This window comes from Cervus elaphus, chromosome 7, assembly GCF_910594005.1.
Source record: "Cervus elaphus chromosome 7, mCerEla1.1, whole genome shotgun sequence".
Lineage (NCBI taxonomy): Eukaryota > Metazoa > Chordata > Mammalia > Artiodactyla > Cervidae > Cervus > Cervus elaphus.
In genome coordinates, this window is record NC_057821.1 from 1,838,991 (window position 1) to 2,992,423 (window position 1,153,433).

At 38.8% G+C, this 1,153,433-nt stretch overlaps 1 protein-coding gene, 3 long non-coding RNA genes and 1 pseudogene across 25 annotated transcripts; 1 reads left to right on the forward strand and 4 right to left on the reverse strand.

The window, feature by feature from the left end:
* Positions 1–24,170: 24,170 nt before the first annotated feature.
* LOC122696867 lies at positions 24,171–38,329 on the reverse strand. 7 transcript variants are annotated; one of them, XR_006341927.1, is made up of 7 exons: positions 36,776–38,329; positions 34,512–34,677; positions 31,770–31,852; positions 27,512–27,560; positions 26,463–26,642; positions 25,713–25,859; positions 24,171–24,801 (listed from the first exon to the last, which is right to left on the reverse strand). It is a non-coding gene; the product is annotated as an uncharacterized LOC122696867 (long non-coding RNA). The 7 variants fall into 7 exon arrangements; XR_006341925.1 differs by having other exon boundaries at positions 31,770–31,874; XR_006341928.1 differs by lacking the exon at positions 34,512–34,677.
* Positions 38,330–53,164: 14,835 nt separating this feature from the next.
* LOC122696856 lies at positions 53,165–54,124 on the reverse strand (annotated as a pseudogene). Its single transcript, XR_006341865.1, has one exon. The product of XR_006341865.1 is annotated as a peptidyl-prolyl cis-trans isomerase FKBP3-like (transcript).
* Positions 54,125–69,343: 15,219 nt separating this feature from the next.
* On the forward strand, positions 69,344–79,928 carry LOC122696874. The gene is made up of 3 exons (XR_006341937.1): positions 69,344–69,842; positions 76,989–77,162; positions 79,510–79,928. It is a non-coding gene; the product is annotated as an uncharacterized LOC122696874 (long non-coding RNA).
* Positions 79,929–136,929: 57,001 nt separating this feature from the next.
* KHDRBS2 (KH RNA binding domain containing, signal transduction associated 2) lies at positions 136,930–858,978 on the reverse strand. 15 transcript variants are annotated; one of them, XR_006341940.1, is made up of 11 exons: positions 858,681–858,978; positions 694,532–694,659; positions 565,885–566,001; positions 515,327–515,473; positions 439,603–439,730; positions 429,798–429,996; positions 269,212–269,294; positions 222,508–222,566; positions 194,002–194,053; positions 191,881–191,941; positions 136,930–137,142 (listed from the first exon to the last, which is right to left on the reverse strand). XR_006341940.1 is itself a non-coding variant. In XM_043906994.1 (10 exons), the coding sequence occupies exons 1-9, from the start codon at positions 858,769–858,771 to the stop codon at positions 191,909–191,911; spliced, it is 978 nt and encodes a 325-aa protein (XP_043762929.1). In that variant the 5' UTR covers positions 858,772–858,978; the 3' UTR covers positions 136,930–137,142; positions 191,881–191,908. The 15 variants fall into 15 exon arrangements, 9 of the variants coding, with proteins under 9 accessions (XP_043762929.1, XP_043762924.1, XP_043762930.1 ...); XR_006341944.1 differs by lacking the exons at positions 136,930–137,142; positions 194,002–194,053 and adding exons at positions 185,833–186,741; positions 191,470–191,563 and having other exon boundaries at positions 429,811–429,996; XR_006341942.1 differs by lacking the exons at positions 136,930–137,142; positions 194,002–194,053 and adding exons at positions 185,833–186,741; positions 191,470–191,563.
* LOC122696877 lies at positions 350,791–358,982 on the reverse strand. The gene is made up of 3 exons (XR_006341945.1): positions 358,971–358,982; positions 351,400–351,403; positions 350,791–350,999 (listed from the first exon to the last, which is right to left on the reverse strand). It is a non-coding gene; the product is annotated as an uncharacterized LOC122696877 (long non-coding RNA).
* Positions 858,979–1,153,433: the final 294,455 nt, after the last annotated feature.

Genomic DNA, 1,153,433 nt, shown 5'->3' on the forward strand with positions numbered 1-1,153,433 from the left:
TTCTGCCAACCACTTCATAGACCTTCCTGGACAGTCAAATGCTCCTATGGGAACAGAAAATGCAGGTTGTTCTCAGGATTGGGAAGCTTCCATGTAGACTTCCTATGAGTCTCTTGTCCTCAGTCCTCATATTGAACAGGAGCTGGAAGCTCATATAATAAAGTTTCAGGTGAGGCACAGATGGGTCCTTCTCCTAGGTTCATATATAGCTTGAAGTTGAAAACTTCTCATCACATACGACTTCCAAGATCCACCTTGAAGATTACCAGTGACTCTGGGGACCACCCAAAAACCCAAGTTAACAGAGGGCTCAGGAAAACTTTCTCATCCCCATCCAGGAGAGAAAGTGATAACAATCCAGGCAGTGCCCACCCTGGAGAGTACCTGCCCTGACCCCTACCAGGCAACTGAGAAAACCTGGGGGGCTCTGGGAGGAACCTCAACTGGAAACATCCAGAAGCCCTCAGAGGCCCCTGTGGCTGGACAGGAAGACAAGCCACCTTCTCAGGCCCCCACATACACATTTGGGGGCAGAATTTGGCACACTGAGTCTATTGTGGGGGCTGACAAAGGCAGCTTGGAGCCCAGTCCACATCCAGCAATGGCCAGGAATGAGCCACAGGAGGAATCTGGGGATTGGGCCACCCCAGAAACTTGCTCTAGTGTGACTGTCATGGACCCTGATGAATGTTCCCAATCTTCCAGAAAACAAGAGGCTGTGGAGGGAGACCCTGCTTAGAAAGGTTCTTTTGAATCTAGTCTACTAATCAAATCCTAAATAATTAATATTGATATAAGATCATGGTCTCCAAGGTCCCATAAATATCGCTCCTCAAACACAAAGACTGTTGCCACAAATCCAGAAGATGTATACTTTGATGAACAGTTTCATAAGCTTAAGTTCCAAGGGTTCATAGACTGGCAGAAACTGGCTCAAGGCCAGGCCACTTGCCTGCTCTTTCAAGACTGTGCCGCTGGGAGGCTTCTCAAAACCTGTCACTCAGATATATTCATTGCCACAAACACCTTGGCTTCCCAGGAAACTCTGTGCTATTCTGAAACCCTGTCCAATTCCCACACATGTGATGTTATGTCCAGTGGAGGGAGCAGCCAGGGACAGCAGAAAGCCCTGAGAAGGCAGCCCCAACATAAGAGTCAGCAAAGGAAGTTCATCTCCACTGATGCCAGAGAGACTAATAGGAGGCCCAAACTACAATAGCATAAAAAGGGGTTGGAGGTACAGAGGTTGTACCAGGCCCGCAGGATGAGCCACCCTGGCCAGAAAAAGGAATCAGCAGAGTCCCTACAAAACAGTTAATCCTGAAGAAGGGACAGGTTTCTTCAGAAAACCACTTGAAAGAAAGGATTAAGCACTTTCTCCAGTGGATTTGGCCCTGAAGGCAAAAGACTGGAACAAGCCCTGCAAAAAGCAAGCCTGCAGCAGACACTGCCCAGAGGCAGGGGACTGTCAAAAGAAGTCTGATTGCGGACAGCAAGGCTGTTGAGGCTCAGGTTCTCATGACTGACATCTGTTGGACAGATCTTATAGGAGAAGATGGAGCTTCACCATGGACCACATCTTCGGAGCTTCACTGGTACAAAGCAGAACTTCAGGCCCCATTAAGTCCAGCTTACTGCTACCACGGCTTTCTCTGAAATCAAGAGCAAAGGAGAGTGATGAAACAAACAGCCCACCACTAGCGAGCTACCCCCATAGGCCATATGTATCCTACAAAGAGGAAGTGGACCAGTCCCAGGAACAGCACGTGGACCTTCCCACCCAGGGAGCCAGGTCCCCGGCAGGGCAGAGCCTGCCAGCACGGATCAAGAGTGACAAGTGTCCCAGGCCATCCCCTCCGCAGCCCAAGGCACTGTCTTCTTCAGAAATACACCTCTGCTGGTCAATCAGAACATCCCTGTCACAGCATTCCTGGTAGGAAAATTCTTCTCCAAGAAAAAATGCATACTGTGCATATGAACAATTTTTCTCTCATGTTAGGACATCCTCTGTGTGTTAAAAGCTTCTTCCTACCAAAAAATTCTTTTCTGAAATAAATGTCTTTTCTCCTGAGAAATGGTGCTCTGTCTGTGCCCTGCTTGGAGAAAGGAAATGGGTCAGGGTCCACTCTTCCCAGGCGCCTGCTTTGACTTCCATATGGGATGGGGTCATGGAAGGAAAGTGAACCCCAGCATGGATACTCATCCACACCCTAATTCCCTCCCTGCACCTCAGTGTCCATAAAACCAGCACAGCATTACAGAAACAAGCAACAGCATTCAGGACATGTCACGGTGAACTAGACCTGAAGACCTCCCTCTTCTCAGCATGCAGCTCAGTCCTGCCCACCTCTCTCTCTGCCTTGAACTTGTGAGTCTGTAGGGGAAGAGTTTGCCCAAGCTGAAATTTCCCCCAGGCTCACAAAGTGTCAGAAGCAAGTTCACCCGTCAGAATAAGGAGGGGAGTTTGGGGCAGTGCTGGCCCCGAGTCCAGGGTGGGAGAAACCTCATCCACGTGTCATGGTGGGATTAGATGGCGCTGTACTGGAAGCTCCTCCTCTTCCAGATGGAGCTGTAATGAGACATGCCAGGCCTGTCACCCTTCCCCTGTTTTTCTCATGCTCTGGAGCAGGGGTAAGAATGAGGATCGCACACTCTCAGCTCTAAGGGTTGCAGTGTGGAGCATGAAGGCCCCTGAGGGCTGGTCCACCCCTGCCCTGGAGAAGAGGACAGCTCATAGTACTCACCTCTGCCAGGGAATGGGCAGGGGGCATGTCTGTGTGCAGTCACCTAACTGTATGAGGGTGGGACACAGTACCCCTAGTGTCGCATGCAGGGAAAGGAGGCAGGTGTCAGAGCTGCGCATAGATGGTGCAGTGACCAAGGAGCCCCTGGTGTCCAGCAGCATCTACACGCCCAGAGGAAAGAAGTTACGGGGCTGTTGGCTCTGGGCGGGCCCACCCCAGAGCCTCCCCTCTACTCCAGTTCCCAGAGCCCAGACAGAGGGAGGTCACCTGGAGTCCCTGACAGAGGGCCAGGCCCTCAGGAGCAGCAGAGCCTCCAAGCAGGCAATCTCCACCTCTCCAGAGTGTAGTTAATCGGCTTTCTCAGGACTGGGAGCTCAGCACAGACTCACGGTCCGGGACCTCTACGTATGCATGTGGCCCAAGGAGGCTCCCAGAGGACAGGTGGCACTCAACAGGCCCAGGGGCTCTGCTGTGTCATAGCAAGTCTCAGCTATCATCAGCTTCGCTCAGCCCTGAGCCTGGACAGGGAGTCAGCCAGCAGACAGGATGTGTCCCCTGGTGTGTGGGAAGTGACCTGTAGAGAAGGGTGCAGTCAGCTGTCTCCCCAGGACCCATCTACACAAGAAACTGTGAGTCACTCAGGCATGTCCAACTCTTTGAGCCCTGCAGGCTCCTCTGTCCATGTAATTTTCCAGACAAGAATACTGGAGTGGGTAGCCATTCCCTTCTCCAGGGCATCTTCCTGACCCGGGTATCGCAGCCAGAACTCCTGAATTGCAGGCAGATTCTTTACCATCTGAGTCACCAGGGAAGCCCTGGAAGGCAAGGAGACAAGAGCAATTCTCTGGAGCAATTCGGGGCTCTGTGTCAGAGTCACTAATGGGGTAGAGAGACTGGCTCCAGGAGGGGGCACTGATCCAGGTGACAGCTGGAATGGGCCTGCCCCCACGCCTGTTAGGACCCCCACACACGGGACCAGGTCCAGGTCTGCATGGCGGCGTGCACAGGCCTGCTTGTGCTGAGGTCTCTGCCTGGAGCCAGGTCTTGCCTCTGGGCCCCATCCCTCAGGGTGGGCACAGCAGTGGGGCCTCAGACAGGGTCTAAGGGAGCGGCTGGGACTCAGGGCACAGAGTGGCCTCCAGAGCTCAGGAGACAGGGAGGCACACGCAGAGACTCTGAACCTGGGGGTTGCCTGGTCCTCAGAGGCATCAAAAGGTCAGTGCTGAGGGTGGGGGGAGCTGACCCCGAAGACACCTGTGCGGAGAAGTGACACAGAGGGACAGCGAAAGAACAGCAAGAAACCAGAAGGGGAAAATCCCTGTGCCCTTCTCTTGTAAGGGGCAGAACAGTCAGCAACCGAGGTGCCCTCACTAGGAGTCTCCACACAGAGACCCACACTGTTTCCATAGGGGGACCTCCCACACATCCACTCTGAGAAATCTCACCCTGAGACCACTCAGGGCATCCCACAGAGACCTCTCTCTGAGACCTCCCATGCACACACCTCCCAGTTGTTCTTTAGGATCTGAGGACCCACCCACTGACACGACACGTCCTTCATGGGGGGTCTGATGTCAGGCAGCACAGGAGAAGGACCAGTGATGGTGCCCACTCCCAGAGCTCCAGGCATCCAGACATTGTCAGCATTGCCCTAAACGGGGTTCTCTGCTTGGGGACATGCTCATGCCTTCTGTCTTTTGCAACCATTGCCTCTGAACAGAAGAGTCATGGTGCTCCACGTGCAGACCTGCAAAAGTCTTTTCTCCACAGATATTCATCAGCTTGAGCTCTGCCCCATGGCTTAGAGCATCACAGATTTTAGACATGAGTTAAATGCTGCCAACCTCCAATGCAAGCATCTTATTTGTCCCATTTATTCATCTTCCTGTCAGATGGTGGCAAGATCACATTGTTTTCTTTTCTGGAGGATAAGATCTGAACTTGTGATGCAGGTTTCTTTACTTAATGCAGCAAGTGGGCTCTAGGAATAAAATTAACCAGCAACAAGGTGTGTGGAGTTTCACTCACCTCCCAGGCGGCTGTGCAACTAATGCAGCATTTTGTACATAACAGCTTGTGTCAGGCTTGGGTTTTATGTTCAAATGCAACAGCCTAAAATTATGTGTAAGTTTTTCAAATGAATCATATATCTGGAAATATTCCTTTTTGGTCCCCTGCAAAAAAAATACTTATTTTTTTCTCAAAATGTGGTAATGCTCTCAAATGATATTTGCATATTTCCAACATATGATATCTAATCTTAATGTCCAAGTAACATAGCTTAAACTATTTAAGAAGATTCAGTATTTAAATAATTCTTTTAAAATGTACAATTTCCAAGACTCAAATGGGCTCCATTTTATGTTCATTATACGGTTACAAAAAGGATACATTTCCTCAAATAGTGTGGAATTTACAAAAGATACCATCTAATCTTGCTTGATATATACACACGGCCTAATAAAATGACCAGAAGGGACTCCATATCTGAATCAAAGAAAGTTTACATAAATAATCAAAGTGTGCATTACCATACCCCAAGTGTACAGCAATCATCAAAATCCTCACATTGTATATCCAGCCCTTTCCAAAGGGGGACTTCAGTGATATCACACACATACTTCTCGTTACTCATAAACGACTAGTTTCCCTGCTTTGGTAACATTGACTTAATGATAGCCATCATGCATTTATCACTGTTAAGTCAGATTATCTGCATGATGACAATCTTTCCTCTAAGAGAGGCAGGGTTGATATGAGGGCTCTTTTGGCCTATTTATGTCAATCAGGTGGCACTAGTGGTAAAGAACCCGCCTGCCAATGCAGGGGGCATAAGAGACATGGGTTCCATGCCTGGGTTGGGAAGATCCCGTGGAGGAAGGTATGGCAACCCTCTCCAGTATTCTTGCCTGAAGAATCTCCATTAACAGAGGAGAAGGGTACAAAAAAGCTCTTAGTGACCCAGATAACCACGATGGTGTGGTCACTCACCTAGAGTCAGACATCATGGAGTGTGAAGTCAGTTGGGCCTTAGGAAGCATTACTCTGAACAAAGTAAGGGGAGGTGATGGATTTTCAGCTGAGTGATTTAAAATCCTAAAAGATGATGCTGTTAAAGTGCTGCACTCAGCATGCCAGCAAATTTGGAAAACGCAACAGTGGCCACAGGATTGGAAAAGGTCACTTTTCCTTCCAATACCAAAGAAAGGCAATGCCAAAGAATGTTCAAATTACTGTACAATTGCTGTGAAATGAGACCCTGACTCATTTCATATGCCAGAGAAACATGCCCAATATCCTTCAAGCTAGGCCTCAGCAGTACATGAACTGATAACTTCCAGATGTACAAGCTGGATTTAGAAAAAGCAGAGGAAGCAGAGATCAAATTGCCAACATCCGTTGGATCATGGGAAAAGCAAGAGAATTCCAGAAAACATCTACTTTTGCTTCATGGACTGCACTAAAGCCTTAGACTGTGTAGATCACAGCAAACTGAGGAAAATGTGTAAAGAGATGGGAATATGAGATCACCTTACTTGCCTCCTGAGAAACCTGTATGCAGGACAAGAAGCAACAGTTAGAACTGGACATGGAACAACAGACTGGTTCCAAACTGGGAAAGGTGTACGTCAAGGCTGTATATTGTCACCTTGCTTATATAACGTATATGCAGAGTACATCATAGGAAATGTTGGACTGGATGACTCAAAGCTGGAATCAAGATTGCTCAGAAAGTATCAATAACCTCAGATAGGCAGATGACACCACTCTAATGGCAGAAAGTGAAGAGGAACTAAAGAGCCTCTTGATGAAAGTGAAAGAGGAGAGAGAAAAAGCTGGCTTAAAACTCAACATTCATAAAACTAAGATCATGGCATCTGGTCCCATCACTTCATGGCAAATAGACAGGGAAGCAATGGAAACAGTGACGGTGATTTTCTGGGCTCCAAAATCACTGCAGATGTTGACTGAAGCCATGAAATTAAAAGATGCTTGCTCCTTGGAAGAAAAGTTATGACAAATCTAGTGAGTGTATTACAAAGCAGAGATATCATTTTGCTGACAACGATCCTTATAGACAAAGCTATAATTCTTGCAGTAGTCATGAACAGATTTGAGAGTTGGACCATAAAGAAGGTTGAATGCCGAAGAATTAATGCTTTGAACTGTGGTGCTGGAGAAGACTCTTGAGAGTCCCTTGGACTGCAGGAAGATCAAACCAGTCAGTCTTAAAAGAACTCAACCCTGAATATTCATTGGAAGGATTGGTGCTGAATCTCCAATACTTTTGCCACCTAATTTGAAGAGCCAACTCATTGGGAAAGACCTTGATCCTAGGAAATATTGAGGGAAAGAGGAGAAAGGGGTGACAGAGGATAAGATGGTTGGATGGCATCACTGACTCACTGGACATGAGTTTGAGTAAACTTACAGAGACAGTGAAGGACAGGGAGGCCTGGCATGCTGCAGTCCATTAAGTCACAAAGAATTAGACAGGATTTAGGGGCTGAAATCAACAATCTCAGGAGATAATATGTTTACAAGAGGGCAGCTAAAGTTGGCTGAGTGTCCTTTTTATTACATGGAACCCCAAATGCTGTAAAAAGAGAGCTTCCAAACTAGCTGTCAAATGGCCGCAGATTCTTCCCTTTTGTTTGTATGATCGAATAACAGATCAATCAGTGTGAGCAGGGATGATTTTAGAAATGGCTTGTAAAAGTCAGTTGTTATTCTGGAAGACTTTTAAAGGCTGTGTTGTGCTTAGTCGCTCAGTCGTGTCCAACTCTTTGAGACCCCGTAGACTGTAGCCCTGCCAGGCTCCTCTGTCCACGGGGATTCTCCAGGCGAGAATACTGGAGTAGGTTGTCATGCCCTCCCCCAGGGGATTCTGCCCAACCCTTGAATATCATCCTAGGAGTTTTCTGTTTTGCTTCCTCCATCCATTGGGAGGCCTCCCCTGGTCCTGCCAACATGTGTACAAGCTGAGAAAGATCTAGCAGTTTGGGGTTACAGGCCCTGACAATGACTCTTAGCTCTTCAAAAAATTTTGGGGGCTCCTCCTTAAGTTTAAAGAATTCTTTGACTACAGCTCTCAGTTCAGTTTTGACCAACGAGTAAAGAGCAATTGAGGAGGATCGCCTGAAACCTCAGGTAGAGTTATCTTAAATGAGAATTGTTAAATATCTCTTTAGATTAGGAAAGTAGTTCAGACAATTAGTAAAACATGAAAAAAGACATGGTAGGTGGGTAGGAGGATTTAAGTCTTTAGCTACATCTGTCTATACTATTTTGCTTTAGGTACATTTTGTCTCTTTAGCTTTTTATAAACATTTTTATTTGGAGGACAAATGGTTTACAATCTTGTGTTGGTTTCTGCAGTTTAAGAATATGAATCAGCCATACGTATATTCGTATATATACTGCCTTCTGAACCTCCCTCCCACCCCAACTCATCCCACTTGTCTAGGTTGTCAAAGAGCAGGAGGTTGAACTCCTTGTGTTATATAGCAACTTCTCACTAGCTGACTATTTTACATACGGTGAAGCACACACTTCAATGCATTCATTAGCTTTTTGTACTGAATCCTTAAAAAGAGCAGGCCTTTATTTTGGAATCTTGAAACCTTCTGTAAGTTTTTTCATATCAATTAAAGTAGGCATCTCATGCCCCTTGTCTAATTTGGGATCTGATGCTCTCTAGGGTTTTCCTTAAATGAACAATCTTGTCTAACTGGAACACTCTGCACAATGACTATGATAATCCTAGATCAGTATTAATAAAATTTTGCCATCTTTCTAATATCTACAGCCTTAAGGTCCATAGCTCTTACATATAAAATATAAAATAAGCTGGAGTGCCAGAAGGTGGCATGCTCATGCTCAACAGGGGTGAAGGCTCCCATTTCCTTAGCTGGCCTTTGTCATCCCCAAACAAGACAGACACACCTGTGCCATAATATACCAGCACTACCCGAGAGATGCTACCACCACCTGGCCAGATGAGGCCTGGCATGCACAACCACCAACTCTCAGGGAGCCTTGTATGAAGAAAAGCATAGAAGCAGGAAATCCCAAGAAATGGGCACTACAAACTGATTCCATGCAAAATGGAGAGCTATAGCTGCTCACCACCAGTTCTGAGCGCTGAATCTAGGAGCTGATACTGATTCCGAACACATAGGGAAGTAAAGACTACACTGTAAGCAGTTCCCAATGTGGAATCTAGCAAACAAAATTAGGGGCTAGGGTTTACCACTGGAAAATAGACTGGCAACAACCAAGAAATGTTACTGTGCACTGGAAATTTGATCTAAAAGGCTATGGGTTTGGCCTCAGGCAAAATGATCTGCCAGCCAACCCAACCTGCCCTGAAAGGAAAGCCAATTAGTTTAGGGGCACAATTGCAAAGAGAATGAAGCTCAAACCAAAAGGAGTTTACTAACAACCTCCACAGATGGCAAGAAAGACAATGAACTCAGAGGATATGTGGGCACCACAGTTGTTTCTCCTTGTCTCCAAATGTCATCAGAAATTCCCTTGAGATCCCATTGCTGCCACCAGTACATTAAAAAAACAAAAATTAACTGAGCAAATTTGAAGATTTACTTTGAATTTGTAATAAACTGCCTCTAGTAAATGATTCATGAATCAGGCATCATTTCATTTGGAAGATAGGGAGATACTCCAAGGGGTTAAACATCATGGATGGCTTTTAAGCTAAGTAGAGCAGGACAAGGAAATAAGTCACCAGCAAGAGAACAAGTGTAACTTCAGTGGAGGAAAATAAACATTCAAGTGAAAATGGCTTCTTATTAGCTAAACTGCAAAATTGTCTATTAGCTGGGTTTGTTGCTGGCCAAAAGGGAAGTCTTCTCTCCTCCAGCTGCGGAGGTAATGTGGCTGCCCTTCTTGTTTGAGAATGCAAGGTATATTTCTTCCTGTTGGGATCTGTAAATGCCCTCTTCCTGTTAAGGTAATTGAGGATGAATGACATGGCATGAGAGCTCCCTGTAGAGACTTTCCAGACTCCAACTATAGTTAAGGTTTGCTTTTCTTGATTTCACAGCATGTTTTGTTAGCAGGAGGATTCACATTGAGGGAGAAAAGGCCAGAAGACTCACCGATAAGATGGCTCAGAAATTCTTGGGTGAATCCATGGGAGGCAGAGGGAGCTGTGGGGTCAGCTGTGGTGTCCACACTGATTGCATGGCTCCATCTGATGGCGTTGCAGCTTCCCGTTGAAACAGGTCAGTTCAGTTCACTTGCTGATGTCCTTTAGGATGGACTGGTTGGATCTCCTTGCAGTCCAAGGCACTCTCAAGAGTCTTCTCCAACACCACAATTCAATAGTATCACTTCTTCAGCACTCAGCTTTCTTTATAGTCCAACACTCACATCCATACGTGACCACTGGAAAAACCATAGCCTTGACCAGATGGACCTTTATGACCAAGGGAATGTCTCTGCTTTTTAATATGCTGTGTACTTTGGTCATAACTTTCCTTCAAAGGAGTAAGGGTCTTTTGATTTCATGGCTGCAATCACCATCTGCAGTGATTCTGGAGCCCCAAAAAACAAAGTCTGACACTGTTTCCACTGTTTCCCCATCTATTTGTCATGAAGTGATGGGACCAGATGCCATGATCTTAGTTTTCTGAATGTTGGGCTTTAACCCAACTTTTTCACTCTCCTCTTTCACTTTCATCAAGAGACTTTTCAATTCCTCTTCACTCTCTGCCATAAGGGTGGTGTCATCTGCATATCTGAGGTTATTGATATTTCTCCCGGCAATCTTGATTCCAGCTTCTGCTTCTTCCAGCCCAGCGCTTCTCATGATGTACTCTGCATAGAAGTTAAATAAGCAGGGTGACAATATACAGCCTTGACATACTCCTTTCCCAATTTGGATCCAGCCTGTTGTTCCGTTTCCAGTTCTAACTGTTGCTTCCTGACCTGCATACAGGTTTCTTAAGAAGCAGGTCAGGTGTTCTGGTATTCCCATCTCTTTCAGAATTTTTCACAGTTTATTGTGAGCCACACAGTCAAAGGTTTAGCATAGTCAATAAAAGAGAAATAGATGTTTTTCTGGAACTCTCTTGCTCTTTTGATGATCCAGCGGATGTTGGCAACTTGATCTCTGGTCCCTCTGCCTTTTCTAAAACCAGCTTGAACAACTGGAATTTCATAGTTCACATACTGTTGATGCCTGGCTTGGTTAATTTTGAGCATTACTTTACTAGCATGTGAGATGAGTGCAATTGTGTGGTAGTTTGAGCATTCTTTGGCATTGCCTTTCTTTGGGACTGGAATGAAAACTGATCTTTTCCAGTCCTGTGGCCACTGCTGAGTTTTCCAAATTTGCTGGCATATTGAGTGCAGCAGTTTCACAGCATCATCTTTTAGGACTTGAAATAGCTCAACTGGAATTCCATCAACTCCACTAGCTTTGTTCGTAGTGATGCTTCCTAAAGCCCACTTGTCTTCAAATTCTAGGATGTCTGTCTCTAGGTGAGTGATCACACCATCGTGATTATATGGGTCGTGAAGATCTTTTTGGTATAGTTCTTCTGTGTATTCTTGCCACCTCTTCTTAATATCTTCTGCTTCTGTTAGGTCCATACCATTTCTGTCCTTTATTGAGCCCATCTTTGCATGAAATATTCCTTGGTATCTCTAATTTTCTTGAAGAGATCTCTAGTCTTTCCCATTCTATTGTTTTCCTCTATTTCCTTGCTATGACCTCTGGGGAAGGCTTTCTACCTCTTTGTTATTCTTTGGAACTGTGCATTCAAATGGGTATATCTTTCTTTTTCTCCTTTTCCTTTTTCTCCTCTTCTTTTCTCAGCTGTTTGTAAGGCCTCCTCAGATAGCCATTTCGCTTTTTTGCATTTCTTTTTCTTGGGGATGGTCTTGATCCCTGTCTCCTGTACAATGTCATGAACCTCTGTCCATAGTTCATCAGACACTCTATCAGATCTAGTCCCTTGAATCTATTTCTCACTTCCGCTGTATAATCATAAAGGGTTTGATTTAGGTCATACCTGAGTGATTGAGTGGTTTTCCCTACTTTCTTCAATTTAAGTCTGAATTTAAGATGCTACACATGGACATCACCAGATTGCCAATACCGAAATTAGATTGATTATATTCTTCTAGCCAAAGATGGGGAAGCTCCATACAGTCTCCACTTTACATGTGGAGAAACTGGGCACTGGAGAATGAATAGGAGCGAGGGCAAGGTTGTAGGCCACTGGGCTGTGAGGCCTGGCTCATCTCAGGCCACCGTAGCAAACGCCCTCCCCCAAGGTCACCAACTCCAGACATGAGTATTGTGCTGAACTGAAGTCAGTTGATAATGTTATCTCCAAATGTGGGAAGGCTGTTTATTTATGGAATTAAGTCAGCCATGCAACCTAGGGACCTAAGAGCAAGCACATGGTGGTTTTCTTCTTATTCTAAAATTAGTTCCGAGCTTTTCTCTTTTAGGGATTCCTACTGTGTTCACAAGTTATTGAGCCTTATGGTTTCCTAGGCCAGTAATAAATGGAACAAGAGGGAACAATAGAGATTAGAAATGTGTTGGGGGGATCAGGTCTGATAAATAGATAGCTTTTAATGAAGATGGCATGACTGGAAATCCTATTTATAGTTATCTAGTTTTCCTATTTTTTAAATGGATAAAATAATAATATAGGGCTTATTTCCAAAACCACTTGGAGAAATAATATGCAATTTTAAGAAATATTATAGTTATTATAAATTGTTTGGTTGCAAAACAAAAATAAAATGTCACCTCAAAAATCAAGATTTTTACCCAGTTGATGCAAAAAAAAAAAAAAAAAATCCTAATACATTTCTCTGATGTTCCTAGTTGAAAACAAAATCATTTTTTAAAGGACTGCCAATTCATTCAGAACTAAAACTTGATTCATCTTACCACATGATTTGGTTTCTCCCAGTCCACTTTTGAGAAGGATTAGATGACAGGTGTTCAGCCAGGACTTTCTGTACTACTTGTTTGATGATTAATGGGGTCTTGGCACAAGAGTGGAGTTTTAGAAAAGAAATAGGAGATGCTTTCTTGAATAGACATGGAGCTTCATTGTCCCAGAATGTAGGTATCATTTCAGAAAGGGATCTCTCCCTGAGAAAACACATTCATGAAAAGTAAAACTGTTCAAGGAAACAAAATCTAAAAGCAGGAATAGAAAGGGAAGCTGGGATGCCTACTCCTGAAATCCTAGTTACTACAGTGCCAGCTGGCAAGCCAGGGTGAAGTGGGATGTCTGGAGAAACAAAACAAAACAAAAGTATCAACTGGAAAAGACTAATCGTTTTAAGCATCAGTTAACCATTACTGGATGTGGAAGTTGTGCATATGTGTGTATATGGGGGGTTCCTCTCTGGGGTGAGTGTGGGTCTGTCGAGGTCTCTGTGGGGTTATTGGGGGCCCTGTGCAGCAGCAGTGCTGGGTCACTGTGGGTATATGGGGGGTCTCTCTCTGGGGTGAGTGTGGGTCTGACCCACTCTTCATGGGGGCCCTGTGCTGGATCAGTGAGGGTTATGGGGGGTCCCTCTGTGGGGTGAGTGTGGGTCTGTCGAGGTCTCAGTGAGGTTATTGGGGGCCCTGTGGTGGGTCACTGTGTGTATATACTGTGTATATACACTGTGTATATACAGATATATACATATACATATATATATATGTATACATATATATATACATATATATACTGTGTATATACACTGTGTGTGTATACTGTGCGTATACACTGTGTGTATATGGCAGCAGCCAGGCTGAGAATCCAAGCTCTGTGCTCCCCTCTCCTGAACTCTCGAGGTCACTCGATGACCTAGGACCCAATGCCTCCCCTCAGACCCTGGCTGAGCACCCACCGCTGTGCCCACCGTGGGGGATGCGGTGCAGAGTCAGGACTAGTCTCCAGGGAGGAACCACAGCACAAGTAGGCCTGTGCCCACTGCCCCCACAGCCCTGGGCCTGGTCCCACATGTGGGGGCCCTGACAGGCATGGAGGCAGGCCCGTTCCTGCCAGCTCCTGGATCAGAGGCCCCCTTCTGGAGGGGGACTGTGCACCAGGGCAGTGTCTGTGACATAGAGCCCAGAATCTCTCTGGAGAAATGCTCATTTCCCCGCTTTCCAGCTTGGATGAGCCCAAGGAGGAAAGCTGATGACGTGTTCATTTTCTGCAGGTCCCTTCCATGCATGCTGGGTGACACATCCTGGCTGCTGGTGTCTTCCACCCCGGCCTCTGGAGTGAGTAAGACTGAGTGCAGGCGAGACCTGCTGTGACTCCTGAACAGTCCCTGGGCCTGTTGAGTCCTACCTGTACCCTGGGAGCCTCCTTGGACCACACATGTAGGTAGAGGTCATGGGCTGTGAGTCTGTCCTGAGTACCCAGTCCTGTAAAAGCTGATTGCTACAGTGGGGAAAAGTGAAGCTTCTCTGCTTGAGCTTCTGTTGCCTCTGGGAGCTTGGCCCTCTGTTGAGGGCCTCCAGGTGTCCTCCCTCAGATAGGTCCAGGGAACTAGAGTAGAGGGGAGACTCTGGAGCAATGCCAGCATGAGCCACCAGGCCCCTCACTTCTTTCCTCTGGCCCTGTGGACGGTGGTGGGACACCAATGTTCCTTGGTAAATGCACCATCTATGGGCTCCCCTGCCACTAACATCCTTCCTCTGCATCCCATCCCAGCCACATCTGGGAGAGAAAGGGGCTTTCAGGGCAGCAGCATCTACCCTGCTGTGACTCGGGGGTGAGGCTTGTCTCACCTCTGGACTCCCTTCCTTATTCTGACATGGGAGTTTGTCCCTGACACTTCTTGCGCCTGAGGGGAATTTCAGCTTCTGAACACACCTCCCTACCAGCTGTACAACGTCCAGGTGGAGAGAGAGTAGGATAGAACTGAGCAAGATCCTGAGAAGGGGGAGGTCTTTAGGTTTAGTTCACTGTGACATGTCCTAAACGCTGTTGCTTGTTTCTCTAATGCTGGTATTATGGAAACTGAAGGCGCAGTTATGGAACTGGGGTGAGGATGAGTATCCATGCTGGGGTCACCCTCCCTCCACGGGCCCATCCTGTCTGGAAGTCAAAGCAGGCACCTGGGAAGCATGGACCCCGATGCCTTCCATCTCCGTCAGTGAGGCACCGACAGGCCACTACCCCTGCTCATGAGAAAAAAAAACATTTATTTCATGAAACAAAATTTCTGGTAGGAAGAAGCCTTTAGCACACAGACGATGTGCTAACATTGGAGAAAAATGTATTTATCTGCATGGCATGCATTTTTTTCTTGGAGGAGAGTTTTCCTACCCGGAATGCTGTGAAAAGCATGTTCGGATTCACCAGTAGAGGTATATTTCTGACAAAGACCATGCCTTGGACAGTGGAGGGAATGGCCTGGGACCCGTGTCACTCGTGAGCCATGCTGGCAGGCTCTGCCTGGAGGGGGACCTGGCTCCCTGGGTGAGAAGGCCCACTTGCTGTCCCTGGGACTGGTCCACTTACTCTTTTTGGAAAAGCTACGGCCCATCGCGTGGCTTGGTGATAACGGGGTGTATCTCTCCTCATTCTCCTTTCCTCTTGGTAAGACAGGATCCTGTGGTGGCAGCAATTTCTGAGCCTTGAAAACACATTCCTAGGTCACACTGGCACAGCCTATAATGAAGCATGCAGTGGGATTGTGTCTGAGAGTGCTGGGTGCCATACTGTGGTCACCTCATTGAGGTTACATTCCATAGCAAATGGGCCTGACGTGAGGAGTTGCGAGCCACTCGCTTGCTTCAAAAATCCAAAAGGGTGGATCAAATCTTGCTCCATCAGAAGAAAGAAAACAGCAATTGGATGGATTTTAAAACAGTCGTTAGGCTGTATCACGTTTGGGTCCCCAGAGAGAGAAAAATGTGAATTTTGCCCCCTAGGTTCGGTATCCAGGTTGACACACAGGCTGTGTACCCACAGGATCCAAGAATGCTCAGATATACCTAGGCTTACTAGACCTCTCTTACAGAGGAAACGTGATGGAACAGACCTTTGAACGTTGTTTTGCTTCTCCCTGAGACTGTGGGACACGTCCACATGATCACAGCCTCTGGGGATATTGCCACTGAAAACTGACCTCCAAGCAAGTGCTTCCAAGCAGTGTGTGACTCGCAGCACCCAGAATGCTGGGAAAGCTATCTTCCTTCGTGGAAGGAAAGGCATCCACAGAAAGTTTGTCTTCATGCCTCTCTCTTGCAGGAACTCTTTAGCTTCAAAGACATGAGACATCCAGGCCTGCTCTGAGGACCTAAATTGCAGTCAGGGCCATGTGTCTCCCTGCACTTAATGAGGCTTACAAACACATTCCTATGTCATAGTCATACTGCCCATGAGGAAGCAGGTTGCAGGAGTGTGTCTTAGAGTGATGGGTGCCATATTGGGGTCAACTCATTGAAGTGACATTACACAGCAAATAGACTTGAGGCAAGGAGTTCAGAGCTGCCTGCTCGCTACAGAAATCCCAAAAGGTAGAGCAAATGTAGCGCTTTCCGGAGTAAGAAAACAGCAGGTGGAAGTACATTCAAGAAATTGCCCAGCCACACATGTTTATGGCCCCCCGAGAGCATTCTGTGAATTTTGCCCCCAGGCCCGGTATCCAGGTTGACACACAGGTTGTGTCCCCGCAGGATCCAAGAATGTTCCAGACATACTTAGGTTTACTAGATCTCTCCTACAGAGAACACATGATGGAACAGACATATGCATGCTGCTTTGACTTTCCCTGTGTGTGTGGGATCCCTCGCAAAGGAGGATTTTGATTCTAAGACGTGAGACATCCAGGCCTCCTCCAAGGTCCTAAATCCCAGGTCAAGGCAGTGTGTCTCCCTGCACTTTCTGAGACTTGCAAACACATTCCTGGTTCATACCGGTACTGACAATGAGGATGCAGTCTGTGCGGCTGTGTCTGAGAGTGCGGGGTGCATACTGTGTTTACGCCATGGAGGTAACATGTCACTGCAAATTGGCCCAAGGCGAGGCGTTGTGAGCTGCCCACTTGTGTCATAAATCCCAAAGGGTGGGTGGAGCAAAGCTAGCTCTGTCAGAAGTAAGAAAACAGCAATTCCATGGATTTACAAGAAGTTGCTAGGCTGCACCTCTTTAGGGTCCCCCAAGAGAAAAATGTGAATTTTGGCTCCTAGGCTCTGTATCCAGTTTGAACGACAAGGTGTTTCCCTGCTGGATCCAAGAATGTTCCAGAAAGACCTACGCTCACTAGGTCTCTCCTACAGAAAAAAACGTGATGGAACAGACCTATGGATGTTGTTTTGATTTTTCCTGTGAATATGGGGACCCTCCCAACATTCATGGCATCAGGGGACTTGCCACTGAAAAATGACCTTCAAGCAGTGTGTGATTCTCAGCATGTAGGATCCTGGGACAGCTTTCTTCTTTCAAGGAAGGAAAGGCATTCACAGAGAGTGTGTTTCCAGGCCTCTATCTTGCATGAACCATTTTGCTTCTAAGATGTGAGTCCTCAGTTGCTGCTCTGAGTGCCTAGATTCCAGAGTCAAGGCCATGTGTCTCCCTGCACTTTTCTACCCTTGAAAACAAATTCCTAGTTCATTCCACTATGGTTCCTGAGGATATTGTTGCGGGAGTGTTTCTGAGAGTCTTGGGTGCCATGCTGTGGTCACCTCATCAAGGTGACATTCCACTGCTAATTGGCCAGTGGCAAGGAATTGTGAGCTACCTGCTTGCTTCAGAAATTCCAAGGGGTGGAGAAGAGTAAAGTTAGCTCTGTCACAAGTGTGAAAACAGCATTTGGATGGATTTTCATGCAGTTGCTAAGCCACACCAATTTAGAGGCCCCTGAGAGAAAGATGTAAATTTTGCCTCCTTGGCCTGTATCCAGGCTGACATACTTGCTGTGTCCCCACAGGATCCAAGAGCTTTGCAGACAGAACTGGGCTCACTAGATCTCTCCTACAGAGCAAACGTGGTGGAAGAGACTTTGATGTTGCTGGGACTTTCCCTGTGAGTGCGGGACACCTCTGAATGGGCAGGGCCTCAGGGGAACTTTCCACTAAAAAACGACCTCCAAGCAAGTGCCTTCAAGTAGTGTGTGGCTCTCAACACGCAGGAGGCTGGGAAAGCCATCTCCCTTGGAGGAAGGAAAGACATCCACAGTGAGTGTGTTTTCAGGCCTCTATCTTGCACCAACTGTATCGCTTCTCAGACAGCAGACCTCCAGGCCTGCTTCGAGGGCCTATATGACAGAGTCAGGCCCGTGTGTCACCCTGCACTTACCAAGCCTTGCAAACACATTCCTAGGTCATAGCGGTACAGGCCTTGAGGAAGCAGTGTGTGGGAGTGTGTTGAGAATGCTGGGTGCCATACTGTGGTCACCTCATCAAGGTCACCTTGCACCTCAAAAGGGCTCCAGGAGAGGAGTTGGGGGCCACCCCTTGCTTCAGAAATCCCCAAGGGGGAGCAAAGCTAGCTCTGTCATAAGGAAGAAAACAGCAATCGGATGGATTATCAAGAAGTTGCTAGGCCGCACCGTGTTAGGGCTCCCTGAGAGCAAAATATGAATTTTGTCCCCTAGGCCTGCAATACAGGTTGAAACAGGATGTGTCCACACAGGATCCAAGAATGGTCCAGACAAACCTAGGCTCACTAGATCTCTCTTGCAGAGGAAATGTGATGGAACAGACATTTGGATGTTGATTTGACTTTCCCTATGAGTGTGGGACCCCTCTCAAAGGGCAGGGCCTCAGGGCCCATTGCCACTGAGAAATGACCTCCAAGCAAGTGATTGCCAGCAGTGTTTGACTCCTAACACGCAGGAGGCTGGGAAAGCTATCTTCCTTTGAGGAAGGAAAGGCATCCACAGAGAGTGTGCTTTCAGGCCTCTGTCTTGCAGCAAGTGTTTCGCTTCTCAGATGTCAGACCTCTAGGCCCGCTCCAAGGGCCTAAATTATGGAGTCAGGGCTGTGTGTCTCCCTGCACTTTCTGAGCCTTGCAAACACATTCCTAGTTCAGAGTGGTCCTGCCCATCAAGAAGCAGGCTCCGGGTGTGTGTCTGAGAGGGTCAGGTCCCATACTGTGGTCACCTGGTCGAGGGCACCCTGCTCCTCAAATGGGCCCCCGGGAAGGAGTTGGGGGCCACCCCCTTGCCTCAGAAATCCCAAAGGGGGGAGCAAAGCTAGCTCTGTCAGAGGGAAGAAATAAGCAATTGGATGCATTTTCAAGCAGTTGCTAGGCCACACCATGTTAGGGCTCCCCGAGAGAAAAATGTGAATTTTGCCCTCTAGGGCCGGTATCCAGCTTGACACACAGGGTGTGTCCCTGTAGGATCCAAGAATGCTCCAGACAGTGTTTTATAGTTTTCTATGTATAGGTCTTTTGTTTCTTTAGGTAGATATACTCCTAAGTATTTTATTCTTTTTGTTTCAATGGTGAATGGTATTGTTTCCTTTATTTCTCTTTCTGTTTTTTCATTGTTAGTATATAGGAATGCAAGGGATTTCTGTGTGTTAATTTTATATCCTGCAACTTTACTATATTCATTGATTAGCTCTAGTAATTTTCTGGTAGAGTCGTTAGGGTTTTCTATGTAGAGGATCATGTCATCTGCAAACAGTGAGAGTTTCACTTCTTCTTTTCCTATCTGGATTCCTTTTACTTCTTTTTCTGCTCTGATTGCTGTGGCCAAAACTTCCAACACTATGTTGAATAGTAGTGGTGAGAGTGGGCACCCTTGTCTTGTTCCTGATTTCAGGGGAAATGCTTTCAATTTTTCACCATTGAGGGTGATGCTTGCTGTGGGTTTGTCATATATAGCTTTTATTATGTTGAGGTATGTTCCTTCTATTCCTGCTTTCTGGAGAGTTTTAATCATAAATGAGTGTTGAATTTTGTCAAAGGCTTTCTCTGCATCTATTGAGATAATCATATGGTTTTTATCTTTCAATTTGTTAATGTCGTGTATTACATTGATTGATTTGTGGATATTAAAGAATCCTTGCATTCCTGGGATAAAGCCCACTTGGTCGTGGTGTATGATTTTTTTAATATGTTGTTGGATTCTGTTTGCTAGAATTTTGTTAAGGATTTTTGCATCTATGTTCATCAGTGATATTGGTCTGTAGTTTTCTTTTTTTGTGGCATCTTTGTCTGGTTTTGGAATAAGGGTGATGGTGGCCTCATAGAACGAGTTTGGAAGCTTACCTTCATCTGCAATTTTCTGGAAGAGTTTGAGTAAGATAGGTGTTAGCTCTTCTCTAAATTTTTGGTAGAATTCAGCTGTGAAGCCATCTGGTCCTGGGCTTTTGTTTGCTGGAAGATTTTTGATTACAGTTTCGATTTCCTTGCTTGTGATGGGTCTGTTAAGATCTTCTATTTCTTCCTGGTTCAGTTTTGGAAGGTTATACTTTTCTAAGAATTTGTCCATTTCATCCAAGTTGTCCATTTTATTGGCATAGAGCTGCTGGTAGTAGTCTCTTATGATCCTTTGTATTTCAGTGTTGTCTGTTGTGATCTCTCCATTTTCATTTCTAATTTTGTTAATTTGGTTCTTCTCTCTTTGCTTCTTAATGAGTCTTGCTAATGGTTTGTCAATTTTGTTTATTTTTTCAAAAAACCAGCTTTTAGCTTTGTTGATTTTTGCTATGGTCTCTTTAGTTTCTTTTGCATTTATTTCTGCCCTGATTTTTAAGATTTCTTTCCTTCTGCTAACCCTGGGGTTCTTCATTTCTTCCTTCTCTAATTGCTTTAGGTGTAGAGTTAGGTTATACATAGAAAACTATAAAACACTGATGAAAGAAATCAAAGAGGACACAAACAGATGGAGAAACATACCGTGTTCATGGATTGGAAGAATCAATATTGTCAAAATGGCTATTCTACCCAAAGCAATCTATAGATTCAATGCAATCCCTATCAAGCTACCAACGGTATTTTTCACAGAACTAGAACAAATAATTTCACAATTTGTATGGAAATACAAAAAACCTCGAATAGCCAAAGTAATCCTGAGAAAGAAGAATGGAACTGGAGGAATCAACCTGCCTGACTTCAGACTCTACTACAAAGCCACAGTCATCAAGACAGTATGGTACTGGCACAAAGACAGAAATATAGATCAATGGAACAGAATAGAAAGCCCAGAGATAAATCTACGAACCTATGGACACCTTATCTTTGACGAAGGAGGCAAGGATATACAATGGAAAAAAGACAACCTCTTTAACAAGTGGTGCTGGGAAAACTGGTCAACCACTTGGAAAAGAATGAAACTAGAACACTTTCTAACACCATACACAAAAATAAACTCAAAATGGATTAAAGATCTAAATGTAAGACCAGAAACTATAAAACTCCTAGAGGAGAACATAGGCAAAACACTCTCCGACATAAATCACAGCAAGATCCTTTATGACCCACCTCCCAGAATAGTGGAAATAAAAGCATAACTAAACAATTGGGACCTAATGAAACTTAAAAGCTTTTGCACTACAAAGGAAACTATAAGTAAGGTGAAAAGACAGCCCTCAGATTGGGAGAAAATAATAGCAAATGAAGCAACAGACAAAGGATTAATCTCAAAAATATACAAGCAACTCCTGAAGCTCAATTCCAGAAAAATAAATGACCCAATTTAAAAATGGGCCAAAGAACTAAACAGACATTTCTCCAAAGAAGACCTACAGATGGATAACAAACACATGAAAAGATGCTCAACATCACTCATTATTAGAGAAATGCAAATGAAAACCACAATGAGGTACCATTATACGCCAGTCAGGATGGCTGCTATCCAAAAGTCTACAAGCAATAAATGCTGGAGAGGGTGTGGAGAAAAGGGAACCCTCTTACGCTGTTGGTGGGAATGCAAACTAGTACAGCCGCTATGGAAAACAGTGTGGAGATTTCTTAAAAAACTGGAAGTAGAACTGCCATATGACCCAGCAATCCCACTTCTGGGCATACACACTGAGGAAACCAGATCTGAAAGTGACACGTGCACCCCAATGTTCATTGCAGCACTGTTTATAATAGCCAGGACGTGGAAGCCACCTAGATGCCCATCAGCAGATGAATGGATAAGGAAGCTGTGGTACATATACACCATGGAATATTACTCAGCCGTTAAAAAGAATTCATTTGAACCAGTCCTAATGAGATGGATGAAACTGGAGCCCCTTATACAGAGTGAAGGAAGCCAGAAAGATAAAGAACATTACAGCATACTAACGCATATATATGGAATTTAGAAAGATGGTAACGATAACCCTATATGCAAAACAGAAAAAGAGACACAGAAATACAGAACAGACTATTGAACTCTGTGGGAGAATGTGAGGGTGGGATATTTCAAAAGAACAGCATGTATACTATCTATGGTGAAACAGATCACCAGCCCAGGTGGGATGCATGAGACAAGTGCTCGGGCCTGGTGCACTGGGAAGACCCAGAGGAATCGGGTGGAGAGGGAGGTGGGAGGGGGAATCGGGATGGGAGATACGTGTAAATCTATGGCTGATTCATATCAATGTATGACAAAACCCACTGAAATGTTGTGAAGTAATTAGCCTCCAACTAATAAAAAATTTAAAAAAAAAAAAAAGAATGCTCCAGACAATCCTAGACTCAATAAATCCCTCCTGCAGAGGAAACATGATGGAAGAGACCTTTGGATGTTGCTTTGACTTTCCCTGTGAGTGTGGGTCCCCTCCCTAGGTGTAGGGCCTCAGGGGTCATTGTCACTCAGAAATGACCTCCAAGCAATGCTTACAAGCAGCGTGTCTGTCAGCACGCAGGAGGCTGGGAAAGCTATCTTCTTTTGAGGAAGAAAAGGCATCCAGAGAGAGTGTGTTTTCAGGCCTCTATCTTACAGCAACTGTTTCATGTCTCAGACATCAGACCTCTAGGCCTGCTCCAAGGCCCTAAATTCCAGGGTCAGGGCCATGTGTCCCCCTGAATTTTCCGAACCTTGTAAACACATTCCTAGGTCATAGCAGTACTGCCCATGAAGATGCAGGCTGCAGGAGTGAGTCTGAGAGGGCTGGGTTCCATACTGTGGCCACCTCCTCAAGGTTACCTTGCTCCTCAGATTGGCCCCAGGCGAGGAGTTACAAGCCACCCCCTTGCTTCAGAAATCCAAAAGGGGAGAGCAAAGCTAGCTCTGTCAGAAGGAAGAAAAGAGCAATTGAATGGATTTTCAAGCATTTACTAGGCCGCACTTCATTAGGGCTCCCCAAGAGAAAAATGTGAATTTTGCCCCCTAGGACCAGTATCCAGCTTGACACACAGTGTGTGTCCCCATAGGATCCAAGAATGTTCCAGACAGACCTAGGCTCACGAGATCTCTCCTGCAGAGGAAACGTGATGGAACAGACGTTTGGACGTCGCTTTGACTTTCCCTTTGAGTGTGGGACCCCTCCCTAGGCACCGGGGCTCAGGGGCCACTGCCACTGACAAATGACCTCCAAGCAAGCGCTTTCCAGCCATGTGTGACTCTCAGCCCACAGGCGGCTGGGGAAGCTATCTTCCTTGGAGCCAGGAAAGGCAGCCCCAGAGAGCGTTTCCAGGCCTCGATCTTGCAGCAAGTGTTTCACTTCTCAGACGTCAGACCTCCAGGCCTGATCCAAGGGCCTAAATTGCAAAGTCAGGGCTGCGTGTCTCCCTGCACTTTTCGAGCCTTGCAAACACATTCCTAGGTCATAGCAGTACTACCCACGAGGAAGCAGGCTGTGGGAGCATGTCTGAGAGGGCCAGGTTCCATACTGTGGTCACCTGGTCGAGGTCACCTTGCACCTCAAATGGACCACAGGCGAGGTGTCTCGTGCTGCCCCCTTGCTTCAGAAATCCCAAAGAGGGGAGCAAAGCTAGCTCTGTCAGAAGGAAGGAAACAGCAATTTGATGGATTTTCAAGCAGTTGCTAGGCCACACCACGTTAGGGCTCCCTGAGAGAAAAACGCAAATTTTGCCCCCTAGGTCTGGTATTCAGCCTGACACACAGAGTGTATCCCCGAAGGATTCAGGAATGTTCCAGACAGACCTAGGCTCACTAGCTCTCCCCTGCAGAGGAAACTAACACAAAATTGGAAATCAAGTACATTTCAATATAAAAGAAACATCAAATTTAAAAAATGAGGTTGCTCCCATGCCTTCAAGGAGCCTCGAAAACCTGGCCTACAGCTGCCTTCGGAATGCAGCTGTTACAACCCTGTCCCTGACTTCCTCCATTCCTGCTGCTCATGAATCCTGCCATCCTTCAGTTTTAGTGGACAAGCGTGTACCTAAATGATAGTAACTGACCCTTAAAATGAGAATTATCAACAAATCGTTTGCAAAAACCTTCTATGTAAATCATAAATAGCAGATGGAAGATTAAATCAAGAAGAGTTTGGGTAAAGCTCACCACTTGAGTTCCAAATTATGATTGTATTAGAAGTAGATGCCTTGAAACAGTTGAGAGGCTATAAAAATAAATGATTCAATGCTGAAATGTTTCCCAAATTAATTCAAATTGACATGAATAGAAATAAAACTATCCCAACAAATATGACAAATACCTCCAGTACACACCACCACTTGCTAGCTTTAAAAACTATACAGCTGATCCCTAACCTGTACAGCTGCCCTACAATAAGAGCCTTAGCTCTGTACAAATTTAAAGAGATTACATTTTGTAAAAAGTTTTTTTCTTGAGAATATGTTACTGTTCTAACATCTTAATAGTCAATTACAAGAATTAAACCTATTGACAGCTGCACTAAGCACTTCTACAAAAACATCAGTTAGCTCATCAGCTATAACGACTCTGGGAAGGAAGAAGCTAGAAATATAATAAGCAGCAGGTCTTCCAACTCCACCTGTCCTCGTACATCAGACCACGGCCACTTCTCTGGTGCAAACACATCAACACAGAATAAGCCTCTTACTTCACTCACGGTGCATACACGAATGGTGATAGATAAAACTTGGAGAGCTCTTCTTAGACAACCATGAGATTATTTGCTGCTTCCATAACTTTCAATACCTTTTTGTAATGTCTCAAATAGTAAGATAGGGTGAAAGACAATGAAAAACACTTATTAATTATCACTAAATACATATGATGTCATATCTATCACTGTTTTTAAAAGTTCCTTGTACTAAAATAGCAGCCTACATAGAGCAAAGCATTAATTTCCTCACAAGAATGACATCCAAAATATGGTCTCTGAACTGCCTGTACTTTTCCTCCTTACCAACAGTGGAAGTGATAAACGACCCTAATGATTTATCAAGGAAGTGAAATCATTACCAAAAATTAAGAGTATCTATTGTTAGTAGCAAGAGGTATGGTTTTTTTGGGGGGATGGGGTAGGCAGAACTTTTATAAGTTTATTTTGAAGAAGTTACTTTTTAAAGTGTTCAAAAATGTTTTTGCAACTGATCTTGCAGTTTTCACAAACTGGAAAACTGTAAATGACATTCAAGGGCCGTTGACAGGGCGCTGGTTACAGAAATGAGAGTGGAGCCAGGAGAGGACTCTGACTGAGACACGGAAGGTGAGGACGGGCATGGAGCGGCGCACACGCTCCCCCCAGAGCAGAGGGACTCTGGTGTGAAGCGCAGGCGATGGCGGAGCACACGCCGTCCTCTTGGCCTAAAGCGCAATCAGAGAAGGGTGCCGGCTCCTCTGATACAGTTGCAATAATTTTGAGATCAATTCCTATAGAAAATATTAAAGGCCTCTCCTTGGAAGAGGTCAACGTATGTCCCTACCTGACTGCTGTAGACAAATGGATCTGAATTACAAATATTACTTTATCCAACACATGAAAAATGTCATCCCTCCTCAAAATATAGATGTATAGGCTTTCACAAGCCTCTACATTTTCTATGGTACATACTCCACATTTATAAAATACATACATACACAGATACATACACACACATAAATGAATACAGAAAATACCTAAGAGTTCATTTCTTTATCAGCCACTTCTTTCTGCTTTTCTTTGCCAAGGTGATTGGCCAGGATTCCCTCCTGTAAGATTCTGGCATTCCGTTCTCCAGAAAGCTGCTCCTGAGTCATGTCACTCTTCTATAACCTGGAGAGACACTATATGAAGTTTTTGGGCCCATATCATGAGAAGGAAAAAAAAAAAAACAGTTAAAAGCTTAGAAGCAGAATATAAAATATATAAAACTGTTTAGAGGAAGTAGCCTTTTCAAGCACAAGAATCTTTATCTCACGTGATTAACTTGGATCTTAATTTAAATGTCTGCTAAATTTATCACAGAGCAAAAGCATGCAGATATATTATTGTGAAAGGAAATTTCTTTACAAAGCATTTAACTATTTCCTTCACAGTCTCAAGCCAAGTTAGACTGTATTTTAACATTTAAAAACCCCAAATTAATACATGGATTGGAATTAAGAAGATTATTTTGTCTAATGTATCAAAAGTGCCAATCATTATGTTAATAATTAACCTCAAGTTATATCCAGTCCTCCACTCAGAAAACACATACAGAGCATCTATTAGAAGCCAAGAATAGTAAGAAACTAATCACTTAAACTACGAATGTCACAGTTCATACCTAGGTTGGGATAACACCTTGTTTGAAATCTAAATAATACATATTAAATAAATGGGATATTATAAATAATATTGATGAAATGGTGTTAGAAATTTGAAATTTTCAGCAACGATTACTCTACCTGATTCAGATCCTTTCTCAGTCTTCAGTTCCATCTAGTGCTCTGAGAGTGAGTTCAAGTTGCTGTTTCATTTCAGCTTCTTTACTATATTGGTCTTCCTTTCTTCTTAACTGCTCCCTAATTTTTTCATATAACATGTCAGCATTTCTTCTATTCTCTTCTTCTTGCTTTAAGGTCAATCTGCAAAATTTATAGAGCTCTTCTTAAAAAAAACATGAGACTATTCACTGCTGCAGTAACTTTCATTCCCTCTTCATAATGTTTAAAATAGTAAAATGATGGGAAATACAGTGAAGAACACTTAATAATGATCACTGTTTTCATGCAGAGGGTTAAGAATAAAACAGCATAAATATTTTTTTCTGTCTTGAGAAAAATGGCTACTTCATACTTCTGTGGGTGGAAATGAAAAGTAATCTAAACTTTCTAAAGAATAGTTTAGAAATATGGATCGAAGACCGTTTCTAAACGTTCTCATACTTTAACCAAATAATACACTATTATTAAAGAAAATGAATTCAAAATAATTAGAAATGTAGAAATGAATCTGTAGAAAAGATGTTCCTTGTAAGATTAAACATAATACAGAAAAGTGAAAAACAATCGAAAGTCAATCTGTTGAATCGTGAATGAGGTTTCCGTTATGGTGGACTCCTGTATGATCATGAAAATGATGATTTGGAAAAATATACATTAAGTCATTAGAAGCATTCACTGTTAAGAACTTATATTACTTCCATGAATTTCACACTCCAGAATACTAACGACGTATTCTCTGCTGTAAAATCCCAGAGGGTAAGTTAAAAATTATAACACAGCTACGTCTCTGCAGTATTGAAGTAAATAACAGTTCATATATTGCTTTAAAACTAGGATGTGCAGTATCTCAAGCTGCCAAGCTCTCGTTGCCACTCCACTTTCTGATGCCCTAACTGTGATTCACTTCTTTTCTCTCCGACAGTTCTTTCTGTAGCTCATGGACCTTATTTTCCAGTTTTTAAATTTCTCCTCTAAGTAGTTCACAGTGGCTTTTTTAAAGTTCTATTTACCTTTCACATGAAAGAATTGCATCCCGAATTTTCAACAAGCTAACACAATCTGCAACAAGAAGAAAACACATAGAAACAAGAAACACACTGATGTGAGTAATTTTTGAGTATAAAGGACTGTGTCTTTCATGTCCACTCCTCCATACACTGAACAAATATTGAGTGTCTATCAAGTGGAAGACATTATTCTAAGCTCTCCAGATAAAACACATGACCCTGGCTCTTGTTTAGCTTGCAGTCTAGTAGAAGAGAAAGAGAAATGAAATAATGACATATATATGTATATATATAAAATTATAAATTCAGGTACAGTAAGAATGATCATAGGCTCAGCGTATACACTCACTTTCACTGTCTTTTAATACAAAACATATCTATAAGATGCACAGCACTGTAATATCCATAGCTCTAGAGCAGTCCTAGACAAGGTGAGCATGTATTACTACACTATACACAAACAGGCTTTTTGTTGATATTTACACCATGGTCCTACCTTTATACCTCAAGCCAAGTGGTTCTACTTGCAATGTGGAAATCTTAGAGTGAAGACATCACCATCCAGGGAAGCACTTTCAGATGACTGAGTTCAGTCATTCAGGTAGCTCACGTCATTAATCCGTGCTTTGACCTCCATATAAACAATACTGTTTCACAATGTCCTTAAAATATTTATAAAATATACTAACTGTGCAAAGGTGATAAATACCTCGTCATTAAATGAAAAACAGACACTTCTTAAAAGGACAGATTTTTATCAAAATGATACTTTGATCAATAGTGTTTCTAAATTAAGTTCTCAAAGTGTATGTCTCTACAACATATGAAGATTTTCTGTTTTGACACTATTCCTTTTACAAAATATATTTTACTAGGATGATATTTTTTATAATTAACTTTTTTATTATACCTTATTCTTTTCATTAGATGTTTTCTTTGCAGCCCTAAAATAACAAATGATTCTTTTCAGGCTAATATTAAATATTTAAAAATACAAACAATATCTAAACTTTGGCTTTTTACATAAAACCTTTGCACTGGCAAGTAATTTTTTACTAAAAGATTAAACAATGAATAAGAGTGGCATTAATGGACAAAGAAAATATATGAATAATACTAATAAAGCATTGAATTTAGATGAAAGGAAAAGGAAAAATATAACATTACTTGTGTTATTTGATAGGAAGCAGTATACCAGGGTTTGCGGCAGTTGTCATTTTCAATAAGAACTATCTTTTATGGCAGTGAAACCTATCTTGGAGTATTCCTTAATTCCTTATAAGAAAGAAACCCATTTTTAAGAAAACCACAATAACCATGATATTAGTCTTCTGAGGACTTCCTATGCAACCACTATGCATTATGATCAGCACTTGCCATATCTGAAGGCACTTTTGATCCTCACAGTGATTCTCGAAGACAGGTAATGCATGAGGTCCTCTACACGGGGAAAGATGGGGCACAGAGAGACTGAGGACCGTGTCCAAGCCCACAGCAGGTCACCAACAGACCCAGAGTTCAAACCCAGGAAGTCTGGCCTCAACACTGCGGCTCCAAAGCATGCTGAGAAAGGGAGATTTAAAGAAGTCTTTCTAAGTAATATCATAGCAAATGAATCTATATTATTATTCCATGCCTACCAATAGCTATAAATAATTAATGATTTCTGAATCTTAGCATATTTCTAAAAAAATCAAACATCTTTCCATGTAGGCAATATTGGAAATCTACTTGCAATAAAGACTTGCTTTTTGGAAAGAAATTCATCAATAGGCATTCATGTAACCATTCTGCTCTTTCTACATGCATCTGACATGCACTTATTGAGCACACAAGATGTGTTAACGACACTCTTAGTATGGGAAGCATGGTTTTAGAAATTTAGAACTTTTTTATCCAAAAATAATAATTAAGGAAAGATTGTCAATAGCTTTTTCTACTGAATATAAACAAAAATTCCCCTTTTCCCAGGAATCTATAAACAAAATGAAGTTAATATAATGTGATGTTTCAGAGTACCTTACAAAACCGTAGCTACTCATGATGATACGGTCATCCAGAATCACCAAAGAATAATTAAATCCTATTCAGTATAGCCTAAGGGTTTGTATATTCATGATTCTATAATTTTTAAAAATCTATGTATGATAGAATTAATTGAGGCAATCATCTGCATATTCAATTACATAAGAATATTACACTTCAGAACCAATGAACAAGCCCTTACCACAAAACTATATATGAACAGAAGTATTGTGTACAATTAGTTTACTGTAATAGTTGAAAGATAATGTCATACAATCAATAAGCTTTCTAAGATTGGAAATGGAAACAAGATTCAACTCAATAAACACGTCCTCTGCTGGCTCATTTCTAGCAGCATATATACACTAAAAGCTCCCCTCTGAATATAAAATAGGAAACTCCCGTGAACTCCCTATTCCTCTTCAGTTACCATCCAGTTCTCCACTGCCTGTCCCAGGAAATAGCGCCTGTGCAGCTGTTTACGTGTATTTGCTACAGTTCAGCTGCCAAGGGGACGAGGCCCTGAGACGACTTCTGGCCAAAGGCCCTCGTCCTCACCTTACCCTTTTGCGGTTAGGTGAAAAATAACTTGCCTTACCCGAAAACAGGAGAAACACCTGAACTCAAAACCCAATTTTGTCCCTGTTTGTTTGAATTAATTCATGTATATTAAATCTACCAAAAATGAATTAGGAGGTGATTTTTAATGTTATAAATGCTGGCTTCCCTTAAAAATATTTCCTCTCACTATATCTTAAACAGGGAGTCCCTACAGCACATTTGAAAGCTTTTTTTTTTTTTTTTTTAAGGACTAATATCTGGAGAACAGACAAACTTTATATTATGAGGAGCCAAAATCTATTAACACCAATCAGAAAGAGAAACCAATTCCTAAATTAATGCAAATTATATATAATGATAATGTTATACATCAATACATATTATCTGCTTAAATTCAGTTATGTGTGTACTCAGTCCTGTCTGACTCTTTGCATCCCCTAGGACTGTAGCCTGCCCGGATCCTCTGTCCATGGGGACTCTCCAGCCAAGAACATGGAGTGGGTTGCCACAACCTCCTCCAGGAGATCTTTCCAACCCAGGGATTGAACCCAGATCTCCCAACAATACTGGAGTGCGTATCCTAGCCTTTCCACCGGGGGAATTTCCTCACCCAGGAATTGAACTGGGGTCTCCTGCATTGCAGGTGGATTCTTTACCAGCTGATCTACCTGGGAAGCCCCTACATTCAGTTATATTAAATCCTAACAGCCACCGATGAAGTTGGATAAAGCATTTTTAATAATATTTACTGATTTCCCACCTGGAAATGAAATAAACTATAAAGTTATTATTTGTACCCTAACAACAAAGGTCCAATCTGGAAGGTTCAATACTTTTAATAGGCAGTTGGGCTGATTCTATGATCTACTCTGTTGCTGAATGCTCATCCCTAAGTCCATCCTAAAGGAGGTCAGTCCTGAGTGTTCATTGGAAGGACTGATGTTGAAGCAGAAACTAATACTTCGGCCACCTGATGGGAAGAGCTGACTCATTTGAAAAGACCCTGATGGTGGGAAAGACTGAAGGCAGGAGAAGAAGGGGATGACAGAGGATGAGATGGTTGGATGGCATCACTGACTCAATGAACCTGAGTTTAGGTAAACTCCGAGAACTGGTTATGGACGGGGAGGCCTGGCTTGCTGCAGTCCACAGGGTCACAAAGAGTTGGACATGACTGAGCAACTGAACTGAACTGAACTGAAGTCAACTATGCTGAGATATCAGACAGAATGAATCTTTAGTCTTGGCACCAGTGACTGGCAATTTCAACAGAAAACCTTGACCACTGGCAATGATTTCTCTTTACACATATCTAGGTCAGGGACCATCATTGTCCTATTGTTCATAAATTCAACTCTTTAATCCTATGATTCGGTATTTGATCTCACCTTCTTTACCATGTAAAGAAATCATAAAAATGGAAGAAGTAAACAGTAGTCAGGAGAGCTTTTTGCCTAAATTCCAAAGACAAGCTATAAATTACAGTAGACTCTAACAATATTTTATGTTTTCTGGTTGAAGTTCTATAAAAACTTAAGTGATCATCTGTTGATTCTAAAAGTCTACTTTTGAAAGGTAATTTTATTTGTTATGAACTTTGTTGCAAACTGTATTATGTTGTTAAAGACTAGAAAATAGTATTAAACCAGAAATTTAAATTTACACTTTCACATACCTGTGAATGGTTATTTTCATCTCCATCAGATGTTTCTTGTTCTTCCTCTCATGTCATTTCTAAGTCTAGTTCTGCTGACAAATCTGTACGTTTTGTTAAAATTACCTAGAATATTTAGATAAAAATAGAATATTTAAAACATAGATTTAAAACATTGCATCAAATGACAGCTTATATCAATCTTTTTTTTTCATTTATTTTTATTAGTTGGAGGCTAATTACTTTACAATATTGTAGTGGTTTTTCCCATACAGTGACATGAATCAGACATGGATTTACATGTGGTCCCCATCCCGATCCCTCCTCCCAGCTTATATCAATCTTAATCTTCAGCTGAATTTTTACTTCTTTAAGAAATACTTCCAATGATCTAAAACTTCAAGAAACCTTTTGGGAGATACCAGAATTCATCAGGTTACAGGCACAAAAACATCTCAAAGATTCATTCATAAATTCATCCAAACATCAGGGAACAAAACAATCAGAAACCAAACAAAATTTCGAAATACTGGACAGACACATAAAGCCACAATATCTTCTCTTCTCTACTTCATAACAACACACCAAGCTTCAGCTGCAACGTTATTCATTTACAAAATTCTGTTACTGTTTTTCCCCTTTTCTCAATTCCTTAAATTGAAATACTTCTTGCCCAAGAAATTATTTTTCACTTTTTAAGACTCAGCCTGCTTTGTAAAGTTCTCCTTGATTATAGCTGTTTTTTCCCCAGATAAACAGGTATCTCTTTCCTAAAGTTCCTTAGGACTTTATAGATTTTTCAAGTGTATCTTCATCACCTGAATGTAAGTTATTTCTTCACATGTCTACCCTCTTGGCTCTTAGATTGCAGAGGACAAGCTCTTAAGAATCACCCAGGTATACAGAAGTCTTTAGTTCTTTTATTCAATAATTATTTGGGGGGTTCCTGCTCAGTACTAGACACTGGACTTTAAAGACAAATGTAGACAAAGGGGGTCAGGGATGACTTTTCGAGAGAGACTGCCTGAACGCAGACTTTGGCAGTTCACGGGAACAGCGGGCAGGAGAGGGAGCGCACGGAAGGAAGGCTGCAGCAAGACGGCGAAAGAAGCGCACAGGAGAGGGTGAACATTTGTCCAGAGGGCAGGGACGGGTGAGGGGGCGCCAGCAGCGGCTCAGGATTCCAGAGCAAAGGACAGAAAATGAGAGAGATGGAGAGTCAGGCACAAGTCAGACTATGGAAGCATCACGCGTCGCTGTAAGATGTCTACATATTAATGCAATTTGACGAGTGGTTTATGGTCACATGTGCTTTTAAGACAGGTGACTCTAAACACTACAGGGGATGGAATCTCAAGGGCATACAAATAAATGGAGGGAGAAGAATCTGAAGGCATTAATAATGAAAAAAAAAAAAAAAAAAGGTGAGGCAGGCCTATACTGGGGAATGGTTCCAGAAATATTTAGGATATAAAATGTTCTAGGTCGAGTACAGAATAAATCTATATGAAATTAATACATGTACAAATCCTGGGACCCTAAAGGAGTAGACTCTGCCAGTTATTCTATAAAAGGTAGCGACTGAGAAGAGAGTGAGAATCTTCATGAACTGTCTGAAGTTGCTTCTATTTATTTGGTGGTTTTCCTATGTCACTTCTTCCAGTGTCGAAAGGATTCAGGTAGGTGATTTATTTGAATTTGTGCTTCTTGGACCTACTAAGCTCACTGAGAAACAAGAGCAAACAAGTCACTTGTAGAGATGTAAACACACACACACACACACACACACACACACAAACAGTTTGAGTTGATAGCTTGTGGTCACTATTCTAGGAGATAACTGAGAATCTTGTAAACGCAAAGGTAACTTCTACAGGTGAGGAAAGAAAAGGAAAAAACAATAGGACTGAAAAAAGAACAGTGTATGATTTCTTACTATAGCCCTGATTGTATGACCAATTGAAGGCACTAAATTAATTGCTATTCATGGACAACACGTACTAGATGTGGTTACTCAATAGACTGGGCATCCTAGTAGAATAAGAATTGCTTTTCTATATACTGCTTTTAAATGACACAGCACTCCTTAAAACCAACATTCCTTCTGAACTATTAATTCATTACAAATAATAAAACAAGTCGATATATTAGACAGGTACAACTGAGGAGGTACTATGTAGCAATTTCCCATGCCTCCCATTGTCACTGGGAAAGCCATTTCTAAAATATATAATGTCATAGAAAACACAAGAAATATTTTAGCATTTGGCTTCAGAGGTGCTCCTGCAGTCATACTTAATACAATTTATAACTAATACTTATGAATTCAGAGCTATGCAAAAATATGGCTGCGAAGCCACATTTTGAGAAGGCAATCTCTAGATGTCTACCTAGGTCTCACAAGTAGATGCAAAATCCTAAATATAATCCTGCTACACACTCTCAGGTATGCTACATGATAGACTAAATGAATTTACTTTCTCCTAACTCTCTTTGTCATGTATTGTCTTACTAGGGTCAGAGGAAGAATGCAAACACCTTTCTAAGAAATACTGTTTGGCTGCAGGTTGCATAAAAGGAGTCAGCACACAGTAGGTTTTGCCACAACATTTAATTTTGGAAATGTCAGTGCCCAGGTGGCCCAGGGCTGAGTGCTCTGGGCTTCTTCACTGCCTTGTTGCTTTCTCTGTGTTCTGGCAGCTGAGACTTGCACAGCTGATGGAGCATGTGATTCCCTACCAGAAACACCACTCCAATATTCACCTTTTCTTTATCTATTAAGGTTGTCAAGGGAGTGTGTAATTTCCTCGGTTCTGTCTTGTCACAGCAAAAATTTGAAGCACCAGACGTTAAACCTCTCGGCGCGTCACAGCTCTCTGAAATTGTTATAGCTCCATGTTACAGCTCAGTTTTATTTGGAAAATACATCCTGGAGGTGTGAGGGCATGCAGACCCAAAAGACGCAAAGAGAAGAGAGGGAGAGACAGAGAGAGAGAGAGAGTCAGAGCCCATACGCATGGGGGAGACACACCCGGCCCTTTGGTTCCTCCTTTTATATGTTTTTTTCCTCCCCATGGGCTTGCCCCATGTAAATTCGGCTAGCCAGGAGTGCTGTTTGTTCTACCTGAGGTCCTCACTCCGGTCCTCGGACCTTCCTTTGTTCTATCTTTGTGGGCTCTACCCTTCCTTGTCTTTCAGCCACCACCGTTCTGGACTCTTTTTTCCTATTCTAACTACCTAACAAGGTCATCTGTTCCAAGTTTGTGGATGCTGACTGATTTTTGGTCATTGGTTGTGAAATCAACAGACACTGATCATCAACTTGCAAATGCCTGGCTCTTTGACAAGTCTCATTACTGAGGCTCAAACTAGTAGAATCCCAATCTGAAAAATCTGAAAACAAAGTCTCCATTTATTAGAATGTGAGTAAGAATACAACTCTGACTACCTCCTACGAACTCTTATGTCAGAGAATCACTTCCACGTCCTCCTCTCCCCTCAAACTCACTACTCCTTCACAGCTTACTGTGTCTTACACGTCATTGCCATTTATGAAGAGATGCTAACTAGTGTGTCTCATTTTTTCTAATTTTTACTTTTCTAGTATGACTTACATTGATTCACTCAATCTGTTCCCTATTCTGTATTCCATAAGAACTTTATGAATAATTTAATTGCCACAAAATTATTAGATATTAAAAATCTTGCATGTTTCAAAATCAGTGTAGTGTTTATTGAAAATGACAACTCTAGCACTTAGGGAATGAACCCTTTTCATCTGTTTTGTTTGAAAACTTAGTTTGGTTTGCTACATCATGCTAATGCTTCAAAGGATTTCTGTGAAACAACTGCCAAAAAATCAGCTATCTTAAATAAAAGAAAAAGAAAATCAATGCCTTCCATATTCAAATTAATCTACTTCAAATAACAAATATCAATACAACATATACCTTTGATGCCTGAGAGTTACTTAGAGTGGCTGGGGTTTCCCCTACTTCTAGCACCACCACCCTTCTCCCCAACCCCCAGTCTTCTCTGGAGCAACAATGATTTTATCTCTTTTCAATGTAAATACACTGAAGCCATCTAGAAGGAATTCTCTCAAGTGTCCTCATCAACTCCAAACTCACCTCCCTAAGGACTTACTTTCTTCCTTTCCTCCTTTCACTAGAATCTCTCTTCTCCAAAGGGTAATCTCTGGATCTGTGGTCTTAATTCTTCCCCCTTTACAGTCTTTCTATGGATCATCTCCACCACTTCTTTTTCCCTTTGCTTAGCAATGGTATCTTACACCTGTAATTGCTACTTCAACTCCTTGCTTCCCTCTGGCTATAAACACGCTCGGAAAGAAAAAGAAAATAATGCTTTTTCTTGATCCTGTTATGTCCTGCACTATCCAATGCTCTTCTTCCAGATGTCTCTAAAGGCAAGGCTATACCCTTGCTACTCAGAGAGCTTGCGAGAAACACAGAATCTCAGACCTCCTGCTCAGCAAGTGCCCTTTCCACAAGGTCCCCAGGCAACTAATTCAAATGCGAGAAACTCTGTTCTATATATTTATACATAATTTAAATGCATTTAAATATACTTATAAATATATTTAAATAAATATAAATAATTAAAATAATTAAATAAATATAAAATTAAAAATATATTTAAAATATATATAATATATATTTTATTTATATATATATTTTGTTTTCCTTTTGGACATGGATCAGATGGAATCTTAGTTCCCTGACCACGGATCGTACCTGCATCCCCTGCATTGGAGAGTCTTAACCACACAGAGTCTTAACCATTGGACCAGACCACCAAGGAAGTCCAGGATCTCATGACTTAGCTCCTTAAATGGCAATCTCAATTTAATCTGTGGCTGACACCTGATAAGATACACTATTTCCCTCCTCGTCTTTTTCGTCACTAGACGTCCAACAGGTGATTTTCTCTGGCTATTAGAATATGTCAGCAGTCCCATTTTAATTCAACATTCTGTTAATGAGTTTTCTATCAAATCCAGTTCTTACCTTCTACTTGTCCATTTAATGTCTTTTTTCCTCTTTGGCCAGCAGCGCCAGATAAAGGATCCACATACTTCTGTGGAAGGCTCCCATAGATACTCTCTTAAAATTAATACTCAGTTGCCTGAAGATTTCCTAAACCCTTTCTAAGAAAATATCCTACTTTTAAAAACTGCCCACATTTAACCTGGTAAGACAGGTTTTGCCAAGATCCCACAGCTGGTAAGTGTCAGAACCAGGATGCTGACTTCAGACACAGTGCTGGATCACCAGGCAGCAGCCGCCTGCAACGAAGAGAGCAGGCCCTTCCTATCTCCTTCCATTGGTGCCACCTTCAAACAGGGCAGCCTTACTTTCTGTTTCTTCAAGTACGATTGCCATAAAGGTACTCTGCACATCCAAAATGCTTTGTATTATTAGCATAGAAGTGAAAGTCGCTCAGTTGAGTCCGAGTCTTTGCGGCCCCATGCACTATATAGTCCATGGAACTCTCCAGGCCAGAATACTGGAGTGGGTAGCCTTTCTTTCCCTTCTCCAGGGGATCTTTCCAACCCAGGAATCAAACCGGGGTCTCGTGCATTGCAGGCGGATTCTTTACCAACTGAGCCACCAGGGAAGTCCTTGTTAAAACATCACTAAAGCAAACTGCTGTTGTCATAAGCCCACATATTTATCACTACCCCCCCATGCTTTTGTGTCTCTTGAAATGTTCCTTGCAGATCAAGTATACAATCCAAACTCAGTAATACTTTCAAGTTTCAAGAACTATCTTTTCAAGGCCGAAGAGGTAAAAAAACAAACAAACAAAAAACCCCCACAATTCAGCCTGTTTCTGACCCTCTCTAGCAGTTTTACACACACACATGCAGCAAAGAAAAACACATGTGGCTGGCAGGCTGGGACTGACAAAGACCCTACACACTATTGTGAATGAAACATAACTAACGAGGGCCAACTGTACAGCACAGGGGACGCCACATTCTGTGACAGCCCGTATGGAAAAAAACGTTTCTAAAGAGAGCAGATACACATATAGACACATAACTGATTCACTTCACTGCACAGCCAACACTGAGACAATACTGTAAATCAACTCTACTCCAATAAACACCTAGGGGAGAACGGAAGGAAGAAACACAAACATGTGGCTACAGACTGACCTGGAACAATGCAGCAGTTTTTAGATAAATGTCACTTCAGAAGCCAAAGTGTTGGGTAGGAAAATCAAGATATTGTCATTATCCTCAAATTAAAAACAATTAGGAGCCCGGCGGCAGCAGGGCCCAGGCACTGGCCAAGCCCACCGCTGGCGTCTCGCACCTTTCTCCCGGCTCCCGCAGGGCCCTCGCAGAAGGGGCCGGGGTTCCACGGCCAGCTGCCCGCCCCTCAAGCGAGGACGACCGCCCGCCCTCCCGGCTCACAGGGCCCCGGGGTGCCGGCGCCCTTTTCCCAATGGCAGGACCCCGTTTCTGGCTCACATGCCCTCTGCGGTGCCGGCTCGGCTGGCAGCTCCCACGTTCCCAGCTCACGCTCCCGGCTCCCCGCCTCGCCAGGCTCGCCGCTCACCCGCCGCCCTCGCCCCAGCGCGCTTGCGGCGCTCCCGGCTCTCACTCCGACGCCGGCCCGCGCTCCCCGGCCGCCCGCCCCGCGCAGGCGCCCGCCCGGTTCGCCGCCCACACGACCCCCGACCCCCAGGCGCCGGCCGCTACTCGCCGCTCACACCCTCTGCGCACCGCCGACCCTCGCAGAGGCTCGGCTAAGCTCTCCGCCGGGCGCCTGCGCCGTGTTCTGCGAGAAGGCCGTGGAGCCGCCCGGGAAATGGCCCGCGTGGCCGAGGGAAGGCTGCCTGAAGTGAGGGCGGGGACAGGCGGGCGCCTCCCCGGGCCGCTACTCTGGGGCTGCACAACCGCGAGCGGGATGGCGGTTGTGCTTGTGGTTCCACTCCGTGGCTGTGGGCAGGTCGGTTTCGGTGGCTTCCCGCGCGCGGGGGTCGCCGCCATTTCCTCAGCGCCCCCCGCCGCCCCGCTTCCTCGAAGCCGCTGCGCGCCCGGGCTGCGCGGTGGGCGTCTCGCCCCGGTGAGGCGCGGAGAGACCGGGAGACGGGCGGTTGGAGCTCAGGTGCGAGTTACCCCGCAGAGGTGGGGGCGGGGTAGCCCGGGCGTTAGGGCCGCGCCCTGAGGGCTGCGGTGTGGGTAGCCCCCCGGGGCCGGCCAGGCAAACACCCTCCCCTCCCCGCCGCGGAAGGGCGGGCCGCAAGGGGGCTCTGGGGCGGGAGGTTCGCTCTTCACTCACAAGGCTTTTCAGAGGAGCGATGGGATTTCTCTGTGTTTAGATAGCTGTCGCAGTGCTTATGGCTCATCTGGTAAAGAATCTGCCTGCAATGTGGGACACCTGGATTCAATCCCTGGGTTGGGAAGATCCCCTAGAGAAGGGAAAGGCTACCCACTCCACTATTATGGCATGGACTGCCACAAAGAGTCAGACTGAGCGACTTTCACTTCACTAATTAAGGGGCTTCCCCGTATTTAAGGGGCTTCCCTCATAGCTCAGTCGGTAAAGGATCTGCCTGCAAATCAGGAGACCCAGGTTCGATTCTTGGGTTGGGAAGATCCTCTGGAGAAGGAAATGGCAACCCACTCCAGTATTCCTTCCTGGAGAAACCCGTGGACAGAGGAGCCTGGCAGTCTGCAGCCCATGGGATTGCAACAGTCGGACACGATTTAGGGACTAAACCACCACGCAGTCCTTAGGGGAATGGATCAGATAGAAAAAAGACTGGTTCTGAGTGGGTTATGATAGACAGCACGAGAGATGGATGTGGTCAACAGCCCGGTCGGGGGTCACTGAACACCTTGTCCTGAGACGACAGGTCTTGTAGGTACAGGACAGGCGTGGAGTTGAGAGAAACAGCGGGGGAGGGGAAACACCGCGTCTCTGGAGGCTTCTCTCAGGAAGCAGAGTAAACATCTGGCGGTCATCAGGGAGAGCCTTTGGGTAAGATGAGTTTTGTTTTGAACATTCAAGAGCACTTAATCTGACACTTGGGCCATTTAACAGATGGGGAAGCTGAACCACTGGAATTACGCATCAAGTTAATGGGCATGTCTGAACTTGCAGTTGTTGGAAGCTGAGCCCCAGCTTGAATTCTGTTCCAGTCTGTTATTCTTGCAACTTCAGGCAGTTACCTTATCTAAAAGGTTAGGAGACCACAGTGGGCGGTTCACTGGAGACGTAGATCGCAGAGGGGTTGTTGTTGTTCAGTCCCTAAGTCATGCCCCAGTCTTTATGACCACATGTACTGAGGCCTGCCACCAGGCTTCCCTGTCCTTCCCTGTCTCCCTGAGTTTACTCAAATTCATGTCCAGTGGGTCAGTGATGTCATTCAACCATCTCACCCTCTGTAGCCCCGTTCTCCTTCATCATATCCTCAATCTTTCCCAGCATCAGGGTCTTTTCCAATGAGTCAGGTCTTTACATCAGGTGGCCAAAGTATTGGATCTTCAGCATCAGCATCAGTCCTTCCAAGGAATATTCAGGGTTGATTTCCTTTAAGATTGAGTGGATTGATTTCCTTGCTGTCCAAGGGACTCTCAAGAGTCTTCTGTAACACTACAGTTCAAAAGCATCAATTCTTTGGTGCTCAGCCTTCTTTATGGTCTAACTCTCATATCCGTACATGCCTACTGGAAAAACCATAGCTTTGACTATAGGGAGGGACTTTGGTCTGCAAAGCTCTCTAGGCTTGTCATAGCTTTTCTTCCCAGGATCCAGGGTCTTTAAATGTCACGGCTGCAGTCACCATCCGCAATGATTTAGGAGCCCAAGAAAATAAATTCTGCCACTGTTTTCATTTTTGCCCTATCTATTTGCCATGAAGCGATAGGACCAGATACCATGATCTTAGTTTTTGAATGCTGAGTTTTAAGCCAGATATTTGAGAAGGGTGGAGGTTTCAAATATGTCCCCACTAGGGTGGGAAGACTAGGTCACACGGGAGGAAAGGAGCCCAAAGGTGCAGACAGTGCCCACAGGTGCTGGCTTTTCAGACTGTTAGTCCGGCTGTCTAGTTCGCTCAGACTTGGAAGTGTTGGTTTCCCACTTTGGGAATTGCAGGATGGAGGTGGGGGATTCAGGGATGAACTTAGAAGTGTAAAATCACTGGCTTTTCTGGGTCTTAGAGGGCGTCAGTGCACCTTTTCTTGCAGTTGTGGCTGCCTTTGGGGGCTGGCCACTGGGACAGCTGAGTTGGAATTAGACTAAGAATTGGTCTTGATCTGATTGAGCCCTCACACCCTGAACCCACACATGCTTTCAAGAATCATTCCTCCCTGGCAGATGGTAGCTGGTTTAGAGCAGGGACTCTGCCTTGTTCATTCCAGAATCCCTCATGGTTAGGTGCTGTGTTTGGCAAATTGGAATGATGCACTTTGTATCTGCAGAACTGATCATCGTTTGAGTCTTTAGGAAAATTATCTTGAGTTTCCAGGGGCTTACAGCTGGAGGTGGGAGCAGAAAATGATGCAATTCCCAGAGTAAATTTTAAAAATTTAAGTCTCAAAAAAAAAATAAAAATAAAAATTTAAATCTGAAAACTCGGTTGTATCTTTACAAGTTTATTTCATACTTATCTTTTGTATACCTGCTGATCTCCTAATTGTGCAAGAGTTTCAGCTGTCCTTTAAAATAATATTTGTGATAAAAGGATATTTGAGTGAATTCTAGTAAATCAGACTTTTCCATGATATCTTTTTAACCAGTTGATGAAAGAGTAGGTAAAAGTCATGTTTCCATTTTTCATTAGAAATCATTTCTTACATCCAAACAGCATTAAATAGTGTAATTTTATAGTTATACCCGTAGTGCTAAAGCAATTTTTCTTTTTTTTTTTTTTTTTTTGCTAATGCATTTATTTTGGCTCTAACAGTAGATGGTTGCTTATCATTGTTTTGTGTGGAGGTTTCTTTTGTTTTTCGTTTTTTTTTTTTTTTTTTTGGTTGTCATTGTTATAGCATTATTGGGTTTATATTGTAAAAATGTTAATTAAAATATAGTTTATTTACAGTGTTTCAGGCATAGGGGTTGCCTGTTGACAAACACTGTGTAGCATTTATGAATTTTTTAATTCTAATATTTTTAAACCTTCCAAGGGAAATTGTTTTAGAAATTTGTCAAAATAGAAAGCGGAAAAACTCCTTTTACCATTCTGTTTTCTATCCTAGCAGTGTGTAGGTTTTTTTTTTCCTTTTTTTTTCAGTAGTAACCTTTTAAGATCCTTTTCCAATAAATAATAAGTTATTTTCATGCTTTTGTCATGTGTTATTACTCCTGTAGACTATTTGTTTTTTGTCATTATTTTTATTGAGGTATAATTTATGTATAACACAATACACATTTTAATAGAGTTTTGAAAAATGTATACAATCCTTATAACCAGAAACCCAACCAAGATTTCTGCTATCCCAAGGATTCCCTTTTCTCTTTTGTGGCACTGGCTACTTCCCATCTGCAGCCTTAGGTAGCCAAGGATATTCTATCCCCTACAGATTATATTTGTCTTTTTTATTGTATTTCTGGAGTCCACATGCCAGCAATAGCAAACTCCTCTGTACAGGGCCAATTAGAAACATACAGTGTGTGTTCCTTTCTGTCTGACTTCTCAGTCTTTAAGATTATCCTTAATGACTATGTTGATTGTGTATTTTGTTGGTAATTCATTCCTTTTATTTTTTTAAATTGTGGTAAATGATACAAAACTAAATGTTGCCATTTCTAACCATTCTTCTGTGTCCACTTCAGTGGCATTAATTATATTTCCATTGTTGTGCAACCATCACCTCTATTTCCAAAGCTTTTTCATAACCCCAAATAAACTCTATAGCTTTTAAGCAGTGACTACCCACTCTCCTACCCCCCTCAGCCTGGTAGCCTCTAATCTACTTTGCTTCTATGAGTTTGCCTCTTCTAGACATTTCAGATGAGTTGCATCATACAATATTTGTCCTTTTGTGTCTGGCTTATTTCAGTAAGCAGTGTTTTCAAAGTTCATGTTGTTGTATCTATCAGCATCTTCCTTTTGACTGAGTAATTTTCCATTGAATAGACATACTTTGTATGAACATAGGTTTTCAGTTCTCTTGAGTGTATACCTAGAAGAGGAATTGCTGGATAAGATGGAAATTCGAAATTTGACTTTTTGTGGACTCACAAGGCTGTTTTCTATAGGGCTATACCATTTTACATTGCTACCTGCATTGGACAAGGGTTCCAGTTTCTCCCCATCCACTCCAACACTTGTTATTATAGCCATCTTAGTAAGTGTGGAAGGACTATTGGTTTTTCATAAGATACATAAGCAAAGACTGTTGTTACCAACTTGGTAGGGGAATTAATGAGTGTAATTGTATATGTTCCAGGAGGATGGACTGAGGCAAGTTCTGGAGGAGATGAAAGCCTTAGATGAGCAAAACCTACCTGATGGGTAAGTTGGTAAGTTGATATTTTAAAACAGTTTAAGAAATATGATATTGATGTCAGATCATAAGATTAGTTTTTAGATATGACTTTTTTTTTTTTTTAATTCTCTGTGAGCCTGGTCATACCCTAGCTATACAGAAGTAGAAGGATTTGTGTTAATGATTGTTATGTCTCTGGGGACGAAATAGTGCTTGGCACATGGTAGATGTTCAATTAATACTTCTTGTTTGACTGGTGTGACTTGAAAGGAATTAGGGTGGATCCAAAAGAGATGATCCAGGAGCAAGTAACAGAGCTGACGAGTAAAGTGCATTGTTTCCACTGCTTGTTTTCATCAGGTGAGGCCTTAGTGGGCTTAAAGGGAGAACAGGCAGCTTGCAAATTTAGCAGGAGTAGCAGAGACTTGTGAAAGCTTGACTGAAGTTGGCTGGGAACTCTTTCTGCAGAACACTACAGCTTGGTAGGCTAGAGGGTTCTGGAGTTGCAGACTGTCTAGAGCCAAGCATGGTAGTTGGCACAGGGGAGAATTTGAGCTGAATGACAAACTTCAGAGGACCTGTGAGTGGGTGAAGAATGAGACACAAGAGTACTGACTGCTGGAGGAAAAATGAGTTATTGAGGGCTCATCCTGGAGAGAAGTATGTCTGCAACTTGAGATTTCGTCCCTGGCCTTGTTCGGTAGTGTTTTCATCAGTTAGTTGGGCATAGAAATCGGTAGCATGTTGTTAGGGTGCGTGGAGTACACAGAAGAGTAGGAACACTTTGCAGTGACTGTGTTACTGATGATGAGGATCTGATGTGCAAGAGGTCTGCAGTAAATGTAAGGGAAATGGAAAGTCGTGCACTCAGGTTCCCAAGTCCTTCATTTGTTCCTGCAACTCAGCAGTTATGAGCTGATAAAGGGCTCTGGTGTTTCAATTGTAAACAGCAGAATCAAGAGGTTTGCCCCCATGGCCCTCAACAGTGTCATGCGGAAGACAGGTGTTAAAGGCAGGTAAAGCGGGTCAGAGTACCTGCTGTGAAGGAAAACACCATACTGGGAGGAGAGTCATGCACTGAAAATATTGGTAGATTGTGAAATCTGGGAAATTCTTTCCGAGGAATAGACTCTTCAGCTGGAGCCTGAAGAAGCAGGTTTTAGCGAGGAAGTAACTGTGGGCAGAGAGCATTCTAGTTAGAGGAAACAGCATGTGCAAAGGCCCTGAGTCTTGAAAGAGGGTGGGATGCCCAGGGACCTGGGCCTTCCCAAAGGCCAGTGTGGCTGGAACTTAGTGAGCAGGCCGAGAGCAACACCAGGGGAGATTTCTAAGCATGTGGGGCAGGTGGTGGCATGTTTGTGTTCTAAGGTCATCTAAGGACGACCCTGGCCCCATGTGGATAGGGGATGGTGGGATGGAGAGGGAGGATGGTGGTCATGCAGGTGACAGGAGAGGTGAGCCAGACCAGGGGAAAGGAGAAAAGTTTACACAGCTGTTTAGGAGGTGACTGAACAGGCCTCGGTCCAGTAAGGGAATGATTTTCCTCTGTTCGTACCATGGGGACAATCAGGATCCAAAATTCTGTGCCGTATCCTCCTAGTTTGGTTCTGGGCAGGACACCACTATTATCAGTTTCTGGTTAAAATTCTCTGTCAGAAGAAATATATTCCTATTTCATTGCTCACATGGAAATGTGAATATTTTAAGGAAGTTCTTATGTACTAAATCAAGTACTTTGATGTTAAGTTGGGTGTATTTTATTTGTGCTATTCATTATAATCAAGAGCATATTTTAAGCAGTGTGGAGAATAAATCTAACATTTCTAGAATGGCAGAAGTGTCTAGAACAGATTTAGAAGACATGGTACATCTATGTACATGGTACATATCTAGAAGACACAGGACATATATTTTGCCTCTATTTTCAGGGCCTAGAGCAGGCACATACATTTTGTATTTATCTGTTCCCTTTTAACACTCTAAAGTAGATATTTATTAATTCTGTACATCTGGTTTTGTTTTTTTTTTTTTTTTTTTCTTTTCAATTGTGGTTAAGATACACACCAGATAGTTCAGTGGTAAAGAATCTGACTGCCAGTGCAGGAGATGCATTCCCTGGGTCGGGAAGATCCCCTGGAGAAGGAACTGGTGACCTACTCCAGTCTCTTTCCTGGAAAATTCCAAGGACAGAGGAGTCTGGCAGGATACAGTCCATGGAGTCAAAAAGAGGCGGATGTGACTGAGTGACTGAGAACACATACCATTCAGTGTATTCTAAACATTCATAGTGTCATATAGCTATCACCACCACCACCTTCTTCAGAAGTCTTCGTTTTACAAAACTGAAACACCATACCCAGTAAACAATTGCACATCTGATTGGAAAGGGTGATGCTTGTCTGATATCTAAGGAGACACGTATTTTATAGGGTAAAGCCAAAATTTTCTCCCCCTCTGTGTACAGGACCGTAAAGTACAAACATGCACAGAGTTGAAGATAAAGAACTATTTCTTGGATGAGTGGAGGAGCATTTGACTTTAGAGTCTTTTGCTCACTTTATGGGAATGAGGATTTGACAGTATTGATATCATAGAAAGAAGACTCCATAGGATGAGAGCACGATGTGAGGCCATAGTCTTATGCACTGTGATATTTGATCTCTTATCCCATCATGAAAAAGGGATTCTAAAAAGTGAGGCAAAGATTGTCTTTTGGAGACAATGGAAATTCATCAGTGTACAAAACCCAATGTGCCACATGGCTAAACAAGAGAATGGGATTGTGATCCTAGGCAAATTAGTTAAGTATTTATTTATTTATTTAATTGTGCACACAGCTTGCAGGATCCTAGTTCCCTGACCAGGGATTGAACCTGTGCCCTGAGCAGTGAAAGTGCAGTGTCTTAAACATTGGACCGCCAGGGAATTCCCTGACTCTTTTCTATTTTATCCAATTAGCAAAAGCTCTGACGTGGAGGCAGGTAGGTTAACTCCTAACACAAATGGCTGACTACTAGTATGGCCTCAGTTGTTAGCTGGCTTTGAAAATGTGACTTGTTCTCAGTAGACATTCTTTTCCTTAAAATTTTTACCAGGAATAACGCAAAGTCAAGAGGACGAGGTGATTTGGTCCCAGCCATCAAGTTTCGACACTGTTCTTTGCTAAGAAGTCAGCGCTGCACCGAAGCCGGCCTGTGAGCTTCTGTGTTTGCGGGGGTGGCAGGGAGCAGGCGGGGTTCCCGTCCCAGGGGGTGTCAGAAATTCTTGGAGCTGTCTCTCTTCAGTGCACATTGTGAATTTTCTGTTTCCTTTTAAATGTTTTTTATCATGGAAAGTTGCAATATTCTTAAACTAGGGAATAGTATTACATACAGCCCCCCATGGAGCCATCATATATGTCAAACAGTTCCTAACATCTTGCCATAATTGCTTCGTCTTGTTTTATGAGTCTAGGCTAAACATTAGGCATTTTACCGCTGAATAGTTTTGTAGGCATCTTTAAGAAATAAGGACCTCTGAGGCCTTTTCTCACTGTATAATTGACCTGTGACCACTGTGTAACTCTCCTGTCTGGAGCAGTGACCGTCCCTTCACAGCATCCATCCAGTCTGCTCCTCTTTTCCCTGTTGTCCCGAAGGTGTCCCCTTGCAGTGGTTTGTCTGCCTCCGGAACCAAATCAAATCCACGTGTTACCTTCTGGTGGATCAGTCCTAAGCCTTTCCTGATCAAGACAACTTCTGATCCAATGCGGTATTAATGTTCCAGGCATGACCGGCTGCTTCGGATTAGAGCCCTCAGGTGGCGTTATGGCAGTGTCTTGCCAAGTCCTTTACGATTTCACATGTCTGCTGAAGAGATAAGTTAGCACTCTTGTTCAAATCTGTAAAGTCGGAAACTGGCTGAGCTTCTGGCTCAGCTTCTACAGTAGTATTTATAGTACTTGTCTTTTTGTTTGAACCTTTGATTTTCAGTAGTTTTTGGTCTGTTTGAGAATGGTAGTAGTAATTCTAAATGCTGTATGGAAAACTACTATTAACAAAATAAAGGGTCCGGTTATGTTAGTTGCTAGAGATCCATCAGTAGGGTGCAAAACAGGCATCATTATTTGGAAATTTTTCGTAAAATATGTGTGTGTACATACTTTGCTTGGGGCTTGCCAGGTGGCACTTGTGGTAAAGAACTTGCCTGGCAATGTAGGAGACGTAAGTGATGCGAGTTCAATCCCTGGGTTGGGAAGATCCCCTGGAGGAGGGCTTGGCAACCCACTCCAGTATTCTTGCCTGGAGAATCCCATGGACGAGGACCCTGGTAGGCTACAGTCCATACAGTCACAGAGAGTCGGACGCGACTAAAGAGACTCAGCAGGCACACACATACTTTGCTTATCTTTGTGAATATGTGTGATGAATTCTTGATTTCTTCAGTCACTGAGGCACACTATTTAAGGACACAGGATTGAAGGCAAGCAGACTTGTGTGGAAATATTGGCTCTGCTTCTGTGAGATCCTAGGCAGGAGGCTCCATCTCTCCCTGTGCCTAAATTCTCTCATTTGCAAAGTGAAAGTCATAGCATCTGCTGCAGTGACTTCAGACACTAACTCCCTAGTTAGACCAAACTTCATAGGTTAAGACTGCCCTCACTTCAGACACCAGCCATGGTTTGGGTGTTCCCAGGGTCACTCTCCCTTCTGACCACCTGGCTGCAAATTCAGAGGTTCCCACTCTCCCCTCAGGTTTGAGGCTTTTAGCCTCTTGACATCATTGCAGAGAGGAGAGGGGACCAGAAGTAGGGCTCCGTCACCTGTGATTCAGTCCGTCATAGTTTGATCCATCAATGCACCTGTGTCCTGACATCCAGACTTGTGCGAGCTTCCCTGGTTGACACCACATCATGTGCATTGTTCTACGGCAGTGTGCCGGGAGGGTGGTGTGTCCTGATTCCTCGGGGAGGGGAAATCAAAGCTTCACATCTGGGACCCTCCCAGACCTCACCCTGGGTGTCTCTTCCTTTGGCTGGTTCTCATTTGTATTCCTTTCACTACAGTACAACAGTGGACATCAGGGCAGTGGTTTCCTGGGTCCTGAGAGTCGTTCTAGCAAAGTATCAAACCTGAGGGAGGGGTGTATGTGTGTATGTATACATGTGCATGCTTTGCTAGTGAAGGTTATGAAGATGTTTTTCTGTACAGTCTTCTCGGAGTTATCTTGTTTTATTTTTCACAGAGATATCCATGATACTGGAATAGATTCTTGTGAATAATATGAGCCAAGTTGCATGTCTGTGGTTGGCGGGGAGGGTGGCGGCTTTCTTTTGTCTTTGTCTGTTTGTCCTTGTACCTTTTTCATACCGTTTAAATGATTATAATTTTGTAATACTTCTTAAGTAAGTTTTCCCATTTTGTTCTTCTTTCTCAAGTGTCTTGACTATTTTTGGCTTTTTGCATTTGCATGTAAATTTTAGCCTTATTTGTCAAGTTTGATATTTTTGAACAATTGGAGTTTTGATTGAGAATGACTTGGATCTATAAATCAGTTAACAGTATTGTAATACTGAATCATCCAGTCCTTGAAAGTGGTGTATCATTCTGCATTATTAGGTACCACTGTGCAGAATGAGCAATACCTACTGTTCCAGGTACCAGTGCTTGGTTCATAAGAGGCAATCGATAATATTTGTAGTTTGAATGAATGGTCATAGGGAGGATGCATGTGGGCATCTGTGCTGTTTTTGAAAGGCTTAGTGTACAGTTTCTGCAAGTTTATTTTCTTACTGCTTTGTCAAATGGCCATCTTTATGTTTCCAGGTGGACTGGTTCAATGGTTACAAAATGTCCCTTGCTACCATGAGGTCATTGGCAGGAGACCAAGGTTTGGACATCACACAGGATGTGAAACCTCCAAAAAGCCTATATATAGAAGTAAGTATACCTTTAAAAAAAATGGGTGTTTCTTTAATTCTTAGAGTGTGCTTACTTTTGTCCAAAGGAGGGGGTATATGAATATCTACTACTGTATATAGGCATATAACTTGGAGACACCATAGGTTTGGTTTCTGACTCACAATAAAGTGAATATTCACTAAAACATGTCACACAAATCTTTTGGTTTCCCTGCGCATGTGAAAAATGCTTACACTCATCTATTGAGTATGTCTTAACATTATATACATATTTTATTGCTAAAAAATCCTGCTCTCTGACAATGCAGGGTTGACACAAATCTTTAGTTTGTAAAAAAAAAAAAAAAAAAAAAAATCAGTATTGGAGAAGCACAATAACGCAAAGCACAAACGAGAGAGGAAACATAAACCCAAACCAAAACATTTGCCTGTAGTCGGAATGGGATTGAACAATTAAAAATTTCTGGCGGTGCCTGTTTTTAAAGTTTTAGCTTTAGAACCATGTAAATATTTTACACATTGTTAAAAGAAAATGAAATCAAAGTGAAAAACCAACCCAAAACTCTCCTTGGCATCTCCTTCAGTTTCCTTTCTGTCCATGCTAACCTATACATATATTCAGAGATTTGCCATTTTTCTTCCTCCCCATCAGAACTGGACAGTTTGAACTGCTAGAATGCCTCAGGAAAGAATGCTAAGCCTAACTACACAGAGAAGACGCAAACAGAGCCTAACGCTTACCTGTAGGTGCATGTGCAGTGCCCAGCTACTGGATGGTGACTCCATAATAAAAAATAATGTAGATATTGTAAAACATCAGTTTTTCTTTTCTGGTGCGGTGTCTAAAAGACTATGGAGAATTTGAAGTTGAAGATGGTACTTCAGTGCTATTAAAAAAAAAAACATAGCCAGGGATTTACTGTCTTAGGATACTTTAACTTTTTAAGGGTGTCAAATGATGGAAATGTTGGAATCAGTAGTAAACTAAATACCACCTTGCGATGATCATTTGTGTCATAGACATTAAGTTTACCATAAATATCTTTTTATCCTTTTTCTAAAACCTTGAATCAGAAAGGGACGATACAGTTGACCCTTGAACATCATGTAGGGATAATGGGTGTAGTCAAACTGCCCACTCCCCACAGGTTCTAGCACATGGGCTTCCATTGTGGCAGCACGCAGACTTGGTAGCTCTGGTGTGTGGGCTCTGTGGCATGTGTATTCTAGAGTTTGTGGGCAGAAGCCTTCCTCTTGATGAGATTTTGTCTCTCAGGATCAATCTGTAAAACTGGGGTAACTTAAAAGCATCAGCTACTCTAGTGGACATTAAGGGGCTTCTAACATATCTTAGCACATCTGAAATAAGTTTTCTATAAAATCTGTGTTATAGATCACCCACACAATGTGAAATATTAATAGGGAAACATTTTCCTACCATACAGTCCTTTATTCTTGACTCTATGGGGCATGCTTCTCATTGCCCAGAAATGAGAACAAATGTCTTTAGTAGACATTGGAATAACTGTTCAGTGAACAACTCCATCGTTTGTTTTTTTTTTTTTTTTTTTCTTTTTGGATTTCACAGTTGTAAGACTTAAACATTCAGTTAAGTTAGACATTAGCCCTTGGCCCATGGGTCTTCATGACTGGTTGGCAGGAGTTTCTTTGGCCGTGGGTCCCACGCGAGGCCTTTGAGCTTGTAGAGAACTGTCAGGCGCACGGTGCTGCTGAAACAGCATCCGCTTCCTTGAGCACTTGCTCTACTCGCTCCTTCAGTTCCTTTCTAGAGTTCTCTACGCTGCACTTTCTAATGCACTGTTTTCCATTTTCACTCAAGTATCTATGTCTGTCTAGTCTTTGAGTTTCCTTTGGTCACCTGTGAGCTTGAAAAGTCTTCCTGCCTCACTCCCTGCACCTCCCCGTACCAGAATTTAGTCAGTGTGCCCTTGTGTGTTAAGCCTTGCTGTTTGGGAGGGAATGAGACCAGGAGATGCCATTCCAGCTCAGAATGAGAGCAGTGTGCTCTCGGGAGATACGGAGGATAAGCTTTGCCGGGCACCACTTGCCTCACACACAGTGTGTGGCCAGCATTCTTGGGTTACAAAGACTTTTCATCCTTGAAGAATATGGGAGAAGCGTTGCACTGTTAGAAGAATGACTGTTCAGACATAGATCCTCGAAGAGGTTTAGTGGAGAATACACTCCTTCCGCTTGCCTTCTTAGTGAACTGTTGCCACAGCCCTTGTGGTCCGTGGCCCAGATCATGTACCTGGCTTTCCTGTGTTTAAATCTTAAAATCCGAACACTGAGGAGAATACCTACTAGAATTCATAAGTCTTTACTTTAAATTTAACTTAAGCAAGGAATGCATTTGTGTATAAAATTCAGATTTTAGTATAGCTCTAAGTAACATCAATTTCGGTTGATGAAAATAGCAAATATACTTAAGCTTACTTTAACTCCTTCACTGGTGCAGTTTGAAATATTCATTGTGTATTGCTGGTTTTTAATGACACGATATGTAATTTAAAACACTTTTCGTTCCTCTCTCTTCCTCCCCTCTCCCCTGAGCACTTTTTACCTCGGTGGAAGTTCGAGCAGCTGATTAGACAAGGCGTTCTGGAGCGTGTGCTGTCATGACCCCTGGCCAGATGGCTTCTAAGACTCCCTCCTGGTGTGAGACTGCACCAACCAAGGTCACTTCTCCACCTCCCTCTCTACCTCCCCAAGGCCCACTGCTTTTTGGTTCTAAAATGGAAATTTCATTATGTAGGAATGCTTTGCAGAAGAGTATGGTTAGTTTGTTTTCTTTTTTTTCTTTTCATTTGGATGTTAATTTCTCTTTTTTCCATTTCTGAATATAATCCCATTACCTTCCATGGTAAACATATTTGTGAATCTGTGTTGTATGTTTCTACTTTGAAGTATCAGTTGTCAAAAGAGAGTTTGCACTCTGGCCATGCAGAGAATCCACACACATCCACCCTGCTGTCCACAGCTCTAGCAGAGTCCAAGGTCAGGGTTTTAGCAGATGCTGTGCTTAAAGAGAATGCTTCCCGGCGGGTAAACTGCCATTTCTCATTCTGTCCTCACAGCGTGCAGGAGGTTTGAGTTTCTATCGTACAGGATTCTCTGCTTTGTGTAGTAAGCTGTCTCTGTAATCACAACGTCCTACAATTCCCCAAATGCTCCCCTGTGTTTCAGTTTCATGCCAGTAAACACATGTTAGATGTTCATCTCTTTTAAACACTGAGGGAGAGCTTCACCTGGTGTGAAGGGAGGCCTCGTGTCCCTCTGCCTCTTGGATTGTTGCTGGAAGTGTGCTGTGCAGGCCAGGGAGCTGCGTTTCCGAAGTTTGTTTCCAAATCCCATGGGCAGGTGGAGTTGGCGGTCTCTAAAGGACACAATGGATTTTGCCCATTTCCAGTGGTGGCTGGTCTGGCTCATGCCTGTGTGCAAGCTTGTGTTGCAGGATGTCCATTTTGGAAAAGGAAATTGAGATTGGGGCTAGGAAAGGAATTTTGTGCAATTTCACCCCAAGAGTCACATTGACCAAAAAGTCACAGGAAGAGCTGATCAGCTAAGTGGAGGGCAATTTCTACTGTCCATTGAAATGATAGGCATCAGAGAGGCACAAGGGGGTCCTACCTGCTGGTCAATACCCTTTCTCCACCAGTCCCCTCCATGACCAACCCAGTAATCTCAGAGACATTGAAGTTTAAAACCCAGATAAACCCAGTACCTGGCGCTCTCTGTACAATTTATTTCTTAGACGGGAATATTTCAGGCCAAAATTATACTCAAGTAGTCAAGCTACGGAGAGCCTCTACCTAGGGTGTGGATCTCCATATTTTCACAACACATGTATTAGAACTTAGGGCAGCAGGCAGCCCTTGGCAGATTCTTTTCCAAGCTGTGCGGCTCACAGGATCTGGTTCCCGACCGGGGATTGAACCTGCACCCTGGGCATTGAAAGCACAGAGCCCTAACCATGTACCTCTAGGGAATCCCCTCATTCTTTTTTTTTTTTTTTTTTTGACATTTGGATACATTTTTATTGAGCCTTTTAGTTTACAACATGAGGTAAAAGGCAAATCAGTTCTCTTTAAGTGATATTTTACACAACTGTAGTAAAATATTTTAAAGTTCAAGGGTTTATAATGGATTACATTTCTTAAAAGTTGAGGGATCAAGTAAACATGTTCTAACTTGAATTTTCCAGTTGACTCTTATCTTAACAATAGTAACCAGCTCTAATTTAGATAAGTTTCTTCACGGCCATGTTTTATTGTTGACGATTTCTTCACTATTTCAGTCAATATCCACTAATTCCACTTCAAAAATAAGTTTTGCGTTTGGTGGAATTTTGGCATCAGGCTGTCCTTTCTTTCCATAAGCCCATTCTGGTTCAATCTCCAGTCGAGCCTTTTCTCCTTTACTCATAGTCAAGAGTGCTTCATCCCACCCTCTGATAACTTTGCCTATCCCAACCTTAAAACTTAAAGGCTTGGCATTTTTCTTCTTCTTTGAACTCGTTTGAATATTAGTATCAAAAACAGTCCCATCTTGTAGTGTTCCTGTATACCATCAGTGAACAACATCTCCCTTTTTGGGAAAGTTGGTTTTATCTCCTTTTTTAAGAACAGATTTTGTATATTTTGGTGGACCCTCATCCAGAGTCTCTTCAGACTTGGTTTCTTTGGGTTTATCTTCATTAAGCTTCACATTTTTCACCTGCTCAGACACTTTACTTATACTTTCAGTACCCTTGAAACGCTTACTTTCGAAAAGATGGTTATAGGCTGTAACCAAATGGTCCTTGTTAGCGGTCTTGGCCACATTTTTAATGTTTCCTAGTAATTTATGTTCTGCAAGAAACGAATCTGAACCGTGATCCTGCAGAAACTTGATAATGTCCTTCTTGGGGAGCTGCTCGCTGCGCAGCTGCTCCACGGTCCAGGCCCGCTGCGGAACGGCCGCCGCCATCTTCCCCCGCTGCCTCCGCTTTACTGAGCCGCCCGCCTGGCTTCGGCATCGCCCCTCCCCTCATTCTTAAAACTACTTCTTTCCATAGATTCATAGCTAGATCAGATTTTCATCTGAATCTCTGCCAGGAAACAATAAGGAAGTTTCTCTAGTGAATGGGATGGGTGATGTTTTAACTGTAGGCCAGTGGTCACTTCCCTTGCATTATGCTCTTCCAAGCATGTGGAACCATGTGCAGGGGAGCCCAGAGTGCATGTGAGTCAGCTGTGAGGAGGAACCTGCGGTAAAGGCCAATGCCCTGTTGCCAGCCCAGCATCATTCCTGTATATAAACTGTATGATATACTTTCCTGATTCATTCCCAAAATAAAATAATAAGTATAGTTCTTATTTGAAGTAAATGTATACTGGTTGAAAAGTTAAAATTTTGTAGGTTTTATTGATTTATGTTGGTTGGTTCTATAGAGTTGTGTCTAGAATTTTAAAATATATAATTTTTTAAATTTAAAGGTAATGCACAATTAAAAAGATAAAAGAAAACATACAATGTAGAAAATCAAAGTAAGTTCCCATTTTACCTACTCAATGCCACCGTCCAATGTGCCCATTGTTAACTGATTACGGATATAAATGCAATCCCATTTCAGGTGTTTTTCCAATGAAATACTTTTCAGTTTTTGTTCCTGATGTGAATGGAATCTTCTTTTCTGTTACATTTTCTAACTGGTTTTGGCTGATAAATATTAAAAAGCAGTATATGATGATGATTTGGCCACTTTCCTATATAAAGTCATCTCTTCTTCACGTTGATTTTGTCATCTGGAACTTTCAGAAAAATGTTGACTACTGCTGGTAATAGCTGGCAGCTTATCCTTTTCCTCACTCAACCTGAATGACACTGTCTTCGTCTCTCTGCCCCATACTTCTCCAGGAAAACTGCCGAGACTTGTGGCCTCCCTCAGTGCAGCCTGACACTTCAAAATAAATTTAAAATTCTAGTAAAACAGTGATAATTAACATGTTTTCCAAGTGTACTTTTGGAACTTGAGTGATGATCATATATGGTTTCTCCCTTAACTCCCTAAAGTTATGGATTGCATATATATATATATGCATATATATATATATAACTGTTGCACTATCTTACAGTCCATTTGTAGCATTCTTTTGGCCATGGTGTGTTAAGCAGTCATTGAACTGCAAGATTTGATTTGCTGTTATTTTATTGTGGAATTTTGCAGCGTTGCGTGATTCTGTTTTATAGTGCTTAGCAAGAAGGGATGGATGTGTATGTATTTGCATACGTGTCTCTGTTTTGTGAGTGTTTTCAGTCATCTGTTCCTATGAAACAGCCATCCGAACACAATGGCTTTAAAGCACACCATTTGATTGACTTTCCCAGCTCTGCAGGTTGGCTGGGCTCTACTGGGAGGTTCTGCAGCTCTTGCTTAGGGTCCCTGTTGCAGGTGCATTCCTCTGGTGGCCTGACTGGGATGGCTTGGCCTCTGTTCTCCATGTGGGCCTCTTGCGAGGTTCTCTCCAGTGAGCTGGTTGGGCTTCTTACCTGGCAGCTTGGGACCCTGCAGGGATAAGAGGGTGGATGTGGGTGCTGCTAATTTTCTGAACGACTAGGCCTGGTAGTGGACTAACACCATTTTCTGCCAAATTCAGTCAACTAATACAGTCCTGGGTGCTCAGAGTCAGTGAAGAGGCCACGTGGACCACATAAAGGCAGAACAGCAAGAGGCCCCACAGTCAGATGGGGTGTCAGTGTTCTGATGTCAGTTTTTAGTGGTGCAAGTTCCTTCATCTATTTTTCATAGACATGTACCCTTGAAAATGGCATTGATAGCTATCTAACTATCTCAGTATAAATCTTCTTTGGAGAGAGATACTTGATGATTTTTTCTTTTCTTTAGTTTGTAGTCAAACTTTTCTACTTTTTCTTAAGTAAATTTCAGTTAGTCTTTTTTCCTAAGCTTTTTTAAATCTATAGTTTGAAATGTATTAAGGCCATTTTTTTTTTCATTTCACTACATATGATTATCCCTAATATGTGTCTGTCTTTCCTTTCTCGTATTAGCCCTATAACTGGAAGATGTATCTGTATTGATACTGTATTAATCCTCTAGGATGTAGAGGAGGGAGGTGCTAATTTCACGTGGTCTATTGCTTTTCACAATTGATGTTATTTTAGGATGAGTTGAATTTATTCTATTTGTGACATTACAAAAACAATGTTCTCATATAAAACAAAATGTAGTAACAAAGAAGGCAGCCATCTGCAAGTCAAAGACAGAGACCTCAGGAAAAACAAACCTGTTAATAAGTTTGATCTCCGATTTCTAGCCTCCAGAATTGTAAGAAAATACATTACTTTTGTTTCAGTCACCCAGTCTGTAATATTCTGTTTTGGCAACCCCTGCAAACTAATAGAGGACGTTTAGTATCTTTTTTTGTTTTTTTAATGTATTTACCTAATTGACAGACACTTGAAGAGATTCCATCCTTTTGCTGTTATAGACAAAGCTATATGTGTACCCTTGTAGATGCATCATTTTACACATGCACAGCTTTGTGTGTAGGATAATTGTACTTTTGATGGCTCTTGCTGAAATATATAGGAATTATATTTTATACTACACCAGGAGTTACGAGAGTCACTCTCCCTAACCTTCTTTGCCAACAGTATGTTATTTCCAGTTGGGGCTGTTACAGAAAAGATGCCAGGAATGTCGATGTACAAGTCTGTTCCGAGTGTGTATTTCCTTTTCTTTGGCCGAATAACTAGGAGTGAAATGGCTGGGTCTTAATGTAGGTGTGAGTTTAACTTTTGAAGAAACTTCCAAACTCCTCCAAGGTGGTTGCGCACTTTGCATTCACACCAGCATTGTATGAGTTCCAGTTTGCATCCACTCCAATACTTGGTATGGTTAGCCTTTTAAATGTCACCCGTTCTAATGGGTGTGTAGTGCCATCTCACTGAGATTTTAATTTCTATTTTCCTAATGACTTATAAGAGATGGGAATACCCGGCCACCTGATCTACCTCCTGAGAAATGTGTATGCAGGTCAAGAAGCAACACTTAGAAGTTGACATGGAACAACAGACTGGTTCCAAATTGGAAAAGGAGTATGTCAGCGCTGTATATTGCCATCCTGCTTTTTTAACCTATATGCAGAGTACATCATGAGAAATGCTGGGCTGGATGAAGCACAAGCTGGAATCAAGATTGCTGGGATGAAATACTGAAATATAGAAACATTGGTATTTCTATCAATAACCTCAGATATGCAGATGACACCAGCCTCAAGGCAGAAAGTGAAGAAGAACAAAAGAGCCTCTTGATGAAAGTGAAAGAGGAGAGTGAAAAAGTTGGCTTAAAACTCAACATTCATAAAACTAAGATCATGGCATCTGGTCCCATCACTTCATGGCAAATAGACAGGGAATCAATGGAAACAGTGACGGTGATTTTCTGGGCTCCAAAATCACTGCAGATGTTGACTGAAGCCATGAAATTAAAAGATACTTGTTCCTTGGAAGAAAAGTTATGACCAACCTAGACAGCATATTGAAAAGCAGAGACATTGCTTTGCCAACAAAGGTCCATCTAGTCAAAGCTATGGTTTGTCCAGTAGTCATGTATGGGTGTGAGAGTTGGGGAATAAAGGAGAGCTGAGGGCCGAAGAATTGATGCTTTTGAACTGTGATGTTGAAGAAGACTTGAGGGTCCCTTGGGCTGCAAGGAGATCCAACCAGCCCATCCTAAAGGAAATCAGCCCTGAATATTCATTGGAAGGACTGATGTTGACATTGAAACTCCAATACTTTAGCCACCTGATGCAAAGAACTGACTCATTTGAAAAGACCCTGATGCTGGGAAAGATTGAAGGCGTCAGGAGAAGGGGACGACAGAGGATGAGATGGTTGGATGGCATCACCGACTCAATAGACATGAGTTTGTAAAACCTCCAGGAGTTGGTGATGGACAGGGAAGCCTGGTGTGCTGCAGTCCATGGGAATGGAAAGAGTTGGACACAACTGAGCAACTGAACTGAACTGATGTTGATATTTTCATAAAATTTGAAGAACAGTGTAGATGCATAAAAATATATTAATAAAATTATGAAACAGAGACTTTGCTCATAGTGTAGAAAAACTTGATACAGTATTAATAGTTTGTCTTGGGGCTCTCCCTTAGCAGTGACTATCTAGTTAGCTTTCACTTTCTGCCAATCTCATGAACCACACTCTATAAAAATTAGGCTTTAGAGACAAATTAATGATGTAAATTTCTTTCCTGTGACACTGTGTTTTGACTTACTTGTGTAGTTTATCTTCCAATGACTTTCTAACATCTGGCTTTACTAAGTACAACTTCTTATATTTTTCCAACTCTGCTTTGTTAGAATCTTCATGCAAGGTTTTCATCTTGGAGAGTTCAGATTCCAAGACTTTACTTCTGAGTTCCATCTGTTGAGATCCTGCTTTTATCTAAAGCAAATTGAAAAAGGTAACATTTTTAAAGTAATTATAACCTGGAATATTATATTTGTTCCCTTTAGTGTTGAGTCAGTTTTTCAGAGAGAGATTTTAAAAGTGAAAAAAAAAAAAAAAAGAAACAGAACGGAAGTTTAAAATAATTATCGACAATTTCAAGTGAATTAAATCTGAATTATAAAATTAAAGTGAAATCATTTTTATAGTAGTACTTATATACTGACAATTCAAAGAAGAGGATCAACTTAAAATTTTAAAAATTGAACAAGACAACTTAAGAATAATTCAAGAGGATGGTACTAGCTCTAAACCACAATGTTTTCTTTTATTTCTCATAGTCTTGTTTTATACCAATTGATCTTATAAGTAAAAGGATTCTCTTGTGAGAATCATTCTGATAGGTCAATTTAGTGATAAGTGTGATGAAAACTGAAATATCTAAATGGAGAGCAAGTGTCCCCTTCTTTGAAATCTATAAAACAAACTGCTCTAAGGGAAATAGAGGAAACACATAAGCTGTTTACATCTGGAATGTAATCTGCAGTGAAAGTGAATTCAAGCACATGACAGATCAACGAATTAACCTGCAAAAATAGTTTGACTTTTTTTTTTCTCTGCTAGATCCTGTCTCCCTGTTTCCTCAGTCTCCTGTTTATACTGCTCAACTTGACTGTGTTCTATTATATTCTTTTTTCTGTATGACTTTTGAGATTCACTACTTCTTGCTCCAACTTCTTTTTCTTCTCTCTAGTTTTTCACATTTCTTTTGCATTCCTTTCATAGATAATAACTCCTATTGAACACTTGATTTTTGTGCATCCAGTGCAGACATTTTGAAAATGCAGTTTCCAGCTCTGCTGGAAGATCATCAGTCTTCAGGAATACAACAATACCAATTGGTAATGAAGAAAGTGAACTGAGCACAGCCTAACTCAAACCCAGGATCAAATAAATATCTATATTGTAGAATGTAGGACCAGGAATTACTCAAAGAATCAAGAAAGATTTTCACACCACCAAGAGTCACAAAACATATTCTTCACTGTCATCTTTCTCACACAAGGTTTGTACTTGATTTTACACTGTTTTATTTTTCTCCAATAATATTTTTCTATCTTTCCTCCATAAAATGACTACAAGTCACCTCTTCGTAGACCGTCTCTTACTACTTCCCCTCATCTTAATGTCCCAGGGTTTTAAAGAAGTTTGAGGGATGGATGCTGTATTCAGTTATCTAGGGCTAAGTTAATAAATGCCTACCACAAGGAGACTGTGAGAATAAGACTCTGATTCATAAATCTTATAAATATGGATTCTAACCCCTAAGCCTTTTTCTGAACTACAAAGACTTTTTGCTAATTTGAATGTCATTCCCAGGAGACATCCCATCTCCTAATAGATTACTGAGATGATGCATACATTTTTCTCAACAGCAGCAACAACAACAAAAAACGCCTCATTCTTGTCATCCTTTGTTACTGTCCATTTATGCAAGACAAGAGCTGTGCATGTCAATAAATATTCCCTGTCCAACCAATGTATACTTAGCTGAGATTCTCCCCCATGGGGGGTGGGGGGCGGACAGTTTAAAATTAGGGGCTAAACTGTTCCTCAGAGACTAGATAACAGGGGCTGAAGTGAAAAGGCTCAGTGAGAGCTGGACAGTCAAGAAATCACCATGAAGAAGGAGAGACTCGGTGCCACGTCTCAAATAATGGAGGACTACCCAAGAGGACTTGGATTACTGTGATCTGTGATATTGAATGGTTTCCCTTGGAAATGAACAGAGATCACTCTGTCGTTTTTGAGATTACATCCAAGTACTGCATTTCGGACTCTTTTGTTGACTATGATGGCTACTCCATTTCTTCTAAAGCATTCTTGCCCACAGTAGTAGATATAATAGTCATCTAAGTGAAATTCACCCATTCTGGTCCATTTTAGTTCACTGATTTTGTAAAATATCAATTACTTCCATCACCAGTCACATCCACAACTGGGTGTTGTTTGTGCTTTGGCTCTGTCTCTTCATTCATTATGGAGTTACTTCTCCACTCTTCTGCAGTAGCATATTGGGCACCTACCGACCCAGGGAGTTCATCTTTCAGTGTCCTATCTTTTTGCCTTTTCGTACTGTTCATGGGGTTCTCAAGGCAAGAATACTGAAATGGTTTGCCTTTCCCTTCTCCAGTGGACCACATTTTCTCCGAATGCTCCACCATGACCCGTCCATCTTAGGTGGCCCTACACGGAGTGACTCATAGTTTCATTGAGTTAGACAAGGCTATGGTCCATGTGATCAGATTGCTTAGTTTTCTGTGATTGTGGTTTTCAGTCTGTCTGCCCACTGATGGAGAAGGATAGGAGGCTTATGGAAGCCTCATGATGGGAGAGACTGACTGAGGGGGAAACTGGTTCTTGTTCTGATGGGGGGGCGGGGGAGGGCATGCTCAGTAAATCTTTAATCCAATTTTCTGTCAATGGGTGGGGCTGTGTTCCCTCCCTATTATTTGACCTGAGGCCAAATTATGGTAGAGGTAATGAAGATAATGGTGACCTCCTTCAGAAGGTCCCATGGACACCCTGCTACACTCAGCACCCCTACCGTGCAGGCCACCGCCGACCCATGCCTCCGCTGGAGACTCCTGGACACTCACGGGCCTGTCTGGGTCAGTGTCTTGTGGAGTCACTGCTCCTTTCTCCTTGGTCCTGGTGTGCACAAGGTTCTGTTTGTGCCCTCCAAGAGTCTGTTTCCCCAAGCCTATGTAAATTCTGGCAATTCTGTGGTGGGGTTAATGGCTACCTCCTCCAGGAGGGCTTATGCCATACCCCGGTCTGCTGCACCCAGAGCCCATGCTCCTGCAGCAGTCCACTGCTGACCCGTACCCCTACAGGAGACACTCAGACACAGTTCTGTCTCGGTCCATGTGGGTGTCTCTGTGTCCTGGTGCGTACAAGGTATGTGTGAGCCCACTGAGAGTGTCTGGCAGGCATGGGGTTTGATTCTAAAGGTGATTTTGCCCCTCCTGCCCTCTTGCTGGGGCTTCTCCTTTGCCCTTGGACGCGGGGTGTCTCCTCACAGACGCTCCCGTGCCACAGAGCCACGTAACGCAACCAGGAATGCTGAAGAGGCTGAAGCAGAACAGTTCTGTGAAGATCTACAAGACCTTCTAGAACTAACACCCAGAAAGATGTCCTTTTCATTATAGGGGACTGGAATGTGAAAGTAGGAAGTCAAGAGATACCTGGAGTAACAGGCCAATTTGACCATGGAGAACAAAATGAAGTGGGGGCAAAGTCTAACATTTTTACCAAGAGAATGTATTGGTCATAGTAGACACCCTCCTCCAACAACACAAGAGAAGACTCTACAAATGGACATCACCAGATGGTTTCAATACTGAAATCAGACTGATTATATTCTTTGCAGCCAAAGATGGAGACGCTCTATACAGTCAGCAAGAACAAGGCCAGGAACTGACTGTGGCTCAGATCATGAACTCCTTATTGCCAAATTCAGACTTAAATTGAAGAGTGTAAGGAAAACCACCAGACCATTTAGGTATGACCTAAATCAAATCTCTTATGATTATACAGTGAAAGTGACAAATAGAAGAAGAAGATCAAGGGATCAGATCTGATAGAGTGCCTGAAGAACAGTGGACAGAGATTTGTGACATTGTACAGGATGCAGTGATCAAGACCATCCACATGAAAAAGAAATGCAAAGAGGCAAAATGGTTGTCTGAGGAGGCCTTACAAAGAGCTGTGAAAAGAAGAGAAGCAAATGGCAAAGGAGAAAAGGAAAGATACACCCATCTGAATGCAGAGTTCTGAGGAATAGCAAGGAGACCTCAGTGACCAATGCAGAGAAATAGAGGAAAACAATAGAATGGGAAAGACTAGAGATCACTTCAGCAAAATTAGAGATAGCAAGGGAACATCAAAGATGGGCACAATAAAGGACAGAAATGGTATGGACCTAACAGAAGCAGAAGATATTAAGAAGAGGTGGCAAGAACACACAGAAGAACTATACAAAAAAGATCTTCACAACCCAGATAATCACGATGGCATGATCACTCATGGATTTGTTTTTAAAATCTTTTGTTGCTTTGGCAAAGTAAATAAGTATTATTTCATGATGATCCATGAAGATTATGGTACCTGTAGAGAAAGATTATCCTGCTTCTACAAAATTACCCCCTCACTGTCAAACTATCACTGTCCTGATGTCCTTGAAACGTGGCAATAGTCTACTTCTAAATTGGGAGATTTAAACTGGGTAAGCAGTAGCTGTAAACCAAACAGCCAGGGCTATGGGAAACCCAAGATGGCCACTTGGCTTTTCCCGGCTCCCTGATGAGCATCATTTTCATTTGATGGGATAAAGCCTTCCCTGGCTACAGGGTTAATGCCCTCACAATGAAAACTGTTCATGTTTCAGTGAACTTTGCATTCTGGTTTTGCTATTCACTTCTGAGATAGTTCCTTGTTGCTACATTGTATTGTTAAGATTTTCATCAAGTTGTTAAAAGGACACTCTAACTTTGTTTCTGAAGCTTTGTTTCAATAGTCAGTCTCTGAATAAAGATCAAATGCTCCATGATGTACAACCAGGAAATTCACAGCTGGCTATAATCATTTAACTAAGTCAGATGACCTGGGGTATATTGGGCTATACCTCCTGAAAGTTCTTGACTTAAATTCTTGCTTGTGACCTATTAATTTATATTTCTGTGTTTCCTGTTTCAGAAAATTCTTGTCTCTTACATTACCAAGTATGTGACTGAGCCACTGATGAACTAATGATAATGTATAGTGCCATATGAAATCAATGATTGAATAATGTAACTCTAGATATGGGAGGAAGCAACAAGAGGGAATATTTTCCTGGACCAAGAGGCTAGTAAGACAGGTATGGTTCAGAGACTTTTGCTATTCACAGGGCCTAGTCCAACAACAGCACACTGAGTGGCCTATCAATGAAATCTTCGCTAGACCTGGAAATGAGCCTTTCCAGCCCCATGGGACACAATGGCCATGAAATGCCCCCAAAGCATGGTCAAATCTGTGACTATGAAGGGACCCTGTCAACTGAAAACTGGCACTTGCAGACTGCCTCTGCAAAGATTAAGTCATGGCCACTATAGCTGTGAAAGGAATTCAGGGTGGCTATCAGAAATGAGGCACTCAATCTGTGCTCTGGGAAAAATGGACAAAACAGACCTCCAGATAGTCAGATGTCTTCAGGTAAAGATGTGGTCTTTTTTATGAGCCCCAATTCTTGCCTCTTCTCATACCTACAGAAACACTAACATCATGCACCAATGTCTGATCCCAATTCTTCTGTTTAACCTTTCTCCTAGGCACCCGGGCAGCTCTTCTCTACCTTTATGCATCATTAGCCCTCTTGTTAAATTTGTTTCTTTGAGAATGCAGCAAATGGATCTCCAAATGGTAGCACAAAAATATCACCTGGCCAACAGCCAAGTGTTCACCTGCCCTACTGTTAGCCAATAGAAGCATGAAATCACACAGTTTTGCAAAGGTGGTTAAATTACCTAGACTTTGATAACTGCACCTGTGTACTGACAGACTGTGGCAAGGCTACAGAAGGACTGCTGAATGGATCAACTTCTCAACTTTGAGAACTCTGTTTATTGGAACACTCCATCAAATACTGTGAATGGGCTGTTTTCACTAAATCCTACAATATGTTCTACATAGTTACTTACAGAGTTAATAAGACTGCTTGTGTTATTTTGCCTTGTTCCAATGTTCTTCAGCCTAACCAATCCTGGGGCAGACTATTAGTGAAATGTAAAAAAGTAGTCTTGTTTAGGCTTCAGAGACAAAGCAGAGCAGGCCTCTGACCTTGCTTCTGACCTGCCTGGACACTGCCCTGACTGGGAGTGACTGCCTGATGTGAGTGCAAGACTTGCAGAGCCACAGACAAGATGGGGGAGAAATCTTGAGATTGTTGAGCCTCTGGAGGGGGCCTGGCCAACCAAGCCCCAGGCTTCGTCACATTGCAAGTTTTACAAAACAAACAGCACTCACAGGAAGCCAGGCTGGCAGTTTGGTCACAGATTGATGATGATACCAGTTTGCCTCCATCCTGGGATTATAACTGGGAACCCTGGACTGAAGTCTTTGAAGTCTCACCCATGGAGTGGACCCGCTGCCTGGGACCCTTTCCGAATTGGGACTCCAGATGTGCTGTGACACAAATGGACTTCCCAGCGCTGATTAAGTCTGGATGTTTGTCAAAAACCCGATTTGGTGATGTATTATCTGCTTTTTCTATTTATCTTTTCTTTTAATGTTAGTTTGTTGAAAGTAAGCCAGACAATTCTCTAATAAATATCTATATGATTTGCTTGTATACAATGAGTGGCTTATTTTGTTAACAAATCCTTTGAACCTGAGATGAAGGTGAAAACTTTGAGCAAAAGGGCAAGTAACAGACCTAACGAGGGAAGTGTATTATTTCCACTGCTTTTTTTTCATCAGGTGGGCCCTTAGTGGGTTAAAGGGAGGACAGACAGTTTGCAAATTTAGTGGGAGCAGCAGTGACTTCCAAAAGGTTAAAGTTTGCTGAGAACACATGCTGCAGAAGGCTACAGCTTGGTAGGTTAGAGGGTTCTGGAGTTGCAGACTATTTAGAGCCAAGCATGGTAGTTGGCACTGCGGAGAATTTGGGCTGAACAACAAATTTCAGAGGATCCTGCAATTGGGTGAAGAATAAAACACAAGAGTACTGACTGCTGGAAGAAAGAGGAGGTATTCAGAGCTCAGCCTGGAGAGAAGTCTGTCTGCAACATGAGATTTCGTCCCTGGCCTTGTTCGGTAGTGTTTTCATCAGTTAGTTGGGCATAGAAATCAGTAACATGTTGTTAGGGTGTGTGGAGTACACAGAACAGTAGGAACACTTTGCAGTGACTGTGTTTAAGGATAGATACTGATGACGAGGAACTGATGTGCAAGAGGTCTGCAGTAAATGTAAGGGAAATGCACTCAGGTTCCCAAGTCCTTCATTTGTTCCTGCATCAGATATGCACTCAGCAGTTATGAGCTGATAAAAGGCTCTGGTGTTTCGACTGTAAACAGCAGAATCAAAACTTTGCCCCTGGGGCCCTGTCACGCAAAAGGCAGATGTTAAATGCAAGTAAACCAGGTCAGAGTACCTGCCATGAAGGAAAACACCACACTTGGAGAGATAATCATGTCCTGAAAATATTAGTAGATTGAGGAATGAGGGAAACTCTCTCTGAGGAACAGACACTTCAGGTGGAACCTGAAGAAGCAGGTTTTAGCGAGGAAATAACTGTGGGCAGAGAGCATTCTAGTTGGAGGAAACAGCATGTGCAAAGGCCCTGAGTCTTGAAAGAGGGTGGGATGCCCAGGGACCTGGGCCTTCCCAAAGGCCAGTGTGGCTGGAACTTAGTGAGCAGGCCGAGAGCAACACCAGGGGAGATTTCTAAGCATGTGGGGCAGGTGGTGGCATGTTTGTGTTCTAAGGTCATCTAAGGACGACCCTGGCCCCATGTGGATAGTGGATGGTGGGATCGAGAGGGAGGATGGTGGTCATGCAGGTGACAGGAGAGGTGAGCCAGACCAGGGGAAAGGAGAACAGTTTGCACACCTGTTTAGGAGGTGACTGAACAGGCCTCGGTCCAGTAAGGGAATGATTTTCCTCTGTTCGTACCATGGGGAAAATCAGGATCCAAAATTCTGTGCCCTATCCTCCTAGTTTGGTTCTGGGCGGGACACCACTATTACCAGTTTCTGGTTAAAATTCTTTGTCAGAAGAAATATCTTCCTATTTAATTGCTCACATGGAAATGTGAATTTTTTAAGGAAGTTCTTGTGTACTGAATCAAGTACTTTGATGTTAAGTTGGGTGTATTTTATTTGTGCAATTCATTATAATCAAGAGCACATTGTAAGCAGTGTGGAGAATAAATCTAACATTTCTAGAATGGCAGAAGTGTCTAGAACAGATCTAGAAGACACGGTGCATCTATGTACATGGTACAGATCTGGAAGACATGGGACATATATTTTGCCTCTATTTTCAGGGCCTAGAGCAGGCACATAAATTTTGTATTTATCTGTTCCTTTTAAACTCCACAGTAGATACTTAGTAATTCTGTACACCGGGTTTTGTTTTCCTTTTTTTTTTTTTCAGTTGTGGTTAATTTGGTTAATTGAGATGCAGGTTAAATTCCTGGGTCAGGAAGAGTCCCTGGAAAAGGAAATGGTAGCCCTCCCCAGTTTTCTTGCCTGGAAAATTCCATGGTCAGAGGAGCCTGGCAGGCTACAGTCCACGGGGTCAGAAAGATTCGGACATGACTGAGTGACTGAGCACACATATTGTCGAGTGTATCAGTGTATTCAAAACATTCATAATGTCATATAGTCATCACCATGACCACCTTCTCCAGAACTCTTCATCTTACAAAACTGAAACATGATACCCAGTAAACAATTGTAGATCTGATTGGAAAGGGTGATACTTATCTGATATCTAAAGAGACATATATTTTGTAGGGGAAAACCAAAATTTTTCCCCTTGAGTTTCTTTTGGACACTGGGGCAACTTTGTGCTCACTGAAGCCCCTGGTCCACTTTCTTCCTGATTCACTACTGTAATGGGACTGACAGGATGAGCCAAAAGCTGTTATTTCAGTCATCCTTTAAGCTGTAACTGGGGCTCCATGCTGTTTTTTCACGAGACTCTGATTGAGCTAGAGTCTCCCTCACCCCTTCTGCCATGTAGGGGTGTAAATATTGTAGATATTTTTTTCTTATACATAGCTAATGGGAAATGTGAATGCATGAGCGATCATAGTGAAAAATATTTTTCTTCCTCATTTATTCATCATGTTCCATAGCTTGAAAAATAATCTCTAAAGGTCTATGTATTTCTTTTTATGTCTGGCTATATCATTCTTCTACTGCCTCCATCCCTGTGGAACAATCTGCCTACACGTGACTCCATTCTCAGAAAACGTGGAGTTCATCTGCTTCTCAAGCGTTGGTAGTGGTTAAGGCTCAGAAACCCAGACTCACGCAGTCACGTTGGTGTAGCGGTCACTTGGTGGGTGACTAAAACTTCTGTCACTGACTTTGTCACCAGTTTATCTTTTACCCTCAGTAAAAGCTCCAAACACCCACATCAGTTTGGGTCCTGCCAAAGCAGTCGGCCTTATTTCCTTAGCACCCTCCTCTGCCCTCAGCTCTGCATCTAACCAGCCAGACTGTAGGATCCCACAGCTGTGCGTCCTCACCTCCGGTCTTTGTATGTGCTTCTCCCCTCCATCTCCTGTACTTTTTCCTGTCCTTCAGGTATCTGCTTCCATAGCACCGCCACCAGAAAGCTGGCCGTATTGTCACAATGCTGGCTGTCCCTTCTGAGTGTTTCATGTGCCATCTTTTATATCTGTTTTGTATTTAAGAGTCTGTACGGAAGTTGCCTGTTTGTCTGTTTTTCCAGTTGAGGGCATATCATTTTCCAGGATGGACCTGGGTCACCTTCATCTTATAATTGCAGTCCTTGTCCCAGCACCTTTGCACACAGTTACTGAGTAAATGGATGAAGAATGAGAAAACCAGAAACTCTGATACTCAGCCACACGTGCAACCATGAGCAGATTATAAAATTGTAATCTTGTATCTCATGTCATGCCATCTACAGATATATTTCATTTTTCGGAACAATAGGAAAGGCCTCAGGTTTTTTTGTTTTCTTGTTTGTTTGTTGTAAATAATACTTAGTTAACTCAGGTATTTTAGGTAAAGAATATAATCCTTTCCTTTTCTTTCCAGTTGATGCTGAATTAGCATCTGATACCTTTAGAGTGTCTCCTCGAGGATCTGCAGATGGGTCAAATGTGTATGATGACCGAATTTTGAAAACAAAAGCACAGTATAAACAGATTTTGAAGGAAAAATATATGATTTAGAAAGATAAGCAGTTGTCACCGAAACCACAGGAGAGCTTTTCAAGGCTTGAGGTGATGTCTGCTGAAAGGGTCACAGCTGAGGGGAAAAGATGTCCATCAGATTTGTCAACGTGAAGATCACTGGTGGCCTCAGCAGGAGCACTCGATGGTGTCCGAAGACACACAGGGTTGAAGAGCTAGAGGTGAGAAAGACAGAATTAACACCTTTAAAAGGTGAGGGTTCCTGGGACTTCCCTGTTGGTCCAGTGGTTAAGACTCTGAGCTTCCACTGCAAGGGGCAATCTGGGGGTCTGGAAAAAAGATGAGGGTTCCCATCCCTCCTATCTATATGCAACAGAAACTAACTTTTGATTTTCAAAATAAAGTAAAATTTGCATGTGTGATAAAATTCAAGCAAGCCTTTTCTAAATTACCTTAAGCACAACAACATTAATTTATTGCCACTTTTCATGGAAATGACCTTTCCTATTCCTATTCCTCTTGGCTGGCTCTTGAAGTGCATCCCTGGTTTGTCTGTTAGGTAACTTAGCGGGGTCTGGAGACACACAAGAGGGGAGAACCGGGGGCAGGATGCCTGAAGGAGGGAGATTTGGGCTTTTTTACTTATTTATTTATTTTTAATGAGGAAGGTTTTTGCAAGTTTATAGGCTACAGATAGAGACCCAAAGACTTGGAGGCTAAAAATGCAAGTGATAAGGACTAATCAACGAAACAACAGGGTGGAACATGGAGGTGTCCAGAGCACAGGGGGAACAGCTGAGGGTGTGGAGTGACCTCCCGTGTGCTACAGACAGAGGTGCCCCCTCTGAATGCAGTGGCTGCAGCAGTGTGGGACAGTGGAGCATGAGGTCTGAAGGAAGGGACAGGCATTGACTGTGGGCAGGGCAGGAGCGAAGGATGGACAGGAGGAGGGAAAAGAGAAAGGGGGAAGCTGGCGCCTTTGGGTTGGAACCTGCGGCCCCTGATTCAAGCAGCTGGGGGTGAAGTTGGATACAGCCTCTCCCTCAGCACTTTAACACAGGACTGAGTGGAGGAGGGACCGCCAACTTGGGGGGATCCTGCTGAGCCTCGTCTGGCCAAGGCCCCTTCCAGAAAGCTCCCACTCCCTGCTCAGGGCCCCCACCGCACGCTGCTAAGATGCCTCCATCCGCCAGCCACCCGGAAGGATGGGACAACTGGAATGTTGAAATGGCTCCTACCCAGGCCTGTCTCAGCCTCTGAACTTCCTGCACCAGCCTGTGGTGGCTCTGGCTTCTTGTGTGAGTATTTGGAAAGGCAGAAATCTCTGCTGAAGGTGGGGGCTGACCCCTGGTGGCAGGGGGATGTGTGCAGAAGGCGCAGGTGGCTCCAGGAAGTATAGACATAAGAGCAGAGGTGGCAATTGTGTTGAAAAGAGGGGCGGGCCAGGGGACACTCCTTTTATTCAGATTAAGTGTTTCCTGGATGGCCTGGGTGAGAATAAGGAAGTATATGGAGTGGCCAAAGCCCTCCACAAGGCTCCCTTTGCTGCCACCCTGGAGAGAACAGTTTCCAGAATCCTGGGTTCTGGCCCTAGAGAGACATGCTGGCAGAGCAGGGGTTAATGCCTCCTGGTCTGCCCTCCTATGAGGCCAGAATGTTCCACTCCAGGCTGAGGCAGGCGGCTTGGGGGAAAACTGCCTATCACCCAATGAATCAGCCATCACATTGAATTCAGCACCTTCAAAGCCTGAGATCAAGGCTAAGGCTGGGGCTGCAGAGAGCAGTGAGGAGGGAGGGGGAAGCAGGTTGCTAAGAGAGAAGCCTAGTTCTCTCTGCCTGAGTAACAGAAAGGGTGATACTGATGACTGGGGTGGGTTGATGATGTGCTTGGCACTCTCTGGAATGAGAAGCTAAGGGGACGGCTTGGTCTGTCCTTCTGTGTCCCCATGGGGATGAGAGATCATTGATCCGCAAGGCCAAGCCCCCAGGGTCTCAGGCTGCACTTCCAGGGTGCACAGACGGCCCCCTCTCCTGCTCTCCCCGCCTCGCTGCCCTCCTCCACCCCTGCCCTCGCCCCAGCTCTCCCCCACCCTCCCAGTGAGGTCACGTTGGTGCTGAGACACTTCCAGGGTGCACAGACAGCCCCCTCTTCTGCTTGCCCCACCTCGCTGCCCTCCTCCACCCCTGCCCTCGCCCCAGCTCTCCCCAACCCTCCCAGTGAGGTCACGTTGGTGCTGAGACACTTCCAGGGCTCAGCCCTACTCAGCGCACCCAGCTCCAATCAGCTCCAATCGCTGTCAGAGCTGGTGGCCCCTTCCCAGCCACATGGAAATCAGCTCCCCTGGAAGCTGGGCACCGTCTCTCAGGTACAAAGGGCTAGCCTATCCCACTTGCCTGAAACGGGAGCCAGTTCTGTGGTGCCATCATGCTCTGATGCTCGCCTGAGAACCAGGCTAAGGACAGTCTCCAGATGAGAACACTTCCAAATTCATGTTTAACTTTCTTCCTCTTGTCCTGTCTGGTTTCCCTCACTCATCTTCTCCCAAGAGCACTTCTTAAATAAATATAATAAATAAATAATCTCTTAATTAAGATTGATTCATTAATCTTAATTAATTTAATTAATTAATGTCTTGACTAATTTAAATTAATATTTAAAATAAATCTCTTAAATAAGAATCTTAAGTAAGAATCTCTAGAGCTTCCCTGGTGGTCCAGTGGTTAAAAATCCATCTTGCAAAACAAGGAACACCTCTTCAATCCCTGGTCCCGGAAGATTCCATATGCCTCGGGGCCGCAACTATTGAGCCTATTCCCTGCAAGCCGCACCAACTACTGAGCCCACGCGCAGCAACAACTGATGCCCACGCACCCTAGAGCCTGTTCTCCACAACACAAGGAGCCACCGCAATGATAAGCCTGCACACTGCAACTAGGGAGTAGCCCCCACTCTCTGCGACTACAGAAAGCCCACGCATAGCAACAAAGACCCAGCACAGCAAAAAATAGTATTAAAAATATTTTAAAAATCTCCACTGCAGACTCTGTTCCAGGGACCCCACCCTATGAAAGCCTCTTGTTATCCATAATCAGCATCAACCACGATTTATTGCCTCTAAAAATTCAGCTTTACCCAGTACCTGAGTGAGTGAGTGGAAATCACTCAGTTGGGTACGACTCTTTGTGACCCCATGGACTGTATAGTCCATGGAATTCTCTATGCCAGAATACTGGAGTGGGTAGCCTTTGCCTTCTCCAGGGACTCTTCCCAACCCAGGTTTCCCACATTGCAAGCGGATTCTTTAACAGCTGAGCCACAAGGGAAGCTCAAGAACACTGGAACGGGTAGTCTATTCCTTCTCCAGAGATCTTCCCCACCCAGGAATCAAACTGGGGTCTCCTGCATGGCAGGTGTATTCTTTACCAACAGAGCTATCAGGGAAGCCCACATAGTATCTAGCACCTTGTAATACATCCCTTTCTTTTCAAACTGAGTATTAGATTCTGTGGTTTGCACAAAGCACTTTCACTGATACAATGATTCACACCAAAAATAGTTGCAGCAATAAACACTCAAGGGAGTGAGAGTCTGGCATCCTTAGGGGTGAGATTGGTCATCCTCTCTGGTTGAGTTTGAAGGCAATGAAGATCCTATTAGTAGTAAAGGATGATATATGGGGAGGACTATTCATTTCTTGATTTTATTTTTTAAAATAATATAATGAGAACCCATGAGTTTGCTACTCATCCCAGGAGCTAAACTATTATCAGTAACTTAAGGTCCACCATGCACTCCTCTCCCATCCAATACTCGCCTCCCCCAAGAGGTCACAAATATCTGAGTGTTTTATCACATATGTTGATGCCTAAATAAGATACTGTTTTATTTGCTTTTGATCTTAGTGAAAAGAGTAGTCTTTTGACACTTGCTTTTCCACTCAAAATTATGATTATGAAGATTAGCCATGTTGTGGCACAAAAAGGAATATCATTTTCATTTTTACTGCTGTGTAGTATTCCATGTGCGAATACACCACAAACTCTCCATTCTGTGGTCAATGGGCGTATGAATTGTTCCTTTTTTCCTTCTCTCTTACAGACAGTGTTACTGGCAACTAGTTTGTTCTCTGTATTTGTGAATCTGTTTCTTTTCTGTTATATTCACTAGCTTGTTGTATTTTTTTAGATCCCAGCTATAAGTGGTGTCATACAATATTTGCCCTTCTCTGTCTGACTTATTTCACTTAACATAATGCCTTCCAAGTCCATTTATGTGGCTGCAAAAGGCAAATTTTCATTCTTTTTTATGGCTGAGATGTGGTATATATACCACATCTATAAAGTTCTATTTTCTTTACCCATTCATGTGTTAATATATATATATGAGTTTCTTCCACATCTTTGCAATTATAAATAATGCTGCTATGAACACTGGGATGTATGTATCTTTTTTAATTGGTGTTTTTTTTTGGGGGGGGGGGGGATATATATACCAAGGAGAGGAATTCCTGGTTCATGTGGTAGTTCTATTTTTAGTTTTTTGAGAAACCTTCATACTGTGTTCCACAGTGACTGTACCAATTTACATTCTCACCAACAGTGTACAAGGATTCTCTTTTCTCCACATCTTTGCCAACATTTTTTATTTATATTCTTTTTTGATGATAGACATTCTGACAGATTTGAGATGATATCTCATGGTGGTTTTGATTTGCATTTCCCTGATCGATTAGCAATATTGAGCATTTTTCATGTGCCTGTTGGCCCATCTGCATTTCCTCTTTGGAAAAATGTCTATTCAGGTCTTCTGCCCATTTTTTAATTGGGTTGTTTGATTTTTGTTTTTGATGTCAGATTGTATGAGCTGTTTACATATGTTGAATATTAATCCCTTGCCAATCAAATCATTTGCAAATATTTTCTCCTATTCAGTAAGTCATCTTCATTTTGTCAATGGTTTCTTTTGTTATGCAAAAGCTTTTATGTTTCATTAGGTCCCATTTGTTTAATTTTGCTTTTATTTCCTTTAAGAGGGGATAAAAAAATATTGCTGCAATTTATGTCAAAGAGTGCTCTGCCTATGTTTTCCTCTAGGAGTTTTATAGTATGCTGTCTTACAGTTAGATGTTTAATCCATTTTGAGGGTATTTTGGTCTATGGTGTTAGAGAATGTTCTGATTTCGTTGTTTTATATATGGCTGTCCAGTTTTCCCAGCTGCACTTATGGACAGACTGTCTCTCCCCATTGTATATTCCTGCCTCCTTTGTGGTGGATTAACGGACCACTCGTGTGTGGGGTTATTTCTGGGCTCTCTATCCTGTGCTGCTTATCTATTGTGTCTGTTTTTGTGCCAGCACCATTAACAGGTCTTGACTTTTAAGCATATAAAGTTCTTTCTAAAGATACCTAGCTAACATACTTTGTCTTAAAAACTGCATTAACTATCAACCTATTTTCATATTAAATTATTTGAAAGTTCTTTGTCAGTGTTTTGTACACAATCAACAGCTTTCAAATCATCACCGATTACTACAGCATTTTACTCATGAAAAATGACATATATATTTATACTTCAACTGACTGATAGAATTTCAACATATAAAGCAAAAGAAGTACATTTTCACTGAATTACATCTTAAATAACACTTACATTTGAAATTGAATATTCAGACATTAATAATCAATCCAAGTTATGTGGCTACTATTTTTATGTTGACAAGATGTGATAGAAATATACACAGTCAGTCACACAGAAGTTTAAGGATGTCAGAAATGATATTGAACTAGGTTGAAGATGATTGTTTTGGGGTAGTGGCATTTGGGGCAATTAAAAAAAAACTTTTTTTAGTGCTTTCTGCATTGATTTTTTAGGAACATATTTCTTTTAATGATCATTTATTTAAGACTATTTCCATAATCATGATATCAAGAATTATTCACACTTAACCACAAAGAGTATTTTCATGTTACACTGCAATGTCAATGAAATATAGCATAAGACTAAAGCTTCACTTGGCATAAAGATCTACTCAGTAACATCTCTCTTAATAGCAGGCAGTCACTTGACTGTTTTTATCTTATTGGCATATAATTTAGATACAATAATGAGTACAATATCAATTTTAAATACATATATCCCATAGAGTCTCCACCCAGATCAAGAATAGAATAAGTCCAGCCTTGCAGAACACTCTCTCGTGGCTCCTGAATGTTAATACCACTTCCATGGGTGACCTCTACCTGGCCTCTCCCACTGTATTGGTTAGTTGTGCCAGTTTTTAACTTCCTATAATTGGAATAACACAGTATAGCCTCTTGCATCTGATTTCTTTTGGTCAAAATTATGTGAGGCTCACCTCTGTGGCTATACTGCCCATACATTGTTCCCTTTTTATTGCCGTGTAATATTTTGTTGTATGGACACATCGCAATGTATTTCCTCCTTCTGCTGCTGCTGGACTTCTGAGTTGTTTCCAGAGTGGGTGATCATGAAGACAGCTGCTGTGGACACGTTCACCCACACCTTCTGGTGGACAGAGGCACTCATTTCCATTGGGCACATATTCAGGAGGAGAATTGCTGGTCAGGGGTATATGTATGTTTAGTTTTAGGAAATATTGTGGGAGATTTCCAAAGTCGTTGTACCAGTTAACACTTGCACCGACAGTGTAAGATTGTCCTGGCTTTTCCTCATCCTTGACTTTAAGATACATGGTTTTGGGACTTCCCTGGAAGTCCATTGGTTAAGACTCTGCATTCCCAATGCAGAGGGCGAGGGGTTCAACCCCTGGCTGGGCAGCAAAAATCCCGCATGCTGCAGAGCAAAAAAAAAAAAAGCCTAACTGGGTCAATAAAACTTAAATTTTTCATAAAATCTACATGATTTTGAAAAGACTGAAAAGTAAGTTTATCATTTTTAAATTTGAGGGGTATATGTGTATAGAAAGTAAAAGACATCTGCTTGTATATCTGATCTTTTAAAAAATTATTAGAGAATAGTTGATTTACAATGTTATATTAGTTTTGATCTTAGTAAAATAAAAATAATACCCCTAAATTCTGTCTTATAGTAGAGTTAAAATACATTCAATTAAAATTTTGAACTAAAATATTTTTTATTATTTCTTTTGAGGGTAGGAAAAGACTGATAATACCAAGAATTGAAAAACATACGAAGTCTTTGTGACAGTGGGTATTGGCAGTGGTGTACTGGTAACTAATTAACAACTGGCTCACTAGGAAAGAAAGTGTGATTTGTAGAAGTTGCCAACTTCTGTGGGATAAATACTTTTACCATGACTGACTCTCACACATTGTTGGTAAGGAGTGTAAATTGCTACAACCACTTTATAAAACCATTTGATGAAATCTGTTAAAGTTGAATGCACGCAAATGCTGGGACACAGCAATCCCAACCCTAAGTTTGTGTACCAAAATATTTATATTTTCAGGTCATCAAAAACTGAAAAACTAAAATGAATAAATAGTTGTGCATTCATGCAATGGAATACTATACAGCAATAGAAACATATAAGCTGCTATTACACATAACAACATGAATGAATCTCACACATACAAAAGCATACAGACTGTATAATTCTAACTATAAAAAGTTCAAAAACAAGCAAAACTACTGGGGTGGGGGAGTGGTCAGAAGTCAGGGTAGTGGTTGCTTTGAGAAGGACAGAGAAGGTAGTGATCAGGAACCTCTTTCCTGTATGTTTACTGTATGGACCGAATGTTTGTGTTCCCCCAAATTTATGTTCAGTTCAGTTTAGCGTTTATGTGTTAAAATTTATGTGTTGAAACCCTAACCCCTAATATGATGATATCGTTACTGAGTCCAAGCTCACACTGCTCACCACATGACAGGTGTCCCAAAGAACCATGTTACCCGGGTGAGAATTCAGGCTTCTTTCATACTGAAAGGGTAGGGGATGTGGCTGGTTGTTGCAAACTTCTTGGTGCTGACCAGACCCCAGAGGGAATGTGATATCCTTTGGTCTTGTCCACTCTAGGTCTCGTCACCATATTCCTATAAATCTCCAAAGGAGAAAAATTATCTCTATATGAAAGAAAATTGTTATATCTTTAATAGTCAAGCCTGGGAGTCAGAGCCCTGAAGAGGAGCTCTGATGTGTGTTTCAGGCTGTAGGCGGCTTTCCTTTCCAGGGTGCAGAGCCAGCAGGAGTAAGCACAGGAAGCAGAGCACAAAGTTTAGAGCTAAAGCAATAGCTCCGATACGGAGTCAGGTTTGTTCTCTGTTACATTATGAGGTGGGGCTTTGGGGAGGTATGTGCGTGGGTTTAGATGAGATCGTGATGTGAGGCCCCCATAAGGGGATTAGTGTTTTATGAGAAGAAACCAAAACCTTCTCTCTCCACCGTTCTCTCCCTCCCTCTCTCTCTCTCCCTTCATCCCTCCCCACCTTGTGTACACACAGCAAAAAGGTGACCTTCTGCAAGCTAGGAAGCCAGCAAGAAGGCCCTCACCAAGCACTGAATCTGCCAGCAGCTTGATCTTGGACGTCCCAGCCTCCAGAGATGCTAGAAATAAATGCCTGAAGTTTGAACCTCCCTGTGTATGGTATTTTCTACGACCTGAACAGTCTAAAACAGTTACGTTTGCACAGATGTGTTCAAGTTATAATGATGTATTAATGAGCAATTTCAATTAAATTGTATTAAACTAATGGATTGTTCAAACACACACAAAACCAAAAAAATCTTAACATCACTATCAGAATAAATCAGTTTTTTTCAATGTCTCTTAATTCATATATAAATCTTACTGTATTCATAAGTGAAACAAATTATACCTTGGCCAGTTAAACACATAAAGACAGTTTTGCCAAGAGCAATTTAGGCTCATAGTAGAGCAATTCATTTACATACTTAAGAGAAGCCATTCAAGCAAACAACCTATTTTCTAAATCCCCAGATACTAATTTTTAATTTTTAACCAACTAGCTCTAAATGCAGTTGGATCAGAGGCAGTTTCTAGCTGGAAACAAAGAGCGTGCTACCATCTCAGAAGGAGAAAAAGTTAAACACATATTTAAAGACAAATATATTCACCATTAAGATGAAATCTCTAACTCATCTCTTCTTACATGCCCTTTCTCCCAAACCCTTCTATTTTCTCATCCTGACAAAAATGTACTTTTATCTACTATGTGTATCCTCTCTCTTGGTCCTCCTCTTCTTTTACTTTGTGTTTTGTTTTTTTTTTTTAATAATGGCACAGCACTTTTTATTTCTTGTTCCCAGTGAATCCAGGGAATCAGTGGAATTGGAGCATTTCTCAGTTTAAGTGACATCTAGAATCACCCAGGCAGACATCCAGTTCTGCTTGGAAAGTTACTGGCTGTGCCTTTTTATTTAAATCACCTTAGTCCACGTCAAGTGAGGGGAAAGTTCCTATCTCCACAGCCTTAGATTTTCTCACATTTTAAATCAAATCCTTGGTTATTGCCATCAACTACTCCCACATCTTTCTTCTCTAACCATTCCTGATTTCTGCATGGTGAAGTTAGGCAAAGTTGCATAGCTCCCAACACACACACACACACACACACACACACACACACACAGTGTTGAGTTGCATAGCTCCCAACACACACACACACACACACACACACACACACAGTGTTTCTTATGGACCTGCTTCCCAAACACTCTGAAGACCAACCCCTTGGTTAAAAAAACAACAAAAACCAACTTGCCACATCCAGTCGGATATTGTGCAAATTCACAAAGTCCCCACTAGAGAGCACTATAACCCCACCTCTGACGCCAAATTCCCCAAGGGAAACTTCCTCTTCCTATTCAGCCCACTCACATGCTTTCATCTGGTTATTCCTTATACTAAGCACCTAAGAAGGATTAGGTGATATGAATAAGGATGTACGTAGCATACCTATCTATCTATGCCCCTTGTCTCACACCCTTGGCCCTAGGGCAAGATAATTCTCACAATGCAGGCATTCTTTCCCTCAAGATGTGTGCAACTGACAACAGATGTATTATTAGTGAATTATTGATTTGACTTTGCTATATCCCTATCAATACTTTAGGAAAAGTTGAAAGGTTGAGTCCCGTCTTGGGTCATCATCCAAACAAAGAATTTGTCAACCATGGCAGTCCTATCTCAGGACCAGGCCAGATTCTATCTAGACTTAGTTCTGCTCATCACCAAGGTCCTTTCCTCCCTCCTACCCCACCCTTCACCCCAGGACCAGTTCTTATTGTTTTCTCTCACCAAGAAAATCACAACCATTCTCTCATTAGCCCACTCAAAAAACCAGATGACTAATGACTAATGCAATTGCTTTATCTTAGAAAAAGAAAAATGAGCAACTCCTTGTAATGAAAACGCTTCTGTGATTGTATCTTATGAACAAATACAATGTTGTTTCTTATTGCACATTTTAAAATAAAACCTGATATATCTAAATATAAACATTCAAGATGGTGGCTTTGAAAGAAGGGTGCATCTTTTTAAACCAGACTGCCTTGATCCAATTTTGGGTTTGCAAGTTACTGAACCTCTGGGCATCAGTTTCCTTAACTGTTAAAAGAGGAAAGTAAGAGTTCTACTCCAGAGAGTTGTCATGAAAAATTTGTCATTGTTATTGTTTAGTTGCTAAGTTGTGTCTGACTATTTGCAACCCTGTGGACTATAGCCCTCCAGGCTCCTCTGTCCATGGGATTTCCCAGGCAAGAGTACTGGAGTGGGTTCCATTTCCTTCTCCAGGCAATTTTCCTAACCCAAGGATCGAACCTTGGTCTCCTGAATTGCAGGCAGACACTTTACTGCTGAGCCACCAAGGAAGTCCTCATGGAGAATAGAAGAGTTAATATATTTACGTGGTGTTCTGCAAAATGTGGATGGTCAGGTGACCCAGGTTTAGCCAGTCAGAGTCATTTCTTTGGGATTTATAGGTATTTGTCTCTTTTCCTCAGAAATGACTATACCTGCATGACATGAAGAGACCGGCTGAGACCTGGGACCTGGGACCCTTTGCTGCAATGCTTACATCTGGAGAAACGTTCCTGGAGCAACAAAAGTACGAAGAAACTATAAGGCATGAGAAATAACCATGCACAGGCAGTTTGGGCAAATTATGGACAAGACATAAAAAGGCCAGAAACCACTGCCACTTCGAAAAAGCTGGGAACAAAAGCAGGGTGTTCTACATGCCGCCTGCACTCAAGAGCACCCAGGGGTGGGCAAACCATCCAAGCCACCCCTCTGGCCCAACCCCTGGACACAGCCCTAACTTCACCCCAAGTACGGAACCACCTTGCCCTCCCTGCTCAGGGAGCCAGCAAGGGAAACTTATTTGTTTTTATTTCCCCTTGCTGCAGTAGAAGCCCCAATAAAGTCCTTGCCTGAATTTCTTGTCTGGTCTCTTATTTTTTATTGAGTAAGGGAGGCCGGTACTTTGGCCAACTGATGTGAAGGGCCGACTCATTGGATAAGACCCTGAGGAGGGCAGGAGATTGAGGGCAGGAGAAGGGACACCGGAGGATGAGATGGTTGGATGGTGTCACCAACTCAATGGATGTGAGTTTAAGCAAACTGCAGGAGATAGTGAAGGATACGGAAGCCTGACATGCTGCAATCCATGGGGTTGAAGAGTCGGACACAACTTAGCGACTGACCCGCAAGGAAGGCCAAGAACCCTGGTCAGTAACTATAAGACAGGAGCGCTTTTGGCCATGTTGTTTCCTGAGAGGGAAGAAGCCTGTCTGACGTAGAAACTGTAACAAGAAAGGGAGAGAACGTCTGAGTCACTGAATTTAAACCTGCCCTTGTTCTCTCCAGGACTGAGTCAAAAACCACACCTACTCTGTGCCAGGCCCAATTCCAAACACTTGACAAGAGTCAGCTCAGCAGTCCCAGCACCCCAGAAGGGTACCACCTGGGTACTCCACGTTAGACATAAGAAGACTCACCCAGAGTCACAGAGGGCAGGAGCTAGGATTTCAGCTTGGCAGTCAGGTGTCAGAGTAGGCCCCCACACTTAGGTCCTTGTAGACTGTGGAGGAACATCCTGGCTCTACATGTTACATGCTAATAGCACACCTTCCCCTCAGATGTGACGACCAAACGTGTCTCCACACACAGCCAAACATCCCTGGAGGGGCGGGACAAATTGCCCTAGTCAAGAACCACTGCTATTGCTCGGCTGGCCAAGAACTCATTTTGAATCGCTCTGAGTCACCAGATCCTGTGTTAGCCACACACTCAGAGTCACCCAATCCGTGTGTCAAGTACGAATAACCCAACGTTCCTCAAACCTGGGCCACTTGCAATGCGTTGCCACTGAGACCCTGTGCTGTCTGAGGCCTCACGTCACCAACCAGTCTGTGTCTCCAAAGACTTGCTGTCTCCCACGGCCCTGTCACTGAGGTCTGTGCAGCCCATTTCCTGGTGGTGTCCGTGCCCCTCTGTCAATCCCCGAGGGCTTCAGGGAGTCAGGGCCACAGAGCTCTTCACAAAGACAAGGCCTGAAATACACGTGGAGTCGGGGAGACCGAAACACAGAGGCACCACACAAGGCCAGGTGGGCAGAGTCGTCCCAGAAGCAGAGAGAGTCACAGAGACGGGTGGAGAGAGGCCTGACCCCCACGGGGCCTCAGCTGGTGACGCTGCATGGGTCCCTGGAGACCTGTCAAGGCCCTCCCCCGCTAACCTCTGCATTAGACTTAGGGGTGGGGAGGCTGGAGTTCCGAGGATAAGGAGCTTAGACCCACCGTGACAGCTAATCGCCTGCACAAGGCCTCTGTCTAGGTCACCGAGCCCTGAGCAGCCCCACCTCGCACAGTCACGCCTCTACTCCTCCCATCAGGTACTCAGATGACAAGGTCCTGTCCCTGATACGTCTCACCCAGAGGGGCAGAGGCAAGGGGTCAGCCCCACCCTGCCTCCCTTCCAGCTCTGCCACCAGAATGCCCGGAGGAGACGCTCACCAGCGTCCAGAGTGCTGGGCTGGGGCGGGCCCAGACAGAGAGCCTGAATTTCCTCTTGGACTGTGCTGGCAAGGACCTGGCTGAGACCACAGAAACTTCCTTCCCTGAGTTCAGAGACACAGTGGGGAGCAGATAGTCCCTGCTGATCTGGATCTCCCAGTCCTCAGGGCCCCTGAGCATGACCACGATGAGAGGAGCAGGCCTATGTTCTGAAGCAATAAAAGACTTTAAAGCAGCCCCACCCCACTCCCATCCTGTCTGGCCTGGTTCCTATGTTGATGCAGCAGTTGCTCCAGAGGCGGCTCCTAGTCCTTGAAGTGGCAGTGGTGGGCGGCTGTGGATCCTGAGCTGGAGTGGTCTGGGGTGAGAGGTCAGCACAGTCTGGGAGCATCCCTGGCTGTGGCCGGGGGCTGACAGCCCAAGATTCCTCTCGATGCCTGCTTCCCTCGGCTCACACTCCATCTCTACCCACTCCCCCACCCTCCAGCCCCAACTTCTGTTGCTGCTGCCTAAAAGGTGCCATTGGAGTCTGAACCCACTCAGATCTCAACTCCAGCAGTGAGGTTCTGGTGTGATGGTGGATCACAGGGCCCAGGCATACAGCATGCAGTGAGGAGCTCAAGCGTGCTGCCCCAGGTAAGGGCTCAGCGAGACCACCGGAGAGAGTGTGGGGGTGAGGTGGGGGTGAAGGCTTGGCTTAAAGTCCAGGCAAGACATCGTCAGCAGGGCTCAGACACGCTCTGAGCATGGGGGGTCTCAAGGGCCAGGACCCAAACATCCTCAGGGTTCAGGTGCGGATCTGTGCTCATGTGTCCCTTCAGTGGCAATTTATTACTAAGAACTATTGTTCCAGTATCAAAATTCAGCTGGGCAACTTTTTGAATGAGTGAATTAAAAGGGCTTTCAAGTCATTTCCATTCCTAGAGACTTCTCCTAACCTTTCTGAGGTTGAGTTTTCTTACCTATAAAATGAGAATCATAGTTTTTAGCCTGTAGAATCATTGTGAGGATTAAATGAGAAAATATATATAAAGTTAACACAGTCCTTAACAAATGATCACTTTTTTAAAAGAGTGTTTAGAAACAGGAGAGACGGGATGAGAAGGAGCACCAGTAGTTACAGACAGCCCAACCAGACAACTGGCCGACGTCACCGCTCCTGGAGGCAGGAGCTGAGGGATCAATTTTTCTTCTCGTGAAGGAAGACCAGGCTGTACAGGGCGAAGGTGACAAGGTGAACATTCCACAAGGGAGAGAAAATGCCACCAGGCTCCCTGTGAAAATGAGGAAAACCTGTGACTTCTTTGCATTGTGATGGAAGCAGTAAAAGAAGCTTATTATCTAATAGTACATTAATAATGACAAGAAAAAATGAAGTCTTCTTTAAAAAAAAAAGAGATGTAATTAACATATAACACTGTGTACATTTAAGTGGAGTACATATTACTTTGATACATCTATATATTGCAATGTGATAGCCATTGTAGCATTAACTAATGCCTCTATCGTTTTATGTAATCATTATTATTATAGGGACAAATAAGATCTTGTTTCTTAGCAAGTTTTTAAGCACAGTTTTGTCCTTTTTAAAATAAAACTCTAATTCAGTGGTTCTCAAGCTTTCTCATCTCAGGAGCCTTTAAGTAACTGAGGACCTTCCTGTATAGCTCCTTGAAGATGCGTGGCTCAGTTGGTAAAGAATCTGCCTGCAATGGGAGAAACCCAGGTTCAGTCCCTGGGTCTGGAAGATCCCCTGGAGGGGGATGGCAACCCACTTCAGTATCCTTGCCTAGAGAATCCCAGGGACAGAGAAGCCTGGAGGGCTACAGTCCACTGGGTCGCAGAGTTGGACATGACTAAGTGATGAACACATTCTCACTGTATAACACAGGGAAATCCGCTTAATGTTATGTGGCAGCCTGGATGGGAGGGGAGTTTGGGGGAGAATGGATACATGTACATCTATGGCTGAGTCCCTTTGCTGCCCACCTGAAACTATTGCAACATTGTTAATTGGTCATACTTAAATATAAAATAAAAAGTTTTTTTTTTAATTGAGGACACAAAAATTTTTGTTTGAGTTTTATCTGTTGATATTCATATTTATTCATACGGATTCTCATACCTTTTGTATTCAATCTGTTGCAGTAAATGGCTTTGGTGGCAAGATGTGAAGGAAACTCAGCCTCACAATATATGTAGTTGGAAAAGAGAGAAGTTAAGTCTTTTTGGGCCTCCCAGGTGGCTCAGCAGTAAAGAATCCACCAGCCAAAGCAGAAGATACTGGTTTAATCCCTGGGTTGGGAAGATCCCCTGGACAAGGAAATGGCAACCCACTTCAGTATTTTTGCCTGGAGAATCCCATGGACAGAGGAGCCTAGAGGGCTACAGTCTAAAAAAGTCCACAAAAGAGTCTCGGACACGACTGAGCCACTAAATAACTATAGTCTTTTAGTTTACTGTGGCTATTCCTCTTTAATACTACACCAAAACTCAACAGATGTCATTTCTTAAACATTAGTGACAGTGTGGAATCTGAAACTATATCAATGAACCAATTATACCCTATTAAAATCCATTGATCTGTCTTGCTTTTTAATGGTTCTTTTATCCATGCATGTTTCTCTAACTCGTACCCTGGCCATTCGGAAAATACTGGTTCACTGAGTTAGTTATCAGGTCTTCCAAATGTTGACACATCTCATTATACTCAATAACCAACAACCAACCAACCAACAAAACAAAAATCCAAACAAACAAAACAGTCTGTACATTCATTAATGTCATTACCAATCTCATCAAACTTGAGAAGCTTTCAAACTCACAGTAGCAGATGGAAGTTTTCCAAACTTTAATTTTCACTTGAAAGCTCTAATTGTATCATTGGCCACAAACACCAATAGTTTTTTTCCCTTGAAATGACAGGCTTACTTCATTCACTTGAGAAAATCATGCCAAAAACTCAAGTCTGAGTAACTATTTTTGTCATGTGCTCTTTTAAGGGAAAGCAGCCAGTCAGTGAGAAAAGTGACTTTTGGCTCACGGCTCAATCATTTTGAGTGTTTTTCCTGGAGATAACAATCATACCTCTATACGCACACTTCCCCTTTGTCACATGAAATGTTGAAAAGATGTACTTGAGAGTCGAGATTTAATAAAATGTATAATTTTGTGGCTTTATCAACAGCAAAATCAGCCTTTTCTTCTTTTTTTGTACTGAGCTCACACAGCGGCAGAAAAAAGAGAGAGACTGAGACTGCTGGTACAGTAGGGAGCCCCGCCTTGATACCTATTTGGATGCCAGCAGCTCTACCTGCTGCTGCTCTGTCATCAGTGCAAATATCAACCAAGTGAAAATGGCAAAGAACAATGCAGAAGTATTATGAACATCATTTTTGCCTTGTAGATCCCCTGGAAGGGTCTTGGAGACCCCCAGTGATCTGTGGACAAGACCTGGAGAACGAATAAGAACTGACACTTGAATTCAAATGAAAGAGTTAAAATAGCTCTATTTATTTTTTGTTTTAAATGATTTTTTAATGGAGTTATCACTCAAAGGTTTATAACGTGCTCACAAATAAAAGGTTCACAAATATCCTATGGAAAAACTGAAAGCCAATTCCGTTGGCAGCACTGTTTGCCTTACTTCCTCCAAAAAAAGTGGGGGAGAGGGGAGGATTAAGAACAGGGAGGCCCAAGGGAGTGTATCAGGCTTGTGGAGCCACCCATCAAGTGTCACGGTGAGCACAGACAGTCCTGGGGCCACAGAGGCCAGTGGTGCTGGGGACTCAGGGCCCTCGTCAGCTTCCCCCACACACCCCTCCACAACAGTCACACACACACACACACACACACAGCTGCACTTTGCCATGGCTAACTTCACACAACACAAACGACCAGCCTAACTATGGTTACACTCACACAATACAATCATACAGCCACGCAAAACGTCTCCATAGTCAAACACCCAACCTCACTGTGCTCAGCACCAAGTCACACGAGTTTGTATTCACAGTTGAAGAATTTCAATGCACACACACTCAAGATCACTGCACTCCAATTATCAGTACGGCACATACAACTTTGACTGGGTCACCACATGACCACCTGTGTACACTGTTCGCAGGGTGAGAGCATAGGCTTTGGAGACTGGCCAACCTGTGTTCAAGCTCAGGTTTTACCACTTATTAGTTCTTTCACTTTGGGCAAATTATTTAACCTGCTTGAGCCTCAGTTCTAGAAAATGGAGATAGCTCCTACCTTGGAAACATGATGTGAGGAAGGCATAAAGACAGCACTTTGTCTGGACAGATGTGCTGTAGCAGCCATGGATGGATTTTGTCACCAGAGGGCACCAGGACTCCAAGATCTCAGTGCAGGCTGCTTGAAGAAACCCTGCCAGGAAGCCCAGGATTCCTGGGGGGTGTGGAGTCAAGCGCAGACTGGGATGGGGTGGGGAAGGGGCTGCACAGATTCTGGAAACCCCAGCAAGGCTCGGGCCAGCCAGGAGCTGCTCCAGGGCCGGGTGGGCCCCTGACAGGATCCTGGCCTTCCCTAGGAAGGAGGATGAGCACTCACTATGATGTACCAGGCCCTCTTCCGTGCCTACTTCACCCTGTTTAATCCCCACAACAGTACTGAGTGTCAGCCAGTACCAATAGTCTTCTGTTGAGGGATATTGGGGAAAGTGAGGTTGTGGTTTACCTGGCTATCAAGTGGAAGTCCTGGGATAAGAATGCAGAATGGCTGTCTTGGGGACCCTTCCCACCCCCTTTTTGGGGCTCTGCCAGGGCTCCCTGACCCTGGCTGGCTGCCCTGGAGCTCAGCCAGCCCCAGCTGACCCTTTCCCTTCTTCCAGCCTGCTCCCAGCCTGCTCCCTGAGCTAGCCCAGGGGTAAGAGGCTATAAGGCATGTGAGGCAGACTAATAAGGCAGGGCCCCCCCAGTAAGCCTTATCCAGCCTTGCCATCCTCAGCTGCTGGGAGTTGTGGGGTGCTGCCAGCAGATGGAGACCCACCCACTCAGGCCACCAGATAGCTCCCACTTGGGGCCCGGTGTCACTCCCCATGATGTCAGAGCTCCCTGTGACATCATCGTTGGTAGGCACATCATGGCTTTGTCCTCCTCCCAGTCTGAAAGGGCTACTCAGAAAGGACCTGGGGAGGCGGAGTCAGACAGGAGCCTCACCCAGGCTCCAGGTCAGCCCACTGGGTGGGCTGGACTGGGAGGAGGGGGTGGTGTCTCAGGATTCTCCCCAGGGTGGATGGCCATTTTGGGTGTTGGCTGCTCCACTTAGAGCCTCTCCTCCCAATCCAAGGAGGCTCTGTGTTCAGCAGGGGCAGGGGCAGTGAGAGGAATCTCTCATTCCTCAACAGGACAGCTCTGGGTGTCAGCCTCTAGCCCAGGACTAGCCTCCTGCTCCTCTCAGGGAGGCCTGATCTGGCGGAATAGGGGCCTTACCTCCACCCCTTAAGAAGGCAGCAAGGAAGAGACAGCCTGATGGGGAGACATAGTCACACCTGCTCTGACCGTCACTCAGACACGTCAACTTGCTGATGGTCTGTGTTCACAGCCTGACAGACACACTCTCACAGGCCAGCAGCCCTTCCTTCTCATAGCTGAGCCCTTGACTACATGTGGACCTCAGAGATAGGCTGTCTCACCCCAGCACGGGACACAGGCACATGGTCGCGTCCCCGTATAGGGAACAGGAGTTCCTTTCCTCTCAGGGCTGAGTTCCTAGAAATCAGCACAGTCCCCAGTGCAGAGCAGATGTGCATTCACACATGGAGAGTTAGTGGACATTCACTCACACAGGTCATGTGACCTGGGATGGGGAGGGACTGGAAGAAAGGTCACCAGTCTCCATCCCACTTCAGGACAGGATGAGAGCATCAAGGAAGCATCGTTGTTGCTTCCAGCACCACCCCTGGCCCAGCTTTTATGATGGCCACTCCTCAGGCAATGCCAGTCACTGAAGGGACCTGGATCAACAGGGCCAGCACTCTCCCCACTCCAGATTCCTTTCCAGTAAATTGGCATTCTGAGGGCTGGATGTTAGGAAACCAAGAGATCTAGACATGAGGTGCTCTGGGCATTTAGGGCCTCTGGGTGCTGGGAACTCTAGGTTTCTGGTTCCCTGTGGTGTTCAGAGCTCTGGCACCCTTGGTATTGGGAATCCTGGATTTTGAGAGCTCTAAGGTATTTAGAAATCTGAACACTGAATGCTCTGGACATCAAGGCTGTGCCCCAGACAGGCCAAAGTCAATGTTTCCAATCTCTCTTTCTAGTTTTACCTTCAGCTGCTGAGATCCAGCCTGGGCCCCTGCTCTGATTCCTGTCATTGGCTCATGCTGACCCTTGGACCAGGGCCAGAGTAAGCACAGCAGGACGGCCTGAAGGGCACAAGGAGCCCCAGAAGCAGCTCTTGGATCTGGAACCACCCTAGATCTCTCCCTTGCATTGGGACAGGATAGGGAAGGTGCTAGGCGCTGACCACTAGGCATTCAAGGGAGGAAGAATCAGAGCAGAGCCCAGGGGGGTTTCTGCAGCTCCTGAGGCTGGGGCTTCAAGCCTGGTCAGGCCAGGCTGTAACTCAAAGCAATGTCCAGCCTCCCCCAACTTCTTCACAGGGTCCCCCAGCACCCCTCCACCAACTGCCCAGTGCTGCCAGCTCCTACAGTGCCTTCCAGAAGTAGCCCACCCTGACCTGATCCTGCATCCCACCAGACACACACCTAAGCACACTCTGTGCCACCGACAGAGGCCTTGCTTCTTCGGGCTGATGATGACAAGTGAGACCAGTCAGCACCAGTGGATCCGACGTGGACCCAGCCCTCCCAGGAAATAGCACGGCAATGGGAGGCTCCTGAGACACGCCTTAGACCACAGTGGGTGGGGCCTGGCCGCTGCCTGTCCTCTTGCTGCCCTGCCCAGGAAGAAGCCAGCCAGCGAGATGTCTGACCCCATCGGTCCTCCCCTCTGCCCTCTGGCCTGATCCCCCTCCTCTTCCCACAGTGGCTCAGGCTGGCCATGCCCTTCCCATCCTGTGGGCCAGCAGTCTAGGGTGGGGAGCTCACGGGGTGAAGCCATCTCAGCTCTGACCTGGGCTAGGCCCGAATCTGCCTCCCTTGGGGCCTTATTCTGGTTGGAAGGAAACAGCCACTTTAGTCTCTGACTCATGGAGACAGGTGATTTTTCAAACCAGAATCTTTCTCCTAAGCTTTTCCTCAGGACTCACCTCATTGTGCCTCTGCTTGCAGCCCACTCTAAATTAAAATGGGTAAGATGCACAGATCTATAAGTCTCTGTATGTATGCAAATGTACTTTGTGTGATGTTATCAGTCTAGCAAAACCCAGGTGGGCAACATCTCCAACTTTCCCAAATCCCCAGGAAAAATCTATTTTCCCCCACCCCATGGCCTAAAGTGTGAGACTGTCTCCCTGCCCTGGGATTCATCCCAAATGCACATTCTCCCTGACTCAGGACTGAGCCCTGAACACTCCTCCCCTTCACTTCTTCCAACCCCAGCCCACTCCCCACCCCCACTTCACGTGGAGTCCTTAGAGTGGGGTGGCCATGTTGGTCCCAGAAGCGTCACTGACACTCAGGGCTCTCTTCTCAGGGACCCCCAGCCCCAGTCTACTCCTTCAAGGGGAATGGAGGCCATTGTCCCACCCTCCTATTCCTCCTTGTCCCCATTCCACCCCATGGAGGACCTTCCAGCATCCTCCATCCTGTCTTCCCTGTGTGGTGGCCCTTTATGACAAGCCCCAGCTGCGGGGAGGGAGGGAGGGAGGGAGAGACCAGAAAGAGAATTTGTGTCCCAGCAGGAGAGGCAGAGGGAAGGAGGCTTGGATCACAGGGGCCCAGTCCCCAGAGTAGGGCACACACGCACACTGAGACCCAGAGCTGCTTCAGTGCACACAGTCACTCTCCCACAAACACAGATCCATCTAGACAAACCCACAAGGGCAGGGGGCATGGAAGCCACAGACTGCTCAGGAAGAGGACACACACACGTGAGACACCTGCAGTTCGTTCACAGAATACAAATCACAGACAAGCTGTAGAATACAAATCACAAACCTGCAAGGCTGGGGACAAAGTAAAAGCAAATTATGTTGAGGTATGTTCCTTCTATTCCTGCTTTCTGGAGAGTTTTAATCATAAAAGGATGTTGAATTTTGTCAAAGGCTTTTTCTGCATCTATTGAGATAATCATATGGTTTTTATCTTTCAATTTGTTAATGTGATGATACCTCAACATAATAAAAGCTATATATGACAAACCCACAGCAAGCATTACCCTCAATGGTGAAAAGTTGAAAGCATTTCCCCTGAAATCAGGAACAAGACAATGGTGCCCACTCTCACCACTACTATTCAACATAGTTTTGGAAGTTTTGGCCATAGCAATCAGAGCAGAAAAAGAAGTAAAAGGAATCCAGATAGGAAAAGAAGAAGTGAAACGCTCACTGTTTGCAGATGACATGATCCTCTACATAGAAAACCCTAAAGACTCTACCAGAAAATTACTAGAGCTAATCAACGAATATAGTGAGGTTGCAGGATATAAAATTAACACACAGAAATCCCTTGCATTCCTAAACAGTAACAATGAAGAAACAGAAAGAGAAATTAAGGAAACAATACCATTCACCATAGCAACAAAAAGAATAAAATACTTAGGAGTATATCTACCTAAAGAAACAAAAGACCTATACATAGAAAACTATAAAACACTGATGAAAGAAATCAAAGAGGACACAAACATGGAGATATACTGTGTTCATGGATTTGAAGAATCAATAATGTCAAGATGGCTATACTACCCAAAGCAATCTATAGATTCAATGCAATCCCTATCAAGCTACCAATGGTATTTTTCACAGATCTAGAACAAATAATTTCACAATTTGTATGGAAATACAAAAAACCTCGAATAGCCAAAGTAATCTTGAGAAAGAAAAATGGAACTGGAGGAATCAACTTGCCTGACTTCAGACTATACTACAAAGCCACATTCATCAAGACAGTATGGTACTGGCACAAAGACAGAAATATAGATCAATGGAACAGAATTGAAAGCCAAGAGATAAATCCACGAACCTATGGACACCTTATCTTTGACGAAGGAGGCAAGGATATACAATGGAAAAAAGACAACCTCTTCAAAAAGTGGTGCTGGGAAAACTGGTCAACCACTTGTAAAAGAGTGAAACTGGAACACTTTCTAACACCATACACAAAAATAAACTCAAAATGGGTTAAAGATCTAAATGTAAGACCAGAGATAATAAAACTCCTAGAGGAGAACACAGGCAAAACACTCTCCGACATAAATCATAGCAAGATCCTCTATGACCCACCTCCCAGAATATTGGAAATAAAAGCAAAAATAAACAAATTGGACCTAATTAAACTTAAAAGCTTTTGCACAACAAAGGAAACTATAAGCAAGGTGAAAGAACAACCCTCAGACTGGGAGAAAATAATAGCAAACGAAGCAACAGACAAAGGACTAATCTCAAAAATATACAAGCAACTCCTGCAGCTCAATTCCAGAAAAATAAATGACCCAATCAAAAAATGGGCCAAAGAACTAAACACATTTCTCCAAAGAAGATATACAGATGGCTAACAAACACATGAAAAGATGCTCAACATCACTCATTATCAGAGAAATGCAAATCAAAGCCACAATGAGGTATCATCTCACACTGGTCAGAATGGCTGCTATCCAAAAATCTACAAAAGATAAATGCTGGAGAGGGTGTGGATAAAAGGGAACCCTCTTACACTGTTGGTGGGGATGCAAACTAGTACAGCCACTATGGAGAACAGAATGGAGATTCCTTAAAAAACTGGAAATAGAACTGCCATATGACCCAGCAATCCCACCGCTGGGCATACTTACTGGGGAAACCAGAATTGAAAGAAACACACATACGCCAATGTTGATCACAGCACTGTTTATAATAGCCAGGACATGGAAGCAACCTAGATGTCCATCAGCAGATGAATGAGTAAGAAAGCTGTGGTACATATACACAATGAAATATTACTCAGCCATTAAAAAGAACACATTGGAATCAGTTCTAATGAGGTGAATGAAACTGGAGCCTATTATACAGAGTGAAGTAAGTCAGAAAGAAAACACCAATACAGTATATTAAAACATATATATGGAATTTAGAAAGATGGTAATGATTACCCTGTATGCAAGACAGCAAAGAGACACAGATGGATAGAACAGTCTTTTGGACTCTGTGGTAGAGGGTGAGGGTGGGATGGCTTGGAAGAATGGCACTGAAACATGTATATTATCATATGTGAAAAGAATCCCCAGTCCAGGTTCGATGCATGATACAGGGTGCTCAGGGTTGGTGCACTGGGATCACCCAGAGAGATGTGATGGGGAGGGAGATGGGAGGGGGGTTCAGGATGGGGAACTCATGTACACCTGTGGCAGATTCATGTCAATGTGTGGCAAAACCAATACAATATTGTTAAGTAATTGGCCTCCAAAATTAATTAATTAATTAATTTTAAAAAAGAAAAGAAATGTGTGAGGAACCCTGTGGTTCCTGCTGCAAGTTTAAAGAACGCTGATTTCCCACTCACCTCAAGACAATGCCTGATTCTGTTTCACTGACTCAAATGGAACCCTGAGTATCCTCTCACAACAGGATTGGAGGTCTGATTCCCCTGTTGCACCTCTAGAAAAAGCCCAAATTCCCTGCCTGAACTTGCCAGGAGGCCTGACATCCCTTTTACAACTTGAGAGGAAAGCGGAGCTCCATGCCTCAACGTGAGACGAGGCCTGACTCCCCTGTTGAAACTCCATAGGAACTCCGAGATCCCTGTTGCAACAAGAGGATCCGTTCCTTTTCTGCCTCAACTCGAGATGAGGCCCTATTCCCCTGTAGTGACTTGAGAGGAATCCCGAGAAGCCCTTCGCTACTTTAAAGGAGTCCTGATTTCCCTGAGACAACATGAAAGGTTCCCTGAGGTCCCCGTCACAACTTGAGAAACACCACGAAACTCCCCCCTCAAAGCAAAATGAGGCCCAATTCCCCTGCATTGACTTGAGAACCATCCCCCACTCCCCCTCGAATCTTGAAAAGAGACTTAACTTCCCTGAGGCAACATGAGAGGCTCCCTGAGTTCCCCGTCGGAAGTCGAGAAGAACACCAGGTTCCCCCCACCCCCCACCCCCCGCAACTTGAGAAAAACCATGAGATTCCCCCTTCAACGCGAGATGAGGCCCTTTTCCCACTAAGCGCCTTGAGAACAATCCTGAGTACCTTCTCGAGACTCGAAAGGAGGCTTGACTCCCATTATGCAACTGAAAAGGTTCCCCAAGATACCACTCGCTACTCGAAAGGAACCCCAAATTTCCCACCAAAACTCGAGAAGAGCTCAGTGTTCCCCACCTCATCTTGAGATGAGGGTCAATTCTACTTCTTCGACTTGAGAGGAATCCCGACTTTCCCCTCTCACCAAAAGAGGAGGCCGGTCTCACCTACTGAAACATGACAGGAACCCCGCAGTTCCTGCCACAAGTCGAAAGGACACCGAGTTCCCCTTCAACTGCAGATAAAGTCTCATTCCCCTGCCCTGACTCACATGGAATTCCGAGTATCCCCTCACAACACGGCAGGAGGTCTGACTCCCCAGTTGCACCTCTACAAAAAGCCCAAGTTCCCCGCCTGAAGTCGATAGGAAGCCTGAGACCCCTTTTACACTCGAGAGGAAAGCAGAGTCCCATGCTTCAAAACGAGACGAGGCCTGAATCCCTTGTTGAAACTCAATAGGAACCACGAAATCCCTGTTGCAATTGGAAAGGAACCCTGAGTTTCCAGCCTCAACTCGAGATGAGGCCCTATTCCCCTGCAATGACTCAAGAGCAATCCTGCGCTACCCTCGCAACTTGAAACGATACCCCCTCCCTGAGGCTACACGAGAGGTTCCCTTAGGTTCCCATCGCAAATCAAGAGGAACTGCAGTCTCCCCACCGCAATTCAAGAAAACCCACGACATCCCCCCCTTAACATGAGATCAGGCCCGTTTCCCCTGCAGTGCCTCGAGAGCAATGCCAAGCTCCCACTCGAACTTGAAAGGAGGCTTGACTCCCTTTATTCAACTCAAGAGGTTCCCCGAGATGCTCATCACCACTCAAGGGGAACCCCAAGTTTCCCACCACAACTCGAGAAGAACCCCTTGTTCCCCACCTCACCTCAAGACGAGGGCCAATTCCCCTGCTTCGACTCAAAAGGAAACCGGAATTTTCACTCGCACTTCAAGAGAAGTCCTGTCTCAACAATGGAAACTTGAGAGGATCCCCGCAGTTCCTGCTCCAAGTTGAAAGGAAACTGAGTTGCCCCACAGCTCGAGATAAGGCCTGATTCCCTTTCACTGACTCAAATTGAACACCTAGTATCTCCTCAAAACATGACGGGAGATCTGACTCCCCTGTTCCACCTCTAGAAAAAGCCCAAGTTCCCCATCTCAACTCGACAGGATATGTGACACCGCTTATACAACTTGAGAGAAAAGCAGAGTTCTAAGCATTAAAATGAGACGAGGCCTGACTCCCCTGTTGAAACTCGATAGGAACCCCGAGATCCCTGTCGCAACTGGAGAATAACCCTGGGTTTCAGCCTCAACTCGAGATGAGGCCCTATTCCGCTGCAGTGATGTGAAAGGAATACTGAGGTGCCCCTCGCAACTTGAAAGGAGGCCTGACTTACCTGAGGCAACATGAGAGGTTCCCTGAGATCCCTGTGGCAACTCAAGGAAAACGAGATTCCCCCCTCAATGTGAGATGAGGCCCTTTTCCTCTGCAGCGCCTAGAGAGCAATCCCAATTTCCCACTCAAAATTTGAACAGGGGGCTTGAATCCCTTTACACAACTCAAGAGTTTCCCCAAGATACCCTTCACAACTGGAGAGGAACCACGAGTATCTCACCACAACTCGAGAAGAGCCCCGTGTGCCCCAACTCATCTCGAAATGAGGGCCAATTCCCCTGCTTCAACTCAAGAGGGTTTCGCCTCTCACATCAAGAATAGGCCTGTCTCACCTATGAAACACGAAGGAACCCCGCAGTTCCTGCCGCAAGTCAAAAGGACACCACGTTCCCCCTCAACTGAAGATAGGTCTGATTCCCCTGCACTGACTCGAATGGAACCGCAAGTATCCCTTCACAACAAGAAGGGAGGTCTAACTCCCCTGTTGCACCTCTAGAAAAAGCCAAAGTTCCCTGCCTGAGCTCAACAGGAGGCCTGACACCCCTTTTATAAGTCGAGAGGAAAGCAGAGCTCCATGCCTCAAAACAAGATGAAGCCTGACTCTCCTGTTGAAACTCGATAGGAACTGCCAGATCCCTGTCACAACTGGAGAGGAAACCAGAGTTTCCCACCTCAACTTGAAATGAGGCCCTATTCCCCTGCAGCAACTCAAGAGGAACCCCAAGCTTCCCCCCGCAACTCGAGAAAAAGCACGAGATTCCCCTCTCAATGCAAGATGAGGCCCTTTTCCCCTGCAGTGCCTCCAGAGCAATTCCCAGATCCCTCTTGGAACTCGAAAGGACGCTTGACTCTCTTTATGCAGCTCAAGATGTTCCCCAAGATACCCATCTCCACTCGAGAGGAACCCCAAGTTTCCCACCACAAATCGAGAAGGGCCCTGTGTTCCCCACCTCATCTCAAGATGAGGGCCGATTTCCCTGCTTCAACTCAAGAGGAATCCTGACTTCCCCCTCGCCCCTCAAGGGGAGGCCTGTCTCACCTATTGAAACACGAGAGGACCAACACGGTCCCTTCCCACAAGTTGAAAGGACACCGAGCTTGCCCTCAACTCGAGATAAGGCCTGATTCCCCTGCACTGACTCAAATGGAACCCCTACCATCCTCTCATAACATGAAGGGAGCTCTGACTCCCCTGCTGCAAGTCTCGAAAAAGCCCATTTTCCCCGCCTCAACTCTACATGATGCCTGACACCCATTTTACAACTCGAGAGGAAAGTGAAGTTCTAGGGGCTTTCCTGGTGGTCCAGTGGTTAGGAATCCTGCCTTGCAATGCAAGGGACACAGGTTCAATCCCTGGTCCAGCAGGATCCCACATGCCGCGGGCAGCTAAGCTGCAACTACTGAGCCCACACTCCCTAGAGCCTGTGCTCTCAACAAGAGAAGCCACTGCAACAAGCAGCCGAGCACTGCAACTGGAGAGGAGCTCCCACTCTCCACAACTAGAGAAAAGCCTGCCCAGCAGCAAAGAACCAGCACAGCCGAAAATAAAAATAATAAATAAATAAAATTATCTTTAAAAAAAAAAAAAAAAAGAAAGAAAGTGAAGTTCTATGCCTTAAAGTGAGAAAAGGACTGACCCCCCTGTTGAAATCGATAGGAACCCCGAGATCCCTGTTGACAGGAAGCCTGACTTCCCTGAGGCAACATGAGAGCTTCACTGATGTCCCCATCGCAACTCAAGAGAAACCACAAGCTTCCCACAATAACTTGTGAAAAACCACCAGATTCCCCCCTTGTTGCAAGATGAGGCCCATTTCCCCTGCAATGCCTCGGGAGCAATTCAGAGTTCCATCTCACAACTCAAAAGGATGCTTGACTCCCTTTATGCAACTCCATAGGTTCCTGAGATAGCCATCACAACTCGAGGGGAACACCAAATTCCCCGCTGCACTCGAGATGAAACCTGTTTTCCCTGCCTCATCTCGAGATGAAGGGCGATCTCCCTGCTTTGATTCTTGAGGAATCCCGACTTTCCTTTTGCACATCAAGAGGAAGCCGGTCTACCAATTTAAATTCGAGAGGAAGCCCGAGGTTCCTGCTGCAATTCGAAAGGACACCAAATTCCCCCTCACCTCGAGATAAGGCCTGATGACCCTGTAGTGTCTCGAATGGTACCCTGAATTTCCCCTCCCAACATGAAGGGAGGTCTGACTTCCCATTGCACCTCTAGAAAAAGTCCAAGTTTCCCACCTCAACTCAACAAGAGTCATGACACCCCTTTTACAACTCAAGTGGAAAGTGGAGTTCCATGCCTCAACACAAGATGAGGACTGACTTCTCTGTTGAAACTTGATAGGATCCCAGAGATCCCTGTCCCATCTGGAGAGGAATCCTGAGTTTCCCGCCTCAATTCGAGATGAGGTCCTATTCCCCTGCAGCGACTCAAGAGGAATCCCAAGGTGCCCCCCGCAAAACAAAAGGAGGTCTGACTTCCCTGAGGCAACATGAGATGTTCCAGGAAGTCCTGGGCGCAACTCGAGAGGAACACCAAGCTTCCCGCTGCAACTCAAGAAAAACCACGAGATTCCCTCTTCATCCACTGGGCACTGTGGTCATGTGACCCCAGGTACAGGGTCTGGGAGGGGGGTCACCCTAGAGACTGTGGACATGTGTTCCAGGTACAGGGTCTGGGAGGTGTGGTCCCCCTGAGGATGGTGGATATGTAATTCAAAGTGCATGGTTTGGGGAGTGGGCTCTCCATGGACACTGTGGATGTGAGATTCAAATTGCATGCTATGCGAAGGGATCACCATAGGGGCTGTGGACGTGCGACTCCAGGTGTAGGGTCTAGGAAGTGGAGTTACACTGCCGACTGTGGACATGTGACCCCAGGTGCAGGGTCCGGGGCGGGGGGGCATTCACCCTGGAGACTGTGGACATGTGTTCCAATGTACATGGTCTGCAAGGGGCTTCACCAGGGAGATTCTGTCCATGTGACACCAGGTAAAGTGTCTGAAGAGCTGTGTCAGTGTGGACACTGTGGATGTGTAACCCCTGGGACAGGGTCTGGAAGGGACTCACCCTGGAGACAGTGGATTTGTGATTGCAGGCGCATGGTCTGGGTGCGGCTCACCATGGAGACTATGGATATGTGAATCCAGGTCCAGGGTCAGGAGGGGTTAACCTGGAGACTCTGGACGTGTGACTCCAGGTGCAGAGTCTGAGAGATGGGGTCAACTTGGGTAATGTGGACGTGTGACCACAGGTCCAAGGTCAGGGAAGGGGGTAACTTGGAGCTTGTAAACATGCCAACCCAGGTGCAGAGTCTGGGAAGTGGTGTCTGGATACTGTTGAAGTGTGTCCCATGTACAGGTTCTGGAGGTGTGGTCACCCTTGAGACTGTGGAGGTGTTACCCCAGGTACAGAGTCTGGGAGGGTGTCTCCTTGGAAAATGTGTACTGTGAACCCAGGTGCTGGGTCTGGTTGGGGTTCACATAGGAAACTGGAAATGTGAACCCAGGTACAAGTTCTGATGAGTTGGGTTCACCCTGGAGACTGTCAACGTCTGAACCCAGGTTCATGATCTAAGATGGTGTCACCAAGGAGAATCCTGACATGTGATTCCAGGTGCAGGTACTTCGAAAGGGTCACCCTGAAGCTTGTGCACGTGTGACCCCAGGTACAGGGTCTGGGAGGGGAGTACCCTGGAGACTGTAGACTTGTGACCCAAGGTACAGGGTCTAGGGATTGGGTGTCACCCTGGATACTTTGTATGTGTGACCTCAGATACAGTGACTGGGAGGGGTCACCCTGGGGACTCTAAACATGTGACTCCAGGTACAGGGTCTGGGAGCATGTTACCACGCAGACTGTGGACTTGTGACTCCAATTGCAGGATCTGATGTGTGGGGTCACTGTGAAGATTGTGGACATGTGACCCCATTTATAGGGTCTGGGTTGTGTCACCCTGGAAACTGTGGACCTGTGACCCCAGGTTCAGTGCTTAGAAGCGGTGGGCACCCTTGAGACTTTTGACTTTTGACCACAGTCAAAAGGTCTGGTGAAATGGGGTAACCTAGAGACTGTGGATATGTGACTCCAGGTACAGTTCTTGTGAGGTGGGGTCACCCTGGACACTGTGGACCTGAGAGACCAGGTGCAGTGTCTGGGAAGGTTGTCACCCTTGAGACTGTGGACATGTGATCCAAGGAGCAGGTGAGCAGGGCTCACCATGGATACTGTGGATGTGTGATGCCCATTTCAGTTTCTGGTGAGGGGGGAATCCCTGAAGACTTGGATGTGTGACCCCATTTACAGCGTCTGGGGGGTATCACCCTGTAGGTTTTGGACGTGTGGCCCCAGGTATGGGATCTGGGGAGAGGTGCCTCCCTGGAGACTGTGGACGTGTGAACCCAGGTGCAAGCTCTGGGAGGGGTTCATGCTGGAGCCTGTGGACCTGAGATGCCAGGTGTAGGGTCTGGGAGGCAGGATCACCCTGGAGACTGAACATGTGACCCCAGGTGCAGGTTCAGGAGGGCTTCACCACGGAGACTCTGGACATGTGACCACATGGGCAGTGACTGGGTAGGGGCACCCTGGAGACAGTGTATGTGTGTCCCTCGGTACATGTTCTAGGAGATGGTGTCACCCTGGAGACTGTGGATGTGTGACACCAAGTTCAGTGTCTGGGAGGAGGGGTCATCTTGGAGTCTGTGGACATTTGACCCCAGGTACAGGTTCTAGGAGGGTGTCACTCTGGAGAATGTAGATATTTGACCCCAAGAAGGGTCGGGAGATGGTCACCCTAGGGACTGTGGACATGTGATCCCAGGTGCAGGGTCTGGGAAGTGGGGTCACCCTGGAGACAGTGGACATGTGACCACAGGTGCAGAATTTGGGAAGGGGGTCACCCTAGAGACTGGACATGTGATGCCAGGAACAGTGCCTGGGAGGGGTCACCCTGGAGACTGCAGACTTTTTCCCCAGGAACAGGGTCTGGGAGGGGGGTCACTATGGAGATTGTGGACATGTGTTTTCAGGTGCTGCATAAGGGGAGGGTGTCACCATGGATATTGTGGATGTGTTACCACAGGGACAGGGCCTGACAGCTGTGATCACCCTGGAGACTGTGGATGTTTGACCACAAGTGAAAGATCTGGCAGATGGGGTTATGGGCTAGATACTGTGGACATGTGTGCCCAGGTACAAGTTCTAGTGAGATGGGGCCATACTGGAGACTGAACGTGTGATCCCATGACAGCCTCTGGGACGTTTGTCACCCTGGAGACTTGGAAGGTGAAACCTCAGGTGTAGGGTATGGGAAAGGGGTCACCCTAGAGATGGTGGACTTTGTGACAGCAGGTACAGCGCCTGGGAAACATGTGACCTCAGGTACATCTTGGGAGGGTGTCACCCTGGAGACAGTGGATGTGTGACCCCAGACACAGTCTTGGGTGGTGTCACCCTTGAGATTGTGGACGTGACCCCAGATTCAGTGTCTGGGAGGGTGTGTCACTGTGGAGCCTGCAGATATGTGACCCCAGGTGAAGGGTCTGGGACGTGGGATCACCCTGAAGACTGTGGATATGTGACCCTAGTTTCAGAGTCTGTGAGGTATGTCACCCTGGAGACTGTGTATGTGTGACCCAGGAACAGGGTCTTGGAGGTGGTCACCCTGGAAACTACAGATATTTGAACCCAGGAACAGGGTCTTTGAGAAGGTGATCACCATGAAAACTGTGGACACATGACACCAGGTACAGGGTCTGGGAAGTGGGGTCACCCAGGAGACTGTGAACATGAGACCCCAAGAACAGTGTCTGGGAGGGGTATACCCTAGAGAATGTGGACATGTGACCACAGGTACAGGGTTTGTGAGGTGGGGTCATGCTGACGACTGTGGAAATGTGACCCCAGGTGCAAGGTCTGGGAGTTGGGGTCACCCTGGAGACTGTGGACCTGTGACCCTGGGTACAGGTTCATAAAGGTGGCTTCACCCTGGAGATTGTGGATGTGTGGACCCAGGTACAGGGTCTGGGGAAGGGGGTCATCATGGAGTATGTGAACGTGTGACTCCAGGTATAGGGTCTGGAGGGTGGGGTCCCACTGGAGACTGTGGATGTGTGAGCCGAGTTACACAGTCTGGGGAGGGGGGATCACCCTGGAGACTCTGGATGTATGCTCCAAGGTACAGTGTCTGGTGTTGGGATCATCCTGGAGACTATGATTATGACCCCAGGTAATGGTTCTGGGGCAGGGCATCACTGTGTAGACTGTGGATGTGTGACCACAAGTACAGGGTCTAGAGGGTGGATTCACCCTGGAGACTGTGGACGTGTGACCCAGGTACAGGGTGTGGGAGGTGGTCATTCTGGGGACCAATGACATTTGACCACTGGTACATGATCTGGGACGGAGGCATCACCCTGGCAACTGGATATGTGACACCGGGTACATCGTTTGGGATATGGGGTGACTTCTTTGCCTCACTATGGCCTGCCTCTTTACCTGACTTGGGCTTGATTCTTGGCCCCACTGGAGCCTGACACTGTTACTGGGACATGAATCTGGTCCTCACTACGATCTGACTCTGGTCCTCCCTCCAGCCTCATTCTTTGACTTGTTGGGGCCTGACTCTGGTCCTCGAAAGGCCCTGACTGTGGTTCTCACTGTTCACTGACTCTGGTCTTCTCTATAGCCTAAATCTGGTCTTACTGGTCCCTGAATTTAGTCCTGAATGGGAACTGATACTGGACATTACTCTGGCCTGACTCTGGTCTTCACTAGGTCCTGACCCTCGTCCTCACTATAGCCTATTCTGGTCCTTTCTATGGCCTGAATTTTGCCTAAGAGCTTCCTGATTGTTTGCCTCACTATAGACTTACTCTTATCATCACTGGGGCCTGAATCTTTGCCTCACTGGGCCCTGACAACTGTCCTTACTACTGGTTGACCCTGGTCCTCACTGGACCCTGAATGTGGTTCTTTCTGTGGCTTGACTCTGGTCCTCTCCATGGCGTGCCTCTCTATGGCCTGAATCTCGCTCTCAGTATGGCCTGATTCTGCTCCTCTCTATAGCCTATTTCTTTCCCTCACTTGACCTGATGCTTTCCTCACTGGGCCCTGCTTTGGGTCCTCACTGGGCTGAGTCTCATCCTCTCGACAGTTTGACTCTGGTCTCACTATGGCCTGACCCTGTTCTTCACTACAGCCAGACTCTGGTCCTCCCCAACAGTTGACTCTTTGTCTCACTCTGTCTTGAAGATTTGATCACTGGCCATAACTTGGGTCCTGTCTGGTCCTCACTGGACACTGAATCTGGTCCTGTGTACATCCTGACTCAGGTCCTCACTACAGCCTGACTCTCATCCTCAATATGGCCTGACTTTTGTCCTCTCTACAGCCAGACTCTTTGCCTCACAACAGCCTCACTTTTTACTTCACTGTGACCTGACTCTATGACCTTACTTCCCTGGGCCCTGGATCTATTCCTCATTGGGCTCAGACATGAATCCACACTATGGACTGACTGGTTTTCACTTGTGCCTGACACTGGTCCTCACTAGGGCCTGATTCTTGTCCTCACTTGTGCCTGAATCTCACACTCTCTGTGTCCTGTCCTGACACTTGTCCTCATTAGATATTGACTCTTGTTTTCACTGCACCATAAGTCTGGTCTTCACTGGACTCTGAATTTGGTCCTCACTCTGGCTTGACTCTGGTTGTACTAGGGGCTGACTTTTCCACCTCACTTTGGCCCGACTCTCTTCCTCACCACAGCCTGACTCTTGTCCTCACTAGGGCCTGACTCTGTAGACTATGGCCTGACACTGCCTCGTTATGGCATGACTCTCGTTCTCAATAGGGCCTGAGTCTCGCCTCAGTTCCCCAGACTCTGACCCTCACTAGGCACTGATTCTATCCTCACTGGGCTCTGAACCTGGTCCTCTCTGTGCCATGGCTGGTCGTCTCTACAACCTGCTTCTTGCCTAACTCTGGCCTGATGCTTTGCCTCACTGACCCTGACTCTGGTCCTCACCACAGCCTGAATCTCATCATAACTATGGCGTGAGTCACATGCTCATGAGGGCCTTACTCTCGCCTCTGTATGGCCTCACTATGGTCCTCATTCTGGTCCTCACTATGAACTAACTTTGGTCCCTCTTCTTCCTCGCTCTTTCCTCTCTATTACCTGACCAGCTTCTCACTCTGCACTGACTCTTCTCCTCAAATGTACTGACCCTGGTTTCTCACTGTGCTCTCAGTGTGGTCCTCTCTATGGCTTGACTATGAACCTCTCTATGGACTGAATCTGGTCTTGCCTACAGTCTGAATCAGTCCTCACTATGGCCGAACTGTGGTCCTCAGTACAGCCTGACTCTTCCTGTCTATAGCCTGAATCTTTGACTCACTATGGTCTGATGCTTTGCCTCAGTGGGCCCTGACTTGGGTCCTCACTGGGCCCTTACTCTGGTCCTTTCTAGAGCCTGGCTCTGGTCCTCAATATGGCGTGACTCTGGTCTTCTCTACAACTTTACTCATTCCTCTAAGAGCAAGTTTTGCAGTATGGCATGAGCCTGGTCTTCACTACAGCATGTCTCTGGTCCTCATTCATCCTCATTCTTTTCCTCCCAAGTACCTCAATCTGATTCTCTCTATACCCTGACACTGTTTTTCACAATATCCTGACTCTTGTCCTCACTACGGGTTCACCTTGGTTCTCATTATAGCCTGACTCTGGTCCTCTCTACAGCCTGACTCTTAGCCTCACAACAGCTATTCTTTGCCTCACTGAGACCTGACTCTGGTCCTCTCTATGTCTTGACACTCATCCTCACTATACACTGTCTATGGTCCTCACTGTGCCCTGATTCTGGTCCTGACTACCACTTAACACTTTTCCTTACCAGGGTCTGACTATTGTCCTCTCTGGCCTAACTTATCCTCACCAGTCCCTGAAACTCTCCTCCTCTCTACATCCTGACACTCATTCTCACTATACACTGTCTATGGTCCCCACTGCACCCTGATTCTTGTCCTGACTACTGCTTGACTCTGTTCCTCACCTGGGCCTGACTATTGTCTTTCTTTGGCCTGGCTCTCATCCTCACTAGGGCTTGTCTCTCTTCCTGACTTTAGCCTGACTCTCATTCTCACCACTGCCAGACTCTCCTCCTCATAAAGGTCTTACTCTGTCCTCTATGGCCTCACATTTTGCCTCACTATGACCTCACTCTCTGCTCACTAGGACCTGACTCTTGTCATCACTGGAGACAGACAACGCTCCTCACTAGGACCTGACTCTTATCCTCACTATGCCCTGAACGGTTGTCGCTCGGCCCTGAATCAGTTCCTCCCTGGGCCCTGAAACTGGTCCTCTACACAGCTTAACTCTGGTTCTCGCTATGGACTGATTCCTTTCCTCTTTATGGACTTCTTCTTTGATTGACATGTCTCACACTTTGACTCACTGGGCCTGACTCTGGTCCTCACATAGCCCTGATTCTCATCCTCACTCTGTCCTGATTCTTGTTCTGGCTATGGCCTTAATCTTTGCCTCACTACAGCCTGACAGTTTTCCACATAGGGACCTGACTGTGGTGCTTACTAGGCCTTGATTCTGTTCCTCACTAGGCTCTGATCCTGGACCACTCTACAGCTTGACTTTGGTCCTTTCTACATCCTGAATCTGGTCCTCTCTACAGCCTGACTGTTTGCCTCACTACAGTCTACTACAGGACTCTTTTCCTCTATGGAGACTGAAACAGTTCCTCACTGGGCCCTATTTCTGGTCCTCACTGTGGCCTGACTCTGGTCCTAGTACAGCATGACTCTCATCTTCACTAGGGTCTTACTCTTGGGCTTACTAGAGCCTGACAATCATCCTTTGTATGTCCTGGATCTGGTCCTCACAAGGCCCAGAGTTTGTTCCTCACTGAGCCCTGACACTGGTACTCACTAGGCCCTATTTCTGGTCACTACAGACTGACTCTGTCCTCACTAAAGCAAGATTCTCATCATCACTAGGGCCTGAAATTACTGTGTACTAGGACCTGACTTTCTTCCTCATATGGCCTCGAACATGTCCTCACTATGTCTTCACTATGGCCTAACTCTGTTCTTTTCTATGTCCAGACTCTGTTCCTTACGATGGCCTGACTCAGGTTCTTTCTACCATCTGACTCTTTGCCTCACTCTGGCTTGACCATTTGCCTCACTAGGCCATAACTTGGGTCCTGTCTGGTCATCAGTGAGCCCTGACTCTCATCCTCTATACATCCTGACCCAGGTCCTCACTACAACCTGACTTTCTTACTCAATATGGCCTAACTCTGGTCCTCTCTACAAACTGACACTTTGCCTCACAACAGCCTCCTTTTTTTGCCTCAGTGTGACCTGACTCTATTCCTCAGTGGGTCCTGTGTCTATTCCTCACTGGACTCTGATATGAGTCCTCACTATGGCCTGACTCCAGTTCTTACAAGTGCTTGAATCTTGTCCTCACTAGTGCCTGACTCTTGTCCACACTAGCACCTGAATCTCATCTTCTCTATGTCCTCCAGTTGTCCTCACTAGATGCTGGCTCTGGGTCTAATTGCACCCTGAGCCTGGTCTTCACTGGACTCTCAATATTGTCCTCACTATGGCTTGACTCTTTTTCTCACTCGGACCTGAATTTCTACCTCACTTGGCCTGACTCTCATCCTCACCACAGCCTAACTCTTGTGCTCACCAAGGCCTGACTCTGTCCTCTGTGGACTGATACTTTGCCTCACTGTGGCCTGAGTCTTTGCTTCAGTGGGACATGAATCTTGTCCTCACTGGAGACTGACACTTCCTCACTGGCCCTGCTTTGGTCCTGACTTCAGCCTGACTCTCAGCCTCACTAGAGTCTGACTCTCATGCTCCCTATGATGACTCTCATTTTCTCCCCACCCTGACTCTGGTCCTCACTGGGCCCTGATACTGGTCCTCTCTATGTCCTGACTCTGGTCCTCTCTATGATTTTACTCTATCCTCTCTATGGCCTGACTCTGGCTCTTACTATGGCCTGACCATGTCCCTCACTTCAGCCAGACCCTGATCCTCACTATGGCCTCACTCTAGTCCTCACTACATTCTCACTCTTTTTCTGTCTATTATATGACCTTGAAACTTTCTGTCTATTATATGACCTTGAAACTCACTATGCTTTGACACTGTTTTTCATTATGACTCTGGTCCTCATTATGGACTGACACCTGTCCTCACTTGGCACTGAATCTGGTCTTCACTGAGCCCTCCTTTGATCATCTCTATGGCTTGACTCTTGTCCTCTTTACAGTCTGTCTCTGGTCCTCATTATGGCCTCACTCTGGTCCTTAGTATGGCTTGACCCTGATCATCTCTATGTCCTAACTAGTCCTATCTATGAACTAATGCTTTGCCTCACTGGGCTCTGACTTGGGTCCTCACTGGGTCCTTACTTGGGTCCTCACTGGGCCCTGAATCTGGTCCTCACTATGGCCCTACTCTGGTCCTCATGAAAACCAATATTCATCTCACTAGAGCCTGACTCTGGTCCTCTCTATGGCCTGTCTCTTTGCCTCCAAACTGACTGTTGCTTTGCTTACTATGACCTGAGTTTTTTCTTCACTGGGGCTTGGCACTTTATCTCAATGGGGCCTGACCCTTTCATCACAAAGTCTATAAAAATTCCTCCCTAAGCACTTATTCTGGACCTCTAGCAAGAGGCCAACTATGGTCCACACTGCCTGCTGAGTCTGGTTCTCACTGGGCTCTGAGTCTGCTACTCACAAGGGCTTAACTCTGGTGTTCACCAGGACCTGGTTCTCATCCTCTCTTTGGCCTGTTTCTCATCCTCACTTTGGTCTGACTCTTGTCCTCACTATAGCCTGACTATGTCTACTATGTCTTGACTCTTTGCCTCATGACTGCCTGACACTTTGCCTCACTGGGGCCTGACTCTTTTCCTCTTAGGAGACTGACACAGTTCCTCACTGGGCCCTGATTATGGTCTTAGTACAGCATGAATTTGGTCCTGACTAGGGTCTGACTCTTGTGATTGCTAGAGCCTGACCCTCATCCTTAGTATGCCCTGAATCTGGCCCGAACTTGGCCCAGAGTTTGTTCCTCACTGGACTCTGATACTGGTCCACTTTACAGCTTGCATCTGGTCCACTCTATGGCCTGACTCTTGGTCTGTCTACAACTGAATCTGGTCCTGTTTACAGCCTGAATCTTTGACACAGTACTTACTGATGCTTTCCTCAATGGGCTCTGACTTGGGTCCTCAGTGGGCCCTTAGACTTCTCCTTTGTAGAGCCTGCCTCTGGTCCTCAATATAGCCTGACTCTGGTCCTTCCCCTCTACAGCTTTACTCTTTCCTCTCTGTGGCCTAAATAAGTTCTTCACTATGGCATGACCAAGTTCTTCACTATGGCATGAACCTGTTCTTCATGACTGCATGATTCTGGTTCTCACTACATCCTCACTCTTTCCCTCAAAAGTACCTGAATCTGATTATCTCTATGGCCTGACGCTGTTTCTCATGCTACTCTGACTTTTGTCCTCACTAGGGACTGACCCTTGTTCTCCCTACACCATGAATCTGGTCCTCTTGACTGCTTGATTCTTTGCCTCACAATGACTTGATTCTTTGTTTCACTGGGACCCGACTCGCCAGGTCCTCACTGGGCCCTGAGCCAGGTCCTCACTGGGCACTTGCCCTGGTCCTCACAACAGCTTGACTCTGGTCCTCTCTAGGGCCTGACTCTGTTTCTCACTAGGGCTTGACTCTCATCCTCTCTATGTCCTGACACTCATCCTCACTATAGACCATCTATGATCCTCACGGCAACCTGATTTTTCTTCCTGGCAATGGCTTGACTCTGGTCCTCACTTGAGCCTGATTATCATCCTCACTTTGGCCTGACTCTCTTACTCATGAGGGCTTGTCTCTCTTCCTCACTCTAAGCCTAACTTTTGTCTACATGATGGCTAGATTCTTGTCCTCACCATAGCCAGACTGTTCACTATGGTGTGACACTTTGCCTCAGTATGGCCAACTCTTTGCCTCTCTAGGACCTGACTCTCGTCCTCACTGGAGACTTGTACTGTTCTTCACTGGTCCCTGATTCTGGTCTTAACTATGGTCTGATTCTTGTCCTCACTAGGGCCTGACACTCATCCTCATTTTGTCCTGAATCTGATTGTCACTTGGCCCTGATTCTGTTCCACACTGGACTCTGATGCTGGTCCTCTCTACAGCTTAACTCTGGTCTTTGCTGTGACCTAGTTCTGGTCTGCTGTATGGCCTGACCCTTTGCCTCACTGGCCTGACACTTTGTCTCACTGGTCCTGACTCTGGTCCTCACATAGCCCTGATTATCATCCTCAACACATCCTGATTTTTGTCCTGTCTAAGGCCTAAATCTTTCCCTCACTACTGACTGACTGTTTTCCACACAGGGACCTGATTCTGGCCCTCATTGGCCCAGATTCTGGTCCTAAACGGGCCCTGACTATGTTCCTCACTATGACCTGACTCTGGTCTTCATTAGACCTCACTCTCGTTCTCATTAGGGCCTTACTCTCCACCTCTTGATGGCCTGACTCTGGTTCTCACTAGGCCTGCCTCTGGCCCTTTTACGAAATGACTAGGTCCTCACTAAGGACTGAATATTGTCCTCACTAGGTCCTCACTCTTGTCCCCACTCCATTCTGACACTCGTCCTCATTAGACAGTGTCTCTGTCGTTACTGAGTCCTGACTCTGTTCCTAACTAATGCTTGACTATTGTACTCACTAGGGCTGACTCACATCCTCACAAGACCTGACATTTTCCTATATGGCTTTACTCTTTGCCTCACTATGGCTGATATTTTGCCTCACTACAGCCTGACTTGTCCTCACTGGGGCCTGACCCTGTTCCAACTTGGCCCTGAATCTGGTCCTCACTGTGACCTGTGTCTCATCCTGACTCTGGTAATACTCTCTTGTTCACTAGGTCCTGACTCTCGTGCTAACTAGTGCCTGATTCTCATATTCACTACACCCTAACTCTGGTCCTCACTGTGACCTCACTCTGGTCCTAACTGTGGCATGACTCTCATCATTAATGCAGCCTGCCTCTATTCTTCTCTATGGTCTGACTCTTATCCTCACTATGACCTGACACTTTGCCTCCCTGGGCCTAACTCTGGTCCTCACTGGGTCCTGAATCAGGTTCTCACTGGACCCTGAGTCTGGTCTTCATTGGGCCCTGATTATAGTCCTCTCTACAGCCTGTTGTGTCCTCACTATGGACTGACTCTGATGGCTTAACTCTGTCCCCTCTACTGCCTGACACTTTTCTTCACTACACTCTGATTCTTGTCTTAATGGTGCCTAACTCTGGTCATCAATAGGCCGTGAGTATGGTCCTTAGTGGCCTTGACTCAGGTCTTCATTTTGACCTAACTTTGATCCTCTCATCCTCTCCAGAACCTGACTACCATTTTCACTACATCCTGACTCTGGTCCTCAATGTGCCCTAGTCTATACTTCACTGGGCCAAGACTGTGGTCCTCACTACAGCTTGACTCTGCTCCTCACTTTGACCTGACTCTGGCCCTCTCTACAGCCTGACTCTGGTCCTTTAATGGCCTGATACATTGCCTCACAGGTCCTGACTTTAGTCTTCTCTAGGCCCTGATCTTGTCCTCACTACAGACTGACTCTGTCCTCACTAAAGTATGATCCTCATCATCACTAGGGCCTTAAATTCATGTCTACAAGGGCCTGACTTTGTCTTCACTATGGCCTCAGACATGTCCTCACTACATCCTCACTCTAGTCCTCACTCTGGCCTCACCCTGGTCCTCACTAAGTCATCTCTCTGATCTGTTCTATGGTCTCACTCTGGTCCTCACTAGGGCCTGACTCTCATCCTCACTTGAGCTTGACTCTCATCTTCAGTAGGGCCAAACTCTTGTCCTCACTGTGGCCTGACTCTTATCCTCACTATGGCCTGACTCTGTCCTCTATGACCTGACACTTTGCATCACTATGACCTGACTCTTTGACTCACTGGTTTCTGAATCTTGTCCTCACTGGAGATTGATACTGTTCTTCCCTGGGCCCTGACTATTGTCCTCACTATGGCCTGACTCTGGTCCTGATCACATCAAGATTCTTGTTTCAATAGGACCTGATTGTTATGCTCATAAGGACCTGATTTTCATCCTCTACACCCTAAGTCTCTTCTTCTCTAGGCACTGATTCTGTTCCTCACTGGGTCTGACCCTGGTCCACTTTATGGCTTGAATCTGGTCCTTTCTACATCCTGAATCTGGTCCTCTCTCCAGTCTGACTCTAGTTTGACAACTCAACTCTTTGCCTGACCATTGCCTGAAATTTTGTTTTAGTGGGTCTGACTTTGGTCCTCACAGCACCTTGACTCTGGCTTACTGGGAATTGACACTGGTCCTAATGGGCCCTAATGCTGGACATCACTACAGCCTTAATATGGCCCTCATTGTGTCCTGATTCAGGTCCTCATTACAGTCTGAGTCTCATCCTATTAGGGCCTAACTGTTGTCTTTACTATGTCTTGCCACTTGTCCTGACTACATCTGACCCTGGACCTCAATGTGCCCTGAGTCTCATCCTCACTTGGCCATGATTTTGATCCTCACTACCTCTTGACTCTGATCCTCACTAGGGCTTGACTCTTGTTATCCATTTGGCCTGACTCTCATTTTTACCATGGCCTGACTCTCATCCTCACCATGGCCTGACTCTGTCCTCTATGGCCTGAGACTTTGCACCACTATGACCTGACTGTTTGCCTCACTCTGTCATATATCTTGTCCTCACAGGACACTGACACTGCTGATCACTCAGCTCTGAATCTGATCCTTACTACGGACTGACCCTGGTACTAAGTGGCACCTCACTCTGGTCTTCTCTGTGGCCTGACTTGGTCATCTCTAAGGCCTGGCACACTGCCTCACTTTGACTCTGGTCCTCATTAGGCCCTGATTCTGGTCCTCACACTGACTGATTCTGTCCTCACTACAGCATGGTCCTCATCATCACTAGGGCTTGAACCTTGTGTCTAATAGGGCTTGACTCTCATCCTCACCTTGGCATGACTTTCATCCTCACTTTCACCTGACTCATCCTCACCATGGCTTGACTTTGTACTCTATGGCCTGATAGGTAGTTGCATCACTACCTCCTGACTCTTTGCCTCACTGGGTCATGAATCCTGTCCTCACTGGAGACTGACACTGCTCCTCATTGGGCTCTGATTTTGGTCCTCACTGCAGTCTGACTCTTGTCCTCACTATGGCATGACACTCGTTCTCGATAGGGCCTGACTCATGCTCACTAGGACATGAGTCTTACCTCAGCATGCCCTGAGTCTGGTTCTCACTAGGCGCTGATTCTCTTCTCACTGGGCTCTGCTCCTGGTCGGCTCTACGGCTTGACTCTGGTCCTTTCTACATCCTGAATCTGGTCCTCTGTAGGTCCTGACTCTGGTCCTCTCTATGGCCTGACACTTTGCCTCACCTCTGCGTGACATTTTGTTTCACTGGGCTTGATCCTTGCTTCACTGGGCTTGGTCCTCCCTGTGCCCTGACTCTTTGGCTCACTACAGTCTGACTCTTTGCCTCACTGGGATCTGACTCTGGTCCTCCATGGGTGCTGACGCTGGACATCACCTAGCCTGAATATGGTCCCCACTATGTCCTGATTCTGGTCCTCACTAGGGTCTGAGTCTCATCCTCACTATGGCCTAAGTGAGCAATTAGGTCAGGCCTTAGTGAGGATGAGAGTCATCCATATTGTGGACCAGAGTCAGATCATAGTTAAGACCATATCAGAGCTCAGTAATGAACAGTGTCAACATGCAGTAAGGACCAGAGTCAGGCCACATTGAGGATTGAAGAGAGGTATAGTGTGGACCAGACACAGGTCCCAGTGAGGAACCAACACAGGGTCCTGTGAGAAGCAGAGTCCTGTGCAGTGAGGCAAAATACCCTGCATCCTGACATTCATTCTCACTAGAGGCTGACTCTGGACCTCAAAGTGCCCCGAGCCTCATCCTCTCTGGGCACTGATTCTGGTACTCACTACATGTTGCCTGTGGTCCTCACTAGGGCTTGACTCTTGTCCTCACTTTGGCCTGACTCTCATCCTCACTTTGGATGACAATTTCCAAGTAATTGGTTACTCTCAGGAAAGAGAATGCTGGGAAACATATGTTCCTTCATTGAATGAACGGCGATAAATAGATAGATAAATAGGTTTTCAGGCATCTATCTTTCAGCAACTGTCTAGATTCTAAGATGTGAGAGCACCACATTTCCACAGAGGCCCTGATTTCCAGAGTCACAGCCAGGATGTTTCCCTTCACTTTCCAAGCCTTGGGAACACAGTACTACATCATAATGGGGCTACCCATGAGGAAACAGGCTGCAAGAGTGTGTCTGGCAGAGACGAGTGACATACTGTTTGTACCTAGTTTAGTTGGCATTCCAATGGAAATGAGCTTGCCACAAGGAGTTGCAAGCCACCTGCTTGCTTCAGAAATCCCAGTATTTTGATCAAAGCTACTGGGGTCATAAGTGGGAAAACAGCAATTGGACTGATTTTCAAGCAGGTGCTAAACTGGAGCCTACTATGGCTAACAGAGAGAAAATGCTAATTTTGCCAACAAGGTCTAGTATTCAGGTTCACATTCAGTATGTGTCCCTGAAGTATCCAAGAATTTTCCAGACAGACCTAGGATCACTGGATCCTTCCTACAGAGAAAAATTGATGAAACTCAGGTTTCTTTCTTTTTTTTTTTTTTTTTGGTGTTCATTTTTCCATGTAATTATCTGATCCTTCCCTTCTGTGACACCTGTGAGGGGAAATTGTTACTTAAAAATGATCTCCAAGCAATGATTTGCAAGTAGTGGGTTGCTCTCAGCAAACAGAAGGCTGGGAAATGTACATTCCTTTGATGAATGAAAGGCAAGAAAAGAGAGTGCTCTTCAGGCATCTATCTATCAGCAACTGTCTAGATTCTAAGATGTGAGAACTCCAGGTTCACACTCAGTATCCAGGTTCACACTTTCCAGTGCGTGTCCCTGCAGTATCCAAGAACTTTCCAGATAGAAATTGGATCTCTCCTACATAGAAAACTAGATGGAACAGATGTTTGGATGTTTGTTTGTTTTTCCTTGTGAGTGTGGGGGCGTTTCCTATGGCAACACAGTCAGGGGAAATTGTTACTGAAAAATGACCTCCAAGCAAACATTTTCAAACAGTGTGTTACTCTCAGGAAACAGTAGGCAGGGAAAGCTATGTTCCTTCAGTGAATGAAAGGCATAAAAAGAGTGATTTTCAGGCATCTGCAAGGATTTCAGGCATCTTCAAGTCTGCAAGGATTCTGGTTTCATTAGGCGAGAATGCTGCTTTCTCTTCAGGTCCCGAGTTCTGTGTTCAGAAAAACGTTTCCCCACAAGGTCAGGGTTGTGCCAAGACACTACTAGAACACACTATACCATTCCCTTAGAAAAGAGTTTAGGCAAGATTGTTCTGTGAGTGCTTCTGCCATATCAGTTGTTACCCTGAGTGGGTGAAATTACAGTTTCAGATGACTTTGTAGCGTTAGTAAGCAGGAGCCAGTGCTTTCAGAAAACACAGATACTTAAGCCAAGATGTGGTCAGAAAGAAGAGAAAAATGAGCCCGTGTGCACTTCTTTCAGGCGTATGACTGCAACCACCCTGCAGTCACACAAAGAAATGCTGCTTCTGTCATTAGGCTCCAAATCCCATGTTAAGAAAAACAAATGTCCCTGTAGTTGAAAAGCTGTATAAGGGAGCCCAAGGACAGATTGCACCATTCCAAGAGTAAAGAGTTCAGTAGGGAGTGTTCTGTGAGTACTGACTTCCACACATGTTCTCAGCCTAATTTGGTGAAACTGAACTGGGTGATGACTTCCAGGTAAGAAATTGCAAGGAGCACTGCAACAATCCAGCTTTCACAGGAAGAATACAGTGATTTTTGCCTTATTGCCTAGATTTCCAGCTTGAAGATAATACATTTCCCTCCACATTTAGAGCTCTGTAAAGACACTCATAGCATACAGACAGTGCGCCATTTCTGAACAAAGGTATCAGTGGAGAGTGCTCTGGGAACTTGGATGGCCAAGCCTGTTTTTACCCTGATTAGGTGAAATGTACTGTCAGATGACCTCCCAGCAAGAAGTGGCAAGCAGCCTGATTCATGAAAAGTGAAGTTACTTTGCCGTGTGCGACTCCTTCAGATCCCATGATTTATAGCCTACCAGGATGGTCTGTCCATGGAATTTTTCATACAAGAGTATTGGAATGGGTTGACATTTCTTTGTCCAGGGGATCTTCCAGACCCGGGGGTGAACCCAGGTCTCCCACATGACAAGCAGACACTTTACCCTCTGAGGCACCAGGGAAGCCCCCTGGATTCATTAAAAACTCAACTACTTAACCAAAGCTGTTCTAGGATTGAAGAGTAGAAGGAACCTGTGTCTTTTTCTGGCAGGTTGGATGATGCAAACGATACAGTTTTCACAAAGGAAATGACTGCTTTTTGACCTCATCCCCCTGTTTAATGTTCACAAAAGCATATCTTCCTGAACTCCCAAAGCTGTGTCAATTCATTCCTAGGACAAAATTTATAATCCCTGAATGTTAACTTCTATATCTGTTTTTACCATAATCAGCTAAAACTATACTGTCAGAGGACTTCCCAGCAAGAAATGGCAAGCAGTGTGTTTTTCTCAGAAATCAAACACAAATATGTGATGAAACTTGTTGTCATAAAAAAGAAAAAAATGCACCAATGTCTTTTTCCATCATATTTGAGACCACAAGGATTCGATTTTTTTAGGCAAAAATGCTGCTTTCTCTTCAGGCCCTGAGTTCCGGGTTCAGAAAAACCTTTCCCCACAGGGTCAGAGCTGTGCCAAGACACTACTAGAACACACTGTACCATCCCGTTAGACAAGGGTTTGGGAAAGAGTGTTCTGTAAGTGCTTCTGCCATATCAGTTTTTACCCCAAGTGGGCGAAATTACACTGTCAGATGACTTTGTAGCATTAACAAGCAGGCACCAGTGCTTCCAGAAAATGCAGATCCTTAAGCAAAACTGCAGTCATAAGAAAGAGAAAAATGAACCCAGGTGCATTTCTTTCAGGCTGAAGACTTCAAATAACCCTGCAGTCACAGGAAGAAATGCTGCCTCTGCCATGAGGCTCCAAATCCCATGTTAACAAGAACAAATGTCCCTGTAGTTAGAGAGCTGTGTAAGAGAGCCCAAGGACAGCTTGCACCATTCCAAGAATAAAGAGTTCAGTGGGGCGTGTTCTGAGACTTCAGTGGGAAGTGTTCAGTAAGTGTTGACTGCCATACCTGTTGTCATCCTAATTCGGTGAATGTGGATGGGCTGATGACTTCCCAGCAAAAATTGGCAAGCAGTATGTTCCTCTCAGTAAACTCAATTAACTGACCAAAGCTGTTGTCATCATGAATAGAGACACGCCCCAGTGTGTCTTCCTGGTTTGTTGGAGGCTGCAACTATCCTGCTTTCACAGGAGAAACATACTGACTTTGCATATGGCCTGGCTTTGCAGCTTCAGGCTAACCTGTTTACCTGCACATCCTGATCTGTATATAGACATTCCTGGTGTACAGACAATGCACTGTGTGCTTAGCAAAGACATTGGAGAATGCTCTGTGAATGTGGATGGCCAAACCTGTTTTACTCAGATTAGGTGAAATCGTGTGCAACACCTTGCCATCCCGTGGACTGTATCTTCCAGGAAAGAGTCCTGGAGTGGGTTACCATTTCCTTCTTTAGTGGATCTTTCTGACCCAGGGATTGAACCTGGGTGTCCCACATTGCAGGCAGACACTTTACCCTCTGAGTCAGTAGGGAAGTCCGCCTGATTCACTGAAAACTCAGCTACTTAATCCAAGCTGTTCTAGGATTGATGAGTAGAATGAGCGTGTGTATTTTTCTGGCATGTTGGATGCTGCAGCTATACTGGTTTCACAAGGGAAATGACTGCTATTTGATGCCATATGCCAATTCCAGGTCCCCAAACACATGTCTCTCTGCAGTTTCAAAACAGAGTAAGTTCATTCCTAGGACACAACGTAACAGTCTGTATAGGTGAACTTCTCTGGTTTTACCCTGATCAGCTAAAGCTGTACTGTCAGAGGACTTCCCTGGAAGAAACAGCAAGCACCATGATTCTCCCAGAAAATATAAATACTTGATGAAGCTTGCTGTCATAAAGAAGGGGAAAATGTCCCAGTGTGGTGTTCTGACAGGTTTGAGACTGAAAGTATTCAAGTTTCATTAGGCAAAAAGGTTTCCTTCTCTTCAGGCCCCGAGTTCTAGGTTCAGGTAAACATTTGCCCACAGGTTCAAAGCTGAGAAATGACACTCCTAGAACCACCTGTACCATTCCCTTGGAAAAGTTCAGGACAGAGTGTTCTGTGAGTGCTTTTGCCATATATTCGTTACCCTGAGTGGGCGAAATGTCATTGTCAGCATGAATAAGCAAGCGCCTGTGATTTCAGCAAATGCAGATACTTAAGCAGAGCTGCGGTTGTAAAGAAGAGAAAAATGAGCCCACATGCGTTTCTTTCAGGCTTAAGACTGCAACCATCCTGCAGTCACATGAAGAAATGCTGCTTCTGCCATGAGGCTCCAAATCCTATGTTAATAAGAATCAATGTCCTTGCAGTTAGAGAGTTTTGTAAGAGAGCTGAGGACAGATTGCACCATTCGAAGAGTAAACAGTTCAGTGAGGAGTGTTCTGGGAGTTCAGTGGGGAGGGTTCATTGAGTGTTAACTGCCATACCGGTTGTCAGCCTAATTCAGAGAAAGTGGTGTGGGTGATGTAAGAAGTGGCAAGCAGCATGTTCCTCTCAGCAAACTCAATTAACTGACCAAAGCTGTTGTCATAATGAACAGAGACATGCCCCAGTGTGATTTCCTGGCTTGTCGGAGGCTGCAATTATCCTTCTTTCACAGGAAGAATATACTGATTTTGCCTTATGGCCTGGATTTCCAGCTTCAATATAACACCTTTCCACGCACATTTAGAGCTGTGTAGAGACACTCCTAGCTTACAGACACTGTACCTGTGCTGAGCAAAGATAACATTGGATAGCACTCTGTGAATGTGGATGACCAAGCCTGTTTTACTCTGACTAGGTGAAACATGCTGTCAGATGAACATCACAGAAAGAAGTGGCAAGCAGCCTGTTTCATGAGATGTGGAGCTGCCCAGTAGTGTGCAACTCTTAGCCATCCCATGTAATGCAGCTTCCAGGCAAGAGTATGGTATGGGTTGCCATTTCCTTCTCCAGCTTACCTTCCTGACCCAGGAATTGAACCCCGGTCCCCCGCATTGCGGTCAGACACTTTACGCTCTGAGCCACCAGAGAAGCCCGCCTGATTCACTGAAAATTCAGCTATTTAACCAAACTGTTCTAGGATTGAAGGATAGAATGAGCCTGTGTTTTTCCAGCAGGTGGCGCTGCAGCTATACAGATTTCACAGTGGAAATGATTGCTTTTTGATGCCATACGCCAACTCCAGGTCCCCAAACACATGTCTCCCTCCAGTTTCACAGCTGAGGAAGCTCATTCCTGGGACACAATGTAGTATCCATATATGTGGACTTCTTTATCTGTTTTACCCTTATTTGCTAAAACTTTACTGTCAGAGGACGTCCCTGCAAGAAACGGCAAGCACCATGACTCTCCCAGAAAACACAAATTCTTGATGAAACTTGCTGTCATAAGGAATGAAAAAATGCCCCTGTGTGGTGTTTTGACTGGTTTGAGACCGCAAGTATTCAAGTTTTGTTAGGTGAAAAGGTTGCTTTCTCTTCAGGGCCCAATTTCTAGGTTCAGGAAAATGTTTGCCCACAGGTTCAGAGCTGAGGAAAGACACTCCTTGAACATACGGTACCATTCCCTTAGAGAAGAGTTCAGGAAAGAATCTTCTGTGAGAGCTTCTGCCATACCTCTTGTTACCCTGAGTAGACGAAATGACACTGTCAGATGATTTTATAGTATGAATAAGCAAGCACCTGTGCTTTCAGCAAATACAGATCCTTAAGGAGAGCTGTGGTCGTAAGGAAGAGAAAAATGAACACCTGTATGTTTCTTTCAGGCTGAAGACTGCAACCACCCTGCAACCACACAAAGAAATGCTGCTTCTGCCATAAGTCTCTAAATAAATCCCATGTTAACAAGAATAAATGTCCCTGTAGTTAGAGGGGTGTGTAAGGAGCCCAAGGACAGATTGCACCATTCCAAGAGTAAAGAGTTCAGTGGGGAGTGTTCTGAGACTTCAGTGGGGAGGATTTTCTGAATGTTGACTGCTATACCTGTTGTCAGCCTGATTTGGTGAAAGCAGACTGGGAGATGATTTCCCAGTAAGAAGTGGCAAGCAGCATGTTCCTCTCAGCAAACTCAAATAATTGACCAAAGCTGTTGTCGTAATGAACAGAGACATGCCCCCAGTGAGTTTTGAGTTTTCCTGGCTGGTTGGAGGCTGCAACTATCCTGCTTTCACAGGAGAAATATACTGATTTTGCCATATCGGCTGGATTTCCAACTTCAAGATAACATAATTTCCTGCACATTTAGAACTGTGTAGACACTTCTAGTGTAAAGATATTGTACCGTGTGCTGAGAAAAGATATCATTGAAGGGTGCTCTGTGAATGTGGATGGCCAAGCCTATTTTATTCTGATTAGGTGAAACTGAAATGTACTGTGAGATGACCTCCAGCAAGAAGTAGCAAGCAGCCCGATTCATGAGCTGTGAAGCTGCCCAGTCATGTGAGACTCTTTGCCATCCCATGGACTATAGCTTGCAGGCAAGAGTACTGGAGTGAGTTGCCATTTCCTTTTTCAGGGGATCTTCCTGACCCAGGGATTGAACCCGGTCTCCCACAGTGCAGTTGGATACTTTACCCTCTGAGCCACCAGGGAAGCCGGCCTGATTCACTGAAAACTCAACTACTTAAAGAAAGCTGTTCTAGGATTGAAGAGTTGAAAGAGCCTGCGTGTTTTTCCAGCAGGCTGTGTGCTGCAACTATATAGGTCTCACAGGGGAAATGACTGCTTTCTAGGCAAGGGTACTGGAGTGGGGTGTCGTTTCCTTCTTCAGGAGATCTTCCCAACCCGGGGATCAAACCCGTGTCTCCTGCTCACATTGCAGGCAGACACTTTACCAGGGAAGCCCGCCTGATTCCTTGAACCCTCAACTACTTCACCAAAGCTGTTCTAGGGTTGAAGAGTAGAATGTGTTTCTCTGGCAGGTCAAATGCTGAAGCTATCCAGGTTACGCGAGACAAATGACTGCTTTTTGACATCATACTCCATTTCCAGGTGCACAAAAACACGTCTCCCTCAGTTTCCAAGCTGAGCAAATTATTCCTAAGACACGATGTACTTATCCGTGAATGTTGACTTCTGTATCTCTTTTTACCCTGATGAGTGTAAAACTATACTGTCAGAGGACCTCCCAACAAGAAAGAGCAAGCTGGGTGTTTCCCTCAGAGGACAGAAATACTTGATGAAACTGGCTGTCATAAAGAAGGGAAAAATGTACCAATGTGTTTTTCCATCAGACTGGAGACTGCAAGTATTCCAGTTTCACTTGGCGAAAATGCTGCTTTCTCTTCAGGCACCGAGTTCTAGGTTCAGAAAAATGTTTCTGCAGAGTTGTGGAAATGTGCAAAGGCACTCCTAGATCAACCCAGACCTTTCATTCCCTTAGAAAAGTGTTCAGGGGAGAGTGTTCTGTGAGTGCTTCTACCCCACCTGTTGTTACCCTGAGTGGGTGAAATGACTTTGTAGCATTAGATGACTTTGTAGCATTAAGAAGTCAGTGCCTGGGCTTTGAGAAGAGGTAGATACTTCAGCAATGCTGAGGTCATAAGGAAGAGGAGAATGAACCCATGTGCATTTCTTTAAGGCTTAAGATGGCAACCATCCTTCAGTTACACAAAGACATACTGCCTCTGCCATTAGCCTCCAAATCACATGTGAACAAAAGCAAATGTCCCTGTAGTTAGAAACCTGTCTAAGAGAGCCCAAGGACAGATGACACCACCCCATGGAGTAAAGCGTTCAGAGGGGAGTGCTCTGAGAGCCCAGTGGACAGTGATCTGTGAGAGTTGACTCTCATACTTGTAAACCTGATCAGTGAAACTGGACTGGGTGATGATTTTCCAGTAAGAAGTGGCCAGCAGCATGTTTCTTTCAGAAAATTCAAATAATGGACCAAAGTTGTTGTCATAAATCACAGAAAACTGACCCAGTGTGTTTTCGTGGCTGGTTTGGGGCTGCAAATATCCCGCTTTCACAGGAATTCAATCCAGTTCAGTTCAGTCACTCAGTCGTGTCTGACTCTTTGCGACCCCCTGAATCGCAGCACGCCAGGCCTCCCTGTCCATCACCAACTCCCGGAGTCTACCCAAACTCATGTCTATCAAGTTGGTGATGCCATCCAGCCATCTCATCCTCTGTCGTCCCCTTCTCCTCCTGCCCTCAATCCCTCCCAGCATCACAGTCTTTTCCAATGAGTCAACTCTTTGCATGAGGTGGCCAAAGTATTGGAGTTTCATTTTCAGCATCAGTCCTTCCAATGAACACCCAGGACTGATCTCCTTGAGGATGGACAGGTTGGATGTCCTTGCAGTCCAAGGGACTCTCAAGAGTCTTCTCCAACACCACAGTTCAAAAGCATCAATTCTTTGGCACTCAGCTTTCTTCACAGTCCAACTCTCACATCCATACATGACTGCTGGAAAAACCATAGCCTAGACTAGATGGACCTTGTTGGCAAAGTAATGTCTCTGCTTTTTAATATGCTATCTAGGTGGGTCATAACTTTCCTTCCAAGGAGTAAGCGTCTTTTAATTTCATGGCTGCAATCATCATCTGCAGTGATTTTGGAGCCACCAAAAAATAAAGTCTGACACTGTTTCCACTGTTTCCCCATCTATTTCTCATGAAGTAATGGGACCAGATGCCATGATCTTAGTTTTCTGAATGTTAAGCTTTAAGCCAACTTTTTCTCTCTCCTCTTTCACTTTCATCAAGAGGCTCTTTAGTTCTTCTTCACTTTCTGCCATAAGGGTGGTGTCATCTGCATATCTGAGGTTATTGATATTTCTCCCGGCAATCGTGATTCCAGCTTGTGCTTCTTCCAGCCCAGCGTTTCTCATGATGTACTCTGCATATAAGTTAAATAAGCAGGTGACAATATACAGCCTGATGTACTCCTTTACCTATTTGGAACCAGTCTGTTGTTCCGTGTCCAGTTCTTAACTGTTGCTTCCTGACCTGCATATAGCTTTCTCAAGAGGCAGGTCAGGTGGTCTGGTATTCCCATCTCTTTCAGAATGTCCCACAGTTTATTGTGATCCACACAGTCAAAGGCTTTGGCATAATCAATAAAGCAGAAATAGATGTTTTTCTGGAACTCTCTTGCTTTTTCAATGATCCAGTAGATGTTGGCAATTTGCTCTCTGGTTCCTCTGCCTTTTCTAAAACCACCTTGGACATCTGGAAGTTCATGGTTCATGTATTGCTGAAGCCTGGCTTGGAGAATTTTGAGCATTACTTTACTAGCATGTGAGATGAGTGCAATTGTGCGGTAGTTTGAGCATTCTTTGGGATTGGAATGAAAACTGACCTTTTCCAGTCCTGTGGCCACTGCTGAGTTTTCCAAATTTGCTGGCATATTGAGTGCAGCATTTTCACAGCATCATTTTTCAGGATGTGAAATAGCTCAACTGGAATTCCATCACTTCCACTAGCTTTGTTCATAGTGATGCTTTCTAAGGCCCACTTGACTTCACATTCCAGGATGTCTGGCTCTAGGTGAGGGATCACATCATCATGATTATCTGGGTCCTGAAGACATTTTTTGTACAGTTCTTCTGTGTATTCTTGCCACCTCTTTTTAATATCTTCTGCTTCTGTTAGGTTCATGCCATTTCTGTCCTTGATCAAGGCCATCTTTCCATGAAATGTTCCCTTGGTATCTCTAAGTTTCTTGAAGAGATCTCTAGTCTTTCCCATTCTGTTTTTTCCCTCTATTTCTTTGCATTGATCACTAAGGAAGACTTTCTTATCTCTCCTTGTTATTCTTTGGAACACTGCCTTCAAATGGGAATATCTTTCCTTTTCTCCTTTGCTTTTGCTTCTCTTCTTTTCACAGCTATTTGTAAGGCCTCCCAAGACATCCATTTTGCTTTTTTGCATTCTTTTCCATGGGGATGGTCTTGATCCCTGTCTCCTGTACAATGTCATGAATCTCCGTCCATAGTTCACCAGACACTCTATCAGATCTAGCCCCTTAAATCTATTTCTCACTTCCACTGTATAGTCATAAGGGATTTGATTTAGGTCATACCTGAATGGTCTAATGGCTTTCCCCACTTTCTTCAATTTAAGTCTGAATTTGGCAATAAGCAGTTCATGATCTGAGCCACAGTCAGCTCCTGGTCTTGTTTTTGCTGATTGTATAGAGCTTCTCCATCTTTGGCTGCAAATAATAAAATCAATCTGATTTTGGTGTTGACCATCTGGTGATGTCCATGTGTAGAGTCTTCTCTTGTGTTGTTGGAAGAGGGTGTTTGCTATGACCAGTGCGTTCTCTTGGCAAAACTCTATTAACCCATGAGTAATATACTGATTTTGCCATATTACCTAGAATTCCGGCTTCAAGGTAACCCATTTCCCTGCACATTTAGAGCTGGGTAAAGGCTCTTATAGTGGACAGACACTGTACTGTTTGAGGAGCAAAGATTTCAGTGGAGAGTGCTCTGTGAATGTATTTTGCCAAGCCTGTTTTTACCCTGATTAGGTGAAACGTAGTCAGGTGACCTCTCAGCAAGAAACAGCAAGCAGACTGTTTCATGAGAAGTGAAGTTTCTCAGTTGTGTACAGCTCTCTGAGATCCCATTGACTATAGCCTGCCAGACTCCTCCATCCAAAAAATTTTGCAGGCAAGAGTACTGGATTGGGTTGCTATTTCCTTCTCCAGGGGATCTTCTCGAGCTGGGATCGAACTCAGGTCTCTCATCCACATTACAGACAGACGTTTTACCCTCTGAGCCACCAGGGAAGCCTGCCTGATTCCTTGAACCCTCAACTACTTCACCAAAGCTTTTCTAGGGTTGAAGAGTAGAATGAGCCTGTGTTTTGCTGGCAGGTCAGATGCTACAGCTATCCAAGTTTCACAGGGCAAATGACTGCTTTTTGACGTCTTACTCTAATTCCAGGTGCACAAAAACACGTCTCCCTTGGTTTCCAAGCAGTGTAAATTCATTATTTCTAGGACACAAAGTATTTATCTGTGAATGTTGACTCCTGTATTTGTTTTTACCCTGTTGAGGGTAAAACTATTGTCGGAGGACCTCCCAGCAAGAAAGGGCAAGCTGTGTGTTTCTCTCAGAAAACAGAAATACTTGATGAAACTGGCTGTCATAAAGAAGGGAAAAATGCACCAGTGTGTTTTTTTCTGTCAGGTTGGAGACTGCAAGTATTCCGGATTCTTCATTTGATGAAAATGCTGCTTTCTCTTCAGGCACCCAGTTCTAGGTTCAGAAAAACCTTCCCCACAGGTGTGGAAATGTGCAAAGACACTCCTAGATCATATTGGACCATTCATTCACTTAGAAAGCACTCAGGGAGGAGTGTTCTGTGAGTTCTTCTGCCCTACCTGTTTTACCCTGAGTGGGTGAAATTACTGTCAGATGACTTTGTAGCATTAATAAGTCAGTGCCTGGGCTTTGAGAAGACATATATGCTTCAGCAAAGCTGCGGTCGTAAGGAAGAAAAAAATGAACCCATGTGCATTTCTTTTAGACTGAAGATGGCAACCACCCTGCAGTCACACAAAGACATGCTGCCTCCGCCATTAGGCTGCAAATCCCATGCAAACAGAAACAAATGTCCCTGTAGTTAGAAAGCTGTCTAAGAGAGCCCAAGAACAGATGGCACCATTCCATGAGTAAAGCATTCAGTGGGGAGTGTTCTGAGAGTCCAGCAGGGAGTGTTCTGTGAGTGTTGACTCCCATACCTGTTGCTAGCCTAATTCAGTGAAACTGAACTGGGTGATGACTTCCCAGTAAGAAGTGGCCAGCAATATGTTCATTTCAGAAAACTCAAATAAGGGACAAAAGCTGTTGTCATAACAAACAGAAATATCCCCCAGTGTGTTTTTGTGGCTGGTTTGAAGCTGCAACTATCCAGCTTTCACAGGAGGAGTATACTGACTTTTCCATAATGCCTTTATTTCCACCCTCAAGATAACACATTCCCCTATACATTTACAGCTGTGTGAAGACATCCCTAGTGTACAACACTATACTGTTTGCTGATCAAAGATATCAGTGGAGAGTGCTGTGTGAATGTGGGTGACCAAGTCTATTTTTAACCCTGATTAGTTCAAGCATACTGTCAGATGACCTCACAGCAAGAAGTGACAAGCAGTCTGATTCATAAGAAGTGAAGTGCTCAATCATGTGTGACTCTTTGGGATCCGATGGACTGTAGCCTACCAGTCTCCATCTATGGAATTTTCCAGGCAAGAATACTAGAGTGGGTTGCCATCTCCTTCTTCAGGGGATCTTGCTGACCCAGGGATCGAACCCAGGTCTCCTACATTGCAGGCAGATGCCTTACCCTCTGAGCTATCAGGGAAGCCTGGCTGATTCATTGAAAACTCAACTACTTAACCATGACAAATATTTGGGGAAACTATGTAAACAGTGACAGACTTTATTTTCTTACACATGTCTTACAAGTAACTTACGGGTTAGACTAAGGTAGTTGCTGAGTTGAGTAAAGAAACAGAAAAGAAAAAGAAGCCAAAGTTCTTTCCATCTCACTTGCATCTCACTTGCTCACCCACCTAGCTTTCCATGGCAGAACGTATAGTTTTAGTGATGTGCTCAGATTCTGAGAGTCACACACAACATATTACTGAATGTTGTGGAGAGTTGAACAGGACACACTGGATCCTTCTTTGTGAACACTGGTTTGAGCAGACTTCTGTGACTACTTAGTAGTATACCTCTGCTACCCTGGATAGGTGGCAATGGAATCTGAGATGAACTCCTAACAAGGAGTTAAAAGGAGATTGTTTCTTAGAAAAAACTCAAGTGCCCGACTAAGGAAACCGTTGAACTGAATAAATCTAAAGAAATCAAAGTGGTTTTTGCCTGTCAGTCTGCAACTAACTAGCTTTCAGAGGTAGATGGTACAACTTTAGTGATGAGGCTCAGATTCCAAGATTCACTCACAGTATGACTCTGAACAGTGCAGAAACTTAAATAGCACATGATAGATCTTTCCTTGGGAACACTGGTTAGAGCAGAATTCTGGGACTAGTTCATACTATAAGTAATCTGGTTAGGTGAAAGTGTACTCTGAGATGTCCTCTTAACAAGGAGTTCCAAGTGGCGTGTTTCTTTCAGAAAACTCAAAGATTAGATGAAAGAATTTGTTGAATACAATAAAAGCAACCAATGAGTTTTACAACATTCACACGCAAAATGTTTCTTATGAGTGTAAAGACACAAATAGAGCACACTGGTTCCTTCATTGTGATTATAGGTTCGAGCACAAAGCTCTGTGAGTAGCTAGTGTTATATATAGTAAGAACTAACCTGGTTAGGGGAAATATGCAGTCAGAGATGACCTCCTAGTGATTATTTCCAAGCCAAGCAGCCCTTTCCTTTTGGAACACTCAAGGGTTAGCCTAAGGAAGTTGTGAAACTGAATAAAAGAAAAGCATTCAAAGTGGTTTTCAACAAACTTTCAGTCTATTACTAACAGGTTTTCTGAAGCAGAAAATACAGCTTTAGGCAAAGAGGAACATCATTCAAGGCTCACTCACAGAATGCTCCTAATGAATGAAAGATACAGACAAAGGACACTGCTTCCTTCAGGGAGAATACTGGTTTGACCAGAGAGTTCTGTGACTAGTGAGTAACCCAGGTAGGTGAAAGGTCATTCTAAAGGTAGGAAACCCAGGTAGGTGAAAGGTCACTCTAAAGTGACCTCCTAACAAGGAGTTCCAGGCAGGCTGATTCTGACCTACAACTCAAGTGTTAGACTGAGGAAGCTGTTGACCTAAGAAAACTAAAGAAACCAAAGTATCCATTGCCTGTCAGTCTGCACCTAACTAGCTTTCAGAGGTAGATGGTACTACTTTTTGATGAGGCTCTGATTCCAAGATTCACTCTGAACAGCATAGAAACTTAAACAGGTGTAAATCCATGGCTGATTCATGTCAATGTATGGCAAAAACCACTACAATATTGTAAAGTAATTAGCCTCCAACTAATAAAAATAAATGAAAAAAAAATAAAAAATTTTAAAAAAAGGAAAGAAAGAAACTTAAACAGGACACAATGGATCCTTCCTTGGGAACATTGGTTTGAGCAGAGTTTGGGACTGGTTCATGCTATAAGTAGCCTAGTTAGGCAAAATTACTCTGAGATGTCCTCCTAACAAAGAGTTCCAAGTGGTGTGTTTCCTACATAAAATTCAAGGGTTGGATGGAAGAATTTGCTAAATGAATACAATGAAAGCAACCAACGAATTTTACAACATTCACACAGAATGTTCCTGATGAATGCAAAGACACAAACACAGCATACTGGCTCCTTCATTGTCAATACCAGTTTGAGAACATAACTCTGTGAGTAGCTAGTATTATATCAAAACTAACCTGGTTAGGGGAAAAATGTAATTAGAGAGGACCTCCTAACAAATTATTCCAAGCAGCATGTTTCTTTAGGAAAACATAATGGTTAGTCTAAGAAAATTGTTGAACATAATACAACAGAAGCAACTAAAGTGTTTTCCAACTAACTTTCATTCTATGATTATCAAGCTTTCAGAGGCAAACAAACAAACAAACAACAACAACAACAAAACAGCTTTATCATAGAGCGTCTGATTTCATTGTTCACACACAGAATGTTCCTAATGAATGAATGTAAAGACAGAAATAAGACTTCTGGTTCTTTCAGTTAGAGTACTGATTTGACCAGAGAGTTGTGTGTCTAGTTAGTAGTATACTTATAACTAACCTGCGGTGAAAATATACTCTGAGAGGACCTCCTAACAATTATTTCCAAGCCCATTCCTTACATAATCCTCAAGGGTTAGACTAAGGAAGTGGTTGAACTGAATAGAACAAAAACAACCTGTATTCTTCAACTAACCGGTCTACAACTAACTAGCTTTCAGAAGCAGAGAATAGAGCTTTAACCAAGAGTTTCCAATTTCAAGATTCACACACAGCATGCTTCCGAACAGTGTAGAGACTTGAACAAGACACACTGGATCCTTCTTTACAAACGCTGTTTTGATCAGAGATTTGTGTGAATAGTTTGTACTCTAACTATAACTAACCTGGTTTGGTGAAAATGTACTTTGAGATGACCACCTAACAAGGTTTCAAGAAAACTGTTTCTTTCAAAAAACGCAAGAGTGAGACTAAGGAAGTTGTGGAACTGAATTAAACAACAACCAAAGCATTTTTCAAGGAACTTTCAGTCTACAACTAACTAGTTTTCAGAGGCACTAAATACAGCTTTGCCAAGAGTCTCAGATTTCAAGATTCTCACGCAGCATGTTTCTGAGCAGTGTAGAGACTCAAACAGGACACAATGAGTCCTTCTTTGTGAACAGTGCTTTGAACAGAGCTTCTGTGATTAGTTAATACTCTAGCTATAATTAACTTGGTTAGGTAAAATGGACTCTGAGTTGATCTCCTAACAAGGAGTTCCAGCAGCCTGATTCATTCAGAAAAATCACTTGTTAGGTTAAACAAAGTGTTGCACTGAATAATAGAAAGGCATCCAAAGAGTTTTCAAGTGTGAAACTAACTAGCTTTCAGAGACAGAAAATAAAGCTTTTACCAAGAGACTCTGATTTCCAGGTTCACGCACAGTTTGAGCAATGTAGAAACACATACAGATCACACTGAGCAGTGTGAGCAATAGCCATTGAGAACAAAAGCCCTAGCTTGCACCTTGCTCTGGTTCTAACCCTTCCATGTCCAGCCAAGCCTTCCACCAAGGCAGTGAGTGAGTGAGTGAAAGTCCCTCAGTTGTGCCCGACTCTTTGCAACCTCATGGACTATACAGTCCGTGGAATTCTCCAGACCAGAATACTGGAGTGGGTAGCCTTTCCCTTCTCCAGGGAATCAAACCCAGGCCTCCCGCATTACAGGTGGATTCTTTGCCGGCTGAGCCACAAGAGAAGCCCCCACCAAGGCAGTGGTTATCAGCATACCCAGGGAAAGATGTGCTCTGAATATACTTCAGACCCATATCTTAGCAAAGCTACAGAGACATAAAGAAGACATAAGGATGTTCCCACACAAGCACAGGGCTTCATGGCTGGGAGAGGTAATTTTTTCACCTAATTTCATAAAGTTAAGTAAAAAGACAGAAGAATTATCTTCAAACAAAAGAGCAAAAAAGAAGAAAATAGCAAACAAGCAAATAAAACCTTGAAAAACCAACAAATGAAGCAAAAAGTCCAAAACAGTATTAAGAATGCTAACTGAATTAGGGGAAACAGTAGATAAATACAGGGAGATTTTAATAAGAAATTAGAAAACAAAAAAAGAACCAGTAACAACTGAGAATATAGTATCTGAAATTGAAAATACAGTAGACGGGGACTTCCCAGACAGTCCAATATTTAAGACTCTGCCCCTCCACTGCAAGGGGTATGGGTTCAATCTTTGACCTGGGAACTAAGTTTCTGCATGTTGCACAGTGTGGCCAAGAAAAGGAGAAATGAAGAAAGAGATAATTTTCTTTTTAAATACAATAAGGAAAGTCAACAAGATGGCAGAGGAGTAGAAGAATGTGGAATGTATCTCTCTCCAAGGGTGCACCAAGAATACATCTTCAGAGGCAGAAGTTGTCACAGAGCACCAGCTGAGTACTGGCAAGTCTCCCTGACCACTGGAAAGAAATATATAGATCCATGCACAACTTGATAGGAAGAAGGGAGAAGGAAGAGAAGAGTGAGTGGGATCAGACCTGTATCTGGGGGTCGTGCAGGTACCACCTGGAAGCTGAAGCAGAGGAGAGATCCTCACATCTGGACCAATTGGATGGGAGAGAAGGGAAGCATTTGAGGCTGTCAGGGAGTGATGCAACTGGTTTGTGACAGTCTGAATGGTGTGAGAACACATAGATGATCCATGCTGTGGCCCTACTTATAACAGACAGGGACAGGAGTCAACTGGTGGGCATGGTGACCGGGAGCTGGAGCATGTGGATTGCAAAGAAATCTCAAGGCGAGGACTGCTGTTGATGTGGGCAGAGGGCATGAGGGGATGGTAGGGAGGAAATTTGCAGTGGGGATGAGGAAAACCAGGTAGCCACGGAGGCAGAGTGCTACTGCTGAGTCACAATGGGGAATGAAACCACCATCATAGCCTCTCCCTCCCCACATGCCAGTTATGGACAGCTGATCAGTGGAGGAAGACCCCCAGTGAGGGCAGACTTTTTAGTGCCTGATGTGTCAAGCAATAGAGAAAGACCAGCCATGGAGACCCTTGAGTTCCAGCTGCGGAGGCTAGAAAAGCCTCCTTATAGAGCCATGCTTCCTGCACCCATGGCCATTGACTTCCCCATGTACTTGGCACTGCTGAAGTCCCCATGATCCAAACAGCCACACCACTTCCATGAATGGACCTCACTGGGGTGGACCAAACCCTCCAGGGCAGCCCTGGGCGTGAATTCCTAGAGATGATCCACATGCAGAAGTGGGAATAAAACAACAATTGAGCTCCAGGGGTGGAACAACTAAGGAAGGGATCCACCATACAAGATGCAGATTAAATCCACATGATCAACTAGGTAGGCTCTGTGTCTATGGAATACATAAAAAGACAATGAGTGTTCCCACAAAAGATAACACTCTAGCTCTGGCAACTGTGGACGTCGGAAGCAAGTACACACAAAAGTAGGACAAGAGCAGAGTCTGAGCTGTCCTCACAGCAGGTTCACAGACCAGCATTCCTCAGTACCGGAAGGACTCCTAGGGAAGTGGAAGTAGGCTGTGGCTCACAGTGGGGGAAAGGAAACTGACTGCTGAGACCTGAGAAAACATTTATTATTTTTTATGTTTTGATTTGCTTTGCAGTTGGTTCTGTTTTTTTTTTTCCCTATTCTCTTTTTTTCTTTGTTGTTTTGGTTGCTGTTTACATTGTTATTATTATCTCTATTTAGGCTTTTGGGAATTATTTTTAATCACACATTTTATTTATTTTATATATTTCTACTTCTAGTTTGGCTTTCTGTGGTTTTCTGTTTTTGCTTTTTGTATTTCTTTTTTTTAGTTTTTGTTTCTTCTTGCAGTTTCCCCTTTTATTATGTATAAATCTTTTAATATATGTCTATTTATCTTTGTTTTTCTATTTTTTTCTTTTTTTAACCATGTTTATTTCTTTCCTTTTCTTTGCTTTATTCCTCAATTGACACTCTAGTCTCTTGTTTTGTGTTTTACTTAGCTTTGCTTTTAACTGATGAGAGCATTTTTGGTTTCATTTGCTAGCTGGGTCACTCTCTTGTACTTTACTTTCTTTGGATGCTTTTGGTTTCATGTGTATGTGTCTGCATTCCTCTATTTTTGTTTCTATCTTCTGGTTACACTTTTATCATTTGTGGCTTCGTTTTGTCTCCTGCTTTGCTTGTTTGTGCTAACCCCCTTTATCACCATAGCACACTGCTTGTGCGGCCTTGCTTCCCTAATCAGAAGTTGGGCCTGAGCCTCTAGGGCGGGGTTGTTGAGTCCAGGAATCTAGACCATCAGAGAATTCCTGACCCCAGGGAGTATTCATCACTGAGAACTCCCACAAAGGTCTCCACTCAAATCCAACATCCAGCACCGCTCAAGTGCCTGCAGCACCCAGGGCTGGATGCTTCACCCAAACAACAAACAAGACAGGAATATACACCAAATTATCACAGACAGGATGCAAGACACCCCAAAACACACCACATCACATGATCTTTCCCATCAGCGGGAAAAAGCTCACCTCCTCCCACCAGAATACAGGCACAGATCCCTTCCAACACAAAGTTAACAGTAGCCACTGGACCAGCATTACTCACTGGGGGCAGAGACCAAAAGCAAGAAGAACTGTGACCCTATAGCCTGAAACAAACACAGTAAGTTGAACAAAATGAACGGACTGAGAAATACTGTGCAGATGAAGGAACAAGGAAAAAACCCAGAAGACCAAATGAACAAAGAGGAAACAGGCAAACTACTCTGAAAAATAATTCAAAGTAATGATAGTAAAGATCATCCAAAGTCTCAAAAATAGAATGGAAAAAAATGCAAGAATCATTTAGCACATTTAACAAGGATCTAGAAGAAATAAAGAGCAAGCAATCAGTGATGAACAGCAAAATAACTGAAATTAAAGATTTTCTGTAAAAGATAAAAAGCAGAATAACTGAGGCAGAAGAATGGATAAGTGTGCTGGAAGACAGAATTGTGGAAATAACTGCTGAAGAGCAGAATATAGAATGAAGAATGTAAAGAATTAAAGATAGTCTCAGAGAGCTCTGGGACAATATTAAACACACCAACATTTAAATTACAGAGGTCCCAGAGAAAGAAAAGAAAAAGAAAGGAAAAAAACCTACAAGATTACTCTACTCAGCAAGGACCTCATTCAAAATAAATAGAGAAATCAAAAGCTTTACAGACAAGCAAAAATTAGAATTCAGTACCACCAACCTAGCTTTACAACAAATACTGAAGGGACTTCTCTCTGCAGGAAACACAAAGGAAGAAAAAAGCCTACAAAACAAAATAAAAGCAATTAAGAAAATGACAGTAAATACATTCGCTATGTGCTCAGTCCTGACTCTTTGTGACCCCATGGACTATAACCCTCCAGATTCATCTATTCATTAAATTTTCCAGGCAAGAATACTGGAGTGGGTTGCCATTTCCTTCTCCAGGGGGTCTTCCTGACCCAGGGATTGAACCCACATCTCTTGCATCTCCTGCATTGGCAAATCGATTCTTTACCACTAGTGACATCAGGGGAGCCCACTAATAGAGGCATATATATCAGTAATAGCTTCAAACATAAATGGATTAAACACCCCCCCCCCCCAAAAAAAAAGACACAGACAGAGTGAATGGATACAAAAATAAGGGTAATTGTGTTCTGGGGCATTAGGTCTACAATTGTTTTAAAGAGGCTTGTACATTCTGAGACTGACTGATAAATGACAATGCTGCAAAACTTTGTCACTATAAAGCTGAATTTTAAAGTACAGCACCAAAAAAAAAAAAAACTATGAATAAAGATATGTATAAAAAGCAAGATAAAAAGAATAGTGAAAATTAATTTCACTAAAAAGCATTACATAAGTTATTTAATAAATTACCAAATTTCATATAAAATCCCATATTAGTTTTTGCTATTGTTGTTCAGTCACTAAGTCATGTCTGACTCTGTGACCCAAGGACTGCAGCATACCAGTCTTCCCTGTCCTTCACTATCTCTCATAGTTTGCCCAAATTCGTGTCCATCGAGTTGATGATGCTTTCTAACAATCTCATCTCCTGCCACCCCTTCTCCTGTTACCTTCAATATTTCCCAACGTCAGAATCTTTTCCAGTGAGTCAACTATTTGTATCAGGTGGCCAAAGTATTGGAGCTTCAGTTTCAGCATCACTCCTTGTGGTACATATTCAAGGATGACTTCCTTTAGGATTGACTAGTTTGACCTCCTCACAGCCCAAAGGACCCTCAAGTCTTCTCCAGCACTACAATTGAGAAGCATCAATTGTTTGGTGCTCAGTTTTCTTTATGGTCTAACTCTCACATCCATACATGACTACTGGAAAAACCATAGCTTTGACTATATGGATATTTGTCAGTAAAGGGATATCTCTTCTTTTTAACACACTGTCTGGTATTGTCATAGCTTTCCTTCCAAAGGGCAAACGTCCTTTAATTTCATGGCTGCAGTCACCATCTGCAGTGATTTTGGAGTCCAAGAAAATAAAGTTTGTCACTGCTTCCACTTTTTCCCCACCTATTTGCCATGAAGTGATATTACTGTTTGCCGTGATCTTAGTTTTTTGAATGTTCATTTTTAAGCCAGTCTTTTCACTCTTATCTTTCAAACCTCATCAAGAATTCCTCTTCACTTTCTGAATTGGAGTGGTATCATCTGCTTATCTGGGTTGTTGATATTTCTTCCTGACAATTTTGATTCCAGCTTGTGATTCATCCAGCCTGGCATTTCACATGAAGTACTTAGCATAGAAACTAAATAAGTGTGGTGACAATATACAGCCTTGTCATACTCCATCCCCAATACTGAACCAGACTGTTGTTCCATGTTCCATTCTAACTGTTGCTTTCTGACCTGTAGACATGTTTCTTGGGAGACAGGTAAAGTGGTCTGGTTCTCCCATCTCTTCAAGAATTTTCCACAGTATGTTGTGATTGAAACAGTCAAACATTCTAGCATAGTCAATGAATCAGAAATAGATGTTTATCTGGAATTCCCTTGCATTCTCTATGATCCAACAAATGTTGGCAATTTGATCTCTGGTGCCTCTAGCTTTTCTAAATTCAGTTCTGTGCACCTGTTAGGTTTTGGTTCATGTACTGCCTAACTTGAAGGATTCTGAGCATTGCCTTGCTAGCACTGAAATGAGTGCAATTGTACAGTAGTTTGAACATTCTTTGGCATTGCACATCTTTGGGATTGGAATGAAAACTGATCTTTTCCAGTCCTGTGGCCACTGCTGAGTTTTCCAAACTTGTTGACGGTAGTGAGTGCAGCACTTTAACAGTGTCATCTTTTAGGATTTAAAATATCTCAGCTGGAATTCCATCATCTCCACAAGCTTTGTTCACAGTAATTCTTCTTGAGGTCCACACTTCAGGATGTCTGACTCCAGGTGAACGACCACATCATCATGGTTACCCAGGTCATTAAGACCTTTTTGGTATAGTTCTTCTGTGTATTCTTACACCTCTATTTAATGCCTTATGCTTCTGTGAGAATCATACTATTTCTGTCCTTTATTGTGCCCATTTTCCATGTTATGTCCCCTTGGTATCTTCAATTCCTTGAAGAGATCTCCAGTCTTTCCCATTGTATTGTTTTCCTCTATTTCTTTGCATTGTTCACTTAAGAAGGCCTTCTCATCTCTTTTTGCTATTCTCTGGAACTCCTTTCTTCTTCAATCAGCTATTTGTAAAGCCTCCTTGTGGAAGTGGAAGTCACTCAGTCATGTCCGACTCTTTGCGACCCCATGGACTATACAGTCCATGGAATTCTCTAGGCCAGAATACTGGAGTGGGTAGCCTTTCCCTTCTCCATGGGATCTTCCCAACCCAGGGATCAAACCTAGGACTCCCATATTGCAGGCAGATTCTTTACCAGCTGAGCCACAATAGAAGCCTCCTTAGACAATCTTTTTGCCTTTGCAAGAAGCATTTCTTTTTCTTGGCGGCAGCTTTGGTCACCACTTCCTGTTGTGTTTCCAACAATGTTACAAACCTCTGTCCACAGTTCTTCATGAACACTGTTTACCAGATCTAATCCCTTGAATCTATTGGTCACCTCCACTGCATAATCCTAAGGGATTTGATTTAGGTCATACCTGAGTGGACTACTGGCTTTCCCTACTTTCCTCAATTTATGCCTGAATTTTGCAATAAGGAGCTCATGATCTGAGCCACAGTCAGCTCCCAGTCTTGTTTTTGCTGACTATATAGAGCTTCTCCATCTTTGGCTGCAAAGAATACAATCATTCTGACTTCAGTATTATCCATCTGGTGATGTCCATGTATGGAGTTTTCTCTTGTGTTGTTGGAAGAGAGTGTTTGTTATGACCAGCATGTTTCTTGATGAAACTCTGTTAGCCTTTGCCCTGTTTTATTTTGTACTACAAGGACAAACTTACCTGTTACTCTAGGTATCTCTTGACTTCCCACTTTTGCTTTCCAACCCCTATGATCTTTTTTTGGTGTTAGTCCAAGAAGGTATTGTAGATCTTCTTAGAATCATTCAACTTCAACTTCTTCAACATTGGTAGTTGGGGCATAGATTTACTGAGATGTTGAATGGCTTATCTTGTATATGAACTGAGATCATTCTGTCATTTTTGAGACCACACACAAATGCTGCATTTCAGACTCGTTTGTTGACTATGAAGGCTATTCCACTTCTAAAGGATTCTTGCCCACAGTAGTAGATATAATGGTCATCTGAATTAAATTCACCCATTTCTATCCATTTTAGTTCACTGATTCCTAAGATGTAGATGTTCACTCTTGTCATGTCCTACTTGACCATGTCCAGTATACCTTGATTCATGGACTTAACTTTTCAGGTTCCTAGGCAAAGATGTTATTTATAGCATTAGACTTTTACCACCAGATATATCCACAACAGAGTATTGTTTCCATTTTGGCCAAGTCTCTTAATTCTTTATGGAGCTATTAGTAATTGCTCTCTGCTCTTCCCCAGTAACATTTATAGGACTCCTTTTGGCCCCCCGGGGTGGGGGTGAGTTTCATTTTCTGGTGTAATGTCTTTTGCCTTTTATACTGTTCATGGGGGTTTCGTGGAAAGAATACTGGAGTGGATTGCCATCCCTTCCTCTAGTGAACCAGGTTTCCCAGGTGGCGCTAGTGGTAAAAATTCGCCTGCCAATGTAGGAAATGTAAGACATGCAAATTTGATTCCTGATTTGGGAAGATACCTCTGGAGGAGGACACAGCAACCCCTTTAGCTCTTTCCTGGAGAAACCCTTGGACAGAGGAGCCTGGTGGGCAACAGTCCTTAGGGTCACAAAGAGTTAGACATGACTGAAGTGGCTTAGCACAGCATTTCTAGTGGGCCATATTTGGTCAGAACTCTCCATTATGACAAACCAGTCTTGGGTGCTCCTGCATTGCCTGTCTCATAACTTCATTGAGTTACGCAAATCCATTTGCCCTGACAAGGCTGTGATCCATGAAGGCGATATTTTTAATCACAGTCAATAGAAATATATTTTTACAGATCTTGCTTTGTCAAATACTGTCTTGTAGTGGTTCCATATCACTAAAACTTATGATTTTTCTCAAGTAGTATTTTCATCTACAGCTTTGTGGCTCAATACTCATTTAAAAACATTCAGCAGGATTTTAAAAAATAACTTACATCAACTCAGAGGGATAGCACAACTTTTTAGTGATATCAGTTCAGTTCAGTTCAGTCTTTCAGCCATGTCCGATTCTTTGCTGAATCACAGCGTGCCAGGCCTCCCTGTCCATCACCAACTCTCGGAGTTTACTCAAACTGATGTCCATTGAGTCAGTGATGCCATCCAGCCCTCTCATCCTCTGTCGTCCCCTTCTCCTCCAGCCCCCAATCCCTCCCAGCATCAGGGTCTTTTTCCAATGAGTCAACTCTTCACATGAGGTGGCCAAAGTATTGGAGTTTCAGCTTCAGCATTTGTCCTTCCAATGAATACCCAGGACTGATCTCCTTTAGGATGGACGGGTTGGATCTCCTTGTAGTCCAAGGGACTCTCAATAGTATTCTCCAACACCACAGTTCAAATGCATCAAATCTTCGGCACTCAGCTTTCCTCACAGTCCAACTCTCACATCCATACATGACCACTGGAAAAACCATAGCCTTGACTAGACGGACCTTTGTTGACAAAGTAATGTCTCTGCTTTTTAATATGCTATCTAGGTTGGTCATAACTTTCCTTCCAAGGAGTAAGCATCTTTTAATTTCATGGCTGCAATCACCATCTGCAGTGATTTTGGAGCCCAATAAAATAAAGTCTGACACTGTTTCCACTGTCTCCCCATCTATTTCCCATCAAGTGATGGGACCAGATGCTATGATCTTAGTTTTCTAAATGTTGAGGTTTAAGCCAACTTTTTCACTCTCCTCTTTCACTTTCATCAAGAGGCTTTTTAGTTCCTCTTCACTTTTTGCCATAAGGGTTGTGTTATCTGCATATCTGAGGTTATTGATATTTCTCCTGTGATATAATGGTCTATAAGATGAGATGGCAACTGAAAAATTCAGCTATTTCTACTTTCTTAATCTTGCTTCTTAAATTAGTTGTTAACCATTCTATTGAGCTGGCAAGAAATCTGATTAGTAGAAAGAAATGTACACTTGTGCATATTTTAAACACATTTATTTTCAAATTCTACAGTATATACTGTATGGTAAATATAGATCATCCTTAAACCAAAGTTAATTTAAGCAGTAAAGTTTAGTTCAGTCATCAGTCACTCATTCATGTCTGACTCTTTGTGACCCCATGGACTGCAGCACGCCAGACTTCCCTGTCCATCACCATCTCCTGGAGCTTACTCAAACTCATGTCCATCAAGTCGGTGATGCCATCCAACCACCTCATCCTCTGTCACCCCTTCTCCTCCTGCCTTCAATTTTCCCAGCATCAGGGTCTTTTCCAATGAGTCAGTTCTTTACATCAGGTGGCCAAAGTATTGGAGTTTCAGCTTCAGCATCAGTCCTTTCAATGAATGTTCAGGGCTGATTTCCTTTAGGATTGACTGGTTGGATCTCCTTGCAATCCAAGAGACTCTCAAGAGTCTTCTCCAACAACACAGTTCAAAAACAGTAAAAGGAAGAACCAAAATACGTGAATGACTGCTTTCTGGTGAAGGTCCCCAAGTCCAACTAATGGAGGGTCCAATCTTTTCCATGGTGAAAATGATTGCCTTTTGAGGAAATTACCTGGAACCAAACAAGGTATGTGTTTCAGAAAGGCTTTTGGGGAAATTTGTCACATGAAACAATGTGTTGAATTATGGTAAGTGCTGCATATGCCTGTGGGTCACAGTAAATTCTAAAATGAGGAAATGTAGAATAGATTCTAATTGAGTGCATTTTCTATTTTAGGATGTCCTCAGGCATTGGTTTTGAGAACAAATTGGCCAGGAGACAGTGGTAAGTGTGGGGAGCAGGAAAAGAAATTTTATTATATCACCAAGAGGAAATAGCTGAAGCTCTATACACAGAGAGTAAAACTGTCCCAAAGAATGACATCTTGGGGTTTGGTGCATGTTTCTAGGGTTGAACTAAGTGATAAAATCTTACATCAGGATTCTGCATATACTGCCTGTTTGTCTCATTTGATCCATTGGCCTTTGAGACTCTTTAAGGAGAAACAGTATTGCTTTAGAAACAAATCATTTTGGTTCATGTTGAGAGCTCCAAGTCACATCTCTTCCTTTTTCTGATGAGCACGTGAAGTTACACTAGAAGTGGGAAGAAATATAAAGAGAAGGAGAGAAAGGCAGCATTTTACCTAGAAGAGAGACATCAGTACATTTTTGGCACCAGAAACACAATATCTGATACTGTAAATGTCATTTATTCAACAGTCATTTTTCATCATTTCTGACATGGCAACACTTTAGTAGACATTTGAGCTATAAAGATGAATTGAAGATGTTTCTGCCCAAACGAGACATATTCTAAGGGGGGATATGAACTGATAAGGAAATTGGGACAACAAAGTATCCTTTCTCTGATGAATTTGCTGGAGACGTCTGGAAGGGGAGGTGTACCTAACCCACATCAGGGACAAAGGGGAAGGATCAAAAATATTTTTTAAAAGGGGGAGGGTGAGCCAAGTTTAATTATCAGATAAATGCACTTGGAATTTCTTCCACTGAGTTGTAACAAGTAGTTATATCAATGCTATTTAAAGATGAGCTAGTATTAAGCCTTGAAAGTCAAACTGGAGGGTTTAATTTAATAGAAATGAGAGATCATTTAAATTTTTAAGCTGGGAGTGAAAATATGATCAGTTCAGTCAGGTCAGTTACTCAGTCATGTCTAACTCTGTGACCCTGTGGACTGCAGCATGCCAGGCTGCCCTGTCAATCACCAACTCCCAGAGTTTACTCAAACTCATGCCCATCAAGTTGGTGATGCCATCCAACGATCTCATCCTCTCTCATCCCCTTCTCCCCCTGCCTTCAATATTTCCAAGCATCAGAGTCTTTTCCAATGAGTCAGTTCTTCGCATCAGGTGGTCAAAGTATTAGAGTTTCAGCTTGAGTATCAGTCCTTCCAATGAATATTCAGGGTTGATTTCCTTTAGGATTGACTGGTTTGATCTCCTTGCAGTCCGAAGGACTCTCAAGTGACCTCTCCAACAACACAGTTCAAAAGCATCAGTTCCTTGGCGCTCAGATTTCTTTATAGTCCAACTCTCACATCCACAAATGACTACTGGAAAACAATAGCTTTGACTAGATGGACCTTTTTCAGCAAAGTAATGTCCCTGCTTTATAATATGCTGTCTAAATTGGTCATATATTTCTTCCAAGGAGCAAGCTTCTTTTAATTTCATGGCTGCAGCCATCATCTGCAGTGATTTTGGTGCCCCAAGATATAAAGTCTGCCACTGTTTCCATTGTGTCTCCATCTATTTGCCATGAAGTGATGGGACCTGATCATGATCTCAGTTTCTTGAATGTTGAGTTTTAAGTCAACATTTTCATTCTCCTCTTTCATCAAGAGGCTCTTTCATCAAGAGGCTCTTTAGCTTTCCTTTGCTTTCTGCCATAAGGGTAGTGACAACTGTGTATCTGAGGTTATTGATGTTTCTCCCAGCAATCTTGATTCTAGCTTGTGCTTCATCCAGCCTGGCACTTCATATGATATACTCTGTATATAAGTTAAATAAGCAGGGTGACAATATACAGCCTTGACGTACTCCTTTCCCAATTTGGAAGCAGTCTGTTGTTCCATGTCCAGTTCTAACTGTTTCTTTTTGACCTGCATACAGATTTCTCAGGAGGCAGGTCAGGTGGTCTGGTATTCAACTTCTCTTTAAGTATTTTCCTCAGTTTGCTGTGATCCACACGGTCAAACACTTTGCTTTGGAGTAGTCAATAAAGCAGACATAGGTGTTTTTCTTGAACTCTGCTGCTTTTTCCATGACCCAACCGATGCTGGAAATTTGATCTCTGGTTCCTCTGCCTTTTCTAAATCCAGCTTGAACATCTGGAAGTTCATGGTTCATGTACTGTTGATCTTGGATTGGAGAATTTTGAGCATTACTTTACTAGCGTGTGAGATGAGTGCAATTGTGAGTAGTTTGAGCATACTGTGGAATTCTCTTCCTTTGGGATTGGAATGAAAACTGACCTTTTTCCAGTCCTTTGGACACTGTCGAGTTTTCCAAATTTGCTGGCATATTGTGTTCAGCAGTTTCACAGCATCATCTTTTAGGATTTGAAATAATTCAACTGGAATTCCGTCACTTCCACTAGCTTTGTTCTTAGTGATGCTTCCTAAGGCTCACTTGACTTCACATTCCAGGATATCTGGCTCTAAGTGAGTGATCATACCATCGTGGTTATCTGGGTCATTAAGACCTTTTTTGTATAGTTCTTCTGTGTATTCTTGCCACCTTTTCTTAATATATTCTGCTTCTGTTAGGTCCATGTCCTTTATTGTGCCCATCTTTGCATGAAATATTCCCTTGGTATCTCTAATTTTCTTGAAGAGAACTCTAGTCTTTCCTATTCTTTTGTTTTCCTCTATTTCTTTGCATTGATCACTGAGGAAAATATGATAGAAATTATTTTTAAGCGCTTCTGTCAGTAGGGTAATTAAGCAATGGGGATTGGAGGTAGGAAGGTAAGCTGTTAACTTGTTTTGTCAGCAACTTAAGTGTGAGGACATGGTCTAAATTTAGGATGGTGGTAATGTCAGAATGTAAATCTGGATTCTGAAATTGTCTAAAATGCTTTTTCCTCATGAACGGGCATATGATTAAAACTAGAGGAGAGAAGAAAGCTATGAAGTCATCAACAAGAATGACCAACTGCTAACTGGTTCAAAGTCTATGAAACTCTCTTGAGATGAAAGTACAGAATTTGAAAGAAACATGGAAATAGATGTAAACAGAAAAGAAGACAAAAGATGTTTTCCCAGTGAAGATAACTAGTGTTAACTTACATGTCCATTTATTCCTTTAATAGTGCTGTGGCTGTGTTTATTTGTTTTAGTGCTATGAAAGGATTCCAAAAGAAAATAAGAATGATTATATTTCTTAAAACCTGGCACTGAATAATGTGAATATGTCCAATAGAAATTTGTCAGTTAAAATAAATCTTAATATACCTCATAATTGACAGATATTTTTTAAAAAAATATTTACTTGGCTGCACCAGGTCTTAGTTGTGGCATATGGGATCTTCAGTCTTTGCTGTACCACACAGGATCTTTAGTTGCAGAATGAAAAGTCTTAGTTGTAACAGGTGGGATATAGCTCCTCAACTAGGTATCAAACTCAGACCTCCGGAATTGGGATTTCAGCATCTTAGCCACTGGGTCACCAGGAAAGTCCTCAGTTCAGTTCAGTTGCTCAGTCATATCCGACTCTTTGCGACCCCACGGCCTGCAGCATGCCAGGCTTCCCTGTCCATCATCAACTCCTGGAGCTTGCTCAAACTTATGTCCATCAAGTCAGTAATGCCATCCAACCATCTCATCCTGAGAGAAATATGATGTAAATTATTTTAAGTGTCTCTGTCAGTAGGCTAATTAAGCAAAGGGGATTGGAGGTAGGGAGGTAAGCTGGTAACTTACCTTGTCATCCCCTTCTCCTCCCGCTTTCAATCTTTCCCAGCATCAGGGTCTTTTCCAATGAGTTAGTTTTTCCCATCAGGTGAACTAGGTATTGGAGCTTCAGCTTCAGCATCAGTCTTAGTAGATGTTATTTTAATACCAAATGATCTTTAGAAGAAAAATGTGTTATGTGGCACTAAGTATAGTCCTAGTGTGAGAATTAAGCCGACTAAATTTTTTCTGTCATGATTAATATAAATAAACGGAAGAAGAAATTACTTATTGAGTAATTGAGTACTTCAGATATTCCAGACTTTGTACTAGGGCTCTACTGCAACAAACTTTTTCTTGAATTAGAGTGTACATATATCATATTTTATCTTTTTAGTTAGAAAAGTTAATGGAATGATGTTAGTTTATCTAGCAAATAAGACTGTTACATGAGCAATTTTGAAAAATTGTTTAAAGTCTAAAAGTAAGTGTTCAGATCAATATGAAAAATTTTAGGCAAGTGATTTGTAATGGCATACTCTTGGTTATATGAATTTTTACCTTAATTTATATGTAGACTACCTTGGAAATGATTGAGGGCAGGGGGAGAGGATGAGATGGTTGTATGGCATCACCAACTCAATGGACATGAGTTTTAGCAAACTCCAGGAGATAGTTAAGGACAGAAAAGACTGGTGTGCTGTAGATCATGGAGTCTTCGCAAAGAGTTGGACATGACTTGGTAACTGAACAACAACAAAATATGTAGATATACGTAACCATAATATTCTTAGCTGGGGAAGGAAATGACAACCCACTCTGGTATTCTTGCCTGGAGAATTCCATGAACAGAGGAGCCTGGTGGGCTACAGTCCATGGAGTCACAAAGAGTAAGACACAACTGAGTGACTAAGATATATTCTTAGCATTCTCTTCTTGCAAAATTTGAACTTTATTCCCGCATTTATCAAAGCTGTTCCATGAAAATATAAGTATTGGTTTGACCAAAGAGTTCATTTGGAGTTTTCCACAAGATGTTACAGAAAAAACCCAAACAAATTTTTTTAGCCAGCCCAATATTTCAAAATGTGGGGCACAAACACTATGCATTTTGTGAAATAATCCTGTTTGATACACATTTTCTAAAAATATATTTCCAATATAAAAAAACAAAACAAACCTTTCACTTCAAGATCCAAATATTTATTCTTTGTTCAGCAAGAGAAGCCTTGGAACCTCTGAGGGTGTTTCTCAGAAAGAGTCAAAAATATTTTTAATAAATCCTAAGTACCAAGAACTGATAGACAGAGTGCCTGATGAACTATGGGCAGAGGCTCATGACATTGTACAGGAGACAGGGATCAAGACCATCCCCAAGAAAGAGAAATGCAAAAAAGCAAAATGGCTGTCTGAGGAGGTCTTACAAATAGCTGTGAAAGGAAGAGAAGTGAAAAGCAAAGGAGAAAAGGAAAGATATTCCCATTTGAATGCAGAGTTCCAAAGAATCACAAGGAGAGATAAGAAAGCCTTCCTCAGCGATCAATGCAAAGAAATAGAGGAAAACAACAGAATGGGAAAGACTAAAGATCTCTTCAAGAATATTAGAGATATCAAGGGAACATTTCATGGAAAGATGGGCTTGATCAAGGACAGAAATGGTATGGACCTAACAGAAGCAGAAGATATTAAGAAGAGGTGGCAAGAATACACAGAAGAACTGTACAAAAAAGATCTTCACGACCCAGATAATCACGATGATGTGATCACTCACCTAGAGCAAGACATCCTGGAATGTGAAGTCAAGTGGGCCTTAGGAAGCATCACTATGAACAAAGCTAGTGGAGGTGATAGCACTCCAGTTGAGCTATTTCAAATCCTGAAAGATGATGTTGTGAAACTGCTGCACTCAATATGCCAGCAAATTTGGAAAACTCAGCAGTGGCCACAGGACTGGAAAAGGTCAGTTTTCATCCCAATCCCAAAGAAAGGCAATACCAAAGAATGCTCAAACTAGCACACAATTGCATGCATCTCACACGCTAGTAAAGTAATACTCAAAATTCTCCAAGCCCGGCTTCAACAGTACATGAACCAGGAAATTCCAGATGTTCAAGTTGGATTTAGAAAAGGCAGAGGAACCAGAGATCAAATTGCCAACATTCACTGGATCATCAAAAAAGCAAGAGAGTTCCAGAAAAAACATCTATTTCTGCTTTATTGATTATGCCAAAACATTTGACTGTGTGGATCACAATAAACTGTGGAAAATTCTGAAAGAGATGGGAATATCAGATCACCTGACCTGCCTCTTGAGAAATCTGTATGTAGGTTAGGAAGCAACAATTAGAACTGGACATGGAACAGACTGGTTCCAAATAGGAAAAGGAGTACACCAAGGTTGTATATTGTCTCCGTGCTTATTTAACTTCTATGCAGAGTACATCATGAGAAATGCTGAGTTAGATGAAGCACAAACTGGAATCAAGATTGTAGGGAGAAATATCAATACCCTCAGATACGCAGATGACAACACCCTTATGGCAAAAAGCAAAGAAGAACTAAAAAGCTTCTTGATGAAAGTGAAAGAGGAGAGTGAAAAAATTGGCTTAAACTCAACATTCAGAATAAAGGAGATCAGTCCTGGGAGTTCATTGGAAGGACTAATGCTGAAGCTGAAACTCCAATACTTTGGCCACCTTATGTGAAGAGTTGACTCATTGGAAAAGACTCTGATGCTGGGAGGGACTGGGGGCAAGAGGAGAAGGGGACAACAGAGGATGAGATGACTGGATGGCATCACCGACTCGATGGACATGGGTTTGAGTAAACTCTGGGAGTTGGTGATGAACAGGGAGGCCTGGCATGCTGCAATTCATGCGGTCACAAAGAGTCGGACACGACTGAGCGACTGAACTGAACTGAAGATCATGGCATCTGGTCCCATCACTTCATGGCAAATAGATGGGGAAACAGTGGAAACAGTAGCAGACTTCATTTTTTGGTGGAGGGGGGAGGGCTCCAAAGTCACTGTAGATGGTGACTGCAGCCATGAAATTAAAAGACCCTTGCTCCTTGGAAGGAAAGTTATGACAAACCTAGACAGCATATTAAAAAGTAGAAACATTAGTTTGCCAACAAAGGTCCATCTAGTGAAGGCTATGGTTTTTCCAGTAGTCATGCATGAATGTGAGAGTTGGACTGTGAAGAAAGCTGAGAGCCAAAGAATTGATGCTTTTGAACTGTGGTGTTGGAGAAGACTCTTGCGAGTCTCTTGGACTGCAAGGAGATCCAACCAGTCTATCCTAAAGAAGATCAGTCCTGAGTGTTCATTGAAAGGACTGATATTGAAGCTGAAACCAATACTTTGGCCACCTGATGCGAAGAACTGACTCATTGGAAAAGACCCTGATGCTGGGAACGATTGAAGGGGGGAGGAGAAGGGGATGACAGAGGATGAGATGGTTGGGTTATATCACCAACTCAATGGATATGAGTTTGGGCAAACTCTGGGAGTTGGGGATGGACAGGGATGCCTGGCTTGCTGCAGTCCATGGGGTTGCAAAGAGTCAGACACAACTAAACTAAACTGAAGTACCAAGAAAGTAACAGAGCATCTACAAATATGAAACATAGTCTTTTTGTTAGAGAACTTTGAAATCTAACTTGAGACAGAAACATAAATATAAATCACACAAATTATTTGGGGGCATGAACAGGGGTCAAGTGTGTAGAAAAATTCAGAGCATACTCCTGGAAAGATGGTTATTTGATTGAGAATTCATAACACATCAAAAGAAAATAGAAGGGAAAAGAAGATCATTTCATTTAGGGGGAGCAACACCTGCAATGCATTAGGATGGAGTGTAGGGGAAAATGCAAAAAATATTCACAAAATGATATTTTTAGATACTCAACATGAATGCATGTTTCAATGTTCAGAGTCCAAAATAAGTTTAATAAATGCATGAACATATAACCCTAGCTTGATGCTTCTGGAGTAAGAGCATAATTATAGAGCTAATTTAAACTCCCTAATATCAATTTAAGATATGGAGTTCTTAAGTGGCCCAAACTTACTTTCTTGAAAAGAAAGAAGAGATATAATTTTTAGAGTGGTAACAGTTCACAGATGCATATTCTAGTCAGATACATGAAAATATTCATCTTCAGATACATGAAAATAATCTGTAGGCTCTATCATCCTTTGTGATTCTCTAGAAAGGGTAATAATATCTGAGAAAACCACTACCTATAAGTGAATTTGAGGGATGTGACCTGAAGAAGGAGGCAGGCTGGGCTAACAAGAGTAATGGCTGAGGTTCTTGTGACTCTGATGTTAGCAGAAATAAAGAAAATTACTTTTTCTCTGACTCCATCTCAGAGACATGGTGCAGAGCAGTCTCAAGGTAGAGCTGTCATTTAACTAAAGAAAAGTGCTGCAAAGGAAAGAGTGATTGCAGAAGTTCGTGCTACAGAAAGGCCTATGAGACCTTTGTGATGGGTACAGAGGAACTGTGCTTTCAACCGTGTCGTGTGCCTGAGAATTCAGTTAACTAGGCCTGTGTTAGATCTTGGGCCAATCAGGTTCCAGTCAAGGAAAACTGTATTCACCTGTAATACTTAAATGTTGGCTTCTTACACAGGGAACTGATTAAAGCATAAAACAGATGATGAAATGGATAGATGAAGCCAACCAGAGAAAAATGAGGCAACACAGAAATTAGCAACAGGGGCAAGTCATAACCAACCTTGGGCAGGAGGGTCATAAGGATCAGGAGTTGCTGCTATAAAATAGGAGTCTTGGATTACCTGATGAGATCTGCAATCAGGCAGGCCACAGTGGTGGGAAGTGAAGCATGGAAGAGACATAGCTCCTGCCTAAGAAGGTGCAGGAGGCAGGCTGGCTATCGGAAGAAACAGCTTGGTTCTTCTCTTCTCCCTAACCCCCAGTCTTGTACCCCAACCCTCAGCCCGTATCAGCAGAGCCAGGCTTCCAGAACAGGAAGCCTCAGGGGTCAGATCTTGCTCTCCATCACTAACGCAGGGGATCCAAGCACAAAATCACCTGAGACTCAATTTAGAGAGATAATAGGACTATGTGGCTGAAAAAAAGGAAGCCTGCAAAGACTAGGTTCTTAGAAGTTCTGAGTGTAAGATAATACATTTAAAACATATTCCCTCTCTTATTCAGCAATAAAATGGGAACATCTTGATGCACACCCCCAAATTAGTTTTACTTTGGCTAGAAACACTCATCAGAAAAAACAACTGATTTTTTTTTCTCTAAAAAAATTGCAGGCGAGGGTGGGATATTCTGAGAGAATAGCATTGAAACAAGTATACTATCAAGGGTGAAACAGATCACCAGCCCAAGCTGGATGCATGAGACAAGTGCTCAGGGCTGGTGCACTGGGAAGACCCAGAAGGATCGGATGGGGAGGGAGGCGGGAGGGGGAATCGGGATGGGGAACACATGTAAATCCATGGCTGATTCATGTCAATGTATGGCAAAAACCACTACAATATTGTAAAGTAATTAGCCTCCAACTAATAAAAATAAATGAAAAAAAAATTGATATGCTGCAATTCTAAATCAAATGTAAATTTAAACTTAATAACCATTTATTTCCACTAGGTGGAGCCATTTGCTTAAACTAGCTGCAGGAGAAGAGATTGAAATAGTGCATGTTTATAATTTTACGTAGCTGTTTAGTTGCTAAGTCATGTCTGATAAGAAACTGCAAAACAATTTTCCAAAGTAGCTATACCATTCACATTCCCTCTAGCAACGAAGGTTCCAGTTGTTCCAAAGTCTTACTAGGATTTGGCCACTTCCTTGCAGGACATTTGGTCCTGGATGTTTGGGACAAGACCAAAGGTCTGATAACCCTATCTGATTCCATTCATATGACATTTTTGAAATGGTAAAACTCCAGAAACAGAAATTGGATTAGTAGATGTCAGGAACTGGGGTGGGAAGAAGGGACTAAATGCAAAAGGGCATTGGTAAACCTGTAGAAGAGATTAAATTATTCTATATCTTGTTTGTAGTAGTGGTTTCATGATTCTGGACGTTTGTAAAAAGTCTTTGAATATACACCTAAAAATGCTGACTTGTACTAAAAAAAGAAAACTGCATTTTAACATCCTATATTGCAAAATAGCCTACATGTAAGATTTTCTCTTTGTTGTGTTAGTGTATTCTACAAATTAGAAGATCCTTGACTAATCAAAGGCTTACTTACCAAATTATAATGCTGGCCTGAGCCTGAGATGTGAAGTATGATTTGAGTCTCTGTGCTTTTAGTGACCTGTAGTATTTTGATAAATGCCATTGCCTAAAACTATTCAGTAGAAGGTTTGGGCACCATTTGTGTTTGTTGCTCTAGAAGCAATAGTAGCCCCTAAAGGAAAATCTGATGCTCATTTCAAAGATGCAATATAAATAAAATTCAACATGATGCCTTTTACATAATTATTCAATCTTTCATCACATAGTGCTTTATGCATTTCAAAGTGATTTGATGTGTTTTCATTTAACTGATCATCACAAAACTTGTGGAAGTTGGGTAAGGGCTTCTAAAAGATACAAAAGCTCAACAAAGAAAATAACACAATTGAGGCAGCCTTTTACACCAGGTCTGTAAATAATCATACAGTCTTATTTCTTGTTAATACTAGTAGAAAATACTTACTGAGCACCTTCTTTGTACCAGGCACTTTTAAAAGAACACCACATATATTAACTCATTTAGTCATCAGAATAATTCTATGAAGTAGTTTTTATAATGTTTTCACTTTCAGGATAGAAAAACTAAGAGAAAAGGAGGTTAAATTATGGCTGATAACGATGTGAGTTTTGGCAGTCTAATGAAATACCTTCTCTTTAAAATAGTGTCTTTTTTTTAAAAATAGTGTCTTTAAATATTTACTCAACAAGCAATATTTTTAATTAAAAAACCATACATTCGTATTAGGACTCTTCTCCTAAAATGTGTATGTAATTCAGGGGTGTGCTGTCAAACCATTTCAGTGGCTCTCTGCAAAACAGAAAGCCCTGATTTGTTGAATGCTAAGGTGGCTCAGTGGGTAAAGAATCTGCTTTCAAGGCAGGAGATGCAGGAGATGCAGGTTTGATTTCTGGGTTGGGAAGGTCCCCTGGAGAAGGAAATGGCAATCAACTCCAGTATTCTTGCCCAGAAAAATCCCATGAACAGAGTGGACTGGAGGGTTACAGTCTATAGCGTTGCAAAGAGTTGGACATGATTGAAGTGACTCAGCACTCATGCATGGTCTGAATGCTCGTGTTCACCATGCCCCCAAGTTCATGTATTGGAATTTGAATGCTCAATTTAATGGTGTTAGAAGAAGGGGCCTGTGGGAGGTAATTAGATCCTCTTGAATGGGATTAGAGATCCCATCGAGCTCCTTATCTCCTTCCACCATATGAGGATACAAAGAGAAGTTTGCAATCTGGAAGAAGACTTACACTTGACCACACAGGCACCTGATCTGAGATATCAGCCTCCAGAACTGTGAGAAATAAATTTCAGTTTTGGATAAGCCACCTAGCCTGTGTTATTTTGTTGTAACAGCCCAAAGGGATTAGGAATCCAGTTTGCCAATTTCTCTGGTATAAAAGTCCCATCTGGATCTACATCCAGCCACCAAAGTGAGGAGAGGAGCACACATTTGGAGGTCATAGAGCTGTGGCTCTAGCACGCCCTTGTCTGATTAAAATTACTACTGTACCCAAGATGACATGTAAGACCTTAAATGTGATAAGCCACCCTTGAAAATGTTATTAAAACACAATTCATTTTATTTTCTGCTATTCTGTGCAACCTAATGTGAATTAAACTGTTTAAGATATGTTCATGTTCAGTCACTATTTATGAAGAATTATGTTTATTTTTTATTTTTTTTTTACTGATTACAATCAGGCTTGTCTGCGATGATGCAACCATGTAGCAGCAAGAGGGGGCCAAAAATTTGCCACAGTACAATGGTCAGTAGATGTAGGCCATGAGTCAGGTGCAAGATAATTTCAAAATCATAGTTCCTGAGATTGTTTTGCAGCCAGAACAGTTATCAAGAGTCCAAATAGTAACTTGGAAGTCTTGAGTTTCAGTTTATGAATTACACATGTTTGCCATAGAATGTAGTCACCCCAAGAGTTCCTTCAGTAGCTCTTTGGGGTAAAATGGCCATGTATTTAAGTCCCTATAGCCTAGAGCCATGTTAGCTGAACTATAAGCAGTCAGTGGGACAACCTGGACTTCTGAATGGCACCAAGGCTGATCTCACAGGCATCTTGCTCTGTGACACCTGCTTCTGCCCAAGCTCCCTCTTCTCTAATACCAGTATTGTCTATCATTATTATTAAAGCTGCTGCACAATAAAAATATTTTATAAATACATGTCTGGAACTAAACACTGTCTAATACTTTCCATTTTCTCCTTCTTCGTTCTCCAAAATACATATGTGAAAAATAAAATCAAAGTCTTCTGTCATCAGCTCACCATACTCTTCCTATCTGTGTTTCGTTCTCTGTTCATTCTTTCTTCTTATTCTGCCTCTGCCATGAAACTGTTTCCAGAAGTATCATAAAATTCTACTGAGGAAATGTGAATATCTTCTGACATTTCTTCTATAACAACAGCGCTGAAAGGATGTAATACAGCAAGATAAAGGTTCTTAGTGACCTTTTTGGCTGCCATGCCTTTACAATTCTATTAGCATTTCAAATCTAAACAATGACAAAATAACCTTATTCTACAAAACCGTATTCCCAAGCTTGAGCAAGCTGGGAGGCCCTGCTTCTTTCTGTTAACAGGTAGGTGACTCTGCTTGCCCCACCCTCTGGAGAAACTGGTCTGAGGAGAAAGCTTTACCAGCTGGTGTAGGTGTCCACATGGGTGGAAAACTCCCCTGGCATTAGGATGCTTGGAACTCTTTTGCCTTTTCCATTGTTATTATTTTCCTTCAGTCTTTCCGTTGGGAAAGAAAAAGCCTAAAAGCTAACGATTGTTAAAAGTCTTTGCCAGCTCATTGGTTCTGGATTAAGAAAGAAACAACAAACCAAAACCACTATAGGTAAAATTCCTGATCTTTCAAATGGAGACTATTGAAATCTGCCCCGCAAATAAGGTGGGATGAATTAACCAAGTAAACCCAAATATTTCATTCATTGAACAAACAAATGTATGTTATTCAGCTTCCAGATACCAATCTTATTTTAAAGATCTAAGAATCCAAATTTGGATAAAACATCAATTTTCAATTTGTAGTCCAAAATTACTAACTTTGATAAAATTTTCAAATTAATGTATTAATGCTGCTGCTGCTAAGTCACTTCAGTCATGTCCGACCCTGTGCGACCCCATAGGCTGCAGCCCACCAGGCTCCCCCGTCCCTGGGATTCTCAAGGCAAGAACACTGGAGTGGGTTGCCATTTCCTTCTCCAATGTGTGAAAGTGAAAAGTGAAAGTGAAGTCGCTCAGTCGTGTCCAACTCGTAGCGACCCGATGGACTGCAGCCTACCAGGCTCCTCGGTCCATGGGATTTTCCAGGCAAGAATACTGCAGTGGGGTGCCATTGCCTTCTCCATATTAATGCTAATCTGTAGCAATTAACGAATTTTCAAGCAAGATATTAAATCTGAGCTTCATGTAGCCACATCATGGATATATGAGAAGATAAACATTTCCTGGCATTTATCATTATAAGTTTTATTATCTATTCTAGATAAACCCAATTAGGAATCTGAAACACAGATAATATCCTTAAAGGAAAGATTTTATTTTGAGCTAAAAAGCAAAAGAAAAAAGTCTGTTTCACCTCCCTTCTGTCCATCTCATCTTTCATTCAAATCTCTTCTATGAAGCCATCTTTTAAAATCTCAGCCCAAATTAACCTCTTCTTTTTAAAATCTGTGTATTTAATATATTAATGTTAAACCAGTGGTTGTTATTCCTAGTGCATTTTAGAATCACCTGTGGAGTTTAAAATTACATACCCATTTCCAGGCTACAACCTTAGAAACTTATTTGATAAACACATGTATGGTCCTGGCATTTGCATTTTTAAAACATATTACATATAACATGTTCTTAGCTAAAAAGCACTACTCAAGTTACACTTTACAATTTGATACTTTATAATAGCACCTAATCTATATTTGTATTCTTGTATCCCAACTGAACTGTGATTGTTGTTTGGGTACAAGCACAGACTCATATGTACTTTGTTCTTTGCAACACATGAAAACTTACTCTGAATGTGTAAGAATTTCCACACTACTTGTTTGAAAAAGTGGCAAGGAATTTCAACACCTCTATATGATACACTTGTTTTTCTATTCACATTATTTAAACAGTAGTGGATCACGAGTAAATGTTATTTATTCATTTACATTTAATATTGATTTTCAGAAAGTTTCCTAAATTAGAGAAGATACTAGAGAGTCAGAGAGGGATGCTCTCGAGTATAGTGGAGTTAAACTCATGTTGGAACAAATCCAAAATTTGTTTTCTTTTGTTTTTTATTGAAGGATAATTGCTTTACAGAATTTGCTGTTTTCTGTCAACTCTCAACATGAATCGGCAATATGTATACATATACTCTTCCCTTTTGAGCCTCCCTCCTATCGCCCTCCCCATCCCACCTCTCTGGGTTGATCCAGGGCCCCTGTTCGAGTTTCCTCAGCCATACAGCAAACTCCCACTGGCTATGTATTTTACATATGGTAATATAAGTTTCCATGTTACTCTTTCCATATAGCTCACCCTCTCCTCCTCTCTCCCCATGCACATAAGTTTATTCTCTATGTCTGTTTCTCCATTTCTGCCCTGTAAAAAAATTCTTCAGTGCCATTTTTCTACATTCGGTATATATGCATTAGAAGACAGTATTTATATTTCTCTTTCTGACTTACTTCACTCTGTATAATAGGTTCTAGTTTCACCCACCTCGTCAGAACTGACTCAAATGTGTTCCTTCATATGGCTGAGTAGTATTCTATTGTGTACATGTACCACAACTTCTTTATCCATTCATTTGTCAGTGGGGATCTAGGTAGTTTCCATGTTCTAGCTATTGTAAATAGTGCTGCAATGAACAAAGGGATACATGTGTCCTTTTAATAATTAATTTATTTATTTTAATTGGAGGCTAATTACTTTACAATATTGTGGTGGTTTTTGGCATACATTGACATGAATCAGCCATGGGTGTACAGGTGTCCCCCATCCTGAACGCCCCCTCCCACCCCCTTCCCCATCCCATCCCTCAGGGTCATCCCAGTGCGCTAGCATTGATTGCCCTGTTTCATGCATCTAACCTCGACTGGTGATCTATTTCACATATGGTAATATATGTTTCAATGCTATTCTGTCAAATTATCCCACCCTCAACTTCTCCCACAGAGTCCAAAAGTCTGTTCTTTATATCTGTGTCTCTTTTGCTGTCTCACATACAGGGTCATTGTTACCATCTTTCTAAATTCCATATATATGTGTTAATATAGTCTATTGGTGTTTTTCTTTCTGACTTACTTCACTCTGTATATTAAGCTCCAGTATCATCCACCTCATGAGAAATGATTCAAATGTGTTCTTTTTAATAGTTGAGTAACATTCCCTTGTGTATATGTACCACAGCTTTCTTATCCATTCATCTGCCGAAGGACATCTAGGTTGCTTCCATGTCCTAGCTATTTTAAACAGTGCTGCGATGGACATTGGGGTGCACGTGTTTCTTTCAATTCTGGTTTCCTCAGTGTATATGCCCAGTAGTGGGATTGCTAGGTTGTATGGCAGTTCTATTTCCAGTTTTTTAAGGAATCTCCACACTGTTCTCCATAGCGGCTGTACTAGTTTGCATTCGCACCAGCAGTGTAAGAGGGTTCCCTTTTCTCCACACCCTCTCCAGCATTTATTGTTTGTAGACTTTTTGATAACAGCCATTTTGACCAGTGTGAGATGGTTCTTCATTATGGTTTTGGTGTGCATTTTTCTGATAATGAGTGATGTTGAGCATCTTTTCCTGTGTTTCTTAGCCATCTGTATGTCTTTGGAGAAATGTCTGTTTAGTTCTTTGGCCCATTTTTCATTGGATCTTTTATCTTCCTGGAATTGAGCTGCAGGAGTTGCTTCTATATTTTTGAGTTTAATTCTTTATCAGTTGCTTCATTTGTTATTATTTTCTCCCATTCTGAAGGCTGTCTTTTCACCTTGCATATAGTTTCCTTTGTTGTGCAAAAGCTTTTAAGTTTAATTAGGGTCCCAACTGTTTATTTTTGCTTTTATTTCCAATATTCTGGGAGGTGGGTCATAGACGATCCTGCTGTGACTTATGTTAGAGAGTGATTTATGTTTTCCTCTAGGAGTTTTATAGTTTCTGGTATTACATTTATATTTTTAATCTATTTTGAGTTTATTTTTGTGTATGGTGTTAGAAAGTGTTCTAGTTTCATTCTTTTACAAGTGGCTAACCAGTTTTCCCAGCACCACTTGTTAAATAGATTGTCTTTTCTCAATTGTGTATTCTTGCCTCCTTTGTCAAATATAAGGTGTCCATAGGTGCGTGGATTTATCTGTGGGCTTTCTATTTTGTTCCATTGATCTATGTTTCTGTTTTTGTGCCAGTACCACACTGTCTTGATTACTGTAGCTTTGTAGTATAATCTGAAGACAGGAAGGTTGATTCTTTCAGCTCCATTCTTCTTTCTCAAGACTGCTTTGGCTATTTGGGGTCTTTTGTGTTTCCATATGAATTGTGAAATATTTTGTTCTAGTTCTGTGAAAAATGCCATTGGTAATTTGATAAGGATCACATTGAATCTGTAGATTGTATTTGGTAGTTTAATTATTTTCACAAAACTGATTCTTCCTACACAGAAACATGGACTATCTCTCCATCTGTTTATGTCATTTTTGGTTCCTTTCATCAGTTCAGTTCAGTAGCTCAGTCATGTCCGTCTCTTTGCAACCCCATGAACAGCAGCATAACAGGCTTCCCTGCCCATCACCAACTCCCGGAGTCCACCTAAGCCCATGTCCACTGAGTCAGTGATGCCATCCAGCCATCTCATCCTCTGTTGTCCCCTTCTCCTGCACCCTCAATCTTTCCCAGCATCAGGGTCTTTTCCAATGAGTCAGCTCTTCATATCAGGTGGTCAAAGTATTGGAGTTTCAGCTTCAGCATCAGTCCTTCCAATGAACACCCAGGACTGATCTCCTTTAGGATGGACTGGTTGGATCTCCTTGCAGTCCAAGGGACTCTCAATAGTCTTCTCCAACACAATAGTTCAAAAGCATCAATTGTTCGGTGCTCAGCTTTCTTTATAGTCCAGCTCTCACATCCATACATGACTACTGGAGAAACCACGGCCTTGACTAGATGGACCTTTGTTGACAAAATAATGTCTCTGCTTTTTAATATGCTGTCTAGGTTTGTCATAACTTTCCTTCCAAGGAGTAAGTGTCTTTTAATTCCATGGCTGCAATCACCGTTTGCAGTGATTTTGGAGTCCAAAAAAAAAAAAAAAAATAAAGTCAGCCACTGTTTCCATTGTTTCTCTATCTATTTGCCATGAAGTGGTGGGACCAGATGCCATGATCTTAGTTTTCTGAATTTTGAGCTTTAAGCCAACTTTTTCACTCTCCTCCTTCACTTTCATCAAGAGGCTCTTTAGTTGTTCTTCACTTTCATTCATCAGTGTCATAATTTTCTGTGTACAGTTCTTTTCTCACCCTAGGTAAGTTTCTTCCTAGATATTTAATTCTTTTTGTTGCAATGGTGAATGGGATTGATTCCTTAAATTTTCTTTCTGATTATTCAGTTAGTATATAGAAATGCAAGTGTTTTTCGTGTGTTGCTTTTGTATCTCACAACTTTGCTAAATTCACTGATTAGCTATAGTAACTTTCTGATGCTATCTTTAGGGTTTTCTATGTACAGTATCATGTCATCTGCACACAGTGAAAGCTTTACTTTTTCTTTTCTGATCTGGATTACTTTTACTTCTTTTCCTTTTCTGATTGCTGTAGATAGGACTTCCAGAACTATGTTGAATAATAGTGGTTATTCAAGACAAGTGGCACCCTTGTCTTCTTCCTGATCTTAGGGGTAATGCTTTCAATTTTTCACCATTGAGAATAATGTTTGCTGTAGGCTTATCATATAGGGCCTTTGCTATGTTGAGGTAGGTTCCTTCTATGCTGATTTTTTGAAGAGTTTTAATCATAAATGGGTGCTGAATTTTGTCAAATTCTTTTTCTGCATCTATTGAGATTATCGTATGATTTTTACCTTTCAATTTTTTAATATGGTGTATCACATTGATTGATTTGTGTATATTGAAAAATCCTTGCATTCCTGGAATAAACCCAAGTTGATCATGGTGTATGAGCTTTTTGATGTGTTGCTGAATTTTGTTTGCTGAAAGTTTGTTGAGGATATTTGCATTTATGTTCATCAGTGATATTGCCCTGTAGTTTTCTTTTTTGTGTTGTCTTTGTCTGGTTTTGGTATCAGGATGATGGTGGCCTCAAAGAATGTGTTTGGAAGTGTTCCTTCCTCTGTAATTTTTTGAAAGAGTTGTAGAAGGATAGGCATTAGCTCTTTTCTAAATGTTTGATTGAATTATCCTGTGAAGCCCCATCTAGTCCTGGACTTCTGTTTTTTTGGAGTTTTCTTTTATCATATCTTCAATTTCAGTGCTTTTAATTGGGTTGTTCATAATGTTTATTTCTTCTTAGTTCAGCCTTGGAAGATTGAACTTCTCTAAGAATATACCCATTTCTTCCAGGTTAACCATTTTATCGACATATAGTTTTTCACAATAGTCTTATAATCCTTTGAATGTCGTTTTCTATTGTAACCTTTCCTTTTTCACTTCTAATTTTCTTGATTTGATTCTTCTCTCTTTTTTTTCTTGATGAGTCTGGCTAAAGGCTTGTCAGTTTTGTTTATCTTCTCAAAGAACCAGCTTTTAGTTTTATTAATCTTTACTATTGCTTCTTTCATTTCTTTATTTATTTCTGCTTGGATCTTTATTTTTTTCCTTCTAATAATTTTGATTTTTGTTGTTGTTGTTGTTCTTCTTCTTTTTCCAGTTGTTTTAGGTGTAAAGTTAGGTTGTCTACTCAATGTTATTCTTGTTTCCTAAGGTAGGACTGTATTGGTATAAACTTCCCTCTTAAAACTGCTTTTGAACACCTGCATCACATAGGTGTTTAATTGTCATGTTTTCATTGTTATTTGTTTCTAGAATTTTTTTTTATTTCTCTTTTGATTTCTTCAGTAACCTGTTGGCTAGTTAGAAACATGTTGTTTAATCTCCATGTGTTTGTGCTTCTTACAGTTTTATTCTTGTAATAGATAACTCGTTTCATCGTGTTGTGGCCTGAGAAGATGCTTGATACGGTTTCAATTTTCTTAAATTTACTGAGTTTTGATTTGTGACCCAAGATGTGGTCTATCCCAGAGGATGTTCCACGTGCACTTGAGAAGAAAGTGTATTCTTCTGCATTTGGGTGGAATGTCCTGAAGGTATCAATGAGGTCAATCTCATCTAATTTATCATTTAAGACTTGTGTTTCTTTATTAATTTTCTGTTTTGATGATCTGTCCATTGGTCAGAGTGGAGTGTTAAATTCTCCTACTGTTATTGTGTTACTGTCGATTTCTCCTTTTATGTCTGTTAGTGGTTGTGTTATATATTGAGGTGTTCCTATATTGGGTGTAGATATTTACAATTGTTATGTCTTCCTATTGGATTGATCCCTTCATCATTATGTAATGTTCTTCATTATCTCTTGTAATCTTCTGTATTTTAAGATCTATTTTGTCTGATATGAGGATTGCTACTCGACCTTTCTTTTGCTTCCCATTTGCATGAATATACTTTTCCATCCTCTCACTTTTAGTCTATACGTGTCTTTAGGTCTGAAGTAGATTTCTTGTAGACAGCATATATATGGGTCTTGTTTTTGTATCCAATCAGCCAGTCTGTGTCTTTTGGTTGGAGCATTTAATCCATTTACATTTAAAGTAATTATTGATATATATGTTCCTATTGCATTTTTAAAAATTGTTTGGGGTTAATTTTATAGATCTTTTTACTTCTCTTGTATTTCTTGACTCTATATGTTCCTTTAACATTTGTTGTAAAGTTGGTTTGATGGTACTGAATTCTCTTAATGTTTGCTTGTCTAAATAGTACTCCATCAATTTTGAATGATATCCTTGTTGGGTACAGTAGTCATGGTTGTAGATTTTCCCTTTCAGTACTTTAAATATATCCTGGCATTTCCTTCTGACCCGCAGAGTTTCTGTTGAAAGATCATCTGTTAAGTGTATGGGGCTTCCCTAGTATGTTACATATTGCTTCACCCTTGCTACTTTTAATATTCTTTCTTTGTGTTTAGTCTTTGTTAGTTTTATTAGTATGTGGCTTGGCATGATTCTCCTTTGGTTTATCCTGTATGGGACTCTTTGCACTTCTTGGACTTCTGACTATTTCCTTTTCCATGTTGGGGAGGTTTTCAACTATAATCTCTTCAAAAATTTTCTCATACCATTTTTTATATTGTCCCAGAGGTCTCTGAGACTATCCTCGGTTCTTTTCAATCTTTTTACTTTATTCTGATCTTCAGAAGTTATTTCCACCATTTTATCTTCCAGCTCACTGATTCGTTCTTCTGCTTCAGATATTCTGCTATTGATTCCTTCTAGAGTATTTTTAATTTCAGTCATTGTGTTGTTTGTCTCTGTTTGCTTATTCTTTAATTCTTCTATGTCTTTGATAATTGATTCTTTCATTTTCTTCCCTTTGTTTTCAAGGTTTTTGATGGTCTTTACTACCATTATTCTGAATTCTTTTTCAGGTGCTACACCTATTTCTTCTTCATTTATTTGGACTTTTGTGTTTCCAGTTTGTTCCTTCATTTGTGTTGTACTTCTCTGCCTTTTAATTAATTAATTGTTTTTTTCTGTTTTGTGTTTGAGGTCTCATTTTCCCAGGCTTCAAGCTTGAATCCTTTCTTCCTTTAGTTTCTGCCCTCCAGAGGGTAAAGCATCTGCCTGCTATGCAGGAGACCTGAGTTTGATCCCTGGGTCAGGAAGATCCCCTGGAGAAGGAAATGGCAACCCACTCTATTATTCTTGCGTGGAGAATCCCAAGGATGGAGGAGCCTGGCAGGCTACAGTTCACGGGGTCGCGAAGAGTCAGACACGACTGAGCGACTTCATTTTCACTTTTCAAGATTGGTCCAGTGATTTGTGCAAGCTTTGTATAGGATAAGATTGTGCTGAGTTTTTGTTTGTTTGTTTGTTTTTCCTCTGCTTGGCAAGGCTGAGTGAGGTGGTCATTCTGTCTGCTGATGATTAGCTTTGTATTTTTGTTCTGTTTGTTGTTTAGATGAGGCATCCTGCCCAGCATGCTACTGGTGGTTGGATGATGCTGGGTCTTTTATTCAAGTGATTTCTTTTGTGTGGGTTCTCACTATTTGATACTCCCTAGGGTTATTTCTCCGATAGTCTAGGGTCTTGGAGTCAATGCTCCCACTCCAAAGGCTCAGGACTTGATCTCTGGTCAGGAACAAAGATTGCACAAGTGGTTTGTTATGGCATTAAGTGAAATTAAAACAAAATCCAAAACTGAGAAACCAAAGATGAACCCCAGACAAATAGCAGTTACAAAATCAGGCAAATAATAATAAAATAATGGGCTATACATATACACCTATGAGCAAAGTCAAAACAGTCCAACAAAAATAAAGTACAATTGATTGACCCAGCGAACAAAGGAAATAAAAAATTATATATAATTTATCAGTTAAGAACAAAGCTAACTAAATAACAAAGTGGAAAACAAAACTAAAGCAAGGTGCCAAGTGGGTAATAAATCAATGCAAACAAAATTACCAAATATGTTGAGAGGAAAGGAAGGAAAGAAAGGAGACAATGAATAGATATGCAAAGTTAAATAGAGGTAGATGAAGATTTACAGACATTAAAGATTAACTGCAAGGGGAAAATAACAGTAGGAAAGGCAAACAAAGGAATAAATGTAGAAAAAATATAATATGTTTTAAAAAATTAAGTTAAAATTATAAATATAAGAAAAGAAAAAAAATGGAAGAAGAAAGAAAAAAGGAAAAAAATAAAAAGGAAAACTCCACAGAACTGCACAGGTCTGATGTAGACACAGAGGTTTATAACAAAAATAAAAAGTGTGACTGAATATACACATATACATATATAACCATAAGCAAAACCAAAACAGTCCAACAAAAAAAAAGTACAATAAATTTACCTGGTGAACAAAGGAAACCAAAAATCATGTATACCAGAACAAAACTAACTAAAGCACAAACTGGAAAACAAAACTAAAGCAAGGTGCCAATTGGTGAATAAAGCAATGAAAATAAAACTAACAAATATTTTGGGAGGAAAGGAAAGAAAGAAAAGAAAGAATAGACATGCAAAGTTAAATAGAGGTAGATAAAGAAAATTTATATACATTAAAGTTTAACTGCAAGGAGAAAAGAACAGTAGGGAAAGCAAACAAAGGAATAAATGTAGAAAAACAATAATAGGTTAAAAAAATTAAAAATTATAATAAAAAAATAGAAAATGAAAACAAAATGAAGAAAAAAGAGAGAGAGAGAGAAGGTTCCCCAGAACTGCAAAAGCCTACTGTAGAGGCAGAGGTTTATAATACCAATAAAAAAATGTGTCTGAGAAAAAAAATAAAAAAGAAATTTTTCAAAAGCTTAATTAGATTTCATAGTGCCAATAAAATTGGCAACTACAACGGGGGCGGGGAGGGAAAAAAAAAGAAAAAAATCCTGAAGAATCTACAGAACAAATCAAACCATAATAAATGCTTTTCTTAAGTCATTGCTGTCAGAGTCCTTTCCCTCGCTGGGAGTCACAGTCCACCTCACCTCCCTGGGACGCCCTCCAACACTGGGCTGGTCTCTGGACCTGCCGTGGGGGCAGCTCACGCTCTAATCTGGTCCTACTCCTGTGTGTTCTTGCCTCCAATGTCCTCAGCTGTCAGAACTAGTGCACTTTCTTTTGTGAGAGCTCTCAGTGTCCTTTTAGACATTCCATAGACACAGAGTCTGCCTTGTTGATCGTGTGGATTTAATCTGCAGCTTGTACAGCTGGTGGGGAGGTTTTGGGTCTTCTTCCTTAGCCACACTGCCCGTGGGTTTCAACTGTGATTTTATTTGCACTTCGGCATGTGGGTCGTCCACTGGGGTTTGCTCCTGAGGCTGCCCTGGAGGACTTGGGTCTGCCCCAGGGAGGGCCAGGAGTGGAGGCGGTGCAGCTGCTTGGGTCACAGGGACTCTGGCTGCACCAGGTACTCAGGGGGGCTGGCGGCTAGGGCAGCAGGAAATACAGTGCTCTAGAAGGGTATGGTAACCAGTATTGGCCAACACACTCCAGTATTCTTGCCTGGAGAATCCCTTTTCTGACAGAGACGCCTGGCAGGCCACAGTCCACAGGGTCACAAAGAGTCAGACACTGACTAAGTGACCCTCCACACCTAGATGCAAGATGTTTTTTTTTAAAATTATTTGCATGTGGCAACTCTGCCCCAGTGAGGGTTGAGCGTGAAGGTGGCGCAGCTGCTTGGCCCGGGGACCCTGGCAGCGCCAAGTGTGTGGGGACACAGGCTGCCTCCTTGGCAGGAGATATGGCCCTATCAGAGTCTTTTTTCAAGCCTCTTGTAGCTGGTGATCAGAAGGCCTCTTTGGCCAGTCTTTCTCCATACCTCTGCGCGTTCAGGCACTCAGAGGCCCCCCTTGCCTGGGGTCCTTCTCTGTTGCTTGGCTTGTCAGGCACATAGAAGCCCCCCCGACCCCTGACCCTGGCTGCGGTCCTACTCTGTAGGTCGGCTCATCAGTCACTTAAAGTGCCCCCCCCCCCCCTCCCCGGAGTCCTACTCTAGTTCAGGTGCATCAGGAGCTTGATGGGCCAGCCTCTCTATTGTTCAGCTGCCAATGCTGACATGTGAGGAGAGAGAGGCCATGGTGATAACTTCACCCCCTACATGAGACAGCAGTATCCATGGCTGTCTGGCTTTCCTCCACAGGGATTTTCCACCACAATCTCCTTCTTCACTTCCCCTCGATCCATCTCTCCACAGTCAACAGCAGCCCTTGCCCTGGGATTGCTCCACAACCCCCAAACTCCAGCTCCCAGCTGCTGAGCGTTGCAGGGGATCTATGTCTCTGCCCAGGGTATGTCAGGCTGTGGCAAGGTCTGTCTGATTCTCATTTCATTTAGGCTGCCACAGATCAGCCTTAATTTAGGCTGCCACTCTCAGCCTTAAATGTTTCTCCTCTGACTCAGACAATTGCCCTGATGTGGGGATCAGACCCCTGTTCCAGTTCCCCCACCTGCTGGGCACAGATCCAGTCCTACAAACACTCCCATTTCCCCCACTAGTTCCTTTGTCCTACTGAATTTTGTGTGGGTCTATGCATCTCCTCCACTGGTCAGATACTCCTCTCTGCTCTCTGCTGGTGTTCTGCATGCACTTCTGTGTCTGAAGGTGTATTCCTGGTGTATCCATGGAGAGAGATGCACTCCACATCCACCCACTCCTCCGCCAACTTGTTCTCCCCCCAATTTTCTTATTTGGCTTATGGTGAGGAGAAAAACAAAAGATAAAAGTTAGTAAAATTCATATCCCTTCTGAGTAAACACTCAGTATATGATAGCTAATATAAATATAATAAAAATATAAGGCATTAGGGAAGTCTCTGCCCCCATGAATTTTCCTCAGCATTTAAATTCTATGCCTCACATACTGGTATCAGAGGTTGAGAGGTCTGCAGAAATTATTTAATCCCCCAATCTTCATTTTATATCTCTGAACCAATTCCAGGCTAAAGCAATTCATACATATGTGTGGGGTGCAAATGTTCTGCTTCATGGATCTGTTATAAGGGTCAGTGGGAATACACAGGGAAAATCCCATGTCCAGTGCCTGGCATAAACTAGTTATTTAACAAGTCATCATTATTATCACTAAGTTAGTGATAGTAGTATCTTAAACTACAAACCAGCTGAGTTTTAGTTCAGTTCAGTACTCTTTTTCTACATCAAAATGAACTATATAAAATATGATTATAACAAGCTAAGAAGTATAACAAATTAGAACTATTGGTAATCTTTGGACTTATTAAGTAAAAGCAAGTTTATGATGTCAATCAGCAAATGGGAAGATAGTATATCACCTTCTGGCATCTATTGTTATAGAACCAGACTTTCATCTGGTTTCAGGTTTGCTGACTTTGAGAAGAAACTTTGCTGTTTAAATCTATCCACTCAATCTCATTGTTTCCTCAATTGTGAAAAATCTTTCTCATTGGGTTATTTCAAAGAATTTATTACACATGAAAATATTTCAGTGTCTGACACATTGCAAGCTTCCAATAAAGGTTATCTTATTAGCATTTTATTATTACTTATAGATAAGTTAACTGTAATTAATCCTATATATTAGGACACCTCTGAGACTGAAAGGTGATGTTCTTAATAATTACACTGGGACAGGATGCATGGTCACCTTATCAACAACTTACTTTCTAGCTCAAAACAAATTTATAAAAGAGTGTTAATAATGCAGGAGAATTTACATCTTGTGTAAATTGGAAAGATGTTATGTGTGGGTCAGATTCAAGGTGAGCATGAAATTATGGTGCTGCTTCCTTCCAAACTCCCCTGAGACAAAATGTTAGGATGTGGGCTGTTCCTATAGTATTTACAACAGTCTTTCCTTTTTATAACTTAATCTCCCCCAAGGCATTTGTGAAGATCAGGTCCTGGGAGATACATTTTCATTTTTAAAATACTATGTACTTTCATGTGAAAATTTATGAGTGGTTTCATTGCTAAGTTGTATCCAACTCTTGACCCCATAAGCTGTAGCCCGCCAGTCTCCTGTGTGCCTGGGATTTCCCAGGCAAGAATACTAGTGTGGGTTACCATTTCCTTCTCCAGGGAATCTTTCCTATCCAGGAATTGAACCCAGGTCTCCTGCATTGCTGGCATATTCTTTACCTACTGAGCTACAGGGGAATTCCTGTACTATATATACCAATAACTAACCTGGTTAGGGAAATATGCAGTAGGAGAGAACCATCTAACAATTATTTCCAAGCAGCCTGTTCCTTTCTCCTATAAAATTTCCTGTCTCATTAAATAAAGTTACTTAATTTATACTTTAAGTTTTTTAATAAAAATATGTATAAAGAAGAAAACAGAATCTTCTTTATTTTTTCAATCATCTGTACCACTGACCACTCATCCAGTCATATATTTATTTTTCCTTATTAATTTTTAGAACAAATTAGATGTTTAGGAGAGAACAAATAAGCATGGTCCTAATCTATCATGTTCTGCTCCACTTTGCTCCATTTCAACCGATTTAATTTTTCAAACATATATTGGAAGCACACTATGTATTGACCTTTTGTCTAATAAAACTAAACTTTCCCTCTAATACAAAAACAGCATATTGGGAAGGATGACTATAATAACTCTTTAGACAAAGGCTCCATGAAAATCCATCAGGTATGGTGGATGACATTTCCTCTCTTCAGGAACCTTTTGTCTCCTACCCACTTATTACCAGAAATAGCGTGAATATTCACCACATTTTCCAAAAAAAAAAAAAAAAAGGATATTTCCTTATTAATTGATTTTTTGGTAAAATACAGAAATTTGCAACCTCAAGTTCTGTTGATTAAGATATATGTAAATCATGTGCATAAAAGAATTGACATGTTATGCTATGCTGCTACAATTAAGAATAAAACTAAAATCTCCACACTTGTTTGACTTTAATTTAATGTCCCATTTAGCTTCTATTTTATGCAAAGGGATGTTTCATCCATTTAAGACTTTTTTTTGGGTCCATAATGAAGAGTTCCATACCTGTCTTGTAAACAGAGTGCATACGTGAAATCATAAAGGGATAAGGGGACTCACTTTCATTGCCCAAAACTCTGAACCTCCAAACAGTGTCAGATTTATTCCAGCTTTTGTTTTTCTATCAAACAACTTTACCTATATTTGCAGATGAGCTGAACAACGTTAAAGCATTATGCAATCACACATGCATTCCCATGTGTGTGTTAGTCACTCTGTGTCCAACCCTCTGCGACCCCGCAGATTGCAGCCCACCAGGCTCCTCTGTCCATGGGCTTCTCCAGGTAAGTATACTGGAGTGGGTAGCCATTCCCTTCTCCAGGGGATCTCCCCGTCCCAGGGATTCCTGGATTACAGGTCGATTCTTTACAATCTGAGCCACCAGGGAAGCCCCATGGCATTCACATCTGGAATATCAGTTAGCTTCATGGCAAATTTAACAACGGTATCAGTTGTCAAACATATTCAAAGTAAACTGTTCACTCCACTTCTTGTACTGTTTCTAATAATCCATTTTAAAAAACAAGTTTACCTTTAAGAAGTATTCCAGCTATGATTTATCTCTCCTGAGGAAATATTTTATGACATTCAGTGGAGATAATGACAACCGTTAGTCACTGCCATTAGCATAAGGCATGAGACACGCTACAGTTAAGCCATGATAGTCAAAATATGACTTTCTATACACCCTAGGCAAGCTTCTGAGCACAGCTGACTGCTATTTTATAAAGTGTGCCTCTAGGCTCAGTCTGGTAGGGGCACAGCTGATGGAACCTCAACTATTACTAAAAATTCAAAGGCTTCTATAGTAGCTCAAATGATCAATTAAAGAATACAGAATATACACTGATATTCAAAAATCTTCTATTCTCCTACAAGAAGGACAGAAAAGTCAAATGTCTGGGAGGAAATGATCTGTGTAGCTTGAACCTTGCTGACTTCAAGGTGAAGATCAAAATAGGGTTAGAGTAGAAATGACCCAGTCAAACCAAGTCAAAAGATGAAAATTTTGTTTGTTAACAAACACTAATACAAACATTTTATAATCTAATTACTTTCTTAACTTTTAAGTTCACACCTATCATATAAGACTTAGCAGAAAGGACTAGTTGATTGACTGTATTAACTTAACACCCTTTGATAGAAGTAAAATAACTGAAAACGCATTTTCACTGAAGAATTGTCATTTTTGACTTTTGTAGTTCTCTGGATGCAGCAGTACTATATTCCTTCACCACTTTTCATTCTGATATAAGAACCATAATGTCACCAACACTGGGGCAATTAATTAATATTATCCCTTATTGTAGGGCCTCCCTGGTGAACAAAGTAAGAATTCGCCTGCAATGCAGGAGACACCAGAGACCTTGTTTCAATCCCTGGATCAGGAATATCCTCTGGCGCAGGACAGGACAATGCACTCAGTATTCTTGCCTAGAGAATCCCATGGACAGGGGAGCCTGATGGGCTACAGTCCATGAAGTCGCAAAGACATACAGGATGGAAGCGACTGAGCACACATAAACACACATTCCTTATTGTCCCAAATTAGTTGGGTACTATTAGATGCAAGAAAAAGAAAGAAAGGTAAAAAAGAAAACTGGAGAAATGAGAGATATTGCACATTTCTTTTTAGAAATTCAGGGTCCTTTAATACCATGAGTGATATTTACAAATGCTGTGGTATACATTTTAATAGTGCTGTGGCTGTCCTCTTCTTTCTGTCCTATAGTTTAACATAATATCAACATGAGGCTCATGAACAGAGAAAAATGAAACAGTAAGTTTAAAAAATATCAACTGTTCTTGACAACTTCCCACTAAGAAAAGTGAGACATGACAGACTTGCCTCTAGGTTGCTTGAAGTTTAAAGCTCACTGCTTTTGATTGCAAGGTGATAAATCTTTCATTTTTTAGTCTGTTATTCTTAAACATCATTTCACTTAAATGTATGTAACTGAATTGGTTTGAATTTATTATTGGTAATACATAAAATTGGTTTAAAGTACATTAAGAAACATTTTACCAGCACAATTGATTTGCTTTCATTATCAGTTTAAAATATATAATTACTTGATATTTAAATATATACATTTAATGTGTAATTTCAGCTCAGATCAATTCAGTCACTAAGTCACATACAACTGTGACCCCTTGGTCTGCAGCATCCCTGTCCTTCACCATCTCCTGGAGATTGCTCAAACTCATCCAATTGAGTTGGTGATGCCATCCAGCCATCTCATCCTGTATGGTCCCTTTCTCCTCCTGCCTTCAATCTTTCCCAGCATCAGGGTCTTTTCTAATGAGTTGGCTCTTTGCATCAGGTGGCCAAAGTATTGGAGCTTCAGCATCAGTCCTTCCAATGAATAGTCTGGGTTGATTTCCTTTAGGGTTGACTAGTTTGATCTACTTGCTGTATAAGGGGCTCTCAAGAGTCTTCTTCAGCACCACAGTTTAAAAGCATCAATTTTTCGGCATTCAGCCTTCTTTATGGTTCAACTCTCACATCCAAACAAATTTATTACTACTTGATAACCAAATTCATTGCAACTTAACTGGATATGCTTTTCTAATTCTACATATTTTAGATACTAATCCTGTAATTCATATCTAGTCTAATTTTGAAGCTACAGATCATGTGACAGAAGCAACATGTGACAAAAATTTGAATGTGCTGGGTGGGCATTAGGAGGATAAACTGATTAGGAATGAAATAAAATATCCGAAATATTATTTGCAATTAAAAATACACATATTGTATTTCCTCAGTTATTTTATATCTGATTTTCATATGTCAAAAATTAGAGTAGAGACAAATAGTTTTGGAAATAAAACAATAGGGATGTCTTGGGCTTTATTATAATACATGAATTATGAATTATAAGACATGAATTATAGTGTTAGGTGCAGACAGAACTATTACATGATATGAAGTGTTTTATGTTATATATATTTTCTATTAACTTCACTATAAGGGTATATTTTGAAATATGAAAGCAATTACATCACTTAGAAGTAATGCTTACATTCTCCACAAATGCAAAGTGAAGAAGAAAGTTGACAACTTGATAGGTTATTTTGCAAGTGTCCTATTTTGAATTGCTTATAAGCTCAACAAATAATACTTATTTCTCAACTTCATTGTTTTAAAGCAGTAAAGAAAATATTATAAACTTTCAGAAATGCTTAATCAATAAATTTGGAGGCAGGGTATATATACAATATGGAAAATAGAAGATTTATACAAATTCAAATAAGTCTGAAATAAGACTCTTATCATTTACTCAAGTTCTGGTAAGGTTCTGCATATCTTTTGAAGGAACAAGTATACCCAGAGTAAAAGATATTGTGAAACTGGTATTTTATACAATATAAGCAAGACTTTATTTTGTTATTTTTGAAAACCTTAAAGATGATTCATAGCTTATTTTGTACTCCAGTTATTTGATTTTGAAATTTCATTTAATCATAATATGTAGTTATTGACAAATTAACAAACTGTACTTGTCCTGAAATTCTGTTCTTAAACTCTACTTTCTTCTCTATTTGTGAAGCCAAATTTAGCTTCTGTACCCTGACACCAAACTAAGTCTCAGAGATGGAGTTTTGGGTGAAGAAAAGAATAGCTTTAATTCTTTATCAAGCAAAGGGGGCCACCATGGGTTAACACCCTCAAAACTGTGTGTCCTGAGCCAGGGGCAGGGGGTTTGTGAGGGTTTTTATGGTTGGGGTTGGGGCTGCTACTAAGGATTGGGGTGCTATGCAGGGTCCACATTCCTTCAAACCATAGATCATCTGGTGTCAGGTAATGATGGGCAAACTGTGACCTCTGGAATGATAAATGCTTCATCAAATAGTTAACACCTTCCATTTTGTGGGGATTTCAGTTCTGCAGTAGAGCTTAAAGTTATTGTTATGTGCATCCCTTGAGGCCACTTCATGGATCATTGTCTTGTTGTTGTGAAGGGGGTTGCATAACTCAGTGAAGTTATGAGTCATGCCATGTAGGGGCACCCACAATGGACAGGTCATACTGGAGAGTTCTGACAAGACATGATCCACGGAAACAGGGAATGGAAATCAATTCCAGTACACTAGCTGTGAGAACCCATGAACTATATAGAAGGGCCAAAAAATATGACACCAAAAGATGAGCCCCTAGGTCGGAAGATGTCCAATATTCTACTGGGGAAAAGTGGAGGACAACTACTAAGCTCCAGGAAGAAAGAAGCAGCTGAGCCAAACTGGAAATGATGCTCAGTTCGGATAACCCAGTGATGAAAGTAAAATCCAATGCTGTAAAGAACAGTATTGCATAGGAACCTGGAATGTTAGGTCCGTGAATCAAGGTAAATCGAACATGGTCAAGCAGGAGATGGCAAGAGTAAACACTGACATCTTAGGAATCAGTGAAATAAAATGGATGGGCATGGGTGAATTTAAGTCCAATGGCTATTATATCTACTACTGTTGGCAAGAATCACATAAAAGAAATGGAGTGGCCATCATAATCAACAAGAAATGTGGTACTTGGTCAGTCAGTTCAGTTGCTCAGTCGTGTCCGACTCTATGTGATCCCATGGACTGCAACACATCAGGCTTCCCTGTCCATCACCATCTCCCGGAGCTTACTCAAACTCATGTCCATTGATTCAGTAATGCCATCCAACCATCTCACCCTCTGTCATCCCCTTCTCCTCCTGCCTTCAATTTCCCCCAGCATCAGGGTCTTTGCCAATGAGTCAGTTCCTCACATTAGGTGGCCAAAGTATTGGAGTTTCAGCTTCAGCATCAGTCCTTCCAATGAATATTCAGAACTCATTTCCTTTAGGATTGACTGGTTGGATGTCCTTGCAGTCCAGGAGACTCTTAAGAGTCTTCTCCAACACTATAGTTCAAAAGCATCAATTCTTCGGTGCTCAGCTTTCTTTATAGTTCAACTCTCGCATCTGTACATGACTACTGGAAAAACCATAGTTTTGACTAGACAGACCTTTGTTGGCTAAGTAATGTCTCTGCTTTTTAATATGCTGTCTAGGTTGGTCATAACTTTTCTTCCAAGGAGCAAGCGTTTTTTAATTTCATGACTGCAGTGATTTGGGGCCCAAGAAAATAAAGTCTGTCACTGTTTCCATTGTTTCCCCATCTATTTGCCATGATGTGATGGGACCATTTTCTGAATACTGAGTTTTAAGCCAACTTTTTCACTCTCCTCTTTTACTTTCATCAAGAGGCTGTTTAGTTCTTTGCTTTCTGCTAGGGTGGTGTCATCTGCATATCTGTGGTTATTGATATTTCTCCCAGCAATCTTGATTCCAGCTTGTGCTTCATCCAGCCTGGCATTTTGCATGATCTACTCTACATATAAGTTAAATGATCAGGGTGACAATATGCAGAGTTGACATGCTTCTTTCCTGATTTGGAACCAGTCTGTTTTTCCACCTCCAGTTCTAACTTTTTCTTCTTGACCTGCACACAGATTTCTCAGGAGGTAGGTAAGGTGGACTGGCATTCCCAAATCTTTAAGAATTTTCCACAGTTTGTTGTAATCACACAGTCAAAGGCTTTGGCATATTTCAATAAAGCAGAAGTAGATGTTTTTTTCTGGAACTCTCTTGCTCTTTCAATGATCCAACTGATGTTGACAATTTCATCTCTGGTTCCTCTGCCTTTTCTAAATCCAGCTTGAACATCTGGAATTTAACAGTTCATGTCCTATTGAATCCTGGCTTGGCGAATTTTGGGCATTATTTTGCTGGCGTGTGAGATGATTGCAATTGTGTGGTAGTTTGAACATTCTTTGCCATTGCCTTTCTTTGGGAGTGGGATGAAAACTGACCTTTTCCAGTCCTGTGGCCACTGCTGAGTTTTCAAACTCTGCTGGCACATTGAGTGCAGCACTTTCATAGCATCATCTTTGAGGATTAAAATACCTCAACTAGAATTCCATTACCCCCCTAGCTTTGTTCATAGTGATGCTTCCTAAGGCCCACTTGACTTCACATTTCAAGATGTTTGAATCTAGGTGAGTGATCACACCATCGTGGTTATCTGGATCATGAAGATCTTTTTTGTGTAGTTATCCTATGTATTCTTATCACCTCTTCTTAATATCTTCTACTTCTGTTAGGACAATACAATTTTTGTCCTTTATTGTGGTACTTGAATGAAACCTCAAAAATGACAGAATGATCTCAGTTCATTTCCAAGGCAAACCATTCAACATCACAGTAATCCAAGTCTATGCTCCAAAACTGACACCAAAGACGCTGAAGTTAATCAGTTCTATTAAGACCCAGAAGACCTCCTGGAACTAACATCAAAAAGAGATGTCCTATTCATCATAGGGGATCGGAATGAAAAGTAGGAAATCAAGAGATACCTGGAGTAACAGACAAGTTAGGACTTAGAGCAAAAACTTAAGCAGGGCAAAGGCTAACAGAACTCTGCCAAGAGAATGCACTGGTAATGGCAAACATCCCTTTTCAACAATATAAGAGACAACTTTATAGATGAACTTCACCAAATGGTCGATATCAAAATAAGACTGACTACATTCTTTGTAGCTGAAGATGAAGAAATTGTATACAGTCAGCAAAAAGAGACCTGCAGCTGACCCTGGCTCAGATCATGAGCTCCTCATAGCAAAATTCAGGCTGAAACTAAAGAAAGTGGGGAAAACCACTAAGTCTGTCAGGTATGATCTAAATCAAATTCCCTATGAAAATACAATGGAGGTGACAAATAGATTCAATAGATTAGATCTAGTAAAAAGTGCCTGAAGGACTATGGACAGAAGTTCATAATACTATACAGGAGGCAGTGAACAAAACCATCTCAAAGGAAGAAAAAAATGCAAGAAGGCAAAGTGGTTGTGTCAAGTGGCTTTACAAGTAGCTGAGGGAAGAAGAGAAGTGAAAAGCAAGGGAGAAAGGGAATGGTACACCTACCAGATGTTCAAGCTGGTTTTAGAAAAGGCAGAGGAACCAGAGATCAAATTGCCAACATTCGGTGGATCATCAAAAAAGCAAGAGAGTTCCAGGAAAACATCTATTTCTGCTTTATTAACTGTGCCAAAGCCTTTGACTGTGTGGATCACAATAAACTTTGGAAAATTCTGAAATAGATGGGCATACCAGACCATCTGACGTGCCTCTTGAGAAACCTATATGCAGGTCAGGAAGCAGTCAAATTCCATGTCCAGGAAGTTGGACATGGACCAATAGACTGGTTCCAAATAGGAAAAGGAGTATGTCAAGGCTGTATATTGTCACCCTGCTTATTTAACTTACATGCAGAGTACATCATGAGAAATGCTGGGCTGGATGAAGCACAAGCTGGAATCAAGATTGCCAGGAGAAATATCAATAATCTCAGATATGCAGATAACACCACCCTTATGGCAGAAAGTGAAGAGGAACTAAAAAGTCTCTTGATGGAAGTGAAAGAGGAAAGAGAAAAAGTTGGCTCAACATTCAGAAAACTAAAATCATGGCATCTGGTCCCATCACTTCATGGGAAATAGATGGGGAGACAGTGAAAACAGTGTCAGACTTTATTTTATTGGGCTCCAAAATCACTGCAGATGGTGATTGCAGCCGTGAAATTAAAAGATGCTTACTCCTTGGAAGGAAAGTTATGGTCAACCTAGATAGCATATTAAAAAGCAGAGACATTACTCTGCCAACAAAGATCCATCTAATCAAGGCTATGGTTTTTCCAGTGGTCATGTATGGATGTGAGAGTCGGACTGTGAAGAAAACTGAGTGCCGAAAAATTGATGCTTTTGAACTATGGTGTTGGAGAAGAGTCTTGAGAGTCCCTTGGACTGCAAGGAGATCCAACCAGTCCATCCTAAAGGAGATCAGTCCTGGGTGTTCATTGGAAGGACTGACACTGAAGCTGAAACTCCAGTACTTTGGCCACCTGATGTGAAGAGTTGACTCATTGGAAAAGACCCTGATGCTGGGAGGGATTGGGGGCAGGAGGAGAAGGGGATGACAGAGGATGAGATGCTGGATGGCATCACTGAATCGATGGACATGTGTTTGAGTAAACTCCGGGAGTTTGTGATGGACAGGGAGGCCTGGTGTGCTGCCATTCATGGAGTTGCAAAGAGTCGGACACGACTGAGCGACTGAACTGAACTGATCTGATCACCTACCTAAATGCAAAGTTCCAGAGAATGGCAAGAAGAGACAAGAAGGCCTTCATCAATGAACAATGAAAAGAAATAGAGAATGACAACAGAAAGGGTAAAGCTAGAGATCTCTTCAAGAACATTGGAAATATCAAGGGAACATTTCATCCAAAGATGGGCAAATAAAGGACAGAAATGGTAAAGATCTAATAGAAGCAGATGAGATGGAAAGAATAAACAAACAAACAAACAAACAACTGTACAAAAAGATCTTAATGACCCAGATAACCACGATGTTGTAGTCTCTCCAGACATTCTGGAGTGCGAAGTCAAGTGGGCCTTAAGAAGCAGTATTGCCAATAAAGCTAGTGGAGGTGATGGATTTCCAGCAGAGCTATTTAAAATACTAAAAGATGATGCTATTAAAGGGCTGCATTCAATATGTCAGCAAATTTGGAAAACCCAGTAGTGGCCACAGGACTGGAAAAGGTCAATACCCATCCCAATTTCCAAGAATGGCATTTTTTTTTACAATTGCACTGGATAATTGTACTCATCTCCCATGCTAGTTAGAGTACTCTCAAAATCTTTCAAGCTACGCTCAGCATTACATGAACCGAGAACTTCTAGATGAGCAAGCTGGGTTTAGAAATGGAAGAGAAACTGGAAATCAACTTGCCAACAGTCACTGGATCATAGAGAAAGCAAGAGAAATCCAGCAAACATCTACTTCTGTTTCACTGTTTGCATTAAAGTCTTTGTGTGGATCATAACAAACTGTGGAATACTCTTAAAAGAGGTGAGAATACCAGATCATCTTACCTGTCTCCTGAGAAACCTGTACGTGGGCCAGGAAGCAAGAATTAGAACCCTGTATGGAAAAACTCACTGGTTCAGGATTGAGAAAGGAGTAGAACAAGTCTGTGTTATTGCCATCCTGTTCATTTAACTTATACACAGAGCACATCAAGAGAAATGCTGGGCTGGATAAGTTACAAGTTGGAATCAAGTTTTCCAGGAGAAATATCACCAACTTCAGATATGTAAGTGATACCACTCTACTAGCATAAAGTGAAGAGGAACTAAAGAGGCTGTTGATGAGCCATGAAGGAGGAGAGTGGAAAAGTTGGCTTAAAATTCAATATTAAAAAAAAAAAAACAAAAGAACAAACTAAGATCTGGTCCCAGTCCTTCTTGGCAAATAGAAGGGGGAAAAGTGGAAGCAGTGATGATTTCCTCTTCTTTGCCTCTAAAATCACTGTGGATGGTGACTTCAGCCATGACATTTGAAGACAATTGCTTCTTGGAAAGAAAGCTATTAAAAAGTAAACACATCACTTTGCCAACAACGGTCCATTTAGTTAAGATTATGGTGTTTCCAATAGTCATGTATGGATGTGAGAGCTGGAAAATAAAGAAGGCAAAACACTGAAGACTGATGCTTTCAAACTGTGGTGCTGGGGAAGACTCCTGAGAGTACCTTGGAAAGCAAGATCAAACTAATCAATCCTAAAGGACATCAACCCTGAATACTCTTTGGGAGGACTGATGCTGAATGTCCACTACTTTGGCCACCAGATGCAAATAACTGTCTCAGTGGCAAAGACCCTGATGCTGGGAAAGACTGAAGGCAGAAGGAGAAGAAGGCAACAGAGGATGAGATGGTTGGATGGCATCACCAATTCAATGGACATGAACTTGGGCAAACTTCAGGGGATGGTGAGGGAAAGGGAAGCCTGGAATGTTGCATCCATGTGGTCACGAACAGTTGAACATTACTTGGTGACTGAACAACAGCAATCCCTTGAGGAATCAGGACCTTGCCGCAAAGTTGCACTATTATTTTTTGGCTGCTCCTCCTTTGTCTCTGAATTCTTTCCCTTCCCTGGTTAGCACCTGTCCATTGGAACTCAGTGAGGGACATGGAGGCTAAATCCTATTTCCTACACACAAGAAAACAGGGGGCACATAAAGGCTTTTGTGCCAACAAGCCCCAGAATGTCCTGTTGGTCTTCAATCCTCACCTTTCTTTGATAACCTTCAATCCTAAAGAGAACAAGTACTGGACAAGAAAGGGGATAATTATTTTGGATAGAGACATTAATCATAAACTCGGCAGAGGAACTTGGTTTTAGTAGACTTGGTGTCAATTGCCCCCTTTTAACCTTTTCCAAATCTTTCAGCGAATGGGACGACAATCACTCTGATTATTTCCTGTTGAATTAGGGCATGTGCCATGCTGTACTCAGTTGTGTCAACTCTTTAAAATCCTATGGACTGTAGCCTGCCAAGCTTCTCTGTCCATGGAATTTTCCAGGCAAGAATGTTGGAGGGGTTGCCATTTCCTACTCCAGGGGATCTTCCTGACCCATGGATAGAACCTATATCTCCTGCGTCTCCTGCATTTGTAGGTGGATTCTTTATCACTGTGCTTCTGGGGAGCCTGAAACAGGGATTAGTCCTGACTAAAACTGGGGAGTAAGGGAACGGATATCAAATTAGATATATCTGAGTACCAAGTCCTGGATCTGAGTCTTGATTGATTAATATCTCAGTCCCTTGGTCCACCAATTTTGTGCAGCAAATCCAATTAGAAGTTGTTGGAGAAGTGACAACTGGGACTTTAGTAAGCAAAATAGATTCCATTCTCTTTGGAACCAGGGAGAATCAGCCTGAAACCCAGTTAGGACCTGGCACATCAAGGGAGACTTGTGCCAGTTGTCCAACTAATCCCAAGTAGGTTTTAGCTTCCGATGTGGTGTTAATACATACATAACAGGAGTTATCAGTCACTACCATCTCCTTTTTTTGTTAATTCCTGATCTAAAGCAATTTTATCGTCTAAAAATTTTGTAGTTGTTAGGAGACCTTGAAAGAGTAAGGTCACAGCTGCCATCTGTCAGCAGGTGCTGCTTTGACAACGCCTGGTGCCATCCCCTATTCTGACATGGTTCAGAAAATTAAAGTCCTCAGCAATACAAAAATGTGTCTGAAAATTCACAATGGTCTCCTAGTTTTACCTTGATTGTCTGAACCATCATTAACTTCATTTTTGAATTTTAATTGCATTTTTCTCCTTAATGGCCAAAGCATATGTCACTGTTAAGGTTTCAGTGCTTTTCTGGGTATGATAAGATATAATAATTGGGCTCATAAAATCTGAAATTTCTCACCATCTCAAGGCTTGTTTTGCAGTGGCCATTGACTTAATCCTTGCAGAGGTGGATGGCAAGTGCTAATTTTCAGTTGGCAGGGCCCCTTCAGGGTTATAAATTCAACCATGATTTGGGACGCATTCATGACTATTTCATACTGTGGTGCTAGGAATGCTCACTCCCAGATCTGGCAAAGATTTTGTTGATAGGCCACTCAGCAGCCTATTACTGAACTAGGCCTTATTAAGATCCAGGTAGCCAAAGGTCTCCAGGCCACCTGTCTTACTAGTCTCTTATGATCTAGGATAATATTCCCTCTTCTTGCTTCTTTCCATATCTACAGTTAAACTATTGCAATTATTAATCTCATATGGAACTATACACCCTCATTTTAACAGAGGCTCAGTCACACATTTGGTAACACAAGAGACAACAATTTTGTAAAATAGGTAATATAAAAATAATATAGCTAGCAGTATTAGTAAGGTCATAATTAAGAATTTAAATCAAGAACTTACATTAGGTGCAGTCCAGCATATTCCAGGCCATTTGACTTAGTCTGATCTATACCAATCCTTCAAGGTAAATTGTATATTGCCATTGTCCATAAGACACCCTGCCCAATTTCTTAGTGTTACTAGGCCGGTTATCCCTAGTGTGGTTTAATTGTCCCCAATATTAGTGAACTTTTAAATTTAAATGACTTAGTATTAATCTTTTGGCTACAGATCATGGACCATGAGACCTTCATTCACAGATAGATTCCTGAGATAAGTTTCAGATACAAATTTAGCCTTTCCATTGTTCATCCAAAACCAAACAATTCCAAGACAGACTCACTTTCTTTTTTCTAAATGCAATGGAATTTCATTCCTCATACCTTCTTTTACTGAAAGAAAAAAAAAAAAAAAACACATCCTACTTTCCATCAGCAAGCATGAACTGTCTTCTATATCAGCGCTCTGTAGACTGAACATAAATATCCATAATTTCTCACAGAGAAATGTTTTATCATATAGAACATATCAGGGTGGCACCAAACATAGTCATCAATAGTCCTAAATACCTTTAGTTTCTCTGCAAAAGGAAGCCCACATTCAGCAGTTAAATGTTGCAGTTAAATGTTTCATCTTATTTTATTTGGAAATGACTTACCTTTTAAATAAACTTCCACCATTTAACTTAATTTAGCACAACTTTGAATTTTAAACTACCAAATATCTGGGGAGATTATTCTTAAGTTGACATTACTAAAATAGTTATTCCTAAAGAGTTCACCCCAAAGTCCTTATTTCATTTTCATTTAATTTATATCAAACTAACTTATTTATTTCTTTGTTTCTGCTGACAAACTCTGCAGCAGAAGTAATATAAAATTACTGAACTTCAGTAAACCTAGTTTTAATATATATTGATAAAATAAACTAATAACAATACACATTTAATAGCAGATATGGATTCAATACTGAATATTTCCTACATTATGCAGGCCTGAAACTCATCTTGGCAAGTTTTCTAAATAATTAGACTTAATCTGTAAGAACTTACTTTTAAGCCAATTAAATAGAGCTCATTTACAAATTAACCTCAGCATTATGCAAAGACAAGGACACATGCTAAGACACAGATAGATCAAGATAAATGGAGATCTCAATGTTTCATCTCAATCAAGTTTCTCTGGATTCTAAAGAATATTGTTGCTGCATACTATTCCATATTTATTGATTCATAGCTATAGGTGGACCTATAATTTGTCATAATCTGTCTGCCATAACCTTCCTTGGGAGCTATCAGATATAACTGAAGAAGTACTTCACATATATGATCAAAAACACTCACATGCATACTGAAAAAAACCAAAACTCTCACCAGCAGATAGAAAACTTACACTAGAGAAAGAAAGCACAGAGCTCAGAGTGGCTACTTCCAAGTCCAGCTAAACCCATGACCTTAGTCCAAGCAGCGCCTTGTATGTGTGTGTGCTTAGCTGCGTCCTGCTCTTTGCAACCCCCTGGCCTGTAGCCCACCAGGCTTCTCTGTTAAGAATATTTGAGTGGGTTGGAGTTTTCCAGCCAAGAATATTGGAATTGGTTGCTGTTTCCCAGCAGAAAATCCCCAGATGGGAACTGAATCTTCCCAGGATGGAAACAAAAGTTCCTCAGAAGTACAAGGTCAAAGGGGCCTTGGAGTACATACCAGGGGACTTACCCAGGTTCTGGCAGAGGTGTCATGACATTAGACACTATCCTTCCCCTTCCCCAAAATAATTCCTCAAGTAGAAATTTTAGGTTGAGTAAGGCAGGAGTAAGAGTGAGTGTCCTCAAGGCAAAGGTATGACTGGGACTTGGCCTTTACAGGCAAGGTCCCAAGTGATCTAGCCTCTAAAGGAATTCTCCTACACCCCACTCTCTTGAAAGAGGCTGGCATGGAGAAAACCTTTGAGCATATGATCAAACCAGGGGACCTTTCTTGTGCCATCCCCAAGTCAGCCCCATGTTCATACCAAAATTTGAAGCTGAAACTGACCTCTGTACCATGACACAAAATTAAAACTCAGAGACAAAGTTCTGGGTAAAGTAGAAAAGAATAGCTTTTATTCTTTGCCAAGCAAAGGGGTCCACTGTGGGCTAATGCCTTCAAAACTGTGTGTCCAACCCAGGGGGTTTGCTAGGAGCTTTGTAGTCAAGGGCAAGGTTGATGATAATGGTCAGGGTGCTGCGCAGGGTCTGCATTCCTTCGGCCTAGTGATCATCTGGTGTCAGGTGATGATGAGGACACTGTGACCTCTACAGTGAAGAATGCTTCAAGTAGTTAAGAGCTTCCATTCAGTGAGGGCTTCCGCTCTAGATACTGCTAAGTGTATCCCCTGAGGGAGGGCGGACCAGCGCCTTGCCCCAAGGCTGCACTATTGTTTTTCAGCTGTTCCTCCCTTGTCTCTGCATCCCCTTCCTTCCCGTGTTAGCATCTGTTTTAAATCAGCTAGTTGAAACTCAGGGAAGGTCCTGGAGGCTCAATGAAGCCTGTTTCCTATAATTCAGAAAGAGGACACAGGAGGGTTTTTGTGCCCAGGAGTCCCACAGGGTGCTTCTGAGTTTCATTTGTACATTGAAGACAATTAAAAATAAACAAGACAACTACTATATTTGGGAACAGTCTGATAAATTAGTTATATTTTTGTGTTGTCTGTCATCTTATTAACAATATAAATATTAGTTATAAATACAAATCATTTGAGAATTGAGGTAGGTTGATTTCTATAAAATTGACTGAACACAGCAATGTATTAATGCTAAAAATCATGGTTACTTTGGGAGATAAGATACATTTCTGCTGTAGTAATAATGAAGTCTAACTAGAAAACAAATAAAACATTTATATTTTAACATGCTCAAAGTATGTTTAGCCACGGCAGGGAAGGAAATAATGTCCAATTGGTATTTACCAAAATGGGGGCTTCCCTGGTGGCTCAGACGGTAAAGCGTCTGCCTGCAGTGAAGGAGACCCGGGTTCGATCCCTGTGTTGGGAAGATTCCCTGGAGAAGGAAATGGCAACCCACTCCAGTACACTTGCCTGGAAAATTCCAGGGACTGAGGAGCCTGGTAGGCTACATTACATGGGGTCGCAAAGAGTCGGACACAACTGAGTGACTTCACTTATTGTCAAATAACCTATCTTTAAAAATAAATAAATGTTCTAGAAAAGTGGCAGCATATTGAAATTTTACTCTTTTGTGTGAACATCACAGACATAAAGTCATCTCTCATTTATTCTGCATTTCTAGACATTTCTTTCCTTTAAATTTGGGGAGGGAGGCAGCAAGGATCACAAACACATGTATTTGTTTCACTATTTACAACTTTTGTGCCATATCTTATTTATATAATATGTCCTAATATTTTAAGTAGCTATTTACACTTAATAAAAAGTACATTTCCTGATCTCAATAGTGCATCAGAAATCTACAAGGTTCTGAGTATACCACAACCTGAAGTGTATAACAGATGCCAGCTATCTGACCACAGAAGCAAGAATTCAGGAATTCATATCAAATTCAGAAATGAGGTTTGACCTGAAACTGAGTAAACCTAAGATCCTCGGTAATGTTAGTGAGAGGGTAAGAGGCAGGAAGGCCAGGGGTCTCCAAATGGAGGAAACAGGATGCAAGTGTCAGACATTTTTTCTCTCTCCTTTAAGCGGCAAGAGGAAACAAACTACAAGTGTTAAATATTTTTCTCTTAAAATTCTGTGTTTCCATGATGACACCTGGTTCCACCTGAACTTTACTGCAAACCTTGAGTTAACCAATGCGTTTTTCTTATGGAAATGTTTTTCTTAAGCTATGCTAATGAAACTATGTATTTACTTGGGAATTTGCCTTTCTTCAAAATGGTTCCACCTAGGACTAACTTTTGATTGATACTAGCTCAACAAACCACTATTCATATCAATTGTTTTATGGCTGGGGGATGACAGACCTCGTACCATTCTATCTCAAAAATGTTTGTTGTGGGAAAGGAGACAGGTGAAACTTCGTCAGCCTTGAGGTGTCTCTCTTATCCAATTAATAGCTTTCTAACAGAGATAAAACAGCTTGCTAAAACTAGTGGGGGGCCAGGGGGGACACTCTCCATTCCCCTTTTGAGGTTTATGTCAGAAGCTTTCTCTGTCTCTTTTTCACTTTAATAAAATTCTGCTACACAAAAGCACTTGAGTGATCAAGCCTGGTCCCTGGTCCCACAGCTAAATCATTTTCGGAGATCACAAATCCAACACTTCACTATAAGCTATCATTAGCATATAGGGAAAGGAGTTAGTATATTTCAACAATGGACCTGTGACAAATAGATATTTCTGGATCCTTTCTATACACTTTTATAATAAAGTGGATGGAGATAAATTGGACTAAATAGCAATAAATTGGACTAAATAAATCTTTCTAGATGTCTACACTGTCAGGAAGAAACCCAACTCTTTGCACAGTTAAATGAAATTGCTTAAAATTAAATCAAGATCAATTTAACTGATCAAATGTTTAATTTAGACTCAAATGTTCTGGAATCTTTTCCTTAAAACAGGTGCTTGGTTTCAAATTAGGAATTTGCTGTGACATTTTTTGGTCTTTGTAGACCAAGCCAAAATTAGATATTGAAACTCACGGGCATTTAAAAATCTCAATTATCCAATACTCATAAATTCCATTAAAAATGAGATAGACTAATGTAAGACAATGATGGCCACAGTTATGCTAAAACTTATCTAGTGGTACAATAATTACTCATTTTTTTCTATTAAAATTCTTATAATCACAGATGCTAAGGAAATGGAGTCAAAATCTTGATCTATTATAAATAAAAACGAGAAGGTTTCCATTGATTTTTCTTAATTTCAATTCCATCTTCTTCCAGTTAAAATCAGAAAAATCATTAGTTAATTTTAATATTACAAATTCATTATACATCTTCATATTCATTAGACTCTTAATTTTGAACAATTTCATTGTATCAGAAACCAAAGGCTGTTTTCTAAAGCATTCAATACTATGGCATATTTTAAGGAAAAGTCATAGAAATGTTAATTATTAAAGGTCTGAGTAAATATTTATATATACAAATGTTGTTGTTGTTTAGTCGCTAAGTTGCGTCCAGCTCTCTTGTAACCCCATGGACTGTAGCCCTCTAGGCTTCTCTGTCCATGGGATCTCTCAGGCAAGAATACTGGAGTTGGTTACCATTTCCTTCTCCAGGGGATCTTCCCGGACCAGGGATCAAACCCACGTCTCCTGCACTGAGAAGTGGATTGATTACCACTGGGAAGCCCAGTGCTTCTATCTCAAAGCATTTGATTAAGCCTGCTTAGTCGCTCAGTCGTGTCTGACTCTGTGTGACCCCATGGACTGCAGCCCTCCAGGCTCCTCTGTCCATGGGAATTCTCCAGGCAAGAATACTGAAGTGGGTTGCCATGCCCTCCTCTTTGGTTAAGTAGGAATTTACTAAAATATGTTAATGATTACTTCACAGGAGCAGTGTCCTCTCATACAACTTGATCTCTTCCATCATCGGACATTGCTGCTGCTGCTAAGTCACTTCAGTCGTGTCCGACTCTGCGCGACCCCATAGACTGCCACCCACCAGGCTCCCCTGTCCCTGGGATTCTCCAGGCAAGAACACTGGAGTAGGTACTACCACTTAGCAAAAAAAAAAAAAGTTAGTTATTTTGGAGAAGTAAATGTTGCAGATCAAGTCATATGGTTTTGTACAGACCTTTTAACCCTTTGAAGTATTATCTCCTCATCTTTAAAATGAGGATAGGAAAATTTACCATTTTCATCATAGAGCTGTTGTGATAATTAATATTACCTTAAATTTTTTAAAGTATAACTGCATATAAATAGATATGTATGTCATACACAGTATTAATATTTTACAAATAAATCAATTTAATTTCCATATATTCTAAATAGTACATAAGAAATATGATTTGAAAAAGATGGAGGCAAAATGATATTTATTCATTTAGTTGTATTTGATAAATGCCTTTCATCAATTTGAATGAATATAGTAGACTGATCCAAAGATTAAAACGTTAAGCCTTTTCTTTGGAGGGCTCCGATTTTTGTTGTTGTTGTTGTTTTTATTAGAAAGGTAAAGCCTGACTTTTCTTTCCCCAAATATTTCTTGAACATCTTAAGACGAGGATGCTGCACTTGATGACATTTTTCTTTGCAATGTACTTAGCCCAGTGGACTATTTGGCATTCACTAAATATGTTCTTTTCTCCCCCCATTGGACGGACTGATGCTGAAGCTGAAGCTCTAAAATTTGCCACCTGATGCGAAGAGCCTGAGGTTGGAAATGATTGAAGGCAAAAGGAGAAAAGGGTTGGCAGAAGATGAGATGGTTAGATAGCATTACTGACTGAATTTGAACAAACTCTGGGAGACAGTGAAGGACAGGTAAGCCTGCCTTGCTGCAGTCCATGGGGTCACAAAGAGTCAGACGTGCCTTAGTGACTGAAGAAGAACAACAGCAAAATATGTTTTAGTTGTAAACTGTCATAAGGCCACTTTCTTTAGAACCTTTTTAATTTAGTAACAGGCTCTTATTTCTATTCTTATTTTCAGGTAAAAGTGTTTCCTTGAATGACATAATTAACTGGTATATATAGAGATGGAAAACTATGTGGATTTGGTAAGTCATTTGAGTATTACTAAAAATACAAAAGTACCTTGGACCTAAATCCTGAGAGAATTAATTAATTGTCTTCTCTTACTTCTGAACAATCAAACTCATGATCAAGTTTTACTTATTAGTGATTTAACCTTTAAGATGCCCTATTTAGATATCCCCATAATAATCTTACTAGAGGAAACAATTCTTATTGAGAAAACGTACAGTTAGTACTTCCAATAGGGTCTACTATTTTTGTTTACTCATAGTAGCTACATAGTACAAAACTATACGTTTCTTAAAATATAGGTTGAAGGACAGTAACTCTCAAACCTCAATTTACTTGTAAAGCAATGTGATAAAATTATTTTGGTGTACACTTGATTCATACATTTAATACTGCTAATTTTTACAATATATCTGAACTGTTCTGAAGTTCTATATATCTAGTAATTTGTAATTTTCTAAAACTTCAAATTGGTGCAAAGTTTTGCTCTTGATAATCAACATTGGACACATAGAAATTTTCTTGAAGTTATTTAAAAAATAAAACAAACAAAAAAAGCAACTCTACTGGTGGAAATGAAGGGAAAATGCAGTGGATCATGAGGGTGACTGTTCTGAGATAGACAACAGACACATGCAACAGTGACATATTCTGTATTTGCTCTAGAGGCAAGGCATGCTTTTAATTTCTAAAGTCACTGCTTTTTGTGATAAACTGCCTGATTGTGACTTAATGAGAATTTTCAGATGTTAGGACACTCCAGTCTTTTAAGGTTGTAAGGGGTGAGTTATTTTACATTTTTTGTGTTACTACCTGTTTTAGCACTTCTAATAGGCCTTTCTCAACCTTTCAGCTATGTTGCCTTCTAAACTGATTTTTTTCCTTATTCTCATGTTCATTTTGGCATCCTTTAAAATATTATAAAGTATAAATACATTATATATTTAAATGGTATATATCACCTATATAGGATAAGAGACAATAAAGGAAAACATTTTTTTTTAATAATCACACAGATTGAGACAAATCAATAGAGCATGCTGTTACAAGTAAGTGACCATGACTATTTTTCTAGGCGTATATTTATCCAGTTTATTTTTATTTTTCATTGACGGTTTTTGTCAAGCTCCATGAAGTCTACATTCTATACTTGGACAGAGATAACTTCCATTTAATCCATGGTCAGATGTGAAAATAAATATAGTCAGGCACAACCTGCATCAAGTTAAGGTTATTATGCAAGACTTACTTTCTATATAATTCAGGAAAAAGAGATATTCTGAATATTTTGGCTTATACAGATAGAGGCATTTAGAAAATTATCATCAGACTTCAAAGTTAGTACTGATCTTGGCACTATTCACAGTAAAAGAATTTATCATAATCCTTCTACTAGCTTGAAGAATGAATTACACAGCTGCATTTTGGTTTCCTCTAAAATTTAGTTTACTACAGAATCTGTGATCAAAGTCATAGAGCACAGTAAAGCATATGAACTGAGGATTAAGCCTCTGGGTTTAGAGTCCAACCCACTGGCCAGTTATGATCTTGGTGGGATTGCTTCTTCTCTCAGGATCAGTGCCCTCGTTTAGAAAATGAGAATGCCCTAGAACTTATATCATGGGCCTGTTGAGAAAATACATAAAATGATTCCCCAAAATACACAATACAATGCTTATGTGTTCGTTCCATTATTGTAAATACCTCTTTATTCACTCTTTATTCACCTCTTTATTATTACTAGTGCTGAAACAGTTATACAAATTTATTGCTAGTTTTACCTTTGTTTCAACCCTATTTCATTGTGAGCAAAATATATGCAACAGTATTATAAGATTCTTCTGTATAAACATATAATACAAAAAAAAAATACATGTTATATATGTAATGCCCAATATAATATACCCATTATACCCAATATATGCTTCCTCAATGCTATAATGATAATCATTTTTGCAACTGTGTTCTAAAGCCTACATTACCTGATTTCAGTAAAGAATAGTTTTAAAATGTCTAAGCTATAAATTGATTTGGGTAATAAGAATATTTTTATGGATTAAACTAGCTTCTATTCATGCATTTGATAAAAACCATGAAGATATTTTACAATTAAAGTCTTTAGTCAAGGAAGAGTACCTTGGGAAAGAATAACTAAATTTGGGAGGGGGATATGTGTATGATTTTACTTTACATATGTCACAGTTATATGAGTATATACTATTATTTTTTTTTTTACCCAATTTTACCTATAAGAAAACTGCAACTCAAAAAGTGAAAGCAAGTTTGTTTACACTCTAAAGCATGCACTTTGGGTTAAAGTTCATAGTGTCACAATACAACTTTAATCCTCCACACAAACAAACATTAAGAGAATAGATCACTTTTTCACAAAAGAGCAAAATTCATCTCACTTCTGAAAGCTAAAATTGCATTTATGGATAAAGTAGAATTTCACTGCAAATGAATAAGTAAGTAACAAGCAGTTGAGGAATGGAGGAAGGAGGGAAGTGAAACAAGATGAAGAAAATCAGAAGGAATATAAAGCAATCTATTAACAGAGTTGTCTCTGAGGAATAGGATTATAGACTTTTGATTTTTACATTATACATTTTACATTATACAATACAATTTTAACCCTGACTGTGAATTAATTTGTAATAAAAAAGGAGACAGTATTAAAAAAGACACCCCTCCCCCCAAATTACTAATTCACTGACAATTCTGCCATTTTGTAAGACAACCATTACTTGTTCCTGAATAATTTACTCACAAGAAATGAAGAAAGGTCTTTAAGAAGTTAAGCCAATTTGTACTTCGAGGTTACCAGCAATTAAACAGTTCCAAAGAAGTTTATCTGATGGATTATTTATTTCAAAATGTATTGCCTTATAAGAAGGCAGCATATCTAATGTTAGTTCTAAATAAGTATGTATTGATCAATAAATACATTCACATTCTTAAGTCTCCAGTAAGAGAATTGAAAGAAACTGTTTAAAAATTCAGTGTTAATTTTATCATGATTATTTTTATGTAACATTTAAATATAATCTTCCCTGCTTAAGGACATTTAAAACTGGCTTCCTTCCAGTCACAGACACTATGCACTGATCTTAGTGAATTCCGTTAGGAGGTTTATTTATTTCTAAGTTTAAGGTTTCTATTTTGAAATTGAGAGCTTAGACTAATTGGACACATTTTCTTACTTATTGCATCACCTTCTATATTACATGTAAGAAACCAAGATTTTGTGACCAGTAGGACTCCTCTGGTAGCTCAGTTGGTAAAGAATCCACCTGCAATGCAGAAGACCCTAGTTCAATTCCTGGGTCGGGAAGATCCCCTGGAAAAGGGAACCCACTCCAGTATTCCAGCCTGGAGAATTCCATGGATTGTATAGTTCATGGGGTCACAAAGCGTTGGATCCTACTGAGTGACTTTCACTTAATGACTCCCTACAAGGTGCTAGTGATAAAGAATCCACCTGCCAATGCAAGAGAAGCAAAAGAGGTAGTTTCCACCCTTGGGCTGAGAAGATCCCTTGGGGGTAGGAAACGGCAACCTGCCCCAGTATTCTTGCCTGGAAAATTCTGTGGACAGAGGAGCCTGGCGGGCTACAGAACATGCAGCCACAAAGAGCTAGACGTGACGGGGGAACTGAGCGCACACACAGGTTATAAATAAATGTGAACAGTTGTTCTTTTTCTGTTTTAAGTAAATACTTCTCATACTTTTTAGTTTACAATGGGTATGTATTGGTTTCATAATTAATACAACGAACATTTCTTAATGTGGTGGAGGCCCTGTTGTATAGATTGGGCACCACTCCCTTCCCTAGAGACATCGACTAATTGCCTTTCTCTTTTTCTTCTCACATCCCTTGTGCCATTGGGAAAATGACAGTGACCTTGAGAAAGGAGGGGTGAGATGGCAGCAGAAAGGTTGAAAAATGTCCCGATCTCAAAAAACGCAGGCTTTGAGGTCAGAATGCAGGAAATGGAGTGCACCTTTGTGAGGGCAGACAGAGACAGACAGGGGGAAGGGGACATTTTCCTGTTGGTGGAAGTCGTCCTGAGAGGCATTAAGGGGACATGAAACCTGTGTCCAGTGGTGACGTTTCCCTCCAGTGGGGTTCTAGGAAGAGGCTCCAAGAGTCTCCAAATTTCTCTTGGAAATAGATCATTCTCTATATCCCACTGTGGCATATAAAACATGATGAAACAGAAGCTTGAACAAAATAAGCAATTTGTTACCAATTCTTCAGGTAGCTCATTTTGTACTTGTTTTTGGTAAAGGCAGCATACAGAAGAATATTGAAGACTGATACCTGCCAATCAATAGAACAAGTATCTTACTTTTAACTCAAGATATTTTAATAGGAAATCAGATTGTCCAGGCAAATGCTACACATTATATTGGCAACAGAAAATGCTTTGTTTAAAATATTTTAAATTGAGTAATAACTTCACTTTGTTTCTTAACACATGATTGCATGGTTATACAAAGTACTTCTAATCTGAATGGACTGTCATACTTTAAAGCAGAATTCTGACTTATAGATTGAGAATAAAAGCCTGAAATTTCTTTCATGCTTATTTATATGAGTTTTTTTTTATATTAAACAGACCTTAAGAATATAAATGAATCCATTTGTTTTACAAAAGGCTGTAGCATTTGTCTCCATTTTCTATGGTGGAACTGTTGACAGAAGGACAAAATTGAGGAAAGATCAAAGTAGATGGAAGTCAAGCTAAAATATTTTATCATAGTTTTTCTTAGTAAGTTGCTACAAATAAAAATTATTTTATGGTTATCTGAGATTTTAGATTCACTTTGAATCAAATTCATTAAAAGTTGGGACTCATGACAGCATTTTGGAAAATGTATGTGCTGTAAAATTTTGTTTTAAATACTGGTTTTCCTATATGTTAGTACTGTGACATTAGCTAAGTCTCTGACCTTCGACTTTCTCTTCTGCAAAATGGGATTACCTGTTCTTCCTTTGCAAGGATTTTAGGGGTTCCATGTGTGTCCTTATGTGAAAATCCTAGTATCTTGCCTGGCATGTACACTCAGAAAACTGATGGCCTCATTATTATTATTGCTGTTATTCCTTGGCCTCATATAGAACATAAATAATGTGATCAGTTTTGTTAATTACCATTCAATTGACTATTTGCAGTCATTCACTCCATAATTTTTCTGCAACAAAAATAGGCTTTTCAATGGAACCTGCAGTTAACAATTTCTTGATACTAAAACTGATACTTTATATTCAATCAACTTGGGAGATTACTGATCACTTGTTCCTATTCCCTTTAAAGCCTCCCAAAGTAGACAATTTTCTATATTATTTTAACCAAGAGACACAGAGTTTGAGATAAGAGAGAAAATGCTACATAATTAAAGCGTTACATTTTTAAGGGACATTTATGATTTCAAAATACAAGCCTGTATATTCTTAAGTGGAAAAACAAAAGGAACAAGAGTAATATTTTAATAATATCATTTGAAAAGCAATTTCCTTTAAAGGAATTCATGAAAATCTTTAGCGTGTCATTCTGTGCCAAATGTATTTAAAAACTGTTAGTGTTTCAGTTGTTATTAAGCTAAATGGCCTTAGTTCCTTTAATATACTGAAAACGAAAATTATCTAAATATTACAAATAAGGCCTAAAAGCACTATCTGGTCTTGTAATTGACATCAAAATGATTCTGATTTAATCATACTGAAATGCCCTAAAACTTTTTGTTGGACATACATGAGTAGGTATAAAGACTTTCCTACTTATTAATGTTTGGTGACCAAACTAGCCACCTTTGGTGCTTTGCTGAGATCCCTGCTGTCACAGGATCATTAATGTACCAAGAGCTATAGCATCATGTGAAGGACTGTGTGGAATATGCACATAAATAATGTCAACTGTAATTCAGAAAGCTTGATATCCCATGTAACTTACACAGACAAATGTCAGACATGAGAATACCTATACAGACACTGGCTCCTGAACTGGCATAGTCCCTGTTTCTGACATCTTTGGAAGACAACACTTTGAAATTAGTGAGAGGGGACATGATTTCATGAAGGGATCCAATGGGACCAGTATCACTGACAAGAGAAGAAAGGTCCCTCCAACTGGGCAGATGTCCAATAGTCAGGGCCACAATGAACAGTTTTCATTCTATTGAGTTTCTGCTGAGACCACTGATGTAGGGAAATTCTCATTCTCTGTTGTCAGAGAAACCTACTGTGTTCATTTCTGCTTGTTTTATGAGTTGGGAAAGTTATGTGATAAGTGACTGCAATGAATACATCACTATATTTATACATCCTGGTCAGTGCTGGTCAAAGCTAATGCTGAAACTTCCTTCCCTGCCTTCCTGCAGAGGTGTCTGTGAGTGGCTCTCTGCCACATATGGTCCATGCCTGCCAGCATGTAGAAACATTCTATACAAATGCTTTCCTAGATGATTGCACCTAAAATACACTGAGATGGGGGAATTCAGTGAAGCTGAACTCAGTGAAACCTCTCCAGGCTCCACTTTAGACAAATATTTCTTGTGTTCTAAGCTTATCTAAGCATAAGGCTTTTATTGAATAATTGATTTAGTGTACAGACGCAGACTCTTGACCACACTGATGTCTTTATACTAGTATCTTAGATATCGCTATCTCTTGAGCTTTCTTCTCAGTCTGAACAATATTTGTCTTATAGCTATATGAAGGTGGATAGGAGTCTTTACTTATTAATTAATTTGTTCTTTATTTTTGGATAGGAGTCTTTAAAATATACTCTTTTATGTCTTATTCTGAACCTATTCAAAACACAGGTTTTTGAAACTCAAAATCTCTTTTCTTATAGATCATTGTTTTTGAACTTTAAAAACTCTTACTTTTAATTTAAACAGTCAAGAATATTTTCTCTTGTTCAACACTGGCATTTCTGCTGTGATAGTCCTGCCCTGAGTTAATGCATTAGAAGATCAACTCTGAATGGTTAGAGAATCATGGGGTGTAAAACAACAATAACAGCAACATAAAATAATTACAATGGAGACAAAAACATATTATTAATATACCCACATAGTACCAAATTGCAACTGATTTCTCTATCTGGCTTTACAAAATAAAGCATACTATTTAAAACGTATCAGAGAAGAAGAATATGCAGGATACCTGGATTAAAGATTCCTAATCCCCTTGGTTTATAAAAAGAGTAATGTTTTTAACCTTTTTTAAAGTTAATTTTATTGAAGTATAGCTGCTCTGGGCTTCCCTGGTGTCTCAGATTGTAAAGAACCTGCCTGCAATGTAGGACATCTGAGTTTGATCCCTGCGTCAGGAAGAGCCCCTGGAGAAGGGAATGGCTACCCACTCCTGTATTCTTGCCTGGAGAATTCCATGAACAGAGGAGCCTGAAGAGTCAGATATGACTGAGAGACTAACACTTATTATAGGTGCTTTACAATGTTGAGTTAGTTTCTACCGTATAGCAAAATGAATCAGTTATACGTATACATATATCTTCTCTATTCTTGGATCTCTTTCCCATTTAGGTCCCCATAGAGTACTGAGTAGGGTTCTATCTAAGCTATACAGTAGGTTCTCATTATTTATTTATCTTATGTGCTTAGTCACTTAGTCATGTCTGACTCTGTGACTCCATGGACTGTAGCCTGCCAGGCTCCTCTGTCCATGGGGATTCTCCAGGCAAGAATACTGGAGTGGGTTGCCATGCCCTCCTCCAGGGGATCTTCCCAACCCAGGGATCAAACCCAGGTCTCCCGCATTGCAGGCAGATTCTTTATCATCTGAGCCACCAGAGAAGCCCATGAGTACTGGAGTGGGTGCTGCTGCTGCTGCTAAGTCGCTTCAGTCGTGTCCGACTCTGTGCGACCCCATAGACAGCAGCCCACCAGGCTCCGCCATCCCTGGGATTCTCCAGGCAAGAACACTGGAGTGGGCTGCCATTTCCTTCTCCAATGCAGGAAAGTGAAAAGTGAAAGTGAAGTCACTCAGTCGTGTCCGACTCTTTGTGACCCCACGGACTGCAGCCCACCATGCTCCTCCATCCACGGGATTCTCCAGGCAAGAGTACTGGAGTGGGTTGCCATTGCCTTCTCCAGCCTATCCCTTCTACAGGGACCTTCCCAACCTAGGAATCGAACTGGGGTCTCCTGCATTGCAGGTGGATTCTTTACTGTTGAGACACCGGGGGATATAAGGTATTAAAGTTATTTTAACAGTTTGGATCTTAGAAAAGCTTGCTCAGATGTAAAGGCAGTTCTTAATTATAAAACTCAGTGTACGTTTTGCCTTATTTTCTTGGGAATATTTCTTCTGATTCAAACCTACAGTGGCTTCATTTTATTTTTCCCATAAAATTTAAACAATCTAGTACAGCACTCGGACCACTGTGACTAGACTCAACACCACCTCTCCAGGCTTTGCTTTTGCTCGGTGCCTTCATGAATTGGACCCTCATGTCCCATTGACCTGCTCCTCTAGGCACTTCCTGAGCTGTTTGGACTCCAAGATCTGCTTCAGCCCGTTCCCTCTCCAGGCAGCCCTCCCCTCCTCCTCCCTGCAAAGGCTGCCCCTATCAGTCCATGTGTCTCTCAGCCTCCTGGCTCCATCCAGTCATGAGGACTCTTCCGGCTCTCTCATCCCTGACTATGGCATTAGTTTAAGGCTACAATGTATCAGGAATGTTTGTATAGTGATAAGAGGACCAGAACCAGCAGGAGAAAACTTGGGTTTTATCCTGGTTTGAAGCCTCCTGGCAAGATCATGCCAATTCTCAGGCCTGTCTGTGGATCTCATAACTGCCACTGCATTGTTTTCAGTCTGCGGTTTATTGACTAAACATTTCTGCTCTTTGTGTATAGAAATCAAGCCTCAGTTCCCAATTGCTTTGTACTTAGTAAATATTTACTGAATCAAATAGAGCAACAGATAAGAAACAAGGAGTTTACTGATAAATCTAATGGGATAATGAGGAAAATGACGATAAGTTTATTTATTTGACTAAATATCAATGTTAATAAATATTACCTTATTGACAGAGAGTAGGAAAGGAGTTGGTTATGAGGCTTCCTTTCCCATCCCCTCTATCTCAGTGAATAATTGTGATTTCCTTTTCTTATATCTGCAGAATAAAAATGTTTAACACTTTTTCTTTGTACAGTGAAGAAGAGGTAATATATAGAAGTTCATAGCAAAAGGGCTGTAGATTAACTACAAATTCATGTTTCATTTGACAAGCTTCTGAATAAGCTCAGAAAACTTTGCTGGGTAAATACCAAGTTAGATTACTTTATTCAAAAGAAGATACAAATATCTCAATTCCTAGACAACAAAGTAAACCTTTAGTATTTCAACAAATGACATTTGGTGTTTTAGCTTGCTGCATAGCTTCATGTTGGTGAAGAATATCTATCTTTCTCAGGATAAAAATAAACTTACCTCTGTACTTCTTAGCCCATCACACCTGCTATTCAACTATGTGCTCTTTGCTTGTGGTTACCTGAAATAGTGGGGGGAAAAAAAAAAAGAGTACAAATTAAATGTAACTCAATAGCATTTTGTGAAAGGTAAATGTTAGACATTTAATTGATGACAGACACAAACTTCATAAAACTATCAGCATGCAACTCCAGCTGCAAGAACTGAACAGCAATATGCCTAAGCTGGTTAGCAGCAAAAAAGTAAACCAATTACATTGACAAAAGCCACCATAAACAAAAAAAATTGTTTTTAAGAGATTAACAGTTTTGGCATTCATCCCTACCATCGAGTCTTTCATTTTCTTTGTTCCATCAAAATTTAGCTTACATTTGATGTTAACAAGAGTTGCATTACTATTATTGTTAATTTTAGTTCTGTTTATTACCTTGAGGGTTATATATTGTAAAATAATTTTGGTGCCTCTAGTTAACGTTAATTAGTTGTTTTAATAACCTATAGACCTATTTGTTATGTTTTTGTAGGTTTACTTTTTTAACTATCAGGAACTTAATAACTGAGAATATTTAACATTACTGTTGCATAGCAAAATTACAGAGTTACTATTAGTGTTACCTGTTTTAACGTTTAGTCATCCTTTGAGTCCTGCGACATATTTCGTTAACAATCATCAGCCATCAAGTCTGATAGTCTCAAAAGAAATATCAGCCCTCTAAACTGCCTTCAAGGGCGGTGATATTTAGCACTGAAAATTACAAATAAAGTTTTGAGGTTGAATAGCAACAAGTGGCCAGTGACACTGATGATTTGTTTGTCAAAACAAATTGTTGTAAACTACGCAAATGAAGACCACATATTCCTTTGAGTGAAAACAATAAAGTGAATCTACGCAATGCTTACATGTTGGATGGGATATTTAATGTGCGGGAAACTCAAAGGTTGAAGAACTAGGCATTTAGACAGTGGTAAGTGGTAATCTTACCTCTTTATACTCCATTACTCTTTCTCACGAGAGACAAGCTAATGCAAACAAGTCAACCAGAATTTGTGTTTAGCAAGATAAAGCTTAGAGGATAGTTTAAAATCCATTTATTATTCTAAATCCATTTTTTTCCATTAACATGTTATACATTAGTGTCTACTAACCATGATTCATGTAACAGTTTAGTTTGCTAACTTTTAAATTATTTAACAACCATAAGTTATTAGTACACTTTTAAAGTATTACACAAATATCTTAAAACAGGCTTGGGTTCATTTTTGTAATTTTTAAATAGAAAACATTTTAGGCATATCTTGAAGAAGAAATAAAGCAGGCATTTAAAGCTAGAAAACAAGTAATTCCAAATTTAGTTTTTACAAAAGCTTTCAGCTTTATTGACAAATTATGGCAAACATATTTGACAAATTGTGGTTTCCTATTTAGAGAAGCTTACACATGGAACTTTATGTGTGTTTTTTTCTTTTTTAACAAATACAGGTTAAAACACTAAACAAATTCAGTTAGCTACATACATACAGTAGCTGCTTGTTTTCAACTCCATTAAAACAGCATTTAAAATTAAATTTACAAACTTAATATCAAACAGCTTCATCTAACTAACAGATATTAAAAGACAGGTTAAAACATCTTATCTACAACTTTATTATAGCTAGTTCAAATATTGTGTTACAGTCTTTTAGTAAACTTAAACAAAGTTTTTCTAATTGATTGAGACTCAAAGTCTGTTAAGAGATTCATGCTCTTTGTTTAAAAAAAAAAAAATAATAGAGAGAGAGAGAGAAAAAGATTACACACAACAATGAAAACAACCCAGAGAGTATCATCCTACTGAATGATGGTTTATAGACGATGCTTGCCAACATCTTTTTTAGTCTGTGTTGTAAAATAATAATAGTGTCATTGTCATGCCAACTGTATAGGGGAAATACAAGAAATAGATGGGAGCAATCATGGGCAGTTATCCCTAGAATAGGAACAAAAAAAAAGGACTATTACTTGTCATGTTGTTGTTTATGTGGAGACCACAGGCTATGAACTGTCTCTGAGGTGAGGTCACAGGCGAGGAGAACCCTCAGTATCTACCATAGGGGTGCTCCCTGTATCCCCCTCGGGCTGACCTTGATGGAGGTGCTTTCAGGCTGGAGTGAGTCGTGGCCCATTCTTCTGGCACTATGAACAAGAGATAGATAGTAACATTCACTTTCCTTCACAGTTATTGAAAGCAGTTACTTAAGATGCAATAGTAGAAAAGAGAGTAAGGCATCTTAACACTGAAGGCTCTAGCCTTACTACATGTTCCACATGGTGAGATCATCTGAAAAGAGTATATATTTTGAAATGCAACCACTTGGAAATAAGCCAGCATGGCATTTTTCAAAGCACAGAAAGTTAAGAACATTTAAACAGAAAGTCCATATTAAAAAGAGGAGCATCAAAAAAAATAAAATAAAATAAAAAGAGGAGCATCAAGGTAAACCACCCCTTCCTTATTCTTTACACAGACTCCTAAAAGAAGCTGGATAGGGGAAAACAGCAGTTTTTAGCCACTGATTAACATAAGAATAATCTTGGAATCTTGAAACCAAACAAGACCCAAAATGCCTAATGTCTGTTTTCTATCTCCAAAACCAAATGATTAGAAACTCTAAAGGTTGAGACCCAGGGTTTGGGAATTTTTACATGGTCCCCTAGATCAAGGGTCCCCAGCCTCTGGGCCATGGACTGGTACCTCCTGTCAGATCAACAGTGGCATTAAGTTAGAAATAAAGTGCACTTGAATCATCCCCGAACCTTCCCCCACCCTGGTCTGGAAAAACTGTCTTCTGTGAAACCAGTCCCTGATGCCATAAAGGTTGTGGTCACAGATCAGGGTCCAAGTTTGAGGTTCATTTGTGCTAATCTATCCAAGTTAGTGAGAGTAAGTTTCAGTAGCCAAATCAGTAAAGAAAAATCTTCTATCAGTTTTTCCAATAAACAAGTTGGAAAATAAAGTGGTATTAGTACACTAGGACAATTCATCATTTATGTTTAATCTGACTTCCAGTAACCTCAATGTTCTGGGACCTGGCCAACAGACAAGAAAAGCAACCAAGCTTTTGGGTATTGTGAAAAATAGTTTCTGTAAAGTCTGTGTACCCGGAAGGGAGATGTAGTGCTTCTACAAAGGGCCAAAGTGTCCGTGGTGACTTATATGGTCCCAGAAGCTAGGTTATCTAGGCCTTTCAATCAGAATTCAGTTCTTCATTAGAGAGCAGACTGGACTATGGTGGGAGCAAGTATGGGAATAAGAAGAGGGATTACTAGAAAGACATACACTGGTATCGATAGCTGATATAAAAGGTGGTGGTAATGGAAATAACTGGAAAATCACTGCAGATTGAGGGCATATACCTCTGAAAAGTTCAAGTGCTCTAAAAATGTCATCAGCAAACATAATAAGAAAAAATTTAAATTGTACTTACTATAATGCAAGGAATAATGATCTACATATAGAAAAATGAACAAAAGTTGGGTTGATGTAGGGGAAAATAGCATTAAAGGGGTGAACATTAGGTGTCTAAAGATATCCTTCATCAGAATACCTTCATTACAAATAATATAAGATGATAAATGAAGGATTTCATCTCTTTCACTATTTATTTTTATCATCTGAGCCACGAGGGAAACCCTTTAAGGTACATGCTTATGTTTATTTCAGTATATATTGGGACATAAAAGTGAGACCCTAAATAAATATGAGAAATGTTACCTTGGGTCAGAATATAGATATACCTGGATCAGGGGTTGGAAAACTAAGACCTTTGAGCCAAATTTGGCCAGATGTCTGTTTTAATAAATGCAGTTTTACTAGAATACAAGTACGCTTATTTATTAAAACATTGTATGTGGTTGCCTTTTCTCTACAAAGGAAGACTTGCGTGATTGTGACCATACTGGTGTAAAGCCTAAAGTATTTACACTCTGGACTTTTACAGGAAAGGCTTACAGGCCACACTCCATATCATGTTTTCTTTTTTGGTGGGGGATTGTAGATATTGGTCTTTTTCACAGCATCTCTTGAAGACAGGAATTTAAGTCCGAGCTGCTGGACTTTCTCCGGAGAAGGCAATGGCAACCCACTCTAGTACTCTTGCCTGCAAAATCCCATGGATGAAGGAGCCTGGTAGGTTGCAGTCCATGGGGTCACTAGCAGTCAGACACGACTGAGCAACTTCATTTTCACTTTTCATTTTCATGCACTGAAGAAGGGAATGGCAACCCACTCCAGTGTTCTTGCCTGGAGAATCCCAGGGATGGGATAGCCTGGTGGGCTGCCGTCTGTGGGGTCACACAGACCCCATAGACGCATAGACTGAAGCAACTTAGCAGCAGCAGCAACAGCTGGACTTTCTCAACATAAACATTTTGGAGAATAATGTGATCTGTGTACTTGATTGGAATTAAAGAAAAATTTCTTTGATGTACTGGAAGGGAAAATAGGTTAAGCCTTGTCAGCCTTATATAATGTGAATTTTATACTTTGTCTATGAATTATCAAGAATATGTTAATGTCTTCACCCTCTAGTGATAGAAGATAAAATCTACCCTGTTCTATTACTGTTTTTAACAGGGGGAATGCACCATCTTTTGCTTCATTTGATCTAAGGTGTTGAAGATCCCTGAGTTGCAATTTATGTGTTTTAGGAGCAGCGAATAATATAGGTTTCAAGTTTCCCAGGAGATGAAGTCCTGGATTGTTTCTTAGACGCTGAATGTTCCTGCAGAAACGCAAAACAACACAGTCGTAGCTGCCATATCTACTCCCAGATTTGTTAGAGCTTTTAAACTGGCATAATCTTGGGGACTTGCCACAGAGCACATGTGTTTAATAAAAACTCACTGACTTAGTTTTATTTGACTTTATCTAAAGCTCCAGGGGGCTTCCCTGGTGGCGTAGTGATAGTCTGCCTGCCAATGTAGAATTCACCAGTTCAGTCCCTGGGTCAGGAAAGTCTCCTGAAGAAGGAAATGGCAACCCACTCCGGTATTCTTGCCTGAGAAATTCCATGGATGGAGGAAGCTGGCGAGCTACATTCCATAGGGTCACAAAAGAGTCAGATATGACTTAGCAACTAAATAACGCCAACTCTCCAGAACAGCAAACTGATGGTGGAGGTGGGCAGGCTGCGCGCCACCACGACCAGCCCCTGGGCTGTTCAAAATGATCCGGATGCAAGTAGGCCCCCGGGGCCCATCACGGGGTCTCACCGCCAGAGGCCTCCAGCACAGGGGCGGTCCGGGCACCCGCCGGGAGAACACTCCGGCACTGCTGTCCTGCGCCCCCCACGCGCAGCCCTCCGTGCCCAGCTCCCCCTAGAACCACGGAGGGCTCTCCGCCCGGCGGGCCGCCGGCCAAGAGGCAGGGGGAATACACCCCCGCGAGACGAGGCCAGTTCGGCCCCAGACGGGGGACGTGGGCGAGGTTGGCCCCCTGCGGGGCCGGGCAGTGCGGGCCGCGACTGAGGGCGGCGCGCCTGCACCGCGAGGGACGCGGGCGCTCCGGGGGCCGGGAAGACCGAGACGCGGCGGAGACGGCGGGAACACAGGCGCCGCGGACACGGGGGCGGCCCTGGGGCGCCGGCAGGCCCAGCCACCCCGGAGCCTCCCGCGTCCCTGGCCCGCGGTCTGGGCCGGCGGGCCGCGGCCTCACCGCGTGCAGCGGAGGCGCCCAGCCCGCCCATCTCGCCCGTCCGTCCGCCGCAGAGCCGTCTTCTTCTAGCCCGACCCCAAGGCTCTCGTCCTGGGGACACTCTCTCGAGCGAGGCGACTCAGCCGAGTCCGCACACTGGCTGCGGCTGGAGGCTCCTCAAGGCTGCGGGACTGCGGAGCCCGACCTCGCTTCCCTGCCCTGGGCTCACCACTGGGCCTGCCGGGGCGCAGGGCAAACGAGTGGCCCCACGTGCAGTGCCGGGTGCCTGGCGGGCCCAGCGGGACCCTCCCCGGAATGACGGGGTGGGCGCGGGCCCAAGTCTGTTCTCTTCTGCTTCACCCCAAATTCAGTCTTTGAGATTTAATTTGGTGTCAGGCTACAAAGGCCATATTCCACTTCAATGTTAACAAAAAAGGCAAGCTGAAATCCTCCCCAGGCAAAGCGAGTTTTAGATTTGTCTAAGAGTCCTTACCATTAGCAGAAGAAATCAATTTCACTGAATCCAGATCTTGGGCCCATTGTTTACATCTTTTCAATAATAAAAGGTGAGGGAAATACTATTTCTATCTGTGCATATTCCCTTGGTCTATATTTTTCTTAATATCAGAATGGTTACAGATAGTCAGTCACCACAATGTAATACAAGCCAGCTTCTCTCACTCAAGTTTTGGACTTTGGGTCTGGACTGGAAAGCACTCACTCAATAAACAGTTTCCTTCGTCATGAATCATACGGTGCGTCAGTGAGCCTTGTGTTGTCAGCCAATACCCTCACTGCTCACCGGAAGCTCTTGAATTAATTCAGAGATATAAGTAATTCTTAGAAATTCAGAGTGATTTCAACTTGAGTCCACCATAGAACCTTGCACATAGGGATAGACAAATTATTATAAAGTGCTAATGATGGGAATTCTCTAAAATGTGAACTTACAAAGATCCAGGTGAACTTTGAATTTGTCTGTCTTCTTGGGGTTCTTCTATTTAGCAGATAGAGTGGATTTAAAATATTTTAGGACTCCATACAAATTTTGGAGTCCTGGCCAAATATTTCAATTCCTATGAAGGATGTTATTGAAAAATTATTGCAGACAATAAAATTTAGCATTCTTTTAACTTTTAGAAAACGATAGGGAGAGTAAAATTCTCTCAATATCAAGATAATTGTTTCCTGAGAAGCACTAGCTACTCTATGTATATGAATAGAGCAAATAAATACATTATTCCTTAGAAAAGGGAACAAACTAACTGCCAAGTTGGAAATTACTGGAGTGGTTTACTGAATTGTGGCTCTGGAAAAAGCAAATGAAGATATGGGAAGTAGAGTTCAACTGATTTGATCAAATCCCTACCATTTCTGGTTGGGTTTCCCAATCCAGATTTTAATGTACCTTACAGTGTATAATGAAAGCTGAGCGCCAAAGAATTGATGCTTTAGAACTTCAGTGTTGGAGGAGACTCTTGAGAGTCCCTTGGACTGCAAGGAGATCCAATCAGTCCATCCTAAAGGAAATTAGTCCTGAATATTCATTGGAAGTTGTTTACTTATGCTGAAGCTGAAACTCCAATACTTTGGCCACCTGATGTGAAGAACTGACTCATTTGAAAAGACTCTGATGCTGGGAAAGATTGAAAGCAGGAGGTGAAGGGGACGACAGAGGGTGAGATGGTTCGATGGCATCACCGACTCAATGTACATGAGTTTGAGTAAGCTCCGGGAGTTGGTGATGGACAGGGAAGCCTGGTGGGCTGCAGTCCATGGGGTTGCAAAGAGTGAGACAGGACTGAGCGACTGAACTGACTGACAATATATAATAGGAAGGAAAGTAGGCAAATAAAGCATTCATTAAATAAAATTTTCTTGTTTTTCTTTCAGATCTCCTATGTGCCAGTCCTTATACTAAGCCCTGCATAGGAAGATGGTTTAAGGAGCCTTGAGGAGATCACAGGACAAGAGTAACATGAGGTGTCATAAATCACGACAGTTGTAATAGACATCTGAGGAAAGCCTGCAGATGGGAGTTACTAACTCCCATCATTCAATTCAACTTGGATTGAACTTTAACACTGAATCAAGTAGCTTATTTTCTGAATAAATATATGGTGTGACTAAGAATTCAGACCCTGTTTAACCCAGAGAACTCATATTCTTTAAAATGTTTCCTGTATTAATTATTTTGTACCGAAATGGAGCAGGACTCTATGATCCTTGCCCACACCCCCAGCCCCCACCATGCCTTCTGCCTGCCTTTTGCCTGTGGAAAACTTTAGTCAAAGAATAAATTTAATCAGAGAAGTGAGAAATGCTGAAGCAAAGGAAAACAGTCTAAGGAGACTAAATAGTAATAGCGTAGTCATTAAACATAGTCAAGGACCTTTAGTTGTTTCTCAAAGGCTGTAGATAATATTCTGAGCCATATCCTATGAGCTGTCTTATAGATACCAAAACACCAGGTGGAGAAGTTAACTACAGGATGACCAGACTGTACCCAGGACTTGAGCTGCCACAATTCTGAGAACTGACTGCAATGAAATGGGAATAAGTCCATCCCAGAACTGAAGATTAACTGTACCTAAAACAACCAAGGGTGGTGCAGATGACACCACCATTATGGCAGAGAGTGAAGAAGAACTAAAGAGCCTCTTGATTAAAGTGAAAGAGGGAAGTGAAAAAGTTGGCTTAAAGCTCAACATTCAGAAAACTAAGATCATGGCATCCGGTCCCATCACTTCATGGCAAATGGAAGGGGAAACAGTGGAAACAGTGGCTGACTTTATTTTTGGGGGGCTCCAAAATCACTGCAGATGGTGATTGCAGCCATGAAATTAAAAGACACTTACTCGTTGGAAGGAAAGTTATGACCAACCTAGACAGCATATTAGAAAGCAGAGACATTACTCTGCCAACAAAGGTCCATCTAGTCAAGGCTATGGCTTTTCCAGTAGTCACGTATGGATGTGAGAGTTGGACCATAAAGAAAGCTGAGAACTGAAGAACTGATGCTTTTGAACTGTGGTGTTGGAGAAGACTTGTGAGAGTCCCTTGGACTGCAAGGAGATCCAACCAGTCCACCCTAAAGGAGATCAGTCCTGGGTGTTCATTGGAAGGACTGATGCTGAAGCTGAAACTCCAATACTCTGGCCACTTGATGCGAAGAGCTGACTCATTGGAAAAGACCCTGATGCTGGGAAAGATTGAGGGCAGGAGGAGAAGGGGACGATGGAGGATGAAATGGTTGGATGGCATAACTGACTCGATGGACATGGGTTTGGGTGAACTCTGGGAGTTGGTGATGGACAGGGAGGCCTGGCGTGCTGCGGTTCATGGGGTCACAAAGAGTGAGACACGACTGAGCAACTGAACTGAACTGAAAACAACCAAAATGATGCTAGTCAGAACACTGATGACCAATTTGAAAATGACTGTTAGAGATGACTGTGCTGTTTCTGCATGTAGCACCCCCCCCCCCCCGCCCCCAGCCATCTATAGAGGCTCTCACCCACTGCTTGTCAAGGGGGAGTCATCCTTTGGACAAATGTCTGCCACCCTTCCGCCAAGTTGCTGGCATCTGAAATAAAGCAAACTTTCCTTTCCACCAGCCTGGCCTGTTTACTGGCTTTTGAGCAGCGAGCAGCCAGACACACACCCTCCTCCCCAAACCTCCTTTCAATAACAGCACCACCTGATCCAGTTTGATTCTAACAGCTACAAAAAGAAAGACTTTTTTTTACAGTGATAGACAAGTAGTAAGGACACCATAAATATTTATAAGGTACAAATAAAGAAATGATCTTACTAAAATGAATTTAAGAATCAATTATGCAAAATAAGTGAAATAGGACTCATTAAGAAACACATTCTTAGCAATTAGGCCACAGAGTTTTGCAGGATTTATAGGTGTATATCCCTTACATGCTAATAAGCATCATTCCAGAATATTTTACTTTGATAAAGGGATGTAAATTACTCAGTGTATCACTGATGCTGTTCGTGTCACCAATTGTCTTGCTGTGTATCTCACTGTAAGCTGAACCCAGGGGAGGAAAGGCACAAGCTAAGAGGCTGGAAGAAGACTCAAGGAACTGTAGAAATTCAAGACACGTTTCTTCTCTCCTGGCTGACACAGCAGCCGTACCACAATTCTCTCCTCTCGTGGTTGACCCAACAGACACAGCTCTGATGCAGTAGTAATGCCACCGCTTTCTGGGTGGAGCTTACATATCACTGCAGCACAAAGTAGCTTGTGACCAAGCAAGTACCTCGTGATGTCCACTGTGCAGTGCTATAAATGATCTCAGCTGTTTCATAGTCATTGTTTACAAAACGTGGGTGAGAGAGCCTGAACACACCATCTTGGCTAATTTGCCCTCTCCCCACACTCAGGTAACTCTTCTTCTGCATTAAATGTTACTCTAGTGACTTTAAAATCTTTTGCATCTCAAATGCTCTGCTCTCAGCAAATCAGGACTATTAAGTGGTAAGTATTTCTCAATGCACTTTCATTCCCACCACAGGATTAGGTACTTTGGGGAGCAGTCAGAGTGGGAAAGAAAAATCTGGATTATTTTTAAACTTGCAAAATGATGTTCTCTGATTGCTGTAGAGATACTATGAACATTGAGGTTGTTAGGGGGGGAATGAAGCTCAGGAAAAAGGTGCCAATTTATGAAAAGTCTGTATTATTTACCTGGAAAGTAAAATTTTAATGTTTTTGTTCCCAGAAGTAGGTTTAACATGCCATCTTCAAAGTAAATTGCTGTTAGAGAGTAGCTCAGAAAGGACATAGAGCATCATAAAGATTATCTAGGGCATAGCTCTTATGCTCACATTTTGCTAGATAACTAGTTGCTTTTATTTCTGAGATATGAAAAAGAATATCAAAATTTTCTTTAATCACACTGCAACAAAAATGGACAGCCCTTGTCACTTATTTTTCACATACTGCAAACCAATTTGCAAAAATCACACCTTAATGTGAGAAACCTAAATTGATCTCTATTATAACAAGTCACAAGTGTCTTTGGTTTCCCATCATATAATCATACAAGAGCATTACAACAGATTTATTAAAGTTCACATTGGCTCTGAGCCACTCAGTTTGTTGTACTCAGATTTCTCATTTCTTAGAGGAATATCATTCTATTTAAAAGCATCTTTCAAATATTTAAGAACATATCACTTTATGGCTATTTATTCCCAAAGAGAATATGTTAAGTTAGATGCTTTTTAGTGGTTGTAAAACTCTATAATAATAATGCAAATTTTCATTATTTAATTGTAAAATACCTATCCTACTAAAAAAATGAAGATACACCTACTAGGGGTCATGTGTAGTGCTAGGCATTTTATGTATTTTATTAGCAAATACAATTTTCTTGCAAGATAGGTGCTAGTGTTGTCTTCCTTTAAGATGAGAAAGCAATAACTCAGAAAATTTAGTAGCTTTCCTAACATATATATGGAATTCCTTGCTAAAATTTGGGACTTTATCTTAAATGTGCTACAAGAGTACAGAACATATATATTTATAATTGTCTCACCATCTTTCCACTTGGTGGGTCAGACAGTAAAGCATCTACCTGCAATGGGGGAGACCCGGGGTCGATCCCTAGATCGGGAAGATCCCCTGCAGAAGGAAATGGCAACCCACTCCAGTACTCTTGCCTAGAAAATTCCACAGATGGAGGAGCCTGGTGGGCTAAAGTCCATGGAGTCTCAAAGAGTCTAACATGACTGAGCGACTTCACTTTCTTTTATCTGAAGGAAGCCCCTGGATTCCATTCTCTTTTTACTTTTCTCTGCTTGGCTAGCAAATAAGACAATTTATTTTACTCCTCTCTGATTGTATAACAATTGAGTCCAACAACAAATAATTGATTAGCTAAATGTGTGAGAATGTAGCTTTAATTTTGTTAACAAAAATGTGGGCTGCTTGAAGTGAATGTGCTGAGGGGAAAATCTAGGTGTATATTTATCCAAAGTGAAAGTCATTTTTAGCTGATCTGCTCTGAACTTTTTATAATATTATTGAAATATTAGAACCTAATGGTTCAACCATTTTATTCACACAATTTGTATTGTCACTATATGTAATTGCAGAGTTTATTGTTTTAAGACACAGAGGGTAAAATGGAAGAGTAATGAGGGGGAAATATGACTGACCAACATCTCTTTTCAGAGATGAACATAATGAGTTATGTTCTAAGAAATGTCAACTACAAATTGACACTTGCCATCTACTACTACAAGGATTAAACCATGTATGGCTGCAGCTGATGATTTTCAACACCCCCTGAAAGAAGTGCAGGATGGAGAGCAGAAATGAGGCATTCTCTGGGCAAAAACTAGAAGAACAGGTCTTCAGATATCTAGGTATTTTCAGGAACCAATTTTATGAGCCCAATTCTTCTACCTTTTCATGTCTACAAAAGCACCAACATTCTTAATGGTGATGACTACTTCTTGTGACTGGCACAAGCCCTCAGCAAAAGATATGTACTTGATTGCATGTACTCCCATCTTCACCAAAATTACATATATACTGATCTTCCCACCTTACCTCTTTGGAATTAGAAACAAGTAACACTTGGGATAATCCATTTAGAGAATAATGAAGCTATTCCATTCCAAACTCTAGAGTTTTAAGACACATATGATAGGTACTTGGTAATTGTTTACTGAATAATTATATTTAAATATTTTGCATCTTCATTTTGTACCCCAAAAGAAGCCACAGGCCTCCCTCAGATGTATCCTTGAGCGTGAATGAAAGTCCTATGAGTCCTAACCCATGGACAGAGGAGACTGGCAGGTTCCTCTGTCCACAGGGATCGCAAGAGTTGGATATGACTTAGCAACTAAGCAACAACAACCTGTTAGTCCTATAGCCAGGCCTGCATTTGGGTTCTAGTTCTGCCTCTTTCTTATGGAAAGGCATCTTTGACAAGTCGGCAAGTCTTTTCATCTACACATTGATGGTGTATTTTAATTGTCACAAACCACTGTGAGCTTCTGACATGCATATCTAAATGCCTGTGGGACATCTCCTCAAGTGTCAGTCATTTTTTTTTAAAAACTCTTTCTCCATGCTACTTAATGCTGTAAGTTTCATATTTCAGTGAATAGCACTATTACCAACAACTTACCTAGTTGTGTATCAAAAACCCTCAGCATCCTCTGAAGTTTCCTCAGTAGATATAAGCAATCATCAGGGTTTGTCTTTTCTCAACCATTTAGCTCATCTGTTTCTTTCTATTCCTACTAATCCTATCCATGCCAAGCCATTATCATCTTTGCCCTGAGTACATACACAACTACCTTGTTATTGTTTTGTTTTTCCTTTATTTTAAGCATCTACACATGTATATGTAAGTATACATGTATATGCCATAATTATATATGTTTTATTATACATATGCACACACATTGTACATATACATATATATGTATTATATATATATATATAGTAGAGTATATATATATATATATTCTCTACTGTTGTGTGTGTATATACATTATTATTCTCCATCTTCTTGAGAGAAGGACTTGTCCAAGTACAATTAGTTATGCCTGTTCAGTTGCTCTTGTAGCACACTTAAGATAAAGCCCCAAATTTTTAGCAAGGAATTCCATGCAGGGCCAAACATGGTCTGACTCTTGGCTCTATTTTAGAAAATTAGATTTGATGACTTTAGTGATCATGTAAAGAATGTAAGTATTCTATATTGCTTATTGAAAAAAAAAGTTCTATGGTTTCAAAATACAAGTAATTTTATTGATAAAGGTAAGACTTTAAAAATGGAAAGTCATTTTATTATTGCCTGGAAATGGACCAATCTGGGAAAAGAATCAGTAGAACAAATTAGTTTAAGATTTCAAGTACAAAAGACCCAAATTTAGATACCTATTAAATATTGGCAAATGAAAGGTTTCACTTTGTTTAATATATTAAGAAAAACCTTACATCTTCCCTAACAATGAGTAAATGTTATAGCGCATTTTTTGATCACTTACTATTTTGGTTCATATTAAGAATGATGATTTCTGGTAAAGCTCCCACAAGTCGGAGATAGGTTGGGTCTTTGGGAATTTTGAAGCGCTTCTCTTGGCTATTGAGGTTGTTGTTATTCAGTCACTAAGTCGTGTCCCACTCTTTGTGACCTCATGAACTGCAGCACAACAGGCTTCTCTGTCCATCACTATTTCCCTGAGTTTGCTCAAACTCATGTCCATTGAGTCAGTAATGGCAGGAACTTATCCCGAATACTGATATTTTCCTCAAGCAGTGAGACCCATTTAAGTCTTTGAAGAAGTTCTTAGGTGAAGTCCCTAATGATTAGTATAACATCCCTCTCCTTCGTGGTGGTGTTATTTATTTTTATTTTATTTTTTAATTTATTGGTTAAAAAACAATTTCTATCATAGTTGATTTATGACATTGTTAGTTTCTGGTGTACAACAAAGTGATTCATGTATCGATTCTTTTCAAATTATTTTACCATTTATATTGTTACATAATACTGAGTGGAGTTTCCTATGTCATACATTAGGTTCTTGCTGGTTATCCATTTTAAACAGAGCAGTGTGTACATGTCAACCCCAAACTCCCTAACTATCCTTACCCCCCTACACCCATTCCACTTGGTAACCATAAGTTTGTTCTCTAAGTCAGTGAATCTGTTTCTGTTCTGTATCATTTTTTAAAAGATTCTGCATATAAGTGATATCAGACTACTTCTCTTTCTCTGTCTGACTTATTTCACTCTATGACAAACCTTTAGGTCCATCCAAGTTGCTGCAAATGGTATTATTTCATTGTCTTTAATGGCTAAGTAATATTCCACTGTGTATATGTATGTATATGTATTTTCACATCTTTATCCATTTTTATGTCGATGGACATTTAAATTGCTTCCATACCTTGCCTATTGTAAGCAGTGTGCTGTAATAAGCATTGGGATGTGTGTATCCTTTCAGACTACGCTTTTCATCAGATATACGCCAAGGAGTGGATTTGCAGGGTTATGTGATAGCTCTGGGTCTTCCCTGGTAGCTCAGCTGGTAAAGAATCCACCTGCAATGCAGGAGATCCCAATTTGATTCCTGGGTCAAGATCTCCTGGAGAAGGGTTAGGTTACCCATTCCAGTATTCTTGGGCTTCCCGGGTGGCTCAGATGGTAAAGAATCTGCAAGCAACGTGGGAGACCTGGGTTTGATTCCTGGGTTGGGAAGATCCCCTGGAAAGGGCATGGCAACCATCTCCAGTATCTTGCCTGGAGAAACCCATGGAAAGAAGAGCCTGGAGGACTCAGTCCATGGGGTCACGAAGAGTTGGACACAACTGAGCGACTAAGCACAGTCCAGCACATGGTAGCTCTATTTTTAGTTTCTTAAGGAGCCTCCACACTGTTTTCCATAGTGGCCAACCCAATTTATATTCCCATGAGCAGTGTAGGAGGGTTTCCTTTCCTCCACACCTTATCCAGCATTTATTGTTTGTGGATCTTTTGATGATAGCCATTCTGACAGGTGTGAGGTGACATCACATAGTTTGATTTGCATTTCTCTAATAATTAGCGGTGTTGAACATCTTTACATGTGCCTCTTGGCTATCTATATGTCTTCTTTGGAGAAATGTCTATTTAAATCTTCAGCCCCTTCTTTGATTAGGTTGTTTGTTTTGATGATGCTAAGTCTCATGAGCTGCTTGTGAATGTTAGAAACTAATTTCTTGTTGGTCACAATGCTTGCAAATATTTTCTCCCATTCTGTGGGTTGTCTTTTTGGTTTGTTTATGGTTTCTTCTGCTGTACTAAAGCTTTTGTGTTTAATTAAGTCCCATTTGTTTTGCTTTTATTTCTATTACTCTGGGAGATGAATCTTTATCTTGATCCTGTGACTCCTGTCAGAGACTGTTCTGCCTATATTTTCATCTAAGAGTTTTATCATGTCCAGTTTCATATTAGATCTTTAATCCATTTTGAGTTTATTTTTGTGTATGGTGTTAAAGAATGATATAATTTCAATTTTTTATGTATAGTTGTCCAGTTTTCTCAGCACCATTTATTGAAGAGAATGTCTGTTTTCCATTTTATAGTCTTGGCTTCATCATCATAGATTCTTTGACCATAGGTGCATGGGATTATTTCTGAGCTTCTTCTGTTCTATTCATCTATATTTCCATTTTTGTGCCAGTACTGTACTGTTTTGATGACTATAGCATTATAGTATAGTCTGAAGTCAGGGAGTCTGATTCCTCCAGCTCCGTTTTCCTTTTTTAAGATTTCTTTGGGTATTTGGGGTTTCTTCTGTCTCCATACACATTACATTTTGTCTCTAGCTCTGTGAAAAATGGCATTGGCAATTTGATTGGGATTCCATTGCATCTCTAGATTGCCTTGGGTAGTATAGTCATTTTGACAATACTAATCCTTTCAGTCCAAGAACATGGTATATCTTTCCATTTGTTTATGTAATATTTAATTTCTTTCATCAACATACTGTTGTTTCAGAGTACAGGTCTTTTGTCTCTTTAGGTATGCTTATTCCTAAATATGCATTTATTTAGAAATGGCAGATTTAAAAAGGCAGAGGAACCAGAGATCAAACTGCCAATATCTGTTGGATCATAGAAAAGCAAGAGAGTCCCAGAAAAACATCTACTTTTGCTTTATTGAATATGCCAAAGCCTTTGTGTGGACACAACAAACTCTGGAAAATTCTTAAAGAAATGGGAATATCAGACCACCTTACCCGCCCCCTGAGAAATCTGTATGCAGGTCAAGAAGCAACAGTTAGAACCGGACATGGAACCACAGACTGGTTCCAAATTGGAAAAGGAGTACATCAAGGTGGTATACTGTCATCCTGATTATTTAACTTATACGCAGAGCACATAATGTGAAATGCTGGGCTGGAAGAAGCACAGGCTGGAATGAAGATTGGAGGAGAAAATATCAATAACCTCAGATATGCCAATGACACCACCCTTATGGCAGAAAGCAAAGAGAAACTGGAGAGCCTCTTGATGAAAGTGAAAGGGGAAAAGTGAAAAAGGTGGCTTAATGCTCAACATTCAAAAAACGAAGATCATGGCATCCGGTCCCATAACTTCTTGGAAAATAAATGGGGACACAATAGAAACAGTGACATACTTTATTTTCTTGGGCTCTAATATCACTACAGATGGTGACTGTGGCCGTGAAATTAAAAGATGCTTGTTTCTTGGAAGAAAAGCTATGAACAACCTAGACAGCATATTAAAAGCAGGGCCATTACTTTGCAAACAGAGGTATGTCTAGTCAAAGCTATAATTTCCCCAGTAGTCATGTATGGATGTGAGAGTTGGACAATAAAGGAAGCTGAGCACCAAAGAATTGATGCTTTTGAAATGTGGTGTTGGAGAAGATTCTTGACAGTCCTTTGGACTGCAAGGACATCAAACCAGTCAATCCTAAAGGAAATCAGTCCTGAATATTCATTGGAAGGACTGATGCTGAAGCTCCAATACTTTGACCACCTAATGTGAAGAACTGACTCATTGGATAAGACCCTGACTCTGGGAAAGATTGAAGGAGGGAAGAGAAGGGGACAACAGAGGATGAGATTGTTGGATGGCATCACTGACTCAATGGACATGAGTTTTGAGTAAGCTTTGGAAGTTGGTGATGGACAGGAAAGCCTGGTGTGCTGCATGCAGTCCATGGGGTTGCAAAGAGTTTTACATGACTGAGTGATTGAACTGAGCTGATTTCTAGGTATTTTATTTTGATGAAAAGGTAAATGGGATTGTTTCTTGAATTTCTCTTTCTTATCTTTCATTGTTACTGTGTTAGAAATGCAATAGTCTTTTTTTTTTTTTTTTTGGTATTAAATTTGTACCCTTCAAAGTTACCAAATACACTGATGAGGTCTAATAGTTATTGATAGCTCCTTTAGGATTCTTTTATGTATAGTATCATGCCATCTGCAAACAGTGACATATAGTTCTTCTTTTCACATTTGGGTTCTTTTTATTTATTTATTTTCTTCTTTGATTGCCATGGCTAGGGCTTCCAAAACTATGTTGAATAAAAGTTATGAGAGTAAGCATCTGGCCTTCTTTCTGACCTTAGAGGAAATGCTTTTTGCTTTTCATCATTGAGAGTAATGTTTGCTGTAGCTTTGTCTCTATGACCTTTATTATTTTAATGTAGGTTCCTTCTATGTCTACTTTCTGGAGAGTTTTTAATCATACATGGGTGTTGAAATTTGTCCAAAGATTTATCTGCATCTCTTGGCATAATCATATTATTTTTATTCTTTAAATTGTTGATGTGGTGTATCACATGGATTGATTTTTGTGAATACTGAAAAATTATTCACCCCAGACCTCATCATGGTGTATGATCCTTTTAATATATTGTTGGATTCAGATTACTAGTATTTTGTTGAGGGTTGTCCTATCTAATTCATCAATGATATTAGTCTATAATTTTCTTTTGTTGTGTACCTTTTTCTGATTTTGGTATCAGGGTAATGGTGGTCTTTTAGAATGAGCTTAAGGGTTTCCCTTCCTCTGAGGTTTTTTTGTTTTTGTTTTTAATTGTTTCAGAAGGATAGATGTTAGCTCTTCCCAAAATGTTTGACTGAATTTGGCTGTGAGGCCATCTGATTCTGGACTTTTTTTGTTGTTGAGAATTTTAAAAATAAAATTTAAATTTCAGTACTTGTGGTTAGTCTCTTTATATTTTCTATTTCTTTCCATTTCAGTCTTGGGTGATTGTACCTTTCTAAGAGTTTGCTCATTTCTCCCAAGTTGTTCATTTTATTTACATACAGTTGCTTGAAGTAGTCTCTTATAGTCCTCTGTATTTGTGTGGTGTCTGTTGTAATTTTTCCTTTCTAATTTTATTGAATTGAGTTCTCTCCCTTTTTTATGAGTCTAGCTAAAAGTTTAATAATATTTTTTATCTTTTCAAAGAACCAGATTTTCGTTTCATTCATCTTTGCTATTGTTTTCTTCATATTTATTTAGTTTAATTTTACTTTGATTTTTATGATTCTTTTTCCTTTTACTAGCTTTAGGTTTTGTTGTTCTTTCTCCTTCTCTTTTAGGTGTAAGGTTAGATTTTGTTTGGTTTCCTGAGGTAAGATTGTATTGCTATTATAATAGCTTCCCTCTTAGAACTGTTGATTTTTGCATCCCATAGGCTTTGGATCATTGTGTTTTTTGTTTTCATTTGTCTCTAGGTATTTTTTTATTTCCTTTGACTTCTTCAGTGATTCATTGGTTGTTTAATAGCATATTATTTAACCTTCAGCTTTTTTGTGTGTTATGCAGTTTTTTTTTCTTGTACTTTATTTGTGGTGGATGGAATTACTGTGGTTGGAAAAGCATTGTGGTGTTTTATAGGATTTCAATTTTCTTAAATTTACTGAGGCTCATTTTGTGGCCCAGCATGTGATCACTACTGGAGAATGTCCCATGTGCACAGGAGAAAAATACGTAGTCTGCTGCTTTTGGGTGGAATACTATATAAATATCAGTTAAGTCCATCTGTTGCAATGTTGTCATTTAACACTATGTTTCCTTATTAACTTTCTATCTGGATGTCCTGTTCACTGATGTAAGTGGGGTGTCAATGTCTCCCATTGGGCAAACTCTGGGAGATAGCGAGGAGTGCTGTAGTCCCTGGGGTCACAAAGAGTTGGACATGACTTAGAACCTGGGCAACAAATGTCTCCCAACTATTACTGTTGGTTACTGTCAATTGCTCATTATATGGGTTTTAGTGTTTGCCTTATGTATTGAGGTTCTTTGTTGGATGCATATATATTTGCAATTGATATATCTTCTTTTAGGATCCTTTGATCATTATATAATGTCCTTCTGTTTATCTTAGAGCAGTCTTCATTTTAAAGTCTATTTTATCTATTATGGGTATTGCTACTCCAACTTTCTTTAGATTTCTATTTACATGGAATATCTTTTCCCATCCCCTTACTTCCTGTCTGTATGTATCCCTAGGTCTGAAGTGTGTCTTGTGTATACAGCATATATACAGGTCTTGTTTTAGTATCTATTCAGCCAGTCTTTGTCTTTTGGTTGGAGAATTTAATCCATTTAATTTTAAAGTAAGTATCAACATAGATGTCCTATATGCATTTTCTTAATTGTTTTGGGTTTGTTTCCGTAGGTCATTTTTTTCTTCTTTTCTTGTCCTCTTCTCTTGTGGTGTGATGGCCATCTTTACTGTTGTGTTTGGGTTGCTTTTTCTTTCTTTTTTCTTTTTTTGTTTGTATCCACTGCAGTTTTGGGGTTTGCTGTTCTCATGAGATTTGATATACCAGTTTAAATATGTACAAAGTCATTTTAATTTGCTGTCGTCTTTCCTACCTAGAGAATCTCCTTTAGCATTTATTGCAAAGCTGGTCTAGTGGTGCCGAATTCTTTTACCTTATGTTTATCTGTGAAGCTTTTGATTTCTCTGTCAATTCTAAATGAGAGCCTTGCTGGGTAGAATATTCTTGGTTGTATGTTTTTTCCCTTTATCATATTGACCATATCTGTCACTCCCTTCTGATCTGCAGGATTCCTGCTGTGAAATTAGCTAATAATCTCATGGGAGTTCCTTTGTATAATACTTGTTGCTTTTAATACTTTTTATTTGAATTTTATTTTTGTCAATTTGATTTTTTGTCTTGGCATGTTCCTTCTTGAGTTTATCCTGCCTGGTTTTCTCTATGCTTCCTGGGTGTAGGTGACAGTTTCCTTTTCCATGTTAGGGAAGTTTTCAGCAATTATCTCTTCAAATATTTTCTCGGGTCCTTTCTCTCTTCTCCTTCTGGGACCCCTATATGTTGGTATGTTGGTATGTTTAACGTTGTCCCAGAGGTTTCTTAGACTGCCTTCATTCCTTTTAAATGTTTTTCCTTTACTCTGTTTTGCAGCAGTGATTTCCACCATTCTGTCTTCAAAATCACTTATCTGCTCTTCTTCCTCTGTTATTCTTCTTTCACTACTTCTATTGTATTTTTCAATTCAATTACTATATCGTTCATCTCTATTTGCTTTTTAGTTCTCCTACGTGTTTGTCAAACATTTATTGCATCTTCTCAATGCTTGCCTGCATTCTTTTTCCAAGATTCTGTATCATCTTCATTATCATTATTATACAGTTTTTGGAGGGTTGCCTATCTCAACTTCATTTACTTGTTTTTCTAGGGTTTCATCATGTTTCTTCATCTTGGACATATTCCTCTACCATTTCATTTTATCTACCCTCTGTGATTGTGGTATCAGTTCTAAAGGCTGAAGGATTGGTGGATGAGGCTATAAAAGAGGCTTGTGTAAGTTTCCTGATGGTCGTTGTGGTTCAGTCACTCAGTCGTAACCAACTCTTTGTGAACCCATGGACTGCACCGTGCCAGGCCTCCTCTCCTGCCTTCACCATCCCCCAGAGCTTGCTCAAACTCATGTCAATTGATTCAGTGATGCCATTCAACCATCTCATCCTTGATTGTCCCCTTCTCCTCCTGCCTTCAATCTTTCCCAGCATCAGGGTCTTCTCCAATGAGCCAGTTCTTCACATCAGGTGGCCAAAGTATTGGAGTTTCAGCATCAGTCCTTCCGATGAATATTCAGGATTGCTTTCCTTTCTAATTGATTGGTTTGATCTTCTTGCAGTTCAATGGACTCTCAACAGTCTTCAACACCACAGTTCAAAAGCACCAATTCTTCAGCGCTCAGCTTTCTTTATGGTCCAACTCTCACATGCATACATGACTACTGGAAAAACCATAGCCTTGATTGCCTTTTGATATGCTACCTAGGTTGGTCATAGTTATTCTTCCAAGGAACAAGCGTCTTCCAAATTCATGACTGCAGTCATCATCTGCCGTGATTTTGGAGTCCAAGAAAATAAAGTTTGTCACTATTTCCATTGTTTCCCCATCTATTTGCCATGAAGTGATGGGACCAAATGCCATGTTCTTCATGCTATGAATGCTGAGTGTTAAGCCAGCTTTTTCACTCTCCTCTTTCACTTTCATCAAGAGGCTCTCCAGTTCCTCTTTGCTTTCTGCCATAATGGTGTCATCTGCATATCTGAGGTTAGTGATATTTTCCACAGAAATCTCGATTCCAGTTTATACTTCATCCATCCTGGCATTTCACATGATGTGCTCTGCATATATGTTAAACAAGCATGGTGACAGTGTACAGCCTTGATATATTCCTTTCCCAATTTGGAACCAGTCTGTTGTTGCATGTCCGGTTCTAACTGTTGCTTCTTGACCTGCATACAGGTTTCTCAGGAGGCAGGTAAGGCAGTCTGGTATTCCCATCTCTCTAAGAATTTTACACAGTTTATTGGGATCTACAGAGTCTAAGAAGCTAGCATAGTCAGTAAAGCAGAATTAGATGTTTTTATAGAATTCTCTTGCTTTTCCTTTGATCCAGTGGATCTTGGGAACTTGATCTCAGTTCCTGTGACTTTTCTAAATCCAGCTTGAACATCTGGAGGTTCTCGGTTCATGTACTGTTGAAGCCTCACCTGGAGAATTTTGAGCATTACTTTGCTATAGGTGGACTTTTGACTGAGTGAATTTTAGATGAAATTAACTTTTAATTTAACTGTTTAAACATACTTCTTCAAAAAGGGGCTAAATTTGCTCAAAAAGGGACTAAATTTGATTTTTCATTTTTAAATGAATTTTAAAATGCCCGGTTCCATAGCACAATGTTCACTTGCACAGTGTTCTAAAAGTAGCCTGTATATAACTTGTATTACCTTCAAGAATGTATATGGCTGACACAGTTTTGACCCTTCATATTAGACTGTTAGTCACATCAGAATGCTCCCATAAATCCACCTAAAACTTATTATCAACCTTAACATCCAGGAAGACCACCCAGCAAACTTTTAACCAAGGGCTATTTCTTAAAATGTTTTGATAGAGCTCTACTGGGATGGTAACTGGACACTGGTATTTTTTTTTTTTCAAACTTCACCAGCTGATTCTAAAATGTAAAACTAAGGTTAAGAATCTCTGATCTAAAATACTGAAACACATGTTCCAGTGTTTCCAAAACTGTTGAATTCAGGAGTTCAGGATTCAAAACAAAATTGAAACCACTGCAAGCACACCTAACTTAAAATGAGCAACGCAAGCAGTGCAAGCCATGCTCATTTTGGCTGTTTCTTCTAGGCAACATAGTCTGCATTTATTATTAAGAAGAGTTGGATTAGATATCCATTTCATTGCAACCTCTGAAATAGTACGTGACAGAAAACTAGCTTCTCCTTAAATTCCCTGGTGGCTCAGATGGTAAAGGATCCACCTATAATGCAGGAGACCCGGGTTCAGTCCCTGGGTCGGGAAGATCCCCTGGAAAAGGGAAGGGCTACTCACTCTGGTATTCTTGCCTAGAGAATTCTGTGGACAGAGGAGTCCGGTGGGTTACAGCCTATGGGGTTGCAAAGGTCAAACACAACTGAGCAACTAATACTTAAGTTAATTTTACAACTGGATTTTAAAAATACTTTAGAAGCACAATTTCTTTAGTTCTTCTTTAGTTGAAAATAAAGTTTAATAATCTCTATTAAAAGTAAAATTGGATAAATCACAGTGACATTTTTCTCAATATTTCTCAATACCAACATAAATATTAATAAATCCTACAATACTTTGTATACATTACTTTTAAAAATTACTGATACATTATTGCTTATATTAAGAAAACTCATCTTTATTTGTAGAATCAGTTTCCTCAAATTTCTATTTTTATTTATTATTGCAAATGAACAGTGTTTGCTCCTGAAACACATGGCAGTATGTTTGCCAAATAGCTTCATTTTCCTTTGCTATTTTCACAGTTTAATCAAAACAGGGCTTATTTTCACATGGGGATAATAATCATTCAGCTCCTTGACACAAAATGAATGTGTTTGTGTTCTGTAATCAGCTTGAAGTGAGGCACTCAAATGTCCTAGAATAGGGCATAAAAATTTTTGCTTTCATTCATTTCAAGACAGTGTGTTAGTATTACCCTCCATGTTTCCACATAGCTGTCATCTAAAATTCCACTATGAAATAGATCCATAATTAACTGTTCAGTTTGTACATTAAATACATTTTAACAAACAGCTCTCTTCTCTGAGAAGAGAATGTTACTGCCATTCTTAGCTAACAACCTCAGTTTGGAGGGTGTTTATTACATAAAGTATTCGTAAGACAAGCTGATCCATGCTCTCTATTCAAAGCGTGCCCTTATTGAATTATGAGCTATTCAGACTTATCCAAAGTAATTATAGACTCTAATAAATTGGGAAATATTTTAAAACTGTAAAAACTGTTTTGCAATTTCTGTAATTCAAATAGTCATGTGACAAAAATAAGTTCAAATTATCATAAATTTACCATTTAAATATTAATTTGACAATAATTTAGCATCAATGAAATGTTTAATAATAATTAATTCATTGATTGTTATTAAATATAAGTAGATTATTACATATTAATTTTATATATTAAATAGAATTGTATCACATTTCATATTAATATTTATTTTAAATGTTAAATATTTACATCATTTTAAGAAAATAGTTTAATATTCAATATTAAATTGTAGAAAAATATCTTGAATAATTTAATTGCAGTGAAGCCTAAAAGGATACATGATATTCACAGGAGTCAGCATATTTGTCACTTCAACATGAAATATGAGCCCAAAAGATACAAATACAATTTCAATCTGGTGATATATGAAATGTAATATGTAAAGATTCAGAGTGAAGTGTCATACTCAGTGACTAGATTCCTACTTCCACTGGTTTATTTTGAAATATTTTGGAAGGAATCCTGAATAAGAGATTCCACCCACGAGGCTTTTGATGCGGGATCCAATCATCCTGGATAGCATCCCCTGTTCCTCCCTTGCAGCTCAATCCTGAGATGAAGAGGAGGATCTGGGGCAGCTGCTTGTGAGTCTCCTCACACCATTGTTCAAGTCCAGGTGTTGCCAGGAAACTGAGAATCGGAGCTCTTTATTTTATAAAAATACACATCTGTATCCATGATACAACCAAAATGTAACAAAGAGGAAAAAGTAATTCAAAATATAAGTGAATAAACAGAGATGCAAGATTTACACTTTGAAGTAGATGTTATTAATTTAAAAGACTGCACACAGTTTATTACACATAAGCTATAAGTGGATACTTGTTAACATGTGAGGTATAGAAAATTAATGAAATGCATCAATCTATAATTTATATGAGTGGGTCCTCAAATCACTTGTCCACATGCATATTTAAATATTATTATCTGTCCATTTGGACATGGCAGGATGAGCAACCTATGGAACAAGAAGCAGAACTTAAAGCTCACTTTTCATAATCACCTAATACTAAAATCAGTGAGTATAATGCATATTAATTTAATTAGCCTACAAATTTATGATGCTGAACTCTTACTATTTCTCATCATTTGACTATCCTTTTTCAATTGTCTGTATAGGGTATGGGAACATGAACACTCTCCAAATATAAATCTCGTGACTATATAGATTGACATGCAAACAGTTTCTTTGAAAAGTGTTAATCACTCATGTCTGACTCTTTGTGAACCCATGAATTGTAGCCCTCTGGGCTCCTCTCTCCATGGAATTCTCCAGACAAGAATACTGGAGTGGATTGCCATTTCCTTCTTCAGGGGCTCGTCTCAACCCAGGGATCGAACCTGGGTCTCCTGCATTGCAGGCAGACTCTTTACCAACTGAGCCACCTGGGAAACTGTTTCTTTATTTCCTGGTTATACAAAAGGAGCATCCCTTTTCAAATCTACATGTTCATGGATAATTATAATAGCACATATGAAAATATATTAAATTTTACATTCTGTCAAATGCAGAACTAAAAGAAACTTTTATGATGGGAAAATCTGATAAGAATTTTTATAAAGCAGTCTATATTTTGTTTTCTTTTTAGATAAGATGTGTATCATGCTGGATTTAAAAATCAGCGAAACATATAACAAGCAGTAAAGAATGAGTAAATAAATGAGTATAGTTTAAATTTCCTTTTTCGACCTAAATTTTCTATAGTGTATACATATTATTTTTAGTGTAAGAAAAATAACTTATTTTTAGGTTAGTCACACCTATGTATCTACTTACACTTCTTAACATCTGTGGCAAAATTTTTCTAGAAGTATGTAACTAATTCCACATGTGCAATGTGTAAAACACAGGCGCTTTGGTTCAGCGTTCCAAACTGCATGCTATGGCCCAGTGCAGCAGAGACAGGTCACAGTGAGCAGATTGTGGGATGGTGGAAGGGGCACTGGGCTGCTGGAATCCTGACTTGTGAGCAGCCTCCTTCCTGTACTCCACTGTTTTCTAGGAGCTGCACCATGGAAAAGGGTTGCAGTGCATTGGTTACTGTCTCTGGAATGTTACCTCCTGACTCCAACAAAAGAAACAAATTCTGTCAGCATAATTACCTTTCTGACATGAAAATCAAGAAGTAAGTCAGAATGCATAGAGGGTTGATACATCAACATTTACAAACAGCGAGTCAAATTATCTTGAACGTGAAATGTATTCTTGAACTAACACTTGCTCAACAATGTCAGAAAATGGCAACGGATCTTGGTGGCCAAAGAAAAAGTCAAGATCCTAAAGAGAAGTCTACTTTTGACCATAAATATGTTTAATCTTTTAACAATAAGAATATGGCCAATTTGGCTGAAATTTTAGGTAATAAAAGTTATTATATAAAAATTCCTGCCTAATATCTTTCTTAGTGTGTCCAGATAAGACAAACCACTTTCTACATTTTCCTCATTACTTTACTAAGAAGTATTTTTTTAAAAATTATCAATTGCTTTCTGTATGCAGAGAATTGCTTGGTAAATTCTGATTTATTCAGAATGAAATCTAGTGTTTATGAGCAGGGTGGCTTATAAAGTGATAGAGTCTATCTCTAGACTTGGCTGCAGCAGAAGAGCTAAACAACCATGAAAGAACAAAATAGGTTTCAGAGGTGAGTCCAGCCCTCCTGACCATGGCTCCTACAGCTCCATTGGAAGGTCTGAGAAGTAATCATTTATATTCACACATTTTCCCTATTGCCTTATTTACATGGTATTAAAATTTTAAATGTAAATAATTGAGAAATAGATAGCCTGAATGGGAAAAGAATCTTAAAAAAAAAAAAGAGTGGATATACGTGTATGTGTAACTGGTCCACTTTGCTCTACACCTGAAATTAATACAACATTGTAGATCAAATATACTACAATACTGTTGGTGGGAATGCAAACTAGTACAGCCACTATGGAAAACAGTGTGGAGATTTCTTAAAAAACTGGAAATAGAACTGCCATATGACCCAGCAATCCCACTTCTGGGCATACACATTGAGGAAACCAGATCTGAAAGAGACACGTGCACCCCAATGTTCATCACAACCCTGTTTATAATAGCCAGGACATGGAAGCAACCTAGATGCCCATCAGCAGATGAATGGATAAGGAAACTGTGGTACATATACACCATGGAATATTACTCAGCCGTTAAAAAGAATTCATTTGAATCAGTTCTAATGAGATGGATGAAACTGGAGCCCCTTATACAGAGTGAAGTAAGCCAGAAAGATAAAGAACATTACAGCATACTAACACATATATATGGAATTTAGAAAGATGGTAACGATAACCCTATATGCAAAACAGAAAAAGAGACACAGAAATACAGAACAGACTTTTTGAACTCTGTGGGAGAATGTGAGGGTGGGATATTTCAAAAGAACAGCATGTATACTATCTATGGTGAAACAGATCACCAGCCCAGGTGGGATGCATGAGACAAGTGCTCGGGCCTGGTGCACTGGGAAGACCCAGAGGAATCGGGTGGAGAGGGAGGTGGGAGGGGGGATCGGGATGGGGAATACGTGTAAATCTATGGCTGATTCATATCAATGTATGACAAAACCCACTGAAATGTTGTGAAGTAATTAGCCTCCAACTAATAAAAAAATAAATAAATAAAATAAAAAAAAAAAGAAAAAAAAGCTTCCCGCAGTACTAAACCCCATACACTAAAACAAACAAACAAAATATATATATATACTACAATAAAAAATAAAAATGAGAAACAATAAAGAAATAGGAGAATAAAATGCAATGTTGACAGAAGGAAAATATTGATAGAAAAAGTGATATAATCTAAATAATCTCCCATCCCATTACCAACTATGCAGTCACATATCATCAAATTGATCCTTGCCGTTTTCTTCAGAGCATATAATTTTGTAAAGTAAATCTCACAGGTGATGATTCTTCCTCAAATTTATGTGCCACATGTGAAAAGCAATGACTGTATTTTACAAATAAAAGTTCCACTTGGAAAAAGTGTTTCATAAATAATAATGTATCTTCTAATTAGAATGTAAGCTTTAAGAGATTGTTCACTAAAGTATCTCCAGGATTGAGATGAATGGCTTGCATGTGTTAGCCATTAAATAAGTACTTGTTGCATGAGTAATGGTTTGTGGTCTTCTACTTCATCATATGATTTATAGCCTGGCACAATTTTTAAATGTAGGAATATGTTTCTCAAAAGTAGACAGTAAGAACCAGGAGGGACAATATCTATTGTGTATACCATCATATTCCTAAAGCCTGACAATACCTTTGTGCTCAAAGGACAAACTCAACTTTTGGATAGCAATCATTATGATGGTGGCTCCTGTTTCTGAATCGACCTCAAGACAGTCACCAGAGAAGTGGGTTGATTTGATGCCTCTGTTCTGAGGAGGGTGCACTTTCTCCCAATGTCTGAACATTTCCTTCCCTGTCCCAATGGAGCACTATACCTTCATTACATGGAGCCCCAAACGCAGGCCACATTCATTATCTCCTTTATTGCTCCTCATAAAGAGGAACAGATTGGCCTTCATATTATTTTAATAAAAATCTAAACTACTGCTCAATTGCACTCATCTCACACTCTAGTAAAGTAATGCTTAAAATTCTCCAAGCCAGGCTTCAGCAATATGTGAACTGTGAACTTCCAGATGTTCAAGCTGGTTTTAGAAAAGGCAGAGGAACCAGAGATCAAATTACCAACATCCGCTGGATCATTGAAAAAGCAAGAGAATTCCAGAAAAACATCTATTTCTGCTTCATTGACTATGCCAAAGCCTTTGACTGTGTGGATCACAATAAAGTGTGGAAAATTCTGAAAGAGATGGGAATACCAGACTGCCTGACCTACCTCTTGAGAAACCTGTAGACAGGTCAGGAAGCAACAGTCAGAACTGGACATGGAACAACATGCTGGTTCCAAATAGGAAAAGGAGTATGTCAAGGCTGTATATTGTCACCCTGGTTATTTAACTTACATGCAGAGTACATCATGAGAAACGCTGGGCTGGAAGAAGCACAAGCTGGAATCACGATTGCCGGGAGAAATATCAATAACCTCAAATATGCAGATGACACCACCCTTATGGGAGAAAGTGAAGGGGAACTAAAAAGCCTCTTGATGAAACTGAAAGAGGAGAGTGAAAAAGATTGCTAAAAGCTCAACATTCAGAAAACTAAGATCATGGCATCCGGTCCCATCACTTCATGGGAAACAGATGGGGAGACAGTGGAAACAGTGACAGACTTTATTTTTTGGGGCTCCAAAATCACTGCAGATGGTGATTGCAGCCATGATATTAAAAGACACTTACTCCTTGGAAGGAGTTATGACCAACCTAGATGGCATATTAAAAAGCAGAGACATTACTTTGTCAACAAAGGTCCATCTAGTCAAGGCTATGGTTTTTCCAGTGGTCATGTATGGATGTGAGAGTTGGACTGTGAAGAAAGCTGAGCACCGAACAATTGATGCTTTTGAACTGTGGTGTTGGAGAAGACTCTTGAGAGTCCCTTGGACTGCAAGGAGATCCAACCAGTCCATCCTCAAGGAGATCAGTCCTGGGTGTTCATTGGAAGGACTGATGCTGAAGCCGAAACTCCAGTACTTTGGCCACCTCATGCGAAGAGTTGACTCATTGGAAAAGACCCTGATGCTGGGAAAGATTGGGGGCAGGAGGAGAAGGGGACGACAGAGGATGAGATGGCTGGATGGCATCACCGACTCGATGGACATGAGTTTGAGTAAACTCCAGGAGTTGGTGATGGACAGGGAGGCCTGGTATGCTGCGATTCATGGGGTTGTAAAGAGTTGGACACGACTGAGTGAACTGAACTGAACTGAGGACTGGGAACATTTAAATGAATGTTATTTTTCAAGGCAGTCAGCTGGTGATACTGCACATATATTTTCAGGAACCAGAAACTATACTTCTAAAGTAATGTACTGTACTGATATATCATAGGCACTCAATAATATTATTGAGTTGAAGAACAATTAACTTTAAATGGGTTTTAAATTAAATTATGCAGTTTTGAAATTAATTTATACACTGATATGCTTACTGACTATTAATTCTTATGAATCAATCATTATTTGGCACTTTCAGGAACTACATGCAATAAAAATAACTTGAAAGTTACAATTTCTTTCCTTAAAAAGTTTATAAATTTTTTAACTGTGTATTATTCTAATGATCTTTATGATAACAGAAAGGCACAACATTGCTGTCATATCAATGAGTCAGACAATGGAAACAGTGAAACATTTAAGAAAGACACTATCCAGAATGTTCATTGTTGCTGTTGAAAATTATCTATGATTGTGATTAATTGCTCTTGGAATTGTGATCAAAATTAATCTGTTCAATTTTCTGGCTCTCTAGGTAAAATCTCACCCTGTAATTACATAAATCAATGTGACCTGGACTTCTAAAAAAAACTGGGATTAGAAAGATAGAGGTAATTTCTGAGTTGTCAGTGACCGATGAATGTTTTGATTTCAGTTTTAGTAAAGAAAAGTTCTTACCATAGCTGTCATAGGCATCCTCACTTACTCCATGACCATAGTCATAGTATTCAGGAACACTGCAATAGATTTAGACAGTAATCAATGTTACTGTATTTGAGAGGAATCAACCTCAAAACTTATATGGAATTTGAAATCAAAATGTGTACTGAGGTAATATCCCAAGAATCTCTAGACATAAAACACATATTTGAACATAAATAATAACAGAATAATATTCACTGAATAATAAAATTCTAACAAGAATATTCAGTAAGAACAATACAGGTTATTGACAAAGAGTGCTATAATTTTCTCATCTCACATTAGTATTTTTTAAAAATCTCTATCCTCCACTTATATAAATCAAATTTCTTCTAAAATACAAGTATGAGACGTCAAGAGGAGAATTATGAAAGGTCTATTTCCAAGAAAAAGTGTTACACAAGATGACAATCTGGTCAATTGTGTGTAACTTTTAATGCAATTAACTTAAGAAATATACATCAATTTCATCTTCATTTTCATACACTGAAGTTATACTCCCGTCCAACTTTTTCACAGCATAGGTCCATAGGTTTATCACCTACATAAGCTATTTCCTCTCACTTAATATTTTGCTAGATGTTTAGCCTAATGTAACCAAGTTATCATTTTAAAAAATACCATACAAAAAGTGGAAATTATTTAAACTTAGCTTAATATTTGGATAATTAATGTGTATTTTACTTAAGAATCCACAATATTTGTGGTACACTATACTTTTTCACTCCAGCTCCTTCATCTAAAGATCTCTGCCGGAATAAATTTATGCTTATGTGCATAAAGTTTATATGTATATTTAAGCTTATATGTATATTCACATATATAATTTTATGTATGCATTGATAAATTATATCACAATTATGAATTCTTTTCAAGTATATAAAAGGGTGACAAGAAAAGGGCTTAATATCAGATACCAAAATGTATAAGGGTTGAGGGTGTGTGATAAATGGCCAAACGGTTAGGTTGGAAGGAAGACAGGAAGACCTAAAATTATTTGGTTGTCTTTATCCCTCAAGGCAATCCCATAGGCTTCATTTTATAAAATACTTGAGATTTCATTGACAGTAAGGAATGAGAAGGGAAAAAGAAAAGTCTGTATATTAGAGGTGAAAAGAAAGATAGATGGAAATTTTGCCAATTTTATATTTCTGGGAAGCAATTGATAAGGAATAATTCATTTTGGTGTAATGTATCTGGAAAAGAAAAAGATAACTTCATCTTCATTGCCAGGATAATTATATACAAACTCTCTAAGAAAAAACTTATGGTAATAAGTTTTCTCCGCATCCTTCTAAGACTTGAAATTGTAGAAATCGAAGCCTAGTGGCTGGATGTTTATCTTCTTAGAAATGATGCAACCCAATTGAGAACCCACATATATGTGTAGCAAAGTCCTGAGAGTTGTTACATTCATTTCCAGGATTATCAAGAAGTGGCAGTCATGACTATCTAGTGCTGTTATTTTGTTTTTGAATGGATTTCAGTTTAATTTTAATTGACCAAGCTAAGAATGGAAAAGGAACATGAGTAAGAGAGACCATGACCAGAACCTGAGTCATTGTCTAACATAAATGACACATTTACACAAAGAGGGAATTTTAACTTTCAGAACTCAGACCTTTGTCTAACCCCTCTGTCCATGGGATTCTCCTGGCAAGAATAGTGGAGAGGGTTACCATGCCCTATTCCAGGGGATCTTCCCAACCCAGGGATCAAACCCAAGTCTTTTATCAATGCAGATCAAACCCATCTGCATTGGCAGATGGGTTCTTTACCACTAGCACCAACTGGGAAGTTGAAAATAATGGATAATGCAAAATAATGGGAGAATAATAGATAACAATCATAATGGACTCTTACAGAATTCATGCTTTTGCTTATCCAAATATTACTTCTCATTGCTTCCATAAGAACATATTCTACATGAACAAATGACAACACAGTGAATGAAATACACTCCTAATCAACCTAGAAGCAGGATGTGCCCTTGTGACTGTGTCAGGAAACACGGGATATGCACAGAAGTAAGGGTGTCAACTTTGAGGTCATTTCCAAATGAAGAGCAAGCTCCTCATTTTGGAATTGTGCACAGTCACCTCCTAAGATGGTAGAATGCACTAAAAATGATGATCTAGTATTCACCATGGAAATAAAGTTAATACCTAGGAAGTCTTGCACTGCAGCATACAAGGAACTTGACTCTAAATGATCACATAGAAGCAGACTTACTCTAAATCACTGCCTACTTCAGGGATTGTTATAAGAAAAGAAAAAAAAAAAAAACAAAACAAATCTCAAATATGCACTATTAGTCCACTGGAAGAGCAGACAGTGTAAGAAAAAAGTACTGTTTGATAGAAAGCTGATGGCCCATGTTATACCATTACCACTAAAACCTGAATGGCAGGCTATAAGCATATATATTTCAGCATTATGAGGAAAAACTAGAGAAAGCCCAACTATCGGTAATCTTTGCTGCTTTCTAAAAATGTTTAAAGAAGTTATGAGCTCAAATAAGAATGGGCCATTTTTTTTTCAGAAAAATCAGAAGTGAATAGAGATTTGCTAAGAGAAGTTATCTCTGCCTGTTTTATGTTAGCTCTATTAAAATAATTTAAAAATGGGATAGGGTTCAGAAATTTAGAACTTAACAGGATTAGAGAAGTCAACTGTTTTTGTATTTCAATAGCAAGAGATAATGAGTGCTGTTCCAAGATGCCCTCATATCTTTCCATTAGACTTTGCTATCATATACAATCCCAGGAACAACCCTTGAATCTCTAAACGTACACCGGCAGGAAGCATGTGGCAAACATTGTGAAGCCTGATAATGGCATGCTCTGCATTATGATAAGGAAGGACCTTCCAATAAATCTGGTGTAACTTCCAGAAAAGAGAATCAAGGTTTCCAGAGGCACTCACCAAAAAAATGTATTTCAATGCTGGTGCTTAGATGCCTTTTAATCTGTTAAGGAGGATTTTGTAATAATTATTGCTTATGAGCGTTTCCCAAAGGAACTTTCTACTGTAGTTATTTTGTTCCTTTTATACTACTTTATATTGCATATTTTGTATGGGGAAGAAGGTCAAGAACAAGAAAGATATTTTGTCTATCATTTGATAGGTTTTGAGGCTTCAAAGAACCATATCAGACCTAACCTTCCCAGAGTCTAGATTTTGAGCTGGTTGCAGTAATTGGAATTGAACATGGATTTTTCTCCTTTAGGCAGAAGGTAGCCATTCTTATGTTAGTTTTAATGAGAATATGAGTATTCATTTACGTTTGGATGAGAGGGCTGGGCAAAGAAGACTTCAACCTGTTTGAAAATCCATTTGGCTCTTCTTTCAATAAGAAATACTGACAATCTCAAGACTATATTTTCTACTCTTCCTTTCATTTGAGTGTGGCCATGAGTGAAGTTATGTGTAAAAGTTCTTCATGATTTTCATAAAATTAAATTTATTGTCCTCTACTTATTTTGAACTTTCATGTAACTGGCTGCAAACGTCAATTATTGGAGCCACTTTGGAAGACATGTTAACAGTGGTGGATGGAATCCTAGTAACTTCCAAAATTTATTTCTTGAAATGTCAATTTCTATTGTGGTGGTATTAGGAGGTGAGACTTTTGGGTATTAAATTAGATTATGAGGGTGGAGACCTGTCAGGAAGCATTTAACAGGAGGCTTCCTGTGTGCTGGTTTGGATCTGTCAGGAATCCTCTGGCCCTTATTAATTCCTGAATATTCAGGAATTAAGAGGAGAGGCACGTCTTTCCCGAGGCTGAGGAATTCAGGCATGTCCTTCGTTAGTTTTTCAATATGGTGATAAGTACCCTCTTTCTTCTTATGAACCATATGGTAAAAAGTGATTGTTTACAGTTCTCTCTCTTTAATAGGGATCACCTTGTGTTTTGTTAAGTCTGGAATTTTAATCTTTATCTTTGCTGAGAATAACTACCTTCTAAGACAGTATATATGCCCAAACCATGTTGATTAAAACACCTTTGCTCCATCAGAGCTTGTCTCCACCAATGTCTTCCTTTCTTTCTCTCTCTTTTTGTCTCTGTCTCTGTCTGTGTCTGTCTCTCTGTCTCTCTGTCTGTCTGTCTGTCTGTCTGTCTGTCTGTCTGTCTGTCTCTCTCTCTCTCTCTCTCTCTCTCTCTATATATATATATATATATATATATATATATATATATATATATTTCTGGCTGACTCCCTGGAGCACGAAAGCCGGCTGTGTAACCCAGGGAATATTAGCCTCTTTCCTTCTTTCACTCTCTCATCGTCGACTCTGGATGACCAGGTTCCCGGTCCAATAAAGGACCAACAAGTGACACCCAGAAACGGACTCTGGTACACTGGGGACTCCATCTGGATTTGGACGGAGTGACCCCCAGGGCCTATTGAGGCCAGTAAGTACTAAGACATGGGTCAATCGGCTAGAAAGCCCCCTTACTTTTCTACTTTACTTTCAGAATTTTCCTAATAATCCTGCCCCGGTTGCTCCAAGCACTCCTTCCCTGCCAGTGGGCACAAATCCCAAAGTCTCTAGAAACTGCTATTTTCCATACTGTATTTGAAAAAAAGAAAAAAGCTAAAAGACAACTAAAAATATTACTTGCTTATGAAAATGCAAATCAAGTATCTCAAAAGGCTATAGCTCCAATCCGTGAGACAGGGACTATTTTTGATTATTTGACAGCTTGTCGCCATATAAGATCAAAAACTCAAAAGATGTAAATGCTGGCTGAAACAATGATTGCTGCCTTAAAAAAAGAAAATGAAGTATGCTTTACATGTGGAGATAAAAACCATTTAAAAAGGGACTGTCCTAAGAAAGCTAATAAGAAACCTCCAAAAATCTGCCCTCATTGCTATAGAGGAAATGCATTGGGCCAAAGAGTGTAAATCTAAATTTGATATTAAAGGGAAACCTATTCCAAGAAACTCCAAGCAGGAGGTCCCCCTCCCCCGAGGTTCCCTTTAACAAAAACCAGGGGCAAATTCCACCTTTTCCCTCAAACCCTCAACATCCGGCAGTGCTGCCTTTGATATACCAGCCCTAAATGACTTTCTCCTTTACCCTCAAGCAGTCCCCTCTAGAATACCTACTGGACTTTTTGGGCCCCTGCCCCCACAAACCTTCGATCTTTTACTTGGCTGATCTAGTTTGACTTAACAGGCAGGAAGGCCAGGGGTCTCCAAATCGAGAAATAGGCTGCAAGCGTCAGAAGTTTTTATCTCTCTTAAGCGGCAGGAGGAAACAAACTAGTGATATTTCTTTTTTTTCCCTTCTCTTTACAAATTTAAAAGGAGGTTTCTCTTAAAATACTGTGTTGCCATAATGACACTTGGTTTCACTTAAAGTTCAGTTCAGTTCAGTTCAGTTGCTGAGTTGTGTCTGACTCTTTGCGACCCCATGAATTGCAGCACGCCAGGCCTCCCTGTCCATCACAAACTCCAGGAGTTTACTCAAACTCATGCCCATCGAGTCGGCGATGCCATCCAGCCATCTCATCCTCTGTCGTCCCCTTCTCTTCCCGCCCCCAATCCCTCCCAGCATCAGTGTCTTTTCCAATGAGTCAACTCTTCGCATGAGGTGGCCAAAGTATTGGAGTTTCAGCTTCAGTATCAGTCCTTCCAATGAACACCCAGGACTGATCTCCTTCAGGATGGACTGGTTGGATCTCCTTGCAGTCCAAGGGACTCTCAAGAATCTTTTCCAACACCACAGTTCAAAAGCATCAATTTTTCTGTGCTCAGCCTTCTTCACAGTCCAACTCTCACATCCATACATGACCACTGGAAATACCACAGCCTTGACCAGATGGACCTTTGTTGGCAAAGTAATATCTCTGCTTTTTAATATGCTATCTAGATTGGTCACAACTTTCCTTCCAAGGAGTAAGTGTCTTTTAATTTCATGGCTGCAATCACCATCTGCAGTGATTTTGGAGACCCCAAAAATAAAGTCTGACACTATTTCCACTATCTTCCCATCTATTTCCCATGAGGTGATGGGACCAGATGCCATGGTCTTAGTTTTCTGAATGTTAAGCTTTAAGCCAACTTTTTTACTCTCCTCTTTCCCTTTCATCAAGAGGCTTTTAGTTCCTCTTCACTTTCTGCCATAAAGGTGGTGTCATCTGCATATCTGAGGTTATTGATATTTCTCCCAGCAATCGTGATTCCAGCTTGTGCTTCTTCCAGCCCAGCATTTCTCATGATGTACTCTGCATGTAAGTTAAATAAGCAGGGTGACAATATACAGCCTTGACGAACTATTCTCAAACCCTGAGTTAACCAATGCGTTTTTCTTATGGAAATGTTTATCTTAAGCTATGTATTTACCCTAGATTCTTTCTTCAAGTCGGTTCTGCCTAAGACTCAGAACCAACTTGACAAACCAGTATGTTTTACTCATGCAAATATTCTCAAGCTATGTTAATGAAACTGTGTTTGCTTAGAAACCCCCCTTTCTTCAAGATTCATGTCAATCATTTTGTGGCCCGAAACAACTCACCTGCTGCCAAGGTTATCTCAAAATGCATGTTGTGGGTGAGGGGCCCGGTGCTATTCTCTTCAGTTTTGAGACATTTCTTTTCTCTAATTAGCAGACTGCTAGTAGTTACATGACACCTGGCTAAAGACTAGCAGGGAGGCACTCTGAAGCTTTCTCTATGTCAGAAGCTTTCTCTATCTCTTTTGTACTTTAATAAAACTTTATTACAAATAAATCCCAATTTGAGAAAACATTACAAACTTATATCAATTTCCAATTAGCTTTTCTAAAATATTTTAGAGAAATTTCATTTCATTATCCTTCTGGTAAACTATAGAATTTCTTCAAAAACACTGAATTTATTATTTCTAGCATTCCTTTTATATAAGTTGAGTTCAGTTCATTTGAGTTGCTCAGTCGTGTCTGACTCTTTGAGACCCCATGAATCACAGCACTCCAGGCCTCCCTGTCCATCACAAACTCCCGGAGCTCACTCAAACAGACGTCCATTGAGTCGGTGATGCCATCCAGCCATCTCATCCTGTCATCCCCTTCTCCTCCTGCCCCCAATCCCTCCCAGCATCAGGGGCTTTTCCAATGAGTCAACTCTTCGCATGAGGTGGCCAAGGTATTGGAGTTTCAGCTTCAGCATCAGTCCTTCCAATGAACACCCAGGACTGATCTCCTTGAGGATGGACTGGTTGGATCTCCTTACAGTCCAAGGGACTCTCAAGAGTCTTCTCCAACACCACAGTTCAAAAGCATCAATTTTTTGGTGCTCAGCTTTCTTCACAGTCCAACTCTCACATCCATGCATAACCACTGGGAAAACCATAGTCTTGACTAGATGGACCTTTGCTGGCAAAGTTATGTCTCTGCTTTTTAATATGCTATCTAGGTTGCTCATAAATTTCCTTCCAAGGAATAAGCATCTTTTAATTTCATGGCTGCAATCACCATCTGCAGTAATTTTGGAGCCCCCTCCCCCCCAAAAAAAAAGTCTGACACTGTTTCCACTGTTTCCCCATCTATTTGCCATGAAGTGATGGGACCGGATGCCATGATCTTAGTTTTCTGAATGTTGAGCTTTAAGCCAACTTTTTCACTCTCCTCTTTCACTTTCATCAAGAGGATTTTTAGTTCCTCTTCACTTTCTGCCATAAGGGTGGTGTCATCTGCATATCTGAGGTTATTGATATTTCTCCCGGCAACCTTGATTCCAGCTTGTGCTTCTTCCAGCCCAGCGTTTCTCATGATGTACTATGCATGTAAGTTAAATAAGCAGGGTGACAATATATAGCCTTGACGTATTCCTTTCCCTATTTGGAACCAGTCTGTTGTTCCATGTCTAGTTCTAACTGTTGCTTCCTGACCTGCATATAGGTTTCTCAAGAGGTGGGTCAGGTGGTCTGGTATTCCCATCTCTTTCAGTATTTTCCAGTTTATTGTGATCCACACAGTCAAAGGCTTTGGCATAGTCAATAAAGCAGAAATAGATGTTTTTCTGGAACTCTCTTGCTTTTTCAATGATCCAGCAGATGTTGGCAATTTGACCTCTGCTTCCCCTGCCTTTTCTAAAACCAGCTTGAACATCTGGAAGTTCACGGTTCACGTATTGCTGAAGCCTGGCTTGGAGAATTTGGAGCATTACTTTACTAACATGTGAGATGAGTGCAATTGTGTGGTAGTTTGAGCATTCTTTGGCATTGCCTTTCTTTGTGATTGGAATGAAAACTGATCTTTTCTAGTCCTGTGGCCACTGCTGAGTTTTCCACATTTGCTGGCATATTGCATGGAGCACTTTCACAGTATCATCTTTCAGGATTTGAAATAGCTCAATTGGAACTCCATCACCTCCACTAGCTTTGTTCATTGCGATGCTTTCTAAGGCCCACTTGACTTCACATTCCAGGATGTCTGGCTCTAGGTGAGTGATCACACCATCGTGATTATCTGGGTCAGGAAGATCTTTTTTGTACAGTTCTTCTCTGTATTCTTGTCACCTCTTCTTAATATCTTCTGCTTCTGTTAGGTCCATAACATTTCTGTCCTTTATCGAACCCATCTTTTATATAGATAGGGCTAAAAACGCCAAAGCATTTTTTTGGACTTTTAAAAAACATAAAGTCTTCTATACTAAATTTCATTCTGCTCAACAGGATGAATTATGTGCTCTTATTTAAGTTATTTGCCTACATCTTTACCCCATTAATATAGTCTCTGATTCTATATTTTCAGTTTTTGTAATTAAAAATATAGGAACCTCCACCATAAACTCCTAGTTCTATTAAAATAGAAAATGGCCCTGCCTATATTTCTAGACACTTTAAAGAATTTTTACAATATTTTTCTATTAAACATATTACAGGTATTCCTTATAATCCACAGACACAAGTCATAGTCAAACGAATACATCACACACTAAAGTTACAAATAAAAAAAAAACTAAAGAAGGGGTAATACACAGGTACACTACTGTCTTCCTTATCTAAAGCAGAATTTACTAGATTCCAACATATTTTCTAAACCTATAACTATTGTTAATACAGCTTTATTTGTTTTAAATTTTTTAAACCTACCACAGGGAAATATTTTAACAAGAGCAGAAAGATATTTGAAGGAATTGAAGGACACTTCTCTTCCTCTGCCCATTTGGTATCAAGACGGGTTCAATAATCAACAGAAATCTGGGAAATCAATCTTACAGGAAAGGGATATGCTTGTATTTCCCCAGATGGATCCAACAAAGTTTTTCCTTGGAAAATTTGACCCAAGGGGGCCCCCGGCATTCAAAATGGAGACAAAACACAAGAACCCCGGGAGGAAGAAATTCCAATACAGGCCATGGTGGCTCTAAAGATCTCCAGAAAGCACCGCCCTCGGTGGCATCAACTGTATGACCTCCCCTCTTGAGATAAAAACCCTTACTAATAAAGCTGAAAATTTGATCTCTCAACAGGGAATGCCTTGGAGTCCTGAATACATTTTCCTAATAGCTTGTGCCTCCCAAACTTAACTGGGCTTACTTTCCCAACCCCCATTTATTACAGGTGGTAAAATAGACTGAGAAAAGGCTGATAGTATCAACCAATGACTCCACCCATATGCCCCCTCCCTGGAACCCTCACACCCTGGGGAGAAAGAAAAACTAATTAACATTTCTTTAGGTTATGAAGTCCTTCCTTTGTGTATGGGCCCAGCAGAGTTGTGCGTAAAAGTCAGCCCGACAAAGTTGGGTTTTTGTCCTGCCTCCAAAAGAAGACTTTCGGACATTGCTGCCCTTTCTGTCTGTGAACCATGTTTACTACTGAAACTTTAGGGAAAGAGGTAGGGGAAGAACAAAAAACATTATGTAAAGGTTACTAACACTACGTTGAAACATTACCATGACAACGGACTTCTTGGCTGGTCTCCTCCTCCTCCTCGAATTGTTCTCAATAAACACATTGGGCCTGAACAATGGGACATTTGGAAACTAGCTGCCAGCACCAAAGAGCTTGGGACTCAGACCGGACATTTCACAGGGGCCAGTCGTGGTCATAGTAACTATTTCTTTCGCTGTAATCAGTCATATTTTATACAGGCCTGTGTCCCACTTACAATTTAATCTGTAACTTGTATTAATTGCCAGTTTTGTGTTACTTCTATTCAATTCAATCATAGTGCCTACAACTGCGAACAAATCAAATTTCCTTTACATGATAATGACTCTCTGAATGTACAATTACTGCAAAAGAAAATCTTTGAAACTTTTCCTAAACGTCTGCCCTCTTCCACTAATTTGGAAACTTCAGCTGAATGAATTATCTGGGCTAGACCCATGAAGATAGTTTCAAAGTATTACCCACAGCATTTGGTCTGAAACTGTAACTTTGGTGATTGTCTTGATAATTGTATTTGTTGTTTCTTCGTCGTCTTTCTATAACGTTGGTTAATACTAACCAAACTCATTTGGTCAGGACCTTTTTCACAAATATAATAAAATAGGGGGAATTGTCAGGAAGCATTTAATAGGAGGCTTCCTATGTGTTGTTTTGGATCTGTCAGGAATCCTCTGGCCCTTATTAATTCCTGAATATTTAGGAATTAAGAGGAGAGGCACACCTTTCCTGTGGCTGAGGAATTCAGGCATGTCCTTGACTAGTTTTTCAATATGGTGATAAGTACCCTCTTCCTTCTTATGAACCATATGGTAAAAAGTGATTGTTTACAGCTCTCTCTCTTTAATAGGGATCGCCTTATGTTTTGTAAGTCTGGAATTTTAATCTTTATCTTTGCTGAGAATAACTACCTTTCAAGACAGTATATATACCCACACCATGTTGATTAAAACACCTTTGCTCCATCAGAGCTTGGGTCCCCCCCCCCCCCACCCCACTCGCTCTCGCTCTCTCTCTCTCTCTCTGTATATATATATATATATATATCTTTATTTCTGGCTGATTCCCTGGAGCGTGAAAGCCGGCTGCATAACCCAGGGAATATTAGCCTCTTTCCTCCTTTCACTCTCTCATAGTCGACTCCGGACCACCTAGTTCCGGTCCAATAAAGGACCAACAGAGCCCTATGAATGGGATTAGTGCCTTTAAAAAGGTGAAGCCCCAGAGAGTTCGCTTGCTTTCTTTCCTCCATGTGAAGATACAAGGATACAGCAGTCTGCAACCCAGAAGAAGGCTTCATCAGAACCCAACCATGCTGATATTCTGATCTGGGATTTACTGTCTCCAGAACTGCAAAAAAATAAATTTCTATTGTTTATAAGACCCCCAGTCTATGGTATCGTGTACAGCAGCCTGATCTAAGACAGTGGCATCCCGCTTGCCCAGAACCCCGAATGGTGTCATGAAGCAAAGCCCACCTACTTGCCATGCTTTAATATGTGTGAGGGAGATAAATGTTTCTCTTGTATGGACAACTGAATTGCTGATCTTCTTATAATAGAAGCTTAGCCCATATCCCAAATAATAGAGTTGGCAATTAAAGAAACTCCTTGAAGATGAACAGGTATTCAGAAAATATTTGCTGAATGAATAAATGATTAAATAAAATAATTCAAAATAATAAAACATTTGGCAAAAATATCTTTAGAAAACTTTGCATATGCTTTAGAAGTGATGTCTACTTATATCAGTAGCAATGGAAATGGTAATGAAGAAAAGAACAAAAGAACCCATAGTTACAATATCCAGGACATGGAAGCAACCTAAATGTCCATCAACAGATGAATGGATAAAAAAGATGTGGTACATATACACAATGAAATAATACTCAGTCCCAATAAAGAATAACATAATGCCATTTGCAGCAACACAGATGCCACTAGAGATTATCATATAAGTAAGTCAGAAAGAGAAGGACAAATACTGTATGTTTTCATTTATATGCTGAATCTAAAACAAAAAGGCAAACATAACAAAAAGGGAATGGGCTCACAGATACAAAGGACAAACTAGTGGTTACCAGAAGGCAGAAGAGCAGAGGCTTGTGCAAAATCAGTGAAGGGGATTAAGAAGCGCAAACGGGTGTAAAATAAGTATAAAACACATCAGTTACAAGGATGTAGTGTTCAGCACAGGGAATATAGTCAATATTTTATAGCAACTTTAAATGGAGTATAATCTATAAAGATATTGAATGACTATGCCATACATAAACTGAAAGTAACATAACATTTAAGACAAATATAATTCAATAATAAAAAGAAAAATAATCATTTATTTTCATGAATGAAATTCAGATTAAAAGTTTAAAAATATTGTAACTGATGCATTTGTAATTTTTACAATGTTATGTTATTTTTCAATCAGTTTTAAATACATATACGATTTGGTTAGAAACAGTAAGCTATGCTATTGGCTCTATTCTTTGCATTTCATTATTTCAGAAAGTTATATTGTGTTATATTTGTTTTAATATATCATGTTGTTTAAATATGTTACATACAAGTTTAAAGTGGACAAATGAATTCAAGCCCAATATGATTATTTACTTTGAATGGACATTATTATTCCACCTTATATTTTAGAAAATGTAGCAATCAAAGTTTGTAAACACACCGTTATAACTAGAGAAGTGTTAATTAAAATTAGGATAATTATTGGTGATTTGAAACTTGAAACTGAATTACTCCAGTGGTTAGAGCAGATATAATTTTCCTAGTAGCTGGTATATATGTAAAATCATGATAGAACACATTACCTGTATTAATGCATTAATCCATGTCTAGTTATTCATAAAAAAATTCTATACAACATTTTGGCTTTTTGACATCAAGAGTTAGACACTAATATATATTTAGAAAAAAGTACATAAAATTTCTGACAGGAAGAAATACCAGATTAGTTAATTAATGGTTGATTGTAAAACAAAAAATCAGAGATGGAAAATTTCAGGGTTTTTTTGTGTGTGTGTGTGTGTGGGTAGAGAAGCATTTTACCTTAATTTAGCAGTTTACTAAGACAACTAATTAAATGGAAACTAACACAATAGAAAAATAATAAGATAAACTTTAGTTTCTAAGAAAAGCCTCACTATAGTCAAGCTAGTTTTTGAGGTAAGTTCTTAGTGGCCCACCTGTACCATGACGAAACTGCCGCTCCCATAGAGCTTCTCATCCTGCACTCAGTGCTCATGTTCCTGGGGCCAGAGCAACTGCACAGGTGCTGGATAAACCTGTTCACAGGTCAGTGAGACTAACCAAGCTTGTACACAAGTTTTTAGACATTCAATTATTTTGAATAGAGACATTGGCAGTAACAAAAATGAGATCTCTGTTCTATAGGTTTGTGTTCATATAATCAAACCAACTAGACCTGTAAAGTTGGGAGGAATAGAGGATGCAATTTGATAAAGAGCAACTTAACTTTTTAAACTATGTACTTTGGTAGAATATTAAAAAAAAATATATCAGAGATGATTAAACACTATACAGATACACCAGAGATTGTTGTGGCCTCATAAGATTAAAGCTTTCACATTCATAGTTTTAAATTCATTTGGTTTATGCCTTGTGTGTATTCCAGTGTTTTGCTAATTCTTGACTAAGCTGTAGATTTTGGGGCATAAAAGTAGAAAACATAGATGACTATGAGTTTCAACTAAAACTTTACTAGTTTCTGAATTGAAGATAAGTAAAACTTACAAAATAATATTTCAGATGAAAGGATAAAGGGATTTAATTAATGTATTAATATGAACGATTCATAACTGTCCAACTCTTCTTAGTGCTTAAGTGGGTTCTCTTAATATTCGTTTCTTCAGCATTTACCCTGAAATTTTGTTGTATTGTGCATTTACACTGTATTTCCAGAGATAACTTAAGTAAAGATACATTTTCAGCCCAACTCCCACCTTCAAATCGAAAATTGTTAGTTCTTTTACTTCTAATCCATTTACATGATGATCAAGCCCTTCTGTTAAATTCAATAAGATTCATACAAGTGTTATTTACAAAGCTTGTGAATCTAGTGTGTAGATTAATGGGTAAGGCACACGGGTTTATGAATCAGTTCTTGCCACCAACCACAACCTTTCATAGTGTCATCCAGGGCATTAACCAAACACTGGTGGGATAGAGACCTTCACCAAGTAGCTCAAGACTCCACAGCTTCCTTCAACATCATGTTCCTGTGATGTTACTTGATTAAAGACCCTTCACCAAGTAGCTCAAGACTCCACAGCTTCCTTCAACATCATGTTCCTGTGATGTTACTTGGTAATTCTCATAGCTGTTCTCAGGTCTTCCTTTGGCAGTAATCTCCTATTAACCTCCAACACTGAAGGTTAACACTGCCAATAGGATCAACTTTATGCTTACATTAGAGAATGTGACCTATTTGCAAATAAATTCTTAGAAATAATTTCCATTTTGACATCATTTCTATAACAAAATTTACTTTCCCATGGAAATGAGCTGCATTTTTTCCCTTCTCTCAGCACTCAATATATTCTATGTTGTTTAATCACCCAGTCATTTCCAACTCTTTGCAATCCCATGGAATACAGCACACCAGGTTTCCCATCTCCTGGAGCTTGCTCAAACACATGTCCATTGAGTCAGTGATGTCATCCAACCATGTTGTCCTCTGCTGTCCCCTTCTCCTCCTGCCTTCAATCTTTCCCAGAGTCAGAGTCTTATCCAATGAGTCAGTTCTTCACATCAGGTGGCCAAAGTATTGGAGTTTCCGTTTCAGCATCAGTCCTTCCAACGAATATTCAGGATTGATTTCTTTTAAGATTGATTGGGTTGATCTCCTTGCAATCCAAGGGACTCTCAAGAGTCTTCTCCAACACCACAGTTCAAAAGCATCAATTCTTTGGTGCTCAGCCTTCTTTATGGTCCCATTCTCACATCCATACATGACTACTGGAAATACCATAGCTTTGACTAGAGGAAACTTTATCAGCAAAATAATTTTTCTGCTTTTTAAAATTCTGTCTAGGTTGGTCATAGGTTTTCTTACAAGGAGGAAGCATCTTTTAATTTCATAGATGCAGTCACCATCTGCTGTGATTTTGGAGTCCAAGAAAATAAAGTCTGTCACTGCTTCCATTGTTTCCCCGTCTATTTGCCATGAAGTGATGGGATTGGATGCCATGATCTTACTTTCTTGACTGTTTAGTTTTAAGTCAGCCCTTTCATTTTTCCCTTTAACATTCATCAGAAGGGTATTTAGTTCCTCTTCACTTTCTGCCATAAGGGTGGTGTCACCTGAATATATGAGGTTATTGATATTTCTCCTGGAAATCTTAATTCCAGCTTGTGCTTCATCCAGCCCAGCATTTCACATGATGTACTCTGCATAGAAGTTAAATAAACATGGTGACAATATACTGCCTTGGTGTACTCCTTTCCCAATTTACCAATCCATTGTTCCATGTCTGGTTCTAACTATTGCTTCTTGAGCTGCATATAGGTTTCTCAGGGGGCAAGTAAGGTGATCTGGTATTCTTTAATTTTCATTATCTTTGCCTATACATGTAACAGTACAATAACCATTATAAAACATAGCAGTTCCATATAGATACATTCAGTCTATTTTGTAAAACACTAAAAATGAAACAAGTGGCACTGGAAAAGCCCTTATGGAAATCACAGTCTCACAGAAAAGCCACTAAGCAAATGCTAAGGAGTGACTTATTGGCTTTTCATTCATCAAATGATGAAACTCTGAAAAGAAGAAGAAATTAAGTACTCAAATGAAAATGGAGTGAAGAAGACTTAAGGGCAAGTCACCAGCACCAAGCAAAGTTCAGAGGTGACTAAAAGCATGGCCTGGGCAGCTACTCCTCCAGAGCAGGTGCAGGTGGGTGTGAGTTAGACAGGGTGCAAAAGGAGGCAGGGGCCACGTCTTGAAGGACCTTTATTTATCATGGTAAGGAGTTTGGATGTTATCTTAGGAAGCATTGAAAACAAGGAATGATTTAAAAACGGGGCAAACATAAGCATTTCTTGTTTTAAGCAAATCCCTCTGTTGGTGGTGTCTTTCATTCTTCTTCTTGTATCATCATTACCAGCCACAATATCAATCATATAGTAGGTATGCAAATATTTACTGGAAAAATGAATACCTGTACGATGAATATTTTTCTTCACAACTGCTTTCTCCCTTGTCTTTTTCCGTCTCTATTTTCTTTATGAGCTTGGGATTTTTGTTAAAACACGTGAGAAAATTCACATATTAGGATAAACTGTTTGAAGATAATTCACAGCTATTTCATTTCATTAGAGGCACATTCAAAAACTGCAGTTTGATTTGCTACACATCTAGCTTTTTCCCCCTTACAACTTTACAGATATTAAAAGGCATGAAAAGAGGTTAATTCCAGGTTAACCTGACTCAGCAGTTTAAAAAAGCATTTTAGAAGATTTGATGGATCCTGAGACTGATACATATATTAAGCCAGATATTTTGGAGGCCCAAACGCAAATGCATGGGTTGTAAACTACCATGATTTTGTTTAATTCTATTTTGCTAATATTTTTAATAACATTTGCAGTGAAAGGCAGAATCGATATCTATCACATTATTTCCTTATTGATTTAAATCTTCTTTTCTATGTCCTAACCAGTTTCACCACCTGATTTTTAGAACCGAGAGATTTAAAATGGAAAGGGGCCTTAAACAAGAAATTAGATTGTTTATCTTTTTGAAATTCTTCTCCTACCCTTCCTTCCAAGAGGTCATAATAACTATAATAACCATAAAAACATACATTTAATACTTTTGCCACACTTAATACGTACCAAACTTTGCTAAGTTAGAATTGTCATATTTAATCATCACAACAATTTCTGAGTTAGTTGTATTGAGCAAAATACAGAATAGATAATCTAGGTTTATCTGATTAAGTTACTTGTCCTAAGCTAAACAGGTCTCTGGTGGTAAAACTGGAATTGAACCTTGGTGTATCTGATGACAGAATTCAGTGGACAACCTATATTTCATGTAGCCCATTATTTCTACTTAAACAATCATTGTCAACTTATCTATATAGTATTAGACAAAAAGATGGAAAATAATTTACCTAATGACATTTTGATCTTGACTTAACTGTGATTAGGAAGATCATATGAGTTGCAAGAATCCCTCTGCATTTGCCTGTTCTCCTCCTCAAAAAAAAAAAAAAAAAAAACAAACAAAAAACAAAAAAACAAAAAATCCCAACTATGATCAAGACAAAGGGCCTGATCCGAGCACACAAAATTCTCAAAACCCTCTTAATCTCCTGCTCAACTATTTCCTCCTCTAGGAAACCTCAGATTCCAAATATGATGTGTTCCAACAACTCTGTTCACCTCTCACGTATATCACTGTCATTTTTGAATTTCACTTTTTTGTGTGCTAGTAATTATTTATCTGTCTTTCCAAATAAAACTTGATTTATAATATTCAGGGCTATTTGGACCATCATATATTTACTGGGAGTAACCCAGTGCCTGACATACAGTAAATGGTCAAGAAATGTTGGCCAACTGAGTAAATTGATGTCTTGGAACTGATGAGTTTTATGTTAATTTCAGTTTAAACCACTAACTTCTAATGTAGTTATCATCCAACAATCCATTGCATTGGTTACATCCCTCACTGCCTGTGTATTCATCCCTTGACTCCCCTTTCTACTGGGAGCATCTAATGCTATCTTACTCCACTGAATTCTTAGCATTCAGTTCTATTTAGAGCAAGGTCTCCAATTTCTTTATTTTTATTTTTTACCAATTTCTTTGATCCTTATTTGACATAACTTCAAGAGTTATCTGTTTATCTATCTTTCCCAGGTGGTGTTAGTGGTAAAGAATCTGCCTGCCAATGCAGAAGTTAGAGACACAGTTTCAATCCCTGGATGGGGAAGATCCCCTGGAGGAGGAAATGGCAACCCACTCCAGTATTCTTGCAGGGAGAATTCAATTAACAGAGGAGCCTAGTGGGCTACAGTCCAAGGGATCGCAGAGTCAGTCATGACTGGGCATTTGAGCCACATCTAAATATCCATCTATTTATCTACCTAAAGGCTTCAGGAGGTTTGTATCAGGAAAAGTGGATTTGGTGCTTACTTAGAAAACTTCTATGTAGCAGAATAAAAGATTCTATTCACCTACAAAAGAATAGCACACAGGTTAAGGAACTTAGATAAGATACCTTTAAACCATTGCAGGCAGTTTGAACCTGGGGTTTTAAAGTATAGAGGTTTTGAGTTTATTATTCTCCTTTTCAATTTCTCATGGGATTGAGGGTCAAAACTTTTCTTTCAATGCACTGTAGCCTGCCAGACTCTTCTGTCCATGGGATTTTCCAGGCAAGAATACTAGAGTGGGTTGCCATGCCCTCCTCCAGGGGGTCTTTCTGACCCAGGGATCAAACCCACATCTCCTGCATCTCCTACACTGGCAGGCAGATTCTTTACCACTGAGAAGCTACCTACAAAATTTTAACTATATGATATAATTCAATAAATATTTACTGAACAGCTGAATCATCTTGAGAATACAAAGAGGAGGTATATTAACATATTACTTAGATATGTTGGAATAATAAATGTAAATACTACAAGGAAGTATGGACTTTCCAGATGGCACTCAGTTCAGTTCAGTCGCTCTGTTGTGTCCAACTCTTTACAACCCCATGAACCACAGAACAACAGTCCTCCCTGTCCATCACCAACTCCTGGAGTCCACCTAAACCTGTGTCCATTGAGTCGGTGATGCCATCCAACCAACTCATCCTCTGTCGTCCCCTTCTCCTCCGGCCCTCAATCTTTCCCAGCATCAGGGTCTTTTCAAATGAGTAAGCTCTTTGCATCAGGTGGCCAGAGTATTGGAGTTTCAGCTTCAACATCAGTCCTTCCAATGAACACCCAGGACCGATATCCTTTAGGGTGAACTGGCTGGATCTCCAGATGGCATTAACAGTAAAGAATTCACCTGTTAATGCAGTGGATATAAGCGATGTGGGTCCACTCCCTGGGTCAAGAAGATACCCTGGAGGAGGAAATGGAAATCCATGCCAGTATTCTTGCTTGGAGAATCCCATGGGCAAAGGGCTACTGTCCATAGAGTTGAAAACAGTCAGACAGAACTGAAGTGACTTATCCCACATGTACAAGGAAGTATAAATAGATGAATATTGTGGATATTTCCAACCTACTTTCTCTTAATTTTTCTGACAAAATTTATTGAGAACCTCTTATGTACCAGGAGACAGGTATCAAGACCATCCTCATGGAAAACAAATACTAAGAGGCAAAATGGTTGTCTGCAGAGGCCTTACAAATAGCTGTGAAAAGAAGAGCAGCAAGAAGCAAAGGAGAAAAGGAAAGATACTCCCATATGAATGCAGAATTCCAAAGAATAGCCAGGAGAGATAAGAAAGCCTTCCTCAGCAATCAATGCAAAGAATAGAGGAAAACAACGGAATGGGAAAGACTAGAGATCTCTTCAAGAAAATTAGAGATATCAAGGAAACATTTCAGGCTAAGATGGATTCGATAAAGGACAGAAATGGTATGGACCTAACAGAAGCAGAAGATATTAAGAAGAGGTGGCAAGAATACACAGAAAAACTATACAAAAAAGATCTTCATGACCCAGATAATCACAATAGTGTGATCACTCACCTAGAGCCAGACATCATGGAATGTGAAGTCAAGTGGGTCTTAGAAAGCATCACTACAAACAAAGCTAGTGGATGTGATGGAATTCCAGTTGAACTATTTCAAATCCGGAAAGATGATGCTGTGAAAGTGCTGCACTCAATAGGCAAGCAAATTTGGAAAACTCAGCAGTGGCCACAGGACTGGAAAAGGTCAGTTTTCATTCCAACCCCTAAGAAAGGCAATGCCAAAGAATGCTCAAACTATCGCACATTGCATTCATCTCACACGCTAGTAAAGTAATGCTCAAATTCTCCAAGCCAGGCTTCAGCAATATGTGAACCGAGAACTTCCAGATGTTCAAGCGGGGTTTAGAAAAGGCAGAGGAACCAGAGGTCAAATTGCCCATATCCGCTGGATCATCGAAAAAGCAAGAGAGTTCCAGGAAAACATCTATTTCTGCTTTATTGACTACACCAAAGCCTTCGACTGTGTGGGTCACAATAAACTGTGGAAAATTCTGAAAGAGATGGGAATACCAGACCATCTCACACACCTTTTGAGAAACCTGTATGCAGGTCAGGAAGCAACCGTTAGAACTGGACACGGAACAACATGCTGATTCCAAATAGGAAAAGGAGTACGTCAAGGCTGTATATTGTCACCCTGTTTATTTAACTTACATGCAGAGAACATCATGAGAAATGCTGGGCTGGAAGAAGCACAAGCTGGAATCACGATTGCTGGGAGAAATATCAATAACTTCAGATATGCAGATGACAGAACCCTTATGGCAGAGAGTGAAGAGAAGCTAAAAAGCCTCTTGATAAAAGTGAAAGAGGAGAGTGAAAAAGTTTGCTTAAAGCTCAACATTCAGAAAACTAAGATCATGGCATCTGGTCCCATCACCTCATGGGAAATAGCTGGGGAGGCAGTGGAAACAGTGTCAGACTTTATTTTTTTGGGTTCCAAAATCACTGCAGATGGTGACCGCAGCCATGAAATTAAAAGACACTTACTCCTTGGAAGGAAACAGAACTAGATAGCATATTAAAAAGTAGAGACATTACTTTGCCAATAAAGCTTCGTCTGGTCAAGGCTACGGTTTTTCCAGTGGTCGTGTATGGATGTGAGAGTTGGACTGTGAAGAAAGCTGAGCACCGAACAATTGATGCTTTTGAACTGTGGTGTTGGATAAGACTCTTGAGAGTCCCTTGGACTTCAAGGAGATCCAACCAGCCCATCCTCAAGGAGATCAGTCCTGGGTGTTCATTGGAAGGACTGATGTTGAAGCTGAAACTCCAACATTTTGGCCACCTCATGTGAAGAGTTGACTCATTGGAAAAGGCCCTGATGCTGGGAGGGATTGGGGGCAGGAGGAGAAGTGGACGACAGAAGATGAGATGGCTGGATGGCATCACCGACTCGATGGGCATGAGTTTGAGTAAACTTCGGGAGCTGGTGATGGACAGGGAGGCCTGGCGTGCTGCGATTCATGGGGTCGCAGAGAGTCGGACACGACTGAGTGAGTGAACTGACTGACTGACTGACTGATTATGTAACCAGACACCATGCTAAGTACTAAGGACTACATCAGTGAACAAAATAGACAAAGATTCCTACCCTCACAGAGTTGAGAAATAAAAAAGTTTAATAGTCATAAGTGCGAAAGAGAAAAGACTAAAGCTGGGAGAATTACATCAAGTATTCAAATATGCGATAAATTCATAGTTAAAGTCGTCAAAGGAGTGGCCAGAGGAGTTTGGCGTGCTGCCAATCACTGAGTCAGACACAACTTAGCATGTGAACAGCAACAAAAGTGGTCAAAAAGTGCTTTTCTGATAAATCAATATTGAATTGTTGGCTCTTTATCATCAGCTCAGATGGTAAAGAAGCTGTCTGCAATGCAGGAGACTCAGGTTCAATCCTTGGGTCAGGAAGATCCCCTGAAGAAGACAATGACAACCCACTCCAGTATTCTTGCCTCAAAAATTCCATGGACAGACTGTAGCCTACCTACAGTAGATGGGGTTGCAAAGAGTTGGACATGACTGAGCAACTAACACACCAATATTAAACAAACACCTGTAGGAGATAAAGGGGCAAGTCTTAGAAATTTAGAGGAAGAGTATTCTAGACAAAAACTAAAAATACCATGAAGTAGGTGTGTGCTTAGGGCATTTGAGTAATGGCAAGACAGCTAGTGTGGCAGGGCAGAGGTGACTTTCAGGAGATGAGGCTGGAAGAATGGTCAAGGCACCAGATGGTTTTCCACACCCACCCATACATGTCGTCCTTCCCAAGGCTGTCTCCTGAGTTCACTTCCTCATCTTCTAATTCTTCAGTTTTACTTCAGATCCATTCCCAAGACTCCACTGATCACAAACTAGGCAATGTCTATATAGAAGTTCCTAACACAAAAACAATGCTTGTTAGATTCTCCACATTAACATCAGATAGTACAATTGGTTCAAAGTATTAGTTATCAAACTGTAAAAGTTAAGTGTACTTAACCATCCAAATATTAAAAGCTAATTATTTAATTTAAATGTAAAGCAACATAGTGATTAATAGAAGGCATTATTTGAAAGCAACCAAATGTGCTTGAATTTTTATAACAAACATTATAAATGAGTGGTGGTCTTTAAACTCATGCCATGATTAATACTAATAGTAAATAGAATAAAGACTCAAAATATTTATTAGGTCACTACCAAATATTTTCAAGAGTTTATAAATGAAACTCTCTTATTATTAATCTGAATGCAGAGTTCCAAAAACTAGCAGGAGAGATAAGAAAACCTTCCTCAGTGATCAATGCAAAGAAATGGAGGAAAACAATAGAATGGGAAAGATTAGAGATCTATTCATGAAAGTTAGAGATACCAAGAGACTATTTCATGCAAATATGGGCACAGAAATGGCATGGAATTAACAGAAGCAGATCCTTTTCCTTCCTCTGCCCCCCCCCCCTTCCTGTCACTCATTCTCCTTCTGCCCTCTGTGGCTCCCTCTGTCATCCAGGGTCCCCTCGAAGGGCACTCTCTGACCATGTATGTCTGGCAGGTGCAAGAGAGAGGAGAGGAGAAACAGCCACCTGACAAGGAGACGGTGCCTACAAGTGTGGAGGAACAGGAACCCGCCAGGGGTTCCCCCCACCACTCAGTCCTGGGGTGCCCCCTGGTGCCCTGGGCCTGACACTCTGGAGGACACCATGGCTGGTTTCAGTCCTTGCAGTCCAAGGGACTCTCAAGAGTCTTCTCCAACACCACAGTTCAAAAGCATCAATTCTTCTGCACTCAGCTTTCTTTATAGTCCAACGCTCACATCCATACATGACTACTGGAAAAACTATAGCCTTGACTGGATGGACCTTTGTTGGCAAAGTAATATCTCTGCTTTTTAATATGCTGTCTAGATTGTTCATAACTTTTCTTCCAAGGAGCAAGCGTGTTTTAATTTCATGGCTTCAATCACCATCCACAGTGATTTTGGAGCCCAGAAAAATAAAGTCTGACACTGTTTCCACTGTTTCCCTATCTAGTTCCCATGAAGTAATGGGACCAGATGCCATGATCTTAGTTTTCTGAATGTTGAGCTTTAAGCCAGCTTTTTCACTCTCTTCTTTCACTTTCATCAAGAAGCTCTTTAGTTCTTCACTTTCTGCCATAAGGTTGGTGTCATCTGCATCAGTATCAGTTCAGTTGCTCAGTCGTGTCTGACTCTTTGTGTCCCCATGAATCGCAGCATGCCAGGCCTCCCTGTCCATCACCAACTCCCGGAGTCCACCAAAACCCATGTCCATCAAGTCAGTGATGCCATCCAACCATCTCATCCTCTGTCATCTCCTTCTCTTCCTGCCCTCAATCTTTCCCCGCATCAGGGTCTTTTCAAATGAGTCAGCTCTTCACATCAGGTGGCCAAAGTATTGGAGTTCCAGCTTCACCATCAGTCCTTCCAATGAACACCCAGGACTGGTTTCCTTTAGGATGGACTGGTTGGATCTCCTTGAAGTTCAAGGGACTCTCATGAGTCTTCTCCAACACCACAGTTTATTGTGATCCACACAGTCAAAGGCTTTGGCATAGTCAATAAAGCAGAAGTAGATGTTTTTCTGGAACTCTCTTGCTTTTTCCATGATCCAGCAGATGTTAGCAATTTGATCTGTGGTTCCTCTGCCTTTTTTAAAACAAGCTTGAACATCTGGAAGTTCACGGTTCACACACACACACAAAATAATAAAAAATAAAAATAAATAAATAAAAGGGAGCATAACAATATCAAAGAATAAAAATAAAATGAGTTTAGAAAGCTAAGTTTTTAGAATTTAAATTTTTAGAAAACTAAATAATAAATAACAACCCCTTGAGGATAAAACCAGACTCTAATAGCAAAGAGAGGGAAATATATATATATATTATTATATGTTATATCATATAATTATAGTAATATTATTAACATAATTATTATTATATTATATTATTATTAATTAATATTAACATAATAGTATATATCTATTTCCCTCTCTTTGCTATTGAAGTCTGGTTTCATCCTCAAGGGGTTGTTACATATAGACTTTTATATTTTCTAATGTATCTGTTAGTCTTCTAAATTCATTTTAGTTTTATTCTTTGATATTGTTATGCTCCCTTTTATTTTTTTATTATTTTTATCTTTACTATTGGAACTTAGTTTTACTCTCTAGTGCCTGTTTCATATAGCTTCATATTTTCTCTAACATGTCTGTTAAATTCGAAACTTACTATGTTTTTATTCTCTTAGTATGCTTCTGTTTTTCATTGTTCTTTTTTTGCAGTGCCCTGCAGCTTATGGGATCCTGGTTCATGGGCCAGAGCCCAGGCCTACGCCCCTGTGGCAGGAGTGCTGAGAGCCTGAACTGCTGCACTAACAGAGAATCTCAGGCCCCGGGGACATAAATCAGAGTATGGTATCCTGAATTCCACATCTCAGTACCAAGACCTGACCCTATCCAACAGCCTGCAAGCTCCACTGCTGGAAACCTTAAGCCAAACAACTAGGAAGACAGGAACAGTCCCACTGCTCAAAAATAAATAAAGAAAATGACAAAAAAAAAAAATATGCTACAGATAAAGGAGCAAGCTAAAATCATATAAGACCAAATAAATGAAAAGGAAGTAGGCAACTCACCTGAAAAAGAATTTAGAGTAACTGCAGTAAAGAAGTTCCAAAATTTTGAAAATAGAATTGAAAAAATGGAAGAAATTTTTAACATATTTAACAGGAATTTAGAAGAAATGAAAAACAAACAAACTGCAATGAACAACACAATTACTGAAACTAAAAATGCTTTAGAAAGGGATCAATTGCAAATAACTGAGAAGAGTGGATAAGTGAGCTGAAAGGTAGAATGACAGAACTGCTGAAGAAAAAAATTAAGAAAAAGGAGTGAAAAGAATTGAAGACAGTCTCAGAAATATCTGGAACAATATTAAACACACAAACACTAAAATTATAGGGGTCCCAGAGGAAGAAGAGAAAGAGCTTGAGAAAATATCTGAAGAGATTATAGTTGAAAGGAAATAACCACCCAAGTACAGGAAGTGCAGAGAGTTCCATAAAGGATAAACCCTAGGAGAAATACACCAAAATACATGCTAATCAAACTAACAAAAAATAAGTACAAGGAAAAAATATTAAAAGCAGCACGAGGAAAGGAAAAAACAAAACAAAACAAAAAAACAGCATACAAAGGAATTCACATAAGGCTATCAGCTGATTTTTCAGCAGAAACTCTGTAGGCCAGAAGGGAGTGATAGAATATATTTAAAGTGATGAAAGGGGAAGACACCTACAACCAAGAATACTCTGCCCAGCAAAGAACTCATGTAGATTTAGCAGAGAAATTAAAAGCTTTGAAGACAAGCAAAAGTTAGGAGAATTCAGCACCATCAAACTAGCTGTAAATAAGTGCTAAGGAAGCATTTCTAGGTGGGAAACACAAGGCAAGAAAAAGATCCATGGCAACAAACCCAAAACTATTAAGAAAATAGCAACAGGAACACACATATAATTATCTTAAGGGTAAATAGAAAAAAATGTCCCAACCAAAAGACACAGACTGCTTAAATGAATACAGAAACAAGATCCATGTATAGGTTGTCTACAAGAGACTCATTTCAGACCTAGGGACACATATAGCCTGAAAGTGAGGGGATGGAAAAAGATAGTCTATGCAAATGGAAATCAAAATAAAGTTGGAGTAGCAGTATTCATATCAGACAAAATAGACTTTAAAATAAACTGTTACAAGAGATAAAGAAGGACACAAAATAACGACCAAGGGATGAATCCATGAAGAAGAAATAATAGCTATACATATTTATGCACCCAACGTGGTAACATCTCAACATGTAAGACAACTATTAACAACCACATCAGATCAGATGGATCTAATTGATATCTACAGGATATTTCATACAAAAGCAGCAGAGTACACTTTTTTTTTTCCCCTCAAGTACACATGAAACATTCTGTAGGATAGATCACATATTGGATCATAAATCAAGCCTTGGTAAATTTAACAAAACTGGAATTGTATCAAGCATCTGTTCTGACCACAACAATAATATTAAATATCAATTACAGGAACAATGCTGTTAAAAAAAAAAAAGTGGAAGCTAAAAAAAACATGATTCTAAATAACCAAAAAAATAAAAAAGAAAATTTAAGAAAAATACCTAGAAATAGATAACAGTGAAAACATAATGACCCAAAACCTATAGGATGCAGCAAAAGTTTAGAGCAATAGAACCTATCTCAAGAAATGAGAAAAAATCAAGTAGATAATCTTACACCTAAAAAAAACTAGAAAAAGAAAAAAAAAAAGAAAAGAAAACAGTAGAAGAAAAGAAGTCATAAAGATGAATGTGTAATGAAGAAAGCAAAAGTCAAAGATCAATACAAAGATCAATTAAAAACTGTTTGTTTGAGAAGATAAATGAAAAAGAATGGGAGAATACACAAAACAATAAAATTAGAAATGAAAATGAAGAACTTAAAACAGAGAATGCAGAAATACAATGGATCAAAAGAGACTACTACAAGCAACTATATGCCAATAAAATGGACAAGTTGTAAAAATGGACAACTTCATAAAAAGTATAAACTTTCATGTTTGAACCAGGATGAAACATCTTTCAACAAACAAAAGCCCAGGACCAGTTGGCTTCATAGATGAATTCTACCAAATATTGAGAGACAATCTAGCTCAATCTCTTCCAGAAAATTGCAGAGGAATGAAAACTCCCAAACTCTACAAGCCCACCATCACCCCGATACCAAGACAAAACAAAGATATCACTGAAAAAGAAAATTACAGGTCAATATCACTGATGAACGTAGATGCAAAACTCCTCAACAAAATTCTAGCAAACAGAAGCCAACAACATATTAAAATGATCATACATCATGACCAAGTGGGCTTTATCCCAGGGATGCAAGCATTCTTCAATAGTCGCAAATCAATCAATGTGATACACCACATTAACAAATTGAAGGAAAAAAAAAATGATTATCTCAGTAGATGCAGAGAAAGTCTTTGACAAAATTCAATATCCATTATTGATAAAAACCCCCCAGAAAGCAGGAATAGAAGGAACATACCTCAACATAATAAAAGCCATATATGATAAACCCACAGAAAATATTATCCTTAATGGTGTAAAATTGAAAGCATTTCCCCTAAAGTTAAGAACAAGAAAAGGGTGCTCACTCTCACCACTACTATTCAACATAGTTTTGGAAGTTTTAACCATGGCAATCAGAGAAGAAAAAGAAATAAAAGGAATCCTGATTGGAAAAGAAGAAGTAAAACTCTCACTGCTTGCAGACGACATAATCCTCTACATAGAAAACCCTGAAGACACCACCAGAAAATTTCTAGAGCTAATCAATGAATAGAATAAAGTTGTAGGATCTAAAATTATCAAACAGAAATCCCTTGCATTCCTATACACTAGCAATGAGAAAACAGAAAGAGAAATGAAGGAAACAATTCCATTCACCATTGCAATAAAATGAATGAAATACTTAGAAATAAATTTACCTAAATAGACGACCTATATATAGAAGACTACAAAACACTGATGAAAGAAACCAAAGATGACACAAATAGATGGAGAAATGTACCACGTTAATGAATCAGAAGAATAAATATTGTGAAAATGAGTATACTCCCCAAAGCAATCTATAGGTTCAATGCAATTTCTATCAAGCTACCATTGGCATTTCCCAGAGAACTAGAACAAATAATTTCACAATCAGTATGGAAATACAAAAAACCTTGTATATCCAAAGCAGTCTTGAGAAAAAGGAATGGAACTGGAGGAATCAACCTCGTTGACTTCCGACTATATTACAAAGCTACAGTCATCAACACAGTATGTTACTTGCACAAAAACAGAAATATAGATCAGTGGAACAAAATAGAAAGCTCAGAGATAAATCCATGCACCTATGGACACCTTATCTTTGACAAAGGAGGCAAGAATACACAATGGAGAACAGACAATCTCTTTAACAAGTGGTACTGGGAAAACTGGTCAACCACTTGTAAAAGAATGAAACTAGAACACTTTCTAACACCATACACAAAAATAAACTCAAAATGGATTAAATATCTAAATTTAAGACCAGAAACTATACAACTCCTAGAGGAAAACATAGGCAAAACACTCTCTGACATAAATCACAGCAGGATCCTCTTTGACCCACCTCCAAGAGAAATGGAAATAAAAGCAAAAACAAACAAATGGGACTTAATTAAGCTTAAAATATTTTGACAATGAAGGAAACTATAAACAAGGTGAAAAGACAGCCTTCAGAATGGGAGAAAATAATAGCAAATGAAGCAACTGACAAAGCATTAATCTCAAAAATATATAAGCAGTTCATGCAGCTCAATTCCAGGAAACAAAGCGATCTGATAAAAAAAAAAAAAAAATTGGGCAAAGAACTAAACAGATACTTCTCCAAAGAAGACATCCAGATGGCTAACAAACACATGAAAAGATGCTCAACATCACCAATTATCAGAGAAATGCAAATCAAAACCACAATGAGGTATCATCCCACACTGGTCAGAATGGCTGCTATCAAAAAGTCTATAAACAATAAATGCTGGAGAGTGTGTGGAGAAAAAGGAACCCTCTTACACTGTCGGTGGGAATGCCAACTAGCACAGCCACTATGAAGAACAATGTGGAGATTCCTTAAAACCTGGAACTAGAACTGCCATACAACCCAGCAATCCCACTGCTGGGCATACACACTGAGGAAACCAGAACTGAAAGAGACACATGTACCCCAATGTTCATAGAAGCACTGTTTACAATAGCCAGGACATGGAAGCAATCTAGATATCCATCAGCAGACAAATGGATAAGAAAGCTGTGGTACATATACACCATGGAATATTACTCAGCTATTAAAAAGAATGCATTTGAATCAGTTCTAATGAGGTGGATGAAACTGGAGTCTATTATCCAGAATGAAGTCAGAAAGAAAAACACTAATACAGTATATATATATGCATATATATGGAATTTAGAAAAATGATAACAATGACCCTATATGTGAGACAGTAAGAGACACAGATGTAAAGAACAGACTTTTGGACTCTGTGGGAGAAGGCAAGGGATGATTTGAGAGAATAGCATTGAAACATGTATATTACTATATATAAAACAGATCACCAGTCCAGGTTTGATGCATGAGACAGGATGCTCAGGGCAGGTGCACTGGGATGACCCTGAAGGATGGGATGGGGAGGGAGGTGGGAGTGGGGTTAAGGATGGGGAACACATGCACACTCATGGCTAATTCATGTCAATGTATGGCAAAAACCACTACAATATTGTAAAGTAATTAGCCTCCAATTAAAATAAATTAATTAATTAAAAAACAAAAACAAAAACCAAGAACCTAGAAACAAAGATCAAGAGTTGGTGACATTCTGCTATTCACATGGTTAAAAGCATGAGTAGGATGTCTTTCTACTGTTGCTAAGAGGTCATGTAAACATGATACAGTAGAAATAAGCCAGCCTACACCTTTGTATTTGTGAGTGAGTTCTTCTAATGAGACCTGTCAGATGCTTGTGACTACAAAATAAACTCCTTTTGTCTGCTTTCAAAAAAAGAAAAAAAGAAAATCGTACGTTAACACATATATTTGGAATCTAGAAAAATGGTATTGATGAGCCTATTTGCACGGAAGGTATGGCGACACAGATATAGAGATGGCTTGTGGACACAGCAGGGGAGGTAGAAAGTGAAACTAATGGAGTAAATAACATCAACATATATGCACTGTCATGTTTAAAATGGATGGCTGGTGAGAGGGTGCTGTGTAACACAGGGAGCCCAGTCTCATGCTCCATGATGAAACATGCTCTGTGATGACAGGGGTGGGATGGAAGAGGTGAGGGAAGCTCAAGAGGGAGGGGGTCTATGTATAATTATGTCTGATTTGTGTTATACAGCAGAAACTAACACAACATTGTGAAAGTTGAAAAAAAAAGAAAAAACAAAAATAAAAAGTATCCTGAAAAAAAAATTAGTATCCAAAAAGGTAGCTTAAAATCAACCACAGAAGGCTAAAAGCAAGGTGAATCTTCACAGTGATCAATGTACATTTCTGTGTTTATTTAAAGAAAACAATTCTAAAGACACTGGATGGTGTTAGAACTGGTTCAACAGCAGTTCATATAGAAAGAACCAAGATTTTCAGTTGAAAAGAAATCCAATAAAACCCAGTAATGTGACATAGTCATTAAGGAAAACTGCATGGTCAGATGATGTTGAGGGGCTTTAAGGTAAGAAGCAGAGGATGTAATATCTTTTCTTTGTACCAGTCAACTCTCATCTAACAAAAAGTACCTCAAGATCACTGCCATATTTTAAGATGAACATTTGAACAACAGGAATGCTTTTAGACGAGAACAACTACAGTATATGGTGAAATAAGAATCATGAAACATAAAGAACAATTGAGGAAACCATGCCTGTCTGGTGGGCATTCACTTTGGATATTGTTTTGCTACTAGTACAATAATGTTGCTTAATGAACCATCACAAAATATTAGCTTCACACAAAAATAAAGAGTTATTTAGCTCACGTATTTTGGCTTGGCTGGGAGTTTCCTGACAGAGGCTGGGCTTGCTGGGGGCTCTGTCCCAGGCTGTGTGTAGGGTTGTGCTTGGCCTTGCTGAAGTTTGGGCTTTGTTCAGTCCATTCACTGTATTCACTCTGGAGCTCTGACTAAGGGCACAACAATTACCTGGGGAAGCTCTTCTATGACAATGACAAAAGAGCAAGTGGGAAACACACAGTCCTCTTAATGCACAGTCTAGGCTTAGAAAAGTCATTATTCTATTAGTCAATGCAAGGTACACAATGGTGAGGAATCAGGAAAACATATTCTTGCACTCTTGTTTCGAAAAGGCCTGAAAAAAATCACACAGCAAAGGGTGTGAACATAGAAAGGATGAAGAATTGTAGTCAAGAGTGTACTGTACTACACGCTGGATTGGATATCATTAGAGGAACATTATCTTCATAAAGGAAGGTTGAAAGGTGGAAGAAAAATTTGTTTTGTGTAGCTTCACAAAGACAATTAGTGATCAATGTATATAAATAGAAATTACAGAATAGGAGATGTTACTTCTGTTTAGGTTTCCTAATAAGCTGAAATTTTTAAAAGCATGGTTAAAGTTAACAGGAAACAATATGGCAATAGTACAAGGGCCCAATCTTTGAAATTGGATAGAAGTTAGTTCAAAGCTTTGCTATTTTGCCTATTAGGCTATAAAGTCCTGGAAAGGTAACATTCTAGGTCTTAGTTTATTTATGACATGAAGATAAAAGTATCTCCCTCATTCAATAGCTACCTAATATGGTATTTGCACATAGCAACTGCTCTGTATTGTGACCATTATCATTATTACTATTAGAGTCTAACTGTCTTTAAGAATGGTCGAGTGTTCCTTGACTGTGTGTGCTTAGTAGCTCAGTCGTGTCTGACTCTGTGTGACCCTATGGACTAGAGCTTGCCAGGCTCCTCTGTCCATGGGGATTCTCCAGGCAAGAATACTGGAGTGGGTTGCTATGCCCTTCTCCAGGGGATCTTCCCAACCCAGGGATCGAACCCAGCTCTCCTGCAATGCGGGTGGATTCTTTATCACCTGAGCCACAGGGAAGCCCTTGACTTTCTGTTCGAATTCCTCTCTTGCCTCTCACCTATAATTCAGAAATGAATGGCTACCTACTCCAGTATTCTTGCCTGGAGACTTCAATCCATGGAGTTGCAAAAAGTTGAACATGACTGAGCAACTAACACACACACACACACACACACACACACACACACATACACACACACAAACACACATGCTAAATATTATGCAATATAAGAATATAAGTCCAGAATCACACTTGAATTCTAAATCCAAGAACTTGGACATCAGAATTTTTTTCTTTAATTGGGTGTGTAAAATCGTTAGGTAACCTAAATTCTGATCTAAAATAAGAAGCTATCATAGACATTTATAACCTGCTTAATTTAGTTACTCATATTTCAATACAATAGTATTAATATGTTTTGGCCTGGATGCCACTGGGAATGATATGCAGTACATGTGTTGTATTGTTGTTCTAAAATACAAACATATCTGAATATGAAACATCTGGTCCACATTATTGCAACTATAGGATTGTGAACCTGTACTTAAGTGCACCAAATTATCTATTATTCTACTTCTATCACCTAGAAAATAGTGTACCCTTAATAGACACTAATTTAATGAAATTGTAAAATAAGATATTACAAATATATAGTAATCATGGGCAACAAATAATATCTGTATCTTCTTTTAATCTATTTCACATGCACCCAAGATAAATTCTATTTCCTTTTCTGAAGTCATCAAAAGTGTCTTGTTTTCGGTATTCTCACCTTGAAACTTAAAAGATCACAGATTACATTTTCCATCTTGACCATGGTATTTTAAGAAAAATATCTCCCCTCTTTCATTATTAGTGTGTAAGTGCAAAAAACCAAGACCTGGAGGGTATTTTTTTTTTAGTGTAAATTGACTAAGAAATGAAAGAAAGCAAAGAAAGGAAAGAAAAGTTTTTCAGGAAAGGGGCAAAGTAGAAACTAAGAACTTAGTGCAAATGACCAAATCTGCCTGATATGGAAAAAGGATAACCATAATTTTCCCCAGTGATAACTAACTTCTGGACTTGAAGACAACCTCAGAGTGTATCCAAACAGCATTCTTTTCTTAGCTCTATGTGCTGTATACAAACTTTTCTGCTCCCCTTCTATCACATAGATAAATGCCCTGCCACTGTTATAATCCGATTCACCTGAAGGACATGTGATTCTTTACTAAGATATTTCCATTTCTTTCTCTTTGCACATGAGGATACCCTTGACTGGCTAAATTTTATTTCCCTGGTTAAATGGTAGCTTGGCATCAGTTCTTCTGAGGAGATTTTTGGTACTTTCTCTTAACCTTACACTTAGATGGCCTCCTATGTACCCTCAAACCCTCTGGCACATCCTAGGATAGTACTCATCACATGCTTATGCACTTATTTGCATGTCCGCCTTCCTTAATTTTCTGCAAATTAACCATCCCTGGATTTCAGAACATTCTTCAACAGACAGTATAGTGCCCTCAGAGAGCTGTTCTGAAGGACTCCTTTTTACGATGCCCTTGGAAGCATTTTCTGGATATGACTTCTCTATCTTGATTATTGTGTGTAGGGCAGAATTTGGGAAACATGGTCATGGGCATGGCTACCTAACACTAGTCTCTAAAGTATTTAATTTAAAAAAGAGTTTTCATCATATAAAATTCAGAATATTGCACTGAAAAACTGATGTGTCAAGTTATATTTTCCAAAAAGTCCATGATATAACTTTTCACCCTTGAACCATGTCAGTCCCCATTGTATGGTGATATCTAATAAACCTTTTTTTTTTTTTAAATCTGGCTGGACTTGTGACTTGCTTGTAACTAACAGAATGAAGCTAAGTCACAAAAGATGATATAACTTTTATTTTCTTCCTTGGGGTATTCATATCTGGTGCTCTGAGCTGCCATGTGATGAGGAAGCCTAAGTGACATGGAGAGCACTAAACATGAGTATTTCAAACAGCAGCCACAATTAAGATACCAACAGACATATAGCATCAACTGTTAAAGGAATCTCCAGATGATTCTAGCTCCCAGTCTTACCTTATTAGACTCCCCAGCTGAGGTCCCAGACACAGGAAAGTAGAAGCAACTCACACCTCCTGTGCCTTGTTAATATTCCTGATGTGAAAAATCCCCAAGATAATAAAGATGGTAAACTTGTACCACTTGGTTTTGAAGAGGTTTGTTATGTAGGAATAACCAGAAAAGCTAGACTTCCAGATTTTCTTTGGAGGAGATAAAGAACACTACTGAGTCCTTTACCATACATGGACCACGTGGCCACAATATCCTAAAGTTGAACAGGAGATGGTTGCTTTAGACAGAGTACATACTTTCCAGTTTGCAACAGGTTTATTGTTACACCTGGACAATTACATACATTCATGAACATTCATGACCCCTTAAGTATGTTGATTAACTATTTGTTGAATATATTTATTTCTTCCTTTCTTTCTTTTTTTTTTTTTCCAGTGAAACTAAACTTCTTTATCTATCATGCAAGCCAGAATTTCAGCTTGGATTCTTTAACTTGCCTTTTGAAACACATCAGGTTCTTCAAGAGTCTAAGATGATCTCATATCACACATTTCTGAAGCTCTGATTGCATATGGTTTGCCTAATACATTCCTGATTCATGTTGAGGGGTGTCTATAAATCTAAATGAATTTAATGACATGTGCTGATCTCAGCAACTGATTGAGCAGGTTTCAGTTACTAACTGGATGCTTCCTTAAGTTATCTGGGGAAACTTGTCATTCAAATAAGCAGGGAAAATTATTTTTCTCTCTTCTTATTAGAGTCTTATGAAATGCACCTTAATGTATATTTTATATACAAACTGACTATTTAGACAGTTACAATATCATTAAAATTAAATTAACAAAAATACAATGAATACATAATAAATAATTTTAAGAAACTCATTGCTTCTTTCCTAAAACTAAGTTATCCTAGATACTTAAAATAAATAGGTCAGATGATGATAACAGAAGAGTGGTGTGTATCAAGATCTGGGTTCCCCCTCTGGTGAGATATTTTCAAAAACAGCACCAGATCCACTGTCTGTGTAGAGGTCTGTACATGTGTGAGAAAGCCATGAATGAGGAAATATCTCAAATCAAAAAACCAACTGTAAGTTCAAACTCATTGCTGACTGTAGTTTAAGACATAAGAGAACTGAATTACAAGATAAGGATGAGTCTTTCATTCTCATCAAGACTCTTCAGTTCTTCTTCACTTTCTGCTATTAGAGTTGTATCATCTGCATAACTGAGTTTGTTGATATTTCTCCCAGCAATCTTGATTCCAGCTTGTGATTTACCCAGCCCAGCATTTTACATGATGTACTCTGCATGTGAGCTAAATAAACAAGGTGACAATATACAGCCTTGTCACACTACTTTTCCAATTTTGAACCAGTCTGTCATTCCACATTTGGTTTTGTTGCTTCTTGACCTGCATACAGGTTTCTCAGGAGACAGGTAAGGTGATCTGGTATCCCCATCTCTTTAAGAATTTCCCACAGGTTTTTGTGATCCACACAGTCAAAGGCTTTAGAGTAGTCAATGAAGCAGAAATAGATGTTTTTCTGGAATTCGTTTGCTTTTTCCATGATCCAGTGAATGTTGGCAATTTGATCTCTGGTTCCTCTGCCTTCTCTAAGCCCAGCTTGTATATCTGGAAGTTCTTGGTTCACGGACTGCTGAAGTCCAGATTGAAGAATTTTGAGCATGACCTTTCTGGCATGTAAAATTAGTGAAATTGTACCATAGTTTCAACATTCTTTGGCATTACCCTTCCTTGGATTTGGAATTAAAACTGACCTTTCCTAGTACTGAGTGCAGCACTTTAACAGCCTCACTTTTAGGATTTTAAATAGTTCAGATGGAATTCCATTACCCCCACTAGCTTTGTTCCCAGTAATTCTGCCCAAGGCCCACTTGACTTCACACTCCTGGCTTCCAGGTGGGATAACATACTATCATGGTTATAGGGGACATTAATACTTTTTTTTTTTTTAACAGTTCTTCTGTGTATTCTTGTCATCTGTTCTTAATGTCTTCTGTTTCTATTAAGTCCTTACTGTTTCTGTCCTTTATTGTGCCCATCCTTACATGAACTATTCCCTTGATATCTCCAATTTTCTTGAAGAGATCTCTAGTCTTTCCCATTCTATTATTTTCCTCTATTTTTTTACATCATTTACTTAAAAAGGCCTTCTTATTTCTCCTTGCTCTTGGGACTCTGCATTCAGTTGGGTATACCTTTCCCATTCTCCCTTGCTTTTCACTCTCTACTTTCCTCAGCTATTTGTAAAGCTTCCTGAGACAACTACTTTGCCTCCTGCATTTCTTTTTCTTTGATGTGGTTTTGGTCACTTCCTCCTGTACAGTCTTACTAAGTTTCATGCATAGTTCTTCAGGCTCTCTGTCCACCAGTCTATCCCTTGAATCTCTTCATTACTTATACCGTATAATCATAGGAATTGATTTATGCCATACCTGAATGGTCCAGTGATTTTCCCTACTTTCTTTGGCTTATGCCTGAAGTAGCAATGAGGAGCACATGATCTGAGCTACAGTCAGCTCCAGGTCTTGTTTTCACTGACTGTATAAAGCTTCTCCAACTTCAACTGCAAAAAATATAATCAATTTGATTTCAGTACTGAACATCTGATGATGTCCATATATAGAGTCATCTTTTGTGTTAATGAAACAATGTTTGCTATGACCAGCGTGTTTTCGTGACAAAACTCTGCCTTTTTCCTGCTTTATTTTGTACCCCAAGGCCAAACTTGCTTGTTATTCTGGGGATCTTTTGATTTCCTTCTTTTACATTTCAATCCCCTATGGTGCAAAGGACTTTGTGTGTGTATGTGTTAATTCTAGAAGATGTTGCAGATCTTCACAGCACTGGTCAACTTCTGCTTCTTCAGCATCAGTGGTTGGGGCACAGACTTGGATTACTATAATGCTGAATGGTTTGCCTTGGAAATGAACCAAGGTCATTCTGCTGTTTTTGAGGTTGCACTCAAGTACTGCATTTTGGACTCTTCTGTTGACTATGAGGCTACTCTAAGGGTTAATATTTCTTTTAAGGGATTCTTGTGTGCAATATTACATATAATGTCCATCTGAATTAAATTCGTCTATTACAGTCCATTTTAGTTCAGTGATTCCTAAGTTGTCGATGTTCAATCTTGCCATCTCCCACATGACCATGTCCAATTCATAGACTTCACACTCCAGATTCCTGTGAAATATTGTATCAAATACAATGGCTCACATTAAACTTATAACCTAAAAACAATAGTTAAGCAATTTTATTTTTGCCTGCTAATTAGTATCCTTTGGTCAGAGCCCTTTGAAAAGCATGCAAATAGCTCACTACACTCTTATTATATTAAAGCATATTCTCTCTGGATTGTTTGGGTATATAACAAGTCTGCTGAACCAATAAATCAATTTATATTTTTCAGACAGTATTTATTAGTCTTTATGTCTCAAGCATCTGGAGTTAGCAGATACGATTCTGAAGCCAACATTCACTACTCAAATGAACAAGGGAAAGTCATTTAACATTTTTAAGCTTCATTTTTTTCTGCCTCATGGTATTGCAAGGATTAAATGAGATAAAGATCCTAAACAATTAGCATAGAAGCTAGCACAAAACTAATACTAGTTATCATGAATCATGAGTTCCAAGCAGCCTCTGAACAACAGAACAGTGATCCGCACAGTGGATGCCCTGACCCTCAAGGAGCTAACCTGTGCCAGGGGATCCAAAAAGATATTTAGTTCATGAATGTATACCTATATGTTCATGTATATTGTGACTTTTTTAGTATGAATACTTTATCATTAATAAAATACAAGTTTAAAAGCACTGCTGTTTCCATAGCAAATGTATGTCATTATGTCGTCAAGCAACTGACACTAACATATACAATGAACTGTGGTCAAAGTTTGATAATCATTTTGGATGTTGTGTAGGGTCTCTTCCATTCTCCTCCCTTCTCCTGCCCTTCCCTCCACCCTGCTCTACACCCAGGGCGACTGCTGGAAACTTCCTCCACTCAGCTTCTTGTCCTTTGCCTCCTCATGGGTTCAGTCAATGGGAGCAAAGTGAGGTCAGAATATGAACGCCTGAGCTGCTTCTTTGTTGGCTGGCCATGGCTGCCACTCTGATTCAAAGGAGACGAGCCTTTCTCTGTTAGGACAGCTCTCTGACAGTTTTCCATCTTCCTTCCATTCCTGGATTTTGGTGGTAAACACCTTGCCCTGGGATATACTCTGGAAAGAGTTTCCTCATTAAGCTCGCTTCAAACTTTCATAATTGTCTCATTTTTCACCTGGAAGTTGTAAATATTCCAAGAGGGTCACCATTCTAGAAAACTTTGGAAACTATTGTCTAATATATGTGAGATGGACCTTTATCTTTCCTCCCCTAGCACATTCCTCCGTTAATCTAAAGAGGATTATTTTCCTCGTTAGTGTGAATTAAACACCTGATCATACTTCAAGGAAAGTAAAGTCTTCCATTTTTTATATTTGCCTATTACAATTCTGAACTTAGAAACTTATATTGAAAATTTACAAAATCTTAACATTTCACATTCGAGCTAAAATCTTATAAGAATCAAAGATCAGAATTGGTCTTTCGACTTTCATTTGCAAAATTACTATTTGCCTCTAAGTACATGAAAGTTCCTTTTTTTTTCTGTATTTATTTGATTTGATGTAGAGTTTTGCATTGGGGAAAAAAATTGTTGGTAAAGACTTGTGAATTTAACTGATTACAGAGGGCTGATTTCTGAAAGTGTTAATGACTTTGAGGAGTAATAAAAAATAAGATATCGGAACATACACAGAATTTAATATTTGATCTAATTAAAGGTGTTGATCACAGGATGTAGTTTGTCTCAAACCATAGACTTCAAGTAATCGAGCTTCCCTGGAAACTTCAACACTAGCCCTGCAATTTGAAACTTGTATAGTAATCTTATTAATCTATTTCTTTACTTTTCCTTCTCATAGATGCAGGACGAGAAAAAGGTGATTGGAAACCCTCCATATCACTTTCATTTTTATCAGACCTCAACGTGTTATTTAGTTGAGCTGCCTCCTAAGGAATTTTTGGCAAAGCCCCTTTTATGATCCTTTTGAAATTTTCCACAACTAACAACATCTTACAAGACAACTAGGGGCTAATTGAAGTTTTATAGTTTCTGAACTCCAGGTGAACATTTGTAGGGCTGTTACCTTGTGAACTTCCTTTAGATTCTCTACTAAAATGAAATAATTATTCCATTTAGGCAACTGCCAGATCTGATTTTATAATATCCACAAATTCTGTATTCACTTGTGCTGAGTCTTTATCTAATTTTTTTCCTTTTATCTCAGTTCTGGTAAGTCACACAAAATCTATAGTTTTACCTTCAAAGTTCTAAATCAGTGTTTCTTCTGATTTGACCACTACAATGTCATAATAATATTCATATTATTTGTAAATGTTAGAGATGTTTTATGATCACATATTTCTCTAAAAGCTTTCTCCATTTCTCTCCATAAATCTAAACAATACTTTAAAAAGTCCAATTAAAGAACCACCAGCTGAAAACAGAAACGATTTCAAGAAAATAAACTTTTATTTCTAATTCTTAATACTTGCTAACTCTATAATAGTTGTTTCACTTGTATTAATTTAAGTGTATATGAAGCTTGCACATGACTCCTTCTCCAACACATTCTTAGGAGAAAATGTTAAAATACATTTACAAACTGAAAAATATGTATTGTCACTGTATGGTGAGTATACTCTCTGGCACAAGTAATCATTTAACAAGTGCTTAATTATTATTACATTCAGAGTACTAATATCACTGTAGTTAATTTCATGACTTCTTTCTTTCTGCTTTAGCTCTAAGATATCTCAGAAATACATAAATATTTTGTCAGCAAAAAAGGTACATATAATTCCAAATATTGCATTCTCTTTGAGGGATAAGGCTCTTATTTTTTATCCCCATCTTGTAGATACCTCTCAGGTCTCACATCCATGCTTTCTATGATCATCTGTTCAGCACACACATCATGAAATGCTCAAAGACAGATGTTGTGAAAGACAAGAGGATGTATCAGACTAGGATTATAGGCAAGTAGTTAGAGTGAAAAGGGACAGGTACACAAACAATCCCAACACAAGGCAGAGAGAGAAAATGTTGTAAAGAAATAAAGATATGATGCTGTTGAAATTCAGCATAGAAACAGATTATTCACAAATATAGATTTAACAAAAGACTTCAGAAGTATTGGTTTTTGAACTTGGTCTACGAATGTGGGAAGAATTTATCCATAACAAATTGAATGGATAAGAAATGGAAGAGAGAAGGTAGTAGAGTGCATGTAAGATATATTTGACATATAAATTATATTTCATAAATATAAAGTGATTTTCAGGTTATTCTATATAGCCATTAAATTTTATACACGTGCATGTGTGTTCAGTTGCTTCTTTCAGACCCTTTGCAACCTTATGGACAGAAGCCCACCAGGCTCCTCTGTCCAAGGGATTCTACAGGCAAGAATACTGGAGTGGGTTGCCATGCCCTCCTCCAGGGGATCTTCCTGACTCGGGGATTGACCCCACGTCTCATGAATTTTCTGCATTGCAGGCAGTTTCTTTACTGCTGAGCCACTGGTGAAGCCAAATTTTATTCATAATTATATCCAATTATTCTAGTATTCACTTTTCAAACATTCAAGTATTATTATAATCTCCAAGTTTTTCTTCTTCCTTGTTTATTAGAGTAAACCAAATCCAATTAAATCTAACCAGAATAAAGATGCAGAAAGTCATTCCGAAATTTCTACAAGTTGGATGTAACTGTAGAGCTACATCAAGAAATGATTTTACTATATTCTAGCAGTGTTCATAGTATGTGCTAATTATGTTTTCTGCCAGCAGTTTCTGAAACATGGTACAGAACTTTATTATCACTGTTTATGCACTAATATACAGTGATGAAATATAAATTTGAAAATATTAGCAAGTATTTTAAATAGCCAATTTGCATAAAGTAGTCTATTTAGTGTTTGTAATGTGATGCAAAGCTTCTCCCCTACCCTAAGTAACTGCTGTGTTCCAATGTGTGATTGGAACCATTAAGTTATTACCTGAAGCAGTAGCTCTTGGTTCATGATGCCTTTTTTATTTACCCTTCTACAAAGTAATCAAGAACTCAAAGTTGAAAATGGTCATTTCCTTAGTGATATCTTAAGTTACACCAAGCTTTACAGGTATCTGTCCACATGAGGTTATTTTTTTTATTTTATTTTTTTCCCTAATTGTCTAAAGTGGTTTCCCTAAATAGAATTCTCTGTCACCCCTTTCACTATGCTATCTCTCAGGCCATAAAACATTCACTATGTAATACAACATGTAGATGCCCTTCACTACTTATTGAACTTAAAGTGGTTTCTTTCTTTGCTATTTCCCTCCTCCAAATATTACTTAATGCATTCAAATCTTTTTGGGTGCCAAAAAGCTGATCAGTAAATGGTCAATGCTATAATGATTTTGTGTCAATTAGTCCTATTGTGTCTCTGTGAATCACATATGGGGAGAATCATTTAGCTAATAATCACATAGATTCCTACTTTCCCATGAAATTTGTAATTTATTTTCAGAAAAAAATAATACATGATTAACTTTTCTAAAGATGTATTTGTTTTATACCAACTTTATTCAGAATTGCAAAATATAGAAATAACTCAAATGTCCTTAAGCTGGTGAATGAGGACACTGTAGTACATCCTTACAGTGAAATTCCACACCATAGTTAAAAGGAAAAGAACACTAATATGCACAACAACAGGAATAGATATGGAGTGAACAAGAAGGCAGGTTGAAAACGTTACACTTTTTATTGCTTCTTCTTACATGACATTCTAGAAAACTACAGTGGCAGAGTGAATCATGGTTCCCAGGGCCTCAGGTGTGGAAAATGTTGACCCTAAAGACCAGTATGGAAACATTTGGGGTTTATTAAAAAAGCCCTATATCATGATGTTGGCATAATGATGGATTGTATTGGTCAAACTTATACAACAACTGTAGCCTAGATGGGCAAATTTTACCATATGTAAATATAATACTTCAATAAATCCAACTTTTAAGAAGTAGAAATTCATTTTATCACAGATTTGGAGGCTATAGAGAGAGATTTATTCAATAATCTCTAAGATATTCACTAAGAAAGGGAAGAATTCTTTCTTTGCTTGCTTTTTTTTAATTGTAATACACTTTTATTTCTGATGATCCCTCCAGTTCCTTCATACTAAATTTTATGAAAATATGTTGTCTCTATGTAAGAATTGCAGGTTATTTGAACACAAAAATGAGGGGAAAGGCTTGAAGAAATACAATTTCTACAGACTGAATATTTGTGTCCTAAAATTCATATATTGAGCCTGTAATTCACTTTCTTAAAATCACATTATATTAAAGAAGAGTTGATTAACACCAATGCATTATTTTCAGGTGTAGAGAAAAGTGATTCAGTTATACATATGTATGCATCTATTCTTTTTTCAAATTCTTTTCCCATTTAGGTTATTGTAAAATATTGAACAGTTTCCTGTGCTAGATGGTAGGTTCATGTTCATTTAGTTCAGTTCAGTCACTTCATCATGTCCAACTCTTTGTGACCCCATGGACTGCAGCATGCCAGGCTTCCTTGTCCATCACCAACTCCCAGAGCTTGCTCAAACTCATGACCATTGAGCTGCTGATGCCATCCAACCATCTCATATTCTGTTGTTCCCTTCTGCTCCTGCCTTCAATCTATACCAGCATCAGGGTCTTTTCTAATGAGTTGGCTCTTAGCATCAGGTGGCCAAATTACTGGAGCTTCAGCTTCAACATCAGTCCTTCCAATGAATACTCAGGGTTGATTTCCTTTAGGACTGACTGGTTTTATCTCCTTGAAACCTAAGGGACTCTCAAGAGTTTTCATGTTGGTTATCTATTTTAAATATAGCAGTGTGTACATGTCAATCCCAAATTTCCAAACTCTCCCTCCCTCAACTCTTCACCCCTGGTAACCATAAATTCATTCTCTAAGTTTTTGATTTTGTTTCTGTTTTGTAAATACTTTCATTTGTATTATTTATTTTAGATTCTGCATATAATCAATCTCATATGATGTTTGTTTTTGTTTGGCTTACTTCACTTAGTATGATAATCTCCAAATCTATTCATGTTGATGCAAATGACATTTGATTCTTTTTAAGCTGAGTAATATTCTATTGCATATATGTACCAATTTTTCTTTATCTATTTATCTATTCTTCTGTCAATGGGCATTCATGTTGCTTCCATGTCTTGGCTATTGCAATAAGCATTGGAATACATGTATCCATTTAAATCATGTTTTTCTCTGGATATAAGCCCAGGAGTGGGATTGCTAGATCATATGGTAGCTCTTTTAGTTTCTTATCAGCCTCAATAGTGGTTTCACCAATTTATATTCCCACCAATTGTGTAGGAGGACTCCCTTTTCTCCACATCCTCTCCAGCTTTTATTGTTGACAGAGTTTTTTGATAATGGCCATTCTGACTGATGTGAGGTGATACCTCCTTGTGGTTTTGATTTGTATTTCTCTAATCATTAGTGATGTTGAACACCTTTACATTCACTTGTTTGCCATCTGTATGTCTTCTTCAGAGAAATGTCTGTTTAAAAGGGTCTTCTGCACATTTTGGATTGCTGCTTTTATGATACTGAGCTGTGTGATCCGTTTGTAAATTTTGGAGATTAATCCCTTGCTGGTCACATAGTTTGCAAATATTTTCACCCATTTTGTGGGTTGTCTTTTACTGTGCTTAGGTTTCTTTTTCTGTGCAAAAGATTTTGAGTTTGATTAGGTCCCATTTGTTTATTTTCATTTTTATGTCCCTTACTCTAAGAGACAGAGGGGAAAGTACATTGCTATGATTTATGCAAATAGTATTCTACCTATATTTTCCTCTAATATTTTTATAATATCAGGTCTTACATTTAGATCTGTGATCCATTTTGAGTTTATTTTTGTGTATGACATTCAAAATTTTTTCTAATTTCCTTCTCTTACATGTAGTTGTTCAGTTTTCTCAGCACCACTTATTGAAGAGACTGTCTTTTCTCCATTATATATTCTTGCCTCCTTTATCATAGATTAATTCACCATAGGTGTGTGAGTTTATTTCTGGGCTTTCCATCTTGTTTTATTGATCTTTATTTCTGTTTTTGTGCCAGTATCATTCTCTTTTGATGACTGTAGCTTTGTAGTATAGTCTGAAGTCAGGTAGCCTGATTTCTCCAGCTCCATATTTGTTTGGAGATTTCTTTAACTATTTGAGGTCTTCTGCATCTCCACAGAAATTTTAAGACTTTAAAAAATTCTAGTTCTGTGAAAAATGGCATTGGAAATTTGAGAGCAATTGCATTGAATCTGTAGATTCCCATAGGTAGTATAGTCATTTTGACAATATTGATTCTTCCAGTCCAAGAACATGGTATATCTTTACTCCATCCATTAGTGTAATCATTTTTTCTTTCCTCCTTTCATACTTTCTTTCTTATAGTTTTCTTATAGTCTCTTGTAGCTTTCAGAGTAAATGTATTTTGCTTCCCGAGATAGGTTTATACCAGGATATTTTATTTATTTTTTTTCAGCAATTCTATTGTTTCCTTGGTTTCTTTTTCTGATCTTTGTCAGTGTGTAGAAAGGCAATAGACTTCTGTGTGTTAATTTTGCATCTTGAAACATTGATTAGCCAAATTCATTGATTAGCAGACGACACCACCCTTATGGCAGAAAACAAAGAACTAAAGAACCTCTTGATACAAGAGTGAAAAAGTTGGCTTAAAACTCAACATTCAGAAAACTAAGATCATGGCATCTGGTCCCATCAATTCATGGAAAATAGGTGGGGAAACATTGGAAACAGTGACAGACTTTATTTTGGGGGGCTCCAAAATCACTGCAGATGGTGGCTGCAGCCATGAAATTAAAAGACACTTGCTCCTTGGAAGAAAAGCTATGACCAACCTAGACAGTATATTAAAAAACATAGACATTACTTCACTGACAAAAGTCCATCTAGTCTAAGCTATGCTTTTTCCAGTAGTCATGTATGGATATGAGAGTTGGTCTATAAAGAAAGCTGAGCACTGAAGAACTGATGCTTTTGAACTGTGGTGTTGGAGAAGACTCTTGTGAGTCCCTTGGATTGCAAGGAGAACTAACCTGTTAATCCTAAAGGAAATCAGTCCTGAATATTCATTGGAAGGACTGATGCTGAAGTTGAAACTCCAATACCTTGGCCACCTGGTGCAAAGAACTGACTCATTTGAAAAGACCCTGATGCTGGGAAAGATTAAAGGTGGGAAGAGAAGGGGACAGCAGAGGATGAGATGACTGGATGGCATCACTGACTCAATGGACATGAGTTTGAGTAAGTTCCAGTAGTTGGTGATGGACAGGGAAGACTGGTGTGCTGAAGTCCGTGGAGTCACAAAACGTCAGACACAACTGAAAGACTGAAATGAACTGAGCTATCTGGTGGCATCTTTAGGATTTTCTATGTATAGTGTCATGTGGTATACAAACAATGACAGTTTCACACCCCCCCTCCCGCCAATTTGTGTTCCCTTTATTTATTTTCTTTTTCTCTGATTTCCAAATCTAATACTTCCAAACCTATGTTAAATAAAAGTACAAGAGTGGAAATCCTTGTCTTATTACCTATCTTAGAGAAAATGCTTTCAGTTTTTCACCATTGAGTATGATGTTAGCTGTAGGTTAGTCATATATGGCTTCTCCTATGCTGAGGTATGCTACTTCTATGCCCACTTTCTGGAGAGTTATTATCATAACTGAGTATTGAATTTTGTAAAAAGCTTTTTCTGTATCCATTGAAATGATCATATAGTATATATTCTTCAACTTGTTGATGTGGTATATCACACATTGATTTACTGATATTGAAAAATCCTTGCATCCCTGGGATAAATACCACATGATCATGGTGTATGATGCTTTAATGGAACTTGCTAGTATTTTGTACAGGATTTTTCCATCTATTTTCATCAGTGATATTGGCCAGTAATGTCCTTTTTTTGTGGTATCTTTGTCTGGTATTGGTATCAGGGTACTAGTGGCCTCCTAGAATGAGTTTGGGAGTTTTCCTTTCTCTGAGACTTTTGGAATGATTTCAGAAGGACAGGTGTTAGTTCTCTTCTAAATGTTTTTTAGAGTTTGTTTGTGAAGCTATCTGGTCTTAGACTTTTGTTTGTTGGAAATTTTAAAATCAGTTAAAAGAAATAAATTCTTGATTCCATAAGATGTTTTAAGAATTTTTCTCTTTTCAGAGCACCAATATTTTCCTATCTTTTGTCTTAAAAATCAAAATTAAATTTCTGGCAATATAGTCCCACTAAACAAGAGATTTGTTTTTATTATTGTCTTAATTATGAATTCCTAAAAAAAAAAACAAAAAACTATAACACTACCAGTATTTTTAAATACAAACTCACATAATGAGTTGATTAGTTATGGTAATCACCTAGTGTTAAAATTGCACACTACTATTTCATTATTACCAATTGCAAGATCATTATCTTTTATTTCTCACAGTCTAGTAAGCAATTTGATAATTCAGAAGGACAATAAATTAAAGCCACTGCTAGAAACTTTCACAAAATGTAACTAATATTCAGATACAAGAAACAAAATAGCAAGATTAGAAATCATCCCAAGAAGGATGCTTTAGACAACGTATACCTTACCTTTGTGCTTGGATGGCATAGCTATTGTCATAAGCCTCATAGGTCTCATCATCATATTCACCCCCATAGCCATCATCATAACCCTGAGGCAAAAATGGTAGAAAGATATATTAGCAAACAATTTGAGTAACTGATTAAACTGCTTTTCATTAATGAGACCTTAACTTAGTTTTTATGTTTGTTTAGTCACTTTACATCATATTTTACTAGATAAACAATTTGTATGCAATGTTGAGTAATATTTCTTGGTCCAAATTTTAATATATAATAATCAAACTCAGCATATCATTGAAGCAGCGATGCCTAATCTAGGATTTATTTAGAATTTTTATTGAGACAAATGAAAAAAATTGTTAAACGTTATGAGAGAATATGAATAGTTATGATAACCTAATGGTGACATAATCTATCTGTTACAATGCTACTGGAATTTATTTCTTCCCCCAATAATAGTTAGCACTGAATCTGAAATCTGAATTCTTCAACTTTTAGTAAAGAAGGTATAGAAATTATTGTTTAAAAAAAAAGAAAGGAGAAAAGGAAAGAATGTATAATGTATACAAAGTATACACTCCAGTTGTACATTGTTCTTTTAGTGATTTAGTTTTGTTTTCCTTTGTGGTCATTGACTATATTTTAAACTCTTGCCATCCATCTCGATTACTCTCAACTTCTAAGAAAACCTTATTTTTTCTTCTCTGGATCTTTGTGGTACAACACTTTCTTTAGAATGTACTTCCATCCCACCCTACGAATTCTATAACTCTGTTTCAGTTTGGAGGCTTGCAAATCTCTCCTTATTGTGCTCAGAAATTTAAACCAAAATATGTGCATCTTTCCACATTAATTTTGACTAAGATTTTTGAGTTCATTTAATCTGAAAACCAGTTTAATCAAGACCTGGTTTCCCCTTCAGTCAGTCTATCCCATCAGGAAGCTTCCATAAGCTTCTTATCCTTCTCCATCAGAGGGCAGACAAACTGAAAATCATAACCACAGAAAACTAACCAATCTGATCACATGGACCACAGCCTTGTCTAACTCACTGAAACTATGAGCCATGCTGTGTAAGGCCACCCAAGATGAATGGGTCACAGTGGAGAGTTCTGACAAAATGTGGTCCACCAGAGACTGGAATGGCAAACCACTTCAGTATTCTTGCCTTGAGAACCCCATGAACAGGATGAAAAGGCAAGAAGATAGGACACTGAAAGAGGAACTCCCCAGGTTGGTAGGTGCCAACATGCTACTGGAGATCAGTAGAGTCGTAGCTCAAGAAAGAATGAACAGACAGAGCCAAAGCATAAACAACACCAAGTCGTGGACATGACTGGTGATGGAAGTAAAGTCCGATGCTGTGAAGAGCAATATTGCATAGGAACCTGGAATGTTAGGTCCATGAATCAAGTCAAATTGGAAGTGATCAAACAGGAGATGGCAAGAGTGAACATCGACATTTTAGGGATCAGTGAACTAAAATTGACTGGAATGAGTGAATTAAACTCAGATGACCATTATATCTACTACTGTGGGCAAGAATCCCTTAGAAGAAATGGAATAGCCATCATAGTCAATAAGAGTTCAAAATGTAGTACTTGGGTGCAGTCTCAAAAATGACACAATGATCTCTGTTTGTTTCCAAGGCAAACCATTCAGTATCACGGGAATCCAAGTCTATGCCCCAACCAGCAATGCTGAAGAAGCTGAAGTTGAACTGTTCTATGAAGACCTACAAGATCTTCTAGAACTAACACGAAAAAAAGATGTCCTCTACCTGATACAAGACTGGAACGTAAAAGTAGGAAGTCAAGAAATACCTGGAGTAACAGGCAAATTTGGCAATCGATTACAGAATAAAGCAGGGCAAAGGCTAATAGAGTTTTGCCAAGGGAACACACTGGTCATAGCAAACACCCTCTTCCAAAAACAAAAGAGAAGACTCTATACATGGACATCACCAGATGGCCAACATTGAAATCAGATCAATTATATTCTTTGCATCCAAAGATGGAGAAGCTCTATACAGTCAGCAAAAACAAGACTGGGAGCTGACTGTGGCTCAGATCATGAACTTATTATTGCCAAATTCAACTTAAATTGAAGAAAGTAGGGAAAACCACTAGACCCTTCAGGTATGACCTGAATCAAGTCCCTTATTATTATACAGTGGAAGTGACAAATAGATTCAAGGGATTAGATCTGATAGACAGAGTGCCAGAAGAACTATGGATGGAGGTTCGTGACATTGTACAGGAGACCATCCCCAAGAACAAGAAGTGCAAAAAGGCAAAATGGTTGTCTGAGGAGGACTTAAAAATAGCTATGAAAAGAAGAGAAGCAAACAGCAAAGGAGAAAAGGAAAGATATTCCCATTTGAATGCAGAGTTCTAAAGAATAGCAAGGAGAAATAAGAAAGGCTTCCTCAGTGATCAATGCAAAGAAATAGAGGAAAACAATAAAATGGGAAAGACTAGAGATCTCTTCAAGAAAATTAGAGATACCCAGGGAACATTTCATGCAAAGATGGGCTCAATAAAGGACAGAAATGGTAGGGACCTAAAAGAAGCAGAAGATATTAAGAAGAGGTGGCAAGAATAAACAGGAGAACTGTACAAAAAAAGATCTTCACGACCCAGATAATCATGATGGTGTGATTACTCAGCTAGAGCCAGACATCCTGGAATATGAAGTCAAGTGGGCCTTAGGAAGCATTACTATGAACAAAGCTAGTGGAGGTGATGGAATTCCAGTTGAGCTATTTCAAATCCTGAAAGATGGTGCTGTTAAAGTGCTGCACTCAACATGCCAGCAAATGTGGAAAACTCAGCAGTGGCCACAGGATTGGAAAAGGTCAGTTTTCATTCCAATCCCAAAGAAAGTCAATGCCAAAGAATGCTTAAACTACCGTACAATTGCTAGTAAAGTAATGCTCAAAATTCTCCAAGCCAGGCTTCTGCAATACATGAACCATGAACTTCCAGATGTTCAAGCTGGTTTTAGAAAAGGCAGAGGAACCAGAGATCAAATTGCCAACATCCACTGGATCATTGAAAAAGCAAGAGTTCCAGAAAAACATCTATCTTTGCTTTATTGACTATGCCAAAGCCTTTGACTGTGTGGGTCACAACAGACTGTGGAAAATTCTTTAAGAGATGGGAATTCCAAACCACCTCACCTGACTCCTGAGAAATCTGTATGCAGGTCAGGAAGCAACAGTTAGAACTTGACATGGACCAACAGACTGGTTCCAAATAGGAAAGGAGTACATCAAAGCTGTATATTGTCACCCTGTTTATTTAACTTATATGCAGAGTACATCATGAAAAATGCTGGAGTGGATGAAGCACAAGCTGGAGTCAAGATTTCCCAGAGAAATATCAATAACCTCAGATATGCAGATGAAACTGCACTAATGGTAGAAAGTGAAGAAGTAAAGAGCCTCTTGATGAAACAGAAAGAGGAGAGTGAAAAAGTTGGCTTAAAGCTCAACATTCAGAAAACTAAGATCATGGCATCTGGTCCCATCACTTCATGGCAAAAAGGTGGGGAAACAGTGGAAGCCGTGACAGACATTATTTATTTGGGCTCCAAAATCACTGCAGATGGTAACTGAAGCCATGAAATTAAAAGACGCTTGCTCCTTGGAAGAAAAGTTATGACCAAACCAGACAGCATATTAAAAAGCAGAGGCATTACTTTGCTAACAAAGATCCATCTAGTCAAAGCTATAGTTTTTCCAGTAGTCATGTATGGCTGTGAGAGTTGAACTACAGAGAAAGCTGAGCACCAAAGAATCGATGGTTTTCCCACCAACAGTGTACAGCCGCTATGGAGAACAGTGTGGAGATTTCTTAAAAAACTGGAAATAGAACTGCCATATGACCCAGCAATCCCACTTCTGGGCATACACACTGAGGAAACCAGATCTGAAAGAGGCACGTGCACCCCAATGTTCATCGCAGCACTGTTTATAATAGCCAGGACATGGAAGCAACCTAGATGCCCATCAGCAGATGAATGGATAAGGAAGCTGTGGGACATATACACCATGGAATATTACTCAGCCATTAAAAAGAATTCATTTGAACCAGTTCTAATGAGATGGATGAAACTGGAGCCCATTATACAGAGTGAAGTAAGCCAGAAAGATAAAGAACATTACAGCATACTAACACATATATATGGAATTTAGAAAGATGGTAACGACAACCCTTTATGCAAAACAGAAAAAGAGACACAGAAGTACAGAACAGACTTTTGAACTCTGTGGGAGAAGGTGAGGGTGGGACGTTGCGAAAGAACAGCATGTATATTATCTGTGGTGAAACAGATCACCAGCCCAGGTGGGATGCATGAGACAAGTGCTCGGGCCTGGTGCACTGGGAAGACCCAGAGGAATCGGGTGGAGAGGGAGGTGGGAGGGGGGATCGAGATGGGGAATACTTGTAAATCTATTGCTGATTCATGTCAATGTATGACAAAACCCACTGAAAAAATAAATTAAAAAAAAAAAAAAAGAAAAAAAAATTAAAGTAGAAGCATTCCGAAAAAAAAAAAAAAAAAAAGAATCAATGGTTTTGTACTGTGGTGTTGGAGAAGACTCGTGAGAGTCCCTTGGACTGCAAGGAGATCCAACCTGTCAATCCTAAAGGAAATCAGTCCTGAATATTTATTCATTGGAAAGATTGATGCTGAAGCTGAATCTCTAATGCTTTGGCCACATGATTTGAAGAACTGACTTATTTGAAAAACCTTTATTCTGGGAAAGATTGAAGGTGTGAGTAGTAGGGGACGACAGAGGATGAGATGATTGGATGGCAATACGACATGAGTTTTAGTAAACTCTGGGAGCTGGTGATGGACAGGGAGGCCTGGCGTGATGCAATCCATGGGGTCGCAAAGAGTCAGACACGATTGAGTGACTGAACTGAATTGAATCTAAGAGCTACTATTTTTCATCAACAGAAGAATGTTTTAAAAATGTTACTTCTTTATTACTCCCTCATTTGATTTACTCATATATAATGATATTTTGTGATTTTTCTGTCTTATCTCAATTACTTCTATTTTCTTGTACCTTTCTTGTATTTTTCTGTTAATGATTTCGATTTCATTTTATTTATGCTCTGAAGTATGGACCAGTTCCTCAGTTTGATCTTTGAAGTATCTAATTGTTTCTATTGAATTTTTAAAAAATAATATTTGTATATAAAATATTGCATACAGATTGTTTTAAAATAGTGCCAAAGGATTTTTTTTCCCAAAAAGCAACAGCTATTTGTCTTATCCCTCTCCAACTTCCAGTTCTCATTTAGCATTTTCATCTATTGTTTTAGTAGTATTTTAGTATTTATTTTTGTGTTAAATAATATGTTTAAATTTATGCTTCTTGATTTATGAATGTTAGTCATCTTTCTCTTGACTGGCTTTTCATTCTTTACAATAATTCTTTAGAACTTTATTAGAGGCTCCACCAAACATGTCTTCCAAATATAGTTTCATCATAATTTTTCATTAAAATTTCCTTGTTACTGAGTAATAAATAATTATTAATCACAAATGAGACAAATAGTTTAGAATATTTCTACCTTATTTTCATATCTTTTTTGTTTTTTCTAAGGTTAATAATTGCTCATTCACTTTATTGTTTTCTTATTTTTCTATATGTTTAGAATTGTTTTACTTCAATTGTTCCATTAGTTACACTAATAGAGCAATACTATTTCCACATATTCTCAAGTATCATATAATCTCTCATATCCTTTTTTTTTTTTTTTTTTTTTTGGGCGGGCGGGGAGGCGCCGCGCCGCCGCGAGCCCCCCGCGCGCGTCCGGCGACGCCGCCCAATCTCTCATATCCTTTTGTGCTCCAGGGAAACCACCTCCTTCAGGACCAGATTATTGCACGGTCTAGACTGTTGAACTACTAGGCCTGAAGGCAGAGTACTTTTTCTCAAACCTCCCCCACCCCTACAGTTCACATGGAGTTCCATTTTACCACATTCCATTTTCTGCTTGTTCTTATTTCTTCCTGAAACATCTCTTTCAGTAAACTCTAATAAGAGGTATATCTTATTATATATCCCTATAAAATATCTATATATTCCCTCTCTTTCTCTCCTTTTTAGCTTTACATTCCCTCCATACCTAGATTTTTTATTTTACTTTTCTTGGGATGAAAAATTTTAATTATACAGAAAAGCTAAATAATAGTACAATGAACTCATCTACTCTTCATCTAGATATGTCAACTTTGTCCCATCTGTATTATCTCTATATGCTAAACCATTCACTAGTCTACTCCAGGAATATGACATTTCATCATTAAATATCTCAGCTTCCAACTCCTGAGTATATTACCCTACATAGATACAGTACTATTACTCCCTCAAAATAGTTCACAATAATTTAATAATACCATTTACTGTGATGTCTGTAGTTAAAATTCTGTTATTGTCAAAAACAGGGCTTTCTTTTACAGGTTTCTTTTTTTCCTTTTTAATTAATTTTTGAGGGATAATTGCTTTACATAATTTTGGTGTTTTCTGTCAAACCTCAACATGAATCAGCCATAGGTATACATATAGCCCCTCCCTTTTGAAGTTCCCTCCCATTTCCCACCAACATACCCCTCTAAGTTTATACAGAGCCCCTGTTTGAGTTTCCTGAGCCACACAGCAAATTCCCATTGGCTATCTATTTTTCATACGGTAATGTAAGTTTCCGTGTTACTCTTTCCATACATCTCACCCTCTCCTCCCCTCTCCCTCTCCCCATGTCCATAAGTCTATTCTTTATGTCAGTTTCTCCATTGTTGCCCTGTAAATAAAATCTTCAGTACCATTTTTCTAGATTCCATATATGTACATTAGAATACAATATTTATCTTTCTTTATGACTCACCTCATTCTGTATAATAGGTTCTAGGTTCATCCACCTCATCAGAACTGACTCAAATGTGTGTTTTTTTTTTTTATAGCTGAGTAGTATTCTATTGTGTGTATGTATCACAACTTATTTACCCATTCATCTGTTGATGGACATCTAGGCTGCTTCCATATTCTAGCTATTGTAAATAATCCCACTCCTAGGCATATACCCTGAGGAAACCAAAATTGAAAGACACAGGTATCTCATTGCTCACTTCAGCACTGTTTACAATAGCTAGAACATGGAAGCAACATTTTACAGATATTTTTAATAGATCAAAATCCAATCAAAATTCATGAATAGTATTTAGTCACTGTATCTGTTTAGTTTTTTTGGAACTAGCATAGTCTCCAGTCTTTTATTATTTTCTGTAGCATTAATTTTTGAGTAGTCTGGACAAGTTGTTTTTCAGACTGTCCAACATTCTTAATTTGCCTGGTTAGTCTCATAATTATATTCCAACTGGATATTTTTGAAAGAATACTACATATGTGATATTGTGTTGAACATTTACAAAATTTAAAATTCTATACTTAAAGTTGGCTGATTGGCTGAGTGTAAACTTATACTGGGAGTTTTGGCTGAGAATAAATCTTATACTGGGAGAAGGCTGGGACTTCCCTGGAGGTCCAGTGGCTAAGATTTTGTGCTCCTAATGCGTGGAACATGGGTTCAATTCCTGGTTGGGGAAGATCCTGCAAGCCACGTCGCATGACAAAAAAAAAAGAAATTGTTTAAGCTGAAAATTATTTTCAATCAAAATGTCCAGTGCTTTGATTCAATGTATTCTATAATTATATACATATATTGAGAATTCCTGCTACTTGTATATTACCTAGTTTCATTTTGTCTCATTTCATTTTTTCCCCTTTCTAGATGCTTTTACAACTTTTCTCTAGTGTTCTGAAATTTTCCAGTTCTGTGCTTATATGTTCATTTTCTTTCACTCCTTGTGCTGGTTACTTAATAAGCTCTTTCCATCTGGAAGCTTATGCTCTCCAGTTCTGGGAAGTGTTTCATTTTTGTTTTCAATTTCTTGATCTCCTACTAGTGAAATGTTGGATCTTCTGGATTGGTGTGTTAATTTTAACTTTGTATCCTATGTGAAACCTCTTACTCTTTTTGTTTTCCCAAAGGGAGACTTCTATAAGTTCATCTTCCCACCATTCTATAAAATATCCACATGAATACTCTGATAACTATTAGGGTGTGGAGAGAAGATTTCCTTGTGTTAGCATCTTATCCTCCTCTCTCCTCTGGTAGCTTAAGAATTTACATCACATTTAGAATTTCTCAGTGCAGCAATGGGCAGTGCCTGGTCCCAGCTCTTAATTCTGGTATCCACCTGGGTCTGTAACTGGGAGATGAATTTGCCACAGGTGTCTATTTTCCAGCATCTGAGCTACTGTTCCTCTGCCAAGCTTCTAAAAATTTAGCTTCAGTGATCTTCATGTCCTACTCATGACTCAAGAGCTCAAGCATCCCACCGGAGGCAAGCAAGTTTTGTTTCATCTTGTTCATTTGTGTATATGTGTGTGTCTTACAACAAATGGCTAGAATAGCTATGGAGGAGCAGGTGCATGTCTTTGGGTCCTCCAGTCTCCTGAATTCCCTTCCCTTGTCCTATTTCCATCTATTGAAATGCTACTGACTTCAAAAGGCCAATTAAATTACGTAATTTCAAGAGATTTTCCTACTCCTGCCAAGCATATGGTAACCCTCCGTGCATGCTAAGTCACTTCAGTCATGTCAGATTCTTTGTGACGCTATGGACTGTAGCCTGCCAGTCTCCTCTGTCCATGGGGTTCTCCAGGCTAGAATACGAGTGGGTTTTTGTGCCCTCCTCCAATGATCTTTCCCACCTCAGGATCGAACCCACATCTCCTATAGTTTCTTTAGTGCAAGCAGATTCCTTACCACTGAGCACAGTAAATCTCTACCCTTTGAATTTTAATAGCCCATTGTTTTCTTTTCGCTGCTACCCTGAATATCTAAACATATACCATATTTATTTTTCTATAATTTTCTCTTTTTCAGAATTTAAATTCCTGAAAAGCACATTAATCACTTTTTTGTTGCCTTGTGGTGCTTATCATGGTCTCTTCCACAGAGTGTTTGTGGGGAGAGAGCAAATTAGCCAAGATGGTGTGTCCAGGCTCTCTTGTCCCACATTGGTAAACAATGACTATGTAACATCTGAGATCATCTGTAGCACTGCGCAGGCACATCAGGAGGCACTCACTTGGTCACGAGGTACTTTGGGCTGTAGGGATATATCAGCTCACCGAGAAAGTGGTGGCATTTACTGCTGCATCACAGTTGGGTCATCTGTGAGAGGAGAGAATATAGCGTGTCTACTGCTACGGCTGCTGCACCAGCCAGCAGCGAATAATGTTATGGCTACTGTGCCAGGCAGGAGAGAATAAATGTGCTTGTAGTTCCTACGGCTTCTCTAGTCTCCTCCCAGCCCCTTAGCTCAAGCATTGCCTACCCCAGGTTAAACGAACAGTGTGGACACTGCGAAGAGTGAGACAACTGGTGCTGTGAACAGGATCAGAAATACGGTATTCATTCAAGAAATATGCATTGGGTTGCTAAGTTAACACAAAGAAGACTATTCTTATCCACCGTAGATATATATTGACTCATATCACTCACTACTAATAGGGAAATATTACAAATGATGAGTAGAAAGTAGTACTATCTCTATTTCTGAAGAATAGCTTTATCATTTGGCCTTTGGATGACTATTACATTTTTTCCCTTAATTACATTTGCACTCTTTAAAAGACTTAACACATAAAATCCACAGAATAGATAGAGATCTTTCCTGGCAACCCACAATTTTCTAAAGCACATAGAGCAGTCATCTATAAATACGTGTATGTTTCTACAAGAAAGATACATATACTTAATATGTTTTTGTTTTGTAACAACTGATGTAAATGTTTCCATGATTTTATGACAGGAAAAATGTGGATCATGCAGGTGATGTTCTAAGATAAATCGCTAATATAGGTAAGCTTTCAAAAGGGCCACTCAGTATCTGCAGGAGATTCAAATTAAATAAAGCAAGAGAGTTCCAGAAAAATATCTACTCCTTTATTGTTTATGCCATAGCCTTTGATTGTGTTCAGTTCAGTTCAGTCGCTCAGTCATGTCCAACTCTTTGCGAACCCATGGACTGCAACATGCCAGGCCTCCCTGTCAACCACCAACTCCCAGAGTTTACTCAAACTCATGTCCATTGAGTCGGTGATGCCATCCAACCATCTCATCTTCTGTCATCCCCTTCTCCTACCACCTTCAATCTTTCCCAGCATCAGGGTCTTTTAAAATGAGTCAGCTCTTCACATCAGGTGGCCAAGGTATTGGAGTTTCAGCTTCAACATCAGTCCTTCCAAAGAATATTCAGGCCTGATTTCCTTTAGGATGGACTGGTTGGAATTCCTTGCAGTAGAAGGGACTCTCAAGAGTCCTTTGACTGTGTGGAGTGTGTGGATCAGTACAAACTGTGGAAAATTCTCAAAGAGATAGTAATGCCAGACCACCTGACTTGCCTCCTGAGAAATCTGTATGCAGGTCAGGAAGAAACAGTTAGAACTTGACATGAGAAACAGACTGGTTCCAAATTGGGAAAGGAGTACATCAAGGCTGTATACTGTCACCCTGCTTATTTAACTTATATGCAGAGTATATCATGAGAAATGCTGGGCTGGATGGAGCACAAGCTGGAATCAAGATTGTCAGGAGAAATATCAATAACCTCAGATATGCAGATAACACCACCCTTATGGCAGAAAGAGAAGAAGAACTAAAGAGCCTCTTGATGAAAGTAAAAGATGAGAGTGAAAAATTTGGCTTAAAACTCAACATTCAGAAAACTAAGACCATGGCATCTCACCCCATCACTTTATGGCAAATAGATGGGGAAACAATGGAAATAGTGACAGACTTTATTTTGGGGGGTTCCAAAATTGCAGATGGTGACTGCAGCCATGAAATTAAAAGATGCTTGCTCCTTGGAAGAAAAGTTATGACCAACCTAGACAACATATTAAAAGGTAGAGACATTACTTTGCCAACAAAGATCCATCTAGTCAAATCTGTAGTTTTTCCAGTAGTCAGGTATGGATGTGAGAGTTGGACTAAAGAGAAAGCTGAGCCCGGAAGAATTGATGCTTTTGAACTGTGGTGTTGGAGAAGACTCTTGAGAGTCACTTGGACAGCAAGGAGATCCAACCAGTCCATCCTAAAGGAAATAAGTCCTTAATATTCATGGGAAGAGAATGATTGATGCTGAAGTTGAAACCCCAATACTTTGGCCACCCGATGTCAAGATCTGATTCATTTGAAAAGACCCTGATGCTGGGGAAGATTGAAGGCAGGAGGAAATGGGGATGACAGAGGATGAGATGGTTGGATGGCATCACCAACTCAATGGACATGAGTTTGAGTAAGCTCTGGGAGCTGGTGATGGACAGGGAAGCCTGGTGTGCTGCAGTCCATGGGGTCATAAAGATTCTGACATGACTTATCCACTGAACTGAACTGAATGGACAGCTGAAGCAATGTATGAGATACAAAATTTTAAATATATTTGTGTAGGATAAAAGATAAATAGACATTTACATAAATAGAAATCTATTATATCTAAAATATTAATTACATCATTATTTTTCTGCAGTTTATAAAATATTCTCAGGAAAATGTTAATATGTCTCACCATGATTTTGTATGTTTTTCTTTTCCCTTATATTTCTTCTTATTTTTGCTTTATGTATCTTTGTTTCTTTTTTTGGTGTCTAATGGTTTATGATGTCTGTTTTATTTGTGATTGTACGTTTTATCATTAAAAATATTCATCTTTGTTTCATTTAAAAAATATGGATGCTACTACAGGTGAGTGAAAATTAAGCACGTAATTTGAGAGAGAAATGAAATTTCTACAAAAGAAAAATAACTTTCCTGGAGATAATAAAAATCTTCAAACTTCATCATCATACAATTAGTTTGTAATCAACTGTTTCCTGTCACTCATTTCCTGTTTATTCCCACACCTGGCTTTTTCTCGTATAGCGTTTTGCTCCCCCTTCTTTAATCCACTATATTTTTATTCATTTCTAAGCTCAGCATATGCATCATCCTTTATCAGAAAGTAGATTCCTGACCATTCTGGTTGTGGTCAAGGACACACGCCTGCGGCACTGTAATGTACATATGCCAAACTCCCCCGAAAGCCGAGAGTTCCTCTAAACCTTTTGCATCTAGGATGTAGCAAGAGCTCATTATACACTTTTTGAAGGAAGACAAAACATGAAAACAAAAGAAGAAAAGACAAAATGACCATCTCTGCCCTCAAACTTCTGTTTTATGTCCTAAAAACATATACTTTCTCAATAGTTTTATGCAAGTGAATTTGATTTAAAAAGCTTATTTTCTTACAGAAAGGAAGTCACATAACTATTACAGCTGTGGCTATTACTGAATATATATACATAAATATTTTTCACATACATCTATCTTTGCTCTTCTATTTTTTCTTTTCTCTCACTCTTTAACCCTTTTTACACCCCCTTCTTTTCTCTTTCCCCTCCATGCTCTTTTTTCCTCTTTTTTCTTCTCTTTTTTCCTTCAGTTCAGTTCGATTCAGTTCAGTCACTCAGTTGTGTCCGACTCTTTGCGACCCCATGAACCGCAGCAGGCCAGGCCTCCCTGTCCATCACCAACTCTTGGAGTCCACCCAAACCCGTGTCCATTGAGTCGGTGATGCCATCCAACCATCTCATCCTCTGCTGTCCCCTTCTCCTCCTGCCCTCAATCTTTCCCAACATCAGGATCTTTTCAAATGAGTCAGCTCTTAGCATCAGGTGGCCAAAGTATTGGAGTTTCAGCTTCACCATCAGTCCTTCCAATGAACACCCAGGACTGATCTCCTTGAGGATGGGCTGGTTGGATCTCCTTGCTCTTTGTTATTTTCACCAGGTAAGTTATACTGTTGAGCTCTCTTTGTAATATTCCCCAGTTGGCACTCTGCTCGTGTTCAGTTTTTCAGATTGAGCACAGCTAGCTATGCTTTAATTGGGAGATATCACCTTTGGTTATCCTTGTTCACCAAGTTAATGTCCCATATTATTTTCTTTATAATACTTTGATTATAACTGTATGTGTGGAAGTGTGTGTATATGTCCCATTATCTCTGTAATTACTTGCTTGATCTGCTTGATTTCCTCCCTTAAGGAAACAGGCACAACTCACTCCTAACAAGAAATCAACATAAACCACTCAACCAATCTTTCCCTCCAAGGACAAAAACCAAAATGAAGAAGGAATACATCCCTAAAACCTGAGGAAAGGAAGCCTCAAGCGGAGCAAGTTATAACAAGAAATGCTGAAAAGACAGAGAAATACAGCAGAAATGAAAGAACAAGGTAGAAACTCACGAGACCAAATAAACAAAGACAAAATAATCTACCTGAAAGAAAATTCAGAATAATGGTAGTAAAGATGCTCTGAAGGATTGAAAATAGAATGGAGAAATGGAAGAAACATTTAACACAGTTAGTACAATCACCCATGACATAGGAGAAGTAAAGAGTAAGCAAGCAGATATGAATAACACAATTAGTGAAATTAAAAATGCTCTAGAAGGATACAACAGCAGAATAATTGAGGCAGAGGAACGGGTAAGTGAGCTGGAAGATAAAATTGTGGAAATAGCTGCTGAAGACCAGAATAAAGGGAAAAGAATGAGAAGAATTGAGGGTAGTCTCAGAGACCTTTGGGACAATATTAAGCACACCAACATTCAAGTTCTAGGAGTCCCAGAAGAAGAAGAAAAAAAGAAAGGCACTGAGAAAATTTTTGAAGAAATTACATTTGGAAACCATGATCAAGTCAGGTTTATTCCAGTGATGCAAGGATTCGTCAATATATGCAAGTCAATCAATATGATACACCATGTTAACAAATTGAAAGATAAAACCATATGATCATCTCAAAGGGTGCAGACAAAGCCTTTGATAAAATTCAGCACCCATTAATGATAAAAATGCTTCAAAAATGGGCATAGAAAGAAACTACCTCAATATAGTAAAGGCCATATATGATACACCCACAGCAAACATTATTTTCAATGGTGAAAAACTAAAAGCATTCTCTCTAAGGCCAGGAACAAGACAAGGGTGTCCACTTTCACCACTATTACTGAACATAGTTTTAGAAGTTCTAGCTACAGCAATTACAGAAGAAAAAGAAATAAAAGGAATCCCAATAGAAAAAGAAGTAAAACTCACTCTGCAGATGACATGATGCTATACACAGAAAACCCAAAAGAAACTATCAGAAAATTGCTAGAGTTAATCAGTGATTTCAGCAAAGTAGCGGGGTACAAGGTTAATGCACAGGAATCAACTGGATTCCTATATACTAACAATGAAAAATCAGAAAGAGAAATTATGGAATCAATCCCATTCATCATTTAAATAAAATAAAATATCTAGGAATAAACCTACTTAAGGAGACAAAAAACCTGTATACAGAAAAGTACAAGACATCAATGAAAGAAATTAAAGATGGCATAAACAGATGGAGAGATGGTCCATGCTCCTAGGTAGGAAGAATCGTTATTGTGAAAATGACTATACCACCAAATGCAATCCACAGATTCAATACAATACCTATCAAAATACCAGTGGCATTTTTGATAGAATGAGAAGAAACATTTCCCAATTCATATGGAAATAGAAAAGACCCAAATAGACATAGCAGTCTTGAGAAAGAAGAATGGAGCTGGAGGAATCACCTTCCTGACTTCAGACTATACTACAAAGCTACAGTCATCAAGACAGTATGGTATTGGAACAAAAACATAAATATAGACCAATGGAACAAGACAGAGAGCCCAGAGATAAATCCATGCACCTATGGGTACTTTTTTTTCTTTCTTTGACAAAGGAAGCAAGAATATGTAAAGCAGCAAAGATAGCCTCTTCAATAAGTTGGGCTGGGAAAACTGGACAACTATGTGCAAAAGAATAAAATTACACTTCCTAATGCCATACACAAAGATAAACTCAAAATGGATTAAAGACCTAAGTGCAAGACTATTAACTATAAAACTCTCAGAGAAAAACTTAGGCAGAACACTCAATGACATAAATCAAAGCAAGATCTTCTATGACCCACCTCCCAGAGTAAAGGAAATAAAAATGAAAATAAACAAGTGGGACCTAATTAAACTTAAAAGCTTTTCCACAATGAAGGAAACTATAAGCAAGGTGTAAAGACAGCCTTCAGAATGGGAGAAAATAATAGCAAATGAAACAACTGACAAATAATTAATTTCCAAAATATACAAGTAGCTAATATTAGTCAATACAAGAAAAACCAACAACCCAATCAAAAAGTGAGAAAAAAATCTAAACAGATATTTCTCCAAAGAAGACATACAGATGTCTAGAAAATACATGAAAAGATGCCTAACATCACTCATTATTAGAGAAATGCAAATCAAAACTACAAAACCACCTCATCCTAGTCAGAATGGTTATCATCAAAAAGTCTACAAACAATAAATGCTGGAGAGGGTGGGGAGGAAAGGGAACGCTCTTGCACTGTTGGTGGGAATGTAAATTGACATAGCTACTATGGATGACGGTATGGAGATTCCTTAAAAAGCTAAGAATAGAACCACCATATATAGCAACCTAGGTGTCTACTGGTAGACGAATGGGTAAGGAAGTTGTGGTGGTACATACATACAATGGAATATTACTCAGCTATTCAAAAAAAAAAAGAACATATTCGAGTCAGTTCTAATGAGATGGATGAAACTGGAGCCTATTATACAGAGTGAAGTAAGTCAGAAAGAGAAACACCAATACAGTATGTTAACACATATATATGGAATTTAGAAATACAGTAATGATGGTCCTATATGCAAGGCAGCAAAAGAGGCACAGATATAAAGAGCAGACTTTTGGACTATGTGGGAGAAGGCAAGGGTGAGATGATTTGAGAGAATGGCATTGAAACATGCATTATCATATGTAAAATAGATAACCAGTGTACGTTCAATGCATGAAGCAGGGCACTCAAAGCCAGTGCTCTGGGATAACGCAGAGAGATAGAGTGGGGAAGGAGGTGGGAGAGGGGCTCAGGATGGGGAGGCACAGGTGCAGCCATGGCTGATTCATGTCGATGTATGGCAAAATGTACCACAGTATTGTAAAGTAATTATCCTCCAATTAAAGCAAATAAATTAATTTAAAAATCCCTACCACATGACCCAGTAATCCCACTGCCAGGCACATACCCTGAGGAAACCAAAACTGAAAAAGACACATGTACCCCAAAGTTCATTTCAGCACTGCTTACAACAGCTAGAACATGGAAGCATCCTAGATGTCCATTGACAGATGAATGGATAAAAAATCCGTGGTACATATATGTAATGAAATACTACTCAGTCATAACAAGGAACACCTTTGAGTCAGTTCAAATGAGGTGGATGAACCTAGTGCCTATTATACTGAGTGAAGTAAGTCAGAAAGAGGAAGAAATGTATCATATATTGATGTGTATGCATAAAGAATTAAAAAAGATGGTACTGATGAATTTATTTTTAGGACAGCAATGGAGAAACAGACATAGAGAACAGATATATGGACACAGGAGGATGGGAGGATGGAGAGGGAGGGAGATGTGTTGGGACAGTAACATGGAAATTTACAATAGCATATGTAAAATAGATAGCCAATGGGAATTTGTGGTATGACTCGGGGAACTAAAACAGCAGGGGCTCTGTGACAGTCTAGAAGGGTGGGAAGGAGAGGGAAATGGGAGGCATGTTTGGGAGGAGGGGACATGCATGTACCTATTGCTGATTCTTATTGATGTCTGACAGGAAACCACAAATTCTGTAAAGCAATTATCTTTCAGTTAAAAAATGATTCATGTCAATGTATGGCAAAACCCACTGCAATATTGTAAAGTGATTAGCCTTCAACTAATAAAAATAAATGGAAATAAATAAATAAATAAATAAATTTTAAAAAGTATTTTTCATGATTAAGGTCACGAAATATAACACATTCTTTGCCCAATAAGCATTTTTATAACAAAACAACACAACTTTTATTGGAGGAATTTGTAAAATATTTTGAAAATTAAAATAATTCATAATACTAAGACACAGCTAGAAAAAAGCAAAATCAAAGAATATGCTAAATCAAGTAAAGCTAACTTTATTGGCAGAGAAAAGACAGGAGTTCATAAAAACACACACACACACAAAAACAAACCCTGCAACACTGTAAAATTTCTTTTGTAAAGATTGTGGTTGGTGCTGCAAACTAAAGCTGTGCTTATCTGTATATGGTTGGTTGCTAAAAGCTATCACTAGAGGGAGGTAGAAGTCCAGTACTGTGACAAGTGGCAGGTGTTCTTGAGTGTCCTTGGCACTGTTCCTTCCACTGTTATTGATGAGAGGGTAACAGGCAGGAAGGCCAGGGGTCTCCAAACGGAGGAAATAGGCTGCAAGTGCCAGACATTTTTATCTCTCTTAAGCGGCAGGAGGAAACAAACCAGAGATACTTTTTTCTTCTCTATACAAATTTAAAAGGAGGTTTCTCTTAAAATGTTATGTTGCCATGACACCTGGTTTCACCTGAAGCTAACTATTCTCAAACCTTGAGTTAACCAATAAATTTTTTTTCTTATGGAAATGTTTGTCTTAAGCTATGTTAATGTGCTATGCATTTACCCCAGACTCTAAGTTCTGCCAAAATGGCTCAAACTATACTCAGATATTGTTCCCCTAATCTATGTAAATGAAACTATTTGTTTGGTAATCTGCCCTTCTACAAGATTCAAGTCAATCGTTTATGGCCAGAGATGAATTATCTGGTGCCATTCTAAATTTTATGACATTCCTTTCTTTTCATTAACAGACTGCGAGTGACTATATAACTTACAGCTGAACACTAGAAGGGGGGTACTCTTTCTGCCCCCTTCTGATGCCTATGTCAGAAGCTTCTCTATCTCCTTTATACTTTAATAAAACTTTATTACACAAAAGCTCTGAGCGATCCAGCCTCGTCTCTGGCCCCAGATTGGATCCATCTCCTTCAGAGGCCAAGAATCCCGGCGTCTTATCGTTCAGCAACAACCTTTCATTGAGATGTAATCAATACACAGTTCTGTTTAAGGTGTGCAGCATAATTTGACTTATACATATCATTAAATAAAATAAGTCTAGTGATCATCATCAATTATAGATACACGATTAAATAAATATAAAAAAGTCTTTCCTTGTAATAAGAACTCTTTGTATTTAGTCTTTTAGCAACTCTCATATATAACATAGAACAGTGTAAATTATGTGTGCTATATTGTATGTTGCCTCTTAAGTATTTATCTTATAACTGGAAGCTTATACTTTTTGACTACTTTCCTCCAATTCACCCTCAGCCACCTGTTGCTTCTTGTAGTCACAAATCTAATCACTTCTATGAGTTTATTTGTTTTGGAAATATAATTAACCTAGAACACAATGTTACTTCCTGATATGTCACATAGACAATATTTCTCTACATTTCAAAATGTTCACCACAGTAAGTCAAGTAATGATATGCCACCATACAAAGTTACTACAAAGTTATTAACTCTCTGTATTTCATGCCCATGAGTCACTTATTTTGCAACTGGAAGTTTGTATCTCTGAAATCTCCCTCACCTATTTTTTTTTTCTTTTTCCCATCCCATACCTGTTTCTTCTCTGTGTCTACAACTCTGTTTCACTTATGTTTATTTGTTTTGTTTTTTATAAGTGAAATCAGGCAGTGTTTGTCTTTCTCTATCTGATTTGAATCAGTTAGGTCCATCCATGTTTGTGTAAGTGGCAAAATTTCATTCCTTTTCCACAACTGAGCAATATTTCATTATATATCTATACATATTCTTTATCTATTTACCCATTGATGGGCATTTAGATGGTTTTCCAGGTGGCATTAGTGGTAAAGAACATGTCTGCCAATGCAGGGAATGTAAGAGACATGGGTTTGATCCCTAGGTCAGAAAGATCCCCTGGAGGAGGACATGGCAACCCACTCACAACTGAAGTGACTTAGCATGCATGGGCAATTAGATTGCTTCTGTACCTTGACAATTACAAATAATGCTACAATGAACATACAAGTGCATGGTTTTTTTGAAAATTAGTTTTCTTTGCTTTAGATAAACACACAAGAGTAATTGTTGGATAAAATGGTAGGATTTAAAAAAATATTTTGAGTAATCTTCACACTGTTTTTCATAGTGGCTGCACTGATGTAGATTCCCACCAACAGATTATGAGAATTCCATTTTCTCCACATCCTCACTAACGCTTGTAATTTTATATAGTTTTGATAATAGCCATTCTGACAGGTGTGAGATATCTCATTCTTTTGATTTGAATTTTCCTGATGATTAAAGATGGAGAGGGTATTTTCATGTGCCTGTTGGCCATCTGTATATCTTCTTTGAGGTAAAAAAGTCTATTCAGAAGTTCTGCCTATATTTTAATCAGGTTGTTTATTTTATTTTTTTAAATTTATATCAGTTCTTTGCATATTTTGAATATTAATCCCTTATCAGATATATCAATTTTAAATATACTCTGCCATTCAGTAGGTGACCTTTTCATTTTCTTGAGTTTCCTTAATTTTGCAAAAGCTTTTTAGTTTGATGTGGTCTCATTTGATTACTTTTGCTTTTGCTTCCTTTGCAGGAGGATACACTGAAGATAAATATATTAAAACGAAAGAGTTCACTGATTTTGTTTACTTCTGGAAGTTTTATAGTTTCAAGTCTTACTTTTGGTCTTTAATCCATTTTGAATGTATTTTTGTGAATGGTGTGAGAGAGTAGTCTGGTTTCATTCTTTTGTATGTAGCTGTCTAGTTTCCCCAACACCATTTATTGAAGAGGTGCTCTTTTATGGATTGTGTATTATTGCCTCCTTGGTTTTAGGTTAATTGCCCAAATAAGTGTGGATACATTTCTGGGTGCTCAGCTCTGTTCCATTAATCTATTTGCCTCTTTGTTCCAGTTTCATCCTTTGTGGATTATTTTAACCTGTAGTATAGACTAAAGTCTAGGAACATGGTAAGTCCAGCTTTGTTCTTTCTCAAGATTGCTTTGACTATTCAAAGTCTTTTGTGTGTCTGTACAAATTTTAACATTTTATGTTCTAGATAAACCAAAAAAAAAAAAAAAAAACCAAAAAAACAAAAAAAAGCCATTGTAATTTGATGGGGTTTGCTTTGAATCTACAGATTGCCTTCAGCAGTATGATCATTTTAACAATATTAATTCTTGCAATCCATGAACACAGAGTATCTTTCCAACTGTTTGTGTCATCTTCAGTTTCTTTCATCAATGTCTTATAGTCTTATTTCTAGGTATCTTGTTCGTTTTTATTTTATTGTAAGTGGGATTGTTTACTTAATTTCTCTTTCTGTTTGTTCAGTTTTGGTGTATAGAAATGTAACAGATTTCTGTATTTTAGTTTTGCATTCTACAAGTATACTAAAGTTTTTAGTGAGTTCTAATAGATTTTTGGTGTGTTTTACACACCAAAATCATACAGTATTTGTCTTTCTCCATCTGACTTATTTCAGTTAGCATAATATCCTCTATGTCCATCCATGTTTCTGCAAATAGCAAAATTTCATTTCTTTTTATGGTTGAGTTATATTTATTATATAGCTATACATTTTCTTTATCTACTGATTCTTTATGTATATTATCCTATCAACTGCAGTGAGAGTTTTAATTCTTCCTATATAATTTAGACACATTTTATTCCCTTTTCTAATTACTGTGGCTAGTACATCTAATGCTATGTTGAATAAACCTTTGAGATTGGACTTGTCTTGCTCTTAATCTTAGAGGAAATGCTTTTAGTTTTAAACCATTGAGATGATGCTAGCCGTGGGTTGTCATATATGGCCTTTATTACATTGAGGTATGTTCCTCTATACCTATTTGTTGAGAGGTTTTATCATAAATAGTTGTTGAATTTTGTCAAAAAAATTGTGCATCAATTAAGATGATTATATGATTTTTATTTTTCAATTTGTTAACGTGATGTTACTTTCATTGATTTGCAGATATTGACCCATCATTGCATCCCTGGAATAAATCTCATTTGATGATGTTATATGATCCTTTAATGTATTGTTGGAGTATCAGTTTGCTAATATTTTGCTGATGATTACATTCATGTTTATCAGTGATATTGACCTAATATGTAACTTTTTGTGATATCATTGTCTGGTATTCTGGTATTCATATCAGGGTGATATTTGCCTCATAGAATGAGTTCAGGAGCTGCTCGGGCTGGGGAAGGCACAAAACGCAGGCACAACCAAGTCTGCGTCTTTGTGGAGTACCCAAAAACCTGAACCTGAGCAGCTTGGGACTGGGAAGTGCAACGCGACTCAGGGCCCGATCCCTATAGAGCAACCTGGAGCCTGAGCAGGGTAGAAGGGGAAAGCACATGCGCCGTGAGCAGGGGCAAACCCAGTGTGGCCAGAACACTGCGAGTGCTCCCTACACACACCAGTGATATCTGTCTGCAGCACCCCTCCCTCCCCGCGCCACGACTGAACAAGCGAACCTAAACAAGAGACCACCTTTGCCCACTTGTGTCAGGGCGGAAAGTAGACACTGAAGAGACCTGCAAACAGAAGCCAAATAAACAAAGGGAACCACATCAGAAGTGACAGGTGCAACAGATTAATATCCCTGTAGTTAACACCGACTACACCAGAAGGGGCCTATAAATATCGGGACGTGTAAGCTGGAAGAAGGAGCTATCTGAAACTGACCTGAACCCACACTGCCCACAAAATTTCCAGAGAAATTCCTAGATTTATTTTTACTATTACTATGATTTATTTTTAATTAAAAAATATTTTTTCCTCTTTCTTTTTTTAACTCCTTTATTACTCCTCTAATACTCCTTAATTTTTATTTTTATAATCCACTATAACCTGGCAAAAAAAAAGACCCTATTTTTAAAGCAAACTTCATATATATTTCTTAAATTTTATGTTTTTGTTGTTTTTTAATATTGTATTTTTAAGAGTCTAACCTGTACTCTAGATTTTTAATCTTTGTTTTTCAGTATTTTATATCAATTTTGGATATTTAAGAATTCAATCTTCAGTACACAGTTTTACTCAGGAGTGTGATTACTGGTTTGATCACTCTCTCCCCCTTTTGACCCTCCTTTTTCTCCCCGAGATCAGCTCTATTACCTCCCTCCCCCTTCTCTTCTCAATCCAATTCTGTGAATCTCTGTGGGTGTTCTGGGCTGTGGAGAACACTTAGGGAACAGAGTACAACCTAGATCTGTCTCTCTTCTCTTGAATCCCCCTTTATCTACTCCTGTTCACCTCTATCACCTTCCTCCCTCTCCTCTTCTTCATGTAACTCTGTGAACCTCTCTGGGTGTCCCTCATGGTGGAGAATCTTTTCACCATTAACCTAGAAGTTTTATTATCAGTGCTGTATGGACGGAGAAGTCTTGAGGCTACTGGAAGAATAAGACTGAAATCCAGAGGCAAGAGGCTTAAGCCCAAAACCTGAGAACACCAGAGAACTCCTGACTACAGGGAACATTAATTAATAAGAGATCATCTAAAAGCCTCCATACCTACACTGAAACCAACCACCACGCAAGAGCCAGTAAGTTCCAGAGCAAGACATACCATGGAAATTCTCCAGCTACGCAGGAACATAGCCCTGAGAGTCAATATACAGGCTGCCCAAAGTCACACCAAACACATAGACCCATCTCAAAACTCACTACTAGACATTCCATTGCACTCCAGAGAGAAGAAACCCAGCTCCACTCACCAGAACACCTACGCAAGCTTACCTAACCAGGAAACCTTGACAAGCCAATCGTCCAACCCCACCCACTGGGAGAAACCTCCACAATAAAAAGGAACCACAGACTACCAGAATACAGAAAGGCCACTCCAAACACAGAAATCTAAACAAGATGAAAAGGCAGAGAAATACCCAGAAGGTAAAGGAACATAAAAAAGGCCCACCAAGCCAAACAAAAGAGGAGGAGATAGGGAATCTACCTGAAAAAGAATTTAGAATAATGATAATAAAAATGATCCAAAATCTTGAAAACAAAATGGAGTTACAGATAAATAGCCTGGAGACAAGGATTGAGAAGATGCAAGAAATGTTTAACAAGGACCTAGAAGAAATAAAAAAGAGTCAATTAGAAATGAATAATGCAATAAATGAGATCTAAAACACTCTGGAGGGAACCAACAGTAGAATAACGGAGGCAGAAGATAGGATAAGTGAGGTAGAAGATAAAATGGTGGAAATAAATGAAGCAGACAGGAAAAAAGAATCAAAAGAAATGAGGACAACCTCAGGGACCTCTGGGACAACGTGAAACGCCCCAAAATTCGAATCATAGGAGTCTCAGAAGAAGAAGACAAAAAGAAAGGCCATGAGAAAATACTCGAGGAGATAATAGCTGAAAATTTCCCCAAAAAGGGGAAGGAAATAGCGACACAAGTCCAAGAAACCCAGAGAGTCCCAAACAAGACAAATCCAAGGCAAAACACCCCAACACATATTAATCAAATTAACAAAGATCAAACACACAGAACAAATATTAAAAGCAGCAAGCAAGAAACAACAAATAACACACAAGGGGATTCCCATAAGGATAACAGCTGATCCTTCAATAGAAACTCTTCAGGCAAGAAGGAAATGGTAAGACATACTTAAAGTAATGAAAGAGAATAACCTATAACCCAGATTACTGTACCCAGCAAGGATCTCATTTAGATATGAAGGAGAATTCAAAAGCTTTACAGACAAGGAAAAGTTGATAGAATACAGCACCACCAAACCAGCTCTTCAACAAATGCTAAAGGATCTTCTCTAGACAGGAAAAACGGAAAGGTTGTATGAACGCGAACCCAGAACAACAAAGCAAATCCGAACGGGACCATTCTTATTAATAATTACCTTAAACGTAAATGGGATGAATGCCCCAACCAAAAGAAAAAGACTGGCTGAATGGATACAAAAGCAAAACCCCTATATACGCTGTCTACAAGGGACCCACTTCAAAACAAGGGACGCATACAGAGTGAAAGTGAAGGGCTGGAAAAAAATATTTCACGCAAATGGAGACCAAAAGAAAGCAAGAGTCGCAATACTCATATCAGATAAAATAGACTTTAAAATAAAGGCTGTGAAAAGAGACAAAGAAGGACACTACATAATGACAAAGGGATCAATCCAAGAAGAAGATATAACAATTATAAATATATATGTACCCAACATTGAAGCACTGCAATATGTAAGGTAAATGCTAACAAGAATGAAAGGGGAAATTAACAATAACACAATAATAGTTGGAGACTTTAATACCCAACGCACACCTATGGATAGATCAACTAAACAGAAAATTAACAAGGAAACACAAACTTTAAATGACACAATGGACCAGCTAGACCTAATTGATATCTATAGGACATTTCACCCCAAAACAATCAATTTCATCTTTTTTTCAAGTGAACACGGAACCTTCTCCAGAATAGATCACATCCTGTGCCATAAATCTAGCCTTGGCAAATTCAAAAAAATTGAAATCATTCCAGTCATCTTTTCTGACCACAATACAATAAGATTAGATCTTATTTACAGGGGAAAAAAAAAAAAACTATTAAAAATTCCAACATATGGAGGCTAAATAACATGCTTCTGAATAATCAACAAATCATAGAAGAAATCAAAAAAGAAATCAAAATATGCATAGAAACAAATGAAAATGAAAACACAACAACCCAAAACCTATGGGACACTGTAAAAGCAGTGCTAAGGGGAAGGTTCATAGCACAACAGGCTTACCTCAAGAAACAAGAAAAAAGTCAAATAAATAACCTAACTCTACACCTAAAGCAACTAGAGAAGGAAGAAATTAAGAACCCTACTAGAAGGAAAAAAATCTTAAAAATTAGGGCAGAAATAAATGCAAAATAAACAAAAGAGACCATAGCAAAAATCAACAAAGCTAAAAGTTTGTTTCTTGAAAAGGTAAATAAAATTGACAAGCCGTTAGCCAGACTCGTCAAGAAACAAAGGGAGAAGAACCAAATCAACAAAATTAGAAGTGAAAATGGAGAGATCACAACAGACAACTGTGAAATACATAGGGTCATAAGAGACTACTACCAGCAGCTCTATGGCAATTAAATGGACAACTTGGAAGAATGGAAAAATTCTTAGAAAGGTATAACTTTCCAAAACTGAACCAGGAAGAAATAGAAGAGCTTAACAGACCCATCACAAGCACAGAAATCAAAACTGTTATCAGAAATCTTCCAGCAAACAAAAGACCAGGACCAGGTGGCTTCACAGCTGAATTCTACCAAAAATTTAGAGAAGAGCTAACACCTATCTTACTCAAACTCTTCCAGAAAATTGCAGAAGAAGAAAAACTTCCAAACTCATTCTATGAGGCAACCATCACCTTAATACCAAAACCTGACCACGATGCCATAAAAAAAAGAAAACTACAGGCCAATATCACTGATGAACATACATGCAAAAATCCTTAACAAAATTCTAGGAAACAGAATCCAACAACACATTCAAAAGATCATACATCATGACCAAGTGGGCTTTATCCCAAGAATGCAAGGATTCTTTAATATCTGCAAATCAATCCATGTAATACACCACAGTAACAAATTGAAAGATAAAAACCATATGATTATCTCAATAGATGCAGACAAAGCCTTTGACAAAATTCAACATCCATTTATGATTTAAAAAAAAAAAAAAAAAAACTCTCCAGAAAGGAGGTATAAAAGGAACATACCTCAACATAATAAAAGCTATATATGACAAACCCACAGCAAACATTATCCTCAATGCTGAAAAGTTGAAAGCATTTCCCTTAAAGTCAGGAACAAGAGAAGGTGCCCACCCTCACCACTACTATTCAACATAGTTTTGGAAGTGTTGGCCACAGCAATCAGAGCAGAAAAAGAAATAAAAGGAATCCAGGTAGGAAAAGAAGAAGTAAAACGCTCACTGATTGCAGACAACATAATCCTCTACATAGAAAACCCTAAAGACTCTACCAGAAAATTACTAGAGCTAATCAATGAATACAGTAATGCTGCAGGATATAAAATTAACACACAGAAATCCCTTGCATTCCTATACACTAAGAATGAGAAAACACAAAGAGAAATTAAGGAAACAATTCCATTCACCATTGCAACAAAAAGAATAAAATACTTAGGAGTATATCTACCTAAAGAAACAAAAGACCTATATATAGAAAACTATAAAACACAGACGAAAGAAATCAAAGAAGACACAAATAGATGGAGAAATATACCATGTTCATGGTTCAGAAGAATCAATATAGTGAAAATTAGTATACTATCGAAAGCAATCTATGGATTCAATGTGATCCCTATCAAGCTACCAACGGTATTTTTTCAGAGAACTAGAACAAATAATTTCACAATTTGTATGGAAATACAAAAAACCTGAAATAGCCAAAGCAATCTTGTGAAATTAGAATGGAACTGGAGGAATCATCCTGCCTGACTTCAGGCTCTACTACAAACCACAGTCATCAAGACAGTATGGTACTGGCACAAAGACAGAAATATAGATCAATGGAACAAAATAGAAAGCCCAGAGATAAATCCACCTACCTATGGACATCTTATCTTCGACAAAGGAGGCAAGGATATACAATGGAAAAAAGACAACCTCTTTAACAAGTGGTGCTGGGAAAACTGGTCAACCACTTGTAAAAGAATGAAACTAGAACACTTTCTAACACCATACACAAAAATAAACTCAAAATGGATTAAAGATCTAAATGTAAGACCAGAAACTATAAAACTCCTAGAGAAGAACATAGGCAAAACACTCTCCAACATAAATCACAGCAGGATCCTCTATGACCCACCTCACAGAATATTGGAAATAAAAGCAAAAATAAACAAATGGGACCTAATGAAACATAAAAGTTTTTGCACAACAAAGGAAACTATAAGCAAGGTGAAAAGACAGCCCTCAGACTGGGAGAAAATAATAGCAAATGAAGCAACAGACAAAGGATTAATCTCAAAAATATACAAGCAACTCCTGCAGCTCAATTCCAGAAAAATAAGTGACCCAATCAAAAAATGGGCCAAAGAACTAAACAGACATTTCTCCAAAGAAGACATACAGATGGCTAACAAACACATGAAAAGATGCTCAACATCACTCATTATCAGAGAAATGTAAATCAAAACCACAATGAGGTACCATTACCATCCAGTCAGGATGGCTGCTATCAATACAAGCAATAAATGCTGGAGAGGGTGTCGAGGAAAGGGAACCCTCTTACACTGTTGGTGGGAATGCAAACTAGTACAGCCACTATGGAGAACAGTGTGGAGATTCCTTAAAAAACAAACAAACAAACAAAAAAAAAACTGGAAATAGAACTGCCATATGACCCAGCAATCCCATTCCTGGGCATACAGAACCGAGGAAACCAGATCTGAAAGAGACACGTGCACCCCAGTGTTCATCACAGCACTGTTTATAATAGCCAGGACATGGAAGCAACCTAGATGCCCATCAGCAGATGAATGGATGAGGAAGCTGTGGTACACATACACAATGGAATATTACTCAGCCATTAAAAAGAATTCATTTGAATCAGTTCTAATGAGATGCATGAAACTGGAGCCCATTATACAGAGTGAAGTAAGCCAGAAAGATAAAGACCAATACACTATACTAACGCATATATATGGAATTTAGAAAGATGGTAACACTAACCCTATATGCAAAACAGGAAAAGAGACACAGATGTACAGAACAGACTTTTAGACTCTGTAGGAGAGGCGAGGGTGGGATGTTCAGAGAGAACAGCATTGAAACAAGTATACTATCAAGTGTGAAACAGATCACCAGCCCAGGTTGGATGCATGAGACAAGTGCTCAGGGCTGGTGCACTGGGAAGACACAGAGGGATGGGGTGGGGAGGGAGGCAGGAGGGGGGGATCGGGATGGGGAACACATGTGGATCCATGGTTGATTCATGTCAATGTATGGCAAAAACCACTACAATATTGTAAAGTAATTAGCCTCCAACTAATAAAAATAAATGAAAAGAAAAAAAAAAAAAGAAGAAGAATGAGCTCAGGAATGTTCTTGCTTGTGAAATTTCTCAGAATATTTGAGAAAAATAGATGTTAACTCTGCTGTAAATATTTGGTAGAATTCATCTGTGAAGCCATCTGATTTTGAATTTGTGTCTGTTCAGAGTCTTTTTGTTTATTTGTTTTTAAATTACCAATTCAATTTCATTACTGGTAATTTGTGTGTTTATATCTTCTAGTTCTTCCTTGTTAATCTAGTGAGATTTTACACTTCAAGGAATTTGTCCAGGTCTTCTAGTTTATCAGTGTATAATTATTTGCATAATATGTTATAATCTTTGGATTTCTGTCCTATTGATTGTAACTTCTTTTTAATTTCTGATTTATACTTATTTGGGTCCTCTCTATTTTTTCTTGAAGAGTCTGTCTAAAGTTTTATCAATTCTGTTTTTCTTTTCAAAGAACCACTTATTCATTTCATAAATATTTTCTATTCATTTTGTCTTATTTTATTTACTTCTACTCTGATTTATGATTTATTCCCTTCTATATCTTTAAGTTTCCTTGGTGGATCAGACGGTAAAGTGTCTGCCTACAATACAGGAAACTTTGCGTCCTCTCTATTTTTTTCTTGAGGAGTCTGTCTAAAGCTTTATCAATTTTGTTTTTCTTTTCAAAGAACCACTTATTCATTTCACAAATATTTTCTATTTATTTTGTCTTATTTTATTTACTTCTACTCTGATTTATGATTTATTCCCTTCTACATCTTTGAGTTTTGCTTTTTATTCTTTGTCTAGTCCCCTTAGGTATTAGTTCAGGTTTTTTGTTTGACATTTTTTTGTTTCCTGAGGTAGGCTTCTATTGCTATACTCTTCCATCTGGAACTGTTTTGCTGCATGTCACAGAGCTTGGGATCTTCCTCCAGTGGCTCAGCAGGTAAAAAAATCCGGAGACACATGAGATGTGTGTCTTCTCCTTGTGTCAGGAAGTTCCCCTGGAGGAGGAAATGGCAACCTGTTCTAATATTCTTGCCTGAAAAATCTCATGGACAGAGTAACTTGGCAGACTACAGTACAAAGTGTTGCAAAGAGTCACATACGACTGAATAACTAAGTATACTTGCATAAATTTTGGATCATTGTGTTTTTGTACTCAATTGTCTCCAGACATTTTTAAGTTTCTTCTTTGATTTCTTCAGGAACCATGAATCCATCGGCTGTGTAGTACCATATTGTTTAGCCTCTGTGTTTTTTTGTTTTGTTTTGCTTTTTGTTTTAGTTTTTTGCTTGTTGTTGATATCCAATCTCATAGCATTGTGGTTGAAAAAGTTTCTGATATGATTTCAGTTTTCTTACATGTACTGAGATTTGGTTTTGTGGTCTATATGTGATCTGACCTGGAGAGTGTTCCATGTGCACTTGAAAAGAATGTGTATTCTGCTGCTTTGGGATGGAATGCTTTCTGTATATCTATTTAGTGCATGTAACCTAATTCGTTGTATTTAAGGACAGTTTTTCCTTATCGATTTCCTGAATGATGATCCGCCCATTGTTGTATGTGGGGTGTTAAAACTCCCTACTACCATTGTGCTACAGTTAATTTCTTTAAGTTTATTAATATTTGATGTGATTTGGGTGCCAATATTGGGTGGATACACATTCGCGGTTGTTATATTTTGTTTGATCAATATATTTATCATTATGTAGTCTTTCTTTGTTTCTTGTTATGGTCTTTATTTTACAGTCTACTTTGTCTGATATAAGTACCCCCACCCTTTCTCGTCATTCCCATTTGCATGGACTACTTTTTCCATCCCCTCATTTTCAGTCTGTGTCTTTAGATTTGAATTTAGCTTCTTGGAGGTAGTATATACATGGTCTTGTTATTTTATCCATTCAGCCAGTCTTTTGATTAGATAATTTCATCTATTCACATTTAAAGCAAGTGTTGATATGGATGTACTTATTGCAACTTTGTTAATGGTTCTGGGATTGTTTTCCTAGTTCCTTTTTTTGTTGTTGTTGTTGTTTGTTTTTTACTTCCCTTGCTCTATTCCCTTGTTATTAAGTGACTATTTTTAGTGCTATGTTTGGTTTCTATTCTTTTTTGTGTATTAATTACAAATTTTTGCTTTGGGGTGACCGTGTGGTTCATATATTGCAATTTCTCTCTTCTCTACAGTATGTTTATATCTTAAGTTCAAACTCCTCACTGTGTTAGTCTAATCTTCCCTTGAGTTCTTTGAACATATTTGTTATTATTGTGAACTCTGTGTTAGGGAGTTTGTTATCTCTACTTCACTTTGTTCTTCTGGGGTTTTATCTTGTTCTTTTGTTTGGGACATATTCCTCTGTGGCCTCACTTTGCCTAATTTGATCTTTCTTTTTTCTATGTGTTTGCAAAGTTGGTTATGTTTTCTGACCTTGGAGAAGAAGGTTGTTGTGGGAGATACACTGTACACTTCCCAGGAATGCACTCTCCTCTGATCACCCAAGATGTATCCTCTAGATGTTCCCTGCTGACAAGGCTGTGTGCCTTCCTCCGCTGGGGCAGCCAGACTACTACGGGTGGTCTGCTAGGTGTGGCTGGTCCGCAGTCTGGTTGTTTAACAGCTCCTGCCCTGTGTGGGGGCTACAGGCTACTGGTGGGCAGGGTCAGGTCATGAGGAAGCTGGCTGTGGGTGTGAGTGTTTAAGACAGCAGGCCTGCTTGTAGGTGGAGTGTCTCTCCATTAGGATCATTACTTGGCCTGAGGCATCCTAGCACTGATTTTGACAGAGTGGAAGGAGGGGCTGGTTCCTGGCACTAGTTAGGTAGAGGGAGGATTCCAAAACAGTGCTTTCCAGCACCAGTGTTCTTGTGGTGGAGTAAAATGTACAAAAGCACTCCCACTAGTGTTTGCTTCCCCAGGGTGAGCACCATTGCCTCCTGTTTCCCCAGGAGACTCTCCAAGATCAGCCCATGGATTTGACCCTGGATATTGGAACATGTATGGGGTTTTGTATGTACCCTCTGTGAGCAGACTCTATTTCCCACAGTCCTCTGGATCTCAGGAATTTGAATCCCTAGCCTTCAAAGTTTAACATTCCAGGGCCTGTCTTCACTTTACAGGAGCCCTGGGCTGGGGAGCCTGATGTGGGGCCCAGACCCACTCCCCCCATTTCTTGGGGGGGGGGGGACCCTGTGAAATTCTAATTATCCTCCAGTTTGTGGGTCTCTCACCTGGGAGTATGGATCTTATTATAGTATAGACCATGACACTGCCCCTCCTATCCACCTCATTGTGGAATCTTTTTTATATTTTCAGTTGCAGATCATTTTTTCCCTGCTAGTCTTTTGGTCTGTTTTATCAATAGCTGCTCTGTAAATAGCAGTAATTTTGGTGTGCCCATGAGAAGAATTGAGTTCAAGGTCATACTCTGCCTCTTAGTCATTCCTCCTTATTTTCCTCATTCTTAAATATTCCTTAAAGTATACCATTTCATCGCTTCTTGGCCTTTTGGCTAAGATCAAGTGTAAAGTATACCATTTCAGTGCATATAGTTATGGTGTAGTTAGGAATGAAAAATGATTTATTTTAGCAGGACTTTTAGACATTTAGTTTGTTTTCAACATTTGGGTACTATAATAATGCTATAATGAACATCTTTGAATATAAATCTTTGATCTTACCTTTAATTAATTCCTTAGGATAGATTTCTACAAAAAAATTGTCATAGAGTGTCCACCTTTATTTAGTGCAAAATTATGACTGAAATTGTATGTGACTTCACCATGATTATTGCTTCAAATAATAATTGCTTCAAATCTCTTGCAATTTTTGAAAATTTTGCATGATAGATGCTATTACAAGCAGTTTATAATTTACCTATTTTAGTTATTGTCATTTTTTTTTTCATTTCAGATGAAAACCTTGGATTTTCTTTAAAAAGGGATTATTCAGCTTTTTTATGCTTCTCATAAAAGAAAAAAAAAGACAAGGGTAGTATATTAAACACTACATCTTATATCTTATTAAGTTTTTTCTGGTTTGTTTACTTTGTAAATTGCCCTGACCTATTATCAGTCCATAAAGCCCATATTCATCACAAATGTCTAAGTCTTAAACTGTATTCTTGACTAATGTCAGGATTTCTTTCAGTTAGGTTCACTTGGAAAATTTACTCACTTATTCAGAAATGTTCAGTGTAATGCTACTTTTTAATTAGAGTTTGAGGGTTTTTTGTTGTTCTTTTTTAAAGCAAGGATTTTAAACCCTTTTTTCGGTTTATTTATTTTTAATGTGCTGGGTCTTTGTTGCTGTGTGAGTTTTTCTCTAGTTGTGGTGAGTGGGGGCTACTCTCTAGTTGTATCAGTTTCGCATGCAGTGGCTTCTCTTGTTGTGGAACACAGGCTCTAGGGTGCATGGGCTTCAGTAGTCACATTGCACACAGGTTCAATAGTTGTGGCACATGGGCTTAGTTGCTCTGGGACAAGTGGGATCACTCCAGATCACAGATGGAATCCATGTCTCCTGTATAGGCAGGCAGACTCTCCACCACTGAGACATTAGGGAAGCTCCAAGTATGAAATTTTTTAAAGCAAATTGAATTTTAAGATGTAAAAGTTTACCATAATCTGAGTTAAGTTCTGGAATTCAGCAAAGTAAATTTGTTCCCTAAAAGTGCTTGCCTCTAAGAAGTTGCTTTTTATGTAGTTCTTAAAAAAAAAAAAAAAAAATGGTGTTCACAGTACATCAGAGTTTAACATTGTTATAGACACTCTAATTTTTTATCCAAGTACTATGTTCTACTAATATTGTATTATAGGTTTGTTGGATATACTTCTCTATTTGTATTACAAATGAATACTGGTCAAAAATTTCTGTAGCTTTGTATTTATAGTTATAAGTAAATAGTGATCCCATTTGCACTCAGTTGCTCAGTTGTGTCTGACTCTGTGATCCCACAAGCTGTAGCCCACCAGGCTCCTCTGTGAATGAAATTTTCCTAGCAAGAATACTGGAGTCGATTGTATAATAATACTGGAGGAGATCTCCTCCTTCAGGGAATCTTTTTGACCCAGGGATCAAACTCATGTCTTCTGCATTGGCAGGCAGATTTTTTACCACTGAGCCACCTGGGAATCAGTGATCTCATAACATATCTTAAAACAAAATCCTCTGCCACCTAATGTTGGAAAAGAAAACAATGACTTTCATGATCTGATACATTGATTGTTCTTGTCTCTGGCTTATGTCCTGTACGACCAAAAGAAAACCTAGCAGGGAACACAAACTACTGTAAACTTGAGAAGAGGAATCAAAATGGAGTAGGAGGATGTGAGGTTCATGTGCCCCCACAAATATATAAATGTACATCTAAATGTGGAGAAGTTCTCAGGGAAAATTAACTGGAAACTGACAGAAGGTCTCCTATACAATCAAAGCTGCAACAAAGATTTCCACATAACTGGGTATAACGGGGGGAAGGCATCAGGTCAGGAACAGCATCCCTGGGAGGGATCTGTAAGGAGAAGGTCCATGTGGACAGTCCTTCATCTGGGGAGCACCCTTCCCTGTTGGAAAGTCTGCTAGTATGGACTGAGGGACTGAAGAAGCTTATACTCTGCTCTTGAGGAGTGTTTGCATGCCAGCTTGCTATTATGTCAAGGTGGGAAGAAAGCTGTGCTAGTGACTGCCACCCTGTTGAACTCCCCAATCTGAAGGGGTTAGCACTCAGTCCTGCTCACTCCACACCACAGCCTGGCCCAAGATGAGGGCGTGGATTTGATCTAGCTATGAATACAGACTGAGGCACCACAGGTATGATCTGGGTGGAACCATGGAAACTATTGTCAGTACACGCATGGGGGCAGGGGGCTTGAACCAGTCAGGTGTTGTCTGTGAACAAACTGGGTAGCACCATAAGAATGTGCAGTGGATAAGCACTGAATCTCAGACAGACCCTGGCAGATCACTTGGTCTAGCTGAGTGGTGACAGCCTGGGGGTATGTAGTCAGGGGTACTTGTGAAGTCTATCATTAGGGTGTACATAACAGTGGCAACTCTAGCCACAGCTCATATTTTAAACTTGCACATGCTGGGGGCTGTTCTCTGTCAGACAGGCCCTGGTCATGAGAATGGAGTGAATCATTTCCCAGCAGAAGTGCCCCAGATCTATCCACTCGACATCACAGCTTGGTGCTGAATCTGTGGCTTTCAGGTCCTTGAAGAAGTTTGCCACAGAGTCAGTCCAGGTCCCAGGCAGCAGCATGGCCACATCGATTCCTGCAGCCAGTGTGCCCCAGCCCCTAGTCTGAGCCCACTCCACACCATAGCCTTGCACTAGGTTTGGGATGAACACAAAGGACAATGGGATGCAACCTCGTGCTGCTTCTGGGCGGAACTGTGGATGCCTCCATGGATGGTGCACAGGTTCTCTATGTCTGCATAGGCCTCATTTGTTTCAGCGGTCACCTCCTTAGGAGCAGGGCACACCATGGCAATGGAGCCTGATGGAACCTGACTCTCAAGACTTCTGTTCCAATAGATGGAGAGAAAACCTTAATCCCAACAAGGCAATGACAGCCATGGATCAAAGGGGAAATCCCACTTCATTTCCAGCACAGACTCTGAATACCATAACATCAATCACACTCACTATCAAGGGGATAATGATCAGCACATTCTGAGGAAATATATGGTTGACAGCCAAAATAAAACCAGCCTTTACACTAAAAATATTGGGTACACAACAGTCTACACAGGGATCCTGCCCCATAAAATCATCATTTCAATAACTGTTCCTCCTAAATTCATAGACATAGACAAAGTTTAGTAAAATGAAAAAGCAGAGGAACAACTTCCAGTTAAAGAACAAGAAAAATCCCTGGAAGAATGAAAAAGACCTCACCAGTTTACTTGGCAAAAAGTGGAGACATTACTTTGCCAACAAAGTTCTGTCCAGTCAAAGCTATGGTTTTTCCAGTATGGAATTTATGGATGTGAGAGTTGGATTATAAAGAAAGCTGAGCACCAAAGAATTGATGCTTTAGAACTGTGGTGTTGGAGAAGACTCTTCAGAGTCCCTTGGATAACAAGGAGATCCAACCAATCCTTCCTAAAGGAAATCAGTCATGATTATTCATTGGAAGGACTGATGCTGAAGCTGAAACTTCAATACACTGGCCACCTGATGCAAAGAACTGACTCATTAGAAAAGACCCTGATGATGGGAAAGATTAAAGGCAGGAGGAGAAGGAGACGACAGAGGATGGGATGGGTGGATGGCATCACTGACTCAACGGAGACGAATTTGAGTAAACTCTGGGAGTTGGTGATGGACAGGGAGGCTTGGCATGCTGCAACCCATGCAGTTGCAAAGAGTCGGACATGACTGAATGACTGAACTGAAGTTCAAAAAGCAGACAGTAAAATGTTAAAAGAATTAAGAAAGAAATATCTATAGAAATTCATATCACTGTAACTAGGAAGTAGAAACTATAAAGATGAACCAAAGTCACACTGCTGAGATAAAAACCAATCTAGAAACAATGGAATGCAGACTAGATTACACTGAAAAACAATAAAGCCATCTGGAATGTAGAATAAAGGAAATCATCCACACAGGAATGCATGCAAAAATACAAAGAAAACAAGAAAACAACATACAAGATCTATGGGATAAAATACAGTGTGCCAACCAACACATAATAGAGGTTCAAGAAGAAGAGGGGAGAGAAAAGGAGATTGAAAATATATTTGAAGAAATTATGGCTAAAAATCCCCAAACTTAAATTAGGAAACATATTGAGATACAGGAAGCACAAAGGGCCCTCAACAAGATGAACCCAAAAAGAACTTCACCAAGATATATCATAATGAAAATGGCAAAATGAGGGAACCCTCATAAGGCTATCAGGTAATATCTCTGCAGAAATTTTGCTGGCCAGAAAGGAGTGACATAACATATTCAAAGACCTGAAAAGGAAAAATCTACAACCTAGGATACTCTACTGAGCTAGCCTATCATTTAGAATAGGAGACATAAAGAATGTCTTTCTTTATAAATAATTTCTAACACAATTCAGCAAAACTAAACCTAACTTAAAAGAAATACTGAAGATCCCCTATGAATAGCAAAGAAGCAGGAATTAATGGGAAAGAGAAAATCACAACATGAAAGGCAAATATATAAAAGGATTGAAGAGCATTTTTAAAAGCCAGTAAACAATTAAAACACAATAAAAACTATAAAAGTGATTATTAGTAAAATTAACAGCAAAACGATAAGCATGAGAATGTAAAATAGAATATTAAAATCACAAAACATGGGTGAGGGAATATAAAAATGTAGGTCTCTTAGAATGTGTTCGAACTTGTCTGACTCTCAGTTTAAAACAAGTAGATATAGTTATGAGTCAACATACTCAGACTGCACAAGTCAGAAATGACAATAGATTCACTAACAGAAAGAAAATCATCAGACCACAAAATAATAACAGAAGAAGTGAATAAAGAAGAACTATAAAAACAACTGGAAAATAAGCTTTAAGATGACAATAAATGCATACCCATCAGTAATTACTTTAATCTTAGTGGGCTAATGGAATAAATGCTCCAAACAAAAGACAGAGAATGGCAGATTTCATTACAAAATAAAAATCAAGAGGCTACAACAATCTGTGTACAAGACACTTATGTCAGGGTAAAAGACACACAGAAATTAAAAGAGTGGGGATAGAGTGGTTTTTTTTTTTTTTTCCCCAAGCAAATGGAAATAAGAAGAAATAAGGGATAGCAACATACAGATCAGACAAAATAGACTTTAAAAAAAGGCTATAAATAAAAAACAAAGCAAACAAAAAAGGCTATAAGGAAAAGACAAAGAAGGACCTTGTATAATGATTAAGGAATCATACAAGAAGAGAATGTAACACTTGTTAGCATATATGCGCCCAATATAGGAGACTTGAACATCAAACAAATGCTACCAGACACAAAGGATACATGAATAATAATAAAAAATAATAGGAGAAGTTAACACCCTACTAACATCAATGGACAGATCTTCCAGATAGAATATCAATATGGCAACACAGGTCATAATGACACAATAGACCAGTTGGACTTAATTGATAAACAACCTAACCTACCACCTAAAATAATTAGAAGGAGAAGAAAAAAAATAAAACCACAAGTCACCAGAAGGAATAAAATAATAAAGGTCAGTGAGGAAATAAAATAGATTTTGTTTATTTAGGAAAAAATAAAATAAAAAATAACAAAAGAAATAACCAAGAATTCCAAGAGTTTGATGTTTATAAAGATTAACTCTGGACAGGTTTACTAGGAAGAAAAAAGAGAGAACCCAAATAAACAAGACAAGAAATGAAAGAGACAAAATGACAATGAATACTGTAGAATTACAAAAAAAATCATTAGAGAAGCTATGAACAGTTATATGCCAAAAAATTGGCCAGTCGAGAAGAAATAGGGACGTTTCTAGAAGCATACTGCCTGCTAAAACTGAGTCAAGGTAAAACAGATGAAATGATCATTAAAAATGAAATTGAGTTTGCATTTTTAAAAAAGAGAAGGGGGGGCAGTCCTAAGATGGCAGAGGAATAGGAAGGGGAGACCACTTTCTCCCCCACAAATTCATCAAAAGAACATTTGAACGTCATGCAAATTCCACAGAACAACTTATGAATGCTGGCAGAGGACATCAGGCACCCAGAAAGCCAGCCCCTTGTCTTCAAAAGGAGGTAGCACAAAATATAAAAGATAAAAAGAGAGACAAAAGAGGTAGGGATGGAGATCCGACCTGGAAAGGGAGACTTAAGAAAGAGAGAAGTTTCCAAACACCAGGAAACACTCTCTCCAGCGGATCTGTGGCCAGCCTTGGAACCTCAGAGGGCAAAACAACCGGGAGGAAAAATAAACAATTAAAACCTACAGATTACGTGCCTAACAGCAACTTCCAGCAGAGCAGCCACCCAGACGCTTGCACCCCCCACTAGCAAGCAGGGGCTGGACAGGGGAGGCGTGGGCTGCATTGCTTAGGGTAAAGACCTGGCCTGAATGCCTGAGGGCAATCTGGGGGAACTAGCTTGAGATAGCAACCCAGACTGTGGGATAACTATCCTGTGATCCCGGGAAAAGCCCTGACCTAAGACACTGCCAGGCCTGCTCACAGAACAAGGGACTGAGCAGAGTTAGCTGGCTGTGGACTGGCCCATCCCCCGCCGGAGACAGGCAGAAGGCAGCCAGACCCGGAAGGGGGCAATCGGCCGCAGAGAGGCATCCTATAACAAACTGCAAGCAGACTTCGTTGCTCACCAAGACTTCCTGGGATTCTGGACGGTCGACATCCGCCAGGAGGGTTGTAGCTAGAGACCAGCTCCCCAGAATAGATACATGGCACACCTGAGAAGGCGCGCCCTTGTACTCCCAGAAAACCAGCGGCTGGGACAGGGGAGGGGATAAGTCGCAGCCTCCAACTGGGGGTGACGATGAACACCAAGCACCTGGTCACCTGAGCTGCTCGGACCTGGGATAGGCACAGTACACAGGCCCAACCAAGTCTCCACCTTTGTGGAGTACCCGAGAACATGAACCTGTGCAGGTTAGACCTGGGGAGTGCATGCAAACCAGGGACTGCATCAGACAGTTCCCGGCAGAGCAACCTAGAGCCTGAGTAGTGTAGACTGGGAAAGCACACACACCGTGAACGGGGGCAAACCAGTGTGGCTGAATCACTGGGAGCACACACCAGTGATATTTGTTCGCAGTGTTCCTCCCTCCCCAAAGCACGACTGAACAAGTGAGCCTATTAAAAAAAAAAAAAAAAAAGCGACCACCACCCTTGTGGCAGGGTGGAAATTAGACACTGAAGAGACCAGCAAACAAGCTAAAATAAACAGAGGGAACCAGTTTGGAAGTGGAAGGTGCAATAGATTAAAACCCTGTAGTTAGCACTGACTACGTAGGAAGGGGCCTATAGATCTTGAGAAGTACAAGCCGGACCAAGGAACTATCTGAAGATGAACTGACCCCACGCTGTCTGCAACAGCTCCAGAGAAAGTCTTAGATATATTTTTACCTCTATCATTTTTTAAATTAAAAAAAAAATTAAATTATTTTGTTTTATTTTTATTTTAAGTCCCCTTTGCTCCTTTAATTTTCATGTTTATAACCTACTATTACCTTGTAAAAAAAAAAAAAAGACCCTAGTTTTAAAGCAAACTTCATATATATATATATATATAATTTCTGTGACTTTGTTTTTTTTGTTGTTGTTTGCTTGTTTTATTTCTTTTTATTTATTTATTTTTTAATATTATATCTTAGGGAATCTAGCCTCTACTCAAGATTTTTAATCTTTGCTATTTGGTATTTTTTACTAACTTTGTACCTTTAAGAACCCAATCTTCAGTACCCATTTTTACTTGGTAGCGGTATCACTGGCCTGATGGCTCTCTCCCCCTTTTGACTCTCCTTTTTCTCAACCAGGTCGCCTCTATCTCCCCCCCACCCCTTTTCCTCTCTACCCAGCTCGGTGAATTTCTGTGTGTTCCGGGCTGTGGAGAACACTTAGGGAACTGATTACTGGCTGGATCTCTCTCCTTTTGATTCCCCCTTTTATTCTCCTGGCCACCTCTGTCTCCTTCCTCCCTCTTCTCTTCTCTGTGTAACTCTGTGAGCATCTCTGAGAGGTTGAGACTATGGAGAGCACATAGGGAAGTGATCACGGCTAGCTTGCTCTCTCCCCTTTTGATTCCCCCTCTTCTCCTCCTGCTCACCTCTATCTCTCTCCTCCATCTTCTCCATGTAACCCTGTGTACCTCTCCAGCTGTACCTCACTGTGGAGAAACTTTTCATCATTAACCTAGATGTTTTATCATTCATGCTGTATAGATAGAGAAGTCTTGAGAATACAGTAAGAATAAGATTGAAAACCAGAAGCAGGAGGCTTAAGTCCAAATCCTAAGAATAGCAGAGAACTCCTGAATGCAGGGAACATTAAACGATAGGAGCTCATCAAACACCTCCATACCTACACTGAAACCAGGGACCACGCAAAGGCCAACAAGCTCCAGAGAAAGACATGCCACACAAATCCTCCAGCAACACAGGAACATAACCCCAGGCCTCAATATACAGGCTGACCAAAGTCACACCAAACCCACTGACACCTCAAAAATTATTACTGGACACTTCATTGAACTCCAGAGAGAAGAAATCCAGCTCCACCCACCAGAACATGGACACAAGCTTTCCTAATCAGAAAACCTTGACAAGCCACCTGTCCAACACCACCCACAACGAGGAAACTCCACAATAAAGAGGAGCCACCAACTGCCAGAATACGGAAAGACCACCCCAAACACAAGCAATATAAAGAAGACGAAAATGCAGAGAAATACCCAGCAGGTAAGGAACAGGATAAATGCCCACCAAACCAAACAAAAGAGGAAGAGATAGGGAATCTACCTGATAAAGAATTCTGAATAATGATAGTGAAAATGATCCAAAATCCTGACAACAAATTGGAGTTACAGATAAATAGCCTGGAGACAAGGATCGAGAACATGCAAGAAACGTTTAACAAGGATCTAGAAGAAATTAAAAAAAGAGCCAATATATAATGAATAATGCAATAAATGAGATCTAAAACACTCTGGAGTGAACCAACAGTAGAATAACGGAGGCAGAAGATAGGATAAGTGAGGTAGAAGATTGAATGGTAGAAATAAATGAAACAGAGAGGAAAAAAGAATTAAAAGCAATGGGGACAACCTTAGAGACTTCTGGGACAATGTAAAACGCCCCAACATTCGAATCATAGGAGTCCCAGATGAAGAGAACAAAAAGAAAGACCATGAGAAAATACTTGAGGAGATAATAGTTGAAAACTTCCCTAAAATGGGGAAGGAAATAATCACCCAAGTCCAAGAAACCCAGAGTGTCCCAAATAGGATAAACCCAAGGTGAAACACCCCAAGACACATATTAATCAAATTAACAAAGATCAAACACAAAGAACAAATATTAAAAGCAGCAAGAGAAAAACAACAAATAACACACAAGGGGATTCCCATAAGGGTAACAGCTGATCTTTCAATAGAAACTCTTCAGGCCAGAAGGGAATGGCAGGACATACTTAAAGTGATGAAAGAAAATAGCCTACAGCCCAGATTACTGTACCCAGCAAGGATCTCATTCAAATATGAAGGAGAAATCAAAAGCTTTACAGACAAGCAAAAGCTGAGAGAATTCAGCACCACCAAACCAGCTCTCCAACAAATGCTAAAGGATCTTCTCTAGACAGGAAACACAGAAAGGGTGTATAAACTCGAACCAAAACCAATAAATTAAATGGCAATGGGATCACACTTATCACTAATTACTTTAAATGTAAATGGGTTGAATGCCCCAACCAAAAGACAAAGACTTGCTGACTGGATACAAAAACCATGTTATCTACAAGAGACCCACCTCAAAACAAGGGACACATACAGACGGAATGTGAAGGTCTGGAAAAAGATACTCCATGCATATAGAGACCAAAAGAAAGCAGGAGTAGCAATACTCATATCAGATAAAATAGACTTTAAAACAAAGACTGTGAAAAGAGACAAAGAAGGACACTACATAATGATCAAAGGATCAATCCAAGAAGAAGATATAGCAATCATATATATATGCACCCAACATAGGAGCACCACAATATGTAAGACAAATTCTAACAAATATGAAAGGGGAAATTAACAATAACATAATAATAATGGGAAACTTCAATACTCCACTCACACCTATGGATAGATCAATTAAACAGAAAATTAACAAGGAAAACACAAACTTTAAATGATACAATAGACTAGTTAGATTTAACTGATATCTATAGGACATTTCACCCCAAAACAATGAATTTCACCATTTTCTCAAGCTCACACAGAACCTTCTCCAGGATAGAACACATCCTGGGCCATAAATCTAGCCTTGCTAAATTCAAAAAAATTGAAATGATTCCAAGCATCTTTTCTGACTGCAATACAGTAAGATTAGATATCAATTACAGGAGAAAAACTATTACAAATTCCCACATATGGAGGTTGAACAATACGCTGCTGAATAACCAACAAATCACAGAAGAAATAAAAAAATAAATCAAAATATGCACAGAAACAAACGAAAATGAAAACACAGCAACCCAAAACCTATGGGACACTGTAAAAGCAGTGCTAAGGGGAAGGTTCATAGCACTACAGGCTTACCTCAAGAAACAAGAAAAAAGTCAAATAAATAACCTAACTCTACACCTAAAGCAACTTGAAAGGAAGAAATAATGAACCCCAGGGTTAGTAGAAGGAAAGAAATCTTAAAAATTAGGGCAGAAATAAATGCAAAAGAAACAAAAGAGACCATAGCAAAAATCAACAAAGCCAAAAGCTGGTTCTTTCAGAAGGTAAATGAAATTGACAAACCATTAGCCAGACTCATCAAGAAACAAAGGGAGAAAAATCAAATCAACAAAATTAGAAATGAAAATGCAGAGATCACTATAAACAACACAGAAATACAAAGGATCACAAGAGACTATTATCAGCAACTATATGCAAATAAAATGGATAACTTGGAAGAAATGGACAAATTCTTAGAAAAGTACAACTTTCCAAAACTGAACCAGGAAGAAACAGAAAATCTTAACAGACACATCACAAGCTTGGAAATTAAAACTGTAATCAGAAATTTTCCAGCAAACAAAAGACCAGGACGAGACCGCTTCACAGCTGAATTCTACCAAAAATTTAGAGAAGAGCTAACACCTATCCTACTCAAACTCTTCCAGAAAATTGCAGAGGAAGGTAAACTTCCAAACTCATTCTATGAGGCCACCATCACCTTAATACCAAAACCTGACCACGATGCCACAAAAAAAGAAAACTACAGGCCAATATCACTGATGAACATAGATGCAAAAATCCTTAACAAAATTCTAGCAAACAGAATCCAACAATATATTAAAAAGATCATACATCGTGACCAAGTGGGCTTTATACAAGGGATGCAAGAATTCTTCAGTATCTGCAAATCAATCAGTGTAATACACCACGTTAACAAGTTGAAAGATAAAAACCATATGATTATCTCAATAGATGCAGAGAAAGCCTTTGACAAAATTCAACTTCCATTTATGATAAAAACCCCTCCAGAAAGCATGAATATAAGGAACATACCTCAACATAATAAAGGCTATATATGACAAACCCACAGCAAACATTATCCTCAATGGTGAGAAATTGAAAGCATTTCCCCTAAAGTCAGGAACAAAACAAGGGTGCCCACTCTCACCACTACAATTCAACATAGTTTTGGAAGTTTTGGCCACAGCAATCAGAGCAGAAAAAGAAATAAATAGAAATAAAAGGAACCCAGACTGTCATCAAGACAGTGTGGTACTGGCACAAAGACAGAAATATAGATCAATGGAACAGAATAGAAAGCCCAGAGATAAATCCATGCCCCTATGGACATCTTATCTTTGACAAAATAGGCAAGAATATACAATGGAGAAAAGACAATCCCTTTAACAAGTGATGCTGGGGAAACTGGTTAACCACTTGTAAAAGAATGAAACTAGAACACTTTCTAACACCATACACAAAAATAAACTCAAAATGGATTAAAGATCTAAATGTAAGACCAGAAACTATGAAACTCCTAAAGGAAAACATAGGCACAACACTCTCCAACATAAACCATAGCAAGATCCTCTATGACTCACATCCCAGAATTTGGAAATAAAAGCAAACAAAATCAAATGAGACCTAATTAAAATTAAAAGCTTCTGCAAAACAAAGGAAACTATAAGCAAGGTGAAAAGACAGCCTTCAGAATGGGAGTTCAGTTCAGTTCAGTTCAGTCGCTCAGTCGTGTCCGACTCTTTGCGATCCCATGAATCGCAGAACGCCAGGCCTCCCTGTCCATCACCAACTCCCGGAGTTCACTCAAACTCATGCCCATCGAGTCAGTGATGCCATCCAGCCATCTCATCCTCTGTCACCCCCTTCTCCTCCTGCCCCCAATCCCTCCCAACATCAGGGTCTTTTCCAATGAGTCAAGTCTTCGCATGAAGTGGCCAAAGTATTGGAGTTTCAGCTTCAGCATTAGTCCTTCTATTGAAAACCCAGGACTGATCTCCTTTAGAATGGACTGGTTGGATCTCCTTGCAGTCCAAGGGACTCTCAAGAGTCTTCTCCAACACAATAGTTCAAAAGCATCAATTTTTCAGTGTTCAGTTTTCCTCACAATCCAACACTCACATCCATACATGACCACTGGAAAAACCATAGCCTTGGCCAGATGGACCTCTGTTGGCAAAGTAATGTCTCTGCTTTTTAATATGCTATCTAGGTTGACCATAACTTTCCTTCCAAGGAGTAAGTGTCTTTTAATTTCGTGGCTGCAATCACCGTCTGCAGTGATTTTGGAGCCCCCCAAAATAAAGCCTGACACCGTTTCCACTGTCTCCCGATCTACTTCCCTTGAAGTGATGGGACCAGATGCCATGATCTTAGTTTTCTGAATGTTGAGCTTTAAGCCAACTTTTTCACTCTCCTCTTTCACTTTCATCAAGAGGCTTTTTAGTTCCTCTTCACTCTCTGCCATAAGGGTGGTGTCATCTGCAGATCTGAGGTTATTGATATTTCTCTTGGCAGTCTTGATTCCAGCTTGTGGTTCTTCTAGCCCAGCGTTTCTCATGATGTACTCTGCATGTAAGTTAAATAAGCAGGGTGACAATATACAGCCTTGACGTACTCCTTTTTGTATTTGGAACCAGTCTGTTGTTCTATGTCCAGTTCTAACTGTTGCTTCCTGACCTGCATACAGGTTTCTCTGAATGGGAGAAAATAATAGCAAATGAAGCAACAGACAAAGAATTAATCTCAAAAATATAAAAGCAACTCCTACAGCTCAATTCCAGAAAAATAAAAGACCCAATCAAAAAGTGGGTCAAAGAACTAAACAGACATTTCTCCAAAGAAGACAGATAGATGGCTAACAAACACATGAAAAGATGGTCAACATCACTCAGTATCAGAGAAATGCAAATCAAAACCACAATGAGGTACCCTTACACGCCAGTCAGGATGGCTGCTATCCAAATGTCTACAAGCAATAAATGTTGGAGAGGGTGTGGAGAAAAGGGAACCCTCTTACACTGTTGGTGGGAATGCAAACTAGTACTGCCACTATGGAGAACAGTGTGGAGATTCCTTAAAAAACTGGAAATAGAACTGCCATATGACCCAGCAATCCCAATCCTGGGCATACACACCGAGGAAACCAGATCTGAAAGAGACACGTGCACCCCAATGTTCATTGTAGCACTGTTTATAATAGCCAGAACATGGAAGCAACCTAGATGTCCATCAGCAGATGAATGGATAAGAAAGCTGTGGTACATATACACGATGGAATATTACTCAGCCATTAAAAAGAATACCTCTGAATCAGTTCTAATGAGCTGGATGAAACTGGATCCTCTTATACCAAGTGAAGTAAGCCAGAAAGAAAATCTCCCATACAGTATACTAAAGCATATATATGGAATTTAAAAAGATGGTAATGATAACCCTGTATGTGAGATAGCAAGAGAGACACAGATGTATTGAACAGTCTTTTAGACTCTGTGGGAGAGGGCAAGGGCGGGATGATTTGGGAGAATGGCACTGAAACATGTAAATTATCATATGTGAAATGAATCACCAGTCCAGATTCAATGCATGATATAGGATGCTCAGGGCTGGTGCACTGGGATGACCCAGAGGGATGGGATGGGAAGGGAGGTGGGAGGGGGTTCAGGATGGGGAAACATGAACACTCATGGTGGATTCAAGTCAATGTATGGCAAAACCAATACAATGTTTTAAAGTAAAATAAATAATTAATTAAAAATAATAAATAAATAAATAAATAAGAAAGAGAAAGAAAAACATTCCCTCCAAACAAAGGTGCAGGACTGGATGGCTGCAGTGGAAAATTTCACAAATTATTTAAAAAAGATTTAACATTGACTCTGCTCAGATTACTCCAAAGAAGCGTGGAGAAAACATTCTCAAATTCATTCTATGAAGTCACTATCCAAACAACCAGGATACCAAAGCCAGAAAAGACGCTACCAAAAAAGAAAATTATACCAATATAATTGATGAATATAGATGTCAAAATGCTCAAAAAATATTCGCAAATGGAATTTAATAATACATAAAAAGAATCATACACTATCATCAAATTGGATTCATCCCAGGGTCAGAAGGATGGCTCGGCATATGCAAATGAATCAATGAAAGCAAAGACAAAAGCCACAAAAGCAAAAGCCATCTCGTTAGATGCAGAAAAAAAATTGGACAAAATACAGCATCTACTGATGATAAAAACCCTCACTAAAGTGAATGTAGAAGGAACATACCTTAATATAATAAAACCATTTACAACAAACCTACCGTCAACATAATACTCAACAGCGAAAAGTTGAAGGCCTTTCTGCTAAATTCAGGAACGAGACAAGGATGCCAACTCTCACTGTGCATGCATGCTAAATCACTTCAGTCATGTTCAACGGTTTGTGACCCTACGGACTACAGTCCACCAGGCTCCTTTGTCGATGAGATTCTCCTGACAAGAATACTGAAATGGGTGGCTGTGCCCTCCAACCAGGTGATCTTCCCGACCTGCATCTCTTGCACTGGCAGGCAGGATTTTTAACACTAGTACAACCTGGGAAGCCCACCCATTCTCACCACTTCTATTCAAATAGTATTGGAAATCCTAGACACAACAATCAGAGAAGAACAATAAGTAAAGGTTATCTGAAATGGAGTGGAAGGTGGTATAACTATCGCTATTTACAGAAGACATGATACTCTATAGAGAATTCCAAACTTCCAAACGAAAATTATTAGAACTAATACATTCAGCAAGGTAGTAAGATAAAAAATTAACATGTAGAAATCTGTTAATTTCTTTAATAAAGAAATATCAGAAATATAAAGAAAAATGCATTTAATATTACACACACAAATTAAAATACCTAGCATTAGACCCAGCTAAGTTGAAAGAAGTATACCCTTAAAAATATAAAACACTGATCAAGGAAAATAAACATAATTTAAATAAATTGAAATATATATCATGCTCTTGAATTTGAAGAGTTAATACTTTAAAATAGCCATAATACCCAAAGCTGTCTAGAGATTTAAAGTGATACCTATCAAAATACTCATGACATTTTTCATAAGTTTGGTGCAGTTCAGTCACTCAGTTGTGTTCGACTCTTTGCGACCCCGTGAACTGCAGCACTCCAGGCTTCCCTGTCCATCACCAACTGGGGGAGCTCTTCAAACTCAAGACCATTGAATAGGTGATGCCATCTAGCCACCTAATCCTCTGTCCTCTTCTTCTCCTTCCACTTTCAATCTTTCCTAGCATCAGGGTCTTTTCCACTGAGACTGTTCTTTGCATCAGGTGGCCAAAGGATTGGAGTTTCAGCTTCACCATCAGTCCTTACAATGAATATTCAGGACTGATTTCCTTTAGGATGGACTGGTTGGGTCTCCTTGCAGTCCAAGGGACTCTCAAGGGTCTTTGCTAACACACAGTTCAAAAGCATCAATTCTTTAGTGCTTAGCTTTCTTTATAGTCCAACTCTCACATCCATACATGACTACTGGAAAAACCATAGCTTTGACGAGATGGACCTCTGTTGGCAAAGCAATGTCTCTGCTTTTTAATATGCTGTCTAGATTTGTCATCGCTCTTCCTCCAAGGAGCAAGAGTCTTTTAATTTCATGGCTGCAGTCACCATCTGCAGTGATTTTGGAGACCGCCAAAATAGTCTGTCACTGCTTCCATTGTTTCCCCATCTATTTCCCATGAAGTAATGGGACCAGATGCCATGATCTTAGTTTTCTGAATGTTGAGCTTTAAGCCAACTTTTTCACTCTCCTCTTTCACTTTCATCAAGAGGCTCTTAAGTTCTTCTTCACTTTCTGCCATAAGAGTCGTGTCATCGGCATATTTGAGGTTATTGATATTTCTCCTGGCAATCTTGATTCCAGCTTGTGCTTCATCCAGCCCAGCGTCAGAACAAGACCCAGTTTCCCCCTCAGTCAGTCTCTCCCATCAGGAAACTTCCATAAGCTTCTTATCCTTCTCCATCATTGGGAAGACAGACTGAAAACCACAATCACAGAGAACTAATCAGTCTGATCACATGGACCACAACCTTCTCTAACTCAAGGAAACTATAAGCCATGCCGTGTAGGGCCACCAAAGATGGATGGGTCATGGTGGAGAGTTCTGACAAAATGTGGTCCACTGGAGAAGGGAATAGCAAACCACTTCAGTATCCTTGCCTTGAGAACTTCATGAACAGTATGAAAAGGCAAAAAATAGGACACTGAAAGATGAACTCCCCAGGTCAGCAGGTGCCCAATATGCAACTGGAGATTAGTGGAGAAATAAATCCAGAAAGAATGAAGAGACAGAGCCAAAGCAAAAACAGCACCCAGTTGTGGATGTGACTGGTGATGGAAGCAAGGTCTGATGCTGTAAAGAGCAATATTGCATAGGAACCCGGAATGTTAGGTCATGAACAGTATGAAAAAGTTCTAAGATTAAATAATATTTAAAATCTCACTTTCTGGAGCATGAAAAAATACTCATGTTTCATTATTTCACTTATTTACTGAGATCCTCATAATTTGGCTTTTTATTATTTCAGAAGTGATTTAAAATAAAGAAGTAAGCTTGAAACACGTTATTCAACTCTTTTCCACTAGTATAAATAGAGAGTTGGCTTTCTTTGCAGGATCTGAAGAAGTTTCAAATTGTGTAATCATTTGTTTCATGTATTCAACAAATATTAACTATTTACCAGCCAGGCATAATTAAAATGATGAGAATTTAGTATTAAAGCAAGCATAAAGTTATATTTACAAACCTTATGTTAGAGTCTATTCCTCCTAAAATTTGAACTAACACAACACTGCAAATCAACTATATCCAATAACAATTTAAAAAAAGAAGACAATGACAATTTGGTACATATATATAATGGAATACTACTCAGTCATAAAAAAGAATGAAATATGCTATTTGCAGCAACAAGGATAGACATAGAGATCATCATACTAATTCAGAAGTAAGTCAAAGAAAGACAAATATCATATGCTGTCACTCACATGTAGAATCTATTTTTTTTTTAAAGAAAATGATATAAATAAGCTTGTTTACAAAACAGAAACAGACTCACAGATTTTGAAAACAAATGTGTGGCTACCAAAGGAGAAATATGGGGTGGGGGATGAATTAAGAGTTCACAATTAACATACACACACTAATTTATATGAAATAGATAACGAACAAGGACCTATATAGCACAGGTAACTACATTCTGGAAATCTATATGGGAAAAGAATTTTGAAAAAAAAATGAATATATGTATATGTATAAGAGAATCACTTTGCTGTAACACTTGAAGTTAATACAGCATTATAAATCAACTACACTTCATCAAAATTTTTTAAAAATGCTATTAGTGAAGGGTTTTATATAGCCAAATAAAATAGTATATAATTTAGAAAATGGTAAAGTGAATAATGAGAAAAGAATCCAGAAAATAGTTAAGGAACTTGAAAAATATTTAATATATAGTATGCCTCTAATTTTGGTTATCTGTAAGATTCCACTTATAATTAAAAAGTATACTGGCTTTATTTAAAAGAGGTCAATATACTTGATTTCTATAAATTTTCAAAGAATATAACTTAACCCCATACATTATATACTGTATATACTGAACTGTGGTGTTAGAGAAGACTCTTGAGAGTCCCTTGGACTACAAGGAGATCAAACCAGTCAATCCCAAAGGTCCTGAATATTCAATGGAAGGACTGATGCTGAAGCTGAAACTCCAATATTTTGGCCACCTGAGGTGAACTGATTCATTTGAAAAGACCATGATGCTGGGAAAGATTGAAGGCAGTAGAAGGGGACAACAGAGGATGAGATGGTTGGATGGCATCACCAACTCAGAGGACATGAGTTTGAATAAGCTCTGTGAGTTGGCGATGGACAGGGAAGGCTGCCGTGCTGCAGTCTACGGGGTCACACAGAGTCAGACAGGACTGAGAGACTGAACTGAACTGAACTGAACTGATACTGAAATTGCTTTTGTTGTTCAGTCCATGGAGTCACAAAGAGTTGGACACAACTGAGTGAGTGAATAACAATTGTATACTGCAGAAATAGTTTGTAAGAATAAATGGTCACTTTTGAAAATATGTCATGGAATATGAGAACTGCCTATTATTCAATGTGAATTCTTTATTACTCTGTAAAACACAGATAATGACTTTGAGTTTTGAAGCTACCTATATTTTAAGTTTCCATATAAACATACATGCAAAATAAAATATGCAGAAGAAAATCACTGCAGCTTTCTAAATTATGTAAGTGATAATAAAGAATAAAACTAAGAAGTTTTTTATAGAAAGAAGTTTCTTTCTGCTTTAATATAGCATCATATGTATTCATAAACATTTTGTAAAGTAAAAGAAAATTTAAAATAGCACAAAGACACTTAGCTGAACATATATTTTTGGGCATAAAAAGAAGAAGAAATGAGAGCCCTGTTTCAATGCTGCATCTGGAGGATGAATGGAGGAAGTAAGATCAAGTGGAAAATGTTTGTTGAGCATGAGAGGACATATACTGTCAAACACAGCACTACAATATTCCCTATGGGCATAATACCACTCTAATATCTCATCACATGTGTCTGAGATGCATCTTATTTCAATAATTTTCATCAAAACCCAGTAAGACAAAGTATTCATATCTATTTTAAAAAAGTTTTTTTGAGGTATAGTTGATTTACAATGTGTTAATTTCTGCTATATACAAAAGTGATTCAGGTATTGGGGCTGTTCCCTCGCTTAGCTGTGTCTGTCTCTTTGTATATCTACATACTTTCTATTTATATATATATATATATATATATTTATTTATATATATATATTTATATATATATCTTTATAATTTATATAATTATAATTATATAAATATAAAATTATATCTCTATGTAGATAGATATACCTGAGTTTTGTCTGATTCAGGTATATCTATATATCATTTTTTTGTATTTTTTTTATTATGGTTTATACAGTAGGACCTTATTGCTTTTCCATTTTTATATAATAGTTTGCATGTGCTAATCTCCAATTGCCAGTCTTTCCCTTAACTACCTGTCCTCCCCTTTGACATGTCTGTTCTCTATGTCTGTGAGTCTGTCTCTGTTTTGTAGATAAATTCATCTGTGTCATATTTTAGATTCCACATATAAGTGATATCATATGATATTTGCCTTTCTCTGACTGGCTGACTTTGCATAGTATAGCTCTTCAAACTTCTCTTTTTATTTCCTTTGGATATACAGCCAAATGTGGAGTCACTGAATCATATGATATTTCTATTTTTAAGTTTTTCCCAAATCTCCATATTGTTTTCCATAGAGGCTAAACTAACATACATCCCCATCCAAGAAGTGTTCCCTTTTCTGCACATTCTTGCCAACACTTTTTATCCCTTGTCTTCCTGATGACTGCCATTCTAATAGGTGTGAGATGATATCTTACTGTGGTACATGTTGGCCATTTGGATGTCTTCTTTGGTAAAATGTCTATTTAGTTCCTGGTAGGGAAGTTAAATGAAAGTAGTTCAGGCTTCAGAGACAAGGAGGCAGAGTAGATATCTGGCCTGGCTTATGACCTCCGTGGACACTGCCCCGACTACATTACTGCTCCTGAGTGCACCTATTGTTACAGGTAAGCCAGAGGCACCATAGAGAAGATAGGTGCAGATCTTGGAATTGTTGAACCCCTGGAGGGGGTCTAGGTAAGTAAGTCTGGTGCTTAACAACATTCCAAGACTTGCAAGAGAAAACAAACAACATTGTAAACAATAGTAACATAAAACCAGAGGTACAATTTGTCAGTTTGCAACCTGAGATTGTAAGTGAACACTCCCCAAACTACAATTTTGAAGTTTTACCTGTGGAACAGACTTGGTGCCCAAGACCTTTTCCCAACTGGGACTCCAGATTGCTGTTACATGGGACTTCCCAGCACTGTCTGAGTCTGAAACGTGTTTGAATTGGCCCAATTAGGTGATGTATGTACTCTCCTCTACAGTTTCTATTTCTCTTTTCTTTTAGTTAGTGTATATTGAAAGTAAGTTAGGTAATTCTCTATTACATATTGAAAGTATTTATTTGTTTATAGCAAGTGGTGCCTTTTGTTAATGAATCCTTTGGACCAGAAACAAAAGTTAAAACTTTCAGCAAAACAGTTCCTCTGCCCATTTTTAAAATCAGATTGCTTATTTTTGTTATTGAATGGTTCTGTTCTGCTGCCTGTCTAACCAGCTATTGCAAACTAACCATGTCAGGAGCTTGAGAGCCCAGAGAAAGTTCCTGGTCAAAAGTTGAACAGAAGTCTAGTGAAAGTCGCTCACAGTTGTGTCCAACTCCTTGTGACCCCATGAACTATACAGTTCATGGAATTCTCCAGGCCAGAATACTGGAGTGGGTAGCCTATCCCTTCCCGAGCAGATCTTCCCGACCCAGGAATTGAACTGGGGTCTCCTGCATTGCAGGCGGATTCTTTACCAACTGAGCTTTCAGGGGAGCCCGAACAAGTGCTAAGCAATTCCCCCAAGGTGGGGTGAAATTGGGGTAGGAAAATGAAGAAATTCATGACTTTTTTTTTTTCAATACCAAAGAAATGTTTACATCCTTACAGTCTAGGAGCACAATTACCCTCCAGGATCTAATATACAAGCCTGAACCATGGATTTTTTTTAAAGGTTTGCAAAAAGATCTTGACTCTTCAGCTTCCAGAAAGATAACTTTAATAAATTTATCTTCCTCTGTTATACTGGACTGCAGACCAGCTTTCATTTCTCCTTCAAATAACATCTTCCCTAATATTCTACTTGTCCCAACAATAAGATAGTTTGCTACTTAGTTGTAAGATTTTTTCCTGCATCTCCAGTGCCTCTAACATAATATATGAGCACTGTTATTTGTCATGCCCTAAAGATTTGATGGGGGGAAGGGGTGCCTTTGAGTATTAAACCATCCCATGTGATGGCGAATGTAACTATTCCAAAATAGTCTTTTTCATGGTTCAATATTGTATGTTGTCAAGATGGGGAATTAAAAAGCTTCTAACAAATCTTCCCTTTTACTAAATACTTCTGAGTACATGGCACATATTAGGGTACTCCTTGTTATCCTCATAATAGCCTGGGGTGTCTGTTTTTCTGTTTTAAACAGGTTTCTGATCAGAGAAGTTAATTTTTTGCACAATGTCACACAGTTATTAGGGGTTTCCCAGATGGCTCAGTGGTAAAGAAATCGCCTGACAAAGCAGAAGATCTGGGTTCCAATCCTGAGATGGGAAGACACACCCACCCCCCGCCCCCGCCCACCACCGGGAGAAGGAAATTGCAACCCTTTCTAGTATTCTTGTTTGGAAAATTCCACGGACAGAGGAGCCTGGTGGGTTACAGTCCATTGGGGTCACAAAGAGTCAGACACAACTCAGTGACTAAACAACAACAACAACAGATATTTATATATTTTCTATATTAACCCCTTATCAATACACATTTTGCAAATATTTCTCCCATTCTGTAGGTTGCTGTTTCATTTTATTGATGGTGTCTTTAGCTATGAAGAAATTTTCATTTTTGATTTAGCCCAAACTGCTGATTTTTGCTTTTGCTGTTTGAAATTTCTGGTGTTATATCTGAAAAATAATTGCCCAGTCTTATGTTGAAGATTTTCTTCCCTGTTTTTTTCCTAGGAGTTTCATGATATCAGGGTTTTATGTTTAAGTCTTTAATTCATTTTGAATTTTCTTTTTCTTTTTTGTAAGTGGTGTAAGATGTGCATGCTAAATGACTTCAGTTGTATCAGACTCTTGGCCACCCTGTGGACTGTAGCCCACCAGGCTCTTTTGTTCATGGGATTCTCCAGGCAAGAATACTGGAGTGGGTTGTCATTTCCTCCTCCAGGGGATCTTCCCGACCCAGGGATCAAACCTGCCTCTCTTGTCTCCTGCATTGGCAGGCAGGTTCTTTATCACTAGTGCCACCTGGGAAACCCCAGTGTAAGATAGGAGTCCAATTTAATTTTCTCTTTTTTCTTTTTGTGCACGTGGTTATCCAGTTTCCCCAACACCTTTTGTTGAAGAGACTTTCACCACTGAGTGTTTTCGGCTTTTTTGCCAAATATTTGTTGAACATATATGTGGGAGGTTAATTCTGGGCTTTTTATTCTTTTTCATTGGCTTAAGAGTCTATTTTTATCGTGCATCACATCATTTTAATTACTATAGATTTGTAGTATACCAGTTTGAAATCAGGAAGTATTATGCCTCTGGCATTGTTCTTTCTCAAGATTTCTTTGACTTATTTGGTATCTTTTTTGTTTCCATACAAATTTTAGGATTGCCATTTGAATTTTGATAGGGGTTGCATGGAATCAATAGAAGTCTTTGAATAGTAAGGATACTTTACAATATTAATTCCTCTGATCCATGAACATGATGTATCTTTCTACTTGTTTGTATCTTTTCAATTTCTTACATTAAGGTCTTTTATTATACACATCTTTTACTTCATTGGTCAAATTTGATACTAAGTATTTTATTGCTTTTGACGATATTGTGAATGATGGATGAGATACATTTATTTACATGATTTTTCATGTTTCCTTGTTAGTGTACAAAACCACTACTGATTTCTGTAAGTTGATTTATATATATAGCATTTTTTTGAATTCTTTATTTCCAAGGGTTTTGATTCTTTAGGATTTTCCATATATAAGATCAAATCATCTGCAAATAATGACAATTTTGCTTCTTTCTTCTGAATTTAGACTTTTAAAAAATTTCTGCCTCCCCCCAGTTGCTCTAGCTAAGTTTTCCAACACCATATTGACCAAAAGTGGAGAGGCAGCTCTGTGGTGGGGCTAATGGCGACCTCCTCCAAGAAGACTCATGCTACACCGCTTTACGGCTAGCTCTGATCTAGCTGTTTGCTGGTTTGCAGGGGCTGAAGCTGGGTGCCACTCTGGCTTCCGGAGATGCCAGTGATGTTTGTACTGGACTGGCTGAGAGGTAAGGTGGAAGTTACTCAGCAAATGATCCAGCGGCTTCTGGAGGAGAATGATTAGCTGATCCCCGGTATCATGGGACATCAGAACAAAGGTAGGTCAAATGGCTGCATCCAGCACCAGCGGTTGTTACACAGAAACCTCACTCATTTGGTTACTATCACAGATGCCAGCCCAGCCACTGTATATTCCAGTTAGCTGTTGGTCTATACCAGTTAGAAATGGTATATTCTACTTAGTTGTTGTGAAGAGTAATTGAGTGTAATCTATTTCCTATGAAATGGAGACAAAATCTTTACTAACTCAATGGCTTAGAATGTGAATTGAACTTCTGTGCCTCCTTTAAAAATGTGAAAGTGTGAGAAAGCTATTAACTGTATTCTCAGTGAAATATTTATTTTCGCAATTAAGCTGATTCTCTCAATTAAGTTGACTCTCAATGTCCTTCCTGAAACAAGTGTGTCTGAATACAAATACATCACAGGCATCTTCAAGCTTATATTTTTAGTTTCTACCCAAAGAGGAAACTGAGCAAATATTGGGCAAGCCTCCCTACTGATATCCTCTCAAATGTACATGTAACTGTGATCTCTCCTACTAGGCTGTGGCTGGACCCCCGACTGCTCCAAGTTGTTTTGAAATAAAGCTTGCCTTTACACACACACACACACACACACACACACACACCTTCACTCTTTTCACTCTTTTACTTTGTCCTTTTCAAATTTTCTGATGTCATAATTTACCTCTTTTATATTGTATATGCATTAATACATTACTATAGCTATAACACATAACACTCTTTTCCTTTGACCTTATACTATAAACAGACCACTGTATTACAGATTTAGAGTTTTCTACATGTGACTGAATATTTACCTGTGTGTTGTAAACTTTCCTATATTTTCATGTTGCTTATTAGCATCTTTTGATTGTTCAACTTGAAGAACATTTTTTAGCATGTCTTGCTTGAACTTGTAGTGGAACTCCCTCAGCTTTTCTTGTCTAGAAAAGGCTTTATTTCTCCTTCACATTTGAAGGTTAATTTAGAAAAATAGTGTGTTCTTGGCTGGCAATTTTTTTATTTAAGTACTTTAAATATGTTGTTTCTCTTTCCCCAGGCCCCAGTGGGGCTCCTTTCTAGGTTACATTCTCTTATTTTAGAATTTTATATTTATCCTTGATTTTTTAAATTAATTTTTATTAGAGTATGCTTGCTATAAAATGTTATGTTAGTTTCTACTGATATTTGACAGCTTTATTATAATGTGTCTTGGAAAAAGTCTTTTTGCACTGAGATAATAGGATGATCTATTAACTTTGTAAATTAGACTGTTCTTATTCCCTTGCCAGGTTTAGGAGTTTAACAGATATAATTTCTTTAAATAAAATTTCTTTTCCCTTCTCCATCACTTCTTCTTCTGAAATACCAATTATTTTAATATTTTTAATTTTGATGAAATTCCATAGATTACATAGGCTGTCTTTATCCTTTTCCACTATTTTTTGTTTCCTTCTAACTAGATAATTTCAAAATTCCTTCCTCTATCTCACTTATTATTTTTTATCCTTTGCTCTCCTCTATTGCAGCTGCTGTTTATTGTATCTTTCACTTTATTCATTGAGTCCTTCAGCTCCAGACTCTTTGGTTCCTATTATGATTTTTATCTCTTTGAAATAAAAATTCATTTCAATCAGGTATTTTCCCCAAGATTTACTGAATTTCATGGAATTGTCTTTATGAGTCTTCTCATAGCTCATTTTCTTCAAAACAATTATTTTGAATTCTATCAGTGACATCACAAAGTTTGCATCTTTGAGTCCAGTTATTGGAGAATTCTTATTTTCTCTTTGTGACAGCACGTTTCCTTAATTTTAAACATTCTTTACAGTTTTATGGTGCTACTTTCACATTTGAAGTAGCCGACACTCTTAAATCTTTGCTTGTTGCCTCTAGATGTGGTATTCTATTTGGTGGTGTTTTTATTATGCAGGATTTTACTGCTATATATGAGGAGTCGGTATACCAGTTCCACTGGATGTGGATCTTTTAGCAGGATCCTTTAGCTTTTATGTTTTCTCTCACTGACAAGGCAAGCTACTGGAAACCTCTCTTTTGTTTCATAAAGTGGTGCAAACCCATAAAGTGGTGGGTTTGTAGTTTCTCCCTTGCCCACAGATCATGGTCTGTTTCTGAGTGCACTCTCTGCCTATAGGAGCTCTTTTGCTGTTGCACTCAGGAGCATACAGTAAGAGCCAGCAACAAAGAGGAACTGTGGGCTTAACCATCTGAACCTTGCCTACAGTCCTGTGACCCAGTGGGGAGGTCCCAGCTCTGGCATTCCCAGAGGTTCATGGGTGGACGTCCTGCTGCGTACAGTCAGCAGGAACCAAGTCCCTTATCTGCCTCTTTCCAGATCTCCTTCCTTCCCCCAGTTAGGGGTCCCACTTCGATACTCTAGATCCTGCTGGAAGGAAATGGTTTTCTCCAGCTTTGTCTCCCACAATCGGAACAGCCAGGCAATCACAAACCACTCTCCTTTCCCCTGGTTGGAGAGGTTGTTGCTGCTGGATAGAGAGCAGCTCAGTGCAATGTTTCCTTGCTCAAGGGCAGCACTGGGAAGTTTCTCTTCCTACTGCCTCTGCTGTGACCAAACTCACATTTTCTTTCCTCCAGAGGTGTGCTGGAATCTCTCCTAGGAAAGGCTGAATTTCTGCAAATTGTCCACCATGTGGGGGCATCTGCCCAAGTAAGCACTCTCCAGGTCTTTTCCCAACCTAGGTGAAAACGCTCTGCGCATGTTCATTGTCTTCCCTGGTTCTACATCTTGGACTGAGGTCTGGCTGCTTATTACTGGACGCATAGTTAGGTGAGACTTCTCCCAGGTTCCTTGGCATAGTGTGGTGTTAGATACCACAACACACAAAGGTTGGACATCTATTTTGTGACTGGATATCTATTTTATTGTTAAAAGGTGGGGATACAAAGAAAGAATGTCTTACATTGCCACGATGCTGATGCTATCTTCTGGAGTGGTCACTGTAATGCATCCCTATTGCACTATTACCAGCCTATGTTCACAGTTCATTCTGCATATCAGTAGAAATATACAAATAAAGAAACAAAGAGCCCTATACAATGTGAATTACTTCATCTTTATTTTTTGAGCATAAACGTGCTTAATCTGTGCTCATATTGGCACAATAGCAAAGAAGATATGAGGTTATACTTTGTACCAGTGAAACTTCTTTAGTCATGTGACATTACTAGAAAAGAATGATTAATTATGGCTAGTCTGCTCAGAGAATACTATAGCGAGTTCATAAGTATAAAAAATAAATGAATGCATTTCACATTGTCTGTTAATCTTAAAAAAACTACAGAAATTTATGATATTAGAAAGAAATACATTTCAGAAAACTAGAATGAGTTCTAAAATGTAAATTTTATAGTTCTACTTTGTAACACAACAATGATAAAGGAAAATAATTATTGTTTCCCTCTTATTTTGATAATGTCTTGGGTAGTGAGGCATTTTAGCTTATTTAATATTTGAAAGATAAAATTAGAAACTATAGTTTTATGGTTTTCAGGTATTATTTGGCAGATTTATCTTAAAAATTCTATACTTTTTATAGCAGTACATACCTACAGCATATATATATATAGGTACATACTAATGTAGTCATAAGACCAAAAGGTGTATTCAACATATTTAATTGTTTGTCAATAGCTATGCTAAACACTTAAAACTCACTGAAAATGAATATGAAGATGAATTGATGATGAAGACAGATACCTTACTCTCAATTATTGTGGAAGATTGAAGTCATATAAAATAGTCAAAAAAGTAACTTTTTTGTTAATCAAGTAAAAAACTAGCTTGTACTTTAAATGTCTACTGTGAGGCTTGATATTCTTTCAGGGTTTTGCAGCATCAATCATGAATTATGGTGCAGTAACTTCTTACACTGTAGTATTTTTTTCCAAAGTATCTTTTCCAAGGCATTATATATAAATATAAATATATATCAATAAAGTATTAAATAAATGGTCAGAGATATGAGGAGGCATGATAAAAGCTATAGAAATGTCCTTTCTTTTTTCTTTCTTTTTATCAGTTTGAATGTCATGATGGCTTTTCCTTGCAGATTCTTATTTTTTTATTTTATTTTTTTTTCATTTATTTTTATTAGTTGGAGGCTAATTACTTTACAATATTGTAATGGTTTTTGCCATATATTGACATGAATCAGCCATGCATTTACATGTGTTCCCCATCCCGATCCCCCCTCCTGCCTCCCTCCCCATCTCATCCCTCTGGGTCTTCCCAGTGCACCAGCCCCGAGCACTTGTCTCACGCATCCAACCCGGGCTGGTGATCTGTTTCACCCTTGATAGTGTACTTGTTTCAGTGCTATTCTCTCAGAACATCCCACCCTTGCCTTCTCCCACAGAGTCCAAAAATCTGTTCTGTACATCTGTGTCTCTTTTTCTGTTTTGCATATAGGGTTATTGTTACCATCTTTTTAACTTCCATATATATGTGTTAGTATACTGCATTGGTCTTTATCTTTCTGGCTTACTTCACGGAGGAATAGGACAGGGAGACCACTTTCTCCCCCACAAATTCATTGAAAGGTCATTTGAACGCTGAGCAAACTCCACAAAACAACTTCTGATCGCTAGCAGAGGACATCAGACACCCAGAAAAGCAGCCCATTGTCTTTGAAAGGAGGTAGGACAAAATATAAAAGATAAAAAGAGGGACAATAGAGTTAGGGATGGAGATCTGTCCTGGAAAGGGAGTCTTAATAGAGGAAGTTTACTTGCAGATTCTTACTGCTCTAATCTTAGAAGAAAAAAAAAAAAAATCACTGATTTCTAAGCTTACTAAGACTTTTTCAGTTTGCGATTTTGTGAACAATGTATATATTAAATAAAATAACCAAGAGGGATTACTATCATTATGACACCTTAGTGAAACAAAGTAATGACTTATAATTTCTAATATGAAATCAAACATTTTTTTAAAGCACATAATCACAAAATCATTTTTGATTGATTATCTTTCCATTAGTCCCCTCCTGGACATGGAACAATGGACTGGTTCCAAATTGGGAAAAGAGTATGTCATGGCTGTATATTGTCACCCTGCTTATTTAACTTATATGAAGAGTACATCATGTGAAGTGCTGGGCTAGATGAAGCACAAGCTGGAATCAAGATTGCCAGGAGAAATATCTATAACCTCAGATATGCAGATGATACCACATTAAGGCTGAAGGTGAAGAGAAACTAAAGAGCCTCTTGATGAAAGTGAAAGAGGAAAGCAAAAAAGCTGGCTTAAAACTCAACATTCAAAAAACGAAGATCATGGCATCTGGTCCCATCACTTCATGGCAAATAGATGGGGAAACAAAGGAAACAGTGACAGACTTTATTTTCTTTGGCCGAAAATCACTGCAGGTGGTGACTGCAGCCATGAAATTAAAAGACACTTGCTCCTTGGAAGAAAAGCTATGACCAACCTTAACAACATATTAAAAAGCAGAGACATTAATTTTCCAGTAAACGTTCATGTAGTCAAAGCTATGGTTTTCCCGGTAGTCATGTATGGATATGAGAATTGGACTATAAAGAAAACTGAACGCCGAAGAATTGATGCTTCTGAACTGTGGTGTTGGAGAAGACTCTTGAGTGTCCCTTGGACTGCAAGGAGATCAAACCAGTCTGTCCTAAGGGAAATTGTCCTGAATATTCATTGGAAGAACTGATGCTGAAGCTGCATCTCCAATACTTTGGCCACCTGATGCGAAGAACTGACTCATTGGAAAAAACCCTGATGCTGGGAAAGATTGAGGGCAGGAGAAGAAGGGGATGACAGGGATTAGATGGTTGGATGGCATCACCGACTCGATGGCCATGAGTTTGAGCAAGCTCCAGGAGTTGGTGATGGACAGGGCAGCCTGGCGTGCTGCAGTCCATGGGGTACCAAAGAGTTGGACACAACTGAGTGACTGAACAGAACTGAGTTAGCTTCTCAAATAAGTCTCTTGACATATGAATTCAAAATATTCATCAATAATAATATGACTCTATTTCTCCATTCAGGCATGGAATGCACTAATATAAAGTTTAGAAGGAAAAACTATCTGTATGGGCAGTAAAGATGGTTAGTGTGTAATCTTAATTTCACTCATCCCTCTGTTCCATCTCCTACTTTCAACACTTCACGACTCCATTGTGGCTCAATAGTTTTATGAAATATTATTTATGAGTATTGATTATTGCACGTGGAAGTTATAAAGTAGTAAGCTATGTGCATTAATCAAAACATATCTGTACCTAAGTTACATGTATGCCAGTAAATAACACATCTCTAATAAGATTTCCTTTGTAATATACCTACAAGAATCACTGCAAAAAGGCATTCTTAGCATCTTTAGCTCAAGTTTGCAACTGTACTTATGCTGGTTGGACTTGTCCTCATGTCTCTAAGTTCTTTGTCCTTTGAGGTAAGAGACAGTTCTTGATCCCTGATTAACTGTAGCATAAATTGTTTACAAGAGAATGATTATGAAGTTAATTTCATATTTTTGTGATTTGAGTCCTATTCAGATGAACAGCACACCGCTTTGGACAGCACCCCTACTTCTAAACCTCTGTGACTGTGGCCCTGCTTCCTGATGCAGACTGTTTTCATGGATATCTAAATATCAAGAGCTCCTAGATTCTGTGTTGCCATAGGATATTCAGCTGCCTGTGAGGATATCCTGGGTGCACGTGCTGATTCCCTTTGTGTTGACTACTTGTCTACAGGAGTGCACCTATTCAATGATTTAATAATTTCACATCTTATTTGTTATGCCAGGACATTTCTTGAGGATGATATGCATTATTTTTTATCCATAAGGAGTCTAAATGCTACTTGAAGAATAAAATATAAAAGTAGATGGCCCTAAAAGAGTACAAGTGTTCTTTCATTAAGCTGGGATAGAAAAAAAGGAGGAAATGTCAGTAGAACTTTCTAGAGAAGGTGATGGCATTTATGTTGACTATTAATGATTGAGTATTATTTAAAATAATGTCCAGTGGAATTATAATCTGCCTCCATATTTCTCTACTTAAAGTGATAATTCAGAGACATTATATCTGATAAAGAAAGAACACCAGTGAGCAGCTCCTTGGCCTCACTCACTTTAGCTGCACTTCAGCCAAAACTTGATGTAAGGTGTCACTGCTCCCCCTCTTCTGTTGGTGATGACTGTGATGACATCAGTGGTGGTGATGATGAATGTCCTTATATTCCAAGAAGCTAACTAAATGGCTTTATAGCCTTGCATACCCTGGGGTAGTGGGTAGAATTTTAAGCTGTCCTCTGGTTTCTGGCAACTGGTGTACATACAGCTTCTCCCAATATTCAGATACTAATCTAGATATTTCCACGAAAGGGTTTAACAGCTGTAATAAAGGTTTTAAGTCAGCTGACCTTAAGGATATTATTCAGATTAGCCTGAACTAATCATATGAGCCCTTTAAATATGATCACAGAGAGAGGAATTTAAAGAGATCCAAAGTACAAGAAAGATTCACTGTGCCATTGCTGGCTTTGTGGAGCCTCATGGCAAGGAAGTGGGTGGACTTCAGGATCTGAGAGTGACTCCTATGTGACAAACAGCAAGGATTCAAGGGTCTCAGACTCTACTCAACTGAGAAACTGAATTCTTCCATGACCCATGAGCTTGAAAGAGGACTCTGAGCTCCAAATGATATCAGAGACTGATTGACACCACGGTTTTAGACTTATGATAAGCAAAATACATAGTTGAGCCCATCCAGACTTCTGACTTACAGAAGTGAGATAAGAAATAGATATTGTTTTGAGCTACTAGGTTTGTCATGAAAAAATAGAAAATAGACAATCATCCAAAACAATAAATTAGCAGAAGCATTTTACTCATTCTAAGATGAGAAAATTGAAACCTAAAGACTTTACCTATTTTGCTCATATTTATCAAGTATCAGTATAGCTGGTAATGTAAAACACAGAACTTCAATATTGTGAAGATAATACTTTCAAATTATACTAGTTTCATTTTCATGTTATGACTAAGAATTGTTGCCTGCTCAATATATTCATTCTAAGTTATAATTTTTCACCATAAGTCTAGTTCCAAACATGGACAAATATGGACAAAGAAGTGCAAAAGCAATATTTAGAAAATGCTTCTAATTTTGTGGAGATGGGAATGGCAACCCATTCCAGTATTCTTGCCTGGAGAATTCCATGGACAGAGGAGCCTGGAGGACTACAGTCCATGGGGTCACAAAGAGTCAGATACGACTGAGTGGCTAACACTTTCACCTTTCTAATTTTGTTTAAGGTGTCCTTTCTCCAGTATTTAATCTATAATTTTATACATTTCCCTTGTGGCTCAGCTGGTAAAGAAACCGCCTGCAATGTGGGACACCTGGGTTTGATCCCTGGGTTGGGAAGATATCCTGGAAAAGGGAAAGGCTACCCACTCCAGTATTCTGGCCTGGAGAATTCCATGGACTACACAGTCCATGGGGTCACAAAGAGTCGGACACGACTGAGTGACTTTCACTTCACTTCACTTTATACATTTCCCTGCTGCTGCTGCTGCTAAGTCGCTTCAGTCATGTCTGACTCTGTGCGGCCCCATAGACGGAAGCCAAACAGGCTCCCCCGTCCCTGGGATTCTCCAGGCAAGAACACTGGAGTGGGTTGCCATTTCCTTCTCCAGGTACAGTTTTTAGCCATGACCTTCAGGAATTCCTTTTTCTCATTTATTCATTGGAAGATCTTTCTTGTCAGCTGAGGCTTGGATCGGTCATGGAAGAGGTAAGGAGAGTTAAATTCATGTCCTTATGCTCCATTATCTTGAAATGACAGAAGAATGAGGAACAGATGGCAAGATGAAGTGTGTGTGTGTGTGGTGTGTGTGTGTGTGTGTGTGTGTGTGTGTGGTGTGGTGTGTGTGTGTGTGAGAGAGAGAGAGAGAAAGAGAGAGAAAAGGTAGAGACAGAAAGTTATGGCTTTCCACATTCTGACAAAGAGCAGACATAAAGATTTAAGGCAATTATCTAAAAATATATATAAGAGTAAAAGAAGGGAGATTAGGTTTCTTTCTTTGAGCTTTTTTGACTACAACACTGAGGATTTAAATCTTGACTTGGTTTTCACAGATTTTAAATATATTTTCTGAATTATGGACAGAATCATGCTTCCCCACTTCCTACTTCTCATTCTTTAGTTGTTCTGTACAATGGGAACTGAGAACAAAACAATTTGTCAGTTGTTTGCAGACATAAAGATTCAATTCTTTTATAGGCATCCCTGTTACCTATGGAAACAATATTTATTGAGAAACATGAGAATCGAGGTCATTCCCAACACCCCCTTCCAGAGAGGGACTGAACACCTAAAAGTATCCTTGCAGGGAATAATGTTAAAAGCCTACAAACTCTGGAGTTATAGTGGTGATTTAGACACACTATCTGATATCAAAAATTCCACAGACTCATGTATGTTTATACTCTCAAACTTACTTGAACAAATAAAGCTGAATAATTCTAATAGTAGACACTTACCTGTGCTTCCCAGGTGGCTCAGATGGTAAAGCATCTGCCTGCAATGCAGGAGACCTGGGTTTGATCCCTGGGTTGGGAAGATCCCCTGGAGAAGGAAATGGCAACCCACTCTAGTACTCTTGCCTGGAAAATTCCACGGATGGAGGAGCCTGGTAGGCTACAGTCCATGGGGTCACAAAGAGTCGGACACGACTGAGTGACTTTACTTTCACTTTCTTTTCACATGTGCTTATTATATGCCAGACACTGGCTTATGGTAATTTTACACATATCGTCTCATTTAACCTTAATAACATTTTTGGCTAGATGTAACTACATCCCCTTCTTAGAGACTGAGGCAGAGTGGTTCAATTTATGCATCGTCTAGCTAGTGCTGGAACACAAACCCAAGAAGTTAGGCTTCAGAAACTGTGCTCTAACCTTTGATGCTGGCAGAATTTATTTTCCAAAGATGTTTGCCACAATATTCCATATCCAACTTGCTTTTCTTATAAAGTACTATTGACATACTTTACTTCAGCACATGCTAATTTTTCTTAAATCTGAGCAGGGTTTAAGACTAAGTTAGAAATGAGACTATGTAATAATTAAGGTCAGATGATAAAGCTTTCATCTGATTCTCTGTTGAGCTATATACCTTTGGAGCCCTGAGTTGCCATGTAAAACAGTGTGACATCCCTGACATCCCATGATGTGAGGAAGCCCAATTTCATCAAAAAGAGAGATCACAGAGAGGGCTTGAACCTTCATGAAGATGGAGAGATGCTCAGGAAGCCACTAGTGGCTTCGGCATCCCCAATACCTCAGCTACCATCTGAATGCAACCACATGTGAGGTCTAATCAAGAGCTCCCTGGCCCAAACATCCCCAAATTTCTGACCCCAAAAAGCAAAGAGACAATAAAACAGCTGTTGTTTTAAGCCATACACGTTTGAGATGACTTGTTATATAGCAGTGGATGATTGGAATATCCTTTTAATGGAAGATAAGTGAATTCAGTTAAAAATAAAGAATTATAATTACTATTACACTACTTACTTCCCTGGTGGCTCAGACAGTAAAGCGACTGCCTACAAGGTGGGTCAAGACCCGGGTTTTAATTGTAAGTTTATATTTGGTATATACACTGGTTTCCTAGACAGGAATATTCTTACTATGATATCATTTTTAAAGTTAATAATGCTTTAAGAATTTCTATTTGAGCACAGTTGGCTAATGGGCTTCCCAGGTGGTGCTAGTGGTAGAGAACCCATCTGCTAATGCAGGAGACATAAAAGATGCAGGTTCAATCCCTGGGTTGGGAAGAACCCCTGGTGGAGAGCTTAGCAACCCAGTCCAGAATTCTTGCCTGGAGAATCCCATTGACAGAGGAGGCTGGTGGACAACAGTCCATGGTTTTCAGAGTCAGACACAACTTAAGTGACTTAGCACATATGCATAGTTGGTTAACAATGTTTTGTTAGTTTTAGGTGTACAGCAAGTTATACACATATATGTATCTATTCTCTTCCAAATTTCCTTGCCATTTAGGTTGTTACTGAATACTGAGCAGAGTTCTCTGTGCTATACAGTAGGTCCTTATTGGCTGCCTACTTTAAGTATAGTAGTGTGTAACATTGTATGGAGACACAAAAGACCCAAAACAGCCAAAGCAATCTTGAGAAAGAACAATGGAGCTAGAGGAATCAGTTTCCCAAACTTTAGACTATATTACAAAATATTACAGAAAACAGTACAGTAGTGGCACAAAAAACTGAAATATAGATCAATGGAACTGGGTAGAAAGCCTGGAATTAAACCCATGCACCTAGGGTTAATTAGTCTATGACCAGGGAGAAAAAACAATACAATGAAGAAGGGAGCATCTCTTTAATAAATGGTTCTGGGAAAAGTGGACAGCTACATGTAAAAAATAAAATTAGAACATTCCTTAATAGCACATACAAATATAAACTCAAAAAATGGTTAAAGACCTAAAGGTAAGACCTGATACTATAAATCTCTTAGAGGAAACATAGGCAGAACACATTTTGATATAAACTGCAAAAAGATCTTTTTCAGTCTCCTAGAGCAAAGGGAATAAAAACAAAAACAAACAAATTGGACTCAAATAAACTCAAAAGCCTTTGCACAGCAAAGGAAACCATTAACAAAGCAAAAAGACAACCACATAATAGGAGAACATATTTGTAAATGATGTGACCAACAAGCATTACTCTCCAAAAGTTACAAACAGTTCACTGCAGCTCAATATCTAAACAGTAAACACCTAATCAGAAAATGGGCAGAAGACCTAAACAGACATTTCTCCAAAGGAGACACAACTGGCTAATGGGCACATGAAATGAGTCTCAATGTCAGTAATTATTAGAGAAATAATGATAATAATAGAAAGAAAACAATGATGAGATATCACTTCACAAGGGTCAGGATGGAAATCATTAAAAATCTACAAATAATAACGGATGGAGAAGTTGTGGAGAAAATGGAACCCCCCCCTACACTGTTGGTAGGAATGCAACATTAAGAAACTATAGAAGAGGAACAAGATGGTGGAGGAGTAGGTGGATGTGGAATACATCTCTCTCCATGGATACGTCAGGTATATACCTTCAGACACAGAAGTGCTTGCAGAACACCAGCTGAGAGTGGGCAGGAGTACCTGACCACTGGAAAAGAATACATAGAACCACGCAAAACTTGGTAGGACTCAGGAACTAAGGGGAGAAACAGGAGAGGTAGTAGGACTGGACCTGCCCTCGGTGGGTGAGGGAACTGAAGCAGGGCTCCAGTTTCCACACTGGGGCAACTGTTTGGGTCACAGGAGAAACATTTGAGGCTGAGAGTGAAGCAGCTGATCTGTGGCAGCCTAAATGGAATGAGAACCACACAGACAACTCTTGCTGCAGCCATACATACCCCGGACAGGGATGTGGGTCCCCTAGAAGGCACAGCAGCAGGGGGCAGGAAAGCAGAGGTTGTGGAGCAATCCCAGGGTGAGGTCCTCTATTGACTGTGGGGAGATCACCTGAGGGGACATGAGGGATGAGACTGTGGTGGGAAACACCTGTGAAGGAAAGCTAGGCAGCCAAGGAAGCAAGGTGATACCGCTGAGTCATGCGTGTGGGGTGGAGCCATCACCTTAGCCTCTCTCTCCCCACACACCACTGCTGCTGCTGGTCGTGTCCGACTCTGTGCGACCCCATAGACAGCAGTCCACCAGGCTCCGCCGTCCCTGGGATTCTCCAGGCAAGAGCAATGGAGTGGGTTGCCATTTCCTTCTCCAATGCATGGAAGTGAAAAGTGAAAGTGAAGCTGCTCAGTCGTGTCCGACTCTTCACGACCTCATGGACTGCAGCCTACCAGGCTCCTCTGTCCAGGGGATTTTCCAGGCAAGAGTACTGGAGTGGGGTGCCATTGACTTCTCCAACACAGCACTAATGGCAGCTAAACAATAGAGAGGCTGGCCCTTCAAGTGCCTGATGCACAGAAGAGCAGAGTAGGACCCCAGCCAGGGTGCCCTTTAAGTGCCGGACACACCAAACAACAGAGGAGGACCCCAGTCAGGGGAGCCCTTTAGGTGCCTGATGCAGTGAACACCAGAATAGGATTCCAGCCAGAGGGACCTCTTTATGTGCCTGATGTGTCAAACAACAGAGAAGGACCCAAGGCAAGGGAGCCCTCTAAGTGCCTGAAAAGGTGGGGCAACAGAGAAGGACTATCCAAATAGGTCCTCTGATCACCAGCTTCCAGAGGCTAGAAGATGGCTCTGATGGGGCCATCACTTCTACAGCTGAGGCAGTCTGTGTGCCTGCACACTTGGCACTGCCAGGGTTCCCATGACACAAGCAGATGTGCCTCCTTCATGCTCGATCCACAGTGGGACAAAGCTGCTACAGGCTAGAAAAAGTCCTGCCTCTGTGCATGCAGGGTCATTTCAGTTGTGCCCAACTCTTTGCCTCACTGTGGCCTGACAGGCTTCTCTGTCCAGGAGATTCTACAGGCAAGAGTAAAAGAGTGGATTGCCATACACTTCTGAAAACCATATTTCCTGCTTCCCTAGCCACCAGCATCCCTGAGTATGTGGTGCTGCCAGGACCCTTGCGACCTAAGCAGTTGCAACACCTCCACACCTGGCATTCACTGGGGAAGGCCCAAGTCCTCCAGGGCAGCCTCAGGAGCAAACCCCTGTGGATGACCCACATGCAGAGGTGGAGATAAAACCACAATTGAAACCCAGGGGCAGTGTGGCTAAGGAAGAGGATCCAAAACCTTTCCGTCAGCTGTACAAGCTGCAGATTAAATCCACACGATCGACTAGGCTTCCTGGTGGCTCAGATGGTAAAGAATCTGCCTGAAATGGAGACCTGGGTTTGATCCCTGAGTTGGGAAGATCCCCTGGAGGAGGGCTTGGCAACCCACTCCACTATTCTTGTCTGAAGAATCCGTATGGACAGAGGAGCTTGGTGAGTAACTTGGGATCATGAAGAGTCAGACACAACTGAATGACTAAGTACCTACACATCAACTAGGCAAATTCTGTGTCTATGGAATATATAAAAGGACATTGAGAGTTCTCAGAAAAGAAAATGCACTAGTTACTGATAGAGGTGGACATTGGAGGCAAGAACACTCAGAAGTGGGACCAGGTTAGAGTGTGAGTTGCTCCTACAGCAGGTCCAGAAACAGCACAGTATCGGAGGGCATCTGAGGGAGGTGAGGGGGACTGTGACTCCCAGAGAGGGAGAGGACACTGACAGCAGAGACTCAAGAAAAACATTTATTATTCTTATGTTTTGACTTGTTCTGCACTTTCTTCTGAATACCACCCCCCCCCACTTTTTCCCTCTGCAGTTGTAGTTGTAGGTTTTATTAGTATTAAATTATTTAAGCTTTTGATAAAAATACTTTTAATCACACTTTATTTCTGTTATAAATTTTTGTCTATATGTTGACCTTTTGTGGTTCTGTGTAGTTTTCCTTTTTTTTTTTTTTCCCACCACTCTCGCTCTCTTTTTTAATCTTAATTTAAAAAAAATTTAAATTTATTATTATTTTTTCTACATTTATTCTTTTGTTTGCTTTCCTACTGTTCTTTCCCCTTTGTGGTTAATATTTAATATATACAAACCTTTATCTACCTCTATTTAACTTTTAATTTTATCCTTTCTTTTCTTTCTTTGTCTCACCATATTTGTTACTTTGTTTGGCTTTCATTGCTTTATTCTGCAGTTGGCTCTTGCTTTAGTTTTGCTTTCCACTTTGTACTTTAGTTAGTTTTGTTAACTGGTGGATAACACTTTTGGTTTCCTTTGTTCACCAGGTCAATCTATTGTACTATATTTTTCTTGGACTCTTGTGATTTTGCTTATGTGTATGAGTATATTCTATTATTTTAGTGATTATTTGCCTGGCTTTGTAATTGTCATTTGTCTGGGTGCATCTTTTGCTTCTTGTTTTGGGTTATTTTTTAAAATCCTGCTTAATGCCATAACCAACCACCTGTGGAATCTCTGGTCCCAGCCAGAGATCAGATCTGAGCCTTTACAATGAGTGTGGTGACTCCGAGACCCTAGATTGCCAGAGAACTCATAATCCCAGGCAGTATCAAATAGTGAAAACTCCCACAAAGGCAACCACTTGTACACAAGACCCAACATCACCCAACCACCAGTAGCACCCTCTGCAGGACGCCTCATTCAAACAACAAACAAGACAAAAAATCAAACCCAGTCATCAGCAGAGAGGATTACCACCTCACTCAGCCTTGCCCACTGAGTGAGATTTGCATTCCCTTGAGGGGGAAAAAAAAAAATCACTTCCTCCCACCAGAACACAAGCAAAAGTCACAACCTACCCAAAGATTACACAAACCACTGGACCAACCTCACAAGGGCAGAAACCAAAAGGAAGAAAGAATTTAAACTTGGAGCCTAAGAAAAGGAGATCTCAAACACAATAAGTTTAAAAAAAAGAAAGAGAGAGAGAGAAAAGAGGGAAATACTGCACAAATTAATGAACAACCTAGAAACACACAAATCCAAAAAAAAAAAAAAAAAAAAGAAGAGGAAATAGGCAAACTACCTGAAAAAGAATTCAGAATAATGATAATAAAGATGATCTAAAACCTTGAAAATAGAATGGAGAAAAAGCAAGAATCAATTAACAAGGATATAGAAGAATTAAATAATAAATAAATATACAGAGACAAACAACACAATTACAGAAATTAAAAATATCCTAGAAGGGAACAATAGCAGAATATCTGAAACAGAAGAGCGGATCAGAGAGCTGGAAGGTAGAATGGAGGAAAGAACTGCTGAAGAGCATAATAAAATAAAAACAATGAAAAGAAATAAAGATAGCCTCAGAGACCTTGGGGACAATATTAAATGCACCAACATTTCGATTATAGGAGTCCCAGAAGAAGATACAGTCCCATACAAGATACACCCAATGAGAAACACACAAGAAGAAGTCCCATACAAGATACACCCAATGAGAAACACACAAAGACGCATACTAATCAAACTAACAAAGATTCAGTTCAGTTCAGTCACTCAGTCGTGTCCGACTCTTTGCGACTCCATGAATCGCAGCACGCCAGGCCTCCCTGTCCATCACCAACTCCCGGAGTTTACTCAAACTCATGCCCATCGAGTCGGTGATGCCATCCAGCTATTTCATCCTCTGTCGTTCCCTTCTCCTCCTGCCCCCAATCCCTCCCAGCATCAGGGTCTTTTCCAATGAGTCAACTCTTCGCATGAGGTGGCCAAAGTATTGGAGTTTCAGCTTCAGCGTCAGTCCTCCCAATGAACACCCAGGACTGATCTCTTTTAGGATGGACTGGTTGGATCTCCTTGCAGTCCAAGCAACACAAAGAAAGAATATTAAAAGCAGCAAGGGAAAAGTAAACAGTAACATGCAAAGGAAACACATATGTTTAATGGCTGACCTTTCAGCAGAAACTCTGCAGGGCAGGAGAGAATGGCAGGATATATTTAAAGTAGTGAAAGGGAAAAACCTACAGCCATGATTACTCTACCCAGCACAGATCTCATTCGAAACTGATGGAGAAATCAAAAGCTTTACAGACAAGGCAATGTTAAGAGAATTTAGCACCACCAAACCAGCTTTATAACAAATGTTAGAGGGACTTATATAGTCAGGAAACACAAGAGAAGAAAAGAGATCTACAAAAACAAATCTCCAAAAATGAAGAAAATGGCAATAGGAACATATATATCAATGATTGCTTTAAATGTAAATGAATTAAATGCTCCAAACAAAAGACACAAACTGGCCGAATGGATACAACAACAACAACAACAATAACATATATGTGCTCTCTATAGGAAACCCACTTCAGACCTAAAGCACATATATTCTGAGAGTGAGATAATGGAAAAAAATATTCCATAAAAATGGAAATAAAAGGAAAGCTGGAGCAGCAATCCTCATTTCAGACAAAGTAGACTTTAATATAAAGAATATTACAAGAGATAAAGATGGACACTACATAATGATCAAGGGATCAATCCAAAAGGAAAACGTAACAGTTGTAAATATCTATGTACCCAACATAGGAGCACCTCAATACATAATACAAACAATAACAGATATGAAGGAGAAATTAACAGCAACAATAGTAGGATATAATAATTGACAGTAATAATAGTAGGAGATGATAATTGACAGTAATAATAGTAGGAGACTTTAACACCCCACTTACACCAATGGACAGAAAATCAACAAGGAAACACAAGTCTTAGATGACACATTAGACCAGATGGATCACATTGATATCTTCAGGACATTCCATCCAAATGCAGAAAAACACAGCTTCTTCTCAAGTGCACAAGGAACATTCTACAGGATAGACCACCTCTTGGGTCACAAATCATATCTCAGTAAATTTAAGAAAACAGATATCATATCAAGCATTTTTTTCTGACTACAACATTATTAAATGATATCAATTACAAGAAAAACAAAAAAACTGTAAAAAACACAAAAACACAGAGATCAAACAATATATTACTAAGTAACAGAGAGGTTACTAAGGAAGCTAAAAAAAAAATCCTAGAAACTAATGACAGTGAAAACACGATGACTCAAACCTAAGGGATGCACCAAAAGCAGTTCTAAGAGGGAAGTTTATAGCAATACACTCCTACCTGAGGAATAACAACGAATAGACAACCTAATTTTCCATCTAAAACAAGTGGGAAAAGAAGAAGAAGAACACCAAAAAGCCTTAGTTAGCAGAAGGAAAGAAATCATAAAGATCAGAGCAGAAATAAATAAAAAAGAAATGAAAGGAAGATTAATAAAACTAAAAGCTGGTTCTTTGAGAAGACAAGCAAAACTGGCAAACCTTTAGTCAGACTCATCAAAAAAAAAAAAAAAAGAATAATCAAATCAACAAAGTTATAAATGAAAACAGGAGAGGTTACAACAGACAATGTAGAAATACAAAGGATATAAAAGAATATAAGAACAACTATACAACAATAAAATGGATAACCTGGAAGAAATGGACAGATCCTTAGAAAAGGTCAATCCTCCAAGATTGAACCAGGAAGAAACAGAAATTATGAACAACTCAATTACAAGCTCTGAAATCGAAACTGTGTTCAAAAATCTCCCGAAAACACAAAAGCCTAGGACCAGATGGTTTCAAATGTGAATTCCCTCAAACATTTAAAGATGAGTTAATGCCTATATTCTAAGCTCTTTCAAAAAAATTGCGAGGAAGGAACACTTCCAAACTCATTCTATGAAGCCACAATCACTATGAACCAAACCAGGCAAAGACAAAGCAAAATACAAAATTACAGGTCAGCAAAACTGGAGAACACGGATGCAAAAATCTTCAACAAAATTCTAGCAAACAGAATTCAACAATGCATTAGAAAGCTCATACAACATGAAAAAGTGGGTTCATTCCAGGGATGCAAGTATTCTTCAATACATGCAAATGAATCAATAGGATACAGCATACTAACAAATTGAAAGATAAAAACCATATGATCATCTCAAAAGGTGCAGAAAAAGCCTTTGACAAAATTCAGCACTCATTTATGATTCAAACTCTTCAACAATGGACATAGAAGGAACCTACCTCAAAATAACAAAGTCCACATATGATAAACCCACAGCAAACTTTATTTCCATTGTGAAAAACTGAAATAATACCCTCTAAGATCAGGAACAAGATAGGGTGTCCACTCTTGCCAATATTATTCAACACAGTTTTGGAAGTCCTAGCTACATAAATTAAAGAAAAAAATAAATAAAAGGAATTCAGATCAGAAAAGAAGTAAAGCTGTCACTGTTTGCTCATAGAAAACCCCAAAGATACTATCAGAAAATTACTAGAGCTAATCAGTGGTTTTAGCAAAGCCGTGGGATACAAAACCAATACACAGAAATCATTTGCATTCCTATATACTAACAGTGAAAAGTGAGAAAGAAAAATTAAGGAATCAATCCCATTCACCACTACAACAAAAAAGAATAAAATACCTAGGAGTAAACCTACCTAAGCAGACAACGAACTGTATATAGAGAATTTTAAGACATCAATTAAAGAAATATTGATTCAGTGGATTACACAAACAGGTGAATAGATTGAAGGGACAAATAGATACAAGGGATTATACAAATAGATTCAATTGATTAGATATTATAGAGTGCCTGTAGAAGTATGGATGGAGGTTTGTGACATTGTACAGGAGGCAGTGATCAAGATCATCCCCAAGAAAAAGAAAGGCGAAAAAGCAAAATGGTTGTCTGAGAAGGCCTTATAAATACCTGATGAAAGGTGAAAAGCTAAAGGCAAAGGAGAAAAGGAAAAATATACATACCAATTTGAATGCAGGCTTCCAAAGAATAACGAGAGATGAGAAAACCTTCCTCAGTGATCAATGCAAAGAAAATAGAGGAAAACAACAGAATGGGAAAAATTAAAGACCTATTCAAGAAAATTAGAGATATCAAGGAAATATTTCATGCAAAGATGGATACAATAAAGGACAGAAATGGTATGAACCTAATAGAAACAGAAGATATTAAGAAGACGTGGCAAGAATACGCAGAATTATATAAAAAATATCTTCATGACCCAGATAACCATGATGTTATGATCACTCACCTAGAGCCAGACATCCTACAAGGCAAAGTCAAGGGGCCTTAGGAAGCACCACTACAAACAAGCTAGTGGAGGTGGTGGAACTCCAGCTGAGCTATTTGAAATCCTAAAAGATGATGCTGTGAAAGGGCTGCACTCAATATGCCAGCACATTGGGAAAACTCAGCAGTGGCCACAGGACTGGAAGAGGTCAGTTTTCTTCCAATCCCAAAGAAGGGCAGTGCCAAAGAATGTTTGAATTTCCACACAATTGCACTCATCTCACACACTAGTAAAGTAGTGCTCAAAATTCTCCAAGTCAGGCTTCAACAGTACGTGAACCATGAACTTCCAGATGTTCAAGCTGGATTTAGAAAAGGCAGAGGGACAAGAGATCAAATTCCCAACATTCCTTGGATCATAGGAAAACAAGAGAGGTCCAGAAAAATATCTACTTCTGCTTTATTGATTATGCCAAAGCCTTTGACTGTGTAGAACACAATAAACTGAAAAATTCTTCAAGGGATGAGAATACCAGACCACCTTAGCTGACTCTTGAGGAACCTGTATGCAGGCCAAACAACAATAGTTAAGACTGGACATGGAACAACAGACTGGTTCCAAGCCAGGAAAGGAGTATGTCAAGGCTGTATATTGTCACTCTGCTTATTTAACTTATATGTAGAGCACATCCTGCAAAATGCCAGGCTGAGTGAAGCACAAGCTGGAATCAAGATTGCCAGGAGAAATATCAATAACCTCAGATACATAGACAAAACCACCCTTATGGCAGAAAGCAAAGAAGAACTAAAGAGCCTCTTGATGAACGTGAAACAGGAGAGTGAAAAGCTTGGCTTAAAACAAAATTCAAAAAACAAAGATCATAGCATCCAGCCCCAACACTTCATTGCAAATAGATGGAGAAACAATGGAAACAGTGACAGGCTTTATTTCCTTGGGCCTCAAAATCAGTGCAGATGGTGACTGCAGCCATGAAATTAAAAGATGCTTACCCTTTGAAAGAAAAGCTATGACCAAACTAAACAGCATATTAAAAAGCAGAGACATTACTTTGCCGGCAAAGGTCTGTCTAGTCAGGGCTACGGTTTCTCCATTAATCATGTGTGGATGTGAGAGTTAGACTACAAAGAAAGCTGAGTGCTGAAGAATTGAGGCTTTTGAACTGTGGCGTTGGAGAAGACTCTTGAAAGTCCCTTGGACTGGAAGGACATCAAACCAGTCAACCCTAAAGGGAATCAGTCCTGAATATTCATTGGAAGGATGAATGCTGAAACTGAAATTCCAATACTTTGCCCATCTGATGCAAAGAGCTGACTCGTTAGAAAAGACCCTAATGCTGGGAAAGACTGAAGGTGGGAGGAGGAGGAGACACCAGAGAATGAGATGGTTGGATGGCGTCACCGACTCAGTGGACTTGAGTTTAAGCAAGCTCAGAGAGTTGGTGATGGACAGGGAAGCCTGGCGTGCTGTAGTCCATGGTGTTACAAAGAGTTGGACACAACTGAGTGACTGAACTGAAGTGAACTAATGAAAGAAATCAAAGACGACACATATAGATGGAGAGATATTCTATGTTTTGGATAGGAAGAGTCAATATTGTGAAAATTGATTATACTACCAAATGCAGTCTGCAGATTCAATGTGATCCCTTATCAAATTACCAATGGCATTTTTTCATAGATCTAGAACAGAAAATGAGGAAATCACCCTTCCTGACTTCAGACAATACTACAAAGCTACAGTAATCAAAACAGTATATACTGGCATAGACTCAAAATATAGACTAATGGAATAAAATAGGGAATCCAGAGATAAAACTACACACCTATGGATACCTTATGTTTGACAAAGAATGCAAGAATATGCAATGGAGCAAAGATAGCCTTTTCAATATGAGGTGCTGGGAAAAGTGGACAGCCAAATGTAAAACAATGGAATTAAAACACTTCCTATAGCCATACTCAAATATAAACTCAAAGTGGATTAAAGACCTAAGTTAAGAACAGAAACTATAAAACTCTTAGAGGAAAACACAGGCAGAACACTTGATGACATAAATCAAGGAAAGCTCCTCTGTGACCCACCTCCCTGAGTAATGGAAACAAAAAAATAAAAATAAACAAGTGGGACCTATTTCAACTTAAAAACTTTTGCACAGCAAAGGGAACCATAAACAAAGTGAAAATAAAGCCCTCAGAAAGGGAGAAAATAATACAAATGAAACAACTGACAAAGGATTAATATACAGGCAGTTCATACAAGTCAGTACTAGAAAAACATACAACCCTATCAAAACATGGGCACAAGACCTAAATGGACATTTCTCCAAGGAAGACATACAGATGGCTAACAAACACATGAAAAGATGCTCAACATCACTCAGTATTAGAGAAATTACAATAAAAACTACAATGAGATATCACCTCAAACCAGTCAGAATGGCTATCATCAAAATGTCTACAAATGCTGGAGTGGGTGTGGAGACAAGAGAACACTCTTGCACTCTTTGTGGGAATTTAAATTGACACAGCTATTTTGGAAGAGGGTATGGAGAGTCCTTTAAAAATATAGGAATAAAACCACCATATGACCCAGCAATCCCAGCAGGCATGTACCCTGTGGGAAACCAAAATTTAAAAAGACACATGTACCCCAATGTTCATTGTAGGTCTATTTATAATAACTACAACATGGGAGCAATATAGATGTGCATCATCATATGACTGAATAAAGAAGCTTTGGTACATGTATAAAATGGAATATTCAGTTCAGTTCAGTTGCTCAGTCATGTCCGACTCTTTGCGACCCCATTGACTTCAGCAAGACAGGCCTCCCTGTCCATCACCAACTCTGGAGTTTACTCAAACTCATGTCCAAGTAGTCAGTGATGCCATCCACCCATCTCATCCTTTATCGTCCCCTTCTCCTCCTGCCTTCAATCTTTCCCAGCATCAGGGTATTTTCCAAAGAGTCAGCTCTTCACATCAGGTGGCCAAACTATTGGAGATTCAGCTTCAACATCAGTCTTTCCAGTGAACACACAGGACACAGGACTGATCTCCCTTAGGATGGACTGGCTGGGTCTCCTTGCAGTCCAAGGGACTCTCAAGAGTCCTCTCCAACACCACACTTCAAAAGCATGAATTCTTTGGCGTTCAGCTTTCTTCACAGTCCAACTATCACATCCATCATGAACACTGGAAAAACCATAGCTTGATTAGATGGCCTTTGTTGACAAAGTAATGTCTCTACATTTGAATACGCTGTCTAGGATGATCATAACTTTTCTTCCAAGGAGAAAGTGTCTTTTAATTTCATGGCTGCAGTCACCATCTGCAGTGATTTTGGAGCCCCCCAAAATAGTCTGCCATTGTTTCCCCATCCATTTGCCATGAAGTGATGGGACCGGATGCCATGATCTTAGTTTTCTGAATGTTGAGCTTTAAGCCAACTTTTTCAGTCACCTCTTTCACCTTCATCAAGAGGCTCTTTCATTCTTCATTTTCTGCCATAAGGGTGGTGTCATCTGTGTATTTGAGGTTATTGATATTTCTCCCAGCAATTTTGATTCCAGCTTGTGCTTCCTACAGTCCAGCGTTTCTCATGATGTACTCTGCATATAAGTTAAATAAGCAGGGTGACAACATATAGCCTTGAAGTACTCCTTTTCTTATTTGGAACCAGTCTGTTTTTCCATGTCCAGTTCTAACTGTTGCTTCCTGACCTGCATACAGGTTTCTCAAGAGGCAGGTCAGCTGGTCTGGTATCCCCATATCGTTCAGAATTTTCCACATTTTATTGTGATCCACACAGTAAAGGATTTGGCATAGTCAATAAAGCAGAAATAGATGTTTTTCTTTAACTGTCTTGCTTTTTCAATGATGTTTTTGCTGCTTCAGCAATGCTTTTTCAGTAGATTTTGGCAATTTGATCTCTGGTTCCTCTGACTTTTCTAAATCCAGCTTGAACATCTGGAAGTTCATGGTTCACGTACTGTTGAAGCCTGGCTTGGAGAATTTTGAGCATTACTTTACTAGCATGTGAGATGAGTGCAATTGTGTGGTAGTTTGAGCATTCTTTGGCATTATTACTCAGCCTTAAAAAGGAACACATTTAAATCAGTTCTACTGAGGAGGACCAACCTAGCACCTATTATACAGAGTGAAGTAAGTCAGAAAAAGAAAGTCAAATACCCTGTAATAACACATATATGAGATATAGAGAGGCTGTACTGATGAATTTATTTGCAGGGCAGCAATGTAAAAGCAGACCTAGAGAACATTCTTATGGTAAGGGGGTTGGAGAGGAGAGGGTGAGATGTATGGAGACAGTAACATGGAAACTTACATTAACATATGTCAAAAAGAGAACCAATGGGAATTTGCTGTATGTCTCAGGGAACTCAAATGGGGCTCTGTAGCAACCTAGAAGAGAGGGATGGGTAGGGAAGTGGAAGGCAGTTTCAAGAGGGAGGGGGCGAATGTATACCTATGGCTGATTCATGTTTGATCTTTGACAGAAAACAACAAAATTTTGTTATGCAATTATACTTCAACTAAAAAAATAAATAATAATAATAAAACTATAAATAGAGGCACCATATGATTCAGTAATCCCACTCTTGGGCATATATCCAGAGAAAGACATAGTTCAAAATACATGCACCCCAAAGTTTATTGCAACACTGTTTACAATAGCCATGTCATTGAAACAACCTAAATGGACATTAACAGATGAATAGATAAAGAAAATGTGATAGAGGGGGAGGAGCTAAGATGGCGGAGGAATAGGACAGGGAGACCGAAATGTTACACCAACATGATCTCCTTTTAATGGGTCCCATATATTACATAGAAATGGAGCAGCAATCAGAGTTAACAAGAGAGTCCAAAATGCAGTACTTGTATGCAGTCTCAAAAACAACAGAATAATCTCTGTTCATTTCCAAGGCAAAAAAATCAATATCACACAACTCCAAGTCTATGCCCTGACAAGTAATGCTGAAGAATCTGAAACTGAACGGTTCTATGAAGACCTACAAGACCTTCTAGAACTAGCATCCATAAAAAGATGTCCTTTTCATTATAGGGGACTGGAATGCAAAACTAGGAAGTCAAGAAATACCTGGAGTAGTAGGCAAATTTGTTCTTGGAGTACAGAAAGAAGCAGGGCAAAGGTTAACAGAGTTTTGCTAAGAGAATGCACTGGTCATAGCAAACACCCTCTTCCAACAACACAACAGAAGACTCTACACATGGACATCACCAGATGGTCAATATAAAAATCAGATCGATTATATTCTTTGCAGTCAAAGATGGAGAAGCTCTAAACAGTCAGCAAAAACAAGACTGGAAGTTGATGGTGGCTCAGATCATGAACTCATTATTGCCAAATTCAGACTTAAATTGAAGAAAGCAGGGAAAACCACTAGACCATTTGGTATGACCTAAATCAAATCCTGTATGATTATACAGTGAAAGTGAGAGATAGATTCAAAGGGTTAGATCTGACAGACAGAGCTCCTGAAGAACGATGGATAGAGGTTCATGACATTGTACAGGAGGCAGATATCAAGAACATCCCCAAGGAAAAGAAATGCAAAAAGTCAAAATGGTTATCTCAGGAGGCCTTACAAACAGCTGTGAAAAGAGGAGAAGTGAAAGGCAAAAGAGAAAGGAAAAGATATATCCATTTGGATGCAGAGTTCCAAAGAATACCTAGGAGAGATAAGAAAGCCTCCCTCAGTGATCAGTGCAAAGAAATGGAAGAAAACAATAGAATGGGAAAGACTAGAGATCTCTTCAAAAATTTAGAGATATCAAGGGAACATTTCATGCAAAGATGAGCACAATAAAGGACAGAAATGGTATGGACCTAAAAGAAGCAGAAGATATTAAGAAGAGGTGGAAATAATACACAGAAGAACTATACAAAGAAGATCTTCATGACCCAGGTAATCAAGATGGTGTGATCACTCACCTAGAGCCAGACATCCTGGATTGCAAAGTCAAGTGGGTCTTAGGAAGCATTACTAAAAACAAAGCTAGTGGAGGTGATGGAATTCCAGTTGAGCTATTTCAAATCCTAGAAGATGATGCTCTGAAAGTCCTGCACTCAATATGTCAGTAAATTTGGAAAATCAGCAGTGGCCACGGGACTGGAAAAGGTCAGTATTCATTCCAATCCCAAAGAAAAGTAATGCCAAAGAATGCTCAAACTACCACACAATTGCACTCATCTCACATGCTAGTAAAGTAATGCTCAAAATTCTCCAAGCCAGGCTTCAGCAATACATGAACCGTGAACTTCCAGATGTTCAAGTTGGAATTTGAAAGGACAGAGGAACCAGAGATTAAATTGTTAACATCCCTTGGATCATCGAAAAAGTGTGAGAGTTCCAGAACAATATCTACTTTTGCTTTATTGACTATGCCAATGCCTTTGACTGTGTGGATCACAACAAACTGTGGAAAATTCTTAAAGAGATGGGAATATCAGACCACCTGACTCACCTCCTGAGAAATCTGTATGCAAGTCAAGAAGGAACAATTAGCACTGGACATGAAATAAAAGACTGGTTCCAGATGGGGAAAGATGTACATCAAGGCTGTATATTGTCACCCTGCTTATTTAACTTATATGCAGAGTACATCATGAGAAACATGGGACTGGATTGAGCACAAGCTAGAATCAAGATTGCTGGGACAAATATAAATAACCTCAGATATACAGGTGATACCAACCTTATGGCAGAAAATGAAGAAGAATTAAAGAGCTTCATGATGAAAGTGAAAGAGGAGACTGAAAAAGTTGGCTTAAAGCTCAACATTCAGAAAACTAAGATCATGGCATCTGGTCCCATCACTTCATGGCAAATACATGGGGATTCAATGGAAATGGTGACAGACTCTATTTTCTTTGTGGGGGGGGGGACTCCAAAATCACTGCAGATGGTGACTGCAGCCATGAAATTAAAGGATTGTTCCTTGGAAGAAAAGTTATGACTAACCTAGACAGCATATTGAAAAGCAGACATTACTTTGCCAACAAAGCTCCATCTAGTCAAGGCAATTCTTTTCCAAGTAGTCATGTATGAATGTGAGATTTGGGCTATAAAGAAAGCTAAGTGCCAAATTACTGATGCTTTTGAACTGTGATGTTGCAGAAAACTCTTGAGAGTCCCTTGCACTGCAAGGAGATCCAACCATTCCATGCTAAAGGAAATCAGACCTGAATATTCATTGGAAGTAGTGATGCTGAAGCTGAAACTCCAATACTTTGGCTACCTAATGCAAAGAACTGACTTATTGGAAAAGACCCTGATGCTAGGAAAGATTGAAGGCAGGAGGAGAAGGGGACAACAGAGGATGAGATGGTTGGATGGCATCACCGATTCAATGGACAAGAGTTTGAGTAAACTCTGGGGGTTGGTGATGGACAGGGAGGCCTGGCTTGCTGCAATCCATGGGGCTGCAAAGTGTCAGACATGACTGAGCAACTGAACTGAAATAAACTGATACATTGCAACTGAAGTCATCGTATGCAGCTAACAAAGAGATGCCCACTTTTTGAGAAAACTGTCACAGTAATTCAACAGGTAATACTGAATTGATATCTAATAAGACATCATACAAAAATTCCCCTCATAATACACATTCTTTTCAGGTGCACATCGAGTGCGTTTAGGATAAGATGACTGGCAAAATCACAAACTAGTATCAACAAATTATGGTAGAAATTATTTCAAGCATCTTTTCTGACCACAATGGTACGAAACTGTATATCAACCACAGAAAGAAAAGCATGATGGTAAAATGATAGGTCCACTTTGAAACAAAAGAAGAAATCAGAAAATATCTCACGACAAATACAAATGAAAATGAAAACAACATCACAGAATCTATGAAATACAGAAAATCAGTTCCAGAAGGAAAATTTATAGCAATAAAGGCCTACCTGAAGAAATAGGATAAGTCTCAAATAAACCATCATCTAAAATAATTTGAAAGAAAAGAACAAACAAAACTCGAAGTCAGCAGAAGGAAGGAAATAATAAAGGTAAGAAAGGAGATAAGAGATAAAAAATAATAATAGAAGTGAACAAGAGTTTGTTGATGATTCTTAAGATAAACAATTAGCACAATTCTGGCCATGCTAATGAGGAAGAAGAGAGGACCCAAATAAACAAGATAAGATGTGAAAAAGGGGAAATAACAATTGATACTGCAGAAATACACCAGGCTTCCCTGGTAGCTCAGACAGTAAAGAATTTGCCTGCAATGTGAGAGACCCTCATTTGGTCCCTGTAACAAGACAAGGATGCTCACCCTTAGCACTTTTATTCAAATAGTATTGGTAGCCCTAGTCACAGTAGTCAGACAACAGAAAGAAATGAAAGTTATCCAAATTAGAAAGAAAGAAGTTAAATCTGTCGCTATTTCAGATAACACAGTATTCTATGTGGAGAATCATAAAGTATCCACACAAAAACTATTAGAACTAATAAATGAATTCATCAGTGTGGCAAGATACAAGATTAATACACAGACATCTGTTGCATTTCTGTACACTAATAGTGAAATACCAGGAGGATAAAGAAAAAATAAATTCCTGTATAAAATTGCACAAAAATAGAATAAAATACCAAAGAATAAATTTTGCCAAAGAGTAGAAAGATCTATATGCTGAAAACTAAAAAAATATTGATAAAGGAAATTGAAGATAATTCCAGGAAATAGAAAGATATTCCATGCTCTTAGATTGGAATCATTACTATTGTCAAATTACCATATATCTAAATTTAACGCAATTAAAGAGTTAATGATTTAAAGATACACATTTAATGCAATCTCTATCAAAATACACATGACATTTTTCACAGAACTAGAAAAAAGAATCCTAAAATTTATGTGGAATCATAAAAGACCCAGAATTGCCAAAACAATCCTGAGGAAAAAGAACAAAGCTGGAGTCATAACCTTCCCAGACTTCAGACTATTGTACAAAGCTACAGTAATCAAAACAACACAAAATTGACACAGAAACAGACATAGAGATAAATTTTATTAAAAAAGGAGACTCAAAATATATTCATACATGTATAGGCAATTAATCTGTAGGATTACAAGTTATGCAATGGAGAAAAGACAGTTTCTTCAACAAGTGGTGTTGGGAAAGCTGTGAGATACATGTAAATTAGTAACATTAGAACATTCCCTCACATCCTTACAAAAGTAAACTGAAAATGGTGTAAAGACTTAAATATAGGATAGGAAAACATAAAACTTTTGGAAAAGAATACAGGAAAAACATTCTCTGATATAAATTGTAGTGGTATTTTCTTAGATTAATCATCCAAGGCAGAAGAAAGAAAAGCAAAATAATCAAATGGGACCTAAGCAAATGTAAAAGCTTTTACACAGCAAAGAAAACCATCAACAAAACAAGAAGACAACTTTTCAAATGGGAGAAAATATTTGCTAATGATGCAGTCAAAAGGGGGTTAATATAAAAACTATACAAACAGCTGATACAACTCTTATCAATTTTTTTTTTTTTTAATGAATGGGCAGAAGAACTAAGTAAATATTTTCCCAAAGGCATACAGATGACTAACAGGCATATGAAAAGACATTTAGTATTGTTATTTATTAAAGAAAGGCAAATCAAAATTACAATGAGGTATCACTTCAAACAGGTCAGAACAACCAGACAAAAACCACTACAATACTGTAAACTAATTAGCTTCCAACTAATAAAAATAAATGAAAAAAATAAAATAAAATGTCTATAAATAATAAATGCTGCAGAGGGTGTGGAGAAAAGGGAAACCTCCTATGCTGTTGGAAAGAATGCAAATGGTTTTAGTCACTATGGAGAACAGCATAGTTTCCTTAAAAATTTAAAAATACACTTATGCTATGATCCAGTAATCTGGAAAAAAGGAAAACTCTACTTTGAAAAGACACATGCAGCCCAAGTTCATATTATTTACAATTTCCAAGACTTGGGAGCAACCAAAATTCCTATCAATAGATGATTAACTTAAGAGTAAGTGATATATATACACACATACACACACACACACACACACACACAGAGGCACACACACCATGGAATATTGTTCAGCCACATAAAATGATGAAATATTCCCATTTGCAGCAACACTGATATACCTAGAAAATATTATACATAATGAAGTGAGTCAGACAGAGAAATATAAGTATATATCACTTATATGTGGTATCGACAAAATAATACAAATGAATCTATAAAGAGAAGAGAAATAGATTCAAAGACATAGAAAACAAACATGCTGCAAAGGGGAGAGGGAAGAGAATATGGACAAATTAGAAGGATGAGATTAACAGATCCAAGCTATTATACATAAAAATAGACAAATGACAATGACTTACAAATACTTTATAATAACCTGAAATGGAAAATAATCTGAAAAAATTACTATATATATATATGTATATACACACACACACATATCACTTTGCTGTTCACCTTAAACTAACATAGTATTGCAAATCAACTACAATTCAAAAAGTAAAAAAAGTCTATATACTGATACGCCAAATCATTTTAATGAGTCCATAGCAATACATCAGTTTACAACTGGAGTCATACATGATATACTCAATATTTAGTTCTGTAAAAATGGTCAGAGCAAACATCTAACCCATAGTCTGGGACCTTAGATTTCAGCCAGAGAGGAAGAAGAACAACAACAACAAAAAAACATTGTTGGGACTGGATTAACCCAGTTGGGCAGCAATGTGAAAGTTAGAAGCCAAATTTTAACATCTTTTATTTAATTTTTTATTTCCTCTACTAATAAATTTCAGAGAAATTTCAAGGGAATTTCTTACAATTTCTACTTAAGTTGACTCCTAGTCTGAATCTGTTTTTGGAAAGTGGAAAAAAGACAGGTTTATGCTGCATATAGACAACAGTATCTCGGATCTTCCCAGGTGGCACAAGTGGTAAAAACCCACCTGCCAATGCAGGTGACATAAGAGTTGCAGGTTCAATCCCCGGATCAGCAAGATCCCCTAGAGGAAGGCATGGCAACCCACTCCAGTATTCTTCCCTGGAGTATCCCGTGGACAGAGGAGCCTGAGGGGCTACAGTCCATAGGGTTGCAAAGAGTTGGAGATGCCTAAAGTGACTTAGCATGCACACATAGACAACATCTTAAGAAGCTTGAAGGACAAGAAATATAAAATATATCAAGAAACCACACTTGACAAGTCCTCTTTAATTAAATCCTTGAAACAGATAATACAAGAAGCTTGAGTGTATATTTCTGAGGGTGGAGCCAATTCTTATAATAGAGGAATGTGGACCCTACCTCAGCCTAGTCAGTTTTTGAGTAGTTTTTTTTTTTTTTCCCTAGCTCAGGGCAAGTCCACATTGAAGTACAGGAATGATATAGTAAGAATGATAATTTCAAGAGTTAATAGAGATCTGCTCTAATGCCTGTACAAGTCTTCTCCAAATTTGTCCTTACCTAACTCACTTTTTGAAAGGAAATTGGAAGGAATAATTGGGGAACAAGTGGGAATTTTAGCAGTCTCACTGCAATTTTCCCCTAAAGACAGGGGGAGAGAGATGATGTTGAAATCGCCATTTATGATTTAATTCTGCATTTCTGTGTCCTATTCAGAATTTATCTTTGAGTCTTTTAATTCTCTTTGTTCTCTCTTCTCATTGACATAGAAAATGGCATGCCAGCCTTTTCTCATCAATCAGTCTGCTTTAACTAGGCATTTGTAGCCCTGGTTTCTCACTTGCAGGTCTAATATCATGACTTTGGTCCCCATTAAAGCTTGCTTGTCATGAAATCTCTGAGCCAAAAGTAAGTAGGAGTTGAAATACATGCTTATTAATTGGCAACAATATACTCTAAGGATTCCCCTAGTGGTCTAGTGGCTTCCAAAGCAGGGGGTCCTGGTTCAATTCCTGGTCAGGGAAATAGATCCCACAAGCAACAACTGAAGATCCCACATGCCTTGTACAGCTAAATAAACAAAAAACTCTTTAATTTGTAACAGTAAATTCTAAAGTCTTATTATTAGTTGTGATAATAAAATAAAAAAAATTACAAATATGGGTAATTTGGATATTTTATAACATTTTATTTCATCAAATCTGAGATAGTTATATGATGGGTCATAATTTTATATACCATTAAGGAAGAAAAAAGTACTCTCAACTCTTGCCTCTAAAATTAACTTTTTCTTCAGAAATGTTAGAACATGAAAAATATGCATCCAAAAATTTGAGAAAAATTATAGTTGGATCAGATACCTTTTTACTCTTAACATACTTAAAACTGTGCTGAACACAATGACAGGTCAGAGGTTCAGTGATTTCCCTCTTTGTAAATTTGGTAAATCTCTGTTATCAGCCTAAGATTCCTTAAACCTTTGTATGACATATTTAGTATTTTCTACACCAAATGAATTCTTAAGGTTAAAAAACATCTAGCAATATAATTTTGCTGTTTTAGTTCTGGAAGATTATCAAATAATTGTCTTGGCATTAATTTGTTACATTAAAGACTAAAAAAAAAATAATAATGAACAAAAGTGACATATGTACTTATACTTAATGTGTTGCCAGTGGTGAAATTCCTGAAGGCAAAAAAAAATACCCCCCAAAATTAAGGATTTCATTAAGGATTAGAATGAATCTCTAACTTTAATTTACAAATATTACAGGTTTCTATCAGTTATTTATTTTCTGTTTCCTTTATCTGAATTGTGACTTAAGAGACTCTAGAATGGTATCTTTAGATTCTAGCCAATATTTCTGACAATTTTCAAAGAAAAATTGAATCCCAAGCAACTGATTAATACAAAACAACTTTGTAATATAACTCAATTAAAAGTTGGACATTTCCAGCATTTTTATGAATGGTATTAATAATTCAGTGGACATTAATAATACATAATATGGTCAACAGACTTATCTATAATTTCTCAGATATCTTTTTAAATCTTATAGTGATGATATAGTTTAATTAACAAAAAGTTCCTTATTGGCAAACAGAAATGAAATTTTATAGCTATTCAAAATATGTCAAAATAAAATAACATAAGGAATAATTTGATTACAATAATTTTCCATACAATTTCCAAGGGCAATCTTAACCATAATAAACTATAAACACACTCTACCCATGATTAAAGATAATAAGTTATTATATGAAGTGAACATATTTCTACACTAATAAAGTGGAAACATATTAAATGCTTTACATTATTTCTGGATACTATAGTGAACAGGTGATTCACTCAGCACTGGCTTTGGAAACAAGGCCACTTAAATCATCATTTGGAGCGTGGCCTGCGCACGTTCAGGTCTAAAATCTCCTCCCCTGTCTTCTCTGTGTGTCTCAAATCCTCAAGTAGCTTCAGAAGTGTTAATAATTTGACAAACTAAATAATGGCTACGAGTTAACATCAGGAAATCTGAATTCAGCTGCCATTTCTGCATGGGAAATGCCTTGGTTTTATTTTCCTCAAACTAGATGATTAGAAAACTCATGCATCTCAAAGGATTGCTAGGAGAAACAGACAAAAACAATTACAACAGCCGGTTTTAAACTGCAAAGTGTCATGTTCGGTGACTAGCACTTTGTAAGAGATTGGGGCAGCTGATGATAATGAAGTCCCATCAGATGGTTCCAACTGAGAAGGCAGTCATGAGCTTGCTGCTACAGACCCTTGGTATATCTGCAACCTAAAAGACCTGTAGGAAAGAACAGGAGTCCCAAAGTCTTCTGTATCTAAATGGGTTTGTATGATGGAATCCTAACATTTTTGGATTTAAGTCTATAGCAAGGATATAATTCTTAAATGCTTTTGAAGATCAGATTTAAGTTTCATATTTTAATCTTTAAAATAGCCATTTTAAATTAGTAGCAATTTAAAATTAGTAAATAAGTTGAAATTAAACTTTGTACAAATCTTAATAAATGATAAACATCTAGATCAGCCATATGCAATATGTGCTGATCCTCATTTATATACACTAGTCACAATTTGACAGTTTCTTTTTATTACAACTTTTCTATAAAGCACCATTAAAAAAATACTTCAATGGACTCACCAGAGTAGAGGCTTAAAGGGCAAATTGGGCAGGCTGCTTGTATTAGATATCTCAGTATACTTATGAAATCACAGTCTGTAGAGCTATCACTGACATTAGTATGAATGATGCCTGCAGCATAGTCATGGCAATTTGTCACCAAAGCTTCTGGCCTGAAAGACATTTTTTACATTACCTACATTCTTTGTCTTGGAGCTCTTTCAAATTTCTTTCTGTTAATTAAATTCTAGGCCAGACAATTGCTAACATCTCCAAAATGTAATATTTTTGAAATAGCTTTGAAAGTGCTATTTCATTCACACTAGAAGAGTTTCTTTTTCTAGGTAATACAATATTTTCAGCTTCTGTCATATATTCCCAGTTCAAAAAACCTTCTGCCTTATGATGTGACACATCAATCAGCTAGGTGTTTATTTGGAAGACATTTTTTCATGAGCTATAACATTCCTTCCAGATAGAAATTAAATGAAACCCAGTATACAGCTCTCCATCATCTGTCATTGGAGGTGGTTGGGCAAGGTGGGCTTTAATGACTTGAAAAGCTCTTCCAAGGGCAAGTGAAGCTGTAAACATATTGGTGTGAAAAACACTGGTTACACTGAACTGGTGCCCAGTTTCTTTCCAGTAAAATATATTTCTGGGGCTTTCTGAGAAAAATCATTGAAAGGATAGAATATCCTCAGCAACTCTCAGTTTATTTAAACTTAAAAAGAAAACTCTCCATCTCTCTCTTTCTCTTGACCTCCTCCCTTCTCTTTTTCCTTTCTGCTCACCTTCCTCTTTTCTTCTACTTTTCATTTGACCTTTTCTCAAATGATTGTTACAAGTGTTTCCATACAACAAAAATTGCTCGACTGAAGAGTATACATAAACATAAAATATAAATACACAAATATCTGGTAAATACCAATGACTTGATCTATATCTGTTAGTAGATTTTCTAAATGGAAAATCATTTTACTTTTCAGTGCAATCAAGCCTTCACCTATACTTATACTGCCACTAATCTCAGGAGTGTTTCTGCTTTGCTTTTATTTAATCCATCATATTATTTCTGTGGGCCTTCCCAGGTAGCATTTGTGGTAAAGAACCCACCTGCCAATGCAGGAGACATTGGAGACATGGGTTCAGTCCTTGGTCAGGAAGATCCTCTGGAGAAGGAAATGGCAACCCACTCCAGTATTCTTGCCTGGAAAACACCATGGACAGAGGAACCTAGTGGGCTACAGACCACGGGGTTGCAAGAATCAGGCATGACGGAGTGACTAAGCATGCAAGCATTATTTCTGTAGATATTACAAAATATAATAGCTTTGAAAAAAGAAATGCTCCTGTGATAGAAGTGATCCAGTTGTGTCCAGTTCTTTGCAATCCTATGGAATGTAGACTGCCAGGGTCCTCTGTCCGTGGTATTCTCCAGACAAGAATACTGGAGTGGGTTGCCATGCCCTTTGCCAAGGGATCTTCCTGGACCAGGAATTGAACCCATGTTGCATGTCTCCTGAGTTAGGAAATATATTCTTTACCACCAGCACCACCTGGGAAGCCCTCAAAAGGGATTATGTGCAGCCAAATGTACTTTCTTAGATTTAGGAACCTAAAGTTTGTTCAATGTTGATATTTAAAATAAAAAATGTGAGCCTAATCAGCATATGAAATATGATACGAGACTGCATAATGAAGTGAACATTTAAATGTAATCACTGAACATAATAAAACTAACAGCAGAGAGGGTGAGTTTCTTCATCTTTGGTAATTCTGATTCTGTTTTAATTTTCTTCATCATAATAGTCATAAAAATATTTTCCAAAGCTAATTGCTTTTGGTTTTAGGATATATATTGTATTTGCATTCATTATGGCTCTTACTCTAGATGCAAATACAAAAATGTTCATGTGTCAACATCTCAGCGGATGAGAATTATAAGGTAGAGACCTGGTTGCCTTCTTGGGGTTGTTAGTAGGGTTTACCACTCAACTCTTTTAGTAGAAAGAGTATACTGAAAAGAAGTCTAGTTGATTCAAACAGTGCATAGGTATCTTTTTGTTAAAAAAAAAAAAAAATAGAAAAAGTAAAATTCTCTTCTATATTTATTTACAGGTTTGACTCATGTTTACTTATCACATTTATCACTTATTCCTTCCTTTCTCTTTCCTATCCCCCATCTCTCCCTCTCTCTCCCTCTTTCTTTCAGTCTTTCTTCTTTTCTTTCAAACATTGAAATCCCACAGTGAGGAAAGCAAAGGGAAGCAAAGTGAATTTATCAAGGCCTCTAATTGGAATGCTTACTGCCAGAATGATGCCTTCACTACCACAGACTGTACTCTCATCAGATTTTTAAATTTTCCAGTTGGATTAGAAAATGAGAAAAGCTCGAGGTTCATCATTTGAATATTGGAACTTTTAAGTTTGAAGAGATGCAGCCAAAATCTACTGACATTATGACTAATGCAGATGGAGATAACAACTTCAGACTCTACCAGTTGTAGAAGGTTCTCTAAAGATGCTCATTTTATGCCTACATATCAATTCCACATTAAATATTTCTTAATAAAGTATTTTAGTTGCAAGAGCAATGAGGTGTAAGAACCCTCATTGAGTAAGTGTCAGGGTCTTTAATCAGTTGTGGTGTCAACCATGGACACAGTTCATTAATCACAGGCTGCATTTCTCTCTTCCACCAGTTCAGTGGCTCAGCTGTGTCCGACTCTTTGTGACTCCATGGGCTGCAGGACATCAGGCCTCCCTGTCCATCACCAACTCCCAGAGCTTACACAAACTCATGTCCATTGAGTCAGTGATGCCATCCAACCAACTCATCCTCTGTTGTCCTCTTCTTTCTCCCGCCTTCAGTCTTTCCCAGCATCAGGGTCTTTTCCAATGAGTCAGTTCTTTGCATTAGGTAGCCAAAGTATTGGAGATTCAGTTTCAATGTCAATGCTTCCAATGAATATTCCGGACTGATTTCCTTTAGTATGGACTGGTTGCATCTCCTTGCAGTCCAAGGGACTCTCAAGAGTCTTCTCCATCACCACAGTTCAAAAGCATCACATCTTCAGCGCTCAGCTTTCTTTATAGTCCAACTCTCACATCCATACATGACTACTGGAAAAACCATAGCCTTGACTAGATGGACGTTTGGTGGCAAAGTAATGTCTCTACTTTTTAATATGCTGTCTAGGTTGGTCAAAACTTTTCATCCAAGGAGCAAGCCTCTGTTAACTTCATGGCTGCAGTCACTATCTGCAGTGATCTTTGAGCCCCCCAAAATAAAGTTTGCTACTGTTTCCACTGTTTCCCCATCTATTTGCTATGAAGTGATGGGACCGGATTCCATGATCTTAGTTTTCTGAATGTTGAGCGTTAAGCCAACTTTTTCACTTTCCTTTCACTTTCATCAAGAGGCACTTTTGTTCTTCTTCACTTTCTGCTATAAGGGTGGTATCATCTGCATATCTGAGGTTATTGATATTTCTCCCATCAATCTTGATTCCAACTTGTACTTCATCCAGCCCAATGTTTCTCATGATGTACTCTGCATATAAATTAAATAATCAGGGTGACAATATACAGCCATGATGTACTCCTTTTCCTATTTGGATCCAGTCTGTTGTTCCATGTCCAGTTCTAACTGTTGCCTCCTGACCTGCATACAGGTTTCTCAACAGGCAGGTCAGGTGGTCTGGTATTCCCATCTCTTTCAGAATTTTCCACAGTTTGTTGTGATCCACACAGTCAAAGGCTTTGGCATAGTCAATAAAGCAGATAGATGTTTTTCTGGAACTCTCTTGCTTTTTTGATGATACAGCGCATATTGGCAATTTGATCTCTGGTTCCTCTGCCTTTTCTATGCATAACACATGATCAGAAATGCTGGTCTAGAGGAAGCACAAGCTGAATCAAGATTGCTGGGAGAATTATCAATAACCTCAGATATGCAGATGACACCACCCTTATGGCAGAAAGTGAAGAACTACTAAAGAGCCTCTTGATGAAATTGAAAGATGAGAGTGAAAAAGTTGGCTTAAAGCTCAACATTAAGAAAACTAAGACCATGGCATCCGGTCCCATCACTTCATGGCAAATAGATGGGGAAACAGTGGCTGACTTTCTCTTTGGGAGCTCCAAAATCACTGCAGATGCTGATTACAGCCATGAAATTAGCAGACATTTACTTCTTGGAAGGAAAGTTATGAACATCCTAGACAGCATATTAAAAAGCAGAGACATTACTTTGTCAACAAAGGTCTGTCTAGTCAAGGCTGTGGTTTTTCCAGTAGTCATGTATGGATGTGAGAGTTGGACTATAAAGAAAGCTGAGCGCTGAAGATGTGATGCTTTTGAACTGTGGTGTTGGTGAAGACTCTTGAGAGTCCCTTGGACAGCAAGGAGATCCAACCAGTCCATCCTAAAGAAAATCCATCTTGAATATTCATTGGAAGGACTGAGGTTGAAGCTGAAACTCCAATACTTTGGCCACCTGATGCGAAGAGCTGACTCATTTGAAAAGATCCTGATGCTGGGAAAGATTGAGGGCAGGAGGAGTAGGGGACGACAGAGGGTGAGATGGTTGGATGGCATCACTGACTCAATGGACATGAGTTTGGGTGAACTCTGGGAGTTGGTAATGGACAGGGAGGCCTGGCGTGCTGCAGTTCATGGGGTAGCAAATAGTCGGACATGACTGAGGGACTGAACTGAATTGAACTGAAACTGTATCTGCTTTGTGTTTTTCCACCTGCAGGCTGTCATAAATATTGCATACTTAGAAAAAGAAAAAAAAAACAATGAATAAGGAAAATTCTAGAAATTTTTACTATTTAGTTTGTATTTAAAAGAATACATATCATGATATAGTTTGTTTGGGAATTTATGGATTTTTATAGTATGTGTCTTCCTTCCTCCCTTTTCTTTCTTGGCCAAGCCATGCAGCTTGCCGTTCCTCAATCCATGCAGTTCCTCAACCAGAGATTGAACCTTCACTCTCTGAAGTGAAAGGGCAAAGTCTTCACCACTGGACCACCAGGGAATTCCCAGAAAGTATCTTTTAAAAATAAATAATGACATATATATATACACTACCATATGTAAAATAGATAGCTAGTGGAAGCTGCTGTATAGTTTCTGACTATATAGGAAGCTGGTAAAGAATCTGCCTCCAGTGCGGGAGACCTGGGTTCAATGCCTGGGTTGGGAAGATCCCCTGGAGAAGGGAAAGGCTACCCACTCCGGTATTCTGGCCTGGAGAATTCCATAGACTGTACAGTCCACGTTAGCGCAAAGAGTTGGACATGACTGAGCGACTTTCACTTCTTCACTTCATGAAGGTGCAATAGTATTATGTCTAAGAAATAACGAAAACCACCACAATATTGTAAAGTAATTAACCTCCAATTAAAATTAAAAAAAAAAAAACACAACAATGTACAGACCTTAAATAAATAAACAATGCTGTAGGGAAAACAGTACTGATAGACTTGCCCAAGGTTGCCACACACTTTCAATCTGTAAAATACACATTATCTGGGAAGCTCAATGAAGTAAAACAATGAAATGAGATCTGCCTGTAACAATTTTTCTATTTACACTTCATGGACTAGACTATAAACTTAACTTTTACATGCATTGTGAAACCCCACATTTCATGTGACTCCATTTATTGTGACATTTGTTTCATTGTGGAACAAAACCCACAATATTTCTAAGCTATATCTATGTTTCTTTCCACTAAGTTGATAATTATCACAATTCATTCATGATGATTTTAAGGGCTGGTAAAGACAGCGAATAAACAAATTATAACTGTCATAAATTTCCTTTTGTCAAACATTTACTCAGTAAAGTTTTATTTTATGTAAAATGCATTGTGGTCATTCACCTAAAGTGGCTCTTATTTTTTATTTTTCCTCAATCACTCACATAGAGTGGTATAGTATTTGTATACATCCTAGGTACATCCTCCCATATAATTTCAATGATCTCTAGATTATTTATAATACCTAGTACAACATAAATGGGATGTAAATAGCTGCCAATGCATGGAAAATTGAGGTTTTGCTTTCTTGAACTTTCTGTAATTGTGTGTTTGTTTGTTTGTTTTTTTATTCAAATATTTTGGATCCTCAGTTGATTGAATCCACAAAAGCAGAAGCTGCAGATAAAGAGGGCTGGCTAAAATTTAGAAAACTTGTGATTACTATGTACTTTCTCCTCTCTTCAAAATATATAAAATTACTTTTGAAGATTAGATAGGCCTTTGTCAGCCTTATAACCTGAAGATGTCTTTATCAAAAACTTGGAGGCCATCTTTTTAAAAATGCAAGCATTGACATAGATAACATCCCTACCTCCCAGGTTCTGTGGGGAAGTAGGAGCTTAACTTTGGTAGGGGTTTACTCCAGGTTGCAAAATTACTTCCTGTTATAAAGATATGGGTTTCTTTCTTTATCTGGATAAAGCCAATTATCCAGTATAGATGGTTACCTCAATAACCAGATAAAGTTAGGATGAACTCTGTGTGACAGACAAAAGAGCACTGTCAAATCCTGTTCCTTGAAGACTAGCTATTAGCCATCTTGAAAACATATGTGGGATGGGTTGTACTGTTGTATATAAAAGGTAGGATTTCTTTCTGTTTTCATATTCTTATAGTGGGTTGCCTGTATTGTGTGTCTCATTCTCACTGAGAACTTTTGGTTCAGTTCAGTTCAATCGCTCAGTCCTATCTGACTCTTTGAGACCCATGGACTCAAAGGGAGTCCTCCCTGTCAATCACCAACTCCCGGAGTTTACACAAACTCATGTCCATTGAATCAGTGATGCCATCCAACCATCTCATCCTCTCTCATCACTTTCTCCTCCTGCCCTCAATCTTTCCCAGAATCAGGGTCTTTCAAAGGAGTCAGTTCTTCATATAGGGTGGCCAAAGTATTGGAGTTTCAGCTTCAACATCAGTCCTTCCAATGAACACTCAGGGCTGATCTCATTTAGGATGGACTGATTAGATCTCCTTGCAGTCCAAGGGACTCTCAAGAGTCTTCTCCAACACCACAAAGCATCAATTCTTCGGCAATCAGCTTTCTTTATAGACCAACTTTCACATCCATACATGACTACTGGAAAAACCATAGCCTTGACCAGATGGACTTTTGTTGGCAAAGTAATGTCTCTGTTTTTTAATATGCTGTCTAGGTTGGTCATAGCTTTTCTTCCAAGGAGCAAGTGTATTTTAATTTCATGGCTGCAGTCACAATCTGCAGTGATTTTGGAGCCCCCCAAAATAGTCTGCTATGTTTCCACTGTTTCCCCATTTATCTGCCATGAAGTGACAGGACCAGATGCCATGATCTCAGTTTTCTGAATATTGAACTTTAAGCCAAATTTTTCACTTTTCTCTTTCACTTTCATCAAGAGACTCTTTAGTTCTTCTTCAGTTAGAGCTTATTCAATAACAAAACTGTATTTTCATTTTCTAACATGTATATGAAGAGTATTTCTGGATTAGGAGATTTTGCTTTTAGTTATAGTTCTCCAAAAATTGATGTCATTAATAATATAGAGATATGTCATTTCACGGCACCCACCCATCAGAATAAGATCCAGTTTCCCTCTCAGTCAGTCTCTCCAATCAGGAAACTTAATCCATAAGCCTCTTATCCTTCTCCATCGGAGGGCAGACAGACTGAAAACCACAATCACAGAAAACTAACCAATCTAATCACATGGACCACAGCCTTGTCTAACTCAATGAAACTATGAGCCTTGCCATGTAGGGCCATTCAAGATGGACAGGTCATGGTGGAGAAGTCTGACAAAACGTGGTCCACTGGAGAAGTGAATGGCAAAACATTTCAATATTCCTGCCTTGAGAACCCCATGAAGAGTATGAAAAGGCAAAAATGTAGGAGACTGAAAGATGAACTCCCCAGGTCAGTGGTGCCCAATATGCTACTAGAGATCAGTGGAGAAATAACTCCAGAAAGAATGAAGAGAAGTAGCCAAAGCAAAAACAACACCCAGATGTGACTGGTGATGGGCGCAAGGTCTGATGCTGTAAAGAGCAATATTGCATAGGAAACTGGAATATTAGGTCCATGAATCATGGCAGATTCGAAGTGATCAAACAGGAGATGGCAAGAGTAAACGTTGACATTTTAGGAATCAGTGAACTAAAATGGACTGGAATGGGTGAATTTAACTGGAATGCAAAAGCAGGAAGCCAAGAAACACCTGGAGTAACAAGCAAATTTGGCCTTGGAGTGCAGAATGAAACAGGGGAAAGGCTAATAGAATTTTGCCTTTGCTAAGAGAATGTACTGGTCATACCAAACACCCTCTTCCAAAAACACAACAGTAGTCTCTACACATGGACATCACCAGAAGGTCAACACCAAAATCAGACTGATTATATTCTTTGCTGCCAAAGATGCAGAAGCTCTATACAGTCAGAAAAAACAAGAACGGGAGCTGATTGTGGCTCAGATCATGAACTCCTTGTTTGCAAATTCAGACTTAAATTGAAGAAAGGAGAAAAACACTAGACCATTCAGGTATGACCTAAATCAAATCCCATATGACTATACAGTGGAAGTGAAAAATAGTTTTAAGGGACTAGATCTGATATACAGAGTGCATGATGAACTATGGATGGAGGTTCGTGACAGTGTACAGGAGACAGGAATCAAGATCATCCCCAAGAAAAAGAAATGCAAAAAAGCAAAATGGCTGTCTGAGGAGGCCTTACAAATAGCTGTGAAAAGGAAAAAAAAAAAAAAAAAAAAGCTGTGAAAAGAAGAGAAGTGAAAAGCAAAGGAGAAAAGGAAAGATACAGCTATTTGAATGCAGAGTTCCAAAGAATAGCAAGGAGATATAAGAAAGCCTTCCTCAGCAACAAATGCAAAGAAATAGAGGAAAATAATAGAATGGGAAAGACTAGAAATCTCTTCAAGAAAATTAGAGATACCAAGGGAACATTTCATGCAAAGATGGGCTCAATAAAGGACAGAAATGGTAGGGACCTAACAAAAGCAGAAGATAGTAAAAAGACGTGGCAAAAATACACAGAAGAACTGTACAAAAAAGATCTTCACGACCCAGATATTCACGATGGTGTGATCACGGATCACCTAGAGCCAGACATCCTGGAATGTGAAGTTAAGTGGGCCATAGGAAGCATCACTAAGAACAAAGCTAGTGGAGGTGATGGAATTCCAGTTGAGCTATTTTAAATCCTAAAAGATGATGCTGTGAAAGTGCTGCACTCATTATGTCAGCAAATTTGGAAAACTTAGCAGTGCCCACAGGACTGGAAGAGGTAAGTTTTCATTCAAATCCCAAAGAAAGGCAATGCCCAAGAATACTCAAAGTACCGCACAATTGCACTCATTTCACATGCTAGTAAAATAATGGTCAAAATTCTCCAAGCCAGGCTTCAGCAATACGTGAACTGTGAACTTCCATATGTTCAAGCTGGTTTTAGAAAAGGCAGAGGAACCAGAGATCAAATTGCCAATATCTGTTGAATCATCGAAAAAGCAAGAGAGTTCCAGAACATCTATTTCTGCTTTATTGACTATGCCAAAGCCTTTGACTGTGTGGATCACAATAAACTGTGTATAAGTTTGAAAGAGATGGGAACACCAGAATACCTGACCTGCCTTTTGAGAAACCTGCATGTAGGTCAGGAAGCAACAGTTAGAACATGATGTGGAACAACAGACTGGTTCCAAACAGGTAAAGAGTACGTCAAGGCTCTATATTGTCACCCTGCTCATTTAACTTATATGCAGAGTACATCATCAGAAACGCTGGGCTGGAAGAAGCACAAGCTGAAATCAAGATTGCCAGAAGAAATATCAATAACCTCAGATATGCAGATTACACCACCCTTATGGCAAAAAGTGAAGAACTAAAGAACCTCTTGATGAAGGTGAAAGAGGAGAGTGAAAAAGCTGACTTAAAGCTCAACATTCAGAAAACTAAGATCATGCAATCTCATCCCATCATTTCATGGCAAATGGATGGGTAAACAGTGGAAACAGTGGCTGACTTTATTTTTTTGGGCTCCAAAATCACTGCGGATGGTGATTGCAGCCATGAAATCAAAAGACACTTACTCCTTGTAAGAAAAGTTATGACCAACCTAGACAGCATATTAAAAAGCAGAGGCATTAGTTTGTCAACAAAGGTCCATCTAGTCAAGGCTATGGTTTTTCCAGTAGTCATGTATGGATGTGAGAATTGGACTATTAAGAAGTCTGAGCGCTGAAGATGTGATGTTCTTAAACTGCGGTGCTGGAGAAGACTCTTGAGAGTCCCTTGAACTGCAAGAAGATCCAACCAGTCCATCCTAAAGGAGATCAGTCCTGGGTGTTTGTTGGAAGGACTGATGTTGAAGCTAAAAGTCCAATACCTTGGCCACCTGATACGAAGAGCTGACGCATTTGAAAAGACCCTGATGCTGGTAAAGATTGAGGACATAAGGAGAAGGGGATGACAGAGGATGAGATGGTTGGATGGCATCACTGACTCAACGGACATGAGTTTGGGTAAACTCCAGGAGTTGGTGATGACGGGAGGTCTGCTGTGCTGCCGTTCATGGGGTTGCATAGGGTCGGACATGACTGAGCGACAGAACTAACACACACACACTAGTAAAGTAATCGTCAAAATTCTCCAGGTCAGGTTTCAACCATACGTGAACCGTGAACTTCCAGAGGTTCAAGTTGTTTTTAGAAAAGGCAGAGGAACCAGAGATCCAATTGCCAACATCCACTGGATCAGTGAAAAAGCAAGAGAGTTCCAAAAAAATATCTATTTCTGCTTTATTGACTATGCCAAAGCCTTTGACTGTGTGGATCACAACAAACTATGGAAAATTCTGAAAGTGATGCAGATAGCAGACCACCTGACCTGCCTCTTGAGAAACGTGCATGCAGGTCAGGAAGCAACAGTTAGAACTGGATATGGAGCAACGGCTTGTTCCAAATAGGAAAAGGAGTTTCAAGGCTGTATATTGTCAGCCTGCTTATTTAACTTATATGCAGAGTACATCATGAGAAACACTGGGCTGGAGGAAGCACAAGCTGGAATCAAGGTTGCTGGGAGAAACATCAATAACCTCAGATATGCAGATGACACTACCCTTATGGCAGAAAGTGAAGAAGAACTAAATAGTCTCTTGTTGAAAGTGAAAGAAGAGAGTGAAAAAGATAGCTTAAAGCTCAGCATTCAGGAAACGAAATTCATGGCATCTGGCCCCATCACTTCATGGCAAATAGATGGGGAAACAGTGGACACAGTGGTAGAGTTTGCTCTTTTTTTTTGGGGGGGGGGGAGGGGGTCTAAAATTACTGCAGATGGTGACTGCAGCCATGAAATTAAAAGACACTTGCTCCTTGTAAGAAAAGTTATGGCCAATCTAGACAGCATATTAAAAAGCAGAGACATTATTTTGCCAAGAAAGTCTGTCTAGTCGAAGCTATGCTTTTTCCAGTAGTCATGTATGGATCTGAGCGTTGGACTCTAAAGAAAGCTGAGTGCTAAGGAATTGATGCTTTTTAACTGTGGTGTTGTCTGAGAAGACTCTTGAGAGTCCTTTGGACTGCAAGGAGATCCAGCCAGTCAATCCTAAAGGAAATCAGTCCTGAATATTCATTGAAATACTGATGTTGAAGCTGAAACTCCAATACTTTGGCTACCTGATGTGAAGAACTGACTCCTTTGAAAAGACCTGGTGGTGGGAAAGATTGAAGGCATGAGGAGAAGGGAATGACAGAGGATGAGATATTTGCATGACATCACCGACTCAATGGATATGAGTTTGAGTAAGTTCCGCGAGCTGATGATGGACAGAGAGGCCTGGCATGCTGCAGACCATGGGGTCTCAAAGAGTCAGACATGACTGAGCAACTGAACTGAACTGATGTCATTTCAGAGCAATGAGTGCAATCAATTAATTTTATTTTACAGATTAAAATATACTTGACCAATTCATTAAATATGATTGCTTCTTCTTAATGTTATACACTGATTTTATTGTTAGATTGATAAATCACTGGCCTTCATAATTAATAATTGTTATATACATTTGCTTGTTTTGGTTTCGTGGCTGGCACATCTTTAATAATCTCTAACCTGTTAGCAAAACATCTGTACTAATTCCTAAAGTTCCTTTTAGAAAGTAATTTCTCACATATGATTATGTGCCAGACTATATACTGTGACTGTGGATACAAGACAAGGCAAGATGGTCACAGGGAAATGGATTTTTGAAATTGTCTTTTTAAACAAGCCCCTGTGAGGCAGGGCTCTGGAACCCACATTTTATGAAATACCATTTATGAAACTAACTACCCTCCCTCTATTTCTTTCCACATCCAAACTCCAAAACCTTAATATATCTAAAGAAAATTGCTTAACACATTTGCATTTGAACACTCAGGTTGCAATATTATATGTACAACACTGTATAGATCTCCCCATGTACAAATGAATCTAGAAGGGACTCCATCAAAAATTATATATTGAGAAAGATGAAGGCATATTTTCTTTTTACCAGGTTCCAGGAGTCTCATACATCTTATCTGTTCTTCACTGTCAGCTCTTTAAATGAATTTCCCTGATCACCAAGACCTGCAACCCCTGGCTCTACCATCAGACTCCTACCATCGCTCATTCACATTGCTTTTATTGCATTCATTATAATACAATATATACCTACTTGTTTCCCTTTTATGCTATAAATTACTTGCAGTTGGGAAAATTTTCTTATTTACATTTTCAACTATGCTAAGTTGAAAAGCAGGTACACAAATAATTTTGGATACTTACATAAGTGTACCTGCATACAAATTTGTATTTGTTGTCAGAAAAATTATTCAAATTTAGAAAAAAAAAAAAAAAACCACAAAGAAATGGACAGAATTATCTTTAAGTATCACATAGGAGCAACAACTACCCAAGAATTGTCTCAGGAGGAATTTGGTTCCTGTCACTGTTTTTCTTCATTATAGGTCCCAGACTTCCCTTGCTAACTTGTAGATTTCCTCCAGCAGAGTTGAGGATAATTTCTGTGTGGTGGAACAGATAACCATAATGACTGATGGTCTGTTAGATACTAACCAGTTTGTATCTAACTAAAGAGAGTTTGTATGCTCTCTTAATATTTATTCATTAAATTGACTATAAATACCCTAATTTCTGAAATTCTCCTTAAGCTGCTAACAATACCACTGCTTCCCTCATTAATCAATGAGTTAAACAGGATCTTTGGCAGAGAGTTCTATAAGATTTGCCTGAGAGTAATAATTTTAACTTTTTGAAAATTAAGCTTTAACAGTAGTATTTTTTCTATTAAAATAACTATTCCTCTTTCCAAACATCACTTAGAAGTTATTTACATGTTAATAAAATCAAGCTGTTTTGAAATAATCTCCTTATAAAAAACTACAAAGTATACAAACAAATTTTATTTAAGCTAAAAAAATCTCTTTAATATGCTCTAAAATAGAAAATCTAGCATCCTGTTTAGTTTATTATCAATAATAGGCTTATTTTAACCACTATCTTGCTAAGTCTATGAAAGTGTATCTGTCCTCAGCATTGACTTTGGACATCAATGACATGACAGGTCATGTTCCCAGGGAAATGAGGTATTTTTTAATCTAAATCTTTCCCAAAGACACAAAAGAGCCTTTGATGAGACTCATAAAGTGCTATTAATTGGCACAATTTTGTAAATCAACTACACTTCAATTAAAAATGCTATTAATTTGAGTTATAGACCATGATTAATCATCTTCCAAATTTTAGAGTGGGTAGAGATCTCTTAAACGATTATTTGTGCTTAAAGATTTATTAGAACGAATCTTAGCCTTATGGTGGGGACAAGGACCAGGTGCTTCGTAGCTTCCACATCTCACTGGCGGGGGCAGCAATGCTGTTACCCATGGGCCGTCTTACCAGCATCTCAGTTATTATTTGAAAAACAAAAGAATGTTCAGATATGAATGCTTCCTAAATCCAAAGTTCACCGCAGCAGGATAAGTATTGTCACCCAGAGGCTTCAATCAAATCCAGGCCCTGACACTTAGTAACTCTCCATCTGTGAGTAACGTCAGAGCCTCAACCTCCAGTTAGGATGCAGATATAAACCTGCATTTCAATTGTCAACTCTCAGGCATAGAGCTTCTGTCACTTGAATTTAGGCAGCTGCTGAGGGCAAACTGAGGCAACGCTCCTTAAGAGAGAGAGGGGGCTCTGATGGGATGGGGCTGAGAAGATCCAGAACAGCGGGGGTTCTTTAGAACATTGCCCCTCCCCCACATCACTGTTGTTATAACCAAAGGTTTTATTGTTTCATCCAGACTTGTTCTTGTTGGAGAGGTTGTAAATAACTTTTCAAAGAATCTGAAAATGCCACTTGAATGGTCATCTTATGTTGTCGACTGGTTACAACATTGCTGAGAACCTCAAGGTTTCCGTCCTAGGCTCTTCTGAGAGTCTTCTGGCTGATCACTCATCTCCGTTTTTTCTCTCAACCTTCAAGAATGTTGTTAGGATCAACTGTCCCACAAACAAATATTATTTTAACTTCCTTGTCTAAAAACCTCTTCAAGAAAACTGAACAAAAAATATCCTCTACTTGTCTCGCAATGTAAATTCTGTCTTTCAGCATTTGGATATTATAAGCTGAACTATGTCTCTAAAAAATCCATGTTGAAGTCCTAACCTGGCCCAGCACCTCAGAATGCGATTGGTTTGGAAGGCTTAAAGAGGTAATTAAGGTGATAAAAGGCCATTTGTGTGCCCCTAATCCCATATTACTGGTGATCTTATTAGAAAAGATTAGAACATGAACAACATACAGACTGAGGGGAAACCTGTGAGGACATGGAGAGGATTTGACCATCTGCAAGCCGACATCTGTTGGATCATAGAAAAAGCAAGAGAATTCCAAAAAACTTCTACTTCTACTTCACTGACTACACTAAAACCTTTGTGTGGATCACAAGAAACTGTGGAAAATTCTTAAAGAGATGGGAATACCAGACCACCTTACCTGCTTCCTGAGAAATCTATATGAAGGAAAAGAAACAGCAGTTAGAACCAGACATTGAAGAACAGAGTGGTTTAAAACTGGGAAAGGAGTACATCAAGACTGTATATTGGCCTCTGCATATTTAACTTATATGCAGAGTACATCATGTGAAATTCCGGGCTAGATGAAGCATAAACTGGAATCAAGATTGCCGGGAGAAATATCAATAACCTCAGATATGCAGGTGACACCACCCTTATGGCAGAAAGCAAAAGGAACTAAAGAGTCTCTTGATGAAGGTGAATGAGGACAGTGAAAAAGCTGGCTTAAAATTTAACATTCAAAAAACTAAGAGCATAGCATCCGATCCCATCACTTCATGGCAAATAGACGGGGAAACAATGGAAACAGTAACAGATTTTATTTTCTTGGGCTCCAAAATCATTACAAATGGTGACTGCAACCATGAAATTAAAAGGTACTTGCTCCTTGGAAGAAAAGCTATGACAAACCTAGACAGCATATTAAAAAGCAGACACATTACTTTGACAACAAAAGTCTGTATAGTCAAAGCTATGGTTTTTCCAGTAGTCATGTATGGATGTGAGAGTTGGACCATAAAGAAGGCTGAGCGCTGAAGAATTGATGCTTTCAAACTGTGATGTTGGAGATGTTGGAGAAGACCCTTGAGAGTCCCTTGGACTGCAAGGAGATCAAACCAGTAAATCCTAAAGGAAATCAGTCCTGAATATTCATTGGAAGGACTGATGGTGAAGCTGAAACTCCAATATTTTGGCCACCCAATGTAAAGATCTGACTCCTTGGAAAAGACCCTGATGGTGGGAAAGACTGAAGACAGGACAAGAAGGGGACGGCATGGAAGAGATGGTTGGATGGCATCACCGACTCAATGGACATGAGTTTGAGCAAGCTCTGGGAGATGGTGGAGGACAGGGAAGCCTGGCATGCTGCAGACCATGGGACTGCAAAGAGTTATGCATAACTGAAGTTACTTAGCAGCAGCACCAGAAAGTCTAGGAGTAGGCCTCAGAAGAAGTCAAACCTGCTGATACCTCATCCTAGAATCCCAGCCTCCAGAACAGTGAGAAAATAAAATTTAAGCCACCTAACCTGTGATATTTCCATAGGACAACCTTAAGCAAACTGATACATACATCTTAAAAGAAATCTTCACTAAGTTTTGTCCCTTATGTTGTTGTTATTCAGTCACTAAGTCATGTTGACTCTTTGCAACCCCATGAACTGCAGTACTACTGCACAAATGCATCATGCATTTGACAGATAAGCCAAGAATATTAATATAAAATTAAAAACTAAAATTAGTACATAATTGTAAGAAAATATGCACTTTCTGTATTAATCAAACCAATGTAAACCAGAATAACATTGATTTAGTCACCTATCAAAGAATTTTTTCCTTTTAATATTTCTGATAATATCAGTATGATTAAAGAAGAAGGTCAAATCTATTACTGGTAGAAGTCTTATTTGCTAGAAGCTTTACAGAAACCAATTGAGAAAATTTTATAAAGAATGAAAAAGAAAAACTTACAAAGTGAACTATGGCCTAGCAATTCCATTTCTTCTAAATAATTCATGGATGTAATCTCTAAAATTGAATGTGTGTGTGTGGGGTGGTGAGTTATGTTTTCTTTTCTTTACTGAAATATTTATAAAGAAAAATTAAAAACTGCTTACAAATGTAACTGAGGATCACTTTAATCTTAACTCTGCCTGCCACTTCTAACCAGCTAAGCAAAAACCTACTAAATGCCAAGACTCTGTTCCCTCCATCCTTGTACCCATGCACACAAGCATCCCCCACCCTTGAACACATATACATTTTTAAGGTACTCTTGTGTTAGGATCCAGCCCTTGAGCTGGGAATCCCTCCTAGATCAGTCCAGAGCTAGTTATGTTTGGTGTTTTTCATTTCTCTGGCCTCTGTGGGCCCTACCCTCCTTGTGATTCCCCACCCCTTCCACCTTTGTGTCCTCTGCTCCTCTGGCTGTATGCTGTTCTAGTGAGTTCTCTCTGCAGCCATTAACTATCTAGACTTTATCCCCAAATCTAGTCAATGAGTTTGTTGCCTAACTAAGCTATTCTTATACATTAATACTTTAAACCCATTACATTTACTTTCCGTAGTTAAGTAAGTAAGTGTTCATCACCCAGTCATATCAGACTCTTTGTGACCTCACGGACTGTGGCCTGCCAGGCTCCTCTGTCAATGGAACTCTCTAAGCAAGAATAGTGGAGTGGGTAGTCATTCCCTTCCCCCAGGGCTCTTCCTGACCCAGGGATGGAACCTGGGTCTCCTGCACTGCAGATGGATTCTTTACTCTCTGAGCCACCAGGGAAGCCCTGACTTACCATATGCTTTAAAAACTTCTTGCCATTAAAACTTCTGTGTTGTTTTCCACGTGCTAAGGGCTACCCTTGTGGCTCAGCTGGTTGGGAAGATCCCTGGAGAAGGGAAAGGTTACCCTCTCCAGTATTCTGGCCTAGAGAATTCCATGGGCTATACAGTCCGTGGGGTCGTGATGAGTCAGACACAACTGAGTGACTTTCACTTTCATTGGTGTGTGCTAAGTTGCTTCAGTCATGTCCAATTCTTTGAGACCCTATGGACCGTAGCTCGCCAGGCTCCTCTGTCCATGGATTCTCCAGGAAAGAATACTGGAGAGGGTTGCCATGTCCAACTCGAGGGGATCTTCCTAACCCAAGGACTGAACCCATGTTTCCTAAGTCTCATGCATTAGCAGGCAGGTTCTTTATCACTAGTGCCACCAGGTATTAAAAGTTATGTCTTAAGTCTATGTAATATCACAGAAAAATAATTTAAAAGCTGCATAAATATAAGAACAATTATGTGACCAAAAATCTAGTCATTGGGAAAAAGAAGATTAGAAGGAAATAAACTAAAATATTAACAATGAGTTTTGTCTCCTACCTTCTTTCATCTTGCTGACAGTTGGGAATGTAAAAATACCTTGAAAAGCAATGGTTACCCAGGCAACTTCATATACATATGCATACATACATATGCATACATATATATACATATAATTATATATCTCAAATGTACATCAATATATACACTGACCTATATATCAACTATACATCAAATATATGTGTGTGTGTGTGTGTATATATATATATATATATGCTAATTGATATAAGTCTGCAGCAACAGTAGCAATACTCTTTGCTGAATTTTGTCTCTGTATCCAACAGGACTAGGTTCAAGGGCAGGAAACATAAAGCCCCAGATAGAGATAATTTAAATATCACTCATTGCCTAAAAGTCAAGGTGAATGCTTAGGTTTGCTGCGGTTTCCTAAACATCAGGTTCTTCTGTTGTTGCTTCCTGTTCTGAAATACTTTGACCCCAAGGTCCACTAGGGATGGCATCTGCTTTTCTGAGAGTTGGTTGGATGAAATGTAGAATAAGAGAAAAAAAGTTCTCTTACACTATCTTGAAAAATGATTTTTAGAAACTCCCATTACAATATTCTATCCTGGCCAGAACCTAGTCACAGGTCTCCCCTACCTGCAAGGATGCCAGTGGCCCCAGCTATGAAACCTAGAGAAGAATTACTGAAAAGAAAACACATCATTTCTAGCACAGTCTCAATAATTCTTCAAATTTTGAAATATAATTGTGAAATTAAAGTTGTGAGATTTTCTACTTTTTCCATAGCAGTTTTATAATATACTCTAATTTTTCTTCTGCCTCTTTATTCTATTAATATCACCTTTGGCTTCTAGCATCTCAATTTGAATATCTTAATTATTTTAGAATTCATTTATTCTTTAATGTATGGCTTTTATGACATAAATATTTGCTCAGAACCAGACCTATAAACCTGGGTGTTGGTTGTTGCTATTTTCTCTTGAAGCTTGGTGAAAGCACTCAGTCCATACAGGACTCCAGGACAGCATCTCATGCACTGTCCCAATCTCCCTTTCCTTTGGTGTACGTTCCTGAGGTGGCTTCCATGTGGCTCTGTAGAGGGCACCAGTGAGAACGAGCCACATCGGTAACCAGTTACACAATACACCTTTTAGGGCTTTGTGTCCCCTTCTGTTTCAGTCAGTTCAGTTGCTCTGTTGTGTCCAACTCTTTGAGACCCCATGGACTGCAACACCCAAGGCTTCCCTGCTCATCACATCACCAACTCCTGAAGCCTACTCAAACTCATTGTGTCGGTGATGCCATCCAACCATCTCATCCTCTGTCGTCCCCTTCTCCTCTAGTCTTCAATCTTCCCCAGCATCAGGGTCTTTTCAAAGGAGTCAGTTCTTCGCATCAGGTGTCAAAGCATTGGAGTTTCAGCTTCAGCATCAGTCCTTCCAAAGAACATTCAGGACTGATTTCCTTTAGGATGGACTGGTTTGATCTCCTTGCAGTCCATGGGACTCTCAAGAGTCTTCTCCAACACCACAGTTTAAAAGCATCAATTCTTCAGCGCTCAGCTTTCTTTATAGTCCAACTCTCAATCCATACATGACCACTGGAAAAACCATAGCTTTGACTAGATGGACCTTTGTTGGTTAAGTAATGTCTCTGCTTTTTAATATGCTATCTAGGTTTGTCATAGCTTTTCTTCCAAGGAGCAAGTGTCTTTTAATTTCACGGCTGCAGTCACCATCTGCAGTGATTTCAATCAGACTACTTAAATTTTGGCTATTGGGTAAGCTAACTCACTTATATTCTCTTAAATAAACCATCTCTAGCCAACTCCTTGTTTCCACCTCTGATTTTTATCAGAACAAAAACTAAGAGCAATATTAGCATTCTTATGTTCAGTCTGAGCTATACCTGAAGTTTCTGTCCACCACCTTCTAATTCCAGTCTCACTTCCTTTTCCCTTTTTTACTTGTGTATAGTTGATTTTTCCCACCTCTCTCATGTCTGATGTTAAATTTTCACTTTGTATTTTCATTCTCTATTCTGTATTTTAATTTCTCTGTGCCTTTCCTTCCCTGCCCCTTTATTACATCCATGGTCCACACTGGGATCCCTGACACGCGTGTTCACACTGTAATGTCTGATCTTCACCGCTGCTGTGGTTGAGAGCAGATGGTGCTGATTCAGCCCCAGCCTGGTGACTAGTCTGTTGCCCTGCTAATAACAGAAACAAAGCCACCTTGATTTTTGCTTCTATATCACATACTTATTTTTACCCAAGACAGATGACTGAGTGTGAAGGAAGCTCTCCAACACTTATAAATATGCTTAAAGTCTCATGGTTTTAATTTATCTGAAAATAGAAGAATATTGTGGGGTATAATGAAAAGCCCATGAAGCCCATGTTACAGTCAATTTATTTTGAAAGATAATTGTGTGCTATTTCTTATTTTAGATGTAAATTTTATTTTAAAACTTTCCTTTTGCCTCTTCAGTTAGAAGATAGATTCAGAAGATTCTTTCCCAGTTTACTGAGTTATTGTGCTGTTTTGTAAAACCATCGTGTTTTTCCCTTGTGCTTTCCCCTAGGTGTATGGTGTATTTTCTGCTGAGACTTAAACAGCAGTACTTTTTACGACGTGCGAGGTGCTTGAAAAGGTCCAGGCTCACTCCTGGAATTTCTGAGCAAGGTCAGCAGTACAATACAGTGGCTGTATTCATCCTGCATTTTTGCATAGTTTCTCTGTCCAGAACATGAGAACAATCATGAGTAGCAAGTCCCTCCAAATATTGTGTTGATGAGCACAGGTCTAAAGTTGCTTTGGACACATTTAATAATATGACATAGTAATTTAAGGCTTCCCTGGTGGCTCAGCCGGTAAAGAATCTACCTGCAATATAGAAGACCTGGGTTTGATCTCTGAGTCAGGAAGATCCCCTGGAGAAGAGAAGAGCAAACCACTCTAGTATTCTTGCCTGGATAACTCCATGGACAGAGGAGCCTGGTGGGCTACAATCCATGGTGTCTCAAAGAGCTGGATGCAACTGAGCTACTTCCACTCACTCACTCATAGTAATTTCAGTAATGATAATATTATAAAATGGACTTTAATTAAGTAACTGGCCTTCCTGGATTTGCCTCCCCCACCTTATTTTTAAGGTGGACTTAAAAATGGACTTAATGGACTCCAGTAATATTCTAACTATGTATTTCAGAAATATATGGAAAATATATGCCAGATTAGTTTTGGATATAATAGCATATTCATTTCAATTTATGAAGTGAAATGACTACATAAATTGATTAAGATGAATTTGAAAATATAACTTTCAATATATAGGTTAAAAGAATGATTAAACTTTTCTCTTAAATTCCCATGACATTTTCATGGTGTCCCTTTTTGTATGTCATCATTTAACTATAATTAAACCTTTACAGTTTTCACAAATGATCAACTAGCATTCACAATAAGGAATAGGTATGTATAGTGAAGAAAGAAAAAAAAAATCAAGGCTGGTGTAAGAGTATGATCTTCTCTGGAGCCTCATAGAATCTATAATCAATCTTTCCATGGATAAAGGAAAATACAACTGTTTATTACATATTTTAAAAAAAGACAATTGAAATTGCCACAGCATCTTTAAGAAAAAATCATGTTAGTAACATACTGCAGGTTAGTTTACCGAACCCCAGAGTGAACCCCAGGCAACTTACATACATGGAGTTCACCTTCATAGCTTTTGGAATTGATTGAACAGTATGATCTCATAAATCTCAAGCAGGGCAATGTTGAAGTGATTATAAATCATTTGTAGCAACTCTTGCTCCCTGTAATGCTTTGAAATTCTTGGTATATTGTAAACTCATTTATTAAAAGATAGTACAACATGACATGGACTTTTTACTGACAGATTGTCAAAAAACCAGACTTATTTGGCTGATTTTTTTTTTTTTTAATCTCTAGAACAACTGAATGAGCACTTCAGAAGCATTTATTCCTACTTGCTATTCTACATTACATTAGCAGCTGTTTGTATTTGAGAGACTTAATGTTTCACTTCCAAAAATCTTCCTTTCCATTAAAAAAGGCAAAAATGGGGTGTTTTTGATGTGATGGTATATAAAGTTTTTGTTTCTTTATAATCTATAAGGGCTAAATTTACTCATAAGGGAATATATGAGTTAATATTGAATCTTTTTATTTCATTTTCTACTTTTATCAATTTTTTAAAAAAATTACTAACTTTGTAATATAATATGTAACAGCCAGTTTTTACATAAGAGCTGTATGGTCACCAGATTCTCTAAGAACCTATGCAAATGATGCAGTATATTTGCTCAGTACTCAACTCACAATATATATTGTAATGTATACATTTAAAATTATGTATAGATGTGGACAAAGACTTCAAAAAAGTTTTTAGAAAGCTTTTCTCTTTTGGATCCTGGGTACTATGGATGAGGAATTCAGAAAAGCTTTTTAGACCTAAACATGAGGGACAAAATATATTTTAAAATGTGCATATGTGTTTAGTTGCTAAGTAGTGCCCAACTCTTTGTGATTCCATGGACTATAACCTACCATGTTCCTTTGCCCATGGGATTTCCCAGGCAAGAATACTGGAGTGGGTTGCCATTTCCTTCTCCAGGGGATCTTCCTGACCCAAGGATCACACCTGAGTTTTCTACACTGCAGGCCATTGCTTTACCACTGAGTCTCATGGTAAGCCCCTATTTTAAAATTTGTATTTTTAAATTATATAGGTGAGCAGATGTAAAAATAAAGGAGCCCCAAATATTTAGAAAATGGGATTTCAGAAAAGTGAGAAGGCTCTGTGGCCACAGGTATGGAAGCAATCTAAGTGCCCATCAACAGATGAATAGATAAAGAAGATGTGGTGCATATACACTGTGGAATATTACTCAGTCATATAAAGAATGAAATAATGCATTTGCAGCAACGTAGATGGACTTGGAGGGCATTGTGTTGAGTGAAATAAGTCAGACAGAGAAAGATAAATAGTGTATGATGTCACTTATATGTAGAATCTAAACAAATACAACAAACTAGTGAATAAGGAAAAAAAAAGAAGAAGAAGAAGTAGACTCACAAATATAGAGAGCAAACCTAGTAGTTACCAATTGGGGGCGGGAAGGAGAGAGGGGTAAAGTAGGGGTAGGGGGAAATGGTTTTATTATGGAATTATATGAAATTGTGTGTGTGAAACTTTTGAAAATTTTAAAGCACTAGAGAATTTAAAGAATCTGTTATTCATTAAAAACCAAAAACAAAAACGCTATGGTCAAACTTTTCCCCTGGATTATCTACTTACACATGCTGCCTAATGCTTGATTTTTAATAGTCTCCATACATGCATGGATAGGAAATACAGTAACTTAGCACTAGAAAGGCCAAAATTAGGTTAAAAAAAAAAAAAAAGAAACCTCACAAAATGTTGGAACCCTTTTTAAGATGACACTTTATTGGGTAATAGAAAAATCACCTAACAGAGAAAACCAATGCAAATACCTTCCTGAAAACATGCTATCTTAGAGTGAAAATGACAAAAAAAAAAAAAAAATTCCAAAAACAACCTTCCCATTGATATGGGACTTAGGACTATATTCATAATATCAATTGACCCAAATCCCTTTAAGTCCCAGATTTGGTTAAATGGCTCTGTTTGGCAGTGCTCTCACAAGCCTGGGAAGCATTTCTGGCCTCAGTGTAGTTCCAGTGGTTCTGAGCTCACATTTCATCATGGAATAAGCCATCTCAAGTATGAACCAACACAGACATCAAAGCTCAGAATGATGTTCAGAAAAACTTCAGGTATCAGAACTGCAGAAAGGATGGAGGTGTGTTCAATATATTTACATAAATAGAAATGGGTAACTGAGAAGAAGTAGGAGGCAGTAGAATCTGACTGGATTGAAACACAAAATATAAGTTAAAGATATAACTATTAAAGTAAATCAAATATTAGATTAAATTAAGTAACGTGGAGGAAAGATCTGAGAAATGAGATGAGATCTCATTCATGCAAATGAGAGGAATAAGGAAAAAATGAGAAAATTTTGGTATAATCAATGTTTGAAAATGACATAACAGATGGAATAAAAAAGGACAGTTTTGAAATTATAAGAGCTTCTAGAATTGTTGAAAAACCTAGTTCACAAATTTAGTAAGTCTAAAAAACCTAAAGTAGAATACATAAAATAAATCCATACTTAGGCATTTCAGGGTAAAAACAGTAGTACATCAAGGATGAAGAGAAAGTCTTAAAAGAAACCAGAGATAAATGGGTTCTTTATCAGTCAAGGCTGATTTCTGAATAACAACCATGAAAGCAAGGTGAATATCTTCAACCTAATGAGAGAAAATATTTGGTGACACAGACTTCTTTGTCAAGTGAAACTATCTTTTAGTGAACAAGGGTAAAAATGAATATTAGATTAAAAACTTAGAACATTACTATTTAGAACTGACAAAATTAGCTTCTAAGGAATGCATTTTAGATAGAAGGAAATTTACCTCAAACTTTGAGAGCAAGAAAGCATGAAATATTCAGAAATAAAGTGAAAAATTACTGGAAAGTAGCCTAGGATTTGAGAGATTCATTGGAATTTGTTAATTCTGTTCCTTGTGTTATAAGGGAGCAGCTTTAAAATATTAATAGACTGTATTTTTTTTAAGTATAATGCACACAGGTCCAAATTTCTGGGCTCAAAGAATCTTCAGACATATTATTAGAATTAGCAAAAAGATTTGCAATATTACAGGAGATTATGTTCATATATAAGATTTAATTAAGTTGCTATATGATAAAAACAAATCTTAGAATAATTTAAGTTTTAAAAATTTACCATGCAATACGGAAGCCTAAAAGATTTTAAAGACTGTTTACAAAAACATAAAACTTTTTGAATGAAATTGGAAACTCAAACTCATAAAGATATTAATTCTTTCCCAAATAATATATCAATGCTTTTTATATGAAGGAAAACAGGCTCAGAGGAGTGTAGGATGCTCCTGAAGAGGGAACAAGAGGACTTGGGTGACTAGATGCCAGAATTCAATAAAAAAGTTATGAAAATTAGTCAGTGTTGTATAGACTTTCAGAAAGAGAACTAGGGACCAGAGAACTTGGAAACAGATCTGCATGTTTGTATACAAACACTTGTATATATGAGAACAGACTGCTCAATATATTGCATTGATGTAATTGGTGATCATGGAAGGAAAAAAAATGAAACGCTGTTCACATACCACACAAACATCTGTTTCTGGTCATTCAAGAGGGAAAGAAAAACAATATCACGTTCAAAAGAGAACTATAGGGAAGATTCTTACTAATTTATTATTTTTTCAATTTATTTATTTTTCAAATTAATTATTTATTTTACTTTAAAACATTGTATTGATTTTGCCATACATTGACATGAACCCACCATGGGTGTACATGTGTTCCCCATCCTGAATCCCCTGCCCACCTCCCTCCTTAAACCATCCCAGCCCATCCCATCCCATCCCATCCCATCCCATCCCATCCCATCCCATCCCATCCCTCTGGGTCATCCCAGTGCACTAGCCCCGAGCATCCTGTATCATGCATCGAACCTGGACTGGTGATTCATTTCACATATGATAATTTACATGTTTCAATGCCATTCTTCCATATCATCCCATCCTCGCCCTCTCCCACAGAGTCTAAAAGACTGTTAAATACATCTGTGTCTCTCCTGCTGTCTCACATACAGGGTTATCGTTACCATCTTTCTAAATTCCATATATATGTGTTAGTATACTGTATTGGTGTTTTTCTTTCTGGCTTACTTCACTCTGTATAATGGGCTCCAGTTTCATCTACCTCATTAGAACCGATTCAAATGTATTCTTTTTAATGGCTGAGTAATATTCCATTGTGTATATGTACCACAGCTTTCTTATCCATTCATCTGCTGATGGACATCTTCGGCAGAAGGTTGCTTCCATGTCCTAGCTATTGTAAACAGTGCTGCAATGAACATTGGGGTGCACGTGTTTTTTTCAATTCTGGTTTCCTCAGTGTGTATGCCCAGCAATGGGATTGCTGGGTCATAAGGCAGTTCTATTTCCAGTTTTTTTAGGGAATATCCACACTGTTCTCTATAGTGGCTGTACTAGCTTGCATTCCCACCAACAGTGTAAGAGGGTTCCCTTTTCTCCACACCCTCTCCAGCATTTATTGCTTGTAGACTTTTGGATAGCAGCCATTCTAACTGGCGTGTAATGGTACCTCATTGTGGTTTTGATTTACATTTCTCTTATAATGAGTGATGTTGAGCATCTTTTCATGTGTTTCTTAGCCATCTGTATGTCTTCTTTGGAGAAATGTCTGTTTAGTTCTTTGGCCCACTTTTTGATTGGGTCTTTTATTTTTCTGGAATTGAGCTGCAGGAGCTGCTTGTATATTTTTGAGATTAATTCTTTGTCTGTTGCTTCATTGGCTATTATTTTTTCCCATTCTGAAGGCTGTCTTTTCACCTTGTTTATAGTTTCCTTTGTTCTGTAGACGTTCTTTTTTTTTTTTTAATTTATTTTTTTCCATTTATTTTTATTAGTTGTAGACGCTCTTAATTAGGTCCCATTTGTTTATTTTTGCTTTTATTTCCAATATTCTGGGAGGTGGGTCATAGAGGATCCTGCTGTGGCTTATGTTGTACAGTGTTTTGCCTATGTTTTCCTCTAGGAGTTTTATAGTTTCTGGTCTTACATTTAGATCTTTAATCCATTTTGAGTTTATTTTTGTGTTTGGTGTTAGAAAGTGTTCTAGTTTCATTCTTTTACGGGTGGTTGACCAGTTTTCCCAGCACCACTTGTTAAAGAGATTTTCTTTTCTCCATTATATATTCTTGACTCCTTTGTCAAAGATAAGGTGTCCATATGTGCGTGGATTTATCTCTGGACTTTCTATTTTGTTCCATTGATCTATATTTCTGTCTTTGTGCCAGTACCATACTGTCTTGATGACTGTGGCTTTGTAGTAGAGACTGAAGTCAGGTGGGTTGATTCCTCCAGTTCCATTCTTCTTTCTCAACATTGCTTTGGCTATTCAAGGTTTTTTCTATTTCCATACAAATTGTGAAATCATTTGTTCTAGTTCTCTGAAAAATACCATTGGTAGCTTGAAAGGGATTGCAATGAATCTATAGATTGCTTTGGCTAGTGTACTCATTTTAACAATATTGATTCTTCTGATCCATGAACATGGTATATTTCTGCATCTATTTGTGTCCCCTTTGATTTCTTTCACCAGTGTTTTATAGTTTTCTATATATAGGTCCTTTGTTTCTTTAGGTAGATATATTCCTAAGTATTTTATTCTTTTCTTTGCAGTGGTGAATGAAATTGTTTCCTTAATTTCTCTTTCTGTTTTCATTTTGTTAATGTGGTGTATTACATTGATAGATTTGCGGATATTGAAGAATCCTTGCATCCCTGGTATAAAGCCCTCTTGGTCATGATGTATGATCTTTTTAATATGTTGCTGGATTCTGATTGCTAGAATTTTGTTAAGGATTTTTGCATCTATGTTCATCTGTGATATTGGCCTATAGTTTTTAAGGCCAATTTTTTGCCCTAATTTTTAAGATTTCATTCCTTCTACTAACCCTGGCGTTCATAATTTCTTCCTTTTTAAGTTGCTTTAGGTGTAGAGTTAGGTTATTTATTTTACTTTTTTCTTGTTTATTGAGATAAGCCTGTATTGCTATGAACCTTCCCTTTAGCATTGCTTTTACAGTGTCCCATAGGTTTTGGGTTGTTTTGTTTTCATTTTCATTTGTTTCTATGCATATTTTGATTTCTTTTTTGATTTCTTCTGTGATTTGTTGGTTATTCAGAAGCGTGTTGTTCAGCCTCCATATGTTGGAATTTTTAATAGTTTTTCTTCTGTAATTGACATTTAATCTTACTGCATTGTGGTCAGAAAAGATGCTTGGAATGATTTCAATTTTTTTGAATTTGGCAAGGCTAGATTTATGGCCCAGGATGTGATCTATCCTAGAGAAGGCTCCATGTGCGCTTGAGAAAAAGGTGAAATTCATTGTTTTGGGGTGAAATGTCCTATAGCTATAAATTAGGTCTAACTGGTCTATTGTATCACTTAAAGTTTGTGTTTCCTTGTTAATTTCTGTTTAGTTGATCTATCCATAGGCGTGAGTGGGGTATTAAAGTCTCCAACTATTATTGTGTTATTGTTAATTTCTCCTTTCATACTTGTTACCATTTGTCTTACATATTGTGGTGCTCCTATGTTGGGTGCATATATATTTATGATTGCTGTATCTTCTTCTTGGATTGATCCTTTTATCATTATGTAGTGTCTATCTTTGTCTCTTTTCACAGTCTTTGTCTTACAGTTAATTTTATCTGACATGGGTATTGCTACTCCTGATTCCTTTTGGCCTCTATTTGCATGGAATATCTTTTTCCAGCCCTTCACTTTCAGTTTGTATGTGTCCCTTGTTTTGAGGTGGGTCTCTTGCAGAAAACATATATACAGGTCTTGCTTTTGTATCCATTCAGCCAGTCTTTGTCTTTTGGCTGGGACATTCAAACCATTTACATTTAAGGTAATTATTGTTAAGTATGATCCCACTGCCATTTACTTTATTGTTTTGGGTTCTAGTTTATACAACCTTTCTGTGTTTCCTGTCTAGAGAAATTCCTTTAGTATTTGTTGGAGAGCTGGTTTGGTGGTGCTGAATTCTCTCAGCTTTTGCTTGTCTGTAAAGCTTTTGGTTTCTCCTTCATATTTGGATGAGATCCTTGCTGGGTACAGTTATCTGGGCTGTAGGTTATTTTCTTTTATCACTTTAAGTATGTCCTGCCATTCCCTTCTGACCTGAAGAGTTTCTATTGAAAGATCAGCTGTTGTCCTTATGGGAATCCCCTTGTGTGTTATTTGTTGTTTTTCTCTTGCTGCTTTTAATATTTGTTCTTTGTGTTTGATCTTTGTTAATTTGATTAATATGTGTCTTGGGGTGTTTCACCTTGGGTTTATCCTGTTTGGGACACTCTGGGTTTCTTGGACTTGGGTGATTATTTCCTTCCCCATTTTAGGGAAGTTTTCAGCTATTATCTCCTCAAGTATTTTCTCATGGCCTTTCTTTTTGTCGTCTTCTTCTGGGACTCCTATGATTCGAATGTTGGGGCATTTCACATTGTCTCAGGGGTCTCTGAGGTTGTCCTCATGTCTTTTAACTTTTCTTTCCTTTTTCCTCTCTGTTGCATTTATTTCTACCATTCTATCTTCTACCTCCCTATCCTATCTACGCCGTAAGCGGGGACACACCCAGTGTGGCTGAATCACTGGGAGCACTCGCCAGTGACATTTGTTTGCAGTGTTCCTCCCTCCCCACAGCATGACTGAACAAGTGAGCCTAAAAAAAATTTAAAAACGTGACCACCGCCGCGCCATTTGTGTCAGGGTGGAAATTAGACACTGAAGAGACCAGAAAACAGAAGCTAAAATAATCAGAGGGAACCGCTTTGGAAGTGACAGGTGCAATAGATTAAAACCCTGTAACTAGCACCGACTACATAGGAAGGGGCCTATAGACCTTGAGAAGTACAACCTGGACCAAGGAACTATCTGAAGATGAATTGACCCCACTCTGTCTGCAACAGCTCCAGAAAAAGTCTTAGATGTATTTTTACTATTATCATTTTTTATATTAAAAATATATTATTTTATTTTATTTTTTGTTTTTAAGTCCTCATTACTCCTTTAATTTTTATAACCTATTATTACCTTGCAAAAAAAAAAAAAGGCCCTATTTTTAAAGCAAACATCATATATATATATATATATATATATTATAATTTCTGTGACTTGTTTGTTTGTTTGGTTTTTTTTTGTTTGTTTGTTTTTGTTGCTGTTGTTGTTCAATATTGTATTTTTGGGAATCTAACCTCTACTCAAGATTTTTAATCTTTGATTTTTGGTATTTGTTATCAACTTTGTACATTTAAGACCCAATCTTCAGTACCCATTTTTACTTGGGAGTGAGATCACTGGCCTGATTGCTCTCTCCCCCTTTTGACTCTCTTTTTTCTCCATCAGGTTGCCTCTATCTCCCCCGCCCCCTTCTCTTCTCTACCCAACTTGGTGAATCTCTTTGTGTGTTCCAGGCTGTGGAGAACACTTAGGGAATTGATTACTAGCTGGATCTGTCTCTTTCCTTTTGATTCCCTATTTTATCCTCCTGACCACCTCTGTCTCCTTCCTCCCTCTTCTCCTCTGTGTAACTCTGTGAACATCTCTGAGGGGTCCAGACTGTGGAGAGCACATAGGCAAGTGATCACTGGCTAGCTTGCTCTCTCCCCTTTTGATTCCCCCTCTTCTCCTCCTGGTTACCTCTATCTCCCTCCTCCCTCTTCTCTTCTCCATGTAACTCTGTATACCTCTCTGGGTGTCCCCCACTGTGGAGAAACTTTTTATCATCAACCTTGTTATTTCATCATCGGTGCTGTATAGATAGAGAAGTCTTGAAGCTACTGTAAGAATAAGACTGAAAACCACAGGCAGGAGGCTTAAGCCCAAATCCTGAGAACACCAGAGAACTCCTGAATCCGGGGAACATTAATCGATAGGAGCTCATCAAACACCTCCATACCTACACTGAAACCAAGCACCGCCCAAGGGCCAACAAGCTCCAGAGCAAGACATACCACACAAATCATCCAGCAACACAGGAACATAGCCCTGAGCATCAATATACGGGCTGACCAAAGGCACACCAAACCCACTGACATCTCAAAACTTATTACTGGACACTTCATTGCACTCCAGAGAGAAGAAATCCAGCTCCACCCACAAGAACACCGACATAAGCTTCCCTAACCAGAAAACCTTGACAAGCTACCTGTCCAACCCCACCCACAGTGAGGAACCTCCACAATAAAGAGGAATCACAAACTGACAGAATACAGAAAGGCCACCCTAATCCCAGCAATACAAACAAGATGAAAAGGCAGATAAATACCCAGCAGGCAAAGGAGCAGGATAAATGCCCACCAAACCAAACAAAAGAGGAAGAGATAGGGAATCTACCTGATAAAGAATTCCAAATAATGATAGTGAAAATGATCCAGAATCTTGAAAGCAAATTGGACTTACAGATAAATAGCCTGGAGACAAGGATCAAGAAGATGGAAGAAAGGTTTAACAAGGACCTAGAAGAAATAAAAAGGGGTCAATATATAATGAATAATGCAATAAATGGAATAAAAAACACTCTGCAGGGAACCAACAGTTGATTTTTACTACTTTAAAATAGGAGAGGATTCTTATATAAGACACAAAAATAACATTCTGTAAAAGAAAAAAAACTGATAAATTCCACTACATTCAAAGAATAACCTATATTCATCAAATATCATAAAAAAGAGTTAAAAGGTAAAAGAGTTAAAACCACAAACCAGGGGATGATTTAAATAACAAATATAAACTACAGAAGGTTACTAACATATATATGCATATGTATATATCGAAAGAATTCTTAAATATAAATGCAAAAGATAACCCAAAAGAGGCAAAAATCATGCAAACACATCCCAAAAGAGAAAATAGCATAAATATATGAAAATATAACAAATCATAAAAATGCAAGATAAAGCCACAAAAAACTTTGATTTATTTGATTAATTGGTAAGAATGTGGAGTAATGAGGACTCTAATAATATATTGGGTAACATATCTCAAGAAACTGAACATTCTCTTTCCCTATGGCACAGCCCCAGGAAACAAGCACAAGAATGTTCATAAAAGTAAAAAATGAGAAACTATCCAAATGCATTTTTAAAAGTATGGTATATTCCTCAGTGAAAATGAACAAGCTATAGCAACCTATACCAATATAAATAAACTTTAAAATTAAGAACAAGCATAGTCTGTATATAAAGTTTAAAAAGAAACAAAACTAAACAGCACATTATTTTGATATATAAGTGACAAAGGAGAAGCAAGGTGATGATTACTATTCAGTTCAGTCTATTACATACGAAGGGGCTGTGATTGGATAGGGACACATGGGGAGCTTCAGACTTGTAATCATTAATTTTTTGTCTCTGTGTATTCCATGAGTGTATTTTATTAATCATGTTATTCTTTAAACTGCACATTAATGATATAAACTCATATGAAAGAAAATCTCCATGGCGGGGGGGGGGGCGGGGGGGGGGGAGGAGGAGAATAATGAAAGCAATTTAAGATAAGGGATAATTGCATTTTTAATTTTTGAAAATTGCCTTTGATTTTATAATGCTGCTTTTATATTAAATACCAGAGGAACTGATTCATTTGTATGATTTTTTTTCAGATAAGAAATACTAACTAACATTCATTACACATATGTGCAAAACATAACTCTTTAAATGTCCTCAAAAATAAATCCTGATATGTAATTTTCTTTTAAGAAAGCTAATAATTAACTATTTCCACAAAGTGCTTCATTTAAAACATTTGTCAGCATCATGTTAGAATTCATATTGTTTAAACAGACTAGCTGGCAAAGTGAAAGTCACTCGGTCATGTCCGACTCTTCGCGACCCCATGGACTACACAGTCCACGGAACTTCCCAGGCTATAATACTGGAGTTGGTAGCCTTTCCCTCCTCCAAGGGATATTCCCAACCCAGGGAACAAACCCAGGTCTCCTGCATTGCAGGTACATTCTTTACCAGCTGAGCCACAAGGGAAGCCCAAGAACACTGGGTAGCCTATCCCTTCTCCAGTGGATCTTCCTGACCCAGGAATCAAACTGGGGTCTCCGGCATTGCAGGTGGATTCTTTATCAACTCAGCTACCAGGGAAGCCATAGCTGGCAAAACGAACACAAAAGTAGTCTCTAGTTTACATCAGGAATCAATTGATGTGATTTAACTCCCTTCTGTGAAAGAGGAGAGTGAAAAATTTGGCTTAAAGCTCAACATTCAGAAAACTAAGATCATGACATCCAGTCCCATCACTTCATGGGAACTAGATGGGAAAACAGTGGAAGCAGTGTCAGACTTTATTCTTTTGGGCTCCAAAATCACTTCAGATGGTGATTGCAGCCATGAAATTAAAAGATGCTTACTCCTTGGAAGGAAAGAAATGACCAACCTAGATAGCATGTTAAAAAGCAGAGACATCACTTTGCCAACAAAGGTCCGTCTAGTCAAGGTTATGGTTTTTCCACTGGTCATATGGATGTGAGAGTTGGACTGTGAAGAAAGCTCAGTGCTGAAAAATTGATGCTTTTGAACTGTGATGTTGGAGAAGACTCTTGAGAGTCCCTTGGACTGCAAGGAAATGCAACCAGTCCATCCTGAAGGAGATCAGCCCTGGGTGTTCATTAGAAGGACTGATGCTGAGGCTGAAACTCCAATACTTTGGCAACCTCATGCGAATAGTTGACTCATTGGAAAAGACCCTGATGCTGGGAGGGATTTGGGGCAGGAGGAGAAGGGGACGGCAGAGGACGAGATGGCTGGATGGCATAACCGACTCGATGGACATGAGTTTGAGAAAACTCCGGGAGTTGGTGATGGACAGGGAGGCCTGGCATGCTGCGATTCATGGGGTCGCAAAGAGTTGGACACGACTGTGTGACTGAACTGAACTGAACTGAGCTCCCTTCTATCTAAATGGTATACTTTTTTTTTTTCTCCTTCTTCACCCAAATCATTAATTATTACCAAGAAAATATTTACCTAATCACTACTTAATCTAAATATTTGCTTAATTGCTTCTTTATTATTTGTGCCCGTATCACAAAGTCGACACTGGTAAAGAAAATGATGTCTTATGAGAATACATAGCTGAACCGCAATGGGCATCTCATGTAGATGAATTTGAAGGTCTAAGGAGTGAGTAAAATACCTGTGGATAATGGAGGGAACTTAATGGACAGTAGCCTAGACACAGATGGTCCACCTTGCCCACCACACTCATCCCCAGTCAGTCCTGGAGTCTAGTCACTTAAAAGCCTCTTGGGACTTTCACATCATTCTATCCCCTCACTGGGTTTCATATCTTTATTTCAAGTGACTGACTGGATTGATTATGGTTATTCATTTTTGATTCTTATTGGCTGCTTATTTGTAAATAACATAGAAAATAAATGAGAATAAGCCATATGTTGTCCTCAGTGGGACTTACAATCTAGCAGAAGAAATAGTCAAGTATGTAATGAATTATATTAAAGGCAGACCACACCCAGGATTCCTTTTTAAGGTGTCAGTTAAAGTAATGCTTGTGTGAATTCTGAGTTGGGAACCTGAAGGTTGAGTAGAACTTATGTGTAAATCTTTGTGTGTATATGTTTGAAAGATAGAAAGAAACAGAACAAATGCAGGAGGTGTGAAAATGCACATAGTGTGGGTTAGTAAATAGAAGCTAGGGTTTATAGAAGCAAGATGCTGGAGGAAATGAAGCAGAATGTCAAGTCAGCATTGAAATACCAGTTCCACGGTAAACAAAAACACCTCATCATACACCCATGTAAAACGTGCCAATGAGTAAAGTCCATTCAATCTGTTTTACTCAGATCCCACTCTTGCCTGAAGGTGATGTTCTTCAGAAATTTAAAATCTACACTGTCAGGACTGATTCAGGTTACCTCTGAGAAATTTGTTGCAATTATCTTTCTACAACTGCCTGTCCTTCACAGACCACAGGGAACCATGAACAAGGAACTTTCCACATTTCCATGAAGTATTACATCTATGCTTCTATTGAATTCTCTCATGACTGCAACATGTGCCACTAACATCAAGCTTCTAACAGGTGTCACATACAAATATGACTTTTTCACCTTCTCTTATCAACTTGATAATTATTTTAATCTCCATGCCCATAATAGCTGATTCCATATTATTTTATTTCTAAAGTCAAACTAGCCTATTTGGTTATAACTCTCCAAATGTAAACTCAATTATAGTCATCTTATTGTACTTATTAGTTAAGTTGTTATATTCTTTTTAAAATCATTTGCTGTTTTTCTGCTGGTCCTCTGTGAAGATAGAATAATCTTAAAATCCTCAGATCTATTCTCCTTAGATTAAAAAAAAAATGCTGGAAAGGAAAACATTATTTATTTGTTTGTTTGTACATGTGGGGAACCTACAGCAGCAGTAGGTGACAAATAAAAGACCAACTTGAAAGATTAGGTTGGTAACCTGTTCCAATTTCTCAATTTATGCCTTCAGAACTATTACCTTGAAATTCAGTTGTTGCCTCTCTGCCTTACTGATTGCCGAAGTCCCTAAGTGGCCTTAATGTCAAATCTAAGGTGCTAAATTTTACAACAAGATCAATTTCCACAACATTTTTACTGCCAGATACATTTTTAAAAGGTTGCATTAAATTTGAGTCTATCTGAGGCATGGTGGTGAATGAGTTCTTTCAGTAGAAAACAAGTAGTGCACGTGTGTGAATATCTATCTGACAGTAGCTTCTAATACTGGATTAATACAAATGGCAGGGCTATAGCACTCCCAGTGAGGCAACACAGGATAAATTATCATCAGAAGTAGGTGGCATTATAGGATATTAGTGTTACTGAACCTACATTCTTCTAAAAACTATGATGATCGAAGTTCACTTATCATTTCACAAGACACTCATCTGCACTATGGCTCCATTCCCCAGCCTTCAGAAACTCTGCTGAAAATGAGATGTTTTTCTTCAGTGGTATTCAGCTGTTGTGGTGAGGTTTTTGGCAGTGTGCTTCATCACACAACCATCTTTAAAAGGGCAGGAAGGGCTTGAAATGAAATTAACTTTATGCAAACCGCCATCTTTTAGATCTGATGGAGTAAATTTCATATGGTTTGTTGGAATATCTTACCCTCCTCTTTGGTAGGCAGCTCCTATGAGATCAGGGGATGCCTCAGGCAATTTACATGAGCTAAAACTCCAGAGTCTTCTTTTTCCCACCATTGCAGTAATATGTTACTTGTAAATCTGAGTCTGATATGTGTTTTGGGATAAATGCAAAATGCAATGGCTGCTATACATTAAGCCAGTGGGCCAAATAAGCCCTGCCACGTATTTTTTTGTTATTTTTTCATTGAACACAGAAGTCACTTTCATTCATTTGTGTGAAGTGCAAGGCTGCTTTTGTGCTACAAAAGCAAATCTAAGTAGTTCTGACAATTACTGTGTTTCTCAAAAGCCAAAAAAAGGTGATTTTCTGGCCCTTAATCATCAGAGCTTGCTGGCCCCTGTGTTGGACTAGCTCCATTGTGTACTGTCCAAATGTTCTGGTGGTTCTGGCTGAAGAGCCTGAAGGAACAGAAAGGTAAAAGCCAGAGGAATGCAAATGCCTACAAAATACATTGGGGTAAAAACAATTCCACAATTCCTAAACATTGTAAATGTTTTCCTAAAAGTAGAAAAAAAAATGTAATAGGCGATAAGCAAAAGGAAGGTGGTCTATTACTCCCTTCCCGGCTTCCCGGGAGTAATTACTATTGGTCCCGGGTTCCCTTCCCCAGACTCCCCGCCTCACCCACATCACTTCCCCAGTCAGGCTCAGCGCTGCTCCTCCCCTCAGAGGTCACTGTTCCTTGGACCACACCATCCCCCCAGAGGAGCTGCAGAGGCCCTGCAAACAGAGAAATGACTTCTGACACATAATGAAGATTACACGGATGAACAGAACAAAATGAAAAACTTGTTCCCCACTATTATGTAACCAGAGAAAGGCCTAAAATTTCCTTTGACAGATGGGTGCCTCTAAAAAAAAAAGTGTAAAAACCATGTTGTTACAGTGATGATATATCACTTGAAATATCACTTTAGAAAGTGGTTCAAGCATTTGGCTGAAGTGAAATCAGTAATCACTATTGGACTACATTATATTATTTTACTTAAAGAAAAATTGAATACAATTTTTCTTTTCTAAATCTCTTTTTTATTTTGTTAATTTATTTTAATTAGTTGGAGGCTAACTGCTTTACAATATGGTAGTGGTTTTTGCCATACATTGACATGAATCAGCCATGGATTTACACGTGTTCCCCATCCCGATACTCCCTCCCACTTCCCTCTCCATCCAATCCCCCTGGGTCTTCCCAGTGCACCAGCCCTGAGCACTTGTCTCATGCATCCAACCTGGGCTGGTGATCTCTTTCACCCTTGATAGTATACTTGTTTCAATGCTATTCTCTCAGAACAAACCACCCTCACCTTCTCCCACAGAGTCCAAAAGTCTGTTCTGTATATCTGTGTCTCTTTTTCTGTTTTGCATATAGGGTTATCATTACCATCTTTTAAAATTCCATATATATGTGTTAGTATACTGTATTGGTCTTTATCTTTCTGGCTTACTTCACTCTGTATAATGGGTTCCAGTTTCATCCATTTCATTAGTACTAATTCACATGAATTCTTTTTAATGGCTGAGTAATATTCCATGGTGTATATGTACCATAGCCTCCTATCCATTAGTCTGCTAATGGGCATCTAGGTTGCTTCCATGTCCTGGCAATTATAAACAATGCTATGATGAACACTGGGGTGCACGTGTCTCAGATCTGGTTTCCTTGGTGTGTATGCCCAGAAGTGGGGATTGCTGGGTCATATGGCCGTTCTATTTCCAGTTTTTTAAGAAATCTCCACACTGTTCTCCATAGCAGCTGTACTAGTTTGCATTCCCACCAACAGTGTAAGAGGGTTCCCTTTTCTCCACACCCTCTCCAGCATTTGTTGCTTGTAGACTTTTGGATAGCAGCCATCCTGACTGGATGGTAATGGTATCTCATTGTGGTTTTGATTTGCTGATACTGAGTGATGTTGAGCATTTTTCCACGTGTTTGTTAGCCATCTATCTCTATGTCTTCTTTGGAGAAATGTCTGTTTAGTTCTTTGGCCCATTTTTTGATTGGGTCATTTATTTTTCTGGAATTGAGCTGCAGGAGTTGCTTGTATATTTTTGAGATTAATCCTTTGTCTGTTGCTTCGATTGCTATTATTTTCTCCCATTCTGAAGGCTGTCTTTTCATCTTTCTTATTGTTTCCTTTGCTTTGCAAAAGCTTTTAAGTTTAATCAGGTCCCATTTGTTTATTTTTGCTTTTATTTCCAATATTCTGGGAGGTGGGTCATAGAGGATCCTGCTGTTATTTATGTTGGAGAGTGTTTTGTCTATGTTCTCCTCTAGGAGTTTTATAGTTTCTGGTCTGACATTTAGATCTTTAATCCATTTTGAGTTTATTTTTGTGTTTGGTGTTAGAAAGTGTTCTAGTTTCATTCTTTTCCAAGTGGTTGACCAGTTTTCCCAGCACCACTTGTTAAAGAGGTTGTCTTTTTTCCACTGTATATCCTTGCCTCCTTTGTTGAAGATAAGGTGTCCATAGGTTCATGGATTTATCTCTGGGCTTTCTATTCTGTTCCATTGATCTATATTTCTGTCTTTGTGCCAGTACCATACTGTCTTGATGAGTGTGGCTTTGTAGTACAGCCTGAAGTCAGGCAGGATGATTTCTCCAGTTCCATTCTTCTTTCTCAAGATTGCTTTGGCTATTCGAGGTTTTTTGTATTTCCATACAAATTGTGAAATTATTTATTCTAGTTCTGTGAAAAATACCGTTGGTAGCTTAAAAGGGATTGCATTGAATCTATAGATTGCTTTGGGTAGAATAGCCATTTTGACAATATTGATTCTTCCAATCCACGAACACGGTATGTTTCTCCATCTATTGAGTCCTCTTTGATTTCTTTCATCAGTGTTTTACAGTTTTCTATGTATAGGTCTTTCGTTTCTTTAGGTAGACATACTCCTAAGTATTTTATTCTTTTTGTTGCAATGGTGAATGGTATTGTTTCCTTAATTTCTCTTTCTGTTTTCTCATTGTTAGTCTATAGGAATGCAAGGGATTTCTGTGTGTTAATTTTATATCCTGAAACATTACTGTATTCAATGATTAGCTCTAGTAATTTTCTGGTAGAGTCTTTAGGGTTTTCTATGCAGAGGATCATGTCGTCTGCAAACAGTGAGAGATTTACGTCTTCTTTTCCTACCTGGATTCCTTTTATTTCTTTTTCTGCTCTGATTGTTGTGGACAAAACTTCCAAAACTATGTTGAAAAGCAGTGCTGAGAGTGGGCACCCTTGTCTTGTTCCTGACTTTAATGGAAATGTTATCAATTTTTCACCATTGAGGATGATACTTGCTGTGGGTTTGTCATATATAGCTTTTATTATGTTGAGGTATGTTCCTTCTATTCCTGCTTTCTGGAGAGTTTTAATCATAAATGGGTGTTGAATTTTGTCAAAGGCTTTCTCTGCATCTATTGAGATAAGCATATGGTTTTATCTTTCAATTTGTTAATGTGGTGTATTACATTGATTGATTTGAGGATATTAAAGAATCCTTGCATTCCTGGGATAAAGCCCACTTGGTCATAATGTATGATCTTTTTAATATGTTGTTGGATTCTGTTTGCTAGAATTTTGTTAAGGATTTTTGCATCTATGTTCATCAGTGATATTGGCCCATAGTTTTCTTTTTCTGTAGTATCTTTGTCTGGTTTCTGTATTAGGGTGATGGTGGCCTCATAGAATGAGCTTGGAAGTTTGCCATCTTCTGCAATTTTCTGGAAGAGTATGAGTAAGATAGGTGTTAGCTCTTCTCTAGATTTTTGGTAGAATTTAGCTGTGAAGCCATCTGGTCCTGGGCTTTTGTTTGCTGGAAGATTTCTGATTACAGTTTCGATTTCTCTGCTTGTCATTGGTCTGTTAAGATCTTCTATTTCTTCCTGGTTTAGTTTTGGAGAGTTATACTTTTCTAAGAATTTGTCCATTCTTCCAAGTTGTTCATTTTATTGGCATATAGCTGCTGGTAGTAGTCTCTTATGATCCTTTGTATTTCAGTGTTGTCTGTTCTGATTTCACTATTTTCATTTCTAATTTTGTTGATTTGTTCTTCTCCCTTTGTTTCTTGATGAGTCTGGCTAACGGTTTGTCCATTTTATTTACCTTTTCAAAAACCAGCTAGCTTTGTTGATTTTGCTATGGTCTTTTTTGTTTCTTTTGCATTTATTTCTGCCCTAATTTTTAAGATTTCTTTCCTTCTACTAACCCTGGGGTTCCACACAAATTCTCCAGCAACACAGGGAACATAGCCCTGATAGTCAATATACAGGCTGCCCAAAGTCACACCAAACACATAGACCCATCTCAAAACTCACTACTAGACACTCCATTGCACTCCAGAGAGAAAAAATCCAGCTCCACCCACCAGAACACCAATGCAAGCTTCGCTAACCAGCAAACCTCCATAAGCCAAATTTCCAGGCCCACCCACTGGGAGAAACCTCCACAATAAGAAGAAACCACAGACTACCAGAATACAGAAAGGCCACACCAAACACAGCAATCTAAATAAGTTGAAAAGGCAGAGAAATACCCAACAGGTAAAGGAACATGAAAAATGCCCACCAAGCCAAACAAAAGAGGAGGAAATAGGGAATCTACCTGAAAAAGAATTTAGAATAAAGATAATAAAAATGATCCAAAATCTTGAAAACAAAATGCCATTACAGACAAATAGCCTGGAGACAAGGATTGAAAAGATGCAAGAAATGTTTAACAAGGACCTAGAAGAAATAATAAAGAGTCAATTAAAAATGAATAATGCAATAAATGAGATCAAAAACACTCTGGAGGGAACCAACAGTAGAATAACAGAGGCAGAAGATAGGATAAGTGAGGTAGAAGATAAAATCATAGAAATAAATGAAGCAGAGAGGAAAAAAGAAAAAAAGAATTGAAAGAAATGAGGACAACTTCAGGGACCTCTGGGACAATGTGAAGCACCCCAACATTCAGATCATAGGAGTCCCATTAGAAGAAGACAAAAAGAAAGGCCATGAGAAAATACTCGAGGAGATAATAGCTGAAAACTTCCCCAAAATGGGGAAGGAATAGTGATACAAGTCCAAGAAACCGAGAGAGTCCCAAACAGGATATACCCAAGGAGAGACACCCCAAGACACATATGAATCAAATTAACAAAGATCAAACACAAAGAACAAATATTAAAAGCAGCAAGGGAGAAACAACAAATAACACACAAGGGGATTGCATAAGGATAACAGCTGATCTTTCAACAGAAACTCTTCAGGTCAGAAGGGAATGGCAGGACATATTTAAAGTGATGAAAGAGAATAACTTACAACCCAGATTACTGTACCCAGCAAGGATCTCATTCAGATATGAAGGAGAGTTCAAAAGCCTTACAGACAAGCAAAAGTTGAGAGAATTCAGCACCACCAAATTTAGCACCATTCAGCTCTTCAACAAATGCTAAAGGATCTTCTCTAGACAGGAAACACAGAAAGGGTGTATGAACGCAAGCCCAAAACAACATAGCAAAGTGCAATGGGACCATTCTTATCAATAATTACCTTAAATGTAAATGGGTTGAATGTCCCAACCAAAAGACAAAGACTGGCTGAATGGATACAAAAGTAAGACCCCTTACATATGCTGTCTACAAGAGACCCACTTCAAAACAAGGGACACAAACAGACTGAAAGTGAAGGGCTGGAAAAAATATTTCATGCAAATGGAGACCACAAGAAAGCAGAAGTAGTAATACTCATATCAGATAAAATAGACTTTAAAACAAAGGCTGTGAAAAGAGACAAAGAAGGACACTACATAATGACCAAAGGATCAATCCAAGAAGAAGATATAACAATTATAAATATATATGCACCCAACATAGGAGCACCACAATATGTAAGGCAAATGCTAACAAGAATGAAAGTGGAAATTAACAATAACACAATAGTAGTGGGAGACTTTAATATCCCACTCACACCTATGGATAGATCAACTAAACAGAAAATTAAGAAGGAAATACAAACTTTAAATGACACAATGGTCCATCTAGACCTATTGATATCTATAGGACATTTCACCCCAAAACAATCAATTTCACCTTTTTCTCAAGTGCACATGGAATCTTCTCCAGAATAGATCACATCCTGGGCCATAAATCTAGCCTGGGTAAATTCAAAAAAATTGAAATCATTCCAGTCATCTTTTCTGACAACAATGCAGTAAGACTAGATCTCAATTATAGGGGGGAAAAAAAAAACTATTAAAAATTCCAACATACGGAAGCTAATTAACATGCTTCAGAATAACCAACAAATCATAGAAGAAATCAAAAAAGAAATCAAAATATACATAGAAATGAATGAAAATGAAAACACAACAACCCAAAACCTATGGGACACTGTAAAAGCAGTGCTAAGGGAAAGGTTCATAACATTACAGGCTTATCTCAGTAAACAGGAAAAAAAGTCAAATAAATAACCTAACTCTACACCTAAAGCAACTAGAGAAGGAAAAAATAAATCTCTTTTAAAAAATCTCATTTAAAGTTGTGGTTTTCATAAACAATTGTCTAAAATGTGTTGTAAATTAAGGTTTTATTATGATGTAGATAAATTGGAAAACAAGATTTACAGTAAAAGAGGGCAAAAAAAAAAAAAGTAATATTGACAGTAGAGAAATGGACGATGTTGGTCAAAGGAAATAAACTCCCACTTAAAAGATAAATAAGATTTATGGTCACAATAACAATAACGTGTTATATACTTGAAAGTTGTTATGACAATACATTCTAAATGTTATCACCACACACAGAGAAACATTGTAATTATGTGAGAGGATGAAAGTGTTAACTCATCTAATTGTGATAATCAATTTGCAATATATAATCTATCTAATTATCACATACTTGCATATGTTTTATGTTAGTAGTATCTCAACAGGGCTGGAAAAGAAACTGTCACATATATAAATTTTTAAAAGACATTTTCTATGATAAGCTATTTTCAACCTGAAAATAGGAAAAGAGAAATAATAATGAATAGCATTTTATTTTTAGATTACCTGAACTGAAATTTTGAAATTAGTTCCAGAGTTTATAATTTACCATCTCTTTCATTCTCCCCTTTTGTCTGTTTCCTCTTGTTGAGATCATGAGACAAAGTTTTCCATGGTGTTTCCTGCCTCTGGCGTCTGCGTGCCTCAGTCCTTGCCTATGTGCACAGGCACATTAATCCCCGGATGTCTTAAAATTGGTTAACCAGTCACTACTAACGATCAACTTAAATCCTGTATTTCCTTCCAGGCATTCTCCCCACAATTCATTTTATTATTTGGCTCCAACACATGATTAAGCCTTCCCTCTCTATTCCATCCCTGACAAGTTGATTTTATTTGTTCATTCTAGAACAGGTGGATTTACTAGGTGGTTTTCCAAAATATTTTACTCATTTCTTTTCCATTGGTATCATTTGCAAATAATCTTTCAAATGATTTTCTTTTTTTGCTAGTTCCCTAGTTCCCCTAGAGACAGCAGAGCAATGTGAAGTGGATTGAAACCAGATGGTTTGAAATCCCAGTTCTGCTGTTGGTTACCTGGGTGATGTTGGCTGAGCTACTCAATCTGTCCTATATGTAAGTTTTGTTTCTAAGAAAGTAATAGTACCTAGTGCATAGAGATGACAAGAAGGTCACTTGAATTTATGCACATAGGGTACTTAGGCAAGCACCTGCTGTGTACTATGGACCATGTTATAGCTTTGAGAGTATGAGAACCATCCTTGGATTCTTATGAACACTTTGCACTGCTGCTTACTGGCCATGTAAATTTGAGTGAACAATTTACCCTCTTTAAATCTCAGTTTCTTCAACTGTTAAATGTGAATAATGCCAACATAGTAAGATTGTTGTAAAAATTCAATGCTGAAGCTGAAAAATTGTGTGTAGTGTCTGGCTCATAATAAGTACTTTTATTATTAGTAATTGTTTCTATTATCAGTATCATCATTATTTATTACCATCATTGGACTTTTTACTACTTTTTAATTTATGCTTCTAGAGAACTTTAGGATGTCCCCAACTGCCCCAGTACTTTCTACCTTGACTATTATAAAGTTGAAGATTATTAGTTGCTTTCCTTCTAAATTCCTTTATTTGCAGGATATCAAATAGACAGCATTAGAACTAATAAGTTCATCAAACTTTCTGAGTGGAAGAAAAGCAAATTAAAACATTACAAATATGTTTAGTTAGTGGAATTTCCAGCAAGTGTCATAATTACTTTACACTCAGTTTATTAAATAAGTCAGAAAAATATCAGCATATTTCTTACAATGAAGTCTAAAGTCCACTCTCAAAAATTCTACTCTGCCCTGAACCTGTGGAGTTTTGTCCAGGTGTTTTTATCTGTTGTCCTTTCAAGCCAGGAGACTTGCCTTTTGCATATTTATATTCAAAAATATATTAACTATGAAGACAGAGCTGTCTGGTTCTGCTGTCAGATGGGTGACTCATAGAATTCTCTTATCCTCTGACCCCACAATTTCCTAATAGAAAAGCAAAGATTCTACCTCTTACCTTTTATTATTGTTGTGAGATTATGTATGTAAATGTCCTAAAATACAACAGCCAACTATTAAAAGCTACCAGTTTTTTTTTCCTTTAATCCCTCATTGCCTCTTCCTGTTGAAATTCACATAATATAGAATGAGCATTCAATAAGTGATAAGTTGAATTGAATCAACTAGTACAATACATTCTAATATGCTAAGAATTATAAAGTTGCCTATAACTGGATTGGCTATATAAATTTAGACCTTTGGTCTCTTGTTTGTTCATTTATTTTATTCATGTTCAAAATCTCATTTGAAAAGGAAACAAAATTAATAGGAAGTAAGCTCATGAAATTAGAGTGCTTCTCCTTCTAATAAAATTAAGAAGATGGACTTTTATTCTTTAGGCAACAGGGGGAAATTGTTTTTTAACAAAGTAGTAACATTATGAATTCAGTACTTTAGGAAAACAAATCTGAATTTAGCAGTTAAAACAAAATAAAGAAACAAAATTGAGTGCAAATTTGTGTGTGTGTGTGTGCTCAGTCACTAAATTGTGTCCAACTCTTTGTGACCCCATGGACTGTAGCCTGTCAGGTTCCTCTGTCCATGAGATTTTTCAGACAAGAATATTGAGTGGGTTGCCATTTCCTTCTCCAGGGAATATCAAACGTGCATCTTCTGCATCTCCTGTATTGGCAGGTGGATTCTTTACCACTGAGCCACTTGGAAATATTTTGAGGTTCAACTAAATAGAAGAAGACAAATCAGTAGGAGCACTAAAGTGGGAGACACTGATGGACTGTGTGTGGGAAGAGAAAGGTGTCTGAGTGGAAAGCTCCACAAAGATGTGGAACCTCTAAAGACACACAGGTCCACAAGAAGGGTCAAAGTTTAAGATAGTTTTGGAGATGGAAACTGAAAATGTTATGTTATGATAACACAGTAGAAAAAGTGGAATATAGCTAGATAAATCTCGGTTGTTTATGAATAAATTTTAGTGAAAATGTTTAATGGAGGAAGGGGATTTGGTAGATTGATTTTAGAATGTTTATTTGCTGCCTAAGTTATATATGAAAACTATCATATAATATAGTTTCATTTAAAGGGAAAGTAAGATTTCCTATCTTCACTAATGAAGAGAAATTGCCTTTATTCAAATAATGAGCTTATTAAAAGTTATTGCAAAGGACACATAGTTTCACCAGTAAAAGGCTTTAGTTCATAAAACACCACGAAAAATAATCACAAAAATCTGTAACTGATCGAAAGAATTAGCAGCCACTAGTTTCCACTGAATGAAGACTACAAAATGGAAGACAGCCAAAATATGGACAAGGACTTAATGCTATGCAACCATTTCAATTTGGAAACAAAACATTGATAATCAAACTACCCATGCAAGTTGTATTTAATTAAACTTTCTTTTATGGAAAATCATAAAAGTGGTGTTGGCAAAACACACAGAATAATGCTTTTCAACCAGCAAAACAAAAATAAATAAATAAATAAATTTTGGGATTCTTGAGCATGCTTAAGTATTTGTCATCATTTACTGTGTCTTAATTTTTCAGTGGGCATTTTATCATCCAAATCATAAACAATTCAGAAAAAATATATAGAAAAACTATTAGTTTGTACCCAAAGGGCCTTTCAAGAACATACCTATAGCAATAAATTAAGGCTCAACTCACTTTCATTATTAAACCTTAGGCCATGTTTAAAAACTAAAGATAAGTAAAGATTAAAAAAAAAAAAAACTAACCTAATACGTACTAATAATGGGACAAAAACAAGGGAAAAACAAGAGAATGGTAGACTTTCTTAACATTGAAGTGGCAGTTTTGTTCTTCTCCCCGTATAAGATACTATGAAAAGATCATAGCTGCAGAGTTTAGATGACACTTTAAAATATCATTAATACATAAGATGTATTTTCTATCAGCTAGAATTTTTCTCAAAAAGGTACAGAGAGAAAAATCTATTTTCATCTTTGCAAATGTTACAAAAGAAATTAGTTATCATGGCAATTATCAGGTACAAGTTTTGGGGTTGGTCCCAGGATGGTGGAGGAATAGGATAGGGAGACCACTTTCTCCCCTACAAATTCTTCAAAAGATCATTTGAATATGGAAAAACTTCCACAAAACCACTGAATGCTGGTGGAGGACGTCAGACACGAAGAAAGGCAGCCCAATCTCTTTGAAAGGAGGTAGGACAAAATATAAAAGATGAAAACAGAGACAAAGGATTTAGGGATGGAGACAAATCCTGGGGAGGGAGTCACGGGTGAGAAGTTTCCACACAATAGAAAACCCTCTCACAAATGTGTCAGTGGGGAGCTTGGAAACCTCAGAGGGCAAAATAATCGGGGTGGAAAAACCCATAGGGTACGGGCCTAACTTCAGTTACCAGTGGAAAAGGGAATCAGATGCCCACGTCCACCAGCAGCAAGTGGGGGCTGGGCAGGGAGGCGTAGGTTGCATCATTGGTCCTTAGGGTAAGGACTGTGCTTGAATGTCCTGAGAACAATCTGAGAGGGCTAACGTGACATAGTAACCCAAACTGTGGGATGGCCAGAGAGACATTAAAAACAAACAAACAAAAAAAACCCTTTCCCATGAAAGACTCTGATGCCTCACAGTGACTCCTGGTGTGCTCACAGAACAGAGGATTGTGCCCTAGCAAATATAAAAGGAGAGGAAGCTGGCTGCCATTTAGGGTTGTCTCTCCCTGGAGGTAGAAAGGCAGGTGTGCAACAGCCAGAGCCAGAAGGCTAGGGGCCGTGGCACTCTCAGTCCCAGAGAGCTCATGTTTTACCAAACTGTGAGCAGGCTGCTGATTGTAAAGCACATCTTCCTGAGATCCTGGATGGTTCACATCCACCAGGAGTGTCACAGCTGGAGATCAGCTCCCCAGAGGAGACACATGACACACTTGGGACTGTGCCCTCATGGTTCCCCCAGGAAACCAAGCAGCCAGGAACGGGGAGGCGCATAAGATGCATAGCCCACCTGGGAGAGTGTGCTCACCAAGCACCTGATCACCTGAGAAGCTTGGACCTGGGAAGGGCACAAAACGCACAGCCCATCTGCGCCCTTGCAGAGCAGCTGAGAACCTGAGCACCTTAGACCTGGGAATGCACGAAACACTGGGCCCAGTTGTGACAGTGCCCTCATGGAACACCCTGGGAGCCTGAGCAGTGTGGACCTGGGAAGTACACGCTGCCTTGGGCTGTGGCTAACCCAGCGTGGCCCATTCACTGCGAGCACTCCCCACACACACCAGCAGTATTTGTTTGAAGTGTCCCTCTCTCTCCACAGCACAACTGAACAAGTGAACTTGAAGAGTGGCCACCTTCACCCCCTCATGTCAGGGCAGAAATTAGACACTGAAGAGACTTGTTATCAGAGGAAGCCACGATAAACAAAGAAGAGGGGACCGCTCTGGAAGTGACAGGTGCAGCAGATTAAAACCCTACGGTTAATTCTGAGATTGCATTTGAGCGGCAACTATATACTTTGAGAACAAGTACAAGTCAGAACAAGGGACAATCTTACACTGAACTGACCCTACACTGACCACAACAGCTCCAGAGAAATTTCTAGAAATATCTTTACTATTATCAATTTTATTTTTTTTTAAATTTTAGTTATTACTCTTTTAACTTTAATTTTTATAGCCTACTAGCCTACTATAATCTTTCTTAAAAAACTGTTTTTAAAAATATATGCCACTTTTTTTTTTAAATTTTTGTGGTCAATTTTGTTTTGCATTTTTTATATTGTATTTTCTAGAGTCTAACCTCTATTCTAGATCTTTAGTCTTTGCTTTTTGATATTTGTTATCAATCTTATACCTTTAAGAATCTAACCTACATTATCCATTTTCACTTACAGATCTGATTACTTGCTTGCTACCTCTCTCCCATTTTGACTCTCCCTTATCTCCTCCTGGCCACCTCTATCTCCCCTTCTTCTTATTTATATAACTCTGTGAATCTCTCTGGATGTTCTTGGCTGTGGAGAGCACTTAGGGAGTTGATTACTGGCTGGAATTCTCTTTCCTCGTTTGACTCTCCCTTTTCTCTGGGTCACCTCTAGGTCCCTCCTCCCTTTTCTCCTCTCTATATAACTGTGTGAGTCCTCTCTGGGTGTTCCTAGCTGTGCAGAGTTGTTTCACAATTAACCTAGGGTTTTATTTTATGTGCTGTATGGATGTAGAAGTATTGAGTCTAGTGTAAGAGGGGGACCAAAACTCAGAGGCAGGAGGCTAAGCTACAGAACTTTAGAATATCAGAGAATGCCTGAATCCAGGGAACATTAATAGACAAGAGCCCACACAAAAGTCTCCATAACTACACTGAAAACAAGCTCCACCCAAGAGTCAGCAAGTTCCAGTGCATGACAAGCCATGCTAATTCTCCAGAAAATATGAACACAACCATGAACATTAAAAAATGGGCTGCCCAAAGCCATACCAAACACATAGACACCCCAAAACACACTACTGAACATATCATTACACTTTGGAGACAGGAGATCCAGATCCACCCACCATAACACAGAAACAAGTTCCCCCAACCAGGAAACATTCACAAGTCACTAGTCCAATCCCACCCACATGGAGCAGATTCAACGATTAAAAGGAACCAAGACCGGGAGTTGACTGTGGCTCAGATTATGAACCCCTTATTGCCAAATTGAGACTTAAATGGAAGAAAGCAGAGAAAACCACATGAATGATCTCATTCATATATGACCTAAATTAAATCATTTATGACTATACAGTGGACGTGAGAAGTAGACTTAAGGGACTAGATTTTGATAGAGTGCCTGATGAACTATGGACAGAGGTTAATGACATTGTACAGGAGACAGGAATCAAGAACATCCCCCCCAAAAAACCAAAATTGCTGTCTGAGGAGGCCTTACAAGTAGCTGTGAAAACAAGGGAAGCAAAAAGCAAAGGAGAAAAGGAAAGAGATACCCATTTGAATGCAAAGTTCCAAAGAATAGCAAGGGGAGATAAAAGAGTCTTCCTCAGCCATCAATGCAAAGAAATAGTGGAAAACGATAGAACAGGAAAGACTAGAGATCTCTTCAAGAAAATTAGAGATAACAAGAGAATATGCAAAGATGGGCTCAAAAAAGGACAGAAATGGTGTAGACATAACAGAAGCAGAAGCTATTAAGAAGAAGTGGCAAGAATATACAGAAGAACTGTACAAAAAAGATCTTTAAGACTCAGATAATCATTATGGGGTGATTACTCACACTCATCTAGAGCCAGACATCCTGGAATGTGAAGTCAAGTGGGCCATAGGAAGCATCACTACGAACAAAGCTAGTGGAGATAATGGAATTCCAGTCATCCTAAAAGATGATGCTTTAAAAGCGCTGCACTCAATATGTCAGCAAATTTGGAAAACTTAGCAATTGGCCACAGGACTGGAAAAGGTCAGTTTTCATTCCAATCCCTAAGAAAGGCAATGCCAAAGAATGCTCAAACTACCTCACAATTGCACTCATCTCACACACTCGTAAAATAATGCTCAAAATTCTCCAAGCCAGGTTTCAGCAATACATGAACCATGAACTTCCAAATGTTCAAGCTGGTTTTAGAAAAGGCAAGGGAACCAGAGATCAAATTGCCAATATCTGCTAGATCATCGAAAAAGCAAGAGAGGTCCAGAAAAACATCTATTTCTGCTTTAATGACTATACCAAAGCCTTTGACTAGGTGGATCAAAATAAACTGTGGAAAATTTGGAAGGAGATGGGAATACCAGACCACCTGACCTGCCTCTTGAAAAACCTGTATGTAGGTCAGGAAGCAACAGTTAGAACTGAACATGGGACAGCAGACTGGTTCCAAATAGGAAAAAGAATACGTCAAGGCTGTATATTGTCAACTCCCCCTCCCCCCTTATTTAACTTATATGCAGAGTATATCATGATAAACACTGGACTGGAGGAAGCACAAGCTAGAATCAAGATTGCCGGGAAAAAAAAAAAAAGATTGCCGGGAGAAATGTCAATAACCTCAGATATGCAGATGACACCACCCTTATGGCAGAAAATGAAGAAGAACTAAAGAGCCTCTTGATGAAAGTGAAAGAGGAGAGTGAAAAAGTTGGCTTAAAGCTCAACATTCAGAAAACTAAGATCATGCTATCCGCTCCCATCACTTCATGGCAAATAGATGGGGAACCAGTGGCTGACTTTATTTATTTGGCTCAAAAATCACTGCAGATGGTGACTGTAACCATGAAATTAAAATAAGCTTACTCCTTGGAAGGAAAAGTTATGGCCAAGCTAGACAACATATTAAAAAGCAGAGACATTACTTTGTCAACAAATGGCCATCAAGTCAAGGCTGTGGTTTTTCCAATAGTCATGTATGGATGTGAGAGCTGGACTATAAAGAAGGCTGTGCACTGAAGAATTGATGATTTTGAACTGTGGTGTCGGAAAAGACTCTTGAGAGTCCCTTAGAGTGTAAGGAGATCCAACCAGTCCATCCTAAAGGAGATTGGTCCTGGATGTTCATTGGAAGGGCTTATATTGAAGCTCAAACTCTAATACTTTGGCCACCTGATGCAAAGAAATGACTCATTTGAAAAGACCCTGATGCTGGGAAAGATTGCGGGCAGAAGAAGGGGATGACAGAGAATGAGATGGTTGGATGGCGTCACTGACTCAATGGACATGCCTTGGGGAGACTCCGGCAGTTGGTGATGGACAGGGAGGCCTGGCTTTCTGCAGTTCATGGGGTGCCAAAGAGTCAGACACAGCTGAGCGATTGAAATGAACTGAACTGATGACCTACCAGCCTGCAGAAAGCGGCACCCCAAACACAGCAGGTTAACAAAATGGAAAGACAGAGAAATCCAGCAGGTGAATGAATATGATAAAAACCCAGCAAACCAAACAAAGAGAAGGAGATATGGAGTTTACCTGAAAAAGAGTTCAGAAAAATGTTTTTAAAGATGATCCAAAAATTTCAAAACAAAATGGAAATACAGATAATAGACTAGAGAGAAAGATTGAGAAGATGCAAGGAATGCTTAACAAGGACCTAGAAGAAATAAAAATAGCCAATCAATAATGAACAATGCCATAACTGATGTTGAAAACACTCTGGAGAGAACCAACAATAGAATAATTGAGGCAGAAGAGACGATAAGTGAGGTGGAAGATAGAATGCTGTAAATAAATGAAGCAGACAGGAAAACAGAATAAAGAATTACAATAAATGAGGATAACCTCAGAGACCTCTGGGACATGATTAAACACACCAACATTCAAGTCATAGGTGTCCCGGAAGAAGAAGAAAGTTCATGAGAAAATACTTGAGAAGATAATAGGCAGAACTTCTATAAAACGGGAAAAGAAACAGCCACCCAAGTCCAAGAAACCCAGACAGTCCCAAACAGGGTAAACACAAGGCAAAACACCCAAAAACACATATTAATCAAGCTAACAAAAACTAAACACAAAGAGCAAATATTAAAAGCAGCAGGGGAAGCAACAGATAACATATAAGGCAATGCACACAAGGATAACAGCTGATCTTTCAATAGAAACTTCAGGCAAGAATGGAATGGCAGGACGTATTTAATATGAGGAAAAGAGAAAAACCTACAACCAAGATTACTCTACCCAGGAAGGATCTCATTCAGATTCAAAGGAGAAATCAAAAGCTTTATAGAGAAACAAAAGCTGAAAGAATTCACACCAAACCATCATACACCAAACCATCCCTTCAACAAATGTTAAAGGATACAGAAAAGGTTGATGACAATGAACCCAACAACAAAGTAAATGGTAAAGGGATCACACTTATCAATAATTACCTTAAATGTAAATGGGTTAAATGCTTCAACCAAAAGACAAAGACTGGTCAATTGGATACAAAAACAAAACTCCTACATACGCTTTCTCCATAAGATCCACCTCAAACCTAGTGACACATACAGACTGCAAGTGAGGGGCTGGAAAAAAAAATATTCCATGTAAATGCAGACCAGAAGAAACAGGATCAGCAATGTTCATATCAGATAAAATAGACTTTGAAATAAAGACCATGATACTACATAAATGATCAAGGGATCAATCCAAGAGAAACATATAACAATTATACACACACACACACACACACACACACACACCCATTATAGGAGCACCTCAATACATAAGGCAAATACTCACAAGTATGAAAGGGGAAATTAACAGTAACACAATAATAGTAAGGGGATTTAATTCCTCACTGACACCTATGGATACATCAACCAAACAGAAAATTAGCAAGAAAACATAATCTTTAAATGATACAAGGGACCAGTTAAACCTAATTGATATCTAAAGGGTATTTTACCCAAAAACAATGGATTTCACCCTTTTCTCAAGTGCACACGAGACATTCTCCAGGATAGGTCACACCCTGGGCCACAGATCTAGCCTTAGTAAATTAACAACAATAACTGAAAACATTTCAGGCATCTTTTCTGATCATAATGTGGTAAGATTAGATATGAACAAAAAAAAAGAAAAGAAAAGAAAAGAAAACTACAAACATATGGAGGCAAAACAGCACTCTTCTGAATAACCAAACAGATCAGGGAAGAAATAAAAAAGGAAATCAAAATATACACAAGAGTAATGATAATGAAAACATAACAACCTGAAACTTATGGGATTAGTAAAAGTAGTGCAAAGAGGGAGGTCCATAGCAATAGAAGTCTACCTCAAGAAACAACAGAAACATCAAATAAACAACCTAACTTTACACCTAAAGCAACTAGAGAAAGAACAAAAGAACACCAAAATTAGTAGGAGAAAACAAGTCATAAAAATCAGAGCAGAAATAAATAAAAAAGAAGCGAAGGAAACTATAGTTAAGATCAACAAAACTAAAAGATGGCTCACTGAGAAGACAAATAGACAAGCCATTAGCCAGACTCATCAAGGAAAAAAGGGAGAAGAATCAATTAATAAAATTTGAAATGAAAATGGAGAAATCACAACAGACAGCACAGAAATTAAAAAAAAAGATCACAAGAGACTATTATGAGCAACTACATGCCAATAAAATGGACAACTTGGAAGAAATGGACAAATTCTTAGAAAAGTGTAACCTGAACCAGGAAAAAATAGAAAATCTGAGGAGACCAATCACAAGAACGGAAATCAAAACTGTAATAAAAAAAAATCTTCCAACAATCAGAAGCCCAGAACCAGATGGGTTCACAGGTGAATTCTACCAAAAATTTAGAGGAGAGCTGACACCTATCCTACTCAAACTCTACCATAAAATTGCAGATGAAGGCAAACTCCCAAACCCATCATGATCAAGTGGGATTTATTCCAGGGATGTAAGGATTCTTCAATATTTGCAAATGAATCAAGGTGATAAACCATATTAACAAATTCAAAGATAAAAAGTCACGACTTTCCTAATAGATGCAGAGAAAGCCTTTCATGAAATTCAACCCCCATTTATGATAAAAACTCTCCAGAAAGCAGACATGCAAAGAATATATCTCTACATAATAAGAGCCATATGTGACAAACTAACAGGAAATATCCTCAATGGCAAAAAATTGAAAGCATTTCCTCTAAAATTAGGAACAAGACAAGCATGCCCACTCTCACCACTACTATTCAACATAGTTTTGGAAGTCCTAACCACAGCAATCAGAGGAGAAAAATAAAGAAAAGGAATTCTCATTGGAAATAAAGAAGTAAAACACTGTTTGCAGATGACATGGTCCTCTACATAGTAAACCCTAAAGAAACCTTGAGAAAATTACTACAGCTAACCAATGAATATAGTAAAGTATCAGGATATAACGTTAATACACAGAAATCCCTTGCATTCCTATACATTAACAATGAAAAAACAGAGAAATTAAGGAAACAATCCTATTCACCATTGCAATGAAAAGAATAAAATACTTAGAAATAAAGTTACCTAAAGACATAAAATACCTATATATAGAAAACTATAAAACACTGATGAAAGAAATCAAAGAGGACACAAATAGATGGAGTAATATACCATGTTCATGGATTGAAAGAATTGAAAGAATCAATATAGTGAAAATGAGTATACTATCAAAAGCAATCTATAGATTCAATGTAATCCCTATAAAGCTACCTATGGTATTTTTCCAGAGAGCTAGAACAAATAATTTCACAATTTGTATGGAAATACAAAAAACTCTCGAATAGCCAAAGCAATCTTGAGAAAGAAGAATGGAATTGGAGGAATCAACATATCTGATTACAGGCTATACTACAACGCTACAGTCATCAAGACAGTACGGTCCTGGCACAAAGACAGAAACATAAACCAACGGAACAAAACAGAAAGCTCAGAGACAAATCCTTATGGACACCTTATCTTTGACAAAGAAGGCAAGAATATACAATGGAGAAAAAACAATTTATTTAACAAGTGGTGCTGGGAAAACTGGTCAACCACATGTAGAAGAATGAAACCAGAATACTTTCTAACACCACACACATAAACTCAAATGGATTAAAGGTCTAAATGTAAGACCAGAAGTTTTATAAAGCTCTTGGAGGAAACATAAGGTTTTCTCTATTATCCACCTCAGAGTAATGGAAGGTGGATCTCTCTATGTTCCTCCTCCCAGAGTAATGGAAATAAAAGCAAAAATAAGCAAATGACACCTAATTAAACTTAAAGGCTTTTGCACAAATAAGGAAATTGTAAGCAAAGTGAAAAGGCAGCTTTCAGAATGGGAGAAAATAATAGCATAGGAAACTGACAAAAAATTAATCTCCAAACTATGTAAGCAGTTCATGCAGTTCAATACCAGAAAAATGAGGAACTCAATCAAAAAGTGGGCAAAAGAACTAAACAGACATTTCTCCAAAGAAGACATACAGATGGCTAATAAACACATGAAAGGATGCTCAACATAACCCATTTTTAGAGAAATACAAATCAAAACCACAATGAGGTATCATCTCACATTGGTTAGAATAGCTGTCATTAAAAAGTCTAGAAACAATAAATACTGGGGAGGGTGTGGAGAAAAGGGAACCCTCTTCCACTGTTGGTGGGAGTGCAAACTGGTACAGCCACTTTGGAGAAGAGTGTGGAGATTCTGAAAAAAAAAAACTGGAAAGAGAACTGCCATATGACCCAGTAATTCTACTGCTGGGCAGGCACACAGAGGAAAGCAGAACTGAAAGAGACATATGTACCCCAATGTTCATTGCAGCACTGTTTACAATAGCTAGGACATGGAAGCAACCTAGATGTCCATCTGCAGAAGAACTGATAAGGAAGTTGTGGTACATGTACAAAATGGAATATTACTCAGCTATAAAAAGGAACACATTTGAGTGAGTTCTAATGAGTTAGATGAAACTGGCACCTATTATACAGAGTGAAGTAAGTCAAGAAGAAAAACGCCAGTACTATATACTAAATTTAGAAAGATGGTAACGATGAACCTATGTGGAAGGCAGCAAAAGGGACACAGATGTAAAGAATAGACCTTTGGACTCTGTGGGAGAAGGCAAAGGTGGGATGATTTGAGAGAATAGCTTTGAAACATGTGTATTACCATATGTATAATAGATGACCAGTGCAAGGTCAATGCAGGAATCAGGGTGCTCAAGGTCGGTGCTTTGGGTGGGGGATTCAGGTTCAGGGGATACGTGCATCCATGGCTGATCATGCCAATGTATGGCAAAAAGCATCACAGTATTTTAAAGCAATTGTCCTCCAATTAAAGTAAATTAATTAATTAACAACATTAAGAACATCATCAAAAGACTCCAATATGCCAAAGTTCAAGTAAACAATTTCAAAATTAAATTGTTCACTATTTGAGCTCTTATCTTTTCATTTATTGAGGGACTCCCTCACTTCTGGGGAGATACATTTACTGTCTTCCTATTTGCAAGTCTTATTTTGAATAAATGAAATTTTCTGGGGGAAAAAAAAAGGTGCAAGTAAAATCTTTAAGTGTGTGGCTAATTGAATCTAAATCTGTTCTTATTGCTGTTGTTCAATCTCTAAGTCATGTTCAACTCTTTGTGGCCCCATGGACTATAGCACTTTGAGCTTCTCTGTCCTCCTCTGTCTCCTGGAGTTTGGTCAAGTCCATGTCCATTGAGCTGGTAATGCTAAAAACTCAGCCATACCAACTTATTCTCTGCTGACCCCTTCTCCTTTTCCCCTCAATCTTTGCCAGAATTAGGGCCTTTACTAAAGTGGCTTAAAAATCTAAAACATGAGGCTAAAAGAAGGATAGCTTATTCAAGTCTCAACCTTAGAAGAAAAAGGCACACAATTTTAAAAGACAGCAGCTTATACTCTTTGGGAATATAATTTAATATTTAATACTGTTTAAATATCACTAAACTTCTATGAGCATTTGAACCACAGTATTAATTATGCCCATAATATAGTGTCAAAAATATTTCATTAACCTAACACGTTTTGGTTATTGCAAATATTAGTTGTTGTTGCTGTTGTTGTTCCATCACTACATCGTGTTTGACTCTTTGAGACCCCACGGACTGCAGCACACCAAGCTTCCCTGTCCTTCACTATCTCCTGGAGTTTGCTCAAACCCATGTCCATTGAGTTGGTGATGACATCCAACCATCTCATCATCTGTCACTCCCTTCTCCTCCTGCACTTAATCTTTACGTTTCACAAAACTCTACAGTGCATTCCGGTTAATTTGTCCCTACTAAGGGGAGAGCTGAGTATGACTTAAACAAGAACATTTAATAGAATACAAATATCCAGTCTAGAAACTATAATAAGAATCTCCCTTCACTTGGTAATGGCTCTTAGCTATTACACAGAAAATTACCACACATGGCTCCTCCTAAAATGTGTTATAGATCAGACTCATAATCTTTCCTTCCAAAAAATGGCACAAGAATTGATTTCAATTATTATTTAATATGTATTTCCCTCCCTTGTCAAAAGAATTTCTCCATACACATGAAATTTAAGGTTGGCAGCCTGAATTCATTCATGGAACTTTTAAGGACTATTCATTTACAGTGAATTTTCTAGTTCTATCAATGTTACTGGAAGTCTGAAATAGATGATAGGATGTGCTGAAGTGACAATAGGCTTAGGGGAAGAAAAGCTTCTCAAAAATTTCCTAAAATGAATTTTATAAATTAGGTTAACATGACATTATACATAACCAGTACCTCTCGCACAGAACTGAGCTGATATCCCTCCTTGCTTTGCTTGTTCTCATACACGTCCCTGATGTCTGCATATGAACTATTGGCAAAAACATCAGGTAAAGTAATTAACCTCCAATTAAAGTAAATTAATTAATTTAAAAAAATTAAAAAAATAAATTAGGCCTATGTCTTTGAAAGCTAGAAAGTAATTTGTGCATTGGAAGGCTTTTTAAAAAAATTAATTTATTTTAATTGGAGGCTAATTACTTTATAATATTGTGGTGGTTTTTGCCATTCATCGACATGAAACAGCCATGGGTGTACATGTGTCCCACCATCCTGAACCTCCTTCCTATCTCCCTCTCTTCCCCTCCCTCTGGGTTGTCCCAGAGCACCAGCTTTGGGTGCCCTGCTTCAGGCATTGGATTTGCACTGGTTTGACTTCTTTGCTTGTTTGTTTTCATGCTATACCAACATATAAGGTGCTAGAGAGTATTTATAGTGCTGGCGGTGTGTTTTTTACAGAGTGTGAGGTTCCAGTGGACACTTCCAAAATTGTGTGCCTTTACTTACACACTCAGTTCTCCCACAGAGGTTTTGTTAAAAGGAAGCATCTCCACCAGGAACAGCATGCATATCAATAGTAGCAGCATGTTTATACCTAAGCACTGCAGAATAGACTTTCAGTACTGGAAACAAACTAAGATTACATACTTTTGTCTTTAAATAATACCCACTGGACTCCTCCAAACTTATATATATATATACACTTCCCTATCAATGTTTCCATTGTTTTCCTCTATAAGATCCAGAGTTCATGGGTTTGAAGATCATATAATTTTGCATTCTATCTTTAAGAAAAAAGGTTTCAAAATCACCAATGAAAGCTAAACACTAGGGTGAACATTTATTTTGAGGGAGAAAAGCAATCAACAGCAACTGCAAAATTTTAAAAGCTGATGATCCTATAAATATCATAAAATCCAGAAAATGATATAGTATTTTATTAACTGCCTGATACAGCCTTAAACCCTTCCCTACTTTTTGAACCATAGTTCTTTTCACTTCTAACATGACACAGTATTTTCTATGGAGAGGTGGAGAAATTTAAATTTTTCCCTTTAGCGTGATTGATAGAAAACATTTTTAACACTGATATTTTTGAAGTCTTTCTTTCAGTTTCACATCTCATTAGTGGTTATGATATAGACAGTTAGCATTGTCAAACTGGGGGAAGCCTCTATCAAATTTCTTTCCCAGCTGAGCTAAATGACATAGAAGAGTTTTTGAGAGATCATTTCTGGCCCCAAACAATTTAGTCCCTGTTACTCCAACACTAACCACATATTCCAGCACCAATGCCGGAGGTCAAAAACGAACAGGAGAATTAGAACTTCATCCATGAAAACAACAGAGGAGATGGGGAAAATATCTCTGGAGTCATTTCTACAAAAGAGTGCTGCTGTTAACTAAATCAAACAAATAAAACTAGTCTGATAAATCCAAACTTACAGATCTCCAATAGAAACTCCACTTGGCATGATCCCACAAGCAACGTTGTTTACTCTAATACAACCCGCCCAAGGGTAAATGTGACAGATGGGCAAGTGATCACAACTGATAGCAGGCAAAACACGTTACTTTCCAAACAAAGAAATATGAGTGTGTGAGCAATTTGGCAGGCTCCTCTCTGAAGTTGGAAGGTCAGTTCTTTGCTGTTCATCCTCCCTGGCATAGCCTTCCTTCCTCCTGTCCCCCACGAACAATCCCCCCAACACAGAGCCACACCCCTGCTTGAGCCTAGCCAACCTGACCTGACTCCTCCCTCATCCCCTTGATGTCAGACTTTAGTGTTTCCATCTTCAGTGTTACCTTTGCCTGATTTGCAAGACCATCCTTGTGCACCTAACCAGGGCCACATCTCAGTAAATCTCACGATGGTTGAATTCCTAAATATTTTCCCCTTTCTTTACTCTGTTCTTCAATCCTCCATTAACCATTGAGAATTAGACAATCCTCCCAAACCTTACTTTATTCTCTGCTTAAAAACTTTCAGGTGGCCCTTAATTACAACCAGCGGTGTTATAACCTAAGCTTTTGAGAGCATCTTTATCCCTGTATTATTTCCCAAGCTACTTTAAATGAATTCTTTCTCCCCTAAATATTTTCCCATATATTTTAGGTTTGCTTTAGAAAGTTCCTCTTCCTGTCTTATATTCCACCTCCACTCCACTTTTTTTTCTTTTTTGCATGGAGCATCCTAGCTCTTCTCTCTCCTTTTCAAATAAATGTCTAAATGAATCATAAATGAATATTAGTGATGTTATTGATCCTCAAATTTATAAAATAAAAAGTTTTTAAAATAAAAAAATAAAAGAACAAATATAATTTAATTTACACATGCTGGTTAATAAGGAAAAAAAAGTAATTTTTATTCATCTTGGTCTGCTGATGTTTTGCTTACCATCTTTGGGATTTCTCTAAATACCTATAGTCATAAAGATAATTCTCTTTTCTGGAGAAGGTACAGTCTCTATTTGACACAATACATACTATGAAGTGACAGGAAACAATAAAGGACTGAAATGGTGTGGACCTAACAGAAGCAGAAGATATTAAGAAGAGGTGGCAAGAATACACAGAAGAACTATACAAAAAAGATCTTCATAACCCAGATGATCACCTAGAGGCAGACATCCTGGAATGAGAAGTCAAATGGGCCTTAGGAAGCATCACTATGAACAAAGCTAGTGGGAATGATGGAATTCCAGTTGAGCTATTTCAAATCCTAAAAGATGATGCTGTGAAAGTGCTGGACTCAGTATGTTAACAAATTTGGGAAAACTCAGCAGTGGCCATAGGACTGGAAAAGGTCAGTTTTCATTTCAACCCAAAAGAAAGGCAATGCCAAAGAATGCTCAAACTACCATACAATTGCACTCATCTCACTCGCTAGTAAAGTAATGCTCAAAATTCTCCAAGCCAGGCTTCAACAATACATGAACTGTGAACTTCCAGATGTTCAGTCTGGTTTTAGAAAAGGCAGAGGAACCAGAGACCAAATTGCCAATATCCAATGGATCATCAAAAAAGCAAGAGAGTAGGAAAAAAAAATCTAAGAGATGGGAATACTAGACCACCTGACCTGCCTATTGAGAAATCTGTATGCAGGTCAGGAAGCAACAGCTAGAACTGGACATGGAGCATCAGACTGGTTCCAATAAGGAAAGGAGTACATCAAGGCTGTGTATTGTTACCCTGTTTATTTAACTTATATGAAGAATACATGATGAGAAATGCTGGGCTGGATGAAGCACAAGCTGGAATCAAGGTTACCAGGAGAAATATCAATAACCTCAGATATGCAGATGACACTACCTTTATTACAGAAAGTGAAGAAGAAATAAAGAGCCTCTTGATGAATGTGAAAGAGGAGAGTGAAAAAGTTGGCTTAAAGCTCAACATTCAGAAAACTAAGATCATGGCATCCAGTCCCATCACTTCATGGCAAATATAAGGGGAAACAGTGACAGACTTTATTTTTGGGGGGCTTCAAAACCACTGCAGATGGTGACTGCAACCATGAAATTAAAAATTAAAAGACGCTTGCTCTTTGGAAGAAATGTTATGACCAACTTCAGTTCAGTTCAGTTCAGTCGCTCAGTTGGGTCCGACTCTTTGCGACCCCATGAATCGCAGCATACCAGGCCTCCCTGTCCATCACCAACTCCCGGAGTTTACTCAAACTCATGTCCATTGAGTCGCATCCTCTGTTGTCCCCTTCTCCTCCTGCCCCCAATCCCTCCCAGCATCAGGGTCTTTTCCAATGAGTCAACTCTTCGCATGAGGTGGCCAAAGTATTGGAGTTTCAGCTTCAGCATCAATTTTTCCAATGAACACCCAGGACTGATACTTAGGCAGCATATTAAAAAGCAGAGACGTTACTTTGGCAACAAAAGTCCTTCTAGTCAAAGCCATGGTTTTTCCAGTAGTCATGTATGGATGTGACAGTTGGACTATAAAGAAAGCTGTGAGCTGAAGAATTAATGCTTTTCAACTGTGGTGTTGTAGAAGACTCTTCAGAGTCCCTTGGATTACAAGGAGATCAAGCCTCTCAATCCTAAAGAAAATCAGTCCTGAATATTCATTGGAAGGATTGATCCTGAAGCTGCAGCTCCAGTACTTTGGACACCTGATGTGAAGAACTGACTCATTTGAAAAGACCCTGATGCTGGGAAAGATTGAAGGCAAGAGGAGAAGGGGATGAATGACAGAGGATGAGATGGTTGGATGGCATCACTGAGTCGATGGACATGAGTTTGAGTAAGCTCCGGGAGTTGGTGATGGACAGGGAGGCCTGGCGTACTACAGCCCATGGGGTGGCAAAGGGTCAGGCACGACTGACTGACTGAACTGAACTGAACTCCACCTATGTATAACATCTTCCCAACAATATCATAGCTTTGATTCAATTGCTATTACCAAACACACTGCTTAGTCCTGCAAAGATAAAATAAACATAAGAGAAAGTTTCTGCCTATAGGATGTCTGAATCTTGTAAGTGGGAGAAGATAAGAGTGACTACTAATTATAACAGAGAGTAGAGTATAGCCCTGCACAGTGATTACATATTATGTGGTAATTGTTAGACACTTCGATGCTCCCACTAGATGATTTGCTTTTGAACGTGGAGGCAGTGTCTGTTTAATCACAGTTTCTTTTATATCTTGCACTTAGTTTCTAGATGCATTGTTTTTCCATGGTTGGAGATGCTCAAGTAGGTGCTGGGAGGTGTCCTAAATGTTGCTGAGGGGACTCAGACATTGACTGATGATGTGGATTCAAGAGTAGGAGCACAAACGACATGCAAACGTGTGTTTGCATTCTCTATGTACTATGTGGAATATGAATCTGGGTGCAAGTCTCAATTCCAAGCTTCAGTTTCCTCACCTACTAAAGCAATTTGTCAATAACCAGCTGGGAGTGTTATCACGAGATTAGTGATGGGAACCTATTTGGTATCCAAAGGTTAAGTTTATTTCACATGTTACCCACTGATAAAGCTGGTGAGCTTTATATTTTGTTGTGTTGGCATTTTTTGAAATCTATTCCCCAAATCTATTTCAATCATAAAGATGGATCTGAAAAATGTAGTAGAAACTTAGTGAAGAGAAGCTTTAAAATATTTAAAGTCTGGATTAGGACATGTGACAAACTAAATGTCACATTTTTTACGTTTCACTAATACTGTTCAGTTCAGTTCACTTGCTCAGTTGTGTCCAACTCTTTTCGAACCCATGGACTGCAGCACACCAGGCAACCCTGTCCATCACCAACTCCTGGAGCTTACTCAAACTCATGTCCATTGAGTCAGTGATGCCATCCAACCATCTTATCCTCTGTCATCCCCTTCTCCTCCCATCTTCAATATTTCCCAGCATCAGGGCCTTTTTTTTTTTTTTAACATAAATTTATTTATTTTAATTAGAGGCTAATTACTTTACAAATGAGTCAGCTCTTCACACCAGGTGGCCAAAGTATTGGAGCTTCAGCTTCAGCATCAGTCCTTCCACTGAATATTCAGGACTGATTTTCTTTAGGATTGACTGGCTTGATCTCCGTGTAGTCCAAGGGACTCTCAAGAGTCTTCTACAACACCACAGTTGAAAAGCATTAATTCTTCAGCACTCAGCTTTTATACTCCAACTCTCACATCCATACATGACTACTGGAAAAACCATAGCTTTGAGGCTCTAAACAAGACTCTGATAGGTCCATAACTCCTGCCAAGGAGGCAGTCTGTGTCCATGCACACTTGACGCTGCCTGGGTCCCCAAAAACCAAGCAGCTGCACCACCGTCATGCTCAGTCCTCACTGGGCCAGAGCTGCCACAGGCCAAAACAAAACAAAACAAAACAAAAAAATGAAGTTGCACCCAGGGTCACTTTGGTCCTGTCTGACTCTTTGTGGCCCTGTAGACTGTGGCCTGCCAGGCTTCTCCGTCAGAGGAGTTCTCCAGGCAAGAATACTGGAGCATATTGGCCAATACTGGCTGCCATACGCTTGTAGAGCACTATATTTCCTACTACCCTAGCTGCCAACCCCCCTGAGTACCTGGTGCTGCCAGAACCCCTGTGACCCAAGCAGCTGCACTATCGCCACACCTGGCCCTCACAGGGGCAAACCCAAGCCCTCCGTGGTAGCCTCAGGAGCAAACCCCAGTGAATGACCGATATCCAGAAGTGGAAATAAAATCACCCAGGGGCAATGTGGCTAAGGAAGAAGACTCAAAACCTTCAGACAATTTGTACAAGCTGCAGATTAAATCCACACAATCAAAAAGGCAGACACTGTGTCTATGGAATATATAAAAGGACACTGAGAGTTTCCACAAAAGAAAATGCACTAGCTCTGATAGCTGTGGACATTTGAGGCAAGAACACAGAGGAGTAGGAACAGACTAGAATCTGAGCAGCTTCCACAGCAGGTCCAGAGATCAGCACAGTGTTGGAGGGCATTCTAGGGAGGTAAGCACAGGAAAGGACTCTGAGAAGACTGACTCAAGAAAATCATTTATTATTCTTAATTTTTTACGTGTTCTGTAGATGCTTTTGGATTTTTTTTCTTTTTTTTTTTCTCCCCCTACTCCCCCCATTGTAGTTGTTGATCTTATTGGCACTAAGAAATCCAATTAAGATTTTGAGCTTTTTTTTTTTTTTTTTTTCTCAGTCGCATTTTTTATTCTTGCCATAAACCTCTGCCTCTACGTTGTGCTTTTGCAGTTATGTGGAGTTTTCTTCTTTCTTTTTTCTTTTTCTAATTTTAAATTTTAATTTTTTAAACCTATTTTTATTTTTTCTACATTTATTCCCTTGTGTGTCTTCCCTACTGCTCTTTTCCCCTTGCAGTTAATCTTTAACGCATATAAATCTTCTTTATCTACCTCTATTTAACTTTGCATATTTATTCTTTCTTTCTTTTCTTTCTCTCCTTCCCTCTCAACATATTTGTTAGTTTTATTTTCATTGCTTTATTCACCAATTGGCACTTTGCTTTAGTTTTCTTTTCCATTTTGTGCTTTAATTAGTTGTGTTATGGTAGATATAATTTTTGGTTTCCTTTTTTCACCAGGTCAATCTATTGTACTTAATTTTTGTTGGGTTGTTTTGATTTTGCTTATGGGTGTATATGTATATGTGTATATTCAGTCATAATTTCTAGTGTTGTTATAAATCTCTGCCTCTATATTGGGCTCTTGCAGTTCTGTGGGGTTTTCCTTTTTTCTTCCCCCCTTTTTTTTTCCTTCTACTTTTTTGTTTCTCTTTTCTCTTTTTTATGATTTTAATTTTTTAAACCTATTATAGTTTTTCTACATTTATTCCTTCATTTGCCTTTCCTACTGTTCTTTTCTCCTGGCAGTTAATCTTTAATGTATATAAATCTTCCTCATTTACCTCTATTTACCTTTGCATATCTATTCTTTCTTTTCTGTCTTTCCTTTCCTTTCAACATATTTGTTAGTTTTGTTTTCATTGCTTTATTCCCCACTTGGCACCTTGTTTTAGTTTTGTTTTCCAGTTTGTGCTTAAATTAGTTTTGTTCTTAACTGGTAAATATAATTTTTTTTTAAATTTCCTTAGTTCTCTGGATCAATCTACTGTACTTTATTTCTGTTGGACTGTTTTCACTTTTCATATAAGTGTATATGTATATGTCTATATTTCATTACTTTAATTATTATTTGCCTGATTTTATAACTGCCATTGGTCTCGGGTTCATCTTTGGTTTCTCATTTTTGGATATTTGTTTTCCTCTCCCTGAATGCCAAAGCAAACCATTTGTGAAATATTTGTTCCTGACCAGAGATCAAAGCCTGAGCCTTTGCAGTGGGAGCACTGACTCCAAGACCCTAGACTACCATAGATCTAACCCTAGGGAGTGTCAAATAGTGAGAACTCACACAAAGGAAACCACCTGAATAAAAGACCCAGCATCACCCAACCAACAGTAGCACCCCATGCAGGTCGCCTCATCTAAACAACAAACAAAGCAAAAATACAAACCCAATCTTTATCACTATACAGGAGTATTACCTCACTCAGCCTTGCCCATAAGAGGAAAAACAAACAAACAAGCAAAAATTCGTCATAAATCTCACCCTATATGAAGCTCACACAAACCACTGGACCAACCTTAGGAGGACAGAAACCAAAAGGAAGAAAGAATTCAATCTTCTTCAAGGAAAGAACTGAACTTTCTTTGAAGCTTGGGAAAAGGAGACCTCAAACACAAAAATTAAAAAAAAAAAAAAAAAGAAAATACTGCACAAATGAAGCAACAAATTAGAAACACAGAAGTCCAAATAAATGCAGAGGAAATAGGGAAATTACCTGAAAAAGAATTCAGAATAATGATAGTAAAGATGATCAAAAACCTTGAGAACAAAGTGGAGAAAATGCAAGAGTCAATTAACAAAGACCTGGAAAAATTAAAGAATAAGCATATAGAGACAAATAACACAATTACTGAAATTAAAAATACTCTAGAAGGAACCAATAGCAGAATATCTGAAGCAGAAGAATGAGTCAGTGAGTTGGAAGATAAAATGGTGGAAGTAACTTCTGAAGAGCAGAATAAAGTAAAAAGAACGAAAAAAGCTGAGGACAGTCTCAGAGACCTTTGGGACAATATCAAATGCACCAACATTCGAATTAGAGGGGTCCCAGAAGAATAAGAGAGAAAGAAAGGGTATGAGAAAATTTTTGAAGGGATTATAGTTGAAAATTTCCCCAACATGGAAAAGGAAATAGCCCATCAATTCCAAGAGGCACAAAGAGTCCTATACAGGATAAACCCAAGGAGAAACACATCAAGATACATACTAATCAAACTAACAAATACTAAGCACAGAGAAAGAATATTAAAAGCAGCAAGGGAAAAGCAACAAGTTACATACAAGGGAGACCCCATACTCTTAACAGCTGATCTCTCAGCAGAAACTCTGCAGGTCAGAAGGGAATGGCAGGATATATTTAAAGTACTGAAAGGGAAAAATCTACACACAAGATTACTGTACCCAGCAAGGATCTCATTCAAAATTGATGGAGAAATAAAAAGTTTTTCAGACAAGCAAAAGTTAAGAGAATTCAGTACCACCAAACCAGGTTTATAACAAATGTTAAATGCACTTCTATAGTCAAGAAATGCAACAGAAGAAAAAAAAAATCTACAAAATCAACCCCAATTAGAAAATGGCAATAGGAATATATATATATATATATATATATACACACATATATATATATATATTACTTTAAATGTAAATGGATTAAATGCTCCAACCAAAATATAGACTGGCTGAATGAATACAAAAACAAAACCCACACATATGCTGTCTACAGGGAACCCATTTCAGACCTCAAGACACATATAGCCTGAAAGTGAGAGGAAAAATATATTCCACACAAATGGGAAGCAAAAGAAAGCTGGAGTATCAATCCTCATATCAGACAAAACAGACCTTAAAATAAAGATTTCAAGAGATAAGGAAGGACACCACATAATGATCAAGGGATCAATCCAAGAGGAAGACATAACAATTGTAAATATCTATGCATCCAACATAGGAGCACCTCAATACATAAGACAAACACTAACAGACATAAAAGGAGAAAGTGACAGTAACACAATAATAGTGGGAGGCTTTACTACCCCAGTGACACCAAAGGACAGATCATCAAACAGAAAATTAAGAAGGAAATACAAGTCTTAAATGATACATTAGATGAGATGTATCTCACTGATATCTTCAGGACATTCCATTCAAATGCAGAAAAATACACCTTCTTTTCAAGTGCACTTGGAACATTCTACAGGATAGACCACATCTTGGGTTACAAATCAAACCTCAGTAAATTTAAGAAAATTGAAACCATATCAGTCATCTTTTCTGACCACAACGCTATGAGAATAGCTAATGAATTACAAGAAAAAAACTGTAAGAAACACAAACACATGGAGATTATACAACATGTTTCTAAACAACCAACAGGTTACTGAAGAAATCAAAATAGAAATAAAAAAAAAAATCTAGAAACAAATGACAATGAGAACACAACAACTCAACACCTATGGGATGCAGCAAAGCAGTTCTTAGAGGGAAGTTTATGGCAGTACAACCCTACCACAAGAAACAAGGAAAACATTGAACAGACAACCTGACCTTGCATCTAAAGCAACCGGAAAAAGAAGAACAAAAACCCCCAAAACTAACAGAAGGAAAGAACTCATAAAGATCTGAGCAGAAATAAATGAAAAAAGAAATCTAAGAAACAATAGTGAAGATTAACAAAACTAAAAGTGGGTTCTTTGAGAAGATAAGCAAAATTGACAAACCCTTAAACATACTCATGAAGAAAAAAAGAGAGAAGAATCAAATCAACAAAATTAGAAATGAAAAAGGTAGAATATTGTGAACAACTATATGTCAATAAAATATATAACCTGGAAGAAATGGACAGATTCTTAGAAAAGTTGAATTTTCCAACACTGAACCAGGAAGAAATAGAAATTATGAAGAAAAGAATCCCTAACTTGTTTGGTGTTCCTTGCTCTGAAAATACATAAAACTATGCTTGAAACCCTGCTTATCCTGAGCAGTCTTTGAGAGTAATCTTAGAAGCTGTCTTCTGGATTATTGTCTTTAGTTTGACTCAAATAAAACTTTATTTTATTCCTATTATAGATAGTTTACTGAATGTTTTCATCAACACAGCCCCCCTATCCCCCACCAGGTTTATTTGTTCACTTATTTATTTATCATTCAAAGAAGATGACACAGCTTCTCTATTTGCAAACAACTAATTTGCCCAGTTAATTTACAAAAAGTAACTAAATATCTGTGACTTCAGTGGATCCATAATTTACCCTGGGAGAAACTGCAGAGTATGATACATGATGAAATTTTTATAATAGTTACTTTTTATTTACTGTCTATAATCTTATGGATACTCATGAATACTCATGTTTTAAGTGCTTATGGATGTTTATTTCTAAACAGTGCAGTCTTGTGCACTGTAAGTGCAGTCTTGTGCGCCTGAAATGATTATCCCCATTTTATAGAAGAGGAAATTCAGGACCCAGAGTGTTCTAAATTACACAGCTGGTGACACAGTTAGAATTCAAACTGTGGGATGCTGCTTTCTGTTTTGAAAGTCAGGTAAGTTTCACCCAGCAACACGACAGACTTTCCTGAAATCCAAACACTTCACTAGATCTCCAACGACCTTTCCATTCCCCCCACTTCCACCACCCTGTACTTGTCAATTCAACAAATGACACCTCGATTTTATCTGGTTGGTCAGTTTAACCTACGTTTCACAAAACTTCACAAAGTTATCTTTTACTCCTTTCTGTTTGCACACATTCTACCTTTGTCCCATCATTAAATCCTTCTAGATCATTTCCATAGATTCAGAATAGACCTCTTCTCACCCCTCTGAGCCTTGTTCTGTCCATGGGGATGTCGCCAGTCTCCTTGTTTCTATTCCTGCGCCCATCTCATTGCATATTCTGTCCACTGCAATGTGTACAGAAGAAATCTTTTAAAACATAAATCTGCTCTTGTGGCTTTCCTGCCCCAAACTCTCCAATAGCAACATGAATTGGCCTGCCCTGCCCTTGTCCTTCTCTGTCTCCCTCACATATTCTCCACTCCAGCTCTGATGTTTTCCTAGCTGATCCCCAAACATTTTGAGGAGGTTCTTCCCAGTGCCTTTCTGCTTGCTGTTTCCTTAACCAGGGATGTGCTTATACAGAGGCAGACCCTTGACCTAGACTCAGAGGTTTACTGAAACCTGACTGAATGAAGGAATTGATACTTTAAATTTACATTTAAAAAATCAGATTTACAAGGCTCGACATACTTTCTTTAATTACTATAAGAATCATCCTCCTAAAATTTCCAATTCAGAATATAACCTTTTTCAGAATATGCTCATGTTTCCATAAAATCTTTATGCCTTTGCAGCTTACTTTTTTTGCCTTGCACTCCTTGATTTTTCACTACAAATTGGAATGAATGTGAAAGGCCACAGTGCTTTTGTAGCTACATGAAAGACTACAGTTTTTCCAATCTTGCTCTCTTTTACTGTGCCATATAAGTGCTGTAAATTTATTTATTGATAACAATGTGGACCACTCTTTCTCTCTTTTAATGTTTGAGATAAAGATCTGACTGTTTAGCTTTCTGTTTGGAAGACAAAAACTTCATAGTGTCCATACACATAAAGATGGTAGACCTGGTTCCTCAGAGATAAGAATAAGAAAAACAAAAGCAATCCCACTGTCCCTGTTGTGGGTTATTCACTCATTCATTTAAAGAGCATGTATTTCTGAAACAGTACATATGTCTCACTGAAGAGATGGTAGAACCAGGACCAGGTTCTAACTTTCTAGATCAGCAGGCTTGTTCAGATGGTAGACTACACTATCTGCTGCAGATTTTTCAATTTTTCAGGCTAAGATTTTAAATATTGATAGCTGATGTACAAAAGATACTTCGATGAACACATTTCCATTTTTCCCATAGAAATGGATCATTAAACTTAGTATTTTTCTTCACTTTTAGAGACATTATTCCATGTTTCATATTTAATCGGTAACTTTCCTAAAAACTAACATGCTCTAACCATTAAAGTTCTTAGAGATGCCTAGCAAACATTTTTAATTTATTTTAGGACTAAGTTTTGCTTGGTTACTAACCAGTTCATAAAATATTTATATGCTTTTAATGAATAGAATGTGATGCTAACTGTTCCTGAAGAGTTTATATAAGTAATAATTCACAAAGGACAGTGTATCTATGTTTGAATGAAGCAAACACCTAGGTTAGTGGATGGGCATCTTGGAGAGGTTAAAGGCAGAATGTGTCTGTTTCATAGGATAATAATCTGGTTGTGTCAATTCAATCAAACTTTTACAGTGGACTTACTATGGTTACAAAAGTAAATAGGAAACTTACCCTTTTAACAAGTTTCACAATCCAGCAGGAGAAATGGAGACAGAAACTAGATCGTGTGACCAGCAGAAAGCTAACAACTCAGGTGAAAGGTTCAAAGGGAGTGCAGAGTAATACAGAGGACTAGAAGGGGAAGAGGTACTTAGAGACCCTGCAATTCATATATTCACTCTGTACTGAGTTCTGAATTCACACCTGCCAATTCCTTGTCTTTCACACACTAAGAGAGTAGGATATTTAAATGAAAACCCAACCACATGGTCTTAAATTACTAACAAAGTTTGTAATATAATCACATTATATTTGTCAAATATTTCTGAGTTATATTCATCTTTATCATGTCCCAGGAGAATCTTCTACATACATGACTATTCACATTAGGTTCATAATTATTTCTTTTTGAAATGAATAATGTCTTCTAAATATAAGAAAACCTCAAGATAGTTTGTTTCTTAAAATATAAGCTATTTAGCTGGTAATAACAACAGTGATGGAACCTATACAATGAAAGCTTTTCTCAAAATGGTCTCATTTAAATGCACTACTACTGTCTGTTGCAAATGACACTTGTTTCCTGCAACAAACATCATCTACTATACTGATGGTATATGAATGTTTTTGAAGATTAGCTTGATGCCCAACCAGTTTAACTCCTCCTAACAACTGATTTCTCAAGAGTACTTACATACTCTTCATACCCCTTGTGGGCTGGCAGAGGGGGTGCCCTGTATCCTGGCATGGTGGGTGACCCCCGGGCTCGCGGGGTAGGAACGCCTCTTGCTACAGGGGGTGCTGGAAGAGCACCACGGGTCACAGTGGTCCCTCGAGGGGTGAGAATGCCTCGTCCAGGTGGTGGGGGAGGAGGAATGGCTCCCCCACGTCCCCTAGGAGAAACAGGCCATGTACAGATGAGAAACAAGTGATGAGAGAAAGGAATTAAAGCTGGCAAATCTCTCATCTTACAGGCTGTATACAATGGGAAGAAAACCACATTTATTTCTGCACCTCTGAGAGTGTGAGTATGTGTGTTTAATGGAGATTCTTTAGGATATAAAGCATTTTGACCTCCACAGAATAAGTTTTGTAAATATTGGGTATGACTGAGTTATCATGAAAACCAATACTTTGATATTTTTTATAACACTAAAAATTTAAAGCAAAACAACCAAAAATCCACCCACTCTCATTTCTATTCAAAGTTTACCAAAAAAGCGAAAATGAGAGCAATGTCTAATATATGACTCACTGGACCATTCAGTGCACCTATTTTTCAATGTCTCCTCCATGCTGGAGGTAACTGACAGTAATAGGCAATTTTGTCACTTAAAAAAAAAAAAAAGCTGCACTTTGACAATACTTGTAGCTATCATGATATCATTCTACCTATTATAGTAGCTTAGATTTAAGGTCACTTGAATCACAACTCATTGTCACTGATTTATCGTTATGCACATAACCCTTTGAATGGGCAAAGTTCCTGATATAATTTATTTCCTGTGCTAAGTATGGTGCTAGTGAACACATGCAGACTCTGCTATAAAAATAATAACTGAATATCTTGCACTGTAGTGCTGGACACATAAGTAATTTGTACTAAAAGCATGAGATCAAATGGTTGCAGTTAATTCTTAAGTATTATGAGGCCTTTGGAAAGGTTGAGTGTTTGTCTAAAATCTTTGGGCAAAACCATAGTTATTTCACTCTTTATTTTGTCTGAGATTTTGGCCACCAGAAAGCACTACTTTCAGCAAGATCGCTAAGCCTTTTAGGAAAATGATGATCATGGGATGTAGAATGGGAAAGACTAGAGGTCTCTTCAAGAAAATTAAAGATAGTAAGAGAACTTTTCAGGCAAAAATGGGCACAATAAAGGACAGAAATGGTATGGGCCTAACAGAAGCAGAAGATACTAAGAAGAAGTGACAAGAAAGCACAGAAGAACTGTACAAAAAAGATTTTCATGATCCAGATAACCACGAAGTTGTGGTCACTCATCTAGAGCCAGACATCCTGGAATTCAAAGTCAAGTGGGCCTTAGGAAGCATCACTATAAACAAAGCTAGTGGAAGTGATGGAATTCTAACCGAGCTATTTCAAATCCTAAAAGATGATGCTGTTAAAGTGCCACACTCAATATGCCAGCAAATTTGGAAAACTCAGCTGTGGACACAGGACTGGAAAACGTCAGTTTTCATTCCAATCCCAAAGAAAGACAATGCCAAAGTATGCTCAAACTACCACACAACTGCACTCATCTCACATGCTAACAAAGTGATGCTCAAAATTCCCCAAGCCATGCTTCAACAGTACATGAGCTTCTAGATGTTCAAGCTGGATGTAGAAAAGGTAGAGGAACCAGAGATCAAATTGCCAACATCTGTTGGATCATTGAAAAAGCAAGAGAGTTCCAGAAAAACATCTACTTCTGCTTTATTGACTATGCCAAAGCCTTTGACTGTGTGAATCACAACAAACTGTGGAAAATTCTTCAAGAGATGGGAATACCAGACCACCTGACCTGTCTCCTGAGAAATCTATATGCAGGTCAGGAAGCAGCAGTTAGAACTGGACATGGAACAACTGACTGGTTCCAAATAGGTAAAGGAGTGCATCAAGGCTGTATATTGCCATCCTGCTTTTTTAACTTATATGCAGAGTACATCATGAGAAATGCTGAGCTGGATGAAACACAAGCTGGAATCAGGATTGCCAGGAAAATATCAATAACCCTAGATATGCAGATGACACCACCCTTATGGTAGAAAGGAAAGAAGAACTACAGAGCCTCTTGATGAACGTGAAAGAGGAGAGTGAAAAAGTTGGCTTAAATCTCAACATTCAGAAAACTAAGATCATGGCATCTGGTCCCATCACTTTGTGGCAAATAGATCAGGAAACAATGGAAATAGTGACACACTTTATATTTTTAGGCTCCAAAATCAAAAATTAGGCAAAAATTAGTCTGTATTTCCATAGTGACTGCAGACATTAAATTAAAAGACACTTACTCCTTGGAAGGAAAGTTATGACCAATCTAGATAGCATATTAAAAAGCAGAGACATTACTTTGCTATAAAAGTTATGTCTAGCCAAAGCTATAGTTTTTCCAGGAGTCATGTATGGATGTGAGAGTTGGATTCTAAAGAAAGCTGAGCACTGAAGAATTGATGCTTTTGGACTCTGGTGTTGGAGAAGATTCTTGAGAGTCCCTTGGACAGCAATGAGATACAACCAGTCCATCCTAAAGGAAATCAGTCCTGAATATTCATTGAGAGGACTGATGCTGAAACTCCCCAATTCTTTGGCCACCTGATTTTAAGAACTGACTCATTTGAAAAGACCCTGATGCTGGAAAGATTGAAGGTGGGAGAAGAAAGGGACAACAGAGGATGAGATGGTTGGATGTCATCACCAACTCAGTGCACATGAGTTTGAGTAAACTCTGACAGTTGGTGATGGACAGGGAGGCCTGGCTTGCTGCAGTCCATGGGGTCACAAAGAGTCAGACAGGACTGAGTGACTGAATTGAATTGAACTAAATTGAACAGGTGGGGATGTAGGTTATGCTTTCTTCTCTGAACAGTAGGCAGTTGGCTTTGTGGTAAATGAGCTTTAAGAGTGAACAATAAAGAATACTGGTAGAGCTCTTAACAGTTTTCAATAGATTATAGAGCTAATGAATAGAGAAACTATTAGGGAACTTACTGTGAATCTAATGTATAGAGAATGCTCTCCTACATTGGGAGACCCTGAAAGGCCCAGTGGCCCCTTCAATCACAATATATCTAAGACCATAATATTCTAAACTACTGTGATGACACAAAAGCCCATCTATAAAATGGAAATATAGACAAACTTTTGCCTTCACTGGGCCTCCTAACACTTCATATGTAAGGTGTGCATATATCCAGGTTTGCCCAGTATAGTTCAGAATTATAACTGTTGTCCTAGTTTAGCATTTTAATACTTTTGAAAGTGTCCCTTGGGTGGGTAGTAAATCACGTCACCATACTTTAGCCAGAAATTCTATTTATGCCATTGAACAATCACAGGTAAGTTGGTATAACTCCCTGAGCCTGAGTTGTTATAACTCTTTTCTTAATGGGTAAAGTAGGATTTCTGAATCTATAGCAATTCTTCCTGCTTTAGAATTACATTCTGCTCACATCAAATCTAATTTCTCACCCCATTCTTTCATCAAGTGTCTCCCAGACAGAACCCTGCCTATCTCTTGAACCTGACTCATTATCTCTGACATCGTATGTTCTTGCCCTGGAATATTAACCCTATATCTCTCATCAACTCAGATCTTCAATTCAACTCAAGATTGACATCACCTATTTAGAACATAGTGTTCCTGGCTGAATCAACACTATAGTGTTCTTTTCTCTACTTTTCTGACTTCTTGAAAGTTTTCTATTCTTAATTCCACACTCCCTGCTCATTCCTGACTCAAATGAAATCTAGTTATTGCTTTCTCCACTTTGTTGAAAATACTCTTGACTGGTGTCACCAGTATCTTACTAGTTTCCAGATCCACCAGGTTCATTTACACAGTCCCCACGTCACAGTACCTGCTACGTTTATCACTGTGGGTTATACATGCCTTCTTTGGATGTGTATAACTCTGCTTGTCTTCCCACTCCCCCTTTTTACTCTTCAGGTGTATTCACTGACATCTGCTCCTAGGCCCTCCTTGGGAGATGATTGTCACCATTTTCTGTGCCTCACAGTGCACTTTGCAGTCTCCCACCCTGATGGTGGTTAGCACTTTCCTCCCTACCATACACCATAACCTGGACCATGTCTCCTTAGCTGGTCTGCAAGTTAGAGTCACCTAAAGATCGTTGAAAACGTCCAGACTCCAGACTGCACTCCATGCTGATTAAATCAGTCTCCAGCAGCAGTGATCTTCAGTGATTCCAATGTGCTAACCAGTTTGGCCATGGGGTCACACAGTCGGACATGACTGAGCAACTGAACTGAGAGGAACCAGCTTGGGAACCAGTGCTTTACATGTGTCTTCTAACTTAAAAATCTTGACAAAGTTGTCACATAGCTATTTATAAGCTATTATAAAAGGTTGAGAACCAAGTCACAGAAAGTACAAGTCATGTTCCCAAGGACACACCAGCAATCCATAGCCTAGGATCAATTATAGGAATAATTATATTCTTCATTCAACTTGGTCTTTTACCTAATTTTAATGTATGTCATTAATTTATAACCAGGGCAGACATTAGAGATTTATCCTGTGTAGGACCACTCTCTGATCTCCAAAATCTAATCAGGCACTGAAAGTGAAGTGAAATTTAAAGTTGCTCAGTTGTGTCTGATTCATCACAACCCTATGGATTATACAGTCCATGGAATTCTCCAGGCCAGAATACTGAAGTGGGTAGCCTTTCCCTTCTTCAGGGGATCTTCCCAATCCATAGACTGAACCCAGGTCTCCTGCATTGCAGGCAGATTCTTTACCAGCTGAGCCAAATGGGAAGCCCAATCAGAAACTAATTCATAAAAATGTTCATCTCTAATCTCATCATTTACCTCTAATATTTTGAGTGGTACTTATTTCTGGGTGGGATAATGGACTTGCCTTTTCACTGGGTTCTCTGTCATGAGTGTTTGTCTGTCTGTGTGTTTCTCTAAGTCTTCTCTGTCATCACAGTGGTGATTGAGTCATCTTTCTTGGAAACAAATGTGAGTACTCTTTTCTTTAACAAGCTCCATTTTTCTATCTATGTATTAGCTCTCATTGATGCTGCTGCTGCTGCTGCTAAGTCGCTTCAGTCATGTCCAACTCTGTGCGACCCCGTAGATGGCAGCCCACAAGGCTCCCCCATCCCTGGGATTCTCCAGGCAAGAATACTGGAGTGGGTTGCCATTTCCTTCTCCAATGCATGAAAGTGAAAAGTGAAAGTGAAGTCACTCAGTCGTGTCCGACTCCTAGAGACCTCATGGACTGCAGCCTACCAGGCTCCTCCATCCATAGTTCTCATTGTAGAAAACAAACAAAAATAACTTCAAAGACTGCTTCAAATGTCTTATTTTTCTACTGTTCACACTCATCCAACATGTAGTGGTGATATATGTGAAGATCTTAAGTCTTCAATTATGTAATGTTTTTATTGTTAAGTAGCTAAGTCATGTCCAACTCTTTGTGACCCCATGGACTATAGCACATCAGTGTCCTCTGACCTCCACTGTCTCCCAGAGTTTGCTCAAGTTTATGTCCATTGAGTTGGTGATGCTATCTAACCATCTCATCCTCTGTAGCCAACCTTTTCCTTTTGATTCAATCTTTCCCAGTGTCAGGGTCTTTAACAAAAAGCTAATTCTTCACATCAGATTTGTCATAGCTTTCTTTCCAAAAAGCAAGCATCTTTTGATTTCATGGCAGCAGTTACCATTCACAATGATTTTTGAGCCCATGAAAATAAAATCTGACACTGATTCCACATTTTCTCCATCTACCTGCCATGAAATGATGGGGTTGGATGCCATGATCTTAGTATTTTTTTTTAATTAACATTAAGCTTCAAGCTAGCTTTTTCACTCTCCTCTTTCACCCTCAGCAAGAGGCTATTTAGTTCCTCATCACTGTCTGCCATTAGAGCAATATGATCTGCGTATCTGAGGTTGTTGATATTTCTCTGGGTAATATTGATTCCAGCTTGTGATTTATCCAGACCGGTATTTTGCATGATGTAATCTACATGTAAGCTAAATAAACAGTGTGACAATATATAGCCTTGACATACTCACTTCCCAACTTTTAACCAGTCAGTTGTTCTACGTTTGGTTCTAACTGTTGCCTCTTGACACAAATACAGGTTACTTAGGAGATAGGTAAGGTACTCTGGTACTCCCATTCTCATTAAGAATTTCCCAGCTTGTTATGATTGACACAGTCAAAGGCTTTGGCATAGTCCATGAAGCAGAAGCAGATTTTCTTCTGGAATTCCCTTTCTTTCTGCACAATCCAACAAATGAAGCCAATTTGATCTCTGGTTGTTCTGCCTCTTTAAAACTAAGATTGTACATCCAGAAGTTCTTGTTTTATGTACTGTTGAAACCTAGCTTGAAGGATTTTGAGCATGAACTTGCTAGCCTGTGAAATGAGCCCAATTGTGAGGTACTCTGAACTTTCTTTAGCATTGCCCTTCTTTGGGATTAGAATGAAAACTGACCTTTTCCAGTCCTGTGGTCACTGTTTGAATTTTCCAAATATGATGACATATTGAGTGCAGTGACATATGACATATTGGTGCATATTTAATGGCATCATCTTTTAGGAGTTTAAATAGCTCAACTGGAATTCCATCATCTCCACTAACTTTGTTCATAGTAATGGTTCCTAAGGCCACTTTTCTTCACACTCCAGGATGTCTGGCATAGGTGAGTGACCAAACTATCATGGTTATCTGGACACTTAAGACCTTTCTTATATAGTTCTGTGTATACTTGCTACCTCTTATTAATCTTTTCTGCTTCTGTTAGGTCCTTACCATTTCTGTCCTTTATCATGACCATCCTGACATGAAATGTTCTCTTGATATTTCCAGTTTTCTTGAAGGGTTCTCTAGTCTTTCCCATTCAATTGGTTTCCTCTGTTACTTTGCACTATTCATTTAAGAAGGCCTTCTTATCTTTCCTTACTATTCTCTAGAACTCAGCATTCAGTTGGATATATCTTTCCCTTTCTCCCTTGCCTTTTTCTTGTCATCTTTCTTCAGCTATTTGTAAAGCTTCCTCAGACAACCACTTTGCCTTCTTGCATTTCCTTTTCCTTCTCCAGTGGACCACATTTTGTCAGAACTCTTCACTCTTACCCATCCTTCTTGGGTGATCCTATAGGACATGACTTAGAGCTTCATTGAGTTATACAAGCCCTTTTGCCAAAACAAGGATGTGATCCACAAAGGGGAATAATGTAATATAAATCATTATAATATATAGATGTAATGCATTGTTTTGTGGTATGCATTATTATTGGAGGATTGGATAATTTTCATAGATATGCTTGTTGAAATATAAATTCCTTTAATTAAACACATTTTCAACAAATTAAAGTTTTAAAAATACACCAGGTACAAATCTTTTTTAATTTAAGTGAAATCAAATAAGTTAAAAAAAAAGAACCCAACTTCATGAATGTAGAAATGAGTGAGCATCCATTAATCCATGTGTTTTAAGAACTTTCTGATTAATATGATCTTCTGTTTTGTGATAATATTTTCTTATTCTTACAATTGCAGATGCATTTCATCATGTGGTTTGAAACAGAAGACATCAGAGTTCTGCTACATTTACTTTTATTAATGTTAATATATTAATGACATTAAGATGGCATTGAAATTGAGGTTTACTTTTCAATATTAATTCTCTTTTTTACATATGCAGTATCAGATTGAGCAAAGCTTTCAATCAAATTTTTCCAAGGTATTTAAAAATCAAGAATACAATGCTCTAACCTTTACTAAACAATTGGAGAAATTAATATTTTAGAGTAAAAATTCACTAAAGTTGAAATTTTATATGGCTTACTCAATATGACAGCTATATTATTACCTTAAGGAACATCAATAACAAAACAAAATCCTTTAATAGAATGATTTTATAATCTCAAAAACAGGTTAATGCATTATTTTTTTAAATGGTCCCAATTCCAAGGAATATAGAATATAAAAAGACTAGTTCCCTGTATATTCACTCAATACATACTTGGTGGTGGTGGTTTATTTACTAAGTCATGTCCATCTCTTTTGACCCCATGGCCTATAGTCCACCAGGCACCTCTTTCCATGGGATTTCCCAGGCAAGAATACTGGAGTGGATTGCCATTTCCTTCTCCTTTAATACATAATTTGCACCATAAAAAACTGCCAAAATTATCAATTTTTGAACTACAAAAGTGACAATTTCATTATTTAAATCCTATGATATGATCAATTTAATATTAGTCGCAATGATGTCATCCTCCAACCCATAAAGATGGGATTAATATAAGGGTCTTATAAAAGGCTGATTCCATAAAAGGTATATCCATAAAAATAAACTAATGTTCTGGGTAGCATTAGAAAGCTCAATTATAAAAATTTTTTAAAGAATAAAATGTAAAAATAATCACTGAAACATTTTCAGAAGGTTTTTCGCTTGTCAAAGTAATTGCATAATTGCCAGGTTTTACATTTAGATAGTCAATTACTCCCTTGATACTTTATTTGGGAAATTTGTCACTCTTAACTTTTTTTCCTGATAAGTATTAATTTTTTGATGTGTCATTAAAGGTTAAAACCAGTGATGGAAGGTGGTTAAAATATTTGGGACATAATTAAAGGAAAAAAAAAATTAAAGAAAAAAAAAAAAAGGACAACCCAGAGGGATAGGGTGAGGAAAGAGGTGGGAAGGATTTCAGGATGGGAGGACACATATACAGCTGTGACTGATTTATGTTGATGTATGGCAAAAATTGTCATAATATTGTTAAGCAATTATCCTCCAATTAAAATAAATAATAATTAGAAAAATAATGATGATGTTAATAAAAGCAAATAAAAGGCAAATTGAATTAGTAAAGTATCTTGGAATCTCTTATGATGGTTTCAAGGCAATATATGAAATACTACTCTAATTCTAAGACATTTAGAGATTTGAAAGCCAGCTTCAACAGGACAAAGAGAAGGACAGAATTACACAGCCTCTGTGTGAAATGTGTGAGTATTTTTCACTTTACCTCTTTACAGAACAATGCTTTCTGCTGAAAGATTGACAAACACAGAATCCTACAAAACAAATTCTGATACAGAAAGATTCCAGTTTGTTTGCAAAGTGAATAATATCAAATAAAATATTCTCTGATGACATTGCACAACCAAATATAACTAAACAAAGTATTCTTGCTCTCACCCATGTGGTAATATACATCTGGCTTTCTGGACTCTTTATTTGTTTAAATATCTATTTACTTACCTCCATCTATCATTATCCTCATTTATCTCTATACCTCTCTGGTAAGACTGTTATCAATTCAAGGGTCACTTAAGGCACTGGAAATATTTGAAATTTTCTCTTTATGCAAGGTCATCCTGACTCAAAGATGTGTATAACTATATCATCTGCTTGCCTTTATCCTGGGGACAAGACCAGAGTAAAGAGTCTCAGGTTTGCTCGTCTTTTCTTTTTGGAACAGTTGTTAAGAGCTCAGACTCTGAGTTTTGGAGTCAGACTGCCTGTGTGTTCTCAGGCATATTGGTTACATCTTTATCAGTTGCTCACCTGTAGATAATGCTTAACCGTACACTGGTGATACTTTATGTAAAGCTCTTATGAGTGTATAAGCATCTGTTGTTATTGCTGTTTTTGTCAGTGGTGGTTACTGTTGCTGATGTTGTTTACTCCTAGCTGGGATCATGACACAGAACAGGCCAGCAAGGGATTGCCATCCTTAGTGACTGCTAATTTATTTAAAGCAAGAAGCAATGTACCTTGATGGAGCTGTGGGAGCTATTCTTATCCCTCTGCCTCTAACACCTCTGCCACGACCAGAGTCCTCTGAGCCATTTAAGTAAGATAATTCACGTAGTTGTTCCTGACGAATTTCATCATTATAGTCCTAGAAGAAAAAACATGACCTGTTGAGTTGAAATGGGGCCTGAAGTTCTTAGAACTGAACAAACATAGTAAGAAAAAGTTGTTTTCATTTATTTGCTGGAGACATATACAAAAATCCAAAATGATGTAAAAGTAAACATATTTTAAGTTCTTAGTTTTATAGAGAGAAATTGAAGTTGCTTCTTTTATCAAGGAAGAACACATCAGGAAATCAAATGAGATTTGCTGGGATATCACTTTATATGTTAGCCAGAAAAGAAAAGATAACAATAGAGAACAAGATCTTAGAAGGTACCACAGTTATGGTTGCTCCTAAGAGAATTACTGGGAAACAACTTTACTGGAATGAGTATGTGCAGATTGTGGATGACTGCATAACACTCAATTATCCCTGACACATAAACTGAAGAGGGTCAACTCCAAGGACCAAAGTAGACACTGCGCTAAAATAATTTAAAAATTCAAGTGAATGGCCAGTTTCAGACAACTGGGAACCTGTGCAACTGAACTAAACAACTTGATGAGCAATGTTTAAAAATAAATACTTTCCTATGTGTTCCAGCTATGGGCTGATGGAGAATAATAGCCAGAGCAGAAGGCAAACTTCATAGCAGTCAGATATTGGGTCAAAGTCAAAGAGACTAGCTTGATCCTGCACCAGTGTGGAAACATATCTGTCATTTAAATAGGACCAAAGAGTGACCTAAGTCACTGAAGATGAATGCTACCTGCAAAAAACTAGTGTCAGCCTTACGTGTTCCTCTTTTTACTACTACACTTATGCGAGTGCACACACACACACACGCACACACACATACACACAAACTCCTGGTGGAGAAATGCAAAACTGGATAATTGGTATTTTTGCCAAATGGGCAATCCAAGTAAATTCTATTTTATTAAAGATGGGTTTAAGTGAAAGTCATGAGCTATCTAGGAATTGAGATGAGAAATATTTGTGGCAATGTTTGGGTTAACATAAATGATGTCTGAGGTCTTGCTGTGGACAGTGGAGCCAGGTTAGCTCTATGCATGTGAGTTATAGTAACAGCACATGGAAACCATGTACTCCCTTGCATAGCCCACCCTAGAAGATGGGGGGATGCATGCAATCTACAAGCATTTCTAACACAAACTTTACCTCATGCTCCAAAAACCACTTTGTTCACAAGTAAAAGTACTAGTCACTCCAAAGCATTTACTTTTTATTTTTAACATGTTGCTTTCATGTTTACCCTGTTCAGCACCTGACTATAGTGATAATGGATTCAGGAGAGTAGACTGACAGAAGAGCCATTGACAATTAACAAGTCATATATTACTCAGTTTATACCTCTTATTTTTCACATTCACACAACAATCAAAGTGAAGAATTAACATGCCTAATATTTTATTAGGATTGGGGAATGTGACGAATTGCTATTTCTGATTGAAATGGCAAGTCACTATCAAATGAAAAATTAATTCCATAATGTTCCTCCCATGTAATATTTCTAATTTGGCAGCAGATCTTTGCAGCTTCTTACCTAATGAAAATCCATGGACCCCCAAAGTTTTTTTTTTTTTAATTGAAGAATAACTACAATATTGTGATGGTTTTTGCCATACATCAATGTGAATCGGGCATAGGTATACATACATGTGTCTCTTTCATCCTGAACCCCCTGTTCCACTTCTCTCCCCACTCTATCCCTCCAGGTTGTCATGAATTATAAAAAAGAGACAGATTCTAATTCTTGCAACACTGAAGGCTGAGAAAAAGTTAACAAATTGCAGATAAATTTATACATGTAATTTTACTTTAGAGCATATCTTATGACAGAATTAGACAATGTACTATAATGAATACTAATGTCAAAATTTGACACTAAGATTAAGTTAGCTCTTAGTATAAGCAAAACACTGTTGCTAATATGTAATCAAATTTCTTATGAGCTAGTTATATATAATATATTTTAAAAACTGGATCATCTTCTAGGGTTGTGGTGGCCAACTGAACTCAGAGCTGTAACTGCAGATGTATACAATAGAATTCCTCTTGCTTCGTTCTGAACTCATGTTGCTCCCAAGGCCATCTACCCAAGAGCAACTCCCAGTGAATGATCAAATGTGATTGAAATGCTAAAATAAGTGATACCTGGGCGTCACAGGTCTCCTCTGCCTGTGCCACAAGGATTTCTAGACAGCCAGATGAATTTCCCTGCAATGCCATTTTCCCGGACTGTCTAGGACCTCTCTTCACTTTGGGTCAGATATTCTATTGTGAGGGCTCTCCAGCCTTCCTTGGCTCCCTCCTTACTTACTCATTTATCTTTTTAGCCACAAGAGCATTTTCCCTAATGATGTCCTTACATGTTTAATCCAAGTTAATCCTGATTCTGGGAGAACCAGAAGTAACATAGAGAATACTGATAAAATCAAGTTCCTAACATTACAGGCTGAGAGCTTTGGTAAATCCATTGATGTTAATGCTGGTGGAGCCTATTCTGTTCAACATACCTTATACTCTGATTAATTAGAATATTTGCCACTCTCTTATTTTAAAATGATTACATATAGATTAAACATGGAACGGATTGCTGATTAGCAAAATGTGTTAGTTGCTCAGTCATATCCGACTCTTGGTGATGCCATGGGCTATTGTCCACCAGGCTGCTCTGTCTATCAGATTTTCCAGGCAAGAAAACTGGAGTAGGTTGCCATTCCCTTCTCCAGGGTATCTTCTCAACCCAGAGATCAAACCCGGGTCTGCTTCATTGCAGGCCGATTCTTTGTCATCTGAGCCATGAGGGAAGCCCCACTGACTAGCAAAAGGGACAGTAATTGATGTTTTAAGAAAATAAATTGAATACTGTCCAACTTTCTAAGCCACTTCACTTAATAAAAAAGTATGGGAGAGTCATAGAGTGAGCAAAACAAGACATGTTTTAGGCTTTAGCATAGGTAGATGAATTGTGGAAACAATGAAATTCTACTTAGTATGTACCTGTGTGATAGAGTGAAAGAGGATGGGCAACCACAAGCTGCTCAAGAATGCGTTAGTGGAAGGTGTACAGTATGACTTGAAAAGGTAGGAATAAAAGACATTTTAATGCAGAAATGGCTAGAAGTAATATGACACCAATAATCAGAGAAAGAATGGAATGAAAAAAGTTTGAACGTAGAGAATTTATATTTGATCTTGATAACCTTAGTTTAAAATGCTAAGGAAACATTAAGGTTTATCTTAGAAATTCAGAGATGGGTTGCGGGAGTAATTCTGAATGTCATTTGCACAAATTTGTGATAAATGAAGCAGATATTGCATAAGAGAATTGCAAAAGTGACATAGTGACAAACACTTTTCAATCAAACTTTTAATGCAAACTTGTATCATTGAAAAATCAGTTGATTTGTTAATTACAGTATTAGGACTATTAAATGACCAGGTTTTTTTAATAAACTCAAGTTTTTCTAGGTATACAATACTGTGGTGTATATACCACAGTATTTATAGTAATAAAACATTTAGCTCTTTCAGGTAAATGAAAACTAATTTTAAATGCCCAAATGTAAAGATACTTAAACTTTAAGTATTCTCTAGACTAAATATATCTTATGTATTATTTTCATGACATAAATATAATTTTCTAAACTCCAAAGCTTTTAATTGTGTATTATGTGCTCATACCCAGTTCTTCATTAAGCACAGATCAAACTTTGATTAATCATCATTACTGAAACTAGAGCATCCTAGTAAACATATGTTCCTGATATTTTGTTACCGAGAATCTTAAAAATACTAGTTTAAAAAAAATGCTTCACGATTTCATTGCAAATGTGATATTATCAAAAATATACTATAACCTGAATTGAAGACAAGATGTTTGAGTAGAAGGACTTGAACTCATCTCCTCTCAAAAACAAAAACAAAAACAAAACACCAAAATCAAAACTAAATGTTGACCAACCATCAACCAAAAACACTGGAACTAACAAAAAATGATATTCTACATCCAAAGACAGAGAAGAAGCCACAATGAGATGGTAGGAGGGATGCATGTATGATATAATTAAATCCAATATCCACTGGGTAGGTGACCCACAAACTAGACAATAATTATACTGCAGAAGCTCTCTCACAGAAGTGATCATTTTGAGACACACAGCAGACTCCCAAGACTGGAGAGTCTGGCATTAGGAGGAGGAGCTTCCAGAGCCTTTGGTTTGGAGGCCAGTGAGGCTTAATCTCAGGAGCTCCACAAGATTTTGGGAAATAAATTCTGCTCTTAGAGGCACAGACGAGCTCTTGTGCACACTGGGACCCAGGGGGAAAGCTTGGGCCAGACCACGGTTTTGAGTGGTCTCTTGAGGAGGCAGTGGCAGCTGTGGCTCACTGTAGGAATGAGGACACTAATAATACAGGAATCATGGATTACTAACTGGCATGAGCCCTCTGGAGGCTACCATTTTAGCAATAAGATCTGAACCGATCCAACAGACTATAGTCCCCAGTGCGAGGATGCTTCAGGCCAAACAACCAACAGGGCAAAAACCCAGATTCACACATCAGCAGATACGCTGCCAAAAGTGCTACTGAGCTAACACCCACCTGTAAATGCACCCTTTGGCATGACCCTTCCCACAAGAGATCCTGCTCACTAGTGGTCAGACACCAGCCCCTCCCACCAGGAAACCTGCACAAGCTTCTAGTCCAGTCTCACTCACCAAGAGCAGACACTAGAAGCAAGGGGAGCTACAATCCTGCAGCCTGTGGAATGGAGGCCATGAATACACATAAAATGAGATGGCAGAGAAATATGTCTCAGATGAGGGGACAAAATAAAACCCCAGAAGAACAGCTAAGTGAAATAGAGGTAGGGAATCTACCCCAAAGTAAATCAGAGTAATGATGGTAAAGGCAATGCAAGGTCTTGGAGAAAATGGAGGTACAGACCTAGAAGATACAAGAAATTTTTAACAAAGAGCTAGAAGATAGAAAGAACAAACTGAACTGAAGAATAAAATAACTGAAATAGAACATACACTAGAAGGAATCAGGAGCAGAATAAATGAGGCAGAAAAACCGATAAGTGATCTGGAAGATAGAATGATGGAAATCATTAAGTGGAACAGAGTAAAGCAAAAAAGGACTGAAAAGAAATGGGGAAAGTTAAGAGACCTCTGGGATAATATTAAATGCACAAAGATTTGCATTATATAGGTCCCAAAAGAGAAGAGAGAGAAAGAGACTGAGAAAATATTCAAAGAGAAAATAAATGAAAACTTCACTAAAGAGGAAAGAAAACAGTCAAGCAAGTTCAGAAAGTGCAGAGATTTGCATACAAGAAAAGCCAAGGAAGAACATGCCAAAACACATGTTAATCAAATTGACAAAACTTAAAAACAAAGAAAATACACTAAAAGCAGCAAAGGAAAAGCAATAAATAACAAACAAGGGAATCCCATAAGACTATCATCTGGTTTTGTTCATCAGAAACTTTGCAGACAAGAGGGATTTGCATGATTTATATAGAGTGATGAAAGTGAAAAACTTTCAACCAAGAATACACAACAGAGCAAGGCTCTCATTCAGATATGAAGGAGAAACCAAACGAACTATAAAAAGCAAAAGCTAAGAAAATGGTAATAAGGATATCTGTTGTTGTTGTTCAGTCGCTAAGTCATGTCTGACTCTTTGAAACCCCATGAGCTACAGTATGCCATGTTTTCCTGTCCTCCACTATCTCCTAGAGTTTGCTTAAGTTCATGTCCATTGAGTTGGTGATGTTATCTAACTGTCTCATAATACATATGAATAATTACTTTAGGTGTAAGTGAATTGAATGCTCCAACCAAAAGACAAACTGGCTGAATGGATACAAAAACAAGACCCATATATATGGTGTCTACAAGAGACCAACTTCAGACCTAGGAACACAAGGAATACCTACAGACTGCAAGTGAGGAGATAGAAGACATTGCTTCATGCAAATAGAATTCAAAAGAAAGCTGGAGTAGCAATACTAATATCAGACAAAACAGACTTTAAAATAAAGACTATTACAGGAGACAAGGAAGAACACCACACAATGATCAAGGAATCAATCGGAGAAGAAGATATAACAAGTGTAAATATATGTGCACCAAACACAGGAGCACCTCAATACATAAGGCAATGCTAAGAGTCATGAAAGTCAAGAAGCAACAGTTAGAACTGGACCTGGAACAACTGACTGGTTCCAAATCGGGAATGGAATATGTCAAGGCTGTATATTGTCACCCCGCTTATATAACTTATATGCAGAGTACATCATGGAAAATGCTGGACTGGAAGAAACACAAGCTGGAATCAAGATTGCCAGGAGAAATATCAGTAACTTCAGATATGAAGATGGCACCACCCTTATGGCAGAAAGTGAAGAAGGACCAAAGAGACTCTTGATGAAAGCAAAAGAGGACAGTGAAAAAGTTGGCTTAAAACTCAACATTCAGAAAACTAAGATCATGGCATCTGGTCCCATCACTTCACAGCAAACATAAGGGGAAACAGTGGAAACAGTGACACACTTTACTTTTTTGGGCTCCAAAATCACTGCAGATGATGACTGCAGCCATGAAATTAAAAGACATTTGCTCCTTGGAAGAAAAGCTATGACCAAGATAGACAGCATATTAAAAAGCAGAGACATTACTTTGCCAACAAAGGTCTGTCTCATCAAAGCTATGGTTTTTCCAGTAGTCATGTACGCATGAGAGCAGAAGAATTGATGTTTTTGAACTGGGGTATTGGCAAAGACTCTTGAGAGTCCCTTGGACAGCAAGGAGATCCAACCAGTCCATCCTCACAGAAATTAGTCCTGAATATTCATTGGAAGGACTGATGCTGAAGTTGAAACTCCATTTCTTTGGCCGCCTGATGTGAAGAATTGATTCATGGGGAAAAAAAAAAACAAACAAACCTGATGCTGGGGAAGATTGCAGGCAGGAGGAGAAGGGGATGACAGATGATGAAATGCTTGGATGGCATCACTGACCTGATGGACATGAGTTTGAGCAAGCTCCGGGAGTTGGTGACAGACAAGGGAGGCTGGCGCTCTGCAGTCCATGAGGTTGCAAAGAGTTGGAAATGACTGAACGACTGAGCTGAACTGAACTGAGCAGCCATGAAAGGGGAAATTGACAGTGATTCAATAATAGTGAGGGGCTTTAATGTTCTACTTACATCAATGGATAGACCATTCAGACAGAAAACTGTTAAGGAAACACAAGTTTTACATGACACATTAGACCAGATAGAATTAATGGGATATTCCATCCAAAAGCAGCAGAATATACTTTTTTCTCAAATACATACAGAATATTCTCTAGAATAGATCACATCTTGAGTCACAAATCAATTCTTGATAAATACAAGAAAATTGGTCATATCAAGAATCTTTCTGACCACAACACTATGAGATTAGAAATCAACAAGAAATAAATCAAACTTTAGGAATCAAAGTATAGGAAGCAAACACATGGAGGCTAAACAATATGCTACTAAATAACCAATGGATCACTTAAGAAATCAAAGAAAAAATTAAATAAAATACATAGAGACAAATGATAATAAAAGCAAGGTTATCCAAGACATACGGGATACAGCAAAGATGTTATAAAAGGGAAGTTTACGCTAGAAAACAAGAAAAATCACAAATAATCAACCTAACCTTTTCTTTAAAACAACTAGAGGAAGAAGAACAAGCAAAACCCAAAGTTAGTAGAAGGAAACAAACCGTAAAAGTCAAAGCAGAAATAACTGAAATAGCAATGAAGAAAACAACAACAAAGCTTAATGACCTTAAAAATTGGTTCTTTGGAAAGATAAACAAAATTGATAAACCTTCAGCCAGACTTATCAAGAAAAAAAGAGGAGGACTCACATCAATAAAATTATTAATGAAAAAGGAGAAGTTACCAGTGACACTGCAAAAATACAAAGGCTCATAAAAGACTACTATAAGCAAGTATATGCCAATAAAATGGACATTCTAGAAGAAGTGGATACTTTCTTGAGAATTCCACATTCCAAGATTGGTTCAGTTCCAAGACTGAACCAGCAAGAAATAGAAAATATGAAAAGAATAATCATAAGTATGATTTAAAATCTTCCAACAGACAAAAATCCAGGAACATATGGCTTTATAGGTGAATTCTATCAAATATTTAGAAAAGACTTAATGCTTCTCTTTCTCAAATTCTTCTGAAAGCTTGCAAAGGGATGGACACTGCCAAGCTCATTCTACAAGGCCACCACTACCTTGATACAAAAAATTGATAAATACATCACACACAAAAAGAAAACTACAGGCAAATATCATTGATGAACATAGATGCAAAAGTTTTCTTCAAAATATTAGCAAACAAAATCCAACAACACATTAAAAGGATCAAATGACATAGTCAAGTGGGATTTATCAAGTGCGCAGATGCAAGGATTCTTCAGTGTATGCAAATTAATAAATGGGATTCACCATACTAACAAACTAAAGAATAAAATCCATTTGATCATCTCAATGGATTCAGTAACAGCTTCTGACCAAATTAAATAAACAGTTATGATAAAAACCTTCCCAGAAAGTGGGCATAGAGGGAAACAACCTCAACACATTAAAGGCCATATATATATATGAAAAAGCCACAACAAACATCATTCTCAATGGTAAAAATGGGGTCATTTCATCTAAAAGATGAAACAAGGTAAGAATGCCCTTTATTAATTACTCTAGCCTTTATTGATCAGTATAGTTTGGAAGTCCTAACCAAAGCAATCAGACAAGGGAAGAGAATAAAAGGAATCCATATTGGAGAAGAATAAAACTGTCACTCTCTGCAGATGACATGATATTACACGTAAAATACCCTAAAGATGCTGCCAGACACTACTAGTGATAATCAATGAATTTTGCATAGTTGCAGGATGCAAAATTAATATACAGAAATCTTTCTCATTTCTATACACTAAAGATGAACAATCAGAAAGAGAAATTAAGGAAACAATCCCTCTTACCGTTGCTGCAAAAAGTAAAATACGTAGGAATAAATGTATGTAAGAAGGCAAAAGACTTGGGCACAGAATATATGATACTGATATAAGAAAGTGAAAATGACATAGGCAGATGCAGAGATAGACTGCATTCTTGGAGGGGAAGGATTAATGTTTTGAAAGTGACTGTACTGGCCAAAGCAATCCACAGATTGAACACAATCTCTGTCAAATTACCAATGGTATTTATCACAGAATTAGGAAAAAAAAAACCTTTATAATTTGTATGGAACACAAAAGACCTCAAATAGTCAATAGCCATGAAGTTAAAAGACGCTTACTCCTTGGAAGGAAAGTTATGACCAACCTACACAGCATATTAAAAAGCAGAATCATTACTTTGCCAACAAAGGTCCATCTAGTCAAGGCTATGGTTTTTCCAGTGGTCATGTATTGATGTGAGAGTTGGACTATAAAGAAAGCTGAGTGCTGAAGAGTTGATGCTTTTGAACTGTGGTGCTGGAGAAGACTCTTGAAGTCCCTTGGACTGCAAGGAGGTCCAACCTGTCCATCCTAAAGGAGATCAGTCCTGGGTGTTCATTGGAAGGACTGATGTTGAAGCTGAAACTCCAATACTTTGGCCACCTGATGAGAAGAGTTGACTCATTGGAAAAGACCCTGATGCTGGGAAAGACTGAGGGCAGGAGGAGAAGGGGACGGCAGAGGATGAGATGGTTGGATGGCTGCCGGGAGCCGGAACACAAGATCCCACTCATGACAAGGTCATGAGGAGGAGACCTGACAAGCAAGGCAGATCAGGACCTCAGGGATTTCGAAAAGCTGCCCCAGCGTTCACCTTAAAGATGATCTCTGTCTTTCTGATGCTTGCTATATTAGACTACTCCCTAATTTCTGTGACACAGGCAGAAAGCCTTCCCTGATCTCTCTCCAAACAGAATCAACCTAGAACTTTAATCAATATGTCCCCGGACGGTGGTATCCTATAAGATTATCCAGGATGAAAGGAGTGTTTGAATTTAGACCCCTTTGCTGGCATTCTAGCCTACTTGGCAAATGCGTACTAATGCACACAACTGCTCACAACACCTTAATCATAAACAGCATAAAGAACCTGATCACAAAAGGCCCTAATAGGCACAGAGCCCTTCGGGGGTGAGGAAGCCCTATTAGAGAACACAAAAATATTATTCTAAAAGTGATTATAGTTAAAGATTTAGAAAACTAAGAGTTCAGAATTGTTAATTTTAACCAGGAATGCTAAACAGGGGCTGCCTCACCAGAGCTGCAGAGTCTTTGTATGGTAAACCTTTTAGATAAATTTAACTGATAACTTCTGCAAAAGGACTGACCTTTGTGTTCATTAAAGAATAGATTACGGAAAACAGCTTTGCATTCACCTAGGTCATAAAATGTCAATAGGCCCCAAGGCCAGAAGATAATGTACAAGACTCTCACAAAGAAGTATGCAGAAAACACCCTGGTTTCATGTAGGACAAGCTCATGTAATATTAAACTATCTTCCCCTTAAAAATGTTATAACTTAGAACATAAAAGCTACGGTAAAAAATAAAGATTTGCCAGACTCTGCTGCACCCCCCTGTCTGGTCACTCTCTCTCTCTCGCCGACGCCGTTCATCCTGAGGGTACCCCTGGATCCTGCCGAGGCTGGACCCCAGCAGATGGCATCACCGACTCAATGGACATGGGTTTGGGTGGATTCCGGGTGTTGGTGATGGACAGGGAGGCCTGGCATGCTGCAGTTCATGGGCTTACAAAGAGTCGGACACAATTGAGAGACTGAACCGACTGAAATCATGAAACGTGGAACACTTGCTATTGGCTATTTAGGTTCAAAAGTTTAAGGCCTTGGGTGAAAATGTGTTACAGGAAAACCCTGATTTGATGAATTCAGGAAGTTTCAGAGCCATGAATTAGTGTAGGACTGCTTTTTTCATACAGTAAATTTAACCTACAGTCTAGTCTGACTGAATATCTGGAAAATATTCAGTTTTAAAAAGTCTGCAAGCTAGAGCATATTTAGACTTAGTGACCATAATATCATTGGCATGAGATGAAGTCCTACGGACAATAAATAAAACAAACATTTGTTGTTCTTTAGTTGCTAAGTCATGTCCGATACTCTTGCAACCTACTCACTTTTAAAAGAAGGTTTTGTAGAAATGCAACTGGAACAAGAAAACTGAAATGCTTATGATGAAATAGAAGACTCATTTAAATCACTCCATAAAAGCAGAAGTTAATAAAGTATCAACAGAAGCAAAAATATCCGAACAGTATAAGGAGGGGCATTGTGAAGTGGCTCAGTTGTGTCCGACTCTTTGCTACCCTATGGACTATAGCCTACCAGGCTCCTCTGTCCCTGGGATTTTCCAGGCAAGAGTACTGGAGTGGGTTGCGACTTTCTTCTCCAGGGGATCTTCCTGACCCAGGGATCGAACCCGGGTCTCCCACATTGTAGGCAGACGCTCTACAGTCTGAGCCACGAGGGAAGTCCCTCGTGAAGAGGGGTATTACCCATCTTAAAAATCAGATAAATTTTAAAAATAAAAAACTACAAAAGCCAAAAATTTTAAAGAAAATAAATACTTAAGAGAAAAGTTTTAAATCTATTTAGAAGGGGTATATAAACAAGGAAAACAAAATATCAGTTCACTAGGTTAAATCTGTAGTCTCACTTTAAATTACATGATAAAATACTCAGGCAGTAAGCATCACAGTTCAAAATTACCAGATATGTTGAGGTACTTCTAAATGTTCCTGCCATTTCTGGTACCATATTTCCATAGCTAACAGTAAATTGTATCCATCCACAACTGCTTTTGTATCATTTAACTAGTATTAACTTCTCTTGCAGTTATTTATAAATGGTATATTCTATAAACTTCTCGTTTCATTACCTACACAGTAAAGTGGACTTCCTTATTTATTTTATTTCATTATGTGTGTAAATATTTTAGCAAATATTGTTGGACACTGATTGGCAATATTCCTGGGATTTTCAAATTCTTATTCATTTTTAAGATTGAAAGCAATGCTTTCAAGATAGGTAACGAAAAAGTAAGTAATCTTTTAATGGCATCTCTCCAGCACACCCTCCTGAAGTTTAAAAAATAGAATGGCGTTTATTCTTTTGCTTTTTCCTATATCATTTTATATTTTTTCTAATAAAAATAATCAGAGTATTCATGTTGCTTAGTGAGTTTCTCTTTTAACTGAACAAGATATTATGACCAGTCTTCATGGTCACGGAGACAGAACTCACTGTTTTTAGTAGCTGATTAGGTTTCCATAGCATGTATATATATATATATAATTTACTGATATGTTTTATCATTCTACTGTTTGTGGGAGCTTAAAAACTGTCTACTCCTTTGTGATTATTATTGTATTCATTATTTTTATGCTGAAATTAGATCCTCTGAAAAGGAATATTGAGTCGAATGATTTTTTTATTGCCAGACTTTCCAAAATGGTTTGCATTAATTCACACTTCTACTAACAAGATATCACAGTGCTCATTCGCCATAACTTTGCAAACAATAGTAAGTCATCATTTAAAAAGAATTATCTATGTGGGTAAGAGATTTTATCTCATGGTGAATATCTTCTTCTTAGTCATTTGGATACCCTTCCTAAAAACCCTATTCACTTTTCTATTGGGTTATTTGTAAATTTTAAGCCTCTCTTTATAGGAATTCCTGTTTCAATTCATGATAAAATAACAGGGAGTATATTTATCCTCCCATCTGACAAAAATAACAAAATGAGAAATAATTTTTAAAAACTCAACAGTTTCAAAGCAATGGAATGAAGGTGATGGTGCATTGTCATCTATGAGTAACAGGAAACAAATGGGGTAAGCTTTGTGATTCAATGCCCTTTGAAATTTTCCAAGCCATGACATACATAAGAAAAATTGAGGCAGAACCCAGAACACTTCCTGTGTTGTAAAGACATGGCTGAAGTTCCATGGAGACCAAAGTTGTTAGAGTTCCAAGGAAAGAGTAGTGAAGAGCTGCAAAATCAGACAATTCTGAAATATAAAGAGGATGACTTCTGAACATTCAACAGGGTCCATTTCAGCGACCATTTGAGAAGAAACTACCCAGAGACAAGAAAAGCATTACCAGAAAAGACTAGAAGAAAATGTTGATGTTTCTTAGAGGACCAGGAGTGGAGATTGTCCAATTACACTGAAAGCTTTTAATTAACAGCAATATTGGGTCAGGTACTCAGAGAGTCTTTCAACAGTTTGGGGAATTACTAGATCTAGATTAAGCAGTTACTTGTCCTTGTTTAATAAATCTTAAAAGTGAGACTAAGAAGAATAAATCTATTTACAAGTAACTTAACCACATTCCAGAGTAAAGTTCAACAATATTTAGCAATAAAAGCGTAAACATTCACAATGTCTGGCAATAATCTAAAATAACCAGGCAACCAACAAAGCAATAAAATATCAAGAGAAATAAAATAATCAGAGAGAAAAACAATGAATAGAAACTGATCCAAAACTGATACAAGTGTTAGAATTAAATGTAAAAGGTTTTAAAAGTGCTATTAAAACTGTATCCCAGAGGCTGAGTCAAGATGACAGAATAGGAGGGCATGGAGTTCCCCCTCCTCACAAAGTACATCAACAATACATTGGAGCAATTCTCACAGACCTACTGAACACTAGTAGAGGACCTTGGACTCCCAAGGGGACAAGAAAAAAATTCCTGTGAAACTGGGTAGGATGTAAAAAAGAAGGAAAGGGGAAATAAAAGTGGAAAAGGGATGGAATCAACACTCCTGAGAGGAAGCTGAAGAAGAGAGGTTCCCACACCCATAAAAGCCCACTCAAGGAAAGGGACCAGCAGGGACAGACAGGGAGGTTTGTGGGATTGGAGGATCAGTGGGGAACTCAGCAACCTGTCTGTGGCAGGCAGGACCAAGCAAAATCCGTGTGTATAGTCTGTACTGCAACCCTGTGAACCCCAGTCTGAGATGCACGTCTCCTGGTGAGGAGGAGGGCTGGTGATGGAGAGGGGTTTGGAGCGTGGACCAGAGAGGGCATGGCTGTGGCAGTGAGGGGGCATCCTGGTGGAGCAGCAGGGAAGAATTCCATAGTCAGAAGGTAGCAGAGGAAGCCAGGAGCACAAATGGCAGGGTCACCATTGCAGTGTCCTTTCCTATCCTTCTGTCCAGACTTCTTGATCAATGACAGGGTTCACGCCTGAGCAGTTTCATCTGCCATTCAAGACATGGTCTCTCCCACCTGCTCAGGCTCCCAGAGCTCCTGTTAGGGTCTTTGAAATGAGCCCCACATCCCCCAAAGTCTCCTTTGACCATGGGGGTCCTAGTGGACCTGAGCAGAGCCCACCCAAAGCCTCCACAGACTGAGCAGGTCCTGGCAGCCCATGTGCTGCCCCTGACAAAGCCACCTGTGAAAGAAAAAGGAATGAGGATAGTCTCAGAGATATTTGGGACAACATTAAACACACCAACATTTGCATTATAGGGCCCCAAAAGAAGAGAAAGAGAAAGGGCCTGAGAAAATACTTGAAGAGATACTACTTAAAAGCTTTCCGAACACAGGAAAGGAAATAACCAAGTCCAGGAAGTTCAGAAAGTTCCATAGAGGATAAACTCTAGGAAAAGCACAGCAAGACACATATTAATCAAACTAACAAAACTTAACTTCAAAGAAGAAATATTAAAAGCAGCAAGGGAAAAGCCACAAATAACATACAAGGAAATTCCCAGAGATTATCAGCTGATTTTTCAGCAGAAACTCTTCAGGCCAGAAGGGAGGCACACAGGATATATTTTAAATGATCAAAGTTAAGGACCTACAATGAAGATTATCCAGCAAGGATCTCATTCATATTTGACAGATAAATCAAAAGCATTATAGACAAGCAAAATCTAAGAGAATCCGGCACCACCAAATGAGGTTTACAGCAAATACTAAAGGAATGTCTCTAGGCAGGAGACAGAATTGAAGAAAAAGACCCCCCACACACACACCGAAAAAAAAAAAATTAAGAAAATGGTAATAGGAATATGTTTATCAATAATTACTTTAAATGTAAATAAATTAAATGCTCCAACCAAAAGACACAGACTAGCTGAATTTGTAACTCCATGGACTATAGCCTGCCAGGCTCCTCTATCCATGGGACTTTCCAGGCAAGAGAGGGAGGTGGGAGGGGGGATCAGGATGGGGAATACATGTAAATTCATGGTTGATTCATGTCAATGTATGGCAAAAACCACTACAATATTGTAAAGTAATTAGCCTCCAACTAATAAAAATAAATGGAAAAAAAATAAAAAAAAATAAAAAGTTGTTGATTCACTGAAAAAAAAAAAAATACTAGAGTGGGTTGCCATTTCCTTCTCCAGGGGATCCTCCTTACCCAGGGATCAAACATGTGTCTCCTGGACTGCAGGCAGATTCTTTACTGACTAAGCTACCAGGGAAGTCCTACATAGCAATAATCACTTTAAACATAAATAGATAGATTAAAGGCTCCAACTAAAAGACAAGACTGGCTGAATGGATTAAAAAAAGAAGAAGAAGAAGACCCATATATATGCTGTCTGCAAGAGATCCACTTCAGACATATGAATAGGTACAGACATGAAAATGGAAATCACAAGAAAGTGGGAGTAGCAATACTCATACAAGACAAAATAGACTTCAAAGTAAACACTGTTACAAGAAACAAGGGCGGACACTACATAATCAACAAGGGATCAATCCCAAAATTAGATATACCAATTGTAAATATTTATGCACCTAACATAGGTGTATTCAATACATAAAGCAAATGCTAACAACCATAAAGGGAGAAATTGAAGGTAGCACAATAATAGTGGGGGACATTAACACCTCATTTACAACAATGGACAGACCAAGCAGAAAGAAAATTAGTAAAATCATATAAGGTGTAAGTGACACATCAGACGAAAAAAGACTTGATTGATATTTATAGGAATTCCATCTGAATGCAGAAGGATAAACTCTCTTCACAGATGCCTGCAGAACTTTCTCTAGGATATATTACATCTTGGATCACAAATCAAGCCTCAGAAATCTGAAAAAAATTCAAATGGTATCAAGCATCCTTTCTGATCACAAAACTATGAGATCAGAAATCAATTACAGGGGGGAAAAGAAGGTGAAAAACACAAACACATGGAGGCTAAACAATACGTCACTAAATACATAGATGCTCATAGAAGAAATTTCTAAAACTACATAAAAACAAATGACAAGGAAAACACAAAACCCCAAACCTATCTGATGCAGCAAAAGCAGTTCTAAATTAAAAACTACCTCAAAAAACAAACAAACAAACAAACAAACAAAAAAAAAAAAACAAGAAAAATCTCAAATAAAAAACTTAACTTTCTCCCAAAGCAGCTACAGAAATAATAACAACAAAACTATAAGTTAATAAAAGAGAAGTCATAAAAATCAGAGCAGAAATAAATGACATAGAAACAAAGAAAACAATAGCAAGATCAATGAAACTAAAAGCTGATTCTTTGAAAAGGTAAACAGACTTTAGCCAGATTCATCAAGAGAAAAAGGGGAAGACTCAAAACAGTTAAATTAGAAATTAACGGAAGAAATTACTCCAGAAAAACACAGAAATACAAATATAAGAGACTATTATTAGCAACTAGATGCCAATAAAATGAACAACCTGGAAGAAACAGAAAAATTCTTAGAATGCGTCCAAAACTAAATCAGGAAGAAATAGAAAATATGACCAGGCTGATTACAAGTAATTAAATTGAAACTGTAATTAAAAAATCTTCCTACAGGACCAGATGACTTTGCAGGTGAATTCTATTAAACATGTAGAAAAGAGTTAACACTCATTCTTCTCAAACTCTTCCAAAAAATTGCAGGGGAAGAAACTCTCCAAAGTTAATTCTATGAGGCCAACATCACCCTGATACAAAAACAAGGCGAAGAAGTCACAAAAAAATTAAATAACAGAATATAGATGCAAAATTTCTCAATAAATATTAGCAAGCAGAATCCAACAACACATCAAAAAGATCATACACCATGATCAAGTGTGGTTTATACCAGGGATGCAAGGATTCTTCAATAAATGCCAATTGATCAATGTGATACATATTAACAAATTAAAGGATAAAATCAATATGATAATCTCAATGGATGCAGAAAAAGCTTTTGACAAAATTCAACACTCATTTATGATAAAAACTCTCCAGAAAGTGGGCATAGAGGGAACCTACCTCAACATAATAAAGACTATATATGACAAACTCACAGCAAACATCATTTTCAAATGTAAAGACTGAAAGCATTTACTCTAAGTTCAGGAACATGACAAGGACGTTCTCTCTTGCTACTAGTAAGCAATATAGTTTTGGTAGTATAGCTATGGCAATCACAGAAGGGAAAGAAATAAAAGTAATCCAAATTGGAAAAAAAAGTAAAACTGTCAGTGTTTTGCAGATGACCTAATACTATACATAAAATATCCTAAAGATGCAAACAGAAAACTACTGGCATTAATCACAGTACTTAATAGTTTCAGGGTATAAAACTAGTTCACAGAAATTCAGAGAAATCTCTTCCATTCCTGTACACTAGCAGCAAAAGATCAGCACAAGAAGTTAAGGGGGAAATAATCTCATTTACCATTGCAACAAAGAGAATAAAACACCTAAGAATAAACTTATGTAAGGAGGGAAAAGATCTGCACTCAGAAAACTCTAAGATACTGACAAAAACAATCAAAGATGACACAAACAGATAGAGAAATATAGCACATTCTTGGACTGGAAGAATCAATATTGTGAAAATGACTCAACTCCACAAATCAATCTACAGATTCATTGCAATCCCTGTCAAATTACCAAGGACATCTTTCACAAAATTAGAACAAAAATTTCCACAGTTTATATGAAAATACAAAAGACCCCAGATAGCCAAAGCGATCTTGAGGAAAAAGAAACAAACACAAAGCTGGAGGAATTAGGCCTTTTGACTTAAGGTTAAACTACAAAGCTACAGTAATCAAGACAGTATGGTACAGGCCAAAATTTAGATTAATGAAATAGGATAGAAAGCCCAAAGTTAACTCCATTTACCTACTAATCCATGCATCACTTTATGACAAAGGAGGCAAGAATATACAATGGAGGAAATATAGCCTCTTCAATAAGTGGAGCTGCTCAGTATAAAAAGGAACACAATTAGGACATTTGCAGAGACATGGATGGACCTTTAGACTGTCATACAGAGTGAAGTAAGTCAGAGAAAAACAAATATATATTAACCCATATATATGGAATTTATAAAAATGGTACAGATGAACCTATTTGCAAAGCAGGAATAGTGATGCAGATATAGAAAACTAATGTATGGACACCAAGTGGGTGAAGGGGGGTGGGATGAATTGGGATATTGCATTTGGTATATATACATTAATCATATGCACTAATGGTACAGATGTGAGAGTTGGACCATAAAGAAGGCTGAGAACTGAAGAACTGATGTTTTCAAACTGTGCTGCTGAAGAAGACACTTGAGAGTCCTTTGGACAGCAAGGAGATGAATCCTAAAGGAAATCAACCCTGAATATTCATTGGAAGGACTGATGCTGAAGCTCCAATAATTTAGCCACCTGATGCAAAGACCCAACTCATTGTCAGAAAAAGATGAATGGCATCGAAAACATGGCAACAGCAACTGCATAAAATAAACATCAGAAATAAAAAAAGAATGAAGAAAAAAGGAACAGAAAAAGAGAAAACATGAATTACTAAGGTAATTACTAAGGTAATATCAGTACAGATCTTACAGGTATTAAACCTACTAAGGAAATGTTATGACCAACTTTATTGGCAATATATATAATGACTTAGATAAAGGGGATAAGTTTGTTGAAAGACAAAAGCCACCAAAGTTCACTTGAGATGATATAGATAATACAGATAATAATCTTTCTTTTCACAAAACTTCAATCTCAGATGTCTTCACTGATGAAGTTAACCAAATATTTAAACAAAAAATACTACCAATTCACCACAAAATCTTTCAGAAATTTGAAGAGCATGGGATACTTGTCTGACCAAAAAGAAAGCAAAATAAAAATAAAAAATAAAAAAATAAAACCTTAACAAAATAATAATAGAAGCAAACTTGCTTAACCTGTTCAAAAAAGAACTATGAAAAATCTGTAACCAATATCATACTAATTATGAAAGATTGAATCATCCTGCTTCAAATCAGGGAAAAGACAAGTCTGCTTGCATCACTTCTACTCAACACAATATTGAGGTTCTGGCTAATGAAAAAGGACAGGAAAAAAAGAAGGCATCCAAATCAGAATGTAAGAAGTTAAACTGCCTTTGTCCACAGATGACATATTTATTCATCTATATAAGGAATCTAATGGAATTTATTAAAAAGTTAATAAAACCTTTTAATGAATGAACTTAGGAATCCTGAATATATATAAATTACACATAAACTAATTTATATATTATATGCTCAAAATAAATGATTAGAAATTAAAAAAACAAAAGCATATTCTTTGTAATAGCATCAAAAATATGAAATAGAGATACTCTAGTAAAATATGTGAGAGATCTTTACACTGAAATTTATAAAACTGGCTGGAGAAATTAAGGAAAATCAAATAAATGCAGAAATAAACCATGTCATGGGTTGGAAGATCCAATATTGTCACATGGCCAATTTTTGTCAAATTGTTTTATTTCTTTAATGCAATCTAACCTATTTCTTTAATGCAATGGTCTTGGGGACAGTAGGTAGACCATGTGGATAGCTGGGAGAAAGAGACTTTTTACAAAGAGCTGTAAGGGAAATTTGGGGTGATGCAGATATTATTTTGAGTTTTATTATTGTTTCACAGCTGCATACATATGTCAAAATATAAAATTGTTCACTTTAATTATGTTCAATTTTAACAATCATGTTATATTTGATAAAAAATTTTAGATATTCCTTTTACATTATAAATGTTAGTCCTTAAAGTGTAATGAACATTATAATTTTTGAAGTCTAACAGTGGTCTTCAGATTTTATGATATCTCATATTATATAGATAAATAGGTCTAGTCAGATAAATAGGCTTTTATTCAGAAAATCTAGGATTCTTGGATTGTATTAAATACTGTAAGAAACTAAGGTTATATAAATATTATCTCAGTTTACTTAATATTATTTAATATCATTTACATTAGATTTTACACAATTTAGAATTATTCATTAATTTATTAACTCTAAGTAAAGATATGTTAATTATGCATCATTTATTATAAGCAGTAACTGTACAGAAATAAATGTTAACTTAAAACTTGGATCATAATAGTTATGCTTAATTATCCTTGCTTTTTTTTTTTTTTTTTGCTAATCAATTAAATTATTCACTTAGTATTTAATGAAAGGCTATCATGTATCAGTAAAGGAGTTCAGGAGTGAGATAAATTGACAAAAATTCTTGCCTGAAGTGAGTTAAAATTTTAGTGGTGGGGGGTGATAGGCAAAAAATTTAGAAAGTAAAATAAATAATGTGATGAAGTGATGCATTAAATATTAAATATATACGATACTGCTACACTAAAGAATGTGATGATATGTGCTATATGAAAAAATACGGTAGGAAAATGGAGCCAGAAAATGTTGGAAAAGTTGATAGTAATCTGAATTTTTAAGCAAGGTCAGTTCAGGAAAGGCCTTGTGAGCTAAGACTTACTGGGGTGAATGGAAGGCTCTGAGGAAGAACTTAAAGGAAGTGGAGAGAGGGAAGGCAGGGGGATTTGTGATGGGAATATGCCTGTCCTGCTTATGGATATCAGTAAGGCCTGTGTGTCTTGAGCAGCCTTTGGTCTTTACTCTCAGCACACTAGAAGTCATTGAAGATTTTAAAACAGAGAAGTGCCAACATATGACATATGCTTCAAAAGGATCACTAGATGTGCTGTGCTGAGGCTAGGCGCTGAGCAGGAGGGAGGCTCTGAGCAGGCTGGAGGTGAATCAGAGCAGTCAGGAGGTCTGTTTACTTTAGCCTAGCAACATGGTGTCCAGACAAATGAGGTACAGGGAAATGAAGCCAAATGAGGAGGAATACCTTTTTCTATGGTTCTATAACACTCAGGGTTGTTCTGCATAGGTGCACTTAGCCCACTCTACTGAGCTGGTGGTCGTGAATAGCATGGATTGAATAAACCATGAAAACGACAAGGGTTTGGGTTTAAAATTGCTAATACTAACATTAAGCCATTTAATTTTTTTCACTTAAATGAACAGCTATTTTATAAAGTGGTGCAGGCTTGAGATTAAGTTGGTTGATGTTAGAACTTCCAAAATTAATTTGCTACAAGCATGATCACTGAGATTTCTAACTAAACAGAGAACAGTCACATTGCACTGCTTCATGGGTATGCATTGTGTGTGGTCTTTGCAACATGCTTAAAATCACTGCCTAACAGTGATTGTCATCCAAAATGTGTAAAATCCACACTTTCTGAAAAGAAAAATGGGATTAAAATTAGTGCTAAGTGAAGTGTTAAGGAATAATAACAAATTTGTAAAAATGTATTTATCATATATTATGTGCCAGTAACAAGGAGATTTCTTGCAGTTACAAAGATGAATATAAGTCTTATTAAAAGAATTCATGGTTTTGTGGGGTAAAAAAAGTTCCAATAGAGATAAATGCATGAATATTCCTCAGAAAATTTATTGAGCACTCACTGTGTGCTGGGCACTTTGTTTCACATGTATTATATCTTCAATTTTATGTACCTATAAAGTAGGGATCTCTTCAAGAAAATGAGAGATACCAAGGGAGCATTTCATGCAAAAATGGGCATGATAAAGGACAGAAATGGTATGGAGCTAACAGAAGCAGAAGATATTAAGAAGAGGTGACAAGAATACACATAAGAACTATACAAAAAAATATCTTAATGACCCAGATAACCATGATGCTGTGATCACTCACCTAGAGCCAGATATCCTGGAATGTGAAGTCAAGTGAGCATTAGGAAGCTTCACTAAAAACAAATCTAGTGGAGGTGATGAATTCCAGTTGAGCTATTTCAAATCCTAAAAGATGAAGCTGTTAAAGTGCTGCCCTTAATATGCCAGCAAATTTGGAAAACTCAGCCATGGTCACAGGACTGGAAAATATCAGTTTTCATTTCAATTCCAAAGAAGGGCAATGCCAAAGAATGTTCAAATTGCCACACAATTGCATTCATTTCACACACTAGCAAAGTAGTGCTCAAAACTCTCCAAGCCAGGCTTCAACAGTTCATGAACAATGAACTTACAGATGTTCAAGATGGATTTAGAAAAGGCAGAGGAACCAGAGATAAAATTTCCAACATTTATTGGATCATAGAAAAAGCAAGGGAATGCCATAAAAACATCTACTTCTGCTTTATTGATCATGCCAAAGCTTTTGATTGTGTAGATCATGACAAACTGTAAAAAATGCTTCAAGAGATGGGAATAGCAGACCACCTTACCTACCACCTGAGAAATCTGAATGCAGGTCAAGAAGCAACAGTTAGAACCAGACATGAAACAACGGATTGGTTCCAAATTGGGAAGGGAGTACATCAAGGCTGTATATTGTCACCCTGCTTATTTAACTTATATGCAGAGTACATCATGTGGCATGCTGGGCTGGATGAAGCAAAGCAAGAATCAAGATTGCCAGAAGAAATACCAATAACCTCAGATACACATATGACACCACCCTTATAGCAGAAAGCAAAGAGGAACTGAAGAGCCTCCTGATGAAAGTGAAAAAGGAGAGTGAAAAAAACTGGCTTAAAACTCAACATTCAGAAAACTAAGATCATGGCATCTGGTCCTAACACTTCATGGCAAATAGATAGGGAGACAATGGAAACAGTGACAGACTTTATTTTCTTGAGCTCCAAAATCACTGCAGATAGTGACTGCAGCCTTGAAATTAAGACACTTGCTCCTTGGAAGAAAAGCTATGATCAACCTAGACAGCAAACTAAAATCAGAGACACTGGTTTGCCGACAAAGGCCCATCTAGTCAAAGCTACGGTTTTTCCAGTGGTCATGTGTGGATTTGAGAGTTGGACTATAAAGAAAGCTGAGCACAGAAGAATTGATGCTTTTGAAGTGTGGTGTTGGAGAAGACTCTTGAGTCCCTTGGACTGCAAGGAGATCCAACCAGTCCATCCTAAAGGAGATCAGTCCTGGGTGTTCATTGGAAGGACTGATGCTGAATCTGAAACTCCAATACTTTGGCCACCTGATTGGAAGAACTGACTTATTGGAAAAGACCCTGATGCTGGGAAAGATTGAAGGCAGGAGGAGAAGGGGATGACATAGGATGAGATGGTTGGATGGCATCACCGGCTCAACGGACATGAGTTTGAGTAAACTCCAAGAGCTGACTGGAGAAGGCAACGGCACCCCACTCCAGTACTCTTGCCTGGAAAATCCCATGGATGGTGGAGCCTGGTAGGCTGCAGTCCATCAGGTCACTACGAGTCAGACATGACTGAGCGACTTCACTTTAACTTTTCACTTTCACACATTGGAGAAGGAAATGGCAACCCACTCCAGTGTTCTTGCCTTGAAAATCCCAGGGACGGGGGAGCCTGGTGGGCTGCCGTCTGTGGGGTCGCACAGGGTCGGACACGACTGAAGTGACTTAGCAGCAGCTGCCAGGAGTTGATGATGGACAGGGAGGCCTGGTGTGCTGCAGTCCATGGGGTCGCAGAGTCAGATACGACTGAGCAACTGAACTGAACTGAACTGAATGTTAATAGCAATGTAATATGAGTCTAGCCAAAGGGCATTGTCTACCACCTGGATACCAGAGGGTTATTAAAACAACTACAATCATTTACATTCAGCTTACTGAAAATGAAGTACTGGGAAAATATTAGAAATTTGAAATGCATCACAAGGAGAGAGAAAATTACTCACACAAAATGGATTAACTTATCAAGACTCCTTGATGTTCTAAGTTCTTAAACATTATCACAAAATAAAACAAAAACATACACCTTCCCAGGTAGCACAAGTGGTAAAGAATCTGACTGTCGATGCAGGAGATGTGGATTCAATCCCTGGGTCAGGAAGATCCCCTGGAGAAGGAAATGGCAACCCACTGCAGTATTTCTTGCCTGGAAAATTCCATGGACAGAGGAGACTGGCAGGCTATAGTCCATGGGGTTGCAAAGAGTTGAACACAACTAAGCACATGCATGCACAATGTGAATACAAATTTGACAACCATCAGAAAAGTAACAATCTAATTGAGATATTGCTGACATTTAAACAAATGTTTAAACAAATTAACCTACCTTTACTATAAATAAATATATCTTCAAAATTGTTTCATGAAGCTGTTATTTGTAGCAACTGTTTGCATGAATTTAAATATCATTTCTCTGGGGGTTTTGGTTTTCTTACCCATTAAATAAATATCAGGATTATTTGATTTTTTACCCTCTTTTCTGCAAACTTTTTATAAAGGTTGAAAGTTTTATAAAGGCAAAAGAAAAATACTACCCCCAAAAGCAAAAATCCTGAATGCTGGATTTAAAAATTTTTATTGGGTCAAGGTATATATATCTATGAGGGTGCATGTGTGTATGTGTGTGTGTGTACGTGCTGTGTGCTATGTCACTTCAGTCCTGTCTGTTTGCAACCCCAAGGACCGTAGCCCACCAGGCTCCTCTGTTGATGGGATATTCCTGGCAAGGACACTGGAGTGGGTTGCCATGCCCTTCTCAAGGGGATCTTCCTGACCCAGGGATTGAACCTGCATCTCCTACATTGCTGGCAAAGGCTTTACTGATGTGCCATTGGAGAAGCCTATAGATAGACAGATAGATAGATAGATACATATATACATACACATAATTTATATAAAATTGAAGAAGTTGATTTAAGTATAATTATAAGCTCACCTCTTTAGTAATGAAGAATTTTGTATATTAAAATTTCATTTTTGACATAGAGAATGAAACAAACTAACCAATTCTTGAATATTACAAAAACGTGAGAGATCGCATTGGTACAAACCATCATAGAATACATACTAGTAGCAATCAAATTTAAAAGACATACAGAAAGATACATATCCAAGATGTACCAACAAATTAATAATTTGCACTCATCTCACATGCTAGCAAATTAATGCTTAAAATTCTCCAAGTGAGGCTTCAACAGTACTAGAACTAAGAACTTCCAGATGTCCAAGCTGGATTTAGAAAAGACAGAGGAACTAGAGATCAAATTGCCAATATCTGATGGATCATAGAAAAAGCAAGAGAGTTCCAGAGAAGCATATACATCTGCTTTATTGACTATGACAAAGCCTTTGATTGTGTGGACCACAACAAACTGGAACATTCTAAAAGAGATGGGAATAACAGACCACCTAATCTGCCTCCTGAGAAATTTGTATGCAGGTCAAGAAGCAACAGTTAGAATCGGACATGGAACAATGGACTGGTTCCAAATTGGGAGAGGATTATGTCAAGGCTGTATATTGTCACCCCGATTATTTACCTTATATGCATAAAACATCAGGCAAAAGGCTGGGATGGATGAAGCACAAGCTGGAGTCAAGACATCTGGGAGAAATATCAATAACCTCAGATATGCAGATGACACCACCCTTATGGCAGAAAGTGAAGAGGAACTGAAGAGCCTCTTTATGAAAGTAAAACAGGAGAGTGAAAAAGATAGCTTTAAACTCAGAATTCAGAAAACTAAGATCATGGCATCCAGTCCCATCACTTCAGGGCAAATAGATGGGGAAACAATGGAAACAGTGGCTGAATTTATTTTGGTGGGTACCAAAATCACTGCAGATGGTGACTGCAGTCATGAAATTAAAAGACACTTGCTCCTTGGAAGAAAAGCTATGACCAACCTTGACAGCATATTAAAAAGCAGAGACATTACTTTGTCAACAAAGGTCCGTCAAGTCAAAGCTATGTTTTTTTCATAGTCAAGTATGTGAGTTCAGTTCAGTTCAGTCGCTCAGTCGTGTCCGACTCTTTGTGACCCCATTGACTGCAGCAAGTCGCTGTCCATCACCGACTCCTGGAATTTAACTCAAATTCATATCCATTGAGTCAGTGATGTCATCCAACCATCTCATTCTCTTGCCTTCAATCTTTCCCAGCATCAGGGTCTTTTCAAATGAGTCAGTTCTTCGCATCAGGTGTCCCAAGTATTGGAGTTTCAGCTTTAGCATCAATCCTTCCAATGAATATTTAGGACTGATGTCCTTTAGGGTGGACTGTTTGGATCTCCTTGCAGTTCAAGGGACTCTCAAGTCTTCTCCAACACTATAGTTCAAAAGCATCAATTCTTCAGCGCTCAGCTCTCTTTATAGTCCCACTCTCACATCCATACATGACTACTGGAAAAACTATAGCTTTGACTAGACGGACCTTTGTTGGCAAAGTAATGTCTCTGCTTTTTAATATGTTGTCTAGGATGGTCATAACTTTTCTTCCAAGGAGCAAGCGTCTTTTAACTTTATGACTTTTTCATGCTTCATCCAGCCCGGTGTTGGAAAAGAAGAAGTAAAACTTTCACTGTTTGCAGATGACATGATCCTCTACATTGAAAACCCTAAAGATGCCACGAGAAAACTACTAGAGATATTCAATGAATATAGTAAAGTAGCAGCATATAAAGTTAATACACAGAAATCCCTTGCATTCCTATAAACAATGAAAAAATCAAAAAGAGAAATTAAGGAAACAAGCCCATTCACCATTACAATGAAAAGAATAAAATACTAAGAATAAACTTACCTAAGGAAAGAAAAGACCTATATACAGAGAACTATAAAACACTGATGAAAGAAATCAAAGTTGACACAAATAGATGGAGAAATATGTCATGTTATTGAATTGGAAACATCAATATAGTGAAAATGACTATAGTATCCAAAGTAATTTATAGATTCAGTGCAATCCCTATCAAACTAAAAAGAGGTTTTTGTTTGTTTGTTTGTATTTTAACAGAACTAGAACAAATAATTTCACAATTTGTATGGAAACATAAAAGACACCAAGTAGCCAAAGTAATCTTGAGAAAGAAGCATAGAACTGGAGGAATAAACCTTCCTGACTTCAGATTATACTACAAAGCTACAGTCATCAAGACAGTATGGTACTGGCACAAAGACAGAAATATAGATCAATGGCACAAAATAGAAAGTACAGAGATAAATCCCCACACCTATGGATAACTTATCTTTGACAAAGGAGGCAAAAATATGCAATAGAAAAAAGAAAGTTTCTTCAACAAATGGTACTGGGAAAACTGGTCAACTACATTTAAAAGAATGAAACTATAACACTTTCTAAAGCCATACACAAAAATAAACTCAAAATGTATTAAAGATCTAAATGTAAGACCAGAAACTATAAAACTCTTAGGGGGAAACATAGGCAGAACATTCTCCAACACAAATCAAAGCAACATCCTCCATGGCCCACCTCCCAGAATAATGGAAATTAAAAAAAAATTAAGAAAGAAAGAAAGAAAATCAGCAAATGGAACCTAATCAAACTTAAAAGTTTTTGCACAGTGAAGGAAATTATAAGCAAGGTGAAAAGACAGCCCTCAGAATGGGAGAAAATAATAGCAAATGAAACAACTGACAGAGTTAATCTCCAAAATATACAAGCAGCTCATGCAGCTCAATAGCAAAAAAACAAAAAAATCCAATCAAAAAGTGGACAAAAAACCTAAGCAGATGTAAATCCATGGCTGATTCATGTCAATATATGACAAAAACCACTACAATATTGTAAAGTAATTACCCTCCAACTAATAAAAATAAATGAAAAAAAAAAAAAAAAGACCTAAGCAGACATTTCTCTAAAAAGTCATACAGATGGTAAATAAACACCTGAAATGATGACTGGAATAGAACTTCCATAAGACCCAGCAATTCCACTGCTGGACATACACCCAAGGAAATCCGAATTGTAGGAGACAGATGTACCCCAATGTTCATTGCAGCACTGTTTACAATAACTAGGGCATGGAAGCAACATTCATTGCCAGATGAATGGATAATAAACTTCTGATACATATACACAATGGAATATTACTCAGCTAGAAAAAGGAACACATCTGAGTCAGTTCTAATGAGGTGGATGCACCTGGAGCCTATTATATAAAGTGAAGTAAGTCAGAAAGAGAAAAGACAAATACTATATATACACATATATATGGAATTTAGAGAGACAGTACCAATGATCCTACATACAGGGCAACAAAGGAGACACAGAAGTAAAAAACAGACTTTTGGACTCAGTGGGAGAAGGTGAGGGTGGGATGATTTCAGAGAATAGCATTGAAACATGTACATTATCAGATATAAAACAGATGACCAGTACAAGTTCTATGCATGAAACAGCGGATACATGGAATAACCTTCCCTTGGTGAAAGACATTGTCTCAAGGAGGAAAACTGAAATAAGTCTCTTAGGAACCTATAGGCAATATTTCTCAATCATGTATGTGCCTTGTATATTTATACAAAATTATTTAGATTACATTTTAATAGAATGTTCCATAGTCCCCAATATTTATTTACATTCTCAGGTATAAAATACTTTAAAGGTTTAGCAATATCTCTTTAAAGGCAAAAATCATTTTATCAACCATTCTTTCATCCCTGGTTTTAAACCTAGAAACGGTAATATTACCTACAAGTCGCTCAGTTGTGTCCGACTCTTTGTGACCTCATGGACTATGGCCTACCAGGCTCTTCCATTCACGGGATTTTCCAGGCAAAAATATTGGAGTGGGCTGCCATTTCCTTCTCCAAATGTTATCTATAGCTATATTAATTGCTAAAAAAGGACAGTTCTAGAGTTGTTAAAAAACAACAACTCAATTTCTTGAGTTAGCAGGTTTATTGATACAAAATGCAAAACCAAATGTGGTGTTCTATTACAGCTGAGCATCTTGAAAGGAAACAAATACACTTGTGGTTGTTAACATTGTATTTCTTTAAAAAAAAAAAACCTAATAAGGGAATCAGTAGGAATGTGGGTGACTGTGTGACTGAAATTTCTCATATCTTCAAGAATATCTGTCTTTGGTAAGGTTATTGGATGACAGCTGATAAATTTTCATAAAGACTCTCCGTGTAAAAATTCTCTGTGTAATTTTTACTCTGTGTAAAATTTTGTTGCATCTTAATTCTCTTCCCTTGGATACAGTACATCTGCAAAAGTTGATGCCTTGTATTTAACAGTAAGCGCTGATGTTGAAAATTCAATATATTGCCCTGATGTAAATGATTGTATAGGAATCACTACTAATATCATCAACTTCCTTCTGAAACAAATGCTTGGAAGTGAATTTATAGAATTAAGACAGTAGAGTGCTCAAATGCTCAGTAAAAGTTTATATCCAGATGTCCCCAAACTCTTTTAATCCTAGAATTTACCCCCCATATAGATAGAGCTACTATTTATTTCCCTAATCAATCAATGCTGCTGATGAAGTTCTGAATTCTGAGTTAATATATTTCACACTGAGTGTGAGGAAAGTGCATATTCTCTATGAAACTGTCTCATCTTCATTTATTTCAGCTTTTGCTTTATTCTCCTCTCTGGAATCATATCATTTGTCTTTGAAAGAATGTGCAAGACAAGCTGTCCCTTGAGGATTTTAAGTTATGTTTCTTTTAAGTTGATTTTCTCTTGAGAGAGGCTGAATGCCATTGCTCCTTGGAGAAGAGAAGGCATCTGAGTTCAAAGTCATTTTTTGTATAGTAGGTATTCTTTGTTTATGGATATATACTAAGCTTAAGCAGGCTATGTACTCAGGGTAATTCTAGTAATTATGTAATGTTTATAATTCTAGTAATGTGTATAATTGTTAATATTGCCAGGCACAAATTTGGAGTGACTGAAGTAACAGTTCTCATATACACAAATGCCAAGAGGTGAAAAAGCTGACTTGAAACTCAACATTCAAAAAACCAAGATCACAGCATCTAGTCCCATCAATTCATGGCAAACAGGTAACAAAAAATGGAAACTGTGTCTGACTTTATTTGGGGGTGGGGCTCCAAAATCACTGTGGAAGGTGACTGTAGCCATGAAATTAAAGGACTCTTGCTCTTTGAAAGAAAAGATATGACCAACCTAGATAGCATATTAAAAAGCAGAGATATCACTTTTCTGACAAACCTCCATATAGTCAAAGATATGGTTTCTCCAATAGTCATGTACAGATGGGAAAGTTGGACCATAAAGAAGGCTGAGCACCAAAAAAGTGATACTTTTGTGCTGTGGTGCTGGAAAAGGCTCTCGAGAGTCCCTTGGATTGCAAGGTGATCAATCCTGTCAATCCTAAAGGAAATCAACCTTGACTATACATTAGAAGGACTGACGTTGAAGCTGAATCTCTAGCACTTTGGTCATCTGTTGTGTAAAGCAAACTCATTGGAAAAGACCCTGATTTTGCTGGGAAAGAGCAGGAGGAGAAGGGGCGACAGAGGATGAGGTGGTTAGATGGCATCGTCAGTTCAATGAACATGAGTTTGAGCAAACTCCAGGAGACAGCAAAGGACAAGGAAGCTTGATGTGCTGCAGTCCATGGCATCACAAAGAGTTAGACACGACTGAGTGATTGAACAAAAACAATAAGCTGTCCAGGTCTTTGGGGTTTTCTACCAGAGAAGCATAAAGGTGAGGTGTCATGAAGACTGATTGTAATATTATGCTTTCTCTGCTATGTTCTATGTCCCTCTATCTCATAGTACAAAACAGTAAGCATCATTCAGAAACAGGCAAGAATGAGTGAGGAAAACTTTGTTTTTTTAATCAGTGAACCTGTATTGGGGGCTGTTTTTCATACTAAGTAAATTACTGTAAATAAAGCGTTTTTGTTGCCCTAAAAAAGTAGACTTGAAATTTAAAAATATTTCCATTTGCAAACAAGGGCTTTGGAGGGACTTTAATGAAGATCTCTAAAATACTGGGGCTGAGAGAGTGACTACCAATCATTTTTAATTGGCATGCAAAACAGCACGTTTCATTTTTTTAAAAAAATTAACATTTTTCCTGTACTAGCATTGTACTAGAAATGTCTAGCGTTTCTTTGTGTGTGTGTGTGTTTTTTTTTTTTTTTCATCACAAGAATTTAAGAAGATACTTGAAAACTTGCTTCCTAACATAATTATCAAGAATACAGGGTATTTTTTAAAGCATCCTGCCATGCCCATTCACCCAGTTCCTTCATTGTGTTAGCCTGACAGGGGGAAACTTAAGACATTCAAAGGTAGGATTAGAAAATCAGCATACAGTGTAAGTTACTGAATACCTTTACAGAATGCACCAATCTTGGCTTAGTGGCTATAAAGTCACCTTGACAGAGCTATCTACAGCCATTTTTAAAATGCACAATTAAACCTGAAGTGAATAAAAGGTGTTTATCATATCAATATCTGCATAAGTAATCCTTCACTCCCTTGTTGGGGAATATTTGTTTTTTGGCATACCATCAGAGAAGTTAAAAATACACATTAGAGAAGTTTTATAATTATGAACATTAGAACAAGTTCTATAATATATGAACAGCTTTTGCCGTTCATATATCCTTGCTAAAGTGAAGTAAACATTATCTCCACAATCAAAGAAAACATCTCTGTAGACCAATTCTGTTTACCGGAATTCTGTAGTTATAACCGGCACATTCATTGGAGAGTGCCAAAAATGCTCTAGTATACTATAATGATTACTTTTATAAAGTAATGATATAATGATAATTATAATGATATAATATAGTATAATATTAACAGTATAATTGGTTGCCATCAATGATACTTTATGTTTTTTATAATTATGACTAAGGTAAAATTCTTAAGACCCCATAAACATATTCCAGTTAATTTTTATTAACAATCACAAAAATACATAGCAGAGCATTAGCTCCATTTTTTCACTTTTGAGTGATGACTTTATTTTCAAAGTGTTAATTATGAGAGCTTTTTAGTTAAAAGCTTTGTTTTACAAAGGCCAAGTTGGAGATACACAAATCAGAAGCACAATGAGCGTGACCTGACTAGGGATCATGGCTTTGAGGTCAATACATTGAAGACTGAAATCAAAACATTTCTGAAATTTCTACACAATCATTTTTTTTAGTCATCTTGCTAGGATAATGTATATATTTTTTTCTCCAAATTTGGACTTTCAAGGCATTGAATGCACTGAACATAAATCCAAAAGTAATAATTACTTTTAACATTAATTTTATAAGTTATTAGATCATTCCATGGGATTTTTTTAGTTTTTTCTTCTGATGTTTCATTTATAGTCTAAAGAAATCCAGCAGATTTCTGTATATTAACATTGAATCCTCCTACCTTGCTGAATTCATATACTAGTTTTAATAGGTTTTGTGTGGTGACTTTAGGGTTCTCTAGAGTTTCATGCCTGGAGAAGGCAATGGCACCCCACTCCAGTACTTTTGCCTGGAAATTCCCATGGACGGAGGAGCCTGGTGGGCTGCAGTCCATGGAGTCGCTTTGAGTCAGACACGACTTCATTTTCACTTTCAATTTTCACTTTCATGCATTGGAGGAGGAAATGGCAACCCACTCCAGTATTCTTGCCTGGAAAATCCCAGGGACGGGGGAGACTGGTGGGCTGCCATCTATGGGGCCACACAGAGTGGGAAACGACTGAAGCGACGCAGCAGCAGCAGCAAAGTATCATGCCATCTGAAAATAGCAATACTTCTACCTCTTCCTTTCCAATTTGGATGCCCTTTCTTCCTTTTTCTTGTTTGATTGTTGTGGCTGGTACTTCATATCATGTTGAGTAGAAGTGGCGAGAGTGCTCCTCTGCCCATTTTTAATCTTTTTTTTTTTTTTTTATGTTGTTGATTTGTATGAACCCTTCTTATAGTTTGGATTGTTGTTGTTGCTTATTATCTAAGTCTTGTCTGACTTTCTTGTAACTCCATGGACTGTAGCCTGCCAGGATCCTCAGTCCATGGGATTTCTCAGGCAAGAATACTGGAGTGGGTTGCAATTTCCCTCTCCAGGGCATCTTCCCAAGCCAGGGATCCAACATGCATCCTGCAGATTCGTTACCACTGAGTCACTTGGGAAACCCCATATTTTGGGTTTTAACTTTTTATTGGATATATGACTTACAAATGTCTTCTCATTCATTTGGTTGTCTTTTCATTTTGCTGATGCTTCCCTTTGCTCTGCAAAACATTTAATTTGATGCCATCCCACTTGCTCATTTTTTTACCCTTGCCTGAGGAGACATTGAAACATACTGCTAAGATCAATGTCAAAGAGCATATTGCATACATTTTCTTGTATGGATTTTATGGTTTTATATCTCACATTTAAGTCTTTTATCCATTTTGGATTGATTTTTATGTATGGTGTTAGACAGTCTTCTAGCTTTATTTTTTTCCCCATGTGACTGTTCGATTTTCCCAACACCATTTATTGAAGAGATTATCCTATCTCCATTGTATGGTCTTTACTATGCAGTCATAAATTAATTTTCCATGTATAAAGTGAAGTCACTCAGTCGTGTCTGACACTTTGCGACCCCATGGACTGTAGCCTACCAGGCTCCTCCGTCCACGGGATTTTCCAGGCAAGAATACTGGAGTGGGTTGCCATTTCCTTCTCTAGGAGATCTTCCGAACCCAGGACTCCTGCATTGCAGAAAGATGCTTTACCATCTGAGCCACCATGTATATGTGGTTTTATTTCTAGACTCCAGATTGGAGTTTTGTTTGGATTATAGTTTCCATTATGGAAAACAATATGGAGCTTCTTTAAAAAATTAAGGATAAAAATTAAGGTAAAACTCCCATATGACCAGCTATCCCACTTCTGGGTGTTTATCTGAAGGATAATTAAACACTAATTTGCGCATCATGTATATCAGGGAAGAATTTGAAAAGTTTTCTACTGTTTAATCTTCCATTATCCCAAAGTTGGGACCCAAGTCAGCTTGTAACTTGGAAGTGGGCACCATCAATGATAAAGAGAAACTTGAGGGAAATTTTCCTTATGGTTTTCAAGCAGATGGGCATTATTAATTATGTAGCATTATTAATAATGCTGGACTTCCCTGGATGTTCGGTGGTAAAGAACCTGCCTGACAAAGCAGGAGATGTGGGTTCAATCCCTGAGTTGGGAAGATCCCTAGAAGGGGAAATGACAACCCACTCTACTATTCTTGCCTGGGAAATCCCACGGACGGAGGAGACTGGTGGGCTATAGTATGGGGTAACAAAAGAATTAGACATGACTTAGCAACTAAACATTGATGAGTCTCCACTTATGGAATGGATTCTCCACTCCACAACATTAATAATGCTACATCAACAGTCCTACAACAAACTTCCATTCATTGGTTCATTGGTAATTATTTGCTGAGTGCACCTCTTAAGCCAGGCATTTTTCTTAGCTTTAGTGATGATCAGTAAATGATGATCAGTAAATAAAATAGACAGAGATCACTGGATCTTACATTCTAGTGAAGAAAAACAGATAATAAACAATAGACCTAATAAATAAGCAAGTCATACAGTGAATTAGAAGGTGATGAGTACTTTACAAAAAGATAAGGCGGGAGAGCCAGTAGAGGAAGCAACTGGGAGTTTCAAAAGAGTGAAGGTCACAGAACATGAAGTCAAAGAAGATTCTGAAAGCCATTATAAATTCTTAACTTTGACTCAGCTTGAAGCAAAGCCATTGTAGGGCCTTGGGCACAGAATTCATATTATCTGCTGAGAGTTTAAAATGGATCATTCTGGCTGATATGTTGAAAATAGACTATGTGGGGGACACAGAGTAAAGATAATAGCTGCAATTTCACATTTTATAGGGCTTTATTAGGAGATATTACTCTGTCAGAAAATGTGAGCATACACAAATATGTGTGTATATTTATATACATATATATGTGTGTGTATGTTCTTTGCAGAGAAACTACTAGAGGCTCTAATCCATGGGAAATGCTCCAGTAATAGCAATTCATGATTTACTTATGATCTCAAGGTGAGCATATCTTGTAGATAATCTTCAATAAACATTGTGTCTGACAATCTTCAATCTTTGATAGGAGCTGGGCAGGGTCTGGCAGAATCTGAAGGGCATGGCTATTATGTTGCCAATCAAAGGCATAGCCATATGTTTTGCAAATTTACATTTCAAAAAAGCTGGTTTTTGTACTAACTGAACAGGGTTAATTTGGGTTATTGCTGATGTACAGAATTGGTAGCAAAAAAAGAAATAAGGGATCTCCGTAGGATGCCTATCTTGGTAGAAAGAAATGTGTTCTCAAGTCTCAGTCAGCTTGTGATGAGGCCGTGACTGCGGGCTTCTCAGGATACTGCTGTTATAACACAGATGAGATAGCATGTGCACCCCTAGTTCTGGGCTCCATTCCAGTGTTTCAGGGGCTGCAGACCCTATAAGGTCAGATTTTTTGTGGGGTGTGTCAAGCTTTTACAAAGATTTCTGCTTACCTACTTTTTCTTGTGAAATTTACTTTTCAAGTACTACAAAAGTACAACTTCTACATTGTGGAAGATCTGTTAATTTCCCCACAATAAACATGTTTACAATATTGGGGGCTATTTTTATCATCAGAAAATAATTATTTAGGATAAATACATTTGGAGGTTATATGCCAAACATTATTGATCTTTGTTTACGACAAAAAGTAATGCCAGTTATATAGGCCAGGTAACTCTTAGGTTGTGACAATAAAATAATATGCCAATTTTATGAAAATCACATGTACAACTGATATTCCACCTGCTATCTATTAATAAAATATTAACTCTAGAAGCCCAGATTTTTAGATAATCAAAAGGAAAACTGATTTGCATTTTAAATGTGATGGTAAATGTGTGATTAAGTCTTATTTTGAGGAAACGTAAGATTCAAGAGAAAATATTCTCAATGGCAAACATATTTATTAAATAATCTGTTTTCATTTCTCACAAAAATAGTAGCAGACTTGTTAATTATCAAACACCACTTGAGTTTGTTGTTAGTAGTGAAATGAAATGTGGCAGTAAACACACTTGAAGAGGACACTGCTGCAGTCACACTCATTCACAAATGGACAATGTTCCATGTCAATCTAGTTTCAAAAGTGAAAGTGAAAGTCGCCCAGTCATGCCCGATACTTTGTGACCCCATGGTCTATAGAGTCCATGGCATTCTCCAGGCCAGAATACTGGAGTGGGTAGCCTTTCCCTTCTCCAGGGGATCTTCCCAACCCAGGGATCAAACCCTGGTTTCCCCCATTGCAGGCAGATTCTTTACCAGCTGAGCCAGCAGGGAAGCCCAAGAATACCACAGTGGGTAGTTTATCCCTTCTCCAGCAGATCTTCCCAACCAAGGAATGGAACTGGGGTCTCCTGCATTGAAGGGGGATTCTTTACCAGCTGAGCTACCAGAGAAGTCCTTACCCATGTTAATCTAGTTTACCTAAGACAATGGTCTGAGCATGAGATTAGATGCTCTAAGGTGGTGATAAATCATAGCACTTAGGTTTATGTAATATGTTATGAATCTAAGAGAACACCACAGGATACAGAAACTTCAGGGTGAGATAAACACTACTATTTTAAGAACTCACTTTCAATAAGGGAAGATATGGATAAAAGACTTTCTAAACTGTGCGGAGAATAAGGGAGATAATTTCCTAAACAAAGGGAAACTTGACCAAATAAATTTTGCAAATCCTGGGTTAAAACGTTAGCATAGCTTCAGAACCTCTTCAAGCCTTTAAAATGGTAATTTGACTGTGACTCTCTAAGAAAGAAATACTGAAGACAGCATTTTCTAAACTTAATTGAATAAAGAGCCCTTCTAACTTTTCCCCCATAGATCACTGTGTTGAATGAATGTTTTATAGAATATTTTGCAAAATACTATTCCAACACCTTCTAAATGAAGAGTTCCCTAATGCAGTCTGCTTGGTGCACACAGCTTGCAGTATCTTAGAGATCCCCTCTCATCCTCCATATTTTAATGTGAAAGCCTATACAGGAGCCCTGATAAATCCAAGTGAAAATTTTCTTCGCAGTAACCACACATGTGGAATGGTTAAAGTTAGAATAACATTTTTTTTTTCTTCCTTGAAATTGACAACCTAAAACTACTTGTTGTGACTGGATTTTGATGTTTTTTAAAAAGTGACTTCTAAGAAAATTATCTAATGTGGTTTACAGACATTGAGTGATCTTTAAAAAAAAAAAATGAGTAGTCATTGTCCTAACTTTCCTCTGATTCTGACATATATAACAGATGAATGAGCCACACAGGAGTGTCAGAAAAAGGCTTCAAAAGAAAACCAGTTGAGCAGATTTCTGCATGTGTTTAGGCAAAAATATAGACTGTCAAATGGATAAAAACATCTTCTTCAATCAAATATGAGTAAACATCTGGATATTTTAATGTTTAACTTTATATTGCATTATATAAATAAATCCATATTGAATTATGCAAATAATTCAGAGAATATATTAATTATAGCACTTAATGAGGAATGCATGCATAGTATTGCTGCTTGGTAAAGGTGAATTTGATGTCTGGCTTGCTATAATCTATAAGGTTGTAAAGAGCTGGACATGACTGAAGAAACTTAGCACACACACAGCTAGAGCAGAGATGGCAAAAATGTAGGGAAAGTGCTGAAATCAAGTGATAGGACCTCAGAGGATTATACTCTACACTTCTGTGACAATATGGGGTTCACCATGGCCCAGTGCCAGGCCAGGAGGAAAACAGGGGGATCTTGGGCATCCTTCATTAAGTTCAGTCACTCAGTCGTATTTGACTCTTTGTGACCCTGTGGACTGAAGAACCCATACTTTCCTGTCCATCACCAACTCCCAGAGCTTGCCCAAATTCAAGTCCTACGAGTTGGTGATGCCATCAAACCATCTCATCTTCTGTAATGCCCTTCTCCTCCTTCCTTCAATCTTCGCACTATGGTCTTTTCCAGTGAGTCAGTTCTTCCAATCGGGTGGCCAAAGTAGTGGAGTTTCAGCTTCAGCACCAGTCCTTCCAATGAATATTCAGGACTGATTTCCTTCAGGATTGACTGGTTTGATCTCCTTGCAGTTCAAGAGACTCTCAAGAGTCTTCTCCAACACCACAGTTCAAAACCATCAATTCTTCAGCACTTGGTTTTCTTTATAGTCCAACTCTCACATCCATATATGACTACAGGAAAAACCATAGCTTTGACTAGTTGGACCTCTGTCAGGAAAGTAACGTCTCTGCTTTTAATATGCCGTCTAGGTTGGTCATAGCTTTTCTTCCAAGGAGTATGCAACATTTAATTTCATGGCTGCAGTCACCTGCTCAAGTGATTTTGGAGCCCCCCAAAATAAAGTCTGTCACTGTTTCCATTGCTTCCCCAGCAATTTGCCAGGAAGTGACGGATGCCATGATCTTTGTATTTTTAATGTTGAGTTTTAAGCCAACCTTTTCACTCTCCTTTTTCACATTCATCAAGAGGTTCTTTGATTCTTTTTAGCTTTCTGCCATAAGGGTGGTGTCATCTGTGTACCTGAGGTTATTGATATTTCTCCCAGAAGTCTTGATTCCACCTTGTGCTTCATCCAGCCCAGCATTTTGCATGATGTACTTTGCATATTTGAATGCAGAGTTCCAAAGAATAGCAAGGAGAGATAAGAAAGCCTTCCTCAGCGATCAATGCAAAGAAATAGAGGAAAACAATACAATGGGAAAGACTAGAAATCTCTTCAAGATAATTAGAGATACCAAGGGAACATTCCATGCAAAGATGAGCTCAATAATGGACAGAAATGGTAGGGACCTAACAGAAGCGGAAGATATTAAGAAGAGGTGGCAAGAATACACAGAAAAACTGTAGCAAAAAGATCTTCATGACACAGATAATCACGATGGTGTGATCACTCACCTAGAGCCAGACATCCTGGAATGTGAACTCAAGTGGGCCTTGGGAAGCATCACTACGAACAATGTTAATGGAGGTGATGGAATTCCAGTTGAGCTATTTCAAATCCTGAAAGATGACACTGTGAAAGGGCTACACTCAATATGCCAGCAAATATGGAAAACTCAGCAGTGACCACAGGACTGGAAAATGTCAGTTTCATTCCAATCCCAAAGAAAGGCAATCCCAAAGAATGCTCAAACTACCGCACAATTGCACTCATCTCACATGCTAGTAAAGTAATGCTCAAAATTCTCCAAGCTAGGCTTCAGCAATACTTGAATCGTTAACTTCCAGATGTTCAAGCTGATTTTAGAAAAGGCAGAGGAACCAGAGAACAAACTGCCAACATCCGCTGGATCATTGAAAAAGCAAGAGAGTTCCAGAATAACATATATTTCTCGATTATTGACTATGCCAAAGCCTTTGACTGTGTGGATCAGAATAAACTGTGAAACATTCTGAAAGAGATGGGCATACCAGACCACCTGACCTGCCTCTTGAGAAATCTGTATGCAGGTCAGGAAGAAACAGTTAGGACTGGACATGGAAAAACAGACTGGTTCGAAATAGGAAAAGGAGTACATCAAGGCTGTGTATTGTCACCGAGCTTATTTAACTTATATTCAGAGTACATCATGAGAAATGCTGGGCTGGATGAAGCACAAGCTGGAAGCAAGATTGCCAGGAGAAATATCAATAACCTCAGATATGCAGATAACACCACCCTTACGGCAGAAAGTGAAGAAGAACTGAAGAGCCTCTTGATGAAAGTGAAAGAGGAGAGTGAAAAAGTTGGCTTAAAGCTCAACATTCAGAAAATTAAGATCATAGCATCTGGTCCCATCACTTCATGGCAGATAGATGGGGAAACAGTGGAAACAGTGGCTGACTATTTTTCTGGGCTCCAAAATCACTGCAGATGGTGATTTACAGTCATGAAGTTAAAAGACGCTTACTCTTTGGAAGGAAACTTATGACCAACCTAGATAGCATATTAAAAAGCAGTATCATTACTTTGCCAACAAAGGTCTGTCTAGTGAAGGCTATGATTTTTCCAGTGGTCATGTAAGGATGTGAGAGGTGGACTATAAAGAAAGGTGAGTGCAGAATTGATGCTTTTGAGCTGTAATGTTGGAGAAGACTCTTGAGAGTCCCTTGGACTGCAAGGAGGTCCAACCAGTCCATCCTAAAGGAGATCAGTCTTGGGTGTTCATTGAAAGGACTGATGTGGAAGCTGAAACTCCAATACTTTGGCCACCTGATGCAAAGAGGTGACTCACTGGAAAAGACCCTGATGCTGGGAAAATTGAAGGCAGGAGGAGAAGGGGATGACATAGGATGAGATGGTTGGATGGCATCATCGACTCCGTGGACACGGGTTTCGGTGGACTCCGGGATTTGGTGATTGACAGGGAGGCCTGGCGTGCTGCAGTTCATGGGGTCACAAAGCGTCAGACAGGACTGAGCAACTGAACTGAACTAAACTGAAATTTGCATATAAGTTAAATAAGCAGGGTGACAAGATGCAGCCCTGACTTAGTCCTTTCCCAATTTTGGACCAGTCTGTTGTTCCATGTCCAGTTCTAACTGTTGCTTTTTGACCTGCACACAGATTTCTCAAGAGGTAGGTAAGGTCGTCTGGTATTTCCATATCTTGAAGAATTTTCCACAGTCGAAGTCAAGAAAGCACAGGGAGATATTTTTCTGGGACTCTCTTGTTTGTTTTTCCTATGATCCAACGGATGTTGAAAATTTGATTTCTGGTTCCTCTGCCTTTTCTAAATCCAGCTTGAACATCTGGATTTCTCTGTTCACATACTGTTGGAGTCTGGCTCCAAGAATTTTGGGCATTTCCTTGCTAGCCTGTGAGATGAGTGCAAGTGTGTGGTAATTTGAACATTCTTTGGCATTGTCTTCTTTGGAACTGGAGTGAAAACTGACCTTTTCCATTTCTGTGGCCATTGCTTAGTTTTCCAAATTTGTTGGCATATGGAGCTCATCACTTTCACAGCATCATCTTTTAGGATTCAAAATGGCTCACCTGGAATTCCATCACTTCCACTAGCTTTGTTCATAGTGATACTTTCTAAGGCCCACTTGGCTTCACATTCCAGGATGTTTGACTCTAGGTGAGTGATCATACCATCTTGGTTTTCTGTATCATGAAGAGTTTTTTGTATAGTTTTTCTGTGTATTCTTGCCACCTCTTCTTAACATCTTCTATTTCTGCTAGGTCCATACTGTTTCTGTCCTTTATTGTGCCCATCTTTGCATGAACTATTTCCTTGGAATCTCTAATTTTCCATAGGTCACAAAGAGTTGGACATGGTTTAGTGAGTGAACAACAATAGCAACAATGTAGCAGTGGGTGCAGCTGAGGTAGATCAAGTGCATTACACCAAATGTAAAGCTGATCCAGGATAGGTGTTTGAGATGGACTCTACAATGAGAAGGCGGGCAATTTACGGAAAGACGGGTCAGAGATGCATTTCCAAAGTAAGAGCAAATGGAGGAGTAGAAGGACGTGCACTCATCTTCTCCCAAGAGAACTCCAAAATGATAACTCACTGTTGAAGAAACATCAAGAGGAGATTGTTGGATCCTACCAACAAAGTTCTCCCACATCCAAGGGCAAATGAGAAGCCCCAGAAGGTGGTAAGAGGGGTGAAATCATGTTTAGAATCAAAGCCCATACCTGCCAGAGATGCCCAGAGCACTGAGACACAGCCTTGTGCACACAGGAACCCAGAGACTCCACAGAAACGGAGCCAGGCCTGCCTCTGACTGTCTGAGTGTCTCCTGCAGAGACGTGGGCCAGCCACGGCCTGTGCAGGGGCAGGGCCCCCAGGTGCAGACAACCCGGGTCATATAGTGTGTGGCATAAGCCCTCCTGGAGGAAGTCACCATTAACCCCACCATAGAGCTGCCAAACAGGTGACCAGCAAACTGCACAGCAATTATACCAAATAAGTTCTCATACTGCTAAGAAAGTTCTAGGACCCACAACAGATTTCCCAACCTGGGGATCTGGCAAAGGGACTGAGCACACCGTGGAGATTAGACTTTGAAGGCCAGCAGGATTTGATTACAGAACTGACCTCGGCCTGGGGAAACAGACTCTTGGAGGGTAATGCACAAACTGTGTGTGCAACAGGACCCAGGAAGAAGAAGCCATGACCTCACAAGGGACTGAGCCAGACTTGCCTGTGAGTGTGCAGGAGTCTCCAGAGGAGGCGTGGGCCAACAGTGGCCTGCTGCAAGATCAGGGGCACGGAAAACAGCAGTGCATGCACAGGTCCTTTTGAAGGAGGTCACCATTGCTTTCATTACTGTAGTTTGAAGTGAAAGTGAAAGTCACTCAGTCGTGTCCTACTCTTTGTGAACCCATGGACTATACAGTCCATGGAATTCTCCAGGCCAGAATACTAGAGTGGAAAGCCTTTCCCTTCTCCAGGGTGCCTCCCCAACCCAGGGACCAAAACCAGGTCTCCCACATTGCAGGCAGATTCTTTACCAGCTGAACCACAAGGGAAGCCCATAGTTTGGTCTCAGGTCAAACAACAGGGAGGGGACACAGCCCCGCCCATCAACAGGAAATTGGATTAAATATTTACTGAGCATGCCCCCTCCCATCAGAACAAGACCCAGTTTCTCCCATAGTCAGTCTCTCCCATCAGGAAGCTTCCATAAGCCTCTTATCCTTATCCACCAGAGGGCAGACAGAATGAAAACCACAGTCACAGAAAATAATCCAATTGATCACATGGACTACAGCCTTGTCTAACTCAATGAAACTATGAGCCATGCCTTGTACGGCCATCTAAGGTGGACGGGTCATAGTGGAGAGTTCTGACAAAACATGGTCCACTGGAGAAGGGAATGGCAAACCACTTCAGTATTCTAGCCTTGAGAACCCCATGAACAGTATGAGAAGGCAAAAAGATATGACACTGAAAGATGAACTCCCCAGGTCGGTAGGTGCCCAATATGCTACTGGAAAAGAGTGGAGAAATAACTCCAGAAAGAATGAAGTTGCTAAGTCTCTTCAGTCGTGTCCGACTCTGTGCAACCCCATAGATGGCAGCCTACCAGGCTCCTCTGTCCCTGGGATTCTCTACGCAAGAATGAAGAGATGGGGCAAAAAAGCAAAAACAATGCCAGCTGTGGATGTGACTGGTGATGGAAGTAAAGTCCAATGCTGTAAAGAACAACACTGCTTAGGAACCTGGAATGTTAGGTCCATGAATCAGGGTAAATTGGAAGTGGTCAAACAGGAGATGACAAGAGTGAACGTCAACATTTTAGGAATCAGTGAACTAAAATGGACTTGAATGGGTGAATTTAAATCAAGTTACCATTATATCTACTGCTGTGGGCAAGAAACTCTTAGAAGAAATGGAGTAGCCCTCATAGTCAACAAAAGAATCCAAAATGCAGTACCTGAGTGTAATCTCAAAAATGACAGAATGATCTCTGTTCATTTCCAAGGCAAACCATTCAATATCACAGTAATCCAAGTCTATGCCCCAACCATTAATGCCAAAGAAGCTAAAGTTGGATGGTTCTATGAAGCCCTACAAGACTTCCTAGAACTAACACCAAAAAAAAAAAAGTCATTTTCATCATAGGGGACTGGAATGTAAAAGTAGGAAGTCAAGAGATACCTGGAGTAACAGACAAGTTTTGCCTTGGAGTATAAAATGAAGCAGGGCAAAGGCTAACAGAGTTTTGCCAAGAGAATGCACTGGTCATAGCAAACACCCTCTTCCAGCAACACGAGAGACGACTCTAACATGGACATCCCCAGATGGTAAATGCCAAAATCATATTGATTATATTCTCTGCAGCTGAAGATGGAGAAGCTATATACAGTCAGCAAAAACAAGACCAGGAGCTGACTGTGGCTCAGATTATGAATTCCTTATTGCAAAATTCAGACTTAAATTGAAGAAAGTAGGCAACAGCAAAAGGCCATTCAGGTATGACTTAAATCAAATCCCTTATGATTATTCAGTGGAAGTGACAAATAGATCCAAGGGATTAGATCTGACAGACAGAGTGACTGAAGAACTATGGATGGAGGTTCATAACATTGGTCCAGAGGCAATGACCAAGACCATCCTCAAGAAAGAGAAATGCAAAAAGACAAAATGATTGAGAAGGCCTTACAAATAGCTGAGGAAAGAAGAGAAGAAAAAGGCAAAGGAGAAAAGGAAAGATACACCCATCTAAATGCAAAGTTCCAAAGAATAGCAAGGAGAGATAAGAAATCCTTCATCAGAGGTCAATGCAAAGAAATAAAGGAAAACAATAGAATGGGAAAAACTAGAGATCTCTTCAAGAAAATTAGGCCTCCTATTCTTTTCCTATTTCTGAGTATTTACACTCAGATAATAAAAGTCATGTGACAGACCCAAGTTCAATCTCTGTGTCAGGACGAGCCCCTGCAGGAGGTCATACAACCCACTCCAGTATTCTTGCCTGGAGAATCCGATGTACAGAGAAGCTTCATGGGCTATAGTCCATAGGGTCACAAAGTGTTAAAAACAACTGAAGCTACTTGGCACATAAGCACGATAAAAGTCAGGTGGGATTTGGAGAGAGATCTAGTATTCAGGTCACCATTATTTTCTGCAGTCACCTTTGCCCCTGTAAACCTATCCTGGATGCCTGTATATGGAGGCCACAAAGCAAAGGGGGATGGCTTTTTTTTTAGATTGGGTGGATGTGATTTATGGAAAATGTAATATCCTAATAACATCTTAAAGTCATTCCAGTCAACAATACCTGGAAACATTTTTTTTTTTTAATTATAATATTGTACAACTGTTTTTTGTTTTTGTTTTTGTTTTGTTTGTTTGTTTTTTCCCCAAAGAATTCAGAAATACATAATAGGCACAGTTTATATTGTGGATGTTCTGGAAGGTTTCCTATTTTAGAGAATGTCAGGACATTTTCTATTTTAGAGAACATTGAGGAAGTGTAGAGAGCAATGAGGCTTCTGATATTTTCAGAGACATTCTCCAATGAAGTGGAGATTTGAGTGACTGCAATAAATTAACCTAAAGTGCAATAGACAACAGTTGAGTTAAGTTTCTTCACTCTTGTGTATATTTTTTATAGTGAGCCATACTTCCTTATTTTATTATTTGGATAATAAGTTTACAGTCAGTTGTCAATAGAGTTTAAAATTTCACATTTATGCAGCATGTATAGAATTTTACTCCTGCTCAACCAAAGGTTTGCAAGTGATAGTGAGGGAAAATAAATCTCTGGATAAAATACATTCTAAATGCAATAAATTGATAGAGCATTTGTACCTGCTTAAAATGAAATTTGGAAGTGAGAATTATGCTAAAAGGTAATGAATTACAGTTTGTTAGTTAAATTGCCTTATTGTAAGATAAAATATATTCATTCATTTAAGAAGATAGCTGTAAGAAAACCTACTTTTCTATTATAATTATCTTTAGGAAGTTGATGAAAGATGACCCGTGCTTTCAGTGTAAATCATTTCATTTTCTATTATAGAACAAATTTAGCATTTTAGTAGGCTTTTAGTCATGCATTTTAATAGTTCCTTCTCCCATACTAAGCATTCAATGCTTCTAGTGTAAGGCCCTTAAACTTGGATCTGTTAGGTAGAATGTTAGGCATAAACAGCAAGGAGTGGCCTAGCCAAAGAAAGATATTCATCTCTAAACCCCACCACAGACATGTCCCAGTGTGGCCCAGTAGAACTTACAAATATGCCAGAAAATAACTGCAGAGACTTTTCCAATTCCAGGTGCATGTGCCTGAGGCACACAGTGGATACAAACTAACCACAGGGACTTTGCCAGTTCCCAGGAACATGCACCCTTGATGCACAGCTGTGTTCTCAAGTGACCTTAGGTGGCCAGGAGCCTACTAAGGGTTTATAAAAATTCTATACATACATACACCTGATTATAACAGACTGAATTATGTGGAAAACATGCACAACAGAGCCTGTTGTTATGTAACTTGAAACTGTCAATGAAAACTGCCAGTCTACACCTGCCTAAATGAATATGTAAAAGTCTTATTTTGAAAAGCACTGTACTTATCATCCCAGTGCCAGAACTTCTCTTTGCTTGGCCCACCTCTTGCTTGAGGTATTCTTTCTTCAGTAAACTTGTTTTGCATGGGTAAGACCTCAGATTCTTCTTTGTGTCTTTACCAAGAACAAAGGTCCACAAGGGAGGGTCCTCTTCAGCCCTCCCCAAATCCATTAACAGATCCATGATATGGATCCCTTGAATTTTTATGAAAATATTAATGTGCCTATGCCTTTTTCTGGACAGTTTCTGGAGGTTTCATCTAATTCTAAAGTGATCTCGAAGTGAACAGTGATCTATCTGGCAGAAGAAATAAGAATGACATCTTATCTTAAGGAACCAAAGTGTTTGTGATTTCATAGGATGTGACAGAAGACAGACCAATCTTTATTTTTATGTTCTATAAATAACTAAGCTTTTTACTGAGGTATATTTGACAAGCAAAATTGTATGATATATGAAGTATACAATGTGAAGATTTGATATATATGTACATTGTGAAGGAATTCCCCCACTGAATTAATGTCACATATTTATGTTTTTGTCCCAAAGTCTTAATATTGTACCTAGCTGCATGAGTACCCCATAACCATTTTAACTCTGACTTCATCTTTTTGGAAGGTGGATTATGTGAGACCTAAGAGGCCACGAAACACTGGAATAAAGTGAACATTTCTGGTTTGTAGATTTTATGATTTTTTTTTTCTTGTCTCTCCCTATCCTGTATTTAAAAGAAACATCTTAAAAGCATAAATAGATATTTATCCATTCATATATTTATAATTTCTAAAAATCAAGCTAATTTAAGCAACACAAAGAACATATTTAAGCAACACTAAGAACATATTTGGGCTTCACTGGTGGCTCAGACGGTAAAAGTTTCTGCCTACAATGAGGGAGACCATGGTTCGATCCCTGGGTCAGGGAGATCCCCTGGAGAAGGAAATGGCAACCCACTCCAGTACTCTTGCCTGGAAAATCCCATGGACGGAGGAGCCTAGTAAGCTACAGTCCATGGAGTTGCAAAGAGGTGAACAGGGCTGAGAGACTTCACTTTCACTTTTCACTTTTAAGAACATATTTGAGTGATTTATCAAATCATTCCTGATACTTATTAAATGGATGGCATAGTGTTATGAACTAAAGTATATCAAAATTATACATTTTCAATTGGAATGCATTTTAAGGGACATTAAAATTTGTGGATTCAGGATGGGGAACACATGTAAATCCATGGCTGATTCATGTTAATGTATGGCAAAAACCACTACAATATTGTAAAGTAATTAGCCTCCAACTAATAAAAATAATTGGGCAAAAAATTTAAAAAAGAGAGAAAAAAAGAAACACACATTTATTTATTTATTATTTTTTTCATTTATTTTTATTAGTTGGAGGCTACTTATTTTACAATATTGTAGTGGGTTTTGTCATACATTGACATGAATCAGCCATGGATTTACATGTATTCCCCATCCCGATCCCCCCTCCCACCTCCCTCTGTACACAATCCCTCTGAGTCTTCCCAGTGCACCAGGCCCAAGCACTTGTCTCATGCATCCAACCTGGGCTGGTGATCTGTTTCACTATAGATAATACACATGAGAAATACACATTTAAAATAAAATAAAATAAAATTTAAGAGCTATCTTGTTCCGTTAAAGTCATACAAATATAGCAACACATATGAAGTTATAGTTGCAATACTGTGTTATGTTTGAGTTATTGGAGCATGAAATGGCAACCCACTCAAGCATTCCTGCCTGGGAAATCCCATGGACAGATAAACCTGGCAGGCTATAGTCCAGGGGGTTGCAAAGAGTTGGACATGACTTAGCTACTAAACAAAAATGAAAAGGTTTTCTCTCTTTCATGCTTACAAGAAATAAATAAATGCCTCTGCTGAAATTTAAGAAGGAAAAGAAGGGAAAAAAAAGGAAGAAAAGTGAAGAAAGAAATATCTTATGGTAACAATATATCAGGGAAATTTGAGGCAGAAAAGAATTAGATTTGAAAGTGCTTTAATATTTAAGTCAATTTTCCAAGCTGTACGCCTTGAATCAGTAATCACAGATACACGCGGATGGAGATCAAGGGCACATGAGAGCCACATTGGAAGGAGACCCAGAGGGTAGAGGGAGAGGAAAGTGAAGTTGGAAGAGTCTGGAAGCCTCAGAAGCAGAACAGAGCGGGGGTGGACATGGCTGGTAATGGAGGCCTGGAAGGAAGCTAAGGAGAGACCGGGCACACAGAAGGGCGGACAGTTTTTGTATTGAAAACGCTTCATGGATTCCCCTCAGTGCCTGGGACCCCCAGGATTAGGTTTTCTGTGAGGCCTTATCACTATGTTTCCTGATCTTAGATTGCCTTGAGCATCTGCCTCCAGTCTCTGTCTCTGACAATCTCTCTCTCCCTCTGACCCACATTTGTTAACTTATTGGTAAATGGTTTTATGATCGAACCCAAATGAATCATTTCTCAAGGTGTCTAAATTAAATAGAATAGCCTCTCCATAGTGAACTTTGTTAAATCTATAACTTTGTTGGTCTTCTCAGGTGACACTAGTGATAAAGAACCTGCCTGCCAAAGCATGAGACACAAGAGACACGCGTTCAGTCCCAGGTTGGGGAAGATCCCTTGGAAGAGGGCATGACAACCCACTCCAGGATTCTTGCCTGGAGAATCCTGAAAAGTTGTGGCCATGAGCTGTGAGCAAATCTGGTATCCTTGACCTCTGGAGAGGATTTTGATCTGGGGCCAGAGATGAGGCTGGATCACTCAGAGCTTTTGTGTAGTACAGTTTTATTAAAGTGTAAAAAGGATAGGGAAAGTTTCTGACATAGACACCAGAAGAGGACAGAAAGAGTGCACCCTTGCTAGTTTTAGCAAAGTGCCACATACATGTTAGCAAGCTACTAATCAGGTAAAAGAAATGCCCCAAGACTGAAAGAATTGCACCAAGCTCCTCTCCCACAACATTCATTTAGAGATAGAATGGCAGGAGGGGAGTCATAAAACAACTGACATAAGTCTTGAAAAAAGGCAGATTTCCAAGCAAATACATAGCTTCATTAACATAGCTTAAGAAGAACATTTCTATGAGTGAGACTTACTGGTTGGCTGAGCCATTAACAGCTCAAGATTTGAGAAAAGTTTAATTTTAGGTGGAACTGATTTGAAGAAAGGTGGATTCCAAAGCAAATACATAGTTTCATTAACATAGCTTAAGAAAAATGAGAAAAAACACATTGGTTAGTGCAAGGTTTGAGAAAAAGTTAAGTTCAGGCAGAATCAGGTGTGTCATCATGGCAACACAGGATTACAAAGAACCTCCTTTAGTCTTGTGTAAAGAAGGGGAAAAAATAACACCTGCCACTTGCAGTTTATTTCCTCCTGCTGCTTGGGAACCACCGGCCTTCACCTGGTTGTTTATCCTTTCAATCCAATGGACAGAGACGCCTGACAGGCCCCAGTCCATAGGGTCGCAAAGAGTTGGACACAACCAAAATGACTTAGCACACATACATAACTTCATTACTCACATAAAGAACCTTACATGAAGCCACAGAATGGTAATTCCAAACAGCACTTCATTTTTATTCCTGAGACTATCCAGTGTTATGTATTGATTATTTGGTCAGTCTTTTCTTCTGCAGTCCATTTTCTAAACATATTTAAATGTATTGCATTATTAACCATAACTGCAAGCATGACTCCTCTGCCATGTAAAGAGACATCAACTTGTTCTCAGAGATGACAGAACATTCCTTAGAATGCCTGGCAAACTATAATTCCAACACATGTTGTTTAATGCTTCCACTCCTGTCATTAAAGTTCTGTCACACACCTTGCCAATGCCCATTCATCAATCCCTTGACAAATCTACTGATCACACCAAGTCAAAAGATGCCTCAAATTTTCATACAGGTGAGAGGGGGGAAAATGTTCCATCACACATTCCCAGCCTCTGTTTAAAACAAATGTGAACTGCTCTTACTTAGGGTACATTTATGCCATGAGAATAAAGTTAAAGCAAGGGAGAGGTCCTTAAGTGAAATAAAGTTGGGAAGCAATTTCTGAGTTAACCAGTATCTAAGAATTAGCAGGGAAACTGCACCTGTTTTATTACAAAAAATAATACTGGCAAGTACTTATTGAATGATAAGCCCAGAGTTGTCTACATGAAAAGAAATGGGCATCTAGAATGCTCAAAACAGGAGGAGCCCAATGCTGATTACACAGTCACTGTCACCGCAAGTAACATGTTTAGTCCTTTCCATCAGCAGGTGACAGAGCCTATGGCAGCCGGGCCTCACTATGATGATGTCCCTGGTTAGCCAGCCCCTGACTCAACTCTCTTTTGCTGCCTGACCTTGAGCAGATCAGGCTGGCCTTTAGTATTCTTCATGGCAAAATGAGGGTTGAATTCCACCAGTGGTTTTCAAGCTACTCTTCTTGGGAATCCATTGGGGATCCATGGCTTTGAAAATGATTTATGAGATTGTTTATATATATATATATATATACTTTCTTCCCAACTATTAACCTTTAAATTGGTTTGGAAACCTGTTAACCTAAAACTTCTTTCTAGCTCTGCAGTTATGTGAATGTGTCTATATAGGTGTGGGATTAAGGGATGTCACAGAGAAAATGTTTACCATGACAGAGTGAACTGGATTTATTCCAGGGAAGCAAGGTATCTAAATAAAGAAGTTCGAGAAACAAGACTGTGTTTGCTCACAGAATTCAAGGTTGGCCCTTGTAGGTATGATCTGTGTTTTGCCACATTTTGGTGAGGAAACCTAAGTTCTAGTGAAAGGTTTACTTTCCTTCTACCACAAATTGTGAACTAGCCAGCCAATTGTTTAGTTTATGCCACTTATCAATAGATTTGTGATTAAATGGAGATGTCTAACTGGATCAAATCTTAGACAGCTTTTGTTTTTATTATCCACAATGAGAAAGCCCTGGATTGCCATGTCAGATGGGCCACGCTGAGGCCCGTGCTGCTTGTGTAGCTGCAGCAGGTACTCAGATTGTGTCTCCTCATCTATGCGATGAGCACTGAACGCCTTTCTCAACTTGTTGTGAGGGTGAGAAAAGGTAATGCCTATAAGCCACCCACCAGATTACCTCGCAGTTCAGAGATTCTAAACCTTCTGTACCTACCCTAAAGAAAAACGTGCAGGTGGAAGGTATGCAAAGAGAGCAGAAATAAGGCACTAGCATTCTAATTTTTCCAGTGAAAAACACTTTAACACTTTACCCTCAGAATTGACTATTAGTGAGAAATAAGAATTACTAATGACAGATTTATTACTTACATGAATGCTCTGACTCCCAAATAGGTTATCATAACAGTTCTATCATTAGAGTGACACCTTCATTAGTATTAGTATTAGTTAACAAGCACATAGCATATTAACTTGGCAGCATCTATGTAAGACATAAGGAAACAACTGTGTATCTAGTCTTTACGGAGGTAGATGTTCACAGAATGTTATATTTTTTCTCTGTGAAACTTTTAATTTTAAATACATATTTGTCACTTATCACAAAATAAAGTACTTAGAAGAGCTGCATGGTATACGGAGCTCAAATTTAAAAGCTGTGGTGCCTATAAACTTACTTCAGATGCTTTTTCCCATATGCCATGTAAAAAGTGATCTCATTAAACTAAACTGTGAAAGACTTACTAATTCTGGGAAGATGGTGACCTAAATGCAGATTTCTTCTCTTTCTTTGCCAGCTCTAAAGCAGCAGCATGTTTGGGGGAAAATAGTGGCTAAGATCCTGAGAAGCTTAAGTACATGTCAGGCCTTGAGACCTCTGAGAGACTCAGCTGACAGAACTGACTGGACTGGCCGTATCACCCACGGGCTGAGTAAGTACATGAAACCTGGTGTTGAAAACTCCAGAATGGTCATGGTGGAGTAGATAATTGGGAAAGAGTCTGGCTTGCACAGATATATACTTCATCTGAGTGGAAAGCTGCCACAGACCCACTGGAATCTGCCTATTCAACCCAGTGGGGAGGCCAAGAAGGACCAGAAGGGGTGAGCCTTCAGCCTGTGAAGGGGATGGGAGACTGGAGAAGGAGGTTTATTTTAGGTTCTTACCACATTTCTTGGTGGCCTGCTTAGTTAGACATTTTTGGTCCATGTTGAGGAGACTATTTCACTTTCTAACACTTTTGGAGGACTAATGGTACCAACCTACATCAAAATTGAAAGAAAACTTGCCCAGTGAAGTAAAACTGCTGGAGATGATAGAAATAAACCTGAACAGAGAAACGGAAGAACCACTTAAGACAATGCAGTTATAATAAATATTTTCTGAAGAAATACAACAAAACAACTAAACACTTCACCTGAATGTGTGGCTTAGAACACCTTGGAGACCATATCTTTAAAACTCATGACTAAAATGATAAGAAAATAGAAATTATTAGGAAAAGACAATTTAAAAAGAAAAGCCAGGAGACTTGCCAGAAGTAACAGGAGTAACCAAAGAAGAAAAGAGGAAAATATTTCAGAGAAGATATACAATTAATAGCGAGAGAATTCTCTTGAAAGAAAGACCTAATCCTGCCAGTGGGAAAAGCTCAGCAGTGGCTGGTGGATGGATGAGGACAGGACTGAATCTGCTAGATTCTGGTGAATCCTTCAGACCCAGGTTCAGGTGTGATAACCTTACAGGTACTCAGGATGGACAAGCTCACCTGGAGGACGAAGGAAACCTGTAGCAAGAGGAACTGAGAGAAGGGGACCACTGTGTTTTGAGAGGCTGACTTCCTCCCCCAGTTCACTGGACTGAGAGGAAGATGGGTTCTTTGATGACCAGCAACAATTCTGCAGTCAGTATCTGATGATCAGCAACAGTTTCACAGCCCATCATCCAAATAGTCCATCAGAGGACGGTATGTGAAGGATGACTCTAACCAACAAAACTCACCAGGTTGAGATTTATAGTCCATCTTTTTCCAATTTCCTGATATCTCCTACTCCACCTGCCAAGACCATCCTCGAAGCTCCAGGAGCACCAAACCCTGCTGGTGGAGATGAGGTAGGAGATAATGGGTCTTTGGGCCAGACACCTGTAATTTCTTTTTTTTTTTCCCCATTATTTTTTATTAGTTGGAGGCTAATTACTTTACAATATTGTAGTGGTTTTTGTCATATATTGACATGAATCAGCCATGGATTTATATGTGTCTCCCATCCTGCACCCCCCCTCCCACCTCCCTCTCTACCAGATCCCTCTGGGTCTTCCCAGTGCACCAGGCCAGAGCACTTGTCTCATGCATCCAACCTGGGCTGGTTATCTGTTTCACCATAGATAATATACATGTTTTGATGCTGTTCTCTTGAAACATCCCACCCTCGCCTTCTCCCACAGAGTCCAAAAGTCTGTTCTGTACATCTGTGTCTCTTTTTCTATTTTGCATATAGGGTTATCGTTACCATCTTTCTAAATTCCATATATATGTGTTAGTATACTGTATTGGTCTTTATCTTTCTGGCTTACTTCACTCTGTATAATGGGCTCCAGTTTCATCCATCTCATTAGAACTGATTCAAATGAATTTTTTTTAATGGCTGAGTAATATCCCATGGTGTATATGTTCCACAGCTTCCTTATCCATTCGTCTGCTGATGGGCATCTAGATTGCGTCCATGTCCTGGCTATTATAAACAGTGCTGTGATGAACATTGGGGTGCACGTGTCTCTTTCAGATCTGGTTTCCTCGGTGTGTATGCCCAGGAGTGGGATTGCTGGGTCATATGGCAGTTCTATTTCCAGTTTTTTAAGAAATCTCCACACTGTTCTCCATAGCAGCTGTACTAGTTTGCATTCCCACCAACAGTATAAGAGGGTTCCCTTTTCTCCACACCCTCTCCAGCATTTGTTGTTTGTAGACTTTTGGATAGCAGCCATCCTGACTGGCGTGTAATGGTACCTCATTGTGGTTTTGATTTGCATTTCTCTGATACTGAGTGATGTTGAGCATCTTTTCATGTGTTTGTTAGCCATCTGTGTGTCTTCTTTGGAGAAATGTCTATTTAGTTCTTTGGCCCATTTTTTGATTGGGTCATTTATTTTTCTGGAATTGAGCTGCAGGAGTTGCTTGTATATTTTTGAGATTAATCCTTTGTCTGTTGCTTCATTTGCTATTATTATCTCCCAATCTGAGGGCTGTCTTTTCACCTTGCTTATAGTTTCCTTTGTTGTGCAGAAGCTTTTAAGTTTAATTAGGTCTGATTTGTTTATTTTTGCTTTTATTTCCAATATTCTGGGAGGTGGGTCAGAGGATCCTGCTGTGATTTATGTCAGAAAATGTTTTGCCTATGTTCTCTAGGAGTTTTATAGTTTCTGGTCTTACATTTAGATCTGTAATCCATTTTGAGTTCATTTTTGCGTATGGTGTTAGAAAGTGTTCTAGTTTCATTCTTTTACAAGTGGTTGACCAGTTTTCTCAGCACCATTTGTTAAAGAGGTTGTCTTTTTTCCATTGTATATTCTTGCCTCCTTTGTCGAAGATAAGGCAGACACCTGTAATTTCTTAAGTAGAGTAAAATTCAAGCTTTGTTCTCACCCAGACACTCCAAGGACAGAGCTACTGGCAAAAGGTGAGCTCGGCTGAATCAAAGAGATAAGGTGCCCACTCCCTAGGTCAAAGAAGATCTCCTTGTCTGCACATGCACAGGAAGGTTTTTGGGGGTCAAGATGCACGGGGCCCTACACCATAATAAGTGCAGACAAGCACCCACTGCTTCTGCGGTGGGGTCCAACTTAGAAAAAAGTCGTACACACATCTTGGTAGGGCCCACGGACCAGTCAGGTGTGAAGAAAGAAACAAGATAATTGGCTAAAGGTAAAAGAAGACCCAGAAGGACTGTCCTGTGTAAGTGATTTACATCCCTTCTTTACTGTGTCCTTCTCATTCAGGATGCTAGCACTCCTCCCCGGGTGTGTATCTCTGCCTAGCTTCCGGCTTCTCACTTACTGTGCTCTTCTTCCTTAGAGAAGACATCCCAACCCTTTCTCTCTGCCTGGTTTTTGACTTACTGCCCTCCTCCCTCAGGATGCCCACACTATTTTTTGGGTGTGGATTTCTGCCTTGCTTCTGTCTTAAATAAACAACCTGTTTCTCTGTCTGCACTCTCATACATTATGCTGTCTCTCTAATAATAAACTTGGTACCTGCTTTTACAGTGTTTGCCTCCTTGAAACATTCTTGTTTCCAAACAGGGGAAAGGGCCAGGGTCACTTTACTTCTAGCCTCTAGCCCTTGGCAGTCTGGTGGCTAGGATTCCTAGTTTTCATCCAGGCTACCTAGGTTCAATTCCTGGTCATGGAACTAAGATATCTCTTCAGGGCCACTCACTGCTCTTCCTTTGAGATGGAGGCAGTGGTCAGAGCTGAATGAGAAACCCACCCTCCTTCATCACTGCTCTGCCCTGGGCCATAGGTTTGATAGATTTGGGGACAAGGGGAGCTTTGAATTGGATTTGAAATCATAAATTGAAAGTATATGGACTTAAAACTTACATTATGTAAATTAAGAGACTCTTTGAGAATGAGAATAAAGCCATGTCATTTGTTCAAACTGTTGGTAATGAATAAGGAAGAAAGATAGTGACTATAGAAAAATAAAACCAAGTCCAGTTTGTACTATTTCTGAGTACAATCTAGTAAGTAGTGTGTACTTGTATTTTAAGGAATTGTATATGCATCCTTACACAAACTACATAGAAAGATAGAATAGAAAAGGCAGAGAAAGAACAAACAGCAAGAAAAAGAGATGAGGTAAAAGATATATTTGTTGGAGGAATGGGGACTCTTCCAATTTCCCTGGATATCTAGGTTGAATACTGTCTGGAGGAATCAAACCTTTTCCATTGTAGCTTGCTAAAAGAAGCTTCAGAACAGCAAAATTAGATCAGTTCATCAAGGAAGAGTGATTAAAAATAAGCTTACAAGCTTCCGATTCAAGATGGTAGAGTAGAAGGATATGTACTCACCTCCTCCTGTGAGAGCACCAAAATTGCAACTAGCTGTTGAACAATCATTGACAACTATTAGATGCTGGATCCCACAAAAGCAAAACAAACAAACAAAAAAATACCTCATGTCCAAAGGCAAAGAAGAAGCCACAGTGAGACAGTAGAAGGGGCTCAATCATGATAAAATCAAATCTCATACCCATTGGGTGGGTGATCCACAGACTGGAGAACAATAATGTCAAAGAAGTTCTTGCAGTATTGTGAAGCTTCTTAACCCCACGTCAGTCTTCCCAGCCTGGAGATCCAATAAAGGACTGGGAATCTCCAGGGAATCTGGCCTTGAGGGCCAGTGGGGTTTGACTATAGGACTTTCAGAGGACTAGGGGAAACAGAGACTTCAGTCTTGGAGAGCACAAACAAAATTTGCAGGCACCAAGACCCAGAGAAGAGGATCAGTCACCCCACAGTAGACTGAACCAAAACTACCTGCTAGTGTTGGAGGGTCTCCTGTGGAGATGTGGGTCAGCAGAGGCTCACCACAGGGATGGGGGCGCTGGAAGGTCAGCCTACCACAGAACCTGTAGAACCCAGGGCTGGGTTGCCTCAGGTGAAACAACTATCAGGGAGGAAGTACAACCAAACCCATCAGCAGATAATTGGATTACAGCCTTATTGAACAAGACCCTGCCCACCAGAGAAAGACCCAGTTATGCTCATTGACAGTTCCTCCCCTCAAGAAGCTTACACAAGCTTATTAGCCTCACCCATGAAAGGACAGACAGAAGAAGCAAGAAGCACAGTCTCACAGCAGCTTAAACAAAAACCATATTACAGAATCTTAATCATAATGAAAAAGCAGAAAGTTATGTCCCAGATGAAGGGACAAATTAAAATCCCAGAAAAACAACTAAATGAAGTGGAGATAGGCAACCTTCCAGGAAAAGAAATCAGAATAATGATAGTGAAGATGATATAGGATCTTGGGGGAAAAAGGTAGGCAAAGATTGAGAAGAGGCAAGAAATATTTACCAAAGACCTAGAAGAACTAAAAAACAAACAAAGATGAATGATACACTGGAAGGAATCAAAAGATGAATAAATGAGGTAGAAGAATGGATAAGTGACCTGGAGGACAGAATGGTGGAAATCACTGCCACAGAACAAAATATAGAAAAAAGAACGAAAAGAAATAGACAGCCTAATAGACCTCTGGGACAACATTAAACGCACCAACATGTGCATTATAGGGGTCCGAGAAGGAGCAGAGAGAGAGAAAGGACCTAAGAAAATATTTGAAGAGATAATAACTGAAAAATGCCTGAACATGGGAAAGGAAATAGTCAACCAAGTCCAGGAAGCACAGAGAGTCCTAGGAAGGAAAAATCCAAGGAGGAACACACCAAGATTGACATAGTAATCAAACTGACAAGAATTAAAGACAGAAAAGTATTAAAAACAACAAGGGGAAAATGACATATAATATACAAGGGACCTCCCTTCAGGCTATCATCTGACTTCTCAACAGAAACAAGCCAGAAGAGAATGGCATGATATATTTAAAGTGATAAAAGGGAAGAAGCTACAACTGGGAATGCCACTCAGCAAGACTCTCCTTCAGATTTAATGGGGAAGTCAAAAGCTTTCCAGACAAGCAAAAGTTAAGAGAATTCTGCACCACCAAACCAGATTTATGACAAATGCTAAAGGAATTTCTCTAGGCAGGAAACACAAGAGAAGGAAAAGACCTACAGAAAATAAACCCCAAAACAATAAATAAAACAGTAATAGGATCATATCTATCAATATTTACCTTAAATGCAAATAGATTAAATGCACCAACCAAAAGGCATATTCTGGCTGGGTGGATGAAAACACATGCATATATGCACTTTCACTTACCACATTACTCTGCTTGAACTACCAAATTGTGTGTAATTATTTTATATTATTAAGTTAATCATGTTCTCATTATGGCTTGCAATTGTAATTATCTTTTATCTATCTACTGATTGTGAAACCTGATAAACATTTTTTACTGTTGTGAGTATGTAACTATTACTTGCTTAGTACCATTGTATCATGATTGGTCAACAGAAAAATAATAGAATTCTGTATCACCAAAACTAGCATCTAATAGGAAAATCTGTAATCACTTTTTAAAATCCAGATTCACATCAGAATTATCTGACAGTTTTTGAAAAATACAAATGTTCAGATATTCCTTTTATTCTCGAGAGCCCCAGATGTTTCTAGTGAGTAGTCATGTTTAAAAGCAACTGAAGTATATGATGATTTTATATCTAGTTTGTTTTACTTTTTCTATTTCATATTCAGTGCTCCCATTTCATTTAGTTTATGTTCTCTAATTTCTCTATCTCTTTTTTTTATGTTCTTTCTCAATCTGTTATCAAGTGTATTAGAAAAGCTTTTGTATAAATATATATAAATATGTACAATATATATGTTTTACAAATTTTTGCCTCACTAAAAAATCCATGACATTTTGGTTCCACTTGTTTGACTTAGTATGAAAAGAATGCTAGGTTTCTAATTTAAAAATAGACATGCAACAAGCAACAAAGGCTTACTGTATAGCATAGGCACTATAGTCAATATCTTGCAATAACCTATGATGGGAAATAATTTCAAAGTTATATGTGTGTATTTGTATAACTGAATCACCTTGCTGTGCACCTGAAACACTGTAAGTCAACTATACTTTAATAAAATATATATATATATATATATTTTAAAAAATAAGCCTACATTGTATCTTGTGGAGCTTCAAAATAATCTCTGTAAAAAGTAAGAACGAATTGCAAGAACAAAAGTTGAAGACACATTTCAGGAATACCTAATTTTGCAAAAATATTCATTTTAAAAATATGATATTCTTGTTTTTATTCTTTATTTTATTTTATTCTTTATTCTTGTTTTTCTTGTTGCATGACAATATATTTTGTCAACATGAAATATATGGGTCATCAACATTCAAGAAGATGATCAAAGCAATCTCTTTGATCCACATCCTTCTCTCTTTTCACTTTCTCTGTCTCAAGGAATAATTTACCATTGCCTGTTAAGCAATAGTCTTTGTCAACAATCGATTTTCCTGGTTCTAGAAATAATACTTTCTGTTTGATCACTGTTGCCTGGTCGATCATCACTAATTGTTCATACTGTCTTCATTTTCCAACCTGGCCTCCCATTTCCAATACTCTGCTAAATATTTCTCCATAATGTTCACCTTTTAAGTCTTGAAAACAGTTTTCTGGTTCTTAAATTCTACAAGGGCAGCGTCTGATGCAACACAAATTCTTAGAATCATGCTTGGCATACATTTGATGCTCAGAAATATTCCTGGAATTTAAACAAACTGTCTTGCATTACACAATACGACTTATGTTAATTAAATTAACTTTTCATCTTTCATTAATTAATGCCATTTATTTTATTTATTTAAATTATTTAGCTAAAATTTATATATTTTGTTTAACAGCATCTGACTACTGAGGTACTTTTCTGACTTGTTTCCTTTCTTTGGATAAAATTCTTCAATAATAATGACTCTTTTTTTCCATCAATAACAATATTTGCATGGACTGTTGTTAGCATGTGTTTATTATACAGCTAAGTACAAGTGCATGATTAGCATTCAGTAAAGTTTCAAATAAAATACACAACTTCTATTTCATCCTCTAAGACTTCCCTTAATACTAAAATCCTGTAAAATTAAGAGGTGATTATCCCCTTGGAGATCAAACCTATATCCTCAGAAAATGCAGTCTGTAAAAACATACACAACTCATGAGAAATGCTGCTAAGCCTTCATGTTAATGACTAAATATGGAATTGGAAAGGCAGTTCTTTTGATTATAATATCACTTAATGCAGGAAAAGTAACTCATCAACATGAAATCAAGGTACTCGTAGAAATGGGAGAATCATGCTGAGCATCTAAAAAGCAGTCACTGCTCATGAAAGCAGTAGCCTTAGAGAATGCAGAGGCCCGGCATCAAGTGAGGCCGTATGTAATTAGTGGTGACTTTATTCTTAAGATAGAAAGCATCCTGATCCTAGATGCATGAAGCGAACATTTGATTATTTGTAATAGGGAGGCCTAAGACAACACTTGTGTTAAGGTTGGTAGAAAAATCACACTGAAAGTATCTATGGATGATTCCATCTGTTTCTCAGGTTATGTAAATCAATAAATACAATAAAGTAGTCTTGGGTATTAACAGCAATAATAAGAATAATAATGTCATATGTATTCTTAATAATAAACCATCCTATAATTATAGCATTGTTATTATTACTTCTCTTTTAAGAAAAAGTAATACTTTGAATTCTTTTAAAATAATTGGCCTGAAGTCTGTTCTGTACATCTGTGTCTCTTTTTCTGTTTTGCATATAGGGTTATCATTACCATCTTTCTAAATTCCATATATATGTGTTAGTATGCTGTAATGTTCTTTATCTTTCTGGCTTACTTCACTCTGTATAATGGGCTCCAGTTTTATCCATCTCATTAGAACTGATTCAAATGAATTCTTTTTAATGGCTGAGTAATATTCCATGGTGTATATGTACCACAGCTTCCTTATCCATTCATCTGCTCTATGGGAGAAGGCGAGGGTGGGATGTTTCAAGAGAACAGCATGTATATTATCTATAGTGAAACAGATCACCAGCCCAGGTGGGATGCATGAGACAAGTGCTAGGGCCTGGTGCACTGGGAAGACCCAGAGGAATCGGGTGGAGAGGGAGGTGGGAGGGGGGATCGGGATGGGGAATACATGTAACTCCATGGCTGATTCGTGTCAATGTATGACAAAACCCACTGAAATGTTGTGAAGTAATTAGCCTCCAACTAATAAAAATAAATGAAAAAAAAATAATTGGCCTGTATTATCTATTATAACTTTTCAGATAACAAGAAGTACTCAATATTAGATGACTATAAATGTTTCCAAATGTAATCAGAATATGATCACAGGGCTATAGCAATGCAGGAAACATTTCTGCTCAAGTAATAACTACACAAATGCATGGCTTTCCATTTAGGCTCTTAACTACCGCACTACTAGATTTATGGTGGATGTTGTTCAGTTGCTAAGTGTATCCGAAGTTTGTAACCCCATGGACTGCAGTATGCCAGGCTCCCCTGTACTTCACTATCTCCAGAGATTTGCTCAAATTCATGCTCATTGAGTCAGTGATGGAATCTAACAATCTCATCCTCTGGTGCCCACTTCTTTTGCCTTCAATCTTTCCCAGCATCAGGGTCTTTTCCAATCAGTCACTTCTTCCCCTTAGGTGGCCAAAGTTTTGGAGTTTCAACTTCAGCATCAGTCCTTCCAATGAATATTCACGACTGATTACCTTTAGGATTGATGGTTTGATCTCTTTGCAGATCAAGGAGCTCTCAAGAGTCTTAACCAGCACCACAGTTTGAAAGCATCCATTTTTTGACACTCAGGTTTCTTAATGGCCCCACTTTCAATCCATGTGTGACCACTGAAAAGACCAAAGTTTGAACTGTATGGACTTTTGTGGGCAAAGTGATGTCTATGCTTTTTAATATGCATTCTTATGGCAGAAAGTGAAGAAGAACTGAAGAGCCTCTTGATGAAAGTGAAAGAGGAGAATGAAAAACCTGACTTAAAGCTCAACATTCAGAAAACTAAGATCATGGCATCCAGTCCCATCACTTCACGGTAGATAGATGGGGAAACAGTGGAAACAGTGGCTGACTTAATTTTTTTTTTTTTGGGGGGGGGCTCCAAAATCACTGCAGATGGTGATTGCAGTCATGAAATAAAAAGATGCCTACTCCTTGGAAGGAAAGTTATGACCATCCAAGACAGCATAATAAAAAGCAGAGACAATACTTTGCCAACAAAGTTTCGTCTAGTCAAGGCTATGGTTTTTCCAGTGGTCATGTACAGATGTGAGAGTTGGACTATAAAGAAAGCTGAGCTCCGAAGAATTGATGCTTTTGAACTGTGGTGTTGGAGAAGACTCTTGAGAGTCCCTTGGACTGCAAGGAGATCCAACCAGCCCATCCTAAAGGAGATTAGTCCTGGGTATTCATTGGAAGGATTGATGTTGAAGCTGAAGCTCCAATACTTTGGCCACCTGATGTGAAGAGCTGACTCATTGGAAAAGACCCTGATGCTGGGAAAGATTGAGGGCAGGAGGAGAAGAGGACGACAGAGGATGAGATAGTTGGATGGCATCATTGACTCGATGAACATGGGTTTGGGTGGATTCTGGGAGTTGGTGATGGACAGGGAGGCCTGGCGTGCTGCAGTTCATGGGGTCGCAGAGAGTCAGACGCGACTGAGTGACTGAACTGAACTGAACTGAATTGAAGCTTATCATAGCATGGCTTCCAAGGAGCAACTATCTTTTAATTTAATGGCTGCAGTCACCATCCACAGTAATTCTGGAGCACAAGGAAAGGAAAGCTGTCACTGCTTCCACTTTTCCCCCTACTATTTGCTATGAAGTGATGGCGCTTGGGGGGGGGGGGCTTCTCTTATAGCTCAATTGGTAAAGAATCTGTCTGCAATGCAGGAGTCTCCAGTTTGATTCCTGGGTCAGGAAGGTCCCCTGGTGAAGGGATAGGCTACCAACTCCAGTATTCTTGGGCTTCCCTTGTGGCTCAGTTGGTGATGGAGCTGGAGGTCATGGTCTTAGCTTATTTTAATGTTGATATTTAAGCCAGCTTTTTCTCTCTCCTCTTTCAGCCCCCTCAAGAGGCTGTTTAGTTCCGCTTCACTTTCTGCCATTAGAAAGGTATCATCTGCATATCTGAGGCTGTTGATATTTCTCCTGGCAAACTTGATTCCAGATTGTGATTCATCCAGCCTGACATTTCACATGATGTACTCTGTATATGAACTAAATAAGCAGGGTGGCAATATACAGTCTATCATGTTCCTTTCCAAATTCTGAACCAGTGCATTCTTCCATGTCTGGTTCTAACTGTTGCTTCTTGATGGCATACAGGTTTCTCAGATAAGATGGTCTGGTATAGGAAGAAACAGAAGATCTTAACAGACCCATCACAAGCAAGGAAATCAAAACTGTAATCAGAAACCTTCCAGCAAACAAAAGCCCAGGTCCAGATGGCTTCACAGCTGAATTCTACCAAAAATTTAGAGAAGAGCTAACACCTATCTTACTCAAACTCTTCCAGAAAATTGCAGAAGAAGGCACACTTCCAAACTCATTCTATGAGGCCACCATCACCCTAATACCAAAACCAGACAAGGATGCCACAAAAAAAAAAAAGAAAATTACAGTCCAATATCACTGATGAACATAGATGCAAAAATCCTTAACAAAATTCTAGCAAACAGAATCCAACAACAAATTAAAAAGACCATACATCATGACCAAGTGGGCTTTATCCCAGGAATGCAAGGATTCTTTAATATCTGCAAATCAATCAATGTAATATACCACATTAACAAATTGAAAGATAAAAACCATATGATTATCTCAATAGATGCAGAGAAAGCCTTTGACAAAATTCAACACCCATTTATGATTAAAACTCTCCAGAAAGCAGGAATAGAAGGAACATACCTCAACATAATAAAAGCTATATATGACAAACCCACAGCAAACATTATCCTCAATGGTGAAAAATTGATAGCATTTCCCTTAAAGTCAGGAACAAGACAAGAGTGTCCACTCTCACCACTACTATTCAACATAGCTTTGGAAGTGTTGTCCACAGTAATCAGAGCAGAAAAATAAATAAAAGGAATTCAGATAGGAAAAAAAGAAGTGAAACTCTTGCTGTTTGCAGATGACATGATCCTCTACATAGAAAACCCTAAAGACCCTACCAGAAAATTACTAGAGCTAATCAATGAATATAGTAAAGTTGCAGGATATAAAATTAACACACAGAAATCCCTTGCATTCCTATACACTAACAATGAGAAAACAGAAAGAGAAATTAAAGAAGCAATACCATTCACCATTGCAACAAAAAGAATGATACTTAGGAGTATATCTACCTAAAGAAACAAAAGACCTATACATAGAAAACTATAAAACACTGATGAAAGAAATCAAAGAGGACAAAAACAGATGGAGAAACATACTATGTTCATGGATTGGAAGAATCAATATTGTCAAAATGGCTATACTACTCAAAGCAATCTATAGATTCAATGCAATCCCTATCAAGCTACCAACGGTATTTTTCACAGAACTAGAACAAATAATTTCACAATTTGTATGGAAATACAAAAAACCTCGAATAGCCAAAGTAATCTTAAGAAAGAAAAATGGAACTGGAGGAATAAACCTGCCTGACTTCAGACTCTACTACAAAGCCACAGTCATCAAGACAGTATGGTACTGGCACAAAGACAGAAATATAGATCAATGGAACAGAATAGAAAGCCCAGAGATAAATCCATGAACCTATGGACACCTTATCTTTGACAAAGGAGGCAAGGATATACAATGGAAAAAAGACAACCTCTTTAACAAGTGGTGCTGGGAAAACTGGTCAACCACTTGGAAAAGAATGAAACTAGAACACTTTCTAACACCATACACAAAAATAAACAAAATGGATTAAAGATCTAAATGTAAGACCAGAAACTATAAAACTCCTAGAGGAGAACATAGACAAAACACTCTCCAACATAAATCACAGCAGGATCCTCTATGACCCACCTCCCAGAATACTGGAAATAAAAGCAAAAATAAACAAACAGGACCTAGTAAAACTTAAAAGCTTCTGCACAACAAAGGGAACTGTAAGCAAGGTGAAAAGACAGCCCTCAGATTGGGAGAAAATAATAGCAAATGAAGCAACAGACAAAGGATTAATCTCAAAAATATACAAGCAACTCCTACAGCTCAATTCCAGAAAAATAAATGACCCAATCAAAAAATGGGCCAAAGAACTAAACAGACATTTCTCCACAGAAGACATACAGATGGCTAACAAACACATGAAAAGATGCTCAACATCACTCATTATCAGAGAAATGAAAATCAAAACCACAATGAGGTACCATTACACGCCAGTCAGGATGGCTGCTATCCAAAAGTCTACAAGCAACAAATGCTGGAGAGGGTGTGGAGAAAAGGGAACCCTCTTACACTGTTGGTGGGAATGCAAACTAGTACAGCCACTATGGAGAACAGTGTGGAGATTTCTTAAAAAACTGGAAATAGAACGGCCATATGACCCAGCAATCCCCACTTCTGGGCATACACACCAAGGAAACCAGATCTGAAAGAAACACGTGCACCCCAATGTTCATCACAGCACTGTTTATAATAGCCAGGACATGGACGCAATCTAGATGCCGATTAGCAGACGAATGGATAAGGAAACTGTGGAACATATACACCATGGAATATTACTCAGCCATTAAAAAAAATTCATTTGAATTAGTTCTAATGAGATGGATGAAACTGGAGCCCATTATACAGAGTGAAGTAAGCCAGAAAGATAAAGACCAATACACTATACTAACGCATATATATGGAATTTAGAAAGATGGTAACAATAACTCTATATGCAAAATAGAAAAAGAGACACAGATATACAGAACAGACTTTTGGACTCTGTGGGAGAAGTTGAGGGTGGGATGTTTCAAGATAACAGCATCGAAACATGTATATTACCTAGGGTGAAACAGATAACCAGCCCAGGTTGGATGCATGAGACAAGTGCTCGGGCCTGGTGCACTGGGAAGACCCAGAGGGATCGGGTAGAGAGGGAGGTGGGAGAGGGGATCGGGGTGGGGAATACATGTAAATGCATGGCTGAATCATATCAATGTATGACAAAACCCAAAGTTGTAAAGTAATTAGCCTCCAAAAAATAAAAATAAATGGAAAAAAAAAAAAAAAAGATGGTCTGGTATTCTCATTTGTTTAAGAATTTTCCAGTCTGTGGTGGTCCAACAGTCAAAGGCTTTAGTGTAGTCAATGAAGCAGAAGTAGATGTTTTTCCGAATTCCCATGCTATGGTTTTTCCAGTAGTCATGTACAGATGTGAGAGTTGGACTATAAAGAAAGCTGAAGACGAAAGAATTGATGCTTTTGAACTGTAGTGTTGGAGAAGACTTTTGAGAGTTCCTTGGACTGCAAGGAGATCCAACTAGTCCATCCTAGGGGAGATCAGGCCTGAGGGTTCATTGGAAGAACTCATGTTGAAGCTGAAATTCCAATACTTTGGCCACCCGATGTGAAGAACTGACTCATTTGAAAAGACCCTGATGCTGGAAATGATTAAAGGTTGGAGGAGAAGGGGACCACAGAGGATGAGATGATTGGATGGCATCACTGACTCAGTGGTGAGTTTGGGTAAACTCCAGGAGTTGGTAATGGACAGAGGGGACTGGTAAGCTGAAGTCCATGGGGTCACAATGAGTCAGACATGACTGAGTGACTGAACTAAACTGAACTGACTGATGCTCTCTATTTGAACCAATGAGTGATGTCAATTTGGCCTCTAATTCCTCTACCTTTTCAAAACCCAGCTTATACATCTGGAAGTTCCCAGTTCATATACTGCTGAAGCCTAGGTTGAAAGATTTTGAGTATAAACCTACTAGTATGTGAAATGAGTACAATTGCATGGAAGTTTGAACATTCTTGGCATTGCCCTAACTTGGGATTGGAATGAAAACAGATTTTCCAGTCCTGTGGCCACTGATGAATTTTCCAATTTGCTTATATATTGTGTGCAGTACTTTAACAGCATCATGTTTTAGGATTTTCAATAGCTCAGCTGGAATTCCATCACCTCCAGTAGCTCTGTTCCTAGTAACATTTTCTAAGGCCCACTTGACTTTGTACTCTGGCATGTCTGTCCTAGGTGAGTGCCCACATTATCATGGTTATCTGGGTCATTAAGAAATTTTTTGAATAGTTCCAGTGTGCATTCTTGCTATCTCTTCTTAATTTCTTCTGCTTCTGTTAGATCCTTAACACTTTTGTTCTTTATCATGTCCATGTTTGCATGAAAAGTTCCCTTGATATCTCCAATTTTCTTCAAGAGATATCTAGTTTTTCAAATTTTATTGTTTTCCTCCATTTATTTGCATTGTTCATTTAAGAAGGCCTTCTTATCTCTCCTCTGGAACTTTGCATTCACTTGTGTATATACCTTTCCCTTTCTCCCTTGACTTTCACTTCTCTTATTTTCTCAGCTTTTTGTAAAGCCTGCTGAGACAACTACTTTGACTTCTTGCATTTCTTTGGGTTGGTTTTAGTCCCTGCTTCCTGTACAATGTTGTGAAATTCCATGCATAGTTCTTCAGGCACTCTACCAGATCTAATTTCTTGAATCTATTTGTCACCTCCAGTGTATAATCATAAGGGATTTGATTTAGATCATACCTGAATGGCCTAGTGGTTTTCCTTACTTTCTTCAATTTAATCTGAATTTTGCAATGAGGAGCTCAAAATCTGAGCCACAGTCAGCTCCATGTCTTGATCTGGTGACTGGATGGAAATTTCCATGTTTGGCTGCAAATAATATACTCAATCTGCTTTTAGTACTGACCTTTTGGTGACTTCCATGGATATAGTCATCTCTTGTGTTGTTAGAAAAGGTTATTTCCTATGACCAATGTGTTCTTTTGACAAAATTCAGTTACCTTTGTCCTGCTGCATTTGGTATTTCAAGACCAAACTTGTCTGTTAAATCCAGGTATCTCCTCCTACTTTTGCATTCTAACTTCCTGTGATTAAAAGGACATCTTTTCTAGTATTAGATTTAGAAGGTCTTGTAAGTCTTCATGGAACCAGTCAACTTTAACGTCTTCAGAAATAGTGGTTGAGTCATAGACTTGGGTTACTGTGACACTGAATGGTTTGCCTTGGAAACGAACCAAGGGCATCCTGTTGTTTTTGAGACTGCACCAAATACTGTATTTTGGACTCTTCTGTTGACCATGAAGGTAATTTTATTTATTCTAAGGTACTCTTATGGTAGTATAATTGTCATCTAAATTAAATTTGCTCATCCTCTATCAATTTTATTTCACTAATTTCTAAGATGCCATTGTTCACTGTTGCCATTTCCTGCTTAAGTGCATCCAACTTGATTTATGGACCTAAATTTCCAGGTTCCTATGCAATATTATTCTTTACAGCATTGGACTTAACTTTCAACACCAGACACACCCACCGCTGGAGTGGTTTCACCTTAAAGCATCACAGCCTTTTTGTGGTGAAGGGACTTGCAAAATTCAGTGAATCTCTGAGCTATGATGTGCAGGATCATCCAGGTCAGACAGGTCATGGAGAAGAGTTCTGACAAAACGTGGTCCACTGGAGGAGGGAATGGCAAATCACTGTATTATTTTTGCAGTGACAACCCATGAACAGTTGTTGTTGTTCAGTTGCTCAGTTATGTCCAACTCTTTGCAACCCCATGGACTGCAGCATGCCAGGCTTTCCTGTCCTTCACCATCTCCTAGAGCTTGCTCAGACTCATGTTCATTGAGTTGGTGATGCCATCCAGACATCTCATCTTCTATTGTCTCCTTCTCCTCCTACCTTCAATCTTTCCCAGCATCAGGCTCTTTTCCAATGAGTCTGGTCTTTGCATCAGGTGGCCAAAACACTGGAGCTTCAGCTTCAGCATCAGTCCTTCCAATGGATATTCATAACTGATTTCCTTTAGCATTTACTGGTTTAATTTCCTTACAGTCCAAGGGACTCTCAAGAATTTTCTCCAACACCACAGTTTGAAAACATCAATTCTTCAGTCCTCAGCCTTCTGTATGGTCTAACTCCCATATCCATATGTGACTACTGGAAAAATCATAGCTTTGACTATATGGACCCTTGTCAGAAAATTAATGTCTCTGCTTTTTAAAATGCTGTCTAGATTTGTCATAGTTTTTCTTCTAAGAAGCAAGCATCTTTTAGTTTCATGTAGGGAAAGGCAAAAAGATATGACACTGGAAAATGAGCCCCACAGGTCAGAAGGTGTCCAGTATGCTACTGGGGAAGGGTGGAGGTCCATTATTAATAGAGCATGGTTAATAATGGGAAATAAAAGGGAATTCACTGATTTGGAAGATAGAAATCTGTGGACCCTTGACAACATTTTAACAACCACCATAACAATGAAAGATGACATCCAGGTTGTGAGTTCTCTTCCCCCTCTGCACTGAATGTTACTGTTTTACTCCATTCTCCATCATTCTCTTGCTTGCAGGGTGTTGCTTCCTTGTACTATGAACTTCTCTGTCAGTCAGACGAAACACACCTGCCATGCCCCAACTCATGGTCTTGATATATACCAATATTGCTTTTGCTAGCTGGTGGGTTTTTATTTAATACACTGTTTTCCATATATATTCACTTTGACCAAATTTTTACTTTTTAGTAAAATTATAGTATGAATTTTTATATATTTCTATTATAATAGATTTATTTCTAAATATTCTTATGTTTATAATCTACCAAAATGTTATAAATCCTTTTTCAGTGCATGAAAATCTCCCCTTCATCGTTAACAGCCTTGTTGTGGTGAAAGGGCTTGCACAAGTCAATGAAGTCATAAGCTATGCCATGCAGGGCCACCCAAGACAGGTGGGTCATAGTGAAGATTTCTGACAACACATTGTCCACTGGAGGAAGGAATGGTAAACCCTTCAGTATTCTTGCCTCGAGAACTCCATGAACAGTATGAAAATGCAAAAAGATATGACACTGGAAGATGAGCCTGACCAGATCAGAAATTATCCAAAATGCTACTGGGGAAGAGCAGAGGGCAATTAGTAATCCCTCCAGAAAGAAGGAAGTGCCTGAGCCAAAGGGGAACTGACCTCAGTTGTGGACATGTCCAGTGGTGAAACTGAAGTCTGATGCTGTAAATAACAATATTGCAAAGGAACCTGGAATGTTACATCCATGGGTCAAGGTAAATAGGACATGGTCAAGCAGGAGATGGAAAAAGTGAACACTGACATCTTAAGAATCAGTGAACTAAAATGGACAGGAATGAGCAAATTTAATTCAGATCATCATTATATTAATAACTATGGGCAAGAATCCCTTAGAAGAAATGGAATTGCCATCATGGTCAATAAAAGCATCCAAAATGCAGGAATGGGGTGCAATCTCAAAAATTACTGGATGCCCTTGGTTCATTCCCAAGGCAAAAAATTCAACATCACAGTAATCCAAGTCTATGCTCCAATCATTAATGATGAAGAAGCTGAAGCTGACTGGTTCTATGAAGACTTACAAGACCTAAATCTAACACCAAAAAAAAGAAAAAGAAAAAAAAAGATATCCTTTTACACACAGGGGATTAGAATGCAAAAGTAGGAAGAGATACCTAGATTAACAGGCAAGTTTGCTCTTGGAGTACCAAGTGAAGTAGGGCAAAGGTAACTGAGCTTTGTCAAGAGAACCCATTGGTCATAGCAAACAATCTTTTCTAACAACACAAGAGATGACTCTATCCATGGAAATCATCAAAAGGTCAATACCAAAAGCACATTGAGTATATTCTTCGCAGCTAAAGATGAAGAATCTATACACTCTCATGAGCTCCTCAATGCAAAAGTGAAAGTGAAAGTCACTCAGTCCTGTCTGACTCTTTGTGAATTCTCCAGGCCAGAATACTGGAGTGGGTAGCCTTTCCCTTCTCCAGGGGATCGTCCTAACCCAGGGATCAAACCCAGGTCTTTCATATTGCAGGTGGATTCTTTACCAGCTGAGCCACAAGGGAAGCCCCCTCATTGCAAAACTCAGGCTTAAATTGAAGAAAGTAGGGAACAGCAGTAGGCCATTCAGGTATGACCTAAATCAAATCTCTTATGATTATACAGTGGAGGTAACAAATAAATTTAAGGGATTAGATCTGGTAGACAGAGTGCCTGAAGAACTACGGATATAGGTTCATAACATTGTACAGGAGGCAGTAACCAAAACCATCCCAAAGAAAAAGGAATGCAAGAAGGCAAAGTGATTGTCTCAGGCAGCTTTATATTTAACTGAGGAAGAAACAGAAGGGAAAGTCTGGGAGAAAAGTGAAGATATGCTCCAGTGAATGCAGAGTTCCAGAGAATAGCAAGGAGAGATAAGAAGGCCTTCTTAAATAAACAATGCAAAGAAATAGAGGAAAACAATAGAATGGAAAAAAACTGGATATGTCTTCAAGAAAATTGGAGGTATCAAGGGACCATTTCATGCAAGGATGGGCATGATAAATGCCAGAAACTGTAAGGACCTCACAGAAGCAGAAGAGATTAAGAAGAGATGGCAAGAATACCCAGAAGAACTGTACAAAAAAGGTCTTGATGACCTAGATAACCACAGTTGTGTGGCCACTCACCTAGAGCCAGACATCCTGGAGTGTGAAGTCAAGTGGGCCTCAGGAGGCATTACTGCAACAAAGCTAGTGGAGGTGATAGAATTCCAGCTGAGCTATTTCAAATCCTAAAAATGGTGCTGTTAAAATACTGCACTCAGTATGTTAGCAAATTTCGAACACTCAGCAGTGTTCACAGCATGGGAACAAGTCACTTTTCTTTCCAGTCCCAAAGAAAGGAAATGCTAACTGCCATACAGTTGTGCTCATTTCACATGCTAGGAAGATAATGTACAACATCCTTCAAGGTAGGCTTCAGTAGTACATCAACGAAGAACTTCAAGGAGTACCAGCTGGGTTTAGAGAAGGCAGAGGAACAGAGATTAAATTGCCAACATCCATTGGATCATAGGGAAAGCAAGAGAATCTCGCAGAAAATCATCTAATTTTTCTCCACTGATTATGCTAAAGCCATTGACTTTGTGGATCACAATAAACTGGGAAATTATTAAAGACACAGGAATACTAGACCTTCTTACCTGCCTCCTGATAATCTTGTTTATGGGTCAGGATGCAACACTTAGAATTGGAATACTTGTTTCCTTTTATATCTTATAAAGTGAGGAAAAGGGCATTCACATAGGGCATTCACATACTGAAATATATATTAGTTTAGAGTTTTATATCCCTTTTGTCATTATTTGTCAAATAATTTATTTGATACTTGTAACCTTGTTTGCAAGACAAAGTAGCTAATACATGGAAGTTTTTAACATAGTACCTTCTCAAAGCATTAGAGATTTAAAATCAGCAGAGTTCAATTTATTGATGCTTTATTGACCTGTCACTCTACTTGTTTTGATAGGACTGAATGGAAACCATCCAGCTGGAAATTTTCCCCACAGCAATAATACTGAGTTATGTGTTCTACAGTTGGCAGTCTTAGATGATTATAGCCCATTGTGGGACAAGTTGTATAGATGTTGTTGAGTGACACAGATAGAGGTGAAGGTTTTAACCATGGTAAGATGCTGCATGTAGTGTGATGTAACACGTACAAAGGAATCTGACGTCAGCGGGCTTTATCTGACAGCAGCCTTCTGTGTTGTTTCAGCTTGCCTCTTCCTGGGTATAATTCTTCACTGCAACGTTTGTAAATATTAGTATCTTGATATGTTAGCATTTCTAAGGACCTTCATATAAATGTCAAGAGAAACCTGAATCACTAAGTGATTCCAGATAAATGAAAAAGAACTGGCAGTTAATTTTTACCCCTTGCAGTTCTGATGATGAGTGAAGCAGACAGCTGCTATCCTCTGCCTGGTGCTGAGACCAGCAAAGCAAAATGGGCAACATTTACCAAATAGAATTGCTTCACTGATTGTAAAATTTTCTAATTCAACATTGAGAGGTATCTGAATATTTTTAAAGCTTATTCATTCATAAAACATATGTATTAAGTGCTTCCTTATGTACCTGACACCAAGTTATGAGGAAAATAGATAAGTGAAGAGGGCCAGGGAGTGACAGGACAGTGAACTGCAGAAATTGAGTGTCAGACGGTGTTGTGGACACAATACAACAGGGCTCTACAAGGACAGGGAGGCTGCTTAGACTGTATGGTGAGGGAAGGGTTTCCTGCAGTGCTACCCTGCGAGCTGGGGCCTGTTGTCAATAATCTGGAGAAGAATCGTCAAAGGCCCTTAGGAACGAGGAAGCCTGGAATGTTGGATGCACAGTGAGGAACGACTGGATGAGCAGAGATAGAACTGAGAGGAGGCAGGAGCAGAACACGCTGACCAAAGGAAGGTTTTCAGCCTACACGTAGATCTGTTTAGGGAGAACATGTTGACCGTTCCCCAGCTCTCACCAGATAGCTGTTTAACCCCTGCGTCATCCCCAGTGACTCCCTCTGTCAGACTATCAAACAGTTACTGTGCCAGGCATGACTCCAAATGTGGGGAGTATGAGAGGCTTGGCCAGCCCTGCCCTCACAGAGCATAATTCTGTGGAGAAGAAATAAATGAAATGATTACAAGTATCAAGAAGTCCAAGAAGTAAGTGAAATGTATCACTGGTATTTATAATAAAATGGGGTCAACCTAGCCTACAGCCTAGGTCTAAAATCTTGTAGTAATGAAATAGAATTTCTTCTTACATATTTCACTTCAAAACATCATCCCAAGATTCTACTACAATAATAGATTGAAAATGCCAATTTACTTACATATAATATATAATAAAACATATATCATCCTTTATAATTTTCTGTCCTTTCATATGCACTACCCCATTTAATATTCACAGTGCCTGTTATTATTATTATTCACAATAACAATATCTGCTATTTTTAGTATTCACAATACCTATTATTACTACCTTCTTTTTAAAGATGAATAAGCTAAAGTCAATCCTAAAGGAAATCAGTCCTGAATATTTATTGGAAGGATTGATGCCAAAGCTGAAACTCCAATACTTTGGTCACCTGATGCGAATAAGTGACTCTTTGGAAAAGACCCTGACGCTGGATGAGATTGAAAGCATGAGGAGAAGGGGGCGACAGAAGATGAGATGGTTGGATGGCATCACTGACTCGATGGACATGATTCTGAGCAAGCTCCAGGAGTTGGTGAAGGACAGGGAAGTCTGGCGTGCTGTAGTCCATGGGGTCATGAAGAATCAGACACAACTGAGCACCTGAACGGAACTGAAGCTAAAGTTGTGGAAATTTAACTGACTTGTCTACAGTCCCAAAAGGAATTAGTAATGCCGGCAGTTCTAGCCTTTTTGATACCACTTAGATCAACAGAGGTCGGGCTGGTGTGAGCTAAATATAGTAAAACTATTTACCCAACAGCACCAGGCATTTAGTTCAAAAACAAAAGGAAGAGAGGACACAGCATGCTCATTCTTAAGAAACGCAGGGTCGATTTAGGAAGGTGTTCAGACAAGTGCCAGATAGTAAATTGGGCAGAAATTCTGGGTGCATATAAAGTTATGGAATAATCTGAGTGGTATGGGATTATTCTATAACCTCAGCTTGACAGAAATTTTAAAACTGGGCATATAAATAGGTTGTGTGGTTATATTTTTGTACTTTTCTGTTGTGAAATTCTGGGTTTTTTTTCCCTATTTTCAAAATTACTGCCAGTCAATGAATCTTACCCACATTTCCTCTGAGTTTATTACTTAGTTTAGAAATCTATACTGTTTCTTCACTGCACAGATTAATCTCAGCTACTCTTTTTCTCTCTCTGCTGAAGACATCTGCCAGGACAATCCAGAAAACTTTACTCAGCATTCTCTATTTTATTTCCAGGTCCAAGCCTGATGCCAAGCTTTCTGTTCAAACTACCTCTTCCTGGAATGCTAAATTGTTGACCTTTAGGAAGCTTCATTATTTAACCTTCTTCTATTTCTTAGAAAATCAGTAGAGAATTCTATTCAATATGCAACCTTACATTTTCTGAACACTGAATGTTCTGTTTCTCTCATATAATGCAATGATTTTATTTTTCTGACTTTTGCATGACGTCAATAAATGTTTAGTTTTATTAATACTGATTATTTTACATTATGTTTTATAATGAGTCAGCACCTGGCATACTATTGCATAAAAGTACACGATCATTTCAAATACTATCATTGTCATTACACATATTGCATATTGAGTCTCTTTCCCCTTCCACTATACCTGGAAATATTTTCTCTGTGAATTAAAAATTATGAATAATACATGTCAACTAACAAGCAATTAAGAAACAAAAGAAAAGTATACAACTTCAGCTATGTATTTAAGCTTTAGTGTTAATTGTCTTACTCTTCACGGCTGTGAAGGATCACACAGGATGTAACAAGCGGAAGAAAAACTACTGCCAAATCACCATTTGGTAGCAACATGCCAGAGCCTGTGATAAATGCTTTTTTTATTCCTTTCTATTTTCACTTTCACATTAACTCTACAAATAAGTAATCTGCAACATAAATTTCTATTCTAGAAAGTCAATGAAGATCAAAGGGCACATTTTTAATAGGAACTGATGAGTAACTTCTTTGTAAAAAATGAAAAATACTTACAGGAACCAGAAATTTTTTAATCTCTTCCAATGCGTGACTCATACGTGAATAAGCCTCCCCTGGTGGAGCAAACACTTCAATTAATACATGAAGTTCGTCACTCAAGTGGGCATACTTGGCTTCCCCACTTTTTCTTAGTTCTTCTTCCTGTGAAAAAAGTTATTTTTATAAATACAAATCCACTTATTTTACATCGATTTAACATTTACTGAGGAGACGACAAAAGGACATAATATAAGCAAATTTTCCCCAAGTGGAAAGTAAAAATCTGGCATAAATCATTTAAATATTTCAAAATGATTTTTAAGAGTTATTTTTTTAAAATCTGGCATAATAATTAACTGCACATTTTAATCAGCTAAATGAAAATGCTAAATCCCTCCAAAAAAGCGACAGAAATGCCATTAACTCCACTGGAAGGAAAATATTGCTTTTGTGTCTGACAAGTAATCATTTGCAGGCAATGAACCCATGATGCCACTGTTCTTTAAGAAAACCAGGATTTTATAGATATTTTTTGAGAGGTGGTGAAATGGTTACTTGCTCTCCATGAAAGTAAGCAAAACAGAGGCTTCTCTCACAGGCTCATTCCCATGGGAACAGGTCCTACCCATCACTCTGCTATCATTTGCCGCCTCATACAGGAGTAAGTTAAAGCAACGGCTGTTAGGCATTATGTTGGCCTTGATTCTGAGTAAGCTGCATACCCTCAGGTTTTTGTGAGTACTGCACCTGAGTTATTACAGGTGACTGATCAGTTCAGTTCAGATGCTTCTGACTTTACTCCCTTGTGCAAAGTTTTTTACTCATGTCATCTCTAATCTTTCAATAACCTTGCATAACATTCACATAATTCAAATTAGGATATTGAGTTTAAAAGACTTAAGTAACCTCAGCAAAGTTGGGACTCAAGTCCAGCTCATTTTGCAAAGATTTCAGGGAAGTGAAATTCAGTGAAAAATTTAACACATGCTTGCTCAGTCATGTCTGACTCTTTGCAACCTATAGGTTGTATCTTGCATGGCTCCTCTGTTCATGAGACTCTCCAGGAAATGATACTGGAGTGGGTTGCCATGCTCTGCTCCAAGGAATCTTCCTGACCCAGGGGTCGAACCTGACTCTCCTGCATTATAGATGGATTGTTAATCTGCCGAGCCACCTGAGAAGCTCAAAAGTTACCATAAATAATATTAATTTTATTTTACTTTTCTTGCTTCTCCTCTCCCAAACTAGCAATTGATTCACTAAATTTCAAAGGATAATAATAATAATAATAAAATAGGATTGCTGCTGATTCCTGCCTTGTGGATGCACATACAATGAGAGCATCACTTCAGGACCTTTTCTGTCAGACAAGATTTCTGAAAAATCAGAAATAATTCTCACCTTGAACTTACAAAGAGAACAAGGCCTGAGCCTTTGGAGAGCGAGAACTGACTCCAAGACTCCAGACTACCAGAGAACTAACCCTGTAGAGTATCAAATAGTGAGAACTCACATAAAGGAAATCACTCGAATACAATATGTGGTATCACACAACCACCTGTGCAAGAAGCCTCATCTAAACAACAAACAAAACAAAAATACAAACCCAATCATCAGCAGACGAGATTACCACCTCACGCAGCCTTGTCCATCAGAGGAAAAACAAACAAACAAACACACACACACACAAAAACTCAGCACAAAGCTCACCCTACACAAAGCTTACACAGACAACTGGACCAACCGTAGGAAAGCAGAAACAAAGAGGAAGGAGGAACTCAACCTTGAAGCCTGAGAAAAGGAGACCTCAAACACAATAAGTTAAAAAAAAAAAAAAAAGATGAAAAGGCAGAGAAATACTATACAAATGAAGGAACAAACTAGAAACACCGAAGTCCAAACAAATGAAGAGGAAATAGGCAAACTATCTGAAAAAAAATTCAGAATAATGATAGTAAAGATGATCAAAAAGCTTAAAAACAGAATGAAGGAAATGCAAGAATCAATTAACAAAGACCTAGAATAATTAAAGAATAAACATAAAGAGACAAACAACACAATTACAGAAATTAAAAATACTCTAAAAGGAATAAACAGCAGAATATCTGAAGCAGAAGAATGAATCAGTGAGTTGGAAGATATAATGGTGGAAATAACTCTTGAAGAGCAGAACAAAGTAAAAAGAATGAAAAGAACTGAGGATAGTCTCAGAGATCTCTGGAACAAAATCAAACACAAAAACATTGAAATTATAGGGGTCCCAGAAGAATAAGAGAGAAAGAAAGTGTATGAGAAAATTTTTGAAGAGATTATAGTTGAAAATTTCCCCAGCATGAAAAAGGAAATAGTCAATCAAGTTCAAGAGGCACAGAGTCCCATACAGGGTAAACCCAAGCAGAAATATGCCAAGACTCATACTAATCAAACTAACAAAGACTAAACACAATGAAAGAATATTAAAGGGATTAAGGGAAAAGCAACAAGTAAAATGCAAGGGAAACCCCTTATGTTTAAGAGCTGATCTATCAGCAGGAACTCTGCAGGCCAGAAGGGAATGGCAAGATATATTTAAAGTATGGGGAAAATGTACAACAAAGATTACTGTACCGAGCAAGGATCTCATTCAAAATTGATGGAGAAACAAAAAGCTTTCAGACAAGCAAAAGTTAAGAGAATTCAGCACCACCGAACCAGCTTTACAACAAATGTTAAAGGGACTTATAAACTCAAGAAACACAAGAGTAGAAAAAGAACTGCAAAATCAACCACAAACAATTAAGAAAATGGCAATAGGAACATATATATCAATAATTACTTTAAATGTAAATGGATTAAATGCTCCAACCAAAAGACACAGACTGGCTTAATGAATACAAAAACAAGACCCATACATATGCTGTCTGCAAGAAACCCACTTCAGACCTAAAGACACATATAGACTGAAAGAGACAGGATGAAAAAATCTATTCCATGCAAATAGGAAGCAAAAGAAAGCTGGAATAGCAATCCTCATATCAGACAAAATAGACCTTAAAATAAAGATTACAAGAGACAAAGAAGGACACCACATAACGATCAAGGGATCAATCCAAGAGGAAGACATAGCAATTGTAAATATCTAAGCCCCCAACATAGGCACACCTCAATACATGAGACAAACACTAACAGACATAAAAGGAGGAATTAATAGTAACACAATAATAATCAGTTCAGTTCAGCTCATTCACTCAATCATGTCCGACTCTTTGTGACCCCATGAACCGCAGCATGCCAGGCCTCCCTATCCATCACCAACTGCTGTAGTCTTGCCAAACCCATGTCCATTGAGTCAGTGATGCCATCCAACCATCTCATCCTCTGTCATCCCCTTCTCCTCCCGCTCTCAATCTTTCCCAGCATCAGGGTCTTTTCCAATGAGTCAGCTCTTCACATCAGGTGGCCAAAGTATTGGAGCTTCAGTTTCAACATCAGTCCTTCCAATGAACACCCAGGACTGATCTCCTTTAGGATGGACTGGTTGGATCTCCTTGCAGCCCAAGAGACTCTCAAGAGTCATCTCAACACCACAGTTCAAAAGCATCAATTCTTCTGTGCTCAGTTTTCTTTATAGTCCAACTCTCACATCCATACATGACCACTGGAAAAACCATAGCCTTGACTAGATGGACCTTTGTTGACAAAGTAATGTCTCTCCTTTTTAATATGCTATCTAGGTTGGTCATAACTTTCCTTCCAAGGAGTGTCTTTTAATTTCATGGCTGCAATCACCATCTGCAGTGATTTTGGACCCCCAAAAAATAATTCAGCCACTGTTTCCACTGTTTCCCCATCTATTTGCCATGAAGCGATGGGAACAGATGCCATGATCTTAGTTTTCTGAATGTTGAGCTTTAAGCCAACTTTTTCACTCTCCTCTTTCACTTTCATCAAGAGGATTTTTAGTTTTTCACTTTCTGCCATAAGGGTAGTGTCATCTGCATATCTGAGGTTATTGATATTTCTGCCAATAATAAGAACAATAATAATAGGAGACTTTAAAACCCCACTCACACCAATGGGCAGATCATCAAAACAGATAATTAATTAAGGAAACACAAGTCTTAAATGATACACTATATGAGATGGATCTCACTGATATCTTTAGGCCATTCCATTCAAATGCAGAAGAATATATCTTCTCAAGTGCACATGGAACATTCTCCAAGATAGATTACATCTAGGGTCACAAATCAAACCTCAGTAAATTTAAGAAAACTGGAATTATGTCAAACATCTTCTCTGACCATAATGCTATAAAAGTAGACATCAATTACAAGAGAAAACCTGTATAAAATATAAACACATGTAGATTAAACAATACATTTCTAAATAACCAATACTTTACTGAAGAAATCAAAAGGGAAATTAAAAAAAAAAAAGTCTATAAACAAATGACAAGGAAAAGACAACAGCTCAAAACCTATGCAGCAAAAGGAGTTCTAAGAGGGAAGTTTATAGCAATGCAATCCTACCTCAAGAAACAAGAAAAACATTGAACAGACAACCTAGACTATATACCTGAAACAACTGTAGAATAAAGAATAATAAGTCTCAAAATTAGTAGAAGGAAAGAAATCATAAAAACTGAGCATAAATAAATGAAAATTAAATGAAAACAACAATAGTAAAGACTAATAAAACTAAAAGCTGGTTCTTTGAGAAGATAAACAATAGTGACAAACCTTTAGCCAGACTCATCAAGAAAAAAAGAGAGAATCAAGTCAACAAAATTAGAAATGAAAAAGGAGAGGTTAAAACAGACAACACAGGAACACAAAGGATTGTGAAAGACTATTATGAACAACTATATGGCAATAAAACTGATAACCTGGAAGAAATGGACAGATTCTTAGAAAAGTTCAATCTTCCAAGACTGGATCAGGAAGAAATATAAATTATGGGTAACCCAATTATAAGCACTGAAATTGAAGCTGTGATCAAAAATCTCCCATAAAACAAAAGCCCAGGACCAGATGGCTTCACAGAATTATATCAAACATTTAGAGAAGAGCTAATGTGTCTATCCTAAAACTCTCTCAAAAAACTGCAGAAAACACTTCCAAACTCATCCTATGAGGCCACCATCAGCCTGATACCAAAACCAGACAAAGACAACATGCAAAAAAAGAAAACTACATGTCAATATCAATGATGAACATAGATGCAAAAATCCTCAACAAAATGTTAGCAAACATAATTCAGCAAGATATCAAAAAGCTCATACACCATGATCAGACTGGGTTTATTCTAGGGATGCAAGAATTCTTCAGTTCAGTTCAATTCAGTTCAATTCACTCAGTGGTGTCCAAGTCTTTGTGACCTCATGGACTGCAGTACACTAGGCTTTCCTGTCCTTTACCATCTCCCTGAGCTTGCTCAAACTCATGTCCATTGAGTCGGTGATGCCATCCAACTATCTCATCCTCTGTCATCCCATTCTCCTCCTGCCTCCCCAGCATCAGGGTCCTTTCCAATGAGTTGCTTCTTCACAGCAGGTGGCCACAGTATTGGAGCTTCAGATTCAGTATCAGTCTTTGCAATGAATATTCAGGATTGATTTCCTTTAGTATTGACTGGTTGGATCTCCTTGCAGTCCCAGGGACTCTCAAGAGTCTTCTCAAGGACCACAGTATAAAAGCATAAATTTTTGGGGGTTCAGCCTTACTTATGTCCCAGCTCTCACATCCATACATGACTACTGGAAAAAGCTAATTATTATTAAATTAATTTAAATGTACTACTTTACTCCAAGAGATCATACATTTGAAAACTACTCTAAGCCAAAAAGCTCATGCGTTTAGAATAAGAAAAAAAATTAAAATCACCATGTCTACTTTCTTGAATTTTAACTTTTAAACGAATCATACAGCATGTCAAATGGATGATATAACCTTGAAAGAACACATGTCATATTAGCTTCAAGAGTCCAGATTCTGATCATGGGTACTACAGCAAAAATTGCAGCTCTTTCCCTCAATAGTGTATAAATTTTGATAAGTGACCTAACTAGTTTGAGCTTCTAATCCTTCAGTGTTAAAATGATGATAATAATAACAATAATAGCATTAGTCAAATATGACTTGCTAAATATCTAAGGTTCAAAAGAATATAAAAACAAATATGAACTAAAAAAGGCAATGCATTCAAATATCCTAATTATTCTCCTGAAGACTCTACCAGTGCCAGGAATAAGCTAAATAAAAGAAATGTTGAAAACACATAATACAGAGTACACAAAAATTTTATACTTTGGTTTTTACTTTAGCAATTACTCTTGTCATATTTTATCTTCAGAGTTATAACTTACTGAGTGTTTTCTGCAGATTTTTTTATTATTATTAATGCCCAGAGAACTGAACTATCTTTTAATATAAATCCTCTTCAGTAATAAATAATTCTATTATCTGTACAGCTTTCTCTATCATGAAATTCAAATGGAAACAAGTGAATTATTTATATTTTGGACTGAATGGGATTGTCTGAATAACTAATTTAAAAGTATTTGTAACTATACTTATGTAGAAATTCTTTTCTAGTACATTCATCTGCCCAACTTGCATCCTCACAAAGGGATTTTGTACAAATGTTATATATATGTGTACATATATAAGTGTGTGTACATATATATGTGTACACATATGTGTGTACATATTTGTCTGTTGTAGAGATGCAACGGCTGACCCTGAAGAGGATCTCAGTTTCTTTTGCCTTTGCCTTGCTCCCCCAGGCTGAACAGGCAAGAACTCTCCTAAATTACAGCATGTGTGGCCCAAACGGTCAGCTTTGTGAGGGAATCTTGCCAGAGCTGTACACCCAGCCAAACACTATCTAAATTCATGAAGAGTGAAGGGCCAGAAACATCAATGAGACAAAGGGTAGTATTTCTAAAATAGGTCAGTAATTGGAAATCAGAGAGGTAGGAAGTACCAAACAAAAGATTCTTTGTGCTTGAGTTTGGAAGTTGAGGGTTTGCTAGAGTGTATGACCCTCAACTCAGAACAATCAAACCACGCACTCTAAGGAACCAAGGATGGTTTGGTTTTCCAAACTCTGAAAAGGTTTTATCCAAAACAATGAAGAGCGTCTCAATACAACACAAGGATCATTTCATTATTCAAGTGGAAAAAAGGCCATTATTTTATTATAATTTTTATTGGAGTATAGTTGAAACACAATCTTGTGTGAGTTTCTGTTGTACAGCAAAGAGAATTAGCTATACTTATACACATATTCCCTCTTTTTTGGATTTCCTTTGCATTTAGGCCATCAACCTTGATGTAATGAAACCTATATGAAGGTTTGATCACAGGTCAAACTCTTGAATTTAAAAATGAAAGACATTTAATTTAAAAGTCATCTGCTTATTAAGTAAGATACTCAAAAACATTTATTTTGTGGAAATAGAATGACCTGGGGCCACAATTACCAAAATATAGTTCCCTAGCATCTGCTTTTTCTAATCCACCCAGAGGCTTTGTTTGGGTTAGGTAGAGGAAACTGTAATTGGGATGTGAAAGCATTTGCGTTGGAGGCCAGTGGTTGGAGGCCAGGCAGAAAAAGAGGGGAGTAGATCCCAGAAAGAGCCTGGGGGTCAAGGATCTGGACTTTGTGGAGAAAGGGTGTCCTTGCATGCTAAGTCACTTCAGTTGTGTCCGACTCTTTGTGACCCTATGGACCATGGCTAGCCAGGCTCTTCTGTCCATGGGATTCTCCAAACAAGAAAACTTCAGTGGGTTGCATGTCCACCTCCAGGGGATCTTCCCAACCCAGGGATCTCCCTGTATTGGTGTAATGATTCTCCCTGAACTCAACAGCTGAGAAGTAACCAAGAAGTAGGTTCCACATGCTTTGCTTTGAGGTTTGGAGAAATCTCGGAAAGCCAGGGTTTTTGGAAACCCAGTGATCAGTGGCCCACAGGGATCTCTGTTTTCCACTTATTATTTAAAGGGCTTCATCATTATTCAATTTCAATAACCATGTCTAAGCTGACAAATAAAAATAACATATAATACTCGTAGCCATGGACAGGAAAGTCAGGCAGAACATCTGAACACAATGAATACAAGTCAACTGAATTGCAGGAAGAGAAACACTTGAATAAACACATTTCAGTCAGCAGTTGAGATAAAATGCAGGCACAAACATTTCATCATTTTAAAAAGACTTGATTTCCTATTTAAAAACAATTACAAATAAAAAATAAGAGACAGTTTTTCCTGTTGAAAATAAGGGAAGAGATCACCCTCACTCCTTTTTCTCGGAGCGATTTTTTTCCCCTCAGAGACTTTAATTTAGAAAACTTCTGATTATAAGTACTTTCTCCTCTCTTTGAAAAGTACATAAATTCTTTAGAAGATATGTTAGGCCTTTTGTCAGCTTTATGACCTAAGAATGTCTTTCTCAAGGATACAGAGGCACTTTTTAAATGCAAGCATCAAGACAAGCATTTACCTCCTAGTTTCTGTGAGGGGATGGTAAAAGCCTAACTTTTGGTAGGGGCCTTGCTCCAGGTTGCAGTACTTCCTGTCATAAAGACACAAGAAGTCTGCTTTTTCCTGGATGAGCCTGATTAGCTAATCAATAATCATGCAAAGTTAGGGTGCTCTCTGTGTGCTATCAAGCCCTCTTACTTGGGGATTACTTGTTTTTTACATTGAGAACAAGTACGTAATGGTTTGTATCTGCTTGGCTGTAAAAGCATGAGATCTCTCCCTGTCTTTTCATCTCTTGGTGAATGGCCCATGATGCCCATCACATTCAGATCTAATGCTTAATAATAATAAAAGCGTCTTCTTCTCTACAAAAAGAGTTCTTTTTGTAGACATGATTCTGGGCTGGGAGAAGATGTTCTTATTATATAAATTCCACCAATACTCTCTGTAACAGACACTGTGCATACTCTGCACATATCCATTGGCTTTGTTATCTTCATGTAACCAGCGCGTATTTATTTTTTTGCTGGAGGCTTGCTCTGGCCTTGAGGGATAACCTACTTAAGCACAGAGCAGGGAGGACACGCCAGGACTAACTTTCTATGGACCAGTTGTCAGCTAGTAACTGGAGAGAGTCGGCTTGCAAACACCCCAGCCTGCTCCACCCTTAGATGTAGTGCTGGCCGTAGTTGTCCCATAGGTTTGGTTGCTAAAGTTCAGCTGCTAAGCTGCAGCTGCTTCAAAGAAAGCTGATCAGTTGCACAAAGCAACTGCTCTGTGCACAAGTGGAGATATGTCTTTAGCCTGTTTGAGAAAGCACACTACATGGGTTTCCTCAATTTTCTTATTTTACTTCCTTACTCCTCTACGAAGGTTTCCAGAGATTTCCTTCCAAATAAACTTCACATAACTACATCTTTCCACATTGTCCTCGTCTAGGGGAACTCAAAGCAAGACAACAATACAGTAGTTTAAATTAAGGAGGGGATGACTGAAATCAGAAATTTTGTACAGAATGATTAAATACAAAGAAAAGTACATGAATAGATAAAGATGATGAAGGAAATATCAGAGACATGGAAAATAGATCCAGGAAAGCTGATATGTAATAGTAAGAATGACACAAGGAGAAATCAAAACATAAAGAAGAAAAACAAATAAACAAATAACAGAAGAAAACTTTTTGCAGGAGGCAGAATATAAGTGTTTACCTAATTCTATTCTGAACTTAAGAGAAAAGAGCCAAAGTGAGATGCATTTCAGGAAAATCCCTGAATTTTAAGAAAAGCAAGAATAAGCAAGCAAACAAATGAACAGCAATAAAAAATTCTTATATGCCTCTAGAGCTGGATCTACAAAGGGAAAATACACAACTGACAAAGGACTTCCCATGTACAAAAGTTCAGATTTAGAAACAAAGATAGTAGGTTTGCCAGTGAGTATGCACCAGGTTCTGTGCTGAGGGCAACTTTCTGTTTACTGCGCCTGAAACAATCCAGGGCCTGAGAGTCTTCTGGAACACCAAGAACTGTCTGATTTCAGTTTCTGGGGCCATGGATGCTGATGATGTCATAAGATGACAATTCATTATTCTAACTATTCCACTATAATTTATGGCATTTATTATGCTCTTCCAAGAAATACAATGTTCAGACTACCTGGAATGTGTCTGTTGAAAATTTTCACCAGTGAAAAAGACAATGCCTACTCCCAAGAAGGCTCAATAGTCTAGAATTCATGAGGAATTAAACTGTCTTGAGTGTGTGACGTCTAAAGCAAAAGGCAAAATGAAAAATTCTTAACAAGACATCGTTAAAGATGGAAGTGTGCTTCCAACTCTTTGAGACCCCATGGCTGCCAGGCTCTTCTGTCCATGGAATTCTCCAGGCAAGAATGCTGGAGTGGGTAGCCATTCCCTTCTCCAGGGTATCTTCCCAATCCAGGGATTGAACCCAGGTGACCTGCATTGCAGGCAGATTATCTACCATGTGAGACATCAGAGAAGTGTATTTTACAAATCACTTAGCATGTTGATTCTCAAGGGAGCTGTATCCTGTTTTCCATTTCAAGAAAACATATCTTCAAGGATAAAATGTCTTAAGTAAAACCTAGACAGGAACCTGTTGAATTGGATAGAACTGTGGTAGAAAATTAAGAAGTGAAGACAACTAGTGAGCTGGTGGGGGGATTTCATTCAGTACAGTCACTTTTGGCCCTCTACTGCATCAAATTTGCTTCTGAGACTCATGATGCTGCTAGCCAATGATGGAAAACCAAGTACTAGTGAATCCCAGTTGGCAAGGAGCAATGCCAAATGACTGGTTCTGAGAGAAATTGTTGAGGTGGGATATCAATTTGGGGAAGGTCATCTTGCACAGCCATTCCTGTCTGTAGAGGAGATAGCAACAGGATACCAGATGGCAATGACAAGGGTGGTGAAGCCACAGGAGAAAAAATTAGAACAAAAGAAAGGACACAAAACCTGCTGAAGACATTCAGAGGACTCTAGAGAGGCTGTCTCCTGCCTTTGGAAGGTAGACTACAAGGCAATTTGGCCTTGAAGGTAGGATTTGGAAGGCTTTACTTTAGACAAATGCATTATGCTGTTCATCAAGCAGCCAGACAGAGAAGCAAACACATTAGGACTTGTAAAGAGGCAAACCACTGACTAGAATTCTTGTGGCATCAGCACGGAACGGCATCCAAATTTACAACATATGGATGCAAAGTTAATAAATGCCACAGACAGAATATGTATTGTTGCAACTTTTAATTTTCTGTTAAAAAAAAAAAAAATTCCAGATTATACCAGTTCCTGCTGACAAGCCTTTGCTGACATATCATATACCTAAAATTCAATGATTTCCACATGGCATTACAGGGTTTTTTCGTCTGGTGCTGGCTGAGCTCACCAGCTTCATCTTCTGCATGCCCTCTGTAGATACTCACTAGAAAAACCTTACCTTTCTCTGAAATCATCATCTGCTTTCAACCCCCTGTGGACTTTTATTCAGAACAAATATATTTATCCAACTCCACATAGTCAGCAACATAGAAATGATTGCTTAATAGAATCTTAACTGCAACACCTTCTAAATATGATTATATCACAAATATTTGGCATTATATTACTAATATCGATAGTATCCTTCAACAAAACATTTGGTTTCATGGATCCTTGAACACAAAGTGTTTTTCTGTTGGCATCATGTATGTGTGATTGAAGGTGGGGGAGTGGATATGGTAGAGTATATATAAGTGATATTTCTTAGATCATATCTAAATCTTAATAGAAAGTATAATCTCTATATACTTTTATATTAATTGCTTTATTCAAATAAATGGCTAAGTTTTCTGTTACCTGAAAATAAATACTTTCCAATGGAAATGGGGAACATAAGAATTTGATCTTATAGATGTTGTCACTTTCCCTTTCTGTCCTTCATATTGTTTTAGCAAAAGTATACTTGATAATGTCTAAAAGGAAAATTTCTTTTATAGACTAGACAAAAGAATGGGGAGAGTACAGATATTTCTATTCTCTTCAAATAATTCAATTACATGGAAAGACTATATTTGTAGTAAGTGAATGTTAATTTTTTAAACTTTTATTTGTGATGAGTTTATCTCTGCTTCATTTTTATAGACTTATAAAATGCTCTATCAGTGCTGGGAAATAGAAACTGTCACAGAACCTCTGGGACAGGCAGTGTGTCCACATACCTCTGGAACTGACTCCCAGGTGCTACAGTTTACCTGGAATCTGAGCTTGGGTGTTTGGCACTGGAGCAACTACAAAACTTCTCCTGGATGTGGAAAGCCCTTCTGCATTTTTTTTTTCCTTAAAGTCTGTGAAATCAATGTTTTTGAAAAAGCATAAGGAAAAGTAAGGAGCTCAGGACCTAGACTTGGACTGCTCGTGACACTTTATATTGATCAGGGTATGTTCTGCTTCTTAGCACAGAATATGCCTTTTCCAGGAGAGGAGATATCCCCTCACTAATCCTGACAATTGTTGTTTTCATGGTATTGTCTGAAAATTTTCAACACCACCTGCCTAGGCTTAAGTGAATTTAGACTCACTCTTTCTTTACCTTAGGGCAACAAACATTTTCGGATGCTGCATAAACAGAAAAGTGGAGTCATAATAGTTTGATGTACTAGCGTTTGTCCTATAGCACTGGTACAGGAAAATATGAATAGAATCTATTAATCCAAAGTATTAATCCAACCTGTTAGCACAGTCCCCTCTCTGTCCCTGCTGGTCCAAGAGCAAGGATATGGAGTTAGCAAGGATGGAAACATTTGGGAGAACACAGGTCAGTGCAGGGAGGCTACGATGACCCTCTAATCTTTCAGCCATACACACACACACACACAAAACACACTGTGTACTGAAGTAAGAGTATATATTTAGCTGTCTTGCCCCAGTGCTAACACTGCTAGGCTCATTGAGGAACAAAACAGAACATATATTGACTGACCACAGGTGCTGGGACTATGCCAAGGATTTCCCCATCTGTGATTTAGTTAAGCTGCATCATAGGTTGGGCTTCCCAGGTCACTCAGTAGGTAAAGAATCTGCCAGCCAATGAAGTAGACACAGGAAATGTGGGTTTGATCCCTAGGTTGGGAAGGTTCCCTGGAGGAGGGCATGGCCACCCACTCTAGTATTCTTGCCTGGAAAATCCCATGGATAGAGGAACCTGGCAGGCTACAGTCCACAGGGTTGCAAAGAGTTGGACATGACTGAAGTGACTTAGCACGCAGCTCAATCTCTGATTTAAAATTTAAAAACCATCAAATACATCCCAAGTTTCAGCAAAGCAGGCAGCACACTATTTTCTATGAATGGAGAATCACTAAGGGAATCTATTTAAAGTTGAAGATATAAAATCCTTTTTATTGATTGGGGCTCCTCTTACTGTAACACTATAATTAGAAATGCTGCATATATTAGAAAAAGTTAAACACATTTCAAAATAGCACATACTTTTGCGAGAGTACTACAAAAAGGCAAACTTGAAATTGTCCAGAGTGGAAAAAGTTTACTTAAAACCAAGATTAACAACAAAACAAAGTAAGCTTTAGTGATATCAGCAATTAAATTTTGGTAAATACATTCACTTCTAAATGTAATGCGAGTCATTCATAGAATCTGTTTACATTACTTTAAATTTGTTAAATACCAGTGGAATAGTTTGGCCTTTCCATGAAGCAGAGCCATCAGGATTCATGAAAATATTAATGACATATACAAAAGATGAACTAAAGTGACACTGGGGTGGACAGATACCAGAATTGAAAAGTTTTTGGATTGTAGTTTCAATTTTCTTTGTGCTTACCACTAATGCATCGATTTCATCCTTAGGTTGAAGAGAGAGGGATTCTGTGGCACTGCCTTTACTGAAAGAAGTATATCTGAGACATTACTTGAAAGGAGCAAGGGAACTTGTGAAGCAGAACAAGGAGAAAATTAAATTTTACCACATTATGGCACTATACCAACTTTAGATGACGCACAGGGGGTATGTTTCTTGACCTCTGTAAGGTGCCTACCCAACGTCAGAACATTTGCCTTCAGTAGACAGAAGGTGAAGACTATAGAAACCATTCGTTTATGTTACTGTTTCCTTTATCCACACTAAGTTTAGTGACTACAGTGTTTCATTTTTTTAAATGTAATTAAAGGTGTTCAATACTTTTCTTCATGAGTCGCCCAGATTTTCTAGCATTGAAAGGTGGACTGTGTGTAAGAGGAGGTGATTCTCTGGAGTGCGAGTGCTTTTCTTCATCCGTTGCTCTCATGGCAAATAATGAATAAGGTAAGAGCTAAGATACTTAAAAATATCTGTTACTCGACTGGCATCAGAGAATTTCACTGAGAAAAATGCATCTGTAAATCTACTAATTTAATGCCATAAATACCTGTCATTTCTACCACTTCTGTCTATAAAAGTTACTATGATAATAAGAGTTATAAAATTAGTTTTATCTAACTTCCTCTTTATTTTAAATACTACATAGTTTGTTTTGAAATAAATTAATCTGAACATTTAAATTATAATATATAATTAAATAGTATAAAATCATTACAATTATTTTAAACTGTATTGATTCAATAAAAATTACAAAGAAGGCACTATAAATTGCTATTATAAAATCTCATTCAATTTATGACTTTTTGTGTGTGATTATACTTTATTGTTGCTGCTGCTTAGTTGCTTCGGCTGCGCCTGACTCTGTGTGACCCTATGGACTGTAGCCTGCCAGGCTCCTCTGTCCATGGGATTCTCTGGGCAAGAGTACTGGTGTAGGTGGCCATGCCTTCCTCCAGGTGATCTTTCTGACCCAGGGATCGAACTCCAGTCTCCTGAATTGCAGGCAGATTCTTTACCTGTGAGCCACCAGGGAAGCCTGTGATTATATTTCAGTGACAAATGAAAGTTGGTCAGTCATGTCTGACTCTTTGTGACCCCGTGGACTATACAGTTCATGGAATTCTCCAGGCCATCAGCATTAAGAGCTATGCTGACAGCCTGATAGTGGGTTAAGAATATCACCTGTACAGTTAAACACACTGATTTTAAGTCTTCGACCTGCCACCCAGTAGTTATAACTGGATGTATGACAAGTTATTTTATGTTTCAAAATCGTTTCAAAATCCTCAAATTCTTTCTCAGTAAAACAGGGTGATGATTACCAACTCATCACATTCTTGTAAGGTGTAAAGGATATGCCTACACAAATACCTAAGTGCAATCTTAAAGATTAATCATCATAGTTATTCTCAATCTGAGAAGACAGATAAGGATAGAAGGACCCTGTAATAAAACCAGAGTTAACATTCTCTGACTAGTGGCCACTTACCCCATAAGGCTGAGCCTAAAAAAGGGAATATCTCTCTCTTCTTCCACACATTAAATACAGCTTCTTTCAGTAAGTTGTTGTAGAATACACACATCTGAAATATAACCCATGTCACCTACAAGCTTGAAGCATTACTATATAATTTATGCAAAATAAATGAGTGACAATAAAAAATTATAATAAGACAACTATTATGTGACAGTACATTTAAGTGTACTGTCTAGTACACTTCATGTCTAGTACACAGAAATGTCTAGGAGGTAAAAATCAAAATAGGTAGAATGTTACACAATGCTTAATGGAACCATTATAAGATGGTTTGGGAGGCCTGTATGGTTGTGCAGAGTGGGAGAGCACCTCCTAAACTATCACTTGCAGAGTTATTATTTTGGAAACTTGTGACTTCACAAAAATTTTTCCCTAAAACAGTCTAGATCAACTGTATCAATTACTGTGCATTAAAATAGAATTCCTGACCTCATGGAATGAGTAAGTAGTGTTTTAATTTTATGTGCAATTAGATTTATATTATATTAACTCTAGGTATTCCTAGACCTCTTTTGAAAAGTAATCAAAGTCCTTCTTGCTAATTAAAACATTTCTAATATATTGATGGGTTTCCCAGGTGGTGCTAGTGGTAAAGAACCTGCCTGCCAGAAGGAGACATAAGACGTGGACTTGATCCCTGGGTCAGGAAGATCCTTTGGAGTAGGAAATGTCAACCCACTCTTGTATTCTTGCCTGGAGAATCCCATGGACAGAGGAGCCTGGTGGGCTACAGTCTATAGGGTCGCAAAGAGTCAGACACGACTGAAGCGACTTAGTACCCAATATAAGGTGATAGTTGATTCTTAGGCTTATGCATAAAGCTGAAATGTTTCATAAACAAAACAAAATTGTATATACATAATTTGATTTATAATTGTAAACCAACACAGGGGAAGATATGACAAATGGCAAAGATGGTCAAATATTTTTTTTTTTTTTTTTATTAGCATTAGGCAGTTAGAGTAGGAGAAAAGGGTCCAAAATGGTAGTTAGAGGAAGTGGTGGCTGAAAGATCACATATTCGAAGGGTAGGAAGAAGAAGGTGGAAAACAAACAAACAAACAAACAAAAAAACATTGCCCTGAGTGAAGACTTCCTGCAGGAAATGTGCCCAACATGCCACCTTCCTTGATTGGTCTTGGATAAGGAAGACCAATTTGCCTAAGGCATAACTAATCAGGCCCCAGGGACCACTCGAGGGAGGAAATGTGGGATATAAAGAGGTAGACCAATATGGAACAGGGCCACTCCTGTGAGGGTTAGTCCATTCTCGCACCTCGAGTGCGTATTGCTTACCGATTGCCCAACAACAGTTGCCTGCTTGATTTGTATTAACCTGTCATTTCAATTCTTTGCCAAGACAAGAACCAAGGAAAAAGAACCAACCTTACATCTTGGTGCTGTGGTGTAAGGTAAGCAAAGGTAAGGGTCCTTACCCTTATGGCTGGAAGGACATTTATCATCAACAAAGTAAGTGTCCTTACCTTAAAGTCCTCTCCTCCTGTCCTTCCACCCCATATCTATGCTACTCTAAGCAATGCACTGGGAAGGCTGCTGCCTCTAAGGCTTCCTCTAACCATTTCTTATCTTTTGTCTCCTTTAACCTTCTTCGAATGGGTGAGTGGTAGTGGAAGCAATTGAGGAACTCTGGCCAACATTTACTCCCTGGCATGTTCCAAAAGCTCTACTGCCTAGCCTGCCCCAGTAGCTGCTACCCAAGTGGGTGAGGGCTCACCTTTCTTCTTTCTCCTTTAAACTGAGGATTAGGCTGATTAAAATTGTGTGGGCATGAGTTAGGCATTTAAAACCTATTAGGGCACCTGCTACTTGAAGATGCTCTGTGGCAGGGTAAGAGGGTCATAGAACAGACCAGATATTTAATGCCTCCCCCCAGCAAGACAGCTTCTGTACAACTCAGGCACATATTGATACAAGCAAAACACTGAAATCACTTCCCCTTGGCTGCTGTCTTCCTGGTAGGACAATGGGGAGGGGGGGGGTCCTCATTTTTCTTTTCCCATCTGGTCTGATTCACTGCTGAACATGTCTCAGCTCCCTGCTCCTCCTTCCTCTATGCTATGTTGCAAATGACTTTGGGGAGATTGGGCACTAATCTTTTACTAAAGACTTGTACATTCTGGGAGGTCTGTGGAAATGCATGTTGCGTTCATGATCTCCTTGCAGGTTGGCCAGAGAGGTGGCCCTGGGGAACCCCATTTGAGAAAATTCCCCCAGGCAGCAGGGTCTCTACCATCCCCAATGTGTTTCAAGACCCTCCTCCATCTCCCATGTTTCTTAAGACACCTGAAGGCACAACATACGCCACTCTGCAAATCTAAATCGTCCACAGGCACACAAGTCATCCTAGAAATTTATCAACTGACAGCCTCTCTCAGGGGGCAACTCTGCTCATCCAAGCAGCCCTCACTGCTTTGGGAACTCTGCCTACAAACCACCTGGGTCCAAGTTTTTCATGCATATCTCTTACACTTGGGGAAATCCCCCCTAAACTGGAATGTCACTCTGCTACTTTGAGCCTCCAGAGCATTCCCCATATTCCTTTTGAGTAAATTCCTTTCCCTTGGTCTCTTAAGAATCTGGGGCCTCAGACATGAACTCTTTGCAGAAGAGGACCCTTTAAGCAACCGAGGGTGGAAGCAACCCTTACTCCTTTAAGCAGATCAACAAATCCACTTTGCTATCACTATTTCTGTTACCAATTAGAATGGACCCCATAATGGAATAATCCCACTATAGGAAATACCTTGTCCTGGGTTTTGAGATCCTCATGATACAATGAAGAAGGACCCTCCAGGCCACCTCCCAGTTTACAGATATTATCTTGGGTGGCTCTACACCATGCCATATATTCCCACCATGGCTGGACAGCCCCAATTCTTACCCAACCATGGGCTCATCACTGTCAAGGATCATTAGGACGCTCTGTTCCAGTAAAGGGGGCTTCAAGGAACCTGGGATGCCTTGAGATCCATATTCTGACCCAGGATTCTGTCTCTCAGTCTGCAACCAAAATGGGTACACTCACTGACCAAGCTATCTGTCGGCATACATGTGGGGAAGGCCTTCCATTCAGACTTACCTGACATCAACCACACTAGAGATCCCAGGGAAGCCAAGCTCTAGGCAAGGATCCCAGGAGTCTCATGGACTGCCTTGGGGTCTGATCCTAGACCTGGGGATGCTCAGCTTTCAGGTTTCAAACCTCAACCCGTGTCATGTAAGGCTCACCCTGGGATCCATTCCAAGGCCAAGAAGAGGTCTCTGTGGGATTCATCCCAGGGCCAAGAGAGGCTTACTAGTTTTTTCTCTGTCCTAGCTAGTTTTTCCAGAAGGGAAACAGGCAATCAATTCTTTGACAGGTGTCCTTAAGATGTATCCTTGATAACTGGGAGCTATTTGACCCTCAGACTCTGAGGCAAAGATGCTTAAGATTCTTATGTAACACTGCATGGTCACAATATCCTCTGGGGGATGGAGAATACTGGTCCCAAAATGGGAGTTTTAATTACCATACCATCTTACAATTAGACCTGTCCTGTAACAAACAAGGGAAATGGGCAGAAATCTCATATGTCCAAATTTTCTTCCAATTAAGACATAAAGGAACTCTGCCTCAAGTGTGAGATTGATGTATGCCTTGAGTGAACCTGCTAGACAAATGGTGTTACATGCAGACAAACAAGAAAAAGAAGCCCCCATGAAGATTCACCTCCCACTGCTCCAAAATTACCTAGTGCTCCCTCCTCAGTGTATCCAGAATTACTCCCTCTACCAGCTCAAGTGTGCCCTTTGGTCAAAATTGGAGGGGAATTCAGACTGACCTGGATCCACAAGCTCTCTCCCTCCTAGAGCTAAGGCAAATCAAACAGGATTTGGGAAGCTACAAGGATGACCCAGGTATATATATATATATATATAGAGAGAGAGAGAGAGAGAGAGGCACTTCAACATATCACCTTGGCCTTTCACTGAACATGGAATGATGTCACAGTCATATTTAATCAAACCTTATCTGACCCCAAGGATGCTAGGGTCATAAGGGAGGCCCAAAAATACGTGACAGGGCTTCACAGGTGCTGGGCTGGGCTGTGCTCAGGTGCTTCAGTCATGTCTGAGGCTGCGACCCTTTGCACTATAGCCTGTCAGGCTCCTCCTTCCAAAGGGTTCTCCAGGCAAGAATACTGAAATGGGTTGCCATGCTCTCCTCCAGGGAATCTCCCCAACACAAGGATGGAACACATGTTTAGGTATGTCTCCTGCATTGCAGGCAGAATCTTTACTGCTGAGCCACTGGGGAACCCCATAGCGGTTCATATGTCAAGTAGTAAATATCCAGTGGGGGAAACAGCAGTTTTCTCTTTGGATCCCAACTGGAATTATAATGACCCTGATCACACTGGGGAAAGAGACCATTTTCTTACCTATGTAAAGGCAGGATTGAAAGCAGCCCAACAGAAAATAATCAGCTATGCCTGAGTCTCAGCAGTAACTCAGGAACCCAATAAAAACCCCATCACCTTTTTGGAAAAACTATAAAAGGCCCTCCAAAGTTCATCAACCTGGACCTAGAGTCCTATGAAGGACAGGTGATATTAAAAAACAAATTACTGCCCCAATGTGCATCAAATATAAGAATAAAGTTAAAGAAGTTACAACAGGACCCTGTGACCTTGTTGGATGAGATGATCCAGACAGCCACTAATGCCTTTTACAATCAGGAGCAGGAAAGGAAGTCCAAGGCCCAGGAAAGGGAAAAATGAAGGAGACAAGGCATGCTCAGACGCTAGCCACCCTCCAGGGATACACTATGAAAAATCCAAATTTCAAATCCTTAAAAGCCAGCTCAGTTTAGTCCCTCAGTCGTGTCCAACTCTTTGCAACCCCATGGACTGCAGCACACCAGGCTTCCCTGTCCATCATGAACTCTCAGAGCTTGCTCAAACTCATGTCCATCAAGTCGGTGATGCCATCGAACCATCTCATCCTCTTTTGTCCCCTTCTCCCCCCGCCTTTAATCTTTCCCAGCATCAGGGTCTTTTCCAATGAGTCAGTTCCTTGCATCAGGTGGCCAAATTATTGGAGCTTCAGCTTCAGCATCAGTCCATCCAGTGAATATCCAGGGCTGATTTCCTTGAGGATTAACTGGGTTGACCTCCTTGCAGTCCACGGGACTCTCAAGAGTCTTCTTCAACACCACAATACAAAAGGATCAGTTTTTTGGCGCTCAGTTTTCTTTATAGTCCAACTCTCACATCCATACATGACCACTGGAAAAACCATAGCTTTGACTACATGGACCTTTGTTGGCAAAGTAATGTCTCTGCTTTTTAATATTCTAAGTTGGTCATAGCTTTTTTTTCCAAGAAGCAAGAGTCTTTTAATTTCATGGCTGCAGTCACCATCTGCAGTGATTTTGGAGCCCAAGAAGATAAAGTCTCTCACTGTTCACATTGTTTCCCTACCCATTTGTCATGAAGTGATGGGACCAGATGCCACGATCTGAGTTTTTTCAATGTAGAGTTTAAGCCAACTATTTACTCTCCTCTTTCACTTTAATCAAGAGGTTCCTTAGTTCTTCTTTGGTCTCTTCCGTAAGGGTGGTGTCAACTGCATATCTGAGGTTACTAATATTTCTCCTGGCAATCTTGATTCCAGCTTGTGCTTCATCCAGGCCAGCACTTCTCATGATGTACTCTGCATATAAGTTAAATAATCAGGGTGACAATATACAGCCTTGAGGTACTCCTTTCCCAATTTGGAACCAGTCTGTCGTCCCATGTCCAGTTCTAGCTGTTGCTTCTTGACCTACATACAGATTTCTCAAGAGGCTGGTAAGGTGGTCTGGTATTCCTATTTCTTGAAGAATTTTCCACAGTTTGCTGCGGTCTACACAATCAAAGGCTTTGGGTAGTCAATAAAGCAGAAATAGATGTTTTTCTGGAACTCTCTTGCTTTCTCTATGATCCAATGAAAACCCCATCACTTTTTTGGAAAGACTAAAAGAGGCCCTTCAAAAGTTCACCAACCTGGACCTAGTGTCTTCTGAGGGACAGGTGATATTAAAGGACAAATTACTAACCCAATGTACATCAGAAATAAGAATAAAGTTACAGAAGTTGCAACAACAGGACCCCATGACCTCATTGAATGAGATAATCTAGACAGCCACTAATGCCTTTTATAATTGGAAGCAGGAAAGGGAGTCCAAGGCCTTTCCTTAAAAGAAAGTTGCAAAAATAAATAAATAAATGCCTGATCTATAGACAGGTGAGGCATTAGGCTAAAGAATGTTCAAATTGTGACAAGCCTCCTACCATGGCCTGCTTCAAATTCCATCAATCAGGACACTGGGTGGCACTTTGCCCTTGGGACCCAAGAACCCCAAAGTCAAGTGCCAAGTCCTCCCTTGTGATGGCCCAGTAAGACTGAAGCAGCCCACTCCAGCCAGCCCTCCTGTCACAGATAACCTTTGCAGAATTGGAACCAAGGGTGCAACTGGATGTGGCAGGTGGGTCTGAGAACTTTCTGATCAACACTGGGACTGCCCCCCCTGTCCTGACCTCCTATTCTGGAGGCTTCTTCCCCAAATTCATATGATTTTGGTTGTCACAGGAAGAAGAGTTACTAAAAGATCCACCCAGGCACTTCTCTATTGCTGGGGTGAACAGAAATTCTCCCACCAGTTTCTGGTAATTCCTGAGTGCCCCACCCCATTGCTGGGAAGAGATACTCTCCAAGCTGGGGAATACTCTTGTCATGGAAGGCATCTCAATCCCCAAGGCTTTACAACTTCTGATGACAACAGAGGAGACTGTCACTATCCCTCCAACAGGGAAAACTCAAGAACCCTGGGAAAATGAAATTGACCCCCAAGTTTGGGACCACGGGGTCCCTGGGCAAGAACACTGAGCAAAGCCCATCATTATAACCCTCAGAAACCCACTCAGTTCCCCAGTTGGGAATGAGATCCAATAAAAAAGGAAGCCAGGGCGAGACTACAACTCCTGATATGTAAGTTCCTTTCCTATAGACTATTAATTCCCACTAATTCAACATGGGATACCACAATATCTACCTTAAAAGAGGGATTGATTAGGGCTCCTGCACTGAGACTATCAGATGAAGAAAAGTCATTTCAACTGTATAGTCATGAAAGGAAAGGAATGGTCTTGGGAGCCCTAACTCAGAGGTTGCAGTCCAAACACTAGCCAGTGGGATACTTATCTAAAAGACTTGACCCAATAGCTTAGGTATGGGCTTCTTGTCTTCTAAATACAGCTGCCACTGCATATTAGAGGGTGTCCTCAAGCTCTCACTGGGGGAAACCTAACCTCACTCACTAATCACTGGGGAACTCAGCTCCTCAATGGAAAAGGTCATTTATGGATGTCAGACCAGAGGGTCCCCAGATATCAGGTAATGCTAGTGGAAAACCTGGGATTGACCATAGTCTCCTGCAGGGCACTCAATCCCACTACTTTCTTACCCTTACCAGAAGAGTCTCTCACCTTCCACTCTTGCCTAGAGACCATAGACCATTGGACAAAGCCCTAAGAGGGATTATCAGAAGATCCTCTGATCAATCCTGAAGATGACTGGTACAATGATGGGAGCAACTTTGTCTTAGGTGGAAAAAGAAGAGCAGGATATGCTATAGTTTCCAATCAGGAGACCATAGAGGCTAAACCTTTACCACCAGGAACTTGAGCCCAGTTGGCTGAGTTTATAGCTCTGACCTGAGCATTAGAGCTGGGAAAAGGGAAAAGAGTAGCTATTCACACTGACTCCAACTATGCCTGCATACTACCATTTGGAAAAAGAGAGGCCACTTGACCATCCAAAGTGTCCCAGTCAAGTATGGGAACCAAATCATCAGGCTCTTGGGAGCAGTGCATCTGCCTGTCAAGGCTTCAGTCTCCCATTGCAGGGGACATCAAAAAGGAAGTACAGAGGTGGCACAAGGGAACCAGGCTGCAGATCAGGCAGCTAAGAGAGCAGCACTACAGAGTAATGACCTAATAGGGGTTACCACCCTAGTTCCACAGTCTACCCTGCCAGAAACTCCTTCAGACTTCAAAGATGAGACTCTCAAGACTAAAGGCTCAACTTAGAGCTTTCAACAAGACCAAAAGGAGGGACATTTCATTCTGCCTAGGTACCGCCAATGGAAACTGGTTAACTCCCTACATGCCACCACTCACTTAGGGGACAAAGCTCACCAAAGAACTGGAAAGATATATTAAAGGAATGGCCCTCCAAACAACCATAAGGCAAGTGGCCTCCTCATCTCTCACTGCCAACTAAATAACTCCCAATGAGCTTGAAAGCTCAGTAGACCCAGTACGTCCAACAGCAAGAAACATACCCAGGGGGAGATTGGCAGATAGACTTTACCCAAATGCAGGCCTCTAAAGGATATAATTATCTACTGGTCATTGCAGATGCCTTCACAGGGTGGACTGAAGACTTTCCCACTTGGGCTGAAGAAGTGGTTAAAAAAAAAAAAAAAGCTGCTTCATGAAATTATTCCAAGGTTTGATCTGCCCTGGTGGCTCATATGGTAAGGTCTGCCTGCAATGCAGGAGACGTGGCTTAGATCCCTGAGTTGGGAAGGTCCCCTTGAGAAGGAAATAGCAACCCATTCCAGTATTCTTGTCAGGGAAATCTCATGGACAGAGGAGGCTGATGAGGGACAGTCCATGGGGTTGGGTGACTGAGTGACTAACACTTTCACTTTCACTTGGCCTGTCCAGGTCACTACAAAGTGACAATAGGACCTCATTTACTTCTAAAAGTCACCCAAAGATTTCAAAAGCATTGGGCATTATCTATTACCTCCACTGCACATGGAAGCCTCAGTCTTCAGGAAAAGTAGAAAGATCCAACAAATTCTTAAGATCAGCAATAAAAAAGATAACCCAGCAGAACTCCTTCAGACTGGAGGCTTTGCCATTAGCCCTTCTTTGCACTCACATGGTTCCCAAAGAACAGGTCAGTCTTAGCTCCTATGAGGTGCTATATGAGAGACCGTTTGTTTATGTTAATGACTTCCTTTTAGATCCAGAAACACAGGCCCTCTGATCTTACAGTATGGCAGTTGGACAATTCCATCAAGAAATGCACTTGTAGGGTGTCAACCAGGACCCAAAAGACTGAGGGACTACCACTACCTGCCCCAGGGACTCAATTCCTAATCAAGGTGTGGAAAGATGGGCCCCTGAAGGCTCAACTCCAGCCCACATGAAAGGACCCATGACCTGTAAAACCTTCTACCCCTACAGCAGTCTAAGTACCAGGGCACGAATTCTCTGTACACCACTCTCGAGTCAAGCCATGGAAGGAGAAGACACCCAGTACATCTGTAAGCTCCTGAGAGAACTTCAATACCTATATATAAAAAAATGAGCCCATTATACAGAGTAAAGTAAGCCAGAAAGATAAAGAACATTACAGCATACTAACACATATATATGAAATCTAGAAAGATGGTAATGATAACCCTATATGCAAAACAGAAAAAGAGACACAGAAATACAGAACAGACTTTTGAACTCTGTGGGAGAAGGTGAGGGTGGGATGTTTCAAAAGAACAGCATGTATACTATCTATGGTGAAACAGATCACCAGCCCAGGTGGGATGCATGAGACAAGTGCTCGGGCCTGGTGCACTAGGAAGACCCAGAGGAATCGGGTGGAGAGGGAGGTGGGTGGGGGGATCGGGATGGGGAATACGAGTAAATCTATGGCTGATTCATATCAATGTATGACAAAACCCACTGAAATGTTGTTAAGTAATTAGCCTCCAACTAATAAAAATAAATAAATAAATAAACAAAAAAAAAAAAAAGAAAGAAAAAAAAACTATGGATAAATGCCATTCTGATGAACATCCAGGGAATTGAACTTCTCAGAATAAGCCTACTGCTCTGTCTATATTTCATTACTATCCCTCTCTTTGTGTGCCTATCCCAAGGAAACCTCAATTCCACCTATTCTCAAAGAATTGTGTCTCCTATCTCTTGAAGGGGAAAATGTTAGTCTGTTAGAGTAGGGAGAAAGGGGTCCAAAATGGGCGATTAGAGGAAGTAGCAGTTAGAAGACATGAAGGGTGGGGACAAGAAGAGGAGGAGGAGGAGAAGAAACTGCACACCTGAGTGAAGACTTCCAGCAGAAGAATGAGCCCAACACACCCTCTTCTCTGATTGGTCTTGGACATATGTCCTATTTGCATCTCCTTCCCTGATTGGTCTTAGGCCTAACACACAGGGTGTTATTTGCATGGGACATAGCCAATCAGGCCCCAGGGACCACTCAGGGGAGGGAACAAGGGATATACAAGAGGGAAGTCAAAATGGGACAGACCCAATCCTGCCAGTATTGGTCTGGTCTCATGTCTTGAGAGTGTTTGCCTATTGTCTATTGCTTTCCCAAATAAATCCTGCCTGCTTGAGCTGTGCTGGTCTGTCATTTAAATTCTTTACTATGATGTGATAAGAACCAAGGAAGAAGAACTGACCTGACACTAGTTTTCATTAAGTACTGATATCTGAGTTCTGTTAAACTATTATGCAATGTATGTTGCTGTAACTGTATTTTTAAAATTAATATTTTTTAATATGGAAGTTTTGTGTTTTTATTAGAATAGATTCTTAGATGAAAAACCAGGTTAATCAAGCTAGAAATTGTTACTCCACTTAGTTGGTTGAAATTACAAAAGCTCACATCTTTATGGTGATTTTTTTTTTAATTGGAGGATAATTGCTTTATAACATTGTGGTAGTTTCTGCCATACATCAACATGAATCAACCATAGGTAACATATGACTCCTCTCTCTTGAACCTCCTTTCCACTTCCCATTCCATCCCACCCCTCTAGATTGTTACAGAACACAGGGTTTGAACTCCCTGCATCATATAGAAAATCCCCACTGGTTATCTATTTACATATGGTCTTTCAATGGGCACCTTATCTTTGACAAAGGAGGCAAGAATGTACAATGGAGAAAAGACAGTTTCTTTAATAAGTGGTGCTAGGAAAATTGAACAGCTCCATGTAAAAGAATGGAACTAGAACTTCTCCTAACACCACATACAAAAATAAATTAAAAATGGATGAAAGACTTAAAAGTAAGGCCATAAACTGAAAAACTCCTGGGGGAAAGCATAGTCAGCACAGTCCCTGATATAAATCATGGCAAGATCTTCTATAACCCACATCCTCAAATGATGGAAATAAAAACAAAAATAAACAAATGGGACCTAATTAAAGTTAAAAGTTTTTTGCACATCAAAGGAAACTATTAACAAGGTGAAAGGATAACCATGAGAATGGGGGAAAATAATAGCAAATGAAACAACTGACAAAGAGTTGATCTCCAAAATATACAAGCAGCTCATGCAGCTCAAGACCAGAAAAACAAACACTCCAATCAAAAAGTGGGTAGAAAAAAAAAAAAAAAAAAGTGGGTAGACCACTCCACAGACATTTCTCTAATGTCTTCTTCTTTTAAAGAAGACATACAGATGGCTAATAAACACATGGAAAGACGCTTAGCATCACTCATTATTTCAGTTCAGTTGCTCAGCAGTATCTGCCTCTTTGTGATCCCATGGACTGCAGGATACCAGACTTCCCTGTCCATCACCAACTCCCAGTGCTTGCTCAAACTCAGTCCAACGAGTCAGTGATGCCATCCAGCCATCTCATCCTCTGTCGTCCCCTTCTCCTCCTGCCTTCAATCTTTCCAAGCCTCAGGGTCTTTTCCAAAGAGTCACTTCTTTGCATCAGGTGGCCAAAGTATTGGAGCTCCAGTTTCAGCATCTGTCCTTCCAATGAATATTCGGGACTGATTTCATTTAGGATGGACTGGTTTGATCTCCTTGCAGTCCAAGGGACTCTCAGAGTCTTCTCCAACACCACAGTTCAAAAGCATCAATTCTTTGGTGCTCAGCTGTCTTTATTTTGCTCATTATTAGAGAAATGCAAATCAAAACTACAATGAGGTATTACCTCACACTTGTCAGAATGACCATCATCAAAAAATCTAGAAACAATCCTGGAGAAGGTATGGAGAAAAGGGAACCCTCTTGCATTGCTAGTGGGTATGAAATTCACCTTTTAAAAATAACAAAGAGAAACATATGAACAAACAAAAAATGAATACTTAACTCCATCTTTAGTGTTCCAAATATAAACACACTTGTATTTCTTACTACAGATTCTCACTTTTAGGTTCTGAGTTTTTTGTTTACCCATGCAGTTCTTCACTTTGTGGCTTTCAGTCAACAGCTCATTATTAGATAATAAGCCAACTTAAAAGCAGAGCTATGTGTTGATAACTATAGTCCCCCCTAAAAATGTGCAATCAGGCTGTTGTGAAGGATCATTCATAGCAGGATGCTGAACTCAAGGAGAACCTAGAATGGAAAACGAGTCAGATTGAAATGGATTTCTCTTTCTTCAATGCTGACAGAAACTTGTCGTGAAAAATCAAGTGACAGTACTGACCAACATGGATTCTATACTAAGAATCAACATTACAAAACAATGACACAATGCACACAAAAAAAACACTGAAAGTAAACTTTATGCAGCTTAGTGACCTTCAACCAGTGATAGCCCAGGCTGGATGCATGAGACAAGTGCTCAGGGCTGGTGCACTGGGAAGATCCAGAGGGATGGGATGGGGAGGGAGGCGGGAGGGGGGATCAGGATGGGGAACACGTGTAAATCCATGGCTGATTCATGTCAATGTATGGCAAAAACCACTACAATATTGTAAAGTAATTAGACTTCAACTGATAAAAATAAATGGAAAAAAAAAATAAAGCTTTATTTTGTGCCCCCCCCCAAAAAAAATTAATGGCACAGTGCATTTTTGATGATTTTTTGGATGCCAAGTGAATTTATTTCTAGTCATATTAAAATAAATGTCCAATAAACTATATGTGGACATAATTAAAATTAATTTTATGCCCACCTCCAAAATCTGATGACTCATATCATCCTACTATATTGATAAGAAACAAGATAATTCATACACTCTCATTTAACAATGAAGTCCACTCAATCATGTGAACAGGGACAATTACAGTGAGCAGGGCATGTGAAAATCAAGATCCTTGTTCTCCATAAACAGTTGGATAATATTTACTCACTTAATTGCATACTAGTCACAAGCAAGGTCTGATTAATCCAACAATACATATGAGATGGCCTTTGTGATTCAGGGTAAGAAACATATAAAAATGTGACACAATCACACACTTACATGTAACATAAGGGTACTACCAACTGTAAGACACATCCATGTTTAATGTGTCACTAAAAAGAAAAAAAAAATGCTTCAATTGGACCTCAAAACATTGTTTTCTTCTTCTTTAGAATTTTTATTTTATATTATTGACATAGCTTTTTTTGATTTATTCAGGTAGATTTGTGCAAATGTAAACATTTCAATATCAACCAAATAAATTGGTTCAAGTATTCTCCTAATTTTTTTCACATTCAGAGATGAATTTTCAGAATCACTTTCAATTCAGAATCATTGATATCTGTTTCTTCCCTGTAAGTATCAGTTAGCTTTTGCTGAATAACAAACTGCCTAAAACTCAAAGGCATACAACAATAAACTTTTGCTGAGTTCAGCAAATATGAAGCTAGCTGGGTGCTGGCTACATGGTTTGTGTGATTTTAGGTAGATTTACTTAGACATCTGGGGCCAGTTGACTTTGGGCATGTATGTCATCTTCACATGTATCTCATCTTCCAGCAGGCTACTCTCAGAATGTTCTCACATTGATGGTTAATACCCCTTGTCAAGCCTCTGTTTGCATCATGTACATTAATTCTCTACTGGTCAAAATAAGAGCCCAGTGCCTAAATGTGGGTTAGGCCAACACCACCACCATGGAAAGACACTGTAGAGAGACACTGCAGAGGGAGCTCATGTTGAGAAGTTTTAGGCCTGGAACCATCCGTGTGTCCATCCCATCACCTGGGTGTTTCAGCGCCTCCAGGAATGTTTGATGAGTCAGCATGTCTGAAAAAACAGCTTTGATATTGTCCCAGGGCTTTCTTCCAAACACACATTCTCTAAGTTTCAAAGCCCATGGATAATGACAACTATTTCATGACTGCTGTTTGCATTTTCATGATTGTAATAATCAGCAATTAGAAATGTGGCAGTGTGAATATACATGTTAAAATCAATGAAATATGGTGATATAATATTCCCTAAGTAATACTGCATGGGGGAAAATTCTTTTATTATATAGTCCTGGGAAAATATTGTTTCCCTTGAAGAACTCTTTTCTCCTTTTTGGCTAGAAGAATTATACCATATATATTACTGGAAACTCGGTTCCATATTTGGTCCAGAGAGAGTAACACCATTAACTCTTGGCTCTCACACTTGCTCCTTTAGTTTCCTGGTCTTGACTTCTTAGTTTTTTTAGAAGTTACATTTTAGGACTGTTGTGATGACTAGGTTTGATAACAGAGTTCTGAACCACTTGTAGCAATGCCTGACAAACACTTAAGTGCTCATTAAAAGTTATATCTCATTATTACTATTTGTTTTATTATTTTTATTCCCTTTATAAACTGCCTCAAATATATTATGAGAAAATGAGTTCAACAAATATAAAGTTGTGAGAACTGTTACAAGAGCAGAATAGATTTTAAAAGATGTAGCACAGTTTACAACAATCTTTACACAAACAAAAAGGAAGAAAGTGGCAGGGGATATTCACAGAAAATAAGCAATCAGAAAATAGCATCTAATAAGTGCTTCTTGACATGAACAAAGAACTGATCTGTCCCCATATTTTGGGGTTCATACTATAACATCTCCATTTCAAACTCTTCTTTCTGGCTGAAACATCCCATTTGACCTCAGTCTTGCTACTGTCCTGACTTCATTTTGCACTCTTTACCCACAACATTCAAGGTAAAGTGTGTCAGAGACACCAAGCAGGTACTTTACTTTTGGTCTTCACTGTAGCTCTTCCTCTACCTGGAATGCTCCGTTCCTGAACATCAGGCATTGACTCCTTATTATGAATCATCCTGGTATCTAAAACTTCAGTGCCAAACTTCAGATAGGTCTCTCCTGAAGACCTCTGCCTAAATAAAGTATCCCTATCACGACCTGATTTCCATCACCTATGTAAGCACTTATCACAACTTGATGTGTTTTCTTGTCCATTTACTTGCTTGTCTCTTATCTTTTGCTTCCACTACACTTCTAAGTAGAATTTAAGTTCAGTTAAAGCAGGGACATTGTTTGTCCTATTCTGGTAAGTCTCCAGCATCTACATTCCAGAGAACTAGTGGAACACGTAAGTTCTACATAAGTATCTGCTGAAGAATAAACTAACCTAAAGAAAATTTATAGAAAGAAAACTAACATTATAGAAAACTATAAGACACTAATGAAAGAAATCAAAGATGAAACAAACATATGGAGAGATATACAATGTTTTATGATTGGAAGTATCAATATTGTGAAAATGACTATACTACCAAAAACAATCTGTAGATTTAATGCAATCCTGATCAAACTACCAATGACATTTTTCACAGAGCCAGAACAAATAATTTTACAATTTTTATGGAAACACAAAGCACCCTGAATAGTGAAAGCAATCTTGAGAAATAAGAACGGAGCTGGATGAATTAACCTTCCTGGCTTCAGACTATACTAAAAAGCTACAGTCATCAAGACATTAGGGTACTAGAACAAAAATAGAAATATAGACCAAGGGAACAAGACAGAAAACCCAGAGAAAAATATATGCACCTATGGGCATTTTGCATTTCTTTTCCATGGGGATGGTCTTGATCCCTGTCTCCTGTACAATGTCACGAACCTCCTTCCATAGCTCATCAGGCACTCTATCAGATCTAATCCCTTAAATCTATTTCTCACTTTCACTGTATAGTCATAAGGGATTTGATTTAGGTCATACCTGAATGGTCTAGTGGTTTTCCCTACTTTGTTCAATTTCAGTCTGAATTTGGCAATAAGCAGTTCGTGATCTGAGCCATAGTCAGCTCCTGGTCTTGTTTTTGCTGACTGTATAGAGTTTCTCCATCTTTTGCTACAAAGAATATAATCAATCTGATTTAGGTGTTGACCATCTGGTAATGTTCACGTGTAGAGTCTTCTCTTGTGTTCTCTTGGCAAAACTCTATTAGCCTTTGCCCTGCTTCATTCCCTACTCCAAGGCCAAATTTGCCTGTTACTCCAGGTTTTTCTTGACTTCCTACTTTTGCAATCCAGTCCACTATAATGAAAAGGACATCTTTTTGGGTGTGCTAAAAGGTCTTGTAGGTCTTCATAGAACTGTTCAACTTCAGCTTCTTCAGCGTTACTGGTTGGGGCATAGGCTTGGATTACTGTGATATCAAATGGTTTGCCTTGGAAATAAACAGAGACCATTCTGTCATTTTTGAGATTGCATCCAAGTACTGCATTTCGGACTCTTTTGTTGTTTAAAAAAAAAAAAAAAAAGGAATAGGGATGCTTACTCCTTGGAAGGAAAGTTATGACCAACCTAGATAGCATATTAAAAAGCAGAGACATTACTTTGTCAACAAAGATCCATCTGGTCAAGGCTATGGTTTTTCCAGTGGTCATGTATGGATGTGAGAGTTGGACTGTAAAGAAAGCTGAGTGCCGAAGAATTGATGTTTTTGAACTGTGGTGTTGGAGAAGACTCTTGAGAGTCCCTTGGACTGCAAGGAGAACCAACCAGTCCATCCTAAAGGAGATCAGTCCTGGGTGTTCATTGGAAGGACTGTTGCTAAAGCTGAAACTCTAATACTTTGGCTGCCTGATGCGAAGAGCTGACTCATTGGAAAAGACCTTGATGCTGGGCGGGATTGGGGGCAGGATGAGAAGGGGACGACAGAGGATGAGATGGTTGGATGGCATCATCAACTCAATGGACATGGGTTTGGATGGACTCTGGAAGTTGGTGATGGAGAGGGAGGCCTGGCGTGCTGTGGTTCATGGGGTCACAAAGAGTCAGACACAACTGAGTGACTGAACTGAACTGAACTGATCTTGTCCGTACCCTATAATAACTCAGTCTGGTGTATAGTACCTTCCCACAGCATCACTAAACCCACATTTCTATTAACAAAAAGTACTAAGATGCCACCGAAGCTCACTGATGTGGCAAATGGCAGAGCAAAAGTTCAAAATCAAGAGCAGCCTCGGGAAGTGGCAGACAACTCTCAAGAGAAGGAAGAAAGGACTCCATCGTTGACCCACTACCCAGATCACAGAGCTGCCACATGGGCCCAGAGCCACACCACAGACGGCTACTATAGATGGAAAGATTTGGTAAAATAAGTGGATTGTTCCAGTGAGATATAAATGACACTGACAATTAATATTAAGAAAATACTGTTAAAATGAGATTAAATGCATGATGTGTGTACTAATTACAAATGTACTATAAAAAATAAATATTACTTATTTCTCCGTATAAGTTTTAGGTGATATCTCTACTCTCAATGAATACAGTATTTCCATTCTTTCCCCATCTATTTGCCATGAAATTATGGGACCAGATGCCATGATATTAGTTTTCTGAAAGCTGAGTTTTAAGCCAAAGTTTTCACTCTCCTCTTTCACTTTCATCAAGAGGCACTTTAGTTCTTTGCTTTCTGCCATAAGGGTGGTGTCATTTGCATATCTAACATTATTGATACTTCCACTAGCAATCTTGATTCCACCTTGTGTTTCATCCAAGCCAGCATTTCACATGATGTATTCTGCATATAAGTTAAATAAGAAGGGTTACAATATACAATCCTGACATACTCCTTTCCTGATTTGGAACCAATCTGTTGTTCCATGTCCAGTTCTAACAGTTGCTTCTTGACCTGTATACAGATTTCCCAGGAGGCAGGTAAGATGGTCTGGTATTCCCATCTCTTTAAGAAATTTTCAGAATTTGTTGTGATCAACACGGTCAAAGGCTAGTAGATGTTTTTCTGGAACTAACTTGTTTTTTGATGATCCAATGATATTGATTTCTGGTTCCTCTGCCTTTTCTAAATCCAGCTTGAATATCTGGAAATTCACGGTTCATGTACTGTTGAAGCCTGGCTTGGAGAATTTTGGGCATTACTTTACTAACATGTGAAATGAGCGTAATTGTTCAGTAGTTTGATCATTTTTTGGCATTGCCTTTCTTTGTGATTGGAATGAAAACTGACCTTTTCCAGGCCTGTGGCCACTGCTGAGTTTTCCAAATGTGCTGACATACTGAGTTCAGCACTTTCACAGCATCATCTTTTAGGATTTGAAAAAGCTTAGCTGGAATTCCATCACCTCCACTAGTTTTGTTCATACTGAAGCTTCCTAAGGCCCACTTGACTTTGTCCTCCAGGATGTCTAGCTCTAGGTGAGTGATTGCACCACTGCAGTTATTTGGGTCATGAAGATCTTTTCTGTACAGCTCCTCTTAGTATTCCTGCCACCTCTTCTTAATATGTTCTACTTCTCTTAGGTCCATACCATTTCTGCCCTTTATTGTGTCCATTTTTGCATGAAATGTTTTCTTGGTGTCTCTCTTTTTTCTTGAAGAGATCTCTATTCTTTCCCATTCTATTGTTTACCTCTATTTCTTTGCACTGATCACTGAGGAAGGTTTTCTTATTGCTCCTTGCTATTCTTTGGAACTCTAAATTCAAATGGGTACATATTTCCTTTTCTCCTTTACCTTTCTCTTCTTTTCTTTTCTCAGCTATTTGTAAGGCTTCTTCAGACAATCATTTTGACTTTTTGCATTTCTTTTTCTTGGGGATGATCTTGATCCCTGCCCTCCTGTACAATGTCACGAACCTCTGTCCATAGTTTTTCAGGCACTCTGTCTATCATATCTAATACTTTGAATCTATTTGTCACTTCCACTGTATAATGTTAAGGAATTTTATTTAGGTCATGCCTGAATGACATATTGGTTTCCCTACTTTCTTTTCAATTTAAGTCTGAATTTGGCAATAAGGAATTCATGATCTGAACTCGCTGTATGGTTTTGGCTGAGTGTATAGAGCTTTCCCATCTTTGGCTGAAAAGTACATAATCTTACTTTGGTATTGACCATTGGATGATGTCCACGTGTGGAGTCTTCTCTTGTGTTGTTGGAACAGGGTGTTTGCTATGACCAGTACATAATCAATCTTACTTTGGTATTGAGCATCGGGCGATGTCCATGTGTGGAGTCTTCTCTTGTGCTGTTGGAACAGGGTGTTTGCTATGATCAGTACATAATCAATCTTACTTTGGTATTGACCATCGGGCGATGTCCACGTGTAGAGTCTCCTCTTCTGTTGTTGGAAGAGGGTGCTGGCTGTGACCAGTACATAATCAGTCTTACTTTGGTATTGACCATCGGGCGATGTCCACGTGTGGAGCCTTCTCTTGTGTTGTTGGAACAGGGTGTTGGCTGTGACCAGTACATAATCAGTCTTACTTTGGTACTGACCATTGGGTGATGTCCACGTGTGGAGTCTTCTCTTGTGTTGTTGGAAGAGGGTGTTTGCTATGCCCAGTGCAACCTCCTGGTGAAACTGTCAGCCTTTGCTCATGCTTCATTTTGGACTGCAAGGCCAAACTTGCCTGTTACTACAGGTATCTCTTGACTGCTCACTTTTGCATTCCAGTCCCCTATAATGAAAAGAACATCTTTTGGGGGTGTTAGTTCTAGAACATCTTTAGGTCTTCAGAGAACCGTTCAACTTCAGCTTCTTCAGCATTACTGGTCAGGGCATAGACTTGGATTATTGTGATATTGAATGGTTCTCCTTGGAAACAAACTGATCATTTTGTCATTTTTGAGATGGCACCCAACTACTGCATTTTGGACTCTTATATTGATTATGAGGGCTACTCCATTTCTTCTAAGAAATTCTTGCCCACAGTAGTAGATATAATGGTCATCTGAGTTACATTCACCCATTGCAGTCTATTTTAGTTCACAGATTCCTAAAATGTCAGTATTCACACTTGCCATCTCCTGTCTGACCACTTCAAATTTACCTTGATTCATGGACCTAACGTTCCAGATTCCTATGCAATATTTTTCTTTACAGCATCGAATTTTACTTCCATCACCAGTCACATCCACAATTGAGGGTGGTTTTTGCTTTGGTTCTGTCTCTTAATTATTTCTCTAATTATTTCTCCACTGTTCTCCAGTAGCATATTGGGCCCCTACTGACCTGGGCAGTTCATCTTCCAGGGGCCTATCTTTTTGCCTTTTCATCCTGTTCATGGCATTGTCAATGCAAGAATACTGAATTGGTTTGCCTTTCCCTTCTCCAGTGGACCACCTTTCTTCAGAACTCTCCACCATGACCTGTCCTCCTTGGGTGGCCCTACACAAAATGGCTCATAGTTTCAATGATTTAGACAAGACTTTGGTCCGTGTGATCATTTTGGTTAGCTTTCAGTGATTGTGGTTTTCATTCTGTCTGCTGTCAGGGCTTCTCTGATAGCTCAAGGGCTTCCCTGATAGCTCAGTTATTACAGAATCTGCCTGTGATGCACGAGACCCTGGTCAGATCCCTGTGTGGGGAAGATCCGCTGGAGAAGGGATAGGCTACCCAGTCCAGTATTTTTGGGCTTCCCTTCTGGCTCATCTGGTAAAGCATTTGCTTGCAATACAGGAGACTGGGTTCAGTCCCTGGGTTGGGATGCTTGATTCCTCTGCCTTTTCTAAACCTAGTTCCTACATCTAAAAATTCTTGGTTCACGTACTGTTGAAGCCTAGCTTGAAGGACTTTAAGCATTGCATTGCTAGCATGTGAAATGAGTGCAATTCTGTGGTAGTTTGAAAGTTCTTTGGCATTGCTTTCTTTGGAATTGGAATGAAAACTGAACGTTTCCAGTCTTGTGGCCACTGCTGAGTTTTCCAAATTTGCTGGTACATTGAGTGCAGAACTTTCACAGCATCATCTTTTAGACGAGATCGGGTGCGTTCAGGGTGGTATGGCCATAGACACAGCATCATCTTTTAGGATTTGAAATAGTTCAGCTGGAATTCCATCACCTCCTCTAGTTTTGTTCACAGCAATATTTCCTAAGGCCCACTTGATTTTACATCCCAAGATGTCTGTCTCTAGGTGGGGGACCACACTGGTGCGGTTTTCCAGGTCATTAAAACATTTTTTGTACAGTTTTTCTGTGTATTCTTGCCACCTCTTTTTAATCTGTTCTGCTTCTGTAGCTTCATTAGCATCTAATTTTCTTGAAGAGATCTGTAGTCTTACCTATTCTATTGTTGTCCTTTATTTCTATGCATTGTTCACTTAAGAAACTTTCTTATCTCTCCCTCCTACTGTTTGAAACTCTGCATTCAGTTGGGTATATCTTTCCCTTTCTCCTTTGCCTTTAGCTTCATATATTTTTTTCAGCTATTTGCAAGGCCCCTTCAAGCAACCACTTTGTCTTCATGCATTTATTTTTCTTAGGGATGGTTTTAGTCACTACCTCATGTAAAGTGGTATGAACCTCCTGTAGTTCTTCAGGCACTCAGTCTACCAGATCTAGTCCCTTGAATCTATTTGTCACCTGTACCGTATAATCATAAGTGATTTGATTTACTGATTGGCCAAGTGGTTTTCCTTACTTTCTTCAATTTAAGCCTGAATTTTGCAATAGGGAGCTGATGATCTGAGTCATAGTCAGGTCCAGATCTTGTTTTTGCTGACTATGTAGAGCTTCTCCATCTCCAGCTGCAAAGAATATAATCAATCTGATTTTGTTATTGATCATCTGGTGATGTCCATGTGTAGTGCCATTTCTTGTGAGGGTGTTTTCTTGGAATCAGTGTTTGATATGACCAGTGCATTCTCTTGGAAAAACTATGTTAGTCTTTACCCTGTGTCATTTTGTACTCCAAAGCTAAACTTGCCTTTTACTCCAGGTATCTCTTGACTTTGTACTTTTGCATTCCAGTTCCCTATGATGAAAAGGACATTATTTGTTGTTGTTGTTTAGGAGATCTTGTAGGTTTTCATAGAATCATTCAACCTTAGCTTCTTCAGCACTAATGGTTGGGGCATAGACTTGGATTACTGTTATTCTTAATGGTTTGCCTTGGAAACAAACAGAGGTCATTCTGCCATTCTTGAGACTGCATCCAAATGCTCCATTTCAGACTCTTCCGTTGACTCTGAGGTCTACTCCATTCCTTCTAAGGGATTCTTGCCCACAGTAGTGGATATAATGATCATCTGTATCAAATTCATGCATTTCTGTCCATTTTAGTTCACTGATTATTAAAATGTTGATGTTCACTCTTGCCATTTCCTGTTTGACCATTTTTAATTTACCTTGATTCATGGGCCTGACATTCTAGATTCCTATGCAATATTGCTCTTTATAGCATCAGGCTTTCACCAGCAGGCATATCCACACCTAGATGCCCTTTTCTCTTTGGTTCAGCCTCTTCATTCTTTCTGGAACTCTTTCTCCATTCTTCCCCCGTATCATATTGGACACCTGCTGACCGGGGGTGGGGGGAGGTGTTCATATTTCAGTGCCATGCCTTTTTGCCTTTTCATACAGTTCATGCAGTTCTCAAGGCAAGAATACTGAAGTGGTTTGCCACCCCCTTCTCCACTGGACCACACTTTGTCCTGCCCTGACTAGCAGCGACATGCCCTTCAGCCACCTCATGTAGCTAGATGACATGCTTGGCACCCTGGTTGTCTCACTGCTGGTCCTCATTAAGTGTATAAACCTTCACCGGCCATTGGATGTTAGTCATTGTGCTGCCCAGGGGCTGAAGCACAGGCTCGACTGGAGTCACTGGGAAGGGGTTCCTTGGAAGCTGGAACTGACGTTGGAGAATGCCCAGGAGTGGAGGGCACCCCAGCCTCTCTGCTGCCATTGGCTATGGATATATTAGGGATAGCAATAATGTTTATTTTCCAACATTATTATGATCAACTGGCATATAATACTTGACATTTGAGGAGGAGAGATTTTTTTTTTTAGTCTTACATTTTAACATTGATGAGGTATAGCACTAAACAAAACCTTCAAATAACTTTTAAGATATGTCCAATTCATCTCACATCCTCCTATGAAACTGTTTCACAAAACATAGCAAGCATTTTCTAATCAAATAAATTGCCCTATCACCTACTATAATGTCCCTCAAATTCGTGAATAAGTAACATTTATAGGGAAACATAACTAGATTTAGAAATTAACTTGTAACTCCCGTGCAGTATGCAGGATGACAAACACTCCCCAAAATAATTATCTAAATACGTCTGTCTTCATCACATAAAAGAGTTGAGTGGTTAATCTGTGTCATTAACACAGCACAAGAGAGAAAGAAAATCAAACCTCTATGCAGCAAAAATAAAACAAGAGTATGGCATATTAACAGACTTGTGAATTTTCATAATAAAGCAACCTCCAGGACTTTCCCTACTAAAGCAACCATATGAGATGTTAAATTAATAGATTATAATGACATAGATAAAATTCTATTAATGTTATACATGGATTTTGCATTTTACTTATTTTTAAGTGAAAGTACTTTTAGTAAGAACATTCTTTGAATGAGAGAGAAATGCAGACATTATATTCTGAAATAAATCATACACTTTCCATTAGAGAAAAGATGTCTTAGAGTTTCAAGAAAAAAAAAAAAAACATAAACATTGGACTTAATGACTACAGTTTAATGAGGAGAAAAGAGAAGGCAGTTTTTTTTTGTTGTTGTTGTTGTTGTTTTTTTGGGGGGATGGGAACAGCCACAAGAGAGCTACCACTAACCTGTCAGAGCTGAGAAGTGGGAAATCTGCTCCTACAGCAGATAGGCAGAAGGAGAGCAGCCTTTCGGTTTCACCACTCTGCTGCTGCTGCTGCTACTGTGTGCTTCGTGTCCGACTCTGTGCGACCCCATAGACGGAAGCCCACCAGGCTCCTCCGTCCCTGGGATTCTCCAGGTAAGAACACTGGAGTGGGTTGCCATTTCCTTCTTCAATGCATGAAAGTGAAAAGGGAAAGTGAAGTTGGTCAGTTGTGTCCAACTCTTAGGCACTCTGCTGCACCAACAATAAACTAAGGATCTTGCAGCATGTGTTCAAAGTCTGATGTAATTCTTTGGTGAGTATTCCCTTAGACCAATATGATTTTCTAAAGTACCAACCCTAGAATGTGCAATTCTTCAGAGAAATTTAAATCTCAGTGATCAAGTTTTGAAAATGCCACTGCTAATTACATGGAAGTATTATACACTTCATGAATCAGTTTGGTAGAATTATTTAAATTGATGCAGATGGCTTCATTTATCTAACAAATCAGCATCTCCATTTTGCTACTAAACTTTGGTATCTTAATTGAGGTCACTGATGTAAAAATATTCCCTAAAACCTTAATTTTATATTACTTTCTAAAATTTCATTAATTTATTTAACTGGAGGCTAATTACAATATTGTAGTTAAAACCTTAATTTTAAAATGACTATTTACAGAATAAAAAATAAATAGCTAATGAAACATTCTTACATAGAAATAATAGATGTAACTAATGGCAAGTAAACCACACCAAAAAACCAAAGAGTAAATATACAACCGATGTATTAGGAGAACTTCTTTCCAAATTTATAAAAAAGAGATAATCCTGTGATAAATATGCTACATCAATGGAACAAATTATATGAATGTATTGTGCTTTAACTTTTGATGAATAATTTACCAATCCTCTATTGTAAAATTATGTATTCATAGAAAGATTTACATATGGGTCTTCATAACAGCCTTCACACTATCAGTTCAGTCAGTTCAGTCGCTCAGTCCTGTGCGGCTCTTTGCGACCTCATGAATCGCAGCACACCAGGCCTCCCTGTCCATCACCAACTCCCGGAGTTTACTCAAACTCATGCCCATCGAGTCGGTGATGCCATCTAGCCATCTCATCCTCTAGTCCATCCTCTTCACTCTCTGCCATAAGGGTGGTGCCATCTGCATATCTGAGGTTATTGATATTTCTCCCATCAATTCTGATTCCAGATTGTGCTTCATCCAGGCCAGCTTTTGATTTACCATTCAAATCTGATGAGATCCTTGCTGGATAGAGTAAACTTCTTGTTGTTTATTCACTAAGTCATATCTGATTTTTTGCAACTCCATGGACTCCTCTGTTTACAGGATTTTCCAGGTAAGAATACTGGGGTGGATTGCTATTTCCTTCTCCAGGTGATCTCCCTGATTTGGGGATTTGAAACCCGAGTTTTCTGCATTGAAACCTGCCCTGTCTTTTGCTTGCAGGCAGATTCTGCACTGCTGAGTCACTGAGGATGTCACTAGGGCACCTTATAGGGTACCTTATCCTTTCATCACTTTAAGGATTAATATATCCTGCCACTCCCTTCTGGTTATTTCCACCATTCTATCTTCCAACTCAGTATTCATTCTTCTGCCTCAGTTATTCTGCTCTTGGTTCCCTCTAGTGTATTTTTAATCTCAGGTATTGTGTTGTTCATTTATTTCTTATAAGTCCTTGCTAAATATTTCTTCTATTTTCTTGATCCATGCCTCTATTCTACTTATCTCTGTCTCCACTTTATTTCCAAGATTTTCTATCATCTTTACCATCATTGCTCCGAATTGTTTTTCAGGTAGATTTCCTATTTCCTCTTCACTTGTTTGGTCTTGTGGGTTTTTACCTGCTGTATGTTTCTCTGTATTTTCATTTTGTTTAATTTACTGTGTTCAGAAGATCATACTTCCTCTTATTTGTGGAATCTGCACACACACACACACACACACACACACACACACACACCCATCACGAATGGGTTTGTGAAGTTTTCCTGGTTGGGGGGACATGTGTTTGTGTTCTGGCGGATATAGCTGAATCTTATCTCTCTGAAGGGCAGTGCCAAGTCCAGCAGTGTGTTTTGGGGTGTCTATGGGCTTGATATGGCTTCAGGTAGCCTGTCTGCTAATTGTGAGGGTTGGGTTCCTGTTTTGCTGAAGGTTTGGTATGAGGCATCTGTCACTGGTACTTGCTGCCCTTTGGGTGGGACCTGGTCTTAGTGTTATGATGGAGAATGCTCTTGCAGATTAATATTCCATGGTGTTGGCAGTTCTCTGATGTTCCAAAGCTCTGGACTCACGTCTCTCACCTGTGAGGTTCAGGCTTGACCCCTTACTTTAGCACCAAGACTTCACAGGCCATGAAGCATCTAAGAGAAAACCCCTAGAAAGACCAATGGTGAAAGCAACACTCAACAGCCAATTACACTGAAAGAAACTAACACACAAATAGAAAAGGAGAGAGAAAAAGTAGGAAAAAAAAAAAAAAAGAATAAGAATAAACACCAGAATCAGAAAAGAAGAGAGCACTCACACTAATAAGCAAACTCCAAATTAAAAATGAATTCTAAAAACTAGACTGGGAAAAATACAAAATAAAAAAATGGAAAATACAATATAGTTAAAGAGTACTATAAAAATAGGAAAGGCAACATTAATTTATCTAAAGATAAGATTTTTTTAAAGGGAAATGTAAGTTTAAATGTAACTAAAATTAAAAGAATAATAATAAAAAAGAACGATATTAAAACAATACAAAAATAAGCAAAGAAGGGGAAAAACACATAAGAGAGAGTGATAGAAGACTGTCATCCTGATTCCTCGGTTGTCCTCTCCACATAGTGATCACCAGTCAATCTGCTTACTCAGGAGGTCCTCTAATATTTCTAGGAAGATCTCTGGACCTGCTGTTGGTGCTGTAAGGTCTGTTCAGACTCAGATCTGGGCTTACTCCAGCTTAAACTTGCTCCCGAAGTCCACAATTGCCCTAAAGTCCACAGTCTCAGGCTACCTGTGGATATGTAATCTGGCGTACCCGTTGCTGCAGTGACGTTCCGCCCACTTTGCTGACTCAGCACCTGGTGCTCTGCTTTGGTTTTGGCCCCACCTCTGCTTGTGGACACCCCTCTGTGTCTACTCCCTGCCCAGAGCAAAGGCGATGAAAGCAGTGGCTTGTTAGGGCTCACTTGCTCAGTCAGGCTGGTGAGAGGGCGGGCTATGGCACTTTCAGTTATGGTGTTTGGGGAGTGCCTATTGGGCCCAAGGCCTGTGTGAAGCCACTGTATTCGGAGGTGAGTAATGCACTCTCCTCTGGGGTTGTGACTGCAACAAATGTGCTTTGTCCCTTGCCTCCAGCACTCACCTTGGCTTTGGCAGTCCCCAGTCTGGGATTGTAAACTGCAGCCGAGTCTTGTTCTGCCTCTGGCACTCGTGCTGGCTTTGACAGTGGCTTTGGCCAGATGTATCTACCTCTGGGGTTGAGCAGTTCACAGCCATTGCTCATCCCACCTATGCCATTCACAAAGGCAAGTTCCTGTGTTCTGTGATTGCAGGGAGTTAAGAGGGTCCCAGCAGCAAGATCCCTTGCTTGTCTGGGAGGCCCAGGCTTTTCCCTTGACCCCCTCCATCATGTCATACTAGCTCTCTCAGACTCTCTTTCATGGCTGGCACTCCTGATCTTCTGCCTGGGGTCCAACCCCTCAAGCCTGAGTCTCAGTATCCAGCCCCCACTCACTGTGGTGGTCATGCAAGCCACTTCTCAACTGGGAAGTGCTGTTTGGCAATGATCTCTGTAGTGAATTCCCTGTTTTGCCTCCTGAGCACCTGTTGTTACATTCCCATCTGAGGTTTCAAAGCTCCCCCCACCCCCACCCACCAGGATGTTCTTATAGGTTTGGAATGCTTCCTCTGGCATAAACCAGACAGAAGAACATGAGCACACCAGTTGACAGTCTATCTCAAAACTCTGATCTCAAAAAAAAAAAAAAAGTATTTTCAAAGTTAAAACAAATGCTCTATTTGAACAAACTACTTACAAAAAAAATACATATCTTTGTGGATAACATTTTAAAAAATAAATGCACTTAGAATGATTCTGGGTTATTTGTACTGTTTAGATATTAAGAAAAAATTACATGAAAGTGTTTCATTTATTGACATCTGGCAAGCTTGCTCCTGTAACTAGTTTAAGTTCTGGTGAGAGAATGACTTGTGAATGTATCCCTGAAACTGTATGGTCTTGGTTGCAAAACTTAAATGGTTCAATCAGTTGTGTTCATAGCAAAATATTGTGAAATAAAATGTATATTCTATGGCAAGATATAAATTTAAATATTAAAAAAAATACTCTCTCCCTGCACGATATCTGCATTAGGCATCAACCAGACCTTCCCCATTGGCAGAAATGCCTGCTTAACCATAATGAACAACAGTTTCCCAGCACCAATGAGAGATGTGAAAAAGTAAAGGAAATTTTGATATTTAAGATATATTTATACATGCATTCTCAGTTGCTCAGGCTTCCCCAGTGGCTCAGGGGTAAAGAATCCACTGTAATGTGGGAGTCAGAGGAGACAGGTTCAATCCCTGGGTCAGGAAGATCCCCTGGAGGAGGGCACAGGCAACCCATTCCAGTATTCTTACTCAGAGAATCCATGGGCAGAGGAGCCTGGTGGGCTACAGTCAACAGGGTCAAAAAGAGTGACCAAAGTGCCTGAACACGCACACACTGTCCATGGGATTTTCCAGGCAAAAATACTGAAATGGGTTGCCATTTCCTCCTCCAAGGGAACTCCTCGACCCAGGGATCAAACCCACATTGCCTGCATCTCCTGCATTGACAGGCAGATTGTTTACCAATGAGCTACCTATATACCTACCAGAATATATTTATACATATAAACAAACAACCTAATTTATCCATTTTTCACCATACAGTGAGATAGACTACTAAGTATATAATACCTATTTAACACTAAATAACATAAAATATAATATACAAATGTACATCACTACATTAAATCACCCTAGGATTCTGCTTAGAAATTCTTCTCTAATATAGGAAATTGGAAAAAAAGAAATAATATCAGTGAGTACAGATATTGTAGATAATCACAACATGCATCCATATGTATAACTTGCTCCCACATCTAACGTTTACCATGTGTAAGAAACATAAGGACTGATGAGAAAGCAACAAATTTGGTTTATGTTCTCAGCACAAAAATGCCAATGACCTTTTCTTGTCTAAGACAAATCTTTAACTATTCTACTTGGCCAAACAAAGGGACTAAGAAAGAATACTGCCCCAGTCTTGGTCTGGAGCAGTAGTTTCAGTACGGTGCAATTTACTTCCCATCCTAGAAACCATTTGTTATTGTTGTTCAGTCACACAGTCATGTCTGCCTCCTTGCAAACCCATGGAAAGCAGCTCTCATGGACGTCAGGCTTCCCTGTCCTTCATCATGTCCTGGAGCTTGCTCGAGTTCGTGCTCATTGAGTTGGTGATGCGATCCAGCTATCTCAACCTCTGTCATCCTCTTGTTCTCCTGCCTTCAATCTTTCCCAGCATCAGTGTCTTTTCTAATGAGCTGGGTCTTCACATCAGGTGGCCAAAGTATTGGAGCTTCAACTTCAGATTCAGTCTTTCTGATTTCAATTCAAGACTGACTTCCCTTAGGATTGACTGATTTGAACTCCTTGCAGTCCAAGGCATTCTCAAGAGTCTTCTCGAACACCCAGTTCAAAACCATCAATTGTTCAACGTTCAGCCTTATTTATGGTCCAACTCTCACAGCCATACATGACTAATGGAAAAACCATAGCTTTGACTAGATGGACATTTGTCAGCAAAGTAATGTCCCTGCTTCTTCATATGCTGCCTAGGTTTGCCATAGATTTTCTTCCAGGAAGCAAGAGTCTTCTAATTTCATGGCTGCCATCTCAATCTGCAGTGATTTTGGAGGTCAAGAAAATAAAGTCTGTCATTGTTTCCATTGTTTTCCCATCTATTTACCATGCAGTGATGGACCAGATGCAATGATCTTTGTTTGCTGAATGTTGAGTTTTAAGCCAGCCTTTTCACTTTCCTCTTTTACTTTCCTCAAGAAGCTCTTTAGTTCCTCTTTGCATTCTGCCATAAGGGAGGTGTTATTTGCATATCTGAGGTTATTGCTATTTCTCCCAGCCATCTTGATTTCAGCTTGTGCTTCATCCAGCCAAGTGTTTCACATGATGTACGCTGCATACAAGGTAAATAAGCATGGTGTCAATAAGCAGCCTTGACGTACTCCTTTCCCGATTTGGAACCAGTCCATTGTTCCATGACGGGTTCTAACTTGCTTCTTGACCTGTACACAGGTTTCTCAGGAGGCAGATAAGGTGGTCTGGTATTCCCAGCACTTTAAGACTTTTCCACAGTTTGTTGTGATCCACACAGTCAAAGGCGTTTGTGTAGTCAATGAAGCAGAAATAGATATTTTTTTCCTGGAATTCTCTTGATTTTGGTATAATCCAACAGATGTTGACAATGTGATCTCTGCTTCCTCTGCCTTTTCTATATCTAGGTTGAATATCTGGAAGTTCTTGATTCATGTACTGTTGAAATCTCACTTAGAGAATTTTGAGCATTACTTTGCTAGCATGTGAGATGAGTGCAATTGTCTGGTAGTGTGAACATTCTTTGGCTTGCCTTTCTTTGGGTTTGGAATGAAAATTGACATTTCCCATTCCTGTGGCCACGGTGGAACTTTCCAAATTTGCTGGTATATTAAGTCCAGCACTTTCACAGCATCATCTTCTAGGATTTAAAATAGTTCAGCTGTAATTCCATCACCTCCACTAGCTTTGTTCATAGTGATGCTTCCTAAGGTCCATTTGACTTCATACTGCATGATTTGTGGCTCTAGGTGAATGATCACACCATCATGGTTATCTGGGTCATTATACTCTTTTCTGCATAGTTCTTCTGTGTATTCTTGCCACCTCTTCTTAATACTGTCTGTTTCTGTTAGGTCCATATCGCTTGTGTCCTTTATTGTGCCCATCTTTGCATGAAGTATTCTCTTGGTATCTCTAATTTTCTTGAAGAGATCTCTAGTCTTTCCCATTCTATTGTTTTCCCCTATTAATTTGTATTGATCATTTAGGAAGGCTTTCTTATCTCTCCTGGCTCTTCTTTGGAAGTCTGCATTCAAATGGGAATATCTTTCCTTTTCTCCTTTGCTTTTAGCTTGTCTTCGTTTCACAGCTATTTGTAAGGCCTCCTCAGACAACCATTTTGCCTTTTTGCATAGAAAACCCTAAAGTTAGTATCAGAAAATTACTAGAGCTAATCAGTGAATTTAGCAAAGTTGCAGGATACAAAATCAATACACAGAAATCACTTGCATTTCTATATACTAACAATGAAAAATCAGAAAGAGAAATTAAGGAATCAATCCCATCCACCATTTCAACAAAAAGAATTAAATACCTAGGAATAAACTCACTTAAGGAGATGAAAGAACCATACCCATAAAATTATAAGACACTAATGAAAGAAATCAAAGACCACATAAAGAGATGGAGAGATATTCTATGTTCCTAGGTAGGAAGAATCAATAATGTGAAAATGACTGTACTGCCAAATGCAATCTACAGAGTCAATGTGATCCCCATCAAATTACCAATAGCACTTTTAACAGAACAAGAACAAAAAATTCACAATTCATATGGAAACACAAAAGACCCTGAATAGCCAAAGCAGTCTTGAGAAAGAAGAATGAAGCGAAAGAAGAATGGAGCTTGAGGAATCAATCTTCGTGACTCCAGGTTACACTACAAAGCTAGTCATCAAGACAGTATGGTACTGGCACAAAAACAGAAATATAGACCAATGGAACAAGATAGAAAGCCCAGAAATAAACCCATGCACCTATGAGTATCTCATTTTTGACAAAGGAGGCAAGAATATACAATGGGGCAAAGACATCCTCTTCAATAAATAGTGCTGGGAAAACTGGACAGCTACATGTAAAAGAATGAAATTAGAAGACTTCCTAACACCATACACAAAGATAAACTCAAAATGGCTTAAAGACCTAAATGTAAGACCAGAAACTATAAGACTCTTAGACTAAAACATAGGCAGAACACTCGATGACATAAATCAAAACAAGAACCTCTATGACCCACCTCCTAGAGTGATGGAAATAAAAACAACAATAAACAAGTGAGACTTGATTAAACTTAAAAACTTTTGCACAGAAAAGGAAACTATAGCAAGCTAAGAACACAACCCTCAGAATGGGAGAAAATAATAGCAAATGAAACAACTAGCAAAGGATTAATTTAAAAAATATACAAGCAACTCATACAACTCAATGCCAAAAACACAAACAACCCAATCAAAAAGTAGGAAAAAGACCTATACAGACAAAGAAGACATACAGATGGCTAACTGAAATATGAAAAGATGCTCAATATCACTCATTATTGAAGTGAAGTGAAGTCGCTCAGTCATGTCCCACTCTGCGACACCGTGGACTGTAGCATCCAACCTGCATTTCCTATACCTCCTACACTGGCAGGCAAGTTCTTTACCACGAGTGCCACCTGGGAAGGTCCAAATGGGAATAAGCATGGTTATAAACAAAGATAGGGCTATGGCTGCCAGGATAGTTACAGATAAAGACATGAATTCTCCTTCAGAGCCATCACTTGCATTCTCTCTTGCCTGATTTTCCTTGTGTCGGTCCCTTCTCCTTGTCCAGTGTTATACTTGATCATCGTACCAAACTACTACTCCTAGCATTAACATATTTCCCTTCCTCTGTTTTGTTTTAATCCACACAGTTATCAATGTCTGAAAGTAGAAAATGTATTTATTCACTTATTTATTGTCTGTCTCTCCCATTGGAATGCAAACTCCAGGGAGAATTTTTTTTCCCACCTCACATTTATTACTGTGAACTAGAGCTGCAAAATCAGATAAGTTTTAACCGTTTGCTAGAAAAATAAAATTACATAAAATATTCCTTTCTGTTCAGGTCATGTGGCAGAGAGGCAAAATTAGCAACACTAACAATAAAAATTTACCAAGCATTTATTTTTAATCAAGTGTTTACTAAGGTAAGTTTTGTTCACATCTATCTCTGTGGTTTCAGCTGTGGTTTCAGCTGTGTTGTCTTTGGTAGTTAAGGTCTTATCTAGAGTCTAACAAGCACATTTTATACTACTATATGTTATTATTGATGTCGCTATTGTTTTTATTTTCTTTCATTTTTAAAAAGGAACAATGAGGATACTCATGAAAACATGGTGAACCACCCAAAATGTAATCAATATAGAAACAGGATTTTAAATAACAGGTAAATTGGAGAAGGAAATGGCAACCCACTCCAGTATTCTTGCCTGGAAAATCCCCATGGGTAGAGAAGCCTGGTGGGCTACAGTCTATGGGGCCGCAAGAGTCGGCCACAACTGAGCGACTGAGCACACAGCACAATATTAGTAAATTAAACCTAACAGAAAGTTAATAGGATCAAATTTGTTTCTTGCTAGATTTTTCTAATAATTATGTTGGTAGCTAACCATGTTCACAGGAAAAATAGAATCCTATATAAAAATGTCCAAATATATGGAAATGATATATACACTTATTTGTTTTAAAAAATATGAAGAGACTACATGGTGACTCTAGGTATGCAAAGCTAACTAAGACATTTCTCTGGTCCATGAAAGTTAACTGTGTAATGAGTGAAACAGAAAATTTCAGTAAAATATGTTTTATGGTTAAATAAGCCTATCACAGGGGTTAGGAACTCTCTGCTTGATCTAAATCTTAAAGATTATATGAGAGCATAAAAACATACAAAATGAACTTTCTATTATATGACTTTGAGATATCTGGAAAGCATATAACAAATAAAGAATATATGAAAGAACAGATATAGATAATTATGTGTCAATTTATCCTCATATACCTAGAAAATCTAAACATGCTTACAGCGGAAGACAAAAGCTATCCCTTAAATACTTTTATTATTTCTTCTAAATATACTCTAACTAGAAGCAGGGTATTTGGCCAAAAAGTCATCCTTTTGAAATTATACATGGTAGAAAGTAACTAAAATTTACTCAAAATTGAATACTAGCAAGTAGCATCATTTAGCAAATTACAGAACTGATTATTAATGTTTTTTTTTTTTTTTTTTAAGGACCCATACAGCATGCCTTGGTCAGACACCACACACAGCCTTGTTACAATAAAGATCAAACATGCATGGTACATTCACAAGTTCAGTAACATTTCTTACTAGAAATTCCTCCCTTTAATGTTTCATAGTAATAGTTGAGCAACTCCTAAACTATCTCTAAGCAATTTTTATAGTCAGAATTAAAATGTCTGATTATTTTATTTTCCCTGGTAACATATCAAGTAAGAAAAAGTATGGCCAGGTCAAATGATACTACCATAACACAGTCACCCTTTTTCAATTGATTTTAAGAGATACTTTATGAATAAATCTCTATAAATAGTTATTTCAACGAAACAAAGAATTTGAATGCAGAAGATATTTTCCAATTATAAAATGGGGAAATGATGTAGTTCAGATGCAATGTGAATCATTTCAAATATCCAAGTTGATAAATTTATTAGCTTATTTGTCTTTTAAGTTAAGTCATTTAATATAACTGACACATTACAAAAAATAAGTGGAACTCTCATGCGTGCATGTGTGTGAGCTAGTAGCTTAGTTGTGTGCAACTCTTTGCAACCCCGTGGATTGTAGCCTGCCAGGCTCCTCTATTCATGGGATTCTCCAGGCAAGAACACTGGAGCAGGTTGCCATTTCCTTCTCCAAAAGTCTCTTAGATTTGCAGATAAGTATTTGAAATTGCTTCAGGTAACAGGATCAGAGTGAAGTGGAGTGGAAAGATAAAATGAGGGGATGGGAAACATGGGATGGGATCACAAGATGCAACTGAAGGAAGAAAAAGGATCCAGTCAGGAAATTAAAGAAAATGAGTACACACATAGAGAAACATCCTACAGAGGACACGAAAGAAATGAACAGATTTGATAGCCGCCTAAACAAAGGACTGAAAAAGAATAAAACACAAAACTACATGCTTTGGGAGAAAAGTCCAGTAGCTTATTTTTATGAAGATAAAGAAGATATCAGAAAGTGCAGAGTAGTCCTAAAAGGATAAAGATTATGGGAACTGATTGGAGGACAACTCAGATGTGCTTGTGAATATGGCCACCCTGTTACAATTGATTCCCTGTGAATCTTTAGTACAAATTCAAAGTTCATACCTTTGCTTTATCTCTCATTGATCCTTTGCCCAGGATAGACATTTTAGCACCTGTTTCTTCCTGTAGCCTCTTCAAAGAGTTTCCTCTCGGTCCAAGCAATTTGCCCACAAAATTGAACTAGGAAACAAAATCATTAGAACATCTATATTAAGTAGAGAAAAGCAATGATTTAAACCAAGCAAAACTGATGGGTTATGGTTTTTCGAACTTTACCATGGAGAACAGAGTTATGCCTCACACACACACAGGAAACCAGCCTCTCACATACCCAAACACACACACACAGACACACACACACACACACACACAGGAAACCACCCCAGACCTATGAGCTCAGATACACTTTTAAAGAGATGCTTCTTCCTAAAGAAATGCTAGAGTCAGTAATCTTTTGAAAATATAATTTACTCATATAATCACATAAATTATTTAAAAAAAAAATTAGGGAGAAGTACTATGGTTTATAAAATTTCTAAAGGGTTTTCTCTCCAATCAGATTATTGAAATAAAGAAAAAATTTAACATGCCTGTGCACATTCAAAATTGCAAAAATAAAATAAAATAAATAAACAAATAAAAACTTAAATTTATTTTAAATTAAAATTTAACATTCATGTTTGGCAAGCACTGTCTATGCCTGTAAAAGTGCATTTTAAATTTCATGATTGGTAATAAAGAGATTCAACTGTTCTTCAATCTTACCTTCTTTGTGTTAAAGAGTTGTTCTAAAGATCAGCAAATAAACGATGTGAATGCATACAAAAGGGTTTAAAATGTTAGAAAGAGCATATATACAAAGCAGTTTGCTTACATGCAAAATTCTAGGGCTAGAGGCATATATAACTGGTTTATTAATTATGAAATCTGGTTATAAACAAGGGAAATAAAGGCAGTTATCAGCATTTGTTGCCAGCTACTAAATGAATATCACTACATGAAATGACTGAGGTAATCACTCATTAATTAAAAAAAAAGGATTAGAATGCATTAAAGACTATGTTGGGCATGTGAAACAGAAATAAACAAAATTAAGTAACTGTCTTCTATATCAGAGTTATCATATATTTTTAAATACCCAGAGTAAGAAATAAACCACACTTAATGGGGAAAGACTGAATACTTTCCCCATAAATACAGGATCAAGTCAAGATGCCTGTTCTCACCACACTGCCTCAGTGCTGCACTGGAGTGTGGGTATCTACAGGCATGTGAGATAAATGGAACAGAATAAAGTGCAAAAAGACCACATTTAGATCAACTGATTCTCAACAAAAGGGCCAGAGCACTTTTGAAAACATTTGAAAAGTAAAATCTTTTTAACAAGTGGTGCTGGAACAACTGCATATTCATATGCAAAAACAAGTACAAAAAATACTTTTACATTCTAACACACATTAAAGCAAAGTGAAGTTGCTCAGTCCTGTCTGACTCTTTGTGACCCTATGGACTGTAGCCCACCAAGCTCCTGCATCCATGGGATTTTTCCAGGCAAGAATACTGGAGTGGGTTGCCATTTCATTCTCCAGGGGATCTTCCCACCTCAGGGATCAAACTGGGTCTCCCAAATTGCAGGCAGACTCTTTACTGTCTGAGCCACCAAGGACTCCCTGGGCTAGGAAGATCCCCTGGAGGAGGGCACAGCAACCCACTCCAGTATTCTTGCCTGGAGAATCCCCATGGACAGGGAGCCTGGGGGGCTACAGTCTATGGGGTCACTAAGAGTTGGACATGACTGAGCAACTTTCACAACACACATTAAGGCAACTCCTATTTTAAGGTCTACCATAGGCCTAAGCTAAGAAAGAAAGAGAAGTGAGGGACAAAGGAGAAGAGGAAAAATTTACCCATCTGAATGCAGAGTTCCAAAGAATAGTGAGAAGAGATAGAAAGAGATATTTAAGAAAAAGTCTTCTTAACTGAAAAAATACAAAGAAAGAGAGGAAAATAATAGAATGGGAAAGACTAGAGATTCCTTCAAGAAAATTAGAGATACCAAGGAAACATTTCAGAAATGGTAAGGACCTAACATAAGCAGAAGAGATTAAGAAGTGGTGGCAAGAGTGGTACACAGAACCAAAAAAGTCTTAATGACTCAGACAACCATGACAGTGTGATCACTCCTCTAGAACCAGACATCCTGGAGTGTGAAGTCAAGTTAACCTTAGGAAGCATTACTATGAACAAAGCTAGTATAGAATTCCAGCTGAGCTATTTCAAATCTTAAAAGATGATGCTGTTTAAGTGTTGCACTCAAGATGCCAGCCAATTTGGAAAACTCAGCAGTGGCCACCAGACTGGAAAACATATTTTCATTCCAGTTCCAAAGAAAATCAATACCAAAGAATGTTCCAACTACTGCAAAACTGTGTTCATTTCATGTGCTAGCAAAGTAATACTCAAAATTCTTCAAGCTGAGTTTTCCTGATAGATCAGCTGGCAAAGAATCCACCTGCAAGGAGGAGACCCAATTTGATCCCTGGGTCGGGAAGATCCCCTGGAGAAGGAAATGGCAACCTGCTCCAGGATTCTCACCTGGAAAATGCCATGGACAGAGAAGCCTGGTGGACTACAATCCTTGAGGCCTCAAAGACACACAACTGAGCAATTAACCACGAACGAATGTGGTACCAATAGTAGGTGAACTGAGAAACTGCAGACATACAAGCTGGATTTAGAAAAGGCAGAAGAAGTAGAGATCAAATTGCCAATATCCACTGGATCATAGAAAAAGCAAGGGAATTCCAGAAAAAAAAAAAATCTACCTCTGCTTCATTGACTACTCTAAAGACTTTGACTGTGTGGATCACAACAAACGGTGGAAAATTCTTGAAGAGATGGGAATACCAGATCACCTTGCCTGCCTCCTGAGAAACATGTATGCAGGTCAAGAAGCAATAGTTAGAACTGGATATGGAACAATGGACTGGTTCCAAATTGGGAAAGGAGTATGTCAAGGCTGTATATTGTCACCTTGCTTATTTAACTTCTATGCAGAATATATCATGTGAAATGCCAGGATGGATGAAGCTCAAGCTGGAATCAAGATTGCCAGGAGAAATATCAATAACCTCAGATATGCAGATGAAATCACCCTTATGGCAGAAAGTGAAGAGGAACTGAAGAGACTCTGGATGAAAGTGAAAGAGGAGAATGAAAAAGCAGGTTTAAAACACAACATTCAAACACTAAGCTCATGGCATCTGGTCCCATCACTTCATGGCAAATAGATGGGGAAACAATGGAAACAGTGGCAGACTTTGTTTTCTTGGGCTCCAAAATCACTGCAGATGATCAGTGTAGCCATGAAATTAAAAGATGGTTGTTTCTTGAAAGAAAAACTATGACAAACCTATACAGCATATTTAAAAGCTGAAACATCAATTTACCAAATAAGGTCCGAAAAATCAAAGCTATCATTTTTCCAGTAGCCATGTATGGATGTGGGAGTTGGACTATAAAGAAGGCTGAGCACTGAAGAATTGAGTTTTTCAAATGTGGTGCTGGAGAAGACTCTTGAGAGTCCCTTAGACAACAAGGAGGTCAACCAGTCAATCCTAAAGAAGTAAACCCTGAGTATTAATTGGAAGGACTGATGCTGAAGTTGAAGCTCCAATACTTTGGGCACCTTATGTGAAGAGCAGACTCATTGAAAAAGCCCCTGTTGAGGGAAGGAGGAGGAAGGGAAAACAGATGGTAAGATGGTTGCATGGTATCATCGACTCAATGGATATGAGTTTGAGCAAACTCTGGGAAATGGTGAAGGACAGGGAAGCCTGGTGTCCTGTAGTCCATGGGGTCACAAAGAGTTGGACAAGACTGAGTGACTGAATAACAACAATAGGTCTAAACACAAACACAAAAAAATAAATTAGCATGCAAGAAGGCCTTTGCAAATTTAAGCTGGGGAAGTTTACTAGCAAGTGAAGAATTGTCATTGAAATATTTACTGATCCAAAAAGCATTAAGAAATTAAATCTGCAAACCACAGCATGGGAGAAAATACTCCCCATAAATATATGTGAATAATGACTAGAATATAGAATCTTAAAAAAAAAATAACTCCATCAAATCAATAATTAAACACACACACAACACACACACATACACATTGCTAAAACTGGGGAAAAAAAAAAGCCAAATATTGATGGTGATGTGGAACCACTAGAGCAATTATTATTTCTATCTTAAAATGATACAGTGACTTTGAGAAGAAGATTGGAAGTTATTTATGAATTTAAACACAGATCCACTACATCCCAGTAATTCTATACATAAGTATTTATCTAAGAGTAGTAAATGCATGTGTTCCCAAATTTCCTTGCACAAGTACATTGGGACACTTTATTCATGATCACCATTAAACTGGAAATAAAGCACTGCCCATGCAAAATGAAGAGATAAAGCTTATCCACAAAAAGAAAGAAACCAGTCACTGATTGACACAGCAGTATGAAGTATCTCGCAGACATTATACTGAGTGGAGGCAGCCAGATACAAAAGGGCATATCACATTAGATTCTCCACTGGTACAAAAGTCTAGAGGCACAAAGAATCCATGGTTGCCTGTTGAGAAATAAGGCTGAGGTTGAACTGTCTAGAAAGCAAGTGCATAAAGAAACATCCAGGGTGATGGTATTATTATTTATTTTGCTGAAAGTATAAGCATATTCCTGTCAAAACTCACCAAGATGCACACTAAGACCTGTGCACTTTAATGTATATAATGTTAGTTGCTCAGTCATGTCTGAATCCTTGCAACCCCATGGACTGTAGCCCTCCAGACTCCTCTATCCATGGGATTCTCCAGGCAAGAATCCTGGATTGGATTGCCATACCCTTCCCCAGGGGATCTTTCTGACCTAGGGATCAAACCTGGGTGTCCTGCATTGCGGGAAGATTCTTTACCATCTGAACCACCAGGGAAGCACTTATTGTATGTAAACAGTAAATCAATTAAGAATGAGGGGAAACTAAAGATGGTAATGATAACCCTATATGCAAAACAGAAAAAGAGACACAGACGTACAGAACAGACTTTTGGACTCTGTGGGAGAAGGCGAGGGTGGGATGTTTCGAGAGAATAGCATCGAAACATGTAAATTATCTATAGTCAAACAGATCACCAGCCCAGGTTGGATGCATGAGACAAGTGCTCGGGCCTGGTGCATTGGGAAGACCCAGAAGGATTGGGTAGAGAGGGAGGTGGGAGGGAGGATCAGGATGGGGAATACATGTAAATCCATGGCTGATTCATGTCAACATATGACAAAAACCACTACAATATTGTAAAGTAATTAGCCTCCAACTAATAAAAATGAATGAAAATAAATAAATAAATAAATAAAAGAATGAGGGGAAACTAGAAAGCAGAAACCCCATGTAAATATTTAAAAATTAATATCATGGATAAGGTGTCCATAGGTTCGTGGATTTATCTCTGGGCTTTCGATTCTGTTCCACTGATCTATATTTCTGTCTTTGTTCGACAAATGAGGACAATGGAAAAAAGGCAACCTCTTTAACAAGTAGTGCTGGGAAAACTGGTCAACCACTTGTAAAAGAATGAAACTAGAACACTTTCTAACACCATACACAAAAATAAACTCAAAATGGATTAAAGATCTAAATGTAAGACCAGAAACTATAAAACTCCTAGAGGAGAACATAGGCAAAACACTCTCCGACATAAATCACAGCAGGATCCTCTATGACCCACCTCCCAGAATATTGGAAATAAAAGCAAAAATAAACAAATGGGACCTAATTAAACTTAAAAGCTTCTGCACAACAAAGGAAACTGTAAGCAAGGTGAAAAGACAGCCCTCAGATTGGAAGAAAATAATAGTAAACAAAGCAACAGACAAAGGATTAATCTCAAAAATATACAAGCAACTCCTGCAGCTCAATTCCAGAAAAATAAATGACCCAATCAAAAAATGGGCCAAGGAACATTTCTCCAAAGAAGACATACAGATGGCTAACAAACACATGAAAAGATGCTCAACATCACTCATTATTAGAGAAATGCAAATCAAAACCACAATGAGGTAGGATTACACGCCAGGCAGAATGGCTGCTATCCAAAAGTCTACAAGCAATAAATGCTGGAGAGGGTGTGGAGAAAAGGGAAGCCTCTTACACTGTTGGTGGGAATGCAAACTAGTACAGCCGCTATGGAGAACAGTGTGGAGATTTCTTAAAAAACTGGAAATAGAACTGCCATATGACCCAGCAATCCCACTTCTGGGCATACACACCGAGGAAACCAGATCTGAAAGAGACACGTGCACCCCAATGTTCATTGCAACACTGTTTATAATAGCCAGGACATGGAAGCAACCTAGATGCCCATCAGCAGACGAATGGATAAGGAAGCTGTGGTACATATACACCATGGAATATTACTCAGCCATTAAAAAGAATTCATTTGAATCAGTTCTAATGAGATGGATGAAACTGGAGCCCATTATACAGAGTGAAGTAAGCCAGAAAGATAAAGACCAATACAGTATACTAACACATATATATGGAATTTAGAAAGATGGTAATGATAACCCTATATGCAAAACAGAAAAAGAGACACAGATGTACAGAACAGACTTTTGGACTCTGTGGGAGAAGGCGAGAGTGGGATGTTTAGAGAGAATAGCATCAAAACATGTATATTATTAAGGGTGAAACAGATCACCAGCCCAGTTGGATGTATGAGACAAGTGCTCAGGGCTGGTGCACTGGGAAGACCCAGAGGGATCAGGTGGAGAGGGAGGTGGGACGGGGGATCGGGATGGGAAATACATGTAAATCCATGGGTGATTCATGTCAATGTATGGCAAAAACCACTACGATATTGTAAAGTAATTAGCCTCCAACTAATAAAAATAAATGGAAAAAAATTAATATCATGATAAAATTATCACCAAAAATACTAGTCCCAGGCAGTGTATAAAGGCATCTCAATAGACTCTTACAAAATAGATCCTTCTACTCTGTGCATAAAGTGGGGAAACTGTTCCAGAAACCATGACTCGTGGTTGACCTATTTACTGGACCCAGGCAACAGGAGACTCCTTACCCTTCCTCTGTCCTTAGAATGTATGTTCTGCCCACTGTTCACACACATGCAGCTTTGAGAGTGCTCTCCATTGCTGAGACCATCTGGACTGTGTCAGTGACTGAACCCAGTTAAACTCTTAAGATTCTGGTGGGCATCCTTCTACTGCCCAAGACAAGCCTCATATGTAACTTGCTTTACACTGGAGGAGGAAATGGTAACCCACTCTAGTATTCTCCTCTGGGAAATCACACGGACAGGGGAGCCTGATGGGCTACACTTTGTGGAGTCGCAAGAGAGTTGGGCATGACTTAGTGACTAAACAACAAAAACAAATTGCCTACTAAACCAGCAAACTATCAGTCTGGTGTGATCTGGTTCTTTTTTAGACTTTCTTTGCCCTTGTTTACAGGGACTAGATTTGAATTTTACCCAGGGAATGCCCCAAATTACAAGCCAACAGCAAGTGTCTTTTAATTTCATGATTGCAGTCACCATTTACAGTCATTTGGGAGCCCAAGAAAATAAAGTCTGTCACTGTTTCCATTGTTTCCCCATTTATTTCCATGAAGTGATGAGACTGGATGACATGATCTTAGTTTTTTTGTTTGTTTGTTTGTTTGTTTTTTATGTTGAGTTTTAAGCCAGCTTTTTTCATTCTCCTCTTTCACCTTCATTAAGAAGCTGTTTGGATCCTCTTCTCTTTCTGCCCCAAGTATGGTGTCATCTGCATATCTGAGGTTATTGATATTCCTCCTGGCAATCTTGATTCCATCTTCAGCTTCATCCAGCCTGGTGTTTCACATAATATACTGTACATACAAGTTAAATAAGTAGGGTGACAATATACAGCCTTGACATACTCCTTTCCCAATTTGGAACCAGTCCTTTGTTCCATGTTCAGTTCTAACTGTTGCTTCTTGACCTGCATGTAGGTTTCTCAAGAGGCAGGTAAGGTGGTATGGTATTCCCATCTCTTTAAGAATTATCCACAGTTTGCTGTGATCCACACAAAGTGTAGTGTAGTCAATATAGATATTTCTAACTCTGCTTCATCAGTTGTTATGTTTCCTTTTTCATTTCTTATTTTGTTCATGTTTCTTTTCTTCTTGGTGACCCTGGCCAGAGGTTTTCCAATCTTGTTCATCAGACAAAAAAATAATGTAAAACATATCTAAATTTGAAAGGAAGAGGTAAAACTTTCATTTTATGAAGATGGTATGATACTATATAGAGACAACCCTAAAGACATAAAAATGACTAGAACTGATAAACAAATTCAGGTAGCAGGATATATGGTTAACATAGAGAAATCAGTTGCACTTCTTAATACCAACAATGAAATATCAAAAATGGAATAATAAAACCCAATGTCTTTTAAATTCACAGCTCTAAAAGAAAGTACTTATAAATAAACCTCACCAAGGAGGTGAAAGACTTACAATACTGAGAACTATGAAGCATTAATAAGGGAAACTGAAGATGATTTAAAGAATGGATAGATATCTAATGCTCTTGGATGGGAAAACTAATATCGTTAAAATGGCCATACTACCCAAAGCAATCTATGCATTTAATGTGATTCCTATCAAATTACCCATGATCTTTTTCACAGAACTAGAATAAATGATCCTAACATTCATATAGAACCATAAAAGACCCAGCCACAGCAATCCCAAAGGAAAAAAAAAAAAAGAAGCAAAGGGAGAGACATGACAGTTCCAGACTTTAGGCAATGCTACAAAGCTACAATAATCTAAACAACATGGTATGAGCATAGAAACATATATATGGATCAATGAAACAGAATATAGAGCCCAGAAGTAAACCTGCACAATTACGGTCAATTATTTTTTGACGAAAGAGGCAAGAATACACAATAGGAAAAAGACAGTTTCTTCATCAAGTGGTTCTGGAAAAGTTGGACAGCCACATGTAAGTCAATGAAATTAGAATACTCACACTATAAAAAAAAATAAACGCAAACTGGTTTAAAGACTTAAACACAAGACATGGAACCTTAAGACTTCTAGAAGATAACATATGTAAAACATTCTCTGACATAAATTGTACAAATATTGTGTTAGGTCAGTCTCCCAAGGCAATAGAAATAAAAACAAAAATAAACAAATGGCACCTATTCAAACTTACGAACTTCTGCATGACAAAAAAAAATCATAAAGAAAGTAAAATAATAATAATAATAATAACCTAAAGAATGCAAGAAAATATTTGCAAATCATGCTACCTACAAGGGCTTAATTTCCAAAATACACAAATAGCTCATACTGGTAGACAAAAAAGAAATAAGCAACCCAATTGAAAAATAGGCAGAAGATCAAGAGACATTCCTTCAAAAAGAAATATAGATGGCCACTAAGCACATGGAAAGATGCTCAACAACGTTAGTTATTAGAGAAATACAAATTAAAACTGCAAAGGGGTACCACCTCACACCAGTCAGAATGAAAGGGAAGTATTAGTCACTCAGTTGTCTCCAACTCTTCGCGACTCTGTCCCTGGAATTCTCCAGGCAAGAATACTATAGTGGATAATCATTCCTTTCTCTAGAGGATCTTCACAACCCAGGGATTGAACCTGGGTATCCTGCAGTGCAGGCAGATTCTTTACCATCTGAACCACCAGGAGAAGACAGTTAGAATGGCCATCATTAAAAAAATATACAATAACAAATGCTGGAGAGAATGTGGGGTTCATGGGAATGTCAGTTGGTGCAGCCACTGTGGAAAAAATTAGGGAGGTTTCTCAGAAAACTAAAAATAGAATGACCATACAATCCAGCAATCCCACTCCTGGACATATTCAAACAAAACTATTATTCAAAAAGACACATGCATCACTATGTTCATAGAAGTACTATTCCTGATGGTCAAGACATGGCAACAATCTAAATGTCCATTAACAGAGGAATGAATAAAGATGGTGGTACATATATACAATGAAATACTATTCAGCCATAAAAGAGAATGAAATGATGCCATTTGCAGCAACATAGATGTAACTGAGATTATCATACTAAGTGAAGTAAGTTAGAAAGAGGAAGACAAATGTTATATGATATCACTTTTATGTGGAATCCAAAACATGACAGAAATGAACCTATCCGTGAAACAGAACGAGAATAAAGAACATAGAGAACAGATTTGTGGTTGCCAAGGGGGAGGTTGTTGAGGGAGGGATAGTTTAGGCTTAGCAGATGCAAACTGGTATAAATAGAATGGGTAAATTACAAGGCCCTACAGTATAGCATAGGGGACTATATTGAATATGCTGTGGTAAACCATAATGTAAAACAGTATGAAAATATGTAACTGAATTACTTTGCTTTTCAACAATAATTGACACAACATGGTAATTCAACTACAACTGGTACAAAATACATTAAAAAAGGATGGTTTCGAATTAGCCACTAAAGATAATATCAATATATTTCCATATGGGAAAGTTATAAAGTTTGACATTTTGCTGAACCTTGATCACAGAGGTGGAAACTGGGCATGGAAAAAAGCAGGGGCAGAAGAATGAATAAAGAAGATATAACGTGTATGTATGTATATATATGTGTGTGTGTATATACATATATGACATATGTAGGCATATACATACATACATACATATACAATGGAATGTTACTCAGCCATGAAAATGAAACAATGCCATTTGCAGCAACATATGTGAATCTTGACATTACTATACTAAATGAAGCCAGATAGAGAAAGACAATACCATACGATATCATTTATGAGTGCAATCTAAAACATTACAGAAATGAACTTATATATGAAATAGAAATAGACTCACAGACATAGAAAACAAATGTATGGTTATCAAAGTAGTTAATGGGTAGGTAGGGAGATAAATTAGAAGTTTGGGATTAAGATATACACACTACTAGATAATAACAAGTAAACTATAAGGACCTGATGTATAGCACAGGAAACTATAATCAATATTTTTCAATAACCTATAATGGAAAAAACCCGAAAAAGAATACATGTGTGTGTATAACTGAATCACTATGCTTTACACTTGAATACAAATTGTAAATTAACTAAACTTCAATTTAAAAGCTTTTTAAAGTTTCAGAAAAGGAGACTGAGAAAGATGCTGTGGAGTGGAGAGAAATGAAAGGTGGGAGAAATCATCAGAAGTTGTTTGTGGTCTTGATACATGATGCTGGGAAAAGTGGCCACAGGAAACCGACAGGGAGACCAGATGAGAGCCCAGGTGCTGCCTTCAAGATCTGGCAGTTCACTGAGTTAGGAGAATGCACAGAGTGGAGAATGCATTAGTAACCGAAATACACTCTATGCTCAGAGGATTGACACTGTATCATTAATAAAATTATGGAAGACAGGAACAGAAGTTTTAGAAGAAATTTAGTTGCTCTCCACATTAAGAACTCTAGGAACCATGAGTGAACAGATATCAAGAAAGATATTTAACGTGAAAATAAAGGTCTACCAAGGTTCTACATAGGACCATTACTTACAAGCAAGAAATTGGTAAGGGAGAGGAATAAAAGAGGAAAGCAGGAATACGTATATTCAGAAGAGAAAAATAAGAAAGAAGGGCAAAAGACTAGTTTCTGAAGGAACAGCAAAGAATGAGAAACAGAAGAAAGGGAGTGTGTTTGTTTGTTTTTAAATAAATCACTCAACACACAGATATGTATCAAGTGACAATTATGCTCTAAGCACTGGCCCAGGAGAACTTCAGGCTTCCACAGGAAAGTATAAATGAAGTCACTAAAAAACCTTTCCTGAAAAACAGCATTTAAACTGGACTATGACCTACAGGAAGTTAGGGCAAGTCAGCCAAGGGGAGTTCTACTGGAGACAATCCAGGAAGAAGAAATAATGTGTGAGAAAACCCAAAGCAGGCAAGTTGGAGAAACTGAAAGGAATTCACTCTGGAGATTTGAGAAATGGGGCTAGACGGGAAAAGTAGAGAAAATATCCATGTATTTACTGACTGTGGTAAGAATTTTGGTCTTTATCAATTTAGGAATTTTTAGTCTAATTTATTCATATTATTTATTCCCATTTTATTGAAATGTAATTGATGTACAATGTTTTATAAGCTATGGGTGTACAGTATAGTGATTCATAAATGTTAAAGATTATGGGGAAGCTCATATTCCATTTATATGTATTGAAAAACATCGACTATATCCCTATGTTGTACAATATATACTTGTAGCTTATTTTATACATGATAGTTTGTACCATTTAGCCCCTACACCTCTATTGCCCTTCCCCCATTCCTCTTCCCACTGGTAACCACAAGTTCATTCTCTAAATCTGTGAGTCTGCTTCTTTCTTCCATTCACTAGTTTTGAATTTTTAGATTCCACATATAAGTGATATCATACAGCATTTGTCTTTCTCTGTCTGACTTATTTCACTTGTGTAATGCCCTCCATGTCCATCCATGTTGTTGCAAATGGCAAAAATTTCATTTATTTTTATGGCTAAGTAATATTCCATTGTATGTATATATACCATATCTTCATCCATTCATCTGTTAATGGGCACTTAGGTTGCTTTCACATCTTGGCTACTGTAAACAGTGCTGCAATGAATACTGGGGTGCATGTATCCTTTAAAATTAGTGATTTACTTATTTTTTTAATTTGTACTGAAGAGTGGAATTGCTGAATCATGGGGTGTTTCTATTTTTAGATCTTTAAGAAACCTCCATACTGTTTTCCAACGTTGCTGCACCAAATTTGCATTCCCACCTGCACTGCAAAAGGGTTCCTTTTCTCTACAACTTTGCCAACCTTTGTTATTTGTGTTCTTTTTGATGATGGTCATTCTGACAGATGTGAAATGATATCTCATTGTGTTTTGATTTGCATTTCCCTGATGATTAACGATGTTGAGCATCCTTTCATGTGCCTGTTGGCCATCTGCATTTCCTCTTCAGAAAAATGTCTATTCAATTCCACTGCACATTTTTAAAGTGGGTTGTTTTTGTTTTTATTGAGTTGAGCTTTTCCAGTGGCTCAGCAGGTAAAGAATCTACCTGTAATGCAGGAGACACAGGAGACTTGGGTTTGATCCCTGGATCAGAAAGATCCTCTGGACGAGGAAATGACAACCCACTCCAATACTCTTGCCTGGAGGATCCCCATTGACAGAATGGCCTGGTGGGCTTCAGTCCATGGGGTTGCAAAGAGTCAGACACAACTGAGCAACTAAGCATGCACACACACATAAATAGAATATAACATTTAACATTTATCGATCACTATATTGTACACCCGTAACTCATAAAACATTGTACATCAATTATATTTCAATAAAATGGGAATAAATAACAAATAAATTAGGCTACAAATTTCTAAATTGATAAGACTAAAATGCATATGATTTTACAGTTTTCTTTATTTAATTACTTTGTGTGACTATACCTTCTTATATTGATCTATTACTAGCTCATATAGGTTTCCCACTTGAATAGGTTTTGTGACACCATAGACTATCTCTGTACATGGAATTCTCCAGGCAAGGATACTGAAGTTGGTAGCCATTCCTTTCTCCAGGGCATCTTCCTAACCCAGAGATTGAACCTGTGTCACCTGCACTGCAGGCAGATGATTTAATGTCTGAGCCATGAGGGAACCCTGGCTGACAAAGGTTTCCCACTTGAATATGGAAATGTTTAAGTGCTAAAGTTGAATGCTGAATAGAGAAAAGGAATACACTATAAAGGATGGCTTTACTTAAATCAGAGAATAACAGACCAGAATAAAACCACCAGAATAAGAGTTAGAAAGGTTTTACATTAATTATCTTATTTCATTCTTAGCCAAACCTCTGAGGAAGTGTTGTTTTGCAGACAGTGCAGGCATGGAATTGTTAAGTAATGAATCCAGGTTCTGGGGGAATAATAGCAAAGGATATTTTAAGGACAGTTACTGTATTGGCACAAAGATTCAAGAAAATTCAGGGTGTTTTGTAATCATGAGCATTAATTTAGAGATAACATATAGATTTTATAGGTGTAAAACTGAGCCAAAATCCCTGTAATGTAACACCCAGTACACTGTTTTTCTCAACCAAATATGAAATAAAAGTTAAGCAGTGACCTGATTTTCACACTATGTTGCAACAACCTGAACTGAAATGCTGCCCGTTAGTCATTGTTCTGGATGTTCTGAATGTGTACATTCAGATCCCCTTACTCTCCTCTATTCCGTGTTATGTCCCTGAGTTTTTCAGAACCAGGTGTCACCAGGCTCTTTGCCTTTTGCAACTGGTTGTGTTTGGTCAATAAGACATGATTCAAATAACTGGAGTGTAGGGCAGAGAAGCTGGTGTGTTTATTTTCCTAGCTTTTTCCTTGTTGCCCTGGTTTGGCAGTGATTCTTCTCCCTCTGTTACGGATACACCTCCTGTCTGCTGGCTCCTCTGTAGCTGTCTCTTCCCTTAGCCCTGGAGACTTTGGAGGAGCCAAGCTCCTCACTTTAACACGCCGAGATATCTCACTATGCGCTGTTACTCCCTTACCATACACTGTAAACTTTCCCTCAGTAATCTCCTGTTGACCACCACCTTTTGAGTGTGCTGTTTCCTTTTGAGAATCCGACCAAAAATAGGGTTAAGGTATTTTTCAAACTTTGCCTAAACAAGGCTTTCACTTAATAGAGGACTATGCTACATTTATTCAGCGATGTGCTAAGGAATGCAACATAATAACTGAAAAAGGAATGTAAAAATAGTTCCATGGGGCAAAAGAATAACCTAAGATCATGTTTAGTTGGAGAGGTTTGGAAAATATTCTAGAAGAAAGCAAGGCTTCATGCTTGAAGAAGAGGGAGGATAAAGATGTTTTCTAATATTGCACAATGAGCAAAAATATTTTTCTTCTATATTAAAGTTGTATTAAGCATTAAATTTAAAATTTTTGAGAAAACACATGCTGTCAAAATGGAAACACAAGGCAACAAAAATTTACCAAAGCATCTCAAATGAAACTATGTAAAACTAGAACTGATAAGAAAGAATAATGAAATTGGGAATGAAATTAGAAATCAAAGAAAGGAATGGCTTTCCAAAATTATGTGAACGTATTAAAAGATAAAGTGTTCCAACAAGTTATTCAAGCTAGAACATATTTTTATATAAAAATCTTCATTACTAATAATGCAAGACCATACAATCAAAGTATTCCTTTTTTTTTTCTTCTAATCTCTTCTCATTAGATACTATCAGTATGTTTATTGCTAAGGTTTTGCATGTTTAACAATGTTCATATACTTTTTAGAAAGGAAGAAAAATAAATTTTTTATCATATATTTAAAGTTACTTATTATTTCACATTTTTATGTAGAATCAGATATAAGTATCTAGTAGAAGCAAAATATCAGGAATAAATAGAAACTGCTATTGCCATCATTGGAAATAACTCAGGAAACTCTTGGAGTTATTTCAAGCGGGGCAAGATGGGAAAGGAACAGGCGGGTGTGGAGTAGTTTGCTCCATAGAGGCGTCAGGGACATATCTTCAGATGCAGAAGATCCCAGAGTACCAGCTGAGAGCTGGCAGAGGCCCCTGGCCGCCAGAAAGGAATATACAGAGCCACACAAAACTCAGCAGGATGCAAGCAGGAAGGAAAACAGCAGAGGGCAGTGAGGGGGATGGGGCTGGCAGAGCTGAAGCAGAGCTGAGGTCCCTCCACAGGAGGAAGAGTTTGGGAGAGAGGAGAAGCATTTGAAGCTACTGGAGAGTGAAGCGGTTGATCCGTCACAGTCTGAACGGAGTGAGAAGCACATAGACAATCCATGCCACAGCCCTCCGTGCTCCAGACAGGGGTGCGAGTCCCTTGGTATGCATGGTGGCTGGGAGCTGGAGCATACGGATTGGAGAGCGACCCCAGGGTGAGGACTGCTGTTTAGTATGGGGATGTGAGGGAGGCGATCTCAGCAGAGAATGCACGTGAAGGAAAGCCAGGCAGCTGCAGAGGCAGGGAAACGCTGCTAAGTCACGTGCCCGGGGTGGAGTCCTCACTGCAGACTCTCCCCCCACATGCTGGCACTGGCATCTGACCAACGGAGAAAGACCTCTGAGAAGGTGGCCTTTTGAGTGATGCACAGAGGAATATAGAAGGACCACAGCCATGGGTGTCCTTTGAGCACCTGCAGTGCCAAACAACAAAGAAAGGCCAGCTGCCAGAGGCTAGGGAAAAAACCCTGATAGCACCATAGCCTCCGCACCCATGGCCAGCGGCGTCGCTGAGTGCCTGAAGCTGCCAATGTCCATGATCCAAGCAGCCATGCCACCCGCTGATCAAAACCCATATTGGTGATGTATCCTCTGCTGTTTCTACTTCTTTGTTCTTTTAATGTTAGTATATTGAAAGTAAGCTAGATGGTTCTCTAATAAATATTGGTATTATTTATTCATATAGAAAGAGTGGCTTATTTTGTTAACAAATCCTTTGAACCTGAGATGAAAGTGATAACTTTCAATGAACAATGGGTAACAATGGCAACTGAAGATGACAGACATGACACAACCTTCACTGCAACCCAGCTGCCGCACTCCCCATGGGAATGCAGCTGCAGAACCACCTGGGTGCCCGTCTGGGTGGCTGGAGAGCCCAGCACCATCAAGTTCACTGTTGGGGTGGGGATGTTATGAGTGTGTTTGTAAAACCTCCAAGCTAAAATTGGACTTAGCAGTCACTGAGTTCAAACAGGTAGATGCTTATCATCTCTAGTATCAGAACACTCTACACTTTTAGTTAGGCTGTATAACATACATAAATAACTATAATTTTCTAATCATTTAATATGAAATATCACTATTTAACCACCTTGCTGCTGCTCATAAGGGAAATAAAAGTAATAGTAATTTGAAAATACAATTCCCTGGCATTTAATAGAAAGTTATTAAATTAATTTACTTAGATAAGTCATTCATTCCATAGTAATAGATGTTTGAAACTATTCATTTTCTTTCTAGTATACAGTGTTTTACTAAAATCACTTGATAGCCCATATGATTACAATTCATGTTTGCAAGTCAGCTGTCAAGATTACCAATTAATAATAAATACTAATTTTTCATCAAAAAATGTACCAAGACTTATACATCATCTCAGGGCACAGAGGTGCAGACTACAGGTCCTGGAGTCCAGTGATGTGGGTCCAATGCTCTCTGCTTCCTGAGTTCTTGAACAAATCACTTATCTCCCACCCCACCCCCAACACTGCCTTCTTCACCCAGAGCTCAAGGTTGTTAATAGCACTGTGGTTTGTTATGAAGATTAGATGTAAAACATTAAGAACAATGCCTTCCAATGCATACTGCATATTAAGTATTCATTTCAATTATGTTTTATATTCTGGATTAGTGAAATCTTAGTAAATCAAGGGGCCCCCAGGTAGGTGCAGGGAGTCGGTTGTGCAGGGAGCCCACTGCAAAGACAGAATGAAATTATGTTCCTGGACCATAAGGCCTGGGGTTACTCCCTCAGGTCACATCCAATCACACATCCCAAAAGTCCCGCTTCCAGGGGTTCTCCAGGGGTTTAGGTGGCCACTCTGTTCCCTACAGTCCTTTACTTCTCCCAGAACCAGAGGCTGCCTGTCTATTCCCCACAGTCAGAAACAGTGGATTTGAGGTTTGGCCCCTGACCCCTCAATGCATAACTCACCCAAATGGAATTTACTACACACAGTAACCACAAAAGACCTATAGAATCATATTCTTGAGAATGATTTGATGAACACAACCTGGAAATAGATACTAACTTAAAGGAAATTAAACATACGTTCATCATCGTCATCGCCACTTACTGCCTCACTGTCAGAGATGCTGGGTTCTCCATGGCCACGGGGTTCTTGCTCTAATGCCAATATGCATCGCTCTAGCTTGTCCAAGAATCTCCGTACATAGCACGCGGGCATTGTATAACAGAGAGCACTACTGATCCATATTCACCTTCAGGGCAGTCAGAAAAATTCACTGCGCAGTGCAGCAATAGTCCATGTCGCCTTCTTAGGCAAATGGGAACTCACCACCTGTAACACCTTTTCCGTGTTATCTGGTGAACTGTCCACCACCTCCCAGTCTTCTACTGGAGCCCACACTGAGAGGATCGCGGCCACCTAATACCATATGCTATATGGTGGCCACTGGTTTCCTCCATCGAGTGGAGCCTCAGAATCACCTACCTGCTGGGTAACCTGCTGACTCTTCTTCTGTGGACCTCAGGCTCCTCTACCTGCTGGGTATCCTGCTGATTCTAATTGTATGGCTTCTCATTCTGCTGACCCTGCCAATTGTATTGCTGATCCTGTTCACAGCACCAATTGTTTTACTGTTCACGCTGTCCTGTCCGCACTGTTTGCTGAAACAAGGGTAGGCAAGGCATGAGATGGGAGGCTGGAAGTAGATGCAAAGAGCTGTAGGAATTGCAGGCAGGTTTATTCTCTCCTGGCTGACATGGCAGCCATAACACAACCTCTCTTCGTGGCTGACACAAGAGCCATAGCAACAGACATAACAGAACCATAACATGGCCATAACACAGCCATAACCTAACCTCAGGTAACATAACCATTATGCTGCTTCAGTGTAACCCCAATGCAGCAGCAGCCAGGGCTTTCGCGGTGAAGCTCATCCAGGTGCACCACACAAGTAGCCCATGACCCAATGAGTGCCTGCTGACGCACAGCGCTATCAGTGATCTCAGCCGTCACAAAACCATGCAGTCATCATTTCCTGAACACTGTGCCAGGAGGTGTGAGAGCGTGGAGCAAGAGAGCCTGACTGGCAGCATCATGGCTGATTTGTTCTTTCCCCACAGTTGGTATGGAAAGATCCAATGTATGTTATTTATTTTATCTCGTTTCACTTCTGGCCTCTGCCCATGGGAAAAACAGGTATTTCATGCTAACAAAAAATGCCTACCTGACAGGGGATATAGGAAAATTATCTACACTTTCTATTCAACTTACTATGAACCTAAAATTTCTCTACAACATAAAGTTTATTAATTAAAAATTTATCTACCTGATTCAAGGGTACATATTTCATTGTAATTCTACCTCTCCTATTACATGTTTTCCTAAAACTTTCTTTCTCTAGAATAGATACAAATTTATAAATGACCTTTATCTTAATAACCCTCCTCTGATTCTAATTTATAGGCAAAAATGGAAGATGCATTGAATTATGAAAGGGCAAGACAATCATTGATTTCCATCACAGAAAAAGATATAGTACTTTTAGGACCAATTAGCCACTAATCTGTGAGGGATATAAATGCTGGATAAGGACGAAATGAAGAAAATCCACTCTCCTCTCTCTATTTTCATTCAAATATCAATTTATATAAAATCACCTTGGACCATCAAGTAGGTTAATTTTTAAAGGCAAAATTTGGAGAATTGGAATTTACATGGATGATAAGCTTCAGGAAGTTCTCTATAAATACCACTCCCCAAGCTAAATTCAAACAGTCTAGGTTTCTGATTAAAGCCACTCCTGGTGGCTCAGATGGTAAAGAATCTGCCTACAGTGCAGGAGGCCCAGGTTCAGTCCGTGGGTCAGGAAGATAACATGGAGAAGGGAATGGCAAACCACTCCAGTATTCTTGCCCAGATTTAAACAGCTGACTCATTGGAAAAGTCCCTGATGCTGGGAAGATTGAGGGTAGAAGAAGAGGGCATCAGAGGTTGACATAGCTGGAAGGTATCACCAGTGCAAAGGACATGAACTTTTTCAAACTCTGGGAGATGGTGGGGGGCAGGGAGGCCTGGTGTGCTGCAGTCTATGGGGTCACAAAGGGTCTGACATGACTGGGTGATTGAACAGCAAAAGATTTTTTATTAAGGGCAGATCCACATTTGTTAAAGCTAAGAATAAGACTGAAATTCTTTTATTTATAGAATGAAAAATAAATACCCTTGTTGTTGTTCAGTTGCTAAGTCATGTCTAACTCTTTCCAATGCCACGGACTGCAGCATACCAGACTTCCCTGTCCTTCACACCTTCACCCTTCACCTTCATCTCCTGGAGCTTGCTCAAATTCATGTCCATTGAGTCGAAAGAAACAAGTGGAACAATTGTATTTACATGCCTCTTTCTGCCAGGAGAGAATTAGGCCAATTACCCAATTTTCTATTAAGGCCCCTACTTAATTTCTACCAACAAAACAACAAAGATATGATATAAATTGCCTTCGGGATAGCTCAGTTGGTAAAGAATCTGCCTGCAATGAAGGAGACTCCAGTTCGATTCCTGGGTCAGGAAGATCCCCTGGAGAAGGGATAGGCTACCCATTCCAGTATTTGTGGGCTTCCGTTGTGGCTCAGCTGGTAAAGAATCTGCCTGCAATGAGAGAGACCTGGGTTTGATCCCTGGGTTGGGAAGATCCCCTGGAGAAGAGAAAGGGTACCCACTCCAGTATTCTGGCCTGGAGAATTTCATGGACTGTGTAGTCTATGGGGTCACAAAAAGTCAGACACGACTGAGCAACTTTTACTTCACTTTACTCACATAATATGAATATAAGAAAATGCATATGTATCTGATATCCACAGTGTATGTGGGTAGTGAGTAGGGTGGGACAAGATGTTCAGATATCCATCTCCGGCTTTCATTTTCAAATGTCTAAATTCAGCATATCTAAACCAGAACTCATAAGCAACTTAAAATGACTCTCTTCCAATAATCATAATGCAGTAAAAGGCCCTACACTCCACATTCAATGTAGTTGCAAAGGTCCAAACCTACAAATCCTTCCAGAAATATCTATTTTGCATCAATACTCAATCCTGCTGATCTTTTTCTTTTTCTTTTTTTATCTTTTTCTCACATACTTGCAACTTCCTTTCACATTTCTCCATCCCCACAGTTACCACCCTAACCCAGTAACCACCACCTCCTCCTAGCACGATGGATCGGCCTACAACCCAGTTTTATCACATTCATTCTCTCCCCTTTTAAATCTACAACACACATGATTTCAGTGTGACTACATTTTAAAAAACAAAGATCATTCCCAAACTAAAATTCTTCAAAAAAACACACTCTTCAAAAGTGTGATTATAATGAAGACTTCAATCCTTAAGCCACACTCCAAGGTCTGTGGTCCCCCTCATCTGTCTCTGACCTCTCACCTCTCACTGCTCCAGCCACACCAGCCTCTGTCCCTTCTTGTTCCAGAACCCTCACTACTGTTCTATCTGGCCACATCAGACTTTGCAGACTTACATCATCTCGCATTTCAGGTCTCAGTTCAAATCTCACTTTCCCACAGAAGGTCTATCTGATTCTAGATGAGACTAAGTCCCTCTGATAAAATCCACTGAAGCCCCTATAACTAAATATTTCTATAACTATTTGACTATTGTCATTATTGCCTATAAGAATATAAAATAACTAAAAGTATGATTTTTATTTTGCTTACACAGCCTCTATCTCTGCTGTGTAACAGACACAAAATAAATATTTGTTTCTTAAAGAAACAAATAAAGGCTATTGTGTCATAGCTTTAGACTTTTTAAAAAATGAACAAATCGATGAGGATGGGAATGTACCACTCAGAGTAGTCCTCTAATAGACTTACAGGCAGAAAATCTATCTCTAGTGTCTGAAAGGGTATGATTTTTAAAATTATTTTTACAGCAAGAAGAGAGCTACAGCTCATTCATAATGTGGCTTTGAGCTTGAAAATTTCAAGTAGTTGATCAGGTAATTGATTTCTATTTATAATGTAGGAAAAATAAAACATACAAATTCACACAGTCAAAATAATCAAATTTATAACTAACAGAGGCCTGTCCTAAAAGGCATCACTCACACTACCCAGATGCAACCACCAGTTGAGGTAATACTACACAATGACAACAAGCACATGTCTTGCAAGGCCACAGACTCAGAGGAAGAGAGTGAGTTTGAAGGAGATTGTGCAGGCTTTCTAGGCAATTGCGAAGTCTTTGGTTTTTATAAAGTAAGTTGGGAACTTCTGTAGGTTTTGAGCAGAGGGAAAAAACATTCCATTTTAAAAGATCAGTTTGACTGCTGTGTTGTGAAGAGATGTAGACATACAGGAAAAGAGCAAGGAAATGAATTAGGAGATGGTGCCACAACCATGGGGAGGAGCAGAGAGCTCAGATGAGGCTGCTGGCTGTGGGAAAATGGAGGCTCACCAGTGTGGACTAAAGGTAGAGGGAGGGGATTTCTGGACTGACGAATGTGGGATGTGAGAGAAAGAGTCATTAAGTTGTTCTGGTCTGAGCAAGTGCAAAAAAAAGGGGGAAGGACATTTGGAGAGTGAGTAGAATATTATGAATTCATTTTTGCACATATTAAGGGGGTGTTCATTTCATAGATAAAAATACATAGAAAATCATACATTCCATACATTCAGGGCCTAAAATTCAATGCAAGGGCCATAGGACTTTTCTTTTTTGTTTCTGTATTGTTTTGTATCCCACACATCTTCAAAAAACCAAAGAATCAATCATATTAATATAACTTGGTCTTCTTACACTCTAAAATGCACACACAAGCATTATCTGCCATGAGGTTTACTCATATTAATGGAACATTTTTCCTGAGTCCAAAAGTCCTGAAATGTGAGCAAATGCACTAGTGATGTTACTGTCCTAGGTTCTCAGCAAGATTTTCTAATTAGAATAACTAAATTTAATGTTTTGCCTACACTTATGTTTCCAATTATGTCCACAAGATAATAGTAGACACTATAGTCTAATAGTGTCTATTATTACTTGTGTAATATTACTATTACTTGTGTAATTATGTCTGTAAGACAACAGTAGACACTATATTCTAACGGTGTCTACTAATAATTACTTAATAGGCCCCAGGTGGTTCAGCGGTAAAGCATCCTCATGCTAACGCGGGAGATGCAGCAAACCTGGGCTGGGAAGAGCCCCGAGCAGAGGAAATGCCAACCCACTCCCGTATTCTTATCAGGATAATCCCATGGACAGAGGAGTCTGGCAGGCTTCAGGCCATGGGGTCTCAGAGAGTTGGGTGCAACTGAGCATACACACAACTAAAAATGTAGGATTCTTTAACATTATCAATTAATTATTAATTGTTAATTATTAAATAACAAATTTGAATATAAGTAAAAGGATTCTTAAAAGCCAACAACATTTAAATATTTATAATTGAGTGGTTAATATGTTTATATATGTTCCCATTTAATTTTTATTTTTAGAAATTTTACAGTCAAACAATACATTATTTGAAAATAAGCATATATTGTTTTGATACAAATGCTTTCAAATAAAGAAAATAACTGTAATAAATAGTAATTTAAAGATATCAGTTAACAGAATAATGACCGAACATATATGCAGAGATAACAAAAGTGCAAAATAATACTTGCTCATTTGGGTCAAATTTATTCAGCCAACAATCTTAACCTTTTTCAGTACAACTTAATAAGGATACACACAGAGATAAACTACCAATAATAGTTTCTAGTTTTCTATGAGAAAATAAAAATGAAATAAAACTACTTATTGCCAATGGTTAAAAGAAATGCAATTTTGAAATATGCCATGTAAGGTCAACTTAAACCAGTAAAACTGGGCAAGCTTTGAGCTGTTGCATAGTATAAGATATACCAAAATGAGCTATGCAAAGAAAATGCTATACAGTTAGGGCTTCCCAGATGGCTCTTGTAAAGAATCCACAGGAGGAAATAGCAAATCAAGCTAGTATTCTTGCCTGGAAAATTCCATGGACAGAGGAACCTGGTGGGTTAGTCCATGGAGTCACAAAGAATTAGACACGACTGAACAACTGAACACACACAATGCTTTTGCTGTCTTAAATAGGGGTTTTATTTTATATTGAACAAAATGATTTAGTATGGGAAAGCTCCATGAAAAATAAAGGAAGGCAGCTTTTCAAGTTCCAGGCAAGATAGAGAAAACAGGATTGGATTTATCATTCTGAATCTCCCAAAAATAAATTAGAAAAAGAAATAACATGAAGGCAAAAAACAACAACAACAAACAACAAACAAACCACTTCTCAAAATACCACTTATCAGGTAATAAAGGAAAGGTTGCTGAGAAATAGGAAATAAATTAGGGAAAGCCCAAGTTTTCCCTAGTTTACTACTTGTCAGGGTTTTAGGGAATGAGGTAGGAGGGGAATCCAGGCAGAGTGGAATGCATCCCCTGAGTGCAGGAGACAAAGTTGAGAGTCCAGGAAGACCAAAGCAGGTAGAATTTCCAGGAGAATCACAAGAGAGCACTGAGGTAGGCAGAGTGTCCCCTCTGATTCAGCTTAATACTGATTCACAAATGAATGCCAAGAAATCACCTTAAGCAAGGAAAACAAACACCTGAACAGATTAAAGGGAACAATGTCCTTTAATGGGGTGGAAACAGTACTTGCTGATATGAGTCAGCTCAGAAAAACTAAAAAGTCACACAGACTGGATGTAGTACCTGGGAAAACAGTGCCTTACCAGTGGAAAAGAGTGCCTCTAGCAGTGCCCTAGATGTTGGAGAACTGCTCCAAGACACACGATTAAAGACCTGGAAGAATCAAACTGTCTCCAAACAGCTCAGCTGCAACTCAGAAGAAAAAGAAAAAATGCCTCCAGGTTATTTACAGCAATACAAAAATTTCCAAAACCCAACAAAATCAAATTCATAATCTGGCATTCAACCAAATTACCAAGCATGCAAAGAAACAAAAAAGCATGATCCATTATGAGAAGAATTATCAAATGAAATGAACCCAAAGGTAATATAGATGATAGAATCAATAGACAAGGACATGAAAACAGTTATTCTGTATATTCAAAAATTTAGATATAGAAGATTTTAAAAAGATTCAATTACCTTCAAGAGGTGAAAGCTAAGATACCTGGGATGAAAAATACACTGAATGGGATGAGTGACAGATTAAATACCAAAGAGCAAGAAATAAGTGAACTTGAAGACATAGCAATCAAGACTACATTAATCCTCCCGTTTTCATGGTTTTACTTTCCCCAGTTTCAGTTACCTTCAGTCAACAGCAGTCTGAAAATTAAATGGAAAGTTCCAAAAATAAACAACTCACAGATATTAAACCCCATGCCATTCTGGGCAGTGTAACAAAACCTTGCACCATGCTGCTCCATCCTAGATGTGAACCATCCCTTTGTCCACCATGTCCAAGCTGTATACACTACCTGCCCATTAATCACTACTAGTAGTCATCTTGGTTTTCAGATTGATTGTCATGGCACCACAGTGCCTGTGCTCAAGTAATCCTTGTTTTACTTAATAATGACATCAAAGCATAAGAGTAGTGATGCTGGCAATTCAAATATGACAAAGAGAAGCCTTAAGTCAATTTAGTGAGGAAAAAAGACATGTTCTAAAGTTGCTAAGATCTACAGTAAGAATGAATCCATGAAATTGTGAAGGAAAAAGAATTCATGATAGTTTTCCTGTCATACCTCAAACTGCAAGTTACGGCCTCAGTGCATAAGTGCTCCAGTTAAGATGGAAAAGGCATTATATCTGTGCAAAATGATTTGAGAGATCATACTCACATAACTTTTATTAAAACATATTTTTGTAATTGTTCTATTTTATTATAGCTTTTGTTGTTAATTTTGTACTATTTAACTTCTATAAAAATGGCATCATAGGTAATTATATACAGGAAGAGAATTCTAGACAAAAATTCTATTCCTGCTTCATTAACTATGCTAAATCTTTTGCCAACATGGATCACAACAAACTATGGAAAACTCTGAAAGAGATAAAAATACCAGATCACCTTACTTGCCTCCTGAGAAAACTGTATGCAGGTCAAGAAGCAACAGTTAGAACCAGCATGGAACAGACTGGTTCCAAACTGGGAAAGGCATACATCAAGGCTGTTTGTTGTAACCCTGTTAGTTAACTTACATGCAGAGAACATCATGTGAAATGCTGGACTGGATTAAGCACAAACTGGAATCAGTATTGCCAGGACAAGTATCAGTAACCTTAGATATGAAGATAACACCGTAACATCCTTACGGCACAAAATGAAGAGGAACTAAAAAACCTCTCGATGAAAGTGAAAGAGGAGAGTGAAAAAGTTGGCTTAGAAAAAAATATTCAGAAAACAAAGATCATGGCAATCTAGTTCAATCACTTCATGGCAAATAGATGGGAAAACAATGGAAACAGTAACAGACTTTATTTGCTTGGGCTCCAAAATCACTGCAGAGGGTCCGGCAGCCATGAAAATAAAATAGGCTTGCTCATTGGAAGAAAAGCTATGATTAACCTAGACAGCATATTAAAATGCAGAGACATTGCTTTGCTATCAAAGGTCTACTTAGTCAAAGCTATGGTTTTTCCAGTAGTCATGTATGGATGTAAGAGTTGGACCATAAAGAAAGCTGAGCGCTGAAGAATTGCTGCTTTTGAACTGTGTTGTTGGAGAAGATTAGCAGATCAAACCAGTCAATCAAAAGGAAATCAGTCCTGAACATTCCACTGGAAGGTGTGATGCTGAAGCTCCAATACTTTGGCCACCTGATATGAAGAACTGACTCATTGGAAAAGATGCTGATGCTGGGAAAGATCGAAGACAAGAGGAGAAGGGAATGACAGGATGAGATAGTTGGATGGCATCACCGAATTGATGGATATGAGTTTGCACAAGCTCCAGCAGTTGGTGATGGACAGGGAGGCCTGGTATGCTGCAGTCCATGGGGTTGCAAAGATTTCGGACATGGCTGAGTGACTGAACTGAACAGTTTCAGGCATCCACAGGGAATCTTGGAACCTTCCCTGGAAGATAAGGGGGGGGGGTGGCAAGGAGGGGGCTACTGTATCTAAAGTGAAGCATAGAAAGAAAAAAAGTTAAAAATAAACTAAGAGTATCAATAATCTGTGAGATAATTTCAAGAACCCAAATATTTATGTAACTGTAAGTACCCAAGGTGGGGAAAAAAAAATCTTAAAATAATATTTTTCCAAATCAGTTTGAAGTATAAGCCCAAAAGGCAAGAAGGCCATTGCTCACCAGAAACATGGAGAAAACTACGCCAAGTTATAAAAGAAATTGAATTGCTCAAACCAGTGATAAAGAGAAAATTTTAAAGCAGTTAGAAAATTAAAAGGTGTTGGAGCAAACAATAAGGGTAATGGCACATTTCCCATCAGAAATACTTCGTGGGGAGAAAGGGAAGAAGCATTTTCAAATTAGTGGGGGAAAAAAAAAAAACCTGCCAACCTAGAATTCTATACAAAGTGAGGTATGTCATAAAATTATTGGTGAAATAAAGGTATTTTTGATATACTGAAAATGTTCATCAACAGAGATGTTCACATTACCAGAGCTATAAAGGATACCCTCCAGGCAAAAGAAAAAGGTAATAGGGAAATGTAGGTCTACATAAAGGAACTGAGGAGTATTGGGGATTGCATCCAGATGGGAAAATGTAGAAGATCTTTATTATTGAAAGCACTTTGAAGGACAATTATTTCCTTAAACAAAACACTAATTGTGCAAAAATAAGTAAGAAATTAGAAGACTTGAACAAAGCTACCAACCACTTTGGCCTAAGTGACATCTTTAGAACACTCTAACAAGAGCATATACATATTCTTTCCATTGGAACATTGACCAAGATAAACCATGATATGATCACTTATCAAGCCTCAATAAACTTAAAATTATTCAAATCATTCAAAGTTTGTTATATAATTACAATGGAATTAAACTGAATACTGAAAAAGAAGGACATTTGATGATTCCCAACATTTGATTTATTTGAAAAGATCCTGATGCTGGGAAAGATTGAAGGTGGGAGGAGAAGGGGATGACAGAAGATAAGATGGTTGGGTGGCATCACCGACTCAATGGACATGAGTTTGGGGAAACTCCAGGTGTTGGTGATGGACAGGGAAGCCTGGCATGCTGCAGTCCATGGGGTCACAAAGATTCAGACACAACTGAGTGACTGAACTGAACTGAACATTTGGAAAATAAATAACATACTTATTTATAATGTATGGGTCAAAATATAATCTAAAAATAAAAAAATTGCTAACTAAATGAAAATTAAAACTCAATAAATAACTCAATAAATTAGATCTGTGGGGTCTTCAGGGGAAGATGTCAGCATGTGCCAAAAGTAAAACAATCGAAGCAGCAAGGTAGTTCCAGAAAAACATCTATTGCTGCTTTATTGACTAGGCCAAAGCCTTTGACTGTGTGGATCACAGTATACTGTGGAAATTTCTGAAAAGATGGGCATGTCAGACCACCTGACCTGCCTCTTGAGAAATCTGTATGCAGGTCAGGAAGCAACAGTTAGAACTGGACATGGAACAACAGACTGGTTCCAAATAGGAAAAGCAGTACAACAAGGCTGTATATTGTCACCCTGCTTATTTAACTTATATGAAGAGTACATCATGAGAAATTCTGGGCTGGATGAAGCACAAACTGGAATCAAGACTGCCAGGAGAAATATCAATAACCTCAGATAGGCAGATAACACCATCGTTATGGCAGAAAGTGAAGAAGAACTGAAGAGCCTCTTGATGAAAGTGAAAGAGGAGAATGAAAAAGTTGGCTTAAAACTCAACATTCAGAAAACTAAGATCATTGCATCTGGTCCCATCAGTTCATGGCAAATAGATTTGGGGCTCCAAAATCACTGCAGATGGTGACTGCAGCCATGAAATTAAAAGACGCTTACTCCTTGGAAGGCAAGTTATGACCAACCTAGACAGCATATTAAAAAGCAGAGACATTACTTTGCTAACAAAGGTCCGTCTAGTCAAGGCTATGGTTCTTCCAGTAGTCATATATGGATGTGAGAGTTGGACTATAAGGAAAGTTGAGCACTGAAGAATTGATATTTTTGAACTGTGGTTTTGGAGAAGACTCTTGAGAGTCCCTTGGACTGCAAGGAGATCCAACCAGTCCATACTAAAGGAGATCAGTCCTGGGTGTTCACTGGAAGGACTGATGTTGTAGATTAAATTCCAATACTGTGGCCACCTGATGCGCAGAACTAACTCATTTGAAAAGACCCTGATGTTGGGAAAGATTTAAGGTGGGAAGAGAAGGGGAAGACAGAGGATGAGATGGTTGGATGGCCTCACTGACTCAATGGACATGAGTTTGGGTAAACTCTGGGAGTTAGTGATGGATAGAGAGGCCTGGCATGCTGCAGTCCATGGGGTTGCAAAGAGTCGGATATGACTGAGTGACTGAACTGAACTGAACTGAACTGAAAGAGGTGACCCCCTTCCTAAATCACACTCATTTCATGGAAACGGAGCTTGTGTCCCTCAGTAAAGCTAGAAACCATGGCATGTAATGTCACCCAGAACAGATGGTTCATAGTGAATAGTTCTGACAAAATGTGATCCACTGGAGGAGGGAATGGCAAAGTTCTGCAGTATTCTTGTCTGGAGAACCCCATGAACAATTTGCAAAGGGAAAAAAAAAAAAAAATATATATATATATATATATATATGACATAGAAAATTAGTCTCCCATGTCAGAGAGTGTGCAATGTACTATTTGGGAAGAGCAGAGGTCAATTATTAATAGCTCCAGAAGAATGAGTTCCAAAGCAGAATGATGCTCAGTTTTGGATGTGTCTTGTGGTGAAAGTAAAGTCCAGTGCTAAAAGAAAAATATTATATAGGAATTTAGAATGTTAGGTCCATGAATCAAGGTAAGTTGGACGTGGTCAAGAAGGAGATGACAAGATTGAACAGCATCTTAGGAGTCAGTGAACTAAAATGGACAGGAACGTGCAAATTTAATTCAGGTTACTTTTACAATACCTACTGTGGGTGTGGGGGTGGAATCCCATTAAAGAAAGGGAGAATTCCTAATAGTCAACAAAAGAGTCTGAAATGCAGTACTTGTGTACAACTTCAAAGATAACAGAATGATCTCAATTTGTTTCCAAGGCAAACCATTCAACAACACAGTAACACAAATTTATGCCCCAGTCACTGATGCCTAAGAAGGTGAAGCTGACTGGTTCTATGAAGACCTGTATTTTCTAGAACTTACACAATAAAAAGATGTTCTTTTCATGATAAGGGGTTGAAATGCAAAAGTGAGAAATCAAAAGATACCCAAAATAATAGGCAAATTTGGCCTTAAAATACAAAATGCAGCAGGACAAAGGCTAAAAGAGTTTTGTCAAGAGGAAATGTTGGTCATAGCAAACACCCTTTTCCAAAAACACAAGAGACAATTCTACACATGGAAAACATCAGATAATCAATATTGCTATCAGATTGATCATATTCTTTGCAGTTAAAGATGCAGAAGCTCTACGCAGTTAGCAAAAACAAGATCTGGAGCTGACTGTGGCTCAGATCATGAGCTCCTTATTGCAAACTTCAGGCTTCAATTTAAGAAAGTAGGGAAAACCACTAGGCCATTCAGGTATGACCTAAATAAATTAAATCCCTTAAACAGTGGAGGTGACAAATAGATTCAAGAGGTTAGATCTGGTGGACAGAGTGCTTGAAGAACTATGGACAGAAGTTCCTAACATTGTACTGGAGGCAGTGACCAAAATCATCCCAAAGAAAAAGAAATTCAGGAAGCCAAAGTGGTTTTCTGAGGAAGCTTTATGAATGGCTGAAGAAAGAAGAGAAGGGAAATACAAGGGAGAAAGGGAAAGATATACCCAAATGAATGTAGAGTTCTTAACAATAGTAAGGAGAAATAAGGCCTTCTTAAATGAACAATACAAAGAAATAGAGGTAAACAACAGAATGGGAAAGAATAGAAATCTCTTTCAAAAACCTGGAAAGATCGAGAGAACATTTCATGCAAGGACGGGCATGATAAAGGACAGACATGGTAAGGACCTAACAGGAGCAGAAGAGATAAAGAAGAGATGGAAAGAATACACAGAAGAACTACACAAAAAGTCTTAATGACATGGGCAACCACAATGGTGCAGTCACTCACGTAGAGCCGGATATCCTGGACTGTGTAGTCAAGTGGACCTTAGGAAGGCCCACTGTTATGAACAAAGGTAGTGGAGGCGATGGAATTCTGGCTGAGCTACTGAGAATCCTAAAAGGCAAGATGGTAAAGGAATAGGACAGGGAGACCACTCTCCCCCCTACACATTCTTCAAAAGACCATTTGAATGCTGAGCAGCTTCCACAAAACAACTTCTGAACACTGGCGTAGGACACCAGGCACCCAGAAAGGCAGCCTAATCTCTTCAAAAGGAGGTAGGACAAAATATAAAAGACAAAAACTGAGGCAAAGGATTTAGGGACAGAGAACCATCTTGGGGAGGGAGTTGGGAAGGAGAAGTCTCCACACAGTAGGAAACCCTCTCACAGATGTGTTTGTGGGGAGTTTTGGGATCTCTGAGGGCAACATAACTGGGAGGAAAAAGAAAAAAAAAAAATGCATACAATATGTGCCTAACCACAACTGCCAGCTAGGAAGTGGCCCAGACACTCACAACCACCAGCAGCGAGTGGGGGCTGGCCAGGGAGGCACGGGCTGCATCATCCATCCTTAGGGTAAGGACCAGGCCTGAATACCCTGAGGACAATCTGAGGGAGCTAATGTGAGATAGCAATGCAAACCAAGGGATTGCGAGAGACAAAATAATAATAAGACCTTTCCTGCAAAAGTCTCATGGTGACCCCTGGCACACTCACAGAACAAAGGAGAGAGGGAATACTAAAGGAGAGCAAGCCAGCTATAGGAGCCTCCCTCCCCAGAGGCAGAGAGGCAGGCAAGCAACAGCCAGAGCTGGAAGGCAAGGAGATCAGCTCCCCAGAGGAGACACACGGCACACCTGGGGCTGTGCCTTTGCTGTGCACCCAGGAACCCGAGCGGTGGGAACTGGGACAGCGAATAAGACATTTGGCCCACCTGGGATGGTGTGCTTGCCAAGCACCCAGCCATCTGAGCTGCTCGGGCCTGGGAAGGGCACCAAACGCACAACCCAGCCAAGTCTGTGGCCTTGTGGAGCACCCGAGAGCCCGCGCGGCTTAGACCTGGGAAGTGCGGGAAAATGCGGGGCCCACTTGGGACAGTGCTCTTGCAGAGCACCCTGGAGACCGAGCAGTGTAGGCCCGGGAAGTGCATGCCACCTTGGGTTGTGGCAAACCCAGCGTGGCCCACCCACTGTGCGCACTCCCCACACGTGCCAGTAGTATTTGCTTGCAGTGTCCCTCCCTCCCCACAACACAGCTAAACAAGTGAGTCTAAATAAGTGGACACCTTCACCCCCTTGTGTCAGTGCGGAAATTAGATCTTGAAGAGACTTGCAAACAGTGGAAGCCAAAATAAACAAAGAAGGGGGAACCACTTCGGAAGCAACAGTTGCAACAGATTAAAACCCTGCATTTAATACTGGAGACATTTCAGGAGCACCTATAGACCTTGGGAGGAGAAGGCAATGGCACCCCACTCCAGTACTCTTGCCTGGAAAATCCCATGGACGGAGGAGCCTGGTAGGCTGCAGTCCATGAGGTCATTAAGAGTCGGACACGACTGAGTGACTTCACTTTCACTTTTCACTTTCATGCATTGGAGAAGGAAATGGCAACCCACTCCAGTACTCTTGCCTGGAGAATCCCGGGGATGGGGGAGCCTGGTGGGCTTCCATCTATGGGGTCGCACAGGGTCGGACACGACTGAAGTGACTTAGCAGCAGCAGCATAGACCTTGAGAACAAGTACAAGCAGGAACAAGGGATTATCTGACACTGAACTGACCCCACACTGCCCACAACAGCTCCAGAGAAATTCCTATATATAATTTTACTATTGTCACTTTTTAGTTAAAAAAAAAAAAAAGTTTACTTCTTTATTACTCCTTTAGCTTTCATTTTTATGGCCTACTATTACCTTCCCCCCACCCCAAAAAAAAACACTCTATTTAAAAAAATATTCAATATTTTTAAAATTGTTGTGATTATGTTTTGTATTTTGATAGTCTAACCTCTAGTGTAGGTTTTTAATCTTTGTTTTTGATATTTGTTATCAATTTTGTACCTCTAAAATTCTATCTTCAGTATCCATTTTCATGTAAGGATTTGATTACTGGCTTGATTGCTCTCTCCCCTTTTGACCCTCCCTTTTCTCCTCCAGGTCATCTCTATATCCTTCCTCCCTCTTCTCTTCTCTACATAACTCTGTGAATCTCTCTGGGTGCTCCAGACTGTGGAGAGCACTTAGGGATTAAATTAATCGCTAGACTGTCCTCTCCACCTTTGACTCCCCTTTTTTTCCTCCTGGTTACCTCTGTCTCCCTTCCCCCTCTTCTCTATGTAACTCTGTGAATCTCTCTGGGTGTTCCTGGCTGTGGAGAATTGTTTCACCAATAAACCTAGGGGTTTGATCTATGCTGTAAGGATGGAGAAATCATGAGGCTACTGTAAGAGAAGGACGGAAAGCCGGAAACAGGAGGCTTAACTCCAAAGCTTTAGAACATCAGAGAACTCCTGAGTCCAGGGAACATTAATAGACAAGAGCTCACCCAAGAGTCTCCACGCCTACACTGAAAGCAGTCTCCACCCAAGAGCCAACAAGATCCAGTACAAGATACAGCATGATAATTCTCCAGCAAAACAGGAACACAGTACTGAACATTAAAAGACAGGCTGTACAAAGCCATGCTAAACCCATAGAAACCCCAAAACTCACTATGGGACACTTTGCTGCACTCCAGAGAGAAGAGATCCAGTTCCACACACCAGAACACAGATAAAAGCTCCCTCAACCAGGAAACCTTAACAAGCCATTAGTCCAACTCCATTCACAGGGAGCAGACTCCACAATTAAGAGGAACCACAAACTTCCAGCCTGCAAAAAAGGCACCCCAAACACAGCAATATAAACAAAATGAAAAAAGCAGAGAAATATTCAGCAGCTGAAGGAACATGATAAAAAACCCACCAAACCAAACAAAAGGGTAGGAGATAAAGAGTCTACCTAAAAAATAATTTAGCATAAAGATAGAAAAGATGATCCAAAATCAGAAAACCAAATGGAGATACAGATAAATAGATGAGAAACAAGGATTGAGAAGATCTGAGAAATACTTAACAAGGACCTAGAAGAAATAAATAAGAATCAATCAATAATGAATAAGGCAACAACAGACAAAAGCACTCTGGAGGGAATCAAGCATAGGATAACTGAGGCAGAAGACAGGATAAGTGAGGTGGAAGACAGCATGGTGGAAATAAATTAAACAGAGAAGAAAAAACAAAAAATAATTAAAAGAAATGAGGAAAACTTCAGAGACCTCTGGGACAAGGTTAAACGCCAAACATTAGAATCATAGGTGTCCCAGAAGAAGACAAAAAGGAAGGGCATGAGAAAATACTTGAAGAGATAATAGTCAAAAACTTCCCTAAAATGGGGAAGGAAACAGCCACCCAAATCCAAGATACCCAGAGAGTCCCAAACAGGATTAAACCCAAGGCAAAACAACCCAAGACATATTAATCAAACTAACAAAGATCAAATGAAAAGAGCAAATATTAAAAGCAGCAAGGGAAAAACAACAAATAACACACAAGGAGATCCCCCAAAAGGATAACAACTGATCTTTCAATAAAAATCTCCAGGTCAGAAGGTAATTGCAGAACATAAAGTGAGGAAAGAGAAAAACCTACAACTAATATTACTCTACCCAGAAAGGATCTCATTCAGATATGAAGGGGAAATCAAAAGCTTTACATACAAGCAAAATCTGAAAGAATTCAGCACCACCAAATCATTTCTTCAACAAATGCTAAAGGATCTTCTCTAGACAGGAAACACATTAAAGGTTTATAAAAATGAACCCAAAACAACCAAGTAAATGTTAATGGGATCATACTTATCAATAATTATCTTAAATGTAAATGCTTTAATGCTCCAACCAAAAGACAAAGACTGGCTGAATGGACACAAAAACAAGACCCTTATATATGTTATCTGCAAGAGATGCACCTCAAACCTAGGGACACATACAGACTGAAAGTGAAGGGCTGGAAAAAGTTATTTCATTAAATCGGGGACCAAAAGAAAGCAGGAGTAGCAATACATAATCAGACAAATTAAATTTTGAAATAAAGACCATAATAAGACACAAAGATGGATACTACATAATGATCAAAGATTAATCCAAAAAGATATAACAATTATAAATATATATGCCACCAACATTTGTAAGGCAAATGATAACAAGTATGAAAGGGAAAATTAGCAGTAGCACAATAATAGTGGGGGACTTTGATACCCCTCTCACACCTATGATCAACCAAACAGAAAATCAGCAAGGAAACACAAGCTCTAAATGATACAATGGAACATTTAGGCCTAATTTATATCTATAGGGCATTTCACACAAAAACAATGGAACACAGCTTTTTCTCAAGTGCACATGGTACATTCTCCAGGATAGATCACATCCTGGGTAAATTCAAAATATTGAAATCATTTCAAGCATCTTTTTCAATCACAATGCAGTAAGATTAGAAGTCAACAACAGGAAAATAATTCTTAAAAATACAAACATATGGAGGCTAAACAACACATCACTGAATAACCAATAAATAAAGGAAGAAATCAAAAAGGAAATAAAAATATGCATAGAAACAAATGAAAATGAAAACACAACAACCAAAAACCTATGGGATTCAGTAAAAGCAGTGCTAAGAGGGAGATTCATAGCAATACAAGCCTATGTTAAGAAACAAGAGAAACATCAAATAAACAACCTAACTTTACATCTAAACTAAATGTAAAGAAAAAAAAACTAGGAAAAAAAAAAAGAAAAATTCCAAAGTTAGTAGAAGGAAAGAAATCATAAAAATCAGAGAAAAAGTAAATGAAAAAGAAATGAAGGAGACTACAGCAAAAATCAACAAAACTAAAAGCTGGTTCTTTGAGAAGATAAATAAAATAGACAAACCATTATCTAGACTCATCAAGAAAAAAGGAGAAAAGAGTCAAGTTAATAAAACTAGGAATGAAAATGGAGACATCACAACAGACAACAGAGATATATATGAAGGATCATAAAAGACTACTATGAGCAATTATATGTCAATAAAATGGACAACTTGGAAGATATGGACAAACTCTTAGAAAAATATAACCTTCCAAAACTGAACCGGGAAGAAATAGAAAATCTTATCAGACCCATCATAAGCACAGAAATTGAAGCCATAATCAAAAAGCTTCCAACAAATGAAAGCCCAGGACCAGGTGCCTTCTCAGGTGAATTCTACTAAAAATTTAGAAAGCTAACACCTATATAACTCGAACTCTTCCAGAAAATTGCAGAGGAAGGCAAACTCCCAAACTCATTCTATGAGTCCATCACCACCCTAATACTAAAACCAGACAAAGATGCCACAAAAAAACAAACAAACAACAACAACAACAACAACAAAAAAAAGTAGAGGCCAATATCACTGATGAGCATAGATGCAAAGATCCTCAACAAAATTCTAGCAAACCGAATCCAACAACATATTAAAAAGATCATACATCATGACCAAGTTTATGGTAGGGATGGAAGGATTCTTCAATATTCACAAATTAATGAATGTGATACACCATATTAACAAATTGAAAGATGAGAAAAAATACCCATGATTATCTAATAGATGCAGAGAAGGGCTTTGACAAAATTCGAAACCCATTCGTGATTAAAAAAAAAAACAACAAAAAAACTCTCCTAAAAGCAGGCATAAAAGGAGCATACCTCAACAAAATAAAAGCCATATGCAACAAACCCATAGCAAACATTATCCTCAATGGAGAGAAATTGAAAGCATTTCCTCTAAAATCAGGAACAAGACAAGGGTGCCTACCCTCACCACTGGTATTCAACATAGTTTTGGAAGTCCTAGCCACAGCAATCAGAGAATAAAAGGAAATAAAAGGAATCCATATGGGAAAAGAAGAATTAAAACTCTCACTGTTCGCAGATGACATGATCTTCTATATAGAAAACCCTAAAGATACCACCAGAAAATTACTAGAGTTAATGAATGTAGTAAAGTTTCAGGATATAAAATTAAAACACAGAAATCCTTTGCATTTCTATACCCTAACAATGAGAAAACAGAAATGGAAATTAAGGAAACAATTCCATTCACTACTGCAACTAAAAGAATAAAATACTTAGGAATAAATTTATCTAAAGAAACAAAAGACCTATATATAGAAAACTATAAGACACTGATGAAAGAGATAAAAAATGACACAAATACATGGAGAAATATATGATGTTTGTGGATTGGAAGAATCAATACAGTGAAAATGAGTATACTACCTGAAGCAATCTATAGATTCAACACAAGCTCTATCAAGCTACCAACAGTGTTTCTAACAGAACTAGAACAATTAATTTCATAATTTGTATGGAAACACAAAAAACCTTGAATAGCCAAAGCAATATTGAGGAAGAAGAATAGAACTGGAGGAATAAAGCTGCCTGACTTCAGACTATACTACAAAGCTACAGTCATCAAGACAATATGGTACTGGCACAAACACAGTAATATAGGTCAATGGAACAAAATAGAAAGCCCATAGGTAAACCCACACACCTATGGACACCTTATCTTTGACAAATGAGGAAAAGATCCATAATGGAGAGAAGACAATCTCTTTAACTGGTGGTGCTGGGGAAACTGGTCAACCGCCCATAGAGGAATGGAACTAGAAGACTTTCTAACACCATACACAGAAATAAACTCAAAATGGATTAAAAATCTAGGTGTAATACCAGAAACTATAAAACTCCTAGAGGAAAACATAGGTAGAACACTCCTTTACATAAATCACAGCAAGATTCTCTATGATCCACCTCCCAAAGTAATGGAAATAAAAACAAAAATAAACAAAAGTGAACCTAATTAAACTTAAAAGCTTTTGCACAACGAAGGAAATTATAAGAAGGGTGAAAGAAAGCCTTCAGAATGGGAGAAAATAATAGCAGATGAAGCAACTGAAAATGAATCTCCAAAATATACAAGCAGAACATACAGCTCAATATCAGAAAAATAAACAACTCAAAGAACTTAACAGACATTTCTCTAAAGAAGACATGCAGATGGCTAACAAACACATGAAAAGATACTCAATATCACTCACTATCAGAGAAATGCAAATCAAAACCACAATGAGGTACCATGTCACACTGGTCAGAAAGGCTGCCATCAAAAAGTCTACAAATAATAAATGCTGGAGAGGGTGTGGAGAAAAGGAAACCCTCTTACACTGTTGGGGTAAATACAAACTAGTACAGCCACTATGGAGAACAGTGTGGAGATTACTTAAAAAACTGGAAATAGAACTGCCATATGACCCAGCAATTCTACTGCTGATCATACACACCAAGGAAACCAGAAATGAAAGAGACACATATACCCCAGTGTTCATTGCAGCACTGTTTATAATAGTTTGGACATGGAAGCAACCTAGATGTCTACTGGCAGATTAATAGATGGGGAAGTTGGGGTACATATTCACAATGGACTATTATTCAACTGTAAAAAAGAACACATTTGAGTCAGTTCTAATGAGGTGGATGAAACTAGAGCCTATTATACAGAATGTAGTCAGCCAGAAAGAGAAACACCAATACAGTATATTAACGCATATATATGAAATTTAGAAAGACAGTAATGATGACCCTATATGCAAGATAGCAAAAGAGACATAGAGGTAAAGAACAGACTTTTGGACTATGTGAGAGAAGATGAGGGTGGGACGATATGAGAGAATAGCATTGAAACATGTATATTACCATATGTAAAATGGATGACCAGTGCAAGTTTGATGCATGAAGCAGGGCACTCAAAGCTGGTGGTCTGGGACGACCCAAGGGATTGGGTGGGGAGGGAGGTGGGATGGGGATTCAGGATGGTGGAACACATGTACACCCATGGCTGATTCATGTCAATGTATGGCAAAAACCATCATAATATTGCAAAGTAATCAGCCTCCAATTAAAATGAATAAATAAATTAAAAAAGAAAAAAGAAAATCCTAAAAGATGATGCTGTCTAAGTACTGCATTCAATATGTCAGAAAATTTGGAAAACTCAGCAGTGGTCACAGGACTGGAAAAGGTCATTTTTAATTCCAATCCCAAAGAAGGGCAATGTCAAATAATGTTAAAACTACAGTACTATTGCACTCATTTTAGATGCAAGAAAGATGATGCTCAAAATCCTTCAAGCTAGGCTTCAGCACTATGTGAACCAAGAACTTCCAGATGTAAAGTCTGGGTTTGAAAAAGGTAGAGGAACCAGAGGTTAAATTTCTAGCATTTGTTGGATCATGCAGAAGGCAAAGAAATTACAGGAAAATATCTACTTTTGCTTCATTGACTATGCCAAAGCTTTTGACTATATGGATCACAAGAAGTTGTGGAAAATTCTCAAGGATATATGAGTACTGGACCACCTTACTTGTCTACTGAGAAAACTGCATGTAGATAAAGAAGCAATGGTTAGAACCAGATATGGAACAACAGACTGGTTTAAAACAGGGAAAGAAAAACAAGGTTGTATAATATCACCCTGCTTATTTAACTTCTATGCAGAATACATCATGCAAAATGGTGGGCTGCATGAATCACAAGCTGGAAAATAGATTGCTGGGAGAAATAAGTACCTCAGATATGCAGATGATACCACTCTAATGGCAGAAAATGAAGAGCAACTAAAGAGCCCCTTGATGAAGGTGAAAAGTTGAGTGAAAAAGCTGGCTTGAAACTCAACATTCAAAAAACTAAGATCATGACTTCCAGTCCCAATACTTGATGGCAGATAGAAGGGGAAATAGTGGAAGCAGTGACGGATTGTATTTTGGGGGGCCTCCAAAATCACTGGGAATGGGGACTGCACCCATGAAATTCAAAGCTGTTTGCTTCCTGGGAGAAAAGCTATGACAAACCTAGAAACCTAGACAGTATATTAAAAATCAGAGACATCACTTTACGAACAGTGGTCCAAGTCGTCAAATTTAATGTATTTCCAGTAGTTAAGTATGGATGTGAGTGTTGGACCATAAGGAAGGCTGAATGTCAAAGAATTCATGCTTTGGAATTATAATGCTAGACAAAACTCTTTAGGGTTCCTGGACTACAAAGAGATCAAACCAGTCAATCCTAAAGAAAATCAGCCCTGAATATACCTTGGAAGGACTGATGCTGAAGCTGAAGCTCTAATACCTTGGCCACCTGCTTCTGGTAAAGACTGAAAGCAAAAGGAGAAGGGGGTGGCAGAAGATGAGATAGTTATATAGCATCACCACTATGACTCAATGAACAAGAATTTGAGCAAACCTGGGGAGGCAATGGAGGAGAGAGTAGCCTGGAATGCTGCAGTTCCCGGGGTCACATGAGAAGAGTTGGACCTGACTTAGCAACTGAACAACAACAATAACAACAACAAGGATGTGTAAGATCTGTAGTCCAAAAATTATAAGACACAGATGAAAGAAACTGAAGATAACACTAACAGCTGGAAAGAAATATCATGTTCATGAATGGAAAAATTAACAATGTTAAATGTCCATACTACCCAAATCAATATACAGATTTAATGGAATCCATATCAAATTACCAATTCCATTTTGGACAAAACTGGAATAAATAATCCTAAAATCAGTATGCAATACTGATTGCATAGACTCTGGATAGTCTAAGCAATCTTAAGAAAGAAGAAGAAAGCTGGATGTATCACAATCCCTGATCTTAAACTAATACTACAAAGTTATAATAATAAATAGCATGTTGCTAGCATAAAAATACACACATATTCACCAACAGAACAGAGTCAAATGCCCAGAGATAAACACTCTCATAAACAGTCAACTAATATTTGACAAGGGAACCAAAAATATTCAATGAGTAAAGCTAGTCTCTTCAAAAAATGGTTATGACAAGACTGGATAAATACATGCAGAAAAATGAAGCTTGACTTCACCATACACAACACACTATACAACATACACAAAAATTAAATTAATACCTGAACCCATAAAGCTCCTAGAAGAAATAAATAGCAAGTAAGCCATTTGATTTTGGTCTTGGTGATTATTTCTTTGATTTGACACCAAAAGCAAAGGCAACAAATACAAAAATAAATAAGTATGACTACATCAAACTAAAAGGCTTATGCACAGCAAAATAAATAATTAACAGAATGAAAAGGGAACCAACAGAGTGGGAGAAAATATCTGCAAATCATATATGCTTTAGGGGATTAATATCCAAATCGTGTAAAGAACTGGTACAAATCAACAACAACAACAATAACAAAAATAATTCTACTTAAAAAACATGAACAGAGGACCTGAATAATTTTTTTTTTCCCCCAAAGAAGACATCCAAATGGCCATCAGGCTCATGAGAAGATGCTCAACATCACTAATCATCACTGAAATGCTAATCAAAGTCACAGTGAGATGCCATCTCACACCAGTTAGAATGGTTATTACAAAAGAAAAGGCAAGAGATAGTAAATATTGTAAAGGATATGAGAAGAGAAACATTTGTACGCTGTTGGTGGGAATGTAAATTTGTGCAGCCACTATGAACAAGCAGTACTCAGGTTTCTGAAAACATGAAAAATAGAACATACAATTTAACTGTGAGTATATATTCAAGGGAAATAAAACAAAGATATTTAAGAGATACTTGCACCTCCCATGTTCACTGAAGTATTATTCACAACACCCAAGATATGGAAGCAACCTTAGTGTCCATCCAGGAATGTTTAAAGATATGATACACATGCAGTCAGTCAGTCAGTCAGTTCAGTCGCTCAGTCGTGTCCGACTCTTTGTGCCCCATGGACTGCAGCGCACCAGGCATCCCTGTCCATCACCAACTTCTGGAGTTTACTCAAACTCATGTCCATTGAGTCAGTGATGCCATCCAACCATCTCATCCTCTTTCATCCCATTCTCCTTCCACCTTCAATCTTTACCAGCATCAGGGTCTTTTCAAATGAGTCAATTCTTTGTATCACGTGGTCAAAATATTGGAGCTTCAACTTCAGCATCAGTCCTTCCAATGAATATTCAGGACTGATTTCCTTTAGAATGGATTGATTCGATCTCCTTGCTGTCTGAAGGACTCTCAAGAGTCTTCTCCAACACAACACACAGTTCAAAAGCATAAATTCTTCAGCGCTCAGCTTTCTTTATACTCCAACTCTCACAACCATACATGACTACTGGAAAAACCACAGCTTTGACTAGACAGACCTTTTTGGGCAAAGTAATGTCTCTGCTTTTTAATATGCTGCCTAGGTTGGTCATCGCTTTTCTTCCAAGGAGTAAGCGTCTTTTAATTTCATGGTTGCAGTCACCATCTGCAGTGATTTTGGAGCCCCCCAAAATAAAGTCCGTCACTGTTTCCACAGTTTCCCCGTCTATTTCCCATGAAGTGTTGGGACCAGATGCGATGATCTTAGTTTTCTGAATGTTGAGTTGTAAGCCAACTTTTTCACTCTCCTCTTTTACTTTCATCAAGAGGCTCCTTAGTTCTTCTTCTCTTTTTGCCATAAGGGTGGTGTTATCTGCCTATCTGAGGTTACTGATATTTTCCTGGCAATCTTGATTTCAGCTTGTGCTTCATCCAGCCCAGCATTTTTCATGATGTACTCTGCATATAATTTAAATAAACAAGGTGGCAATATACAGCCTTGATGTACTCCTTTCTCAATTTGGAACCAGTCTTTCCCACTTTGGATCCAGTTTGATACACACACAAGCACACATAAACACACAACTGAATATTTTTCCGCCACGAGATATAAGAATATCCTGCCATTTGTGACAACATGAATGAACCTGGAGGGCATTATTCTAGGTGCAATAAGTGAGAAAGAGAAAAGACTATATGGTATCAATTATATGTGGAATGTAAACAAGCTGAACTCATAGAAATAATACTTTGACTATGTCATGTGATGAGCTGACTCATTGGAAAAGACCCTGATGCTGGGAAAGATTGGAAGCAGGAGGAGAAGGGGATGGCATCGCTGACTCAATGGACATGAGTGTGAGCAAACTGCAGAGATGGTGAGGGACAGTCCACGGAGTCGCAAAGAGCTGGATATGATTGAGCAACTGAACAACAGCAGCAATATAGAAACAGAGAAGAATGATGGTTGTGAGGGGCCGGGGGCGGGGAAACGGGGGCGTCAGTGAAAAGGCACAAAGCTCCAGTTATAAACACACGTGTTCCAAGCATTTGATGTTCAGCACAGAGCTTATAGTTAACAACACTGCATTAAATATTTGCGAGCTGCCAACGAGTGTAAGTCTTAATACTGACACCACAACAAAGAGACAATAATTGTGTGAAGTGTTAACCAATGATACTGTGATAATCATTTTTGCAAAACATAAGTACATCAATTTAAAAAGAAACCTTTTTAATGATTTCTACTCTGTGGGATTGAGGGCCCATAAAGTGTGTCAGTGACAAAATTAAATCTCACTTGCAAGAAACATTTACTTTCCATAAAAGAAAATAAATATATATGGCTATTTTCCTTCATTGTGAGTTGACTAAAGTGAAAAAAGAGCATGCTTTCATGGCCTGTTTCTACAATGCAAGAGTTTTAAGATGAGTTTTAAAGTCACTAAAACTTTCTGAGCCTAATTATTTTTGATCATAAATTATATTAAGGATGGGATGGGGAGGGAGGTGGGAGGGGCATTCAGGATGGGGAATACATGTACACTCATGGCATATTCAAGTCAATGTGTGGCAAAACCAATACAATATTGTAAAGTAAAATACATATATTAGTTAAAATAAAAAAAACTTTTTTAAAGCCTACAACTCTGTATGAATATTATCCATCACCTAATTATATTATGATATAAATGATGCAAGTTGTAATTCTTAGTATTATTCATAATGACAATGACAACTTACATTTAATATACATTATCATCATATACTAGACATTGTTCTAAGAATTTTAAAATTTTTACTCATTAACAATTATGTCAATTTTCAGACAAAAAATCAGGGGATTTGAACTACTGCACACTGGCTCCAGAATCTGAATTCTCAACCACTTCAATCTTAGTAATCCTAATTAAACAAACAAAAAACCTACAATAAACCCATAATGATTGCAACATACTTTAATTTTATGAAAAATTTGAGAAAACCTTAACATTGAGGAAACATTGCATTCAAGATTTAGAAATTTATAAATCTATAAATCCTTTTACTGAGATAAACCTTTAATTAAAGATATTTATATACGCCCTCTGAAACTGTTTCTCAGTTGTCAACTTATTTGCAATCATTCAATACAGGAGTGGTTCAGCTGGAGTATTCAAATAATTCTGAATTACCACAGTTTCTCTCTTTTTAAAAAAATATCCACAAATAGATGTAAATTATGCATTCTAAAATTAATATTCTGATGGCAGTTTGATTTACTTCAAAAGTCTGTTTTACTCCAAGTTAGAATGAGTTTAAATATAAAACACAATTATTTTTTATATTTAGGGATTCTACAGCATGAAGTCACATAGAAGAGGGTCAAAGGTCACCAAACTGATATTCTGCTGCGCACTGTCCACACGAATGTCCCCGCTCACACCAGACTTACAGCTCTTGATGTCATTATCAGAATGTGCTGCTGCACACACACCTGCTACCATTATCTCGGTTTTACAGACAGATGTATTGAAGCTTAGAGAGGGTACACAACTTCTCCAAGGTCAGAAATCAAATGACAAGGTAAGATGAAAACCAAATTCCACATTCTTAAGCATGAGTTTATTGAGCTCATGAGCCATGAGCTTATTAGCTAATCTTACAGGTGTGAAATAGTTTTTCATTAAAAATAGTAGAATCAGCCAGAGGAAAAAGAAGCTCTTTATGTATGTGTTGGCTTGGTTTCTGTAAGTGGCTGGCTAGCTTTTAAAATGGCAGAGAAATTGTTCTTTTTTTTTTTTAATTAGAAAATGCATTATTTTGTGAGGCTATTTCCAGGCTTCAGTGATTCAATCTAACCTTACCCTTTATTCTGTTAAAACAAAAAACTGACAAAGGATTAATTTCCAAAATATACAAGTAGCTTGTACAAGTCACTACTGGAAACATAAACAACCCATTCAAAAAGTGGGAAAAAGACCTAAACAGATATTTCTCTAAAGAAGACATACAGACAGTGAACAAACACATGAAAAGATGCTCAACATTGCTCATTATTAGAGAAATGCAAATCAAAACCATAATGAGATATCACTTCACACCAGTCAGAATGGCCATCATCAAAGACTACAAACAAGAAATACTACAGAGGGTATGGAGAAAAGGGAAACTTCTTGCACTGTTGGTGGGAATGTAAACTGATACAGCCACTATGGAACACAGTATGGAGATTCCTTAAAAAACTAGGAATAAAACTACAATATGACCCAGCAATCCCACTACTAGACATATACCCTGAGAAAACCAAAACTGAAAAAGACACATGTATCCCCACGTTCACTGCAGCACTATTCATGATAGCTAGAACACGGAAGAAACCTATATGTCCATCAACAGGTGAATGGATAAAGAAGCTGTGGTACATATATACAATGGAATACTCAGCCACAATATTACTCTATTAAAAGAAACACTTGAGTCAGTTCTAATGAGGTGGATGAACCTAGAGAGTGTTACACAATTAAGTCAGAAGAAAAATACCAGATACTAACTCACATATATGGGATCTAGAAAGATGTGATCATATATAGGGGATCACAGAAAATTAACCAATCTAATCAAATGGATGACAGCCTCATCTAAATCAATGAAACTATGAGCCATGCCTTGTAGGGCCACCCAAGACGGATGGGTCATGGTGGAGAGTTTTGACAAAATGTGGACCACTGGAGAAGGGAATGGCAAACCACTTCAGCATTCTTGCCTTGAGAACCCCATGAACAGTATGAAAAGGCAAAAAGATACAACACTGAAAGATGAACTCCCCAGGTCGGTAGGTGCCCAATATGCTACTACAGAAGAATAGAGAAATAACTTCAGAAAGAATGAAGAGACAGAGCCAAAGCAAAAACAACATCCAGGTGTGGATGTGACTGGTGATGGAAGCAAGGTCCGATGCTGTAAATAGCAATATTGTATAGGAACCTGGAAAGTGAGGTTCATGAATCCAGGCAAACTGGAGTGGTCGAAAGGAGATGGCAAGAGTGTGCATCAACATTTTAGGAATCAGTGAACTAAAATGGACTGGAATGGGTGAATTTAACTCAGATGACCATTATATCTACTACTGTGGGCAAGAATCCCTTAAAGAAATAGAGTAGCCATCATAGTCAATAAAAGAGTCAGAAATGCAGTACTTGGATGCAATCCCAAAAACAACAGAATGATCTCAGTTCATTTCCAAGGCAAACCATTCAACATCACAGTAATCCAAGTCTAAGCCTGAACCAGGAATACTAAAGAAGATGAAGTTGAACGGTTCTATGAAGACCTACAAGACCTTCTAGAACTAACACCCAAAAAAGATGTCCTCTTTATTACAGTGGACTGGAATGCAAAAGTAAGAAGTCAAGAAGCACCTGGAAAAACAGGGAAATTTGGTCTTGGAGTACAGAATGAAACAGGGCAAAGGCTAACAGAGTTTTGAGAAAAGAACGCACTGGTCATAGCAAACACCCTCTTCCAACAACACAAGAGAAGACTCTACACATGGACATCACCAGATACTCAACACCAAAATTAGATTGATTATATTCTTTGCAGCCAAAGATGGAGAAGCTCTATACCGTCAGCAAAAACAAGACCGGGAGTTGACTGTGGCTCAGATCATGAACTCCTTATTGCCAAATTCAGACTTTAATTGAAGAAAGGAGGGAAAACCACCAAACCATTCAGGTATGACCTAAATCAAATCCATACGATTATATAGTGTAAGTAAGAAATAGATTTAAGGGACTAGATCTGATAGACAGAGTGCCTGATGAACTATGGACGGAGGTTCATGACATTGTACAGGAGACAGGGAGCAAGAACATCCCAAAGAAAAAGAAATGCAAAAAGTCGAAATGGCTGTCTGAGGAGGCCTTACAAATAGCTGTGAAAAGATAAGAAGCAAAAAGCAAAGGAGACAATATACCCATTTGAATGCAAAGTTCCAAAGAATAGCAAGGAGAGATAAGAAAGCCTTCCTCAGAGATCAGGGGAAAGAAATAAGAGGACAACAACAGAATGGGGAAGAATAGAGATCTCTTCAAGAAAATTAGAGATATCAAGGGAACATTTCATGCAAAGATGGGCTCAATAAAGGACAGAAATGGTATGGACCTAACAGAAGCAGAAGATATTAAGAAGAGGTGGCAAGAATACACAGAAGAATTGTAGAAAAAAATTCTTCACGACCCAGATAATCACAATGGTGTGATTACCTAGAGTCAAACATCCTGGAATGTAAGTCAAGTGGGCCTTAGAAAGCATCACGACAAACAAAGCTAGTAGAGGACATGGAATTCCAGCTGACCTATTTCAAATCCTAAAAGATGATGCTGTGAAAGTGCTGTACTCAATATGCCAGCAAATTTGGAAAACTCAGCAGTGGCCATGGGACTGGAAAAGTCAGTTTTCATTCCATTCCCAAAGAAAGGCAATGCCAAAGAATGCTCAAGCAACCACACAATTGCACTCATATCACATGCTAGTAAAGTAATGCTTAAAATTCTCCAAGCCAGGTTTCAGCAATGCATGAACCGTGAACTTTCAGATGTTCAAGCTGGTTTTAGAAAAGGTAGAGGAACCAGAGATCGAATTGCTACCATCCCCTGGATCATCGAAAAAGCAAGAGAGTTCCAGAAAAAAACATCTATTTCTGCTTTATTGACTATGCCAAAGCCTTTGTGTGGATCACAATGAACTGCTGAACATTCTGAAAGTGGTGGGAATACGAGACCACCTGACCTGCCTCGAGAAATCTGTATGCAGGTCAGGAAGCAACAGTTAGAGTTGGACATGGAAGAACAGATTGGTTCCAAATAGGAAAAGGAGTATGTCAAGGCTGTGTATTGTCACCCTGCTTATTTAACTTATATGCACAGTACATCATGAGAAATGCTGGGCTGGAGGAAGCACAAGCTGGAATCAAGATTGTCAGGAGAAATATCAATAACCTTAGATAGGCAGATGACACCACCCCCTGTGTCAGAAAGTGAAGAACTGAAGAGCCTCTTGATGAAAGTGAAAGAGGAGAGTGAAAAAGTTGGCTTAAAGCTGAACACTCAGAAACCTAAGATCATGCATCTGGTCCCATCACTTCATAGCAAATAGATGGAGAAACAGTGGAAACCATGGCAGATTTTATATTTTAGGGCTCCAAAATCACTGCAGATGATGACTGAAGCCATGGAATTAAAGATGCTTACTCCTTGGAAGGAAAGTGATGACCAAACTAGACAGCATATTAAAAAGCAGAGACATTACTTTGTCAACAAAGGTCCATCTAGTCAAGGCTATGGTTTTTCCAGTAGTCATGTATGGATGTGAGAGTTGGAGTATAAAGGAAGCTGAGTGCAGAAGAATTGATGCTTTTGAACTGTGGTGTTGGAGAAGACTCTTGAGAGTCCCTTGGACTGCAAGGAGATCCAACCAGTCCATCCTAAAGAAGATCAGTCCTGAATATTCATTGGAAGGACTGATGCTGAAGCTGAAACTCCAATACTTTGGCCACCTGATGTGAAGAACTGACTCATTTGAAAATACCCTGATGCTGGGAAAGACTGAGGGCAGGAGGAGAAAGGAAAGACAGAGGATTAGATGGTTGGATGGCATCAACGACTCAGTGGACATGAGTTTGAGTAAACTCTGGAAGTTGGTGATGGACAGGGAGGCCTGTCGTCCTGCAGTCCACTGGGTTGCAAAGATTGGGACATGACTGAGTGACTGAACTGAGCAAGATGGTACTGATGGAATAATTTGCAGGGCATCAGTGGAGACACAGACATGGAGAACAGAATTATGGACACAGTGGATGGCGGGGGGTGGGTGTGGAGGAAGGAGAGGGTGGAGTGTATGGAAAGAGTAACATGGAAACTTGCATTACCATATGTAAAATAGATAGCCAACGGGCATTTCCATATGACTCAGGGAACTCATACCAGGCCTCTGCAACAACCCAGAGGAGTGGGACATGGAGGGAGGTAGGAGGGAGGTTCAGGAGGGAGGGGACATATGTATACCTATGGCTGATTCATGCTGTTTTGCAGAAACAGACATAATTCTGTAAGCCAATTATCCTTCAATTAAAAAATAAGTATTTTTTTTAAAAAGACCACACACACACACACACACACAAAATCAAAACATCAGCCTCAATGACTGGTGAACAGCAAGCATTTTAAACAAGGGCAACCTCACTGGCATCACCAAACTTAACTGAAGATAGACTGCATTTTTTTGTTTACAAAGAAATGCTACAAATTTATCCTGAACACTTAAATTCTTTCTGTTTATAAAAATGTATAGTCAGACTCCTAATGTCTTAGAGTCATTTATACCATTTCATTTTTTACATTGCACGCCACTCAATAAATTACATTTACTCCAAGTTGGGCTTAACCCTTTAAAAGAGAACCTTTGAACCTCATCACTGATGCCACTCCCAAAGCTCTACATTCTTGTAATTGCACTTGTGTTCAGGTGTGTGAATTTCACGTTGCTATTTGACATCTGGCGATACTCATTCTGTGGGCATTTACAAGCACTGTTCCTTCTGTCATTGTTTTTATGAGCAGATTTGCATCTGTCAATTATAATACAAAGCAATGATTATACGTTCTTTGTAAAACAATTGCCTTTTTGAGTCTTTAGAGGATGCTAAGACAAAATATCACACTAACTCATTGTTTTTTATATGTGCCCTTTGCAGTGTGTATGTTTAAACTGCGTTGGCAAATGTTACAAATTGCTAAATTTGATGGACACTTTTCTTTTCTCATCTTGCTTGTTTGTGGAGATCCTAAATAACAGCATCTCCAGGGATGAATGTGGCCACCTGAGTGACCCTGTTTACTTTCTTGGCTTTGTCTTTGGCTAAGTGTCACACAGTAAATGTTTACCTGGAACCTCATCCTGAGCACCAATATCAAGCAGTTTGCAACTTCCTAAAGGACAGAAGTTGTCCATGACTCTGTATTACCTGTGAGATGATGTCCAAGCATTTTAGAAATGGATACATGACTCTTGTGTGACTTGGGGGCCACCCCTACTGTCTCGACTGTTCCTCTGACTCCAAACCACTAGACTCTGTGCCGCGCTGTGCTTAGTCGCTCAGTCATGTCTGACTCTTTGAAACACCACGGACTGTAGCCTGCAAGGCTCTTCTGTCCATGGGGATCCTCCAGGCAAGAATACTGGAGTGGGTTGCCATGCCCTCCTCCAGGCGATCTTCCCAACCCAGGGTCAAACTCAGGCCTCCCACATTGTAGTAGGGTTCTTTACTGTGTTGTGAGAGAAGAAAAAACAAACAAACAAACAAAAAACACTTAGATTTTCCTAGTACGCAAAACTGTACCATGCCTTATTCACATCTTTCCCTTTTCCTGGAATGTCCTTCATTCCATAAAATCTTGCTCAGTTTGAGGATCAATTCTATTACAAAATCTTTCCTAAGCTCGCCTTCTCTTAACAGTCTCCTCTGGGCCTGGCAGCCACCACACCAGACTTCACTGTAAGTCTGCATGTGGCCTCATGTTTCAAAACAGGTAACTCTTTAGTCAGGGATGAGTGAAGTAAGCCAGAAAGATAAAGACCATTACAGCATACTAACACATATATATGGAATTTAGAAAGATGGTAACAATAACCCTGTATGCAAAACAGAAAAAGAGTCACAGATGTACAGAACAGACTTTTGGACTCTGTGGGAGAAGGCGAGGGTGGGATGTTTCGAGAGAACAGCATTGAAACATGTATATTATCTAGGGTGAAACAGATCACCAGCCGAGGCTGGATGCATGAGACAAGTGCTCGGGCCTGGTGCACTGGGAAGAGCCAGACGGATTCGGTGGAGAGGGAGGTGGGAAGGGGGATCGGGATGGGGAATACATGTAAATCCATGGCTGATTCATGTCAATGTATGACAAAAACCACTACAATATAAAAAAAATAAATAAAAAATAAAGTCAGGGATGGAACATTTGTTTTTTTGTTTCAGAGCATGTTTTTCAATACTACATATAGATGTTAATTACAAAGAAAATGGCCACCATGCTTAACTCTAGTGTTGACATGTGCACCCTATCAACAGTGATGTCCACATAAGCTATAATATCTGTGAAGCATTGGGTTTGGCTAAAAACGATTTTGTGTAAATAAAGTCTGTTAACCATAATTGTGCTTGTCTTCATGGTTTCTTTTGCATCCCTCTTCTCCTCTGATTCATAAACTTTCAATTCATAGTTCAAGAGTATTTAATATTATCCTAGCATTAACAACAATCATATGAGGTACCTTAATAAATCAGTTGCTATTTATAGACCTCAGGCATATTCCATCTCCTTCCTAAGAAGAATACCTCTTCTATGAAAAACTCCTCACTTCTTCCACATCTCAAAGTTTTCCAATCTTCATGAAGCTAAAAAGATTCCCTCACTTTATCATATCTTTTTTTTTAATCCCGAAGGCTGCTCTTTTGCTGCTTTTTCCATCAAAGAGAAAATCTGCAAAAATTAGCTTTCTTGTTATAAATGGGCCTCCTTGGAGGAACAAAACTAGGGAGTATGCACACCCTTTATACCTTGAGTTCTCCTGTATCACTTCCCTTTTGTCCCTTTTGTCAAATTAACCATCCTCTGAATGAGTGAGTGAGTGAGTCATGAAATAGGACTGGGGCATCTTTTATGATATGATGAAGTGTATGGTGATTGAGGACCTGTTTAAACAGAGGGTTTTCATTGGGTGGGGTTTAGATTGGTGAAGGGCAGAAAAGCCTGGCGTGCTGCAGTCCATGTGGTCTTAAAGAGTTGGACACGACTAAGTGACTGGACAACAACAAAAAGTGGAGGCAGGATAAGAAGGGAGTCACCTTACTCTGATGCAATTAAAGATGAAAAACCTAAGATACTGAAATAGATTGAAAAGTTATGCATAGTGACATGTATATGCTGAAAATGTTTTTAAAATAGAAATATTTGTGCTACCAATGTTCTTTTGATTTGTGTATTGAGCTTCCATTTGGAACATGGTTTTCAAAAGAAATTAAAAAAAAAAAAACCTTTAACATTGCTTTTAATTTTTACTTTTTGTAGTCTTTTTTGCTGTTGTTGTTGTTTTGTTTTTTGTTTATTTTGGAATGTGAAGACATTTCAGTTCTACTCTCTAAGAAAACTTCAATTATCTAATACAATGTTAGCAAATAGTCACTAGATTTTACATTAGATTCTCAGAACTTATTGCTGAAAGTTTGTATCCTTTTACCATTTTCTCCCTTATGTCCCCTACCCACCAGTCTTTGGCCACCACTTTTCTACTCTCTGCATCTGTAAGTTTGACTTTTTTAAAGGCTCTGCCTAGAAGTGATACCAGGCAGTATTTGTCTTTGGCTAATTTCATTTAGCATGATGCCTTTGAGTTCCATTCATTGTAAGATTTCCTACTTTCTCATGGTTGAATAATATTCAGTTGTATACATTGATCCCATCTTTATCTATTCATCCTTGTACAGATACTTAGGCTGTTTCCATATGTGGGCTATTGTGAATAATGCTGCAATGTGGGAATGCAGCTGTCTCTCCTGATTTCATCCCCTTTGAATAAATGCCCAGAAGTGGAATTGCTGGATCATAAAATAGTTATATTTTTAACTTTTTAAGAACCCTCATTACGGTTTTCCATAGTGGTTAAATAAATTAACATTCCCACCAACAGTGCACAAGGGTTTCTTTTTCTCTACATCCTCACCAATACTTGTTATCTGTTGTCTTTTTCATCATAGCCCTTCTAAAACATATGTAGCTGGTATCTTAATGTAGTTTGATCTGCATCTCTTTGATTATTAGTGATGCTGAGCATCTTTTCATGTACCTGTTCACCGTCTGTGCGTATCCTTTGGATAAAAAGCCCAATCAGATGCTGCACCCAGTTTTGTCTTCCTTTTTAAAAAGTGTTTTCTTTTGCATTATCAGCCTTCTTAACTTGATGTAGTCCCACTTACATGTTTCCTTTGTTGACTTTGTTTTTGGTGTCAAATCCAAAAAGTCATTGCCAAACAGATGTCAAGTTGCTTACCCACTATGTTTTCTGCTAGGAGTTTTATGGTTTTGGGTTTTATGTTCAAGCTGTTAACACTGTTTGAGTTGATTTTTGTGTATGGTGTGAAATAAAAGTGCAGTGTTTTTCTTTTGCATGCAGTTATCCAGTCTCCCCAGTACCATTTATTGGAGAAGCTCTTCTTTCCTCTTTATAAATTTTTGGCATCCTTGTTGTGAATTAATTAAACATATACTCATGGGTTTATTTCTGAGATCTTTATTCTGTTCTATTGAACTATGCATCTGTTTTCATCCCAATACCATATTATTTTGATTACTGTAGCTTTGTGATACAGTTTGAAATCTAGAAGTATGATACTTCAAGCTTTGTTATTTCTCAGGATGCTTTGGCTAGTCAGGGTCTTGCACATTCTATGAGTTTTGACAAATACATAATGATAGGTACTCATTGTTGCAGTACCATACGAAGTATTTTCACTGCCTTAAAAATCCTCTGGGCTCCACTACTGATCCTTCCTTCTCCTCCACCAACTATGGGAAACTACTGATCTTGTTGCCTCCATAGGTTTTTCCTTTTCCAGAATGCCATATAGCTGGAATCATACAGATTTCAAATTGGCTTATTTCACTTAGTAATGCATGCTGGGTGCATGCTAAGTCACTTCAATCATTTCTGGCTCTTTGCAATCCTATGGACTGAAGCCTGCCAGGCTCCTCTGTCCATGGGATTCTCCAGGCAAGAATACTGAAGTGGTTTGCCATTTCCTCCTCCAGGGGATCTTACCAACCCACAAGTTTAAACCCACATCTCTTATGTCTCCTGAATTGACAGGCAAGTTCTTTACCACTAGCGCCACCTGGGAAGCCCTCTTCAAAAGTGACAATGTTCTCCAACATTAGTAACCTCACTCATGCGCATTGAAATTTTTTAAGCATTTTAGAGACAAATGAATTTAAGCATTTGAGAGACAATTTATTTCTGAATTGGTCATATAAAAATCTTTACTCTAAAACCTCACTAATATATTGCATTAATAGGTTAAGAACTGATGGGTCTAAAATATACACAATTTGAAAAGAAGTTTAATTATACTAAGGTTTTTACATTTCATAAATTAAGATGCAAATGAGAATAATTCTTATGTAAGTCTTTCTTATTGTTGTTATTTAATCACTAAGTCATTTCTGACTCTTTTGTGACCCCATGGACTGTAGCTCACCAGGCTCCTCTGTCCACGGGATTCCCCAGGCAAGAATACTGGAGTGGGTTGCCATTTCCTTCTCCAGGGCATCTTCCCAACCCAGGGATCGAATCCGGGTCTCCTGAACTGGCAGGTGCATTCTTTTACCACTGAGCCACGAGGGAAGCCCAAGTCTTTCTTATTTTGTGTCAGATTTGCTGTATTGTAAGTGATACTAATTTGTCCTACTTTTGCCTTCTGAAGTCATATAGGACAAATCTACCTGGTTTTCAATTATCTTAAAGAGTTTTACTAGCAAGGAGATTATCTTTCCTTTAAGCTTAATATTATTAGTTTCCTCATAACATTTCAAGATCCCTTGAACACTCTGATTATGATTTTCTATAAAGTCTCCCATTCACTAATAGATTCACTGACTGACTAATTCATTTATTCAATCTGTAATTATTACATACCTAGACTCTGCCAGGCCCCATGGTTTGTGCTGAGAAGCCACTGAAAATAGCTAATCACTAACTTAAAAAAAGAAAGAAACAAACAAAAGAAAAAAACATACTTTCTGTCTTATCTCCTCCCCACCTTTTATAGAATTAGCAACTTTCTCTTTAATGCATTTGTAGCAGCTTATATAAGTCTAATCTAGAACAGTACCTTTTCTGCATTTAATTGCTCACAAATCTATCCTCTCCTCTCAGTCTACAGTTTCTCTCAGGGTGGGGACAGTTAAGCATTTACAGAGAGCTGAGGTTAAGGGCGTGGACTCAGGAGCCAAAGTAAGTTCAAATCATGCTCTGCCTCCTACTCAAGGACCCCAGGCAAACAGTCTGTGCAGGTAAGTGGGATGTGCGTCTCCTTCACAGGCAGCTGTGGGGACTCCTGTTGCTGAGGTGGCCGAGCTATTTCCTTTGGGCTCATACTGTATTTGGTAAAAGGACTTCTGTGATTCTGAATATAGATGGATTGTGAGTCCAATATTCACTGTGCATGATTTTCTCTTTACTGATGTGTTTTACAGGCCATTTTAGTGGAAATGCAGAAAAGATGATTTTTAGGAGCGAGACACTAAGTGAATGACTGCAAATTTCTCTTAATCATTGCCCCTTATGAACAAGAAAGCATTATAGCTTCTCAAAATAATAACTGCCTTTCAAATTTATTTGATAAATGAACTGCATTAATTTTGTTTTTACACCAGTTTGATAAATTTAAGGTTTATATCTTTCTAAATATATTTTCAATGTAGATGTCTGTAAGCATGACAAAGTTGATAACTTCTTCCAGATGACAATAATTATAAGGACACATTAAGAACGTCAACATGTTAAAACCACATCCTAACCAACAAGCATTAATATGAAGTTATATTTGAAGAAGTTATAGTCTTCTTATATACTTAACATAAATATAAGTGCTTATACTATATAAATATTATGTAGTAAGACAAAAGAGTTTCAGAAAATAACATTCTTTTATAGATATGATAAATATATGTATGTGTGACTATCAATGCATGATAAATAGAGCCTTTTTTATTCATGAAGTTGGATGTCAACTTCATGAATAAATGTGTATCATATTCAATGTATTTATTCCAAGGCTTATTAAAATTACTCTACTTTGCAGCAAATGGATAAAATACCAATCACTTTTCTATGTTTTATGGATTAAAACGGTGTAAAATGATGACTTAAAACTTCCTATGTTTATAATTTTATTAAAACCCCAAGTTATATGCATAATTAAGATTTACAAAGATGCACTGCACTGCATTCTTATTAGTAACTGTCATGATTTCATGGGGTACTGCTCAAATATTGAAGTACTCTGACAGCATCCGTCACAGCTACCAAAAAGAAAGTTCCAACATGGAAAAAATGCAGTCATAAAAAATCTAACACAAGATCAAAAAATAATAATTAGACACTGAATACATAAAACATCAACAGTATATTTTTGACACACTGGATTAAGTTTAAATAGCAGTAGAAAAAGAGCAAGTAATAAAGGAAGTCCAAATTTGTTAATGATTTTAATATCTTAACCATTCCAAATTTAAAAAGAACACAACTTGATTTAAAATATTATTTAAATGTGTCAACTAAAGAAGCAGTGATCAAAGAATGTTTTTGAATGAGCTATCCAGAACTGTGCTATCCAACATTATGGTAACTAGTTACATGTGACTATTTAAATTTAATCAATTGAAATTAATTAGCATTCAAAATTCAGTTGATCGGTCACATTAGCTATGTTTCAAGTGCTCAAAAGCCACATGTAGGTGGTGACTAATGAAAGTGACAGCACAGACAGAGCATTTCCACCCCCACAGAAATCTCTGTTGGAGAACTTTAACTGGAATGTGGTAGAGTTTTAGGAAAACACTACTCTGGAGAGTTGAGAATATAGAATTAATTTTTTATTACCACCTGAAGTCAATTTTCCAGGCATTTATTATGATATTTTAGAACAGAAAAGCTATCAAATTAGCTCACATTCACTATATATGATTAGCTGAAAGAATGATTGTACATTTTAGTAATGGACACATGTCATCCATAACTACTAAACCCAGGTATAAAGAAATTAGCTTCATCACTCATGCTTACTGTTTTTTAAATTCCAAAGTGCTTAGAAAAACTACAATTCTGTCCAATAAAATTAACAAAGAACAACAATGAGAATAACAACAACAAACAGGTAGTATTATTCCTTTCACAGCCTTTGGCATGAGGAAGTAAATTAAGAATTCCATGGCTATAATCATAGTGAAATCATTCTCTTTAAATAACTAGATACACATGATTACTGAGAAAACTGACAGGCAGTGAGATTGGTATTTAGCTGCAGCGCACTAGAAACGTCAAACTCAGTTTCACAGTGGGACATTCTAGAGCCTGAGCTCATAAACAGACACACAAGTCACGCACTGGGGTATATAAACTTAGGTACTGATGAGTTACTTAAATTACCCATCAGTTTCTTGATCTGTAAAAAGAGAGTTCAGTGCTGGAGGAATCAAACTGCCTGACTTCAGAATATACTACACAGCTACAGTCATCAAGACAGTATGGTACTGGCACAAAGACAGAAATATAGATCAGTGGAACAAAATTGAAATCCCAGAGACAAATCCAAGCACCTACAGAGGGACACCTTACCTTTGACAAAGGAGGCAAGAATATACACTGGACAAAAGACAATCTCTTTAACAAGTGGTGCTGGGAAAAATGGTCAACCACTTGTAAAAGAAAAAAAAAAAAACAAAACTAGAACACTTTCTAACACCATACACAAAAATAAACACAAAATGGATTAAAGATCTACATGTAAGAACAGAAACTATAAAACTCCTAGAGGACAACATAGGCAAAACATTCTCTGACATAAATCACAGCAGGATCCTCTATGAACTACCTCCCAGAATAATGGAAATAAAAGCAAAAATAAACAAATGGGACTTAATTAAACTTAAAAGCTTTTGCACAATAAAGGAAACTATAATCAAGCTAAAAAGACAGCCTTCAGAATGGGAAAAAATAATAGCAAATGAAGCAGCTGACAAAGAATTAATCTCAAAAATATACAAGCAGTTCATGCAGCTCAATTCCAGAAAAATAAATGACCTGATCAACAAATGTGCCAAAGAACTTAACAGACATTTCTCTAAAGAAGACATACAGATGACTAACAAACATATGAGAAGATGCTCAACATCACTCATTATCAGAGAAATGCAAATCAAAACCACAATGAGGTACCATCGCACGCCAGTCAGAATGGCTACTATCAAAAAGTCTACAAACAACAAGTGATGGAGAGGGTGTGGAAAAGTGCGCCCTCTTACAATGTTGGTGGGAATGAAAACTAGTATAGCCACTATGGAGAACAGTGTGGACATTCCTTAAAAAAACTGGAAATAGAGCTGCCATACAACCCAGCAATTCTACTACTGATCATACACACCAAGAAAACCAGAATTGAAAGAGACACATGTACCCCCAATGTTCATCGAAGCACTGTTTACAATAGCTAGGACATGGAAGCAATTTAGATGTCCATCAGCAGATGAATGGATAAGAAAGCTATGGTATGTATACACCATGGAATATTACTCAGCTATTAAAAAGAATTCATTTGAATAAGTTCTAATGAGGTGGATGAAACTGGAGCCTATTATACAGAGTGAAGTAAGTCAGAAAGAAAAACACCAATCCAGTACATTAACGCATATATATGCAATTTAGAAAGATGGTAATGATGACCCTATATGCGAGACAGCAAAAGAGACACAGATGTAAAGAACAGACTTTCAGACTCTGTGGGAGAAGGCAAGGTGGGGATGACCTGAGAGAATAGCACTGAAACGTATATTACCATATATGAAACAGATTACCATATGTGAAACAGATTGCCAGTCCAGATTCAATGCATGACACAGGGCACTCAGGGCCAGTGCACTGGGACGACCCTGAGGGATGGGATGGGGAGGGCGGGGAATGGGGGTTCAGGATTGGGAACACATGTACACCCATGGCTGATTCATGGCAATGTATGGCAAAAATCACTATAATATTGTAAAGAAACCAGCCTCCAATTAAGATAAATAAATTAATTAATTAAAAAAAGAAAGGAAAACAAAGTTCAGCTCAGTTGCTCAGCCTTGTTTGACTTTTTGCAACACTATGGCCTGCAGAATGCCAGGCTTCTCTGGCCATCACCAACTCTGGGAGGCTGCTTAAGCTCATACCCATTGAGTTGGTGAGGCCACCCAACCATTTCATCCTCTGTGGTCCGGTTCTCCTCCTGCCTTCAATCTTTCTCAGCATCACTGTCTTTTCCAATGAGTAAGTTCTTGGCATCAGTTGGCCAAAGTATTGGAGGTTCAGCTTCAGCATCAGTCCTTCCAATGAACACCCAGGACTGATCTCCTCTATGATTAATGGTTTGATCTCCTTGCAGTCCAGAGACACTGAAGAGTCTTCTCCAACACCCCAGTCCAAAAGCATCAATTCTTCAGTGCTCAGCTTTCTTTATGGTCCAACTCATACATCCATACATGAATACTGGAAAAACCATAACTTTGATTAGACAGACATTTGTCAGCAAAGAAATGTCTCTGCTTTTTAATACGCTGCCTAGGTTTGTCACAGCTTTTCTTCCAAAGAGCAAGTATATTTTAATTTGATGGCTGCAGTCACCATCTGCAGTGATTTTGGAGCCAAAGAAAATAAAGTGCCACTGTTTCCATTGTTTCCCTATCTATTTGCCCTGAAGGGATGAGACCAGATGCCATGATCTTTGTATTTTGAATGTTGAGTTTTAAGCCAGCTCCTTCACTCTCCTCTTTCACTTTCATCAAGGGGCTCTTTAATTCCTCTTCGCTTTCTGCCACAAGTGTGGTGTCATCTGCATATCTGAGGTTATTGATATTTCTCCCTGCAATCTTGATTCCAGCTTGTGCTCCATCCAGCCCAGCATTTCACATGATGTACTCTGTATATACGTTAAATAAGCAGGGTGACAGTATACAGCCTTGATGTACTCCTTTCCCAATTTGGAACCAGTCTGTTGTTCCAAATCCAGTTCTAACTGCAGCTTCTTGACCTGCACACAGATTTCTCAGGAGTAGGTAATGTGATCTGGTATTCCCATCTCTTGAAGAATTTTCCACAGTTCATTGTGATACACATAGTTAAAGGCTTTGGTGTAGTCAATCAAACAAAAGTAGATGTTTTTCTGGAACTCTCTTACTTTTTCTATGATCAAATAGCTTTGGGCAATTTGATCTCTGGTTCCTCTGCATTCTCTAAATCCAGCTTGAACATCTGGAAGTTCTCCTTTCAAGTACTGTTGAAGCCTTCTGTCAGGGAATGTTTAATGGGAGGATTCCTACTCGGTGATTCTCATAAATCCTCTGTTCCTTATCCGCTTCTGCTAGAAGCAAGTAGAACTGCAAGCAGCTCTCAGGACTGAGGTCACTGTGTGAGAGGGGCTTGGGTCTCCTTTAGTAAACATTCTCTTTATGACAAAACTGCTTAGTCTCATCGCCCTTTTCTTGAGATATGGATTGTCTCCTGACCTTATGACCATTATTATCCTTTGTTCCCTTGTTAATGGTTACTGTACATTTGGTTTTCTAGTCTTTATCATTAAGGAAAGAAATTTCTTGTACTACAGCCTATATACACTCACAGAAAAATCATTAAAGCACCTTTGCTCCATCAGAGCTTGGGTCCCGGTGTCTCTCTCCCTCTCTCCCTCTCTCTCTCTGCCCACCCCCTCCCCCCTCCTCTGGCACTCTCTTTCACTTTCTTATCATAGACTCCGGACCGCCAGGTCCCGGTCCATTAAAGGACCCCAACAAGTGGCACCCAGAACACGGACACTGGTTTACATGGCATTTCGGACGGAGTGACGCCAGAGGCCTATTGAGGTCTGGACCTATTGAGGTCAGTAAGTACTAAGACATGGGTCAGACGTCTGGAAAGCCCCATCATTTCTCTATTTTACTTCACTGTTTATTTAAAGCTCAAGGACTTTTGGTTTCACGCCAATGAATAGAGGCTTACTTTCGAACAGTGGTTAAATGTAATCCTTGGTTCCCTGATAAATGCAGTTTTGATTTAGAAATTTGGCACTGGCTCAAAGAAAATGTTGAATGAGCTGCCAAACAAGGAAAAAATAATCCAATTGATTTCTAGCCCCTATGGGCTCTCATTAAAGCTGTATTTCTGCCATTTCAAGGTAAATTCTAGCCCTTCCAATATTTGACAACAGACAGAACACTTATTACATGAGTATAAATTAAATGATAAAACTTTACAAAAGACCCAATTAAAACAACATAAAATATTTCAAAATTTTCTTACTGGCCCTGCCCCGGCTGCTCCAAATGCTCCTCCTCTGCCAACAGTTGCGACTCCAAAAGTCTCTCCTTTGTTGGAACCTAATGAAAGTTCTGCTAATTTTTTAGCTAGATTAGAAACTGCTATTTCCCATACTGTAATCGGAGAGGAAACCAAGAAACAGCTAGAAAAATTACTTGCTTATGAGAATGCAAATCAGGAATGTCAAAGAGCTATCGCTGCAATTCGTGAGACTGGGACTACTATTGATTATTTGAAGGCTTGTCACAATCTAGGATCAAAAACTCAAAAGATGCAAATACTAGCTGAAACAATGGCTACCACATTTAAAAAGGGAAATGAAGGATGCTTTACATGTGGAGATAAGGACCATTTAAAAAGGGACTGCCCTAAGAAGGCTAATAAAAAAACCTCCAAGAATTTGCCCTTGCTGCCATAGAGGAACACATTGGGCCAAAGATTGTAAATCTAAATTTGATATTGAAGGAAAACCTATTCCAGGAAACTCCAAACAGGGGACCCCCCCAGGTCCTCTACAACAAAAACCAGGGGCAAATTCTATCTTTTCCCTCAAACCCTCAACATCAGGCAGTGCTGCCATCAATATACCAGCCCTAAATGATTTTTTCCTTTACCCTTAAGCAGTCCCTTCTAGAGTACCTACCAGACTTTTTGGACCCCTGCCTCCACAAACCTTCAGTCTTTTATTTGGCTGATCTAATTTGGCTTCTAAAGGAATTACTGTTCACCCTGGAATAATTGATTCAAATTATAAAGGAGAGATTCAAATTATGATGTCATCTCAGATTCTATGGCAATTCAAAAAGGGGGACAAAATTGCTAAATTACTTCTTTTGCCTTGCATTTTATTAACTCGTCTAATAATGTATGAACAGGTGGATTTGGCAGTACAGATCAAAAACAATCCTTAGGGACATCATTGGTATCTGAATATGCCTGACCAAATATAAATATCAAAATTAATGGTAAAATATTTTCTGGTCTCCTCAGCACTGGATCTGATATTACTGTTATTTCCAAACACTTATGGCCCAAATCCTGGCTTATATAAAAGGTCTCTTGCCAAATTGCAGGAATTTCTCAAACCAAAGTATAAGAAATTTATCAAAATGTTCAAATCTACCCATATGATAGACCAAAGGGTCAACCTACAACGTTAAGACCTTATGTGATAGAAAGTGAAAAGTGAAGTCACTCAGTCGTGTCTGACTCTTTGCAGCCCCATGGACTGGGGCCTACCAGGCTTCTCCGTCCGTGGGATTTTTCCAGACAGATGCACCCCTTAATAATAGGAAGGGACTTACTTATGCAATGGCAAACTCAGATATGCATTCCACATTTTTCCTAGGGGCCACTGTTCATTTAACAAACAAAACAATTATTAAAATAACTGAGAAAAATGACAAGCCTATTTGGACAGAGCAATGGCCTCTTATGAAAGAAAAATTACAAGCTACTAAAGAATTTATAGACACACAATTAAAATAGAAACATATTGAGGAATCTTGCTCTTCTTGGAACTCTCCTATTTTTGTTATAAAAAAGAAATCTAACAAATGGTGTCTCTTAACAGACCTTAGAAAAGTTAATGCATCTATGAAAACTATGGGTGCATTACAACCAGGGATCCCATCACCTATTAATATTCCTCAAAATTGGCACATTATTATTAATGATTTACAAGATTACTTTTTTAATATACCCTTACACCCTTTAGATCGGGAAAGATTCACTTTCTCTCTCCCTTATCCTAATCATATCAGGCCTCATGAAAGATTTCAATAGACTATGTTACCTAAAGGTATGCTTAACAGTCCTCTGCTGCTGCTGCTAAGTCACTTCAGTCGTGTCTGACTCTGTGCGACCCCACAGACAAAAGCCCACCAGGCTCCTCCGTCCCTGGGATTCTCCAGGCAAGAGTACCAGAATGGGATGCCACTGCCTTCTCGGTAACAGTCCTCTAGTATTGGTCAGAATTGTGTAGCCAAGGCTGCACTTCCTATGTGACAGCAATTCCCTCCTGCATATACCATTAATAATATACTGTAACTACAAAAAGGAGAAATGATATTTTTGACAATGAATGGCCATGATATTCCTTAGACTCCAGAGAAAACTAATTAAAATAAAATCTTTTTTGAAATTGCAAAACCGGTTCTTCTTACATGTGCAGTTAAGGAAAGGTTGATTTGTTAAAATACTTTTTTGGAGCTCCAGTTCTGCTTGGGAAACAAAAACAGGCCTAAGAAAAAACCTAAAGTTAACTCTTATCATGTCCTTGGGATACACAGCCCACTCTATCTAGGACTCCAGCCATTAACAAATTGATGGAACTCAAAATAAGTAAATAAAACAAAAAGATATTTTAAATTTCAAAGGGAAAACTATGCCTATCCATCTAAATTTATCTATGTCTCAATATACGTCTTTGTTTTTGGATAATATGAAGTTAATAAGTTCTATTTAAATTCAACTTCACATGAACTGAAAAATATTCAATATTAAATATAATGTTTATTTAAATATAAATATAATTTAAATATAATTGTTAATCTAATTAAGACATGTCTTAAGTCATCAACATTATATAATACTTTTATTTTGCCTAGGTTTAAGGTAAACTAAATTTGTCAACAACAAGGTAACTCTTTATATATATATAAATGAGATGAAAACTTTTAGATAAACTCTATTAAAGATGGCTATATTTTTGATGGAATGATCTGTTATTATAATCTATTATTGTAATCTGAAAGTCTCTTAGGATTGGGGTAACTTGGGTTTCTGGAATCATGCTGAACTAAACAATAACTGGGTCATTTCCAAATGAAATGAGATTTTAAAATATTAATTACTGAACATTGGCTTCCTCTTACAAAGAGTTTTTCTTACAGAAAAACTAAAGAGATTTTGAGCTATTAATAAATATATATATGAGTGTAAATATATATATGAAGAATATATATATTATAATATATAATATGATATGATAAATATATTCACCAATCTGTGGAATACTAACATACAAGACACTTCATAATTGCTGAAGAAAAGTAGGATATATGCTTTTAATTAAAAGATGTAGGAAATGGCAAATGAAATGACGAATGAAAAAATATAAAAAGGGTTTATGACAGATGAAAGAGAGTTTTATGGCAAAGAGATGTGACGCATTGCCCTGAACTTTCTTCCTCATCCTTCTTACATGTCTCGATCAATATAAATTCTTTTCTAGGGGCAACATCTCTCCAAGGGAAAACTACACAACATGTTATAACCCACCTATCAACTTACTTTGTGATAATGAAAACACCTAATTCTATAAATACAGACAATGGCCCTGCCTATATTTCTAAGCAGTTCAAACAATTTTTACATTCATTCTCTATAAAACAGGTTACAGACATTCCTTATAATCTACAAAAACAAGACATAATTAAACAAACACATTACACACTGTAACTGCAAATAAAAAGTTAAATAAGAGGAAATACACAGGAACACTTTTATCTTCCTTATCCAGAACAGACTTTACTAGATTCTAATGCCATATATTCTTTAAGCCTATAACTATTATTAATATAGCTTTATTTCTGTTTCCAGTCTGTAAGATTCTTAAAACTAAACAACACCAACTTCAACGCCTGTTTCACAATACAAAACAAAAACAACATTAAAAAGACACCATTTGCTGAATAAATTATTTGTTTCTAAGAATATCGAAAATGAAAAATATTCACCTTCTTTTCAGGTCTGTCTTTTCCAAGGACAAGGTCAAATATATTTGGATGTGAGCAACACTTCATTTATCAAGTTGTCCTGCATCAGCTTTTCAATAATTTCACTTAGGGAAAAATGTTTGAATGTTTGCTCCTAATCCTTTGCCCCAAATAACACAAACCACTTAAAACACAGTCAGATCCCATTTCTTTTTATATCAGGAAAAATGCATGTACTGAATGAAGAGAAAACCAACTTATTAATTCAAAACCACAGCCAAATACCAATCCCAAACAGATCTCTAGATGATTTTTTTTTCTTTTAGACTGAAATATTTCCTGAGGATGTTTTCATCATTATAGCTTTCATTTCTTTCTATAACTATTTTAATATAGCCTTATTTATTTTAAATTTTTTAAACTTACTGCAAGGAGATATTCTGACAAAAGCAGAAAAACATTTTGAAACATTAAAGGACACCTCCCTTCCTTTGCCCATTTGATATCAAGATGGGTTAACTAATCAATGGAAATTAAGAAACTAATCTCACAGGGAAAGGGGTATGCTTCTATTTCTGCAGATGGATCCAACGAACTCACATGACTTCCTCTTCAGAAGATTCAACCTAAGGGGGCCCCCAGCATTCAGACTAGAGACAAAACAACAAAAACCTCAGGAGGAAAGAATTCCAACACAAGCCATGGTGACTTTAAAAATTTCCAAAAAACGCTGCACTCGACATCACCGACCTTTTGATCTCCCTATTTGGGGACAGATAAAAACCCTTACTAATCAAACTGAAAATCTGATTTCTCAACAGGGAATGCCTCGGAATCCTGAAAATATTTTTTCTTCGCTATGCTTGCTTTGCTTGCTTTTGCTTCCCCCGCTCAGGCTGACTTGATTGATCACACTTATTGGGCTGATATACCTAACCCCCCTATTTTATTGTAGGTTATAAAATGGACAGATATAAGACCAATCATATCCAATAAAGACTCAACACAGAGGTCCCCTCCCTGGAACTTGGAGGGGCCCTCTCATGCTGAAGAAATAGCAAAACTAATTAATATCTCTCTAGGTTATGAAGTCCTTCCTTTGTGTATGGGCCCAACAGAACTATGCATAAACATTAGCCGACAAACTTGGGCTTTCACCCTGCCTCCAAAAGAGGACTTTCAGATGCTGCTTGGATTATTTACTGCCCTTTCTTTGTCCATGAATCATGTTTATATTATTCAAACTTTAGGGAAAGAATTAAAAAAAGAAGAAGAGAGAACAAAGAACCCTATGCAAAGGGCTCACTAATAAGAACTTTAAATATATTCCTGTTCATTGGGACAAATGTCAGCCAAATCAGGAAAATTAATGTTTATGGCTAATCATACAACTGTCGATTGGGGACCCCATGTTATGTGGTTATCTAACTGCTCAGATGATATTCACAGCACTATGTGTGATTATGTTACTCAAGTGGCATGGAAGGTTACTAACACTACAATGGAACATTACCACGACAGAGGACTTCCTGAATGGCTTGACAGTGGAATGGCCCCCTCCTCATCCTCGAATCATCCTTGATAAACAGATTGGGCCTAAACAATGGGACATCTGAAAACTTGCTGCAAACATTGAAGAACTTGGGACTTGGACTGGACATTTCACAGGGACCAATCGTAGCTATGAGAGGTGCAACCCCAGCTCCAAGGAGCAGCTGCTGAGGGGCGCAGGGGGGTTGAGAGGAGTTACTCCACGTTCAAGGTCAGGAGAGGCGGCCGTGAGAAGACACAACTCGTCCAAGGTAAGGAGCAGCAGCTGCACTTTGCTGCAGCAGCCGTGAAGAGACACCCCACGTTCGAGGTAAGAGAAACCCAAGTAGATAGTAGGTGTTGCAAGAGGGCATCAGAGGGCAGACACACTAAAACCATAATCACAGAAAACTAGCCAATCTGATCACAGGACCACAGTCTTGTCTAACTCAAAGAAACTAAGCCATGCCGTGTGGGGCCACCCAAGAGGGACGGGTCATGGTGGAGATGGCTGACAGAATGTGGTCCACTGGAGAAGGGAATGGCAAAACACTTCAGTATTCTTGCCTTGAGAACCCCATTAACAGTATGAGAAGGCAAAATGATAGGATACTGAAAGAGGAACTCCCCAGGTCGGTAGGTGCCCAATATGCTACTTGAGATCAGAGGAGAAATAACTCCAGAAAGAATGAAGGGATGGAGCCAAAGAAAAAACAATGCCAAGCTGTGGATGCGACTGGTGATAGAAGCAAGGTCCGATGCTGTAATGAGCAATATTGCATAGGAACCTGGAATGTTAGGTCCATGAATCAAGGCAAATTGGAAGTGGTCAAACAGGAGATGGAAAGAGTGAATGTTGACATTCTAGGAATCAGCGAACTAAAATGGACTGCAATGGGTGAATTTAACTCAGATGACCATTATATCTACTGTGGGCAGGAATCCCTTAGAAGAAATGGAGTAGCCATCATGGTCAACAAGAGAGTCCGAAATGCAATACTTGGATGCAGTCTCAAAAACAACAGAATGATCTCTGTTCGTTTCCAAGGCAAACCATTCAATATCACGGTAATCGAAGCCTATGCCCCAACCAGTAACGCTGAAGAAGCTGAAGTTGAACGGTTCTATGAAGACCTACAAGACATTTAGGAACTAACACCCAAAAAAGATGTCCTTTTCATTATAGGGGACTGGAATACAAAAGTACGAAGTCAAGAAACACCTGGAGTAACAGGCAAATTTGGTCTTGGAGTACGGAATGAAGCAGGACAAAGGTCAAAATAGTTTTGCCAAGAGAATGCACTGGTCATAGCAAACACCCTCTTCCAACAAAACAAGAGAAGACTCTACACATGGACATCACCAGATGGTCAACACTGAAATCAGATTGATTATATTCTTTGCAGCTAAAGATGGAGAAGCTCTATACAGTCAGCAAAAACAAGATTGGGAGCTGACTCAGGCTCAGATCATGAACTCCTTATTGTCAAATTCAGACTTAAACTGAAGAAAGTAGGGAAAACCACTAGACCATTCAGGTATGACCTAAATCAAATCCCTTATGACTATACAGTGGAAGTGAGAAAAAGATTTAAGGGACTAGATCTGATAGACAGAGAGCCTGATGAACTATGGAGGGAGGTTCACGACATAGTACAAGAGACAGGGATCAAGACCATCCCCATGGAAAAGAAATGCAAAAAGGCAAAATGGTTGTCGGAAGAGGCCTTACATATAGCTGTGAAAAGAAGAAAAGCGAAAACCAAAGGAGAAAAGAAAAGACCTTCCCATTTGAATGCAGAGTTCCAAAGAATAGCCAGGAGAGATAAGAAAGCCTTCCTCAGCGATCAATCAAAGAAATAGAGGAAAACAAAAGAATGGGAAAGACTAGAGATCTCTTCAAGAAAATTAGAGATATCAAGGGAACATTTCAGGCAAAGATGGGTTTGATAAAGGACAGAAATGGTATGGACCTAACAGAAGCAGAAGATATTAAGAAGAGGTGGCTAGAATACACAGAAGAACTACACAAAAAAGATCTTCACGACCCAGATAATCACAATGGTGTGATCACTGACCTAGAGCCAGACATCCTGGAATGTGAAGTCAAGTAGGCCTTAGAAAGTATCACTACAAACAAAGCTAGTGGATGTGATGGAATTCCAGTTGAGCTATTTCAAATCCTGAAAGATGATGCTGCTAAAGTGCTGAACTCAATATGCCAGCAAATTTGGAAAACTCAGCAGTGGCCAAAGGACTGAAAAGGTCAGTTTTCATTCCAATCCCTAAGAAAGGCATTCGCAAAGAATGCTCAAACTACTGCACAATTGCACTCACCTCACACGCTAGTAAAGTAATGCTAAAAATTTTCCAAGGCAGGCTTCAGCAATACGTGAACTGAGAACGTCCAGATGTTCAAGCTGGTTTTAGAAAACAAGGAGGAACCAGAGATCAAATTGCCAATATCCACTGGATCATCAAAAAAGCAAGAGAGTTCCAGAAAAACATCTATTTATGTTTTATTGACTGCGCCAAAGCCTTCAACTGTGTGGATCACAACAAACTGTGGAAAATTCTGAAAGAGATGGGAATACCAGACCACCTGACCTGCCTCTTGAGAAACCTGTATACAGGTCAGGAAGCAACTGTTAGAACTGGACATGGAACAACAGACTGGTTCCAAATGGGAAAAGGAGTATGTCAAGGCTGTATATTGTCACTCTGCTTATTTAACTTATATGCAGAGGACATCATGAGAAATGCTGGGCTGGAAGAAGCACAAGCTGGAATCAAGATTGCTGGGAGAAATATCAATAACCTCAGATATGCAGATGACACCACCCTGGCCGAGAGTGAAGAGGAACTAAAAAGTCTCTTGATGAAAGTGAAAGAGGAGAGTGAAAAAGTTGGCTTAAATCTTAACATTCGGAAAACTAAGATCATGGCATCTGGTCCCATCACCTCACGGGAAATAGATGGGGAGACAGTGGAAACAGTGTCAGACTTCATTTTTGGGGGCTCCAAAATCACTGCAGATGGTGATTGCAGCCATGAAATTAAAAGATGCTTACTCCTTGGAAGGAAAGTTGTGACCAACCTAGACAGCATACTAAAAAGCAGAGACATTACTTTACCAACAAAAGTCCGTCTAGTCAAGGCTATGGTTTTTCCAGTGGTCATGTATGGATGTGAGAGTTGGACTGTGAAGAAAGCTGAGCACCGAAAAATTGATGCTTTTTTTTATTTTTATTTATTTTTTTTATTAGTTGGAGGCTAATTACTTGACAACATTTCAGTGGGTTTTGTCATACATTGATATGAATCAGCCATAGAGTTACAAGTATTCCCAATCCCGATCCCCCCTCCCACCTCCCTCTCCACCCGATTCCTCTGGGTCTTCCCAGTGCACCAGGCCAGAGCACTTGTCTCATGCATCCCACCTGGGCTGGTGATCTGTTTCACCATAGGTAGTATGCATGCTGTTCTTTTGAAATATCCCACCCTCACATTCTCCCACAAAGTTCAAAAGTCTGTTCTGTATTTCTGTGTCTCTTTTTCTGTTTTGCATATAGGGTTATCGTTACCATCTTTCTAAATTCCATTATAGGATGTCTGGCTCTAGGTGAGTGATTATCTGGATCGTGAAGATCTTTTTTGTACAGTTCTTCTGTGTATTCTTGCCACCTCATCTTAATATCTTCTGCTTCTGTTAGGTCCATACCATTTCTGTCCTTTATTGAGCCCATCTTTGCATGAAATATTTCCTTGGTATCTCTGATTTTCTTGAAGAGATCTCCAGCCTTTCCCATTCTACTGTTTTCCTCTATTTCTTTGCACTGATCACTGGGGAAGGCTTTCTTCTCTCTCTGTGCTATTCTTTAGAACTCTGCATTCAGATGGGTATATCTTTCCTTTTCTCCTTTGCCTTTCACTTCTCTTCTTTTTCTCAGCTATTTGTAAGGCCTCCTCAGACAACTGTTTTGCTTTTTTGCATTCCTTTTTTTTAGGAATGGTCTTGATCACGCTCTCCTGTACAATGTCATGAACCTCTGACCATAGTTCTTCAGGAACTCTATAAGATCTAATCCCTTAATCTGTTTGTCACTTCTACTGTGTAACTCTAAGGGATTTGACTTAGGTCATACCTTAATGGTCTACTGGTTTTCCCTACTTTCCAATTTAAGTCTGAATTTTGCAATAAGGAGTTCATGATCTGAACCACAGTTTGCTTCTTGTCTTGTTTTTGCTGACTGTATAGAGCTTCTCCATTTTCAACTGGAAAGAATATAATCAAGTTGATCTGGTATTGACCATCTGGTGATGTCCATGTGTAGTGTTGTCTCTAGTGTTGTTGGAAGAGGGTGTTTGCTACCACCAGTGCATTTTTTTGGGGGGCAAAACTCTGTTAGCCTTTCTCCTGGTTCATTTTGTACTCCAAGGCTAAACTTGCCTGTTACCCCCAGGTATGTCTTGACTTCCTACTTTTGCATTCCAGTTCCCTCTGATGAAAAATACCTCTTTTTTTTTTTTTTTTGGTGTTAGTTCTAGAAGGTCTTGTAGGTCTTCATAGAACCATTCAACTTCAGCTTCTTCAGCATTAGCAGTTGGTGCATAGATTTGGATTATTGTGATATTGAATGGTTTGCCTTGGAAACTAGCAGAGATCATTCTGTCATTTTTGAGATGCACCCAAGTACTGCATTTTGCACTCTTTTTTGACTATGAGTGCCATTCCATTTCTTTTAAGGGATTCTTGCCCACAGTAGTAGATATAATGGTCATCTGAATTAAATTCGCCGATTCTGGTCCATTTTAGTACACTGATTCCTAAAATGTTGATGTTCATTCTTGCCATCTCCATTGGAAGTTTGAAAACTTCCAATTTACCTTGATTCATGGACCTAACATGAAGAGATAAGAGTGACATATTCTTCATTTTGACTTTTATGAAGATGCCAGCTAATAGAGAACATGTGGTAGTGGTTTAGTCACTAAGTTGTGTCCAACTTTTCAACTCTTTAACTACAGCCTGCCAAGCTCTTCTGTCCAAGCCATTTCCCAGGCAAGAATACTGGAAAAGGTTGTCATTTCTTTCTCCAGGGAGAGAATATAACAAATGTTAACTAGTAGTAGTATTTAGAAATATAATGAGATTAGTATAACTATTATTTTTATATACAGAAAAAAAAACTGGCTTATTTTAAAGTGCAGGTTTCTAATATTTATCCTATATACTAGAATCAGAATTTTTGTTGAGGAAGCTTATTAATCAATACGTTTTACAAATTCCCCAAGTAATCCTTCTTTGTACTAACATTTGAGAAACTTTAAGACCAGAAAGTTTTCACACTTAGGAATTAGGACTGAGTTTGAATCTAGACAATACCACTTCTTGGAGCCTTAGTTTCCTCATCTGTAAAATGGGAGGATAATATTTATTTCATTAGATCATCATGAGGGTGCTATTATTACATAGGATACCAAGAAGATCCCTGAAATTGTTGATAATTGTTTCATCACCCATCATTCATGGGTCATTTTATCATCACTGAGCAAATATCTTAATGCTGTGATTTTTTAAGCGTGGTCCCCGAACTAAGCTGCTGATTCAGCAACACTGGTGAACTTGTTAGAAATGCACACTTGCCCCCAGTCCTACTAAGTCAGAAATCCTGTGGCTAGGGCCCAGGCATCTGGTTGTTTCCAAGTGCTCCAGGTGGTCCTGATGCAGCTAGTCTGAGAGCAACTCTTACAATGGATTATTTTTAATCAACTGTTGGCAGCCACCATAGTTGAAAAAAAACAAGTATCCAAAAAAACCCAAAACATAATGATGGGGACTTTTCTATAGTTTTAGTCTGATTTAAAACTATACATTTGTCACCACGTTAGCTTACTTACCATTATGTCTTTTTTCTCCCAAAACATAAAGCACAGTGATATTATTTTTATTAAGCCATCAATCGCAATGTGCTTAAAGTAAATCAGGTCTCATTCTCTTCCCTGCTAGTAGATTTTAGAGAATCCCCATAAATTCCTTGCATTATGACCAGAAATCAAGCATTTTAACATGAGATGCAAATAGTTTTGAACCAGATTAACATGACCTGCTTTGGTCTGATTTGCTCAGGCAAATTCATTGAATATTAAGGCATTGGTCAACATTTTATTTTCTGTAAAGGGCCAGGCAGCAAATATTTGGTGTTTTTCAGATCATATGGCCTCTTGAATTACTCAACTACTCCTGTAACATAAAATAGCTATAGACAATGAATAAGCAAATGTGTATAATTATGTTTTAATAAAACTGTACCAAAACAGGTCATGAGTTTGATCCATGGGTTCATCAATGCTTGTGGACTAAAATATCATGATAATATTTTACACATGAAAATGGAACTAAGGCAGCTAAAAGATTTTATTTAAGTCATAATAAGAGGGAGTTTCACTAAATGATTCCCAATCAGGAGATATGCCCCTTTAAGTATGAGGAACTCATTATATCTAAAGGTTCAGCACCACTTCATTACTATATAAATATATTTTTATCCATTATAGTGTATTCAAGATTATTTTAATTTTGTAAGAGTACTACATAAGCAATAGTATTTGCTTTTGCTTAGGTAGTAGATTTGATTTAACAATATTAAGGCTTTGCTTTTTTTTTTTTTCTCCCCTAGGTAAAAACATAAAACCAATTACAATGTAAGGCTATCACTAACTTTAAGATATCAGTGAGTGGTTACCAGAGAGAACAACCAGGATTATGTGAGAGTTCCGGCTCCTGCCTGCAAATAGTTGTCAGGCACTTAGAGCACAGCAACTTAGACACAGAGTCTTTCAGTCCGTTTCCTGAAGCAAAGCTGGTAGCTCTTTGGTGACACATTGAAGAACTAACAGCACCTTTGAAGTCTGCCTAGCCTCCCTATTTGAAACGCATTCCTCACCTTCCCCACAGTCTGGCAGGAGCCCCTGGAAGCTAAACCTCACCACGTAGAGACTTCCAGCTCTTTTTAAAATCAATGTAATACTCAGATTCTGTGACTGGTTGTTTCATCTTCTAGATTTCCGGCATCTAAAGCACATGATCTTCTGGGGATAACTCACATTAGGCATGTAAGCCAGGTATAAATCAAAAAGCTCTGCAAGATTTATACTAAGTGACAACTGACACGACCTCAGTGTCAGTGAACAGCAAGGAGTGATGGAGACTTGGGAAGACCAGAGGGAGCACAGACCATCTAAGGGAAGAGTCGCTATGTCTCACCAACTAATTAGTGACCTCATGCTACAAGTAGTGACCTCATGCTACAAGAGCCCCGTAACACCCTCTTTTCCATTTTTTCCATAAAATAATGTTCTAACAGAATAGATTTTCTAGGTGAAATACACAAGTTGAGATCCTGCCCACTAATCTTATTTCTTAAATTACTAAGAGGACTGAACACACACTTCGTGAGCTGCCACTTTAGAAACACTGTCCTGTTTCAGTCACTTATTTTAAATGTTTTCATCCACATCCTGATGCTTCCAAAGCTGGATGTACAGTTTCCTCAAAGCAGTGTAACTGTGTGTTCAATGGGACTTACTCAGCTGGGACCCTCAAATGACATCAAACATCCACAGTGTGTTGCCTGGCCACATCTGCCGTCCTGCATGCTGGTTTTGCTGCCGTGCTCACCTGCTCATGGCCTGTTCCTTCACTGACCAGACCTGAAGTTGACTGATGTTAGTAAGAGACTTGTGGGCTGACTCTTCGGTGGCCAGGGAGCACAATCATGATTGACCCCCAAGTTCTGAACAGGACTTAGAGCCAAAGCAACAGCATGCAAAGGCACTCAGCAAACTTCTGTCCGCTCGGCTCTCAATAGTCTAGCATAAAGGTTATCACAGCCTCTTCTCCAGCCATCTAGGTGCTCTTGACAAGCTCCAATTATTCGGTAATTGCATCCATTTTTCAACAGCTATGCCCTTGGAATGCATTTGCACTTTTAACTAATCAGATAACTGGAAAATGCAGTGCCACTTCTGCAATAAAACCAATATTGATAAGAGTCATTTGGTATCTTAAAAAATCCATATCTCAGAAGAAAATTATACTATCAATTGTAATTTATGTGAAATTCTTGTTATTTGTAAAGCAAGTGAGCCTCTAAATTTCTACTTATGCAAAATTCAATCAAAAAATGTTCTCTTTGGCCAATTCAAAGGCTAATAAAAAAGGAAAAAGAAAGTGATTCTAGAGTTAGTTGCTTGTATTGCACTTTCACTCAATCCTAAAATAGCAGTCTGCTGTCAAACAAAAGAAATAACAATAACCAAAGCTTGTCAAGACCAGCTACAAGGAGGTTGATTAAACCTACAAATAGTTCTGTGTGAAATTGACTGTGAACTAGAATTTATGAATCTATTATACTTTTCAGATATGACTGATATATATTATTCCCTCAAGAAAACTTCAAGGAAAACAGAGATATGTCACCAAAAACTATATCTGTTGCCATTACAACAAAGTATAAGGCCAAATATAAACTTGCAGATTTTATGTTTTATCTCAGAAATCAAATATTTGTACAAGAAGAATGTAAAAGTGGATATTAATTTTTTCCAAGGCAGTGCATAAAATGGCCACTGGCAAGTCATAAGTAATTGTTTGCTAGGCACTTTTCCCTCAGCAAATATAGTGCTGCTCTTTTAATCCTGAAAAGGACAGAGCTAGAAACAAATTAAATGACTTTTTTAAAAAGATGGAAGATAATTTGAAAAATTAGTATTTTTAAATCTTTAGTTTAAGGTTTTATTAGTTTTCAAAAAGCCCTTGACAAAAATTTTCAAAAACAATATTTCACTTGAGGCCACTAGAAAGGCAATAGAGAGAAAATATATTACTTTATAAAAATTACTTTGTTAATTTTAGTTTAAAAGCTTTTTATCATTTATATGTATTGAAAAGTACGGAAGAAATATAACTAAATTCTGAGGCTACTATTTATTGCCCCATCTCCTAGAACTGATTTAATCTGCTAGTACTCATTATATAGCACAGTGTACACTTAATCACAGTGATTAGAAACTGATGAGAACAGTGACAAAGTCACTGATTTTTATTTACTTATCTTTTATGGAGGTTTGATTGAATTACAGTACTGTGTTAGTTTCAGGTGTGCAGCATAGGGATTCAGTATTTTGGCAAACTATATTCCATTATATGTTATTACAAATGAATGACTTTTAAGTCATTAGAGTAACAGGAGGTATGTCAAACCTGCATTTTCCTGAGCTCTCCATTACTTCATTGTCTTGCCTTTAAGTAATTACTTTATAGACAGATTTTAAAAGAAGAAAATTAAAAAGTTTAAAGCTTCTCTTACATGATTTTTAACTTGGAAGCATGGCTTATACATAAGTTTCTACAGACTGGATTCACATTCTTGTCAAACATTTTCTCTGCTGCAATGCTTTCATTCACTGCTAAGGTCTCTTATTCACAGAGTAATCAACAGTCTTTCTACAAAAAAAAAAGAAAAAGAAAAAAGGAGGGGACTTCTTTGGTTGTCCAATGGTTGTGAGCTCCTAATGCGGGGGGCACAGGTTTGATCCCTGGTTGGGGAACTAATTGCTGCATTCTGTGCAATGTGGCCAAATAGATATATGATCAATCTTAGGGAAAAAAAAATAAAAATAAAAAATAAAGGGGGCATATGCACACAAAAACTCCATTTATGTGTTAACATATAAAGCAACAAAAGAACCCATCTCCTAAATCATAATTACATCTTTTGTAAGTGTTTCCAAACTGATTAAACACAGGACCAAGCGCAGCCCTGTGTCCTGTGGCAGAAAAGCACAGTTTATCTCCTCCACTCCAGCCCCTATTCAAGGGTTTAGGAAAAATGACACATGCACATTTATGACAATGCTAACTTTTTTCAAGTATCAGCAAACAAATCCACATGCAGATACGAACTTTTCTGTATAACAGTATCCTCCGTTGGTAAAGGGGCCTGACCTTTGATAGTGGATTTAGGGGTACTGCCACTGTGAGAGGCTATATTTTTGTGCACAAATGCATGCCCTGAGCAGCTGTACCTACGTTCAGTTATAGAGATCACTTCCTATTAAAACTGCTTGCAACATAAGATCTACAAAAGGATAGTCACAAGACCATCTGTGCACTTATTTAGCCTCAGATTGGTTCCTCTTCAGAGGCTGCACTTCAGGCATCTCTCAGTTATTTTTGCTTGCACAGTGACCTAGTGCCATGAATTTAGAAGTCTGCATTATGTTACCTCAACTTACTGAAGACAATCAATCCTAGGGATTCAAAGACTTTGGAGATGGCCCAATCTGAAGTAAGAAATTTTTCTACCTTTTCCTAGAAATGCTCTATACTAAGCAGAAGATCTTCCTTAAATCTGCCAAAATTAGCAATATTTAACAGGTTAGTATTTTCTCATTTTATAAATTATATCTTTTAAAAAGACTGAGAGAAAGAAATTGTCCCACTTCTGATAACCCACTGGTCACGGGATGCTGCTAAATTTCACTTTGTTCACTTTGTTTTCAGCCAGTTTAGGCTCTACCTGCGCCTCTTCCCAGATACTGTGAAAGAAGCCACTGCTCAAAGGTCTTTTACAGTAATATTATGTTAAAGGGGGATGCATAGTAACAAAGAATTAGATTAATTCTTAAACCCTAGGAACTGCCAACACTTCTAAGAGTGTCCCAGGATAACGTGGCCAGTGCTGGGCTGGAGCAGGTAATGAACGTGATGATTAACTACTTGCTGGGCCCTGTTAAGAAGGGCTGTGTCTGGGTATGATAATGCTGATAGCATCTCTTTTCTTTACACCAAGGGTTCTTAGCTTTTCCCTATTCCTGGTGGCTGAGGGTCTAAGGAGGTCAGACATCCAGTGATTGAATAACTCATTTCAACACTGAAAGCCTGCTTGTGAAAGGCTAATACAAAGCCCTCACAAGTGGAACTAGGGGCAGATAAATAAGGAGAGCTGTGCTCCATGGCATTTAAATAGAGAAAACATTATGTTCTGAAGAAAGTAAACTGGGGATGTAAGTACTGTTCATTCATGCAAATGAGCTTAGACACATTTTTTTACATTCACATTTACAGAACAGCTGACTTAATGAATTGACTTTGGAAATTAACAAAAAGTTTGTAATTGAATTATCTTGGGGCATATTTTTGATTATTGCCAATATACAAATAAAAGCAACATCCTGGTGTCCTCTTTCTAAACGGCCTATTTATTCTCTGACCCTAGACTAAACCTCTAGTTCTTATTATTTACCAATATAAACAACAAGGCCCATGTCATGGACATAAACTCCTCCACTAAGGCACTGTTGACTGGCCTTGGAGAATGGACCCTGCTTGCAATTAAGAGGAAGGAGGTAGACAGTCATTAGCCTCAGGAACCCCATGAGTCCCAGAAACAAACAGCTGCATGTTAACAGAGATTCCCAGGGCAATGCGACAAGCATGATGATGTAAGGAAGCACAGGGGCTATTTTAAGAACTAAAAAAGGTAAATTCTCTCTTTTGCATTCAAAATTGCTTTAACAACAACAGACAGGCCTCCAGTGTTCACTGTGAAATCCAAAAGACTCTCACCCCTTCATCAATGCCCATCTCTTGTCCCTCCCCCTCCACACATTTATTCGTCAATGTCTTAAATTCCTCTCAGACCCTCTGAGGAGCTGTTCCTCATGCTGGAGACCTGCACAAGGACAAACGTCAATGCTTCCAGCCCCTACAGCTCATCTGCGGCCACACTGTGTCACAGGGGCGGCTACCTGTCTTTTTCCCAAGCAGAAAGCTCTTCCAAGCAAAAGTGATCATTAAAAAAAAAAAAAAGTATTACTGCTGGTGTTTGATGAACCACTGTCTAGCACAGACCAAAAGTAATTTGCTCAACAAATATTTATTAAGTACATTAACCTATGGAGAACATAACTGTCAACTACAAATTGGAACTTGCCTGTCAACTGCAAATTGACACTTCCCAAAAGTATTTGTCAGTGGCTGACTTTCTCCAACTAACACCAAAAAACAGATGTCTTTTTCAACATATGAGACTAGAATGCAAAAGTAGGAAGTCAAGAGATACCTGGAGTAACAGGCAAGTTTAGCCTTGGAGTATAAAATGAAGCAGGGAAAAGGCTAACAGAGTTTTGCCAAGGGAATGCACTGGTCATAGCAAACACCCTCTTCCAACAAGAGACAACTCTACACATGGACATCAACAGATGGTCAAAACCAAATCAGCTTGATTATATTCTTTCCAGTTGAAAATGGAGAAGCTCTATATAGTCAGCAAAAACAAGACCAGGAGCAAACCATGACTCAGACCATGAACTCCTTACTGCAATTTTAGACTTAAATTGAAGAAAGTAGGGAAAACCAGTAGATCATTCAGGTATGACCTAAATCAAAGCCCTTACAGTTATACAGTAGAAGTGAGAAATAGATTCAAGGGATTAGATATGATTGATACAGTTCCTGAAGAACTATGGATGGAGATTCCTAAAATTGTACAGGAGGCTGTGATCAAAACCATCCCCAAGAAAAAGAAAGGCAAAAAGGCAAAATGGCTATCTGAGGAGGCCTTACATATAGATGAGAAAAGAAGAGAAGTGAAAGGCAAAGAAGAAAAAGAAAGCTTTGCTTATGTGAATGCAGAGTTCCAAAGAATAGCAAGGAGAGTTAAGAAAGCCTTCCTCAGTGATCAAAGCAAAAAAAAAAAAAAAAAAGGAAAACAATAGCCTGAGAAAGACTAGAGATCTCTTCAAGAAAATTAGAGATACAAAGGGAATATTTCAGGCAAAGATGGGCACAATAAAGGACAGAAATGGTATGGACCTAACAGCAGTAGACAATATTAAGAACAGGTGGCAAGAATAGACAGAAGAACTATGCGAGAAAGATCTTAATGACCCAGGTAATCACGAAGGTGTGATCAGTCACCTAGAGCCAGACATCCTGGAACGCGAAGTTAAGTGGGTCTTAGTAAGCATCACTATGAACAAAGCTAGTGGAGGTGATAGAATTCTAGCTGAGTTATTTCAAATCCTAAAAGATGCTCCTGTGAAAATGTTTCACACAATATGCCAGCAAATTTGGAAAACTCAGCAGTGGCCACAGGACTGGAAAAGGTCAGTTTTCATTACAGTCTCAAAGGAAGGCAAGGCCAAAGAGTGTTCAAACTACTGCACAATTGTACTCATCTCACATGCTACCAAAGTAATGCTCAAAATTCTCTAAGCGAGGCTTCAACAGTACATGAAGTGAGAACTTTCAGGTGTTCACACTGGATTTAGAAAAGGCAGAAGAACCACAGACCAAGTTGCCAACATCTGTTGGATCATAGAAAGAGCAAGACAATTCCAGAAAAACATCTACTTCTGCTGATGAAAGTTTATTGAATAGCTAGGTCATTTCCAAATAAAGTAAGATTCTGAAGCATTGATTACTGAAAACTAACTTCCTCTTACAGAGAAACAAGAGATTTTAGATTGAGTGGGTGTGCGAAGTAGCTTCAGTTGTGTTTGACTCTTTGCGAGGCCATGAACTGTAGATGGCCAGGCTCCTCTGTCCATAAGATTCTCCAGGCAAGAATACTGGACTGAGTTGCCATTTCCTACTCCAAGGGACCTTCCCAACCCAGGGATTGAACCCATATCTCATGTCTCCCGCATTGGCAGGGTGGTTCTTTACCACTAGTCATCTTGGAAGCCTGATTTTAGATTACTAATGAATAATGTTGGGTGCTATACTGAGATGTTCAATTTTTTTTTTTAATTATCACTGGTTTATGTTTATCACTGTTTATGTTCACCAATCTACAGAATGCTAATATAAAATAAAAGTCAGTTTAACTAGGTAAATGAATTTGAAATTAAGCTGGTGCAAAACCTAACTTGGGCTTCTCTGTTTAGAGGATAAGCTTTCTTCAGATGTTGAATTGCCTTTAATAATAGAATTAATGTCTTCACGTCTTAGGTGATCTGTTCTGTATTTGCCCTTGAAATCTTTTATTATTACTCCAGCTAAGTGAATAGCTTTTGTTTCACACTGACTTATGATCCTATCTGACTTGAGTATTCTAAACCCATTTGATCTTTATTGACAAAACTTCCTAAATCAAATTCTAATGAAGCACTTTTGACCTCTGGCTAACTGTGATGCTTCAGAAGGCCCCTAAAAACACCCCAAAGAGATATATTAAACTAATTAGGTTCATTTGGTAGGTTGAATTACATGGGAAGTACTGTCAAGTGAGTAATAAATCTCAGGTTATATTGTATGGTAAATGTTACTAATAAAGCTATCCTAAAAACTGTATAGAGCTTATAAAATTCTGATATGTCTTGATAAAATGTTATCATTCATAATTCTAGTTACTATCTTAAAGTGTTGTCACAACATTAACCAAGCTTTGCAAAAATGCTTCCTCTTCAAGAAGATTAACAAAAGGGCTGAACTGGTGAATATGCTTATAACTTTTATGATTTCTAACTATAAAAAAAATACTGGTTTGAATCTGTGTTTTCCAAGTGTAAGGAAAACCTTCACCTAATGACTTACAGTAATTTGGTAAAATTATACTTTTGTAAGCAAAACTGAAACATTTAATTTTTGTGTCTATCTAATCCCTCCAGAGATTAGAAACTCTTAGGTTTCCAGTAGTTTATCAGATAAATTAGGAAGGCTATCTCATTTATAGGTACTAAAATCTGAAGTAATTTTGGAGACCTTGAGAAGGGAAGAATTCACCTAGATCTGTTAGGCAAAAATCAGTGAGAAGTCTTTGGCACGACTTCAGCTCCAGATACAGAAGCTCCAATACCTTAGCCACCTGATGTGAAGGACTGACTCATTGGAAAAGACCCTGATCCTGGGAAAAAATGAAGGCAGGAGGAGAAGGGGACAACAGAGGATGAAATGGTTGGTTGGCATCACAGACTTGGACACGATTTTGAGCAAGCTGTGGGAGCTAGTGACGGGCAGGAAAGCCTGGTGTGCTGCAGTCCATGAGGTTTCAGTTAAACACAACTCAGCGACTGAACTGAACTGAGTCCTGTTCTGGAGGGAGGGTTAAGAAACACAAAAACAATATTACCGCTGCTATCTATTTTCTAACCTAACCACTTTGGGAAAAAGCAGCAGGGGAAAAAAGACAAAGCCTTTGGTTTTAACAATGAGGCTTGTTAACAATTAAACCAGGTGAGAAGCAATGGCCCCCAGAAGCCTGTGTCTCTGCATGTGGGAGCTGGGCCAGAGTAGCACCTCCCCAGGCACCTGGGTTCCCTGCTCAGGGTGCTCATCCACCAGCAGAGCCAAAGCTTCATCTTCGGTTAATTTTACTGAGTTGCCACCAGTCTTAAAACTGTGCTCTTCTTGGCAAAGTTAGCTGCGTGGCATGTAACATTTGTTACTTTAAGTTGTTTGAAAAGAAATGCCCATCAAAATATGTGAATGCTGTGCATCATTTTAATTGACATAACTGATATAATACAGGTAAAGCACTTTACAAGAATTCAGCAACATCAGTTCTTGTAAAGCCGCATATACATGTTGCAGCATGTAAGTACTTACTGAATAAGTCATAGCAAAAAGAGAAAAGATTAAAAAAAAAAAAAAAAAAAAACCCTAGTTAAAAGAACACCAGATACTTGGTGATAAAAGCTGACTACTATCTGCACCTTCACCCCTACAAGCCTGTCAAGTCATACAATGTTGTGCTCTAAGCACTGGATGGTAAGCAATCTATCTGATTCAACTGAATTCAATTTTTCTGTTTCACATGTAAAACTCAGCTATTGTGTCTACATGATAAAGTGTTAAAAAAGACCAAATAAGGTAACAGATGAGAAGCATTTAGCTCTGTGGCTGGCATGCCGTCCATCCTGAATCCACACTAATCTTTTCTCCACTCTACATCTATGGTAACAATAGCTCCGCCTGGGGTGGGGGCAAGCATCTCAATCTGTTACCTAGAAAAGGGGAAGCCGGGCTGCTTCCTTCATTGTCAGACCCCAAGCTCCAGTGCGGGGAGTAAACGTGTCTTGTCAGCAACGGCTCAGGTGATGTGTGTGCTGCCACCGTGTGGCTGGTGGCCGTCCCTACAGGGATCATGCTTAGATGTTTAAAAAGTCTTCAGAAATTATAGCGCACACTGGGAACTTGCTTACCATTGTCTAGAAGGTGTGCTAATGTTTGATATGTATTTCACCACTTAGTTTATTAAGAAAAGAAAAGCCTGTGGTGCTATCTATTCCCCATCTTAGAGACTGGCAATGGTTACTGCTTTGGGAAGGGCTGCCCACTGCCTATATCCCTGCTAGAGCCATATTTGCATTCAGAGCAAATTCCCATTCCAACACCTAAACATCAAACCATAAAGCTGTCCTTTCTAAGTGATTTTCCATTGAAGATTGAAATAAGCATTATTTAAAAATGTATTTTATCCAAATGAACAATTTTCAAAGCAACGACCCCTCTCCACCCCCCACCCCCCCAAAAAAAACAACAAAAAATGCTGGTTCCTCTCCTTCACTTACTTGGGTATTTTGCTCTAATGCATAAATTACTTATCCTACAGGGAGTTTGTTAGTCCTTTAGGATCTAGGGCTGGTCATAGAAGTTTTTCTATTCCCAGAATCCAGTTTTGTTTTGTGTTTTTCTTTTAATAAAGGAGACATCAAATTAATGTGCTAATGATTTTAATTTATAGCTCTATAAGCAACTGACTGATCTCTATTTTATTCTTACATCAGATAAAGATAATCGCTCTCTATTAGTCATGCTTGATCTTCATTTGTTCTTAATTTTCCTAGAACAATCTTTCAGATTCACTGGGTCACTTTCATCCTGGCCCTCTCTCTGCCCCCGGGGTGATGCCACCTGCATCTTTTCTAACGAGGCAGCAAGGGAGCAGAGAACACAGGTGGGCTTTTACTCAGACCCTCACATTCTGACTCAGCTACACATTAATGATGGGATTTCCAGACGTTTAATTAATTTCCCTTAGCCTTGGTTTCTTCATCTCTAAATTGGGTACAAGAACTAACACAGCCAAACAACTACACTGCTATTTTAAAACGCATGAAGCAAGTGCTCGGGCCTGGTGCACTGGGAAGACCCAGAGGGAGCGGGTAGAGAGGGAGGTGGGAGGGGGGATTGAGATGGGTAATATATGTAAATCCGTGGCTGATTCATGTCAATGTATGACAAAACCCACTGCAATGTTGTGAAGTAATTAGCCTCCAACTAATAAAAATAAATGAAAAAAAAAAAAAAAGCCAAATACTAACAGCTCAAATTAAAATAAAATAAAATATTCCATGGTGTATATGTACCACTTATCCATTCGTCTGCTGATGGGCATCTAGGTTGCTTCCATATCCTGGCTATTATAAACAGTGCTGCGATGAACATTGGGGTGCACGTTTTCTCTTTCAGATCTGGTTTCTTCGGTGTGTATGCCCAGAAGTGGGATTGCTGGGTCATACACCATGGAATATTACTCAGCCATTAAAAAGAATTCATTTGAATCAGTTCTAATGAGATGGATGAAACTGGATCCCATTATACAGAGTGAAGTAAGCCAGAAAGATAAAGACCAGTACAGTATACTAACACATATATATGGAATTTAGAAAGATGGTAACGATAACCCTATATGCAAAATAGAAAAAGAGACACAGATGTACAGAACAGACTTTTGGACTCTGTGGGAGAAGGTGAGGGTGGGATGTTTTGAGAGAACAGCATCGAAACATGTATATTATCTAGGGGGAAACAGATCACCAGCCCAGGTTGGATGCATGAGACACTGGGAAGACCCAGAGGGATCGGGTGGAGAGGGAGGTGGGAGGGGGGATCGGGATGGGGAATACATGTAAATCCATGGCTGATTCATGTCAATGTATGACAAAAACCACTACAATATTGTAAAGTAATTAGCCTCCAACTAATAAAAATAAATGGGAAAAATAAAAAATAAAATAAAATAATAAAAACCCACCTGTTTCTATGTTTCACAATCACCATCCCAGATTTAATATTTTTCTCTTTAGGAATATTCTTGAAATGCTGTCTTTTAAAAACATAAACAATAGGGTTGCTTCTATTAACAGATTTTAGATTCTCCTCTTCAGTGATGAATAGGGCTTCCTTTAAACCTTAAGTAAAAAGAAAAAGATTTCGAAGTTTGTAGAAAAAAAAATGTTACTTGTTCTTATCCAGGCCTATGTAATCTAAAATGGACAGTGACACTCATCTTGCAGACACAACTCATCTAAACAGATACTGAAGGAAATGTCAACTGGACACTCAAGCCAGTGGTGAACTGAAGTCCCTGTTAGCACTAGAAGACAGTTTGTGCATGTGCATGCACATGTTTAAAATACGTAAAATGTATTTTATGCCACAAATAATAATCATATGGGTAAAGAAGTAAAGAAGGGATGAAAACTGTGTATAACTATACGAGCAGCTAATAGACACATGTGGACTGCAGCCAAGTGCCTGGTTTGAGACCAACATCACATCTTGATAGTTATGTGATTAGGCAACACATGTTCTTTCTTTATGCCTTGTGTCCTCATCTGTTAAGTTAGAATAAGACATCACATAAAGTGTTATGTGAGGCTAGTGCCCAGGCCTCAGTAAGAATTCAGTGTTAGTTTTCATGCATATTAAGACAAATGGAGTATCTTGCTTTAGAAAAGGTACTATTTTATTTATTTAATAATCCACTGACTCTCAATAGAATATGTAATTGACATAAAAACTTTTCTTAGTATGATATATAACCACTCACTTAATCAGGTTATTTCAAAAGTTGAAGACACGGCATTTTTGTGAGACTGTCTAATAGGTAATTAGAAATGATGATGGAAAATCTATGATCGAGTCCTGACCTCAGTTCCTCTCTGCACTCACTGATCCCTCTGCCTCTTGCCAGCTGTCACAGAATGGCTGTAGGTGGCACTGGGGCTGTCACCCACACACATTATGCCTTGGGAATGACTGAACATGGCAAGCAACCTCAGGGAACATAGCTCAGACATGAGAAAAACAAAGAAGGAGCTTCACCCTGCAACAAGTTCTTTAAATTGCATACTCAGAGCTCATGAACACAGCAGGGTAAAGTAAAAAGCCCTGGGTCCATCCAACAGCATGGGGCTTGGACACACCAGTGATTATATATGGGAATGAAGGGTATGGCAGGCAAACCCTGGATTGAGAAATGGGATTTCACAGTTTATGGCTTCCTCAATGGGATAAACCTTAAACTTCACATTTTAAGGTCCTATCTCGAGGATTAGCTTCACTCTCTTCGAAGACTTAAATTCTTTATCACAAACTGTAAATGAACTGAACATTAGGGAATAAACCTGTTTAATGTTTTAACCAGAACACAGTACAAATTTCAAGTTCAAATTTCCATGTACAGTTTTAATGATGAGCAAACTGATGTACATCCTTAATGCCTATTCACTGTAAAAAAAAAATATGCTTATTAATTTTAAAAAAATTAGCATAGAGACAGTAATATTTTGGAAGTCCCTGCAAATTTCATCTCAAGTAGCAAAAAAGCACTATTTTTTTTAATGTTCTGCTGTCCTGGAGAGTGAAGTCAAGTGGGCCTTAGGGAGCTTCACTATGAACAAAGCTAGTGGAGGTGATGGAATTCCAGTTAAGCTATTTTCAAATCCTAAAAGATGATGCTGTGAAAGTGCTGCACTCAAAATGCCAGCACATTTTGGAAAGCTCAGCAGTGGACACAGGACTGAAAAAGGTCAGTTTTCATTCCAATCCCAAAGAAAGACAATGCCAAAGAATGCTCAAACTACCGCACAACTGCACTCATCTCACACACAAGCAAAGTAATGCTCAAAATTCTCCAAGCCTGGTTTCAACAGTATGTGAAATGAAAACTTCCAGATGTTCAAGCTAGATTCAGAAAATGCCAGAGATTCAGAAAAGAACCAGAGATTAAACTACCAACATCATTGGATCATAGAAAAGGCAAGAGAATTCCAGAAAACATCTACTTCTGCTTCATTGACTATGCTAAAGCCTTTGAGTATGTGGATGAAAACAAACTGTAGAAACGTCTTAGAGATGGGAATACCAGACCACCTCACCTGCCTCCTGAGAACTCTACATACTGGTCAAGAAGAATAGTTGCAATCTGACATGGAATAGCGGACTGGTTCCAAATTGGGAAAGTATAACAAGGCTGTATATTGTCACCCTGTTTATTTAACTTATATGCAGAGTACACCATGCAAAATCCTGGGCTGGATGAAGCACAAGCTGGAATCAAGACTGCCAGAAGAAAAATCAATAACCTCAGATATGCAGATGACACCACCCTCGTGGCAGAAAGCAAAGAAGAACTAAAGAGCCTCTTGATGAAAGTGAAAGAGGAGAATGAAAAAGTTAGCTTAAAAACTCAACATTCAGAAAACTAAGATCATAGCATCCAGTCCCATCATTTCATGGCAAATAGATGGGGAAACAATGCAAATAGTGACAGGCTTTATGTTCTTGGACTCCAGAATCGCTGCAAAATGCTTGCTCTTTGGAAGAAAAGCTATGACAAACTTAACATAGCATATTAAAAAGCAGAGACATTACTTTGTTGACAAATGTCTGTTTAGTCAAAGCTATGATTTTTGCAGTAGTCATGTGAGAGTTGGACCATAAAGAAAGCTGAGCACTGAAGAATTGATGCTTTTGAACTGTGATGTTGGAGGAGACTCTCAAAGAGTCCCTTGGACTGCAAGGAGATCCAATCAATCCATCCTAAAGGAAATAAGTCCTGAATACTCATTGGAAGTACTGATGCTGAAGCTGAAGCTCCAATACTTTGGCTACCTGATTGCAAAGAGCCAACTGATCGGAAAAGACCCTGATGCTGCAAAAGATTGAAGGCAGGAGGAGAAGGGGATGACAGAGGTTGAGATGGTTGAATGAATTACTGACTCGGTGGACATGAGTTTGAGCAAGCTGTGGGGGTTGGTGATGGACAGGGAAGCCTGGCGTGCTGCAGTCCATGTGGTCACAAAGAGTCAGACATGACTGAGTGACTGAACTGAACTGAAATGATGCTTGGTGCTGTGATAAACCATTTCCTGAGAAAAGTACAATTCTGTGTTTAATTTATTTAATCCTGTAAATACCGAATGAGATGAATATTCTACTCCATTTTTTTTAAAATCAAAGAATAGTTTACTCACAATTTTATATTACTTTCAGGTATAGGGCACGCAATCTAATATCCTACATATTATACTGCATATGATGTTACTATGGGTTTCCCAAATGGCACTAGGGGTAAAGAACCCATCTGCCAAAGCAGGAGACATAAGAGACATGGGTTCAATCTTTGAGTTGGGAAGATCCCTTAGAGTAGGAAATGGAGACCCACTCCAGCATCCTTGCCTGGAAAATCCCATGGACAAATGAGCCTGGAGGGCTGCAGTCCATGGGGTCACTAAGAGTCAGACACAACTGAAGCGACTTAGCATGCACACACATGATGTTATTCTACAATATTGGCTATACCCCTGTGCTGAGCACTGTATTTTAGGGACTCATTTATCTTACACCCAGTAGCTGGTCCTTCTTAACCCCCTTCACTTACCTTGCCCATCCCCCCACCCCACACTCTTGGAACAATTAGTTTATTCTCTGTATCTGTGGGGCTTCCCGGGTGGCTTAGATGGGAAGAATTCGCCTGTAATGCAGAAGACATAAGAGACACAGGTTTGAGCCCTCTGTGTTGGGAAGACTCCCTGAAGACAAGAATAGCTACCCACTCCAGTATTCCTGCCTGTAGAATTCCATGGACAGTGGAGCCTGTATCTCTGAGTTTGTTTCTGTTTTGTTATAATTGTTTGTTTTGTTTTTAGAGTCCACGTATAAGTGAAAACATACAGTTCTCCTGTTAAAAAGAGGATTCATTTAAATAAAAATGATATAAATATTCATTCCAATATTTATCTTTGTTGATATTATTTTAAAACATGAAATAAACCAGTAAAATGTGATCAGTGTCCTAGGGCCATACTTACACCATGATGTGCTGGGCAGAGGGGCTGTCAGACTTACTCAACTTGCCTTCTGCCATTTTTAAAGGCCTGGCACAATTGCACCCAGTCCTCTTGAACCACAAAGATAGGCTTTGCCACCAGAAGTCCTCCACTGAGACTCTACCTAAAGCATTGATAGCATGACTTTAATGACAACAAGCTTGCACCTCTACCTGGGATGAAGCTTCATCATCCCTACCCCCTGCCCTCAAGTCACAAAACAGACCTTTCTTAAGGAGTTTGGGGTATGAGAGTCCTGGGCACATGGCCCATTTTTTCTCCTGAGCAGAAGTTTTTTTTTTTTTTTCCCCTTTATCACTGGGTTAGTCACCTTGGTAGTGAAATTACCATACCACTTCCTGGACAAGACAAAACAGAGGAAGAAATAAGGCATTGAGAGTCTACACCAGAAGACACTCTGCATGGTAACAATCAGGGGTCATCAGCACAGAGGGATGGGGCCCAGCACAACCAGCAGCACTGGAAGCGGCCTGTCTTCTCTCCTGCTCTCTCCTTCTTCTTCTTTTTTTTTTAATAAATAGGTCACCTCTTTTTTGGATTTCCTTCCAATTTAGGTCACCACCGAGCATTAAGTAGAGTTCCCTAAGATGGAGAGTAGGCGAAAGGATCTGTTTTACCAGTTTAGTTGAGTCTCTCAATTGTGCCTGACTCTTAGAGACCCCATGGGCTGCAGCACACCAGTCTTCCCCGTCCATCACCAACTCCCGGGGCTTGCTCAGACTCATGTCCATCATGTTGGTGATGTCATCCAGCCATCTCATCCTGCCTTCAATCTTTCCTAGCATCAGGGTCTTTTCAAATGAGTCAGTTCTTCACGTCAGCTGGCCAAAGAATTGGAGCTTCAGCTTCAGCATCAGTCCTTCCAATGAACACCTAGGACTGATCTCCTTCAGGATGGACTGGCTGGATCTCCTTGCAGTCCAAGGGACTCTCAAGAGTCTTCTCCAACACCACAGTTCAAAAGCATCAATTTTTCAGTGCTCAGCTTTGTTTATAGTCCAACTCTCACATCCATACATGACTACTGGATAGCTTTGACTACATGGACCTTTGATGGCAAAGTAATGCCTCTATTTTTAATATACTGTCTAGTTTGGTCACAGCATTTCTTCCAAGGAGCAAGCATCTTTTAATTTCATGGCTGCAGTCACCATCTGCAGTGATTTTGGAGCCCAAAAAAAATAAAGTCCTTCACTGTTTCCCCATCTATTTGCCATGAAGTGATGGGACCGGATGCCATAATCTTTGTTTTCTGAATGTTGAGTTTTAAGCCAACTTTTTCACTCTCCTCTTTCACTTTCATCAAGAGCCTCTTTAGTTCTTCATTTTCTCCCATAAGGGTGGTGTCATCTGCATATCTGAGTTTATTGATATTTCTCCTGGCAATCTTGATTTCAGCTTGTGCTTCATCCAACCCAGCATTTCTCATGATGTACTCTGCATATAAGTTAAATAAGCACGGTGACAACATACAGCCTTGACATACTTCTTCCCCGATTTGGAACCAGTTTGTTGTTCTATGTCCAGTTCTAACTGTTGCTTCTTGACATGCATACAGATTTCTCAGGAGGCAGGTAAGGTGGTCTGGTATTCCCAACTCTTGAAGAATGTTTCACAGTTTGTTGGGAGCCACAGAGTCAAAGGCTTTGGTGTAGTCAATAAAAGAGAAGTAGATGTTTTTCTGGAACTTTCTTGCTTTTTTGATGATCCAATGGATGTTGGCAATTTGATTTCTGGTTCCTCTGCCTTTTCTAATTCCAGCTTGAACATCTGGAAGTTCTCACTTCATGTACTGTTAAAGCCTGGCTTGGAGAATTTTGATCATAACTTTGCTAGCGTTGTGAGATGAGTGCAATTGTGCAGTAGTTGAACATTCTTTGGCATTGCCTTTCTCTGGGATTAGAATGAAAACTGACCTTTTCTATTTCCTGTGTTCACTACTGAGTTTTCCAAATGTGCTGGTATATTGAGCCTAGTACTTTCACAGCATCATCTTCTAGGATTTGAAATAGCTCAACTGGAATTCCATCACCTCCACTAGCTTTGTTGGAAGTGATGCTTCCTAAGGCCCACTTGATTTTGCATTCCAGCATGTCTGGCTCTAGGTGGGTGATCACACCATCCTGGTTATCTGGGTCATGAAGATATTTTTTGCATAGTTCTTCTGTGTAGTCTTGTCACCTCTTCTTAATATCTTCTATTTGTTAGGTCCATACCACTTCTGTCCTTTATTGTGCCCATCTTTGCATGAAATATTCCCTTACTATCTCCAGTTTTCTTGAAGAGATCTCTAGTCTTTCCCATTCTACTGTTTTCCTCTATTTCTTTGCATTGGTCACTGAGGAAGGCTTCCTTATCTCTCCTTGCTATTCTTGGAATTCTGCATTCAATCAGTTTTATACCTAGCATCAGCAGTGTATATATGTTAATCCCAATCTCCCAATTCATTCCACCCTGCTTCCCCAACTTGGTGTCCAAATGTTTCTTCTTTATATCTGTGTCTCCATTTCTGTTTTGCAAATAAGATCATCTACACTATTTTTCTAGATTCCAGCCACATGCATTAATATACATTGTTTTTCTCTTTCTGATTTACTTCCCTCTGTATGATAGTCTCTCAGTCCATCCATGTCTATATAAATGACTCAATTTTGTTCCTTTTATGGCTGGATAGTATTTCATTGTATGTACATACCACATCTGCTTTATCCATTCCTCTGTTGATGGACATTTAGGTTGCTTCCATGTACTGGTACTGTAAATAGTGTGGCTATGGGGTAAATGGGGCATACGTCTTCTAGGATTATGATTTTCTCTGGTATATGCCCAGAAGTGTGAATGCTGGGTCATATGGCAGTCCTATGTTTAGTTTTCTTAAGGAGTGTCCATACTGTCCTTTTCCATTCCCATCTTCTCCCGCCTTATTTCATCTGCTGCATTGCTTACTAACCTAGATTTGAATAGAAGAAAAGGGGAATGGGAAGCCCTGAAACTATTTCACCAAAGTGACTTTATAGAACATCTAGCCAGACTATTTTGAGAATACATCAAAAATTAATCAAAAATAGCACATAATACAAGCCCTGGGTCTTGGCCTATATATTAAAAAAAGAAACAAGATTCTGACTTGAATGTTCTCTCAATCTTTGCTAATTTTATCTTTGTAGAAGGATCATTTCTCAGTATCCTCTCAGTTTCCCCTATCCATCTTAAGAAATAGAGTGGGAAAAAAAGAAGAAGGAATTAAAATTTCACAAGCAAAGGGGTTAAAGTAACATCATGGGAACAAAAAACAAAATTGCAAGTGTATCACAAGTAATGTTGAAGAGAAAAATCTCAACTCTTATAAGTTCACTGTTTTATAAGTACAAGATGACATAACTTTATTTTATTTTGATTTTGGTTATATATCCACACTGAGGATTAGTCATGCCACAAATATACCAGAGACAGAATCAAGGTGATGGCAGGATTCAAGGGAAAATGAATTATTCAAATCATATGAGAAGTAACATGAAGACTGGATTTAGGCAATGGAGAAACCCTGAAAGTTCTTATGCAGAAGAAAATGACATTATCTAAAAATATTGACTCAAAATCCTTTGTGAAGAACGCATCAGAAAGTGAAAGACTGAATTCTGCAAAATATGTCAGAAAGCTCTTGCAGAAATGAATGTCACAGTTGATTGTGGCCTGCAAGAAGGGGCGTCAGTGTGCCTGGGGAAACAGGAATGTATTTGAACTGTGTTTAGGAGGTAATAATATACAAGGTCTGGTGACTGGAAAGTCAAGAAGGAGTCAAAGATGCTCCTCAAATTTCTATCTTTGCCACAAAGAGGATGGTGTCTGTCTCACTGAAACAGAAGCAAAAGCATGAGAGCAGATTCTAATGAAGAGCACTAGTTTGGTTTTTGTCTTGCTGAGAGTTTGAGTTATATCCAGAATATTCAGGTGAAGATAGCAAATACCGAATGCATAAATCTGGAGATCAAGAAGAGTTATCTACTAAAGCTAAGGAACACGGGTCATCCGTAAAAGTATGGCCCTGAAGATCATGGGGCAGGAAACCACCGGGGACCAGGAGGAAGCCACACATGGGACTTGGGCAGAGACCACAGTGCCTGAATCCCCTGCCTCATCTACAGACTTCAAGGTCTGCCTCTGTTCCCTATGCTGCCCAGAGTGGCCAAATGCATATGCATCATTTTACTCAGCTTCATGGCTAAGCTATTATATCTCCTTAATGCATGAACACTATTCACAAAATCAAAAACAATTTTCCTCCTGCGGTTGTTTTTAGCACAAAACAAATTATTCTCAGATCTGTCTTCCACAGATTACAGAAAGACAAGAGTTCATGTAAATCATTTGCAAGAATGATGGAATGGGGAAAACAGTAATATTTTCTGCATAATATTTCCATTTTTGTGAAGATTGGAGTACTTTATCCCACTGGTGTGTGTAGGGGGAAATCTCCTCATAATTTCATAGGACATAATGGGCTCATTACAGGCTCATTTTCAAATTGGGAAAGGAGTACATCAAGGCTGTATATTGTCACCCTGCTTATTTAACTTTTATGTAGAGTATATTATAAGAAATGCCAGGCTGAATGAAGCACAAGCTGGAATCAAGATTGCTGGGAGAAATATCAGTAACTTCAGATATGCAGATGACACCACCCTCAGGGCAGAAAAAGAAGAGGAACTAAAGAGACTAGATGAAGGTGAAAGAGAAGAGTGAAAAAGCTGGCTTAAAACTCAACATTCAGAAAACTAAGATCATGGCATCCAGTTCCATCATTTCATGGCAAATAGATGGGGAAACAATGGCAACAGTGACAGTCTTTATTTTCTTGGGCTTCAAAATTACTGCAGATGGTGACTACAGTCATGAAATTAAAAGACACTTGCTCCTTGGAAGAAAAGCTATGACAAACCTAGACAGCATATTAAAACCAGAGACATTACTCTGCCAAAAATATCCATATACTCAAAGATATAGTTTTCCCAGTAGTCATGTATGGATATGAAAGTTAGACCACAGAGAAGGCTGAGTGCCAAACACTTGATGCTTTAAAAGTGTAGTTTTGGAGAAGACTCTTGAAAATCCCTTGGACTGCAAGGAGCTGAAAGCAATCAATCCTAAAGGAAATAAACCCTGAATATTCATTAGAAAGACTGATGCTGAAGCTGAAGCTCCAATACTTGGCTACCTAATGTGAACAGCCAACTCACTGGAAAAAACCCTGATGCTGGGAAAGACTGAAGGCAGGAGGAGAAGGGGTTGGCTGAGAATGAGATGTCTGGATGGCATCACAGACTCAAAGGGCATGAGTTTGAGCAAGCTCTGGGGGTTGGTGATGGACAGGGAAGCCTGGTGTGCTGCAGTCCATGGGGTTGCAAAGAGTAGGACATGACTGAACGACTGAACAGCAGCAACAATGGGCTCAACCTTCTTTGCACACGTGTGAAATATGGTTGCAACAATCTCTCTGTCCAGTTAGAGAACATATTTTTTGGCAGAAAAATGCTGTGTGTTTCTTTAATGCCTGTCTCCATGCATTTCCCAGGGTGTAGCCAGAAACAATTCTTTATGTACTGAACAATAAAAGGTTTTTTGTGATGCCATCAGTCAAATTATATCTGATATCTCAGGTACAGAATCACTGTGTGTAAAGGAGATTTTAATATTTTCAAACCATCTGCAATGTGAATATAAAAATGTCAAACATGTGAAAAATGTTTTTCAAGTTCCAATAAACTGTTTTGAGTCATATGCTATATATATATATATATATATATATATATATATATATATTTTTTTTTTTATCAATCCAAAAGTTACATACTTTAAGTCAATTTCAGAGAGAACTTTTGAAGACTGCAGTAAATCTTACACTAAAATATTTAACTAGTTCAGCAGACTCAGACTGACCTAAAGCAAGATTAAAAAATGGGGTAGATGAACAAATGTTGATAATAAAGTCAACTGCATGATTAATATGAAACTGTGACATCAAAAACTATTTCAAGACCTTGGTGACTACAGTCATGAAATTAAAAGACACCCAAAGGATAAACAAAACTTCCAAAAGTTTTCATAAATTTGAGAATGTTTTGAACTTGATGAAAATTCAGATGGTAATTGGCCACTTTGTAAATTAAATTTTCCTCATTAAAACTTGATCTTAAAATATAAATCCCATTTTGATCTAATGTTAGTATTCTATATGAACAGCAATAAATCAGAGTGTGGAAATAGAAATGCTCTTCTAAGCATTTTGCTAGATTCTATCTCTTAAGTCAAAAAGCAAAGCAAAAAATATTATCAGTTTTCTTTGGCAGTGAGAGTTACTCTTCCAAATGTTGATCTTTCAGTTTTATATGGCACCATGAAATTAATAATTTTTCCATTCAGTTAAATATAATATCTTACTCTAAAAGAAGAAAATACAAATTAGGGAAGCTGAGCCCAACATGGGCTACAATTTCTAATTTCATATTACATAGCCTATCATACCAATGAAGCAAAAGTGATGATGAAGAATTCTCTGAGGCTCCAATACTTGCTGCACAGTCTTGGTACCATGAACAAACATCCAGTTTCACTCTCAGCTAAAATAATTAGATCCAGTATAGGAAATTAAAAGTAGACCAGCAACAGCATTAATTCCTACTTCTCAAGGGATGGGTCTTCAGATGGCAACACAGGAAGTAAACGAAATATACTGTCAGGGATGTACTCACATGTCTTAACACAATGCAGTATGTAACTATGAGTCAAAAATCTAATATTAAAATATAATAATAGTATTATTATTTAAACATTCATTTCATAATTTAATATTCCATGCATAATATTCATTTTTCAATTTATGACATTTCACAAATTTCAATCTCAAATTCCAAACACTGAACAAGGAGGAGGGTATACATTAAGAACGTTTTAGAATTATATTTAAATAAACAAGTATGAAATTTACCTTGTAAATAAACATTGTAGTGAAGATAATTTTCATGCCTAAGTTTTCTCCTTTCCTTCATATCGGCTCATTATTAAATGCCTATGTAAATAATTTAATTTTACCTATGCCTACAATTCCTTCTCTGTTATAGTCCAAATTCCACAGAATATTAAGTGGAATAAATCAAGTAATGATATAAGTCATAGAAAATATTACTTGGTACATAGTAAACAGTCAATAAAGAAAAATTTTTATTATGGTCAATATAATTGGAATCCCATTTTAGTCATTTTATCTCTATTTTTATTAATGCATTAATTGTTCTCCCTTTCAGGAATGAAGCTATAGTACTCTCAGGGAAATAATTCCAATGATTTGTTTTAACACATATACACAGGCAAAGAATAGGTGCTTCCCCATCAAAAAGAAGATTATTAAGTGAAAAAAAAAAAAAAAAAGAAGACGACAACATTTACTCAGGGGTTATACCTGTGCAAGCTTTCATGGTATGCTGACACTATGCCAAGTATGAACAGTTATTCTCACATGTTCCTGATGAGCACATGATTACATTCAGGTTGCACCTGAAAAACTGGGGTGATGAAAATGTCAATGGAAATTTCCATGGTCATAGTTGGGAAAAAGTAGAACTGTGACTCATACTTACGTGTCTCTGGGTCAAAATTCTACTATTTTCACATTATATTATACTGTCTCTTCACAGAAAATCTTTAGCATCTCAAGAAGATCTACATTTTAATATATCCTTATAGATTTCTTTCCAAAAACAGAGAAACTCTACAAAAGAAGCCTGGTCTGAAAATTATCACAATGCAAAAACAACCATATAAATGAAGGTTTCTCTTTTGAGAGGACTTGAGAGTAAGATGATCATCCTGACTCTACATTCTGCACCTCTTAACCCTACACCCCAAATGATACTCAAGCTCTCTTTCTCTTCTCTGCTGTTTTTCAAATACTACTTTAGCTTTTCTATATCTTTGTCTTATTTTCATGCCTTAGCCTCTAAAATCTAACAAACAAAATGTTAAAGACTATTTAACACAGTCCCAAAGCTTCTGGATTCATCCTAGTATAAAGCCATGTTAGAACATCTGTTTATATCTACTACAAGACTTCCTAAGACTAGCAAAAGCATCTTTTATAATTTTACACTTATGAGTTGAATACCAAGTGACTACTATATAGATCTAATACATGTATCCTTAGTGACAGTGAATAAACTGGAATTAATATTTATACCAATGATGTGGAGGCCTTATAGGCTCTTTTGTAAAAGGTCAAATAATGTTTAATATACTGTACTTAGTGAAAATGGATAATTAATAAAACACGATATTCAGAGATGACTTGAAAGTAATTTGAGTTAAACGTTTAACTTGATTTTAATTAGAAAATTTGGTAAAGCAAAGTAACTGACTATCTAGGCATCATAATTGAGTAAAATTTTCACTATGATTACTTTCTTCTTATATCTGAACTCTCTGCTAAGACTAGCACGAGGCTGGAATGAGAACAGTGATGCAGTGTCTCTCCCAGAGGATCTGTGATGTCACTGTGATGACTGCAATAGGTGCCCTGCAAATTCTTTAATAAGAGGCAGGTGCTAAGAACACAGAGATCTTTTTCTGGATAACTCTACAATAACTGATTTCCTTCAGCAAGAGTGTCTTAAGAGAAGAAGCTGTGTAATTACATTGACTCAGCAAATGCTCTGATTGCACTCCGGGTGGCATCAGAGGCAAGCGAGGTGAAGGGCTGGACGTCAGTCAGGGATGCCATCAGGTCTACCCCTGGTGCATCCATCCCCACCCCGTCTCGGTGGTAGAACCGGGAGGGATGAGTGTGACGCCTGTGTCGGTAAGGGACGGACTAAGTCTGACCAGGAAGGAAAAGCTTTTGGTGTAAAGTCTGTCTACATCCCCATCTAGAGCAGGGAGGGAGCCTCCGGTAGAAAAAATGGCGCTGGTCGCTTTTTTCTCTCTTACAGATGGGAGCTAACAATTCCAGCCTCACTCCTTTGAATAGTATCCTGAAAAACTGGGATAGATTTGATCCCCAGGGCTTAAAGAAGACACACCTGGTCTTCCTATGTGATACTGCATGGCCACAGTATCCACTGGAGGACGGTGAACGGTGGCCAGTTGGAGGGTCTCTTAAGTATAACACTGTTTTACAATTAGACCGGTTCTGTAAAAAGCAAGGGAAATGGGTAGAAGTAGCGTATGTGTTGCCCTTTTTCTCTCTGTGAAATATGCCAGACTTATGTCCTAAGGGTGTAGATTTGGTTGTGAAACCTTCAGCTCCCCCCTGTCCTCCTACTTTGCCCCCGTATCCGAGGCTCCAAGCTGAGGTTCAAACTGCTTTGGTCTCAGTGGAAACACAAACTGAGATTTAAACTGCTCACGTAGAGGTCCAAACAACTCCTGTCTCAGTACGACTTCAGACTACTCTGGTTTCAGTAGAAACTCAGACCACAGAAGTAAGAGATGAGATGGAGGACAGGAGGCAAAGAGATAAAGAAAAGCAGGTTTCTCCAATCTATCCCTGGGATATGCGCAGAGCAGCCAGAGAGACTGAGGGACAGCCACTCAAGCTGTTGCCTCTTCATGAAGTACCCACCGGGAGAAATTATCAGTCTCTGAGAGTTAATAAGCCTTTTTCTTATCAAGAAATACAAAGAATTAAGGAGGATCTGGGAGACTATTTAGAGGACCCAGAAAAATATATTAGAGCTTTTAAAGGTGTTACTCTGCATTATGTTACTCTACATCCTTGGAAGGATGTGATGTATATCTTAGGACAAACGCTGACTCCCGACTCAAAAGCTCGAGTTTTGGGAAAAGCGGTTGCTTATGGAGATGAATGGCCTGGTAATGAATCAGTAGGAAAGAGGGGGACGAGATAACTGCCCTCCCCACTGGGAGTCAGGCGGTCCCAGCTACAGAACCAGACTGGGACTATAACACTGCTAAAGGAAGATGGGATCAGAGTCATTTTGTCAGATGTATTCTTGAAGGACTCAGGCAGGCGCGTTCTAAGCCTTTAAACTATGGCAAACTGGCAGACATAGAACAGGAGGAGAAGGAAGCTCCTGGTAAATTCCTAGATAGACTGAGAGAAGCCCTTCGCAGATTCACTGAGATTGATCCTGAAAGCAAGGAGGGAAAAGTGATCTTAAAGGATAGATTTCTCACTCAGTAGGCTCCAGATATTCACCGTAAGTTATCAAAACGGGCGTATGGACCAAATCAGTCTTTAGATAATCTGCTACAACTGGCTCAGACAGTCTATTATGGTAGGGAATATGAGGAAAAGAAAGAAAGGCAGAGAAAGATGAAGGAAAAGGCGGAAGCCCTCGAAATGGCTATGAAAACCGTTCTTAAACAGCCTGAGAAAAATGCCCAGAGGGACCCAGATGAAAAGGGATGGGCTTGCTATTGCTGTGGAAAGGAGGGGCATCTCAAGTGGGATTGTCCTCAGGCATCTAAGCCACCCCCGGCTCCATATCCTGTCTCCAAGGGACCACACTGGAGGAGAGACTGCCCCCAGAGGCGTAGGTCTCAGGGGTCTGACTCTCAAGACCATCAGGACGGAAGGTGCCCGGGGGTCCCCACACAAGCTTCCATCCTAATTACACCTGAGGAACCCCAGGCATTGATAACAGTGGGAGGCCAATCCATCAATTTCCTTTTAGATACTGGGGCAACTTCGTGCTTACTGAAGCCCCTGGCCCACTTTCTTCCCGATCCGCTTCCCTAATGGGACTGTCTGGACGAGCCAAAAGGTATTATTTCAGTTATTCTCTATCTTGCAACTGGGATTCTGTGCTATTTTCACACGAGTTTCTTATCGTGCCAGAATCACCCTCACCCCTTTTGGGGTCCATGCCTCTGTTTTCATGCATATGGAGCCCTCCCTTTCTCTCCCTTTAGTTGAACAAAATGTGAATCCTAGAGTATGGGCTGATGGAAAATCTGTGAGTTGAGCACAAAATGCTATTCCTGTGGTTGTCAAGCTCAAAGACCCGCACTTATTCCCACATAAGAAGCAGTATCCACTGAAACCTGAGGCTAGGGAAGGATTAAAACCCATCATTGAGAATTTAAAGGAACAGGGACTATTAGTTCCCTGTAACAGTCCATGCAACACTCCTATTTTGGGTATAAAGAAATCAAATGGTAAATGGAGACTAGTTCAAGATTTACAAATAATAAATGAGGCTGTGGTTCCTTTACACCCCATGGTGCCTAATCCTTATACTCTATTGTCTGAAATTCCTGAAGGAGCCCAATATTTTTCAGTAATTGATTTAAAAGATGCCTTCTATTCAGTGCCTTTGGCGGAGGAAAGTCAATTTCTGTTTGCCTTTGAAGACCCCACGCAGACATCTTCTCGGTTAACCTGGACAGTTTTGCCCCAGGGATTTCGTGACAGTCCTCACTTGTTTGGGCAGTTTGTCACGGAATCTATAAAACTTTAATAGCTCTGAAGCGGTAGTGTTACAATATGTAGATGATATTTGGCTCTGTGATGAGACAGAGGAAGCTTGTTCACGAGCCTCAAAAGATTTCTTAAACTTTCTGGCAGGCTGCGATTACAAGGCATCAAGAGAAAAGGCTCAGCTTTGTCAACAATCTGTTAGATATCTAGGCCTAATCATATCCGAAGGGACTAGGGCCATAGGCCCTGAGAGAATTAAACCTATACTAAATCATCCCTTACCTATTACTTTAAGACAATTGAGAGAATTTTGGGGAATCACAGGCTACTGTCATATTTGGATTCCGGGCTATGAGGAACTTGCCCGGCCTTTATATAAACTTATAGCTGAAACTCAGCAGGCCGAAATCAACAAACTGATTTGGTCTCCAGATACTCAAAAGGCTTTTAAGGTTCTTCAGACTGTTCTCCTGCAAGTTCCCGCTTTGAGTTTGCCCACAGGATCAGAACTTAACTTGTCACTGAAAGAAAAGGTATGGCCTTGGGAGTTTTGACACAACCCCGAGGACCTCACCAGCAACCTATTGCTTATCTAAGCAAAGAATTAGATGTAATTGCATGTGGGTGGCCTCACTGCCTAAGAGTAATTGGGGCCACGGCTTTATTAGCACTTGAAGCTTTAAAAATAATTAATGGACAAAACCTTACTGTACTGACTTCTCATGATGTGAGTGGAATCTTAAATTCTAAGGTTAATATTTGGATGACAGACAGTAGACTTCTTAAATATCAGTCATTGTTGTTAGAAGGACCAGTAACTAAGCTTAAAGTTTGTGGAAATTTAAATCTTGCCACTTTCCTTCCTGAGAAGGAAAATGAAACACCTGATCATGATTGTTCCCAATTCCTAACTTTAAACTATGCAGCTCGGGAGGATCTAATGGATCACCATTAGACAATCCTGACACAGAAATATTTACAGATGGCAGTTCTTTTGTTCGGGATGGAAAGCATAAAGCAGGCTATGCCATGGTGACTGCTGAACAGGTTTTAGAAGCAAACTCTCTCCCCCAGGGAACCAGTGCCCAGTTATCGGAGCTTGTGGCTCTGACCAGAGCTCTAGAGTTAAGCAAAGGGCAGTGAGTAAATATCTACACTGATTCTAAGTATGCTTATTTGACTTTACATGCTCATGCTGCAATATGGAAAGAAAGACAGTTTAAAACAGCAACAAGAGAACCTATTAAGCATTTCAGAGAGATCGAGAGACTTTTAACTGCTATCTATTGTCCTAAAGAAGCAGTGGTTATGCATTGCAAAGGGCACAGCAGGGATGGGAGTAAAGTAGCTGCAGGTAACCTGTTAGCTGACTCTCAAGCCAAAAAAGCGGCACTTTAGGAAACCCCCTCCCTACAGAGGCCTTTGATCTGGACAGATCCTGTGGAACAGGAAAAACCACAATATACTGAGGAAGAATTAGAAAGATATGAGAAAAGAAGAGCAAAGATTACTGATAAAGGATGGTTACAGTCCGAAGATGGACGATTAATAATTCCTGAAAATGCTCAGTGGAAAATTCTTAAGGGTTTACATCAGAGTTTTCATTTGGGTGTAGAAAGTACTTACCAGATGCCCTCTCGTTTGTTTGAAGGTAAAAATGTAATGAAAACTCTAAAGAACATTATCAAACGGTGTGAGGTTTGTCAGAAAAATAACCCAAAGACTGAAGAGCTAGCAAAATCTGGATTACAACGAAAGGGAAAGTATCCTGGAGAGGACTGGGAAATTGATTTTACTCATATGCCAAAAGCTAATGGATATTCTTGCTTACAAGTTTGGGTGGATACTTTTACTGGATGGATTGAGGCTTTCCCCTGTCGTAATAAACAAGCTAAGGAGGTTATAAAGATTTTAACCCATGAAATTATCCCCAGGTTTGGGCTGCCACGGAGCCTTCAGAGTGACAATGGCTCTGCCTTTAAAGCTGCTGTAACTCAGGGGGTGTCTAAAGCTCTAGGCATAGAGTATCACTTACACTGTTCCAGGAGACCCCAATCCTCAGGAAAGGTTGAAAAAGCTAATGACATTATCAAAAGACATCTGCGCAAATTAACTCAAGAAACGCAGGACAGCTGGATTAAAGTCCTACCCATAGCTTTAATGAGGGCTCGAACTGCCCCCCAAAAGGAGGGGCTGTCCCCCTTTGAATGTATTTATGGAAGGCCTTTCTTACGCACAGACATTGTTATAGATCCTGAAGCCTTGGAGTTAACTAATTATGTAACTCAGCTCTCAGCTTTTCAACAGGCATTAACAGAACTCCTGGAGATGACTCCTGACCCAGCCTCTGAATCTAGCAAGCCTCTATTTGAGCCAGGAACCGAGGTCCTCATAAAAACATTGGGGTCTGGGGGCCCATCCCTCAAGCCCCTCTGGGAAGGCCCTTACCAGGTTATTCTTTCTTCTCCCACAGCTGTCAAAGTGCCAGGAATTGATTCGCGGGTACATCACACATCACAAGAGGTGGCACCCTGACCAGAACTAAGTGATGACATTTTATGTTTTTACTTTCTATGCTCTGACTTTGTATGTTTCAGATGGGCCTGATAATCTATGTGAGCCTACTTCTGCTGACTCCAAAAATCCTGGGTCTGCCCTTTGATCCTCAAGACAATGCCTTCCTGTCCTGGGCTCACTCCTACGCTGCATTCCACAATCGGTCTAACTGCTGGGTCTGCGGAGCACTCCCCACTTCATCAGTGGAAGTCTTCCCGTGGTGGACATCTCCACTTCAAGGAAAAGATCTTCTCCAAGTCTACGAATACCTTTGACAACAATCACATGTGATGCCTCTTCTTCGTCTGATGACATCTAACAACCCTAAAATGGACTGGTGCAACACTTTGTACTTTAACTATGGACATAACGTGACTTTTAATTTTGATTATACATTCTCGGTTTAATGACTATTTTGCTGCATATAAGACAAATACTTCTAGATCTGATGGTTTTTTACCTGACGTTTATCAAATACGGGATGAGGTTATATGGCTAACTCCTGAAAAAGGACGTCTAATATCTACTGCCCCTATATGCTAGGAACAAACAGAGTCATCCCCAAAAGTTAGCCAACAACTTAATTACAATGGTTGGAAACAATTGGGATTTTTGCCTCAGGAAATATGTAACGTAATCATTCCCGTGTTTTCCAACCCCAGTTCAGGATCTCCCTTTGTCTGGCCAGGCACTAATTGAGACTGGATATCTCAGTCACGCTGGCTTGCTCAAAACGGGACTTATTGGATATGTGGCTCTTACCTATGGGCTTGGCTTCCCCCTGGCTGGATAGGGAGATGCGCCCTGGGTCTAGCCTTTACTCACGGCTTTATATTTTCAGAGCTTCCAGAGAAGCCTGCTAATTTACCCCACCTTAAAACTCGGTGGGCAAGGTCTGTATTTCACTGGTATGATTATTTGGCTACAGTGTTTGTCCCCTCTTTGGGAACTACAGATGTTATGCTATGAGTGGATGCTTTGACTAATTTTACTCAACAGGCATTACAAGATTCTCAAAAAGCGATTTCAGCTCTTAATGCTGAACAAGCACAGATTAGAAAGGTGGGTTTACAAAACAGATTGGCTTTAGATATTCTGACAGCTGCACAAGGAGGAACTTGTGCCATCCTTCATACTCAATGCTGCACATATATACCTGATATGAGCACTAATGTTACTCATTTTACTAAACACATGAACAAGATGATTGGGGCCATGGATACTCCTGAAGCCTCAATTGCCTCACTTTGGGAGACGTTAACTAGTTCCCCATGGTGGAAAGCTATCTTAATTACAATAATTCTGATTGTTTTGTTTTTGCTGTTTGCTCCCTGCATCTGTAAGTGTGTAACTGGATTTGTTTCTAGTTGCATGAAGCTTTAAGTTACAAATGGTTGCTCAAACTCCTGCTATCACTGCAGCTTCTTCCGACTACTATTTGGGGCCCCGGATCAAACATCCTCACTATGAGGATTAGGAGAATATGTTGCCTCACCAATTTAGGGACAACGCCCCTTGTCAGCTCAGAGCAGTTATGGAATGAGAATGATGCCCCTTTTCCCTAGGCAACATAATTCTCCTAAAAGAAAAGGGGAGCATGAGAGGGTAACAGGCAGGAAGGCCAGGGGTCTCCAAACGGAGGAAATAGGCTGCAAGTGCCAGACATTTTTCTCTCTCTTAAGCGGCAGGAGGAAACAAACCAGCGATATTTTTTTCTTCTCTATACAAATTTAAAAGGAGGTTTCTCTTAAAATGCTGTGTTGCCATGACACCTGGTTTCACCTGAAGCTAACTATTCTCAAACCTTGAGTTAACCAATACATTTCTTTATCTTATGGAAATGTTTGTCTTAAGCTACGTTAATGTACCCCAGACTGTCTTCAAGTTGGTTCCACCAAATGGCCAAACCTACTTACTCAGATATTGTTCCCCTAATCTATGTAAACGAAACTATTTGTTTGGTAAACTGCCCTTCTACAAGATTCAAGTCAATCATTTATGGCCGGAGATGAATTATCTGGTGCCATTCTAAATTTTATGGCATTCCTTTCTTTTCATTAACAGACTGTGAGTGACTATATAACGTACAGCTGAAGACTAGCAGGAGGGTACTCTTTTGCCCCCTTCTAAAGCCTATGTCACAAGCTTTCTCTATCCCCTTTATACTTTAATAAAACTTTATTACACAAAAGCTCTGAGCAATCCAGCCTCGTCTCTGGCCCCGGATTGAATTCGTCTCCTCCGGAGGCCAAGAATCCCGCGTCTTATCGTTCAGCAACAACCTTTCATTATTAGCCATGTAACTGGAGGCCAGGCATACTTCTAGGTGACTAGGACACACGACTGGTTGAGAAAGACAACAAGACTTGGCATTTTGCAGTTGACATTCTAGTGTGAAGAAACCATGAAAATAACAAATAAAATGGTTACAAAATACACTAGGAGATCGATGTTATGAAAAAGAAAAAAGAGAGAGAGAGAGAGAAGGGTAAAGGGCCTATGAGGCCTGGGTGGGGAAGAGAGGAAGGCGTGAGGAGAAGCACCAGCCAGGAGGCCGTCACAGCAATCCAGGCAAGAGGAGACGGAGCCCCGGCCAGAACAGTAGTAACAGGAGGGGTTAGAGATCTTTGACTCTTGATGCACATTGAGGATAAAATGACCGGACATTCTTGGCAGGTGGGATGGGGTGTGTGGGAGACAGAGGTGTCAAGGAGGAGTCCACAGTTCCTTACCTAATGAGGTAAAAGGACAGTACAGCCAACAGCTGAGACAGCTAGGTGACAGACAGGCAAAGGGCATGTGGGCAGGACGAACGCCAGCTGAGTCTGGACTGTCCAGACAGCCACGCGCTGGTGACCAGGAGGAAGCTCCACATGGAAGCCTTGCAGAGCGGTCTTGGCTGAACCGTCAGCCATATAAAGCCAAGCCCAGATAAAACCATGCACAGGGGATGGAAGGTGTGTGCGTCTAGACAGGGCATAGCATCATGGACAGTCCTGGGGACTCAATATTGTCAAACTGTCTGGAAGAGCACAGACCAGCAGAGGAGACTGAGAAATGGAACCTCTATTGTAACAGGAGATAAAAATAAATGGTGTGCCCCAAAACCAAATGAAAACCATGTGTCAATGATAGTTTATGCAAGACCATGGTTCAAGTGTTTCAAGTGAGTTCTTCAGAGACACAGAAGTCGAAGAGCAGCTTTCAGGCATAAAGATCATCTTTCAATGAGAAAAAGAAATTGAACAGCAATGTCTACACATTATTAGTTATAAAAGTTTCATATGTAGTGAACTTTCAATTACTAGAGGTATTAGTAGACATGTTAATCAGTATCACAGATATTGTCAAAATGATTTCTAAATGGAGTAGAAGATTAGACCATAGCAACTGTGAGATACACTCCAACTAATGAGTCTATCATTTCTGCCTCACTTAACACTAGAGGAGAAAGACATCTGCTTTTCCATCTGTGAAACTTTGCAATCCTAGCTGTGTCGAAAATTATCTCAATGCCTCTTCCAATAAAATAAAATGAAACACAACAATGATTTAATGCAAAGAAGACAGGCTCTGTAGCCAGTGCAACTGAGCTCCAACTTTAACACTATTTTTAACATACTGAGTGGCTTTAGGAAAATTCCTTAAATACTTTGTCTCTTCAGAACTCAACCAGTATTCTTCAGACGATAAAACCTTTCATTGTGCTTTGCTGAGTGTTTGATAACACAATGGTTATATGCAAAAACTTTAATTCCATATGTGTGAGGTCCCATATTGAAGGACTAGTTCATAATGCTTTAGTTGGTCACCTGAACTTCAGTTTTATGCTGTGCAATTCACATAATAACTACTTCTACTCAAGAACCAGAAAAAGGAGTGTATGATTTATTTAATGAAATCAGTATTTTCATTTGTTTTTTTTTTTCCAATTCATACTAGATTTTGATGAGTCATGTTTGTTGTCAAATTTTATAATGGGTATTTTAGGATGTCACTTACAGTGTAGGAATAGAAAAACACAATAGAAAGAGGTAAAGTCAGTTTTTGCATCAAGAGGCCAAAGAACTGGAGCTTCAGCTTTAGCATCAGTCCTTCCAATAAATATTCAGAACTGATATCCTTTAGGATTGACCGATTTGATCTCCTTGCAGTCCAAGGCACTCTCAAGAGTTCTCTCCAACACCACAGCTCAAAAGCATCAATTATTTGGTGCTTTAGGGTTTCCCTGGTGGCTCGGACGGAAAAGCGTCTGTCCACAGTGTGGGAGACCTGGGTTCAATTCCTGGGTTGGGAAGATCCCCTGGAGAAGGAAATGGCAACCCACTCCAGTACTCTTGCCTGGGAAATTCCATGGACTGAGGAACCTGGTAGGCTACAGTCCATGAGGTCGCAAAGAGTCAGACACAACTGAGCGACTTCACTTTCAAGCTTTCCTTATGGCTCAGCTGGTAAAGGATCCACCTGCAGTGCAGTTGACCTGGGTTTGAACCCTGGGTTGGGAAGATTCCCTGGAGAAGTAAGTGGCTATCCACTCTAGTATTCTGGCCTAGTGAGTACCATGGGCTGTATCTTTGCCACTGCATGAATCGCAGGATGCCAGGCCTCCCTGTCCATCACCAACTCCCAAAGTTTACACAAACTCATGTCCATAGAGTCGGTGATGCCATCCAGCCATTTCATCCTCTGTCGTCCCCTTCTCCTCCTGCCCCCAACCCCTCCCAGCATCAGCGTCGTTTCCAATGAGTCAACTCTTCGCATGAGGTGGCCGAAGTATTGGAGTTTTAGCTTCAGCATCAGTCCTTCCAATGAACACCCAGGACTGATCTCCTTTAGGATGGACAGATTGGATCTCCTTGCAGTCCAAGGGACTCTCAAGAGTCTTCTCCAGCACCACAGTTCAAAAGCATCAATTTTTTGGTGCTCAGCTTTCTTTATAGTCCAACCCTCACATCCATACATGACCACCAGAAAAACCATAGCCTTGACTAGATGGACCTAAGTTGGCAAAGTAATGTCTCTGCTTTTCAACATACTATCTAGGTTGGTCTTAACTTTCCTTCCAAGGAGTAAGCGTCTTTCAATTTCATGGCTGCAATCACCATCTGCAGTGATTTTGGAGCCCAAAAAAATAAAGTCTGACTCTTTCTACTGTTTCCCCATCTATAACCCATGAAGTGATGGAACCAGATGCCATGATCATAGTTTTCTGAATGTTGAGCTTTAAGCATGAAATTAAAAGTTGGCTTAAAGTTCAACATGGACTGTACAGTCCATGGTATATATAGCCGATGTTTGCAAAGAATTGGACATGACTGAGCGACTTTCACTTTTACTTTCACAGCTTTCTTTATGGTCCAATGCTCACATCCATACCAGACTACTGGAAAAACCATAGCTTTGACTAGATGGACATTGCTGACAAAGTAATGTCTCTACTTTTTAATATGCTGTCTAGGTTGATTATAGCTCTTCTTCCAAGGAGGAAGTGTCTCTTAATTTCAAGGCTGCAGTCACCATCTGCAGTGATTTTGGAGCCCAAGAAAATAAAGTCTATCACTGTTTCCTTAAAACACATATCTTCACTCTGTATTACTTCAGAGGCAAAAACCACTACAATATTGTAAAGTAATTAGCCTCCAACTAATAAAAATAAATGAAAAAAAAGAAAAAAAACACATATCTATACAAATATATTAATTCTAAAATAAATCGCTATTCAACTGACCCCAAAGTCTGTGGCTTTGTGATTTTCATTGATTTTGCAAAAGTGCTCCATAAAATGGTTGCATTTCCACCACCTCACTGGCCTCCTGTGAAAACTGTACACAGGTCAGGAAGCAACAAATAAAGAGCCTCTTGATGAAAGTGAAAGAGGAGACTGGAAAAGTTGACTTAAAACTCAATATTCAGAAAAATAAGATCATGGCATGTGGTCCCATCATTTGATGGCAAATAGATCGGGAAACAATGGAAACAGTGAAAGACTTTATTTTCGGGGGCTCCAATATCACTGCAGATGGTGACTAGAGCCATGAAATTTAAACATGCTTACTCCTTGGAAGGAAAGTGATGACCAACCTTTACAGCATATTAAAAAGCAGAAACATTACTTTGCCAATAAAGGTCCATCTAGTCAAAGCTCTAGTTTTCCCAGTAGTCATGTATGGATGTGAGAGTTGGACTATAAAGAAAGCTGAGCGCCAAAGAATTGATGGTTTTGAACTCTGGTGTTGGAGAAGACTCTTGAGAGTCACTTGGACTGCAAGGAGATACAACCAGTCCATCCAAAAGGTGATCAGTCCTGAATATTCATTGGAAGGACTGATGCTGAAGCTGAAACTCCAATATTTTGGCCACCTGATGCGAAGACCTGACTCATTTGAAAAGACCCTGATGCTGGGAATGATTGAAGGCAGGAGGAGAAGGGGATGACAGAGCATGAGATGGTTGGATGGCATCACCGACTCAATGGACATGAGTTTGAGTAAACTCCGGGAGTTGGTGATGGACAGGGAGGCCTGGCGTGCTGCAATCCATAGAGTCGCAAAGAGTCAGACACGACTGAGTGACTGAACTGAACTGAACTGAACTTCCCTCCCCATACTCTAATACTGTTATAGAAAGGAGTGTGGGATCAGGCTGCTTGCTGCTCAAAAGCCTTATAAAAGATCAGGTTGTTGGAAAGGAAACTTTGCTTTATTTCAGATGCCAGCAACAGCCCCATGGCTGACTCCCCCGAACTCTGACAAGCAGGGGTTGAGAGCTTTTATATACAGGTAGGAATGGGTCACTACATGCAGAAACAGCACATTCATCTCTAACAGCTATTTTCAAATTGGTCATCAATGGTCTGACCAGCATCATCTCAGTTATTTTAGGTACAGTTAATCTTCCCTTCCAGGGTACATTTGCTCCCATTTCTTTGCAATCAAGTCTCAGAATTTGGAAGCTCATGTCCTGGATACAGTCTTAAGACCATGTAGTTAGCTTCTTCACCCTGGGGTTTCAGTATCTATAAGAAAGATAACAGGATATGGCTCAGAATATTATCTACAGTCCCGGAGAAGAAACTAAAGATCCTTGACTGTGCTTAATGATAACATTACTATTATTTGGTCTCCTTTGACTGATTTCCTTTGTTTTCACATGTTGTGATCTCTCCGATTAAACTTATTCTTTGACTAAAGTTTCCCACGGACAAAAGACAGGTAGGGATCAAATGGGCAGGGCAAGGACCAATGGGTCCTGCTCCATTTCAATACCACTATTAGTTAGAATTAAACTTGTTTTTTGGTTTTTTTTTTCTTTTAAATCAGTCCAGAAAACAGAAGCATTTTAAATTTATATTAATTTTTCTGATTAGTGAGGTACAGGGTTTTTTCTATTTGCTTTAAACAGTTGTTACATGTGTGACAACTCTTGTTGAATTTAGAATAAGTGGGGATATATCTCTACATATGACTGAATCACAGTGCTGTCCAGCAGAAACTAACACAACATTGTAAAGCAATTATATTTCAAAGTGAGACCATTACATATAAATAAAATTAACGTTCTGCCACATGTTTCAAATTTTTTCTCAAATACTGATCCAATTAGGTATTCTAATTGTGACTTTTTATTTTGTGGGAACCATCATCATTATTTTTGCTTATGCAGAAGTTTTAGTTCTCTGGTGTAAAATATTTTAGTTATTTAATCATGGCTTCATCTGTTTTCCATGTACCTTAAAAATGCTTTCCATCAATTAAGTATTATAAAATAAATTTCCCACAAGTTGCTCCAATACTTTTTCTCTTGTATTTAATCTTATGCCCACTTGAGATTTATGCTGGTACATAACATGGGTTAGGGATTTAGTCTTCATTTTCTTTTGCCCCATATGCCTCACTAAGGTTCTCTCTAACACTTAATGAGTAAATGATTCATTCACACTGATTTCAAATATTTATTTATTATATAAGTCTATGTCCATTTCATGAAGAATGGAAAATTTATGTTATCAAATGTTAGATTTGATCCTAAAATTTAGGGACTATTTTCATATCTTTTTAAAAAATAATTAATTTTAATTGGAGTTTAATTACTTTACAATACTGTGGTGATTTTGCCATACAATGACATAAATCAATCGCGGGTGTACATGTGTCCCAATATCCTGAAATCCCCTGCCACCTCCCTTCCCACCCCATCCCTATGGGTTGTCCCAGAGGATCGGTTTTGAGTGCCCTTCTTCATGCATCAAACTTACACGGTTCATCTATTTCACATGTGGTAATATACATGTTTCAATGGTACTCTCTCATACCTTCCCAACTTCGCCTTCTCCCATATAGGCCAAAACTCTATTCTATACATTTATGTCTATTTTGCTGTCTTGCGAATAGGCTTGTTATTACCGTCCTTCTAAATTCCATATATATGCGTTAATATACTATATTGGTGTTTCTTTCTGTCTTACTACATTCTGTATAATAGGATCCAGTTTCAACCACCTCATTAAAACTGACTCAAACACTTTTTTTTTATTCAGTTCAGTTGCTCAGTCGTGTCCTACTCTCTGCGACCCCATGAACCACAGCACGCCAGGCCTCGCTGTCCATCACAAACTCCCGGACTCCATCCAAAACCATATCCATCGAGACGATGATGCCCTCCAACCAACTCATCCTCTTTCTTCCCCTTCTCTTCCTGCCCTCAATCTTTCCCAGCATCAGCGTCTTTTCTAATGAGTCAGCACTTCACATTAGGTGGCCAAAGTATTGGAGCTTCAGCTTCAACATTAGTCCTTCCAATGAACACCCAAGACTGATCACCTTTTGGATGGATTGCTTGGATCTCCTTGCAGTCCAAGGGACTCTCAAGAGTCTTCTCCAGCACCACAGTTCAAAAGCATCAATGTTTCAGCACTCAGCTTTCTTCACAGTCCAACTCTCAAATCCATACATGACCTCTGGAAAAACCCTAGCCTTGACTAGACAGACCTTTGTTGGCAAAGTAATGTCTCTGCTTTTGAATATGCTGTCTATGTTGGTCATAATTTTCCTTCCAAGGAGTAAGCATCTTTTAATTTCATTGCTGCAATCACCGTCTGCAGCGATTTTGGAGCCCAGAAAAATAAAATCAGCCACTGTTTCCACATCTATCTGCCATGAAGTGATGGGACCAGATGCCATGATCTTAGGTTTCTGAGTGTTCAGCTTTAAGCCAACTTTTCCCCTCTCCTCTTTTACTTTCATCAAGAGGCTCTTTAGTTCCTCTTCACTTTCTGCCATAAGGGTGCTGTCATCTGCATATCTGAGGTTCTTGATATTTCTCCCGGCAATCTTGATACCAGCTTGTGCTTCCTCCAGCCCAGCATTTCTCATGATGTACTCTGCATAGAAGTTAAATAAGCAGGGTGACAATACACAGCCTTGACATACTCCTTTTCCCATTTGGAACCAGTCTGTTGTTCCATGTTCAGTTCTAACTGTTGCTTCCTGACCTGCATACAGGTTTCTCAAGAGGCAGGTCAGGTGGTCTGGTATGCCCATCTCTTTCAGAATGTTCCACAGTTTATTCTGATCCACACAGTCAAGGGCTTTGGCATAGTCAATAAAGCAGAAATAGATGTTTTTCTGGAACTCTCTTGTTTTTTTCGATGATCCAGCGGATGTTGGCAATTTGATTTCTGGTTCCTCTGCCTTTTCTAAAACCAGCTTGAACATCTGGAAGTTCACGGTTCACGTATTGCTGAAGCCTGGCTTGGAGAATTTTAATCATTACTTCACTAGCTTGCGAGATGAGTGCAATTGTGCAGTAGTCTGAGCAGTCGTTGGGATTGCCTTTCTTTGGGACTGGAATGAAAACTGACCTTTTCCAGTCCTGTGTCCACTGCTGAGTTTTCTATATTGGCTGGCATATTTAGTGCAGCATTTTCACAGCATCATGTTTCAGGATTTGAAATAGCTCAACTGGAATTCCATCACCTCCACTAGCTTGTGTCCATCATGGTGCTTTCTAAGGCCCACTTGACTTCACATTCCAGGATGTCTGGCTCTAGGTGAGTGATCACACCATGGTTATTATCTGGGTCGTGAAGATCTTTTTTGTGCAGTTCTTTTGTGTATTCTTGTCACCTCTTCTTAATATCTTCTGCTTCTGTTAGGACCCTACCATTTCTGTCCTTTCTTGAGCCCATCTTTGCATGGAATGTTCCTTGGTATCTTTAATTTTCGTCCTCACTTCCACTTTCTGCATCTATGAATGTGCCTGTTCTAAATATCTTTCTTAAGTGGAATCATACAATATTTGTCCTCTCATGTCTGACTTTTTCTCTTATTAATATGTTTTTCAGTCACTCAGTCATGTCCAACTCTGCAATCCCATGAACTGCAGTGTGCCAGGATTCCCTGCCCTTCACTATCTCCCAGACTTTGTTCAAACTCATCTACACTGAGTTGGAGATGCCATCAAACCATCCCATTCTCTGTCACCCCCTTCTCCTCCTGCCCTCAGTCTTTACCAGAATCAGGATTTTTTTCCAATGAGTTAGCTCTAAATAGCAGGTAGCAAAAGTATTGGAGCTTCAACCTCAGCATCTGTCCCTCCAATGAATATTCATTGTTGGTTTTCTCTAGGATTGACTGGTTTGATCTCCTTGCAGTCCAAGAGACTCTCAAGAGTCTTCTCCAACACCACAGTTGAAAAGCACCAATTCTTTGGTGCTCAGCTTTCTTTATGGTCCATCCATACATAACTACTGGAAAAACCATAGCTTTGACAAGATGGACATTTGTTGGCAAAGTAATGTCTCTGTTTTTTTAATATGGTATCTAGGTTGGTCATATTCTTCTTCCAATCAGCAAGCATCTTTTAATTTTATGGCTGCAATCACCATCCCTAGTGATTTTGGAGCCAAAGAAAATAAAGTCTGTCACTGTTTCCATTGTTTCTCCATCTATTTGCCAAGAAATTATGGGACTGGATGCCATGATCTTAGCTTTTTTCAAGGATGAGTTTTAAGTCAGCCTTTTCACTCTTCTCTTTCACATTCATCAAGAGACTCTTTAGTTCCTCTTCACTTCCTGCCATTAGGATAGTGTCATCTGCATATCTGAAGTTACTGATATTTCTTCTGGCAATCTTCATTCCAACTTGAGCTTTCTTCAGCCCAGCATTTTGCATCACGCATGCTGCATAGAAGTTAAATAAGCAGGGTGACAATATACAGCACTGATATACTTCTTTCCCAATTTGGAACCAGGCCACTGTTTCATGTATATTTCTAAGTGTTACTTCTTGACCTGCATTCAGGTTTCTCAGGAGGCAGGTAAGGTAGTCTAGTATTCCCGTCTCTTTAAAAATTGTTCACAGATTGTTGTGATCCACACAGTCAAAAGCTTAGCATAGTCAATGACGCAGAAGTAGATGTTTTTCTGAATTCTCTTGCCTTTTCTATGATCCAAGGAATGTTGGCAATTTGATCTTTGCTTCCTCTGCCTTTTCTAACTTCAGCTTGTACATCGGGACTTTCTTGGTTCATGTGCTGCTGAAGCCTAGATTGAAAGATTTTAAGCATTACCTTGCTAGCATGTGAAATGAGTGCAATTGTGAAGTATTCTGAACATTATTTGGCACTGCCCTTCTTTGGAATTGAAATGAAAATTGACCTTTTCCAGTCCTGTGACCACTGATGAATTTTCCATATTTGCTGGCATATTGAGTGCAGCATTTTAACAATATTATCTTTTAGGATTTTACATAGTTTAGCTGAAATTCTATCACCTCCAGTAGCTTTGCTCGTAGTGATGCTTCCTAAGGCCCACTTTACTTTGCATTCCAGAATGTCTGGCTCTAGATGAGTGATCACATCATCATGGTTATCCAGGTCATTAAGACTTTTTTTTTTTTTTTTCCCATACAGTTTTCTGTGTATTCTTGCCACCCCTTCTTAATATCTTCTGCTTCTGTTTGGTCCATACCATCTCTGTCCTTTACTGTGCCTATTTTTGCATGACATGTTCGCTTGGAATCTCTAATTTTCTTAAAGAGATCTCTAGTCTTTCCCATTCTTTGGTTTTCCTCAATATCTTTGCATTGTTCACTTAAGAAGGCGTTATCATCTCTCCTTGCTATTTTCTGGAACTCTGAATTAAGATGAGTATATCTTTCCTTTCCAACTTTGGAGGAATACCTATACCTGGAGGAATAGGTATCTCTTGACCTTAATTTTGCATTCCAGTCCCCTATGACGTAAGGGACATCTATTTTTGGTGTTAGTTCTAGAAAGTATTTTATGTCTTCATAGAACTGCTTCAGTTGCAGCTTCTTTGGCATTAGTGGTTAGGGCATAGACTTGGATTACTGTAATGTTGAATGGTTTGCCTTGGAAACAAACCAGGATCACTCCCTCATTTTTGAGACTGTGCACAACTACTTCATTTTGAACTCTTTCTTTTTCACTATGAGGGCTACTTCATTTCTTTTAAGGGATCCTTGCCCACACTAGTAGATATAACAGTAATCTAAATTAAATTCACCCATTCCTGTCCATTTTAGTTCACTGATCACTAAAATGTCAATGTTCACTCTTGCCATCTCCTGTTTGAGCACTTCCAATTTACCTTGATTCAATCAATATTTATCCATGTATTAACATGTATCCAAATTCCATCATTCTTTATGGCTGAATAATATTCCACTGTGTATATACCACATTTTGTGAAACCATACATCACCTGAGGATAGTTGAGTTGTTTCTGTCTTTTGGCAATTGTGAATAATGGTGCTGTGAATATTGATATACAACATTTGGTAACATTTTTTTAAATTTTTGGATTGATATTCATAATTTAATTATTGGTATGCTTGTAAAATCCATATATTTAAAGAAAATTCCTCATAAAACGGTAGAAACCTAAATATGTTACACAAATTTCTTTTGGGTGCTTGTGTGCTAAGTTGCTTCAGTCACCCAACTATTTGAGACCCTATGGACTGTAGCCCACCAGGTTCCTTTGCCCATGCTATGTTTCAGGCAAGGATACTAGAGTGGGTTGCTGTGTCCTGCTCCATAGGATCTTCCCTATCCAGGAATTGAATACACACCTCTTATGTCTCTTGCATTGGCAGGTGGGTTCTTTACCACTAGTGCCATTTGGGAAGCCCAAATTTCTTTTAACAACTACTTAAATTTGACAAAGTAAATAAAAGTCACTCACAACTTTTGCACATGCATCTAAATTTCTTTCAAATAATTGGTTGTAGTCAGGTCCTAACTGAGTATTATAGGTAGCAATAATCCCTTATCTAAATGTTTCTGGAGGTAAGAAGGAGATGCATTAATTACTGTTTCTTGTACCCTTTGCAGAGAAAGATTTTTCTTCCCATGCCAACCTCAAAGTATTGAATAATGCTTAAATTTATATCAAATTCACTTGTTTCCATATATCAATATGTCCTTCAAAGTTAATAATAATATGAGAATTCATTCAATTTATAATGTAATACCTCTTGATGTTACCAGTGATCTTTCTCTTCTACCCTCTTGAAAATCTATCTACATAAAAATCCATTTCTACCAAAACAACAAAACAAATGGCAGATGGCCCATCTATGCTATATTGGGTGTAGAGAAATTTACTGAAAGGTCACTGAATTAAACAAGTGAAGAAAGAAGCAGATGAAGACTGGCAAGATTATAGAAGGGATGTGGGGGTGAACATCCTTTGGTATTCAAAGGACCCCTGAGCAAGGATACCTATTGGGACACATTTCAAATGGCACTAGATTTTAACTATCCTGTTGAAATAGCTTCCAGTTTTACAGTTGAGGGTGAGTATGAAATAAACTGGAGGAACAGAAACAGCAGGATAAAACAGACTGCTGGTGACCTAGACGGTGTAGACTCCGAAAAGAAGGTGAGGCCATGTTGGGAAGTGCAAGCACATGTTTCATGCAGACATGCTGACCTCCCGAGAAAGAGGGGAGGCGAGGCACATCCAACTCAGGATTCACAACACATGCGTAAAAGAAAACAAACAGGCTTAAGTGCTGAATGGGAAAACGGTATTTAAAAACATGAGATGAGCATTAATATAAAAGTTGTTTGAAAAGATAAACACTACACAGAATATCCATTATATCTACTACTGTGGGCAGGAATCCCTGATTAGAAATGGAGTAGCCATCATAGTCAACAAGAGAGTCCGAAATGCAGTATTTTGATGCAGTCTCAAAAATGACAGAACGATCTCTGTTGGTTTCCAAGGTAAACCATTCAATAGCACGGTAATCCAAGTCTATGCCCTGACCAGTAACACTGAAAAAGCTACAGTTGAACACTTCCATGAAGACCTAAATGACCTTCTAGAACTAACACACCAAAAATATGTCCTTTTCATTACAGGGGACTGGAATGCAAAAGTAGAAAGTCAAGAAACACCTGGATTAACAGGCAAAATTGTCCTTGGAATACAGAATGAAGCAGGGCAAAGGCTAATACAGTTCTGCCAAGAGAACGCACTGGTCATAGCAAACACCCTTGTCCAACAACACAACAGAAGACTCTACACATGGACATCACCAGATGGTCAACTCCGAAATCAGACTGATTATAATTTTTGCAGCCAAAGATAGAGAAACTCTCTACAGTCAGCAAAAACAAGACCGTGAGCAGACTGTGGCTCAGATCATGAACTCCTTATTGCAAAGTTCAGACTGAAATAGAAGAAAGTGGAGAAAACCACCAGACCATTCAGGCATGACCTAAACCAAATCCCTTATAACTATATAGTGGAAGTGAGAAATAAATTTAAAGGACTAGATCTGATAGAGTGCCTGATGAACTATGGATGGAGGTTCATGATATTGTACAGGAGACAGGAATCAAGACCATCCCCAAGAAAAAAATGCAAAAAATCAAAATGGCTGTCTGAGGAGGCCTTACAAATAGCTGTGAAAAGAAGAGAAGCGAAAAGCAAAGGACAAAAGGAAAGATATACCCATTTGAATGCAGCGTTCCTAAGAATAGCAAGGAGAGATAAGAAAGCCTTCCTCAGCGATCAATGCAAAGAAATATAGTGAAAAAAAAAAACAGAATGGGAAAGACTAGAGATCTCTTCAAGAAAATTAAAGATACCGAGGAACATTCCATGCAAAGATGGGCTCAATAAAGGACAGAAATGGTATGGACCTAACAGAAGCAGAAGATATTAAGAAGAGGTGACAAGAATACACAAAAGAACTGCACAAAAAAGATCTTCACGACCCAGATAATAACCATGGTGTGATCACTCACCTAGAGCCAGACATCCTGGAATGTGAAGTCAAGTGGGCCTTAGAAAGCACCATGATGGACACAAGCTAGTGGAGGTGATGGAATTCCAGTTGAGCTATTTCAAATCCTGAAACATGATGCTGTGAAAATGCTGCACTAAATATGCCAGCCAATATAGAAAACTCAGCAGTGGACACAGTACTGGAAAAGGTCAGTTTTCATTCCAATCCCAAAGAAAGGCAATCCCAACGACTGCTCAGACTACCGCACAATTGCACTCATCTCGCAAGCTAGTGAAGTAATGATTAAAATTCTCCAAGCCAGGCTTCAGCAATACGTGAACCGTGAACTTCCAGATGTTCAAGCTGGTTTTAGAAAAGGCAGAGGAACCAGAAATCAAATTGCCAACATCTGCTGGATCATCGAAAAAAACAAGAGAGTTCCAGAAAAACATCTATTTCTGCTTTATTGACTATGCCAAAGCCCTTGACTGTGTGGATCAGAATAAACTGTGGAACATTCTGAAAGAGATGGGCATACCAGACCACCTGACCTGCCTCTTGAGAAACCTGTATGCAGGTCAGGAAGCAACAGTTAGAACTGAACATGGAACAACAGACTGGTTCCAAATGGGAAAAGGAGTATGTCAAGGCTGTGTATTGTCACCCTGCTTATTTAACTTCTATGCAGAGTACATCATGAGAAATGCTGGGCTGGAGGAAGCACAAGCTGGTATCAAGATTGCCGGGAGAAATATCAAGAACCTCAGATATGCAGATGACAGCACCCTTATGGCAGAAAGTGAAGAGGAACTAAAGAGCCTCTTGATGAAAGTAAAAGAGGAGAGGGGAAAAGTTGGCTTAAAGCTGAACACTCAGAAACCTAAGATCATGGCATCTGGTCCCATCACTTCATGGCAGATAGATGTGGAAACAGTGGCTGATTTTATTTTTCTGGGCTCCAAAATCGCTGCAGACGGTGATTGCAGCAATGAAATTAAAAGATGCTTACTCCTTGGAAGGAAAATTATGACCAACGTAGACAGCATATTCAAAAGCAGAGACATTACTTTGCCAACAAAGGTCTGTCTAGTCAAGGCTAGGGTTTTTCCAGAGGTCATGTATGGATTTGAGAGTTGGACTGTGAAGAAAGCTGAGTGCTGAAACATTGATGCTTTTGAACTGTGGTGCTGGAGAAGACTCTTGAGAGTCCCTTGGACTGCAAGGAGATCCAAGCAGTTCATCCTAAAGGAGATCAGTCCTGGGTGTTCATTGGAAGGACTGATGCTGAAGCTGAAACTCCAGTACCTTGGCCACCTGATGCGAAGTGCTGATTCACTGGAAAAGACACTGATGCTGCAAAAGATTGAGGGCAGGAGGAGAAGGGGATGACAGAGGATCAGATAGTTGGTTGGCATCACCAACTCAAGGGATGTGGGTTTGGATGGACTCCGGGAGTTGGTGATGGACAGGGAGGCCTGGCATGCTGTGGTTCATACGGTCTCAAAGAGTCGGACGTGACTGAGCGACTGAACTGAACTGAGATAGAATATCTCTGCAAATTTCTAAATTTTTCTGGAAAATGGGGTTATTGCAAGTTCATCTCTATTGAAGAGACTGCACTCGACAAGCACGTTGGCATTATTTTCTTTCTCTCATCAAAAATATAACACTTCACCTAGGAGAGGCATTATCTTCTCAATTAAGATTTAAATTCACAAGAGATTAGGAAACTGATATGAATGAAAGTGAAATCACAAAGCCCATGAAATCCTCTTTTCTGTTTCTTTTAGAAAACTAAAAAGCAAGTGATACTACGCAGCTGTCTCTAAGAAAGATAAAACAAGTTTAAGATGTAAGCTACGGAGTAGCTTTTAAAAAATCACATTGCTTAGAAAAATAGAGTTGTTTCTAAACTGGTAAGTGTGATTCTGTCTCTGTGGTCACAGTTTTCACAGTTCGTAATGTTGGGTTTCTATTAACCATTCTTAAATGTTCTGATAATTACTTACAAAGTTAGAAGAAAAAAAAAAAAACACAGCACTCATCAAGGCTTTGGATTTCAGTTTTCACCTTTGGAAGTACAAAGAAAGAAACAGGTGTTCTGGGAGGATGTAGCAGGCTGTGGAGTATGCCTCCCACCAGACACAGGAGGCAGCCCCACTCTCTGGGACCAAGCAGATGAACATGAAACACAGAGCAAGCATGGTGTTTTTGAACATATTTTGGAACTTTAATTTTCTGCATCAATTTACATAAGAAATTGATTTCAAAGGCAGCACTGGAGAACATGGCCGCTTTGATCTTAAAAGGGGCCAAATTTGGGGGCTGATTTACACTTCTGGTAGTTCATTGCTTTAAAAAGTTGCAAGTAACTAGAGCTGAGAAATAAAAGTGGGCCTTGGGGCAAATTTAATTGAATAAAATATCTGATATTTTTCAGAGGATTCTGAAGGCAACATCAAAAGATGTAATTTTAAAAGGCAAGGATATACAATGGAAAAAAGACAATCTCTTTAACAAATGGTGCTGAGAAAACTGGTCAACCACTTGTAAAAGAATGAAACTAGAACACTTTCTAACACCATACACAAAAGTAAATTCAAAATGGATTAAAGATCTAAATGTAAGACCAGAAACTATAAAACTCCTAGAGGAGAACATAGGCAAAACACTCTCCGACATAAATCACAGCAGGATCCTCTATGACCCACTTCCCAGAATATTGGAAATCAAAGCAAAAATAAACAAATCAGACCTAATTAAACTTAAAAGTTTTTGCACAACAAAGGAAACTATAAGCAAGGTGAAAAGACAGCCTTCAGAATGGGAGAAAACAATAGCAAACGAAGCAACAGACAAAGGATTAATCTCAAAAATATACAAGCAACTCTTGAAGCTCAATTCCAGAAAAATAAATGACCCAATCAAAAACTGGGCCAAAGAACTAAACAGACATTTCTCCGAAGAAGACATACAGATGGCTAAGAAACACATGAAAAGATACTCAACATCACTCATTATCAGAGAAATGCAAATCAAATCCTCAATGAGGTACCACTACACACCAGTCAGGATGGCTGCTATCCAAAAGTCTACAAGCAATAAAGGCTGGAGAGGGTGTGGAGAAAAGGGAACCCTCTTACACTGTTGGTGGGAATGCAAACTAGTACAGCCACTATGGAGAACAGTGTGGAGATCCCTTAAAAAACTGGAAATAGAACTGCCATATGACCCAGCAATCCCACTCCTGGGCATACACACCGAGGAAACCAGATCTGAAAGAGACACATGCACCCCAATGTTCATCGCAGCACTGTTTATAATAGCCAGGACATGGAAGCAACCTAGATGCCCATCAGCAGACAAATGGATAAGGAAGCTGTGGTGCATATACACAATGGAATATTACTCAGCCATTAAAAAGAATTCATTTGAATCGGTTCTAATAAGATGGATGAAACTGGAGCCCATCATACAGAGTGAAGCAAGCCAGAAAGATAAAGACCAATACAATATACTAACACATATATAAGGCATTTAAAAAGATGGTAACAATAACCCTATATGCAAAACAGAAAAAGAGACACAGATGTACAGAACCGACTTTGGGACTCTGTGGGAGAAGGCGAGGGTGGGATGTTCAGAGAGAACAGCATTGAAACAAGTATACTATCAAGGGTGAAACAGATCACCAGCCCAGGTTGGAGGCATGAGACAAGTGCTCAGGGCTGGTTCACTAGGAAGACCCAGAGGGATGGGATGGAGAGGGAGGCGCGAGGGGGGATCTGGATGGGGAGCACATGTAAATCCATGGCTGATTCATGTCAATGTATGGAAAAAAAAAAAAAAAACACTACAAAATTGTAATACTCTACAATGAACTACTAATAATTTACAATTTAACTACTGGTAGCCTCCACCTAATAATAATAAATGAAAAAAAATTTTAAAAAAAACCTATAAGCAGATTAAAAAAAAAAAAAGAAAGAAACAAACAAAAGGAAAAAAAAAAAGTCACTGAGCAGCTGAGTTGCCCAGGTGGAGGAACAGGTACCATAGTAACAAGCAGATTTCCAGCAGGTAGAGTAGCACCACCTACCCTCTGCATGCCTCACTCTGCCCATGCACATAGTACTCATCCTTCAAGCAGAACAAAACAGAACGCAGCATCTGACATTTTGTGTATGTTACTTTCCTAGGTACTGTAAGGCACTTGTTTATTGAGATCAAGAAATTTTGGTCTTTTTTTTTTTTCATTATTTTAAAATTTTTATTGGGGTACAGCTGATTTACACTGTTGTGATATTTTCTTCTGTACAGCAAAGTGAATCAGTTATGTGTGCTTGTGTATACTCAGTTGCTTAGTCATGTCCAGCTCTTTGCAGCCCCATGAACTGTAGCCCGCCAAGTCCGTCTGTACATGGGATTATCCCATGGACAAGAATACTGAAGTGGGTTGCCATTTCCTCCTCCAGGGTATCTTCCTGACTCAGGGATCAAACCCACATCTTCTGCATTGGCAGGCGGATTCTTTACCACTGAGGAACATGGAGATCCTATGAATCATATATCCATATATCTACTCTTCTTTACATTCTTTTCCCATGTAGGAGGATATTACAGAGTATTGAGTAGAGTTCCCTGTACTATACAGCATGTTCTTGTTGATTATCTATTTTATATATAGTCATGTGTATATGTCAATCCCAATCTTCAAGGATGAGTATGTCTTCATTAATATCAAATTTATATCCCAAGGTTCAGTTTTGTTCTTTTTCTGTATATATAATCACTTTGCGTGCCAACACTAAATTATAATGCCACCTTTGAAGACACTTTCAAAAACAACTAAACTCAATACACATATTTCAAACACTACAAACAACATAAGAAGCCATGACCAAGTTCACATGTGCAAAGTTTACAGACAAAAACAATGAGTTGCAACCACCAACAACCTGATAAAGACTGCATACTGATTCTAAGATGTGTAAGAGTTGGAAACATCCAGATTAAAAAAAAAAAATTAAATGTATATTGGACTATAAAGTACAATGTCTTTGGATTCAGGTAGAAAGAGCTAATGTTAAAGGTGGAATTTTCAACATAAATCTCAGAATCATAGAGTAACATATTGACTGATGTTGACTCCTTAGAGACATGACTATCAAGAAATAAAGGCTCTGATTCTACAACATTTTCAAATGTAAACAATAGATGTATAAAGGCTATTTATTTACTAACCTTACTACAAATAAAAACATTGAAAACAAACAAGAAAAACAGTCCATGAAAATAATTTAGTAACACATCACATTTTCTCCAAATTAAGTGATTAATCACAAAACACTAGATAAATCATTCTTAATGTGTTTGTAAAGCACTCTTATGTTTTCTATTATTTAAAATCTTCAGTTCAGTTCAGTTCAGTCGCTCAGTTGTGTCCAACTCTGCGACGGCATGAATCACAGCATGCCAGGCCTCCCTGTCCATCACCAACTCCTGGAGTTTACTCAAACTCATGTCCACTGAGTCGGTGATGCCATCCAGCCATCTCATCCTCTGTCGTCCCCTTCTCCTCCTGACCCCAATCCCTCCCAGCATCAGGATCTTTTCCAATGAGTCAACTCTTCGCATGAGGTGGCCAAAGTACTGGAGTTTCAGCTTCAGCATCAGTCCTTCCAATGAACACCCAGGACTGATCTCCTTTAGGATGGACTGCTTGGATCTCCTTGCAGTCCAAGGGACTCTCAAGAGTCTTCTCCAACACCATAGCTCAAAAGCATCAATTGTTCGGTGCTTAGCTTTCTTCACAGTCCAACTCTCACATCCATACATGACCAATGGAAAAACCCTAGCCTTGACTAGACAGACCTTTGTTGGCAAAGTAATGTCTCTGCTTTTCAACATGCTATCTAGGTTGGTCATAACTTTCCTTCCAAGGAATAAGCATCTTTTAATTTCATGGCTGCAATCACCATCTGCAGTGATTTTAGAGCCCCCCAAAATAAAACTTCTCTCAATTCTTTGACTTACTGAATTAAATCAGCAAATTAACTTGAATTAGAGTCTAACTGAAACAAAATCTATCAAAAAAGGCCAAACAGTAAAATCAGGATGAGGCCATTTCCTCAAGCACTCCCCTAATTCTGCTTTGCTCTTTGATTGGGAGGATCGTGTCACTGCCACATGGACAGTCAGTCTGCACAGTAGGCGTCGAGGGCAGACACAGCCCTGGAGGAAGTTGAGAAGGCAACCCTAGCCCGGATGATATACAAAGAGTAAGTCACTTTTTATTTTAAAAGAGTAAACCTTGAACCCATAAATACTGCTGTGTGCCGCTCAACAGTTCACAGGATCACACCACACTACATGCGCCACCGCTTACAGTACACAGCAAACACAGCTCAGGTTGATTGATTATAACCTTACCCCACAACAGAGAACCACCATTTTAGAAATAAAATACCTTTGTCAAAGGGTTGATTTAATTTTACTGTTACAGTATAAAAAGCAAAAACAAATGTAGGTCGACTTGATAGATGATTGTGTTTGTCAGTATTCTTTTTTATGTAAAAGGTTCTAATATATGAAATTCATACTGTTCATAAACAATTTAATTTGGCATTATATTCATAGAAACTGTACATTTTCTAAGGCATACATTGTTATTTGATAATATTCCAAACAACTATTAATCATTAGGAGCTATTATTTTTCATAATCTTCCACATTATACATGAAAAAGTAATACAAAATATGAGCACTATTAGTCAAGTTAAAAATGCAAAGACTCACAAAAAATGAAAGATTTAAAATAATAGCAAATTTTCAAAGTATTCCATCACTCACACCATCATTTAGCATTATATAGGACCCGAAATGCCAGCACATCTCGGTCAGAGATTCAGAGCTGCATTTTACTGAGAAGCAGATATGAGTCTATCACAAGCTTTTCCATATCCAAAGAATAGATAAAGATTATACCAAGAAACAGGATCAAGTAATATATATGTTTAAATATATGATTTCAAGACTGAAGCTCTACTCCATCTAGACATTAACAGTTTTAATTAAACAAGTTCCTTTAAAGAGTTATATTTTTCTTAAGACCCTATCATATTTCTACCTTATTTCATTACTATGTAAAATTTTCCATGTACATTTATATGACAGTCCAACTTGATATTCATTAAAACAATTGTAAATTTAATAAAACTTAAATTACAAATGCATATTCATTGTATGCACCTATTTTGCAATAGTGTAAGTCTAGCTCGAAATAAGCACAAAATCCAAAAGCTTGAGTCATGTCAGACTCTGTGACACCATGGACTGTAGCCTGCCAGGCTTCTCTGTCCATGGAATTCTCCAGGCAGAAATACTGGAGTGGGTTGCCATTTTCTACTCCAGGAGATCTTCCCGACCTAGAGATTAAAGCCACGTCTTTTGCATCTCCTGCATTGGCAGGCAGGTTCTTTACCACTGCACCACCTGGGAAGTCCACTGGATAGAGTTGGTGCCAAATTAACATTATTTCTAAAACAAGATGCTGGGTTGGTCATCTTTTCTGGAGTTAAATAGAAGAGCTAAAAGAAGATAAAAGAAGAATTAGAAGAAAGCTGAATGAATAAAGATGGGATCCTTCATGATACAGAAAAGACCTCAGCAGCAAAGCAGTACAAAAGAGAAGCAGCTAAGAGGGAAAAGGATTCTCTTGAGCAAAAGGTTAAAGAGCTGCTACAAATGTTCGAGAGCCAAGAAAGAGCCTTCAAGATATTTAGAGTCAAAATCACAGGCGAGATGAGAGAAAGAGACAACCTTCTGAGAAGGATGAACAAGAGAATTGAGATGCTGAGATCTTAAGAAAGATAAAGGAAGAACAAGAGGAATGCTACATGAAGAAAGAAGAGCAGATGAAAAGAGAGGCAAGTGAGAGGGAAAAGGACCCTTCTGAGCAAAAGGTTAAAGAGCTGCAGTGAAAGTTGGAGAACCAAAAAAGAGTTTTGGAGAGATTAAGAGCCAGAATGAGAAAGGAGATAAGAGAAAGAGAGAAGACCTCAGCAGAAGAGTGGGCCAGAGGAGAGGCAACTGAGAGGGAAAAGGAAGCTCTTGAACAAAAGGTTAAAGAATTACAGTCAAAGATGGAGGGCGACAAAAGTGTCTTCTTGAAGGGAGTTAGACTCAAAATGACAAAGAAGATGAGAGAAAGAGAAAACCTTCTGAGAAGGATGAACGAGAGGTTTGAGATGTTGGAGATCTTGGGGATGATAAAGGGCGAGTTAGGGGAATGCTGCAAGAAGACAGATGAGCTCCTTTGTGACACAGCCGAGATCCTAGCAGAATGCCCTGAAGGAGAGCCATCTGAGAGTGAAAAGGAGCTTCTTGAGCAAAAGTATAAGGTGATAAGTCAAAAGGTGGAGGACCAAAAAAAAGACTTCAAAGAATTTGTAGGCAAAATGATAGAGAAAACAAGAAAAAGACAAAATATTTCAGCAGAAGAGCGTGCCAAGAGAGAGGCAGCTGAGAGGGAAAAGGAGCTTCTTGAGCAAAAGGTTAAAGAGCTGCAGGAACAGCTAGAGGACCAAGAAAGGGTTTCTGAGGAATTTAGAGTTAAAAAGACAGAGAAGCGAAGAGAAAGAGAAAAGACCTCAGCAGATCTTCTGGGAGCAGAAATGATGGTCCAATGGAAAACTGCTATGTGGGAAAAGAAGTTTCTTGAGCTAAAGGTTAAAGAAATGGAGCAAAAGTTGGAGGACCAAAAAAGAACCTTCTAGAGATTTAGAGTCAAACTCACAAAGGAGATGAGAGAAAAAGACGACCTTCTGAGAAAGATGAATGAAAAGATTCAGATGCTGGAACGCTTACTGAGGTTACCAGAAAAACTAGAGGAGCACAACATGAAGAAAGAAGAGCAGGCCAAAAGAGAGGCAACTGAAAGGGAAAACGAGCCTCTTGCACAAAAGGTTAAATAACTGCAGCAAAAATCAGGGAACCAAAAAAGAGTCTTTGAAGTATTACGAGTCAAAATGACAGAGGAGTTGAATGAAAGAAAGAAAGCCTCAGCAGAAGAGCAGATCAAAAGAGAGGCTGCTGAGAGGGAAAAGGAGTCTCTTGAAAAACAGGTTGAAGAACTGCAACAAAATTTGGAGGACCAAGAAAGAGTCTTCCAGAGATTAAGAGCTGAAATGACAGAGGAGATGAGAGAAAGTGAAAAGGCCTCAACAGAAGAGCAGGTCAAAAGAGAGGCTCCTGAGAGGGAAAAGAAGCTTTTAGGGCAAAAGCTTAAAGAATTTCAACAAAAGTTTGAGGCCTAAGAAAGAGCCTTCAAGGCATTTAGAGTCCAGATGACAGAAGAGGTGAGAGAAAGAGACAACTATCTGAGGAAGATGAATGAGAGGATTGAGATGCTGGTGGCTGTGGTGAACAATGATAATGACAAGGATAATGAGGAAAACACTGGAAAGGACTGAACTTCATAGACACAGGAAGATAATGACAAAGAAAATACTTCACAGCCTTTTGTTTTAGTCTCAGTTTGGGAGAAGAAAAAACATGTATGGTCACTAATTACTCAGATATTTTGTTTGTTTCTTTTGAATTATCATAATATTAAAAGTTTTCACAAGTGAAAAAAAAAAAATCCAAAAGCTTACATATCTGAAAACCTCACCTGAAAGTTAAAATAAATGGTTTGATGTGCTATTAACAGTTTATCCTATTTGAAATAATTATAAACACACCTTCTACTTAATTATATTTACCAAAATTTATTATATCAGATGCCATTTGGAAAAGTATAGCATTTATTTCTGTAATCTTTATTCTTAGGATAATTACATGGTCTTTGCTTCACACTCTTCAGAAAGTTAACTACCGGCTTAAATCTTTGAGTTTCCATTTTTCTGCTTAGGCAACTTACTTGGAAAAAAAAAAAAAGAAACTGCTTTCAACCATTGGAATTTATGAACATAAATAATGAAAGCAAGTCATTGAATGCTATATTTTATAATCATGATTCTGGTGATAAAAACATTATGTGATGACAAAATATATAATGAAAAGCTATTTTCAAAAGAATAATATCATCATCATTATATAAATGGACCCTGAATATAGAAGACTAGAGGTTACAACTCAAGTGTCTAATAAAGATTATATTGCCTTCCTAGATAAAAGGATTCTCAACTATTTGCCTCATGCTTTATATTTTGCAGCATTAATTCTACACTCTTATAATAAAATGTGCATTTTAACATGAACTAAAACATTGTTGATTGAGCATATCTGGACAAATTGCCGAACTACATACATGTTAAATGATGAAAATATCTAGTTATGCTTCCTATATTCACGGAATAAAATGTTGCAGCCATCAGTAGAAAATTATTGTACTTTCAAAGAGTTTTCCTTCTTCTATGTCAGTATCATATATTTGTATATACCAGTAAAACAAAGATTTGCACATCTATTTCATAAAAGCAATGGATAAAACATCATCTTATTTTCATTATATTATTTTAAATTAATGAGGTTAAAAAGCATATATTGTAGTACCTTTGGATACTGTTTGACAGGAATCAATACCCTTTCCGAGAGCTTTATATTTTTGTTGCTGATGACATCAAGATATTTCTCTTCTTCATCTTCATTCTTTCCATCAGAAGCTTGAAATTTTTCAATTTCTGAAAAAAAATTCACAAGAAAAACATTAAATGAAATGTGAAGTCATTATAAATATGCTGGTTGTTCTTATTATTCCTTTTATTAAATAAGATTTTGAAGAATCTTGATAAAGACTGAAACTGCACCATGCTGAAGCTACATCAATGCCACTAGGATCTGTACAATGATCTCTAGTCAACCAAAACTAAAAAGCAGTGATTGAATATATGACTGTCTAATGTGAAAAAGGATGCATTTAATTAAAGTTTAACATCTTCAAAGAAAATTTGAGAAAGAATATACCCTTGAAATATTTAAAAATATTTAAGCAAGCATAAATTCCCTAGGAGGATTGAAGAGAACAAGTATATTTTGAGGTTAAATGTTTCATTTTTATTCAAAATTGTTCCTAAGAAAACATAACTGAAAATAGAAATCATTCATTATCTATAATAGAGTAGTAGAGATGAATAGAGATAAGTAGTAGAGAAAAGGCAGAGGAAAAAGAGATCAAATTGCCAACATCAAATGGATCAGTTGGATCATTGAAAAACCGAGACAGTTCCAGAAAAACACCTACTTCAACTTTACTGATGATGCCAAAGCCTTTGACAGTGTATCACAACAAACTGTGGAAAATTCTTAAAGAGATGGGAATACCAGACCACCTGACCTGTCTCTTGAGAAATCTGTACGCAGGTCAAGAAGTAAGAGTTAGAATTGGATATGGAACAACAGACTGGTTCCAAATGGGAAAAGGAGTACATCAAGGCTGTATATCGTCACCCTGCTTATTTAACTTATATGCAGAGTACATCATGAGAAATGCTGGGTTGGATGAAGCACAAGCTGGAATCAAGATTGCAGGGAGAAATATCAATAACCTCAGATATGGAGATGATACCACCCTCATGGCAGAAAGTGAAGAACTAAAGAGCCCCTTGGTGAAAGTGAAAGAGGAGAGTGAAAAAGTTGACTTAAAACTCAACATTCATAAAACAAAGATTATGGCATCCAGTCCCATCACTTCATGGCAAATAGATGGGGAAATAGTGGAAAGAGTGAGAGACTTTATTTCTTTGGGCTCCAAAATCACTGCAGATGGTGACTGCAGCCATGAAATTAAAAGATGCTTGCTCCTTGGAAGAAAAGTTATGACCAACCTAGGCAGCATATTAAAAAGCAGAGACATTACTTGCCAACAAAGGTTCATCTAGTCAAAGCTGTGGTTTTTCCAGTAGTCATGTATGGATGTGAGAATTGGACTATAAAGAAAGCTGAGCGCCAAGAATTCATGCTTTTGAACTCTCATATTGGAGGAGACATTTGAGAGTCCCTTGGACTGCAAGAGAGACCCAACCAGTCTCTCTTTGGACCCAACCTATCCAAATGGAAATAACTCATGAATATTCATTGGAAGGACTGATGCTGAAGCTGAAACACCAATAGTTTGGCCTCCTGATGCAAAGAACTGACTCACTGGAAAAGACTCTGATGTGGGGAATGATTGAATGAGGGAGGAGAAGGCAATGACAGAGGATGAGATGGTTGGATGGCAACACCGACTCAATGGACATGAGTTTGAGTAAACTCCAGGAGTTTGTGATGGACAGGGAGGCCTAGTGTCCTGCAGTCCATGGGGTCGCAATGAGTCAGACACAACGGAGTGACTGAACTGAACTGAACAGAATTGGGAGAAAAATAGTATGATACCATATACCATAAACAAACCTAAATGCAATTAAAAAGGCTATGTCATGAAATAGTCCTATAAAGAATTAAATCTGTAATTGATATCACTCATATTCATCAACATGAAATTACCTGCCTAGCGTTTTAAGAAGAACTCCTAATTTTCCCTCATAAGAATGCTCCCAGGAGAAGATGGCATGGAGTAGGCGGATGTGGAGTGCATCTCTCTCCATGGATACATCATGAATACACCTTCAGACACAGAAGTGCATGCAGAACACCAGCTGAGAGTTGGCAGGAGTGCCTGACCAGTGAAAAAGAATATATAGACCCACACAAAACTTGGTAGGACAAAGGAGCTAGGGGGAAAAACAGGAGTGTTTCTAGGACTGGACCTGCCCTCAGCAGGGAGGGAACTGAAGCAGGGGTCGGATCGCCACAGCGGGGCAACTGTCTGAGTCAGAGGAGAAACATTTAAAGCTGAGAGTGAAACAGTTGATCTGTGGCAACCTAAATGGAATGAGAATCAGACAGTCCTTGCCACAGTCATTCATACATGGAGCAGGAACACGGGTCTCCTGGAAGGGGCAGTGGCTGGGAACTGGAGTTCGGGGATTGTGGAGCAATCCCAGGGCGAGGGCTGCCGCTGACTGTGGAGAGACGGATCGAGGGGATGTGAAGGAGGAGACCGTGGTTGGAAATGCCTATGGAGGAAAGCCAGGAAGCCATGGAAGGCAATACAGCTGAGTCACGGGTAGTGGGGTGGAGCCATCACCATAGCCTCTCTGTCTCCACAGGAAAGTGTCAGCAGCTGAACATTAGAGATGCTGGCCCATCAAACCCCTGGCGCACTGAACTGCCGCGTAGGACCCCACCCATGGTGCTCCTTTCAGCGACCCCAGTCAGGGGGCCCCGCTCTGTGTCTGACACTCAGAGCGGCAGAGAAGGACCCCAGGCAAGGGAAATCTCCGAGTGCCTGAATGGGCGGAGCTACAGAGAAAGAATAGCCAAAGAGGTCTTCTGACCCCCAGCTACAAGAGGCTCGAAAAAAGACTCTGATAGGGCCGTAACTCCTGCCACAGAGACAATGTGTCCCTGCACACTTGGCGCCACCAGGGTCCCCAGAAGCCAAGCAGCAGCACTACCTTCACGCTCAGCTCTCAATGGGGAAGAGCTGTTACAGGCCAAAAAACAAAAGTCTTGTGTTTATGCATGCTGAGTCACTTCAGTCCTGTCTGACTCTTTGCAACCTGTAGACTGTGGCTTGCCAGGCTTCTCTGTCAGAGAAGGGGTTCTCCAGGCCAAAATACTGGAGCACATTGGCCAATACTGGTTACCATATGCTTCTTAGAGCACTATATTTCCTGCTACCCTAACCACCAAACCCCCTGAGTACCTGGTGCTGCCAGAACCCCTGCGATCCAAGCAGCTACACTACCTCCACACGTAGCCCTCACAGGGGCAAACCCAAGGCCTCCAGGGTAGCTTCAGGAGCTAATCCCCAGTGGACGACCCATATGCAGAAGTGGAAATAAAATCACAATTGAAACCCGGAAGCAGTTTGGCTAAGGAAGAGGATCCAAAATCTTCAGACCATCTGTACAAGCTGCAGATTAAATCCAGATGATTAACTAGGCAGATTGTGTCTATGGAATAGATAAAAGGACATTGAGAGCCCCCACAAAAGAAAATACACTAGCTCTGATACCTGTGGACATTGGAGGCAAGAACACAGAAGAATAGGAACAGATGAGAAACTGAGCAGCCTCCACAAGAGGTCCAAAGACCAGCACAGTGTTGGAGGGGATTCTAGGGAAGTAAGGTGGACTGTGACTCCCAGCGCAGGAAGGGACTCTGAGAGCAGTAACTCAAGAAAACCATTTATTATTCTTATTTTTTTATTTGTTCTGTAGATTCTTTCAGTTTTTTTCCCCTCCCCCCCACCCCCCGCTCTGTTGTAGTTGTTGATTTTATTGAAAGAGATGGGAATACCAGACCACCTGATCTGCCTCTTGAGAAACCTGTATGCAGGTCAGGAAGCAACAGTTAGAACTGGACATGAAACAACAGACTGGTTCCAAATAGGAAAAGGAGTACGTCAAGGCTGTATATCGTCACCCTGCTTATTTAACTTATATGCAGAGTACATCATGAGAAACACAGGGCTGGAGGAAGCACAAGCTGGAATCAAGATTGCCGGGAGAAATATCAATAACCTCAGATATGCAGATGACACCACCCTTACAGCAGAAAGTGAAGAGGAACTAAAAATCCTCTTGATGAAAGTGAAAGAGGAGTGAAAAAGCTGGTTTAAAGATCAACATTCAGAAAACTAAGATCATGGCATCCAGTCCCATCACTTCATGGCAAATAGATGGGGAAACAGTGGCTGACTTTATTTTTTGGGGATCCAAAAATCACTGCAGATGGTGATTGCAGCCATAAAGCTAAAAGACCCTTACTCCTTGGAAGGAAAGCTATGACCAACATAGACAACATATTAAAAAGCAGAGACATTACTTTGTCAATAAAGGTCTGTCTAGTCAAGGCTATAGTTTTTCCAGTGATCATGTATGGATATGAGAGTTGGACTATAAAGAAAGCTGAGTGCCAAAAATTTGATGCTTTTGAACTGTGGTGTTTAAGAAGACTCTTGAGAGTCCCCTGGACTGCAAGGAGATCCAAGCAGTCCATCCTAAAGGAGATCAGTCCTGGGTGTTCATTGGAAGGACTGATGCTAAAGCTGAAACTCCAATACTTTGGCCACCTCATGCGAAGAGCTGACTAATTGGAAAAGACCCTGATGCTGGGAAAGATTGAGGGCAGGTGGATAAGGGGACGACAGAGGATGAGATGGTTGGATGGCATCACCGACTCAATGGATATGAGTTTGGGTGAACTCCGAGAGGTTGTGATAGACAGGGAGGCGTGGTGTGCTGTGGTTCATGGGGTCGCAAGAAGAGTGGACACAACTGAGCTACTGAACTGAACTGAATAAATCCAATTAAACTTTTGAGCTTTTTTTTTTCTTTCCTCAGTCACATTTTTTTTATTGTTGCCATAAACCTCTGCCTCTATGTTGGACTTTTGCAGTTCTGTGGAGTTTTCCTCTTTTTTTTTTTTTTCTCTTTTTATTTTTTAATAGAATTGATATTTCTTTCTAATTTATTCCTTTGTTTGCTTTTCCTGCTCTTCTCTTTCCCTTGCAGTTATCCTTTTACATATATAAATCTTTATCTACCTCTTTTTAACTTTGCATATCTATTCTTTCTTTCTTTTCTCTCCTTTCCTCACAACATATTTATTAGTTTTATTTTCATTGCTTTATTCCCCAGTTGGCACCTTGTTTTAGTTTTGTTTTCCAGTTTTTGCTTTAATTAGTTTTGTTGTGGTAGATAAAATTTTTGGTTTCCTTTGTTCACTAGGTCAATCTATTGTACTTAATGTTTGTTGGACTATTTTGATTTTCTTACGGATGTATATGTATATGTGTATATTCATTCATACTTTGTATTATTGCCTAAATCTCTGCCTCTGCACTGGTCTTTTGGAGTTCTGTGTAGTTTTCCCTTTATCCTCCTTTCTTCTTCTGTTTTTTATTCTTTTTCTCCTTTTTATGATTTTTATTTTTAATTTGTTAAACCTATTACATTTTTTCTAAATTTATTCCTTCATTACCTTTCCTATTACTCTTATCTCCTTGCAATTAATCATTAATGTATATACATCTTCATCTACCTTTATTTAACTTTACATATCGATTATTTCTTTCTTTCCTCTCAAAATATGTTAGTTTTGTTCTCATTGCTTTATTCACCACTTGCCACCTTGCTTTAGTTTTGTTTTCCAGTTTCTGTTTAAGTTAATTTTGTTCTTAACTGGTAAATATAATTTTTTATTTCCTTTGTTCACTGGATCAATCTACTGTACTTTATTTTTGCTGGACTGTTTTCACTTTGCACATGGGTGTATATGTATATGTGTATATTCCCTTATTTTAATTATTATTTGCCTGGTTTTATAACAGCCATTGGTCTGGGGTTCATCTTTGGTTTCTTGTTTTTGGATATTTGTTTTACTCTCCCTTAATTCCATAACAAACCACTTGTGGAATATTTGTTCCTGACCATAGCTCAAACTCTGAGCCTTTGGAGTGGGAGCACTGATTCCTTGACCTTAGAATACCAGAGAACTAACCCTAGGGAGTATCAAATAGTGAGAACTCACACAAAGGAAACCACTTGAATACAAAACCCAGCATCACTCAACCAATAGTAACAGCCCGTGTATCAAAACAACAAACAAAACAAAAATACAAACCCAATCATCTTCAGACAGGAGTACCATCTAATTTAGCTTTGCCCATCAGAGGAAAAAGAAACAAACAAAAACTCAGCACAAATTTCACACTATATGAAGCTCACACAATTTTGAGCATTACATTACTAGCGTGTGAGATGAGTGCAATTGTGGGGTAGTTTGAACGTTCTTTGGGATTGCCTTTCTTAGGGACTGGAAACCCCATGAGCCCCATGAACAATATGAAAAGGCAAAATGACAGCATACTGAACTCCTCAGGTCGGTAGGTGGCCATTATGCTACTGGAGATCAGTTAAGAAATAACTCCAGAAAGAATGAAGAGACAGTCAAAGCAAAAACAATACCCAGTTGTGGATGTGACTGGTGATAGAAGCAAGGTCCGATGCTGTAATGAGCAATATTGCATAGGAACCTGGATGGGAGGTCCAAGAATCAAGGCAAATTGGAAGTGGTCAAACAGGAGATGGCAAAAGTGAATGTTGACATTCTAGGAATCAGCAAACTAAAACGGACTGCAATGGGTAAATTTAACTCAGATGACCATTATATCTACTACTGTGGGCAGGAATCCCTTAGAAGAAATGGAGTAGCCATCATGGTCAACAAAAGAGTCCAAAATGAAGTACTTGGATGCAATCTCAAAAACATCCGAATGATCTCTGTTCATTTCCAAAGCAAACCATTCAATATCACGGTAATCCAAGCCTATGCCCCAACCAGTAATGCTGAAGAAGCTGAAGTTGAACGGTTCTATGAAGACATAACAAGACCTTTTAGAACTAACACTCAAAAAAGATGACATTTTAATATAGGGGACTGGAATGCAAATGTAGTAAGTCAAGAAACACATGGAGTAAAAGGCAAATTTGGTCTTAGAGTACAGAATGAAGTAGGGCAAAGTCTAATAGAGTTTTGCCAAGAGAACACACTGGTCATAGCAAACACCCGCTTCCAACAACACAAGAAAAGACTTTACACATGGACATCACCAGATGGTCAACACCAAAATCAGATTGATTATATTCTTTGCAGCCAAAGATGGAGAGGCTCTATACAGTCAGCAAAGGCAAGACCAGGAGCTGACTGTGGCTCAGACCATGAACACTTTTTTGCAAAATTCAGACTTAAATTAAGAAAGTAGGGAAACCACTAGACCATTCAGGTATGACCTAAATCAAATCCCTTATGACTATACAGTGGAAGTGAGAAATAGATTTAAGGGACTAGATCTGATAGAGAGAGTGCCTGATGAACTATGGAAAGAGGTTTGTGACATTGTACAGGAGACAGGGATCAAGACCATCCCCATTGAAAAGAAATGCAAAAGGGCAAAATGCTTGTCTGAGGAGGCCTTTCAAATAGCTGTGAAAAGAAGAGAAGCAAAAAGCAAAGGAGAAAAGGAAAGATATTCCCATTTGAATGCAGAGTTCCAAAGAATAGCCAGGAGAGATAAGAAAGCCTTCCTCAGCGATCAATGCAAAGAAATAAAGGAAAACAACAGAATGGGAAAGACTAGAGATCTCTTCAAGAAAATTAGAGATATCAAGGGAACAGTTCATACAAAGGTTCGATAAAGGACAGAAATGGTACGTACCTAACCGAGGCAGAAGATATTAAGAAGAGGTGGCAAGAATACACGAAGAACTGTACAAAAAAGATCTTCATGACCCATATAATCACGATGGTGTGATCACTCACCTAGAGCCAGACATCCTGGAATGTGAAGTCAAGTGGGCCTTAGAAAGCACCACTATGGACAAAGCTAGTGGAGGTGATGGAATTCCAGTTGAGCTATTTCAAATCCTGAAAGATCATGCTGTGAAAGTGCTACACTCAATATGCCAGCAAATATGGAAAACTCAGCAGTGGCCACAGGACTGGTAAAGGTCAGTTTTCATTCCAATCCCAAAGAATGGCAACCCCCAAAAATGCTCAGAAACCACCATATGTCCCAGCAATTCCACTCTTAGGCATATACCCTGAGGAAACCAGAATTGAAAAAGACACATGTATCCCATTGTTCATTGCAGCATTATTTACAATGGCTAGAACATGGAAGCAATCTACATGTCCATCGACAGATGAATGGATAAAGAAGTTTTGGTATATGTGCACAATGTAATATTACTCAGCTACTAAAAGGAATACATTTGAGTCAGTTCTAATGAGGTGGATGAACCTAGAACCTATTATACAGAGTGAAGTGAGTCAGAAAGAGAAAGATAAATATCGTATTCTAACACATATATATGGAATCTAGAGAAATGGTACTGAAAAATTTCTTTACCAGACAACAGTGAAGAAACAGACATAGAGAAGAGAGTTATGGACATGGGGAGAGGGGAGGAGAGGGTGAGATGTATATAATGTAACATGGAAACTTACATTACCATATGTAATATAGATAGCCAACAAGAATTTGCTGTATGGCTCAGGAAACTCAAAATTCAGGGGCTCTGTATCAACCTAGAGGGGTGGGATGGGCAGGGAGATAGGAGGGAATTTCAAAACAGAGGGGATATATGTATACCTATGGCTGATTCATGTTGGGGTTTGGCAGGAAACAGCAAAATTCTGTAAAGCAATTATCCTTCAATAAAAATAAATTTAAAAGAAAAAGAAAAATATGCTCCCAAAACAAATATTTTTAAGCAAATATACATTACTTATCCTTTTTTTCTTTTTTTAAAATCAACTTATCCCCCAAAGAAATACAAAGGATCATAAGGACGGCCTGGAAGAAACGGAAAATCTCTTCAAAGACTACAATCTACCAAGACTGAACTAGGAATAGAAAAATCAACAGAACAATCACAAGTACTGAAATTGAAATTGTGATTTAAAAATTCCCAACAAGCAGAAGTCCAGGACCAAATGGCTTCATAGACAAATTCTATCAAATATTTCAAGAAAAGTTAGCACCTTTTCTTCTGAAAATATTCCAAGAAGTTGCACAGGAAGGAAAACTCCCAAGCTCATCCTATGAAGCCACCATCATGCTGATATGAAAATCATATAGAGATAATACAAAAAAAGGAAAATTGCAGGCCAGTATCATTGATGAACATGGTCACTAAAAACCTCAACAAAATACCAGTAATCTGAATCCATCAATATATTAAAGGACAATACACCAGGAGCAAGTGAGACTTATCCCAGACATGCAACTATTTTTTCAATACCACAAATCAGTCAGTGTGATACATCACAAAAGCAAATTGAAAAATAAAAACCATATGATAATCTCAACAGGTGCAGAAAAAGCTTGTGACAAAGTTCAACATCTAAGTATGATAAAAACTCTCCAGAAAGTGGGCATAGAGGGAATATCCCTCCACATAATAAAGGCCATACATGACAAATGTACAGCTAACATCATAATCAATGGTGAAAAGCGGAAAGCATTTCTTCTAAGATCAGTAACAAGACAGGCATGTCTTCTCTTGCCAGTTTAATTCAACAAAGTTTTGGAGGAAGAATCAGAGAAGAAAAACAAGTAAAAGAAATCCAAACTAGAAAAGAATAAAAAAAAGAGAGAGAGAGAGAGTGATAGAAAAAAAAGTAGAATTGTCATTGCTTGCAGAAGATATGACTTTATACATAGGAAATCTGGCAGATGCCACTAGAAAACTACTATATCTCATCAATGAATTAGGTAAAATTGCAGGTTACAAAATTAATATGCAGAAGTCTTTTTCATTTCTACACAATAACCAGGAAAACCCAGAAAGGAAAATTAAAGAAACAATCCCCTTTACTATTGCATCAAAATGAATAAAATATACAGGAATAAACCAAGGAATAAAATATCAAGGAGACAAAAAACCTCTACGCAGAAAAGTATAAGATGCTGATGAAAGAAATCAAAGATGACACAAACAAATGGAGAGATGTACCATTCTTGAATTCAAAGAATCAATATTATCAAAATGACTCTACTACCTAAGGCGTTCTACAGATTCAATACAATCCATATGAAATTGCCAATGGTAATTTTCACAGAACTGGAACAACAACAACGAAAAATTTTTAAAACTTTTATAGAGACATAAAAGACCCTGAATAATCAAAACAAACTTGAGAAGCAAAATGAAGCTGGAGGAATCAGGCTCTGTGACTTCAGACTATACTACAAAGCAACAGTAATTAAAACAGTATGGTCCTGGCACAAAAACAGAAATATAGATCAATGGAACAGGATAGGAAGGCTAGAAATAAACCCATATATCTATGGCAAATTAATCTATGACAAAGGAGGCAAGATTATAAAATGGAGAAAAGACAAGCCTCTTCAATAAATGGTGCTCAGAAAACTGGACAGTTACATGTAAAAGAATGAAACTAGAACATGAACACCATACACAAAAATAAACTCCAAGTAGATTAAAGACCTAAATGTAATACCAAACACTATAGAAATCTTAGAGGAAAATATAGGCAGAACACACTTTGACATAAGATGCAGTGATATCTTTTTCAATCCATGTCCCAGAGTAATGGAAAAAATAAAAAACAAACAAATGGGACCTAGTTAAAGTCAGAATTTTTTGCACAGCAACCTGTTTTCTTCTACAAAGGAAACCATAAACAAAACAAAAAGATAACCCTCAGAATGGGAGAAAATATTTGCAAATGATATGACTGAAAAGATTAGTCTCCAAAATTTACAAACAGCTATTGTGGCTCAATACCATCCCCCCAAAAAAAGAAAACAACAACAACAATAAAAAATTAGGCAAACCTAAATAGACATTTCTTCAAAGAATACATACAGATGGCCAAGAGGTACATGAAAAATGCTCAACATTGCTAATTATTAGAGAAATGCAAATCAAAACTATAGGGAGGTATCACCTTAAACCAGTCAAAATGACCTTCATCAAAAAATCTTCAAACAATAAATGCTGAAGAGGGTATGGAGAAAAAGTCACCCTACTATATTGTTGTTGGGAATATGATTTGGTAAGCCACTATTGAGAACAGAATGGAGGCTTCTTAAAAAACAAAAAGAGAACTACCATATGACCTAACAATCCCACTCCTGGGTATATAACTAGAAAAAAACATGATACAAGTGGATAGATGCACCCCCAACGTTTATTGCAGCACTGTTTACAACAGTAAGGGTATGGAAACAAGCTAAATGTTCTTTGACATATGAAAGGATACATAAGATTTTGTACCTGTCCACAATGGAATACTAGTCAGCCATAAAAAGGAGTGAAATAATGCTATTTGCAGCAACATGGGTGGACTTGAAGATCACAATACTAAGTGAAGCAAGTCAGACAGAGAAAAACAAATATCATATGATATCACTTATATGCAGAATCTTCAAAAAATTATTCAAGTTAAATTATTTCTGAAACCAAAATAGACTCACACATTTAAAGAATGAACTTAATGGTTTACAAAGGGGGAAGTGTGTGTGGTGGGGGGGATGGATTGGGAGTTTAGGATTGACGAATATGCACTGCTATATTTAAAATTTAAAGCAGATAACAAGGACCTACTGTATAGTACACAGAACTCTGCTCAATACTTTGTAATAAACTAAACTTGGGAAAAGAATTTGAAACAAGTGGATATATATATGTATAACTAAATCACTTTCCTGTACACCAGAAACTAACACAACACTGTTAAATCAACTATACACCAATACTAAATAAAAATTTAAAAAAATTAAAATAAAAAAAACAATATTTAAAAAAATTTAACATATAACATTTTAATTTACCCCACAAAGATTTTTGAGTATTTACTGTGAGGACCACTAATAGAACAGAACATGAGAAAGCATCTCTGCCTTGATATGATCTGTGTTATGGAAGGGAAAATGAACAATTGTAAAATAAACATATGTTCAGATGACATAAATATAAAGGACAGCAGAGTCAAAGGGCATGATTACTACTTTAGATTTTTAAGGTAATATTGAGCAGAATCAAGAACCATGAGAAAGGCTATGCCAGGAGAAGATGAAGAAGCAAATTTATAGTATGATGGAGAAGAGCTTGACTTAATCTGGAATAGCAGGAAGCAAGATGGCCTGTGTGTTTGAAGAATAGTGTATGTAGAGAAGAACCTTCATAGGCAGTTAAAGGACAGATTATGAAAGAGCATTTAGGAGAGGTGACATTTTCTGCTTTCTAGCATGAATATACTGAGAAGCCCCTGTGTGGCTTTGATCGACAGGCAGCCAAACTTGATTTTCATTCATAAAGTCCAGATGTAACATGCAAACCAATAACAATGGAGCAAGCACACAAGGGGACCAGCTTGGGTTTGTCTGGCTGAGAGATGATGCTGATTTCGTCTAAAAGGTAGGAATGAAATGGTGAGGAAAATGCCTTAATAAGAGCCACATCATGGATTTCACTATGTAGAATATATGTTTTCAAGAAGTCATAAGAAATTAATTTCCCTTATTTCTTTTATGTATCAGTTCAGTTCAGTCATTCAGTCGTGTCCAACTCTTTGTGACCCCATGAACCGCAGCACACCAGGCCTCCCTGTCCATCACCAATTCCCAGGGTCCACCCAAACCCATGTCCATTGTGTCAGTGATGCCATCCAACCATCTCATCCTCCATCTTCCCTTCTCCTCCTGCCCTCAATCCCTCCCAGCATCAGCGTCTTTTCAAATGAATCAACTCTTCACATCAGGTGGCCAAAGTATTGGAGTTTCAGCTTCAGCATCAGTCCTTCCAATGAACACCCAGGACTGATCTTCAGGATGGACTGGTTGGATCTCCTTGCAGTCCAAGGGACTCTCAAGAGTCTTCTCCAACACCAAAGTTCAAAAGCATCAATTTTTCAGTGTTCAGCTTTCTTTATAGTCCAACTTTCACATCCATACATGACTACTGGAAAAACCATAGCCTTGACTAAGTAGACCTTTGTTGGCAAAATAATGTCTCTGCTTTTTAATATGCTGTCTAGGTTGGTCATAACTTTCCTTCCAAGGAGTAAGCATCTTTAAACTTCATGGCTGCAATCACCATCTGTAGTGATTTTGGAACCCAGAAAAATAAAGTCAGCCACTGTTTCCCCATCTATTTCCCATGAAGTGATGGGACCAGATGCCATGATCTTAGTTTTCTGAATGTTGAGCTTTAAGTCAGCTTTTTGACTCTCCTCTTTAACTTTCATCAGGAGGCTCTTTAGTTCTTCTTCACTTTCTGCCATAAGGGTGATGTCATCTTTTATGTATATTGAACAATTATTACCATGAAATCACCTCTAAATAGGTCTTTCCACTTTGCTCTTGGCCACATGTACTATTTCAAAGCACTACCTAAATTAAGACAAATGTTACAGTTTTCCTAGTTCTGTTAGAGATGGAACAAGGACATTTTGTTTCTGTTATCATGGAGTAAAGAAAAGATGATAATAGTTATTGTTTTCTCTTTCTCAAAAGTTACTTATGTATTTGTAGCTCTTTTAAAAAATTAATTGACTTAAATATTATATCACTTTGAGGTATACAACATAGAGTTTTGATATTTTTATATATTTCAAAACCATCACCACTATTTATGTCAGCATACAAAGATACTACAGTATCACTGACTACTTCCCTATGCTGCAACATGACATCTCCATGACTTGCTTCATAAGTGGCTGCTTGCACCTCTCGAGCTCCCCTGATGGCTCAATGGTAAACAGTCCATCTGCAGTGCAGGAGATGGAGACGTGGGTTTGATTCCTGTAGCGGGAAGATTCCCCTGGAGGAGGAAACGGCAACTCACTCCAATGTTCTAGCTAGGAAAATGTCATCGACAGAGCAGCCTGGCAGGCTAGAGTCCACAGGGTCACAAAAAATCGGACACAACTGAGCAACTGAAGGTACACATTGCACCACTTAATCCCTTCCATGTTTAACCCCTTACACCATCACCCGCCCCTCGGGCAACCCCAGATTTTTCTCTGTTTCAGTAAGTCTGTTTCTGTCCTGTTATGTTTGTTCATTTGTTTTGCTTTCTAATTCCCACATATAAGTGAAATCATAACAGTATTTGTCTTTGTCTGTTTTATTTCACTTAGCATAATGCCCTCTAGGATCATATATGTTATTAAGTATCGAAATTTTAATTCATATTAATTTATATTGCATTTTGAGAAAAATATTTTTCAAAGGTCTGACTACTTCTAGAGGTAGGAGGAATACCATATTGCATTTAACAGCTTTGTTTTTGTTATTTTATTTTTAATTAGCATCTTTTTGAAAATGGTTTCACATAGCTTATATAAAAATCCCTTTAAAATTCCAGGTTGTAACCTTTTAATACATTATTAATTTGATCCCTGTGGGAGTTTAAAAAAAAGTCTTTCTGAAGTAAGATTACATTGCCCACCGAGGTGATACCTGAATGAATGCTACCCTGCATGGTTTTTTCTAAGGCATTTGTAATCACTTTTTAAGTTATATGCTATAAATTCCATAAAGACAATTATCTTAAACTGAACTGTTTGAAAACAAATTATATGTAATATAGCTAATCTCTATGATGCATCAGATTCCTAGTTTTCTACTACAGAGTATTAACAGGTCACTTTGTCTTTATAAGCCAAGAAGCATTCTCTATTCATTTCTTTTAATCCCTGATGTAAGTATTACATACAGAACCCTGACAACTGAAACGTAAAGAATATGCATTATAGTACTGAATACTGACCACTGCCCTGTGGGTGCATGGATCTACTCACTGCTTCCTTCCTGGCTCCGTGAGGCAACTGTAACAGGGACACACTGAAGACACCGTTTAACTTCTACTAAATGAAGGTTTCTCCTTGTCATAGAAATAAATGACATTTGTCTGACGTTACTTACTCTCTATAAAACTACAACTTAGGCAATTTAAAATATTTGCAATTTAATCAATTGATGATTAACTCCAACAATTCCCAATCTAGAATGGAGCTGAATGAAACACTATTTCCAAAGCTTTTTTCTGTTCATCTCTATACTTTTCTTTACTTCTTCTTATATTTATTTTACCCTTCTGATAATTTCAGGGAATTATCTTGTCTTCCATGACACATCTCTATGGCTAACAGCTCAGTCATTGCACTTTTCAATTGTACAGTCATAGAGTGTGTGTGCTGAGTCGCTCAACCGTGTCTGACTCTCTGTGGCCCCCTGGACTGTAGCCTGTCCGTGGGATTTTTCAGGCAAGAATACCGGAGTGGGCTGCCATTTCCTCCTCCAGAGGTCCCTCCCAATCCAGGGATCAGGCCTGCATCTCCTGCACTGGCAGGCAGATTCTTTACCACCGAACTACCTGAGAAGCCCACAGTCATAGAGTGGTCTACACAAACTTGCCTGGTTTTAAAACCATGGAAAACAATGCATACATATCTTTCCATTAAAAACAAAATTCATTTAAAGTTTTTTTTTGTTTTTTTTTTACTTCAAGTACACTTTGGACTGTTCAGACAATATTGATATCCATAAAAATGGAAAGGCACTCATTATCATTTAGCAATAACGGAAGACTTCTGCAGAGAGGTGTTAAGTCCTTTTATATAGTTGCTTATTTACACAGTCTCTGTTTAAATTTGGCTGCCATATTATTGGGAAAAATATGTTCAGTATGTGAAGAAAAGTTTACTTTTTGTTAAAAAATGTTAAACTACAATATTTTAATATTTTTGTTTTTCTTTCATCATTTATATGTCTGTATATACACTCAAAAATTTAGCTTAGCATTCATTAACTTATTTGTAGGGGTTATCACCCAGTATACTGGTGGAGATTACAACAGAGTTAGATATTTGTCATACCTGTACTCACTTTGCACAACTTTACCCACTGGTTTAAGTCAGATGCAAGCTATATTAAGCAGGTATTCTCTTTATTATGGTAAAAAACCACATACCATTATTTGTCATTTTAATCCTTTTAAGTGTATATTTAAATGAACAGTGATACATACATTGACATAACTGTGCAATGGACCGCCAGAACTTTTTTATCTTACAAAAGTAAAACTCTAGACCAGTAATCAAGAACACACAATAGTGATATATATATATCATAAAGGAACATGAAAATTATGGGCAATCATTAACATACTTAAAGGAAGAAATTGATGGAAACACAATAATCATAAATACATTTAACACCCCACTTATATTAATGGATAGATCATTCAGACAGAAGGTCAACAAGGAAAAGTGACCTTAAATAGACCATCAGACCACATGGATTTGACAGATTTTTATAAAGCATTCCATCCAAATATAGCAGAATACACACTTCTCAAGTGCACATGGAACTTTCTCAAGGACAGACCAGATGTTGAGAGTCAAAACAAGTCTTGGTAAATTTAAGAGGGCTAAAATCATATCAAACTTATTTTCCAATAACAACGCTATGACAGTAAAAATCAACTACAAGAGTAAAATGGGAAAAATTACAACTATGTGGAGACTGAGCTACATGTTACTGGATCAATGAAGAAATCAAAGGGGAGAATAAAAAGTACCTGGAGACAAATGAAAATGAAAAGATGACATACCAAAGTCTATGAAATATAGCAAAGGAGTACTAAAGGGAAGTTCACAGCAATACAGACCTACCTCAAAAAACAGGGAAAATCTCAAATAAACAATTTACTTTACAACTAAAGGAAGTACCAAAGGAAAAACAAAGTCCAAGATTAGTAAATGGAAGGATATAATAAAAATCAGAAAAGAAATAAATGAAATAGGGACTCAAAGATAAAAGATAAGCAAAACTGAGAGCTTGTTCTTTGAAAAGATAAGACTAACAAACTGTTAGCTAGACTCACTAAGAAAGTGAAGACGAAGATCTTGATAAGTAAAATCAGAAATGAACACAACAGAAATACAAAGGTTTATATACCTAGAAGAAACGGACAAATTCTTAGAATCACATTATCTTCAAAAACTGAATCATGGAAAAATAGAAAATCCAAATAGATTAATTAACATGTAGAGATTAGAAAGAGTAATCAAAAAGCATCCCCATCCAAAAAAAAAAAAAGTTCAGGAGAAGTCAGCCACACAGGTGAATTAGAAGATTTAAAGCAAGTCCTCAAACTCTTCCAAAAAACTGAAGAGAAGAGAATGCTTCCTAAATCATTTTATAAGCACACATCACCCTGACACCAAAACCAGACAAAGACAGTAGATAAAAAGAAAATTACAGAACAATATCTCCAATGAACATATATGCAAAAGTCCTCAACAAAATATTAGCAAGTTGAATTCAACAATTTATCAAAAGGATCATACAGCATGATCAAGTAGGATATATTCCAGGGATACAAGGATGTTGTTGAACAGACTGCACTCCTTTCCCTAGGAACATGTGTTCCATGCACCTCTGTAAACATCAATCAATCATGGACACAAGGATTTATTTCTGGGCTATATATTCTGTTCCACTGGTCTATATTTCTACCTCAGTATCACACTGTCTTAATTACTGTTGATTTTTATTACATTTTGAAATTGGAAGGTGTGAATCAAACTTTGCTCTTCTGAGATTATACTCGTTATTCAGGATCCCATGAGATTCCACATAAATTTCAGGATTTTTTTTTTCTGTTTCTGCAAAAAATAAAAAATTCTTTTGGAATATTTATAGGGATATTTATAGGAATATTTATCTACTGCATCTGTAAATCATTTAGGTTATTATGGACACTATAACAATATTAAGCCTTTCAATTCACAAACATGGAATTCCTTTCCATTTATTTTCATCTTCTTTGATATCTTTAATCAATATTTTGTGGTCTTCAGGTAAAAATGTATTTTAAAGAAAATTTTTAGAAAATTTTTAATGAAACTGGAGCCCATTATACAGAGTGAAGTAAGCCAGAAAGATAAAGACCATTACAGCATACTAACACATATATATTGAATTTAGAAAGATGGTAACGATAACCCTATATGCAAAACAGAAAAAGAGACACAGATGTACAGAACAGACTTTTGGACTCTGTGGGAGAAGGCGAGGGTGGGATGTTTCAAGAGAACAGCATGTATATTATCTATAGTGAAACAGATCACCAGCCCAGGTGGGATGCATGAGATAAGTGCTCGGGCCTGGTGCACTGGGAAGACCCAGAGGAATCGGGTGGAGAGGGAGGTGGGAGGGGGGATTGGGATGGGGAACACATGTAACTCCATGGCTGATTCATATCAATGTATGACAAAACCCACTGCAATGTTGTGAAGTAATTAGCCTCCAACTAATAAAAATAAATGAAAAAAAAAAAGAAAATTTTCAGTCCTGCTCTTGCCTTACCTCTTCTTCATTTTCTTGAGCATATAGTTTACTTAATTCTGCTTTCTGTGGGCTTATTGTTGAAGCTTTTCATTTGCATAATTAATTCATTTTCCTTTTATGTTTTTGTTGATAAAAGTATTGAATACTACAAAATTTCCTTGGAAAATTTCTTTAGCTGAAGTTAATGTCTATAGGTCCTGATTAGTTGTGTCTTAATCATAATTTCTTTGCAGAATTGCTACAATTTCATTTTTTTTCCATTTATTTTTATTAGTTGGAGGCTAATTACTTTACAATATTGTAGTGGTTTTTGTCATACATTGACATGAATCAGCCATGGATTTACATGTATTCCCCATCCCGATCCCCCCTCCCACCTACCTCTCCACCCAATCCCTCTGGGTTTTCCCAGTGCACCAGGCCCGAGCACTTGTCTCATGCATCCAGCCTGGGCTGGTGATTTGTTTCACCCTAGATAATATACATGTTTCGATGCTGTTCTCTCAAAACATCCCACCCTCGCCTTCTCCCACAGAGTCCAAAAGTCTGTTCTGTACATCTGTGTCTCTTTTTCTGTTTTGCATATAGGGTTATCGTTACCATCTTTCTAAATTCCATATATATGTGTTAGTATACTGTATTGGTCTTTATCTTTCTGGCTTACTTCACTCTGTATAATGGGATCCAGTTTCATCCATCTCATTAGAACTGATTCAAATGAATTCTTTTTAATGGCTGAGTAATATTCCATGGTGTATATGTACCACAGCTTCCTTATCCATTCGTCTGCTGATGGGCATCTAGGTTGCTTCCATGTCCTGGCTATTATAAACAGTGCTGCGATGGACATTGGGGTGCACGTGTCTCTTTCAGATCTGGTTTCCTCGGTGTGTATGCCCAGAAGTGGGATTGCTGGGTCATATGGCAGTTCTATTTTTAGTTTTTTAAGAAATCTCCACACTGTTCTCCATAACGGCTGTACTAGTTTGCATTCCCACCAACAGTATAAGAGGGTTCCCTTTTCTCCACACCCTCTCCAGCCTTTATTGCTTGTAGACTTTTGGATAGCAGCCATTCTGACTGGCATGTAATGGTTTGCAATTTCATTTTTATTCCCCAAATGTTGTTTAATATCTTTTTAAAATGTACAGATGGTGGAACTCCTAGTTTCGCTTTTGTATTAATTTCTTTTTAAAAATCACAATGCTTGTATCATTTCTATATTTTCTAAATCAATGAAAGATTTCTTAGTGAGTACATTTTTGTTTAGGATTCATGAGAATTACATGATAAGGACATATATTTTCTGTTGTTAAAAGTTAGATATAAATCAATGAGATCTTTTAAATTCATACTGAGTTCATCTTAGAATTAAAGAAGTGCGTGAGAATTTCTTTGTTAATATGTACACAAGAATGGAATTTTGGTTCATAAATTGTGCACATACTTAATATGACTAAACTTGGTCATTTTGCTTCACAAAATATGCAAGGTACAGAAGCAGAAGTGCTTCTACGACTTTCATTTCTCCCCAGTGGCTGAGCTTTTGGACTTCACGTACCTCTCTTATTGCTTTCAACTGTGGTGTTGGTGAAGACTCTTGGGAGTCCCTTGGACTGCAAGGTGATCCAACCCGTCCATCCTAAAGGAGCTCAGTCCTGGGTGTTCACTGGAGGGACTGATGTTGGAGCTGAAACTCCAATACTTTGGCCACCTGATGGGAAGACCTGACTAATTTGAAAAGACCCTGATGGTGGGAAAGACTGAGGGCAGGAGGAGAAGGGGATGACAGAGGATAAGGTGGTTGGATGGCATCACTGACACAATGGACTTGGGTTTGGGTGGATTCTGGGAGTTGGTGATGGACAGGGAGGCCTAGTGTGCTGCAGTTCATGGGGTAGGAAAGAGTCGGACACAACTGAGTGACTGAACTGAACTACCTCTCTTATAGAAACAAGAGTGCCTAGAATAATAAAAGAAAAGAGAAACCAAACAAACAAACCTAAATTCTGAAAACAATCCCAGATCCAGATGGCCTACAAGAATCCTAAAACAAAAGGTAGATTTCTCAAAATACTGAAAACAGTAGGGACTTTGAAGGGTCCTGGGTTGGGCAGCAGTTATGGTAAAACTATGTAAGAATGAAAATGGGAAATTATGATGGTTCCAAGAGCCCTATAACATATAAATTTTAAGCAAATACTCATCCTTTAAAGGAGTGATAACTTCTAAAGTAAAATTCTCAACATGCCCTGGGCAGGGGGGGAAATGTTTTAAATGAGACAAGATCACATAAGTTCCAATTTCTGAGTGATTTTGAAATAGATAGTGGAGACAGTATGAGGGAAAACCTGAAGTTAGTAAGGTAGCATAACCACTCCAGGATCTCAGAGAATAAAAAAAAACAACAGAATTTTCTTTAAGGATGAAGTCCCTTCCTGAGGAGAAAAAAAGTGGCTCAAGAAAAATCCTGAAACAAAGACTATTTTGGCCAGTCTATTTTGACAGAAACCATCTAAAAGAACAGGCAGGACTTTCTCATTTAAACATTGACAAGATAAATAGACTGGCTTAACATAATGTAAGTATACTGTAAGAAACAAAAATGGAAAAAGAGCTAAATAACAATATTGACAAAAAGATGAAAGAAGGAGAAAAACATATAACAAAGCAGAAAAATACTAGGATGCAATATTAAAAATGAAGGAAAAGAAAGTAAAGAAATTATAAATATAAAAGTAATGAAAAAAGACTATATATCAGGAATAAGAAAGTGTTATACAAGCAGAATTTAATTAGAGAAGCATGTAAAATGAGCTATAAAGGCTCAGGAATGAAATAGAAAGAATGCTTTTCATACATGAAGAATAAAGTATAAGTAAAATACAATTAAACTGACAAAAGAACAGACATGAATACAGAGAAAAGAATTAAAAACTTTTATAAATCTGGAAAGGTAAACTGTTTAGAGAGAAAATATCGGACACAGAACCCAGGCAAGAAGGTCAAGCAAGATATGTATAGCTGGAGCTCATATAAGATGAAAACTAAAAAAACAAAATTGAAGAAATGATAGAAATTGCTTCATAAAGGAACTATTATAATATTACATAAAGTGAGGACCATGATTAGCTCAGTGTTCTCACCCCCAAGAGAGGGAGAGGCAGGAAGAGGAAGAGAAGCAGGAAGAAGGGAGGAGGAAAGAGAAATTTTGAGACCGTGAGGTACAAATATTAATACCACAGACTAGAAGTAAATGCAGAAAATTAACTAGCTCCAGACAGTGGTTAAAAGTCATGTTGCAGGATGTGAGCTGCACATGTCTGCCTTGATTTCACATCTGGAAAATAGGAAAAGAACTATTGGTGTGCTGTGAGGATTAAATAAGTTAGTATAGTAAGTCCTCTACATGCAAACCTTCAAGCTGTGAACTTTCAAAGATGTGAATATGCAACTGGTTCTTTGAGTGAAATCACAACTTGCCCTGCAATCTGTTATTGCTGACAATCCTTCAACTCTACATCTCCCACCTGCTCTCCCTTCTCCAGTCAGTAACCTTTCTTGCCTATAAACTTGATGCCAGCCCCTGTATGCCAGCAGTTGTACTGTATCACTGTACTTTTTAAGGTGTTATACTGTAAGAATAAAAATATTTTATTTTTTGTGTTTGTTCCTTGGAAAAGTTATGACCAACGTAGACAGCATATTAAAAAGCAGAGACATTACTTTGCCAATAAAGGTCTGTCTAGTAAAAGCTCTCATTTTTCCCATAGTCATGTATGGACGTGAGGGTTGGACTATAAAGGAAGCTGAGCGCTGAAGAATTGATGCTTTTGAACTGTGGTGTTGGAGAAGACTCTTGAGAGTCCCTTGGACTGCAAGGAGATCCAACCAGTCCATCCTAAAGGAAATCAGTCTTAAATATTCTTGGAAGGACTGATGCTGAAGCTGAAACTCCAATACTTTGGCCACCTGATGTGAAGACCGGACTCACCTGAAAAGACCCGGATGCTGGGAATGATTCAAGGCAGGAAGAGAAAGGGCGACAGAGGATGAGATGGTTGGATGGCATCACCAACTCAATGAACATGTGTTTGAGTAAGCTATGGGATTTGGTGATGGACAGGGAAGCCTGGTGTACTGCAGTTGATAGGGTCGCAAAGAGTCACACAACTGAACGACTGAACTGAATTGAACATGATATTTATGTGAAAATTATTATAAACCTATTATAGTATAATACTCCATACCCAGTGGTGTCAGTTGGGTACTTGGCTAACTTTGTTGGACTTTACAAACAGCTTTGGCTTACAAATGCACTATCAACTGAGCTTGTCCATATGCAAGGGACTTACTGCATAAACAAGGTGCTTAGAAAAGTGCCAGACAAAAGCACGGTAGTTTTCATTAGTGTTCTCATCATTATTTTATTAAATTTATAAGGACCAAACAACCTCTGACCAACAACTCTGTGTCATAAGGCAAAATTTAACTGAAGAGGAATTCAGAAACTGATTCCTAGGTTACGATCCCATTACAGATAAACAGAAAACGCAACCGGCTGGATTAAGGAATCATACTATACAATATCAGGAATGGCTCTCCATTATGCTAATAAATTTTGAAAAAGGTGTTTAATATCTGTCCCATTTGTAGTTTAATATATTCTGTAACCTAGGCTTCCCTGACAGCTCAGTTGGTAAAGAATCCACCAGCAATTCAGGAGACCCCGGTTCGATTCCTGGGTTGGGAAGATCTGCTGGAGATGGTGTAGGCTACCCACTCCAGTGTTCTTGGGCTTCCCTTTGGCTCAGTAGGTGAAGAATCGACCTGCAATGTGGGAGACCTGGGTTCAAGCCCTGAGTTTGGAAGATCCCCTGGAGAAGGGAAAGGCTACCCACTCCAGTATTCTGGCCTGGAGAATTCCATGGACTGTATAGTCATTGGCATCGCAGAGAGTCAGACACAATTGAGCGACCTGCACTTTATGTTCTGGAGGTGAAGGGGACGATGGAGGATGAGATGGTTGGATGGCATCACCGACTCAGTGGATATCGGTTTGGGTGGACTCCAGGAGTTGGTAATGGACAGCAAGGCCTGGCGAGCTGCAGTTCACGGGGTCGCAAAGAGTCGGACATGTTTAGTTGGCATAGTTTAGTGAGAGTTTAAATTGAAAACTAAATCTTCAGAAACTATAAACAAAATTTCAATGAAGGAATTCTATTTGAATCTTCTGAAATTATACCTTCATATTTAAGTCATTTTCTGAACATGTGACTTTCTCTGCAATCAAAATTCATACTTCTTACACTAGGTGTATTAAGTATTTAAACAGTGACCTCTGCACCCTTACACCTAGTATTTTTCTGACTTTCAAAAATCAGTTTAGGATTTGAGAATCATTGGTGGCTCAGTGGAAAACAAACTGCCAGCCAATGCAGGAGCCACAGTACACATGAGTTTGACCCCTGGGTCAGGAATATTCCCTGGAGGAAGAAATGGCAGCCCACTCCAGTATTCTTGCCAGGATAGCCCCATGGACAGAGGAGCCTGGAGGGCTCAGTCCATGGGGTCGTAAAGAGTCGGACACAACTGAGCACACATGCACATAATGTCTAAAAAGTTAATGTGTTAGGTTGAGTCCATATATCAATGCTTTGCCCAAGTTATTCCCTGTGGTTATACTTGCTTTTCCACTAGTACATTATAGAGGATCATATTTTAATGTAAGTGACATATAATCAAACATAGAGAAATATCACAATGATATGGTTCCACAGAAAAATCAGTTATTCAACATAAATGAGTTTTTCCCTGAAAACCAGACTTAAAATTTGACATTTACACATGTTAAGTAATCTTTCTAAAGTAAATTGCTTATTTCACAGTTATTTCAAAGAGAACATATTTCACATGATACAGGGACTTTCTGATGTATGTTAGTCATTCAATCATGCTTCTCTGTAAGAGTAGCGATTTTCAGTTCAGTTCAGTCGCTCAGGCATGTATGACTCTGCGACACCATGAACGGCAACACGCCAGGCCTCACTGTCCATCACCAACTCCCAGAGTTGACCCAAACCCATGTCCACTGAGTCGGTGATGCCATCCAACCATCTCATCCTGTGTCGTCCCCTTCTCCTCCTGCCCTCAGTATTTCCCAGCATCAGGGTCTTTTCACATGAGTCAGCTCTTCCCATCAGGTGGCCAAAGTATTGGAGTTTCAGCTTCACCATCAGTCCTTCCAATGAACACCCAGGACTGATCTCCTGTAGGATGGACTAGTTGGATCTCCTTGTAGTCCAAGGGAATCTCAAGAGTCTTCTCCAACACCACAGTTCAAAAGCATCAATTCTTCAGCACTCAGCTTTCTTTATAGTTCAACTATCACATCCATACCTGACCACTGGAAAAACCATAGCATTGACTAGACAGACCTTTCTCGACAAAGTAATGTCTCTGCTTTTTAATATGCTGTCTAGGTTGGTCATACCTTTCCTTCCAAGGAGTAAGCTTCTTTTAATTTCACGGTTGCAATCACCATCTGCAGTGATTTTGGAGCCCAGAAAAATTAAGTCAGCCACTGTTTCCACTGTTTCCCCATCAATTTGCCATAAAGTGATGGGACTGGATGCCATGATCTTAGTTTTCTGAATGTTGAGCTTTAAGCCAACTTTTCCACTCTCCTCTTTCACTTTCATCAAGAGGCTCTTTAGTTCTTCCTCACTTTCTAATATAAGGGTGGTGTCATCTGCATATCTGAGGTTCTTGGTATTTCTCCTGGCAATCTTGATTCCAGCTTGTGCTTCCTCCAGCCCAGCATTTCTCATGATGCACTCTGCATAGAAGTTAAATAAGCAAAGTGACAATACACAGCCTTGAGCTACTCCTTTTTCTATTTGGAACCAGTCTATTGTTCCATGTCCAGTTCTAACTGTTGCTTCCTGACTTGCAAACAGGTTTTTTAAGAGGCAGATCATGTGGTCTGGTATTCCCATCTCTTTCAGAATGTTCCAAAATTTATTGTGACCCGCATAGTCAAAGATTTTGGCATAGTGAATAAAGCAGAAATAGATGTTTTTCTGGAAATCTCTTGCTTTTTCGATGATCCAGCAAATGTTGGCAATTTGATCTCTGGTTCCTCTGCCTTTTCTAAAACCAGCTTGAACATCTGGAACTTCACTGTTTACGTATTGCTGAAGCCTGGCTTGGAGAATTTTGAGCATTACTTTGCTATCATGTGAGATGAGTGCAATTGTGTAGCAGTTTGAGCACTCTTTGGCATTGCCTTTCTTTGGGACTGGAATGAAAACTGCCCTTTTCCAGTCCTGCAGCCACTGCTGAGTTTTCCAAATGTGCTGGCATATTGAGTGCAGTACTTTCACAGCTTTATCTTTTAGGATTTGAGATAGCTCAACTGGAATTCCATCGTTTCCGCTAGCTTTGTTCGTGGTGATGCTTCCTAAGACCCATTTGACTTCACATTCCAGGATGTCTGGCTCTAGGTGAGTGATCACAACATCGTGATTATCTGGGTCATGAAGATCTTTTTTATACAGTTCTTCTGTGTATTCTTGCCACCTCTTCTTAATATCTTTTGCTTCTGTTAGGTCCATTCCATTTCTGTCCTTTATTCAGCCCATCTTTGCATGAAATGTTTCCTTGGTATCTCTAATTTTCTTGAAGAAACCTCTAGTATTTCCTATTTTATTGTTTTCCTCTATTTCTTTGCATTGGTAGTTGAGGAAGGCTTTCTTATCTCTCCTTGCTATATTTTGGAACTCTGCATTCAAATGGGAATCTCTTTCCTTTTCTCCTTTGCTTTTTGCTTCTCTTATTTTCACAGCTATTTGTAAGGCCTCCTCAGACAGCCATTTTGCTTTTTTGCATTTCTTTTTCTTTTGGATTTTCTTGATTTCTGTCTCCTGTACAATGTCACAAACCTCCATTCATAGTTCATCAGGCACTCTATCAGATCTAGTCCCTTAAATCTATTTCTCACTTCCACTGTATAGTCATAAGGGATTTGATTTAGGTCATACCTGAATAGTCCAGTGGTTTTCCTCACTTTCTTCAATTTAAGTCTGAATTTGGCAATAAAGAGTTCATAATCTGAGCCACAGCCAGCTCCCAGTCTTGCTTTGGCTGACTGTGTAGAGCTTGTCCATCTTTGGCTGCAAAGAATATAATCAATCCGATTTTGGTGTTGACCATCTGGTGATATCCATGTGTAGAGTCTTCTCTTGTGTTGTTGGAAGAGGGTGTTTGCTATGACCAGTGCATTCTTTGGCAGAACTCTATTAGCCTTTGCCCTGCTTCATTCTGTACTCCAAGGCCAAATTTGCCTCTTACTCCAGGTGTATATTGACTTCCTAGTTTTGCATTCCAGTCCCCTATAATGGAAAGGGCATCTTTTTTGGGTGTTAGTTCTAGAAGATCTTGTAGGTCTTCATAGAACCATTCAACTTCTTCAGCATTACTGGTCAGGGCACAGACTTGGAATAGTGACTTTATTCTCTCATTAATTTAATAAATACTAATGAATTACACTCTACCTCACATGTAGTGGATTAAATATAGAAAAGAAATAGGACAACCAGGAATTAATGAGAGAAATTTAGTTTACATGATGAGGTTAAACAGCTACCAGGAACCAGACTGGGATAAGTCTTAAAGGTAAGACACCATGTAATAGGATGTCCAATTATGGTCAGGAAAGGAAGACAAGGATAAAATAAAAGATGTAGCCCCCTAGGTAACTTATGTTTGAATGAATGTTTGGAATACCTTTGTGATCATGTTTTTCCATTTTGCAATTAATTGTTACTTTAATTTCTGTTTTAGTCATTTTTAATTAGCCTTTACTCTGATGGAACTATCACACCTATGTGCACTGATTTATTTAACAAGAAACTATGCAATCAACCTTGTTAGAGCTACACACTGAAGAATACTAAAAAATGTTCGTAGTCGAGTAAATTACATAAGGCTCTTTATGACTAAATTTCTTCATGGAGTGTGAAATACATGGTCTTCCAGATATTATAATTCTAAAATTCAGAAGACAGGCAAACTTAAAATGTGTACAAACATAACTTCTAGGGAAATCTTAAAGAATCAAGAGACATTTACTTAGCAATTAGACTTCGAAAATAATTTTCAAAGCAATGTAAGAGAAAAGAGCATTTATGTACAAGATATTAATATAAGATATACTGAAGCAAAGGGCATGGTATTAGTCTCAGAAGAAAATGAGTTACTGTCAATAAAATGTAAATGACTTTTAAATACAATGACAGGGAATGAGGCCAGTATTGAGCTGTTTTCAAGTTTATGCTCATCCCAAACCAAAAATCAATAAAACTTGTAAAAGAAATGTATTTATTTATGAACATTTTCAGAAGTGACTGTATAACACAAATGGTACACAACTGCCTGTTGATGAGAATGTCTGATTATAAATGGAGCGTGAGTAACTTACATTTACACAAGTGAGCAACGTTATATTACTTGCTCCTCCTTCAAATTAAACTTCTAGTTTCTAAGAAAAAATGTTTCCTCCTTTTTGTATTTGAATGCAGAATCAAATCTTTAATGATTAGTGATAATAAAATGGAGTACAATGTAGTAGAATAATAAACTCTCTTAAATCTATCTCATAAGTAACTGATAAATACCACTTTATTTTAGAGCTTCACCAGTGGCTCAGGGGTAAAGAATATGCCAGCCAAGCTGGAGGTGCTGGAGACATGGGTTCAATCCCTGAGTCAGGAAGATCCCCTGAAGGAGGAAATGGCGACCCACTTACAGTATTCTTGCCAGGAAAATCCCATGGACAGAGAAGACTTTGGGCTACAGTCCATACGGTCACAAAGAGCCAAATAATATTTGGCACTCACTCCCTCACCACTTTATTTTAAAATCATTTAATATTTTGCATTTATAACTATCAAACCAACAATCGCTACTAATGCAAAATTTATCTGAGTTCTGTTTGTGGTTTTTGGAGTCAAGTTTGAGTGCTAAATGTAGCTTTGTCACTTGCTGTGGTCGGTTAGTTTCTAAGTCATGTCTGATTCTTGCAACCCCATGGACTGTCATGCCTGACAGTCTCCTCTGTTCATGGGGTTCTCCAGGCAAGAATACTGGGGTGGGTTGCCATTTCCTTCTCCAACGGATCTTCCCAACACAGGAATTGAACTCAGGTCTCCTGCATTGCAGGCAGATTCTTTAAGGACTGAGCTATTAAGGAAGTCCCTCTTGCTATTATGCAAGTTTATTAACCTCAGTTCCTTCTTTTTTTTTTTATTTTTTTGAGGAAAGTACATCTACCACATGATGACTTTATGTGAACTAGCATTTTGCATCTACTTCTCTGGCAATAATTATCACATTGTTTTGAGGTCATAATGTTTCATATCTGTCTCCCTCTATATTATAAACTGAGCAGAAGGTTTATTTTATTTACTTCATGGCCCCTGTACTTAGCCCAGTGACTAACAAGATAGAAATTAATCTCTAAGCCCTATGTTTTTCACCAAAGAAAAATGAAATGGGTCATTTCTTATAAGACAGAACTTAAATGATAAGAGGGATAACCTTACATGTGAACAATGATGGCAGCAAAGCAGATGTAAGTAATGGATCACTCAGATGCAAGGTCAGCAGGTCGAGTGGATAACTTAAGACATGAGAAGTTGTTCTTAAACATGAATAATATGTTCCTTTTCACTGTAGGCAAGAATAACTATTTCAGATCCGCTGAGGATAAATTACTAGTAAAAATTTGCAAATAATTTAAACCACCTACACACGTAATTATTTTGGTGAATGAAATAAAAAGTGCTAAAATTGATTATAAAATAATCAAAGTGGTTTTCAACAAGATACATTGTAAGACAGTTAGCTATTTTAATTACTACTAATGCATTTTAAGACCCTAAACATACTAAAACTGAAACCATCAGATACCACTCCACCCTAAGTGTCAGCTCACCAGTCCTCTCCCCACGGAAGGTACAGCCTGGCTCCCAGGGAGCTCTGTTCAGTTCCCCACCTATCACTTACTTCTTACGTTATACATTCAGTCAGTACATTTCAGCCTTCACACAAGGCATGTCCTAACTCTGCGGCTGTGAACAAATCAATGTTGCATTCTGGGCCTCATCTTTTCCCACTCACAATCCATCCACCAACCCAAAAATGGCATTCAAATTTTATCAAATCTTAGTATATTCTTAACTTCACAGACCTCCTGACACAGTATTGTACCTGTCACCTGTTGTTTAGTGCTTGGCATCAGGGATGATGATAGCTATTACTTTCTATAAAGTTTCTACATGCCAAGCAGTAGTCTAATTCTGCCTACTAGCTAGTTCATTTAATCATTTTACTTAAATTTGCTGTCATGCCATTCACTTTTAAAAATGGGTTTAAAACCTCCATAAAGTTCTTGTGAGGCTTAAACGAGTCAAGTCTTTAAATCACTTAGAGCATTACGTGTACATAATAAGAGCATGACAGCATGATGAATGTTAGTTATTATCACCCTATTTCCTTGTATTTGGGGCTGGACACAAGCCTTCATAGAACGCTGTCCCATTATTCAAACTGAAGATCATGAAGCCAATGTTGTATCTCTCATGATTACACCATGTGCTCAGGGACACTTAACATTGAGGGCACATCCATTAATCACACTTAAAAGTTTGCTGAATTAGACTAATAACATATTGTTCTTGTATTGTTGTGTGAAATAGCGTCTGACTATGAGACCCGGTGGACTGTAGCATGCCGGGCTCCTCTGTCCTCCACTATCTCCTGGAGGTTGTTCAAATTCGTGTCCATTGAGTTGGTGATGCTATCTAACAATCTCATCCTCTGCCACCCTCTTCTTTTACCCTCACTATATCCTAGCATCAGGGACTTTTCCAATGAGTTTGCTCTTTGAATGAGGTGGCCAAAATATTACAGCTTCAGCAACAGCCCTGCCAATGAATATTCAGGGCTGATTTCCTTTTGGATTGGCTGGTTTGATCTCCTTGCAGTCCAAGAGACTGTCAAGAGTCTTCTTCAGCACCACAATTCAAAAGCATCAAATTTTCAGATCTAAGCCTTCTTTTCAGTACAACTCTCATATCTGTAAATGACTACTGGAAAAACCATAGCTCTGACCATATGAAATATGTCACCAAAGCCATGACTCTGCTTTTTAATATGCTGTCTAGTTTTGTCATAGCTTTCCTTCCAGGGGAAAGCATCGTTTAATTTCATGGCTACGGTTACTGTCCACAGTGATTTTGGAGGCCAAGAAAATGAAACCTGTCACTGCTTCCATTTTTTCCCTTTCTATTTGCCATGAAGTGATGGGACCAGATGACTTGATCTTAGTTTTTTGAATGTTGAGTTTCAAGCCAGCTTTTTTACTCTCCTCTTTCAGCCTCATCAAGAGGCTCTTTAGTTCCTTTTCACTTTTTGCCTTAGAGTGATATTACCTGCATACCTGAGGTCATTGATATTTCTCCTAGCAACCTTGATTCCAGCTTCTAATTCATCCAGCTCATCTTTACATGTACTAAACACAGAAGTTAAACAAGCAGAAAGATGATATACAGCCTTTACATACTGCTTCCCCTATTTTGAATCAGTCCATTGTTCCATGTCTGGTTATAACTGCTGCTTCTTGTCCTACATAGAGCTTCCTCAGGAGACAGGTAAGGTGGTACAGTATTCCCATTCCCTTAAGAATTTTCCACAGTTTGTTGTGATCCACACAGTCAAAGGTTTTAGCATAGTCAATGAAGCAGAGGTAGATATTTTTTTCTTGAATTCCTTTGCTTTCCTCATGATCCAATGCACACTGGCAATTTTATTTCTGTTTCCTCTGCCTCTTTGAAACCTAGCTTGTACAACTGGACTTTTCAGTTCATGTACCCCTGGAGCCGAGATAGAAGGATTTTAAGCACAACCTTGCTAGCATGTGAAATGAGCACAATTGTACAGTAGTTTGAACATTCTTTGGCCCTGGCTTTCTCTGAGACTGGATTGAAAACTTACATTTTCTGTCCTGTGGCCACTGTCAGAATATTTCAATTTGCTGACATATTGAGCACAGCACATTAACAGCACCATCTTTTAGGATTTTCAATAGCTCAGCTGAAATTCCATCACCTCCGCTAGGTTTGTTTGCAGTAACGCTTCCTAAAGCCCAACTGACTTCACACACCAGGATATCTGGTTCTAGGTGACTGAACACACTGGTGGCTACCAAGGGCACTAAGAACTTTCTTGCATAGCTCTTCTGTTTATTTTTGTCCCTTCCTCTGATCTCTTCTGCTTCTGTTAGGTCCTTACTCTTTTCATTCTTTATCATGCCCACTCTTGCATGAAATGTTCCCTTGATATCTCCTATTTTCTTGAAGAGATCTCTAGTCTTTCCCATTCTATAGTTTTCCTCCTTTTCTTTGCACTGCTCATTTAAGAAGACCTTCTTATCTTCCTTGGGCTACCTTGGAGGCTCAGCTGGTAAAGAATCCGCCTGCAGTGTAGGAGACCTGGGTTCAATCCCTGGGTTGGGGAGATCCCCTGGGGAAGGGAAAGGCTACCCACTCCAGTGCTCTGGTCTGGAGAATTCCATGGACAGTATAGTCAATGGGGTCACAAAGAGTTGGACACAACTGAGTATAAATGCTGTGCATATCTTATCTCCCCTCGCTGTTCTCTGGAGCTCTGCTTTCAGTTGGGCCTATCTTTCCCTTTCTCCATTGCCTGTCACTTGTCTTCTTTCCTCAGCCATGTGTAGCCTCCTCAGACAACCACTTTGCCTTCTTGCATTTCTTCTCCTTTGGCATGGTTTTGGTCACTACCTCCTCTACAATGCTGTTAACTTCCACCCATGGTTCTTCAGTTACTCTGTCTACCAGATCTAATCCCTTGAATCTGTTCATTACCTCTACTGTATAATCATAAGAGATTTGATTTAGGTCATACCTGAAAGGCCTAGTGATTTTCTCTACTTTGTTCAATTTAAGCCTGAATTTTGCAATGAGGAGCTCAAGATCTGAGCCACAGTCAGCTCCAGTCAGCTTGCTGATGGTACAGAACTTTTCCATCTTCATCTGAAAAGAGGAAAAATCAATTTGATTTAAATATTAACCATCTGGTAATGTCCACATGTAGAACTGTTTCTTGGGTTGTTGGAAAAGCATGTTTGCTATGACCAATATGTTCTCTTGACAAGTCTGTTAGCCTTTGTCCTCCTTCATTTTGGACTCTAAGGTTCAACTTGTCTTTGACCTTGGAAGTCAAGGTATCTTTTGACTTACTTTTATATTCCAATCCCTTATGATGAAAAGAACATCTTTTTTTAATGTTAATTCTAGAAGATGTTGTAGGTCTTCATAGAACTGTTTAACTTCAGCTTCTTCAGCATCAGTGGTTGGTGCATAGACTTGGATTACTGTGATGTTGGTTTGTCTTGGAAACAAACTGAGATCATTCTGTTGCTTTTGAGGTTGCACCCAGTTACTGCATTTCAGACTTTTTTGTTGACCATGAGGGTCACTCCATTTCTTGTAAGGGATTCTTACCCACAGTAGTAGGTCATCTGAATTAAATTCGCCCATTCGTCCATTTTAGTTTACTGATTCCCAAGATACTGATGTTATTGCCATTTCCTGCTTGACCACATCCTATTTACCTTGATTCATGGACATAACATTCCAAGTTCATAAGCAGTATTATTCTTTACAGCATCAGACTTTACTTTTACCACCAGACACATCCACAACTGAGCATCTTTTCCACTTTGTCCCAGCTGCTTCATTTTTTCTGGAACTATTAGTATTTGCCCTCCACTCTTACCCAGTAACATATTGGACATCTTCTGACCTAGGGAGCTCATCTTCTGGTGTCATATTATATTTATTTATTTATTTGTTTGTTTGTTTGTTTTCATACTGTCCATGAGGTTCTCCCTGCAAAATACTGGAGTGGCTTGCCATTTCCTCCTCCAGAGGTCACATTTTGTCAGAACGCTTCACTAGGATCTGTCCATCTTGAATGGTTCTGCTTGTGGCTCATAGCTTCATTGAGTTATGCAAGCCTCTTCACCACAAGGCTGTGATCCATGAGAGGGATCACATATCATTTTGCATGTGTTTAAAAGCTCTCATACATATTGATTTAAATAAGAAAGTGGAAAAAAATGAAAAAAAGAATGAGGAATATGATGCCAGTAATAACAAGTATAGGATGTGGAATAAATCTGCTGAAAACATCATCAAAAACACATTAACTCTGGATAGTACTGTCATCCAAGGGTGGACGATTGCACTTCATGAAAAGCAGGAGTGCAAGTCCCCGTCTTTTTTTAACTTTGTCAACCGCCAGACACAAAGTCTTACAACTTAAGGTTAGTGTTTTTTCAAAAGAAGAGAGTATTTGATTGCAATGTGTTCTGAATATATCTCAGGCAGTCCTTTGAATGCATGCAAGGTTTGATTGTAGTTCTTATGTTAAACACACACAGAACTGCACACAGCAGAACAGTGCAGGATATATATTTCTGATTGCTGAGCAACTATTAGGTCACCACACAGGAAAGCGAGAAAGAAGCTCACATTTCTAACCTGCCGCTTGGGTGTGGGTCCATGAAGCATCACTCTGACAAAGGCCATGTGACTCACTGGACAACTCGGACAGTGAGTCCGTTGCTCATCCTATTTCCTCAGCTCTGTACTCAGGGCAAGAGATTTTCCAAGTAATTTGTATATACCGTATCACTCAATCCTCACTTTAACTCAACATAACAGTCCCAGTTATTACTTTAGTATACAGAAAGGAAACCCCAAGATTAACATCCCCAGTTGCACGGCTAGCAATGGAATGGACAGGGATTTGAATCTCAAAGCTCACATTCTTTACCACAACGCCAGTCCCTCAGCCTCTCTCTCACTCAGCCCTTCTGTATGTCAGGCGCCATTCCAGGGACTAGATGCACTCTGACGAAGTAGTCAGAACCCCTTTGCTCTTGAATCTTGTAGACAAATGAGGCAGGAATGAAAGAATAATTAAAGTATTATATAATTGGCATAGGCATAAGTGATTCGAAGAACAGTGCAGGATAACATCAAGAAAGTGGGGGGAATGGTGTGATATTTAGAAGGGGTGACTGAGAAAAGCCTCTTTGAGGAAGTAATAGTTGATCAGAGACCTGGATTAAGTACAGAGGTATGCTCATGAATATCTGGCAGCCAAGTTTTACAGGCAGAGGGAAGAGCAAGTGCAAAGCTCCTGAGACTGGAAAGAGTATGGAGTCATAAGAAGGACAGTGTGGTTGTGTGGTTACATGAGAAAATGGTAGATGATGAGGTGGAGGAGGCAGGCAGGGTCATGTCATGAAACCCTGAGAGGTGACAGAGTTTCAATGACAAGTATACAGCAGAGGTGATGGTGGATGACCTCTGAGACTAAGTCACAGGAGGCCAGAGGTTAGTCTTGACCCTCGCTGTGGAGTTGCAGGTCTAGGGAGAGTCAGCTGCCCTGCCCTGAGTGTGCTTTCCCAACAGCCCTTTCAGGAAGCCACTCTGGAGGCAGAAGCTCTGCTCCCAGTAAATCCTGGCAATGCTTACAGCTTCTTCAGAGACCCTAAAGCAGAACCACCCATCTAAGATTCTTCCCAATTCCTCATTTACAAAAAAGGTGAGAAGATGTTATGTTTTGAGGTAATTTGTTAGGTAGCAAAAGAATACATTTTGATACAGAATTTTTATTTCATAAGTGTAATGTAAATATTTTGAAGAGTTTTATCACAGTTGTCATCAAATTTGTGTTTCTCTTAAATATTTTATTGGGGTATAGTTGATTTACAATGTTGGGCTAGTTTCAGGTATAAAGCAAAGTAAATCAGTTATCTATATACATGTATCCACTCCTTTTTAGATTATTTTCCCATATACGTCATTAAAGAGTGTTGGATAGAGTTCCCTATGCTATACAATTGGTATTTCTTAGTTATTTATTTTATATGTACTATTGTGTATATTTGTGGACAAGAATCCCATAGAAGAAATGGAGTAACCTCATAATCAACAAAATAGTCCAAAATGCAGTACTTGGGTACAATCTCAAAAGTGGCAGAAAGATCGTGTTTGGTTTCCAGGGCAAACCAGTCAACATCACAGTAATTCAAGTCTATGCCCCAACCACAGACACCAAGAAGCTGATGTTGATCAGTTCTATGAAGATCTAGAAGACTTCCTAGGACTAACACCAAAAAAAGATGTCCTATTCAACACAGGGGACTAGAATGCAAAAGTATAAAGTCAAGAGATACCTGACGTAACAGGCAAGTTTGGCCTTAGAGTAAAAAATGAGGCAGGGCAAAAGCTAACACAATTGTGCCAAGAGAATGCATTGGTTATAGCAAACGCCCTTTTTCAACAACACAAGAGATGACTTCACATGTGGACATCATCAAATGGTCAATACCAAAATCAAATGGATTACATTCTTTGTAGCCGAAGATGGAGAAGCTGTATACAATCAGCAAAAACAAGATCCAGAGCTGACTGTGGCTCAGATCATCAGGTTTCATAACAAAATTCAGGTTTAAAGTAAAGAAAGCAGGGAAAACCACAAGGCCAGCCAGGTATGACTTAAATCAAATCTCCTATGAATACACAATAGAGGTGATGAGTAGATTCAGGGGATTAGATCTAGTAAACAGAGTGCCCAAAGAACTATGGACAGAGATCTGTGATATTGTATAGGAGGCAGCAAACAAAACCATACCAAAAAAAGGAAAAGCAAGAAGGCAAAATGGTTGTCTGAGGAAGCTTTACAGACAGTGGATGAAAGAAGAGAAGTGAAAAGAAAGGGATAAAGGGGAAAGTACACTCAACTAAACATGGAATTCCAGAGACTTGCAGGGAGAGAAAAGAAACCCTTCTTCAATGAACAATACAAAGAAATAGAGGAAAACAACAGAAGGGGAAAAACTAGAGATCTTTCTAAGAAAACTGGAAATATCAAAGGCACATTTCATCCAAAGATGGGCACAATGAAGGACAGAAATGGTAAAGACTTAATAGAAGCAGAAGAGAGCAAGAAGAGATAGAAAGAAAACACAGAACTGTACAAAAAAGATTTTAATGACCGAGATAACCATGATGTTCATGTGTGGTTACTCACCCAGAGACAGACATTCTGGATTGCAAAGTTAAGTGGGCCTTAGGAAGTAATGCTGTTAATAAAGCTAGTGGAGCTGATGGGATCTCAGCAGAGCTATTAAAAATCATAAAAGACGATGCTATTAAAGTGTTGCACTCAACATGTCAGCAAATTTGGAAAACACAGTGGCCACAGGACTGGAAAAGATTAATCCTCACCCTAATTCACAAGAAAGACACTACTAAAGAATACTCAAACCACCAGACAATTGCACTCATCTCCCATGCTAGTAAGGTTATGTTTAAGATACTGCATGCTAGACTTTAGCATTCTCTGAACTAAGAACATCCAGATATCCAAGCTGGTTTAGAAAAGGCAGAAAACCAGACATCATATTGCCAACATTCGCTGGGTCATAAAGAAAGCAAGAGAATTCGAGAAAAACATCTACTTCTGTTTCAGTGACTACACTAAAGCCTTTCACTGTGTGAATCATAAAAAAATCTGTGGAAAGCTCTTAAAGAGATGGTAATAGCAGACCACCTTGCCTGTCCTGAGAAAACTGTATGCAGGTCAAGAATTGAGTTAGAACCTTGTATGGGACAACTAACTGGTTCAAGGTTAAGAAAGGAGTATGAAGTACGACAAATCTGTTTACTGTCATCCTGTTTATTGAACTTATATGCAGAGCACATCATGAGAAATGCCAGGCTGGATGAGTTACAAGCTGGAGTTAAGATTGACTGAAGAAGTATCAGATATGCAGATGATACCACAGTAATAGCAGAAAGCAAAGAGAAACTAAAGAACCTCTTGATGAATGTGAAGGGGGAGAGTCAAAAAGCCGACTTAAAACTAAATATTATAATAAGAAAAAACTAAGATCATGGCATCCGGTCCCATCACTTCATGACAAATAGAAGGAAAAAAGGTGGAAGCAGTGACCAATTTCATCTTCATAGGCTCTAAAGTCACTGCAGATGGTGACTTTACCCATGAAATTAGAAGATGATTGCTTCTTGGCAGGAAAACTATGACACAGACAGTAGGTTAAAAAGCAAAGATATCACTTTGTTAGCAATGGTCTATGTGGTCAAGGCTATAATCTTTCCAGTAGTCATGGACGGTTGTGAGAGTTGGACCTTAGCGAAGGCAGAGAGTCAAAGAATTGGTGCTTTTGAACTGTGGTGTTGGAGAAGACTCTTGAGAGTCCCTTGCATTGAAAGGAGATCCAACCACTCCATCCTAAACAAAATCAGTCCTGAATATTCATTGGAAGGACTGATGCTGAAGCTGAAGCTCCAATACTTTGGCCACCTGATGCAAACAGTTGACTCACTGGAAAAGAGCCTGATGCTAGGGAAGATTGACAGCAGAAGGATAAGAGAGTGACAGGGGATGAGATGGTTGGATGGCATCACTGATGCAATGGGCGTGAACTTGGGCAAACTCCAGGAGATGGTGAGGGACAGGAAGCCTGGCATGCTACAGTCCATGGGGTCGGTAAGAATTGGACACGGCTTAGTGACTGAACAATTATGTATATGCCAATCCCAATCTCCCAACTTATCCCTTCCCGCTATCTTCCTTCCCCCTGGTAAGCATGACTTTTATTTTTACATTTGTAACTCTACTTATGTTTTGTATATAAATTCATTTTTACAATAGTTTTATATTCCACATGCCAATATAAGCAATATCATATGATATTTGTCTTTCTCTGTTTGACATTTCAGTCAGTATGCCAATTTCTAGATTGACCCAGGCTGCTACAAATGGCATTACTTTGTTCTTTTTATGGCTGAGTAATATTCTATTGCATATATGTACCATATCCTTTTATTCATTCCTCTACTGATGGACATTTAGGTTGCTTCCAAACTTTGGCTGTCATGAATACTGCTGCTATGAACATTGGGGAGCATTTATCTTTTGAATTATGATTTTCACTGGATATATGCCCAAGAGAGGGGTTGCTAAGTCTTATGGTAGCTCTAGTTTTAGTTTTTAAAGGAACCTCCATAGTGGATGCGTCAATCTGCATTACCACCAACAGTGCAGGTGTTGCAACGTTTTTCTCCAGAAAAGGTGTTCTACCTTTTTTCCACATCCTCTTCAGCATTTATTTTTTGCAGATTTTTAAATGATGGCCATTCTGACCAGTGTGAGGTGATATCTAATTGTACTTTTTATTTGCATTTTCCTAAGTGAGGTTGACCACCTTTTCCTGTGCTTTTTGGCTAACTGTATGTCTTCATTGGAGAAACGTCTTATTAGATCTTCTGCATATTTTTTTGATTGGATTGTTTGTTTGTTTTTTCATATTAAGTGTTTGAATTGTGCCATAGTGTTTTGATTATTGTAGATTTGTAATATAGTCTGAAGTCAGGGACTCTATTTCTCCAGCTCTTTTTCTTTTCTTAAGATCACTTTGGCTACTTGGGGTCTTTTGCTTTTTCATACAAATTGTAAATATTTTTGTTCCAATTCTGTGAAGAATGCCATTAGTAATTCAATAGAGATTGGACTGAATCTGTAGATTGCTTTGAGTAGTATAGTGATTTTTAATAATATTGATTCTTCCAGTAAAAGAATGTGATATACCTCTCTATCCGTTTGTGCCATATTTTATTTCTTTCACCAGTACCCTATAGTTTTCAGAATACAGGTCTTTTGCTTCCTTAGGTAAGTTCATTTCCAGTCATTTTATTTTTTAATGCAATGGTAAATAGAATTGTTGCCTTAATTTCTCTTTCTGATCTTTCATTGTTAGTGTGTGTGTGTGTGTGTGTGCGCACACACGCGCGTGCACACTCAGAGTCACTCAGTTGTGTCCAGTTCTTTGTGACCCCATGGACTGTAGCCCACCAGGCTCCTCTTGTCTGTGGAAATTTTCAGGCAAGAATATTGGAGTGGTTGCCAATTTCCTCCACTAGGTGACCTTTCCCACCAGGGATCAAATCCATTTCTTGCATCTACAGCACTGGTAGGCAGATTCTTTACCACTAGGGCCAACTGGGAAGCCCCCACTGTCACAGTGCAAGAGATTTCTATGTATTAATTTTGCATCTTGCAACTTTACCAAAGTCATTGATGAGATCTAGTAGTTTTCTGTTAGCACCTTTAGGATTTTCTATTTATAGTATCACGTCATCTGCCAACACTGACAGTTTTACTTCTTTTCCAATTTCTATTCCTTTTGTTTCTTTCTTTTCTCTGATTGGCATGGTTAGGACTTCATAAACTATGTTGAGTAAAAGCGGCAAGAGTGAACATTTTTGTCTTGTTCCTGATCATAGGGGAAATGTTTTCAGTTACTTTGCCATTGAGAATGATGTTTCTTGTGAGTATGTTGTATGTGGTCTTTGTTATGTTGATATAGGTTCCATATATGCCCACTTTCTAGAGAGATTTTATCATAAATGAATGTTGATTTTTTTCAAAAGTTTTTTTTCTGCCATCATTTGAGATGATCATACGGTTTTATCCTTTAGTTTTTTGACATTATTTATCACATTGATTGATCTGCATATATTGCAGAATTCTTGTTCCCTTGAGAAAAATTCCACTTGATCATGGTGTATTATCCTTTTAATGTGTTGTTGAATTCAGGCTAGTATTTTGTTGATGATTTTTGCATTTATATTCATCAGTGATATTGGTCTATAATATTATTTTTGTGTGTGTAATATCTTTGATTGTGGTATCAGGGTTTTGCTGGCTTAGAAGAATAAGCTGGCAAGTGTTTCTTCTGCCAGAATTTTTCGAAGAGTTTGACAAGATAGGTGTTACCTTGTCTCTAAATGTTTGATAAAATTCACCTTTGAAACCATCTGGTTCTAAACTTTGGTTTGCTGGGAGTTTTTAAATCACAGTTTCAAATTTAGTAGTTGTGATTTCTCTGCTCATATAATTTTTTCCTGATTCAGTCTTTGAAGACTGTATGTTTCTGAGAATTTGTGTCAGATTTGTTTCCTCAAGAGGTTATTCTGGCAGTCCAATTCAGGAGGGCCAGAGTGAGGGCAAGGAGACAAAGTATACAGCAGTTACACTGGACCAAGCTGCATATGGTGAAGGCTGAGGTGCTTATTTAACTTATACACAGAGTACATCATGTGAAAGGCCGAGATGGAAGAAGCACAAACTGGAATCAAGATTGCCAGGAGAAATATCAATAACCTCAGATAAGCAGATGATACCACCCTTATGGCAGAAAGTGAAGAACTAAAGAACCACTTGATGAAAGTGAAAGAGGAAAGTGAAAAAGTTGGCTTAAAGCTCAACATTCAGAAAACTAAGATCATGGCATACCATCCCATCACTTCATGGCAAATAGATGGGGAAACAATGGAAACAGTGAGAGACTTTATTTTCAGGGGCTCCAAAATCACTGCAGATGGTAATTACAGCCATGAAATTAAAAGATGCTTGCTCCTTTGAAGAAAAGCTATGACAGCATATTAAAAAGTAGAGACATTACCAACAAAGGTCAAAGCTATGGTTTTTCCAGTAGTCATGTATCGATGTGAGAGTTGGACTCTAAAGAAAGCTGAACACTGAAGAATTGACACTTTTGAACTGTGGTGTTAGAGAAGACTCTTGAGAGTGCCTTGGACTGCAAGGAATTCCAACCAGTCCATCCTAAAGGAAATCAGTCCTGAATATTCATTGGAAGGACTGAAGCTGAAGCTAAAACTTCAATACTTTGGCCACCTGATACAAAGAACTGACTCATTTGAAAAGACCCTGATGCTGGGAAAGATTGAAGGCAGGAGGAGAGGGGGATGACAGAGGATGTGTTGGTTGGATGGCATCACCAACTGAATGGACAAGAGTTTGAGTAATCTCCAGGAGTTCGTGATGGACAGGGAAGCCTGGCATGCTCCAGGCCATGGGGTTGCAACAGGTCAGACACGACTGAATGACTGAACTGAACTGAACTGAGGTTCCAAGTGCAGGTCTAAAATCAGATGGATTATTTTGAATGTATACATTTGCTACAGATTGTAACAGTAATGCTTGGGTTTTACCTTGAACAACCAAGTGAAGAAGAGCAGCACTGACTAGCCAGAAACAGTATCATGGAAATAGAGAACAGACTGGTGATTGCCAAGAGGGAGTGGATGGAAAAAGGTAGGAGTGGGATGCTGGCATTAGTGAAAAGTACTGTGAAAGTGTTAGTCACTCAGTCAGTCCTGTCCAACTCTTTGTGATCCCATGGACTGTAACCCACCAGGCTGCTCTGTCCATGGAATTCTCCAGGCAAGAATACTGGAGTGATTTGTCATTCCCTTCTCCAGGGGATCTTCTAGACCCAGGGATCAAGCCTGTTCTGCAGCATTTCAGGCATATTCTTTACCATCTGAGTGACCAGGGAAGACTCTGGGATTAGTAGATGCAAACTATTATAAACAGAATGGATAAACAACAAGGTCCTACCATACAGCACAGGGAACTATATTCAACATCCAGTGATAAATCATAATGGAAAAGAATACAAAAAATAGTGTACATATATGTAAAACTGAATCACTTTGCTATACAGCAGTAATTAACACAACATTGTAAATCAACTATGCGTCAATTAAAAAAACAATGTGAAAAAAAAAAAATCTCGAGACCAATCTGCACTGCAGCTCCTTCAACCTGATAACACTTTCCTCTTTCTTTCTATCCTTGGAAGGAAGTTGGTTTCTGAGGAGCAACCTGAGCAAGCACACTTTCAGATGGTCTCAGTGTCACCATCCAAATCGACCACCTTTAACCTTGACAGATTCCTGAGTTCTAAAACTTCAGACTTGACATTTCCACCTTAAACTCAAACTCATGATGCACCTTATAAATCCTACTCTTTCTAGTCACCAGAGAACAAGAACACAGACATTGGGCATCACCCATGAGCTGCTGCCTGGCCCTCAGCTCTGTTCAGGCAGCCGTCACCAAGTCCCTGTGGTCCCACTGGGGAACCCCCAACTCCAACCTCCTCTCAGGGGCTCTCCAACCCTTTTCATCCACTTCCACTGATGGCACCAGCCTTTAAACTAGTTTCCTCGAAGACCATACATGACATTTTTTTGCATTCCAGCTATGTTTTAAAAATAAAAGTCCCCTTTTCTATTGCAATGTGATACTTCTATCATGTTTATTCTCTGGCTCTACTGAACATTCAGATATTCTTTGTTAGGTAAATGAGCATCACTACTCTGACAAGTACCTGCTTCTCACTGCCTAAAATCTAAATTCTTAAATTTTTCCTGTCACTGGTAAACAATTAGCCATTCATTTCTCGTCTCTACCTCACACAGCATTCACTGCTCCTCAGACCCTTAGCAGACGGTGTGCGTCTAACATTCTTAGGCTTCTGCTCCTATCCCTACTCTGTCCTCTGATGGGGGGAGGTCACTTTCCTCTCTAATGCAGGCCCAGCTCAAACAGTCATCTTGCATGATTATCTCATCCCAGATCTCCCATATCACTTTGTATTTTTTAAAACATTTTTATCACTTTTTAATGCCCTGTGTACAACTGTTTACCACAATGAAACCATGACTTCCTTGAAGCCAGGGACCATGTCACTCTTATTGTTATTATTTTTGACTCTCAGCACACATTATAATAAATGCATAAACTCAAAATTGAACTACTTGTCAGACATTACAAATAAATTTTTCTAAATGAAAGTCTCTTGGGTTTTAAACAGAAACTCCAATGTATACAATATGATGATTTTTAGATTGTTGCTTACATGGGAAAACTTTTATTTATTTCCACAAAAAGACAGTATTTTAAAGTTCACATTTATTTCCACAAAATTCAATAAAATAGTTTTATATTCTGGAGTGAATTTAATTTCATGTAATCTCACTTAATCACATGTCAGTCAGCTGAGTCTGACTGTTTGCGAACCCATGGACTGCAGCATGTCAGGCCTCCCTGTCCATCACCAACTTCCGGAGTTTACTCAAACTCATGTCCATCGAGTCGGTGATGCCATCCAACCATCACATACTCTATCATCCCCTTCTCCTCCTGCTTTCAATCTTTCCCAGCATCAGGGTCTTTTCAAATGAGTCAGTTCGTCGCATCAGGGGGCCAAAGTAGTGAAGTTTCAACTTCACCATCAGTCCTTCCAATGAACACCCAGGAATGATCTCCTTGCAGCCCAAGGGACTCTCAAGAGTCTTCTCCAACACCACAGTTCAAAAGCATCAATTCTTCGGCACTCAGCTTTCTTTATAGTCCAACTCTCAAATCCATACATGACCACTAGAAAACCATAGCCTTGACTAGACGGATCTTTGTTGGCAAAGTAATGTGTCTGCTTTTTAATATGCTGTCTAGGTTGGTCATAACGTTTCTCCCCAGAAGCAGACATCTTTTAATTTCATGGCTGCAATCACCATCTGATGATTCTGGAGCCCTGAACAATAAAGTCTGCCACTGCTTCCCTTGTTTCCCCATCTATTTGCTATGAATTGACGGGACCAGATGCCATGATCTTAGTTTTTTGAATGCTGAGTTTTAAGCCAACTTTTTGACTTTCCTCTTTCATTTTCATCAGCAGGCTCTTTAGTTCTTCTTTGCTATCTTCCATAAGGGTTGTGTCATCTGAAAATCTGAGGTCGTTGATATTTCTTGCAGCAATCTTGATTCCAGCTTGTGATTCATCCAGCCCAGCATTTCACATTATGTACTCTGCATAGAAGTTAAATAAGCAGGGTGACAATATACAACTTTGATGTACTCCTTTCCCAATTTGGACCAGTCTGTTGTTCCATGTACAGTTCTAACTGTTGCTTCTTGACCTGCATACAGATTTCTCAGATGGCAGGTAAGCTGGTCTGATAATCCAATCTCTTGAAGAATTTTCAATCATTTTCTGTGATCCACACAGTCAAAGGCTTTGGCATAGTCAATAAAGCAGAAGTAGATGTTTTTCTGGAACCCTCTTGCTTTTTCAATGATCCAGCGAAAGTTGGCAATTTGATTGCTGGTTCCTCAGCCTTTTCTAAATCCAGCTTGAACATCTGGAAGTTCTAGGTTCACTTACTGTTGAAGCCTGGCTTTGAGAATTTTGAGCATTACTTTGTTAGTGTGTGAGATGAGTGCAATTGTGCGGTAGTTTGAACATTCTTTGGAATTGACTTTCTTTGAGATTAGTTCTGTGGCTACTGCCGAGTTTTTCTCATTTCCTGGCATACTGAGTGAAGCACTTTCACAGCATCATCTTTTAGGATTTGAAATAGCTCAACTGAAATTCCATCATCTCCACTAGCTTTGTCTGTAGTGATGCTTCCTAGGCTTACTTGACTTCACATTCCAGGATATCTGGCTCTGGGTAAGTGATCACACCATTGTGGTTATCTGGGTCATGAAGATCTTTTTTGTACAGTTCTGCTGTGTATTCTTGACACCTCTTCTTAATATCTTCTGCTTCTGTCAGGTCCACACTGTTTCTGTCCTTTACTGAGCCCATCTTTGCGTGAACTGTTCCCTTGGTATCTCTAATTTTCTTGAAGATATCTCTAGTCTTTCCCTTTCTATTTTTTCCTCTATTTCTCTGCAATGATTGCTGAAGAAGGCTTTCTTATCTCTCCTTGATATTCTTTGGAACTCTGTATTCAGATGGGTATATCTTTCCTTTTCACCTTTGCCTTTCACTTCTCTTGTTTTCTGAGCTATTTGTAAGGTCTCCTCAAGTATTTTGCCTTTTTGCATTTCTTTTTCTTGGGGATGGTCTTGATCACTTCCTCTTGTACAGTGTCATGAACCTCTGACCATAGTTCTCTAGGCACTCTATTAAATCTAATCCCTGGAATCTATTTGTCACTTCCACTGTAAACTGTAAGGGATCCGACTTAGTTCATAGCTGAATGTTTCAGTAGTTTTCCCTACTTTCTTCAATTTAAGTCTGAATTTGGCAATAAGCTGTTCATGATCTGAGTGACAGTCAGCTCCCAGTCTTGTTTTTGCTGACTGTATACAGCTTCCCCATCTTGGGCTGCAAAGAATATAATCACTCTGATTTTGGTATTGACCATCTGATAATGTCCATTTGTAGAGTATTCTCTGTGTTGTCAGAAGAGGGTGTTTGCTACGACCAGTGCACGCCAATGGCAAAACTCTGTTAGCCTTTGACCTCCTTCGTTTTGTACGCCAATGCCAAATTTGTCTGTTACTCCAGGTGTTTCCTGACTTCCTACTTTTGCATTCCAGGCCCCTATAATTAAAAGGACATCCTTTTTGGGTGCCAGTTCTAGAAGGTCTTGTAGGTCTTCATAGAACCATTCAACTTCAGCTCTTTCACCATTACTGCTCAGGACATAGACTTGGATTACTGTTTTATGGAATTTTTTGTCTTGGAAACAAGCAGAAGTCATTCTGTCATTTTTGAGGTTGCATCCATGTACTGCATTTCAGACTCTATTGTTGACTATGATGGCTATTCCATTTCTTCTAAGGGATTCTTGCCCACAGTAGTAGATATAATGGCCATCTGAGTTAAATTCACTCATTCCAGTCCATTTTAATTCACTGATTCCTAAAATGTCAATGTTCACTCTTGCCATCTTCTGTTTGACCACTTCCAATTTGCTTTGTTTCATGGACCTAACATTTCAGGTTCCTATGCAATATTGGTGTTTACAGCACTGGAGTTTACTTCCATCACCAGTTACATCCACAACTGGATGTTGTTTTTCCTTTGGCTCCATCTCTTCATTCTTTCTGAAGTTATTTCTCCACTCTTCTCCAATAGCATATTGGGAACCTACCGACCTGGGGAGTTCATCTTTCAGTGTCCTGTCTTTTTGCCTTTTCGTACTGTTCATGGAGTTCTCAAGGCAAGAATACTGAAGTGGTTTGCCATTCCCTTCTCCAGTGGACCACGTTTCGTCAGAACTCTCCATCACAACATGTCCATCTTGGGTGGCCCTACATGGCACAGCTCATAGTTTCATTGAATTAGACAAGGTTGTGGTCTATGTGATCAGTTTGGTTAGTTTTTTGTGATTGTGGTTTTCATTTTTTCTGACCTCTGATGGATAAGGATAAAAGCCTCATGTTAGCTTCTGGATGGGAGAGACTGACTGAAAGGGAAACTGGGTCTTGTTCTTATGGGCGGGGTCATGCTCAGTAAATCTTTAATTCAAGTTCCTGTACATGGACAGGAATGAGTTCCCTCCTTGTTGTTTAACCTGAGGCCAAACTGTGGTGGAGGTACCCCTTCAAAAAGCCCCATGCACACACTGCTGCACTCAGTACCCCCGACCCTACAGCAGGCCACCACTGACCCACACCTCCACTGGTGACTTCTGGACACTCATGGGCAAGTCTGGGTCAGTCTCTTGTGGGATTACTGCTCCTTTCTCCTGGTGTGCACAAGGCTGTGTTTGTTTGGTTGGTTGGTTTTTGTGTGTGTGTGTGTGTGTGTGTGTTTTTAAATGGTGGTCTCTTGAGAAGTCACCAATAAAAAGAAAACAACATGCTTAAAATGAACAGTTCAAGCTGCATTGTTTGGTTCAAACTAAAAGATTTTTTTCTAAGCCTACTATTACTGTGATAATTTTCTGAATCAGAATTTATTTACCATTTTGACTAACTTTACAGAAATATTACACTCAAATGTGCTTAAACTGACAGTCATTTATTTTCAATATGTTTAAAAATTTAATTGCATCAGTCATTCCTTGTGTTTAAGATTAGTTTCCCTGAATTGAATAAAGTTGGGCTATTTGCTAATACAGGGCATGTAAGAGACATGGGTTCGATCCCTGGGTTAGGAAGATACCCTGGAGGAGGAATTGGTATCCCACTCCAGTATCCTTACCTGCAGAATCCCATGGACAGAGGAGCCTGGGAGGCTATGGTCCATAGGGTCGCAAAGAGTCAGACATGACTGAAATGACTTATGCACTCATTATTCATTGGAGTTAAAAATCCCCAGCATGTCAACAAAATAAAGTATTCACTTATTTGTTTGTTTATTTATTTATTTTTCCTTGGCGGTACCACATAGCATGTAGGATTTTAGTTCCCACACCTGGGATCGAACAGGTGCCACCCTGCAGTGGCAGCATGGAGTCTTAACCACTGCACCACCGAGAAAATCCCCAAAGAAAGTATTTAAGTAGAGCTAAGTATGACATGTTTTGTCTCAGCAGTAAAGAATCCACCTGCAATGCAGGAAATGCAGGTTTGGATCCCTGGGTCTGGAAGATACTCTGAAGGACGGCATGGCAAACCACTCCAGTATTCTTGCCTGGAGAATCCCATGGACTGAAGAGCCTGGTGGGATGGGTCACAGGGCCGGACAGGACTGAAGCAACCTGGCAATATGTGCACACACGACCTGCTTCACTTTCATCCTGTTCCAGGGCACAGTTGTTCACCTAATACTTTCATTACCTGGTAAACGCAACAGTGTCTTACTGTGTGTAAGTAATCGGGAGGGAGAAAAAGTAACACTGTTTGCTCAGTTGCTAACTGTGGCTGATAATTACAAAGTATTACAGTGAATAGTTTTTATTTTATTGTTGTTTACACCATTCCTAATTTTTTACCTATATATTTCAATGTCAAAACTATGCAAACCAAATGGAGAAATTTATTAAATACATTTGCAGTATTTATGAGTGCCATAAATATAAATGGGGAATCCATCTTCCTTAGGATAACTGATCCTGAATAACATATGTAAATAGTATCTATATATGACACAAGTAAATAGATGAAATTCAGAGATTTCATATGTGCATATATATGTAAAACCCTATATCTTGTGGATTTTTTTTTAATTACATTAGGATACAATTTATGGGCTTGATGTCTGTGGTGATTTCCAAACTTTAGAAAAAAAAAAAAGTCACTGTTTTCCCTTATCCCAATCATCTTTATGCAAAAAAGAATAGGGAAGTGCCTAATCAATAGTAAATAATCAAGCACACTATTAGGAGGAAAAAAAGTCTACAGTAGTGGAAGTTTTTAGCTTCTCAGCGTCATTCTTAAAGCCTTTCTTTTCAGAGTCTTCTCAAAATACTTTGTATTTGTTCTTCTTGTACCTCTTTCCAGTTATCCCCATGCAGCTCTGATAAAACAGACTGGCTGCACCTTATGAAGGCCCTCTAACCAACATAGTGATTGTTCTTGTTGTTCAGCCAGTAAATCGTGCCCATCTCTCTGCAAACCTATTGACTGCAACACACCAGGCTTCCCTGTCCTTCGCTATCTCCAGGAGTTCATTCAAATTCATGTCCATTGAATCAGTGATTTCATTCAACCATCTCATCCTGTGTCATCTCCTTCTCCCAATGCCTTCAATTTTTCCCAGCATCTAGGTCTGTTCCAATGAGATGGCTCTTTGCCTCAGGTGTCCAAGGTATTGGAACTTCAGCTCCAGCATCACTCCTTCCAATGAATATTCAGTGTTGATTCCCTTTAGGACTGACTGGTTTGATCTCCTTGCAGTCCAAGGGACTCTCAAGAGTCTTCTCCAAGACCACAGTTAAAAAGCATCAATTCTTTGGTGCTGAGACTTAACAGTCCAAATTACACATCAGTACTTGACCAGAGGGAAAAATCATAGCTTTGACTATATGGACTTTTGTCAGGAAAGTGATGTCTCTGCATTATAATACACTATCTAGGTTTGTCATATCTTTCCTTGAAAGGAGCAAGCGCTTCTTAATTTCATGGCTGCAGTCACTATTCACAGTGATTTTGGAGCCCAAGGAAATAAAATCTGTCACCGCTTTCATTTTTTCACCATCTATTTGCCATGAAGGAATGGGTCCAGATGCCACGGTCTTAGTTTTTTTGAATGTTGAGTTTTAAGCTAGTTTTTTCACTCTCCTCTTTTACCTTTAATAAGAGTCTCTTTGGTTTCTCTTCACTTTCTGCCATTAAAGTGGTATCATCTGAAAATCTGAGGTCATTGATATTTCCTGCAGCAATCTTGATTCCAGCTTGTGATTCATCCAACTGGTATTTTAAATGATGTACTCCTTATATAAGCTAAGTAACAGTGTGAAAATATACAGTCTTTACATACTCCTTTCTAATTCTGAACCAATCATTTGTTCCACGTCCAGTTCTAACTGTTGCTTCTTGACTTGCACACAGGTTTCTCAGGAGATAGACAAAGTGGTCTGGTACTCCCCATTTCTTTAAGAATTTTCCACAGTATGTTGTGATCCACACAGCCAAAGGCTTTAGCATAGTGAATGAGGCAGAAGTAGATATTTTTCAAGAACTCTGTTGCTTACTCTATGACCCAACAAATGTTGGTGATTTGATCTCTGGTTCCTCTGCCTTTTCTAAATTCAGCTTTTATATCAGAAAGTTCTCAGTGTACATACTGCTGAAGCCTAGCTTGAAGGATTTTGAGCATCACCTTGTAAGCAGGTGAAATGAGCACAATTGTATGGAAGTTTGAACTTTCTTTGGCATTGCCCTTCTTTGTGATTGGGAAGAAAACTGACCTTTTCCAGCCTTTGTCACTGTTGAGTTTTCCAAATCTGGTGACATACTGAGTGCTGTACTTTACCAGTATCATCTTTTAGGATCTTTAATAGCTCAGCTGGAACTCCATCATCTCCATTAGCATCGACTCCTAGGCCTACTTGACTTCATATTCCAGAATGTCCAGCTCTAGTTGAGCGACAACCCCATTGTGGTTAACTATGAACTTAAGACCTTTCTTGTGTAGTTTCTGTGAGTTTTCTTACCACCTTTTCTTAATCTCTTCCGCTAGCTCTTTATCATTTCTGTCCTTTATTGTGCCCATGCTTGCATGAAATGTTCCCTTTATATCTCTAATTTTCTTGAAGTGATCTCTAGCCTCTATCATTTTATCTTTTTCCTGTTTCTTTCCACTGTTTAACAAGGCTTTCCTATCTCTCCTTGCTATTGGAACTCTGCATTTAGTTGGACATTTCTTTCCATTTCCCCCTTGCCTTGCATTTGTCTTCTTTCCTCAGTAAATCATAAAACCTCCTCAAACAATCACTTTGCCTTCTTGCATTTCTTTTTCTTGGTGATGGTTTTGGTCACTGCCTCATATACAATATCATGAACCTCCATCCATAGTTCTTCAGGCACTTTGTCCACCAGATCTAATCTCTTGAATTGATTTGTCACCTTCACTGTACAATCACGAGGGATCTGATTTAGCTCATACCTTAATGGCCTAGTGAATTTTCCCTACTTTGTTCAGTTTAAGCTTTAATTTGCAATAAGGAGCTCATGATCTGAGCCACAGTCAGTTCCAGGTCTTGTTTTTGTTGACTGGATAGAGCTTTTCCATCTTTGGCTGTGAAGAATATAATCAATCTGATTTGGCAAGGTGCTGAGGAAATGATCATTCTGACTGCTCTTCTTCAGATACTGTGAGGAAAGTCTTATTCTTTGAATCTACCTTCCTCTTCACCAAATCAGTAAATCTTTGAAGAATGAATTCTATTCCTGGATTTAAGGATCTGATTGTCACTCAGTCTGAATTTCATCTCAAGGTAGGCTTGATTTCATAAGTCTCATAAAGATAGAGTCTATCATGATAAAACATGGAATCCTATCTCTGTGGACTTGTGTCTTCTGCATATTCCATACAGGTGGAATCATAAACTATGTGGCCTGCTGTACCCTACTTATTCCACTTACCATTCAGTTCTCAAGGGTCACTCATGTTTTAGTACTTCAGTACTTTAGTGTATCAGTATTTCATTCCTCTTTATGACCAAATAGTATTCTATCATATGCATATGAGAGGTTCATGACATTGGACAGGAGGCAGCTACTAAAACAATCCCAAAGAAACAGAAATGCTCTTAAGAAGGTAAAATGATTGCTTCAAGAGGCTTTCCAAATAAGTGAAGAAAGAAGACAAACAAGGACAGGGAGGAAGGGAAAGATATTCCCAACTGAATGCAGAGATCCAGAGAATAGAAAGGAGAGGTAAAAGTCCTCCTTAAGTGAACAATGCAAAGAAGCAGAAGAAAACAATAAAATGGAAAAGACTAGAGATCTTTTCAAGAAAATGGGAGATATAAAGGGAATGCATTTTGCAAAGATGGACACGATAAAGGACAGAATCTGTAAAGACCTAACAAAAGCAGAAGAGATAAGGATAAGGTGGCAAGAATACACAGAAGAACTATACAAAAAAGGTGTTAATGACCCAGATAATCACTGGTATCCCCTGGAGAAGGAAATGGTAACCCACTCCAGTATCCTTGCCTGGAAAATTCCATGGATAAAGGAGCCTGTACAGTCCATGGGGTCACAAAGAGTCAGGTATGACTGAGCGACTTCACTTTAATCACTGGTATAGTCAATCACCTAGAGCCAGACATCCTGGAATATGAAGTCAAGTGGGCCTTAGGAAGCATTACTACAAACAAACCTAGTGCAGATGATGGAATTCCAGCTGAGCTACTGAAAACACTGAAAGATGAGGCTGTTAAAGTATAGCGATCAGTATGTCAGCACTTTGAAAAACTCAACAGTGGCTGCAGAACTGAAAAAGGTCAGTTTTCATTTCAATCTCAGAGAGGAGCAATGCCAAAGAATGTTCAAACCACTGTACAATTGAGCTCATTTCACATGTCATCAAGGTGATGCTCAAAATCCTTCCCATTAGACTTTAGCGGTACATGAACCAAGAACCTCCAGATATACAAACTGAGTTTAGAAGTCAGAGGAACCAGAGATCAAATAGACAACATTCATTGGATCATAGAGAAAGCAAGAGATTTCCAGAAAAACATCTACTTTTGTTTCATTGACTACGCTAAAGCCTTTTACTGTGTGGATCACAACAAGCTGGGAAATTCTTAAGGAGATAGAAGTACCAGACCATGTCACCTGCCTTCTGAGAAACCTGTATGCAGGTCAAAAAGTAACAGAATCAGGCATGGAACTGACTGGTTCAAAATTAGGAAAGGAGTACATCAAGGTTGTATATTGTCACCCTGCTATTTAACTTATATGTGGAGTACATAATTTGAAATGCCAAGTTGGATGAATCACAAGCTGGAATCAAGACTGCTGAGAGAAATATCAACTTTTATTTATTTATTTATTTATTTTAACCCATTTTACCCATCACCTGATAGGAATTTAGTTGTTTCTTGATTTTTTTTATAAAATAGGTGGTGGCATTATGAACATTTGTGTACCAGGTTAGTTCTCAAGAATAGATTCTCGTGAATAGATTCCACTCAGTCCTACAGTATCTATATGCTAACATTATGAAAAATGACCAACCTGCTTTCCAAACTTACTTTATCATATTAAAATGCAACTTCTCTAAATCTTCAACACCTGTGATTATTTATCCTATTTTAACCATCTTAGTGTGTTTGAAGTTGTATCTCATTTTGCATTTGATTTGCACTTTTAAAACTATGCTGAGAATCTTTTCATGTGATTACTGGCAATTTGCATGTATTCTATGGAGAAATGTCTACTCAAATCCATCGTCTATTTTTAACTGGATTAACTATCTTTTCATATTGAGTTGTAAGAGTTCTTAACATTCTTGGATACAAATTCATTGTCACAGAAGTAATTTGAAAATATTTTATATTCTGTATGTTTTCTTTTTGCTTCCTTGATAGTACAATTTGTACCATGAAAGTGTTAATTTTGATATAGTCTAACTTCGTTTTTGTTACCTAACTTTTATGTCATATCTAAAAAAAAAACACTGTCTAACTCATAGTCCAAATAATTTATTCCCATAAAATTTTATAATTTCACCTTTTACATATAGGTCTCTGATCCACGTTGAATTTATCTTCTGTATATAGTGTGAGGTAGGGGTCCAACTTCATTTTGTTGCATGTAGATATCCACTTGTATCACCAAAATTTATTAAAAAGAATACTGTTCCACACTGAATATTCTTGGCACTCTTCTTAAAAATCTATAGCATGAATATCTGTTTCTGCACATGTGAATCTATTTTATTGATCTATCCTTATTACAATACCACACTGTCAATACTACACTATCTTAATTACTGTAGGTTTGTGGCAAATTTTGAAATCAAGAAGTATAAATTCACCAAATTTGTACATCTTTTTCATGAATATTTTGGCTATGTAGGTCCCCTAGATTACCATATGAAGTTTTGGATTACTTTGACAGTTTATGAAAGAAAGCAGCTGAACATTTGAAAGGAATTGCAAAGAATTCATAGTTCAGTCAAGGAACTTGGTCATCTTACTAATATTCAATATTGCAAATCACAGACATAAAATGCATTTCCCTCTATTTAGGTCTTCATTGTCTTTCAGGAATGTTCTGTAATTTCATACATTCCTTACACTTCTTTTGTCAAACTCAATCCTAAGCAATTTATTCTTCTTTTGTTACTACTGTAGAGTGTTACTTTCTTAATTTCACTTTTGGGTCGTTCATCTCTGACACAGGAATACAATTTATTTGTGTACAATCTTGTGCCCTGGGACTTCTCTGGTCATCTACTGGTTAAGAATCTGCTTGCCAATGCAGGGGACATGGGTTCAATCCCTGGTCTGGGAAATAAGATCCCAGATGCCATGGGCATGGGTTGCTCTCAGCTCTATCCAGTACCACATGGCCAAGTCCACATCTGTATGGACATCATCCCACAGCACCAAACTTCATCCTTGCACAGAGCCATGTCTGGAATTCTTTAGGTATGGGATGGGTGCATTTGGGGTTCAGTCTATCCTTAGAAAGGTGAACACCCAGCCCACACCACCAAGCTCCAGCTATACATCCCCTGCACATATTCTTCAGGCTTGGGGCATACACCTCTGTGATGTGATTTGTTTACAGGAAGAGAGACACCAGCCCACACTAAGCTTTAGCCACAACCCGTGCACGGAGACTTTCCTTGGAAATCTTCATGTCAGATACTCATACACTAGCAGTGAGGTCTGCCCTTAGAGAATATATTTAAATAGGCCCTAGAAGTGGGTGTGAAGCCCAATGGACCGGGGCTTGGGGGTTTCAGGTGCTCAGAACATGTCCCAGAAAACGAGGTGGGGTGTCAACTCTACATGAGCACAACAATTTGGCCCCATGAGACCCCTTGCTACATGGGGAGGCATAGTCTAAGCAGAACTGACAGGGGCTTCTACAAAGCACAGCACTTAGAGCAGGGGCCCCCAGTACAGGTCTAATAAGGATGGTATCATATAGGCCATTCTATCATCTACTTCATCCTCTTGCATTTCAACGAGCAAGATAAAAATCATAATGACAAAAGAGTTTGTACAATAATAAACAGAGAAGCTTTTAATTTTATGAGAAAAAATGATAACAGAGATTTGATTGACCATTTCAATCAAAATGAGGTATTAGATTATAATAAATGATTTTGTCATGTATAGGCAATTTCAAGATCACTTGGGTATGTAAATTAATTTAACATTCTTATGGTTTCCCTAAAATGCCTTTACAATCTGAGGCAAATGTGATAAAGATATATACCATAATATCAAGGTAAAACTTATACAGTCTATTATGAACACAGATCAAATAGTATTTCTAAAAATTTGTACTTTCCTGAGGAAAAACTGTGGTACAATGAAGTCAGCATGAATTCTGGCTACTGTTATATATTACACATACCCAATCATTTATAGAAACTGTTCCTTAAGGTCACTCTAAGAACACTGCTTCCAAAAATGTGGGTCTGGAAGGAGTTTACTATTCTAGTGTGACACATGTGGCCAAGATGACTGCTTATCACGCTGAGCGTTAAAAACGGGCTTTCCTGACCTCAGTCTTTCACACTGGTTAGCATGGAAGCCCCCAGTGTGTCTAGTATAGACAATGCCCATAAATTTATGAGTACAGATTTTAGAGACAAGAATTCTAATGTTTATATAAGCAGATATAAAATGCTTATATGAATATAGAACAGAAAAGCTATGATTAAAGTATGCCAGATACGGCAAATTTTTGAGAGGCATTTTGAAAATTGTAAGAAACGGAATTGAATGTTAAAGACACTTAGAACAATAGTACGCAGTTCATAGTAAAATGTCCCAGATGGCATCTGGCTAGTACAACAGAATACAAAGAACTACATTTAGACAAATACAAGCTTTTAACAAAACTTTTGCTTTGGACAAACAGATTAGAAGAATAAAACATGTCATCCCATAATGTTAAAACACTAGCCACTGTTATAAAATCACTTGTGTTTAACAACTTAATCTAGTGGGGAGAAGACTATTTCTATGAAAGACAGCCAACATTTAAAACGTCAGTGTTCACACATTTCAAAGTTATGCACATTCATAAAATTAAAGACATAAATGTTTTGGGGATGTGTAATCTATCTCCTTGATATAAGAAATATTTTTCCTTATAGATATCCAAGAAGTTATCTTTAAATAACACTTTGGGTCAAAAAATCTACATAGTTATGTAAATGCATGTGTAGTAAGTATCTGCTTTAGCAATATGCGAAAGGAACTTTATTTTAAAATAAATCAGCACTAAATAGTATAGGCTTTGTGTTTATTCCAATTATACATTTTAAACTAGTGGACATATTCTATTATAGGTGTAAATAATATTTTATAATAGTTACATCATTTCCCAAATAGGAATTTTATATTTGATTTTCAGAAACCATGTTCCTCAGATTCTCACACCAACTTTGACTAACAATTGACAACTCAATTCAACTTTATTATCTGTGGGTACCTCAGAAATGGAGATGTGGTAAATTTCCCTGATCTTTTATCTCTTTATCCTTTTACAGCAAAGACATTACTCAGTCTTTCCAGTTTTTTCTTTAAATATTTTTAGGATACAAATATAAACACACAAGTTTGTTCAAGTATGATGTATTTCACATTCACATATAAGATAAGAAGCATTATGCTATAAAAGCTACATAGATATATAGAAATAGATATATGATTGATAGATACACAAGCACATAACAGACAAGGATGGATGGATAGATGGCACTGTCCCCTACTGACTTTCTGTCCTTACTGCATATGTAGACACATGGCTATTGGCATGTCTTCTCCATGTTCAGACACTCAAAGTAGGATGTAGGCACAGGTACTATTTAAAAAATCAAGCCTATCAAAAATTTAGAGAAGAGCTAACACCTATCTTACTCAAACTCTTCCAGAAAATTGCAGAAGAAGGTAAACTTCCAAACTCATTCTATGAGGCCACCATCACCCTAATACCAAAACCAGACAAAGATGCCACAAAAAAAGAAAACTACAGGCCAATATCACTGATGAACATAGATGCAAAAATCCTTAACAAAATTCTAGCAAACAGAATCCAACAACATATTAAAAAAATCATACATCATGACCAAGTGGGCTTTATCCCAGGAATGCAAGGATTCTTCAATATCCGCAAATCAATCAATGTAATACACCACATTAACAAATTGAAAGATAAAAACCATATGATTATCTCAACAGATGCAGAAAAAGCCTTTGACAAAATTCAATATCCTTTTATGATTAAAACTCTCCAGAAAGCAGGAATAGAAGGAACATACCTCAACACAATAAAAGCTATATATGACAAACCCACAGCAAGCATTACCCTCAATGGTGAAAAATTGAAAGCATTTCCCCTGAAATCAGGAACAAGACAAGAGTGCCCACTCTCACCACTACTATTCAACATAGTTTTGGAAGTTTTGGCCACAGCAATCAGAGCAGAAAAAGAAGTAAAAGGAATCCAGATAGGAAAAGAAGTGAAACTCTCGCTGTTTGCAGATGACATGATCCTCTACATAGAAAACCCTAAAGACTCTACCAGAAAATTACTAGAGCTAATCAACGAATATAGTAAAGTTTCAGGATATAAAATTCACACACAGAAATCCCTTGCAATCCTATACACTAACAATGAGAAAGCAGACAGAGAAATTAAGGAAACAATACCATTCACCATTGCAACAAAAAGAATAAAATACTCAGGCGTATATCTACCTAAAGAAACAAAAGACTATACATAGAAACTATAAAACACTGATGAAAGAAATCAAAGAGGACACAAACAGATGGAGAAACATACCGTGTTCATGGATTGGAAGAATCAATATTGTCAAAATGGCTATACTACCCAAAGCAATCTATAGATTCAATGCAATCCCTATCAAGCTACCAACAGTATTTTTCACAGGACTAGAACAAATAATTTCACAATTTGTATGGAAATACAAAAAACCACGAATAGCAAAAGTAATCTTGAGAAAGAAGAATGGAACTGGAGGAATCAACCTGCCTGACTTCAGAGACTTCAGATTATACTACAAAGCCACAGTCATCAAGACAGTATGATACTGGCACAAAGACAGGAATATAGATCAATGGAACAGAAGAGAAAGCCCAGAGATAAATCCACGAACCTATGGACACCTTATCTTCAACAAAGGAGGCAAGAATATACAATGGAAAAAAGAAAACCTCTTTAACAAGTGGTACTGGGAAAACTGGTCAACCACTTGTAAAAGGATGAAACTAGAACACTTTCTAACACCATACACAAAAATAAACTCAAAATGGATTGAAGACCTAAATGTAAGACCAGAAACTATAAAACTCCTACAGGAGAACATAGGCAAAACCCTCTCCGACATAAATCACAGCAGGATCCTCTACGACCCACTTCCCAGAATATTGGAAATCAAAGCAAAAATAAACAATTGGGACCTAATGAAACTTAAAAGCTTTTGCACAACAAAGGAAACTATAAGCAAGGTGAAAAGACAGCCTTCAGAATGGGAGAAAACAACAGCAAACGAAGCAACAGACAAAGGATTAATCTCAAAAATATACAAGCAACTCCTGCAGCTCAATTCCAGAAAAATAAATGACCCAATCAAAAAATGGGCCAAAGAACTAAACAGACATTTCTCCAAAGAAGACATACAGATGGTTAACAAACACATGAAAAGATGCTCAACATCACTCATTATCAGAGAAATGCAAATCAAAACCACAATGAGGTACCATTACTCACCAGTCAGGATGGCTGCTATCCAAAAGTCTACAAGCAACAAATGCTGGAGAGGGTGTGGAGAAAAGGAAACCCTCTTACACTGTTGGTGGGAATGCAAACTAGTACAGCCGCTATGGAGAACAGTGTGGAGATTTCTTAAAAAACTGGAATTAGAACTGCCATATGACCCAGCAATCCCACTTCTGGGCATACACGCCGAGGAAACCAGATCTGAAAGAGACACGTGCACCCCAATGTTCATCACAGCACTGTTTATAATAGCCAGGACATGGAAGCAACCTAGATGCCCATCAGCAGACAAATGGATAAGGAAGCTGTGGTACATATACACCATGGAATATTACTCAGCCATTAAAAAGAATTCATTTGAATCAGTTCTAATGAGATGGATGAAACTGGAGCCCTTTGTACAGAGTGAATTAAGCCAGAAAGATAAAGACCAATACAGTATACTAACACATATATATGGAATTTAGAAAGATGGTAATGATAACCCTATATGCAAAACAGAAAAAGAGACACAGATGTACAGAACAGAATTTTGAACTCTGTGGGAGAAGGCGAGGGTGGGATGTTTCGAGAGAACAGCATCGAAACATGTATATTATCTAGGGTGAAAGAGATCACCAGCCCAGGCTGGATGCATGATACAAGTGCTTGGGCCTGGTGCACTGGGAAGACCCAGAGGGATTGGGTGGAGAAGGAGGTGGGAGGGGGGATCGGGATGGGGAGTACATGTAAATCCATGGCTGATTCATGTCAATGTATGGCCAAACCACTACAATATTGTAAAGTAATTAGCCTCCAACTAATAAAAATAAATGGAAAAAATAAATAAATACATAATTTAAAAAATTCAAGCCTATAAGCTTCCACCTAACCATATTTAACTCACTATGTATCCACATACCCACAAATACATAAAGTATCTATACTATATAATACGTATGTTATCGGTAGCGAAAGAATAACATATTATACAAGCTAGGAAAGAGTAGAACAGAAAAATTAAATAATCTTACAGCTGCTATTGTCAAACTTCTATGTATGCATCCACATTTCAAACATGATTTTTCTATACTCAACAAGCATTTATCATCTATTGTGAGACAGCCACTGTTCAAGGTGATTATGACATATCAGTGAATTAAAAAAAAAAACTGTAAGCCATAATATAAAAAATTAAAATAGCTTATATTTATTCCATATGCACATACACATTAATAACAAAGCATTTAATTATTTTAAATGGTATAATTTGCTATCCAAAGATGTATTCCAATACTTGTTGTAAATGTCTGTTTTATCCAAAACATCACAATTACCTGACTAGCAGAACTGCTGGCTCTGTTGGAAAAGGAACAGGAGCCTGGGTACTTACATTACAAACCCCTAAGCTACTTAGTCATGAGGCGAGTGGGTTAACCTCCGATCAACTTACTTCAAAAAGGACCTGAAATCAAAGTGAAAAGCCATGTGAAACTTAGATTTTAAATTTGAAAAAATCTTTACAACAACTAAAAGAAGCACATAATACAAAATCTAAGGAAATTTAAGAGGAGTTCACAAAGCTTTCGTTATCAAAACAGTATCATATGAAGGTATGCTATCTTTGACATCTGCAACCCCAGCTCATTACCACTTGATAAACACAATGCCATCTCTATGTTCTGAGGACTATTCCATGCCAAGATTATTGAGGAAGACACCAGAATTTTCACAAGAGGAAGCAGAAAAGGCAAAGTAGGAAGAACAAAAAGTGTTTCTGCATCGCTTACATCTGCCACTTTCATTTCTGGTATGTGAGAATAAAAATAAAGGGAAGATTAGAAGATTAGAATCAAAGAAAAAAATAATATATTTTGTGAAAGTGGATGAGCTTCATTTTTGATGACTCACGGAAGATTCCTTAAAGTGTGGCATAAGGTCTTATACACCACATATGAACATGTATGAACCTCAGATATGCAGATGACACCACCCTTATGGCAGCAAGTGAAAAAGAACTAAAGAGCCTCTTTATGTTGGCTTAAAACTCAACATTCAGAAAACTAAGGTCATGGCAACCGGTCCCATCACTTCATGGCAAATAGTTGGCAAAAACAATGGAAACAGTGACAGATGTTATTTTGGGGGGGCTCCAAAATCACTGCAGATGGTGACTGCACCCTTGAAATTAAAAGATGTTTGTTCCTTGAAGAAAAGTTATGACAACCCAAATAGCATATTAAAAAGCAGAGACATTAATTTGTCAAGAAAGGTCCATCTAGTGAAAACTATGGTTTCTTCAGTAGTCATGTATGAACGTGAGAGTTGGACTACAAAGAAAGCTGAGCGCCAAAGAATTGATGCTTTTGAACTGTGGTGTTAAAGAAAACGCTTGAGAGTCCCTTGGACTGCAAGGAGATCAAACCAGTTAATCCTAAAGGAAATCCATCCTGAATATTCACTGGAAGGACTGATGCTGAAGCTGAAGCTCCGATACTTTGGCCATCTGATGCAAAGAACTGAATCACTGGAAAAGACACTGCTGCTGGGAAAGATTGAAGGCAGGAGGAGAAGGGGATGACAGAGGATGAGATGATTGGAGGGCATCATCAACTTGATAGACATAAGTTTGAGTAAACTCCGAGAGTTGGTGATGGACAGGGAAGTCAGGGGTGCTGCAGCCCATGGGGTCACAAAGATTCAGATATGACTGAGCGACTGAACTGAACTGACTGATGGATATGTATGCACATGTGTACACCCACTCACTCACTAACACAGTACTATCAGATATTGAGAATACAACACAAAGTGCCGTTTACAGCTAACATCTCCTAAGAAAGAAATACTGAAAATTGGCTTTTACTTATCTGTTAACATAAATTATTATCAAAGAGTCTCAGACAACTCACTTTTATTGGATGGAACTAGCAGAAGCAGAAGAGATTAAGAAGTGGCAAGAATACAGAGAAAAGCTACATGCACCAAAAAAAGATTTTAATGACCCAGATAATCACGATGGTGTGGTCACTCACCTAGGGACAGACATCCTGGAATGTGAAGTCAAGGGGGTCTTAGGAAGCATCACTGCAAACAAAGCTAGAGGAGGTAATGGAATTCCAGCTGAGCTACTTCAAATTGTGAAAGACAGTGCTGTTAAAGCGCTGCACTCAATATGTCGGGATTTGGAAAACGCAGCAGTGGCCACAGAAATGGAAATGGTCAGTTTTCTTTACAATCTCAAAGAAAGACAATGCCAAAGAATGTTTAAACTACCGCACAATTGTGCTCATTTCACATGCTAGCAAGGTAAACCTCAAAATTCTTCAAACTAGGCTTCAATGGTACATGACCTAAGAACTTCCAGATATACAAGCTGGGTTTAGAAAAGGCACAGGAAACAGAGATCAAATTGCCAACATCCAATGGATCATGGAAAAAGCAAAAGAATGCCAGAAAAATTTATTTCTCCTTCATTGACTATGCTAATATGTAGAAAATTCTTCAAGATATGGGAATACCACATGACCTTACCTGTCTCCTGAGAAAACTATATGTGGGTCAAGAAACAATAGTTAGAACCAGACATGGAATAACAGACTGGTTCAAAATTGGGAAAGGAGTACATCAAGGCTGTATATTGTCACCTTGTTTACTTAACTTATATGCAGAGTACGTTTTGTGAAAGGTCAGGCTGGATGAATCACAAGCAAGACTGCCAAGAGAAATATCAATAACCTTAGATATGCAGATGATACCACTCTTATGGAAGAAAGTGAAGATGATCTCAAGAGCCTCTTGATGAAAGTGAAAGAGCATAGTGAAAAAGCTGGCTTAAAATTCAACATTCAAAAAACTAAGTTCATGGCATCTGGACCCATCTTTATGACAAACAGGTGGAAAAAGATGGAAACAATGATAGACTACATTTTCTTGGGCTCCCAAATCACTGTGGATGGAGATTGCAGTCATGAAATTAAAAGACACTTGCTCCTTGGAAGAAAAGGTATGACAAACCATGGCAGCATATTAAAAAGCAGAGCCATAATTTTGCCAACAAAGGTCTGTCTAGTCAAAGTTGTGGTTTTTCTAGTAGTCATATAGAGATGTGAGAGTTGGACCATAAAAGAAGGCTGAGCACTGAAGAAATGATGTTTTGAAACTGTGGTGCTGGAGAAGACCTTTGAGAGTCCCTTGGAGAGCAAGGAGATCAAACCTGTCAATCCTAAAGGAAATCAACCCTGAATATTCATCGGAAGGACTGATGTGGAAGCTGAAGTTCCAATACTTTGGCTACCTGATGTGAACAGCCGACTCACTGGAAAGGACTCTGATGCTGGGAAAGATTGAGGGCGTGAGAAGGAGATGATAGAGGATAAGAGGGTGGGATTGACATATATACACTCTTTAATAACACAGTTAAAAGAAAAGCCATGACCAACCTAGACAGCATATTAAGAAACAGAGACTTTGCATTTCCAGAAAAGATCCATCTAGTCAAAGCCATAGTTTTTACAGTAGTCATGTATGGATGCAAGAGCTGGGCCCTAAAGAAAGCTCAGCACTAAATAACTGATACTGTTGAGCTGTGGCGTTGGAGGACTCTTGAGAGTGTCTTCGACTGCAAGGGGATCAAACCAGTAAAGGAAATCAGTCCTGAATATACATTGGAAGGACTGATGCTGAAGTTGAAGCTCCAACATTTTGGCAACCTGATGCAAAGAACTGACTCATTGGAAAAGACCCTGATGCTGGGAAAGATTGAAGGCAGGAGGAGAAGGGGATGACAGAGGATGAGATGGTTGCATGGCATCACCAACTCGAAGGACATGAGTTTGAGCAAGATCCAGGAGTTCGTGATGGACAGGGAGGCCTGGCATGCTACAGTCCTTGGGGTCAGAAAGAGTCGGGCACGACGGTGCAACTGAACTGAACTGAACTGAACTGAATAACACACGAAAGCATTCAGTTGGTGCAAAAGTAGTCGCAGTTTTGCATTGTTGAACTTTGCTGTTTGCTATCATTTTAATGTGCATTTCTCATTTTATGTTTTTTTTTTTTTTTGCTAGTGACTTATTACTTGCTGTGTAATTTATATTTATTTTAGACTGTGAAAATGACATTAGACAAAAAGCAAAGTCAAGTAATTTTCTTATTTGAGTTCAAAATTGTTCATAAAGCAGTGGAGACAACTTGCAATATCAACAATGCATTTGGTGAGGAACTGCTAACAAATGTACAGTGTGGTCATGGTTCAAATTTGTAAAGGAGACAACAGCCTTGAAGATGACAGGCCATTGGAAGTTGACAACAACCAACTGAGAAAAATCATTGAAGCTGATCCTCTTTTAAATACATGAGAAGTTGCCGAGGATCTCAGCGTTGACCATTCTACAGTTGTTCGGCATTTGAAGTACATCGGAAGGAAGATGAATAAGTGGGTGCCTCATGAACTGACCAAAGAAAAGAAAAAAAAAATCATCATTGTGAAATGACATCTCTTATTCTATGCAGTAATAATGAATCATTTCTTGATTGGATTGTGATGTGTGATGAAAAGTGGGTTTTATATGACAACCAGTGATGAACAGCTCAGTGGCTGGACCAAGAAGAAGCTCCAAAGCACTTTCCAAAGCCAAACTTGCACACATACCAAAAAAACCTGGCCACTGTTTGGTGGTCTGCTGCCCATCTAACCCACTGCAGCTTTCTGAATTCTGGAAATACCATTACATCCAAGAAGTATGCTCAGGAAATCTGAGATGCACCAAAGACTTCAACACCTGCAGCCAGCAGTGGTCAACAGAAAGGGGCCAAATCTTCTCCAAAACAACACCCCCAACGCACAGCACAACCAATGCTTCAGAAGTTGAATGGTCTACGAAATTGTGCCTCATCCACCACATTCACCTGACCTCTTGCCAACAGACTACCATGTCTTCAAGCATCTCGACAACTTTTTGCAGAGAAAATGCTTTCACAATCAACAGAATGAAGAAAATGCTTTCCTATGGTTCTTCCAATCTTGAAGGATGGATTTTGATGCTACAGGAATGAACAAACTCTTTCTCATTGGCAAAAAAAAAAAAATGTGTTGATTGTAATGGTTCCTATTTTGATTAACAAACATATGTTTGAGCCTAGTTTAAATGATTTAAAATTCATGGTTCAAAACTGTGATTCCATTTGCAGAAACCTAATAATACAAAGTTCCATCTACAATGAATACTCTAAAACAGCTATGCAAATTTCAAACCCAACCCAAATTCTCTCTTTCTCTAAATATACACAAATGCAAACATCCACATCCAGTTCTAAAGGTACCCTTTGGTATCTCCAAAAAACAAACATGTCATAAATTAAGAACTAGAATTATTTTAAAAAAACTTAGTCATTATCAAAACAGATGTGTACTCATTAAATAAGATTACTGCAGAATATTAACTTTTTAAAAAACCAAATATACATATTTAATAGAGTCATGCAGAAAAAATGAAGCCGTATTGTAGTAATATTTCAGAGATGAAAGGGGACTGGGATATAATATCCTTGTTGTAATAGAAAATGATTATCTTGAACTTTTTACTCTACTGCATGTGTGTTTAATTTTCTTAAATAGGTTTTAGACCAAGAGACAAGAGTAATGATGGAACACTTTGATATTTATTACAAGATAAAATATATTTAGAAGATAACTATAAAACTCTGAAATTCTGTCCATTGGAAACTAGACAGCCATACTTTGTTACTCTTGCAGGTCTCTATCTGAATGTTCAAAACCTGGTTTTGGCCTTTCGATGTTTCACTTGTTTACTTTTATTTGATTTACACTGAAGAAAATAATCCACAGCAAAATTTACTTGTGCAAAAAATACTACTATTGGATTACTGATACGCTTTGCTTTTTGAACTCCACTATAAACATGTTATATCGTTCTACCACATGCAGAAGTGGACTATATATCACATTAGAATTATCACTCGTGATAACAGAAATACAAATAAGAAATTTTAATATGTTATGGGACCTTTTAGTACCAAATAAAATTGTGATCTCCAACATATCTCCCCAACAATGATTCCACAAAGAGCTGTGACTTATTACTTGAAATTATTAGCCTTTGCTATCCAGTCTTGCTGCTTCATAGCAAATAGATGGGCAAACAGTGGAAACAGTGAGAGACTTTATTTCCTTGGGCTCCAAAATCACTCCAGATTGTGACTGCAGCCATGAAATTAAAAGACACTTGCTCCTTGGAAGAAAGGCTATGAGCAACCTAGACAGCCTGTTAAAGACCAGAGACATTACTTTGCTGACAAAGATCCATCTAGCCAAAGCTCAGGTTTTTCCAGTAGTCATGTATGGATGTGAGAGTTGGACTATAAAGAAAGCTGATCACTGAAGAATTTTACGGTTTTGAACTCTGGTGTTGTAAAAGACTCTTGAGAGTGCCTTGGATAGCAAGAAGATTAAACCAGTCAATCCTAAATGAAATCAGTCCTGAATATTCAATGGAAGGACTGACTGATGCTGAAACTGAAGATCTGATATTTTGGCCACCTGATGAGAAGAACTGGCTCACTGCAAAATACAATGATGTTGAGAAAGATTGAAGGCAGAGGGACAAGGGGACGACAGATGATGAGACAGCTGCATGGCATTACCGACTCAATGCACATGAGTGTGAGCCAGCTCCGGGAGTTGGTGATGGACAGGGAAGCCTGGCGTGCTACAGTCCTTGGGGTCAGAAAGAGTCGGACACAACTGAGCAACTAACTGAACTTAACTGAACTGAATAACATGCTAAAGCATTCAGTTGGTGCAAAAGTAGTCAGTTTTACATTGCTGAACATTGCTGTTTGATATTAGAATACACTCTTAAATGTTATATTATACATCATTTTAATGTGCATTTCTCATTTTATGGTTTCTTTGCTAATGACATTACTTGCAGTGTAATTTATATTTATTTTAGACTACTTAAAATGATGTTAGACAAAAAGCAAAGTCGAGTAATTTTCTTATTTGAGTTCAAAATTTTTCATAGCGCAGTGGAGACAACTTGTGATATCAAAAACGCATTTGGTGAGGAACTGCTAACAAAAATGTACAGTGCGGTCATGGTTCAAATTTGCAAAGGAGACAAGAGCCTTGAAGATGAGAAGTGCAGTGGCAGGCCACTGGAATTTGACAACAACCAACTGACAACAATCACTGAAGCTGACCTCTTTCAATGACATGAGAAGTTACCAAGGACTACAGCATTGACCATTATACAGTTCTTCATCATTTGACGTAAATTGGAAGGGTAAAAAAGATGAATAAGTGGGTGCCTCATGAGCTGACCAAAAGGGAAAAAAAAAATCATTGTGAAATGTCATCTCATTTTATGCAGCAATAATGAGTCATTTCTTGATCAGATTGTGTCACGTGATGAAAAGTGGGTTTTACATGACAACCAGTGATGATCAGCTCAGTGGTTGGACCAAGAAGAAGCTCCAAAGCACTTCCCAAAGCCAAACTTGCACCAAAAACAAAACAAAACAAATACTGGTCACTGTTTGGTTGTCTGCTGCCAATTTGATCCACTGCAACTTTCTAAATTCTGGCAATACTGTTACATCTAAGAAGTATGCTCAGGAAATCTGAGATGCACCAGAAACTGCAATACCTACAGCCAGCAGTGGTCAACAGAAAGGGGCCAAATCTTTAAAACAACACCCCAATGCAAAGCATAGCCAATGCTTCAAAAGTTGAATGAACTGGGCTAAGAAATTTTGCCTCATCCACCATATTCACATAACCTCTTGCCAACTGACTGCCACTTCTTCAAGCATCTTGACAACTTTTTGCCGAGAAATCCTTTCACAACTGACAGGATGCAGAAAATGTTTTCCTATGGTTCTTCCAATCTTGAAGGATGGATTTTTATGCTACAGGAATGAACAAACTCTTTCTCACTGGCAAAAATGTGTTGCTTATAACAGTTACTATTTTGATTAATAAAGATGTGTTTGACCCTAGTTATACTGATTTAAAATTCAGGGTTCACAACCGTAATTGCATTTGTACAAACCTAATACTACCAAGTTCCATCTAAAATGAATACTTAAAATACTAGTTATACAAATTTCAAACCCAACCCAAATTCTTTCTTTCTCTTTCTCTAAATATAAACATATGCAAACATTTGAACCCAGTTCTCACAAGCTAGTAAAGTAATGCTCCAAATTCTCCAAGCCAGGCTTCAACATACATGAACCATGAAATTCCAGATGTTCAAACTATTTAGAAAAGGCAGAGAAACCAGAGATCAAATTGCCAATATCCACTGGATCATCAAAAAAGCAAGAGAGTTCCAGAAAAAACATCTAGCTATGCTTTATTGACTAGGCCAAAGCCTTTGACTATGTAAACCACTAAAAACTCTGAAAAATTCTTAAAGCCATGGGGATACCAGATTACCTGACCTGCCACTTGAGAAATTTGTATGCAGGTCACGAAGCAGCAGTTAGAACTGGACATGGAAAAATAGACTGGTTCCAAATAGGTAAAGGTGAACATCAAGGCTGTATATTGTCACCCTGCTTATTTAACTTATATGCAGAGTGCATCATGAGAAACACTGGGCTGGAAGAAGCACAAGTTGGAATCAAGATATGCAGATGACACCATTCTTATGGCATAAAGTGAAAAACTTTATGAAGAGCCTCTTGATGAAAATGAAAGAGGAGAGTGAAAAAGTTGGCTTAAAACTCAATATTCAGAAAACTAAGATCATGGCATCCAGTCCCATCACTTCCTGGAAAATAGATGGGGAAACAGTGGAAACAGTGAGAGACTTTATTTTCTTGGGCTCCAAAATCACTCCAGGTGGTGACTGTAGCCATGAAATTAAAAGACGCTTGCTCCTTGGAAGAAAAGCTATGACCCGCCTAGACAGCCTATTATAAAGCAGACATTACTTTGCCAAAAAAAGGTCTGTCTAGTCAAAGCTTTGGTTTATCCAGTATTGAATGAGAGCTTATCTTTGACAAAGGAGGCAAGAATATACAATGGGGAAAAGACAGCCTCTTCAGTAAATAGTGCTGGGAAAAGTGTACAGCTACATATAAAAGAATAGAATTAGAACACTTCCTAATGCCATACACAAAGATAAACTAAAAATGAATTAAAGACCGAAATGCAAGACCAGAAAGTATAAAACTCCTAGAGGAAAACATAGGCAGGACACTTGATGACATGAATCAAAGCAAGATCCTCTATGACCCATGTCCTAGAATAATGAAAATAAAAACAAAAGTAAAAAGGTGGGATTTGATTAAGTTTAAACGCTTTTGCACAGCAAAGGAAACTATAAGCAAGTGAAAAATACAACCCTCAGAATGGGAGAAAAATAATAGCAAATGAAACAACTGATAAAGGATTAATTTCCAAAATATACAAGCAGCTCATACAACTCAATACCAGAAAAACAAACAACCCAATCAAAAAGTGGGAAAAAGCCCTGAACAGACATTTCTCCAAAAAACACATAGATTTCTAACAAACAGATGAGAAGATGCTCAACATCGTTCATTATTAGAGGAATGCAAATCAAGACTACAATTAGATATCACCTCACACCAGTCAGAATGTCCATCTTCAAAAAGTCTACAAACAATAAATGCTGGGAAGGGCATGGAGAAAAGGGAACACTCTTGCACTGTTGGTGGGCATGTAAATCGATACTATGGAAAACTGTATGGAGATACCTTAAAATAACTAGGAATAAAACCACCATATGACCCAGCAATCCCACTCCTAGGCATATACCCTGAGGAAACCAGGGTTGAAAAAGACACATTTATTCCATTGTTCACTGCAGTACTATTTACAATAGCTAGAACATGGAAGCAACCTAAATGCCCATTTACAGATAAATGGATAAAGAAGCTGTGGTACACAATAGAGTATTATCAGCCTTAAAAAGGAACGTATTTGAGTCTGTTCTAATAAGGTGGATTTCTATTATACAGAGTGAAATAAGTCAGAAAGAGAAAGATAAATATTGTATACTAATGCATATTTATGGAATCTTGAAAAATGGTACTGAAGAATTTATGTGCAGGGCAGCAGTGGAGAAATAGACATAGAGCATAGACTTGTGGACATAGGGGGAGGGGAGGAGAGGGTGAGATGTATGGAGTGAGTAACATGGAAACTTACATTACCATATGTAAAATAGATAGCCAACGGGAATTTGCTGTTTGTCTCAGGGGACTCAAACAGGGGCTCTGCAACAACCTAGAGGGGTGGGATGGGGAGGGAGACGGGAGGGAGGTTCAGAAGGGAGGGATGTATGTACACCAATGGCTGATTCATGTTCAGGTTTGACAGAAAACAACAAGATTCTGTAATTTTCACCTTGCAACTTAATATATTTGTAGGTAAATAAGATTTTATGATAGTTTATACACCATGAACTATCTCTCCACAAAGTATGCATCCCATTTGGAAATGATGAAAAGAAAACTTTCACATTCTATAATTTAAAAAAAAATTAAACATTTTGGACATAAATATTTTCATACATGTTAATTTAATGAAAACCTGGAGAGGCTCAATATTGTAAGTTCTATATGAGTTATAAAAATTTTAATTTAAAACCCATTTGGGGTTTACCCTTAAACACCAAAAAGCTTCAGAAGAGTGACTGTCAAGTACTAGAATCACTGTTCATGAAAATGTCTACAATGTTACATAAAATATCCAATCACTATTTGGAATCATTCCACAAAAGATTTAACAATATGTTCAAGAATAAAGTTGAACCATTCAAGATGCTGGAGGAGTAAGACACAGAGATCATCTTTGCCCCCATAAATTCATCAAAAATACATCTGATCATTAAACACCTTCCACAGAATAGCTACTGAATGCTGGCAGAAGACCTCAGACTTCTAAAAAGGCAAGCTAATCTCCACATTATGGGGTACAGCAAAAGAAATAAGAAAACAGACAAAAGGAGACAAAGGTTTCATGACAGAACTTGAACCTCTGAGAAGGAACTGTGAAGGAGGAAACCCACTCATGAGCAGGGACAGGAAGGAGTTTTGAAATCTCAGAGGAGAAGCAGCAGCAGATGTGCAGAAGGCAAACCAGAGGGGATTCTGCAGAGAGATAGGTGCCAATCAGCACTCCCCAGCCTGAGATGCTTATCTGCACTAAGGAAAGAAATCATAAAGATCAGAGCAGGAATAAATGAAAAAGAAATAAAGGAGGAAATAGCAAAAATCAATAAAAGTAAAACTGGAAGACAAACAAAATTGACAAACCTTAGCCAGCATCATCAAGAAAATAAGGGAGAAGACTCAAATCAATAAAATTAGAAATGAAATCAATAAAATGAAATGAATGAAAATGAAATCAATAAAATCAGACAATGCAGAAATAAAAGAATCATGAGAGTACTATGAGCAAATATGTGCCAATAAAATGGACAGCCTGGGAGAAATGAAAAATTCTTAGAAAGTCACTGTCTCCCCAAGACTGAACCAAGAAGAAACAGGAAGTATCAACAGACTAATACAGGAGACTCCAGAGACATGGACTTGATCCCTGGGTCAGGGATATTCCCTAGAAAAGGAAATGGCAACTCACTCCATTATTTTTGCCTAGGAAATCCCATGGACAAAGCAGCCTGGTGGGCTATAGTCCATGGAGTCAGAAAGAGTGGGATGTGACTGAGTGTGCATACACACAATCACAAGCACTGAAATCAAAACTGTGATTTTAAAAAAATTTAAAAAGCTTACAACAAACAAAAGCTCAGGGCCAGATGGCTTCACAGGTGAATTCTATCAAATGTTTAGAGAAGCGCTAACACCTATCCTGCTCAAACTCATTCAAAACATTGCAGAGGAAGAAACACTCCAAAACTCACTCTCTGAGGTCACTATCACCCTGATACCAAAACCAGACAAAGACATCACAAAAAAAAAAGAAGAAGAAGAAAGAAAACTGCAGGTCCAAAACTCTGTTGAACATAGATGCAAAAATCCTCAACAAAATTCTAGCAAACAGAATCCAACAACAAATTAAAAGTATCATACACCAAGATCAAGTGGGGTTCATCCAAGAATGCAAGGACTGGATGCAAATCAACGTGACAGACAACATTAGCAATCTGAAAGTAAAAACCCATACGATCATCTCAACAGATTCAGAGAAAGCTTTTGACAAAATTCAACCCCAATTTATTATGAAAACTCTCAAAAATTTCTGCATGGAAGGAAACTATCCCAACATAACAAAGGATAAACTCATAGCAAACACAATTCTCAACTGTGGAAAAAAATGACAGCACGTCATCTTAAATCAGGAAAAAGACAAGTGTGCCCACTTGTGCCACTATTATTCAGTATAGTTTTGGAAGTCTTAGCCATGGCAACCAGAGAAGACAGAGAAACACAGGCAATCAAGATTGGAAAATAAGAAGTAAAGCTCACATTTGTTTGAAGATGACATGGTACTATACATAGAAAACCCTAAAGATGCCACCAGAAAATAATTAGAGCTAATCAATGAATTTAGTAAAGTTGCAGGATACAAAATTAATACACATAAATTCTTTGTGTTCCTATAAATTAACAATGAAAAATCAGAAAGGGAAATTAAGGAAACAACCTCATTCACCACAGTAACAAAAAGAATAAAATACCTATGAATAAAACTAAATAATAAACCTAAATAATACCTAAAGAGACAAAGATCTATATGTAGAAAGTATAAGACACTAATGAAAAAAATCAGAGACAATGCAAACAGATGGAGAGATATGCCATGTTCTTGGATTGGAAGAATTAATATTGTGAAAATGAATATGCTACCCCACACAATCTACAGACCCAATGCAATCTCTATCAAATTACCAATGGGATGTTTCCCAGAACTAGAGCAAAAAAGGTTACAATTTGTATGCAAACACATAAGATAGCCAAAGCAATCTTGAGAAAGAAAAAAGGAAAAAAACAGAGAAATAGGAGAAAAAAACAGAGCTGACGGATTCAACCTTCCCAACTTCAGAGTATACCACAAAACCACAGGCATCAGGACAGTATGATACGGACACAAAAACAGAAATACAGACCAAAAGAACAAGATGAAAAGACCAGAGATAAACCCATGCACCTTTGGGTACCTTATCTTTGACAAAGGAGGCAATAATACACCGTGGAAAAAACACAGCTTCTTCAATAAGTGGTGCTGGGAAAAGTGGACATTTTGTGTAAAAGAATGAAAGCAGAACACTTTCTAATACTACACACAAAATTAAACTCAAAATGGATTAAAGACTTAAATATAAGGCCGGAAACTATAAAACTCAGGGAAAACCACAAATAAAACATTCCTTGACATAAAGTGCAACAAGATCCTCTATAATCCACCTTCTAAAGTAATGGAAATAAGAACAGTTATTTTTTTTAAAGGATCTAATTAAAAGCTTTGGCATGGCAAAGAAAACTATAAACATAATGAAGACAACTCTCAGAATGGAAGAAAATAATTGCAAGTGAAACAATTAACAAAGGATTAATCTCCAAAGCAGCTCATGCAGCTAAATATCAGAAAAACATACTGCCTAATCAAAAAAGGGGCAGAAGACCTAAAAAGATATTTTTTTTCAAAGAAGACTTAAGCATGTCCAATAAACATATGAAAATATGCTCACCATCGCTCATTATTAGAGAAATGCAAATCAAAAGTACAACAAGGTATCACTTCACACCAATCAGAATGGCCATCATCAAAAAAATCTACAAAAATTAAATGCTGGAGAAGATCAGGAAAAAAGGGGAATCCCCTTGCTCTGTTAGTGGGAATATAAATTGATACAACCACTAAGGAGAACAGCATGGAGAGTTCTTAAAAATCTGAGAACAAAAACTACCATATGACCCAGCATTCCCACTCCTGAGCATATACCCGGAGAAAACCATCACTGAAAAAGGCACATGTACCTCAGTGTTCACTGCAGCACTATTTACAATAGCCAGAACATGAAGCAACCTTTACATCAATCAACAGATTAATGGACAAAGAAGTTTGGTACATAATGAATTTGAATCAGTTGTAGCGAGGTAGATGAACCTAAAGATTGTTATACAGAAGGAAGTAAGTTAGAAAAACAAATATCATATACTATGCATAAATATGGTATCTAGAAAAACGGTACTGGTGAACCCCTTTGCAAGGAAGGAATAGAGGCACAGATGTAGCAAGCAGATCTGTAGACACAGCAGGGGAAAGGAAGGGTGGGACGAATTGAGAAAGTAGCACTGACATACACACACTGGCATGAGCGAAATAGCTAGTGGGAAGATGCTATGTGACACAGGGAACCCAGCCTAGCACGCTTTGATGGTCTAGAGGGGAGGGATGGGTGTGGTGGGAGGGAGGCTGAAGATGGATGGGATGTATCATAGCTATGATTGATTGCGCTTATTGTATCAGTTCAGTTCAGTCGCTCAGTTGTGTCCGACTCTTTGCGAACCCATGGACTGCAGCACGCTAGGCTTCCCTGTCCATCACCAACCCTCGGACCTTGCTCAAACTCATGTCCATTGAGTTGGTGATGCCATCCAACCATCTCATCCTGTCACCCCTTCTTCTCCCGCCTTGAATCATTTCCAGCATCACGTTCTTTTCAAATGAGTCAGTTCTTCGCATCAGATGGCCAAAGTAATGGAGTTCCAGTTTCAGCATCAGTGCTTCCAATGAATATTCAGGACTGATTTCCTTTAGAATGAACTGGTTGGAAACCAATACAACATTGTAAAGCAATTCAGTTCAGTTGCTCAGTTGTGTCCGACTCTGCAACCCCATGAACCACAGCACACCAGGCGTCCCTGTCCATCACCAACTCCCAGAGGTTACTCAAACTCATGTCCATTGAGGCGGTGAAGCCATCCAACCAACTCATCCTCTGTCGTCTCCTTCTCCTCCTGGCCCCAATCCCTCCCAGCATCAGAGTTGTATCAAATGAGTCAGCTCTTCACATCAGGTGGCCAAAGTATTGGAGTTTCAGCTTCAACGTCAGTCCTTCCAAAGAACACCCAGGACTCATCTCCTTCAGGATGCACTGGTTGGATCTCCTTGCAGTCCAAGGGACTCTCAAGTCTTCTCCAACACCACAGTTCAAAAGCATCAATTTTTCGGCGCTCAGCTTTCTTCATAGTCCAACTCTCACATCTATACATGACCACTGGAAAAACCATAGCCTTGACTAGATGGACCTTTGTTGACAATGTCTCTGCTTTTTAATATGTTATCTAGGTTGGTCATAACTTTCCTTCCAAGGAGTAAGCGTCTTTTAACTTCATGGCTGCAATCACCATCTGCAGTGATTTTGGAGCCCAAAAAAATAAAGTCAGCCACTGTTTCCATTGTTTCCCCATCTATTTCCCATGAAGTGATGGGACCAGATGCCATGATCTTAGTTTTCTAAATGTTGAGTTTTAAGCTAACTTTTTCCACTCTCCTCTTTCACTTTCATCAAGAGGCTCTTTAGTTCTTCTTCACTTTATGCCATAAGGGTGGTGTCATCTGCGTATCTGAGGTTATTGATATTTCTGCTGGCAATCTTGATTCCAGCTTGTGCTTCCTCCAGCCCAGTGTTTCCCATGATGTACTCTGCATACAAGTTAAATAAGCAGGGTCACAATATACAGCCTTGACATACTCTTTTTCCTATTTGGAACCAGTCTATTGTTCCATGTCCAGTTCTAACTGTTGCTTCCTGACCTGCATACAGGTTTCTCAAGCAAATACCCTATTTAAAAAAAAATTTAAAATGTTTCTGCAGGATATAATAAACATCAAATAAAGTACAGTTATGTCCATCTAAAAGAAATTCATAAATGTGAGTGAAACTTCTAAATAGAACTATTGGCACAATGATTTTTTCTGTGGACCTTTAAAATCTCTCAATTTTAAAGAACATACCTATCTTATGATAAAACATAAAACCTTTTATGAAATATGCAGAAATGTTTATTTACATGAAAGCATTAGATCATTTAGAGGTTAGTAAACTAAAAGTGCTGAAAACACACCCTAAGCATTTAAAGTATGTTTGTTCTAAAGGTCTCTGAGAGACTGAAGTTCCATAGATTACTACAGTTGTGCACTACAGTTATGCTGGTTGTCTTGGGAAGCAAAGCACAAGTCACATAAGCAAGGTCTAATCCACTTTCTTAAAAGAATGTGAACATATTTCTTTTTCTTCCTTCTTCCCTTTTTCTTATTCAGCATTAGTTTTGCTCCCAGCAGAAGAAGAGAAAGTTTCAAGCAGAGCAGAACAGACCCGAATAGATTTAAAGCCTGGGTCCCTAAGAGTTGGCCAGATATAAGAACCCCAAGTCTGCACTGGGACACATTTGTCCAGACAGCTTTACTTTTTAGTTCCTGAGCCAAGAGCTATTATTAAAATCAGAGACCTAAAATCTGTGACAGTGGTTATAGGGGTTGGAACCAACAGCAGGTAGATTAACAGACTATGGAACCTGTATAGCATGAAGTTCTTCAAATTTTCTTAAGTAGAGATTATCTGATTAAAAAAAAGAAAAAATAAGGTGTCAAAGAACAAAATTTGAGACTATGTTCTTGTTATCTTCAACATCTCTACTACACTGTTACTTATTCTGAACACTGAATCGATTCAAAAAGAATAATACATGCACTTAAACAATGCAGAAGAAATGTTTCTATGCCTTTTTCAAGAGAGATGAGTCTCTCGCAAACCTAAAACCCCATGCTAAAAGACAGTGAGAGTACGTCTGATCAACCCTATATTTAAAGCAGCAGAAAAAATAAAGGAGCCTTTAGCAACTGGTTTCCGGTTTTAATATTCAAATGATTTTTTGAATTTTTGATATCGTGTCACTGATTATTCTTAATTAATATTTCTGATTTAGAAGTAAATTTTTAACATATTTAAACATTTATCATGCGCTTCAGTTCAGTTCAGTTCAGTCGCTCAGTCGTGTCCAACTCTTTGCGAACCCATGAATCACAGCACACCAGGCCTCCCTGTCCATCACCAACTCCCAGAGTTTACTCAAACTTACTAAATTCCAGATGCTATGGTAAACTCTGTGTATATACATATCAACAATATTAACTCTTTATTATTGAAGAGCTATTTCAAAACATATAATTGTAATGTAACAGAGAAAATGTGACGAGAGGAATAGCAAAGTATAAAGAGAGCAGAGGACAGAACACGAGCTAGAGTACTTAGGAATAGACTCGTAAGGACAAGGATATTTAAGCTACATTTTCTAGAAGAGTGACCAACTGATCTCCTGATTAGAGCAGATTTGTTATAAAAGAATGTGTCATATTGTCTAAAATATGTAACCTGGAAACATAACTCGATTCCCATAATCATAACTTATTTTTAAAGCAAAAGGAAAAATGTAGTAACACAGAAGCATAAAGTATCAAAATGTAGAATCCTGAAGTTTAAATAAATGACGTTTTAAAATGTATTACTGATTAGTATTGGGATAGAGATTCTGGTTTCACAGAGAGTAGATTGGATAACTTGAATCAATCCTTCTACTGGATTTAAAATTTACAAAATCTTAAAAGTCTAGTGGGGACAGAAAAGAATTTCTGGGCCCACCGCCAGTAGAAGAGTGAAATCTGCAGCAGTCAGCTGAGCATTTTGGTTTGCTTTAGCCCTTGAGGCATCTGTCAACACAGAGGAGACCACACAGGGACCAGACTGATTGTCTCTTGAACTACACAGAAAAATGTGGAACTGTGCTGGGTAAAGGGGAAAAGAATAAAGGAACACTCAAAGAATAGACATCAACCAGGCCACTAATCATCTGAGGGGCTCAGAAATATCTCAGGTCCCAAATTGTCACTAATGTGATTTTTGAATCTCTAGTATGCTAGATTGCCATTATGGCAATCCATTCCAGTATTCTTGCCTAGAGAATTCCGTAGACAGAGGAGCCTGGTGGGCTGCTGCCCATGGGGTCACACAGAGCCGGACACGACTGAAGCGACTTAGCATGCATGCATGCATTGGAGAAGGAAATGGCAACCCACTCCAGTGTTCTTGCCTGGAGAATCCCAGGGACAGAGGAGCCTGGTGGGCTGCCATCTATGGGATCGCACAGAGTCAGACACGACTGAAGGGACTAAGCAGCAGCAGCAGCCATTACTTCTAAAAGCAGAGAGAAGGGCTCAACACAAAGTTAATTGAAGTACCAGAGAGAAAAGAGTAAAGGAGTAAAAGCAAAAAAAGAAATAATGGCTAAAAGGATTATAAAACAGATGACAGGCATCAACCCACACATTTGACATTCCAATCAATTGCAAGAAAGATAAATAAAAATAAATTCATGCCTGATTATATCAACATGTATCAGCAAATAAAAGATAGAGGATATAGTATAAATCACTAGAATAAACAAGATGTACTGAGGGGAGCATAAGTTCTCAAAACAGCATTGCAGTCCAGCAAGTATATTGACATCATTTTCCCTACAGTATTCACTCTCTTCCTCTGAGTTACATTTTGGTAATTGTCACAGTATTTCAAGTTTTTCATTATTATATTTATTATGATGATCAACGATCAATGAATTTTTTCCATATAGTTGATATTTTTATTAGAGTATAATTGCTTTACAATTTCATGTTTGTTTCTGCTGTATAACATCATGAATCAACTATATAACTATCTATATTACACTTGGTAGAGTACGTACATCAATGCTACTCTCCCAAATCATACTACCCTCCATTCCTCCCCTATGCCCACATATTCATTCTCTACATCTGTGTCTTTCTCTACTCCTGCCCTGCAAATAAGTTCATCTGTATCATTTTTCTAGATTCCACATAAATGCATTAATATATGATATTAGTTTTCCTTGCTCTGACTTATTTCAACCTATATTACAGGCTCTAGGCCCATTCACATCTCTACAAATGGCACAATTCTACTTTTTATGGTTGAACAATAATCCACTGCATATATGTACCATTATTTCGTTATCCATTCATCTGTTAATGGACACTGAGATTTCTTGCTACTGGTTTCACGCCTAGAACTGGAAATAAGTGTTGAAACAAAAACAGGGGACATGGATCTTTTTGAATTATGGTTTTCTCCAGCTCTAGGCACAGTAGTAGGACTGCTGAGTATTATGGTAGCTCTCAGTTCAGTTCAGTCCCTGAGTCATGTCCAAATTATTGTGACCTCATGGACTGCGGCATGTCAGGCTGCCCTGTCCATCACCAAATCCCGGATCTTGCTCAAACTCATGTCCATCAAGTTGGTGATGCTATCCAACTATCTTAATCTCTGGCATCCCCTTCTCCTCCTGCTTTTAATCTTTCCCAGCATCAGGGTCTTTTCCAATGAGTCAGTTCTTCATACCAGGTGGGCAAAGTATTGGAGCGTCAGCTTCAGCATCAGTGTTTCCAGTGAATACTCAGGACTGATTTCCTTGAGGAATGACTGGGTTGATCTCCTTGCAATCCAAGGGACTCTCAAGAGTCTTCTCCAACACCACAGTTCAAAAGCATCAATTCTTCAGTGCTCAGCTTTCTTTACAGTCCAACTCTCACTTTCATACATAACTACTGGAAAAACCATAACTTTGACCAGATGGACCTTTTTTGGCAAAGCAATGTCTCTGCTTTTTAATCTGTTGTCTAGGTTGGTCATAGATAGTCTTCCAAGGAACAAGCGATTTTAATTTCATAGCTGCAGGCACCATCTGCAGTGATTTTAGAGCCAAAGAAAATAAAGACTCTGTTTCCATTGTTTTCCCATCTATTTGCCATGAAGTGATCAGACTGGATGCCATGACCTTAGTTTGCTGAATGTTGAGCTTTAAGCCAACTTTTTGACTCTCCTCTTTCACTTTCATCAAGAGGTTCTTTAGTTCCTCTTTACTTTCTGCCATAAGGGTGGTGTCATCTGCATATCTGACGTTACTGATATTTCTCCTGACAATTTTGATTCCAGCTTGTGCTTTCTCCAGCCTGGCATTTCACATGATGTTCTCTGCATGTAAGTTAAATAAGCAGGGTGACAATATACAGCCTTGATGTACTCCCTTTCCAATTTGGAACCAGTCTGTTGTTCCATGTCTGGTTCTCCAGTTTTAGTTTTTAGGTAGCTCTACTTTTAGTTTTTTAAAAGAAACACCATATTGCTCTCCATAATGGCTGCATCAACTTACATTCTTTTTGTTAACTTACATTCTTTTTACCAAACTGCATTTCTTTTATAAACTTGCATTCTTTTTATCAACTTACATTCCTTTTGTTAACTTACATTCTTTTTACCAAATTGCATTTCTTTTATCAACTTGCACTCTTTTTTCAACTTACATTCCTTTTATCCACATGTTCCCCAGCATTTACTTTTTTGTAGATTTTTTGATGATGGCCATTCTGACTGGTGTGAGGTCTGACTGGTATGAGAATAGTCTCATTGTAGTTTTGATCTGCATTTCTCTAATAATTAGTAATATGGAGCATCTTTTCACGTGTTTCATGGCTATCTGTGTATCTTCTCTAGAGAAATATCTATTTAGGTCTTCTGCCTGGTTTTTTATTGCTGCTGCTGCTGCTGTTGTTTATTCCAGTTGAGGTTCCTGAGCTCTTTGTATATTCTGAAAATAAGCCCCTGGTCAAGTTGCTTCATTTGCAAATACTTTCTCCCATGCTGAGGCTTGTCTTTTTGTCTCATTTATCATTTTCTTTGCTGTGCAAAAGGTTTTAATTTTAATAAGGCCCCATTTATTTATTTTTGTTTTTATTTTCATTATTCTAGGATATGGGTCAAAAATTATCTTGTTGTGGTTTACATCAAAGAGTGTTTTCCTATATTTTCTAAGAGTTCATATAGTCTGGTCTTACATTTAGGTCTTTAATTCATTTTTAGTTCATTTTTATGTATGGTGTTAGGTAGTGTTCTAATGTCATTCTTTTACATCTGCTGCTGCTGCTGCTAAGTCGCTTCAGTCATGTCCGACTGTGCGACCCCACAGACGGCAGCCCATCAGGCTCCTCCAACCCTGGGATTCTCCAGGCAAGAATACTGGAGCGGGTTGCCATTTCCTTCTCCAATGCAAGAAAGTGAAAAGTGAAAGTAAAGTCGCTCAGTCGTCCCTGACTCTTAGCAATGCCATGGACTGCAGCCTAGGCTCCTCCATCCATGGGATTTTCCAGCCAAGAGTACTGGAGTGGGTTGCCATTGCCTTCTCCCTTTTACACCTAGGTATCCAGTATTCCCAGTACCACTTATTGAAAAGGACGTTGCTTCTCCACGGTATACTCTTGCCTCCTTTGTCCTAGATTTAGTGGCCACAGATGCATCGGTTTATCTCTGGGCTTTCCATCCTGTTTCGTTGATTATTTCTGTTTTTGTGCCACTACCATGCTGTCTTGATTACTCTAGCTTTCTATTAAACCATAGTTTAAAGCTGTGGAGCCTGAATCTTCCAGCTCCGTCTTTCTTTCTCAGGATTGCTTTGGCTATTAGGATATTTTGTCTGTCTGTACAAAATGTAAAGCTTTTGTTCTAATCTGTGAAGAATGTCAGAAGTAATTTGATAGGGACTCCATCGAATCTGTAGAGTGCTTTGGATAATAAATCATTTTGACAATACTGATTCTTCCAAAACAAGAACACAGTATATCTGTCTGTCTGTGTCATCTTTGATTTCTTTCATCAGTGTTTTACAGTTTTCAGAGTACAGGTGTTTTGCCTTTGTGGGTAGGTTTATTCCTAGGTATTTTATTTTTTTGTTGAGATGGTAAATGGAATTCCAACTTATATTCCTTTATTTTTCTTCCCTGATTTCTGTGGCTAGGATTTCTAAAACTACGTTGAATAAGAGTGGTGAGAGTAGGCACCCTTGTCATGTTCCTGATCTTAGAGAAAATGCTTTCAAGTTTTCAGCATTGAGAATGATATTTGCTATGGATTTCTCATTTATGGCCTGTATTAAGTTGAATTAGTTTCCCTCTATGCCCACTTTTGGGAGAGTTTTATCATAAATCCATGTTGAATTTTGTTGAATCCTGTTTCTGCATCTATTGAGGTGCTTATATGCTTTTAATGTCTCAAGTTGTTAATATGGTGTATCACATTGATTGATTTGCATATATTGAAGAATCTTTGCTTCCCTGAGATAAACCCCACTTGATCATGGTGTATGATCCTTTTAATGCATTGTGGGATTTGGTTTGCTAGCATTTTGAAGAACTATGTTCATTAGTGATACTGGCTTGTAATTTTCTTTTTTTGTGATACTGTCTGGTTTGGTATCAAGGTGATGGTGGCTTTGTAGAACGAGGCTGGGAGTGTTTCTTTGCAAATTTTGGAAGAGCCTGAGAAGTTTATGTTAGCTCTTCACTTTTTTGACAGAATTCACCTATGAAGCCATCTGGTTCTGGACTTTTGTTTGCTGTAAGAATTTTTTTAATATAATTTTATTTATTTATTCTTGACTGTACTGGGTCCTTATTGCTACACAGGCTTTTCTCTAGCTGTGGCAAGTGAGGGCTACTCTTTGTTGCAGTGTGTGGGCTTCTCATCCCAGTGATTTCTCTTGTTCTGTGGCATAGGGTCTAGGGCACGCAGACTTCAGTGGTCATGGCATGTGGACTCCACAGTTGCGGTTCCTGGACGCTAAAGCACAGTAGTTGTGGTGCAAAGGCTTAGGTGCTCCGTGGCATGTGGGATCTTCCTATAGGAGAGATTGAAACTTTGTCTCCTGCAATGGCAGGAAAAATCTTTATCACTGAGCCAACAGGGAAGCCCATGTTGGAAAAACTTTAATCACAGTCCAATTTTATTACTTGTGTTCAGTCTGTTTATGTTTTGTAATTCTTCCTGGTTCAGGCTTAGAAAGTTGCACCTTTCCAAGAATTTGTTCATTTCTCTCAGATTGTCCATTTTACTGGCATATCCTTGCTGTGCTGCGCTATGCTTAGTTGCTCAGTCATGTCTGACTCTTTGCGACCCCGTGGACTGTAACCCACCAGGCTCCCATGTCCATGGGGATTCTACAGGCAAGAATACTGGAGTGGGTTGTCATGCCCTCCTCCAGGGGATCTTCCCAACCCAGGGATCGAACCCAGGTTTCCCACATTGCAGACAGATTCTTTACTGTCTAAGCCACTAGGCTCAGATTATCCAGTAATCTCTTACTACTTTGTATTTGTGTTATCTGTTGTAATTTCTTCTTATTCATTTCTAACTTTGTTGATTTGAGTAATCTCTGTTTTTCTTGATGAGTCTGGCTAAAGGTTTATCAGTTGCATTTATCTTCTCAAAAAGCAATCTTTTAGTTTTACTTATCTTTGATATTGTTTTCTTCATTTTTGTTTCACTTATTTCTGCTTTATGATTTCTTTCCTTCTATTTACTTTGGGTTTTGTTTGTTCTTCTTCTTATAGTCGCTTTAGCTGTAAGGTTAGATTGTTCATTTGAGATTTTTGCTTCTAAGGTGAGACTGAATTGCTATAAGCTTCACTGTCTCTGGTGGCTCAGATGGTAAAGCATCTGCCCGCAATGCAGGAGACTCGGGTTCAAACCCTGGGTCAGGAAGATCCCCTGGAGAAGGATATGGCAACCCACTCCAGTACTCTTGCCTGGAAAATTCCATGGATGGAGGAGCCTGGTGGGCTACAGTCCATGGGGTCGCAAAGAGTCGGACACGACTGAGCAACTTCACTTTCACTTTTCACTCTTAGAACAGTTTTTCCGCATCCCATACGTTTTCAGTCATTGTGTTTTCATTGTCAGTTGTTTCTAGGTATTTTAAAATTTTGTCTTTGTTTTCTTCAGTAATCCCTTGGTTATATAGCACTGCTCACAACTTTTATGTTTTGCAAACATTCTTGCAGTTTTTACATCCCCACTCCCCCATAATTGTTTCCTAATCTCATAGTCTTGTGGTCAGAAAAGGATGTTTGATATAATTTCAATTCTCTTAAAATTTCTGAGGCTTTATTTGTGACCTAAGATGTGATCCATCTTGGATAATGTTCCCTGTGAACTTGAGAAGAAATTTTATTCTGTAGCTTTCAACTGGAATGTCCTATAGATAACAATTAAATCTATCTGGTCAACTGTGTCATTTAAAACTGGTGTTTCTTTATCCTCTGTCAGATAATCTGTTCATAGTGTAAATGGGGTGTTAAAGTCCTCCACTATATTGTTTTATTTTCAATATTCCCTTCTATGGCGGTTAGCACTTGCCTTATGTATTGAGGTGGTCCTATGATGTCTGCATAAATATTTATAGTTGTCATTTCTTCTTGGATTGATCCTTTTATTATTTTGTAGTGTCCTTCCTTACCTCTTGTAACAACCTTTATTTTAAAGTCCATTTTATCTAATATGGGTATTGCTATTCCAGATTTCTTCTGATTTCCATTTGCAAGGAATATCTTTTTCCATGCCCTCACTTTCAGTCTGTATGTGTCCCTAGGTCAGAAGTGGGTCTCTTGTAGACAGCATATACATAGATCTTGTTTTTGTACCCACTCAGCTAGTCTGTGTCTTTTGTTTGGAGCATTTAATCCATTTGCATTCAATGTAATTATAAATGTGTATATTGCCATTTAAAATTGTTTTGAGTTTGCTTTTGTGGATCGATGACTTCTTTTGTATTTCCTGTCTAGAAATACTCCTTTAGCATTTGTTGTAATGCTGGTTTGGTGGTACTGAATCTTCTTAGCTTTTGTTTTTCTGTAAAGCTTTTCATTTCTCCACTGAACCTGAGATTCTTGCTGCCTAGATTACTTTTGGTTGTAGGTTCTTCCCTTTCATCACTTTAAATATATCCTGCCACTCCCTTCTGGCCTATCAATTTTCTTCTGAAAAACCAGTTTAAAACCTTCTGAGTATTTCCTTGTTTTGTTTTTCTTTTCTCCTGCTTCTTTTAATTTCTTTTTCTTTGAATTTAATTTTTGCTAGTGTGATTAATATGTGTCTTGATGCATTTCTCCTAGGATTTATCTTGTATGGAACTCTCTGCACCTCCTGAAACTGGGTAGTTATTTCCTTTCCCATGTTAGGGAAGTGTTTTCATCTATAATCTTTTGAATATTTTCTCAGATCCTTTCTCTTTCTCTCCTTTTTCTGGAACCCTTATAATCTGAATATATTGCCTATTTTCTCTTCATTTATTTGTTTTTGTGGGTATTTACCTTGCTCCTTCATCTGAAACATAATTTTTGGTCTTTCTTTTCTTTTTACTGACGGGTGGGACTGTGTTCCCGTCTTACTGGTTGTTTGAACTGACTTCCAACACTGGAGTTTGCAGACAGTTGGGAAGAGCCAAGTCTTGGTGCTGAAATAAGGACCTCTGGGAGACCTCATTTCAGTTAATGCTCCCTGGGGTCCAAGGTTTTATGTTAGTCCACTGGTTTGGGCTCAGTGCTCCTACCAAAGGAATTCAAGTCTGACCCCCTGGCCCATGAACCAAGATCCCACAAGCTGCAAAAACCCAATCCAAACAAAGGCCCTAACTCTCTTCAATTCTCTGAAGATTGAGAAAGGTGAGGAAGCTGTAGAGAAAGCTGATAGACTTGAATCTATCAGAGACTGGTTCATGTGGTTTAAAGAAAGAAGCCATCTCCATGACACAAATGTGAAAGGAGAAGCTACAAGTGCTGATGTAGAAGATGCATCAAGTTATCCAGAAGACATATTTAAAATAATTCAGGAAGGGAGTTACACCAAATAACAGATTTTCAATATAAACTAAAAAGGTTCTCTTGCAAGAAGATGCCATCTAGGACTTTCATAGCTGGAGCAGAGAAGTCAATGCCTGGCTTCAAAGGACAGGCTGACTATCTTATTAGGGGTTGATGCAGCTGGTGACTTTAAGTTGAACCTGATGCACATTTGTTATTCAGAAAATGGAGGGTCCTTAGTAATTATGCTACATCTATTCTGCCTGTGCTCTATAAAGGGAACAACATAGTCTAGATGACAGCACAACCGTTTAAAACATGATTTACTCAATATTTTGAGCCTGTTGCTGAGACCTACTTGGGGGTGGGGGCGGCGGGAAGAGCTTTTTCAAAATGTCACTGCTCATTGACAATGAACCTGGGAACATAAGCTCTTTGATGAAAGCCATTAAAAACATCTGTGATTCATGGGAAGAAGTCAAAACACCAACATTAACATTAGTTTGGAAGAAGTTGATTCCAACCTTCATGGATGATTTTGAAGGGTTCAAGACTTCAGTGGAGGAAATAATTGCAGATGTAGTGGAAATAGCAATAGAATTAGAATTAGAAATGAAGCCTGAAGATATGACTTAATTGCTTCAATCTCATGATAAAACTTGCAAGGATGAGGCAGTGTTTTTCATGGAGTTGTTAGGGAAATTAAGTGGAAGTAGTCTTGTTTAGGCTTCAGAGACAAGAAAGCAGAGCAGGCCTCTAACCTTGCTTTTGAACTATCTGGACACTGTTCTGACTACCGGCCTGCTTGCAAGTGTACTGGTTCTTACCAGTGAGATGAGTAGCAATATGGATAAGATAGGAAGCAGGTCTTAGAATTATTGAGTCCCTAGAAGAGATTGGTCAACCACATTCTTGACCTAACAAAATCCTGACTTGCAAGATAAAACAAACAGCACTGTGAAAGAGATTAAAGTGAAACCAGAGCTGCAATTTTTAAGTGGGAACCTCCAAAACTGCAATTTTGAAATCTCACCTGTGGGGTGGATGTACCACCTGGGATCTTTTTCCAACTGGGACTCAAGATTGCTGTTAAACGGGACTTTCCAGTGTTGTTTGAGTCTAGATGCAAGTTGGTCCCAATTAGATGATGTATTTGCTATTACTCTCGGCTACTGTTTCTATTCCACTTTTCTTTTCATGATTGCATATCAAAAGTAAGTTAGACAATTCTCCAGTAGATTTAATTCTTTCTTTTACTTTTAATGATTATATATTGAAAATGAGTTAGATAATTCTCTATTAAAATTGAAATTGTTTAATTGAATATAATAAGTGATTTCTTTTGTTAACAAATCCTTTGAATCTGAAACAAAAGCTAAAACTTTTGGCAAAACAGGAGCAAAGAAAGTAATTTAATATGATGGAATCAACTCCTATGAAGATATTGCTTATATTGCTGAAATTATAACAAAGGATTTAGAATGTTACATTAAGCTTAGCTGATAAAACAGTGGCAGGCTATGAGGACACTGATTCCAAATTTTTTTTTCCATTTATTTTTATTAGTTGGAGGCTAATTACTTTACAATATTGTAGTGGTTTTTGCCATACATCAACATGAATCAGCCATGGATTTACATGTATTCCCCAAATCCATTGATTCCAATTTTGAAAGATTTTCCACTATGGGTAAAATGTTACAGAGAAATAATTCATGAAAGGAAGAGGCAATCAATATGGAAAACTTCATCGCTGTCTTATTTTTAGAAACTGCAGCAGCCACCCCAACTTTTAGGAACCACCTCCCTAATCATTCAGCAATCATTAACATGAAAGTAAGAACCTCCACCTTGCTGAAGGCTCAGGTGACAGCACATTTTAGCAGTAAAGTAGTTTTTACAGTTAAATGTATTGACACATTTTTCAGAGATAATACTACTGCCCACTTAATAGACTGCAGTATAGTATAACATAACTTCATCTGAACTGAGAAATGAAAACATTCATTTACTCACCTCACTATGCCATTCACTTCATTATGGTAGTCTGGAATAGAACCTATGATATCTTAGAGGTAAGCAGGTATATTCTTTTGACTAAGCCACTGGCCAATTATGCAATTAAAGAAAGTGAATCCAAAATAAGAAAAGGTATCAGTGACTCTCCCTTTGAGACAAAATGCAATCTGAAATTCACACACTTGAAACTTATACACACTTACTTGAAACAGGCACACACAACTGAAACCCACACACTATCTAAACTTGCCTCCTCTGACAGAGCCAGGAAATTAGTTTCATATTTTCTTTTACTCTATTTTCTATTCTGAAAACTTTTCTACCAAAATGCCTCATAAGAATCAGTTAGATTGGAAGAATTTATATCACTAGAATGACCATACCACCCAAGGAAATACAGATTCAAAGCAATCACTAGCAAATTACCATTGGTATTTTCACAGAACTATAACAAATAATTTTTGAATTTGTATAGAAACAGAAAAGATCTCAAATAGCCAAAGCAATCTTGAGAAAGAAAAACAGAGCGGAGAAGTCATGCTCCCTGACTTCAGACTATACTACAAAGTTACAGTCATCAAAGCAATGTGATACTGGCACAAAAACAGACAGACAGTTTAATGGAACAAACTAGAGAACATCAAAACAAACCCACACAGTATAGTCCATTATCTACAACAAAGGAAGCAAGAATGCACAATGGAGAAAGGCAGCCTATTCAATAAGTGATGCTGGAAATCTGGACATCTACATGTAAAAATAAAATTAGAGGAATTGGTTTAAGATGGCAGAGTAGGACATGCACTCATCTCCTCCTGTGAGGAGGAAATGCACTCCTTTGAGTGCACCAAAGTCACAGCTAGCTGTTGAATAACCACTGACAGGAGGACACTGGAATCCACCACAAAAAAAAAAAAAAAGAAAGAAAGAAAAAAGAAAAAAACACATCTAAAGACAAAGGAGTTGCAAGGAGATGGTAGGAGAGGTGCAATCACAATGAAAACAAATTGCATGCCCAGCAGGTAGGTGACTTACAATAATACAAATCAATAGAGAACAACAATACCAAAGTCCTCCCACTGTTATGAAGGTTCCAACCCCAGGTCAGGCCTTCCAGCCTGGGGACTTGGCAAAGAAACCAGAATCCCCAGGGAATCTAATTTTGAAGGCCAGTGGGATTTGACCACAGTACTTCCACATGACTCGGGGAAAGCCCTCTTGAAGGGCACAAACAAAATCTTGTGTGCAGCAGGACCCATGGGAAAAAGAGAAGTGACCCCACAGGAGATTGAACTAGACCTACCTGCTAGTGATGGAGGATCATCTGTGGAGTCACGGATTGTCAGTGGCTTGCTGCAGGGATGGGGTCGCTGACAGCAGCAGTCCTGAGAGGTGCCCCTTTGTGAGCACTCTCAGAGGTCACAATTAATCCTATCATAACGCCTGCAGATTCCAGGGCTGGTCATCTCAGGCCAAACAGCTAACAAACAGGGAGGGAGTGCAGCACCACCCTTCAGCAGATAATCAGATTAAAGTTTTCCTGAACATGCTCCTGCCCACCAGTACAAGACCCAGCTTTTCCCACCACCAGTCCCTCCCATCGGGAAACTCACACAAGCCTCAGCCTCATCCATCAGAGGGCAGAGAGAAGAAGCAAGAATACAATCTGTAGCAGCCAGAAGGGAAACCACATCACAGGATGAAAAAGCAGAAGATTAAGTTCCAGATGAAGAAACAGATAAAACCACAGAAAAACAACTAATTGAAGTGGAAAAATAATTTCTAGAAAAAGAATTTAAAATAATGATAATGAAGATGATGCAGGATCTCAGAGAAAGAATGAAAAGAATGGAGAAGAAATGCAAGACATGCTTACTAAAGACCTAGAAGAACTAAAGAACAAACAGATGAACAATACACTACGAAAGGATTACTGGTCAGTCAGGTCTCAGTAGGGAGGCCACAGGTCCCTGAGGAAGAGAGGAAATAAATGGAAAATGTTTTATTTATTTATTTTTCCCTGAATTCCTTCATTCTGCAGGAGGTTTCTCAAGTCCTGTGTTGCTACATGACTATCTGACCTGAGCTGCTAATTGCTCAGCAAAACAGTTTATCTTGCTCCTAAGAATGTCCTTCTTAAGCTATGTTAATGAAACAATTGTATCTTGCTTGTAAACCTGCTTTTATTCAAAAACGTATGTCAGTTGCTTTTTGGATACAATATATTTTGCCCAGGGACACCTCACCAGAGATGGCTCCCCTCCTGCAGATGCTATCTCAGAATGTATGCTATGGGAGAGGACTCTGGTGCAGTATTCTCAGCCTTGAGGTATTTCTTTTATCTGTGATTACCATCTTACTAACAAGTATATAAGGCCTTGCTAAAGACTAACAAGGGGGTACTCTCCTGCCCACTTCTAGTGCCTCTTACTGGAAGTCTTCTGTATTCCTTTTATTTTAATAAAACTTTGCTACACAAAAGCTCTGAGTGATCAAGCCTTGTCTCTAGCCCCAGACTGAAATTCTCTCCTCCAGAGACCAAGAACACCAGCTTTCCTCGTAATTCATGGCTGTAACCTTTCAATTACAAGGAATCAACAGCAAAATAGCAGAGGCAGAAGAACAGATGAGTGACATGGAAGACAGAATGGTGGAAATCACTGCCACAAAACACAATGTAGAAAAAAGGATGAAAACAATGAAGATAGCCTAAAGACATCTCTGGGACAACACTGCAGCACCACTATTCACACTATAGGGGCTCCAGGAGGATAAGAGAGAGAAAAGACTTCAGAAAGTATCTCAAGAGATAATAGCTAGAAACTTCCCTAGCATGGAACAGGAAACAGTCAACTAAGTCCAAGAAGCATAGAGTCCCAGGCAGGAAAAACCGGAGGAAGAACACACTGAGCCACAAGGTAATCAGACTGACAGAAATTAAAGACAAAGATACAATATTAAAAGCAATAAGGGGAAAACAGCAAATAACTTGCAAGGGAACCCCCATAATGTTGTCAGCTGATTTTGCAACATAAACTTTGTAGGCCAGAAGGGAATGGCACAATATATGCCAAGTGATGAAATGGAAGATCCTGGTACCAAGAATATTCTACCCAGTTACACGCTCATTCAGATTTGATAGAGAAAACAAAAGCTTTCCAGACAAACAAAAGTTAAGAGAATTAAGCACCACTAAATCAGCTTTACAACAAATGCTCAAGGAATTTCTCTAGGCAGGAAACACAACAGAAGGAAAAGACCTAAGCAAAATAAACCCAAAAGATTACAAAAGTGGTAATAGGATCACCAACCAAGAGACACAGACTGGCTGGGTGGATGAAAATATGTGCATCCACATGAAAACAAATGTATGTGCATGCATTTCCACTTATCACATCACTCTACATAAACCCCCTCCCAAATTGTATGTAATTATTTTATATTAAGTTAATCATGTTTCCATTATGGCTTGCAAACATAATGATCTTTTATTCTTCCTCTGGTTATTGATTGTGAAAATTGATAAACATCTTTTACTATTGTGATGATCTCTCTTGGTACATGTCACATTATACTTGAAAATATGTGGATTATTTTCAAATATTTTTGATAGTGATTTCTAACATAATTTCACAGTGATAAGGGAACAGACTCTGTATGATTTCAATACCCTGGTAAGTAAAGTAAGTAAAGTCGCTCAGTTGTGTCTGACTTTGCGACCCCACGGACTGTAGCCTGCCAGGCTCCTCTGTCCATGGGATTTTCCAGGCAAGAGTACTGGAGTGGGTTTCCATTTCCTTCTCCAGGGGATATTCCCAACACAGGGATCAAACCCAGGTCTCTAGCATTGCAGACAGACGGTTTACCATCTGAGCCACGAGGGAAACCCTCAATACCCTCAGACCATGAAATTTCTGCACCATGTTTTATGTCCCTAGATATGTTCCAGTGTCTCCTGGTTTATAGTCTATGGGAACTTGAATAGAATTTGTATCTTGCTCTTGTGTAAGAATTGTATAAATCTTAATTATGTTGAATTGGTTCAAAGTGCTTTTCAGGTCTTTGTATCCTTTTCTATCTATTCATTCTATTAATTTTTGAGAGCTTGATACTGAAACACCAACTAAAACCTTAATTTATCTACATAAAACATTGTAATATATAGTGGAACTAAATATAATTTTGTTCTGTATTTTCCAAGATTCCTGTAAATGTGATATCATACACCTCCATATTAATAAATAAAAAAAAGTTTAAACTCAACTAGACTCCATATAAAATAAAAGTTCAATTAAAAATTTAAAAATTAGAACATTCTCTAATATCATGTACAAAAATAAACTCAATATGGATTAAAGACCTAAATGTAAGAACTGCTCTTATAAAACTACTAGGGAAAAATATAGAACACTATTTGATAGAAATCACAGCAATATTTTTTTGATTCATCTCCTAGAATAATGAAAACAAAAGTGATAAACAAATGAAACCCAACCATAAATTAAGTGCTTTTGCACAGCAAAGTAAATCACAAACAAAAAAAAAATATATATATAGCCTATTGAATGGGAGAAAACTTCTGCAAACTATGAGACAACAAGAAATTAATTTCCAAAATATGCCCACAGCTCATAAAGGTTAAAAATAATTCAATCAAAACACTGGGAAGAACACCTAGATACACATATTTCCAAAGCCATACAGATGGCTAGTAAGCACATGAAAAGATGTTTAGGACTGCTAATTATTAAGGAAATGCAAATCTAAACTATAATATGGTTTCACTTCACACCAGTCAGAATGGCATCATTAAAAAGAAAAAAAATCTACAAATAATAAATGCTGGAGATGGTGTGGAGAAAAGGGAACCCTCCTCTACTGTTGGTAATGTAGGTTAGCGCACTGACTGTGGAGAAGAGTATGGAGGTTCCTTAAAAAAACAAAAAAGTAGAGCTACCATATGAACTGCAATTCTAATTCTGGCCATATATCCAGCGAAAATCTAATTAGAGAATATACATGCACCCAAATGATCAAAGCAGCACTATTTACAATAGCCAAGATATGAAAGCAAGTTCATAACATAACAAGATATGAAAGCAAGTTCATTAACAGATGAAAGGATAAAGACGATGTGATACACACACACAAACACATTACTCAGTCACAAAATGAATGAAATAATGCCATTTCCAGCAACATGGATGAATCTAGAGATTATCATATTAAGTGAAGTCAGACAAAGGAAAATATATGATATCACTTATATTAATATATGGAAACTAAAACATAGTAAAAATGAACTTACAATACAGGAATAGACTCACAGACATAGAAAATAAACTTATGGTTACCAAAAGGGGAAAGGGGGTGATAAATTGGGAGTTTGGGATTAACATACACACACTACTATATATAAAACAGATAAACAACAAGGGCCTAACTTATAATGAAAATGAATCTGAAAAAGAATTTATATATGTGTGTGTGTGTGTGTGTGTATAAATGAAGCATTTTGCAGTACACCTGAAACTAACACAATTTTGTATGCCAACTATAATTTAATAAAAAAATAAAATAAAAAAGAATCAGTTAGGTTGGATTTAGCTCATAGTAACAGAAAACAAACTCTGATGAGTTTCAATAAGGAAACTCAGCATTTGACATATTAAAATATCAAGATTTAAAGCAAGCCAATAGCAACGAGAGTCCACCATAAAAGCAGGAGTAGGTCACAGAGAACTTAATTTTCCCTGCTTTGCCACCCAACCAAAGAAGAACACAACAGGACTGGCTCCTTGCCACATCTTACAAAAAGAGAAAGAAAACTCTCTGGGAACCAGGACCATAATTCCTCCTTTCAGTTTTACTGGAATATATTAGATTGTCCACAGTTGGTAGGAAAGTGTCATATGATAACTGGTATAGATTAACTGAGATCCAGTCATAAGCTAATGAGAAGAGTGGCTTTCTCAGAAGAGCAGAGCTATGTGAAGGAGGCTCAGATACCAGAGAAAGTTCTGTCTTCTCCTGGAAAGAGAGAAGACATGATGTGCAAGCAGGCTGTTGACCACTCCGATAGTCTCCTCTTCAGTTCCTCCACCCGGTATTGTCTCAATGTTTCTAGACTCCTGAAAGTCTAAAGTGGAAATTTAACAGAATTTTTTTTCCAAAAACTCAGAATCACAGAAACCAAAGATGCAATTTTTCATATCCAATCGATACAGTTAGTCTTCAAGTTTTAAAAACATTTAAAAGAAATACAATATTTAGTGTCTTTAGGAACAGCATAGTTTTCAAAAATCTAGTCAATAAAAGTGACATATGACCAGAAACTATTATTAGCTTCCAGGTTGATAATTGCCTATAATCCTTATGAAAACAAGCCCTGTCTGGATCTCCTTAGGATCTTTAAAAAATTGCACTTTTCACCTACTCTCAGTTACATCAAGATCAGCACTAAATAAAGATGATAAATAAAGTTCAGAATACCACCTTTACCGCTGACAGGGCCCAACTGGAGAATGCTCATTGAGTCTGTTAGTTAAATATGCTTGTTAACCCATAAAAGCTTCACAAAGAGATCCATCCCACGGGAAACTGATCTGGATGAAGCAAGGGCAGGTGGGCTAAGCATTCACAGGCTTATGCACCAGATCTGAGTCCACTTGCAGGGCGGAGTCCACAAGAGTCCACAGTTACACACAAACCACCAGCAAATGACAGTTGTTCTCTGCCTTGGGTACACTTTCTTATGCAGTGATCACCAGGATAAAAATTAATAGTTGGAAACAGATGTCAAATTATTAGACTGCACACATGAAACTTAAATATTTTTTAAAAAGTAAATTGGAGAGAAGTGTTTCATATCTAAGGAATTAATCATAGATTCAGATTAAGTTCTGATGAACAAAACAAAAAATTCTATCATGGCTATACATGTGAGCATTGTGAATACTTAAAGATGGGTTTAATTCAATAGCCATGTTCTGTTAGACAGAATAGACTATGTTACCAAAATTTCCACTGCTCCTTTGGCCCTGATGGTGTCCCTCCCTGACCTGCAGTGAGAGGTGTCCAGTTCACAAGAGTGCTTGAACATCAATCACCCAGGAGCTTCTAGCACCACCAAGAAATCATTAACTATTGACATCTCTAATGACTAAAACAGATTTGACAAGGATTAAAGTTGAGTTCCTGGGACAGGGTGAAACCCAATGTTCTTCTTCTGCATCAAAACCCAGCTAAAATAAGACTTTCAACTTAAAGTGATTATTTTTAAATGGTATAGTACCTCATGTTAAAGTGGCTTGGTTGCTAATGATGAACACCTAGTAAAATATTTAACACAAATTATCCTACGTAATTATAGAATGTTTACTATGTTACAAAGTGAGGATATAGCCATCTATGGTAGGCCTTTTAGAGATAGCTCAATATAACCAAGCACTACATTAAGGTTTGCATCTATGTTTTTATTATAAGTTCTCAGTTTAAGATGAACACATACTTTATCCTTTGGGACGTAAACTGTTGAAGAGAAGCTTCTCTTTTCTATCGTCTAACTCACATCCCCTCTTTGCTCTGTTTTAAATTTCTCTCGCCATTGATTCCTGATTGTTGCTGTTTAGTCACTAAGTTGTGCCCAACTCCTTGAGACTTCATGGACTGTAGCCTGCCATGCTCTTCTGATCATGGGATTTCCCAAACAATGATACGAGAGTGGGTTGTCATTTCCTTCTCCACCACTGATTCTTGATATTCTCAAACTATTTTTATCTTAATGTTCTACTTATTCCTAATCCACCTGTTTGCCAGCTAACATCCTGTTTCTGCTTTAGTAATCTGGCAACTGAAAGTCACATTATCTTCTAAAATCTTTCTGAGGATAATTATTACAGAGAATTTTATTTTTTTAATTTTATCTTTGGCCCTGGTATTATATTTATTTCCTTTGGGACAAGATTATGTTTACTTGCCTTGTGTTTTCTCAATGAATATTCCCAGTGACATTCCCAGGAAGGCAGTAGAAATGCTAAATTTCCCCTGAGAATTTTATGATAATATAAAGATATCAATGAAATACAAAAGCATTCTGAACTCATTGGAAATTTAACAAAATAAATGGTTAAATAAGCAAAGTATTTCCCTCCTTCACCATCAACCTCCCCAAAATAAACAGCAAACCTCCGTTCTCCCACAGTGCAATTTTGGAGTTTATAAAACATGAAAACCATGCTAATTACCTTGAAAATGGTTTGTGAGCCCACAAAAATGACAGATCATGCATTCTGAGTTTCCTAGAATTTTTTTTTCCCCCCCTTGGAACTAGCATTAGAGTCTCAGGTAAGTCATATAACCAGTCAGAACTACCATTTTTAGTCCAGAGGAGGAAAATCAGATCATACTTTAAGGCCTTTCCATATTTTCTTTCTGTTTACAGAGTCGGTTTAATGGAAATAGTTATCAAAAATTTTCATTGTCTGACACAGGCCACTAATTCATTATCAAAAGAATTTTCAATGACTATTTTTCACATGCTATAAAAATACTTAATATAAAGCACTAGAGTTCTCCATGAACTGCTTATGTATAGCACTCTTTATACCTCAACAATAAAAGAGATCATAAAAATATTTCATTTACAATATGTACCAGGTGATGAAAGGGAGTGAGAAAATGTACCAATTGTTGCCACTAGTGGGTGAGGGTACTGTTCCATCTTTGCTCTGTCTTATCCAAGAAAAGTGTGGGTGCAGCACCTTGGACAGAACAAAGAGATCTAAATTAGAACTTCATGAAGACCAGAAAAATAAAAAGGAACGATTCTAAGAGATGGAAACTCAGGGGTTTCTAAGGACTCAGCTTACAAATACAGTACCATAAACAGGAAACAGCAGTAGATGCCAAAGAGAAGTATTGAAATGTTCTTTAACTATCAAGAAGCTTATATATTACCTATAATAGAGAGAGACAAGGGCAAATAATATATATAAATTTTGGCTTAAAAATTTTACAAAACAACTCTCAGCAGTACCTGCCTTCCCACATCATCTGTTAGGAGCCTGGTCTCCTCAGGACATGCAAGGAGGTGGTGCCGCTGAAGGAAAAATCACACCACTCAGCATGTGAGATCTTAGTACTCTGACCATACCCCTTACAGTGCGTGGAAGTGCAGAGTCTTAACCACTGGATCACCAAATCATCTGCAGGACTCAAGACTTAGTAGCTACTCTCTCTACCCTCTTCCCACAATGCCTCTTAATAATAATAACATATGGACTTCTACAAGGGAAATAAGTATCACAGCTTTGGTTGAACATAGTCTGGAGATCAAGCCTTTGGAGTGGGAGCACTGAATCCAAGACTCTAAACTACCAGAGAAATAACCCTAGGGAGTATCAAATAGTGAGGACTCACACAAAAGAGACCACTTGAATTCAAGACCCAGTATCACCCAACCACCAATAGCACCCTGGGCAGGATGCCTCATCTAAACAACAAACAAAACAAAAATACAAACCCAAACACCAGCAGACAGGATTACCACCTTAACTCAGCCTTGCCTATCAGAGGAAAAACAAACAAACAAACAAAAACTCAGCACAAATCTCACCCTATGCAAAGCTTGCACAAACAACTGGACCAAGCTTAGGAGGGTAGAAACCAAAAGGAAGAAAGAATTCAAACTTCTGGGAAAAGGAAACCTCAAACACAGTAAGTTAAAAAAATAATAATAATAATAATAAAGAAAAGGCAGAGAAATACTACACGAATAAAGGAACAAAATAGAAACACAGGAATCCAAAAAACATGAAGAGGAAATAGGCAAACTACCTGAAGAAGAATTCAAAATAATGATAGCAATGATCAAAAACCTTGAAAACAAAATGGAGGAAATGCAAGAATCAATTAACAAAGACCTAGAAGAAATAAAGAATAAACATACAGAGACAAACAACACTATTACTGAAATTAAAAAAAAACTCTAGAAGGAATCAATAGCAGAAGATCTGAAGAAGAAAAATGAATCAGTGGGCTGGAAGATAAAATGGTGGAAGTAACTTCTGAAGAGCACAATAAAGTAAAAAGAATGAAAAGAACTGAGGATAGGCTCAGAAACCTCTGGGACAATACCAAATGCACCACATTCTAATCATTGGGACCCCAGAAGAAGAAGAGACAAAGAAAGGGTATGAGAAAATTTTTGAAGAGATTTATAGTTGGAAATTTCCCTAACATGGAAAAGGAAACAGTTAATCAAGTCCAAGAGGCACAGAGTCCCATAAAGGATAAAACTAAGGAGAAACATGCCAAGACACATACTAATGAAACTAACAAAGACTAAACACAAAGAAAGACTATTAAAAGCAGCAAAGGAGAAGCAACCAGTAACATACAAGGGAAACTCTATACATTTAACAGCTTATCTGTCAGCAGAAACTCTGCAGTTGAGAAGGGAATGACAGGATATATTTAAAATACTAAAAGGGAAAAATATACAACCAAGATTATTGTACCCAGCAAGGATCTCATTCAACATTGATGGAGAATACAAAGCTCTTCAGACAAGCAAAATTTAAGAGAATTCGGTACCACCAAACCAGCTTTACAACAAATGTTAAAGGGACTTATATAGTCAAGAAATACAAGAGAAGAAAAAATATCTAAAAATCAACCCCAAACAATTAAGAAAATAGTAACACATATATCAATATTTACTTTAAATGTATGTGGATTAAATGTTCCAACCAAAACACACAGACTGGCTGAAGGGATACAAAAACAAGATCCATATATATGTTGCTTATGAGAAACCCACTTCAGACCTAAAGAAACATATAGACTGAAAGTGAGAGGAAGGAAAAATGTATTCCGTGCAAATGGGAAGCAAAAGAAAGCTGGAGTAGCAATCCTCATATCAGACAAAATAGACCTTAAAATCAAAAAGATTACAAGAGATAAGGAAGGACACCACATAATGATCAAGGGATCGATCCATGAAGAAGTCATAACAATTGTAAATATCTGTTCTCCCAACATAACAGCACCTAAATACATAAGACAAACACTAACAGACATAAATGGGGAAATTGACAGTCACACAATAATAGTAGGAGACTTTAACACCCCACTTACACCAATAGAGAGATCATCAAAACAGAAAATTAATAAGGAAACACTAGATTTAAATGATACATCAGATGAGATGAATCTCACTGATAACTTTACGACATTCCATCCAAATGCAGAAGAATACACCTTCTCAAATGCACATGGAATATTCTCCAGGACAGACTACATCTTGGGTCAGAAATCAAGCCTCAATAAATCTAAGAAAACTGAAATTGTTATCAAGCATCTTCTCTGACCACAGCACTATGAGACTAGATATCAATTACAAGAAGAAAAACTGTAAGAAACACAAACACATGGAGATTAAACAACACATTTCTAAATGACCAACAGGTTACTGAAGAAATAAAAAGGGAAATCAAGAATTTCTAGAAACAAATGACAATGAAAACAAGACAACTCAACACCAATGGGATGTAGCAAATGCAGTTCTAAGAGGGAAGTTTACAGCAATACAATCTTACCTCAAGAAATAAGAAAAACATTAAATAGACAACCTAATTTTAAACCTAAAACAACTGGATAAAGAAGAATAACAACAAAAAAAATTGTAGAAGGAAAGAAATCATAAAGATTTGAGAAGAAATAAATGAAAAAGAAATGAAAGCAGCAATAGTAAAGATGAATAAAACTAAAAGCTGGTTCTTTGAGAAGATAAACAAAATTGACAAACCTTTAGCCAGATCCATCAAGAAAAAAAGAGAAGAATCAAATCAAGAAAACTAGAAATGAAAAAAGAGGTTACAACAGACAAGGCAGAAATACAAAGAGTTATAAGAAACTATTATGAACAACTATACAACAATAAAGTAGATAACCTGGAAGAAATGGACAGATTCTTAGAAAAGTTCAATATTCCAAGACTGAATGAGGAAGAAATAGAAATTATGAACAATCCATTTACAAGCACTGAAACTGAGCTTTAATCAAAAATCTCCCCAAAAAACAAAAGCCCAGGACCAGATGGCTTCATAGGAGAATTCCATCAAATATTTAGAGAAGAGTTAATGCCTCTCCTTCTAAAATTCTTTCAAAAAGTTACAGAGGAAAGAACACTTCCAAACTCATTCTATGAGGTCACCATCACCCTGATACCAAAAGCAAACAAAGACAACACAAAAAGAGAAAACTACAGGCCAATATCACTGATGAACAAAGACGCAATAATCCTCAACAAAATTTTAGCAAACAGAATTCAGCAACACATCAAAAAGCTCATACACCATGATCAAGTTGGGTTTATTCCAGGGATGCAATGATTCTTCAATATACAGAGATCAATCAACATGATACACCATATTAACAAATTGAAAGATAAAAAACCATATGATAATCTCAACAGATGCAGGAAAAGGCTGTGACAAAATTCAGCACCCATTTATGATTAAAACTCCTCAAAAATGGGCATAGAGGGAACCTACCTCAACATAGTAAAGACCATGTGTGATAAGCCTACAGCAAACATTATTCTCAAAGGTGAAAGACTGAAAGTATTCCCCCTAAGAACAAGAACAAGACTAGGGTGCCCACTTACCCCACTGTTATTCAACATAGTTCTGGAAGTCGTAGATATAACTATCAGAGAAGGAAAAGAAATAAAATGAATCCGGATTGGAAAAGAAATAAAGGTCTCACTGTTTGCAGATGACATGATACCATACATAGAAAATCCTAAATATAGTATCAGAAAATAACGAGCTAATCAGTGAATTTAGCAAAATTACAAGATACAAAATCAATACACAGAAATCATTTGCATTTCTATATACTATCAATGAAAAATCATAAAAAGAAATTAAGGAATCAATCCCATTCACCACTGCAGCAAAAAGAATTAAATATCTAGAAATAAACTTACCTAAGGAGACAAAAGAACTGTACACAGAAAATTATTAAGACACTGATGAAAGAAATCAAAGATGACATGAACAGATGGAGAGATATTCCGTGTTCCTGGGTAGGAAGAATCAATATTGTGAAAATGACTATACTATCAAATGCAGTCTACAGATTCAATGCAATCCCTATCAAATTACAAATGGTATTTTTCACAGAACAAGGACAAAACATTTCACAATTCATATGGAAACACAAAAGAATCCAAATAGTCAAAGCAGTATTAAGAAAGAAGAATGGAGCTGGAGGAATCAACCTTCCAGACTTCAGATTATACTACAAAGCTACAGTCACCAAGACAGTATGGTACTGGCACAAAAACAGATATATAGACCAATGGAATAAGATAGAAAGCCCAGAGATAAACCCATTCACCTATGGGTAGCTTATTTTTGATAAAGGAGGCAAGAATATACAATGGGGCAAAGACAGCATCTTCAATGAATGGTCCTGTGAAAACTGGACTTTTGCATGTAAAAGAAATTAGAACACTTCCTAACACCATACACAAAGTATAAACTCAAAATGCATTAAAGACCTAAATGCAAGACCAAAAACTATGTAACTCTAAGAGGAAAACATCGGCAGAACACTTGATGACATAAATCAAAGCAAGATCCTCTATGACTCACCTCCTAGAGTAATGGAAATTAAAACAAAAGTAAACAAGTGGGACCTGATTAAACTTAAAAGCGTTTACATAGAAAAGGAAACTATAAGCAAGGTGAAAAGACAAACTTCAGAATGGAAGAAAATAATACCAAGTGAAACAACAAAGGATTAACTTCAAAAATATAGAAGCAGGTCATGCAACTCAATACCAGAAAAAGAAAAAATAAATAAATAAATAAGTGGAGAAAAGATCTAAACAGACATTTATCTAAAGAAGATATACAGATGATTAACAAACACATGAAAACATGCTCAACATTGCTCATTATTCAGCTCAGTGCAGTTCAGTTCAGTTCAGTCGTTCAGTCGTATCTGACTCTTTGCAACCCCATGGACTGCAGCATGCCAGTCTTCCCTGTCCATCACCAACTCCTGGAGTTCACTCAAACTCAAGTCCACTGAGTCGGTGATGTCATCCAACCATCTCACCTTCAGTTGTCCCCTTCCCCTCCTGCCTTCAATCTTTCCCAGCATCAGGGCCTTTTCAAATGAGTCAGTTCTTTGCATCAGGTGGCCAATATATTGAAGTTTCAGCTTCAGCATCAGTCCTTCCAATGAATATTCAGGACTGATTTCCTTTAGGATGGACTGGTTATATATTTAGGATGGGCATTATTAGAGAAATGCAAATCAAATCTATAATGAGATATCACCTCACACCAGTCAGAATGGCCATCATCAAAAAGTCTACAAACAAAAAATGCTGGAGAGTGTGTGGAGAAAAGGGAACACCCTTGATGGTGGGAATGTAAATTAATACAGCCACTCTGGAAGATGCTATGGAGTTCCCTTTAAAAACTAGGAATATTACCACCTTACAACCCAGCAATCTGACTCCTAGGCATATACCCTGAGGAAAGCAAAATTGAAAAAGAGGCATGTATCCCATTGTTCACTGCAGCACCATTTACAGTAGCTAGAACATGGAAGCAACCTACATATCCATCGACAGATGAACGGATAAAGAAATTATGGTACATGTCCACAATGGAATATTACTCAGCCATAGGAATGCTTTTCAGTCAGTTCTAATGAGGTGGATGAACCTAAAATCTATTATACAGAGTGAAATAAACCAGAAAGAGAAAGATAAATATCGTATTCTAATGCATATATACAGAATCTAGAAAAATGTTACTGAAGAATTAATTTAAAGGGCAACATGGAGAAAGAGACATAGAGAATAGATTTATGTACTTGGGAAGAGGGGAGGAAAGGGTGAGATGTATGAAAATTGTAACATGAAAACTCACATTAACATATGTAAAATAGATAGCCAACGGGAATTTGCCGTATGGCTCAGGAAACTCAAACATTGGCGTTGTATCAACCTAGAGGGGTGGGATGGTGGGGGAGATCAGAGGGAGTTTCAAAAGGGAAGGGATATATGTATACCTACGGCTGATTCATGTTGAGATTTGACAGAAAATAGCAAAATTCTGTAAAGCAATTATCCTTCAATGAGAAACAAATAAATTTGAAAAGAAAAAAATTTACAAAACAATCTGTTTTTTTGCTTGACAATTTTTTGTTTTTTTTTTTTTTTCCTGAAACAAACAAGTTTTGATTCCAATACTCAAGACAGAAAACAAACAAGATACTTTCTACTACAGCATCCCTGAGATTTTAGACTGAGGAACATTTCATGGACAAAGGAGCCTGGTGGGCTACAGTCTATGGGGTTGCAAAGAGTTGGACAGGACTGAGCAACTGATACTATCAGAAAGAACTAAATCACAGCCTAAGCTAACATAATGAGCAGTTATAGATGTCAGGAAACTAAACGTTTTCTTTGTCCTCTCGATATCCAGCTGCATGGCCTTGGACAAGGCATTAAAACACTCTGAACCTCAGTTTCATCATGATTAAAATTTAGAAACATGATTATAGGATCGAATGATCTGGTCAAAACCAGAGCTTTAAAATCATGCATTTCCAATAAAACATTCTTTTGTAAGAGACTAACACATTATTTAGATGGAGGAGACACAGAAAAAGAGTTACAAATCATGTCAGCAATTCCAACCAAGCTGAATTCCAAAGTATGTATTTATTTGATTTTATATTTGTCATAAAGTTACTGAAAAGAAAGTCACTTTTTACTATTGGCAAATATTTATATAGTTTCAAAATGTGTGGAATTTTTATAAAATTTCTACATGCCAGCCCTACAAAATTACTCATGGATATGTATATAAATACACATAAAATCTGTGTATGCTAATGCTTACATTTTGAAATAGGATAAAATCTGATTTAAGTAGAATATTCTATTACACAAAGGAAAAAATGTTTTCCTTTCAAAAAACAAAAATACACTCAAGCTCATGAACTAGACTATAGTCAATCTTTGAATGCATTAAAGAGAATTTACATTACCCTAAGGCACTTATTCGGAGAAGGCAATGGCAACCCAATCCAGTACTCTTGCCTGGAAAATCCCATGGACAGAGGAGCCTGGTGGGCTTCAGTCCATGGGGTCACAAAGAGTCGGACACGACTGAGCGACTTCACTTTCACTTTTCACTTTCATGCATTGGAGAAGGAAATGGCAACCCACTCCAGTGTTCTTGCCTGGAGAATCCCAGGGACGGTGGAGCCTGGTGGGCTGCCGTCTATGGGGTCACACAGAGTCGGACACGACTGAAGCGACTTAGCAGCAGCAGGAAAGCACTCATTATTCTAAAGGATGCATTGTTCCACCATGGTTTCAGGATATTATTTTATCATAAGTGAAATTAAAATTGTTTTCTGATTAAAGTGAAAAAAAAATTCAAAGCACTTAATTTGCCTTAAAATCTAGGAAATACTGCACATTAATCATAAACTGATTAAAGCACTAATAATGATGCATTTTATACACACTGACCATTAACTGTTAAACCTGAGAAAAAAGCAGTTTCAAGATATAGTGGATTAGATTCAGATCAACATAAAAGATGAAAACATCATAAAATTATTTAATATAAAGTCCATCTGTTACATATTAATTTATATGCCTACATTATTTTGCATACTATTTCAGCAATACCCATGAATGAAAAGTATGCATCTTTATGCACCAGGACTTCATCCAGGACTGCAAGGTACTCATTTTGTATGAGGCCTGAGGTATACAAATACTGATCTAATTCACACCTCATCTATACAGCTTATTCTGGATCAATGTTTATCCTACTGTTTAAATTTGTGTTGGTTTGGCTACTGTTGCCCCTAATCCAAGCCAAATTGGTGAATTTCAATTTTCACTTATGAATGGGCTGTGTGACTGTCCTTTTATGAAATGATACCGAAAGCAAATATTAGTGCTTTTTTTGTCAATACTTCCTTACCTTGACCTCATAAAGTGTCAGCCTAAAAATGAGGAAATAAAGTAAAACTAACTAAAACATTTTTAGGCTGACACTTTATGAGGTCAAGGTAAGGAAGTATTGACAAAAGGAGCACTAATATTTCCCACGAGGGCACATCTAAATCAAAGCTGACTCTGCTTCCATGCAGCCCACTTCCTCCTTGTGGTTCTAAATGGCATATAATGCAACACTTCTGTGTAGAAACATTAGATTTTCCTTCTGTTAGGAAAGTTTTCTGTTTTGTCAATGGTTTCCTTTGCTGTGCAGAAGTTTTTATTAGGTCCCATTTACTTATTTTTTCTTTTATTTCCTTTGCTATAGGAAACTGATCTAAAACCACTGATATGATTTATGTCAAAGAGTGTTCTGCTTATATATTACCCTAAGAGTTTTAGGAAAAGGTCAATTTTCATTCCAATTCCAAAGAAAGATAATGTGAAAGAATGTTCAAACTACTGCACAACTGCTCATCTCACACGCTAGCAAAGTAATGCTCAAAATTCTCCAAGCTAGTCTTCAACAGTTTGTGAATCAAGAACATCCAGATGTTCAAGCTGGATTTAGAAAAGGCAGAGGAACCAAAGATCAAATTGCCAACATGCACTGGATCATAGAAAAAACAAGAGAATTCAAGTAAAACACTACTTCTGCTTCACTGACTGTGCTAAAGCCCTTGACTGTGTGGATCACAACAAACTGTGAAAAATTCTTAAAGAGATGGAAATACGAGACCACCTTATCTTCCTCCTGAGAAATCTGTATGCAGGTCAAGAAGCAATAGTTAGAACTGGACATGGAACAATGGACTGATTCCAAGTTGGGAAAGGAGTACGTCAAGGCTGTATATTGTCACCCTGTTTATTTAACTTATAAGAAGAGTACATCATGTGAAATGCTGAGATGAAGCACAAGCTGGAATCACGACTGCCAAGAGAAATATCAATAACCTCAGATATGCAGATGACACCACCCTCATGGCAGAGAGCAAAGAGGAACTAAAGAGACTCTTGATGAAAGTGAAAGAAGAGAGTGAAAAAGCTGGCTTAAAACTTAACATTCATAAACGAAGATCATGGCATCCGGTCCAATCAATTCATGGCAAATAGATGGGGAAACAGTGGAAACGGTGACAAACTATTTTCTTGGGCTCCAATGTCACTGCAGATAGTGACTGCAACCATGAAATTAAAAGACACTTGCTCCCTGGAAGAAAAGCTATGACCAACCTAGAAAGCATATTAAAAAGCAGAGACATTACTTTACTGACAAAGGTCCATCTAGTCAATGCTATGGTTTTTCCAGTAGTCATGTATGGATGTGAGAGCTGGACCATAAAGAAAGTTGAGTGCCGAAGAATTGATGCTTTTGATCTGTGGTGTTGAAGAAGATCCTTGAGAATCTCTTGGATTGCAAGGAGATCAAACCAGTCAATCATAAAGGAAATCAGTCCTGAATGTTCATTGGAAGGAGAGATGCTGGAGTTGAAGCACCAATACTTTGGCACCTCATGTGAAGAACTGACTTATTAGAAAAGACCCAAAGGCTGAGAAAGATTGAAGGCAAGAGGAGAAGGGGATGATAGAGGATGAGACGGTTGGATGGCATCACCAATGGACATGAGTGTGAACAAGCTCTGGGAGTTGGTGATGGACAGGGAAGTGTGGTGTGCTACAGTGCATGTGTTTGCTAAGAGTTGGGCAAAAATGAGTTACTGAACTGAACTAGATACTACAGTATCCCGACTTACATTTAGGTCTGTGATGTTTTGAGTTTATTTTTGTGTATGGTGTTAGAGAATGTTCAAGTTTCATTCTTTTACATGTAGCAGTCCAGCACCACTTATCAAAGAGACCACCTTTTCTCCATTGTATATTCTTGCCTCCTTTGTCATAGATTAATTGTCCATAAGATTTGTGGGCTTTCTACCCTCTTCCATTGATTTATGTGTCTATTTTTTATGCCAGTATTTTATTGCTTTGATGACTCTAGCTTTGGATTGATAATAGTCTGAAGACAGGGAGCCTGATTCCTCCAGAGCTGTGTTCTTCTTTCTTGTTTTAGCTGTTAATGGTCTTCCGTGTTTCCATATAATTTTAAAATTAAGTGTTCTAGTTCTGTGAAAATGACATTGGAAATTTGACAGAAATTGCACTGAACCTGGAGAAGGAAATGACAATACAGCCTAGTATTTTTACCTGGAAAATCCCATGGACAGAGGAACCTGGCAGGGCTATAGTCCATAGGGTCACAGGTAGTCAGACATGACTGAAGCGACTTAGCATGCGTGCACTGAAGCTGTGGATTGCCTTGGGTAGTATAGTCATTTTATCAAAATTGATTATTCCAATCCAAGAACACCATTATCTGCCTATTTGTGTCCTCTTTCATTTCTTTCATTTCCATCTTTAATTTCTTAGACTTTTCAGAGTACAGGTCTCTTGCCTCCTTCGGCAGATGTATTTATTCCTATGTATGTTATTCTTTTTGGTGTGATGGTAAATGGGATTGCTTCTTTAATTTCTCTCTCTGATATATTATTGTTAGTGTATAGAAATACAACAGATTTTTGCACATGAATTCTGTATCCTGTGAATACCAAATTCATTGATGAGGTATAGTGGTTTTCTGGCAGTATCATTAGGATTTTCTATGTATAGTACCTTGTCGTCTGCAAACAGTGAGTTTTACTTTTTCCTTTGCAATTTGGATTTCTCTTTCTTCTCTGATTAACATGGCCAGGACTTCTAAAACTATGTTGAATAAGAGTGCGAAGAATGGGCATACCTGTCTTATTCTTGATCTTAGAGGAAATGCTATCAGCTTTTCACTGTTGAGTGTGATGTTAGCTGTGGGTTTGTCATATGTAGCCTTTACTATGTTGAGGTATGTTCCCTCTATGTCTGCTTTCTGGAAAGTTTTTTTTTTTTTTAACACAAATGCAAGTTGTGTTTTATTAAAAGATTTTTCAGCATCTACTGTGATGATTTTTTTTTTCATTTATTTTAGTTAGAGGATAATTAATTTACAACATTGTGATGGTTTTTGCCATACATCTGTATGAATCAGCCATAGGTATACGAGTCCCCTCCATCCTGAAACCCCTCCCATCTCCCTCCCCACCCTATATTCTTCAATTTTTAATATGGTGTATCACATTAATTGATTTGTGAACACTGAAAAATCCTTGCATCCCCAGGATAAACCTACTGCATGGGAGAAAATATTCACAAGTTATATGACCAAAAAAGGATTAATAACCAACATATATAAAAAGCTCCTACAACTTAACATCAAAAAAAATTTTTTTTAATGGGAAGAACTGAATGCACATTTTTCCAAAGAGGAAATGTAGATAGCCAATAGGCACATGAGAAGATGCTCAACATCACTAATCATTCAGTTCAGTTCAGTTCAGTCGCTCAGTCATTAGGGAAATGTAAATCAAAACCACAATGAGTTATCACTTGAGAAGGGTCAGAATGGCTATCATTAAAAACAACACAAATAGCAAATGTCAGCAAGGATGTGGAGAAAAAGGAATCCTCATACTCTGTTAGTGGGAATGTAAATTGCTGCAGACACAGTAGAAAACAGGATGGAGGATTTGAACTACCATATGACCCAGAAATTCTACTTCTGGGTTATATCCAAATAAAACCCCACTAATTCAAAAAGATACAAAGATACATGCACTCCAATGTTCACAGCAGTCTTCTTTACAATTGTCAAGATATAGAAGCAACACAAATGTACATCAACAGATGAATGGATAAATGGTAAATATATATAAAGCAATACTACTCAGCTAATATATACAAAAAAGAAAAAAAAAAAGAAAATTTTCCATTTACATCAACATATAAAAATTTGCAGGGTGTTATGCCAAGTGAAGTAAGTCAGACAGAGAAAGATAAACGCTGTATAACGTATACGTGGAATCTAAAAGCGACAACAAACTAGTGAATGTATCAGAAAAGCAGCAGATTCACAGGCTGAAAGAACAGTAGCGGTTCCCAGTGGAGGGAGGAGCATGCAGACAGTGGGCTGGGAGGGGCCTGTTCCGTGCAAGGAGGCTGCAAGGGGGCACTGTGCAACACGGGGATACAGCGAATGCTTTGAAATAACTGTAAATAGAGTATAACCTTCAAAAATTGTATAATTGTTTTAAGTAAGTTAAAAAAACAGAATGGTGTGTCTCTTTATTTTATCTTTTCCCTCATTTCTCTTAGAAAAGTCACAGATTTACTTTTAGGGGGAAAACAAAAACAAAAAAAAAGCTTTTTTTGGTCATAATCCCAAATCAATATGTCAGTAGAGCTATTTTCAACCTACTCCAAAAAATATAATTTATTGTCTTAATTTTAGCATTTTTTATATTTTTTCATTTTTTAAATCTATCAATTTTTAATTCTAAAGTAAAGAATCATTAGTATGTTTATATGCCTACTGTTTTTTTTTTTAATTTATTCATTTTAATTGCAGGAAGACATAGTGTCATTTTAAAAAAGGAAAAGCATTTCATTAGATGTAATATTTTGGGATTATCACCTTAAAAAGGAATAAAATGAATAAGGCAATTAAATTTTTTAAAAAATTGAAAAGTTGGGAAGTTTCTTCTAAAGTTACAAAAACACTCCATGGTACTTACTCAGGTAAAATGAAAACTATGTTCACACAAATACTTATAAGAAAATATCCACAGTGACTTACTCAGAAAACCAGAGACAGCATAGGTAAATGAATAAACAGGTTGTGATGCATTCATGCCATGAAACACAACTCAGCAACAGAAAGGAACAAACTCCCGATTCACACAAGACAGGAATGGAAAAACTAGATGTTGTATGTTCAGCTTAGAAAGATATTCTGAATGATACAGAAATATAGGAATCGGTGTTTCACATGGTTTAAAATTAATGAAAACAAAAATTCTAAAGCCACATATAAGAAAACAAATATGCCTCAAAGAATACCAAATTTAATAACATAAACATAACTGCATACAGAAGTAATTCAAGCTACTTTAGATTTAGTGTTTTCATCCTATAACTTTCTTAGATATATAGTAGGGATATAAAGAACTGCCAAGGCTTGTTCTAAAATTAGAAATAAAAACCAGAAATGGATCAGAACGATCTTCAAACAAAACGACGGCTTTATCATTTGCAGGTTTGCAAATCAGGGATACACAGCCTAGAACTATAGAGTGAAGGGGAGTTAAAACCTAAAGGTGAAGGTTTAGGAGGTGAAGGGGAGTTAAAACCTAAACCCCAGAAACCACAACTGGGAGATTCTAAAGGGGTTGGGAGTGACATTTACAGCCTGGTTGCATGTCCTCATGACGGGCTTTTACCCTGCTTTTTGCTGGGGACTTTCCAAGCAGGAACTCTGGCAGAGGCAGGAGTTCTTATGGCTTCCTCGGTGGGAATCTTTGTTTTGTGTTGAGGGCACAGAGGAGTGATGAAGCTCAGGTCTGCCCTGGTTGCCAGGCTACATGTTCGTCTGGGCCTGGTTTTTCATGTTCTTTCCTCAAGGGCATTTTACATTATTGTAACACAAGCAATTTTAAATTTGATTAGTAGGGCTTTTCAAACGAGTAGTGACATCAGTGTAGACATTTAGCAACTAGTTGAAGTATAGAGCATATGAGTACCTATACTGATATCTGCAGAACCAGAACTTTTATCATGGAAGCAGGAGGACACAGATACGTGAACATGGGGTGAACTGTAAATTGCTATATTTGAATAACAGCAGTGAAAATGATCTCCTGTTATTTAAATACAGACACACACATATATATTCACATATGTGTGTCTGATTCTGGCATGGGTAGGTATACCTGTGTGTATTTCATGGCTATGTATCCTAAAAGTCACCCCAGTAACAATAAACACACCCATAACCCTGAATTTTATTTTAAAAATAAATTAGAAAAAAATATAATATTTTTAGAGAAATGTTTGATTTCAGGGTGATAGTGTGTCTTCTTGTGCATGTGGCTCCTCCTTGCCAAACTTGGGAGAATGTGAATAGGAAGAGAACAATGGAAGGAACAGTGTAAAATAGGAAATAGAAATTATCCAGAAATCACAGCAATACTCAAACATGTATTTAAGTGGGAAGGGAAGACTCATTTAAAGAAGACTGCAAGTTACTAAATGTAGAAGAAAACTGACAGAATTATAAAATAGTCAAAGTAATAAATGATTCAGCAATGACCATCAATAGGTGCTAATGAAGAAGGAATTCACAGGGCCTGGACTCCACCTTAGGCCTGTCCATGATGATGGTGCTCGGCCACCTCTCCAGTGGACTCTGAACTCTGTGTTTAGTGCCTATAGAAACGACGACAGAAGGATAAGACCCCCTCCAGACAGGAGAACCTTGAAGATCGTACCCTGGTTACTCATCGCCTAAGAGAACACATACACTAATCACCCCTTCCTCCAGACAGGCCATAAATTTTTCTGTACCTGTCGGAGTGTAACCTCGTCTTTACTAATTATTGGCTAATTGTTTAACTGTCTCAGCACATGGCACATGAGTGATGGGGTTACTGGGATTTTATTTACCCTTCCTTAGTTTATGTAAGCCTCAAGGAATTTGGGGTGGTGGGTTCGGACATGTACATATGGGGTATAAAAGATTTCACAAATGCTGGTCAGGGTCCTTGGCTGAGAGGAGACTCTGCCTTGGGCCCACCGGTGTAATCAACTGCACTCCACTATCTGCATTGTCCTTCTGAGTGAGTTTGTTTCCCGGAATGTGTGGCTACAACACTAAGACAATTACATAGTAGATCTTTAGAAACACGATATACATATGCACAGTCCAAAACTACAGTCCAGAGATTGCTTATGAATTACATCAGGAAAATATTATTTTAAATTAGTATATCTCAACACTTTAAGTGAGCAAACTTAGTAGAAGCAATAATGGGACACATTGAAATCACGTGCCTTCTACTGTGATACAATGGAAATTTTCCCATGTAGCATTTTGCCAAAAAAATTTTTAATATGAATCTAATCATAAGTAAACCATCCAAAGTAAGGACAAAATAAAACAGCTGGAATGAACTGTAAAACGATTCTTTCTACATTATAAAAGACAAGGAAGTTAGTAAGAGAACTCAGAACAAAGGGGATTAAAAGGCATTTATACTAAATGAAATATATTAGCTTCAATTCCATCCTGATTCTTCTTAAATAGATTGGGTCAATGAAATATTATCAATTCAATGTTGAATTCCTCAGTGTTAATGTGGCACTGCTGTGTAGAATGTCCCTGTTCTCAGGAGAACATGCCACAGTGGCAAGGGCAGGGCTAAGGGTTTGGAGGTCAATCACTTACCATCAAATAGTTCATAGAAACGCTTAACCCACACTCACTCTAACACAGATTCAGAGCACAAATCCAGATGACTGTCATTTTGGTTTTAAACTTTTTAAACATATTATTTTAGAGTCGATTTAGTGTAAAAAGTTGTGAAGGTGGTTTCCACACACCACACACTCAGTTTCTCTCATTATTGACAATTTCTGTTATATGATCTGGATAACCATCATGATATCGTCACACAGTGAGAGCCAGACATCCTGGAATGTGAAGCCAATTGGGACTTAGGAAGCATTAGTAGGAACAAAGCTAGCGGAGGTGATGGAAATCTAGCTGAGCTATTGAAAATCCTAAAAGATGATGCTGTTAAAGTGCTGCAGTCAATATGCCAGCAAACTTGGAAAACTCAGCAGTGACCACAGGAATGGAAAAGGTCAATTTCCATTCCAATCCCAAAGAGACAATGTCAAAGAATGTTCAAACTACTGTAAAATTGCACTCTTCACATGCTAGCAAGCTAATTCTCAAAATCTTCAAGTTGGCTTCAACAGTACATGAACTGAGAACTTCCAGATGTACGAGCTGCATTCAGAAAAGTCAGAGGAACCAGAAATCAAATTCTCAACAACTGCTGAATCATAAAAAAGCAAGAGAATTTCAGAAAAAAATATTTACTTCTGTTTCACTGACTATGTGAAAGTCTTTGACTGTGTGGATCACAACAAACTGTGGAAAATTCTTAAAGAGATGGGAATACCAGACTACTGTACCTGCCTCCTGAGAAACCTGTATGCAGGTCAAGAAGTAACAGTTAAAACTGGACATGTAATAACAGACTAGTTCAAAACTGGGAAAGGAGATATGCAGAGTACACCAGGTAAAGTGGCAGGCGGGATGAATCACAAGGTGGAATCAAGATTTCCAGGAGAAATATTAACAACCTTAGATATGCAGATGATAACATCCTTATGGCAAAAAGCAAAGAGGAACTAAAGAGCCTCTTGATGAAGGTGAAAGAGGAGAGTGAAAAAGCTGGCTTAAAACTCAACACTCAAAAAACGAAGATCATGGCATCTGATCTGATCATTCCATGGCAAATAGATGGAGAAACAATGAAAAAACTGACAAACTTTATTTTCTTGGGCTCCAATATCACTGCAGATAGTTACTGCAACCATGAAATTAAGACACTTGCTCCTTGGAAGAAAATCTATGACCAACCTAGACAGCATATTAAAAAGCAGAGACATTACTTTGCTGACAAAGGCTTGTATAGTCAAAGCTATGGTTGTTCAAGTACTCGTGTACAGATGTGAGAGTCAGACCATAAAGAAGACTGAGCACTGAAGAACTTTTGAACCGTGGTTCTGGAGAAGACTCGTGAGAGTCCCTTGGACAGCAAGGAGATCAAACCAGTCAATCTAAAGGAAATAAACCCTGAATCTTCATTAGAAGGACCCTTGGAGCTGAAGCTTCAATATTTTGGCCACCTGATGTAAAGAATTGACTCATTAGAAAAGATTCTAATACTAGGAAAGCTTGAAGGCAGGAGGAGACAGGGATGACAGAGGATGAGATGGTTGGATGGCATCAACAACTCAGTGGACACATGTTTGAGCAAACTCTGAAAGCTTGTAAAGGACAGGGAAGCCTGGTGTGCTATAATCCATGCGGTCACAAAGACTTGAACAACAGTTAGTAACTGAACAACAACAATAAATTACTATAACACACTTGTCACCATTAATGCACCAAAACCAATACACTATTATTAACTAAAATCTGTGCTTAATTTTCTTAGCTTATGCCTAATGTCCTTTTTCTCTTTCAGTATCCCAGGAAATACATATGCTTGTCAGTCTCCTGAGGCTTCTCTTAGTTGTGATACTGTTAGGATTTTATTTATTTTTTTGATGCCCTTGACAGTTTTGAAGTGTACTGGTCAAAGGCTTTATAAAATATAACTAATTGGCATTTGCCTGATGCTTTCCTCATGATTGCACTACAGTGATGTGTGTTAGGGTGAAGTGACAAGCTCATCACATTATAACAAGGATACACGCTATGACTGATGTTATCCTGATTACCCAGCTAAGGTAGCATTTATCAGATTTCTTCACTGGGAAAGTGCTCTTTTCCTTATTGTCCATACTGCAGTCTTTGAAAGGAAGTTATCATACAGTCAATACTTCAGAAAGGAGTAATACTTTACTTCCTTCCTCCTTGAGGGCAAACTATCTGCATAAATTATTTAGAATTCTCTTGAATAGGACTGTTCATGGGGTTCTGAAGAAATGGTTTCCAAGGAAAACTATTCAATATCACAGTAATCCAAGTCTATGCCCTGACCAGTAATTCTAAAGCAGAAGTTGAATGGTTCTATGAAGACCTATAAGGCCTTCTAGAACTAACACCCAAAAAGATGTCCTTTTCATTATAGGGGACTGGAATGCAAAAGTAGGAAGTCAAGAAACACCTGGAGTAATGGGCAAATTTGGCCTTGGAGTACAGAATGAAGCAGGGCAGAGCTAATAGAGTTTTGCCAAGAGAATGCACTGGTCATAGCAAACATTCTCTTCCAACAACAAAAGAGATGATTGGACACATGGACATCACCAGATGGTCAATACCGAATCATATTTTTGCAGCCAAAGATGGAGAAGCTCTATACAGTCACCAAAAACAAGACTGGGAGCTGACTGTGGCTCAGATCACGAACTCCTCATTACCAGATTCAGGCTTAAATTGAAGAAAGTAGGGAAAACCACTAGACCATTCAGGTATGACCTAAATCAAATCCCATATGATTATACATTGGAAGTGACAAATAGAGCCAAGGGATTAGATCTTGAAGGGTGCCTGAAGAACTATGGACAGAGGTTCATGACATTCTATAGAAGGCAGAGATCAAGATGATCCCCAAGAAAAAGTAATACAAAAAGACAAAATGGTTGTCTGAGGAGGCCTTACAAATAGCTGTGAATAGAAGAGATGCAAAAGGCAAAGGAGAAAAGGAAAGATATATCCATGTCAATGCAGAGTTCCAAAGAATAGCAAGGAGAGACAAGAAAGCCTTCCTCACTGGTCAACACAAAGAAATAGAGGAAAACAAAAAATGGGAAAGGCTAGAGATCTCTTCAAGAAAATTAGATAGCAAGGGAACATTTCATGTAAAGATGGGCCCAATAAAAGGACAGAAATGGTAGGGACCTAAGAGAAGCAGAAGATATGAAGAAGAGGTAGCAAGAATACACAAAAGAACTATACAAAAAAGATCTTCACGACCCAGAACGATGGTGATTAGACATCTTGGAATACGAAGTCATGTGGGCTTTAGGAAGCATCACTATGAACAAGGCTAGTAGAGGTGATGTAATTCCAGTTGAGCTATTTCAAATCCTAAAAGATGATGGTGTAAAAGTGCTGCATTCATTATGTCAGCAAATTTGGAAAACTCAGCAGTGGCCACAGGACTGGAAAAGGTCAGTTTTCATTCCAATCCCAAAGAAAGGCAATGCCAAAGAATGCTCAAACTACTGCACAATTGCACTCATCTCAAACACTAGCAAAAAAATGCTCAAATTTCTCCAAGTCAGGCTTCAACAGTATGTGAACTGTGAAATTCCAGATGTTCAAGCTGGATTTAGAAAAGCCAGAGGAACCAGAGATCAAATTGCCAATATCCATTGGATCATCAAAAAAGCAAGAGAGTTCCAGAAAAAAAATATCTATTTCTGCTTTATTGATTATGCCAAAGCCTTCGACTGTGTGGATCACAATAAACTGTGGAAAATTCTGAAGGAGATGGGAATACCAGACCACCTCACCTGCCTCTTGAGAAACCTGTATGCAGGTCAGGAAGCAACAGTTAGAACTGGACATGGAGCAACAGACTGGTTCCAAATAGGAAAAGGAGTACATCAGGCTGTATATTGTCACCCTGCTTATTTAACTTATATTCAGAGTACATCATGAGATACGCTGGGTTGGATAAAACACAAGCTGGAATCAAGATTGCTGGGAGAAATATCAATAAACTCAGACATGCAGATAGCACATCCTTATGGCAGAAAGTGAAGAAGTACTAAAGAGCCTCTTGATGAAAGTGAAAGAGGAGAGTGAAAAAGTTGGCTTAACAACATTCAGAAAACTGAGATCATGGCATCTGGTCCCATCACTTCATGGCAAATAGATGGGGAAACAGTGGAAACAGTGGCAGACTTTATTTTGGGGGGCTCCAAAATCACTGCAGATGGTGACTGCAGCCATGAAATTAGAAGATGCTTGTTCCTTGGAAGAAAAGTTATGACCAACCTGGACAGCACATTACAAAGCAGAGACATTAATTTGCCAACAAAGGTCCTTCTAGTCAAAGCTATGGTTTATCCACTAGTCATGTATGGATGTGAGAGTTGGACTATAAAGTAAGTTGAGCACTGAAGAATTGATGCTTTTGAACTGTGGTGCTGGAGAAGACTCTTGAGAGTCCCTTGGACTGCAAGGAGATCCAACCAGTCCATCCTAAAGGAGATCAGTCCTGGGAGTTCATTGGAAGGACTGATGTTGAAGCTGAAACTCCAATACTCTGGCCACCTGATGCACAGAACTGACTTATTTGAAAAGAACCTGATGCTGGGAGGGATTGGGGGCAGGAGGAGAAGGGGACGACAGAGGATGAGATGGTTGGCTGACACCGACTGAATGGACATGAGCTTTAGTAAACTCCAGGAATTGGTGATGGACAGGGAGGCCTGGCATACTGCAGTTCCCAGGGCTGGACACAACTGAGTGACTGAACTGAACAGAAAAGGACATTCATGTGTTTTTCCCAATTAATTAATTATCAGTGACAGTGTAGACTCACAAATATTTATTTTATATTGGGCATTATAATCCAACATTACTTCATTTTTTTTTTAACTCATATTGCTACAGATTTGTTGTCAGTTCCCCTCTCTGGGCTGTGTGTCATTCTGACACACTCTTGTCACTGTGGGCTTTTTGGAAAGAACTTCTTTACTCTTTCACACTTTAAGATGCTCAGGCTCACCTGCTATATATCTTGGCCTATCCTATACTCAGTCTTTCCTCCAAGGATCCTGGTTTCTTTTATAATAAGTAGAAATATATTAAAAAGCAGACTCTGGGTAATGAATATGCTCATGTCCCTGAGGTGTCACTGCTTCTCAGCTCAACAGACAGAGCAAGGAAATATGTGTGTTTATTATTCATGTATATACAACACATATAAAGCCATATACAATGAAATACTACTCAGCTGTACAAAAGAATGAAATGATGCCATTTGTAACAATATGGATGGACCCAGAGATTTTCATACTATTGAAGTAATTCAGATAGAGAAAGGCAAATACCATATGATGTCACTTATAAGTGGAATAAAATATGATACAAATGAACTTATTTTCAAAACAGAAGCTGACGCATAGACATAGAGAACAGACTGGTGGTTGCCAATGGGGAGAGGTTTGGGGAGTGATGGATTGGGAGGTTGGGCTTAGCAGGTGGAAAATATTACACACAGAAGGGATGGACAACAAGGTCCTACTATATAGCACAGAGAACTATATTCAATATCCTATGATAAGCCATAATAAAAATGAATATTTAAAAGAATATATATGCATGTATGACTAAATCACTTTGCTGTGAAGCAGAAAATAGCACAACATTGTAAATCAACCATACTTTAAATTAAAAAATGTTTTAAAAGCCATCTTCATATTTAACACCAGTAGTCAAGTACAGATATGAGAGGTGGGCCATAAAGGAGGCTGAGTGTCAAAGAATTGATGCTTTCGAACTGTGGTGCTGGAGAAGACTCTTGAGAGTCCTTTAGATTGGAAGGAGATCAAATCTGTCAATCCTAAAGTAAATCAACCCTGAATATTCATTGAAAGGACTGATGCTGAAGCTGAAGCTCCAATACTTTGACCACCTGATGTGAAGAGCTGACTCACTGGAAAAGACCCTGATGCTGGGAAAGATTGAGGGCAAAAGGAGAAGAGGGAGGCAGAGGATGAGATGGTTCAGTAGCATTACTAACTCAACGAACATGAATTTGAACAAACTCTAGGAGATAGCAGAGGACAGAGGAACCTGGCATGCTACAGTCCATGGGTCACAGAGTCAGACTGAAAAATGACAAAAAATAATATAACAGAATGTAGCATCATATATATTATACCAAACATGAGTCATACTTAGTCTTCACCTGAATCTCTTATCCTGGCCATCTCCCTTCTAATGGCTGAAGCCTCTCATCTAAGAGCTAACATTGTGGCCCTAACCACCCCCTACATTGACCACACCATCTGATCCCAGCACACGGGTGGTTTCAGAAGTGTTATTCTATCTCCATCATACACCTTCATTAACAGAGCACAAGGCTTCATGCAGGTCCTTCTGCCTTTGAACTTACAGGCTGCATTTATGCCCAAAGTTACTTATATCAGCACCTTTCCCCCGTATGGATGTTTTTCTTGCTGTCTTTCTGTATGTAGGTTTGACATATTTCAAAATTAAAAAAAAAAAAAATGTTGAATGAAGTAAAATTTTCTTATTTCAGAAAATTTATAAAATCATCAAACCATAAGAGCACATTGCTAGGGGCCCTACCAGAGCCTTGAAAACAACATATAAAAGACCCTGAAGCAAAACCGTTATTAACTTAGCATTTTCATGGTAACTTTACGAGGAAAAACTAAAATGAAGATGAGACTGGACATCATATATGGATGCAAAAGAAGATATTCATCAAGAATCAATAGAAAACCCCAATAATTCTTTTTCCTTCTTTCTTTCTCCTATGACAAAACTGTATAGTCATATATTTGAAATAAGAAGCTCTGGATAAACTTTAGGAAAGTGCTTTGAAGGCACTAGGTTAGTTCATCTGAAAGTAGAAGGAGAAAATAAATTACATTGGTTACTAAGTAAACCTGGTGAGGCTAGAAAATATATTTACACCTACAATAGATCACACAGTTCTGTGTGATTTTTTTCTAACAAGTTCTGTTATCCCAAAAAAGAATGTTGAAGGCAGGTATCTGTAACCAGAGAGGCAGCATACCATCATGGTTAAGAGCACATGTTCTGGAACCAGACGGTTTGAATCTCAGTCCCACCATTACTGTGAGTGCAACTTTAGATAAATTACTAAAGTGTCGCATGTCTAATTTGTATTTGTAAATGGGGATAATGAAACATTTATTATGGTGCTTGGCACATAGTTATTGCTTAAAAAGTATTAGTAATCATCATCATGATTATGTAGGATCTCAGATTTGGGAGTTAAGTACAGCAAAAACAAAAATAGCCCTCACTACCAAACCTTTCAGTCAGGTTATTCATTTTTCTTGATCTCTTCATCTCTACTTACTAACATTAAAAATCAGAATACATTTTTGAGCAGAGTTTCTCCACTACTGATGTGTTGGGACAGAAGTATTTTGTTGTGGTTGTGGCATACTTAACAGCACTCCAGGCTCTACCTCCTGGGTGCCAGTAGCATCTCCCCCAAAACCCCATTAGGACGAGCAAAATGTCTCTAGACACAGCCAAAGGCCCCTGGAGAGAACAGTACCCCAGCTGAGAACCAAACCTCTAGCAGACTCGTAGTTACTGAATTTAAATAGAAGATAATATAGCAAAGGAGAAAAGTCTTTGTTAAAAAGAGCTTTTTTCTAGGAGCAATTTCTATTTCAATAGAGTCAACCTCTGCAGCACCAAAGAAAAAAGAAAACTACATCTCTTTCATAAATCACATCCTCACAAGTAGAGAACTGAACAGTGCACTCTCTCTCAAAACCAGTGTTTTCTTGTTTCTTTAAAGACATCTGCCCTTCTGGCATTTACACGATTTAACATCCAGTCTAAAGCCAGCCTGCATGTTTGCTTATAGGACATGGCTCTTTGCTTTTACACATTTTGTTAGATGCCACAACTAGAGCCCTCACAGATGATGAAAGATGTGAAAGAAGCAGTGTGTGTACTAGATCACTTTCTCAGAAATGCCTTCCTCATTCTGTGAGCTGAGCCTCAGGTCAGTCCCTAGGTCTGAAATTAAAGGGAAGTGACGCAGTGGTCCAAATACAGGATGCAGGGCTACCTGTGTGGGCACAGGACAAGTGGCTCCAGCAATACTCATCTACACACAGCTTAACAGAATTTTTTTTTTTTTTTGAGAAAATTTTAGTGATTTTTAAGATAGGATGCATTCAGTTTCTATGTGCTTCTATAATGGTCAAAAAAACCTCTTAGTAAATATTGACATGATGCAGTTACATGTACTTGTGGATCAATTTCAAATTTATATGCAAATATTACTTCAGTAGCCGAGTCTCTAAGATTCAGTAGCCTCAACAGAGAAAATGAAGACAAATCTGGCTGTGAGTCAGTCTTGTAAACCAGCTGCAGACATGCAAGGTGATGATACTGAGAGGTCCCCAGCCAGAGCAGTCTTCTTAGGTTTCAATTTTCCTCTCAAGTGTAAGAAAAGCACAATGCTCAGCAGACTTAAAAATAAAATGTAATAATAGCTCTCTGAAAAATACTTTTTTTTTTAAAAAGTCACTCTTTTTAAAAATTATTTATTTTAATTGGAGGATAATTACTGTACAATATTGTGATGGTTTTTGCCATACATCAACATGAATTGGCCACAGGTATACATGTGTCCCCCTCATGCTGAAGCCCCCCACCTCCCTCCCCACCCTATCCCTCTGGGTGGTCCCAGAGCACTGGCTTTGGGCGCTCTGCTTTAAGCATCGAATTTGTATTGGTCATCTATTTTACATACGGTAAATGTACCTCCTTCGCTGCCAGGCACACACACACACACACACATATATATATAATTCTTAACAGAAGTGCCATAATAAGGGACTAAAGAAAAGCATGGACTTCGGACTCAAACTGTGGGTTCAGACTCCACATATCAATGCATAACCCTTGGGGTCTTTGTGTATAAAATAAACACACCATCAGTGACCTTAATGAGTGCTGGGGGGATGGAAAGATAGGTCAGGAGGTAAGTAAAATGCCAGCTATGTAAAATGCCTGAAACAGATGCTCACTAAAATGGTAACTGTGAGGAGAGCAGGTGAAGGAAGTCCCTTATGCACAGTGTACTAATAATCCATCGGAACTTTTCAAATATCTTTTTTGAGTTTTTGAAAGTATCCCATATCTTCTTTTCCTCTTTAATCAATTAGTATGATAAATTAAATGAATTGTATTTCTAATTGTTGAATCACACTACCATTCCTGGAACAAAAAGAAACAAAATATTCCTTGTTCCTGTCACCTGTTACTTTTAAAAGAAATTTCCATCTAAATTTATACATGAAAGTATCCTTCTGGCTTGCTTAGTGTTGGGTTTTGTGCTGGGTTTTGCTAGCTAGCATAAACATAATAAGTTGAAACATTTCCATATTTTTCCATGTTAGGAAAGTATATATATATATAAAGCTTGGGCTCTTTAATGTATATATAAATATACATATAAAAAATTATGTTATTATATATAATATATATTATATATACATATATATAGTTTATATATGTTCTTTATATGTTATGTTCTTATATATAATATATATATATTATATATGTTCTATATATGTTCTTATGTTCTTTATATATGTACTTTAAAATAAAGAACATAAGTTCAAGGAAAGTTGGAAGGGATTAGTCTATTTTTAAATGGCTCATTAATTGCTAAGCAACTGTAATTTAAAAAAAAAAATATTTAAAGGCATTTGAAGTCCATCCATCTGCTAAGATTCAAGGTCTCAAACTGTTTTAAAAATCAAAGGCAGAGAAAGGAGTAACATGTCAATGCTACCATAATAAAGGAAGCACAAATGTGCTATTCAGTGCCAATTAAAAGACTCTTTAGAAAATTACTTAAAGACAATGAACTCGACCTCAGGAGAAGCATCGCACAGGTATAAAGGAGAAATGTGTTGCACTGGAAATATAGTCAAATTTTATAATATGAAATAATTTTGCATGGTGTGTAATGTATAAAAATATTGAATCACCATGTTGTACAGCTGAAACTAATATTGCAAGTCAGCTATCAGTTCAGTTCAGTCGCTTGATCCTGTCTGACTCTTTGTAACCCCATGCAATGCAGCACACCAGGCTTCCCTGTCCATTACCAAATCCCAGAGCTTGCTCAAACTCATGTCCATCGAGTTGGTGATGCTATCCAACCATCTCATCCTCTGTCATCAACTTTTCTTCCTGCCTTCAATCTTTCCCAGCATCAGGGTGTTTTCTAATGAGTCAGTTCTTTGCATCAGATGGCCAAAGTACTGGAGCTTCAGCTTCAGTTCTTCCAGTGAAAATTCAGGACTAATTTCCTTTAGGATAGACTGGTTGAATCTCCTTGCAGTCCAAGGGACGCTCAGGAGTCTACTCCAACACCACATTTCAAAAGCGTCAATTCTTCGGCACTCAGCTTTCTTTATGGTCTAACTCTCATATCCATACATGACTACTGGAAAACCATAGCTTTGACTAGACAGACCTTTGTCAGCAAAGCAATGTCTCTGCTTTTTAATACACTGTCTAGGTGGGTCACAGTTTTTCTTCCAAGGAGAAAGCATCTTTTAATTTCATGGCTGGAGAAAACATCTGCAGTGATTTTGAAGCCCAAGAAAATAAAATCTGTCACTGTTTCCCCGTCTGTTTGCCATGAAGTATCAGACTAGATGCCATGATCTTTGTTTTTTGAATGCTGAATTTTAAGCCAGCTTTTTCACTCTCCTCTTATACTTTCATCGAGAGGCTCTTTAGTTCCTTTTTGCTTTCTGCCATATGGGTGCTGTTATCTGCATATCTGAGGGTATTGACATTTCTCCCAGCAAACTTGATTGCAGCTTGTGCTTCATCCAGACCAGCATTTCACATGATATACTCCACATATAAGTTAAATAAGCAGGGTGACAACGTACAGGCTTGACATACTCCTTTCCCAATTTGGAACCAGTCCATTTCTCCATGTCCAGTTCTAACTGTTGCTTCTTGACCCGCATATAGATTTCTCAGGAGGCAGGTAAGGTGGTCTGGTATTCCCATCTCTTGAAGAATTTTCCACAGTTTGTTGTGATCCACACAGTCAAAGGCTTTGGCATAGTCAACAAAGCTGAAGTAGATGTTTTTCTGAAACTCTCTTGCTTTTTCTATGATTCAATGGATACTGGCATTTTGATCTCTGGTTCCTTGGCCTTTTACAATCCAGCTGGAACACCTGGACCTCCTTAATGTAAAATTCAGACTTAACTTGAAAAAAAGTAGGGAAAACCACTAGAACATTCAGGTATGACCCGAATCAAATCCCTTAAGATTATACAGTGGAACCGACAATAGGTTTAAGGGATTATATCTGATAGACAAGAGTGCCTGAAGAACTATGGACCAAGGTTCCTGACATTGTACAGGAGGCAGTGATCAAGACCACACCCAATAAAAAGAAATGCATAAAGGCAAAATGGTTGTCTGAGGAGGCCTTACAAATAGCTGAGAAAAGAAGAGAAGTGAAAAGCAAAGGAGAAAAGGAAAGATATACCCATTTGAATGCAGAGTTCCAAAGAATAGCAAGGAGAGATATTGCTATCTGTCCTTGAGAGATAGGAAAGAGAGAGATTTCTTATCTCTACTAAGAGATAAGAAAGCCTTCCATGATTATACAGTGGAACTGACAATAGGTTCAATGGATTATATCTGATAGACAGATATCCTTCCTCAATGCAAAGAAATAGAGGAAAACAATAGAATGGGAAATACTGGAGACCTCTTCAAGAAAATTAGAGATATCAAGGGAACATTTCATGCAAAGATGGGCACAATAAAGGACAGAAATGGTATGGACCAAACAGAAGTAGAAGATATCAAGAAGAGGTGGCAAAAATACACAGAATAGCCATACAAAAAAGATCGTAATGACCCAGATAATCATGATGGTGTGATCAGTCACCTAGAGGCAAACATCCTGGAATGTGAAGTCTAGTGGCCATAGGAAAGTACACTGTGAAAAAGCTAATGGAGGTGATGGAATCCCAGCTAAGCTATTTCAAATCCTAAAAGATGACACTCTTAAAGTACTACACTTAATTGTAGCCAGCAAATTTGGAAAATTCAGCAGTGGCCACGGGACTGGAAAATTTACCTATACTCCAATATTTTCTTCTTTTAAAGGAAGAAACTTTTTTTCTGACAGCCAACATCTAAGTGGGTAGCTGCACTGAGTCACCATGTTATCAGTCCAGTGCCCGCTGCAGACTGATGGGTAGAAACAGAGTAACCAACAGATTTAATCTATTTCCAATGATTTCCACTGCAGATCTCTGAACTGGGCCTGCTTACATACAAACACATGTCTCTGATCTGCCTGTTGTCCACTAAATAGGGGCAGAATGAACCAGATGGGAGGGCTGAAGCATCGCAGGCAGATCAGCTGAACAATATCTGCACCTCACAATCTCTGGACTGCTGTCTCCCAGGCCACAGAGCCCAGTACAACCCTATTCACACCAATGAAATAAAGGTGGCTTCTGCTCAGGAAGTGATCGGAATTGTGGCACTTAAGAGTTCTAAGCCTTCTCCCCAAGTCTTCATGTACTACAAAGCTAAGACATAGCCAACATAGTCATGCAGCTGGAAGGGTTTCTGAGGACTGATTACCACAAATCTGAACCCAGAGCGGGAAGGGCAATTCAGAAACATTCCTCATCCTGTTACTGTTTACAGGAAGGCTGCCTTCTCTGTTTCTGCCATTCTCAGCTACTCTTAAACACAGATCTTTTGTAGCTTTTCAAGCATTTTATTCTCATAAATGTCATCTCTGGGGCTCAGATATCTTAAAAAGGAAATTCTAATTAAATGTTCTATATCTATGCAAGTTTCACAAGGAAAATCTTAGTTTCAGTGCTCTGAAACACACTGTATTGAATATTGTTTTCAGTGTAGTTCCTTTCAATTCAAACCTGTGGCCAAACTCTATAGAAAACTCAACATCAAATAACTACACTTGATTTTTTTAATTAATTAATTTATTTTTAATTGGATGCTAATTACTTTCCAATACTGCAGTGGGTTTTGCCATACATCAACATGAATCAGCACGGGTGTACATGTGTCCCGCCATCTTCTTTCTGCTTTAAGCACTTTCAGTTGAAAGCAATGCTGCTGTTGCTTAGTTGCTAAATCAAACATGTCTGATCTTTTGCAACCCCATGGACTGTAGCCCACCAGCCTCCTCTGCCCATGGGATCTTCCAGGAAAGAATACTAGAGTGGGTTGCCATTTCCTTCTGTCCTAAATATATGTGATTACTGAAATAACTGCTGGCAAGTTATTTCAGCTCAGTATCTATTTACATCTTAAAAGAGTCAACCTACATTTTCAATATTAATACAAAATAGAAACCATGTGCCAAAACCTATTTGTTGGGAGGAATTTCTACAAATATGACAGTCATAACATAACATTTAGAAACACACATACACACAGACAGATTCATCACCAAACAATATGCTCTAATTGGAGATTTTAGAAATCTTAATGTAATTAATTATTTGATACATAAAATTAAGTGCTCAAATTTCGCCTATAAGCTATTAACTAACCAGTCTGATCTATATAAAAGTTTCACCAAATTGGAGGAATGAATATTACAATAAAGGACTCTTGTTACAGTGAACTGTCTGCAAAAAAGGACAAGAGAGTGTGAAACCCAGAGGACGAGGACAAAAGGTCATCCCTGGGCTCAAGAGGTCCACGACGTGGACAAGATATTTTTGATAATCCAGCAACTTCCATAAACTAGCTGGAGTTTTGTGATTTTGTACCTTTGAAAACTTATTGTCTCAGCTGAAATAAATTCCAGAAACTTGTACAAGAAAATTCTCCACTCCCCTCTCTTTTGAACCCTAACATTTCATTTTTGAAATGTGGTTTCCCAGATGCTCTTATCAGCTGGACTGGGAAGATGTGTAACAGGAATTCTGTTATGTACAATCTGCAGCATACAACTTTAAATATCCTCTTTTACAAAGTAAGAAACTTTTCGGTGCATAGTACACAGGGCATTTAATCAAAGTCAGCTTCCAGAAGAAAGACATACAGCCATTTTCAAATGCTGACAAAGTAGGAAAAGAAAAATGAACCCTCATGTATCTTTAATGAAGCTTTCAGGGGAAATAGATCTATACATATCTTAGTGGGTTCTGATTTTTTAAAATATTTTCCCTAATTTGGCAAAGCAAGATATTATACTGTCATGCTCCCCACCAAATGATTTCAGTTTTAATCAAATATAAAGGAATTTTTTTAAGTATAAGAAACATAATTGATGAGGCAAGTCATAAAAAGATGTAACACTAAATAATTAACTGACGGTGAATAAAGTTTTCGTGAATAAATATGTAGATCACTGAACCCTAAACCTAGGTTTGACTGAGATAACTAAAATCAAAACAAACAAAAAAAACAAACCCAACTCTTTTTAAAGTTGAATGCTGTCTGCTCAATTGCCCAACACATTAATACACAGAAATTATCTCCTTGGAGAGAAGAGAGAAAGATTTCCTCTAGAAGCTTAGGAAACAGCCACTTGCTCTGCTCTGGTGAACAGCAGTATTGAGCTGTATGTTTCTGGTACTTTTTGTGGTGCTTTCTCTTGTTAGTTTAATTAATTCTTTGAAAGACTTCATTTTTTAGAGCAGCTTTTAGTTAACAGAAGAACTGAATAGATGGTACAGAGAGTTCTCATATGATGGATGGTGGCTTTTGATTTAATTTGTATATTTATTCAAAATTATGAAAGTATGATAACACATTAACAGGAAACTTCGAAAATACAGAAAAGGTTACAGAAAGTTCCACTATATGTTACAATTAGTTTTTTAAGTAAATAAATTAGGATTTTTAGTTGAAGTTTCAATATCATAGTATCAAAAATTAAAAGAATTAATACATGGAAGAACAGAAGAATATAGTAGCCCTGAAAAGCACTGTGAACCAATTCAACATAATTAAGATTTATACAATTTTCACACAACAGTACGATACAAATTCTATTCAAGTTCCCATAAACTGTAAACTAGAAGACACTGGAACATATCCAGGGAAACAAATCAAAGTACAAAAATTTCATGGTCTAAAGGTATTGAAATCATAATCATACAGAGTCTATTATCTTATCACTGTGGAATTATGTTAGAAATCAATATCAAAAGATATTTGAAAATAGCCCATATATTTTCAAGTGCAAAGTGACATTTACCAAGAAAAACTTAGCTATCAAAAGCCTCAATAAAGTTAGACTGAAAAAACAGTGGGTCATTTCAGGTAAGAAAGCATTTAAATGAGAAACTAGTATTAAAAAGATAAATTAATATTAAAGATACTTTAAACAAAATCCCATGTATTTGGAAATCAAATATCCACTTTTAAATGATGGGTGTATCTAAGAAGCAATAGCAAGGATATTTAGAAAATATTTGTAATGGAATAAAAATGAAAAAAAGAAGTTACCAGGATTTGTTGCATGTATTGAAGCTGCTCAATGCAGTTATATACAAGGTGGAGTCTTGAATAAGGTATGAAGACAAATAATGGACATTAGCATAAAATTTTGTGAAATTTGAACAAAATCTGTCTTCAGTTAATAATACTGCATCATTTAATTTCCTGTTGCTTTTACAAGATAGTATTTGTTTATATTTTCAGAATTGGATTAGTAAGTTTCGAGCTTCATTCAAATTTTTTTAAATCACTATAATAATAATTTTTCTATACTTTTAGCTGTAATACTAGATGCCAAAATACATGGAACTATATCAAAGGTCAGAGTGAATATAAATAAGAAATCTAGCATTCTAGTCATACTAAGTCAAACAAGCGGAATCAAACTGTCATGAATTTATTCAGCTAGGCAAAAATACATAAATTTTCTAAAACATATATATATATTATATTATACATAAAAGGCTATACTACTGGACTTGATTAAGGCTTGAGAAAGAACAACAATTAAAAAAACAGAGAAATATAAACTAAATGAAATGGAAGCATTGAATATAAAATAGAAAAAGTTAAAAAAAAAAGATAAACATAAAAGATCATCAGACAGCCCAGTTGTTTTTAAACATGATTGCTCATTAGAAACACATCTAGAGTTCTGGAGAAAAATAGCAATATCTGGGAATTAGCATTTTTCAAATAGTCCAAGAAAATTCTGATATGCATCTGGATTTTAAAAAGTGATTACATGTTTTTCTATTTAATGGTAGTTTAGTGATACAGAATTCTATTAGTGATACAGAATTCTATGAGATTTGTGCTGAGGTTTTGTTTGTTTTTCCTGTGATGGCCAGGGCTGAGTGAGGTTGTGATCCTATCTGCTGATGACTGGGTTTGTACTTTTGTCTTGTTTGTTGTTTGGACGAGGAGTCCTGCACAAAGAGCTACTGGTGGTTGGGTGATGCCAGGTCTTGTATTCAAGTGGTTTCCTTTGTGTGCGTTCTCACTATTCAACATCCCCTCGGGTTCTTTCTCTGGTATTCTATGGTCGTGGAGTCGTGCTCCCACTCCAAAGGCTCAGGCTGGCTCTCCAGTCTTTGGTCTATGAGGACTCAAGGATCTCCGTGGAGAAGTGTGACAAAGCAGGGACCTCCCTTAACTGTTACTGGGACACTCTCAGAGGGAACGGCCACCATCAGTCCACAGTCCCAGCAGGTCGTAACATCAACAGCAGTATATGCCAAATGGGTCTAGAAATGCCCAGGGGCCCAGGATTCTCAGTCCTGATCTACCTGTCGCAGCACAGCTGCCTCCTGGTGAACATCCTCCTTGCGATTGATGGGCGTCGTCTTCGGGGTGAAGTCTGAACACTGACCTGTCCTCACCGCGTGAGCAGTGCTCATGCTCTGGTCCTGAGGCTCCCAGCAGTTCCTTGTCCTCCAGTGTGTTTTCAACCTCAGTTATTGCACTGTTCATTATTGATCCGCTCTCCTTTATTTCTTCTAGGTCCTTGTTAAACATTTCTTGCATCTTCTCAATCCATGTCTCTAATCTATTTATCTGTAACTCCATTTTGTTTTCAAGATTTTAGGTCATCTTTACTATCATTATTCTGAATTCTTTGTTAGGTAGACTCCCTATCTCTTATTTTGTTTGGTTTGGTGGGTTTTTATCACGTTCGTTCACCTGCTGGATATTTCTCTGCCTTTTCATTTTGTTTAGATCGCTGTGTTTTGGGTGCCCTTTCTGCAGGCTGGGAGGCCATGGTTCCTCTGAATTGTAGAGTCTGCTCCCTGTGGGCGGGGTTGGACCAGCGGCTTGTCAGGGTTTCCTGGTTGAGGGAACTTTTGTCTGTCTTCTGCTGGGTGGAGATGGATCTCTTCCCTCTGGAGTGCAGTGAATTGTCTTGTAGTGAGTTTTGGGGTGTCTACGGGTTTGCCATGGCTTTGGGCAGTCCATCTTAAATGTTCAGGCTTGCATTCTTGTTTTTCTGAAGACTTACCGTAGTGTCTCTTGCACTGGAATTTGCTGGCTCTTGCGTGGAGCTTGGTTTCAGTGTAGGTATGGAAACTTTTTGGTGGACTCTTGTCTATTAATTTTCCCTGGAGTCAGGAGTTCTCTGATGTTCTAAAGTTCTGGAGTTGAGTCTCCTGACTCTGGGTTTCAGTCCCCCTTTGTACAGTAGCCTCAAGACTTCTCCATCCACACAGCAAAGAAAATAAAACCCCTAGGTTTTATAACAACTCCAGGTACTAAAACCCTAATTTACATACACATTTTACATTTGATAAAATCACAAATTATGGAAGTTAGTTTCAAAACCAAAATAAAAATAATGTTTCTTGCACCCATGCAAGGTATCAACTTTTTACTTAAAATTCAATTATTAAGAAAGAAAATAGTAAATGTAGTTTTAAGGGAAGAGAATAAATATTTTAAGTTGTGAAAATGAGTAAGATTTCTATGGAAGGCTACATGTTCACAGTAATGTAAAATCTGATTCTATTACCATGCATAATATCTCAAAGTGGGACACTGTGAATATCACCAAATAGTTTACTTGCTACCAAGGACGAGGACACTCCTGGCTTAGCACCTCATGTAACAATACCTGTCCACTGAATTCTTTGTAAGAGGATAGTATAATAAATGTGTTAGGAATGTGTTCTAATGTGTTCTAACCTCAGGTTCTAATATTTCTAACAGGCTCTGATAAACAGTAAAGATAATAGTCATTGCCACACAGCAATGCAGAGCCCAGATGCCCTCTGGGAGCATCACAGGAGCCAGTCTGCAGCTGCACTTCCTGCTTCCAGGGGCTCTGCTCCCATTATTCCACCTGCCAACCAGAGACATGGCACACCCTCTCTGTTCATCTCTTAAAAGAATCGCTCCTCTTTAAAGAAAGCTTTTCCTATTTCAGACTCAAATGCTTTCATTCATTTATCAATAAATGCAAATTCTAGTATGCCTTCTCATTACTGTGGATAGATTATTTAAGCCTTATTTTAGAAACTGGAATTTTTTACCCAGTTTTATCATTTCCAACCAAACTGATTATAAACTGCTTGAGACCAGGTCATAAGTAAGATGTCTTTATTTTAATCATAATGCCTAATAGCCTCTGGATGAATTAATTCAATATTTATGTACTGGTTTTAATTTGTCCCAAAGTTTCATAAAGAAGGTTAAAATGACTTTAAACCTTGTTTGATAATACTGCTGATGACTTAAAAGAAAACAAATGTCAAGAATGTTCCTCTTCTATCCAACTAAAATATTCAATTCCTAAAGAACTTAGTTCAAAGAAAGTCCTGATAAAATGTTTCAAACATAGAGAACAGACCTGTGGTTTCCAAGGGGTAGTGATGGATTGGAAATTTGAGATTAGCAGACACAGACTACTACATACAGGATGGATAAACAACAAAGTCCTACTGTATACAGCACAGCACAGGGAACTATGTTCACTATCCTATTAAGAAACCACATGGAAAATAACACGAAAATTCATCTATATACATGTATAACTGAATCACTTTGCTGTATAGCAAAAATTAACAGAACATTGTAAATCAACTATACTTCAATAAAATTTTAGAAAATAAAAATAAAAAATATTCCAGCTACCCTTTGTCTTCTCCTAGTTGGTATGTTGATAACTTGAATCTGAATATCAGACCTGTACTTAAGATGTGAAACAAAAACAAATCAAAAAGTGTATATAAAATACAATCATAACTATAAAAAGGACAAATTATACTATAAAGCTACCACAATGGCACATATAAACATTTTCAGTACAGGTTCCAAGCACAAGACTATCTTCATGTTTTAACTAAAGGAGGGTTTTTGCTTTATGTATGCTTACACATGAACTATACAATATTTATGCACATTCATACAAAATAATGGACACCCAAAAATATGAAATCTTTACTGTTTTTCTCCTCTTGCCCCTCTGTTGGAAACAGTTGGTTGAGTCCATATGGGTTCAATGTACCCCTCTGAAAAAATTTTGGGGGGATCAGAAAAATCATTAAGGTAATATATCTCTCATTATTAAGGTAATATATCTCTCATTACTCTCATTAAGGTAATATATCTCATTACTTTGTCAACAAAGGTCCATCTAGTCAAAGCTATGGTTTTTTCCAGTAGTCATGTATGGATGTGAGAGTTGGACCATAAAGTAAGCTGAGAACTGAAGAATTGATGCTTTTGAACTGTGGTGCTGGAGAAGACTCTTGAGAGTCCCTGGGACTGCAAGGAGAACCAACCAGTCAATTCTAAAGAAGATCAGTCCTGAATATTCATTGGAAGGACTGATGCTAAAGCTGAAACTTCAATACTTTGGGCACCTGATATGAAGAACTGACTCATTTGAAAAGACCCTGATGCTGGGAAAGATTGAAGGTGGGAGTAGAAGGGGTCGAGAGAGGATGAGATGGTAGGATGGCATCACCGAATGAATGGACATGAGTCTGAGTAAACCCCCCGAATTGGTGATGGACGGGAAGGCCTGGCATGCTGCAGTCCATAGGGTCACAAACTGTCGGACAGGACTGAGCAACTGAACTGATCTGAATATATCTCTCTTTCCATTCTGTCTCTGTCTCTCTGTTTTTTTCTCCCTTTCAAATAAAGCTGCAGGATGTACAACTTGAAAAGTGCTTGACACTCAGGTTCCATTTGATTTAAAAAATTACCTATAATGTGGATAAATGAAATTGACTCACCGAAGAAGGAAAAGGAAGAAGAGGAGAAAGAGAAAATCCTACTATCACCTTAATATATTTGCAATAATTCTTATAAGCCAGCTTGTGACAATTTATAATTATTCTACTTTGTGTTCCTGGAGTACATATTTTCATCCCATCTTGATACCCAAATGTCTTTTCACTTTTCCTTAAATGATTTTAAATGACTTTGAATGTTAGACTTATAAACCTGTAAGTGTAGACTTATACTACAATTAGCAGTATTTTTATGAAATAGTAAAACTTTGCTCTTTCTGGTATAACTGTGGGCACACACATAACCCTGGAGCCCGATGCCCAAGGACCCTGTGTGGAGCACCCTCCTGCCAGTTAGCAGCCATGCAGAACTGTACAGGTAAGGAAGCCCAACCCTCAACACAGGCTGGAAACACTGGCCCAGAGCATAACTGTCACAGAAACACATACCTTGGAGGTAAGAGGTGCAAGAGCAACCCAAACATGGTGTTTCTTCCTTGCAAAAGGGTGAGAAAAATAAAACCAATGTGGCAAATCTATTACATTATAACTTGCACAGTTTTGTTCCAGTTGTCAATCAGGCATTTGATGTTCTACTATCTTGGAGGAGAGTGGGCTTGGACTCATAGTGTTCCCTCTTCACCAGCTCCAGGACGATAGATAGACACAGTCTGTAACCTTTCTAAACTGTGTCTAGTCAATCATTCCGCAAATATGTGCAGGCTTAGCATATGCCAAGTACTTTTTCAGATACAGTGAACCACAGCAAGAAAGAATTCTGCAGTCATGGAACTTACAGTGCATAAAAGGAGACAACAGGGCAGTAAGAACAGACATAAGTTAATGATTTAAGTTTGTGACAAATGTTTTCAATCAAAGAAAAGATGGTCATGGGACAGAGGAGGGTCAGGCAGGAGACTCTGATTTAAGCTGGTGTGAACAGTCACTCGGAACTGAGGCAAGGGTGAGGAAAGGTGGTCAGTCATGCAGAGCTCTAGGGGTCATGCTTCCAAAGGAAAGTAAATGGTGCAAAGGTTCTAAGATAGGAAAGAACCAACAGTTGCACAAGGAAGAGAAAAGAAACCAGTGCTCCTGTACAATCGTGAGCCGTGGAATGAACATGGTGTGAAGTCAGATGAGAATAGGACAAGGGCAGAGGAGCCTTGACTTAAATATTGCACTTTATTCCAGAGCTATGTGCCCTGAGGCTTCTGAAAGTGGCTGGATTACAGAGGGACCATGAAAGAACAGTAAGGATACCACCATAAAATTATTGTTAAATTGACGATGTGTGTAATAAAGTGTTACAAACCACATGGCATATTGTAAGTCCAAAATTAGAGACAAAAAGCTATTGTCAGGACTTTACTGCCAATCCAGTAGTTAGAATTCAGCACTTTCATTGCCCCCTAGGGGCTGAAAGTCAATCCTTGGTCATGAAACTAAGATCCTACCAACTGTGTGGCATGGCCAAAAAAAAAAAAAGGTCATTGTCAATTTCTTCATGAGTTCTCAAATCTGCATAGGGAGTCATGACATAATCCTGAACTTCAAAGTGAAGGTCAACTCCACTCAGGTCCATGCAGACGTAATTGCTTTACAGGTGAGTTTATAAAATAAGAAAAATAAACAGGCAGTTTCCAAAAGACAAGCAGATCATCTTCAAGTTCTATCATACATCAGTTACTGGAAACTAACGGAGGATGTTCTCATAGAAATGATTAATGCTAACTATTTTCAAGGTAGTTCTGAGAATTCTATTTAATGTAGCATATGTTAATACTACCAGCCTATAGTTTTGATCTGGAGTCAGAAGTTCATGTGATATATAAGAGAAAAATACAGTGAAGGCCACCATGTAAGACACTAATAAAAGCTGGTCAATAACCAGACCATTCAGGTAGCCGTTGCAGAATGGGAAGTCAAAATCAGACATTTTAAGCCAAGCTTGTTCTCTTTTAAACCCTAACAATCATTTATTTACTCTTATTCTTCATGCTTTAAAAAATATACTGTAGGAACAGTCATTATTTGTCTGTGAATCCTTGTATCAGCCTTTTTTGGAATGTATCCCTATACTCTGGTATGCAGGGCATCCTACCACACTATCCCAGGTAAAACCACCCTACAAACTTTTACATTACAAGGTTAAATTAGTAGACCGAATCTTTAATAAAATCCTGTATTGACACAAATTATAAAACAAACTCCAAGCAAAACCTTTCATCTGAGGGCTGAAGAAGCAGCTTAAACTTTGGACAGCAGCTCCTGGGGACCCTTCTGGCTGGGTAACCCAAGGGAGCCCTCTGTTACTGTTTTTCCCAGTTTCTTACCTGCATCTACATTTGAAGAATTGTGTTTTTCCTCCACAACTGCCAGAGGGACAGCAATGCTAACCCAGCAGCAGGGGAAGGGACTGAGGCAGTCATTTTCATGCATTCATGATGCACAAGAGGAGAAAAGATACAGAATGAAAAGATGGAAACACTGGATTCAGATAAACTGAGCAACTGCAGGCTAGTTGCCTACAGTCTTTAATCCTCAGTCTCCCCAAGTAGGGCTAAGGCAGTGTTCATCTAACGAGTTGCTGTATAGATGAGGAAAAACCAGGTCGCAGGGAGGAGGAGCAGCAGCTACTTCACCAAGTGCATCCCATGTGTCATGCACTTTATCAGCGATGCAGATGGCTCTACCTTCAGAACTGCAAGGGTTAGGTCAGATGTAATCTCCATTTTACAGATGAGAAAACAAGGTGTGTAGAATGATTAGAAATTTCTCCAACATTACAGAGTCTAAGCACTGCCGCTGGGATCTGAACACAACATCTGGATCTCAGTCTCAATGTTATCCACTAGGTGCAGCCTTTCCTCTACTAAGATCACCGCAAAGTGCAGCCTGACAAATCCCATCATCAGCCTTCTTCTCAGGCTACACGTAAAACACTAGACATGGATCTGCACATAACCAATGTTTTATAAGCTAACTGCCTTCTCTGTTCTATAAACACTGTATTATCTGTTTGGATTTATTAAAACCATCAAAAATGAGAATATTTTAAATAAATATGAAAGCAGATTAATTTTACAGAAATGTGAGGCAATTAACCCTTTATAATAGAGATCTGAATCATTTATTACTAATTCTTTTTACTTTAATAAATCATATTTACTTTGAAAACTCACTATGAATATTAAGTTAGTGCCAGAAAACCATAAGAGCAGGTCCACAGTTTTCTTGGTGACAAGCAGGCAAATTCTGCATATTCCTTTTCTCCTGACCTGCTCAAGAGTTTCAAACTTCTTATTCAACATGGTCTTTAACAAGCTTTTTTTTTTTTTTTTTTTAAAAACAGTTGAGCCATGGAGCAAGGACCTTACTTCTTCCCAGAAGCTTAAACTCACATCTATCTCCTGTCTTTACCTGATTACAAGAAATATTTTTGTCCTGTGATTCCTGGGACAACCTGGCTTGACCTGAAGCCCAGGGCAGGTCTGACAGTTAGCAATTCATCTACACAAGCGGTGCTCCAGTAGTGGTCCCGGGGAGGCAGCTCAGATCTTCCACGTTCTGCCAGGTTAACCTCTCAGGTAAGGCACCATCCTGGACAGCGCCAGCGTGAGGGAAGAAACAGACCTCAGGTAATCAGGTGCGACGTTTCCTTTCACAGATATGAGAAAGAGCGCAAAAAGAAAGTGGATCCTTTTTCAAGGCTCCAGGTTCCAAAGCCCAGCCCAGGAGAGAAGCAGTCTCTGCTCCCACAGATGAGGAAGGGGAGCTGGATGTGTCTCAACAGACAAGAGAATTATGCCTGTTGAAAGTACCAACTCAAAGCTTGAATATCTAAGAATACTTATACAGTATTTTATATATATATATATTATATATATATAATATATATATATACAGTCACTAGAAAGTTTGGGAATTACTAAAAATATAATGAAAATAATCATGGATAATTCCAGAATTTAGAGAGAACTTCTGGCGCACACAATTCAATATTTATGTCAGGGGCACTCTGGCTGTGAAGTCTCTTTTCCAAGGCAACTCAAAGACATTGATATCACACAGGAGAGTCTGTCACCTGTTGGTACAGGTGAGTAACTGGGCTGCCCCGCTGCCCACAGGAGGACCCTTCAGTGCTTCGTGGGGAACAGGGGTGCACTCTCCAGTGGGTCTGGGGTACAGGCCACGTGTGGCTTCTGGGCCTGGGCTACAGTGTCAGTGAGATGCAATCACTGCTATGCATTTTGCAAAGGTCTGTCTGAGGCTCAAATGATATATCAGTAATATTAATATGAACATTAATCTTAAAGAGTCAGATTTATGTGTATTATGCTTAATTATATACAATTTATGCATATTATGTATATTTGCATATATAAGATATATTATTCTTAATTTATGCACAATTTGAAAATTATACATTAATTAATAAAATTAATCTTAAAGAATTGTACTTAAGTATACATTAATTAATAACATTAATCTTAAAGACTCAGATTTATGTATAGTATGCTTCTGGATAAAAGGGAAGAATGACTTTCTCATTAAATACAATTATTGATCCCATAATCCAAATCTGATTGTCAGAGGAGCCTGAGCTAAGCTATGTGTTTAACTGAATGGGACTCAGTGGCAGCCACCTTCCTCCATCACAAGAGCCAACCTGTATGTCCCCTCCAGCGCCTCAGAGAGAGTGAAGGTGCCACTACACTCTCAAGCAGTTACCCACCCAGCCCTTCACCCCTGCTTCTCTTCTCCTGAGCAAACGAAAGACATCTGACCTTTTCACCTGAAATCCCCAGTGACCCCTCTTAAGACTGACAGTAGCTTAGATAAATGTATCAAACTTGGAAGCTATATTCTGCAGGAAAATCACTTTAAGAACAGTTTCACACCCTCTGTGGCAAAACTAATCATGAGGTCTCCTTCCTTTTTAGGTCTTAGCATTTCCATTTCTATTGCTCTATCACGTTTAATTATAATGAATCAGCATATTTTTCAGAACCAAAATTAAGAAATGAGGAAAACTAATTTAGTGACAATTCATAACAGAGCTAGTGTAGTTTTGTTCTCCTGTATCCTATTTTAAGGACTTTATTTCCTTTCTTCACAACCAGAGTTCTCGCCTCCTGAAAGCCAGATACTGGCAATACATCTACTTCTAGGTTAGAAAACAAAAACACTTGCTCTTATTAGTCCATTTTGCTAGATTTTCATAAGAAAAACAGAAGAGCTCTCAAATCAATGTACTAAAGTTAAGTAGCAGTGTTTAAATAGATTTAAGCAAATTGATAATTTTGCTATTTATTTAAAATCTAAAATTGCTCCTTTACACAAGCTGGAATCAAGATTTTCAGGAGAAATATTGAAAACCTCAGATATGCAGATGACACCACCCTCATGGCAGAAAGCAAAGAAGAACTAAATAGCCTCTTGATGAAAGTGAAAGAGGAGAGTGAAATGTTGGCCTAAAACTCAACATTCAGAAAACTGAGATCATAGCATCCAGTCCCATCACTTCATGGCAAATAGATGGGGAAACAGTGGAAACAGTGACAGATTTTATTTTTGGGGGCTCCAAAATCACTGCAGATAGTGACTGCAGCCATGAAATTAAAACACGCTTGCTCCTTGGAAGAAAAGCTATGACTAACCTAGACAGCATATTAAAAAGCAGAGACATTACTTTGTCAACAAAGGTACATCTAGTCAAGGCTATGGTTTTTCCAGTAGTCTTGTATGGATGTGAGAGCTGGACTATAAAGAAAGCTGAGCACCAAAGAACTGATGCTTTTGAACTGTGGTGTTGGAAAAGACTCTTGAGAGTCCCTTGGACTGCAAGAAGATCCAACCAGTCCATCCTAAAGGAGATCAGTCCTGGGTGTTCATTGGAAGGACTGATGCTGAAGCTGAAACTCCAACACTTTGGCCACCTGATGTGAAGAACTGACTCATTTGAAAAGTCCCTGATGCTGGGAAAGAATGAAGGCAGGAGAAGGGGATGACAGAGGATGAGATGGTTGGATGGCATCACTGACTCTATGGACGAGTTTGAGTAAGCCCCAGGAGTTGGTGATGGACAGGGAAATCTGGCGTGCCACCGTCCATCAGGTTGCAGAGTCGGATACGATTGAGTGACTGAACTGACTGACTAAAAGGATAAATGCTTAACTAATTAAGGCATAAATTTCTTCATGACTTTGTCCCTAACAGCTTTTCTGGTCTCACCTGTTCCATACGTGCCTCTATGCTCCAGTTCTATGGACCTGCTTACCAGTTCTGAGTCAGAAGGTCAGAATTAGCAGCAGCAGCAGTTTTCCATTTTGATAGAAACACATTTGTCTCAATGAGTCACAACTCCTTAGGCACCCCACTCTACAGTATGAGAAGTATGCTACTAAAATCATAACAGAAGTCACTACACACAGTGACTTACAACTAAGTACATACAGGTATGTTTTACACAATGCTACTAAAGCAGCTAAAAGGAAGGAGGACTTGGGAGAAGAAAGATGAGCCACTTTCCATTCACTGCAGAGTTAGACAGCAAGAGTTCTTAAAGCAGAAAGCAAGCAATGTCCTTTGTTACAATTTTAAAGAAATCAGATGAGATTGTAAGAAATAACATTTTAAAACCATATATTACCCAATGCACCACAGGCAATTGGCTGATAGCATATGAATTTCTGGATTTAGTATTTTAATTCAATGAATATCTTTGTTCCTATCTTAAACACAGAGTATTAAATAATTAACAAATTAGGTAACAATTCTGAAAGCATGAGATAGCAATGAGATTTTTCTCTGCCCCAAAGAGCCAAAACAATCTTAAGAAAAAAGAACAAAGCTGAAGGTACCATGCTCTCTGATTTCAAAGTATACTACAAAGCTACAGTAATCAAAAGAGTATAATACTGGCACAGCAAGAAACATAGAACAATGGCACAGAATAGAGAGACCAGAAATGAACCCACACCAAAATGGTCAATCAATCTACAACAAAGGAGGCAAGAATACATGATGGGGAAAAGGCAGCCTTTCAACAAATCGTGTTGAAAAAACAGGACAACTACATGCAAAAGAATCAATCTAGACTACTCTCCCACATCATGCACACAAATAAACTTAAAATGCATTAAAGACTTAAATGTAAAACCTGAAAGTATAAAAATTCTAGAAGAACACATAGGCAATACACACTTTACATCAGTCTCAGCAATATTTTTTTGTCTCCCTCTCCTCAGGTAAACTGTGTCCAAATCTTTTAAGACTCCATGGACTGTAGCCTACTAGGCTCCTCTGTCCAAGGGATTTCCCAGGCAAGAAAACTGGAGTGGGTTGCCAATTCCTTCTCCAGGGGATCTTCCATAACCAGGGATAGAACCCGGTTCCCTGCATTGGAAGGCAGATTCTTAACCACTGAACCATTAGGCTTCGCCAGTAGCACTAGTTGTAAAGAACCTCCTTGCTGATGCAGGAGTTGTAAGAGACACGAGTTTGATCCCTGGGTCAGGAAGATCCTCTAGAGGAAGGCATGTAAACCCACTCCAGTATTCTTGCCTGGAGAATACCCAAGGACACAGGAGCCTGGAAGGCTACAGCCCATAGGGTCGCAGAGTTGGACACGACTGAAGTAACAGCATGCACACTTCTCAGGAAAACGATTTTTGTGAAGAAGATATATACATGGCCAACAGGCACACGAAAAGATGCTCAACATCACTATTCACCAGGTAAATGCAAATCAAAACCACCATGAGCTATCACCTAACACCTTTCAGAATGAAAGTGAAAGCCAGTCACTCAGCCATGTCCACTCTTTGCAACCCCATGAACTACAGTCTGCCATTTCCTCTGTCCACAGAATTCTCCAGGCAAGAATACTAGAGTGGGTTGCCATTCCCTTTTCCAGGGAAAATTTCCAACGCAGGTCCAAACCCAGGTCTCCTGCATTGCTGGCAGATTCTTTACCATCTGAGCTACCGGGGAAGCCCCGTTTCAGAATGGCCACCATCGAAAAGTCTACAGATAACCAGACAGCAAATGCTGATGAGGATGTGCAGAAAAGAGAACCCTTATGCACTACTGGTCAGAATGTAAATTGGCGCGATCACTGTGGAAAACAGTATGGAGGGTCTTCAGAAATAAAAGCAGAACTACCATATGTTCCAGAAATTCTACTCCTGGTTATTTAGCTGAAAAAATCAAAAGCACTCATTTGAAAAGATATATGGATCTCTATGTTCATACTAGCATTATTTACAATAGCCAAAATAGGGAAGCAGCATAAGTTTCCATCAAGAGATGAATGGATAAAGAAGATGTGACATAAATATGCAATGGAATATTAGTGATTCATAAAAATATGTAATTTTTCCATTTGGGACAACATGGATGGACCTAGAGAATATCATGCTATGAGAAACAAGTTCAGACAAAGACAATTACTGTATGATTTTACTGATATGTAGAATCTAAAAACAAACAAAGGAAAAACCAAACACATAAAACAGAAATAAGGCACAGATACAGAGAGCAAACAGGTATCTGGCCAGCGGGAGGGAAGCGGGGAAAGGAGAGAGAGATAAGGGAGACTAAGAGACACAAACTTTAAGTTACAAAATAAGTCAATCACAGGTATGAAATGTACAGAGTGGGAGATGTAGTCAATAATTACTTAACACCTTTGTGTTGGTGACAGATGGTAATTAGACTTACCTTGGTGATCATTTTGAAACACACAGAAATATCAAATCACTGTGCTGTGTAATAGAAGCCTGCAGGTCAATTATACTTCAAACACAAATAAACAAGATCATAGAAAAGGAGATCAAATTCGTGGTTATCACAAGCAGGGGGGAGGGACAGAGGGAACTGGGTAAAGGTGGTCAAAGTTATAAAATAAATACTAGGGATGTAATGTACAACATGATACATATAGACAACACAACTTTTATGTGTGAAAGCTGTTAAAAGCAAATCCGAATAGTTCTCATAAGAATAACAAAAGTTTTTATCTAACTTTGTATCAATGTGAGATGATGAATGTTCACTAAACTTATTGTGATAATCATTTCATGATATATGTGAATCAAACCATTATGCTATACATCTTAAACTTACACAGTGCTGAATGTTAATTATATTACAACAAAACTGGAGGAAAGAGAGATCAAACTTTGACTATGTGTATAAACATAAAAATCATATGACAGAAACTTGATATTCATACAGTACCATACACACAGTATTTGACAAGAAAATTCAAAGAAAGGATTCACTAGTAACATAATTTTATATTTGCATCTTGTGGTAAGTTTGTTTTAACTTAATTTTAAAAAGCACATTAAGTGATATGAAATTTCCATAGGAAAAAAGCTAATCTACTTTCTATGGCAATTTTATAACATTTCTTACAAATGTGTAATTCAGCACAAAATGTGGAATGCCTTTTATGCTTAAAAATGCAGAATATATTTTTAGTATTTTCAGAGTTTAGAATTTTTTCCATTAAACAAATTATCAACTATATTTATTAAAAATATTTTTAAAAATACGAATTGCTACATTTTGTCTGAAACATACTCATACTTGACTAAAGGTCCATTGCAGTGAGAAGTGAAAGTCACTCAGTCGTGTCCGACTCTTTGTGACCTCATGGACTATACAGTTCATACAATTCTCCAGGCCAGAATAGTGGAGTGGGTAGCCTTTTCCCTTCTCCAGGGGATCTTCCCAACCCAGGGGTCGAACCCAGGTCTCACACAGGTGGATTCTTTACCAGCTGAGCCACAAGGGAAGCCCAAGAATACGGGAGTGGGTAGCCTATCCCTTCTCCAGTGCATCTTTCTGACCCAGGAGTCAAACCGGGGTGTCCTGCATTGCAGGCAGATTCTTTACCAACTGAGCTATCAGGGAACAGAAATGCTCACTAATAATGCCCTTCATCAGATTCTCCATGACTCAAAGAAATACATCCAAAACTTTTTGATTCTAAGCACTCTAATATTGATATTATATTCATTTCAAAATAAAACTTATTTGCTTGCATAGAGAATCTCAAATTCAATGTGCTGGCTTTCTGAAGCACACGCAGGGCACGGACACTCCAGAGAACCACAGGCTGGCTCTTCTACTCTTTACCTCAGCCCTCATCCTCTTATAGTCTTACAGATCTTTCTTTCTGTAAGTACTCAACCAGAACTGTTCACGGTTCCGAGTTACCTTATTCTCCTTGTGAAATGTGACTGTGGATTGGATTTGCGTTTGTTCAGATACTGACAGCAGAGCTGGACAGCCATGTCATCCCAATCTCACTGACTAGTCATCAAGTCTTTCCTCCCCCCCTTTCGCTTCTTTTTGAAATCTAACAAATTAAAACTTATTTTCCTTATTATCCAATTTATACAGACTATATTTTTATTATTCCTTACTAGAATCAAAGGCTTCCCAGAGGGTGCTAGTGGTAAAGAAGCTGCCTGCCAGTGCAGAAGACACAAGAGACACAGGTCCAGTCCCTGACGGGAAGACCCTCTGGAGAAGGAAATGTCAGCCTCTTCATCGTTTGTGCCCAAGACGTTCCATGCACAGAGGAGCCTGGTGGGCTATAGACCACGGGGTCACAGAGTCGGTGACTGAGCGATTGAACACTTTATAATCAAAATAAATAAATAAATAAGAAAAAGAAAAGAATCAGTGAGTCTATAAGTTGAAAAGGAGCTCAAAGATTAACTGGCATTCAAGGTTGAACTGTCTGCCCAGAAAATCTCACTAATGTAATTTTGCATGACTAACATTGAAAAACAAGTCTCAGGTTCCTATTCCTACATACTAAAGTCCACCAGATCAACAATTCCAAAAGTAGACGAGATGAAAATTAAATTCTAAAGCACAATAGATCCAGAAAATTTACATTATGGTTAATATCAGTAATGGAGAGAATTTCTTTTAATGAGATGGGGTTCACAAATTTTCAGAGAATTAGTAAACTGAAAGTTTCATTAATACTTAAAACACTGTTGGGGCCTCCCAGGTGATGCTAGTGGTAAAGAACCTGCCTGCCAATGCAGGAGACATAAAAGACACAAGTTTAATCTCTGGGTTGGGAAGATACCCTGGAGAAGGAAATGGCAATCCACTCCAGTATTCTTGCCTGGAGAATCAGAATCCCATGGACAGAGGAGCCTGGCAGGCTATAGTCCATAGGGTTGCACAGAGTCGGACATGACTAAGCGACTCAGCACACAAAACATTAAGTAAACTAAGACAATAGGAATTCCACAAAACATCTGTGGTGCAACATACACTACAACATTATTTAGACAGAAAATGAATTTATTTGTTGATCCTCCCACACAGTAGGTCATTAAATGACAAGAGGTTGAAGATAAAACAAAACCCTGGAAAAGATGTCTCCTGCATTACCCTTGCTAAACAAACTGCTATGTCCTCTCAAATATAAACCAATTTTGTTTTGTTATTTAGCTTCTATTGTGATGGGCAGAAATGACAGAATTCCTCTAACAAGCCTGTGTGTGCACGTTCCCTACAAGCCATGCATGTATTTGCATATATGTGTGTATGTAGACATTTTTTGTCATGTCATTAGTAATTAAGAGTGCTGTGTTGTGCTTACTCACTCACTCATGTCTGACACTTCCAAATTTACCATGTGAAAAAGATACGGGATTTTTTTTTTTAATAAGAAAGTTAACTGATGAAGGTTTAAGAAAGTGAATTAGCTAAATGTCACATTTTCAATTACAATTACTTTAACCAACCTTAAATTCTATGAGTATTACAATAGGAAACAAGAGATCTTGTTTCACAAAACTCTTTTCACATTTTCTTCTTCAATTAGGAACATCTTCCATTCCCCTGCTCACTGTAGGCTTTCTATTCCCCACAACAAACAGAAAGGCAGCATGTGGCAACAGGCCTTTTGAAACCAAAAGAAAAGACTGTCACTCCCAAACTATCAGCTCTTTCCTTTTTGAATACAAACATACTATTTGAAGTAATTCATGCGGTTTTTACTAAAAGGCACCTTGTATAACCTTGTAAGTGGTGATTTGTCATGTGGCAGGCTGTTATCAGGCAGCTACAATATTTTGCCTCAGTTCAAATAAAGACCAGCAATATTCAAAAGTTAATTCACACAGAAACATTTCAGGGGAGGGATTCACCAGACTTGGTTCATTTTTATCCAGTGCTGTAGGTGGGCAGAAGGAAGCTGGGTAGACAAACCATCTTCCTCCCTATTTGGCTGAATCTTTTGCGACTCACAAGTGACTCTGGCACGTTCTGTCTGTCCTATACAGACCACACATGGACTAAAATGACCTACGTTACAACACGCTATACACTGCATACCCGCCCAGCATATAAAGCCAGGATCTATACAGTAAAGTTCAGTGCAGTTGCTCAGTTGTGTCCAACTCTTTGTGACCCTATGGCTTCCCTGTCCATCACCAACCCCTGGAGCTTGCTCAAATTCATGTCCATAGAGTCGGTGACACTATCCAACCATCTCATCCTCTGTCGACCCCTTCTCCTCCCACCTTGAATCTTTCCAAGCATCAGGGTCTTTTCCAATGAGTCAGTTCTTTGCATCAGGTGGCCAAAGTACTGGAGTTTCAGCTTCAGCATCAGTCCTTCCAGTGAATATTCAGGACTGATCTCCTTTAGGGTGGACTGGTTGGATTTCCTTGCAGTCTAAGGGACTCTCCAGTCTTCTCCAACACCACAGTTCAAAAGGATCAGTTCTTTGGCGCTCAGGTTTCTTTACAGTCCAACACTCACATCCATACATGACTACTGGAAAAACCATAGCTTTGACTAGACCGAACTTTGTTGGCAAAGTAATGTCTCTGCTTTTTAATATGCTGTTTAGGTTGGTCATAGCTTTTCTTCCAAGGAGCAAGCATGTTTTAATTTCATGGCTGCAGTCACTGTCTGCAGTGATTTTGGAGCCCAAAAAAATAAAGTTTCTCACTGTTTTCATTGTTTCCCCATCTATTTGCCATGAAGTGATGGGACTGGATGCCATGATCTTAGTTTTCTGAGTGTTGAGTTTTAAGCCACCTTTTTCACTCTCCTCTTTCACTTTCATCAAGAGGCTGTTAAGTTCTTCTTCACTTTCTGCCATGAGGGTGGTATCATCTACATATCTGAGGTTATTGATATAATAACCTATACAGTCCTTGCCTAAAGGCATCACTGCAGTTAGAGCCTGCTTTTTGCCCCAAGTCACATGTTTGTGTTACAGCGGTGCCCCAAATTTCCCAGTGTGATTCAGCATTGGTTGCCTACACTAGTAGCCTGACTGAAAAAAAAACAAAACAAAACAAAACAAAAACAAAGCAAAACCCTTTGGTGGCTGCTTTTCCTCCATGTCTAACTTCCCCATTTCTCAAGATCACTTTCAAAATAAATTAATTTCATGCTCATATTTGTTTCCAGGTCTACTTCTAGAGAAAATTCTAAGCTATCATGCACCTCTTGTTAAAAAGTTTGAACTTAAAGTCACTGCAAATGAAGAGGGCAAATCTGAAATACCTGCTTATCCTAACATATCAACAATGAAGATTCAACAGAGAACAGGAAAACCTACTGTTTTCTTTGTCCTGCTTACCCATCACCTAGGATTAATATGGTTTGAAAGGAAAACATTCTAAATAACGATGTATACTTACATAGGCATTTTCGATTTAAACACAATTATAACTAGACTCAAGCACTCAAACAAACAAAGAAAATGCCATCTCTTTAATGATTCACAAATTGGCTTTGGCCTTTCAGTGCTGGCAGTTAGTGCCAGAACAAGTAAGTTTCTACATTTAAATCCTCATCTCAAGGTCTCCTTTTAGAGTAACACAAACTAAACACTACACAAGATTGCTATTATCCTAAGACCGGTTCTGTTTTCTCAGAAAGTTTTTTGGTTGCAAATAACATAAAACAATTGGAAACCGCCTTAAATAATTATCAGAAAGTTTGTATCTTGGAAAAATCCTGGAGCTTCTCCAGAAACCAAGGTTAGCTGGGACCCTGGATAGACCTCCTTGGAACGGCCTCAGTCTGTGTATCTGTTCTGTTCTATCTGACTTAGAACTCCAGAGTTTACTTTTCTCCTTTATTAGGAACCAACCAAATCGGATGGCTGTGTCTCTCCTTTACCGCCAGTTTCTCACCAGAAGCAGTCAGGTGGCTGCTCTGAGCCCTCTGACTGCAGCCAAGTGGACAAATGTCAGTAATTCAGTGCCTTGAAGAAGAGGGTCGGGATTTTAAGAGAATATGAGTCAAACAAACAGAAAATGCTGTGAAACATCAATTATATGATATCAGTTATCAATGACTAGAAAGTGAACTGCATCCAAGAAAGGTTGTACTTGATTTTTCATTTCTAATAGGAAGTGGTCACAATGAGCTACTGATGGTAAACATCAGACACTTCAGACTTTCCTTATTCATCCATGTGGAACTTAAACTAATACTGGGAAAGTCTGCTTTTATATATATACATATATGACACATTTTCTTTCAGGGATTTAAACATATCTATGAACTACTACTTAACAAAAATCTTACACTAACGTTTCATGTTTAGACAAATTTCAAAAGCAAATCTCAAATCTGAACTGTACAAAAAAGATCCTAATGAACGGGATAACTATGATGGGTGTGGTCAGTCACCCACAGCCAGACATTCTGGAGTGTGAAGTCAAGTGGGTTTTACTAAGCAATGCTGTTAATAAAGCTAGTGCATGTGATGGAATTCTAGTAGAGCTATTCAAAACCCTAAAGGACGATGCTATCAAAGTGCTGCACATCTAGAAGACGCAGCAGTGGCCACAGGACTGGAAAAGGTCAATCATCATCCCAATTCCCAAGAAGGGCAGTATTAGAGAATGTTCTAACCATTGGATAGTTGCACTTATTTCCCATGCTAGTAAGGTCATGCTTAAAATCTTGCATGTGAGGCTTCAGCATTACTTGAACCAAGAACTTCCAGACATCAAAACTGGGTTTAGAAAAGACAGAGGAACCAGAGATCAAATTGCCAACATTTGCTGGATCACAGAGAAAGCAAGGGAATTCCAGAAAAACATTTATCTCTGTTACATTGACTATACTAAAGTCTTTGACTGTGTGGATCATAACAAACTGTGGAAAGCTCTTAAAGATATGGGACTACCAGACCATCTTACCTGTCTCCTGAGAAACCTGTATGCATGTCAAGAAGCAAGTTAGACCTCTGTATAGAACAACTGATAGGTTCAGATTAAGAAAGGAGTATGACAGGGCTGTCTTCTCTCACCATTATTTAGTCTATACGCTGAGCACATCATAAGAAATGCTGGACTGGATTAGTTACAAGCTGGAATTAAGACAGGCAGGAGAAACATCAACAACCTCAGAAGCTGAAGCTCTAGTATTTTGGTCACCTGATATGAACAGCCGACTCACTGGAAAAGTCCCTGGTACTGGGAGAGACAGAGAACAGGAGGAGAAGAGGGTGTCAGAAGATGAGATAGGTGGATGGCATCACCAATGCAATGGACATGAACTTGGGCAAACTTCGGGAGATGGTGAGGAACATGGAGGCCTGGCATGCTGCAGTCCACGGGGTTGCAAAGAGTCAGATACAACTGTTTGACTGAACAACAACAACAAATGAATTAGTATTTAACCTAAATCATACACTAACATTTCATGTTTACACAAATTTCAAAAGCAGTTTTCCTTTACAGTAACATAAAGAATTATTGTCCAATACTATGAAATTTTTAAAATATAAGATAAAGTGGACATTCATAAATTTTCTAATCCAAACTTTCATTTTCAAGGAATTATCAATACATTTCTTTTGAGAAAAGCAAAATAGCTATTTTTCCTTTTCACAACTTTTTATCAGAGGTTTTTTAAATACTTCCATAGGAAAAGATTTCAGTACTTCACAAGGCTGTCTCACTTGATGATATCTGAATTCATTTTTTTTTCTTGTTCAAATCCAAGCAGAAATTGTCCATTGCATGTCTAACTTCTAAAAGGCAGAACAAAACCAATTGCCCTCCCCTGTGTAAACACATTCTCCCAGGAATTACCTTGTCAGAATCCAGCACCAATGTATTGTGTCAGTCTGGATCATTGTTAAATCTCTTTTTTGGCTGTTAGTATTGACATGATAGGTACCTACATGTTTACGAAATTATAGTGGTGTGGTACCTGTGCTTTAGGGATTAATCTAAAGTCACCAGTCACTTATGCCTTTGGGCAATTTCTAAAACTATGCCACATTTCAGGGTAATAGTGATACTGGCTCTTAATATGCCACAGAAGACCAAAAGGTAATGGGCCATCACTGTGAGTGGAGATGCAGGTCATACTTTTTTGTCTGTAGGTACATCTATTTTACCCAGGGCAGGTTTCTCAATTCTGTACAGGGTACTGTTTCCATACATACATTTTTTACCTGCAAAGATAGAAAAACCATGTAACCAATACTATGAAAATTTTAAAATATAAGTTATGGTCTTATATTTTTTAAGATATTATAATACAATATAATATCTTATATAAGATAAAATATAAAATATTATATGGTCTTTTTTTAAATTAAATGTTTAATGCATATACTTTGCTTGCTTCTGTGTGATACTAGAACCTACTTTGCTACTGAGGATAGTGCAGTTGCTCAGGTTTCATAAGACATCCCTACTGCTGAGTAGCAACAAACACCTTACTTTATTGAATGTTATCCTTGTCAGAGTCAGTAAACCTCAAGGCCTCTGGGGTGGCTAGTCTCCTCCTCAATTAAAGTAAGAAAAGTGTATCCATGTGTCCTTAAAAGATTATGTTCTAAGTTCTGAGGACATGGAAGAAGTTTCATATAGCTATATATAATTTTAAAGCACAGTCGTACACATGCCATGCTTAATAAATCTATGGCAGTCATGATTCCCTTTTGCATTAGAAAAGATATACTAAGGGTCAATATTGTAGACATTTCACATATACTTAGACATTAAGTATCTTATTTTCCTATATTTTATGTATAAAAAACATAGATCTTTATTTTTCTACATTTTATGTGCTTAAATACTATATGTTCATCATGTTTATAATGTATATTTTAATACATTAAACATGATAATGAACAAAGGAAAATCCTTTCAGTAAGTGATACTGGATATTTAAATCTTAAAAAAAAGAACCGACCCTATGTTGACATTATATACAAAAGCTATCTCTGGATGTGTCATAAACCTAAACTTAAAACTAAAACCATAAAGCTTCTAGAAAAAATACTGAAAAGATCCTCTGTGACTTTGAGGTAGACAAAGAAGTCCTAGAGAGGACACAAACAACACTAAGTCTAAGAAAAAACAAAGAATTATGCTTCAGAAAAAAATTAACAACTTGGACTCTTCAAAAGACCCTCAAGAAAAAAAAGCAAGGCCACATATTGGAAGAAAATATTCACAGTACGTATACTTAACAAAGGATACAAATTCAGAATTTACAAATTACTACGACAAAAATAAAAAGAGCTGCAATTCAATTAAAATTTTGTCAACATTCTAGCCAATTGTTTCAAGTAAAACAAGTCCAACATCAGTCATTGTTAAGGAACTAAAAATTAATAGGGGAAGAGGGGGAGGGATAAATTAGGAGTTTGAAATTAACACATACACACTTCTATATATGAACTAGATAACCAACAAGGACCTACTGCATAGCACAGGAAACCATACTCAGTATCTTATAATAACTTGTAATGGAAAATAATCTGAAAAGGAATATTTATATACATATATATGTGCGTGTATGTGTGATTCACAACTGAATCACTTTGCTGTATATCAGAAACTAACAAAACACTGTAAATCAATTATGTGTGTGAGTGTGTGTGAAAGTCGCTCAGTCATGCCCAACTCTTTGCAATCCCATGGACTATACTGTCCATGGAATTCTCCAGGCCAGAATACTGGAGTGGTAGCCTTTCCCTTCTCCAGGGGATCTTCCCAACCCAGGAATCGAACCCAGGTCTCCCACATTGCAGGCGGATTCCATACCAGCTGAACCACAGGGAAGCCCATACTTCAATAAAAATTTAAAAATGATTCAAACAAACAAAATATACAATAAGTTACCACTGAAATACTAGACTAGCTGTTGTTAAAAAGACTGAGAACTTCAAGTGTTGGCAAGCAAGTGGAACAACCAGAGTTTTCATGCAATGTTGGTGAGAGACAAAACAGTGCAATCACTGTAGGAAATTATTTTGCAATCTCATACAATGTGTGTATGTGTGTGTGTGTGTAAATATATATACACACATGGTTAACCTTATTTACATTATATTATATATATATATTACAATGTGTGTGCGTGTATATATATATGGTTAACCTTATTTACATTATATTACATATATATTACAATGTGTGTATATATATATACTTGGTTAACCTTATTTATATTATATATATATACACATCTATATGTATATATATAAAATACACACACACATTCACACTCTAAGACCCAGCAATTCTGCTTTATATAAAGAGAATGCATGTCTGCATAAATATAGCACATGAATATTCATAGCAGTCTGCTTATAATAAGCTAACCCTTATAGATGCATAATCTGGATGCAATCTGAACCCAGTTCCTCTGTGCACTAATATCAAGGTTTCATTACACAGGCACAGTTGATTAAATCAGCATGGCCACTGGCAACTGATTCAACCTCCAACCCCTCTCCTCAAAGGTCTGGCGGGGTAGTAAGGAAGAGAGGGGCCAGAAAGTTCCTACCCTCTAATTACAAACTGGTTCCCCTGGCAACCAGCCTCTGTCAAGTTTCCTACTTCAAAAAGTCACTTTATTTGTATTAAAAAGATGCCTTTCCAGGACTCTGGGAGAAGGCGAGGGTGGGATGCTTCGAGAGAACAGCATCGAAACATGTATATTATCAAGGGTGAAACAGATCACCAGCCCAGGTTGGATGCATGAGACAAGTGCTCGGGCGGGCCTGGTGCACTGGGAAGACCCAGAGGGATCGGGTGGAGAGGGAGGTGGGAACGGAGATCGGGATGGGGAATACATGTAAATCCATGGCTGATTCATGTCAATGTATGGCAAAAACCACTACAATATTGTAAAGTAATTAGCCTCCAACTAATAAAAATAAATGGAAAAAAGAAAATAAAAATTAAAAAAAGATGCCTTTCCAGCTCTTCTCACTTAGGATATTCCAAGAGTTTTAGGGCTCTGGCCAGAAACAGGTAAGATGACCAAACATATAAATATATATTTATTTATTGTAAATCATAATATCACACAAATTCTACCTATTCTTACAAATGTTCTTTTTTTTTTTCAGGCTTTGGAAGTGCTGTTTGCTATATCCGTATATCCTTCTCCTAGATTAAAACCCCTCCTTCACTGAATCCCCACTGTATCTTACTTGTGCATTATATCTCAGCTAATATGGTCCTCCCACTGAGACTACCCATGATCTCTGTGGGCTGCTAAAGCATTATCTATTTGCCTTATCACTGCGTTTCTCCAATCCTATGGAGACTGTGTATTTAATCAGCTGTAACTCCGTCCTCTATCCCTTGTCCTCCATCTAAGTGTAGGTCTCAGATAGTAACACAGACTACAGGTACTAGCAGCCAACTGGCCGAGTCTATTGTCTCCCATTTATCACCTGGTTACTTTTTGCTTCACACATACACACACACACACCGTCTGCTCATTTTACTCAAGGAGAAACAATTTGGCTTATTGCACCCTATTCCAAATACTTATCACCTCATCTAATTCCATTAAATGGCTCTTAATTATCACAATGATTTTTTCTACCAGATTTTCTTTATATAGATATAATTTTCAATCTTTCACTAATTTCAGAATACTAGCTTCAACAGAGCCATCTCTCCTCTTGAAGTCCATTTCAAAATAACTACATGTAACAGAAATGTCATCTGCCTCAGCCTGTCAAATATGGTCCATCTTTACACAATTCCTTGGGCTTTCCTGGTGGCTCAGCTGGTAAAGAATCCATCATCCACAATGCGGGAGACCTGGGTTCAATCCCTGGGTTGGGAAGATCCCCTGGAGAAGGGAACAGTTACACATTCCAGCATTCTGGCCTGGAGAATTCCAAGGACTGTATAGACCATGGGGTCGCAAAGAGTCAAACACGACTGAGCAACTTTCACTTTGCTCACACAATTCCTCAAACACCCACCTTTTCCACCAGATCTTGGATGGATAAAAACACAGCTTCTAGTTTTTGACTTCTAGAAAGAAAAACTTAGACTATATGGAGATGGGATGACACGTAATTCAACACTCACATAAATGTCCCCATTTAAAACATTCACATGCCTAAAGAGTCACAACTAAATTCTATTATGCATTCACGCTACTGTTTCCATTTTACAGTCAGATCTTATACAATGAGTGTATTGCTGTGTGTGAATCAAATATCTAAAAAATCAAATTCCTTAAATTTTCTGAAGGAAATTACTTTAAAGGAAAAAAAATTCTCTAGTAATAGACACTTAACTCTCCTAAAAATTTTTAAAGCAAGCTCTTGGTTCTTACTTAAGCAACTCATATTCTGCAGCATCTTTAACATTTCAGTGTTTAATGGTTGATTTTTGACACCTTCACATTAAAATTGGACATTTATGAAACCTTTGACTTCTTACTTTAAAACTCCAAATGAATTATGCTACACTGCAATCTGCCTCTTTATCTTTTCCATAATATAGGGACAATACCACCTGTCTTTTTGGATATAATGTAAGGACATGACCCATAGTGTGTGTTCAAGAAAAACAATTATTATTCTAGTCATCCTTTTCTTCTCAAGATGAACAGGATTCTCCTTCAGCCTCTGCTGAGTTTCTGTCACACAGGCTCTGTCTCCTGAGTTGCATCAGGGCTTATCATTTTCTAACATACAGTGAAACTGCTAAAAATAGCTATAATCAAGAGAAAACACATTCTGCTTTTCTATTAGAAGAGTAAAATCTAATATTCAATGATTTGAAGGAAATAGGCATCAATTGTGCAATCCTGATAACAGTACATAATACTGATCAATCTGCTTCAAAGAATAAATATTAAGCTTCAGAACCTATAGATAACATTTGAATAAGGCCATCCTGCTGAGTTCTCAAGTTCTGACAACATGAGAACTCTGCTCAACTATCAAACTTTAAACAAACACTCCCTCAAGACACAAGAGAGGAGCTATGCTTGTTCTTCCTTCCTAGAAGAATTTGGCAAGTTAAACAGTTCTCCTTAAAAGAAAAAAAAAAAAAAAATGTCTCAACAAATCATAGAAACTTCTCCAATCCTTATTTTAGATCCAAAAAAAGAACTGCAATATTCCCCTACAATGGTCCCCTCACCCCCAAACTTCCTCAGAAACAACAGTGAATTTAAGACATTCTGAAAAGTTAGGCTTTCTCAATAATCCTTAACATAATTCTGTACTAAGGTAGTTTCACTGAGTTAGGGTTGGGCTGCAGAGTTATGACAAAATATGGTCCACTGGAGAAGGGAATGACAAACCACTTCAGTATTCTTGCCATAAGAACCCCATAAACAGTATGAAAAGGCAAAAAGATAGGACACTGAAAGATGAACTCCCCAGGTCGTTAAGTGCCCAATATGCTACTGGAGATCAGTAGAGAACTAACCCCAGAAAGACTGAAAGGACAGACACAAAGCAAAAACAACACCCAGCTGTGGACATGACTGGAGATGGAAGTCAAATCTGATCGTGTAAAGAGCAGTATCGCATAGGAGCCTGGAAAGTTAGTTCCATAAATCAAGGCAAATTGGAACTGATCAAACATGAGATGGCAAGAGTGAACATCAACATTTTAGGAATCAGCAAACTAGAATGGACTGGAAAGGGTGAGTTTAACTCAGATGTATAGTAGGTATACTATATGTATATGATGTATAGTATAACTCATTATAGAAGAAATGGAGTAAACATCACAGTCAACAAAACAGTCCAAAATGAAGTACTTAGATGCAATCTCAAAAATGACAGACTGATCTCTGTCCGTTTCCAAAGCAAACCATTCAATATCACAGTAATCTAAGTCTATGCCCCAACCAATAATGCTGAAAAGCTGAAGCTCAATAGTTCTATGAAGACCTACAAGACCTTCCAGAACTAATACCCAAAAAAGGTGTCCTTTTCATTATGGGGGCTAGAATACAAAAGTTGGAAGTCAAGAGATACCTGGAGTGACAGGCAAATTTGGCCTTGGAATACAAAATGAAGCAGGGCAAAGGCTAGCAGAGTTTTGCCAAGAGAACGCACTTGTCACAGCAAACACCCTCTTCCAATAACACAAGAGAAAACTCCACACATGGACATCACCAGATGGTGAACAGTGAAATCAGGTTGAGTATATTCTTTGCAGTCAAAGATGGAGAAGCTATACACAGTCAGCAAAAACAAAACCGGGAGTTGACTGCGGCTCAGATCATGAACTCCTTTTTGCCAAATTCATACTTAAATTGAAGAAAGTGGGGAAAACCACTAGACCATTCAGGTATGATGTAAATCAAATCCCTTACAATTATACAGTAGAAGTGAGAAATAGATTCAAGGGATTAGATTTGATAGACAGAGTGCCTGAAGAACTATGGACAGAGGTTCGTGACATTATACTGGAGGCAGGGATCAAGACAATCACCAAGAAAAAAAAGTGCAAAAAGGCAAAATGGTTGTCAGAGGAGGCCTTACAAATAGCTGTGAAAAGAAGAGAAGTAAAAGGCAAAGGAGAAAAGGAAAGATATAACCATTTGAATGAAAAGTTTGAAAGAACAGAAAGGAGAGATAAGAAAGCCTTCCTCAGTGATCAATGCAAAGAAATACAGGAAAACAACAGAATGGAAAGACTAGAGACCTCTTCAAGACAACTAGAGATACCAAGGGAACATTTCATGCAAAAATGGACTCAATAAAGGACAAAAATGCTATGGACCTAACAGAAGCAGAAGATATTAAGAAGAGGTGGCAAGAATACACAGAAGAACTATACAAAAAAGATCTTCACGACCCAGATAATCACGATGGTGTGATCACTCACCTAGAGCCAGACATCCTGAAATGTGAAGTCAAATGGGCCTTAGGAACAAAGTTAGTGGAGGTGAAGGAATTCCAGTTGAGCCATTTCAAATTCTAAAAGATGATGTTATGACAGTGCTGCATTCAATATGCCAGAAAATTTGGAAATCTCAGCAATGGCCACAGGACTGGAAAAGGTCAGTTTTCATTCCAATCCAAAAAAAAGACAATGCCAAAGAATGCTCAAACTACCACACAATTGCACTCATCTCAAAGTAATGCTCAAAATTCTCCAAGTCAAGCTTCAACAGTATAGATAAGGCAGAGGAACCAGAGATCAAATTGCCAACATCCATTGGCTCATCAAAAAAGCAAGAGAGTTCCAGGAAAACATCTATTTCTGCTTTATTGACTACACTAAAGCCTTTGACTGTGTGGATCACAACAAACTGTGGAAAATTCTGAAAGAGATGAGAATACCAGACCACCTGACCTGCCTCCTGAGAAATCTGTATGCAGGTCTGGAAGCAAAAGTTAGAACTGGACATGGAACAACAGACTGGTTACAAATCGGGAAGGGAGTACATCAAGGCTGTATGTTGTCACTTTGCTTATTTAACTTATAGGTAGGGTACATCATGAGAAACACTTGGCTGGATGAAACACAAACTCGAATCAAGATTGCCAGGAGAAATATCAATAACCTCAGATATGCAGATGACACCACTGTTATGGCAGAAAGGGAAGAAGAAGAAAGCAAAAGAGGAGAGTGAAAAAGTTGGCTTCAAACTCAACATTCAGAAAACTAAGATCATGGAATCTGGTCCCATCATTTTATGGCAAATAGATGGGGAAACAGTGGAAACAGTGACAGACTTTATTTTTTTGTCTCCAAAATCACTGCAGATCATGACTGTAGCCATGAAATTAAAGATGCTTGCTCCCTGGAAGAAAAGCTATGACCAACATAGACAGCATATTAAAAAGCAGAGACATTACTTTGACAACAAAGATCCATCTCATCAAAGCTATGGTTTTTCCAGTAGTGATGTGTGGATGTGAGAGTTGGACGATAAAACTGAGCACCAAAGAATCGATGCTTTTGGACTGTGGTGTTGGAGAAGACTCTTGAGAGTCCCTTGGACTGCAAGGAGATCCAACCAGTCCATCCTAAAGGAAATCAGTCCTGAATATTCATTGGAAGGACTGATGCTGAAGCAGAAACTCCAATACTTTGGCCACCTGATGCGAAGAACTGACTCATTGGAAAAGACCCTCATGCTGGGAAAGATTGAAGGTGGGAGGAGAAGGGGACGACAGAGGATGAGATTGTTTGATGGCATCACCGACTCAATGGACATGAGTTTGAGTAAACTCCAGGAGTTGGTGACAGACAGAGAGGCCTGGCATGGTGCAGTCCATGGGATCACAAAGAGTCGGACAAAACTGAGCAACTGAACTGAACTGTACTAAGGTAAATTTCCCCCTTTATAAATGTAGTTTCCTTTTATAAACTATACTTATTTAAAGATGCTATGGAAGAATTCACCCAATATTCCCATTCAGAAACATTTTCAGAAATTAAGGGTACCACACCACACTGATCCCCTTGACTTACTTTGCATGTTAATATTTGACCTTCCTATAAAGCTTGCATTTCTCCCACAGGCGACAGGATGTTTTAACCACTTCAAAAGCCTCTGGATGAGAAAGCCTGGGTTTCAGCTTTATAATTTATTTGCTGAATGATCTGAAATCGATTAACTTGTTTAATTGCTAATTTTTCTCATTTGTAAGATAAGGTAACACTAATAACTATCTCATAGGATTCTGAATGGATAAACAGTGGTAGACATGTCGACATCTAGTTTAGTGCCTGACAAAGAGTCAGGCATCTTCCATCAATGATGGCATCTTCCCATCAATGATGACAGAGAGATGATGAGGACAAAGATCTATGATCACCATGACTTCCTCAGAACCCCTGTGCCACTAACAGTCTGTAAACTCCAGCAGCCGTCACCTTATACTGCTAATTTATATCATGTATATTGTTAAAAGCTAACAAATTAAACATCTGACATCTCTTCATATACCAGTAACACACACGGAGGACCAGTGTTACCAACACACATTCAAGGGCAACTGTAATCACATAGTTCAGTGTGGTAGAGTTCTTGCCCTACAGACTGATCCCCGGGACTATAGCTGAACTATATCCATAGTAAGGGACCTAAAACTTTGTCATTCAAGTGTTTTTGAATTTTTTTTAAACACTCTCTACTGCAGAAATTTTTTGGAAGTAGTGTTCCAGAGGGTAAGGTAAGCACTGGAGAATATGCTACAAATGATTTGCTTTCCAAAATAGTTTTTAAAAATTGAGCAAAAGGATACAGAGCTGTGACATCTCAACTTTTTGACAAATAAAACGTGACTATTTCAGAACACTCCATTGGATAAAATGAAAAAGTCATATAACATGGGTACTTGCTAACATTCACTTGGGATATCAGTTATTAACCAGCACTCTATTATTATTTTTAATCTATTTCTATCTAATACTTATTTTATTGAAATTCACCATTGCAGTAAGAAAAGGATCATATTACAATCTATTAATATATTGTCTTACACTGTTAATAGCTTTAAACAAACCGACTGGTCTCAATATAATTCCAATTAAGCTACATTTCTTGTCTGTATTCAGATAAGAACAAATAAGGAAATAGGAAAGGCTGGTGACACTATGGAGTCATCTCCAAGGGTTTCTAAATATCCTTCCTTTCTACAGCTGCCATGGGGACACAGAGCTCCAGTCTAGATTTATACTTAATTAAACCAAAAATTTTGATCAGATATTGCGTTCTGATTACCCAAATGCATTTATCCTGGTCATGCTTATTCTTACATAATTAATTAATGAAATATTAATGTACAAGAATGAACCTACTTTCACAAGAAAACCTTATAAAGAAATATATTAAAACACAAATGAATGGCGACTGGATATTATACATAAAATAAACACAAAAGACTTTGTGGAAGAAGGCAGGCCTGCTGGGTACCATGGGAACTAAGTAGTGGTTTCCCAGTTTTTCTTGTGCTTCATATACACCAAAGTGGGAGCTGGAAAGGCTAGCAAACCAAAAGCATCGACAGGAGACAAAAACAAAGGCTCAAGCAAAGCCTGCTCTTTCCACCTGCCCGACTAGAAAGAGGGCAACCTTGCAAGACAGAAAGAATTTAAATGACAAAAATCCTCCCCGAGCCAAGGAACACAGACACAGAAAACAAAAGCAGACCCCAAAACCAGCGTCTCATGCTCACCTCAGTTAAGAAAGGTTAAATAGGGAGCTGAGGTGTCCAGCTTTCCCCCTTCTCTGCAGGAGAACTGGAGGCCTGAATGGGCAATGAGGGTTCTGTTCCACTGGCAGTGGGGAGAGAGGACACGTGTAGACCCGGGCGTCTACCCTCAGGAGCAGGAGCAATGCATACTCCCCCGTCCAAACCAGAAGTCAGAGCAGCGATCACTCCTGCTGGAACTCCTCCCCACCCCTCTTGGTGTCTCTAGAGGTCACATGGGGATCAGCAACAGGGGCCCTTCCCTCTCCTGGGCACCTAGGAGAGCCTGGACTCTCCCTGCCCTGGGAACATCCAGGAGGCACCCCCCCCCCAAACCCCCAGCCTCTGCTGGCCTGTGGTCAGAGACAGCCTACCTTCCAGAACAGCATTTAAAGGTAAGACATGGTTAGACTTTGCTTTTAAATGAACCACTCTGATAGGGCGTGTGTGCTGGGGTGACGATGAAAAAGAGGGAGGATTCTGAGAGTCAGTAACAGAGAGAAGAGAAAACCAACAGTGTGCCGTGTTCAAAAGTCAAGGGAGAAACCAAAAAAACTGGGAAAAGACCAAAAGTGAGAAGTACAGCCAAGTACCCTGATGAGAGGTCAGACACATTTTACTGGATTTGGCAATTAGATGATTCTCACTGGAGCCTCTGGTTTCAGGGTAAAATGGGAGGCTGCAGCCAGAACACAGAGCTGTGGAAGGTAAACTAAGAAAGTGAGCAACCACAGTACAGACTCAGAGTATCACAAACTGGAAGGAAACAAGCGAGGAAAAGTGTCTAGAGAGATTATTTTTATTACTTTTGGAAAGTGAAACAAGTATTCTGTTTTTTTTTAGAGTGATCCCAGTTGAATCATGTTTACAGGCTACCCCAAGGAAAGATGGGGAGGAAGAAGGCGGAGCCACTAAAGAAAAGATGCAGTGACAGGACAGGCCTGGGCGGATGGGCACCAGGGTTAAGGATGCTGAGAACAAGTCAGCCTTGAGCAAAAAGATGCATCTCATCCTCGGGGAATGAAAAGAGTACAGGAGTTTCTAGGTGGTAGGAGGCTGAAGAACATTGGAAGAGACAGATCCACTTCTCTTGATGAAAAGAAGGATGAAACCAACTGCCCAGAGTGACGGCCAAGCAAACGTGGAGTTAGTCTTGAGCAACCCACGTCCTGGTCTAACCAGGCTCAAGTCAGACACGGACAAGCGACCACTGACAGAAGAAACATATTTTAAAAACCCTCATTGGAATCATCTTTCATAAGATAATTTATTTCATAATTTGGTTTATGAGTTAAAATTTCACTCAGCAATGATTCAGAGTTAAGCACTAACATGAGTCAGTGTTCATGCTATTAAAAAATCAAACTTCAAGTTGAGGTCAAGTCCATAATGTCATTAAAATGCTAAGGACAATCTTAAGCATATTATCTATTTGTAGAATTTCTGCTTAAGTTTTTGCTTTGGTTGTATAAAAATTTATATTTTAAAATATAGCTTATGTCACAAACAGTATTTTTTTTAACCTTAAAGGAATCATGCCTGATGGATATTAATTTTGCTGTTTTACCAATGAAGAAACTGAGAATCAGAAAGGGAATAAATGAAACATCCTTTATGTCATAGTTGGCAGGGGTGTTAACACTCTACCCCAAGTGTTTTGTTTGTTAAAGCAGAATTTCTCCACTATATAATTAATACGTTTTAACTGCAGATCAAAGATATCTTTCAGACCAAAGAAAATCTTTAAGTTAATTTTTTGCCATTTTTTATTTTAAGAAACATAAATAGGATTATCCCAAATTTATTGGGAGAGCAAAGAGATTACACTGATCAAAGGAAAAGTCACATGAATACTAGTTTTTATCAGAAGTGGGTTTTAGATATTATACCAATACCTTTATCTTAAGAACACACCATATTTAAATATTTCAAGGAACACATTCAAAATTAAAAATAATCCTTAATGAAAATCTAAATGTAGTTAAACCACTACAAGTCAGCTTTTGTAATAAATTATTGATCCGTGTTCTTCTCATTCACCCACATCTGCAAACAGGCCAATTCTAAATGGAAGGGCAAAATTTTCACAAAAGTTTGAAAAAAGCATTCAGAGTTTCTTAAAAATACTTGAACTGTTGGGATATTTAGCAATATTCGACTTCGTCATATGATGAGTAAACCAAAACAATGATGAATTTTCCAATATTTGTGAAGAGACAGAGAACCCACACACTCTGAATTGGATAAGAATTTATTAATCCTTCTAAAGGTATGGAATCACCATAACTGAACATATAAATGTGGACAGATCTATGTCTATCAGCAGATAGACACATTTTTACTGCAAACAAGAATATTTCCACGTATATACATTTTTAGCTCCCAAGCATTGAAAATAGTTCAGTAAGAACATAAATCTGTCCCCAGTGTCCAAAACAATGTGTATGCCTCAAACTGTAATACAATGCAATAAATATATTATTAATCATTAAACTAAGTAATGAAAAAAGTTTCCAAAATGTTCAACCACTGATTTTGGTATTCTGAATACACAAACTACACTCCTTTGCATCAGGAGCAGTCCCAAACTTAAACAGAATTACAAAGTGGCATACAGATCATCTAGTCCAGCTCCTCAATTTGAGAGACAAGAAAACTGGCCCAGGGAAGGGAAATTTACCAAGATTCATTTTAGGCAAAAGTGGAATTAAAATCCAGGTATCTGGATTCACAGTTTAGTGTGCTTCCCTGAAGTATCACAGATATAAATAACCTCATCTAATTTCATCTGGCAAGCAAATTCAGAGACTGAGTGGAACTTCAAGGATTGTGCTGAATCTGCTGTTTTATCATACTCCACAGCATCTTCCATACAAATAGATAATAAATAATATTATAATCCAGAAGAAAATTATTTGAATTACTCAAGCAATATTATACTATTCAAAACATATTATTCAAGCTCTTTTCTAAGTAACAACATAGTACATATAATGTTCAGGCTCTTCTATCAGCTTTGTCAGACTCATTCCTATTGAAAGCACCCAGCCAAAACAAGTGAAGTAATGAACTACAACAAAAATAACAAAATAATCAACGAACTAGCACTTTTAACCCCATGGCTTTCGATTATAAGTCAGTAGTCACAATGGAGCACTTATTTGCATCTACCACCAATCAAAACAACAAAACAAATCATTATGAAAGCTCAGTGGCTTACATCACTGACCTTGTATATATTACCTTCCAGAAAATCATTCCGAAGAACTGAATCATCTGGATCATTTTTATTACACACTCAGTCTTGAGACAGTCTGCACAGTGCTGGCTGAAATGTACTTCACGAAACACCTTCTTTCCAAATGAACATCTATGTCAGGTGTATTTATAGCCACTGCCTTCAATCAGTACATTTCCAGGGGTGAGAAATAAAATTATCTCAACAACACTGTCCTATAGAGATTCAAAATAAGACCTAAGAATCTAGGTAGACAGCATTTGAAAAGACAACGAAAGATCTGTAATGTAAAATGTATGTTAAGGTTTATTCAGAAGGACACTATTCAATGAAAACATGAAGAGGTTTGGGTACAATTACAGAATTTAGATCTTGTGAATCTTTCAGCCAGTTGCAGAGTCTCTTTAAATACTCAAGATTATTATCATTACTCCCCCCCCCCTCCTCCTCCTCGTCATGATTCCTCTGAAATGTGGACACCTATCTTTGTTTCGTCCTTAGACATTTTTCTATTTAGGCACTTTTTACTTGTAATTTTTTGCAAAAGCAGAACATGCTTCCCCCTACTGGGAAAATATTAAATTACAAAGAACATAGGAACATGTTTCTAAATATCAAGAAACCAAATTTCTGAGAAAAATAAAATGTTAAGGAAATGTTAAGGAACCAGGTGCACAGACTTTTCTGACTGTTTTACCACACAGAAATACTTCTACACTCTGTTCAGAGCTCCTCACACGCACTGCTTTAGTTTGGCAGTTTTCAGTACACTAACTGTCATTAATGACTGATGAATTAATCATCTAGCCTGCTGTCCGCAAAAGAAGTCCAACTAGCAGGTCTGAGAAAATGATTAATTTGTAACAATTTCTATTTTAAAGACTTCATCAGCTAAATGAAGACATTTCTGGAAAATACATTGAAATAGACGATTTAAGAACACAATTGCATTTTTAATCATTTTGAACATTTGTTAATCCATTAATTTGCAATGTTTCTATTATTTTATGTAGCTTATCTATTTTTTGAGTTTAATTTTTTAACTGACTTTCATTTTCAATTTTAGGTTTCATTTTTTTAATTCAGTAACCAAGAAAAGTAGTAAGCATAACTGCATTTTCCATCCCAAACCCTCTACAAAACCAACTTGTCCCCTGAAAAGCAGTTTACTTGTTTCACGCGCTCAATATTTCACTTATTGTTTTTCTTAATTACTTAATATATAAAACAGAAAAATATTTGATACTTTATTGTGGCAAATAATAATCCATCAATAAAATGTTTAAATAAGTCTAATGCCTATTTAATTCATACATGGAGGATTAGAATTTCTCCTTCCATGTAAAACTAAATCTCACAAAAGAAAACATTTATTTTGATGCTGAAGGGCTGAGGGGAAGAAAGTTGTTACTTTTAGTTTTGCTGTAGGTTAAGTTCCTAAGAACCTAAGGAACAAAACTGCATTGTAGTCAATTTGATGATGAAGCAACTCATTATTGAGACATTCATCCCCTCCCTCCAAAAAAAAAAGTCTTTAGTTTTTATAAAGGTAAATGTAGATTGCTACAGGTATCTTGGGTACCTTTAGCAGTTAGATAGCACTGTTTCAAGATAAATGGGATAGTAATCAGGTTAATACTTCTGTCACAAAAGTTCCTGTGTGTGTGTGTGTGTGTGTGTGTGTGTGTGTTTAAACAACCCTTCAATAGAACACAAAAGACAAGATATTTATGTTCCTCCGGAAATGAAATCTCTTTTAACATTAAGGTATACACACACACACACACACAAACTGCACACTTGGTACAACAGTTGATCAATCGTGGAGGGTTCCCAGGGACCAGCATCTCCCAGAGCACCCAATCATCACACTTCAAATAAAATGATAAGCATTTCAGCCCGATCCACATTCACAAACAGAACACACATAATTTAATCTACGTTAATACTAAGATTTTCCATAGGAAAAACTGTAATTAGACTAAGGAAATAAAAATCACTTCTCAATCAGAAGGGAGAGAGAAATAAGAGAAAAGAAAGGGGGAAAGGGGAAAGAAAAAGGAAAAGGTAAAGAAAAAGAAATACTGATTTGTAGCTAAGAAGCTCATCAGATACTACACTGATCACCATTCACTCCAGACTGACTTCCCTTCCCTCGGCGGAGTTAAAACATCCCGGTGGACCACGCAGCTCCTTAACGTCGCTCCATCAGTGATCCTAAAGAGCACTGTCTTCACAGTCAGCGCCCGCCGCTCCGGGCTACCCGGATTCAGCCGCCGATGGAGTGGGGAAGTAGCACCCGCCTCCCAAGGACCAGCTCCGCCGCGGCTCTGGGCGAGCACCTTCCAGGGCAGTTTCCGCGAAGGACACAGGCGTCCTCCCGGACTCCGCTCTCTGAGCCCCGCCGCGGCGACGGGGGCCAGCGGTCTGCGCCCACCCGGGGGCAGGTCCTACCTTCGGCCAGCAGGCGCGAGGCGTGAACGAAGGACGGGTCCAGGCTGTCTCTCTCTGCCATCAGCTCAGGCAAGTACTTCTCCTCTTCCATGGCGCGGACTTCGTACGGCCCCCGGCCAGGCTCAGGGCTCCGTGCGCTGGACGCACGTCCCCGCCGTCCTGCTCGCCCGCCTCAGCCACGGCCGGGGTCTGGCGCCCTCTCTGGGCCGGCGCCGCCCGCCCCGCCGCGGGCTGAAGCGGTGCCGAGCCTCCCGGCCGGTCGAACGGCCGTACCTCACTCTCGCCCAGGTCGGCTCGCTCCGGCGGCCTGCACGGGGAGGCGGGCACAGGGCGCGTCCCGCCCCTGCCCAGCGCTCTTTGGCGGGTGTGCCTCGAGGGGCGGGGCCCTAAGCGGCTGCGAGTCGCCATTGGGCCGCATCGCACGTCGGTCCGCCGGATTGGCGGGAGGCGGGGCCGCCGGGAGGAGAGCAAGGAAGGTGCGCGCGCTTTCTTCTTGCAGCCGGCGCCCTCAGGCCGTTAGGCGCGCTCAGCTGTGGAGTCCAGGTGTGCGGAGCGGTCTGTCTGCTGCGGAGGCGCGAGCCGAGAAGAGCGGGAAAGGCGCCGTAACCGAGAAGCCGGAGTCCGAGACGGCTGGGAGACGCGACGAGGCGGCGCGCAGCGAGGACGGGAGAGCTCCGGGAGCGCCTCAGGAGAGCAGAGGCGACTCCACCCGCGTCCGGATGCTCAGGTGTTCCCTCTCCTGCCTGCACACGCGCTCGGTGCGCAGAGATCGGCTGCGCTCCCGGTCTGGAAATACAGTGAAGACTGCTTGTGATGGGTGGCTGCTGTTTCCCGTGGGCTTGACCTGTATCCAGGGGATGCAGTAGATGCTCATTGATGAACAAATAAAGCGGCTCCGCGGCAGTATCGCCGCACAGCAACGCGCCTCCAATGGACAGTCGCAGAGGGACTGACTGGTTTCCTTCTGTCCGTTCCTCCTTCCCCCGTCCCTATCTATGGGGGCCATCTGGGAGGGGGCTGAATTTTAAAACTAAAAAGCCACATAATCAGTCTGTGAAGGAATTAGAAAAACATGTGGAAGAGGGGAGAGACTAGGAAGCAGGCAACGACAGTTGCTCCGCCTTCCCGGTTTCTCTGTCACTTAGGATGCGCAGTGTCTTTCGCCAGGTGCAATTGCTATTCCTCTTCTGATAAAGCAGAGTTAAACCCCCGGGTATCACCAACACTGCCCATCCTTCTCTTACAAATGCACTTGAAAATGCAGCTTAAGTACTTTGGATATTACAAAAGAAACTTTTCCGCCATCTCTTTTCATAAAGTCATTTTCTAATTCGCCTCTTCCCCACCATTTTTGTTTGTGGAAGAAGGAGGGCTAACTTCCCTATAAATAGAGCATGCTGAAACTTTTCCAAGTTATCTTACTGTATTCTGAATTTTCTTATTTTTCAATATAAGGTTGGAGATTACCTTTTATATGTTATAAATATTTATGTTATAATTATATATCATAAGTATTTATAAATATATAATAAAACATAAAATATAATTAAATAATATATTGTATAAATAATATAAATTAAATGTTATAAAAATTTAACATGCCCTGACATCCATGATCTCAATGTGTCCTTATGTAGGCACTTTGAAAAACCTGGCACAAGTATTACTTTCTTTGTTTTACAGTTGTGGAAACTGAGACAGAGAAGGTCAGTGGCCCAGAAGTGACAAATATGCACTCATTTGACACCAATCACCTTCATCCCTCCCCCAGAAGCTAAATGTATGCTACCACATGATCAATGGAAAGGACTATGTCACCAATACATGTGATGGGAATGCTAAAAGTTCATGAAATAAGCTGGGAGAACCATGACTCATTGATAATTTTGGGTTTAGACTATAGGGAAGAAAATCACATTTCTTCAGGAATTTTTTTTTAATCAAGAACTTTCCTGTATAGCACTTGAAAATGATCTGTGTTCCCTGTATTAATGTTACCCTAGAGTATAAGAGTCGGAAAAGGCAATGGCACCCCACTCCAGTGTTCTTGCCTGGAGAATCCAGGGATGGGGGAGCCTGGTGGGCTGTCATCTATGGGGTCACACGGAGTTGGACATGACTGAAGCAACTTAGCAGCAGCAGCAGGGTTTAAGAGTATCTTGTGATGTGTGTGTGTGCTGTTTCAGTCATATCCAACTCTTTGTGACCCTATGGACTGTAGCCCAACAGGCTCCTCTGTCCATAGAATTCTCCAGACATCAGTACTGGAGTGGGTTGCCATGCCCTCCTCAGGGGATCTTCCTGACCTGGGATGAAACCCGCATTTCTTAAGTCTCCTGCATTGACAGGTAGGTTCTTTACCACTAGTGCCACCTGGGAAACCCCAAAATTCAAGTCTACTAGGTACCATTTGCACTGCTTTAGCTTAGCTTTTTGTAACTAAATATTTAATTTATTTATGCATGTTTGTATTCAACAGTAGTTACTGAATATGAGCCTAGAGAGTAATTGGAGAAATACTGGTGAATGAACCCTGCCGTCATTGAGATGATCTTTGAATGGAGAAAGACAAAACCAAGTATACAAGAGAACAGGTAATTACTGCATGCATCTAGGCCAAAAGGGAACTAAGCAAGGAGTCGAGGAAGAGAATAAGGGAATAAAGGAAAGCCTCATTTTTGTTTTTGTTTTTGTTTTTTAATTTTTGGCCAGGATAGATGTGCAGTCTTGCTACGGAGTTGACATTTAAAGCAAAATCTAGTGGAAAGGAAGGAGCTATCTATATAAAATGAACAGAGATGAGTATTCCAGGCAGCTGGATTTGCCCTTGCAAAAGTCATGTGATCTGATAAGAGCTTGGCCTCTTCTTGGGACAGACTGATGTCCTGTGACTGCAGTCATCTAGGAGACACGGGACAGATAAGGGTGAGGGATAAATGGAGACAAACTACTTAAGAGACAAATTACTTAAGATTTTCTGGATAAAATATATATATGTATATATAACAGGCTTTATTCCAAATGTTAGGGGCACCATAAAGAAATATCATCACTTTTTGGATGAACTTCTCAAATGATCTCTTCTGGCAGGATGTTCAGTAGTTGAAGGATCCTGTTTCTGTACCTACTTCGCATAGAGGTATGAAGGGGAAACATGCTACCGGTCCTTAGAAAGGTGGCCAGGAACTGCTATAGCAGCAGAGAATGGATAAAACACCAGCCACAGCTAATAAATTGTGTTGTGGAATGAATTATAAATTAGAAAAATTATTGTGCAATAATTGCAATCACATTTTGTTTTGCAGCCTACAAAGAGATTAAAAGCATATGGTACTGATGGGAATAAGCACAAATCCTGTTTCATGAATTAAAAAGATGAAGAAACTCTTGTTCTGTCCAGTCACAGCAATTACATTACCCATTCATGGTTCTGTTTTCCTTGATTAAAGGAGCACTAAAGAGATACAATGGAGAGCTATCCAAATGGGTGACTTTATTATACAGTGACTCTGGATATCCAGGTCATTAATACAAATGGTAAGCTAGCTTTCACCTGTCTTCCTTATTATCAAAAAAGATTTATAATTTTATTTTCTTAGGTAAACATTCAACAAAAAATACATTCTAACAGAAAAAAAAAAGTATATTTACATAGCTTTAAAGAACTAAATGAAAACTAATATTAACCTAATCTTTAGGATAGTTTGTATATTTAACACATGATGGGCATTACAGACTAAAAGTATAGAAGCTATATTGACCCTTAATAATCAATATGCTTCATAATTGAATCACAATTGATATTGATTATTTCCAAACAGGATATGTATGACTGAAGAAAGGCAAACTGTCCAATTTCCTCACACGTACACTTATCCAGAATCAGATTCATGTGTTTTCAGTAAATGACTCTGTGTTCTCCATTTACTTCAATATAAATATTTTATATGTACCACAATTGTTTAGTGGATTTTTCACAGCAACCCTAATAATGCAAACATTTTATAAATACAAATGTAAATAAATTGAGAGCCTTCTATAGATGATTGTTGAATTGAGAGTATTAACTGCCTATACATGAATTTATGATTACTGGTATAAGACTATCTCCTCTACTAATTGTGTGAATAACTTAACCAAACTCATCACTGAATTAATTCATATACCTTAGATAAAGATTTATCTTATTTTAACCATGAGTTCTAATCCTAAAAGGTTTATTTTCAATAGCATTCCATTTACTGCATTATAATTTCAGCAATTTCAGAGCTATCATCAACTTTAGGGAAACCATACTAGCCTACTTACCCCAAGGATTAGTAGAATCCACTCGCCATAAGAACTATGGCTTAATGAAACTGTAGCAGCCCAGTCATTTATGTAATGACTCTAAGACAGAGTATAATGGAAGACTAAGATATTGACTGACTCGTCACCTACTGAAGAACACTGCAGAGCCCATTACACTGAAGATACTGCTTTATTATTTCTATTCATTGTAGTTATAACATCCATGATGTATCTTAGGGTTGCAAGAAGGGAGTGGGGACTTAGCCTGCTGACAACCAAGCAGTAGTAGCATGTGGCAGAAAATCGTCTATCATATATAATGTGTTTATAGTTGAAATTATGCTATGTGTTAATATGCCATGGCACAAAGTGAGTATTCACCACTCAAAGCTGAGCTATATATGTGTGTATACACACACACACACACACACACACATATGTGTACACATATACACACATACAGGCTAAAAAAGTGTTTTCTGATTGGAAAGCTTTAAAATTAATGTATTGTATGGGATTTAAGCTGATACAATGCAGTAGTTAAAAGGCAGAAGAAAAGAGAGAAATGAACTGATATTTGTTGAAGACTTAACAGTGTGTTTGGAATACTGCTATTTTGAATCCTCAAAAATATAAGCTATTTTTAATTCTAAAGTGGCCCAACAACTCAAATAAACCATTTCTGATATTGAAATTATTTCTATTAGGAAAACTGACCAAGCTCTTCGCGTTGTGCGTGTGGTCAGTCACTGCGCTGACACAGGTGGGCTGGCCTCCCTGGAACAAGGAGCAGTCACTACATTTTGGGGAGGGGAAGGAAGCTGTGGTTCCAAGGTGAAATTGCTGTCTTCTTAAAGTTAAATCCTTAAGTTGTTGAATTGCAGTTCATGTATTGATTGTTTCTGGAGGTCAATGTGTTGTTGTTCAGTTGCTAAGTCATGTCCAACTCTTTGTGACCCAATGGACTGTAGCACACCAGGCTTCCTCGTCATTCACTATCTCCCAGAATTTGCTGAAACTCATGTCCATTGAATCAGTGATGCCATACAACCATCTCATCCTCTATTGCCCTCTTCTCCTCCTGCCCTCAGTCTTTCCCAGCATCAGGGTCTTTTCCAATGAATCGGGTCTTCACATCAGGGGGGCAAAGTATCAGAGCTTCCAGTTTTAGTATCAGTCCTTCCAGTGAATATTCAGAATTGACTTCCTTTAGGATTGACTGGTTTGATCTCATTGCTGTCCGAGGGACTCTCAAGAATCTTCTCCAGCATCACAGTTTGAAAGCACCCATTCTTCGGTGCTCAGACTTCCTTATGGTCCAACTCTCACATCCGTACGTGACTATTGAAAAAAATCGTAACTTTGAATATATGGACCTTTGTGAACAAAGTGATGTCTCTGCTTTTTAATACACTGTCTAGGTTTGTCATAGTTTTTCTTTCAAGGAGCAAGCATCTTTTAATTTCGTGGCTGCAGTCACTGTCCATACTGATTTTGGAGCCTGAGCGAATAAAAATTTGTCACTCTTTCCACTTTTTCCCCATCTATTTGCCATGAAGTGAAAGCTGAGTGCTGAAAGATTGATGCTTTTGAACTATGGTATTGGAGAAGACTCTTAAGAGTCCCTTGGACTGCAAGGATATCCAACCAGTCCATCCTAAAGGACATCAGTCCTGGGTGTTCATTGGAAGGACTGATGCTGAAGCCGAAACTCCAATACTTTGCCCACCTCATGCGAAGACTTGACTTGTTGGAAAAACCCTGATGCTGGGAGGGATTGGGGGCAGGAGGAGAAGGGGACGACAGAGGATGAGATAGCTGGATGACACCACCAACTCGATGGGCATGAGTTTGAATAAACTCCGAGAGTTGGTGATGGACAGGGAGGCCTGGTATGCTGCGATTCATGGGGTTGCAAAGAGTTGAACAGGACTGAGTGACTGAACTGATGGGACCAAATGCCATGATCTTAGTATTTTGAATGCTGAGTTTTAAGCCAACTTTTTCACTCTCTTCTATCACTTTCATCAAGAGGCTCTTTAGTTACTCTTCACTTTCTGCCATTAGAGTGGTATCATCTGCATATCTGAGGTTGTTGATATTTCTCCTGGCAATCTTGATTCCAACTTGTGCTTCATCCATCCCAGCATTTTGCATGATGTACTCTGCATATAAGTTAAATTAGCAAGGTAACAATATAAAGCCTTGGCATACTCCTTTCCCAATCTTGAACCAGTCCTTTGTACCATGTTTGGTTCTGTTACTTTTTGATCTGCATACAGATATCACAGGAGGTGGTCTGGCATTCCTATCTCATTAAGAATTTTCCAGTTTGCTGTGATCCACACAGCCAAAGGCTTTAGCATGGTAGATGAAGCAGAAGTAAATGTTTTGCTGGCATTCTCTTCATTTTTCTATGATCTAATGATGCTGGCAATTTGATCTCTGGTTCCTCTGCCTTTTCTAAATCCGGCTTTTACATCTGGAAGTTATTGGTTCATGTACTGTTGAAGCCTAGCTTGAAGATCAGTGTATTAAGGTAAAAAAATCACATCAGTAAAATATTTTTCATACATAGCAAATATAGATCTGATGCCTGTTGTATTTAGTATAAGTTGATGAAGGCTAAGAGATGATTTAATAAAGACAGCCTTCAAATATACTAAAACTTCTGCCACAGACATAAACATATTAAGCAATTTGTTTTACATCATGATTAAAGCAAGGGAAGAAAGAGTGGATTAAGATTTAGTTGGAGGGATTATTTTACAAATTCATAGTAAGAATTAGTTAATATTGAAATAGTATTTTAAGAGAATATCATTCAAGTTTTTTGTTTTGTTTTATTCTATCATTTGGCCACTTTCCCTCTCATTTGATGCTGTAAGTTTAGTAAAATACCAAGTGGGGATGGGTGGGTGTGGGGAGCCATTAAAGATTTTTAAAATACTACAGATACTTGTTTGGTATAATTTTTAAAATCATTCTGGTCTCTCAAATTATATTACCCTACAGGAAGCAATCATTATGAAATCCTACTGTATAGAATAGTTCTTACAAAGCAAGTGCAAGCCGTTTGAAGAGAATGATAATGAAATAGAAAACACAGTTCCAGAATCAAGATTTCCTCAGTTTCCTCAGATTTCCAACACAAGAGACTCAACAAATAAAAAATCAAAAGATATAGACATTGTGTAAAATGTTGAATGATACTGAAAGGTTGTTGCTGGACGATAAGACCCCAGGATTCTTGGCCTCCGGAGGAGAGGAATTCAATCTGGGGCCAGAGACAAGGCTGGATCACTCAGAGCTTTTGTGTAATAAAGTTCTATTAAAGTATAAAGGAGATAGAGAAAGCTTCTGACATAGGCATCAGAAGGGGGCAGAAAGAGTACCCCTCTGCTAGTCTTCAGCTGGATGTTATATAGTCACTAGCAGTCTGTTAATGAAAGAAAGGAATGTCTTAAAACTCAGAATGGCACCAGGTCCCCCATCCATAAGATGCATTTTGGGATAATCTTGGCACCAGATGATTCATCCCAGGCCATAAAACGATTGACTTGAATCTTGTAGAAGGGCAGATTACCATACAAATAGTTTCATTTACATAGATTAGGGGAACAATATCTGAGTACAGTTCTGAGCCAACTTGAAGACAGAGTCTGGGGTAAATGCATAGCACATTAACATAGCTTAAGACAAACATTTCCATAAAAACAATGCATTGGTTAACTCAAGGTTTGAGGATAGTTAGCTTCAGGTGAAACCAGGTGTCATTATGGCAACACAGTATTTTAAGAGAAACCTCCATTTAAATTTGTATAGAGAAGGAAAAAAAATATCACTAGTTTGTTTCATCCTGCCGCTGAAGAGAGATAAAACTGTCTGACCCTTGCAGCCTATTTCCTCCATTTGGAGACCCCTGGCCTTCCTGCCTGTTACCCTCTCAATACCATAACCGTTCAACTAGCAACAAGCTAACAAGTATCGTAAAAAGTATCTCAGTACACAACTAAATACAAAGTGTAATTCTAGATTAGATCCTGGAAAAGTTTGTTTTTATTTTGTATTTATTTTTTACCATAAAGGACAGAGGTGAGATAATTGGAAAAATGTGAATAAGGTCTATTGTATTAGTTTTTAGATTTTGCTAATGGTATTATGTTTATACAGGTGAATGTCTGTGATTTTGAACATACATAATAAAGTATTTAGGGGCTTCCCACATGGCACAGTGGTAAAGAATCTGCCTGCCAATGCAGGAGACACAGATTTGGTCCCTGGGTTGGGAAGATCCCCTGAAGTAGGAAATTGCAGGCTACCATACATGGGGTCACAAAGAATTGGATACAACTGAGCCCATACATTAGAGAAGGAAATGGTAACCCACTCCAGTATTCTTGCCTGGAGAATTCCATGGATGGAGGAGCCTGGTGGGCTGCTGTCCATGGGGTCACACAGAGTCAGACATGACTGAAGTGATGTAGCAGCAGCAGCGAGCCCATACATATGTATCAATAAAGTATTTAAAAGGTAAAAGAGCCCTACGTGTGTAACTTACTCTCAAATAATTAAGAAAAACATATGTACTTACATGTGTATACAGAGAAAAGTAGAGGGCGAGACAGAGAGAGAGAGAGGAGGTAATAAACTGATAGAACAAATGTATAAAATAATAACATTTGGAGAAATTGGATGAAGGGTATGTTGAAATTTTCTCTATTCTTTTAGCAACTTTCCCACAAATCTGAAATTACATAAAAAAAAAAAAAACTTAGAAAGATCTAGATATGACCAAAAACCTCAAAGTATCTTATTCAAACCTCAGTTTACTAGCTAGCCATGGACAGCCAGAGCCACACTTACTTCATATAACCCTTATTATAGCAAGTATTGGATTAACTAATCTGGCCACATATCACCAAACCTTTTAAACAACTTTACAAATCTTAGTAAATTACCAAACACATATGTGTGAATTACCCACTTCTTTCTTTACAAATGAAAAATGATACAAAAAATAATTAAGCTGGCTCGATTATTCCATGTAAAATAACAGTTTCAGAAATTTACTACACAGTTAGTCACTTTAAAAGAATTAGTCAGTGAAGGATTGTCTTCTTTTAAGTGAGAATAATTTCATGTATGAAATGACCATTGTGACGTCCTGGTGGCTCTGTGTAGAGTCTGCCTGCATCACAGGAGATGCCTGGGTTAAGACCCCTTAGGGAAGGAAAAGACAACCCACTCCAATGTTCTCCCCTGGAAGATCCCATGGATGGAGGAGCCTGGTGGGCTGCAGTCCATGGGGTCGCAAGAGTCTGACACAACTTAGCTACTAAATCACCACCAACCACCACCATGTAGCTGTAAATTTGGTTAAAAAATGTAGTTGGGCTTCCCCAGGTGGCACAGTGGTAAAGAGTCTGCCTGTCAGTGCAGGAGATGCAATAGATGTGGGTTTGATCTCAGGGTCAGGAAGATCCCCTGGAGTTGGAAATAACAACCTACTCCAGTATTCTAGCCTGGGAAATCCCATGGACAGAGGAGCCTAGCAGGCTAGTCAGACTGAGCAGCAGGCATGGCATTCCACCATTACATAAAAAACGTATTCACTTGCCCAGGCAAGGTAATGGTTTTCAAAAGCTTTTTCCTGTCTTAAAATTTTCTGATAAATCCTCCATAAAAAGAAAAATTATTTCTACAAAGCAGCCAAATGGAAATGTGACCAAACTCAAAATGTATAATATTCTCCCATGAATACTAATAATCCTTCCATTAAAAATAAAATATAGCTCAGCTAAAAGGTCTGGCAGTGTGTACTGTTTCACCAATATTAATAACCTGTCTGACATATGTTTAAAAAATTTTAAAATGTGCTGAATTCTCAAAGATGGCTTGTAGAAAATAAAATGAAGATAAATTTAAGTTTCCTGCAAGGCAAACCAAAACGACAAGTGAAACCAGATCAATAATGATTAAAAAAAAAGAGAGAGAGAGAGAAATCTAAATGGTACACCAATATCATATAACAGAAAAAATCTTTAAATAAAACTAATCAAAGTACAGACAGAGACAGCTAAGAGCACTGAGAATAATGTTATTCATGTTATTGGTTTCTATATTTTTATTCATTACTGAAAGTATTTTTTAATATTCATTACTGCAGGTAAAAGTGTCATTTGGTGGAAGGCAAAACCTGACTATTGACAAGGGAACACAAAGCTAGTTTAAGAGATGTTTAGGATTGACAAACTTTCATAAGATATGCAGGTACTCACCCAATTGGATTGATTTCCAAGGAAAATACGTGAGTTTATATTCAGCAGAACACTTTCATGTTCATTACTGTACAGTCAGAAGTCCTTGTAATACATTTTGGTTCCTTACAAACAATTACAGCAGCAGACAGGGCACTGTATAAGACATCCATAAATGCAATCCCTGTATTTCTGTGCCTGGACTTTCAGAGAAGTCTGTTAGTCTTGACCCATAAACATGATTCTAAAAGGTATGCAAAGTATTTTCTTGGGAGGCAGTAAATAAAAATTTTTTAAATTTGGATTCCCCTGTTTCATTTTCACTTGGAGAGTTGAATCCAGTGGATATGGATTTCAAAATATCTCAAAACAATATTTTAAGATCAATTCTGATTGTTTTCACAGTTAAGGTAAAATTACTCACTCAATTAATATTAAACTGACTGTATTTTCTTTTTCTGAACCATAACTTTGAGTCCATAAAATGCAATAATGACTAATAGGAAAATGAAAGCCAAACCAGCAAGCATGCCTTAAAGATTAGCATCCCTGGGTTTTCAAAAGGATTTATATTTTATATTTTGCTTCCTTAATCCCTTCCTTCTTTCCTTTTCAATTTCTCTTAATAGCTATTGGACTTCTACTGTGTAGCAGCACCGTACACTGAGAATAAAAGTTATTTCCCACCCTTTACACTAGTGGATAAAATAGAGAGAAATCTAGAAAAATTACAGATAAATGTTATTAATGGTTAGTGTCATCAAGAAAAAATGTATCCTCTGAGAGAGAGGAACAAGGGGTTGATGGAAGGGGAAACTTTAACTGGATTATCAGAGAAGCGATATTAAAGCAGTACCTGAAAGATAAGGCATTATTAGGGGAGGAATGGAATTAAAAGTCTCTGAGTGGACAGCACAGTGTGAGCTAACACACAGGGTCCAAGAGGTAGTTTAGTACATCCCTAGATATTATTACTGGACCATAAAGAATGCAGATGAAACCAAAGGATTGTTGCCTTCAAACTATTGTGCTGGAAAAGACTCCTGAATGTCCCTTGAACAGCAAGGAGATCAAACCAGTCAATCCTAAAGGAAGTCAACCATGCTACTCGTTGAAAGGACTGATGCTGAAACAAGCTCCAGTATTTTGGTCATTTGATCCAAAGAGCCAACTCATTGGAAGAGTCCCTGATGCTGGGAAAGATTGAGGGCAGAAGGGTAGAGGGCATCAGAGGATGAGATGGCTGGATGGCATCACCAATGCGATGGACATGAACTTGGGCAAACTTCGGGAGATGGTGAGGCACAGGGAGGCCTGGCGTGCTGCAGTCTATGGGGTTGCAAAGAGTCAGACATGACCGGGTGATTGAACAACAACAAGTATTATTACATGGGAACCTAGTGGGAGCATCCTACAGCCTCACGTGTTGGTGGGGAGACGAGAAGAAAACATAGAAATCACCCCAGCTATTAGCTGGTCACATTGACCTTAAAACATTTTCCAGGTCCCCTTGAAACTAGTGACCCGTGTGATTAATTTCTGGCCAATGTGGCACAAAATAAAGCATCACGTGTACTTTTAGGTAGTCCCTAAAGAAAAGGGTTGTGTACTTTTGTCCTCTGTCCAAACACTGCTGCTTCTCTGGCCGGGGCTCTGGCTCTCTGATAGCTTCTTAGGATCTCATGGCAGCTGTGGTTTACTTACCTCTATGTCTCTTTTATCTTAGAGAGAAAACAACTGACTTTTTTTTTTTTCATTTTTTTTTTATTAGTTGGAGGCTAATTACTTTACAATATTGTTGTGGTTTTTGTCATACATTGACATGAATCAGCCATGGAGTTACATGTATTCCCCATCCCGATCCCCCCTCCCACCTCCCTCTCCACCCGATTCCTCTGGGTCTTCCCAGTGCACCAGGCCCGAGCACTTGTCTCATGCATCCCACCTGGGCTGGTGATCTGTTTCACCCTAGATAATATATATGTTTCGATGCTGTTCTCTCGAAACATCCCACCCTCGCCTTCTCCCACAGAGTCCAAAAGTCTGTTCTGTATTTCTGTGTCTCTTTTTCTGTTTTGCATATAGGGTTATCATTACCATCTTTCTAAATTCCATATATATGTGTTAGTATGCTGTAATGTTCTTTATCTTTCTGGCTTACTTCACTCTGTATAATGGGCTCCAGTTTCATCCATCTCATTAGAACTGATTTTTAAAAAGCACTGGTTACTTTGAGTGTTTCTGTTATTGCAGCCAATACCTCCTCTAGGAGACTGATATAACAGTTCAAATGGGAGAGAACAGTGGCTTATTCTCTAATTACAGTGGATGCGGAGTGAAAAAGGAAATATTCAAGGTATATTCTGGAGGTAGAGAACAAAGGGCTTAGCTGGAATCTAGATCCAGCAGACTAGAGATGTCTAGAGAAGACTAGAAATGTCAACACGAATCCAGGCAAGAATGTGAGCAACCACTTGGTAGGTGACGTCACCATCCCTAAGCGGGACAGAGAGGGGGGCACAGACTTGGGGGAAATAAAGACTTCACTCTAGATATATTTCAGAAATACTAAGTACCTGCTTCATATTTATTTTAAATCTGTGCTAAATTCATCAAGCTATGTGTTCATATACATATGCAGTATATTCAGGACATATACAGTCCTAAATGAATATGTATGTTTGGGAGATGGTGAAGGACAGGGAAGCCTGGCATGCTGCAGTCCATGGGGTCGCAAAGAGTCAGACACTACTGAGTAACCTAACAATAGCAACAATATTATATACAGAAATGAACATATTTGTTAAACGCATTGTAAAATTCATACTTATTCATATTTTTACTAAAAGATCTATAGCCAGTTCAGGAATTCTCACTGAACTTGGGTTTTCTTTTGTCTTTATGTTACACATAGATTAAGTTGCTGGACAAACAAGTCATTTTCTTTTGGTTGTTATGTATTCTAAACAGGAAAAAGACAAGAGGGCCTATATTTAGACAAGTAGTTTCTAATTTTTCTCTAAGGAGAATGCTAATGGTTTTGAAGGCTAGTGATTTACAATGTTATCTTACTCAGACCTTAGTCATAGGGCTTGTCATCATTATTTTCCATATGGATAACTCAGAGAAGTTAAATAATGCCACCAAGATTACATAGCCAGGGGAAAAAAAAAAAGCAGAACAAGAATTCAAACCTTGATTGGCCAAATCCAAGGCTGAGTTCTTACTACTAAAAATTGCTTCCTTTTTGTATATCAATCCAATAAATAAAGTCAAACAAATTCCACGATACTATCCTAATGCTAATTAGTTCTATTGATGAAAATTACCTTTGCAAATATATTTACATTTTTATTCACACATATTCATGTATATGCACACTGCAAATTTTCCAATAAGGAACAATATATAAGGAGTTCAACTAGAGTAGAACTTGTCATGAGAAACCCTATATCTCTGGTAGCCTCTGGCATTGATTAAATTGAAGTTTAAAAAATTATAATTTAGTTCTATCTTCAGACAGTGTATTATCAAAACATAATGCCTTTTAAATGACTTGAAAAAAGCCCATAGGAAGTAAAAAGTAGTAAAATCAGAAGTGATAGTCTAGTGCAAGATATTTAAATGAGAAGCAAGAGAATAAAATAAGAGAATAAATAAAAGGGCACTGCCAATTCCAGCCAGAAGAAATGACAGTGCAGCTCCTGGGGAGAGACTGTAAAATATTGTTATAAAAAAAAATAATAGTTTAGTGACAGAGAGAGTTCTTTCCCCTAGATTCCTTCTTTTTTAAAGTGCCCTGCTTTTCTACTGCATATCGATTGCTCAATGTCCTGGAATTCAGTTCTTGCAAACCTATACAGTGCAAACCAGCATGAAAACTGTTTGTCCTAAGTATTTGATTCAAATGTAATGAGGTTATATCAAAGCAAAATTGTATCACACTTACAGTCATCAGAAACTCTTTATATGAAAGGATTTTCACTAAGTGATGAGTGAATACAAAACAGAAAATGTTACCTTAAAGAGTTCACATACCAGTGAAAATAACACACTCACACACCAGCTCAAAAAACTGTACTCAAGTGAAGGCTGTCAGTATGTGTATGCTGTGTCTAAGTTAACAAAAACAAGCCTCAATATTCATGAAATTGCTTAGTACATGGTTCACTGCTAATGGTTGTGTGAGAAAAATAAACAAAAATGTAATATCAAATAAGTAATAGATCTTTATATGTGGTCTCTACATTGCACTCAGTGGGCATATTTGAACACTGTATCTTGAAAACCTAAACATTTTAAATGCTAAATAGGGTCTTTTTGAGACAGGCTATGACCTGCAACCATTTGCTGTAGGGCTTCACCTGGACAAATGTCTCCTCCAGCAGCAACATACAAAGAAACCATGAGGTACTACAAAGGACTGCATGCATGAATATTTGAGACAAATTATGGATAAGAAAATACAAAAAGACGAAAAAACAACAACAAAAAAAAAACAAAAAAAACAAACCACCAACTGCCACTTCTGAAGAGCTGATAGCAAAAGCAGGGTGCATGCCCTTTGTACCCAATACCAACAAAGGGATGGGCAAATCACCTAAGCCACCTCTCCAGCCTGAATCTTGGACACACCCCTAACTTCACCCCATGTAAGGAACCAGCTTGCCCTCCTCGGACAATAGACAAGGGAACCTGTGCAGCAGTTCAGTTCAGTCACTCAGTCGTGTCCCACTCTTTGTGATCCCATGGACTGCAGCACACCAGGCCTCCCTGTCCATCACCAACTCCCAGAGTTTACTCAAACTCATGTCCATTGAGTCGGTGATGCCATCCAACCATCTCATCCTTAGTCATCCCCTTCTCCTCACGCCTTCAATCTTTCTCAGCACCAGGGTCTTCTCAAATGAGTCAGTTCTTCGCATCAGGTGGCCAAAGTATTGGAGTGTCAGCTTCAGCATCAGTCCTTCCAATGAATATTCAGGACTGATTACCTTTAAGATGGACTGGTTGGATCTCCCCACTGTCCAAGAGACTCTCAAGAATCTTCTTTAACACCACAGGTCAACAGCATCAATTCTTTGGCGCTCAGCTTTCTTTATAGTCCAGCTCTCACATCCATACATGACTACTGGAAAAACCATAGCTTTGACTAGATAGACCTTTGTTGATAAAGTAATGTCTCTGCTTTTTAATATGCTGTCTAGGTTGGTCATAACTTTTCTTCCAAGGAGCAAGTGTCTTTTAATTTCATGGGTGCAATCACCATCTGTAGTGATTTTGGAGTCCAGAAAAATAAAGTCTGACACTGTTTCCCCATCTATTTCCCATGAAGTGATGCGACCAGATGCCATGATCTCAGATTTCTGAATGCTGAGTTTTAAGCCAACTTTTTCACTCTCCTCTTTCACTTTCTTCAAGAATCTCTTTAGTTCTTCTTCTCTTTCTGCCATAAGTATGGTGTCATCTGCATATCTGAGGTTTTTGATATTTCTCCCAGCAATCTTGATTCCAGCTTGTGCTTCATCCAGCCCAGCGTTTTTCATGATGTTCTCTACATATAAGTTAAATAAGCAGGGTGACAATATACAGCCTTGACATACTCCTTTCCTGGCTTGTAACCAGTCTGTTGTTCAATGTCCAGTTCTAACTGTTGCTTTTGACCTGCACACAGATTTCTCAGAAGGCAGTGTCCCAATAAAATCTTGCCTGAATTTCTTCTCTTGCCTCTGATCAATTTCTATTGATTAAGGAGGATTAACTTCCAAAATAAGCAGCTCAATATCCGAAAAATAAACAGCTCAATCAAAAAATGGGCAGAAGACCTGAACAGATATTCATCCAAAGAAGACATACAGATGGCCAATAAACACATGAAAAGATGCTCAGCATCACTCATTATTAAAGAAATTCAAATCAAAAGTACAGTGAGGTATCACCTCACATCAAAAAAAAAAAAAAATGACCATCATCATAAAAACTACAAACAATAAATGCTGGAGAGGGTCTGGAGAAAAGGGAACTCTACTATGCTGTTGGTGAGAATGTAAATTGATGCAGCCATTGTGGAGAACTGTATGGAGGTTCCTTAACAAACTATGAATAAAGCTACCATATGAGCCAGCAATCCCACAACTGGGCATACACTCTGAGAAAAACCATAATTCAGAAAGACACATATACATCAATTTTCATTGAAGCATTATTTACAATAGGTAGGACATGGAAGCCACCCAGATGTCCAATAATAGATGAATGCTTAAAGAAGATATGGTACATATATACAAGGGAATATTATTCACCCATAAAAAGCAATGCATTTGAGTCATTTCTAATGAAGTGGATGAAAGTAGTCTTTTATACAGAGTGAAGTAAGTCAGAAAAAGAAAATCAAATATTGTATATTAATACATATATATGGAACCTAGAAAAATGGTACTGATGAATCTATTTGCAGGGAAGGAGTGGAGATGCCAATGTAGAGAATGAACATGTGGGAACAGTGGGGGAAGGAGAGGGTAGGATATACTGAGAAAGTACCTTAACTAGTGGGAATCTGCTATGTAACACAGGGAGCCCAGCCTGGTGTCTTTTGACCATCTTGAGGAATAGGATGGGAGGAGGGGAAGGAGGCTTAAAAGGGAGAGTATATATAAATATATATATATATATGTATATATGCACACTTTATTTTTCTGGAGAGCATTTATATATATATTATATGTATATAATATATATATATATATAAGAGTCGTGTCTGACTCTTTGCGACCCCATGAATTGCAGCACTCCAGGCCTCCCAGTCCATCACCAGCTCCCGGAGTTTACTCAAACTCTTGTCCTTCGAGTTGGTGATGCCATCCAACCATCTCATCCTCTATCATCCCCTTCTCCTCCTGCCCCCAATCCCTCCCAGCATAAGGGTCTTTTCCAATGAGTCAACTCTTCACATGAGGTGGCCAAAGTATTGGAGTTTCAGCTTCAGTATCAGTCCTTCCAATGAACACCCAGGACTGATGTCCTTTAGGATGGACTGGTTGGATCTCCTTGCAGTCCAAGGGACTCTCAGGAGTCTTCTCCAACACCACAGTTCAAAAGCATCAATTTTTCAGCTCTCAGCTTTCTTCACAGTCCAACTCTCTCATCCATACATGACCATACATGACTGTATGACATACATACATGACCGGAAAAAAAAAAAAGATAGGCTACTGAAAGAGGAACTCTCCAGGTCGGTAGGTGCCCAATATGCTACTGGAGATCAGTGGAGAAATAACTCCAGAAAGAATGAAGGGATGGAGTCAATATCCAGTTGTGGACATGACTGGTGATAGAAGCAAGGTCCGATGCTGTAAAGAGCAATATATGTATGTACATAAATATAATTATGACTCATTCTCATTGTGTATAGCAGAAACCAGCACATTGTAAAGGGATTATCCTCCAAATTAAAAATTTTTTAAAAATAAATAAAATTAAAAAAAATTTAACCAAAGAATGATTTCAAATTGGAAGACTTTCTCCAACAATTTTTCAGTTATTGAAGCCATGAACTATTAATTTACAAAGCATGTTTTATAAAAAGAGAGGCCAAGAACCCCGATAGGTAACATTTTCAGCTGACTCCAGAAAAATTAAAGCAACACTTTACCCCTCTCCCCATTCTATACTTTTCCTTCTCAGTGATGTTTCATAACTTATTTGGGTCCTATCAACCATCCTGCTACTACTCTACCCTCTATTTTTTTTTTTTTTTAATTAAGAAGGTACTCACTTCCAGTGACAGGCAGCCTTTTTTCATTTTCACTTTGTTGTCTGTGTCCATATTAATTATTTGAGAGGCAAGTTCCAGGTATGGTTCTTGTTGATACTGAGGGAACAAGAGAGGCCACAACTTGACACATGGTCTTCTATGTTTACCTCTTAGACACAGATTGCTTAGCATCCCTTGCCCTCTCCCAAATTTAACCCCCAATTTAACCAACCTTGACCCAAACTTTCAGATAGACACTTTTTTCTGTATATTTGAAGTTACATTACTGTTTGGTAATGATTGTAGTCTTTTATTAGTACAAACATTTCTCCATGTTGTTTTGTTCTGTTTTCTATTAATCTAGGTCATGGCATCCGGTCCCATCACTTCATGGCAAATAGACAGGGAAAAAGTGGAAACAGTGACAGATTTTATTTTCTCGGGCTCCAAAATCACTGAGGATGGTGACTGCAACCATGAAGTTAAAAGACCCTTGCTCCTTGGAAGAAAAGCTATGACAAACCTAGACAGCATATTAAAAAGCAGAGACATCACTTTGCTGACAAAAGTCCATCTAGTCAAAGCTGTGGTTTTTCTGGTAGTCATGTATGGTTGTGAGAGTTGGACTATGAAGGAGGCTGAGTGCTGAAGAATTGATGTTTTTGAACTGTAGTGCTAGAGAAGACTAATGAGAGCCCCTTGGACAGCAAGGAGCTCAAACCAGTCAATCCTAAAGGAGATCAACCCTGAATATTCATTGGAAGGATGGTGCTGGTGCTCCAATACTTTGGCTACCTGATGTGAAGGACTGACTCATTGGAAAAGACCCTGATGCTAGGAAAGACTGAAGACAAGAGAAGGAGGTGACAGATGATGAAATATTTGTATAGCATCTCCGAGTCAATGGACGTGTGTTTGAACAAACTCCGGGAGATAGTGAATGACAGGGAAGCCTGGCATGCTGCAGTTCATGGGGTCACAAAGAGTCGGACACAACTTAGCCACTGAACAACAACAATCTTATTAGTACTGTTTGTTTTGTTTTGTTTTACAAAACAGCGAGCATTTTTGTTTTACAAAACAAGCAGCATTTATTTCTCATATTCTAGAAGCTGGAATTCTAAGATCAAAGTGCCAGCAAATCTTGTGTCTGGTGAGGTCCTTTTTCTGAAAACAAGTACATCTTACTGGAACCTATTATTTTGATCAAAAGAAAAATTACGATTTTTTTTTCAGTGAACAAAATTAGAGTTCTCTGCTGCCTTTTGGTATATATTAATGCATTGGGAATAAAAACAAACCTTGGGAGACAACTGTAAAATGTACATAGGCATTCCCTCCAAATAGAATAGCTATTTAAGTTTGATGAGTGTTTTTATGTTTTTCTAATTGACATTTACATATATTTTCTTTCTAGTGCTAAAGAAAATATTCCAAATTGGAAATATAGACATTCACTTTAAGATCTTAATAAAAAGTAGCTTTCAATTAAAAATTAAATCCTATATTGAATATAACAAATGAAAGTGAAGTCACTCAGTCGTGTCCGACTCTTTGTGACCCCATGGACTGTAGCCGGCCAGGCTCCTCAGTCCATGGAATTTTCCAGCCAAGAGTACTGGAGTGGGTTGCCATTTCCTTCTCCAAGGGATCTCCCCAACCCAGGGATTGAGCCAAGGTCTCCAGCACTGCAGCAGACGCTTTACTGTCTGAGCCACCAGGGGATATAACAAGTAGTTTAAAGTAAACATTTTAATACAGTAAACCAATATTAACATGTCCTTACGTGTTAATACAGGGCACAGTATTCTGGGAGGCTTAAGTATATACACTAACTATGTCTGCCCTATGAAGGTAGATGACAATTTGTTAAAGAACAGCACTGTAGTCTCACACTGGATACCCATTCAAATAAGGTCAATTTACAAGTCAGGTTAAAAAATATTATTTCAAAGAGGAAACTTCTAGAATATAAGCAAGTTCCATTTTTTCTAGTTACAAAGATAAAGGTTCAGAATAGTCCTATGAGAAAATACATTGTACCAAATGTGGCACAAGGAAATTTCACAGTCTGAATAAAAAATAGTCAAGAGAATGAAATGATTTGAAAAATCACCTCCTGAAACTTACAATCTGAAAGTGTTATACAGGTGAGTTCAATCCCACTTTTCTAGAGCAGCATTATTCATATTCTGTACTGTATATTTAACAGTAAGAAATAGGGCATTGCCATAACTTTATAATATTAGTGAGGAAAGGGTTGAAGATGGTGGAGGAGTAAGACTTGGAAATCACCTTCCTCACCACTAATACATCAGAAATACAGTTGCATGTGGAACATCTCCTACAGGACACCTACTGAATTCTGGCAGAAAATCTCAGACTTCCAAAAAGACAAGCTAATCTCTACATAATGGGGTAGTAAAAAGAGACAAAGTAATCAAGACGGGACCTGAGCCTCTGGGAGGGAGATGTGAAGCAGGAAAATTTCTGAACACTCAAAAACCCCCTCACAGGAGGGGACATGATGGAGCTTCAGAACCTCAGAAGGGAGCATGGCTTCTGAGCAGGTGCTCAGAAGGCAAAACAGAGAGAATTCAGCACAGAGATCATTGCTGATCAGAACTTCCCGGCCAAGATGCTGTTTGCATGTCCAGCACAGTGAGCGGGGGCTGGTTCTGAGGCTCAGGCTTCAGGGGTTAAACGCCTGGGAGATTACTGGCGTTGACTGCCACGAAGACACTCTAAGCGGGGCTGGGTACAAAACAGCTGAGGGAGTCCAGGGAAAAGCCTGGCCTGCCAGAGAGGCCAGAGATCATTGTCGCAGGGACACTCAACTCCACACGCTCCCAGACTGCGTGACCTCAAGTTCCATAGGCTGGATGAGCTAACTGCAGTCTGCGACCCCAGAGGTGGGCATACCAGCGGCCTTGCCACTTCCGGGGCTGGCGCTAGTGCCAGAGGTGGCGGGGTGGGGTGGGAAGATGGGGCTGTGATAGGCACTGCAGAAGCCACACAGCTGTGAGCAGCTGCACGTCCCTACTCACAACTTTCTGCGAGACTATGCAGCTTGGCTCTATGGAGTGAACCATGACCCAGGGCCAGTTCCTTCGGGAGAGCACACAACCCACCACAGACTGCCTCAACTTCCGCCGGGTCTGCACTGCCGCCGGCGTTCCTCGCGTATCCAATAGTGGCTGCCATTCTCCTCCCTCTCCCTACCGACTGAGCGTGTCAGCCCTAATAAAGCACGGGGGTCCTTTGCGCCTCTGGTCTGGGTAGGGAACAGACCCTGGACGGTAGCTTACAAGCAGAGGAAGGGCCAAAACCAACGCAGAGCACAAGGGGCTGTGTGACCAAAGAGGAGGAAAGGAATTCACTTCTCTATAGCAGCAGGTGAAGCGGATTAAATCCACTTATTAGCTAGGGCTTCCCTGGTAGCTCAGACGGTAAAGCGTCTGCCTACAATGCGGAGATCCGGGTTCAATCCCTGGGTCGGGAAGATCCCTGGAGAAGGAAATGGCAAGTCACTCCAGTCCTCTTGCCTGGAAAATCCCATGGACTGAGAAGCCTGGTAGGCTACAGTCCATGGGGTTGCAAAGAATCGGACAAGACTGAGCGACTTCACTTAACTTCACTTCATTAGCTTGAGACGATGGACTTTGGGGGCAATTGTGGACTTTGGATGCAAGTCCACTTACCAGGAACAAGGCCATATTTGCGTCAGAGCTGACCTCACAGTGCCCATAGCAGGTCCAGAGACCTTCTTAGAAATACTCGAGGACTTGTGCTGTAGGCAGATTGCCTGGAGCTCACTCTGTGCTAAGGAAATTTGACATCACAGGAAAATATTCTTCTTACTACCTCTCTCTCTCTATATATATATATATATATGTGTGTTTGTTTTTTTTTTTCTTTTTCATTTTATTCTATTGTTCATATTTTATTAATCTTTTAATTTTATACTTTTTCCATTTTAGTGCTTTTATTGTTAATAAATTATTTTGCTTATTTCTATAATATCTTTTCATTACATTGCATTTTTCCCAGGTTTTGGTTTTGTATTTTGGTTACTCTAGGTTTTAGCATTTGTTTTTATTTATGGGTTTGCTTACTGGTTTGATTACTCCCTTCTTTTTTGGTTCGTCTCTTTATTCTTTCTCTTTTTGTGTGTGAATGTGAGTTTTTTTATGTGTATTTCTGTCCTATGTTGCTTTTTCCATTTGTCTTGAGGCTTTTCCTGTCTGTTCTTTTGTTTGTTTGTTTGAATTTTCCCCTATTTATTTCTTTCTTCTTCTCTTCTGTGCAGTATGGTTTGTGGAGTCTTGGTGCTCCATCAAGGGGTCGAGCCTGAACCTCTGAGGTGGGAGACTTGAGTCCAGGATGCTGGATCACCAGAGAATTCTCAACCCCTTGGGATACAATCAGTGTGAGCTCTCTCCCAAAGGCCTTAAAGCAACTAGCAAAGCAAGAACACAAACCTACTCATTAGCAGACAGTCTGTGCAAAGTCTTACCAACCTGAGAAACAGCCCATGACACACCACTGAGCATGACACTGCCTTTTAAAGACACAAGATTTGGCTCCCCCACCACGACATGGGCACCAGCCACCCCCACCCCACAAGGAAGCCTTCACAAGGCCCTGGCCAACCCCACTCACAGTGGGAAGACACCCTAAGGAAAAAGAAATATGACCTAGCAGCCCTCAGAAAGGAGACTGAAATGGAAAATAAAATGAAAAGGCAGAGAAGCATGCCACAGATGAAGGGCATGGTGTAAACCTACCAGACACCCCTCTCCCCCCACAAAAAAATGAAGAGGAAATAGTCTACCTGAAAAAGACTTGAGAGTGATGTTACTAAAGATGATCCAAAACCTCAGAAATAAGATGGAGGCACAGATATATAGAATGGAGGTATGGATTGAGAAGATAAAAGAAATATTTAAAAAAGAAAAGGAATATTTCACAACAACCTAGAAGAAATAAAGAGCAAACAATCAACAATGAACAATATAAGAACTGAAATAAAAAATACACTAGAAGAACCAACAGCAGAATAATTGAGACAGAAGAATGGATAAGTGGGCTGGAAGATATAATGGTAGAAATAACTGAAGTAGAGCAGAATAAAGAAAAAAAGAATAAAAATAAATGAGGACAGTCTCAGAAACCTCTGGGACAACACTAAGTACATTAACATTTGAATTATAGCAGTCCCAGAAGAAGAAGAAAGACAGGATATGAGAAAATATTTGAGGAGATTATAGTTGCAAGCTACCCTAACATGGGAAAGGAAATAGCTGTGCAAGTCCAGGAAGCCCAAAGAGTCCCAAGCAGGGTAAATCCAAACAGAAACACACCAAGACATGTATTAATCAAACTAGCCAAAATTAAACTCAAAGAGAAAAATAATAAAAGCAGCAAGGGAAAAGCAACAAATAGCATACAAGGGAATCCCCATAAGGTTAACAGCTAATCTTTCAGCAGGAACTGCAATCCAGAAGGGAGTGGCTGCTGCTGCTGCTTAGTCACCTCAGTCGAGTCTGACCCTCTGTGACCCCATGGACCATAGCCTGGCAGGCTCCTCTGTCCATGGGATTCTCTAGGCAAGAAGACTGGAGTAGGTTGCCATTTCCTTCTCCAGTGATAAAGTAAGAAGTGGGTGAAGTGAGTGAAGTGAAGTCACTCAGTTGTGTCCAACTCTTAGTGACCACCATGGACTGTAGTCTACCAGGCTCCTCCATCCATGGACTTTCCAGGCAAGAAGACTGGAGTGGGTTGCCATTTCCTTCTCCAAAGGGAGTGGCAGGATATACTTAAAGTAACGAAAAGGAAAAACAAAACAAAACTCTACTAACAAGACTACTCTATCCAGCAAGGATCTCATTCAGATTTGACAGAGAAACCAAAAGCTACACAGATAAGCAGAATTTAAAAGAACTCAGCACCACCACAGAGGAACTTCCTTAGACAGGAATGACAATAGAAAGAAAAGACAAAATCAAGCCTTAATCGAAAAGGTGAATGTTAATAAGATCATGCTGTGCTGTGCCAACTTGCTTCAGTTGTGTCTGATTCATTGAAACTCTCTGAACTGTAGCCTGACAGGCTCCTCTGTCCATGGGATTCTCCAGGCAAGAAGACTGGAGTGGGTTGCCATGCTCTCCTTCAGGGGATCTTCCTGACCCAGGGGCTCCAACCTGTGTCTCTTATGTCTCCTCTTTGGCAGGCAGGTTCTTTATCATACATAATAGGATCATACATATCAGTAGTTACCTTAAATGTTAATGGATTAAATGATCCAGTCAAAAGACATAGACTGGATGAATGGATACAAAAACAAGACTCTTATATATGCTGTCTAAAAGAGACAGACCCACTTCAGATCCAGGGAAACATAAAGTTTGAAATTAAGGAGTTGGAAAAAGGTTTTCCACGAAAATGAAAATCAAAAGAAAGCAAGAGTAGCAAGACATATCAGATAACATAGACTTTAAAATAAAGACTGTTACAAGAGATAGGACACTACATAATGATGAAGGGATCAATCCAAGCAGAAGATGTAATGATTATAAATATATATGCACACAGTATAGAAGCACCCTCAATACATAAGGCAACTGTTAACAACCATAAAAGGGAAAATCAACAGTAGCACAATAGTAGTGAGCAATTTTAACTTCTCACTCACACCAATGGACTGATCATCCAGATAGAAAATAAGGAAACACAAGCCTTAAGTGACACATTGGAGGAGATAGACATAATTAATATCTATAAGACATTTCATTCAAAAACAGCAGAATATACTTTTTCTTATCAAGAGCACACAAAACATTCCCCAGGATAGATCAAATCTTGGGTCACAAATCAAGCCTTGGTAAATTTCAAAAAATTGAAATTGTATCAAGCATTTTTTCTGACTACAAGGCTATGAGATTAGATATCAATTAGAGGAGGGAAAAAAACTGTAAAAATTACAAATACATGGAGAATAAAAAAATACTTCTAAATAGCCAAGAAATCAAAGAGGAAATTTTAAAAAATCTATTAAAAAATGACAATGAAAAGACAACTTAAAACCTATGGGCTGCAGTAAAAGCAGTGCTAGGAGGGAAGTTTATAGCAATAAAAACCTCCCTGAAAAAACTAGATAAACATCAAACAAATAACCTAATTTTACACCTAAGGCAGATAGAAAAAGAACAACAACAACAAAAACCCTAAGTTAGTTGGAGGATAGAAATCACAAAAATCAAAGGAGGGAAAAATGAAAAAGAAATGAAGGAAGCAATGGCAATAACCAATAAAACTAAATGTTGATTCACTGAGAAAACAAATAAAATTGACAAGCCATTTAGAGAATATTTAGAGAAGAACTAACACCTATCTTCCTCAAACAGTTCCAAAAACTGTAGAGGGAGGCAAACTCCCAAACTCATTCTATGAGGCCACTATCACCCTTCTACCAAAGCAAGACAAAGACATCACGAAAAGAGAAAATTATAGGCCAATATCCTTGTGAATATAAATGCAAAAATCCACAACAAAGTTCTAACAAATAAAATTCAACAACACATTAAAAGAATTATATATTATGATCAAGTGGATTTTATCCCAGGGATGCAAGTATTTTTCAATATATGCAAATTAATGTGATATACCATATGAACAAGCAGAAAGATAAAATCATATAATCATCTCAACAGATACAGAATATGACAAACCCAGGGCAAACATAGTCTCATGGAGAGAAACTGAAAGCATTTACTATAAGATTAGGGACAAGACAAGGATGCCTACTTCACAACTATTATTCAATATAATTTTGGAAGTCCTAACCACAGCAATAAAGGAAGAAAAAGAAATAAATAATCCAGATTGGAAAAGAAGTAAAACTCACTGTTTGCAGATGGCATGATACTACCCATAGAAAATGATAGAAATGCCACAAAAAACTACTAGAGCTAATCAGTGAATTTAGTAAAGTCACACAAAAATCCCTTGCATTCCTGTACACTAACAACGACAAATCAGAAAGAGAAATTAAGGAAACAATCCCGTTCACCATTGCAAGAAAAAGCATAAAATACCTAGCAATAAACATATCTATAGAGACAAAAGACTTGTTTGCAGAAAATTGCAAGACACTGATTAAAGAAATCAAAGATGACACAGGTGGAGAGATACATCATGTTCTTAAGAATCAATATTGTCAAAATGGCTATACTATCCAAAGCAATCTACAGAATCAATGAAATCCCTTTCAAATTATCAATGGCATTTTTCACCGAACTAGAACAAAAAATTTAACAATTTATATGAAAACACAAATGACTCCAAATAGCCAAAGAAATTTTGAGAAAGAAATATGGAACTGGAGATATTAACCTCCCTGCATTCAGACTATGCTTCAAAACTATAGTAATCAGACAGTGTAGTACTAGCACAGAAAGAGGAATACAGACAAATGGAGCAAGAGAGAGAGCCCAGAGGTAAACCCATGCACATATAGGCACCTTATTTTTGACAAAGGAGTCAAGGATATACAATGGGGAAAAGACATTCTCTTGAATAAGTTGTGCCAGGAAAACTGGATATTTACATGTAAAAGAGTGAAATTAGAATACTTCCTAACCCTATACCCAAAAATAAACTCATAATGGATTAAAGTGTTAAATGTAAGACCAGAAACTATAAAGCCCTTAAAGGAAAGCATAGGCAGTACAGTCTTTGACATAAATTATAGCAAGACCCACCCCCTAGATTGATGGAAATAAAACAAACAAACAAATGCAACCTAATTAAACATAGAAGCTTTTGCACAGCAAAGGAAATTATACATAAGATGAAAAGACAACCTTCAGAATGGAAGAAAATAATTGCAAATGAAGCAACTGATAAAAGATTAATCAGCAAAATATATAAGCAGCTCATACAACTCAATATCAGAAAAACAAACAACCCAATTAAAAAAATGGGCAGAAGACATATACAGACATTTCTCCAAAGAAGACATACAGATGGCCAATAAACACATGAAAACATGCTCAGCATTGCTCATTATTAGAGAAATGCAAATCAAAACTGCAATGAGGTATCACCTCATACCAGTTATCATGGCCATTATTAAAAAAATCTACAAATTATAAATGCTGGAGAGGATGTGGGTAAAAAGGAAACCTCTGCACTGTTGGTGGAAATGTAAACTGATACATCCATTTTGGGAAATAGTATGGAGGTTCTTTTAGAGAGTTCTAGAGAAGTCTGTTCCTTCGAGAATTATCTTAATTTTTGCTTGCCCATAAAGCTTTTGATTTCTCCATCAAATCTGAACAAGAGTCTTGCTGGGTAGAGTATTCTTGGTTACAATTTCTTCCCTTTCATCACTCTAAATATAGCGTGCCATTCCCTTCTGGCTTGTAGAGTTTCTGTTGAGAAATCGGCTGGTAGCCTGATGGGAGTTCCCTTGTATACTATTTGTCATTTTTTCTTTGTCGCTTTTAATAGTTTATCTCTGTCTTTAATTTTTGTCAGTTTGATTACTATGTGTCTCAGCATATTCTTCCTTGGATTTATCCTGCCTGGGCCTCTCTGGGCTTTCTGGGCTTGGTTGATTATTTCCTTTCCCATGTTAAGGAAGTTTTCAGCTGTTATCTCTTCAAATATTTTCTCAGCTTTTTCTCTCTTCTCCTTATGGGACCCCTATAATGTGAATGTTCATGCATTTAATGTTGTTCCAGAGGTATCTTAGGCTTTCATTTCTTTTCATTCTTTGTTCAGTATTCTGTTCTGTGGCAGTGATTTCCAGCATTCTGTCCTCCAGGTCATTTATCCTTTCTTCTGCCTCAGTTATTCTGCTTTGGATTCCTTCTAGTGTATTATTCATCTCTGCTTGTTTATTCTTTAGTTCTTCTAGGTCTTTGGTAAATACCTCTTGCATCTTCTCAATTTTTGCCTCCATTCTTTTTCCAAGATCCTGAATCATCTTCTATATCATTATTCTGAATTCTATTTCTGGAAAGTTGCTTATCTCATTTCATTTTGTTGTTTTTCTGGGGCTTTATCTTGTTCCTTCATCTGGGGCATAACTTTCTACTTTTGCATGGTGATTAACTTTCTGTAATGTTGTTTTTGTTTTACTCACTGTGGGACTGTGGTTCTTCTTGCTTCTTCTGTTTGCCCTCTGATGTAGGAGGCTAAGAGGTTTATGTAAGCTTGATGGGAGGGACTGGCAGTGAAAAAAACCGGGTCTTGCTTTGGTGGGCAGGGCCTTGCTCAGTAAAGCTTTAATCCAATTATCTGCTGATGAGTGGGATTGTGCTCCTGCCTTGGTAGTTTTTTGGCCTAAGGTGACCCAGCCCTCAGGTCTATGGGCTGTGTAGTTAGGTTAATGGCAAACTCCAAAAGGGTTTACTCCAAGGGGCTCCTTCCCAGAGTGGTGCTGCCCCTGTCCTTGTGGTGAGCCCCTGCTGACTGACCCATGCCTCCTGAGGAGACCCTCCAGCCCTAGCAAGTAGTTTTGGTTCAGTCACCGGTGGAGTCACTGCTCCTTTCCTCTGAGTCTTGGTGTGTGCAAAGTTTCGTTTGCATCCTCCAAGACAGGAATCTCTCCTTCCCTAGTCCTGTGGAAGTCTTGCAATCAAATCCTGCTGGCTTTCAATGTCGGATTCCCTGGGGATTCCCAGTCTCTTTGTCAGACCCCCAGGCTGGACAGCCTAACATGGGGTTCAGAACCTTCACAACAGTGGGAGAAATTCTTTAGTGTTATTGTTCTCCAGTCTGTGCGTCACCCACCCAGCGGGCATGGGATTTGATTTTAACGTGACTGTGCCCCTCCTCCCATCTCACTGTGGCTTATTCTTTCTCTTTGGACATGGGGTATCTTATTTTGATAGGTTCCAGTATCCTGTTCATGTTCAACAGCTAGTTGTGATTTTAGTGCTTTTACAGGAGGAGATGCACATACTTCCTTCAACTCTGCCATCCTGAATCAGAAACCCCAGCAGCATATTTTAAATAGGCAGAGGGGTGGAGGGTTTAGGAATCCAGCACATCACCTCTTCCCACACTCTGTTAGCCCACACAACTCACTCATGTGCCCCATTTAATAACAGGGACAATAAAAAACTAGTGTGACCAAGAGAAAAACATTACTGGTGGTCACCACACACATTCTGATGCACATTCAAGATGTTTTCAATATCTTATTAATATAATAGGTAAGTGAAGTCATTTTCACATATATGAACACATCTCTAAGGTAATTTTCTATTAGCAGAAAATACTTAAAATAGTGAGAGATATTTCCAAAATAGCCTCCATTTCTTTTCTTTTTTAAATATTTTATTTTTTAGAACTGTTTTAGGTTCACAGCAAAATTGAGAGGAAGGAACACAGGTTTCCCATACACCTCTTGTCCCCACACATGCATGACCTCCCTCATTATCAGCATACCCATCAGAGTGCTATCTTTGTCATAACTGATGAACCTACACTGACACATCATAATCACCCAAATTTCACAGTTTGCATTATTTCACTATTCGTATTGTACACTCTATGGATTTGGGCAAATGTGTAATAACATGAAGCCATCATTATAGTATCATAGAGTATTTTCACTGCCTTAAAAATCCTCTGTGCTTGGCTTAATCATCCCTCCACCCAACTCCTGGCAACAACTGATCGTCTTGTTGTGTCCATAGCTTTGCCTTTTCCAAGATGTCTTATAGTTGGAAGTATGTAGTAGGTAGCTTTTTCAGACTGGCTTCTTTCATCTAATAATATGCATTTAAGTTTCCTCCATGTCTTTTATATAAGAACTTGATAGTTCATTCTCTGTAGTGCTGAATAATATTTTATTGTCTGGTTTCATTACAGTTTATCCATTCAACCAGTGAAGGACATCTTGGTTGCTTATAAATTTTGTCAATTATGAATAAAACTGATATAATAATCAGTGTACAGTTTTTCGTGTGGACTTAAGTTTTCAGTTCCATGGGTAAATATCAAGAAATATGATTGTTTAATAAGAGTGCATTTAGTTTTGTAAGAAACCACCAAACTATCTTCCAAGGGTTGTATCATTTTGTGTTTCCATCAGCAATAAAGGAGGTTTTCTGAAAAGGAAGGTCGTGACAGGGGGTGAGATGGTTAGCTGGCATCACCAACTCAATGGACATGAATATGAGCAATCTCTGGGAGACAGTGAGAGACAGGGAAGCCTGGCATACTGCAGTCCGTGAGATTGCAAAGAGTCCAACCTCACTTAGCGACTGGAAAACAACAACATACTTGAAAGCACTTGGTGTTGTCAGTGTCCAGATCTGAGCAATTTCAATAATGATCCATCCTGCTGTTACTGCTTTATGGTATTACTGATACCAGTAATGTATCAAGGTCCTGTTTCTTCAAACTTTCTTGAGGACAGTGTGTTGTCAAGCTATTGGATCTTTGCTAATTTAATTATAGATGAACCATTATATCAGTATTATTTGAATTTGTGTTTATTATATTATGAAATAAATGATTTTATCATGAAAGAGATTCAGTATTTATACAACATTTTCATTTTCCTTCTCTGTGAACTATGTTCATGTAAACCAGTGATGGTAAAAAGATGTTGACAGTGTTTTATGTATTCATAGATAATGCTTTATATATTAAAGAAAATGCCAACTGTGTTAGGAGATACAAGTACTTTCACAGTTGTTAATGATTGTTTTATATTTTAAATTTTACTGAGGTATAATCTACATAGAAAAATATTTACAGATCTTAATGTATGAAGAAATATTACAAACTGAATACACATGTGAAACCAACATCTAGGGCAAACATCATAACTATAGTGGAATCTCAGACAAATCTTTTAAAATTTATCTTCCTGTCTCTACTAAATTTTCAAAACTAAACATCATACCTTTTTTCTAACATTATGGAGCAGTTTGCAAGTTTTAAAAACTTGTAAAATTAAATCAGATAATTGTTATATCTTGTTTCTTATGTTTATATTTACAATATTATGTTTCTAATATTGTTTTAAATGTTCTTCATGTTTTGTGTAGCAATTGATTAATCATTATTATTTCTGTATAACATTGTATATTTAAATATACCAAGTTCCCTTCTTGATGGACATTTGGGGAATTCATCTTGAGGCTATTAAAAATTATCCTGCTATTACCATTTTTTTGCTTGTCTTTTGGTGAATGTATGTACCTATTTCTGGAAAGTTCCTGTAACTGAGTTCTAGCCAATCTCTGCCACAGTCTGGGAACAGTCCTTCTGGCTTGGGTACTTGGCAGGAGATGCTCTTACTTGCATCATGGGGATCCTGAAAGGACCGTATAACAGGCTACTGCTCCCTCAAGTCAAGTCCATGGGCAGTCCTGCCAACACAGGGACCCAGTGGAAGACTCTCATACATGCCCCTCAGGAGACCCTGACAAGCACTACACTATGGTTCAGCTGCTCCAGTCATGGTCAAGGAACCTTCCAACCCACCCAAAGTCCTGACAGTAGACACATCCATCCACACCTCCAGGAGCAGGTCTGCTGACCTCAGTCCTGGCCATGAAAACCGGGGTCCAATTCCATCCCAGCTTATCTACCAGGAGCCAGCACACGAGATCCCACCCATGACAAGGTCGTGAGGAGGAGACCTGACAAGAAGGCAGATCAGGACCTCAGGGATTTCGAAAAGCTGCCCCAGCGCTCATCTTAAAGATGATCTCTGTCTTTCTGATGCTTGCTATATTAGACTACTCCCTAATTTCTGTGACATGGGTAGAAGGCCTTCCCCGATCTCTTTCCAAACAGAATCAACTTAGAACTTTAATTAATATGTCCCCCGGATGGTGGTATCCTATAAGATTATCCAGGATGAAAGGAGTGTTTCAATTTAGACCCCTTTGCTGGCATTCTAGCCTGCTTGGCAAATGCGTACTAATGCACATGACTGCTCACGACACCTTAATCATAAACAGCATAAAGAACCTGATCACACAAAAGGCCCTAATAGGCACAGAGCCCTTCGGGGGGTGAGGAAGCCCTATTAGAGAACATAAAATATTATTCTAAAAGTGGTTATAGTTAAATATTTAGAAAAATAAGAGTTTAGAATTGTTCATTTTAACCAGGAATGCTAAACAGGGGCTGCCTCACTGGAGCTGCAGAGTCTCTGTGTGGTAAACCTTTTAGATAAATTTAACTGATAACTTCTGCAAAAGGACTGACCTTTGTGTTCATTAAAGAATAGATTACGGAAAACAGCTTTGCATTCACCTAGGTCATAAAATGTCAATAGGCCCCAAGGCCAGAAGATAATGTACAAGACCCTCATAAACAAAGAAGTATGCAGAAAACACCCTGGTTTCGTGAAGAACAAGCTGATGTAATGTTAAACTATCTTCCCCTTAGAAAAGTACTAATTTAGGGTATAAAAGCCACGGTAAAAAATAAAGCATTGCCAGACTCTGTGCAGCCCCATGTCTGGTCACTCTCTCTCTCTCTCTCTCTCTCTCTCTCCCTTGCAGACTTGGCCCTATCAAGGCTGGTCTCACTTCTCTCTCTCACTGACGCCGTTCATCCTGAGGGTACCCCCTGGATCCTGCTGAGGCTGGACCCCGGCACTTTTCCAAGATGCAGGGCCCAAAGTATAAATTGAACTCATGCAACTAATTTTCAAAAAAGAAAAAAAAAATCTGTTTAAAAAGTGGAAAGAGGCTTTAAATAGACATTTTTTTCAAAGAAGATACAGGTACATGTATGTGGCCAACAGGTATATGAAAAGATGCTCAACATCATTCATCATCAGGATAGTGCCAACCAAAACCACAGTGAGACATTACCTTACATCTGTCAGAATGTATGTGTGTGTGCTAGTTATTTAGTCATGTCCGACTCTTTGTGACTCCATGGACTGTAGCCCACCAGCCTCCTCTGTGCATGGAATTTTCCAGGCAAGAATAGTGGCGTGCATAGCCATTTCCTTCTCCAGGGGATCTTTCCAACCCAGGGATTGAACCCAGGTCTCCTGCACTGCAGGCGGATTCTTCACCATCTAAGCTACCAGGGAAGCCCTCTGTCAGAATGACTATTACTAAAAAAACAACAAATGTTTGTGAATCAGATTTGTTGCCTAACTCTGCACGAACCAAAATGCTGAGACACCAAAGGTTTGCAACAAAGAGAGCACTCCTTTGCAAGGTAGTCAGCTAGGAGATTGGAGAACAGATCTCAGAGCTGCCTCCTGAAGCCAAGGGACTCAGTGCATTATGGGATGATAAATAAGAAGTAGGGTGGTGTGAGAGGGAAGTGTGGGAAGTCTGGGGAACAGGGATTGGAAACAGGTGTGGTGATCGTCATTCTGCCCAGACGTGACAAAGCAATAGGTCACTGTTGTCAAAAGGTCCTGGAGTGCACACCCAGTTGGAGGGTGGGTGGTCTCATCGAGTCTTAACTGGCTTACATTAAGCTAGACACCTCAAGCTGCCTCCAAGTTCCTGGAAATAACTCAGAAAAGATCTTATTGTTTAGGCTCCATGCAACTTGGAGGACATGCAAGTCTTAAAACTTTGATTAGTGAAGGCAAGTGAAATGAATTTAACCCACAACAATGTTTCAATCAGTCTTGTGAGTGCATGGATAAAGGAAACTCTTGTGCACTGTTGATGGGAATGTAAGTTAGTGCAACCACTATGGGGAACAGTATGGAGGTTCATCAAAACATTAAAAATAGAGCTATCATATGACCCAGCAATCCCACTTTTTGGTATAAATCAAAGGGAATAAATGCAGAATATTGAAAAGATATCTGCACCCCCATCTTCATTTCAGCATTATTCACACATGCCAAGATGTGGAAAGAATATCTTCTTAAATATAAAATACATTCAAATTATATATTAAAATATATATAATGGAATGTTATTCAGTCTTTTTAGGAAGGAAATCCTGCCATTTCGGCAACATGGATGGACCTTGAGGTTATTATGCTAACTGAAACAAGTCAGACAGAGAAAGATAAATGCTGTAAAATGACATTTATATGTAGAATCGAATACAACCCAAACTCATAGAAAAGGAGACTAGAATGGTGGTGGGGTTTAGGAATGGGTAGGAAAAATTAGGAGATATTGGTCAAAAGGAAAAACATGCAGTTATAAGATGAAAAAGTTCTTGGGATTTTATGTACATATGACTATAGTTAATAATACTGTATTGCTAATTTGCAATTTAAAATTGCTGAGACTAAGTGGAAATGTTTTTATTATACCACAGAACAAATAATTAAGTGAGGCAAGAGATGTATTCACTAATGCTATTGTGTTAATCACTGTGCAAAATATACATTTATCAAATCATCACATCTTCCACAAAATTACATGATATTTCTAACTCAATAAAGCTGGAGAAATAAAAAGCAAATAAAAATGAACACACACTGAATTAATCCAATCTTGTGAAATTCATTTTGGGTAACTGTTTAGCTTATGGTTTTTTGGTAAGATTTTATGTATTCTTACAGAGTTTGTGAATTCTTACTATTGGTCTCTGTATCCTACAGGTATTATGTCAAATTTATTCAATTCATCACTATTCTTACTATTTTCTTGACTTTTACTTCCTTACACACAGTTTGGTTACCCACTCACTTGTATGATGCTCAAGTTGTTTCCAGTGTTTTGTTATTATGAATAAAGCTGGTATGAGATCCATGAACAAACCCTTATGCTGACATGTATTTTCATTTCTATAGGATATATTCCTGTGAGAATTTCTCATAAAATGGTGTTTAACTTTGTAAGAAATTGACAGAACATTTAATAAAGTTGTTTGTACAATTTAACCTTCCTGCCAGTTATGTATTCTTCAGTTTAGTTCAGTTGCTCAGTCGTGTCTGACACTTTGCAACCCCATGAACCACAAGACGCCAGGCCTCCTTGTCCATCACCAACTGCCAGAGTCCACCCAAACCCATGTCCATTGAATCAGTGATGCCATCCAACCACCTCATCCTCTGTCATCCCCTTCTCCTCCTGCCCTCAATCTTTTCCAGCATCAGGGTCTCTTCCAATGAGTTAGCTTTCCGCAGCAGGTGGCCAAAGTATTGGAGTTTCAGCTTCAGCATCAATCCTTCCAATGAACACCCAGGACTGATCTCCTTTAGGATGGACTGGTTGGATCTCCTTGCAGTCCAAGGGACTCTCAAGAGTCTTCTCCAACACCACAGTTCAAAAGCATCAATTCCTCATCGCTCAGCTTTCTTTATAGTCCAACTCTCGCATCTATACATGACCACTGGAAAAACCATAATCTTGACTAGACAGACATCTGTTGACAAAGTAATGTCTTTGCTTTTTAATATACTGCCTAGGTTGGTCATAACGTTCCTTCCAAGGAGTAAGCATCTTTTAATTTCATGGCTGCAATCATCACCTGCAGTGATTTTGGAGTCCAGAAAAATAAAGTCACCCACTACTTCCACTGTTTCCCCATTTACTTGCCATGAAGTGATGGGACCAGATGCCATGATCTTAGTTTTCTGAGTGTTGAGCTTTAAGCCAACTTTTTCACTCTCCTCTTTCACTTTCATCAAGAAGCTTTGTAGTTCCTCTTCACTTTCTGCCATAAGGGTGGTGTCATCTGCATATCTGAGGTTATTGATATTTCTCCCAGCAATCTTGATTCCAGCTTGTGCTTCTTTCAGCCCAGCGTTTCTCATGATGTACCCTGCATATAAGTTAAATAAGCAGGGTGACAATATACAGCCTTGACGTACTCCTTTTCCTATTTGAAACCAGTCTGTTGTTCCATGTCCAGTTCTAACTGTTGCTTCCTGAGCTGCCTACAGGTTTCTCAAGAGGCAGGTCAGGTGGTCTGGTATTCCCATCTCTTTCAGAATTTTCTACAGTTTCTTGTGATCTACACAGTCGAAGGCTTCGGCAAAGTCAATAAAGCAGAAATAGATGTTTTTCTGGAACTCTCTTGCTTTTTTGATGATCCAGCAGATGTTGGCTATTTGATCTGTGGTTCCTCTGCCTTTTCTGAAACCAGCTTTAACATCTGGAAGTTCACAGTTCACGTATTGCTGAAGCCTGGCTTGGAGAATTTTGAACATTAATTTACTAGTGTGTGAGATGAGTGCAGTTGTGCGGTAGTTTGAACATTCTTTGGGATTGCCTTTCTTTGGGATTGGAAAGAAAACTGAGCTTTTCCAGTCCTGTGGCCACTGCTGAGTTTTCCAAATGTGCTGGCATATTGAGTGCAGCACTTTCACAGCATCATCTTTCAGGATTTGAAATAGCTCAACTGGAATTCTATCACCTCCACTAGCTTTGTTCGTAGTGATGCTTCCTAAAGCCCACTTGACTTCACATTCCAGGATGTCTGGCTCTAGGAGAGTGATCACACCATCGTGATTATCTGGGTTATGAAGATTTTTTTTGTGTAGTTCTTCTGTGTATTCTTGCCACCTCTTTTTAATATCTTCTGCTTCTGTTAGGTCCATACCATTTCTGTCCTTTACTGAGCCCTTCTTTGCATGAAATGTTCCTTGGTATCTCTGGTTTTCTTGAAGAGCTCTCCAGTCTTTCCCATTCTGTTGTTCTCCTCTGTCTCTTTGCACTGATCGCTGAGGAGGGCTTTCTTGCCTGTCCCTGCTATTCCAGGTGTTCCAAATCCTTGTCAGCACATGATATTGTCATCCTTTTTAATCGTAGCCATTTTAATGAAAGGGTAATAGTATTGTATGTAAATTTTCATTTCCTGATAAGAAATGAAGTTGAAGATTTTAATATGTTTATTGTCCTCGTGTGCACCTTTATTTGGGAAGTGTGTGTTCAAAGTTTTCTTCATTTTATTGATTTTACAGTTTTATTTTATCTAATATAAATGTTAAACTTATACATACTACCTAGCGATGTTTTAATTGAATCTTACTGAATAGTATTACTGCAGTTTATATATACTCAGTTATTTTCATTTAATTCCAATTGTTTAGAATTTACTTCAAGATTATTCTTCTTATAAATTAAAAAGAAGTATTTGTTTGTAGTCTAAATATTTGAAGGTTTTGGGATATTTTTCTGATATTGTTTCCTAAATTGATTTTGTTATGATAGAGAACATACCATGATATAAATCATACTAAAATTATTGAGGCACATTTTGTTCTGTATGCTGTGTGTATGTGGTAAATGGATATTTATCTATCTATGCAGATATGATAAATGGATGTTTATGAGATAGATAAATGGGAAGAAAATGTGATATATTAAGCTCTATAAATTATTCTTCATTTTTTTGCAGCTTAGTTTCATACACATTTTGGGTTTTCATAGTCTGTTGATAAGTTGACTCCATTATCATTATGAATGATGTTCTTTGTTCTTTTATACAATATTGCCACTATAAATTTCTTATGATTAAGGTTTTCATAGTTTCACTTTTAGCATTTTTTTTTAAATTTTAAACTGAGTTTACTTAAAGACAGCATAAAGTTGGATTTATTGTCTCTGACAATTGGAATAATTATATCATTTATATTTAATTTGATCATATATATATGTGCTTCTATCTACCTTATTGATAGTCCTTTTCTGTTTTACCATATTCTTTCCCCCCTCCTTTCTCTGCTTGTTTTTTCTTCTTCTATACTTAGGTGGTTCTGAAGCATTGTTAACTCTGGGGCCACTCATTCTCTATTTCTGGGGTGAGACTTCCTGAGCACTTTACCCAATATTCTATAAATTATGGGGCTTTTTTCATTCCGGTTGGATGGAATGGGCATTATTGTCATTCCTCCTGGGTATGGGGCAATGGTCCCCAGACCCCACATTATTGGGCTCTGCAGTTTCTCTTGAGGACTTGAGGGGGACCCTCTGCAGGAATTCTCTGGGCTTCTCCCTGGGCTGAGTGTCCTCCCTGGACTCTGTCTTATGAACTCCCATTTTCTCATCTCTCTGCGTGTCACCTCCACCTCCAGATGGCAACTCTTCAGGTGACTACCTTGGCTTAGAAGCTGGTGCTGCTAAGTCGCTTCAGTCATGTCTGACTCTTTTCAACTCCATGAACGGTAGCCCGCCAGGCTCCTCTGTCCATGGGGTTCTCCAGGTAAGAATACTGGAATGGGCTGCCATATTCTCCTCCAGGGGATCTTTCCAACCCAGGGACTGACCCCACTTCTCTTACGTCTCCTGCATTGGCAGGTGGGTTCTTTACCTTTAGTGCCTCCTGAGAAGCTCAAAATGTTTGGATGATCACAGAACTCACCATTTTTGTTTCCTGTCTCTTGAGGATCATTGTCCATTACTACCTGATTTTTCATTTCTCAATTTTTCTTTTTTTAGCAGCAGAATAAATTTTTGTCCCGCTTTCATGGTGGGAAGCAGAATTTTTCAATTAAAATTTTAAAGTAAAAAACTAAACATACCCATTTCAATTAGGGTTCCAACAGAAGTGGATGGCAAACAAACAAATTAGAAAAATTTGAAAGGGTTATTTATCGAGATTTGGTGGCATATAAGGAACCAATAATAGTGTAGCAATCCCAGGCCAGTACGAGAAAAGTTGTCGCTAACCATAGGCCCTGGGACCTGGGACAGATGATGGCGTTGGCTGGAACTCAGGGAGGATGTGGGTGAGAAGGCTTGACCAGGGATATATAGTGACCTCACTCTTGCATTTTGTTTCTTCTGCCTGGGTGATAAATCTAAGCCAGAGGGCAGAGGCATGGTAAAGGGTGGAGCAGTTGGCATAGGTGAGCTTCTCAGAGCACAGGGTGAGGTAGCATGGCAAGGGCACTGGGACATACTGACCAGCGTCTGTCCATCCACGTGGTTGTGATCTCCTTCAGCTCTCCTGCCTGCCATGTCCCCAATCCAGGTGGCCACGATTCTGTAAATTTTACTTTTATTATGTTGCATATCGATTGCTTCCTCTCCAACATCACATGCACTGCATTAACACCAAGACCATGTGTTCACTTTTGTCACAGTCTCCTGGGCATACCCTGGCTTCCCAGCTCCAGTTCGCCCTCCTCATTCCATCCAATTCTTCAGAAATAATAGGATACATTCTCTTGTTTAAATTTAAGACATATAGCCCACCATTTCCAATCTTTATATTTTCCAATTACTCAAACATTTTTGTTTGTGTTTCAAGGCAATTCATTTTCTGCCTTCTGTCATTGTCATCCCTTACAATTATACAGTGGAAGTGACAAATAGATTCAAGGGATTAGATCTGATAGACAGAGTGCCTGAAGAATTATGGACAGAAGTTCATTACATTGTACAGAAGGCAGTGATCAAGACCATCCCCAAGAAAAACAAATTCAAAAAGGCAAAATGGTTGTCTGAAGAGGCCTTATGTTATCAGAGAAAAGAAAGAGAAGATAAAGGCAAAGAAGAAAAGATAATCCATTTGAATGCAGAGTTCCAAAGAATAGAAAGGAGAGATAAGAGAGCCTTCCTTAAGGATCAATGAAAAGAAATGGAGGAAAACAATAGAATGGGAAAGATTATCGATCTCTTCAAAAAAATTAGAGATACCAAGGGAACATTTCATGTAAAGATGGGCACAATAAAGGACAAAAATGGTATGGACCTAACAGAAGCAGAAGATATTAAGAAGAGGTGGTAAGAATACACAGAAGAGCTATACAAAAAAGTTCTTTATGACCTAGATAATTGTGATGGCATGATCAATCACCTAGAGCCAGACATCCTGGAATGTGAAATCAAGTGGGCCTTAGGAAGCATCACTCTGAACAAAGCTAGTGGAGGTGATGGAATTCCAGCTTAGCTATTCAAAGTCCCAGAAGATGATGCTGTGAAAGTGCTGCACTCAATATACCAGCAAATTTGGAAAACTCAGCAGTGGCCACAGGACTAGAAAAGGTTAGTTTTCATTCTAATCCTGAAGAAAGGCAAAGCCAAAAAATGTTCAAACTACCACACAGTTGCACTCATCTCACATGCTAGACAAGTAATTCTCAAAATTCTCCAAGTGAGGCTTCAACAGGACATGCATCAAGAACTTCCAGATGTTCAAACTGGATTAGAAAAGGCAGAGGAACCAGAGGTAATATTGCCAACATCTGTTGGATCATCAGAAAAACAACAGAATTTCAGAAAAACATCTACTTCTGCTTTATTGACTACGCCAAAGCCTTTGACTGTGTGGATCACAACAAACTGTGGAAAATTCTTAAAGAGATCACAACAAACTGTGGAAAATTCTTAAAGAGATTGCAATACCAGGACACTTTAACTGCCTCCTGAGAAATCTGTATGCAGGTCAAGATGCAACAGTTAGAGCCAGATATGGAACAACGGACTGGTTCCAAATTGAGGAAGGAGTATGTCAAGGCTGTATATTGTCACCCTGCTTATTTAGCTTGCATGCAGAGTAAATCATGTAAAATGCTGGGATAGATGAAGCACAAGCTGGAATCAAGATTGACTGAAGAATAACCTAAGATATGAAGATGACACCACCTTTATAGCAGAAAGTAAGGAGGAACTAAAGGGACTCTTGATGAGGCTGAAAGAGGAGAGTGAGGAAGTTGACTTAAAACTCAATATTCAAAAGACAAAGACCATGGCATCTGGTCCCATCACTTCATGGCAAATAGATGCAGAAAAAATGGAAACCATGACAGACTTTATTTTCTTAGACTCCAAAATCACTGCAGATGTGACTGTAGCCATGAAATTAAAAGATGTTTGCTCCTTGGAAGAAAAGCTATGACCAACCTAGACAGCATATTAAAAAGCAGAGCCATTGCTTTGCCACAAAATTCTGTATAGTCAAAGCTATGGTTTTTCCAGTAGTCATGTATGGATGTGAGCATTGGACCATAAAGAAAACTGAGCACTTAAGTGATGCTTTTGAACTGTGGTGTTGGAGAAGACTGAGAGTCCCTTGGACTGCAAGGAGTTCCAATCAGTCCATTCTAAAGGAAATTAGTCCTGAATATTCATTGGAAGGACTGATGCTGAAGCTGAAACTCCAATACTTTGGCCACCTGATGTGAAGAACTGACTCATTGGAAAAGACCCTAATGCTGGGAAAGATCGAAGGCTGGAGGAGAAGGGGACGACAGCAGATAAGATGGTTGGATGGCATCACTGACTCGATGGACATGAGTTTGAGCAAGCTCCAGGAGTTGGTGATGGACAGGGAAGCCTGGTGTGCTTTGGGGTCGCAAAGAGTTGGACACAACTGAACTGAACTGATCATTGTCACCATCTTAAGCAAGAAGAAATCATAGTAAAGTTTAAAAAAATTTAAAAAAAAGCTCATTGATTTTCATAAATTTCCCTTAACTTCTGATCTCCTTGTGTTTTGAATGTCATCAGTCTTGTGTTGCAACTGTTACTATGCTACCATTTCTTCATAGTGGTGAACTAGCTCCCTATGTCAACCAATTGATGCCTCTCTTGCACTCACTAAACTATGAATTACTTCTACTAATATTATATTATTTCTTAAAAAAAAAAAAAAGACTGCTTTTTATGTAGGGCATGCCTTATAACATTCAGATGTGAACTAGTTTCTCATTCTTAAACTATTCAGGATCAATACTTAATTCACTTTATTGCTTAGTGAACCTTCAATTAATTCAGTTTCTAATCCAATTTTTGTTTTATGTGCACAATGAAATACTTTATATAATATCTTAACACTTAAATCATTTAAATGTTAACAGTTAAGCACTTTATATAATATCTTAACATTAAAATCTTGCCTGCAGAGTATACATTTGAGCCATTTTTTTCAATATCTCAAATGCTCAGGTATTGTTCCAGGGACACTTCATTTACCTACATCAGTTTAGAATTGTAGAAGTCACTTGCCATGTTCAGAGGGGAGCAGAGGCCTTGATGAACAGATGGGAAAAAGTGATGTGAACATACAGGCCCAGCTTCCCCACTGCAGTTTCTGTTTGACTAAAATTCCACCCCTCACAACAGTAGTCTCATTTTTATATTCTGTTCCTTCTGAAGTCTAGTCACTTCTGGACTGCCTAGGATTTCATCTGATTCCTCCACTTATTACACTTATTAGCTTGTGACCTTGAACAATCTTCTTTGGATCTGTTTTCTTTTCACTAAATGTGAATAATAACTCCTACTCTAGGACAATTTTGTCAGAAATGACTAAATTAACGCATTAATGCTTAGATCAGTGTTTGGAATCTAGGAGGCAATTTGCAATGTTGTTATTATTATTTAACCAAATATAGATACTCTCTGTCCTTCTTCCTCTCTACGGCCAATCCATTAACCTGATCTGTCTCTTGCTGCTCATCAACTGACACCTCATGCAGTGTCTCACTTGATCATCAACTATCAACATTCTGGTCCCAGCTTGAGGAGGACCTGGAGTAACCAAGTTTATCACCTGAAAGCAGGAATCGGGCCCTGAAAGTACTGCAGGATGGTCTCTCCTGTTTGCTTCTCAGGGCAGGGGATCCTATATATCTATGTTCTGTGAGGGCTTAATTCAGTCACTGTCATAGGGTATGTATCAATTGATAAAAATAATAGAAAAGGCAAGGCATTAGTCACAAGCAACAGGACAGATATTTAGTTAACAGGTTGTCAGCCTCAGGTCAGAGTAGGATTAATAGATGGTTGAGTTTAGGCTGACTTACCGAACTACAGAAATAGAACACTTCTTAATTTGCCTACTTAAAAATAGGCTGCTGCAAGGCATTGCTATCCCCAGTTAGATCCATAATAAAGAAGAGGGCCAGGACTGAAACCCTGGGAGTTCATTTCTATATAAATCCTTTAAAAATGTTATAGTATAAAGATCTTGTATATTTACTGGTGAAGAGAACTGCTCATTGGCTGTCTCTAATCAGTGTTTGTTCTATGCAGGTATGGGTATTACAAAAAATATATAATCATGTGATATAGAAGATAATTTTAAAAATTAAAGTGTATACAACGGGAACTATCTCACGCCGGTAAGAATGGCTGCCATCAAAAAATCTACAAAGAATAAATACTGGAGAGGGTGTGGAGAAAAGGGAACCCTCTTACACTGCTGGTGGGAATGCAAACTACTACAACCACTTTGGAGAACAGTGTGGAGATTCCTTAAAAACTGGAAATAGAACTGCCATATGACCCAGCAATCCCACTGCTGGGCATACAGACTGAGGAAACCAGATCTGCAAGAGACACATGTATCCCAATGTTCACTGCAGCACTGTTTACAATAGCTAGGACATGAAGCAACCTAGATGTCCATCGACAGACAAATAGATAAGAAAGCTGTGGTACATATACACAATGGAATATTACTCAGCTATTAAAAATGCCTTTGAGTCAGTTCTAATGAGGTGGATGAAACTGGAGCCTATTAAACAGACTGATGTAAGTCAGAAAGAGAAATACCAATACAGTATATTAACGCATATATGTGGAATTTAGAAAGACGCTAATGATGACCCTATATGCAAGACCACAAAAGAGACACAGATGTAAAGAATAGATTTTTGGACCATGTCGGAGAAGGTGAGGGTGGGGTGATTTGAGAGAATAGCATTGAAACATGCATATTACCATATGTAAAATAGATGGCCCGTACAAGTTCGATGCACGAAGCAGGACATTCAAAGCCGGTGTTCTGGGACAACCCAGAGTGATAGGATGAGGAGAGAGGGGGTTTCAAGATGGGGGGATACATGTGCACCCGTGGCTGATTCATGTCTATGTATGGCAAAACCGTACATACTTTACAATATTGCAAAGTAATTATCCTCCAATTAAAATAAATAAATAAATTTAAAAAATAAGAGGCAAGAAAATTAAAGTGCATATAAATATCAAATGTTAGATTGAAACAAAGACTCTAGAAAATAAAAAAAATGAACGAGAGAATCATATTTAGGAGGCAGTTTTGATCATTAAATAAGAAGATAGCTTTTATTGTAGAAAACTGATAACATTTTGAAATATTTGAATCATTATTTTTCTAGTCAAATAGACTTATTTTCATTACAAGCAGCTGCATTTGAATATGAACATAATACTTTTTCAGAAGAAGTGTCATTTTATTACTTTCTCCCTTCATCTCTAATTTGGCCTTTAATTGCTATATGTATGTGCCATGTGTTGTATATGCACATGTTAATTAAGATATGTAATTTAATTATATTATATATCTAATTGATACATATGTACACATATATCTTGGACTTACCTGGTGGCTCAGCTTGCAATGCAAGAATCTGGCTGCAATGCAGGAGACCCAGATTTGATCCCTGAGTAGGGAAGATCCTCTGGAGAAGGGAATGGCAACCTGCCCCAGTGTTCTTGTTTGGAGAATTCCATGGACAGAGGAGCCTGGCAGGATACAGTCCATTGGGTTGCAAAGAACTGGACATGACTCAGTGTCTAAGCAACAGCATATCTATCTTACCTCTGTAAATACACTATTTAATACAATTAGCAACAACATAGTGTAAAAATTGACTGTGTGTACATATTTACACACACAACACCACCTTATTTATTAAAAACCTACATTCAATATTTTAACTGTTTCTATGCAATTTATTGTAGTGTTATATGGTAACAATAACTGTTCTAAGGTCTAAGTGTTGTGAATAAAAGTAAGAAAATCACATTGACTGGGTTCACTAGGATTGATTCTATCTTCCTTCAGGTGGTTCTCAATGTTTTGGATCAATATTTTCATTCATTTTTGTGGATTTTTGTCTCCTTCCCCATAGAAAATACTGTAAACTTGTTCCCTTCCCTGTTAGTCATCAGCTCATTCTCTTCTTTAACCCTAGAAGATGGATTTGTTGGCAACATATTGATAAAATTAAGCCATTCAGTGTGAGTTCCACATATTTCCATTTTTCCTTCAAAATACTTCTGTCCTAACACTCTTTGTACTGTTGCAGAACATCCTGGTAGTATTATCCACTGATTGTACTTTTCCTCCAGCCCACAATTGACGTTGCTGAGGATAGGGTTGCATCTCTGCCCTGTCCCTCCTGCCTTGGAGCCCCTGGGCCATGTAGACTCCAGCCTCCTTTAAATGTTAGTATTCCTCTTGGTTCTGTGACTCTTCACCTCTGTTCCATTATTTCCCACATCAGACACCTTTCGCTCAAACTTCTATCATCTCAGCCTAATTCAGTATATAATTCATAGCTATTTAATTAACCAGTGGGTAAAATAAAGATGAATATAACTTGTAAGGACAAGTTCCTCTATTAAGGAGTTTGTTTTCTGATAAGCTGAATAGTACCCATACACAAGTGACTACCACAAAATGGAGTTAAGGGGTTTTATTGATGCACAGATCAAATGAAATGGGGGCCCAAGAAAGAGAATGCTCCCCTGTTTACAAAAGTTTTCTCAGGAACATATTAATCATTGTGATTTCATTTCAAAAAGACTGACTAAGGAGTTCACAGCATGACAATCAAGGCAGAATGATCTTAGGCACTGAGCCACAGTATCAGAAAAATGATGTAGATTGCTTAGGAATTGTTATCTAGGAAAAACATAAAGTAATAAGGAGAAAATGATAGTATATGCCCAAAACATGAAAATTTTGGAATTGCAGAGAGAAGAGTTTTATCTAACTTTGTAGGCAAAATGCAGACATCATGAGGTCTATGTGAGGCCAACATAATTGGAGTTTCACATTATAACAGTTTTTTCAAACAGCAAGGTTAGGATAAATCACTGTGGACAGTGATTGTACCAAAGGACAAGAGGTAAGCAGTTCTGTTCAGTTCAGTCGCTCAGTCGTGACTGATTCCTTGTGACCCCATGGACTGCAGGACACCATGTGAATCACCAACCCCTGGAGTTAACCCAAACTCATCTCCATTGAGTCTATGTTGCCATCCTACCATCTCATCCTCTGTCATCTCCTTCTCCTCCTGCCTTCAATCTTTCCCAGCACCGGGGTCTTTTCCAATGAGTCAGCTCTTCGCATCAAAGTATTGGAGTTTCAGCTTCAACATCAGTCCTTCGAATGAATATTCAGGACTGATTTCTTTTAGGATGGACTGGTTGGACCTCCTTGCAGTCTAAGGGACTCTCAAGAGCCTTCTCCAACACCACAGTTCAAAAGCATCAATTCTTCAGCGCTCAGCTTTCTTTGAAGTGCAATTCTCACATCCATACAAGACTACTGGAAAAACCATAGCTTTGACTAGATGGACCTTTGTTGGAAAAGTATTGTCTCTGCTTTTTAATATGCTGTCTAGGTTGGTCATAGCTTTTCTTCCAAGGAGCAGGCTTGTTTTAATTTCATGGCTGCAGTGATCATCTGCAGTGATTTTGGAGGCCCCAAAAATAGTATGCCACTCTTTCCACTGTTTCCCCATCTATTTGCCATGAGGTGTTGGGATTGGAAGCCATGATCTTAGTTTTCTGAATGGTGAGCTTTAAGCCAACTTTTTCACTCTCCTCTTTCACTTTCATCAAGAAGCTCTTTAGTTCCTGTTTGCTTTCTGCCTTAGGGTAGTGTCATCTGCATATCTGAGGTTATTGATATTTTTCCCGGCAATCTTGATTCCAGCTTGTGCTTCATCCAGTCAAGTGTTTCTCGTGATGTCCTCTGCATATAAGTTAAATAATCAGGGTGACAATATACAGCCTATATGTACTCCTTTTAGTGTTTGGAACCAGTCTGTTGTCCCATGTTCAGTTCTAACTGTTGCTACCTGACCTGCATACAGGTTTCTCAAGAGGCAGGTCAGGTGGTCTGGTATTCCAATCTCTTTGAGAATTTTACACAGTTTGTTGTGATCCACACAGTCAAAGGCTTTGGCATAGTTAGTAAAGCAAAAGTAAATGTTCTGAAATTTTCTTGCTTTTTCAATGATGCAGCAGATATTGGCGATTTGATCTCTGGTTTCTCTGCCTTTTCTAAAGACAGCTCAAACATCTGGAAGTTCACAGTTCATGTATTGCTAAAGCCTGGCTTGGAGAATTTTGAGTATTACTTTACTAGCATGTGAGATGAGTGCAATTGTGCAGTAGTTTGAGCATTCTTTGGCATTGCCTTTCTTTGGGATTGGAATGAAAACTGACCTTTTCCAGCCCTGTGGCCACTGCTAAGTTTTCCAAATGTGCTGGCATATTGAGTGCAACACTTTCACAGCATCATCTTCAAGGATTTGAAATAGCTCAACTGGAATTCCATAACCTCTACTAGCTTTGTTCGTAGTGATGCTTCCTAAGGCCCACTTGACTTCACATTCCAGGATGTCTGGCTCTAGGTGAGCGATCACACCATCATGATTATCTGGGTCATGAAGATATTTTGGACAGTTCTTCTGTGTATTCTTGCCACCTTTTTAAAAAATATCTTCTGCTTCTGTTAGGTCTATGTCATTTCTGTCCTTTATTGAGCCCATCATTGCCTGAAATATTACCTTGGTATCTCTAATTTTCTTGAAGAGATATCTAGTCTTTTCCATTCTATTGTTTTCCTCTATTTCTTTGCACTGATCACTGAGGAAGGCTTTCTTATCTCTCCTTGCTATTCTTTGGAACTCTGCATTCAAATGGGAATATCTTTCCTTTTCTCCCTTGCTTTTCGATTCTTGTCATTTCACAGCTGTTTGTAAGGCCTCCTCAGACAGTCATTTTGCTTTTCGCATTTCTTTTTCATGGGGATCATCTTGATTCCTGTCTCCTGTACAGTGTCATGAACCTTCATCCGTAGTTCATCAGGCACTCTGTCCATCAGATCTAATCCTTTAAATCTAGTTCTCACTTCCACTGTATAATCGTAAGGGATTTGATTTAGGTCATACCTGAATGGTCTAGTGGTTTTCCCTTCTTTCTTCAATTTAAGTCTGAATTTGGCAATAAGGAGTTCATGATCTGAGCCAAAGTCAGCTTCTGGTGTCATTTTTGCTAACTGTATAGAGCTTCTACATCTTTGGCTGCAAATAATATAATCAGTCTGATTTTGGTTTTGACCATCTGGTGATTCCATGTGTAGAGTCTTCTCTTGCATTGTTGGAAGAGGGTATTTGCTATGACCAGTGCATTCTCTTGGCAAAACTCTGTTAGCCTTTGCCCTGCTTTATTCTGTACTCCAAGGCCAAGTTTGCCGGTTACTCCAGGTGTTTCTTGACTTCCTATTTTTGCTAATGAAAAGGACATCTTTTTTGGGTGTTAGTTCTAAAAGGTCTTGTAGATCTTCACAGAACCATTCTACTTCAGGTTCTTCTGCATTACTGGTCAGGTCACAGACTTGGATTACTGTGATATTGAATGGTTTGCCCTGGAAACGAACAGAGATCATTCTGTCATTTCTGAGATTGCATCGTTCTTTCATTTTTGAGATGTAGGCATAAGTCTGTTTAAATGTGTCTGTGGAAGGCTAGTGAGCACACATGTAAGATTTTGGGCTTTGGAGTGGACTTGGTTTGCTCAACTGACTCAGATGTCAGCAGAGCAGAGAATCTTGTCTTTTTTTTTCAGAAAGAAATCCAGAAAGAGATATTGTTAAGCAGGCACAGAGTTTATTGGAAGAACAGTATGTGCAAAGAGATAAAAAATGCAGTTTATTTGGAGCAGAAGCAAAACAGAAGTACACACCCAAAGAAGAATGTGTGAGTCCTCCCTAATGAGGAGTGTGCCAGAGACGTGATTTAAATCACTTATATTCGACAGTTTTGTAGGTCTTTGTTTTCCTCTGGTCAATCATCTTGTTTCATCACACATGTTTGACCTGCCCCAAGGCCCTTCCCAATATGCGTGTGCACATTTTAGCCAAGATGGATCCCAGTATGGGGATCCTTGGGAGGTTGATAGAACTTTTTATAGGTTAGTGTCCCCTCCGTTTTTGACCCGCAAGGAGTTTTTTTGCAGACGTGTAGTTGAGGCGGTCTCCTTGACACCAAGAATGACAGAGGTGTTCATCTCTTCTTAATTTCAGCAGATCTCATCTCCTCTATGCTCCTGCCATTAACTGTGTTCTTGAAGTGTCGGGGGAAGCAAACCCCAATTTCCACCACTTGACAAACTTCAGATGCTCAGCCCAGGAACCCATCTACCTCCTACTTCAACTCTATTTTTTACTACTTTGGTGACTTTAAGCAAATCTCTTCTAGGACCACTTTCCTCATCTGGAAAAGAGAAACCACACCAGTACCTCCCTTTTGGATTAGTTGGTGAATGAGGATGGTAAAGTCACCTTGCTCATCAAATAGTCACAGCTTTTGTTGTTACCAATACTGTAACTGAAACATGGTGGCAGGAGGAAACTAAAAGTAGAACGTGAAAGTAAAATGCATTTTAGAAGGTAACTGAGGACTTTTTTAACTTATCAAGTAGAAGTGGAAAAGAGTCAGAGATGTCTCAGAAGTTTCATTCTGGGTAAGCCAGAGACTGCATGTGCTATTAATCAAAACATGCAAGTCACTAGGAGATGCTGCTTTTGGAGCCAAAGCAATAAATTTGGGCTTGCACGTGCTGATTTCAAGGTACAAGTAGGTCACATGGGTAAAGCAATTATTATGCAGTTGAAATGAATTTTACAAACCAGGGATAGAAATATAAATCCTAGAATTGCAAAGACAGGCTGAAATCCTGAGAAAGAAGAAAACCCCTTATAGAATAAATTACATTTTCAGAAGTGAAGAAATCACATCTCACCCACCCTCAAGGCTTCCTTCTGAACTGTGAGCTACCACAGATTTTGTGAGAAAACCCTCTCAGTTTCTCTGTAGTGGGACCACCACTTCTGCATATCTGCTTTAGTTTGTTAATTCGTAAGTCATTTCTCTCTTAATGCCAAGAATCCAGCCACCTGCATCAGCATGACTGTGTTGGCACAAAGCTTTTGGAAGAACTGACAACACACCTCTTGATTCAGTGCCAATGGACAATCTCAGGATTCCCTGTCCCTCCCCTGACACTGGAGTTAGACTGGAAAATCACTCACATGGCACTCACTGTGCTATATGCGGGACTTCTATTCTTATAATGAATATTTTCCTAGGGGATTCTGAAATTCATACCATAATTTTAATTCATCAATTCAAGTAGACATCCTGGGCTCAGTGGAATTTCCCCCAGTATATTCCGTTTCCTGTTTCATACACTTATCTCTGGGAGTGAGCTCCTGGATCACTTCCACTCTGAAAGATTATGTATTTCAACATCATTGCTGCCCAGGTTTAAGGACTGTTCTTTTTTTGTTTTCGGAGGTGTTTCCTCAGAACTGCGTGCCACCCGCTCCTACTGTTGTTTATTGCGCTTGGTCTCTGACTCAGACCCCACAGAATGTAGCCCGCCAGGCTCTTCTGTCCATGGGGATTCTCCAGGCAAGAACACTGGAGTCGTTGCCACGCCCTCCTCTAGCGGATCTTCCCAACCCAGGGATCAAACCCAAGTCTCCCGCATTGTAGGTGGATTCTTTACTGTCTGAGTCACAAGGGAAGCCCCCTCCTACCATCAGGGGAATTAAATAGTCCTGTTTAGGCCTCAGAGACACAGGCTTGCTTCAGCAGGCCTCTGACGTTGCTTCTCGCCTGCCTGGATGCTACCCTGCCTGCCAGTGACTGTGAGTGACAGCCTGCTGTGAGGGCAAGACTTGCATGACCATATAAGATGGGGGAGAAATCTTGAGATTGCTGAGCCCAGAGGGGATCCGGCCAACCAAGCTCCAGGCTTAACTGCATTCCATGTTTTACATAACAAAATAAACAGCATTAACATGAAACCACAGCTGCAATTTGGTCACAAATTGATGGTGATGTCAGTTAGCATCTTGAGATTATAAAGTGGAATCCAAACTGCAATCTTTGAAGTTTCACTCTTGGAACAGACATGCTGCCAGGGACCTTTTCCCAACTGGGATCCCAGGTGTGCTTTGCCAGCGGGACCTCCCAGCGTTGTTTGAATCTGGATGTGGGTCAAAACTCAATTTGGTGATGTATCATCTGCTCTTTCTATTTCGCTTTTCTTCTAATATTAGTATATTGAAAGTAAGCTAGATACTTCTCTAAAAATGTATTATTTATTTTATTTAATGAGTGGCTTATTTTGTTAACAAGTCCTTTGAATCTGAGATGAAAGTGAAAGTAAAAGCGAAAGTTTTCAGGAAACTGAAACGTCTACTTTCCTGGAAGTAGTCTTTGCATTAAATGTGATTTGTGAAGTTGAATGTTGAGTTTAGCTCAGTTCAGTGGCTCCGTTGTGTCTGACTCTTTGCGACCCCATGGACTGCAGCACCCTAGGCTTCCCTGACCATCACCAACTCCCGGAGCTTACTCAAACTCATGTCCATTGAGTTGGTGATGCCATCCAACCATCTCATCCTCTTTCATCCCCTTCTCCTCCAGCCTTCAATCTTTCCCTGCATCAGGGTCTTTTGCAATGAGTCAGTTCTTCACATCAAGTGGCCAAAGTATTAGAGTTTCAGCTTAGCATCAGTCCTTCCAATGAATTTTCAGGACTGATTTCCTTTAGAATGCACTGGTTGGAACTCCTTGCGGTCCAAGGGACTCTCAAGAGTCTTCTCCGACACCACAGTTCAAAATCATCAATTCTTCAGTGCTCAGCTTTCTTTATAATCCAACTCTCACATCCATACATAATTTCTGGAAAAAACATAGCTTTGACTAGACAGACCTTTGTTGGCAAAGTAATGTCTCTGCTTTTTAATATGCTGTCTAAGTTGGACATAGCTTTTCTTCCAAGGAGCAAGCATCTTTTAATTTCATGGCTGCAGTGACCATCTGCAATGATTTTGGAGCCCCCCCCCCCCAAAGTAAAGTCTGTCACTGTTTCCATTGCTTCCCCATCTCTTGCCATGAAGTGATGGGACCAGATGCCATGATCTTCATTTTATGAATGTTGATTTTTAAGCCAACTTTTTCACTCTCCTCTTTCAATTTCATCAAGAGGCTCATTAGTTATTCTTCACTTTCTGCCACAAGGGGAATACCATTAGCACATCTTAGGTTATTGATATTTCTCCAGGCGATCTTGATTCCAGTTTGTGCTTTATACAACCTGGCATTTCTCATGATGTACTCTCCATATTAGTTAAATAAGCAGGGTGACAATATACAGCCATGATGTACTCCTTTCCCAATTTGGAACCAGTCTGTTCCATGTCCAGTTCTAACTGTTGCTTCTTGACCTGCAATCAGATTTCTCAGAAGGCAAGTAAGGTAGTTTGGTATTCCCATCTCTTGAAGAATTTTTCACAGTTTGTTGTGATCCACACAGTGAAAGACTTTGGCATAGTCACTAAAGCAGAAGTAGATGTTTTTTTGGAAACCTCTTGCTTTTTTATGATCAAAGAGATGTTGGCAATTTGATCTCTGGTTCCTCTGCCTTTTCTAAAACCAGCTTGAACATCTGGAAGTTCATGGTTCATGTACCGCTGTAGCCTGGTTTGAAGAATTTTGAGCATTACTTGCTAGAGTGTGAGATGGGTGCAATTGCACAATAGTTTGAGCATTCTTTGGCATTGCCTTTCTTTGGGATTGGAATGAAAACTGTCCTTTTCCAGTCCTATGGCCACTGCTGAGTTTTTCAGATTTGCTGGCATATTGAGTGCAGCACTTTCACAGCATCAGCTTTCAGGATTTGAAATAGCTCAACTGGAATTCCATCACCTCCACTAGCTTTGTTCACAGTGATGCTGCCTAAGGCCCACTTGACTTCACATTCCAGGATGTCTGGCTCTAGGTGACTGATCATACCATCACGATTATCTAGGTCATAAAGATCTTTTTTGTATAGCTCTTCTGTTTATTCTTGCCACCTCTTCTTAGTATCTTCTGCTTCTGTTAGGTCCATACTATTTCTGTCCTTTATGGAGCCCATTTTGCATGAAATGTTCCTTTGGTATGTCTAATTTTCTTGAAGAGATCTCCAGTCTTTCCTGTTCTATTGTTTTCCTCTATTTCTTTACATTAATCACTGAGAAAGGCTTTCTTATCTCTCCTTGCTATTCTTCGGAACTCTGCATTCAAATGTGTATATCTTTCCTTTTCTCCTTTGCTTTTCGATTCTCTTCTTTTCACAGCTATTTGTAAGGCCTCCTCATGCAACCATTTTGCCTTTTTGAATTTGTTTCTCTTGGGGATGGTCTTGATCACTGCCATCTATACAATGTTATGAACCTCTGCCCATAGTTCTTAAGGCACTCCATCAGATCTAATACCTTGAATCTATTTGTCTGTATGCTACTGGAGAGGAGTGGAAAATAGCTCCAGAAATAATGAAGAGATGGAGCCAAAGCAAAATCAATACAAAGTTGTGGATGTCACTGGTGATGGAAGTAAAGTCTGATGATAGCTTGCATAAGAACCTGGAATGTTAGGTCCATAAGTCAAGGCAAACTGGAAGTGATCAAACAGGAGATGGTAAGAATGAACATCGACATTTTAGGAAATAGTGAACTAAAATAAACTGGAATGGGTGAATTTAACTCAGAGGATTTTTATAACTACTAGTGTGGGCAAGAATCCCTTAGAAGAAATGGAGTAGCCATCATAGTCAACAAAAGAGTCTGAAATGCAGTACTTGGATGCAATCTCAAAAATGACAGAATGATCTTTGTTCGTTTCAAAGGCAAACCATTCAGTAGCACAGCATTCCAAGTCTATGCCCCGACCAGTAATGCTGAAGAAGCTGAAGTTGAACGGTTGTCTGAAGACCTACAAAACTTTCTAGAACTAACACCCAGAAAATATGTGCTTTTCATTACAGCAAAGGTAGGAAGTGAAGATACCTGGAGTAACAGGCAAATTTGGCCTTGGAGAACAAAATGAAGCAAGGCAAAGACTAGCAGAATTTTGCTAAAAGAGTTCACTGGTCATAGCAAACAGCCTCTTCCAACAACACAAGAGAAGACTATACACATGGACATCACCAGATTGTCATTACCAAAATCAGACTGATTATATTCTTTGCAGCCAAAGATGGAGAAGCTCTATACAGTCAGAAAAAACAAGACTGGAGCTGACTGTGGGTCAGATCATGAATGTCCTAGAAACTCTATTTCTGACTGTTTGTAACTGAGAAATTAGCAACATGGATCAGCTGCAAACTACCTTAGTAACTCGGGTGAAAGGTGAAATCAGTAATATAAGACTGAAAACCTTACAGTAAAAAATGATGCAAGAAAACTAATAATATTTTTAGACCCTATATTTCTAAGATAATTACTTAGCTATTTCTAAATCTGAGGTACTCAATACAGAGATTTTAGAAATTTTCTTGGTTTTGGCCTGAGATATTTAAGTTATTGTTAAACTTTTTTCTTATGTTAATGAATTTGTTCTTTTTGCTTTGTACAACCCCATAAAGCATTTGTGTGAGATAAAGAGGTTGGTGTATTGACAATCATATCTCTTTTTTCTACTTCTAAATAAAAATTTGGTTCATTTTTCTTCTAGCCCCAAAGTGAGGAATTTGATCTAAGGGTAGCATAAGGTCAGTCTTTGCCATGGATATTGTGAAAATGCGAAGCTCACGACCCTGAGCACAAAATGACCACTCAGAGGGTCACCAGCACCTCAGGCTCCACACAAACCTCAGCCACAGACACAAAATCAAAGGGAGACACAACTCACTGCTGTCAGGATTGGGCTTAGTTCACCTTTGTAAACTGAAACTCCCTGATCTGATACTAGTTTTTCCTTGTACGTACTATTTGCTTGTCTTGAGATTTGAGGGAAAAGAAAAGGGAGAGGTTTTGTCATACTTTAAGAATGTCCCAGGAGTAGTAGGATGAATCACAGATCACAGCACACAACTATGTAGAAACACAGAAACAGCCTTGGAATCCAAATATATTTGATTTAGGTCTTTTGTTTTTTTGGCAATTCTATTGAAAGTGGGTAAGAGAAAAATAATTTTCATTTTGTTTACTCAGTGGCAAAACATATGGTCAATTAAGACTTTTAAATAATTTCATAAGCTTTAACTTAATTGTAAAATATTTCTTTTGCTTTTGTCTCCAAGTGTATGACTCAATTTTCTACAGAAAATGATGACTCAGTAAATACTATAAGGTAGTGATATACCCTTGATACATATTACTTTAGGAGAAGATATAAGCTCCCAAACTACCTGTATTAATATTTTTATAATTTTGATGTTGTACAGATATTTATTGAGTGTTTATTTTATGCCAGATGTTTACAAGTCCTTGAGTATAAAATACTGACAAAACAAACATCAATCATTGAATTCTTAGAATGGTAGTCTAATGCACAATTCTTGTGTATTTATTCTATGGAGTGAACTATGGAGGTAAGTTAATTTTGCTGTAGTAGCTTAGCTCAGAAAAGCCAAATCTACATGCAGAGATCAATCACAGTTCTCAATATTAAGATAAATACTGTTAATTGGGGGGAAATGTGTAATAAAGCAAATAAAACTTAGCTTTTCAATAAAATTTTACCATTAACAAGGTGATCTTCAATTATGACTTAAAGGAAAGGAAAATATTTGCAATGATATATAGCAATATATTGCTAACCATTAATGGTTATTTATCCTTTGATTCTATTTATTTTTAGTTGGAATACTGTAATTTTTAAAATGGAAAATCATATCTCTAACTTCTTGAATATGGTAATTCATTGCTTTCAGTTCAATTTTCTAAACATGCATTCAACACTTTCTACCTGCCGGGCATATGGTCAGTATTGAAACTACAAATATACCAAAGACAAGCATTTCACTTTTAAGAAATTGACAATCTAATATGTACATGGCCTTCTGAATGTCTCTAAGAGTTATTTGTCTCGGTAATAAATATTTAGCCAATCCTAAAGTACAATGCTAAAATTAAATTTTAGTTTATAATGTTTAATAAACCTAATTAAAATAGTAAATTCATATTGTTTGTTACAATTAGATTGTAGGCAAAGAAGAAAGACCCATGATGGCAAGTTTTGGAAATATAATTCATTTAGCTTATTGATTTCAATAATATATTTAGAATCACTAGAGCACCTATAGATTGTTATCTACTTATTGGCTCTAAGCTAATTATTAATGATCATATCTACTACTGTAGGCAAGAATCCTTTAGGAGAAATGGAGTAGTCTACACAGTCAACAAAAGAACCTGAAGAGCAGTACTTGGGAGCAATCTCCAAAGCAACAGAATGATCTCCGTTCATTTCTAAGGCAAACTATTCAATATCAGAAAAGACCAAGTCTATGCCCCAACCATTAATGTCAAAGAAATTGAATTGCTCTATGAAGACCTATAAGACATTCTAGAACTAACACCAAAAAATAAATAAATAAAGCAAAGATAATTTCATCACGTTCTTTTCATCACGGGGACTGGAACACAAAATACAAAAATAGGAAGTCAAGAGATACCTGGATTAACAAGCAACTTTAGCCTTGGAGTACACTATGAAGCAGGGCAAAAGCTAACAGAGTTTTTCCAAGAGAAAACACTACTCATAGAAAACACCCTCTTCCAACAACACAAGAGAAAACTCTACATATGGACATCACTAGACGGTCGATACTGAAATCAGATTGATTATATTCTTTGCAGTCAAAGATGAAAAAACTCTATTCAAACAGCAAAAATAAGACAAGGAGCTGACTGTGGCTCCGATCATGAACCCCTTATTCAAAATTTCAGGCTTAATTTGAAAAAAGTATAAAAAATCACTAGACCATTCAGATATGACATAAGTCAAATCCCTTATGATTATACAGTGGAGATGACAAATAGATTCAAAGGATTAGGTCTGGTAGACAGAGTGCCTGAAGAACTGTGGACAGAGGTTCATAACACTGTACCAGTGTTATGAGGTCATGACCGAAACCAACCCAAAGAAAAAGAAATTCAAGAAGGCAAAGTGGTTGTCTGAGGAAGTCTTACAAAAGCTGGGAGAAAAAAAGAAAGAAGGAAAAGAGAAGTGAAAGGCAAAGGAGGAGAGAAAGGTATACCTAACTGAATGCAGAGTTCCACAGAAGAGCAAGGAGTGATAAGAAAACCTTCTTAATTAAACAATACAAAGAAATATAGGAAAATAATAGAATGGGAAAAACAGAGATCGTGTCAAGAAAATTGGAAATACCAAGGGAATATTTCATGCAAAAAATGAACACAATAGAGGACAGAAATGGCAAGGACCTACCAGAAGAAGAAGAGATTAAGAAGAGGTAGCAAGAATACACATAAGAACTATACAAAACAATATTTCAATGGCCAAGATAATCACGATGAGGTGGTCACTTACCTAGAGCCAGACGTGCTGGAGTTTGAAATCAAGTGAGGTTTAGGAAATATTTCTATGAACTAAGCTAGCAGAGGTTATGGAATTCCAGCTAAGCCATTTCAACTCCTAAAAGATGATGCTGTTAAAGTGCTTCACTCAATATGTCAGCTAATTTGTACCATTCAGCAGTAGCCATGGTAATGGAAAAGATTAGTTTTCATTCCAGTCCCAAAGAAAGGCAATGCCAAAGGTAATGTTCAAACAACTGTGTACAATTGCACTCATTTCACATGCTAGCAAGGTAATGCTCAAAATCCTTCAAGCTAGGCTTCAACTGTACATGAGAACAGTACATGAGAATTTCCAGATGTTAGAGCTGGGTTTATAAAAGGCTGACCAGAGACCAAACTGAAAACATCAGTTAAATCATAGAAGAAGCAAGAGAATTCCAAAAACCATCTACTTCTGCTTCATTGACTATGCTAAAGCCTTTGACTGTGTGAATCACAACAAATTGGAAAATTTTTCAGGAGATGGGTATGCCAGACCACCTTATCTGTCTCTTGAGAAAACTATACGCTGGTCAAGAAGCAACTGGGCATGAAACAACAGACTGGTTCAAAATTGTGAAAGGAGTATGTCAAGACTGTATATTGTCATCCTGCTTATTTAACTTATATGCACAGTACGTGAAGTCGCTCAGTCGTGTCTGACTCTTTGCGACCCCATGGACACCAGGCTTCTCCGTCCATGGGATTTTCTAGGCAAGAGTACTGGAGTGGGTTGCCATTTCCTTCTCCATATATGCACAGTACATCATTCCAAATGCCAGGCAGGATGAATGACAAGCTGGAATCAAGATTCCTGGGAGAAATATCAACAATCTCAGATATGCAGATGATGCCAGTCTAGTGGCAGAAAGCGTAGAGGAACTGAAGAACTTTTTCGTGAAGGCAAAGGAGAGTGAAAAATCTGGCTTAAAATTCAACTTTCAAAAAACCAAGATGATGGCATATAGTCCCATCACTTCATAGTAAATTTTTTTGATGGGGCAAAAGGTGGAAATGGTGATGAATTTTCTTTTCCTGGGCTTCAAAATCATTCAGGACTGTGACTGTAGTCATGAAATTAAAAGATGCTTGCTCCTTGGAAGAAAAGCTATGACAAACCCAGGCAGCATAGTAAAAAGCAGACACATCACTTTGCTGACAAAGTTCCATGTAGGCAAACCTATGGTTTTTCTGGTAGTCATGTACAGATGTGAGAGCTGGATCATAAAGAAGGCTAAACACCAAAGAATTATTGCTGTTGAACTGTGGTTCTGGAAAAGACTTTTGAGGGTCCCTTGGACTTCAGGGTGCTCAAAGCAGTCAATCCTAAATGAAATCAACTCTGAATATTCATTGGATGGATTGATGCTGAAGGTGAAGTGCTGATTCTTTGGCCACCGGTTAGAAAGAACTGACTCATGGAAAACACTCTGATACTAGAAAATATTGAGGGCAGGAGGAGAAGGTAGTGGCAGAGGATGAGATGGTTGGATGGCCTCACTGACTCAATGGACATGAGTTTGAGCAGGCTCCAGGAGACAGTGAAGGACAGGGAAGCATGGTATGCTGCAGCCCATGGGGTTGCAAAGAGTTGGACAGGACTTATCAACTGAACAATTGTTAATGAATCTTACAGTTGAGTGCTAAAACTCATTTGTTTATATTCAGCTGTGAAAGAGCACTAAAAGTTAGAAAAACACATAACATTAATTAATCACTTGAAGACTACCTTAAGAAGCCCCTCCTAAATTTCAAGACAACATTGACAGTTCCATAATCTCAGGAAGTCTCTTAACCCATTAGTAGCTATGAGTTTAAATTTGTGAATAATTTTGTCTGAGTCTAGTTAGCTCATATAGTATTTCTAAATTATGCAAATTTCAGTCTTTCCTGTCTTCTGCATTCCTTATTTGGACTTTCACTGGGTGCCATTTTGAATCTTCCCTATGAGCACCTAAAAAACTCTCAGGGTGGGAACAGTCTACAATGTTAATAAAGTTATAATGACATTAAAATGTGGATAAGCTTACTAGATGACTTGAGACCCACTTCTGCACACGTGTTGGGCTGAGAAATACTCTCCACCACAAAAATGAGGAGTCTGTGAGTGGGCTGCTTTTTTCCTTCATTCAACCAGGGCACCTTGTTCCCATTGGCAGTTTATCTCAGGTCAGTGTGAACCTGGCTAAACTGGTTAACTTACGTTATCTGTACCTTACGGCCTTTCTATACCTATCTCATTTGGAAGCACGGACATTTTAATTTTGATGGTATTTATCTTTTTCTTTTTTTTCGCTTGTTGCTGTACTTGCGCTGTTACTGCCTAGGAACCATTCGCCAGAACCCAAGTTCATGAAGATTTGTTCCTATGTTTTCTTCTGAGTTTTATAGTTTCAGCATCTAATTCTTTTTTTTTTTTTCTCTCTCTCTTACTGGGATACTCTTCCCTGAACAATTTCCTCTCCACGTATTTCTCTATTTCAATCAACATTGTTATCTTCACAGCAGCTTCTACAAACAGAAACCATGCTATTCATTATCAATGTGCTTACTTACCCTCTTACTTAGTTGTTGTCAATTTCTGGCCACCAGAATTTAATCTCCCAAAGTGCTGTGTTACTCTTGAGTTAATAGTGCTAGCAGGTGCTCAATAAATAATACACTAATGATAGCAAACAATAAAAATGAAAATTGGTGCAGGGTTCCAGATCAGAGACAGGAAAACATTCCTGGTGAGTCTAATAGTGACTATGTTGAAACATTCCTTTAGTAATCAGATATTTTAATGTTGAATTCTACCTATATGCAGATGTCAGGGTTAGTGACTGCAATCAATATCCAAACACAAGTTCAGGAAAAATAAGTATGCAAATAAGAGAGATCATGATACACTGTATCTTCATTTTCTTAGATTAATTTTCTAGGAGTTGAAAAATATTGTTGATTGGAAAGTAAAAAATCAGAAAATGAGGCTGATATTTAAAGAGCACCTTGAGACTACTGATCCAGTCACAAAAGGTCAACTATTTGAATACACAAGTGATTTACACAAATTTAATGCATTTAAATGCATTAAAACCTGAAATTATTTCCATATTTTAATGTGTATACCTCTAGAATTTTCATTAAAAAATAAACTGTAAAGAAACTGCTCTTTGGATACCAAATCTTGCTTTTTTTCTGAGACCTTGAGAAATTCTCCAATTTTCAGAAATATGACTGTGAATACTCTTCTTTGACCTTCTCCCACAGAATTACTTCACCCTGTACTCTCCACCTTACACCCAGATGTCCTCCCTAAAGAGGGGAAATACAGTAAACAGGGCCTTTGTTCTTCTCTGGTCAATCATCTTGCTTCTTTCCCCACATCTGACCTGGTTCAGGGCCCTCTCCAATATGTGTACACATATTTTAGCCAAGATGGATCATAGCATGGGGGTCCATGGGAGATTATCAACACAAATTATGGGATGGTACCCCTCTGCTTCTGACTCCCAAGGAGCCTTCCTGGGCATGTACATTTGGGGAGGTTCCCTTGACCTCAGGAGTGACAGATGTGGTCATCTTATATCTTTATTCCAGCCGAGTTCAGCTCCTTTGTTCTTGGAGTGTCAGGGAAAACAAAGTTCCACTTTATTTTGCTTGACAAACTCCAGCTGTTCAGCCCAGGGGCCCATCTACTTCCTACGTCATCAAGACCAGTCCTCCTCTGCCCATTCTCTCTCCCCAATCTAAAACACCCTTTCCTTTCTCTACAGTCTAAATTCCACTTTGTTTTTATTGCTTTTCCTAGTTCAGGTCTCCCCAACCTCAGCCCTTAGCTCCATGCAGCTGCGACCATAGGTATCTTGAAAGGCTCAGTCTCCTTCTCACCACTGATTCAATCCTTAAAAGAGTACAAATTTTAAAATAGCATCAGTTAAAAAATGGCATAAATCAAAGAATAGGATATTTTTAAGCTTGTTTTTGTGTGTATGAACAGATAGAAACAGGAAAAGAAAGCAATTAAGCTTACAGGTGAGGCAGAAGAACTCCAAACACACTGTGCAAAGTGAAGTGGAGATGACCTGGTGGTGATGGTCAGCAGGGAGATTCAGGAGAATACACTCTCCAGTGAGGTTACAAAAGAAAGGGGGCAAAGTGTGTCTCTATTAAGAGAGACTTGAGGCTTTGAGAAAGTTACAGAAGCTCTTGTCAAGGTGGTAAGGCTTGGAAGCCCTGATGTGAGAAATGCACAAAGCAGTAAAGTGGAGAAGTTTATGTGCATCAGGCTTAAATAGAAAATGTCTTTAGGGTGTGCCAATCTCTGGAAGTTTCCAGAATTAGGTTTGTCACATTTATTATGGAGATGCCAAAACTTTGCTGCTGCTGCTGTTAAGTTGCTTCAGTTGTGTCTGTCTCTGTGAGACCCCGTGGACTGTAGCCCGTCAGGCTCCTCTGTCCATGCAATTCTCCAGGCAAGAATACTGGAGTGGGTTGCTATGCTGTCTTCCAGGGGAAGACCCAGGGATCAAACCTGGTCTCCTGCACTGCAGGCAGATTCTTTACCACTGAGCCACCAGGGAAGCCTGACAAAACTTTACTCCTAGAATTAACTCAGGTTCCTGGACAAGCAAGGTCACTGGACTGGGTGTCCTAATTTGTTGATTGGATCTATGTGAGGATGGGGAAGTAGTGGATGTGAATTATCGTACTTAGCACAAGGGCACGTGGCTGATCACAGAGGATTTTGTGACCATTATTAATCAGACAATTTTTTGCAATATCGACTGTTCCCTGAAACATTTGCAGTTATTTTGATGAGAACCAGAGAATTCCAGAAAAATACGCTTCTGAAAACATAATTATAAATACATCAAGGAAAATATTTCCCACATGGCAAGAGATGGACAAATAAAAAAGGTATATAACTTGAGTTTATATTTTTGCAGTATGTTTAAAACTGACCCAAGCCTCCTCAATCTAATTGTCATTTCTCCACAATTATATATATGTGTTGAGTTCTTTCATCTATAGTATTATTTCCCAGAGAAAACATTTGTTAAAATGTTTGTTGAAATTCTGAATTTCTTTAATTAAAAAGAATGGGAGGGGACATGGGCAAATCTATGGCTGATTCATGTTGGCGTTTGGTAGAAATTAATGCAATACTATAAAGGAATTATTCTTCAGTTAAACATAAATAGATCAAAAAAGTTGTAAAAACAACAAAAAGGAAGATACGTATGCAGGACATGTTCATGACCTCACAGGTAACACATCAAGCCAATAGAAAGAAACTAATTTTTAAAGTAAATGATTTTGAAATTGTACCACATTGAGGTACTATAATTCAATAGACCATGGAAATTATCAACAAGGATATCAGAAAAATAAAATTAATACTTTATGGCTTAAAGAAAGGAACACTACAAATTGATAAATAAGTTCTGGGAATTATCCAAGTTCTGAAAGCAGCATGCTAGGGCTTAAAATTTGTTCTGATGTTATCAAAACCACTACAGTAAAATGAATCAATTTGTTCAAGACAAATGGAATAAACAGAAGATGCAGTAGGTATTGGAGGAGAGAGACCCTAGAGACAGGAGACTCAACAGGTCAGCCATGCTTTTGGCTGAAATAATGAATCCTCAAATGTCTGGAGCAAATGTTTCATTGAAAAATAAATCTCTCCAGCCAGACAGTGTCTGTCCTGTACCTAAAAGTCAACCAGAGCTAATCAGGAAGTGGTTGTGTTTGCTTGTGAGATACTGAAGAGATTTTCTTCTTCTTCTTCTTCTTTTTAAATTTATTTATTTTAAGTGGAGGCTAATTACTTTACAATACTGTAGTGGTTTTTGCCATACATTGACATGAATCAGCCATGGGTGTACGTATGTTCCCCCTGCTGAATCCCCCACCCACCTCCCTCCCCATTATTTTTAATGACACAAGTTTTCTACCAACACTGAACTAGAGGGATGGTGGGAATGAGTTTTTTGACCATGACCACAAAACCCAAGAGTGTGTCTGGCTTCTTGCAACCCATTCTGGCAACCCCCAGACTGGGTCCACACAGACCCTCTCACCTCCTGCTTGGCCCCTAGAAACTGCCCAGGGCAATGACCAGCATGACCATCTTAGACTATCGGGCAGTAGAAGTCAATTCTGAGGCACTCAGAATATAGGATCCTCTAGATGGTCCTGTGGGATTGACCACCTCTCACTCTAGTCATCAGCCACCCCAAGGCAAATGCACCTGAATCTTCATCTGCTCCCTTCTACTCACATACCCTTCACTCTTCCTGCTAAGATTGCATCCCCATAAACCACACATATGCTGCTCTCTCAGGCTCTGATGTAGATGGACTTAGGCTAAGAGAGAGCAGCTGTTTCTGCCTTTGATGTAATAGTTAAAAACAATTTTTTTTTCTTTCTCAGAAAATGATCCAAATTTGTTTGCCCAGATGTATAGCTTTTAAACATGTTTTCTCTGATTGGTTTATCTGTTTGTATAAAAAGATAAATGATAGGAAATAAAGTTAATTTAAACTTACTTTATGAGGGAAAAAACATGAAAACTAGCACCAGTGTCTTCCTTTCCGTGAACATGAATTTCACCCATTGCTCACTTGTGATGATTAATTTTGTGTGTCATGTTGGCATAGGACCCAGCTACAGAATGATACACTGAGTGTTGCTCTAAAGGTATTTTGCAAGCATGGTTAACATCTACCATCCCCTGACCCCAAGTAAAGAAAATTATTCTGGACAATGTGGGTGGGCATCATCTAATCAGTTGAAAGCTTTTAAAAGTTAAGAACTGGAGGAGGAGCTAAGATGGCAGAGTAGGACAGGGAGACCACTTTCTCCCCTACAAATTCACTGAAAGAACATTTGAACGCTGAGCAAACTGCACAAAACAACTTCTGATCACTAGCAGAGGACATCAGGCACCCAGAAAAGCAGGCCATTGTCTTCAAAAGGAGGTAGGATGCCGGGAGTCAGCACACTAGATCCCATCCATGACAAGGTCATGAGGAGAAGACCTGACGGGCAAGGCGGATCAGGTTTTCAGGGATTCCGAAAAGTTGCCCCCAGTGCTCACCTTAAAGATGATATCTGTCTTTCTGATGCTTGCTTCAATAGACTACTTCCTAATTTCTGTGACACAGGCAGAAGGCCTTCCCGATGTCTTTCCAAATAAGAATCAATTTAGAACTTTAATCAATAAGTTTCCCGGGTGGTGGTATTTTATGAGATTATCCAGGGTGAAAGGAGTGTTTTAATTTAAACTCCTTTGCTGGTATTTTAGTTTGTTTGGCAAATGCGTTTATGCCCTTGGTACTAATATACATGATTGCTTATAATACCCTAATCATAAAACAGCATAAAGAACCTGATCACATAAAGGCCCTAATAGGCACAGCGCCCTTCAGGGGTGAGGAAGTCCTATTAGAGAACATAAAAATATTATTCTAAAAGTGGTTATAGTTAAATATTTAGAAAAATAAGAGTTTAAAACTGTTAATTTTAACCAGGAATGCTAAACAGGGGCTGCCTCACTGGAGCTTCAGAGTCTTTGTGTGGTAAAACTTTTAGATAAATTTAACTGATAACTTCTGCAAAAGGACTGACCTTTGTGTTCATTAAAGAATAGATTACAGAAAACAGCTTTGCATTCACCTAGGTCATAAAATGTCAATAGGCCCCAAGGCCAGAAGATAATGTACAAGACCCTCATAAACAAAGAAGCATGCAGAAAACACCCTGGTTTCATGAAGAACAAGCTGATGTAATGTTAAACTATCTTCCCCTTAGAAATGTACAAATTTAGGGTATAAAAGCCACGGTAAAAAATAAAGCATTGCCAGACTCTGCCAGACCCTGCAAACACCCCCATCTGGTCATTCTCTCTCTCTCTCTCTCTCTCTCTCTTTCTCTCTCTCTCTCCCTTGCAGACTTGGCCCTATCAAGGTTGGTCTCACGTGTCTTCTCTCTCTCTCTCGCCGATGCCGTTCATCCTGAGGGTACCCCCTGGATTCTGCCGAGGCTGGACCCCAGCAGTAGGACAAAATATAAAAGATAAAAAGAGAGACAAAAGAGCTAGGGACAGAGACCATTCCCGGGAAGGGAGTCATAATAGAGAAAGTTTCCAAATACCAGGAAACCCTCTCAGTGGCAGGTCTTGGGGAAGTTTTCAAATCTTGGAGGGCAACCTAACTGGGAGGAAAAATAAATAAAACCCACAGATTACATGCCTAAAAGCAACTCCCAGCAGAAAAGTACCCCAGACACTAGCATCCGCCACCAGCAGTTGGGGGGCTGAACGGAGAGGAGCGGGCAGCATTGCTAAGGGTAATGACCGGGCGAATGCCCTGAGGGCAATCGGAGGGAGCTAACGCGAGATAGCAACTTAAACTGTGGGATAGCAAGAGAGAGAGAGAGAGAGAAAATTAACCAGCGAAAAGCACGCGATCCGAACACACTGCCAGCCATTGGCAGAACAAAAGAAAGAATAAGCAATTCCAGAGAAGAGCTAGCCTGTGGCGAACTGGCTCATCCCCTGCCAGAGGCAGGAGACAGGGGGGAGGGGAAAGGGGCAAACTTGGCCCCAGAGATAGCACCCCCTACCAAACCGCAAACAGGCTCCCAGTTTCTAACCAAAGACTTCCTGAGATTCTGGATGGTTGACATCCGCTGGGAGGGTTGCGGCTAGAGACCAGCTCCCCAGAACAGACACAAGGCGCGCCCAACCTGCGCACGTGGAAATTGAAGCTGGGACCGCTGGGGGATAAGGCGCCCTGCACCCGGGGAGATTGCGCCCGTCAAGCTCCTGGCTGCCTGAGCTGCTCAGGCCGGGGAAGGCACAAAACGCAGCCCCAACAGAGTCTGCGCTTTTGTGGAGTACCTGAAAATTGGAACCGCATGCCACGCAGGGCCCGCTCCCTATAGAGCAGCCTGGAGCCTGAGCAGTGTAGATGGGGAAAGCACACACCCATGAGCGGGAGCAAACCCAGTGTGGCCGGAACACTGTGAGTGCTCCCCACACACGCCAGTGATATCTGTCTGCAGCGCCCCTCCCTCCCCGCAGCGCAACTGAACAAGAGAACCTAAACAAGAGACCACCTCCGCCCGCCTGTGTCAGAGCGGAAATTAGACACTGAAAAGTCCGGCAAACAGAAGCCAAATAAACAAAGGGAACCACTTCAGAAAGTGACCGGTGCAACAGATTAAAATCCCTGTAGTTAACACCGACTACACCGGAAAGGGCCTATAGATATCGAGAAGTGTAAGCTGGAACAAGGAGCTATCTGAAACTGAACTGAACCCACACTGCCTGCAACAGCTCCAGAGAAATTCCTTGATATATTTTTACTATTTTTTTAATTAAAATTTTTTTTTCTTTTTTTAAAATTTTTTCTCTTTTATTTTCTTTTAAAATTCCCTAATACTCCTCTATTACTCCTTAATTTTCATTTTCATATATTTTTACTATTTTTTCAATTAAAAATATTTTTTTCCTTCTTTTCTTTTTTTCTTTTATTTTCTTTTAAAGACCTCTATTACTCCTGTATTACTCCTTAATTTTCATTTTCATTCTCATATATTTTTACTATCTTTTTAATTAAAATTTTTTTCTTTCATTTTCTTTTAAAGTCCTCTATTACTCCTTAATTTTCGTTTTCATTTCACTATAACCTTGTAAAAAAAACACCCTATGTTTAAAGTGAACTTCATATACATTTCTTAAATTATTTGTGTTTTGTTTTTAATATTGTATTTTTAAGAGTCTAACCTCTACTCTAGATTTTTAATCTTTGTTTTTCAGTATTTGATATCAATTTTGGACATTTAAGAATCCAATATTCAGTACCCATTTTTACTCAGGAGTGTGATGATTACTCTTTCCCCCTTTGACTCTCCGTTTTCTCCCTCAGATCACCTCTATTTCCTCCCTCCCCCTTCTCTTCGCAATCCAATTCTGTGAATTTCTGTGTGTTCTGGGCTATGGAGAACACTTAGGGAACAGAGTACTGTGTAGATCTGTCTCTTTCCTCTTACGTCCCCCTTTTTCTCCTCCTGCTCATCTCTATTTACTTCCTCCCTCTCCTCTTCTTCATGTAACTCTGTGAACCTCTCTGGGTGTCCCTCACTGTGGAGAATCTTTTCACCATTAACCTAGAAGTTTTATTATCATGCTATGTTAATAAATGCTATCAACTATACTATGCTGTATAGTTGGAGAAGACTTGAGGCTACTGGAAGAATAAAACTGAAAGCCAGAGTCAGGAGACTTAAGCCCAAAACCTGAGAACACCAGAGAACTCCTGACTACAGGGAACATTAAGTAATAAGAGATCATCCAAAAGCCTCCATACCTACACTGAAACCAACCACCACCCAAGAGCCAATAAGTTCCAGAGCAAGTCATACCACGCAAATTCTTCAGCAATGCAGGAACATAGCCCTTAGTGCCAACATACAAGCTGCCCAAAGTCACACCAACACATAGACCCATCTCAAAACTCTCTACTGGATACTCCATTGAACTCCAGAGAGAAGAAATCCAGTTCCATACACCAGAACATGGACACATCTTCCCTAACCAGGAAACCTTGACAAGCCAATCGTCCAACCCCACCCACTGGGAGAAACCTCCACAATAAAAAGGAATCACAGACCACTAGAATACAAAAAGGCCACTAAAAGCACAGCAATCCAAACAAGATGAAAAGGCAGAGAAATACCCAACAGGTAAAGGAACATGAAAAATGCCCACCAAGCCAAACAAAAGAGGAGATAGGGAATCTACCTGAAAAATAATTTAGAATAATGATAATAAAAATGATTCAAAATCTTGAAAACAAAATGGAGTTACAGATAAATAGCCTGGAGACAAGGATTGAGAAGATGCAAGAAATGTTTAACAAGGACCTAGAAGAAATAAAAAAGACTCAATTAAAAATGAATAATGCAATAAACGAGATCAAAAACACTCTGGAGGGAACCAAGAGTAGAATAGTTGAGGCAGAAGATAGGATAAGTGAGGTAGAAGATAAAATTGTGGAAATAAATGAAGCAGAGAGGAAAAAAGAAAAAAAGAATAAAAAGAAATGAGGACTACCTCAGGGACCTCTGGGACAATGTGAAACACTCCAACATTTGAATCATAGGAGCCCCAGAAGAAGAAGACAAAAAGAAAGGCCATGAGAAAATACTCGAGGAGATAATAGCTGAAAACTTCCCTAAAATGGGGAAGGAAATAGTTACACAGGTCCAAGAAACCCAGAGAGTCCCAAACAGGATAAACCCAAGGCGAAACACCCCAAGACATAATTAATCAAATTAACAAAGATCAAACACAAAGAACAAATATTAAAAGCAGCAAGGGAGAAACAACAAATAACACACAAAGGGATTCCCATAAGGATAACAGCTGATCTATTAATAGAAACTCTTCAGGCCAGAAGGGAATGGCAAGACATACTTAAAGTAATGAAAGAGAATAACCTACAGCCCAGATTACTGTACCCAGCAAGGATCTCTTTCAGATATGAAGGAGAATTCAAAAGCTTTACAGACAAGCAAAAGCTGAGAGAACTCAGCACCACCAAACCACCTCTCCAACAAACCTAAAGGATCTTCTCTAGACAGGAAATGCAGAAAGGTTGTATAAACACGAACCCAAAACAACAAAGTAAATGGCAACGGGACCATACCTATCAATAATTACCTTAAATGTAAATGGGTTGAATGCCCCAACCAAAAGACAAAGATTGGCTGAATGGATACAAAAACAAGACCCCTATATATGCTGTCTACAAGAGACCCACCTCAAAACAAGGGACACATACAGACTGAAAGTGAAGGGCTGGAAAAAAATATTTCATGCAAACGGAGACCAAAAGAAAGCAGGAGTCGAAATACTCACATCAGATAAAATAGACTTTAAAATAAAGGCTGTGAAAAGAGACAAAGAAAGACACTACATAATGACCAAAGGATCAATCCAAGAAGAAGATATAACAATTATAAATATATATGCACCCAACATAGGAGCACCGCAATATGTAAGGCAAATGCTAATGAGTATGAAAGGGGAAATTAACAATAACACAATAATAGTGGGAGACTTTAATACCCCACTCACACCTATGGATAGATCAACTAAACAGAAAATTAACAAGGAAACACAAACTTTAAATGACACAATGGACCAGCTAGACCTAATTGATATCTATAGGACATTTCACCCAAAACAATCAATTTCACCTTTTTCTCAAGTGCACACGGAACCTTCTCCAGAATAGATCACATACTGGGCCATAAATCTAGCCTTGGCAAATTCAAAAAAGTTGAAATCATTCCAGTCATCTTTTCTGACCACAATGCAGTAAGACTAGATCTCAATTGCAAGAAAAAAACTCTTAAAAATTCAAACATATGGAGGCTAAATAACACGCTTCTGAATAACCAACAAATCATAGAAGAAATCAAAAAAGAAATTAAAATATGCATATAAATGAATGAAAATGAAAACACAACAACCGAAAACCTATGGGACCCTGTAAAAGCAGGGCTAAGGGGAAGGTTCATAGCATTCCAGGCTTACCTCAAGAAACAAGAAAAAAACCAAATAAATAACCTATTTCTACACCTAAAACAACTAGAGAAGGAAGAAATGAAGGACCCCAGGGTTAGTAGAAGGAAATAAATCTTAAAAATTAAGGCAGAAATAAATGCAAAAGAAACAACAGAGACCATAGCAAAAATCAACAAAGCTAAAAGCTGGTTTTTTGAAAAGATAAACAAAATTGACAAACCGTTAGCCAGACTCATCAAGAAACAAAGGGAGAAGAACCAAATCAACAAAATTAGAAATGAAAATGGAGAGATCACAACAGACAACACTGAAATACAAAGGATCATAAGAGATTACTACCAGTAGCTCTATGCCAATAAAATGGACAACTTGGAAGAAATGGACAAATTCTTAGAAAAGTATAACTTTCCAAAACTGAACCAAGAAGAAGTAGAAGATCTTAACGGACCCATCACAAGCACAGAAATCAAAACTATAATCAGAAATCTTCCAGCAAACAAAAGCCCAGGACCAGATGGCTTCACAGCTGAATTCTACCAAAAATTTAGAGACAAGCTAACACCTATCTTACTCAAACTCTTCCAGAAAATTGCAGATGAAGGTAAACTTCCAAACTCATTCTATGAGGCCACCATCACCCCAATTTCAAAACCAGAAAAAGATGCCACAAAAAAAGAAAACTACAGGTCAATGTCACTGATGAACACAGATGCAAAAATCCTTAACAAAATTCTAGCAAACAGAATCCAACAACATATTGAAAAGATCATACATCATGACCAAGTGGGCTTTATCCCAGGAATGCAAGGATTCTTTAATATCTGCAAATCAATCAATGTAATACACCAAATTAACAAATTGAAAGATAAATACCATATGGTTATCTCAATAGATGCAGAAAAAGCCTTTGACAAAATTCAACATCCTTTTATGATTAAAACTCTCCAGAAAGCAGGAATAGAAGGAACATACCTCAACATAATAAAAGCTATATATGACAAACCCACAGCAAACATTATCCTCAATGGTGAAAAATTGAAAGCATTTCCCCTGAAATCAGGAGCAAGACAAGGGTGCCCACTCTCACCACTACTATTCAACATAGTTTTGGAAGTTTTGGCCACAGCAACCAGCAGAAAAAGAAGTAAAAGGAATCCAGATATGAAAAGAAGAAGTGAAATGCTCATTGTTTGCAAATGACATGATCCTCTACATAGAAAACCCTAAAGACTCTACCAGAAAATTACTAGAGCTAATCAATGAATATAGTGTAGTTGCAGGATATAAAATTAACACACAGAAATCCCTTGCATTCTTATACACTAACAATGAGAAAACAGAAAGAGAAATTAAGGAAACAATACTATTCACCATTGCAACAAAAAGAATAAAATACTTGGGAGTATATCTACCTAAAGAAACAAAAGACCCATACATAGAAAACTATAAAACACTGATGAAAGAAATCAAAGAGGACACAAATAGATGGAGAAATATACCGTGTTCATGGATTGGAAGAATCAACATTGTGAAAATGAGTATACTCCCAAGGTGGTCTATAGATTCAATGCAATCCTTGTCAAGCTACCAACGGTATTCTTCACAGAACTAGGACAAATAATTTCACAATTTGTATGAAAATACAAAAAACTTTGAATAGCCAAAGCAATCTTGAGAAAGAAGAATGGAACTGGAGGAATCAACCTGCCTGACTTCAGACTCTACTGCAAAGCCACAGTCATCAAGACAGTATGGGACTGGCACAAAGACAGAAATATAGATCAATGGAACAGAATAGAAAGCCCAGAGATAAATCCACGGACCTATGGACACCTTATCTTTGACAAAGGAGGCAAGAATATACAATGGAAAAAAAGGCAACCTCTTTAACAAGTGGTGCTGGGAATACTGGTCAACCACTTGTAAAAGAATGAAACTAGAACACTTTCTAACACCATACACAAAAATAAACTCAAAATGGATTAAAGATCTAAATGTAAGACCAGAAACTATAAAACTCCTAGAGGAGAACATAGGCAAAACACTCTCCGACATAAATCACAGCAGGATCCTCTATGAGCCACCTCCCAGAATATTGGAAATAAAAGCAAAAATAAACAAATGGGACCTAATGAAAATTAAAAGCTTTTGCACAACAAAGGAAACTATAAGCAAGGTGAAAAGACAGCCTTCAGGGAGGCTGAAAATATTAGGGAGAAAATAAAAAGGGAGAAAATAATAGCAAATGAAGAAACAGAAAAAGGATTCATCTCAAAAATATATAAGAAACTCCTGAAGCTCAATTCCAGAAAAATATATGACCCAATCAGAAAATGGGCCAAAGATCTAAACAGACATTTCTCAAAAGAAGACATACAGATGGCTAACAAACACAAGAAAAGATGCTCAGCATCACTCATTATCAGAGAAATGCAAATCAAAACCTCAATGAGGTACCATTACACGCCAGTCAGGATGGCTGCTATCCAAAAGTCTACAAGCAATAAACGCTGGAGAGGGTGTGGAGAAAAGGGAACCCTCTTACACTGTTGGTGGGAATGCAAACTAGTACAGCCACTATGGAGAACAGTGTGGAGATTCATTAAAAAACTGGAAATAGAAGTGCCATATGACCCAGCAATCCCACTCCTAGTCATATACTCCGAGGAAACCAGAACTGAAAGAGACACGTATACCCCAATGTTCATCACAGCACTGTTTATAATAGCCAGGACAGGGGAAGCAACCTAGATGCCCATCAGCAGATGAATGGATAAGAAAGCTGTGGTACATATATACAATGGAATATTACTCAGCCATTAAAAAGAATACATTTGAATCGGTTCTAATAAGATGGATGAAACTGGAGCCCATTATACAGAGTGAAGTAAGCCAGAAAGATAAACACCAATATAGTATACTAACACATATATATGGAATTTAGAAAGATGGTAATGATAACTCTATATGCAAGACAGAAAAAGAGACACAGATGTACTGAACAGACTTTTAGACTCTGTGGGAGAAGGCGAGGATGGGATATTCAGAGAGAACAGCATTGAAACAAGTATACTATCAAGAGTGAAACAGATCACCAGCCCAGGTTGGATGCATGAGACGGGTACTCAGGACTGGTGCACTGGGAAGACCCAGAGGGATCAGATGGAGAGGGAGGTGAGAAGGGGGATCGGGATGGGGAATACATGCAAATCCATGGCTGATACATGTCAATGTATGGCAAAAACCACTACAATATTGTAAAGTAATTAGCCTCCAATGAATAAAAATAAATGGAAAAAAAAATAAAAGTCACAATGTTTAACTCAAAAAAAAAATTAAAAAGTCTCTGGTGCATGCATACAATGGAATACTGAAAAAGAAAAAAAAAAAAGAATAAATAAATAAAAGTTAAGAACTAAGGTTTCCTAAAGATGAAATTTCACCTCAAGGATGCAGCATCAACTCTTGCTCAAGAACTTAGAGCCTCTTGGCAGCCCTGTTTCAAACTTGCTGTCCCACATAATCACCTTAGCCTATTATTTAAATTAATGCTGTCTCATTATGTATATATATGTATGTACACAAGCATATGTACATATGTATAAGTATATTTATATCTTATTCGTTCTGTTTCCCAGGAAAACCTTGGCTGATACATCAGGTAATATTTTAAAATTGACATATTGTATAATATATAATATGAAAGAAAATTTGCCCTCAAGATCGTATTTACATTGAATAAATAAAGGGGAAAGAAAATATATATCCTTCTTACAGAAGAATTCAAAACCATGTGTAAATATACTCCCCTCCAGGGGGGTGTGATGGACTTAATGATTCACTTCAAACAACTGAGAATGGAAAGGCAAGAGCCCACCTGGACCCGGATAGGAAACCTGGCCCCACGAGGGTTGCAGTGAGAATGCCACATACCACCCAAGGCTATGTGACAAAGAAAAAAACCTCACATCTGTACTGTTCTTTTCCAAAAGACTATAAACCCAGGCAAAGTGTAGGAACATCAGACAAACCCATATTGGGGGACATTCCAGAGGACACCTGGACAGGGCTCCTCAAACTGCTGAGAACTTGAAAACCACATCAAGAGAGAATAAGTGACAGACCAGAGATATAGCAATTAAATGCACTGCAGTAGTTTACATTTAATCCTGGAAAAGAAAAAGACATTAATGAAACAACTGGTAAAAGTTTATTTAATAGTAATGTACCAATATGGTTTCCTGGGCTTCCCAGGTGGTGCTAGGGGTAAAAACCCGCCTGCCAATGAAGAAGACATTAGAGATCCAGTTTGATCCCTGAGTTGGAAAGATCCCCTGACGAAGGGCATGGCAACCCACTCCAGTATTCTTGCCTGGAGAAAGTTATGGACAGAGAAGCCTTATGGGTGTCAGTACTTAGTATCACAAAATTTCGGACAGGACTGAAGCAACTTAGTATGCAAATACAGTTTCTTAGCTCTAACAAAAGGATCACAGAAATGTAAAATGTTAAAATGGGAGTCAGTGGACACAGCTGTATATAGTAACTAATTTTTTGCTACTTTTATGTAAGTCTAAAATTATCACCAAATAAAAATTTGCTTTAAAAAGAAAAAAAATATTTACTTATATTAACTGTGTTCTAAGTCACAGTTTTAGGAAGCATTTTTGACATAAATGTTTTGAAAAAATTCAGTGGTTAAAATATTTTTATTTAATAAAAAGATTCTACCATTTAACAACCATGAAAGTTATATTATGCCTACAAAGGGAAAAACCTTCATATAAAAGACAAATCTGACATCAGCTGACTTTTGAGGAAAAATTTTAGACGTTAAAATTGGGGAGCAGAAAATCATATAATATATATTATGATTTTCTGCTTTTATTTCATTTCAATTTATTCTGTAAATAAGTTCAAAATTGAAATTTTATTAATGATCATATAAATCCTGTTATATTATTCATAATAATAAAAGTGACATATAAGCAAACCCAGTTTTTTTACATATTTGCTCTAAGTTTTAGTTATGAAATATTGGGAGAAAAGATCTATTTTGATATCAGAAATGGCTTATTTGAAATAAAGTTTAAAAAGCATAAAATTTAATATAATATTAGTCTCTACATTTATATCATTGGTATTTCAACATGCATTGGCAAAATATGTTCCATGAGAGAGCTAAAAATATTTCTGGATCATTTTCTTTTTATTTTATACCTTCATAAGATAGTAAGAAAAATAACACATTTTTGGTGAAGTAATACTGAGTTGGCTGAATTCATTTTGTATTTGACTCATAATGTCATCAAAATGTATAGAAATAATATATAAATAAATGACACCATGAAAAATTGTTTCTACTTGACTATCTTGTAAATTCACTAAGACAAGATTCTATGTCTACCTTCTGCCTTTCTTACAACAGACCTTCCTTGTTTCCTAGTTAACATCTTTTTCTGCAGGCTTTGTTTAGGGCAATATGACTAGTGAAAATGCTTGCATCTCCAGACTGCCTTGAAATTAGTGGTGGATCTGGGATTTTGCTAATATGCCACAAGTTGTAAACAGGTGTCTATTGAGAACAAAATTCTGCAAACAGTTTCTCTGATAAAGAAAGCATTAACTAGCATGTGTCCTTTGTTCTCTACCCTTTGCACTTTTCTATGCCTCAGACATTGAACCAAGTTCTGAAGGTTGATCAGTCAGCTTGAATCATTGAGACAAAGTGCACATGTCTGGAAAGCGGAACAAGAAGCTTAAATAAATCAGAATTTTTGCTTATATACCAGAGCAATTTAATTAACTCCAGGCAGTCTGCTTGAAGATTTCTTATAACTGATACATATAAACCAGTATTTTGACCAAATGCTATGGTCAAATTTCTGTTGCATGCAAATTCCCTCATCCTTTATGCCATCTTTTGTGCCAAAAAGTTACTATGGATCAGTATTCTCATTCTTAGTCTGAAATTATAGCTAATTCAGTTATTGAATATCTTGATCATCCAAAAGGTGGGGAAAAGTTCTGTAGCATCTTTCACGGTGGTTGGTAATTTAAGAAACATAATGACAATTCTTCAACACATACAAACCACCAAGGTCAATTCAAAGCTTTATCTTGGTTGAATAATTTAATTTAACATGAAGAAAATTTTCAAAGTTATTACCTGCATTTTAACAGTGTTTATTTACTGGTATATGTAACTGCATTTTGTCTCCCTTCTATGATGGTGTTACACATTATTTTTTTTTTTTTAGTTTATTTATTTCTTAATTGAAGGTAATTGCTTTACAGAATTTTGTTGTTTTCTGTCAAGCCTCAACATGAATCAGCCATAGGTATACATATATCCCTTCTCTTTTGAACCTCCCTCACATCTCCCTCCCGATTCCAACCCTCTATAAATTAAAAAAATCTCTTCCACCCAAATGGCATTAAGAAGATGAAAATCTCTCATGCTGAGAGAGCCTGGAGACAGGGAGTCCAAATATATATGGTGGTTTTATGCTAACATTAGAGTAAAGTCTCTGTAGGAGATAGTATCTGTAGCAAAGAATTTGGCCAAACCTAGGGAAAGGTATGAGCTGCTTCTTTGGCTCCTGAGAGGTATTTTCTAAGTGGTCAGAGTACTCTGTCTAATAAAAATGACTTTGTCTCAGGGCCTTAGACTAGTTGTATGTGAGAATGTGATTTAGACTGAGAGCTTTGTGAAACACAAATAAAAAAGTGATTTTAGTTAGGGACCTTGGGTCAGACCAGGTATGAACCTAGTGATTTAAAAGCTTTGGATCATATGCTGTCAATGGATTCCAAAGGAACTGGGGTCTGAAGTCAGTCACATGGGTGTTCAACAAGGTTTGCATCATCCACTTCCTGTTAATATCCCGACATCAAGGCTCTGGTGAACTTCCTGGCTACCCCATTCCTCTTGTCAAACATCACAGCTGGTAGTCTACACCTCCATCAGGAGAGGACAGAATACTGTCAGCTGCAAGCCCAGGCGTTTGAATTTGCCTGGGCTCTTTCTATGAGCCTCTTTCCTTGGTTGGTTTTAATCTGTTTGCTTTAACTATAATATATCATAACCATGAGTTTTCCGTGAGGTTTGTGAGTCACTCTGGCAAATTATTGAACCAAAGAGTGGTCTTGGAGACCCTTGCATTTGTAACTGGTGTTGGAAGTGAGTGTTCTTATGGACTGCTCCCTTCAACTTGGCAGGGACCCACGTCCCATTTTCATTCTATCCAAATGCAAGGCTTCTGTCTTTTAGATTACCTTATAGCCCAAGATGGCTGCTCAAATTCCATTATAAGTGAAGACTGAAAGGAATGTAAAAGTCATATTTGCAGTTATTTGTCCCTCCGAGCTTACATAAACATGCCCAAAGCAGCTTCCCCCAAATTCCTAACAGCATGTCTAGTCACAACTCCAGCTGGTACTTAATCATGTGGCCACATTTAACTGCAATGGAATTTGAGAAGTCTTGATTCAGTAACAATGTACTTAGTAAAACGTTAAAATTCTGTGGCTTAAGAGAGAAACATGAAATTTGAATTAGAGGACTACTGATTTGAAACATGATTTATATGCTGTATATTTAATGCAACATAAAAATCATATTTAAATAAACTCATTGCAGAATAAAATATTTTAATATCATTTTGATTCTGAAAATAGAATTTTTGAATGTTTGACAGCTAGTTTTAAAAATGAATTATGTGGAGGTACATTAGAAAAATGAAAACATAATGTCCGTATAGGTTCATACATAGATCATCATACTTATAATTTCCAAAAACTTGAAACAATTAAAACACCTGTCTATTGAAATAATTTACTTTTAAAATATAGTAAATCTGCACAAAGGACTGCTATTCATCAACAGAAAGGAACAAACCACTGACACATGATATAACATGGATAGGTCTCAAATCATTATGTTAAATCAAAGAAACCAGACCAAGAAAAATCTCACAGTGAATGATTACATTTACATGAAATGTAAAGAAAAAGGAAAAACATTGAGACAGAAAGCAAGTAGCAGACTGCAAAGCGCGTGAGGAAGCTTTTGGAGTAATGGGCATATCCTAAAGTCTGACAGTGACAATCATTACCACAGTTTAATAAATTCACTAAAAAATCTTGAGTTGTATTCCTACCATGGATGTATCTTACTAAATGTACATTTTTACCCTAATACATATTTAAAAATAAGTAAGTTATGTGAGCTTCCAGGGAAGATGTGTGAAAGAACTTCCTTAACAAAAGTACAGCGATGTGAGCTTGAGTGTTTTGTAGCATCTGTCTGACACAGTGATGCTTAAATGTAGCCTAAAGACCCCTTTTCATTAGTATTTTATAGTGAAGCTTGTTACAGATGTTCTTGTACCCACCCCAGCATCCTGGGTAGGAACCAGACAGTTTTCGTTTTAGTGAGTTCTTCCAGTGATTTTTTTTTCACACTAGCATTTATAAGTGAGTCCCTGATTAAAATAGCTATGTAATTAATGTTAATGACATCGGACATCAAGGATTTGGATGAGGGGTAAATGAAAAATGACTAATTTTAAGCTTAACTAGGATTTCATTTTATAGCACATTGTTTATGTCAAACATTTTTTAAAAATCATATTTTTTTCATGTTAATTGAAGTAAAATTCTCTTAAGTTTCAAAATGAAAGTACCTTATAAAATAATATAAGCCTGCAGCATAAGGTAAAGATTTAACACACAGTAAGTGCTTTTTTTTTTTTTTAACAAAGTGGCCATACTTTATTTTATTTATTTATTTTTTTTTAGGGTTTCAACCAATTTATTTATTTATTTATTTATTTTTTGCCTTTTTTTTTTTTTTCCCAGTGGGTTTTGTCATACATTGATATGAATCAGCCATGGATTTACATGTATTCCCAATCCCGATCCCCCCTCCCACCTCCCTCTCCACCCGATTCCTCTGGGTCTTCCCAGTGCACCAGGCCGGAGCACTTGTCTCATGCATCCCACCTGGGCTGGGGATCTGTTTCACCATAGATAGTATACATGCTGTTCTTTTGAAATATCCCACCCTCACATTCTCCCACAAAGTTCAAAAGTCTGTTCTGTATTTCTGTGTCTCTTTTTCTGTTTTGCATATAGGGTTATCGTTATCACCTTTCTAAATTCCATATATATGTGTTAGTATGCTGTAATGTTCTTTATCTTTCTGGTTTACTTCACTCTGTATAATGGGCTCCAGCTTCATCCATCTCATTAGGACTGGTTCAAATGAATTCTTTTTAACGGCTGAGTAATATTCCATGGTGTATATGTACCACAGCTTCCTTATCCATTCATCTGCTGATGGGCATCTAGGTTGCTTCCATGTCCTGGCTATTATAAACAGTGCTGCTATGAACATTGGGGTGCACGTGTCTCTTTCAGATCTGGTTTCCTCAGTGTGTATGCCCAGAAGTGGGATTGCTGGGTCATATGGCAGTTCTATTTCCAGTTTTTTAAGAAATCTCCACACTGTTTTCCATAGCGGCTGTACTAGTTTGCATTCCCACCAACAGTGTAAGAGGGTTCCCTTTTCTCCACACCCTCTCCAGCATTTATTGCTTGTAGACTTTTGGATAGCAGCCATCCTGACTGGCGTGTAATGGTACCTCATTGTGGTTTTGATTTGCATTTCTCTAATAATGAGTGATGTTGAGCATCTTTTCATGTGTTTGTTAGCCATCTGTATGTCTTCTTTGGAGAAATGTCTGTTTAGTTCTTTGGCCCATTTTTTGATTGGGTCATTTATTTTTCTGGAATTGAGCTGCAGGAGTTGCTTGTATATTTTTGAGATTAATCCTTTGTCTGTTGCTTCATTTGCTATTATTTTCTCCCAATCTGAGGGCTGTCTTTTCACCTTGCTTATAGTTTCCTTTGTAGTGCAAAAGCTTTTAAGTTTCATTAGGTCCCATTTGTTTAGTTTTGCTTTTATTTCCAATATTCTGGGAGGTGGGTCATAGAGGATCTTACTGTGATTTATGTCGGAGAGTGTTTTGCCTATGTTCTCCTCTAGGAGTTTTATAGTTTCTGGTCTTACATTTAGATCTTTAATCCATTTTGAGTTTATTTTTGTGTATGGTGTTAGAAAGTGTTCTAGTTTCATTCTTTTACAAGTGGTTGACCAGTTTTCCCAGCACCACTTGTTAAAGAGGTTGTCTTTTTTCCATTGTATATCCTTGCCTCCTTTGTCAAAGATAAGGTGTCCATAGGTTCGTGGATTTATCTCTGGGCTTTCTATTCTGTTCCATTGATCTATATTTCTGTCTTTGTGCCAGTCCCATACTGTCTTGATGACTGTGGCTTTGTAGTAGAGTCTGAAGTCAGGCAGGTTGATTCCTCCAGTTCCATTCTTCTTTCTCAAAAATATACAAGCAACTCCTGCAGCTCAATTCCAGAAAAATAAATGACCCAATCAAAAAATGGGCCAAAGAACTAAACAGACATTTCTCCAAAGAAGACATACAGATGGCTAACAAACACATGAAAAGGTGCTCAACATCACTTATTATTAGAGAAATGCAAATCAAAACCACAATGAGGTACCATTACACGCCAGTCAGGATGGCTGCTATCCAAAAGTCTACAAGCAATAAATGCTGGAGAGGGTGTGGAGAAAAGGGAACCCTCTTACACTGTTGGTGGGAATGCAAACTAGTACAGCCGCTATGGAAAACAGTGTGGAGATTTCTTAAAAAACTGGAAATAGAACTGCCATATGACCCAGCAATCCCACTTCTGGGCATACACACTGAGGAAACCAGATCTGAAAGAGACACGTGCACCCCAATGTTCATAGCAGCACTGTTTATAATAGCCAGGACATGGAAGCAACCTAGATGCCCATCAGCAGATGAATGGATAAGGAAGCTGTGGTACATATACACCATGGAATATTACTCAGCCGTTAAAAAGAATTCATTTGAACCAGTCCTAATGAGATGGATGAAGCTGGAGCCCATTATACAGAGTGAAGTAAACCAGAAAGATAAAGAACATTACAGCATACTAACACATATATATGGAATTTAGAAAGGTGATAACGATAACCCTATATGCAAAACAGAAAAAGAGACACAGAAATACAGAACAGACTTTTGAACTTTGTGGGAGAATGTGAGGGTGGGATATTTCAAAAGAACAGCATGTATACTATCTATGGTGAAACAGATCCCCAGCCCAGGTGGGATGCATGAGACAAGTGCTCCGGCCTGGTGCACTGGGAAGACCCAGAGGAATCGGGTGGAGAGGGAGGTGGGAGGGGGGATCGGGATTGGGAATACATGTAAATCCATGGCTGATTCATATCAATGAAAAAAAAAAAAGAAAAAAAAATATGATAATAGTCATCTACTCATGTATGACTGGATGGATAGTGGTAGTTAAGTGGTAAAAAATTGGGTTAGAGAGTTAAAAAGCTTTGGGAAGCAAATAATTCTTCCTCAAGAGAAATCAATGACAAATGGGGTTACTAGTTTTTTCATAAAAAATTCCATGTCATTCTGGAGACAGAGCAAATGACAAGCAATTTCTTAGAACTGAAAACTGATCTCTTAAAAAGCTCTTTGCTTGAAAATGCAATTAGTGAAAGGTTAATTATTACCTCAGAATGGTACAGAGAAAGACCAAGTGTTCACAGAAGGCACCTAAAGTGATCTGGATTCCAATACATTGTAACAGTAAGAATTCGGACAAGTAAGTTTATTTCTAAATTTTTATTTCTTCACTCTGTAAAATGGGACTGGTAATACTATGCAATTCAAATGATATGTTGAGGATAAAATTGGATACAGAGTACTTGGTGCAATGTCTGGTACATAAGCCTTCAACAAATGTTATTATATAGTATAGATTATGGCATATAATATGATTCTATGCATATTATGTTATTATATTTGCATGTGTTATTCTATACTGTATTAGGCTATATTGCACATGTCTATTTAATATGCTGCTATTTATTATACTTATTAATGACGGTTGTCCTAAAAAGTCACTTTTTTTAAAGGTATTTAATTCAAAAGAAAAAAAACAAAACATGATTTTAGTTACCATATTCTAAGATATTAGAAATACTGGTCCTTCCTTGGTGCTGAATTGAGTGTTTCAGCAAACCTGGAATGTCATGATATCAGTGGTGCCTAGTCCAGCTGATTCATGCTGCCCTCTGCTTTTAATCATGTTTTTTTTTTTTTTCCCTCTGCTTGAATTTCCATTTCTTCCAGGTTCTCCCTTCTTTTCTAACTGCTCAGGTTTCCCATGTTTTCTTAGTCTTTTCTCCCTAACCACCATTTATAGCCCACCACGGATTCATCATACTCTTTTATGTGTCTATGTCAGATGACTTTCCTAAGATAGAGTCTGCTGTTATGTCTGTGTGACAGTGGTTAGAACAGAGACCATTTTACCTTAAGCACCTGGTAAATATTGTTTGAATTTGATTGGTTTGAATTAGTGTCTGGAAAGTGTTAAAGCTGTGATACAATTTCAAAATATTTGAAAAACACATAGGTGAATGACTTACAATGATATAAGAAATGAATAAAAAAGCATATATTTATTTAAGTATCATTTTATGAAGAATATTGCCCTCTAGGCAAACGTCCTGCTATTAAGTGGGCTTGGAACATTTGATTATGTAAACTATGCATCTTTCTCATTTTGATATTTGTTAAGTTTGGGGCACACTTTATACTCCTTTATTTTCTCTCTACTAATTTCTCAATCATTAGCCAAAACTAGTAACAGTTAGGAAAAATTACCTTTGATTCTTCATAAAATAAATGTTTGCCTTGATAATGCTTTATTGTATCCAAAATTTTCCTTGCTCTTCTAAGTTTCAATCCTTCCATAATTTGAAATATGTGTCCAAAAAATATGAAACATACAAAATGATTCATTACTCAAATGATTTTTACTTTTCATACAGGCATAACTAATTTTGGTTGATTTGCAGATATTCTTTTTTTTTTTAAACAAAGTGACGGTTCTGGGCAACCCTCCCTAAATCAAGTCTGTTTCATATCATTCTTCCAACAACATTTGCTCACTTTGTATTTGTTCAGATTATGGTAACTTTTGCAATATTTAAAACTTTTTCATTATTATTATATTTGTTATGATGCTCTGTGATCAGTGATGTTAGATGTTGCTAGTCTAATTGGTTTGGGATATCATGAACCACACTCCTAACACAGTGAGCTTAAGGAATGTTGTGTGTGTTCTGACTGCTCTGCCAACTGGCAGTTCCCCCATCTTTCTCCCTCTCCTTAGGCTTCCCTATTGCTTGAGATACAGTATTGAAATTAGGTCAATCAATAACCCTACAACAGCCTCCAGGTGTTCAAGTGAAAGGAAGACTCACATTTCTCATTTTAGATCAAAAGCTAGCAATGATTAAGCATAGTGAGGAAGGTATGTCAAAACCCAAGATAGCTGAAAGCTAGGTCTATACCAAACAGTTAACCAAACTTTGAATGCAAAGGAAAAGTTCATAAAGGAAATCCAAAGTGCTACTACATAAGTGAACAAATGAATTATAAGAAGGCAAAACAATTTTATTGCTGATAGGATAGTCTCTGGATGGAAGATCAAATGACCACAGCATTCCCTTAGTCCAAAGCCTAATCCAGAGCAAGATCCTAACTCCCCTCAATTCTGTGGAGGCTAAGACAGGTGGGAAAGCTATAGAGGAAAAGTCTGAAGACAACCGAGTTGGTTCATGTGGTTTAAGGAAAGAAGACATCTCCATAATGTAAAAGTGCAAGATGAAGCAGTAAGTGTTCATGTAGAAGCTGCAGCATGTTGTCCAGAAGATTTAGGCAAGGTAATTTGTGAAGGTGGCTGCAATAAACAACAGATTTCAACGTAGACAAAACAGTCATCTGTTGGAAGAAGATGCCAATCTAGGACTTCCATAACTGGAGAAGAGAAGTCAGTTCTAGGCTTCAAAGCTTCAAACAGCAGGCTGACTTTCTTGTTAGATGATGATGCAGCAGGTGACTTTAAGGTGAAAGCAAGACTCATTTATTATTCTGAATATTCTAAATCTACTCTGCCTGTTGTCTATAAATAGAACAAAACTTGATGACTGAACTTGTGTTTACAACATGGTTTACTGAATTTTTTGAGCTCACTGTTGAGACCTACTGCTCAGAGAAAAAGAGTATTTTTAAATGATTACTGCTTATTGAAAATGCACCTGGTTACCCAAGAACTCTGATAGAGATGTGCAATGAGATTCATGTTGTTTTCCTTGTTTAATAACACAACATCCAATCATTAACCCATGGATCAATGAGCAGTTTTTGTCTTTCAGGTCTTACTACTTAAGAAATACATTTTGCAATGCTATAGCTGTCATAGATAATGACTCCTTTGATGGATTTGGGCAAAGTTAATTGAACTTCTAGAAATAATTAATTATTCTAGATGCCATGAAAAAAATGTATGATTCATGGGAGAAGGTCAGAATACCAACATTAAAAAGAGTTTGGAAGAAGGTGATTCCTATCTTCACAGGTGACTTTGAAGGATTCAAGACTTCAGTGGAGAAGGTAACAGCAGATGTGGTGGAAATAGCAAGAGAACTAGAATTAGAAGAGGAGCCTGGAGATGTGACTGAATCGCTGCCATCTTATGATAAAGATTTAATTGTTAAGGGGTTGCTTCTTATGGATGAGCAATAAAACTGGCATCATGAAATGGTCTCTACTTATGTGAAGATTACTGAAATTAGAAGAAATAATTACAAAAAAATGCAAGAAAAATATTACATAAACTTGGTTAATAAAGCAACAGCAATATTTGAGAGGATTGACTCCAATTTTGAAAGAAGATGTACTGTGGATAAAATGCTACCACACAGCAATAGAAACAGTGGCAGAATTTATTTTGGGGGGGCTCCAAAATCAGTGCAGATGGTGACTGCAGCCTTGAAATTAAAAGATGCTTGCTCTTTGGAAGAAAAGCTATGATTTTAAGTAAATTATTCCATCTCTTTATGCTCTTTTCAGCATATGGTATGACTTATTTCATGACATTATGAATTAACATCCAGAATCTTCTTATTTTCAGGAGAGCAACGATTCCTCGAAAATATGCATATACTAACTTGTATACATTATTGAAAGAATGTAGGATGCCAATATGAATTTGGGTACAAAATTTAGATTGTTGACTTAAAAAGCTAAAAGTATCACATATAGAGAAGTAATTACTCCAATGGCTAGATTTTGAAAAAGAGAAACCATTTTAAAGAATTATGTCAATAATTTATTTCAAGAAATTAAGATAGTAGCCTTCAGTTCAGTTTAGTCACTCAGTTGTGTCCGACTCTTTGCAACCCCATGAACCACAGCAGGCCAGGCCTCCCTGTACATCACCAACTCCTGGAGTTTACTCAAACTCATGTCCATCGAGTCAGTGATGCCATCCAGCCATCTCATCCTCTGTCGTCCCCTTCTCCTCCTGCCCCCAATCCTTCCTAGCATCAGGGTCTTTTCCAATGAGTCAGTTCTTATCATCAGGTGCCAAAGTACTAGAGTTTCAGCTTCAGCATCACTCCTTCCAATGAACACCCAGGACTGATCTCCTTTAGGATGACCTGGTTGGATCTCCTTGCAGTCCAAGGGACTCTTGAGAGTCTTCTCCAACACCACAGTTCAAAAGCATCAATTCTTTGGTGCTCAGCTTTCTTGACAGTCCAACTCTCACATCCATACATGACCACTGGAAAAACCATAATCTTGACTAGACAGACCTTTGTTGGCAAAGTAATGTCTCTGCTTTTTAATATGCTATCTAGGTTGGTCATAACTTTCCTTCCAAGGAGTAAGCGTCTTTTAATTTCATGGCTGCAATCATCATCTGCAGTGATTTTGGAGCCCCCCAAAATAAAGTCTGGCACTGTTTCCACTGTTTCCCCATCTATTTCCCATGAAGTGATGTGACCAGATGCCATGATCTTAGGTTTCCGAATGTTGAGCTTTAAGCCAACTTTTTCACTCTCCTCTTTCACTTTCATCAAGAGGCTTCTTAGTTCCTCTACACTTTCTGCCATAAGGTTGGTGTCATCTGCATATGTGAGGTTATTGATATTTCTCCGGCAATCTTGATTGCAGCTTGTGCTTCATCTAGCCCAGCGTTTCTCATGATGTACTCTGCATATAAGTTAAATAAGCAGGGTGAAAATATACAGCCTTGACATACTCCTTTTCCTATTTGGAACCAGTCTGTTGTTCCATGTCCAATTCTAACTGGTTCTTCCTGACCTGCATATAGGTTTCTCAAGAGGCAGGTCAAGTGGTCTGGTATTCCCATCTCTTTCAGAATTTTCCACAGCTTGTTACCAATGTTCAAGATATAAGAATCACTTTACTGAATAACTGATTGCAAGAAATTCTCTTCTGAGTATAACATATAACACTATTTCCATTTTATCTATTTTTCCCCTATACCTTTTCACTATTAGTTGAATAGTTGGTGATGGACAGGAAGCCTGGTGTGCTGCAGATCATGGGGACTGAGTGACTGAACTGAACTGAACTGATTCCCTATTAAACAAACCAGCAAAACTGGTAACATGGAAGATGCAAATATTCATTTTGAGTTCTATTCTTAAGGCTGAGTCAATTTTTCTGTTAGATATTGGAACTGAAAGATTATTCTCTGGAATCCAGAAATTACTGGGAGCAGTCCTGCATACCTCATCTCTGGTTGGGTGACTTAGTCCATCTCCTTACTGCCAACAGAGCCAATGTGCCCATTGTAGATAAAAGCAACTGGAACATTTGTTTGAATATTGGTGAATAGAAGCTGTCAGAAAGAATTTAAACAGTTCAGCACTCCTGAAATGTTATATTTCCCCCACTTCCCAGCTTTCATTATCTGTACTTACCACATCCACTCACTGGTATTTGTGGCCCAGTTCTAGAGCAGGCTGTCTCTGCTTCCTGTGAAGTGTAGAAACTGCACAAATATTATCTACAATTTACCCAATACTCCCAGCATAAGCTCTTCAAGCAATAACTCTGGAGAACTTTAAGGAAAGCATATATTTATTTATTTTCAAACTTTATATTTATTTTCATCCATTTATCTTGTCTTCTGATTTTGTTTTCTTCCTGATTTTATTAAAGCTGAGACTCTGAATTATTTTCTGCTACAAGTAACTCTTTAAGATCAAGATTAAAGGGAAATATGAACAAGTGCAATATTGACAATACTGTCCCTTCAATAGGGAACACAAAATGTGTATCTAATATATGCAAGAAAACAATTATTTACACTGAAGTTGGAAGTGGAAAATCCCTTGTCAATGAAAACCTGAACTTGCATATTAAGTTCCTAGGGGTGGCATGAAGATTAATATTTAGAGTAATGTTCTTTCAGCATTTCTTAAAAAAATAAAGCTCTCAAGTGTAACTATTCCTCTTGAAAAAGAATAAGGTTCAATTGCTTTGTTTCATCAGCAGAAAGCCATCCAAGTTGGCTTTGGATAAAAGATTAAAGCTACATTTTTTTTTTTTTTTTAAATTTAAAGAAACATGATTTCTCAGTGGAAAGGTTTTTGGGAGTCTAGAAGTCATGGCTAACTCCGGCAGGTCTGCAACCACACACACCTGCTTCATACAAGCTGCAGTCTCAAGTCAGTGGAGGGACATCCTGTTATGTTTCAAAACTCCAACATCATAACCAAAAGTGGAGTGATTTTACATTCAAAAACTTGATATAAAAACACACTCAAGAATACATGTAGTACATTTGATTTCAAATATAAAATTATGAAAGAATGAAGGGTTCATACATGGAGAATGCCAACATCCCCTCTTCTCTCCTTGTCACTTTCAAGGGAGTCATAAACTACAACAAATGGAGCACTTACATTGATCTGTGGAGAACTGAGAGCAACAACAAATTTAACTCTGGATCAGTTCAGTTCACTTCAGTCACTCAGTCATGTCCAACTCTTTGGGACCCCATGGACTGCAGCATGCCAATCTTCCCTGTCCATCACCAACTCCCAGAGTTTATTCAAACTCATGTCCATTGAGTCAGTGATGCCATCCAACCATCTCATCCTCTGTCATTCCCTTCTCCTCCTACCTTCAATCTTTCCCAGCATCAGGGTCTTTTCCAATGAGTCAGTTCTTTGCATCAGGTGGCCAGAGTATTGGAGTTTCAGCTTCAACATCAGTCCTTCCAATGAATATTCAGGACTGATCTCCTTGCAGTTCACTGGCCTCCCAAGAGTCTTCTCCAACACCACAGTTCAAAAGCATCAGTTGTTTGGCACTCAACTTTCTTTATAGTCCATCTCTCACATCCATACGTGACTCCTGGAAAAATCATAGCCTTGACTAGATGGACCTTTGTTGGCAAAGTAATGTCTCTGCTTTTTAATATGCTGTCTAGGTTGGTCATAGCTTTTCTTCCAAGCAGTAAGCATCTTTTAATTTCATGGCTGCAGTCACCATTTTCAGTGATTTTGGAGCCCCCCAAAATAAGGTCTGTCACTGTTTCTACTGTTTCCCCATCTATTTGCCATGTAGTGATGGGACCAGATGCCATGATCTTAGTTTTCTGAATGCTGAGCTTTAAGTCAACTTTTTTACTCCCCTCTTTCACTTTCATCAAGAGGCTCTTTAGTTCCTCTTTGCTTTCTGTCATAAGGGTGGTGTTATCTGCATATCTGAGGTTATTGATATTTTTCCAGGCAATCTTGATTCCAGCTTGTGCTTCCTCCAGTCCAGCATTTCTCATGATGTATTTTGCATATAAGTTAAATAAACAGTGTGACATATACAGCTTTGATATACATCTTTTCCTATTTGGAACCAGTCTGTTTTTCCATGTTCTAACTTTTGCTTTCTGACCTGCATGCAGATTTCTCAGGAGGCAGGTCAGGTGGTCTGGTATTCCCATCTCTTTCAGAAATTTCCAGTTTTTTTTTGATCCACACAGTCAAAGGCTTTGGCATAGTCAATACAGCATAAATAGATGTTTTTCTGGAACTCTCTTGCTTTTTCGATGATCCAGTGGATATTGGCAATTTGATCTCTGGTTCCTCTGCCTTTTCTAAAACCAGCTTGAACATCTGGAAGTTCGGAGTTCACGTATTGCTGAAGCCTGGCTTGGAGAATTTTGAGCATTACTTTACTAGTGTGTAAGATGAATGCAATTGTGTGGTAGTTTGAGCATTCTTTGGGATTTCCTTTCTTTGGGATTGGAATGAAAACTGATCTTTCCAGCCCGTGGCCACTGCTGTGTTTCCCAAATTTGCTGGTATATTGAGCACAACACTTTCACAGCATCGTCTTCCAGGATTTGAAATAGCTCAACTGGAATTTCATCACCTCCACTAGCTTTTTTTTTTTTTTTTTATGTGTTCCCCATCCCTATCCCCAATCCTGCCTCCCTCCCCATCCCATCCCTCTGGGTCTTCCCAGTGCACCAGCCCTGAGCACTTGTCTCATGCATCCAACCTGGGCTGGTGATCTGCTTTTTTCGTAGTGATGCTTCCTAAGGCCCACTTGACTTCACATTCCAGGATGTCTGGCTCTAGATGAGTGATCACACCATCGTGATTATCTGGGTCATGAAGATCTTTTTTGCATAGTTCTTCTGTGTATTCTTGCCACCTCTTCTTAATATCTTCTGCTTCTGTTAGGTCCATACCCTTTCTGTCCTTTATTGAGCCTATCTTTGCATGAAATGTTCCCTTGATATGTCTAAATTTGTGACTAGTGTTGCCAAATATAAGGGATAATGCTACCAAGTTTCTCATTGTCTGGTCTTCTTCTGTCTTTAATCAAATACCATCAGATTTGGGGAGAAATTATTCCTAAAAAACAGTGGCCATTTGTCCTGTTGCATTTCTCTTTTAGATTGAATTTTCCTTTGTATTTAAACTAAAGATGTGATCATTTAAATTGTTACAGCTCAGGGAGAGACTAATAAAAAGTGTTCCTTTAGACTCTGAAAATCACTTTGAAATGGTGTTCAAGAAATGGAGCAATAAAATCAGTTTTCAATCCAACCAAAGTAAAATAAATAGTACCTAATATAGAATAAAGGGAAAACTAAACTACTACCCAAAGATTGAAAAAAAAGAAGGAAATATTTATTTAAAATTGCTTTGCCATGATTACTTGAAAGCCACCATTAATGTTTAAGATTTCTCTGGATAAAAGAGGATTGTTGTATTATTTTAGAAAAAACATGTTCTAGAAGACCCTTTATATGCATGGTTGAATTTCTTCACTATTCACCTGAAACTATCATTTTTAATTGGCTGCATCACAATACAAAATAAAAAGTTGAAAACAGACCTTTTGGGGACATACCATATATCATATTTATTTTCTGATATATGTATATAAACAATATATATACACATTATATATATATATGTATATGTATATATATATATTCACACATGTACTAGGAAGAAATAAAGACCATTGGTGTCCACAAAGAATTCAAAAATATCCTGATATGTGCAGATGTCTGAATATATTTACTGATAAAAGAAGTTTTATCAAAATCTGTGACTTACCAGTCATATTTCAATGGCAGATGCCTAAAGACAAACTCAGAGTCCTTACTCTTCATAATTTGGTGTTATAAAAAGTTAATTTCCAAGGGAAAAATTCATATACACAGATGTAGGTTAATTGTGATTTCCCTCTGTGTTACTACAGAATCCAAATGTTTAAATTTTGATTTTACCTAATTTCCTATTTGCAATACTTCAAATGTTTTCTATTTTTTTCAATTAGAGTTATGCATAGTCAATGTTGCTATTTTTTTAGATTTTTTAAGAATATTTATTTACACTCACACTTGAATCAGTTTTGTTTTCAGTCAACTAATTTCCAGGTTGGTTGTTTCAGAGTCTTCCAGATAACTAGCCTAACTCTGTGGAATAGGAAAATGTTTGTTAGTGTTCTGGCCTTGTTTGTTCATGTGAAGTCGCTTCTGTCTTGTCTGACTCTTTGCGACCCTATGGAGTATATAGCCCACCAGCCTTCTCTGTCCATGGATTCTCCAGGCAAGAATATTGGAGTGCACTGCCATTCCTTTCTCCAGGATCTTCCCAACCCAGGGTTCAACCCAAGTTTCCTGTGTCTCCTGCATTGCAAGCAGATTCTTTACCACTGAACCATGGTGAAAGCCTGTTCTATCTTTAGCTTGCCCTTATTTTCCTCAATATCACAGTGATACCAGGGCTTTTGATCTTTCCTGGCTTACAGTGGCTGCTCTCATCACTCTCATTCACTCACTCAGTGCCTCTCCTCTGGCTTCTTTTTCGCCTTTAAAATTGCACAAAATCTCAATTCAGACTCAAAATACCTGTCTTGACTCAAGGATGGTTGTGTTGTTTTTCTCTTCTTTTTTTTTTTTTTCAGCTCAAACCTCTGGAAAGAATAATCCACAAATTCAGACATCCTTTACCTCTCCACCCTTGACCTCTAATGTGAATCTGTGCACAGAACTGAATCCAAATTTCCCTCTTGCCAGTTTTAGTGTTTTTGTCTCAGTTTTCACTTCTTAAACTTCTCTGACTTACAGGACATGTACTGTCAGGATTTCTTTCCTATATGCATGAGAGATTTCTATATTAGCTGTTTATCTGACCTTCTTAAGTATTAACAGTAAAATGATATGTGGTATTATCCAAAGGTTAATCTTTAGAACTATACATTTATAAATTTTCTATCCTAGAGAATTCAGTGATTATCATGGAATTAATATGATTTCTTTTTCCTCTCAAACTTCTTCTTTAATATTGTCAGTGTTTCTTCTGTAAAAATTACCATCATTCATGATATACTTTTTTACTTGAAAAACCCAAGGTCATCAAGTTTAAAAAAAAATCTATGTAAAACAATAAGGGAATTTGGTGAGATGTATGCTGACAAAAATTATGGAATATTTTCAAGAGTGATAACAGATTCTGGAAGGAAGCCAAACTAAACATCAGCTTCACCTCTATATAGAAAAAAATCCACATGGATCAAAGATTATTTATAATAATGAACCTGTGATTTCTAGAGGGAAACGTGGATAAGTTATTTGTGACATTAGAGTGGTGAAAAATAAAATCAGAATAATTATGATATGTCATATGAATCAACAATGATCTTATAGGAGTTTACAAGTAGTTATGAAAATCAATATTATACAAGTCAAAAAAAAAAAAGGAGCAAAGTAAATGTATAAACATGACTCTGAGAGAGAAGTAGAAACACTAATGTTAAGTGAATACATACGAAAATGTTCAATCTTACTTGTAACTAAAGAAATCAGGTACTGTGTGTGTATGAATGCTCAGTCATGTCTGATTCTTTATGACCCTGTGGACTATAGCGCACCAGGCTCCTCTGCCCATGGAATTTTTCCAGGCAAGAATACTGGAGTGGGTTTCCATTTCCTACTCCAGGGGACCTTCCCAACCCAGGGATCAAACCTGCATCTCTTGCATCTCCCACATTGGCATGTGGATTCTTTAGCACCCTGCCACTTGGGAAGCACAAAGAAATAAGATATTAGTTTTTATCGATCATAAGTAATACTTGATTCTGTCAAAAATGTGTGTATATGATGAGGGGGACCCTTTTGTGGGTTTGTGATAGTGAAAGTACTACAAAAATTATGAGGGGTAATTTGAGCATGTCTACAAAAATTTAAAATGTGCATCATTTTGATACAGCTATTTTCACTATTAGTATGGTTATAGACATATATGTATGCATACATAAAAATACACCTATAAATAGCAAGAAGAACCATAGGTTTTCATCAAAAGAGTTAAATTTACTATGTCTGTATAATCATTTTAAATCTAAATACAGTACATTTTCTAATATAGAAAGAAGTCCAAGGTATATTATTAAGTAAAAACAGGATGTAGATCACATATTAGTTTGAGTCACACAAAACTGCTGGTGAACAGTGAGCAATTTCATGTTTCAAATTAATACACTCTTATCCCTGGTGGCTCAGATGGTAAAGCTTCTGCCTACAATGCGGGAGACCCGGGTTCAATCCCTGGGTCGGTAATATATCCTGGAGAAGGCAATGATAACCCACTCCAGTATTCTTGCCTGGAAAATTCCATGGACAGAGGAGCGTGGTAGGCTACAGTCCATGGGGTCGCAAAGAGTCGGACATGACTGAGCGACTTCACTTTCACTTTTTCACTTTATGTATAATGAAATTTAAGATAACATAAGAAATTCTTAAAGTGTCTATGTTTAGAAGAGAATAGGCTTTGTGACAGAGAGAGTTTTACTTGATAGTTATTTTTCTAATTACATAGACATTTAGCTTTTATTTTAACAAATCAGTATGAATTGCCTGGCTAATGAGCTTACAAATAATTTTCTTCCGTCACGATTTGTGTATATGCATATATGTGTATATATATTTATAGTATTAAATATTTTAAAAATTAAGTTTACTACTAGAAAAATGCCATGGCCACTGGACTTCCAAACCAGATACTTACTATGAATACTGACTTTTCTACCAGAAGTTTTGTTAACAAGTTTTACTAGTGTATTTAAATATCATCATCTTATTGTCATTGAACATATTAAAAAGAAGTACAAGTTAATGGAGTGACCTTTAAAAAGATATTTTCTATCTTATTTTTAAGCCTTTGAATTATTGCAAAATAAATAGCTTTGTTAAAATAAATATTAAAATATCTACTAAAATTGCAGGTGAATTTGAATTGGCATATTAATAAAAAGGAATTTTGGTAAGTGTGATGCTTTTAAAGGTAATATAGTAAACCCTAATCCGGAATGTGGGGCAAACATTAATATTAGAGACCTATGACTCTACATGAGACTTTTCTTATGTGACTTTTTTTAAGCTAGAGACTCAAATGTAAGTACTTGAAAGCGAACCATCAATATACTCACTTAACACATATATACTATTTAAATGTATACACTCTATCATTGTTATTATCTATTTACCATTTGTATCAGTATCAGTACAAATCAATAATTTTATATGTTTTGACTAAAGATGAACTAGGGCATGGTGACAGTGTGCCTAAGGCAGCAGAATATTTCTATAAATGTTTCTATTGTTAGCCTCTCTTTTATCCAGAGTTTTACACAATAAGTCATGTAGAAGAGTGGTTTAATAATCTTTGAAACTTCCCATTATTGTCAGATAGAGGTTCTATGTCAGATAGATCCCATCTGGTTTGGATTGAACTGTGTCCCCAAAAATTCAAATGTAGAGACCCAAGCCCCTACTGTGACAGTGTATAGAGATAGGCCTTTAAGGAGGTTATTCAGGTCAAATAAGGTCAAAAGGATGGACCACTAATCCAATGGGACTGGGGTGCTTATAAGAAGAGGAATGTGAGGGCACAAAAATTGCAACCAGCTGTTGAATAACCATTGACAAGAGCAAGCTGGAACCTACCAAAAAACAAACAAACAAACAAAAAGATAGATACCCCACATCCAAAGACAAAGCTGTGATGAGACAGTAGGAGGGGTGTAATCAGGATAAAGTCAAATCCCATACCCACTGGGTGGGTGACCCACAAATTGGAGAACAATAATACCAAAGAAACTCTCCTACTGTTGTGAAGGTTCTGAGCCCCACATCAGCCTTCTCAGCCTGAGGATTTGATATAATGACTGGAGATTCCCCAGGGAATCTGACTTTGAAGGCCAGTGGGATTTGATTACCCAACTTCCACCGAACTAGGGGAAACAGAGACTCCACTCTTGGAGGGTGCAAACAAAATCTTGTGTGCAGGAAGACCCAAGTGAAAGGACCAATGATCCCACAGAAAACTGAACTAGACATATCTCCTAGTGTTGGAAGGGGTCTCCTGTGGAGGTGTGGGTTGGCAGTGGTTTGCTGAGAGGATATGAACACAGGCAGCAACAGTCCTGGAAGGTGCTCCTTGATGTAAGCCCTCTTGGGGTGATTTTGCCATTAACCCTACCACAGACCCCAGAACAACTAAACCCACCCACCATGAGATAATTAAAGTTCTACTGAGTGTGGCCCTGCCTATCAGAACAAGACCACTTTTTCCCAGGCCAGTTTCTCCCATCAGGAATCTTAAATAAGCCTCTTGGCCTTATCCACCAGAAGGCATACAAAAGATGCAAGAAGAACCACAGTCCTACAGCAGCTAGAATGAAAGTCACATCACAAAAAGTTAATCAGGGAGGGTTATGATCCAGATGAGGGAAAAGATAAAACCCCAGGAAAACAAGTAAATGAAGTAGAGATAGGCAATATTCCAGAAAAAAGAATTCAGAATAATGATAGTGAAGAGCACCCAGCATCCTGCAAGAAGAATGGAGAAGATACATGGATGTTTACCAAAGACCCAGAAGAACTAAAGAATAAAGAAACAGAGATGAACAGCACACTAGAAGGAGTCAATAGCAGAATAGCTGAGTCAGAAGAACAGATAAGTGATATGGAAGACAGAATGGTAGAAATCACTACTACAGCACAGAATATAGAAAAAAGAAAAAAAAGACAGCCCCAAAGACAATGAGATGATAGTAAATGCACCAACATTTCCATTATAGGGGTCTCAGAAGGAGAGGAGACAGAGAGAAAGGACCTGAGAAAATATTTGAAGAGATAATAGCTGAAGACTTCCCCAACATGGGAAAGGATATAATCAACTCAGTCCAGGAAACACAGAGTCCCAGACAGGATAAACCCAAGGAGGGATGCACCAAGACACATAGTAAGCAAAATGATGAACATTAAAGACAAAGATAAAATATTAAAGGCAACAAGGGAAAAACAACAGATAACATACAAGGAAACTTTCACAAGGTAGTCAGCTGATTTCTCAATAGAAACCCTACGAGTTAGAAGAGAAGCACATGCTTTTATTTCCAATATTCTGGGAGGTGGGTCATAGAGGATCTTGCTGTGGTTTATGTCGGTGAGTGTTTTGCCTATGTTCTCCTCTAGAAGTTTTATAGTTTCTGGTCTTACATTTAGATCTTTAATCCATTTTGAGTTTATTTTTGTGTATGGTGTTAGAAAGTGTTCTAGTTTCATTCTTTTACAAGTGGTTGACCAGTTTTCCCAGCACCACTTGTTAAAGAGGTTGTCTTTTTTCCATTGTATATCCTTGCCTCCTTTGTTGAAGATAAGGTGTCCGTTGGTACGTGGATGTATCTCTGGGCTTTCTATTTTGTTCCATTGATCTATATTTCTGTCCTTGTGCCAGTGCCATACTGAGCAAAAATAAACAAGTGGGACCTAATTAAACTTAAAAGCTTTTGCACAACAAAGGAAACTATAAGCAAGGCGAAGAGACAGCCCTCAGATTGGGAGAAAATAATAGCAAACAAAACAATAGACAAAGGATTAATCTCAAAAATATACAAGCAACTCCTGCAGCTCAATTCCAGAAAAATAAATGACCCAATAAAAAAAAATGGGCCAAAGAACTAAACAGACATTTCTCAAAAGAAGAAATACAGATGGCTAACAAACACATGAAAAGATGCTCAACATCACTCAGTATCAGAGAAATGCAAATCAAAATCACAATGAGGTACCACGACATGCCAGTCAGGATGGCTGCTATCCAAAAGTCTACAAGCAATAAATGCTGGAGAGGGTGTGGAGAAAAGGGAACCCTCTTACACTGTTGGTGGGAATGCAAACTAGTACAGCCGCTATGGAAAACAGTGTGGGGATTCCTAAAAAAACTGGAAATAGAACTGCCATATGACCCAGCAATCCCACTCCTGGGCATACACACTGAGGAAATCAGATCTGAAAGAGACACGTGCACCTCAATGTTCATTGCAGCACTGTTTATAATAGCCAGGACATGGAAGCAACCTAGATGCCCATCAGCAGATGAATGGATAAGAAAGCTGTGGTACATATACACACTGGAATACTACTCAGCCATTAAAAAGAATTCATTTGAATCAGTTCTAATGAGATGGATGAACTGGAGCCCATTATACAGAGTGAAGTAAGCCAGAAAGATAAACACCAATACAGTATACTAACGCATATATATGGAATTTAGAAAGATGGTAATGACAACCCTATATGCAAGACAGAAAAAGAGACACAGACGTACAGAACAGACTTTTGGACTCTATGGGAGAAGGCGAGGGTGGGATGATCTGAGAGAATAGCATTGAAACAAGTATATGATCAAGTGTGAAACAGAATACCAGCCCAGGTTGGATGCATGAGACAAGTGCTCAGGGCTGGTGCGTTGGGAAGACCCAGACGGATGGGATGGGAAGGGAGGTGGGAGGGGGAATCGGGATGGGGAACACATGTAAATCCATGGCTGATGATGTCTTTGCTTTTTAATATGCTGTCTAGGTTGGTCATAACTTTCCTTCCAAGGAGCAAGCGTCTTTTACTTTCATGGCTTAAGTGACCATCTGCAGTATTTTGGAGCCCCCCAAATAGTCTGCCACTGTTTCCACTGTTTCCGCATTTATTTGGCATGAACTGATGGGATCAGATGCTATGATGTTAGTTTTCTGAATGCTGAGTTTTAAGCCAAGTTTTTCACTCTCCTCTTTCACTTTCCTCAAGAGGCTCTTTAGTTCTTCACTTTCTGCCATTAAGGTGGTGTCATCTTCATATCTAAGGTTATTGATATTTCTCCCAGCAATCTTGATTCCAGCTTGTGCTTCATTCAGTCCAGGGTTTTTCTTGATGTATTCTTCATTTAAGTTAAATAAGCAGGGTGACAATATACAACCTTGATGTACTCCTTTCCCAATTTGGAAATAGTCTGTTTTTCCATGTCCATTTCTAACTGTTGCTTCCTGGCATGCACATGGATTTCTCAAGAGACTGCTCAGGTGGTCTGGTATCCCCATCTTTTTCAGAAATTCCCACAGATGGTTGTGATCCACACAGTCAAAGGCTTTGGTATAGTCAACAAAGCAGAAATAGATCTTTTTCTGGGGCTCTCTTGCTTTTTAATGATCCAGCGAATGTTGGCAATTTGATCTCTGGTTCCTCTGCCTTTCCTAAATCAAGCTGGATCATCTGGAAGTTCATGGTTCACGTACTGTTGAAGTCTGGCTTGGAGAATTTTGAGCATTACGTTGCTAGCGTGTGAGATGAGTGCAATAGTGTGGTAATTTAAGCATTCTTTGGCATTGTCTTTCTTTGTGATTGGAATGAAAACTGACCTTTTCCAGCCCTGTGGCCACTGCTGAGTTTTCCAAATTTGCTGACATATTGAATGCAGCACTCTTACAGCATCATCTTTCAGGATTTGAACTAGCTCAACTGGAATTCCATCCCCTCCACTAGTTTTGTTCATAGTGATGCTTCCCAAGGCCCACTCGACTTCATATTCCAGGATGTCTGGCTCTAGGTGAGTGATCACACCATCATGATTATCTAGGTCATGAAGATCTTTTTTGTACAGTTCTGTGTATTCTTTCCACCTCTTCTTAATATTTTCTGCTTCTGTTAGGTCTCCACTACTTCTGTCCTTTAGTTAGCCCATCTTTGCATGAAATATTCCCTTGATATCCCTAATTTTCTTGAACAGATCTCTAGTCTTTCCCACTCTATTGCTTTCCTCTATTTCTTTGTAGTGATCTCTGAGGAAGGCTTTCTTATCTTTCCTTGCTATTCTTTGGAACTCTGTATTCAAATGGGTATATCTTTCCTTTTCTCCTTTGCTTTTCATTTCTCTTCTTTTTATTGCTATTTGTAAGGCCTCCTCAGACAGTCATTTGCTTTTTTGCATTTCCTTTTCTTTGGGATGGTCTTGATTCCTGTTTCCTGTATAATGTCGTGAATATCCATTCATACTTCATCAGGCACTCTTTATATCATATCTAGTCCCCTAAATCTATTTCTCACTTCCACTGTATAATCGTAAGGGATTTGATTTAGGTCATACCTTAATGGTGTAGTGGTTTTCCCTACTTTCTTCAATTTCAGTCTGGATTTGGCAATAAGGAATTCATGACCTGAGCCACAGTCAGCTCCCAGTCTTGTTTTTGCTGACTGTATAGAGCTTCTCCATCTTTGGCTGCAAAGAATATAATCAATCTGATTTTGGTATTAACCATCTGGTGATGTCCATGTGTAGAGTCTTCTTTTGTTGTTGACAGAGGGTGTTTCCTTTGACCAGTGCATTATCTTGGCGAAACTCTATTAGCCTTTGCCCTGCTTCATTCTGTATTCCAAGGCCAAATTTGCCTGTTACTCCAGGTGTTTCTTGACTTCCTATTTTTACATTCCAGTCCCCTATAATGAAAAGGACATCTTTTTTGTTGTTATTTTTAGAAGGTCTTATAGGTCATCATAGAGTCTTTCAACTTTAGCTTTTTCAGCCTTATTGGTAGGTGCATAGTCTTGGATTACCGTGATATTGAATGGTTTGCCTTGGAAATGAACAGAGATCTTTCTGTTGTTGATGAGATTGCATCCAAGTACTGCATTTCAGACTCTTTTGTTGACTATGATGGCTATTCCATTTCTTCTAAGGGATTCTTGTCCACTGCAGTAGATATAATAGTCATCTGAGTTAAATTCACCCATTCCAGTCCAATTTAGTTCTCTAATTCCTAAAATGTTGACATTCACTCTTGCCATCTCTTGTTTTATCACTTCCAATTTGCCTTGATTCGTGGACATAACATCCCAAGTTCCTATGCAATATCGTTCTTTACAGCAATCAGAGTTTGCTTACATCACCAGTCACATCTACAACTGGGTGTTGCTTTTTCTTTGGCTCTGTCTCTTCGTTCTTTCTGGAGTTATTTCTCCACTTATCTCCACTAGCATGTTGGGCACTCACTGACTCATCTTTCAGTGCCCTATTCTTTTGCCTTTTCATACTGTTCACGGGGTTCTCAAGGCAAGAATACTGAAGTGACTTACCATTCCCTCCTCCAGTGAACCATGTTTTGTCAGAGCTGTCCACCATGACCCATCCATTGAGTTAGACAAGGCTGTGGTATGTGATCAGTTGGTTAGTTTTCTGTGACTGTGGTTTTCAGTCTGCTTATTCTCTAATGGAGAAGGATAAGAGGCATATGGAAGCTTCCTGATGGGAGAGACTGACTGAGGGGGAAACTGGGTCTTGCTCTGATGGGTGGAGCAATGTTCAGTAATTCTTTAATCCAATTTTCTGTTGATGGGTGGAGCTGTGTTCCCAACCCCCCCCCCCAACCCCCTGTTATTTCAGTTCAGTTCAGTTACTCAGTCGTGTCCGACTCTTTGTGACCCCGTGAACCGCAGCATATCAGGCCTCCCTGTCCATCATCAACTCCCAGAGTTTACTCAAACTCATGTCCATTGAGTCGGTGATGATATCCAGCCATCTCATCCTCTGTCGTCCCCTTATCCTTCTGCTGCCAATCCCTCCCAGCATCAGGGTCTTTGCCAATGAGTCAACTCTTTGCATGAGGTGGCCAAAGTATTGGAGTTTCAGCTTCAGCATCAGTCCTTCCAATGAACACCCAGGACTAAGCTCCTTTAAGATGGACTGGTTGGATCTCCTTGCAGTCCAAGGGACTTTCAAGAGTCTTCTCCAACACCACAGTTGAAAAGTATCAATGTTTTGCCACTCAGCTTTCTTCACAGTCCAACTCTCACATCCATACATGACCAGTGGAAAAACCATAGCCTTGACTAGATGGACCTTTGTTGGAAAAGTAATATCTCTGCTTTTTAATATGCTATCTAGGCTGGTCATAACTTTCCTTCCAAGGAGTAAGCATCTTTTAATTTCATGTCTGCAATCACCATCTGCAGTGATTTTGGAGCCCCCCAAAATGAAGTCTGACACTGTTTCCACTGATTCCCCATCTATTTGTCATGAAGTGATGGGACCAGATGCCATGATCTTAGGTTTCTGAATGTTGAGATTTAAGCCAATTTTTTCACTCTCCTCTTTCACTTTCATCAAGAGGTTTTTTAGTTCCTCTTCACTTTCTGCCATAAGGGTGGTGTCATCTGCATATCTGAGGTTATTGATATTTTTCCCAGCAATCTTGATTGCAGCTTGTGCTTCTTCCAGCCCAGCGTTTCTCATGATGCACTCTGCATATAAGTTAAATAAGCATGGTGACAATATACAGCCTTGACATACTCCTTTTCCTATTTGGAACCAGTCTATTGTTCCATGTCCAGTTCGAACTGTTGCTTCCTGACCTGCATACAGGTTTCTCAAGAGGCAGGTCAGGTGTTCTGGTATTCCCGTCTCTTTCAGAATTTTCCACAGCTTATTGTGATCCACACAGTCAAAGGCTTTGGCATAGTCAATAAAGCAGAAATAGATGTTTTTCTGGAACTCTCTTGCTTTTTCGATGATCCAGAGGATGTTGGCAGTTTCATATCTGGTTCCTCTGCCTTTTCTAAAACCAGTTTGAACACCTACAAGTTCAAGGTTCATGTATTGCTGAAGCCTGGCTTGGAGAATTTTGAGCATTACTTTACTAGCTTGTGAGATGAGTGCAATTGTGCAGTAGTTTGATCATTCTTTGGCATTGCGTTTCTTTGGGATTGGAACGAAAACTGACCTTTTCCAGTCCTATGGCCACTGCTGAGTTTTCCAAATTTGCTGGCATATTGAGTGCAGCACTGTCACAGCATCATCTTCCAGGATTTGAAATAGCTCAACTGGAATCTCATCACCTCCACCAGCTTTGTTCATAGTGTTGCTTTCTAAGGCCCACTTGATTTCACATTCCAGAAAGTCTGGCTCTAGGTGAGTGATCACACCATCGTGATTGTCTGGGTCATGAAGATCTTTTTTGTACAGTTCTTCTGTGTATTCTTGCCACCTCTTCTTAATATCTTCTGCTTCTGTTAGGTCCATACCATTTCTTCCCTTTATCGAACCCATCCTTGAATGAAATGTTCCCTTGCTATCTCTAATTTTTTTGAAGAGATCTCTAGTGTTTCCCATTCTTTCGTTTTCCTCTATTTTTTTGCATTGATCGCTGAGGAAGGCTTTCTTATCTCTCCTTGTGATTCTTTGGAACTCTGCGTTCAAATGGGAATATCTTTCCCTTTCTCCTTTGCTTTTCTCATTTATTCTTTTCACAGCTATTTGTAAGCCCTTCTCAGACAACCTTTTTGCCTTTTTGTATTTCTTTTCCATGGGGATGGTCTTGATCCCTGTCTCCTGTACAATGTCATGAACCTCTGTCCATAATTCATCAGGCACTCTGTTTATCAGATCTAGTCCCTTAAATCTATTTTTCATTTCCACTGTATAAGGGATTTGATTTAGGCCATACCTGAATGGTCTAGTGGTTTTCCCTACTTTCTTCAATTTAAGTCTGAATTTAGCAATAAGGAGTCCAAACTATGGTGGAGGTAATGAAGATAATGGCTACCTCCTTCAAAAGTTCCTGCACATAAACTGTTGGATGCATATATATTTATAATTTTTATATCTTCTTTGAGTGATGCCTTAACCATTATGCAGAGTCTTTCCGTTGTCTCTTGTAATAGTCTTTTTTTTAAATCTAACATGAATATTGGTGCTCCAACTTGCTTTTGACTTCTATTTGCATGTAATATGTTTTCAGTCTATATGTTTCCCTAGATCTGAAGTGGGTTTTTGCAGGCAGAATGTATGTATGGGTCTTGTTTTTTTATCTGTTCAGCCAATCTGTATCTTTTAGATGGAGTATTTATTCTATTTGCATTTAAGGTAGTTATTGATATGTGTGATCCTAATAACATTTACCTTATTGATTTGAGCTTATTTCTGTAGGTCTTTTCTTTCTTTCACCTTTCCCAGAGGTAACTTTTCTAATTTCATAACAGATAAAAAATATCTTTAAAATGTTTAGCAAAGAAATAAGAATGTTAAGCATGATTCCATGAGGAGTTGGTGTCTCGTTGATAAGAGCTGTCATTTATGAAGCACTTAGATGCCACTGTCTGTGGAAGACAGTTTTCCTGTATTATCTCATATCGTTCACACAGAATTTCTTGGAAAAGTGGCTATTATCTTCTTTGCCATATACTTCAAAAATTGTGAAATAAAGCCATCTAATAATTTTCCCCACAGTTCAGGGTGAGAATGTAGAAATATTGATATTGATCTTTTGGTTCTCCAGTCCATTGTTCTTCCAATGTAAAATGTTTTTCATTTCATTTGCATTTTATTTATATTTTGTGTCATTATCATAAGTGTGGATTATTCTGATGAAGAGAAATGTGTTTAAGCTAAAACGATAAAAATTCACTAAATATTGAGTTATGTGTGAGTCTTGAAATAAAAGCAGAAAATGGTTTGCAAATGGACAAAGAAATACTTCTGAAGAATAAAATCTGTTCTTCTCTAAGTTGTTATATTCATTTTTCTCAATTTAATAAATGTTCTTTCATCACAAAGAATACTTCTCATATCTAGAGTAAAATAGCTTCAGCTTTAGTTCAGCTCAATCGCTCAGTTGTGTCTGACTGCGACTCCATGAATTGCAGCACACCAGTCCTCCCTGTCCATCACCAACTCCCAGAGTCCACCCAAACCCATGTCCATTGAGTCAGTGATGCCATCCAACCATCTCATCCTCTCCTTCCCCTCCTGCCCTCAATCTTTCCCAGCATCAGGGTCTTTTCCTATGAGTCAGCTCTTCGCATCAGGTGGCCAAGGATTGGAGTTTCAGTTTCAACATCAGCTTTAGAATTAATACCATTCTCAGAAACCATGAAATAAGCCTCACCTACTATTAAATTAACAATTAACATTCATGGTTTTACAATCTTTGTCAAAATTTTCCACTATTTGATTCTTACAAAATCCTTCTTCATTTCAGAGATAACAGAAAACCAGAAAATTGAGGCCTCAGAGGAAGCAAGTGGCAGAATAAGCCTACAGTTTGATACTTCTAACTCCAAATTTTGTTGTACAGCACATAGCCGCAACACAGCAAATGAAAGAGGTGTGTATAAAACAACATAAAATGCATACATTGTAAAAGCAGCATTATTTTCAGGAATTCATCAACAGTAACAATACTGATGTTGAGATTTTGAGTTTAGCAGGTAGTAGTCCTTGGTGGTGCCCTTGTCCAGCTGAATATTCTCAAAATGCTACATGATTACAGATGAAAAATCTGTCATTTTCAAGGTCACTTTTGTTTTTTTATCTTTATATTTTATTAGTAATTCTATTCTACAAAGAGAAATAGAACTTTCACTATGTTTCCATCTGAAGAAATTCTGTACTATTTTTCTTATATAGACTTTTTTGGTATAGTACATTGAGCTAATTTATCATCAAGGTTGTGGTGAAAATGTGCCTTTTATAGAAATATGGCTTAAAGCTTTAATAAGTAAATATAGTTTTATACAACAAATATCCTGATAAGAGTGATTTCTTATAACTAACATCCTCTAAAGTTTATGCATCAATAATGTCTGACAACAGTAATACTAATATTTCAACATTCCATGTTAGTATTGATATTAGTTTTATACTAGCATTAATATTTCTACATGGTTAACTCTTTGCCATGATTAACAAATAGATTTAGATGGAAACCTAAATTTATGATTCCCAGATACAGAATGCATTTGCATTTAGCTTAAAGTTTAAGGTGAAAGTAAATATTTGTTAAACAGATTTTAAGCTGTTCTTCAGCAAAATAAACTCCAGCTTGTGCAGTGTTCTCTCAAATTACCTATGTTAGCAGTCTACTACTCCTGACCTCTGGTCTTCCCCTAGGGTGGGAAAAAGACTCCAAAATTTTCTTCCCCTGTGACGTGGAGTGTTGGAGGTGCAGACTGGAAGACTACCTGTGAGAAGCTTCCTCCAGCTGTTTAACATATCTTAGAATTCTCGACCCCTGACACCTGTGGACCCACCACATCAATCCTCCCTGGCCATAATAAATCTTTACACATTTAGTTAAAAGAAAGTCATTCCTTTTGATGTGATATCAGTTGTTCATTTCCTGGTTTTCAATATGCGAACTTCACAGAAACAAGTCTTTCCAGAAACAAGGCATAATCGCGAATATTAATGGTCCTAACCTACTGAACTCTACAAGCCTGTGTTAGGGCATTTCAAACTGGGAACCAGCAATCTACAGGCCTGGAGAGACCTAGGATCTTTTGGCTGATGTTGATTCAGGTAAGAAAACGCACCAAGTGCAGTCAGATTTGAACAGTGAATGCTGAAAAACTGGCAACTTCATAGTATCAATAGCATAAACTCCCAGATGTCTTTTAGAGATCAAGCCCTGAGGTTTTGGAGTGGGAGAATGCCTCCAAGACCCTAGACTACCAGAGAACTATCCCTGCTGCTACTGCTAAGTCGCTTCAGTCGTGTCTGACTCTTCGCGACCCCATGGACTGCAGTCTACCAGGCTCCTCCGTCCATGGGATTTTCCAGGCAAGAGTACTGGAGTGGGGTGCCATTGCCTTCTCCGGAACTATCTCTAGGGAGTATCAAACAGTGAGAACTCCCGCAAAGGAAAGCACTTGTATACAAGACCCGGCATCACCCAATCACCAGCAGCACCCTGTGCAGGTTGCCTCATCTAAACAACAAACAAAACAAAAATACAAGTCCAATCATCAGCAGGCAGGATCACCATTCATTCAGCCTTACCCATGGGTGGAGGGTGGGGGGGCGCGAGGGAGTGGGGAGCAGCACAAAACTCACCCTATACAAAGCTTACACAAACCACTACAGCAATCTTAGGAAGGCAGAAACCAAAAGGAAGAAATAATTCAACCTTGAAACCTGGGGAAAAGAGACCTCAAACACAATAAGTTAAAAAAGAAAATAATGAAAAGGCAGAGATATACTACACAAATGATGGAACAGCTAGGAACATAAAAGTCCAAATAAATGAAGAGGAAATAGGCAAATTACCTGAAAAAGAATAAAGATTATCAAAAACCTTGAAGACAGAATGGAGAAAATGCAATAATCAATTAACAAAGACCTAGGAGAATTAAAGAATAAACATACAGAGACAAATGACAAAATTACTAAAATTAAAAATACTCTAGAAAGAATCAATAGCAGAATATCTGAAGCAGAACGAATCAGTGAGCTGGAAGATATAATGGTGGAAGTAACTTCTGAAGAGTAGAATAAAGTAAAAAGAATGAAAAGAACTGAGGATAGTCTCAGAGATCTCTGGGACAATATCATATGTGTTATATACACACAATGGAATATTACTCAGCCATAGAAAGAAACACATTTGAGTCAGTTCTAAAAAGGTGGATGAACCTAAAGCCTATTATACAGAATGAAGACAGAAAGACAAAGATAAATATCAAATACTAATGCATACATATGGAATCTAGAAAAATGGTACTGAAGAATTTATTTGCAGGGCAGCAATGGAGAAACAGACATAGAGAATAGACTTATGTACATGGGGAGAGGAGAGGAGAGGGTGAGATGTATGGAGAGAGTAACATGGAAACTTACATGACCATTTGTAAAATAGATAGCCAACAGGAATTTGCTGTATGTCTCAGGGAATTCAAACAGGAGCTCTTTATCAGCCTAGAGGGTTGGGTTAGGGGAGGGAGACGGGAGGCAGGTTCAAAAGGGAGAGGATATCTGTATACTTATGGCTGATTCATGTTGAGGTTTGACAGAAAACAGCAAAATTCTATGAAGCAATTATCCTTCAATAACAAATAAATTAATTAAAAAAAGTCTACTACTCCTTCAAGGTTTTTTATTAACCAATGGAAAATTATGCTTCCTAGTCATGGCCAAACTGAAGAACACAAGAATCATAATTCTGTCTCTTCATATCCAAAGCTAGTCTGTAAAATTTAATACTAAGATAGCCCTGGGGAGTGGTTGAGCATTAATTGGAGATAGATATACTTGAGAGTAAGAAAAATATCTTAGCAAATTATTTTTAAGTTTCCAATTTGAATGTGTGTGTGCAGAGAATGTGAGTATATAACTTCACATGTGGTTAATTGTTCTATTACTCCTCTGTGTCCTTGTTTTTTTCCCTTTATTCTTCACCATTGCAAAGAGTACAATGCAAAAATTAACTTTGTGTAGAAGAAAATAATTTAAACAATTAAATGATCTGATTAAAATAATAAGTCTCTTCTTTCCTTTGATTCTGTACTTCTCTATGAATGCTTAGGAATTGTTATTCAAAAGTTAAAATGATAATGAGTCTGAAATCCAAAAACATGGGACATTCTATCACAGTGTAAGAATTTGGGGGAGATGAAAAAATTAACAATGATTATTGAATGTTACTATTTTGGCAAAATATCATTAAGCAGCATGTCATTCAAGAAACAAGAATAGAATAAAGTCAACACGTTCCGAGAAAGGTTAGCTGGCAAAATATGACACCAAGAGAGTAAAATGGTCATGGCTGAGCCACTGGACCCAGTGTCACTGAAGCGTATGTTTGTAATTTGACCATAAAGTGTAGATTTTCACAGATGTGAAATATCAGTCCTTCCACCAGAACACAGTGAAAGCAGGGTAAACCTTAGATGCAACCAAGAGCTGTGTCACTATTGAGACATACATTAGGTAAATAGTATATTGCATTAAACCTGATTCAGGGATCATGAGGTTTGCTTAAGTCCATGAGCAGAAGGGGTGTCACAAGGCTAGGGTCTGCCATTAACAAGATGAGGGTCTGCCATTAACAAGGGTCTGCCCTCAAAAACCCTGGGCCAACCAAAACTTTGGGACATTCAATTCTGCTGCAGTCAAAGAAATTTCGTGTAAAAATGGATTACTGCTTTATGCAAAACTGAGAACAACCAAAATCACAGTAGAAAGGTACAATTCCATAAGGACATGCCTAAGCATAATTTCAAGCAAAAGGGCCTAGCCAATCACTTCTGGGAAACCATAGCAACAGGCAGATCAAGCTGGCATGTTAGTAATCTGACCTGGGATGGTTCTTGTGAAAGGGGGAAGCTGAGCTGTAAGCAGGATCAAGCCTGTAAAACTAAAACAGATTCACTTTCTCTCTTACAGAAAAGAAAGCAGCCTTGGTTACAATATTCTGATAGATGATAGCAACAGTAAAAGTGACATTAAACAAGGATCATACTGGGGTCTTCTTCACCTTTAGAGCCCATGTATCAAGACTACATTATAAAGAAATAATTTTGGCAACTCAGTAATTTATCCCTCTTGGATGATACTTGAGAAAAAATTTTTATCAGAAGCAACAGTAAAGCATACTAGAATGAGGCTCTAATATATATCATCTAAGTTAAATGGCAAAAAAATTTATTTGATGATCTACATCTAGAAATTGAGGATGTACAAAAAGTGCTATAAGTGACAGCTTTTAGATGAAACATAGAGATTGAAAATGTAAAAGCTTCATCAAAAATGGAGCATAGCATTTTCTCCATATAAATCCTGAGGACACAAGGAACATATAAATATGCAGAAATAGAAAAATTAGGATTCATTTTCGCTAAGGAAAATTCTTTCTTCTTTTCTATGGCAACTCTAAGGTATCTAAACTACAGCATAAGGTAGAAAAGAACCACTGAGCACTAATAAGATGCAACGTGCTCTCTGTATTTTGTCCCATTATCACTGCCTTTAATCTTTATAAAACTGGACTACACATTTTCCTGCATGAATTAGCTGTAAATCTCCAGTCATATTTCAGCCAAGTAAATACATCTTTAAGAAAATATATTTAAAGGAGGGAAAAAATGGGATTTAAAAGCCAAATTTTAAGCGTAACTCCCTAGATAGTATTCTGTTTGAGACACTTTGCTGTGCTAAAAGAGAGAAAATCACTTTGAAGATGATCATTTTTATGAATTGAGGCTGAAATTGGATTGACCCATACTTGTTTCCAACAGAATAAAATAAATTTTGTAAAAGTATAATCATATTAATTTAAGAAAATCACTATTTTTAAAAGTTATTAAAAATCTTCACTGGTACTAAGAGGTAATTAAATGCAGGTCTAAACTTGACAATATGGGGATGTTTTTACATTCTTTGCTTCTGCTATCAAGTAAAATTAGACAAATTAAACATAGACAAAGAAATTTTCTTTAATGAAACTGAAAAGAGATCAAAACCTCAGTGCAAAAATTGTATTAAAAATGCTGTCAAGTACTCTGAAATTAGCACCAAAATGCAGTTGGCCGCGACAAGCTTACCTGTGCTTCCTCAGATACCGGGAGGCAACAGGGGATTAAGAAGGGCCTCATTGTGCATGTCAGGCTCCTGAGAGGTGTTTCCAATGGCTGACACAGATCTGCGTGGTCATAGACATGTGAGTTTTGCCTCAGTTCAGCACTTTATAAATTCAGTGGCACCTAATAAGAAACTATAATAGCATTAGGTTTTAAAATTTGATACAGTTTCTTACTGAAGGAGATTGTCAAAATGAATTGCAAAAATGTATGGTTGAAAAACAGTTATAATAACATGAACACTCAGTGAATGGAGGGGCTTTGTTATGTGTAATATCAACCAGCTGAATGAAAACAGTCTAGTGGGCAAAAGAGACTTAGTGTCTTAGTGATCATGGCCATCATCAAATGTCTGCCCTCCACGCCATCCCACACTGTTGTTCAGCAAGTGGCTGGCTTGAGTCACAGACGGGCAATTATAAGGAAGGAACCACAATTGTGTATATCTATGTCTATATGGGTATGACCAAAAGTCAAGGGATGAAGAATGAAAGATTAAGGTGAAGAATATGGTAAATGTAAAGAGAAAAATAATAATCTAAATAATACCTCCTTAGTTTTATGTAATAACACACAACACATTTTCCATAGAGAATGGATCCCACAACTGCAAGAACAACAACTGTAAAAAAACAACAGTAAATGGAAGAGAACAACTTGAGATAAAAGGCAAGTTGTACTTGAGAAGCAGAGCTGATGGTGGCTTAAACTAACATCAACGCATAAACTGTGCATAAACATAAACACTGTTGAGTACTATGAAATCAGCACCAAATGCAGGGGGACTCGAGAAGCTTACCTGTGCTTGTCATGTGGCTACTGCAGCAGTACATAATAGATGTGGGAACCATGTATATGGAATGCTGACTCTAAGCCATACATGGATTGTTGGCTCACAGAGGGTCAGCTGCCCTAGCTCTGCACTCTCTAAGGGTCAACTGTATCAAGACAGATACTCTACAAGTGGGCAGTTTAAAGGATCCAAAATATTTTAACAAAAAAGTAAGGTGGATAGTGTCAAGTGTTCATAGCATTTGTTTCCCTGATCTTCCTGATGTAATAACACTGGTTTTGATTCATATATTTTTTTGTTCCCCAAACTAGCCCATCTGACTTCCTGGAAGCTGTCCCCATTCTCACTTTTAGGACTGATGCCAACTGGTCATAATCCATCATGTTCTTTACTACTTTCCAGGTACAAAACTCCAATTTTAAGCAAATTAGCACTTGACATATTTTCCTGACTAAAGGTACTGGCCCTTTAACATAGTCACATGACAAAATTTGGTACAATCATAGTAAAGAAAAAAAACTTATTTTCAGAAGAGAAAATAAATTTGCCTTCCACAGGGTGCAGATATCTTGTATATGTTGATTGTGCTCTGTGCTCAGTCACTCAGTCATTTCTGACTCTTTGCAACCCTATGGACTGTAGCCTGCCAGGCTTCTCTGTCTATGGGATTTTTCCAGGCAAGAATGCTGGAGTGGATTGCTATTTCCTCCCTCAGGAGATCTTCCCTACCCGGGGTTCAAATCCACATCTCTGTGTCTCCTGCATGGGCAGGTGGATTTTCTACCGCTAAGCCACCTGGGAAGCCACAGAAGTTGATTAGGCAGTTGAATAAACAAGTCTGTTTTTAATATTAAATTTAAATATATTAAACTGGAAATTAATTTCTTATACAGTGTTGGTATGCTGAATAAGATGAACTCATAGGATTGATTTGTAAAAGGAACTTTGTTTTAAAACAAATTTTTAAAATGAGAGACTGTACTGAGTCTTAAATAACTATTGGGTTTTCTATTGACTAGGAACATTATAGTATGTCAGCAAAAGCTGATATAAGACAAAGTTTCTTTTACAAATCAATCTTATGAGCTCATTTTATTCAATGTGCCAACACTGTATAAGAAATTGATTTCCATTTTAATGTATTTAAACTTAATATTAAATTCAGGGCTTCCCTTATGGCTCAGCAGGTAAAGAATCTGCCTGCAATGCTGGAGACCTGCGTTGGACCCCTGGGTTGGGAAGATCCCCTGGAGAAGGGAAAAGCTACCCACTCCAGTATTCTGGCCTGGAGAATTCCATGGACTGTATAGTCCATGGGGTCACAAAGAGTTGGACATGACTGAGCGACTTTCACTTCATTTCACTTCATAGTCTCTAATTTAAATTTAATTTTAGTAGTGAGATAAGTTCACTCTGTCCCTCCCTTACTCCTCTGCTGGCCCCTTGATGGGGATGGATGGTGTCACCCACTTTTCCTTCTACCTCTAAGCCAACTAGCTGTCATTTCAAACCAGAACCCATCAGGAAGAAGGAGCCAAATTAAGTATTATTACACAAGCTGATAAGTTCCCAAGATGGATTTGTGTTCTCTGGGTCTGGTGTGTATTTAAAGATGACTTTCAAAGCTTCTTTATGGCCCATGCTTGTGATTTCTTACTGCTCATAATGGGATGCAGGATATTCATTTCCTGGATCCTTCTTAATTTCACTCCACTCCTTCCTAGGTTGCTGTTCCTTTTCTGGAAACCTTCTTAGAGGATGGAATCTGGCCTCAGGTTATCTTTCTTTCCTAACTGGCCTCTGATCTGTGGAAAATGCTCAGGTATTTTGTCTGGACAATTTCCAGAAGCCAGGCCAATTCCAACATAGTATCTTTCCCTTCTTCCCTCATCCCGTAGTCAACCAAGGCATCTTACCCTTGCAACCAGGCCCCAGATGGAATCAGGCACCAATACACTTAGCCCCACTAACTTCACCAAATACACATTAAACTCTTAAACAGAATTAATTAAAGTACGACTTCTCTGATTCAAGAAATCCAACAAATATCAATCAGGAAAAATAAAAAGAAAGATATAGCTAGATAGGTCATGACAGGACTGTTGATTATCTCTTTATGTCTGTGCCTTTGTCTCAGTATACTACTTGCTGTATAATTTCTTCAGATATAACTCCCAAATGACTAATACTCTTCCAATGGTGTTTAATGAAAGTAGTAGGGTAAGAGTGAAGGGTACATCTCTGAAGCCAACATGGCTCAGCTAAATTCTACATCTTCTATTTGCCAATCACACAGTTTGGGGTCAAACACTTAACATTACTAGTTTTACCTTTTCTTATTGTTTCTGGCCTCAAAGATGTTTTCCTTCTTTTTCTTCCAACTCAATTTTGCATAGATAGATAGATGACAGAGTCAGAAATTAATATCTAAAATTTAGGCAGTGGGAAGACAAGATATAAAAGTAAATAATATTATTAGAATCACAGAGAAGAAACTTTTACCTATAAGCAGTGCACTGACTGCATTGGACATTGTAACCGGTGACCCTAATTATATGCTAAGGAATATTTAGCATTCACTAAGAGGTATTAGGAACTTATTCTTCATTGGTAAGGATAGGACTAAAAATAGGATAAGCCACTTAAAGAACGTTGTAAGAAAATAATTGCATATAAGGAGGGAGCGGCCAAATATTAAGATTTGGAACAAAAGAACCGAAGAGAAACTGTGCATAGTGTGGGCACATTATGTTTGAAATCTCAAGATGATAAGCAGGATAGGGTGTCCATTATGGCATTATATGTGTAGATTTTAGCTCGGAAGGAGATAAAATACACACAGAAGTAATAGCTAACTCTCAGAAGGAGGAGAGTGTCAAGAAAAAAGTTATAGACAAAGACAGCAGGCATATACCAAGAATTTAGTGATTCTTAAGCTTCTGAGCCCTTCACTTGCATAAGCCTGTTCCAAGGCCATGAATATCTTCACATGGTCCCTTTGTGAAAAACTGTAAAACTAAGCTTTTTTTGTTGTTGTTGTTCATTTCTTTGAAGAGAGCTCCCCTCCCTTATTTTCTAAGTGCCATACCTTATAAAACATATCTCTACTTAAGAGTTACATTCTCTTGAGAGCAGAAGATAAAGACTAATGAGGGTCATTTATTTGGAGGATGATCCCAGAAAGCAAGAAAGAGAGACCAGTAAAAGTTGGGTAGGGAAGAAGGAAAAGCCAATATAAAGATGAATTATCAAGGTCATTGTTGTAAATAATAGGACTCAGTTCCCCCAGGACTTGCAAGCAACATAAAAATTGTGTCCTAGAATTCTACTAAAAGCCAGAGGCTAGAGCTTTTATCTTCTAGTTTCAATAACACTACAGTCATTGGTAGGGAAGAGCTCCCAGAGGGCAACTCTTGTTGAATTTCTAGGCTGCTCTCTGCGTTAGCTGCCTGTTTCTGGGAAAGCTGAGGAAAACTGCTGAAAGACAGGCACACAAAGGGAATGGAGCAGTCAAGATGAGTCTGAGGATGCTCTGAGCTATGCGAAGTGGGCTGAAGGCAGAACACACATTTATGAGGTGAGTCTATGTCAACCCCTTCGGTAGGAGCATAAATGCCAGAATGCCTTTCTGTAGGGCACAAGAGAAAGAGAAAAAAAAAAAAAAAAAAAGGGAGGAGCTAAATCAAAGCAATATTAGAGAAGCAAAGAAAGGAGATGATATCAGAACGAAATCTGCTTAAGTATGACATTTTTCAAAGAGCTCAGGAATTATATGTTTTAAAACTATTGAATTAGGTTAAACAGAGAAGATAATTAACTTTGTAGAGAAATTTCATTGAAATGTGGGTCAGAAAAGTACATTAAAAGTAATCATTACTTTATTTTCCTGCATTTTGACAGGAAATCCTTTTCCTGAAAACCAAACACCTCTGTTTCTACTATATTTGAGTCAGTTAATACATGTAAGGAGCTTAGAACTATGTCTAGGCCATCATGGGAACCTTGGAACAGTTTTTGCATTGTTATTATTTATTATTATTATTAGAGAGTGAAAATAAGAGAAGTGAAAGGTAAAGCAGAAAAGGAAAGATATACTCATTTGAATGCAGAGTTCCAAATAATAGCAAGGAGAGATAAGAAAGCCCTCCTCAATGATCAATGCAGAGAAATAGAGGGAAAAAAATAGAATGAGAAGACTAGAGAGCTCTTCAAGAAAATTAGAGATACCAAGGGAATATTTCATGCAAAGATGGGCTTAATAAAGGACAGAAATGGTAGGGACCTAACAGAAGCAGAAGACATTAAGAAGAGGTGGCAAGAATACACAGAAGAACTGTACAAAAAAGATCTTCATGACTCAGATAATTACAATGGTGTGAGCACTCACCTAGAGCCAATCATCCTGGAATGTGAAGTCAAGCGGGGCTTAGGAAGCATCACTATGAACAAAACTAGTGGAGGGGATGGAATTCCAGTTGAGCTATTTCAAATCCTAAAAGATGATGCTGTGAAAGTGCTACACTCAAAATGTCAGCAAATATGGAAAACTCAGCAGTGACCATAGGAAAATGTCAGTTTTCATTCCAATCCCAAAGAAAGGCAATACCAAAGAATGCTCAAACTACTGCACAGTTGCACTTATCTCACATGCTGGTAAAGTAATGCTCAAAATTCTTCAAGCCAGGCTTCAGTAATGCATGAGCCATGAACTTCCAGATGTTCAAGCTGGATTTAGAAAAGGCAGAGGTACCAGAGATCAAATTGCCAACATCTGTTGAATCACGGAAAAAGCAAGAAAATTCAGAAAATCATCTACTTCTGCTTTATTGATTATGCCAAAATCTTTGACTGTGTGGATCACAATAGACAGTGGAAAATTCTGAAAGAGATGGAAAACCAGACCACCTGACCTGCCTCTTGAGAAATCTGTATGCAGGTCAGGAAATAACAAGTTAGAACTGGACATGGAACAACACACTGATTATAAATAAGAAAAAGATTCCAAAAGGAAACGGATTTACAAAAAGGAAAAATATCAAGGAGTACATCAAGGCTGTATATTGTCACCCTGCTTAATAAATAACCTCAGATATGCAGATGACAGCACCCTTATGGCAGAAAGTGAAGATGAACTGAAAAGCTTCTTGATGAAAGTGAAAGAGGAGAGTGAAAAAGTTGGCTTAAAGCTCAACATTCAGAAAACTAAGATCATGGCATCTGGTCCCACCACTTCATGGGAAATAGATGGTGAAACAGTGGAAACAGTGTCAGATTTTGTTTTTGGGGGCTCCAAAATCACTGCAGATGGTGATTGCAGCCATAAAGTTAAAAGATGCTTACTCATTGGAAGGAAAGTTATGACCAGCCTAGATAGCATATTAAAAAGCAGAGACATTACTTTGCCAACAAAGGTCCGTCTGGTCAAGGCTATGGTTTTTTCAGTGGTCATGTATGGATGTGAGAGTTGGACTGTGAAGAAAGCTGAGCACTGAAGAACTGATGCTTTTGAACTGTGGTGTTGGAGAAGACTCTTGAGAGTCCCTTGGACTGCAAGGAGATCCACCCAGTCCATCCTAAAGGAGATCAGTCCTGGGTGTTCATTGGAAGGACTGATGCTGAAGCTGAAACTCTAGTACTTTGGCCACCTCATGTGAAGAGTTGACTCATTGGCAAAGACCCTGATGATGGGAGGGATTGGGGGCAGGAGAAGGGGACGACAGAGGATGAGATGGCTGGATGGCATCACCGACTCAATGGGCATGGGTTTGAGTAAACTCTGGGAGTTGGTGATGGACAGGGAGGCCTGGCGTGCTGCGATTCATGGGGTGGACACCAGCATGCCAGGTTTCCCTGTCCATCACCAACTCCTGGAGCCTACTCAAACTCATGTCCATCACGTTGGTGATGCCATCCAACCATTTTATCCTCTGTCATCCCCTTCTCCTCCCGCCTTCAATCTTTACTAGCATCAGGGTGTTTTACAAAGAGTTGGCTCTTCCCATCAGATGGCCAAAGTATTGGAGTTTCAGATTCAGCATGTCCTTCCAATGAATACTCAGTGCTGATTTCCTTTGGAATGACTTGTTGGATTTCCCTGCAGTCCAAGGGTCTCACAAGAGTCTTCTTCAATACCACAGTTCAAAAGCATCAGTTCTTCAGCCCTAGGCTATCTTTACAGTTCAACTTTCACATCCATACATGATTACTGGAAAAACCTTAGCTTTGACTAGACAGACTCTTGTTGGTAAAGTAATGTCTCTGCTTTTTAAAATCCTGTCTAGGTTGGTCATAGCATTTCCAAGGAGCAAGTTTCTTTTAATTTCATGGCTGCAATCACCATCTGCAGTGATTTTGGAGCTCCCTAAAAAAGAGTCTCTCACTGTTTCCATTATTTCCCCATCTATTTGCCATCAAGTGATGGGACTGGATGCCATGATCTTCATTTTCTGAATGTTGAGTTTTAAGACACCTTTTTCACTCTCAACTTTCACTTTCATCAAAAAGCCCTTTAGTTTTTCTTCGCTTTCTGCCATAAGGGTGTTGTCATCTGCATATCTGAGGTCATTGATATTTCTCCCAGCAAACTTGATTCTAGTTTGTGTTTCATACAGCCTGGCATTTCACACAATGTACTCTGCATATTAGTTAAACAAGAAGGGTGACAAATGCGGCCTTGACATACTCCTTTTCCGACTTGGAATCAGTCTGCTGTTCCATATCCAGTTCTAACTGTTGCTTCTTTACCTGAATACAGATTTCTTAGGAGGCGGGTCAGGTGGTTTGGTATTCCCATCTCTTTAAGAACTTTCCATAGTTTATTGTAATACACACAGTCAAAGGCTTTGGTGTACTTAATAAAGCAAAATAGAGATTTTCCTGAAACTGTCTTGCATTTTTGATAATCCAGCAGATGTTGGCATTCTGATCTCTGGTTCTTCCACCTTTTCTAAATCGAGATTGAACATCTGGAAGCTCATGGTACACGTACTGTTGAAGCCTGGCTTGGAGAGTTTGAAGCCTTCCTTTGCTAGTGTGTGAGATGAGAGCAACTGTATGGTAGTTTGAACATTCTTTGGCATTGCCTTTCTTTGGGATTGGAATGAAAACTGATCTTTTCCAGTCCTGTGGTCACTGCTGAGTTTTCCAGATTTGCTGGCATATTAAATGCAGCACTTTCATAACATAATCTTTCAGGATTTGAAATAGCTCAACTGGAATTCCTTCACCTCCACTAGCTTTGTTTGTAGTGATGCTTCCTAAGGCAGACTTGACTTCGAATTCCAGGATGTCTGGCCCTAGGTGAGTGATCACACCATCATGGTTATCCAGGTCATGAAGATATTTTTTGAATAGCTCTTCTGTGTATTCTTGCCACATCTTTTTATGTCTTCTGCATCTGTTAGGTCCATACCATTTCTGTCCTTTAGTCAGCCCATCTTTGCATGAAATATTCCCTTGGTATCTCTAATTTTCTTGAAGAGGTCTCTAGTCTTTCCCATTCTATTGCTTTCATCTATTTCTTTGCACTGATCACTGAGGAGGGCTTTCTTATCTCTCCTTTCTATTCTTTGGAACTGTGCACTCAAATGGGTATACCTTTACTTTTCTCCTTTGCCTTTAGAGTCTCTTCTTTCCTTAGCTATTTGTAAGGCCTTGTCAGACAACCATTTTGCTTTTTTGCATTTCTTTTTCTTGTGGATCGTCTTGATCCTTGCCTCCTGTACAGTGTCACAAACCTCAGTCCATAGTTTTTCAGACATTCTATCAGATCTAGTCCCTTAAATCTATTTCTCATTTCCACTGTTTAATTGTAAGGGATTTGATTTAGGTCATACATGAATGGTGTAGTGGTTTTCCCTACTTTCTTCAACTTAAGTCTTCAACTTCTGATTTGGCAATAAGAAGTTCAGGATCTAAGCCACATTCAGCTCCCAGTCTTCTTTTTGGTGACTGTAGAGAGCTTCTCCATCTTTGGCTGCAAAGAATATAATCAGTCTGATTTCTGTATTGACCATCTGGTGATGTCCATGTGCAGAGTCTTCTCTTGTATCGTTGGAAGAAGATGTTTGCTATGATCAGTGCATTCTCTTGGCAAGACTCTGTTAGCCTTTGACCTGCTTCATTTTGTACTCCAAGGCCAAGTTTGTCTGTTACTCCAGGTAGCTCTTGACTTCCTACTTTTGCATTCCAGTCACCTATAGAGTAGAGGACATCTTTTTTGGGTGTTAGTTCTAGAAGGTCTTACAGGTGTTTTAGAGCAGTTAAACTTCAGCTTCTTCAGCATTACTGGTTGGGGCATAACTTGTATTACTGTGATATTGAATGTTTTGCCTTGGAAATAAACAGAAATCATTCTGTTTTGTTGACTCTTTTGTTGACTATGGTGGCTACTCTATTTCTTCTAAGGGATTCTTGTCAAAAGTAGTAGATATAATAGTCATCTGATTTAAATTCACCTATTCCTGTCCATTTTAGTTTGCTGATTCCTAAAATCTCAACGTTCACTCTTGTTACCTCTTGTTTGACCACTTCCAATTTGCCTTGATTCATGGACCTCAGATCCCAGTTCCCATGCAATATTCCTCTTTATAGCATAGGACTTCACTTCCATCACCAGTCACATACACAACTGGCTATTGTTTTTGTCTTGGGTCCATCTCTTCATTCTTTATATCTCCACTCTTCTCCAGTAGCGTATTGGGCACATACTGACCTGGGGTGTTCATCTTTCAGTGTCATACCTTTTTGTCTTTTCATACTGTTCATGGGGTTCTCAAGGCAAGAATACTGAAGTGGTTTGCCATTCCCTTCTCCAGTGGACCACGTTTTGTCAGAACTCTCCACCGTGACCCATCCATCTTGGGTAGGTCTAAATGGCATGGCTCATAGTTTCATTGAGCTAGACAAGGCTGTAGTCCATGTGATCAGTTTGGTCAGTTTTTTGTTATTTTGGTTTTCATTCTGTCTTCTCTCTGATGGATAAGGATAAGAGGCTTATGGAAGCTTCCTGATGGGAGAGACTGAAGGAAAAACTGGGTCTTGCTCTGATGGGAGGGGTTTGTTCAGTAAATCTTTAATCCAATTTTCTGTTGATGGGTGGGGGCTGTGTCCCCTCCCTCTTGTTTGACCTGAGGCCAAACTACAGTGGAGGCAATGAAGATAATGAAGATAATGGTGACCTCCTTCAGAAGATCCCATGCAGCCACTGCTGCATTCACCACCCCTGACCCCGCAGCAGGCCACCAGGGACACACAACTCTGCCGGAGACTCCTGGACACTCATGGGCATGTCTAGGTCAGTCTCTTGTGGGATCACTGCTCTGTTCTCCTGGGTCCTGGTGTGCACAGGTTTTGTTTGTGCCCTCCAAGAGTCTGTTTTCCCAGTCCTGTGTAAGTTCTGGTGGTTCTGTGGTGGAGTTAATGTCAACCTCCTCCAAGAGAGCTTATGCCATAACCAGGTCTGCTACATCCAGAGCCCCTACCTCTGCAGCAGGCCATTGCTGACCCGTACCTCCACAGGAGACACTCAGATACAGTTCTGACTCAGTCTCTGTGAGTTGGGCATACATTTTGTGCCCTTTCCAGATGTGAGCAGCTCAAGCGACCAGGTGCTTGGCAAGTGCACTGTCCCAGGTGGACCATGCATCTTTTTTTTCCCCCATTTATTTTTATTAGTTGGAAGCTAATTACTTTACAATATTGTAGTGGTGTTTGCCATACATTGACATGAATCAGCCATGGAGTTACGTGTGTTCCCCATCCTGAACCCCCCTCCCACCTCCTTCTGCATCCCATCCCTCTGGGTCATCCCAGAGCACCAGCCCCGAGCACTTGTCTCATACATCCAACCTGGACTGGCAATCTGTTTCACAGTTGATAATATACATGTTTCGATGCTGTTCTTTCAGATCATCCCACCCTTGCCTTCTCCCATAGAGTCCAAAAGTCTGTTCTATACATCTGTGTCTCTTTTTCTGTCTTGCATATAGGGTTGTCATTACCATCTTTCTAAATTCCATATATGTGTTAGTATACTGTATTGGTGTTTATCTTTCTGGCTTACTTCACTCTGTATAATGGGCTCCAGTTTTATCCATCTAATTAGAACTGATTCAAATGAATTCTTTTTAATGGCTGAGTAATATTCCATGGTGTATATGTACCTCAGCTTCCTTATGCTGATGGACACCTAGGTTGCTTCCATGTCCTGGCTATTATAAACAGTGCTGCGATGAACATTGGGGTACACGTGTCTCTTTAAGATCTGGTTTCCTTGGTGTGTTTGCCCAGGAGTGGGATTGCTGGGTCATATGGCAGTTCTATTTCCAGTTTTTTAAGGAATCTCCACACTGTTCTCCATAGTGACTGTTTGGACCATGCATCTTAATCACCTCCCCTGTCCCGGCTGCTCAGTTTCCCGGGTTTCTTGCAAGAGCGCTGTCTCAGGTGTGTCTTATGTCTCCTTTGGATAGCTCATCTCAGGCTGCGACCCTCCTGGCAGATGTCAACCATCCAAGGTCTCAGGAAGATGTGATTAGCAGCTGGGAGTCTGCTTACAGTTTGGTGGAAAATGCAGTCTCTGGGGCTGAGATTGCAGCAGCCCCTTGCCTTCTGGCTCTGGCTATCACAAGCCTGCCTCTCTGCCTCAGGGCGGGGAGGGGCCATTAAGCAGCCTGGCTAGCTCTTCTTTGGTATTCACTCAATCCTTTGTTCTGTGAGTGGGCCAGGCTGTGCCTTAGGTTGTTAGATTAGAGCCTTTGGCAGGAAAGTTCTGTTTTCCACAGTTGCGGTTAGGTGTTTATTTGGTGGGGAGAAGAACTGAGAAGTGGCCTCCTGTGCAATACCAGGGTGCAAGGGTGCCTGGTGAGCCAGCAGTAATAAATCCCAGTTGGCTGATGGAGGGACCCAACTTAGACAAGAAAGCAGAAGTGCCTGGAAAGGACTGAGGGGCTCAAGGTGGTAGAGGTTTAGTGGAATACAAGGCTCTGTGAGAGTCAGGAAATGGCTTACTGTGTGTGGGGGTGAGAGACTGAGACACATCCGATCGGTATCAGGCTCAGGCCACTGACTGTGGCACCTGAAATGTGGGCATTGAGATAAAAAAACTAAGGAGGGATCAGTCAGTTCAGTTCAGTTGAGTCACTCAGTCGTGTCCGACTCTTTGCGACCCCATGAATCGCAGCACGCCAGGCCTCCCTGTCCATCAACAGCTCCCGGAGTCTACTCAAACCCATGCCCATCGAGTCGGTGATGCCATCCAGCCATCTCATCTTCTGTCGTCCCCTTCTCCTCCTGCCCCCAATCCCTCCCAACAGCAGGGTCTTTGCCGATGAGTCAACTCTTCACATGAGGTGGCCAAAGTACTGGAGTTTCAGCTTCAGCATCAGTCCTTCCAATGAACACCCAGGACTGATCTCCTTTAGGATGGACTGGGTGGATCTCCTTGCAGTCCAAGGGACTCTCAAGAGTCTTCTCCAACACCACAGTTCAAAAGCATCAGTTCTTCGGCACTCAGCTTTCTTCACAGTCCAACACTCACATCCATACATGACCACTGGAAAACGATAGCCTTGAACCAGATGAACCTTTGTTGGCAAAGTAATGCCTCTGCTTTGTAATATGCTGTCTAGGTTGGTCATAGCTTTCCTTCCAAGCAGTAAGCATCTTTTAATTTCATGGCTGCAATCACCATCTGCAGTGATTTTGGAGCCCCCCAAAATAAAGTTTGACACTGTTTCCACTGTTTCACCATCTATTTCCTATGAAGTGATGGGACCAGATGCCATGATCTTAGTTTTCTGAATGTTGAGCTTTAAGCCAATTTTTTTCACTCTCCTTTTTCACTTTCATCAACAGGCTTTTTAGTTCCTCTTCACTTTCTGCCATAAGGGTGGTGTCATCCGCATATCTGAGGTTATTGATATTTTTCCCAGCAATCTTGATTCCAGCTTGTTTGTGCTTCATCTAGCCCAGCGTTTCTCTTGATGTACTCTGCATATAAGTTAAATAAGCAGGGTGACAATATACAGCCTTGACGTACTCCTTTTCCTATTTAGAACCAGTCTCTTGTTCCATGTCCAATTCTAACTGTTGCTTCCTGACCTGCATATAGGTTTCTCAAGACGCAGGTCAGAATGGTCTGGTATTCCCATCTCTTTCAGAATTTTCCACAGCTTATTGTGATCCACACAGTCAAAGGCTTTGGCATAGTCAAGAAAGTAGAAATATACATTTTTCTGGAAATCTCTTGCTTTTTCAATGATCCAGCAGATGTTGACAATTTGATCTCTGGTTACTCTGCCTTTTCTAAAACCAACTTGAACATCTGGAAGTACACAGTTCACATATTGCTGAAGCCTGGCTTGGAGAATTTTGAGCATTACTTTACTAGCATGTGAGATGAGTGCAATTGTGCAGTAGTTTGAGCATTCTTTGGCATTGCCTTTCTTTGGGATTGGAACGAAAACTGACCTTTTCCAGTCCTGTGTCCAATGCTGAGTTTTCCAAATTTGCTGGTATATTGAGTGTAGCACTGTCACAGCATTATCCTTTAGGGTTTGAAATAACTCAACTGGAATTCCATGACCTCCACTAGCTTTGTTAGTAGTGATGCTTTCTAAGGCCCTCTGGACTTCACAATCCAGGATGTCTGGCTCTAGGTGAGTGCTCACACCATCATGATTATCTGGATCATGAAGATCTTTTTTGTACAGTTCTTCTGTATATTCTTGCCACCTCTTCTTAATTTCTTCTGCTTCTGTTAGGTCCATATCATTTCTGTCCTTTATTGTGCCCATCTTTGCATGAAATGTTCCGTTGCTATCTCTAATTTTCTTGAAGAAATCTCTAGTCTTTCCTAATCAATGCAAGGAAATAGAGGAAAGGAGAGATAGAAATGGACAAACAATTTGCAAAGGTTGCAATATTTCTGTCATGCTCAGCATATTTATCAGGCTTTCCATCACTGAAGGACTGTGTGGCCAGTGCAGAAAGATTGGACTTCAGAGGAATATGTACTGCTTTGCTCCTTTGTCAGGGGGCATTGACGCCTGGATTTCTAAATTCAAAACTACCTCCTCCAAATCAGGAAGCAGTCCAAAATACACAATATATACTTGCAAAACATCCAACTCATTGAGGCCCGGGAACTACACATGGCATTCAGTACCCACCACACCAGACCCGAGGCAGGAGGTGTGCTGACGGCCACATGTGTGTCTGGTGGTCTGGGATGTGAATCTCAGCAGTGAGGGTGGCCCCAGAAACAAATGCTCAGAGTTCCGCCACCCTATCGCCAGCTAACAGGATCTGACAGCCAACTCTGGTGGCACTGTAGGCAAGGCCCTGGCGTGCAGCCAGGCCAATGGGAGCAAGCGGGGCCGAGTACATGGTGGGCTCGGTGTCCCCCCAGCCTGCCCACCGCCAGCCCTGCGATGCCTGTGCTGCCTCCTTCCTTCCAGCTGAGGCCCGGTGGAGCCCCTGCGGAGCCGACACATATAGTGAATATTTTAAGTTTTGTGGATCACACAATCTCTGTTGCAAATACTAAATTCTACTGTCCTAATGCAAAGTAGTACACATAAGTTCAGTTCAGTTCAGTAGCTCAGTTGCTTCTGATTCTTTGCGACCCCATGGACTGTAGCACACCAGGCCTCACTGTCCACCACCAACTACTGGAGTTTGCTCAAAATCAGGTCCACTGAGTCGGTGAGGCCATCCAACCATCTCATCCTCTGTTGTCCCCTTCTTTTCCTGCCTTCAATCTTTACCAGCATCAGGGGCTTTTCCAATGAGTCAGTTCTTTGCATCAGTTGGCCAAAGTATTGGAGTTTCAGCTTCAACATCAATCCTTCCAATGAATATTCAGGACTAATTTCCTTTAGGATGGACTGGTTGAATCTCTTTGCAGTCCACAGGACTCTCAAGAGTCTTCTCCAATACCAAAATTCAAAAGCATCAATTCTTCAATGTTTAGCTTTCTTTTTGGCCCAACTCTTACTTCCATATATGACTACTGGAAAAATCATAGCTTTGACTAGATGGACCTTTGTTGGCAAAGTAATGTATCTGCTTTTTAATAGGCTGACTAGGTTGTTCATAACTTTTTTTCCAAGGAGCAAGCGTCTTTTAATTTCATGGCTGCAGTCACCATCTGCAGTGATTTTGAAGCCCCCCAAAGTAAAGACTTTTAAAATAGCAATAAGTTGATTGAACTAGACGCCTCAAAATTAAAAAAAAAAGATGCAATTCTTTCACATCTTCAATTGGTTCCTTGTAATCATTCTTCAGTAACCCTTAAATACTTGATTAATTGCTTGTACTCCATCTGTTGTGTGACCATTGAGAATCTAATATTTAGAGAATTCAGAAATTTCCAAGTCTGTTAAGTGGAGTTAGTTAATAATAAAATTGTCCAACCTAAGCTCACATTTTCATGCAACTCAGAATGTGTTTTATCAGGTCAAAATTACCCCTTAATTGAATTATTCCAAAATTGCCATTCTTTTCTTAAAATCAATTTTTTGAAGCATAATTTAAATACAGTGAAATATATTGTATGAGCTATACATCTTGATGAGTTTTGAGTTATATGCCAACATATATAAAACAGAATTCAAGATACAGAACATTTCCATCACCATCTACAAGTATTTCAGCCACTTTCTAGGAGAACACCATTCCCACCTCTACCGTCAGTCAACAAGTAATATGCTTTCTTTCATAATAGGTTAAATTGTTTTTCTTTTTCTACAGTTTCATGTATAAATATTTACAAAGAGTATAAAGTCTGATAAATCTTGTATTTGCTGCTCTGAAAATAATCTAAAATTTTGTTAATGTTGCTGCATAATCAATATTCATTCTTTTGGTTTTGAAAGACATCAAATCGTACCAGAAATTTTTTACTTATATTTTTGTTGGTGAAAACATGGTTTGTTTCTAGTTTTGGACTTTTATTAATAAAAGTACTATGAATATTCATATATAAATCTTTGTGTGAGTATATATTTCTATTTTCCTAAAGTGAAACTCATGATCATATGGTATGTCTGATTGTGGCTTTATGTAAGAAATATCCAAATGTTTATGTGCCCAAATATAGTGCATTGGCTCTACTTGAGCTTTCCAAATGTTCTAGCTTCTTGCCAACATTTTGTATTTTTAAGGGTTTTTAATCTTAGTAATCTTAATAAATGTGTAATGGTATCTCATTTTGGTTTTAATTAATTTCCATCAAACTTGTTGTTGTTCAGTCACTAAGTCCTATTTAACTCTCTGTGACCCCATGAAATGCAGCATGTCAGGATTCCCTCTCCTTCACTATATTTTGGAGTTTGTGCAAACATATGTACATTGAGTCAGTGATGCCATCCAATCACCTCATCCTCTGTTTCCCCCTTGCCTTCCTGCCCTCAGCTTACCCAGCATCAGGGTATTTTCTAATGAGTCAGCTCTTCTCACGGTGGCCAAAGTATTGGAGCTGCAGCTTCAGCATCAATCCTTCCAATGAATATTCAGGGTTGATTTCCTTTAGGATTGACTGGTTTGATCTCCTTGCAGTCCAAGGGACTCTCAAGAGTCTTCTCTAACACCATGTTTCAAATATATCAGTTCTTCAGTGCTTGGCCTTCTTTATAATTCAAATCTCACATCTGTACATGAGTACTGGAAAAAACAAAATTTGACTATACAGATCATTGTCAGCAAAGTGGTGTCTCTGGTTTTTAATATACTGTCTAGTTTTGTCTTATCTGTTTTCCAAGGAGCAAGCATCTTTTAATTTCATGGCTGCAATCACCATCTGAAGTAATTTTGGAGCCCAAGAAAATAAAATCTGTCACCTCCTCCACTTTTTTCCCACCTATTTGCTATGAAGTGTTGGGACTGAATGCTATGATCTTAGTTTTTTGAATGCTGAGTTTTAAGCAAGCTTTTTTTCCAGTCTCCTCTTTCAAGCTCATCAAGAGACTCTTTAATTCCTCTTCGCTTTCTGCCATTAGAATGGTATCATCTGCATATTAGATTGTTATTTCTCCTGATAATTTTGATTCCAGCTTGTGATTCATCCAGCCCTGCGTTTTGCATATAGCCGACTATGCATACACCTTAAATACTCTGCATACAGCTTAAATAAGCAGGGTGACAAAATAAAACCTTGACTTACTCCTTTCCCAATTTGGAACCAATCCGCTGTTTTGTGTAAGGTTCTAACTATTGCTTCTTGACCTGCTTGCGGTTTCTCAGGAGGCAGGTATTGTGATCTGGTATTTCCATCACTTTCAGAATTTTCCACAGTTTGTTGTGATCAACACAGTCAAAGACTTTAGCATAGCCAATGAAGCAGAAGCAGATTTTTAAAAAAATTCCTTTGCTTTTCTTTGATCCAAAAGATGTTGACAATTTGATCTCCGGTTCAACTGCCTTTTCTAAATCCAGCATGTACATCCAGAAGTTCTCAGTTCACCTACTGTTGAAGCCCACCTTGAAGGATTTTGAGCATCACCTTGCTAGCACATGAAATATGCTCTATTGTATGGTAATTTGAACATTCTTTGGCATTGCTCTTCTTTGGGATTGGAAAGAAAACAGATATTTTCCATTCCTGTGGCCACTTCTGAGTTTTCCAAAGTATTGAGCGCAGCATCAGCTTTTAGAGTTTGCAATAGCTCACCTGGAATCCCATCACCTCCACTAGCTTTTTTCCAAGTAATGCTTCGTAATACTCATTTCACTTCACACACCAGGATGCCTGTCTCTGGGTGAGTGACCACACCATCATGGTTGTCATTAAGACCTTTTTTGTATAGTTCTTCTGTGTATTCTTGCCACCTCCTTTTAAGCTCTGCTTCTTTTAGGTCCTTGCCTTTTCTGTCCTTCATTGTGCCCATCATGCATGAAATGTTCCCTTGATACCTCCAGTTTTTTTAAGCAATCTTCGGTCTTTTCCATTCCATTGTTTTCCTCTATTTCTTTGCACTGTTCATTTAAGGAGGCTTTCTTATCTCTCGTTTCTATTCTCTGGAACTCTGCATTCAGATGAGAATAACTTTCCCTTCCTCCCTAGACTTTCACTTCTCTTCTGTTGTCACTTGTTTGTAAGGCCTCCTCAGACAACCACATTACCTTTTTGCTTTTATTTTTCTTGGGGGTGGTTTTGGTCACCACCTCCTGTGCAATGTTAGGAACCTTCATCCATAGTTCTCAGACACTCCATCAGATCTAATCCCTTGAATCTTTCACTTCCACTGTATAACTGTAAGGGATTTAATTTAGGTCTTACCTGAATGGCCTAGTAGTTTTCCCTGCTGTCTTCAATTTAAGCCTGAATTTTGCAACAAGGAGCTCATAATCTGAGCCACAGTCATTTCCAGGTCTTGTTTTTTGCAGATTGTAACAAGCTTCTTCAGCTTTGGCTACAAGGAATATAATCTATCAGATTTTAGTGTTGACTTTCTGGTGATGGCCATGTGTAGAGTCATCTTTTGTGCTATTGGAATAGGGTGTTTGTTATGACCAGTGTGTTCTCTTGGCAAAACTCTGTTAACCCTTGCTCTGCTTCATGTTTTACTCCAAGGCCAAACTTGCCTGCTACTTCAGGTATATCTTGATTTCCTACTTTACATTCTAATCCCCTATGCTGAAACATCTTTTTTGGGTGTCCATTCTAGAAGGTCTTGTAGGTCTTCATAGAGTCATTCAACTTCAGCTTCTTTGGCATTAGTGATTTTGACATTGACTTGGATAACTGTAATATTGAGTGGTTTGCCTTGAAAATGAACTGAGTTCATTCTGTCTTTTTTGAGATTGTACCCAAGTACTGCTTTTTGGACTCTTGTTGACTATGAGGGCTACTCCATTTTCTAAGGAATTCTTTCCCACAGCATTAATTAAATATACTGTCAGCAGCTGTCCTGGGAGTTGCATACTTGTCTAAGTCCTTTTTAGAGGTCTCCAGTAGCCCTACCATAGAGCCTGCAGACTCTGGGACTGGGTCACCTCAAGTCAAACGACTAACGGGAAGGGAGCACAGCCCCACAAGTAAGCAGACAATTGGATTAAAGATTTATTGAGCATGGCCCTGCCCACCAGAGCAAGACCCAGTTTTCCCCATAGCTAGTGCCTCCTAACAGGAAGCTTGCACAAGTCTCTTATCTTCATCCATCAGAGGGCAGACAGAAGCAAGAACTATGATTTCACAGGCTTCAGATCTAAACCAACAATCATAGAAAGCTCACCAAAATGATTATGTGTATCACTGCCTTGTTTAACTCAATGACGTTATGAACTATGCCATGCAGGGCAACCCAAGATGGATAGGTAATGGTAGAGATTTCTGACAAAATGTGATCCACTGGCAAAGAGAATGGCAAACCACTTTAGTATTCTTTCCTTGAGAGTCTTATGCACAGAATGAAAAGGCAAAAAGATACTACACTGGTAGATGAGCCCCTCAGGTCTGTAGGTTTCCAATATGCCACTGGGGAAGAGTGGAGAAATAACTCTATGAAGAATGAAAAGGCTGGACCAAAGTGGAAACGATGCTCAGTTGTGGATGTGTCTGGTGGTGAAAGTAAAATTTGATGCTGTAAAGAACAATATTCCATAGGAACTTGGAATCTTAGGTCCATGAACCAGGGTAAATTGGACGTGGTCAAGCAGGAGATGGCAAGAATGAACATTGACATTTTAGAGATCAGTGAGATAAAATGAACAGGAATGGGTGGATTTAATTCAGATGACCATTACATCTACTACTGTGTGCAAGAATCCATTATCCTAATGGCATATGAATCTTCAACGACTTGACATTCTAATGTCTTAAATTTTTTGTCTATTTTATTATGCAGGTTTTGCTTTAATCTTATTAAGTTGTAAGATGTCTTTATATATTCTGGACATTCATTTATTCAGATTCAAGTTTCTGTTTCATATAGTTCTTCTACTTGCAGCACTTCTCTGAACATTTATTGTAATGCAAGTCTGCTGATAATAAATTTTCTCAGTTGTTGATGTTTTTAAAAAATTCTTCTTCTTTTTCCCTTTTATTTTTGAAAGAGATTGTCCCTGGAATACAATTCTATATTGAAGATTGTTTTTCTGTATTGAAAATTGTTTCTTTTCTTGTCCTATAAAAGATGCCAATCAATTTTGTTCTTGCTTATTTAGTTTCTGAAACATTGTTTGCTCTGTATTTAATCATTCTGTTTCTCTGTATGTAATGTGTTATTTTTCTCTGGATGCCTTTAAGATTTTGTCTTTAATTTGGATTTCTGTTCTTTGAAAATAACAAGTGTATGTGCTCACCTGCTTGGTGTTCTCTGAGGTTAGCAGTGTAGTTGAGGGCCATCCACTATTATTGCATCATTCTTGGTCTATTCATCATCACCATTTCAAATTTTCTTCCTTACTCTTTGTCTTTGCCTTCTGAGATTCTAATTAAATGTGTGTTAGATTATTTCATATTGTCTTACAGCTTTTGTATACTCTGTTCCCTCTCAATTCTACCCCTACCCAACCTTTCACCTCTCTTTGTGTTTCAGTTTGCGGAATCACTCAAATTTCCAAAGAAAGGCAATGCCAAACAATGTCAAGCTACCGCACAATTGCACTCATCTCACAAGCTAGCAAAGTAATGCTAAAAATTCTTTGAGCCAGGCTTCAACAGTATGTGAACTGTGCACTTCAAGATGTTGAAATTGGACTTAGAAAAGGCAGAAAAATCAGAGATCAAATTGCCAACATCCATTGGATCATTGAAAAACCAAGAGAGTTCCAGAAAACCATCTACTTCTGCTTTATTGACTACACCAAAGTCTTTGACTCTGTGGATCACAAAAAACTATGGAAAATTCTTAAAGAGATGGGAGTACCAGACCACCTGACCTGTTTCATGAGAAATCTGTATGCAGATCAAGAAGAAACAGAAGGGGACATAGAACAGACTGGTTCCAAATCAGGCAAGGAGTACATCAAGGCTGTATATTGTCACCCTGCTTATTCAACTTATGTGCAGAGTACATCATGTGAAATGTCGGACTGGATGAAGTACAAGCTGGAATCAAGATTACTGGGAGAAATATCAATAACCTCAGGTACGCAGATGACACCAGCCTTATGGCAGAAAGCAAAGAAGAACTAAAGAGTCTCTTGATGAAAGTGAAAGAGGAGACTGAAAAATGTGGCTTTAAACTCAACACTCAGAAAACCAAGATCAAGGCATCCCGTCCCATCACTTCATGGCAAATAGATGGGGAAATAGTGGAAACAGTGAGGGACTTTATTTTCTTTGGCTCCAAAATCACTGCAGACGTTAACTGCGGCCATGAAATTAAAAGACGCTTGCTCCTTGGAAGAAAGGCTATGACCAACCTAGGCAACATACTAAAAAGCAGAGACATTACTTTGCCGACAAGGGTCCATCTAGTCAAAGCCATGGTTTTTCAAGTAGGCATGTATGGATGTGAGAGTTGGACTATAACGGTAGCTGAGTGCTTAAGAATTGATGCATTTGAACTGTGGTGTTGGAGAAGACTCTTGAGAGTCTCTTGTACAGCGAGGAGAGCCAACCAGTCAATCCTAAAAGAAATCAGTCCTGAATATTCATTGGAAGGACTGATGCTGCAGCTAAAACTCCAATACTTTGGCCACCTGATGTAAAGAACTGACTCACTGGGAAAGGCCCGGATACTGGGAAAGATTGAGGGCAGGAGGAGAAGGGGATGACAGAGGATGAGATGGTTGAATGGCATCACCGACACGATGGACATGGGATTAAGTAATCTCTGGGAGTTGGTGATGGACAGGGAAACCTGGCTTGCTGCAGTTCATGGGGTCGCAAAGAGTTGGGGGGACACGACTGAGCAACTGAACTGAACTCAACTTGAGGAATCAGTATTGAGCATCTTGCAGGTTCACTGTTTCTACCCAGTCCAAGTCTGTCTCCCATACACTGATGAGTGTTTTGAGGGCATTCTTCATTTCTGTTACTGTATTTTTCCTCTGACATTTCAAATGTACTCTTTCTTTTTTTTTAAATAATAATTTATTTTATTTGAAGGATAATTACTTTACAATATTGTGATGGCCTCTATCATATATCAACATGAATCGGCCATAGGCATATGTGTGGCTCCTCCATCTGAATATCCCTCCCGCCTCCTTCCCCACCTCATCCTTCCAAGTTGTCACAGAGCATTGGCTTTGGGTTCCCTGATTCATACATTAAACTCCCACTGGCTCTCTGTTTCACATATGGTATGTATATGTTTCAAAGCTATTATCTCAGATCATCCCACTCTCCCCTTCTCCCACTGTGTTCAAAAGTTTGTTTTTTATGTCTATGTCTCCTTTGCTGTCCTCTAGGTAGGACCACCATTACTATGTTTCTAGAGTCCATATATATATGCATTAATATATGACATTTGTCTTTCTCTCTTTATCTTTCTCTTTCTGACTTACTTCATTCTGTATAATAGGCTCTAGGTTCATCTACCTCATACATGTACCCCAATGTTCATTGCAGCACTATTTACAATATTTAGGACATGGAAGCAACCTAGATGTCCATCAGCAGATGAATGGATAAGGAAGTTGTGGTACATATACACATATATTACACAGTAATATGTGTCTCAGCCATTAAAATAAATGTATTTGAGTCAATTCAAATGTTCTCTTTCTTACAGTTTCCATCTTTCTCCTGACATTGCCCATCTTCTACTGCATGTTCTATACCTTTTCTATACCTTTTCAGAGTCTCTACCACATTAACTGCAGTTATTTAAAATTTTTGTTGAAAGTTCCAACATCTGGGTGACTTCTCAATCTTTTTCTTCAGCACTTTGTATTTTTAGTGAGTTGTTTATTTTTCCATTCTGTGTATCATGTATTTTGTTGTTATTGTTGTTGTCATTGTTATTGTTGCTGCTATTGAAATTTGTCATTGGGTGGATGAGGTGGCACTAGTGGTAAAGAACCCACCTGCCAATGTAGGAGACATAAGAGACATGGGTTTGATCCTTGGGTTGGGAAGATCCCCTGGAGAAGGAAGTGGCTAGTCACTCCAGTGTTCTTGCCTGGAGAACCCCATGTACAGAGGAAACTTGCAGGCTACTGTCTATAGGATCATACAGAGGTGGACACAACTGAAGAGACTTAGCATGAGCACACACAGATGACAATAGTGACAAAATAATTTATTTTCTGATATGGAAACAGCCATGCCTCTTTCTAACTCTAAGGGTAGAGTCAATCTAGTTACATGATGAGGTGATTTTGGCTTTTGTTTTTTTCTATAGCTATTATTACTGCACTTCTAGCCTCAAATTCTTTCACTTTTTCCTTATATTTCTAGTGAGGACTTGGTTGCTGGAAGGTTTGCTCTGTTTTCTTATTTCATCATCACTGCTTCATGAACTCTTTCTAGACGTTTGCTACTTCCAGGACTAAAAGTAGAATGTCAGCTCTTGGTACTTGCTAGCTGAGTGTTGCAAAATCGGGATCTGCTCTGATGTCCTGATCCTGTCTCTGTCTAAGCACATGCTGTGTCCATGTGTCTTCATGGTGGGACTTTTGAAATAATAGTCCATCCTCCAGCTGTAGAAAATTGCTGATGGTCTGGACTCAGGATGATTTTCCACTCCTTTCTCAGGCATTTTTCCTATTCTCTTCTTCAGATACAAGGGGTCTTCACATGTATCTTGGTGTCAGTAGTGTTTGCTGCCCTATCCTCAGAAGATGAAGGCTTTGTTCTGTAGGAAATTTGGTTCCAAGTGGGGGTTCTTGACTTTCCTAAGGCAGCAAGGGCTCTCTTCCTCCAAACTTGCAAAATAGGGGCAGTTTCTTGAGAAAACCATCATATTCTTACTATTTTCATGTAGAGAGGAACTGAATGAATGCAGACCTCCCTGTGCCTTCTGTGGAGTGCTTCTGCACCCTGACATGACTTACATAGAGCTTTCATTATAAGTTTTAGCTGAATTCTTTCTCCATGTGTATGGAAGTGTCACTCTCCTCTGTGGTCTGCCTATCTATGCCAACATTTATACCTCCTTCCACAAGAAAGAGTCTACCTTGGGTCAGAGACTGATTAGTTTCCCCATGATCTGACACCTATGATGATTTGAAAGGAAGTTATAAGTTTTGTAGATTATCTATTTTCTATATCCTCAAGAAAACCCAAAAGTCTTTCCTTTTATATACGTTGTTATTAATCCTTACTAAAACACTGAATCTTGTTTATTATTATTATCTCCATATTATGCATAAGGAAACAGCTGTAGAGAATTTAAATCATTGCCTGTTACCTTTCAGCAACTAAATGACAAGACCCACTTCTTTGGCTTCAAGATCAGTTCATTGTATAACGTCAGCTATGCCATGGGTATAAAAATGAAAAGTAAATGTAGTGATATTTTACCATAGTCCAGGATGTCTCTTGGGTAGTCAGAAACTCTATGGATTTCAAAAAATGAACATTTCAGCTTTCCTCCCACATTGTGCTAGTGATAACAAGAAATTATGCTGAGGAAAAGGAGCCAGGCATAAATAAATATATACCATATAAGTGCATTTATATTTAGCTCCAGGGTAGAAAGAACTAGTCTCTAGTAATATAAATAATAACATCAGTGGCCTCTGGAAGGGGGAGGTGGATGAAGAATGTCTGAAAATGAAACAAGGGAAATTTATTATATGATAATCTCTTTTATATTGACTTTTAAGGTGGTTAATGATATATATTTTAAAAACTCAGGGTACTTAGTGTACATTTAAAATATGTGTATTTCATTATATATACATTTTATTTCAGTAAATTTTAGTTATACACAGATTTAAAAAAGGAGAGAAGTTAAGTGCAGGTTTTAATGATCTTGAAATATAATGAGGCCAATAGAGAATTTTACTTCTATAAAAATCTTATAATTTTAACATATTTTAATATGCATTATTTTGTTTAATCTTTACTGTACTGGGAAATGTTTATTATTATTAAGGCCATTTTACACATGAGGCCTTTTGACTAGTTCTATTGAAAGAGTTGACTATAATGTGAATTAAAATATTGCAAGTAAGACAGAAGCATTAATACTTTACTGTAATCCTCAGCTCCATATGAGAGTTTTGCAGTTCCCATGGTAGGAAAAAGAGAACATATCCACTTTCCCCTCATATTTACACAGGTAACAATGAAGATCCCACTTTCACCACAGAAACCCCCATACCCTCAGTAGATATGGAAATATTCTTGAGTAAATGTCTGCAATAAAAATGCATTATTATCATTTCCCTTTGCAATTTAAGTGATAAGAGCATTTATGGCCAATCAAACAGTTTTTCCAAAACACCATCCACACAATATGCCTGTCCTATTATCAGGTTAATGAAAAATATTTATTTTATTATTGTATTCATTTACACACCATCTGTTACCAGAGTAACTTGATAAGACTATCTTCACACAAATTATAATAAGAAGCACTAACCCTATAATTATTCAAATAAAACATAACGTCAATAAGCTAGAGACCATTATTAAAGTAGCTCTCACATGGTCAGGCACTGAATCATAAATTATGGGTACATTCAGTGTATGCTATAATTACAGTTTATAATATGGTTTTCAGTCTTATCTTTCATTAATAGAAGGTGTTATGTTTCAGAATCCAACAGTCCCCACTGTTACTGAGTATTCACATGTCTTGTACTTCTCCCATCTGCTCAAAGGTGAATCTGTGTGCAGAGATATGTCTGATGGTGACTCATGAGCTTAAACTTCGAAGGCTCACCCATAACATATCCCACATGTGGCAACATAATTTATCTCTCAAAAGGAGCTTTCTCACCTCCAGTTCTGGCTCCCACTCTTGTTATTCCCCAGTTGCTATTTGCTCAAAATGAACTTCCTTGGGCTATTTGCTCTGTTTCTGCCTCCTGGGCTTGAGCAAGGCAAAACCCAGTGAAAGTGAGCAGTTATTCCATGTCAGGATATTGACTGCTCCCCAAGAAATCATTTCAGGAGATCCCAAGCATTTGGTGCTATCATAGGGTTTCCTTGATGGTTCAGATGGTAAAGAATCTGCCTGCAGTGCAGGAGACCCAGATTTAATCCCCAGGTCAGGGAAGATCTTCTGGAGAAGGGAACGGCTACCCACTCCAGTATTCTTGCCTAGAGAATCCAAAGGACAGAGGAGCCTGGTGGGCTATAGTCCATGGGGTTGCAAAGAGTTGGACACAACTGAGTGATTAATACTTTCAGTTTTCATAGTGTCCAGAGCCACTGGCAAATTATTTTCAGGAGAACCATATGACTTTATTTTCTAAGTAACGTTTATACTATAATTTGAAGGTATCTTTAATATAATGTCAGGGTTGAGTAGTTGCCAATTTCCTCTCTGACAGGATTGCTTATATTCTATTTACTTAAAAATCTATGTTCCATTCTGGTCTTGTAGTATAGTAAGTCATGACTCTTGAGATCACAAAGCTGGTCTTTACCCTCCTGGGTCAGAAGAAGGTAGCCAGTGCCCACTGGAATGTTAAAGCCATCTCTCCTAGTGCGATACTTAGAAATTGCACTCTGGACCAAAATCAACTTCTTGCCTTGAGTTCCTCGGTTCCAGTTAGCCTTCTCATCAATTAGTGTGGTGCTGTGAGAGAGTAGATTATGAATTCCATATCTCATTCCATATCTCATCAATTAGTGTGAGTGCTGATGAGAGAGTAAATTAAATAATAATTCTTCATTTTAATTGACCAGCTTAAACTATTACCCCTAAGAGTATAGTTTTCGAAGTTCTATATATAACTGGAATTGTTTATTGAATTAAAGAAAAAGAAAGCTGCAAATCTCTGCAAGCAGAATGTATTTTCTCCTGATTCTTTCTAAGATGTTATAATCAGATACTACAGGCCATATGTAGCAATGGCAAAGCAAAAATAAAGAGTTATCCTAAAACAAACAAACAAACAAACAAAAAACATCAAACATCTGAAACCTGGTTTCAGATTGTGTTTCAGTCTCATGTTCTGGGCAATGAATAATGAAAGTGTATCCATCATTGGCTTTTCTGCCTTTATTTTTGATTGTCAGTAGTTCATTCAGGTGTGTCCCTAATGAAAGCAACACGCGATTTTTCAATGCTTTCAAAAACTTTTGTTCAAAAGCCAACATACACATGTTTTTCAAAGTCGAAGTCCTCTTTGGGTATTTGGTTGAATCTCGAGAGGTATATTCTTCACCTCTTCCATACTGTGGACACAACCATGGCATATGAGAAAAGGTACCAATTCTGAAGTGGACCTAATTTCAAGTTTCCTATCAAACTAAGTGATCTGAAATAAGGTGAATAATGTTTTTGTGTTTGAAATTCTTCTTTATAGAATGTGAAACTTCCCTGTCTCACAAGATAATTTGGGGAATGGAATGGTGTGAGACATTGTGCTCTGCAATTAATATGTATTAGACAAATGTAAGTTTTGCTATAATAGAATTAAATTTTATTTATAAATAGAAACTGTATTTATCAATCTTATTTCTAAAATTCAATTTTATTTATAAATTGATTTTTTTATAAATCTCATTCAATAGAGTGCTAGCTACCTATTCTTGTTACCATGAAGATGTGACTGTATTATCATTAACAATAATCTAACATATATTACAATTATAAATTTACCTTTTTAAGAAAAGAAACATAACCCTTCTTTAATACTTAAATGTCTTTGTGTTTTGTTTGCTTGTTGGGTTCTGTTTTTTTTGGTATGTAGTGATAGTCAGGATAGTGAAAGCTCCCAGAATTCCAGGCACTGTCAAAAGCCTCATCCCCAGGGTCGCATTCCCACAGTAAACCATCCTCTCTGGGAACAGCATTGACAGTAGTTTAAGATGGTGTCACAACTCTGGTGCCTCTTTTTGGAAAATTATAAGATGTTGTGCCCCATTCATGTCAAATTTGGTGTTAAGAGATGGCAGAAGTGCTAGTCTTACTACCAGAAAACCACTTTTCTTCTCTGTGACAATGGGAAAACAAGCCCTGTTCCTTGGAGGCGTAAGTGTCGTGATGACAGTCTGTCAATCTGAGAAGTTCAGAAAGCACCAGAATACTGAAATGGTATGTTTTCCTTCACTCTGATTTAAACTTCTGAATACTTTTCCTTTGCTTAACTGAGGGTGTTGTTTATTCGAGTTACAGTAGATGGAATAACTTTTAAATTTACTATAGTTAAGTATTTCTAATTACATAGTTAACAACTACTAAAACACTCACACAAAGCAATCATTTTAAAAGCCTTCACAGGAAGCAACTGTAAGATGCCTAAATTTTGCTTAATTATATAGCTCATTCTTTGTCTTTCTCAAAAGAATTTTGCATGAGATAACTTCAGAAAATGATATTAATTCATCTGATGCCACAGCTATTACCAATCCTAATTTGCACTTTTCATGCTACTTTGAATATTTTACTCATGCTGAAATGTCAACTATGCAACTGAAAATGGCCCCAAAGGAACATTAGCCATTCATCTCCTTAGGTAGAATTGCCCAGTATCATCCCTGACAATATGAAATACTCTAAGACACAGGCTTGCATACTTTGTGTATTTATAGAAAATTGCAGGGGATTGAAAACCCCATTGATAACTTACACCTATTTTCAGGAGTCTCCCACACAGAGGTATACTTGTATGTGATTGCAAGTTGATACTGGTTGAGATCCATGATTTTGGAGGCTGTGGTGGCTAACTCAAATAATGCGGTGATACAAGTGCAGATACCAAGCTTCCTAAGTGATCCAGAGTCAGGAGAATACCTGAATATTCATATAAAATTCTTATGCTCCCTGGTATAGGACTCTTTAGGAAGAGGTGGCAAGAATAAACAGAAGAACTATACAAAAAAGATCTTCCGGACTCAGATAATCATGATAGTGTGATCACTCACCTAGAGCAAGACATCCTGGAATGTGAAGTCAAGTGGACCTTACGAAGCATAACTGTGAACAAAGCTAGTGGAGGTGATGGAATTCCAGTTGAATTACATCATCTGAAAAGATGATGCTGTGAAAGTGCTGCTGTACTCAATATGTCAGCAAATATGGAAAACTCAGCAGTGGCCACAGGACTGGAAAAGGTCAGTTTTCATTCCAATCCCAAAGAAAGGAAGTGCCAAACTACTGCACAATTGAATTCATCTCACATGCTAGTAAAGTAATGCTCAAAATTCTCCAAGCCAGGCTTCAGCAATACATGAACCATGAAATTCCAGATGTTCAAGCTGGTTTTAGAAAAGGCAGAGGAACCAGAGATCAAATTGCCAACATCCACTGGATCATCGGAAAAGCAAGAGTTCCAGAAAAAACATCTATTTCTGCTTTATTGACTATGCCAAAGCCTTAGACTGTGTGGATTACAATAAACTGTGGAAAATTCTGAAAGAGATGGGAATACCAGACCACTTGACCTGCCTCTTGAGAAACCTGTAAGCAAGTCAGGAAGCAACAGTTTGAACTGGACATGGAACAAGAGACTGGTTCCAAACAGGAATAGGCGTACATCAAGGCTGTATATTGTCACCCTGCTTATTTAACTTATATGCAGAGTACATCATGAGAAACACTGTGGGCTGGAAGAAACACAAGCTGGAATCAAGATTGCTGGGAGAAATATCAATAACCTCAGATATGCAGATGACACCACCCTTATGGCAGAAAGTGAAGAAGAACTAAAGAGCCTCTTGATGAAAGTGAAAGAGGAGAGTAAAAATGTTGGCTTAAAGCTCAACATTCAGAAAACTAAGGTCATGGAATCCGGTCCCATCACTTTCTGGCAAATAGATGGGGAAACAGTGGAAGCAGTGGCTGACTTTATTTTGGGGGAGCTCCAAAATCACTGCAGATGGTGACTGCAGCCATGAAATAAAAAGAAGCTACTCCTTGGAAGGAACGTTATGACCAATGTGCATATTAAAAAGCAGAGACATTACTTCGTGAACAAAGGTCTGTCTAGTCAAGGCTATGGTTTTTCCAATAGTCATGTATGGATGTGAGAGTAGGACTATAAAGAAAGCCGGGTGCAGAAGAATCGATGCTTTTGAACTGTGGTGTTGGAGAAGACTCTTGAGAGTCCCTTGGACTGCAAGGAGAGCCAACCAGTCCATCCTAAAGGAGATCAGTCCTGGGTGTTCATTGGAAAGACTGATGTTGAAGCTGAAACTCTGATACTTTGGCCAACTCATGTGAAGAACCGACTCATTGGAAAAGACCCTGATGCTGGGAGGGATTGGGGGCAGGAGGAGAAGGGGATGTCAGATGATGAGATGGCTGGATATCATCACCGACTCAATGGACATGGGTTTGGGTGGACTCTGGGAGTTGATGATGGACCGGGAGGCCTGGCTTGCTGTGGTTCATGGGGTGACAAAGAGTCAGACACGATTGAGTGACTGAACTGAATAGAACCCTTATACCAGAAGAGATTGGATTCTTCTGCTGAACTATGAAGAAATACAGTAAGTACAACAGAAGCAGGCTCACAGTCATAGAAAGCAAACTTGTGGTTACCAAAGGGAAGTGATGGAGAAGGATAAATTAAGAGTTTGGGATTAATACCTATACACCACTACGTGTATAGTAGATAATCTACATGGACCTATGGTATAGCACAGGGAACTTTACTCAGTACACTGTAATAACCTATATGGGGAAAGAATCTGAAAAAAGAGTGGATATATGTAAAACTGAATCACTTTGCTGTACCCCTGAAAGTAATACAGTATTTTAAAGCAAGTATACTCCAATATAAAATAAAATTTTAAAAAGTGCAATAAGTGAACTGGGAGTGGAAATGTATTCTTTATAAGAATGTAGTTCTATAGAAACCAGAATTCATCTCCTGCTTTCTAACTTCTTCACTTGAAAATGCCTGAAGCATGTTTTCTTAAATTCCCATAAGTGAAGCCTTCGTCTTAGGAAACTGCAGAGTCAGGACAGCTCAGTTTCTTCTGCTACTAGTTCACAGAAGAAAAGAGACATCTGAAATTAGAGCCTAGACCCCCTCCATTTATCATAGCAAAGTTAAATACCTTCCATGGGTACAGTGGGTCCTTCACATGGTCACAGCATCCAAGAGGGCCAGGTCCTGGGGTAGGACCCGAGCTGTAACAGGCACTACACAGCCTGTGGCAAGGCCTGGAGCAGGAGAGAAAAGAAAAGTTGCACTTCAAGAGGTTTTCCCAGGCCAGCAGAATTTGTAGGGGAAGATCCAATTTTTGATGAACCAGCAAATGTATTAGGACCACAGAACATGGAAGCAACAAAGAACCAGTGACTAGTAGGCAGACAAGCAATGACAACCACCGTTGTCACCATAATCACCATCTTCACTGTGTGAGGCCTGGGGCTGTCTACATTGTTCTATCAACAGGCACCAGCACCCCTCCCCCCTGCCCCAGGAGAGGAAGGGAACTGGCGGTACTGGTGGAAGAGGGGGATCACTGAGCACTCTGGAGTGCTCAGCCTGACAGTGCTGGGGATGGAACAGGAGGGCTTTGAGTCAAATGTGAAATGGAAGTGTTTAAATGAACACGACTCAGGTTTTAACTACTGAAACAAGTCTCTTTCATAACTAAAATAATTAAAATTTTATGGCTTGGGCTAAGATATTGTTAATGAACATGCCAAACACAGAAAAAAGAAAGAGCTACAGAGAGCTTTGTTGTTGTTTGGTTGCTAAATCATGTCTGAATCTTTTGGGACCCCAATGGATTGTAGTCCACCAGGCTCCTCTGTCCATGGGATTTCCCAGGCGAGAATATTGATGTGGGTTGCTATTTCCTTTTCCAGGGGATCTTCCCTACCCAGGGACCAAACCTGAGTCTCCTGTGTCTCCTTCATTGGCAGATTGATTCTTTACTACTGAGCCACCAAGAGAGCCCAAAGCAGTAGCCTTTGCAGAAAAGCTAAATATGATTGCTTTCATCAATGTATTGAGACTTTTAATTTAACCTAGTAATAAATTTTTAATATTCCAGTTAGGAATTTTGAAAGATTTTGCAAAAGTGCAATTATCATCACTTCTTTGTTCATAAATCTAGAGCATTCTTTTGCAAATGTTTTATTTATTTATTTGTATTTATCTATATAGACCCAGTTCATGTCCAACTTCATATTCATATTCATATATTGTGAGGTATCGGTGTTTTAAATCATGAAATTTAGGGATAATTTGCAATACAGTAATATTTTGGAATGGTATTTTTTGTTTTCTTTTTAAAATAACACAAACCCTTTGCTCTGTCAGGTGGTTAGGGTGACAGTTGACCATTCTGATTTTTTCTCAACTTAGGTTGAGCTGAGGCTGAGTTCCCCTGTGTTCGTGGTTCAGCTGGACTGTGCAGGGAGAGCAGGGTGATGTGGTTTTCATTCACCTTATGTTTCAACTCTAGAAACATAAGGAATCCTAGAATCAAATGCCCTGATAATGTGTGAACTAAGCAGTCACTCTCTGCTGTTCTTCACCCCTGCCTCAGCCATGGATGCTAAATCTGAGTGTGTGTACAGAAAGAATTGTTTGGCCATTTGATTTGCTTTTGCACCTGGGCCCATCTTGACTGTGTTGCATTCTTCCTACTCAAGCCTCTTCTAGGGCTCATCTGACTTCTGTTTGTCTCTGCAAAACTGCTCCAGTGCAGGTCCAATCCTCAAGTTACACTTTGGGGCACAAAAGTTGTAGCTCCCATTACTCATATCAGAAAGGCCTGTTTTTCTCTGAACTTAAGACAACAGAGGATGAGATGGTTGAATGGCATCACTGACTCAGTGGACATGAGTCTGAGTAAACTTGGAGTTGATGATGCACAGGGAGGCCTGGCATGCTGCAGTCCATGGGGTCGCAAAGAGTTGGACATGACTAAGCTACTGAACTGAACGGAACTGAAGTTTTTCGAGATTTTGTTGTGTTTGCTGATCTTCACTGGCTGCATAAACTACTATAGTTATTATTTCTTCATGTGTTTTTAATTATCATGAGACAAATGTCTTTCCTATTCTTCTGCATTCCAACATTTATGTCTAGGGCTATTGATAGTTATTTCATGTTTTGATTCTTCTTGCTAAAATAAATACATTTGCATTATAACTTAAGTGATAATTTTGTTTCTTCTTTGATTCCAAAAGTTAAGTCACTTAGTTCAAATTTATGCAGTTCAGATTTATGTCTACTGCATTGATTAGAACTTCTAAAATGGAACAAAACAAAAACCTATAAAGTTAATTAACCATAGCTTATTTAATAACAGTATGCTGCGTTTTGACAACCAAACAGTGAAACTTCACTGTGCTCAACTTCCATTTTATTGGAATCAACAGAGAGAAGCCAAAAATAATTGATACATACTCTCTGATAATACCAATTAGCTAACATCGTAAAGAAAATGCTGTAAATAAGAGTGTTCTAGTCTGAGTAATGAATTATAAATTCTCAAATGGATTTTCTTATGCTTCTTCATTGACTTGAACCTTAAAAACATGCCATTAATTAAACAGGTCCTATGTTGTAAATGATAATGAGAAAGAAAACCCAAAAGATAGAAACAACAAAAAAATAACAATGCATTTATCTTAACAGGAACTGTTGGCAAAGGAATCTTCTCATTCATCATTTTTCTAACCAGTCTACTTATTGGAACTCAAGTATTATTCCAAGCTATAATATATATCCCTGAAGAAGGAAATGAGAACCCACTTCAGTATTATTGCCTGGAAAAACTTATGGACTGAGGAGCCTGGCTGGCTACAGTCCATGAGGTCACAAAAAGTCAGACACGACAGAGCAACTAACAGTTTCATAATATATGGCAAGTTTCAAGAGATTTTGTAAAGGCAGGGGAAATCTTCAGAGGTAAGAGTGAACCATAAATTAGTTTATTTTTGTCTCTGCAAAAATTAAAGACACAAGAAGTACTTAAAATTCTTTTTGCTAAATATTTCATGTGAGAAATCTGGCTTCTCATTACTTTCTCACTCATTCACTTATTTATTATTTTAAATATGGATTGAATTCTTAGTACAATATCACATAGAATGCTATGTGCTGACTCTGTTGAGATGGGGAAATAACAATAGCTTCTTTCAATTAACTTATCAACTAGTAGAAGAAAAATAGATGAGAATATCTATTAATGTAACAAAATGTGCTTAAAGCAAGAAATACATAGTGATAATATAAGCATGCTGAATCGCTTCAGTTGAGTCCAACCCTGTGACCCCACTGACTGTAGCCTGTCAGGGTCCTCTGTCCATGGGATTCTCCAGGCAAGAATACTGGGGTGGGTTACCATGCTCTTCTCCAGGGGCTCTTCCCAACTCAGGAATCGAACTCAAGTCTCTTAAGTCTGCTGCATTTCAGGTGGGTTATTTAGACTACGGCCACCCGGGAAGCCCCATAGTGAGACTAGAGAAGGATCGCTGGTGGCACTGGAGGACCCAGACTCTTCTATCCATAGAATGCTCAAGGCAAGAATACTGGAGTAGGTTGCCATTCCCTCCTCCAAGGCATCTTCTAGCCCCAGGCATCAAACTCCAGTCTCTCACACTGCAGGCAGATTCTTTATGATCTGAGCCACCAGTGGGTGCTGGGGAAGACTCTTGAGAGTCCCTTGGATTGCAAGGAGATCAAAGCAGTCAATCCTAAAGGAAATCAACCCTGAACATTCATTGGAAGGACTAATGTTGTAGCTCTAATACTTTAGACACCAGATGAGAAGAGCTGACTCACTGGAAAAGACCCTGATGCTGGGAAAGATTGAAGGCAGGAGGAGAAAGAGAGGATGAGATGGTTGGATGGCATCACTGACTCAATGGACATGAGTTTGAACAAACTCTGGGAGATGATGAAGGACAAAGAAGCCTGGTTGTTGCAGTCCATGGGGTCACAAGGAGTCAGATGTGACTCAGTGACTGAACAAAAAGAGCAGCACTCTGTGTGTTGGTGAAAGAAAGTATATTAGAAAGCATTTCCACCAGAAATCCAAAGAAATCTTATATTTCTATTGAAAATTGTTTTCCTAAATATCTACCATGAAAGAGAATATTGGTGTGTAGAACACAAGTATGGGGTGAGATAAAGGTTCAGTTCAGTTCAGTCGCTCAGTTGCGTCCAACTCTTTGCGACCCCATGAATCGCAGCATGACAGGCCTCCCTGTCCATCACAAACTACCGGAGTCCACTCAAACTCACGCTCATCAAGTTGGTGATGCCATTCAGCCATCTCATCCTCTGTTGTCCCCTTCTCTTCCTGCCCCCAGTCCCTCCCAGCATCAGGGTCTTTTCCAACGAGTCAACTCTTCTCATGAGGTGGCCAAAGTATTGGAGTTTCAGCTTCAGCATCAGTCCTTCCAATGAACACCCAGGACTGATCTCCTTCAGGATGGACTAGTTGGATCGCCTTGCAGTCCAAGGGACTCTCAAGAGTCTTCTCCAACACCATAGTTGGAAAGCATCAATTTTTCAGTGCTCAGTTTTCTTCACAGTCCAACTCTCACATCCATATGTAACTACTGGAAAAACCATAGCCTTGACCAGACGGACCTTTGTTGGCAAAGTAATGTCTCTGCTTTTTAATATGCTATCTAGGTTGGTCATAACTTTTCAAGGCTTTGGTTTTTCCAGTGGTTATGTATGGATGTGAGAGTTGGACTGTGAAGAAAGTTGAGCGCTGAAAAATTGATGCTTTTGAACTGTGGTGTTGGAGAAGACTCTTGAGAGTCCCTTGGACTGCAAGGAGATCTAACCAGTCTCTACTGAAGGAGATCAGTCCTGGGTGTTCATTGGAAAGACTGATGCTGAAGCTGAAACTCCAATACTTTGGCCACCTCATGTGAAGTGTTGCCTCATTGGAAAAGACCCTGATGCTGGGAGGGATTGGGGGCAGGAGGTGAAGGGGACGACAGACGATGAGATTGCTGGATGTCATCATTGACTCTATGGACATGAATTTGACTAAACTCCAGGAGTTGGTGATGGACAGGGAGGCCTGACGTGCTGCGATTCATGGGCTCGCAAAGAGTCTGACACGAATGATCGACTAAACTGAACTTTCTTCCCTCTGGGTTCACAAGTCTGTTTTCTATATCTGCTTCTCCATTCTTTCCCTGCAAATATCTACGTTAATAACTTTTTTCCCCCCTCAATTCCATATATATGCATTAAGATACAATATTTGTCTTTCTTTTTTTCTGACTTATTTCGCTGTGTATAACAGGTTCTAGTTTCATCCACCTCATTAGAACTGACTCAAATTTGTTCTTTTCTAAGGTTGAATAATATTCCTTTATGAGTGTGTGTGTGTGTGTGTGTGTGTGTGTGTACCCCACAACTTCTTTATCAATTTATCTGTCAGTGGACATCTAGGTTGCTTCCATGTCCTACGTATTGTAAATAGTGCTGCCATGAACACTGGGGTACATGTCATGTGTTTCTTTCAACTGTGGTTATCTCAGGGTACATGCCCAATGGTGGTATTGCTAGGGTATATGGCAGTTTTATTCCTAGTTTTTTTAAGGAATCTCCATACTTTTCTTCTAGTAGCTGTATCAATTTACATTCACAGCAACAGTACAAGAGGGTTCCTTTTCTCGACATCTTCTCTAGCATTTATTGTTTGCAGTTTTTTTTTTTTTTAATGATAACCATTTTGATTGACATGAGGTGGTACCTTACTGTAGTTTTGATTTACATTTCTCTAATAATTGTGATGTTGAGTATCTTTTCATATGTCTATTGGCCATCTGTATATCTTCTTTGGAAAAATGTCTGTTTAGGTTTTCTGCCTACCTTTTTATTGAACTGTTTGTTTTTCTGATATTGAGCTGTATGAGCTGGTTATATACTTTGGAGTTTAATCCTTTGTTAGTTGTTTCATTTGCAATTATTTTTTTCCCACTCTGAGGATTGTCTTTTAATCTTGTTTATTATTTCCTTTGCTGTGCTAAACCTTTTAAATTTAATTAGGTCTCATTTGCTTTTTTGTGTTTTTTCCCATTATTCTAGGAGGGAAGTCAAAGAGAATCTTGCTGTGAGTTATGTAAAAGTGTATTAACTATGTTTTCCTCAAAGAGCTTTATAGTTTCTGGTCTCATATTTAAGTCTTTAATCCATTTTGAGTTGTGTGTGTGTGCGTCTGTATTGTGTTAGGAAGTCTTCTAGTTTCATCTTTTATACATAGCTATACTGTCTTCCAAGCACCACCTATTGAAGAGGCTATGTTTTCTCCACTGTACATTCTTACATCTTTTGTCAAATACATCTTTTTGCCCATATGAGTGTGGGTTTGTTTCTTGTTCCATGTGTCCATATTTCAGTTTTTGTGCCAGTACCACACTTTCTTGATGACTGTAGCTTTGCCGTTTAGTCTGAAGTCAGCAAGGTTGATTCCTCTAGCTCTGTTTTTTTTTTTTTTTTTTTTTTTCCCCTCAAGAAAGCTTTGGCTATGGAGGGTCTGTTGTGTTTCCATATAAATTGTGAAATTTTTTTGTGCTAGATCTGTGAAAATATTCCATTGGTAGTTTGATAGAGATTACACTGAATCTGTAGATTCCTTTGGGTATTATAGTCATTTTTACAATATTGATTTTTCCAATCCAAAAATATGGTATATCTCCCCACCTATTTGTGTCATCTTTGATTTCATTTGCGCTTTCCTGGTGGCTCTGCTGGTAAAGATTCTGCCTGCAATGCAGGAGACCTGGGTTTAACCCCTGGGTTGGGAAGATTCCCTGGAGAAGGTAAAGGCTACCCACTGCAGTATCCTAACCTGGAGAATTCCATGGACTGTATATGATTTCATTCATCAAGGTTTTCTTTTTCACATACAGCTCTTTTGTATTTTTAGGCAAATTTATTCCTAAGTATTTTATTCTTTTTGTTGCCTTGGTGAGTGAGATTGTTTCCTTAATTTCCCTTTTTGATTTTTCATTGTTAGTGTAAAGGGATGCAAGAGATTTATGTGTAGTAATTTTATATCCTGTGACATCACCATATTCATTGATTAGCTCTATCTATTTTCTGGTGGCATCTTTAGGATTTTCTACACATAGTATCATGTCATCTGCAAACAGAGAGAGTTTTACTTCTTATCCAGTCTGGATTCCATTTAATTTTTTTTTTCTTCTCCGTTTGCTGTGGCTAGAATTTCCAAAACTATGTTGAAAAATAGTGGTGACAGTGGGAACCTTTGTCTTATGCCTGATCTTAGAGGAAATGGGTACAATTTTTCACTTTTCAGAATAATGCTTGGTGTGAGTTTGTTGTATATGACCTTTATTAAGTTGTGACATGTTCCTTCCTTCCCTACTTCTTGCCATTTTATCACAAATGTGTCTTGAATTTTGTAAGGAGCTTTCTCTGCATCTATTGAAAGAATCACATTTTTAAAAAAATCTTTCAATTTGTGAATATTGTATATAACATTGTCTGATTTGCTATATTGAAGCTTCCTTGTATCTGTGGGATAAACTTGATTGATGATGATGTATGATCCTTGTAATGTGCTATTGGATTCTATTTGCCAGAATTTTGCTGAGGAATTTTTCATCTCTGTTCATATGTGATATTGGCCTGTAATTTTCTTTTCTGTGATATCTTTATCTCATTTTGGTATCAGGGTGATGGTGGTCTTGTTTTTTGGTGGTTTGTGTTTGGGAGTTTTCCTCCAGTACAGTTTTCTGGAAGAATTTGAGCAGGATAGGTGTTCAGTTCAGTTCATCACTCAGCCATGTCTGACTCTTTGTGACCCCATGAACTGCAGCACACCAGGCCTCCTTGTCCATCACCAAAACGAGTTCATTCAAGCTCATGTTCATTGAGTCAGTGATGCCATCCAACCTTCTCATCCTCAGTCACCCCCTTCTCCTCCTGACTTCACTCTTTCCCAGCATCAGGGTCTTTTCAAACGAGTCAGTTCTTTGCAACAGGAGGCAAAAGTATTGGAGTTTCAGCTTCAGCTTTGGTCCTTCCAATGAATATTCAGGACTGATTTCCTTTAGGAGGGACTAGTTGGATCTCCTTCCTCTCAAAGGGGCTCTCAAGAGTCTCCAACACCACAGATCAAAAGCAACAACTCTTCCATGCTCAACTTTCTTTATGGTCCAACTAGCACATCCATACATGATTACTGGAAAAATCATAGCTTTGATTAGATGGACATTTGTTGGTAAAGTAATGTCTCTGCTTTTCAATAAGCTGTCTAGGTAGGTCATAATTTTTCTTCCAAGGAGCAAGCATCTTTTAATTTCATGGCTGCAGTTACCATCTGTAGTGACTTTAGAGCCCCCCAAAATAAAGTCTGTCACCATTTCCACTGTTTCTCCATCTACTTGCCAAGAAGTGATAGGACCAGATGACATGATCTTAGTTTTCTGAGTGTTGAGCTTTAAGCCAACTTTTTTACTCTCCTCTTTCACTTTTATCAAGAGGCTCTTTAGTTCTTCTTCACTTTCTGCCATAAGGGTGGTAACATCTGCATATCTGAGGTTATTGATATTTCTCCCAGCAGTCTTGATTGCAGCTTGTGCTTCATCCAGTCCAGAATTTCTCATCATGTGCTCTGCATATAAGTTAAATAAGCATGGTGCTAATATACAGCCTTGATGTACTGCTTTCCCAATTTGGAACCAGTCTGTTGTTCCATGTCCAGTTCTATTGCTTCTTGAGCTGCATACAGATATCTCAGGAGGCAAGTAAGGTGCTCTTGTAATACCATCTCTTGAAGAATTTTCCACAGTTTGTGTGGTCCACAGAGTCAAAGGTTTTGGCTAGTCAATAAAGCAGAAGTAGATGTTTTACTGGAACTCTCTTGCTTTTTTGATGATCCAACTGATGTTGGCAACTTGATCTCTGGATCCTCTGCCTTTTCTAAATCCAATTTGAACATCTAGAAGTTCACAGTTCATGTACTGTTGAAGCCTGGCTTGGAGTATTTTGAGCATTACTTTGCTAGCGTGTTAGATGAGTACAATTGTGCAGTAGTTTGAGCAATCTTTGGCACTGCCTTTCTTTGGGATTGGAATGAAAACTGACCTTTTCCCGTCCTGTGGCCACTGCTGAGTGGTCCAAATTTGCTGACATATTGAGTGCAGCACTTTCACAGCATTATCTTCTAAGATTTGAATATCTCAACTGAAATTCCATCCCCTCCACCAGCTTTGTTTTTAGTGATGCTTCCTAAGGCGCACTTGACTTTTCATCACAGGATGTCACGCTCTAGGTGAGTGATCACACCTTTGTGATTATCTGGGTCACGAAGATCTTTTTTGTATAGTTCTTCTGTGTATTCTTGCCACCTCTTCTTAATATCTTCTGCTTCTATTAGGACCATACCATTTCTTTCCTTTATTGTGCCCATCTTTGCATGAAATGTTCCCTTTGTATCTCTAATTTTCTTGAAGAGATCTCTAGTCTTTTCCATTTTATTGTTTTCCTTTATTTCTTTGCATTGATTCCTGTGAAGGCTTTCTTATCTTTCATTGCTATTCTTTAGAACTCTGCATTCAAATGGGTGTATCTTTCTTTTTCTCCTTTGCCTTTCACTTCTCTTCTTTTCATAGCTGTTTGTAAGGCGTCCCCAGACAACCATTTTGCCTTTTGCATTTCTTTTTCTTGGGGATGGTCTTGATCCTTGCCTCTTGTACAATGTCACGAACCTCATTCCATCGTTCTTCAGGCACTCCGCCTATCAGATCCAATTCCTTGAATCTCATTCTCACTTCAACTGTAGGGATTTGATTTAGCTCATACCTGAATGGTCTTGTGGTTTTCCCTACTTTCTTCAATTTAAGTCTGAGACAGACTGTGTTTGAGTGTCTTCTGATGAGGTATAGGTCAGCAGTGGACTGCTGTGGGGGAATGGGCTCTGGGTGCAGTAGACCTGGGTATGGCATAAGCCCTCTTGGAGGAGGTCACCATTAGCCCACCATAGAGCCAGGAGAACTTATGCAGGACTGAAAAAACAGACTCTTGGAGGGCACAAGCAGAATCTTGTACACACCAGGACCCAGGAGAAAGGAGCAGTGACCCCACAAGAGACTGACCCAGACTTGCCCATGAGTGTCCAGGAGTCTCTGCTGGAGGCATGGGTGGGTGGTGGCCTTCTGCAGGGGTGGGGGCACTGAGTGTAGCAGTGCATGCATGGGACCCTTTGAAGGAGGTTGCCATTATCTTCATTACTTCCACCATAGTTTGGCCTCTAGTCAAATAACAGGGAGGGAACGCAGCTCCACCCTTCAACAAAAAAACTGATGAAAGATTTATTGAGCACAGCCCCACCCATCAGAACAAAACCCAGTTTCCCCGACAGTCAGTCCCTCCCATCAGGAAGCTTCCATAATACTCTTATCCTTCTCCATCAGAGGGCAGACAGACTGAAAACAAAAATCACAGAAAACTAACCAAACTTATCACATGGACCACAGCCTTGTTTAACTCAATGAAACTATGAGCCATGCTGTATAGGGCCACCCAAGACGAATGGGTCATGTTGGAGAGTTCTGACAAAACGTGGTCCACTGGAGAAGGGAATGACAAACCACTTCAGTTCTCTTGCCTTGAGAACCCCAGGGACAGTATGAAAATGCAACAAGCTAGGACACTGAAAGATGAACTCCCCAGGTTGATAGGTGCCCAATATGCTACTGGAGATCAGTGGAACTACTGGAACTAACTCCAGAAATAATGAAGAGAAGGAGCCAAAGGAAAAACAGCATCCAGTAGTGGACGTGACTTGTGATGGAAATAAAGCTCAATACTATAAAGAGCAATATTGCATAGGAACCTGGAATGTTAGGTCCATTAATCAAGCCAAATTGCAACTGGTCAAACAGGAGATGGTAAGAGTAAACATCGACATTCTGTGAATCAGCAAACTAAAATGGTGAATATAAAAGGGTGAATATAACTCAGATGATCATTATATCTACTACTGTGGGCAAGAATCCCTTAAAAGAAATGGAGTAGCCATCATAGTCAACAAAAGAGTCTGAAATGCAGTACTTGGATGCAGTCTCAAAAATGACAAATGATCTTTGTTCGTTTCCAAGCCAAACCATTCAATATCATGTTAATTCAAGTCTATGCCCTGACCAATAATGCTGAAGTATCTGAAATTGAATGGCTCTATGAAGATCTACAAGACCTTATAGAATTAATACCCAAAAAAGCTGTCCTTTTCATTATAGGGGACTGGAATGCAAAAATAGGAAGTCAAGAAATACCTGGAGTAATGGGCAAATTTGGCCTTGAAGTACAGAATGAAGCAGGGCAAAGGCTAACAGAGTTTGCCAAGAGAACTAACTGGACATAGCAAACACCCTCTTCCAAAAACACAAGGGAAGACTCTACACATGGACATCACCAGATGGTCAATACTGAAATCAGATTGATTATATTTTTTGCAGTCAAAGATGGAGAAGCTCTATACAGTCAGCGAAAACAAACCAGGAGCTAACTTGGCTCACATTAGTTCAGTTCAGTTTAGTTCAGTTCAGTCGCTCAGTCATGTCTGACTCTTTGCGACCCCATGAACTGCAGCACACCAGGCCTCCCTGTCCATCACCAACTCCTGGAGTCTACCCAAACTCATGTCCACTGAGTTGGTGATGCCACCAAGCCACCTCATCCTCTGTCGTCCCCTTCTTCTCCTGCCTCCAACCCCTCCCAGCATCAGGGTCTTTTCCAATGAGTCAACTCTTTGAAAGAGGTGGCCAAAGTACTGGAGTTTCGGCTTCAGCTCAGACCTTCCAGTGAACATCCAGGACTGATCTCCTCTAGGATGGACTGGTTGGATCTCCTTGCAGTCCAAGGGACTCTCAAGTGTCTTCTCCAACACCACAGTTCAAAAGCATCAATTCTTCAGATTGTGTGGCCAAAATATTGGATTTTAACTTCAACATCAGTCCTTCCAGTGAACACCCAGGACTGATTTCCTTTAGGAAGGCTCAAATCATGAACCCTTATTACCAAATTCAGGATAGGTGTTAACTCTTCTTTAAAAGGTTTTGGCAGAATTAACCTGTGAAACCATCTGGCCCTGGGCTTTTGTTTGTATGAAAATCTTTCATTACAGTTTTGATTTCCATGCTTGTGATTGACATATTCATGTTTTCTTTTTCTCCCTGGTTCAATTTTGGAATGCTATGCTTTTATAGGAATTTGTACATTTCTTTATGTTGTCTATTTTATTGGCATGTAGTTTCTCTTAGTAGTCTCATATGATCCTCTGTATTTCTCTGTTGTTCATTGCAACTTCTCTTTTACATGTCTAATTTTATTGATTTGGGTCTTCTCCCTCTTTTCTTGATGAGTCTGGTAATGGTTTGTCAATTTTGTTTATCTTCCAAAGAACCAGCCTTTGGTTTGATTACTCTTTGCTATTGTCTTTTTCACTTCTTTTTCATTTCTTTTTGCTCTGATATTTGTGTCCTTTCCTTCTACCAGCCTTGGGTTTTTTTTTTTTTTTTGGTTTTTTTTGTTTGTTTGTTTGTTTTGTTTTGTTCTCTAGTTGCTTTAGGTTAGGCTGTTTATTTGATGATTTTTTGTTTCTTGAGGTTGGCTTTTACTGAAAAAGAAAAAAAAAATCCCTCTTAGCACTGCTTTTACTGCATCCCATAGGTTTTGATTTATATTATCATTGTTATTTATTTCTAAGTATTTTTTGATTCCCTCTTTGATTTCCTCAGTGACATTTTGGTTATTAAATAGCATATTGTTTAACCTCCATGCTTTTGTGTTTTTCATAAAATTGTTTGTGATTTACTTGTAGTTGATATTTAATCTTACAGCATTGTTCTCAGAAAAAAAAAAAAAAAAACTTGAGATGATTTCATTAATTTTTTCAAATTTACCAAAGCTTGATTTGTGATCTATCCTGGAAAATGTTCCATGTGTACTTCACAAAAAAGTGAAAACTGGTTTTTGGATGATAGCCCCTGTAGGTATCAGTTAGGTACAATTGGTCCAATGTATCATTTAAAGTTTGTGTTCACTTATTATTTCTATCTGTATGATCTGTTCATTGCAGTGAGTGGGATGAAAAGTCCTTTAGTATCATTATGTTACTGTTGATTTCCTATTTAATAGTTGCTAGTGTTTGCCTTATATATTGAGATGCTCCTATTTTGGTGCATATATACATATTTATAATTGTATTTTCTACTTGGATTTATCATTATGTAGAGTTCTTTCTTGTCTCTTATAATGCTCTCTATTTTAAAGTCTTTTTTAATCTGAGTATTTCTACTCCTGCTTCCTTTTCATTCCCAATTGCAAGCATTATCTTTTCCCCAGTCCATTACTTTAGAGAAGGCAATGGCAACCCACTCCAGTATTCTTGCCTGGAAAATCCCATAGACAGAAGAGCCTGGTAAGCTGGAGTCTATGGGGTCATGAAGAGTTGGAAACGACTGAGCAGCTTCATTTTCACTTTTCACTTTCATGCATTGGAGAAGGAAATGGCAACCCACTCCAGTGTTCTTGCCTGGAGAATCCCAGGGACAACAGATCCTGGTGGGCTGCTGTCTATGGGGTCACACAGAGTTGGACATGACTGAAACGACTTAGCAGCCGCAGCAGTCCATTACTTTCAGTCTGTATGTGTCCCTATGTGTGAAGTGGGTCTCCTGTTGACAGCATATATAGGGATCTTGCTTTTGTATGCATTCAATTAATCTGTGTCTTTAGGTTTTTGCCTTTAATCCATTTACATTTAAGGTAATTATCAATGCATATGATCCTTTTCCCATTTGCTTTATTTTTGTTTTTGCTGTTGTTGGTGGTGGTCTTTTCTTTCTCTTGTGGTTCTTTTCTAGAAAAGTCCCTTTAACTTTTGTTGTAAAGTTGGTTTGGTGGTGCTGAATTCTCTTAACTTTTGATTATCTGTAAAATTTTTGATTTATCTGTCAAATCTGAATGAGATCCTTGCCGTGAGGAATAATCTTGGTTGTAGGTTTTGCCCTTTCAACAATCTAAGTATATTCTGCATTCCCTTTCTGACCTGCAGAGTTTTGGTTGAAATATCAGCTGTTAGCCTTATAAGGATCTCCTTGTATGCTATTTGTTGCTGTTCCCTTGTTACTTTTAATATTTTTTTCTTTGTGTTTAGCTCTTCTTAGTTTGATTAATATGTATCTTGACATGTTTCTCTTTGTGTCTATCCTCTATGGGTTTCTCTGGGCTTCCTGGATTTGAGTGGCTATTTCTCTTCCCATGTTAAGGAAGTTTTCAATAATTTCCTCAAATATTTTCTCATACCTTTCTTTTTATCTTTTCCTTCTGGAATCCCCTATCATTCAAATTTTGGTATGCTTAATGTTGTCCCAGAGGTCTCTGAAATGTTCCTCCTTCTTTTCACTCTTTTTCCTTTATTCTGCTCTTCTTCAGTTATTCCCACCATTCTATCTTTCATTTCACTTTTTCATTCTTCTGCCTCATTTATACTGATATTGGTTCCCTTTAGTATATTTTTAATCTCAGTAACTGAAGCAGAAGTGATTAAGAAGAGGTGGAAAGAATACACAGAACTATATATATTAAAAAAAAGTATTAATGACCTAGATAACCACAGTGTGGTTGTCACTCACCTCCACCCAGTTATTCTGGAGTGTGAAGTCAACTGGGCCTTAGGAAGAATTTCTATGAGCAAAGCTAGTGTTGGTGATGGAATTCCAACTGAACTATTTCAAATCCTAAAAGATGTTGTTGAAGTGCTGCACTCAATATACCAGCAAAACTGGAAAATTCAACAATACATACAGGAATGGGAAAGGTCAATTTTTATTCCAATCCCAAAGAAAGGCAATTCCAAAGAATATTCAAGCTACCATACAGTTGGACTCATTTCACATGCTAGCAAGGTAATGATCAAAATTCTCAAGCTAGGCTTCAACAGTACGTGAACTGAGAACTTCCAGATGTACAAGCTAGATTTAGAAAAGGCAGAGGAACCAGAGATCAAATGGCAAACATCTGTTGGATCATAGAAAAAGCAAGGGGATGCCAGAAAAACATTTACTTCTGCTTCATTGACTACACTAAAACCTTTAATTTTGTGGATCACAATGAACTGTGGAAAATTCTTCAAGAGATGGGAATACCAGCTCATTTTACCTATCCCCTTATTTTTTTTTTTTTCTTTTTTATTAGTTGGAGGCTAATTACTTCACAACATTTCAGTGGGTTTTGTCATACATTGATATGAATCAGCCATAGATTTACACTTATTCCCCATCCCGATCCCCCCTCCCACCTCCCTCTCCACCCGATTCCTCTGGGTCTTCCCAGTGCACCAGGCCCGAGCACTTGTCCCACGCATCCCACCTGGGCTGGTGATCTGTTTCACCATAGATAGTATACATGCTGTTCTTTTGAAATATCCCACCCTCACCTTCTCCCACAGAGTTCAAAAGTCTGTTCTGTATTTCTGTGTCTCTTTTTCTGATGTACCTATCCCCTTAAAATCCTGTATGCAGGTCAAGAGGCAAAAGTTAGAACCAGACAGGGAACAATGGACTGGTTCAAAATTTGGAAAGGAATATATCAGTGTTGTATATTCTAACTCTACTTATTTAACTTCTATGCAGATTACATCATGTGAAATCCTCAGCTGGATGAAGCACAAAGTGAAATCAAGATTGCTGGGAGAAATAACAATAAACTCAGATATGCAGATGACACCACCCAAATGGCAGAATGTGAAGAGGAACTAAAGAGCCTCTTGAAGAGGATTAAAGAGAAGAGTGAAAAAAGTGGCTTAAAGACAACATTCAGAAAACTAAGATCATGGCATATGGTCCCATTACTTCATAGCAAATAGATGGGGAAGAAATGGAAACAGTGACATATTTCATTTTCTTAGACTCCAAAATTAACTGCCAACAGTGACTGCAACCATGAAATTAAAAAACATTTTCTCTTTAGATGAAAAGCTATGACATAACTAGAAAGCATATTAAAAGCAGAGACATCACTTTGCTGACAAAGGTCCATATAGTCAAAGCTACGGTTTTCCCAGTAGTCTGGTATGGATGTGAGAGTTGGATCATACAGAAGGCTAAGCGTGAAAGAACTGATACTTTCAAATTATGGTGCTGGAAAGGACTCTTGAGAGTCCTTGGATAGCAAGGAGATGAAGCTAGTCTATCCTAAAGGAAGCAAACAGCGAATATTCATTGGAAGGACTGATGCTGAAGCTGAAGCTTCAATACGTTGGTCATTTGATGTGAAGAGCCGACTTGGGAAAGACCCTGATGCTGGGAAAGATTGAGGGCAGGAGGAGAGGGTTCTGACAGAGGATGAGATGGTTGGATGGAGTCACTGACTCAATGGACATGAGGTTGAGCAATCTCTGGGAGATAGTAAGGATAGGGAAGCCTGGCCTGCTGCAGTCCATGGGGTCACAAAGAGTCAGACAGGATTTAGTGACTGAAAAACAAATTATGTAATTGTCTACCTTTTATTTCTTCTGGGTCCTTGTTAAACATTTTTTGTATCTTCTTGTTCTCTGCCTCCATTCTATTCATCTGTTCCTCCATGTTATTTCCAAAATTTTGGATCATCTTTACTATTATTACTCTGAATTCTTTTTCAGGTAGACTGCTCATTTCCTCTTCATTTGTTTGGTTTTGAGGATTTTTACCATGTTCTTTCATCTGCTGCATGTTTGTCTGTCTTTTTATTTTGTTTAATTTACTGTTTGGGGTCTTCTTTCTGTAGGCTGGAAGGTCACAGTTCCTCTTATTTGTGGGATCTGTCCCCCATGGTGGGGTCAGATAAGTGCCTTATGAAGTTTTCCTGGTTGGCAGGAGTTATGCCTATGTTCTTTTGGATACAGCTGGATCATTTCTCTCCAAAGGGCAATGCTCTGTCCAGTAGTTTGTTTTGCAGTTTCTATAGTCTTGGTATGGCTTTGGCAGCCTTTCTGCTAATTCCTCTTTTGGTGAATGTTTGGCATGAGGCATCTGGCACTGGAACTTGCTGGCTTTTGGGTGGGTCCTGGTCCTTGTGTTGAAATTAAATGTTATTCTTATTACATGCATAATTAAATTTAAATTAGTGCATTTATCCTATTAGTTTCCTTTTTCTCAGCATTGCACATTTTGGAGGAAAACATAAGGATGCACAGGTACACGGTGATTCAGGGGCACATTCAAGTCAAAAGCCACACAAGGGTGAGTCTGAAAGATGTTTGGGGATCAGTACTACCCAGAGCTACAAATGAACATGGTTAATAACTTCATATTCCTACAGTGCAATTTTGTACTTATAACAAGTAAATTTGTTTGGCTGAGGTAGTGCCATCAAACTTAAAATAAAAAGAAAAAATCAGTCAGGGAGAACACCATCAAGTGTCCACTTCTAAATTTTATCAAAGTTTTTATACCCATCCAGTGGAGGCTGGGGGGAGGGGTAACATACGTTGTGCAAGGAGTCAATTAGAGAGAAATTACATTGAATATGAGCATCAGTTACATGGAAGGAATTCAAACTTGGAGGCATGTGAGTGAAGCCCAGTTGTGAAATAAGCTGCTGGTGAAAATGGACATGTGTCTATCAAAATACAGTGTTTATCTCTCAGAAGAGTGAGTCTGGCTACCTTGTAATTATTATTTTCTTTCATTTTATCCATGACTGACTTTAAAATTGCTGAGAAGTAATAATTCTAATAAAATATATTCTAAATAATTTGTCAGCTAAGAGTTAAAATGCCACTGTTACCATATGATAAAAACTTCATAATAAAATGTAAGCTCCCAATGTAAATGAAATATGTTTATACAAGCTTATCTTAGTTCTTCAACAGAAATAGATGGACAAAATTGTACTTTATTTCATAGATGATATATGCATATTTTAAAAAATTCACTGAGCTAGAAAAGTGTCATAGATTGTTAGAAAAAAATATATAGCATTTTATTTTCAACTGTTTTGCTTTCAGTCTATTGATCTAAGTTTTTTTAAAAGTTTTTAAAAGGTTATTTTAACTTTAAGGATTCCCTTATTAGTGTCTACATGTATACATATGTACAATTTAAATAATAAAACAATAATTCTAATGGCATCAAATTTAAACAATTGACTCAAGCTGTCTTCATCTCACATGCAAGCACAGTTCAGATGAAGTAATGTAATAAACAGCTTCCAAGGTGTACACAATCATAGAACAATACATAATGTTTAAGTTGTCCCATGTAATTGTCAATATACAAATAAATGGTTAAGGTATTAAAAGTTTAAAATGAATGTGACTTTATTCAAGATCAACAGACTCTTGAAAGTCCCTTGGACTGCAAGGAGATCCAACCAGTCCATCCTAAAGGAGATTAGTTTTGGGTGTTCATTGGAAGGACTGATGCTGAAACTGAAACTCCAATACTCTGGCCACCTCATGCGAAGAGCTGACTCGTTGGAAAAGACCCTGATGCTGGGAGGCATTGGGGGCAGGAGGAGAAGGGGACGACAAGAGGATGAGATGGCTGGATGGCATCACCGACTTGACGGACATGAATTTGAGTAAACTCCGGGAGTTTGTGATGGACAGGGAGGCCTGGTGTGCTGTGATTCATGGGGTTGCAAAGAGTCGGACACGACTGAGCGGCTGAACTGAAATGAACTGAACAATAAATTCATTATTGCTGACATTTATGTAAACCCTGTTTATATAACAATCAGATAAATGAAAAACAGGATGAAGACAGGATTTGTTTTTTTAAAAAATAAACAATTTCTCAATTTGTTTTCAGCACTCCTATACAAATGGAATTGATTAGATCCACCTGTTCATACTTTATCTGTTACAAATTACTGAATTCAGAATAAATATTTATACACAGATCATGCATGATATATTTCAAAGTCATCTATATTAGATATTTACTCTCTATTAAATTAATTTTCAGAGTAAGTACAAACTGTGCTATTTAAAACAGACATTCCATAATTTCAATCTCATGATTTGCATTATTAGATTATCTTTATTTTCAAGAAAGAGATTAGAAAAGTAGCAGTGGGTGAAAGATGTGCCTAAAGTCAAAGGCTTGTGGTGAACAGAAAGCTATTCTAACACTTCTGGTAATACTTTCTCAGGATTGCTGCAATGAGGAAGTGAGCTTGGTCTCAACTCCAAGTTCACTAGAGCTGACTATGGGATACAGCCAGAGAGCAGAATGGGAGGGTCAGCAGGTGGAAAATCACCAACAGGATATCACAAGGGGAGAGGGCTTCTTGCGGAAGGCTAGCCAGAGTGATTGGATGTGAAGGATGATCAGATATCAAGAGCGGGGAGTCTCACTAAATTGATTTACTAGGATTTTTGCTGCAAATGGCTTAGGCAGGCCCAAGGACATGGCTTAGTCAAAAAGAGAGCTGAAAAGGCTTTCTAAAGTTGGTCAAAGGGAGAGTTTTTTATCACTTTCAAAGTCAAATTGAAGGCGATTTGATTGCTATCACTCACATACACACACAGAGAAGTCAAAGCAGGAACATGCAGAAGGCCATATATACCTTTTTAAGGCATATGAAACATATGACACGCCTGAACATTTGAGTTCTTGTGTATCTACCTATGTAAACCAGATTAAACCCCATAATTATCAACAAGTCTCAAAAATTACTACCTAGTAAGAAAAACGAGGAGGGAAGTCTTGAGGTTTTTTTCACCATATTGACTAAAACAAGCACCTAACTGCTATGCTCAATCCCAGTTCTTTTTTGGTCCTTTCAACATCAGTATGCAATTATTTTTTTTTACTTTTTTTAGATTTTTGATAAGCATCTTCATGATGAAGTAAAGACCATATCTGGTTGTTCATATTTTTACCACCAGCACTAGTGTGGGGCTTGACTGAGGAAAATAGTTTTCCCCCTTAACGTGCTGGGGATAAGCTCCAAGACCTCCAGTGGAGGCCTGAAACTGCAGATACTACTGACTCCTATTTAAACTATGTTTTTATTCTGTATATGTATGTGTGCGTGCTCACTTGCTTCAGTCCTGTCCAACTCTTTGCAACCCTGTGGACTGTAACCTTCCAGGCTCCTCTTGTTTATGGGATTCTCCAGGCAAGAATATTGGTGTGGGTTGCTATGCCCTTCTCCAGGGTATCTTCTGACCCAGGAATCAAAAGTATGTCTCCTGTGTCTCCTGCATTGCAGGCAGATTCTTTATTTACTGAGCCACCTGGGAAGCCCTTATCCTATACATGCATACCTATAATAAGATTTAATTTATAAATTAGATATGGTAAGAGAGTCAGTTCAGTTCAGTTGCTCAGTCGTGTCCAACTCTTTGTGACCCCTTGGACTGCAGCAAGCCAGGCTTCCCTGTCCATCACCAACTCCCGGACTCCACTCAAACTCATGTCCATTGAGTCTGTGATGCCATCCAATCATCTCATCCTCTGTCATCCCCTTCGCCTCCTGCCTTCAATCTTTCCCAGCACCAGAGTCTTTTCAAAGGAGTCATCTCTTCGCATCAGGTGGCCAAATTATTGGAGTTTCAGCTTCAACATCAGTCCTTCCAATGAACATTTAGGACTGATTTCCTCTAGGATGGACTGGTTGGATCTCCTGGCTGTCCAAGGGACTCTCAAGAGTCTTCTCCAACACCACAGGTAAGAGATTAACAATAGCTAATAATACAATGGAACTATTATTGTGATATACTGATGTACACATAAAAGTTATGTGAATGTAGCCTGTTTCTTAAAATACCTTATTGTACATATTTAATGTCTTTTCCATCATTAAGCAATTATAGCAAACTCTGGCCACAATCTGTGAAGTTGGAGGAGCAGCAACAAAACTTTCATCAATTTCTTTTACCTTCACAATTTCACACATTGTTCTTACTTTAGATCTTAGTAACCTCCACATAAAATTTTTCTTCTTTCCCTATTTTTGTAAAGAACTTTGATTTTTTCATTTAAGGAAGCATTCTCTATTTTCTTTTGGATATATGCAAATTGCCAGCATCACCTCTTGTGCCTTGGAGCCAGTGATAACTAATGTAACAGGTACCTGAATGTGAGCACAGCAGGACCTTGACAGTTGGTCTGATACCTGAATCTGCTGTTGAGTGACGAAGGGCAGGTGGTGTACACAGCAAGGCTACACTGGATGGAGGGATGAGTTAGGCTCTGGTCGGGATGAAGCACGAGGGTGTGGGATTTTATTATACTACTTAGATGGCATGAATTTAAAATTTAAGAGTGATTTATTTCTGGAATTTTCCATTTAATATTTTTAGATTGCAGTTGACAGTGGTAACTGAAACCATAGAAAGTGAAGCCACAATTAATGGGAAGACTGCTGTTCAGAGATCAGGGCTACATAGGCAAATATAAGCTGCAGGATTGATGGGTTATTTCCTTATGGTCCTGCCGCAATATGCAAATCAGTTCTAATTTATCTTTTTAAGTCCTTTGACTCAAGATTAAAATTGTTCTGGTCTCAGTCCCTTGTCTAACTTTTTGGCAAAAACAACACAAGTATTTTTGATTGACAGCCACTGAGGCTATACAGAATGGAATAGTAGAAACTTTGTACAGAAAATACAGGTGCTATTACCAAATCAGGGTGCCATGAAAGCGAAACTGAGGGATTTTCCTTTGGATACTTCTAACAAGCTCTTGACAAGAGCAAGAGCACTGGAAGATCTGTAAGAAGTTGTTAAATTCCCTTTAATGACTGACTCAGAATAACCAATAGCAAATTAATTAATCTTCTATTAAGAATTATATTGGCAGCACATATTTTGGAAGAATTACCTTGGATTATGTAAGAAGATGGCACATCTTTGTGTGTGTGTGTGTGTGGTTTTTTTGTTTTGTTTTGTTTTTGTTTTTTTTCACCAGTTTCAGTTACTTTATTTGGGAGAGAGTGTAATTGTTTATTGTTCAGTCACTAAGTTGTGTCTGACTCTTTGTGACCTCATGAACTTCAGCATGTAGGCTTCCCTGTGCATCACTGTCTCCCAGAGTTTGCTCAAACTCATGTCAGTTGAATCAGTGATGTCATCCAACAATCTCTTCCTCTGTCACTCCCATAATGGTGTTTTTCAATGAATCGGCTCTTTGCATCAGGTGGCCAAATTACTGGAGCTTCAAGTTCATCATCAGTCCACCCAATGACTATTCAGGGTTGATTTCCTTCAGGATTGACTGGTTTGATCTCTTTGCTGTACTAGGACTCTCAAAAGTCTTCCCCAGCAGCACAATTTGAAAGCATCAGTCCTTTGGCACTCAGCCTTTTTATGTTTCAACTCTCACATCTGTACATGACTACTGGAAAAACCATAGTTTTGACTATATGGATCTTTGACAGCAAAGTAATGTCTCTGCGTTTTAATACACTGTCTAGGTTGGTTATAACTTTTCTTCCAAGGAGCAATCTACTTTTAATTTCATTCCTGCCATCACCATTCACAGTGATTTTGAAGCCCAAGAAAATAAAGTCTGTCACTGTTTCCATTCTTCCCCCATCTATTTGCCATGATGTGATGGAACCAGATGCCATGATCTTAGTTTTTTGAATGTTGAGCTTTAAGCCAGCTTTTTCTCTCTCCTCTTTCACCTTTATCAAGAGGCTCCTTAGTTCCTCTTCTCTTACTGCCATTAGGGTGGTGTCATCTGCATATTTGAGGCTGTTATTTCTCCCAGAAGTCTTGATTCCAGCTTGTGATTCATCCAGCTTGGCATTTCACATGCTGTGCTCTACATAGAAGTTAAATAAGCTGGGTGGCAATATACAGTCTTGACGCATCCCTTTCCCAATTTTGAACCAGTCTATTGTTCCATGTATGGTTCGTATTGTTACCTCTTGATCTGCACAGAGGTTTCGCAGGTGACAGGTAAGATGGTCTGGTATTCCCATCTCTTTAAGAATTTTCTACAGTTTGTTGTGATACAGTCAAAGGCTTTAGTGTAGTCAATGAAGCAGAAGTAGATGCTATTGTGGAATTTCCTTGTGTTTTCTATGATCCGATGGATGTTGGCTATTTGATCTCTTGTTGCTCTGCCTTTTCTAAATTCAGCTTGTATATCTGGAAGTTATCAGTTCATGTAGCATTGAAGACTAGCTTGAAGAATTTTGAGCATTACCTTGCTAGCATGTGAAATGAGCACAATTATACAGTAGTTGCAACATTCTTTGGCATTGCATTTCTTAGATATTGAAATGAAAACTGACCTTTACCAGTCTTGTGGTCACTGCTGCTTTTCAAATGTATGGACATATTGAGTGCAACACTTTACAGCATTATCTTTTAGGATTTGAAATAGCTTAGCTGGAATTCCATCATTTGCATTAGCTTTGAGTTTAAAGGTATTGGTAATTTCATAAGTGATAAGCGCTCATGTTTAACATTTTCTAACTCAGCAATAGTTCACAAATGGTAACTCCATGCATATTGTTACTCCAGGAGTTTGCATTAGATTTTCACTCTGTTAAATATTGTTTTCCTTTAAATTATATTTTTTTTATTGATATGTAGTTGCCTTATAATGTTGTGTCAGTTTAAGGTGTACAACAAAGTGATTCAGTTATATATATACATATATATATATTTGTATATATTTATATTTATATATTTTATATATAATATGTATAGTATTTTTCAGATTGTCTTCCCATAGAGGTTATTACAAAATATAAGTATAGCTCCCTGTGCTATACAGTGATTCCTTTTTGTTCATCTATTTTGTATATAGTAATGTGTATATTCTAATCCCAAACTCCTAATTTATCTCTCCCCTCTCCTCCCCCTTTGGTAACCATAATTTTTTCTATGCCTGTGGGTCTACTTCCGCTTTGTATATAAGTTCATTTGTATCATTTAAAGATATTTTTAAATACCAGTTTTCAACTGTATTTTCCCTTAGATTGCTATTCTATGAAGGCAGGAGCTGTTTGTGCATTTCTGTAGTCTTAGCACATGCCAAAATCTGGTATAAAATAGGCACTCAAAATTACTGAATAACAAATTAAGAAATGACTGTAAGGAGTTTCTAACTACATACAGACCTTTCTAATCACTTTCCCTTATAAGAAAACTTGTTTAAGTTTGAAATTATTATAAGCATTTTTATACAAATATGGAATCTGAAAAAGCCAATCCTGGATCTCCAAAAAAAAAATCTATTATTTTTTGCTTAGGATCAATTTAAAACTCACAAAACATTTTAGGAACATGGAGATGGTGGAAGGTGTGATAGCTGATCTATGCACTAAATCAGAAAAAGAAATCTTCACAGATAAGTCAGTGAAGATATCTACAAATACCTACAAATAATCACAGATATCTACAAAATATTTCTAGAAGTATGAGGGCTATATCTTGACTCTAATTCACCCAGTGAAGTATTTTTATTCCAGAAATAATCTTCCCTTTAAACTTTTCCTGAGAATCTATCAGTTGGAGGTTTATCTTCATTTCTCACACCTTTCCTGTTGACATCTCCACTGGGCCATACTGTTCATTCTGTTCAGAGTTTGATACCTTCTCAGTTGTCCTGCATATCGAGGCTGAGACACTTCTATTGACTCTTATAACTCTAGAATGTGGTTTTCTTGAAGGAAAATAAGCTTTCTTGCCCTAATTCATTGATGTGCCGGTTTACCACTGTACAGACACTTCTAACATCACAACTGTTTGACCGTGATGTCTCCTTGGTTAGATGAAAACCATTTCTGTGCTGGAAATCAATTTCTAGTAATAGAGTTTTGTCCTGATTAGAATTCTGATGCTAATAATTATTGGATATATGCTATTCAGAAAAAAATACTATTTTCTATCAGAATGTTTGACCTTTGTCTATAAAATAACTGCAAGAATATAAATAGCAAATCTGCTCTAGGAAATGGGAAAAAGTACAAGAATGGGTAACTTTTGACTCAGAGCAGTATTTAAAAATTATTATTTTGCTCCTTTGTTTTTGAACAGGACATGGATATACTTTTTCTGACCTAGGATAGGATATCTACCAAAAGTTTTATTTTTCTATATGCTAGATATGTTTTCTATTAAGGATCCTGGTCACCCAAATGGAGAAGTAAGGAGAAATCCAGCAGAGATTTTATTTCTAGCCTTAGTCGAGTATTAATGAAAGTTAGTATGTATTTGCTATTATATACTTATAAATGGTTATTAGATCAAAAATTCCCACTAACTCCTTATCTGGAGTATCTTGTCACTGTATTTGTAATTGGAATAGCAAGAGTAAGGATGATAAGTATCATGAACCAGAATCATAACTATTTAATGTAACCAATATGTAAACATCAATTAACACAGTGCCTAGCACCTACTGGATGTTTGATAAATATATACCGAAGGAATGAATACAGGAATGAACAATAAATGATTTTAAAAGATAAACATTTTCCTGTGTCTATAAAATGAAATATCTACACATACTGTTCAGACTATCCTTTAAACAGGCTCTCACTCCCAATCACATACCAACAGATTATATACATTTCAACACCTTTATACCCAGAATTGGACTGATAATACTAGATACTTTGTTCAGCAATGTTTGTTACTTAATAAAATATAACAATCACACAAAGAAACGCACATTGTAGCATGTGCTATGTGATGCTGTTTACTTTGCCCTAAGTGTTAATGACATAGTAAGACAACATTAGCATTGTTTTGTGTAGGATGTTTAAAAAAAGGTTGGTCATTTAATAGTTATCAATAAACTAATTTTGGGAGCAGCACTTTGGGTGTAATGTTTATTTGACCTTGGGCAAATAAGCCAATCTGTACTCTCACTACACAGACAAAAGGCAGAATGTAAGAAAAATGTTACAGGGCACAAAATAAAGTGTGAGACCCAAAAAAATGGACCAGAAGGTTGGAAGAGAGGTTTTCTAGTCAAATGTTACAGATCAGGTAAATTTGAGCTACATTAGGAAAGTTTCCAGGGAAAAAGCCTTCCAGGCAGAAGAAGCAACATGTACAAAGGCACGAGATGAAGCAAAATAAAATAAAAAACAGGAATACAAGAGAATATAAAACATATCAGAAATGCAAGAGGTCGAGTGTAAGTGGAGGGTAGCTGAGTGATGAACCAAGCTCATTATAGGCCTGGTGAGTGAGGCTAAGACATTGGATTGTGAAAAAGCTAAAGAGAAGACAGTAAGAATTTTAAAAGAAGAATGATGTATCGGATCCATATTTTAGAAAGATCTCTGGCGGCAGGGGTGTGGAGAATGCATTGGTTGAGGGGGTGGGGTGAAACACTAGGTACAGGAAAATCACTTAGAAGGCTAAAAATAACGCACTAAATAGCAGAAGAGAAGATGGGGCAGATGAGAGGGGTTAGAGTGATATTAAAAGCTATTTTGGAGGTGACCTGGTTGAAGCTATTTTGGAGGTGAACTGGTTGAACTGAAGAGGAGGGGGGGTGTCTTTTTTCTGAGACTGAAAGGAAGCAATGTTACAGCAAATTTGTCAATTTTGTTGTTGTGATTTTGAACTTGAAGGATGTGGAGAAATTAACTGACAACACGGCGTCAGTCAGTCCTGCCCCACTCCCTCAGGGTCTCATGCCTCAAGTTCTGTGAACCATAGTGCTGACCGGGGTAGCCCTGGGCCTGTGTGTGCACTAGGTCATGGGCCCCTTTTGTCTGTCTTAGTGTTATCAGCAGTCTTTGAAGACTACCTGCTGCTGCTCCCAGAGAAAATAAACGTGTCTGCAGTCCCCACAGCTCCTGGAATCTTCTTCCGTCTTCCCGGTCACGCCTCATCTACCCAATGAACAGTGGGAGCGCAAGACAAAGGAGTTCATGGCTAATGAATTCAATTTAACTCACGCATTTAAAGCTAGAGAAAGTTTACTGACAATGAGTGTGGCAAGTTGAGAAAAGGCTTAAACGAAGGGTAAAGCTTGGAAAGATGGTTGAAGAGAAAGAGTGACATCATGGGCTCAGTAAGACAAAGAGGGATTTCAAAGAACACGGAGGATTCAACTGAGACCGATTACTCTGTATTTGTCATGGTTCTGATGTACAGGGCTATGCTATTCTCTGCCCAGCAGTTACTTAATCTTTTAGTTAATGCATATATCGGAGTCAGATCATAGTGCTAATCAGGGGAGATTTTTCAGGTGATGCAGCAAGGTAAATGTGTGAGGTAGGCAGGGTTTGAGGTGTGACAATTTGTGAAAGTGATCCAGGCCATGAGGAAGGGGAGGGAGTTAGGAAGGCAAAGTGGATAAAACCTAAGGAAAGTAAATAGGTTCTGGAAATCTTGACGATGTCAAAGATCAGTCACAGAGCTAGTGCTGGAGCAATACAGAAAAGGGTGATTAACAAACAAAACATATGTGTCCTTGCTCAGATGTGGAAAAGTGTGGAGCCATAGAAATATTAAAGAAGCAGTGCATTGTTCACTTGCAAATAAGTGGTTAAAGGGTTACAAGTGATCAGAGGGAATGAAAATCAGATGTAATCCTGGAAGTCTCAGTGGAGAAAGGTACACCTGAGCTGGAAAGACAGAAAGTTAACTTAGGCAGAAGAACAAACAGAAACTATCTCTCACTCTCCTCTTTTACCTGGGAACTACAAGAAATGGTGGTGATAGGGTGCATTTGTAGGACCTGAAGTTTTTGTTAAAACAAAGAAATTCTTGAAAGACAAATAGAAGATAAAACATGAAGCATTGTTAAAGACAGAATTCAAACATTTGATTGAAAGGGCAGTGCTGTTATGTTAGAAACATTCTGATTAATAAATTTTAATAGGAGCTCCTCAAATACCTTTATCTGCCTTTTACTCAAGCTTCAGAATTATCAGTACAAAGCATCACATTTCATGAGTTTCTCAGAAGCTAAATTTCACTGTCAGTTTGATGACTTTGTACTATTTACAATAGACTCAGCATTATTCTACCTTACGGGACAATTGATTGTTAGCAGAGCCCAAATTTATGTTCACTATGACACTTCCAACTGGGAAACTGTCCTAAGAACACATTATCAATCTCATCTATTTAATTATCTGGTGAAATGTGCAACAAAACTGGCAGATTGCTTAAAAGAATACCACATTATCTGACAGTTTCAGTATCTAATATAACTTTGTTAGGTATTTTAAAGTTAAATGTAAAATTTTTTATCATAGAGGTTATATGCTATTTTGTATGTTATATGCTATTTTGTATTTGCTATGTTAGATGTATAACAAAATACATCTAACTAGATTGTTTATAGAATAATGTTATAATATGTTTTATAAATAATGCTTTATGAAAGTAGTTACTGCAAACATTTCATTTCTTTCAGTAAAAATTGAGCTAGAAAGATAATGGATAATATTTATTATTTTATACTCTAGCTTATCTTTAAAAAATCCCCTTATATTTTATGTTTAAATCTACCAAGTAAATTTAAAAAAAGGTGCAAAATTCTTAAAACCAAAACCAATTCAAAACTAGAATAAATATTCTGAGTAAAAGAAAATTCAATTAAGCCAAAAAACAACTTTTTCTCACATCAAATATAAATACGTAATCAACACTGAGTAATGAAAAACTAACCCCACAGGCTGATAATTAGAGAATTTAGTCAATTTGATTTATAACTAAAATGCAAGATAGAAAGCCAAATATAGTATGAGAAGTATATAAGTAATTTCTTATGAGCATGGATTCATTTGCTTTTTCTCGAAGAAAGTAAGGCACCATATAAAAAAGGAGAAAGGTTAATTTTCTCAAAAAGAACCTGAAAGCAGGCCTTTTACTTTGCCTTTTTTTGGGAAAATTTTAATTTAGGTAAAACTGCAAGCATATAGACTTAAATTCTCTTGCTAGAGAAGCAGAACATCACTCTCTCATGTCAATGATGCCTACATTAGCTATTGAAATTGGGATAAAGGAAGAAAGATTAATTAAAAAAAAACTCTCTGGCTCCTCTGAATAATTTCATTTCAATACCAGACATTTATAATAGAAATATGAATATTTTGAATGGTGTTGGATTTAATAAGAAATCCCAAGGGTGACCCCCAAATGTCTATCCTGGTTAATCAATCCTGGCACCAGAGAAAACCAACCTCATAGTGTAAGCATTCTACTTTTGGGTTGCTGCTAAGTTGATAGATTCTTCTGGCTTTCGGGTTATCCTCTTTCACCCCAGGAGTTTCTGTTTGGAGGTTATTGGTGCTGGGGTTGAGGGAGCTGGTCAAAGAGGGGTTAAAGCAAAGTATATGATGGAAGACAGTCAGGAAGCTGCTGCTTCCTGCCCCACTAAATCTAGGCTTGGTGGGGCATGAAGCACGTACAATTTCTCATATTCTACTTGTGCAAAAAGAACCCACATTAGGCACAAAGTGGAATGCCTATATAAAATGAGAAAATATTTCACAAAATTAGAAAATATGGAGCTGACAAGCATCCAGATCACCACAAAATCTGGGGAAAAAACCAACATATTATTTACCTGCCTAATCTATCCTTTTATTAATATTTCAATTTTTCTACATTTTGTTGGCTGCAAAATGCTGGCTGACACTGCTAGCTTGTTCAATAAGGTAGCAAGTTGAGAGAATAAAAAAATCAATTTTGCTGTAGCATAATTGATCAAAAATTGATCAAAATAGTTTCTTATTATTGATAGTTTAACATTCCAAAAACTAAGATCATAGCATCTGGTCCCATTGCTTCATGGCAAATAGATGTGGTAAAAAGGAAACAGTGACAGACTATTTTCTTGGGCTCCAAAATCACTGAGAAAGGTGACGGCTGCCATGAAATGAAAAGATGCTTGCTCCTTGGAAGAAAAGTTATGACAAACATAGTATATTAAAGCAGAGATTTCACTTTGCTAACAAAAGTCTGTATAGTCAAAGCTATGGTTTTTCCAATAGTCATGTATGGATGTGAGTTGGACTATAAAGAAAACTGAGTGCCAAAGAACTGATGCTTTCCAACTGTGGTGCCGGAGAAGATTTTTGAGAGTCCCTTGGACAGCAAGGCGATCAAACCAGTCAATCCTAAAAGAAATCAACCCTGAATATTCATTGGAAGGACTGATGCTGAAGCTGAAGCTCCAACACTTTGTCCATCTGATCCGACTCATTGGAAAAGATCCTGATGCTAGGAAAGATTGAGGGCCTGAGGAGAAGAGGGCAACAGAGGATGAGATGGTGGTTGTCATCATCAACTCAATGGACATGAGTTAAGAAAACCCTGGGAGATAGTGAAGGACAAGGAGGTCTGGCATGCTGCAGTCCGCAGGATCACCAAGAGTCAGACACAACTGAGCGACTGAATAACAACAACAACAATAGATAGTTTAGAAAGTTAATTTCATCTTAACAACTCACTGGTTGCCATAAGAGGCAAGTATTTAGAACTACCATCAAAATTACTCTCACAAATGAGTTTGGAGGCCTTCTGCAGAGCTCAGGCTCCTGGCATTTCAAACTCCATTTCTCTTCCATTACCTACCTAGTTGAAAATAAATAAAACATCCTTTTTTTGGTAAAGGATATAGGTCATAATCAGCTAGAATTTCTAAAAATAAAAAAATTCATAAGTTACATAGTAAGATATTAAATTGCATATTTTTCAAAATAGTGCCCAATTAAATAATAATATCAGTAGGACTGAGTTTTCAAACTATTATTTTGCATGAAGAATAAGAACAGTTTATTTTTTCTATTCATTTTCTCATGGGAAAATAACCAATGAAAACTGAAGGCAATATACACTAATAATTGTTAGTATATGATAGTTGTTTTTCTAAATTATTTCACTCTATTTAATAAACTCTAGGTCATCCACCTCATTAGGACTGACTCAAATGAATTCCTTTATATGACTGAGTAATATTCCATTGTATATGTGTACCATTTCTTCTTTATCCATTCATCTGTTGATGGACTTCCAGGTTCCTTCCATGTCCTCAAGTCAGTTCAGTTGTTCACTCATGTCCAATTCTTTGGACCTCATGAACTGCAGCATGCCAGGCTTCTCTGTCTATCACCAACATCCAGAGTTTGATAAAACTCATGTCCATCTAGTCAGTGATGCCATTCAAACATTACATCCTCTGTCATCCCCTTCTCCTCCTGCCTTGAAATTTGCCAGGATCTGGGTCTCTTCAAATGAGTCAGCTCTTTGCATGAGGTGGCCAAAGTACTGGAGTTTCAGCTTCAGCATCAGTCCTTCCAATGAATATTCAGGACTGATCTCCTTTAGGGTGGGCTGGTTGGATCTCCTTGCAGTCCAAGGGACTCTCAAGAGTCTTCTCCAACACCACAGTTCAAAAGCATAATTTCTTTGGCACTCAGTTTTTTTATGGTCCAACTCTCACATTCATACATGACTACTGGGAAAACCATAACTTTCACTAGATGGAACTTTGCTAGCAGAGTAATGTCTCTACTTTTTAATATGCTGTCTAGGTTGGTCATAGCTTTTCTTCCAAGGAGCAAGTTTCTTTTAATTTCATGGCTGCAGCCACATCTGGAGGGATTTTGGAGCTCATGAAAATAGTCACTGTTTCCCCATCTATTTGCCATGAAGTGATGGGATTGGATGCCATGATCTTCATTTTTCTGAATGTTGAGTTTTAAGCCAGCATTTTCACTCTCCTCTTTCACTTTCATTAATTATTATTGTATATTGCCTTCAGTTTTCTCTTTGCTTTCTGCCATAACGGTGATGTCATCTGCATATCTGAGGTTATTGATATTTTCCCCTGCAATCTTGATTCCAGCTTGTGCTCCATCCAGTCCTGCATTTCACATGATGTATGCTGCATATAAGTTAAATAAGCAGGGTGACAATATACAGCCTTGATGTACTCTTTTCCCAATTTGGAAGCAGTCCATTGTTCCATGTCTGGTTCTAATTGCTGCTTCTTAACCTGCAAAAAGATTTCTCAGGAGGCAGGTAAGGTGGTCTGGCATTTCCATCTCTTGAAGAATTTTCCTGTGTTTGTTCTTATCTAAAGAGTAAAAGACTTTGGAGTAATCAATAAAGCAGAAGTAGATGGTTTTCTGGAACTCTCTTGCTTTTTCTATGATCCAACAGATATTGGTAATTTGATATCTGGTTTCTCTACCTTTTCTAAATCCAGCTTGAACGTCTGGAATTTCTTGGTTCATGTGCTGTTGAGGCCTGGCTTGGAGAATTTTGAGCATTACTTTGCTAATGTGTGAGATGAGTGCAATCATGCAGTAGTTTGGACATTTCTTGGCATTGCCTTTCTTCAAGATTGGATTGAAAACTGACCTTTTCCAGTCCTGTGGCCAGTGCTGAGTTTTCCAAATGTGCTGGGATATTGAGTGCAGCATCATCTTTTAGGATTTGAAGTGGGTGGTATTCCATCACTTCCACTAGCTTTGTTCATTGTGATGCTTCCTAAGGCCCACTTGACTTTGCATTCCAGGATGTCTGGCTCTAGATGACTGATCACACCATCGTGGTTATCTGGATAATTAAGATCTTTTTTGAGTAGTTCTTCTGTGTATTCTTGCCACCTCTTCCTAATATCTTCTGCTTCTCTTACTTAGGTCCATACTGTTTCTGTGCTTTATTATGCCCACCTTTGCATGAAACGTTCCCTTTTTATCTCTAGTTTTCTTGAGGAGATCTCTAGTCTTTCCCATTCTATTTCTTAGCATTTATCGCCAAGGAAGTCTTTCCAAACTCTGCTTGCTATTCTTTGCAACTCTGTATTTAGATGGATATATCTTTCCTTTTCTCCTTTGCCTTTTGCTTCTCTTCTTTACTTGGCTACTTTAAGGCCTTCTCAGACAACCATTTTGCTTTTTTTGTTTCTTTTTCTTGGGGATGGTCTTGATCACTGGCTCCTAAACAATGTCATGAACCTTCATTCATAGTTATTCAAACACTATATCAGATCTAATCCCTTGAATCTGTTTGTCACTTCCACTGTATAATGGTCACGGATTTGATTTAGGTTCTACCTGAATGGTCTAGTGGTTTTCCCTACTTGCTTCAATTTAAGCGTGAATTTGGCAATAAGGAGTTCATGATCACAGTCACTCCCAGTCTTGATTGTGCTGACTGTATAGAGCTTCTTCATCTTCGGCTGCAAAGAATATAATCTATACTATTTTGGTATTGACCATCAAGTGATGCCCATGTGTAGAGTCACCTCTTATGTTGTTGGAAGAGGGTGTTTGCTATGACCAGTGCATCCTCTGGGCAAAACTCTGTTAGCCTTTACCCTGCTTCATTTTGCACTCCAAGTCAAAACTTGCATGTTATTCTAGGTATCTCTTGACTTCCTACTTTTGCATTCCAGTCCCCTATGATGAAAAGTACATCTTTTTCTGGGTGTTAGTTCTAGAATGTCTTGTAGGTCATCATTGAACCATTAAACTTCAGCTTCTTTGACATTAGTGGTTGGGGCATAGACTTTGATTACTGTGATATTGAATGGTTTGCCTTGGAAATGGACAGAGGTCATTCTGTCATTTTTGAGATTGTACACAAGTCCTGCATTTTGGACTCTTTTGTTGACTATGAGGGCTACTGCATTTCTTCTAAGGGTTTCTTGCTTACAGTTGTAAATGTAATTGTCATCTGAATTAAATTTGCCCATTCTGGTCCATAAAGTTCATTGATTCCTAAAATGCCAGTGTTCATTCTTGCCATCTCCTGTTTGACCAGTTTCAATTTACCTTGATTCATGGACCTAACATGCCAGGTTCCTATCAATATTGTTCTTTACAGCATCAGACTTTACTTTCATCAACAGTCACATCCACAAGTATTTGTTGTTTTTGCTTTGGCTCCATCTCTTCATTCTTTCTGGAGTTATTTCTCCACTGTTCTCCAGCAGCATATTGGGCACCTGGGGAGTTCATCTTTCAGTGACATAACTTTTTTCCTTTTCATATTGTTCATGGGGCTCTCAAAGGAAGAAAACTGAAGTGGTTTGCCATTCCCTTCACCAGTGGGCCACTTTTTGTCAGAACTCCCCACAATGACCTGTCAAACTTGGGTGGCACTACACAACAGGGCTCAGAGTTTCATAGTTTCCTTCCGTTTCCTAGTTGTTGTAAATAGAGCTGAAATAAACTTTGGGTTACATGTGTCTTTTTCCATTTTGTTTTCCTCAAGGTCTATGCCTAGGAGTGGGAATCTTGGGTCATACACTGGTTTTCTTCCTAATTTTTAAAGGAATCTCCTTATTATTCTCTATAGTGACTGCATCAATTTGCATTTATTCACACCCTATCCTGCATTTATTGTTTATAGATAGTTAGATGATGGCCATTCTGACCAGTTTGAGGTGACATAAATCATAGTTTTGACTTGCATTTCTCTAATAATGACTGAGGTTGAGTATCTTTTCATTTGGTTATTAGTCATGGACATGTCTTCTTTGGAGAAATGTCTGTTTTTGGTCTTCTGCACACTTTTTGATTGGGTTGTTTGTTTTTCTGGTATTGACTTGTGTGAGCTGCTTGCATATTTCTGAAATTAATCCTAGTCAGTTATTTCAGTTCATTTCAGTTCAGTCGCTGGGTCATGTTCAACTCTTTGTGACCCCATGGACTGCAGCACACCGGCCTCCCTGTCTATCGCCAACTCTCAGAGGTTACTCAACTCATGTCTATTGAGTCAGTGATGCCATCCAACCATCTCATCCTGTCATACTCTTCTTCTCCTGCCTTCAATCTTTCCCAGGATCACGTTTTTTTCGAAGGGGTCAGTTCTTCACATCAGGTGGCCAATGTATTGGAGTTTCAACATCAGTCCTTCCAGTGAATATTCAGGACTGATTTCCTTTAGGATGGCCTGGTTGGATCTCCTTGTGGTCCAAGGGTTTCTCAAGAGTCTTCTCCAATACCACAGTTCAAAAGCATCAATTCTTTGGCACTCAGCTATCTTTATAGTCCAAATCTCATATCCATACATGATTACTTGAAAAACCATAGCTTTGACTAGAAGGACCATTGGTGGCAAATTAATATCTCTGTTTTTTAATATGTTGTCTAAGTTAGCCATAACTTTACTTCCAAGAAGCAAGCATCTTTTAATTTCATGGCTGCAATCACCATGTGCAGTGATTTTGGAGCTCCAGAAAATAAACTCTGTCACTGTTTCCACTGTATCCCTATCTATTTGCCATGAAGTGATCGGACCAGATGGCATGGTCTTAGTTTTCTAAATGTTGAGCTTTGAGCCAACTTCTTCACTCTGCTCTTGCCCTTTCATCAAGAGGCTCTTTAGTTTTTCATTTTCTGCCATAAGGGTGGTGTCATCTGCATATCTGAGGTTAATGATATTTCTCCTGGAAATCTTGATTCCAGCTTGTGCTTCATCCAGCCCAGTGTTTCTCATGACGTACTCTGCATATAATTTAAACAAGCAGGGTGACAATATACAGCCTTGAGGTACTCCTTTCCCTCTTTGGAACCAGTCTGTTGTTCCATGTCCAGTTCTAATTGCTGCTTCCTGACCTGCATACAGATTTCTCAAGTGGCAGTTCAGGTGGTCTGGCATTCCCATCTCTTGAAGAGTTTTCCAGAGTTTGCTGTAATCCACACAGTCAAAGGCTTTGGCATAGTCAATGAAGCAGAAGTAGATGTTTTTCTGGAACTCTCTTGCTTTTCAATGAACCAAGATTTGTTGGCAATTTGATCTCTGGTTCCTCTGCCTTTTCACAATCAAGCTTGAACATCTCGAAGTTCATGGTTCCCGTACTGTTGAAGCTTGGCTTGGAGAATTTTGAGCATTACATTACTAGCATGTGAGATTAGTATAATTGTGCAGTAGTCTGAGCATTCTTTGGCATTGCCTTTCTTTGGAATTGGAATGAAAACTGACCTTTTCCAGTCCTGTGGCCACTGCTGAGTTTTCTAAATTTGCTGCCATAATGGGTGCAGCACTTTCTTTTTTTTTTTTCTTTTTTCTTTTTTTACGTATTCCCCATCCCGATGCCGCCTCCCACCTCCCTCTCCACCCCATTCCTCTGGATCTTCCCAGTGCACCAGGCCCGAGCACTTGTCTCATGCATCCCACCTGGGCTGGTGATCTGTTTCACCATAGATAGTATACATGCTGTTCTTTTGAAATATCCCACCCTCACATTCTCCCACAGAGTTCAAAAAGTCTGTTCTGTATTTCTGTGTCTCTTTTTCTGTTTTGCATATAGGGTTATCGTTACCATCTTTCTAAATTCCATATATATGTGTTAGTATTCTGTAATGTTCTTTATCTTTCTGGCTTACTTCACTCTGTATAAGGGGCTCCAGTTTCATCCATCTCATTAGGACTGATTCAAATGAATTCTTTTTAACAGCTGAGTAATATTCCATGGTGTATATGTACCACAGCTTCCTTATCCATTCATCTGCTGATGGGCATCTAGGTTGCTTCCATGTCCTGGCTATTATAAACAGTGCTGCGATGAACATTGGGGTGCACGTGTCTCTTTCAGATCTGGTTTCCTCAGTGTGTATGCCCAGAAGTGGGATTGCTGGGTCATATGGCAGTTCTATTTCCAGTTTTTTAAGAAATCTCCACACTGTTTTCCATAGTGGCTGTACTAGTTTGCATTCCCACCAACAGTGTAAGAGGGTTCCCTTTTCTCCACACCCTCTCCAGCATTTATTGCTTGTAGACTTTTGGATAGCAGCCATCCTGACTGGCGTGTAATGGTACCTCATTGTGGTTTTGATTTGCATTTCTCTAATAATGAGTGATGTTGAACATCTTTTCATGTGTTTGTTAGCCATCTGTATGTCTTCCTTGGAGAAATGTCTGTTTAGTTCTTTGGCCCATTTTTTGATTGGGTCATTTATTTTTCTGGAATTGAGCTGCAGGAGTTGCTTGTATATTTTTGAGATTAATCCTTTGTCTGTTGCTTCATTTGCTATTATTTTCTCCCAATCTGAGGGCTGTCTTTTCACCTTACTTATAGTTTCCTTTGTTGTGCAAAAGCTTTTAAGTTTCATTAGGTCCCATTTGTTTAGTTTTGCTTTCATTTCCAATATTCTGGGAGGTGGGTCATAGAGGATCTTGCTGTGATTTGTGTCGGAGAGTGTTTTGCCTATGTTCTCCTCTAGGAGTTTTATAGTTTCTGGTCTTACATTTAGATCTTTAATCCATTTTGAGTTTATTTTTGTGTATGGTGTTAGAAAGTGTTCTAGTTTCATTCTTTTACAAGTGGTTGACCAGTTTTCCCAGCACCACTTGTTAAAGAGGTTGTCTTTTTTCCATTGTATATCCTTGCCTCCTTTGTCAAAGATAAGGTGTCCATAGGTTCGGGGATTTATCTCTGGGCTTTCTATTCTGTTCCATTGATCTATATTTCTGTCTTTGTGCCAGTACCATACTGTCTTGATGACTGTGGCTTTGTAGTAGAGTCTGAAGTCAGGCAGGTTGATTCCTCCAGCTCCATTCTTCTTTCTCAAGATTACTTTGGCTATTCGAGGTTTTTTGTATTTCCATACAAATTGTGAAATTCTTTGGTCTAGTTCTGTGAAAAATACCGTTGGTAGCTTGATAGGGATTGCATTGAATCTATAGATTGCTTTGGGTAGAATAGCCATTTTGACAATATTGATTCTTCCAATCCATGAACACGGTATGTTTCTCCATCTGTGTGTGTCCTCTTTGATTTCTTTCATCAGTGTTTTATAGTTTTCTATGTATAGGTCTTTTGTTTCTTTAGGTAGATATACTCCTAAGTATTTTATTCTTTTTGTTGCAATGGTGAATGGTATTGTTTCCTTAATTTCTCTTTCTGTTTTTTCATTGTTAGTATATAGGAATGCAAGGGATTTCTGTGTGTTGATTTTATATCCTGCAACTTTACTATATTCATTGATTAGTTCTAGTAATTTTCTGGTAGAGTCTTTAGGGTTTTCTATGTAGAGGATCATGTCATCTGCAAACAGTGAGCGTTTCACTTCTTCTTTTCCTATCTGGATTCCTTTTACTTCTTTTTCTGCTCTGATTGCCATGGCCAAAACTTCCAACACTATGTTGAATAGTAGTGGTGAGAGTGGGCACCCTTGTCTTGTTCCTGATTTCAGGGGAAATGCTTTCAATTTTTCACCATTGAGGGTGATGCTTGCTGTGGGTTTGTCATATATAGCTTTTATTATGTTGAGGTATGTTCCTTCTATTCCTGCTTTCTGGAGAGTTTTAATCATAAATGAGTGTTGAATTTTGTCAAAGGCTTTCTCTGCATCTATTGAGATAATCATATGGTTTTTATCTTTCAATTTGTTAATGTGGTGTATTACATTGATTGATTTGTGGATATTAAAGAATCCTTGCATTCCTGGGATAAAGCCCACTTGGTCATGGTGTATGATTTTTTTTAATATATTGTTGGATTCTGTTTGCTAGAATTTTGTTAAGGATTTTTGCATCTATGTTCATCAGTGATATTGGCCTGTAGTTTTCCTTTTTTGTGGCATCTTTGTCTGGTTTTGGAATTAGGGTGATGGTGGCCTCATAGAATGAGTTTGGAAGCTTACCTTCATCTGCAATTTTCTGGAAGAGTTTGAGTAAGATAGGTGTTAGCTTGTCTCTAAATTTTTGGTAGAATTCAGCTGTGAAGCCATCTGGTCCTGGGCTTTTGTTTGCTGGAAGATTTTTGATTACGATTTCCTTGCTTGTGATGGGTCTGTTAAGATCTTCTATTTCTTCCTGGTCCAGTTTTGGAAAGTTATACTTTTCTAAGAATTTGTCCATTTCATCCAAGTTGTCCATTTTATTGGCATAGAGCTGCTGGTAGTAGTCTCTTATGATCCTTTGTATTTCAGTGTTGTCTGTTGTGATCTCTCCATTTTCATTTCTAATTTTGTTAATTTGGTTCTTCTCTCTTTGTTTCTTAATGAGTCTTGCTAATGGTTTGTCAATTTTGTTTATTTTTTCAAAAAACCAGCTTTTAGCTTTGTTGATTTTTGCTATGGTCTCTTTAGTTTCTTTTGCATTTATTTCTGCCCTGATTTTTAAGATTTCTTTCCTTCTGCTAATCCTGGGGTTCTTCATTTCTTCCTTCTCTAATTGCTTTAGGTGTAGAGTTAGTTTATTTATTTGGCTTTTTTCTTGTTTCTTGATGTAAGCCTGGAATGCTATGAACCTTCCCCTTAGCACTGCTTTTACAGTGTCCCATAGGTTTTGGGTTGTTGTGTTTTCATTTTCATTCATTTCTATACATATTTTGATTTCTTTTTTGATTTCTTCTATGATTTGTTGGTTATTCAGAAGTGTGTTATTTAGCCTCCATATGTTTGAATTTTTAACAATTTTTTTCCTGTAATTGAGATCTAATCTTATTGCACTGTGGTCAGAAAAGATGACTGGAATGATTTCAATTTTTTTGAATTTTCCAAGACCAGATTTATGGCCCAGGATGTGATCTATTCTGGAGAAGGTTCCGTGTGCACTTGAGAAAAAGGTGAAGTTGATTGTTTTGGGGTGAAATGTCCTTTAGATATCAATTAGGTCTAGCTGGTCCATTGTGTCATTTAAGGTTTGTGTTTCCTTGTTAATTTTCTGTTTGGTTGATCTATCCATAGTTGTGAGTGGGGTATTAAAGTCTCCCACTATTATTGTGTTACTATTAATTTCCTCTTTCATACTTGTTAGCGTTTGCCGTACATATTGCGGTGCTCCTATGTTGGGTGCATATATATTTATAATTGTTATATCTTCTTCTTGGATTGATCCTTTGATCATTATGTAGTGTCCTTCTTTGTCTCTTTTCACATCCTTTATTTTAAAGTCTAATTTATCTGATATGAGTATTGCGACTCCTGCTTTCTTTTGGTCTCCGTTTGCATGAAATATTTTTTTCCAGCCCTTCACTTTTAGTCTGTATGTGTCTCTTGTTTTGAGGTGGGTCTCTTGTAGACAGCATATATAGGGGTCTTGTTTTTGTATCCATTCAGCCAATCTTTGTCTTTTGGTTGGGGCATTCAACCCATTTACATTTAAGGTAATTACTGATAGGTGTGGTCCCGTTGCCATTTACTTTGTTGTTTTGGGTTCACGTTTATACAACTTTTCTGCATTTCCTGTCTAGAGAAGATCCTTTAGCATTTGTTGAAGAGCTGGTTTGGTGATGCTGAATTCTCTCAGCTTTTGTTTATCTGTAAAGCTTTTGAATTCTCCTTCATATCTGAATGAGATCCTTGCTGGATACAGTAATCTAGGTTGTAGGTTATTCTCTTTCATTACTTTCAGTACATCCTGCCATTCCCTTCTGGCCTGGAGGGTTTCTATTGGTAGATCAGCTGTTATCCTTATGGGGATCCCTTTGTGTGTTATTTGTTGTTTCTTCCTTGCTGCTTTTAATATTTGTTCTTTGTGTTTGATCTTTGTTAATTTGAATAGATGGTTGTGGTGATAATACCATGGATATTAGCCTATGGCTAAACTCAGCAACAGACACACATTAAATTGTGCAATATATTGTATATAAATTTCCCTTAATAAAACTAATAAAATAAAGTGAATGGTTAGGGCTAAGAAAAGATGACCCATTCAATGGGAGAATATATTTGCAGCTCATATCAACTGTATCCAGGTTGCATCTAAAAAAAAAAAAAAAACAAAAAACCAAAAAACAAAAACCTTACATTTCACTAATAAAAATACAAGTCATCCATTTCAATATGAAGAAAGAATTAAAATAAATGTCGCTCCAAAAAGAATATACAAATGGCCAGTAAGCACAAGAAGCTCAATGTCCTTAGGCCTTAGGAACTGCAAATCAAAACCACAATGAGATACCACTATATACAATTCAGATGGCTATAATTAAAAAAAAAAAAAAAAGACAAAGTACCTTTTAGTGAGGATGTGGAGAAACTAGGACTCACCTTTATTGCTGGTGGAATTGTAAAAGGGACAGCCACTTTGGAAGAAAAGGCTTGGCATTTCCTCAAATTTTCATATGTTATTTATCATATATCTAAGGGCCCCTAAAAATTCATCCAAGAGAAATAAAAACATGTCCACCCAAATGTGAGTGCAAATGTGAGTTATAATGCTTATAACAGCATTATTCATAACTACCAAAATGTGGCAATAACCAAAATAACTATCAATTCATGAATGGATAAATAATAATACACAAGAGAGTTTTACTTGACGATAAAAAGCAATAAAGTTTTAATACATGTTAAACATAGGCAGGGCTTCCCTGGTGGCTCAGATGGTAAATAATACACCTGCAATTTGGGAGACCTGGGTTCAATCCCTGGACTGGGAGGGTCCCATGGAGAAGGGCATGGTAATCCATTCCAGTATTCTTGGAGGATCCTGATGGACAAAGGAACCTGGTGGGCTAGAGTCCATGGGGTCACAAAGAATCAGACATAACTGAGCAACCAAGCAAAGCATGACATAGGTAAGCATTGGAAAAAAACAAAGCTTCTATTTACAGAAGCCAGTTGAAAAACTCCACATATTTTATGATTCCATGTTTATGAAATGTATTGAACAGGAAAACTTATAGAGGTAGAATGTGGTTGCATAGGACTAAGAGGTGAGGGAATAAAGAGTGACTGCTAACAGGTACATTTGTGGAATGATGACAATGTTCTAATTGTAGATTGTGGTGATGATAATACAATTGTGTAAAAATAATAGGTTATATAGCATAATTTTGATGAGTGAATTTTATGATATGTTAACTAGATCTCAATAAAAGTATTTTTAAAAACAGCAGAATAGATTCTTGTCCCTGAGGAGAAACACCAGGTAAGCTTTCTGCAGACTGTCTGAATCCCAGTAATCTGAACACAACCTTTTATAGGAAACTATTATGCTAAATGGTATTGAAGACAGGAAATCAATTTCATATCATGGCCAAATGTGGAGATAAAAGGAAGTTGTGGTTTGTTGGCCCCTTACAAGCATTGGACTTGCTCCAAGTCAATAAATTGCACCAGCCTGCTACTTTGGTAGCACCCAATAAACTACAAAAATGCATAGTTCTCTTAAGTCTGTTCTAGCCATGTGACCTGCTTTAATCAAAGCAATATGGGGAGTAAGTAATGCTCAGCCAATTATGAGTATAAAGCTTAATAAAGCCTGAAAGTTTCTACTATAACGCTCTTGGAAACCACTGCCACGATGTAATGTAGGAACAGTCCCAGGTTCCCAGCTGAGTCTCTCAGTTCAGCTCAGTTCATTTGCTCAGTCGTGTCTGACTCTTTGTGACCCCCTGTATCGCAGCACACCAGGCCTCCCAGTCCATCACAAACCCCCGGAGTTTACTCAAACCCATGCCCATCGAGTCGGTGATGCCATCCAGCCATCTCATCCTCTGTCGTCCCCTTCTCCTCCTGCCCCCAACCCCTCCCAGCATCAGGGTCTTTTCCAATGAGTCAACTCTTTGCATGAGGTGGACAAAGTACTGGAGTTTCAGCTTCAGCATCAGTCCTTCCAATGAACACCCGGGACTGATCTCCTTTAGGATGGACTGGTTGGATCTCTTTGCAGTCCAAGGGACTCCCAAGAGTCTTCGCCAACACCAAAGTTCAAAAGCATCAATTCTTTGGTGCTCAGCTTTCTTGACAGTCCAATTCTCACATCCATACACGACCACTGGAAAAACTATAGCCTTGACTAGATGGACCTTTGTTGGCAAAGTAATGTCTCTGCTTTTTAATAAGCTATCTAGGTTAGTCATAACTTTCCTTCCAAAGAGTAATTGTCCTTTAATTCCATGGCTGCAATCTCCATCTGCAGTGATTTTGGAGCCCCCCAAAATAAAGTCTGACACTGTTTCCACTGTCTCCCCATCTATTTCCCATGAAGTGATGGGACCAGATGCCATGATCTTAGTTTCCTGAATGATGAGCTTTAAGCCAACTTTTTCACTCTCCTCTTTCACTTGCATCAAGAGGCTTTTTAGTTCCTCTTCACTTTCTGCCATAAGGGTGGTGTCATCTGCATATTTGAGATTATTGATATTTCTCCCGGCAATCTTGATTCCAGCTTGTGCTTCTTCCAGCCCAGCGTTTCTCATGATGTACTCTGCATAGAAGTTAAATAAGCAGGGTGATAGTATGCAGCCTTGATGTACTCCTTTTCCTATTTGGAACCAGTCTGTTGTTCCATGTTGGGCCTGAATATCCAAGTATCTTTCTCATAATCATTGCTGCTGTTTAGTCACTAAGTCATGTCCAACTCTTTTTGTCATCTCATGGGCTATAGCCTGCCAGGCTCCCCCATCCATGGGATCTCCCAGACAAGAATACTGAAGAGGTTTGTCATTTCCTTCTCCAGGGGATCTTCCTAACACAGGTACTGAAATCACATCTCCTACATTGGCAGGTAGATTCTATACCCCTGAACCATCTGGGAAGCCCAACTTTCTTAGAGTAGCTGTTAGCTACTGTCTAGAGGCTCAGCTGGCAGAAAGTGAAGAGGAACTAAAAAGCCTCTTGATGAAAGTGAAAGAGGAGAGTGAAAAAGTTGGCTTAAAGCTTAATATTCAGAAAACTAAGATCATGGCATCTGGTCCCATCACTTCATGGGAAATAGATGGGGAATCAGTGGAAACAGTGTCAGACTTTATTTTGGGGGGCTCCAAAATCACTGCAGATGGAGCTTGCAGCCATGAAATTAAAAGACGCTTACTCCTTGGAAAGAAAGTTATGACCAAGCTAGATAGCATATTAAAAAGCAGAGACACTACTTTGCCAACAAAGGTCCGTCTAGTCAAGGCTATGGTTTTTCCAGTGGTCATATAGAGATGTGAGAGTTGGACTATAAAGAAAGCCGAGTGCCGAAGAATTGATGCTTTTGAACTGTGGTGTTGGAGAAGATTCTTGAGAGTCCCTTGGACGGTAAGGAGATCCAACCAGTCCATCCTAAAGGGGATCAGTCCAGGGTGTTCATTGGAAGGACTGATACTGAAGCTGAAACTCCAATACTTTGGCCACCTCATGCAAAGAGTTGACTCATTGGAAAAGACCCTGATGCTGGGAGGGATTGGGGGCAGGAGAAGGGGATGAAAGAGGATGAGCTGGCTGGATGACATCACTGACTCGATGGGCATGGGTTTGAGTAAACTCCGAGAGTTGGTAATGGACAGGGAGGCCTGGCGTGCTGCGATTCATGGGGTCGCAAAGAGTCAGATACGACTGAGCGACTGAACTGAACTGAACCACCAAGTCATGTCTGATTCTTTTGTGACCCCATGGACTGTAGCCCTCTGAACTGAACTAAACTGAACTGAAGAGTTTCTAATTAATTAAATCTTGCGTGAGAGAGAGAAATGAAGGTTAGCTCTTGGGTTTTCAAATGAGAAAATAGAATTGAAGCAAGTTGCTTTTTTCTGTTTTTTTTTTTTTTTTTTTTTCACTTTAAGATTTCCATAGGATAGCTAGAAATATATTCAGAAGATAATTAGAAGTATGAGCCTAAATCTCATAAAAGAGACATGGGCTGAAATAACAGTTTGTAGTCATCATAATACAGATGTACATAAACCTATGGGGAAGACTGTGGCTGCCCAGAGAATATTAAAAGGAGAATGACCAGAGAGTTTGAAATGAAAACAAGGACAATAAAGACTTGACAGAAGACGAGTAGACAAGAGTAACAGGAGAGCCAGAGATGTATGACATCAGGCTCTGCCAAATGCATCTGAGAGAATATATAAACTAAGAGCTGTGAAATACCAACTGGATTTACAAATAATCCAATTATTGGTGACTGAAAAATGTAAATCCAGTAGGACAGTACAATTTCAATAAGGAAGCAAATACACTAATCATAGAAAATACTTCCAAGTTGCTTGGTTGGGAAGAAAAGACAAGAAGTATGGGTGTAGAGTAGCTGTAATGAGCTAGGGGGTGATGAAGGCATGCAGGCTATGACTTTGCATTGTCTGTAGAGAATTGTGACCAGTAATAAAATGGACTAATCCTGTCAGAGAAGACCGCTTATCTCTACTACTTTCTACCAGCACATTGTATAGGAAAAGGCAGATGAGCAGTTAAAGAAGGGTTTATTATTTGTTTTATTTGCTGGTGTAAGAAGGAAAACACACACACCTCAGCTAGACTAAACGTTATGCAGATTTTTTTCTTGCCTCTAGGCCTCACTTTTCTTAGTGCATGTATATGAGAAAAGTTGTAATTGCAAATTTTCTTTCTGTCCCTATGAGATATAAATAGTTTTAAAAGACTTTTGCTCTTCTCTCGAAACATCCCACCCTTGCCTTCTCCCACAGAGTCCAAAAGTCTGTTCTGTACATCTGTGTCTCTTTTTCTGTTTTGCATATAGGGTTATCATCACCATCTTTCTAAATTCCATATATATGTGTTAGTATACTGTATTGGTCTTTATCTTTTTGGCTTATTTCACTCTGTATAACAGGCTCCCATTTCATCCATCTCATTAGAACTGATTCAAATGAATCTTTTTAATGGCTGAGTAATATTCCATGGTGTATATGTACCACAGCTTCCTTATCCATTCATCTGCTGTTGGGCATCTAGGTTGCTTCCATGTCCTGGCTATTATAAACAGTGCTGCGATGAACATTGGGGTGCACATGTCTCTTTCAGATCTGGTTTCCTCAGTGTGTATGCCCAGAAGTGGGATTGCTGGGTCATATAGCAGCATGGTACACTGGGAAGACTCACAGGGATCGGGATGGGGAACACATGTAAATCCATGGCTGATTCATGTCAATATATGACAAAAACCACTACAATATTGTAAAGTAATTAGCCTCCAACTAATAAAAATAAATGGGGGAAAAAAAAAAAAAGACTTTTGCTAGTTTTATAACCCAGGACTGTCTTTCATGGACCTGGAAACAATCCTTTTGAAATTTAATCACCAAGGATGATGGAGCCCTATTCCCAGTCCCTGTGGGAGGTTTGGAAGCTAAGAGAAAGGGTCTTACTTCAAGTTAAAAAGCTACCTCTTATCCTGAAGATACCAAAACGTTTATTTTTTCTTTGGGTAAGTTCAACTAGCAAATGTAGATGGCTTATAATCCTCCCACCCCAGTTCTTAAAGGCTATCATGTTCATTGTTTCAGGAGAGTTAACACTGTGTTCTGATCTCTTTCCTCTATTGCACTAGCCTTGATGAAAATTTTATTTACCTATTTAACTTCACGAGTGCAATTTCTGCTTTGACAAGAAGAAATGAAAAGAGTTTGTAGATTCAGGTGAGTGAAGAGATAATCAATAGAACAGAGTTTCACACACACACACACACACACACACACAAACTAAATAAAAGGTATGTAGAAAGATTGACTTTAGCCTAGAGTACAGACATCCCATATTGTAATCTACAAATGTACAATCTACAAAGCTATTGTAATTCTTCCAAATGTATCTAATATTCTGCAGAACAAGAGTAGGTAATGACACTTATTCTTTGGCAAGGAAGCAGCTATTTGACATCTTTGTGTTGTGTTGACCTAAAACAAAAAGGCTACCAGTTATTTCTCCACCCAAAAATGGGTTTATTGGAGATCAATAAAAAATTGCATTTCAGGGCTGCAACCATGGCATGCCACATGTAAAAGCCCACACAGAAGGGGAAGGAGAACTGCTTTAAAAGGATGGGGGGGGTGGTGGAAAGGAAGTTGGGAGAGTTATAGTAAACAAAGAGTCAATTGAGAGTCCAAACTACAGTGGCTGCTCATTATCTGAGTTGTGACTGTCTCATTGTTGAGCTCTTACCAGGCCAGACAAGAAGTTTTTCTTCTTCCTGTTGGGCTCTGCTAACATTGTAGGGTAGAGAGTTCCCCCTTCGGGGCTCCCAACTCTATTTTAATTGAGGTTTCTCTTTATTAATGTTTGCTTTTCCCCCTTTTGTTCTGGATCTTTCTCTGAAGGCATTACTGATCAAGTCTGGTTTTCCAGTTTCAATGGTTTCTTTTCCCCTCAGTTGGAAACCTGTTGAGGCTGCATTCAAGTAACAAGAAAGGAGAGCTCTCAGATACTTTTAATCTAAAGTCCATATGTCATCAAGTTCATAGACCTCAGAGGCTCGTTAAAGCATTATGTCATCACCAAAGGTTTGATGACAAACTTCCAACAAGCCTGGTCTGGACATCTTAGGAAAGCTGTCTCATTGGATGTTGTCTGTTTCAATTCTAGAAAAATGTAGTTTCAGAACAATAAAAGATGTACGGCTCCATTCAGGGTTTGGTGCTTTCTTCAGATGGGCTGTGTGGACCCAAGAGTCTGTTCCCTAGAATTTACCAGCACAAGAGGTTGTTAACAAAATTTGGCAGGGGCCTTTCCATAGAGGATTAAGTGAGTTCTACTGGAGGTGTCTTTTCCAATAGATGAAACCTCCAGATTGCAAGATGTGATGTTTAAGGTCTTCCTCTCGCAAAAGCACACTGTGAAAAGATTGTTCTACCAAAACATGATTATTTTAACAGAAGCAATTAGGCCATTACAATATTGGAGTATCTTTCCTTTTATCAGATGTGGGTCAAAAAAGACAGGAGTCAAGGGCATTAAGTGTCCAGGAACTATATCCAAGGCCAAGAGTTTATGAGTTCCAAAAGGAATCAATCTAAGATTTAGAAGGACTAACGGCAATACTTTTGGCCACAGTATTTTGGGGACTTCTACAAATTTTGCCAACTGAGTCTTAATTATGCTGTCATTGCATTCAACTAAACCAGAGATTGAGTGTGATAAGTGTAGTGAAAGTGTTGTAAAACAAGCCAAATAGCACAGATTTATCAAAGCACCTGAGCAGTACAATGGATTTTCTATTATATGAAGTTTGAAAGGAGTTCCCCAGGTAGGGAAAACCATTTCCAAAAGGACTTTAGCCACAGAACAAGAAAGGCTTCACTCAAGTGTATAAACATACAGACCATGGCTAAAACATATTTCTATCTATGATATGTAGGAAGTTATATTAAATCCATTTGTCAGACCTCATATTGTCCACTAGGTTGTTTAAAAACTCAGACAGCAGTACTAACAGGCTTCTGTTAGTTGTACTTTGGACAAGTGGGACAAGTGAGGTAGGCAGTTTTTGTAGCCTTGTTAATGGATCCCCTATCAATACTGATTCATGAAGGCTATCATTTGGTCAATAAATCAATAGTTTAATGCATGTAAAGCAGTGATGAATGGAAATTTTAGACTCCCTGGGAAAATTAATATTTAATCCAGATTAGTTAATTAGTTAATATTTTATCCAGATTAGCGCTTTCTCTTTTTAACAGACCAGCAGTTGTTGAATTTTTATACTTGTTTTTCCTCTTCTGAGATCAATTGTTGGCTTCTTCAGCCAGTTTTTGCCTAAGTTATCATTAAGGGAAATATACTTTTGGACAATGACAGAGATTTAACTGTTGATGCTTCCTTTAAGGGTAGTATTCACTGTGAAAATGTCAGCAAGGTGACTTCTGTTAGTTTCAAGAGAGTCAAATTTAGAACACCCAGAATCTTAATAAGAGTTAAACTGATAGGTAAAAGTATTGCACCTATTAATTCCTGCACGTAGGAGCAATTTAAAGTCTTGCTTCTGCTGAAAATAAGGAAGCCACACTGGTTGAGTAATATCCAAAATCATGAACTACTCTGAAAGTATATTTACTATTGGTCTAAAAATTGGTATTTTTGGTCTTGGCTAAAGTACAAGCCCATGTAACAGTGTATAATTCCACCTATTGTGCCAAAGTAGCCATAGTTAAAAGTGCTGCCTCAACAACATCAAAGGCAGTTGCACAAGCATAACCAGGACATTTGCTATAGTTACATGTTAAGTAAGAACCGTGAGTGAACCAGAAGTCAGCCTTACCCAAAGGAATTTTCTGCAGATCATTGGGAGGAGTCAAGAGATGATCCATCAGTGTCAAGCAGTGACTAGGTACTGAGTTGGTGAAGGACAGGAGAAGAATGGTTATTATAATGTAAAAGAGTTTCCTGAAGGCAAGTTAACCAAAGGACTTCACAGGAGGTGAGGTGGCTGACAGAGAAATGTTCAGTGTAATGAGAATTCAAGAGGATTTCTAATGTATGAGGTACAAAAGAAGGATCCTTAAAAGATTTACTTGGTGGCCTTAACCAAAAATGAAGGCACCAAGGCAAGGGAGATCGCTGTGTCCCAGCCTCTAGATGCTGGATATTAAACCCTATGGATTAATGGTGCTTCTAGTGTTTTGGGGTGAGTACCCCAAGGTTGTTCCCTTGCTATTTATATACAAAAAAGAAGAGGAAATCTGTTAACTTGGATGCCCTAGGGCAGGTAGGTACAAAGAACTCTTCTCTAAGAAATTGTTGTTGCTGCTTAGTCATGTCTGACACTTTGTGACCCCCATAGACTGCAGTATGCCAGGCTTCCCTGTCCTCTACTATCTCCCAAATTGTGCTGAAACTGATGTCCATTGAGTCAGTGATGCCATCCAACCATCTCATCCTCTGTCACCCCTTTCTCCTTCCACCTTCAATCTTTCCCAGTATTAGGATTTTTTTCCAATGAGTTGGCACTTCACATCAGGTGGTCACATATTAGAACTTCAGCATCAGTCCTTTCAATGAATATTCAGGGTTGATACCCTTTAGGATTTACTGCATTGATCTTCTTGCTGTCCAAGGGACTCTCAAGAGTTTTCTCCAGCACCACAGTTCGAATGCATGAATTCCTCAGTGCCCAACTTTCTTTATGGTCCAACTCTCACATCCATACATGACTACTGGAAAAACCATAGCTTTGACTATATGGACTTTTGTTGGTAAAGTCATGTCTCTACCTTCTAATATACTGTCTAGGTTTGCCATATCTTTTCTTCCATGGAGCAAGTGGTTATTTTTTGTTTCTTTGTTTGTTTTAATTGCATGGCTGCAGTCACCATCTGCAGTGATTTTGGAGCCCAAGAAAATAAAATCTGTCACTTTACCATTTTTCCCCACCTATCTACCTGTCATGAATGATGGGACTGGATGCCATGGTTTCAATTTTTGAATATTGAGTTTTAAGCCAGCTTTCCCCCTCTTCTCTTTCACCTTCATGAAGGGGCTCTTTAGTTCTACTTCTTTCTGCCATTAGGGTGGTGTAATCTGCATATTTGAGGTTGTTGGTATTTCTCCCAGCAATCTTGATTCTAGCTTGTGCTTCATCCAGCCCAGCATTTTGCATGATGGACTCTGCATGTAAGTTAAACAAGCAGGGTGACAAAACACAGCCTTGACATATTTCTTTCCCAATTTTGAGCCAGTCCATTTTTCCATATACAATTCTAACTGTTGCTTCTTGACCTGTGTAGGTTTCCCAGGGGGCAAGTAAGGTGGTATGGTATTCCCATCTCTTGAAGAATTTTCCACGGTTTGTTGTGATCCACACAGTCAAAGACTTTAGCATAGTCAATGAAGCAGAAGTAGATATCTTTCTGGAATCCCCTTGCCTTTTCTATCCACACATGTTGGCAATTTGATCTCTGGTTCCTCTGACTTTTCTAAACCTAGCTTGTATATCTGGAAGTTCTTGTTTCATGTACTGTTGAAGCCTTACTTGAAGGATTTTGAGCATTACCTTTGCTAGCATATGAATGCAACTGTATGGTAGTTTGAACATTCTTTGGCATTGCCCTTCTTTGGGACTGGAATGCTACATTATCTCATTCTTCCTGTAAAACTCAGTTGGAATTGCTATTCTTTAGTAAAACAAGCGAGGTTTGACTATAAATGTGAAATTTGCAATCCAATTTCAGCAATAATCCACTAGCTCAAGAAAACCTCATGGTTGGCACTTGGTTTTGGGTTTTGGGAAATGTAAGACACTATGAAGCCTACCTGGATCTAGATGCAGTCTTTGTTATGAAATTAGATGCCCTAAATATCAAACTTGGGTTTGGGTAAGCTAGAATTTTTCCTTGGCAAGCTTATGTCCCTTTAAAACTAAAATCTTTAGCAAGTGAATACAGTCTTTCATTGAGGAGACTTGAGGGAGAGAACAGAGAAGAAAATCACCCACATATTGCATCAAAGGGAAACCCTGGCAAACTTTATGTCATCCAGATCAGTCTCTAGAATTTGTGAGAAATAAGAATCCTCAGTAAAGCCTTGAGACTTTATGTTCCAGGTGAATTTTTTCTTTTTTTTTTTCCTTCACAAATGAAGGCAAAAAGACATTGCCTTCATCAACTTGAATACTAAGGAATGCACTGCATACAGCAATTATAGAAAGGAATTTACCTCTGGTGGGAATTGATGCTAGTAACATGAGGGTTAGAGAACAGGGCATTGAAGGATAAAAATATTATCTATTTCTTGCAGGTCTTAGACAAACCTCCAGCCTCAACAGTTAGATTTTGTCAGCAGTGGAATAGGACTCATATAGGAATCAGTACAAGGGTCAATGAGACCTTGAGCCTTGTAGTCTTCAATTTGGGTTTTATATTTTGAAGAGATTCTTTAATTTAATTTGATTGTAGGGTGTTGATTAATTCTGGAGAGAGTTTTTGAGGGATTTATTTGCATCTTGATGGGGGGTGCTCTGTAAATTCTTCCAACACCATTTGGAGATTTTTTTTTTTTCCTTAAGGAGGGTCATAGCTGATTCAAGAGGAACAAAAAGACAAGAGTCTCCAGAATATGCTGTAGGATTGTCAGAGCAAATAAAAGGTGTCAAACTGTCATTTAATTCACCTGGTTGGTTACTTGATGACAACTGTCAACTTCTAGAATTATTCCCTTCTTTTTGGAGAAAGAAATGGTGGCATGATAATTTTCTAAGAAGTCTTAGCCTAAGAAATGAAAAAGAACCAAGAAGAAAAGGATCTAAACAAAAGTTCAGAAACAGAAACTTCTTGAAGTTCATTAGAGATTCCCACTGTTTCAACTGTTTCAGTTCTCCAAGGCAGGGCTACTTGGGGACTGAGCACTGAATGTGGCCCTGGTATTAGTTAATACTGGGAGAGATTCATCTCTGATCAGAGAATGATTTCTCTGAGCCAATTAAGAGAGGGGGTTGGTTAGAGGGCTCAAGGCACCTTAAGTGCTCACATTTGTAAGACTCTCTTGGAAGCCATTTTAACTTTAGTCAATTGTTTGCCTCAGTTAATCTTAAAATGCTACTTTGCAGAGATGCAATTTTAGTGTCCTGATGAGGTTTGGAACCCTCAAAATACCAATCAAAACAGATGTTTCATTCATTTTGGAAAATTCAGAGATATGGTTGCCCAATTTAGATTTAAGAAAGTAAGCTTGGGGACTGCAAAAGTTCCCTGTGAGCATTGATGGTCTAAATTGCCTTTGAGCAGGTTTATCCACTTAGTTATAAATGGGCATGAGAAAGGGCCACAGATTTTAAAAATAAAAGTGGTCAGTGTCTCAGGGGAGAGGGACTCAAAATATTTAAATAACTGGTATACCATTTCTCACAGGTTTTTATCTAGTGTAAAGGATAATTTTCAAACAGCCTAAACAGTTTAAACAGTCCAACTTTTTACAGGCTTAATGCCAGTCAATTCTAATGGGACAGTCTAGTCCCAAAGGAGCCAGGCTGAAGGCTTAGCTCAGCTCTGAGGGAACAGCTTATTCCTGGGGGAGGCAAACTGAAAACTTACTAGCACAGTTCCAGTAAAACAGCTCCTGTTCCAAAACGTATGGGCTGAAGTCAAGCAAGTTCCAACTGGAACAGCTTAAGTTAAAAAATCAGTACTTGCCGACAAAACAAGGTGCTAACCAGAAAGAATGAAACCTTAAAATAGGTAAAACCTAGATAGCATTAAAACACAAAGAGAAGTTCAGATCTGAAAAAAGACTCAACCTCAAACCCCACGGCTGGTGAGAAAAGCGGAAGCATCAATGGGCTCAGTGTGTACCACACCTGTTTGCTTAACACCCTAGGCATCATCAGGGGTCCTCTCTGGCCCCCACTTGGGCTTCCACAATGCTGACCTAAAATGAATAGACTGCCAGTTATTTTTCCAGCAAAAATGGGTTTATTTGGGATCAACAAAGACTTGCAATTTGGAGTCTGCAAACATGGTGAGGTACTTTCAAGTCCTCTTGCACAAGAAGGAGAGGAGTACTCTTTTAAAGAGGGAAATAGGGAGTGGAGGTGCTGTTATAAACAAAGAGTACATTGGAGGGATTGAAAGTCTGAAGGATAGTGGCTTGTCATTGGCTGAACTGGGGCTGTCTCCTATTGACTGGTCTCTTACCAGGCAAAGAAAGGAGTCTGTTTTTTTCCTGTTGGGCTCTACTGTTATCATGGGGCAAGAGAGTTCCACCTTCTATCCTTCAGACTCTTTTTTTTTTTTCTTTTCTCACAGAGCGAAAATTTCACTTTATTGTAACATTAATCTCACAAATAAACCCAGCACAGCCAGAAACACTGAATAGATAAAGTGCCATTGCAGGGGCCTGGTGACAAAGGAGGGAAGAATCCAGTTTATCTCCTCCATGTGCCCAGCCTGGAAAGATATTCATATTATAGAAGCATAAGGCAGCTGACTTGCCAAACAGTCCAGCTGTAGACACTATGAGCTAAAGTACAGAAAATCTTACCAAGTGGTGACTATGCAGGGCCAGGAAACAGAAAAGTCAGGAAACATTGCTTCCTCAAATAAGCCAGGCATAGAAAGACCAAATGAAAAAAATAGTATTTTTCAAACTCCCTGTGTCTTAAATCTAATTTAAGGGAAATCTAATAAGGAATGAGAGGGTTACAGTTCTACAAAGTTAATTCCTGATACTGCCTGTCTTCAGAACTGTGACTTGCTTTGACACTCTCTTTCACACCCTCAGTCAGAGGTACAAGAGACCATTTTCTAGGATTCTGGGAAGAGCTGACCTTACCCACTTGCCAAGCCAGCCTGAGAAAAATGGAGTGTCTTTTTATTAATTTTTACAGTTTTACAGTTAGCTGCCCTGGTGGGCTTAGTTTGTAAAGAATCCTCCTGCAATGCAGGAGAATGCAATACAGGAGACCTGGGTTCGATTCCTTGGTTGGGAAGTTCCCTTGGAGAAAGAAATGGCAACCCAGTCTTCAAGTAGTCTCTTCAAGCTTTAACTTAGATAATAATGGAGGGAAAACACTAATTGATTGTTTCTTTATTTACCATTTACTCTGTTTATTTTTGTATATTTCAAAGCACTTTTTACAAAGACATGGGTAGTGTTTATCTAATTGAACTAAATCCCTACTTTTCATTAAGACATCACAGTGAAGTACCAATACCATTGTATCTTGAATAGCAAAAGATTTAATTATTGAATTAATATTTAATATTGTGCTCCTTATTCTTTAATATTAATCAATATAAGACTTGCTCATTTAAACAACAATTCTGCTCAATAAAAGGAAAAATTTTCTCATAATTAAACTTTCCAATAATGGGATCATTTGCTTCTCAAAGGAATGAAATTTCTGTTCCTGGAAGTGTCAGGAAAAGATCAAGCTTTTGATCAGTGATAGGAAGTCCATTGATTTGATATTGGTCCTTCTTGCTGTTTTCCTGCCCTGTCACTGCATGCACCACTACCCCTCAACTATGCCTCCTGGATGACCCCCCAGAAGCAGAAACAGAACTAACCTGCCATCAGATCCCTGAAACAGTGCTGCTGGGAGGCTGGTCAGGCCTTCTTGAGGCTCCCCAAGCCCCAGGAGCCCCCCTGGTTCTGGTCCTTCCTAAAAGGTGTGAATTGAACACATTACATAGCTTTACTGAGTTACAATTTATTCTTAAGTAATTTACTCATGAAATAATAAATTCAAATAAGCTAACATATAGCTTATTTTGAAAATTATAAATAAATATATGCGCAGTCAGTGTTTTATCAGTAGTTTACCACTATAAATTTATTTATGAAAGTATACTCTTTTAGGTAATTGCATAAACCAATACTCTAACTATGCTATCCAGCTTTTAGGAGACATCAGGCTTATTTCCAGCCACTGTTGATCCTAGACCATACTGTGTGTGGTACCAAGCATTCATCCTCAGTTTCCTTTCCTAGTGTTTACTAAAAGTGAAATGAAAGTGGGATTCTCCACTTTCCAGGTGTGTCTTCACTTGGTGTTATTCAAGGTTGAGCAGAAGCAAGAGCGGCAGTGACATTGCTTCTAGGATTAAGGTTCCTGTTGCCAAGAGTAGAAATGTTCACTATAGCTTGCTCTGCTGTGCTTAATCATATCCAACTCTTTGCAATCCCTTGGACTGTAGCTTGCCAGGTTCCCCTGTCCATGGGGATTCTCCAGGCAAGAATACTGGAGTGGGTTTCCATGCCCTCCTTCAGGGGATCTTTCCAACCTCGGCAATAAGAGCTATACAGTCATGGTTGATGCATTACGGTAATTATACTTTATTTTTCCTTCAAGAACATACCGTAATGCCTCAGTTGCATTTCTCAGTTATGCTTTTGAATTAAGAACACACAATTCTGGCAGGAGAACAGGAGTGGTGTCAAAAAAAAAAAAAAAAAGTAAATACCCTTTATCATTCTTAAATTATTTCTACTGAAACTATATACTCTTCCCACAATAGATACAAAACACATTGATATTCATTTAAAAATAGGAGTTGAGGCATCCTAGCCTCTCAAGAATCCAGGCATTTGATAATAGATATGAAGTAGTGTTCAAAGAGATAACTAGTCCCATAAAAGATCAGGAAGATAATTTGCTGAAGGAGAAAATGTCCAATGGCCATTCTGTCCTTTAAAAGTAAAGTAACTATAAGAAATAATTACACTTTGGAGACCTAGCTGCATTAGATAACACACTTTTAAAACTGGAACTTGCAACTATATTTAAAGTCTCCCAATGAAGGACACAGTTGTCTCACTTTTCCCTCTTACCTTCCTAGAATTTTTCTAAGGTGAATTCCATAGGTTTGGGTACTAAAATCATTGGAACTGTAAAATGAAGTTTGACATCTCAACCTGTGTCAAGGTAGATTCTGCTATGCACCCTACCCCTAAGTAACCACTTATAGATCAGGCATGGCTATAAGCTCTTATGGATATTGTATTCTTCCTCACATGGCACCACCAGGTATGAACATACACTGATTCAATAATAATGACATTGTCCTCAAATTTCCATAGATATTTTGGTGGTGTTAATAGAAGGGGTGTAATGTCCTGTGTAAATGCTGATACTAGCTTTGTAAAATAAAATTTCTGAGGTAATATTTCAAGTTCTCAAAAGAAAAAAGCAATAAGAACCTTAATATTAATGGGCTTTATGAGAAAAGTTAAATAAACATTACAGGAGATTAAATTTGAGTTACCAGATTTTACATTTGCATGTTGGTTATCCTTGTGCTTTTCTCTTTCTCTTTCTACATTAATAGCACACATTCCACATTTGCCTTTAATTTTGTGAGCCACATATAACTGTACATCCAGCTAGTGTCATTTCATAATTTGTAATAAAATATTCACTTTTCAGTATTAACTATTCTTTTCATTTATTTGAAAAACCAAGTAATAACAAATCATAAACTGTTGAAGTTTAGGATAATTAATATTGGTATCAAGTAAATATTTTTCTTTTATTCACCTATACCATATGATATGAGTCTTCTTTACAGATATTTTTTTATACCCTATCTGCAAATATGTATTCTAGGCTTGCTTTCTCATGTATTTAAATGCATGATGGAATAATTTTACAAGAACACAATCACATCTAAAACTTTTTATTACTTTAATTTAAGATATTACTTTCTATTTAAATTGTGTCATTTGATACCAAATAGTCCTTGTCATCCATTCATTAGGGAAGGAAACTAGTAAGAGATATAAGACAGAATTCAAACTGGGATATGGTGCTCAAGAAAGATTTGAAACATTTTTAAATGAAGGGAGACACAAATTTTGATCCAGTTCACTAAACAGCTTTGCGATCTTTGGAAGAGTCATTTCCTATTAGTTAAGAGAGAAGGGAAGGCTCTTGAGTATGCAAATTAACAGTACTAATTAGCTCCAGCAGCCATATATTTTAACTTTAAGTTTTGGAATTTAGCTACGGCAATAAGACCAAATCAAGTCTTGGTAATTTACATTTTTATAGTTCATCTTAAAGCAATCTACCATTGACTGTACTGCCAAGATAGGGCATCAACTAGTATGTAAAATGCTCTGCAATCTTGGCTTTGTAGCTAAGTATAATCTTGTCGATTTTCAAGATTTCTGCTTAAGCTGGTAGTATTTTTAAAAGACATATGCTTTTCTGGGCTGTTCGGTTCAGTTCAATCCTCAGTCGTGTCCGACTCATTGCGAACCCATAGGCTGCAGCACGCCTGCCCTACCTGTCCATCACCAACTCCCGGAGTTTACTCAGACTCATGTCCATCAAGTCGGTGATGTCATTCAACCATCTCATCCTTTGTCCTGCCTTTCTCCTCCTGCTTTCAATCTTTCCCAGCATCAGGGTCTTTTCCAATAGGTCATACCTTCACGTCTGGTGGCTAAAGTACTGGAATTTCAGCTTCAGCATCAGTCCTTCCAATGAATATTCAGGACTGATTTCTTTTAGGATGGACGGGTTGGATCTCCTTGCAGTCCAAGGGACTCTCAAGAGTCTTCTCCAACACCACAGTTCAAAAGCATCAATTCTTGGGGGCTCAGCTTTCTTTATAGTTCAATACCTACATCCATACATGACTACTGGAATAGCCATAGCTTTGACTCAGTTCAGTTCACTTCAGTCGCTCAGTCCTGTCTGACTCTTTGCAACCCCATGGACTGCAGCATGCCAGGTCTCCCTATCCATCACCAATTCCTGGAGTTTATTCAAACTTATGTCCGTTGAGTTGGTGATGACATCCAACCATTTCATCCTCTGTCATATCTTCTCCTCCTGCCCTCAATCTTTCCCAGCATCAGGGTCTTTTCAAATGAGTCAGCTTCTCACATCAGGTGGCCAAAGTATTAGAGTTTCAGCTTCGACATCAGTCCTTCCAATGAATATTCAGGGCTGATAAATAAATAAATAAATAAATATATATATATAGCTTTGACTAGACGGACTTTGTTGGCAAAGTAATGTCTCTGATTTTTAATATGTTGTCTAGGTTGGTCATAATTTTTCTCCCAAGGAGCAAGAGTTTTTAATTTCATGATTGCAGTCACCATCTGAAGTGATTTTGGAGCCCAAGAAAATTAAGTCTCTCACTGTTTCCATTGTTTCCCCATCTATTTGTCATGAAGTGATGGGACCAGATGCCATGAACTTAGTTTTCTGAATGTTGAGTTTTAAGTTAACTTTTACACTCTCCTCTTTCACTTTTATCAAGAGGCTCTTTAGTTCCTCTTCACTTTCTGCCATAAGGGTGATGTCACCTGCATATCTGAGGTTATTGATATTTCTCCCAACAATCTTGATTCCAGCTTGTGCTTCATTCAGACCAGCATTTTGAATGATGTACTCTGCATACAAGTTAAATAAGCAGGGTGACAATATACAGCCTTGACATACTCCTTTCCCAATTTGGAACCAGTCTGTTGTTCCATGTCCAGTTCTAACTGTTGCTTTTTGGCCTGCATACAGATTTCTCAGGAGGCGGGTCAGATGGTCTGGTATTTGCATCTCTTTCAGAATTTTCCACAGTTTGTTGTGATCCACACAGTCAAAGGCTTTGGGGTAGTCAATAAAGCAGAGTAGATGGTTTTCTGGAACTCTCTTGCTTTTTCAATGATCTAATGGATGTTGGCAATTTGATCTCTGGTTCCTCTCCCTTTCCTAAATCCAGTTTGAACATCTGGAAGTTCATGGTTCACAGACTGTTGAAGTCTGGCATGGAGAATTTTGTACATTACTTTGCTAGAGTGTGAGATGAGTGCAATTGGGTGGTAGTTTGAACATTCTTTGGCATTGCCCTTCTTTGGGTTTGGAAAGAAAACTGACCTTTTCCAGTCCTGTGGCCACTGCTGACTTTTCCAAATTTGCTGGCATATTGAGTGCAGCACTTTCACAGCATCATCTTTTAGGATTTGAAATAGCTCAACTGGAATTCCATCACCTACACTAGCTTTGTTTGGAGTGATGCTAAGTGATCCTACCGCCCTCTTGACTTCACATTCCAGAATGTCTGGCTCTAGGGGGAGTGATCACACCATCCTGGTTATCTGGGTCTTGAAGGTCCATTTTGTATAGTTCTTCTGGGTATTCTTGCTGCCTCTTCTTAATATCTTCTGTTAGGTCCACACCATTTCTGTCCTTTATTGTGCCCATCTTTGAATGAAATTTTCCCTTGGTATATCTAATTTTTTAAAAAAGATCTCTAGTCTTTCCCATTCTGTTGTTTTCCTCTATTTCTTTTCTTTGATTACTGAAGAAGGCTTTCTTATCTCTCCTTGCTATTCTTTGGAACTCTGCATTGAGATGGATATATCTTTCCTTTTCTCCTTTGCCTTTAGCTTCCCTTCTTTTCTCAGCTATTTGTAAGGCCTCCTCAGAAAACCATCTTGCCTTTTAGCATTTCTTTTTCTTGGGGATGGTCTTGATCACTGCCTCTTGTACAATGTCACAAAGTTCCATTCATATTTCTTCAGGCATTTTGACTTTCAGATGTAATCACTGGAATCTATTTGTCACTTCCACTGTATTATCATAAGGGATTTGATTTAGATGGTCTATTGGCCTAATGGTCTAAATGGTCTATTGGTTTTCACTACTTTCTTCTATTTACCTCTCAATTTGGCAATAAGGAGTTCATCATCTGAGCCACAGTCAGCTCCTGATTTTGTTTTTTGCTAACTTTATACAGCTTCTCCATCTTTGGGTGCAAAGAATATAATCAATCTGATTTCAGTAGTGACCATCTGGTGCTGTCCATGTGTAGAGTCTTCTCTTGTCTTGTTGGAAGATGGTGTTTGTTATGACCAGTGTGTTCTCTTGGCAAAACTCTGTGAGCCTTTGACCTGTTTCATTTTGTACTCTAAGACCAAATTTGCTTGTCACTCCAGGTATCTCTTGACTCCTTACTTTTGCATTCCAGTCCCCTATAATGAAAAGGATATCTTTTTTGGGTGCTAGTTCCAGAAGGTTTTTTACATCTTCATAAAGCCATTCAACTTCAGCCTCTTCAGCATTACTGGTTGCGGCATAGACTTGGATTACTGTGATGTTAAATGGCTTGCCTTGGAAATGAACAGAGATCATTTTGTCATTTTGGGGACTGCAACCAAGTACTGCATTTGGACTCTTCTGTTGACTATGATGGCTATTCCATTTCTTCTAAGTGATTCCTGCCCACAGCAGTAGATATAATGGTCATTTGAGTAAATTCAACATCCCAGTCCTTTTTAGTTCATTGATTCCTGGAATGACAATATTCGCTCTTGCCATTTCCTGTTTGACCACTTCCAAGTTGTCTTATTTTTTGGACTCCAAAATCATTGCAGATGGTGACTGCAGCCATGAAATTAAAAGACACTTACTTCTTGGAAGAAAATTTATGACCAACATAGACAGCATATTAAAAAGCAGAGACATTACTTTGTCAACAAAGGTTCATCCAGTCAAAGCTATGGTTTTTCCAGAAGTCATGTATGGATGTGAGAGCTGGACTATAAAGAAAGCTGAATGCTGAAGAATTGATGCTTTTGAACTGTGGTGTTAGAGGAGACTCTTGAGAGTCCCTTGTACTGCAAGGAGATCCAACCAGCCCATCCTAAAGAAAATCAGTCTTGAATATTCATTGGAAGGACTGATGCTGAAGCTGAAACTCCAGTACTTTGGCCACCTGATGCAAAGAACTGACTCATTTGAAAAGACCCTGATGCTGGGAAAGATTGAAAGCGGGAGGAGAAGGATATGACAGAGGATGAGATGGTTGGATGGCATCACCAACTCAATGGACATGAGTTTGAGTAGACTCCGGGAGTTAGTGATGGACAGGGACGCCTGGCATGCTGCAGTCCATGGGGTCGCCATGAGTTGAATATGACTTAGGGACTGAACTGACTTTGCCTTGATTCATGGACCTAACATTCCCAGTTCATATGCAAAGTGCTCTTTATAGCATTAGACTTTACTTCCATCAACTGGTCACATACACAACTGGGTGTTGTTTTTTGCTTTCTCTCTGTCTCTTCATTCTTTCTGTAGTTATTTCTCCACTGATCTCCTGTAGCATATTGGGCACCTACCAACCTGGGGAGTCCATCTTTCAGTGTCCTATCATTTTGCCTTTTCATACTATTCATTGAGTTCTCAAGGCAAGAATATGAAGTGGTTTGCCATTTCCTTCTCCAAAAAAGTGAAATTTGCTCAGTTTTGTACAAGAATTGTGATCCTATGGACTATATGGTCCATGGAATTCTCCCAGCCAGAATACTGGTGTGGGTAGCCTTTCACTTCTCCAGGAAATCTTCCCAACCCGGGGATTGAACCCAGGTGTCCCCCATTGCAGGCAGATTTTTTACCAGCTGATCCCCAAGGAAAGCCCTGGATTGTTAAATGATGGTAAATAGGAATTCTGAAATTAAGTGACATTTTAAAGTGACAGGAGTATTTCTTTTTCTTTTGAATCTGTTCATTTTCTCTGGCTGTTTTCACTTTCTTCATTGCTCTGCCTTTAAGTCACAAACCAGTCTCCTTTAAAAGCATTTTAAACTCATACCCAGCATCAAAGCTAATGAGGATCCAGGACTGAACTGGCTTTAAGTATGTCCTTGTATTTGTTTTTCAGTATGTTTCCCAGAGTTCTAAGTAAGTCACCCTCAATCTTCTTGGATGTAATTTTATCCGATATATAGAGAGTGTGAAGTCACTGAAGATAATATTCTCCTATTCATTTTGGCTATGTTAAAGATTTAGAGAAAACTTAAAATGGCTCATTTAACAAAGGCAAAAATTTCAGCCTCATTCAGCCGCACTGCATGACTGCAGAACACTAGCTTTCTCTTAGAGAATCCTCTTGTTTATCCAGGGGCAGTAATCAGCAATTGCCTATCACAAAAGGACAGTGTTAAGACGCTACACTGCTCTGTTTTATACAGGCAGTTCTCAGGAGTGTAAGTTCCTCATGGATATTTCAGAGGATGGAGTTTCTTAAAGTGTATCTTGAAAAGGTTTATTTCATCTCACATTATTTTTACTGCATTTTAAAGTAGGCTTCTTCCCTCTGAGACCCCTATAAGTGTGGCCTCATTTCCCGCACATTTATTCCAAATTACACCTGATGGGATAAGGTTAAGCCAACCAGATTTCAGAGCAATGGACTGCCTGGAAAAACATCAGTTGCAAAAAGGAAGTAGAAACACCAGAGTCACAATTCGAAGAGTGATATGGGAGAAGCATCAGCAATAATGCATGGCTTCAGTGCTTTGCATCATGCAGATTGTGGATTATGCTACTGCAGGTAATTTCTTTTCAACAAGCACATTTGAAGCCATAAGACAGAGACCTTTGCTACTCTTCAAGACTCAATGGAGTTTTCAACATCATATTACTCTTATTTCCTAAGAAGGTTTTTCTTTTTTGAATGGCTCAGAATCAGCACTGCCCTCTTCTATCTTACTGAGGCTGGGGTACCACAAACTGTCCAAGTGCAGAGAGAATTTGAACCGGGGCGCCCACTAGGGCAGGAAGTTGCATGGGGTGAAGCTTTGCTTCTGGTTTGGGGGCAGGGAGTTGGAAGTATCTTTAAACCTATCATGGTAGAGTCATCTTTGACCAGCCAATTGTAGTATTCAACTCCCAATTAATAACTATAAATTAAAATAAGGTCAGTTTTTTGCTTAATCATAAATAAACAATGTCTGATACTTCAGCATAATGACAAATTAATAACCCAAACACATTTCTTAAGAATTTAGAACAAATGTTATATCTAAATGTCAAGAAATGGTTGAATCAAGAAAGAAACCCTGATCATTATTTAGTAAAAGTGACTCTGAGCACTAGTCTCAAAATTCAGTAATAGCATTAACTACTAAATTCACATTCCTTTCTGGGAAATATATCTGCATACTGTTTTCCAAATACCAGAGGTTTCTTTACAGGATAATTTTTTTTTTTTCCTTTCCTTAAGCCAAGAAAATCTTCAGAAATTTAATTATTAAACATCTTTCAAAAAATAGTTTGCCTGTCAATAGAACTGCATTGTTTATAAAGCAGGTGAGGATTTTTGAAAATAATAAAATAAAGAGGAAGATAAGCCATCTTTCAGAATCCAGTGACTTCATTTATCTACAAATGCACCAAGCCAGTTCTTGTGTATTTTTCCTAAGAGTCTAAGATACATATGTGTCTTTAAAAAAATCTATTAATTTTGAGAAACAAACCCTCTGCACTGCAGGGCCACTGGTGTACTGGTTTATGCCAAAAGGGTGAGCAGCTTCTCTTCAGATTTTTCATAGCTACTATTTCACCCAAGTTTGAGTGTGCTTTACCTGTAGCATGTCTGCATTACAGAATAATTTCTGTTACAAAATCTTTGGTTAACATTAGACTTTAAAATTGACCCACTAATTGTAACACCAGCTCTCTACTCTGAGGCTTTGAGAATGATTTCACACGTTCTTCCATCTTTCTGACTTTCTGTCCATACTCACCATCCACAATCTCCTCATTCCGTGTGTTCATAGAATTAGTTGACTGCAACTGCAAGTTGGCCTCAGTCACCAGCTGGAAATTCTATTGGAAATTGAATATATTTTGTTATTTACATGCACCTCAGAGGATGGGCAAGTAGTCTGATTTGTGGAGTCAGCAAGAGTTATCATATTCCACAGAGACTAATGGCAGGGGAGTTTTCCCAACATTTCCCTCTTTTCACTTACAGGCATTTGCAAAGTATCCCACACTGTTTCCACCACTTCCTCCCCACTTATAGACTTGACTAGTTTACAATTCAACACTAAACTTGAAAACTGACATCTGAAAAAGCTCCCTTCTGGCAAATGATGTGCAAATTGTCAAATCTTGCACCTTTCCTACATCAGTCCTTACTGCTGATTTGCCAACTTTCTGCTGATTTGGTTTGTGTTCCCCCAAAAGTATACCGTGAGACAAGGATTCAAGTGCATGGGGTATATGTGGAAGTGGAAGAATCCCTGGCAGCAGACTGGGGGCCTTGGACAGGAGAGGGAAGTCAGCCATTAAAGAGCATGATTAAGTCAGCCAGCACAAGCAACAAGAGCTCAAACATGGAGACACTCTGGGAGGCAGTGTAGACATCACCATCCATCCAAGAGGGAAGAGAACTGAGGTATTTATACACCAACCCCCAAGTTACAAATGAGGGCCAATGTGGTCCTTAACCAGGAGCAATGTTAATTCACAAATACTTCAGTCTGTCATGAACAAATGTCAAATAACTACAGTGAAAGGTTATAGCCCTGAAAATCCCCCTGCAGACACGGAAGGGTTGTTGTTGTTTAGTCACTAAGTCTTGTTCAACTCTTTTGGGACCCCATGGACTGAGTAACCCACAAGATTTCTCTGCCCATGGGATTTCTCAGGCAGGAATACTGGAACAGGTTGTCATTTTCTCCTCCAGGGGATCCTCCACACCCAGGGATCAAACCCACATCTCCTGCATTGACAGGTCGATATTTTTTTAACCACCAAACCACCAGGGACTATGGCTAAAAGTATGGGTGGGGCTCGCAAAAGCTTTGTTATACTTGCAATTGACACCATTCTCTGATGGTGACATATTTCTCTTCCCCAAAGAAGTCTTTTACTAATTTTCTCTCACCATGTATATTCTTTAGGTCTTCTTAAAGTTGAGATTATCTAGGCTTCCATGTTTGACTATCTTTTCTGTACTCTTCTTTGACTGGACCTTAAAGCATCAATTATCTATTCCTCACAGATGACTCTTCAAATTCTATCAACATCCCAACCTAAATACCTCTTCTTTCAGGACAGTTCTTCTGATGTTCACTCTCTCTTCATCAGTGAATTCATAGTGTTTGGCTTACAAAGCACTTGGCTATATTTCTCTTATATATGTCATCCTCTCCAATGATTTCCAGAGCAGATCAATTTTAGAGTGAGATGAGTAGCATTAGCACATTTTCTTGGGAACAAATTTATTTTCAGAATGATGTAAATTGCATTGTTTGTCATAAATAATCATCTAACTATAGCAATTGTTTTAGTTTTTAAAAAAATCATTGTAACATGATGATAAATATATTTTCATAAGACCTTGCAGGTTTTTGGGTTTTGCATTTTTAATAGTGATGTTATATCTATTTTTAGTTTTAAATTATATTGATATACATATAAAAGCAAATTTATGAGAAAATAGAATAGATAGTAATATGAGAAATAAAGTAAAAATCACTTGAAATCTTAGTAAGTAGAGATAACTGCCATTACTTGTTGATAATGATGATCTTGTATAGATATTTATGTATGTAATCATAGGCATCAGTAGTGTCCTGACACATGTACTTTCTTTGATGATATCTTTCAGTAATAGATATTTTTCACATTTTCAAAGTATTATAAGAATGGAATTAGGCTTATGTAGTTTCCAGATTTATTCCCAGATACTCTAAGTGATATCCTGTCACAATTATATTTCCTGTTCAATTCTAGTAAATAAAAACACAACTAGTTTTGTATACTTGTTTATTTCCTGCGGTAAGCTCACCAACCAGTCCATCCTAAAGAGATCAGACCTGGGTGTGCATTGGAAGGACTGATGTTGAAGCTGAAACTCTAATACTTTGGCCACCTGATGCGAAAAGCTGACTCATTTGAAAAGACCCTGATACTGGGAAAGATTGAGGGCAGGAGGAGAAGGGGACGACAGAGGATGAGATGGTTGGATGGCATCACCGACTCGATGGACATGAGTTTGGCTAAACTCAGGGAGTTGGTGATGGACAGGGAGGCCTGGCGTGCTGCGGGGTTCATGGAGTTGCAAAGAGTCAGACATGACTGAGCAACTGAATTGAACTGAACTGAAAGCTTACTCAATTACCATTTGCTCAATTATTAGTTTCAATACTTTATTTAGAGTGTTTTTCATATTTTATATGCAAATAACCAAAACATCTACAAATAATGACAATCTTGAGTGTAATCCCTTTTTCCTCCTTGTTTCACTGTACTGGCTTAGACTTCCTAGATTAAATAAAAGTGGAAATATAGACTTTTGCCATTTTATTGACAGTATTCCCAAAGGATTTTACATTCAAGTTACCATACTTGCATATGAGTATGGAGATGACACTTTATTTTATTTACTTATTTATTTTTTCATTTATTTTTATTAGTTGGAGGCTAATTACTTTACAATATTGTAGTGGTTTTTGCCATACATTGACATGAATCAGCCATGATTTACATGTGTTCCCCATCCTGAACATTTTAGTATGGGAATGACATTTCCTAATTTCCTGTTATTCACCTATTGAATTCCTGAGTTAATCTTTCTCAGAGTAAATTAACTCTAAGATGTGGTTAGGTTCTATATAACAAATATGTTAAGGTTTTTGGATTTATATTCCTGAGTCACATTTTTTTTTAATACTTTTTCTATCATTTTGTTTGCTTTAGAATCAAGGTTAGATGAATCACATACAATAACCTTTGAGAGTATTTGTGTATTCGGTTCTCAATGGTGATGGGTTTCTGTGGATTGGAGCCCCTTGGGGAGTCTGGTGAAATCTCCCTGGTGCTCCCAGGCTGGTGACCACCAGAATGTGTGCAAGTCTCACACTCATAGCAGGCAGGGGAGCACCAGGCTCCTTCCCACACACTCTCCTTCTGAATCTCTCCCATCTGGCTGTGCCTGAGTTATATCCTTTCATAATTAACTAGGAACCTAGTGAAAAGAAAGAAAGAAAAAGAAAAGAACCCTGTCTATGCTCTGCCCAGTGAAACCCACAGGAACCAACACAACTGTATCATCCATACTGAGAGAGCTTATTGTCCTACTGGAGATTTTCCTCTGGGCATTCAGGGTGCCTATCATGACCCTAGATCAGTGTCTCAGTTCAGGATTATAAAAATATTATATTATAAAAGTAGGGGTATTATAGTGTTATATGTGGCTTTCTTCTTTATAATTGATTTGTTTCTATATTTTTTACTATGTAGATTTAGTAAGTTTATCATCAGAAAAAAAAGCAAGCAATGAGTGCTACAAAATAATCTGCTTAAGGTTGAATGTGCCACTTCAAGAATGTGTCAGCAATAAAAAGAGCGAGATTGCAAAACTCACTGCATGGGAGCATAACTGGCCTTGTCAATTTGCAATAGGTCTATTTAGAAGCTGATGTGAGCACAAACAAAAGCTCTCAAAAGGTGAGAGGAAAATTGCAGCATATATCTTCATTACCAGAGCAAACAGTAAAGCAGAGTTACAGCAGATACAGAGATCTATGTCTCACCAGGGCCCTACCCTGTTCCCTCATATTGCATGGTCTCCTTCTTAGCTCTGAGGATCTATGAAGGCCTTGACTTCCTTATTTCATGTATCACATTTTCAGTGTCCTGGAGATGTGTAAGAAAAGCACTCTATAGTAAAGATTTTGTGGGAAACAAACTAAAAGTAATCTCATGGTCTACTTTCCAGAGTCTGTCATTATTATTAATGTCTGACAATACATAAATATTAGGCCTTCATTTCTTTTATTAATCATTGAATACCATGAGCTCCATCAATTTGATTTATTAGAAAAATTAATTTTATTGAAAGCCTAACTAAAGACAATTTTTAAAAAGCAATAAGAACAAAGTTAACAGTGTTGTGTAAAGATGTCCTAAAAATTAAAACAAAAAGTTTAGGAAAGAAAAAAATGACTAATAAAAATACTCAATCACAGGAAACTACAAATTAATGTGATTTCATATTATTATTTTGATCTTTTAGGATACCAAATAGTTTTAATGTAATCATCGTTGGAAAGGGAATGCTTGGATGCCAATGAGGGAATTATAAGTTGATAATATTTTTGAAGTCAGTTTTTCAATATCCATCAAAGCCTTTGACCATGCAGTTCACCTGGACTCAAAGATATATGAGCAAGTACGTTATTGCATCCAAGTTTGTAGTAGTTAAAATTGTAAGTAGTTTATATTTCCCTCAGTGAGAAATGATTGCAAATATTGTATATGTACAGTGAAATACTAAGCAATAATCTCAAAGGAAGGCATAGAGACATGGAATTGTTTCATGAATGTTAGGATATGTATGGCTTGGGTATATTATAAGTTGAAAGGTAAGTTTCACAAAATACTTATTAGTTTTCATTAGGGGAAAATATGTGAATAGATATGCATATACATTCATGAATCAAAGCTTAAAATGATTTAGGTCTGTAAAAACAAAACCAGAGACATTAATAATATTTCCGTGTGTGCTAAGTTGCTTCAGTCTTGTCCACCCATTGCAACCCATGGACTGTAGCCTGCCAGGCTCCACTGTCTATGGGGTTCTTCAGGCAAGAATACTGGAGTGGGTTGCCATGCCCTCCTCCAGGGGATCTTCCCAACCCAGGGATCAAACCCACATCTCTTACATCTCCTGCATTGGCAGGCTGGTTCTTTACCACTAGCACCACATGGGAAGCCCTAACAATGTTTATATCTAGAGAAAAAAACAAAGTAGATGCAAGTTACAGTGAAGGCAGACTTTCTGTTCTGTATTTTCTGTACAATTTGACATTTAGAACAGGTACATAATGGGTATAATTTGTATAATTCAGAATACATTAAAAAGTGGATAAACTGGATAAAACTCATTGTATTATATTATAAATTATTTTCTGCATTGTTCACATGCATTCTTATGTAGACTGCTTTTTTTTTTCATTTATTTTTATTAGTTGGAGGCTAATTACTTTACAATATTGTAGTGGCTTTTGCAATACATCGACATGAATCAGCCATGGATTTACATGTGTTCCCCATCCTGAATCCCCCTCCCACCTCCCTCCCCATCCCATCCCTCTGGGTCATCCCAGTGCACCAGCCCTGAGCACTTGTCTCATGCATCTAACCTGGACTGGTGGTCTGTTGATAGTATACTTGTTTTGATGCTATTCTCTCAGATCATCCCACCCTCGCCTTCTCTCATAGAGTCCAAAAGTAGACTGCTGTTTTGACTTACATATAATCGTACTTATAAGTAAATTTAAGCTAACAAACCTATCAACATTAATGTATAAATTACTACTACAGCTTTCATATCACTATCTTAGATTTATAAATTACTTATAATCTTAAACATATTTTATATATCAATAAGAAAGTAGCCTTTAGACAGTGTAGTTGCCTAAATTAGAGAAAATTATTATTAACACTTTGCAGGTCTTCATTTGATTTAAAACACTCTCAGAGAAATTAAATCTGCTAATTTCAAGAAAATCATTTTTCTATATCAGAACAGCTTAACTTTTTGGTCAGTTCCTCTCCAGTTCCAAGTATGTAAATGCAGATATGAGAGACTATGACTCCACATAAAGTGTAAAATTCAAGAAAAGCAAAGGCTCTGCTTTGCAATATCCTTAAGCAATCCAACCCAAATTCAGATTCTTGATTCTCTTTAAAATTAGCCAGACTCTAGCAAAAGGTCCACTGGCACCCCACTCCAGTACTCTTGCTTGGAAAATCCCATTGATGGAGGAGCCTGGTAGGTTGCAGTCCATGGGTTCTTGAAGAGTCGGACACACCTGAGCGACTTAACTTTAACTTTTCACATTCATGCATTGGAGAAGGAAATGGCAACCCACTCCATTGTTCTTGCCTGGAGAATCCCAGAGACGGGGGAGCCTGGTGGGCTGCCATCTATGGGGTCACACAGAGTCAGACACAACTGAAGCGACTTAGCAGCAGTAGCAAAAGGTAGGTCTAAATCTGGGAAAATAAATGCTTAGGTCGTTAATCCACAAAGAGTGTATTTAATATTCTCTCAATAGAACAGATTTATGCATTACCAATTAATTAGCAAATGCAGTTAATTTTTCAGAATCTATTTTTAAGACAATTACATTTTTGTATTTGTTTTCAGTATTACTCTGCCTTTGAAAATTAAGCCATGGAAAGATTAGTCTCTCTCTATGATTATTGTTATGAATGCAAATCATTAGCTCTGCCATCATGCATTACATATATGTTAGACTTTCCTTAATTGAATTTTTAACCATTACTGTAAATACTCTAATTTAATTTGTTTGAAGTGTCTTATTTAACAGCCCAAAGATGTTGTATTATTATAGAGGTGAATAAGCTTTTAAACTGTGATTTAATTTAAAAGAAGGAAGTAAAGCAGCATGAATTTTTTTTTTTTTTGGCTTTTAGTTGTTCTACCTTTTTAAGTAATTTCAAACTTATGGAAAAATTGCAAGAACAGAACCAGAAAATTCTAAATAACCTGAATTCCAATTGATGAACTGGCAACATTTTGTCTTATTTGATATTCTTTCCTCTGCTACCCTCTCCTCCCCTCCCCTCTCTTCCTCTCCCCTCCTCTCTACTCCCCTCTCTGTGTTTCTCTCTTATTTCGGGAACCATATCTGCACGTATATTTTACTGCTTTGTGTTGCCTGATTGGTCACTGAGGTTCTATCCACTGTTAAAAATCTTGCATTTTCCTTTCTATCCTTCAGGAAGGATAATTTCTATTTCTGTATTTCCACACTCCTTCACCACTTTTGTTTCCATTTCCACCAGGCCATTGAGGAAGATCTTGTTTCATTTCACATACTTTACTTTTTAGTTTTGCAATTTCTACTAGCTGTTTCAGTTTTATGTTTCTCAGTTGAGACTCTCCATCTGTTTACTTCTTACCACAGTAATTCTCTTTAAGTTCAAACATCTTCATAATTGCTGTTTTGAAGGTCTTATTTCTTAATTTCAGCTTCAATATTTGTGTAATTTCAGGTTTGATTGCTCTTGATTACTTTTTCTCTTATCTACTTGCCTTATTTTCCCACTAATTCACATATTCAGTGTTTGTTTTGTTTTGGTAATTGGTAGCTGGACACTGTGAATAGTAATTGTAGATACTCTGAGTTGATTTAGCTTCCTTTGAAGACTGTTGAGTTTTGTTCTATCAGGTGGTTGATTTGACTGAATGTAAACTCAGCTTTTTTGCATTGGGGAAGCAGGTAAAATCTCTGTATGATGATTAACTTTCCATCCACTGCTATCTGCAGAGCACCTGCTCCAAATATATAGTTTATGGAAGAACCAAGAAGGCAGGCAAAGCGTATGCACTCCTTTTGAGGCCGTCTTTTCCGTGGATACTCTTTACTGAAAGCTCCCTGACAAAATAATTCCTCTGGTAAAGCTGAACTCTGGTCTCACCTTTGCAAACCAGTTAGACTCTGAATTTCTGCTTATATTCGGGCTATCCCCCATTGTATGATGAGAAACGTCACATAAAAAATTCACATATCACCAAGTGAAAATCCCTTTTTCAAGAATCATTTACCTTCAAGTTCTACCTGATTTAGGTTTTTCTCCTCAGTATTTTCAATAGTCTTCTTTTTTTCCATATTTTTCCCAGTTTTAAATTTCTATCTATAAATAGATGAGTCTCATATAAGACACTACACCATAATCAAAAGCGGAACTGCTTTGCTATTAAGTAATCTATCAAATCTGTTTTCAATTCTGCATGCATTGCCATTTGAGACACCAAATACTGATGCTATGCCTATTTTGCACAAGATATTAGCTCAGCATTTGAATCATAAATAATTAAGTCTTATATTCTTTTACTTCCCCCACCTCCTCACAAAAGGAGTGAAGTAAAATAGAAGCTCAACATAGGGACCATTATTGCACCATCAACTCTGAAATCATTAACAAGCACCAAATGAGTTAGTAATTTACTATTTTATGATGATTAGCTGAGGTTCGGGAGTGGGATATCTTACAGGGCGAAGGGCTAGACTCTACTTCAATGACTCATTCAGAATTCCAGAATAACCTAAACATGCTAAAACTTCAATTAAAATCTTTTGGGAAATATAATTCCATTCATTTTAATGAGATTACACCTCAAAAATGAACTCCTCTATAAATTCAAAACAAAAAATTATGGACTAATAAATGAAGAAATGATACAGCTTTTCCCAGTTGTATTGAAAGGTAATTGACATATCAGTAAAGTTCCATTGCTCAGTTGTCTCCAACTCTTTGTGACCCCATGGACTGTAGCACTCCAGGCCTCTCTGTCCATCACAACTCACAGAGTTTACTCAAACTCATGTCCATTGAGGCAGTGATTCCAACCAACCATCTCATCCTCTATCATCCCCTTTTCCTCCTGCCTTCAATCTTTCCAAGCACCAAGGTATTATCAAATGAGTCAGTTCTCATTAGGTGGCCAAAGTATTGGAGTTTCAGCTTCAGCATCACTCCTTCGAATGAATGTTCAGGATTGGTTTCCTTTAAGATAGATGGGTTGGATCTCCTTGCAGTCCAAGGGACTCTCAAGAGTCTTCTCCAACACCACAGTTCAAAAGCATCAATTCTTCGGCACTCAGCTTTCTTTATGGTCCAACTCTCACATCCATACATGACCAGTGGAAAAACCATAGCCTTGACTAGATGGACCTTTGTTGAAACTAGTCTCTGCCTTTTAATATGCTGTTTATGTTGGTCATAACTTTCCTCCAAGGAGAAAGTGTCTTTTAATTTCATGACTGCAGTCACTATCTGCTGTGATTTTGGAGCCCCCCAAATGAAGTCTTCTATTCTTTCCACTGTTTCCCCATCCATTTGCCATGAAGTGATGGGACCAGATGCCATGATCTTAGTTTTCTGAATGTTGAGCTTTGAGCCAACTTTTTCACTCTCCTCTTTCACTTTCATCAAGAGGCTCTTTAGTTCTTCTTCAGTTTCTGCCATAAGGGTGGTGTCATCTGCATATCTGAGGTTATTGATATTTCTCCCAGCAATCTTAATTCCAGCCTGTGCTTCATCCAGCGCAGCGTTTCTCATGATGTACTCTGCATATAAGTTAAATAAGCAGGGTGACAATATACAGCCTTGACATACTCCTTTTCCTCTTTGGAACCAGTCTGTGGTTCCATGTCCAGTTCTAACTGATGCTTCCTGACCTGCTTACAGATTTATCAAGAGGCAGGTCAGGTGGTTTGGTATTTCAATCTCTTTAAGAATTTTCCAGAGTTTGTTGTGACCCACACAGTCAAAAGCTTTGGCATAGTCAGTGAAACAGAAATAGATGTTTTTCTGGAACTCTCTTGATTTTTCAATGATCCAATGAATGTTGGCAATTTGATCTCTGGTTCCTCTGCCTTTTCTAAATCCAGCTGGAACATCTGGAAGTTCATGGTTCATGTATTGCTGAAGCCTCACTTGGAGAATTTTAAGCATTGCTTTACTAGCATGTGAAATGAGTGAAATTGTGTGGTACTTTGAGCATTCTTTGGCATTGCCTTTCTTTGGGATTAGAATGAAAACTGACCTTCACCAGTCCTGTGGTCACTGCTGAGTTTTCTAAACTTGCTGGCATATTAGGTGTAGCACTTTCAGAGCATCGTCTTTTAGAATTTGAAAGAGCACAACTGAAATTCCATCACCTCCACTAGCTTTGTTCCTGGTGATGCTTCCTAAGGCCCACTTGACTTTGCATTCCAGGATGTCTGGAAGGTGAGTGATCACACCATCCTGATTATCTGGGTCATGAAGATCATTTTTGTTCAGTTCTTCTGTATATTCTTGCCACCTCTTCTTAATATCTTCTGTTTCTATTAGTCCACACCATTCCTGGCCTTTATTGAGCCCATCTTTGCATGAAATGTTTCCTTGGTATCTGTTAATTTTCTTGAAGAGATTTCTAGTCTTTCCCATTCTATTTTTTCCCCCCATTTCTTTGCACTGATCACCGAGGAAGGCTTATTTATCTCTCCTTGCTATTCTTTGGAACTCTGCATTCAAATGGGTATATCTTTCTTTTCTCCTTTGCTTTTCACTTCTCTTCTTTTCATAGCTATTTGTAAGACCTCCTCAGACAACCATTTTGCCTTTCTTTTTCTTGGGGATGTTCTTTATGCCTGTCCCCTGTACAATGTCACGAACCTTTGTCCAGGCACTCTGTCTATCAGATCTAGTCCCTTAAATCTATTTTTCACTTCAACTGCATAATCATATGGGATTTGATTTAGGTCATACATGAATGGTCTAGTGGTTTTCCCTACTTTCTTCAGTTAAGTCTGAATTTGGCAATAAGGAGTTCATGATCCAAGCCACAGTCAGCTCCCAGTCTTGTTTTTGCTGACTGTATAGAGCTTCTCCATCTTTGGCTGCAAAGAATATCATCAATCTGATTTCCATCTTGACCATCTGGTGCTGTTCATGTGTAGAGTCTTCTCTTGTGCTGTTGGAAGAGGGTCTTTGCTATGACAAACCAGTGTGTTCTCTTGGCAAAACTCTATTAGCCTTTGCCCTGCTTCATTCTGTACTCCATGGCCAAATTTTCCTGTCACTCCAGGTGTTTCTTGACTTCCTACTTTTGCATTCCAGTCCCCTATAATGAAATGGACATCTTTTTTGAGTGTTAGTTCTAGAAGGTCTTGTAGATCTTCATAGAACCATTCAGCTTCAGCTTCTTCAGCATTACTGGTTGGGGCATAGACTTGAATTACTGAGACATTGAATAGTTTGCCTTGGAAACGAACAGAGATCATTCTGTCATTTTTGAGAGTGCATCCAAGTACTGCATTTAGGACTCTTTTGTTTACTATGATGACTACTCCATTTTTTCTAAGGAACCCCTGCCCATATTAGTAGATATAATGCTCAACTGAGTTAAATTCACCCATTCCGGTCCATTTTAGTTTGCTGATTCTTAAAATGTCGATGCTCACTCTTGCCATCTTCTATTTGACCACTTCCAATTTGCCTTGATTCATGGACCTAACATTCCAGGTTCCTATGCAATATTGCTCTTTACAGCATTGGACCTTGCTTTCATCACCAGTCACATCCACAAGTGTGTGTTGTTTTTGCTTTGGCTCCATCTCTTCATTCTTTCTGGAGTTATTTCACCACTGAACTCCAGTACCATATTGGACACCTACCGACCTAGGGAATTCATCTTTCAGTGTTCTATCTTTTTGCCTTTTCATACTGTTCATGGAGTTCTGAAGGCAAGAATGCTGAAGTGGTTTGCCATTCCCTTCTCCAGTGGACTACATTCTGTCGGACCTCTCCACCATGATCCATCCATCTTGGGTGGCCCTATACAGCATGGGTCATAGTTTGACTGATCTAGACAATTAGATTACAGATTTACTGAGCATGGCACCACCCATGAGAACAGTCCCAATTTCCCCCTTAGTCAGTCTCTCCCATCAGGAAGCGTCCATAAGCCTCTTATCCTTCTCCATCAGAGGGTAATCCTACTGAAATTGACATGTATCACCGTAAAAATTTAAGACATACAGCCCAAGAGAGTTTGATTTACATGTATTGCAAAATGATCACCAATAGGTTCAGTTAAATCCCATCTTCTCATATAGTTACAATGAAAAGGAAAGAAAGAAGAAAAAACAGAAGTAATTTCTCTTTGTGAAGTCTTAGGATTTACTCTCTTAACTTTCCTGTACATAATCCATCAGTGTTAGCTATAGTCATGATATTGTCCATATGGTTTTTAAATTAAAACACCCTGGAAGTTATATGAAATATCCTTTGGCACTAACTGGAATGACCAAAAGTAAATTATTCATCTAAATTCATGACAAAGTTTTTATTCTTCTAAATTTAGTCCACAACTTGTCCTCTTTTTTAGTGCTTATAATATTGGTGTCAAAATGAAGAAATTAATGAGCTGACTCATTATGAATCAGTTTTAGGCTAACTTTTATGAAAAATTTTTAGAGGTAATTTTGGTTTATTTGAGAAAAAGTTTTGTTGGGTTTTTGGACTGAATCCCTCTATATCAGCGAATATAGGACCTGGTTCTAGGTTTCTACATCTGCTTATCTCAGAACAACTTCTCATCATCATCGCAGTCACAAACTCAATAACAGGCTGTCAGAAAGTCAGATTGTCACCATTTCATCTAGCTATTTGAGCAAACAAATCTGTCCATAAATTGGGAAAGTTTAAATTTGAGTATGTCCAATCTCAATTCAGTCTTTTTTATTAGTTTGGAGACAATGGCTCCAATAGAATAATCATTTATCATTTTTTACTGTCTCTCTCTTTCCTGTACACATGCACACACTATCATATAATATATATGGATTTAATTCTAGGATTATTGAAAAAACCAAAGGAGTAGCAATTCATTTTATTTGTAAATGTCACTTAGTTAAGTTGCTCAGTCATGTCCGACTCTTTGCGACCCCATGGACTGTAGCCCACCAGGCTCCTCCGTCCATGGGATTCTCCAGGTAAGGATACTAAAGTGGGTTGCCATTTCCTTCTTCAGGGGATCTTCACGACCCAGGGATCGAACCCAGGTCTCCTGCATTGCAGGCAGACGCTTTAACCTCTGAGCCAGCAGGGAAGCCCGAATGTCACTTAAGTAACATTTAAATGAAACTTTAAGATGAGGGGGGCTGATCATCAGTAAAGGAAAAGACTTTATTATTTACTCTATACAGAAGAACAACATGAAAAATGGCATGAAGTTACCAGTGAACTATGGGGATTTGAGCCAGAAATCTTTGCTAAATACAGAGTGTCTGAAGCAGATAAAACAGTAATTAAGCCTGGGCAAACAAAATGGGATGGCATTGTGAAAGGCCTTAAATGCTACATTCAGGTGTCTAAAAATGTCCCCAGAGGCTATGGGATGCCATCTCAGGATAGTCTTGTTACTTTTCCTAAAATGGAAAAGGTTTATAACTGATATTTCTAATTGTAAATGTGATGTATGCTTTTTAGTTAAAACATAAAATAACAAAACTATAAATGAGAATTAAATATTTAAAGTCCTACTAGGCAGAACAACAGCCAACCCTTTGCTGTATGCCTTCCATGTATGTTTGCCCTTATGACAAGTATCTACATACCATGCAATAGTTTTACCAAATCTTTTAGAACTTGTCAAATGTATAAAGGATTTTATTGGTAAAAATTCAACAGAAAGGTAAGTATTGTTAAAAACTCAACAGAAAGGTAAGTATATATCATCTTACTTTTCCCCATTTCTCCAAGTTCATTGTCCCCATATTACAAATCTGATATATAGTTTCAGAAGTGGCTATGCATATAGAAGGACAACCATATAATTTTGCTCCTTTTTAAAACATATTGTATCATTTTATAATGTGTAAAATGAAACACTACACTACACCTTGTTTTTTTTCACACAATTTCCTCTAAAAATTATTAAATGTTAAAACTCAGGTTTTGAAGTAAAGGTAGAGAGAAATGAGAAGTAACATAAGCATATGAATTATTCATTTTTTGCTTAAGGATTTTCTGACTAATTTGTTGTATTTTTATATTATAATCAACACATAATGTTTGTAGCATTTTTAACATTTTGCATTTTTGTCATTTCTTGTCAAATACTGTGACTATTTTATGGATACTTGGAAATGTGAATTCTAAGCTTAGTTGAACTGTAATCAGTTAGATCAATATAAACAATAGGATTATTTTAAGATCTTAATTTTTTTTCTAATTCAATCTATTATAGGCTAAGAATGACCCATACAAATGAATTTTTGTTTCATTTTTGTTTGTTTTTGGCCACATGATTTGTGGGGTCTTAGTTCCCAGCAAAATTTTTTTTCTGCAATTAATGCAATTATTTTATAGCATGTATACTATAAAATAATGTGTGCATGTATAATTATATATACACTTATTTTAGATATAAACTATGCATATTTAAAAGGCTTATAGGTTTTTAAAGCAATTGTGGTTCTTCATAATTGTGCTTCATTTAGTGGAATTCATCTTTCCTGTGCTCAAAACGCACCTGCTCCCGTCCACCTCAGATCCCATTGTCCCACAGTATGCCACTGATTACATAACCCTTGGCTTTTTGACAGGTACCTTCATGCATTTGGACACTCTCACACCTCTTACTTGACTTTCAAAATGTATGTAATTCACCTTTTCCCCACACACTCTCCTGTAGCTGAAACTGCTTCCCACTCACAGGTTCCTTATAACCAGGCATGCAGTGCACCAACTGTGGATTGCTTTAATCACTTCAGCCCCCTTGCAATCTCCTAGCATGAAATATTAATAAATGTGAGAGAAGTTTCCACCACAGTTCTCACCACTGAAATGAGTGTGCTTTTCAGAGTAAGGGAATATTGACCTTGCCCTCAGAATAGCCTTTTACCTTTGAGAAGCCTGCCCTAGCACATCTGCACCAGCACACATACTTGTTAGGTAGGCATCCTCATCCTTGTGTTGTTTTTACCACAAATATATATATATATATATATATTCTCGTTATCAAGATAATATCCATTTCTCTTTCTCATTCCTCTTGTTATATGCTAGAGTCAGGCAGAAAAAAAAAAAAAAAAAAGAGATGTCTTTATTTTTTCATCTTAAAGCCAGAAGTCCATTTAAAAATATAAGGTTGAGGATGGTCATACACATGAGTGTTTTAGAAAGATAACCATAAGAATATAAAGTCATTGCCACATACATTGATTCAGTTGTGATTCTTAAACATCTACAAACATTTCAGATATCTCTGAAATTATCTAGTCTTTTATCTTACAAGACACCTAAAATACAGTAATTTGTGTAGACACCTAAAAATACAGTAATTTGTATATTTCATACAAGAAGTAATTTAAGAAATCCAAGCATGGCATGCTACCCTAGAAATCTGTGACACTCATTTTTACCCAGTACCTAGACTTCTACTCTTAGTACTTAACAGTCTATGCTTATTATTGAGATCATTTAAAATCTAAAAACACCACTTTACTAATAACACAATAATTGACAATCATTATTTACATCTTAATGCAATTTTCAAGAATATTTTTTGAGAGGGAATTGAATAAAAATAAGTAGGATACAGATTCTGAGGAGTATGAGACATAAAGATACAGGATGGAATATATTTCTGCAAGTCGAGATTTGGAGAGGATCACCAGCTATGATATTTTGATGACATTAGTTAAAGGGATATTTTGAAATTAAAATTGTATCATAAGATGCTTAGATGTTTTAAGGCAATGGGGCATATTTGAAGAAAGTGAATTTTAGACTGAGGGAAAGCTTCTTTAAGTCACAGAAATACTGAAAATATGAGTGATTAACCAGAGCAGGCTTAAAAACAGTATAAAAATGGATGCATTAATTTGTCAGACTCTTTGGATAAAAGTGACAGGAACTCAATTTAAATAAAATTAGTCTTAAAGGAGAATGCATCATTTCTTATATCTAAAAGGCAGGAAGGTCATATGACAGCCCATGACTAACAAAACTTGGTAATAAAAGTTGAAAGCTTTTCATGTAAGATCAGGAACAAGACAGGGGGTGCCCACTCTCCCTCTTCCTACTTACTTGAAACTGGAAGTCCCAGCCAGAGCAACCAGACATGAAAAATGTGTGAAAGGCATCTGAACTGAAAAGAAAGGAGTAAATAGGCAAAAAAAAGCGAAGTGTACAGAGACACTGTTTTCAGATGGCATAATCTTATATAAAGAAAATCTTAAATATTCTGTCAAAAAACTGTTAGAACTAATCAATAAATTCAGAAATGTTGCAGAATGCAAAATCAGCACTGAAAATAGTGGCATTTCTATACACTAACAAAGATCTATCTGAAATGAAATAAAGAAAATAATCTCATTTATAATACCATTCAAAAACAATAAAATATTTGGAAAAAAGTTAGCCAAGAGATAAAGGATCTGCATACTGAAAATTATAAAATACTGATGAAATGCATTGAATAAATCACAAATAAATGGAAATATATACAATTTTGTGGGTTGAAAGAATTAATGTTATTAAAATGCACTACCCCAACCCATCTATAGATTCAATGCATTTCCTATCAAGATTTCAATAGCAGTTTTTACAGGAAAAAAAAAACAAAACTTAACTGTGTAAGGAACCATAAAAGACTTCAAATAGCCAAAGCAATATTGAGAAAGAAGAATAAAGCCAGCAATATGACACTTTCTGATTTTAAACTATATTCACAAAGCTATAGTAATGAAAACAGTATGGTACTGGAATAAAAACTAACACATAGACGAATGGAACAGAATTGAGAGTCCAGAAATAAACTTGTACATATATTGTCAACTAATATTTGACAAGTGAGCCAAGAATACTGAATGAAGCAAAGATAATCTATTCAGTAAATGCTGTTGGGAAAACTGAATATTTACATAAATAATAAGGAAATTGGACCCCAATCTTACATCACACACAAAAATTAATTCAAAATGAATCAAAGACTGAAGCCTCTAAACTGAATACTTAAACATAGGGGAAAATTCTTTGACATTAGTTTTGATTATGATTTTTATGGCTATGACACCAAAAATACAAACAATAAAAGCAAAAATCAACATTCAGGACTATATCAAACTTAAAAGCTTCACACAGCAGAAGACACAATCTACAAAATGAAAAGGCAGCCTGAGAAAATATTTGCAAACCACATATCTGATAAGGGGTTAACATCTAAAAAGAAAATTATACAGCTCAAAAGCAAGCAAGCAATCTAATTTTTTTTAAAAGAGTAAGTGACCTAAACATAATTTTTCCAAAGAAAATACTCAAATGGCTGACAGGTACCTGAAAAGAAGAATTTGGATTCTGGGGGACAGGATGCGTTAAAACACAGAATCATTCTGAAAGTCCAAGTTTGAAGAAAATCACCAGGTACAAGAAAAAGTCACCAATCGTCATTAATCATCAGGGAAATGCAGATAAAAACCATAATTACCTCATATCTGTCAGAATGACTGTCACCAGAAAGAGAAGAATAAATTGCTAGATGGAGATGGTATGCAGAAAAAGGAACATTTGTGCACTGTTAGTAGGATTGGAAATGGATACAACCACTATAAAAAACAGTATAGAGTTTCCTCAAAAAAATAAAAATAAAACTACTATATGATCCAGCAATTCCACTTCTGGGTAAATATCTGAAGAAAATGAGTCACTGTCTCAGAGATATCTATACCTCCATGTTCATTGCATCATTGTTTACAATAACCAAGGCATGGAAACAGCCTACATGTCCATCAGTGGATGAAAAGGTAAAGAAAAGTTACAAGCATTATTCATATAGTTGGAACCTGATGGGAACAGATTTTTATCTTTTTCTGTTGTTGCATAATTATTTTCTTTCTAGCTTTTATGGCTATACCCATTGCATTGCCTTGCCACCCCTTCCTCTGTCTTCAAAGCTATAAGTAAATGTAGCATCTCAAATCTCTGCTCTGTTTTTATACCACCTCTGTCCTTCTGATCCCTCATTTTCTTCTTATAAGAATCCCTGTGATTATATCAGATCTCCCTGGATAATCCAGTATCATCTTCCCTCTCAAGATCTTCATCTTGACCATATCTGCTAAGTCCCTGCTGCCATGAAAAGGAACACTCACAGATTCCAAGAATTGTCAAATTCTTCCCTCAGCACAATTATATGTGGGGAATGTCTGTTAGTCAGCCTACCACACACTTTATGCTTGTAAGCCATGTATACTACCATTAACAAAATAAAGCTTGAATAGCCTCACTTGAAAAAGATGTATTTTTTTTTTTAATGAGTAGGCACTGAAATGCTAGGTATAGCTTTGCAACCACAAAATATGTGACAAATAATTATTCGATTTCCTCAGAAACCAATTCTTCATGTAATCAACATAGTGTAAATATCAGTACATTAATTTGACATTAATGTCTCTCAGTTACTAGAGAGTTTATTGATTGTCTTGTAAGTAGTTGGCATTCTTATATACTTTTAAGATATATATAAAATGAATTTTGAATATAGTATTTAAAATGTTAATTAAATTAGTTCCTGGATTTATTTTTTGGAAGATTATCTGGTGAGATTGAGGCTAATCGACTGTGCTAGGTTCATGATTTCCGGCACTCTTCTCTCAGCACAGAGCAGGGCGCAATGCCCATGACACTCAGAAACTTCCTAGATCTTAAGGATCTTTATTTATTTATTTATTTTTTCTGACTCTTACTTGTATTCCATTTATTTATTTATTTTCATTTATTAGTTGGAGGCTAAGACTTGAACAATCATGTAGGGAATGTGTTGGCCATTAAAGATTTGGGAGAGTAGAAGATAATAAATATGTCTGCATTTAATGAAAAAAAAATAAAGTGAATGGCATTCACAATTAAAAAAAAGAGAAACTTCCTAGAAAGAGTTAACTTTAAAATGTGGATGCAAAATTCAGCAGCAACAGAGTAAAGACTAGTGTACTACTGTCTCAAGTTATCTAAGAATAAGAAAGTCAACTTTTAAATAACATTGCCTAATTTCTCCTGAGACAGCTTATCTTGAATTCCCATTGAAACTGTGAGATGGCACTCAAAATGGTGAGTGAGAAAATGTCACACCACCAAACACCATGGCTGAGGGCCTATCCCCAGAATTTAGGAAGAATTTTCACCCATTAAGAGATCAGAATATTGGATTGAAAAAATTACCAGAGACTACATGACTTTTTAGTTCATGTCAAAGAGCCATGGTAAATAAACAAAAATAAGAAGATAGACTATAAATTCCCTATTCTCTGATCCCTAACCCAACTAGTGCATCTGGTATGTGGATAATGTTTTTTTGAAGAATTTGATGCATGCTTTTAACTTCATCAATTTTCTGTACTTTGCACCATTCTGGAAAGTAACTGGCAGAGGTTGAGAAAGTGCTATAGTGGATCAATGCTTCCCAAACATAAAGTTGGTACCTACAGTGAGGTCACTGAATGAATGAGTGGTTGTATTTATTATCATATAAGCAAATCAGTCTTGGTGTATAAAGAGAAATAAATAGCCCCCAAAGAGTATGTGACCACTGGAACTGCATTCAGAAAAAAAAAAAAAAAAAAAAATTACAGTAGGTTCACTAAGTAGGAGCTGTTTTTCTTGTGAAGAAAAAAAATTTGGAACAAGGCTCCAGTACATCTGATGCCAGAGAGCCAGCTTCAGGCAGCTTTCAAAATGCCTCCTCAGTTTGTGTCTTTCATTCCTAAATCTTGTGGTGGTGACATCATTCATGAGATGGCTATTAAATGTCATTTGATCTACATTGAAGAATGGGGCAAAAGGAAAGACCTGTTTTATGTGAACTTTTTTACAAAAGCAAAACTTTCCCAGAAATCATTACAACAGACTTTCTGTTAGGTTTCATTGGCTAGAAATAGGTGTAGGCCTGCAAAAGAGTTTACAAATAAAATGATAAGGCACACAGTTAAATTGGAATTTCAGATAAATTATGACTAATGTTTCCTATAAGTATGCCCAATGTAATATTTGGGACTGATATAAAAATTAGTAATTATTTATTTTAGATTCAAATTTAACTGGACATCTTATACTTTACCTGGCAGTTCTGTGTCACACAACTACTTGGTTCCAAGAGAAGTTGGGAAATTAGTTAATACAGTCATGACTATCTTAAGCTAATTATGATTCATCATTTAGGCCCAGCCACAGTGCCTGTTTGAAAAAAAAAATATATATATATATAATATATATATATATATATTTCAAGAAAAAGAGAGGCCATGAACTGCAGCATGCAAGGCTTCCCTGTCCTTTACCATCTCCCAGAGTTTGCTCAAACTCATGTCCATTGAATCAGTGATGCCATCCAACCATCTTATCATCTGTTGCTTCCTTCCTTGCCCTCTTGCCCTCAGTCTTTCCCAGCATCAGGGTCTTTTCCAATGAGTCAACTCTTTGCATCAGGTGGCCAAATTTTGGGGGCTTCAGCATCAGTCCTTCCAATAAATATTCAGGGTAGATTTCCTTTAGGATTGACTGGTTTGATCTTGCAGTCCAAAGTACTCTCAAGAGTCTTCTCCAGCACCACAGTTCAAAAGTATCAAATGAATAAAATATAATTTTTACCTGTCACATTTCCAATCCATGATAACAAACATTTATTTTTTAGATGAGCACCCTTATGCACTAACAGTAGAGGCAAAGGTTAGTGCTAAATTCCTGTAAAGTAATTTGAAATATGTATGAAACAATCAAATGACATACACATTGAATAAGCAGTTCTGAATCTAGTAATCATTTCTTAGAAATTAATCATTTTGTAGATAATTAATTCAGTTGGAACCTCATTTCTCAATATGAAATAATAAGAAAACAATTAAGATAGAAGTAAAAATGATGCTGGGCTTCCTTGGTGGGTCAACAGTAAAGAATCTGCCTGCCAGTACAGGAGATGTGGGTTCGATCCTTGGGTTGGGAAGATCCCCTGGAGAAAGAGATGGTAACACACTCCAGTATTCTTGCCTGGGAAATCATGTGGACCAAGGAGCCTGGTGGGCAACAGTCCATTAGGTCTTGAAGAGTCAGACACAACTTAGCAACTAAACAAGAACAACAACAAAAATGATATTACCCATTTGTTTGACATTCTGGAAAAGGCAAAGCTATAGGAACAAAGGACAGATTAGTGGTCACCAAGATCAGAAGTAGAAAAAGGGTTCTTTGGGGTGTGGAATTGTTCTGTGCTCTTTTGGTGATGGAGTTTTCAGCTTCTACACATTTGTTAGAACTCATAGAGCAGTAAATCAGAAGAAAAGTCAAAAAAGAGAAGGAAGAGGAGGGGAGAAATATTTTAATGCTTGTAAATTTTAGAAAGTATTTAGAAGTTTTAGAAAGTAATCTTTAGAAAGATAAATATTAGAAAACATTTTTTAAAAGCACTAAGTTTTTAGTACCATTTCCTCAAGATAGCACAGTCAACAGCTAGAAACCTCTAGATAAATTTCTAGGCAGCTTTTGCTCTATATTTGTGTATCTATATCTATAGATATATTTTTGGATCATATTGTAATTAGTATCTTTATTATTTTATAAATATTTTTCTTTATAATATAATATTTTATGTACAAATCATGCATCATGTAATGGTTGAACATCTATCATTTAATTTAGCTAACCATTTTATACGATTGATACAATGATTAGGTATGATGTTTACATTTTGTATTTATGTGCATATATATGTGTATATATATATATATATACACACCATAAATAGATATATAATATGTAACTTTTAATCAGAAGAGATATATTTTTTAATAAACACATGATGGTATTCTTAGAGGAGTTGCTATAGTGATTTTGTGTTAGGTATAAGCAGAGTTTTAGGGTATTATTATAGTCCTTTTTCACACCTGCCAAGGAGTTTCCAGAACAGCTTGTCTGCCGTGATATGCTGTCCATTTTCTTCTTTTGCTGTCAACTACAAATGTCGTGATTGTAGCAAAATGGTCATCTTCAATACTTTTTATGCACTCAATGGATTCAGAAAGAACAATGAAATAACTATTAAGGAAGATGTGTTAGTCTTTTAACCTTATCAAAATATAGAATCTGAAAGGTCTAATATTTGCATATGTGATATCAGTCAGTCAGTTCAGTTGCTCAGTCGTGTCTGACTCTTTGCAACCCCATGAATCGCAGCATGCCAGGCCTCCCTGTCCATCACCAACTCCCAGAATTTACTCAAACTCATGTCCATCGAGTAGGTGATGCCATCCAGCCATCTCATCCTCTGTCGTCCCCTTCTCCTCCTGCCCCCAATCCCTCCCAGGATCAGAGTCTTTTCCAATGAGTCAACTCTTCGCATCAGGTGACCTAAGTATTGGAGTTTCAGCTTCAGCATCAGTCCTTCCAATGAACACCCAAGACTGATCTCCTTTAGGATGGACTGGTTGGATCTCCTTGCAGTCCAAGGGACTCTCAAGAGTCTTCTCCAACACCATAGTTCAAAAGCATCAATTTTTCAGCACTTAGCTTTTTTCACAGTCCAGCTCTTACATCCATACATGACCACTGGAAAAACCATAGGCTTGACTAGACAGACCTTTGTTGGCAAAGTAATGTCTCTGCTTTTTAATATGCTATCTAGCTTGGTCATAACTTTCCTTCCAAGGAGTAAGCATCTTTTAATTTCATGGCTGCAATCACCATCTGCAGTGATTTTGGAGCCCCCAAAAATAAAGTCTGACACTGCTTCCACTGTTTCCCCATCTATTTGCATTGAAGTGATGGGACCAGATGCCATGATCTTAGTTTTCTGAATGTTGAGCTTTAAGCCAACTTTTTCTACTGTTAGATAATTTAAATTCTGTGGTATACTCCTAAATTCTTCATGATGCAACAATTTTAAAGACATATAAGAACTATTATGTCCTTATAACAGGAAGGGAGACCAGAAAATCAATGTACACAAAATTCAATAGCAAAGTTCATTTCACTCAAGATGGAGCTCAGATTGGAAAGAGAGGTCATTTCCACATGTATATGCTTGAGTACCAGGCAGTAACTCAGATGTCAGGGGAAGCACTGTCCTTTCCTCCAAGTGTAACTCAAGACCAGAAAGCTATACCATAATATCCAAGTGGGAATGGAACACATCAGAGGTGGATACTGTTTGTCAGAGCAATTTATTTTATTTTATTTTTTTTTCATTTATTTTTATTAGTTGGAGGCTAATTACCTTGAAATATTGTAGTGGTTTTTGTCATACATTGACATGAATCAGCCATGGATTTTCAAGTATTCCCCATCCCAATCCCCCCTCCCACCTCCCTCTCCACCCGATCCCTCTGGGTCTTCCCAGTGCACCAGGCCTGAGCACTTGTCTCATGCATCCAGCCTGGGCTGGTGATCTGTTTCACCCTAGATAATATACATGTTTCGATGCTGTTCTCTCGAAACATCCCACCCTCGCCTTCTCCCACAGAGTCCAAAATTCTGTTCTGTACAAAAGATGGTAACAGTAACCCTATATGCAAAACAGAAAAAGAGGCACAGATGTCAGAGCAATTTAAATTCCAGCCTGGTTATCATGCCCAAGCAGACAGATGAGGGGTTGGACCCAGGATAAGTCTTTTCCTGAATATAAACTATGAAATGAGAAAGCAGTTTCTAGGCAGCAACATGGCACCTACCAGGACAGCAAAGACCACTACTCCAGCTGCTGGGACCGTTTATTACTTATAGCAACAGCAGGATCATCATGGGGTCATCTCCTCACCTCCCAAGTCCCACAGGAAGATACCAAACAGAAGGGGCCAAAAAATGGGCAAGGGATTACTCCAACCCTGAAAAATCAACTCTAAAGTCTAATCCCAGGGTAATGAAAGCCTGCAGTTGTACCTTGAAAGAGAACATGGTACGAAGTCCTATGCTCAACTGAAATTAGGGACATGGAATAGAGACAATGTTGTGACACTTTCCCCAGGGTAGGGGGGTGGGTGAGAAACACCCCTATGGCAAGGGCTCACCAACGTCCTCATCTGCGTGTGTCCATAGAAATCCCAGGGTGTTTCACAAAGATGTGGATTAGACTGTCATTCATCCTTGCCTGCAAAGTCTGTGTAGACGTATGCAAAATTGCCAGTGCACATGGTGGTAGTGTTTCTCTACAGAGAATGACTAATGGGATGACAGATCTAAAAAATTAAAAAGGAGACAGGTTTTTTTTTTTTTTTTAATCAAATACATGAGTGTGTGCTAAGTGAATGAATTTTTAATCATGACACTGGCATGTTTTGACATACCAGTGAGCAACATGTGAAGAAAACAAATTGCCAAAAGGAACACATGTTTTTTAATCTAATTAATGTAGGCTCTGAGCTGCTACTTAGTAACCAGACCATGTTGACCCTAAGCCACAATTAATTTACAAATAGATTAGTAAACTTGAAGAAGGAATAAAGAATTCATAGGGCCTGGACTCCATCTCAGGCCTGTCCATGCTGATCGTGCTAGGCCGCCTCTCCAGTGGACTCTGAACTCTGTGCTTAGCGCCTGTGGGAATGACAATGGAAGGATAAGACCCACTCTGGGCAGGGGAATCTTGAAGATCACATCCAGGTTAAGAGAAAACAGACACTAATCATCCCTGCCTCCGGACAGTATCTATGTAACCACAGGCTTATCCGTTATTAACTGGTTGGAATATAACCGCGGGCTTATTGATTATTAACTGTTTGAACACATAACATGTGAATGATGGGGTTATTGTGATTGTATTTACCCTTCCTTTGTAAGCCTCAAGGGATTTGGGCTGGTGGGTTTGGACACGTACACATGGGGTATAAAAGATGTTCACAAATGCTGGTCGGGGTCCTTGGCTAAGAGGAGACTCTGCCTTGGGCCCGCCGGTGTAATAAACTGCACTCCACCATCTGCATTGTCCCTCTGAGTGAGTTTGTTTCCCGGAAAGCATGGCTATAACAAACTAATCTTTTTTTGTCACTCAACCTGAACTAGTGGTCATATTATACCTCGGGAGCAGCCCAGCCTCTCAGACTGTATAAAAGTCCTTGTGTCCACACTAGACATCAGATCTCTGCTTGAAAACTTTTGAATCACTACTTCATAGAAGATTCCCTTCCACTGTTAAACAATTCTAATGATGAGGAAGGCATTGCCCCTTAGTTTGTGACCAATTCTACAGCTTTCAACTTATCTCTAGATACTAAGTTTATTTCATCTCTTTCTTTTTTTTTTTTCCATACTGGAAAACACTGGATAAATATGCTATCTTTTCTACATGGTTATTCCCAGCAAACTAGGACACACAACTTCACTTTCTGATTATTATCTCCCTGAAATGTGAGAGTCAGAAAAAAGAGTGCTCCAGAGTTGACAGCTTTCTCCAGCACAGCTACCGGATGCTCTGAATTCCAAAAATTAAGTCCAGGGCAATATTTGAGAATCTAAAAGAGGTGAAAATAAAAAAGGGCACCTTGAGGTGGGATCAAGATGGCAGAGCATGAGGATCTTGAGCTCACTTTCCCCATGAAGACATCAAAACAACAACTGCCTACAGAGCAATTTTCTCAGAGGACAATCTAAAGAAGAGGAGATGGCTCTTCTACAACCAAGGTTATAAAGAGCCACATGGTGTCTAGCAGGAAGGGAGAAAAAACAGTCTAGTTGGGATGCTCACACCTGGCAGAGGAGGGAAATCACTGACTCTGAGATCCTCCCAAAGACATCAGGGTTGTCCAAGCCCCACAATTCAGTAACCCTGGGATCAGCCTGGGAAGACAAGTCTCATTAGCTGGTTTGAAATCAGTAAGAGTCACTAGGCAGCTGTGGGAAAATTGGAGACCCCCACTTTGGAATCAAACATACACAGACTCAATTGTTCCCAGTCTAGCACAGAGGCAGTAGACCGAAAACTGCCTGGTGCTCTGGCTAGCCTGCCAGGACCCCCCACCCTAGCATGCGCACCACCCCTCACTAGGGGGCCATTTCTTCAATGGTGCTGCTCCCCACTAAGTTGGACACTGCCATTGGACACATTGGGGAGAAGCAAAATTGTCTCAGAACTGCATTTACAGTACCATAGACTTGGTCCCATCCCCAAATAAGGTGGAAACGGCCATCTCACTAGGGAGAAGACCAAAAACAATCAGGGCTCCTGTTCTACCTCTTGGGGCCCTGGGCTGAGGGGCTTCCCCCTGTATGGCAGCAGCTACCATGAAGCCGGGAGAAACCCTCGCTCACACTGGCACCCAGCTCTGGTCCCGCAATTCCAGCCACACCTCCCACCAAGGCAGTGCCTGTCGGTACACCCTGGGAGAATAAGTGGCTTACACTCACCTCAGATCCAGCTCTCCCACCAAAGCCACTGGGCACAGCAGAATGCATTGGGACACTCCCCCACAAAAGCTGTACCTTCAAGACTGGAATAGATAAATATTTTCCCTAATTTCATACAGACAAGAGATAAAGTTAAACAAAATGAGGAGACAAAGGAATGTGTTCCAAATGAAAGAACAAGGTAAAATTCCAGAAAAATCATAATAAAATGGAAATAAATAATTTATCCCATAAAGTAAGAGTTGATTACCGGATTGATCATATTCTTTGAAGTGAAAGATGGAGTTCTATGCAGTCAGCCAAAACAACACCAGGAGATGAATTGGCTCAGATCTGAACACCTTATTGCAAATTCAAACTTATATTGAAGAAAGTAGGGAAAACCACTAGATCATTCAGGTATGACCTAAATCAAATCACTTATGATTATACAGTGGAAGTGAGAAATAGATTCAAGGGATTAGATCTGATAGACAGAGAACCTGAAGAACTGTGGACATAGGTCTGTGACATTGTATAAGAGGCAGTGATCAAAACCATCCCCAAGAAAAAGAAATGTTAAAAGGCAAAATGGTTGTCTGAGAAGGCTTTACAAATATTTGAGAGAAAAAGAGAAGGTAAAGGTAAAGGAGAAAAGGAAAGATATATCCATCTGAATGCAGAGTTCCAAAGAATAGAAAGGAGAGATAAGAAAGCCTTTCTCAAAAAAAAAAAAAAAAAAAAAAAAAAAAAAAAAAAAGAAAGCCTTTCTCAGTGATCAGTGCAAAGAAATAGAGGAAAACAATAGAATGGGAAAGACTAGAGATCTCTTCAAGAAAATTAGAGATGCCAAGGGGACATTTCATGCAAAGATGGGCACAATAAAGGACAGAAATGATGTGGACCTAACAGAAGCAGAAGATATTAAGAAGAGGTGGCAAGAATACACAGAAGAACTGTACAAAAAAGATCTTCATGGCCCAGATAACCACGATTGTGTGATCACTCACCTAGAGCCAGACATCCTGGAATATGAAGTAAAGAGGGCCATAGGAAGTTTCGCTACAAACAAAGCCAGTGCAGGTGATGGAATTCCAGTTCAGCTATTGCAAATCCTAAAATATGATGCTGTGAAAGTGCTGCACTCAATATGGCAGCAAATTTGGAAAACTCAGCAGTGGCCACAGGACTGGAAATAGTCAGTTTTCATTCCAACCCCAAAGAAGGGCAATGTCAAAGAATATTCAAACTACTGCACAATTGCACTCATCTCACATACTAGCAAAGTAATGCTCAAAATTCTTCAAGCCAGGGTTCAACAGTACATGAACTGTGAACTTCCAGATGTTCAAACTGGATTTAGAAAAGGTAGAGGAACCAGAGATCAAATTGTCAACATCTGTTGGATCATCAAAAAAGCAAGAGAGTTCCAGGAAACATCTACTTCTGCTTTATTGGCTATGCCAAAGCCTTTGACTATGTACACCACAACAAACTGGGAAATTCTTCAAGAGATGGGAATATCAGACCACCTGGCCTGCCTCCTGAGAAATCTGTATGCAGGTCAGGAAGCAACAGTTAGAACTGGACATGGAACAGACTGGTTTCAAATTGGGAAAGGAGTATATCAAGGCTATATATTGTCACCCTGCTTATTTAACTTATATGCAGATTACATCATGTGAAATGCTGGACTGGATGAAGCACAAACTTGTATCAAGATTGTCAGGAAATATATCAATAACCTCAGATACGCGGAAGACACCACCCTTATGCCAGAAAGTAAGGAACTGACAAGCCTCTTGAAAGTGAAAGAGGAGAGTGAAAACGTTGGCTTAAAACTCAACATTCAGAAAACTAAGATCATGGCATCCTATTCCATCACTTTATGTCAAATAGATGGGGAAACAATGGAAACAGTGAGAGACTTTATTTTCTTGGGCTCCAAAATCACTGCAGATGATGACTGTAGCCATAAAATTAAAAGACATTTGCTCCTTGGGAGAAAAGCTATGACTAACCTAGACAGCATGTTAAAAAGCAGAGGCATTACTTTGCCAGCAAAGGTCCATCTAGTCAAAGCCATGGGTTTTCCAGTAGTCATGTATGAATGTGAGAGTTGAACTCTAAAGAATGCTGAATGCCAAAGAATTGATGCTTTTGAACTGTGGTGTTGGAGAAGACTTTTTTTTTTTTTTTTCATTTATTTTTATTTGTTGGAGGCTAATTACTTTACAATATTGTAGTGGTTTTTGCCATACATTGACATGAATCAGCCATGCATTTACCTGTGTTCCCCATCCCGATAACCCCTCCTGCCTCCTTCCCCATCCCATCCCTCTGGGTCTTCCCAGTGCACCAGCCCTGAGCACTTGTCTCACGCATCCAACCTGGGCTGGTGATCTGTTTCACCCTTAATAGTATACTTGTTTCAATGCTACTCTCTCAGAACATCCCACCCTTGCCTTCTCTCACATAGTCCAAACTGGAGCCCATTATACAAAGTGAAGTAAGCCAGAAAGATAAAGACCAATACAGTATACTAATGCATATATATGGAATTTAAAAAGATGGTAACGCTATATGCAAAACAGAAAAAGAGAGACAGATGTACAGAACAGTCTTTTGGAGAAGACTCTTGAGAGTCTCTGGTACTGCAAGGAGATCCATCCAGTCAATTCTAAAGGAAATCAACCCTGAATATTCATTGGAAGGAAAAGGTTGTTGCTGAACGATAAGACACTTGGATTCTTGGCCTCCGGAGGAGACAAATTCAATCCGGGGTCAGAGAGGAGGCTGGATCACTCAGAGCTTTTGTGTAATAAGGTTTTATTAAAGTATCAAGGAGATAGAGAAAGCTCCTGACATAGGCATCAGAAGGGGGCAGAAAGAGTACCCCCCTGCTAGTCTTCAGCTGGATTTTATGTAGTCACTAGCAGTCCATTAATGAAAAGAAAGGAATGTCTTAAAACTCAGAATGGCACCAGATAATTCATCCCAGGCCATAAAACGATTGACTTGAATCTTGTAGAAGGGCAGATTACCATACAAATAGTTTCATTTACATAGATTAGAGGAACAATATCTGAGTATAACATACTGGTTTGTCAGGTAGGTTCTGAGCCATTTGGCAGAACTTGAAGACAGAGTCTGGGGTACATTAACATAGCTTAAAACAAACATTTCCATAAGAAAAAATGTATTGGTTAACTAAAGGTTTGAGAATAGTTAGCTTCAGGTGAAACCAGGTGTCATGACAACACAGCATTTTAAGAGAAACCTCCTTTTAAATTTGTATAGAGAAGGAAAAAAAAATATTGCCGGTTTGTTTCCTCCTGCCGCTTAAGAGAGATAAAAATGTCTGGCACTTGCAGCCTATTTCCTCCATTTGGAGACCCCTGGCCTTCCTGCCTGTTACCCTCTCAGAAGGACTGATGCTGAAGCTGAAATTCTAATTTTTTGGCCACCTGATGCGAAGAAATGACTCATTGGGAAAGATCCTGATGCTGGGAAAGATTGAAGGCAGGAGGACAGGGGATGACAGAGGATGAGATGGTTGGATGGCATCACCTACTCGATGGACATGAGTTTGAGCAATCTCTGAGAGTTGGTGATGGACAGGGAAGCCTGGCATGCTGTAGCCACAGGGTTGCAAGGAGTCAGACACAACTGAGCGACTGAACTGAACTGAAAGTTAGAGTAATAAAAAAGGTCACTGGACAAGGAAAAAGTATAGATCAACAAATGAGAACTTCAACAAAAAACTAGAAAATATAAAAAAATAATCAAAGCTGAAGAATATAATAACTGAAATGAAAATGTCACTAGGAGGAATTAGTAGCAGGTTACATAATAAAGAGGAATACATAAGTGACCAGGAATATACAACAGTGTAAATCACCCAAAGTAGCACAAGGTAAAAAAAAGAGAATAATTTTAAGGACCTCTGGGACAGCATAAAGCATACAAAGATTTGCACTTAAGGGTCCCAGAAGGAGGAGAGAGAGACAAAGGCATAGAAAACATATTTGTTTAAAACTATGGCTGAAAATTTCCCTAACTTGAAAAAGAAACAGATATCCGTGTTCAAAAAGCACAGAAACTCCCCCAAGAAGATGAACCCAAAGAGATTCACACTAATATATATCACAATTAAAGCAGCAAGTTTAAAGAGAGGATTTTCAAGGCAGCAAGAGGGAAAAAAAAGTTACATACAAGGGAATCTTCTAAGATTAAAATTGATTTTTGGGGAGACACTTTACAGGCCAGAAGGGAGTGGCATGAAATATTAAAACTACTGAAGGGAAAAAAATCCACAACCAAGAATACCCTATATGCAAAGCTATTTGAAAAATAGATAATTGAAAGATACATAATTTCCCAAATATCAAAACTGAAAGTTCATTACCACTAAACCAGTCTTACTGGAAATGTTAAAGGGTGTTCTTTAAGTGAGAAATAAAAGACTATAACAAGAAATAATAAAATAGATGAAGAAAATCTCACTGGTGAAAACAAACATAGAGGTAGTTATTCAAGCACTTAAATAAACTAGTGAAAGATTAATATACAAAAAATTATAATATCAACTATAGCCACAAAAAGTAGTTAAGGATAGACTTAAATATGTAAAGCATTTACATGAAGACATAAAACATAGGGAAAGAGGAATAAAAAATGTAGAACTCTGAGAATGTGTTTTATTTTAAATGATTAGCTATTTAAGATGAGTAGATATCATTATATATTTACATTATATACATTATTAGATAATTAGATATACATTAACTATCATTCTATATCTACATTTTATCTACTTATTGTGCTTAACTCATGGTAAGCATGAAAACTGGTAAAAGCAGAAAGCAAAAGCAGAAAACTAGTAACAAATGGCAATAAGCAGATACTTATCAATTGTTCCTTTTCAGTTGTTAAGTCATGTCCAACTCTTTGTGACTCCATGGACTATAGCACACCAGGTTTTCCTGTCCTTCACTGTCTCCCATAGTTTGCTCAAACTCATGTCCATTGAATCAGTGATGTCTTCCAGCCATCTCATCCTCTGTCACTCCCTTCTCCTCTTGCCCTCAGTCTTTCCCAGCATCAGGATCTTTTCCAGTCAGTCGGCTCATCACATCAGGTGCCCAAAATTTTGGAGCTTCAGCTTCAGCCTCAGTCTTCCAATTAACATATGGGGTTGATTTCCTTTAGGATTGACTGGTTTGGTGTCCTTGCAGTCCAAGGGGCTCTCAAGATTCTTCTCCAGTACCACAATTCAAAAACATCAATTCCTCAGTTCTCAGCCTTCTTTCTGGTCCAACTCTCACATCTGCACCTGACTACTGGAAAAACCATGGCTTTGACTCTATGGACCTTTGTTTGCAAAGTGATGCCTTTGCTTTAAATACTATGTATAGGTTTGTTTTTGCTTTTCTTCCAAGGAGAAAGTGTCTTTTCATTTCATGGCTGTAGTCCCCATCCACAGTGATTTGGGAGTCCAGAAAAATAAAATTTGTTACTATTTCCATCCCCCCTCCCCCCATCTATTTGCCATGAAGTGGTAGATACCTATCAATAATCACTTTAAATGTAAGTGGACTTACTTCTGGTTCAAGATGACAACATAGAAGGAATGGCACTCATCTCCTCTTGTGATAGTACCAAAATTGCAACTAGCTGTTGAACAACCATTGAAAGGAGAAAACTGGAACCCACCAAAAAAATACTCCACTTCGAAAGACAAAGAAGAAGCCACAGTGATATGGTGGGAAAGGCATGATCATGATAAAACAAACCCCATAACCATTGGGTGGATGATCCACAAATAGGAGAACAGTAACACCAAAAAAGTTCTCCCACTGTCATTAAGGTCCTGAACACCACGTCAGTCTTCCCAGCCTGGAGATCCAGCAAAAGAACTGGGAATCCCCAGGGAATTTGACCTTGCAGACCAGCGGAATTTGATTATAGGACTTCCACAGGACTGAGCGAAACATAGACTCCAATCTTGGAGGAGAAAAACAAAATTTTGTGTGCATCAGGACTGAGGGGAAAGGATAAGTGATCCCACAGAAGACTGAACCAAAGCTACCTGCTAGTGTTGGAGGGTCTCCTGTGGAGTTGTGGGTTCACAGGAGCACACCACAGGGATGGAAACACTGGCAGTAGCAGTCCTGGAAGGTCCCCCTTGTTGTAAAACCTCTTGGAGTTTGCCATTAATCCTACCACAGAGCCTGTAGAACCCAGGGCTATGTCCCCTCAGGCCAAAAAAATACCAGGAAAATGAAAGTGAAAGTTGCTCAGTCATGTCTGACTCTTTGCAACCCCCTGTACTATATACAGTCCATGGAATTCTCCAGTCCAGAATACTGTAGTAGGTAGCCATTCCCTTCTTCATGGGATCTTCTCAACCCAAGGATCAAACCCGGGTCTCTCACATTGCAGGCAGCTTCTTTACCAGCTGACCACCAGGAAAGCCCAAGGACACTGGAGTATTCACCCATCAGCAGATAATTGGATTAATGCTTTATTGAGTAAGGCCCTACCCACCAGAACAAGACCCAGTTTTTTCACCACTATTCCCTCCCAACAGGAAGTTTACACAAGCCTCATCCATCAGAGGACAGACAGAATAAGCAAGAACCACAGGCCCACAGCAAGTAAAAGAAAAGCCATATTGCAGAAAGTTAATCATGATGAAAAAACAGATAGTTGTATCCTAGATGAAGGGACAAGATGAAACCCCAGAAAGGCAACTAAATGAAATGGAGATAGGCATCTCTCCAGAAAAAGAATTCAGAATAATAATAGTGGAGATAGTCCAGGATCTTGGGAAAACAATGAAGGAGATGCAAGAAATGTTTTTAAAGACCTAGAAGCACTGTGCTGTGCTGAGTTGCTTTAGTCATGTCCAACTCTGCACAACTATATGAACGGTAGCCCTTCAGGCTCCTCTGTGCATGGGATTCTCCAGGCAAGAATACTGGAGTGGATTGCCATTCCCTCCTCCAGGGGACCTTCCCGACTCAGGGATTGAACCCACATCTCTTACATCTAACCTGCATTGGCAGGTGGATTCTTTACCACTAGTGTCACCTGAGAACAGTTAAAGTACAAACAAACAGAGATAAATAATACGAGAAGGAAGCAATAGGATAATAACTGGGACAGAAGAATGAATAAATGAACTGGAGGGCAGAATGGTGGAAATCACAGCCACACAACAGACTATAGAAAAAACAATTAAAAAAAAATGAAGATAGACTAAGAGACCTCTGGGACAACATTAAATGTTCCAACATTCTCTTTATAGGGGACCCAGAATGAGAAAAGATCAAGAAAGGACCTGAAAATATGAAGAGATAACAGCTGAAAACTTCCCTAACATGGGAAAGGAAATAATCAACCAAGTCCAGGAAGCACAGACAGTCCCAAACAGGATAAACCAATGGAGGAACACACTGAGACACATAGCAATCAAACTGACAAAAATGAAAAATAAAGATAAAAATAAAATATTAAAATCAACAAGGGGAAAACAACCAATAGCGTATAAGGGAACTCCCATAAGCTCTCAGCTGATTTCTCACAGAAACTCTACAAGACAGAAGGGAATGGCATGATATATTTAAAGTGATGAAAGAGAAGAAACTGAAACCAAAAATGCTTTACTCCAGGAAGACTCTCATTCAGATTTGATGAGAAATCAAAAGATTTCCAGACAAGCAAAATTTAAAAGAATTCAGTACCACCAAACCAGCTTTACAACAAATGCTAAAGGAACTACTTTAGATAGGAAAGGCAAGCGAAAGAAAAGACCAGCCTACAGATGACAAGCCCAAAACAATTTAAAAAATGGTAATAGAATCATACATAGAAATGGCTCAGATGGTAAAGCATCTGCCTACAATGTGGGAAGCCTGGGTTCGATCCTTGGGTTGGGAAGATCCTCTGGAGAAGGAAATGGCAAGCCACTCCAGTACCCTTGCCTGGAAAATCTCATGGACAGAGGAGCCTGGTAAGCTACAGTCCATGGGGTCACAAAGAGTCGGACACGACTGAGTGACTTCACTTTCACTTTCATAGCAATAATTACCTTAAATGTAAATGGATTAAATGCACCAACCAAAAGACATAGACTAGCTGGGCAGATGAAAACATGTGCCTGTATGCACTTCCACTTACCACATCACTCTGTTTGACATTAAAAATTGTATCTAATATTTTATATTGTTAGGTTAATAATGTTGGCATTTTGGTTTTCAATTTCAGTTATCTTTTATTTTTTGTCTGGTTATTGATTGTGAAAATTGACAAACATCTTTTACTATTGTGATTATGTAACTATTAATTACTTAATACCATTGTAAATTGGTCAACAGAAAAATAATAGAATTCTATGTCACCAAAACTTCTATTTAATAGGAAACCTTGTAGTCACTTTTTAAAATCCAGATGCATATTGGTGTTATCTTGAAACTTTTTGAAAACTATAAATGCCCAGTTATTGCTTATTTTTTTCCAAAACTCTAAATATGTTTCTAATGAGCAGCTGTGTTTAAAAAAAGCTGGACTATATGATGATCCTTTATTTTTATCTAGCTTGTTTCACTTTTTCTATTTCATATTCAGTGTTTCCATTTCATTTAGATTATGTTTTCCAATTTCTCCATATCTTCTTCTTCTTCTTTTTCTTATGTTCTCACAAACCTTTATCAAGCATGGTAGAAACGCTTTTGGATACATATATATAAATGGCATGCATTATATATATATATATACACACACTACATATATATATATATATATACAGATATATATATATCTGTATATATATATATATATACAGTTTAAAAAACTTATGAACTTTTGCCTCACTAAAACATTTACAACATTTTTTTATTTCACTTGTGTGACTTGGTATGGTAGAATTCTAGATTTCTAACAAAAAATAGATATGCTACAAACAACAAAGTTTTACATTATCTTATATACTTTATATTGTCAGTACCTTATAATAAGGTATATTGGAAAAATCTGAAAAATAGCATATGTTCATATGTATAACTGAATCATCTTGCTGTGCACCTGAAACAATGTTTAAGTCAACTTTACTTCAATAAAATACATATACTAAAAGTAAGAAAACAAAATAATCAACACTAAGAAAAATGTAAATGGACTAAATTCTTGAATCAGAAGATAAAAGATTGGCTGAATGTATTTAAAAATCACAAGACTGTTCATATGCTGTCTATAAGACACCTCAGATATAAGGACACACACAGACTGAAAGTGAGGAGATAGAAAAAGATATTCCATGCAAATAGAAATGAAAAGAAAGCTCAATTTTAATACTTACATCAGACAAAATAGTACTTAAAATAAAGCAAAAATCAAGAGGACATTATATAATAATAACAGGGTCAATCCACGGAGAGGATATAATATTTGTAAGAATATATGTATGTAATGAAGAGCACATGAACCAAATATAAACAGACACAAAGGGAGAAATGGAAAGTAATACCAAAATAGTAGGGGAAAACACCCCACTTATATCAATGTTAGGTCATCTAGACAGAAAATCAAAAAGTAAACTTTGTCTAATGACACATTAGACTGGATGCAACTAATAGACAACTACAGAAGAATCCATTCAGTAGAATATACATCCTTTTCAAGTGTACGTGAAACTTTCTCCAGGATAGATCACATACTAGGCCACAAGACAAGTTTCAGTAACTAAGACAATTGAAATCATATCAAGCATTTGTTTCCCCCCCTGAGGCTAGAAATCAATTAAGAGAAAAAATAAAAATAAAAACCCTGCAAAACCCAGAAGTACATAGGAGCTAAAAAAATATTTTACTAAATAGCCAATGGGTCAATGAAGAAAGCAAAGAAGAAATCAGAAAATACACTGATGTAAATGAAAGTAGAAACACAACTTTCCAAAATTTATGGGACACAGCAGAAGCAGTTCTAAGAAGGAAGTTTTTAGTGACATAATCACTAAATAAATCTTAAATAAACAATCTAATTTTCCGTATAAAGGACTTAAAAGAACAAACATAGCCCCAAGCCAGCAGAAGCTTAGAAATAACAAAGATCAGAGTAGAAATAAATGAGACAGAAAAAAGAAAAGATTAATGAAACTAAGAGATGGTTTCATGATGAGATAAATAAAATTGACAAACTTTTAGCTGGACTCGCTAAGAAAACAAGAAAAAATGCCCAAATGATATTAGACATGGAATAGAAATTACAACCAATATCTCAAAAATGCAGTCATAAGAGAATCTTGCAAGCTGTTATATGTCAACAAACTGGACACTTAGAAGAAATGGATAAATCATTAGAAAGATGCAATCTTCCAACTAAATCAGGAACAAATGCAAAAAAAAGTTCAGACCTTTTGCTAGTACTGAACTTGAATCAATAATTTAAAAATTCCCAACAAATGTTCTAGACCAGATAGCTTCACAAGGGAAATCTACCAAACATTTAAACAAGAGTTAATACTTATCCTTCTCAAATTATTCCAAAGAATCAGAAAAGAGGTAACATTTCTAAGCTCATTCTATGAGGTCAGCATTACACTGATACCAAAATGAGGTAAAGACACTAAAACAAAAAAAAAAAAAAAAGAAAGAAAGAAAATTAAATACAAACATCCCTAATGAACAAAGATGCAGAAATCCTCAACAAAATATTAGAACCAAAGTCAACAATATAAAAGAAAGATTATACATCTTGATAAAGTGACATTTATTATAGGGATGGAAAATGTTGGCATATCTACAAATCAATCAACATGACACACACACTATATTGACAAAACAAAGTATAAAAATCACATGATCATCTCAATAGATGTTGAAAAGCATTTGACAACATTTGATATCCATTCGTAACAAACATTCTAAACACTGTTTTTGTAGAGGGGGCACATTTAGCATATTCAACTTGCTGCTGCTGCTGCTAAGTCGCTTCAGTGTATCCGACTCTGTACGATCCCATAGAGGGCAGCCCATCAGGCTCTGTGGTCCCTGGGACTCTCCAGGCAAGAACACTGGAGTGGGTTACCATTTCCTTCTACAATGCATGAAAGTGGAAAGTGAAAGTGAAAGTGAAGTCACTCAGTCGTGTCTGACTCTTCACGACCCCATGGACTGCAGCCTACCAGTCTCCTCCATCCATTGGATTTTCCAGGCAAGAGTGCTGGAGTGGGTTGCCATTGCCATCTCCGTATTCAGCATAATAAAGGCCATTTATGAAAAACCCATAGTTAACATAATATTCAGTGGTGAAAAGCTGAAAGCTTCTCCTCTAATGTGAAAAAAGACAAGGATGCCCAATTCACACCACTGATATTTAACAAAGTATTAGAAGTCCTAGTTACAACAAACAATAAATACCACTGCTGGTATTTAAAAAAATAAAAACATTCATTTGAAAAGATATATATACCCCAATGTTCATTGCAACATTATTTACAATAGCAAAGAAATGGAAATAACTTTACTGTCCATCAACAGACCAATGAATAAAGAAGATGTTGCACACATGTGCACACACACACACACACACACACACACACACATACATACAACAATGGAATATTACTCAGCCATAGAAAATACAATTTTGTCATTTGGAACAATATGGATGAACCTGGAGGGTGTTATGTTTGTGAAATAAGTCAGAGAAAGAAAAATATGGTATATTTTCACTTACATGTGGAATTTGAAGAATAAAGCATACAAACAAATAATAACAAAATAGAAACTGACCCATAGACAAAAAGAACAAACTGCTGATTATCAGAAGGAAGAGTAGGAAGGCAAGGAGAAAAATAAGTAAAGGAAATTAAGCAGTATAAACTACTAGGTGTAAAATTACAATGATGTACATAGACAGAAATATGTAGCACAGGGAATGCAGCCAATATTTTATAATAAATTAATATGGAGTAAAATCCATAAATATATAAAATTAATATCTGTATACCAAAAACAGTGGGCTTCCCTGATAGCTCAGTAGGTTAAGAATCTGCCTGCAATGCAGGAGACCCCAGTTCAATTCCTGAGTCGGGAAGTTCCCCTGGAGAATGGATAGACTACCCCCGCCAGTATTCTTGGGCTTCTCTTGTAGCTCAGCTGGCAAAGAATCCACCTTCAATGCAGGAGACATGGGTTTTATCCCCGGGTTGGGAGGACCTCTTGGAGAAGGGAAAGGCTGCCCACGCCAGTATTCTGGCCTAGAGAATTCCATGGCCTGTATAGTCCAAGGGGTCACAAGGAGTGGGACATTACTGAGGGACTTTCACTTTCTTTCATACCTAAAGCAAATATAACATTGGAAGTTAACTATATTTCAATTTTAAAAAGTGCATGTCAATGATATTGCAACTATGGGAAGCAACCATAAAAATAGCATTTATTCACTAGAATGTTATTTTTATCCAACTGGCAGGGGATGGCATCTTCCTTTCCTATACCAAGTTCTGACCTTGACTCTTTTCTTTTCTTTCAATTATTTTACTGTTTTTGTTTAGTTGTTAAGTGTTAGGAAATTTAAATAGTCCTATTTAGTCTTCAGAGACAAAGCAGAGCAGGCATCTAACCTTGCTTCTAATCTGCCTGGTCACTCCCCTGACTGTGAGTGCCCTCAGATTGATGATTATATCAGTTTCAGTCCATCCAAGGATGATACCTGGGAAACAAAACTGCAATTTTTGAAGTCTCACCCACAGAGCAAACATACTGCCTGGGATCTTTTCCCAATTGGGACTTGAGTTGTGCTCTCTCAAGGGAATTCCCAGTAATGGTTTGAATATGACTGCTGGTAAAACCCAGTTTGGTGACATATCCTCTGCTGTTGCCTACTTCACCTTTCTTTTAATGCTAGTATAATAAAAGCAAGCTGGATAATTTTTTTTTAATGAATATAGGTATTATTTATCTTTTTATAATGACTTCCAAAGAATAGCAAGGAGAGACAAGAATGCCTTCCTCAGTGATCAATGCAATGAAATAAGGAAAACAATAGAAAGGGAAAGACAAGAGATATCTTCAAGAAAATTAGAGATACCAAGGGAATATTTTATGTAAAGATGGGCTCAATAATGGACAGAAATGGTATGGGCCTAACAGAAGCAGAAGATATTAAGAAGAGGTGGCAAGAATACACTGAAGAACTACACAAAAAAGATCTTCATGACCCAGATAATCATGATGGTGTGATCACTCACACTCACCTAGAGCCAGACATCCTGGGAATGTGAAGTCAAGTGGGCCGTAGGAAATATCACTACAAAAAAACTAGTGGAGGTGATGGAATTCCAGTTGAGCTATTTAAAATCCTAAAAATTGATGCTGTGAAAATGCTGCACTCAATATGTCAGCAAATTTGGAAAAGTCAGCAGTAGCCATGGGACTGGGAAAGGTCAGTTTTCATTCCAATCCCTAAGAAAGGCAATGCCAAAGAATGCTCAAACTACTGCACAATTGCACTCATCTCACATGCTAGTAAAGTAATGCTCAAAATTCTCCAAGCCAGGCTTTAGCAATATGTGAATCATGAACTTCCAGATGTTCAAGCTGGTTATAGCAAAGGCAGAGGAACCAGAGATCAAATTGCCAACATCCTTCAGATCATTGAAAAAGCAAGAGAGTTCCAGAAAAACATCTATTTCTGCTTTATTGACTATGCCAAAGCCTTTGAATGTGTCGGTCACAATGAACTGAGGAAGATTCTGAAAGAGATAGAAATACCAAACCACCTGACCTGGCTCTTGAGAAACCTGTATGCAGGTCAGGAAGTAACAGTTAGAACTGGACATGGGACAACAGACTGGTTCCAAATAGGAAAAGGAGTACGTCAAGGCTGTATATTGTCACCCTGCTTATTTAACTTACATGCAGAGTACATCATGAGAAACGCTGGGCTGGAGGAAGAACAAGCTGGAATCAAGATTGCCGGGAGAACTATCAGTAACCTCAGATATGCAGATGATACAACCCTTATGGCAGACAGTGAAGAAGAAATGAAGAGCCTCTTGATGAAAGTGAAAGAGGAGAGTGGAAAAGTTGGCTTAAAGCTCAACATTCAGAAAACTAAGACCATGGCATCTGGTCCCATCACTTCATGGGAAATAAATGGGGAAACAGTGGAAACAGTGGCTGAGTTTATTTTTCTGGGCTCCAAAATCACTGCATATGATGATTGCAGCCATGAAACTAAAAGACGCTTACTCCTTGGAAAGAAAGTTATGACCAAACTAGACAGCATATTAGAAAGCAGTGACATTACTTTGTCAACAATGGTTGGTCTAGTCAAGGCTGTGGTTTTTCCAACGATCATGTATGGATGTGAGAGTTGGACTATAAAGAAAGCTGAGTGCCAAAGAATTGATGCTTTTCAAGTGTGGTGTTGGAGAAGACTCTTGAGAGTCCCTTGGACTGCAAGGAGATCCAACCAGTCCATCCTAAAGGAAATCAGTCCTGGGTGTTCAGATTGAAGGCAGGGGGAGAAGGGGATGACAGAGGATGAGATGGTTGGATGGCATCACCGACTCAATGGACATGAATTTGGGTAAACTCCGGGAATTGGTGATGGGCAGAGAGGCCTGGCGTGCTGAGGGTCATGGGATCACAAAGAGTCAGACATAACAGAGTGACTGAACTGAACTGAACTGAGTGGCTTATTTTGTTAACGAATCCTTTGAACCTGAGACAAAATGTGAAAACTTTCGGCAAAACACTAAGTCATGTTTGACACTTTTTCTTGTTAAATTTATATCACGACGCTCTGAATCCATCTATTTAGGCAGCATACATATATTAAGCAATGCTGGGTACCATTGTTAATTTCTGCCTTTAATAGTTGTGCTTTATTTGGGAGACAATCAACAATTTAATAAAGATAATTTCATGAATTCCCAACTGCAGTGAAGGACATGAAATCAGTGACCTGGAAGAGTTTCCACAAGGCCTCCTGTGTCTTGGGTTCAGGATCTTCACTATCAGCAACTAAATATCTTCACAGGAAGAACAATCAAAATAAAGAGACTTCTGTATAAGTAGAATTGTATACGTTGCAAGTTTCTATTTAAATATATAAATTCAATTTATCCAAGATATCTAGGAAATATTATGGATCTATTGAATCAAGAAGACTTATAGAAAAAAAAAAAAAAAAGAAGACTTATAGAAAACCCTAATTTACCTATTGGATCCAAACAAGAACCTATTTGAATTTGTGTTCTTTCAACCTGTATTGAATTTACTTTCATGGGCTCCAAAATCATTGCAGATGATGACTGCAGCAAAAAAGCTTGTTCCTTGGAAGAAAAGCGATGGCCAACCTAGACAGCATATCAAAAAAGCAGAGACCTTACTTTGCTGAGAAAGGCCCATCTAATCAAAGCTATGGTTTTTCCAGTAGTCCTGTATGGATGTGAGAGTTGGACTATAAAGAAAGTTGAGAGCTGAAAAATTGATGCTTTTGAAATATGGTGTTGGAGAAGACCTTTGAGAGTCCCTTGGACTGCAAGGAGATCAAACCAGTCAATTCTATTTTAGTTTGTTTGTTTTTAAAGTAATTTATTTATTTTAATTAGAGGCTAATTACTTTACAATATTGTAATGGTTTTTGCCATACATTGACAGGAAGCAGCCATGGGTGTACATGTGTTCCCCATCCTGAGCCCTCCTCCTACTTTCCTCCCCATCCCATCCCTCAGGTTCATCCTAGTGCACCAGCCCTGAGCACCCTGTCTCATGAATCAAACCTGGGCTGATGATCTATTTCACATATGATAACATACATGTTTGAATGCTATTCTTTCAAATCACCCCACCCTCGCTTTCTCCCACAGAGCCCAAAAGTCTACATCTGTGTCTCTTTTGCTGTCTCGCACATAGGGTCATTGTTACCATCTTTCTAAATTCCATATATATGCGTTAATATACTGTATTGGTCAAACCAGTAAATTGTAAAGGAAATATTCATTGGAAGGACTGATGCCCAAGTTGAAACTCCAATACTTTGGCCACCTGATGTGAAGAGCTGACTCATTTGATAAGACCCTGATCCTGGGAAAGATTGAAGGCAGAAGAATAAGGGGAAGACAGAGGATGAGATGGTTGGATGGCATCACCGACTCAATGGACATGGGTTTAGGTGGACTCCAGGAGTTGATGATGGACAAGGAGGCCTGGCATTCTGCAGCCCATGAGGCCACAAAGGGTCAGACACAACTGAACAACTGAACTGAACTGAATGTGTATTGAAATTGTCTTCATTTTATAATTTTACAGAGCAATAATCATCTTTTCCATTCTTTAACTTTGACAGTTTTTACACATTTTTCAGAGTCAGCTTAATTTCCATTTTGCAAGCAAGACTTTCTTGTTCTTCCACTTCTGTCTAAACTCCAAGTGGGCAGCCACGGTCAGCCACCTGTCAGGAATAAAGGAAAATATGAACTAATGATCAGCTGAGAAATGTAGGAGGTGACATGCCATCTCACAGTTCTAGAGCTAAATTCTTAAACTAATGCTGGTGGCAACCTCATGTGTGACTCACCTTACAAATTTAAGCTTTGAGTCAAAAACTTTATGTATCATATTTACTAGAAAAGTTTTAATTATTTTAATTTAAAAAACTGTTTAAAGTTAAAGTACAACTGGCTTACAATCTTATGTAAATTCATATGTACAGCATACTGATTCAATATTTTAATCACCGCTGTGAGGCTAGATAGCATCTATCACCATACAAAGGTATTACAACATTATTGACTATATTCTCTGTGCTGCATATTACATCTTCAAGACCTGTTTATTTTACAACTAGAAGTTTGTACCTCTTGGTCTTCCCTGGTGGCTAGATGATAAAGAACCTGCCTGCAATACCAGAGACCTGAGTTTGATCCTTGGGTCAGGAAGATCCGCTGGAGAAGGTAATGGCTATCCACTCCAGTATCCCTGCCTGGAGAACTCCATGGACAGAGTAGACTGGTGAGCTAGGGTACGAGGTGTAACAAAGAGTCAGACAAGACTGAGCCACTAATACTTTCACTTTCACTTTGTACTTCTTAATCTTTTTTATTTCTTTCATCCAACCTTGTCCCTAATGCAACCATCTGTTTGTTCTCTGTATCTATGAGTCTGTTTCTGTTTTGTTATGTTTTTCCATTTGTTTTGCATTTTAGATTCCCCATGTAAGAAAAACCATATGGTATTTGTCTCTCTCTCCTTGCCTTATTTCACTTAGCATAATAACCTCTAGGTCCATCTGTGTTATTTAAAGTGGCAAGGTATCACTATTTTTTATGGCTGAGTTGTTGTTCAGTCACTCAGTCATGTCCAACTCTCTTCAACTCCATGGACTACAGCACGCCAGGCTTCTCTGTTCTGAGTAGTATTCTGCTGTATATATGTACCACATCTTCTTTATCCATTCATCTGTTGGTGGACGCTTAGGTTATTTCTGTGTTTTCTTTATTGTGAATAATGCTACAACAGACATTGCATATCTTTTAGAATCAGTGTTTTCATTTTCTTCAGTTAAATGCCCAGCAGTGGAACTACTAGATCATCTGGTAGCTCTATTTTAAATTTTTGCGAACCCTCCATATTGTTTCCAATACTGACTACAACAATTTATATTCCTACCAACAGCACACTAGGGTTTTTTTAATCCACATCCTACCAACACTTAGTATTACTTGTCTTTTTTATTACAGTCAGTCTGATGGGTTTAAAGTGATATCTCAGTGAGGTTTTGACTTGAATTTCCTTGATGATTAGTGATGTTGAGTATCCATTCCTGTGCCGACCAGCCATCTGTATGTCTTTTTTTTTTTTTTAATATCTAAGTCCTTTGTCCATTTTTTTAAAAAAATTGGATTGTGTGTTTCTTTTTGATGTTGAATTGTGTGCACTGTTTATAAATTTCAGATATAAACCATGTATTGACAGATATCTACCCCTATTCATTAGGTTGTCTTTTCATTGTGTTGTTGGTTTCCTTCACTGTGGAAAATATTTTTAAGTTTAATTACATCCCATTTATTTATTTATACTTGTTTCCCTTGCCTGAAGAGACAGATCCAAAAAAATATTGCTAAGACTAATATCAAAGAACTTACTGCCTGAGCTTTCTTCTGAGTTTTATGGTTTCATATCTTATGTTTAATTCTCTAATCCATTTTGGATTTATTTTTGCATATGGTATGAGAATATGTTTGCTTTATTCTTTTACATGTAGCTGTCCAGTTTTCCCAATACCATGTATTAAAAAGACTGGATTTTTTCCACTGTCTATTCTTGCTTTTTTGAGTCATAGATTAATTGACCATAAGGTGTATGGGCTTACATCTGGGCTTTTAATCCTGTTCCACTGATACATGTGTCTATTTCTGTGCCAGTAGCATACAGTTTTATTACCTTACCTTTCAAAATTTAGTTTAGGGATACTTTTACTTCTAAAGGTCTGGAGGTTTTCTCTTTGTAGATAATGAAAACTGTGAAACTAACATTTCCTTTTTTGTTTTGACATTTTGGGATATTGGATACAAATTTATGTTTCAACTGTGGGCCGTTTTGGACTTTATGTCTGCTCATCTGTGTTCTAGTTTCCACCTTGATCTGTTTCTCATATTCTAATTTATATTTCCCTGGTTCTAATAGTTTATTTATGCTTTAATGTTTTGTCAGTTATGCTTTTAGAAGTCATGTGAATCCTTTGTGGATTAACTAAGGATATAGTTAGGCTTCCCTGGTGGCTTACATGGTAAACAATCTGCCTGCCAGGCAGAAGACCCAGGTTAGATTCTTAGGTTGGGAAGATCTCCTGGAGAAAGGAATGGCTACTTACTCCAGTATTCTTGCCTGGAGAATTCCGTGGACAGAGGAATTCCATCCAGCCTGGTGGGCTACAGTCCATGGATTTGCAAAGAGTCAGACATGACTGAGGGACTTTTTTATTTTGTTTTATTTTATTTTATTTAAGAATATGAATAAGCTTCTTGCTCAAAATTATACTGAGTACAATATCTATGCCATTTCTAAGCCACATGACTTCTTAGATTTTTTTTTTTCTCTCAGGTTTTTAAGTTATATTTTTCTTCCTAAGTTTCTCTCCAGGAAATAGTAAACTTAAAAAATTTGTACCTGCTGATTACCTAACTTTACTTGTGAAAAAAAAAAAAAACTTAAATTTTAAACACTACTAAATTTACTTTCTGCTTTATTGATTATGCTAAAGCCTTTGACTGTGTGGATCGCGATAAACTGTGGAAAATTCTGAAAGGGATGGGCGTACCAGACCACCTGACCTGCCTCTTGAGAAACCTGTATGCAGGTCAGGAAGTAACATTTAGAACTGGACATAGAACAACAGACTCGTTCCAAATAGGAAAAGGAGTACATCAAGGCTGTATATTGTCACCCTGCTTATTTAACTTGTAGGCAGAGTATATAATGAGAAATGCTGGGCTGGGGGAAGCACAAGTTGGAATCAAGATTGCTGGGAGAAATATCAATAACCTCAGATATGCAGATGACACCACCCTTATGGCAGAAAGTGAAGAACTAAAGAGCCTCTTGATGAAAGTGAAAGAGGAGAGTGAAAAAGTTGGCTTAAAGCTCAACATTCAGAAAACTAAGATCATGGCATTGGGTCCCATCACTTCATGGCAAATAGATAGGGAAACAGTGGAAACAGTGGCTGAGTTTATTTTTCTGGGCTCCAAAATCACTGCAGATGGTGATTGCAGCCATGAAATTAAAAGACACTTACTCCTTGGAAGGAAAGTTATGACCAACATAGACAGCGTATTAAAAATTAAAAAACATTACTTTGCCAACAAAGATCCATCTAGTCAAGGCTATGGTTTTTCCAGTGATCATGCATGAATGTGGGAGTTGGACTATAAAGAAAGCTGAGTGCCGAAGAGTTGATGCTTTTGAACTGTGGTGTTGGAGAAGACTCTCAAGAGTCCCTTGGCCTGCAAGGGGATCCAACCAGTCCATCCTAAAGGAAATCAGTCCTGGGTGTTCATTGGAAGGACTGATGTTGAAGCTGAAACTCCAATACTTTGGCCACCTCACGCGAAGAGCTGACTCATTTGAAAAGACCCTGATGCTGGGAGGGATTGGGGGCAGGAGCAGAAGGGGGTGACAGAGAATGAGATAGTTGGATGTCATCACACACTTGATGGACATAGATTTGGGTGGACTCTGGGAGTTGGTGATGGACAGGGAGATCTGGCGTGCTGCGGTACATGGGGTCACAAAGAGTCGAACATGACTGAGCAATTGAACTGAACTGAAATTTCATTCTCTTAATTCTAAACCACTCTCAAAAAACCCAAAACTGTTTTAAGTGTTATTTTGAATTATTCCTTCAAGGGCTTATTATTCACATCTCATTTTTCTTTCAGTTGGCATCTTTACATTTATGAATTCTATTTTATTTTATTCCTAGATATGACTGAATTTATTTGTATACATAAAAACATGTATCATTTTTGTTTGATAATCTTAGGATCTGGTTTGACCCTAATAACATAATTTAAAACAAAACACAGAAAATAGTTTAGGAGATATTGATATATTTGCATACATAAATTTTAAATAGATTCATGGGGAAAGAATCACATAGGAACATACAAAAGAAAAGAAAAAATCTGATAAAATTAATTCACATGGTTAACTAAGGGAGAATTTCTTCAATGCATGAGCAGCTTTTGCAAATATCTGAAAAAAAAAAAAAAAAAAAGACTAAGAACTCAAAAGATAAATGGTCAAAGTATGTTTACTTGGAAGTCACAGAAAAATAAATAACTATATGGAAAAATGTGTAAGTATCATAATAGAGGAAATGGAAACATAAATATAAATAACCATGAGATACCATTTTTTATTTATCAGATAGGCAGAGATTAAGCTGTTTGATAATAATGAGTTTTATCCAAGGTACTGAGAAATAATCCCTCTCACATGCTGTTGGTGAGAGTGCATATTGACATGAATTTCAAACAACAACATTTATCACCATTTAAAAATGTGCATGTTCTTTAATCCAGCCAGTTAATTCCTGGGGATTTTTTACATATTTCAATTATTGAAATAATAAAAATGCTAATTCCAGTATTAATTGTAATCCCATTTGGTCATTTACTCAGTAAGCAATTATTGCCTCATATGCCAGGCCACCTGATGAGAAGAGCTGACTCATTGGAAAAGACCCTTATTCTTTTTTTTTTTTTCTTTTTCTTTCTTTCTTTATTTATTTTTTCAGTGGGTTTTGTCATACATCGACATGAATCAGCAATAGATTTACACGTATTCCCCATCCCGATCCCCCCTCCCACCTCCCTCTCCACCCGATTCCTCTGGGTCTTCCCAGTGCACCAGGCTCGAGCACTTGTAATGGTACCTCATTGTGGTTTTGATTTGCATTTCTCTGATAATGAGGTATTTTTCACAGAACTAGAACAAATAATTTCACAATTTGTATGGAAATACAAAAAACCTCGAATAGCCAAAGTAATCTTGAGAAAGAAGAATGGAACTGGAGGAATCAACCTGCCTGACTTCAGACTCTACTACAAAGCCACAGTCATCAAGACAGTATGGTACTGGCACAAAGACAGAAATATAGATCAATGGAACAGAATAGAAAGCCCAGAGATAAATCCACAAACTTATGGACACCTTATCTTTGACAAAGGAGGCAAGGATATACAATGGAAAAAAGACAACCTCTTTAACAAGTGATGCTGGGAAAGCTGGTAACCACTTGTAAAAGAATGAAACTAGAACACTTTCTAACACCATACACAAAAATAAACTCAAAATGGATTAAAGATCTAAATGTAAGACCAGAAACTATAAAACTCCTAGAGGAGAACATAGGCAAAACACTCTCCGACATAAACCACAGCAAGATCCTCTATGACCCACCTCCCAGAATATTGGAAATAAAAGCAAAACTAAACAAATGGGACCTAATGAAACTTAAAAGCTTTTGCACTACAAAGGAAACTATAAGTAAGGTGAAAAGACAGCCCTCAGATTGGGAGAAAATAATAGCAAATGAAGAAACAGACAAAGGATTAATCTCAAAAATATACAAGCAACTCTTGAAGCTCAATTCCAGAAAAATAAATGACCCAATCAAAAAATGGGCCAAAGAACTAAACAGACATTTCTCCAAGGAAGACATACAGATGGCTAACAAACACATGAAAAGATGCTCAACGTCACTCATTATCAGAGAAATGCAAATCAAGACCCTTATTCTGGGAAAGAAGGCAAAAGGAGAAGAGGATGGCAGAGGATGAGATGGTTAGATAGCATCACTGACTCAATGGACAAGAATGTGAACAAATTCTGGGAGATAGTGAAGGACAGGGGAGCCTGGTGTGCTGCAGTCCATGAGGTTGCAAAGAGTCAGATATGACTTAGTGACTGGACAACAACAAAAATAAGCCAAGTTTAGTTATTACAGCCAAACATTACAATCCAAAGTGAACAAGATAAAAACATACATTAACGGGGGTCATGGAAAACAAATGAGTAACAAGTAAATACATTTATGTATATATCAGATTGTAATATATGCTATAAGGAAAACAAAATTTAGGAGCATGGCAGGGGAAACTGGTGTCCTGTATTAGACAGGGTGGCCAAGGAAGGACTCTGAGGAAGAGATATTTGAGATGTAACGGGGTAGGGGAGGCAGGATACAGGCCCTGTGGTGACAAGGGGAAGAGGGTATGGCACATTCATACAAAGCTGCCGTTAAAATTAGGGAGAACAATAAAAGCATTCTCTTGTCTTTGCTGTGCGGGAACTTGCACGTGACTCCTATTGTTGCAGACCTTGAAATGGGATTCTCAGTTGATCCTGAATAAATGCCTTTTTGCTGGCAAAATATCTGTCAAACTATTTGTTTAAGACAAACAAGAGGTATTTCTCGCAGGATGATCTGCACCTTGGGTTTCACTCATATCTAATTTAGATGATATTTAGATGAGATTTTGAACTTAACTAGAGTGAATTAGGACTTCTAGGGCTGATGGGAAGGGATGAATATACTTTGCATGTGACAAATACATGTTTTGAGTCAAGGGCAGAATGTTATAAACTGTGAGAACTATCTTCAGAACTATATGAAATAAATTAGTTATTTGTTAAAAAGTAACTTAAGATATCTAGATGGATTCTCATAAGATGTTGGATGCTAATCATCCTGTTTGTGATGCCAATTATCTCTCTGTTCACACTGTTTGCTGAACACAGGGTAGACAAGGCATGAGCTAAGAGGCTAGAAGAAGTCTCAAGGAGCCACAGGAATGACAGACACATTTGTTCTCTCTTGGCTAACGCAGCAGCCATAGCAGTAGATACGCTGTATTCTCTCCGCTCATGGCTGATCTAATGGACACAGCCATGACACAGCAATAATCCCATCGGTTCCTTAGGTGGAGCTCATATATGCATACCACACACAACCCATGACCTTGTGATGCACACGTGCAGTGCTACACATGATCTCAGTTGTTACATAGTCATTATTTACAAAACATGGGGTGAGAGAGCCTGAACACACCATCTTAGCTAATTTGCTCTCTTCCCACAGATGTGTCCTGGAATCTGTCTTCCCTAAGAAGTTGTTAATTATTGACAAATGTGACAGAATGGCATGTAGTACAGAATCCTATTTGTTTACACGAATTTGTGCAACTGAGTCTGTGTTTTTGTTTCATGTGTTCATGCATATGTATATCCATAGAAAACTTATAAGAATAGCTCCCCAAATTGACAGTGATGGTATTTCCCAGGGCTAGGACTTATTATAGATATCAGAGGCCTTTGAGTTTTTATCTTATATCCACAAATTTCGTACACATCCTTATTTTAAGAAGGATTATTTTAAAATAGTAATTTTAAAGTTTATATGTATATATTTATGTATATGTTAGTATATGTAAAATTATATGTAGAACTAAGAAATACAATCTTGAAACAGTCCCTTCTGAATTTGATTGTAGGTTTTCAGGTTTTTCTTGACTCTGGTTTTAACTCTTAATAAGATGTTCATCAGCCAATTTGTCTGTCAGTTTACATTTGGATGAATGTATTGTTTACAAACTCAAACTGATAAATTTCACCATCGAATTTACTGAGGTGATATTGCATTTTATGCTCCAACAAGCATATCATTAATGTTTAAGAATTCATCCTAGCACTTAAATATAGCATCAGTGTGGTTGTGACAAATGGATTTCTTTAATGAATTGTAGCACTAACCTTGCACAAAAGTCAGTTCTTTCAATCACCTATTACTTGTGTTGTGTTCAAAGAACCACCAGAAAGCCTTTTCTTTTATAAATGGTACAAACATCTTCTGCAAAGCACCTCTATTTTTGTCTCAGTTTGAAGTCACTTCTCAGATAAATGCATTTCTGACTCTTCCAGCCAGGATTAGTTCTCCCCTCAGTAGGGCAAACTGTCTTGGTTCTATTGTTTCCTTTGCTCTCTGATTATAGTCTATGCCGATCCTGTTGTTTGACACTCACCCCTAGAATACCATGAGCTCCCATAGGAAAATTGATGTGCCTCTTACAACAAAAACAAGTAGTATAAGAGTTTATTCCCTTAAACCAAAAGTTCTTCAAATCTAAAGTTAAACAAATAAGCAACCAGAATAAGTGTAAATCTATGGCTGATTCATATCAATGTATGACAAAACCCACTGAAATGTTGTGAAGCAATTAGCCTCCAACTAATAAAAAAAATTAAAAAAAAAAAAAAAAAAAAGAAAGTAAGTATAATCCTACAATGAAAAAAATTACTATTTTCCTCACATCCTAAATCTTTTTATACAATTATAATTTGTGTATACCTAAAAATATTTGCCAAAACATTACTCTATATTAACTTTTACAAAACTTGCCTTTTTGGACTAGTGAATATATCATGAATATATTTTCATAGTAAAATATTATTCTACAACACATTAGTAGTGATATAATTTCTTTGCATATACATCAGTGTTATTTTAATCCATCTTTTCATGTTAGAGTTTTGGGGTTTTTCTATTTTTTTTTTTCCTGAAGCATATGATTAGGTTAGATTTAAAAAAACAAACAAACAAAAAAAGATTAATGTTGAGAATAAAGAGAAAACACACATCTGGAAGCAGCTAAGAGCTGTCTTTCCTTCACTCAGTATTTTGCATCTTCTGCTGTCTAGCCTCCACCCCATCTTCCCAACCCAGGACACTCACTTCCAAGTGACTACCAAGTTTGCTCGTCTCTGGGGTCACTTTTGATGTACTAAGGCCTACTTCATTTCCATTCCTTCACATGGCATCATAAAATCCTAGTTGTCTCTTTTCCAGGACATCAGGGTGGGTCTTATCAAATTTGTAATTATTTAAGCCATACACAAAACAGTATTTAATGTTTTAATTCTGTAGCTTGCACAAAATCCTGGGAAATTTTCTTTAATTTTATCTTTATCTTTGGCTTTTCATGTGCTAGATGGATAGGTAATGTAACTTCTTTTAAATAATTGCAAAACCCCGAATCAGTAAAACTCTGGTCAAAATCCTTATTTTTTCCCAGTGATGAGAACTGTATTAAATTAGAATGTCTTCAGGTAATTGAGCTGATGAAAGAAGTTTTCATATACTGAGATATGTGGAAGTCATTCTGGCTTTTATATGATTTGGTGTGAACTTTATACTAACTATAGGGCCAAGTTAATTTAAAATATGGATATGGGTTACAATAAGTTTTGCAGTGTTATAATGAATGGGGTAATGACCTCTTGTCTCTTTGAAATCCTATTCTAAGGAGGTCTATTATCTCAGAAATATGGCAAAAAAGAAGTTTTTAAATAGTGAGAAAATGCTTAAAGTGTAGAAGGCTTTTGTTCCTATTGTTAACTATTTTTTCATCTGTCCATCTTTATTTGCATGGTTTATTTTCTCTTAAAATACATCTTTACATGAAAAACAGTTGTTCTAATTTTAAATCAATGCATTTTAATGAAATTAATAGAGCTGAATATCACATATTCAACTGATACGTTCAGAACACAATTTGGCTTCTGCTTAACTCAACTCTAGAACAACCTCAAACTAAATCACAGTAAAGAACATGCTCTCCACCTCAAGCAATATTGCCCTCTGATGAATAAGTGTGTCCTGGGACAAATTTGCAACAGATGTCTTAGATGCTCTCCATCAACATTTCAATGTCTTTTCCATTTTTAAATGTTCCTTCCTTCTTTGGAGGCATGGTATTCTCATTCTGTACTCCTTGAGGGAATTTTCCACCCAGGAATCACTTCCTGTCTGGAAGCATGAATCTGCTGAATTTCTGACTTATGCAGAAAACTTTCCTTTTTTTTTTTTTCAAAAAGAATTGCCAAGAATAAGGCAAAGTTTAACACAAAAGAAAATGTTTAACAACATTTTGAAAGAGCAGACACTACAACAACTTGATATTTCATTATTTGAAAGGACAGGAAGTCCTTCTATTCATCCTGCAATTCATTTTGCATTAGGCTTTTATTTCGGATCTTTGATGAAGTCTTAAGATTTGCTTGAGACTCTAGTGATAGGTAATGAAAGAGCTGAGTCTCTACTTTGATTAGACTACACTAAACATGAAATTTTATTGAAACCATTTTCTTTGATATCTAATTTTAATCATTTTACTTCCTCTTCATCTATTTATCTACAGATTTTCATTAAAAATAAATATCCAAGGCAGGTGCTTTGACATCATACATTATTGTTATTATCATTGTCATTCTTTGTAAATGTTTATATATTTTGTCTGCACATCAATGATGCTGGATGAATCGGCCTAAGTCTGGTTAAAAACATCTGAAAAATAATTGATTTTTATTTCAGCATTAATATTTTTGCTGTAAAGTTATTTTTAACAGTTTTAAACAAGAATTCTAACCTTACACAGAAAGCACACTTATTACAGAATACTCATTTACAAGCACAATGATAATTTTAATATGATGGTCTTAGAGAAGTTCCACATTTATTAGTGTCTTGTTCACTGTCTTATGTGAATATTTTATTGTATATTGATATCAATCTATGAATTTAATTTTTACTTGATGTGATTCTATATGGTAGTAAGTTATGTCATCATGGAAGTCTTACTAAATTCTCCTAATGATATCTTTTAAAAATAAATTCATTATTTTTTGGTATTTGTTTCAAAGGTTTTGGTTTTATATGAAAAGACATTTCTAATTTAAATACTAGTAAAACACAAAGTTAAATTGTACTATCCCCATTAGTTCTTTAAGTTTGGGTTTATTCTTATGTTGTATTTCCCTTTGTTTTCAGATCTGTCACAACTCCAGTCTTCACTGAACTCATTCAGCCAGTTATTAGCAAAAGTATCATTATTTTCCAGGGTAAATTATTTAGTAGTGTGTGACAATGTATTCTGGAGGTGAAGACTTATCTGAATAAATTTAGAAATTCAGAGTAATTTATCAAAGTTCAAAAGGAAAAAATATATATACACACACACACATGTATGTATACCTATGGCTGATTCATGTTAAGGTTTGACAGAAAACAGCAAAATTCTGTAAAGCAATTATCCTTCAATAAAAAATAAACTAATTTAAAAAAATTAAATAAAGAGAAATAGTCTTAAAGAGATGTTAAATTAACTGCTAGGGTAATGGTATCACCTTTCTATTCTCATTAGTACAGCAAGTATATTAGTATTTTGGGGAAAGAAAAAAAAAACAAAACACCTTCTAACTAGAGCACTTTTTTCCTTAGGAGCCTTCTTGTTAAATTAACAAGTGATTTTTTTTTCACTATTTTTTTCTTTTGAAATATTATACTAGACTATAATAAAAGTGATCTATGCTTTTGTTTTTACTATTTGCAATAAACAGTGATGGCTACCGCAGTTTTAAGAACTATTTAACTTCTGCTGTACAAAAGCTTTTAAGTTTAATTAGGTCCTGTTTGTCTATTTTTGCTTTTATTTCCTTTGCTTTAGGAGACAAGCCCCCCAAATATTGCTAGGATTTATGTCAAAGAGTGTTATGACTATGTTTTCTTCTAGGAGTTTTATAGTATCTAGTCTTACATTTTGATTTTTAATCCATTTTGAGTTTTTTTTTTTTTTTTTTATGTTGGTGTTAGAGAATGTTCTAATCCCATTCTTTCACATGTAGCAGTCCAGTTTTTCCAGCACCAATTATTGAAAATACTGTCTTTTCTCAACTGTATCTTCTTGCCCCCTTTGCCATAGATTAACTGACCATAAGAGGGTGGGTTTATTTCTGGGCTTTGTATCCTATTGCATTGATCTATGTGTCTATTTTTCTATGCCAGTGGCATACTGTTCTGATGACTGTAGTTTTGTAGTATAGTCTGAAGTCAGGGAGTCTATTTCCTCCAGTTCTGTTTTCATTTCTCAAGATTGTTTTGGCTATTTGAATTTTGCTACAACATGGATGGAAGTGGAGGGTATTATGATAAGTGAAATATATCAGAGAAAGACAAACACTGTATGATATCATTTATATGTAGAATCTAAAAAATACAACAAATTAATGAGAATAACAAAAAAGAAACACACTCACTGACACAGAGAACAAGCCAGTGGTTACCAGTGGGGAGAAGAAATGATATAAGGATAGAGGATTAAGAGGTACAAACTACTAGGTATAAAATAAGCTACAAGGATATATTGCCCAACACAGTGAACATAGCCAATATTTTATAATAACTATAAATGAGGTATAACCTTTACAAACTGTGCACCACTATATTGTACCCTGGTAAATTAATATGCAAATTATCAGTATATCAATAAAAAGAAAAAAAAATTTAACCCAGAAATCCAATACCTGGGAAGTTAGGAGAAAGGGACTGAATCCTTAATGAAGCTTTGCCACTATCAAGTTTGTTAACGTTGAGAAATCATCCATTGCTTTGCTATTTAATATATTTTGCTTGGTAAAATGAAGGGAACAGATTAGGTGGTATCTCTACTTTCTGTTAATGAGTCAGGCTTGCATGTATGTAAAGGGACACTGAAAAAGTGAAAATATTAGTGGCTCAGTTGCATCCAATTCTTTGGGACCACATGGACTGTAGCCTACCAGGCTCCTCTGTCCATGGAATTCTCTAGGCAAGAATATTGGAGTGGGTTGCCATTCCCTTCTCCATGCAGTCTTCCTGACCCAGGGATTAAACCCAGGTCTCCTGCATTGCAGGCAGATTCTTTACCATCTGAGTCACCGGGGAAGCATTAACGTAAAAACAGATGATTTTAGGAACAGGGTGTGCAAAGGTCAGGATGTTTTCACTGGGCCACCCACATCCACGAGGACTCCATAGCTGAGTGGTGCAGTGTCATGATTGCTGGCAGGAACCATGTCATGTAGGACAAGTAGCCACTTCATTGTGTTGTGGCCATCCAAATGTGGGTTGGAAAGAATTTCCAGAAACAGAGTATTGCAGAAAGAAGTGAGCTTATTAAGAACAGAGAGCAGAAATAATGTGTGCACTGAAAGTGCAGCAGGCTGATACCTCCTGACAGGTCAGGGAGAGTCAATGCTTTTTGTGTGTTACTAGCCAATTTTTCAGAGAAGACAATGGCTCCCCACTCCAGTACTGTTGCCTGGAAAATCCCACGGATGGAGGAACCTGGTAGGCTGCAGTCCATGGGGTCGCTAAGAGTCAGACACGACTGGGTGACTTCACTTTCACTTTTCACTTTCATGCATTGGAGAAGGAAATGGCAGCCCACTCCAGTGTTCTTGCCTGGAGAATCCCAGGAACGGGAGAGCCTGGTGGGCTGCCATCTATGGGGTCACACAGAGTCGGACACAACTGAAGTGACTTAGCAGCAGCAGCAGCAGCAGCCAATTTTTATAGCCTCAAGACAAAGAAAATTCCTACTGGAAGGTTGGCATTAGGTAATTGATTGGGGCACTGAAGGGTGAGCACTAGTGTGGACATTTTTGCCTAATTTGGGGTCAGGCAGCTTGCTGGCAATGATCAGGGGCCTTTGGCAACAGTTACAAAGGGTCTCAGTCAGTTCTGTAGGTGAGCTTGCTTCTGGGCTTCATTCAAGACCTTGCACCTGTAACCTTGAGGCAGGAGTCCATACTTTGCAGGGGCTGATGAAGTGGCAGTAGTGAGAATAAGTTCCCTGAATGAAGGTTGACTTCTAGGACATAGACAAGGCTGAGAACTACTGATCTCAAGCATGATTGGGAAATTTGTTGTTGTTCAGTCACTAAGTCATGTCCAACTCTTTGCAACTATAGCAAGCGAGGCTTTCCTGTCCTTCACTATTTCTCAGAGTGCGATCAAACTCATGTTCATTGAGTCAGTGATACCTTCCAACAATCTTATCCTCTGCTGTCCCCTACTCCTCCTGCCCTCAATCTTTCCCAGCATCAGGGCCTTTTCCAATGAGTCAGCTTTTTGTATCAGGAGACCAAAATCACCTTCAGCTTCAGCATCAGTCTTTCCAATGAATATTCAGGGTTGATTTCCTTTAGGATTGACTGGTTTGATCTCCTTGCAGTTCAAAGGACCCTCAAGAGTCTTCTCCAGCACCACAATTTGAAAGCATCAGTTCTTCAGTGTTCAGCCTTTTTTATGGTCCAAAGTTACTTTCCTTTAAACTGCTTACTCAATCTAGTTGTTGTGGGCAAAGACAATAGAAGTGGCTGCACCAAAGCTTTCCCTGGTGGCTTAGAGGGTAAACAATCTGCCTGCAATGTGAGCAATCCGGGTTCGACTCCTGGGTCAGGAAGATCCCCTGGAGAAGGAAATCACAACCCACTCCAGTATTCTTTCCTGGAGAATACCCACGGACAGAGAAGCCTTGTGGGCTACAGTCCGTGGAGTCACAGTCAGACACGACTGAGCTACTTCACTTTCACTTTTCACTTTACTTTCCTTTAAATTACTTAACTACTTTCCTTTAAATTACTTAATTCAGTTGCTGTGGGCAAAGACAATAGAAGTGGCTGCCAAGTGGCTTCCAAGTGGTCCTTTTAATAGAACCAAGAATGATTCTGGTGTCACAGCTCTGTTCAGGATGAGAAGGGTGGTGTTGTGTCAGCGACGGGGCCCTGGCGGAGGAGAACCGAGTGACACTCCTATCCATGGGCATCCCTTCACTAGGGTTTGTGTTGCTGCTGCTGTTTAGTTTGTGGTTTTTTCCCTGCATGAAATTCTTGAAGGCAACAAGTAGTTTCTGTCATGGAGACCTCTTTGGAATATCCAGGAGTGCTTTACAACCTATTACAAACAATTAGACTTCACCTGTAAACAGGTTAGACCAGGTGGCACAGATTTTACTCCCAGAAATAGCCAAATAATTGAGATGCATGGGAAGAATACAAACTCACCATAAACTGTAACCAAATCCTCAGATTTTTGCTGCCTTTTTAGATGTTGGTGCATTAATTCTCAAGAAACACTTTAAAAATAAGAGGCACACTCATGAAAGGTTAAAAATCAATGCCCACAATATAAGTGACTTTTATAGCTTTAACATCATTTTAACAATGATCTTCCCCTTTGTCTTTAAAATTGCATAAATCTCTCCAATATTTAAACAGACAAAATACACATATTTGATATATACATATTTGCATATATACACATGTGCTTGCATGCATGCATGCTAAGTCGCTGCAGTTGTGTCTGACTCTGTGTGACCCTATGGACTGTAGTCCACCAGGCTTCTCTGTCCATGGGATTCTCCAGGCAAGAATATTGGACTGGGTTGCCATGCCCTCCTCCTGGGGATCTTCCCAACCCAGGGACTGAACCCACGTCTCTTATGTCTCCTGCATTGGCAGGCAGATACTTTACTACTAATACCACCTGGGAAGGTCATATACACACACACATATATAAATTAACATTGAGGCAAGCAGATTTATATTTACATAAAAGTATTTTAGGCTTGTATGCTTGCTGGAAAATGTCATTTCCATAGTGCCACCCTGATTTTAGTTTTTTTTTTTTTTTCCATTTATTTTTATTAGTTGGAGGCTAATTACTTTACAATATTCTAGTGGTTTTTGTCATACATTGACATGAATCAGCCATGGATTTACATGTGTTCCCCATCCTGATCCCCCCTCCCACCTCCCTCTCCACCTGATCCCTCTGGGTCTTCCCAGTGTACCAGGCCCGAGCACTTGTCTCATGCATTCAGCCTGGGCTGGTGATCTGTTTCACCCTAGATAATATACATGTTTCGATGTTGTTCTCTTGAAACATCCCACCCTCGCCTTCTCCCATAGAGTCCAAAATTCTGTTTTGTACATCTGTGTCTCTCTTTCTGTTTTGCATATAGGGTTATCATTACCATCTTTCTAAATTCCATATATATGTGTTAGTATACTGTATTGGTCTTTATCTTCCTGGCTTACTTCACTCTGTGTGATGGGCTCCAGTTTCATCCATCTCATTAGAACTGATTCAAATGAATTCCATTTAATGGCTCAGTAATATTCCATGGTGTATATGTACCACAGCTTCCTTATCCATTTGTCTGCTGATGGGCATCTAGGTTGCTTCCATGTCCTGGCTATTATAAACAGTGCTGCGATGAACATTGGGGTGCACGTGTCTCTTTCAGATCTGGTTTCCTCAGTGTGTATGCCCAGAAGTGGGATTGCTGGGTCATATGGCATTAAATAAAATTTTCTACTAAAAATAATCCAGGTTTCTTTGAGGAGAAGACTGTTGCCAGAGTTGTGGTACAGAAGTCACAGAAGATGCAGAGCACCTGGGGGAAGAGAGGGTCGGAACAGAAAAAGGAAAAATGTCAATGGGAGTAAGAGCCTCTTGGAAGGAGCTCCCAGTGGTCAAATCCGAGAGAACCTGAGCAGCTAAATAAGTGATGAGAGTAATACATTGTGACATATAGTAAAGAATTATTTAAGACTTCATATTCAAATAAACAAATAAACAAACAGAGGAGGCTGACAATTTAAAAAATAATAAATGTAGAAGAGATTATGGAAATAGTATTAGATACAAAAACATTTGGGAAATAGCCCAGTAATAATTATTCAGGCAAGAATCAGCAATAAATGCTAAAATTCCCAGGTTCATATTTGTATAATTTCAACATATCTTTCCACAAGGTACTTATTAATAGCAAAGAGAAAACTAGTTACTGTATAGTGAAGAAACTGTAAGCTGACACCTCTTCCAGTGCCTATATCACATCTGAGCTTTAAGCCTGCCTTTCATCAGCTGCTCTGAGATCCTAACTGAGTGCTGTTGAGTTTCTTCTTGGTGGCTGGCAGGACGGGAAGCCTGCTCTCCCTGCCTTTGCTCTCATGGTGCTCTTCATCTGGTAGATCCCTGCATGGTTACTGCATCACCTCTACTCCCTCACGTGGTTTCTCAGTGAGGGTCACTGGCCTGGCCTCACCCCCAGACAGGGTCTCCAAACCTTCTCAGGCCGTTCTGCAGTGGGTTCCGCCATGTGGCACCTCCCTATGGACAGCTTCCTCTGCATCCCCAAAAGGCATATTCCAGCATGCTCCCTCAGAGCAGATGACAGTAGGGGCACAACCACATCATCTTCAAACCAGCCTCTGTCTCAGCCCAGGGGAGGGTCCTAATCAGATCCATTCCTCCCGTGGGTGCTCTGTATCACACTGAGCCCTGAGCATTTCGTAAGTACCAACAATGGTGGCTGCCCCCATATCTGATTCCTTTATTCCTTTATATCTGATGAGTAGCTTTCTCTCATCAACACCTTACAATTGCTCCAATTTGTAGTTAGTTTGAAACTTGACATGAAAAAAAAACTAAGGTCATGGCATCCAGCCCCATTACTTTGTGGAAAATAGGCAAAAAATGAAAGCAGTGACAGATTTTATTTTCTTGGACTCCAAAATCACTGCAGGTGGGAACTGTAGCCATGAAATTAAAAGATGCTTGCTGCTTGAAAGGAAAGCTATGGCAAACCTAGACAGCATATTAAAAAGCAGAGACATCACTTCACTGACAAAAGTCCATATAGTCAAAACTATGTTTTTTTATAGTAGTTATGCATGGATGTGAGAGTCAGACCATGAAGAAGTCTGAGGGCCAAAGAATTGATGCTTTTGAATTGTGCTGCTGGAGAAGACTCTTGAGAGTCCCTTGGACTGCAAGGAGATCAAATAAGTCAATCCTAAAGGAAATCAAATCTGAATAGTCATTGGAAGGACTGATGCTGAAGCTGAATCTCCAATATTTTGACCACTTGATGTGAACAGCTGACTCTTTGGAAAAGACCCTGATGCTGGTAAAGATAGTTAGAAAACATCACTGACTCAATGGGCATGAATTTCAGCAAACTCTACGGGTGGCTCAGTTGGTAAAGAATCTGCTTGTAATCAAGAGACCATGTACAATGTAGGAGACCCAGTTTTGATCCCTGGGTTGGGAAGATCCCATGGAGAAAGAAATGACAAGCCACTGCAATATTTATGCCTGGGAAATTCCATGGACAGAGGAGCCTGATGGGCTACAGTCCATGGGGTCACAAGAGTCGGGCACAACTTAGCAACTAAACCACCACCAGGAGATAGTGAAGGACAGGGAAGCCTGGCATGCTTCAATCCATGGGGTGGAAGAGTCAGACATGACTTAGTGACTGAACAGCAACAATAATTCTTCATAATGAACTCTCTGATAAGGTCATTGTAAATTTTGTCTCTTAATTGGATTAGATTGAGACACCACCTAAACAGGTAATCAAAGCTGACATCACTCAGCCCTAAAACATAATGACCAAATGGACTTCCTGTTTGTTACCTCTCTCCTCTCAAGCAATCATATTATTTTGTAGCGTTCTTGCCCAAAATGGATAGTCTGAACTTAACCATGAGGAAGCATGGAATAAACCCAAATCAAGAGACTTAAAAATAACTGGCTGATATTCCTTAAAGGTGTGAAAGTCCAAGAAGACAATTATTAATATTTAAAGAAAACAGAATAAGTGACAGCATTAGGTTGCCCATTTTAGAGACTCCTCAGACTCTTCTCTCAGCTTTCAAAGGCCAACTTTTTAAAAAAAAGTCTGTGATTTTTTTTTTTTTTTTTTTTTTTGACTCTGTGGGAGAAGGCGAGGGTGGGATGTTCTGAGAGAATAGCATTGAAACAAGTATACTATCAAGGGTGAAACAGACCACCAGCCCAGGTTGGATGCATGTGATTTTTTTTTTTTTAAGTAAAGTATAGTTGGTTTACAATGTATTAATTTGTGCTGTGTAGCAAAGTGATTCAGTTGTCACATATAGACATTCTTTTTCATGTTTTTTTCCATTATGGCTTATCTCAGGAAATGAATACAGTTCCCTGTACTATATAGGGAACTCTCATGTTGCCTACAGGATTCTACTTATGGTCCACAAGGTCCTTCATAATTATCACATTTTCTGTTCCTTCAAACTCTTCTCCAACCATCCCTATCCCCTCCATGCACCTCATGTTGTGTATCTATACTAAACCATCTTGCTGATACAATGAATACAATCTTATTTTTGTAGGCTATTCTCTGTTCTTAAAATATCCCTTACTCCTTTATCTACACAAAAGATTCTGATTAATAGACAATAGCCCAGAAGCCAACAAAACAGTACTAAAACTAATCAATGAATTTGGTAAAGTAGCAGGATACAAAATTAATATGCCTAAATTTATTGCATTTCTATATACTAAAACAAATATCAGAAAGAAATTAGGAAAACAATTCAATGTACAATATCTTCAAAAATAATAAAATACCTAGAAATAAAACTTCCTGAAGAGGTAAAAGACCTATACTCAGAAAACGACAAGACACTGATTAAAGAAATTGAAGACAACAGAAACAAATGGAAAGATAAACCATGTTCATAGATTGGAAGAATTAATATTGTTAACAGGGCCATTCTATTCAAGGCAAGCTACAGATTCAATGAAATCCCTAGCAAAATACCAGTGGCATATTTTTCAGAGGTAGAACAAATAATTCTAAATTGGTATTAAAACACAAAAGTCTCTGAATAGCCAAAACAATCTTAAGGTAAACAAACACATCAAGAGGTATCATGCCCTCTGATTTTAGACTATATTGAAAAGCTACAGTGATCAAAACAGTTTGGCACTGGCTCAAAAAACAGTCACATAGATAAATGGAACAGATAGAGAGCCCAGAAATTAACACACATACTTATGATTAATCTATAACAAGGGAAACTAGCATGAGAAAAGACAGTCTCTTCAATAAGTGGTGTTGGGAAAATTGGACAGCTACATGTGAAACAACAAAACTGGGCTACTTTCTCACAACATATACAAAAGCACACTCAAAATAGATTAAAGACTTAAATGTAAGACTGGAAAGCATAAAATTCCTAAAATAAGACATGAGCAGTAGCTCTTTGACATTTGTCTTAGAAATGTTTCTTAGATCTGTCTACTTAAGCTAGGGAAACAAAGGCTTATTTATAAGCAAATAAGATCACATCAAGCTAAAATGCTTTTGCACAAGGATGGAAACTAGTCACAAAACAAGAAGGCCACCTACTGAATGGGAAAAGATATTTGCAAACAACAAACCTGATAAGGTGTTAATATCCAAAATATACAAGAACCCATACCACTCAACATCAAAACAAAAAAAACAAAATACGCCCCAATTAAAAAATTGGCAGAGGATCTGAATAGACGTTTTTCCAAAGAAAACATATGTATGAACAACAGGTGTGTAAGATGTGCTCAACATCACTAATCATCAGGGAAATGCAAACCCAAACCAAAACCACAATGAGATACCACCTCACACCTGTCAGAATGATCATCATCAAAAAGACAACAAATAACAAATGTTGATGAGAATGCTGGCACCCTTGTGCACCATTGGTGGAGATATAAACTGATGCAACAACCACCATGGAAAAAATATGAAAATTCAAAAAATTAGATTACCTCCAGCAATTCAACTCCTAGGCATTTATTCAAAGAAAACAAAAATGTTAACTAGAAGTGTTAGTGTTGCAATGAATATATAGACACATGTACCCTTATATTCATTGCAGCTTTACTTATAATAGCCAAGGTATGGAAGCAACCTAAGTGCCTATCAATAGATGAATGTATAAAGAAGATATACACAATGGAATGCTTTTGAGCCATAAAAAAAGGAATGAAATCTTGAAATCAATATGAATGGACCTATGGAGTATTCTGATAAGTGAAATTAAGTCAAACAGAGAAAGACAAACACTGCATGAACTAACATATGAAATCTGAAAAAAAATTAACATAACTAAACAGAAACAGGATTACAGATAGAGAGAACAAACAAGTGGTGGACAGAGGGGAGGAAGACAGAGGGTGAAAAAAATGTGAGGGAGGTTAAGAGGTACAAAGTTTAAGTTACAAGATAAAAGAGTCATAATGTGAAATGTACAACGTGGGGAATATAATCAATAGTTACATAATATTTATGTGTGGTGACAGATTACAACCAGACTTAACACTGTGATCATTTTGAAATGTATAGAAGTATTGAATCACTATGTTGTATACTATGAACTAACATAGTATTTGTAGGTCAATTATATTAAAAAATACAGATAGAAAAAGAGACCAAGATTTTTGGTTACCACAGGGGAGGTGGGGAGCAGGGGAATTGGATGCAGGTCATTGAAAGGTAAACTCTTCTAGTGATAAATAAATACTAGGGATGTAATATACCACATGATAAATGTAATTACCATTGCTGTACTTATATGTGAAAGCTGTTAAGGGAGGAAATCCTAAGAATTCTCATCACAAGAAAAATGTTTTTTTCTATTTCTTTACTTTTGAATCTATATGAGATGAGGTATGTTCACTAAACTTCCTGTGGTCATCATTTCATGATGTGTGCAAGTCAGATCATCATGCTGAAAACCTTAAACTTATACAGTGTTGAATGTAAATTATATCACAATAAAATTGAAGGAATTAAAACAGAAACATACCAGGAAAAAACACATGAGGGCTAATTTGACTGTCTCTTTTTCTGATTTTTCACCTCGTTCCCACCTCCCACTTATAATGTGATGTGTTTTTCTCTCTTCTCTTGTCCTACTCTGTAAATATTTCTAATATTGCTCTTAACAAACATTTGTGTAACCATTTGTTCGCCTGTTATTATTGTCAGGACTATGGTGTGTTTTCACTGAAGTCTAGGAATTTTGCTGTATTTTAACATGGTCAATTTTGTACTACCCAGCATGTGGTAATTCTTTGAATGCATTATTGAATGAATGAATATATTATTCCTCTCTTGCTGAATAACAAATCATCCCAGCATTTAGGGACTTGAAACATCTATTTTACTTCATTTATGGTTTCAGGGATCAGAAGCTTGTGATGGGATTGGTTGCATTGTTGATCTCAGATCCTGAAGCAATCAACTGAGGCGACAGGTTCCTCTCTCAAGATGGCTGCTTCACTTGCATCTCAGGGTCTCAGAGCTCTCTGGTCTGTGTGTGTGTGTGTATACATGTGTCTTTCAGCCACACTCTCTCTCTCTCAATCCCTCTGCACTGGCATCTCATCCTTCAGAAAATCTCAACTTGTTCTTCTCACATCCCTGCAGTTCAGGGTCATTGCATTCCATGACAGCTGGCTTCCAAGAAGATGCACACAAAATACAAGTGTCCCTAAAAGTCTGGGTAGAATCTGTGAGGCTGTTTGTGATGTGGCCCTAGATTCCTAGGACATCACTTCCTTGGCATTCTATTAACAAGTAAGTCACAAAGCAGCCTGGTTTCAAAGGATGGATGATTAGAGTCTGTCTGTCACCAGCTCCTATCTATCACAATAAATAAATGGATATCCTTGGTTTACTCCAAGTACAGCATCAAGGTCTGAGTAGCTAATATATCAAAAAATAAAAATAAAATCTTAAAACAATTCCAATGGGAAATTAAAATAGTCAACATTCAAGTGTACCAGGTACTATGCTACTCTGGGAAAACTAAATGATCTGTGGGTTTGAGGAGTCAAAACCTGAAAGTGGCTATGTAGGTGAATAATAATCCCATTCAACATACAAAGAGAGAACTTTATTTTATCTAAAGTAAGCTCAGTGAAAGACCAAAGTGAAATGTTCATAGGAACAAAAAAATGATTTTAACACTAGTTAATGTGTTTAGCTCTTTTAAAGAAAATTGGTAGCTTCTTAAATCGTGGAAAACATAGAAGCATAAGTGTGTCTATAAGAAATGACCACTTTGCTGGATGTGTAGGATCTAAATTTTTTGGGCTTAGTATTTTGCCAACCAACAGGTCATAACTGCAGATTGTCAGACATGACGATTAGGAGTATTATAAAGGAAGCAGAGAATAAAGAGAATGCATACTTTTCATCTAGGAAGTCTGTGCATGTCAGTTTCTGCTATGTGTATCTTGAGGACATAGGAAAACTTGTGAATGGGCAGTTGGATTTCAACTGAAGGGAACTGGTGCTGCCATGAGAGTTATGGGCGATATTATTTCTAGGACAATTACTGAAACAGGCTTTCCTTTTCTTTCTGTAATCTGGAATAGGTCCCTGATTATAGGATTTTACGTGTCCCAGAACTATTTCAAGGATGCTATTCAGCTGCTCCTCACCACCTGAAAGCAGTTTGGGAATAAGGTCACTCACCAAGTGAGTGTGTGCGCGTGTGTGCTAAGCCACTTCAGTCGTGTCAGACTCTTTGGAACCCATGGACTGTAGCCACTAGGCGCCTTTGTCCATGGGATTCTCCACGCAAGAATACTGGAGTGGGTTTCAATGCCTTCTTCCAGGGGATCTTCCGGACCCAGGGATGGAACCTGGGTCTCCTTCGTCTCCTGCATTGCAGGCAGATTCTTCATTGCTGAGCCACCAGGAAAGCCCAAGTGAGTATACAGTTCATCAATGATGCCAACAGCTGCAAACTAGTGAAAAGAAGCAATCTCTAAGGCAGCAAGGTTTGGGCACCCATGAGCGAGACTCACAATGAATCTCTCTCATATTCAATTGCAGGAAACAGCAACAATTCTAGCTTTTTCAAGGAGAAAGGGATTTCCAACAGGAAGTTGTCACAAAACCTGTATGCCCAGTGTTCAGGAATGAATCCCCTAAACATCCCTCTAGAAGAGCTGCTACCAGTGTCACGGGAAGGATGGGGCTGTCTGGAGGCTTTCCCCACACTGTCGGGCTCAGGCACTCACTGATGAAGTGACATCCCACGAAGGTACCTATGTCTCATCAACTCCAAAGCTGGCGGCCAGAACCCTGCTACTGGGAATCCGAGAACCCCGCTGTGGGAACCGCCGAGTGGCCACACTTTGGCAGTCAGCGCAGCAGTTGTTCACCACATCCGCCAGGAATGCGCGTGATAATCAGACACACACGTACATCTATAGCTGCTGCTCCCCCGCCCCCCACACCCCCAGGACCAGGTAGCCAGGGGCTGCAGCGCAAGGGCCACCAGCAAACAGCAAACTTGGGGAAGGGCGGGTGTTGGGGGAGAAGCAGGGGGCCAAAGAAGTGGAGGGCTGGAGAACAGATCCTGGGTCGTTGTCTTCAGTTGAGCAAGTGTAAGGCACTTGCTCTAACAGCTTGTTTATATGAAGGGAATATTAATACAATTTTATTTTTATTATTTTTTTGTTGTTGTTATAGATTGTTGACTTCGGATGTATGGGGTACCGTACAGTTTCTATACTTTCCATTAAAAGGAAGTGAGTGCGAAAGTCGCTCAGTAGTGCCAGCTATTTGCGACCCCATAGACTATACAGTCCATGGAATTCTCCAGGCCAGAATACGGGAGTGGGTAGCCGTTCCCTTCTCCAAGGGATCTTCCCAACCCAGGGATCAAATGCAGGTCTCCCGCATTGCAGGCGGATTCTTTGCCAGCTGAGCCACAAGGGAAGCCCAACTAAAAGGAAACGTGAGCTCAAACTTCAACAAGTTTCAATGAAGGTGTAATAGAATCTATTCTAGAACTTGAAAGCCTAAACCAAACAGGGCTATAAATGAAAGCTTAGAAACATTTTAAAATCCATTCTAAATATTAAGGAAATTTTATGTGCTTATTATAAGGATTTTAAACTATAAAGCAGTTGTTAATGTCAAGCAAGTATTGAAGAGAAATGGCACAATTTTGCATAATTATGAGAGGTAATTTTAAATTAGGTAATTTAAAATTAGGCAACACTGGATCACCTTCTAAGTGTAGCACTTGGCATAAATGATGAACACGAATGATGAAGCTGCTCCGAGGTCCCTCTGGGTGTCATTCACAGGTGTTGCTGGGGTGAAAGTGTGAGCCTATGGGATTGTGCTGCTTTGTGGGCAGGGTTAAAAACAAATTGATAAATAAAATTCCTCTTGAAATAAAAAAACTAGTCCTATTCCAGCTATATTATTAGCTTTTCTTTTCATGAGAAAACTAATATGCAAAAGCCCTCTAATTGTTCTCAGCTGTGTTGTATTTAGCAAAGATAGAGGTTTATAAATGAATATTCTTTGACTTTGGTAAAATAGTGCACATAGATGGGACTTATTGTCAAGAGCTAGGGATGATTTTGCATAAATAAAGTTAATCATGTAAACTCTCTATTAAACTGAAATCTAGACTCAGCCTCATTATCTCTATCAAGCTCTTACTAACTCTGCCTTTCACACAATTCCCCATTCTTTCTATTGCATCTTGGGTTTTCTTCTCATGTTGTTGGTTGTCTGGAATGTAGACTTTTGGTGTGAATTCCAGTCTACATCTGTAGACTGCTCTATGAGGTCAGTGTTTCTTCTGTTTTACTCTGCTTTGAATCCCAACATCAAAAGCATAGTGTCTCACATTAAGTAGGTGCTCAACAAAAATAGGCTAAATGACTACCTATGATCACTTATGTCTTGGGCTTATTTATTCAGTTTCTCATGTTATGTTTTATTCAATATGAAAATATGTTTTAGGTACTATAGGAGAGTACCAAAGAGCATGCCTAACATTCCTGCCTGCATTTGTGTTGGAGAAAAAAATGCCAACACACCATAAAGAAATTTATGTGAAAAACTAAGGCTGTACAAACTATGACTTGGCTTCCCTGGTGGCTCAGACAGTAAAGTGTCTGCCTGAAATGCAGGAGACCTGGATTCGATCCCTGGGTTGGGAAGATTCCCTGGAGAAGGAAATGGCAAACCACTCCAGCATTATTGCTTGGAAAATTCCATGGATGGAGGTGCCTGGGAGGCTACAGTCCACGGGATTGCAAAGAGTCCAACATGACTGAGCAACTTCACTGGTTCACTGGTACAATCTAATCTATGTGATGGATTCAGAACTTCAGTATAGCAACTAAGATAACTCAAAAGGACAGACAGTAACAGATAACGTGTGCAGATAAATGATAAAATTATTTCTGTATGGAGTAGTCCACTGAGGTAACTGATCTAACTGGAGATTTCTGAAATTTTTACACAGGTAAATATTTGGTTGTCACCTATTGGGGAGGATATCACGATGGCTTCATAACTAATACCAAAATATAGTAACATTGGTTCTCAACTTACAGGAAGTAACCTTCCAGAAATCTCAGTGATAAAAAGGAGGAAGTAAAATTGGAAATGCCAGAGACCCTGAAACTATTGCAGAATTTGTTTCTGTGAAGCTCTGCTCATGAATTATGCATGTCCTGAGTGATCCCCAGAAGAGGACTGAGTTATTACAAACACAAACAGCTCCTGTCCTGACACCTGAGGAAATAGCAGTCCCTAGTTAAAAGCATTCACCTGAAAAAAAAAAAAAAAAAAAGCATTCACCTGAAAAACAAGTAATACACTAAAATAAATAAATAAATAAATAAGATAGGACTCCAGGTGGGAAAGTCTGAACATAAATAATGACAAAATTATCAAACTAGGTTTGTAAGGAATTAATTGCACTATCTGAATTAGATTTTTTTTTCTTATTTGAATTTTAGGTATTTGACTAAAGTTAAAATTATTATAAATCTACATTAATTTTAGTTTTACTTTACTCCATCTTCCTTTCTACCTTTTGATATAACTTTGAAAACAGCAAAAAGTCAATGCAATTAACATATTCAAGACTGCATATTAAATTAAATAAATAATGTACAATTAATTTTTCCATGGATACTCACTTTCAGGTCATTACTTTTCTCTCTTACTTTGGTGACATAGAATATTCTTAGGTAGCATCAATATCATCACCAATCAATTGAATGACATACATTATTTATTATGTGTTAGAACAAATTCAATCCTTATTTGATATTAAAGGAGCATAGTTGATGAAATACTAGGATACAGAGCGATAAAGTCTTCTACAGAATCTGAAAAAAAGTGAAATATTGAATCAAATACTTTGGCAAAAAACTGGATCCTCATTTTCAAAGAAAACTGAAACTATACCTCTATGTATATCAGATATTAATCACTAAAATGTTATTATACATAAGAAAATATGTTTTTTATATTCTTCCCACACCTGTATCTCCAAGTACTTGCTAATTATCAATGCAAGGTGCTTTCCCAAAGGAGCCAAGATAAAAATAAACTAAGATATGATATCTTTATGGAATATTTTTGAGTTATTATACACTATTTTGAGTGAATTATTTGAGTTTAGCTTTGTGTTACCTAAGAAACAAAATTTGCAACATTATGAAGATGATATAGCATTCAGGAACAGATCCTAGATTCTCTGAACTTGCTTAAAGCAAGTGACTATCAGCTCATTTTCAAAGTATTCTGAGATTTTAAAATTAAATAATTTCAAGATTATGTGGCCATTTTAACCTAAAAAAGATTTTGTTGTTTTCTTTTCCTAGAAGTATAAAAAATTTCCTTATTACCAAATAAGCTGTGTTTCCTTCTTAAGAGCATCTTGCTTATTTTTCTCTTGTTAGAAAAATAATAACTAATCATTGTAGAATATGTATCTTGAGTTGATGGATGTCAGAGGGTCAGTGAAGTTTCTGAAACAGTGTGAGAAATACTACATGTACCTGCTCATGTGCATAGGTTTGGTCCATATTCTTACAGAGTCTTAAGCTGGTTTGCGGAGGGAAAAAAAAAAGTTCAACGTCTCTCAAGCCACTGATCAGTAAATACCTCTTGGTGTTGAAGTGTTTGTACCTTTCTGGTCTTCATCTTGCATCCGTCTCCATTTCTGTCTGTCTGTATCCCTCTGTACATTTATAGTTACTAATGTCAAGTATGGCAAAGAAATCATTGTTAAAAAAAAAAGAGAGAGAGAGAGAATAGTAGCATCTGCCTGCTTGCATGTTATTTACATGTTTGTCATTTTAATGTATTATATGTATGCATCCATGCATATTCATTAACTGATTTAATTTTCTTTCACTTTCTCCCTTTTACTTATTTTTAATTAATTTATTTTAATTGGAAGTTAATGATTTTACTATATTGTAGTGGTTTTTGCCATACATTGATATGAATCAGCCATAGGTGTACATGTGTCCCCCATCCTGAATACCCCTCCAATCACCCTCCCCATTCCATCCCTCAGGGTCATCCCAGGGTACCAGCCCTGAGTGCCCTGTCTCATGCATTCAACCTGGACTGGAGATCTATTTCACATACGGTAGTATACGTATTTTAATGCTATTCTCTCAAATCATTTCACCCTCGCCTTTTCCCACAGAGTTCAAAAGTCTGTTCTTTATTTCTGTGTCTCTTTTGCTGTCTCGCATATAGGGTCATCATTACCATCTTTCTAAATTCCAAATATATGCATTAATATACTGAATTGTTGTTTTTCTTTCTGACTTACTTCACTCTGTATAATAGGCTTACCTATTCTTTTATGTAAGTAGTGTTGGTTGTATTTCACATAGGCTTTAGTTTGCTGAATACAAAGGATGGATAGTGAATGAACTAGAAAGGAAATTAACATCACACAGAAATAGTTATGGAAAATTCCGTGTCCTTGTATTTCCCCTTAATGTGAGAACAATTTAATTTGTACAAAAATACTTGCTTATTAGGTTAAAATTATGAAGTGCTTCTGTATACTGTGTATGAGAGATTAATATGGGTGCAAAGGTAAGAATAAATGCTCAGGAACTATAGAGATAAATCATCAGGCCCATATTGGATCTCAGATTCATTCTCATCCTTCCATGCTTTCTGATGAACAGGAGGCTGAAAGGCAGCAAACTACATACCCAGATTCCCAGATCCCCAGCCACTGTCGGCTAATGGAATTCCTGGTCTGAGTGCAAAAGACTTGAAGGGAAATGGTTTTTTTCTCTTTCTGGGATGCCTCCAGCAGCAGCAGAAGCAACGGGCAAATCTGGATTTCAGGGTCATTCTCCAGCACCGGAGTTCTAGTCACGGGGGCTGCAGGAGTGCCCGAAGGACCTCTGCAGGGCAGAGTCCCTGGACTCTGGCCACAGCCAAGGCAGTGATGCTTGCGGGCAGATCAGATTGTTACCGTTACTGAATCCAAGCTTGCTCTGCTTGCTGCTTGAGAGGCCAATCAATCTGAGAGAAGAGGTGGTGAGGCAAGGAATACGACTGTATTTGGAGAGCCAGCCGACCAAGAAGAAGGTAAACTAACATCTCAAAATAACCATCTTACAGGGGTCTGGATGCCAGGTTCCTTTACAGATCAGAGATGGTGGGGGTTGGGGGGGAGGTAAGGAAACAAAGTACAAAGGCCATTAATCTTGCAAGTATTTCATAGAATGGCAAGCCTCAGGCAGGAGAATGTGTTAATGTCTTCCTTCCTACCATCTACAGGTAGACTTCCCTGATAACTCAGTTGGTAAAGAATCTACCTGCAATGCAGGAGACCCCATTCAATTTCTGGATTGGGAAGATATGCTGGAGAATGGATAGGCTACTCACTCCAGTATTCTCGGGCTTCCCTTTTGGCTCAGTTGGTAAAAGAATCCACCTGCAATGCAGGAGACCTGCATTTGATCCCTGGGTTGGGAAGATCCCCTGGAGAAGGGAAAGGATACCCACTCCAGTATTCTCATCTGGGGAATTCCATGGACTATATAGTCCATGGGGTCGCAGAGAGTTGGACACTACTGAGCAACTTTCATTCACTTACTCACCATCTACAGGTAGACAGGGTTCTGAACAGAGGCACTTTAGTTTAGCAGTCAGGCAGAGGGGCAGGATTCTCTGAGGCAGGCTATTACGTATGATTATAATAACAAAAGCAGTGGAAAGCAAGTCAAAGAAATTGTTCCAATATGGAGTCAGAATTGACTTTTCCCTGCAATAACCCCCCACTGTCAGTTCCTTCCACAATCTTGTGCAAAAGGGGTAATGACCCTTCCAACTGCTTTGTCAGTTGGATATTTCTGGGAGTGTCCACCATCATTGCCAGTGTTCCAAGTGTCCTGATTTGTCTTTATTTGTTCTTCTTGGAAAAGTGTCTATTTTATGCATATAGATTTGGAAATATTGAGCTTCAAACCCAGGAGGCAGCATTTGAAGTTAAGGAATTTAGCACTTTTCTATGTATGTGAAATTGCAAGAGTTAGAGCTCACTAAAATAATTTCTTTGTTAGTACCTCAGCTATCTGGGGCCTGCAGTTTCCTCAGGGTTTACCAGAAGGGGTGGCCACAGTCTGATGACTGTCAGATGGCAGATAGTCTCCTTCCTTGAGACTCACCACCTCATGTTTGACGGCTACAATTGCTGAATGTTTTCCTCAGGTCTTCCCCTCTTGGTCAGGAACTTGACTAATATTTGAGAGACATTTCATGATCAATTTTTGTCTCCTGGTGCTGGGAGACTCATCCCAGATCAGGCGAAAATTCTTGATATGCCACTCTGAGTGTTAAGTTTTGGACTAGGCCTCATCAATAATTTAAATTCTCTGGACTCTGTTTAACTATAAACCAGTAGACATTTTCCCTTGTGGTTCTTCCCATACCTAGAATCACATGAGTACAGTTATTTCCTGTTATAAAAGTGATTTTCTCAAAATGTTTAGCCTATGGTTTAAGTTTTGTTGGGGGCCTGATAACACATTGCAAGAGACAACAATCTTATAAATTAGACAGGATATAGCTAATGTGGTTAGTAACGTTGATACTGATACAGTGCAACAGGGAGACAGCAAAACACGATTTAAAAGGAAACAACAATTTAAACAATGATTAGTATAACTAGTTGTGATCCAGTTGCAATAATCAAGTGACCAAAGAAGTCATAATTGACTTAACGAGTCTTCTTCAGTTTCATTGCACCTGCCATGCACACTTGTGCATGGCTTAATCTTTGAGGCAAGCATATGCTACTGCCAGGATCAATCAGGTAGAGAGAAAAAGATGAATGTTTCAATTTTGCTCACAAAAGGTATAATTTACCAAGATATTGTAAGTCATAATTAGTTTAAGGAGAAGGATTTTCTTAGACCTGAAAACACAGATTTAAACCAATAATCTTTTTAGTTAGAAACCATAAAAATTACAACTGTATTTTCCAGTTTGCTCAGTCCTAGGTAGCTAATATTTTTGTTAGCAGCTTTATGAAGTTATCAGGTTCCCCACTGGAATTCTTCAATTTATTACTCACTTCAGCATTATGGTCTGAAAATCAGAAACTCATATTTATCTAGAAATCCTTTTTATAAATCTTGAAGAGGAGGCATTTTTGCAAAGGTGTCAGAGTGAAACCGTAACTGTCTATAATAACAAAAGACTTAAGAAAGCATGTTTAAATCTGATTACAGTCAATGCATTTGACAAAGCAACCCAGTTACTGCTGTTACATACAACATTTTCAGAAAATAAATAGAATTATGACTGATAATATCCTACCAGGACATATCCAATTTTAGGAACCCTATATAATTTCTAGAATATATGTATCAAATTCCATATAATTTAAAATTTATTACCAAATTAACATACCAAGTGAGCCTAATTAGTTTAATATCTCCCTTTGGGGTGTTTCGGGGACTTTTTGAGCACCCCAAGTTAGCTAGAGCTCAAAGGAACTTTATAATAATTTGACTTTGGAAATATTGTCAAAAGAACCCTCCCCAAAAACATTTTAAAACATAACAGGTTCATATGTCATTGTGTGCATCCATGCTCAGTCTTTCTGACTCCTTGTGACCCTCTAAACTGCCCACCAGGCCTTCTGTTCATGGGATTTCCCAGGAAAGAATGTTGGAGTGGGTTGTCATTTCCCACTCCAGGGGCTCTTCCTGACCCAGAAATGGAACCTGCTTCTCCTGTATTTTCTGCATTGCAGGGGGTTTCTTTTCCCCCTTGGTATGCAGTGAGCAGTAGCCACACGGTGCTGGAGTGGCTGAGAGGAGATACCCCACATCCAAGGTCAGGAGCAGCAGCTATGCTTTGTTGTAGCAGCCCGTGAAGAGACATCCCACATCCAAGGTCAGGAGTGATGGTTACGCTTCACTGGACTGGCCATGTGAAGATACCCCACACCCAAGGTCAGAGAAACCCCAGTAAGACAGTAGGCACTGAAGCAGCTGTGAAGAGATGCCCCACATCCAAGGGCAAAAGAGAAGCTCCAGCAGGATGGTAGGAGGAGCAAATTCACAATTAGAATCAAACCCCATTCCCTCCAGAGATGCTCAGAGGGCTCAAACAAACCTTCTGTGCACCAGGACCCAGGGATCCTACAGAGACTGAGACGGAACTATGTTTGAGTGTCTCCTGTGGGGGTATGGGTCAGCGATGGTCTGCCACAGGGACAGGGGCTCTGGGTGCAGCAGACTTGGGTATGACATAAGCCCTCTTGGAGGAGGTCACCATTAGCCACATCATAGAGCTGCCAGAACTTACGCAGGACTGGGAAATAGACTCTTGGAGGGCACAATAGAACCTTGTGCACCAGGAACCCAGGAGAAAAGAGCAGAGACCACACAGGAGACTGTCCTGGACTTGCCTGTGGGGGTCTGGGAGTATCTGGCAGAGGCATGGGTTGGTGGTGGCCTACTGCAGTGCTGGGGGCACTGAGTGTAGAAGTACATGCATGGAAACTTTAAGGGAGGTCACCATTATCTTCATTATCTCCACCATAGTTTGGCCCCAGGTAAATAGCAGGGAGGGAACACAGCTCCACCATCAACAGAAAATTGGATTAATGACTTCCTGAGCATGGCCTCACCCATCAGAACAAGACCGACTTTCCCCCTCAGTCAGTCTCTCCCATCAGGAAGCTTCCTAAGCCTCTTGTCTTTCTCCATCAGAAGGCAGACAGACTGAAAACCACAATCACAGAAAACTAACCAATCTAATCACATGGACCACAGCCTTGACTAACTCATGAAACTAAGCCATGCTGTGTAGGGCCACCCAAGATAGGCAGGTAATGGTGGAGAGTTCTGACACAGTGGCCCACTGCGGAAAGGAATGGCAAACCACGTCAGTATTCTTGCCTTGAGAACTTCATGAACAGTATGAAAAGGCAAACAAACAAACAAACAAACAGGACACTGAAAGATTAACTCTCCAGGTCAGTAGGTGCCCAATACGCTATTGGAGATCAATGGAGAAATAACTACAGAAAAAATGAAGAGACGGAGCCAAAGCAAGTACAATGCCCACTTGTGGATGAGGCTGGTGATAGAAGCAAGGTCCAATGCCGTAAAGAGCAATATTGCATAGGAATCTGGAATGTTAGGTCCATGAATCAAGGCAAATTGGAAATGGTCAAACAGGACATGGTAAGAATGAACGTCAAAATTTTAGGAATCAGTGAACTAAAATGGACTGGAATGGGTGAATTTAACTCAGATGACCATTATACCTACTATTGTGGACAAGAATCCCTTAGAAGAAATGGAGTAGCCATCTTGGTCATCAAAAGAGTTCAAAATGCAGTACTTGGATGGAATCTCAAGAATGACAGCATGAATTCTGTTTGTTTCCAAGGCAAACCATTCAATATCACAGTAATCCAAGTCTATGCCCCCACCAGTAATGCTTAAGAAGCTGAAGTTGAACGGTTGTATGAAGACCTATAAGACCTTCTAGAACTAAAACCCTAAAAAGATGTCCTTTTCATTATAGGGGCCTTGAATGCAAAAGTAGGAAGTCAAAAAACACCTGGAGTAACAGGCAAATTTGGCCTTGGAATACAGAATGAAGCAGGGCAAAGGCTAATAGTTTTGCCAAAGAATACACTGGTCATAGCAAACACCCTCTTCCAACCACACAAGAGAAGACTCTACACATGGACATAACCGATGGTCAACACTGAAATCAAATTGATTATATTTGTTGCAGCCAAAGATGGAGATTTATACAGTCAGCAAAAACAAGACCAGAAGAGGACTGTGGCTCAAATCATGAACTCCTTATTGCCAAATTCAGACTTAAATTGAAGAAAGTAGGGAAAACCGCTAGGCCATTCTGGTATGACCTAAATCAAATCCCTTGTGATTATACAGTGGAAGTGAGAAATAGATTTAAGGAACTAGATCTGATAGACAGAGTGCTTGAAGAACTATGGACGGGGGTTCATGATGTTGAACAGGAGATAGGAATCAAGACCACTCCCAAGAAAAAGAAATGGAAAAAAAAAAAAAAAAAATGGCTGTATGAGGAGACCTTAAAAATAGCTGTGAAAAGAAGAGAAGCAAAAAACAAAGGAGAAAAGGAAACATACCCATTTGAATGCAAAGTTCCAAAGAATAGCAAGGAGAGATAAGAAAGCCTTCCTCAGTGGTCAATGCAATGAAATCAGTCAGTTCAGTTCAGTCGCTCAGCCATGTCCGACTCTCTGTGACCCCATGAATTGCAGCACACCAGGCCTCCCTGTCCATCACAAACTCCCGGAGTTTACTCAAACTCATGTCCATCGAGTCGGTGATGCCATCCAGCCATCTCATCCTCTGTCATTCCCTTCTCCTCCTGCCCCCAATCCCTCCCAGCATCAGGGCCTTTTCCAATGAGTCAACTCTTTCCATGAGGTGGCCAAAGTATTGGAGTTTCAGCTTCAGCATCAGTCCTTCCAATGAACACCCAGGACTAATTTCCTTTAGGATGGACTGGTTGGATCTCCTTGCAGTCCAAGGGACTCTCAAGAGTCTTCTCCACAACCACAGCACAATGAAATAGAGGAAAACAATAGAATGGGAAAGACTAGAGATCACCTCAAGAAAATTAGAGATAACAAGGGAACATTTCATGCAAAGATGGGCTCAATAAAGGACAGAAATGGCATGGACCTAGCAGAAGCAGAAGATATTAAGAAGAGGTGGAAAGAATACCCAGAAGAACTGTACCAAAAAAGATCTTCACGACACAGATAATCATGATGGTGTGATCACTCAAATAGAGACAGACATCCTGGAATGTGAAGTCAAGTGCACCTTAGGAAGCATCACTATGAACAAAGCTATTGGAAGTGATGGAATTCCAGTTGAGTTTTTGAAAATTCTAAAAGATGATGCTGTGAAAGTGCTGCACTCAATATGCCAGCAAATTTGGAAAACTCAGCATTGGCCACAGGACTGGAAAAGGTCAGTTTTCATTCCAATCCCAAAGAAAGGCAATCTCAAAGAATGTCAAACTACCACACAATTGCACTCATCTCACACGCTAGTAAAGTAATGCTCAAAATTCTCCAATTCAGGCTTCAACAGTATGTGAACCATGAATTTCCAGATCTTCAAGTTGGCTTTAGAAAAGGCAGAGGAACCAGAGATCAAATTGCCAACATCTGCTGGATCGCCGAAAAAGCAAAAAAGTGCCAGAAAAACATCTACTTCTGCTTTATGGACCATGCCAAAGCCTTTGACTGTGTGGATCACAATAAACTCTGGAAACTTCTAAAAGAGATAGGAATACCAGACCACTTGACCTGCATGCTGAGAAATCTGTATGCAGGTCAGGAAGCAACAGACAGAACTTGACATGGTACAACAGACTGGTCCCAAATAGGAAAAGGAGTACATCAAGGCTGTATATTGTCACCCTGTTTATTTAACTTATATGAAGAGTACATCATGAGAAACACTGGACTGGAGGAAGCACAAGCTGGAATCAAGATTGCTGGGAGAAATATCAATAACCTAAGGTATGCAGATAACACCACCCTTAAGCAGAAAGTGAAGAAGAACTAAAGAGCCTCTTAATGAAAGTGAAAGAGGACAGTGAAAATGTTGGCTTAATGCTCAACAATCAGCAAGCAAAGATCATGGCATCTGGTCTCATCACTTCATGGCTAATAGACGAGAAACAGTGAAAACAGTAGCAGACTTTATTTTGGGGGCTCCAAAATCTCTGCAGATGATGACTGCAGCCATGAAAGTAAGATATACTTACTCCTTGGAAGCAAAGTTATGTCCCACCTAGACAGCATATTAAAAAGCAGAGACATTATTTTGCCAACAAGGGTCTGTCTAGTCAAGGCTATGTTTTTCCCAGTAGTCATGTATGGCTGTGAGAGTTGGACTCTAAAGAAAGCTGAGCACTGAAGAATTGATGCTTTTGAACTGTGGTGTTGGAGAAGACTCATGACAGTCCCGACAGTCCCTTGGACTGCAAGGAGATCCAACCAGTCCATCCTAAAGAAATCAGTCCTGAATAGTCATTGGAAGGACATGCTGAAGCTGAAAATCCAATATTTTGGCCACCTGATGTGAAGAGCTGACTCATTTGAAAAGACTCTGATGCTGGGAAAGATTGAAGGCGGGAGAAGGGGACGACAGAGCATGAGATGGTTGGATGTCATCACCGACTCAATGAGCATGAGTTTGATGGGCTCTGAGAGTTGGGGATGGACAGGGAGGCCTGGCCTGCTGCAGCCCATGGGGTCGCAAAGAGTCAGACTGAACTTAGCAACTGAACTGAATTGATGAAACATAGCCAAAGTGACAATAAAAGATTTCAAAGGCAAATGCAGATTGCTTTAAAAGTAAATAAACTTAAAATCTCTTACCAAAGGCAATTCAACATCTTCAGTAAGCTTGTCCTTTCTAAGAGAGAGAAAAGCCAAATTTAAGTTTTGCACTAGTTTTCTTCCATGGTCCATTTACTCAAACTTGTTTTAAAACTTAGTCAATCCTGTATAAAACTCTTTTTTATTATTTTTTTAAAGAATTTTCATGTACAAAACTCATGTATAAATCTCCTTTTTTGAGAATTTTCACAAACTTTCCATCAATTAATTCACTGTAGTATAATTTTAACTTTCAAGTTGTTGCATATCTGGAGAGATTCTAAAATATAATTATTTCTAAAAGTTTACTCAAAATTTTTTTCTCATTAGCGTTTTTCCTCAAAAGTTTCTTCATATTGACTTCCTTTCCTAGTTGACAAATTTGCAACATATGATTAGATCCTATTTAGCCTATTTATTCTTGGTCTTCCTTTGTGGCTCAGCTGGTAAAGAATCTGCCTGCAGTGCGGGAGACCTGGGTTTCATCTCTGAGTTGGGAAGATCCCCTTGAGAAGGGAACGGCTACCCATTCCAGTATTCTGGCCTGGAGAGTTCCATGGACTGTATAGTCCATGGGGTTGCAAAGAGTCGGACATGACTCAGTGACTTTCACTTCACTCAGTTCAGTTCAGTCGCTCAGTCCTGTCCGACTCTTTGTGACCCCATGAATCACAAAACGCCAGGCTTCCCTGTCCATCATCAACTCCCACAGTTTACTCAAACTCATGTCCATCGAGTCGGTGATGCCATCCAGCCATCTCATCCTCTGTCGTCCCCTTCTCCTCCTGCCCCCAATCCCTCCCAGCATCAGGGTCTTTTCAAATGAGTCAGCTCTTCGCATCAGGTGGCCAAAGTATTGGAGTTTCAGCTTCAGCATCAGTTCTTCCAATGAACACCCAGGACTGATCTCCTTTAGGATGGACTGGTTGGATCTCCTTGCAGTCCAAGGGACTGTCAAGAGTCTTCTCCAACACCACAGTTCAAAAGCATTAATTTTTCGGTGCTCAGCTTTCTTCATAGTCCAATTCTCACATCCCTACATGACCATTGGAAAAACCATAGCCTTGACTAGATGGACCTTTGTTGACAAAGTAATGTCTCTGCTTTTTAATATGCTATCTAGGTTGGTCATAACTTTCCTTCCAAGGAGTAAGCGTCTTTTAATTTCATGGCTGCAATCACCATCTGCAGTGATTTTGGAGCCCAGAAAAATAAAGTCTGATGCTGTTTCCACTGTTTCCCCACCTATTTGCATTGAAGTGGTGGGACCAGATGCTATGATCTTAGTTTTCTGAATTTTGAGCTTTAAGCCAACTTTTTCATTCTCCTCTTTCACTTTCATCAAGAAGCTTTTTAGTTCTTCTTCACTTTCTGCCCTAAGGTTGGTGTCATCTGCATATCTGAGGTTATTGATATTTCTCCCAGCAATCTTGATTCCAGCTTGTGCGTCTTCCAGCCCAGCATTTCTCATGATGTACTCTGCATATAAGTTAAATAAGCAGGGTGACAATATACAACCTTGATGTACTCCTTTTCCTATTTGGAACCAGTCTATTGTTCCATGTCCAGTTATAACTGTTGCTTCCTGACCTGCATATAGGTTTCTCAAGAAGTGGGTCAGGTAGTCTGGTATTCCCATCTCTTTCAGAATTTTCCAGTTTACTGTGATCCACACAGTCAAAGGCTTTGGCATAGTCAACAAAGCAGAAATAGATGTTTTTTCTGGAACTCTCTTGCTTTTTTGATGATCCAGCAGATGTCGGCAATATGATCTCTGGTTCCTCTGCCTTTTCTAGAACCAGCTTGAACATCTGGAAGTTCATGGTTCACATATTGCTGAAGTCTGGCTTGGAGAATTTTGAGCATTACTTTGAGATGAGTGCAATTGTGTGGTAGTTTGAGCATTCTTGGAGATTGCCTTTCTTTGGGATTGGAATGAAAACTGACCTTTTCCAGTCCTGTGGCCACTGCTGACTTTTCCAAATTTACTGGCATATTGAGTGCAGCACTTTCACAGCATCAACTTTCAGGATTTGGAATAGCTCAACTGAATTCTATCACATCCACTAGCTTTGTTCTTAGTGACACTTTCTAAGGCCCACCTGACTTCACATTCCAGGATGTCTGGCTCTAGGTGAGTAATCACACCATCGTGGTTATCTGGGTCATGAAGATCTTTTTGTACAGTTCTTCTGGGTATTCTTGCCACCTCTTCTTAATATCTTCTGCTTCTGTTTGGCCCATACCATTTCTGTCCTTTTTCGAACCCATCTTTGTATTAAACTTAGGCACAATATAATGTTGATGTCTCAAGACATGTCTATATTAATTAGATCAACAAACCTAAACATTAATACCAGGTACCAATTTAATATTGAATATTTCCCAGTTTATGTAGACATGAAAGTCATCCTGGCAAGTTTCTCTTTTATTAAAATTAAATAGAGCTCTTTATTCTTGTCAGCAAATATTACGGACAGAGGAACCGGGCAGGCTACAGTCCATGGGGTTGCAGAGACACAACTGAGCAAGTAACACTTTATAAATCCAATTCTAATAATACTTTTTAGGAGTAGAGACATCTCATATATATAATGTGTACACAGATTAAAAGGCAAACTAGACATATGAACCAGGTATTATAATATAAATTTAAAACTTACAAAGATAATATATTAAGGTTCCTTACTGAGATTACTAAGACCTACTATCTGTAAGTTTGGCTAAGGGAGCATTACCAGAGTTATGAATTTAAAAGTGTCATTTTTTCTCCCTAGGTTTCAGGTCCTGTCTGCTTAAGCTAATTCAAGTCCTGTGGCCTGTATTTATATTTCTGGTTTTTAGACATTTGCGTGGAAAACACAGTTGATTTAGTTTCCCAAAAAATATTTTTGTCACCTAAAGTTACTGAAATCAGTTTTAATTAAACTAAAATTTGTTTTAAGAATTGCAAATTCTAAAATTCAGAGCTTAATTTATCATGTATTTGAAGGTCTGAATAAGGCTTTCAGCAAAGGCTTTTTGGGTTTAACCCAAAGTTAAAATCACTCTTTTTATCTTTATTAGCCGTTGCATGTTAGTTCTGGTTTTGCTTATTTGTATGACTCAGATAACTCTGTTGGTTACTACATTCAGTAAATATTTTCTTGTATTTAGAATTTTTTTTTTATTTTTTTGGTAAGTACTTACTTTTATTTCAGCCAATTAAGTAGAGCTCTTTTACAAATCGACAGTAGCAATATTATACAAAGACACATGCAACCACACAAACAGAGAGGCCTCAGTTCTTATTTTAAGATTTCAGTCCTGAGTCAGATGAATGTGAAAGTGAAGTCTCTCAGTTGTGTCCGACTCTTTGCAACCCCATGGACTGTAGCCTACCAGGTTCCTCTGTCCATGGGATTTTACAGGCAAGAATACTGGAGTGGGTTGCCATTTTCTTCTCCAGGAGATCTTCTCAACCCAGGGATTGAACCTGGGTCTTCTGCATTGTAGGCAGACACTTTACCGTCTGAGATAAAGCAGTGTAAAACCCATGTTTACAAAAGAGGTTGAATTAAAAGTGGATTTTTCACAGATAGAAAAAACTCACTGGATTGGACAGCTAAATATCTGCGAAAAAGCACTTAGGATTTCTAATTACCTTGAAGAAGCCAACTTCAAAATTACTTTACTCTCTCAGAAATTTGCATTTTAAAAATACAACACAGATGAGGATTCCCAAGAAGACCAGATAGGAAATTTACATCCCAAAGATACAAGCAAGTTCTTCAGAGGATGAATTTTTTTCTCTTTTGTTTAATACCGAAGGGGAAAGTGGTGAAGGTAACAGGAAATACAGGCTGAGGAATCTGTCTCAGAATCCTGCCAGGAAAGTGGCCAGTGGGTACCTTACCTGAAGTATTTCTCACTTTTTAGCTCAAGTAGTTAGTACCAGATGTCTGTGCATTACCAAAGTAACCAGAATAAACCAAAACCTAGTCAGCCCAAAAGTTACATTAACATGACTGATAGGGCCCACATGGGGTCTCATTGATAAGATGGCTCATTATGTCGAACTCACAAACAAAGAAAAAAATCACAGTGATCCATGAGACTGACCAAATTGCCCAAATGGCATTCTGTTATCTCACTGGCATCTATCTTTGCAAAGCTGCAAGACCACCAGATTCCAGACCTCTGGATATGTGACCATCCCTTCAGAGAATTTTTCATTGGTGGGGTATAAGAAGGACTCCGTCAGAAAGGGAGGACACTGGTTCTCGTTAAGGGCCAGTCACCCCCTCTTTTCCCTCTAATAAATTTCCCTTTTCTTGCCTGACTTCCTGGTTCACTCTCTTTTTCTCTGAACTCACTTTACAATGACTTCCCAGTCCCATTAGACCTGTGACCTTTGTCCAAAGTGCCTTATGAATGGAGTTTTCCTTCACAGGGGCAACTCCTCAAATTAGAGCCAAAACTATTTTCTCAATGGTGTTCCCTCAAATCATCCCACCCTCCCCTTCTCCCACAGAGTCCAAAGGTCTGTTCTTTATATCTGTCTCTTTTGCTGTCTCACATATAGGGTCACTGTTACCATCTTTCTAAGTTTCGTATACATACATTAATATACTGTACTGGTGTTTTTGTTTTTGACTTATTTCACTCTGTATAATAGGCCCCAGTTTCATCCACCTCATTAGAACTGATTCAAATGAGTTGTTTTTAACATCTGAGTAATATTCCATTGTGTCTGTACCACAACTTTCTTATCCATTTGTCTGCTGATGGACATCTAGTCTGCTTCCATGTCCTAGCTATTGTAAACAGTGCTACAATGAACATTGGGGTACATGTCTCTCTTTCATTCTGGCTTCCTTGGTGTGTATGATCAGCAGTGGGATTGCTGGGTCATATGGGAGTTATATTTCCAGTTTTTAAAGGAATCTCCACACTGTTCTTCATAGTGGCTGTACTACTTTGCATTGCCACCAACAGTGTAAGAGGGTTCCCTTTTCTCTACACCCTCTCCAGCATTTATTGCTTGTAGACTTTTGGATAGCAGCCATTCTGACCAGTGAGAGATGGTACCTCGTTGTGGTTTTGATTTGCATTTCTCTGATAATGATGTTGAGCATCTTTTCATGTGTTTCTTAGCCATCTGTACATCTTCTTTGGAGAAATGTCAGTTTTGTTCTTTGGCCCATTTTTTGGGTCATTTATTTTTCTGGTATTGAGCTGCATGAGCTGCTTGTTTGTTTTTAAGATTAATTATTTGTCAGTTGCTTCATTTGTGATTATTTTCTCCCATTTTGAAGGCTGTCTTTTCACTTTGCTTATAGTTTCCTTCGTTGTGCAAAAGCTTTTAAGTTTAATTAGGCCCCATTTGTTTATCTTTGCTTTTATTTCCATTACTTTGGGATGTGGGTCATGCAGGACCTTGCTGTGATTAATGTTGGAGAGTGTTTTACCTATGTTTTCCTCTAGGAGTCTTATAGTTTCTGGTCTTACATTTAGGTCTTTAATCCATTTTGAGTTTATTTTTGTGTATGGTGTTAGAAAGTGTTCTAGTTTTATTCTTTTACAAGTGGTTGACCAGTATTCCCAGCACCACTTGTTAAAGAGATTGTCTTTTCTCCACTGTATATTCTTGCCTTCTTTGTCAAAGATAAGGTGTCTATTGGTGCGTGGATTAATCTCTGGGCTTTCTATTTTATTCCATTAATCTATATTTCTGTTTTTATGCCAGTACCATACTGTTTTGATGACTGTAGTTTTGTAGTATAGTCTGAAGTCAGGCAGGTTGATTCCTCCAGTTCCATTCTCCTTTCTCAAGATTTCTTTGGCTCTTGGAGTTTTGTTTGTTTGTTTGTTTATTTTGTTTCCATACAAATTGTGAGATTATTTGTTCTGTTCTGTGATATAATCTATAGATTGCTTTGGGTAGTATACTCATTTTCACTATATTAATTCTTCCAATCCATTGACATGGTATATTTCTCCATTTATTTGTGTCATCTTTGATTTCTTTCATCAGTGTTTATAGTTTTCTATATATAGGTCTTTTGTATCTTTAGGTAGATTTATTCTGACGTATTTTATTCCTTTTGTCACAATGGTGAATGGAATTTTTCCTTAATTTCTCTTTGTGTTTTCTCATTGTTAGTGTATAGGAATGCAAGGGATTTCTGTGTATTAATTTTATATCCTGCAACTTTACTATATTCATTAATTAGCTCTAGTATTTTCTGTTGGTGTCTTTAGTGTTTTCTACGAAGAGGATCATGTCATCTGCAAAGAATGAGAGTTTTACTTCTTCTTTTCCAATCTGCATTTCTTTTATTTCTTTTTCTGCTCTAATTGCTGTGGCTAAAACTTCCAAAACTACGTTGAATACTAAAGGTGAGAGTGGGCACCCTTGTCTTGTTCCTGACTTTAGGGGAAGTGCTTTCAACTTTTCACCATTGAGGATAATATTTGCCATGGGTTTATCATATGTGGCTTTTATTATGTTGACGTATGTTCCTTCTATGCGTGCTTTTGGGAAGGTTTTGTTTTTTTTGTTGTTGTTGTTATCATAAATAGATGTTTTATTTTGTCAAAGGCTTTCTGTGCATCTATTGAGATAATCATATGGTTTTTATCTTTCAATTTGTTAATGTGGTGTATCACATTGATTGATTTGTGGATATTGAAGTGTCCTTGCATCCTTGGGATAAAGCTCACTTGGTCATGATGTATGATCTTTTTAATATGTTGTTTGACTCTGTTTGCTAGAATTTTGTTGAGGATTTTTGCATCTATCTTCATCAGTGAAATTAGCTTGTAGTTTTCCTTTTCTGTGTCATCTTTGTCTGGTTTTGGTATTAGGGTGATGGTGGCCTCATAGAATGAGTTTGGGAGTTTACTTTCCTGTGCAATTTTCTGGAAGAGTTTGAGTAGGACAGATGTTAGCTCTTCTCTAAATTCTTGGTAGAATTCCCTGTGAGGCTATCTGGTCCTGGGTTTTGGTTTGTTGGAAGATTTTTTATTACAGTTTTGCTTTCTGTGCTTGTGATGGGTCTTTTAAGATTTTCTATCTATTCCTGGTTCAGTTATGAAAGGTTTTGTTTTCCTAAGAATTCATCCATTTCTTCCAAGTTGTCTATTTTATTGTCATATAGTTGCTGATAGTGTTTTTTATGATTCTTTGTATTTCTGTGTTGTCTCTTATGATTTCTCCATTTTCATTTCTAATTTTGTTGATTTGATCATTCTCCCTTTTTTTCATGATGAATCTGGCTAATGTTAACCTTTGCTCCTTGGAAGAAAAGTTATGACCAAACTAGAGAGAATATTAAAAAGCAGAGACATTACTTTGCCAACAAAGGTCCATCTAGTCAAAGTTATGGTTTTCCAGTAGTCCTGTATGGATGTGAGAGTTTGATTCTAAAGAAAGCTAAGCACTGAAAAATTGATGCTTTTGAACTGTGGTGTTGGAGAAGACTCTTGAGAGTCCCTTGGACTGCAAGGAGATCCAACCAGTCCATCCTAAAGAAAACAGTTCTGAATATTCATTAGAAGAACTGATGCTGAAGCTGAACCTCCAATCCTTTGGCCACCTGGTGCAAAGAACTGACTCATTTGAAAAGATCCTGATTTTTGTGAAAATTTTTGGGAAAGATTGAAGGTGGGAGGGGAAGGGGATAACAGAGGATGAGGTGGTTGGATGGCATCACAGACTCAATGGACATGAATTTGAGTAAACTTTGGGAGTTGATGATGGACAGGAAGACCTGGTGTGCTGCAGTTCATAGGATGACAAAGAGTTGGATACAACTGAACTGAACTGAACTGGCTAGTGGTTTATCTATTTTATTTATCTTCTCAAAGAACCAGCTTTTACTTTTGTTGATTTTTGCAAATTGCTAAGGTCTAATTTGTTTTTTCCTCATTTATTTCTGCCCTAATTTTTATGATTTCTTTCCTTCTACTAACCCTGGAGTTCTTCGTTTCTTCTTTTTCTAGTTGCTTTAGGTGTAAAGTTAGGTTATTTATTTGATTTTTCTCTTTTTTCTTGCGGTAAGCTTGTACTGCTTTGAACCTTCCCCTTAGCACTGCTTTTACTGAATCCCATAGATTTTGGGTTGTCGTGTTTTCATTTTCATTTGTTTCTATGCATATTTTTATTTCTGTCTTGATTTCTTCTGTGATTTGTTTGTTATTCAGAGGTGTGTATTTTAGCCTCCATATGTTTGTATTTTTAATAGTTTTTTCTTTCCTGTAATTGACATGCAATCTTACTTCATTGTGATCAGAAAAGGTGCTTGAAATGATTTAATTTTTTTTTTTTTTCATTTACCATGGCTAGATTTATGGCCCAGGGTGTGATCTATCCTGGAGAATGTTACATGTGCACTTGAAAAAAAGGTGAAATTCATCGTCTTGGGGTGAAACGTCCTATAGGTATCAAATAGGTCCAACTGGTCCATGTATTATTTAAAGTTTGTGTTTCCATGTTAATTTTCTGTTTGGTTGTTCAATCCATACGTGTGAGTGGGATATTAAAATCTACCACTATTATTGTGTTACTGTTAAGTTCCCCTTTCATACTTGTTAGCATTTGCCTTACATAGTGTGGTGTTCCTATGTTGGGTGCATATATATTTATAACTGTTATCTTCTTCTTGGATTGATCATTTGATCATTATGCAGTGTCCTTCTTTGTCTCTTTTCGTGGCCTTTATTTCAAAGTCTATTTTATCTGATATGAGTATTGCTACTCCTTCTTTCTTTTGGTCTCCATTTGCATGAAATATCTTTTTCCAGCCCTTCACTTTCAGTCTGTATGTGTCCTTTGGTTTGAGGTGAGTCTCTTGTAGACAGTATATACAGGGGTCTTGCTTTTGTATCCATTCAGCCAGTCTTTGTCTTTTGGTTGGGGCATTCAACCCATTTACTTTTAAGGTAATTATTGATAAGTATAATCCCATTGCCATTTACTTTGCTGTTTTGGGTTCAAGTTTATAAACCTTTTCTGTGTTTCCTGTCTAGCGAAGATCCTTTAGTATTTGTTGAAGAGCTGGTTTGGTGGTGCTGAATTCTCTGAGCTTTTGCTTGTCTGTAAAGCTTTAGATTTCTCCTTCATATTTGGATGTGATCCTTGCTGGGTAGAGTAATCTGGGTTGTAGGTTTTTCTCTTTCATCACTTTAAGTATGTCCTCTCATTCCCTTCTGGCCTGAAGAGTTTCTATTGAAAGATCAGCTGTTATCCTAATGGGGATTCCCTTGTGTGTTATTTGTTGATTTTCCCTTGCTGCTTCTACTGTTGGTAGAGCCCAACACCACTTCCCCTCTCCAACATGGTACTCCTAATAAATTGGCATGTTCTGTAAAGGAAAAGCCCAAATTGAGGAGGGAATATTTTCCCAGTGTGCACACCAGAGTGACTTAGCCTATAAAATCAAATCTGTCAACTTGTAACACAAAAGAGCACACAAAACCACAAACAAATGAACTGGCTATTGAGTTAGGTAGTCTTCCCTATGAAATTGAATCCTTTGACTCATAGAAGTTTCTCAGTTCCTTGCTTCAACTGCCAAGTGCTGGGGTAGCTAACACTGCTTCTGGGAATCCTGAAGGAAGATCTTCAGGACAGAAGGTCCCAGCAGCTTCCTCTGATTCTCTCTAAGTCCAGCTAACCATGTTCAGCGAGGCTCCTGGCTAACTTGCCAAACTTGTTACTGGGTCCAGGCTCACTCTGCTCACCACACAAGAGGTCAATGAATCTGAGAAATGAGATGTTGAGGCAAGGAATATGACTGTATTCAGAGAGCAGGCTACCTAAGAAGATGACCGAGTAATGTCTCAAAATAACCATCTTGCTGAGGTCTGGATGTCAGGTTATTTCATACACCTGAGATGGTGCAGAAGTGAGGAAACAGTGGAAAAAGCCATTAATCTTGAAAATATCTCATAGAACAACAAGCCTCAGGCAGGAGTATGTGTTAATTTCTTTCTCCCTACCATCTACAGGTGAACAGGGTTCTAAAGAAAAGCACTTTAGTTTAACAGTCAGGCAGAGGGGCAGGATTCTCTGAGACTGGCCACTATGTATAAGTATAATAACAAAAGCAATGGAAAGCAAAGTAAAAAAAAAAAAAAAAAAATTCCAATATGGAGTCAGAATTGACTTCTCCAGGCAATAAGATCTTCCTCCATGAGTACAGACACATGAATGACATCTACATAGGCTGCAGGTGGAAATGTATCCCACAGTGACCTGGGAAAATAAGAGGAATAGAGAAAGAGACCAAGAGCAATGAGCTGAAGCTTTATAAACCTGCTGTGTTTATTCAAATCAGTGCACTAGTTTGTATGTATGATTTAAGAAAACAAAATCTAGCAAGAAAATTACTTTAATAAGCATTTCAAAGTTACATATTTTTTAAAAAAACCTTTTATGAATAATTTTAACAAAGTTAAATTAACAAGTTTTATATAATTGTGGGGATCACTAAGTTAATAGTTTCTTACTTAAATTGAGTATTTGTTTCAGAATAATTCTTCAAGAAGCAGGTTTCAAGCTGTCAAGAAAGCCACTTTTCAAGAACAAAATTATATAATGAATAATTTTTATAGAATGAAGATTATCTTAGAAAGCATCAGGTCAACACTCTTTTTTTTTCCAAGTGAACAAAAGGATAGCTCTGACACTTGCTAAAATTCACAAGACCAGCTGGTAATAAACCAAGACAGCATCCACATTTCTTTCTGTATAATTGCTACATTATTGCTAGAAGCAGAGTGGTCAGAACAAAAGGATTCTGAACTTAGGTGGGTTTGCTGAAATTCTACAGGCACATGGACCCTACAACCCTGCCAGAACACCAAGGAGAGGAGAGAAAATGTTGATGCTTTGGGAAAATTGTGAATTCACATAATTACAGGCTTTAATGACTGTATTTTATAAATGACATTAGGCAATTTCACATGTCTGTAAAGTTTCCCTTGCTCAACTGATTTTCTTAGATGATTTTGTTTCAGCTATTTTGTTGAATGTTTTAAAATTGCTATTCTTTAGGCTCCCAATTGTCAAGTATCTGCAATTTCATATCATTCATTTTAATAAAGAGTTGTTATTCCCATTAGACCTTTTTGATTTAAGAAAAATTCAAGAGGTTCCAAATGCATCATATCATATCAGAAACTTTTGTTAATATTATCTTAGAGGCAGAAGTTCTCTGAAATCTTCAAAGACCTCTTGGTTTTTATGCTTATCCTCTTACCCTGTACCTGTGGACAGTCAATCCGCTAACCAAATATTGAATCAGTTGTTGCAGAGGATCTATTAAGGGTATGGGTGGGGAAACACCCATTGATGGTCACTGGGACACATTCTTTGGAATCCAATGGACGACTTATATGATTAAGTCTTGGTATGAATTCAGGCAGGCTTCCTTGATGGCTCAGTTGGTAAAGAAACAAATGCAGGAGAACATAAGACACAGGTTCAATCCCTGGGTTGGGAAGATCCCCTGGAGGAGGAAATGGCAACCCACTCCACTATTCTTGCCTGGAAAATCCCATGGTCAGAGAAGTATGGCAGGCTAAGTCCACAGGGTCACAGAATCAGACACAACTGAGTGACTAAGCACACACAAGCATAATGAGTTCAGGCATGACCGGGAAAAAAAAAAAAAAAAAAAAAGGCAAAACAAAACTGGGGAGGGGACCCCCTCCCAAGATGGATGTCAATGTCCAAGAGCAAGAGCACAGTGTGGAGAAAATTCATAAAATCAACAATTTATCTAACCTTTCCCTTATATATCAAATGGCTAAGTTTATAAGATAAAATTGCAAAAAAAACTTCATTTCCACTGGCTTCTATTTCCTTTTTTAAGCTCCCCTT

Coding starts and splice junctions, on each gene's coding strand:
- KHDRBS2 (XM_043906986.1), bottom strand. CDS start 858,771: ATGGAAGAGGAGAAGTACTTGCCTGAGCTGATGGCAGAGAGAGACAGC. Junction 222,567..269,211: donor TATGCCATCCAAGCACAAAG/GTAAGGTATACG, acceptor AATCTATTGCAG/TGTTCCTGAATACTATGACT. Junction 194,054..222,507: donor GGATGCCTATGACAGCTATG/GTAAGAACTTTT, acceptor TCTTGTTCATAG/TGCCAGAAGAATGGGCCACG.